This window comes from Homo sapiens, chromosome 5, assembly GCF_000001405.40.
Source record: "Homo sapiens chromosome 5, GRCh38.p14 Primary Assembly".
Classification (NCBI taxonomy): domain Eukaryota; kingdom Metazoa; phylum Chordata; class Mammalia; order Primates; family Hominidae; genus Homo; species Homo sapiens.
In genome coordinates, this window is record NC_000005.10 from 164,226,541 (window position 1) to 165,379,973 (window position 1,153,433).

General features: G+C 35.6%; 5 long non-coding RNA genes and 2 pseudogenes across 6 annotated transcripts, besides 2 other annotated features; 2 read left to right on the forward strand and 5 right to left on the reverse strand.

Moving 5' to 3' along the window:
* Positions 1-70,164: 70,164 nt before the first annotated feature.
* On the forward strand, positions 70,165-835,194 carry LINC03000 (long intergenic non-protein coding RNA 3000). The gene is made up of 5 exons (XR_001742489.2): positions 70,165-70,656; positions 127,601-127,684; positions 496,225-496,267; positions 780,829-780,872; positions 829,599-835,194. It is a non-coding gene; the product is annotated as a long intergenic non-protein coding RNA 3000 (long non-coding RNA).
* Positions 100,709-100,909: a silencer, noted in NCBI's record as "peak5568 fragment used in MPRA reporter construct". NCBI's record gives its function as "represses an SCP1 promoter by STARR-seq MPRAs in K562 erythroleukemia cells {active_cell/tissue: K562}" and the evidence as "EXISTENCE:reporter gene assay evidence [ECO:0000049][PMID:32103011]".
* LINC02143 (long intergenic non-protein coding RNA 2143) lies at positions 221,882-240,862 on the reverse strand. The gene is made up of 4 exons (NR_105064.1): positions 240,807-240,862; positions 238,259-238,322; positions 222,692-222,873; positions 221,882-222,099 (listed from the first exon to the last, which is right to left on the reverse strand). It is a non-coding gene; the product is annotated as a long intergenic non-protein coding RNA 2143 (long non-coding RNA).
* On the forward strand, positions 243,739-316,444 carry LOC102546299 (uncharacterized). Its single transcript, NR_105065.1, has 4 exons — positions 243,739-243,928; positions 260,134-260,201; positions 315,530-315,715; positions 316,306-316,444. It is a non-coding gene; the product is annotated as an uncharacterized LOC102546299 (long non-coding RNA).
* On the reverse strand, positions 374,430-374,930 carry RPS15P6 (ribosomal protein S15 pseudogene 6; annotated as a pseudogene).
* Positions 708,622-708,728, reverse strand: RNU6-209P (RNA, U6 small nuclear 209, pseudogene; annotated as a pseudogene).
* Positions 908,691-909,225: an enhancer, noted in NCBI's record as "NANOG hESC enhancer chr5:164562237-164562771 (GRCh37/hg19 assembly coordinates)". NCBI's record gives its function as "activates a minimal SCP1, AML or CMV promoter by ChIP-STARR-seq in naive H9 embryonic stem cells {active_cell/tissue: H9 hESC(naive)}" and the evidence as "EXISTENCE:reporter gene assay evidence [ECO:0000049][PMID:30033119]".
* Positions 913,633-933,586, reverse strand: LOC105377702 (uncharacterized). The gene is made up of 3 exons (XR_941178.3): positions 933,512-933,586; positions 924,915-925,013; positions 913,633-913,710 (listed from the first exon to the last, which is right to left on the reverse strand). It is a non-coding gene; the product is annotated as an uncharacterized LOC105377702 (long non-coding RNA).
* Positions 933,587-994,033: 60,447 nt separating this feature from the next.
* Positions 994,034-1,016,959, reverse strand: LINC01938 (long intergenic non-protein coding RNA 1938). Of its 2 annotated transcripts, none has more exons than NR_183276.1 (5): positions 1,016,616-1,016,959; positions 1,015,089-1,015,285; positions 1,014,132-1,014,217; positions 1,013,922-1,013,989; positions 994,034-995,480 (listed from the first exon to the last, which is right to left on the reverse strand). It is a non-coding gene; the product is annotated as a long intergenic non-protein coding RNA 1938 (long non-coding RNA). The 2 variants fall into 2 exon arrangements; NR_183277.1 differs by lacking the exon at positions 994,034-995,480 and adding an exon at positions 1,011,932-1,012,022.
* Positions 1,016,960-1,153,433: the final 136,474 nt, after the last annotated feature.

Sequence of the window (1,153,433 nt, forward strand, 5' to 3'; positions counted from 1 at the left end):
CACTGTAAAGGGGATTAGGAGGCAGCTAAAGGGATAGTAGAAGTAGAGTCTACGAATGTGATTTTACTTATTTCTTTAGGACTTTGGTTCTCAGTACAGACTTTGCTTAGTACTGAAGTAGTTATTATTTGTTAATCATTCCTCTGACAAATAGTTATTAACTGTGCTGGTCCAGTGACTCTAATATGGGAGAATTTTGCACTCTCTTCAAGGGACATTTGGCAACATCCAGAGACTGTTTTTTGTTTTGTTTTCAAAATCAACTTGCTACAACTCTACTAGATAGAGGAGAGGGATGCTACAGACCTTCAATGCATAGAACAGTTCTCCACCCCGCACAACAAAGAATTATTAAGGCTGAAATGTCCACAGTGCTGAGGTTAAGGGGCTCTGTGCTAGCCACAGTGTGAGGGTGCTAGGCTATAATGATGGGGAAAACTAAACATAAAAGCATCATGCTTTTGTGGTGCTTACAATTCATTTGAGGAAAAAATACATTTTAGTCTAAAATATATGTTAATATGTAAGCTGTAGTTTTGTCTTTGAAAGAGATGTATATCACCTTATAAGAATACATAAAACTGAAGGATTTGACCTGTTCAGGAAAAGCAGTTATAGATTTTTCTAAGGAAATGAATAATAATAGTTTATATACTGGAATATTTTAGTGATTTTTTTCTGAAATTGTAGATTCATGATTATACTTATAATTGTGCTCAACTGGCTTTTGAAATATTTTCTTTGGTTAGGGTAATAAGATTTTACATAATCAAAAGCTTATCTTTGCTACAGCCTATAGTTCCATGTCCTAAATTTAGTATGTAGCAGTGGAGAAAGCATTAAAAAATTCTTTAGACATAAGCTGCCTGGTTTTGTGCTCTATCAAAGACTTTCAACATCATAAACATATAAAATATATCTTAAATAAATATATATATCGTATAGACACATAAAATATATATAAATATTTAAGAAACATATATTTAACAGCTGTGCATTGTTCTAGCCTAACTTGTTTCAGAGCCTTGTTTTTTTGCCCTTCTATTCTCATACAGAAGACCAGACAAAAGCGGTGATCTTTTGTAAAAGTTAACGGGGTTTTTTTCAATATAAAGAAATTATTATTCTTTGAAATAATTCATTATATTTTTTACAATCTCCACTTGTTTCTTAAGCCCATAAATTCTGTTTTTCAGCATTTCCATTTCTACTACAACAATTTTATGCAAGATCTTAAAGTTCAGGTTGTATTTAGTTGTCATTCTTCTTAACTGTGGATGAAACCAATTGCTTAGTGGAATTTCCTTAGCACTTAGCTTTTATTGTACCATGTATTCCTTTTCCTTCTACTCCTTAACCCATTCCTTCCCTGTTTTCCTTCCTGGGTGTATTTCCTCTTCTTGCCCTGATGTGTATTCAGTCTACAGTGCTCAGTTGTCAACAACTTTTCACTTCCTATAGAGAGCTCACATCATATCCTTCCTGGGATACTGAAATATATAGGCACTGATAGAATCCGTTTAACTAATCTAAACATTTAAATATCCAGACATTTAATATTGAAACTTCTTAATATGCAAATAACCTTGAAGGCAGAAGCAATCCAGCCTGAACCTAGTCACACATTCTTAGCTGATCATTATCAAAATCTATGTCTCCAACCTTTATCATCTTCACCCTCTAGATATTTCCAGTGTCTAAAATCCAACATTTCTATCAAAGTCTCAAAACCAACATTTAAAAGTAAAAAAAAAAACAAAAAAAAAAACAAAAAAAAACAAAAACCAAAGCTTTCCCTTTACTCCTCAGGTGGAATTATTCTCTGTCAATTAGACTCATTTTTCCCTTCCCCAAAGCCACTACATGAAGGCAGTCATCTCTGTTCCCACTGCCATGCTCTAGTGGTGGTCTTGAGAGTGTCAGGAGGCAGCCAAATGTCTAGACAGATAGGAGCAGGTACCCAGTGAAACCCTACCTCCAAGTCGGACAGTTTAAAGCCTGAGAGCCAAGCTACAAGTGAAATCCTCAGAATGGATTGAGAACTTGTCTTCCCTTTTACACACTTTCCTCTGGTTGATCCCCATCTTGTGCCTGTAAATACCCCAGACTCAGTCAGTAGAGGAGACGGCCTGACTTTGGAGAAGAGACAATCTGACTTTGGGGAAGACAACCTGCCCTTCCCATCCCCTCTCTAGCTCCCCTCTCTGCTCAGAACCGTTTTCATTTCTCAATAAAATTATCTGCCTTCACCATCCTTCAATCATCCACATAACCTCATTCTTCTTGGGCACTGGACAAGAGCTTGGGACCCACCATGTGTGGGTACCCAGAAAAGGCTGTCACACTGGCCTTTTGCCCTCACAGGCGGAGAGTAGCCACCTCATGTGACAAGGCCAGGGGCCAAGTGAGTTGCTAACACACCACTGTCCATCTACAAACAGTGGAACTAAAAGCACATTGTGACACCCTCTCTGTGGCTTCCAGGTCACAGAAACCCTCACCTGAGTGCCACTGCATTCCTCTCAAGGAGACACACCTGGTCTGGCCACAGGTCCCACACTCAATCACTCACATGCTCCCTCTTGCAAGGGGATGAGCATGATGGGCGGAGTAGAGGGGCAGTGAGTCCAGCAAAGAGGCCAAGAAAAATTCTTCATCAGTCTTATTATTTCATTTCTGACTAACTGTGTTATTCTCCTCACTGCATATTTGTACATAGAGTCCTGTCTGTATATCACCACACCTTCCTCCCCATAATTTATTTCACGTGTTGACAAAGCAATCTAATACTCCCCAAGCACTACATCAAATGTAATACGTTCTTGCTTAAAATTATGTAATGTATTGTTTTCACAATAAGATTCATATTTTAAATTCTTTTTTCTACCTATGTTCTTATACAAATCCTCACCTTGAAGTCTTCTTGAAGACATCCTTCTTTACACTTCCTTGAAATGTTCCTTCTTGGAGACTTCTAAAAGTTTTTTTTCTCAATATTTCATTTTATTTATGATCACTCCTGTCTCAATATTTGTTATATGCATCAGGTAAGGTATCTGAAACTGTATTAAACCCTCTTACACTGTTAATAATCATTGTTCTGTTCAACTCATTTCTCCAAAATTAGATTGTAAAAATCTTATAGAGGGGATCCAGGCCTTAAATACCTTAAACATTTTTTTAAAAAATACTTTCTCTTCAGTATCTAGCCAAAGTCCCAAGTCTAGTGAGCATAAAGTATACATTTGGTGATTATTTGAATGATACTTATTATTTGTTACAGGGAGGGAAAATATTGCTCTCTCTTGTACAATAATGCAAAGAGAGAGAGAATAACTTTAAAATGTAGAAATATTTTTAGTTCTAGATGAATTTAATAAATATTTCAAAGTATCAATAGTAGGCAATCTACACAGTAGTTTTCAGGATGATTTCAGTTTGGCATGACATCTTAGGTTTCCTTTTTTCTTCAGGAAATGTCTTTCAGACTAAACCTGTTTTAAATATAAGTACAGACTTATTTTATCTCTTTATAGAAAACAACTCCATAGCATGAATTGTAAAAGGAACAAATAGCTTTCAAGAGGTTATTGTGTATATTATTTTTTTCTTCACACTCTCTCCTTTGAATTCCAAAACACAGTTTAATTGAGATAGCCATGATTTGGTTACAACTACATAGCCTATAATTCTGCCAGTAAAATTTCTATCTATTTTTTATAAAGCCCCTGAATAGCAAGAATTAATTACTTAAATTCATCAGTAAAAACCGAGGGATTAAAAACTTACTCTTATCCAGGCATGGTAGCTCATGCGTGTAATCCCAGTACTTTGGGTGGCCAAGGTGGGCAGATGGCTTGAGTTCAGGAGTTCAAGACCAGCCTGGGCAACATGGTAAAACCACATCTCTACAAAAAAAAAAAAAAATTATCCAGGTGTGGTAGCACATACCTGTAGTTCCAGTTATTCAGGAAGCTGAGGCAGAATTGCCTGAGCCCTGAAAGTTGAGGTGGCAGTGAGCCATGATCACACCACAGCACTACAGAGCAAGACCCTGTCTCAAAAAAAAAAAAAAAAAAAAAAAAAAAAGCAACAAATCTTACCCTTAGAAATGCCAAAGTGCTCATTATTAGACTAGCTCTTACATGGCATTGATGCAAGCAATAGTTACTCTGGACAAGTTAATAGGACACAGAACCACCTGAACTGGTTGATACATGTGTTGTAGGAAGAGGAGCTGATGGCTGGCTTTCTTCTTCCCCGTAACTCTTCTCTTTAACAGCCAACAGCACGTGCACATTATTTATTGGAGTATTTCACTCATGAAATTTCTCACTTTGTTTTGAAGAAATGAAAACTGACAATGCTATCCCCAGCAATGATTGGAAAAAAATCAATACGATAGTGAAAATATTGCTGATTCTAGGGATATGGAAGATCACAATGTCTCTGAACTTCAAGTAATCCTTACGAGGCCTGAATTATAAAAATTTTTAAGTTAATTACTGAGAGCTTTTTGGAGACATTTTTAAAAATAGATAGTGCTAAAGCACCCTTATGAAATTACAGAAAAATCAACAATGAAATTCTACTATCATTAAGTATCACTATATTGTGTATCAAGTTCAAATTACAGCAAGGAAAAAATTAAGCATTATACAAAATGATTGTGTAATGGTGACAATGGTATTTATGTCACCAGCTTAAAACTCATCATTGTGATCTTTTGGATCTAGCAAATACCAAAACATAGAAGGAAATTCAAAATAAAAATATTAAAAATTTAAAAATACAAGAGTTGAGTTACATTTTAGAGTGTTATCAATCACTATTTGCTAGCTCAATAATAGTATGTTTTTATTTTGTTGCATGGTTTTTGGCAAATAAAATCATCATTCACAATACTTTTATTACTTCTTTATAAAGAATCTCAGTATACATCACTATGCACTTACTGATATTTAAATTAAGATGTTAAATAATAAGCATCATGAAGACATTAGTGTCTAGCAATACTAATCAAATGAAAGGTAATATAGATATTATCAAATTAGCTAGGTTTTAGCACATATCATGACCTTAGTACTTTCTTAATACATTATTATTTCATTATTATTCATTTATGAATTTCATTAGTTATTTCATTTCTTCACTATCAATTCATTTTGATGTGTACTTGCAGAGACTGCTGCAAACAGAAGCCTTATCTTTGCTCTCCTTCTCAAGGCTTACCTCATTAGCACACAAATACATTTATTTCCATGAAACTGTCAGCAGTTTAAGCATAGAGTCAGTGCGACCTTCATGTTCTTGTTTCTCGAACAGTGCCTGGCACATGGAAGGCAATGGGTTAATGTCTGCTGAATGATCAAATGTGTATGCTGGAAATTTAAAATAGAAGTTGGCAACCAACATGTTGTGGTAGATAAATTAATTTACGAAATTAAATCTGTTAGTCCAATGGAGTATTTTAAGTAAACATTTTTTTCTGATTTATAACTATGAACTGTGGTTCTAAAATTTAAAATGCAATAATTATTTAATTCTCATTTTTAGTGATTTTATGAATCATTAGTTACAGTGGAAAACATGTACTTGGGCATACTTATTAAAATGGTTTAATAGTGAAGGGTATACACCAAGATCTAACTACGAAGATGTTTATCACTAAATTTTAACAAAGGACAATTAAAAAAACACAATTCTTGAATGCTACACAATTGTTTTGATAAAATCCTGCTTAAATATAAAGACATAAATATATTGCCATAAAGAATATGAAATGGCATGGAAAATATATTTTATATTAGTCAAGAAGGCTGTAATAAGGTTATATTCATGGTATAACACTGTTTGTAAAAATAAAATGTTGATATATGTCAAAAGGCATAGAAGAACAAAAGAAGTTTTCTCTGGGTGAGGAAATTGCACATTTTTTAAAATTTTAACCTTGTGCATTTTAGTATTTTCTATAATAATTTTATAACAAATGTGTTACATTTTTAAGTGTTATTTGTTAATTGAGAAAAATAATAAATGGTATAATGAAAAAGGTTTAATCCATATGATTACATAATTCACCAAAAAAGTGTTCTATACACATTTTCTATATAATTTTAGACAAATTACTTTCTAATTGTCTTGGTTATTCTGTCCTTTTACTTCTAAACCAAACTAACTTGGAAGCTAGATATTAAATTTTCTAAAGTAATCTCAAAAACGATGTAAAATTCAATCTGAAAATCAAATCAGTTCAACAAAATATTTTGCTTTGTGCATATTACACACAAAGACCCCCAAATGAGTAAGACATAGCCTCTTTCCTTAAAGACTCACAATTAAGAAAAAAAAAAAAAAGGTGAACTTCCAAGCATACCAGAAAAATAAGAAAGGAGTCATCAGAAAAATATGGCTTTAGATGAGACACTTTAAGGAACTTCTAAATATTTGCCACAAAAATCCTAAAATGAAAAACACATCAAGGAAACTCACAAGCATCAGGAGTGTAATATTATAAAATATTACATTATTTTAAAAAATTGCATTATAATGACACCCCCAACTTCTTCCAGGATAATTATAAATAAATAAAATACATTCCATTCTGTTTGTTGGTTTAATGCTTTCGGCAGGTCTACTTCCTTTAATACGATACTCGTGGCTATTAATGGATTATTCTTATCCAGAACCGTATCAATTAGAGGAGCAGATTGGAAAAAAGCAGGATGTAAATCAATCTTTTTTCAAACATAGAGAACAAGTAGATGAACTAATATACATCCTTTGAAGTCATACCAGCTAAATAATTTCTGCCTCTGGGAAAAATATTTGAAAAAAAAAACGAAACAGCATAGCATGTCATTTTAATAATGTCTTCTATTTTCTTTAGGTTTTGTTTTCAATAATACACTCTAATGAATTTGATTGGTACAAAATTCATGACAAAAATTTTAAGGATATAATGGTCATTTCTGAATGTTTACCCAATGAAACAAATAATAATTATTCATATAGGTTAAATTTGAGTAATTCATCAAACTTATAATAACTTTACCACCTTCAGAACATATTCTTAGTAACTCCAAAACAAATGTTTAAGTGCAAACAGCTGGGAAGAGCAACCAGAATTGGAAGATAATTATTTTCTTTGGAAAATTAACCAGAAAATTAACTAAAAAATTAATTAGAAAATTTTCCTTAGAAAAAATTTTAAGGGACAGAGAGATTTGTCAGAAAACAAATGAATATTAATACTACTTGTTTTTCTCCCAACATTGTCCTATTTTTCCCTGTATTAATATAAAGCATGTTCTACTTCCTAGTTGTATCATTGGAAATTATCCAGTTGGATAAAGACCAGAACTAGTTCAATGTGGTATTCATCACCTAGAGCACTGTTAGCCTTCATTCAATGTTAAATATTAATAACAGTAAAAGCTTCCGTAAGCAAAGCCAGAAAAAGTACAGGGGAATATGAGCAATCACTCACTCCAACACCAACAACTTTACCCAGACCAGAAAAGATCATCCACAACAGAAGGAGGTCGAATTGTTCATGCTGTTTAGACCCACTCCCTCTGGAGAGAGCTAGACCATTATGACAGCTTTGTGGTTAATCAACAGTATGGTCTAAAAATCCTTCAGGAAATGAAATGAGACCATTTAACATTAGAGCTCTCAAAGTGCTATATTTTAATGATTTTTGTTTGTTTGTTTGTTTTTAGAGAGAAAGGTAGATTGTAAGTTTATCTGCAAATGCTACCCTGGCATTTTAATTTTGCACCATTCTCTCCATCACTATAGGAAGAGCAAAGGTACAGAGATTAATGGTTATTACATAAAAACATTATGAAGAAGTGAAAAAAAAAATCACATTCCACAAAGAATTCTATTTCCAGCCTGGCTCTTATATCATGTGTTCTAGGGTTGCCTTCTAACAACATATGGGAAAGACATCAAGTGTTCTCAAACAACCTTGGCAAAACAGTAACTGTCAAATCTCTAACAGAAAATCAAGGGTTGTATTTGGCAACCATTAAATAAATGGGTAGGTTTTGGCAGGATCAATAATTCTATGCTCTTTCTTTACAGCAAAATAAAAGTAGAATCACTTATTTATATAGTCTTAATCCACATAATAAAATGTAACCTTCCCTGTAATTGAATTGTCATTTTTTTAACATTTATTTTCCTTAATGTTGTCCTTGCTGTTTTCTATTGTTATCCTTCAAAATCATAAACACAAAACAGAAGTCCTGCACTAATTATTGTGCTGTAGTTGTTCACTCAGGTTAACTCACCGTGTCGATATCTTGCATCTTAATGGCTAAATTCATTCCACTCCTTGCTTCCTAATTTGTTACAATTCCTATGGAAGTATAATGTGACAACAAAACTCTAGCTTTGAAATCCTATAGTGTGTTAATTAAAGAATGCTGCAGGGAGGTAAAAGATTATTGTAATTGATTAACTGGTTCAATGTTTGGTGATCAACAGACATCAAGGAGTTACAGTCCTTCACAGACGACACCCTTGTACACAAGAAACCTGGCACCAACTGATGTGCCAGGTATAAATGAGAGAAAGAAGTCTGACCCAGCAATAGATAATATTCACACACCAAATGCATGCATGGTAGTTAAAATTAGTTGTTCCTCCACACTGGATATATCATACCATACTTACATTTGGACTATCTCAAATACTGAATATGCAACTATATCTTGTTTATGAAAATGATTGCATTTAGGTTGCTGTCCCTAGGGTATGGAAAACTGGCATTTCTATCTAGGTCCCATCCTTTGTACAGCCTCACATGCTGTTACAGGATCTGGGCAGCTGCTGCGCAGAGACCAAACAGGCAGCACGGAGAGGAAGGGTGGTCTCTCCACCATCTGGTGATCAAAGACCCTTGAGGGGCTCACATTAGGTCATAAGCTTCTGTGCCACCATATGACAGGAACTTGGCCAAACTCTCTTTTTCCATTTCTCACAAGGCTCTTGAGGCACCATGTGGGGTGAGTGGTTATGTCCCTAAGTATGCATATTTGGCCTTTTCCAATCCATTTTCAACAGAGCAGCCAAAATCATCTTTATAAAACATGAATCAGATCAAGTTACACCCTGATTTCCTACTGCACTTAGGACAAAATCCAAATTCCTTTGGTTGCAAGACCCTGCCTCATCTGGCTCCTGCCCAAAATTAATTTTTTTACAGCACTTACTCAATTGTTTGTCATGCTCCAACGCCTTTGACTTCCTTTCTGTTTCTTGAATAAGCAAAGATTTTTACCCACTTGTTAAGACTTTGCAATCCCTTTTACTTATGTCTGGAATTTGCTTCCTCAGTGTTTGAATTGACTACCACTTTCCATTTTCAGGCGTTGACTCAAATATCACCTCTTTTATAAGGCCTTCTGTGGACACATTCCATGAAGTGCCCTCCTACCATTATTTTTATCGTTCTATGTGTGTCTTTTATATACTCACAGTAATTTATAATTATTTTAACCTTTAAAAATTTGGGGGCTGTTTCTGGTGTTCCCTGCTATTTCAGGTGCTCCCAGTTGAATGAAGCTTCTTGAGAGCAGCAACCATCCCTTTTTCTTTACGGCTGTGTCCTCATGCAATGGACTGAATGTTTGCGTCTCCCCCAAATCCATATGTTTAAACCACTCACAATGTGATGATATTGAGGTGGGGCCTTTGGAAATAACTAGGTCATGAGGATGGAGTCCTCAGGAATTGAATTAGTGGCCTCATAAATGGGACCCCAGAAAGCTCTCTCACCTTCTTTCCACCTTGTGAGTACACACAGCAATGATAGCTGTCTACGAACCAGGAAGCAGGGCCCCCAACAATCTTCTGGAGCATTGATCTTGGTTTTCCAAGCCTCCAGACTGTGAGAAATAACTTGTTTTTGTTACCCAGTTTATGGTACTTTTGTTGTAGCAATCCTAAAGGACTAAGACACCTTCATTCCTGACACTTAGTGAAAACTCACCAGATAGTAGTTGTTGAATAAATACATGAACAGATAACTTACTGGCTGAATGATTTACTGGAAATTAGGGACAGGTCGTCTTTGGATATTATTCATTTCAAATATAGTTTTAAATGTAATTTATTTCAAGCCCTACTTTCAACCAAGGGATTGTCTGTCAAATTAAGTCATTTTTATTCTTTTATATTTACCTTTCCTAGAATCATATATCCTAGTTAAGGAAGGAAAATTATTCATGTTAAGCAACTGTACATTAGTTGTTATATCTACACTAGTTAGCCATCTCAACCATCATGTATGAAGCCATTCTAGACATGAAGACACAAAATTCAAAAAGTGTTAATAATCAGGATGCTTCTATTAATAATTTAGCTACTACAAATTTATCACTATGAAGCTCAGATTCAAGCCTATACCTATTCAACTCCTTGGGCTAATTTTCATACTATAAATTGGCTGTTTTTATTGTCAAGGATAAATGACAAGGTAAAATCTGAAGAAAGACAAATCCACTTTAAAATTTGTTACTAGATTGATTAAGAGCATGTCCTGACACCAATAAGTCTAGTGAAATGAACAGTGAGAAATAAAACCACTGGGCATATTATGTTATTCTTCAGCATAAGTTTTTGGATTTTTAAATTAGCTCATTGTTATATCAGGCAAGCAGAGCTGAAAATAAGTGCTTCCAGAAAAATGAGTTATATAAGCTTAGCTTACTAAACTATACTCCAATAATCATAAAGTATGAATTCACTGCTAAGGGACTATATCACAGTTTCAGGGAATGTGTTATTTATTGCAACCATCTACTCATTTATGAAATTTATATTGTTTCTTTGTTTTATAGATTATAATAATGAACAATAACATTTGTCTGTAATTTAATATATTTTGTTATTATATATGAGAATGAGAGAATTTCCCTGCAGGGAGATAAGTTGGACTAAAATTCTCTATCAGTAAATATTTGTTTTAGTGAGTTATGAAGGCTTGAATTTTCTGATAACTTTTTTTAACTGGTCATTCTAAATAAATCAGTTAGAAATATGTCAAGGAAAAAAGCAAGCATATGGTAAAAAAGTTGGCTTCTTTCCTTCATTTCTTACAACCTGAGTCAGAGCACAAGGAAAAGCAGAAAGAGGCATATTCCCATACAAATTAAAAGATTCAGACTGAGGTTAGACAGAGAGCCCAATATTCTATCATTTTCCAAATGATGGAATATCATTCTCCATTTCTTATCAGTAGTGGTCATAGGAAACAAAGCAATTCTGGGCTTCAGGACCTTCAAAAATTAGCTCCTCCTTAAAAACAATGAGAACACTTGTAAAATTTTTCAAAGCAAATTTTTTCAGAACTCTGGAAATTAATCAAAGGTTTCAAACAACCCGAGGAGCATTTACTCAAGAAAAAGTAATGGCTGAACGTGGTAAGAGCTGTAAACTCGGCCGGGCGAGGTGGCTCATGCCTGTAATCCCAGCACTTTGGGAGGCCAAGGCGGGCGGATCACAAGGTCAGGAGATCGAGACCATCCTGGCTAACACGGTGAAACCCGGTCTCTACTAAAAATACAAAAATGTAGCCGGGCGTGGTGGCGGGCGCCTGTAGTCCCAGCTACTCGGGAGGCTGAGGCAAGAGAATGGCGTAAACGCGGGAGACGGAGCTTGCAGTGAGCGGAGATCCCGCCACTGCACTCCAGCCTGGGCGACAGAGTGAGACTCTGTCTCAAAAAAAAAGAACAAAACAAAACAAACAAGACAACGACAACAAAACCGTAAACTCTTGGCATTTTAACTAACTGTATTCACATAATTCTTGCCATAGCTCTGTGGTAGCTTTGAAAACTAGCAGCCTTGCAACCAAACTAGCTGTTAAAAAAAAAAAAAAAAAAAAAAAAAAGTCTTCTGGAAGCCACTGGAGCTAACAGAATGGCTTTAGAGTCACCCCCCCCCCCCGCCCCCAAATCTCACCTCCATATATTAACAATCCTTTGATCTTCCTGGAAGTAATTTCATTGAAAACCTCATTCAAAGGACTTGTCTTTTTTTGACCTAACAGTGAGAAAATCCCAACTTCAGGGCATCACTGAAAAACAATTAGTAGCAATTGCTTAGTATTGCAACTGCCTGAGGTTGTGATACAAGTTTGGATAAATACAAGGTCATCCAAAATACATAAAATAAAACTCTAGGAATTAAGATGTTCATAAAGGACTTTGCAAATCTCCATTTTGGGGAGGGGGGCTGTGATATAGAACGCCAGACACATGTGCACAGCTGAGTGTTTGCTCAGGAAAGACCTCTTAAGATCTTAATATTGCACCACTTACTGACCTTGAATTCTGCATAAACGGGAGGCAAAGGCTAAGATAGAGTTGTAAACTCCTGGAACATTGAAAGTGTGATGCAACCTACATACACAGAGCTCCTCAGCAAATAATGGGAGACAGTTGGTTCAAGCATTTAAAGAAATCTCTGTCTAATTACTAGCTGACCACAAAGCTACCTGATCAGAGACTTCAGTGGCCACACGCGAATACAAACATTATAAAATTACTTAATAAAAATCACAAAACAACTAAGCAGTAGCAGCAGCAACAACAATAAGCCCTTGGAGGAGGGATGAGGGGAGTTGAAACACTAATATTTAAAATGTCCAGTTTTTAACAAAAGATTATCAAAGAAAGAGGAACATACAATCTAAATACAGGGAAAAAAGGTCAACAGAAACAATCCCCGTGAAAGTCCAGATAGTGAATTTAATACACGAAAACTTTAAATAAGCTATTATAAATATATGCAAAGAACTAAAGAAAACCTTATATAAGTAAATAAGGTATTGCAATGTTATTTCACCAAATGAAGAATATTAAAACGAACTAAAAGGGCTGGGTGCGGTGGCTCATGCCTGTAATCCTAGTACTTTGGGAGGCTGAGGTGGGCAGATCACCTGAGGTCAGGAGTTCCAGACCAGCCTGGCCAACATTGTGAAATCTCATCTCTAGTAAAAATAAAAAAAATAGCCAGGTGTGGTGGCAGGGACCTATAATCCCAGCTACTCGGGAGGCTGAGGGAGGATAATTGCTTGAACCCAGGAGGCGGGAGTTGCAGTGAGCCGAGATCACGCCACTGTACTCCAGCCTGGGCGACAAGAGTGAAACTCCATTTCAAAAAAAAGAAAGATATAAAATGTTTTTTAAAATGAGAATTATATAATTGAAAAGTATAATAACTAAAATAAAACATTTACTAGAGAGTCTTAACACAAGATTTTAGCAACAGAAGAATCACCAAATCAAAGTTAGGTCAATTGAAATTATCCAATATGAGGAATGGGACTAGAAAAGAATAAAAAAAAGTAATAGATCCTCAGAGACTTATGGAACACTATCAGACATACCAACATATACATAACAGAAATCCCAGAAGGAGAGGAGAGCAAGGATCAGAAAAATATTTGAAGAAATAATTCACTGAAGCTTCCCAAACTGAATAAAAAGATTAATCTACATATCCAAAAACTTCACCAAACTTGAAGTAAGATAAACTCAAAGAGATCCACACTTACATACACCAAATCAAACTACTGAAAGTAAAAGACAAAGAGAGCATCTTGAAAACAAGATAAAAGTGACCCCTATATTCAAGGGATTCTCAGGAAGATTAAGATTTAATTTATCATTTAATAAATGGAGACCAAAAGGCAGTGGGATGACATATTCAAAGTGCTGAAAGAAAAGTAATGTCAACTAAGAATTATATTTTCAGCAAAACTCTACTTACAGAATGAAGAAAGAATTAACATTCTACAAGATAAAAAAAAAAAAATACTGGCCAGGCACAGTGGCTCATGCCTGTAATCCCAGCACTTTGGGAGGCTAAGGTGGGAGGATCACTTGAGGCCAGGAGTTCAAGACCAGCTAAATAATATAATGAGACCTTGAATCTACAAAAAAATTTAAAAAATAAAATTTAGGAGTGTGATGACACATATTCTGGAGGCTAGGGTTGGACACTTGTTTGTGCCCAGGAGTTCAAGTCATGATAGTGCCAATGCACTGCAGCTTGGATGACGAAGTAAGACAATGTCTATAAAAATAAATCAAAAACACTGCCATTGGCAGGTCTGCTGTACAAGAAATACAAAAGAGAATGCTTTAGGCTAAAATGAAATAACAGTAGACAGTAACTTAAATCTATACATTTTAAAATGTAGGAAAGGTCATTGCATATTTATAACGTCAAACCAGTTTAAATGTATTTGTCTGTAACTTTTCTTCTCTTATCTAGAATATAATAGCATAAAATTATATCAGTAAAACTGTGTTGCACTTAAAATACATAAATTTTAATTTGTATAGTAATAGCACAAAGGAACAGAAGATATTTTGGAGCAGAGTTTTCTTTACTATTGGAATTTAGTTGGTATCAATCCAAACAAGACATTACCTTTAATTCCCAGAGCAAACACTAAGTAGAATATAACTTTAAAAATACAGTATAGTAAATTAAAAAGTAATTAAAACACTACACTAAAATATATCTATTTCACACAAAAGAAGACAATGTGGAGAAATAGACAAACAAAAAAGGCATGGCATTTAGAAATCAACTAGAAAAAGGTAAATATAAGTTCTACCATATCAGTCATAACATTAAGCGTAATAGTTACATACTCCAATCAAAAGGCAGAGAGCGCAAAAACATATAACAACAACAAAACATAATCAAATTACATGCTTTCCACAAAAGACACATTTTGCAATCAAAGCCACAAATAGATTGAAAGTAAAAAGATGGGGAACAATATTTTATGCAAATAATAATCAAAAGAGAACTGGAATGACTATACTAATATTAGACAAAATAGACTTTAAAGCAATTCTTGCTACTAGAGACAAAAAATGACATTTTATAATGATAAAAATGCATTAAAAAGACTAACAATTATAAATTTATGTGCACCTAACAACAGAGATTCAAATTAAGCAAAGCAAAAATCTGACAGAATTAAAGGGAGAAATATTTCCATACAAAAGAATAAAGTTGGACTCCTGCCTTACACCATAGACACAAGAAAACAAAGGAATAAACTTCTGTGACCACAGAGGCCACGCTTCTCAGATATGACACTAAAAGTATAAGCAAAAAAGAAAAAAATAAGATGAGCTTTTTTATTAAGAAAGTTAAAAGATAACCTATGCAATGGTATAAAATCCTGTATTTTATCGGGGACCTGTATTCAGAATACGTGAAGAATACTTCCGATTAAAAGACAAATAACCCCATTTTTAAAAAGGCAAATGATTTGAATAGACATTTTTCCAAAGAAGATATGCAAATAGCCATTACATAAATGAAAATAGGCTAATTACTAGCCATCAAGGAAATGCAAGTCAAAACCTCAATGAGATACCACTTTATACCCACCGGCATAACTATAATAAAAAAGATGAAAAGCATTGGCAACTTTGTGGAGAAATTGGAGCCCTCATACATTGCTGGTTAGACTGTGAAGTGGTGCAGCCACTTTGGAAAACAGTGTGGCAGTTCCTCAAAAGTTTAAGCATAGAGTTATATAATCCAGGAATTCCATTCTTCAGTATATGACAATGAGAGATGAAAACATATGTCCACACAAAAAAACTTATACATAAATGTTATAGCAGTATTATTCACTATATCCAAAATGTAAAAATAATCTAAATGTCCATCAAGTGATGAATAGATCAACAAAATATAGTATCCATAGAGTAGAATGTTGTTCATGAATGAAAGGAATACAATAATGACGTGTAAAATGAAGGAAACTTGAAGACATTATATTCAGTGAAAGAAGCCAGTCGTAAAACATCATATATAGCATGAAATGTCCATAATAGGCAAATGCATAGTGACAGAAAGTAAATTAGTGATGGCCAGGGACCAGGGGGAAGGAGGGAATGGGAAGTAACAACTCACGAATGGGTTTGTGAGGTGTGTTTTTTAGACAAGATGAATATGTTCTAAAATTAGATAGTGATGATAGTTGCAAAACTCTATGATTCTACTAAAAAACACTGATTTGTACACTTAAAGTTGCATTTTATGGTAAGTAAATCATGTATCAATGAAGGTATTTTATTTTGTTTTGTTTTTGAGACAGAGTCTCGCTCTGTCACCCAGGCTGGAGTGCAGTGGCATGATCTCGGCTCACTGCAAGCTCCACCTCCTGAGTTCACGCCATTCTCCCGCCTCAGCCTCCCTAGTAGTTGGGACTACAGGCATGTGCCACCATGCCTGGCTAATTTTTTTTTTTTTTTTGTATTTTTGGTAGAGATGGGGTTTCACCATGTTAGCCAGGATGGTCTCGAACTCCTGACCTTGTGATCTGCCCCCCTCAGCCTCCCAATGTGTTGGGAATACAGGCGTGAGCCATTGCGCCTGGCCTCAATAAAGCTATTTTTTAAGTAGTTGTGAAGAATGAGCAGAACATGCCCTTTTCATCTAGCATCAGGCAATGGAAGAAGATATTTCAACTGACATTAGGCACATAAAGAAAGCACTTTGCTGTAATATTATCCTGAGGTGCAGTGCCTTCAGGACTATACAGAGCAGTAGCAAGGTAATCCCCACTAAAAATCCCCAGATCAAGGCTGTGATCAAGGAGTGATGATGAATGATCAAAACTCAAAACATGTTCAACACAATTATTAGCAACTTCCCCAAAGAAATAACCTATGTAGAGTAACTCAATTGATAAATATTTTTCAAACGTATATATGTCCATGCCTACCTATGATATTTCTAACCCCTAATTAAGTGCTGATTTGCATGATTAGCCCGGAGCAGAAAAAAAATCTTTTTATTGAAAGAGTAGAAGAGCTTAAAATTGGGGGAGAAACATCAGCATTAATCAAGAAGATCTTTGAAAATATCGACAATATAGAGAGAAGAAAACTATAGAATTGTATATACTATTGGAAGACATAATATGAATGGAATATTTGGCATTCTTTTATCTTCAGGAATGAGAATTGGGGGTGCCATAAATACAGCAAAACTGTTATCTAATAGTGTTGTTTTAAGTAAAGGCCAAAACAGTGCATGTGTCACCCCAGGTTCTCTTGGCAACAGGGGCTCCACTGTTAAGTCATACTATTAAGTGATAATAAAACAGCAAATAAGCACTTGCAATAAAGTTCTTAGTAACTCCTTTTCTTTTAGCTAGCTCTACTTTGGAGAAAGATTTGTGGAAGAATTTGGTTTGGGAGGGAATTGTACCACAGAAGGTTCAATAAAATAAGTTTACAAAGAACAGAATTTTAGTAATGCACATGTAATAAGTAGATTTGAGAACAAAAATTGTTTTTGTCATAGAAAAATTTCTCTTGGTGATTTGGTCAAAGTCAGCACTGATAACAAGCAACCTAGTTGGATACGTGCATTGTTGTACTGGCTCAACCCACTGCAATGACTCGAAAGCCTAATGCACATGCATAATGGCAAAAAATTATTTCCTTGACAACCTGTGTTAGTTTGGGAATGGAACATCCCAAGCAGGCTGTGTGGAGTAGCCTATTTGTGGGATGGCTCTCCCTATTCCAAGGTACTACCACGGATAAAAGGGCGTACTCAAGAGTAGAACAGAGAACACACCTCAATCATAGATAAAACTTGTGAGTCTCCTTGAGATGACCTTCCCTAGAATACTACAGATGTCTATTTATTTGTATGATCTGTGACTTTATCGTCTCTTTTCTACCCATAATGCACCCACCTAGATATTTACTGAGTAGAAATGACAATCATGTTTATTTTATTCACCTCACTAATCTGCAGCTAGAACTTAGCATGTTAGCTAATACATCGTTTCAAAATAAATTTTTATACAATTAATTAATAATAAAAAGAGAAAATGTAATTTAAAGTATGACTCAAATGTATTTTTCCTTCACTTCTATTTTCTATTGCATGTGATTCTGTTGCCTTTAAAACTAGAATTTTATCATTTTATGGATGTTTCAATAAAGGGTTTATTTGGCTAAAACCAATCAAACATCAAACACTGATGTTGTAATTGATTGTCGCATCCATATTCTGCTCCCCAACCCTCCCAAAATGCTGATGTACTGACCCCAGGTTTCCACCCTTGAACAACTTTCTCCTCCTTGCTGGAAGATGTCATCTTTGTCCACAGTTCTAATGATCACTTTCAATCAATAGATTCCCAAATGTTACCTACCTTTAGCCCATATTATGAGCTGCAGGTCTGTATATCCATCTACTTTATCTTCCCTGGATGTCTACAGTCTTCTCAAATACACATTTAAGCTCACCATCTTTTCTATAAACTAGTTATCTTAATCTATTCACAACATCTGTGAAGAGCAATGCTTTTTTTCCCAATCACCTAATCCAGAAACCTGAAAATCACCCTGGGTACCTTCATTTTCTAGACTCTCTCCATGCTTACAATCATCACACTGTCTTGTCTATTTCACCTATCCTTTATTTATTGTCTTCACATCTTAGTTCAAAAGATCATCATTTTTGCTTGGATTGTAGCAGCATCCTTGACTCACAGCTTGTCCTTTCAATTAACCTCCTGCTGTGTTGCCAGAATCATTTTGCTAAAAATATAAAACTGATTATGCCACTCCCCTGCTTAAAATATGTCAGCAGTTCAAGACTCCTTGGTAAGGCATAAAATGTTCTCTATGATCTTGCCCTTACCAACCTATCCAGCATCTTCTCCTGCTACACTTCAACATATTCCCCATTATCAAGTTACCTCTTTTGAACATATTTTAACCTCTGCCTCAGATACCAACATCTCACCTCCCAAGCCTACCCCCTGGCCTTTCTATAAATCACAGTAGCTTAACACAAGAAGTGTTACACATTCAACTTGACCAGTCAGTGTTTCTAGTCATCATATCCTCTCAGGTGCCCAGGCAGATGGAACTATGTTCAAATCTGTGTTCCTACAGTCTCATCAATACTGCACGAGTATATAATGAATCACTCACTGGTTCCTAATATCATTGTCTGGAATTGGTACACACACATCAACGTCATTTACATTTCACTGACCAGAGCAGGTCCATGGCCACACCTAACCTCAAAGCAGGAACAGAATTGTTTTGTGTGTCTGAACGACACAGCTGGGCTTTTTATTTCTTTTCTTTTCTTTTTTATTGTTATTTTTGTTTTTATTTCTTGTTTATTTATTTACTTTTTGAGATGGAGTATCACTCTGTCACCTAGGCTGGAGCGTAGTGGTGCAATCTTGGCTCACTGCAACCTCCACCTCCCAGGTTTGAGCAATTCTCCTGCCTCAGCCTTCCGTGTAGCTGGGATTACAGAAGCATGCCACCATGCCTGGCTAATTTTGTATTTTCAGTGGAAACGGGGTTTCGCCCTGTTGCCCTGGCTGGTCTCTATCTCCTGACTTCAAGTGATCTACCCACCTTGGCCTCCCAAAGTGCTGGGATTATAGGCGTCAGCCACTGCACTGGTCCTCCTTTTTATTGTTTTTAAAACAGTACTACTAACATTTAACTTGCACATTACAGCCATCCTTTAAGATTCAGCTCAGGCATCACCTCAATGGGACATCTTTTTTGTCTATGTGGTTTCAATCTGTACATCTGTCTGAGAGCACGTATCAAGCAATTACAATTGTATACCTTTTTTTCCTCAGACATTCTCAATTGGCTAGACTCTCTGAGGATTGAGGCTATATATTGTTAACAAATTCCCAGTCCCTATGTTGAGTAGGGTCTGCCTTAGAGCAGTTATATAAATATTTATTGAGTAAATCAATGAGTGAATGAGTGAGTGAATAAACTTTAATAGAGAAAAACTGTCCCAACAAGACTCTCTTTCAGAAAGTTCCTCTATTTAATCAAAAGGTAAGCTGACCCAATTTCAATCTAAGGCAAACTTTAACATATTACATCTTATATCTGAAAAAAATTAAAGCTTTACATATTCTTGCAAATCCTCTGAGATATGATTTCCTCTGAAGCCTGTGGATCTCATTCTACCCGACAATGGGAACACAAAGGAAAGCTGATTCTGTGAACCCTAAGCCTTGTAGAAGATTGTGAAACCAATTATGCTATAAATAAACATTAAAGACTTTTATCTAGAAGTTTTGTTTCTGGAAAAATAGGTCAGGACCTAAGAAATTATTTTTGTTTACATCACTGAATTGCAATGATTACGTATACTAATTACACTGAATTACAATGATCACACATGCATATACCAATGGTATATGGTAGAAGAAAGAAATAAACCCATTACTTTTTAACTTTTTTTGTGGGTACATAGTAGGTTTATATATTTTTGGGATTATATGGGATATTGTGATACAGGCATACAATGTGTAACAATCACATCAGGGTAAATGGGCTATCACCTCAAGCATTTATCCTTTGCATTACAAACACTCCAATTATACACTTTTAGTTATTTTAAAATGTGTAATTAAATTATTATTGACTATAATCACCCTGCTGTGCTATCAAGTACTGGATCTTATTCATGCTTTCTATTTTTTTTTGTACTCATTAACCATCCCCACTTTCCCCTCACACCCCTACTACCCTTCTCAGCCTCTGATATCCATCATTCTAGTCTCTATCTCCATGAGTTCAATTGTTTTAATTTTAGCTCCCACAGATAAGTAAGAACATGTAAAGTTTATCCATCCATGCCTGGTTTATTTCACTTAACAAAACATGAAAATGCATACAATTACTGATTCATAATTTGGGAGTAATTTTTTTTCTATGAGATTGTACTTCCACACATACTGTATATTATACTGGATTTTCATTTTAGAATAAAACAGAGCATTCTACTTGTTGAAAGGAAACATTGATGAAACAAATACCTGGTGAGCTAGCACAACTTAACTAGCTACTGGCCTGCAGGAAGGAAGCTATGAGAATCATGAATCTTCTCTACTCAAGGACGTCTTGAGCCCAGGAGATGGCTTGTATTATACTTAGCATCAATGCCCTGGATGACCTGCCATGTACTGTCTTCCTAATGAATTTCACTACAGATTAGATGCTTTAACAATGCATAACTTTCAGAATGAAAAGAGTTTTTAAAAGTCTGTGTCAAGTTCTGATTGTCCAGAATTAACAGGTCATCTAAAACATATCATTTTTCAAGAACTATAAAGTGGCAGTAGCTAATTTTTGAGTGGTTACTCTGTACTAGGTTCTGTATAAGTGATCTCATTAAATCCTCATTTGGGTACTACTTTTATCCCCACTTTGCAGATGAGGAGACCATGACTTGGAGGGTTTAAATCAACTGTGTAAGAGCTTATGGTGCTGGATCCCTTTAATACTACACCATTCTGCCAGTCCCCATAATATTTCCAGAGGACTTGGATGATATCTCGAAATTGAAGACGGGTTTTAATTTTCATATCATTTAACTCTCTGCTGCTTCGAACATTAAGTTTGAGGATAATATCCTGGCAAGAGTTCTTGGTTTTTTTGGGCAAATCCAGCCCTGACTTACTGTGTTTGATTAGCATAGTATTTAAGGAAACTATTTTTATTGCTTTGATGTTGGGGAGGTATTCTCCAGCCCCATGTAACCATTCCTTATAGTCATATACCCTTGTAAATCAAACATTATTATTGTAATAGCCTCTGAAGACATTTTAGTTTATTATGTCTCCCAACAAACACAATCAACAGCATTTCTACCCACAAGATCTCCTTGGTTCCCCTCAATATACTTCTGTTATCCTTTCAAATAGTCTTAATTTCATTGTCAGGGCCCAAAATCGTTTCATCTTTTTAATTCTTTAATAGAAATCTCCTTTACCTCCAACTATGCTAATAGAGTCGTAACATGTATTCATTTAATATGACTTTTTTTGTAAGTTATATTGTAATTTTAATGGACAAAGACACAGAAGAAACCAATCTCACAGGGTAGAATTTCAGACTGTCAGGTTAAAGTAAGGTATTTTTCAAGGTATGGGGCTTTTAGGGAGCTTCTGAAATCCTATCTTTCTGGTATCAATTTCTTTTTATTTTTTATTTCATTTTTTTATTTATTTTATTTTATTTTATTTATTATTATACTTTAAGATTTAGGGTACATGTGCACAATGTGCAGGTTAGTTACATACGTATACATGGAACACTTTTACGCTGTTGGTGGGACTGTAAACTAGTTCAACCATTGTGGAAGTCAGTGTGGCGATTCCTCAGGGATCTAGAACTAGAAATACCATTGACCCAGCCATCCCATTACTGGGTATATACCCAAAGGACTATAAATCATGCTGCTATAAAGACACATGCACACATATGTTTATTGCGGCATTATTCACAATAGCAAAGACTTGGAACCAACCCAAATGTCCAAAAATGATAGACTGGATTAAGAAAATGTGGCACATATACACCATGGAATACTATTCAGCCATAAAAAATGATGAGTTCATGTCCTTTGTAGGGACATGGATGAAATTGGAAATCATCATTCCCAGTAAACTATCGCAAGAACAAAAAACCAAACACCACATATTCTCACTCATAGGTGGGAACTGAACAATGAGAACACATGGACACAGGAAGGGGAACATCACACTCTGGGGACTGTTGTGGGGTGGGGGGACGGGGGAGGGATAGCATTGGGAGATATACTTAATGCTAGATGACGAGTTAGTGGGTGCAGCGCACCAGCATGTCACATGTATACATATGTAACTAACCTGCACCTTGTGCACATGTACCCTAAAACTTAAAGTATAATAATCTTTTTTTAAAAAAGCCTAGAAATGCCCACAATCCTACTGCCGACCATTGTCTGTGGGGTTAATTTACTCTATTAATTAAATCGTTGATACTTTCTTCAGCTAAATTGGAAACAAGAAATGTACTTGATGATTTTTCTTCTTATATTTATAATACAGAAAGGATTCCTGCTTTATTTTTATCTCTTTTAAGTACTTTGTCCATTTCTCAGAAAAAATACTGATTTAAGTAATATATTTGAGAAATAGATTTATCTCGGTAGTAATTAGTGTGCTGTAATTTACTTATACATAATTAAACTTGTTATCTGGTTCTAAAATTTTCCTGAAAATTTTCATTTTATAGGTCAAAATTCTATAAAATAATGTCAGAGAAAGTATAGATAATGTTTAACAATGCATGATTTATTTTTTGTTTGTTTTCTTTTATGTAAAGCGCTAGTGACAGAGAAATTTTTTCTAATTACTTTAACAGAATTTTTTTGGAGTATTTTTATAATCTATAAAAGATATATCTTCCATGCCAGAGAGTAACCATATCACAATGAAAACATTAGCCTTTCTGACAATTTCAACTTTTTAATCTTTTAGAATTTAGATCAAATTGCTTGAATCGACAGTCTCTACCTAATCCCTCCAAATTCTGGAAGCTTTGCACATTATCGTCTTAGCATTTAATGGAATATAACTACACACAGTGTGGACATAAATTCCAAATACCTATAATTAAAAAGAATAAACGTATTTTTAGGGATGTGCATTCTAATACTCTACCCTAATTACTTCAGAAATTTGCTAAAATATAATAAAATGTTTAGCATGCATTTCCTTCTAGCTTCTCTAAATTACCTAAGATGCCCATTTTGGGAGGTATTTGCATATGAAATATTTATGTTCCTTGAAATCAGTTACTTAGCTAAGGAAAAAAAAAAGCCTGTAATAAAATAAAGTGTTTAAGAGCTGAATAAATGTTTCCTACCCTCTTTGGTCAATCTATTGCAAACAGTGACTTTTAAAAGTTCACCTGACACTATTAATAGAAGTAAGTCAGTCTAAAGTTATCTACAGATTTTTAATGCAACGTTTCAAGCCAAAAAAGTCTTGATTCATCAGGAAAGCCTGAGATTATTAGTATGAAAAGGCTTTACTCACCAAAAAGATCAGTCATTATTATGTAATATTAATATTGATTGGACTTAGAATATCCTGGATTTTAGTGTTAGGAAAGGGTGCTGAGTAATGTAATCAGTGCCCCATAAAATCAGTATCTTTTCCAATTCTCAATTGCATTTGTTTACATACAAAACGGGGTATTCAACTTTATAGATATGATTTAGGTAATTTAATAATGTGTGAATGAGATTTTAGCTCTGCAGTAGAAACAAGGATCTCCTTCAGTCTAGTGCTTGATATGGGTTTTTGTGCTTTAATAAAACAATGTACCGCCGGGCACGGTGGCTCACGCCTGTAATCCCAGCACTTTGGGAGGCCGAGGCGGGCGGATCACGAGGTCAGGAGATCGAGACCATCCCGGCTAACATGGTGAAACCCCATGTCTACTAAAAACACAAAAAATTAGCTGGGCGTGGTGGTGGGCGCCTGTATCCCCAGCTACTCGGGAGGCTGAGGCAGGAGAATGGCATGAACCCGGGAGGCGGAGCTTTCAGTGAGCCGAGATCACGCTACTGCACTCCAGCCTGGGCTACAGAGCGAGACTCCGTCTCAAAAAAAAAAAAAAAAAAAATGCAAGTCCTCACAATGCTATTTTCTAAATTCCTATTAGATTTTTCAAAAGCTTAGAGAAAATTTTGTAAAATGTTTAGATAAGGTAGCTTAACATAAATATTTTTTGTTAGTTTACATTCTGAAGCTATTTCTCTCTTACATATACTATTTAAATGTTTCCTGATTCTTCATAGACAAAGTGCCCTGATATTTGAACTGACAAAGTGTGAAAATAGAAAGAAAAAAATACACACACACACACACACACACACACTTGAATTTTATTAGACGATGTTTTTATACTACTACTGGAAGTTATTTCTTGAGTATTTCTTTAATATTCTCCAAACTTGCAGACAGGAAATATGTATATTATAATATATAACTATAATATAGTATAATAACTTACTATTACATTAATAATATTACATATTTAATATAATATATTATAATATTATATTTGCATATTATAATATGTTAATAATATTACATAAGTATATCTTAGTAGAAATTTCCATGCCGGAAAGCTGACAGCAAATTGAACTCTTCTAAAAGCATGAGAATAATAATCAAATTAATCTTCTGAAAGTATTTTAATCATATCCTTTCATTGTTCCCAAACAATTCATGGATTCTGTTTACCTAAGACAACAAAAGTCAATGGGCATTTAGGTTGATTTCATGTCTTTGCTATTGTGAGTAGTGCAGCAGTGAATAAATGCTTGTATGTCTCTTTATGGTAGAATGATTTATGTTTTTGGGGGAATATATACCATAATGGATTGCTGGGTTGAATGGTAGTTCTATCTTAAGATTTTGAGAAATCAACAAACTGCTTTTTACAGTGGCTGAACTGATTTACATTCCTACCAGCAGTGTATAAGCATTCCTTTTCTGTGCAACCTCACCAGCATCTATCATTTTTGGATAAAGAAAATGTGGTACATATACACCATGGAATACTATGCAGCCATAAAAAAGAATGAGATCATGTCCTTTGCAGCAACATGGATGGAGCTGGAGGCCATTATCCTAAGTGAACTAAGACAGGAACAGAAATCAAATACTACTTTTTCTCACTTATAAGTGGGAGTTAAACATTGAGTACACCTGAGTACAATAAAGGGAACAACAGAAACCAGAGTCTACTTGAGAGAGGAGGGTTTGAGGAGGGTGAGGATCAAAAACCTACTTATCAGGTACTATGCCTTACCTATGTGACGAAATAATCTGTATAACAAACTCCCACGACATGAAATTTACTTATATAACAAACGTGCACATGTAGCCCTGAAGTGAAAATAAAAGTTAAATATAAATAAAATAAACCAAAAGTTCCACCAACTACTTATCCTGAAATTAAAAGCTCTGACAATACATGCTGGATCTCTGTTGGTGAATACTTTTACTGTCATTCTTATACAATTTACACATCTTGTACAATTTATACATCTTGTTTCACTGTAACACTTTTTTCTCACTCCACTTTTCCTTCACTGATTATTTACTTGTGAAATTGTACTTAACATCCAAAGAGCCTGTATAAATGCCAATTTGCGCCCAGGAAGTCTTCCATGATTTTATCCAGAGGCATTTATTTCTCAGGCTTCTAAACTTCCAAAGGGCTTTATCTCTGTCCCTCTCAGTATACTCATTACTTTTATAAATGTTTCATTGTATTTATTTTCATACTGGCCACTAATTTCTTTAGGTAAAGCATGATCAACTCTCATATTCTTCACACTGTTGTGCATAGTAGGTGCTCAGTAAATTACTAACTGGAGCAATGCTATCATAGCAGAAAAGTCATCATGACAGTAACAGAGTAATATATTTTTTTGAGACTGACTCTCATTCTGTCTCCCAGGCTGCAGTGCAGTGGCATGATCTCAGCTCACTGCAACGTCTGCCTCCCAGGTTCAAGCAATTCTCCTGCCTCAGCCGCACGAGTAGCTGGGATTACAGGCGCCCGCCAAAACGCCCGGCTAATTTTTGTGTTTTTAGTAGAGACAGAGTTTCACCATGTTGGCCAGGCTGGTCTTGAACCCCTGACCTCAAGTGATCTGCCCGCCTTGCCCTCCCAAAGTGCTGGGATTACACGCGTGAACCACTGCGCCCGGGGCCAACAGAGTAATTTTTAAGTGTAAAACACTGGATTAACCTCTTTATACTCCCCAGGGAAAAACTAAAGAATACAAAGTATGAAAATCAATTTCTTTCAATCTTAACTATTCTGGATATATGTCTCCCCAAAATTACCACTAAATAATGTAGGAATCATCAACAATAGGATGAAAAATATTTATTTGATTCAAAGTGAGTATGATAACAATGTTTGCTAATTCTATGATAACTCAAAAACTTAAATGTTCTCTACTTTTTTACAGTTTGGAGAAGATTTTTAAAGCAATTTGTATCTTTAAAGAAAAGATCATCAATTTCTGATGCTGTTCACAACCACAAAGCCTGAGAAGGTGAAGGGAATGCCGTTAAATACCACTGAAGCTTAGAAAAAACGTTTCCAGACCTCATTCATTTCCTCTGTCAGTAAGGAAATACTGTGTTCAGACAATAAGAAAAGAAACCAGTAATAGAAATTGCTGCAAATTCTGTTTGTGTTGATCCTTCAAGTTCAAACCTTTCATTTCATGGGCTGTAGCTGTTAAGAAGAGAGCTGGGGGAGCCCGATTATTCATTTCTATAATTAAAGAGATACCCAGTCATTGAAATATATGCCCTTCTCTGTGACTGACAGCCGCTATGATTGGATGTTAGCAATGGGCCCCGTGGAAGATGAATTCAGGTAATCTCCATTTTTTTTCCTTCTTCTCTCAGAAAGGCCTCAAATTGACACTAATTTTATGGTCTCAAATCCCAGAGTCCCTTGGATACTGAGAATGGAATGTAAAGAAATTCTCCTTGGTGTCAGTCAGTAACTTTCCCTTTTCTTCAGGTTACAAAAGGCGATTGACAGGAAGAGAAGGTCTGCTCACTGCTACAACAGAGATGAACTTGAAAACTGATTGACAGACATCTCCTCTAGACCTTATTTTTTTCTCATTGTGATGATACCAGTGATGATGAAGAATAGATGATACAAGTTCATAGGAAGATAGGTACCTTTAACTGTCATTGTCAAAGTCAGATGGCACAATGGAGACACACCAACCAAAATAAAGCCAGGTCTCACTGAACAGATTTTTCCTTTTCCTCTTATCCATTCACTTAGAAAATTAAGGACAAGGAATTACAGTACAAAGACCCCTCCCTTGTCTGTATTCTAAGAGCCCAGTCCTTCCCCAGAAAATACAGCATTCCCAACCCTTCACACTACACAGGTTGTAAATAAGCAGTAAATATGTGTTGAGTTAAAGAAACTAAAGATACAGAAAATATATTCTCCTTCAAAAACAAAGAAGAGAAATTAACACGAGTTGACTATTTGCAGTGTTTTAGGCACAGTGAATTATATGGATGGCCAGATAGCGGCCACACACATGTGCACACTGTAAGTGCCAGGGACACACAGAGGTGGCCCCCAGAAAAGAATTAGATGCCACAGGTCTCAGTGCACATGGCTTTGCCCTGCTCAGGTGAGTCTCTCTGCGCCTGGCCAGGTCTGGAGCTTGATTTTGTGTTGCCCTACAGTCCATTTAGACTTCTACCATTATCTGGAAAAACTAGCACAATATGTGTGATATGGTTTGGCTGTGTCCCCACCCAAAATCTCATCTTGAATTGTAATCCATATAATCCCCAGGTGTAAAGGAAGAGACCAGGTATAGGTAATTGAATCATGGGGGTGGTTTTCCCCGTGCTGTTCTCGTGATAGTGAGTGAGTTCTCACGAGATCTGATGGTTTTAAAGTGTTTGGTAGTTCCTCTTGCCTTCATTTTCCCTCCTGCCGCCTTGTAAAGGAAGTGCCTTGCTTCCTCTTTGCTTTTCGCCAGGATTGTAAGTTTCCTGAGGCCTCCCCAGCCATGCGGAACAGTGAGTCAATTAAAACCTCTTTCCTTTCTAAATTACCCAGTCTCTGGCAGTTCTTTATAGCAGTGTGATAACGGACTAATACAGCATGCTTCAGGGGATACATCTTCACTATGGGCGGGGCTACCTTCTTACCCAGGGGGAACAGTCAGAGTAAGTGTGCAGACATTACCAATCACTATGTCCAGCGTCCTAGAAAGCAGTTTTCCCCAAATATAGCATTTTTCCAAGGACCAGAAAATCTAAGCAGAAAAACAAATATATTATTAGTAGTTTAAAATCTCAATTCTTTAGCTGGTAGGTAGGAGCATTGTAGGAGAAAACCTGAGTCAGATAAGCTTTGGAATATAAACCATGTGTTGTTCACTGCTCTACCCTCAGCATCCAGAAGACTTCCTAGCACATATCTGGCCTTCAGTTATTTGTTGAACTAATCAATATGCAAAAATATTTAGAATGCTGGGCCTTCTCCCAGATGTTGTTCGGGGATCAGAAAATCCAAACTAGCCCAGAAAGAGAAACTGGGTGCTTCCAGTTTCATACTGCCTTCCATTAATCACATTTCCTACTTGATTGTTCAAGTAGGGACTTTTGTTTAATTAGCAGCAAGCATTGCAAGTTGCTAAAAACACAAGTTCAGCTCACATCCTTGCCCTTTTATCTCTACTACCCCATTCAAATTTACTTTATATGTTCTTTTATTACAGGAGCTTCTGGTTACACCGTCTGAGGAGAGAGGATTCACTGGGAGCTGCCTTTGTCTTGCAGATACCACCCAGGTGCAGTTCCTTAAGAACTTGTGTGTTATTTTCTTTTGTAGAAAATAGCCTGTCAAACCTGCTAAGAGAAAGAGTTCAAGGTCAAGAATAGATTAATCAGCTTTCCAAAGATACTGTCACCCAGCCCATGGATAGTTTATCTTAGCATAGACAAGAACAAGATGTCAGAAGTGCTGAAATGTTGTTCTGCCATCTACCAGCCACACCAGTAGGTGGCCTCGACAAGGGGGAAAAGAAAGGTACCCTTCATTCATTCATTTATTCAACAAATACATATTGAACATTTACCTCATGTAAGGTCTGTGCTATTACCTTGACTAAAGAAGTATTTATACAGTTCCTGCCTTCAAGATGCTCACAGCCTGGGCATAGAGGAATGGAGGTGGCCCGTGATACAATCCTATTTATGGGACAGAAAATGCCGCCCAAAATTGCCAGACAAAAAAATGTGTCCTCTGCCCCATGTAAAAATAAAATTACAAACTATGATTATTAATTATTAAGTTAGTCACAGTAATCTGTGCGAACATCACAAAAATCATAAGTAACAAATATTGCAAAAAATACACCATGCTATATATACCAAAGTTTCTGTTGTAACACCTTTTATCCAAAAACTACTCCTTTGCTCTGTTTTAATGTTGCCACTAAATACCAGTTCTTATTTGTTAAGCATGCCTCAAATGAGGTAATAGAATTATGGCTAGATTATACCACTATTAGTCATTCTGCCCTGGAGAAGGTATTGAGAAGGGTGAATTTCTTCATCCTCTTTTGAATTACTCACTTTGTCATACTCCTATGTCACTCTAACCTTTAAAAAAAGGTGGAGAGCCCAAAATTGCTTGCTTAGACTTAAAATTTCTCACTGACAAATGGCTAAAACTTATGAGATTCGCCTTAAATACTATTTCTTCTCACTCAGAGTAGTTAATAAATAAATCAACGGCAGAAAAGCTCTTTGACAAGTTTCCACCTCTCCATGGTCCAGAATTTTGTCTCATCCTTCATTACAAATAACTAAAATTAGACCTAACCCACTGAAGGGAGTCGGCAATTTCTCCAAAATAGCAGCAGGTAAGAAAAGAAAATCAAAATCCAGTGAACTGAATGCTAGGATTGTTAATATACATGGCCCATGAAAGGGTCCTCAAGTCCACCTTTCTAGAATTCATCTTTCAAGAGAAGGTCATTGCTGGGGTGTATCTTGGATATTGAATAGGAATTAGCCAGGATAAAGAGAACAACAGCAATAAAAAATTAAAAACTGATAAGGAAGGAGAAAGAGCACATGCCATGTAATAATTAACAGCATTTACGTATGACCCAAAGGGAGGAGAAAGCGTGCCACACTCTGGTGAAGCAGGATGGTGGTAGAGTGGATAGGAAGTTAGAAAAGAATGGAGAGAGAAAGATGTTCAATAGGTTTGTATGTAGGAAGGAAGCAAGGTTGGGCAAGATCATATAGAATCTTATAAAACTTTAATATGAAATCTGGGCTTGGCCCATTGAATGGTTACTTAGGAATAATTTTAAGCCAGCTCCTGAGATCTGTGATTCTCAGAGGTCACTGTGACTGCAGCCTGGAGGAAGGAACAGGGATCTGATAAGGTGCCAAGGCTGGAGAAAGGGGAAAGAATCAGAAGGTTCTAACTTTACTGAAGTTAGGTCTGGAAAGAAGCGACAGTCCCAAATATTTAGATGATAGATAAGGTGACCGAAAGAGAGAAATCAAGTATGTGTTCAGGAGGAATGTCAGGTTTTACTGAAGTTTAATAGTCCTCTGTTAGAAAGTGTCTAACTCTAAAAGAAAGTATATTCTTATAGAATATTACATGAATTTTGCTGCACTCACTTCCCAGTAAGGAAGATAAAATAAGCCTGTTTGTAGAATAAAGACTAATAATACTTACCTTTATCATTAAATCCAGTTGCAGAAAAAAGGAGAAGCAAATTAAACATAACCGTATAAAAGAAATTACCTGTTTATTATTTTGCCATGTTTTTGCTATGCATATATTTGTATTTTGTGTGTAATTTAATATAATTTATTAAAGTATAATTTAAATGTAATACAATATATCCATTTTATGTGTACAGTTTAAAAAGTTTTAATATACATTCAGGTAAACATCAAAATAAAAATACAGAACATTTCCATTACTTCAAAACATTCCCTATCTTTACAGTCAAGTTCACCACCATCCTCAGCCCCACACAATCATTAATCTGCTTTCTACCAATATAAATTAGTTTTGTCTTTTATAGGATTTCATATAAATACAACTATCCAGTACAGACTCTTCATATCTGAGTTCTTTCATTCAGCATAATGTTTTTGAGATTCATCCACAGTGAGATTCATTCGTAGTGGCGTTTAACTTTTGGAAATTAGTCATTGTAATTACCATATTGTCAGAATACAGAAGAAAAGTTACATGATGCTTTTAATATGTCTATAAACATCTTTTTAAAGATTCAAAACCTATTTATTTTTTAAAACAATCAGAAAAGTACAAATGGAAGAGAATTTCTTCAAACCGATCAAGTACATCTACACATATCTCACAGGATGACATTATACTTAAGAAATTAGTTATATTAGTTTTGCTCTAGGATTCTCAAAATTATCTAGGTTAATAATTATATAATTTGGGAACAAAGATAAACACGCTATTCCTCTCAAATGTGTATACCTATTTTTTAAAATTGCCTCATTGCACTTGCTGAGAATTCCAGTATAATGCTAAATAGAAGTGGTGAGAGTAGATCCCGTTTTCTTTCCAGTCTTAAAGCAAAAGCATTGCAGTTGATTTTGAAATATTAAGCCAGGCATGCATTCTTGAGGTGAATCTTAATTGGAGGTGATGTAATATTGTTTTTTATATTGCTGGATTCAATACGTTAATATTTTCTCAGGGATGCTTTGTATTTACACTCATGATGGATATTCGTCTCAAATTATTTTTGGTAATTGCTTTCAGTAACATAATAATTCTGTTCTCTTGATGGCCATTTTTTAAATTGACACTGGACACTTTGAATGTTACACTATTGAGTGTCTGAATTCTGTTGTCTTAATTTAAAAAGAGTTTAGGTTTGGTTCAACTGCAATGAAGTAACCTGAAGATTAGATTGGTCCTATTGAGCTTACTGAGGCTTTTTGTTCATTCTTTCTTCCTTCATTTTTTGCTCCCTCTCTTTCTTCCTTCCTTTCTTTCTCCCAGAAAGTCTAGTCATTATTCTAGAACCATCTTTCTTCTTAGCTACTACTAAGTTAGTCATCTTTCCCTACCTGTGCCCCAGTTTTTCAATAATATCTCCCAGTTCTGCCAGGATGGAAACATAATATCTCCTGGACCACTGTGGGCTCCAGAAATGTTTATCTTTCAGCTCCCTAGTAGTTCTTTGCCCAGCTTCATGGAGATTCCCCTGCTACCTGCACAGCTTAGAGTTCAGCAGCAGATGCAAAGGAGTCCTGCTGTGTGCTCCTTTTCTGTGTACCTCTTCCCCTCTAGTACTTGGCCTTCGTAGTCTCACACATGGCCTTCTCCCTGAAGTCCAGCCTCTATCTTCTCAACCAGTGGAGCCACTGGCTTATAGCTTAGATTTCTTTCTCTGAACTATCACCTGGAAGGTTTGTTCAGGCAGAAATCCGGGGCAGCTGTAGGCCCAACTCATCCAGTTTGCTTCTTTTGGGTATTATACGCTTGTTGGCAATGTGTAAAAAAAGTTTTCCACGTATGTATTTCGGTTTCCTTTGTTTACAGTGAGAGGGCACGTCTAGTATCAGTTACTCCAATATGACGATCAGCAGAATTCCATGTGTCTTTGTATTATGTGAAATACTGTATTAGATGTAAGAATGCTAAATGATGTCATGCATTTTCAATTGACTTTTGAACTAGCTTCAGCAAATTTTCACTTTGTAACTCCAGTTCTTAATGTCTCTATTTATTAGAAACTGATTATCTAGCAACATAAACAAAATATTCTATTTTTTGAAAGATGTACTCATAGGAAAATGAATCCATTACAGATGATGAGTTTACATTTATATAATAAAGTTTATCAAAATGTATTTTTCTTAATCTGGTCTTGCAGCAAGTTTGCTAATTAATTCTCTATGTTAAAGAACCTACATAAGAAAATGGGGTTACTATAGCAGTTGAGATCTGGTTTGTGTGACAAAGGGAATTGGCAGAATGTCTTGACTGACAACCACCACCAGTGGGAAGATATCTCACAAAGCACACCAATCAAAACATATTTTAACAACCCGTTTAAAAAAATTGATAGATAGGAAAATTACTTTTCTTGTGGATCATATAAACAGGTAAATATTTTTTCAAGTATAATTGAATGGACGAACATTCTTGAACACACAAAAACTCCAGCAATGTAGTTTCCATCCTTCCAGGAGATGATTGTTGGTGGCAATTGAATTAATCTAATGGTAGAATTGGACTAACATAAAGGCTAGGGTGACAGAAAAGCGTGTAAGTGTTAAATGATCTAAAAAATGTACAAATGATAAAAATCACTCAGAAAGGGACAGGGAGAAGTAGGGAGAGATAGTAAATTCTTTGATTATCTAATTTTTAACAGCTGGATGTTTAATCAATTTTTAAAAATTAATAAATTATGAAATGAGAAAACATTTGTAATAGTAGTAAGCACAAGGAGAAATAAATAATTGACTAAGGTAGTAGAGGAGAGGAAAGAGAAGGAAAAGGAAAAGGAAATACTCCAAATTGTATCATTGCTTTTGGAATAAAATAGAAATTGTTGGGAGAAAGAGAAGACTAGGGTATAAAGTTATAGTTACAAAAACAAAACAAAATTATAATTTCCTAGATATCAGAAACAGTATGCACAAAAATATATTTATAAAGACATGATGTGAGACCTTAACAATATATAAAAATAAAATACAACATTATATGACCTAAGGGTAAATATATCTTTCATATTAGAAATTATAATGGGCTTTATTCAATTATTATGGGTAAAATGAGTTTCACATTGAATCAGATAGCAAACACAACAGCAAAATCCATACACAAAATACAGCCAAAGAATGTAATTCAGATTAGGTAAAAACAAAATGATGGAAAAAGTGTTCAAGGCAAATACAACCAAAAAGGAAACAGGAGTAATGAACTTAATGTCAAACAAATTGTAATTAAGGCCAAAAACTATGACCGATAAAAATAACAATAGTTTATATTACTAAAGTTTGCGATCTATGATGAAGGTATAATAATTATAAATATTCTACAAGTGGCAAAGGATCAGTATTCCATATAGCAGATATTAAAGAAGATACATGGAAAATTAGTCAAATGCCACTAATAATATCACAATTCCTGAGAATTGCAATGAGGAACACATCTTAAAATATTTCCAAAAAGATATTAAGTTTAGAAAATATTTTTAACTTAAAAAAAATAATTTCTCAGCCTTTTGGCTAACATCAAATGAAAACACATACACACGAACCAGAACTTTTTTCCTGAAGAAGTCCTTGATTTAGAATGCCCTATATAATTCTATCCATACCATAGTTCATCTTGATTCTTACTGCTTTCTTAATACTTAGCACATATTTTGCATTTATTATTTTTCAGACATGTGCATTCATTTACTGTGTTGTCTCATTGTATTTTGACCAACCTCTATAAGGTAGATATTATTTACAATATCAGATTTAAAAACATCAACAATAAAACAAAGTTTATAAACAGTAAGTGTTTGCTCAAACCCACATTGCCCGTAAGTGATAGGGCCAGGATTGAAATGTAGCCATTCTAACTTCTTGTTTACTGTTAATCTGTTCTGATATTACTGGAACTAACCTTTTTCTGAAATCTCATAGCTTTATGGAAAAACAAATATAACTTAAACATACTAAGTATATATTTTTATCTATTCTATCACTATGTTTGTATATTTTACTTTTCTCCATTTTTCCCACCTGTGGTTTCAAGAAAAAAAAACAAAACCCAAACAACTGCATCTCCTATTTTCTTTGTACTTTTTACTATAGGTGAAATAGTATCACCTACTGTCTCATAACAGACCGAATAAGTAGGCATCGTTTAAATCATTTTGGGAAACAAAAGATTTTTGTAGAAATTCTTGCTTTTTATGTGACATTTCTGAAGAAATTCACATCATTGGCATAAAAATTAAAAGACAAAATCTACAAATTAAGCATCAAAGTTTGCTTCCACTTGCATTAGATGGCCTGCCTTCCTCCCTCCCTCTCTCCCTCCCTCCCTCCCTCCCTCTTTGGTCCCCATTACCCAAGCTTATCTTCCCATATATGGTTTGGATCTGTGTCCCCACCAAAATCTCAGGTCAAACTGTAATCCCCATGTTGGAGGTGAGGCCTGGTGGCAGGTGACTGAATCATGGGGATGGAGTTCTCATGAATGGTTTAGTAACAAACATCCCCCCGTGGCAGTGTACAGTGAGTGAGTTCTCATGAGATCTGGTTGTTTAAAAGTGTGTCACAACTTATGCCTCTCTCAGTCCTGCTCCTTCCATGTAAGACGCCTGCTCCCGCTTTGTCTTCCACCATGACTAAAAGCCCCCTGGGGTCTCCCCACAAGCAGATGCCACCATGCTCCCTCTATAGCCTGCTGAACTGTGAGCCAATGAAACCTCTTTTCCTTATAAATTACGCAGCCTCAGGTATTTCTTTATAGCTGTGTGAGAATGAACTAATACACCTTTTCATATAATGTGTTGAATAAGAATCCTTTTTATTTGTATGTTCTCCTGTAAGATGTTTTTGTTTAATTTTGCGTAAATGGAACATGCTTGCTACATCTGCTTTTTGTTTTTTTTAAATCATTCCTCGCGGTGTTTCTAAGATGTGTCTATGTCGCTGTGAACATCTTTTTGTGTATCGTTTCTTTTCTAGTGTTGTACAGTGTCTCTATAGGTTTTTGCATTTGACCTATTCACTCTTCTGAAATGGACATCCAGCTTTTCTCCATGTCCTTTTAATCAGAAATATTACTTTGAATAATAACCTCATTCATGCTCCCTTGTAGACCCAAGAGGGAACTTACTTGAGATATATACTCAGGAGTGAAATGTATGAGTCAGAGGCCATATATAAGAATACTTAATTTAACAAAAGCAGTACCATATTGCTCTAAGAATGGTGTCACCCCACTATATTCTCTCTAGTAAAGGAGGGTTATGATAATCTCACATCCAACTTACCAATGTTTGACAATAAATAGAATATAAAGTGACAACACACTGTTCCATTTCATCCTTTGTAGGATTTTCTCTACCAGTAGAAAAAAGATCTTTGACATGATTTTTTACATAAGACACAACCCAAAGACTTAACTTGGAAATCCAGGGGAAAAAACATTCTGTTGAACATTGATCTATCAGAAACCGACTGTTTTATGGCTAATGAGAGGGATAAACATGGATATGTGAATATCCCAACAATTTGCTCCTGGTACTGCTACCCTTTCAAAGAACAGAGAATATTCAGCTTGCTCATTCTAATTACATAGGATGAATCATAGTTCTTTAAATGTAATAAAAAAAGAACAATCTGTCAAACAAAAAAGGCACTTTCTGATAGACATATAAAATAAGACAGAAAACTCAGCCTTAGAATTTATGAAAAAATTATCTATGAATTCTATTAATTAAAAATATAAATTAACTACTGTAAAATTAACTATCAAAAGACGGCAAAACACGTGAGTTTGAAGAGTTTATACCTTTCAATTCTGTCCACACATTATCCATTAATTGCAAATCTTAGAAATTTTTTTAAATAACAAAACTGATACTGAACTAGCAATCTATTTTTCCATATTTTTTCTCATCAATATAATTATATTCCTAAATTATCAATATAATTTATAGGTAAATATATCAAATTATTTTATCATTAATACATATTCAGTATTTAAGTAGATAGAATTGATAATGAACCAGAAAAATTACTACTTTTGAATCTCAATATTTCATAATAATAATGTATTTTTTCCATCAGTGATGACACTACAGTTATATATGATATAAAAGCAAAATTCTCACAGTATTATTCATCTCTGCACCTCCTATACTTACAACACAGCTTGGTATTGAGTTGATGCTCAATAAATATTTATTAAAGGAATATATTTTTATACATATTTCTGATATCAGAAATTGTAATGGATTTAGAATTAGGATTCATGAGTTTTAGTTCAGAATCATTTATTTATGATGATACTTAAGTAAATACTGAAATTCTGTGTCATCAACCTACCTTCTGCTGGGCATTCAGCCTATTTCAAAGTTGTCCTGTTTTTATGAGAGAAACGATCTGGCTCCTTTAGTAAGGCATATTTCAAACGAAAGAAACATTCAACAGAAAAGTAACTTCATGAAGGAGTCCCATACATGGATATCATATGATTCCTTTTGAGAATAATCCTAAGAAATAGGGTAGAGGAAGGGCACCCAAAGGCTTCAGAAAGTAGGTAATGAATGGCTTTGTGAACCCCTGAAATGTATCTGAAGCAAGTTCAGAAATGAGAAGATAATGGCATTTCTCTACCTACAAATATGATAGTTTGAGACTTAAAATGCAGCACCATAGTTAAGAGTTTGAGAGATGAAGTTACTGACAAGGTTGAAATTGCAGCTCCATCTCTTCTTGTTTCTGTGATCTTGAGCAAGCCTTTTAACAATTTCCTTGTTTGCAAACTGGAAATAATAATATCAACTAATTTGGGTTCTTGTGAAGATTAATAAATTAATGCATGTAAATTGCACAGCAAGGTAAAAGCACTCAATAAATATTAACTGTTATTGTTGCAGTATTATAGCGACATCATATTTGCCTACCCAGCACATCACAATTTTCTTTCTCTGACAAATTGCCTCTTTCCAAGTTTTGAATGAGCTGCTGACAGGTATTTTTCTTTTCCTTTTTGTAATGATAATTTAAGGTTGATTAGATCAACTGTGCAACAGAGGTGATGGGAGGTGGGGGGAAAGGTGGGGGAAGGGCAGAGAGGAAGATAAATATTTGACATAATCTGGACCAGGTTATATCTGTGAACAAATAGAACCTGAAAAAGCTAATCCCTCACGATGGGTTCAGGGTGGCTAACTGGGTTTAGATTTTAAACAGAGCCAAGTGGTCATTTGCTAGCTAGAACTAACACAGGTACTCAAGTTTCCTGAAAGTTCCCATATCCTGTTGAACTTCGGGACATTCAGAGCTCAATTGAACCAACTAATCAGAGCCCAGCTGAATTGACTAATCAGAAATCAGCTGTATCAACCAATAAGAACTAAGCAAGTTTCAATTCTTCATTTGCATAAATGGGCCTGATTGAGAACCTGGGTCCAGACTTTTGCTAAAAAACCTTGAACCCTCTCTTTCTTCTCTGGGAAGGACCTTCATTTTATATTGAAAGCTGCATCTTTCTGATCTGTAAACTCTTCATTAGAATGAAGTCACTTTCCTCCACATTTCTTTTCAGAGAACTTTTGATCACATATCTCTCAGTAATTTGAACTTAATACTGAAAGGAAGTTTCACAGAAATTTTAAGGGTAAGAGGGTGGAATAAAACTCAGATGCTATAAGGGCATCTCTCTATATGAATAGAGACGAGAAAGAATATTAGCAGTACCATGAGTGAAGCAGATTACTTTAAAAAAAAAAAAAACAGTGAAGAATGAATGATGGTGTCTTCCCCACAGTTTTCTAATTTCTGGCCCTTTAAAATTCAAGTGACCTTAGGTTAAACTAAATGTGGCTTGAGGCTGCTTCTGTGCTTTGAATCCCTATATAAAAAATTGCAATCTAACTTAGTAAAGGAACTCCCTGAAAGTTTAATTTAGAAGTATACGTTTGTAACAAATACTTGAGTCTTGGCCAGTCATAGCAGCTGAGCTTCAGTCAATCATAGGCTGCCAACTATTCAGACCATGTTTAATTAAGTCAAATGCCCAGCTGTAATCAATCCAGCTGTTTCTGTACCAGCTGTTTTATGTCTGTAAAATGAAAACCTGCCCACTTTGTGAAGCTGAGTTCTAATGAACCTCTTCTGTTTCTTGGGGCTACTAGATTCTCAAGACTTTGCTCAGTTAAATTCTGGGAAATATAATTCATGTAAAGTTTTTTAACACCTGTTGCTTGTCTTCTACAGGACATTTAAAACTATATTTCCTTCATAGAATAACTTATATTGGCTTCTGTTATTTGCAACCTAAAGAACCTTAAATGAGACATATATTAATATGTATATATTAATAAGAGCTAATATATTTTGACTGTTTTTTATCCTGATTCTCAATATAATGGAATGGAATTTATATTTTAAAGAAGCAACATAGGAACTGTGTGTGAATGTGTGTTTATAGTTGTCAGTTCACGTATTAAGAAAACCCATGACTCAAGAAAGATTGTAATAAGCCACCTTAAAAGGTACCATTCCCTTGATTTTAGCTGTTCCAAAGGCATTGACTAATTTAAAATGTTTGTACTATGTTTGTCATATTCCATAAACAAAGATTATGCCCTCTGGATCACTCTGTCTTTTGAAAATTAACGTAATTGGAAATTTAAAGAAATATTTTAAAGGAAAGACCACTAAGATCGTGATATATGTATATATATAATTTTCTTTTATCTTTTCATAGATTATTTTCAATCTGTCAGTACACACAATGTCCACGGGAGAATTATTTACCTGTTTCTAAAGTCTATTTATGCATCTTTCAGGAACAAGCAAATATCACACTGTATTTTATCTTTTCTTTAACCAAATGCTGTCTGACACATCTCCTTCTATTTAAAAATCAAAGGCTTGCTAAAGAAACTGCATCATTCCCTTGGGCATGAATATCTGTAACAAATATATAAGTACGTTGGTTGCAAAAAGAATTAAGAGTGCATTAGCTAGTTAGCATTTCATGAATGACAGGCATACTTATGCCTCAAATATAGAACAGAACAGAAACTGTAGCATATAGGCTTTAGAACCAACTGCTTTGGTAATTTGACATTGATAGCAAAGATGGAAGCATATTACGCTTTCTTGAAAAATAGGGCCTTTTTTGTGATACTATTTTTATTTAAGTTATAAGATAACCAAACACCTCAAAAGAAAGCTATACATATTACCATCTTTCTGGAGCAATATTTAGCAACATGTCTCAACAGACAAATGTCTTCATGATTTCTGACCTAGAGTACAATTTCTACAGTTTATCCTAAAGATATCCTTAGACTATACAATTATAATTTTAACAAGAACAAAAAAGTGGAAATATAATTTTTCAACAAGTGAGAACTAATTAAAATTACCATATTAATGCATACTAGAAATTCTACATAATCAATGCAAGTTATTTGTGGAAATACATATTTGTTAATATGTGAACAAATATAGACAAACAGAAACATATATGTGTTTGTGTATGTAGATATATTGATTTGCAAAGATGTTTACAATATATTTATAATGCAAATTACCCAGGGTTTTTCACTGTTCTGTGATATTTTCTTCTTAAACCCAATTACAATGCTTCCGGTCTCCATGTGGCATACCATGGAAAATCAAAGCTTCACCAATTTCATGACAAAGGCCATCTTTTCTTGCTCAAGTATTTTGAAAATAGGGAGTTGGTCTCAGTTTTGCTAATGAATTAGCTTATACAGTAGCTTTCAAAAATTATTTTTTTCATTTTTAAATTGTTCATACATTTATGTACTTAAAAAACAATAAGAACATGTACAGAAAACCCTCCCTTCTCTTCTTTTTTGTTGTTTACTTTAGGACACCCCTAACCAAGCGGAGGTAACAATTGTTTTTTTCATATTCATTCAGAGTTTCCTTATTCATGCAAAAGTAAATAAAAAATAGATTCTTACGTTCTTCATAACATACATAATGTTACACCTTTGTTGGATAAAGTATTAAAGATGTCAATTATATTGGTTGGTTTTGTTCAGTTCCTCAATATCATTGCTAATATTCTCTCTAGTAATTCTCCTCAATTACTGATAGTGGTGTGTTGACATCCCAATTATAATCACGGTTTTGTCTATTTCTCTTTCCAGTTCTATCAGTTTTTGCTTCATGTACCTTGAAGCTCTGTTGTTTTATGCATACATGTTTAGGACTGATACAACTTCTTAGTAGATTGACTTTTTATCATGAAGTAACATCTGTCTTTTTCTCTAGTAATTTTGTTGGCTCAAAAGTTGACTATCTTATTTTGATGTAGTAACTACATTTGTGGTTAATGGTTGCATTGTCTATCATTCATATTTGTTTATTACCAACCTACCTTTGTCATATTTAAAATACATTTCTTGTAGACAGCATATTGTTGAATCATGTTTTTCTGTGCACTCTGCCAGTCTCTGTCTTTTAACTGGCATATTTAGAACATTTATATTTAAGGTAATTATTGATATATTAATATGGTTCAAATATTCTATTTTATCATTTTTTCTGCTTGTTTTGTTTCTTGTTCCTCTGTTTCTCTCATATTACTGTATTGCAGGTTATTTATTCATTATTTAGGATTTCGTCTTCATTTATATATGGTGTTCCAGAGTACAGCATTTTGCATCCTTTTCTTAGAGAATGCCTTAGGTATTACAATCTACATACATAACTTATCAAAGCTACCAGTATTGACATTTTACAACTTTGAGTGAACTGTAGAAGCATTACTTCGTTTAGATTATTTTATAGGCCCCCCTTTTAATTATAATTGTCTTAAGTGTTTCCTCTACATACATTGAGTACTATATTGCATGATGTTATAGTTTTTGCTTCAGCCATCAAATATGAGTCAAAAACTTACGAGAAGTGGGTTAATTTCTTATATGTGTCCTGTTTTTACCTATGTCCATGTTTTTTTTTTCTTTTTAAAGTTCCAAGTTCCATAACGTTTCCTGTTATCATCTCCTCTTGTTAAGATAACTTGTTTTATCCATTTTAAGAGTAGGTTTGATAGCAACAAATTATCTTCGTTTTCCTTCACCTAAGAACGTCTTTATTTCTCCTTCTTTCTTGAAGGATATTTTCACAGGATATATAATTTGTACTTGATGGTTATTTTCTTTTAGTATTTGAAAATGTTCCCTCGCAGAGCATTTTCTTATCCCTTTTTCTAGTCTTCAGGCTCCCCTTATTATTCAGAAAACCTGTCTCTCAAGGATTTCAAATTATTGTATTTTTATGCAAACAATGTGTCTCCTTTCTGAAGCGCTTCCTTTAGTGCCATGTCGAGGGAGCCTTGCCTTTGTCAACAAAAATGCTCATTGGGACTCTTTCCCAAACATGACATCCAGTAGTACCTAGAATTTAAGAAAGTGGAAGCCTGACAACCTATTTTATAGCATTTATTTGCCTGTTATATATGTTACATTTCCATAAAGTTAGAACTGTTTTACATAAAACTGCATTTAAATTAATTTTAAAGCATTTGTGGGTACACTAGCATATGCACGTAAATAATTTTAAACATAGTTCTTAATTCTTGTGATGCGTTGGAATAATCTGAAGGCCTTTTTAAAAATGCTGATGCTGGGGCTCCATACCTACAAATTCTTACTCAGTTTGCTATGATGGGCTACAAGCTTTGTATTCTCCCATTCATAAAGGTCAAAACCTCAGGTCATTTTGGATTCCTCTCACATCTTCATTTCTTATATAATTAATTCCTGTATATGCTTCTGTGGAATTTTGGTCAATATTTACTTTTCCTTTCTGTATGCCTAACCATTATGCTAATTCACCCTCTCATTAATGTCTACTATTACCATAATAACAGTCTCCTAAATATTCTCTCTAATATTTCTCCTGGCATTAGGGCTATAATGGAAATGAATAATAGTTACTATTCACTAAGAATTTCCAATGTAAAGGGTATAGTGCTAGATATGCTAAGTCATTTAGACCTGACAATGACCTTGATATACAGATTTTATTTTCTTTCCCATATTACGCAGATGGAAACGGAAGCACTGATAGACTACAGGCCATCTTATCATGCTTAAAAGTGGAAAAACTGTGAGTAAAATTCAAATATATTTAATTTTTAAGTGTCTCCTCTTAAAATATTCTGTCTCTCATTCTCATTCTGTATGAAGTGTGATATGGTTCGGCTCTGTGTCCCCACCCAAATCTCATATCGAATTGTGATTCCCATTGTTGGAGGTGAGGCCTGGTGGGAGGTGATTCGGTCATGGGGGTGGTTTCTAATGGTTTAGCACCATCCCCCTAGTGCTATCTCCTGATACAGTTCTCAGGAGATTTATTGTTTGAAAGTATGTAACACCTCCCACTTCGCATGTGTGCACGCACTCTATCTCTTGCTTGTTCGCTCCCTCCCTCCCTCCCTCTCTCCTGCCAGCCATGTGAATATGTGCTTGCTTTCCCGTCACCTTCCGCCATGATTGTAAGTTTCCTGAAGCCTCCCCAGAAGCAGAAGCCTGTACAGCCCACAGAACTGTGAGCTGATTAAACCTCTTTTCTTTATAAATTAACCAGTCTCTGGTATGTCTTTATGGCAGTGTGAGAATGGACTAATACAAGGTGCATTCTTGTGTGACAATTTAATGTTTCTTTATCCTCTCTAGTGCATGCTTCCTGAGGGCAGAAATTTTATGTGCTTTTCACACAAAAATTGTTAAGTTTGCAGACTTTATTTAGTAAAAGTTGAATAATAGAATACTTTGCAATACAAGATAAAGTTTATTGGAAAGTTACAGCATTTTTTTTGTCTTCTCAGAGATTATATTTTTGTTTTAAGTCAGTAATGATCCTTCACCTTCATATTATTAATTTGTTTTGACTATCCACTATTTAAATGCAGTACAAAAATAAATGCCAGCTCCATAATAAAATCTCCATGATTCCAAATTAGTGAATAAAAACATTATGAATAAGATTATTTAGCTACCAAAATTGTCCCTTCAAAACTCAAATTATATTATATAATCATTAGATGCCGTCAGTACCATCTTAGGCATGTATTACTGTTAAAAGCTTAAAAATGATATTATTTTAAGAAGAAAATATGATTTTGGCTCTATCATATTATCTCAATGTTATATAAAGTATGCACAGAGAAAAAGACAGACAGGATGTTGCACTGAAATATTACCTGCTTGTGAGATGACAAGTGTTTTTTTTCTACCTTCTGCCTTCTGTTTTAAATTTTTTAATGGAAAATAATATCTTATACTTGAATGGAAAACAGAAAGCTTATTTTTAAAAAGGAATATTTTATAAATAACTACAGATTACTCAAGAAAATTGAAGGTAAATATTCTAGGAAAACCAAAAGAAGTTTATGACTTCTCATTTTAAGTATCACAACCAAACAAACAAACAATAATGGGGATGAAGGCCAAGTAAATTTTATTATCGACTGAAGAATATTAGTGTTTTGGCCATGACAGAAAGTTTGAAAATATCATAAATATTGAAACAAGGGAATGACAAAAAATGTCAGAGATAAGACCCAAGAAATACCTCTTACTATTTTCTATTAACAGAAGGTTACTAAAACATTCATAGCCCAAGGCCCTACTGGGCTAATTTTTTTTTTTTTGGAAGATGCTACAGCAGCACAAAAACCCACTGGTAGATATCTCTGAATATACTCTATGAGCCGAAGGAGCAATATTTAAAGCATAACAAAGCTATTTTTATATATGTATGGACCATCTAAACATTTACACGATTTACAGATAAATTTATGCCAGCTCCATAATAAAAGCTCCATGATTCCAAATTAGTGCTAAAAACATTATGAACAAGATTATTTAGCTACCAAAATTGTCCCTTCAAAACTCATATTATATAATGATTAGATGCCATCAGTACCATCTCAGGTATGTATTACTGTTAAAAGCTTAAAAATGATACTATTTTAAGAAGGAAAATATGATTTTGGCTCTAGTATCATTATTAACAGAAAAATACTTAGTATAGAATAGATTAAAATGCTGAAAAGAGGTTTTAATGACCAGTTCATTACAATTCCCTAAAATCTAGCAGTAAAAAATAAACTATGAGGATATGAATTATAAAATGTTCATTAAGCAACTTTTCAAATACTGAGTCCCTAGTGTGAGTTGTAAAGGCACATGTTTCTGGCAGAGGGTAGGGTATCTGCACACACCCAAAAGCAGACATCTTCAAGCTTGTGAATATTTGAAAGATGTGGTACACAGCATGATGAGAAAGGAAAGTTCAGCGAGATAGGACCCTGTAAACTATATTCAGAGAAGAGAGTTACAGGACAGAATTCAAATTTTTCACACTGTCTTGTGATAAACAGATATAATTGGTGTGGAGGAGTGGCAGGTGTATCAGTCAGGGTCTAGCAGGAAATAGATGGTACAGTCAAAGGGGACAAAAGGCACTTCATAATCACTTTTTCAAAGGTGGGGTCAGGGTTAAAGAAAGCCAACACAGGTTGTTGAAAGCTCCAAGGCCTAGCAGCAGCTTAAAGGGGCAAGGAAAGAACTCACAGGAACCTAGGAAAAAACTATAGTTGCCAAAGGTGTGGTAATAGAAGCTGTGACTGTAAGATAGGGAAGTCATCATTGTCCAACCACTGCCCATTAAGGGAGCAAAAGGGGACTAAATCCCCTAAGGTCCCATCTCCTGCAGGTGAATTCACATTTGCCAAACCCAGCAAAAGCCCAAGCCTGTGAATGCCATTATGGCAGTTAGCCTCCAGAAGCCTAAAGCACGATACAAGGGTAGATGATAGATCTGGAGGTGCAAATGGAAAATATCTAGGGTAGGCTGTGCTGAGAGGCAGAAAGAGAAAGGAGTCCAAAGCAGTGGTCAGAGTTAGGAATGATGGTGTTGAGACTGGAGAGATGGTCGGAAAAGGAGAGAAGTCAGAGAATTTGTGGATGGGAATTTTCAGAACAGATATCTCTTTCTAAACCATTCCCTTTTCTAGTTACATTGTCTTTAAGTTGACAAGAATGATACAGCAATTGTGAATTTTTTGATAAATGACGACTATAAGTATCATTAACACATAACTATTTTATCACTACCTTAGATGTTTAATTTTATAGAGCCCTACCTGCCAAGTATTAAGTGACTTCATGTTTATTCCTTTTAACACCCATGTGAGGTAGATATAATTATTTCTATTTAAGATATAATTTGTTTTTGAGACAGGGTCTTGCTCTGTCATCCAGGCTGCAGTATAGTGGCACCATCTCAGCTCACTTCAACGTTTTCGCTTCCCAGGCTCAAGTGATTCTCCCACCTCAGCCTCCTGAGTCACTGGGACCACAGGCACATGCCACCACGCCTGGCTAATATTGTATTTTATGTAGAGACAGGGTTTTGCCATGTTGCTCAGGCTGGTCTTGAACTCCTGGACTCAAGGGATCTACCCACCTCAGCCTCCCAAAATGCTGGGATTACAGGCGTGAGCCACAGCACCTGGCCAGAAATGGAAGATTAAATCATTTGTTCAAGTCAGAGAGGGAGCCACCATTTGACCACATGGCCACCATATTATCTTGCCTCACCAGTCTGCCACGCTGTTGCTCTATCTCCTATACGGGTTTCTAGGTTTGATGCTGTGGACTTGAAAAGTATGTATAAATCTCAACCTTGACTTTGAATGTGTAATCTAACTGGGGAATGGGACACATATCCAAAGTGATACACGATGGCACACAATTACATAATAATGACTGAATGGGTGGTATGGTTCATTTCAGAGGAGTAAGGATGTCATCACTGAAGGGAGGGGACAATCTGCATGAAATAAAAATTAGACTCTGTCCTACAGTTTTAGGAAGAGATTTGATTATCACAATTATATGACTGTCCATACATACATACACAGACACAGAGATATCCAATATGGATATTTATTACAATATCTGTTCTGTACTGTCAAGGCACAAATATAGTTCCACCTATAGTATATTTTTAACAACAATTCAAAATTTTATCTGACCTACTTATATGAGCCTTGTCCCTGCATTGCATTACCAAACTGGCTGAAAACTTCAGACTATATTTATTCCAAAAGCTGTCATTTTTATTCTGCATACCAGGGAGAAGGAGAAACAGGGTTATTTGCTGAATAGTACCTCTTACTTTTGGGATGCCTGATGCTATTACTTCAGCAGACTGGTCTGTCCTGGTCTAAGTCGCAATTTTCAACTGTGTGCCAGTGTCCTTGCTGGTTGTTTCTTGCCTGTACCAAAGTTGTGTTGCATCCTTGGGAAGCATGATCATAGGTGTCTTGCTTCACAGTTGCAAACTCGGGCATTGTCTTTCAAAGCACTAGTACTTTGCAGGGCTGCTGGGTGCCCAGTGCATGAGACCTGACCTCGATCAAAAATTCCTGACACTCTTCTTAGTCAAGGTTTCCAGCACAAATTCCCCCACCTTCCTAAAAAGTCTTATTTTGGATATTCTCGTATGTATGTATGTGTGTGTGTGTGTGTGTGTGTGTGTGTGTGTGTGTGTGTGTGTATACACATATATATACTATCTCTTCTTAGGAAACAAGCTCTGTATACTAAGGATATGAGACACTATTTTTTAATCCACTGCGGCAAATAAGGGCCTATTTTTCTGCACTTACAAAGTTAAGTGGGCTGCACTGTTAACTTTTCACAGGTTTTGAAAGTATAATCACTAAAAATTTTTAATTAAAAAATTTAACTCTATACTTAATAATAATGTATACTCCAAGATAACTAAAAGAAAAGATTTTAAATGTTCTCACCACAAATAAGTTATAAATATTTGGGATGATGGATATGCTAAGTAGCCGTATTTGGTCATCCCAAAATGTATACATGTATGCACACAGCACATCAATATATACAATTATTTGTCAATAAAAAATAAAATAAAACTTTAAAAAGCATAATTTAAAAATTTTATTATTTTATTTTTTCATAATAAAAGTTTAAAAAATAAAAAAGTAGGCCGGGCGCAGTGGCTCACACCTGTAATCCCAGTACTTTGGGAGATCGAGGTTGGCAGATCACAATGTCAAGAGATCGAGACCATCCTGGCCAACATGGTGAAACCCTGTCTCTACTAAAAGTACAAAAATTAGCTGGGTGTGGTGGCATGTGCCTGTCGTCCTGGGTACTCAGGAGGCTGAGGCAGGAGAGTCGCTTAAATCCAGGAGGTGGAGGTTGCAGTGAGCCAAGATCATGCCACTGCACTCCAGCCTGGCAACAGAGTGAGACTCAGTCAAAAGAATAAAAAAGTAAAATGTTGATTGAGTGAAAAGAAAAAAGCACAGAAATATTATATTTCATTAGTACTGAAAACCAAATGTGGGCATTTTGACATTCAATTACTGAGTTTATTTTTGGAAGTTGGTTGGTGTTGCATATTACAGACAATCCTGAATAAGTTGAGGAGATAGGGCTATATCCAAAGATCCAAAGTGTCCTGGATTATCAATTAATTTCACATAAAAAATATGCCTTCAGCGCTATGAATCCAAACCTAGTATATATACAGTTGTTTGGACTGGAAAGCAAACATACCAGTAAGTGGGGGAAAATAAGATGTCCATATTCACTTAAGTATTTCATCTGTTTTATAAAGATACTCAGAGGTATTTATGTTTGCTGTCTCTTTTTCCTCTTTAGTAAGCCATTTTTAAAAATTGGCTAATGCTACTTTTCATCCAACTTAAAAGCATAATAGAGATTGGCAAACAGTGAAATTGAGGTGATTTTTATGCTTGGGATGACTTAAAAATCATTATACTAGAGGAGTAGTTTAGTATTGCCTGGCTTGTGATAAATGTTACCATGCAATAAAAATCCTGAAATCTCTGTATTATCCTTAGCTTTATGGGTTCAATGCATATGGAAATGCAAATACTCAAATTACAAGCAATAGAACTTCAAAGCTCAATTGAACATCTGTGTCTTTCCTTTGGTAAAACTTGGTGATGGGCAAGAGACAAAACTTTGGTTTTATAAATATCCTTGACTATCTTCACAATGGAAGAATCCCCAAAAAGCAAAACAAGCATATATGCTATATTATTGATATCATATAGAAATTCTGTGACCTGCTGGATGAACATCTTACACACATTCACATACACACACAAACACACACACACGTAGCACTTTGGGGATAATATGTCCTACTCGTTTGTATTTTGGAATCTATTTTTTGGTCATTGTCCTTTTCAGCAGAATTTTTTTAACATTAGCTGCATCTATCACCCCTTTTTAGACCACTCTGATTATAGATTTCACTGGGGGCAGGGTAGGATATAAGAAGAACAACAACAATAGTATTTTAAAGTGAGAATTTAGTATAACACAAAGAGTCTTAACTAGGGCAGAGGCATCAGATTAGAAGGCTCTGCCATTAGAAAGCAAACTTGAAAATAAATGCAAGAGAAAGACCATAACACCTGAGACAAATCAAAATGAGCTGGTGAGGAGACATTGAACCATATGTAAAATCAGTCCTCGTTTCTCCTTTATCATTAGGTTAGTCCTTAAAACTAGGTATAGAGTCTGAATACAGTTCCATTCAAGTGTTCATTCCATATCTATTAAATATCTAAAACGTCTGAAGCAAGGGAGTAGTGGGTGTAGGAAATAAAAAGAGTTACTTTTATGCAGTAGACAGTCTTGTTGGAAAGACAAGACGTTAAACACACATAACTCAGTATGCATTGAAACTATGTGGAAGATAGTAGATGGTTAGGTGCCAAAACAAATATTAGAAAGTGAACAGTAAAGGAGGTGAGTGAGAGGAGTTACACATGTAGATAAGAGAAGACAATAGAATTAGAACAAGATTTTGTAAAATGTGGTTCAGAAGTAGGCATATGATTAGTGCATGTCTTTCTAAGTGGCAAGTCCAGCAAAGCCATGGTATTAAGGCAGTAAGAGTATCCAGGGCACAATATACTTTTGGCTAATATTAAAGAATGAGGCATGTTTGGGAGTTTCAGAAATAAGACAAAACAGAAATACTTATCATTTATTGAGTATTACTATATATCAGACATTTTACATATTGTCTTAGTAACATAATGGTTTAAATACTATCATCACCATTTTATAGAAAGAAAAACACAAAAAACAAAGAGATTTGAGTCAAACTAAAGAGACTCTCAGAAAAGCAACAATGCTATATATTCTGTGTGTGTAAGTGAGAGAAAATCTGCAGCAGGAAATCCAGAGAGCTAAGAATTGGGAAGGTAGGGATAATATACATTTTGTGAATTAAATTTCATTTTTCACAGGCCACTGACCTTTTTTAAAAAGCTAATCTGTAAAGTGAATTAAAGAATGTCAGTCCAAGAAAATTCTTAGCTTCAGTGGAATAAATTCACAGTATTAACACTGAATGGTGAGAAAGCAAAATTGCTTCTCTTTGAGGTAATGACAGATGTCATCGGATACAATTTTTAAAAGATTTCATCTATCATGAAGATGCAAAACTCTGCTATACAGATTCTGCTATCATTAACTAAATAGGTATTGTACCCAAAAAAGTCACTTAACTATCCTCAGAGATAAAATGGGAGAAGTACAGAGGACATAAGAACAGTTTGACAAACCTTACAGAAGATAATAAAACTTAGCCATTCTTTTCTTGTTTTCTCTAAGTTTGCAGAGCTCCTGCATCCATCAATTTTCTCTTTCCCTGCCTCCCTCCCACCGTCCATCCGTCTCTCTGTCCGTCCCTCTGTCCTTCCGTCCTTTTTTTTTCCCTTATGATGATTTGGATACTGATAAATATATCATAGAAAGTATGAGAACACAATAATTATTCAGTTATTAAAAGTATAAAACCTGGTAAGGATCTGAAGCAGATGAAGGTGGATCTTAATCTGAAGAACATGTAATTCATACCTGAGGTTTTAATTTTTTAAGTGTATTAGTGAGCAAATGCAAACATTGGGAACAGGGTAGTTTACTTGGCTGTTCTAGTGACTAGGGCAAAGAAATAGAAATAGCTTTTCTAAAATTTGAATAAGTGATATAGGATCTGTGGTTTTAGGGCACTGTTTTTGAAATCTGACAAGTTTCACTTACGGGTATGCTGAAGAGATGAGTCATGGTGTTACATAACGACATAAGGTGGAAGAAATTCACAATCTCACATCAGTACATAGATCTTAGAAAAAGTAGGTAGTAGGATGTCAAACTCAAATAAAAAGATTTCATCTGGATCATCAACTTCTTTATATAAGTTGTCTGTCATTTGACAGCTGTCAGCAGCATCTTTTGGTAGCTATTAAAATATTTTTAATGTAAACGCAAAAAGTTTTCTTTCTAGGTTATAGTCTTTTCAATTTGTAAAATATATTTTTTCAGTTTCCAGAAATGTCTATAATATATCAAGGAATACAGGGAAAATAAATCAATATTTAGAATATAGAATATAAATTTCTGATTTATCAGCGTATCTCCAGAATAATATTGGTAACATGAGATTAATTGAGCAATTTTTATTTTAAATATGCAACATGTTTAGGTTGAGGAATAATAAACTATAGAATTTGTGAGTTTAAAGGGTTGAATGTGGTAGAGTAGGAAACTTCCACTTCCGATTAAGTTCAACAGGGATCAGATATTCTCTCTTGCCTACATCAATTTTTTAAAAAGAAACATATTTAAAATAATAATTTTCAGGACACTGGATATCAGGCAAACAAGAACTGTGATCCTTGGGAGCTGGTAAGCAATTAGTGGAGCCCTGGAGTTACCCCAGCTTACTTCTCTGAGAGAGTTTTCAGTCCATGGTACGGGGAGAGCAAACTCAAACAGAGCTTCATGGACTGCCTAAGTTGAGAAGATAGAGATGAGAATCCAGAGAGATTCAGGTAGCTGGAGTTCATGGAACAGGAGCCCAAGATGGAGACAGTTGCTGAGAGACCGAACTTTGGAGATCTCTAGAGGGTTTCCCCCAAGTACTCAGCTGAGTACCATGGGAGAAAGCTACCCAAGCCGGAAGAAAGAACCATCAGAAAGTATTAATGAGAACAGCGTCTGGTGCTTACATAGGGCTCTGAGCCATGGCTTTCCTATCAGCTACGTTGGAGAACAATGTAATTTGGGGGCACTGGACACAGTGCACAGAAGAATCTAGACTTACTAGTAGGGAATAATTAAACTATGGTTGTTCTCTTACAGCTTAATAAATCTCACAACCAAGAACAAAATGGATCAAACAATGTTTAGGTAATTTAACTACATTGTAGAACAAAGCTCAAAAATATATATGGGAATGGAAAAATATATAGCACCCAACAAAGCAAAATTCAAAATATCTTGTGATATTTGTGTGTGTGTGTGTATGTGTGTGATCAAAGCTTATCAGCCATAAAACAAGTCTTATCAAATTAAAAAAATTCAAGTCATATAAAGAATGTTCTCTGACCACGATGGAATAAACTGCAAGCTAATTTTTTAAAAAGATATTTGGAATAATCTCAAAATATTTGGAAACTGAATATCATACTTATATATAATCCATGAATTAAGAAAGAAATGAAATGAGAAATTAGAATATAATTTGAATTGAATAAAAAGAAAAACACAACATTAACATTTGCAGGATGCTGCTAAATAGTTCTCAGAAAGGAATTTATAGGATAAACCACCTATATTAAAAAAATTTTCAAGTCTTAAATAAATGATCTCACTACCAACATTAAGAATCTAGAAGGAAAAGAAATTAACCCCAAAGGGGAAAAAATCAGTGTAGAAAATAATAAATAGAAACAGAAAAACAATATTAAAATTAATGAAATCAAAAGCTGTTTATTTGAAATCAACAAAATTGAAAAACTTCTCGCCAGACTGATTAGAAAAAAAAGAGAAGATACGAATGACCAATTTCAGAAATGAGAGATATGACATGACAGATTCAAAAATACTAGATGTATAATAAACAAACATTATGAATACTTTTATGCCTATTAAATGGAAAACTTAGCTGAAACTGACATATTCCTTGAAAGATGCGAACTATAAAAGCTCAATCCAGAAAGAAGAAACCAGAATAAACTTAAGTCTATTAAAGGAATTGAATTTGTTCTTCCTACAAGACTCCAGGCCCATTTGTTTCACTAGTGTATTCTACCACACATTTAAGAAAGAAGCAATATACATGTATACAAACTTTTCCAGAAAATTAAAGAGGACGAAATACTTCCTAAGTATTTTCCCAAGCTCTGAATAACTTTACACACACACAAAACCACACAGACCAACAGCTTTCCTGTATAAAGACACAAAGATTTTTAAGCATAATTTTTAGCAAATCATATTCAAACATGTGAATATGCAAAATATAATGATCAAGTGAGGATTATCACAGGAATACAAAATTGGTTTAAAATTCAAAAATCAACCAATTTAATTCACCCAATTATTAATACTAACAAAATTTTAAAAGACCTTATGATCATCTCAAGTCATGCAAAAAACCTACAGAAGACGCTATGCATTTCTCATAAAAATTCACAGTCAACTAGGAATATGAAGGAACTTCCTTCAACTGATAAATTGCATCTCTGCAAAATCTACAGGTATCATTAAATTTAATATTAGATACAACAATGTATGTTCTTTCCCTAATATTGAGAACAAGACAAGAATGTACAGAATCTACTGGAGGCTCTAAACTAGAGGAATAAAGCAAGAAAAATAAGAAAACTTCAGCATGGAAAGGAAAGAATAATATGCCTTTCTCTACAGATAGCATTGTCTTCTATGAACAATATTCCAAGGAATCTACAAAAAAAGCTATTACAACTAATAAGTGAATTTTACAAGGTTGTGTGATACAAATTGATAAACAAAAAGCAAACATATTTCTAAATATTGGAAGTTGAAATATTAAAAATCAATACCTTTTTGTTTGTTTTTTGAGACGGAATCTCGCTCTGTCACCAAGGCTGGAGTGCAGTGGCGAGATCTCGGCTCACTGCAAGGTCCGCCTCCCGGGTTCGAGCCATTCTCCTGCCTTAGCCTCCCGAGTAGCTGGGACTACAGGTGCCTGCCACCATGCCCAGCTAATTTTTGTATTTTTAGTAGAGATGGGGTTTCACCGTGTTAGCCAGGATGGTCTCGATCTCCTCACCTCATGATCCACCCACCTCGGCCTCCCAAAGTGCTGGGATTACAGGCGTGAGCCCCTGTACCCAGCCAACCAATACCTTTTAATTAGCATCAAAATTAAGAAATATTTAAGGGTAAGTATTACAAAAGATGTGAAAAACTTATTCAATGAAACTACAGCATTTTAGGAAGATAAAGAAGGCTTAAATACACCTTGCTCAAGAGTTGGAACACAATATAGTTACAATGCTATTTCTCCTCAGATAAATCCACAGATTCTTTGAGATCCCAATCAAAATATCAGCAGTCTTTTTTGCAAAAATTAACCAACTGGTTTAAAATTTACATGGAAATGCAAAGTATCTAAAATAGCCAAAACGTCATTAAAAAAGAAAAAACTTAGTTGATTTAGCCAATTCTACTTGATTTGAAGATTTACTGTAAAGCTACAATAATTAAGAAAGTTTAGCATTAGCATAAAGAAAAGCACATAAATCAATGGAAAAAATAGATTCCAGAAATAGTATCAAACATATATAAACATATGCCCTTTTTATATAAAGGGCAAAGGCACTTCCGTGGGGGAAGACAGTATTTTCACCAAAATGGTGCTAGAATAATTGGATATTCATACACATATGCACACAAAATTGACTTTGATCCATAGCTCACACCATATATAAAAATTCAGTATGATGCATAAACCTAAACATAAATCCTAAAATTGTGAAACATTTGAAGTAAAACATAGGTGAACATTGTTGTGATGTAGGCTAAGATTTCTTAGATACAACACCAAAAGTAATATCCATGAAAATAAATAAATGGGATTTCATTAAAATTTAAGATATCCTGTTATTCAAAACATTCATATGAGAATAAAAAGACAAACCACAGGGTGATAGAAAAATTTATCAAAGCACATATCTGTTAAAAGACTTATATCAATAACATATTAGAAATTTTCAAAACTCAAGAGAGCAATAAAAATACAGAAAATGGACAAAAATTTGAGCAGACAGCAAACTAAATGATACATGAATGACAAGCACATGAAAAGATGCTCAACATAATCAGTCATTAGGCAAATGCAAATTAAAACTACAATGAGAAACTATTACATACTACTAGAATAGCTAAATTAAAAACAGTGAACTATTAACTGTTGTTAAGGATGGAGAAGAGGTGAAACTTTTATACACTTCTGTGTGAACCTAAAATGGTATAAATACTTTGGAAAAAATGGCAGTTTCTTAAAATGTTAAACATATGCCTACTCTGTGATCCAAGATTCCATTCCTAGGAATCTATTGCAAGAAAATAAAGCATAGTCCAGATAAAGATTTGGATAGAGATGTTTATTTGTCTTAATCATAATAACCAAAAATTTGAAAAAAACACTATTGTCTATGACTAAATAAATGAATAAACAAATTGTGATGGATCTATGCAGTGGAATACTACTCAAGAACACATAGGAACAAACTACTGATTCATTCAACAACATGTCTGAATATCAAAATAATTATGCTGAGTGAAAGAAGCCAACCTACCCCCGCAAAAAAAAAAAAAAAAAAAAAAAAGGCTACATACTGTGTGATTCTCATTTCTATAAAACTCTAAAAGAAGGCAAACGCATCTATAGTGATAAAAAGCAGACCAGTTGCCTGGGGATGCAAGGAGGTTAGACTACATTGCGTTCATGGTAAAAGCTTATCAAATTGTGCACTTCAAATAGGTGTGGTTTGTTGTATGCCAATTATACCTCGATAAATCTGGCAAAATAGAACATTGGCAATTTCATGTGTTAAATCTGTACAAACATTTCATTCAATATATTCACAGAAATATCTTGAAGATATAGGGCAGGATGTGTATTTAGGATATTGCTTTTAAATTACTTTGTTAAACTTGTATTAATTCATTCAGTTGTTCCACATATGTTACTGAGTGTCTACCATGTGTCAGGAATTCCACTGTGAAAGCTTTTTTGCATTGTTTATTATTATTTTTTCCTTAATGTAAGTCTATTTTTTAAAAGCTTAGTATGCCACTAGAAGCCCAACTGCCACTATTATGCATGTAATACCCATTTGACAAACAAGCACATGTACCCTCTGGATCTAAAATTTAAAACAAGAAACTTAGTATGCAAAAAAGTTTTACTTAATTTAGCATTTCAGTTAACTGTAAAGTAGCCAGTCAAAAAATATTTGTTTATTTTTTCGAGTTTTTAAAAAATTTAACTTTTTTATTTCAATAGGTTTTTGGGGAACAATTGGTGCTTGGTTACACGAATAGGTTCTTTCGTGGTGATTTCTGAGATTATGGTGCACCCATCACCCAAGCAGTGTACACTGTACCCAATGTGTAGTCTTTTATCCCTTGCCACCCTCCACCTTTTCCCCCAAGTCCCTAAAGTCCAATGTATCATTCTTACACCTTTGCGTCTTCATAGCTTAGCTCCCACATATGAATGAGATCATACAATGGTTGGTTTTTCATTCCTGAGTTACTTCACTTAGACTAATAGTCTCCAATTCCATGCAGGTTGCTTCGAAAGCCATCATCTCATTCCTTTTTATGGCTGAGTAGTTGTCCATGGTGTCTGTATATATCATTTTCTTTGTCTGCTCGTTGATGGATGGATATTTAGGCTGGTTCCATATTTTTGCAATTGCAAATTGTGCTGCTATAAACATGCATATGCAAGTAGCTTTTTCGTATAATGACTTCTTTTCCTCTGTGTAGATACCTAGTAGTGAGATTGCAGGATCGAATGGGGTAGATCTACTTTTAGTACTTTAAGGAGTCTCCAAACTGTTTTCCATTGTCGTTGTACTAGTTCATATCCCACCAAGACTGTAAAAGTATTCCCCTTCACCATGTCCAGGACAACATCTGTTATTTTTTTGATTTTTTGATTATGGCCATTCTTGCAGGAGTGAGGTGGTATTACATTGTGGTTTTGATTTCCATTTCCCTGATAATTAGTAATGTTCAGCATTTTTCCATATGCTTGCTGTCCATTTGTATATCTTCTTTTGAGATCTGTCTATTCATGTCCTCAGCCCACTTTTTGATGGGATTGTTTTTTTCTGGCTGATTTGTTTGAGTTCTTTGTAGATTCTGAATATTAGTCCTTTGTTAGCTGTATAGATTGTGAAGATTTTCTCCAACTCTGTGGGTTGTCTATCGAGTCTGCTGATTATTTCCTTTGCTGTGCAGAATCTTTTTAGTTTAATTAAGTCCCATCTATTTATCTTTGTTTTTGTTCCATTTGCTTTTGGGTTTTGGGTCATGAAGTCTTTGCCTAAGTGAATGTCTAGAAGGGTTTTTTTCCAACATTATCTACTAGTATCTTTATGGTTTCAGGCCTTAGATTTAGGCCTTTGATCCATCTTGAGTTGATTTTTGTATAAGGTGAGAGGTGAGGATCCAGTTTCATTCTTCTACATGTGGCTTGCCAATTATCCCAGCACCATTTGCTGAATAAGTTGTCCTTTCCCCACTTCATGTTTCTGTTTGCTTTGTTGAAGATCAGTTGGCTGTAAGTATTTGCCTTTATTTCTGGGTTTACTATTCTGTTCAATTGGTCTATGTAACTATTTTTATACAAGTACCATGCTGTTTTGGTGTCTATGGCCTTATAGTATAGTTTGAAGTCAGGTAATGCGGTGCCTCTAGATTTGTTCTTTTTGCTTAGTCTTGCTTTGGCTGTGCAGGCTCTTTTTTGATTCCATAGGAATTTTAGGACTCTTTTTTCTAGTTCTGTGAGGAATGATGGTGGTATTTTAATGGGAACTGCATTGAATTTGTAGATTGCTTTTGGCAGTATTGTCATTTTCACAATATTCTACTTATCCGTGAGCATGGATGTGTTTTAATTTGTTTGTGTCACCTATGATTCTTTCAGCAGTGTTTTGTAGTTCTCCTTGCAGAGATCTTTCCCATCCTTGGTTAGGCATATTTCTAAGTATTTTATTTTTCATTTTTGCAGCTATTGTAAAAGGTGTTGAGTTCCTGATTTGATTCTCAACTTGGTCACTGTCAGTGTATAGCAGAACTACTGATTTGTGTACATTAATTTTGTATCCTAAAACTTTGTTGAATTCATTTACTAATTCTCAGAGCTTTTTGGATGAGTCTTTGGGGTGTTCTAGGTATACAATCATATCATCAGCAACGGTAACAGTTTGACTTCCTCTTTACTGATTTGAATTACCTTTAGTTATTTCTCTTGTCTGATTGCTATGGCTAGGACTTCCAGTACTATGTTGAATAGAAGTAGTGGAAGTGGGCATCCTTGTCTTGTTCCAGTTCTCAGGGCGAATGCTTTCAACTTTTCCCCATTCAGTATAATGTTGGCTGTGGGTACTTCATAGATGGCTTTTATTACCTTAAGGTATATCCCTTCTATGCTAATTTTGCTGCGAGTTTTAATCATAAAGCGATGCTGGATTTTGTCAAATGCTTTTTCTGCATCTATTGGGATGATCATGTTATTTTTGTTTTTAATTGTTTATGTGGTGTATTACATTTATTGACTTATGTATGTAACCATCCCTGAATCTCTGATATGAAACCCACTTGGTCATGGTGGATTATATTTTTGAAATGCTTCTGGATTTGGTTCACTAGTATTTTGTTGAGGATTTTTGCATCAGGGATATTGGTCTGTAGTTTTCTTTTTTGTTATGTCCTTCCCTGGTATTGGTATTAGGGTGATACTTCATGGAATGATTTAGGGAGGATTTCCTCTTTCTCTGTCTTTGGAATAGTGTCAATAAGATTGGTAGTAATTCTTCTTTGAATGTCTGGTAGAATTCAGCTGTGAATCCATCTTGTCCTTGACTTTGTTTTTTTTGTTTTTTTTTTTTTTTTTGGTTGGCAATTTTTTTTTATTACCATTTCAATCTCGCTGCTTGTTATTGGTCTGTTCAGAGATTCTATATCTTCCTGGTTTAATCTAGGAGGGTTGTCTATTTCCAGGAATTTATCCATCTTCTCTAGGTTTTCTAGTTTATGCGTGTAAAGGTGTTCATGGTAGCCTTGAATGATCTTTTGTATTTCTGTGGTATCAGTTGTAATATCTCTCGTTTCATTTCTCATTGAGCTTATCTGGATCTTCTCTCTTTTTGTTAATCTCACTAATCATGTATCAATTTTATTTATCTTTTCAAAGAACCAGCTTTATGTTTTATCTTTTGTATTTTTTTGTTTCAGTTTCATTTAGTTCTGCTCTGATCTTCATTATTTCTCTTCTTCTGCTAGGTTTAGGTTTGGATTGTTCTTGTTTCTCTAGTTCCATGAGGTGTGACCTTAGATTGTCTATTTGTGCTCTTTCATACTTTTTGATGTAGGCATTTAATGCTATGAACTTGCCTCTTAGCACTGCTTTTGTTCTATCCCAGAGGTTTTGATAGGTTCTGTCACTATTATTAATTTAGCATTTCAGTTAATTGTAAAATAGTAAAAAAATTAGAATAAGTAGAAAGATTTAAATAGTGGCCTTTATAATGATCAGTTTATTCTTTTATTCTCTCAGTATATTCTGTGTGACACTCCTTGACAAGCTAGAATACAATTTTGAAAAGGTGTGGTTCTATGACAGTTAAGCCACCTAAGACAATATTTGTGAAACTGTATGTGCAAGTCAAGAGAAAGGAATCAGACCAAAGCATTTTGTCCTCGGGCTTAATAAAAGCATTTAGTGTTAATTGACTTAAACATTAGAGTCTTTAAGTACATCACTAATATTTAAAGTATTATCAGAAGAGGACATTACATTTGAAAACTTACTGCCCAACCTAATCACCCTCTCCAATGAACTTATATAACAATAGCAACAACAACAACAGCAACAGGAAGCTGTCTAACTTGTTCTCTGTGTTTCTAGGAAATTGTATCAGCCTAATCATGGATCTTCACCTTCATGAGTCCTGGAGAAAACCATTCAAAAGCCTTTACATCTAGATAATATCACTCAAGAAACACGTTCAGGTTATCTTAATATTGAAAGTCAGGTGTCTCACAGCAACGAAAGCTAACGAATGTGACATCAGTCACTGTAATAACTTTAGAATGAATTATTAATCAGAACATTTGTAAATATTCGGAAAACAAAGTGATGGTTATTTGGAGGCAGCAGTGTGGTGCCACTAAAACCAAGCAATACAGACTAATTTTGTTTCCTTCCCTAAATTGTCTAGTTGAGGGTGATTAATAAAACATAGAGAATGTCTAGATTTTAGCAAGGTTTTTGTAAATGTCTCAAACCCCATTCATGTTTATAAGATGAAGGAATGAGGTTTTAGTGAAGTAAGGCCATAGTACACAGAACAAACAGGACCTATGAGATGAAATCAGAAAGCATCTCTCTTTTTGTCTCTCACTGGCCTTTTTAGACTTGATCCAAGAGAGCAGTATTTTCACAGTCCTAGATGAAAACCTGGGCAGCTCCCTGGCTTTTCTGAACCATTTTAGACAGCTAAATATTTTACTGCCTCTTTAAGCTACAAATATATTCATTAAAAATTAAATATATGTTCACATAATAATACAACTTCTATATATGTTTCAGATTAGTTAAATTAATCTTCCTTCACCTCACCAGAGTACTTTAGGTGGAAAACTGAGGAAAGAACATGGTCCTTCTCTCTTCTACCTCATTTTGCAGTTTGGGACATCCTTAAGGTCATAGAAGAAAGAGGAATGATACATCAAAGGGCAAGAAAATTCTTACTTGCCTACTATGTCCTAAGATGGCTTCACAGTCTGGCAGGTGTTGAAAGCTGAGTCTTTTTATCAAAGCTTGTGTGGATTGTCTGTAGGCCTGCAATGTAAACAAACATGTGCATTTTTTAGGCAATGTATATTAATTACCTCAGTTGGGCCAATCCCCCCTCAGTCTTTGATTTTCTTGTTTGTTTTAAGTACTGCAGTTCACCCAGGGTCTCATTATTGGAAAATTGAGAAATCATTGTACCTTCAGGCATTCTTATTGTGAATGCTTTAAATGGCTCCATGCCTTATATCTATCTCTGCCCATTCCCCAGCCCCCAATCTGTCTCTCCAGGTACACATCTGGCTATAGGTACACATTGTTTGCTCTGACAAACTATACAGGAAAATTGGCAAATTCTAGACCAATGGTATCCCCTCCTTTGTTTTGCCACCAGGTAAGCAGCACATTTCCAGTCTTCTATATTTCTCAGGCAGCAGACTTCCTAACTGCAGTGACTTCTAACATGCTTAGTCCCGTTAAACCTTTTCTCTTTTGATTTGTTTCATATGACATGGCCCCCTATTCCTGTGAGGAGTGGAATAGACAGCATCATTTTCTCAAAGAAATCTTCATAGAAGATGAAATCTTCAGCCTTACTTTCTGTGACCCACCTTATTTCTTGTCTTGTCTTGTCTGTCTGTCTTGCTCTGTCCCCAGGCTGGAGTGCAGTGTTGCGATCTCGGCTGACTGCAAGTTCCGCCTCCCGGGTTCAAGCGATTCTCCCGCCTCCGCCTCACGAGTAGCTGGGGCTACAGGCATGCACCACCACACCCAGCTCATTTTTTTTATTTTTTAGTAGAGACAGGGTTTCACCATGTTGGCCAGGGTGGTCTCAATCTCCTGACCTCGTGATCTGCCTGCCTCGGCCTCCCAAAGTGCTGGGATTACAGGCATAAGCCACTGCTCTCGGCCTTACTTTCAATGTTAAGGTAACTTGAATGTTTTTCTTAAGTGGTATTATCAGGATGTAAAGGCTTTTCAATGGCTTTCTCAAAGATTATTTAAGATAAAAATCAATGATTAAGTTGGCAAATTTTTCATAGAAATTATCTCTATCTTCTTTTGACCGCTTTTTATGAATTGAAAGATTTTTAAAAGTTAAATATTTTTAAAATGCCAGATTCTAATTTTATCTCTTCTCTGTCTTTGTGCCTCAGTTGAAGTCCCCAATTTAACATCCTGATACAGTATGTAGTCAGCTCTACTACCACAGGCAGAGCCCTCATCAACAGACCCAGTTCTATCTGGAAGTAGTCTCTGACGGCATGCCATGGATAACTATCCTTTCAACATTCTAAACAGATAATAGGGATGAAGATTGTAAATGCTTATTTATCAAAAGTTGAGATATTAAACAAAGTTACATAGCTAATTTCTAAAACTAATGAGATAAAATTTAATAAAAACGTGTATAGTCATACATTTAGGTACAGTAAAACACATTCACAGGGATAATAGAAGAGGAGATATGTCTGGTGGCAGTGAGTCAAGATGAATCTCCAGCATCTCTATCAAAGCATAGGGTCTACATTTGACAGATTACTGTAGGATAATGTCTGGTGTTAGACTCTTCACGTTTCCATTGAAATAAATATTACTCAAGTGGCATACAAAAGAAAGGGAATTTATGTCTGTAATAACAGAAAAGTCCAAGGACCTGCTCCGTTCTCGACTGGATCTAGAAGCTGTTAGAGATGTGCCCTTGTCTATGGGTCAGCTCTTCTTTCCTTTGTAGTATATCATTTCTTAGATAAAATCAATAGAAAGGCAAAATAGTCGCCAATAACTTTAACTTTATATCTGTGGTTTAGCAATATGGATAGAAAGCAAGATTTCTTTCCCCATTAGTCTCCATTTCAGTCTCAGGTGGGCTCAGAAAAGTCCAATTAGAGAGCATGTGCTTGTCTCTCAGCCAACGGCTGTGGCCAGTGGTGGGGTTCAACTTCATCTGAGTCATCTGAACTCAAGGTTGACTTAAAGGAGCAGCAAACAAAAGGAATTCCAGATTTTGTTACCAGGAAAGAATGTTAGGCAGGCAGAAATTCAGTTATCTACTACATAAGAACACAATTTTTTAAAGAATGTTGACAAGATATACTGAATTCAGTGAACTATGGATAGATGGAATTAGAAAAGATTTGTAAACCATGTCATATAAAAAATTAGGGAAAATTAGTCATGTTTTGCTTGAACAAGAAAAGAATGAGACAAGGGCTAAGGCAGTAAATGAGGGTTAATTTTATGCGTTATATGAACCAGGACACAAAGTAGAGATTGATTGTTCTTATTTGTCTATAGAAAGCAAAACTTAGAGTAGGGGTTGGAATTTGCATCAAAATTGATTTCTATATTAATTGATTTTATAATAATGTGTGGCAATGTCAACCAATTGAAAAAAAGATTTATGGTCTCACAGGCTATATATCTTCTGTCATTAGTAGTACTCAATATAATACTTCATGTATTTAGTCCAAGAAGTATAAGGCCAAGATTGTAGTAATGATAAACTCTCATTTATTATTCAAAATGGTAGCGTATGAAAAAGAATTGGACCATCCTCCCTGTCCAACTTTGCCTGTCTTAGCTACATTTATGAATAGTAATAATACTACATTCAAATACAGGAGTATATATTTTCTTGCAGATGTTATTTTTGCACTAAAATTATGTGCATTGCTCTAGCTTTTAATATTTTCTGCCCTATAACAAACAATATTGAAAATTCAACTTAGCTGTTCTGAGGTCACATTTTCTTCACTTTATAATTTTATAGTTATACTTTTTCCTCACTTAGAAAATAAACAAAAATTCCAGAAGGCATATTAAATAATGAAAGTTTTTCTAGTGGTATTAGAAATTAATTTGCTAAGCAGAATTGTAAGTGGGATGAACTATGTTCACCCTATTCAGTAGGCATGACTAATGTTCACTTATTAGCCTCTTCTGTTGTTCTAATTATCTCTTTATGGGTCGTTATTCACTAATTTGACTTGCGGAGGAGTTCTGAGTGTAGGAGGCCAGGGATAGGTCTGCAAATACAAACTCGGTGTTCTTTAAGAGTCTTAAAAATTAAAAGCAATCTTGTTTATCTGTGTGCCAAGAATCCTACTCTAACAGAAAAAAAAATCTCAGAAATCCATAGTATTTTTCTGTGACAGCTAAGAAAATAAATTATTTCTTTTTATGTTGACAATACACAAACACACAGATACATACACATATTTTTTGAAAGCTAAAAGAAGGGAGTACTTTAATAAAAATAGGATGCAGAAATAAAGGAAGGAAAGAACATTAAGACTTTACCTGGACTAGAACTAGAAGGTCACCAGGATCTGTGCTATCCAGGAGGAATATATCTTTTACAGGTATATGTTTATATACATAATATATTAATATGCATATTTCTTTCACAAGTATTGGCAATGATTTCAGAGGAAACTGAAATTGATATATCATAGTAGATATGCCAGTAATGGCATTTGCCAAACTCATAATCCCATCCAAGCAGCTGTGTGTTTACCATATAAATCTAGTTTCACATGCCACACCTTTAATAAATCTAAGGTTAAACCCCACACCCAAGAAAAGCAAATCTATACCTTGCTTTTGACCTATGATGAGGCTTTTTTGCATTAGCCCACATTTATTGGATCCATCAAATTTCCTCTTCTGGAAATTTGAACTGGAGAAGAGTAGAAAACCTTAACTTGAAAAATATTCTAATGTGGGCTTCATGAGAGATTGCAGCAAATTGAAGTTATAAGGTAGGAAGGATAAGGCAAATCAGCGGAAATTCAGAAAACATGAAGTGAAATAAATTTACAGATAAGACAGTAAGAATCATCTATGGTGAGAGTCAAAAAAGCCAGAAAGATACCACGGAGAAAGATAGATTGGGAAGTTCATCCTTGGAATTGTCTGAAATTCTAAAGACATTCTAGTTCCAGTTCAAGCAAATGTCCACCATTTTCTCCTTTCTCCTTGTCCTATCATTTAACTTAAATTTCTCATTCTTAATACTCAAAAACAGTTCTGAACTTAACAAGAGTCAGCATAAAAAAATGGTTAAGAGAAAAAAAGAGTTTAAAGTGCAGTTCTGTTATTTACTAACTGTGTGATCTCAAGCAAGTTACTTAATGATCGGTGTCTCAGTATCTCTCCCATTTCTTCTTAAGTCAAATTTATTGAGCTATAATTTACATAAAATAAAATACAGTGCTGGTCATGGTAGCTCACGCCTGTAATCTCGGGCACTTTGGGAAGACCAGGCAGGCAGATCACTTGAGCCCAGGAGTTCAAGACCAGCCTGGGAAACATGGCAAAACCCAGTCTCCACAAAAAATACAAAAATTAGCCAGGCGTGGTGGCACACACATGTAGTCCCAGCTCCTCGGTTGGCTGAGGTGGGAGGAACACCTGAGCCTTGGAGGTCTCCTTGGGAAGTCAAGGCTACACTGAGCGATGATCATGCCACTGCACTTTAGCTTGGGTGACACAGCACGAAACCCTTTCTCAAAAATAAATAAAAATAAAAATAAATAAAATATGCCTATTTGAAGTGAATAATTAGATGAGTTTGAAGTGTATACATCCATTTAATCACCACTACAATCAAGGACTTTCTCAAGTCTCTATTCAGTTCCATTATTCTTTATATCTACATCAATACCACACTTTCTTAATTAGTATAGCTTTTAAGTCTTCAAAATAAGACAAATCCTTTAACTATGTTTTTCCTTTGAAAGATTATTTTAGTTATTCTAGGTCCTTTTTGTTTTCATATATATTTTAAAATAAGTTGGTTTATTTCCCCAAAATCTATCTGCAATTATAATAGGGTCTGAGTTCACTCTGTAGTTCAATTTGGGGTGAATTGGCATCTTAACAATATTATAGATTCTTCCAAGCAATGAACATGGATTTAGTCTACTTTAACTTCTCTCAGCAATAGTTTGTCAGTTTTCAGAGCTTAGGTATTGCACGTGTTTCGTTAAATTTATTTTCATGTATTTCAAGGTTTTGGTGCTATTTTAAAATAAATTATGTCTACATATGTATCTATGCTTTTGTTTTACAATTGTTCACTGGTAACAATTGACTTTTTTTTTTTTTTGAGACAAAGTCTTGCTTTGTTGCCCAGCCTGGAGTGCAATGGTGTGATCTCAGCTCACTGCAACCTCCACTTCCCGGGTTCAAGCAATTCTTCTGCCTCAGCCTCCCAGTTAGCTGGGATTACAGGCACGCACCACCACACCTGGCTAATTTCTGTATTTTTAGTAGAGAAGGGATTTCACTGTGTTTTCCAGGCTGGTCTCAATCTCCTGACCTCATGATCCACCCACCTCAGCCTCCCAAAGTGCTGGGATTACAGGTGTGAGCCACCATGCGTGGCACAATTGACTTCTTTGGTAGATTTACTTGTATTTTTTGATATTGCTAAATTTACTTGTTAATTTTGATACATTTTTATTTTTAATATCCCTTAGTATGTTCTATATACATGACCAATTTTTCTTATCATATTGTAGTTGCTGCAGTTCCAATACAAGGTTGAATGAAACAGGTAAGAATAGACCACGTTTATTATTATGAAAAGGTGTTGAATTTTTCGTATATGTTTTCTACAGTTAAGATGATAATGTAACTTTTGTTTTTGATTTGTTAATATGGTAAATTATATTGTTTGCCTTTGTTCATGTTTACTCAAACTTAAATTCCTGGGTTAAAGCCCTGTTGGTCACAATATGTTATTCTTTTTATATATTGCTAGATTTTTTTTTTTTTTGCAATGTTCTGTTAAAGACTTTTGTGTTTTAGTTAATGAAAGATGTTTGTTCGTCCTTTACTTTTTTGTGATATCTTTCCCTTATTTTGGTGTCAAGGTAATTCTGGCTTCATAAAATTAGCCGAGCAGTGTTTCTTCTCACTCTATTTGCTAAAAGGACTTGTGATATTTTGGTGTCAATTGGTACATTTTATCCTTAAATATTGAATTGACAGGTATAGTTCTCTGGACCTAGAGTGTTTTGTTTTCTTTGTGGGCAGGTTTTTTATTGTGATGTCAATATCCCTAATAGACATTTGACTATTTTCATTTCTTCTTGTACCAGTTTTATCTGTGTGTTATGGTTTATCTCCACCAAACTCATGTTGAAATTTGATCCCCAGTGGGGTGATGTTGAAAGGTGAGGCCTAAGGGGAGAGGTGTGGGTTCTGGGATTGGATCTTTTATCAGTGACTTGGTGATGTTCTCTCTGTAGTGAATGAGTCTTGCTCTCATGAGGCTGGATTCGTTCTCATAGGAATAGAGTAGTTCCTGAGAGACTGGGTTTTTAGAAAGCCAGGACGTCCCTCAGGTTTGCCTCCATTGGCATGTGTCTATGTCCCCTTTGACCTTCTTCACCATATTGCGAGGCAGTGCAAAAACCCTCACTGGAAGCCAGGGTCATGCCCTTGAACTTCTCAGCCTTCAGAACCTTGAGTTAAATAAACCTCTTTCTTTATAAATTACCCAGTCTCAGATGTTCTTTTATAGCAAGACAAAATAGACGAAGACAATGTGTGAATCCATTTCTCAATTCATAAGTGAATTGAGGTTATAATAATAATATACTCCTCATAAAGCTGTTGTGAAGATCACATGAGTTCATACATTATAAAAACTTAAAGGAGGATAGGGCATAGGGTAAACACACCCATGGGCAAATGTTAGCTATTAAAATACAACACTTATTATCACAGACTGAAGTGAGAGAAAGCTATACAGCATAGCTTATTATTCTAGTTAGATCCTGAGAGGTAATAAGTGTAACAAAAACAAGAAGCTATTTAAATCTGTTGAGCTTGTGATATGTCCCTGGCTCAACAACAAATTGGCTTTCTAATAATCCCAATGGAATGTCAATGAAAATTAAATTGTTAGAACCATTTTAAATAAATAAATTGAAAGTTTGAAAATCTGGAATATGTAGAAATTTAATATGCCCTTAATATTTCCTATTCTTAATTTAGAAAAATACGTATCGCCAAACCGTGGAGTTTCACACGTGATATTAGGACTGTGGACAAGGAATTATATACTAAATGCTAAAGAACAGTGTTTTTTAATGTACATTAAGAATGTTTTGGTTACTAACAGAAAAGCATATCAAAGTGACTTAAAAAGTGATGTAACACATTGGTGCGCATAACTAGAAGTTGAGTTCCTGTTGGCTCTAAAGTTGTTTAATCCAAACCTACATTGATTTCTTCAAATATCTAGTTTCTTTCTTTGTCTCCAATTTGTCATATTCATCTTAAAACTGGACCCTAACTCATTGATTCATCACTGAACAATTTTTCCTCCATTCCGTTTCACTGGGCCAGTGTAAGAAACTATGCTGTTCTTGAGCCAGTGACTATCAGCAAGTGAACATCATGCCCGAATTGGTTCAGGTCTGGGTTTATTAACCAATTACTTCCAAGTATGATGCTGTTACCATGATAGGCTTAGACTCAACAGGGTCTGCTGCCCAACATGAAATCATTTCCCTAAATTACACGGTACTTCGCAATGGAATAAAGGTGAAACGGATGCTGTGATATCACTTACGATATCCATCAATCTTACTATGGCAGACACTATTATTTCCCCCATATTCCCTTGTTTTCTTCTTTTTAAGTAAAAGGCTCTTCAGGTTTTTAGCCATATACATGGCCATTTCACATAGACACTCTATTTTCCAGTCTTCCAGTCTCATTTGCAGTAAGCTCTGGCCATATGGTTAATTTCTAGTCAAAAACATGTCATGTTCAACTTCCAAGGTATGTCCTTAAATAGGGAACATATTGTCCTCATTCTTCTCAGCTCCTGAAGTTTGAATACCAATTTAGTGGCTAAAGCTTGAGATACTATCTTGGAGTGTGTTGCTAATGGTGGAGCAACAAGGAGCCTAGTTCCTGATATCATGGAGCTCATATCTAGCCCTGGAACACTTAGCTGCAGACTTCATTTTCATCAGGGATAGAAATAAAGTTATATTTTAGTCTAGCAACTATTTACTTCAGGTGTTTTGGCATTCATGGAAAAGTCTCATCCTAACTTATACTTAATTATTTTACCAAATACTGTTGCCTACATTATATGATTGTGCTTTAAAAGTCTCATCGTTACAGTATACATTGATTAGGACCAGTATTTGAGAGTGTGCATCTCAAAGTTCTGTATCCATAGTTTAGTAACCACCTGTAGTTTTGTTAGCATGAAAACAACTTCTGACTCTCTTTATGCAAATACCTGTAGGCCATTATCTGCTAAATCTTTCTTAAATATGTGGTATATATTAGCCTACGTTTATTTGTCTATTAATACTTGCAAAAGCCACAGCAAAACATGATGTATATAAGTAGGATGATTTTTTGTTATCAAAACTGAATGATAGCTATAGGAAACCAGTGAGTACCATTAATTCACTCTGTTCAATTCTTTGCACTTACCTTCTTTCAGACTCGTTCATCAGTTTCACTTTAGTTTATCTCAGTTTCTATTTTTGGCACCTGTGAGATATGGATGCTTTTTGTTTGTTTGCTCACCTCTCCCCAACCCTCCCTACTCAGTCCCTCAGGAATACTGAGACTAGAGAAATTCATCTTCCCCTACCATGAAAACATTTTTCTGGGGCCTAACATACCTGATCTTTATCTTCCAAAGTTAGAAAATTCAGTTACTTTGGCGACAGCTTGGGAATGAGGTAGGTTCTCCAAGTTTAGCAGAGTAGAAAACTATCTAAAATAGTTTTGTTCAGGGTGTCCAGACATTTAATAAAACATTTTTTACCCACAGAAAATGTGGTCCCTTAGAGGAGAAGCAAGGTCCTGAGCCAAACTTTATAATGTACGTTCCTAGGAGGGAAAGCGAGGGAAATTCAGTCCACCGCTCTGCCTGCCTGCCTGCCTGCCTGCCTGCCTGAGGAGTTGCAGTGCAGAGTATCATTGCAGCGCTTTTCCAGGGAGTAACGTGCTGCACTGGTTCAGGGCTTTGTCTTTATTCACAACACATTCATGTGCCTCAGCATGGGGGCAGCTGCACTGTTGCCTGCCAGCCTGTCCTCTTTGACTGCCGAATGAACCAAAGGATAACTCTCCATTCGTGAGAGAGAGTGAGCTACAGAGGAAGAAAGACCACGCAAAAGGGAGGGGGAGAGAGGGGGGCGAAGAGGATGTTCTCCGGCTCACTCCTACATTAGGTCTCTGTGCAAAGGCAGAGGCTGTGGGAGCAGCATCAAGCAAGACTTCGGGCAGTGATTCTAACTATTGCCTATGAACACCGTGGCTGGGACGACTTTGACGAGGCAATTTATTACTTACGCATAGAACACTGGCTGTGCTGAAACTGGGAGCGCAAACAGCCCCTTGTTTTCTAATTTAGAGACTTGCATCTTTTCGACACTCAACAGTATCAAGACACTCTGCTACTACAGGTAAGACGCAGTTAAGATTTGTCTATTTGTGACATCATTACACTTTAACACACTTTAAACTATGAATACTTTTTTTATATTGTGCCTGGTCTATGTTGAACTGCCTTTTTCCCTTCATATTAGCCTCTCTTCAAGTAAATAATTTCACTAAGAAAAAACTGCTGTTAAATGAAGGAACCACTACTAAATCTTTGCTAAGAGGAATCTACATAATTGTATTTCCATGAGCTCTGAGTTCACAGTTGGGAACTTGAACTTAAACTGGGATCTGGGATGCATTTCATAATATATATATATATTTTTTTTTTCTAAATGTACTGAATTATTCACTATCATTTGGATAAGCCAAAATTATTCTCTTGCTACAGTGCTGTGCTGTGTATATGTTTAGTGGCTTTTTTTTTTTTTTTAAACCTCATAGTTTGGGGAAACTAATGATGAGGCACATAACTTGTGGAGTTTGATCACATCATTACCATGTGGTGTAATCTACTCAGTCAGAAAGATGTGCTGTTCTAGCCTTTACTGAGAAGGTGTTATCTTGTGTACATACATATATCATCAATAGGTAGCATGAACATGTGAAATATTTGTAAGACTAAGAGAAAATGCAAGGATGGTGATAATTCACATGCTGTATGATATCATTGAGTCTCGAGTTTGCTTTACATAAAAATTACAAAATTACCTTTGTTTTTATAACTGGTCTCCATCTTCACTTGTCAGTTTTTACAAAATAAAATTAGCTTTCAGGTGAGGTCACTCGGAGTTGTTGATATAGCTGGGAAAACTGTAATCACAGAAACATATTAATAATGTGTTGAATGTCTATAGAGATATAGGAGTAATATTATCAAGAGGCTTGTACAATTTTCCTCTGCTCTGTTTTGATAAGAGCATCTCATAGTATTAGTCACTTGTAACTTGGATTGATTCTGCTGTCCCATTCAGGGTCCCAATGACTTGGAAGTAAAATTACATTGTTGTCTGTGATCAAAGCTAAAAGCTAGGAAGATTTAATAATAAAGTCTTCTTTCCTTGACATTTTTGCTTAAATTTACCCGATCTAATATATATATTTTTCTATCCATGTGTGTCTGAGGTGTTCTTTCTATTAACCGTATTTTATATAAGAGCTGCTCCTATTTGAATTCCTACACCTGAACTATTTAATTGCTGATAATTGGGCATCATTAGATTGACCCTTGGATAGCTAATGGCTTTAACTTTGACATACAATAAAATATGTAGCATAAGATTAAAGCAGCTCCTAGCAGAGCACATGTTTAACAGTGAAGTATTGTGAAAATAGAACCATTTGCATTTAAAAATACATAATTCATTGGAAGACTTGTGATTCTTGTTCTTGTGCATGACTTATTTCATTTCCAATTTCACTTACAAAAGGTTTAAGTCCTTGGGGAATGTATGTAAAATATTCATTTGACTGAGGGTGTGAAAATTAAAGGAGGAATGAATTATTACTACAGTGACTTTTTTTTAGGAGTTTTTGAAAGTTAGTAACTGGCATGAATGTAAAAAATTAATTTGAGAGTCTCTCCTAGGGTACACCAAAAAAAAGCAAGAAAATGTTGATGTGAAATATATGTCAATATGCGAAATTACTCAGAAGATGAAAGGGAATGAAAATAGAAAAGAGAAGTTTTACAGTCTGTAAAAGGAAGAATATTTTCAGTAAACATAAACTCTATACTCTTTCTTTTATGACTGATAAGGAAACAAGGTATCAAGAATAGTATTTATCCAACATGAATGAAATCCCAGTGGCCACATATGAGGTGCAAAAATAAATGTTCTTTTTACTTAGTTAATAAATTTGAATATACAATTACTGAAATTGTATCTTGCATGAAATATTTATTGAAGTTATAAAGTTAGAAAAGTCACTGACAAACTATTTCAAAGTTTATTAATATTCATATTCTTTATTCATATGATTTATATGTTTTCCTTTCTTCCTAAGGAATGCGTATACTCAACACAATAGTATATGTGCTTTGTTTTGAAACTTTTCAACATTAGTTTTAAAATTACTTACTAAAAATCGTTCAGACCAGTCATCTCATTTCTCCAAAAAGAGACATATTCTAGATTTTCTTCTTGGATATACTACAAAAGCACTAACTTTATATTTATACACATTAAAGCAATATGCATTGTTTAATGATTTATAACATTCAGTATTATGTTTGTTTCTCCAAACTTTCTAGTTTTTCCAACTGTTAGAACTTTACAAATGTCTTATAAGAGTAAATTCATTATTACTATGATTTTCAGGGTCTTGGAGTTGTAAACTGTTTTAGACAGAACCTTTTAAAAATTATTGGAGTAGTCATCTCATTAATAACACTTTTAAGTATTTTTTCAACAATTACCTGATATATTTTGGCAAGAATATGTCCCTCCTCTCAATTTCTTTAGAATTTCAACTTTTCTACTAGAGAAAGTTTGGAAAACTTTTCTTTCAATGTCACTTTATGTTTGAACTAGATCAGAAGTTGTAAACTTATCTGGATCTTTAGTAATGTCAGATTAGATAATATAGTTATTGTAATACTCTTTTTGACATGGGGGAGTTTTCATGTGATGCAGAACGTATTAGCTAAGGTGGAATTTGGTTAAGTTAGTTTTGAGGCTTTGGATGATGTAACAAAAGTTAAAAACAAAATATTTCATTTCCTTGCTATCTGAGGGGATATAAACTCTGTCCTCTGCAAGCATACTGCATCAATTATTTATAATTTGTTGAAATAGATTTTGTTTTCATTGATGTGGTATTGGTCTACTGAAATGTTTCTTCTTGATTTTCAACAGGAATTTTATTTTTATATTTCTGGGGGTATTACGTGAGTCTTTCACTGGAATCACGAACAGTTCCTTTGAAAGTCTCAACAATGTAAAAAAAAGACTGTAATCTCCAGTCCTTTTTCATGATGATATTAATATTGAAGCATGAATAGAAATAGCTACAACTAAAAATTCTGAAATAACAAGCAAGAATAAGTAATGAGAGACCTCCAGCTAGTTTTCTGGCTCAGTTACTTCACTTAAATATCTTCTTAGACTGTGGTGTGGATCCTGGAAGTCAAAGCTTCTTGCTGATCTCAGTGACATAGAACTGGCAAGAAACAGCTTCCTCATGCTGCCTGTAGGCACCAGTCAACACTGACCCTTAGGAAGAATTTTTTGGACTGAAATAATTGTTGTATTTTAAGTTATCTACAAGTAAAATACAATAGCCTGTTCAAGTAAGTTAAGAATTATCATAATTGTAAAATGCTGATTGGCTGTTTTGAAGTCAGTTGCAGTATACATTTTAAAGGTCATATTTCAAAAGACTGAAATAGCCATAAACTTTGAAGGGCAAAACTATTTGATCTCTGTATTGTTTTTATGAAATAATTAATAATATTTCAATACACAATTATACAATCATCTTTAAAAATATAGTAATAGGTGTATCCTACTTCAAGGAGTGCTGGGATAGTAAAACCTGTTTATTCCATAAAATGCTAACTTGAAAAGTTTATTATTATCTTAAGACGTATTTTTCCCAGAAAGCTAGTCAAAGTGGTTTTTAAAGAACAACTTTATTGAAATGCATTAAATACCATTAATTTTACTAAAAACATTGATTCACAACTAGTTAGAAATCTAACCACCAGGCAAAGTGAGGTTTGTTTGCAACCACAATTACAGGAGTATATGTGTGAACTTACAAATGGAAACAATCCTAATTTTAAAACATAGCATCCATTCATTTACTTTCCTAAAACCATGTAAATGCAAAATGGCAACACCATCTTAGCTTATACATTAGTTCTAATGTGATTATAATAGTAGGATACATAACAGCAAAGGAACATGCTCATATGGAGAAAGGTTAAATTGTTAGTTTTGTACTGTATGAAAAGTCAGAGATTAAAGAGTCTTCCCTTATGTGAACTTTCTTTATTAGATTAAAGGGTTCCTGACATTTCAGAAAAGTTCTGTTCAAATTAGCTTCCAGTGTTTTTCTTTAATCTGCACAGGCAAATATTACATGCTTTAAGGTTGCTCTTAGAAGGTAACAGCTTCCAATTAATTAGTTTCTGCTGACAGATATATACATTGTAAATACAAACCATAGGGTTCCAATAAAGAAGTTAATTCAGTTCCTGCAAGAGAAGACTGGGATCTATATTCTCTTTTAAGTATTATTTTAAAAATACTAAACATTAGGCAATTATATAAAGAAGGCAAATTTCTACTTGTGATTAAAAGAGATTATATTAACACCTCAAAAGAGAGTATGTAATTTTCAATGTGTTTAATAAACACGAAGTATGAATTTAGGTACTTTCAAATTGATATTATCTCAAAGATTCTTTTTTTGCAATATAAATATTCATTAATTTTTCACAGGAAATATTATAAGTTGTCCTATAATTCAGTTTATTATTTTGTTCAAACAATAATCAGAATATTTAATTGTGTGAAGCAAGGGAAGGAAATATGGCAAGCTTTTTAGTAAAACTACTTCAGTCTAAAATAGCATTTTTACAGCCCTATTTGCTGCAATAAATTCTAAATCATATGTTAAGAATACATTTCTTATCATCTGGAGCACCTATAGAATGTCATCACCATATCTTCCCTTTAAAAACCCAGGTCTTCTAAATGATGTTTCAGTTCCAACTGAAAACATGTGGTGAGTCCAGATGTTCAAACGCAATCACTCCCCAAAGGCTTACAGTTACAGGTTGATTCAAGAATGGCTATGTATAAATACACACATCAGAACCCTAATTTAAAATTAGAACGCAGGCTGTGAAGTGCATAAAAATGGTAAGAAACCACAGTTGGCTGTGTAAATTCCTTGTTCAAATGAAAATGCATTCTCCGCCCCATCAATGTAGCACATCTGGTAGAGTCAATAAATTCTTACAAAAGTTTTAATATATATGTAAAAGGATAGATAATAGATATGACAATATTATGTGAATAAGAAATATGGTTTGCTTGGTAACCTTATTTTAAAGAAATTTTGAATGGTATCATTGGTCTGGTCTGGAAGTTTCAGGGTTCAAAGTGTTTAAAATGATTAATTCCTCTAGTAATTTACAGTGATTAAGGCATAATGAAACAAAAGGTGATTACAGGAATAATAACAATTGTTTTGATTTCTTAACAGTTAATTCAAACCTCAAACTAACAAGAACATCAGAAAGAGAACTTTTCCCTAAGGAAAGCAACACTTGCTAACTAAGGATATTTATGATTCTGTGCTGGCTAATTTATCCAGACAGATAAAACAAAAGCAAGTGGTACATGCTGGAACAGTGAAAACAGCAGACAGATTTATGAACCAGAGGCAACTCTTCTGGGACTCCTCCATAATTGAGTTCTTTAAAATCATGCATTTCATTGCTTCATATTTTCCTTTTTCTTTCAATCCTCCTTTTATAAGTCACATTTCCAAGAGTCTGAACAAGGGTAGGAAAACCCATCTTCAGCATTTTCTTACTTCAAAATTTATTATGCATGTTGTAATCAGATCTCCCAAACCACTCAATAACTTTCCCTCTAGTCATAATACTGTCACCAAGCCAAAACGGTAAGGTTGAAATAATCAAAAGAAACTCCCAGTATCAGTGAAGAATGCATGCTGTTTGTTTCTACCTGGATGGGAAAGAAAGTATTCTGGTTGCATGAGGGTCATGTCAAAAGAATCAAAATCTTACAGACTGAAAGAGTCCACGGATTCAAATCCATTTTAGTTCAATCTATGGGCCACTCTACTTGAACTATTGAGGGAATATCTTGCAAAGATGGGAACAAGTATAAACACATTTACCACATGTACCACAAAACTCCATACAAGGGTTAAAGTTGTGTGACTAACATAACAGATACAAAATAGTCTTCCTTATTGCTAGCATAATAAGTATTAGAGGTAGGGGGAGAAGAAGTCAAACATATTCAACTGCTCACTCCCACTTTCAAAACATTGGCATATATAGGCCCTTGATCAAAGTGTAATGAGAAAAATATTGCCTGATCAAAGGGAACTTTTGTAACTAATAATTATTCCTACTGTGTCTGATGTTACTGCTACCAATACTGATTGTTTAACCATATGCTACTCTAGACACTAGATAATACATGTTATCCAATTACAAAAACTGTGTGAAGTCAAAATTAGTATCCGTATTTAAAAATCAGTAAATAGACTTGTTTAGATTAAACATCCTGCTCAAGGGCTCACCTGACTTAAAAAAATCAGAGCCAGAATTGAAAGACAGTTCTATGTGTCTCCCAAATCCTATAACCACTGAGATGTAATATCTACTATTTTATTCTAGGAATCTGCATACTACTAAGTGGAAGTTAACAATGCACATAATACCCAGTAGAAAAACAAAAAGGAAGCAATCGTAGGAATATAAGATCTAAAGGGTATTAAAAATTTACAACTAAGTTAATCAACTTCAGTAATTAATCCTTGCTTCCAACTATGCTCATTTTCTTTTCTCTTTTTCTTGTCTATTTATTTGACAAGTTTGAAATATATATAGCCTTGTAAAAATGCTGAAACTGAACGGATAACAATTTTCCTTATCATTCCCAGAATTTATGAAGTGGTTATTTTCAACCAAATTGTCTAAATCATGGAAATGTCAAAATATCAGTGCATGTCCTGTCGTAAAAATGAAAATAGGTTCTCCTTGGGGCTTAGTGCCTCTAGCCAAAAACAAAGGATTTGCTTGCTATATTTAAGTCAGCCTGGTTCACTGGCCAAAGAGTTACTGTTCCCTCAAACATAAGCAAGATTTTAAAACTGGTGCCATCTGTGCAATGTATATTGCAACACTGTGTTTATCATATTTCTTCAGTTAGGGTCAAAGTAATTGAGTCAATGCCAATCATCTTCAACTTAAATATTCCCACTTGAATTTCTTTGGAAATCAAGAATGCTGATTATTATGTTATTATTAACCAAATCACTCCAATTCATTCTATAAGGTCACTTTTAAAATTATATAGAATTTACAGATATGTTAGACATTTAAACTACAATGTCCATCTGCTTAAAATTATATTTAAAATACACTTTTTTATGGTGGAATCTCTAAACACTTGCCTAATTAGTTCCCTGATTTAAATCTGACAATCTATAGTCCACTCTACATAAATAATGGAGGTCAAGCCTTACAAGCCTTCATTTCTCATAAACATTCCTCATTTCTTAGTCTAGAGTTGTGTGCATGTATTTTTTTTTTGGTTTAAATAAATATGTAGGTAAACAGATATATAAACAAATATGTCCATATAGAAACTCTAAGACTTACTGACTTACTCAGGGGGAGTCCAAAGGCCGTAATAGATATCTACATTTGACAAAATTCAAGGTTTGTCTACTTCTAGCAAAATTTAAAATAACAAAAGGAATTATAAGAGGGCACAAAGAAGATTTAATTTTTAAAATTAATTCTTAACTTTCTTAAATTTGCTGAAACTCCATTTAAAGTGAATAAGTACCTAGAACAGTATGAGACACATGCACTAAGTTTTTTTTAATCGTATCATACAACAGTTACTTGTGTATTTCAGGGCTTGCTACGATTTGGTTAGCAAATCCTTGTGCGTGTTTAGCTTTCTTTGCTCTTTTTTGGGAAGAAAGGTTATATGGTTCTGCTGTTCTTGATCATTATTATCAGAGTTTTTTGCTTGTAGAAGGTTTAAAGGGTTTTTAAGCTGTTTGAGTGAACAGCTACTTAACATCTACATTTTGCTTAACTAAACTAGATGGAGCACTATTACCTGCTAGTACTCGGTGCTGATATTAACGAGGTGACAGCATCCAAAGTTCTCAGTTGTCACTGTGTTAAGAAACAAGAACCAGTTAGTTACCTTTGGATTTCCTGCACTATTACTTTGGTTTAAGGCAATCGTGGAGATAAGCAGTTGGAGTTGCAGGTCACGCCTGGATTTATCAAATATTCAGATGAATTACAGAATGACGTTTGGCTAAGATTCATGAATGTACGTCAATCAACTGAGTGATGGCTTAAAATGTGGTTGAAAAATCAATTATAGAGCAATAAAGTAAAGCAGCTTCAGAATATAACTTAAAATATAAATAAATATCCGTGATTCCATACTGATATAAATAAATGCTTGAAAAAAGTAAATGGGAGAGTAGATGAATCTCCCATGCAAAAAAAAAAAATTGCAGATAATTCATGCAAATACACTGCTCTAACGAACATGGGGCATAATTCTCCACTCCTTCAGTGTTGGATGCTTTTACTGACTGCTTTCCATAGGCTTCACTATTAAAAAGGGGCAGGAGGAACAGGGGTTTTATAGTGGCAAAATCTGACAGATGTTACCTCACTCACGTGGTGACAATCAACATCAAAAGTGTATCCAATAAAAACAAATCTGGACTCCTCAGAGAAAGAGAAACTTTATTCAAAAAGACTATTGTAACAGGTAGATAGCTCTGATCTCAGAAATCTGCAAGTGTCTCAAAATTTAACAGTAAAAGGCTCTTCTTTAATAGAGTAAGAAGGGATAAGCAGTATATAAAAGCAAATTGTGTGCTATGAGCTGAATTGTGCCACCGTATTCACATCTTAAAATCCTCATCCCCGGGACAGTAGTCTCCCTTTAACTGTAGGGGATACATTCCAAGACCGACAGTAGATACTTTAAGTAGATACCAGATAGTACAAACCCTATATACATTCTGTATTTTCTACTCATGCATAACTGTGATCAAGTTTAATGTATAAATTAGGCACAATAAGAGATTTAGCAACAATAATATTAGAACAATCATAACATTGTACTGTAACAAAAGTTATGTGAATGTGGTCACTGTCTCTCTCAAAATATGTTATTGTGGGCCAGGTGTGGTGGCTCACACCTGTAATCCCAGCACTTTGGGAGGCCGAGGCGGGCAGATCACTTGAGGTCAGGAGTTCAAGACCAGCCTGGCCAAAGGTGAAACTCCATCTCTACTAAAAATATATAAATTATTTGGGTGCGGTGGCAGGCACCTGTAATCCCAGCTACTGGGGAGGCTGAGGCAGGAGAATTGCTTGAGCCCAGGAGATAGAGGTTGCAGTGAGCTGAGATCCTGCCACTGCACTGCAGCCTGGCCAACAGAGCGAGACTCTGTCTCAGAAAACAGCAACAACAACAACATATGTTATTGTGCTATACCCACTTATTTTTGGACCAAAGTTATCTTGGTAACTAGAACCCCATAAACTGAAACTGTGGATTAGGTGGGACTACAGTACCTGAGAATGTGACTGTATTTGGAGATAGGGCCTTTAAAGAGGTAATTAGGTTAAATGAAGGCGTAGGGCTGAGCCCTCATCCAATCTGACTGGCGTTCTTGTGAGAAGAGAAAATGTGGATGTAGAGAGATGCCAGGGATGCACGCATGCAAAGAAAAGACACGGTGAGGACAGCGAAAAGACAGCCACCTGCAAGCCAAGGAGAGAGACCTGACACCTTGATCTTGGACTTCTCCCCACCAGTACCGTGAGAAGATAAACTTTGTTGTTTAAGTCACCCAGTCTGTGGTGTTTTTGTTATGACAACCCTAGCAAACTAATACATTGGTCAAGCAGGGGAGAAGAGTGACCAGCATGGTAAGACAGGAAATGCCTCTTGCTGTAGTAAGTTGATTCTCAGGATAAACTGATAAGGGAGGCATGTTCTGCAATTAATGTTTGCCCAGGCTTGAAAGAAACAAAGTTCATGGATCTGTGGAGAGGAGAGATCTATGGTCTAGTCAAGGCCTAGGGTCTAGTCAAGGCAAAGCAGAGGATAAGAAATGGGCACTTGTGAACACTTGGTCAAGTGATTAGTCATGTGAGGAGTATGTACTCTTGACACAATGTGATGAGCATGGCACATTACCTGTGTGGTCCTCCTCCCCACAACCCATAACTTCTGTCTAATTATGGAAAAAAAATCAGAGAAGTCTCAGTTGAGGATATTCTACAAAACATCTGGTTAGCAGTCCTTAATACTGTCGGTCATCAAAATCAAGAGAAGTCTGAGAAACTGTCATAGTCAACAGACGCCTAAGGAGAGATGGCTAATAAATGAGATGTGGTATCCTGGGCGGGGTCCTCGAGTAGAACAAGGCCATTAGGTTAAAACTAAGGAATTCTGATGGATGTTAGCCGATGGTAATGTATCGATATTAGTCACAATTGATATTGTGACAAATGAACCACAGTAAAGTAAGATATTAGAAACAGGTGGAATTGGGTGTGGAGTATAGGGGAACTCTCTGTACTAGGTTCACAATGTTACTGTAAATCTAAATCTGTTCTCAAATTAAAAGTTGACTTTAAAATCCGTGACAACAAATAAAAACAGTTAATGAATTGCAACAATCGACTATTTCAAATAAGATAGCACAAAGCCGTCATTAAAAAGTTCAAATCAGCCTTGAAATACCACTGTGTGTAATTATAAAACATGATTTAATTGCCACTTTAGAGGATCCTGACTTTGGTGTAAGGTAAAGTATATCTGCGTTTTGAATTCTGTGAAATTAATACCAAACTTTATGAAAGTAATATTTATTTGGTTTATGCAAAGTGGCAATCAATGTGTAGAGATTACAATGCTAAATCATGTGCGTTTTCTTCTAGATCATTTTTTTCTCCCAAGTCTGCAAACTTAACTTCATTTTGCCTGAATGGGATCACTGACATCCAGGCCCTTCACAGATTCTTAGTAACTGTGGTTTTCAGGGCTTTTTATAAGAGTCCCTTGCTGACCTCAATGCTAAATCTCTCTCCATATTCACCTTCCAATTGCCTTATCTGTTACTCTAATTTAGAAAGTAATTATGCATTCTTCCTCTTCCTCTACATGTAACACTAAATGCAATCCATCTGATAAGTATCTCACCTTTTCCCTATGTAAAATTCCAGTACAAACAAGTACAAAGTCTATTCCATATAACTGCTTTTTTTTTTGTATTTCACTCAGGAAAAATAAAAGTTACTTTTTTTTTCTGCCTCTGGTAGTGTTCCCTACATGTGCAAAGAAATGAATGCTGACTTTTTTTCTAAGTGCCAGGAAGCATTTTCTCATTGCGGTGTTTCCATTGATCAAAATACTTTTATGAACCATTGTCAAGTCAAGCGATCTCCCACTTAAGAAATCATACTGCAAGGATACTGTAGAAAGAGCTTTTGTGCCTATAGACTTGAAAATTTTATCACAGTCTTCACTGGGCATTCGTATTTAATTCTGTCTTGCTTTGAATTAAAAAAAATCATTCTGCTTTCTTAAGGATAATCAAAAAGAAGCGGTAAAAAGAAGGCTGAGTAGGCAAAAGATAGTCGTTTGATTTTATTTGCTATTTATTTATCGTAGTTGATGCTTGGTTCATCATTAAAATGATCATTGAAATCTGATTGATTAAAAAAATCTCGCAAGAATAACAATGTTACTCTTCAGTACACTTTGTTTATTGTTCGGTTTCTGCTGGCAAGTTTGAATCATTACAGTTATAGAATTATATTTTATTAGGTTTAGTAATTAGCCTTTTGGAAAATGAATATTATATTTTAGTAGCTTGAAAATATGATCTGTATGTATGTATTGCATTTACAGTTTAATTAGGAAACTAATGAGATGTGATTGACAATCTGACTGGTGAGAAACTGGCACAATAAATTTCTATTAGAAGACTTGAGTTTTTTTCTTCCAGCTTTGTATTCATCTAACCTCAAAGTACAGGAATTATTATATCCAACACCTGCCATCCTGGCCTTTGGAAACCATACTGTTGGGAAAATACCAAACTAATTATAGCTCATATAAGGGAGAGGTGGCAGAATCAACTATTTGTGAGTTTACCTTAGAAGAGTAAACTATGGACAGATTGTGTGACTAATTAGATGAAAAAAACTAATAGAAAGTAAAACTTGATTGATGCATAGAGTAACATTGTTTATTTAGATGGGGTTCACATTTTTATAAATGTGTGTAGGGATATATAATATATAGATGTATATTTGTAATGTGTTACGCAGTATAGCTGGCGTGTGGAAGAGACACATTTCCAGTGTCATTAGTTTGCTTTGAAAATCAGAACCATTTGTCAACTTTCTAGGCAATTTACAAACTTGTTGATGTAATTATTCTCTGACACATATTATTTCTTTTAGTACCAGTGTACTTCTCATGATTTATAGTGAATTCATATTTAAGGCATTTTCCACACTTACCTTCCAACTGTCTGAGTCTCGTTCCCACGAACACCATAAATTCTAATGATAATCCTATCAAATGCAGAGCTTGAGATGACAGAGTGAATCACAACTTCCTTGGGTTGTTATAAATAAAACCAACATCCTATTGTTAGATTTCATTTTGGTATTATTCAGCCAAGTTCCATTATTTATTAAAAAATATATTTTAAATCTAGCAAATATATGGCTGTAAGGTAATTTTTTCATTTTCCTGCTGAAAGTCAGCAATCTTCTTTAGACAGTAAAGCCTGAATCAGAAATACGAGTAAATACATGAGTATTTACTTACTAATGCAATAAATAATGAAAAAAATAGTAATAAACACAGCTACAATATACTAGACATTGGGTTAAGTGGTTTAACATATTGTTTTCCATCCTCTTAATAATTCTGTGAGTTATTCTTGTCACCGCTTTAATAATTAAGGTTAGAGGCCCAGAAGTTTAATAATTTGCCCAAAGATACAAATATAATGAGTGCTGACCTTGGATTTGAACCTAGGTCAGCCTGACTCCAAAGTCATACCTTTTATTACTTTTCTGGGCTAAAAATTAATTCCCTGTGAATCAATAAAACTTTCCATGTGAAAGAAGGGAAACTAATGAAAAGGGTGTGGAAATTAATTTGAAGTTAAATTAAACTCATCATTAAAAAAAATGTTGATTCATAGTTTCTGCAATACATAATCCAATACTGTGATTATTCTATAATACGTTTTTTTCCCAAAATGAAAAAGGGGTACATTTCTCCTCTTAAAGTTGACATGGAAAATTTAAATATCATGTATTAGAAAAAAAGCAGTGGTCAATTTTTTCGATTAGACACTAAATTTTTTATATATATATGTGTGTGTATATATAATTTTTATATAATATATAATATATAAATTGTATACATTGTATATATTATATATAATTGTGTATATATATATATATATATATTAGTCGTACCAGTGGTGGAATTTTTTTGGATAGTGGTTGCTTTAGATCACTAGCTATTCAGGATGAGGCAGGCAGATTGGAAGAGGAAGTAGCAGAGAAGTTCAGTTAAAGGAAGACTGAACTAACTGAAGATCAATCTACAATGAAGACTAAGAGCTCTGAGTAGATAATGTAAATCAATATAAAATATGATTGGACTGGGAAAGGTGTGATTTTTCAAGCTACTTTTTAGGAAACTGTCTATATCCATGAATTTCTTTCTAAGAATTTTGCAGGTGGCATGTTCTTGAACTACTCTGTGCATCTTGCCAATTTAAATCCTACATGTCCCAAACGTCATGTTGTATAAACTTTCATAACAAGTTTTCGGGTCCAACAAACGTGAGCACCTGTTATATGCAAAGTAAAAATCCTTTGCACAATATAATAATTGACAATCATTTAGCACAGTGACTGTTAGCCCATGGTAAGTTACATTTATGCATCACCCAGTGTTGAGTAAATTATTGGAAATCTGAAAACAGATCATGTCAATACACTGGTGAGTGGTAAAATAGCCCAAATGCCAGATGTTACAGAGGCCCTTCCCTACCTAGTCTTGGTGGATGCATGAGCTTAAGTTGTATCTCAGCTATAGTTTGAAAGATGATAGCGCTAAAGCACCCTTCATCTCTAACCTTTGCCTGGTTCTCCAACAGAAATTCATTTCAGACCTAATAGCCATTATTCAAGACAAGAATCTCTCAAAAAAACTTTCAGAAAATAGGCTTGGAGTTCTGGGTTTGACTCACTGTTTAACAATCGGCAGGCTTCAGTTTCTTCCTTTTTAATATAGGATTAATAATTGGACTTACCTTATAATTTAAAGTGAGAATTGAATGGGAGTACGTGAAATACTTGCAGCACTCAGTGCCTTGAATATCAATGTCCACAAAACTTATTATTAGGCTGTCTTTGAATAGTGTGACTGGTTTTTAGTGTTTAATGGAACAGACTGATTGATTGATTAGGTCAATGATTCACAAAGAAATAAGATTATCTGACCCCTTAACATATAAGAAACACACACACTCATCTTATTTCGAATGTGAAATCTTAAAAGATATTAAATGAATTCAAATTCATGAGACCTCAATCTTTGACAAACCTTAGAAAACTGAGATCAGCTTATTCTTCATAAAATATGAAATATGAAATTCTTTCACATTTCAGTCTTTAATAGTATTGTAGAAGGCATTTTTCATGTTATTTAATCTGATTCTTGGAAAATTATATGATGTCCATAGTTCCCTTTTGGCGATAGTTAAGGCGTTGAGTGAAAAAGTAGGGATACATGAATATAACATGTCTATTCCAAATATCAGGATCGTAAAACCATGAGAACACTAAGCAACTAACGAAAAGATATGAAAAGCACATTTTCCTTCCATTTAAAGTCTGTTTGCATGCACTATGATTTTTATAACTCCAGAAAAAATGTACATGTTTCCATGTTTTCATGCTATTCAAAAGCTGAAAATCATAAAAGAATGGGAGTTAGATACACTCCTCTCTAGTAAGGCATCTTTATCAGGGGCAGATTATTGTTCTGGGTTCTGTCTATGGATGGACCAAGGATCCATATGCTGTTTTAAATTGTATGGATATTTGATGGATTTGTATACATGTATATTTTGTACTTTTCAGCTTTTACCATGTTTTGAGAGAGTATAACTTTAGCACTTAAGCATAACTGTTATAAAGAATCTTCCTACAATGTAAGTACTGAAAGTAATGGCAAAAACTGCAATTACGTTTGCACCAACCTAATAATTGAGATTGTTTGCCAAAATTCTTTCTCCTGTGATTTCATTTCTTCAGATCCATAATATCCTTCTATAATCCCTTTCAAATTCAAAACTTCTGGATCATTTCACTGTAAGTAATTCACAAATATCTCTCAAGTTTTCTCTCAAGCATCATCAAGGAGCTAAGCATTACTAACTGGAGCAGACCCAATTGTTCAAAAACTCGATAGCTCCTCTTGTTTTTCATACATGCATTCTTCATTGTTATTAATGAAAAAACTAAATGATTCATGGTAGTGTTTCTCACACACTTCTTAAAAGAGTTTCTCTTTCTTTAGTTGTGATGATTATTCATTTATCCCATAATAAAATGGGATGACGGCGTAAAGATGAAGTTTTATTAACAACACTGGAATTGCTTGAAGTAGATTCGTTATGCTGAAGGCCAAATTAAAACGAATTTACTTTTTCAGGTAGATGACTTTTTAAACAAAAGAAATACATATTTGTTACACATTTTTCTGAACAATTCAAGCTATACAGGGATTAAATATGGGTTAGAGCAGACAGAATGGGTTACCTGAATGAAATAGGGATTAGTTCAAATACTAGTCTGGATGTGCTGTATTAGTTGGCTCTTGCTCTTGCTAGTCACCCAAAACTTAGTGTCCTTTTTTCCCCTTACAATTGTATACATCGGTTGGTTGCTTCTGTGGATCTGCTTGTCATGGCTGAGAAACTTGGGCTTGCTCGTTTATCTGTGGTCACTTGGTCGATCAGTCAGAAGCTGACTGGTCTTGGATAATGTCAGCTGGGATGACTCTGTTCCGTCCCACACAGCTTCCCATCCTCTAGTAGGCTAACACAGACATGATCTTATGGCAATAGCAGGTATCCCAAAGAAATATAAATATGCAAGAGCTTTGTGAAACCTCTGCTGGCATCGGTTCTTTTTATGGCTCAATTGACTGGAGCAATTTACATGGTCAAACTAGTTTCAATGTGGAGAGCTCATTAATTGAAGTCATCAATGCAATTAAATTATACCAATCAAGTTAATGCTATTGCAACCACGTTAGCATTAGCAACAATATCAGAGAAATTGACCCACACTACAGATATTTATCTCTCTGCTGTCATAGTCACTCATGGATACCTGATGAAGGATGCATCTCAATTCAAGACAATACAAGTAACTGGCTTTTTTAATGATTGGAAACAAATTTCTCTCTGTGTGGTTAAATGGATTATGGTTTTTATATATATATATATAATATATATTTCATTGAACACTATGTAGCTATAAAAAGTAATTAGGAAGCAGTGTGCCGACATCCAAATATATGTTGGATATATATTTTTAGGAAGATGCATAAAAGGATGAATATGTTAGTACTGGCATAAGAACAAAGAGGAAAAAGAATATACAGACACACATGCATAGTATAGAGGCTTGTGCACAAGTCTCTGAGAATCTTAAGAGAAAAGAAGGAAAAATATTGATATAGATATAACTTGCAAGAAACCTATTAGAAAAAGAAGTCTTTTCAGAGAATATCTTTTTATGCTTTTTGAAGTTTGAACCACGTAGTATTATTGATAAATAAATACATTATTAAATAAATTATTAAAACAACAATAATCACAAAAAGTAAAAACAAAAAGGCATGTAGTATTACCAGGTATCTGTACTCTCTTACTGGTCTACCTCTTGCTGGTTATGAAAACTCAGTCAATTTTAATGAACTACATGAGCTAGGGTTTTTCTTTCCAGAAGTTAAGGATAGCAGTACCTCGCCCACATAATTGGTGTGCAATTTAAATGGGAGAATCCTTATAATGCACTTAACTGGTGTTTGACACATAGTAACTGCTTAATAAGATTTCAGTATATTTTTTCTGTCAGCACTATTTCATTATTTAATCATAGGAAACGTACTGCAAAGGAGCTAAGGTACAAGTCAAACTGGATTTCCACTGGAAATGTTTTGCTAGGTCATTTTGTCTTTCTCTGTTTTATTAATGTCTCACTTTTAATATAATCTTTGCTCTCTTTCTAGCCTCTTCCCATTTTTACATTACTGAAAGGTCAAAATCAACAATTAAAATATCAAATATACAGTAACCATGTTAATACCATACTAGAAGTCTCAGTTATTCCTTTCATACGTTGGTTGCGTGAAACAAATGAAATTACATCATTGATGAGAAACTTCTCCTCATAGAAAATCAGTAAGATGATGTGTAAGTTCCCCAGTGAAAAGAACTGTTTTTTTTTTTTAAATTTGTTTGTCTGTTTGTTTTAGGCCTTAGTGGTGTCAGATGTTGCAAATGTTAGATAATAATGTGATCTCCTTCACTGAAGAGACGTTCTTAAGTTTTTATTTAAGCAGACACATCGAGTTTTTATCTTAAAGCCAGTGCTTTGGGGATCTTGTTTAATTAATCTAGAGAAGGTTTTGTTTTTTGTGGTTGTTGTTTTGTTTTAAATAACAGAAATACCTACCTTTTCTCTCCACTCAAACAATTGAACATGGATTGAATACTATTGACATCAAGGAATTAATGTAATATCAGTGTGATATCCAAGAAAATATTTATATTTTTGGAGATACCAAATTTAAATACCAATTTATTTTTAGCTTTTCAAAGTTTTATGGGGAAAGGGCAAAAATTCCATGACTAGGATTTGCTTAAATTAATACTATTTCAACTCAACCACAAACAAAACAAAAAACATCAGAAAAATAAGTGTCTCCATCCATTGGGCTGCTATAAAGATACTATTATAGACTAGGTAGCTTATAAACAACAGAAATTTTTTTCTCACAGTTCTGAAGTCCAGAAAGTTCAAGATCAAGGCTCCAGTGGATTTGGTATCTGGTGAGGGTCGGTTTGCTGGCTCCCAAGTGACGCCTTCTCATGGTATCGTCATGTGGTGGAAGGGGCAAGGGAGCTCTCTGTGGTCTTTTATGGGGGCACTAATCCCAATCATAAAGGCTCTACCCTCATCATCTAATCACACTCCAAAGGCCCCACTTCCTAGTAATATGACCATGGGGGTCAACATTTCAACATATGAATATTAGACAGACTCAAACATTCAAACCGTAGTCATAGGTGTGCCAAATTATTGATATTTGTTGAATCCAGGTGACATATTTGTTACTTTGTAATTCTGAGATTATTTAAACATTGTCATAATATCTTGTGTTTTTTTTAATCTAGAAGAATTCTATACTCAGATTACTTCACAAGTATCATCCTCCCTTGACCTTCAAAAAACTCAACTCTGAAATTTTACCCAGTGTTTTAGGGATGTGATATGTACAAGAAAGCCATCTTTAGAGCACTTGTCATATAAGCCCACTGAAAGGAAAAGCTTGGTTCTACATTAGCCAGTTGGCAGAAGAGTGTACATTTATTTACTTCATGTTCAAGTAAAATAATTAAAAAAAAAACACAAGCTAAATTTTAGCTTTATTGAACTTATTTCAGTTTTTCAAAAATGCCTTTTCTTTGGCCTCTGTGCCTTTATACACCTTGTACTCTCTGCCAGAATATGCTGGATTTGACTGGGTCCTATCACAGCTTATTCACACATCCTTCATCAGAACTTCCCTAACTACACTTTCTATACCCAGAACACAAATGTCTCATATATTCGTTCGATAATGGCACTTATGTTTTATTATTACTACTCATTAAATCACCAGCACATCTTGTGCTTAACAAATATTTGTTGAATGGATGAATAAGTGAGTTAATGTAGAAATGAATACTTGCCTCTAATGTCTGAGAAATGCAAGGGGCAAGGTTGTATCTCTTTGTATTCCAATGTTCAATGCTTTCAAGAATACAGAATCATTTAAAAAATATCAGAGATCAAATCTTGACTTCTAAAACATAACTACACTCATCTAAAATCTGAACTAATCAACGAAGCAGCCACATCATAATGGAGTGCTATAGCTATGGTTAGAGCTGTATGCATAGTCTCTAGAGATCTTAAGACAAAAACGGAAAAATATTGATACGGATATCACTTGGAAGAAAGCTAGTAGAAAAGGAAGTCTTTTCAGAGAATATCTTTTTATGCTTTTTGAAGTTTGAACCACATAGTAGTATTATTGATAAATACATAAGTAAACAAATACTTATGGCTAAGAAACCAATGCTTTAGTTTTGTGCTTGAGCCTCAGTTCTCAAACTTTCTGAAGACTCAAGAAAGTCTTCCACATACAGATCTGCTATACTCACTCATACATCCTGGTCTCCAACATTTTTTTTTTTTCATGTTGAACTTCCATGTCCTACAAAGAACGTCTCTGGGTCAGACAGAATTAATTATTCTGGTTCTTCCTTTTTAGAGTAAACAATGAGAAAAAGGCAAATATGGAGGTAATTATCCAATACTTGCAGCTGAAGACATTTCAAGTACACTGTTATTTATCTTGTTAAGAGGAGAAGGAACATGGATATAAACAAGGAAAAGAATTTTATACTTTAAAAAACGACGAGAATGCCATGTGGAGTGTAAACTAAGAAACTTCAATAAATAACCAACAGTGCATATCTGTCAGGGGAGAATTCATTGCTTATTAATCACAAACTGGGTTTTATAATGGTGTATTACTTGTTTCAAAGTTCTGTTTTTCCAACCCCCAAGTTAGCAGTGTCTTTTCCTAATTAAATTGGATTTCTTCCAATATGCCTCAGAATAGTCACCAAGATTTATTCTTCTTCTTTTTTCCGTGTGGCAAGAGTAATATAAATAGCAGGTGTAAAGATTTTCCTTCAACCATCCTTAAAATTTTAACTGAAGGGTTCCTCCCTGTATTAATGTATTCCAGCCAGTTGACAAGATAATGCTCCACTGATGTTGTATATCTAATCTAACCTTTTGTCTTTGTCAGGAAAAGAAAGATTTTTCTTGGAGATAGCTGAGTGCAAAAGAATGCAGTTTGTCACTTTAATAGTAGGTCCGGGAGTTGTGGCATGGTTTGTGCTATATTTTGGCACAGGCACATGCCATTAAAAATGAAGTGGCTCCTTTATAAAGTAATAAGAACACAAACTAAATTTGTGTTCCTAAATATGAATGGAGAAAGCAAATAAAAGTTTGAATTCAAACAAAAAGTCCCAACTTGCAATGTTGTTAGGTTTTTCACAGTAGTTTGTTTGATTGGTTATTTTTCATTAGTCATGGGAAAAATTAAAACTATCCTGGAATTTTATGTCATCAATGGTAGAATCAGCTGTCATTTGTCCTTAAAAATGCTTGGCATGTTCCTCTGATTAGTAATAACTCTTAATATTCTAATCTTATTTCTTATTTTAATTGGAAATTCCCTAGTTATAAGTTCAGTTACAAGTTCAAGAAAATCACTTTTATTTTAATTTTTTTATGTCTCTGGAAAAACAGGGAATAACTGCCCTTTAAAACTGAATGAGAATTAGTAGGAAAAATCTCTACTCTTTAAAAAAAATTAATTTTGTCAAAGAACAAATACTAAAAGTTTATTATTTTTCAGAACTATATTTTCCCTCAATCCTGATTCCCCTTAACATAACTTCAAAATATTCTTTCTTAAAAAACTGTTGGGTATCATGCTCAGTACCTGGATGATGAAATAATCTGTACACCAAACCCTGAGTCACAAGTTTACCTATACAACAAACCCGCACACACACCCCTAAACCTGAAATAAAAGTTGAAATACTTAAAAAGAAAATCACAAGTTAGACAAAAAGTTAAACTCTTTAAATTATGATAAATATAGCATCTTAATAACTCTAATTATAAAAAACCAAAATATTATTCCATTTGTCTTATTTACTTATCAATTCTATAAAAGTAAAATGCTGTGTTTCATAAATGTAATGTTATTTGAACGGAGTTATCGGAATTTTAAAGTATTTTTCTTAAGTTGTTTAAGAGTACAGTTGAAATTGTATCTTTAAACTAGTGTATCATTTACTTTTACAGCAATTAGTCATTTTACAACTGTCATTGAAAATTAAGTCATGACCTATTTTTAACAAGCAGGAAAATCACCTGACGTGGCATCTATCTAGAAAAGGTCTACATAATTGTTAGGAACATAAATATATATCAATTACTCATAGTTATTCTCTATAGCATACCTAAGTAGGTAATAACACAAAGAATTCTAGTAATTCTAGCTTTGCGTTGTACTTGATTTTAAAATGATCGTTATTTTACCGTAACTTATTTCAGTGGTTAGACTCTCCCACTCCCTTTTCTTTTAATTTTATTGTCACAGATGCTAAAACTTAGAACTAAAAAAAAGATTTTATCATTCAAGAAAATAAATAAAAATTTCATTATTCTTTAAGTGATGTAATCATTTAAGAATATTTATAAACTGTTTTCTCCAATGAAAGCATTTTTTTTGCCAAAGTTAAACGTTTAGATGTTGTTATTAAAAATAAACCACCATCATTGAATCATGTGAAATAAGATTTATGAAAACATGATCTAAAGTCTGATTTCTATCATCATATAATCAGCTTTGGAACATAACGCATCTTGTAATGTGTTAAGTTCTAAAATATAAATATTAGGAATCTGTTTATAATCACCAAATTCCTGTGAACCTGGAATGGAAGAACTGCTCTGTTCATTTGAGTGTTCTCATTAAAACAAAATTATTCTTCTAACTATTAGAATACTATAAAATATAAAATATGCCACATTGACTTTCATTTCTTTGATACTTCAAATTATAATTTTAGGCTTATGTTCCTGAATATTTTTACTCTAAAATTGCTGCTCAGTTTTCCAGTTGTTGGCATCCTAGATAAATAGAACATTGCTCATGTGAATAGTAATTCCATGGTTATTATGGATATCAAAAGTTGATAAAGCAATACAGTCTTAGGAGATGGTAGAAACTTTATGAATCATCTAGGCAACTACTACTGTTAAAATGACCCACTTTAAAATATCCTCACTGGTCTGCCAGCCAAAACGCCCCAATACTTCAAGTGATAGGGCTCTGTGTCCTAAGGCAGCCCAGTATATCATTGCAGCTCAGGTTACTAGAAGTTTCTTTCTAATAACATGCAAATATCTTTCTCCTTGTGGTTTCCACGTAGTCATCCTCCCATATTCTCTTTTTACAGACCACTTCCTGCCTAATCCTTCATGTGTCAGGACTTCCTTCATGCCATCTCAGTCATTGTCCCCACCACTGTGACAAGGATGTGTAAGCTTCACCATTCTCCAGAAGGAGATATGGAAAAGCAGAGATGGTAAATTAATGGATCAAACCACACGGATGTGATTATACTCATCAGTTTAATTTCAAATCAAATCTTCTTTTCAAGACACTTGTATGCTTCCTTTTTCTTCTTTGAATAGTCTTGAGAAGTTCCCCCAAGTTTCTAGATTTAGGACTCAATGGGTTTTATGACATGATTTGGGTTTCCTTACCACCTTGGGCAAATTCCTCCAAGAATTTCTTTTGATCCTTTGCTCAAATTTTATCCTCTTCTTTCCTGCCTCCCTCCTTTTATACATCCCTCCAACCTGCCTATAGTATTAGTGGGGCACCAACTCTTTGCTAGGTACAGGGCATAACATAATGTATAACACTGACATGGCCCATGCCTTCATGGAGCTTACAGTCTAGTGAAGAAGGTAGACATGTCTAAAAAATTAATTGTTATAAAGCCAAGGAAGAAAACAAACCATGCACTAGGAAAAATAGGGACTGTTTACCCATTTGGATGAAGGAGATGTTAGGGAAGGCTTTCTTGAGTAAGTGACATTTCTTCACCCTTCAGCTTCAGTTTAAAATTTCAATGTCAGGGAATCCCTTCCTTAACATCTCACTTAAAAAAACTCTTCTAGGGTACTTTTTCCTAGCACTCCCTCCCATTGTCCTTATTTTCATGTTTATCCATGCCCCACATGAGTTAGATTGGGTTTAATGTATTGCTTATATTTATGGCAATCTCATCTCTGTGTCATAGCTCTGACAAAAATAAAGTGAAGGTAAATGTTTGCATTTGCTTCCACCACACAGTGCAAATTTCATGAAGACGTCATACTCTTCTTCATAAATGCACGTTTCAATGCAGCAAATAGTATGTGTTCAATAAATGCTTTCCTGAACTGAAATAATAATCACACTTAAGATCTTTCAAATCTATCGGAACAAACCATTTTTCATCTCATATTTGCCATCTTTCATTTTCTCTGTCAATACTTACCATTGGCTATAAGCCAGGTAGGGTAGTTGGCACCAACAAGATAACTGTAGTTCCTGCCACCATTGGACTTACTTATTCTGAGTCTAATACGCATATTCGATTCATATTAGAACTCCTCTATGAGCTAACAGCATTTGAGGATACAGTCCCATTTTCATCATATCATTGTATAATAACTGCTCAAAATACATTGATCAGTGTTTGACACTTCCCGATTGTATTAGCCCATTCTCATGCTCCTAATAAAGACATAACAGAGACTGGGTAATTTATAAAGAAAAAAGGTTTAATTGAGTCTCAGATCCACATGGCTGGGGAGGCCTCAGGAAACTTACAGTCATGGTAGAAGGCACCTCTTCACAGGGTGGCAGGAAGAGAATGAGTGCCAAGGAAAGGGGGGAGCCCCTTATGAAACCATCAGATCTCGTGAGAACTTACTATCATGAGAACAGCAGCATGGGGGTAACCACCTCCATGATTCAGTTACCTCCCACTGGCTCCCTCCCATGACATGTGGGGATTATGAGAACTACGATTCAAGATGAGATTTGGGTCGGAACACAGCCAAACCATTTCACTAATTTTGTCCTGGATTTCCTATAGGAACCTTCAATATAGAGCATGCATATAAATAGTGAGAGGAAAAAGCAGTAAGAGAAAGCAGAAAGAGTACATTTGAGGGTTATGAGAGAAATATATAGTGCATGTGCACACACACACACACATGGCTTTGGTCTCATTAAGTATTCCCTACCCCCAATGCATGTGCTAAACATAACTTTGGAAAATGAGTCAAGGATATTTCTAATGTGGGGTTTTAATCAATAGCCAATGTATCAATGAAGTGTCATAGTAGTCATTAGTAATATCAATCTCTCTGGCCTTGCTAAGCTTGGTATGCAAGGTCTGTATTTTGGTTTTATACATCAGGTAATTGTTCTATAATTTGTACATTCTGTGTAACAAACTGTTTCTTCCTTCTCATATCCCACTTTTAAAAGAAGTGACACATGTGTTACCATCAAAGATTTGAAACAAATAGTGCAGTAAGTTTTAAGTCATTTTTTCCTCTTTATAGCTCAATACTAGGGAGATATTAAAACTAGAGTGATAAGAGTACTAGGTGGTCTGGGAGAGCAAATGTGCCACCATGGAAGTATTTCATGAGAAGTGAAAATCTGATCTTTCATAGAGGAGATCATAGAGTTTCCATTCCATGTAAACCACATGTTCCTGTATTCACCCAGAACAGGTTCTTCCAGCAAATAATCATGTTTAATGGAAAAGCTAAATTATAAGCCTCTAAATTTCTAAATACGTATTAGGAAACACAAGATTTAAGTGAATTAACTGGATTCCCTAAAAGCAGAAAAATTAAATTTTCTAACAGAAGGTAATGCTTTTTGTTTGTTTTGTTTTGTCTTTTTCTTTCTTGGTATATTTGAGAACATTTCTCAAATGATCAGCTAAGTAAAAATGTCCAGGGAGGTTTCATGTGATAAATTGGTGAAAATTCATTGCTGCTGAATAGAGTTAATGAAAGATTTTCCGAGCAAGACACTATGGTAGAATCTAATATGTATAAATTAAATCTTCTACTTAGAAACATACTAATAAAAGCAATGAATTAAACATCAGGACCAAGAGATTTGGGCTTATTAATATAGTGTAACTCTATTTAGTAAACCCTAATTTGCTGAACACTGATGTTACCAGTAAAATTAATAAATAGAAAAAAGTGTATCCAGCAATATCCAGATGTATCATATATTAAACTTTAAAATTTAATGAAGATATCGTATAATATTAAAAGTTCGAGTAAAAGAAACTTGATAATTTTGAACAAGTTCCTGGTGTGATAGCTATCTGAACCATAAGAAAGCATATTACCAATGTTAAACTGCCAATCACGTTTTGCAGGTTTTAATCAGCAAGGATGAGTTCTCAGAAAGAAAAATATCTCATTTATCTCTCAAAATTTCCAAGTCATCTAGGGATACACCATGTACTGGTATTGAATACCAACAATGTAATGAACATTTTCACAATACATTGAAGATATGAGAGTAATAAAGATGTTTCTTTTTCTTTCTTTTTTTCTATTCAGTCATTATAGTAATTATTCTTACACTAGAGTTTTAATGAAATATGCAATGGAGTTTTGAATGCCTTTTAAATGTCAGGCATTGTTCTAGGTTCTGGGGATACAAAGGTGACTGAGACAGCCACGGTACCAGCCATTATGAAACAGGTACTTTAAAAGGAAAAAAATAAATACACAAAATCATAAGTAAGACAAAAAATAATTAAAAATGGTTTGGTGAAATATAAAATATGCATGGTGGAAGAGGACCTAGATCAGGTCACTTTTCTGTGACCTATAAGTATATACCAACATAGGAATACAAAATGCAAACTTGTTTATAATAGATTTGCTTACTCCTATTTAATTATGACTTAAGACCAATTGGGAGGCATTTCCATGTTTCTCCAAATCCAGTATTAATTCATCTAGACATAATGTTCACACATTATAAAACATTCCAAAAGACTAATTTTGGGGAAAACCTAAACCCAGAATAAATGTCCTTTTAGAAATCAATGCCTACGTTTTGTTTTCCAGAATGACTCCATTGGAATTTCTTTTCAGAAATCCACTTTGAAGCACTTTTTATTGTCTTTAATAAAATCATTTATCCGTTGGCATCTAAACAGACCAAGTGAGAAAATATTATCTCATTTACAAGATACACAAGTCAGAAAGGAGCTATGTTATTTTATTTGCTTTTTGTTCTTGTTAATATTATTATTAAAAAAGGGGATGACTTTAGTTTTAAAAATATTGAGTTTGGAATGAAAAAGGACCATTCAACATAGTCGAAAATGTGAGACAGGATAAAGCAAACAGAACCAGATAATGAGGGTAAAGTTGGAGATTTAATTTTGCAAGTTTCTGTCTCTCCCTACCACCCTATAGATATAGAAAACTTCATTTCTGTGGACATTGGTAACCATTGAGAAGAGTGTTCTGAGAATGGCAGGTGCCAGATTCCTGGGGAATTAGTCTGAATAAATTACAAGGAGAGGGAAATGGTCCACTGAAATCAGTTTCTAGAGAAGTCTCGTAGTAAACGGCACGAATACTATATGGGTTGTGCATAATAACTCAGTGTATTGCACCTGGTTTAGACATACATTTTTAAACATTTGTAACATCACTGATATTGGGATATACTGTAAAATTGATAATGTCTTAAAATTATAATATTTATTTTCTTAGCAAAGTATAAAATAAGAGTGGCTCTCATATTGATGGTCTTTTAGATTTGAATAATAATTGTTTTCTCCACGGTAAAGAAGAGTGAACTACTTGGGAAGTCTTGGGCAAGATAATTAACCTCCGAGTGCCTGAGAGTTTCTGTTTTTAGAATGGAAATAACGTAAAAGCAACTCATGCGGCTATGGTGGCCAAATAAGATAAATTATGTAAAAGTACTTTGTAAAATGCAAAGGGTTACAAATATGTAGGGATACAATCATCATCATTATTATTCTTTGGCTAAAGAGAACTTGCTCTTTGGCTAGAAAGCATAGTACATTCAAATAGGAAAGCCTGGATTGGATTGTTCTGAAGTTATATTAAGGCATCTATCAGCTACAATTCATCCTATAAGACACAACAGAATATAGGCACAAAGTGTAACATGCAAAATTTTATCAAAATATAAAGGTATGTATTGAGATTTTAATGTTAGCTTTTACATATAACCCACTGATAATAAAGCATACTAAGTTTGAAGATGCTTAGTCATTTGAATTATTTGATTGGACACAATTTTATTTCCTTTTTAATTTTCAAAGTTAAACTTTTTTTGTTATGTACTACTTCCTGCATATTTGCCTGTGTAATCAAATGAAAATTCCACTTTTTTCCCTATTTTCTTGCACTATCCAAGAAAGACAGCTATCACCTCAAACGTAGTCTTGTCACCTGTCAGAATCTCGTACTGCCTGAAGATGTAGTATAGGAGATAAAGAATCTGATTCCACAGTTTCCAGCATCAAAATGGACTGAATGATTGCAGGAACAAAAGGCAGAATTAAACAACCTTACCAGGAGACAGCTTTAGCTTGTGACCTTAGGCAATACATTTAATCTCTCTCATTCTCTATCTCTCTTAGACACTCAATCTGTAAAATAAGATTTATGATTTCTGCCAGCACATGTGGTTATGAAGCGACAATGCATCTATTTTATTGGTCAGAACAGAATCTCCATATATATTTGCAAAAAAGATTTAGGATTTGACTAAAATAAAACCACATGAAAATAAGTTGAATATTTGTTTATTTAACTGAGTTTTCAACAACAATGGACCTGTGATCTGTTGCATATCAAATAACGCCCCATAGACAGAGAAACTGAGGAAGAAATTGAGGCTGAGAACAGACCAAGTAAATGGATGAGAATATATCATGCTGGTAAATACCTTCCTCTGGTGATTGAGGCATATGTGAATAAATACAAGAAATACAGTGAATACTGAGTATATATAAGCTTAGAAAAATTAAAATGTGTTTTTCATTAGGGCCCTCATCTATTTGGAATTAAGGGACTTTTTTTATAATAGGAGGTGATTTCCTATTTTATGTCTGCTTGCTTGATCTTAAAATTTCAAAATACTTTTACATTAAACCTGATATTTTATAATTACTCCCACATCTGAAAAAAGCAAACGTGATACTATTTACAGGAAATTCCTAATAAACATTTCCTTTTGTGGTCATTTCCAATTCTCAGTGTTCCTTTCGCACCCATGACACTTTAGAGATTCCAATTGTTGCTAATAACAGGTGAAGGTCATTCAATTCCTCACTTATTGCCAGAAAAAGTATTTTACTGCTACTTTCACTGTGTAAGATTCCAGCATTCATCTCCTTATATTTCATAGAACAGTGAGAAATGTCAAATACAATAAATGGCGCAGTCTTTTAAAAGAATCCCCTTTTAAATGATAGGCATTTAAACACATTGATTGTAGAGTTCCTTGAAGGAAACTCTCTCTGTCTAGGGTCATTCTTGTCCAATTCTTCATGGATTTCTCTTTGCCAGAAGGCTTCCCTAAGCTATCAATTCCATTATGCCACTTTCTAGCTCAACAATCTTTCCATGTTACCTATATCTACATAAAATAAAGTCAAAATGTCTTTCTGTTTTAAGACCCACTGTTATCTCAAAAAACACTTTCTTCCCAAGGGCATCTTTCTTGACCCCTGAGAAATTAACCCAGGTTTCAGCCAGATTTGCGTGATCATAGAAAGAACAGCCATTTGAGAGGCCAAGTCAGGTGGATCACGAGGTTAAGAGATCGAGACTATCCTGGCCAACATGGTGAAACTCCATCTCTACTAAAAATACAAAAATTAGCCGGCCATGGTGGTGCACACCTGTAATCCCAGCTACTTGAGAGGCTGAGGCAGGAGAATTGCCTGAACCCAGGAGGCGGAGGTTACAGTGAGCCGTAATTGCGCCACTGCACTCCAACCTGGGCAACAGAGAGAGACTCTGTCTCAAGAAAGAAAAGCAGCCACTATTTTTGGAGCACTAATCTGTAATTACTCCCCACATAACCCTATAAAATTAAGTGTCTCCATTTTAAGATGAAGGAATTGAAGCTCAGAAAAAAGGAAGCAGTTTTTCTAGTTTTATGTAACTCTTAGTTGATAGAACCAAGAATTAAATCCAGATATAATAAATGTGTGTCTCCCTCTACCAGGCTAAGCACAGTCAAAGGAATACTGTGTGTCTCTGTCCATGCTTTATGCATGTGAAATGTTGATTTTCCTTAATGTCTACCACTCACCCAAGTCTTATGTTTCATTTTGATTTTAGTTAAACCATCCTCAGGTAGCCAAATGAGCCTTTCTGCCCCTAGTGGCCATTTCCTTTAGACCTTGTAGCACAAACTGACAATGCCACTCATAGGAAACCTCATCTAATCTTGTGATGTCTCTGGTTTTGTGATCTTTGCTTTTCATGGACATTACTTTCTGTTGGTTTTCCACTTTCCATTCACCCTATTTATGACATAAATACCATAATTTTTCTCCAAGGAATGAACCTCTACCTGACTTACATCTGTGTGTCAGAAGCACTCGATTTTATCTTGTTGTCTAGGTATGAAGATAGGGCTCAGACCAGTTCAATAAGAGCATACATTTCCCTGGGTACAATGATTTACTCAGGGATATATATGTGGCATAATTAAAGCCAAAAAAAGGTAATATGACTTTTATCTGTAGAGAGGGATTCTCTCTATTCTATTGGGACTCTGAGTGTAGAAGTAATGTGAGCTTGGAACCCTCCTAGATCCCATGGCTATCAGACCCTGATTTCGTTGGGCACCAGATATCGGGGGAACCAGCCCCCAATATTTCAACGTAGGTCCTTTCTATTTTCCCTAAGTGTCGGCCGGTCTGAGAAATAAAGAGAAAGAATACAAAGAGAGAAATTTTACAGCTGGGCCTCCGGGGGTGACATCACATATCGGCAGGTTCCGTGATGCCCCTTGAGCCGCAAAACCAGCAAGTTTTTATTAGGGATTTCAAAAGGGGACGGGGGTACAAACAGGGAGTAAGTCACAAAGATCACATGCTTGAAAGGGCAATAAAAGATCACAAGGGCAGAGAGTCAGAGCAAGATCACAAGGCCAGGGCGAAATTAGAATTACTGATGAGGTTCCATGTCCCACGGGGCACGCATTTTCATTGATAAACATCTTAACAGGAAACAGGGTTTGAGAGCAGACAATCAGTCTGACTAGAATTCGCCAGCCTGGAATTTCCTAATCCTAGCAACCCTGAGGGCACTGCAGGAGATGAGAGTGTATTTCATCCCTTATCTTCAAACACATAAGGCAGACACTCCCAGAGCAGCCATCCATAGACCTCCCCTGGGAATGCATTCCTTCCCCAGGGTTATTCCTTGCTGGAAAAAGAATTGAGTGATATTTCTCCTATTCATTTTCTGCAAGAAGAGAAATATGACTCTGTTCTGCCCGGCCCCACAGGCAGTCAGACCTTATGGTTATCTCCCTTGTTCCCTGAAAATCACTGTTACCCTGTTCTTTTTTAGGATGCCCAGATTTCATATTGTTCAAACACACATATTCTACAAACAATTTGTGCAGTTAACGCAATCATCACAGGGTCCTGAGGCGACATACATCCTTAACTTACGAAGATGACAGATTAAGAGATTAAAAACAGGCATAGGAAATTATAAGAATATTGATTGGGGAAGTGATAAATGTCCATGAAATCGTCACAATTTATGTTCAGAGATTGCAGTAAAGACAGGCTTAAGAAATTATGAAAGTATTAATTTGGGGAACTAATAAATGTGCATGAAATCTTCACAATTTATGTTCTTCTGCTGTGGCTTCAGCCAGTCCCTCCCTTCGGGATCCCTGACTTCCTGCAACACATGGCTGAGATTGGAAATAACGCAGCAGAATACAGAACTGGAATGTAGAAGGAAACTAATCCTAGTAACATAGTTTCAGCCCTTGGGTCAAGCTTCACTTTTCAGTTATGTGCCAACAAATTCCTTGTTTTTTTAAGACTAGTTCATGTTGGGTTTTATGAGAGCCTAGACCAGGGAATGGCAAATTGAATAGTTGTGATGAAGACCATCTGGCTTGCAAAGCCTAAAAGACTTACTATCATCTGGCCCTTTTTGGAAAAAAGTTACTGACTCTTGATGATCACCTCATGAATTTATGTATATAGTTAACTATATATATATTTTGGGAAAAGAAAACCAAATATATATATTTATATATGTATTTATATATAAATATGTATATTTATCTATGTATTTATATATAAATATGTACATTTATCTATGTATTTATATATAAATATATATATTTATATATGTATTTATATATCAATATATATATTTATATATGTATTTATATATCAATATATATATTTATATATCAATATATGTATTTATATATGTATTTATATATATTTATATATGTATTTATATATAAATATATAAATACGTATTTATATATGTATTTATATAAATACGTATTTATATATGTATTTATATAAATACGTATTTATATATGTATTTATATAAATACGTATTTATATATGTATTTCTATAAATATGTATTTATATATGTATTTCTATATAAATATGTATTTATATAAGTATTTCTATATAAATATATATTTATATATGTATTTCTATATAAATATATATGTATATATGTATTTATATATGTATTTCTATATATATGTATATATGTATTTCTATATAAATATATATTTATATATGTATTTATATATAAATACATATTTATATATACGTATACGTATATATGTATGTATATATACATGTATACGTATACGTATATATGTATGTATATATACATGTATACGTATACGTATATATGTATGTGTGTATATACATGTGTATGTATATATGTATGTGTGTATATACATGTGTATGTATATATGTATGTGTATATATACATGTGTATGTATATATGTATGTGTATATATACATGTGTATGTATTTATCAATACATATATATTTATATATGTATTTATCAATACATATATATTTATATATGTATTTATATATACATATATATTTATATATGTATTTATATATACATATATAAATATATGTATATATAAATATATATATTTATATATGAAATATATATATTTATATATGTATTTATATATAAATATATATGTATTTATATATAAATATATATGCATTTATATATAAATATATATGTATTCATATATAAATATATTATATATATTATGTTTATATATAAAAATATATATATTTATATATATAAATATATATTTTTATATTATATATATTTTTATATTATATATAAATATATTTATACATATATTTATATATAACATTTTATATATTTATATATTTATATGTAACATTTTATATATAAATATATTTATTTATATATATTTATATATAATATATATTATATATTATTTATAGAATATATATTATACATTATTTATAGAATATATATTATATATTAGTTATATAATATATAATATATATTATTTATATAATATGTAATATATATTATTTATATAATATATATTATTTATATAATATTTATTATATATTATTTATATAATATGTATGATTTATATAATATTTAATATATATTATTTATATAATATATAAATATATATAAATTATATATATTTATATATTTATATATATTTGGTTTTCTTTTCCTAAACAAACTTTTAAAAGATCCCTTAAACACTGTCTTTAAGACAGGAATCAATTTGGGCATCCACCATGATGTTTTACCCCATTCCCATCCTAATCATAATGCTTGGAATTGTTAATAAAAATTAAATGAATTCAATACATATGTATAAACCTTTGCTTTGCAGTGTTATCTGCATACAGAGGCCAGTCTATGAACTCTTTGTAAGTATAGAGTAAGTATAGAATTAAGACAAAGCATTTAGAAAGTTTAATAGCAATTTAATCTTGTTTTGTCTTCAAGTGTATGATCATTTTCTTCCTACTAATTAATTTTATTGCATTTTACAAAAGTATTATTCTGCAATAGAATGGGGAAAATATGTAATTTTTCAACATAGTTTGAGAATCTCTCTGTTCCGTTCATGAACTCTATGCTTGAGTATGTGTGTGTGTATATATATATATGTAAATATATGTGTATTTGTATGTGTATATATATGTATATATACGTGTGCATGTGGATAGATAGATAGGTATTCTTCCCTAGGTTCTGAATTTATTAAGGATAGGATTATATTTATCTTTGGAGTTTTAAAGTTTTAAAGAAGTATATTTTCTTGATCTGTGATAGTCTTCTAAACATCAACATCAAACTACATGCAAACTTAGTAGGCATTGTATTCTTATTTACTAAAGTGAATAAAATTACAAAGTAATGTCAAACTGGAGGGAAAGGACTGTGCCTATGTTGTCCTCTTTATTTGGTACACTATTACAAATGGATCTTTGCCTTCCAACACAAGAGGTCCAATTTCTTTTAGGGATTCATTCCTTCTTAAAATAGCCTCACTGTTCACTTGAAGATCTACGGCTACCCTCACTGATTCACATGGTTTGAGTGGGGCATTATTATCTGTGTCAGGACCATGACCACCAGCATATTAAATTTCCTTCTCCACAGTGTTTGGTTCAGGTATGGGCTAGTGAATAAGACCTGTGAATTAGAGCTTCTGCTGGGATTGCTTGGACTAAGAATCTGAATTTTTTTAAGTGTTGGATTTGTTGTGTATTTTCTGTGGTACTTGTTGAATCCCACATGATATGTCCCCAGGAGATGCAGGTGATCTTCCTGTGACCATGAAGGGAGAGACCAAGGGAATGAGAGAAACACATGGAGGTGAAAAGAGTTTAGCCAGGAGAGAGTCTGGATCCTGGCAACAATGTCTAAAGCCCCTGAATAAAGCTCCACCTGAAGCCATCCCAGCCACTGTGCTTTCTAAATACACGAGGCAATAAATCCTATTTATGTGTTTCTTTATCCTCCTTCACCAGTTTCTATTGTGTTTTGTAATGCTATCAGGGGAGAAGGCCCTGATACAGATACATAGTGTCATATCACATTCAAACTAGCATTTCCCTGTAATTAACTACTTCTACCAAAAGAAAATTTCAGTAAGAACTTTGGACTTCAGTCCTTTTCATTTTATTGAGCTGTTAAAAATGAAAGGGTAGAAGTTTCATCTCAGAAAGGAAACTTATATGTAAAAAGTTTTTATAAAACAAAATGTGTTAGTGATTAATGTGATCAACACTAGAAGAACAAAATGTCTGAAAAGACCTCAGACAAATGAACACTATCTTAAGTGCTTCTTTTGCTTCTTCTGATCCAGCCACATCTAATTTTGAGAAAAACACTATGGTTAATCTTCTCAATTTTCTGACTTAACTCTTAATCTTGAAAATTCACATTAATGGGTAAAATTAATGGCAAGCTATTCTAATTAATTTGGATTGATATTCCATAGACAGAGCTTTAAAGGAACGAAGATTTCTCATTGTAATGATCACAAGCGAACATTTACCAAACCCAATTTTATACTAGCTTATAAACTCTTTCTGTACTTATTTGTTTGCTATTAAAACACTGATGTACATGTATTCATAACTGCTTATGGTGCTAAGCACTCTTTTAAGTGTTCTAAGTAGTTACACAGTATTCATTTACCTATACATCTTTTCGTGTATAGACACATCTCATTTAATTCTAATAACAGTCCACAAACTGGGTACATTTATTAGACCTATATCGTAGAGGTGGAAACTAAGGCAAAGAAAAATTAAATAACGAGTAAAATTTTAAGCCCTGTGCCTTTTTACCACGTTTATATTATGGATTTTTTCTTAAGAACCTTATCTTGCCTGCAGCATTTGTATGATATGAATGACACATTTTACTTTGTTAGAAGTAAGTATAGTCAAATTGGTTTTTTTTTTTTTGCAGGATCAATCCCTTTCTTCCCATCAGGCTGTGTAATTCTACACAACTTAAGAGGGTTACCTTTTCTGATTTCCTCACCAAATTTAATTTACAGTTACTAGAAGACAGCAAGTCAGTCATGAATATTGTTGTATTCGACATCGTTGGGCTGGATAAGTAGCAGGTATTCAGCAAGTATTTAGAGCTTAATTGGGAATTTCATGGCTTGTTTGGGTGTTTTCAATATATATATATAATATATTATATATATTCAATATTATATATTGAATATATAATTGAATATATAATTGAATATTGAATTTTTAATTTTTATTTTGGTAATATGTAAATAATGAAGTTGCATTTGATTCCGAAATAGGGCGAGTAAGGACACCTAAAGGTCAATACAGCTAGCTTTTAGGAATAATAAGTTTCTAATAGCAAACTCTCAAGTCAGAGTACTTTCTGCAAACGCAAGGAAATCTGTTCAGTTGAAAAAGTCCCCAAGTGCTTGACAAATGAGTTCTAAGAGTCCCTTGGAAGGTATTGCACAATTATTTGGCTGCTGACATTAAAGATGTGTGTGCATTTGTGTATTAAGGACCACACACACAAAAGATAGCTATTGTTATATTTCTTTTTTTTCCTGTGCCCCCAGGGTATTCATAGATGCATAGAACCAAAACACTATCATCCCATACCATAATAATCAATGCAAGCAATTCAGTGTCTCTGATGTTGACAAATTGGCTCTACAAAATAGCCCTGTCAGCAAATTTACCTTCAAACAGGGTGGATGATATGGACTGAGTCTCCTACAGAAATTGGCCCAGTGCCCACAAAGAAAATTGGCAATCTTTACTAACAATTTCTAACTATACAGTGGTTTGGGACTTAATATTGTAATTGCACTCTAAGCCTCAATTTATTTCGAATATGATCCTCAGAAAGGTTGAAATCCTCATCTTACAGGTGTTTATATATTCATCTCAAAGCAAAATTGTTAACTCAGCATTATGGCTTAGAATGTAAATCTGCAATAGCCAGAAAACTCAACATCATTGCCCTCAGAGCAATTATAACTTCACCTCTTGCCCCTAAATGGCTTTTTATTTTATTAGATATAATCTAAGCTGGTCTTTTCTCAACATTTACATAAAATAAATTTCTTCAAATAAAAAAATGTGGCCTATGTTTAATTTTTTTTCATAAGTAATTGCTAAAACTCGGTTGGCCAACAAGTTTTTAAGCCATATATTTCATGAGGAAAGTATAAGGGGATTTTAAAGTTATAAAATCTGTCTTGAGGAAAGAAGGATGAAGTAGAAGAAAAAGTGGTACCAAATGCATTTTTTACTAGCCCTTAAAATGATTAAGTAACACTCCCATTACTCTACTCTCATAGACACTAGTAGAATCACTCCTGTTTCCAAAAATGTATATTTAGTGTATGTAAAGACAGCCTAAAATGTTTGGTTTTACAAATGGTGTGTGTGTGTGTGTGTGTGTGTGTGTGTGTGTGTATGCATATACATATCGAGAGACTAAGAGATTATTTCATTGCTCTCTAAGAATATTCTATAAGTCAGAAATCACACTTCTGAATTTTCTGAGTTAACATATAGCATCTATCCATCATAGTGTTAGGTACTCCTAAAGTCTTCACACAGTTAAGATATCTTATTTTTAATGGAACTTGTGTGCACGGCTCTACAGTTTTTCATATTTTGAAGGGGGGGAAATGGGAGATGCTCCAGTGAAATAATTTAGAAATGAGTATTGCTACTTGGATTTTTCTGTTTTAAAAACATACTGTATAGAATAAATTAATTGTATGAATTCTCTCTCGGGAGAAAACATCAAATAGCCTTAACTCTGAAGAACACAATAAAGTTTGTGATTAAGTATATCTGTGATCATCTTGTCCAGAAAAGCCATAGACTTTTCAGATAAAAGCGATTACTCATGGAGTAAGACTTGTAATGTTTTTTTTTCTTAAAGAATGCAGGTGGTAGAATCATACTAATTGCCTAGAGAGTTACAGTTTTTGAAAATGAAATTGTACTCTCATCAGGCATTATACATATTGAACAAGAAAGGCCAAACTGGATATACTCTTTTGAAAATTGCTGTATAAACTCTACTAGACATTAGAGTTTAGCTGATACATGCTAAGAGTAGTATTTTGCATAAATATTCCACAATATTGAATGTGTTTTTCCTGCCTGTAATTAGAGCTCTGATTTACTGATAGAAATACTAACTATGGGATAACAATTAGAATGCATGCCTCATAATTGCCGGAATGTAAATCGAGTCTCTTGATTTAAAAGAAAATTAAATAAATACACAAGCACACATACACACACACTTTCTTGAAAGAAAGCACAAAATATTTTAAGGTAAAATATTAGCTATAAGCATATAACCTTTACAATTTCATTTGAATGAATGTGAATTAATTTAAGTTTTATATCTGTATATCCAACTACTAGACATAACTTTAGGACAAGCAAACTATATGAAACCCAGATATTATGTACAAAATTCATGGATGTTTTTGTTTTCATAATGTAAGCCAGAAAAGACCAGGTTGATCAGTCCTCCCTGCTTTATACAATGAAGTATTTTAACTTCGGCTAACATTTGAATACATTTGTGAGCCTCACAGGAGGTACGTTTCTTCTACTAAAGCATTTGAGCAAGTTTCAGATTTTCACCCTGGCATGTACTTGACATGTTTTTCCTTTTGGGGCACAGAATGAGCAAACCTAAGAAAAAATTTCTAAGTTAGGCCAATTATAATTTCCTTCAAAGCAAACGGGCATTAATTATTCAGTGGCTTAACATCTAGTCATTTCTGAGAAAAGCAAGATGTGGTGTCAAAGTGCTTTGTGCCCTTGGTCCATGCTGTATTTTCTATGTATCCCCAAAGTAATCCTCATAGGGACAGGAAACCAGAAACTATATTTGATATACTTTATAAGGCTATAAGTAATGAATTTGAAGGTTGCTGTGATTTCCTTATTTGGAAACCCATCTTTCTGAAATGACAGTAAATTAATTTTAGAATTAAACTACCCACTCTAAGTATTGAGAACTTCAAATGTTCAACTTCTTCACCTTGCAAATGCCAAGTTATTCCTCATATTTACATTATCATCATTGTTTAATTTTATAACTGTATTCTTCTTTTAATTGTTTTCAATAATGGCTACCTCTACCAAATATCCTCATTAATAATTAAGTTATGTAGGACTTTACAGTTTATAGGGTGTGAAATTAGATCAGTTTCATCTACATAAAATTAGAACAATTTAGAAAGTACTCTAAAATATATGTGAATGAAAAATTACCCAAATTTCTACCACTAGGCGTGTCATCATTTTTAAATGTTTTCTATTTATCACTGCATTGATCTTTTGATTACCCTAACAAGCAGTTATGAAAAGCAAATTTATCTCAAGTTGGTAAGTGATAACATGAGATGTACAAGATGGTCAAGAACTGTTTAGTTATCAATTTGGTTAAAAAAGAAAAAAAAGTGACTTTTTGGTCTAAATTGTATTTGAGACAGGGCCAGTAGCTTCATTTTGATCAGGTAGATATTCTGTTTTTGAAGGTTAGATGCTACTGGATGTAATATGTTGCTTTTTGTCACAATAATGAAGACTTTGAATGAAGAAAACAATGATATATCTGAAAAGTTGTATATAATTTGTAAAACTACAGTTTTAAATCAAATTATCTGATCTGGCAAAGTGGAGGAGCAGGTAGAGGAGAAATAGAGGAGGGATAAAAAAAGGAGAAGGAGAAATGAAAGAATAATATTGGCCAAATAATGATTCTTGAATATTCCATATACTACATTTGACTCATATAGGGTTATTCAAGTCATGTTTAAACCTTTCTGGAATATATTTTGCTATTATGCCCCAGGAGATTATATGACTCCTGTGACATAATTCCGGTGAACTTTAAGAATGAGAGCCCTGGAAGTCTCTAAATGATGACTCATTGAAATGTAATGAGATAATGTTGTCTTATGACTAACCTGAAAGTACTTTTGCAACATGTAAAGTGTCAAAATCCATTAGAATATTGAAAGAGGGAGAAAAAATACAAGTAGGTTCTTTCTGTATACTTTAGTCAGTGTTGAGAATGAGAATAATAATTTTTAAAAGGGCAGCAGATTTACTTAAAACTTAAAAGTAACTACTGAAATACCGCTTTGGGTGTCCCACACCCTAGTCACAAATTAATTTCAGTCCTCAAATATAGCCAAATTGCCAACATGTCAGTTAACACAATATAACCTGTCATGTTGCCCACTGGGATGAGGAGTGATAGAGCTGGAGCCCACGGTGGCTGAACCTCATCATGCTTTGCCAGAAGAAAACAATGAACTTCTCAACCTCAGAGACACAAATGCTCTTTTTGATTTAATTCCAAATCAGCTAAGCTCTTTGGCATTAAATAAACCTTTTCACAGGCATTCTGTAACAACAATCATTTCCCAGGTTTGTTGTAATCATAATTCTCCACAAGACCTCAGCAAGCTTAAAAAGTATTTTCACATCTTTGCTGGAGGAATAGGCTTTTCTGTGTATTCATTCTGGGGAAGAGCATACCTGCACTTGTACTCAGTTTTGTATTTGAAAGTTGTAAAGATGGGCCTATTTTTTTTTTCCTTTTCTTCTTCTTCTTCAAAACATTCATAATGCTCATCTTTCTTTCCACAATTTGAAGAATACAATTGCTTTATTTCTAAAGCTCCTCTCTAAACAAATCCAAATTGTGGGATTCTAGAATTTAAACACCTTTTATATATTTGGGAAATATGCAAATGAAGGATTGGTGGGCTTGCATTACTATAGAAGTGAAATAAAGTCACCAGCCATGAAAATACAAGATAAAATGTACAACAAAGGGAAGCAGTGGCAGGGCAACAGAGAGAGAAGCCGAGGGAGATTGTGATTATTTACCCTGGCAGAGAGGACAGAACCACAAATAATGGGATGGAATGCTAAAATGAGAGAGGGAGAAAGAATCCTGATAGAATGTGGGTAAAAAATGTTCTGACAGAGAGAATTGGATTCAGAAGTACTGTCCTAAGGGAGATGGTGGAAAATCCATTACTCAGTACATGAGTAATGGGACAGGACCCAGTCCTGGAGACTGTGTTGTAGATAGTGATTCTGTATCAGCTCCCTGGGGAATGGACTAGAGGGTTTTGGAGCTAGCTTATTTCCGTCATTATTTTTGACCAGTTCCAAATAGCTTGACCATTTTTGAGTATATGTGCCTAGAAAAAATGAAGCTTACTGAAATTTCTGATAAAAGCAAAAAGAGAGGGTTATATTCCTTGCTTTTACCATTGGTAAAACTGATTGGTGGGCCTAGGGACTATTATCAGGAGGAGGCAAGTAGGACACAATAATGACCTGAGTCCCAGTGGACTCAATGCCAGTACCCTGGCATCTAGGATCTTCCTCAGGTGACTCCGACGAGTTTGCCTCTGCTTGGAAGGAAGTCATCTCTCAAACCAATACTGGCTTTTTCAGTTGGCTCAGGTTGCCCTGTATATTAGTCCATTCTTGCATTGCTATGAAGAAATACATGAGACATGGCAATTTATAAAGAAAAGAAGCTTAATTGGCTCACAGTTCTGCAGGTTGTACAAGAAGCATTGAAGCTTCTCTTTGGGGAGGGAGGCCTCAGGAAGCTTCCAATCATGGTAGAAGGCAAAGGTGGAGCAGGCATCTCGAATGCCAGGAGTAAGAGCAAGGGAGAGGGAGGGTAGGTGCTACACACTTTTAAACAACCAGATCTCATGAGTAGTCACTGTCATGAAGACAGTACCAAGGGGGATAGTGCAAAACCATTCATGAGAAACCCACCCCCATGATCCAGTTACCACCCATCAGGCCCTACCTCCAACATTGGAGATTGGAATTCGACATGAGATTGGGTGGGGACACAGATCCAAACTATATCATCCTGATAGAGAGGAGATATTATCATATGTTATAGGAAATAAAGACCAAGAACCAATTTTCTTCTTACCTCTATTCCCCATAGACTATTAGAGTCGATGTTTCTCTTGAATGATTTTTGTCACATTGTAGTGGAATTAATTATGTTAATTAAGGCAACCAGAGTCCCCATTCTGATTTACCTACTATAGCTGCTACGTTTGACAGAATATGCACCAAAAATGCCTAATCAGATTCCTGTGGTCCAGGGAACAGGAGGCCTGCAGAGGTGAGAACACCACTTATAGCCAGGTAACACCCAGCAAGTGTCTTAATTTCTCGGAGTCAGTTTTGTCAATTTTAAAATGGCATTAGTGATTCTGTAAGAGGATTTCTGAAAAGTTTATGTCAATAAATATCTGGCAGTGTGACTAGCATTTAGTAGGATCTCACAAACTAAGATTTCTAACTTTGGAAGCTGCCCTCAGAGAGTCACTGTTAGGTTTGTTTGAATGCATTTTGTAAACTGTGTCCTGTGAGTGGTTCCTTCTTTCCCTCTCTGATCCTCAGTTTTCTTCATCTGGAAAATAAGGAGTTAGAAAGAGGGAAACTGTAATATCAGTAAAGATCATATTCCTATACTTTTGGCGGCAATGTAAATAAATGTAGTAGAGGTGATGGGTAATTTGTTTATGGCCAAAATTAAAATATTAGTGATAAAAATTAAAATGTATATCCCTAACCCCGGAAGCTCTATTTAATGATTATCGATTTTCTTCAAGCCTTTGTATGCCTAATTATACTAGCAGTAAACAAGAAGAGAGTAAATTGGATAACATTCTCCACACCTAGCCTAGCATGGAGACTTTGTTTTGGCAAAGCACTTCCTGTAACAACTGATCAATGGAACATATTTCGGGAAAAGATGATCTAGGAAGTAGGCAAAATTTGTACACAGAAATAGAGGAAATCACACTTATAAATTACTTTCTACATGCCAGGCTTCCTGGTAGGTGGAAGAAGACAACACAATGCATTCAGTAAGCACATGATAAATAAATGAGTGAATATTGTCCCATTTGATCCCCATATTAACCTTATGAAGTAGATATTGTCCTATTTTTTTTAAATGTAAGCTTCTGGAGGTATAGTCTTCATTCCAAAATTAGACAGGTCTGTTTTCCTCTCTCATGTGTGCTCTTCTTATTATACCATACTGGACAAGGACGTCAGGTAGGGGCTTTGGGAGGCAGGGAGAGGAAGTGACTCTATTCCTGAAAGACTACCTAGGGATAGTTAACCGGGGAATTTATAAGATTATAGTGGATTAAAGAGGGTGGACATAGACACATTCTTTAGCTTTTTGTATTCTTTTGGGGGAACCTGCACCTTAAAGTTTTTTAATGAATAGAGAACAGATTTACATCACCTAACAGTTGATAAACACAGCACAGTCATAAGAAGTTATGCATGCTGGAAAAGTCTAAGCAGAAGAATAAATGTTTCATACTAATGAATTGCATTTAGATAAATAAATGGGTAATGTTAAGAGTAGTAACTTGCCCGCTTGATCCCAGATACCTTAGCTACATTACAACACTATTCTCAAACTACTCACTAATAAATAGTTGTACCTTTGTTTTATGGATAATTTAACTGAGACACAGAGAAGTTGAGCAGTTTGCCCAAGGTTCCTCAATGAATTAGCTGAGATTTGAATTCAGGTCCAATAAGTAAATTATCTATGCATTTTATTCTAGTGTGCTGTGATATAGGGGTGGGGAGAAGATCTTTAAAAGTGAAAGTCAAGGAGTGCCACAGTGAAATTACAAATTAGACTTTTGTGCTACAGGCTAATGGACTATGTTGTCTGGGGTTTAAGGATATGTTCTGGGGAATACTATGTGCATGCTAGGAAGGTATGTTAGTATGTGGGAGAGAAAAAGGGAAACAGAGGGCGAAAGAGAGGTAAGGAGAGAAGGGGAGGTCAGGGAAAAGTAGGGCAGAGAAGAGAAAAGTAGGGGAGAAGAAAAAGCAGGAAGAGGGCTCCATTTATTAAAAGGCTATTTATCATGCATTGTTAATGTTAGTTTTGAAGGTAGATAACCAATAACCCACGCTGTGAAGGGTAGTAAATTAATGCTGGTGGATTTTCAAAGCTAGAATCTCTCTCTTTTGCAAATGTGGGCATTTCATTCAGAAGTCCCTCATGCATCTCAGCTCCCACATTTTAAATTAAATTTCCTTATTACTTTTTAAGTAGCTTGTCATGGATTATTGAGTATTTACTGTATGTTTATACTGTAATTCTCTGAAATGACATACAGTAATTGCTTTAGCTACTGCATCTGATGTCTAATTACTGTAAATGCATGTAAAGAAGTAATTAAATGGAAAAAAATAAACTTTTCCCTCCTAACTTTGTATTACAGAAAAAGCAGAGGATGCTAGTTCTTTCTCTGATTTTTGGTAAAAGTAAACTCAGGTGCAAGCAGAGTGATGAACAAGTCGCTCACGTGTTCCAGCCTACTTCCACTGGAGATGGCAGAGTGGCCCTGCTTCTGAGCATGAGTTGGGAACTCAAGCTGCCTCCTTCCATGCCCTAAAGTTAAACCAAGGCTTTCTCTTTTCAAACATGTTTCTTGTACACCTTACAATTCTAATCCAAAATGCAACAGGCTATCTCAAAACATTTTGCATAAAGCAGGCCTCTAGAAGTTTCTCATACAATTGTATATTTTTAAGAAGCTCAAAAAAGTGTCACAGAAACAAACAAAACCCCACAACATTTTGATAAATTTTTTGTTCAATTTTGCAGAGTTTGGTTACTTTTTAAGTGAATGGCAAACAGCAGCCCTTCTAACTGTTTAGGGTTATACAAATGATTGTGAACAAGATGATGATAGAACCTAGTAGTACAAACCTAAACTGGGAGTTTCAGGGGTGAGGGTTTATTTTAACATCAAAAACAACAGCACTCTACTGCTTAGTAAATGCCAAAAGTTGTCAAATAGCATTTTTTTTTCCACAGGAAAAGAAATCACAGCAGGATGGACTTAAAGCAAGATCTGAAATTAAAGACTGCATTATTCCTCTCATCCTTCCAAGGGCAGGTGAACACAGAGGGGCATTTTCTACCACTGAGCTAATAATAAAGGCAGACACAAAGAGCCCATTGCAATCTTACTGCTGGTAAAGTTAAGTTGATCCAATCTTTTTCTGACCTTTTGAATTGCCAATTGGAAAAGCACACACAAATGGCCCTCAGCTGAGAAGCAGCTCAGTGAGTGTTCTGGACAACCCGTGGTCATCCCCTTGAGCAAGGAGTTTGAAAAGGGACAAGATCTGTATTCTGCCTTTAAGATCTGGAGACTTTCCACTCAGTGGTTTAGTCTGGAAGTGCATCCCTTCCTGCTGTCAGTCTAAACTAGACTCCATTATTTACCTCCCTTTTGAGTGCAATAGAAATACTCTGTTTCTGCCCCCAGGCTGACAAATCTGAAGCTGCAAGAAGCCAATCGTGTGAACTTAGTAATCAATTTGATTAATGTGAATAAAGTTGGCATTTTGCCTCCTTTATGACTGGGTAAAATTAATGCTAAACATCAGGAGAAGGTGTCCCTCAGCTAAACTAAAGAATTGGAGCAGAAGAGGGAAATCCTTGGGATTCTATCACAGTGCTTAGCAAACCTAGATTTATAACCTTTTCTTCTTTGGCAAGATGCTCTACATATGAACGTTAAAAACAGCCTGCACACAATGCTTCATAGTCTTCTTTCCTATCCTCATTCTTCAATTCCCTGAAGTAACCCTTTGAGGCACTTTTTTGGTATCCCAGGGCTTTTTGGAATACAATTTTATTTTATTTATTCATTTATTTGAGATGGAGTTTCGCTCTTGTCGCCCAGGCTGGAGTGCAATGTGATTTCAGCTCACTGCAAACTCCGCCTCCTGGGTTCAAGCCATTCTCCTGTCTCAGCCTCCTGAGTAGGTGGGATTACAGGTGCCCGCCACCACACCTGGCTAATTTTTGTATTTTTAGTAGAGATGGGGTTTCACCATGTTGGCCAGGCTGGTCTGAAACTCCTGACCTCAGGTGTTCCACCCACCTTGGCCTCCCAAAGTGCTGAGACTACAGGTGTGGGCTACTGTGCCAGGCCCACAATTTTTAAAATTTCTTTTTTTTTTCCCCCTGCGACAGAGTCTTGCTCTGTTGCCCAGAGCTGGAGTGGAATGGTGTGATTTCGGCTCACTGCAACCTTCTCCTCCCAGGTTCCAGTAATTCTCCTGCCTTAGCCTCCTAAGTAGCTGGGATTAGAGGCACCCACCACCATGCCCAGCTAATTTTTGTATTTTTAGTAGAGATGAGGTTTCACCATGTTGGCCAGGCTGGTCTCGAACTCCTAACCTTGTGATCCACCCGCCTCGGCCTCCCAAAGTGCTAGGATTATAGGCGTGAGCCACTGTATGCAGCCTAAAAAGTTATTTTTAGAAGTAATGTATTCATTGACTTGTCTGGTAGTATGATTATTTATTTCTTCAATGAAAAGATATTTTTATATGCCAAGCAGTACTCATAATTTCTTTAAGGTTCAAGAGTAGCAGCCTACCTCCTCCAAAGACATTGCAAAAACAAAGCTGCCTGGATAATTCAGATGAATAGTCTTGTCCACAAACTTCTTTTCTGCTTATCACAAAAATTGAGATATTCAAGTTTAACTTACAGGTTCAATGTCAAAAAGAACGACCAGTGAATATTAGGGCAGTCACCAATCTAGTTCAATGTTATCTATACTTTTTTGAATAATGGATATGTACCTTGAATGTCTTAGAACTCTATGGATGGAATTTGATGAATTCATCTTCATGGCAAGAAAATCATCATTAGGTAGATAATAATAGCAAATATGTATTTCTTTTTTCTTCTATCCTTGACATATATATATATATTATGTGTTGACTTATATATGTTATATGTTGACGTATGTATAGTATATATGTTATGTGTTGACATATATATATAATATATACATGTTATATGTTGTTGCCATTTTATAGGTGAGTAATCTGAAACACAGAATGGTTCAACAACTTCTGCAAGATCACACAATTGTAGCAAATGGTAGTGACTGGATCTGAAAACAGGCAGATTAGCTGCCCTGCCTGGATTCATAACCACCACTCTCTATTGGCTCTGGAGATATGATCCAATAAAGAGTCCAACTCTGCCAAAGCAGCACCAAAACAACTAGATGCTGGCTACAGATGTAAATGAATTTGAGCAGCTAAAAGATACTTTACCCCTTCTGTTCTCTAACCATCTCTCCTCCACCAGCCCACACAGATTCACATTAATGCAAAAATCTCCATTTGAACTGAAAGTGAACTTTCATCATTAGAGATTAATTTCTGTGGGTTTTGTTGTTGTTGTTGTTGTTGTTTTGTTTTGTTTTTTTGAGATAGGTCTCGCTCTGTCACCCAGGCTGGAGTGCAGTGGCGGTCTCCGCTCACTGCAAGCTCTACCTCCCGGGTTCACACCATTCTTCTGCCTCAGCCTCCTGAGTAGCTGGGACTACAGGCTCCTGCCACCATGCCCGGCTAATTTTTTGTATTTTTAGTAAAGATGGGGTTTCACCGTGTTAGCCAGGATGGTCTCGATCTCCTGACCTCATGAGATCTGCCCGCCTCAGCCTCCCAAAGTGCTGGGATTACAGGCATGAGCCACCACACCTGGCCAATTTCTGTATATTAAGCTGTGATGGGTTGGTGTTAAGAGCAACATGTTATAGATTTTAATTTAGGATAAACTGGTTTTGAAACATTTTGATCCAGTTGTACTATTGAGCATATGCTGTATTACAACAACTATGCTAAGATCTGTGTGTGTGTGCAAAAGAGCTTGGATGCCCCACAGGCAATACACACAACAACACAATTTTATCTTTACAATCCAGGCTTTTGAGGATTCCAGGACTCAGAAAGATTTAGATTGAAAGTATATATGATTGAAGGGAAAAAGGGCTCCCAATACAAGCAACATACTATTTCGTTTGAATAGGAAGAGTCTCATTTTGCTTAGAGATGATAGTTGATGGGAGTGGTGGTTAGGGGGGTAGGCTTCATAGAGAAGGTGAAGTTTGAATTGATCCTTGAAAGGCAGACATATTTTTGTGAGTTGTGAGGGTGTATTATCAGAGTAGTTAGTTCTAGGAACGAAGTTAGGTCAAGGGTAAGGCTGGAACGACTCTCATTGTTCATTGCTTTTCTGTGTGTCTCGTAGTCTTATTTTCATAATGATTTAATGTGCTTTAGTCTGTATCAGTCATGGGACATTGGCAAATAACAAACCACGTTAGGCTGCAAAAGCAAGTTACAAAAGGCCTCCAAGATTGACTCCCTAACACCACCACAGAGCTGGCCTGCCTGGGGAGCTCTTTCTCCTACTACAATAAAGACACTGGGGAAACATGAAACTGCTGGCTCCACCCTATCTGTGATCTAGGAATCAAAAACCTGCTCCCAAATTTGTTGGATTTAAATTCAGATCTTGGTAGCCACTCTCCACCCAAGCCATTATGGTTTTCTTCAGCGCTGCCTTTCTTTCTTCCCATACAATTCAGTTGTGAAATTGAGTTTCACAGTAGTGAACCTCACTGACAGAACATCATCGCATCCAGAACCCTCCATGAAAGGGAATCTTGGAGAGGTCATTTTTACCTTTGTAGCCTCTGCAGTGCAGAGTCACTAAAAGGAAACTGGAATCGAGGTTTAGCAAGCCAATCTACTCTGTCATTGTCCGAGAAGTTATATCAACACATTACCTTCCACTATTTGAGAGAGGCCTTTTTTATGGAATCTCTTCTAGATGGTGGAGTTGGAGGAAACTGTAAAATAGAGATGTCACATGCCATACCAGACATTGTGAATTGATCCTTTCACTTATACCAGTGAGCTGTAATAAGCAACCTCCAAATATTTGCTCCCAAAATTTGCTCCCAGAGTTGATGCATTAGCTAAAAATCTCTATGGCGTTTCTGGCCAAGGACATGGAATAATGTAGAAAGACAAGCCACAGAAAGTCAAAATAAGGCCCAGAAATATTGGGCATGCTAAATAAATGAAGGGTTAAGTCAAGCCTCATCACAGTTTTGTTTAAGGCTAACCCCAGAAATAAAAGTTTTATTTCAATCACTGCAATTATTTATACTTTCCTCAATCGAGGAACATTATTCCTGAGGTCTTGGCTAGAACTTTATGCAGCCATAGAAAAAGTGGCACAATGACCTAGATGGAGAGAATGCATCTAACTTAACTGTGCCTGCATAATTGCTGGCAGCAAGCTGCATTCCTGCAATTAGGGCTCATCAGTCAGGCTGGCAGCTGCCCAGGACCATGCTAGCACACTCCATGGAACCTGTGGAGAGAGCCAGAGTGCAGGAGCTGGGAGACATTGTCAGGCTGCTTTCATCTGAGTTACAAGAGGAGCCACGTCTGGACCATGTGGATAATTGTTTGTTTGCTTTTTGTCACATTTGGAATCAATGTAAATAAACCCAATCTGCAAAAGAGAAAGCAAAAGCCCAAAGCACCTGGAGTATTTTGATGGAACTCAGGAAGCTGAAAGCTTGTTGGCAGCCATGAGGGGGAAAATGACAAATGCTGCACTAGGGGGAGCAGGGAAATGGATTGAATGGTCACTCCTTGACGGTGTTCCATTCTGCAAATCTCTTGAGAGATTATAAGGACCCATGAATACACAGTCTCTGGAATGGAAGAAAGAGGTGATCTGCATTCAGGATGTGATTTAATTGCGCCATATAAGACATAAAATATCTACCCTTAAAAATGTTGGCATTAAGTAATTTGTTTAAAAAGAGAAATAAATGGAGTGTTTATGTACACATAGAATGCAAATTCATGATAAAGGAAACAAAAATATAAACACCCAACACTTGTAAGACAGGAACAAAGCCTGTGAAGTGCAGAGTGGTATCTCCAGAACTCCTATGCAGGAGGGACTGGGCTCAAAAGCAGGGATCTGCCCGGAGTGGAGTTGAGGGGACTTATCTAAGAAGAGCACTTGCTGAAAGTTTTAGATAAGATTGGGGTGGGGGGAGCACTTGTCTCTAGTCCCTAATCAAGAAATGGAAAAGAAAAGAGTATATGTGAGCTACTTTTTTTTCTTTTTGAGACAGAGTCTTGCTCTGTCGCCCAGGTTGGAGTGCAGTGGTGTGATCTCGGCTCACTGAAACCTCTGCCTCCCAGGTTTAAGGAATTCTCCTGTCTCAGCCTCCTGAGTAGCTGGAACTACAGGTGCCCACCACCAAGCCTAGCTAATTTTTTTTGTATTTTTAGTAGAGACGGGGTTTCACCATATTGGTCAGGCTGGTCTCAAACTCCTGACCTCAGGTGATCTGCCCGCCTTGGCCTCCCAAAGTGCTGGGATTTCAGGGGTGAGCCACTGCACCTGGCCGTGAGCTACTTCTTTCCCCTCCTTCCCCATAGCTCAAGATCCTTTTAGTACTGCCACTGTTAGAGACTTTTTGGTACTACGTAGCTTGAAATGTTCATAAAATTATAGATCATGCCAAGTTTATCTCCGTAAGCCAAGGCCTTCCATTGTGTTAGCTTTTACACTCCCCAAAAGAAATTCCATGGCCCTATGTCCTTCCTCTTCAGAAATAGAGTGACCTCTTATTCCTGCCTTCATCTCTCAGAAAACATGCTGTTTTCTGGAAATAATCAAATATCTCTTCTTTGAAGCTTGTTCTGAATTTTTGACTACAATATTTTCCTCCAGGGATATCTTCAGCTACAGGAACTGTAAATTTTAGCATTTTCTACTCTTATCAGTATTACCTGTTACCTTGTTCTCTTCCACCAATAGTATTGAACAAACCAGCCATACTCTGAGATTACAGAGAAAGTAAGAGACAGACACTGTCTTCAAGGAGCTCACAGTCTAGTGGGGGAGAAAGGCAAGTCAGAGAAGTTTGCAGTACAGTGTCATAGCTACCAACCACAACTGAGGTTGGAGTGAGGTCTAACAGAGGATAAGGAAGAAACACTTTGCCTGGGAACATCTTCCAGGAAGTAACGTCTGAACTGGATAGTAGACTGAGATAGTTAAGACTGTGAAGAAGAGAAGGGTGGTTCTGTCTGAAGGAACTGCAGATGAAGAGGTACAGAAGCTGGAAGGCATAGTCACCAGGGAAAACAGTGCGATCACTGAGTGTTTAAGTTCAGCTACACCCCAGGGCTCCTGTGGAGGCTCAAAGGGTATTAGATAACGGCTGGGTCAGGAAGTGGTGCATGTGCCTTCCTGAGGAGTTCTGACTTTGTTCTAAATGAGGTGTTGAGAAATTACTGAAGGATTCGGAAGAGGAGAATGAAGGCTGTTTACTTCACTCTGCACTGACACTTCTGCCTGAAATTGCAACCCTCACAGACTCTTGCTTTAGAGGTAGTACTGTCTGTGAATGATAGGTGTCACCTGACTAAAATCACAGGTGCTGTGGCTGGTAACCCACGAGAAATCCTGGATAAAAGTTAAACCAATTTATTTACTACCTAACTGCTCAGAGCTTTTCTAATGCTCATGCACGTGGAATTACTCCAGAAAGGAAAGATTTACAATGAAATGGAATTAGAAAAATTAATTTTCTGAGAAAAACACATTGAAAACCATAATCTCTAGGAGGTCTTTTTAGAAACCTGAATACTTTACCTAGGATTTTTAATTTGGTAACCCCAAGAGAAATGAGAATCCAAAGGGAAACTTTTGCATTTTAAACTTTTAATTTTTCAAGTTTTCACTTTAACCCAAGGAGAGAGAATTAAGATAATGAATCTCTGTATACCTATCTCCAGACACAATAACTGTCAACTTTTTGCTACCCTTTCTTCATTTATCACCCCCTCCTTCACTTTGCTGTGTTTTGCTATGTACTTTAAAGCAATTTGCTTCTCAGGAAGCACAAATGTCTGGTAGTCTCACTTTTAGTGATGCAAAGATTGATTCTTGGTTTAGGTGGCTGTTGCCTGATACCTCAATTGACAAGTTCCTATCAATCTTTTAGCACGAATATTTCACTGGTTGTTGAAAAACAACGATTTTTCTCTTTCCGTCATTTAGCTGAAATTATTGAAGGAAGGCTTTCCTTCATCATCCAGAGTTATTTATTTACTTTAAAAAAAATTATACAAACCAGCTAGGAAAAATGTAACATTCTCTTTAACTACCTTTTTTTTTTTTTACAAAAGTGATTGTTGCCACAGGTAGCTACATCCAACTGTGGAAGAATAAGTTTACGTTTTGCTAGGATTGTTTGTAGTGTGTTATTACTCTCTCTCTCTCTCTTTGACTGCATCATGAACTTATGGATTTTTGTAGATACAGTATATTTCATTCCATTTCAGTCATTCTTTTGATGCTTAAATTGACCTATCAAAAGCCACTTTTCTTCTGGTTTCTGTGCACTTTTAATATCACCCCCTTAGTCTCTGAAATATCTTTGCTTTGGGGCCTCTCAAGATCTCTCAGACTCATCTTATGCATTCCCTGCCCCAAACTGGATTCAGCCATTTTTTCTAAGGATCCCTGATTCCAATTACTGCAGAAGGATATTTTGAGACCTCCTTCTAGGCATAAGAGAGTACTTACTGGTTCTAGATGCTCTATGGCTGGTCTCAAACTCCTGACCTGAAGTGATCCACCCACCTCGGCCTCCAAAAGTAGTGGGATTACAGGTGTGAGCCACCATATCCGGCCTGCAACCTTTTTAAAAAATGGTTAGGCTGGACGCGGTGGCTCATGCCTATAATCCCAGCACTCTTGGAGGCTGAGGCGGGCAGATCACTTGAGGTCAGGAGTTTGAGACCAACCCTGACCAACATGGTGAAACCTCGTCTCTACTAAAAATACAAAAAAATTAGCCAGGAGTGGTGGTGGGCACCTTTAATCCCAGCTACTCAGGAGGCTGAGGCAGAGAATCATTTGAACTTGGGAGGCGGAGGTTGCAATGAGCCTAGATCGCACCATTGCACTCCAGCCTGGGGGACAAGAGCAAAACTCTGTCTCAAAAAAATATATATATCTATGAATATAACATGTTATATCATATCCACGTCCATACATAGAGCTCTTCTTCATTCATTTTTACAGTTTGCTAGTAATCTGTTCTGTGGATATGGATAGACTTTAATTTATTACTCTCTACAAAAACGTTTGTTATTATTCCTTTCTTTTGCTAATGCTAATAATGCCACAGGAAATAACTCTGTGTTGTATTGTTTTCTAGTGTAACTTTGGGTAGGATTCCTAGAAAGAGGACTGTGGAGTCCAGTGATATCTACATACACAATTTTGCTAGATATTTCCAGATACCCCTCTTTGTTGTTTGTGCCATTTTGTCAGTATTTCTCCAGCTACAGTCTCCACAGCAGAATATATTGACAACTGAACAGAAACTTAGTGATCTGATGGGTAAAAAAAATGGTAACTCAGTGAAGTGTTTTTTTTTTTTTTCTTATTTTGAATGATCTTGGGCGTCTTTTGAACTTGTTAAGGGACAGCTGCATATCTTCCGTCCGAAAAATTGTAAGTTTTGAGAAAGAAGAGTTTAATAGAAGAGAGAAGACAGATAAGTGTGCGAACATGGCACCTTCAAACTTTCGGCTAACACCACCTATCCCCATCATTTATATCGGAGAGAAGGAGGAATATCGGACCCTCACTTCAAAGTGGGCTTTTAGTAACCAGGCAACAGATGAAAGTTTCCAAGCCCTGGAGGGGTGCCAAGCTTAACGAATGAAATCCCCTGGGTCAAATTACCCAATCTCTCCTGATTTTCTTCATCTTAATTATTCTCTCTCTTTCATAAAATCAAAGAATTTTAAAGCAGCATAGGTCCTTTAAATCTTTAAAATCTAATGCCTTTATTTTACAGATAGACCACAGTGGTGACCAGATGCTTGTTCTCATGATTAATTTCTTGTCTGTTTCCTAGTGCACACCTTCGTGTCTCCTCCATGACAGGGGTCACTGATGGTAATAACCAGTGTTGCTTAGCTCTCCTTGGCATAAACAAGGAATAGGAAAGATAAACTTATCCTTTTACTGGGAGAGTAATATTTCCCATTCATACCCTGTTACAAGTTCATACCTCTTAATGGATGCAAATCCTGAAAAGTGCTTCTCCTTCCAATTCTAAAGGTCTGGATATACCTGCAGTCTCCTTGTGTTTCTCTCATCACATAATTTGTCCCTTATTCAAGAGGAGTGAGTCATTGAAATGTAATTATTTTCAATGCATTATCTCATCCTATTAAATGCCAGGGTGTCAGAAAGAACAAAGAACATGTCACTTTCTTTCAGCTTTATGAATATAATAAATATAATAGTAACTATGTAGGAAAACCACAGAACCACATATTTTGGGGAATTAAAAATATTGTTATCTAGGAAATGATTATCTAGTTGGGAAAATAAGTTATCCGTAGGAAAATTTTTTCAGTGCAGTGCAGAGGATGCCTGTCATGAATGCTGCCAAGTTAATATTAATGCACAGCAAAATAAGGGACTGCCAGGTGGAGAGTATAGGCTAAAGAGGCTGCATTTGTATTTCAAATGCAGTTGCATGACTTATTTTATCTGCGTGAGACTTCATTTCTCATTTGCAAATGGGTGTTAAACAGCATAACTAACTCATAGTATTCTATGAAGCTTCAGTAAGAAGAGTTTACAAGTGCCTTGTAGTGAAAGTTCAATAAATGTTAGCCATACTATTATGATGGCTGAGAGAAGTTAAAAAAACATGTGGGGTAGGGGACCTGAGAAAAATTGCTGGATTGAGTCATTAGCAAGTCTCTGGTGACTTTCAAAAGGGCCGTTTCTGCCAACTACAAAGGAAGGCAAAGTGCAGCAGGTTAAGGGGTAAATAGGCAATAAATACTTGCCATACAGAAATCAATAGAAGCAGAAATCAATAGAGCTAAGAAAGTTCGTCCATTTGAGAGACTGGAAGGTGAAAATGAAATAATCAAGTAAAATAGTAATATGATAAAACTTTTTTTCTTATTTAAGGAACGAGTAAAGTAACCCTGGAGAGCAGATGACATTTAACCTACAGGGGTGGAAGAGCAGGGTTTGGTGAGACTGAGAGAGCTTTAGGTTAATGCCACGGGAGTCCTGAGTGAAAGGTGAAAGAGGCCCATTCTTGAGATAGCAGCGCACCATCAGATTTATATCCCGCTAGATTAAGGGCATTTTCTTACTAGACAAACTAGCTTTCTATTATACCTAAAGCTAAGGGACCACAGAGAATTATATGACCCTGACTAAAGGTTGCACCAAGCTATGGCATTAATGAATTGAGTCTCAGGAGCTTGAAATATGTTTAGCTGTCATTTGAACAAATGGTCTTAAGTACAGATTAGGCCCTGTACGGTCTGCTGCAAGGAATGTAACTGGCATCACTGTATTCATTGAGGATTTCAGTAGGGAAGAACTAAGAACTATGAAAAGTATCAAACGTGACTATGCCAACATAAATAGACATATTAAGTAACTAGAGAAATAATCTGTTTTATTTCTGGCTTTAATGTAAAAACTGACCTCAGATATAAACTCTCATGTTTAATCTTCAGAATCATTTTTCTGTCCTTACAAAGAGATTGAGAAGCTTGGGTGATCATTTTATTTAATGTCAAAGTCCTATTTTAAAAGCAATTATAAAATAGAGTAGCAAACAGATGTCCATTCTTTCAGTCCATTGTGATGAATCAAAACAAATCTATCATAACAATTGTATTAAACTATGTAATCTGCTCAGTGAAGCAAGTAAAATAAACCAACATAAACAATATCCAGAAGGTAGTGATTTCAGTAGTTATAATGAACGTATTATAATAGTCTCTCATGGCTAAAAATGTGAGGTCCTTGGAATCATATCATAGATATAATTCCAGTTTATCAATGAAGACTTTTTCAACTTCTCTGATTCTCAGTTTCCTCATCTCTGATATGTAAATAATAATCTATAACCTCCAGGATTAGTGACAAAAAGAAGATGAATACAAAGTGTCTAACCCAGTACACACCACATTGCTTCTTAAGAACTGCTATGGATTCTTACGTCTATTTTGCTTACTTGTTCTTTAAATTTTAATCTCAACTCAATCTGAGGGTGTGAATTCCATGAAAGGGCATCCAAAACCACTTATGAAAAATGCTTTATGTTGGTACATCATTGAGGACAGATACTACCTGCTAGCAAGTCCAAAGCCAGTTTTCTCTCCTGCTTTTGGTTGGGGGACTATTCCTCTGGTTAAATATTAGACAAAGGCCATGGGCGGTGGCTCATGCCTGTAATCCCAGCACTTTGAGAGGCCGAGGTTGGCAGATCACCTGAGGTCAGGAGTTTAAGACCAGCCTAGCCAACATGTCTCAGAAAAAAAAAATATATATTAGCTGGGCAGAATGAATGATAGGTGCCTGTAATCCCAGCTACCCTGTCTCAAAGAAAAAAAAAAAAAAAATTAGCTGGGCAGGATGATGGGTGTCTGTAATACCAGCTACTCCAGAGGCTGAGGTGGGAGAATCGCTTGAACCTGGGAGGCGGAGGTTTCAGTGAGCCAAGATTGTGCCATTGCACTCCAGCCTCCATCTCAAAAACAAACAAGCAAACAAAAAATTAGACCACCTAGCTGGAGTAGTTGGCTTACATCTAATTTTTTTTAAGCCTTTAAAAAGCCATCATACCCAGGAAGCTTCACTTAGGAACTGAGACCCACAGGGGAGAGGAAGATTTCCATCCCCCTAATTTATTCACACACTAAAGTTAAGCCATTAGCTAACTGGCCTGGGAGTTCACATGCCTGAAAGTGTGGCTTGCCTTTTTCTTGTCTGAGCACACATATTTGAACTGGGCTGTAATTATGAGAAAATATCATCTTTGGTGCCTCGGCTGGCAAAAGAAAAAAAAAAAAAGACAAAAAACAGGGTTGGAAACACTCAACGATTGGACTCACACCCAGAAAAGTCATTTTGTGCACACTCTTGCTTTAAATAAAAAGTATGTTTCAAATGTTATAGACAGATACATCTACTGAAAGATTTAAAACAAAAAGACTTAAAATTTCTTGTAGATCCCTTCAAGTATGCCTGAGTGTTTATTCTAAGTCCCTTATGTTATAATTAAAGCCTTACCTTCAAATATTTTCTCTGATTTCCTAAAATGATTTTGCTGTATTTTCCTCCCTCCCTGAGTAGATCTTTGCCTTAGAAAACTAATCTGCCAAAAGACATTCCTGCAGAGATATACTGCCAAGGCAGGAAAAAGAAAATAGTAAACGTTAGAGGCATTTTTACTGCTAAAGCCCCAGAAGCAACAATCTTATCTCTAAGTCTGTAACACAAGCACATTAATCTGATTTGCATGTCATCTAAACAGAGAATGGGTTTGGAGAGCTCTGTATCATCTCAAGTGAAAATTAGATTAGCAATGTGGTTTAATGTTGGCCAATAAAAGAGAGGAGAAAGTATGTTTAAATAATTTTAAGTTTAAAAGAGTAAAATAAATGGAAAATGTACAGATCTTTCTTTAAATAAAGAGTAGCTGCTGTTCTATCGCAATGATATGATACATTATAAAAGTATATAGCCTAACTTGATAAAGGAATAGGGATTGAGTCTATTTTTCTGAAACGGAATATAACTTTGGATCTTAAACACTCTCATGGATCTATAACAGCCATGAAAATATTCATTGGTCACTGTACCTAGGGCTTAAAATAAGTCAAAGAAGTGGATGACTGATGAAATCCCTACACATTTTACCTTGTGATATGCTTTCCTACATGTTTAATTTATGTAGAGCCCTTTGGGGAATATTGACTGTGTTTGCCAGAGACACATTTTTGAGTTCATCATGTCTTTTATCAATGTTATCACTTAAGAAAGTGGTATTACTGTTATATCAATATTTTATACAAACATAGGTCATTTCTAGTGACAAAAAGAACTTTAGTTACTAAACCACAGCTTCAGTTTGATTTTATTTTTCTGAGAAACACTTCGTATTACATCGAGTTTCAATTGGATTTTTTTCACATGTTAACATCTCTCAGAAAGATCATTTTTTATCATGTTCCAGATTGATTTCCACCATCAACACCTTTACCTCTTCCCGCCTGAAAATAAAATATGAAATATAACAAGTAAATCGCAATCTACCTTGGTAAGTAAAATGAATTTAATGATAAAGAACAAATTGGCTCAGGGCCCCCAATTCACTTGTTCAGAGGGAAGACACTAGGGTAAAGTTATACTTCCTTTGATTGCGTAACTTCAGATGTCATACAGTGTCACTTCTGCTTCATTTTATTGCTGAAGGCAGTTGTAAAGTTCTACCCAGCTCGAAGGGGAGAAAAAACAGACTCCACCTTTCAGTGAAGGACTGTCAATATAACACTGTAAGAAATGCACGTGGGACAGGTTATATATTCATTCACTCTTTTTTGGAAAATACAATGACCCCAGGGCTCCCCGCTAGTTGGGTAGAACACAGGCTAAATTTAAACCCTCACTTCCCTTCTTGGCTATCACCCTTGCACAGTGAACAACCTTCATAATCATACATGGAGGCCTTACTTAATGGGTCAAAAAGACCTTTGATATTACTTATGCCTCTCTTTACCGATGTGACTTGAGAAAGTTATTTGAATGTTCTTTTTCCAAATTTCCATACTGTATTGCAGTGAAAATGAAATGAGAAAATACGTTTAATGTGAATAACACAATGCTCGATATGAGTTTTCTCTTGTCCTTATGTGAACAAATCCATTAGATTTAACCATATAAAATTGCCATATTTGAAAGTAAAAAAAAATGGTTAAATATAGGCAATTTCACTAGATTTCCCAACATAATAAATTTTTATTGATAAATCACAGAAAATGTTTTCTTCTGTTAAACCGTAAAAGATCCTCAAATTGCATAGAAAATATGTCTTAAGCTATTTCTGATTTTAAACACAGATAACTTATGGACTTAATACTAGAAAACCAAATAAAACCTGTGATTAGAAGAATTGCCCAATTGCCTTTTTAACTGTTTGACTTTGGTTCCCCAATTCATTCTTAGTATAGGATGACTCAAAAATTCATAACTATATGAAAGCCTCTTCTATTATTGTCATGTTTTTAATTGGACTAAGATTAGTAATTTGCATGTTGGCTGGATAAAGGGATATCATAATATTTACTACTTTTTTTCCTCATATCTTTTTTCCCCTCAAATGTAAGTTTTCAAACAGCCTACTCTTCTTTTATTAAAGCTCATATCTTCTCTGAATTCTTTTGAGATCTGCTTCTCAATGTCTAAAAAGTCCATCGTTAGCTCAAATTTCCCGCCTCCGGGCATCAAGATTAGAACCCATATCTTCAGCAGTGACAGAAAAACCCATTAATCTGTTGTATCCCCCTGGCTCTCTGCCCAGTTTTGCACATTCAGAATGATTTACTGTATTGAAATTTTCCACATTATTCAGCATTGGCAATCCATCATCTGAGCAAATTATATATCTAGCCTCCCATCAGTCCAAATGTGTTTAGATAATGAAGCTTCTCCAAAGCTTCAGTCATCCCAAAACTGTGTTATAGAAAGGTGTGTAATTCACAAAGTCATTGGAAATGTATTATAAAGGAAGGAAGTTTCTCCTTCCTGAAAGTTTTTTTTATGTGCTAGAGAAAGAAATAAACTGTAAAGTCAATTAAGTTACTTCTTTCAAAAGGAATAAGAAAAAAATAGAAATGTGGAAAAATGAATAAATAAAAAAATTTCATATTTTATTCTTACTTGACACTTCAGCATATTTCTATTTACATTAAACCTTATTAATTGCTTAAAGGGTTATCTTTTGTTGTGGCATTGAAATGTGACCAATAGTCAATAAACAAAAGAAAATGACCGAAAATGACGCTGATGTATTTAGGGACAAACAGATCCCACCTGAAAGTTCAGTGTCTATTATGGCCAGTTATTGGTGAGGTTTGTTTTCCGTGTGGTTCTGTCTCTCAACACTCTTTCCCACAAAGCATTCTCAATACCTAGATTTTAAAAACTGAACATTCATGATTTTCGTCCGTTATATTTAGAGTGATCCTTTATTCCAGTCTGCTCAGAATGTTGTAGTTTATACCTGCTGTCCTGTAGCCTGTCTGATTATTGCCTAAGTCCATCTCAAAAGTATTCTGGTATGGACAATGATATATAAAATCCCTCTCTATTTAAAAATTATGTTACCCTCTTCTTGCTATGAAGTCCAAAAAGAGACAGACCCATTCATAACCAAAATAGATTAGATCTCTCCAATTAAATAGATCTCTCTCTGTATTGTTAGTGGAGAATTATGAAGAACAATAAGTTTGACATTAGTGTAGAGGATTTGTATAATATTTTAACAATTTACTCAAATTTAGTAATGAAGGGGACAAGAGGTAATGTTTTCATTCCTTTGACACAACTAAGATACAGGAATGAATAATGCAGATCACAGTTAAATTAGCCACTGAAGTCGAACCCTTCAGTTACAGGGTTTCCTCTCTTTCAACTGCTGATCTGTTGTTTCCATCATCTCTCTAATAACCCCAGCAAGTGACCTCCCACCTCTATTTGAACATTACTCCTCCTATACAAAACTTAAACCACCTCTGAAATTCTCCTAGGCAGACCTACCGGTTAATATAGAAGCTTCTCAACTTACAACAGAGCTACGTCCTGATAAACCTATTGTAAGTTGAAAATATCCTAAGTCAAAATTGGGCATTTAGTAGACATGATGGGATGTGAAAACACAACACAAAATATCCAAAAAATGCCGGCAACAGAATACACTATAGAATACTAGCTGCTTACCCTCCTGATCACAGGGCTGACTGACAGCTGTGGCTTACTGCCACTCCCCAGCATTGCAAGAGAGTATTGTACCACATATTACTAGCTTGGGAAAAAGATCAGAATTCAAAATTTGAAGTACGGTTTCACTTTCGCATCATCATGAAGTTGAAAAGTCCTAAGTCAAGCCATCCTAAGTTGGGGACTGGACTGTCTGTACGTTCTTTCTTGTTTTGAGCAGAAATCTATTTCCACATAACTTCTATTTGTAATTACAGATTGTACATTGTGGTCTCTTTCTTTATAAAGCAAGGCTTAGAATTTTGAAGTACTCAGTCATATTCTTCAAGAGTTTCTTTTCCTGCTTAAACACCTCCTTATGACTTTTTAAAAATCTTCCAATTATTTTTTTTTTTTCAGTACCTCTGGATAAGATTCAGTTTGTTAATATTTCATTTATAATGTGGTTCTCAGATGTATAGATTGTTTTATGAAGTTTATGTGATGTATTTGTTCCCCCCATTTAGCAAAGTTGGTGTGACATATAAAAATAAATAATAAATAATACTTATTTAATATTTAACTATATTCTACCATCTATGCTAAGAATTTCATATTCATTATTCTAAGAAGTAGTTACAGCACTAATTCTAAGAAGTAGTTACAGCAATTTTCCTATTATACAAAAGAGGAAGTTGAGCTCAGGAAAATTAGGTAAAATGCCAGAGATCACTCATGTAAGAAGGTAAGTAGAATATAGAGCGCAAATCTAAATCTGCCTGATCCCAAAGCCTGCTCTTCACCATCTTAACCTTCTACATGTGTGTTTTTTTCAGACTACATACATTTCCATTAAGTTCTTTATTATTGGAATCACTGGGTTTTGGGGGGTTTGGTTTTTCAGTCTTGTTGGGATTTTTCAAAGTTAATTCTTTCGCTCTGCATATTGGATATCTCTTGTAACTTTTTATCATCTATGCATATGTTCAATTTACTGACGATACTCCTATCCAAATCCTTCATGAGAATATGCAACAGCACAGGGCTGGAAAAGGGGGTCAGAGTCAGATCGCTAGAGATTTCCCTGCATACTGGTATTGATAAACACCTTGTGTATATACCAGCTTGTATTTAATTAAGTTACTGTCGTTTGGTCTATGTATCATCTTATTTATTTTAAATATTTTAGAAAACTTTAGTAACATACTCATACTGCTATTGTTTGAATATGTCCCCCAGATTTTGTGTGCTGCAGACTTAATCCCCAAATGCATACATATGTTGATGATGTTTGGAGGTAGAGCCTTTCGGAGGTAACTAGAATTAGATAAGGTTATCAGGGTGGGGCCCCCATAATTGGACTGCTGGCTTTGAGAAGAAAGGCCTGAACTGACAAGCAAGCATTCATAGGCTTATTGCCCAGAGCCACCTGAGGACTCTGCTCCCTGTGTTCTGCTTCGGTGCCCCCCAGATTCCCGACCTCGATAGGCCCCAGGTGTGGCTTAACCTACCACTTCATAAGGTAAAAGCTGTAAACTTTAGCAGCATCTATGTAGTGCCAATTCTGCAGCCACACAGTATGCAGGAGCTGTGGGGATATGGTTTCCTCCACCTAGATTTCAAAGCATATCACAAACAGCCTGGGCTCTCAGACAGAGATCTGTCACAGGGGTGGATCCACTGCACAGAACTACTAGGGCAATGCAGGTTAGAAATATGGGGTCAAAGATGAAGCCACCCAAACAGCCCCCACTATGACAATGCATAGTGGAGCCACAGAGGCAAGGCCACCCACACGACTCCAGAACTGTAGAGCTACCAGAGTGCCACACTAACCTGAGAGAAGTGCACGCACAAGACTCCCACCTGTGAGAACTGCCACATGGACTGATCTCTGTACTGCCATAGGGGCAGGGCTGCTGAGGCCCTGGGAATCTAACTTTCACCCCAATGTGTCCAGGAGACAGCACATGGAGTCAAAAATTATTCTCCAGCTTTAAGACTAAATGTGATATTCCCCATTGGGTTTTGGACTTACTTGAGGCCTGTTACTTGCTACTCCTCCCTCCTTGCCTACTCCTTTCTTTTGGAATGGAAGTGTCTGTCCTATGCCAGTCCCAGCATTGTATTTTAGCAGTAGATAACTTATTTTGACTTCACAGACTCACAGCTGGAGGGAACTTGCCGTGGGCTGAGTCATGCCCTGAGTCTCACTCATATCTGTTTAGATGAGACTCTGGACTTTAAACTTTTGAGTTGGTGCTAAAATTAGTTCAGACTGTGAGGCTATTGAGATAGAATGAAAGTATTTTGCGTGTGAGAAGGACATAAATTTGGAGGACCAGAGTGGAATGCTGTGGTTTGAATATGTCACCCAAATTTCACACATTGAAAACTGAATCCCCAAATGTATATGTTGATGATGTTTGGAGCTGAGGACTTTGGAAGGTAATCAGGATTATACAAGGTCATCAAACTGGGGTCCCCTTGATGGGACTAGTGGCTTTAAGAAGAGGAAGAGGCTTGAGCTATCACACAAGCTCTTACCTTCTTGCTATATTGTGCCTTCTGCTCTGTCCTCACCAGATGCCAGCACCATGCTCTTGGACTTCCCAGCTTCCCAAACTGTGAGCAAAATAAACTTTTATTCTTTATAAATTACCTAGTCTGTAGTGTTCAGTTATAGCAACAGAAAACAGATGAAGATACACCCATTATTTCTTTAGAATTTTGGTGATTAGACCAGTAATTATTATGTTCACTCCTCCATCCATTCATCTACACTCTGTGCAAAACAAACAAACAAACGAACAAATCAGCAAACCAACCAGCAAATAATTGACTACTACTGCTTGGTGAAAAGAGGATAAGATGTCTCTGTTATTTGCTGACTCTTTATTCTTGGTCAAGTTGCTTAATCTCCCTAAATCTGAGGTTTCATGTAAAATGGCCATAAGGAAATTTGTGTGGCTAAAATTCAGGGTCTACAGAATGAGAAAAAGATGATGGTGAAATGCTGTTGTCTGGTCAGATCAGGAGTCTGTGCATGTCACTGAATATTTTGACCAAGCAATTTATAATATATGATCTGTGTTTTAAAAAAATCAACTCTATTCCAGTGGTTCTCAAACTTCAGTGTACACCAGAATTATTTAGAGGCTTGTTAAAACAAAAAAGGCTGGTCTCTGTTCCCCAGAGTTTCTGATTCATTTAGTCTGGTATGTAGCCCACTAAGTTTCTGATAAGTTTCTGTCTATTTCCGATACTGCTGGTTGTGGCACTGTGTTTGGAGAACCACTGGGAAGATGCAGAGAAACGCTAAGAGTAGACCATTTAGGATAGTGAGAGACGATGAATACCTGGACTTAGGCAGTCATTGGAAATGGGTTTAAGATATCCACCAAATTGGTAACTGATCAGATATACAAGGGCAGAGGGAAAGGAGTCAAAGCTATCTTCAAAGTTTATGAGTGGAATGAAATGAATGTGATGCCAGCAACAAGGAGCAGCAGAGGAACAAGCTTGTAGTTGTAAGACAAGCATAGGTTTGAAAGAGCAGAGGTTCAGAGCTTGCAGGACCACCAGATGGACATCTACAGGATGTAGGTGGCATTGGGGGATAATATTGGTTTCATTAAGGACTAAATTTCTAGTTTTAGAAATAGAAGTGGAAGTAAGTTCTTTTTTTTCCCCTTCCATCAGTGGGCTTTTATATGCTCTTTACATATGAGTCAAACATAAACAAGCTGTAATGCCCCTGCCTTTCTTTCATAGAGAAGAAAGGATTCCAGTTATTCATATGCCAAACTGAATGGCTGAAACCAATAGTAGAACGTAATACAATGGCAGTGGAAGGTGGAAGTGTGGCCAGATGCTTTTGAGTCCTTCTTTCTTCCGGTCAGGAGAGTAATGGACTTTCTGTGAGTCACAATGAGCACAACTGTTGCATTAGGGTGACAGTATCTCCTACTGCAGCCAACTTCCCTGAATAGAAAACCACTGGATCCTGTCTTTCAGGAAGCCTCTGGATCCAGTCTTATCTCTTAGAGTGGTCTATCTTCCCAGGCACAAATAGCAAACTCGTCGGTTTATAATCTATAGCAAAAAATTCATATTCTCACATTTTAAATGTAGTGTTACCTGTACTATAAACAATGTTGTATTAGCCAGACTTCAGCTATTTTGGGGTGCAGTATGTTAAACAAAAGAAACAAGTCTCACTTGAAAGGATTTCATTTGAGGAGGGGGGACTTTGGTCTCTAGAGGAAACTGGTGTAATATTTCTATATTAATACAAGGACTGTAGCTCAAGAAAATAATAATGGCTACAGATAAAGATCTGGAAATATATACAATTAATTGGAGCCATAGGAAAGATGGAATAAAGTGGGGCTGGAAGAAAAGGGGGCTGATAGTATAATTCTAAGAAAAAAAAATCAGTAACATGCAGAAAAATTGGAGTGATGAGGAAGAAAAAACAGGAGAAAGAGAGAAGTTGTCAGAGAAGTTGAAGCTTCGAAAAAGGAAAACTTATTAGTGAATTTTGACAGGACCTTTTGAGCATTGTTTCCTAAATATTCTCACAGCTTTTTCCTTCCTTTTTTAAACTAATGAAACAATTTGAAACCTTACATTCCAATATATGTTTTTTGTAATATTTATACAGGCAAAAATGAATTAATAGAGAATACATTTGAACTCATATGTTAATGTTTTCTTATATTTTCAATATTAGCCACTGGTATTTTTAGCTGTATCTAGCTTTTCTCATTTTAAAAATTAAGTTTTTCAAAATAAATTTGTAATTATAATAACACCTTTATGAAAATATACCCCCCAAAAGGAAAAATAAATGCAAACACAACAAAGAAATAAAATCAATTTTGATAAATTCATATATTTTTAGGGCACTTCCACTGAAATTTCCAGAAAATCTCTTTGGGGTCTAGGGGAAATCTCAGTCATGATAGATTAGGGACAGGTCTGAAATTTCAGTGTCTGAAATCACAGATGATTTTATTGTAAGAGACTTGAGACCCCGATCCAATTAATTATGAGTTCAAATTTTCATTAAAGTCGGGAAACGTTTTGATAAAAACAATATTACATAGAAGTTCAAAGCGATGATTACATAAACAACTAGCTCTTGCTATGTCCCATACAGACTGAACTATGAGCCCTGCAGTTAAATGGTGAGTTTCCAATATGCCACAGCTGCAAGTGCTGCTGGCAAAGCAACTTCCTTTGTGTGTAGTCGCATCTACTGGCAATTCTTGAACTGCTGGAAACAAGGGATTACAGCTAAGCAGAGGCCAATGCTTTGGCATGGTAGAGTGATTATGGAAATGGTGCTACCAATTAAAGTATGGTAGCACACAACTTCGGATCCTCTGTGGAATGTGGCTTAGGGCAAAGGATTTAAGGATTGAGAAATGGACCGGAAAAAAAGGGAAGGTTTTAAATTTGGTTGTGTGCCATCCTTTTGTGATGTCCGTTCCTTTTTTCACCTGGCATTCCCAGCTGGTGAGAGACCGGAAAGCATTAATCTCTAAAATGAACAGTCTTTACATAGCAGTGGGCTCCACATAAATCACCGAGTCGACTCTTAGAAAACATAAAGCTATTTTCAGAAAGGTAAATGTAAAATTTACTGGGTAAATTTTACACAGTAAAATGTAGCCATTATCACATGAAGAAAACAATCATATAAGATACTCTAAGCAAACCAAGTAATAATTTATTTGCCTGTGATAATAAATATTTCATTGAGTTGTCATACAACAGGGCCAAACCATTAGTTTATTTAGTGAAACAAACTATAGTAGAAGTACCATAAAGGGCCGTTCATGTCATTGTGTCAGAATCATGTTAGTCTGATTTTCATCTGTCACTTACTTTGAACCTTGGTTTATACATCTGTCAAATGACACTAATAATATGGCACAAGATTGCTGAGAACTTTAGAAAAAAATGTATGAAATGCCTAGTAAGATATGTGGCACATAGGGAGGTCCCAATAAATGAGAGGGGTGGTGAAGAAATGAAGACTGTGTAGAGGAAAAAGAAAAACTTGGGAGATAAGTAGTATCTATATGCCTATGTAATTAGTATACCTAAGAATAATATGATAGTTTTCTTTCTTTCTTTTTTTCTTCCTTCCCCTCCTCTTCCTCCTGCTCCTCCTCCTCCCCCTCCTCCCCCTCCTCCTCTTCTTCTTCAGGACCATAAAAAAATTTGAAGATATAGAAATGTTTTTGAGTAAGTTGTCATGAAGAAGGTACTTTAGATGAAATTTTGATGATTATAATAACAGAGATTGGGAGAAAAATATTGCAGATCATGAAAAGAACAAAGCCTGTGCACTGAATCAGAAAAATCAAGGCATAGAAAAGAATGAATGGTAAATGTGTAGAGCACAGATAGATAATTGAAGGAAGATGACTGGAAACTCCAGAGATGTCAAAAGATGAAGGAAAGACTTTTGATCTAATTTAGTAAGCAAAATACAAGAAGGCAGAAAAGGTTTTGGGGTAGGAAAACTCAAAATGATACCATAGGGAAAATTTTGTTTGACCAGAATGTGAAGAAGGGATTACAAGAGATTCTGAAAGCCGGCAGGGATATTTATAATAATAAATCATATCAAGGCCAAAACTCACATCATAATCGTGATGCCTTTGCTAAACCATTGAAATCATATTCATAAAAAAAGAAAGGGAAATACAAATATTTATGCTAGCAATTGAAAGTTAATTTTTTGTTTATAAAAAAGCATTTAGACATTAAATGTAAATCTCAATACATTTAATGTCTAAATGCTTTTTTCTAAATGGCCTGGATTTCTATGTATGTGTGTGGGGTTTATTTTGGGTTTGGGGTGTTTTTTGTTTGTTTGTTTCTTGCTTGTTTTTTTGTTTTGTTTTGATTTTTAAGGTATAAAGAAATAAATGCTGACCTGTCTTCCCATAGGTCTCCCTTTGTTTTTTTCCTTTAGTTTATTTTGTGACTCTCAAATATTAGAGTGCTTAAAATTACTGTAGACGGTTATATATGCAATCCCATGCACATTTTATAGGAGACTTCAGGAATTTTTCAAGGATGGTTTTGATTATCAGGAGTTTTCAGCACCCCATCTTGATACTACAACTGATAATAAGTTTTTTTTTATTCTTTTATTCTATATAAGTTGCTACTCTCATGTGACTTGAAAAGAGCTAAAAAAATATTTGAAAATTTTATGTTTACCTTGTTGGATAATTTGTAAGTTATAGACGAGTTTGTATTTGGGATTCTAAGTGTGTTATCCCACTACTCTATACATGTTAATTAGTTGTTTTATAAAAAGAATCACCTTTTCTTATGTGAATGAGTGATATAAATGCAAAGCAGTGCTCTCAGGTTAGAGAAGTGACATGATACAGTAGCTTAGTGTCACTGAAGATGTAGGAATTTAAAAATAATGGATTCACTCTGCCCTAAAAAGAAAAAGAAAATGAAAAATAACTGACATTACAGTCTTGCCACATGTTTTTGGTCGCACAAACATTAGATTTCCTGCTTGATACTGAAACTTACCATTTAACAGAAATGTGTGTTAAAGCAAATTAGTATAGATGAACATCGTGGTTTTTGTTTTTTTTTTTTTTTTGAGGAGACTGGCAAAAGACTAATTCTTAGTATAGCAAGTTTGAAAACACTAGTTATTTTGTTACATCCTGTTGTTTTTGTGCAATTCAGTGACAGTTTAGCATTGATACCCACTGCTGGCCTTATGTTCCCACATCTGCTGTGTAAAGAAAACATTTTTCCCTTAAAGTAGCATCCGCCAACCGTACTAATTGTCTTCACTTTTGGTTCATGTTAAGCATTACATGAGCAATATGTCTTTCAAGGCATGTAAATGAAATCATTTGACTAAAGCAATGGCTTTCTTTTCAATAGGATTCAAAGAGTTTGTAGCTCTAGGACATTGAGATCACCTTCCATCTGAATACTTGCTTCTATTAAATCTAACCCAAACTGAATTTATACAATGCTAAATGAAGCAGCTGAAATGCAAAATAATGCATCAATTGACTCTTCTGTCTACATGACACCAATGTGACTGTTTAGAATAAAAATTATTTATTGCTCGTTGGTATGTCCTATAGACACCATTACCGAGACACATCTGTGACATTCCCTTAAGCACTTTTATATTTCAGTCTCCTGAGAACTATACATTTAAAACACTTCTGAATTATTTTCATTGCCCTTTCTCATTTGACTCATAAACTATTTTAAGTGTCTTTTTTCATTTACAAATACGTAAGAATGTTCTCATTATCTTGTTATTGATATCCAGCTTAATTCTGCTATGTTAGGATACTATATCAAATATGACTCTGGCCTGTAAAATGTTTTGAGACTTTATGAAACAGAAGACAGTCACTTATGGTAGATATCTATATACTTTTGGGTTAAAAATGAATTGTGCAATTATTAGTTACAGTGTTCCATATTTGTACACTAGACCCGAGGTGTTAATTGTGTTGTTTAAATCTTCCATGTTGAAGATTCTAAAGGATCTTCCAAGTCTTTTGTTGTGGCTGTTAACCTGTTTTGCTGGAATAGATGTGCTCTAGATGTGTTCATATCCCTAACCATTTATTTCCTTTTCCCCATCCTCATGTTTCTGGCTCTCGTTTATATGTATTTTAATTTGCATATCTTAAAGGTAGCAAGATGGTAGTATTATTGTTTTATGTAATCAGTATTCATTTAGATTTATGTTTATGTTTACTCTGTCCTTTTTTGTTTTTTACTAATTCTATCATTTGTTTCCTTACATCGGAGATATTTCTCTTTTGCTTAAAGAATTGTTCATAGCTTTTTTTTTTTTTTCTTTTTTTTTTTTTTTTTTTGAGATGGAGTCTGGCAGTGTTTCCCAGGCTGGAGTGCCATGGCGCAATCTCGGCTCACTGCAAGCTCCGCTTCCCGGATTCACGCCATTCTCCTGCCTCAGCCTCCCGTGTAGCTGGGACTATAGGAGCCCACCACCATGCCTGGCTAATCTTTTGTATTTTTTAGTAGAGACGGGGTTTCACTGTGTTAGCCAGGATGGTCTTGATCTCCTGACCTTGTCATCCGCCCGCCTCGGCCTCCCAAAGTGCTGGGATCATAGGCGTGAGCCACCGCGCCCGGCCCTCATAGCTTTTCTTTTAATGTAGGTTTATGGTTGACAAATTCTCTTTGGTTTTCCTTTTCTAGGAATATCTTAATTTCACCTTAATTATTTGAAAGATATTTTCACATGATGGCAGTTTTCTTTTTGGCACTTTAAATATGTCACTCATTTGTCTTGATATATATTCATTACTGCTGAAAAGGCAGCTGTCACTCGTTTGCAGTTTTAATGATAATGTGTCTCTTCCTTTGGTTACTTTTAAGATTTTATTTTGTATTCTTTGGTTCTCACAACTTTTAAATGATGGGGTTATGTATGGATTTCTTTGTATTTATCCTGCTTTCATTTATAGAGCTTTGGCATCATTGACCAAGAGGCTTTCCTTGGTTTGGGAGATTCTTGACTAATACTTCTATTAATATTGCCTTGGTCCTATACTTATAGATTCTGATTATACTGCCTAAGAGTCTTTCACCACGTTCAAATGTCTCCTATTCTTTTTTGAATGTTTCAAATTGTTTTCTCTACTCTTCAATCTACATATCATTTATTGACCTATATTTCATCATTAATCACCTCTTTTGCTTTTTATAATTCTGCTAGCAAAACTCTCTATCAAATATATGACTTCAGATGCCCCATTTTTTTACCTATAATTTTCATTTGATTCTTTTTATAGATATTAGTTTGCTGATAAAATTCTTTGTCATTTATGTTCTTGCTAATAACTTATTTTAAAAACCTGTTTCTGATTATGATAATATCTAGGTTACTTGAGGGGTCTGACTTGATTTTTATTTTTATCATGATTTTTTGTCATTTGTTTCTGTCTGCTGGCCACTTTTCATTGAATGCATGTAGAATTATAGAATTTCTGGATTTTATCTTTCCATAAAAGATTTGCTTTCCTTTTGATAGGCTGTTAAAGCAGGAGCAGATTACCTTGATGCAATTATATTTTGGGATGATCAAGTTCATTCCCTGTGAGGTATAGTTTATGTCTGTTTTGCCCTTAATACTAGACTATAGTCCATGAAGGGTTCTTGTTAAATGCCAGTGCTATTGTCCATAGCTTCTACTCTTGGGTGGCCTTCAGTACTGCCTAGCTTCAGGCCTTAGAGCAACCACCTTTTGTTTGGCTTGTTTCTTTCTCCACAAATCTTAGGAATCTGCAAATTATTATTATTATTATTATTATTATTGGCGGCAGAGGGAGATGGAGTCTTGCTCTGTCGCCCAGACTGGAGTGCAGTGGTGCAATCTGGGAATCAGCAAATTATCTGAAGGTAAAAATCAGTAAAGAATACCACTACAGTAGTCCCTGCCTTATGTATGGGGGGTATGTTCCAGGACCTCCAGGGGATGCCTGAAACCTTGGAAAGTATTGAACCTGATTGCTATCAATTGGAACATGTTTCAGTTCATGTCTCACCCCAAAATTTAATGCCTTTCCATTTTAACTAAGCACTTATCACTCACTGTGGCCCTAACTTCTGCAGTTTGAGGTGTGACAGCAAAACTGGCATGAATTTCTTTTTACTTCTTCACAATTTCACAGATAGATTTATACTTATGGTTGATCTTAGTAACCTCAGTATATGATATCTTTTCTTTCCTTATTGAGAATTCTCACCTCTTCATTTAAAGGAAGCACTGTACAGCTTCTGTTTGGCATATCCAAATCACAGCATCACTACTCTTGCATTTTGAGGACATGATTCGGTGTAATAAAAGTCACTTGAGTTCAAGCACTGTGATGCCATGATAACCTGATAACCCAGTCAGCTACTAAGTGACTAACAGGCAAATAGTGTCTACAGTGTGAATAATGCTGAACAAAGGGAAGATTCACTTTCTGGGCAGGACAGAGCTGGAAGTTGTGAGATTTCATCAGCTACTCAGAATAATATGAAAAATTTAAATCTTATGAATTGTTTATTTATGAAATTTTCAATTTAATATTTTTGGATCTTGCTTGACAACAGGTAACTGAAACCCAATAAAACAAAACTGAAGGCCGGGCACGGTGGTTCACGCCTGTAATCCCAGCACTTTGGGATGCCAAGGTGGGTGGATCACCTATGGTCAGGAGTTTGAGACCAGCCTGACCAACATGGAGAAACCCCATCTCCACTAAAAATACAAAGTTAGCCAGCCATGGTGACTCATGCCTGTAATCCCAGCTACTCGGGAGGCTGAGGCAAGAGAATCACTTGAATCCGGGAGGTGGAGGTTGCAGTGAGCAAAGATGGTGCCGTTGCACTCTAGCCTGAGCAACAAGAGCGAAACTCCATCCAAAAAAAAAAAAAATACAAACAAACAAACAAAAACCTGAGGATAAGGGGAGATTACTGTATTTTGTCTTCTCTAGTCTATGAAATGTCCAATTACTCTAAGCCACCGTTTTTCACTTGTTTTCTAGGCCCTTCAGCATCACCCCTCCCTGCCTCCAACAATATAATGCATTTATAATCCACAAATGCAGAGGAGAAAGCCAGGCTCCCTGCAATACAATTCCTTTCTTTCTAAGATCTTGGCCCTTGTAGGTTGGTTGCCTTGGCTGCTCTCTGATGCTTCCAAACAGTAAATTTAAAAATCCAGAGTTCCTCCTGGTGGGGTGGCTCATGCCTGTAATCCCAGCACTTTGGGAGGCCAAGGCAGGTGGATGGCTTTAGCTCAGGAGTTTGAGACCAGCCTGGACAACATGGTGATACCCCTATCTCTATAAAAATAATACAAAAATTAGCCAGGCCTGGTGGCATGCACTTGTAGTCTTAGCTACTCTGGAGGCTGAGGTGGGAGGATTGCTTGAGCCTGGGAGATGGAGGTTGCAGTGAGTTCAGAAGCTGCCACTGTACTCCAGCCTGGGGGACAGGGTGAGACCCCATCTCACAAAACAAAATCTAGAGTTTATTTTAATTATTGGTAGGGTACTGGCCTGAATCATCTCTCAAATCACTGAATAGAACATAGCCTCATAAGAATTATCTTTTAAGCCATAGCATAGAAGTATGGTTAAAGAAGCAGGGGATGGGGGCAGTGAGAAAGAAAATAAAATGAAAATATAGAAAAAAATAAATCTCAGAAATGTATTTGCAATAGAAAATCTTGATCCGTGTTAACTTTTGTCAGTCCTATGATGATTATTGTGTGTCACCCTTTTTAATTTAACCTCTGGTCTGCATAGTTTCAAGGTATTATTTGAAAGAGATACAAAGGGGGATTGTTTCAAACCAGGAACAAATTTCTGGTCTCTAATTGCCAAAGTTCTAGAAAATGACTCCCTGCATAATATATGAAGTTATTGGAATTAATTCTAAATCTTGACAAACTATTTTTGAATAGAATGAAACAAGATGTTTGCTCAATTTTCAAGCTATAGAAAGATAAAAAATCCACTGTTGATTTTAGTTTGACATAATTTTGAATGAGAAAAAGTTATTACTTTTGTTCCTTGTAAATTTAACAAAGCACTTATTTATATTGCATAAGAAATAATGTGAACATTAGTTAGTTTGCCAAAACAGGAAATTAACCAGTTAAATGCTACCACCAATTTAATTAAAGGTAACAAAAAATTAGAAGGATCTGAAACTACCTTTATTAGTGTAAAGCTGTAGCATGCTTGAAAGCAGTTGAATGCCTTAACACTAAGACTGTGGAATTTAAATTCCATTTCCTATTAAAAGGAATCAGGACTCCTTAGAGAAATGGCTGCTTCAAGTCTAGAGTAGGAAACATCAAAATCAGCCCGGAACACGTTGTCATACTAGAAAGCAAGGAATATTTGATAGACTCTTAGGCTCTCTTCAAAAGGGCTAAGGCATCAACTAGAATAATTTCCACTATTAAATATTAATAATTTGAACATCAGTAAGAATAATAATGGTAATATGTTTAAAGTCATATGTTAGTAATGCCACTAAATATAAAAAACAAAAAAAGTTCCTTTTTAAAAGCTGATAGGAAACAAACTCCCTATTTTGAAAATTAGCAAATGAAGGAAAATAATTAAGTATTTTTGTGGCATTTGGTGTGTAAACCTTTCCTCAGGGTAACCAAACAGTATTAATGGATGAACATTTTTCCTTGCTGAAATATTTCAGCTAATAAATAAAAATAAATGATAGGACTAGAATATCACTATTTTGTAATCTAAAATGAAATCCTTCATCTGGGCAATGATAATCAAGGATGTCTACCATTTCAAAAATAGACAAACCCACACTTTCGTATATAAAAATACATAGGTAATTTCTCATGGAAGAAAAAAGCACTAACTGTTAGGTAGTCTTGCCCCTCCAAAATCAAACTTAATCTTATCAACCTTCTAGAAGTAAGTTAACTACCATCATAGAGAAAATACAAGAGCAGAGTTACCTACTAAACAGCATCAACAGGATAAACCAGTGATATCTAAACTGTGGGAAATCGTATGGAACAAATATTCTGTTTAATTCAAAATAAATGATAAAAAGTAATCTACATATTAGAAATATTAAAAAACTCATGTGTATATGAACTTTATTTGGATCTGAAGTCAAAGTATTAAAACACCTTTATGAGAAGATTGAGGGGAAATGAATATTGACCAAATATTTGATGAAATTACTATTAAATTATTAGCACATGGTCATGTATGTTTAATAACTCCTTGTCTTTCATGTGTATAAGCTGACATGTTGATAGATAAAAATCATATATTTTGAATTTTCTTCAAAGCAATCTGTAATAAGAGAAATTAATAGAAATGCAATGAAACAAGTTTGACTGAGAGCTCATAACTATTAAAGCCAGATGATGGGTACATGCAGATTTGTTATACAGTTTTCTCTACAGTGCCGTCATGTGCCACATAATAACACGTCAATTAGTAACAAGATGGATGAAATAGGATGGTGTTCCCATAAGATCTTAGTGGAGCCAAAAATTTCTATCACCTAGTGAGTCATAGCTATAATAATGTTGCACTGCAATGCATTAGTCATGTGTTTGTGGTGATACCTGTGTAAACAAACATACTCTGCTGCCAGTCTTATAAATGTATAGCACCTATAATTGTGCACAATACACAATACTTGATAATGACAATACGTAACTGTTGCGGGTTTATGTATTTACTATACTTTTTATTGTTATTTTAGAGTGTACTCTTTCTACTTGAAAAAGAATGTTAACCTCAGGCAGGTCATTCAGGATGTATTGCAGTAGAAGTCATCACTATCATAGGTGTATTAGTCTGTTTTCACACTGCTATAAAGATACTACCTGAACCTGGGTAATTTATAAATAAAAGAGATTTAATCAACTCACAGTTCCGCATGGCTGGGGAGGCCTCAAGAAACGTATAATCGTGGCAGAAAGTGAAGGGGAAGCAGGCACCTTCACAAGGCAGCAGGAGAGAGAGAGCAGGGGAGAACTGCCACTTTTAAACCATCAGATCTCGTGAGAACTTCCTCAATATCAGGAGAACAGTGTAGGGGAAACCGGCCCCGTGATCCAATCACCTCCCACCCGGTCCCTCCCTGACATGTGGATGTGGGGTTTACAATTTGAGATGAGACTTGGGTGGGGACAAAGAGCCAACCCATATCAAGAAGAGGTGACTGTTCCATGTGTGTTATTGCCCCTAAGGACCTTCCAGTGGGACAAGATGGAAGGGGGAAGGCAGTGATATTATCTTGACTCTCTGTAGACCTACGCTAACATGATCGTTTGTATCTTAGTTTTTAACAACAAAAAAATGTAGAAATAAAAAATAGAAAAATATTAAAAATAGAAAAAGCATATAAAACAAGAATATAAAGAGAGAAAACATTTTTGCACAGCTGTACAATGTTTTAAAAAATTAAAAAAGGTTTATAAAGTGAAAGAGTTGTAGTAAACTAAGACTAATTTTTTATTTAAGAAAGAAAAATATTTTTTATTTTTATTTTTATTTTTGAGATGGAGTCTCGCTCTGACGCCCAGGCTGGACTGCAGTGGTGTGAGCTCAGTTCACTGCAACCTCCTCCTCCCAGGTTCAAGCGATTCTCCTTCTCAGCTTCCCGAGTATCTGGGACTACCAGAGCCCGCCGCTATGTCCGGCTAATTTTTGCATTTTTAGCAGAGATGGGGTTTCACCATATTGGTCAGGCTGGTCTTGAACTCCTGACCTCAGGTGATCCACACACCTCGGCCTCCCAAAGTGTTGGGATTACAGGCATGAGTCACAGTGCCCGGCCAGAAAAGCATTTTTATATAAATTTAGTGTAGTCTAAGTGTAGAATGATTATACAGTCCACAGTCATGTACAGCAGTATCCTAAGCCTTCAAATTCAGTCACTACTCACTTACTGACAGCCAGAGCTACTTCCAGCCCTTCAAGCTCCATTCATGGAAAGCGTCCTATTCAAGTGTACCACTTTCTGTCTTTTATGCCATATTTTTACTCCTTTTTAAGGTTTAGATATTTTTAGATACACAAATACTGTTATGTTACAATTGCCTACAGTATTCAGTAGAGTAACATGCTATACCTGTTTTTAAGCTAGGAACAATAGGCTATTCCATATAGCCCAGCTGTGTCCTGGTGGTACCATCTAGGTTTGTGTAAATATACTCTATGATGCTCACCCAATGACAGAATTGCTTAATAATGCATTTTCCAGAACATATTCCCATCATTAAGCAAAGCATAACTGTAAGTGGACGGCAAAAAAATTGAAGAAATATAACACTGTAGATTATTTTAAGCTAAGTAAAATAAGTAAGGAGCATTTAAGAAAATAATTTAAACTGCTCAGTTCTTCTCAGGAAAGTCATCTCTCAAAATTCCTATTCGGAAAGTCTATTTGTTGTTACCAAAATGGTTTTCAAAAAACAATATTTCATGTTGTCATGTGTAATCAAGTTCAATAAGCTTGGGCAATTTTTAATCAGAGGGAGAGAACCACTTAGGCTACTTTACTACCCACAAATACTCTAATGGGGATCAATCACACCCAATTAAAACTTGAGGAATTATGAATTTTTAATAGGTTTATCATGAGATAATTCAACTGCTAAGTCATCTTTAGGTTGATGCTAAGGAGACTCGCTCAAACTGGAAACTAATCATCTTCATGACATCATTCTCAAAGCTGTGTGATGTTCTTCTTTGAAACAAGCACAAAAAAGCTTTCCAGTTTGCACCATAATTAAATTTTCCATATATTTATTTGAATCTTTCTAGCTTTACAGTGCTTGTGTGAGCCCATGTTTACATTAAATGGAATAACTTTGGTGAAAATAATTAATGACTGTAAAAAAACACCTGAGTGACTTTTTGTATATTCCCTTCAATAGCTTAACCTGGCCCTTCTCCATGCCCCTCATTTAATCAATGATTCATAGTAGAGCTTGCTGTTTATTTCACTACAATCAAACTAAAATAGCAGAGGAGATGAGCATTTTCACCTTTATCTCATAATGGTCAGGAGAAAAGACTTCAGCTTTAGGCCATCTAGTTTGATATTTTCTGGGTGAGCAGCATCAGCAACCTCCCCACACCTTCTTTTCCTCATCTGTGAAATCATAAGAGAATCTTGCTTGTATGTTCAAGGTAAGTGTTAAATGAGATATTACATAAGAAACAATTTAAACAATGCCCAGTGCGTATGGCTCTTCAGTGTTCACCTTCTGACATTGGTGTAAAAAAGACAAACCTTTTCTTCTGTGGCTAAAACACATGATTTATTAAACACATTGGAATGATACTATCATTTTTACTCTCCCCCAGGGCAAATCAGTTCCTTATTCAGTGTGAGTACTTGTGAGTGTGCAGCGTGTACACCCTGTGTGTGTGTGTTTAGTGTGTGTGGTAAGGAGCATGGTTGTGCATCTGTTGATTATTGGTTTTGGAATATTCTGAGAGGATGAACTAGAGGAGAGGAAGGTTCTAATCAGATTGTGTTTGGCAAGAGTATCTACTTCTATTTATTTTTAGATCCGATGAACATTTAAGAGCAACTTTTCACAGACTTAAGAGGAACAGTCAAGGATCCCTGTTGGAAACATTTGGCAGAACCCCAACCATCAGCCTCATCTTCATTGAAATTTTCTGTTTTGCTAATTTTATCCACGAATAACTATTTAGACATGACTTTCCCCTAGCTTTTTTCACCCTAGCTGTGGTATATATTTTTTGTAGTATAATTATGCTTGTAGTATGAGTATAAATAAGTCATTAAAATATACAAACATAATGCATAATTAATTGATGTGATTACAATAAGGAACAAGCAGGCAGAATACATATTTGTATATAAGGCTGTTCAAGCACGTAGGCACTGAAAACATTAGAGTTTAGCTGACAAAGAGAATAGCAAATCCATTTATCAATACCTACAACCAGATACACCATGTGATTAATGAATAAATTTATCATTCTGATTCTATATGTATAAAAAATTAGCAGTTTTATAGATGCCTTCTAATTTTCACAAGTTTCAAAAAGAGGTATGATGGTCCTGTGCTATCAAGCAATATATTTTATTATAGACTGAAATTATCAAATTCCAAAAAAGGAAATTTCTTAAAAATCTTATTCTAATGTTTTATATCATGTCAAAATAGCATTTGTTTTTCAAATAGATACATATGCAGGGTCGTTTATTAGCCCATGAGTAACTCTCCTCCATTTGTAAACTAGCAAATGAATTTCTACATTCATTCTTTCATTCATTCATCTATTCAGTTATCGACCAGGTGCTGTATGGTGTGCCACGTCTGTGTGTGTGTGCACGTGTGTGCATGCAAGTACCCACACATACATGTATCCGCACCCTCGGGAGGTGTCTTTGTAATGGTAAACATGGGTAATATGATATATGCTTATTTACCATATTACTTTTGTCTTGTGCAAAGCCATGAAATAAGATGGACAGCTTAATATTTTAAATTCAAAAATACATTCTGTTCTGCAAGTACAAATAACTCTTTTTTAATAAGTCATTGGATTATGTATTTGAGTTTCTGAAACTCTATTAACAGGACAGACACTTAGGCAAATGAGATATTTCTGTAGTTTCTCAAAGCTTGCAAGGTTGTTGGAAAGAGTCAAAGGCTTCCCTTTTTTCACCTTATGTTATAGTGTCTTGAGTGGAACAGCTCCGTCTCTGAAGACAAGCACTTCAGTTTCTCATCCAAAATATTGAGTACTTAGGAGCCTTTCCAAGTTTTTGCTAAGGTACTCTGACTCATACTCCTCTTCCTCTGGGAGAAGGACATTTCTTTACTGATAACAAAGTTGACTTATTTGAGGTTGCCTATTGGGGTGGTTAGAATAATGGCCTTATATATTGTGTCCCATTACTAGATATCTGCTGCTACCTGAACCCAAATGTTCCCTCCTTTTTTGTCAAGGCTCTGCCCACACTTGCTAAAATAATTCTTTGTATTCACTAAGGCACTTCTCTTGCCTGCTCCCAGAATGGGACATTCCATCTGTCTGTCTAGACTCCTTTCTATCTTTACTTCTAAGTGAATTTTAGATCATCTGTGCCACCCTGGAAGGTATTTCCTTCTTTCCACATTAGCTGAGGCCCTGTTTTTTGACAGTCATCATCATAAATTAGTTTTTTTATGAAAAAACTTAGAAGTAATCAAAGATAAATGGTTATCATATACTATTTACCCTTAGGATAAATTTACAGGAATGTGTTAAAGATTGGGCTGCAGTGTTAGACTGCTAGGTCTTAGCTAGTATTACCACTCCCTACTAGTATGACCTTGGAAAAATTACCTGAATATATTATATTTCAGTTTTCTTTCTGGAAAAGAGAGATGGACAATAATACTTACCTGATAGAATTAAATGTGCTTAACAATAATTCTTATTGTTATTATTTCCAGGAGTACTATTCAAAATGTTTAACAATTGGTATGGATAGGCATTTGCTTACTAGGTTGCCACGGTCACTGCCAAGGGCACCAGCCCCTCCTTGGGATTTCATACCCGCTTGTTAGGAAGGACACTTGGAGGCTGAAATACAAAAGGTTGCAGTGAGATGGCAGGTCCCAGGATGAACCCAGAGCAGTGCCTGCCAGCTTAGTGAGGATCACGTTTGAAGCTAGGTGAGCTTTCTTGGGTTTTTGAGGGGACAAAGAGCTGTGCACTGAAGACAATAGTTTGAGGTAACTGAAATAGGTACCTACCAATCAGAATGGACCCAGACTATAGTGCTGGCTCCTGGAGGCTCCTGACTACACCTTTAATTACTGGATTAAGAGGATATCTAAGGATGAGGTGGGGTTCAGAGTAGCAACTATTTATCAATCAGTATGACCATACCTGAATACTTGTGGTATATCAACCCTGATTATTTCCTAAGTTATATTTATTAAGGCCATCACCAAAATAGGCTTTGCATATCTAAGAGTATGAAATTCAGACACGTATGTGAACAAGACTTAACTGCATATTAATTCTTAGAAATTTGTTACCTGGAATCTCAATCTTATTTGGATATCTACGTTTTGAATCTTTTTTCCAGTTAAGTAAAATAACAGTCCTACAATATTATATGTGATTAGATCATTTCTTTTCAAATATTAAGAAAGTGCATTGAATCTTGAAGACAATGATGAGATATCCAACTCAGCAAATACACACACTTGGTTGCATAGTAGCAGACTTACACAAACTCAGACTGAGCATTCATACATAACCTCTGGCAGTGATAAGAGATGATCTACGAACAAAAACTCTGAATGAAAATGCATTGTTTTCTGCTTCAATGCATTTGTGCCCTGGGATAACCAGAAATAATCATTGAAACAAGCCTCTTGTTAATAATAATTACACTTCATTGTATGAAAAACAAGAACAAACAGCAATTATCTATAATTTCTCATTTGCAACACACTCTCATTATACTAAGACTCCTTGTCTGTGTTTGATATTATTATGCTATATGTGTTGGAAAGACTCTATGAGTTTTTAAAAAGTATTTTAAACTATATTGAGCAATGCTTGGTTGATATAATGCAAGCTTAAACAGTTCCTGTTTTAAGACAGAACAGCTTCTTTGGCCAGCATAAGTTATTGAAGAAATAATGTTTTTTGGATTCCTTCAAAGAAGGCAGATTCAGTAACCAAAATAAATACACACTGTTTCTATACCAGCAAAAATTGGATCAGGAAAAAAAGAAGCAGAGATCAGCCTGGCAGTCATTACAAATAAATTTGTAAGAAAATATAATATATATGAAAATGAGGAAGCATTTTCATTCTGATACATTTTTACATTATGATGTGATACCTATCACTCCTACTTTGGATAGTTTTTACACTATATTAACTGATACTTATGTGGTTAATTTATACATAGTAATTTTGTATTTTTCCCAAATTTATTCCTATGTGTTATTGCATTTATCTTGATAGATTATAAGCTCTTTGAGGGAAGGAGTAATTTAACTCCCTTTTGTTTCAGTCCTCTGCTATATTATTCAAATTCATGGTTTGAATAACAGTTTAAATTTTTTATATCACAAGTGGCTGTTTTTCAAACATCTGGTTCAATAGGATGATGATTTTACCGTAATGAGCATATTTTCCTCATCTATAAAAGAGATGATAATACCCAATTCTCATGGTTTCTGAGAGGCTTGAACGCAATCATGCTTGCAAAGCATTTATCCGTGTCTGACACGAAATGAAGTTCTCAATACATGCCAATAACTGTTCATTTATTAGCATAACTACAGAGTTGAACCTAAGTCATATTCCCTAATTTCATTTTTCTAAAAGGCCAAATCAAATTAATTCTACTTGATCCAAATGAAGGCTAATAGGACTCAATAAAGCCTCTTAAACAAGCTTAGTTGCCTAAGTAACACTATATAAACATAGTCCCAGTATGAGAGTGACTTCAGATTTGAGCAAATAGAACTAAAATGTACTACTGGAAATATGAGTCAGAGTAGCCATATTCTTGAAGAATTATTTAAGGTGTGGGCTTTTTTACATGGTGCACACAATGTTGATATTAAGTCTTCATATTTATCAAAGTAAGAAAATTGAATATTCCAGTTATGAATGGATCATATTTGTTCCCTCCCTGGAATTTGGTTCCCAGAGAAGTTTTCCACCTTATCTACTGGCTGTCTCTAAAAAATAGTGAGAATTTAGATGTCTCTATATGTTTTTATAGAATTTAAATGTTCAGAACATGTCTATTTTGAACATTTAAAAATATTACTCCCATCTAACTGTAATTGTGTATCCTTTGATCAACATCTCCCCATTCTCCTTACCCTCTACCCACCCCAGCTTCTGGTACCTACTATTCCACTCTCTACTTCTATGAGATCAACTTTTTCAGATTCCACATGAGTGAGATCATGTGGTATTTGTCTTTCTGTGTCTGGTTTATCTCACTTAACATAGTATCTTCCAGGTTTATACAGATTATTGCAAATGACAGGATTCTGTTCTTCTTTATGGCTGAACAGTATTCCATTTTGTATCTATGCCACATTTTCTTTTTCCATTCATCCATTGACAGACACTTAGGTTGATTCTGTGTCTTGGCTGTTGTGAATAGTGCTGCTATAAAAAAGAGGGTGCAGATATCTCTTCAACACACTGATTTTATTTCCTTTGGATATATGCCAAGTGGTAGGATTACTGGATTATAGGGTAATGCTATTTTTAATTTTTTGGGAAACCTCATGCCATTTGACGTAAAGGCTGTGCTAATTTACATTCCCACCAACAGTGTATAAAGGTTCCCTTTTTTCACAGTCTCATCAGCTCTTGTTCTCCTATGTCGTTTTGATAATGACCATTCTAACTGGAGTAAGGTGATATGTCATTGTAATATTGATTTGCATTTCCCTCATGACTATTGATGTTGAACTTTTTTTGATACACCTATTGGCCGTTTGTACATCTTCTTTTGAGAAATGTCTGTCTATTCAGGTCTTTTGCCCATCTTTTTATCAGGTTGGATTTTTCTTGTTATTAAGATGTTTGAATTTCTTACATATTTTGGTTATTAACTTCTTACAGATGTATACTTTGCAAGTATTTTTTCCCATGCTGTGAGTTGTCTCTTCATTTTGTCGATTGTCTCCTTTGCCATGCAGAAGATTTTTAGCTTTATGTAATAACATTTATCTATTTTTGCTGTTGTTGCCTGTGCTTTTGAGGTCCTGTCCAGAAAATCCTTGCCCAAACCAATGTTATGAAGATTTCTCCTGTGTTTTCTTTTGGCAATTTCAAGTTTGTAATCCATTTTGCGTTGTTTTCTCATATATGATGAGACATAAAATTCTAATTTTGTTCTTCTGCATGTGGATGTCCAGTTTTTCCAGTACCATTTTTCTGAAGAGATTGTCATTTGCACATTGTATTCTTGTCATCTTTGTCGAAAATCAGTTGGTTGTAAGTGCTTGGATTTATTTCTGGGCTCTCTATCCTGTTTCATTGGTCTATGCATTGCCATCGATGCCACTACCATGCTGGTTTGGTTACTATAGCTTTGTAGTATATTTTGAAGTCAGGTAAGGTGCCTCCAACTTGGCTCTTTTTGCTCAGGATAACTTTGACTATTCTTGGTCTTTTGTGGTTGTATATAAATTTTAGGTTTTTTTTCTACTTCTGTGAAGAATATCATTGGTCTTTTGATAGAAATTGCACTGAATATGTAGATTGCTTAGGATAGTAGAGATATTTTAACAATATCATTTCTTCTAATCCATGAATACAGAATTATCTTTTTATTTATTTTTGTCTTCAATTTCTTTCATCAGTGTTTTATATTTTTTATTGTAGAGACCTTTAACCTCCTTGAGTAAATTTATTCACAGTTATTTTATTTTATGTAGCTATTGTAAATGAGATGGATTTCTTGATTTCTTTTTGAGATAGTTTTTTGTTAGTGCATAGAAATGCTACCGATTTTTTTATGTTGACTTTGTATCCTGCAACTTTACTAAATTTATGTATTCTAAGTTTTTGGTGGACTCTCGGTGGAATGTTTGGCATATATATATATACACACACACACACACACATATGTGTATATATACACACATGTGTATATGTGTATATATACACACATGTGTATATGTGTATATATACACACATGTGTATATGTGTATATATACACACATATGTGTATATGTGTATATATACACACATATGTGTATATGTGTATATATACACACATATGTGTATATGTGTATATATACACATATGTGTGTATATATACACATATACACATGTGTGTATATATACACATATATACACATATATGTGTGTGTATATATATAATAGTTTTTGGTGGACTCTTTTGGTGGAATGTTTGGCATATATACATATGTGTGTGTATATATATTAGTATATGTACATACCTGTGTGTGTGTATATATATATATGAATGTCATTTGCACACAGAGACAATTTAATGCCTTTGTTTCCAATGTAGATGCATTTATTTCTTTCTTTTGACCAACTGCTCTACGTAGAACTTCCAGTGATTCAATAGAAGTGGTGAAAATAGGCATCCTTGTCTTGCCCCACATCTTAGAAGAAAAGCTTTCAACTTTTCCATGTTCAGTATGATGTTGGCTGTGCGTCTGTCATATATAGTTTTTACTCTGTTGGACTACATTATTTCTATACCTAACTTGTTGAGAGGTTTTTTTTCTTTTTTACTGAAATGGTGTTGAAGTTTGCCAAATGCTTTTTCTTCATCTATTGAAATGATCATGTGATTTTGTCTTTTATCCTGTTGATGTAAATTATCATATTTATTGATTTGCATATATTGAGACATCCTTTCATCCTTGGGATGAATCCCACGTGATTATGGTGAATGATATTTTTAATATGCTATTGAATTTGGTATGCTAGTATTTGGTTGAAGATTTTTACATCTTTGTTCATCAGAGATATTGATCTGTAGTTTTCTTGTTGTTTTGTGTGCTTTTGTCTGGTTTTGGTATCAGGGTAATGCTGGGCCTATAGGAGGAATTTGACAGTGTTCCCTGCTCTTCAATTTTTTTGGAATAGTTCAAAAATATTTAGCATTAGTTCTTTAAATGTTTAGTATAATTCAGCAGTAAATTCATCAGGTTTTTGGCGTTCTTTGATGGGAGACTTTTTATTACTGATTCAATGTTTCTATCATTATTTGTTCAGATTTTCTATTTATTCATAGTTCAATCTTGGTAGGTTGTATGTGTCCAGGAATTAATCTATTTTTCTAGCTAATTCAAATTTTCATATAGAATTTTTCATAGTAGCCTCATATGATCCTTTTTTTCCCTAATGTATCAGTTGTAATGTTTCCTTTTTCATCTCTGATTTTACTTATTTGAGACTTATTTCTTTTTTTCTTAGTCTATCTACAGGTTTGTGGATTGTATCTTTTCAGAAAACCAGCTCTTTGTTTTCTTAATCTTTTGTATTGTTTAATGTCTATTTCGTTTATTTCTGTTCTAATCTTTATTTATTTTTTCCTTTACTAATTTTGGGTATAGTTTGTTCCTGTTTTTCTAATTCCCTGAGGTGCAGCATTAGGTTGCTTATTTGAGATCTTTCTTCTTTTTGATGAAGACATTTATTGCTATAGATTTCCCATCTTAATATTGCTTTGCTTGTATTCCATAGGTTTTAATATATTATGTTTCCACTTTCATTTAGCTAAATACATTTTTTAATTTTCCTTTTAATATCTTCATTAATGCATTTGCTACTCAGGAGCATGTTGCTTAATTTCCATGTAATTAAAAAGTTTTCAATGTTCTCCTATTATTGATTTCTAGTTTTATACCATTGTGATTAGGAAAGACACTTCATATGATTTCGATCTTCTTATATTTGTTAAGACTTATTTTATGGCCTAGCAAGTGATCTATCCTGGAGAATATTTCATGGACAGTTGAGAATGTGTATTCTTTGGCTGTTGGATAGAATATTCTATAAGTGTCTGTAAAGTATTTTTGGACTAGAGTATAGTTTAAGTCCTATGTATCCTTGATTTTCTGTCTGGTGAAAATGTGGTGTTATATCTGCTAGTATTACAGGTTCAACATCTCAAATTCAAAAATCTGAAACCTGAAATGCTCCAATATCTGAAAGTTTTTGAGCACCAACATGACACTCTAAGAAAATGCTCATTGGATCATTTAAGACTTTAAATTTTCATATTTGGGATGCTCAAATAGTATAATGCAAATATTTTTAAATCTGAAAAAAAATCTAAAATCTGAAATATTTCTGGTCCCAAGCATTTCAGATTAAGGAATATTCAACCTGTACTTTATCACAGTCTCTCTCTGTCTTCAGATCTATTAATATTTGCCTAATATATTTAGGTGCTCCAATGTTGAGTGCATATATACTTATAACTATTACGTCCTCATACTAAATTGACCACTTTATTATTATATGATGACCTTTTTGGCCTCTTTATAGAGTTTTTTATTTAAAATTAATTTTATCTGATATAAGGATAGCTACTCCTGCTCTTCTTTGACTTCCATTTGCATGAAATATATTTTTCCATCCCTTCACTCTCAGTCTATGTGTCCTTATAGGTGAAGTGAGTCCCTTGTAGGCGGCACATAGTTCAGTCTTGACTTAATTTTTTCCTTGTCTTTTCATCCATTCTTGTCTTTTGATTAGAGAATTTAATCCATTTACATTTAAGATAATTGCTGACAGGTAAGGACTTACTACTGGCATTTTATTAATTGTTTTCTATTTGTTTTATTGATCCTTTCTTCTTTTATTTCTCTCTTACTGTCTTCCTTTGCAGTTAAATATTTTCATCTAGTAGTATGTCTTAATTCATAACTTTTTACTTTTTGTGTATTTATTATAAATTTTTGCTTTGCTACCATGAGGCTTACAAAAACCTTCTTATGGTTATAACAGGTTAATGACAAGTTAACTTTGATCACAGAAGAAAAAATCAAACTGTACACTTTTATTCCAATCCCCCCAACCTCTTGAATTTTTGATACCTCAATTTACATCTTTTTATGTTGCCTATCATTGACAAATCATTGTATTTATATTATTTTTAAGAATTTTGGCTTTAAACCTTTATATTAAAGATGTAAGTAACTTACACATCACAATAACAATATTATTCTGAATTTGTACTTCCTTTTACCAGTGAGTTTTACAATTTCAGATTTTTTTGTGTTTCTTGCTAGCATACTTTACTTTCAGCTTAAAGAACTCCCTTTAGCATTTTTTTGTAAGGCAGGTCTGGTGGTGATAAATTCCCTTAGCTGTTTGAGAAAATCTTTATTATTCCTTTATTTCTGAAGAATAGTTTTCCTGGGTATAAATTTTTGGTTACCAGGTTTATTTTTTTCTTCAGGACATTCAATATATCATTTCATTTACTTATAGCCTGTAAGATTTTTGCTGATAAGTCTGCTGCTGGATGTATTGGACCTCACTTATTTATTGTTTGCTTCTTTTTTCTAGCTGCTTTTAGGATGCCCTCTTTCTCTTTGATCCTTCACAGTTTGATTATAATATGTCTTGGGGTAATCTTATTTGGATTGGATCTGGATATGTGTATCTGTCTCCATGTTTGGAATGTTTTCTGCTGTTATTTAAATATTCTTTCTACTACTTTGTCTTTGTCTACTCCTTCTTTAAAACTAATACTCGAAAATGTGTTTTTTAAATGCTGTGCCATAAGTCACATAAGCTTTCTTCGTTCCTTTTTATTCTTTTGTTTGTCTTCTGTCTATATTTTTACATAACCTACCTCCAAGTTCACACATCCTTTCTTCAGTTTAATTAAGTTCTGCTGTTGATGCTGTCTATTGCACTTTTCATTTCATTTATTGTATTTTCAGCTACAAGATTTCAGTTTATTTTTTTATTTTTTTCTTTCTGTTAAATTTCTTTCATACATTTCTGAATTGTTTCTCTGAATTTTATTGAATTTTGCTGAGCTTCCTTAAAAAAAGATATTTTAATTTTTTTGTCTAACTCTTTAGGGTACTCATGGGTGTCTCATTTATTTTGCTTGTTTAATTACATCTTGTTTTCCTGAATGTTCTTGTTCCTTGTGGTCAAACATCAGTGTCAGCACATTGAAGAAATAGGTACTTATGCCAGATTTTGTAGTCTGATTTTATCTGGGAATGTTGCTTAATAGTAAGCCTGTTGCAGTGAATGCTTCAGCCATTTCAGTGGCCACCTACACCTAGCAATACAACCAGCAGTTCTGCCAGTTCAACCAACAGTGCTGCCATCAAGATTCATGCTGGTTCCTGTGAGCTTTATCCCCATTCTTTGTTTCTCACTGAGCCCAGGTGATCTAGGGTTGCTGTCACTTCCCATGATTACAGGAGTATGTGATAGAAGTGAGCTTCCTGCAAAGGATCCCAAAATGATAGGGAAGCTGGGTGTCTATCTCTGATTCTTTCTCCACTGTAGAAACCATAGGTTTAGGGGATTTTTCTGCATGTAGCACTGTGCCAGCTTTGGAAAGCAGGGTTGCAGTCATGGGGAACACATTATCTAAGCATTTGATGAAAGCTTTTTCTTGCTTCTGAGGTCTGAGGGGGTGTCTTAGCCTCATTCATTCATGAATCCTGGGATATTCAAGGTAGTAACCCTGCCAGTGGGTAGTTGCAAGTTGGGTTTCTGTGTTGTGGGGAGTGAAGCTATGGAACTCCCATTCTGTCATCTTGCTGACATAATTCCTCTGATCAAACTAATTTTCAATATTATTATATGCTAATCACTTCAAAGATGTAGTTCTTTCTAAAATGAAGCCAAATAAGTCATTTAGTCATCTATTCAATTTATGAAAAGCAAAATAATCTTTTCAATTATTTATGTAGAAAACTTTTTTTAAAGTAAACTGAAAGTTCGAGTTAAGAGAATATCCTGTGGTGTTAATTCTTGCTTCTCAGTGAATTTTAGGCTATGGCAGAATTTCTTATAATTCCCAAAAAGGTAATATCATTCTAAGAATACGTTAAAATACATCTATTTAGAATATAAACTTAAATGCCCCAAAATAACTAGAAATGGTTCAGTTATAGTAAGACCTTATTAATACAAATGTTTTAATGGGAATTGTCCTATATCTCAGGATGCATTAAAGAAAATGCAAATATTGTTCTTTCAAATATAACTAGCAGGTCAAAATAAAAATTAGTCTGCTTAAATGAGAATTTGAATGCCACATGCATTCAAATAGTTGTGATAAATTACCTTAGATAAGTTCAAATAGATTATCTGCAACCTATTTATGGATCATTAGGCAAAATTGCCTTCATCATTAAGGATATACTATAATCAACTCTCATTTTCAGATATCCTGAATTTATAGAAATGATATGTAAGCTCTTGTCAATTTAGGGTTTAGTGTTCTGTGTTACAGAAAATCCAAAAAGTTCACCAAAATTGACCTGTTCTCTTAGAAACACTAGTTTTATGAATTTAATACTTTTTTAAAGCACAAAAATAAAAATAATTAACCAGAAAACCAGTATGTGTATATGATCAAGGATAGCTGGTTTGTGTTGAAATAAGTCCAAAGGTCTGAAATTTGATTTATTTATTTTTTCTGTCTTGTAACATGGTCTGCAAAGAGGGCTTGGGAAATGTTTTGTGTAAAGGATGTGAACAGACAACAGTTATGTTTGTTGATAAGCAGCCAACAAAAATATGAAAAAAATGCTCAACAGCACTAATTGTCAGAGAAATGCAAATTAAAACCAGGACATACCATCTAACAATAGTCAGAATGACTACTATTAAAAAAGTCAATAAACAACTGATGTTGGTGAGGATGCAGAGAAAAGGGAATGGTTATACACTCTTGGTGCGAATGCAAATTAGTACAACCTATATGATAAACACTATGGCAATTTCTCAGAGAATTAAAAGTAGAACTACCCTTCAGTCCAACAATCCCACTACTGGATATCTATGCAAAGGAAAAGAAATAATTTTATCAAAAAATCACCTGCACTCGTATGTTTATCACAGCACTAATCACAGTAGCAAAGTCTTGGAATCAACCTGTGCGTCAACATTCCATGGAATACTACTCAGCCATAAAAAAGAATAAAATCCTGTCTTTTACAGCAACATGGATGGAACTGAAGCCATTATCCTTAGCAAAATGACCCAGACACAAAAGTCAAAAACCACGTGTTCTAACTTTTATAAGTAGGAGTCAAACAGTGGGTACACATGGACATACAGAGTGGAATAATAGATACTGGGGATCCCAAAAGGTGAAAGGTGGAAGAGGAGTGAGGTATGAAATACCACCTATTCCGTACAATGTACACTATCCAATGATGATTATACTAAAATCCCAGACTTTACTACTGCACAGTTGTGTTTCTATCCATGTAACACAACTGCATTTGTATCCCTAAAGCCATAAAACAAAATTAATTAAATAAAATGCTTATAATGTACCTGTGATTTGAAAAAAAAATTATAGGAGTATCCTGCAAACATTTAAATTTTTACAAAATATTTTCAAAGTTTAGAAACAGATAATTTGCTCTCTTTAGAAACTTTATAACATCACAAGATAAAGAAAATATTTGATGAGTTGAGAAGGTGAAGATTAAGACAAATGAGTTTTCTTTTTAAATAAAGAGTAACTATGCTTAAAAAAGAAACACAACTGAGTTTGTAAACTATCATGCTAGCAGTCCTAATTATTGAGTGCGTCTGGGAGATTAAGACTTCTGTGCTAATAAATGCAAATTATAGCCAGATATAGAGATAGACAGGTAGATGATGTAGATATAGCTATATATATAGATATAAGCAATTCTCTTGTCTCAGCCTCCCAAATAGCTGGGATTACAGGTTTGTGCCACCAAACCTGGCTAATTTTTGTTTTGTGGTTTTTTTGTTTGTTTGTTTGTTTGTTTTAGTAGCGACAGGGTTTCACCATGTTAGTTAGACTGGTCTTGAACTCCTGACCTCAGGTGATCAGCCCACCTCGGCCTCCCAAAGGGGGTACTGTTTTTAAACATAGCATAGAGTTCTGCTGCATTTAAGCAATTCCAGGCAGAAGTGCATTTGTCTCAACGGAAAGAAAGAGAGGGAGAAATAAAGAAGAAGAAGAAGTAAAGGAAGGAAAGGAAGGGAGGGAGGGAAGGAGGGAAGGAGGATGGGAGGGAGGGAGGAAGGGAAAGAGAAAGAGAGGAAACAAGGGAGGGAGGGAGGGAGGAAAAGAAAGGAAAGAAAGGAAAGAAAGAAAGGAAGATAGATGACCCAAAGCAAACCAACCCAAGGACCTGAGGATTTCTATTTCGGCTTTTAGTTATATTCTCAGCTGTGTTTTCTGTCCCATAGCTTAAGCTGTCAAAGTAAATCTTGACAATTTGGAAAATAGAGGTAAATGTTGAATCTGGAGTTGTTTAAAAATGTTGTGAAGTTAACTTCCAATACATTTTGTTAAATTGGAAGAAAACGTTAATATAAATTGGAGTTACATATCTAGTTCTGAGTCATTATTTTATAAAAACTATTCATCTGGGAAATTATTTTATAAACTGGGAAAAGATGTATTCAGTCCAATTAATAGTCCTACTAATGACATGTATTTTAAACCTCGAATTTTTTCTCTGAGTAAAATGACTGAGAAATTTTATAAAAAGGATTTGCAAAATGATATTTGCTAGGATCATGTCCATTTTTCCTTTTTTCCTTGATCACAACTCAGCCCATTATTTGCTACCCAGCCGTAATGAAACCTGGATAAGGCAGCCCCGTGTGCAATAACAGTAACAACAATAATATATAAACATTAATTAAGCACTGTTCAATTCTTTACATAAATTATACCAATAACCAACATCCCTCAATAAATATATGAAAAAAGTTAATATAGTTGTCTTTATTTTAAAACTAGAGATTAAATAACCTTCTTAATAAGGTCATACGAGTAACAGAGAAAGGATTTGGTATAATCTTAACCTGTATGTCATCTCTGTCTGATAGGGAGGTAGAATGCTGGTCTACTCACTGAAGATGGCTTTATACTGCCTTTGAAATTCATAGAGTGACCTCTTAATCAAGTGTCAAGATTAGCCTTTCTTTATTATCCAGCTTCATGTAACACATGCTACTCAGATACCTATTTAAAAATAGTTAATGATAAAGGCATATATATATAAGCATATATATGTATATTGACATACATCTATACATTTATGATATGTATTCATCAGTAATAATGCATAATAAATATATATACTATGTATTATGTATATCTTTATCTCAAATACAAAGGGCTTATATCCTGCTCATTTAATGTTCGTTTTTTTAACTGCAAAGTAGTTATGCTTTTACTCTACTTTAAAGATTTTTTAAAAATAAGGAAAGCACAGAGATGAGCCCAACTATTTTTCAAAGCTACATTGGCAAATGATTGACTTTCCATTAAAAAGTAACACACCCACACATAAATACTAAAACTAGGGTCTCTCAGAATGTTTTCAAGTTTTTATAACCAGCAAATATTGCTTTGACACTTCTTTAAAGATTATGGGTAATATTAGCCACAGGGGACAGAAGAGGCTTTACATAAAACATACCACCCTATGAAGTGAGATAGGTATTATTTCACTTACATACTTTTCAGTAATTCTAGCATGTCCCAAATTGTTTACAGGTGTACATATACTAACAACTACCTGTTTTGTAATTATTTCCCCAAAAGATTAACCTATCATCCAGCCTTATTTATATTTGTCCTTAATCCTTCCCCAGGATACAGATTATTAGGATGCATTTATTTCAAATATTTAAAATTCACTGTAAGTGTGATAATATAATGTACTGACAGGCCAGCTAGACTGAAACCATCATTTAAAGTTTCCATGCAATTGTAAAACTAAGTATCTTATTATCGATTCAAAAAAAGAAACATTTGAAATTCCTGAGATGAGATTCAACATCATGTCATCATCTCTTGATATTAAACGGAAGGATTTTGCCCCAACTACTGTCATACTGTATCACATTAGATTCTAGCCCTAGAATCTGGGAGAAAGTAAGTGTGTGGAGGTTTCTCTTTTAGAAGACAGAGTCTAAATCTTCTAATCCTTTACTCCACAAAGATGTTTCCTTTAGACTATTTCTTATTAATAAAAACACCTCCTACTAATTGACATAGCCGATACCACTTCTCTTCCCAGTTACAAAAAATAAATGCATACACACAGTTATGATTCCAGTCCTCATGTATTTTCTTTTTATCTTGTCCTGATATCTATCAATCAGAACACCTCCCACTCATATTTATGTTGATTGCTTCACTTTCCATTGTTGATACTCAGTTTTAATACAAAGGGAAAAGAATTTCATTTTTAAATCACTATTTTCATAAACACAAGTTTATATTTTTAAAATTCATTTTCTTAGCCTAAACACTTTTCCATTTTCAAATAAATAAGCAAACGAATTGCCGCAATGGCCTGGTAAATATTTGGGAATTAAGGATCTTCTTATTTTGTTATTCTATGAATTTCTTGTAAAGATGGAGACATTTGAAGCTTATTTTAGAATGTACAGTAGTGGGCTTATGCACAAGAAAATATTTTTCACAACAGCAATTATCCTGCCACTAATTTGCTTTTAGAGCTTTATGCCTTTCAGCTAACAACCTACATTTGTCTAATCTAAATTAAACTACTCTCTCAAAATTAACTTGTTCTACTGGCAAATGAAAAATGTTTTCCCTTTGGATTTGTACATCAATGAATTAAAATGCAAGATGCTTTGAATCTCTAAAGAGAGAAACACTTAAGTTTTCATTCAGAAGCAGACAGCCAAAGTACACAAGAATGTCCACTCATCTATATATTTCCTAGAGTAAGAAGTTCTTATTACTTGGTGGTCTACTGATATCAAAAAGGAGAGATGTAAGTTGCACTGGCCAACACTTATTTTTTTGCATTGATTTTAACTTGCATATTTGGTTTAGTTCTTTAAATATATAAGGCATAATTTTACTATTGTCAAAATGTTGCTAGCTGTTAAAGGGAATGGGGAAGAGCAATAAGATCATAATTACAAGTGCTTAATAGCATTTATCCAAACTAGAAAGTTATAGAACTATTCAGTTGCTTTGGAACTAAGACTATAACCTCTAGAATTACATGGATAAATATTCATTACAGACCCATCATTTGGCATCAGCTGATATGTACAACTCTCCCTGTGACTCTTTAATTAAGACATCTTTATACCTCTAAATTTTAGCTCAGAAAGGTTACAAAGTTGGTGTCATATAAATGTAACTTGAGTAAATTATTTAATTAGTCTATCTGTAAATTTTGTAGAACTTAATAAAGTCACACACTGATTTTGATTTCTTTTTTTTTTTTTTGCCCTTTAATTGGTTATCTGTGCAAGTTATATAACCCCCAGACATACTTAAATAAATAATGGTAAAAGAATGCTGATGAGCTTGTCTGTGACTTACTGCTGATTTTTTTTTTCCATTTTCCTGCAAAACCAACCAGAACAACCAACAGAACTACTGGATGAAATACCAATAGCATCTCCAAAACTATTTTAGAGAATTTAATGACATTATTTTCATATTCATTTGAAAACAAAAAAGCAGATAACCATAGCAAACTATATATTGTTGACATTACATCAAATGTAGAAATCAGTGTCACAGGATTGATATCTTGACAATATTACATTTGACTATCCAGGAATATGCATGCTTCCTAATTTCTTAATTTTGTTCTAATATCCTTTAGTTACACTTTGTGATTACCTCCACATAGGCCTTGGTTAGTTCTTAATTTTATCAAAAATATTTTATCTAATTTTTTGCTATTGTTGATAGTTTTTATTGTATTTTCTATTATATCATTGTTTGTATGTAAGAAAGTAAATTATTTTGGTACTTTTGATAACCAGGTATCTTACTGGACTTTTCACCAGGTGTTTCCTCTGTATATTTTAGGTGTTTAATAACATCTGCAAGTAAAAAATTTTATTCCCTTACTTCAAAGAGTGATGTTTTTCTCCTTGATTCTTGTAATATAGGCTAGAAATTGTGAAATATTTTTAAATAGTAAAGATGAAAGGGAAGGTTCTTCCCAATTCCTTGACTTTAGTGAAATTGCTTCACGTGTTTCACTGTTAGATATGGCATTGGAAGTGAGTTGGGCTAGATATTCTCTGTTATGATTAGGATGTATAAGTCGTCAGTATTTTTTTAATGAAGAATTTTATTAAATACTCTCAAAATCTTTTTTTTATTTTATTATTATTATACTTTAAGTTTTAGGGTACATGTGCACAACGTGCAGGTTAGTTACATATGTATACATGTGCCATGCTGGTGTGCTGCACCCATTAACTCGTCATTTAGCATTAGCTATATCTCCTAATGCTATCCCTCCCCCCTCCCCCCTCCCCACAACAGTCCCCGGAGTATGATGTTCCCCTTCCTGTGTCCATATGTTCTCATTGTTCAATTCCCACCTATGAGTGAGAATATGCGGTGTTTGGTTTTTTGTTCTGGTGATAGTTTACTGAGAATGATGATTTCCAATTTCATCCATGTCCCTACAAGACATGAACTCATCATTTTTTATGGCTGCATAGTATTCCATGGTGTATATGTGCCACATTTTCTTAATCCAGTCTATCATTGTTGGACATTTGGGTTGGTTCCAAGTCTTTGCTATTGTGAATAGTGCCGCAATAAACATACGTGTGCATGTGTCTTTATAGCAGCATGATTTATAGTCCTTTGGGTATATACCCAGTAATGGGATGGCTGGGTCAAATGGTATTTCTAGTTCTAGATCCCTGAGGAATCGCCACACTGACTTCCACAATGGTTGAACTAGTTTACAGTCCCACCAACAGTGTAAAAGTGTTCCTATTTCTCCACATCCTCTCCAGCAGCTGTTGTTTCCTGACTTTTTAATGATTGCCATTCTAACTGGTGTGAGATGGTATCTCATGGTTTTGATTTGCATTTCTCTACTCTCAAAATCAACTCAAATCATCAGGCAAAATGTTCCCCATATTTTAATACTGTGATTCATTTTTTTAAGTCCTGAAATTAAATAGCCTTTCATTTCAAATTCTTCTTGGAATTTACACTAAATATATTCTCCTTTTAATACATTGGTAAATTCAATATGCTAAACTTTATTTCACATTTTGCTTCCATGTTTGTAATTGTTGTTGGCCTGGAGTCTTCTGATTTTGTTCTCCCTCAGATTTTCTTACCTGTATTATGCTGAGTATATAAAACAGATTGGGAACTTTCTTTCTTTGTTTTCCTTTGTGCTCCACAGGGCCTATACATATAAAAGACTTTTTTTAATAAACTTGAAAGAACTAGGCTATAAAACTATCTGTACCTGAGGATATTGTGGGAGACAATTCTCAGACTACTTTTTTTCCTTTCAATTTCTTATCTGTTTATTGGTCTATTCAATTTTCTGCTTCTTGAATATGTTTTAGGTTTTTTTGTTGTTTGGGATTTTCATATTTTTCAGGCTCCCATTTTTCCTAGCCATTCTCAAAATTAAGAAATGTATTTTGCCTCTGATAGCATTTTCTCTTCTGTCTCTTCTTTCTCCTCCTGTTCCCTCTCTCATCATAGAACACTGATGTTGCAATTACCAATTCTTCATCACCACCACTATCAGCAGCAACTAGCTTTGGGATCTCTGCCAGCTACCAAAAGAAAATGTTTCACATCTATAAATCACAAATATGTAGACTTATCACATGTGCATGATAAGATGCTTCCTAAAAAGTTCTTAATTTTGTCAAAACTTGAAGAATTTTTTTACATATTTGTAAACATCTGGTTATTAAAAATATTTTAGTTGATTGACTGTTGATCATTACAGGTAGATGTTCCACATAGACAAAGTCATTGATGTATTCCATGTTGGTAATTAAGAATTCCAAATACAATTGGGAATTACTATGCAGTAATTAAAATGATTGAAATAATTATCACTTAAGGGAAATCAAGCTATTTCTTTTTAAATATATAAAAAGATGATTCCAATAGAATTTCTCCTAGATTGTTTCATAAAATATCTAAAGTTGCACTAAATTATTTTGTTAAAGGAGGTTAATATTTCTTTCTTTGAAAGTTTTTTTCTTCTTTCATATGCCAGGCACTGTTTTAGGTGCTGAGAATAATAAAATATTTTATAAAGCAAAGAAGCAAAAAAATAGAAAGAAAGAAAAACAACAAACACATAAAATAAATGTCAAGCAAAGTGGTGTAAGGGGATGCAGTAGTCGGGTGAAGAAGGTTCTTGTTTTTAGTAGGGTGTTCAAATGTGCCTTTTCTAACAAAGAGACATTTGAGGAGAGCCCTACTAGATGAAAGGCAGGAAGTCATGTTTGAAGGAGGCCACTTTCTAGGCAGAACTAGAAGCAAGCAAAAGACCTCAATTTAGGAAAACATCCGGCGTGCTTGAGTTACAGCATGAAGGGAGATGAGTGTGGCTGAAGCCAAGTAAGTGAGAGTGTAGACTCAGAGAGATACTTGGGGCACAAAGCAGACCATGCTGGGCCTTTTTGCCCATGGCAAAGCCTTGGGGTTTAAATATGAGTGTTATGAGAAGTGTTGAGTGGGTTTAACATCATTCCAGAGTGTAAAACTATAATCACATGCATGCATAAAAGAATCATCTACCTCCAGATATTTCTCATGTTGATCCAAATAGAAATGAAAATATTCCTTGCTTTCTCTAGAGCTAATCATAAAAGGTGATCATCATCTGCCAAGGAGAGTGGAAAAGTGTGACAATTCTTCAAATTAAATGAACTCATAGGGTATTTCCTACTTGGAAATCTTATGATTCTGAGTCTGTGGGATGTACACTACACACTAACAAGATTTATCTTCCAATTCTTATGTTTCTCGGGGAGTAGAAAGTAAGGCAACATGATGTATTGGCATAAAGAAAAGGACATTAGGCTTAGATTCTGGAGACTTTAGTTCTAATTCACACTGTGCTTCCCATTAACTGTAGGACATTGGGGACATTGTGTGTGACTCTTGTTTACTATTCCAGGCTGTGGCATCTAAACAAAAAAATTTTAAGTAGGTAAACTTTTAGGATTTTCAGTGTTACCAAAATTCCATTATTCAATAAAATGCTTATCCACATTCACCTCTGCTCATTTCTTTTTCCTTTTTTTCTCACAGAATTTGTGTCTTCTGCTTGTCATGCTTGTAAACTTCAGAGAAAGTTGACTTTTAAGAAAGATATTATTTAAAGAATAGCTAGCAATTAATACTACTTATTTTCATACTTCAGACTTATCAAAAATTAGACCATCTCATTTCCACATCAAAATAACTCCATGTCATAGTAGAACAGACGTTGCTACTAGTTTTAATAGAGGGGCAATTTAAAGTATCAGTGTTAAAGAATTTGTTCAGCATCACATAACTAGGCCTATTAAGTACATAATAAATCCTAGGGATTATATAAGCTTTTTCATTAAGGCCAAACTCTGGCTGAAGTAGGATAAAAGTATCATTCAACTCTAAACAGTCTTCCCTAGGCCATCCGACCAAGGATGTAAGTAGGGGAAGTCCTGGATCATTTATGTTTTATCTAATTGGTATTTAGGAAGCATGATAGAATGAGGCCAGAGAGGGATATTCCTTAGATTCCCTTATCTTCTAAAATAATGGTTATCTCCATTGATCAATCATATTCCATTATATTTCTTCTGCGGATTAATTTGCCTTTTCCATCAGAACATTTTTTGCTCTAGGCTTCTTCCCTTCCAATCAAATATTTTGGCCAGAGAAAACAACACGTGACTTGGGTGTAAAGGTAAGTTGTGGGTCTTAAATACTTAACTCTTAATTATGGCTTCCTTGTGCAACTTGTGTAATCTATAGTTTCTGGTGGTTTGCCACTTCCCCAAACATGGTATTCTCATTGTTTCCTATCTTGAGCAGTTTTCTTATTCTCCCTCAGTGTGGTCGTTAGAGCGTTGTTTTGTCTGATAAAACAAAATCATTCAAGAGCAGATGAAGCAGTAATTACAATCAGAGTTCATACTTGCGGGAGATGAAATAAAAATTAAAAGTACTAACTCTGTGACATTTTGATTATTTGGAAATTCTCCCAGACTGACAGATGACTGTAGGGCACATGGATAAATTTAAATGGAAGACAAGAGGCTCCTTGTAAATCAAACAAAATTGTCTCGGACTAGGTTTTACATATATTTGCCAATTCTCTGATTCTTGTGGAATTCTAGGTTTTTGATTAAGAAGTTAGTTATGAATAATGGACATTTTTCAAATTATTGGTAAAATGAAAAAAATGTATGTTTTACAAATGAACAAAAAGAAAGTAGTCTGTTTTCTAAGGAAAAGGAGTGGTACAAGTTTCCACCTTTAAAAAAATTATATGTTCTTGTTTTTTTTTTAAATGGTAAATCTAGTAACAGAGTTCTACTTTTGCTAGACAGGTGGCTCTTCAATTAAGACACCGTTGTGTTGAGCAATAAATCAGTATTCATGTAGTCATATTCACTTTGTTCAAGTCCTCCGATTCACACAGCGGGATCTTCACACATTTTTCAAACAGAAGTGATACAGCCACCAGTTAAATAACTGCAAGAAACAAAAAGAGTATCCAGACGTTTTAGAAAATAACACCAGACATTCTGTGCAAATCGTCTTTCCACCCCTCTCTTCCTTAACTCAGCTTTTAGTGAGTGAGTGATAACATTGTGGGGGAGAAAGGACCAGGAAATGTAAAAGCTTCTACCACTTTTTGGATGCTTTGTAAGAGAATGGGGCAGTTGTAATAACCTTCCATTGATTCAGTGTCTTCTTTTCTAAAATGGTAAATTATTTCTTGTTTAGTGATGGAAAAGAATTAAGTGATAATTTGGAAGACAAATTTAAAATGTTTAATTGTGTTATATAACTATAAAGTGGAAGCATCAACTTCCAATCAGTACTAGTTCTATTCTTCTTTAAGGCTTTTTGCAACATTTCTGTTACTTAACAAAACATACAACCATAGTAGTAGTTTTGGCTAGTTAATTGTTCCTATTTTAAATTATATGACTTATTGAAATGAGTATCTATTGAGAAATAAGGTTTTAGTTTCAACTCAGCCACTTCTTATTTGGGCACCATGGGCAAAAACCTAATTTTTCATTTTCCTTATCTTTAAAATGGGGAAAAGAATGTCTGCTACATGAACTCCATGGTGGATTAATGGGAAAACACAAAATCCGTGACAGAATTTGGTTAAGGAAATAACAACAAAAAATTGGTACAATGATCTGTGAATAAAGGAAATAGCTCTGGCAAAAGTATGATTGTGAACAACCTGAAAGTCAGAAATGCAATGATAAGAATAGGTGTCATTTATTTCAGTGCTTCCTCCATACTGGACTCTATACTGAGTTCATGCCATACATTTCTCACTATTACACTATGAGGGAGACAGGAAGGCCAAGATAGGTTAAATAATTTAATGAATATTAATATACCTCTAAACCAGGATTGTCTGTCTCCAGGATTCTTTAAATCACTACCATTAACCTCCTTAAGAAGTATACCTGCTCTCTTCTTACAACACTTTAGGATGATTGATGTTTCACAGAAGTTACCTGCAATTACTTGGGTGGGATCCTCTTCCATTGTCTCTGTAAATCCACTAACAGAAACTGAGAATAAGCAAACATTTGTACATGTCTGCTTGTACAAAGATGAACTGGAAATAAGATTACTAAAATTAAGAGGAGTATGTATTGAAGTCAAATCAAGTGGTACCCCATCTTTAAAAATGAGCAGAATTGGGAGGAAGATAGATCTTGGAAGCAGTTAATCAAAGCCCTTGTCATTTATAGCATTTACAGAAATAGTTACAGGAGAAGAAATGTCAAATAACAGAAGCAGAAACAAGTAGTAGTTCTTCTCAGACACAGACTAATTCTTATTTTGTTATATTACACAGTTACCTAAGTTAATAATTTTTTTACTCATTGATCTAAAAGAAACCACTTATCAGATGTAATTTTTAAATGTTATAGATTTGTTTTTCATGTAGAGAAATCAATGCCCTATGTAGGATATAAGATCTAGAATTTTTTTCTTTTTAAACAAAATTGGTGAGAGAGAAATCTGTCTTCTCTCTTTTTTTTTGTTAAAGAAAACAAAGAAGGCTTTGAGAGTTGTAATGTTTTAGACTTCTGTAATTGACTTGATGGATTGCACTTAATTGATTTAAGGTCTACACTCATAGACAAAGAGTTGGGACCTAAGTGAAGAGCCAGAAGCTTATTCTGCAGGGCTATGTATTTGAATGCAAAGCCAGAGGAGTAATTTTTAAAGAAAATATTAGAGCTAACTTTTCTAGGAATGTCTTTTATAAATGAATTATTATTATTGGACATGCTTTGTTTTATAGTTAAGCAACTGCTGAGAAAATTTTACAACTTAATTCAAATCCTAGAAGAAACAAATTAACTCCATTGAACTTAAAATTAATTTTTCATTATGAAGATTTTTTGTTCTTGGTCTTCTTGTTTCTTATTACTAATTACATAACCTCTCAATGAAGTCCTCCACGACATAATTTTTCCTCTTCTCTTTATGACAATGAATCAGGCATTCACAGCTTCAAAAGGACACTCACTTTCTTTGTATGTTCATTTAGTACCAAAAAAACTCAACATAAAGAGCACTGACCTCTTTCTGCTTCACACATGTCCTTTCCTTCTGCTGGTTAATAGCAACAGTAGTCTTTTGGATGTATGGAAGCAAAGATGTCAACCAACAAGAGCTCCACCGTGTTCCTACATCCAGTCAGTCATAGGTGTCTTAATTTCTTCATCTCTAAACCAAACTGATGATATGGTAACCTTTCATTATAAACTCTCTTGAGATTAATTCCCTTGGAAGAACAACTAAACATATCTTCCCAAGGTGTAGCTCTGATTAGGTCATTACTATGTTAATACAAAACAAAAACCCAATCATTCCTAGAAACTCCATCTGCTTTTTGCTGAGTAATTGTCAGCAGTATTGATATTCAGTGCAATTTATAATCCACTGCAATCTCACGTTTTTCTTATCTGGCCTTCTTTCTCACTCATTCTGTTTATTCACTGTATACTCACTCACCAAGTACTAAAAAAGTGTGTTGGCTTTTCCTCAGCTACCACAAAGCTGAGGTGAGAAAATGGTGGGGAGGCTCTTCAGAGAGGAGTCAACAGAGTTCTGGGGCCCTACCCTCACTTCCACCAGAACAGCTTGATGTTTACTCAGCTGACAAATTGAGCTTATTGAAGCTTACATTTAGAGAATTGAATGATTTAGACAGTTTTAAAGATTGCTGCCTCTGGCCAACATTCATACCAACCCTTTCCAAACCTGATGCCTGTTTCCTTCCTGCCCCTAAGTATTGGGCTCTTTTCTCTTCCCTGAAATCCCTTCCACTCCAATAGTTCTCCATAAAAAAGATTGTCAACATCCTTCCGGTCCAGACTCAAGTGACATTTTCTCCAAAAAGCTTTCTTGGATTTTTCCCGGGGAACTATGAATTTTTCCTATTCTGAACTTTCAAAGTACTTTGGCTACATCCCATATTCTTTTGTATTGTAAATTCATGTGTGTATCTTATTTCTTTGGGGGATGTGGGGTGATAAGGAGCCTTTTGAGAAAAAAGAAAGCATCTCAATTTGTTTTAGTGGTCTCCCACTGAGTTTACCATAGAGCTTTGAACCTAATAGTACTCAAATTTATTGACAAAACATGTAGCACAAAGAATGTTGGGATGCTAGCACATCCTTTCCAGGGAACTCACAGAAACTCATTCCCTAGGAATATTCCAGCTTGTGACACCACCCCTTAAGTAATTTATGAATAATTATGCTTGGGGAATAAAGAGGGTTTCTATAAGGTGTATATGTTTTTTAAAATCCCATTTCATTTATTTTTTTAAGTTATAAAATTAGCTGTAGGCACTAATATCCTAATATTTACTAGTCTTTTCAAAATAAAGATAAAGAGAATAAAAACTTAACATCAGAATCAATAAGAAACTTTTTTAAAAGGGTTATATTTTCTGAGTAATCAAAAAAAGAAAGTTGATAGTCAGAAAAAAAGATTAATGAGGCCGGGTGCAGTGGCTCACGCCTATAATCCCAGCACTTTGGGAGGCCGAGGCAGGCAGATCATGAGGTCAAGAGATTGAGACCATCCTGGTCAACATGGTGAATCCCCGTCTCTACTAAAAATACAAAAATTAGCTGGGTGTGGTGGCGTGCACCTATAGTCCCAGCTACTTGGGAGGCTGAGGCAGGAGAATCACTTGAACCCAGGAGATGGAGGTTGCAGTGAATCAAGATCACACCACTGCACTCTAGCCTGGCGACAAAGCAAGATTCTGTCTCAGAAAAAAAAAAAAAAAAAAAAGATTAATGAGAAGTTTATTCTGTATAAAATAGAAATCTGGAATATATTTATTGGAGAGGCCAACATTTTCTTTTAATAATCCATTGTATTTCTTAAATTAGAGTAACATCATTGTCTTCTCTCTGTTCTGTGGACTCCAGAGGCATATGCCCTGTACCTTGAATGGATCACCATCAACATACCCTCCAAGTGTTCTATGGACTTTTTCCTTCCTTTTGACATTCTTTTACAATTCTCTTTACTTTATGTTCTAATCAATCCATGCTGGCCAAAGCTGCAGTTACAGTTAATCAACGTTCATATCAACAGAGACAGAGCAATAATGAGAAACTGCTGATCAGTAATAAACAGGTTTGGGCCATGTTTTATAAATAGCTTGCAGTAAGGGAGGACTAGTCTTATTGACTTAACTCATAAACGACTTATAATTTATTTTCAAGCCTTAACCAGGCAAGTGTATCTCAAAACAAGCAGTAGAGTGGCTGTATTTCTACTGAGAAAAGCAAAAGGTTTAAATTATTATTGAGGGTATGAGTTAAGTTGGGATGTAGGTGGGGCATAGGGAAAAGACATAATAATAAGTCAAGGTTTATGCAACAATAAAACAAACGGTACTTTTACTCTGATTTCCAACTCAAAGTCATTCTTTGAATCTAATCTAACTTTAGTTTTCTATCCAGCAATCTCATATGTTCCCAAGATAGTCTTTTGAAAATTTTTAACTGGTTAACTTTTACTTACTCCTCCAACTTGTTTATTCTTACAACAATAATGTTTAAATATGCAATTTTTAATTAATGTTTTCTCTCTTCTTTACACATATCAAATCCAGTATAAACATTAAGTTCTATTCATATGTGGTTTCTGTTTCTGCAATGTATTTACTATTTGCACTATGCAATTAGTACATTATAAATATACTTGCCTATTCTCTGTGTCTTTCATGGGTATTTTATTTTCCTCAGCAGGACAAAAAGCTACTTGAGGACAGGAACTCGGTCTTAAACTTTATACACATCCATATGGTTCTCAAAAAAATACTAAGCACCAAGTAACTACTCAAAATTACTTATTGATGGTCAGCTTTACAGTTGGAATTACAAGCTCAGGCTTTAAAGGGCCAAGGAGGTAGTACAAAAAATAAGATCAACAGATGTATTTGGAAATACTTTGCAAGTGAATGTGGGGTAGGGTTACATAAAGAATATAGGCCCTGACCCCAAAAAAGTAGCCACTATTCAGCTCTAACTTTTTATTGTTGCAGGAAACATGGTCTTAGCACTATCAGGTATTTTAGCTTTTCCAGAGATAGTATTGTCAAAATGCTATTAGAATTTTTTTTTAATTTTAAATTCAGGAAATGATTTTAATTTCAACCCACCATAAAGCAAGTAAGTAATCAGATGATCTGTGCTTTGCATCTGTCTACATTTTACCAGTTATGAATCTCAGCTTTATGAAAATTAATACTAATACATTGGTAACTTTAGTAAATTTAATTTCTAGAAGTGTCTATGTCTGTATAGTTGATAGTTCAAAGGACAGAAGTGACAATTTCTTGGGTGAAACTAAACCAGTATATGTACTGTCAATTTTCATATTGAGAGGTAAAAATTTGTTGTTTGAATGATAATTTCTGGGAGAATTTTCCACAGGTTTATTATGGAGCATTGATTGCACTAAGGAGAAGCCCAGTCTTAATTAACATATGTAGTTATATTGTTTTCAAGAACAAAATACAGAACTAAAGAGAAATACATAATTCTTACTATAAATTGAGAGAAAATGTTTTTCACTGGATTCTTCGGTAAACTTTGGAATTGAAAAGATGCTCTTGCTACGTTCCTCAACTATTCAATTTCTAGACTTTGACCATTCTCTCCCAGCCACAGCTGGGTGAAAGGAGTGAGAGAGAATGGAAAGAGACCTTAAAACTCTCTGTATGTACTTGTAGAAATGGGGAAACAATACATAGAAAAGATGACTCTAATTTCCTGGTTCTCTATGTTTTCCCATCAATGGATTAAACAAAGAGACAAAAACATCAACAACATAAAAAACTATTTAGCAAAATAGAAAAAAATAGAGATGAAATACATGCTGGAGCTGTGTAAGAGTGCAAACTTATTTTAAGCATTCTCACACACTTCCTTCTTGTTTGAGTATTATATGCTTAGAAAATGTGTTCTTAAAAATGATGGTAAAGGAAATCTAAATGTATCAAAAGGAACACATTTGGAAGAGTTAGGTGGCAAAAGGCATATCTTTCGTTTAATAAATGATACCTTTACTGTGATATATGCTGGCTGGTGATGCACTATATTTACTTTAAATGAAATTCTTTGATGCAATATTGCTTTGATTTATTGGGTGGTTTTTTGATTTAGTAGGAGACAGTTTTGAGTCAGATGGTGGAGTTGATTTACTAGAGAAGGTATTTGATTTGATAGATGATGTATCTTCTTCAGTGTTCAATAAGTAATGATTCAATAGTGAATGTCTGATTTGGTAAGTGAACTATTAGATTTGATTTTGATCTATTTTCTCAGTAAGAGATACATTTATTTTAATAGTTGATGTATCTATTTTAATGTAAAATGTGTCAAATTTATGACTCCATGTTCTTTTTTTCTGCACTTGTGATTTATGAATTTTATGACTAATATATATGTTTCAATTAAAGGTAATATGGAACATTCATTACATTCTGCAGAGTTAAATTATTCCAAAACCTATCTGAAAGTTTTTCCCCTTTTCTGATAAGATGGTTGCAGTTAGTAAGGTGATAAAATATAACTCAGCTCAAGGAAATACAAACATATCTTTGACAGAAACAAGTTATGTGTGTGAATATGTATGCATTTAAATTAAGTTAAATTATAATACATACACTAGGTTAATAAATAAATTTTCCATTTTTCTTTCTGCCCTTCAAAAGTGGCTACTCCAGTTACTATTCTCAAGTTTTCATCTTCTCTAATAAAAAGCTTGCTGATTTTTTTTTTCATTTAAAAATACTGATTAGCCTGGCTACTACCTTTGGATTTACTTTCAGCTTTCCTTATCATGACTTATTGCCTGAAATTTATAGATTGATAGATGAATTACTATACACTGCAAAAAATAATTCTACTTGATACAGTTTTGAACCAGCATTCATAATGTTTGCTTAAGATGTGATTCACTGAATCTGACCGAGCGCAGTGGCTCATACCTTTGGGAGTGCAGTGGCAGTCCACTTGGTCAGGAGTTTGAGACCAGCCTTGCCAACATGCTGAAACCCTGTCTCTACTAAAAGTACACGAATTAGCCAGGCGTGGTTGCGCGTGCTTGTAGTCCCAGCTCCTCGGGAGGCTGAGGCAGGAGAATCACTTGAACCTGGGAGGCAGAGGTTTCAATGAGCCGAGATGATGCCCCTGCACTCCAGCCTGGGTGACAGAGCGATATTCTGTCTCAAAAAAAAAAAAAAAAAAAAAAGAGGGTGTAATTCACTGAATCTGATTAGAAAAGCTACACATCTTTATCACATAAGCTGAAATATAAAATGTGACCAAATTTGAAGGAAGTAAAATACCTGATATACGCCATCTTAGAGAATTTCACGGTGTCTAAGAAAACACAGTAAAAAAGAAAAAGAAAAAAAAGAAAATATGATGAAACACAAATTATGTTCTATGCTTCTTTAATGATGTGGTCTGTTCCTTGGGTAGCTGTGCTTGGCTTTCATTTGTCTCACAATAAAGGCAAGTATAAATAGATGCACATTACTTGTTAGTACATCACAAAGAGAAGCAGCAGCATGGCATACGGGTCAGAATACAGACTGGGTTCGCCAGCCCAGGTTTTCATCCTGGCTCTGGCCTAATTCTGTCCTCATGGGAAGTTATTTAACCTATTAGTGTGTCACTTATTTCATTTTTAAAGTATAGATAAAACTTGTAATGGTTATTAGGGTTAGTATTTGTAAAGAACCTAGAGCAGTAAGTACTATGTAAGTGTTTATTAAATTAAAATAAAACACAAATAGGGCTTTCAGAAAACCAAAATGAAGACGACTTATGAAAAACCAAGGAATTAGATTACAGACCTGGTTTGTATGATCTCATCTCTTTATTGAAACTCTGCAATTATCCTGATACACATGTCAGTGAATTACTACATTAGGCATTGAGATTCTGCCCTACTCTTTGATAAACTAAATTTGAAGATCTTAACCTGAATGTCTATGAATTGGATAAAGGACTAAATAAAATTCTGGTAGTTCCTACCACAGATTAAAAAGCAGCGGTGAAAAAGAATAATCTCCACATACATGAACATGGATATATGTGTGCATGTTTATATAAAAAGTTAAAAAGGTATGGAAACACAGTAATAATAATATTTTTCTTGAAGACGTTTAAGGGGATCAAAATAAACAGTAATGGTCAAAGGAGATTTTTGCTTTATAATACTTTAAAAAAATCACCTATTTCTGTATTAAATTAATATTAAATACTAATTTAAAATGGAATATTCCATAAAATGATCTAGTCGATGAAAAAAATTGTAAGAAGTTTTAATCAGTCTTTATTTTTGCTACCATATGCTTGGTTAGCCCAAATTAAAAACATATATTTTTGTATGACTGATTTTTATATTCTGAGTTTAAAAATATCTCAGTTCAGAATTTCCTTTAAGTATATATATCCTTGTAAATTTTCTACCTAAGTAGAAGTCTAGCTGAAGTTGATATCATAAAAGAAGTCAGTCTTCTGTTTTTTTTTTAGTTTTTTAGATAGCCGGTCTAGCGCGGTGGCTCACGCCTGTAATCCCAGCACTTTGGGAGGCCGAGGCTGGCGGATCACAAGGTCAGGAGATGGAGACCAACCTGGCTAACACGGTGAAACCCCGTCTCTACTAAAAAAATACAAAAAAATATTAGCCAGGCGTGGTGGCGGGCACCTGTTGTCCCAGCTACTCGGGAGGCTGAGGCAGGAGAATGGCGTGAACCCGGGAGGCGGAGCTTGCAGTAAGCTGAGATTGTGCCGCTGCGCTCCAGCCTGGGCGACAGAGCAAGACTCCATCTCAAAAAAAAAAAACAAAAAAACGATAGCCAACAACATAATTTTAAGAAACCTCTAGGCATGCATTCTCAACCTGGGCAATATCATCCCCAAGGGGTAAAAGGGTAAAAACTTTGTTCTTGCTAGTGATTGTGAGAGCCTTATTATTTCTTGCTCTTTTTGTGTATAAAGCATGAGTATATTACATATAGCACATGCATGGTATATAGTACATCTATGATGTTAATACTGTATTTCATGAGGTGGGATGGTAACTAAGAAAAATGTCTCCAAAAGCTACTTAGTGATTAATGATAAAGAAAAGGTTGAAAAATGCTGCTCCTGGGGATTAAAACATGTATTTATTTTTAAATATTCCATGATTCATAGTATGTTTAAATACTGAATTATGGCATGTAAACTGGGTGAGACATGAGACTATAAAGAAGACTGCAGGTAGTAATGGCAGAAAAAGCTCTTGCAATCTCCACAGTTGCTTATGACATTTCACTGCCATTGAGGGGTGAGCTGATACCTAATGGGAATTATATAAGGAAGTCACATGCTTCCTTCCAGTCCCTTAGACAACCCAAGTCTAGAGCAACAGGAAGGAGCTATGGAAGGCTTGTTAGGGATAGTGAAGGAAACACCATCCATATCCTAGCATGTGTTTTTAGTTTCAATGATGCATGCCCAAAAAACCTAATTGGCCCAGTGCTTAGAGGAACTACCTTCATCTCTTAAAACCAATATTCATTTTTTTCTCAAAGATAAGCATCTTACTAAGAAAAATTAATACAGCACATTTTATTCCCAGAAGAAACACATTATCTTTTTAGAAAGAAAAATTAAATAGAATATACTTCCTGTTTAGTAAACAGAGTAGAAGCAACAGTAATTGCACATCAAGGGCTGACCTTTTTCCAGGCATCGTGCTAAGCACTTACCAAGTAAACTATCTTGTATTCATACTTTAACCTGATAAGGTGGCAATTCCTATTTGACAGAAAAGGACACAGAAGTTTGGAGGGTTCAACGAAAGGTGACATGACTATTTCTCAAGGATAATGTAGAAAGTATTACCATATCAGAAGGAAGACTGTAATAAATAATCTCGAAGATCCCATTTAAATCTAAGTTTCTAAAATGTGCATTATTTTATTCCATTTTTATTGAAAATGCAGTCCTTAGTTATGCTGATATGCAGATAGACACTCTCGTCCACAGTAATACAGTTAGGAAAGCGAGCTGCCATTTTGACTTTGTGCTCCTCAGCCCTGTTTATCAGCACAATGCTTATAACTACATACCTGCCTCCCTGTTCTCACTGATGTCCTTCCTGAAACAGTGGTACTAGGAATAGAGGAATAAGAATCGTGGTAGACACCAGCATTATCTTTCACTTACGGTGCAACGTGTTACCTCATTTAATTCTCCTATCAACCCCACACAATAACCTGTGAAGGACGTACTATCTTATGGATGGGGACATGAAGTCTAGAGCAGTTAAGTGTCTTGTATTTAAGATCCCACAGCTAGCATATTAATTATGCTCTGTCATTTGACTTCTTCTACCCTGCTGCTCTGCCCATTATGCTAATCCCCCAGGCCTGGTAAAAGCCCTGAGTGCTGCAGAATATAAACAGAATCTGCCTTAGGAAGATGAAACTATAGGGGACATTTATACTTTCAAACTTTTGGCCATCCCATAAACATACGAATACCTTGTGAAAAACCGAAAAAGTAATCAGCATGCCCAGTTAGTCCAAACAATCTTCAACATGTCCTAAGTATCCTTTAATCCTTATCCCAAAGGGTCTACTTAGGCTGTGATAAAGTCCTCAGAGAGGTCACTCATCAAACTTACACCTATCCAAATCATACCTGTCTTTAAAACATTTTTCCAAGTCCCTCCCCAAACCAAGGGAACTTTCAGTGACTTGCATTTTAATTTCTTGCTTCTCTGAACTCCTGCTGCATTTACATAGAATCTAATACAATTAAATTCTCAACAGACTCTTAGCCTTAAAAAAATATGTATTCGATTTTTTCCATCTTATATAATAATGGGAAACTTCTCAAGAAAACACTGTGTTCTAAAGATAGACGTTAATTTCAAAAAAGATGGCAAAAAATGAGGAAAAAATATTAGGAGATTCTTAGGAAAAATGCATTGCAGCTAAATGTCACTCCGGTATTCTAACCCACTGTATTTTCAACCTTTCTGTAGAAATAAAATAGGGAGATAATGAAAAAAGAAATAACGGAGTGAGAAAAGATACGTTTAAAAAAGAGATACAATTGAAAAGCAGAAGATCATTAAAACAAGTAAAACTGAAACTCAGACTAAATTACATACAGTCTTGCTATGGTTTTGACATCTTTCCTGCCCTTATTTTTTAACAGTATGACAATTTTTCCAGTTTCCATAGTAGTATTAAAATGTTGAACTCCTGAAATGCAGCCACAAATGTGGCCTAGAAGTTGAAGGAGTTTTGAATTGTCAGATAGTACATGGATCATTAGCCATTTTCAGGAAGAAAGGGGCCAAAAAATGGATTTTGACATAAGTAAAGTTGAGAACATGATTCATGAGCTTGTTCCAAAGATTCTTTCTGGGTTATTTAAAGCACTCAGCTGAATAGATTTTACTGGTTCATTTTCCTAAGCAAAGTCATGTTTCTTGAGGGGTAGAAAGAGTAAAGGGGTACAGAGAGCAAATTCTCAGTTTTACATTACAGTAAATTATTAAAACGTGACATTTTATGACTTAAAATAATTTTAAAGAAGACTGTTATTGGCTGAATTGTGTTCCTTTAAAATTCATATATTGAAACCTTAGCCCTCTGTTTTTCATAGTGTAACTATATTTGAAGATAGAGCCTTTAAAGAGGTAATTAGGTTAAAATGAGGCTGTTGAAGTAGACCTTAATCCAATCAACTGGTGTCCTTAGCAGAAAACAAACTCTGGACACACAAAGAGACAACCATGTGAAGAGGCAGCAGTAGGGCAGCCATCTGCAAGCCAAGGAGAGAGGCCTCAGAGAAAAACCTACCCTGCTGGCACCTTAGTCTTGGACTTCCAGCCTCCAAAACTCTGAGAAAATAAATTTCTGATGTTTGACCACACAGCCTGTGGCATTTTTTAATGGTAGCTCTAGCAAACTACTACAAAGATCTAGAAGAAAACTTGCATTGCAAGCCTGTTACAAATAACAAATCTGCATTTTCTAAGTATAATTATTCTCACATCAAATTACTTTATGTTTAAGTGATAACAATTTATTTTATGTAGCTAACTAAAAAGTGATGCTTCTTTCAATTTTAGAATATTTGCTCTGAAGTAAAGTAAAACTGTGTAATTTAAATAATTTCCCACCCATGTCTACATTTTCACCATAATTGAAATGATGGAAGTACAATGAAGTAATGAAGTTTGGAAGTATTGTATATATGTAGACATAAAATTTTAACTTTTCTTAACATCAACAACAACAAATAGGTGCTTTTATTTGGAGGCAGAGCCATGGGTTAGGACTAGAAAAAGTAGATGCAACATTATTTTAAAAAGAAAAAAAGTGCTCATTTTTCTGTGCTTGTTTCTTCATTAGCACATGAAAGAACTAAATAAACAGATCTAATATTGTAAAATAGAATTTGCAAGAAAGTACATATTTTGCTGAACTATGCTATAGATAAGTTCTTTACTTGTCTTTCCCAAAATCTTTTCGTTATTTTGAAGATATAATTAAAATAATTATAAAGTAATAACAGCACGTATTATGCACATCATATATACCACAAATAATGAAATTGGTACAATTCTTACCCCTGTTTTACATATGAGGTTATTTAAGCATAGGCAGATTAAATAAATTGCCAAAGATTTCATCTTATAAGCCAGGAATGGATCATAAATAATTATCCTCTAGAGCCCAAACTCTTAGCTTCTATGCTTTATTGAATTAAATTAAATATACTCTAATTTTTTGAAATCATTTGAAACAGTGCCTTTGCACAAAGACCTAAATATACTGTGAGTCAAATTTACCCTTTACAACTTTAGAAATAGCATATTGTTAAATCAAATTTGGTCAGCCTATAGGGATGAAACAAGCGTCTACAAAAAGTTCCCTCTATAAGTTTTATTTATAAGAAATACCGTATTTAGTTTTCTTTACCTTTGCATATTGTATTTCCCTTCCTTCCTAAACATTCAAGTAACTCTTCCTATATTCATTAGCTCAAAAGTAGAATTTTCCACCCCTCTCCAGTTCATTTAGATTCTAAAGTTCATATTAGCTCCTAAGTTTGTTGAAGTTGTTTATACTTTATGCAAATTTACTTGGTTCCTCTCATTTTAACCTAAAATTCAAAACTCCATTACCTGAGTGCTTTCCTTGAGGTTCACAGCCAATGTTTCTGTTTTCATGAGATTCCATTCATATAGCATATTTTTCTTCCATACCTCTGGTTCCTCAGTCAGCTCATATTACTGATTGCTTCCATTCTTTTATAACATTTGAAATTTACCTTAAGTGTTGGTAATCCTCTCCCCCAGCTTCATTTAAGGAGCAGGTATCAAATTAACTCTGATTCTGCCATTATATACGTTATGAAATTCCTGTCTACTGGGATTTTGATTTGTGAAATCTACATTCCATGTTGCTTAAAAGATACTGATATCTACAAAGATGCATCATTCTGGATTCTGAAAATGTGAATTGGATATAATTTCTATAAAAAATATGGCTACATTTTAGTTTGAGCATTCCTTCATTGAAAATGATTTTTTAATATCTCGTACTTTTCCATCTCTTAAAAAATGTCATATTCTTAACCCAAATCTGGTCTTCTGAACTTTGTGGTTGATAATGTCATTTTGTCATTAATGTGCATTTAATTGATCGATTTTATACTTCCAATATTGATCAATTTTATATTTGCAATTTTAGCTATTATTCGGGGTACATAAACATTGACCAGGATCTTCAAGGAACTTACAGTTAAATAGAAAATTTTTATTAATATTGAAATTTTTTTTGATCTTTGAAGATGAGATTTATTCAGCATAAAACCACTTGATAGTTCTCATAAAATTAATTTCTATTATTTTAAAACAGATGTCTTCTTATCAAAATAGTCTTTCTTGATGTTATTAGCATAACTAGGCGCATGGGAGACAAATACTATTTTGCAATGATTTGCCTTGCATTTATCTGCCTTCTGGAGGAAAATATTTCTTAATGGCACTGGCCTGGTATTATCAGTCATGAGAGAAAAGCCAAAATTTCACATAAGCTACCAAAAAAAAAATAATAACTAAACATGGGATAATACCCACCCATTTACTCTATTTCATTCATTCAACCAATTCCTTTTTTTTTTTTTTTTTTTTTTTAAAGGCAGGGCTACTATGTGCCAGTAATAAAGGTAATAGATGTTTGGGCTCAGTCAATGAACCAAAGAAACTAGAGACAGACAATAAAAAATAAACATGAAAAGCATGATATGTCAGAAGATAAGGGCTATGGAAAAAATATTTTTATATACAGCATAAAGTCTATTAATTTTAAAAATGGATCAGAATAATAAGAGAGGCTGAGCATATGAGAAATGCTCAAATTTAAGGGGATTAAAGTAGACCACTGTATTGAGTAAATACTTAAAAAAAGTACAGAAGTTAGTTTATATAGCTATCTTAGGGAAGAGAATTCCAAGCAGAGGGCATAGCCCAAGCAAAGAACTACAGTGGGAAGAAGCCCATATGTTGGAGAAAGAACAAGAGGGCCACTGAGGCTAGAATGAAGTAAGCCAAGAGACAGTGGTAAGAAAGTAGTTCAGACAGGTCAGCAGCAGGGGTTGGGTAGGGAGACAGATCATGTAGGGCCTTGAGGACCATTGTATTGATAAGAATTTGGACTTTGTATTAGAGTGAATGGAAGAGCTATTGCAGAGTGTAAAGTGAAGGAATGGCACAGCCTTGTACTTTACTTTCTGTTTTTTTCTGTGACAAAATATACTTTGTTCAACAAGGAGAGCAACAAGGAAACTAGAGAGATGACTACAGAAATCCTGTTGAGAAGATGGTAACTGTGACTAGAGGACTATGACCAGTCTAAACAGACTGAGAGCGAAGTGAGTTGCAGTGGTCAGATTCTGAAGACACCCACATAAATATGCTTATGTAATAATCTTTTCTCTTTTTATTATGAAAAATTCAAGCATGAAAAATGTTGGAATAATGCAATAAGCATTCATTTTCCAGCATCTAGGTCTAACGCTCTAGATAGATCTAGCAAAATATTTATCTTTCTAACGTATTTGAAAGTTGCAGACAGCCTCTCTTTTCATCTTGGCTTACTTCAGCATCTGAAAGGTAGGAATTCTGTAATATCACTTAATATCCAGTTCATTTTCAAATTGTGTGAATTACTGTAAAAAGATCTGTTTTGACAATATGAAGAGTGTATGTGTGGAGATGTATATGATTGCAAGTCAAGATCAAATCGAGGTTCATGCAATATTTGAATGTTAAATCTCTTTTAATATAGAAGTAATTCATTAATAAAAAGAATCTCTTTTAATATGTTTTGTTTGTCATTTCATTCCCTCGAAGAGTTCAGAAATTTTGTCTTGTAGAAAGTTACCCACATTAGGCTGGGTGTGGTGGCTCATGCCTGTAATCCCAGCACCTTGGGAGGTTGAGGCGAGCGGATCACGAGGTCAGGAGATTGAGATCATCCTGGCTAACACTGTGACACCCCGTCTCTACTAAAAATACAAAAATTAGCTGGGCATGGTGGTAGGCACCTGTAGTCCTAGCTACTTGGGAGGCTGAGGAAGGAGAATGGCATGAACCCAGGAGGCGGAGGTTGCAGTGAGCTGAGATTGTGCCACTGCAATCCAGCCTGGGCAACAGAGCGAGACTCTGTTAAAAAAAAAAAAAAAAAGAAAGAAAGAAAAGAAGAAAGAAAGAAAGTTACCCGCATTAGACTTGTCTGATTGTTAATTGTGGTATTATTTAACTTTCTTAGTATTTTCTAGAAATTGATAGTTAGGTGTAATGGCTTGACTAAAGGCAATTTAAATACTGTTGACAAGATTTCATTGATACAGCTACAGCTATGAACTGGATAATACAACATATGAAGAGGCACATAATACTTTGTTATCCAGCTGTTACAGATGCTAGAACGATGTACAGTCAGAGGCCATTTGAAATATTGTTTTTATTCTGAGTGGAATTTTAACCATTTGATATACAGGTAGATGACTTTGTTTCCATTTGTTTTCAATTGTGAGGTCTGTTTTATTTATTTTTGAATTTATAAAACATTCTCATGGTTCAAAAGTCAAAAAGTTACTAATAAGTATACTTACCAAAATCTTACTCCATCCATATGCTCTCTACCTTATACTCTTTCACCCCTGTAGATAAGGGGGTGACAAATTTGTAAAAGGCCAATGAATAAATACTTTAGACTTTACAGGCCATATAGTGGTCCCCATGGCACTACCCAATTCCGCTGTTGTAGAATTGTGAGAAAGCAACCACAGGCAATATATACCTAAATGGGTATGGCTGTGGCCCAATAAAGCTATATGTAAAAACGTGATTGTTTTTGGCCTGTGGGTCATATTTTGCTGAGCTATGCAGCCACATTCATTGTTTCTTTTTGTATCTTATTTTTCTTCCTTAAACAAAAATAGCATAGTGTATACACTGTTCTCTAATTTTATTTAAATCACACACCGCCACGCACACACTCCCAAGCATAATATCCATGAATATTCTCCTAATTCTTTTTTATAATTATATAGTGAATAAACACACACACACATATGTGTGTGTATATATATGTATGTGTGTGTGTGTACATATATATGTATATATGTGTAATGTATGTGTTTGTGTAGATAGATAGATAGATAGATAGATAGATAGATAGATAGATAGATAGATAGATAGATGGATATTCAGAGGAGATTCCTGGAAGTAGAACTGTCGGGCCAAAAGGAAACACATCTGTAATTCTGTTCAGTATTTCAAAATTCCTCTCCACATAGGCTGTACCATTTTGCACTCCCAATGTCAAATATATGAGCATGCTGATTTTTTCTCAGTCTTGCCAACAGATTGTGCTGTCAAGCTTTTGAACTTTTGCCAAGATTATATATGAGAAATAGTATCTCAGTGTAGCTTTAATTCTCATTTATCTTATTATGAATGAAATTGAACATCTTTTCATACACTGAAGGGCCATTAGCTGTTCTGCTTCTGTGAACTGTCTGTTCTTTTGTGCTCCTTTTTTTATTGGGTTTCAGGATGTATTTTCAAATTAGAGCCAACTGGGTTTTCTAACAGATTGAATGTGATGTTTGAGAAAATAGATAAATCGAGTATAATCAACGTCTTTGTATTCCGCAACTGGAAAGATTAAGCTACCTTTAAGTGGGATGAGGAAAGGTGTGGTTAAGGCAGCTTTCAGATTATCAGATCAAGGGATCAAGAGTTCAGGTTTGGACATTGTTGAGTTAATGCTGTCTATTAAATATCCAAATAAAGAAAAAGAGAGGTATCAGGATATGAGTCTAGATGTGGTAGAGAAGTCTGTACTAGAGATGGAAAGCTAGGATTCATTGCATAGAGATGTGAGTGAGTACCATGAGACTAATGAGGTCACAAAGTGAGTGTGGGTAGAGATGAGAAGAAAACCAAGGATTGAGCCCTGAATCTTTTGATATTAAAGGTTAGAGAGAAAAGAAACTCCAGTACACCACCAGTAAGGTAGAAGGAAATCAAGAGAATAAGGCATCCTGAAGGCAAGTAAAGAATCTGTATAGAAGAGAAATACATGACCAAGGCTGGTAATAAGTTTAGGAAGATGAGGACAGTAATTTAGCATTTTATGTTAAGTTGTGATATTTACTTATTTATTACTAAATTTTAAATTTAATGGCCTTGGAAGGCAACAGTTTGATAGAGGGGAAAGCTATAAAATCTGATGATTTTGTCAGACTGGAAAGCAAATTAAATAATCCTTGAATTTAGAGAAGGCAACCAGAAGTTGATTGCAACAGGAAATCATCCTCATTGTATGTCAGTAATAAATCCCCCTTGAACCTATGCAAAATGCTTCTTTATAGAAATGTAATATAATATTCGTTTTTCTCTCCCCTTCAGTTAAAGTCTAGTATTTGCTATATAGCCACGTCTTAGAAAGTTCCAAACAACAATAATAATCCCTTCTTCGAGAAAATTATAATTTACAGGGGCCAGTCGTGGTGGCTCACGCCTGTAATCCCAGCACCTTGGGAGGCCGAGGCGCGCGGATCACGAGGTCAGGAGATCCAGACCATCCTGGCTAACACAGTGAAACCTCGTCTCTACTAAAAATACAAAAATTAGCCAGGCGGGGTTGTGGGCGCCTGTAGCCCCAGCTACTCTGGAGGCTGAGGCAGGAGAATGGCGTGGACCCGGGAGGTGGAGCTTGCAGGGAGCCGAGATCGCGCCACTGCACTCCAGCCTGGGCAACAGAGCCAGACTCCGTCTCAAAAAACAAAAAAGCAACAACAAAAAACCAAACAGAAAATTATAACTTATATTGGTAAAAATATTAAAAAGTATAAATTTAAAGAATTACAACTGTAAACAACCCCTAAATATTTCAGTGGGAACAGTTTACAAAATAGTACATGAATAACTAGCAAATAAATTGTATAGATAATCATTATACTTTCTATGAATACATTAAGGGAAAGAGATCACTTTAGCACTTTAGGCTAAATTATTTTCTGCTTCTGCAAGGAAAAGAAAGGCTTCCAAAAACAAGAGAATTTTGAACATTACCAGATAAATAATTGTGAAACTATTAATAAAATGTTATTGTTACCATTAAGATGATTGTCTTAGCACTTTTACAAATAATTTCGGATCAAAAAGTGTTTGAACTTTCAGCAAACCATAGGTAATGCTGTTTCTGTTCCTTCTGGTCAGTCAGCTTATTACTGAGTACCCATGCTGTATCAAGCATGTGACCTGATGGGAGGATGGTGGCTGTTGACAAGTCGAAAGGTCTGTACTCCTGGAATTCACTCCAGAGCCTCAATTCAGAACTGATTTCCTTCACTCTCATTTTTTTCTAGCTGGCTCTTCACCATCTGTAACATTTATTTGCACAGCAAAACTTTCTCTAGACTCCCAGACAAGCATGTGGCCCTGTCATTTGCTCTCTTTTTCCTCAGAATTTTCCCTTACATAATTTACTTATCTTTCTTGAAGCACTATATGTTTTGCTTGTTCTGAAATATAAGCTCCCTGAGGAAAGGAACCATACTTATCTTCTTTGTTACTGGATTGCAAGGTGACTTTGCAGCTAGAAAGTGCACAACAAAGATTTGTTGAAGAAGTGAAAGAATAAATATTGGCATTTTATATGCCATTATACCTATGAGTCCCTTTCTATGCCATCCACACATGTGTAAGTTATTTAAGTGCCCACTTTGATATTTATTTAGTACTTTCAAGACCAATTTTTATAAATAAAAATTACATAAACCAGATATTTTAAGGATAGCAATGGGATGCTATTGGAGGGGTAGCTTTCAATATGAGATATTGGTAGCTAGATAACACAGAAGGAAAATGATGATTTCATAAATAAAAAAGTTGTTAGAAAATAAGGGTAAATCTGTACACAGTTCATTTTGAGTATAAAAAGCATCTTTAAGAAAAATCCATATAAATCTCTGTGGAAAATAAAATTGGTTCCATATTCTAAAATGATTTTTTATTAATTTTATTTACTTTAAAATATAGTTTTTTATTTTATAATTTTTGTGTAATATATCTTATTAAATTGATTCATGTTTATATTTTATTCATTTAAAATTTTTTTAATTTTTATTTTAGATTCAAGGGTACATATGCAGGTTTGTTATATAGGTAAATTGCATGTAATGGTGGTTTGGTGTACAGATTATTTTACCACCCAGCTAATAAACATAGTATCTGATAGGTAGTTTTTTGATCCTCACCCTCCTCCCACCCTCCCCTCTCAAGTATGCCCTGGTATCTCTTGTTACCTTCATTGTGTCCATATGTACTCAATATTTAGCTCTCACTTGTAAGTGAGAAGATGTGGTATTTGTTTTTCTGTCCCTGTGTTAGTTCACTTAAGGTAATGAATTCCAACTCCATCCATGTTGCTGCAAAAGAGACAATTTTGTTCATATTTACGGCTGCATAGTATTTCATGGTATATATGTACCACATTTTCTTTATTCAGTCTACTGTTCATGGGAATTTAGATTGATTCCACATCTTTGCTATTGTGACTAGTGCTGCAGTGAACATACACATGCATGTGTCTTTATAGAGAACAATTTCTATTCTTTTGGTTATATGTCCATTAATGGGATTGCTGGGTCAAATGGTGATTCTGCTTTGAGTTCTTTGAGAAATCCCCAAAGTGTTTTTAACAGTGGCTGAACTAATTTACATTCCCACCATCAGTTTCTTCGTAACTTCACCAGCATCTATAATTTTTTGACTTCTTAATAATAGCCATTCTGAGTAGTGTAATGTGGTATCTTATTGTGGTTTTGGTTTGCATTTCTCTAATAATTAGTGATGTTGAGCATTTTTTCATATGCTTCTTGGCTGGGCGTATGTCTTCTTTTGAAAAGTGTCTGCTTATGTCCTTTGCCCACCGTTTCATATTTGTTTTTTGTTTGTAGATTTGTTTAAGTTCCTTATAGATTCTGGATAATACACCTTTGTCAGATGCATAGTTTGCAAATACTGTCACCCATTCCATAGGTTATCTGTTTGCTCTGTTGATAGTTTCTTTTGCTGTGCAGAAGCTCTTTAGTTTAATTAGGTCCCATTTGTCAATTTTTGTTTTTGTTGCCATTGCTTTTGGTATCGTCGTCATGAAATCTTTGCCAGGTCTTATGTTCAGAACAGTATTTCCTAGATTATCCTCCAGGGTTTTTATAGTTTTAGGTTTTCTACTGAAGTTTTCAATCCATCTTGAGTTTATTTTTATATATGGTGTAAGGAAGGGGTCTAGTTTTAATCTTCTTCATATTACTAACCAGTTATCCCAGCACCATTTATTGAACAGGGAGTCCATTCCCCATTGCTTGTTTTGGTCAACTTTGTCAGATTTCAGATTGTTGTAGGTGTGAAGCATTATTTCTTGGCTCTATATTCTGCTCCATTGAGCTACATGTCTGTCTTTCTACCAGTACCATGCTGTTTTGGTGAGTGTGGCCTTGTGCAATTTGAAGTCAGGTAACATGATGCTGGCTAGCTTTTTCCTTTTTGCTTAGGATTGCTTTAGCTATTAAAGCTCTTTGTTTTTGATTCCATATGAATTTTTCAGTAGTTTTCTTCTAACTCTGTGAAGAATGTCATTAGGAGTTTGGTAGGAATAGCACTGAATCTGTAAATTGCTTTGGGCAGTATGGCCGTTTTAAAAATATTGATTCTTCTTATCTATGAGCATGAAATATTTTTACATTTGTTTGTGTCATCTCTCACTTCTTTGAGTAGTGTTATGTAATTCGCATTGTAGAGATATTTTGCCTCCCTGATTAGCTGTATTCCTAGATATTTTATTATTTTTGTGGCTATTGTGAATGGGATTACATTCCTGACTTGGCTCTCAGCTTGGATGTTGTTGGTGTATAGGAATGTTACTGACTTTTGTATGTTGATTTTGTACCCTGAGACTTTGCTAAAGCTGTTTATCAGATCAAGAGGCTTTGGGGCAGAGACTGCGGGGTTTTCTAGGTATAGAATCATATAATCTGCAAATAGGGATAGTTTGACTTCCTTTCTTCGTATATGGATGCCTTTTTTTTTCTCCTGCCTGATTGCTCTGGTGAGGGATTCTAGTACTGTGTTGAATAAGAGTGGTTTGAGGGGGCATTCTTGTCTTGTTCTGGTTCTCAAAAAGAATGCTTCCAGCTTCTGCCCATTCAGTGTGATGCTGGCTGTGGGTTTGATATGGATAGCTTTTATTATTTTGAAGTATGTTCATTCAATGCCTAGTTTGTTGGGGTTTTCTTAAGATAAAGCGATGTTGGATTTTATCGAAAGCTTTTTTCTGCATCTATTGAGATAATCATGTGGTTGTGTTTTTAGTTCTGTTTATGTGATGAATCACATGTACTGATTTATGTAGGTTGAACCAACCTTGTATCCTAGGGATAATGCTTACTTGATCATGGTGGATTAGCTTTTTCATGTGCTGCTGGATTCAGTTGGCTATTATTTTGTTGAGGATTTTTACATCTATGTTCATCAAGGATATTGGCCTGAAGTTTGTGTGTGTGTGTGTGTGTGTGTGTCTCCCAAGCTTTGGTATCAGGATGATGTTGACCTCATAGAATGAGTTAGAGAGTAGCCCTTGCACCTCCATTTTCAGGAATAGTTTCACTAAGAATTGTACCAGCTTTTCTTTATACATCTGGTAGAATTTACTGTCAATCTGTCTGGTCCTGGGCTTTTTTTGGTTGGCAGACTTTTTGTTACTGATTCAATTTTGGAACTCATTATCAATCTGTTCAAGGATTCGATTTCTTCCTGCTTCAGTTTTAGGAGACTGTATGTGTCCAGTAATTTACCCATTTATTGTAGGTTTTCTAGATTGTGTGCATAGAGATTTTTCTAATGGTCTCTTAGGGTTTTTTTGTTTGTTTGTTTAAGGAATGAAGGGTTTTATTGAAAATGAAAATATACTTCACAGTGTGGGCCCGAACATAGAGGGTCAAAGGCCCTGTTACAGAGTTTTTTGTGAGTTTAAATACCCTCTACTTGGGGTATGCCCTATGTAGATGAAGAGAATGAAGTAAAGTTACAAAGTCATTTACTCAGTGTCTGCCCTATGGAGAGGATATTTCCTGTTATAGCTGAAATGTGAATTGGCCTTATATTCCCTGCTTCCAGACTCTACTTTCCTGCCTCATCTCCCCACTTAGAGATGTGATCCTCATAAATCGTATGGGAGGCAAAGGGACCAATGGTCTTTTTTTCTGCAACTGCTTCATGCTGACTTGGGGCATAGTCTCTACCTACTGGGGACCACAGAACTCTAGCCCTGCTCTATCTAGTGGAGGCAGGGTAGTTTCTTGATGGCCAGGGTTGGTGTCCACCTGGAACTGGCTGGAGCCTTTGTTGCATGATCATCTGAAGCTTGATTGTCTCTCAGGGGTTCCAATGGGTGTACAGTTCCAAAGTATGGAGGGACCCTTCTCAGTTGCGAGACCATGAACCCAAAGTTCAAGGTCCCAAAGTTTTGTTGTAGTGTGGATGCCAAGAACAGTCTTTCTCTGATGTTTCCAGAAGATTCAAATCATAAATAGCTTTCTTTACCCTTTTGCCAGCATGCCAGGCTTCTGGGTTCTCTCTCCCTGAGTGAGTGGCCCTAGTGAACCTGCATTACTCTTCCTCCTGGCTGGCTCACCAAAATATGTTAACAGTGGAAGGTGTCCAAGTTCTTGACATCTTGAACAAAGAATTGGACAAAATGCACAAACAAAGCAAGGAAGGAATGAAGGGTTTTATTGAATGTGAAAGTATACTCCACAGTCTGGGAGCGGGCCTGAGCAATGGGGCTCAAAGTCCTCTCTGAGGGTCTTTTTGTGTTTCTGTCAGGTCAGTGGTAATGTCTCTTTTGATATGTCTGATTGTGTTTATTTGAATCTTCTCTTTTTTCTTTATTCATCTAACTTGCACTCTATATATCTTATTATTTATTTCAATAAACCAGCTGCTGTATTTGTTAATCTTTTGTATAATTTTTTGCATCTCAATTGAGTTCAATTCAGGTTTGGTTTTAGTTATTTCTTGTCTTATGCTAGCTTTGGGGTTGGTTTGCTTTTGTTTTTCTAGTTCCTCTAGTTGCAATGTTGGGTTGTTAATTTAAGATCTTTTTAAAATTTTTGATGTGGGCATTTAGTGCTGTAAACTTCCCTCTTAACCCTGCATTAGGTGTTTCCAAGATTCTGGTGTGTTGTATCTTTGTCCATATTATATTCAATGTATTTCTTGATTTCTTTCTTAATTTCATTATTTACCCAATAGTCATTCAGGAGCAGGTTGTTTAATTTCCATGTAATTATATGGTTTTGAGCAATTTTATTAATACTGACTTCTATTTTTGCTGTGCTATGGTCCAAGAGCGTAGTTAGTATGATTTTGATTTTCTTTAAATTTGCTGAGAATTATTTTGTGTCCAATTGTGTGGTTGATTTTAGAGTTTCTGCTGTATATAGATGAGAAGAATGTATATTCTATTCTTTTTGGGTGGAATATTCTATAGATCTCCATTAGGTCCATTTGGTCAAGTGGTGAATTCGGTTCCTGAATATCTTCATTAGTTTTCTGCTTTAATGATCTGTCTAATACTACCATTAGGGTATTTAAATCTCCTACAAGTATTTTGTATTTATCTAATTCTCTTCACAGGTCTCTAAGAACTTGTTTTATAAATATTGGTGCTCCTCTGTTGGGTGTATATATATATTTAGGATATTTAGGTCTTCTTGTTGGATTGAGCCCTTTACCATTATGCAACGCCTTTCTTTTTCTTCTCTAATCTTTGCTGGTTTAAACTCTGCTTTGTCTGAAATTAGAATAGTAACACCTGCTTATTTCTGTTTTCCATTTGCTTTGGAGATTTTTCTCTATTCCTTTTCTTTGAGCTTATGGGTGTCATTGCATGTGGGATAGGTCTTAGTCTCTTGAAGACAGCAAACCACTGGGTCTTGATCCTTTGTCCAGCCTACCACTCTGTGCCTTTTAATTGGGCCATTTAACCCATTTACATTCAAATTTAGTATTGATATGTATGGATTTGTTTCTGTCATCATGTTGTTAGCTGGTTATCATGCAGGCTTGTTTATATGGTTGCTTTATAGTGTCGCTGGTCGATGTAGTTAAGTGTGTTTTTGTAGTGGCCAGTAACAGTCTTTCCTTTCCATGTTTAGCACTCCCTTCAGGACTTCTTATAAGGTAAGTCTGGTGGTAACAAAATCCTTTAGCATTTTCTTGTCTGAAAATGATCTTATTTCTCCTTCACTTATGAAGCTTAGTTGGCTGAACATAAAATTCTTGCTTGGAAATTATTTTCTTTAAGAATGTTGAATATAGGTCCCCATTCTCTTCTGGCTTGTTAGGGTTTCTGGTGAACTGTCTGCTGTTAGCTTGATGGGGTTCCCTTTGTAGGTGGCTTTCCCCTTCTCTCTAACTGCCTTTGTGATTTTTCTTTAATTTAGACCTTGGAGAATCTGATGACTACATGTCTTGGGAATGGTATTCTTGCATAGTATGTCACAGGAGTTATCTGCCTTTCCTGAGTTAAAATATAGGCTTCTCAAGCGATTTTGTGGAAATTTTCATGGACAATATCCTGAAATATGTTTCCCATGTTTTGTTCCTATCTCTTTCAGGGATGCCAGTGAGCCATAGATTTGGTCTGCTGACATAATTCCATATTTCTCAGAGACTTTGTTCTTTCTTTTTTACTATTTTTATTATTTTTGTCTGAGTTAGTTTGGAGAACCAATTTCAAGCTCTGAGATTCTTTGCTCAGCTTGATCTGTTCTACTGTTAATATTTGTGATTGCATTACGAAATTCTTATACTGTGTTTCTCAGTTTTACTAGGTCGTTTTGTTCTTTCTGATAATGGCCATTTAGTCTATAAGCTTCTCTATCATTTTATTGTAATCCTTAGATTCCTTCGATTGAGTTTCAACATTCCCCTGAATCCTGATGATCTTTGTTCTTATTTATATTTTGAATCCAATTTATGTCATTTCAGCCATTTAAGCTTGGTTAAGAACCCTTGCTGGGGAACTGGTGAGGTCATTTGGATGAAAGAGGACACTTTGGCTTTTTGAATTGTCAGAGTTTCTTGGGCTGGTTCTTTCTCATCTGTGTAGACTGATGATCCTCTAACTGTGGTGTGATTTGAGTACAGTTGGTAGACTAGTTTTCTGGATGTTTTCAGTGGGCCAAGGCTTTGTCCAGGGTCTATCTTTGTAGCTGAATTCTTGTCCTTAGTTTTACGGGGGGGTATATCAACAAAGTATTTTTGGTGTTGACGTCTGGGCTGTGATCTAGTATTTGATGCTTAAGTAAAATGGTAGTAGGTACTCTCTTGCTCAGCCAGGTGGCCCCTCTATATTTCCTCAGGATTGCAGCCATGTTCCCTCTCAGTGCTCTGAAAGGGTGAGCTCCTTTCCCACTCAAGTGCTGGCTGCAGGTCTCAGCTTGACATTCTGGAGTTAGACACCACAGTTATAGGGTGAGCTCAGGCTTTATGTTCCTTCCCAGATGGAGGGAGCAGGGGAAGGGAATTTGACAGTTGCTGTGGCAGACGCCTTTCACTTGTCTCTTGGGGATCCACCCCATAGAAATGCAGAGCTGCTACCAATCAGTGCAGTTGGCCCAGTGTGGGGTGGTTACATTGTGGGCCCAAGCCTAGGTCCCCGCCTAGTGACAAGCAGGGAGGGCAGGAGGCTTGTTAGGCAGACAAACTTGCCTCTCCTCCTTAGGGCAGCTGTGGTGTGCTGGAGGTGTGATTAAAGTACTCAGAGTCTTCATTCCTTCCCCAGTCCAAGGGCAATAAGGGCAGTACCACTGCAGCAGCAGGGGCACAGGGGCTTTCAGTTGCCCCAGGGAGCTGCACCTCAGAGAAACTGCTATGGGGAATGTTCAGCCAGAGGTGCTGAGGCTGAACACTCACATGGAAAACAGTCTAAACAGTCTGGCCACTTTTCCATAAGGCAGTTGCACTGTGTTGGGGGTCTGCATTAGTCCCTCATCACTACATGCCCTCTGGAGCCTAAGGGCAACAGGAGCGAGGGATGCAGAGTAGCAAAATGGTGTCCTGCCTGCTCCCTCTGGGAGCTCTGTCCCACAAAAGTGCAGAGCTGCTACTGGCCCAAGAGCCCAGGTCAGTGGTGACTGGAGTCCCAGGTCAAGAGGCCCTGCCCAGTGAGGAGTAGCAGGATTGGAGATTCTTGTGGAAAACAGTCTGGCTGCTCTCCGTAAAGTGACTGCCCTCTGCTGGGGGTCTGCTTTAGCTAAAACGACTTGAAACAACAGACACGTAGACTTTAAAAATCAGACCTGTACTTGACTGAAGCACTGCTCTTTTTGTAAATAGGGTAATAATGATACCATAGTCACCCAGGCGGTAAAATCTGACCATTTAAAGGGTTACAAAGCATCCATTTTTAATAGGAAAATCACAAACTCCTAAAATTCCCCATTTTGACTGTTGACAAAATCGTGTTTTAGGGGGTGCAGGGGGAGATAGAGGTAGAAGAACTTATGAAAGCAAGAAATCTACTGTAATAAAATGCCAGGAAGCTTCAGAGAAATGAGATACTAATGTTGACTGAGGTAGAAAAAATACGAATGATACAATCTAAACTTTGTTTAGGACAGATAGGGATCATGCAGTTGTACAATGCCTGATACTTAGGCCCAATGCTTGGATTAATGCTTTATTATTGCCATCTTGAAATTCTTAATAATACTTGTACAAGGAGGCTTGCATTTTCTTTTGCACTGGACCAAGCTAATTATATACCCAGTTTTGAGGACAAATCATTGTTAGAAGGATTGTTGCAAAAAAGAAAATAACGCAAGCAAAGGATTATAATGGGGGCAGGGATTTCAATTTTATTAGAGTGAAAATTTCATAGAAAGGCAAGACTGTTTTTCAAAAGGAAAGGAAGGATATTAGACATGAACCCCAACAGCATGGGGCAACTCATATCTCCTGTAATTTATAACATCTACTTCTATCTATCTATCTGTATTTTAATTACTGGATGCTGATTTACACAGCTTGATCAATGCTGCAATGCTAATGTCTTGAGGACTCAGGATTTATTTTATTGTGAACTAGTTATGCAAATGAAATAAAATGACTCAGGAAAAGAAAGGGAGAAGGAGAAGAAACACTAACAAAGCCCTGGTTTGATTACTTGCTGTAGCTCTCTTCTCTCATATTCTACCCACAAAACCTTGTGACATTCTGATTGTCCAAGGAAATACCTTTGATGTTATTAACCAGGCTTCTAAGTGTTTATTAGTATTGTGAATAGTCAAACTGGCATCATGTGAATAATATCCACAGTCAAAATCTATTCTGCTACTATGTATCTTATACACAAATGTGGAACAGTGAAGAAGTAATAAGCGGATAGGGCATGCTATCTGTACATGGACAAGGGCAAGATATTGCTCATTTTAATTAGAATTGACCAGTATGATTGTGTCAGAGTCATTGTTCTACTGAAGCATGTTTTAAAATTTAAATTATTTTGGTAGTTTGCATTAACTTCAAATAAGTGTTCTCAGTGATAATATCACAATACATAGTACATTCAGACGGATAATTATTCACACAGTGACATGACAAAAAACCTGGACTGTTTCTTGTCAAAAAAGCAATCATTTCTAGTCAACTCATCTTTGACAAAGAAGCAAAGACAACTCTATTGAGAAAGGATATTCTTTCAACAAAAGGTGCTACAAAAAATGGACATCAACACATTACAAAAATGAATTTAGATGTTGATTTTTACATCTTTCATAAAAACTAACTCCAGAAGGGTCATAGACCTAAATGTAAAACACAAAAGTATAAAACTCCTAGAAGATAGCATAGGAGAAAATCTAGGTCACCCTAGGTTGGTAAAGCATTTTCGAAGCACAATCAATGAAGGAAAAGAATTATGAGTTGGACTTCACTAAAATATAAATCTGCTCTGTGAAATACACATTTAAGAAAATGTAAAGACAAGCCACAGACTGGGAGAAAATGTTTCCAAAAAGCATATCTGGTAAAGAACTTGTATCCAAAATATACAAAGAATTCTTAAAACTCAATAAAAAGAAAGCAAACAACCAGCCTAGCCAACATGGCAAAACCCTGACTCTGCTGAAAAAAAATTAAAAATAAAATTATCTGGGCATGGCGGTGCATGCTTGTAGTCCCAACTCTTCAGGAGACTAAGGCAAAAGAATTGTTTGAACCCAGGAGGTGGAGTTTGCAGTGCACTGAGATTGTGCCACTGCACTCCAGCCTGGGTGACAAAGCAACTCTCTGTCTGAAAAGTAACAACAACAACAACAACAACAACAAATAGAAAGCAAACAAACCAATTAAAAGTGAGCAAAAGATCTCCAAGGAGACCTCCCTGAAAGAGCTATGGAGATGGCAAACAACCATATGAAAGGATGATCAATATTATATGTTATTAGACAACTACCAATTAAAGCCACAATGAGATACCCCACACACCTATTAGATCAGCTAAAACCCAAAACTGACAACACCAAATGCTGACAAGTATGTGGAGCAACAGGAACTCTCATTTATTACTGGTGAGAATGAAACATGATATAGCCACTTTGGAAGATGGTTTTGCAGTTTCTTCCAAAGGTAAACACAGTCTTACAATACAAAAATTATGCTCCTAGGTATTTACCCACACCTAGGAGCATGATTTTTGTATTATAAGATAAGACTGTGTTGAAAACTTATGTCATGTAAAAACTTGTACATAAAGGATTATAACACCGTTATTCATAATTTCCCCAAATTGGAAGCAACCACGATGTCCTTCAATATGTAATAGATAAACACTGGTATATCCATACAATTGAACACGATTCAATGATAGGCACAGAAAGACAAATACTGCATGCTGTCACTCATATGTGGAATCTAACATAAAGTTGAACTCATAGAATCAGAGAGTAGAATGGTGGTTACCAGGTGCTGGGGGAGAGGAGGCAGGACTACTGGATAAATGTTAGTCAAAGGATACAAAATTTCAGTTAGGAGGAATAAGTTAAAGAGATCTATTGCATAACCTGGTGACTATAGTTAATAACAATGTATTGTATTCTTGCAAATTGCTAAGAGAATAAATTTTAAGTTTTCATCACAAAAAATGATAAATATATGAAGTGATGCATATGTTGATTAGCTCAATTTAACTGTTCCGTAATGTATGCATATTTCAAAATGTCATGCTGTCCATGATATGACATGATATAGAGATAACAATTATCTCTGTAATTGTTAAACAATTGTTTAATTGTTGTCAATTAAATTAAGAATTAAGAAAAAAATGAAAAATAAATCAGCCATGATTTCTTGATAAAGCCACAAAAAGACATGGAACAGCCTTAAATGCATATTGCTAGGTGAAAAGGGCCAGTCTGAAAGGGCTACATACTATATGATTCTGACTATAAGGCATTCTAACAAAGGCATTCTAACAAAGGCAGAACTATAAAGACAGTAAAAAGATCCATGGTCATTAGGGTTCAGGTGGAAGGGGAGAAGAATGAATGGGGGGAACCCAGAGGATTTTTAGGTAAATGAAACTATTTTGCATAATACCGTAATTGTACATACATGACATTATGCATTTGACAAAATCCACAGAATGTGCAACACCAAGAATTAAAACTAGTGTAAACTATGGACTTTAGTTAACAATAATACATAATTTTTGGTTCACCAATTGTAACAAATGTAGCACACAAATAAAGTATAATAATAGGGGAAAATGGGTGAGTGCAGAGGGTAGGGGATGGTGAGAGAGAGGACACATGTGGGAACTCTCTGTACTTTCTACTGAATTTTTCTGTAAACCTAAAACTGCTCTGTAAAGTAAAAGCTGTTAATGCTTTTTAAAAATGGTTATGGCAGTCTTCTAAGAAAGGCTGTATTTTCAGATTGAATATTTAGACTAATCATCATGAATTTTAGTGGATATACTGTTACATTTTCTAGAAATTATACTTTTAAGCATTGAAAATGTATGAAAGAGAAAAGATATATCACAGGCATTATGGTATAGTAGAAATTCCAACAAATTAGAGTCCGAAACTGGAGCTTTCACTCCATCTCTGTACCTTATTAGCCGTTTAAATAAGTTGAGTCTATTTATCTCCCTAAGCTTTATTTTCCAGATCCATTAAAATTAAATAATATTGCATGTAGTAATAGCATTACAAAAATATACATAGCAATGCAGAGAGGTTGGTTCAGAAGAAAATGGCCAGCAGGCAGCTTCCGAAGATTCCTTGGGCAAATATGCCCAGCTTAGGAACTTGCCTTACAGGCACAGAAAAGTGAAGATGTGAACAATGGCTTCATTGAGAGTGAGGTACCAATGCAGATAACCCTTTAAGTCATACAGAGAAGGAAATAACCATTTAGAGATTGGAACATTCAAAGTCCTATGCTAGCTTATTTTCTCCTTATAGGAAACCAAATCATTAGTTTTTACTAAATCATTAGTGAACCTATAGAAAATTAAATCATTATCAGAAGTTTCTTTAGAGGATATCAGCTTAACCAGAACAAAGAGAGTTCAACGAATTGAAAAGTTAACAGTGTCAGGAAAGAATACTCTAACTCATCCACTTCACATTAGAGATGGTCTTTCCATGGGACTGGGTTCTCAAGGCCAATTAGCTAAGAGGGCGGACTCCATTAATGAATGGCCATGTATGTGTTTGCTCTGCAGTAATCTTATTCCACACTGGCATACTCTCCAAGACTTCTTTTATGTAATATCTATTTTCTTTAGGTTGATGACCATATCTTCAACAAGGAAGAAGAGCCCGGCTTACTAAAGGAGCTTTTGTGTACATAGGCTCTGGAAGACTCTGTGCTGATAGAATTGTGTTTTTTTTTAATACATATATATATTATTATACTTTAAGTTCTAGGGTACATATGCACAACGTGCGGGTTTGTTACATATGTATACATTTGCCATGTTGGTGTGCTGCACCCATTAACTCGTCATTTACATTAGGTATATCTCCTAATGCTATCCCTCCCCCATTCCCCCACCCCACAACAGGCCCCGGTGTGTAATGTTCCTCTTCCTGTGTCCAAGTGTTCTCATTGTTCAATTCCCACCTATAAGTGATAACATGCGGTGTTTGGTTTTTTTGTCCTTGCGATAGTTTGCTGAGAATGATAGTTTCCAGCTTCATCCATGTCCCCACAGAGGACATGAACTCATCATTTTTTATGGCTGCATAGTATTCCATGGTGTATATGTGCCACATTTTGTTAATCCAGTCTATCATTGATGGACATTTGTGTTGGTTCCAAGTCTTTGCTATTGTGAATAGTGCCACAATAAACATACGTGTGCATGTGTCTTTATAGCAACATGTTTTATAATCCTTTGGGTATATACCCAGTAATGGGATGGCTGGATCAAATGGTATTTCTAGTTCTAGATCCTTGAGGAATCGCCACACTGTCTTCCACAATGGTTGAACAGTTTACAGTCCCACCAACAGTGTAAAAGTGTTCCTGTTTCTCCACATCCTCTCCAGCACCTGTTGTTTCCTGACTTTTTAATGATCGCCATTCTAACTGGTGTGAGATGGTATCTCATTGTGGTTTTGATTTGCATTTCTCTGACGGCCAGTGATGATGAGCATTTTTTCATGTGTCTGTTGGCTGCATAAATGTCTTCTTTTAGCTGTTCATATCCTTCGCCCACATTGACAAAGGGCTAATATCCAGAATCTACAAAGAACTGAAACAAATTTACAAGAGTTGTGTTTTAAGTACATGTTCCTCTATTTGACTATTTGAGTTCAAATCTTGGCTCCACTTCTCCAGTACTTGGCTCTTTTATTTATTTGACCTTAAGCAATTGGTTCAACATTCTAGGCCACAGTTTCCTTGCCATTAAATGGTTAGAGTAGCAATGACTATTTCATATTAGCTGTTATAAAAGTTGAAAGAAATTATGCAAATAAAGCACATAGCTCAGTTTCTGACATCACTTAAACACTCAATAAATTGTATCCTGTTTTATTATTAAAAAGCAATCTTATTTCCAATTTGGGGAGATGCCTTACCTTTTGTTTTCAAACAATGGACCAAATACCTGCTTATACTTCTTTGCAGGAAAGAGTATTTTGGCCACCAGGTCTTTCTTCTTTGGAATCAGCATCTAGAATTTTAGGTGCTATGACTTTCTCTTGTCCCTGTGGTTTAAGTGGGGTTCAAACTGACCCTCAGGGTAGAATATTTTGGTTCATATACTACCAAATATGACTCAATTAATACACCAAAATGCCCCTGGCCACAGGGGATAGATGTATATCTCAGGCACCAAACTACAATATTAAGAGGAGCAAATTATTCATTCAAAATCAGCTAGGATATGGGAGGATGAGTCTGAGAATGAAGCCAGTGGAAAGTAGTAGTGAGTGTTGAATGTCATCTGAATCTCCGGATTAAGCCACACTTGAAAGAAATTAGGCTTTTCACTTTGATGAACCAACATTTTCCCTGCCACTACTAGTTTAAGTTGAATTTTGTTTTACTTGCAAACTACAGTTTCTTAACTGATACAACATAAGGTGCAGGGCTGTTTCTTAATGAAAGAAATGAGAGACATATAACAACACTTAGTAAACTGATAAAAATAAAAATAAAATAACAATGTGACAATTTTGTTATCCATTTTAATACCATTATCATTTCAAATATAATCTTAAGAGCCAGAAGATTATTAATTAAATGGAGTAGAAGATATGTGATAATACATTTCTCACAAAGCTCCTGCGGAACTCTTCTTCCTCCTTGTCGCCTGGGGACCAACAGCTGAGAACCAAGCTGAGGATTCTCTAGTATAGCCAGTTCCAATGCAGCCGTGTAAACGTGGTCTCCTGAATGTGGAAAGACGAGACTAGACCACATAAGAGCAAAGTTCCTGTAGCTGAGAAACTTACAGTTCTGATTCCTCGTGCCCTGGTGTACTTGTGGATTTCATACCTCTCGTGATAACAGATAATCTACAGAACTGATGGGAATGGGATCTACCCTTAAGCAAAATCTTAACTGGCTATGGAGCATTATGTTTCTCACTTTTCTTAACAAGGTCTAGTTCCAATCCCAATGTCCAATAGAAAAGGGGAAGTGTATTTATGTTTAAATAAATAAGCTTTAACCAATACTTCTTTGGTATGGTGTAACTCAATAATTATTTTGTGGTTTTGGCTAAATCTTCGTAGGTTTCAAATAATTATTGACAACACTTGTAAATACTTATTAAAACTATCACTATAAAAAGTTGTGGTATTTATATATAAATAATACTTTTAGGCATGTTTACTTCTAGTCTTATAAAAATAATTTTAAATGTGTTTTTTTTCCTATTAATACATGTTAAAAATCTTTTAACATTTTGGAATACTTTTTAATCTATGGTCCTATCTTCCTTTGTCTCCAAAACAAGAAATGTTTAGAGAAGCCATTATGAATCTGAGTAATGGAATTCCATGGTTCACTTTCATCTTGCAATACCAAAGGTCTGTTTACAGTTTTGGGATCAGGATAATATTTCTAAGCTAATAGTCTTTCCTTAAAATAGCTGTTTAAATATACAAGTCGAGGATTCCTAATCTAAAAAACTGAATTCTGAAATGCTCCAAGATCCTGAACTTTTTGAGCACTGATGTGAGGCCTCAAGTGGAAAATTCCATACCTGACTTCATGTAATGGGCTGCTATGGTTTGGGTGTTTGTCCTCACTGAACTTCAAGTTGAAATTGATCCCTATTATTGGAAGTGGGGCCTAATATTGGGGTCATAGGTCTGGAACCCTCATGAAAAAATTAATGCCATCCTTTGGAGGTTGGTGAGTTCTCACTTTTTAGTTTTCTCTAGGTCTGGTTGTTAAAAAGAGCCCAGCATCTCCCCCATTTCTCTTGCTTCTTTTTGTGCCACATGGCCTCTGCACATTGCTGGCTCCCCTTTGCCTTCTACCATGAGAGGAAGCTGACTGACACCCTCACCAGATGAAGATGCCGGTGCCATGCTTCTTGTACAATCTGCAGAACCATGAGCCAAACAAATCTCATTTCTTCATAAGTTACCTAGCCTGAGGTATTCCTATGCAGCAGCACAAACTGGACAAAGACATGGGTCACAGTCAAAATGCTGCCAACACTTTGTTTCATGCACAAAATTGTTAAAAATATTGCATGAAATTATCTTCAGGCAATCTGTAAAAGGCATACATAAAACAAAAACATTTCATATTTAGACTTGGCTTTCCATTCCCAAGATATCTAATTATATATATGCAAATATTAAAACATCTGAAAAGATCCTAAGTCCAAAACACTCTGGTCTGTGCGTGTGTGTATGTATATATATATACAAAATTTTCATCTCATTGCTATCAACAATTTATTGTATATATTAACCCCAATTAAAGAAGCTATTTTATACCTTTATTCCCATCATATATTTTTCACTTAAAAATACTGAACTTTGAATTAAAAATGCACACTGGGACATTACCACATTCCGATAAAAAAAGGCTTAAAGGTGGTCAGACTAGGATTTAGTAAATTAGTAATTAATACTAAAAATTTTCCCAGAGGCACTTAGAATAAATATGTGGGAATAACAGGAAATTGTTTGAATGAGACATCTCTCTATCTTTCCCTTTCTATCTCTGTCTCTGTCTGTGTGTGTTTCTCTCTCTCTTATTTTTTATTATCCTTTTAATCTTCCCTCCTGCCTGCCACCAGGGTCCACATGCTGAGCCTGACCTTTAGTAAGCACCAAAAAGTAGTGCCTCATACTCCAGCTTTAAACATCTTTTTTGTTCCCTGTCATAACCTAGTTATCACTTGTTTCATTCCTCTAAGAAACTTGCAAGAAAACATGTTATTGCATCTCTAATTAATTAACTCACATAAATGTATTAATGACTTAGGATTTTGTTTGTTTTCTCATTTTAAAAAATTGTCTCCTGGGAGTATTTGTTATTCAAAAGGGAACTCCTAGAGACTTGAAGACAATACCATAGATTAAATCATGATTGGTAGAAATTTATGAGGCCTAGGAGAGAGATAGATTATGAAAGGAAGGAATCTTTTATAACATTTATCAAATTGCCCCAGATAGACAATCTTCCCTCTGTTCTAATGTAAGATACATCCTAACTCAAAACCACTAAACCTTTTTGATGGTGTCACTCACATCATGAATTCTCCACAGTTTAAAAAAATCAACAAGAAGAAAAAGAAATAGAAAATAAAGAGAAGAAGAGAATGTGGAGAGATCAAGTAATATCTCTGTCTTTCTCAGGAATTCACGGCTCAGATACAGGGTTACTGAGATTTTTAAACCTGGCACATCAGTAACAGCACAGACAAACAAAATGCAAAATGGACATGACAAATTTGATTTATTCCAGGCAGAGATTCACCAAGCGAGAGATATCTATTGTTATATGAAATTATAAATGCTACCATCACATGCTGGAGAAGATAAACAATCTCTTATTCACTTTAATTTTTCATGTCCAGATTTAAACTGGAAAAAATGCTTTCCATTTATGTTGCATTTAAAGGTTAAATCCTATGACCGAAGTAAAAATAAGCACAAAAAAATGGAGTTTGATTTACGTAGTGCTGCTGAACCTCCTCCTTCTCATTCCAATAGAAGTGATTTATTGCTAGATTGTGAGTTAAGGCATGTGATCTTTAGCAGATTATTTATTTATTTTTTGTTCAAACTGTTTTTTACCTCATGCCAAGTCCAAGCTCATTTAAATGAGGTCAAGATTGCAGCTGGTTCCTGGATGTGTTAAATGGTTTTCCTACAGCAGGTGACTTCTTTCCTTCAGTTATTTGTCCTTGGAGAAATTTTTGCACCTTCCCCAAGGAAATGGGAGGAGGGACTTTTTAAAAGGTTAGTGGATGAATCAGTAGTTAAATTATCTTCAAATATTTAATAGGCCTCTAAGGTATTAAAGTTATGTCTGGATCTGTTTGACTGCTATTATCAATTTGAGGTGGCTAATTTTCTTCATCAAAGAAAGGACTCTTTGCTGGCCTCTGCAAAATATGCTTAATCTTTCATTGTTGACATTTCCACTTGCGAAATAATCAATGTAATTATCAGGATTATCCTTGAGTATGGCTAAATGGAATCAGAAAATGATTGGGATTTCTTCAAAAAAGTTGAAAACATTTCAGAGAATTTCTCATTTAAAATGTCTATTGAAGCCAATTGCAGATAATTCATCTATATATATAATTGATGAATTAATATATATAATATATATTTATTATATATTATGTATAATATGTATACAATTATATATTTTCTCATATATATGAGAAAAGAAACTCATAAAATATTTTGGTTTATGTATTTATAGAGGCATCAACAATAAAAACTGCTTCAGTCAGTAAGTTTTAGTCTTGAAATAGGCTTGATATGCAAAGGATAGACATTAAGGTACACATATTTCTCCTTATGACAGGGAGTGAGATGGGGTAGATGAAACATAGTATATCAGTACAAGTCTTGTGGGAACAAGATGAGGAAACAAATTCAAACCAATTTAAGAGCAGCAAGTAGAATTTATTGGCTGGTAAAGTCCAGAAAAATGTTTCACAACCAGACCAAGAGAAAATGCCAGGATGCTGCTTGGTGCTAGGTGCATGTGGGGCCAGGAAACCAGATACCCCTGGTGTTCCCTAGCTTTTCTCTCTCACTACAGACCAGCTTTGTCCAAAAGACAATGTAGGAAAAGAATCCACTCTAGCTTATTTCAACCGAAAGATTTATTACGTTTATTAAATAGATTATGAATTATTGGGAAAGCTAAAAAAATAGAACCTAGGCTGAATTTCCAGGAACAGCTTCCAAAGGCTCTTTGCCGTACTGCATAGCCAAGAGCACTGCTGCCTCTAACCTAACTGAAAACTGCCAACAAAACTGGAAGTCGCCACTGCAGCTGTTCATTGCTAAACTTTCTGCCTCTGCCCCACTCTACACTAGTAAAACCTCTGCCTTTTTCACTGGAAATTCAGTTTTGAATTCATGTCTCATCCATGTGCACTTAATTGGTAGAGTCCAAAGTTCACCTAGAACCCTCACTGAAAGGAAGTCTGGAAGAGGTAGTTTTAGGTGGTTTTAGCCCTTCAGCTTCAGCAGTGCAAGAAGGCACTCTAGAAGGAGATTGGAAGAGATAAGAGATATTGAGTCAATGCATAATACACTTCCTGGGCATGAAATATGCCTGGTATGTTCTGAGTTTCCAGTTTAGAAATTCAACCATTAGAAAGAGATTGAGTCAATGCTCTTGCAAGTTTTAAAATTCCCAAGGCACAATAATTCACCTTTTCCTCATCTGATAACCACCTCTTGTCAGTGGAAAGGGTCACTTTGAATAAAATGCTCACTCCTATGGTGATGGTGCTGATGGGGCCACAGTTGCTGGAAAAGGAGTGCGGGGTCAACAACCCCATAGATTTTCATTTTGTGTATATATGTGTGTATACATACATATGTATGTATTTATCATTTACGTGTGTGTGTGTGACTATTTACCCTTTATATATGTATATCACGTGACTAGGTATTCACATATCTAAATTCAAATATGCTGCAGTGGATAGTAAATACCAATCAAGTGATAGTGTCATTACCAAAATTTGGTGTTTAGAGTTTGTATAAAAGTTATACAAGCTTGTTATTTGCTGCTGTGCCATCAAATTGCGTGTTTCTCAGGCAAGGCTCATAATATAAGCAAAGGTGCAATTTGAGGATCATAACGGACATTTGCTAGAGGCTCAGAAGACTGGGAGAAATTTTGAAAAGGAAAACCTGTAGCCAGATTTTACTAGTCCTTGAACTACTGGAAAACCAATTTAGATGGTCTCTTCTAAGGAATGTATTGCACATAAAAGCATTAAACACAATTTCTGAAGGTTAGTCTAGGGGTGGTATAAAAAACAAATGTGGAAGACAACAGATGCAGAAAGGCCAGAAAGGAGGATAAAGCCACTATTCTAGAGACAAACTGATGCAACTAAAGAGGGTAGTGGAAGGAACAAAAAAAAGATGAGACAAATGAACTGTGGTTTTCATAAACATGGTTTTAAAATCATAACTTTTTAATTTATTTCACATTTTTGGGAAAATGTATGAAACTGCTTTAGATCAAGGAACGTAAAACCATCATTGCAAAACTTATTTCATTTTTGAGACGGAGTCCAGCTCTGTTGCCCAGGCTGGAGTGTGGTGGCACGATCTTGGCTCACTGCAACCTCCACCTCCCAGGGTTCAAGCGATTCTTCTGCCTCAGCCTCCTGAGTAGCTGGGACTACAGGTGTCCACCACCACACCTGACTAACTTTTGTATTTTTAACAGAGACGGGGTTTTGCCATGTTGGTCAGGCTGGTCTGGAACTCCTGACTTCAATTGATCCACTCTCCTTGGCCTCCCAAAGTGACAAAACTTATTTTTACGTTAACACTGTATTGCTTGATGTACTTAATAAAATGATACATGTAAATTTGGAAAGCCATTGACAGTCACATAAGCCCAATTTTCCAAAGTAAAATTATGGAAGCTAAATTATTGAACCGAAGTCAACACAGCTTCCAATTAGAGAAGGAAGAAGTAGAGTTCCTAGAAAGTGGTCAAGTAATCAGTATTCCAATTTACCATTTCCAAGGGAAGCTGGCTTTGAAGATGCATGCAATCTCATAACTTGTGACTTAAAGTATTTTGCCTAGTATCAGAGGGGAGACTTGTTACCTTGGGAGAAAAGGGCTAAAAAATTTACATAAGAAAAACGTGGAAGTAAAAATAGCAGTACACAAAAATCTTGACATCTACTCTTGCTATTGTAGGCTTTCCATTTCTGTAGGTAAGTTGACCTGTTTCAAGATGGTTTTACCCTCATGTAAGTCCTAAACATATTTTCTTTCTACGGGACCCATTGTTACTACCATTCAAATGGTTGTGAGCCTGGTAGGTAAGAACCAGAGATGGCTGGCACAGAAATAATTCTCCTTTCTTGCTTGGCTTCCTTAAGTTTACCTTCCTGATTATGAAAATTAAAATTCAGGATGATTTTTAACAGTCTTTTGTGTTTTACCACTCCACTTTTTAAACTAGAGTATCAGTGTGAAATAAGAGGATTTATAACAGCCATGTTTCTCTGGTTTCTTAGAAGGATACACATGAGTAATCAATACACAGTAATGAAATGGAACACTTGTGTCATGGATTTTTCGGATTCAAATTTCACTGGGAGCAAATGCACCAAAAGAAGTTTCCTATCCAAGCCTTGTCTAATAAACAGACCCGACAGTATATTACACAGCAATCTTTCTCAACTCCTGTGTGTGTGAGACTTTGGCTCATTTTCAATGTGTTGCTCTTCAAGTTAATTCCGTAGCTATGTATCTATGTCATTTACTTGATATTCATTGAGAGTTATACCTTATTCCAAGTTTGATTATTTCCTGCTTTTAATCTTAAGATCTTAGAGTTTTACTCTAATCCCATGATCCTTAAAAGAGTATTTGGAAAAGATACATGCCTATGTTTTTCATATTACCCCCATAAGAAAAGACGCTTACAAACTTTTTTCAATAAAGAAATAATTCAACTTTATGTGAAATATTAATCAGTGCCAGTATTTCCATATGCTTACGATTTGCTACATTAAAGCATTCATCGATATTCATTAATAATGGTTAGTCCTTTATTCATGCTGAATGCTGTTCTTTTTCTTTTTTCCCCTAACAAACAAACAAACAAAGAAAAAGAATATAATCACAGCTTCCAATATTAAAATATAATTTAACAACAGAAAAGTTAAGTCTAATTCTTTTCTTACTGTAGCTTGGCTCAGAATATAATTTGGAAGAGGCTTAAAGCCTCAATTTCAATTGGCCTCGCTTATTCTCAGTGCAACCTTGAAATAAATTTATTGTTTTTCATTTATATTTAAGGTCAGATGAAAGATAAGTTAGGATCTATTGCACTGGCTGTAACAACCAATAAAATAGCTCACCACAGCCTGGAGAATACCTAGTTCCTAATCACAAATGATGTGAAACATAGTCCATTACAGAAGTTGCCATTTTACACTACATCCATGTCCTAAGTAAGAAAATAATTTATATTCTTATCTGTGGAGCTAATGTTCATATGGTAGAGGTAGAATGATACAACTGCTTAGAAATTCTATTAGCTGGGCTATTAGAATTATTTTAGTTGGGCAAGTTGGAGAATAGCAGCATTTAAATGAATAATATTCATTAAAATAAATATTCATATTAAAAGTAAAAACACTTTCACTAATAAAACAGCCAGTACCTTTCTTTTCATTTGTATCACCTATATACATATTTTTAGACTCAAATTGTCTAAAACAAGTGAGACAAACTTTACAAGTAAATGTCTCCCTCCCAATACTATCTTTAATAGTACCCTGTAGCATACTGATCATTTAATAAATCTAATATTCTGTAGAAAATTTATAACCTTGAGAAAATACTTTTGACCTATAATTTGTGTGCAACAAATTCACCAATTTTAATTGTATAATTTGATGTGTTTTAACAAATGTATAATATAGTGTTGTAAGTCACACCAAAATCATGATATAGAATATTTTCATTGCTCCAAGAAACTCCCTTGTGCTCTTTTTGTAGAGAGTGTACTATAAATTTATTGGTATATCTAACAGGCTTTTATCTGTAATTCATGAATCAGGGCAGTTAGAATAAGAGCTCCCACTGGATAATGGCAGAATGGTAGGTTTTGTGAGGTGGAAACAAAGAAACAGAATAATAGAAAAAAAAAAAACAGATTGACTTTTCAGTTAACCAGCTTTTGGTTTCATTGAGTTTCTTTGTTGTCTTCACTGTTTTTATTTCATTGATTGCTGCTGTTATTTTCTTTTTTTTTTTTTTTTTTTTTTTTTTGAGACGGAGTCTCGTTCTGTCGCCCAGGCGGGAGTGCTGTGGCGCGATCTCCGCTCACTGCAAGCTCCGCCTCCCGGGTTCACGCCATTCTCCTGCCTCAGCCTCCCGAGTAGCTGGGACTACAGGCGCCCGCCACTGCGCCCGGCTAATTTTTTGTATTTTTAGTAGAGACGGGGTTTCACCGTGGTCTCGATCTCCTGACCTCGTGATCCGCCCGCCTCGGCCTCCCAAAGTGCTGGGATTACAGGCGTGAGCCACCGCGCCCGGCCTGTTATTTTCTTCTTATTGTTTCTTGTGTTTATTGTACTTATTTTCCTTCTGCTTACTGGATTTAATTAGCTCTTTTGCCTGATATTCCCCTTTGTCTTAAGTTTTTAAAGTTGAATTCTTAAATTATTAATTGAGCCCTTTCATCTGTTCTACCATAAGTATTTGATGCTATGCATTTTCCTCTGTGCACCGCTTTTGCTCTACTCTGAAAATTCTGATAATGTTATGTTTTTATCTGGTTTACTTTTATTTTATTTTTATTTTCATCTGGTAAAGACATTTCTCATTTCACTTTGTCCTTTCTCCCATGAGGTATTTAGGAAGTGTTGTTTAATTTCCAAATATTTCAGGGATTTTCCAGATACTTTTTAGTTATTGAATTCTAATTTAACTCCATTGTGATCAGAGGGCATGATTTTCTGGGATTTCAGTTTCTTTAAGTATATTGAGATTTGTTTTATAGCCCTGAATAAGGTGTATTTTGGCAAATATTCTGTGCACACATAGAAATAATGTGTATTTTGCTGTTGTTGAGTGGAGAGTTCATTGGGTCAAGATGATTGATAGTGTTGTTTAAGTCTTTCATACACAGTTTATCCTTGAACAACCCTTGAGAGTTAAAAGTGCCAACCTCCTGTGTGGTCAAAAAATCTTTGTGTAACTTTCAACTTTCCAGAATCTTAACTAGTATAACCTGCTGTTGACCATAAGCCTTGCTGGTAACATAAACAGTTGATTAGCACCTATTTGGTATGTTATGTGTATTTTATAGAATAAAGTTAGCTAGATAAAACAAAATATAATTTAAAATCATAAGGAAGAAAAAATGTATCTACAATTCATTAAGTTGAAATGTATCATAGAAGTCTTCATCTTCATTTTCTTTGTGTTAAGTAGGCTGAGGAAGAGGGGTAGTTGGTCTTCCTGTCTCAGAGGCGACAGAGGCAGAAGAGGTGGAGGAGATAGAAGAGGATGCAGGAGATGAAGGCACACTTGGTGTAAATTTGATTGAAAAACATCTGAGTATAAGTGGATCTACATGGTTCAGACTCATATTATTCAAGGGTCAACTATCCTAACTGATTTTCTGTCTACTTTTATATCAGTTACCAAAACAGATGGGTTGAAATTTTGTACAATAATTCCCAAGAAAGGAAATCTTCTCATTGGACAGGACAGACAAAAAAAATTGGCTCTTCAAGATGTGAATAAGAATTTAACAGGATGTTAACTACAGAAAGAATATCCTAGAGTTAAAAACAAGAAATTGGGTCTTTCAAAATGTGAATAAGAATGCAACAGAATGTTAACTACACAAAGGATATCCTAGAGTAAAATGTATGTACATTAAATGTTAGCTAGATAAAATTACAAAGTTTTACCCATTTTCTAACTACAGCTGTCTTTAAGAAGTGCTTTGGATCATAGATGGGAGTAAGAAGAGATTAGAAATAATGGCATTTGGGGGTATTTATGCAAATGTCTTGCTTTATTATTTTCTTAATGCTGCTTAATACACCTAAAGTTATAGAAGAAAAAAATAAGGAAATTTAGATTTTGTTATATTGAGATAATGTTAAATATCTTGAAGTATACAGAATGTAACTACAAAAACAATTAAAAAATCACCACCATTTCCACCAAAAACATTTTCTGCAAAATGAGAAGTATGTCTGAAGGAGGAGGGAAATGGGCGATGTGGCAGCTTAAAATGAGGACCAGTTCATGAAGTGCCTGGCAGTCATTCTAACAGCTTGATATTTTATCCTGATGGCAAAAGGAATCACTGAAGGACTTTAGGGATTGAATTACTAATGGGTTAATATATTAGTATATATGGGATTTGTCAAGACCACTTTGGCAGAAAAATGGAGGATTCAAGGCAAAGAGTAACAATTAGGCATTTAGAACTTATGTAATTTTACTGAAAGTCAATGAAAACCTAAATGGAGGGGGGTGGTGTCCAAATTTGGAAGAAGATTTCTGAAGAAAATTCATTTGAGGATCACTTGAAGGTGTATAATTAGATAGAGATTCCAATAAATTTAAATCTAATGAAAAGTTGTAGAAATCAAGCTAAAAGTACAAGAATATTCTTATTAAAAGACAGGTATATGCTTTGTTAGGTTTTAAATAAATGACTTTTGAGCTGCCTATGAAACTTCTGGGTAGAATTCAATAGAGAGCTTGAATTAGAGCTTTAGGGCTTAGCATGGAATCCAGGAAATGGATGAAATTTTTCAGAGGAAGGTAAAGGATTTAGGATAGTTATCTAGGCAATGAATGCAAACTAAAGTGACCCTGAGTGGTTCGGGCAGACAACAATCTGTGCCAAACTTGGCCACATCATGGTATTTATTTTGGAACAAATTAACAGGTTCTGTTTAATGAGAAGTAAAATTTTACCCAATTGATCTCATGCTGTTTCTGACCAAGATGAAATAAAATGAAAAATCCTAGGCTTACATTTCTGGAACCATTTCCAGTTTGAAATGCTTTGGCTTATGTTTTGGGCCAAATCTCAAAGAGATGTTTTTTCCCCATTTCTAATTACAGGGAAAAATATAATACAATTTTCTCTAAATTAAATCTATTAACCCTGATATTACAAACACTCTTTTCTCCTCCTCCTCCTCAAAAATACAATTTTACAACAAAAGTAGGTATGAACTTGAGAGTTTTGCTTCTTTGGGCAATTGAATGATCTAATTGAATCAACATCGTTAAATTTAAGAATTCATAATTATTGTGGTATTTCTGCTCAGTGACTTTTTTCCCAAGCTTATTAGAGAACCCAAACTCATTCTCTTAGCCCCTCATCTCCACTACATCAGCACTGATAAACCATTGTTGAAAATGCTAGAGTCAAGAGCGCATTGATCTCTTATAGTAGAAGCAATTTCCTGTTTTCAAAAACTTGTAATGAGATTTTTAAAATGCAAACAAATCTAATATATCCACAGGAGAGATTACAGAGTTGGATAAACGCAGACAAACTGACGTTTAAACTATTGCAACCATCTCTAACATTCTATTGTTAATGTGCTAGCAGGGTTCTCTACTCAGAGAATGGAAGACATCTGGAGATAAATAGATATGTTTCCTAAAATATATCTTCTCACTAAAATTTATACACCATGTAGTTATTTGACAAGAAAAGACCTTGTCTTTTACTACAGTCTGTCAATGATTTTAGAGATTAGTTTTGATGTCAACATACATGCATGAGAAATGTATTATTTCTAGGGGGCCATTTTTCTAGCATTACAGTATGAGTTATGAGAATACTCAGGACCAACTTTTCCCCCCACATTAGAGACACATGTTGTTATTTAATTATTGAAAGACTTCTGGTATGTTAAAATTATTAAGAACAATTTTAGATGTTAAACTTTAAATATTTTCTTCCAGAAATTCAGCAATCTTACCCCCCGCTACCATAATAATCACCATCAGAGATGGCGAAACACACCATCCATTACTTCAAGCCATCACATGCATTGCAATAATCATAAAAGCAAAATAAAGAAGGATGCTCCTACTAAACTTGTGAAGTATTTACTCCCTCCCCAACACGCACACCGTCTGTTTTGTTTTATTTCCAGTGGGGTCACAACATTTGCTGGGGCTTTGCCACCTAACCACTAGGCTAATTAAGTTGTCTTGGGGGTCTCCCCTTTTCCCTCCAATCCATTTACTTCATCTAACGTATCTCTGCCAGGTTGATATTCTTAAAAAGGCTCTCTTTCATCATGTTATCGGAACAAGGTGGTCTGCCCTCCATGAACTTTGTATCTAGAATCCAGAAGAGATAAATATGCATGTTAAGTAAGAGAGGAGGGACTAAACCTGCCCAGGACTGATTGAAACATTAAAGAGATGATTATTGATAGTCCAAGGAGAAATATATTTCCATAGCAACTTTTATTTTACATTTAGACTTACTGAACTCTTCCTCTAAAAAAATCTTAATTTATTTAACACCAGGACATTTTATTCCTAACAATAATAGTTAAGCCTCACTTCTTATTTCTTCTGCTCCTCGTAGCACTCTGTTCACTAACACTTTCTTTCCTTTAATTTTGATAGTTCTCCAAATAGACGTCATACTTCTACCACTCTGTCCATCTGTTGATGGAGTGGTGTCTCCACATTTTTTTTTTTGCTTTGCAAAAGCCTGTGCCTCTGATAGGGTGGCCTTCAAATATTTCCATGTATGTTTGTCTGATATTCTCAGACAGAAATAGCTACTTGTCATATCATGGCTTATTCATCATCTCATCAGTTGGTATAAATCTATAAACTATAGCATACTATAGTCCTAAATAGGAATCTAATAAATATTCAATAGAACTTCTGACCATATTTATTTTTTATTCAAAAAAACATTTACTGATAGTTGACTACCTTGAGGAAATACAGTAAATGTACAATGCTAACAATTATTGAGCTCTTATTTCTCTAAGACGCAGTACCCAGAACTTGACATGTATCACATTTCCATTAATCCTCAAAAACTCACAAAGGTAAGTGTTATTATCCCCATTGACAAGATGGGGAAACTGAGGTACATGGAAACAAAAGAGTTTGCCAGTGCAGCCCAGCTGGGAATGGCGGGCATCTTAAAGCTCAAAGCAATACTGCCTTCTCTTACACATACCTCACTTTATATTCATGAGTCTTATTTAGCAAGGACTGCCACAACTATCTATAGGCCCTGGGGCACTATGGAACTTGCCCAAGGATCACTGGGGTTTAAGGCACAGCTGAGATTAGGAAACAGCTTTTGAAACTGAACAACTATATTCTTTTCACAGCCCCTCACTGTCTCACAATGATGTCCTTCTTCAGTTAATGATTTTGACTTTCCAATGTTAAGTTACGGTAAAAAACCAACCAACCAAAAAAAACACACCTGTGCAATTTTGCATGTTTTTAAACAGAATTGTTTCTCGATGTTATGATTTCCCTCAGTGCTCTAAGTGCCTAAATTTCCCCATTACACGTCAAGAAAAACTAAATTTACTAACACTCCAATAACTTTATAATGTCACATTACAAAAATCTGTGTCCATAACTCCATTTTTCCAAAGGAATTTCCTTTTTCTGAGCTTTATTTTATGTTTTTAAACTAAATGAAATACAGAAAGCAATGGTTTAGTACACAGCATGGGTTTGCCAACACTAGTTTACATTAGACCTGCTAGCTAAACCTCATTTCTCACCTGTGAGTCCAACAAATAAATTATAAATGCTGGCACAATATTTATATTATTATTTTTACGGCCCACAATTTACAACTCTGACTGTCCTTGAGAGGCTCTGCGTATTTGTTACGGTTCCCCTCCAGGGAGGATTCATCATATGACGACTCAACATCTGTGCTCAGGGAAAATTCAGGCTCCGTCTACTATATTCCATTTCCCAAGAAGCGTTATTGTTCCTCATTGATTGTGTAACGGAGGATTAATTATGCTGTCACTTAGTGTATTTACATCCTTGGTGGTTGTATTGGCTTGCTGACTTTAAAAGGGCCAGTCTACGTCCTGCAGAGGGACATATCTGTTTTTTTTTTTTTTTTTTTTTTTTTTTTGAGACGGAGTCTCGCTCTGTCGCCCAGGCTGGAGTGCAGTGGCGCGATCTCGGCTCACTGCAAGCTCCGCCTCCCGGGTTCACGCCATTCTCCTGCCTCAGCCTCCCGAGTAGCTGGGACTACAGGCGCCCGCTACCACGCCCGGCTAATTTTTTGTATTTTTAGTAGAGACGGGGTTTCACCGTGTTAGCCAGGATGGTCTCGATCTCCTGACCTCGTGATCCGCCCGCCTCAGCCTCCCAAAGTGCTGGGATTACAGGCGTGAGCCACCGCGCCCGGCCGACATATCTGTTTTATAAACTGCCTTCTTGCCACGTATTGCTACCGCACAGGTGCTGTGTCTGTATTTCAAAACAACCAATGGAATAGGAAAAGTCTTCATCAGCTGGTTATTTTTAACTCTTAAGAGAAACTGGATTGGTGCGTTTTTCACTAAATTAACCACTGGTGCTGTTGGGGTGCCGTGGCTCACGCCTGTAATCCCAGCACTTTGGAAGGCCAGCAGGGAGGTTTGTTTTAATCCAGGAGTTCAAGAACAGCCCAGGCAACATTGGGAGACCCCACCTTTACAAAAAACGTTTTAAAAAATTAGCCAGGTGTGGTGGTGTGCGTCTATAGTAGCAGCTACTTGGGAGGCTGAGACATGGGGATGTCTTCATCCCTGGAATTTGAAGCTGCAGTGAGCCTTGATTTTGTCACTGCATTCCAGCCTGGGCAAGAGAGAGACCCTGTCTCAAAAAACTTAAATAAGTAAGTAAGTAAATAAATAAATAAATAAATAAATAAATAAATAAATATTATACACTGGTGGACAGTAATTAAAAGTAAAATAACCAGCCGGGCGTGGTGGCTCATGCCTGTAATCCCAGCACTTTGGGAGGCTGAGGCGGGCGGATCACGAGGTCAGGAGATCGAGACCATCCTGGCTAACACAGTGAAACCCCGTCTCTACTAAAAATACAAAAAAATTAGCCAGGCGTGGTGGCGGGTGCCTGTAGTCCCAGCTACTCGGGAGGCTGAGGCAGGAGAATGGCGTGAACACGCGAGGCAGAGCTTGCAGTGAGCCGAGATCGCACCACTGCACTCCAGCCTGGGTGACGGCGTGAGACTCCGTCTCAAAAAAAAGAAAAAAGAAACCTAAGCTGGAGTCCCAACTTTAACAGTTATTGGCTCTGTGACTTACTAAGGGTAAGTAAATTAAAATTCTGTGCCTAAAATGTCCTCAACTTTAAAAACACAGGTGATAATAATGTCCATATGACATAGAGTGACCAAGAGTAAATGAGATAAAGCACATCACCTAACAGAATGTCTGGTAACTGACACTCAAAAATATAGCCATCATTTTATGCAATGAGTATCACTCAGAGCTGCTGTTTAGTGTATTCGTTAAGTGTACAGTCACTGCAGCAGTGATTGCAAGCTTTTATTATCTCTTTCAAATAATATATCTAGACTTAATCTTTGTTTATTTATATAGTATATCTATTTTCCTCAAAAATTAAAAATGACCACAGGTCAAAATATTTCTTCCTATTTTCGGATGTACAGATTATGCTTAAATAATCACGAGTTTTACAACTGCCTAAAAGTAGACCAGTGATTAACCTTGAAATATGATTGTTTCTTTTCACTTGTGTCAATTAATGGGTTTTTTGGACATGGCCAACATTACCAGACAACTTTGTCTATCTTACTCTCACACTCAACCAAACACTGGGATATCTAAATGGTACAATCATGTGGTGTGTGTCAACAGTTCCACCCTAGGCATCATGGGACATTCTGTTTCATCTCTTTCCTATAGTCCAGCAACAGCCTTGTCTCCCCTTTTTCATCTGTGCCCTGAAGAAACTAGGGTGTTCTTTTCTTAAACTACAAAAGAACCCATATTGTTAACTTAGTCAACACTCATCAGTAGCCTTCTAACACACTTAGGATTAAATCCAAACTCCTTACCACAGCCTACATGGCCTTCTGGAAGTTGATCCTTGCCATTCTGTCTACTCTCTGATCTCCTCTCCTGGTATTTTTTCCTTGAACACCAAGTTCCAGTCATCCTGATCTTCTTGCTTCTTAAACATACCAAGTTCATGCCTTACCCAGGATCTTTGTGCTTGTTCCTTCTCCTAGAAGCCTTTTTATAGATTTTCAAATACCTTCCAAAGTCTTGTCCTCAAGATGTCTGCCAATACGTTACCTTATCTCTTTTGAAATACCTTCCTTGACCACAGTCTCTAGAATACTCCCCGTTTCCCCATTCCTCCCCATTGCCCTGTTTCTTTTCATGGTATTTACCACTATTTGCAATGTTAATAATGTATTTATTCATCTATTTTCATCTGTTAAAACACAATCTATAGAAAGGCAAAGACTTCCAGCATTTTGTTTATGGCTACATCCCTCCAGCCCAGAGCCTAGAGCTGTGAGAGAAGCAGCTCAGAGAAAGTAGGCAGTCAAGAACAGGAATGATCTAAAACAGAGCCTACCTTGTATTTGTAAGTCATAAATATCATTTGATTGCAGAGGGGAGTAACCTCAACATGTATTATTTAAAAGCCTAAACATACTTTTTGTTGTATAGTTTATTGTGCTTTTATTTTCATAAGAATGGCACCAACTCTATTGATGCTAATTTACCTATTTAATTATGCAAACATTATTTAATGAGTTAACCCAAAATGTATATTTTATCATGTGATGCTTAAAATGCTGCTGGATGAAAAATTAAGAGCCTTGAATCATTTAAATACATTCAAGGTTATATTATTCAGCTATATAACAACAAAAGTCTGAACTACTATTTCAGTGAAAGTCAATGACATTCCTTTCACCGAAATATTATTTTTACTCTGAGTTTTTTAAAAAACACAATTGTGAGCATGTGAGCTAGTTTGGCTATGATATCTTATTAGTGTAGCTGAATTTTAATCAGAACATGGAGTTATGTGGGGCGAAAAACACAATAATTTGTATTTGATGCAATACTGCTAGCTATACTGCAAATAATTAGATCCTAGTATCCAAACATGAAAATTCAGTATAAGTGAACTTAAAATAGTATTTGAGAACAAACCAGTAAAACAAAATGAAATTTGTACTACACTTGTGACCTTAAGCTATGAATATTAGAGCAATTACTCTCTATTGTCCTGCATATGCAATCAACCTGAAATGTAGAACAACTTAGCACTACGTAAAACTTATTTCCTCCAAGGTTAAATTACAGGTCTATCTCTTTATAATATATTCATTACAGTACATTTCAACAAAAACAGTATAGGCTCTAACAAAACATTAAGGATAAAGCTCCTTTTATTAAAGAAGAATTTGAATAATATCCCCCAATAATCTGAGAGAATGTAGAGATAGATTTGTCAATATATGAACAGAATCTTACGGAAATAACAAAATTTTCAGAAATAATTATAATCTGCTTAAAAATAAGAACCTCCTCCTTATAAAAGTTATCCCCACCCCATGAGAGATGGATTGAAGGAATGAAGGAGTCATGCTTTCATTCTGTAATTCTTTATTGATTATCTTTTATGTCTCCACATCCCAGACAAGGTGTTGGGAATCAAAGATAAGCAATCCCTAGAGGTTCTCATTGTTTGCTAGGTGAGCTGGATACACACGCCTAATTAAAGCATGTCTCTCCCCCCAACTCTAAGAAGAGGTGCGCCTCCCAGGATCTGCTAGGAATTGCCTATATTCTTCTCCCAATGTGGTCAACACTTATGACTGTACCTTATAATTTAGCACTTAATGAAATGTCCAGTGTGTAGATGTATTGTTCTTTATTCTCAGTTCATGTTTTGTAATGTGCAACCATGATTTAGTATTTTTTTATTTATTTTAAATGCCCAGTACGATAAAAGACTGACAGTGGACACTAATCAAACAGAAAGATGATATATACAATCTAGGTCATAGTACAGGGGAGTCACCCTTTATATTAAAATATCAAAGGAAGAATTCTATATCATATCATCTTTGAGCACCTATTTAAAATCAAATTTCAGAATTCCAGATTTCTCTTCCTTTAAAAGAGAAAAGTTCTCTACATTGCTTATCATTACCAAGTTCTTACTTTATTTACTCGTTTTGTTTATTGAAATCTTCCCTAATAGAATGTAAGCTCCATGGGACAGGGATTTTTCTCCTATCCCAAATTACTAAAAAAGTGCCTGGCACATAGAAGCTACTCAATAAATATCTGTAGAATGAATAAAGGAAGGAATAATTCCTATTTTCAAAACAAGTCAGAAGAATGTTATTGATGTAATCTATATTATACATATGGAGAGATGCACATATAGGAAATACATATATGTATAGGATACATAGGGAAATATATATAAAAATGGGATATATTATACATATCTATAAATATATATAAGCAAATAAAAGAACAAACTTTCATAAGGTCAATAAATGAACAAAACTTAATAATTATATCATAGGTCAATGGAATGTCCTGACATACTTCCTCAGTACTAACGTGTATAAAATAGCTTAGTATTTTGGAAATCAGACTGCATTTTTAAATTCATTTGTACATGTAATATGATGGCATTTTAATTGTTTTTCTCCTAATCTAAAGGCTATTAGTCATTTTATGGCCTGTGTGTCCCAATTGATGCTTTATTAGAATTGAGAAAGTATGTTCATTTGCTGCGTACTGATGATCAGTATCATGTTATTACCATACCATAACCATGGTAAACATCCCTGACACTGGCAATATGAATAGGTATGATGTCCAGAAGAAGGTACTTTCTTTGTAGAATTTTCTCAACAATTAAGATAGCTGCCCCTAGGTAGCTACTATATGTTGTTGTATAATGTGGTCCTGGGAGGTAGTTATTTTTAGATAATATTAGTTAAATAGGAAAGACTGAATTCAAATTTTATTAATTTTATTGCAATATTTTTTAAAAAGCATAAAAATGCTAACTAAATAGCAGAAGAGCAGTAATTTTCTTTCATATTACCACACTAAATTTAAGTAAAACACCAGTAGGATAGCAAAAAAAAAAAAAGAAACAGAAATATCCAGGTGCGAACTACTTCTGCTTTGATGGATGCTCAATGTGTTATGATGTTAGATGATGAACACGGTATTTATTGAACACTCAGTATATATGGTGGGTTCTGTGAAAGGTGCTATTCATTTATTGTGATCCCTGCTTTGTGGATGAGGAGACTGAGACTGAGAGAGTGAATAACTCATCCGGGGTCATGCTTACAGTCAGCATTAGAGCCAGGATTGGAATTAAGATGCCCCTTCATTCAACTTCATTCAACTTGCTCTCTTCTTTACAGTGCTGGTTTAATTTGACAGCAGTCTAGGGCCAGTCCAGGAGCTACCTGCAGGAGCAAGACCAGATTCATAGACATGCAACCTGTATAGTCCCACTTAGAACCCCCCTGATACCCGCTCCTATCCTCACTGCATTCCCTTCCCCCAACCAGTTTAAGGCTCTGCTATCACTATTTTGACAATTTGAAATTCTTAGTAACTTTGAATAAGCAAACTTGCATTTTCGTTTTACACTGAACTTTGCAAATTAAATAACCAATTCTATTCAGTATAGAAATTCCACAGAATACTTTCACCTTGATTATTGCTTATTGAATTATTTTCCTTTTGAAAAAGATAATCCAAGCAGACTGAATTTTCCTCCGTATAGGGATATGAATTAGCAACTTGTTCCTGTAATCCCATTTCTAATCTACATAATTTCAAACTGACTCTACTAGGCATAGACTCTTTGGTCAGTTTTTTTTTGGGATCTTTAGTCCCTCTTAAGGTTGACCTATGGATTAACCCTTTTATTTTTCTCTTTTTCAGAAGGCTTATCACAGGGTTCTCTCTTTCTTCAGCTAATTTCCTCCCTCAGATTGTGATTGAGGCTGTTAATTCAATTATTCATTAAAAAGTAATGAAAAAAATACTTACTGCAAAGGTTGCACACTGTCACCAGCACACTCTTCAAAGACCAGTTGCAATTCGACCTTTTGATCAGAAGAAATGCACCAACCTGATGCTGCACTTGCTCTTCCAGTTGTTCCTGTTATATTATTTATTTCCTCTCTTTTTGACCAGCTGGAGTTATAATATGCTTTGAGTCGCTAAAGGGGCTTTTAAGAAAGCAAGAGAAATGCATTTATGTCATATGGAGGTTGCGTGCTAATTACTAATCTGACAGGGTGTAATAACAGTACGAAAGCATCAGTAAGAGAAAAAAATGAGCAGAATATGCAATTATCTTATGAAAGAGTTTCTTTCCTGGAGGGAGAAATCTGCATGTTTACCATCTGTAACAAAGGAGATGTGAACTACATAAGTGAATTACCCCAGCTCTGAGTTCATGTGTATATGTAATGGGATGAACTTGAAATGACATTAAGTAATTTCATTATTGTCAAAAAATACAAATAAAGAACACTAAAAGGCATGACTAATATAGTGAACTCCAAAGATGGATTTTCAAAGTTTTTTCAAAGGGCTACAGTAATTTATATGAGAAATCAAATGTGATATAAAGTAATATACATTTTCCCAGATTACAAAAATATATATTGCATAAAGCTATCATTATTCTTTATAACACATGTGAACAGAATATCCACAATATGCTGTAAGGAAAAGGAATCAGTCCATTAACACTGCAGCCTAAGAGTCAGAAGTTTCATTTCTCATGGCACATTTAGCCACAGAGTTAAATAATCTGGAAAATGACCCTGGTTAATATTTAGAAAGAGTCTTACTTTAAATGACCATAGTGCAAAACGGTTTTCATGCCAGCCTCAAACATAACATTTAAGTGTTTGCCTGAGTCTCTGTAAGTCTCTTTCAAGGACTTTCCAAAAAAAGAAAAAGAAAAATACTCTTCCCCAAAAAGTTGCCATGTTAATAGAGAATAGAAATATTACTTCAATAATACAATCTAATATTTCTCCATCCTTAAAAGTACAAATTTTTGTCTTTCTGTTTCTAACATTCAGGATGCTAAATAATCCATATGGCTATATGTTTACTCTTTTAATGAGAATGAATGTACTTTAAAGATATGGAGACACAGACATGTATTAATCTTAACTGGTCTGTGAATCCTAACAGCTAGTAGTATCGCATCTCTCTTTTGTAGGGTCAGAACAACTCCACCTCTATCCTCTTAGCATTCCGATTGGGTCTGAGAATTAAATTTACAAAAATTAGATTAACAAGAGAAAAGCAAAATGTAAGTTTTATATGGCATGTGAGCCCTCATAAAAAAAAGGAAGACCTAAAGAAGCAGTTAGAATCTATTACTTATATATAGTGAATAAGACAAAGAGTAGTAAAAGTGAAGAAGCAACTAAATTATATGTGGAGACTTCAGAGTTATATTAGCAATGTCTGCATAGAATTCTCTCAGTTTCGACTTCCCGTCCTTGAGGATAAGGACGTTGTCTCTTTCTAATACAGGAAGAGCACCTTTCACATGGGAATTTCTTGTTCTGCTTTTGAGAAACAGCCCAAGGTCAATGTGATCTTTTCACATCTGCTATTTTTCAAGTGTCTTTAACTTAAGTCGTCAATATGCAGGAATAGCACATTTTAACCCCTTCACCATCCACCTAGAGCACTCAGACAGCTGCAGAGAACTGTTCAAAAGATTATGCTTTAGCTTGGGCTACATGCCAGAACAATGATTAAAAGATTGGAAGACAAGCATATTTAGGAAAAAGAAGTGCCTTAAATTACCTATGCTGTTGTTGCCTTTACTCTTTCTTTCTCCTGAGATTATTTCATGACTTCAAGTATGCCTTGCATGCTTATTTAATTTTGTAATATTTTTGTTTTGTAATTTTTAAAAAAACGTATGAAATATAAGTCAAACATTAATTGTATTTAGTAGATGTCTCTGAGCTCTAATGTAAATGACTTGTGGTGTGGTGCCTCAGAGGAGCATTCTTCCCTTACACACTGTCCATACGTGACATCAGTTTATTAGGTTGGTGCAAATGTAATTGCGGTTGGACTGTGAATTTTAAATCATTATAACTAGGCTCAAACACATCTTTATTAGTCAAAATAGCAACCATTACAATCCACACCTTTTTGCCAGCAAGAAATAAGTTTGTTTGTTCTTGTAGTGTAAAAATCATGCTTTGGGACTTGACGAACTCTTGGAAAGCATGTTCGCCATCCTGCTGGTTATGGAAGCATTTTTCCTGACAAAAGTTGTCGCGATACTTGAAGAGGTGGTATTCAGTTGGTGAGAAGTCATGTGAATATGGTGGATGAGGCAAAACTTTGTAACCCAATTCATTCAACTTTTGAAACATTGGTTGTGCAACGAACGTGTGGTCAGGCATTGTCATGGAGAAGAATTGGGCCCTTTCTGTTGACCAACGCCGGCTGCGGGCATTGCAGTTTTCAGTGCGTTTCATCAATCTGTTGTGCATACTTTTCAGATATAGTGGTTTCACCAGGATTCAGAAACTGTAGTGGATCAGACTGGCAGCAGACCACCAAACAGGGACCATGACCTTTTCTTGGTGCAAGTTTGGCTTTGAGACGTACTTTGGAGCCTCCTGTTGGTCCAAACACTGAGCTGGTCATTGCTGGTTGCCGTATAAAATCCACTTTTCGTCACATGTCACAATTTTTTTTTTAGTTGTTTTTTTTTTTTTTTTTTTTTTTTTTTTTTTTGAGACAGAGTCTCCTTCTGTCGCCCAGGCTGGAGTGCAGTGGCACGATCTTGGCTCACTGCAATCTCCACCTCCTGGGTTCAAGCAATTCTCCTGTCTCAGCCTCCTGAGTAGCTGGGAGGGGTACAGGCGCACGCCACCCCACACGGCTAATTTTTGTATTTTTAGTAGAGACGAGGTTTCGCCATATTGGTCAGACTGGTCTCGAACTCCTGACGTCAGGTGATCCAGCCACCGTGGCCTCCCAAAGTGTTGGGATTACAGGCATGAGCCACCACGCCCAGCCAGTCATGTCACATCTTATCGAAAAATGGTTCATTGTTGTTGCATAGAATAAGAGAAGACAACACTTCAAGACAATGATTTCTTTGATTTTCACTCAGCTCTTGAGGCACCCAATTATGGAGCTTTTTCACCTTTCCAATTTGCTTCAAATGCTGAATGACCATAGAATGGTAGACGTTGAATTCTTCAGCAACTTCTCGTGTAACTGTAAGAGGATCGCCTTCAACGATTGCTCTCAATTGGTTGTTGTCAACTTCCAATGGCCTGCCACTACACTCCTCATCTTTAAGGCTCTCCTCCTTTTCAAAACTTCTTGACCCACCACTGCACTGTACGTTCCTTAGCAGTTCCTGGACTAAATGTGTTGTTGATGTTGTGAGTTGTCTCCGCTGCTTTATGACCCATTTTGAACTCAAATAAGAAAATCGCGGCTGGGCGTGGTGGCTCATGCCTGTAATCCCAGCACTTTGGAAGGCTGAGGCGGGCAGATCACGAGGTCAGGAGATCGAGACCATCCTGGCCAACATGGTGAAACCTGTCTCTACTAAAAATGCAAAAATTAGCTGAGCGTGGTGGCGGGCGCCTGTAGTCCAGCTACTCAGGAGGCTGAGGCAGGAGAATAGCTTGAACCAGGGAGTTAGAGGTTGCAGTGAGCCAAGATCATGCCACTGTACTCCAGCCTGATGACATAGCAAGACTCTGTCTCAAAAAAAAAAAAAAAAAAGAGAGAAAAAAATCACTCAGATTTGCTTTTTGTCTAACATCATTTCCATAGTCTAAAATAAATATAAAATAAACAACAAGTAATAAGTCATCAGCAAAATAAAGTGAGAAATGCACATTAAAATGATATAAACATAACCACATTTATTTGAGAATGTGTTCCGATATCAAACAGCAAATTTCAGCAATGCAAAAACTGCAATTACTCTTTCACCAACCTGCACCATCTGCATTTTCCACAGAAAATGTTTCTGAGAAGAAAACAAAAATAATATTATCTGAAAATAATTTATAAAGCAGTTTTTACATTGTAATTCCATCTTTGGGTATTATTTTTTCTTTGGGCTGATGTATGTCATCTTCTAATCCCACATATGTCTAATTCTTATTCTAGTATTGCTGTACAATTCATAATTTGAAAAATTACTTAAATATATGCATTTACTATAATAGCCCTGAAATGTGAAAAAAAAGCAGTACCCAGTATAGCTTATGCAACATGACATAAGTTTTATAAAAAGTACATGTAAACATGCATAAAGAAATCCAGAAACATGTATTATATACAAAAAGATGTGATGTATCCAGTGGAGTTTAATCCTACCAGTGTTATCACCATTTGTAAACATTTGGAAGACTGGGATCCGATCTGCTCAACTAGAGTTTTTAAGTGACTAGGATGGATCACTGCTTATTAAGCACACAATATAAAAAAGACATGTTTGTCTTGCTTGGTTGATTTCATGCTCGTAGAGTAAGCAAAAAGGAAATGCACCATCAGGCAGGTGAACAGTATTCCTCATATGTGAACCTTTTGAGAACTGGATGAGTTTTTAGTTATCCCGTATTATGTTTCTCATGTTTCATTACTTTCTTTTATTGAGTCTGGTCTCTTGAAAGTTTCTCTCTGAATATATTTAAGGATGAACTCATTGACGTTTTTTTCTTCCATTCATCTAGATTATTCAGCATCTTGGAAATAATGACAGGAAATAAGTGTGATTCTAATTTCAATATTGCTTTATTGATAAAACTTTACATTTACTTCAACTTCATTTTATTGATGACAATGGATATTTCACGAAGATGTACATGAGTCATCCCCTAGCCCAGTGATAAAGTGGGAGAAGGTGAAAATGCAATAATTTCATTCCTCCTTTCCTTCTGCACCAATTCCCAATCCCCTTAGAATTTTATTGTGCTATGTAAAAAAGGACACATAGGGCTTCACATAGGTGAGGCATAATTTCCTTTCTGAATTTTTGAACATTTGAACTGTTTCATTCCCCAGAATATTCACCGTGGCATCACTTTTGAGGCTCTAGCTGTCTCACATTGTGATGTTTCTTGCCCAAGCTCAAGTTTTGTACTATGCCTTATTTTCCTGTGATCACCTTCATATGAATGTTTCAAGGATGTTTATAATTACGTCAGTAATAAGGGCTGAATATTATCACTCCTTCAGTCAAAAACTATTTTTGAACATCAGAAAAGCTTGATTTATATCATGTATTAGTGTATTTATTTTGAAAAATAGAACTGCTTAAACCTGATAAATAGCTTTTTGTGTAGTATAAGCCACATTTCTGATTATCATATTCTATTACTATAACATGATTTTTGGCAAGAAATTACTTATTAAACATAGCCAAAAGTCCACTACTGAGAGTGGTGACATAGAACAGTTTTATTATTGTGCTTAGTATACTGCCACCTATTTTGTTGCAGGTGAAATTCATTAAGAAAATTAGAGAATTTCAACTGTCATGTCATGAAAGAGGCAAAAATCTTTTCAGCTAATATCTGATTTCCTTAAAAATTTACTATCTTTTGAAATATCGTGGTCTATCTCTGTAGATTATGACACCCATTCTGTAGACTCAGAATTTATCTTCCTGTTCAAATTTGAGTAATGCCAAAATGTTTTCCAATGAAAAGCAAGATATTTAATAAGATTGTTTGTTGAGAACTGAGTATTAATATATTCTAAAAGTCTTTTTAGAACTCTATTTAGAATTTTAGAAATAATGTAGTCAAAAGATTCTTTGCCTACATTATTTCATTTGATTTCCAATGGAATCCCATAGCAACTGTATTATTGTCCCCACTTCACAAGAAATGCAGATTCATATACAGTAAAAGGTAGGGCCAAATCCAAAATATATGCTCATCTTACAATTGTGTGATTATTAATGAGCAACATAATTAGTGATGCATACTTTATTCATGGTATTTTTTGTTTTCAATATAATGGAAGAAAATGTTACTCCAAAAAAAATTGATCACAGCTTAATGTTTCTCTTATGAGATCTTCCTTCTATTTTTATCTTATCTATTCACTTTTTAAAAAACCCTTCTATATTCTCTACTCCATCTCAGGGCTCATCTCTACATCATAGTTTTCCAGGTACATTGCCCACTTAAAATATGTTCATTTTGTTATTAATTCTGAGTTCATATTCTCAAGAGAAGAAAGCTGATAGGCTAAATTCATATTTTGGTGTGATATCAGGACATAATGGCACTGGTCGATCTGTTTGTTCTGTTGTTGCCTCTGAGTTACATTTGTTTCTGGTACAATCAGCTTAGGTTGAATATAGAGGACCATGTGGCAAGCATTGTTACCTAAAATTTACCCCCTTCACTAGGTATCTATAGGATGATCATGGACGCCTGGCATAACCAATGGGAAAGAGGGGGTTAGGTGAGCAGATGATGGGTGAATATTTTTCTGATATTTATCATGATAAAACTTAATCAGGAATGTCATATTTTAAAATGATAAACTGCATTAAAAGACACAGCACTGCTAGGAATGACAAATGGCAAATGCTTCTTTCAGGGCTCAATTTTTATTTGATACTGAGAGCTTATACTGCCACTCAGATAAGCTCAGTACAGAAAACTTTCAAAATGGAATCCTTTGTAATTCCTGGAAATTCCCTGGGAGGACCTCTGGATGAGGATACTTGACTGTTACCTAAATCTTCTTCCATTTCTACAATTTATATTCTTAGTTGCATTTCTTTAAGATTTTGTACTACAGAACACTTTAAAGTATAAGCACAGCATTTTTGCTGTTCTAGTACGAACTTGACTTTTTTTATCTGAAGAGCAGAGATCGAGAAATGTAAGCAGTTTGTAAAAGGTCATCTAACCAAGAAGAGCGATGAATTCAAATACTTGTATTATCAGATCTGTTAGTTTTTCTTAAACCACCCTTCTTCTATCCAAAGCTAAATTTAAAAATATTCTAAATAATTGGACACACCTATTATTCAATTTGTTTGGAAACAAAGTGAACTAACCGAATACTCTGATTTCTGAAAATATTTTATATATCAACTCTTTGGGTAGTTAATTTTCAATATTGAGGAAACAGTAAGCTATATTATAATGAAAACCAAAACTTGTTTGAAATCTTTCTTTGATACATAAGGAACTCCAGTGATACTTTTATGAACATTTTTGCTGTGTTCAGAGTGCTTCTTCTTCCACAATTTTAAATTGAAACCTAATTTCTGATGTGGCAGTATTAAGAGGTAGGGCCTTTAGGAGGTGATTAGATTATGAAGTCTCTGCCCTTATAAAGGGGGCAGTGTCCTTATAAAAGAGGCTTGAGTGAGACCTTTTGCCCTTCCACCATGTGCGAACACAGCTAAAAGGCACTGTCTAGGAGAAGCAGACCCTTACCAGACTCTGAATCTGCTGGTGCTTTGATTTGGACTTTCCAGTCTTCAGAACTGTGAGCAGTAAGTTTTTATTGTTTATAAATTACCAAGTTGATGGTATTTGGCTATAACAGCCAAAATGGACTAAGACAGAAATTGGTACAAAGAAATGGGGGTACTGTATTTGCTGTAAGAAATACCTTGAAATGTGGAGTGGCCTTGGAACTGGTTAATTGGTGGAGGCTGGAGGTACATACTAGAAAAAGCCTACATCATCATGAATGGAGCATTAAGGGCGATTTGGGTGAGGGCTCAGAAGAGAGCTATAGAGAAACTCTCAGTCTTCTTAAGAGATTGCCTGAGTGGTAATGATCAGAATGTTTGTAGGCATATGGATAGGGAAGACTATTCTGGTGAAGTTTCAGCTGCAACCAAGGAACATGTTATTGGAAACTGAAGGAAAGGCCATCCTTTTTATAAAGTGGCAAAGAACTTGGTTGAATCATGTTAGTGCTCTAGCGCTTTGCGGAAGTGATGAAATTGGATAGTTAGCAGAATAAATATCTAAGCAAGGTATTGAGAGGTTGAGGGTATGGCGTGGTCTCTCTTGACTATTTACAGTAAAAGGGAAGAAGAGAGAACAAATTAAAAGTGGAATTTATAATGAAAAGGAATCTGTATTTAAGATTTGAAAAATTCTTAGCCTGACCATGTTGTAAAGTATGAAAAAGGGAGTTTCAGAGAGAACACCAAGGACCTGGCCAAGCAAACCTTGTGAGCAACTCTTGATTAAGGAGATTTGTATGAATAGAAAGAATCTAGGTGCTGCTCCTCAGAAAAAATAAAGAATGACCCTGGGCCAGGCATGGTGGCTCACACCTTTAATTCCAGCACTTTGGGAGGCTGAGGCAGGCAGATCACTTGAGGCCAGGAGTTCAAGACCAGCCTGGCCAACATGGTAAACCCTGTCTCTACTAAAAATACAAAAAATTAGCCAGGTGTGGTGGCACATGCCTGTGGTCCCAGCTACTCATGAGGCTGAAGTGTGAGAATCACTTGAACCTGGGATGCAGAGGTTACAGAGAGCCAAGATTGTGAATTGTGCTACTGCATTCCAGCCTGGGCTACAGAGTGAGACTCTGTCTCAAAAAACAAAAACAAACAAACAAACAAACAAACAAAAAACAAAAACCAGAATGACCCTGAAGGCATTTCAGAGAGCTTCAGGACTACCTTTCCCATCACAGGCCCAGAATTCCAGGGTCTTCAGAGGCAGAGTGATTTGAAGGGTCTTACCCCCACCTGTGACTCCAGCAGGTAGAAGTTCACTTCCAGCTGCCCCTCCAGAGGGCACATGTAATTTACCTTGATAGTGTTTGAAAGGTGCTATTTCTGTTGGCATGCAGAGTACACAAGCTCTAGGCACATAATTATCTCCACTTAGGTTTCAAATAATACTCCAGAGAGACTTGAAGCTTAAGAATAATCTCTGACTTGATGTCAACCTTCCAAACAAACTGGGGTGGTAAATGGGCCCTCAAGTCTCCTGGCAGCCATGTCCCCATGGTTTTGCTGGGCACAGCTCATGCAGCAGCTCTGATACATGGAAGTCACACTCCTGCATCTCTCCCAGGCAGGAGTTGCACACTGGTAGCTCTACTGGTCTCTTGTCTTGGGAATATCCTTCCCTCCACAGTTCTCCTGGGCCTGTTGTTTGCCCTGTTGGATTTTGGACTTTCATGAGACCAGGTACCTCTTGCTTTCTTACTATTTCTCACTTTTGAAATGGGAATGTCTATTTATGTCTGCTTCACCATTGTATTTTAGAAACATATCACTTGTTTGATTTCTCAAGCTCACAGCTGGGAAGAAATTTGCTTCAGAATGAATCACAACCTTAAGTTTCACTCATATCTTATTTAGATGATATTTAGATGCATATTTGGACTTAGACTTTAAAGTTGATGCTGGAATAAGATAAGACTTTTGGAGTATTTGAATGAAGTAAATGTATTTTGCAAATAAGAAGGAAGTTAACTTTGGGGGACCAGGGACAGAATGCTGTGATTTTAATGCTTATCCCCTAAAATTTATAGATTAACACTTAATCCTCAAGTGACAGTATTAATAAATTAAGCTTTTAAGAGGTGATTGGGTCAGGAGGGCTCTTCCCTCCTGAATATGATTTCTTCCCTAATAAAAGAGGATTGAGGGAGACCTTTTGCCCTTCTGCCATGTGAGGTGCTGTTTAGAGCAACTGACTCTCACCAAACACTAAATCTGCTGGTTACTTGATCTTGGACTTCCCAGCCTCCAGAACTGTAAGTAATAAATATCTATTTTTTTGTAAATTACCCAGTCTAAGGAATTTTGTTATAGCACCCCAAACAGTTCTAAGACAACCTTTGAATCCAGAAAACTGGATTCAGTCTATGCATAACCCAGAAGCAGTTTTTGTTTTCAGTGAATACTTAAATACTTAAGTTTTCTTACTTGTCGTTCATCCTTTTTGCATACAAGTGAAGTGCAGAAATTTTCACTTGCATAGCCCCTGTATATCTGTTCAACTTAGCTTGTTCTTAAGGATCACATAGGGGACAAAATGAAAGAATATAGAAGTGTGTGCTATCAGCTGTGCAAGTTTTCACTTTCCTGATTCTGGAATCTGCAGTAGGTTCCATGGGTCCCTGGAAAAGTTCTTGGCCACATCTAAGTCAGTAAATTGCTTCAGTAGGTTACACCCTTCTTTGTTGGCTTTCCATTTTTATGTCTCAAAGACAAGAGGTATATATTAATTTAAAAAATTGTACTAGCACTGTCCAAAGTAATATAATGTGGGCCACAAATGCATTTGTCGATTTTCTAGTAGCTACATTTCAAAAATAAATCCAATTAAATTAAAGATTAAGATAATTTTTAAAATATATTTTATTTGCCTAGTGTTCAAAAATATTTTCATTTCAAATAAAATCAATATGACATGATTAATGAAATATTTTATATTCCTTTCCTTCATACTAAGTCATTGAAATCCATGTGTATTTTACTGTTATAACACTGTTCAGTTTGAACTTGCCCAATTTCACATTCCCAAATACCACATGTGGCTCCTGGCGAACATATTGGATGCTGCGGGTCTAAACTCTCACTTCTAATCATTTTCTGAGGCAAAGGAGTAGGAATGATTTTGCTATGACCAATTAATACATTATAGAAAAAGTTTACAGTGATCATTTTCACATACTGTAGTTTTATGTGTTAAGATATGTGGAAATCTTTTATGTAAATGCATATTACTAAATTATGACAGGAAATGAAAAAAAATTGACTATAGGCACTAAAGTAAGTAGAGGTATATTCATAAGATAATACCAAATTATCCAAATGATATTATAAACAAACACGACTATATAAATATAGCCCTTATATTATTAATTGAAAAAAAAGATGACATCTGTATTTTCCGTAGTAAATATTTCCGAGAATAAAACAAAAATAATCTTAACTGAAAATAATTTATAAAATGGTTTTTAAGTGGCAATTCCATCTGTGTATATTAATTATTTTTGTGCTGACATAGGTCTTATTCTAATTCCACATATGTCTAATACTCATTCTAGTATTACTGTACTATTCATAATTTGAAATATTAACTAAATGTATGCATTTACTATAATAACCGCTTAAAGTGAAAAAAAGCAGTATGCAGGATAGTTTATGTAATATGATCTAAGTTTTATAAAAAGTATATGTAAACATGCATGAAGAAATCCAGAAACATATGTCATGTTATTAGCAACTGTTTTCTCTTGGTATTAGAATGGGAAGGCCAAAAAAGAAATAACACCACTTTTCTTGTTGTGTTTAATATATTTTTAGTGAGAAATTTATGGGAGATTTTTACATTTTTGTTTTCATATCTTTCCAGTTAAATAAAAATCTAAAAGGAAAGCTATCTAAAGTAGATACTTATTTGTGTCTTTATTTATGTTGCCATCATACATGTCATTTTGGTGCTCTGTCCTGTCTTTCCAAGGCTATCGAAAATTCAAACAGATGCTACGAGTGTTCTAGACTATTTAGATAGTCCAAATAGGGGAAAATGTAAACATTTATTCACAGAAGGCACTAAATAATGTAATAATCACATAACATTTTCATTTCTGACAAGCTTCTGAAGATCTAGGAAATACTAAAATGACAGTTAAAATAATAATAATTCAGTATTTGATGTGTTCAACCAGAGTAGATTCACTCTCCCTCTCAGAGACTAGAGCCCTTGATTTTCTGGAGAAGCAAATGGTTTATGGTTGTTTAAAATTATTGGGACTATTATATTCATTTACTGATAAAGGATATGTTCATGATGGTTTTTTTTTTTTTTTTTGGTCTTTAAAAAGTAAGTTTAGTAAGCAAGGGTGATTTTTAAAAATTAAAAATAAAACTCTTTAGAGGCCAAGTGTTAACAGGATTGGTGGAAATAACCATCTATACTATAAAAGAGAGTGGAAACCCAGCAAAATCAAGATCACAGGAGCATTTAACTGTTTTTTCCCTGAGTATCTGCTAATCTAAGTAAACCGAGCTTTGAGGTTTGTTGCTCCGCTGGGCAGAAGGAGGAAAGTCAAAGTCAGTGTCTGCCATCTGGGGCTGGGAACCCCATGGGAAACCAAACCCACATTAAATAGGGACCACAAAATGCCACGCCCTCAGGAAGAGAGGAAGGACTCATGATTCCCATTGTCAGAAATGGGGATGAAGGTGGAAGGAAAGTCTCCATGTACTGTCTAGAGAAGAAGAAAAAGGAAAACAAGTAAACAAAGCAATCTTGAGTTGTGGCTATGGGCTGTAAATTATTATAACATCTTTGTCTTTTACTCTCAATGAATTAGTGGCCCTTATGGGGCTTGAGACAGAAAAGTAATAGGATCTGAATTAAGTTCTAGAAGTATCCCCTGGGCTGCTGTGTGGGAGATGGTCTATAGGAGGAAGGGTGGATGCAAAGAGGCCAGTTAGTTCGCTGGTGCAATAACTTATCAAGAAGATGTCCAGACCACAATGACAAGTAGAAATGATAAAAAGAGTCATGCCTAGACATTTTTCACAGGTACAACATTTTGGATTTTCTGACTATGAATATGGAATGTGAGCAAAAGGAGTCTGACACCAAAGTAGTTGAAAACACATACACCCTTCAATCCAGCAATTTCACTCAAAAGTATATTTGTTAGAACTATTCCTACTTATGTCAGCAAGGAGATCTGTACAAGAATATACTATTAAACATTGTTTATTATTGTTCATTTTGTTCCCATTACCAGAGGAATAAACAAAATACAATATTTTACAATCATGTAATACTATTCAACAATTAAAGTGAAATAAATCTATGTCCATTAACATGGCTAATCTCAAAAATAAAATGGAAAAAATTAATAAGTACAGTATAACACTTTATGCAAAGAATAAAATCCAAATTTAATATTATACATTGAATAGAAATATATACATTTTAGGAAACACACAGAAACTTGAATTAGACGGACATGCCTAGCTTCATGGAAGCAATAATTTTTTGGCAATGAAGACAATTAAGAAAATCAAGATGAGTATCTTGGCATTGGTTACAATAATCTACATTTCTCTATATTTTCTAAAAAGATTCATTACATTTATCAAAGTCTTGGAAAAAAAGCTGTTTCAAAGAGAATTCTAACCAATAAAATTGCAAGTCACTTGACGGCATGGATATAATTTTATATAGTTAGCTCCCAAGCTTGTAGCTACTCAAATTATGTTCAACAATTTCAGCAAAATTCGTCGAGAACCTACTGTGATCAGAGAATCCTCAAAGAACGGGATTCTGACCCCACGAAACACAATCAGGTTATGTTTCTTGTTTTTCTTAAAACAGATACATTCCTCAAATGGGATAAGTAAAATTGTAGGCAAAGTATGGGACATGTGTATTTATTCTGAATGGGGGCAATCTTTGATGGGGGAAAAAATCCATATAATATTAATTTAGAAATGTATTACGTTGTTAGAATAAAAACAGAGGTTGCCAATTCCACAGAATCATAGAAAGAAAGCCATATTTCAAGTGAGTAAATTCAGTAAGTAAAGCAGCAAACTCTTCAGAACTGAATCTCAGACCTAAAAAAAAGTGTATTCTGTGTTTTTTTTCCCAAAAGCTAGTTGAGTTGCAGCACCTGAATTTTATATGTCATTCTTAAGCCTTAAAATCGTGGATGTTAAGCCTATCTTAATTAAACATGACGTAAAATGTTAAATAACATATGTATGAATATTTTATGTGTGAAAACATTTTGAAAGCTCTGCTATGCCACACAAATCTAAGGTACCCAGTTTTATAAACATAGATAGATATATGAATCTAAGAACAATAATAAAAGCTATTTTAATGCTCACTTACTTAGGGTCATGCATAATAGAAATTAAACTATTAAACTACCTCTGTGCATTACATTATTAAATTATTACTTCAGACCTAAGAGGTTGTAAGTACTAACATGAATGCTGCATTAAAGATAATTAGCATGAAGTTTAGGGAGAATAAATGACTAGCTCAGTTAGTAAGTGGTTCTCTGAAGTTCTGTAACCCAGTTACTGGAACCCCTGTAGTTACTGAGTAGGGTATTTGTGGTCCTTTCTATGGACGGCAGGATAACCTGATGGTTAAAATTTTGGGGGACCTGGGTTCGAACTCTAGCTCAATGACTTACCATCTTAATTGCCTCAAGGGTGTTAAATTCTTAAGCTTTATGTTTCTTATTTATGAAATTATTGATTATACTACAATAGACATGTATGTTGTATGAATAGTGTGAGAATTAAAGTAATGCCTAGGTTTAAAATAGTTCCTAGTGTCTAGTAAACATATGTTCAACTTCTGTTATTACATATTTTTAAACATTATTATCAAGTAGCTATGGAGTTAATGTTCAGCCTCAGGTTAACAAATTAATTGAGTAACAGTTAACAGACAAGAACAAATAAGGAAACTTCCCGTAATCTCAGATTATTCTGTCATGAATAGTTTTGTCATCATTTGGGATAAAGCCCTTTCTTAAAACATTCAACATGTTAAAAATCATATTCAAAATCTAAGTACTAATAATATTCTAGTATTAAGCATAGATTAAATTTTGATTGTTGTAACTATCTTTTGTGAATATTGAGAAATGATCACAATAGCATTTTTGTTCATGTGTTTAATTATTCATGGCATTCCATTTGAAGGCCAACAATATTAGAGTGTGAAAACTGATGATTTAATTTTTATTAGTTCTCAATTCTTTCTTTTCTTCCTTGTATTATCTTACTTACCTTATCTAATCTTAAAACCTCACAGTTTTTTGAGAGAGATACTCTGCGAAAATTCACAGAATTTATCATGTCATGAAGAGAATAGCATATTTGTAAGATACACTGTTCTGCTGCTTTATTTGATCAAAAGTAAATCTTACTGATGATTATCACCATGTGCAAAAATAATTTTGTGAAGTATTATATTTCTGTTGGCATCCTTTCTCATATTCAAGTGATAAAATTGATTTCCAAATATCCTTTCACAAATCCCTAAAACAATAGCCAGTTTACACTTGAAATACACATGATCTCGCTCTGTTTCTCTCTCTGTCTTTCCTTAATGCCTTCACCTATCCATTAAGTACACATATAATTAGGCCTTAATTGTATTTTCTATATCAATTTCTCTTTCGCTATTTCTTAAAGGAATTCTCTGTGAAACTAGACTACATATACATTTCTGTCTTCTCAAAATGGCCACAAATTTGGAAAAACTACAATCTACTCACTTTTCCTTAAATATGTAAATAATCAGCATAGTCTAAAATCACCATTGTCTCTAGTAAAATACTCTTGTTCAAATTAAAAGCTAAACTTTTTATAAGTTCAAGCAGCAGCATGCTCTTCTATGAATTTAATTCACTTTGCACTAAAAACCTCTCATATAAGCAAGCAGGCCACATCATGACCTGATTACGAAAGTCAAATCTTAATGCCCCTTGGAAGAAATTATCTCATGAAAATAAGACTTGAAAGAATGAAAATAACCAAGCTCTTTTAGCTTGATCTCTGAGCTCTTTTAGGTTGATGGTTACCTGATCTCTCATTAATTCCTTAGTGTTCAAGCCCTCACCGCTATCTTCCGTTAAAGTAAAATTCCTGAAAAACAAACAATAAAAACACATTGTATTTATAATAGAAGAATTCTATCAAAACTGATCATGATTTTTAAAAATGCCATTAGAGAGAAAATACAGCACACTAGATGGAAATATGGACTCTGACATTTAATAGACATGGATAAATACCCCGTCTACTAATTTAATAGGTCTCTTGTATCCCAACCTAATTCAAGATCCAACTCTAGTGCTTTCTTATCCATGAAGCTCTCATACAGAACACTACAGACCAACTTCTTCCCCAAATAAGTTTTTCTCTTCTCATTTTTATTTCATACATAATATTCATCTCTATAGGATATATAATTATATATATAATTTAAGTTTAGGCTTCCCATCTAGACTATGAGCAACTTGATGAAAATGGGGTGATATTCCCCACAGTGGTGCCTGGCACAGTGCCTTGCACAAAGGTTGTATTCATAAATATTTCCTTCTCATATTGCTAAAAAGCCATCTAGGTTCAAGATAGAAGATTAAAATTTTGATCTCATAAGTTTATGAGCAGCAGAACAAAATGTAAGTTTTTAATCAAAAACAATTTTAACATTTGTTTTCATGATTGCTAAAAACAGTATTTAAATCACATTCAAAAATAAGCAAGTTTACCACAAAAGCAAATAAATGAAACAGAGGAAGGAAAAGGAGATGAATTTTACTTAAGAGCTACATTAATCAACATAGGAGTGGTTATTTGATCTAGATCAAATAATCCTAACTATGTGTGTTTAATTTTAAGACCCAATCTATTTCTACCCAAGACTTTAGATGTGTAAGTTATCTTTCTTTTGTCTCCAGGTAGAAAGAAAAAAAGAAGTGCTATTTTCAGGCAGAGAAATGTACAATTTTAAAAATGGTCTAGCATTTTCAAATTATTTATACCTTACCAACTTATATTGCTTGTGCCAGATGTACAGATTTTACATCTGAATAATAAAACCATGTGTCCTTGTCTGTGAAGCTGAAATTTTACTTCAGCAGTAGGAATTTGACACCATTAGTGACTACTCCAAATGTACTTGCACATTTCAAACAAATTCACAAGCTAGAATATTCTGTTCTCCCTCCTGCCCAGGGATTTGTACATGCTACTTCTTCAGCCTGGATGCTTCTTCCTTACTCAGTCCACAACACGTACCTGCCTTTTGCCTCAGCAACATTTATTTATTTTTCAGCTCCCTTTAAATCTCACTTAATCAGAATAAAACCTTCCTCAATTTCCTCTATTCCTAGGCCAGCATCATTTATGATGAACTCTCCTAGTGATTGCTTCTGATTTGGAATTCTTATCTAGTTGTTAAATGTGGGGGTCACTGTGTGACAATTTCATTTACTCCTTGCCTCCTCTATTAGACTGAAAGCTAGAGAGGTGATGATGAGTCATAGATGCTTTTATTCACAGTGTCAGATACACAGTAAGGTAGGTACCCTTATTAAATAATAAACTGGAATTATTTACTTGAAAATATCAATTCATTTTTAAAGTACTGTGCAGCCTCTTCACTTCAGTGTGGCATGAATACCAAATTATATTATATATCAAATTATGTTAATAGAATTTTTAAAAATTGTCTACAGCAATGATTTATTTAATGCATTTGGCCTTTTTTCACTTATTCACCTCAGATTATGTTGTGCTCTTCACAAACCACCTATTATCAGGATGATGGAGTCTCGCTCTGTCACCCAGGCTGGAGTGAAGTGACACGATCTCGGCTCACTGCAAACTTCACCTCCTGGGTTCAAGCAATTCTCCCGCCTCAGCCTCCCGAGTAGCTGGGACTACAAGCGCGAGCCACTATACCCAGCTAATTTTTGTATTTTTAGTAGAGATGGGGTTTCTCCATGTTGGTGGGGTTGGTCTCTTAACTCCTGACCTCAAGTGATCCAACAACATCGGCCCCCCAAAGTGCTGAGATTACAGGCGTGAGCCACCGCACCCAGCCCAGATAAATGTATTCTTATTTCTTCCACTCTTCTCAAAACTATCTACGTTTTTGCCCAAAGCTTCCAATAGACCTTTCTCTCCCGCTATTTTTAACATTGATTTTATCGAGGCCAGTCTCTTTAGGAGTCAAGAGCTTGTAGACACTGTCCCTGTTTCAGTTGGTCACCGAAAATACTCAGTCCCCTCAACACCCCCTCTTCCTCATTTAGCCAGATTCTGCTTATTTTAAACATTCAACTTCCATCCCTCCTTCCCGCTGACTACCCACCACACTCTGTTCATTCGCTTCAACTCTCAATTGCTATTGTACTTTTATGCTGTTCCACACGATTTACCAGTTACTCATAATATGTCTTGTATTATTAATGGATATTTTACACATTCTAGCTTGCATCCCCCAACTAAAACACAAGCTTGCAGTGTCAGGAATTGTAAAAAACATTTCTATATCCCAAGGCAGTTCCAAACACGTCATGGCCAGAGTCCAGATCTCCATCAGGGCTGATCGCTATTCACCTATCAAGTCTTGGTTTCAAACACGCTCGTGAAGCCTTCGTCCTCTCTCAGTACCTGGCACATACCGGTATTATGGTCATTTCAGCCCGTTGTGTTGTCATCTTTTTCTGCTTTTCTTTTGTCTACCCACTAGGAGCAGAGCCTGATGAGGTAAAGGATTATGTATCTTATCATTACTATATCCTTAGTATTTAGCACAATGCCTAGTGGAGGATAGGGGCTCACTATGTATTTGCTAAATGAATAAGTCAATAATCTTGGTCTCCTTTCATTTATGCAGGCATAAGATATTTTTCCTTTATAAGAAGATTCAGAAAATCTGGATAAATTTTGAAAAAATTATCTGCTTAGATCTTTAAAACATAGGTAAAACCAAGTAAAATTTCTTATTGACATTTTGTTCTGTGCACAGAGAGTAATATAGTGGTTAAATAGACTTGAGCTTTGCAATCAAACATGTCTGCATTCTGATTCTGCATGACCTTGAGGAAGTTCCATAGCCTTCATAAGTCTCAGTGACCTCATAAAAAAGTGAGAATTGACTGACTACCTCACAGTGTTGTTGTAACAATTAAGTAGTGTAATGCATGTAGAACTCCTGGCAAATTGACTAGCACAGAATGAGGCTTCAGATCATTTTAATCAATTATTCTTTATTAAGGCAATTTAATAGGAGAAAAGACTAAATGTTATTTCTTGTGCTTCACAGATGTATTCCAGATGAATATACATTTAAAAATATACAAAGAATAAACACAGACAAGTAGAATACCTTTGATTACACAGCTACAAAAATCTGACCACCTTGAAATACTGTGTCAGGGTTAGCAAACTTCCTCTGTAAGGCCAAATAGTAAAAGTTTCAGGCTCTGTGAACTATATGATCTCTGCCACAACTATTGAACTCTGTCATCATAGCATAAAAGTAGCCAGAGACAACACATACACAAATGAGCATAGCTATGACCCAATGAAACATTATTTACTAAAACAGGTAGTGGGCCAGATTTGCCAATTATTGTACTATAATGGATACACTTTCTCTCACAAGAGAATTCTACCATAGGTAATAATTTTATATTTGTATATTTGTGCAATGATGCCAAAACGTAAATGAACAGAAATGTTTAAAAAACATGATGTTTTTTAAACATTGTTAAAAAACAAGACCAAAGCATAATGTTTAAGAAATGTGAATGTATATTTCCATCTTTAAAGGCATTTGAATACAGTACATGAAATTCAAAACCTCAGTTGTGAATTCGCTATTTACCAATGACAAGGTTTAAGTTCTTCAGTGGCCATGAGTAAGTTAAGTTTGTCATCACTTTTTGCCCTGGTGTAGTATTTTCCAAATAGTAAATGCTCAATTCACATGTACATTAAAGTAAATACTAAGAAAACCCTCACATGTAACTAGACACAATTCTATTCATGTATCTTTGAAATCAACTGGAGACATTATCAATTAATGCAAAGATCCTGGGCTTTCAATCCAAAGAAGCTTACCTCTCTGCTCCAGATGCTCATCTTGCTGGCTGTGTGTCTCCAGGTAAGTTCTGTAATGTGGCAGAAATAATATTTGTCTTAAAGCAATGGTTGTCAGCCAGAGTGCAGTTTTTCCCCCAGGGCACATTTGCAATGTCTGAAGACATTTTCAATTTTTTTTATTTATTTATTTTTTTTTTTTGAGACAGAGTCTTGCCCTGTTGCCCAGTCTGCAATGCAAGTGTGCAATCTCGGCTCACTGCAACCTCTGCCTCCCAGGCTCAAGAGATCCTCCCACCTCAGCCTCCTAAGTAACTGGGACTACAGGTGTGCACCATCACACCCAGCTAATTCTTATATTTCTTGTAGAGATGGGCTTTTGTCATTTTGCCCAGGCTGGTCTCCAGCTCCTGGGCTCAAGTGATCTTCCTGCCTCAGCCTCCCAAAGTGCTGGGATTACAGGTGTGAGCCACCGCACTCTGTCTCATTTTCACCATTTGGGATGAGAGACGTTACTGGTTTCTAATAAGTAGAGGCCAGAAATTGTGCTTAATATCTTACAATACCCAGGACAATCCCTACCCTGAAAGAATTATCCAGCCCAAAATGTCAATAGTTCCAAGTTGGGCAAACTCTGCTCTAAGGTTTTTGTGAGGATTAATTCACATAGTGCTCTAAAGGTTTAGCAGAATACTGGGCTCAATAAATCTTAACTGTTAATAAGACTGATTTCTATTGACTGGTAGAAAATATACCTTTATGCAAATTTCGAGTGAACACAAACATGTATAAAAATAAATGAACTCTCTATTTTTGGGGCTAGAAGCTTATTGAAGCATTTCTTTAGATTAAATAATAAAATTAATACCTAGTCATGTATGTATTGACATCTAGAATCCATATGCTCTTTGTGAGCCTTGAAAGGTTTTGAATGATACTTGACTATTCTGTCATTGCCATGGTAAATGTTTTATCTTGTTGTTAATATCTGACTTATTTAAAATTCATGTGGGAAATTTGAAAGTTCTATTTCCTATCTTGAAAATCAATGACAACTTAATCAATGCTGCTAAAACAAGCCCCAGTTCTTATGTAGTAGAAAAGTAAATAAGATGGAGAATTAAAAGTGACAGAATCTTCACATCAAGGACAGAGAGCATATTTCTATCTCGTTCTTCTATGTCTGCAGCCTGAAATATTCCATCTGCTTGCCTCTTTCCTCAGGGAATTGAAGCACCTTGAAAAGGATAAGAAAACTTCAACATTACAACGATGTTTCATATCATTAGGCTCAAATTAAGTAAATAACAGAATCCTAAGCTGATGACACATCCTGGGTTTGCACTAATCATAATTTGCAATCTCCATCATTGTCATCAGAACCTTTTTGCCTAGCAACATTCCTGCTGCTGCTTCTGTTCCGACCCTCTGGGTGCAACTGAAGGAGGAGGCAGTCAAAAGGAAAAACACAAATATCTCCAAGATGGCACTTACAAAAAGCAACAACAATGACAAAGTATAAATACAAACACACACCTTGAAGTTTATGTTCTTACTCAAATGCAAGCATCAACAATGGCCTACTGTCAGCAAGTTAAATGGCTGGGGCTGTTTCAGTCTCCCATTACATGAAGGTATGCAAGCTCATGCTAATACGTATCAGTTGGTACCAAATGAGTGAGTGAGTCAGGAGTGATGAATGAAGTGTGAGGGAAATTGCACTGTTCCTGTACCATCTAAAAGGGTAATGGATATTCAATTCTGCTTGTTTTTGGTCACTGCATATGAGTGCAGAGTGGTTAAGTCTTCCAATTTTTTTCTAAGACAGAAATCTGGAAAGGTTGACATAATTCCATCAAGGAATGAGATTGAAATAAATATATAAACAATTAAAAAGTAGTGTAAAATAGTACAACCACTCTGGAAAATTGGCATTTTCTAATGAAGTTAAATGTACACCTACCATAGGACAATTCTACTTCTAGATATTTACCTTAGATAAATGGAAACATATGTCTATGAAAATGATTTATATAAAATGTCACAGCAGCTGTTTTATCATAATAGCCCCAAACTGGAAACAACTACCACTTCTCTTCCAGCCATTATTCAGATGGCATGCTTCCCCACGCTTTGATTACTCTCCTTTGAATATTTTTCCATTTGTCTGCCTTCCATTCATAATGTAAGATTTTCAGTGTTGTTAGACAGTACAGAGCACAGTGAAGCTGGTCTCTGCTTTATATTACTTTCCATATTTTCACAGATGTAGTCAAAGAAAATGCTAGGTATTTTGTTACATGTTTTCATTGATTTATGTTTTTTAATAGATTCCTATTGAACATAGTTACTTAAATGGTTCAAACACTTACATATCTGCCTCTAATTATCTGCCTTTTTTATTCTATTCCTGTATAAAAACATTACTTGTTCTCTTACACTTTTGCTCAAACGGCATATTGCGATTCATTTTAATCTTGTTTGATTTGATTTACCCATTTCTGTAAGCTATTTAACTTTATTGAAATGCTCTCTGGTTGTGAGAGGCAATTTTATTTGGGACACCAGCATTGTAACTATCTCCATCCTGATGGGCATATACTATATGCTAGGTGCATTTATGTTAGTTATCCCACATCATCCATACAATGGGTAGATGGCCTTTTCCAAATTATAGTTTTATAGATGAGGAAGTTGAGGTTTAGAATAGTTTAAATCACTTGACTAAAGCTACACATCTGATAAATGGCGAAGCCAGAACTCTCTTCCAAGTGTAACAATTTCAAAATCCATATGCCTAATCATTATGATTTTATTTATCTGTAATTTGAAAATAGTCTCTTCTGATCATTCTAGCCATTGCTAAAATTTATAGTAAGACTTGGGTCAAAGTTCTAATGCTTTAAGAACACAATTCTTGAGTAACACACACACTTCTCACTTAGCTCAAGTAAGATAACAACCCACTAAATTTACAAAAACACATTTCACCCACCCTGTTTCTAAAACCTAGTCCAAAAGGATATAATTAAAGGCTTGAATGAACACACCTGGACTTCAGCATAATGATCATGTTTATTCATAGTTTCCAGTCTTGTTCTAGTCAACTCATATGTGTTTAGCCTAAGACATTTCTCTTGCCTGCACACACTGTCTTATTTCTGAAACCAGATTGCTTCTAAAAATTGATGTATATATTTAATGCAACAGCATTTCTAAGACTGATGTCCCATTGAGGAGCTAGGGTAACCTGTTGTGAATCTTTTGAATGCTAAAGGTTATGTTCCAGTCTATAGTTATCAATATTCGTCTTTCGAAAATGAGAGCTACCTTTTTCTTCTCAACTTTCTTGTGCCTCTCCTGTTGGTCCTTTATTCTCTTTGATTAATTCAATATCAAGTTTTCAATCTCATTGGTAAGTTTTCTCACTTTGGAACTTAGACAACCAAAGCCTGGCCACAAAGCCATTTATTCAGGGCAGAATGTTTCTCCCCAACCACTTTACCTGCATGGTGCTTCAACCACTTCTGTCAAGTGTTTGTTCCACTCTTGAGATGCTATGCTTTTGAAGGGATAAAAAACGTAGCTTGTTAACCTCAAGCACTTTTTTGTTTTCTTCTTGTAAATGTAAAAACCTTGAAAGATCTTTTGTTTGTCCTTGTGTCCTTATAAACATCAGGTCTTTGAATTTCAGCTTTCCTGAATTTATTTGTAACTCAAAACTTCTGTCTGTCTTTGTTCTTTATATGCATGCTTTAAAAAATCTAAGGTTAATATAGATTTCCTTATTCAACAATGTTTAAGAAAAATAAAACCTAGCATTTTAGAGTATTTATGAATTAGAAATTCTAACTGTCTTACAAACTTACCTAATATAAACCTTCTAAAAATTGTGAACAGTTACCTCCATTTGACAGATACTGAAATTGAGGCTCAGAGACTTTAATTTGCTCAAGTGACATAGCCATAAAAATGTAGAACTAATCCATTTAATTTTAAACCCCATGCTCTTAACTAACATTCTTGACAAAAGCCTCACCTTCTGTCAAGTCCTGTATCCTTTTCTTATCATCTTGCTTTCCATCATTCTTACCGTTGCCACAGAACAATGCCTACCTTTTCTCTCAACATTTAAAATTATTTCTAAAGATTTTAGAATTATATCTTCCTGGGCCAGGTGTGGTGGCTCATGCCTGTAATCCCAGGACTTTGGGAGGCCGAGGCGGGCGGGCCACGAGGTCAGGAGATGGAGACCATTCTGGCTAACACTGTGAAACCCCGTCTCTACTAAAAATACAAAAAAATTAGCTGGGCGTGGTGGCGGGCATCTGTAGTCCCAGCTTCTCAGAGGCTGAGGCAGGAGAATGGTGTGAACCCGGGAGGCAGAGCTTGCAGTGAGCCGAGATCAGGCCACTGCACTCCAGCCTGGGCGATAGAGCAAGACTCCGTTCCCCCCACCAACAACGCCCCCCCCCCCCAGCAAAAAAAAGAATTATATCTTCCTTATTTATCCAGGTCATATTTGTCATAAGGAACAATTCAATCTAGCAGAATGATACTTAATAAATATAGGAAAGTTTATGTAAAATGTAGGATTTACACATACTTTTACAATTCCTCTACTACATTGATCTGATTTATGTACTTTGGAATAAGTGAGACATATATTACAAAGAAATAGGATACAAGGTGGAATATTATAGTTTACATAAGAGATACATGTTCAAATAAGAGTTGGCAGGAGGGAAGCATGACTTCCCTCAGGGGAGTCATGGAGGAACCAGACTCTTCACTCTGTAGCACGTATCACAGTTTTCTACTAAAACCCGTTACCTTCTTCCCTGTGGTAATAGGATTTTGCTGGATACCTGGTTAGACTACATTTCCCAGGCTCCCTTGCCATTTTTGGGGGGCCCTGGGGGGACTATGTAACAGAGTTTTCTCCAAGGGAATGTAAATAAAAATGAAGTAGCCTCCAAGCTACTTTTTAAAAATCAAATGAGTCTCTTGAACATTCTCTTTTTCCTTCTACTGTCTGGATTTGAATTAGAAGGGCCTGGTAGTATAACAGAGCCAGGAGGTGGTAGGCACCAGGGTCCTTGAATCAATATGGATGAGGTTACCAGTAGACCAGAAACACCAGCCTGTATTATAAATGATCAAAAGATAACCTTCTATTATGGTAAACCACTGGTATTTGGAGAAAGGAGTCTGTAATGGCAGCTTCTCTTACTTTATAACATACTTTTCAAACATCTAACAAAATATATCTACCACCTTTCACAATTTTGCACCTGGAAGGGTTAGGGAAAAGTGTATCCTGGGGCCTCAGGGAAAAAAAAGAAAAAAGGAAAGAAAAAAATTACAAATGGCTTAACACAATAATTCTGTAGAAGATATAGTCAATGAAAGCACACATGAAGGAGTAATCAGTTCTGCCTAAGAGAGTGTTTAAAAGATTCACAGGGGGAGGAAACTTGAAGAATGAAGATATGTTTTCAAAGAAGTTGGAAAATAACATAGGAAGTGAGAACTGCATGAACAAAATTTAGGGATTAAAGAATGAACACTGGCCACTTCATGGGAAATTTAGTTTGGCCGAAACACTTGACACAAAAGAAATGAGAATAGACCCTGGAAGGGGCTCAAGGATGGAAAGTAAAACTAGGCCAGATCTTGAAGCCCTTTGGATACCTTGTGTAGTAGGCAGAATAATGACTTCCCTAAAGATGTAAGTATGATAGGCTACAAGGCAAAGGGAATTAGGGTTGCAGATGGAATTACAGTTGCTAATCAGCTGACCTGAAGACATTAAGATAGGGAGACGATTTTGGATTACTTCAGTGGGCTCAACGTAATCACAAGGGTCTTTAAAAGGGTTAGAGAAAGATGTGACTATGAAAAACCAGAGAGATAGCAACAGGACAGGAGTTGGCCTGATAGTGTTGGCTTTGAACACAGAGGAAGGGGCTACGAACCAAGGCAAGCAGGTGGCCACTAAAAACTGAAAAAGGCAAGGTAACGGGTTCCTCCCAGAGCTCCTGAAGATAATCCAACCCTACTAACATTTTGATCTTAGCTCAGTGAGATCCAAGTCAGGCTTTTGAGCTACAGAAAATACATTTGTATTCTTTAAGTCACTCAGTTTGTGGTTATTTATCGTAGCAGCAGTAGGAAACTAATACTTCTTGCTAAACCTGATCTTGGAGAACAGATGAATATTGGGATCAGAATTGCCCCCAAGAGGGTCCACCTGGGAGCAGTGTGCAAAATGGGTTAATTGGGCAGGACCAGAAAAAGAAAAATAGTCAGAGATCTATTTTTAACAGATTAGACCTCCAATAAGATGCTGGAAGGCAACTAATGCAGCAGAAGTAAGGAAGCCGAGAGAAAGAATATGCTTTGCAGTGAGAATAAGCTTGTTTTCCGAGTCTGTGCTATCCAGAAAGTTGGGGATTGGGCAGATGCAATGTATTGTTAAAGCAACGTATTCTGTGAACTTATGTAGATATAGGAGAATAATTCTAGTTTCTTGATACATTTCAAGATATTATTACAAATATTGAAAACAAAACCAAGGTTGCTTGCTCCTTTTCATATTTCTGAAGCATTTGTAAATCTTGATGCTTTTCCCCTCACATACTCTTTTATGCACAATGCAGATGTAGCCTTACCTGCAAATGCAGGCCTGTGTAAAAGTGACATCTTGTGTTGCTTTGATGCATTGCATTTCTTGTTCTCCCTGTCACGATTCCTCTGTTTTGGAAATTCTTTTACTTTTATTTTGCTAAAGAGCAAAGAGAGACTAAACTAAAATTATTGCAACATAAAGCGTATAACTCATGGTATTAAAAAATTACATTGTTCTCTATGTTATTTATAAATTATACAATAGTGACAGGTAAATCATTCCAATGACAGAATTTATATCTGCCCTTGTACTGGATTGTAAACCTGAGAGAGAAGAGTTTGATTTTTTTAAATTAAATTTAGTAGTTATTATGAAAATGCTTTAGAACAAAAGAAATCCACTGATTTGAAATGTCTAGAAACTAGCCTGTTTTCTATTTTCATGAAATGTTACTTTTCATGGCTGACGAGGTCCTTGTGGTTTCAGGTGTGAGAGTATATTATCCTATCTCTTACTATAAATTCACTTCACTGCTAAGTTTGAGGCTCAATGGCAATTTTATCAAAACTTGCCAATTCATTTTAGGCCACAGATAGAATACTCACACACTTGAGTAAATAAAAAAGTATGCAAAATTCTGGAAAAATAGCTATGTGATCAATAAAATTAATTATGAGGATGTCAATTGTTCCCTTCTTCCCCATGGTTAACAGGCTGGTATCAGAAATACTAGAGACAGAAAATCTTTCCAGCAGGTTAGTAAGGATTAAGGTGGTATGATGCAATCTAGAATAATGGGGAACAAAAAAGAATATATGGTTGAACACGAAAAAGAAAACTAAATGAAAGAAACAGCATGCCATATGATCACCACAGATAGAGAGAGAGAGAAGCCCAAAGCTTAAAGCTAAAAGAGAAAGGAAGGTCTGAAATCTCGAATAATAAAACTAGGAGACTGCTGGGAAGAAACACTCTGGAGAAGAAAGAAAAGGTGCCTAGATCAAAGATAGATGAGACAGAATCTTAAACGAAGAGGAATAAATGGTTGTCAAAGGCAGAGAAAAACCACAGAAGCTAGAAGCTGGCTGTTGGAGAACATGATTACAGATCCCACCCTTAGATGGGAATGAGACCGAAGGGTATGAGGGAAGGATATAGGTTCACTTGTACCATTAAACAGTAAATTGCAGCTGGTACAAACTCATCATTCACTCAAAGTTTACAGCCCCCCCAAAAATGAAGTGAAATAACAACTGTTAGATGTGGTGAAGACAAAGTGGTTTGTCAAATCAGACACCTGGGTTTGAAGCTTGGATTTCACTTTTTTTTTTTTTAAACTTTGCAAGTTCCCTAACTATTCATCTTGTTTACTCATCTGTAAAGTGAGGACAACTGCACCTTTTTCCTAAAGCTATTGTGAGGGAGAAGTGAGATAAGCAAACCTCCTTGGGCCTAGTTGCCAGTAATCAGTAGATACTAAAACTTCAATTAATAATTGGTTGGGAGATTGACTTTAGCTCTTTCTTGCCTAAGTAAATCATGATACACACACACACGTGATCAATAAGAGAAATAGATTTCTAAAACTGTTTTTGTATTACATGTGGAGATGGGGAAGACAATTACTCCCCTTTCTTGGTAAAAAAAAAAAAAAAGAATGAATCAAAGATAACAGAGAAGTTTGGGGCAGGCCACTTGTCAAAGGTAGAAGTTTTAATCTCTTTGCATATTGTTTCCCACATTAGCATATAGAAGTTGTGGTGGGAAGAATGTTATAGAGTTGATCTTTGAATAACGCAGGGGTTAGGGGTGCCGACCTCCATGCAGTTGAAAAATCTATGCATAACTTTTAACTCCTCCAAAATTTAACTATTAATAGCCTACTGAGAAAGCAAGAGAAAGGACAGTGGTATTAAGAAAATCAATATTATTTAAAAAGTCAGAATAGAAAATACATTTACTATTCACTAAGTGGAAGTGGATTATCATAAAGGCCTTCAACCTCATCTTCAACGTTGAGTAGGCTGAAAAGGAGGAGGAAGAGGAGGGGTTGGTCTTGAGGGGTTGGCCTTGCTGTCTCAGGAGTGGCAGCGGGTGAAGAAAACCTGTGTGCAGGTGGACCCACGAAGTTCAAATTTGTGTTGTTCAAGGGTCAGCTATACAGTTGGCTTTGTTTTATCCCCATAAGATCAAGGATAATTTACCTGGGGTAAAGTACGGTCTGTGGGCTGCCTGCAACGTTACCCCGCATGATGCCTGTTCAAACTGCAAAGTCCTGGAGTCATACCCAGACTTTCCAAAACACATCTCTAGGAGTGGAGCTCAGTGACGTAATGTTTGTAGCAAGATCCCTGGGTAATTCTGGAGTACCCTAAAGTTTGAGACACTTTGCTAAGAGAGCTTGCAGCACCTTCATGTTTACGTGGAAATTATCATCTTTTTTAGTGTGATTAACATACCAAATGTTTTCTAGTTGATGAAAAACAATCTTTAATTGCTCAGAAACTTTCCCAAATTATTCAATTGATGGCATCTTCCTTTTCCTGAGCATTATTTTGAGGTTCAGTTAGCAATTTTAAGTTTATCAAGCTGCATTCATTGACTTTCTGAAACATGTAATATTTTAGGAGGAGTAGGTTTCAATGGTGATTGGGTGGTATTTTTTTAAAACAGGGAAGTTGGGTTGACCTTGTGCCAGTTGACGATGTATCTCCTAGTGATTCTGATAACTGTACTGCCTCTGTCCTGGCTGAGAACATTGTTTTCAGCAGCCCTTACATCCTATAGCAGCAAACTGGATTTGGGTTCCTGGCACGTTTCCTCAACTCATGCAACTATGTAAGTTGGTAGAGGAGGATCTACTTCAGCACAGTCCAAATACCTGTTTAATGTGGCTTACTATGGCACTTCCTATTGGAAATAATGCAACTACTACAGAGCACAGGGCATCCAGGGTGAGTCTATAGAACAGTGGCAAGGCCTACGTGAATGAATTGGGTAAACTGTAATGTGGAAACACAGTCAACAGTAGGAGAATCCGGATAGAGGATCTGTGAAAACTTTATGCAGCATTCAGAAAACTAAAGAGAAGTAAGAAAATAAAATAGAGTTTGTTTTACCAGCTTCAATTTTACAGGCTGCATTAAGATCAATTCAAATAAGTTGGTTAAATGGAAGGAACTAAACATCTACCATGTCTGTAAAATCTCCTACCCATCTCTTAAGCATTTTACTTAATTGTTTCTAATCATTCTAATATCTTTACTCACCACACCCGGCCCAAACAGAGATGATCATTTATTTCTTCAACCCATCACTGTGACTTGTAAATGCCTCCAGTATAACATCTGCTGTGTTATTCTACAACCATGTCTTTAAGTGTTTCTTTAATGCCCTGGAAAACGATGACCTACTTAAGACAGAGGCTATGTCTCCTATAGCTTTATACCCCCAGTACTTAGCACAGAGCCTGGCACATGATAGGAGACAAATATATATGTGTTTAATAACTGAAGTTATGGTAAGGGATTGAATATGTTTTTCCAGTCTTTAAGAAGGACCATTTTAGTAAGAAGGTAAAGGCAAGCATACAAATTACTATGTTGTAAGGTAGAGCAAGGTTAGAGTCATCAGAGATTTCATCTAATTAAGGGGATTTCAAAAGGCTTCGCAGAAAAGATGGTGCTCAAGATGGGACTTAAGGAATTAATAGGTTTTCAACAAATGGAGTGTGTTTGGAGGAAAGTAGCTATTTCAGATAAATGAAACAGCACGAACAAAGATAGGGGCAAAATCTCAGGGAATATTGAGTGAACAAAGCGAAGACCATCCTGAATAGAATTTATTGTAAGAATGGCAATTAGATTTTATCTCATAGGCCATATATGACAACTGGTAGAAGCTGCCTGTATTGAAGATCATTCCTGGGCCCAGTCTGAGTTCAGCATGCAAGAATGTCATAATCAAAAAAATTGTGGCAATGGATGCAGGAGAATACTATCTTTGATTTAAGGCCCTCAGAACCCACCATTTCTATGTAAATGGAAGAATCCTAATGTTTTTCCAAACATTTATTTTGGCAGATACTACATTGACTATGTGCCAAACTCCAAACTAGATGCTGAACAAATATAACAGTAGCAAAGGCAATGATGACACCTAAAAAGATTAAGCTTCCGTAGGAAATACAGTCATTAAATATTTTCACAAATAATTGTATAATTACAATTGTGATGATCATCATGAAGATCAATTATCAGGTGCTATGTCTTTGCAAGGGAGACTGTCCTGATAAAAGGGCCCAAGAAAACTGCCCTGGCAAAGTGATCTGTAAGCTGCTACTGGAAAGATCCCTCTCCCTAGGTGAGATAGAGGGAAATCAATGCTCCTTGATATCTGTTGGATGTTTCAAGTTTTGGGAGTCTCACATTTTTCCTTATTAATATAGCATTCTCACAACTAGTTAAAACATCTTAGAGAAGTGAACAAAAGAGGAGTATATTTTCTTAAATTAGTAGTTCTCATACTGTGGGCCCTGGACCAGCAACATCATCCTCACCTGGAAAATTGTTAGGAATGTATATTCTTGGATCTCACATCACACCTACTGAATCAGAAGTTCTAGTGGTGGAACCTAGCAAGATGTGTTTTAGCAGGCCCTCCTGGTGATTCTAATGCACACAAAGGTTTGATAACCACTGCCCTGAACTAAAATGCACACTTTCAAACAGAAGGAGGTTTTCAGGAAAGGGAGAAGTTTCTTTTAAAGAGTTTCTTTCTCAGTAACAAAAAAAAAATTCGAGATATAAATGAAATTCCTTACTGAACACTTAGAAGGCACAAAGAGTTTGCTATCAAGACATTTAGATATTTAGATTTTCTAAGAAGGGACATAACAATTCGTTTGTGTCTGGTGATCCATTTACTTCTTGTAGGATCCTAGGAAATATGAATGGTGTTTAGGAAAAATTGATCGGGACTGCTGTCTGTAAGATGAAACAGGCTTTTTCCAAGCTGTAGTATGTTTGTGTGTGCTCGCTTTCACAAAAGTCTCAATGTGGATTAAAGAACAAACATATTTGTAGAACTTCTGTCACAGTGAAACAGAATGAATCACCACAGTGCCCTGGACTGAGCCTCCAAAATGCTTTGGTCAAATGGCAAACTAAGACAAAAAATAATTACAAGTATCTTACAATTTACAATTATAAATAGAGGAGACAGTGAAAACTCCTGAAAATATCTTTCCAGCTTGGAAAGCTGTACTTTAGGAAATCTGTACTTTAGGAATGTAGAAAGAGACAGAGATTTCTGTTTTTACTATGGTACATTGGTCCAATCGAAGGTGCAATTTATGAGTAGAAAACTCTGATGTCTAGAAAATCTGTGAGAGTTGCAATTATTAAAGACATCATGTTACTCATGGATTATCAATGTCATCTAAACCCTTGCTACTCAAAGTAGCATCAGCATCACCAGGAAGCTTGTTAAAAATGTAGAATCTCAGACCCCACCTCACATCCACTAAATCACAATCTGTGGATTACCATGATCTGCCAGTGTATTAGTTCACTCTCAGGCTGCCAATAAAGACATACCTAAGACTGGGTAATTTATAAAAGACAGAGGTTTAATGGACTCACAGTTATACATGGCTGGAGAGGTCTCACAATCATGGTGGAAGATGAAGAAAGAGCAAGGGACGTCTTACGTGATGGCAGGCAGGAGAGAGCGTGTGCAGGGGAACTCCCCTTTATAAAACCATCAGATCTCATGAGATTTATTCACTATCACAAGAACAGCACAGGAAAGACCTGCCCCCATGATTCAATTACTTCCCACCTGGTCCCTCCCACAACAGATGAGAATTATGGGAGCTACAATTCAAGATGAGATTTGGGTGGGGACACAGCAAAAACATTATTCAGATGCCCGTTAAAGTTTGAGAAGTACTGATGAACTTACATCATCCAAGTTTCAGAAGTACTGACAGACTTACATCATTCTTGAGTTGACGCCAGATTTCCATCACCTATAGGAAAATTTTCCTGTTGGAAATTTTCCTGTATGGAAATCTGGCGTCAACTCAAGAATTTGTTACTGCATGCTAATCTAAAACTGGTTAATTGCAAATACTGGTAATAGAAGATATCCTGAGTTTCAACATAAAATAATGAAGAAAAATTTTAAAAAGCCAAATCAATATAAATAAAGGTATTTGAAAATTGTTTATTGAGGAAGAGTAAGTGAAAACCAATTGGTCTATAATATTGCAATAGCTCAGTGATAAGGTCTATTTTATATGACACTTCCCAAGAGATTCCATTAGAGCAGAAGTCAAAGAAAATCCCTTTTGCTAGAAAGAAAAGCCTTAGAGGAAGATAAAAGACAATTAATTATACCTGAAATCTGCACAATGAACTGAGAGCAATATACCATTGAAAACCAAAGGATTATTGCAGCCTATTAACAGTAAGAATGTCTACTGTACTAGAAAAAAAACCTTAATTTTTATAGTTTATGACTATGTTAATTCCCCAAGCAGATACCTGGTCGACATTTATGGTAACTCTGGAAAATTTTCCCTCTCTTTAAACACTGAAATTTGCATTTTCTAATGTCACATACATGGTAAAACATTGTCATGGAGGGAGTAAGTTATTCAGAAGTAGATTTACCCTACAATAATATCAACACTTTCATTTCCAAGCTCATTGATTTTTTTTTTTTTTTACCTTAATGAGTACCGGAATTAGTAGAGTACAAAAAGCCCTATATCGGTTGAAAATCTTCTCACAGCTCAATTTAATTTAATTTGAAAATAGCTGTTTTACTGTCTCTCAAACTAAATTTAAGAAATCAAACAGAGCATTAACATGTTAATTAATAAGAGGTTCAGTGGGAAGGTAGGAAATGATTAGTTGCATTACGATTCCTTCAGAATTTCTCTAGGAAACTCATTAAAGGGCTCTTCAGAAGTGCTTTCCTGAAAAGATGACAAACACATGGCATATGTTCTCCAGGAATCTCGAGGTGCATGTAAAGCCTGTGTCTGGCTTCTCTCCACAGTGTGGAGGCTCACAGCTGTGTTCAAAAGGGGACACTCACCACAGTGGCATTTAATGAGTGACACACAGCATGTCCTAGGTCAGACATATGCACCAATTTGAAAAGCAAGAAGTCAAACTCAATGTTTCCAATGCAAAGGGGAGCAATTTTCTTTGGGTTGGCCAAAGAAGACATGTTCTATGTTTTTCTTCTAGGAATCAGAGATGAGATGAAGAATTCTCTAATTAATCTACATTTTATAGCTCTTTACATTTAAATTTTTCATAAATATTAACTCATTTGATCTCAGCCACTCTGATAATTAGATATGGTGGGCATAATTCCCAGAGGAAGCAAAGTATTGTTAAACTCACATTAGGTGCCCTGTTCCAGGTGTTTAATAAGCTTCAGTTTCTGTCTCTGCCTCATTACCTTTCTTTCCACATCTAAGCAGACAACTTTCCAAAAAAGTATTTTAGATGCTTAAATGAATACATACAATTTCAGATAAAATATGATCTAGGTATCAGGATAAAAAGGTAGAGGTTATGAATCTAGTACTGATCATACAAAGTCTTATATTCTTGCTAGAGGAAAACCCCAAGGCTGGATCTCACCCTTGTGCCAGCCAGTGGAAGATAAAAACCAAATGTCCTTTTAGCAGTGGTTCTCCAAAGTATGGTTCCCAACCCATAGTATCAGCATCACTTTGGAACTTGTCAGAAATGCACATGTTGTGGCTCCACTCCAGACCTACTAAATTAGAAACTCTGGATGTGGGGACTCGTCCTCTCTGATTTAACAAGTCCTGCAGGTTATCTGATACCTGCTCAAATTTGAGAACTACTGTATTATGGAATTACCCATAAGAGAAAAGTTGAATAGTTGCTTATGAGAGGATTATCTTCATGAGATGGGGTCTTTTCTATTTTGTTCTCCTTTGCGTTTCTACCACAGAAACCATCATATAGCACACATGATATAATTTCTTGAATCAATACGCCATTCCTCAAAATATGTTCCGAAAGTTCTTTTAGAGTATGTACCGTTTAATGTAGCAAACAAATTTTTAATAATAAAGAGAGCAGCACAGTTCACAGGATTTTTATAATGATGAAAAATGTAGTCATGACTTAAACTAATTGCATGAATAGCTAGTACTACATAAGCTAGAACGGCTGTTCTCAAACTTAGCTATTCAGACCTGGCCTGATCATCAGAATTACCTGGAGTGGTCCCAATAATTCTGATACCTTCAGCAGGTCTAAAGTGGACCCAGAAATTGGAATTTTAAAATGATGCTCTCTAAATCCTTATATGGGCATGTATGTTTACAAACACATATGTGTATAAATGTAAATGCACTATGCTTTCAACATAAATGTAAAGGCAGTATGCTAACATTTATTTTGAGATAACTAAAATTTTTACACAATAAGTTTTAATATTACAAAGTCTTGTGTTGACTCTTCTATTTTCTATTTGTGTATAACAAGACAGCAAAAAACAATGAAAGAGAAAAGCAGAAATAGAATCTGGGAGTCCTTGAGAAGCAAGAAACTAGATTACTCTAGTTATTTCACCCAACATTTTCATAATTTGATTTATAAAATTTCTTCTTACATCTTAATACTATGTGTTTTGTGATTTTTTCTGTAAATTTAATAAAAAATAGTTTAATGTTCACAACTGTGTTACTTTATAGATTTAAACTTACTGTAATAATTCATTTTTAATAAAACACAGAATCCTCAATGTCTTTGTGTAGGGTAGTTTAGATAATCAATTTAGAATTAATTTTAGTGTACCTTTTTGTGTTCTTAAAAAGTCAATAATTGATATGTTCTTTTATTGTTCTTTGAACCATGCTTTAGACAATTTTTTCAATTTAATTATCTCTATCGGAGAGACACATATACAGTTATAAAGACTGGCAGAGTTTGATCATAAATATTTATGTCTCACTTTCACAACTATAGATCATACTAATAAAAGGACATGGCCTTTCTCAAAGTTTTGAGATTGAGCTAGACAAATGTCTGCAAGATAGAGATATAGTAAATTGATTACACACATCTTTGGTGTTATTTATTAGATTATGTAAATAAATTCCTTTAATTTTTAAGGACTTACATAGTACTTATTCTGTGCCATGCTCTTTCAAAAGAGATTAATCAGTCAATGTATTCCTCCTAATAGTGCCATAAAATAGATGCTGTTATTAATCCCACTTTATCGATGAGAAAACAAAGAAAATATGTTAGGAACATTGTTGTTGAGCAAATATCAAATCTTGATATTTTAAAAATATGTTGGTAAAGAAATTCTCAACAGATTACCTAAATGGTTAAAGAGATAAGAAATAGGGAGGAAGGAAGAAACCCCAAAGAAACTGGAGCAATTTTGCCTGGGAAAAATGTGATAATTATATAAAAAGGCATAGCACAGAATAAATAAGATCTGATGAATGGTTTAATGACCCATAATCACAGCATAATCCCACAGTTTGAGGGAAGATTTATAAAGATGACTTGGTTACAATCAACAATGTTAAAAGTTTCTTCTAGCTCCATGTTTTATGAATGGTTTACATGTAATAAACTAGATCAGCCCTTGTTGCGAAACACATTCTTTTCCACCTTCTTTGGGGATGCCATGACATCAACTGCAAAACATATCATGCAAATTTGGAATATAAACAAAATATTCCTTTTTGACAAATTTAATTTCTCATGTTTATGTAGGTAGGAAAGCCAGAAAGAGCTGACTTTTCTGCCATTATCTTCCACCACATGTTAGAAATCTTTGTCCATTTTGCCAAGGAAGTTTCAGCCATCTATCCTCTGAAAGTATGAAATTACTGAGTTCAAAGTGGAGAACAGTGTTCAAAGCAAACATCATGGTATCAACTATTTTCTACCTAATAACCTGGAACAAACTTGAAGCTTGAGGTTTACCTAGTTTGGAAGGTGTTTATCAATATCTTGAAGTTTTAAAATAAAATAATTCCCCACAAACTGACAAGCTTTCCATTTATAATGAGCCCAATAAGATAGGCTGCTTTTTCGTGTTTATCCAAACGGGCAATTTTTTGTGTAAAACTTTCACTTGCCACGAATGATCGGATTAAGGACAGGTTTAAAACCTGCTTTCTCCAGAAACTGTAGTTGGCTCAAAGAGAACAATTTGATGCTATCTTATCGGGAGGGAAACGTCAGAAATTAGGCCTAAGGGGAAAAGACAAGTGAGTATGTGGGCAAATAGAAGGCTTCCGAAAACCTGGCCTTGTATGACCTGTATTGGTAAATAGTGTGCCACACTCCAAAAAGGAGGACATGGGTGTCATCATTTTACACAGATGCAAAATTATGAACACCGATCAAGGGAAACTTTCAAGTATTAGATAGTAAATTAGTGCCTTTCACGTTTTGACCAAGCAGCACAACGTGATGCAGCTGATCACTCTCTCCTCCTTGAAACTCCTCCTTCACCTAACTTCCAAGGCATCACATGCTCCCAGACCTCACTGGCATTACCTTCTTCATCTCCTGGGCTGCTCACTCCTGATTCCCCCAACTTCTACAGGTTGGAGTTCCCCAGCCTTCAGTCTTCTCATCTTTCCTCTTATAAACCATGCTGGTTTCTTTAGCTTAAAACCAGTCACACTAATATTAAATGTATGCTAGTTTCTGCCTTTTGTTCTACCATGATTTCAGAAATGTATGTGAAACTTAGTTAACTTGCCTTATGTATTAGGAGACATGAAACCTTTAGTAGATAACACTTTAGACAATCAATTATAATTTCAAATAAGAATTTATTATCCAAATTATATATCAGACTCTGTGCTAGACACATAACATACATTATTTTATTTAACATCAGGGCAATCTTTTAGGTAGTGAATGTTGTCCCCATTTAACAGATGAGCAATGGTTCCAAGGTCATGTACCCAGGCATACAACAATAGCTGACATTTGAGTGCTTACTCTGTGCTCTCTGCTACCTTAGCTTCCTAACTTTCCCAATAATCCTATAAGGTAGCTAGTATGATTTTACAAGTGAGAAAACTGGTTTAGAAGGATGGCAAAACTAATAGGTAGAATATTTACAGTTTAATTTTTTAAACTCTAAAGTTACTATCTCTTTGTGTCAGCACAGAATCTTCTGGAGAGGAAAGAAGAAACCATGTCTAGACAAGGTGCTGGAAAGACCCAGGGAAGACACAGGTGAGCTAAGAAAGCAGTAGAAACTGGGTAATTAAAAGTCAACATAATGGCTGGAAACTTGTTCAAGGAGATATAAAAAGAAAGAAAAACCAAAAGAGAGACTGTATGGATGAACTTTGTCTATTTACAATTTTGTCTAAGGCCAAATCTGCAGTCTGGTCCCACCGCATGTTATCTAAGTTGTTCATATACCAATACTAAGAGCTACTGAAATTCTTCCAAAAAATCAAAATCATTTCCCCTTTGATTTGCTAGTTTTCCCTCTTGGTAAATAAAGATTCATTTTTTAGTAATAACTGACCTGCCCTAAGGGTTCACCACTTTCTTCTGATCTCAAATCTTGTGCTAGGTCTTTAGGTTACAATTCATGAAACTAAAAAATAAACAAAAAAATTCTCTTACTGTGGTTTCTGCTTTTCTCTTTTAAAGATATATTTTTAAGGTCTAATAATATTAACATGATGAGCTTAGCTAACTGTATAAGATTGATTCTAAAAATTGTACACTGAAATTATCTTTTAGACATCTAAGAAAGCTCAAGTTCTAATTTCTTCATTTAGTCATTTTATTAGTCCACTCTCATGCTGCTATAAAGAACTACCCGAGACTGGGTAATTTATAAAGGAAGAGATTTCATTCATTCACAGCTCTGTATGGCTGGGGAAGCCTCAGGAAACTTACAATCATAGTGGAAGGGGAAGCGGGAGCATCTTACATGGCAGTGTAGGGGTAGGAGAGAGAGAGAGAGATTGAGAGAGAAGCAAAGGGGAAAGAGTCCCTTATAAAACCGTTAGATCTCATGAGAATTCACTCACTGTCAGGAGAAGCATGCGGGAAACTGCTGCCAAGATTCAATCACCTCCTTTCCTCTACACACCAGGCATTACAGGTCCTTCACTCTACACATGAGGATTACGATTTGAGATGAGATATGAGTGGAGACACAGAGCCAAAACATATCAGTCATTAAATGTTTATCAAACACCTATATGACAGACTCTGAACTAGATACAAAGATTTTCAACATCTTATTTCCTGGTTTAGAAGTTCATGGCCAAACCATAAAGGACACAGATAAATAAGAAACTCTGAACCAATATAACACACACACACACACAAAAGAAAACTAACAGAAAAACATAAGGAAATTTATAATTTCTCACGAAATGAAGTCCAGGATAACAAGTTTAAATGCTGGTTGAATCAGCAGTTACAAGATATTGCTCATTAGAAGGCCAACAGACTTCAACACTCATGCTTGGAAATAAACTTGACTGATGGGATGAGACAACAATTCTCCTAGGTGAAAGGAAAAGTGATGGTTGAGAGACAGGTCACAGATTGTAGCCAAATGGTCACAAGCAGCCAAAGACTTTGGGCATGAGTCACTGGTTTTCACAGAAAAGATAGATATGACTCTTTAATTCAAAAAGCCTGTTAGGGGACCTCAGATAAGAGAGTGGACACTGTCCAAGAGATCATTCAGGCAGATTTTGTAGAGCAGAAAGAATACAGGACTGGGAAAAGACTCATTTAGGTACATTAATGTGTAAGGGGCAAATCAATAGGCGATGGACGTGAAGTAAAAGGCTATTATGAGACAACTGGAGGTATAAAAGGTAAATCAGGAAGAAACACTGCCCTTGAAGGTAGAGAGCAATGCTTCAAAAAGGAAGAGGTGCTCAGCATTGTTTAAAAAATCATTTAGATAGTAAGAAGATGTAAATAAGTAAATAAATAAACAAACAAACAAACAAACAAACCCCTGGATTTGTCAGAAGGCCATAGTTAAACTGTTTGAGAGGCCATAGGTCATAGCAGTGAGAGCAGGGCCTCTAGAGCTAGATTTCTTGAATTAAAATGCTGGCACCACTACTCGCTAACTGTGTGGCCTGAGGCAAATGATTTAATCTTTCTGTGTCTTGTGTTTAGCATCTATAAGAGACTCCAATTCAAAAAGAAAAAAAGGTATAACATAGTACTTACTTCAAAGGATTATTGTGAAAAATAAGACAATATTAAAGCTCTTAAGACACTGATCGAAGACTTAGCAAGTGGTTGTTAGGGTTGGATAATAGATACAGTACATATTTAATGTTGAATGATGGTAGCAGAAACCAATTGGCAGTGAGTTGAAAAGTGAGTAAGAGATACAGAATAGGAGAACAGAAAACAGTGGAGCTTCAGGAAGTTTTTCAGCGAAGGGTAAGGAAGCAAAGACAGCAGTCTGACAAGACAGAGGCTTACAAGAAGTATGAGCTTTTGTTGTTTGTTTTTGTTTATTAAGGATGACAAAGATTTGGTCATTAAAAAAAGATCCTAGCCTTCCACCGGCTCACGCCCAAACCCCTGCTCATGGAAGAGGCCCCTGCTAGAACATGGACCCTTCCATGCCAATGTGACTGAGTTGCCCACCTGGACAGAGGGCTAAGATCATTGTGGGCTGCCTGGGCATGTGAGTGGGGATGTCAGGCAACGCCAGAGTTCTAGGGGGAAGACATGGATTACCAAGAGCATAACCCAGAGATTCACACGCACATGAGCTGAAGCTTCAAGCCTCTGGGCACAAGTCCCATCCTCCCATTGAATTTCTATGAAATAGTTTCAAAGATAAAAGTGTTAAGAATCTCAAGGCAGCCACCACAGAGCATGGAACCCCAAATATTGGGCCTTTATGAATAGAGGGCCCTGTGCTACTGCTTTGGTGCCATGGCTGTGAAGCCTGCCTGCCCTGGCAGATAAGTATATTAATTGCCCTCCTCCCTTTCTCTATTGGTGCCATAAATAATGTGGCAACCAGCTCTACACTGAGCCAGGAGTACCACAGTGTGCTTAGTAGGGGGCCTCTCACTCACACCTGAACTGGGTACCAAGTGGGTCCTGTCATGGAGATTGCAAGACCTTGAAGGTTGCTTCTCATCCTTGGGTTGGGGCAATGGCTTCCTTGGAATGGGAGATTGATTTTCATGCCCCCCAGCCGGGGGCCCAGATTTTTATTTTGAACTAGGCTACGAAAATTCTGTAACTGGCCCCATGTTAAAGGCTGGGCAAGGGAAGTGAACTTTAGCTTTTCAAAACCATTGGAAAACCTCTGATGATGGAACAGAGGTGGCAAAGAAGCAAGCTCATATGTTCATGCCTAAGGCATGCAGGGGCATTTTGCCAGTGAGGTAGGGTTTTAATATTCTAGTCTTAGTCCATTCGTGCTGCTATGACAACATACCTGAGACTAGGTATCTGATAAAGAACAGAAATTTATTTCTCACAGTTCTGGAGCCTTGGAGTCCAAGATCAAGGTCCTGGCAGGTTTGACATCTGGTGAGAGCCCAAGTCTCCATTTCCATGATGGTGCTTTGCTGAGGCATCATCCAGAGGGGAGAAATGTTATATCCTCACAGGGCAGAAGAGATGAAAGAGGCGAAAACAGGACCAAACTCCCTCTGTTAAGCCCTTTTTAAATGGTCTTAATGCATTAATGAGGCCAGACCCCTCATGACCTGAGCATCTCACAAAGTCCCCAGCTCCCAACACTATTGCATTGGAGATTACAATTTGGTGGACACAATCAGACTATCACAATTCTTTTTTTTTTAATTTAAGTTTTAGGGTACATGTGCACAACGTGCAGGTTAGTCACATATGTATACATATGCCATGTTGGTGTGCTGCATCCATTAACTCGTCATTTAACATTAGGTATGTCTCCTAATGCTATCCTTCCCCCACTCCCAACCCCACAACAAGCCCTGGTGTGTGATGTTCCCCTTCCTGTGTCCATGTGTTCTCATTGTTCAATTCCCACCTATGAATGAGAACATCCAGTGTTTGTTTTTTTGTCCTTGTGATAGTTTGCTGAGAATGATGGTTTCCAGCTTCATCCATGTTCCTACAAAGGACATGAACTCATCATTTTTTATGGCTGCATAGTATTCCATGGTATATATGTGCCACATTTTCTTAATCCAGTCTATCATTGTTGGACATTTGGGTTGGTTCCAAGTCTTTGCTATTGTGAATAGTGCCACAATAAACATACGTGTGCATGTGTCTTTATAGCAGCATGATTTATAATCCTTTGGGTATATACCCAGTAATGGGATTGCTGGGTCAAATGGTATTTCTAGTTCTAGATCCCTGAGGAATTGCCACACTGACTTCCACAATGGTTGAACTAGTTTACAGTCCCACCAACAGTGTAAAAGTGTTCCTGTTTCTCCACATCCTCTCCGGCACCTGTTGTTTCCTGACTTTTTAATGATTGTCGTTCTAACTGGTGTGAGATGGTATCTCATTGTGGTTTTGATTTGCATTTCTCTGATGGCCAGTGATGATGAGCATTTTTTCATGTGTCTTTTGGCTGCATAAATGTCTTCTTTTGAGAAGTGTCTGTTCATATCCTTTGCCCACTTGTTGATGGGGTTGTTTGTTTTTTTTCTTGTAAATTTGTTTGAGTTCAGTGTAGATTCTGGATATTAGCCCTTTGTCAGATGAGTAGATTGCAAAAGTTCTGTGGGTTGCCTGTTCACTCTGATGGTAGTTTCTTTTGCTGTGCAGAAGCTCTTTAGTTGAATTAGATCCCATTTGGCAATTTTGTCTTTTGTTGCCATTGCTTTTGGTGTTTTAGACATGAAGTCCTTGCCCATGCCTATGTCCTGAATGGTGGTATTGCCTAGGTTTTCTTCTAGGGTTTTTATGGTTTTAGGTCTAATATTTAAGTCTTTAATCCATCTTGAATTAGTTTTTGTATAAGGTGTAAGGAAGGGATCCAGTTTCAGCTTTCTACGTATGGCTAGCCAGTTTTCCCAGCACCATTTATTAAATAGGGAATCCTTTCCCCATTGCTTGTTTTTGTCAGGTTTGTTAAAGATCAGAGGGTTGTAGATATGCAGCATTATTTCTGAGGGCTCTGTTCTGTTCTATTTGTCTATATCTCTGTTTTGGTACCAGTACCATGCTGTTTTGGTTACTGTAGCCTTGTAGTATAGTTTGAAGTCAGGTAGCGTGATGCCTCCAGCTTTGTTCTTTTGGCTTAGGATTGACTTGGCAATGCGGGCTCTTTTTTGGTTCCATATGAACTTTAAAGTAGTTTTTTCCAATTCTGTGAAGAAAGTCATTGGTAGGTTGATGGGGATGGCATTGAATCTATAAATGACCTTGGGCAGTATGGCCATTTTCACGATATTGATTCTTCCTACCCATGAGCCTGGAATGTTCTTCCATTTGTTTGTATCCTCTTTTATTTCGTTGAGCAGTGGTTTGTAGTTCTCCTTGAAGAGGTCCTTCACATCCTTGTAAGTTGGATTCCTAGGTATTTTATTCTCTTTGAAGCAATTGTGAATGGGAGTTCACTCATGATTTGGCTCTCTGTTTGTCTGTTATTGGTATATAAGAATGCTTGTGATTTTTGCACATTGATTTTGTATCCTGAGACTTTGCTGAAGTTGCTAATCAGCTTAAGGAGATTTTGGGCTGAGACAATGGGGTTTTCTAGATATACAATCATGTCATCTGCAAACAGGGACAATTTGACTTCCTCTTTTCCTAATTGAATACCCTTTATTTCTTTCTCCTGCCTGATTGCCCTGGCCAGAACTTCCAACACTCTGTTGAACAGGAGTGGTGAGAGAGGGCATCCCTGTCTTGTGCCCGTTTCCAAAGGGAATGCTTCCCATTTTTGCCCATTCAGTATGATATTAGCGGTGGGTTTGTCATAGATAGCTCTTATGATTTTGAGATACATCACATCAATACCTAATTTATTGAGAGTTTTTAGCATGAAGGGTTGTTGAATTTTGTCAAAGGCCTTTTCTGCATCTATGGAGATAGTCATATGGTTTTTGTCATTGGTTCTGTTTATATGCTGGATTACATTTATTGATTTTCATATGTTAAACCAGCCCTGCATCCCAGGGATGAAGCCCACTGGATCATGGTGGATAAGCTTTTTGATGTGCTGCTGGATTCGGTTTGCCAGTATTTTATTGAGGATTTTTGCATTGATGTTCATCAAAGGTATTGGTCTAAAATTCTCTTTTTTTGTTTTGTCTCTGCCAGGCTTTGGTATCAGGATGATGCTGGCCTCACAAAATGAGTTAGGGAGGATTCCCTCTTTTTCTATTGATTGGAATAGTTTCAGAAGGAATGGTACCAGCTCCTCCTTGTACCTCTGGTAGAATTCGGCTGTGAATCCATCTGGTCCTGGACTTTTTTTGGTTGGTAAGCTATTAATTATTGCCTCAATTTCGGAGCCTGTTATTGGTCTATTCAGAGATTCAACTTCTTCCTGGTTTGGCCTTGGGAGGGTGTATGTGTCGAGGAATTTATCCATTTCTTCTAGATTTTCTAGTTTATTTGCGTAGAGGTGTTTATAGTATTCTCTGATGGTAGTTTGTATTTCCGTGGGATCAGTAGTGATATCCCCTTTATCTTTTTTTGTTGCGTCTATTTGATTCTTCTCTCTTTTCTTCTTTATTAGTCTTGCTAGCGGTCTGTCAATTTTGTTGATCTTTTCAAAAAACCAGCTCCTGGATTCATGGATTTTTTGAAGGGTTTTTTGTGTCTCTATCTCCTTCAGTTCTGCTCTGATCTTAGTTATTTCTTGCCTTCTGCTAGCTTTTGAATGTGTTTGCTCTTGCTTCTCTAGTTCTTTTAATTGTGATGTTAGGGTGTCAATTTTAAATCTTTCCTGCTTTCTCTTGTGGGCATTTAGTGCTATAAATTTCCCTCTACACACTGCTTTGAATGTGTCCCCGAGATTCTGGTATGTTGTGTCTTTGTTCTCGTTGGTTTCAAAGAACATCTTTATTTCTGCCTTCATTTCGTGATGTACCCAGTAGTTATTCAGGAGCAGGTTGTTCCGTTTCCATGTAGTTCAGTGATTTTGAACAATTCTTTCACTTAAAAAAAAATGAAGACACAACAAATATGACATAATGAGACCAATCATGAATTACGGTTGGTGATAGGTGGAGTTTTGCTAAGTTAGTCTCTGTAGTTTTCAGTTTTCTTTTTATCTCTCAAAATGCTCAATTGAAAGAGTAATAGGACATGGAAGCATTTATTTAATAAATAATTTCAACTAAATCTCTTAGGAGCTTGCAGTGTATGTATTCATCATATTGACTTTTGGCTTTGCATGATATGGGCACGCCTCTACCTCATTGTTTTTTCCAGTGTCTTACCGTAGCTAATGCATTGCCAAAGAACCTTTCCAATGTATCAGCTTTCATTCACCCATTCATTCATTCCAGAAATTATTGAGTTTCTGTATATGCAGATATCATGAATAAAGAGATTTTTTTCAAAACCAAGATTATTGTTTCTAAATGCCTGAAAATATGTAAACTAATGCTTACAAAATAATATGATAGCAGCAGAAAATTCCAGTATGCCATGAAATTAGAGAGGAGTATTCCTAACCCACACGAGAGATTACCAAAATTGGTCCTGGAAAAGACAGTGATTAATGGAGCTCTTAGACTTCACAGGATGAAATAGCAAATAGTTGTGCATAGAGAAGAAGGAAGGACATTTCCAGTAGAAGGAACTATATGTGCAAAATTAAGTGGCGTGTTCAGAATGTTGCAAAATGTCTGGATTACAGGAAGGGTAAGTTCCATGCCGCAGAACAGTCGCAGGTAAGTTCAGAAAGGGAGGAAGGCAGCAGAATACGAGAGGCTTTATCTATCCTTCATGTATATATATAAAGACTTTATTTTTTAGAGCAGTTTAAGCTTCACAGCCAAACCAAGAGAAGGATATGGAAGATTTCCCATCTACCCCCTGTTCCACATATGCATAGCCTCCTTCACTATCAACATTCAACACCAGATTGATACATTTGTTACAACTGATGAACCTACATTGACACATCCTTATCACCCAAAGTCCGTAGCTTAAATAAGGGTTCCCTCTTGGTGTTGCACATTCTTTGGGTTTGGACAAATGTATTATGACATATACAAGTCATTATAATATTATACAGAGTATTTCACTGCCCTAAAAACCCTCTGTGCCGTCCTGAATATTTTCATAAGTCCTTTTCAATCTCCTTGGCACATAAAGCCTGTCATCACATGCTGGCAGAAAAATTATAAATGGAAATATTTTTCTGGGTAATATATAGGCGGATATAATGAATTCACCAAACAACATTCATGCACACTTTATTCACAAAATGGAGGAAGTCTTACTGGACCTTATATAAATCTAAAATTTTCCACAGTTTGAATAGGAAAGAATCAAAGTTACTCACCTCTATCTGGATTGGGTCAGCAATCTGGATGAAATACTTTTTATTAAACTTCTCCCATACCAGCCTATCTTCTCATGATGAAATGCTCCCTCAATTTGTTCTGAGTTACTGGGAAGGGCACTTCTCCCATACACAGAATGAATCTGGGAAATCAATCTTCAACGTATTTTGCCCTTGAGCTACCCACATAATGTGTATATATTTATAAAACAGTATTAGAGTTTTTCTTCAATTGTTTATACCCACGGGATACACCCAGTGTTATGGCGATCATACATATTCTTAATAATTTCCTGAATAATTGCCTTCTACTTTGATTGTTTGCAAATTTGGATTGTGCTGTTCAAATATCCTTGAAGCAAGGGGATAAGCTTATGTATCTTACAAACACACTTACACAAAAATATTTGAATATACAGATTCGTATCCATAGTGTCGATTCAAATTCAAGATATGCCAGAGTGAGAGCTTGTTTTGAGAATTAGAAGCTGTGATTATCAAACATAGCATACACAACTTTTAAAAGAAACAATCACTTGATCCTTAAGCAGTAACTACTTCTATTTGTCCAAATATGATAGGATGGTTTTTAGCTCTCAAAACATACTCTTTGAAAGAAAGGAAACAAATTTCTGTAATGATCTTAAGGAAGCATATTTGTGAGAACAATTGCTTTGTCTTCTCAACACACTATTACTGAAAACCTAAAAAAGCTTGATTCTGTCTCTCCTAATAGTCCTTTTAGACATATACTTTACCAAATAGCAGTAGCTTCAAATGCTGTCTTCAGGACTGTCAAAAGAAAAAAAGATAGCATTAAGCGTTTATGCATAAAAATGATGGTGTATGTTTCTTTCGTTCTTAAAAATAAATTTGGCTGGGCACGGTGGCTCACGCCTTTAATCCCAGCACTTTGAGAGGCCGAAGTCAGCAGATCATGAGGTCAAGAGATCAAGATCATCCTGGCCAATATGTTGAAACCCTGTCTCTGCTAAAAATACAAAAATTAGCTGAGCATGGTGGCGCATGCCTATAGTCCCAGCTACTCGGGAGGCTGAGGCAGGAGAATCCCTGAACTTGGGAGTCAGAGGTTGCAGTGAGCCAAGATTGTGCCATTGCACTCCAGCCTAGTAACAGAGCGAGACTACGTCTTAAAAAAAAAAAAAAAAGTTAAATTCTTTGGCAGTTCTGCTTGCTATACCATGCAGAAACATAACTCTTTGGTCCCATGTCACTGGCCAAAGTAAACCACAGTCCATTCAGCCACCAACAGAGTAGGGAAGCACAAATCTACCATGTGCTGTAATGACAACTCGAATCCCCTTTTAGATTAACTGTGAGTCCAATAAGGGGAAAATAACTGTTAGGTATTATGAGCACATACATCCCTATTAAGTAGAAGTGGCTTAATATTTAGGGAAAAATTTGCTACCTATTCTTATAAGAATTACAAAGTTCCTCATAGATGAATAAGGCTAAAATTCAGATTTATAATTCCAAGGGAATCGTAAATGAACTGAGGCTAAATACCCAGTTCCTTTCCTCTATTTTCCAGGAATTCAGGAAACTTAGGAAGGACAAGATGCCACAGCACATCAGTTTGATAATAAGGCTTGGAGAGATGTGATTTTCAAAGCTTGAACCTATCAAACTGATTCTAGTGTTTGCCACCTCCAGTCTCACATATAATTTTTCAACCAGGACAGGATGACAAAAAAACACAGAAATGTGTCTGAGGTGTTAATATAGAATGCAGGTTCAGATTGCAGGTGGGCTTTGTTTTAGAAGCAATGAGATTGCCACACACAGAAAGACATTTAAAACATTACCTTAAGCTAAACAAACACCACATTTTCAAGGTGCCTCATCATTAACCTTGGAATGTTGATATGCCCAGGGACAGAAAACAACACAATGACAGGCTATAGAAAAGGCAAAGAATATTTGTAGAGGATGGTGTGTGTGTGTGTGTGTGTGTGTGTGTGTGTGTGTGTGTGTGTGTCATGGAGAGGGAGAGGAAGACAAGAGACAGAGAATAGCATGACAAAATGGAAATGCATGTTTAATCTCAGATTTTCTATAGCATATGGCGTTCTTAGTAATACGATTTGAATGGGTAGGAAGATGCATTTTCATATCACTTTATACTAATTATCCAAATCAAAGAACAGAGGTAGGTGGACATAATGGGGGAGATATAGCCGCCCACTTAGTCCCCACCTAAACACCAACACTGGTGGTGATTCTATAGTTTCTATTTCCTATCCCAAACAGCAAGGTTGTTATTGTTATGGTAGTCCAGATATTGCTCCAGTTTTGTTCTAAAATGCTCAACATCTGGGTCTTTTTAATTTCAAGAGTATTTTGCATTATTTAGAGGTCGTAAAGTAGCTGAGTGCTATCTTTTCACATGAAAACTAGTAGCATGTTTGTTCCCACATGCAATATCGCCAGCAGGTCAGGCAAGTCAAATACCATTGCAGTCTGACCGTGCTGTCCTGCTGTATATTACATCAACAATTTGTATATAACAAAAACAGATTTCCTAGCCTTGGCTGATAGCCCATTTACTCCAAGTAATAGTTGATAAAACACAATTGAAAGACAGCAAGAGAATTTGGACAGTCCCTTGGAGTTTGCTAAAATGGATTTGGCCTGTGGCTCTGCTCCTGATAGCCAGCTGTCTTTTCACTACTACATTTCTTCTTCGTAAATGTTATTTATAGCTTTAAAATGTTTTCAAGGATAAAGTGGTAGCACACACAAGGCATTTTCTGTGCTTTGCCGATGATGGAAGCACTCAGAGAAATAACTGTTGTAGTAAGATAATCACTTTTTCATCCTTATGGAAGCCCATTGTGAATGAGTGAGCTGCCACTTCTTCCTGGCTATTAAACATTGCTGACAATGCCTTTTCCTACTATTCTTTTAAAGAGGACCTCAAATTAAACCTATTACACCTTAGATCCCAATTACATGGAAATCCACAACCTTTCCGAAATGTGTCTAAGCGCTAACATAAAGACCCACTCCATTCAATATTCCTACTAACTGGTTTAGGGTCTTGACCTTGCCTAGTAAGAAGATTATAGAAATGCCTGAAGGACAATTTTGGGTATAAAACCAAATGTCCCCCTGTGCATTACAATCGCCCAAAAAAAAAAAAAAAACTTTCATCTTTTTATTAATTGTATAATTAATGCATTCTGTGTACTGATAAGAATAATGCCATGTAATTAATTTTTAAGAATTAAAAACTTGCCTTTATCCAGACTCATGGTCTACTTTCATGTTTATAGCTATGAATATAAATCCTCTTATCTAATTATAACATGACTGGTTTCATTGTTGAAACAAAGTGGTTCTTTGTCATTTTTTATTTGATTATGTAATATTTATTTTATTATATTAATTATAATCTTTCCAGAAAAAAAAATAAGACCCTAGGACTTAAAATTTTAAGTCTTCCAAAGCTTATCAGAAAAATGCCATGCTGCTTTGGATAAGGTATGATATGTCATTTGTTTTCTGTGTCTGTTTTTGTCTTCCATGATTACCCATTCTGTTTACCAAAAGGCTCAATTAGCATTTGAATAGTGAGCCAGAGAGCAGACAGGTTGAGAATTCTTATAGAACTAATTTGGCAGTCCTTCTCATTTTCCCCCTTCTCCCTTCATAGGCTTTTCTTTGCCTCTAATCAAGCTGCAGTTATTAAAGCTAGAATAAAAGACCTGATTTTCCATTACATTGATGCATGCTGAACAGAGCCTTGATTTGCTTTTTCTTTCAGCAATGCTAATTGGACTCAAAGGAAATATTTAGTTTATAATAGCAAATGAAGAATTCATTTAATTTTAAGGAAAGGGAAAATCAGCAATGGAACTAGCCTACACACACACACACACACACACACACAGACACACACACACACACACACACGCGTATATATGTTTTTCCCAACTGTTTCTTTCCTTTAAGAGTATTTATCTTAATGCTTCTCACACATAACAGAGTTATTTAATTACCAATGCTAAAAACCTTAGGCTGGAGAAGTTTACAGCTGACAGAAAAATTTCTAATCCTTGCTTGGAAGAAAAAAAAAAGTAATATATTGGGAAATCTCACTTCAAATATACCTGATCAATATATAAGAAAGAATTAATGTAAGCACAACTGTTTTCAAGTACTATTTGCACTTCAGATCATTGGATATCTTCCAGACTAAGTTTTCCTCACCAATCACTATTTTTATCAGATAATGGGCTGGTATTTTTCCCTGGACCATGCTGTTGAATTAGAATGAGTGCAGGACTTTACACATGAAGCATGGTTAATATTAACATTCAAATGTCATATCATGTGCTGGTACTCATCACCAGAAAGACTTTAAAGCTTCATGCTGAGGAGGGAGTTCTTTATTTAAAAGTGGTAATCAACAAATTTTAACAGAGTTGCAGCTCAAAAGAAAAAAAGGAAATTGTCAAAGGAGTGGAGGAAAATTTTGATATGCCAACTTATATATAATGTGCTATTATATCCTACATGAAGATTCAAAGCAATTTCCTTCAGAGAAATGTTTTTCCCTATGTCAATGGTGCAAACCTTTCAGGAGTATTGAAGCATTATAAAGGTGTTTTTATTTGCATTTGATGCCTCCTTTCTAACTCCTTGCCAACTATTTAAAAGGGGCAATAGAAGGTTTTATTTGAACATTTATGATTTAAAATTCATCCACTTTTTGAAATGAAGCATTTCACTCACTCCAGTCATATCAAAGTGCTTTTATTTCCGAGAAAGCATCATGGTCTTGACTCTGGGCCTTTGAATGCACTCTTCTATGCTCTTGGAATCCTTCCTTTCTGCGCTATGCTTGGCTTCCTTCTATTCAGTCTTCAAGACTCTGCTTAAATATTACTTCCTCTACAAGTCTTCCCTGATTCCTTCTGCCAAATTCCATTAAAATATCACACAATATCATCCCTACTATATATAACTATAGGTTCCTTAACACATGCAGTCTAGTGCTTCCTCTACTCTGTGGTTACACTTTTACTTGTAGAATCTCTAGCTACAGCCCCTGGGAACTGGTTGGAGCCTGTCTTACTCATCCTTGTACTATCAAGTATGTGTAGAATAAATTGATTTGCAGCAACCTAATTCAAGACCTAGTCCAATTAGAAAAGGTCAAAAATAGAGGAAGAGAACTTTTACTCCATGTATTGATTTACTTTAAAAAACGATTCAGGTTTTGATAATTCATAAGGTAAAATCATCTTAGGATTTTAAATCATATATTTGGCAAATGACAGTTAAAAAAATTAGTTGCCATTATTTATTATGTATCTAATATTGGCATATATTTTAATCCTTAGATCTCTCTTCTTTTTATATATAGTTGCTGGAAATGATCTTAATCACATTAATAACCCCCATGTTAGTAACTCCAATCTAGACCTTTCTTCTGAACCCCAGATTCCTTTTCCCAGCTGCCTATGTACATATTTAACATGGCCCAACTCTTCCTTACAAAAAACTGGTCCCCTTCCCATGTCCCTTTTTCAGTCAATACTGCTCATATCCAGTCCTATGGATTTCACCCTCAACATGTTTTCTGGTCCAAACTACTCACTTGACCTACTCCAGCGGCCCCTCAAATTGGTTTACTTAAGTTTATTTTTGCCCTGCTCCAACTCAATTGCAACAAGAATGAACTCTCCACTGCCAAATCTGAGCATTTTATCTTGTCGCTTAAGAAGCTTTAGTGCCATCCTATTGTTCTTAGGTTAAAAATAAAAGTTTGAGACCAGCCTGGCCAACATAGTGAAACCCTGTCTCTACTAAAAATATAAAAAATTAGCTGGGCGTGGTGGCAGGTACCTGTAATCCCAGCTACTTGGGAGGCTCAGGCAGGAGAATCGCTTGAAGCTGGGTGGCAGAGGTTGCAGTGAGCCGAGATCGTGCCACTGCACTCTAGCCCAGGGAACAGTGCAAGACTCCATCTCAAATAAAATAAAATACAATAAAAAATAAATAAAACTCATTAAATAATAAATAAATTAATTATAATAATTAAATAATAAATAAAACTCATTAAATAAATAAATAAAACTCACCTGCATGACTCCACGCATGAGGCTCTTCTCTACCTCTTGAGCCTCATGTTATACCACACTCCCATTGTTTTTCCCTCTCTAGTTATACTTTTAAAAGTCCTTCTCATGTGCCATAAGTTCTCTTTTGCCTATGCATTCTGTTCCACCCATAGCAGGATTCCTTCACCCTCTTATCCTGGTTAATTCTTTTTGTCTTTCAAGTTTATTGTCAATTTTTACTTTCTTAAGGAAACTTAGTCTGCTATTTCTGGGTAGGTCAATATGACTCCTAGAACACAATTAATTCTCTTGTGCTATTCCTTGTCATGCCCAGAGTGCTACATTTGCATGATTATTTTATTAACTGTTTCCTTGACTAAGTGTGGCTCCACAAGAGCAAGGCCCAGGTCCAGAACAGTATTGGCACGTAGTAATCATACGATCCATGTTTGTAGAAGGAAAAATAAATACATGAATATATGCCAAGTACTGTGCTAAGAGTTTTAGCTGTTCAATAAATATTTGTCAAATAAATGAGCTGTTCAGTAAGCTGGGTGTTTGGTGACATGGAAAACAAGTAGGTATTGGACATTTTTTTTCTGTCTTAGAAAATCTATTAGCATAATTTCTACGCAACTATTCTGGATAAATCATTATTATGATGATGCCTGAAAAACACTCAATATTATCATTGTATGAAATAAAAGCAGACATTTGTGTGCCCTTCAAAAGTATGAATGCATTTCTGTTGGAAGAAAGAGACTAGTACTTGAAGAAGTGAATGAAAAGAGGATAAGTAAATTAATATTTATTGTGTCCCCTTTTCTGCCCTTTGCCCCCACACATACTCTGATAATTCCGAAGACATCATTATGAATTCGGTTTTGTAAATAAAGAAACAAATTCCCAAAAGGAGTAAATAGCCTACATTGCACCACCAATGTGTGGTAATGCTAGAATGCCACTAATAACACTCAGTCTCCATACAACTTTTCTTTCTGTCACACACAGGTACAATTTGAACTGTACAATGCTAATGCAGTTATCCAAACAAAATCATTTGATCGTTAGCGGTCAAATGTGTCAGCCAGTTTGTAAGTCAGCTTATTGGTGTAGCCACTTTTTTAGTTCTGTTTCAACTCCATTAATAAATAGTATAGGCCAGGTGCAGTGGCTCACCCTGTTATCCCAGCACTTTGGGAAGCCGAGGCGGGTGGATCACCTGAGGTCAAGAGTTTGAGACCAGCCTGACCAACATGGTAAAGCCCCATCTCTACTAAAACTACAAAAACTAGCTAGGCTTGGGGTGGGGGTTGCCTGTAATCCCAGCTACTCAGGAGGCTGAGGCAGGAGAATTACTTAAACCCGAGAGGTGGAGGTTGCAGTGAGCCGAGATCGCACCATTGCATTTCAGCCTGGGCAACAAGAGCGAAACTCTGTCTCAAAAAAAATAAAATAAAATAAAATAAAATAATAAATAAACAGTATGTAAGCCCTTGCTGGGAGCATATTTGTATTTATTTTCCTAAGTACTTACTTTCTCATGTTTTACATCTTTAAGATCATCACAATTTTACTAATTTGCCTCTCTTTATTGTTTCAATTAAAACCAGTAAAAATAATCTTCATTTACCTTTACTTTTGCCTATAATGGGTTGAACAGTGTCCCCCCAAAATTCATGTCCAGTTAGAGCCTCAGAATATGACCTTTTTTTGGAAATAAGGTCTCTGCAGATGTCGTTAGTTAAGGATTGAGATGATATCATCATGGATTTCAGGTGGGCCTTAAAACCAGTGATTGGTGTCTATATAAAAAGAGGAGAAGGACATCGTGACATAGAAAAGAGGGTGATGTGACGATGGGGTCAGAGATTGGAGCAGTGCACCTAAAAGCCAATGAATGACAAGGATCACCAGCTACCAATACAAGCTAGAGAGTAGCAAGGAAGGATTCCTCCCTAGAGCGTTTGGCAGAACATGGTTCTGCTGACTACAACTTGGTTTTGGACCTCTAACCCACAAACTACGAGAAAATAAATGTCTGTTATTTCAAGCCACTCAGTTTGTTAGTAATGGGTTACGGCAGCCCTCGCAAACTAATACAGTGTCCTGAATTATAATAAATCATTTCAGTTTAGAGGGAGTTTGCTTGACAGATGCCTTTTAGATACAATTGTCCTGTGGGCTGTCACCCCTGCTACCATTTCCAAAGGATACTGGGAGTCCACTCATGAATAATGTCTTAGTAGCTTTAAAAGAAGATGGGCAGGTTTCTTGGTGTCCAAGTAATTTTAAATAATGATGGATCTAGGAGATATAAGTTCAGTTCACTGTGCCTACACCTAGTCATCTATTTTAAGTAAGAACCTAAATAGGAATAAAATACATAGTTGACCAGGTGCTGTGGCTCATGCCTGTAATCCCAGAACTTTGGTTGGCCAAGGCCGGTGGATCACTTGAGGTCAGGAATTCAAGACCAGCCTGGCCAATGTGATGAAACCCTGTCTCTACTAAAAATACAACAATTAGCTGGGTATAGTGGCAGGCGCCTGTAATCCCAGCTACTCGGGAGGCTGATACAGGGGAATCACTTGAACCCGGGAGGTGGAAGTTGCAGTGAGCCGAGATTGGGCACTCCAGCCTGGGCAACAGAGCAAGACTCCATCTCAAAAACAAAAAAAAAAACCACATAGTTATTTTCAGGAGGCAGCCTAAACAGCTAAGAAATTAGTTGCTTATGGGAGGTAGGAGGACACGTTATTATGGAAGAGTTGATGTGTACACATTCACCTACTCTGCCACTTGTCAGTTACATCTTTGCCAACTGAAACTGTTTAAAAAAATGCTTGTATCAACAATTAAATAAACCACCTCTGATATTTAGAAAACTTTCCTTAGCTTCCTACTTGACACTTTGCACATTTTCTCCCACAAAGCAAGTTTCTCCTCTTAATTAACCAAAGGCAAGAATGATTTCTTTCAAAACTCAAACCTATACATTTAGAAAGAAAAACACCAACCCGAGGGTAAATTCATTCACATCGGTGTGTAAAACAGACCACTTCTGTTCAAAGCCCAGGAAGTGCTGATCACGCTCCTGGCCTCAATAGAAGATACAGATCATTAAAGCTCAACCCAGTGTCTGTAGCTAGGTTGTTTATTACAAAAGTAAGAATCACTAACATGTCCTCTTTGCTAGAACCATAAATCTGAAACTTCTCTTTATTAAAACTGAGATTTGACAACTGCAATACCATAGCTCCCCCTGCTGTTCTGATGCATATTGTCAGCTGCCTTTGGCAAAATCATTTTATGCCTTTCCCTTCCATTCGGCCCTCCTCTGAGCTGTTTCTGATATCTAAGTTTCCGTTTGCTTCTTAATTCTTCATCTCACCTCCCTGTGCTATTTAGCAACCCAATGGCAATTTGGAAATCGATTTTTTATGATCCTCATGTTAATATCATCTTTCACAGGCAGTGTTGGAATGATTCTACTTTTATTTAAGATCATTTCAACTGCTCTGCTAGAGCAGCTTGGAGCCTCGGAAATGGAGTTTCTACTTGCATGGACCCCTCATACATACCTCCCTGCACACACATACAGTAGTTTAAACAAACTGGAAACAAAAGAAACGTACATAACAGCCAAAAATGTTGCTAAGAACTTTATAAAGCAACGACAGAGCAGCATCAAAGCATCTGCAAATGCTTTCTCTTTCCAAATTAATACTCTATCAGTATAAAGGAGGCCACTCACCACTGGCTATATTTTCATTTTTATAAAGTATTTTTATGACTGTTTAGGGAAAGCCTGTATACAGCCATTCCCTCCATTTTGTGTGTGTAGTTTTCTTGCTCTGAGCCAACATTCCATCACCTTGGCCAAAGTAACATATATATATATATATATATACACACACACACATATATATGTATAATTTATAAACGTATTTAATTTTTATATGTATTTAATTTATATATTTAAGGTATGGCTTGACATACATTTTGGAAGATGCCTGGAGTATAAGTTATGGGTGACTGCAGAATCCTGATCTGGTAGGCTCTAGATCCTGAAGGCATTTTTCCTAAGTTAAAATTATGCATATATGCAAGATAAGGAACATGTATGTACCCCTTGTCTGGGATAGATGGCAGGCTAAGGGACCAATTTTAAGAAGACCAAGTGGACCTGCCATCTGGTATTTGTAATCATCAACTTCCATGTATGCCTCACCACTGGACTAGAAGCTACTTGAAGACAAACATTGTAAATTGTTCTCCAGCTCTTTCAGCATCAGTACAGAAAGCATTTTATGGATCTTGTGTGGCTGAGAGAATTAATGCATGAATGAACACTGCAGACCCTTAAAATCCTGTTAGGCAATATCGTTCCTTTCTAGACTCATCTTGCAGGCTCTATTCAAAAATGAAGCCAAAGGAAATTAGGATTTCAATCATTAGCTTTCCATGGCATATTTAGTTTGCTTTGTGTACATTTTCTCAAGCAATAGGCATTGTGTATGCCTTTGCTTTTGTAAAATATCCTACAGAGTTATTGGGAGAGATATAAGAAATATGTTACCAGATTCAAAAAGCACATAAGATAACCTGGAAGGCAAAACCAAACCACAAAGGAAACCATATATAAAACATTTAATTTCCAAACTGTACTTTACAAATAAGCATTTTGCAATTTTGATTAATCAATATTTATCAGCCAGTCTTTGTGGCTTGTTTCCTTTGAGCAAAGCACAATGCTGATGCAGTTTTTAGGAACTGCATACCTAGACGGATGAAATAGTAAACCCTGGGGCTGCTGCTATCAAAGGGCTTGTAAAACAGCATTTTCTGGATAGCCCATCATCTAATATGGTGCAATATGCGAGGTCTGCTTTCAGCTAGAACCAAATGTAAAAATTATGATTTTTATCAAAGAGCAAGCATGCCAAAGCCCTCTCCTGCTGCTGCAGCACCGGGCAAATGCAGGCCATGAGACCAAAAGCCAATGACCAAGGAAGGTTAAGGAAACACAGAAGAGAGCAAAAGCAAAAGCTATGAGACAGAGCGAAATCACATTGACAGATAGTTAAAGCCTGGAGCCCTCTTGTGTGATAATACCTGGAGCACACTGAAGGAACCTGTGCAGTTGTTACAGCATGGCTTTAATATGTACTTTGCAATCATTGCAGATGATGAATGCATATTCTGCTGTTATTTTTTTCTTTGTCAAATTGTGTGTCAAATATAGGATGATAGTAAAAAAAAAATTAAATGCCATATACCCCCATGCTTTTTTATTATCATCCCTAGGTAGAACTGCTGAGAACAACTTCATACATTTAATTTCAAGTCATTTAAAAAATAAGCTTAGAAACATAGAATCATTATGTAATCATTTCTCTTGCTCCCTCTGTGTGCATACATGTGTAGACATGGTTTTTTAAACATAAAAGAGAATTTATGACATTGATATTAACATCCATAGAATTAAGTCACCATTCTTACAGAGGGATAAAAGACAAAAATACTGATTATGAGAGACACAAAGAAGAACTAGCAGACCCTAAGTTATAGAAGATAGCAAAGAGGGAGCATCTGGGCAAAAATTGAGATAATTTCTTTACTGTGAATGTGATTAGGAAATACACAAATTCCTTAGTGAATAAGACTTTAAAATGCATGTCAGATTTAAAACTCTATTGGCTTTATCTATCATTTATCTGTTTTATTTTCTTATTGTATATCATATGCTATATACACACATGCACACTTATTCCTTACTATAAATTTAGTCATTCTCAATCTTAAATTCCCAAGTTGAAATATTCTTGAACATAGGATTAGACTCAGAAAACCCCACCTGATAATTACCGCCAACATTCTGGTTCCTAATGTGTTGCCAACTAGGAAACCCTCACCTGTCACAGAATGTTTCTCTAACAGAGTTGATTCTTGTGTGAATGTGTTTGAATCATAATTATGCCAGCATTTTCTCCATTGTTGTTCCTTGGAAGACTTTACCTGGGGTTAGTAATAGGGAAACTATGGGGGAAAAGGTGTTTCATGTACAAATAAGTTTGGGAAAGAGGGGTGAACAGTGGTTCAGGAATTCTGAACCTCAATATGATACTAATACTCATTATACATGCCAAATGTTTATTATGCGTGCCAGAGGAATACATAATATACCTGGTCTTCAACGTGATTATTTGTTGAAGGAGCGTTATTTTCAGCCATGGACCTGTTTACATCGTCTAGTGCTTGTGTTTGATGGAATCCCGTGTTGGAAATGTTGTTTTAGTCCTAATAGTGTAGGGTGCATTAAGTTTTTAAGACTGGGGCAATCCATCAGGGAGTGTATTCTGGGAGAATTCAAGCAGAGACATGTTTTAAAGGAAGTAAGAAAAGTTCTGTAAGTTATATAATTATAAAAATAAGACCAACATTAAGTTGTAGTAAATTTTGTTGTTTGTTCCTTTCTAACACTAGAGCACCCACAACTTTTACCTTCCATATCAGTTTGCAGACAAACCGCTAAAAGTTGCAAGAGTTCATAATGTAACTTGGCAGTAATGCTAACAATGCAATGCCTATTGCACAAAGTTTATGTCTATCTTTGTGAATCAAAATAGCTTTTGTATGATTTTCTTATTTCAAAATAACTAATATTTTTATTTCATTTTAAGCATAGCTTCTTCTCTTTCAAATACATGTTAGCTTCAAGAAAAAAGCTCACAGCTGAGCCCGGGTTTAGTCATTTGAATCCTTTGTGTCCATCAGTGATAGAAAACTTTCATATTTTCACAATATATGTAGTATTAAATACTCCTCTGAATATTTTGCACCATTTCTATTTGGTGATTATCCATCTAGAAGTACTTGTTAAGTGGGTGTGTTTTTACACCTTTGTCCATGATTATGCTGAAAAGAGAAAATCTGTTAATTGGCAGCAAATCTATTTAGGATAAAAGTATGTTGCCATTGAAATCTATTTCATTGATTTCAATGGATAGTATTTATTTTTGTTTCATAAATTCCACTAGAATTGAACAATTTGTCAAGTACAAAATGGTAAGGAACATGGATTTATTTAAAGGCTACATTACAAAAATTAAATGTAATCCTTTCTCAAAGTCATGAAACTCACCATTTTACTCGATTACATTCTAGACTAATAAAAATGACTTCCGAAAGAAAAAAAAAGTTTGTTTTCCATTCATTTGATAATAAATAAATGAATGGATGCAGAAAAACAGAACCGATTTCATCATGTTGTGCCAAAATGACATACTTATCTATTAAATGATTTAACTTACATAAAGCATTAAAATTTCTCATGCAATAATATTATTCCTGTTCTTCTATCTTCATCCTTAAACAAAAACAAATTCTCAAAGCTTCAATTCACAAATCTTTTTTTAAAAGTGTCAATAACACCAGTAAATCATGATTTGTGTGACCAGAAACAATGGTACAATACTGGTAATAAAATGTCAGCTGACATCTATTGAGCACCCACTATATACTGACAACTGTAACACCCTGTTTTTTCCCTTGTTCCACAGTGAGTTCTAGGATTCACATTTGTTGCCCAGGGACATTTTTACATCAAGCCAGAGTGTGTGGAACCAGCCCAACCTGAGTTATAAGGATTAAAACGGCAGATAGGTTGTTTCCTCAAAAGAAATATTGGGAGTCCATTACCAAAATGAGGGTAATTTATACTTTGCAGGAAAATCATGATTTTACACCTGCCAACTTTTTGAAAGAATCACTAACACATATATTTAAAAGAATTTTATTCTTCAGTCTCCTCCCACTTACAGTAATGGTATGCTACTTTATTTAATATCACTTTTCTTGAATTCTCAGCCGCTCTTGATCCTCTTCCCCACCTCCTTTGCTAATTTTTAAATCTTACATCTACCATTAAAGGTGGGTACTTGCCAACTTTCTACCCTCTTACCATTGTCCACTGTCTCTTTCTCTTAAACAACTATTCTGGGGCAGTCAGATTTTTGTTGACAATATGGAGAGTGGACTGAAATCTACAACAATTTTCAAAATAAGAGCAGTAAATCTTCTCTCCAGTTCTAACCTTTGAGAGGAGAGTTCTGTTCTGGGCAAAATGCCCAGCACAGAATCTGCATCAGTGTTCTCTGAAAATGGGCAAATAATATTATCCATTGATGTTAAAACGTTTAAGGAAAAATAGACCATCAGGAAAGTTTTATTATTAATTAAATGTACAAATGCATCAATTAATTTTTAACCTAACAGATTTTCTGATCACTGGTTTACAGCAAAGATTAATGATGATTCTTTGCACACAGATATTTTCTCTTACAAAAACAAAGTGAGAAAATCTAGTATCAAATGGTTCCTATTTAAAGGTTTTCAAAGAGCCTTACTTATATTACCAAGTGAAATTAAGTTAATGTTGTTATTTTCTGTTGTCAAAAGAGCAACTACTCATACAACATGTTTATTATAAAATTCAATGAAAACAAATTACAAATAAGAAAGAAAAGATGCAGATTTGTTTCGGAAATGTATTTTCATTGAATATTGTCATGCTATTTTGACATTAAGCAGTTTTATTTTACCAAGTAAATGAAAATCAAGATGTTCTGAAGAAAGTAGATGCTCATGTAAAGTTGTACTACATATGTAATATACTTTGAGCAGCAAGTCAAATTTTAATATACTGAGCAGTTTTTACATCCACAGCAATATTCTTTTAATGGCATATTCAAGTTTGAAATCCACAAACATCAGGAAATGCTATTTAAAAATATTTCAGGTATTTAAATAAAATAGCTTGTGGAAGAACTAAGAAAAAAAGTATTGAGTCAACATTTTTTGAATTAAGAAGACAAAAGTAAGCACCTTTACATCTAGCTAGTAGAACCACTCATCAACAGAACATATAGTAGCTACCTATCCTTGCAATTGCTGCATTATATGAGGATAATTGAATTTTGATCTCCTGGAACTTACAATTAAAGACCAGTAATGATGAAGAGAAATATGGGTTACTGTTGAATATTTAGGATGATATATTTTATGTCTCAATGTCCACTCTCTAAGAAAGTTATAATAAGTGTATTTTTTATAATAACAACAGATTTCTTAGGTTAGTAATCTGTTGCTACTTGTGTTTCTATTTTTTTCAAGTGCAATTATTTCTGATCTATGTCCAAAAATTATTAAATTGATAAATATTTTCAGTCAATGTGCCACCACTGACAAATGTGATATAAAAAAATTAAGATTGCCAAAGGCTCTTAGACTATAATTTCTTCAATAGATCTTAGAGCTAGTGAATTTATTTGGCTTTCTACTCCTGCCTTTAAAAGATTTGCCATTCTGGGTGATCATTAAAAAGTCGGGAAACAACAGGTGCTGGAGAGGCTGTGGAGAAATAGGAACGCTTTTATACTGTTGGTGGGAAAGTAAATTAGTTCAACCATTGTGGAAGACAGTGTGGCGATTCCTCAAGGATCTAGAACCAGAAAAACCATTTGACCCAGCAATCCCATTACCGGGTATATACCCAAAGGATTATAAATCATTCTACTCTAAAGACACATGCACACATATGTTTATTGCAGCACTATTCACAATAGCAAAGACTTGGAAGCAACCCAAATGCCATTAATGGTAGACTGGATTAAGAAAATGTGGCACATATATACCATGAAATACTATGCAGCCATAATAAAGGATGAGTTCATGTTGTTTGCAGGGACATGGATGAAGCTGGAAACCGTCATTCTCAGCAAACTAACACAAGAACAGAAAACCAAATACCACATGTTCTCACTCATAAGTGGGAGTTGAACAAGGAGAACACATGGACACAGGGAGGGGAACATCAGACACTGGGGCCTGTTGTGGGGTGGGGGGATAGGGGAGGGATAGCATTAGGAGAAATACCTGATGTAGATGACGGGTTCATGGGTGCAGCAAACAACCATGGCACGTGTATACCAATGTAACACACCTGCACGTTCTGCACATATATCCCAGAAATTAAAGTGTAATAAAGACATTTTTTAAAAATGATTTGCCATTCCGGACTCCCATTATATGGATGAGGTTAGTGAGGCCTAAAGGTGTTACATGATGTGCTCGGTAGCATGATGCTGGTTAAGTTTAGTATAGTAAGATGAGAAAGATTTTTGTTTTAGTTCCAACTAGCATTGCACTCACTACATCATGCTCTAAAACAAAAGCAAGGAAAAAAGAAGCATTACACACTATTTAATTGTGTTTTCTAATAGCAGAGCTAACAAGTAAAATTCTACCTTTACCAAAGCTTTTAAAAATGAACAGGTTGCATGTAAGAAATTTAATGCTCTTTGAGCCATATTATTCATGTAATGTTGAAACTGTTCATGGTACATCATTCACCTGGATAGAAGAAGAAAACAGATTCTTTTTGTGTGGAATTATTTGCGACAGAGCCTTATGTTGAATGAAGCATTAGTCTCACTTTCTACAATATTCCTTATTTCATTTTATATCTATCATGAATCTTAAGTAAATATTTAACTTGTTTTTACAGTTTTTATTATGTAAAAATGCACAAAGAAATGAGGAAGAAAACCAATAAAATTATAATGAATTAGGATAAACCACTCCACAGATTGTCATATGGGGCAAAAAGTCTCATCAGAAAAACATGTAGGGATTTTGAAAAAAACCTTGCATTTCTTTTCTAATTTTTACTTTTAAATGATACTCAGACTTTTGAAAGATTTATTGGCTGACTTTTTTTGACTGTGTCAGAGGAAATGTTCCTTGTAATGATAAATAATATTTGCCATCTTTTAAATACATCCTATGTCCTTAATACTATAGCATTGAGACTGCCCTAAACCATAGTAAATAGCTTTAGTGTTTCATCCTTGTCTTTAGATTTTATTAAGAATATGTCATATGTATAAGATTAATCAAACAGGCCGGGCACAGTGGCTCATGCCTATATTCCCAGCACTTCGAGAGGCCGAGGTGGGCGGATTACAGGAGGTCAGGAGTTGAAGACCAGCCTGGCCAACATGGTGAAACTTTGTCTCTACTAAAAATACAAAAATTAGCTGGGCGTGGTGGCGGGCGCCTGTAATCCCAGCTACTCGGAAGGCTGAGGCAGGAGAATTGCTTGAACCTGGGAGTTGGTGGTTGCAGTGAGCCCAGATCAGGTCATTGCAGTCCGGCCTGGGCGACAAGAGCAAAACTCTGTCTCAAAAGAAAAAAAAAAAAGATTAATCAAACAAAATATTCTTGTAGAGAAATATAGAATATGAGGGAAAATTCTTTTTTGTAAGAATAAGAACATAGTTGGTTGTATACCTGCCATCTTATTTGAACACAATATTTCAATATGAGAAAAGCATGTGGAAATAGGGCCAATAGTTTCTCTTCTGTGAAGGATAACGTGCATGCTTTCTATTTTAAATTTTAAATGTTATGCTGTTATATAGAATTTTCTCTTTTTCATTTATCCCTGATATTTAGAAAGCAGGGACGGAATTATTATAATTATTCATAATTACATCTTTTAAAAATTATTCTAAAAAATGTTCAGATAACTATTTAAAGTCCCACTCCCTATTTTAAGCCTCACCCACATGTGATTATCTTCCTGAGGTTAGCCCATTTTCTCATTTACAATAGAAGCAATATTTGAAAACAACCATGAACCAGATCCCATTCCACAATACTTTAAGAAGACATTAGTATTTTATTGAAGTACTAAAGGGAGATTCAGCCATGAGGCAAAACTTCATAAAAATCACATTTATACTTCTGTATTCTCTACTTACTACCCAGATTTCCCTTGCCCCCAAAACTACCTCATCCCCCACCTCCCATCTCCCAGTTTGGTGTAGAGGGTGGATGCAAGGACAGAGAGTAGGAAGTGTGAGAAGCTCTCAATGTCATGTGCCCACTGAAACTGCTCCACAGAGGGAGCGAGCTTGGCAGTTTGTAAATTGCATCTTACAATGATATGGACAAGGGTTCAAATCCCAGTCCTGGACATTATCAGTACTAGGACCTTCAGAATGTATTTCATCGGTGTCAATTTCTTTCTTTCTTTTTTTTTTTTTTTTGAGTATTGTAAAACTGGTATGAAGATTAAATGAGATGAGGACGATAAAGTGCTCAGCATATGTTAGACTTTCAACGTAAGTTAGTTTCTTTCCCCATTTAGATGGCAGCAAGCAGATCTCTTTTTTTCTCTACATCCTGAAGGTACTTGTTTCCTGATCCTTCTTGAGAAGTGTGTTGTGGCCCTTTACTCTTTCTCTGGTCTCAACGAATAAGCTTCTTACTCATCTTGCAGATTCTGTGCCAGTGAGGGCTGACTGCATTCAGCCCTCCAACACAAATGCAGAAATGTTATCCCCTGCCCTATAGTGCCAGACAAATATTTAAGAGTCATAACATAATGAAATTGAAGTTTTAAGCATTTGGCATTCCCAGTCAATTAGGAATTAGGAGTTGAGTGAATATAATTTACAAGTCATTCAACAGTGTCTGGGAATATGGTAATAGCAAAGTTAGTGGTTTTCATTTGTCCTAATTTTATTCCATCAGTTATAAAATCCAAGAGAAAGTTTAATGCAAACAGGTCTATTCTGCCCTGTCTTTTCTTTCATATGTGTACTTTTTATAGTGGAGCATTTCTCTGTTTATTTGTTTGTTTGTTTCTTATTAGCATTTATTTCCACTTATTCTTATCAAGACATTCACTTTTCCTTCTGGAGATTCACTTCTCCCTCCCTCTAAATTCATAGATTTCAGTGATGCAAATTCCACCCATGTATCTAAGAGCTGGTCATTTAAAGAATTATTGCACTACAGAAGCCACCATGGTTGATTCAGGGATAGGCATGTTATCTAAGAAGAGCTACTATAACTGTTGTAGGGCTAGAAGAAAAAAAATCAGCCTACGAGTCTGGCTTCTCTTGCTTAGCATAACGCTTTATTCATGCGGTCTACCCTGAGAAGATAGGAAGCTGGAGATGTGCTGGCAACTTTTTTGCCATGGAATAAAGACAGAACACAAATTTAAACAATGAAAGACATTAAAATTCAACCCCAATGGCATTGTTTAAAGTCTTGGATCAAGTTGTCCGTGAGGCTGCCACTTGACTTTTTTTGTGAGCCAGTAAATTACTCTTGTTTTTCCTTAAACCAATTTTAGTTGGATTTTCACAACTTATGGCATAGACATTCTTAATTAATACTTTCCTATCTCAATTTTTCTTGTGTGAATAGTGATTTCCAATTCGTATTTTTCTGCTCTATTCTTTTAATTTTTTTCTCTTCTTGGCTCATGTACCATTTTCCTCCCTCTTTGTTACTTCACAGTTTTAACTTGAATAACATTATGAAAACAGACCAATATGAACCAAAAAAACTGTAAAAATCATTTATTTATGATGTATTTCCTTCCTTGAGGTATTACTTGCCCTTTATATCTGACGTTCCTTCAAGGCCTTTAATTAATTTCTACCAAGCTTCTTATGGGACCCGGCATGGTACCATGCACCCCATATGCACTCAAAGTATTAATTGGAAATAATGACAATGATCAACCTCATGAAACATTTTTAACTCTGTCCTTGTTCACCTGGCAAGCTGTGAACATGAAAGATGGGCAGAGAACTAGCCACCAGGAAGCAGAATTAATGAGCAGGGACAATGTCTAATTCTATATATTTTTAATCACATCTATTACAGTTAGCACTCAATTTAAATTAATAACATTAAGAGCAGAATTGGCAGTTCCCTTGTAAGATAAGTCAGTGGGCTCCATCCTAATAGGCCATGAACCATTAGGTCATGAAAGCCGTATTTTTATTTGTTCTTTTTTTCCACTTTCGCTTTACACATAGATGTTCTGAAGAATTCTTTTAAATACTCTAGAATAATCACCATATTCTCATTCCTTGATGCCTTTCAAAAGCAGGTCACATATTTGATTCTCTTCTAGGGCATTTAATTTGGATTTATAAAGTCATTTTCATATACCCTCCACCAACCATCTGTAGTTTTATTGTGAGAGGCTTCTCATCTCTCTGAGATACTCCTTCACTTGCAGAAATGTGAACCAGGAACAAGCCAATGGGGTGAAAGGGAGTGTGCAAAGTGTGGACGTGGCATACAAAACTTTCCAGGATCCGTCTGAGGGCTCGGAGTGGGGATCAGCTAAATCTTTTGTTTTTTCCTTTTCTCTTTCAGTCTTTGACAAAGCGTTTAAATGCGCATGAGGGATAAAAGTAGTAACAGAGCTTCTTTCTTATCTTAAGTGGGTTGTCACAAGGAGATCGGGGGAGATGAGATCTGCTTGGATTTTCTTAAATTCTACTTCAGATCTTAATTTTCTACACTCCCCTTCCCTAGGCCAGTTCCACTGATGTGAATTACTCAATATAACAAAGATTTCTTCTTTACTGTATTCTGTATTACCAAATTATGCTTGTTTAAACAAAGAAATCACACAGATATATGGAAAAGAAAGACCAGAATAAAATATGCCAGATTATACATTTGGTTTCTCACCATGCTAAGCTGGGTAATAGTTATTCTTGAAAATTTACTCACTACTTTCTATGTGTCTATATTTAGTAAGCATAAATTACTTTTTCATGATAATCAAAATTGAAAGAAGAAAACACAATTTTCTCTCTGGTTTTCCAATATCTTTCTTTTGTGTCGTAAGATTTCTAAATGAGTGTGAGCAAGTTACACACAGAATGTTTTCCTGAATTAACTATAAGAATAGCACAGAGAAAAAAAATCGGTTTAAAGTTACAATAATGTTACATTGCTCTCTGCTAAAGCTATGACTTTTTTCTTTTTATCAAATAAACTTGATAAAAATAAACATTTTTCCATATCAAATGAAGTTTATTTATGTGAAACAAGCCTTGGGCACGGCAGAAAAGGAGTAAGACATAGAAATAAAGTAAGAATTTTAGAGTGTAGGAGATTCCTAAAAAGTGAAAGGATGAGACCTCATTTCCCTTAGAGACAAAAAAGCAAAAGGTGGGAAATGAGAAAGATTGCAATTTTCTAGTGAAACATAGAATAAACTACACCCTCTTTTTTTTTTTAACTGAAATGCACAAAGGAGAAAATAACAGTTTATATTTGGCTACTAAGAAGGAGAAAAGCAAAATAGAATTCAAGCAAACTAATATCCTTGCTCAATTATTTCTCCTTTGAAAAGAATAAAGTAGGTAGGTACTTCCTCTCTGCAGTGAATTATAAAACGTAGTAATACCGTACAATCTGATCGACATACAGAAGTATGATAAAAAATACAATTGATCTATGTAAACATACATCGTATCTTTAACTGCTTTGTTAAGATAAGCATTCTAGTGAATCAACCCTTGCTAAAGAACACATCAGTCTGTATTGGTTGAAGTTGTGCTGAAATAACAACGTGCATTTGACATTAGCCACCTGAAATGATAGAATGTTTTATTTTTTATTCTTAAACAGTTTTTGTTGGTTAATAGCATTACCTCACAGAAGCACATATCACATCATAAAAAATCCCAGAAAAATTTGTATTCTGAAAAAGAAGCAAACAACGCAAATCTTATTTGATGATTTTTTTTAACCTTTGTTATAGAGAAAGGCTTTCATGACTCTTTATTTAAGCTGTAGGAAAAATATTACTCCTAGCTTCCTAGTTTTAGAAAATGGAATCTAAATCTAAAGCAAGTAAGATCTATTAATGATAGTAATATATAACGGTGAGGCCAACTGATTAAAAAAGCTCCTTTTCATTTATCATAAGATATATTGACACTCTACTTTAATCCTTGGTATACACATAGGAAGTTACTATAAGACACTTTAGACATATGTAAGCCTAACTCTTATGTTTTTAAGCTCTTGTTACTACAGTAATGAAGTTCAAATACATCAAATAGGAAAGATCAGTCACAAGCTTACAGACTTAGAAGTTTCTCTGCTAGGAGCAGGGACTGGACTTGCAGGGATACTTTATTACTGGTCTGTAGGAGGACTCTCCTCTGAAAAAGGATGAAATGTTAGACTCCTCTTTCTTTCATGTATTAAGGTAAAGGAACCATTTCAGTGAACCATGGAGTAAGTGACTATCCCCTATAGGTCACTAAAATTTAAACATCCCTGTGCTAGCGATCCTGGTCACTTTTGAGCTTTCAGTTTCTTAAAAATTGAATGCATTAACATATTATGCCTTAGTAACAACAACAAGAAAAAGAAAAGAAAAAAAGGCTGTTTGCATTGCTCCTGAGACAAAAAGGACAACTCCATACTTAAATATGTCTTTAAAACAGACTGGTAGTGGCTGAAGGAACTACTGCTAATCAGGAATGTTCTTTGGGGTTTTTTTTTTTTTTTTCCTTTCTAAAAGCCACATCAACCATCAGTTATGCTATTAATATTCATGATATTAAGAAAATAATCAGGTTACTCAAAGTACCTATTATACACCACTCTGATTCTTTGGTAGGAGAAGGTAAAAACACCTTCTTTTGTGATAGGCACATTTGTGAATTATGAATAGAAATTGTTAGCAAAGAATGAGAAATGTAGGGAAGAGAAGGAAACTTTTCCATTTGTGCTTTTAAAAGAATTTCTGAGCCCCCTCTTTTTGTTTTATCCTGACACATCAATCAGGAAATGTGATTATAATTCAGAAAGAATTAGACACTTAACCATATACTTAAGTAAGAGGTTTGACTGGGCCACTGGCTTTGAGGTTCAAGTGGCAGTTACAAAATCAAAATCAGGAGACAGAAAGAACAAGGTTACCATTACAGCGGGCACTGAGAGACTCACACAAGTGCCCGAGGGGAGTTAATATGGTTAAGGTTACCCATGTTTTGCACCATCTCATAAAACATTCTGTCTTGAGTATTACTTCTATTTACAAGAATGGGCTAATTCATTTATGTCAAATGTGGCTTTTGGATATTCAATTTTTTTTAATGTCACCAAAATTATCTCAGAGGAGCAGCTCTGACAGGTCAATCATTGCAGATGGTAAGTGCTTTGTTAATTATACAGAAATTTAGAAACCACTGTAGAATGTCTTGCCTCAGGAGAAATTTCTCTCTTCCTGTTTGAGAGCTGCTTCCCTCTACAGAATTAATTTTATGTTTGTGAACAGATAACAATCTCTGCCGCATGGCAGAAATAACTCCTTGTTCCTTGCTCAAATATGCAAGTGTAAATAAGCAGAGAATATCACAAATAAACAATGCCATTCTTTTTTAAATAATGCAGTGTGTGTAATTAAGAGTATGCAATTACAGCAGTGTACAGCTCTCAGTGTAACAATTAGGTTTTCAGTAAAATGTAATTTGTTCCAATGTAAATGTTTTTCCTCAATTCAGAAGATTCCCTTGAGTTGTTTCAATAAGCATATTTCTGCAAGTACATGGAGTTGTGCACTATGTTCCAATCTACAAATCAAAGAGGACAGCTATATCATAATAAGCTACTGAAATTGTCAAAGTATGAGCATTCCAGTGCTATCTTGAGATAGCAAAGCAGAAGTGGCCACTTTCTGGGAACTGTTGACATACAGGGTGCAAAAGTGGGGGATTGTAAAATATGACTTATTCCTGTATACATGCCCCTTTCAGATGTGACTTTGCCACTCCTTTCATAAAGAGAGGTAATCCTTCAATCTCTGCCGGCCTTGTGGTTTTCTTTGACCATGTAAGAGATGTGTAAGAGACATTATTTGATGTCCAAGGCTAGGCTTTAAAAGACTTTGTTGGAATGTGGCATGAGACTGTCATGTAAAGAAGCCAGACTAGACTATGGAGGAGGAGAGGCAAGGAGGGGAAGAAGCGAGGCCACAGTGACAGTCGACACCAAGTGCCAGACACACGAGTGAGGCCTGTTGGGTCTTCCAGCCTCACTGACTGCTAGCTGAATTCAGCCAAGTGAGTGAGCCCCAGTGAAATCTATAGACGAATTATCTAGACAACTAATAGAAGTGAAAGAAACAATTTTTGTTTTAGCCTCCAAATTTTAGCCTGGTTTGCTACACAGCAAAAGCTAACAAAAATAGTTCTTCTAGTGTTTGGTGCTACCGTTTTATCAATTTTGTTTCCCCAGAAACTTAGACAATTTGTAGTTTCCTCTCAATTCTGATGCATGACAATATTATCATATTTTTAATAAAAAAAGAAAAGTAAGAAAACAGAATTTAGTACATTAAACCTTAAAGTAAATTGGATTTTAGACCATCTAGTTTGAGAGTTTGAAAAGTGTGCTTCTTGGATTACTGTGCTGGGGAACATGAGGAAATTCTGAAGTGGTGATGGTGGAGGGGGATGGTCTGGATTTCCCATATTTGCCTCCCTCATGCCAGCCCCATTTTTATTTATTGCACTCCCATGTGCAAAAATAATCCCAGAGACAAAAAGTGTAAACCCACCGCAGGCCAAGCATTGTATGTTCCAGAGGAGTATATTAAGGCTCAGTGTTATAATGTATCCAGTTATAATAAAATACCTCATCATAATGATGGTACTGTGCCTGCTGCACCATGAGTGGTAATTAAGTCCCTTCATGATCTGACTCCTATCTACTCCTTAGCTTCCTGTCTGTCTCAGATTCATGGGCCATTAGACTCCAACCCTGAACATTTCCTTCCCCTGACTCAAACATGGAGCTCTGCCATCATGCAAAAGGCTCTTCCTCCCCACCTCCCAGCCACAGAACGCGATATACTGCTGCACACTGTCTCCATCATCTCTATCAGGAAACCTTCCAAGGACCACGCGCCTCCCCATCAACCCAGGCCTTGTTGGCTGTCCTCTTCAATATTTATTTCTTTTCTTTCTTTTCTTTTCTTTTCTTTTCATTTTTTTTTTTTTTTTTTAAGACAGAGTTTCACTCTTGTTGCCCAGGCTGGAGTGCAATGGTGCAGCGTGATCTCGGCTCACTGCAACCTCAGCCTCCCAGGTTGAAGTGATTCTCCTGCCTCAGCCTCCTGAGTAGCTTGGGTTACAGGTATACACACACCATCACACCCAGCTAATTTTACTGTCAGTAGAAATGAGGTTTCACCACGTTGGCTAGGCTGGTCTCGAACTCCTGACCTCAGGTGATCCACTCTCCTCAGCCTCCCAAAGTGCAGGGATTACAAGCATGAGCCAGTGTGCCCAGCCCTTGTCAATATTTCTGTCACGTGCAGGGTGTACTAGCCTTGAATCTGCTTTTCTATGGTCAAATACTACAAGGATTTGAGAGTAAAAAAACAGGACAAATTCATCTTTGTATCCCTGGGCTCTAGCATAAATAGAAGACATGCAACAAATGCAGGTGAGAGATGAATCAAACAATAAAATTAGTAAACTGAACAAGTGAGTTTTCTTTTAACTCATCAAATAAAAGATTAGCTAAAAACTACTAGTGTTGGTAGTTCATTTTCCTTTTCTTTCTTTTCTTTTCTTTTTTTTTTGTGGCTGCATAGTATTCTATGGTGTGTAGGTACCACATTTTCTTTATCCAGTCAACCACTCATGAACACTTCTAGTATTCTTCTATCCCAGTGTTTGGCAATGCCATATAACCAGCTGCCCATACAGGAACAAACTTGAGTTTTGTTCCTGACTTCCTCTCTTAGCCATGACATTCAGGTAAACTATAAGGCTAGTCGGCTCTCCCTAGTATCTGTAGAATTCATCAAGCCCTCTGTAGACCCATGACTTCATTGCTTGGTTCATTGGTTGATGATCATCTTTTGTCTGAATCATTCTGAAGCCCCCTTACTAGGCTTCTTGCCTCTGTCCTTTATAATTAATAATCTACATCACAACAAAAATAATTTTTCTGAAAAACACAGCTGATTATGCCACTCTCATTGCTGGAAAACTTTCAATGGCTGGAAGATCAAGTTTAAACCTTGATATGGAAAAGAATGAACTCTGTTTATCCATCCTCCCTGTACCTCACCACATAGTCTTATCCAGTCACATACAGTTACTGAGAATTCATTCATTTATTTATTTGCGTATTTATTTATACCTTCATACCCTAGTGTTTTTGTGTGCTCGGTGCTGTTTTAGTTGCTGTGAATTTTTCATTTAAGAAGATAGAAACATTTTCCTCTTCTCGTGACATTTTCCTGCCTTATGTAATAAGGAGGCAAACAAGTAAACAAACCCATGCAATCATATCAAACAGTGAGGGATGGATGAGTCTGAGTGCCATTTTAACCAGAATGATAAGGGGAGTCCTCTATAAGGTAGTATTTGAGCAGAAATTTGAATGAGAAGGACTGAGCCATGCAAATGTAGGGGAACATGGCATTCCAAGAGGGGGAGAAAAATGAGTCCCAAGACTTGGAGGCAAGTCCAGGCCAGGAGGAAGGATTTTATGGGTAGAGCATACTGAGCAAGAAGCAGAGTCATGGTAGCTGGGACTGCAAGGAAGGTGAGGGACAGGCCTTTTACACCAAATGAAATAAGGGCCTTTTACACCAAATGCAGTAAGAAGACTCATAAGATTTTAACCAAGGGAGGACAATAAGAAGTATACCTTTCAAAAGATCCTTCTGGCTGCTCTGTGAAATATAGATCTAGAAGGTGCAATATTAGACGTAAGTCACTTAGGAGGCTGGAATATTTCAGTTATTTTGCATAATTTCACCAGCTTAAAAATGTTGTAAAAGAAAACTGATTTTTGGAAGTGGAAGATCTGAGTTCAAATCCTGGTAGTGATTTCTACCATATGCTCTTGGGTCCATTGTTTCCTAGCTGAGATCAATGAAGTCTTCACTTATGAAATGATTATAATTCAGTTTTAACAGGAATAAATGATTAAGTTAAAAAAATGCATTAAAAACTACAAGGTGGCCGGGCACGGTGGCTCACGCCTGTAATCCCAGCACTTTGGGAGGCCTAGGTGGGCAGATCACAAGGTCAGGAGTTCGAGACCAGCCTGGCCAATATGGTGAATCCCCATCTCTACTAAAAATACAAAAATTAGCTGGGTGTAGTAGCGGTCACCTGTAGTCCCAGCTACTTGGGAGGCTGAGGCAGGAGAATCACTTGAACCTGGGAGGCGGAGGTTGCAGTAAGCCGAGATCGTGCCACTGCACTCCACCCTGGGCAACAAAGCAAGACTCTGGCTCAAAAAAAAAAAAAAAAATCTACAATGCATTAACTATTAGCTATTAGTTATATGACTAAAACCAATATTGTCCACTTTAAAGCTGCTACTTTGCTACATTTTTTACTCAAAATTTCCATGAATTTAAGTTTTGGCAATAGACACACTCCCACTAACATAAATTTGAGTAGTTCTCACTACACCACAACACTAAACTCTTCACCAAAGGGCACAGAATTTCAGTCAGCTGGAAGAAATAAGCTTTAGTGATCTATTGCAAAGAATGGCGACTATAAAAATTATGCATTGCATATTTGAAAACTGCTAAAAGAGTAGCTTTTAAATGTTTTAACAAGAAAAGATAATAAGAATGTGAGGTGATAGATTTGTTAATTAGCTTATTTAATCATTCCGCAATGTAAACACACATCAAGACATCACCTGGTGCTCCATAAATATATAATATATACAATCACTACGTTTCAATTAAAAATAAAATAAAAAATAAGAAAAAAAAGTAAATTGAAAAGGTCTTCCTGGTCTTACTTTACTGGAAAGCAGAGAGAATAAATGGAAACTATCCCTGTAAGCAGAAAAACCCTTTCGAAAAGTAAACTGCCATTTTCAGCCTCTGGCCTGTGTAGCTTTTAAAAATATTAGGCCATTCGGCAACTATATGCTTAGGTAACATGAATGAGAAAATGGTAAAAAGAAACATGGTCCTTGGCTCCTAAGCCATACACAATGAGTAAAAGAGGAGGCAATTACTCCTAAGGCTATGTAAGAGAAGATAATACATGCTCTAATGTGAGAAAGAAAGTGTAATTGATGGGTGAAGGGATAATACTTGCTTTAACAGGTGTCTTGAAGGGTGAAGAGAACTGGAATATGTGGAAAAGGATGTGTGTGTGGCAGGTAGATATATTCTTGGATGAGAGTGACAGTAGGAACAAAGGCATGGAGGCAAGGTTTTCACAGCAAATAGTGGCCAAGAACTTTGGGAGAAAAAAGTGCATGTTGGAAAATAATGAAAAAGAAAGTTGGCAAAGTAGGCCTGGGCTAACATGTATATAAGCCCCGAATAATAAGCTGAAGATTTTTGACCTAATTTTGTATCTGATGAAGAGGCACCGACTAGCAATTTTTGAGGAATGAAGAGATATTGGGAAGGAATCCTGAGTCAGAAGTTCAGGATAGGCAATATATGAAATAGAGCTTTATAGGCACTGTATAGTAATATTTAAGTGATCAGGGTATGTGTGTCACTGAACAATATTCAGTTATCAAGTTCATTTGAGGACTATATTTATTCCAAGTGTCTATTGCAGTGCAACAAGCCACCCTGAAATTTAGTGTTTTAAAACAAGCGTTTTATTATGCTTATGGTTTATGTGAGTCAGGAGTTTGAACAGAATACACCAAGTACGGCCTCTCTCCATGATGGCTGGAACCTCAGCTGAGGAGAGTCAAATATCTGGGGGCTGGAATCATTTGGAGACAGGGTCACCAACCCCTGGGCCACAGACTGGTACTGGCTGCTCTCCATCACTTTATTACAGCCTGAGCTCTGCCTCCTGTCAGATCAGTGGCGGCATTAGATTCTCACAGGAGGCGAACCCTATTGTGAACTGTGTGTGCAAGGGATCTGGGTTGCATGCTCCTTATAAGAATCTAATGCTTGATAATCTGTCACTATCTCCCATCACCCTCAGATGGGATCATCCAGTTGCTGGAAAACAAACTCAGGTCTCCCACTGGTTCTACATTATGGTGAGTTGTATAATTATTTCATTATATATCATAATGTAATAATAATAGAAATAAAGTACACAATAAATGTATGTGCTTGAATCATCCTGAAACCATCCCCCCACAACCTGGTCCATGGAAAAATTGTCTTTCACGAAACTGGTCCCTGGTGCCATATGTCTGAGACCTGGAATGGAAGGATGGGAAGGCTGGACACAGCTGAGACTCTTGGCTACCTTCATGAGGCCTCTCTATATAACTTGGGCTTCTCTCAACACAGCTACCTTCAGGTAGTCAAACTTCTTACTTACAAGAAGACCAGTGTTCCCGTAAACAAAACAAAACCTGGATGGACTTTTATCACCTGGCTTTGGAAGTCACATGGTGTCACTCTCACTGTTCAATATTGATTGAAGCAGACAAGCCAATTTAGACTCAAGGGGAAGAGACAAAGACCTCACCCTCAATGGGATCAATATCATTAAATTTGTGGACACGTTTAAAAACCTTCACATGTTTCACTAAGGTCACTGAATACATACAAAGTTTTTAGTAAAACATATGCTCATAAACCACATATTTTTTCATATGAAAGTCGTGGGAAGGAATGTAAGGATTTCCTTTGGACTTTAGTTTCTATTTTCTGATTAATTTTTCCCCAATATCCTTCTAGAGGTGAAGGGAAAAATATACTTGCCTGCAAAATCAAGTATCCCTATTCTTAAAGACACATATAATAATTTCATTTTGGAGTAATAGTGCTTTTCATAGTGGTTGAGAAACTAATAGCTAACACTCTTAAGTAATGACTTGTTCAAAATAGAGTAGCAATGATTTATATTGATTACAGATTGAAAGCTCACATCTTTAAAATGTACATACTCTTACTATCTGTTTTAGAAATAAGCAGAGTGATGAAGCTGAGAGATGTAGCCCAGCAAAAAAAAAAGAAAAAAAAGAAAAAAAGAAATGAAATGAAAGAAAAGAAATAGAAGGAGAGGAAGTTGGGACACCTATGTCCTAGATATTAAACCAGGTGATCCTCTAGTTGTTGAATCTGAAACTGAGGTAGAGAACACCTTTCCTTTCGACTGCTTGGGGTTTATTATTAGGGCTGGGTTTGGAGTGATAAAATTGATCTTAAAGGAAATATATTTATATGAGTATAATGATTCTTTGTGCAAAAATGTTGATCCTAGACCAATGGCCTTCAAACTTTTCTGTATTTTAAATAAAAATTAATGGTAAAAATAAAATAGAGCAAGCAGAAGAATGCTTAATAGGATACAAACAAAAGCAGCTTTCTTCTTTCCTGTTACCTGCTCTGACCCAAAATGTCCAGGCTTTCTCAGTAATTTTTAAGGTGTTCACAAATAGTCTCATTAAAAATGCCCAGTTCATACCATTATTTCATGGTGTTAATATCTCATCCAATTTAAACCTTCTCCACACTAGGTTGGGCCCAACCGAAATCGAGGTGAGTTTGCTGTAAGAATAGGAATGAGAATGAGGACCTGGGGGAGGCAAGGAGAGGGAGGTACACAATTACCTTTTCTACCCTTTCCCCAACTCCGTCTTCCCATCTTAGCCTACTCACCGTGCTGCCTTTTGGTGCTCCAGGAATGGGCAGAAGAGCAAGGGGAAATTCAAGTGAAGAAGCTTTTGAATAAGAGAGTTGTAGCTTTTATTAGTGCTCTCTGGGCGAACTGTAATTCTCTTTTTTCTTTTGCTTTTTTTCTTTTCTTTTTTTTTTTTTTTTTTTGAGATGGAGTTTCGCTCTTGTTGCCCAGGCTGGAGTTCAATGGCATGATCTCGGCTCACCACAACCTCCACCTCCTGGGTTCAAGCGATTCTCCTGCCTCAGCCTCCCAAGTAGCTGGGATTACAGGCATGTGCCACCATACTTGGCTAATTTTTTTTTTTAATTTTATTTTTAGTAGAGACTGGGTTTCTCCATGTTGGTCAGGCTGCTCTTGAACTCCCGACCTCAGGTGATCCACCTGCCTCGGCCTCCCAAAGTGCTGGGATTACAGGCATGAGCCACCACGCTGGACCTGAACTGTAATTCTACATTACTGTTCTTCTGTCTTTTGAGCACTTTTGCAGGTTTCCTGGAGCTTCCTCCCGCTAGTGCTCTGTGAACGCAGTTTGCTGATATAGGCATGCTCTCTTGGGCTGTCTACTTAAACTTTCCTCAGTGTCTGCTGTCCTGTCTTCCACACCTTACATGAGGCCCATGTGGGTAAAGTCTAACTCAAGGATCCCCAACAAAAGCCAGAGGGAAGGAAAAACTCACATCTAGGCTGTCATGGTGGGAAAGTGACCCATTCCTAATCCAGGACGCCCTCTTCACTCTGCTATCACAGGCCACTCTTGCCAGCTTCACCTTTATAGAATTATTTTGACTTCTACTTCTATGTTTCTTAAACTTTATTTATTTATTTATTTATTTATTTATTTATTTATTTATTTTTTGAGTCAGAGTCTCGCTCTGTCACCCAGGCTGGAGTGCAGTGGCACGATCTGGGCTCACTGCAAGCTCTGCCTACCAGGTTCACGCCATTCCCCTGCCTCAGCCTCCTAAGGAGTTGGGACTACAGGCACCCGCCACCACGCCCGGCTAATTTTTTGTATTTTTAGTAGAGACGGGGTTTCATTGTGTTAGCCAGGATGGTCTCAATCTCTTGACCTCGTGATCCATCCACCTCAGCCTCCCAAAGTGCTGGGATTACAGGCGTAAGCCACCGCGCTCGGCCCTCTTAAACTTTCTTTTTTTTTTTTTTTTTTAAAAAGAGATGCCTATCATTCTCAGCAAACTATCGCAAGGACAAAAAACCGAACACCGCATGTTCTCACTCATAAGTGGGAATTGAACAATGAGAACACATGGACACAGGAAGGGGAACATCACACACCAGGGCCTGTTGTGGGGTGGGGGAAGGGGGGAGGGATAGCATTAGGAGATATACCTAATGTTAAATGACGAGTTAATGGGTGCAGCACACCAACATGGCACATGTATACATATGTAACAAACCTGCACGTTGTGCACATGTACCCTAAAACTTAAAGTATAATTAAAAAAAAAAGATGCCTAGAAACCACTGAGTGTGTTTCTTTGAAATCCTTCTGGTTGATTGGAGAACACGAAGGAAGGCAGGGAAGACACCAATCTTTCAATATTTCTATCCTTAAAGAAATCCTCTCTATAATCTCACTAGTGGATTTCCCAACTCCCTCTCATATATTCCTCACCTGGGTAATGAGCCAATGGTTACTAGTCAGGTTTCACTATCTCTTGGCCTAGTCTAGTCTACAAACATATCTGATCTGGAACCTACTTTTTCAGCTTTTTGAGTCTAGGCCTAAAAACCCTTGAGACTGCACTTAATATTCTGATATATTTACTAACATATTCACTAATGTGTCACCTTTTATAATTCTGTTTTAACTTATTTGCTATGAAAGCTTTCCTGAAGATTCATTGAATATATTCTATGTGTAGCAATAGCTCTTCAGCCTTACTCTGCAATCTCTCTCTCTCTCTCTCTCAATTCTAATCAGATAATCTGCTTCATCAGTTATTATCCTTACAGTTTTATTCTCCCACTGAAAGCTCTTATTTTTCTTCCTTCACATACTAGGTTGAGAGCTTTTGTTGTTAGCTTCCTTTTTTGGATACGTTGTTTCTTTAGTAGCTCCTTCGGTTGCTCTTCTTACATCCATTATTGAAATGCTATCTAGCAAATTCATATTTAAGCTAAGAAAGGTTGGAAAAAAATCTGTATTTAATTTATTCGACAGTGTAACAAAAATGGCTTATTCTAACACATATCTCTTCAAAATTTCAGCAATACTTTCTCTGTGTCTGACAACACTATTTACAAACAAAATAATGCATTTTAGGCCAGGCGCAGTGCCTCAAGCCTGTAATCCCAGCACTTTGGGAAGCTGAGGCGGGCGGATCACCTGAGGTCAGGAGTTCGAGACCAGCCTGGCCAACATGGCGAAACCCCATCTCCACTAAAAATACAAAAACTAGCTGGGTGTGGTGGTGGGTGCCTGTAATCCCAGCTACTTGGGAGGCTGAGGCAAGAGAATCACTTGAACCCTGGAGGCAGAGGTTGCAGTGAGCCGAGATTACACCACTGCACTCCAGCCTGGGTGACAGAGCAAGACTCCATCTAAAAATAAAAATAATAATAATAATAATAATAATAATAATGCATTTTTAGTTTGTCACCAAATCCTTTGCCACACATTATCTCAGTCATTTTTACTATGAAAGAAAGAATTAATGTTCTCTCAGAAGGAATTTTTTTTTTGTCTTTCACAAGTAAAAGACTTCAAGAAAATATCTGAATGATTACTTTAAAAATACCTTGCTGGCTGGGCACGGTGGCTCATGCCTGTAATCCCAGCACTTTGGGAGGCTGAGGCGGGTGGATCACGAGGCCAGGAGTTCAAGACCAGCCTGGCCAGCATGGTGAAATCCCATCTCTACTAAAAATATATATAAAAAAAAATTAGCTGGGCATGGTGGCATGCACCTGTAGTCTCAGCTACTCGGGAGGCTGAGGCAGGAGAATTGCTTGAACCTGGCAGGCAGAGGTTGTAGTGAGCCCAGATCGTGCCATTGCACTCTGGCCTGTGTGACAGCACTTTAGGAGGCCGAGGCGGGCGGATCACGAGATCAGGAGATTGAGACCATCCCGGCTATCACGGTGAAACCCCGTTTCTACTAAAAATACAAAAAATTAGCCAGGCGTGGTGGCAGGCGCCTGTAGTCCCAGCTACTTGGGAGGCTGAGGCAGCAGAATGGTGTGAACCCGGGAGGCGGAGCTTACAGTGAGCTGAGATCGCGCCACTGCACTCCAGCCTGCGCCACAGAGCAAGCAAGACTCCATCTCAAAAAAAAAAAAAAAAAAAAAAAAAAACCTTGCTAATTGTGATGGCTTTATTTTAATATTATTACTCATGTCTCAAGGCAAAATAAACACGTAAAGGAAATTTCATCTGTATTTCAAATGATCTCTTTCACCAATTCTTATTAAATCTGAAAAGATGGTATTTAACCTAGTATTGTGGTTAATAACAGTTTTATACTTAAAGAAGAACAGGCAAAGTGTCAGATTGACCATTCTCTTGTTTTCCAACTGGGCTTTCGTAATTAATGTTATCTTGAGTTTAAGGATATATATAATAATATTTTGTAAACCACATCATCAGTTTAGGGAGGTTGGTTTCTTTAAACTTTAGACCATTATCTGTATAAATCCACCTAGCATAGTTCACATAAACTTCTATGTTTCCATACGCTAAAAGTGAGGGGAAAAAATGAAGGCATCACTTGACCTCTCTGTTCTGTGAAACTGCCACACTTCCTTCAGGGTCACGTCATAGCACATCTCGCATAATGGCCTGCCATGTGGACCTTATGAGGGACCAGAGTCATTCCATATCTTCAATATCAGTAAAGTCTTTTTCCTTATTTTGGGATGATATTCTTTTATATTTTCTTTGTGCTCGCCACACATTTGCACATTCCCTGATGTACACACATCGCACATTTAAGGGTTGTGTTCTGGACCAAACTGCATCCAGAGATGGGGAATTCACCTCCAAAGAAAAGAATTATTCTAACAAATTTGAAAGCTCTAACTGCTACTAATTCCGTCCTCGTATTAATCCAAAATCTATTTACTCTTTTTTTTTTTTTTTTTTTTTGAGAGGGAGTCTTGCTCTGTCTTGCTCTGTTGCCAGGCTGGAGTGCAGTGGTGGAATCTCGGCTCACTGCAACCTCTGCCTCCTGGGTTCAAGCGATTCTCCTGCCTCAGACTCCTGAGTAGCTGGGACTACAAGCGTGAGTCACCACGCCCAGCTAGTTTTTGTATTTTTAGTAGAGACAGGGTTTTACCATGTTGGCCAGGATGGTCTCGATCTCTTGACTTCATGATCCACCTGCCTCAGCCTCCCAAAGTGCTGGGATTACAGGCGTGAGCCACCACGCCCGGCTTATTTACTCAATTATTCACCTGCTGGTCCTAGGATAGCCAAAGGTAGTAGACAAGGAAGAAGAGCCCCTTAAGTATTTGATTTTTCATTTTCTAATGCAGATCATTTGGGTTGCCAAATGATTTATATGGTCAACACAATTGTAAACCTCAATGAAACAGAAATTGGTTTCAACTATTTCTTAAATCATGGTCTAATTAGACAAATAGAGTTCAAATACTATGCTACTACCAAATCACAATTTGTTGACAAAATCTGTCGCATCACCAAATTTACCAGTAGAGAAATTTCATAATTCTCCAGGGCGTTTCTTCTGAACTGACTCGCAGATATTCTGAAACTTACATCTCTTTAGCTCTTTTGATTCAGCTGGAAAGAACTCGCTTCTTCCCTGTACAGACAGTGCTTGTACTAAACATTCCTTATTTCCATGACATGAACTGATGCTCTCTTTGAGGTAAAAGTTTGTTCTTGTTCCGTTTGAAGTTAAACTGAGATCAGGGAAGAGAATCAGTTGGAGAGTTCCATTATGAGTACCAGGTAAAAGGAAACACCTCAACCTATATCATCTAAAAAACTTCCCAAACTGGCCATCGTGTAATAATAGAAACAACCCGTGAAAAGCTTGCTACTTCTGGTACAGTGATTTTAGCCTCTGAACAATACATACGAGAACGGTGAAAAGTGCATAGTGAAAAACCCCACACACTCAGCAAATGTGATCCTAGAGTTAGCATTGTTAGTGATTTCGTCCTCATTAAGAGTTTGTTTGGGTCTGATAGACTTTTCAAAGCACAAAATATTTCTCATTAATTTTGTCTTTTCTTTCTTAAAGATAAATTCTCAGCACACTGGATTCTCTTTGAGTGGCCTGAGAGGGAAATCCCCAGTGGGTTTTCAGTAGCCATTTTAAAAACAGGGTCTGTTTGCATGTAAGCAGCAAGGCCACATAAATGTTATGATTATACATCTTTTACACCTCACAAAAAATTAGAATGACCTTATAAAATTCTCCAAGACTGGACATTTTTAAGAGTGAACGGGTATAGTAATAACAAGAAGGTAGGAAAAGAGGCATAAACTCGAACTGTCCTGGGCAAACCTGGAGGTATGCTCTTCCCATGTAAAGTGTGTGACAGCCAGCAACACACAGCCAGTGGGTCCCAGACTTTCTACAAAGTGTTTCCTCCAACTATCTGTGCATCACAGTCCCCTGGACTGCTTGTTAAATTAACCAGGCCTCACTTCCTAGATGGTTACATTATCCATATTTTCAAGTTTCTGTCTGATTCTGATCACATTATTCAACTCAAAACTTGTGTAGGCTATTTCCCTCTGAAATCCTTCTACACTTGTGGCACACAATGGACTTGTCTATGTGCATATTTAGCCTATTCACCCTTTATATATATTGAAATTTAAGATGTATATTTTCACATTTTAACATCTTGAAAATCCAGAAATATCTTACAGTTGACGACATCTTAAAATCAGAACATAATTTTCAGTGCCCATGGATTCAGGAATTTGGTTTGTTGTTCCTGGAGGCCTGACTGGACAATTGTAGACCATCAATGTTGATGTTTAAGTCAATCAACAGTTTGAGAATCATATGAGGAAAGAATATGATACCCAGTTGTTATCTGATGATTTTTTATTGACACCTTCAGATACAAGTAAGAACAGAGGCATCAAATTTTGCATAATGGGTGTCAGCAAGTTTGAGAAAAATTTCCTGGAGGAAATACTGCTGTGTTTTTACAAAATACCTCAGTATGTGTCAATTCAGTGGCACAGCATTTTCTGTGGAAAAAACTCAGGCATTGATGCCTCAGAATTGAAGAATGATTCACAACAACTGGACAAAGGATGAAGAAGTTTTAAGAATATCTTAACACAATTATTTAACTTAATCTTTCCTTTTTATGTGCAAGAATGTTAGGATAAATATCTAAGTCTAAAAGAGCTCTTTCAATTAAAAATAAATTTGAAGTGACAAAAAGTATATGCTTTTGGTTATTTGGCAGATTTTAAAACATTTTCTAGTAGTTCATTAAAATATTCTGTTGTAATTAATAATGTCTGAGACTTGATGACACATGGTGTGTAACTACTCAAAAAAAAAAAGTTAAATTCTTTGGCAATTTTGCTTGCTATTCCATTCTGTCAACATGTGCCCTAGAATGAATATATAACAAGGAACACTGATATCAGTTAATTTCAGTTCCACTGCACTGCTCATAATAGAACATCTCCCCACAAAGTACGTGAATTCAGTGTTAAATATTTTTTAAAACATGTTCCTTTAAAATGAGCAAAGTAATTATCTGAAGCTCTAGCTAGAGTGTTCTATGTTAGAAAAAAATTACCTGGGTGATTCAATGAATTTTGAAGGGCAGTTCTGAGTCTGCACAATAACTAGAACAAGCCAGTGCCTGTTTAAGATGGTCTCCTCAGCACAACCAGACAACCACAAGCACAAAAAAGAAATAACAGCGCTCCCTGTCAGATTTAGTAGGATGTTTGCAAAGTTGTTAACTACCGAAAGCATCCAGGAAGAAAAGATCTGGGCTTGCATAGGTAGGAGTTTTGAACTGTGCCCCCCTCTTCCACAACTTTTCTTTCTAGTTGTGTTTCTTTTCAGCCTGTACAGGGAAGCCCAGCTGCCAACAGACAGCAGGCTGAACGGTAGCCAGCTGCTTTATAACTGTGTTAGCCAGAAGCCCTCATGAGAAATATTTTTCCTGGAAAATAAATTATAACATGTCTAAGTGGTGCCTGACAAAGCTAAACAGGAGGCATGCTGCTCTATTGCAAATTCATCTGCAGTCTCTGGGTAGAGAGACAAATAAAAGCACTTCATCAAAATCAGTCACAGAAACCCAGGAATACCCATAGGAGACCACTAAACTCTAAATACCAATCAATTTCTCCAACTTTTTTTGTCAAACTTGCAAGTCCTTTTAAGCAGTGTCTTCTTGAACTGCCAGGCAGCAGCTGGCTGGTATGGAGGGAGATCAGAAGGAGTACAGTTTGGGGGCCTTCTATGACACAGCGGTTTATCTAGCTGAGGACACTTATTGCTGAAGGGCTTATTTGGCCTTAGAGCATCAATTAAGGTTAAAGCTAAAAGCCTGCTCTTACTTCTTTATATTCACAATGTCTCTGCTTAAAGAAGTTTACCTAAATACACCAGGACACAATATAAATAGAAAATGTTTTAGGAAGCTACCCCTCTCTGACCACAAGTAAAAAACTGCAGCTCTGCAAGTAACTCAATACACAGCCTGTACTTAGTGTTAGATCATTTAAAAAATATTTAACTTAACATGTAACTCAAATTTAACTGAACATGGCGTCTGCACTTAGTGTTTGATATTTGATTATTTGCTCATCCCTGACAACCACAACCACAGTTTCACTGGGGCAAGGTATTAATGCTAATACCTTAGCTAGCCCATATTGACCTTGATATAATTACTATTTATGATGCACCTATTCTTCCTTTTTTTTTTTTTTAAACAATGTCTCACTTTTTCGCCCAGGCTGGAGTGCAATGGCGCAATCTCCACTCACTGCAACCTCCGCCTTGTGGGTTCAAGCAATTCTGCCTCAGCCTCCTGAGTAGCTGGGATCACAGGCATGTGCCAACAAGCCCGGCTGATTTTTGTATTTTTAGTAGAGATGGGGTTTCGTCATGTTGGCCAAGCTGGTCTCAAATTCCTGATCTCAGGTGATCCACCGCCTCGGCCTCCCAAAGTGCTGAGATTTTATATTGCAGAGATGCATGATAATCTCCACCCTTGGAGAATTCATGATTTTATTCAGGAATCTGATAGTCATAAAGGATGGCTTTGCTCCAGGCTATACAACTGACTAGTTGTGTAACTGTGGGAAAGTCACTTAGCTCTTATTATTAAGGTGAGTTTGGCATAAGAGTTACATATAAAGAAAGTCATTACGGTCAATACACTGGAAGAGTAAAAGAATGGAAGAAGGAAAGACAAACTTGGAGCCATCAAAATATAAGAAGCATGAGTCAAGGTGAGATTAAGGATGGAGAAAAATGGGTGGATTTATTATGTTTTTTTTTTGAGAAAGACTCAAATGTTCTTCTAATACCTCACTTGCCAGGCTAGGGATGTCCTGCTAAATTTACATTGATTCTGTGGAGCTGGTGAGGTTATCAGCTGAGGGACTGAAATATATACAGCTCTTTTGTAGCTAGGTGTGTGATCTTCAAATATCATTTAATCTCACCAGAGACTGGTATTCTTTATAATGAAATAGAGGTAATATTCCTGTGACCCACCTCTCTCTTAAGAATATACAAATAAGGCCAGGCGCAGAGGATCACGCCTGTAATCCCAGCACTTTGGGAGGCCAAGGCAGGCAGATCCTTGAGGTCAGGACTTCAAGACCAGCCTGGCCAATATGGTGAAACCCCATCTCTATTAAAAAATACAAAAATTAGCTGGACATGGTGATAGGTGACTGTAATCTGAGCTACTCGGCAGGCTAAGGCAGGAGACTCACTTGAACCCAGGAGGTGGAGGTTGCAGTAAGCCAAAATTGTGCCACTGCACTCCAGCCTGGGCAACAGAGTGAGACGCCATCTCAAAAAAAAAAAAAAAAAAAAAAAAAGAATATAATCGGTGTAAAAATGGTTGGAAAGAAAAGCTGCTATTTTGGATGTACAAGGCAATGTTATTATTTGCTGAAAGGTTTCAGGTACTAAGGATTCAGGTAAATGGTCCACTCAGCATTTACATATTTTCCTCTAATAAATAAACCCATGCATAATTTACTTAATAGAAAACTAAAGACAATAAATTAGAAGAGCTAGAAAAATATGACTATTTTCTTAAATGCATCACATTCAAATTAGAGAAATCTAAGGCCCAATATCACAAGGTCAAAGTAATCTTACTCAAGCCTGACTTCAAATTGTCTTAATTTACAAAATAGGTTCATCCATGAGAGTCTTTCCAAATAAGGCAATGCTAGAGAAATATCTAGGAAATTGGATATAGTGTTTACATGTTGATAAACTACTTTTGCCTGGATTGTAATGGATTTATTCATTTTTCTTCATAGCAAATAAAAAATAAAAATATGTTTTAGTATTGGGAGGATGTATGTGTCGAGGAATTTATCCATTTCTTCTAGATTTTCTAGTTTATTTGCGTAGAGGTGTTTATGGTGTTCTCTGATGGTAGTTTGTATTTCTGTGGGATCGGTGGTGATATCCCCTTTATCATTTTTTATTGCATCTATTTGATTCTTCTCTCTTTTCTTCCTTATTAGTCTTGCTTGCGGTCTATCAATTTTGTTGATCTTTTCAAAAAACCAGATCCTGGATTCATTGATTTTTTTGAAGGGTTTTTTGCTTCTCTATTTCCTTCAGTTCTGCTCTGATCTTAGTTATTTCTTGCCTTCTGCTAGCTTTTGAATGTGTTTGCTCTTTCTTTTCTAGCTCTTTCAATTGTGATGTTAGGGTGTCGATTTTAGATCTTTCCTGCTTTCTCTTGTGGGCATTTAGTGCTATAAATTTCCCTCTACACACTGCTTTGAATGTGTCCCAGAGATTCTGGTATGTTGTGTCTTTGTTCTCATTGGTTTCAAAGAACATCTTTATTTCTGCCTTCATTTCATTATTTACCCAGTAGTCATTCAGGAGCAGGTTGTTCAGTTTCCATGTAGTTGAGCGGTTTTGAGTGAGTTTCTCAATCCTGAGTTCTAGTTTGATTGCACTGTGGTCTGAGAGACAGTTTGTTATAATTTCTGTTCTTTTACATTTGCTGAGGAGTGCTTTACTTCCAACTATGTGGTCAATTTTGGGGTAGGTGTGGTGTGGTGCTGAAAAGAATGTATATTCTGTTGATTTGGGGTGGAGAGTTCTGTAGATGTCTATTAGGTCTGCTTGGTGCAGAGCTAAGTTCAATTCCTGGGTATCCTGGTTAACTTTCTGTCTCGTTGATCTGTCTAATGTTGACAGTGGGGTGTTAAAGTCTCCCATTATTAATGTGTGGGAGTCTAAGTCTCTTTGTAGGTCACTAAAGACTTGCTTTATGAATCTGGGTGCTCCTGTATTGGGTGCATATATATTTAGGACAGTTAGCTCTTCTTGCTGAATTGATCCCTTTACCATTATGTAATGGCCTTCTTTGTGTCTTTTGATCTTTGTTGGTTTAAAATCTGTTTTATCCGAGACTAGGATTGCAACCCCTGCCTTTTTTTGTTTTCCATTTCCTTGGTAGATATTCCTCCATCCCTTTATTTTGAGCCTATGTGTGTCTCTGCACGTGAGATGGGTTTCCTGAATACAGCACACTGATGGGTCTTGACTCTTTATCCAATTTGCCAGTCTGTGTCTTTTAATTGGAGCATTTAGCCCATTTACATTTAAAGTTAATATTGTTATGTGTGAATTTGATCCTGTCATTATGATGTTAGCTGGTTGTTTTGCTCGTTAGTTGATGTAGTTTCTTCCTAGCCTTGATGGTCTTTACAATTTGGCATGTTTTTGCAGTAGCTGGTAGCTGTTGTTCCTTTCCCTGTTTAGTGCTTCCTTTAGGAGCTCTTTTAGGGCAGGCCTGGTGGTGACAAAATCTCTCAGCATTTGCTTGTCCGTAAAGTATTTTATTTCTTCTTCACTTATGAAGCTTAGTTGGCTGGATATGAAATTCTGGGTTGAAAATTCTTTTCTTTAAGAATGTTGAATATTGGTCCCCACTGTCTTCTGGCTTGTAGAGTTTCTGCCGAGAGATCAGCTGTTAGTCTGATGGGCTTCCACAGGAAGAAGCTGAATCTCTGAATAGACCAATAACAGGCTCTGAAATTGAGGCAATAATCAATAGCTTACCAACCAAAAAAAGTCCAGGACCAGATGGATTCACAGCCAAATTCTACCAGAGGTACAAAGAGGAGCTGGTACCATTCCTTCTGAAACTATTCCAATCAATAGAAAAAGAGGGAATCCTCCCTAACTCATTTTGTGAGGTCAGCATCATCCTGATACCAAAGCCTGGCAGAGACACAACCAAAAAAGAGAATTTTAGACCAATATCCTTGATGAACATCGATGCAAAAATCCTCAATAAAATACTGGCAAACCGAATCCAGCAGCACATCAAAAAGCGTATCCACCATGATCAAGTGGGCTTCATCCCTGGGATGCAAGGCTGGTTCAACATAGGCAAATCAATAAATGTAATCCAGCATATAAACAGAACCAAGGACAAAAACCACTTGATTATCTCAACAGATGCAGAAAAGACCTTTGACAAAATTCAACAACCGTTCATGCTAAAAACTCTCAATAAATTAGATACTGATGGGTCGTATCTCAAAATAATAACAGCTATCTATGACAAACCCATAGCCAATATCATACTGAATGGGCAAAAACTGGAAGCATTCCGTTTGGAAATGGGCACAAGACAGGGATGCCCTCTCTCACCACTCCTATTCAACATAGTGTTGGAAGTTCTGGCCAGGGCAATCAGGCAGGAGAAGTAAATAAAGGGTATTCAATTAGGAAAAGAAGAAGTCAAATTGTCCCTGTTTGCAGGTGACATGATTGTATATCTAGAAAACCCCATCTTCTCAGCCCAAAATCTCCTCAAGCTGATAAGCAATTTCAGCAAAGTCTCAGGATACAAAATCAATGTACAAAAATCACAAGCATTCCTATACACCAATAACAGACAAACAGAGAGCCAAATCATGAGTGAACTCCCATTCACAATTGCTTCAAAGAGAATAAAATACCTAGGAATCCAACTTACAAGGGATGTGAAGGACCTCTTCAAGGAGAACTACAAACCACTGCTCAATGAAATAAAAGAGGATACAAACAAATGGAAGAACATTCCATGCTCATGGGTAGGAAGAATCAATATCGTGAAAATAGCCATAGTGCCCAAGGTAATTTATAGATTCAATGCCATCCCCATCAAGCTACCAATGACTTTCTTCACAGAATTGGAAAAAAACTACTTTAAAGTTCACATGGAACCACAAAAAGAGCCCGCATCGCCAAGTCAATCCTAAGCCAAAAGAACGAAGCTGGAGGCATCATGCTACCTGACTTCAAACTATACTACAAGGCTACAGTAACCAAAACAGCATGGTACTGGTACCAAAACAGAGATAGAGACCATTGGAACAGAACAGAGCCCTCAGAAATAATGCCGCATATCTCCAACTATCTGATCTTTAACAAACCTGACAAAAACAAGAAATGGGGAAAGGATTCCCTATTTAATAAATGGTGCTGGGAAAACTGGCTAGCTCTATGTAGAAAGCTGAAACAGGATCCCTTCCTTACACCTTATACAAAAATTAATTCAAGATGGATTAAAGACTTAAATGTTAGACCTAAAACCATAAAAACCCTAGAAGAAAACCTAGGCAATACCATTCAGGACATAGGCATGGGCAAGGACTTCATGTCTAAAACATCAAAAGCAATGGCAACAAAAGCCAAAATTGACAAATGGGATCTAATTAAACTAAAGAGCTTCTGCACAGCAAATGAAACTACCATCAGAGTGAACAGGCAACCTACCTACAGAATGGGAGAAAATTTTTGCAACCTACTCATCTGACAAAGGGCTAATATCCAGAATCTACAATGAACTCAAACAAATTTACAAGAAAAAAACAAACAACCCCATCAAAAAGTGGGCAAAGGATATGGACAGACACTTCTCAAAAGAAGACATTTATGCAGCCGACAGACACATGAAAAAATGCTCATCACTGGCCATCAGAGAAATGCAAATCAAAACCACAATGAGATACCATCTCACACCGGTTATAATGACGATCATTAAAAAGTCAGGAAACAACAGGTGCTGGAGATGATGTGGAGAAATACAAAAACTTTTACACTGTTGGTGGGACTGTAAACTAGTTCAACCATTGTGGAAGTCAGTGTGGCGATTCCTCAGGGATCTAGAACTAGAAATACCATTTGACCCAGCAATCCCATTACTGGCTATATACCCAAAGAATTATAAATCATGCTGCTATAAAGACACATGCACACATATGTTTATTGTGGCGCTATTCACAATAGCAAAGAGTTGGAACCAACCTAAATGTCCAACAACAACGATAGACTGGATTAAGAAAATGTGGCACATGTACACCATGGAATGCTATGCAGCCATAAAAAATGCTGAGTTCATGTCCTTTGTAGGGACATGGATGAAACTAGAAACCATCATTCTCAGCAAACTAGTGCAAGGACAAAAAAGCAAACACTGCATGTTCTCACTCATAGGTGGGAATTGAACAATGAAAACACATGGACACAGGAAGGGGAACATCACACACTGGGGACTGTTGTGGGGTGGGGGGCAGGGGGAGGGATAGCATTAGGAGATATACCTAATGCTAAATGACGAGTTAATGTGTGCAGCACCCCAGCATGGCACATGTATACATATGTAACAAACCTGCACATTGTGCACATGTACCCTAAAACTTAAAGTATAATAATAATAAAATAAAAAATATTTGTGTTTTATACTATAAAGTAATGTGGGTGATAAAGGTCAAAATATATGTTCTTAACATGTAATGTGAACCACTTGGCATAGGCAACATGAAATAGACTGAGGGGTCCTTGTTATATGAGCATAATTAATTAACAACAATAAAAAATAACAAAAGTTATTTCAAGCAGTGAGAAAACATTTTGATTCCAGTTTCATCTTGTTAAATAAAGCATAAAGTCATGAAAAAGTTGCTTTTTTTTAGATATAAGTCAAAGAAGAAATTGTCATCTGGTTTTCAGGAGAATGTCTCAATTGCAGATTTCTTAATTAAGTGGTTTGTTTCTTAGAAAGTAAAAGTTTATAAACTCCATCAATTATTTAACATGTATTTTATGACTCACATAGCTGTCTCATTTTAAAAATTCATCTATTTCTGGTAAGATCAATAGTATATGTCTCTAATATATCTTACTTTAAAAGTAGGAAACTCACTGAAAGTTTTATGATTAAAACGAAGTTTGAGGAAGCTATTTAAAACATGCTTCATAGATGATGGTTCCATGGGTTATCCTCAAACCCACATATTCTTTTCCTTCATGAAATTCATTTATATGAGTAGAAAAATATACTATCGTAAAAGCCCTGGAACTCTAGAAGAATTTCATGAGAATTATGGCATAGAATGGGTTTAACATAGCCAGTTGCTTTATATTAATAAAACTCATTTGTTTCATAGATACAGGAACGTTTCCCACTACCTAAATTAAAAAAGCATGGTTTAGATTGAGAAGGATTGAGACCAGAAAATGGAAAGTCATTAGTAACCCTGCAGCATACTCCAAATCTCTGGTGTTTGCTGTCTCTGCTTATTGTTGTTATGTCACCATAGAGTGGGTTTCTCTTTTTTCTTTTCTGTTGGGTTTGGTTTCGCTTTGTTTCTTATTTTTGTTTTTCCCTAATGAGCTTGATTGCTTGTTCAGAACAGGAATTTTGCTGCTTTTAGCACCATCAGCCAACTGAATTGAACCCCAATGACCTAACTCAAAAATATCTGAAAAGAAAACTTGGTTACTCCAGTGTGGGTTAAGTATCTATTGCACATAATTGGTTTTGGCCAGGTAGGTGAGCTTATGTAGTCCAAACCCGTAGATGTAAATGAGAAGAGGGGAAATTTCTTAAAAGCCATAATTGGGCTGGACAGGTGTCCTAGAGGTTTTCTACTGCATTGTTAATTCACCAAAGCTTATTGTCATGGGATGTCAATATTAAATTGCTGGTGGCTGAGAGTCAGGGCTATTTCCTGGTCTGTTTTAACTTCTCTGTGATAAGTGTATTATGCATATGAAAATGTGCACTTCAAAGCATGAAAGGCAGTCTTCCCATTTGGGACCACATTTTAAATGTAGCCAATCAACAATCAACTAATGTTAGTTCTTATACATTGACTATGGTTCATATCTGGAGATAATAATCAAATACAGCATTTCAATTAGCAGAATAAGCAGGATGAATTTGACTCCTAAATAATTGCAGCAGATCTTTAAATAAGAAATTCTGTAGAGAAAGATTATGTGAGGAAGAAGGGAGAATCTTTAATTTTTTTATAGTACATATTTCAAATATCTGCCTAAATGCTTGAGTGTAAAGCAATTTAATTCAGTTCTAAATATTTGTAAATCATTTCCGAAGTCCAGACTATCCATTATAGTTATAGCTAACATTTATTGAAATTACACCTGTACATGAAGTAAGGTGCTTCCTTTTTCATGTATTATTTCATGACATTCTGAGATAGGTTCATTATACTTGTGTTTAATCAGAACATTAAAAAGTTGCCTGTGAAAGGCCATGAGACTAGGGGATAGAAAAGCAAAATGCTACCCCAATTCTACCTGAGACCAGAGTTCATGGTGTTTTGTTTTTGTTTTAACTACTTACTGATATTAAAAATAATTCAGTACAGAGTTATATCCATTCTTTTTTCTCATTAGATTCTTTCTGTTAATTATTTCTAACATAGTATTTAATTTCTAACATTTTGTCGTATGTCAAAAAATTATTCAGATAGCTTTTACTCATTTTTTTTGCAAATGTGTTTTTCCTATGAACACAAATCTTATCATAACTAAAGATTATATACATCAAGATTTGTGGGATTGATGGTGAATTTAAAATTATGAAACTAGAGCTATAAACTTTAGTAACATGTCTCATCTCACATAGAAATGTAAAAGAAAAATGTTTTTAAAATTAGAGATGTGAAGATGGAGAAACAAATTATAAGATACTTTTACAGGGCTGGGCACAGCGGCTCATGCCTGTAATCCGAGCACTTTGGGCGGCCGAGGCAGGAGGATCCCTTGAGCCCAGGAGATCGAGATCAGCCTGGGAAACATAGCAAGACCCTGTCTCAATAGAATAAAATAAAATACTTTTACAGAATGTCTTTCATCTCCATGTATGTATGTGTAAGTGTCTTTCTCTATACCTTATAAATTATAGTTGACATGGTTAATACCTAAAGCTCAGTCACCTTATCAGTTTCTGTTTCTGGTCTTTAAGATTTGTTCCTTTCTCCACCATGCCTCACTATGTGTCACCAAACTTAATTCAGCATCAGTGCTCCAAATACTCCATCCTACAATTAGAGAAACCACTGAATTCCGATATCCTCCACCCAAATGGTAATGAAGATTGGAGAAAGTGACGCCCATGCATAGCGGAGAAGTGGATTGCAGATATAACAAGGTATACTCAAAAAAAAAAAGGCGTAATGTATGTTAGCCTGGGCTAGGGGGGCATCAGTTACAGAGCCTCCTTTGAGAGTTTTGCAGCTTAGTGAGGAGTTTACATGATTATTTATTTATTTATTTTTTAGACAGAGTCTCACTCTGTTGCCCAGGCTGGAGTGCAGTGGCATGATCTTGGCTCACTGCAACCTCCACCTCCCAGGATCAAGCCGTTCTCCTGCCTCAGCCTCCCGAGTAGCTAGGATTACAGGTGCACACCACCACGCCCAGCTAATTTTTATATTTTAAGTAGAGATGGGTTTTCACCATGTTGGCCAGGCTGGTCTTGAACTCCTGACCTCAGGTAATCCACCCTCCTCGCCCTCCCAACGTGCTGGGATTACAGGCGTGAGCCACCTTGCCCGGCCTTAAATGATTTTTGAGAAACAAATTACTGAGACACTTAAAAAAGAAATGAAATTAAAGTTGATAACATTAGTTCAGAATAAGCATGTTCTTTAAGTGGTATAAACTGTTTGTTTATTTACAAAAAGAATGTAAAATACAAATGTTTGTTTTTGATATTTTATATGGATTTCTATTATGCAGGAGCACAGTAAACTGAGATGTAAAACACCTTATTCAACAACGAGGATGCTGACTCAAAAGCAAAAGTTGAAGCACATTATGAATGAATGTCAAAAGGGAAAAATCTAAAGCTAACATAAAAGAGTGCAACTACATCAAATTGGATAAGGAATAGTATTTTATAGCCAATTAATGAATATTTAAAGGACATCAACCTCATCTCTTTGAAACACATATGAACATAGTTGAGCTAGAGGGTGACATGATGTATATATTTAATCCAGAGGCATTTTTGTTAAAATTTTTCAACAGTTTTAATCACATGTATTTAGTGATTCATATAATTGCTAAATTATAATCTAACCAAATAGCCAGAAGTAACTTTTATATCATTTGTTACATAATCATAATTGGCCAGATTATTGCAAACTCACAAGTTTATGAATGATTACTGTAAAAGAATTTGAATTGGTCAATTATAAAGAACAATGCATCCCTTAATTAATATTTATTTTAATAAAATTCATCACTCCAGAAAGTTTGCCTTAAGCAATAATGTTTTCAAAACATCTTTTATGACATTTCACTTCCTGAATATGGTTATATTACAAACTTTTGAATAAGTGGTTGAAAAAGATTTAGGACAATATGATGCAATATAATTTTTAGCTCCATGGTAATAATTTTCAAATTGGAGATAGAAATGATGAGCTTATTTAATAAAGACTTGAATATGTATATTCTTCTACATGTCTGTAAAGATGATTCATGAACAACTTAGGGAGCAATCATTTCAACCTTCAGTTAAAAGATAAAGAGTAAAACAACAATATTTCTTTTGCTGTGAATTTAATATGAATATTTTAACCAATTTGCAGACTCATCAGATCTAACACTAATGTAAGATGGCTATAATATTTTCTTTTATGAATATTATTGACTGAAGGTTAGGAAAGACTCCCTTCTTCTTGCCAAGTACTACATTAATAAATGAAAATTTTTATTAGGTGTCTGAGTGAATAAAAGTCAGACTCTCAAGAGATAGACATCCATCAGTATTTTAACAAAGTTTTTAAATATTGTAGATATTAATGAAAAGCAGTCACCATATATCCATTTTTTCCCCATCTGTGTTAATGAAAATGTTTTGAAAGTTCAAATGCTACTGATTTGGGTTTACCACCACCTGCCATTTTCTTATTAGATGTGTCATTCACAACAAAATTTCTCTACTAATCAAGCTCTGTGGGTGTAGGGAGAACCCCTGAAACTATCACTACAGAATAAAAGATGAAATGCTCCTGAGTATTGTAAATACAAAATTGCATGCAGGATTGTGTAAAGACAATGCCAGGTTGGACTGCCAGAATGAGCCAACAGCGTGTGACGTGCTTCCCCCTGCAGAGAGCCTATGAATGGATGTGCGGTCAGGGAGGTTTCACATCACCAAGATTCCTATCCCAGAAAAGCAGATGTTCATGGCTCTGGGAATGGAATGCGACCCTTGTGAAGAGCCTATAAACGGATGCATGAGGGGCACCTGTCCATATGGATAAGTTAGGACTATAAATGCCCTCATCTTGCCACGGCTCTTCTAGGCCTCTTTAGGGTTAAGGCATACTCCCTTCTGAGAATTTTTGGTTTAACCGGTTGTCTAGCTTCACATCCTGTTTCTATGGAATGTTTGTAACCAGCTTTTGCTGCAACTGTTACTGCTGATTAATATCTGCTATGGAAAGACTGTTTCTGTTTTAAGGCTCTGTTAGAAAAACTGATGCACACACTATATTGTAAATTCTTATCTCTGTATAGTGTACTTCTGCATACAGAGGTTATGTTAAAGAATTACTTCATCCCCATGTAACCGTCTCACTTCATAATCAAATGACCCTAAATCCCTCACTAACCTATCCCTGCCCTCACTAAACTTAATAATAAATGCTGGCATATCCAGTGCATTGGTGGCACCGCGGGACCAGAAGGCAGTGACCCCCCTGGACCCAGCTTTCACTATCTTGTGTGTGTCTATTATTTCTCGACCTGCCGATCTGCCTGGGACAAAGAAAGAGCCCCATTGCATTGCAGGCTGCTGGCCAGATCCTGCAGTATGTGGGCATGGTCTGGATATTAGATACACAGAACAAAATGACCTGACACACTCTTTATGCCCAAGATAGTTAACAAAATGCTGTCTATCTCACATATTTCCTCTCTTCTTAGGGGCATTGAGAGGTGGTCTCTTCCTGTATATTATTTTTTTCTTTGGATTAAAGATCAGATTACTTTTTTTTCCTTTTATTTTAAGTTCAGGGGTACATGTGCAGGTTGTGAAGGTTTGTTACATAAGTAAATGTGTTTCATGGGGGTTTGCTGTACCAATTATTTTATCACACAGGCATTATCCTAGTATCCATTATTTATTTTTTATGATCCTCTCCCTCCTTCCAACCTCCATCCTCCAATAGGCCCCAGTGTGTGTTGTTCCCCTCCATGTGTTGATGTGTTCTTATCATTTAGCTTGCATTTATAAGTGACAACATGTGGTATCTTGTTTTCTGTTCCTGCACTAGTTTGCTAAGAATAATGGCCTCCAGCTCCATCCATGTTTCTGCAAAGGACACAATCTCATTCTTTTTATGGCTGCAGAGTATTCCATGGTGTATTTGTACCACATTTTCTTTATCCAGTCTAGCCTTGATGGGCATTTGGGTTGGTTCCAAGTCTTTCCTATTGTGAATAGTGCTGTGATGAATATACATGTGCATGCGTCTTTATAATAGAATGATTTATATTCCTTTGGGTATATACCCAGTAATGGGATTGCTGGGTTTAATGATATTCCTAACTTTGGGTCTTTGAGGAATCGCTACACTATCTTACACAATGGATGAACCAATTTACATTCCCACCGACAGTGTAAAAGCATTCCTTTTTCTCCACAACCTCACCAGCGTCTATTATTTTTTGATTTTTAGTAATAGCTTTCTGACTTGTGTGAGACAGTATCTCATTGTAGTTTTGATTTGCATTTATCTAATGTTCAGTGATGTTGACCTTTTTTTCATACGCTTGTTGGCCGCATGTATGTCTTTTGACAAGTTTCTGTTCATGTATTTTGCCCACTTTTTAATGGGGTGTTTTTCTAATTTGTTTAATCTCCTTGTAGATGCTGGATATTAAACCTTTGTCTGATGCATAGTTTGCAAAAATTTTCTCCCACTCTCTACATTGTCTTTTTTTTCTGTTGATAGTTTCTTTGGCTGTGTAGAAGCTCTTTAGTGTAGTTAGATCCCATTTGTCAGTTTTTGCTTTTGTTGCAATTGCTTTTGGTGTCTCTGTCGTGAAAGCATTAGCCATGTCTATGTCCTGAATGGTATTCCCTAGGTAGTCTTCCAGGGGGTTTTTATAGTTTTGGATTTTACACTAAAGTCTTTACTCCATCTTGAGTTAAAGTATAAATAAGAGGTCCAGTTACAATTTTCTGCATATTGCTAGCCAGTTATCCCAGCACCATTTGTTGAATAGGGAATCCTTTTCCCATTGCTTGTTTTTGTCAGGCTTGCCAAAAATCAGAGAGTTGTTAAGTGAACAGTTTTATTTCTGGGTTCTTTATCTGTTCCATTGGTCTAAGTGTCTGCTCTGCACCAGTACCATGCTGTTTTGGTTACTGTAGCCCTGTAGCATAGTTTGAAGTTGGATAGTGTGATGCCTCCAATTTTGTTCTTTTTGCTTAGAATTGGCTTGGTTATTTGTGCTCTTCTTTGGTTCAGTATGAATTTTAAAATAGTTTTCTCTATTTTCAAATAAATATATTACAAGAAACATTAATGCAAAATTTCTCATGATTTTGTGTGAGATATAAAGACTGCATAATGTATTATACTTTAATTTCCTCCCCTTGTTATGAAATAAATATTAAAATAACCTTTCAGAAATAAGAAGGTCAAAGTCTTAGAGTACTATGCTCTTCTAGAGATAATTTATTTATTTTATCCTTTTCAAATAAAGCAAAGAATTTGATATGGTAGGCCAAGAAATTTCCAAGGTTCATGAGGCAGCATCTTTCACATATATTTAGCAGGTGATCAAAAATATAACACCGAAATAATTGAATAGCACTAGAAGAGTAACTAGTTTGGAGATACTAATACAATCATGTGTTGATTAGCAATGGTGATATATTCTTTTTTTAAATTATACTTTAAGTTCTAGGTTACATGTGCACAACGTGCAGGTTTGTTACATATATATACATGTGCCATGTTGGTGTGCTGCACCCATTAACTCGTCATTTACATTAGGTTTATCTCCTAATGCTATCCCTTCCCCCTCACCCCACCCCACAACAGGCTCTGGTGTGTGATGTTCCCCACCCTGTGACCAAGTGTTCTCATTGTTCAATTCCCACCTTTGAGTGAGAACATGTGGTGTTTGGTTTTCTGTCCTCATGATAGTTTGCTCAGAATGATGGTTTCCAGCTTCATCCATGTCCCTACAAAGGGCATGGACTCATCCTTTTTTATGGCTGCAGAGTATTCCATGGTGTATATGTGCCACATTTTCTTAATCCAGTCTATCATTGATGGACATTTGGGTTGGTTCCAAGTCTTTGCTATTGTGAATAGTGCCGCAATAAACATACATGTGCATGCGTCTTTATAGCAGCATGATTTATAATACTGTGGTTGAACAATGGTTGAACTAGTTTACAGTCCCACCAACAGTGTAAAAGTTTTTGTATTTCTCCACATCGTCTCCAGCACCTGTTGTTTCCTGACGTTTTAATGATCGCCATTATAACTGGTGTGAGACGGTATCTCATTGTGGGTTTTGATTTGCATTTCTCTGATGGCCAGTGATGATGAGCATTTTTTCATGTGTCTGTCGGCTGCATAAATGTTTTCTTTTGAGAAGTATCTGTTCATATCCTTCACCCACTTTTTGATGGGGTTGTTTGATTTTTTCTTGTAAATTTGATTAAGTTCTTTGTGGATTCTGGATATTAGCCCTTTGTCAGATGGGTAGATTGTAAAAATTTTCTCCCATTCTGTAGGTAGGTTGCCTGTTCACTCTGACGGTAGTTTCTTTTGCTGTGCAGAAGCTCTTTAGTTTAATTAGACCCCATTTGTCAATTTTGGCTTTTGTTGCCATTGCTTTTGGTGTTTTAGACATGAAGTCCTTGCCCATGCCTATGTCCTGAATAGTAATGCTTAGGTTTTCTTCTAGGGTTTTTATGGTTTAAGGTCCAACATTTAAGTCTTTAATCCATCTTGAATTAGTTTTTGTAGAAGGTGTAAGGAAGGGATCCAGTTTCAGCTTTCTACATATGGCTAGCCAGTTTTCCCAGCACCATTTATTAAATAGGGAATCCTTTCCCCATTTCTTGTTTCTGTCAGGTTTGTCAAAGATCAGATGGTTGTAGATGTGTGGTGTTACTTCTGAGGGCTCTGTTCTGTTCCTTGGGTCTATATCTCTGTTTTGGTACCAGTACCACGCTGTTTTGGTTACTGTAGCCTTGTAGTATAGTTTGAAGTCAGGTAGTGTGATGCCTCCAGCTTTGTTATTTTGGCTTAGGATTGTCTTGGCAATGCGGGCTCTTTTTTGGTTCCATATGAACTTTAAAGTGGTTTTTTCCAATTCTGTGAAGAAAGTCATTGGTAGCTTGATGGGGATGGCATTGAATCTATAAATTACCTTGGGCAGTATGGCCATTTTCATGATATTGATTCTCCTATCCATGAACATGAAATGTTCTTCCATTTGTTTGTATCCTCTTTTATTTCATTGAGCAGTGGTTTGTAGTTCTCCTTGAAGAGGTCCTTCACATCCTTGTAAGTTGGATTCCTAGGTATTTTATTCTCTTTGAAGCAATTTTGAATGGGAATTCATTCAAGATTTGGCTCTCTGTTTGTCTTTTATTGGTGTATAGGAATGCTTGTGATTTTTGCCCATTGATTTTGTATCCTGAGACTTTGCTGAAGTGGCTTATCAGGTTAAGGTGATTTTGGGCTGAGAAGATGGGGTTTTCTAAATATACAATCATGTCATCTGCAAACAGGGACAATTTGACTCCCTGTTTTCCTAAATGAATACCTTTTATTTCTTTCTCCTGCCTGATTGCCCTGGCCAGAATTTCCAACACTATGTTGAATAGGATTGGTGAGAGAGGGCATCCCTGTCTTGTGCCCGTTTTCAAAGTGAATGCTTCCAGTTTTTGCCCATTCAGTATGATATTGGCTGTGGGTTTGTCATAAATAGCTCTTATTATTTTGAGATATGTCCCATCAATACCTAGTTTATTGAGAGTTTTTAGCATGAAGGGCTGTTGAATTTTGTCAAAGACCTTTTCTGCATATATTGAGATAATCATGTGGTTTTTGTCTTTGGTTCTGTTTATATGATGGATTACATTTATTGATTTTCGTATGTTGAACCACCCTTGCATCCCAGTGATGAAGCCAACTTGATCGTGGTGGATAAGCTTTTTGATGTGCTGCTGGATTCGGTTTGCCAGTATTTTATTGAGGATTTTTGCATCAATGTTCATCAGGGATATTGGTCTAAAATTCTCTTTTTTGGTTGTGTCTCTGCCAGGCTTTGGTATCAGGATGAAGCCAGCCTCATAAAATCAGTTAGGGAGGATTCCCTCCTTTTCCATTGATTGGAACAGTTTCAGAAGGAATGGTACCAGCTCCTCTTTGTACCTCTGGTAGAATTCGGCTGTGAATCTGTCTGGTCCTGGCCTTTTTTTGGTTGGTAAGCTATTAACTATTGCCTCAATTTCAGAGCCTCTTGTTGGTCTATTCAGGGATTCAACTCCTTCCTGGTTTAGTCTTGGGAGGGTGTATGTGTCTAGGAATTTATCCATTTCTTCTAGATTTTCTAGTTTATTTGTGTAGAGGTGTTTATAGTATTCTTTGATGGTAGTTTGTGTTTCTGTGGGATTGGTGGTGATATCCCCTTTCTCATTTTTTATTGCGTCTATTTGATTCTTCTCTCTTTTCTTCTTTATTAGTCTTGCTAGCGGTGTATCAATTTTGTTGATCTTTTCAAAAAACCAGCTCCTGGATTCATTGATTTTTTGAAGGGTTTTACATTCTAAGAAATGCACCGTTAGGCAATTCCGCCATTGTGCAAACATCATAGAACGTACTTACAGAAACTGAGATGGCGTAGTCTACTACACATGTAGGTATATGGTATAGCCTATTGCTCCTTGACTATAAGCCTGTACAGCATGTTAGTGTACCAGTACTGTAGGCAATTATAACATAATGGTGAGTACTTGTGTATCTAAACATATCTAAATATGGAAAAAGTATGCCAAAACTACAGCATAAAAGATTTTTAAAATGGTACCACCTATATGTATATGTATAATTAGTTACCATGAATTGAGCTTGCGGGTCAGAGAGTTGCTCTGGGTGAATGAATCAGTGAGTGAGTGGTGAGTGAATGTGAAGGCCTAGGATATCAGTGTACACTACCGTAGATGTTACAAACACTGTAGAGTTAGGCTGCATTAAATTTTTAAAAAACTATTTTCTTTCTTTAATAGTAAATTAAGCTTAGCTTACTGTAACCTTTATATTCTATAAACTTACTAATTTATTAAAAAACCTTTTAACTCCTTTGTAGGAACACTTAGCTTAAAACACAAACACATTTTAGAGCTGTACAAAAATTATATTCTTATTCTTTCAGCTTTTTTCTATTTGTAACTTTTTCCTTTTTAAAACATTTTTGTGCAAAAATGAGACGCAAATACATACATTAATTTAACCCACACAGAGTCAGGCTCATACCTAACACTGTGTTCCACCTCCACATCTTGTCCCACTGGAAGGTCTTCAGGGGCAATAACACGCATGGAGCTGTCATCTCCTATAACAGTGCCTTCTTCTGGAATACTGCCTGAAGGACCTGCCTGAGGCTGTTTTTCAGCTAACTTTTTTATAAGTAGAAGGAATACATGGGAAAAATAATGATAAAAAGTATAATATAGTAAATACATAAATTAGGAACAAAGTCATCTATTATCTAGTATTATGTACTATACATAATCATATAAACTATACTTTCACATGACTAGCAGCACAGTAGGCTTGTTTACACCAGCATCATCATAAACACATGAGTAATGCATGGCGTTTATGATGCTTATGATGTTAAGATGGCTACCATGTCATGAGGCAATGGGAATTTCTCAGCTCCATTAAAATCTTAGGTGACCATCATCATGTGTGAGGTCCATCATTGACCAAAGTGTTGTTTTAAGGTGCATTTCTGTACTCACAACATGATTACTTCTATTTTTCTCAGGACATCAAACGTCACAGGAAGGAATTTCTATCTAGATTTGTTTGCCTCCTATCTAAAGAGGGTTATCTGCCTCTGAACAGACTATTCTTGAGTTTAAATAAAAAACACAGTGGCAAGGTTTTTTTTTTACAGGTAAGAGGATAGGAAATGTAACAAAAGTAGTTTATGATATATGATATGTAGAGTGGGTGAGTTTTCCAAATACATGTTCAACAAGCCTTTAAAACAGCCAGCCACATATTAGGATGTATAGATAATCTCCTGAGAAATATCTTTACTAAGAAGAAAAGTCAAAAGTTTGACAGATATCTAACTATAGATGTCATACATGTCCCTGTCAGTTGTAAAAAGTAAGAATGTTTATTGCAAACACAGTATCTGATAAAATGTCTGAAAAATGTTTGAAAGACTAACAGCTGACAAACAAAGCAATGTGCAAGTAAGATCTGCTGCTGAAAGGATAGTAAAAGAAGTGCTATATTTGAACACCATAAGCGAGAGAGTTGGGAGAATGAGGAAATATAAAGTATCTGCAATCACAAGGTACCTATTAGGCCTGATTCTGCCATTTTCTAGGATTGGGACTTTGCCTCAGTCATTAACCTCTCTGAGCTTATTTCTCTTTTGTAAACAAACAAATAAATGACAGAAAATAGTCATATTATACTCAGGGACTGAGTTACTTAAGAACATGTTTTTTCAAAACTTTTGCAATTCAAGGTCGAACCTGGATCAATTCTCTAGACATTTCTGTTTACCAGCTTCAGCACCATTGTCACGACTTGATTCATCACATATAAATGGTTAAACCTTCAGATTTCTTTGGAAAATATTGTCTACCAAAGCCCAAGTTAAAAATAGCAAATACAAATAAACTTTATCAACATGAAAATATAAACAGTAGCAAAAATCACAATGTTAATGCTCATTGTAAATGTTTATGGGGGGCTTAATATTTATCAGGTTTTTTAGAAATAAGTTTTACTGTGTGTACTTAAGGTACACAACATGATGTTATGGAATATATGCAGATAGTAAAATGATTACTATGCTGAAGCAGATTAGCATACCCATCATCTCAAATAGTTATCTATTTTGTTGTTGTTTTGTGGATAGCACAGCTAAAATCTACCCATTTAGTGTGAATCCCAGATACAGTACAATTGTGTTACTTACAGTCCTCAAGTTGTGCATTTGATCTCTAGACTTGTTCATTTTATGTATCTGTTTTTCAGGATTCATATGCATCATCTCATTAGGTCCTCACAGCAGCTCTGTGACTTAAAGGACTGTTGTCTCTATTGTCTAAACCTATACAGGAATTGACAAAGGCAAGATATGGATCCGAAAAGCCTGACTCTGGAGTTTGGAATGTTAGCCATGATACCAGCAACATTTCATACAGCCATATGCTGGTCTTGAAAGCCTTTACCATGTTACAAAATTTGTTTTTCTTAATAGAAGCACCTGTTACATGGAAAGGCCTCACGTATTTCTGGTACTGATCACTATTTTTCTCTTCTTATGCCTCTCTAATTATGTGCCCATCAGAATAAAATCTTATTTAGGTGCAATCATATATTTTTCATTTTTTGAATGCCCAAAATATTTTTCATAGTGAATCTTGAATAATATACTTAACAAATACTAAAAACATGATATATAATATTCACCTCTATTCCAAGGGACAGAGTACTTAAGTGTATCAAAACCAAATTTTCCTCTATCTGCTTTATACAAAGTCTACTTGCCTTCAGTGAATGACCACCTGAAAAACTAAATTAGAACAAGCTTATTACATTACAAAATTATTTTTGAATATGTAAAAGCAAGCAGTTCTCAGGGCCATTTTATATAATACTCCTTGTACTATTTAACATTTCTAAAACAATCAATATGCTGAGAATATTTCTATGCTCAGTTTGTCTCAGAACGAATGGTCTTTCAGAATATTAGAGAACACTTGAAGATGTGCTTTGCAAAGCAAATGCAAGCTTTGAATTTTCAATCTGTCCTTTTAACCTCTGATCATGTCACGGAAAACAATATACTTTAGCACTTCAGTTATTGTCCTAGGTAAGTAATAACTGTCATTTGAATCATTAAAACATGTTAAGTCATTACATTTCATTATAGGAGTTCTTTTTCTTTCTTTCTTTCTTTTTTTTTTTCTCTTTGAGACGGAGTCTCACTCTGTCACCCAGGCTGGAGTGCAATGGCACGGTCTCGGCTCCCTGCAACCTTCACCTCCCAGGTACAAGTGATTCTCCTGCCTCAGCCTCCTGAGTAGCTGGAACTACAGGCATGTGCCAGCACACCTGACTAAATTTTGTATTTTTAGTAGAGATGGGGTTTCACTATGTTGGCCAGGCTGGTCTCAAACTTCTGACCTTGAGATCTGCCCACCTCGGCCTCCCAAAGTGCTGGGATTACAGGCGTGAGCCACTGCGCCCAGCCCATTATAAGAGTTCTTGCTAGAGAGTTACATTAGTTATCAGACTTTTTGCATCAGACATAATAGAAGATTAATTCTCAACCACTCTGTCTTTAAGTTTGCATGATTCCTTATCTACAATGACAAACAAATGCCATTTTCAGTGGGTAATTTCTCATTTTGGAGGAGATTAAAAGGATGAAAAATAGCAATAAAAGCTTTTGTGTGGAGAGTTCCATAGCATGCAAATGGATATGGTGAACATTACTTTTTAATAAATGAAGCACCATCATGATGGTTTGGAGGAATGCTAGCCGTACTTAACATATCCATCCATCTCAGTGTTCTTACGTTTATTCTGTTTAGAAGATGGCTAAATCTCAGTGGAGAAAGCCTTAATTTCCTTTCAAATGTCATTGGCTTGGAATGCTTTGATCATGCTGAGATACGTCCAACCCCTGTCATGGCAATTCTCTGATGATTTCAGGCTGATTTGCTTTGTACATCAAAGGCAGGGAAAGACCATTCTACAACACATGATTTTGGCTGCACATTTTGAAGTCTCTTGAATACTCATGAGCTATATTGTTATAAGAAGTGGACCACTGTTACACACTTAGAAAATATGGTGACTAGTTGTATCCCAGACATTCTCTTGCTATTTCTGAAAAGCAAGGATTCTTATGTCTCTTTCTCAATTATTTTATTATTATGTTCAAAATAAGTAAGCTACTTTAAAACTATTACAAAACATGATTTCTAGGTAATGTTCGGATAACATCAAATTTTGATATCATCATATTGTCATAACATAAAACTCTAAATAATAGAAAATTGAAACTCAAGGACTATAATAAGAGTGATGATCACAATGTTTATAAATCCACCAGTATCAGCTCTTACATTTTGAATACTGTAATAAATCGTATTCTAGGAAATAGTAATAACTCTTGGTTACTCTAATTCTATTCTTTTATTTCAGGATGTAAGTCTCCTGTAGATCTTTGATACTTTAATTTTTGCTCTTGGTCTTTTGGTCAGTTTATTCAAGGTGTGTTTAGTGGCCAGGTAATTAACAGAAAAAAAAATAGAAAAGTGCATGAAGTTAAAATTAGCCAACTAATATCTTATTTTTTTCTTTTCTTTTCTTTTTTTTTTTTTGAAATGGAGTTTCACTCTTGTTGCCCAGACTGGAGTGCAATGGCGCGATCTCGGCTCACTACAACCTCTGCCCCCCGGGTTCAAGCGATTTTCTTCCCTCAGCCTCCCGAGTAGCTGGGATTACAAGTGCCCACCACCACACCCAGCTAATTTTTTGTATTTTTAGTAGAGACAGGGTTTCACCATGTTGGCCAGGTTGGTCTTGAACTCCTGACCTCACGTGATCTGCCCACCTCTGCCTCCCAAAGTCCTGGGATTACAGGCATAAACTAGTATCTTTAAAAGAACAATAAATTTACAGAAACTTTCATCTATTGATTCTGATAATAATAAACCAGAATTCTGGAAAATGCAATATTTCTACTTCCTATCATCACCATTATCACCATCATTAGAGATGAAAGATAAGCAATGTTAGTAATAGCAGTGTTAGAATATAGCTGTGTGCAATAGATTATCAAAATAGAAACCATGGCTGGTATTTATTGGGCACTTCCAATGTAGTCGGTATTTTTTTTAATACATAGTTTTCAGAACTGTCCTGCTAATTATATTGAATTATTATCATGATATTACAGATGAAGAAACTGGAAGTCTGATAAACTGTCTAGAGTTCAATGGCAGATGATCATCAGAGCCTGTATTTTTTAACTTTTGTGCTCTACTCTCTCCTGTGTAGAATATTATACCTTCACTAGGATTGAGCTATCTGATAATATTTTTAAAGTTTCCCCAATAATACTTTGTTTTTTCCTCCTGAAAAATCTGTTCTAATTATGGAATAATCTAGTCAAATATTCAAAAATATCCTTACTATATCTTGGGGTGGGAGGTGTACAGTTGTTTTCTAAAGATTTTAAAATGGCTATAATAAAACAATGATTCTATTACTTTAAAAGTATGTAAATATTTACTACTTGTTTAATTTTGAGTGTTTCTTTTTAAACCTTTTTGGTTTTTTTTCACGTCAGAAATATATATATGTTTTATGACATACATCAACTGATAGAATTTTATGAAATTTCATGTTTGAAAATCTCAGATGATTACAGCATATTCCCAAATTCAGTATGATAGCCGCCATTAAATCTTATATATACTCCAGTCACTGATGAAAGCCTGTAAACCTAATTATATGTTGTGATTCTTTAGTAATTCATTAGAAAAGGGGTATTTTAAATAGTATTTGGTGAAGTCCCTATAAATCTCATGACAGTAATATTCAGCAACTACATTTACTTATTCAGTGAGTCATCTTCAGATTTCATAACTTAGCAAACTACACATATACCAATTGAATGTTTGTGTGTGTTGGTTGAACTGAATCATAAACATGGAAAAGACTAAAAGATAAGATATACCTAAATATTTTAGAAATATGAAAATATAATGCAATGCAGTTTTAAAAATTATGTACTACTTAATGTACTGCTATTTTTTATTTTTTTTGGATTCGGGGGGTACATGTGAAAGTTTGTTACATGGGTATATTGTGTAATACTGGGGTTTGGGCTTCTATTGAACCCATCACCCAAATAGTGAATATATTATCATTATCCAATAGGTAATTTTGCAACCCTTTCCCCCATCTTTCCCTCCTTTCTTTGGGAGTTACCAATGTCTATTGTTTCTGTCTTTATGCCAGAAGTAATGAGTACCCAATGTTTTAACCCCCATTTATAAGTAAGAACATGTGGTATTTGGTTTCCTGTTGCTGTGTTAATTTGCTTAGGATTAAGACCTCCAGCTTCATCTGTGTTGCTGCAGAGGATATGATTTCATTCTTTTTATGGCTGAATAGTATTCCATGGTATATGTGTGCCACATATTCTTTATCCAATCCACTGTTGATAGGCACTTAGGTTGATTCCATGATTTTGCTATTGTGAACACTGCTGGGATGAACATACAAGTGTGGTTGTTTTTTTTATATAACAATGTTTTTTCTTTTTCTAGATACCCAGTAGTGGAATTGCTGGATCAAATGATAGTTCAACTTTTACTTCTTTGAGATATCTTCAAACTGTTTTTCATAGAGGTTGTACTAATTTACATTTCCACCAACAGTGTGTAAGCATTCCCTTTTTTTCTGCATCCTCACAAAATCTGTTATTTCTTGACATTTTTATAATGGCCATTCCGAGTGGCATGAGACGGTATCTCATGTGGTTTTAATTTGCATTTCTCTGATGATTCGTGATGTTAAGCATTTTTTCATATGTTTGTTGGCCGCTTGTATGTCTTCTTTTGTGTGATGTCTGTTTATGTCCTTTGCCCGCTTTTCAAAGTGGTTGTTTCTTTCTTGTTGATTTATTTAAGTTCCTTATAGATTCTGAATATTAGTCTTTGTCAGATGCAGAGTTTACAAATGTATTCTCCCATTCTCTAGGTTGTCTGCTTGTTCTCCTGATTGTTTCTTTTGCTGTGCAGAAGCTCCTTAGTTTAAGTCCCATTTGTCAACTTTTGGTTACTTTGCGTTTGTCTTTGAGGTGTTACTCATAAATTCTTTGTTCAGGCCAATGTTCAGAAGAGATTTTCCTAGGTTTTCTTCTAGGACTTTTATAGTTTGAGGTCTTACATTTAAGCCTTTGATTCATCTTGAGTTAATTTTTCTATATGGCGAAAGGTAGGGGTCCAGTATCATTCTTCTGCATATTGCTAGCCAGTTTTCCGAGCACCATTTATTGAATAGGGTGTCCTTTCCTTATTGTTTATTTTTGTTGACTGTCGAAAATCAGTTGGCTGTAGATGTGTAGCTTTATTATTCTGTGTCCATTTTTATACCCATACCATGCCTTTAAATACATTAGAAAATGAGTAGAGTGGTTTAAACAAAGATAATTGGGTATAAAGATGTAATACTTTAATACTAAATTCTATTTATAATAATTATTGTAATTGTTCTTAAGCCTTATGAAACATGAATGGTTAAAACTGTATTTAAGCTTTTATTTTAGAACTTGTTTTATTATTAACAATTCTATTTTGCATTTGTAGTGTGCTTCAAAAATAATTTCATAAAATAATGAGTCACCTGTTAAATATATAATAAGAATGATCTGAAAGCTAAATAAGTGAACTCTTCAGACATTATTGGTGAGAATTTACTGTTGTGAACTAGTTGATTACCCACTCCGAGTATATGAATGTGATTGGTTATAGAAAATCCAAACCACAGAGCTCATTGTCAACTGTGTTTCTTTAATTAAACTATTATGAGATTATTAAAGTATCATGTTGTATAGACCTTCAATGGTGCTGAAAAGCAATGTCTCACCCATTTACAAATTATACACAATACGTGTTATCTTACCTGTATATTACTGTATTACATTTACATATATTTAAATATATGTTTACATTATGTGTTATTAATATAATGCATAAAACATACAAATATATTTATAATACATTACACATGTTATAAATTTGATATCTAGTATATATTATATATCTTTAAAATCACAATATATTTTATTTATTTTATTTTGTGATATTGCTGAATTAAGAGGTATTTGAGGAAGGAGAGGTGATGCCCTAGATGTGTATGTTGTAATTTCAGAAATATTAAAATATGGAAAAAAATGTTCATCTTGGAAGCCAGGTACATGAAATATATTCCTCCAATTGCAAATCTGAGCCCAGATATAATTTTTTGTGAGATTTTGGAAACTATGCATTCACTTAAGAATTTCTTCATTTACACTGCTTCTTTGAAATTAGTCAGTTTGTTATATTCTACGAAAAGCTCATGATCCTCATGAGTGGTGAGTGTTATCAAATCTTAAGAATGTTATCAGAGGCTGGGCGTGGTGGCTCACACCTGTAATCCCAGCACTTTGGGAGGCTGAGGCAGGTGGATCACGAGGTCAGGAGATCGAGACCATCCTGGCTAACACGGGGAAACCCCGTCTCTACTAAAAATACGAAAAATTAGCCAGGCGTGGTGACGGGTGCCTGTAGTCCCAGCTACTCGGGAGGCTGAGGCAGGAGAATGGCATGAACCCGGGAGGCGGAGCTTGCAGTGAGCGGAGATCGCACCACTGCACTGCAGCCTGGGCGACAGAGCGAGACTCCGTCTCAAAAAAAAAAAAAAAATGTTATCAGATTGAAAGCATATGATTTGGACTAATTTCAAAATGAAATTATGTATTTAAGCTATGTGTGCTTGCTGCACATTTCTACATTGTTAACAATAGTTTTGTAACAATTGGTTTCTTCAACAATTTACCAGGAAACGGCCCCTCTTTGTTTCACTCTTGGCTCTATGGAAATGGTCTTTGTATGAAATCTGGAATCCATTCCCAGTATAAAGGCAAGCTGACTGGCACCAAGTCTATGAAGCTGAACATTTATTCAGTATACTTAGCCAAAACAACTCACTTATCAGGGAAAAACAATCATCTGGGACTGCAAATTGGTTTTCCATGTTGATTATAGTGACATTAAGTAGAAATGACTTCAGTTTCCATGTTTAATTGTTATCTAGTCCCCTCCTGATCATAAGTAGAAATTATACCAACTCTTATTCAAATATCAAGAAAAAGCTTTTTAGAAATTATTAAAGGAAGTGTCTACAAGTACACAAGTATATACAATCAAAAAAGACAAAAAATTACATTTGGACATTGCTATTTGACCTATTTTCTTCATCTAAATGGTACCCAATAGAAAAATGTAAATTTATGCTTCAAGATAATATGGAGGGCTAGTACTGTATATTACTTGTTGCCCATGGAGCTGAAAAAATCCTCTTTTAAGTAACCATTTAATATATTTATTGTATTGTCTTCTTTAGTGAAGGCTTTACTACCATTTAATGGTTCTTTAAGTATCACTTAATGAACATATATTATGTATGCCTGTCATAATTTCTATTTGCAATATATATACATATACTATATAATAGATATTATATATAAAATAGAAAGTATGTATAACACTTGGATTAACTCATATTACAGCATATGTATTATATTTCCCATTTAATAGATAGGAAAACTTAAGATTAGGGAGATTCTTTGTACATTTATTAATTTATCATTTAAATATTGAGCTTTCTCTTGCCAATACAATTTGCTAGGAAATACATTAGAGTTAAAAAGCAAATGAGTTTGTTTTAATTTCGATATCTCTGAGCCCAGTACCTAAGGCAGTTGGTTTTTTAACATGCTCAATAATATAATACCAAATTGAATCCAGCTTCCAAAAACTGTGTGTTTGTATCATAACTTGTGCATGAATGAAATATACTAACAAGTTAATGTAAATCCACAGAAAAGTCTATGTACTGTCAAAATATTTTTCTTGTAATTTTTATCTTCAGACTACTTAAATAAAAACTCATTCAATTTGATTTAGGGTATATATTATTTCCACACATATCTATGGGAGATGTTTACAAAGATGCAGCAAATTGGAATTTGGTTTGGGCCTTGAATTGCTCTTGGATTATAAAAGGAGAAAAACCTTGTGTTGCTTTAACATATAACAAAGGTTTTATTAATATTCTGAGAAGCTATGTACAATGTGTAAATGGAAATCTCTCTTTGCAGCATTCTTTCGTGGTTCTAAATTGTGCCATGACTGAGGTCATGCCATGATGTTTAGCATGGTTTGTAAAACTCTAATAGCTTCGCTTTTTTGACAGATTTTTCATTTAAATATTTGGCTCCACTTACATAGGACGTTGCCATCATTTGTAAGCTTCCCTCTTTTTTGTCTTGTAATCTCTGCAGGATGAAAAATGTTCTGATGCTATGGAAATTATTCTAGCACAGATGCATTTAGATTGTGGAAATTGCTTTGGGTTGTTTAAAGCAAGACATTTTTTTATTGTTTCCATGATGATCGGATGCTTCATTAACCCCTTTATTGTTGACATCCTATGGAGACTCGATATGTAGTCTTAATTATTTTAAAAGACAATTCTTTGTTATTTAGCTGGTGATTAAAAACACATTAAAAGATGGCACAGAAAGACTATTTTTGTTCATTACCCAATCTAAAAATCTAATCATGTAGTAAGAGACTAATTTTCACATAATTCTTAAAACAATAAGTACACTACTGTAGGAATTATTTGTGCTGCCTATATCAGTTAACCAAACTGCACCAGAGAGAGTGAGACAGTGATTATTTTCTATTAATCAAATGGAAAAGTCAAGAGTAGATACCTCTGTCAGTGCTTTTAAGAAAGTGAGTGAATTTGTGAGATGAACCTAAATTATTTGAATGTAAGTATAACAAATTCAAGGAAGAAAAACAATGCACTGAAAACATATGAAGTCAACTTAAAAGAAACAGCCCAAGGGTGATGACTCACATCTGTAATTCCAGCAATTTGGGAGGTTGAAACTGGAGCATTGCTTCAGCCCAGGAGTTCAAGACCAGCCTGGGCAACATAGCAAGACCTCAACTCAAAAATAATAAAATAAAAATTTTTAAAAAAGAAATTGATCGCCCAAGAATAGCATTACAGGTTTTAGAGAAAAAGCTCGAGGACAGAGATACTGTGTCTGTCATGGAATGTACATTGATACATTGGAATGGGATCTATATTAATACATTCTAATGCAAAAAATTACACTCAATCTTTTCATAAATATAACCCAACTTACCTTTATGCTTATGACATACAAACATTTTCTTTAAGTGTTCACTTATACTGGAATATTCCACTTCAAATAATCTTTGCAACTTTAATAATAAAGGAAAATTTGATTACTATAACTTCATTTTAGAAGACATTGTATATATTACACCTGGAATATGCAGTTATTTCAATTGTGTACGAATTGCTAAGCTTTTAAGAGGAATAAATACCTTTTGCTTTAATGTCAAGATCCCCTCTAGACCATAACACCAGTAGTTCTTGCTTAAAAATAAGCAAATCTCCTAGGAGCAGGTTTTTCAGCTAAAAAGTTTCCCTCCCATAAACTAAGTAGTTATGCATATACTATCATTTTAACCCTTAGCCAAAACTTCACCATGTAGATATTGTGTCCATAATATAGATTAAGAAACTGAGACATAGAGAGATTAAGGTTGACAGGTAATAGATGATAATAGATGACAGTTGTTTTACACAGATTCTGTCGAATTCCAAAGCCAATGACCTAAGTATTATACAATACTACTTACATATCAAAATCCCCCATGCCATATTTTTTCAGTCGGTAAGAGGTAAGAATCTAATAATCAGAGTATTTTTTATCCAATGTAAACTATTCACAAATATAGTTTCATTTTAATCTTACAAAACAGAGTCTTCTTTTCTTGAGAAAAATATTTCCATGTTCCATTGACTATTATGCATTTAACCAGCATTTATTATGTTATTACGCATAGTGACCAAGGCTCTGTGGTAGGGTCTGGCATTGACTTCTGTGTGGGTAATTACACGACTCTGGATTATGTTAACATCTGTAATATGTCATATATGTCTAAAGTGACACATGCTCTTGAATTATTAATAAGGAAAGGGAAAATATTAAGTTTACAAAAGACAGTTCACCCTTCCATTTTAGCATTTCCAATTATGCATACGGAAACAATCTGACTGCTCCCTACCACTGAGACTTTGCTTTCATTATTTAACCATTTAAAGGCAGCTGTAGCAGTTTTTAAATCTCTCACATGTGAGTGATATCTAATTTTAAATTTAATTGAAGACATGTAAGACAACTGGCTTCTGCTAAGTTTCAATTGGGTTTCATGTAAAAATAACAATCGCCATCAATAAACTGACTAGATGGCAACTTGGCTACGGAAAAGAGATAAATGGGATTCTAAAATGAGGGAGGCCCCACATAATGAGGGTCACTTAAGAGGTACATGTGTGATTTGTATTGATGAATAATAAATTCATGTAAGTTACGCAATAAATCATGATGCATGAGTTTTCACTATAAATTCCAAGAGCATCAGTCTTACATGATGGAACACAGCTGCCCTTCCCGAGCAGATACTTCAATCTATCATATTGAAGAACAGAGCATCTTAAAGGAATGAGCAAGGCCTAGGGTGGGGAGAGCTTACATTTTTTTCTTACAATGTACTTTCTAAACACAGACTAGAAATACTACAATAGAGAACAAACCTCCCCCTCCTCCCACCTAGGATTTTATAACAGCCACTTCTGCACGGTTAAGACTTCTATTTGCCAGGGAGGCAGAGAGAAAAAAAACAACTTTCATTTCTATCCTTGATGACCAACAATACCAAGGACTTTAAACCCCTGTGGTGCTCTGTTGATGAATATAAACATGAACATAGACTAGACAAATACATGCACTATAGGTTTGGCCTTATTTTAGAAATTTTTTTAAAATTATTTTCACTAATAATGTGACTTTTTATTAGCATTGAAAAATATAATCGATATTTTAAAAGAGCTTATTCTTTGAAATTATCTGAATCATGAAGCTATTTTGCAGCTATCTTCTTATGAAGAAAAGATATCTTCAAATGGATGAAATTAGAGTTGAAACAAATAATGAACTGAAAGAAGGAATTAGTGACTAAGTAAAGTCATTGCTTGTCCTACAGAAAATTCAAGAATGTGTTCACCCTTAAGATAATTAAAAATGTAAACATGGATATTACCCATTTTGGCCATTAAATGCATTTCTTCTTTTATTAGAAAGTAGAAGCCAAAAATAATATAAAATAGAAAAATAATCTCAACTCTGAGAATTAACTTGGTAGGTCAGCCCTACGTTACAGAAAATGTAATGAACAATTGGCAGTCATCCAAGGGATTTAGGTGGTACTCAACCAAATAATCTAATACAAAGATAATGCACTAATCTTGAGGATTCAGAAATGACCTGCTATCATCAAGACAGCATCTCATAAACCTTTTAAGCTGACATTCATGAAATTTTTAGTTCTTCAGTCTTACTTCAGATCATTGTAATAACAGAAGCTTGTGGTTCATGCCAACTCCATTGAACAATAAGATAAATGGCAGTGTGGTAAATAAATGCAAGAGGAAACAGTAATTTTCCAGTTTTGGTTCAAGTTCTAAAGAAAAGGAAAAAAGTTTACCCCTAGGTAGTATTTCCTTACTTGGACAATCACTATGTTTAAGATATTTTCTTTTCAATTATAATATATTTCTTTGGACATAACCAGTAATTAAAAATTAATATAATAATCCATGTTATAAAACTGTAAGTTTCAGGTGTTAACTTATCTTTATTTGCATTTAATTTTTACAAAACAGAAACAGTTATAGAAATACTAATTTTTATGTTGCTTAATGAATTATCATAAAGCAAATACCTAGGTCAAGAAATAGAACTTTGCCAGCCACCCCAGAAGCCCCTTATTTTGTCTGTTAACAAAAGCAAGTACTATTCTGACTTTTATGGTAATTACTTCCTTGCATTTGATAATTTATTATCTAAGAATACATCTCTGGATGCTAATATTTAGTCTTGTTTAATTTTTAAAACTGGAATGTTTTTAATTACACAGTTTTCACCTCCATCCTCTTTTACTCCTTTTTATCTGTTGAAGAAAGCAACCATTTGATCTGCTTTATCTTACATTACTCATAATATATGCTTAGAATATTGACACTACAATACAAATATTAACACCAATAAGATAATTGAAAATGATTTATATTTTTGTACACAATCTTTTCTCATGTCTACATCATTATAGCATATACCCATTACATATCTTACTCACTCAATTTAAACTTTCCATTTAGTTTTTGCGCTACATATGATTCTATATTTAATGCTCACTACTAGTCTTTCTGCTGGTGTCTTTCCAGTCACCATTGTTGTCTGAAGCTCATTCTCTAGTAAATTCCTAAGGACACAGTGATGAAACCAGTTGCCTGCGTTCTTGCATGTTGTCAACAGTTATCTGTGCCCTTTATGATCAAAAGCGAATTTTTCTGAATATAAAATATTTTTTCACATTTTCACCCCACAGTATTTTAAACATATTGCTCCATTTTCTTCTGTCATAAAATGTTCCTGTCAAAAGTCTTACGATAGTCTAATTTTCATTTGCTATTTTTGCCTAGAGCCACTAAAGTTTTCGCTTTGTATAATTTATCTTTATTTTAAAGTTTACTGATTTTACCAGAATATATGGCAGGGTTGATTGTTATAAACAAAATGAAAAGGTATGTAATGTGCCCTTTTATATCTGCTTTTACTTATTTTTTAGCTTTCAATAATTTTTTTTTGAATTAGACTTTTTAGTATGCAGTCTGTTTGCTGGCTTCTGGCTTTGGTTTTATTCAAAGATTCTTTTACGTATGTGTTGAAAATTTTTAATCTATTTTTAACATTTGTCATTTTTCTCAAATAATTTTTATCTGTTTATTAATTACATTTTAATTTTTACACTTTTTCTCCTTTTCAATTTCTACTTCTTTGAAGATATTTTATGTCTTTTTTTTTTTTTCAGTTTGTTTCTGTCCTCTGGTTTTGTTTTATTTCTGAATTGAGCTTTTTCTTGTGTCTGGAATTCTCTCTGGAATCCTGCCATAACATATCTGAGGTTTCCTAGTTATTACTTATGTAGTTATTTAATACTTCATAACAGTTTTTCAAGGCTTTAGCTCATTGTGAAGTAGGTTTGAGTTGTAATCTATGTTATGGGCATTTTTTTCTGGTTATTACATGTCCTAGATGGATGCTTTTCTACTCAACATTCTCTTTCTTCTTTGTAATTATTCCACATTGAGTGTGACCTCGATACTTTTCAGAAGCTCATTTTTAATTAAAATTAGTCTTCTTGAGGTTTTAGAGGGTATAAATTAGTTTAGCCTTCTTACTTCACAGCGTTCCCTCTTCTGTTTTTGTGAGAGGTTCAAAAATTTGGTAACTTGCTTTTGGAGATTTTTCTGGCTCTTTGCCGGTCCCCACTTCTATCTACCTTCTCTTTCCAGCCTATTTATTGTCCCTATCCTATTGAATTTTGATAGTTCTACCAGATGTTTGCCCTCACTCTCCTGGAAAGAAGCCCTGGCTCATGAATTGCAGAATTTACCAAAGACTTTTTACACCCTGAGTTTTCAAATTAGCTCACGGCGAGTACCAGTGAAAAATACTGCCTATTTCTGGTTTCTCCCCTTCTCAAGTCCCTCTGACACCACGTTGTTTTCCTCTGCTTTCTTTAGCACTGTTTGATGTTATGCAGATTGTCTTGCGGTTTTTCTATCACTTGTAGTTCACGGCTTAGTATATTTGTAAATGTTGTCTGTGTGTTTTGGATTTTCCATTAGTAGCTTTGTCTTCTTTTAAATAGAGATTCAGGAGATCCGGATTCCACTATTGTCCCAGAATCCTCCCAGTAATATTAATATGAACAGTAAAAATAAATCCTATTTGAGTTTTTTAAAAATATATTTGCTAGGCATTGTTATTAGTAGTTTATGTTAAATTACCTCACCTAATTCTCATAGTAACACTGTTGGGCACTATTATTAATCTTATTTTACAAATGATTTTAACAAAAAAGTAAATAATTTACCCAATATCTTACATTTAGAGAGTGGTAGAGCCAAAAGTTAAAATGCCTGTTTAGTTAATCCCAAAGTTCTTTAGACTTCTGGTGTTAATAACATGTTAAGAATCCTATAATTTATAGTATGTGACAATATAAAGACAAACATTTTTTCTGTTTTTGTTTTAAACAAATAGTAATTTATTTTCTCATTAAAATGGGTAGTGTTAATAGTCATAGTATTATCTAGAGAGTCATTTCATTTTTCTCTGTGATACTACTTGCTGTATTTACGATTGTTAGAATGAAATTCAAGAGTTTTTTTTAAAACTTCACAAAGCTCCCTCTTGTTGTTTGTCTTTTTTTAAGTATTCTGAAATATATCCTGGCTTATAAGGGCTTTGTTCATTTTCTTATACTTTTACAAGTGAGACAGAAAGATGGGAAGTAGCTTTTCATAAAATATAGCCAGCCAAACACTACCAATTTCATTTGCTCTAGCTCCATAGGACTGAGAGACAGAGTCACAAAGAAGTTATTAACCAAAATGCCAAAATATCCTTCCCTGATAACTTTTGGTAATAACAACAGACCTTAATAAAAAGAACAAGAAGAAACTCCTTGCTGTAGATTTTGTCTGGGATCCTTATCCACTGGCCTTTTGTAGGTTATGTCACCACTGTGCATGCTGTAGCCAGATATCTTCAGGTTCATCAAATATCCTTTTGCATACTGATTCTGTTTCATAGATAAGGGAAGCTTATTCTTTCCACCTTCTCTCACCTGTACCTTTGTTCAAAATGGCCATAAATTGCTCACAGCCAAAAAATTACCTAGAACTCTGCAACAAAATGATTAGCTAGGAACAAAATAAATAACAGAAAAATCCTTATAAGTATGTAAAAATACTTGGTTTGGAGACCAAGCATTATTTGTTGGTGAATAAATTCTAATAAGGTCACATTAAATAATCTCTATTTATTTGATTCTGATTCTATTTCAATATTGTCTCTTCTTTAGAATTATATTTATATTATAGCAACACGCTTCTGACATGCGAACCCTAATATGTCTCCACAGAATGCCTAACATTCTGATATATCGAGTCAAATATTGTCATTCAAAGGCATACTAAAACCGAACTACCTTCTAATTAAGGGACAAATAGTCATTACTTTTGTTAAGTATCAAACTTATACAGATGTTTATTTTCAAAAGCTTTGTGTTTTACTTTCTTTCTTGAATGCAGTTTCATGTAAAATGACCATATTCTGTTAATGAAAAGTCAGGTCATGTGATATGATAAGTAGTAGAATATCTAAAAGTAGAATTAAACAAATTGTGGGATATGTGGTCAGTTCAGGAAAATATTTTGATGAGTCTTGCAAATATAATATTTATATTTCTTAATGGAAGAGTTAATGAGGACTGTAGAATCACTGAGCTATGAACTACCATTGCAATTACTTTCAGACTAAGAATGTTACATATTTGCTAAGTTCTGGATGCTTTTGTCCAACCCCCACCCCAAATTAATATATTGAAATTCTAACTTCCAAGGTGATGTTATTAGATGAGGTTATTGGGGCTTGGTTAGGTTATCAGGGCAGAGCCCACATGAATGGCATAGTGTCCCTGTGAAAAAGAGACCCAAAGGAAATCCTTCACCTCTTCTGCCAGAAGAGGACACAGCAAGAAAGCACCATTTATGAGCAAGCATGCCCTCACCAGACACAGAATATGCTAGTGCCTTGATCTTAGACTTCCCAGTTTCTAGAGCTGTAAGCAAAACATGTCTGGTGTTAATAAGATACTCATTTTATAGTACATTTTGTTACAGCAGTCTCAATGGACTAAGACAGTGCTCAAGGGATTTGCCACAAACCTTAAATCCATTGGTAGTCCATGCAGGAGGTATGCTGAGGACACATTATAAACCACTATGCCCAGAGCATCTAGTCTTTTTCTGAGGTAGAAACCCCAAAAGTGCATGTTTCTTGATTGAATTACAGCATTCATAACTACTGGATTATTGCTGTTAGGCAGTTAAAACTATTATACATGTGCTTCCATGTTAATTTTCACCAGCCATGTTACCTTTTATAATAAATAATGTCTTCATATTTGTATCACAAAAGTTTGATAACAAGGCTGGTGCAATGGCTCCTGCCTGTAATCCAGAACTTTGAGAGGCTGAGGCAGGAGGAATGCTTGAGCCTAGGAGCTCAAGACGAGCCTGGGCAACAGAATGAGACCCACCTCTCTACCAAAAAATAAAAGAATTAGTCAGGCGTAGTGGCACACACTTGTAGTCTCAGCTAGTCCAGAGACTGAGGTGGGAGCATCACTTGAGTCAGAGAGGTTGAGGCTTCAGTAAGCTGTGAGGTGCCACTGCACGCCAGCTTGAGCAGCAGAGCGAGGCCCTGTCTCAAAACAAATAAACACATAATTTGAATACAAAATAATGTTATCAAATTTACTTTTCTCTGACAGCTTAGCCACTATTCAGGTGAAATTATTCATTTTCGAGTCATTCCATACTCCCAAGAAGTGGCTAATTTGATGTCTCCTTTAAATTTCCTAAGGAATTTGGCAATGTGATAAGCCAAAATGAAATTTTGTTTGGTAGAACACTCAATTTTCACTTTGCTCAAATCTTTCAGCTAAAGTGATATTCAAGTTAAGCTTTTTCTTTCTCTTTGGTGGATCTTCAGCAGTAGCTCTGTCATTCCTTCATTCTCATTTAATTAACAGATATTTCAAACATCTACCTCTGGTCTGGCAGTATCCTGGATACCAGCAATGCAATCATGAGACTTTATAAACATGGTTTTAGTCCTCTTGGCATTGACACCCAAGTGATAGAGATCGTTGTTACATTTTTATTGTGCGATTATTTGATTTCAATTAGAATTTTAATAAAGAATATAAAGAAAAGGTTCAGAGTCCAGGGAGAGTTTAAAATAATTTTCTCTTGTTAAGAAGATCAAGAAACCTATATGATTAAAGAATATTTACGAATTAACTAGGGGAAGATGAGTGGAAAGAGAATTCCAGGAGAAAAGAAAAACAGTATTTATTAAAGATCTTTTGGAATCTATAGGCTCAGTCGGGTTCCACTTTAGAAACACTGGACTTGTGACACAATTATAACATTTAAACAAGGCTTCAAGTAGCTAGTAGGGTATATGAATCTAAAGCTCTAGGAAGATGTATATTGATGATAATGACATGAGTGCAGGTGAAATTCTTAGGAGACGAGTATAGAATGAAAAGAAGAAATGCATTGGGATAGAGCCTTGAGAAATTATGACATTAGCGTCTTGGTAGAAGCAATTGAACTTGTGAAGAAAAGAGAGAAGAGGCAGAAATACAGTAGCATGAGGAGGTGAGTGCATTGAGAAGAAAAAAGGACTCCTTTCCTCCACAAAAACATGACATACCAAAGCCCTGCTTCATGTGTTATTCCAAACATTGTGCTATGCAATCAGATAATTTTGAAGTGTAATTAATGGCAAGATTGCTAGAAATATCCCCAGGCTTCAAAACCCACAGTTGCAAGGATAGAGCAGGTGTGCAAATGCAATTAGTAGAATTTGTACTGCAGATCTCAATACAGCGATTCCATTTGAAAACACTATATCCTAGGATTATAAATTAGTGTGGGTTTTCTGTTACCAGGAAGTATGGTCCTAACATTCTTTTCCTTTTTATGCCTCTCATGAGGTTGGGCTTACTTACTGGTACTTATTATTGCATTTCATCTGATCTGGGTTGTCCAGACTCCACATACGATGACAGACAGCTGAATAATTGAAAGCCCATAAAACTTGTACACTGTCAGGCCTTCCTTTTAGCATCTATTCTGACAAGACGATTCAAAAATATAAGTTGATAAATCCTTAGGAAGGTAGGAGGAAAGTTCTCATGATTGAGGCTTTGAGATGGTCAGAATCTGGTACACAGGTCTGTAAATAATGGAAATCCTCACTAATGTGATGAGCCCCTTACCATGATGTGGTAACAAACGCAATTCAGCCTAGAAGCTCAGAATTGACAAAGTGTTAAAATGCTTTGAATATTAAAATATTTTTATTAATTCCTCGGAGATGATAACAATTTCCTGTATACCAAAAATTTATATGGTAAACAGGAGTAATTCATATTTTTCTTTTTAATGAACATCAGAGACTGAGGTCAAGTAACACTTTCTATTATTAAAAACTGTGTTATAATTTTGTTTTCTTGGTTCCAGTTTTAGCTAATTCTGGCTTGAGAAAGTTTGGTTTATGTTATTGATGCTAGCAAGTTTCACCTTTATCTAATTATTTTCTTGCAAGAGCTGACCTTTGCAGAAATATACGCAGAAAGTTAGGAAGGTTGGAATTAATCTAAATGACACTACTTTATTCTTTAAAATCTCCCTATTGATTCAAACTTGAACATGAAGGCTGTATCTTTAGGTTATAAACTTTTATATACAGTATCAAATTCTTCAAGTTTTCCAAGTCATATGACAGGCACAACATTTTTTTTCTGCAAGCAAAATAAGAACAGAAGGATGAAAATAATCCCACACTACACAGTTAAACATTTCAGTATTGTAAAACTTTCCAAAAGAAAATGATTGTTCATTAGACTTTGGACACCATTTTTATAACTGCAAATATTGCTTTTTGAACATTAATTTCAGTGAAATGAATAGTCTTCAAAAAACAGAAAAAAACTCAATTATGTTGAATTATAAATAATTTGTATCTGCATTAGTCCAATTAGCTATACATAATTTTCTCAACTGGCCTTCTCAGCAAATATGAAACATAGGTTACCAGGAAAGGAGGGAGCTCTTCAAAAACCATCTTCGCTGATGTTACACATCTTTTACAAACTCAGGAGGTATGGCCTATATTCATTTAAGATACAAACGGCATCTTCTCATTATTACATGTTTTCATATTTCTGCACTAAGTTCCTTTACTGTGTTTATTAAGGCAAATAAATGTTTGGTGAATAAGGAAAAATAAAAGCACAGTGTATTGATCATTTGTAGTTAGAAACTATGCAAATTTTAGAAAATTGAGTTTTTAGGCTAAATCAAAGTGATCACTTAGGTTAAAATGATTAGCCTAATGCAGAGAATCTGCAATCCCATTTCTTTTCTTTTATAAGAATGAGACTAGGACAGGAGGGAAAAAAGATTGGAAATTAAGACGCTCTGGGGTTCCAACCATGTTGTTGCACATGACAGATTTCATTCTTTTTTATGGCTGCATAATATTCCATTGTGTTTATGTACCACATTTTCCTTATCCATTCATCCATTGATAGACATTTAGATTACTCCAAATCTTGGATATTGCATATAGTGCTGCATTGAACATGGGAGTGCAGATGGGGTCTTTTTAAAGATGGTTATTAGTGGAGAAGAGAGAGGTCAGGTGACAAGATGAAAGACACTCCTTTTCACAATCAGGATCAGAAAGAAAATTTTAAAAACTGCATGAAAAGAATATTACAAAATGTTAGGCTTAGTTAAATATAAGAGCATAAAAAATTTTGGATACAAAATAGCTCCTATCAAGGACCATGGAGAATGGAACTTGCTTCCAGAGACTACACACACACACACACACACACACACACACACACACACACACACACACACACCCCGTATAGATAGATACAAATACATTCCATACGTAAAAGTGGACACATGCGCAAATACCCACTTATATTACCTTACGTGATTTAAAGTACAGTGATGGAAATGGTACCAGCCACTATCCTGGCATCTTCCTTCTCTCATAAAATATGGACACAGCATCTTCATTCAACTACACAGAGGTCTCATGTTACTTTCTTGTACTGCTAGTCAGGTTACGGATAGAAATCAAAGTAAAAGGAAGCAATATGAGGGCTGCAAAACAAACGACAAGATCAATCTTGACTTTCTTTTTAAGTCTAAAAAGAAAAAGAAGCCTTGATCAATCAACACGTATTTATTGAGTGAAAAATCTCATTAAAATCTTAAATGTTAATTTTGACCCAAGAATATTTTTACATCCTTTTAATTAGACCTCTAAGAAAATGTATTCTATTTGTGTGCTCTTATAGGCTAGTATAACATTAATCACAAGTGTCTTGGTAGATGATCTTATGCAATATGTTTTTTTCTTCTTGATAGAAAATACCACTTTCTTTTATGTCTGTTATGAGTAATTCAGTATTTGACTTTTCTAAAAAAAAACTTTTTAGTATCATAGGTAAGAATAATAAATGAGCTCTAAAAACCCCAGAACAAGTTGAGAAGGGAATTAAGCAAATTATTCTTGAGTCATTTTCTTTTTGTACTCCAGTTACATCTTAATCAGTTTAAGTTATTTTGGAGGTATAATTTTCTTTTGTAAGCACTAGCACCCCAAATGAGAAAGGCATTTTTAAATATATAGCCATTTATTTCTGTATGGTGACCACAGTTAATACTAATGTATTTGCATATTTCAAAATTGCTAAAAGAATTTTTCCCACCCTCACCAAAAAAAAGATAAGTTGGTGAGGTGATGAATATGTTATTTAGCTTAATTGAATCTTCCTACAATGTATAAATAGATTGAAACATCACATTTTACCCCATAAATACACACAATTATTTTTCTCAATTAAAAATAAATTAATAAAAAATAAAAGTTAACAAATAATAAATAGACATTTTTGTGGCTTGAGGTTATTCAAGTTTTCCAAGATGTTTAGCCAGTAGGAAATTATTTAGCTATTGAAATAATTGGCTGTTATTTCAAAATAGAAATAGAGATTATATAAAATTGACTTGCTTACTCTGTTTTGACTGTTTTATTCTCAAAACATGTAGGAGCTCCTCTGAGAACAGGTTAAGACAAACTATGAACATAGTCTTTTCTAAAGCTTGAATTTGTATGGGGACTAAATTCCTACTTTAAAACTTAGGGTAGCAAATTTTAAAAAATACAATCAATATGAAGAAAAGTTGTGGTATAAGCAAAGGAAAACTGCCTGGTACTGGTTAGAGAAGCAACAGGAATCGTGAAGTGACCAGGAAAAGATAGGCCAATATTTGCTAATATGAATAGTGTACTAGGCTTTCAAAAACAATATAGAAGTCCTGTGTTTCATTTAGTGAGTTAAAACCCTCTCAAAATGTCATAGAAACAATCTAACAAGGCTTCTCTTTCTCTAGTTTTTCACAGTAACAAGGTTAATCTAACCGTGAAATAACAGTGAATGCTTTCACAATTAAAGTTGTAAAATACATAAACCAACAGCTAATTAATCAGCCCTAAGGTCACTATATTGCTTGTGGTAAATTAGTAATAGCAAAGATTCATGGTAGAGAGAGAGAAATGACAGGTCATGCTCTGTGAGTTTCAATTTTAACTAGCAAAGACTGTCAGAGTTATATCTAAGCTGCAGTAGACTCTTTTTTTTCTTTTCAACAGCAGTGGAAGCTTGACTAGCATGAGAAACAATTATATTCTGAACATATTTAGAAAGCTCAAGTAACGATATCTTTTGTAGTTTTTAAATATGAGAAGAGACAATGAAAAAAATAATCTTACTTGGGTTTTGAATTTCTCTGCCACATAGCATTTCATCAACTTTTTCATGAAAGAAAGGCTGAGTTAAATACATGAAGCAAGCTTACTAGAGGATTTATTTAACCTTTAAAGCATTGTGGCATAAAAATGTCTTACTTGCCATATTTTTATGCATGCCCACTTCCAATTAACATACTGCTCAAGAAAAAGACAGATGAGAATCAGAAAGAGAAAGAGGAAGAGAAGGAGAAAAGAGAGAGAGAAAGACAGTAACTACATGAAATTAACAATATGAATATATTTTTGGAAATCTTTTTGTTTTAGTTATAGAAGCTGAAATTAATAGTTGCAAACCCTTATTTCCTTGAGGGAGCGTATATTTGGCATCCTAAATTAAAGGAAAGAAAGATAATATTTCAGGTGTATTAATGTAGTCTTTTTAACGTTACCATTGTATATATACATATATATATATATAGTGTACTTTGTGTTTGTGTGTGTGTGTGTGTGTGTGTGTGTGTGTGTGTGTATCCCAAGCACAATACTCCCCTACAAAAAGAAAGAAAAAATGTGAAAAAAATTGCCAAGTTGCATATTGTAAATAAAGTTAAATATGGAACAATGGCAGGGCACACTGGGGTTATTGATAATAAGAATTGATGTCTAGAAGACTGTTGGCTGTTAGTATACAATATGAATTTTGAAACTGTAAAGAGTTTCCAAGACTGAGATCAAAATACCTGTACACATTATGGTATAGCTGTACTTTAGAACTAATTTGGTGATTGTCAAAAAGAATTGGGCAGCTACATGGATATAGATATGAAAAATGTTGACCATAATTTATTAAGCAAAATGACATTGTTAAAAAATTATTATAGTATGGCTCCATCCATTGAGGAAACTGGAAACAGTAAGCAAACTATAATAAGATATTGATGTTTTTAAGATCAAATTAATGGGAACAGTAAAGAAATTAGAGCATCTAGAGGGAAGAGATTTGAGTTCAACAGAAATAATGAAGAATCTAAGCCATTACAGTACAGTATTTGTGGATTTGGCGAGAGAGATAATACATCCTCAAAGGAAGAGGAAGAAAAACACACATAGCCATAGCATACTTAATTTTTAATTTAGTGAGTGATTGCTTAGTTTGTTAAATGGTAGAATTGCAATTAGAATTCAGGGGTATTTTATAATCAAAATTAAGGGTTGCTTTCTAATCAAAATGTAAAAGTTATTCCAGATATCACCTATAAGGCATATAAAATTTTTAATATTAAAAAGAATAGGAGAGAAAATAACAACAAACTGACTCATAAACCCAGATAATTTTCTGATTATAATTGAAACAAAACAAAATTTAAAATAAGATGACAACATTTTAGAAATATATCAAAAGAAATGTAAAAGCATCTTGAGAAGCTGATTCTCAATTTTTTATGGAAATTTCAAGAAACAAGAAAAGATTTTTTTAACTATTAACTTCATTTTTTTTAACTTTGAGTATTTAACTTAAGAAGTTAAGACTACTGGAAGCACAACAAATTTGAAGGAGTTGATCTGTCAGATAACAGAATTCTTATAAAGTTTGAATAATTAGTATAATTGAAACAAAGATAGTCTAACAGAAAAATTATGCATGTACAGAAGCACATCCAAACATATAGAGACACTTAGTATTTGACTTAGGTGGCATTGCAGATTTATTTGATTGATTGTTTTTAGTTTATTTTATTGATTTGCTTTGTTTACTTGTTTGATAGGAAGGAAGGAGGAAGAGAGGGAGGGAGAAAGGGAGAGAAAGAGGGAGGGAAGAAGAAAGGACAGAGAGGAAGTGGAGTGAAGGAAAAGGGTGAGGGAGGAAGAGGCGGAGGGAAAGTCAGATAATGCTAAGTTGCTGAGGATGTGGATCAATGGGAACTTTCATGTATTGTTGGTGAGAGTGTAAACTGGAAAAAAATTAAGTTATTTGAGTTATAAATAATGTATATCTTAACACCTACACACCTAAAGATATACCCTAGACTGAAGAAATGCATGAGTATGTTTGTGTACAAATATACTTTAGGCAGCTTTGTTAAAGTTTTACCCCCAAACTTGAAACAACAAAAGTATTCCTCTGTGTTAGAAAGGATAAATAAACTGTCCAATATTCACATGTGAATCAATAGCCATTACAATGGGTAAACAATATCTTTCTACAAACAATATGGATTAATCTCACAAACATCATAGTAAATCAAAGAAGCAAGGCAAGGTAATACATTTCACAACTGATAACATTGTAAAGAAAAGTAAATGAATTATTTTAAAAGCTTGGTTAATAATTACTTCTAGCAGGGAAATAGAAATTTAAGTCAAGAAAAGTGAGATGGAACCTTCTGAGTTAGTAGTATTTTTCACTTTATTTTTATTTGGGTGATGAGTTATTTGTTTTATAGCATTTGTTAAACCTTGTATTTGTTATATACTTTTTCTGTATGTACATTACATTTTACAAAGAAAGAAAGTGTTAAAATAAAAAGAACATCTATCTGCTATTTCCTAGCCCTTCAAAGTTAACTGTTAAATTTCATTGTGGTCTCCTCAAGGCAAAAAGTTATAACCCTTATTATCTTTTCTCTCTCTCTCTCTGTCTTCTCGAATATACACACATTTTAATTACAGAAAACAGATTAAACTTTATGTACTGTTCAGTACCTGAATTTTTCCTTCCTTAGATATCTATCTCTTAAGGCATTCCATATCAGGGCATACAAATTTTGAATACAAAATTATATAAATCTTCATGTAGATGTAGCACAATTTATTTAACCACTTCTGTATATTTGAGCATTTCAGTCTTACTCAGATATTTTTCCATCAAATAATGTTGCCATTAGTATAGTTTTATATAAAATTAGGTGACACTTCACCAGTGTATTCATGGGGTTTGCACTGGAATTACTGGGACAAAATTTTATATTGTCATAAATGTTGCCAAATTGGCTTCTAAAATGGTGGCACCAATGTCCTTTTCTGACAAGAAAAGGATAAAGAAAACCCATGAAATTTTTGGAAAATTTCCTGGAAACTCTTAATCTTTGAAGAGTTAAAAGACCTTTGGAATTTCTTTCATATTTATAAATACAAAATGTTTTAGAGTGTCAAAGTAATTGACAAATTCTTTAGTTCCTAAAAAATCATTATCAGATTAACTATATTATAGAAATATTAAGATAATTAAGTAATGTTTAGGTATAGTTTATAACACTAGACAAGATTTATGATTCCCTTGGGTGAAAGATAAGAGAAATGGTACTCTTATACACTTCTTAGCTTTTCTCTATCCATAACCTACTCTCTTATTATTGTATTAGCAATTGACAAGGTTTAAACTATGTTTGTTCTACTTTATAATTATGATAATGATTTTCAGAGGACTTAATTATATGTACCACAAATATGTTTTTACCATGGCATCTTCATTCTTCAGGCCCTTATTTTAATTCATCGTTTGGATGCTTGTATTTTATTGTTAAGCACTGTTTTGCAGTACGGTACTATAAGTAATTCTACTTGCATTTAAGGGAAACCTAAAAGTTGCAGCACATATGGGCCAATGGAATCTGACACTATAGTTGTGAATTTCTCAATAGGGAGTGAAAACTGCAATGAAAATAAAAGCTAAGCTGTCAAAACATTTAAGGTTGATCATTATATCTATATTTGCAGGAGTTAAAAAAATACCACTAGTTATCCACAGCTTTCTCTTCTCACCTATTCTCTTCTTTTCTTTCCTATTACTGTTTTCCTAGTCAATATATGTTACATGTATATATTCATTTATATATGACATATATAAAAATAAGTCATTTTGTGTAGTTTTTATTATTAAAAGGATTCTAGTTTTCAATGATTTCGTAATTCTGATTGACCCTCCTACTTTAGATATTTCTTCTCAGTCGAACAGAAAAGATACAATGATCAAAAAGTAATAAAAATATAATTTAACAAAATTCCAGTTCTAAAACAAACAAAATCTGGACCAACACATAATTATGTCAAAGGATAAAGCCTCATTTTGTGTGAGTGTGTTTTCCTGCCTAAGGGCCAGCAGTAATTGCTCTCATACATTCAGTTAGAACGTTATGCCAGAGAATTCTTGTGGGACACTCCTAAAATGAAGCTAAAATCGTTAATAAACTTGCAGTACTCTTTTGCATAAAGCTACTTGAAGTACTGTTTTGCATAAAGCTATAAAGCTGAGATGATATTGGGCAAATGTCTTTCTTACCCAGAGAAACTGATTCTGTTTTATTTTTATGCATGTCTTGGAGTTCAGATATTTACACACTCACACACACACACCATCCCAATGTATAACTAAATCAGAGGTGCAGTAAATCTATCTCATTAGTAAGAGTAAAAACAGTTTTGCTTGGCTTCTATTCACCTGTATAATGTGATTTCTTGAAGAATGAGATCTTAATTATTATGATTTATTCAGCATAGGAGTTCAAAGTTGCAGATTTTACATTTTGGTTTGAAAATTCAAAAAGGCCTTTTTCTGGGGAAAAAAGCCATTTCTATGATTACTTTATGACATACAGTTCACCTGAAAATTGAGTATATATAGCAAGTACATTTTTTATTTTAAAAAGTGAGCTTGCCTTGCTTTCTAACCTCATTCTTTTTTACATTTGATCCCATCTTTTCGTCCTTTCCACAGCTTTAATAAAATGGGAGATGAATGAAAACTGTTTGCAGACCTGATTATAAAGCAGTGAGCATTTCCTGTATGGGCACACGCACATATGAATCACTGCGCAAATGGATCTTTGATTACGCCTATGGCTTTATGCAAGTTATGATTTGTGATATCAGTGAGGCCCAGAAATCATTTTCAATATTTTCATTGCAGTGCAGATCAAACCTACTATGGAAAAACAAGTCAAGTGTTGTGCTAGCTGGTTGCTCTCCCTATCATTAACGGAGCATTTTTGGAGGTCCCCTTTTATTCATGTCAGCTGTATGGTTTAATTTAAAAGTAATTCCAAGCATTTAACACGCTTCCTTCATTTTAAAGAGTACTTCTTAAAAATGAAAAGGATTCAATCCCTTTTTGGAGGCAGACAGAGGGTACAATATAAATGTAAGTCCCATCAGTGCAGGTCTGATGGTTTCTGATTTAAATAGTTTTTATTAAATATGAAATGTCCAAATTACCTAATCATTGTCTCCTGTAAGATAAACATGGTTTTCCCAGGCCTTTCTCCAGAGTCTTATCTCAGAGCTGCAGGATGTCAGTTGATAGCGTTGCCTTCATGTTAGACAAGCAGACAAAATAATTTGATTGTACTGCTTGCCATGTTGTTCTAAGCAGTTCTTTAAGAACTAAAACCACTTTGTTTCTGGTGGCATGACAAAGCCCATTACTTTCATTTTTTTGAACTCCTTAAAAAGCTTCAACATCAATAAGACTGCTTTCAGAGCACACTGGTATAATGTGTCTAGTCTTGTCTAGTCTATCCGTCCAGAGGTAGACATAAAACAAAAGTTAGGATGCTAGGAAAAACGTTTTTCATGCTGCAAAAACATGGCAAAATTACAGGTAATTACTTTTTAAACTGACAATCACTGAAGAGAGTGTTTAAAGTTAAATTTTGAATAAATTATTCAAAAACCTATAAACCTATATCCAGATGCTGGCAGTAACTTCTGTTCTGTTTGAATAATACTTTGCAATGGTTATACAAATAGGAACAATGAAAAAATGATCAAAATAATCTTTACCATTATCTTCTGTGGGTAAGAGTGAAATGCTTTAATTTTTAAAACCTTAAATGATGTCTTCTTTTTCTTTTTTTTTTTTTGAGACGGAGTCTCGCTGTCGCCCAGGCTGGAGTGCAGTGGCGGGATCTCGGCTCACTGCAAGCTCCGCCTCCCGGGTTCACGCCATTCTCCTGCCTCAGCCTCCCGAGTAGCTGGGACTACAGGCGCCCGCCACCTCGCCCGGCTAATTTTTTGTGTTTTTAGTAGAGACGGGGTTTCACCGTGTTAGCCAGGATGGTCTCGATCTCCTGACCTCGTGATCCGCCCGCCTCGGCCTCCCAAAGTGCTGGGATTACAGGCGTGAGCCACCGCGCCCGGCCGATGTCTTCTAATTATTTAACACTTACTGGAAAGGAGCACAGAAAATGTAAATAATGAACTTAACATAATGAGACCTTTGTTTGAAGTAGCAGGATAAGTTAAGTGATTGAGTATATCTACAGGGTATATGTGAAGAAATAAAGGTCCTGGCATAAATTGATTTAAATACAAGTTCAAGGTCAGGGACATCTATTTTGTGACCATGTACAATCCATACTTTCTAACTCTTTTGTTTCCTAATTTATAAAATAAGAATATAGAATAGCTACATGAAGATAGGTTTGAGGATAAAATTAGATCATCCAGTCATCTAGCTCTGCATTAACACTAATGGACAGAAACCAGCATGGTCTCTGTGTTCAGGGAGCTTAGATTCTAGTTGAAAGAGAACAAAAATCAAAATCAAATCATTTTATAGATAACTGTAAAATCATGACTGCGATAAGAACTGTTAACAAGAGCCACATGATTTCATGAAAGTTTGTATTAGGAATAGTTTGATGCACTTAGGAAGATTAGAAAATATTTTTATGAGAACAAAACTGTTCTGCTGTAGTTTGATTGAATTTATTGGGTAAATAAAAAAAGAAAAAAAAACACTCCAGGTCGAGGAACTTCATATATAAACATGCTGTATCAGGGGTCCCTGAAAGACTAAATAATATAGAGAAAAGGCAGAATATAGTGAGATATGAGATAGAAAATGAGTAGATTGCACAGGGCTCCAGAGGATGCTCTAAAGACTTTTGTCCTGATCCCTTCAAGAGACTCCTTTGAAAGGATTTAGAAAGAGAGATGGTTTCCAATCTGCTGTTAGAAGAGACCAGTCTGAACCACCATAGAGGAACTGAACTTGAACTTGCATTGTAAATGTTCAAACACCACTAATGCTAGTTGTGCAATTCTAGTTTTGCTCACCATCCTTCTCATTGCCAAACTCTGCAGAAAATTTTACCTGTTTTCCTCTTTTTACTTACTTTCTTTTTATTTCTGAGTTAGGGACAGGACTAATGTAGATGTGATTAAATTAAACAATTTTAAATAAGTGTCAAATTCTTGGTGCAATGACAGGATAGGACCGATTTTTCAAGAAGAAAGACCATTAAATGGTTCTTAGATTTAGTATAAATGTTCTTTAAGGAAAAATAATTCTTGTACTTCAACACAATAGTAGCCCTACTCTTATTATGAAAGTGCATTATGATAAAGCAGCTATGAAGTAATATGTTTGAATGAAGTTGTATTTAAAATTTAAGATAAGAAAAAGTTACATTATGCTTAAGATTCATTACTTACTTTGTTTAAGCTACACAGAATGTTAGAATCTCTATGAATTCATTTAACCCTCTGGGTAACTCCACACACACACACACACACACACACACACACACACACCCCTCAATTCTTCTGGCCTCTGCTTCAGGAACAAATGGGAGAATCATTGTAGACTATAGATTGAACCATTGCAGAAACTAGCCTTCTCCTTTAGAAATCTCTCTAGTGTCCTCCTTTAAGAGAAATCTTCATTGCGGCCACTAAATAGCTGTAAATGGTGAAGTTACCCAAACCTCTCAGATACAGAATCTTCATCTGAATAATGAAGGCACTCAGTGGAAATGGCCAGTAAGGTCCTTCCAACGTGGTGCTATTAGAGACCCTTTAAATTGGGATTATGAAAAGACTCTCAGTGAGCTGCTGTTGAGAGAGCCATCAAAACTCTCTCCTTCTGTTCATCTGAGTGCCAAAATTATAAAACAGCACTTCAGGGAAATTGCCAACAAATTGTATCATAATGAATATACCTTTTTCCTCCTTAGTAGCAGGTACCTCTTCAAGTTTAAATTTTTCAAGGTATATCCCACAAAACTGTTTATATCCATCAAATTACAGTTACCAAGAATAACTGTCTTACTTTTTCACTACTGTGGATGTATGCCTTTTATAATAGAAAACATAAGGTGGGTTTTGTGTTTTTCTTTTTTTTTTAAACCTGAATTGGTGTGGGCATCTGGTTGAAAGGTGTTTCTCTTGCTTCATCTCTAAGTACTTGACTAACTTCTTAATTCTGAGGGATCAACACTAATTTCCAGTGTTTACCAGCAATCATCGATGACTAGCAGTTAAAAAGCCATCAGCCCTGTCACATTTTTCAAAGAACAGAATCCGTTTCCAGATGGCCCTTCATTTGGCTAATGGACAGCCTAAGGGGATATAAATGTCACCTGTTGTAGCTAGTCAACAGTATTAATAAAAACACAAAAATAGACCATTCAGCAGTGGCAGCAACCCAAAAATGTATTTATGAGTTTCTTTATTGAGTTAATTTGCAATAATCAACATTTTCACATTTTAAAGTTTCAATTCTTTCTCTTAATTTTCCCAAGCTATTGTTTACAAACACCAAAAGATAGACGTTAGAAACTTTAAAAAGTTGTTTTCAAAGGGTCAGACATTTTAAAACATTTGTACCCCAGAAAACAAATAAATAGTATTTCTCTTGTGAAAGATAACTGTCACATAAGTAAGCATACCTATACAGGTATATATTTTTTGAAACACTGGTTAAGATGTGAGCAATTTTACCTTTGCTAATTCATCTTCTACTAAATTACATCTTACAAACTATAAGGCAATACAACTCAATTGCTATTTCTCAATAGGCTGGGTTTTCTTTTCCCCCTTCTCTGTCTCCAGACAAATGATGCCATCTACTTGCAATGTGTTCTCAACTTGGTAAAATTTCTTCTGATTGTAAAGATCCAGATCACAGGTTCCCATTATCAAATGACCATTGTCTCTATATGCCAGTGACTGACAGGGCCACAGGTGCTCAAAAATGAAATGAATGGATGACTAACCCATTGCAAGGGGATTTTACTGAAGTCGTCTTTTCAAGTCATCCGCTGAGATGACAGTGTGGAGGATGTTGTCTAAATTATAGGAGGACAAACTAAAATCATAAAAGTATATGTTAAATTCTTACTTTTTCTTTTAATTTATATGGAAAATTTATATTTTAATGAACATAAAATAGAGAAATGTAACAGGCAGTATACATTTAAAAAGTCTGCTAGAAAGAAAACAAGCCAAAGCCTCTTAGCCTACTCTACATTTCTAGTTGTTTATTTCAGTGAAGTCAAGACATGCACATTCCGTAATTTCCATGTTTTATGGCATAAAATATATTCTAAAAATTACATCTTACATATTTCAAAAAATCAAATTATCTTTGATTTCCTAGCTTTCTAGTACATTTTGTTCTTAAAAATCGTAGAGTAATTTGAAAGCAAATGTCAACAATATGCATGCATAATATCATTATCTCTAGCACCAGCCTTAAGGGACATGGTAAGAGTTCAACAAGTCTTCATAGCTCACTGAGCAAGTCACTAGCAAAAAATTAAAGTAACATTTTTCTTCCAGGCTTGATTATGATGCCCATGTCCACTCAATCACCTTTAATCATCAAAAGAAGCATAATTAACAGTGGGAGATGGTCTTACCAATAGTTTCACATGTAAGGAAAAACCCACAAGATTAAAAACTAATTCAGATAGTCACACAATTATATTTACTGTGAATTCAAACAGTGCTTTATGAATATATTGCTTTCTTTTTTATATGTGTCTAAAAATAAGTAATAAAGGACTCAGAGACAATTTTAAATATAATTTGAACAATAGGATCTTTGCAGAGAATGTAAAATTGTCTTAAAGTAAGATTTCAAACATAGTATTACACAGGCAGGAACGTGTCTCTTAGTTGAAATCGAAAAGAAAAAACAGCCCCTATATTGGCATTTTATTTTGTGTATCTTAGAAACAGTATAGTCCAAAGTAATTGACCAAGAACCTTTGTCCAATTTCTTATTGCATTCTTAGCAAATTCAGTAAAAACATTTCAAATGATAATATTTAAGCAATTTTCCAAAAATATTTATTTTGGGTCTTGTAGTACATCAGAATAACAGGTCCTGAATTGATTAGTTATCTCTTTTCTACTTTTGTCTAAAATTAAAAAGTAAAGCCTAAAATCTAATTTAATCTTTTTTATTGTTATGAAGCCAAATAGTTATTAATGCACTTAACTGAAACGGAATCCTAGAAAATAGGCCTAACACAATACCTCAAATCCATTATTTTTCATGTGTATTCAAAACAACTTCTTCTTATGCATTTCTTTTTTCACTCCACCTTTTTTCTTAAAACCGTAATTATCTTTGTGTGTTCCTCTTCTCCCCCACACCTTGTACATTCAGTCTGGAAATATGTCATGTTGATTTTGCTTCTTTGGAATTCTTGGCTGCACAATTCTTCCTTTTTATCGCCACTGACACACTCATTTACCTGGTCTTCCATAACCAACCTTGATTTCTTTGTTTACTATTCTTTTTTATGCCCTCAGTACTTATTTTTACTTTTCATAATGTATGTATAACTTATTATATTTATTCATTAGTTCACCTACCATGTTGTAAACTCCCAGGGACAAAGCATACATTTCAATTCATAGTTTACGTACCCCATAGTAACAAGCGCTTTCCTCCACACATGTTCAATACATGTTTTTCAGGGAATTAAAAAAATGAATAGTCAGTGATACAGAAGCAGCTGCTTAATCCTGCTTTTTGCTTCAAGATCGATTTGATTATTAAAGGATATTTATTAAGCACCTACTGCATCCAGGCGTTAATCCTGGGGCTGAAGATTCAGCAATGAATATGGCAAATATGTTCCCTAAACTCAGATAACTTACATGTTGGGGAGAATACTGAAGATCAACAATAATGAAGTATTTGAGAAGTATTTCAAAAGACATATAAGAATTTATTTCCACATATTTAGAAAGTTAAATCTAAAACCAGGTCATTACTGTATTACCCAGCTAAATTAATCAATTAGCAACAAAATTGATTCTAGAAAGCAGACTATAAATTTCACTTGTGATTCACAGTGACCTTGGACAACATCCTTGGAATATCTCCATTTAACATTGTTAAATGAGGATGATTATTTTCATAATTGACTAATCCCATGATATTGATGGTAGTTAGTGTGTTGCTTTAACTCATTTATAAGAATTTAAATTTAACGTCGTAGTGTTTTGTTACACAGATGTTCTCTTGTTAGTCCCTAAATTATTTAAAGAAATATGATAGTACATACCTAATGAGACAACAGTGTATTCATAAAAATGAGAAGGGAATGGTTACTTTTTCTTTCTTGTTTTATTTTAAAAAGTGTACCTTTATGAAAGCAATGGCTGTCTTGTTAGGAAAGTAAGTCCCCCCTGTTTCAGTAAAGTGCATTAGTGACAATTTGGCTACTATAACAATATAAAAAAGATTAGGAGAAAACTGAGGAAGGTGTAGATGAAAGGCTAGATAACTGAGATTTATTTACATGAAGAACGAGAGTTCATATTAGCATCATACTAAATGCTATGCTGTTGAAGTTCATTATAGTGTTACCAATTATGTGATACTAGTAAATGTGATCATTTGACCTGCATTTAATTGTAGGTAATAATTCTTGAGTAGGTGATAAATTTGCTCCCTTATATCAGTATTTGACATTACCAGGAAATGTAAGTATGTATACCATGAACTATATGTTTAAGCATTGATACATTTATATATTGCAAAATTGCAGGTTAGCTCCTACTATGAGTGAGGCTCTGACTAGGGGCCAAGAGGAGTCAACAGTAAAATTAGGTTCACCCTTTGAGAAAGAGGCAAATACTTATTTAATGAAATGTAATGTAATCTATTTTTTTTTTTTTTTTGAGACGGAGTTTCACTCTTGTTGCCCAGGCTGGAGTGTAATGGTGCAATCTCTGCTCATGGCAACGTTTGCCTCCTGGGTTCAAGTGATTCTCCTGCCTCAGCCTCCTGAGTAGCTGGGATTACAGGCATGTGCCACCACGCCTGGCTAATTTTTTATGTTTTTTATTTTTTTTAGTAGAGACGGGGTTTCTCCATGTTGGTCAGACTGGTCTCGAACTCCCAGCCTCAGGTGATCTGCCTGCCTTGGCCTCCCAAAGTGCTGGGATTACAGGCATGAGCCTCCGTTCCCGGCTATAATCTAATATTTTAAGTGCTTCACCAGTTTAAACAAATTACCAAGATGGTCAATAAACCGAGTGTCATTTTTGCTAGGTTAAGAAGGATTTAGAAGCCTTCAGACAGCATGGTTTCACTTGAGATATGCCTTGAACATTGAGTAGAATTACAAATAGAAAAAAAAAGGAAGAATATAGAAAGAAGAAATAAGATAATGCATAAATTATGAGAGGAATTAACAGATATCATATGTTTAATGAATGGGAAGTATTAAGAAGGAGCTTAAATGTTACTTGGGTTTGGTTTTGTTTTGTTTTGTTTTTGAGATGGAGTCTCCCTCTGTTGCCCAGGCTGGAGTGCAGTGGCGCGATCTTGGCTCACTGCAACCTCTGCCTCCGGGGTTCAAGCAATTCTCCTGCCTCAGCCTCCCGAGTTGCTGGGACTAAAGGCATGCGCCACCACACCCAGCTAATTTTTTTGTATTTTTAGTAGAGACAGGGTTTCGCCATGTTGGCCAGGCTGGTCTCGAACTCCTGACCTCAAGTGATCTGCCTGCCTTGGCCTCCCACAGTGCAGGGATTACAAAGCCGCGGTGCCTGGCCTTAAATACTACTTTGAAATAGAAAAGTTGAAAGTGACATAATTGTTTAAGTGAGGTATATAAGTTTGGTTGGGTGTAGTCAGATATGGTATAGTGAGGGACACTCACACTGGATTGCTGAAAAAATGAAGTTTATTGTTCACAGATTTCAAAAAGAAGAGGACAGTATGCCTCACAGGGCCAATGGGAAGTGGGGGTTCCCCAGGATTGCATGTTTAACCAGCAGGTGTGGGGCAAGAGAGAAAGAGAGGGACCTGTGGGCCAAACCATTTCTTGGGGTCCAGGGTGTTACCTAGGAGGGCTTTCCCATGGCCTGATTGGATTAATTTCAATGGAACGTGAGGCTAAGCATGGCAACTCAGGAATTACGTGATTGAGTTCATTAGGATTAGAGCAAAACTAAGATGGGGAAGAAATTCAGGAGAATGGGGCCTTATTCATCTAGAACATGAAAATAGGAAATGGGTGGGGACTGCCTCAAAATATGTAAGTCAAGCCAGAGACAGGACAACAAGATGGGTGCAGAAGCAGCTTTGACATAAATGAGAATTATGAGAAGGAAAAACAGATCGTAGATTGCACTAACAAAGTTGGGCTACTTAGTAGGTAAAAATGAGTTATTCTTCAGACGGGAATAAATAGTAACAACATTTGACTCTCTGGCAGTCAATAGAAAAATGCTCACTCTTTGTGCCTTAGCCATACATTCCACCAGCCTAGTATCTATGTAGGGGCTTCAACAAAAAAAGGGTCATATTCAAAAAGCCTAAGAAACTTTGAAATTCACTTTGGGGTTGTACCTTGCTGAGTGCCATACAAAATAAATTAGTAGGATCACCATGGCGCACTACAGCCTACAAAACTCATTTTACTTAAAGAGGACATGAGAACATATACAAGGCAAGGAACCTAAGACATGCTTATTATATATTTTCTTAAATATGTAAAATATACTCAATAAAGAAAAAAAAAATCGACAAATACCAGAAGGGATAAACTATAAATAAAAAAAATCTCTATGCCCTAACAGTACTTCTCAGGGGTCAACTTGACTCATATTTTGTTGGTTATCTCTTTAAATTAGTTTTCATTTTCCCAGCTAAATTGCTGATTTAAATTTTTAAATAAATACTGTTATTATACTCTCTCTCTCCCTGCATATAAAAAATATATAGTATATGCATATATAGCCACCTCCCCATATATATGTAGATACAAATATATGAACAAATGTTCATGTTTGTACCTATGGATTTATTATCTGTATCTGAAATATATTCTATGCAATGTTATATAAAACGATTTAACTGTTTCCATATGGAGCATTTTGTTCAATCCTTAACACAGTGAATAATATAATAAATATTCTTTTACATATAACCTTGCCTACATTGATTTTTACCTAGAAAATATTCTGACATTTAGTAATATTTTCTTTTAATCTCATTCTCTCAAATTTAGGTAGATATTAATGTTGTTAGCTAATAATTACTATTTTTTCTTTCTCGTATTTATAATTTTAATTATTCTTGAAGTTTTAATATGTGGTAAAGGGCTATATAAAGTAATTTTGAATATAGGAAATGCCCTTGTATTGATGATAATTTTAATAGACATGCCCTTAGAGTTTGATAATTCTGTATATTTGCTGTAGACTTCCAATAGGTGACATTTAACAAGTTAAGAAATATTTCTTTAATCTTATAAATGTGAAACAATGAAGAATAGATTTTGAATATTTATCTGCTTTTTCTGCATCTAGTGAGATGATTTAAGGTTGTTTTTCTTCTTCTTTTAACTCTTAGTAGAGTGAATTCTATTAATAAAGCTTCAAGTGTTGCCTCATCTCTAAATTTCTGGAATAAACTCTATTTTGTACCTTGTTAATTTAATATTTTGGGCTATACAACCTACTGACACTTGAATCTAGTTTATATTTTCATAGGAGTGCTTGTGTGTTCAGATGTGTATCAGTTCGTTCTCATGCTGCTGTAAAGAACTACCTGAGAATGGGTAATTAATAAACAAAAGAGGTTTAATTGACTCACATTTTTGCATAGCTGGGGAGACCTCAGGAAACTTACAGTCCTGGCAGCAGGGGAAGAAAGCATGTCCTTCTTCACATGGTGGCAGGAGAAAGAAGTGCCAGCAGGGGAAATGTGAGACGTTTATAAAACCATCAGATCTCATGAGACTCTCATTATCATAAGAACAGCATGGGGGGAACCACCCCCATGACCTAATCACCTCCCACAAAGTCCTTCCCCCAAGACATGGGGATTACAATTTGGATTACAGTTCAAGGTTAGACTTGGGTGGTGACCCAGAGCCAGACCATATCAAGATGAATTGTGTTTGAACTTATTTCTCTAAAATGAACATGCAGTTTTTCTAAAATTTAATGTTCCAGCTTAATAACATGGATTTTAAAAATTCTCACCTTTAATAATATCTGCCTCTCGTACCATGTTTGAAATGTACCCAAATTTTCTCTAAGTTAATTTGGTAACTTATATTCTTATACATCTGTTGACTTAATTTCGCTCATTTGATTTAGATTGTTAAATTTATTGGTATAAATTTACAAACTTTTCCCAATTTCTTTTTTTAAAAGCCTCGTTTATGGCTTTATGATGGTAAGATTCTAAAACAAGTTATTGCGACTCATGGACTTATGCAACTCTTAAAAATGTATCATTACTTCTCTTGATGGCAAAGTCATGGTTCACTTATTATCTCAATCCATTATTTTACATCAGAAAGAAAATGCTTTTTTTCAAATAAAATAATCAGCATTACTTTTTGGAGTCAAGTAGAAATTTTGCATTTTTTTGAGAAAAAAAAGACAAAATAAGAGACTTTAAGGAAGCTTTGCATTAGAAACTTTGGGCCATTCTCTCAGACCTTGAATGGATAATCACTCATATTCTTCCTTCAGATTTCAAGTAGGAAAGTAAAGCATTTAGACACATAGAAAAAAAGCAATTTGGAAGGAGAGACAGAAAATGTGTGTTGGGTGTACTATTGTTTCTCTTTCTCTCAAATGAGAGAAATTATTAATCAATTAATTTTCTAGATATTTAGATATTCCTGGTGTTACATGTAGAGGATTACTATAAGCAGCAGCAATGGAATAGTATTTTTGCACATAAAGTCAAGAAAGATAGTTTCAAGATTCTACGATGATCTTGACTGTGACTTTAACCTTGGGTAAGTCACTAACGTATAGTTTTGTTATCCATATCAGGAGGTGATTAAGTTTGTCCATTGGAATTTGGTGGGCAGGCTCTTCAGGCTATTACAGGAAGCTGCAATAAAGCAGTAGAAGCACAGGATATCTACATACATTACCATGCCCCAAATCCCACGAAATCTAACTAAAGAGCACAGCACACAATTCTACCACAAGCCCTTCAAATATTAATGGGTTCTCTTTAATTAATAAAGAAGACAGAAAAACATATTGCAAAAGATACCTGAAGGAGATTAAGCTTACGATGACCACAGACTTTATCTAAAATCAAATTTCAAATCAGGTAAGAACAGTAAAACCAAACAAAAAGCAAACAATAAAATTAAAGTATATAGGTAAAGCCAAAAAGTAAAACAGGGCATGGTTTGGTCCTAAAATGCTATAGTATTATGTCAAGTTCATTCTCCTTTATTCTAATTTTTTAATCTGAATAGCTTCCTTTTTTCCCCTACATCCTTTGCAAGGTATTACATAGTTTCTCTATGTGTTTAATATTATCAAAATCTATAATGGTTATGATTTTTACCTGGCATTCTATATATTTTTTCTTATGGTTTTCTTTTCCTGGTTGAATTTTTCTAAATTATTTGTTTACATTTCTTCACTTTTTAAACTTTAAAAACTAGGAAGAGCGAATATCTACATTGCAATATCTAGGTTAACATAATATGAAAGCTCTATACACCTTAACATCAACTATTAAACAATAATAAATTTCCAGAGTGGAAAAAAAGATTCACTAAAAATAGCTGGAATTTAAAATTATATTTTTCAGCCTGTTAATGTATCATATGGAGTAAAAATAAGCCATAGGGAGGAAATGGAAACTCTATCAAATGCCTCTCTATTGCAGTAAACTTAATTATACAGCACACCATAAAATGACAGTAATATTAGAGAGGAAATGTAGCAATTTCAGATGTGCAATAACTGCTTTTTACAAGGAAATAAGTTACATCAAGTACATATACCTATACAGTCTAATACTATTTTCCAGCAAGAGCTGGTGGGATTCACAGTCAAGGGGAGGCAAAGATTTAACTAAGCTGAAATCTGACTAGTCCAGGAAGGTTTGCCTATGAAAATCACTGCATGTAAGTGTGTTCTCTTGCTAATACATAATAAGCACCTAACATAAAAATTCACATTCAATTTTTAAATATATATGTATACATACGTATGTAATAGCCTCAATCAAAACCCTTATTAACAGTTTAATTCTTGGCTTTTAAAGAAACTCTGAAGTGCTTTTTGCTACATCTGACCTATGTGTACATAACATAGAACTACATCATAGGAACAACATCCCATTATGAATTTAAGAGAATTAATTGTAATGTTTCTAAAGAAGCTTTGATATATAATCATGCGAAAAAATCTTTCATTTAAAACCTGAAAGATAACAATTGACTTTTTAAATTTTAATTGGAAAGATTATCAAGAAATCTCTGTCTTCTATGATTATTTTCTTTAATTTAAGAAAAATTGGCCGGGCGCGGTGGCTCACGCCTGTAATCCCAGCACTTCGGGAGGCCGAGGCGGGCAGATCACGAGTCAGGAGATCGAGACCGTCCTGGCTAACACGGTGAAACCCCGTCTCTACTGAAAACACAAAAAATTAGCTGGGCGTGGTTGCAGGCGCCTGTAGCCCCAGCTACTCGGGAGGGAGGCTGAGGCAGGAGAATGGCCTGAACCCGGGAGGCGGAGCTTGCAGTGAGCCGAGATTGCGCCACTGCACTCCAGCCTGGGCGACAGAGCCAGACTCCGTCTCAAAAAAAAAAAAAGAAAAATTAACATAATTACATTTATTGGTGTGTTGGTATTTTCTTGTTTATTAGATCATTACATCAGCAATTATAGCCTTGTGTGTGTGTATATATGTGTATATATACATTATATACATACATAAATATACATATATGTATATTATATATACATATGTGAATGTATATAATATACGTTTGTGTGTGTGTGTGTGTATACATATATATTTTTTGTTTTTTGTGATGGAGTCGCCCTCTGTGGCCCAGGCTGGAGTGCAGTGGCACCATCTCGTCTCACTGCAACATCCGCCTCCCAGGTTCAAGTGATTCTCATGCCTCAATCTCCTACTTAGTTGGGATTACAGGCATGCGCCACCATGCCTGGCTAGTTTTTGTATTTTTAGTAGAGACAGCGTTTCACCATGTTGGCCAGGCTGGTCTTGAACCCCTGACCTCAGCTGATTTGCCCACCTTGGCCTCCCAAAGTGCTGGGATTACAGGCATGAGCCACCGCACCCAGCCAGCCTTGCATACTTGTAATATATTTTTGCCTAAAGGTTTTTATAAAGTAGGTTTCTTATCACACAAATCATTGTTCAAATGATGGTTTTTCCACTTACTATCTGAATGACCTCAGGGAAATTCTCTAAAACTGAATCTGTTTCTTTTTCTATAAAATTACTGTATTAATGCCCACAAGTTTTATAGTTGTTATCCATGATAGAAATAATGCATGTAAAGTTTCTACTACATTTCTAAGCACATAGTAGGCAGATAACATACTGATAGCTGTTATTTCTTCTATCATCACGTACATGGTGTAGTATACACTAGGCTTCATAATTTCATTATTAAGTTTATCTGTTGACCTTGGGTAACTCAATCTCTTTGGAATATTCATAAGACCATTTATGTTTATGAGATTTTTGCAAATTCTCCAGATTTTATTAAAAAGAATATGTGCCTTGGTGCTTTGTATGTCAGATTCTTACTATCTTGCATTAAAACAAAGAGATATAGGGTCGTGTTTCGGGAAACAGAGAAGTATAAGTTGTGGCATAGAATGACAGATTACTAGGTAAAAATGTTACCTGACTGAAGATATAAATCAGTGCTTCTGAAGCTAAGGGAATTGGAGAGGAGGGGTTATAATAACAGGAAAGTGAGTGATTAGAGTGTCCTAATTTTGTGCTCATTGATAAAATAGAAGGATGAAGGGACAGTTTGAGAGGAAGGAGACAAAAGTCAGCTTGAGAGGACACAATAAGCCTCCAGGTAACGATGAGAAGTGGACATTGGTGGATGGACATAGTCTGATGCTCCTGGTGATACTGACAAGAGGTTACTGTCAGCTGGTGCAAAAATTATCTCCTTGCTTGTTTGTTATTGCCTAAAATTCTTTGATCAAGAATTACATTTTTTATATATAACTGCAGTGGGGTAAAAAGTTCTACGCTTTTGATTGCAGACATTTTAAAATGATCTGTAAGTAAGTTTATTAAGTTATCTCTTAATATATACGCAGATGTATGTCATGGCTTATACCTAAAAACTGCCCGTTTATAATATCACTACTTTCCCTTTTTCCTTTCTTCTCTCTCACTCACCTGCCTACTCACCTAACTTCCTTTCATCCTTCTTGCATATTTACCTGGAGAGGGAGTGTTCATCTCCTCTCTATGACATATTTATATCTTTGTCTAAAGCCTGTGAATATTAGGACTAAAGACTACATCCCTAATTTATTGATTTTTCTCTGGGGATATTTGGTATAAAGACAGAAATTTAGTAAGCAGGTGACATTGTAAAATTTGTTAAATAGAATTAATTCCTCTCCATAAATATGAATAAGTGGTTCTTAAAGATAAAATGTCAACTATTCACTCACCTCTTTGATAGGTCATTGGGCACACATGCCATATGGCAGATGTGGTGAAGTTAACACAGGAATAACAGGATATTCTTCCTTGAAGATGCAAATTATGACAAGTTAATTCTAGAATGGCTGAGATAATTAGTAATTGCCTACTCTGAACCTGACAATATATTATGCTCTTTGTATACATACGTTAACTCCTAAGTTTAGAGCAACTCTGGGATAGTAAGTGGTATGTGGTCCATACTACAAAGAAAAAAAATTAAAAAAAAACAAGGATTCAGTTCACACACAATAGTAAGCAGCAAACTGAGTATTAATGTAAATGTAAATGATTCTTCGACAACCCCAGAGCCAGCCAATGGAACCAATGTTTACCATCCTACTTCAAAATTTTTCATCATCATATAAACAATGATCTATTATATTCATCTGTAAGAGTTATTACAAAAATAAAGATAAAATACTCCAAATATATGAAATCAGTGTTTTAGATATCAATTTATTTTTTATTTTCAAAACTGGGATTTATAATTTTTACACTTATAGAATTTGCATAGTCAACAGGAAGATGCTGAAGATACCACTATGTCATTGGACAACTGTGCAGTGCTTTTCAGGTTGAAGGAAAGCATCTATCACCAGCTGCATGAGCTCAGGGGAAAAAAAATATGTTGCAAGAATTCATTATTTTTCTCCATTTCTAGCCCCTGTTCCTATTCAGGTACAGCAGCACAGATGGTGTTGTGGTAAAGACACATAACACTGTCAGGAGCTATAATATATGACACAAATCTGGCATTCCACATTCCCACAAGTTTCAAGGTTAAGATAGAAACTGGTCACTTTTCTGACATTCAATTAACTTCTTTTCTTTGTATTTGCATTAAAATATAAAATTATTTTTATGAGAGAATCTTCCCTAATTCATTCATTTCTATGACTCTATGAGTTTATTTTATTAACATAGATCTAATAATATTTTGAATTATTTTAGTGTATCTTGTGTTGTCATAAGTATGCTCTTAAAAGGTATTCAATTAAAAATTGAATTATACCTAAATTAATGAGAGAAGCTTGGTAACGGGGTTAATGGATAATGCTTTTGAAAATTCAAAGCTATTATACCTTTCTACTCATATATATACAGTTTTCAAATATATATATATAGTTTTCATATATATGGTTTACTTGAAGTAAGAATATGAATATACTCTCTTTTATCAGTTAATAACAGGTTGTTACAGAGTACGTATATATGAGAATATTCTTTTCTAGAGACTATAAATTGCAAAGTTACGTAGGATTACAATATTTTCAAAAACTAAATGGTGAGACAATATCCTACTAAGTGTGAAAAGGCAGTAAATTTCAGGGAATAAAGAAAAACATTTGGTCTTCTATAAAGCACATATAGTAATAAACCTAAAATCATAGGCTTTTCATTCCAGATTTTTCCTTTGAAATTCAAACACAAATTCATCTTCTCTGTCTCTCAAGTCTTCATCCAGAAGCCCCTTCATCACAGGGAACAGAACAATGAGCCATCTTCCAGTGAAAAAACTAATTAAAGAAATTAAAATATGTATCTGAATATAGATGGTATTTAACTCAACATATGTTAAAGGATATTGGTTAGTGTGCCTCCCCATAAAAGGCTGAATGATTTTTCTCTCTTGGATGTATAAAGCAGAACTGAACCGAAAGACTGAATATGCTTTTAAAAATGAGCACCACTGGGCCAGGTGCGGTGGCTCATGCCTGTAATCCCAGCACTTTGGGAGGCTGAGGCGGGTGGATTACCCGAGGTCAGGAGTTTGAGACCAGCCTGGCTAACATGGCAAAAACCCGTATCTACTAAAAATACACAAAATTAGCTGGGTGTGGTGGTGGGTGCCTGTAATCCCAGCTAATTGGGAGGCTGAGGCAGGAGAATTGCTTGAACCCAGCAGGCAGAGGTGGCATTGAGCTGACATCGTACCATTGCACTCCAGCCTGAGCGACAGAGTGAGACTCTGTCTCAAAAAAAAAAAAAAAAGAGCACCACTGGAGTAGAGGCATGAAATTAAGTTGTTTGTCTTTGGAAAGGTAGCTTTAGATTCCCAAAACACTGAATCACAAAGGCTAATGTTGATAAGGAGCTGGAGGCTGTGTTATGTTTAGGACAATATAAAGGTCTTTTAAAATATTTCTGGACCAAGATAGATTACTGGGCAAATATACTGTTCCTCAAATTCAGTTTCTCAAAGGAAACTAACAAAATTTACTATATTTTTGTGGATATAAAGGGAAATTTAAGGAGAGAGTAGTGAGTATTTTATTTATATATATATATGTATAATGACAAATCAGGCTCCAAAGATACCCTGAATGACAGAAATGATGGGAGTAAATCTAGGAAGTTGGAATTGATAATTTTCCATCTACATTTCCAACTAACATATGTGGAAGTGCAAATAAAAAACATTAAGTTCTTTCTGTGGGACGTAAACCCGAAATCAACAGTGCCAGAAGTGTTATGTGGTCACCAATAATGTATTTGATATTACTTCATATTAATAGAGTTATGTTGTTCAGAAAAATACCTTGATAGGAACTACATAATTGGGGTTGTATTACTTACATGGTGTTCTCCTTTACCCCCCATTTAGCTTGCAGCATGAAATCCAATCATACTAAACCTCTATCAGTTTCTCAAAGGCAACATGTTCTCTTAGGAGGTGGAAAATAATTCTCCCCACTCCCTTGGGTTGAGCCTTCAGATTTTACCTTCAAGACCCCATGATCAAGTCAGTTGTCCCTCTTATGTCTTCCCATTACACTCTACTTGCCAATTCTATCCCTGATCACACTACTTTGTAGTTGTTGGCTGGCTTGTTTGACTTCTCCCATTAGACTGAACTCTATGGAGGCAGGGCCATGTCTATTCTGTGATCACATTTGCATCTTCTATTCCTGACAGAGTACCTAGAACAAAAATGGCTATTGAATAAAAGTATTTAAATAAGAAAAGAGATTGTTCAGTCCACTCCGCCTGTGTAGACAACTGTAAAGAAGTGCTCCATTCTGAAACATTGCATGTAGTGTTAAGTACCTGGCTAAAATATGTACCTGGAGGAGAAGCTACCAATAGGGAGAGGGAAAATATTCTATATAATGACAGAATGGGCACCTTCAATAAGAGAAGCACTAGAAAGAATAAAACATGCTTTTTTTTTTTTTTTTCCTCAGATGACTGTAAACTAGCGTGGAAGAAAAAAGATGTTTTCTATGTAGCATGATCAGAGGACATAGGTATTATTAATGGATAGAAGTAATAAAGAAATGGATTCTACTTCAGCATAAGCAAACATCAACTAATGATTAGCCCTGTCATAAAATGACACTGGATCTTGTGGCACAGAATGTTGTTTTCATTAGGATGGCTACTTTTGAGGGGAGGAATGGAAGGAATTGATGAGTTCATGTGTTAGAAAGACTAGAAGGTTTCTCAGGCATATTTAATGTTATGTGGGGTAACTAGGTTAAAGGAAAAAGCAGAAGAAATTGGAGTGACAGTTTGGTGACTGCTGTTGTATTTGGAGGTGACATTTGCCAAGCACTTACTGAATACAGGCACCTCGCTGAAGCTTTACCATGAAAATATCAGCGTTTTCTAATATTAGGACTTGATATCTGCTAATCTTGGAAATGTTTGAATTCGCTATTACTATGTGACTCTCCAGATCTGTTTCTAATTTTGTATTTCATTCGAATACATTTTTTTAAAACTTGTGTATTTATTTAATAAATCCTTACACAAAGCTATGTGTCAAAAACATTTCAACACTTTGATAAAAATGAAATCATTTAATCCACATGGTGTGATTTTTATCCCTTATTTGCATAACTGAAGCATAGAGAGGTTAATAGTTTCTATGAGGTCACACAGGTGAAAATAGACAATGCTAGGACTCCAACCCCAGTTCTCTATATGGTTGGGATCATCTGAAGGAGCACCTCCCAATCAAATGGCCACGTGGGGCGCTAGTTCATTCTGTTTAACCATTATATACCATTGTATGAACATCCTGATATAAAGGTTCCAAAGCCTTTATTCCAATTTGTGCTATTTTGTTTGAGGCGTATGTTTTAGAAGAAACATATCATCCCACATTTGTAAATGTATCCAGTCTGATTATGCCTTTTAATTCGTGAGTTTAGTTTGTTTACATTGATTTTCTTTATAGGTACATTTGAGTGTATGTCTACAACCTTATTTCGCATTTTCTATTTGTGCCATTTTTTTCTTGACTGTGTTTTTTCTATTTCTGCCTTTTGTTTAAATTAAAGATTTCCATATTCCCTCATTTACATATTTTTTTCTCTCTGCAGATTTAGAAAAGACTCATTCTATATTTTAGTGTTAACTTTAAAGTTTAATATCCATGCTTAACAATACATCTTGATTTAATAATTTGATGACCAGGTAATACTGCTGTCTTTTCTTGAACATAATAACTTCAGTATGTGTAAACTATTCGGTAATCATTCCTGAACAATTTATTGTTTATATTTTTCCTTAAGCACCACATACACAGACATGTACACATACATATACATAAAATCATATATACAAGTTGTTAGCTACTGAGTATTATTAGTTGTTAGCTATTCTAAAAATATCTGTATTCACCATTATCTTTCTACCTAATGCTTTTCCTCTGGTTGCATTTTTCTTTTAATTAAAATTGATGCTTTAATAATTCCTTTACTAAGAATTTATTCGATGGACTCTTAATCTTTGCATGAATGATTTTAGCTAGAGATAATATTTTAAGCTGACAGTTATTTTCTCTCTAGCTTTTGAAAGCACTTCTTGCATTTCTTTCAATTGATAAGGACATTTTCCTTTGGTTTAATTATTATTTTTTGCTAGTTAATACGATTTGTCTCTGGATTTTAAAAATTTTAGTTTAGCATGATGTGTACAGTTTCTCTATTATGTGTTTAGGTGGGAATATGTTTATCTATCCTGTTTAGTACTTAGAGTGCCTTCTGAATCAGAATCTCCATGTCCTACCTTGATTCTGAAAAGTTTATTACCAGGTATTTTTTCAAATATGACTTCCAGCTCATTTTTCTGAGACACTTATCAAATATATGCCAGAGCTCCGTATTTTATACTTTATGTATCTTTAATTTTTTATGTTTACATATTTGTGTTTCTGTGGTGTGTTCTGAGTACATTCCTCAATATCATTTTGAAATTCAGTCAGTCTTCCCAATGGTGGCAATTGTGTCTTGAGTTTGGTCTGTCTACTGAGGGAAGTTTTTTGTTTTTGTTTTTGTAATTGCAGTGACTACATATTTCTTTATTAAGAGTCCTTATGGGTTCCTTTCCTGTCTTCTTGCTTGTATTTGATCTCTGCTTCATTAAAAAAAAATAGATGTGATTGTCATTTTTTCAGTTGAGCATTGTAAACCGTTAATTATTAATGAGTTTTACAATCTTATACATATGAACATTTCATCTTGGGTGAATTCAAGTTCTGGTTGGTGATTTTGAGAGCCACCTACCTACCTTCCTTCCTTCTTTCCTTCCTTCCTTCATTCCCTCCTTTCTTCCTTCCTTCCTGTCCTTCTTTTCCTTTCTTCCTTCCTCCCTCCTGTGCAGGCTGGAGTGCAGTGGTAGCAATCAGGGCTCACTGCAGCCTCGACCTCCTGGGCTCAAGCCATCCTCTTGCCTTAGCCTCCCAAGTAGCTGGGACTACAGTTACAACCATCACATCCAGCTAATTTTTTGTAGAGCTGGAGTCTCCTTCTTTTCTTTTCTTTCTTTTCTCTTGCTTTTTTTTTTTTTTTGACAGAGTCTTGCTTTGTTGCCCAGACTGGAGTGTACTGCTGTGATCTCGACTTGCTGCAACCTCTGCTTCCTGGATTCAAGTGACTCTTGTGCCTCAGCCTCCCAAGTAGCTGAGACTACAGGCACATACCACCATGCCCAACTAATTTTTGTATTTTTTTGTAGAGACAGGTTTTCACCATGTTGGCCAGGCTGGTCTTGAACTCCTGTCCTCAAGTGATCCGCCCACCTCGGCCTCCCAAATTGCTGGGGTTACAGGTGTGAGCCACCATGCCCGGCCTTATTTTTCATACCTTTCTTCAGCCGTTTTGGAACTTGGGTTGTCAGGTTTGTTTTGTGTGGGAGATTCTTTGTAGTTTTTATGTTTCCTTTTTTTTTTTGAGAGGGAGTTTCGCTCTTGTTGCCCAGGCTGGAGTGCAATTACATGATTTCTCCTCACTGCAACCTCTGCCTCCCGGGTTCAAGCGATTATCCTGCCTCAGCGTCCCGAGTAGCTGAGATTACAGGCATGCGCCACCACGCATGGCTAGTTTTGTATTTTTAGTAGAGACACGGTTTCTCCATGTTGGTCAGGCTGGTCTCGAACTCAGATCATTCAGGTGATGTGCCTGCCTCGGCCTCCCAAAGTGCTGGGATTACAGGTGTGAGCCACCGAGCCGGGCCTATGTTTCCTTTTTAAAATTAATCAGTTTGTTGGTTCACCTCCAGCTTGCCGTCTGGTGCTTATTCAAGAACCGGGTTTTAGAGTAAAAGTTTGCTACTCTGACCCACAGGAAAGTAACAGAGATGGCCACTAAGCAAGCACAGAACTCGATTCATTTCTTACCTTTGAAAGTGTGGCTTTCTGTTTTCATAATTCCACAAGTTTATAACATCTGCAGCCCAAGAGAGCGCAGTTTTTTTGTTTTGTTAAGCCTCCTCTAATAAGCATCAAGAGTTCTGGGCATCCAATCTTTGCCATAATAAGCAGTAGGCCTGGCTCTATACATCCATATATGGGAGTACTTTTAATCCCAATGGCCCCAGAGAAACTGACCTCTTGTCACTGCCTGCTTTGGAGCTTTTAATCCCAGAAGGCCAGAGGATGTAGTCTTACTCATCTTCTTATATTTATGGCTCATGAAAATGTCTGTCCAGTTTTTAAGGCCAGCTCTGTCTTTCACGTTTTCTCTTTTTCTGTTTTATCTAAAACTGCTTTGTAATGAGGGCAGGGGTTGCATCATAGCGTGATTTTACTGTCTTCCTGGCATGAAATGATGTCTTACTCATCAGTTCATCATCTGTGCTTGCTTTTGTTTATGATCATGGAGACTTACTACTATATTTATGTTAGGATAGTGATAAAAAAACAGAATTGGACTTAAAACATAGTAACATGGTAGTGCTATTGAAAAGTCAAATACACATACACTATATAGTGGATTGAATAGAACAGAGCAGTGGGGAAACAGTCATCATGGTGTATTCAAATTTGCATCAGCAAACTGAACTCAGTTTGACAATCACTTTCTAAATGGTGATTCGGTTTCAACGAAACAACACCTTCAGCGGTGAAAAAAAAAAAAGCAGTATTATTGATATGCATACTACTGGTATAGTTGTTTTCTTTGTAGTCACTTTATAAATGTCTTTTTTTTTTTTTTGGAGATATGTGTGCCTTTATTAGCGGAGCCACTACTTGAGGGAGATGAAGCGGGAGGAGTGGGTGGACCCAATGCCAGGCCGGCCGTGCTTCACGGGCTTGTAGGTGATGGAGAACTCGCCCAGGTCGTGGCCGATCATCTCCAGCTTGATCTCCACCTGGTTGAAGGTCTTGCCGTTGTAGACGCCCACCCTGCTGCCCACCATCTTGGGAGGGATGATCATATCCCGCAGGTGCGTCTTCACCACTTCCTGCTTCTCTATGGTCGGCGCCTCCTTCTTGGCCTAGCATAGGCGCCTCAGCAGCGAATGCGGCTTGAGCCTCAGCATTCCGCCACAGGCCGTGGTTCAGCCGCCGCAGCTGGCGCGCGCCGTACAGCTGCCTCAGCTGCTCAAAGGACATGTCCAGCAGCTGGCCCAGGTCCACACCGCGGTAGGTGAACTTGCGGAAGATCCGCTGCTTCTTCTCCTCTACCTCTGCCATCTTGCCGGATCCTCTGAAAATGATTCCGTAAGTGCCAGAGTCCTTCACATATGGATTTTAACCTAATTCTGTAATGATTTTAATTAGCTGATATATTAAAAACAACGTCAGTAAGTTTTTCCCTTCAAGGAAGCCTCAACTTTGAGAAACGGTGAATTACGTGAGGTGAACCTCGTATTTATGTGAGGAAAGCTCTGCACTGGTTTTGATTCTCACATTTTAATTAGCTGATACATTAAAAACAATATAAGTAATTTTTCCCTTCCGGGAAACCTCAACTTGGAGTAACGCTGGATTACGTGAGCTAAACCTCGTAATTATGTGAGAAAGGCTAAGTATTGGTTTTGTTTCCCACATTTACGTGAGGAAATTGAGGCACAATGTTAAGTGTCACAAGGTCAAGTAACTAGTAAGGGGCAGGCCAAGATAGAAATCTGTTTGCAGAACTCTTGTGCTTAATGACTAAGAAGCGTGCGCAGATGCAAGGGCCAGACAGGGAAACAAGAGATCCATTTGTACCAATAGCATGGAAGATTGACTTTGTTTCAGGGAATCGCGTTTTTTCATAAAAACTTCGGGATTAACCCACCTCACATATTTTCTCCAAAGTTATAGTTATGTATTGGATTTAAGAATAGACTGAACCTGGGCTCCCCACTGCACAAGATAAAAAACTGATAGAGGCTGGGCACGGTGGCTCACGCCTGTATTCCCAGCACTTTGGGAGACCAAGGTAGGCGGATCACCTGAGGTCAGAAGTTTGAGACTATCCTGGGCAACATGGTGAAACCCTAACTCTACTAAAAATACAAAATCAGCTGGGTGTGGTGGTGGGTACCTGTAATCCCAGCTACTCGGGAAGTTGAGGCAGGAAAATCGCTTGAACCTGGAGGCAGAGGTTGCGGTGAGCCAAGATGGCGCCACTGCACTCCAGCCTGGGTGACAGAGCGAGACCCCGTCACCAAAAAAAAAAAAAAAAAAAAAAAAGAGAAGAAAAGGTAAACCAAATGATGTACAGAAGATATTACAACATATAGAAAATCATTAAACATCATTGGTCACTCAAAATACATTCTGGGCTCAACATAGTAATGGTAAATACTCGAGGTGATGGACACCCCAAATACTTTGACTGGATCATTGTCCACTCTGTGCATGGGACCAAATATCACATGTATGCCATAAATATGTAAAATATTATCTATCAATAAAAAACTTAATGGACACACAAAATAATACATAATGTGGTTGTTCTTAAAATTGGTTTTACTCTGTGCCTCTTTACTTTTCTTATAAAGCCAAGTATTTTTAGATCCAGAGAAATTTTCAACATTTCAAAGAGTAACTCTAGCAGTAGATGAGTATTGTAAGTGTGACTCTTTATGTGTGATTTTAAAATGGTTTAAGCAAAGGAACGACATTCAGATTTTCTGAAATTACATATTTATAAAACTACTGTAGAAAAATTTATGGTGACAATATTGTTTGAGTAGAAAGCTAAAAATTTCATTGAGTATGAAGTTGGTATAATACTATTACAAGCTGCCTTTTTCCGTTGAGTTTTGACTGTTATAATCAATTTAAAATGTAACTTTTCTTTTTGGAATTATAATAAATACAATTCTTATTTTAGATAAATCATTCGTCACACTTGTAAGATCACTTCACAGGGAAAAGTATTCTTTCTTGTCTTCTCTATTTTTTTACTGGAAGAAATGATGTACTTTTTCAAGTTTTGCTAAGAACTCTTCAATGGTAACAAATATTTGATGTTATGAGATTGACATTAAATATTTAATATTATTAATATATAAAATACTGTGTCATATCTTGTGGAAGAGAGAGAAAAACGATTTGTGAAAACATACTGCTTCTTGCATATAACCATGTTTCTGCTCCTTAGTAATCTTAATTTCAATTTTGTAAAGCTTGTCTTTATTATTATCAAGAAAAGCCATAATCTAGACCCAGAATTTTGATCAGATGGCCCTTACCTCAGATTTTGAATCACTGCTCTAAGAAGGCAGATAGATAACTGTTAAAATTTGGATAAAAATGAAATAAACAAAAATATAGTTAAGTATTAAGTTTCAGCCAAGGCACATGCCAAGAGATAAACGAATGATTTGTAGAATTATTGGATAGACTCTAAAGAATATTCAGCAATATTGTATATTCTACCCATTACTTGATACTGAGATATAAAGATGTTGATAACAATGGAAAGCAGATGGACAGCGCATGTTTACCTTTCAAAATATATCTGTCATGGAGGTAGCATGTTCACCTATTGATAAGTTTGCCAGACTTAGCAAATTAAAATACAGGAGACTCAGTTCAAATCAGTTAAATTTTAGAAAAACATTGAAAAGAATTATATGTGGAATATGCTTATTCTAAAAAAGTTTAATCATTGTTTTTCTGAAATTGAAATTTAACTGGGTATCCTTCGTTTCATCTGGCAACTGTAACTATCTCGAGTGGTGTATGTATTTATATGTGTGTGTTTGTGTAGTTAGTATGGGGTGGTCTGTCTTCTATGGGAATTTGTGAAAGGCAGAGAAGGTTTTAGTCACCATGTACATATTATAAAATACATTCAGCCATTCTCATTAAGTCTAAATTAAAAACAGTTTCCCCCATCCTCCATAGGCGGGGTGCAGTGGCATGATCTTGGCTCACTGCGACCTTCATCTCCCAGGTTCAAGCAATTCTTCTGCCTCCGCCTCCCAAGTAGTTGGGATTACAGGCGTGTGCCACCATGCCTGTCTAATTTTCTTGTATTTTTAGTAGTAATTTTAGCAATTTTTAGTAGTAGTAATTTTAGCAATTATATTGCTTGGGTATCTTAACTATTTCTGCAAGATTGCCTCTTGACTTCAGAAATGAGACAAAATCTTTTTTTTCTGTATTTTTTTAGAAGAAGGTAGGCAATATAAGGACCAAAGCTAAGAAGTACTCATGATATAAAAAAATGTTATTGACACACTAAGAAATCAGCAGTTTCAGTCTTCAAATCTTCTACTGACTATATGTTCAATTCAGTCACCTAAAAAATGCATTTCCAAATCAACTTATGATTTTCACTAGTACAAAGGGGGAAAACCCTAATGCAATATAAGAAAATTTTAAAGGATCATTTTTATTTGGCCTACCAAATTTAACGTGACTGAAAATGTTCGTTGAAAATGTTCGTTAAAAATGTTCAGGAATGTCTGGTTAACCCTGAATTAAGAAAAATAGGTCAACCATAACACATTTTCTAATAATTCTGACTTTAGTTAAGATTCAAACAAGTTTGGCAGAGCATCAATATCAGTCACAACACAAACTCTGGTTTAGAGGTTCTTCATTCTATTTTACAGTATTATCTGTGCATCTCGGAAGTAGTGATCCAGAATGGCAGACCCTAAATATGCAACAAGAGAAAGTGACCATCAGTGAGTCAGTAAATTCTCTTATTCAGTATTGGCTTGAGGAGCTCTTTCATTCAAGACTTTTCAAACATACACACACACACACACAATTTTAGGAGAGTGAAATTTTTTTTACTAAATATTTAACATTAGTAATATGCAAATACTAACAATGATTTTGTGGATATTTAATCTGTGCCAACTTTTAGCTAAGCACTTTAAATATATTGACTTAATGTACTCCATATGAAGTAGATAACATTATAATTTTTGTTTTGCTTTTGTTTGTTTGTTTGTTTGTTTTTTGAGACAGAGTCTCACTTTGTCACCCAGGCTGGAGTGCAGTGGTATAATCTTGGCTCACTGCAACCTTCATCTCCCAGGTTCAAGTAATTCTTCTGTCTCGGCCTCCCAAGTAGTTGGGATTACAGGCGAGTGCCACCATGCCTGTCTAATTTTCTTGTATTTTTAGTAGAGACAGGGTTTTGCCATGTTGGCCAGCCTGGTCTGGAACTCCTGTCCTCAAGTGATCCACCTGCCTCAGCCTCTCAAAGTGCTGCGATTACAGACATGAGCCACCGTGGTCGGCCTAATTTTATTTTAACAATGAAGAAAGGGAATCAAAAATTTTGACTAATGTTTCTGTGAAGTCAAAGCCTGTGCCCTCAATGTATATTGATACACATGAGTAGAAACTGGCATAACAGTTGGAGTATATTCATGAGCATATCTGTGTTTTCTCTTAAATTATGGATCTCTTTTCCACAGAGTTTGGGAGTAGTCCTTTGGTGTGGGGCTGAGGAAAGAGCAGCAGAGCTGTCTCTAAAGTTACTGGCCACTCTCTCCTCATCCTACAGCTCTATCCTCTTTTGACTCCTAACCTTGACACAGCCTTTCTTAGGCTCCTTTTATTTAGATATTGTACTCTTCAGAAATTTGCCCTTCATTCTTTCTTCTTTGGTTTTATAAATCCCTCTTAAGAATGTGATGTAGTCTTGGTCTTCAGTGATGTAAGACCAAGGAGATTTATGTTTTGAACTCCACTTCTTTCCAGAGTTCCATATGTGTAGGCAAAATGGATATCCTCTGAATGTCCCATATGCATTTTATTTTATTTTTCATAGGTTATTGGGGGTACAGGTAGTATTTGGTTACATGAGTAAGTTCTTAATGGTGCTTTGTGAGATTTTGGTGCACTCATCACTCAAGCAGTATACACTGCACCCTATTTGTAGTCTTTTATCCCTCGCCCCTGTCTCACCCTTCCCCCCAAGTCCCCAAAGTTCACTGTATCATTCTTATGCCTTTGAGTCCTCATGGCTTAGCTCACATGTCAGTGAGAACATAGGATGTTTGGTTTTCCATTCCTGAGTTATTTCACTTAGAATAATAGTCTCCAATCTCAACCAGGTTGCTGCAAAGGCCATTAATTCATTCCTTTTTATGACTGAGTAGTATTCTATCGTGTGTGGGTGACTGTGTGTGTGTGTGTGTGTGTGTGTGTGTGTGTGTGTGTCAGTTTCTTTATCCAGTCGTTGATTGATGGGCATTTGGGTTGGTTCCATGATTTTGCAGTTGCAAACTGTGCTGCTATAAAGATGTGTATGCAATATCTTTTTCGTATAACAACTTATTTTCATATGGGTAGATACCCAGGAGTGGAATTGCTGGATCAAATGGTAGTTCTACTTTTAGTTCTTTAAGGAATCTCCACACTGTTTTCCATAGTTGCTGTACTAGTTTACATTCCCCCCAGCAGTGCAGAAGTGTTCCCTGTTCACCACATCCACACCAACATCTGTTATTTTTTGATTTTTTGATTATGGCCATTCTTGGAGGAGTAAGGTGATATTGCATTGTGGTTTTGATTTGCATTTCCCTGATCATTAGTGATGTTGAGCATTTTTTTTTTTGTATGTCTGTTGGCCATTTGTGTATCTTCATGTGGTGGCTCACACCTGTAACCCCAGCATTTTGGGAGGCCGAGGTGGGTGTATCATGAGGTCAGGGGATTGAGACCATCCTGGCCAACATGGTGAAACCCCGTCTCTACTAAAAATGCAAAAATTAGCTGGGTGTGGTGGTGCACGCCTGTAATCCCAGCTACTTGGGAGGTGGAGGCAGGAGAATCACTAGAACCCAGGAGGTGGAGATTGCATGAGCCAAGATCCCACCACTGCACTCCAGCCTGGTGACAGAGTCCACTTTTTGATGGGATTTTTTGTTTTTTTCTTACTGATTTGAGTTCATTGTAGATTGTGGATATTAGTCCTTCATCAGACATATAGATTGTGAAGATGTTCTCCCACTCTGTGGGTAGTCTGTTTACTCTGCTGACTGTTCCTTTTGCTGTGCAAAAGCTCTTTAATTAAGTCTCAGCTATTCATCTTTGAGGGTTGTTTTTGTTTTTGTTTTTTTGACGGAGTCTCGCTCTATTGCCAGGCTGGAGTGCAGTGGCGTGATCTTGGCTCACTGCAATCTCCATCTCCTGGGTTCAGGCAATTCTCCTGCCTCAGCCTCCTGAGTAGCTAGGACTACAGGCACGCGCGTGCCACCCCATCCCGCTAATTTTTGTATTTTTAGTAGAAATGGGGTTTCACCATGTTGGCCAGGCTGGTCTCGATCTCTTGACTTCATGATCTGCCTGCCTCGGCCTCCCAAAGTGCTGGGATTACAGGCATGAGCCACTGCACCGGCCTTATCTTTGTTTTTATTGTATTTGCTTTTGGGTTCTTGTTCGTGAAATCCTTTCCTATGCCAGTGTCTAGAAGGGTTTTTCCAATGTTATCTTCTAGAATTTTTATAGTTTCAGGTCTTAGATTTAAGTCCTTAATCCATTTTGAGTTGATTTTTGTATAAAGTGAGAGATGAGGATCTAGTTTCTTTCTCCTACATGTGGCTAGCCAATTATCCCAGCACCATTTGTTGAAAAGGGTGTCCTTTCCCCACTTTATGTTTTTGATGGAAACACATCCCATGCTCATGGATGGTTAGAATCAATATTGTGAAAATGACCATACTGCCAAAAGCAATCTAAAAATTCAACACAATTCTCATCTAAATACTACCATCATTCTTCACAGAATTAGAAAAAAACAATTCTAAAATTCGTATGGAACCAAAAAAGTGCCTGCATATCCAAAGAAGACTGAGCAAAAAGAACAAATCTGGAGGCATCACATTACCTGATTTCAAACTATAGTATAAGGCCGTGGTCACCAAAACAGCATGGTACTGGTATAAAAATAGGCACATAGACCAATGGAACAGCATAGAGAACCCAGAAATAAAACCAAATACTTACACCCACATGCATTTTAAATTAAGTTTTCAAATCCAACTTTATTTCCCAAATATACTCATCTTTCATATTTCTGGTCTCAGTTAATGGCATTAATACTCAAATCAGTGAGCCGATTAGAGATTATGTTGTTTGAGTTATTCCTCATATATCCTCAGCCACTAAACTTTGTCAATCTTGCTTTTAAAATATTTTCTTGAATCATTCATCATCAAAAAATCATATTTTCACCTAAGTATTGTGTGTAATATATTCTTCTACCAACCCAAAATTCATCCTCTCTACTGCCATTAAAATTATTTTGACCAGAAAAACAAGAAAAAATAATGTGTCCCTCTCCCTTCCTAAAACATTCTTATGGCTGTGTTGTTTACAGGAGTAGTTGTCACACTGGACTGAGGTATGGAGATTATGGACATAGAAAGGATCCAGACACCAAATATCACATATGCTATTTTCCAAACTAATCTGTCCATCTGTGGCTTAGGTGTCATGGTTTATCAGCCTTTACCCATATTTATTTATTTATTTATTTATTTATTTATTTATTTATTTATTTTCTTGAGTCGGAGTCTTGCTCTGTCACTCAGGCTGGAGTGCAATGGTGGATCTTGGCTCACTGCAATCTTTTCCTCCCTGGTTCAAGCGGTTCTCCTGCCTCAGCATCCCAAGTAGCTGGGACTACAGGCCTGCGCCACTGTGCCCGGCTAATTTTTGTACTTTTAGTGGAGATGGGGTTTCGCCATGTTAGCCAGGCTGGTTTCAAAATCCTGACCTCAGGTGATCTGCCTGCCTCGGCCGCCTAAAGAGCTAGGATTATAGGTGTGAACCACCATGCCTGGCCTGCCATTTTCCCATTTTTTTTAAAGAAACACACATTGCACCAGCAAGCAAAAACCTGGGGCTCATCTAAAGAGCCACTCAGTATGTTGTTAGTCCGAGAAAGTGAATCAGCCTAATGACTACCTAACAAATACCTTTGTGAATTAGTTGGTTTTTCATATTTTGTTTTTAACAAAATTTGCCTGGTAGACCACTACAAATAATGTTGGAGATGCATGGTTATGTGATTTTTGATATAAAGCCCAGAAGAATTCGTAAGAATTGAGTGCCATGGAGTATGTTTTTTTATACCCATTTACATGTTAATGATTAAATTCTCAAGACTTAAACTCATAAATGAAAAATAAGCATAGATTTGATGCTTATTCTAGCAATCCAACATTTTTATTCATGGATATATGAAGTACTTATTAAAGGTCTTGGAGTTATTAAAGAGTATAGCACAAATAAAATGTTGCTACTTTGCATAATTATTGATTGAAATTTTAAATATTTTACGTTACATACAAACATGCTAAAAATTAAGTATAGAGGGAAATAATGTCCATGTCTTATGGATGTAACATTTTTTAGAAACTATTGTTATTATGTTAGAGCAAACTTTTAAAATATTCTGGAATAAAAATATAAGAAAAATAATTTTGTAGGGAAAGTGGAATAGAACTATGAATTCAAGAAGAAAAAATAGTGGTATAAAGTTTTCAACTATTAAAGGAGGACTGTTCATTTATTTTCAAACAAGATAATAATTTTCATATTAATTATAGTAATTAGATTTTTTCAGTATGTTTAAGTTTTATTTTTAAATGGAGTGTTATTTATAAATTCCTAGAAATACAGTTTTTTGCTATTGAAACTTAATTGAAAAATTTAAGACAACATAATTTTAGGGGGTTTGCAAAAAACCATATAAACCACTGAACCATAGAATCAAGTCAAAATTCCATATTTAGATACTTACAGTGATCATTTTAACTTTCTAATCTCATGTCCCACCACTTATATCATCTACTCCACCTACACCTGAGTTTTCTTTGGAGTGTCATTGGTCTCAAAGATTCTGTTTCTTCTGTTTAGAATCATCTTCCATTTCCTTTTTACTTAACAGAAATTGTATGTCACTTTTATGCCAATTGCCTGACACAGTCTCTGTCACATTATAGATTCACATTAATAAGAATAGTTATGATTTATTGAATGCAGTGGGCAGTAGACTAAGCATTGTGCATGCCCCAGCTGTTTTAATCCTCACAACAACCCTAACGATGACAGAACTGAGTTCCAGAGAGATCTGAATACTTACCTAAAGTCAAGGAGGAAATGAGCCTTGTTGATTAAATGAATAACCAAAAAAATGCTCGGCTGCTAATGCTTTTATCTCATTTCAACTGTTTCTATAACTTTAGATTTCTTTGGATGTACAATTTTTATAAACTAGTCCAGGCCCTGTGAACAGTTCTTTGTTGTTTGTTTTGCTTTTAATAGGAAATGTCATTACACTTTGTTGTAATTACCTGTTTAATGTCCCTCTCCTTGACAAATGATAAGCTTCACTGAGTCAGGGATCATGAATACCATATTCACCACGCCCAGCATTGTACACAGTGCATGGCATATACTGTCTTCTCAGTAATACATATTGAATTAACAAATATTCTACTACATTTTAGAAGGAGTTTTTAATCAACCCTGATGGTTGTAGATCATTAGGCACATTATTCTCTAATACAATGCTTCATTTACTTTAGAAATCCTTGTGTCACTTTCTGATTCTGTCATAACCAAATATTCCAAAATTATTCTTTAATTCACATTTTTCTTTATATTGACTATTCCTATCTCTACTTAATTTATTTACAAAGGAGACTCTGTCACCACTGCAGATGGAATGCCTATATCACTGAACATAAATATAGTAAAAGTACATACCAAAACAAGTAGTGTTATTAAAATCCAGCTAACCATTTTCATCAGCTATGCTTAAGGTTCCTTCTCCTTCTGTTAAAGAGAAAGATTGCCAACAATTAAGGAGGCCTTAAAGACAGACTAACACCAAATTATTACTTTTGCCTATTTAATCATGATTGAAAAAGCATTAAAAATAGACTTATGTTTTTCCTTTATGTGATTCTACTTAGCTTAATGACATTCCGGTGTGCCCTCGGAAATCCTCTTGGACGCTGTACTAGATGGGGTTTGTAAAATGCTTAGCCCAGTGTCTGGCACATCCTATGCATTCAAAAAAATATTAGTTATTTTTATAAATATCCCACACTGTGAAAAAAATGGCATATATAAAACTATCTTGCTTCTAATGAATATATCAAATGGGACCTCAGTGTCAAGAGTTGTAGGTCATTGAGATTGCCAAACCTTTTAAAGTATTTCCTGCCTACTACCATGCGTGTGAATATTTATGAGATTTCTAGCAAAGAAAAGCACTGAACATTTCTTGAAAGTATTAAAGTAAATTGAAAAAAAGAGTCAGAAGGGGGACTACATTGAGTTTGATTCACTAAGAAGGCAGAAGCTACTGGATCAATGACTACCTTCAACAGAGTCAGAGTTAAGCTTGTCTCAAGATGTCACACTATTAAGCAAAGAGCAATGATGTGTAACAATTTCTGGAAACTAAAAGGAGAGAAAGGGAATTGCACTTCTGGCCACTTTTTCACAGTTATTCCAGAAGTGCATAATCTTGATATTTAAGAGACTAGGGATTAAAAGTTTATTGCTTGATATAGATGCTGCTGAAAAATTTTATTTCCCATCATATTTAATATTCACAAATGATATGGTTATTAAAATACACAGTAAATTCCTTTAAAAGTGTCACATATTTTATACTAACAAAGTTGTTACACCCTCTACATTTTAATAATTTCTTTGCATTAGAAGCCAAAACTCTATCGAGATCTCCCACAAATATTCTAGTTTATGTGAATCTCATACCTAGACAAGGAGAAAATTAAGCATAAATATTTGTGAATTCATAAAAGCAACTTGTTTATATGACTAAAAAGATGCATGCGTAACTTTAGTTTGGTTAATTGACACCATCCATAGAAAAGATGCTGCCGGTACACTCTAGAATGTTCAGTTGAAGCTGATATTTCAAAAAAGATAGGGTAATGAAGTTTACTATAATTAACAATGAAAGAGTGAGAATTATTGGAAATTCACAAATTAAACCAGCACAGTCTCTTTATCAACTTCCTGTTGAACTGTGCTTCTCATTTAACATATAAACACCACCTGTGCCAGTGCTTTCCTCTCCAAAATTGCTATAACCTTGTTTCAGAGAAATCAGCAGTCTATGATATTTGCCTTAAAATAAAAGAACAAGGCTATCCATTCTCAAAAGAGCTAATGTGTATATGGAATACCCAGAAATCCTCTTTGCTGAGGGAGTCTGTCAAATCCTTTGGAGACTAGTGTTTGTTTTGGAGGCCTTTGATAAACTATTAAGTTTAAAAGAAAGAAACAAGTATTTGCAAAGTTTGTTTCTTATATTTCGAAATATGCAGTTGCTGAAAATAGTTACTTGGTTCATGAGCTGGCTCATTAGGCTCATAGCTTATTTTGTATTTGATTTTTATTATCATAAAAGATAAGATAAAATTTACCATTTTTACCATTTTTTTAATGTACAGTTTGGCGCCATAAAGTACATTCACATTGTTGTGAAACCTTCATCACCATACATCTTGCAAAACTAAAACTGCATTCATTAAACAATAACTCCCTATTCCCTCCTCCCCTCAGCCCTTCATAATCCCCAATCTATTTTCTTTCTCTATGAATTTGACTACTCTAGGTACAATATATAACATATTTAAGTGGTACCCAGAGTAGTCAATATTTGTCTTTGTGACTGGTTTATTTCATTTTGCATAAAGTTTTCAGGGTTCATCTATGTTGTAGTATGTATCAGAGTTTCTTTCCTTTTTAAAGCTCAATAATATTCCATTGTATGTATATACCACATTTTGTTTCTCTATTTATTTGTTGAAGGACAGTTGGGTTTGGTCCACTTTTTGGCTATTGTGAATAATGCTTCTATGAACATGGGTGTACAAATATCTGTTCAAGTCCCTCTTTTCAGGTCTATTTGTTTTTTTGTCTGTATCCAGAAATGGAGTTGATGCATCATATTGTGAATTCTATGCTTAATTTCTGGAGGAACCACCAAAATTTCGTGTCTTAATTTTATCCAAGGGAACCCATAGCCTTTTTTCCTGTTGTCCTTTTCACACTCTGCACACACACACACACACACACACATACAAACACACTCTTCCTCTCCTCTTTATTCAGATTGGCTTTAGCAGGGGAGAGTCATTATAAAGCTCATTAATCTTCATTTTTCACAGCAAGATTCATTTTATAGGACTGAAAGATGCAGAAATGGAACCACACAGCACTTTGTCAGCAGCTAGGATTTCTGAATTTGATGCCGAGTGAAAATTAAACACAAGAGACCAGACAGCAGCTCTAATAACTCAGTAATTTCTAAATAAATAGACTGAGATTGATGGAACTGAAAACAGTTTTCACTAACAAGGGAAAGTATACAGGGTAGTAATATTTGACTCAAATATGCTTTGCATAAGGGATTGGAATTCCTGAAAGCCTCTCATTTCCCCATCAGAGAATTTGTTTCTTCTATCAGTCAAATGGTGGTTAATTATCACATTTCAAGGAGCAGCTCATTAATTCATTAACTAAAAATAACTAGATATTTATGTAGGAAGATAACACACAATAACCAATAACTTGAATAGCTCTGCCAATGTAAATTGTCTTCCAATTTCAGGAAAGTTTCAGGAGGTGATTCCACAATATAAGTTTATGCCAATTGTTAATTTCCACTTCAAGAATTTAAGAATTTTGGAATGAAATAAATTTAAAACTACATCCCTAAGGGAAATTATTTTATCTCCATTTGATCATCTTTGTTTGGCAGTTTGATACTGACAAAGAAAGGTACAATTGGGAATAAGAGGCTGGCCAGGAAACAAATAAAGTACTGTATTAAAATGCCAGTTAAGTCAAGCACTTTAAGGAAAAAAAGGTGGGGGGAAGCGCTAAGAGAACTGGGAACTTTATTTTTCCCCTTGTCAATTCTAAAATTTTTCCCCGGTATCAGGAACAAAACTTTAATACACATATATTTAGTATACTGTTTAAAAAGCTGCTGTTACAAAGTTAACTCTTTTACATTTAAAACTCAATGATTGAAAAGGTTACTTTGTTTCTCCTTGTTTCATTGTGAAATGTCTACCGTAGAGTATTGTGATATATTTATGATAAACACATTTATGATAAATTAAGGAATAGTCATTAAACACACACCAGTATCCACCACTCAACCAAAAATATATAATTTTAATTTAGAGAAAACTTATACTTTAAGTTTCATGATAGATGTTACTGGTATGTTTTTCTAGCACAGACACAATTTCAACTACTGTATTTTATGTATTACATATAGGAACAAAGTTTTGGCCATTTAGAAAGGAAGATTTTTAAAGGAGGGGGTTTAAATTTAATCTGCATAACAATGTACATAATCCTAAAATTCTGCTTACCCTTATCACAGAAGGGAAGAACAATCTCCCCAAAGATGTCTGACATCCTACACAGATATGAAGGGCTTCCACCTTTGCCCTAGTCCCTGCATGTTCCTGTGCCTAACTCAAGCACTGCAAAGATCTGTTCCCTGTTATAAATCTGTTTGGAGAATCTAGTTTAAATAAAAGTTTCCTTTTTATATCTCTGCAACTTTAACAAAGATAAAGACTTAAAATATGGAGGTATTACTGTTGAGAGTTGGCCCTATGTCAGAGTAAAACTAAGTTTGACTTACAACAAACTTTCAGTTTTCACTACTATAGTATAATCCAATGAAGTTGAGACATGTGTTCTCCAACCTGTGAGCTATACACATGCTGTTTCTTCTGCTTGGAACATTCTTTATTACCCTTTTTCCAGGATTACCTTCTCTTTGTCTTTCAGCTCAGTGATCACTTCCTCCAGGAAGCCTTTCTTGATCCTTTAAGTGTAGAATAAGTTGCTACTCTTCTGTCCTCATATTATTTCTTGTATTCCCCACTCAGTAACTACCACTATAATATCACACTGTATTGTGATTGTCAGTGAGTTCTTTACATTTCTCCTCACTAGATCTACTAGCTTTGAAATGGCGGAGACTTTACATGTTACAAGTTATGGCCCAGTAACTTAGCACAGTGCTTGCCTTATAGCTGACATTTATTGCACAATGTCATTAATCTCTCTGAATAAAAACACCCATTCTGTATCTGCACAGAATTGCCTACATTTGGCATTTAGAAAACTTAGCTTACATTTGTCAGTTTTTACAGCATAGCTTCTGAGTCTAGAAGCACAGATAGACACATTTTTTAAAACTGTTATATTGCCTCACCCTTGAAAGTATAGTCTTTTTGAACTAATGAATTTAGATCAGTGTTTCTCAGAATTTAATGGGCATAACAGTATCATGGGGAACCTGTTAATATTGACATTCTGATTTAGTAAGTCTGTGATAGGACCTGAAATTCTGTGTTTATAACAAGCTGCCAAGTGTTACAAAGCTACTGCCATTCGCCATTTCATCAACTATAGTTATTTCCTCAAGATAAAGATATAAAGAAATGTCAAAAAGAATGAGAAGAAGGAAGAGAAAGCGAAGTAATAGGAGTCAGGGAAGAAGAAGAAGAAGAGGAAGAACAATCCAACTAAGCAATAAAAGTGGCAGCTATCTTTCCTTGCTTATATATCTATGTGGAATCTTTGCAGTTAGGAAATAAAAAAGCATTAAAACAAAACTACCAAATTATAGGCTAAGTAATAGACCAAAATATGCTTAGCATAAGTAAGTGTTGGGGATTTAGTGGTAAGATGATCAAGTGAAGCACCTCCTTTAGAGGACTGAATGCAATTGAAAACTCCTATGTCAATGATCAATTTTAAAATAGGAGGGGGATGAAAATCAACAATTCATGAAGAAGAGAAAGAAACTAGCAGGAAGTCATTTCTCAGAAAAGAAACTAAAAGTTAATTCACCAAAGTTATAAGAATAAGAAAGCCAGATGCACTGTGAAGAGGAACGAGAGAAATATTTAGCAGTAGAACAATAGAGGGGAAAAAAATCGAGGCTAGTCTACCTATGAAGGAGACAGGCACTTAAATTCATTTGTTCAATGTATTTTAAGAAATTATTGTAGGACATTTTACTAAGTTTATTGGTTAAAATGTTGAATAGGTATTAAGTGCTATAGAGTTTCTTTGGGTAGACATTCACATAAATGAAAAAGTGCAATACATTTTGTTGTAAAAGAAGCAGGCATTTTGTAAGTCAGATGGGAAGAGTCTGACTGAGTGGCTGGGGTCATACATCAGAAAGGTAAGAAGGAGAAGACTTTTGAGCTAAATGTTAAAGGATGAAAAATTACCCCGTTCTATACTCTCTCTCACTCCTGAGAGAAGAAAGAACAGTCCAGGCAGGAGAAAGTACTTGAATAGATAAACTGAGCCATATACTTGAGCTTGAGGCAATTGGTATCACTAAGGAAGGCAGATGATTGTGTACGATTATACCAGTGTCTGTATATGGGTATTCAGACACTATATTGAAAGAGGAGAGAGAAGAAAAGAGAAAGAGAAGAGAATACATATAAAATTTAATTTGGGGGAAGAAGTGAAGACACTTTTGTTTTTTGTTTGTTGGTTAAAGGAAGGACATTTTTATACTTAAATAGACCTGTTTAGTGTAACATCTTCAAGCTTGCTTGGAAAAGAGAAATGCTAATAGTGAAAATAGACAAAACAGAAAAGAGTGGTAAGAGAAACCTAATTTGATCTAACATTTTCAGATATGAATATTTTATAACCTATACAAATTAAACTTTCAGAAGGAGGAAATAAGGAAAGTTGAGAAATATTAACATCTTTATTGAGACTTTGGTCTAAAATACCATAAAGTGAAATTTTGTTATAGTGTTTATTTTGCTTAAGTTAAATAATAGTAATTATAAAAGTAATAATTAAGAAAATATAAACATACATAAACTTGTATAATTTACATTAAAACATTCCTTAGACACCCGAAAACATATTTTTTTGATGAGTCCGAATGACGATAATAGTAGAATAAAGTTCTGGTTTGATTTTGAGTTCTCCTTTTACTTCTTTATTTATTTTCCCATAAATTAATAGGATTAAGCAATCACTCAGTAAATCAAGGAAAACAGTCATTTTTAAGTTAATTATCAAATAACAACAGCAGAAAAAGAAAAGATGTATAAATGCAAAGCAACTGTTTTATCATATGTGTTTATATTCTGCCTCTATTCATCTATAAGCCAGTATATTCCAACGCATGTCATAGGAAAGGGACGTGAGTCTGGCTTTGTGATTGACTCGTAGATAGCATCACAGACAACTGGAATTCGAAGAGAAACTACAGCAGATGGACGTTTCATATTGACTTTCATTACACATGCAGCCTGATATATGAGTGAGAAGACTGTGCCTTGGGGTTTGGCCTTGTCTTTCTGCAGGAGAAATAGCAGGAAAAGGGGAGCTTAGTGGTTTCTGGCAGATAGTGTTAATTTTCCACTAAATCATTGTTTACAAAGCAAGAGGAATAAATAGGGAAGGATACCAATTTTATTATTCTCAAAGCTATCTTTCTAAAAATGACTAGCAATGTTTCAGTAGAGTAAAAAGTCATTTTCAATGGAAGGATTTATATATACAGTTTTTTCCTATAGGTGAGTATTATCAGCTTTTCAATCCTGGGCCCTGGTATTTTATGAAGGATAAGCTCCTGGAGTACTTTTATAATTTAAATCTTGCATAAAACCAGATGAATGTTGACAACAGAGAGATTTCTATTCACCTGTCAAAAGTCATTGGTTACTGTTATTAGTGGCAACACAATTTGCAGTTTGAAACTACACGATTCCTGACATATTTCATGTTATTTTGGATTTTGTGCATAAAATGGTTTTCACATAATATTTTATATTACACTATTTTAAATTAATGTAATTCCAATGAATATACACACTCCTGTTAAAAGACACATTTGGAGACTTTGCTGTCAAATATTTTATCCTCAAAACTTGACCTAATTTAATATTTCAAGCTGATATGGTTATATCCTTATCTAATTGTTGACCCTCTTTGATTTCTCAGAGAAATTAATAAAATACTTCTCTGAGATAGCAACAAGACACTGACCTTAAAATTGCTCTTGTATATCAAATTTTATTAGAATTCTTACTTGTCTTCTGTCTTAAATCTTTAATGCAATTAGATAGATTAATGACTTTTAAATTGTATTAGTTGAATAATCATGCATTATTCTCATTAAACAGGATGCTACTATAGTTATTTTATCATAGCTATTCTGCTTTTATTGTGACTTTTGCAGTACTTTAGTCTTAAGAGCTATTGCTCATAGAAACATGGCACCGTAGACTTATTTGGCACACAAAATAATTATGATTATTTGAAAACTGCTAAAAGCATATGTTTGCATAAGCAGAAACATTTAATAATGTTTTCATTTTTTACTGAAAAAATGTTCTATATATCTTACTAAAAACTTCAGGGCTTTGTACTCTTGTCAAAAACAATACCACATCAGCTTATAGAAATGATGGATAGATAGAAGACATCATAAGATAAACTACTAAGTAATCCTGACAGAAGAAACACTGTATAATATCTGTTTTAAAGGTCATTTTTGCAACGCTTTTTAGAATATAAGTCTGCCTTTGCTGTTTTCTATCCAATAATGTGAAAATTCTAGACTTAAGTAGTAGCAAATAGAAAATATGTTTACCATATAACTGATGGACTATTTAAATTAGATTTCACTATAAGGGAATCTTTTGTAGATGGAATGACTTAGAGGTCTCTTCCTGTAAATAAGTACTTTTAAAATACAAGGCAATACTAAATTAGTATTTTGCACAGTATCTTCGCTTAGAATGATAGTAGTAGTATGAATTTGTATAATGAGCTCTTTAGAATAGATGACTACCATCGTCATTTATTTCATCTGAGAAATCCAAGCTATTATTAGCAATATTAAATCTAATCATATTATGTCCTAAAACATTATTTGAATTCATTGATGTGAAGGCAAATGATTATAAAATGTTCTCTTAAGTACATTACAGAGGAAACAAACACCCTAACTATTATTTCTGACAGACGACAGAGTATTAAAATGCTACTAGATGATAGCCCAGCTTGGACTTACAGAATTAATGAAAAACAAATGTTCTAGGTGATGTGTAAGCGTGACATTCTCTCTGTGGGATGACCTTCATTCTTCCTTAGTTAGCTGAGAGTTTCTTTGTTATCTTTCTTGCCGAAGGACCTCAGGGCCTTGTATCATTATTGAGTGAACACAGTGTCACCTCGGCTGGCAGAAATGTTTTGTCTCTTGTCAGGAAGAGAAGTTTCCTTATGTCATCTGGAGAGCACCACAGAGGGACTGGCAATTGAGACCAGACATTTCAATCAGTAAACTCAACCCAGTGGAGATGTTTAACCTGCTAGAGTTGTTCAGATCAGAATATTTAAACTCTGTTGTGTCTCTCTTGGAACTTAGGGTGTTTGTTATGTATGAAGAAAAAAAATCAGATTAACCTATAGTCAAGATATTTCTTATCTGGTAGTCAGTGTTATTTGGTTAGGAGGACATTACTTTTTTTTTACATTGTGCACAGATACAATATATGGATACTTTTCATCACCAGATTACATTGACACATCTTCTCTAACCGAAATTCCCAAATTGATTCCACTAATAGTCACAAAAAGAGGGAGGAGAAAAGAGGTAAGAGGTATACCTGACACCCTACCAAATGAGATACCAATATAATATTTTCCTCTGAACACTCAACTTATTTTAACAGTAACAACAAAGCATTGGATAATACTAATGTATTGATATTTAAAATTAAAAAAAAATTTTTAAGAGACAAGGTCTCTCACTCTTTTGCCTAGGCTGCTGTGCAATGATGCAATCTTGGCTTGCTGCAGCCTCAAGTGATCCTCTCACCTCAGCCTACTGAGTAGCTGGGAGAACAGGTGATTATCACTACACCAGGCTTTTTAAAATTTTATTTTAAAAAGAAAATACGGACACCAGAAGATGCTTTGTAAAATGACAGGTATAACTTCTATCAGCATGTCTTTTGGTAGGCAGGTTTTCGGGGAGATTAAATATCAGCTTAGACTACTTTGAAATGCATTAGAATGTGAATGTAATTCTCTATGGGTTAAATCATTTAACTGTTGAACTTTCTCTAGCCTTCTGAATGCAATCCAGGGGCTTGTCAATGTAAAGTAGCAACAAAGAGAAAGTAAAAAAAATTTTAAAAAGGTATTTTGATGATTCATGGCATGGATGATTAACTCATAAAGTTATACAAGTTTGCAAGTAGGAGATGGTTCCTTGTTGTTTGTTTGTTTGTTTATTTATTTATTTATTTAGGACTAAATTTGAAGGAGGTTTCAGCCAAAGAGTTCCGCGATACAGCTCACAAAAGCTTGGCTTCAGGTTGCTAGAGTAGCAGATCTGGCTATGACAACATTTACACTATATACCTGAGCCACAGAAAAACTTTCTGAGCCTTGGTTACCTCCTTCTTGAAAATGGAAATAGAAAACGTGCTGCTGGGCTGGATGTGCCTCAGACCTATAATCCCAGCACTTTGTGAGGCCAAAGCAGGAGGATCACTTGAGGCCAGAGGTTTGAGACCAGCCTCTTCTACATTAGAAAGGCTCCGTCTCTACAAAAAAATTTCAAAAATAAAATAAAATTTTAAAAAGCCAAGTGTAGTGATAATCGCCTGTTCTCCCAGCTACTCAGTAGGCTGAGGTGGGAGGATCGCTTGTGGCTCTAGTGATTGTATGAAGCTGCAGCAAGCCAGGACTGCATCATTGCACGGCAGCCTAGGCAAAAGAGTGAGAGACCTTGTCTCTTTAAAAAAAAAAAAAAAAATTTAATTTAAAAAAAAGAAAATGTGCTTCATTTACCTTTAAATGACGGTTGGTTAAATGTGCTTCATTTTCTTTTAAATGGTTGGTTAAATTGGTTGGTTAAGGGAGAAACTGCTTTGAAAACTTAATTTGTGGTCTACTGTCATGTATGGATATAATCAGTGTCTAAAAACGGTGTCACATACCTGGATGATTCCATGAAATGGAGTAAGTTGACAATTTTGGAGAAACCATGGAGAATTTGTAACTCATATATAATAGTGTCCTAAGTGGCTAATTAATCGGGTGTATTAACCATGTTTCTAGCTCCTGTAAACTTGTTGCTTTAACATCCGCTCTGCATGCCTATGCCAGCCTTGCCTTGCTATGGGCAACCCTACATAATGGCTGAATCACCTTGCCCCAGCCTCCTACCTCCCTTGTGCTCCTCACCCCAGGAGGCCCCTCCTTCCAGGCGTGCATTTTAAAAATACAAACCAACCAATCCAGGAACCACATTCCCAACCACCTCTTTTACTGGCTCTGCAAACAAGCCAGTATCCTCCTCACTGCTGGGCCAGGTATCACACAACCAGACACAGCTCCTATGCCCCAGAGTTTGCTGAAATTATTCCAACTGTGGCCAATCCGAATCCTGCTTACTCCAGCTCTTTCATTCTTTTCTACAGAAACAACAATTAAGCTTCTTTCCCACAGTTTCTCTCTTTCCCTCTGCCTCATTATCAATCCTGGTGTTCCCCCGTGTGACTCTCCATGTCCCCTCCTCCTGGGAATGGTGAGTCATAGGGTATCTTTCCAATTACAATTGTCTCCTTATCTGTTGGCCTCATTATACCTCAAATTTTCTATTACTACCTTGTATCTTAAGTCACCTGGCTACTTTTATACCAAGATGTGATTAAAATTAATTTAATGCGTTAAAATGCACTTTAAAACTACTTATTTCCATAACCTGACTTTCTCAGGTAGTTTAACAAGAAAACTCAAAGGGATATTCTGACAAACATAATTCAAAATACTTTTTATTTAGACTGTCTTGCTTTATTTTACCACATGTACATTATTTAAGCCACTCATTAAATATATTTACAAGTATAAGTAGTAGGAAGTTTGGAGTTCTAATTATGGAGAGGGCATCAGGCTGGTGGGAACAGGGGAAAGCAAAAAACAAACAAACAAAGACAAGTAAACCGTAAGTCTGCCTTTCTTTATGGTCCGAGACATATGGCCCTCCTGCGCAAATAACTCACAATCTTCTTCCTGCGCCCAACTATAACCAGACCCTCAGCTAACAAAAAATTACAAGTTAACTCACTACCACCTTGGCATTATCAGTACTACAAAAAACCCTCTTCAAGGCTTGGCACGGTTGCTCACACCTGTAATCCCAGCACTGTGGGAGGCCAAAGCCAGTGGATTACCTGAGGTCAGGAGTTCAAGACGAGCCTGGCCAACATGGTGAAACACTGTCTCTACTAAAAATACAAAATTTAGCTGGATGTGGTGGTGCATGCGTCTAATCCTAGCTAAGTGGGAGGCTGAGGCAGGAGAATAGCTTGAACCTGGGAGCTGGAGGTTATGGTGAGCTGAAATGGTACCACTGCACTACATCCTGGGTGACAGAGCCAGACTCTGTCTCAAAAAAAAAAAAAAAAAAAAAAAAATTCCCTCTTCAACACACAATATAAGCACTATCCTATAAAATCCCCGGCAAGCCTTTGTCTCCATACAGTCAACTCCTCTCTTACTAACTGCCTGTTGCTCTCTTACAACACATTTGAATACTTTAATAAATCTGCCTTTCTTTATCTACGACTGTCTTAGTAAATTCTTCTTACCCTGGCCCCACCGGCTCCAGATAGCAACCACTTGCTCACGACAGGAAGTTACTATTTTGCTTTTTTGGCTTAACATTTATTCAACAAATTATCATGCTAGGCACTGTTCTAGACATTGAGGCTGTAACAGTGAGGAAACCAACAAGCCTTGCTGCCCTCATGGGACTTACATTCTAGTGTGAAGACAATGAAATGATACATAGTGTATTTTATGTAAGATGGTGAAAAGTGCTAACAGGAAAAAATACAGCAGTGAAAGGTGATATAATATGCTAACACTGGCCCAGCCTGGCCAACATAGTGAAACCCTTTCTCTACTAAAAATACAAAAATTACCCAGGCATGGTGGTGCATGCCTATAGTCCCAGCTACTAGGGAGGCTGAGGCAGGAGAATTGCTTGAACCCAGGAGGCAGAGGTTGTGGTGAGTTGAGATTGCGCCACTGCTCTCCAGCCTGGGCAACAGAGTGAGACTCCATCTCAAAAAAAAAAAAAAAAAAAAGTTGCCACTGGTGTGATCATGTAGGAGATGGGAAGGAGTTAGAGTGACCAGGCACTTGAAGAATGTGACTTTTGAGCAAGAACCTGAAAGATTTCAAGACCCATAAGTGAGGATAGCTGGAGGAAAAGTATTCCAGCCAGAAAAACAGCAAGTGCAAAGACTTTGATTGAGGACCAAAGTCAAGGAACAGAACTGAAGCTGCTGTCACTGAGGCCTAATGAACTAGACAGAAAGTAGGAGGACATAAAGTCAGAGAAGAAACAGGAAGGAAAAAAAAAGGACCAATGGGGCCCTAAAAGATGGAAAGCATTTGGAGCAATTGATGGATATTGTAATGGCATCATTCTGGCTGTTCTGTTGAGCGTGCAGTATAGACACTCAAGGGCAAAAGCAGGAAAGCCAGTTAGGAAGCTAAACCAATCTAGGCAAGAGAGACTGTGGTTGCCTGGGTAAGAGAGTCACAGTCAGAGTGATAATTAGTGGTCAAATTATTTAGAAGGAAAAATCAAATAGACCTTTTTGAATGTGGTATTTTATTATAAATTGACAAATAAAATTGCATATATTTATCATGTACAAAATGATGTCTTGAAATATATATACACTGGAATGACTAAATTGAGCTAATTAGCATACACATTACTTCATATACTTTTTATGATGAGAACACTTAAAACCTATACTCAGCATTTTTCAAAAATACAATATGTTTTATTTATTTATTTATTTATTTATTTATTTTTGAGATGGAGTCTTGCTCTGTCACTAGGCTGGAGTGCAGTGGCACAATCTCAGCTCACTGCAACCTCCGCCTCCCGGGTTCAAGCAATTCTCCTGCCTCAGCCTCCTGAGTAGCTGGGACTACAGGCACGTGCCACCACACCCAGCTAATGTTTGTATTTTTAGTAGAGACGTAGTTTCACCGTGTTGGCCAGGATGGTCTTGATCTCTTGACCTTGTGATCTGCCTGCCTCGGCCTCCCAAAGTGCTGGGACTACAGCCATGAGCCACCATGCCTGGCCAAAATATATTGTTTTTCACTGTAGTCACTATGTTGTACAATGGATCTATTGAACTTATTCCTCTTATCCAATTGAAATTTTGTATCTTTTGACCAACACCTCTCCACACACACACACACACACACACACACACACACACACATACATGCACGTACACACAAACAAACACACACATACCAGCCTAGTCTCTGGTAACCACTATTCTACTCTCTATTTCTAAGAGTTTTTAAAATTTCACATGTGAGTGAGATCATGCAGTATTTGTTTTTCTGTGCCGGGCTTATTTCACTTAACATAATGCCATCTGGGTTCATCCATGTTGTTGGAATGACATAATTTCCTCCTGTTTTATGGCTAAATAGTATTCCATTGTGTGTATATACTACACTGTCTTTATCCATTCATGTGTTGATGGACAGGTTCATTCCATATTCTGTCTAGAGTTGAAGCAACCATTTATGGTCATGAGGCTGCATGGGAAAGTCCCAAAGTTTTTGCTAAGGATGATAGGGCATATTATGTCTTTAAATAAAGAAGAAAAAGAGGCAAATAGTGAAGAGGAGTTCCTCCTATCAAAACTTTATCCTTTTATTCAGGAAGGGACCTCTCCTCCCAGCAACTGTAGTGTAAGCCTCATTGTCAATGAATTGTGCCAAATAGCTTGCCCTAACTCCTGAGAAATAAAAAATGGAGTACTTGGCTTTCTAGTCTTGGTGGTAGATGACGACAGGTGAGAAGAAAACTGGTAACAGATTTTGAGGGTGACAACTCTAGCATCTACCACAATGTACAAATCTAATGGAAAAACCTGACTATACGTTGTCCACTACATATTATTCTGTATTTACCCTGACATAAAATGGAGCAGAAATTTTGTCACTAACAAATGTCCTGCAGAAACGTGATAACTGCTGTTCAACATGCATCACAATTTCAGACATTTCTCTATGTAATGAGAATGTGGATATTTCTGTGTATGTGATCTCTCTAGAATATTGTTATATGCCTAATGGAACAATTTGCCTTTGATCAAATTTGAGTTAAGTGTTGAGTAATCTGAAATCCACTGGTATGTTGCCATCATCTTACTTTCAAGTGTGCTCACTTTAAATAGCTTGAAATTGTTCTCCATATGTGTGCTGTATTATACGAATATGCATCTCAAAGAAAATGATAGTACAATAAAATAATATTATGAGTCCAATAAAATTAATTGCCTATTTATAATGGAATCTATTTAAATTTTTTCATTTAACTATTTTTGAAACAAAAATGTTCAGCCATAGGTTAAGCATATAAAGCTTTCTATTTTTGTCCTTGTCTGTTTCATCTCATTAGGTTATCACTAAGCCATAAGATGATACAGTGCATTACAGGTAGTGTAATCTATTGTAGTAGGCAATATGTTAGGATATTGGAAAACTGAAGAATCTGTTCATTCTCTCGTGCTGGCCACCTGCTATCCTGCTAAGATTAATAACCTGGGACTGAAAAAGAAAAGGAAATGCAGATTTTAAAAGTAAAAATGTAGAAATTTGTACTACCTTCTGAATAAAAATTCCACTAAAGGAAACCATTTAAATTAATGCAGTGTTCTAAGTGAATGTCTGATGCTATTGTCAATAAGCACACATTCAAATGTTCAGGTGGATTTTTGTTTGTTTCATTTTGTTCTTACTATTAGCTGTTGATGGGGCCCATGGTCTGATTTCCATGTGTACCTTAAATATTGAGAAACAAGTCTTTCAGTTCAAAGAAGAAGTATAGAAAGTGCTAGTGTTTTTAACAGACATAAGAAGACCAGAATACAAAATAATACATTGAACAATATCTAAAATCTAAATAGAAAATATATCCAGACCATCTTGTATGTAAGAGACATAATAATGGTAAGTTAAGAGTCAATTAATTTCTAGAATAGTGCCTTGGGTCTAGAGTCATTCTGCATCATCTGAAAGTCAATTTTTTGAAAGGCTAAACTGAAGCAAGCACTGGAGAGTCAGTTAAACTTTTTGCCTTTTAGTGCTAGGTTTCACAAGTCTGTAGATTATAGTTAGGTCGAAAACCTAATCAAGAGTATATACAGCAGTTTGGCGATTTCTATACACTGATTTTGAGTAGGTGGTGTTATGCAGGCTTTATTCTTCAAATCTTTTCAGTATTAAAAAATAAGAATTGTAAATATTAACAAAAGAGGTATGGCTGCTTAAAATTTATTTTTACAATCACAGATTTTTTAAACATCCTAAATTACCAGACTACTGTTACTATGTTATGGCTTTTAAGTCATAAATGATACTTTAGTACATTATAAGGTATATTCTTTACTATTCACTGTTACTTTTTTACATTATTATTTTTACCTCAAAATCAATCAAGATTACCTGTTATCTACCAGGTATTAGGACACCTGTATCTGCTATACATTAATTTCAAAGTCCTTTAGGAGACACATTAATACAATAAAGAACAGATGAGTGAGCATATGGTTTGTTAAATCATGTTTATAATAATTAGATACAGATCACATTTAAATAAAGGGTCAGTGGCACATAAATTGGAAACTCTAATTTAACACATTTTAGTAGTAAGAGGTTAGAGGCATTACTACCAACGTGAACATCAAAGCCATATGCCATGAAACAAACAAATCGAATTATTAAAATGTAGAAACACAACACTGCATAAGAAGGTAGCACATTTTAAAAACATGGTTAGTGATTCTACGAAATCTTTACCAGATGGTCACAATTGGTACAAGTCCATGACAGATAGAGAAGTATTTCTCAATCTAGAATATGTAGACAGTGTCAAAAATGTGTGAACAATAGCCAAGACAGAGATTGTGAAATTACTTAAACAACTTCCTATATCTAACCCAGTTTGGAAGAGTTGTGCTTATTGATTTCCTAATTTAATAAGTCAATGAGAATGCATTTTTTTACGTTACAAATCTCTTTGTGATGCATCCTTTAGAAACCATTTCTCCAATAGCATTGGGCCATTGTAAATATACTAAATTGCTCAAGTATATTTCTCTGAACATCATAAATTTTGATTTTAAGGTAAGTTTGTCAATATAACATGGCTTTCATTGGATATTTTTCATCCCTTCTGATAAACAGAAAAATTAATTAGAGAAATTCTATAAGTCATAGTAAGTAAAATATATAACAATTATAAAAGCAGGATAAGCCAGGCACAGTGGCTCACGCCTATAATCCCAGCACTTTGGGAGGCTGAGATGATAGGATCGCTTGAGTCCAAGAGTTCAAGACCAGCCTAGGCAACATAATGAGACCCCCATCTCTACTAAAAATAAAAAAAATTAGCCAGATGTGGTGGCACACATCTGTGGTCCCAGCTGCTCAAGAGGCTGAGCCAAGAGGATCCTTTGAGCCCAGAAGGTAGAAGCTGCAGTGAGCCATGATATGATTGTGTCACTACACTCCAGCCTGGGCAACAGAGTGAAACACTATCTCAAACAAACAAACAAAACAGAAAACAGGATAAGAGAGGTTAATGCGAAAACCATCTGTGGCATATTTCCTATCAAATTTATTTCTTCTTAAGGTGTCTGCCACAGCATTTGCACAATTTATGGTTACAGTAATAATTATATTCACCATAACTATCAAATGACTTAAAATACTTAGTACATATTATAAACTTCAATATTAGCTTGTCAAATATTCTCTCAGAAGTTCAACTTAACATCGGCTATGAGGTTTCTTAAATCTTACCATTCCACTTTTTTATGATAATCAAAAATGCATAGATAATTTTAAGAAAATATTTTAAAAGTATAAGTTGCATTACATTTGTTTGATAAATAATGTATACTCGATGCTCTTCTTGAAGAATCACAGTTCAAATTACTATAATAAAGTCTTCAAGTGATACTCTAATAAAAAGTGTGTGGTCTAAACCAAATGTATTTGCCTATAGACCCTTTTTCCATATTATATTGGTAACAATCTCAAATTTTAGTGCTTTATAAAGCATACTTGGGAAAAAATACCTTGACTGATAAAATTGTTCACTTATGCCTACACTTAAGATGGGTTAGCCACTTATCATACTTACAGCAGTATCCTAAATAATTGATTCTCAATTCTTCTCAGAAATGCCAAATATAAGTTTTTATGGTCTACGTTAGTCCCAATATGGAAATGGGACCTGGTAATAAATCTATTTTATCAGCTAAATCTTAAGACTCTAAAAGGCCTATAAGTAAAGACAATTTTATATGCTTCTTAAATACTTTACATTAGAGGAAGCTTTTCAATTTGGAAAATTGTGATCATTTGAAGAGTTACCAGCAGTCCAAGGAAACAATAAAAATAAAATATTATGAGCTTAGAAAAACAAGTATAACTGAACAAGTAGTCTAGATTTGTAGAGCTCCCATGTAAAAAAAATAAATGAATATAACATCATAGTCTGTTCACCCAGTAGGAAAAAGCCTGAAAAGGGAGAAGGGGTATTTACTGGAGAGTAAGATGATCAAGGTCAATGTGTGGACAAAGGAATGTGGTGGGGAGAGTTTGCCAGGAAAACTGGAAAACCAGTGCTTGAGACTCTAGCTTCTCTGATTGCTAACATGGGGGGTAGAATTCTAGAGACAGATGTTGGTCTAAGATTCTTGTGTTATGCCAGGTAAGCTCAATAAGATTCATTGAATAAAATTGTGCCATCAATGTTACAGTTTAGATGTTTGATTGCTGCTGATTTTGAATTCCAATAGAAATCATAGTGATTTAAAATGAATAGTAAAGAAAAAAACTGGTACTATTTTATTCATGGCATATCCTGCTGGACTTTATCAAAGATGGGCAAATAAGTACAACTAATCACCTTTGCCTGTATTCTTTGAGCTCAAGGAAATTCATGTTATAGTATTCAAAAGTAGAAGCTCTTTGGAAGAAATGCATGGTTAGCTAGGCATTTATTGTTTATTTAATAAATAAACAGGTGGATAATTATGAAAATTAGAGCTGTCATCCCTTAAGGTCTAAGTTTTCCTTGGAGGACAGGTTATTCTAGAAAAGTGGGTGTGTATGTCTGGTTTTCCTTAAAATGAAGACTTCTGCAAAAACAGTACGTTAACAGCAGACATGATTTCTCTAGGGAATATCAGTTTCTCAGTTTCTATCACTTCTATCTGTTTGTCTCAGCTTCTTTTTGTTCCCCTGAATCCCCTCCACAGTACACTGGAATCTCCCCATTCTCAAAACTTGAGCCCTTAGGAAAGGGAGACATAGAAGGGCTGAGTCAGAAGTTGTTATTCTGAATAACCCTCACTTCCTATGCACATATTGGATGTTCAACAAATTATAATTAAATTAATTTTTAAAATTGGGACTAGATTTCTGCCATCAGGACATTTACTTACTTATCAAAAGTGATAGAAATTCCTCTAGACCTATTTACAAAGAGGAGTCAAAACCATGGATGTTCAGGTTAACCTGGGAGTCCAGATGGTATTTTGTTTTGTTTTGGTATTATTTTTTGATGGAACAATTCCAGGTTTCTGTAATTAACCTCAGGCAATTTTTTCAAAGAAAATAAAATCTCAAATAAATGAAAACAAAACAATTCCAACATCTGTACATGTATTCTAAAACATATTTTAGATTTTGTTTAGCTGGGCAAATATTGCTAGTAAGTACAGAATTTTAATATCAGCTAGACTTTTAGATAATTTTGATTTTTGAGCACCTTTTTTAGAGATTTGACTAAATTATAGCCCCTCAGTGCTAAGGTAAAAAATAATCTTTATTAAAATTAAGAAGTTTTATGATATTTTGTAAATGCTTTTGGTCATTTTAAAATTCATCCTGGTTTTCCTATAGATAACACATATCGTTTCTTCTTTTTCATTTCCAGGATAGGTCTGAGTTTACCCTAAGGCTGGGAAACCAAGCAGACACACCTAAGTTGTTCAATTACCTTCAAATTTTTAATACTATACCATTCTGACTCAAATTAGGCATGTTATAAAGCCTTTTTTTTTGCTTTGATAAAGAATTTCTGTGTGATTTTCTTTGCCTTTTGTAACGTGTTCTTTTTCTTTCTTCAAACATGTATGACATAAATAGAAAACATATTTTGATTTTATTGCTTCTGAAACATGAACATAGAACATATGAGTTAAAAATATGTGGATATGCATATATGTAGCTCATTAACTGTAATAAGAAACAGTGTGTATAGTTCTTAATTGTAGTGTTACTACACTACACCACTCAATCACTTCTACATTTTTATTTTGAAAAATATTTTACTGGTCTGTGTGTTCTCTAATATCTGCTCTTGTAGATAAAGCTCCTCTTTCCTAGACCAGGAAGCTAGTTTTAGAAAAAAAAAAATAGAAATGTCATGCACTACATATATAAGTATCTTTCAAGGCAAGGTTAATTTTGTAGCAAGAACCTACACCATTGATTGCCAAAGTTATGGGTGCAGAAAACAATGAATCCCAGTTCCATTTTCTGCTATTATTAAAAATCTGGAAATAGTTTTCTGATGGCATCTGGATCAACTACCAGAATATAGTCACTGCCTACCATTAATAATTTTTAGCAGACCAATATGTTCACAGCATATTTTAGCGTATATTATGAAGAAATTGTCCAAAAGGAAGAAAAGTCATTAAGTGCTATGTTTCCAAATTCGGTTGATTTTTCTTTTGAATACTTAAGTTGCAGTTGCCTTTTTTGGACAGATGATCGTCTTCCATTACAGAAAAAGAAGCAGAATTACATTCATTACTAGTGTTGATTTTTATTTTAGTTGAAATATATCAACATTATGTGGGACAAGAGAGCATGTGTTTATTGAAAAAAGAGTTTAAAATAAAAGGAAAATAAAAATATGACTAAATGGAAGTAATCAGAATTAAGACAGGAAGAGGAAAATTATTATAGTAATAAAGTAGATACAAATCACATATAAGCTAACACTGCAAAGAACATATTTTAAAATTCTAATATTTGTCATTCTTAAGCATCTCTAAATCCAGTACTCCTTAAAATTTAATGTGAATTCAAATTCCCTGGGCATCTTGTTAAGATGCAGATTCTGATTCTTGGAACCTGTGATTCCGAGAAACTACTGCAGATGCTGTTGATCTGTGCACAACACTTGGAGAGGCAGGGTTGGAGCACAACCTGAGAACTCAAAGATTTGGAATGTCAAACTGAGTATCAAGTGTACAGATAATAGCTAGTTAAGTTGAAGAGATTAAAAAATATGAAATTTCAAGATCACAACGAAAATACATAGAACATAGTTAATGAAATACTATCCTGTAAATTTTACACAATATGTTATTGAATGGAAATTCTTTTTTTTTTTTTTTGAGACAGAGTCTTGCTCTGTCTCCTGGGCTGGAGTGAAGTGGCGCAATCTCGGCTCACTGCAAGCTCCGCCTCCCGGGTTCCCACCATTCTCCTGCCTCAGCCTCCCAAGTAGCTGGGACTACAGGGACCCAATTTTTATACAGAATAAGAAATGTAAGACAAATACTTGCTGACTCCTTGAAAGCTGAGGAATTAATCATGTGCATTTTACTTCAACCATTCTTAGTCTGACCTCTGAAGATAGACTTAACAGTGTTTATAACCTCCTCAGAAATATTTGAAGGATTGAGTTGTGACCATATGTGTAGATTTTTGTTGGTTTGTTTTATTTTTTGAGGCAGAGACTCCCTTGGTCACCTAGACTTGGAGTGCAGTGGCGCGATCTCGGCTCACTGCAGCCTCCACCTCCTGGGTTCAAGTGATTCTCCTGCCTCAGCCTCCTAAATAGCTGGGATTACAGGCACTCCCCACCACGCCCTGCTAATTTTTGTATTTCTACTAGAGTTGGGGTTTTACCATGTTGGCCATACTGGTTTTGAACTCCTGGCCTCAAGTGATCTACCTGCCTCTGGCCTCCAAAAATGCTGGTATTGCAGGTGTGAGCCACAGCACTCGGCCTGTGTAGTTATTTAGAGGGGGGCATCATAAATTCCAGACGTGAAATGGTTATAGGAAAAAGGGTGGAGAGATTCTGAACTATGATTCTTCACTTATCTACTTTGGGAGAAAGGTGTCTGTAGTATAAGAATCCTATCTATATGTATCTATAACTATACACATTTACATCTATATGTATGTGTACATCTGGATGCATGTGGATAGACACACATATATGCACATAACCACACTGTGTTTATAATTAGCTGGCATTCTTAAAGGAAATTATTCTTTTTCTTAAGTCAAACATTTCTTTTCCTTTTAGTCTATTTACTACCGAACATCCTTTTGTGTAATTATACATAAAAAATAGGTAATATAACAGTTGTGCTCATATTGAGGAATAAATGATCTATACCTTTATTTCAATGCATCTGGGACAGGAAATATCTATGCTTAATATTTATATGCTCTACCACATTGATTTGGAATTATAACCACAGCAAGTCCAAGTTAATTTATCATTTTGAAACAATTATTACCCTTCAATTTGCTTTGTGAAAAATTACATGAACAAAACATGCAAGAACACAATTCAGAACTTGCATTAAGTGGTAAAAAATGGAAATAAAAAGGAGCAGTCAAACTACATCAATTTTCTTAAAATGAACAAAGTGCAACATTTCCACTTCAATTATTTGATGTTCCTACAAAATTTTGTATTAGGAAATTATTTTATTTAGTCACCCTAGAAGCTAGAAGAAGCAGCCATCAAATGAACTTAGGCTGTTTGTTTTGGGAAAACAAAATGTAAACATTTAGCGACAGAAAGTGAAGTGTAAGATTGTCTTAAAGCATCTTCCCATATGATGGGTTATTGGTTATTTCTCATTGGCTAATTGTACTGGACCTCAAAGAAGATGGAATAGGGAGTCACCAGGAAGCAAAGGGAGTAATTATGTTAAATAAAGGTTTTATTTAGCTTAAGGTTAATTAAACAGTCTTCCAAAAAAGAATGTGAAATAGCTCAGAAGCCACCTATTATAAACCAGAATCATAGTCCAGTTGATGGTATCATTTCAGTGTGAATTGGCCTGTTTGCAACTGACAAAATTTCACATATATCACATTGTCAGAGCTTCATAAAATATATATATATGTATATACACACACACACACACACACATATATAAATATATATATATATACACACACACATACAATTTAAATATGTATTAATTTTAAGATCCCTATTGGGGACAGCCTTGTTATTAATACAGTGAAGAGCAGATGCTGTAGCATATGGCATACTAACTCATATTTATGTTAATTTTATGTAAATAGGATTTTAATACAGTTACATTAATCTGTTGTTGCATTGATTTTTCTGATATATCACTTTAGATGAGATTAATATAGGTAGTTTAGACTGCTGAAAAAGTCCTTTTTAGGAGAGTAAAGAGCAATGGCTTACTTAAATTTTTAACACATATGTTTAAATAGAATGTCAGTTCCATTGAAAAACTAAGAATATATCTAATTCTTGTTCTCTTGCGCAAATTTAAGCAGATTTTTAAAATACAAATGAAAAACAGTATGATGTTGGTGCAGAAGATAAACCTAAGTTTTTTTTTCAACTAAATAGCTATCAATTGAATACACAAAACAGACTGAAAGAAAATTCCCCAAATTATGTACTTAACGTGGGGATGCTATTTTCAAGTGTGTGTGTCTGTTTTTATAAGTTAAAATATTAAGTGACCACTATTTATATTAAAGAGATCCTGTGCCATTGTATTTTAACATCTGCTTTTAGATTGTAAACACAAGATGTACCCTAGTTATTTTGTAAGCAATACAGTTTTAAGAATAGAAATATAATACCTAATGTTAATAGATGAAACAGAAAAAATTTACCTCTTTAGTTTACTCAGTATTGTACTAACATTATATTAAATGAGATAGAAAATGGACTATTTGATACTACTTTGATATTTATAATGAATTACTATTAAATAGTATATTAACATACTGAGTTTTATTTCAATTTATATCATGAACTATAACATTATTATACTATATCATCTCTTATAATCTAACATTAAAAGACATTTAAAATAGAGAATAAAAATCACCTAAATCTCATCCCCATAATATAGTTTTGTTGGTTTAGGACCCGGATTTGAAGGATCCTAGGAAAGTAGATTGCTTCTAGCATTTGCCCACTAAAAACCAATAATTTTTAAGGTGATTGACAGACATTTTTTATTTTTTTATTTTAGTAGAGACGGAGTTTCACTATGTTGGCCAGGATGGTCTTGATCTCCTGAGCTCGTGATCCACCCACCTTGGCCTCCCAAAGTGCTGGAATGACAGGCGTGAGCCACTGCACCCAGCCCAGACTTTTTTTAAAAAAGGTCAAGTTTATACTCATATAGCTATGAAGCAGGAATACATGCTATTTTGCTTTTGTGGTTTGATCAATTCAGTCAAGACCAAGTTAGATATTTAAAATTATACAATTCTAGACTAAGATGAGAAATGAATGTAAATTAATCCAGTATGAAGTCAACTTACAAAAGTAAATATAATCTTTAGTGATCTAAACATTAATGACATTTTTGTGAGACATTGATGGATATTTGAGTCAAGAACTGACACAGTAATGGAATAGAATTAATCTAAGTTCCTAATTCCCTAAATTTATGGACAAATCTAAATTTCAACAAGTAATTTTTACTCATTTGGATTCATTTATGATGCCTGTGAAATCTATTTTGTGAAATAAATTTACCCATAAATTGATTTAAAATAAATACTTATAATTAAAACCTTTATTATTTGATAACATGGAAAATCATGACACAAAATAGTCCTAGATTAATTATGAAGGAAATATCTATTCACTAGTTAGTAAGTAAGCCTATGCTGAAATTTAAATGATGGGTTAGATTTCGTTTAACTTGTTTGGGGCAGAATACATTGTTCAATGAAATATTTGGGACTCAGGATAATTTTAACATAGAAAATATGTACTTCCCCACATGACCTCATACATCGTTATAGAGCAATGTTTTCTGCAGCTATTCAAGTTACCTTTTCTTTTTAAGATGGCGTCTCACTCTGTTGTCCAGGCTAGAGTGCAATAGTGCTATCAGAGTTCACTGCAGCCTCTACCTCCTGAGCCCAAGTAATTTTCCCACATCACTCTCCAAGTAGCTGGGATCACGGGTGTATGCCACCTGGATAATTTTTTTTTTTTTTTTTTGGTAGAGACAGGATCTTTCTGTGTTGCTCAGGCTAGACTCAAACTCAAATCAACGTGCTAGGATTACAGGTGTGAGGCACTATGCCCCACCCAAGTTACCATTTAAAGTGTAATCCTAGGTGTCTTATAAATATGGAAGTTAATGGCTGCTATGATAACACGAAAACTCTTTTAGCTGCTGAAATTTAACTACCTTTTGAGCATATTATTAGGCATGTAAAATTGTCTAGCTGGAATCCTGGGTTTTTCGGAGTCAAGCCATCCTTTACAACTGGGGTATACACTCAGATAATTTGTGTTAGATGAAATGTGATCCCCTGAATTTAAGTGGAAAGGCATAAGATGACATCTCATCCTGTCTCATGACATGTGCAGTATATTCTAAAGTGGTTACTTACATATCTCATACAAAGAATACAATTTATGTATTTATTGTTAGTGTTTAAAAGTTTGGTACCAAGAATGCCATTCCTGTCAATGGATTGTCATTGTAGCTTGCTGACTATATCTATTCTTTTACATTTTTAACAAATATTGAGAGCAACAAAGAGACTCTATAAATTCTTCTCTACATATAACATCCTGGATAACTGAAATAAACAGTAATTTCTTGAGAGATACACATTCATAATATTTAATGTAGGAAATGACAAGGAAGTAGGGAGAGGCAGAAAATAAAGCATGTGCAACATCCTAAGTTACCTACTAAATGTGTTGGTAAATGACAATACAATGAGAACACAGAAATAAGAATCATACTGTTGAAATGATTAGATATTTTATTCAGGGGAGAACCATTATTTTGAAAGGTCAGTAAATTCTCTTTTTATTCTCAAAAACTGTGGTTATTGGGATGTCCTGGGAATTTACAATCCAGCCACAGTGAAAGGACAACTCATGTCATCATTGGGAGAATACGATCAGATCATATATCTTTACTTGACAAGAGCTGGCAATTTAATCTGACAAGATTCTTGCCAATGAGGACAGCTTTAGGAGTTCAACTGCTGTGGTAAAGATTTGACATGTCATTGAGGGATGTTGTGCAGAAGCCTGACAATAAACTGGGACTTGCTAATGCAGTTTAGGATTGCTGTAAAAATTTATTAGAAACCAGAGACTGTAAAATTACTATACTCCTTTAGAACTGTTTTTCTTTCCCTTGCTGAATATTTATGTGATGTTTAATGCAGAGCACATGTTTTAAAACTTGTTTCCTGATGGTGTAAAAGAAGTCTATTATAATGCACATGAAATTGCACAGAATTCAATTAAATGCATGAGAGAGTAAGTAGAATGTCCACCTGTAACCCCATTTTGACAATTTTTATTTTTCATTGATGGTTTTGGTGTCTGTAAATTTAAGGAGTTTCAATAATGGCTCTTATGTGGTAAGAAACAAAAGATATTTACATTCAATTCGGGACTAATTTAACAAGAACTTAAAAAGCATGTATGACTTGGAGTAGAAGCATTTTATGTGTTTTATTCAGAAGGGAAGAAGGGAGAGTCTAAATCTAAAGCAATTATTAATTGGCAATGCAATTGCAGCTGCTGGTGATTCTGTATAATCCACACTAGGTCCCTAAAGGGAAACAAAAAGAGATAAGGTAGACCCATTATGATTCTGTATCTGTCTTTGTAGTATACCAGCTTTTTAAAAGGTATTTCCATATAATAATATGGGTCAACTAATTCCTAAATGTAAATCAGAAGATACTGTACTTTTTCACAACTCCAAATGTGTTCGGCCCACAATTTAAGTGGAAATACTAATAATCTATCAACAAATAATACTAAACGTGCCCACCCAACCTTCACTTGCACATCTGTTATATTGAAGGCAATATGCTAACTGTGGTGGGATGGAACTATAAGGGACACAATCAAAAATATGCGGTGTACCAAACAAGTACTTAGGAACTGAGAGTGATTCATCATGAGAGATAGAAATTCAAGGTGACTGGCCAGCATAGACAACATAATTAAAGGAAGAGATATATTGATTTGAAGTTTTTCCAACCTACCTTCCAACTGTACTTTAGGATCTTAAAGGTATCTCTCACCTGATAAATCCATTGTATGAATTTACTCAAGCAGCTCTAACCATTTTATTCTCTGCTCTCTATTTATTCAGTCTTTTCTTGTTCTCTTCAGTAAAGGATGAACTCCATTCTAGGCGTCCTCAACAGGATTCCTTAACTCTGCATCTCTTCTCTCTGCCACAGGTACCTAGGGAAGGAGGCATGACACTATCTGGGAGGAAAGAGTCACATTGGGAAGACTCTGAAATGTTCAAAAGAATGACAGGACAATCAGGAATACCTACGCAGAAAATATAGTTTGGCAGTCAATCTATCATTGCTTTATTCCTTTTTAAGAATGGAGCATTTTTTTGCCTTGAGTGTTTTGACTGCTCACTGTGTTGCATTTCAGACTCTGCTGCATTTCCTCTGCATTCGCTTTTTTTTTTTTTTTTTTTTTTTGCAGACTTGGCACTTTTATTCCAGTTCACACTAATTGTGATTACTGACTTGTGCCTGGATGGGAGGCTGCCAAAAGGGCAGGTATCCCAGAGAGACATCATTACCCAGGTTGGCAAATACCTGGGAGCCCGATTTAATGATACAATCTTATTTTTATAGCATGGGGCAGGCTTCCAGTTTCACAGCATCGGTTCCTGGCTGTAATATTGTTTGGCAAGAGCCTTTCATATTCTTTTGCAGAATAAAAGGAAATAAACCATGGGGATATAGATCAATGGTAGATGATCAGATACCTGGGCAGAGTTGAGAAGATGTGACTAGCTCTAGGGTAAACATATTTATCTAATTGCTGAAAAATAAAAGTTGATGACTTGCCTAGAATAACTTGGAAAATTATCTACATAAAAATTATCTTTCTGTAGATAGTTAGTACTTTTTTTTTTTAACCAGAGGTTGCTCTGATATTCATTCAGGAATTGAGGTCACTGCTAAGTCACTGAAAACTAAATGGGTCTGGTATGACAGGGGCCAGAGAGTCTTTGCAGCACCCAGCAGGATATGTAGGACCGTCTTCATATTCATTGTTATATTTTAGTGCTGCATACTCAAAAAAACTATATGTGCTCTCCCTTTATTTGCATAATGATTTTTAAAGGAAAAAGTAATAGATATTAATATTATATATTTCATGTAAAAAATTCTAACTGTAAGTTCTCCTCCCCTGGATTCTGAATCCCTATTACCAATAGTAACCATTATTACAAATTATTATTGTGTAATTCAAAAGCTTTCTACATATGCAAACAAATATGTGGGTGTACTACACATACACAGGCACTCCATTAAAATGCATAGATTAAAACAGAGTGTAAACACTTTATTTTAATTTGCTTTTGTGGAGATTGTATGTGTCAATACATATGGAAGTCTAGCTTTCTTTTCAATGACGGAAGAGTAAAATAATACCACATTGCATGAATTTGCTGAATTTCACAGTACCTTTAAGGACATTTATCATTTACATTGCCAGAAATGAATCATTTTATATGTACCTCTGAACACCTTAAAGGAGAAAGTCTTTTGGATTCATTCCTGAAAATGAAACTACTGGTCAATGATTTGATGATTTACATTATAAAAATATTTTATTAAATCACTCAAAAAATTGCCCCAGTTAACACTTACCACAATACATAGGAAAGTGCCTGTTTTTTTTAACCTTTGCTGATACTGTGTATTCTCAAACCTTTTAAACTTTATCTTTTTCAATCTGATAGGTAAAAAGTAGAATCTCATTTACATTTTTTAAACTACCAGTCTAATGAGTGAATAGAACTTTAGTAACATTTTAATGTGGGTGACTCAAGCCCATCTTGCAGCTGTAAAAGTTAAGAGACCCCATTTCAAATTCACAGAATTGCTCAGTGTTAGTGATTCTCTTCTAATCAGAGTAAATTAACCAGCATATAGATCTTATTTTAAAGGACACTAATTCAAGACCACCAGCTAAACATATTGTGGATAATTATGGTTTTGAAAATTAATGGTTAAAGAAGGGGAAAATTTTTAAAAAGATTCTAGGCATATAATTACACTCAATTTAAATCAATCTTTATCGTGATAACTTAAGTATCTAGCTGCAGGCGAGTATTATGGCAATAGAATTTTTACAGTACAAATCCTGAAGTGCAGAAAAGTTTCAACTCAGAGAAAACAGGTGAAAACAAAACAAAAAGAGGTTTATTTATTATTAAATTAGAGTGGTATTTTCAGAAAAGTGCACTTTCTCAATAATAACAGTATCATAGTTATTTATAAGTCTATAAGTATTCAATCTAAAAAACCAAAACACATGGTAAATACCTATACTGTACCAATGCAGTTGCTAAGATATCCATTTAAACTGTGTCAATCCTGTGAATTTTTTTCTATTATTCCATGAGACAGCTCAAACTTTGACTCTGTTGCTGTGTGCTTTCCAGGCCTTTGGATCACAAGACACAACTTCCATTTTCCTAGTTAAATCTCATCCATAGGCCGGGCATAGTGGCTCAAGCCTGTAATCCTGGCACTTTAGGAGACTGAGGTGAGTGATTCACTTGAGGCCGGAAGCTTGAAACCAGCCTGGCCAACATGGTGAAACCCCATCTATACTAAAACTACACAAAATTAGCCAGGTGTGGTGGCAGGCACCTGTAATCCCAGCTACTGGGGAGGCTGAGGCAGCAGAATCGCTTGAGCCTGGGAGGTGGAGGTTGCAGTGAGCAAATATCACACCACCACACTACAGCCTGGGTGACAGAGTGAGACTAAATCTCAAAAACAAACAAAAATCTCATTCATAGCTTTTACAAATGGTTTAGTAGAGAGAAAGAAAAAGAAGCATCTTAACCTCTATGTAGGGCAAAACCTTACATGATACTATTCTATAGCCTTTTCTTGGTGACCCATTTTAAACTTCCACTAATGAAAATGATCTTCTTGCCCCCTTTTTCTACTTATTGGGATTTCTTGCTTACAAATAAATCCCACATTTCTCAGAACATTCAACTTCATACTTTCAAAAGGTAAATCTCTTTCCAGGTAAGAGACTTACTGGCAATTTGTGTGGAATGAATCAGATTTTCAATTTCCCCATCTGCTATCTCATGCTCTCTTACAACCCTATTTCTCAAAACAAAATGCTCTCAATTTAAAGCTACTAGGTAGGGAGAATATCTTAAGTCTCCAATATACTTTAACTAAAGAACACAGGTAGAAAGAAACCTTGTATACTAACTCATGCATTAGCACCAGTACGTAGGGGTACTTAACAGAAAAAAGAAAAAGTTGTTTTTTCATACATAGTTAAATGCCTATCTAAGGATTTGAATTCATAAGATAAATACATTACAAAATGCAGTACTAGCAACTCCAAAACATAAATATCTCATTTATGCAAAATGTATTTTTAATTCACCTTATATGTCCCATAGAAAGATATGAACCATACAATTATTCACGGATCCAGGTTGTCCAGGCCTCCACCATATTTTCTGTTTGAAACACAGAGTTGATTGGACATCATGAAAGGGAAATGAGAAATTAGAGAATGGGTATTTTGTTGCCTCTGTCTGTAAGTGACATATATGATTTCCAATAAAATTTGATTTCCTAGAATTTATCACATGCTTCTGCCCAAATAATAGAGGTCTATGGAGTCAAATATTCTGTCCACACAAAAGGAGAAAAGAGGATATTGGTGAAGACCAGTAATTTCTACAAAATGAAATTTCCCTAAATGATATAATGACTTATTATGAAACTATAGTAATTAAGAGAATATATTACTGACAGAGTTTAGCCAATAAACCAGTGAAATATAATAAAGAGCCAAAAAGAAATCCCTCCAAAATTGGAACTTTGATCTCCCACAAAGGTGAATCTCACATTAGGGCAAAAAGGAAAGATCATTCAACAGAGGTGGAAAAATGGTTAGATAAATGTAAAAAAAAAATGGAACCAAATATCTCATATAACAACAATTATCTCACTATTTTTCAAAGGTGTTCAATGTAAGGAAAAAAATTAAACTCACAGTTAAAAATAGAGATAATATCATTTAGAGCTTGAGTAGGGAGAAAGTTCTTAAACAAAAGGAAACAATGTAACTACCTGTATATTATAATCAAGAGCTTTTTTCCTCAGGTACCCTAAAAAAGTTTTCTTTAAATGATAACACCAAAACCATACAAAAAAAATGAACACATTTTCAATGCACACAACCGCCAATGTGTAGATGAATATACTGTAACATTTACACAATGGATTATTTCCACCAGACAAATTAAATAAGCCATAATGTAATGCAGCAAGAGGTGAACCTTTGCAATATTATATTAAGTATAAAAGTCCCTAACAGCTAGATATTGCCTGATGCCCTTTACACAAGGCAGGAAAAAAAATCTGAAATATAATTCAAACAAGAAGACTTAAGGAATACATATAAATGCAATAAAACTATATTAAAAGGGAGGCAAAGAAATGGCAGACACCTTATTTTGTGTTATAGATTGTCTTCCCAGTATTACATTATTAAAAGTAGCTAACAAATTAACTAATAATGAGAAGGTGCTTTGAACCAAAGATTATGGTAAACCCAATCTGTGAACTAGGCACTTAAAAATTTAATAGAACACAAAGTTGTATTATACATTGTTTTAGGAAGGCATTTTCACAAACACAGTATAGGGGCCCTGATTTAGCAAGTATTTCTGTTAAAAAGAAAAAGAAAAATGACATTTTTAGTTGGACATCAGCTCCACATAAGCCAGTCATATATCATAGCTGTGTAAAAGGTTGAAGTTAAACCTGTGAAATGAAGATTTGTAGTATTGGCTGGGTATGGTGGCTCAGGTCTGTAATCCCTGTAATTCCAGTACTTTGGGAGGCTGAAGCAGGCAGATCACCTGAGGTCAGGAGTTCAAGACCAGCCTGGCCAACATGGCAAAACCCCATCTCTACTAAAAAAATACAAAAATTAGCTGGGCATGGTGGCACATGCCTGTAATCCTAGCTATTCGGGAGGTTGAGCCATGAGAATAGCTTGAACTAGGGAGGCATAGGTTGCAGTGAGCTGAGATGGCACCACTGTACTCCAGCCTGGGCGACAGAGTGAGACTCTGTCACAAAAAAAAGAAAAGTAGTATTCCTCTGAGCTAAAGTTCTCCTTCCACCCACATTATTCTAATGTCATCTTAGTTAAATATTTAACTGTTTAAATGTTTGAATTGAACATTTACTAAATATATTAGAAGAATTCTCTTAAACTCAATTTTCTCCTTTATAAAATGGGGATCACAACACTAGGGATATCTCCATTGGTCAATGCCTAGCATAGGGCAAGCCCACAAGTAATAAACTGTTATCATCAATTTCATAGTTTTCTTCCTTTTTTTCTGGATTTCAGAGAATGAGGTTTACAGAAATCAAAGTTATATCAAAGATAATAATAGAAACTAGATACATTTTGCTTAGAGAAGATTTCTAGGCTAGGCTAAGATACTCTGGAGGAGTCTGGAGAGGAACATAGATTTTTTTTCAAACATGTTTAAAAATTGTGATGTTAAATGAAGGTTAGATCCATTCAGGTTTGAAAATATTCTAACACAATAGAAAGGCTAGAGCCATTTGGTGGCTTGAGAGAGCAGAACTAGAACTAGTTGGTGGTGATTACATGAAAGCAAAATTAAGATCAGAATTTAAAGAAACTTTCTAATTAAGGACTGGTCCAAATTTACAATGAATCACTCTATAAAATATATCTTACAGCTGAAAATGTTACAATACAAGTGGGATAACTTACATATGGATCCTAACCCTGGATAATATCATCGAAAATCCCCTTTCTTGCTTCATGTGTAATGATAGAAAACAAAGTAAAAATGTAAAAATTAACAGAATACAATTTCTTCAAGTAAGGCTGTGACTTCTTAGTGCTTGGGCACTGTTTCCTATGGCTTATATAACACAATACCACAAACTTGGTGGTTTAGAACAACAAATAATTATTCTCTCAAAATTCCAGATGCCAGTTATCAAAAATCAGTTTCAGTGAGCTGAAATCAAGGGGTTGGTAGGGCTGTCTCCAGAACATCTAGAGAATAATTTCTTCCTTTTCTCCTCTAGCTTCTGGCGATTGCCAACATTCCTTGGCTGGTGGCTGCATCACTCCAGTCTTTGCCTCCGTGGTCAGATTGCCTGCTCCTTTACTGTTGTCAGATTTCCCTCTGCCTCTCTCATGTGAAGACACTTAATGATCGCATTTAGGTCCCAGCTGGATAATTCGGGATAATCTTACACTAGCTCAAGATCTTTAATGAGTCTCATCTGCAAAGTCCTTTGTTGCCACATGAAGTAGCATTCACAAATTCCATGCGGTAGTGTGGTGTGGAGAGGTGGAGGGGGGAGTAATCCAGCCTAACACAGGTGCCTTCCATTTGAAACAGTTGATTTGATCATGTCTGTTTTTACTGATCAAGCCAACACTTTTAGAGAGCAAATCTACTTTTAGATTTGTTCACATGTCATTATCGTTTTGGCATATTCCTTAGGAAAGTTTTATGAGAAGTTAATGCTTCACATTTAAGTCAGTGCACATGGTGATTATCATAATCAAGATTATCCATATTTGACATTAAATATTATAGTGTGTTTCTTAATTAACATAAGCTTAAAAGTTTTTAATTTTTCCTCATGTAGGCCTCAGACTCAGCCGTGTAAGGAGAAAACTTTATTCATTTTCTTATAACAAAACTCATGAAGTCCACATTTTAACTTATGATAGATAACTTTGTCCATCTTAGGTAACTGATGACTTATAGTTCATAAGTTAGTCTTTTCAGCATTCCCTATGGTCCCTTCTAAACATGGGCACTATCATTCTCGCATGAAGCTGAAGTTGGAGTAGGTTAACTTGGGAATCTTTGGCTCTGCTTCTACAGCCCCAGAGAAGATGTAGCTTCTTTCTCCTGGTCCCTACCATCACAACCTGGCATACCCTGATGAACTCCAGCCCTGGGTACTGTGCACTCTGTGTATCTTGTCCTTACTTTAGTCTTCCTTTGTGTCTGTCACCTTGCCTTCAACCACTTCTCTGCACTTTTTGTGATGGTATAAGTTGTTCTTCCCACAATTAAGGCTTTTCTCTGAAGATTGGGGGTTTTCAGTCTGAATCCTGAGATGCGTAAAATATAATCCCTTCTGCTTTGGCAGTCTACTCCAAAGCTTTGGAGGTTTCTATCATAACTTTATTACTGAAGCCAACCCCCTTACGCCTTGAAATTTTCCTAAAGAAATAGCATGTGGACTACCTAGAAGTCAGAATTTTTACTTAGTTTGGAGAGAATAGTGGTATTTACATCATCCTCTCTTCTTCATAATTTACAATAAAAATCGAAGGTCAGAAAACTATGGTCCTTGGGCCAAATTCAGCTAACTGCACGTTTTTATATGGTCTTCAAGAATGGTTCTGCTTTTACACTGTTGGTGTGAATGTAAATTAGTTCAACCATTGTGGAAGACAGTGTGGTGATTCCTCAAGGATCTAGAACCAGAACCAGAAATACCATTTGACCCAGCAGTTCCATTACTGGGTATATACCCAGAGGAATATAAATCATTCTATTATAAAGATACATGCAAGTGTATGTTTATCAAAGCACTATTCACAATAGCAAAGACATGGAATCGACCCAAATGCCCATCAATGAAAGAATGGATAAAGAAAATATAGTACATATACACTGTGGAATACTATGCAGCCATAAAAAGGAATGAGATCATGTCCTTTGCAGGGACATGGATGGAGCTGGAAGCCAGCATCCTCAGCAAACTAACAGAGGAACAGAAAACCAAACACTGCATGTTGTCACTCATAAGTGGGAGGTGAACAGCAAGACACATGGACACAAGGAGGGAAACAACACACACTGGCGCCTTTTGTGGGAGGGCAGGGGGAGGCAGAGCTTCAAGATAAATAGCTAATGCATATGGGGCTTAATAGCTAGGTGATGGGTTGATAGGTGAAGCAAACCACAATGGCACATGTCTACCTGTGTAACAAACCTGCATGTCCTGCACATGTATCCTGGAACTTAAATTAAATTAAATAAAATATATCAAAAGAATGGTTCTTACATTTTTAATGATCAGAAAAATAAAATAAAAATAGAAGTATTTCATGGCATGAAACAAATACATAAATTTCAAAATTCAGTGTCCATAATTAAAGTTTTATTGGAGCACAGCCACACTCATTCATTTACATATGGTCTATAGCTGTTTTCAAGCTCCAATGAGAGTTGAGAAGTTGCAGCAAAGGATAGCCTGCAAAACCTAAAATATTTAATATGTGGTCTTTTACTAAAAAAATTTGCTGACTCCTGGTATAAATGGTTTACTTTTAGTTCTCAAAACTTTTACTTTTTTTTTTTTTTTTTTTGAGAGGGAGTCTCACTGTGTTGCCCAGGCTGGAGTGCAGTAGTGGCGCGATCTCGGCTCACTGCAAGCCCCGCCTCCCGGGTTCATGCCATTCTCCTGCCTCAGCCTCTTGAGTAGCAGGGACTACAGGAACCCACCACCATGCCTGGCTAATTTGTTGTATTTTTAGTAGAGACGGGGTTTCACCGTGTTAGCCAGGATGGTCTCGATCTCCTGACCTCGTGATCCACTCACCTTGGCCTCCCAAAGTGCTGGGATTACAGGCATGAGCCACTGCTCCCGGCCAACTTTTGCTCTTTCTATGTAAAGATAAATTTTTGGAATGAATAAAACAAAATAAAACTTCTCTCTAAGTGCCTGCCTCATACAACTGAAAACCTTGGCTTTAAGAATATTACCTTTGTAATACATTAACAAGAATCTACTTAAGGGCTCAAAAAAACCCTCAAAATTTGGCCTCATTCCTCTTATTATTCATATCCTGAGGGCAATGAATGAAGAAAAGTCTTGTATCTTGAATGGTGGAGGAAGGTTAGGGATTTAAAAAATTGAGAAGTCACAGGTTAATACAGAAAATTACCTCTGCTGTACCTCAGAAACAGAACTTGGATAGCATTTAAAATAAATTAATCCATTAAAAGTAAGTGAGAATTTTTTATTGATATGTTATCACCATTTAGTTTGTTTTCACACGTTAGGGGAAAATTCAATCTGCATGTGATCATATTGAAATGACAAATTAATAAACAAGATATAATATTACATTGCATTAAAAATGAGGATGAGTAGGCAATTCTCATTAAAACAATTTATTTGAAGGTTGCTCGAAAAAATTAAGCTTTATAAATACATTTGACAGAAATTCAGTTTGAGCTTTGCAGACTCGTACCTGTATAAAATGATTTTAAAAATTATGTCTAGGTTGGAACTAGCATGATAAAATTATTGTTCATTCTTCAATGAATTGGCAGACTTTCCATTAACAATTATAAAGCTCTTGCCAAGCTAAAACCGACATCAAATTAAATCCTCAAGCCAAGAACTAAAAAGTGCACAATACTTTTAGTTTCTTTTTCAAGATTTCTATTACATCACAAATTGGCTGTCCAATTATACATCTATATATAATTGTGTATATACACACAGGCACATCCATATATACATACATAAGTACACACCATATGTACATGCATACAAACATGTACATACATACTAAGTTTATGTACATAGTGTATATATGTGTGTGCATGTGTGTAGGTATACCTTATATTAGTATGTACTTTTATATTAGTATGTACACCTTATATCTCTATCTGTAGATAGATAGTTAGATATCTTATTTACGTATCACAGTGAATAAAGACAAATCCAGTATTTAGGCCACAATTGACTAAAATTATTGTTTGAGTTTCTAAATGCTTAATTACCAAGTCTTCAAAGGCAATGTCATTTGGGTTTTCTGGGACACATTACTTTGTAAATATAGAAATGGCTTTAGTCTTTTCATACTTTGCATCTAAATCTCATTCATCATCTAGGATTAGATAACTGTAGAAATACTAAATGTATGTTTTATATGTGTATCCTGTTTTAATATGTTTTAGGAAATAGATTTTCAAGGATGAATTAGCTACTATTGTTTCAGCTCCTAGTTGACAATAAAATATTATATATAAATTGTTCTCCTAACCTTAGCTGTCAATCACAACCTATTTTAATAGATTTCTTTATTAAATCTGTATCTCAAGTTTTTTTCTCATTCTACAAATCCATTTGAGTTTTTAAAAAATATTTGTTTTGACAGAGAGACAGTAAAAGAGGTGATAGAAAATAAGATTGAATTTAGGCATTTATGTATTTTCTTCATATGAAAAGTATCAGTGTGGTTAGAGTTAAAGAAAATTGTTTTATTTTGAAAATATTTCTTTCAATCTCCTTTCCAAGATGTGGATATCTTCAGTTATAGTTTCCCAATAAATTGGATTCAGTTATCAATATTTCTCATATTCATAGAGATGAAAGAAAGACAAACTTTTTTCTTAAAAAAATTAAGTAATTATTTGAAAAATCAGCAAAAGTAAAAGAATTCAATGCCATTTAGAAAGTCAGTATTTACAGAGTTCTATAGCATGGTAGTTTTTCCTTTTTATAAACTCTTACCATAGTTTATCATGCTAACCTTTAACAGGAGGGTACTTTAAAAGGCTGAGTAGATTCTACTTCATGTTTCATTTCTATGTACATATATTATAAATGATATGCTATTAATTAACATAGGGTAAATATAATAATTTATGCAGTCAGTCTTTGGAAACTACTGTTGCATTATTATATATAAAAAAACAAATGGGGTGTGTGTGTTCATGCACGAGTGTTCAATCCTAGTAAAAAGCATACATTTTGGCACAGATCTGGGTCTTTTTCTGAGACTCAATTTTACCATTTGAAATGCCAATAATGTAATTTTTTTTTTTTTTTTGAGACGGAGTCTCACTCTGTTGCCCAGGCTGGAGTGCAGTGGTGCAATCTCAGCTCACTGCAACCTCCGCCTCCGGGGTTCAAGCGATTCTCCTATCTCAGCCTTCCAAGTAGGTGGGATTCAGGCCCCCAACACCATGCCTGGCTAATTTTTTTTTGTATTTTTAGTAGAGACGGGGTTTTGCCATGTTGGCCAGGCTGGTCTCGAACTCCTGACCTCAGGTGATCCACCCGCCTCAGCCCCCCAAAGTGCCAATAATGTAAGATATCACAATGATTCAAAGTTACATCAAATATACGACATATATTTGAGGCTTAAAATGTAGTGCCCTTCCACTCCTTCTTCTCAACTCTCTATAGTATGATTTCAATTACTGTATTTAATTTGAAAAACTATACTTACCATTTAATACAAACTTTAAATTTTGACTCCTAAATTCTGTCCTAACCAAATAACCAATTATTTATTAATTCCATCTTTTCTTTTTCATTTCTAAGCAGACTCATTAGTGTTAAACAATCTTGCCAAATGATAAGTCTTATGGCAAAATAAATACAAAATTAGAGTAATGAAACTTTAGATATCTTCTAGCTGAACCTCTTATGTAATGTAGAAACTCAGGCCACAATATTTATGATGATGGTTCGTTCAGCCCCTTGTCTTCATGGTTCATCAGATAACTCTCATCAATTCAGAGGCAAGGCATCCAATTTTATTGGCTCTAATTACTTGGTATTTTTACTTAAGGAGAGCCAACATACAGCTCTATGTAACTTGATTCAGCTTTTTATTCCATATAAATGCTAAAACAGTCCTTCTCCTAAATCATCTCTTTTCTAGGTGAATCATAAGCCTCTTTGTCCCTTAAGTGAAACTGGTTTCCCTCCTCCTCCCCACTGAGATCTTATCACTATTACTGAGCCAGGGAATGAACTACACACATATTTTCTCACTTAATGATCACACTGATCCTATGAGGTGGGTGCTATTGCCACCCTTCCCTCACACTTTATTTTAGGTAACAGATGTGGAAATAAACAAAGAATGTTCAGTAACTTAATCCAAGTTACATAGCCAGTATGAGGTAAAAATTAGTAGTCTGACTCCATCAGCTAAACTGTTAAGCACTACAATAACATGGATGGGCTCAATTTTATAAATGCTCTTTGTGGAATGTAATTAAATAGAAAACTATGTTCTGGATATGATTTCACCAAAGCAAAGGACTTTGCTTGCTTTATCCTGAACACTCTTATAGAGAGTAAGAAATAATGTGAATTTATTTTTTTCTCTGTAAAACTAAGCAAGAATATTAATTTTGGGAGACAACCATCTATAGTTTCTTCTAAAAAAAATCTTCCCCCTTTAAATTTCAGAGGAACTTTAAGGGCCTCCTTCAAATCTGTGACAGATCCTATATTTCAGACAGAAGTGGGTAAAAATAGAGAATAGAAACCTTTTGTATGAGAGGAAGAATATTTAAGGTAAAGGAGAAATGCTGATCTCTTCTTTCTGGAATTTGGGGTATAGGTCTCCCAGAAGAAAATTCAATGGGAGGCCGGGCACTGTGGCTTATGCCTATAATCCTAGCACTTTGGGTAGCCAAGGCAGGATCGCCTGAGGTCAGGAGTTCGAGACCAGACCAGCCAACATGGGTGAAACCCCATCTCTAATAAAAACACAAAAATTAGCTGGGCGTGGCGGCACGTGCCTGTAGTCGCAGCTACATGGGAGTCTGAGGCAGGATAATCGCTTGAACCTAGGAGGGGCAGGTTGCAGTGAGCCAAGATCACGCCACTGTACTCCAGCTTGGGCGACAGAGTGAGACTCCGTCTCAAAAGAAAAATAAAAGAAAATTCAGTAGGAAAAATTATGGAAACTATGGTGAGGTACCAGCAGAGAGAGTCCCATCATCAGCCATGCTTGCCCCAGGCTCAGCAGTGGGAAGGAGCAGCAGATACATCATATATTTCCCTTGTTCAAGACTGTACAGTCTACTCTAGACCAATTTACTTTTCTGTAAAACCCCAGGGCAGTCACTTCTTTTACTTTCACATTAGCAGTGTCATTATGAAATAACATAAAGAACATGCCTCCTACACCTATCATTCTTGGTTACTGCCCAGTAAGTCCCACTGGTGATCAGTCTTCTTCAGAGTTTCATCTCCATCCTTGTCTTAACTCAGCTTTCCACTATTCCTCCCCTCTGCAAAGTATAAGTGCTAACCTCTACCCCCCAACACACACATGTGCAAACTAAGTATTCTTTCTATTGTGTACTGGAAATAATTTTTTCACAAGAAATGAACTCTATCTAGAGAGTATATGCTCCTTACCTTAACTGAATCCTGAATCCTGACTCCTTAGAGCATATTTTCTTTCTTTGTTTCTTTTTTTTCTTTTGAGATAGAGTCTCACTCTGTCGCCCAGGCGGGAGTGCAGTGGTGCTATCTCGGCTCACTGCAACCTCCACCTCCTGGGTTCAAATGATTGTCCTGCCTCAGCCTCCTGAGTAGCTGGGACTACAGGCACATGCCACCACAACTGGCTATTTTTTTTTTTTTTTTGTATTTTTAGTAGAGACAGGGTTTCACCATGTTAGCCAGGATGGTCTCAATCTCCTGACCCCATGATCCTCCCACCTTGGCCTCCCAAAGTGCTGGGATTACAGGTGTGAGCCACCGCACCCGGCCTAGAGCATATTTTCTGTCTCAAAAGAAATGTGCCTTTTTGCATGGCCCACATAGCTAAGGAGAGGGTAATGGCTTCAGCATCCTCCCTCCTCACTCACCAGAGCCACTTCAAGACCTTCATTTCTGCATCCTCACATAAGCTCCCGCTCCTTTCACAGCTACTGTATGAAACCTGTAGTCTACTTCTCGGCACACTCTTTCTTAACCTGTCAATTTCACAGGCATTCTTGCTCATTCAGTTAACATTTTGGGTACTTGTTTCAAAGTTTCTTTTATATTTTTAAATCACCCCGGCATTCTCAGTGTTTATAATATGACTATGGAAAATAAACTCAGTATCTTTTTATATCCTGCAATAGAACCACTTTTCTATATTAGTTTCCCAGCCCAGGGTCACACCATGAATTTTATTCTTACTCATTCCATTACTGAAATCTACAGGCTGCCAAATCTCATTCTGTGATGATAGCTTACACATCAACATGTCTTTGTTTTGGTTTTGTTTTGCTTTTTGCTTTGTTACACTTTCCACAATGGTTCAAATTCGTTAAGACCAGCAGTTCTTTGTTGCCTCTTTTTCTCCATGCCTTTAGTGGCTTCCTTAAATAGCTTAATCTAAAATACATGTGTTTTGGAAATATTCTCTATTCCAGTGCCTCATTTATTTTTCCAGTTCACCATCCTCGAAAAAATTGGGACCTGGGATGAGTTCAACCCTTCATCTTTGCAGCTACATTTGGGTTGCTCAATGCTCTTAGGAAAACACACAATTTCTTTCAGTTTCCTTTTTCCCTCACAGAGCAATGTAGCAGGCATAGGTTAGAAACTCCCTCAGCTCTCCGCCACCCTAGTTCGAAACGTTACACATTCACATGCATTTCCAACTCCATTTCCAACTAAGATGGAAGTGCTGTCCTTTCTTGTCCTGCTCACTGCTTCTCCTATGTTTCAAGCCATGCCCCTGCCTCCTCAAGGCGCCCACAATGTTAACTTTCCCTCTTTTTTCTGGTATCTTAAACCTCCTTCTCTGTTGTCTTTTTCCCATATCCAAGTGTCTTTCTTTTTTGTTTTTTTTTTTTTTTTAACTATTCTCACCCAATTTTATATTCACATTCAACATAGCTTCTCCTTTCTCTTCCTGTTTTTATTCAAGTATCCTGAGGAAATTGCCAAATATACTGGCCGTTCCTCCTTTGTTGGATGTAATTGCTTGGCTTCTTGAACAACAGTACACTGACATTATAGCTTTTTGTACCTTCCAAGTGCTTTAAAGGTTTTCTAAACAATGGCACTCTTGCTCCTAAATCCAGTAGACAGTTCTTTTCTTGCACTATGTCTTGGAAGTGTTTTAGATTATTTAACCAATTTTTCTTATTTTTTATTAAGGGATAATTTACATACATGAAAATTAATCCTCTTAGTATACAGTTATAACAGTTTTGACATATGTGTACAACTGTAGAACTAATAAAATCAAGATACATAGTAATTCCATCATCCCTTAAAATTTTCTTGTGTTCATGGTAACCAACCTCTCCCCTAGTCAATCCTCTGACCACCACTGATATATTTGCTGACCTTATAATGTTGCCTTTTCCAACATGTCATAAAAGTGGAGTCATAGAGTAAGGAGCCTTTTTGGCCTAGCTTCTTTCAAATAACATAGCGCATTTGTTGTGCACTTCATCACAATGTTGTTCTGTGTCTCAGTCCTTTTATTGCTATGTAGTATTGCACTGTATGGGTATACCTCAGTTAACCATTCACTGATTTCAGGATATTTGGGGTGGTTCTAGTTTTTGATAATTAACAATAAATCCTGTATAAACTTTGGGATATAGATGTTGATGTAAGCATAAGGTTTTATATTTTGTAGGTAAATTCCTAGGAGTGGGAGAGCTGGGTCATATACTAACTGTATGTTTATTTTTATAAGAAATTACCAAACTGTTTCTAGCATAGCCATGCTTTGTGTATTCCTACCAGCATAGCAGGAGAACAGGTACTCCAAATGCCTAGAAATCTGCCTGGGGATAGGGTGGACAGGGCCCCACAGCACTATATATTAGGGGAGCAGGCTGGGGCACCCAGCAATGGCACACACAGAATCAGTTGCAGGTCGCCAAACTGGCCCTATCTGTTAAGTCTTGCCACCTAGAAGAAACTGCAGCTGTAGCAGCTCTCCTTTCACCCAAGGCTTGCAGTGGGGGAGAGCACAATTCCAGCACCTACTGCTTAGGCACTTTCCACAGTTCTGGCTGTGGAGGCCCCCACCTCACTCCAGAGCAAGTGCTCCAATCTCTGGCCTGAGACTAAAATGCCTGCATGGCCACACTGCTGGCTTTCTAGGTGCCCAGATTAATAATGGCGTCCTGCTCTGAGTCCTGGGTCTGGGAGAATATCTGCAGATTTCCCAGTGTCTTTCCCTCCCAACATCTCCAAGCCTTTCCCCAAGTTAGCTCCAGGGACTGGAAGAAACAAAGTGCTCTCTTTCTGTCTCAGCTTGGGTTGCTGAGATCCCCATGGGAAAGGTAAATCACAGAGCAAGGCGCTCTGCTTCTCTCATTTACTGGGGCTTCACTCACTTTTATTAGCAGGATGCCACCATAGATGCTGTTTGCAAGCATTCTCCTCTGGGATCTGGAGTGTCCTTCATGATTCCAGTGGATTCCCACTTTTCTTCTTGAATTAAAGCCCATAGTGTTGATCTTTATGTAATATCTTGCTATTCCCAAGTGGCTGAGACATGCTAAAGCCTCTAATCTGCCATCTTGAGAGAAAAAAAACTGCCTTTTCTTTTTCTTGTCTTGGTACGATCTCCAGCAACATATAGAATAAAAGAACCACTCCTTTTTGTGACCCCCTTTCCTTGGCACCAACTTCCGTAAAAAAAATTTTCTACCTCCTTGATTACTTCTTCTCAGGCTCTTTCAGTCATCCTTTCTCTCTTCTTCTAAATGATCATTTTTTTCTCACTCTTTTTTTCTTCTTAATTTATACATGTTCACCCACCTGTCACTGAACTCATGATTTTCCTGATGTAGTTACTCTTATCACTGCCCTATCTACTCATCGAATTACTCTGAGTGAATATTGCATCTTAATTTCTCAAAAACACTTAGAATTATGTAGGTCCAGAAAACAGATAATTACTTCTTCCATCCCCTGCATTTGTGATCATAATGAATGATTCTAATAACCACTCACTCAAACCAGAAACCTGAGAATCTTGTGCATCTCTTCCATGCTTAATTTCTAAACAATACAAATTATCATTTTTCATTTCAGTATTAGCAATTTCATATGGTTCCAACAATACAAGTTATCATTTAACATTTCAGTATTAGCAATTTCATATGGTTCCATCCAACTAATATATTCATTCAACCACTAAATTATCATGAATATCTCAGAAACTAATTCACTTTTTTTCACCCATTGCTGTTGCCTCTATTCTAGATTCTATCACTTCTCTCTAGAATATACAATGACAGCCTCTCAGACGGTCTTTTTCTAGTTTCCCTCACGCCCTTTCCAATGCATTTTTCAGACTGTGGCCAGCCAAGTTAAAAATCTGATCATGCTAGAACTCTTAGCTAAATATTTTCATTTTTTTTCAACACCCTCAGTAAAATCCAAACTCTGTACCTCCAATTACCCTATATGATGTGGTGTTAGTTTAGATCTCTGTAGCCTCCCCTCTCACTACATCTCTCCTCTCTTTCAGTTTGTACTCTTGATATCACCCAATCTTCCCAAGCAATTCTACTGAAGTTGTGAATATGTTCCAGAGAAATAATACAACAAAACCTTCATTATATATTGAGATAAAGTCTTAAATTTGCTACTGATTCACAAATTTTATTCATACTCATTTTTCTATGTTACCCACAAAGACAATAGTTTCTTAATCACAGCCCTCCCCAATTTTTTATGATTAATGTGTGGATTTTTGTAGCATGCCAGAAAGTATTAACAAGGCATCATTATTTCTATTCTGCCTACCTGTTCTATACATTTGTTCATACTTGAGAAAATAAAAGATTTCTTAGCTTCGAGCTTTCCGTCTATGTGCTGAATATCATAGTTTCATCATCTGGTTGTAAGGCTCAATGAGAATATATATGAGAGGACATCCTGTAAAATATGAAGCTCTTTACAAAATGCTTACACTTGTCATTGCCTAGTAAGGTTAAAGTCCTTTCATTTCTTATCTATGAATTAATTTTCTATAAACCAAACCAATTGTACTGCCTATTACAATTATAAAAACTTCATACTGTTTGCCTCATTTCCATTGTAACCACGGGAATACATTTTTACCAAGAATTACCCAGGTGTTTTATAATGAATAAACTTTGAAAAAAGTTTTATGACTACATAATTTTTTCATGATAAAGGCAGCATGTCCAGGCTACATACATTAAATCTAATAGGACATCTCATTCATTAGAAGAGCTTTTGATTGAGAGATTAAAGTTCTTATAATCTCTGTGTTTAACATAGTTGTAATCTCTATGTTTAACAACCTTAAAATAACAAAAGTGCACAATAATAGTGATACATATAATTCAGAATACAAACGATTATCTATTTTCATGAGATTCTTGCATAATTTAACCAAAAATATTTTTATTTTAGTTTTTATTTTTTATTTATGTTTTTGATACAGAGTCTCACTCTGTTGCCCAGGCTGGAGTGCAGTGGTGTGATTTCAGCTCACTGCCACCTCTGCCTCCCAGGTTCAAGCGATTCTCCTGCCTCAGACTCCCGAGTAGCTGGGATTACAGGCATGGACCACTGTGCCTGGCTAATTTTTAGGAAATGGGGTTTCACCATGTTGACCAGACTGTTCTCGAAGTCCTGGCCTCAAGTGATCCACCCACCTCGGCCTCCCAAAGTGCTGGGATTACAAGCATGAGCCAATGTGCCTGACCCAAAAATATTTTTAAGTTACTTGTTTTTACACCAACTATTTAAAAATCTTACTATATCATTAATTTGGAAAAAATAAATCAAAGTAATCATTCGTAGGCTATGCATTTCCTGTGTATTGCAAGTCCCCCAACAGTTACTGCCTTGCAATTTTTATATTGCTATATGTTTGGAAACAATGAGTAAAGAGAAGAGGGGCAATATCTAAATGTATGCTTTACATTGAGCTCAAACAAGACAGTGTCCAAGAAAATATATCTTTATGTCAAAGAGTATTTTGCTGGTAAAAGTTTATTGATTAAAAGAGCACCTATTTATCTGCTCTAAATGCAGCATAATTTCACACAATATTTTGATCCACCACTATAGAAAAGGAAATTTGAAAAGTAGGAAATTTTATAATGAACTTAAAGGGAGTTAGTGCTCAATAAAATTTTTAAGTGAGTAAATAAATGAATAAATTACTGACAACTTGTACATTTGACAAATTTCATTTAGAAAACCTAGCATCTTTCCTTATGCAGCTTATCCTTACATACATGTTTGGTAAAAGGGCAGACTTAAAAGGTCACTAACAAGTTGAATTTCATCTTGTATTCTCTCTCTGTCTCTGTAAACCATAGGCTTATAGGCCCCTCTCTCTTTCTGAAAGTCTCAAATTACATAATTGCTTTAAAATGTGATCACCTGACCAGATGCCTAATTTATTTAATATAACTTGTTTAGCTGAATCAATTTAATTTCTAGGCCATATGTTCACACAGTTATTTCACTTAATCCATTTCAAGGTGGCTTCCTCTTTTGTGCCTTGCTGATTCACCTCCCTTTGATTGATCCAACTCTAGAATAAGTAATGACCTACATGAGAATTTTAGAATGACACTGTTGAAAAATCAAAAGACACATTCTATTCATCTTATCAGGCCAAGCATTCCAGGAATAATAAGCCTTCTTTGAATTCTGTGTCTTGCCTTTTTCTTTCATAGAAAATGAAAGGCTTAAAAAACGTATGTCCTAATCATGCCTACAAATGAAAATATGAATATTGGATTATCACTGAAAGCACAATAAATTCCAGTTAAATCACAGTATGATCCATTATGTTTTCTATAGTAATTTATCAAACATCTCCTCGCTTTCTCATGCGCAATGCCAAACTGAACATTTAACAAATATGAGAAGAGACATTTATGGAATTAACATTTTTCCACATAGAAATTTAGGGAGTTCTGTTTTCTCACCTTTTTACATTAGTTTGATTTTTAAAGTTTTTGGACTGTACCTGACTTTCAACTGTTTTCGCTAGATGATCAGGTTTTGTTTCAACATGTAATTGTTTTAGGAGAAATAATGGAGATTTGAATGACACCGTTATATTCTGTGTAAATTAATCTCAAGTTTCCTCCAGTTTGTCACACTTTAAGCTGGTCACTATAAATAAAAGAAAATGAAAGGGAAGGGAGAGATGCTATTTTTTTTTTACATTAATTGTACCCTCTCCTCTCTCCTCCTCATTCCTAGAATCATGATTCAACCACATTACAATTTTCTTCATTCTACCTGCCTCACTTTTTAAAAATCACAAAGAGATAGACAGTTGATAAATATGAGAAAATGACAGTTTCTGTACATCATTTTCTTACATACAAGATTCTGGCCTATGTTTCATATAAGGTTTTCTTTACTCACTGAATCAAATAGTCTAACATTCAGTTTGAATTATTGTTTTGTTTTTTAATAAAATTATATATTTATCCTTTTAAGTAAGTACATTAATTATAAAATATTTATTTTTCAAATGAGAGTCATTGGTATTGAATTTTATGTTATTTATCATTTAGTTCTTCAAAAGAATAAAACGTGACTTTTGCAGACTGGCTTTTTCAGTAAGAGGTTCTAGCCCTAGCTCTGGGAATTCTATAACCTTACTATGTCCTTAACACATGAAATCTAACAGATGGGTTGAAAATTCATTAATTTTCACTATGGAGTATTATATCATTTGGGTCCTAAACACATTAATGTTTGTGAGACCTGTCAACTCCTATTGATTTACCTATTTCCTCTTGAACGTTTTAAATGCTTTTTGTTTGGAAAGCATATTTCTCCACTTTATTCTCTGTACTATCAAGTAATGAGAAATTATTTGTTGATTGACTAATTCAACAGATATAAATGGAATGGATGGAGTATTTGAAAAAAAATTGCATCATCTAAAAAAAAAAGATGTCAAATTATATTAAAACTGAAGCACTATGAATTTTATGGTAAAAGAGGGCTATCACTCAGTGTGCAAGCCTAAATAACATATTTGTTAATTCAACAAGTAGCTGTTAAATTCCCACCATAGTCAGAATAATATAGGATATATGGAGCAGATGCTGTCAGGAACCCACCAGAATCCCCCTCACCTTGATCAGTTCACTGCATATCTGCCAGTTATCACCTATCAAGACTTCCATTCTTTGTCTGAACGCTTTCTCTGGCCACCTGGCTACTTTATTGCCTGTGGGGCAAGCTGCACCTCTATCTCCCCAGAAACAGCCTTTAGCCACAGATTGATGGGAGCTGAGATATCAATACTTATCTCCTCACCCCTCAGTTAACTCTAAGGTACCTGTTTTATACTGGATCCCAGATTTCTCTGACAAGATTCGGTTCCATTTAAACACAATAGTAACTTTCTTAAAAATAAACTGTCTGTCCTTGCTGTCATTCTTTTCACTCCTCTAATATTATTTCCAAAGATGACATTCTAAAATAATTACTTGCACTTCAGTCTTCGTCTCAGTTTGCTTCTCAGGAAACCGCACTACGATAGATATGGATATAAATATAGATAAATGGACGTAGAGTAGACATATATAATTGCCTATTTGTCATCATTATCAACATCAGCATCATCATCATAATCCTTAGCAATATCATTCAACATCAAGACCACCAACACTACAACATTAATAAAATTTTATTGCTATGAAATCAGCCAAGAGCTTCATGCACATTAAATTGTTTAAAATTCTTATGATGGTCCTGAGATAAGCACTCCTATTTCTCTAAGAAAACTAAGAAACAGAGAAACAGAGAGGCAATTTTCTCAAAGTCACCCAGCTTTTAGTGAGAAAATGTATAGTCATAGTTCAAACATTTAAATCATAGCAAGAGACTATATCTGATTTGCCATACACAAAAAAATTGCTTTTAGAGAAAGAAAGGTAAAAGGGATATGTAGTAGATCAGGGAAAATTTTGTGGAGAAAATATCAAGAGCTGGTATTTGAAAGAGCATGAATTAAACTGGAAAAAAAATTAGGAAAGTAAATAATGCCAATCGTATCACCTCATATTCTGCTAGTGGTAAATTTCTACATAGGTTCATAAAAGAATATGTAGTATGTTATTTGCAGTGTTAGCATGGTAACAGCAATTTGGGTGACTGTCAGTGGAGGAGTGGAAAGGCAAAAGACATAAGACTCCCTTTGCAGCAGTTAGAAGCCAAGACTCGATGTAATGTAGCTACGTATACAAGAGGCTGAGTGAACACATTTAAAAACATGATGAGAATCATAGCAAAATACTATCTACATGCACTTAAAATTTTATAAAGTTTAATAAAATATCTAATAAATATTCTATAAAAATATTTTATAAGAATATGCATTTGCAAAAGGATAAATATTGAGCGAAACAATGAGGTAGAGAGGAAAATGGGAGTGGTAAATACAATGGAATAACTATACCAAGAAACAGTAACAAGGTCTTGCACCATCCGGTGATACAGTGTTGCTAACTGGAGAGTGTGGTTAATTCGGCTCTGTTCCTGAGCTTCAATTACAACCAAGAACAATGAGAGCAACAATACAATATAAAACATCTTCCATTTCTGAGCCTCTGAGAACTGAAGTCAAGTGAATGAGCCACACAGTGACAACTGGCTGAATCAAGGCTCAGCCTCAATGGGTTTCCTTCAAAGTCCAAACTCTTAATTACAAGTTCCCTCCCACCCCCCTATGCTGTTTAATTCAAATATTTCATTAAGTTTTCAAGCATTCTTTAAAAATAATATTCAAAACAATGTAAATTTTTCAGTGTACTTATATTAAATTCAGATTTTTAATATTTTAATTATTAAAAATGTAGGCCAGGCGCAGTGGCTAACGCCCATAATCCCAGCACTTTGGGAGGCCGAGGCGGGCAGATCACCTGAGGTCGGGAGTTTGAGACCAGCCTGACCAAAATGGAGAAACCCTGTGTCTACTAAAAATACAAAATTAGCCGGACATGGTGGCACATGTCTCTAATCCCAGCTACTCAGGAGGCTGAGACAAGAGAATAGCTTGAACCTGGGAGGCAGAGGTTGCAGTGAGCCGAGTTCACGCCATTACACTCCAGCCTGGGCAACAAAAGCAAAACTCCATCCCGAAAATAAAATAAAAAAAAAAGTAAAATAAAAAGCAAAGGTTTCTAAGAGTTACTAAAATTAGTCCAAATAGTAATTTATAAAAATGAAAAATGGAGCAGGTACATCCAATTTAGCTTAACACATTTCGGGGGTCAAATGTTCACGTAAGCAGGAGCTATAAAAAATATTTTGTAAAGATTCTTTAGGAGATATTTTACAGGATGAGATGCCAGTCATCATTTTGAATTACAATTGAAAAATCATTCATTGCATACATTGAGGCCACATTTTATAGGCAACATCTTTATATTTAAAGTCCACTAGTAAGTTTTTCTTTAAAATGATTACTATTCTATGGAAATTTTCATATCAGGGAACAAAAAAAGGAACACAAAGTAATAAACTCTGCAGTGATAAATAATTTATTAGAACAGTATATTTTTTCACTTCAGAGTATGATTAATAAAGAATTTTTCTCAGTTTGTATTATAATATTCTGGTATCTATAGGCAACTGCAAAATAATGTTTATAGCATTAAAAAAATCAAGGTATTTCCCAAGCTACAAAAGTTATCACCAATACAAAGAAAACTGAAGCTGTAAACACTGTGATCACATAGTTAAATACTTAAAGGAATTATTTTTAAATAGTGCAGAGGTTTTGTGAACATAAATTTTCATTTTTCTAGAATAGGTACTTAGGAGTCTATTTGTAGACTATATATGTTAATTTTTGAAGAAACTGCTGAATGGTTTTCCAGAGTTGCTGTACCATTTTACACTCTCACAATCAATGTGAGATCCACTTTCTTTGTATTCTCAGTAAAGTTAAGTGATTTTTTAAACTGTCATTGAAGTCACATGATAGCTCTAGAACAGTGATTTTTAAACAACCATAGTGTCCATAAAATTACAGGGAGTTTAAGATGCAGATGTCCCAATTATTATTAATGATAATAGCTATAATTTATTGTGCCTCTAATGGGCCAGGTTGTCCCTAGGCTGTTTGGTTCCCTCACCTACTTTTTGAGGTAGGTTATTATTACCATCTTAATGGTAAAAAAAACTTATACCTCAGAATGATTTAATAACATATTGACAACCACACATACAGTTAAGGAGAATGTCAGTTTGAATTCAAAACCAAAAACTATTTCATTAAGCCACACAAAAGAGAGACTAAATATTTTTATAAGTTATAAATTACAGAAGCTCATGAACAGAAACTGGACATGGAAGAATGGCAGCGATTAATTTGTTGAGATAAATTTTTCTCTGTTAAGATTAATTTTTAATGCTGATGGCTAATTTGTAAGTTGAAAAATGCTCACGCCTTCTCAAATAATTTTAAAATATAAAGACCAAGGTGAAATTTGATAAGAGATAATGGTATTTTGTAGAGAAAATGAATTATTTAAATAAATATGTGTCTCAAATATATACAACCTATGGTTCTTTTGATATCATTAATGTATTGAAATGATGCCAATAAAAAGGATAATTTTTAAAGATAGACATAGTCTGAGCCCAGTGGCTCATGCCTGTAATCCCAGCACCTTGGAAGGCTGAGACAGGGGGATCACTTGAGGCCAGGAGTGCAAGACCAGCCTGGGAAACATAGAAAGACCATGTCTCTAAAAAAAAGTTTAAAAATCTGCCACGCATGGTGACACATGCCTATAGTCCAGGCTACTTGGGAGGGTGAAGTGACAGGATCACTTGAGCCAAGGAGTTCAAGACTACAGTGAGCTATGATTGTACCAATGCACTCCAGCCTGGGCAACAGAGTGAAACCGTCTCTAGAAATAAATAGATTTTAAATAAAATTTAAAATACATAAGTAAAATAAAACACTGAGACATGATTCTCTTCACACTAAATTTGAAACAATATGTCTTACAGCAAACTTATATCTTGTAGAAACTAAACTTTCTGGACAAGTGCTCCTATGACTATCAGGCAATCAAAAGACCATCATCTCATTCAAGATAAAACACTTTAGTAGAAAATTCTTGAGTTTTCTATTTCTTGCTGTAGACTGAGATGCTGTTGTACATTCTCTTAGTATAACAAGCATCCCATTTAAACAACCTCTGTGTAAACATTTGATGTACGGAATGATGCTGGATTTGTCTCAACTTTCACTGACATGTTGGCATCTGTCTTCAATCTGTTTAGAAGAATAAGCTTCCAGGTTGTTGTCTATTAATAAAATTGCAGCTTTTTTTCCCCATGGCAACAAGAGACTATTGGAAAATATTCTTTTTTCTAACTTTAAGAATTATAGTGTAAAATACCAGTTTGTAGGCTCAATTTTTAATCAAAATGCACATCTAAGTTACCTAGCCTGAAGCCATAATATAATATGTCACCACACAAATACAAATTCTTCTGAAAAACTATATAACATAAAAAGTGCAGCTCAGAAGCAAAATTTCTACCCACCCTCCACCTCTAGTTCAAAAATGGATGTGCACCAACTCTTTCCTAGCTCTTAATAACTCAAAAGACAGTTGTAGGCTGTATTTCCCTTCCTTTTTAATGTATCTTAGATTTGCTTTTCATAGGACGCAGAAAGAGTGGTGAAACTTGTTGCAGCTAATTTAATTGGACAGGGTTCAAGTATAGAATTGTAATCCAGCCCCACTTAGTCTCTTCTCATAACCCTCCCATAGCCTGCATTACACTTGGGAAATAGACACTGTAATACCAGGCATGTTCTAGCTTCTGCAGAGTAGCCTCATCCCCCTCACATCTCTATTTACTTAACCTTCTCTTCTCTTGGGCTTTTGAAGTAGGCGTAACTCTTTCCTGCCTTTGGAAACTCATGCATGACATTTCCTCTACCTGAAATGCTCTTGGCTAAACTTGGGCTGTCCATGGTCAATGCATGCATCAGGCTTTAGTTTGGTTTACTCCCTCAGATTCCAAGTCTACATCAATGTTTCTATTATATTCTCTCATATATTTTACAGTTTTAGTATATATATGTGTATATATATCATTACAAAATGTGATGTCTTATTTGAGATAGTATTTGTTTAAAGACTGACATCCACATTAAAGTGAAACTCCATCAGGGAAGGAAAAGAATCTTTCCTACTACATATTTTGTGCTTCACCTAGTACCATTAATAAACAAAAGGATTCAATACATACTTATTGTGTGAATCATCTGCCTCATAAATAGTTGCTCTGCTAGCTTACCAAAAATTTCTATAAAGAGCTCTATAAAGCAAGCTTTTGGTTTAAGATGCAATCAAGGTCAGAGCCAGTCAAGGGTCAACAAAATGCCAAATCGTTATCTTTGAACAACATTGTACTGTAGCTCTCTATAGTTTAGAAACACCTGTTTCTAAGTATTATTTATGGACAACACTTTATAATTGTTAGTATAAGTATTCACTTTGGCTAATGTGGACCAGCCAAGATCTGATACAATTTATTCTCGAAAAATGGCCTAATCCAATTAGGATTTCACTTTCCATTTTCCCATATTATAGCTGTAACTGAGACACTGTCGAAGTGATGTCATTTGCATTCTTCAATAATGAATGCTTCCTTCAAAAAATTAAAATCAGATTAGATTTTGTAAGATACTGCTATGACAAAGATAACCACCTAAGTCTTATTTGAATAATAGATTGGGAATATAAGCAAGGCATTGATTTTCAAATCCTGCCATTTGCAACAACATGTGTGAACCTGGAGGCCATTGTGCTAAGTGAAATAAGCAGATGCAGAAAGACAAATATTGCATGATCTCACTTATATGTGGAATCCAAAATTGTAAAACTCATCAAAACAGAGAGTCGAATGGTGGTTTACAGGGGATGGGGGAAGGAAAAATGGGGAGATGTTGGTCAAAGGGAACAAAATTTCAGTTATGCAGGATGAGTAAGTTCTAGAGATCTGATGTACAACAATGTGACTACAGTTGACAATATTGTATTGTGCAATTGGAATTTGCTAAAAGGGTAGTTTTAAGTGTTGTCACCACAAAAAAGAAAGAAAAATGCTAATGATGTGAGCTGATGGATATGTTAATTAACTTCATTATGATGAAAAATATTTATATATACACACACATCTAATGAAATAATCACATTGTATACCTTAAATTTATTTAAGTGTCATCTATAACGCAGTAAAACTGGGAGAAAAAGATGTAAACACTTCCCAAAATAGAAATTAAAGTAATAAAATACTTTAATTTTCTACACATTTTCAATGTTAAATTTAACATTCTAATTCTAAAAAATTATGTGGATACTTAAAAGATCATCTTAAGATGCTCCTTTCTCTTGAATCACTGTCAGAAAAATCAGCTATCTGCAAGCAGTAAGTTTTCCTTGACATAGTTAGAAATTCCAGATTTCAACTTAAAAACTTGAAAATTTTGTAACTTAAAAGAATATTTATAATATAATTATAATCATTTAATATAATAAACGCAAACAAGTTTCTAAAGGACTCCAAGTTAATTATAAATATTTGGGGTTGCATTCTTAAAATATTAAAATGGTTTGGCTATGTCCCCACCCAAATTTCATCTTGAATTCCCACGTGTTATAGGAGGGACCTGGTGGGAGGTAATTGAATCATGGGGACAGGTTTTTCCTGTGCTGTTCTCGTGATAGCGAGTAAGTCTCACAAGATCTAATGGTGTTGTAAGGGGGAGATTCCCTGCCCAATCTCTCTCCTTGCCTGCTGCCCTCCACGTAAGACATGACTTGCTCCTCCTTACCTTCCACCATGATTGTGAGCTCTCCAGCCACATGGAACTGTAAATATAATTAAACCTCTTTCTTTTACAAATTGCCCAGCATTGGGTGTGTCTTCATCAAACAGTGTGAAAATGGACTAATACAAATATAGACTTAATATGGCTCTAAACTACTCCAAGCAATTTGAATTATTAGAAACATTCCCACTGGAACATATAATGTACTTTCCCATCAGAACCCTTTTCTGGTTATAAACAAATTGCACTTTTTCTATTTTTTAAGACTCCAGGAACACTCTAGGGTAGGATCTTGGACGATATATAATTATATTATTTTAAGAGTGTGACTACTTACAATAGCATAAAGGTAATTCAAATATGTATTTAGGTCAATGTCCTTTAAAATTATTATCCCCAATATAAATAATAATATCCTTTTATTTAAATAAAAAATGATCTAACATAGTCACATTTCAGTTTCCTACAAGAAATAAATACAGTTAAAGATATCCTTGGGTTTGGTCTCTTTAAGTTACAAAGCTATACATTTTTCTACAAGAAAATAGACAACTGGATTAAGAATGTAATGGATATTTGATTTTTCTGCATAGTATCTACCCAGATAAACAATATATAGTGTATAGATCTATGTAATCAATATATATAAAATTAGTTTTTCTGCCTGTAACCACATCGAGTGAAAGTAGCACTAAATCAGAAGATGCTTGGGGATGCTTGGAATTAAATTGTAGTCAATGTGATGTACATGAAAATCACATCACGGAACCCCAAGAGAGAAGCTCAGAAAGTCAGCCATCCTCCTGAACAGTTGCAAGTGTTAATTAGAAACCCAGGTACATCTCAAATGGTCAGTTCTATGGAGTAGGCACCATGGTCAGGAGCAGCAAGGAGTGGTATTTGAAACATTGATCAGCAATTTTTTTCAAGCAGAGTCATCCCTCGATTGGTACTGTCCCAAGAAAATTCCAATAATGTGGAGACTTCATTATTATGAACATTTTAATAATGTTCAGAAAAGAGAAGAAAGGTCAGCACTTCATCAAACCCCCACGCACAAGTTGGACCCTCCACTGCCATGCTAGTTTCTGTCCAAAGGACAGGCCTCCCAAGCAATGCTGAAGAGGCCAGCTAGCAGATAAGCAAATAGGTAATCAATATTCTTCTCATGTTCTATATAGCCTTTGACTCAGCATGCTTCTATCATTCAGAGTTTATTGAAAGTTAGCTGAAAATTACTGCATGTTTTTCTACCATTTCAAACTAGTGAACTTGGAGAGCATACAGCTTTTAAATTAAATACAAGAGAGACTAGTTTTTACATAAAAGAAAAAAAATATCCTAACAGGTGTAAGAAAATGGGATTTAGATTAGGAAGACAAGTAGATGTTTTATAAAATTTGAATTGACTCACAACAATCAAAGTACAACTAGCAGTAGTTTGGGAATTAGCCTTTAAAGATGGCAATGGCTTGTCATGCTGATTGTGTACAAGCATCTCCCAAGAACTGACTGGCTTCTGTTTGTTTAGTAAAGATTTCCTACAGGTTACCCCAGTTAAGCTTGATAGCTTGTTAAAACAGAGTTCCTGCCCAAGGGCACCTCACAGACATTTCACGTTGTACTAAATGGCAACATAAAGTCTACATTCTTAGACAGGAAACAGTTTGTTTATCAAATCTTCCTGGGTTTCCCACCTTAGGTGCATATTTGCAAACCAAATTTGTGACGCATCATGTATTGGTTCACATCTCAGATACCAGGACATGGAGTAGGTGAAAATCAGACATCTGTAAAAAAGATAAGTTTACCTCTAGGTGTAATTTTGCTGTAATTAGTATGTGCTCTGGGAACACTTCTGTCACTTTTCAATAGGCTGATAATTCTCAATTAGCATACAATGCAAAATATGCATAGTTACTGGAGAAAGTTTGTATGGCAATGATTTTATGAAAGATAAAATATACCCCACCTGTTTTAAGAAAAAAATATTGTTTCCAAATACATAGAGGGTTTTTTTGCATATTACGCATGTTAAAACAGAACATGTCTAGCTCATCCAAGTTTATAATTTTGATTGTTTTTGACTCTAAGTGAAGTTAGACTCTTTGATAGAGAATGGCAATACAATCTCTAATAGACGTAGGTCCATGAGAATTCATTTTACAAATATACACTCAAAAGTATAAGGATTAAATGATCTTCTATTGGTTGCTTAAAATTTTAATTCATAAAAACTGTCAATATCTTAAAGGAACCTCAGTGTAGCTACATATTTAAAAGAGAGAAAAAGAGGAAATAGCAAAATTACCTCCAATGATTGAGGCAGAAAGATAACATTTGATTGCTTTGCCTTTGAACTGAAAAATAAGTTTTTAACTATATTTTTATGTTGATATAATTATGGATTTATATGCCATTATAAGAAATAATACAGAAAGGTCCCTAGTACGCTTACCCGGTTTTCTTGAATTTGGGAAAATTATAGAAAATGTCACAAGCAGGATGTTGGAATTCATGTATTCAAAGATATAGGACAGTTTTATTACCACAATAATCTCTGCTATTGGCCTTTTTTAGCCACACCTATGTCCCTGCCCAAACCTCCAACCTCACCCCTAACCCCTGACAACTACTAATATCTTCTCGATTTCTAAAATGTTGTCATTTCAGTAATGATAGATGAATGGAATCATACAGCATGTAATCTTTTTTTTATTTTTTGGAGACAGGGTCTCTCTCTTTTGCCCAGGCTGGAGTGCAGTGGTGCAATCTCAGTCACTGCAACTTATGCTTCCCAGGTTCAAGTGATTCTCCTGCCTCAGCCTCCTGAATAGCTGGAATTACAGGCGTGTGCCACCATGCCTAATTTTTGTAATTTTAGTAGAGACGGAGTTTCACCATGTTGGCCAGGCTGGTCTCGAACTCCTGACTTCAGGTGATCCACCCCCCCACCCCAGCCTTGGGCTCCAAAAATACTGGGATTACAGGTGTGAGCCATTGCACCCAGCCAGCATGTAATCTTTGAGGAATTAATTTTTTTCAACATAATTTCCTGGATAATTCAAATTGTTTTGTGTATCAATTGTTCACTTCTTTTTATTGCTAAGTAGTATCTCATGATATTGATGTACCACAGTTTAACCATTTACCATTTGAAGGACATCTGGGTAGTTTCTAGTTTTTGACTATTAGAAATAAAGTTGCCAAGAACATTCATGTATAGGTTTTTGCAGTAAAACAAATGTTTATTTCTCTGGTATAAAGTCTAAAGAGTGCAAATGCTAGATCCCATGGTAGTTACACATTTAGTTTTTTTGAGAAACTGCGAAATTATACTCCAAATATTATTTGCCAAAATAGCCGTACTATTTTACATTCTCACCAGCAGTATATGAATAAAACAGTTTCTCTACATCCTCACCAGCATTTGGTGTTGTCAATATTCTTTATTTTAGGCTTCGTGATGTGTAATATTTTACTGTGTTCTTTACTTTCCTTAATGGCTAATTATGTTGAATATCTTTCTGTGTGCTTCTTTGCCTTTATCTTTGGCAAAATGTCTGTTTATGTCTTTTGCCCATTTTCTATTATTTTTCTTTTTACTGAAGAGTTTTGATAAATCTTTGTATATTCTGGATACTATTATTTTGTTAAGTGAATCTTCTCTTGTTATGTTTCATGTCTTCTATGTGCATATGTAGTAGGTGGGTGGGGACTTGTCTCTTTATTCTTTTTTTTTTTTTTTTTTTTTTTTTGAGTCAGAGTCTTGCTCTGTCTTCCAAGCTGGAGTGCAGTGGCACGATCTCAGCTCACTGCAACCTCCGCCTCCTGGGTTCAAGTGATTCTCCTGCCTCAGCCTCCTGAGCAGCTGGGACTACAGATGCATGCCAGCGTGCCCAGCTAATTTTTGTATTTTTAGTAGAGATGGGGTTTCACCATATTGGCCAGGCTGGTCTCTAACTCCTGACCTCGTGATCCACCCGCCTTGGCCTCCCATTGTGCTGGGATTACAGGCGTGAGCCACCGCGCTTGGCCCAGTCTCCTTATTCTTTAATAGAATTTTAATGCAAAATGTTGCAGAGCAAAAGGTTTTTATTTTGAGAAGGTCCAATTTTTTTAATGGATTATGCTTTTGATGTCAAAGCTCAAGTGTAAGAACTCTTTTTTTTTTCCCATGAGACAGAATCTCAGTCTTCCCGTCTTTGCTTAGCCCTAGATGTGAAAGATTTTTTCCTATTTTTTCTTTTTATTTTTTTTCTTGAGATGGAGTTTCACCCTTGTTGTCCAGGCTGGAGTGCAGTGGTGCGATCTCGGCTCACTGCAACCTCCACCTCCTGGGTTCAAGCAATTCTCCTGCCTCGGCCTCCCAAGTAGCTGGATTACAGGTGCCTGCCACCAAGCCCGGCTAACTTTTGTATTTTTAGTAGAGATGGTGTTTCACCATGTTGGCCAGGCTGGTCTTGAACTCCTGACCTCAGGAGGGTGATCCACCAGCCTCAGCCTCCCAATGTGAGCCACCACACCTGGCCAGATTCTCCCCTACTTTTTTTTTTTAACTTTTGTAGTTTTATGTTTTTACACTTTGAATCTGTGACCCATTTGGAATTAATTTTTGTATAAGATTTGAGACTTAGATCAAAATTGATTGATTGATTGGTTGCCTGTAGATGTCCAATTGCTCCAGCACTATTTGTCAAAAGTCTATCCTTCCTCTATTGAATTTCTTTTGTGCTTTTGTCCAAAATGAGTTGCGCCAGTTTGTCTGGGTTTATTTCTGTTACCTATTCTGTTCCATTGATTCGTGTGTCTATTCCTCTGCTAATACCACACTGTCTTGATTTGTGTAGCTATATACTAGGACTTATATTGGATAGAGTGATTCCTCCCACATTATCCTTTTTTTTAATATTGTGTTACCTATTCTAGGTTTTGCACTTTGGGGGATAAATTTTAGAATAAATGTATCTATATCTACAAAAAATCTTTATGCATTTTGGTAGAAGTTGCATGAAACCTAAAGATAAATTTGGGTAGAATTGGCATAATTACTACATTGTCTTCCAATACATTAGCATGGTACTTTTCTTCTTTTATTTAGTTTTTTTAATCTCTTTTATCAGCATTTTGTAAATTATAGCATACGTATCCTGTAGAACGAATACAATCTTGAAGAATGAAATATATTTATGTGTGAATACTTCATTTCCTTTATGTAGATTTTTAATGTAAATATCATTTTTATGTGACTACAACATTCTCTTGGAAGTTCCCATTACAGCAAACAAAGAACTTAATGAAGAGTTAAAAATGAAAAACAAGCTACTCTTCCAAAAATAGTAGGCAGAAGCTTTGTTTTTTAAAAAGCATAAAATTATAGCACTCTTCCTCCAAGGTACTAATTGACTATTGTGTGCCTAATGCCAATTAAGTATTTAAACTTTTGATAGAAGCCTTTTGAAGGCATATATCAAATTATATCAACAGTCAGAATGTCAAGCTGATTAGTTTTCTGGCTCCATGCAGGTTTCTTTGATTGATCTTATTTTATCCTGACCATTAAGGACTTTGTAAAGCATGATGTTTTAAAGTACATTTGTTCTGGAGTCAGTTGGAAATTATTCTTAGCCCCAGTTCTATTGCCAAATAGATAACTGACCTTAGCCAATTTACCCTCTTTGATCAGTTTCTCCATCCTTTACATAGGAATGATGACATCACCTTCCTAGGAAAAGAGGATCCTGATTATAACAATTAAATGTGGTGCTTAGCAAATTAGCATTTAATCATTGGTATAGGTGCCAATTCTTGTTCTTTGAGAATTCAGAATTATCATTCTCATAAACTTATATGAAGTGAAAAGTAATTTATATAATGAAAGCTGAAGAGCAGTACAAAATATGATGATATGATGAAACCATCATGAAGGCGAATTACACATTTTTAAGTATGGTTTAATTTTAGGGTTCTAGGAAAGTTTTCATTCAAACTGTTTTTCACAATCTTTGATGCAGCTAAACTCCTCCTATTAAATCATTCTATTTCTATTATTTTTCTTCTCCTAAAATGCAAATAGCCCTGAACAAAGTAGACCTTAAAACTTTAGTAGATATAGCAATATTTTGAAATTCCTTTATCAAAATTATATATATTATATATATATGTATAATATGAGAAGAGCTATGGTGATATTTTTGGAAAATTTCTCAAGAAAAGAAGTTTTGGTTGGAGAGCCTGGATGATGAGGAACCAGCTAAACAAAGAGAAGAGTAGGACAGGACACAACATTTATTTGCTTATTTTCTTACAAGCTTGATCAAAGTATAAATCACTGGTTCTCAACCGTGGCTGCATTTTAGAATCATCTTGGGAATTTAATGCATACATACTTACATAAACCCACGCATACACACACATAGATGCATGCATGCATATCTTTGTCAAAGCCCTACCCGAGATTCTATTGTGGTTTAATTGGTCTGTGGTGGGGCTTGTGCAACAGTATTTTTCTTCAGTGTTTTTTAAACCCTCTACCCTGCCCTGGGATTTCACATACTACTAGGTTTGAAAATCTCCTGTATATAAATTACAGAAACTGAATGGAATGAAGTGTTTAGATGTATTGAATTGCTCTCTGGATTGAGAATCAAAGGAATTGGGTGCTAATTCTGAACTTTGTGAAAACAATTTGCCTTTCTATATTTTTTCCTTCTCATTTGGAAAATAAAATAGTTTTATTAGGACAGACTCTAAAGATCCTTGTAGTTCTGAAATAAAAATGTCATTATTCTAAATACTAAAGCCATGTAACATTTCTCCTTCCTCATGCTATTTAAATCAACATTTGTACATAGACTTAGTATGACAGATTCCTCCCTGAAGGAGTATTAGATTAATGGATGGTTGGAGATAGTTTATAAATCCCATCCCCAAAGTAAAGCTTTATCAGATATCCTGAAAGAGATCTGGGTACATTAGGGAAAATAACATTTCCATTCCAGATTCAATACTGATCCATCAAATCTGTTTGCCTGCTGTCAGCAGAAGTTAATGCCAGATGCTTGAGAGGCAGGCCGGAACAATCCTGAATGCCACCAGTTAACTGTGTGAAACTCGACTGTGGGGAACAATTCTCTCTGGTTCCTCCAGATACTGTTGAGACATTATGAACTATTAGCTTTAATTACACTTTCAGTGGCGTAGCTATGAGCGCAAGGATCAGCTACACTCAAATCCAAGTTGTAAAAACCCAGTCACACAGTTAGTTTCTGTGCTTGAGTCACAGATAAATGTTCCAGTGTGTTCTAAATAATCCCAAGAAATTATTCTGGAACCTGCGCCAGCTTACTTCCTGCTTCTGGAACGGCAGTGCTTTAATGAATTTCAACTTTTATAAAATGTAGATTTTGATGTTTTGGTTAGGGAACACATCTAAGTAACTTCAGGTTCAGAGTGACGGAGGATGAATGCGTGAGACATCTATATGTTCTCTTTTAACATAGGTTTTAAAAAATGTTATTTGCAATTTAATCATGAGGCAGGACAGCATTTTAGCTGAAATGATGGCAGTAGAAGCTATAGTCACTGCCAAGGGTGCTTGTTTTGGCTCCTCTAAGGTAGAAACTAGCTCACGGCTTGAACAGGCAGCTTCATGAGCGATGGAGGACCAAACACTCTAAGGCCTAAATCAAATAAAGATCTAGTTAAGTGCCTAATGGACCTCTCAAGCAGATGCAGACAGTTTCAATATGCTAACTATTGTATAAGATTATTAGGTTGAGAGTGCAACATAAAATCTTATTAAGACATAGCACAAGATATGGAAAATGGACAAAGGCAAAAGAAAGGCTTTTCCAAATGTTTCTGGACTAAACTTCAGTTCAGGCATTCAGCATATGTATATACTGAATGACTTTTTTCAAAAAATATTTTCAAAGATAACTTAGATTGAAATTGAATAAACGGTTCCATTTTTTTCAGACTCTTAGATTAGACATCTTACTTTATTTGATTCACAGAAAACAAATTTTTTAAATTTACAGTGTCCATCAGTTCAATCTGGTCTTATGGAAAAATGAACAGCTATTATCTTTTAAAGGTTTCCACCTAGTGGTAAAGTTATTATGAGCAGGAGATAGGACCTCAATGATTAAAGCAGATACAAACACTAACATTAGGCAAGTACTTCAACTTTAGTCTTTTGTGAAGTTGAGAACTAGGCTTTAAGTACATTCATGATGCTGATAGTAGCAATCTACTTAAACTTTTGTGGGAATAAGGTCACTTTTCTCCTTTTGCTTTACTTACATTGCTGCCTTAATTGCTGTTAGAGATGTCTTAACTCTATAAAATTATAAGCAGTAGTTTGTACGCTTTTTGTAGGCTTCAGAGAAAGATGCAGCATAAAGTAGCAATTTTCTTTAAGATTAAAAATAAAAACTGGTTTATGTAGAGTCATCAGATTATTCATAGTGAATAAAGAACATAACCTGCAAGGGAGTGAGGAGGTATAAACCCTCGCCATTAACAAACCATACACATTTGCTCAACCATCTTTTTAGGTCTCAATTTCATGCTCTGTATAATGAGGGAGTTGTAATTAAATCTGGGGTGACACATTGGTTGCCATGGGCTAATATGAGTTTTTGATGTTCACTGCTTAATCTGTACATATTAGAGGAGAGGAAGAATGTGGAAGTGTAAGGGAGGGAGAAAGAGGAGGAAGAGGCAGATAAAGAGCATTTCAAGCTTCTATGTAGAGCAGTCATTCTACAGAAGGCCCCAGTCACCATGAGTCCCTTTCCATGCTAGCTGTTTTACTCAGCTACTCATCTGGTCTTTGATGGCATGTGAGGTTGTGTCTCCAAGTCTGGATGATTTCTAGAGTGACATCTAGATTAAGCCTATTTCACAGTTATCCAGGTATCTTGTGAAATCAAATTAATGGGTAATATTTATTGAGTTATTATGTACCAGACAATGCACATTATCAAAGTTCATCCTTACAACCACTCTAAACATCTATCATTTTCCTTTCACCAATGAATGAAGAAACCACAGTTTGTGGAAGTTAAATAAGTTGCCTGAAGTCACATAGTCAGAAATTGGCAGAACAGGGATTCTAGTCTAGTACAATCCAGAACTCAAGTACCTAATCTGCCCAGAGGTCTGTTTCACATTCCCAAACTAGAGAATTGGCATTTATATTCTATAGTTGACTGGTCACTCTCTACCTAGCTTCTCAATATATCTTAATTTTGAAGATGCAAGGAAACAAAAAAGAGGTCGTCTTTTGCTTTGTAATGCTGTTACATCTCAGTGCTTCCTAGTGTGATTTATGCAACCAAAACATATTTAGATGAAGGTAAGCACAAAGAAAAAGGCAGAGAATTGACGTAAGTTTTTTCTCCTTGATTGTGTTACAACTTCAGTATTGACTTGTGCAACAAAATGTTCGAAAGCATTCAGAATAGAATTTGAAATTTCTCTAAAACAAATGCAGCATTGGGGTGGCACATCATTGTGAATCTGGTCCTGTGACTGTAAGGATGACATTATAGTTTACTACTTGACCAAAGAGTTCCATTAGTAATATGATGGGATATGAAAAATGTGGGCTTTAAATGTTTACATTATTTAAGACTAACTCATCTTCTAAATATACATTTAAACATTTTTGGGGACATTATGAGGGAGAAAAGGTAGAGAATAATTAATCTGGATGCTTCCAAAGTACAGTTGCCTGTAAGAATCACAAATCTAATGATTAAAATGTCAGAGCATAGAAACTTGCATGTAACGTGAAGTAGTTCAACAAGATACATTGTACTTTAATTGTACTCAATGTGTGTGATTCAGATGGATCAATTGTAAAAAGTAGGGCAACATACTGATTAAAAAGTTCATTGTTTTTTCAATAACATTTTACTATGTTGTTTTCATGAGAAATTGCTAAAACTTGCCTTGAAATGCTGATGGAATTCTAAGCATATTCAGGCATCAAAACTCATTGTGCATTTGAAATTTCTCCATGGTCTGTTCTGAATAAACTGGCCACTGGGGTTAATAGTCATCAAGCCAGGACTTTCTGACCTATTGGAAATTTAGATCGTAGCTTATTTTGTACTGCAGCATCCTGTGCTGGTCCTCTAAGGACTCAGCACAAACTGTAGAAAGCAATTATGAGCTTGGAAAGAGATGAAGCCAGAGAGAGCAAGATTCGCTTCTTAAAACTTTTCTTTTTCTCCTTCTTAATATTAATGTTTCCCTCCACAATGAGTTAACAGAATGAGGTAGAGAAAAGTTCCCCCTACTTTGCAAAGTTGAACCTTTTTCTTTCCTTGCTTAGGTGATAGCACTGACACTTCACACAGAGGGCTAATTTACATTTAATGCCTTGGAAATTAATTATAGAGAATAAAGATAATTGTAAAAGTACCCCCATATGCACTTCCAAAAATAAACAAACAAACCACATCATGATTACTAAACAGCCATCTAATGCTTAATTTTATGCACAGTGGGAAGGGCACCAGTAGTCTGGAAAGGGATGGAGGAAAGAGAAGAAAGGATACTAATTTGAAATATGTAACAGCAGAGGCAGTTTTACGTGGTAATGACCTGCAGCTTTCCCAGCAGGAGCAGAAGTCCTCAAAGCTTTATGCGTGGAGTCCAAGGACATGCTTACTGGAATTTGGGCCCAGCCGGTCAGCCAAATTACTTAAATAATGATTTAACCAAGTTCGAGACTTTTTCCTGTGCCAGTGGGTGGGTATGCCAGGCATAAGCATATTGCTTTTGCTGTTATGATTAACTGGATATGTCTCATTCAAACAAAATCTCCTGACTAAATTTACACTTCTCCTTTTATATAGAAGACCAAGATAGATTTGTCTGGGGAAGAAGAATCACAATGCCACCAATATTTATATTTGATATTGCTCTAGAAAAACTCATATAGAGACATATTCCTTTTAAATGTTGCTCTTTACTTCAATGGGGCAAATACAACTTCAAATGTTCACCTTGCCAGGCATCCCAAATGTCCTCCACCAAAGCTTTTATTGGAATTTTGATGCAGAAAGAGCAACAAGAAAGAATAGAATAAATTCTGCTCAAAAGTCAGCTAATCAAGAGACCTTCATTCCTTGATTTCTCTTTAAAATTTAAAAACCCTCTGTCTCCTGCATTTAACAACTACTAATTCCACTTGACATTTTAGCCCTCTTTCCTTAAAATAAGCTGCCATTTATTCACTTATTTATGTGTTTATGGATGGTCTGCTCCACTTGAATGCCAGTTTGATGAGGGCAAGGAAATCTGTGGGATATTATGTCTGTAGATCCTAGATCAGTGCCTGGCATACAATAGGCACTCAACTATTAATTGAAAGAATAAGCAGACTTAAATTATGTGCATTTATTTCACAAGATTATCAAATGGAATATAGTTATACACCAACTCTATTTATCTATAGATAGGGCATCTCAGTGGCTAGGAGAAGCTTGAGTTTACTTCATCTTTTAAAAATAAAGAAATTCCAAAACCTGTGTAATAAAACATTTAAAATGCACTGAAGTGTTGTTAGTTATTAAAATTAACTATTTAAACTGAAAAAAAAAACAATGTAAAAGAGTTATCATAGGGTATTTCCAAAATTTATAAAACATTGATTGCTAGTTCACTACAGATGATAAGGAAGCAGAACTTTTAAGTTCTCAGAATATTTTCCTTCAATTGTGACAGGATACATTACCTCATTTGTCAATAACATCCATAATCTATATATAAGGATTGTTGTTGATATGAAGTGCAGACCAAATGTCTCTTCTATATCCCTAATTCTTCATATCCCATCCCCAAATAGGTGCTAGGAACTTTACTGCAGCCCACCTGGCAAATCTTCATGTCACATCACCAGCCTTCAGAAGACACATGGCAAATATTAGTGTAAATTCTGGACATGGGTAGCAGCAGTAAATGCTAAGTTATAGAACTAAAGTAGCTGGCTGTAGTACTCCAGGAAGTTGGCTTTGAAATGACCATATCCAACAGCCCTTGTTAAAGTCTCATGCCCAGTTAAACATAGCACATGTTGGGTAAGATGGTAAAGTTAATTTTGGAATGTATTTTTTTTTTCAGTGTGTATTAGTTTCCTGTCACTGCTGTCAAAAATTACCGCAAACTGGGTGTCTGAAACAAAATTTATTCTCTCACAGTTCTGGATGTCAGAAATACAAAGTCAGCATCACTGGGCTGAAATGATGATATCGGCAGGGCCTCATTCCCTCTAGAGGTTCTAGAAGAGAATCTGTTTTATTCTCTTCCATCGTCTGGTAGCTGCCAGCATTCCTTGGCTTGTGGCTACATTACTTCAATCTCTGCCTCCGTGGTCACATTGCCTGAAATTTCCCTCTAGCTCTCTTTTATAAGGGCATCTGTGATTGCATTTAGGGCCTACCTGGATAATCCAGAATACTGTCCCAGTATTTTTCTATCCTTAAAGGAATCACATCTTCACTTTTTTTTTTTGCTATAAAAGGTTAACATCCATGCATACTATGCATCAGGATGTGGACATCTCTTGGGAGATGTCATTATTCAACCTAGCACAGACTACCATCTGGCCTACAGAGATTCATATCTGTCCCATATGCCAAATATATTCACCCTGTCCCAACAACCCCAAAAGTCTCAACTCTAATTAAAGTATTAATGCATCTAAAATTGCAACTAAATATTATGAGCTCAAAAGTCCCCAATCTCATTATCTAAATAATCTAACTTAGGTATGAATCAGAGTGTGGGTGTGATCCATCCTGTGGCAAAATTTCTATCTCTGGACCTGTGAAACTAGGACACAGGTTATCTGCTCCCAAAAATGGTGAGACAGATATACAATAATAGTTATACACATGCTCAATCCAAAATAGGGAAATGGAAGAAAAAAAAGAGTTGCTAGTCCCCAGATAATTTCAGAATCCAGCCAGTCTTTATTATATTTCAAGATCTGGAAATAATTCTCTGCAGCTAATCACTCTGTCTTCCATACCCATTCCTGTGGCCTCGGCATCCACAGCTTGGGCTTAGGGTGCTGCGTATGTGGTTCTGGTCTCTGTTCCATTGGGAGTTCCATTATAACTGTCCACTGGAGTTACATTGTAACCATCCAACAAGTTCTTTTTGCCCACTGTGTGGATAGAGCCAACTTATCAAGACAGGGGAAATGCGATAGAAAAAGAGCTTAGTTAACACAGAGCTAACTGAACTGGAGACCTGAGTTCTATTATTACTCAAATCAGCTTCCCCTAAAATTCTGAGGCTAGGGCTTTTCAAGGATAGTTTGGTGGGTGGCTGACTGGTTGGGGATGCAATCATAGGCCGTGTGGAAAATGGGCCTCCTGCAGCTGAGCCTGCTTCTGTGTGCAGCCACAGGACTGGTTGGTAGGGTTGGGTGGGGCCATCAGTCATCAGAAATGCAAAAATCTAAAAAGTCATCTCAAAAGGCCAACCTGAGGTTCTGCAGTACTGATGTTACCTGCAGGAGTAATTGGGGAGTTACAAATCTTATGATCTCTGGATAATGGCTGGTAATCATTTATGTCTACAGCTTAGCAGAATTCAGGTTCCTCTCATCCTTCCAACCCAGTGGTCTTTCATTAGCTTTACAATGGCAGTTTAGTTTGGGGGAAGGGCTACTAGCATTTAATCTATAAACAAATGTCTCCCAAAGCCCAGAAATAATCAAGGGAGGTTTGGAGGTTAAAGACAAGTTGGGGGTTGGTTAGATCAGATCTCTCACTGTCATACTTTTCTCACTGTTATAATTTTTGCAAACATGGTTTCAAACTTTCCTTCATTTCATCCTGTCTCTGTCCCTTTCAGGCCAAGCTGGCAGTCTTTCTGTTGATATAACAATTCTTGAATCCTTGTATGTCACAGGGATTTATGCTGAAATAAATTAAAATATTTTACCCCAAAATATATTTCTTTGACATATTTTGAAATGGCTGTCACTTGTCCGGCAGGCAGAAGTGGCCTTGCAGTGCTGTCTTATGTGGGGAAAATTTGCAGCTGCAGAGAATCTCCATTAATGCAGCCATGCCCCATCCCCTTTCTATGCCTCCCCACCCCTCACCCCCACCCCATGCAGGAGAGATTGAGAGTCTGACACCTTTAAAAATCTAAAAAGAAACCTTTACCATTTTTTCTCTCTGAGAGTGGCTTCATCTATATAACAAGGCCTCCTTTGCTAGCCAAGCTTCCTGCCAACCACCCATAACCTGTTTTACTGGATCTAAGTCTCCATTCTTTCCATAACTTCAAAATGGTATATAAGTCTCTGTAACTCATTGGAATGTTGGGTCTTTATTCTGAAAGTTTCCACATATCCAAATTACATAAATTTATCTGCCTTTTCTCCTATTAATTAATATGCCTCAGGTCAGTGTAATTTTTAGAAAACCTTTAGGGGGCCAAGAGCCTATGACCCCAAAATGCCATTAGACAAGAGAGTCTTCCACATACCTTTTCTGAATAATCTCATCTTCCTGGCTTCTGCTGTGAGAGTAGAGTGGATCAAGTCACATGCTTACTCTCTTCAAAGAGCCCTCTGTGTGAGGGAATACTCTGACCTTTTTGATCATTTTGAGTAACTAGTCAATGGTTGTCTACCTACTGTCAATAACAAAAGGTCAAATTCTGTAAAATACTTGAAGAAATTTATTCTGAGCCAAATATCAGGACCATGACCCTTAACAGAGCCCCAGGAATCCCTAAGAACATTTGTCCAGTGTGGTCAGGCTATAGCTTGGTTTTATACATTTTAGAGAGACTTAAGTCATCAATCAATATATGAAAGATATACATTGTTTCAGTCTGGAAAGGTGGGACAGTTTGAAGTGGAGTGGGAACAGCTTCCAGGTCACAGGTGGGTACAAAGATTTTCTAACTGGCAATGGATTGAAAGAGTTAAGGTATTATTTAAAGACCAAAGGAGTGTCTGGGTTAAGATAAAGGGTTGTGGACACCAAGGTTTTTATTATGTAGATGAAGCACTCAGGTAGCAGGCTTCAGAGAGAATAGATTGTAAATGTTTCTTATCAGAATTAGAAAGGTGCCAGACCCTTACTTAATTCTCTCCTGGATCAGGAAAAAGACATGGGAAGGGAAGGGAAACAGAATGTAGATTTTCACAGAGACAGTTTTTCATGACCATTTCAAAATATGCCAAAGAAATATATTTTGGGACAAAGCACTTAGATTTCTTACAGGGTCTGCTATCTGTCATGTTGGTATCTTATTGCTACAAAGAGTACATTTTCTCAGTCTTAAGGTCTCTGGTTTTTTTTTTGTTTGTTTTTTGTTTTGTTTGTTTGTTTTGTTTTTGAGACAGAATTTCACTCTTGCTGCCCAGGCTGGAGTGCAATGGCGTGATCTTGGCTCACTGCAACCTCTACCTCCTGGTTTCAAGCGATTCTCCTGTCTCAGCCTTCTGAGCAGCTGGGATTATAGGTGCATGCCACTATGCCCAGCTAATTTGTGTATTTTTAATAGAGACGAGGTCTCATCATGTTGATCAGGCTGGTCTCGAATTCCTGACCTCAGGTAATCCACCCTCCTCAGCCTCCCAAAGTGCTGAAGGTCTCTGTTTTAATGTTAATGCTGGTCAGTTGTGCCTGCATTCCAAAAGGGAATATAATGAGGCATGTCTGACCTCCCTTTCCCGTCATGGCCTGAACTAATTTTTCAGTTTAACTTTGGAATGCCCTTGGCCAAAAGGAGGGGTCCATTCAGTTGGATGGGGGGCTTGGAGTTTTATTTTTGGTTTACACTAAACTCTTGGCTTTATATTCAGAACTCATTTTCCTAACAATAAATCTCCTATTTTTAGCATTTTTTGCAATCTGTGTAGGTTGGGAATTTTCCAAATTGTCAAATCCTGCTTCATTTTGGCTTAACAGTTCTTCCCTGAATCTTTCTCTTTCCCTTTCACATTTTACTAAAGGCAGTAAGAAGAAACCAGGGCACACCTTGAATGCTTTTCTTAGAAATGTCCTCGGCTCAGTATCCCAGTTCATCACTTTCAAGTTTCTCTTTCCATTTCCTCTGTACCCTTACTGGAAACACTATGAACATCTATATTTTCACCAACAGTCTGTTCAAGGCAATCCAGGATTTTTCTGTCATGCACCTCAAAATTATTCCAGCTTCTTCCCATTACCCAGTCCCAAAAGCACTTCCACATTTTTAGGAATTTGTTACAGTAGCCCTCCCTGCCAAACACAGTATCAAAGTCTATTTTAGTTTCCTGTGGCTGCTGTAACAAATTAGCACAAACTCAGTGGCTGGGCGCCGTGGCTCATGCCTGTAATGCCAGCACTTTGGGAGGCCAAGGCGGGCAGATCACGAAGTCAGGAGATTGACACCATCCTGGCTAACACAGTGAAACTCTGTCTCTACTAAAAACACAAAAAATTAGCTGGGCATGGTGGCGGGTGCCTGTAGTCCCAGCTATTTGGGAGGCTGAGGCAGGATAATGGGGTGAAACTGGGAGGCAGAGCTTGCAGTGAGCCAAGATCGTGCCACTGCACTCCAGCCTGGGTGATAGAGCAAGACTCCGTCTCAAAAAACAAACAAACAAACAAAAAACTATATTCTCTCACAGTTCTGGAGCCTGGAAATCTGAAATCAGAATCACTGCACTGAAATCCTGGTGTCAGCACAGCCACACACACACTCTGCATGCTCTCGAAGAGAATCTATTCCTTGTCTCTTTCAGCTTCTGATGAGTGCTGACATGTCTTGCTTGTGGCCACATTGCTCCACCCTTTATGGCCAGTTTCTTCAAATATCTCTCTGCTCCATCTTCACACTGCTGACTTTCTCTCTGTGTGTAATCCTTATAGGTCCCTACCCTTCTTATAAGGATACCTATGATCACATTTAAGGCCCACCTGGATAATTCAGAGTAGTCTTTGCATTTTAAGATTCTTAATTACATCCACAGAGACCTTGTTTCCATATGAGGTAACATTGACAGGTTGCAGGAGTTAGGACCTGCTATGTTATTAGGAAAAAAAACCAAAAAACATGGTGTCTGATTTTGCACTCAAAATAACTCAATAGTGTTTAAAAATTTTGTTTCTCTTCTTAGAAGAGAACACTTAATCTGCATCCACTCATTCATTATCTAATGAGCATGAAATTTTCCCTTTTTCATCTACTATATTTAGTCCGTCAGCATCAGCAAGACTGTCATCAAAACAGACTCTCTCTGCTTGTCCAGTGCTACCTTTCTATCTCAAGCTATGGTTATTTCTCTCCTGAACTTTAGCAGTAACCTCCAAACTGTCGCCCAGCCTTCACTCTTGTCTTCCAACAATTCACTCTCCCCAAAGCAACCAGAATCTTTTAAAATCCCATCAGCTAATGTCATTCTCCTGCTTAATACCACACACTGGCATCCTATTTTAATTTGAATAAAAACTAATGTGTTACCTTTACTTCAGATGTTCCATAAAACCAATAATCTAATAGATTCATTTGTCCCTTCAATGTGGGCTCCTTTTTTTTCCACACATAAAGAGCTAAAATGACCATTCCTATTCACAAAGGAGAGAAATATGTTTGCTAAAATGGAAATTTGTTGCACTTTTAATGATGTCACTTAATTCTGTACTTTACCTTGCCTTAAAAATAATATCTTCTAATGTCTTTTACAAGGTATTTAGAAATACATGGTTCCAATCACACTTAGATGAACCTTGTGTTTATTGCTTAGTCTGTGATAAATATTTTACTAGTATTAGTTTTTTGTGTGTGTGTTTCTTTTTTTTTTTTTTTTTTGTGGTGGAGTCTCACTCTGTCGCCCAGGCTAGAAGGCAGTGGTGCGATCTTGACTCACTGCAAGCTCCGCCTCCCGGTTTCACGCCATTCTCCTGCCTCAGCCTCCTGATTAGCTGGGACTACAGGTGCCTGCCACCACGCCAGGCTAAGTTTTTGTATTTTTAGTAGAGTAGGGGTTTCACCATGTTAGCCAGGATGGTCTCGATCTCCTGACCTCATGATCCACCCACCTCAGCCTCCCAAAGTGCTGGGATTACAGGCGTGAGCCAACGCGCCCGGCCACTAGTATTAGTTTTAGACCTACCACTGGCTTATCAATTATCTCTTGATAAAGGTGTCACTTAACATTTTCATGGTTGGTCAAAAATCAACAGTGATTTATTGAATACTTGCAGGATCTGCTATCTGTCATGTAGCAATTCAGGGAAAAATGTGTGTGTGTATATATATTTATAAAACATATATAAAATTATATTTATTTTATAATTATACAATTGAAATAATATAGTATATATTATATATTTGTGTATAATATATACACATTTATATATATATAAAATATATATTTTATATATAATATATATATAATATATATTATATATTTTATATATAATATATATATTTTCCCCTGGCTTGTGAAAGCATCTCCTTTATTTCATCTTGTCATTCAGTGCCTCAAAATTAAAGATAAAATGTAAATTAACAGCATCTCAAAGTAAAAATGCCAATTTACAAAGGAACTCACAAAAGCCCAGAAAGTTATAGACTTCTTTTAGTAGCTAAAAATTTAAAAACTGTACCTTTTGCATGTATCATATGGGTAATTATAAGATTAATACCCATTGTTAGCAAAACTGTGAGAAGTACTTTTCAAGTACTTTTGATGCAATGCACTCATAGTGTAAAGTCAGCACAGCACAGCTATGCTGGAAAGTTATTTGTGAAGAATCATCAGTGCTATCAAAACGAGCATATCGGCAGGGCCTGGTGGCTTATGCCTGTAAACCCAGAACTTTGGGAGGCCGAGGCGGGCAGATTGTCTGAGGTCAGGAGTTTGAGACCAGCCTGGCCAACATGGTGAAACCCCATCTCTACTACAATACAAAAATTAGCCAGGCAAAGTGGCAAACTCCTGTAATCCCAGCTACATGTCTTAGGAGGCTGAGACATGAGACTCCCTTGCACCAGGAGGTGGAGTTTGCAGTGAGTGGAGATCGTGCTATTGCACTCCAGCCTGAGTGACAGAGTGAGACTCTCTTGGAAAAAACAAGCAAAAACAGAAAGAGTATACCTTCGAACATAGCTCTTCCTTTTAAACTAATAAAAAAATCAAATATGTGCAAGAAAATTTGTGCATAAGGACATTTGTTATATCATTCTTTACAAGAAGGTGAATTTTTAAAAAATCTGATTAAGTGAATAAATTACATGATAGCCACATCCTGAAACAGTACATGGCCATTAAAAATCATGATTTAGAAAAACATTTTGTGACACTAACAAATATTCATGATATGTAGTCAGAGCATGTTAAGCAATTGTTAAGTGCCTTATTATTTCAGTTTTTTGAGACATACACATAAGAGCACACTTCTGGAAGCACACAAATAATAAATATTGAAGGTATTAATGATGACCTTCATTTTCTTCTTAAAATTATTTCTCTTTTCAAAATTTTAGCTTGACCATACATTGTTTCTGTAGTATACTTGCTGAAGAGAAAACAAAATCTGTGCATTCTAAAAAAAAGTTGCTCATGGAAAGATTAAAAGAGGCCCTTATAGGATCAGAGCCCCAGAAACATTCACATGAAAGTTACTGGATGCTCCTTTTTTTTTTTTGTCTGCAATAGGAGAGGCAGAAAAATAGGTATCTAGAGGCTGGAGACCTTATAAAAGAGCTGATGATCTCTTACTTATTATCTCAATCAATGACGCAGAATCAATATTCTTAAAATTCCATAGAATTATGCACAGATGCACACAGAGCTACAGTCAAGTATTATCTATGTTGACAGAATACCACCAAGACAAAATTAATCACATTCAGATTAGACCAAAAATGTTGTACATTGAACCTTTCATTGAAGGGTGCTTGGAGGTATATATGTGGGGAAGGGAGATGTTAATGACAAAGATAAATAGTTCCTTAATTTGGAGCATGCTGATAATGTCATACTTAGTATTCATTCTCTGGGGTGCAGTGGGGGAAAATCATGCAAATTCATGTGTTTAGAAAGATATACACATTGCATTTTTGGGTGGCTATTTTGCAACCCTTCTGAGTATTAGCTTTTAATAATTTCATATATATTAAAAGCTAATCAAAAATAAACTAATTTTTAAAAATAAAAATGCCATCTCATAAAAGGAATCAAATCTAAAAAAAATTATCTTTTCTTATTTTGTTTCTATACACTTCATTAATCGTATTCTATTCCTTTCATCACTGTCTCCCTTTCTCAGAGCCAGAAGTAAAATTACCATCAGTTACCTAGGATCATCAACTAATAAAACTGAACTCAGGTGCTTTCTAGCTCCATGTATTTCTTCAGGGATTATATCTGTGAAAAGCACTCACATCAGATCCAAGAGAAGTGGGAAGAAGTTGTCCATTGACTCAAAATTTTGTTTAAATACTTTACTATATACAATGTATATATGTATTAACTTTCCCGATTTGCACATTAGTTTACAGATAACATTTGTTTCATTATAACAACAACCAAGAAACCCAAAATACAACCGAAACAATAAGCCCATCTACTCAAATGTACGCTTTCAGCTTGCTTTAATATGAGTAAGAATCTCTACATGGGCATACAGGTTAGATCTATCATATACAATTGCAAAGTATTCTGGAATCTAAGTTAGATGATGTATTTTGAATGGCTTCTTCAGTTTTTCTGACATTCTATCCCTCTATGCATTTATCAGTGCTCAGAAGCAATTGACCAATCTATGCAGAACTGTCCTGTAGGTCTTCTACATCCCTATCCCTGTTCACATCCATTATATTTGTTATAGTAAATAGTATTTACAAGTTGTTCCCTTCACTCCACAGAGCTCAGAGCTCCATTAAAACAGGGAAAAATGCTCTTCATCTTTGTACACCTGAAATCAAGCCAAGTGCCCAGCACATGATAGACTTTCCCTAAAGTATTCACAAAGAATAATCAAAGAATGAACAACAATGATATTGATATCTTGAAAATATTATAGGAAATCAAAATTGTAAATTTCAGTGAAGATACCCCAAACAACTCCAGCCAATTACTTGTGAGAATAATTGATTTTAAATAAGATCCTCTTTCAGCTTATATTTTAAAAATAAGATTTAAGGTAATGTAATTATGAAGAGTATTATAAAGATGTAAAATACATCTCCTAGAAATTATTTAAATTAAATAAGTTCTTAAAATTAAGAAACTTTTAATATTTACTGAAACCAGTTAGAATTCAATAACTTGATTAACCAAACTCTGCCTTAGTTTACACTGAGACAGTAAATTGAAAAAAAATACTAATTTTTATATATGTTAAAATTATATTAACTACAGAAGGAAAAATTAGTGTCCTGACCTACATGCAAGCTAACTGTTAAAAAATAACACAAATACATGCATCCATTACTATTCCAGCTTAAAATTAGAATAAAAATGGATAGCCAGAGTGAATGTGTGGGTGTGAGTGTAGGTGTACATCGGAGGATGAGATTTATAGGTGTTGTGTGCACACAGGGAAGTGTGTGTTTGTGCGTGTTCTCACATGTGTGCTTAGTGACAGAAATGCATCAAAACATAATTCTGAACTTAATTCTACAATAAAATATGTAAAGCAATTAATGTATTAATAATTATTTTACTTAACTGTTGTCCCATAAATACACTTGAGAGAGTGATAAAATGTCTGCTTGCATTTATGCTTAAACACTTCAACCTTCCAGTTCCCTAGGTAATATGGTGTTTTGGCTTATCTGCGCGCGTGTAACCTTCTTTGCTGGAATCCAACCCAAACAAACAGATCCTTATGCAATCTGTTGCAGGCTCTTTCATATAAATAGAAGATTAAGAAAAAAATGATGTCTGTCCTACCAGTGATGGTCATTTGTGTAGCTAGTTTTCTACTCTACTCTTGAATTCCCTTTTATTGAGACATGATTTGGGGAACTTCATGTGGGCACCTTAAAAGCTGCATAGACATGAAAGTTTCTGTCAAACACTGACTGTAAAATCTAAGCTTCAATTAATGTCTATCATCAAATTAAGAGATAATGTTAGTTTTCACACTTCAGTTCTCAGCTGAATGCTTTAACTATTCTTATTAGGGGCTCTTAGCACATCAAAAAAGAGATCAGCAAAACAAATGATTCTCTCTGGTCATTTACTAGGCTTCATTGGTAGTTTGATTTGTTAACAATGCATTTCTAATGAATGTAATTGCTGCTTATTTAAGGAGACTAATTTTAGTATAAACACTAAAGAATGAATCTAGGCAACATATATTGTGATTTGCTGCTATATATTCTCTATACATACAAGTACCCATAGGCATATATAGATATATATTATTTTAAAAATCATCACTTTATAATTCAGGTTAAGTTGCCAGTTCCATATATTGGTTTCCAAATCCGCTTTTCCACAAACTTTTCTCTCTCTAACGAAAGAAAATGTATGCTCTATTAAAAGAAAACAAATCTTACAAAATACCTAAAATAACCTACAGATTATTAAATAATAACAATTAACTGCCTATTTTTCCTAATTGATCTGTGCCATGTTAACCAACAAAAATTCTACACATTAGAGAAATCCCTTATTTTATGAAGCTTTTTTGTTTGTTTGTTTTTGAGACAGAATCTTGCTCTGTCACCCAGACTCGAGTGCAGTGGTGTGGTCTCGGCCCACTGCAACCTCCACCTCTGGGGTTCAAGCAGTTCTCCTGTCTCAGCCTCCTGAGTAGCTGGGACTACAGGTGCGTGCCGCCACACCTGGCTAATTTTTGTATTTTAGTAGAGATGGGGGTTTCACTATGTGGGCCAGGCTGGTCTCGAACTCCTGATCTCATGATCCACCCACCTCAGCCTCCCAAAGTGCTGAGATTACAGGCATGAGCGACCTGTGCCCAGCCTAATTTATGAGTTTTTTAAGTCAGTAAATTGTATGTAACATTGCACAATGAATTTACTTTCCAATTAATCTTTCTATTCTAATTGGTCTGATAGGGGAACTAAAGCATTTAACACTACAGGCAGATGCTTACAAAGTCTTTAGGAAATTGACCACTTCATTGTAGTTAAAACGTATATTATTTGGAGGCCTACATGGATATAAGATCGCCTTTTATGTTTGGACTTTGGTACTAAGTTGCAGTAGGCCATACTCCCACTGTTAGCCTTAATAGGATTAGTTTGGGTATTATCAAAAGAACAATTAACACCTGCTGATATGATCACAGATGGTATCAAAGAGTAAGAGGAACTCAATTTTACAGGGACACTCATCTCAGGCTTTTATATTGGTAGTGCCAATACAAAAATGGCTATAAAATTCAATGACAATACTCCCTGTAACTATTAGTGGTACATCACTCAACTGGTAGTAAATTAAATGATTTTTTCTAGCTTGCTTAATTCTGAAGGGGGGGGTCCTGTCTGATTGTCTGATAATACTAGCTCTGTGACTCTGGGTATGTTATTAAATTTATCTGAGGATAGGTTTCTTACCTGCAAAATTGAGACCAATAATAACACACACTCCTGGATGGTTATACAGATTAAATCAGGAAATTCAGGTAAAAGGCATAGCCCCCCTGTTGCTTACACATAAATGTGAGTTCTTATTGTCCTGATTTTTATAATGATGTCTTTAATGATTTTATGGACTCTGCAGGGAAGCTTTAATAAATATGAACTTAGAAATACTTTGTATTTTTGATAGATACCATTAGCCCAATTTCCAAAGAAGGTCTATAATTTTAATTATGAAGTGATGATAAATGTTCTTATATGCCTTTCAACTTCAGAGGGATTTTTTTTCCTGCTATTAGTGGAATATACTTCATTTACAGATTAGATTTCTGAGAATAATTTAATAGTAAATTATTGTTTTAATATACTGCTATTCATTTTCCTAATAGTTTCTTTGCTTCAGTTTTCAAGTGATATTATTATAGTTTCCTTTGATTATAGTATCACTTTCTAGTTTGTGGTTAGTGTTCTGCTAGCTTTATAGAATGAATTAAGGATATTTGGGGCTTTCCTATATTCTGACACATTTAAATAGCTGAGAAGTTATCTATTTCTTGACATTTGTAGAATTTCACAGTGGTATTTTTAAGCAAAGTACAAGGAATTAAAGGGAGAAAAAGACTTCTTTTTCTGTTTTTATTTGGTTACTTATATGTTTAATTATGAGTTAGCTTTGGGAATTTATATTTTTTCTAGAAAAACCCAGAGGTATAGAATTCTAGAAAAACCAAGAAGACCCCTCAAGAAAAGTAGAATTATTCTAGTTATTTGAAGAATCATTCAATCACTTTTAAGGATAGAAAATAACCTTTCAAAAATTGAGTTATCTTTAAGTTTCACAAAGAAATTATAGACATATTCACAAGTATTACATTTATTTGTTCCTTTCTGACAAATTTCATGAAAAATTGTTTTAAGGACAGGAGACAGAAATGTAGCTAAATTAGATAACTTATATAAAATCAAATGCCCAGAACTACTTCACATCCAATAGAAGTAGATAGGCTACTATCAAAATACAAAAAACAAAACAAAGGAACAGAGAACAAGTGTTGGTGAGGATGTGGAGAAATTGGGACCCTCCTCTACTGTTAATGGAAATGTAAGATGGCACAATCTCTAGGGATAACACTATGGTGGCTCCTTAAAAAATCACAAATAGAATTACCATATGATCCAGCAATTTTACTTCTGGGTATACACCCAAAATAATTGAAAGCTGAGCCTTGAAGACACATTTGTACATTTGTTTGTACAAATGACCAGAACATGACTGAGCCAAGCCAAGGAATATCACTTGAACTAGAACCTTTTGAACTATTCTTGACCACTCTAAGTTGAACAGGGCATATTCCTTCCATTCATAGGCTCTAAGTAAAATTTCTTGAGCTTATTTTTGAATCCTTCTGCCCTTTTTTTTTTATTAAAAAAGAAAATAAAATTTTGAAAAGTTAGCAAATAAGGCCCTAAAGCAAAGCATAATAATTTTCCCTCCAAAATAGGTTTCCATCCTATTGAAACATCCTTCTCTGGGAAGCCATGCCTAACTCTTCTAACACTACGCTGTGTGCACGTGTTTCCCTTCAACATACTCACCACATCCTAGTCTTTCTTTACACCTTTCATTTTTCCATATTCTAAATATCTTCTTGTTTTCTCTTCCCCTCTAGAGTGGGAATCTCTGGAGAATAGCCAATAAATAGACGAAGACCTAAGTTTCACCCCCTATTTATACTCTCATGGAATGGATTTCAATTGTTTAGTGTTCTGTCTTCCCCATTAGTCCATAAGTTTTTCTACACATGCAGCAGAGTTAATAAATATCTGAGGACTTATTGTATGCAAAGTGCTGTGCTGCAATCCATGGAGATAGCAGCATAAAAATTTAAAAAACAAAAGGCCAAAAATTTCTTTTCTCACTTAGATTGCATTACAGAGAAGATGGATAATAAACAAGGTAAAGAAATGCAGTCCAGCTCGGGCACGGTGGCTCACATCTGTAATCCCAGCACTTTGGGAGGCTGAGGCAGGCAGATCACTTGAGGCCAGGAGTTTGAGACCAGACTGGCCAACATGGCAAAACCCTGTCTCTACTTAAAAAAAAAAAAAAAAAAAAGCCAGGCATGGTGCTGCATACCTATAATCCCAGTTACTCAGGAGGCTGAGATGGGAGAATCGCTTGGACCCGGCAGGCAGAGGTTGCAGTAAGCTGAGATTGCACCACTGCTCTATAGCCTGGGTAACAAAGCGAGACTCTGCCTCAAAAATAAATAAATAAATAAATAAATAAATATAAATAAAAAGAAAATGATGTACATATTATGTTGCATATGTCATAAGATAAAAACAAAACAGAGAAGGGGATATAAAGTGTCTGCCTATGTAAAAAAAGGAAAATATTATTATTTCATTATTTTACAGAATTAAATAATTATTAATTTTATATATATATATGCCTAGCCAAGTACAAAGACGAAGAGTTCAATAAATAATAGCTGTAGATGATAACTATGACGATGATAAAAGAAAAGAATAGGAGGAGGAAAAGAAGGAAGAGAAAAAAGAAGAGATATATTGTATTCTTTACAAAACTATCACAAGACTTGAAGCGAATTATCAAAATTATGATAAATTGTTTTAGTACAAACAAATAGATATGGTACAGTGCCTGTACTCGGCTTGCAACTTATGTTGAGGTGATTCCCACTCACATTGGCCCTTGTCCTTGTCAGCCCTCTGTGCCACAGTTGACAGAGCCAAGGGGCCAAAGAAGCTGTGCCCTTGGGTTGTCCGTGATTGGCACCTCTTGATGAGGTGAAGATATCATTCCTAATATATTTCTTTTCATGTATCCTTTGATAAAACTAAATGCAGTTCAAATTTTATTAAAACATTTAAAACTTTTTTTTTATTTTTGAAACAGAGTCTTGCTCTGTCACCCAGGATGGAGTGCAATGGTGCCATCTTGGCTCACTGCAGCCTCTGCCTCCCAGGTTCAAGCGATTCTCCTGTCTCAGCCTCCCAAGTAGCTGGGATTACAGGTGCCCACCACCATGCCTGGCTAATTTTTGTATTTTTAGTAGAGATGGGGTTTCACCATGTTGGTCAGGCTGGTCTCGAACTCCTGACCTTAGGTGATCTACCCACCTTGGCCTCCCAAAGTGCTGGGATTACAGGCATGAGTCACTGCGCCTGGCCTATTAAAAACATTTTATGTTGTGTGAGTCTGATAGCCAACTTCTAACTAGAGTTGTGCTTCTTCAGTAATCTGAGTAGGTAAGACTCCCCTTTTGGAAGTCAAATTCTACAAACTCCAGTGCCCACAGGAACCAGGAAGGTAACATAAATAAGAGAATGAGCAAAAACTTAAAGGAATGAGAGGGAGAATGGCTGTGGCAGGCTGAATAATGGCCCTTTCTCCCCCATAAAATCAAGTTAAGGATCTTGAGATTGGGAGATTTTCTTGGATTATCTGGGTAAATTCAATGTAATTGAAAAGATCTTTATAAAAGGGAAGCAAGAAGGTCAAAGACAGAGGAGATGTGGTAGAATAATCAGAAGTTGGAGTAATGTTCTTTGAAGATGGAGGAGGGGCCCATGAGTCAAGGAACACAGGTGCCCTCTAGAAGCTGAAAGTGGCAAGAAAATAGATTCTCCCTTAAAGCCACCAGAATGAACACAGCACTGCCAAAACTGATTTTAACTGACATCCAGAACTGTAAGGAAGTAAATTCAGCATTTATGTTTTAACAGAAATTCATCTTTTAAAAAATAAAACCCAGGAGAATAGATAAAGGTCATGCATTCAGTATTGAGTCCAGATCAAAGATTTCTGGTTTTCAACTACTGCTAAACTGTGATTTCAAGGAAAACTTTTTTTTTTTTTTTTTTTTTTTTAGGCAGAGTCTTGCTCTGTCACCAGGCTGGAGTGCAGTGGCGTGATTTCAGCTCACTGCAACTTCTGACTCCCTGGTTCAAGCGATTCTCCTGCCTCAGCTGCCCAAGTAGCTGGGATTACAGGCACGTGCCACCATGCCTGGCTAATTTTTGTATTTTTAGTAGAGATGGGGTTTCACCATATTGGCCAGGATAGTCTTGATCTCTTGACATCATGATCCACCTGCCTTGGCCTCCCAAAGTGCTGGGATTACAGGCGTGAGCCACCGTGCCTGGCTGGAAAACATTTTTTTTACAATTTCATTTTAGTAAAAAATGCAATAGGCTCCCAGGGAGATGGGCAGCCACCATCACTGTAGATCCAATAGGCCATTTTCCCCTGCTAATGACTGGGAGAATGGACAGTTTGGACTGGGAGGCATTCCTCAGAGTGCAGCACAGTGGCTGTGGCAGATCGTAGCCAGACTGTTTCTTTGTGGGGATGGGGGTGTGTAGACCCATCCATCCCTCCTCATCAGCCAGGGCAGGAATTACAGCAACTCCAGCCAGGGGTTTATGAACAGAACTCTGATCTCCCTGGGATGGAGCCCTTGGGGGAAGGGGCAACTGCAGGGTCCAGTTCAGCAGACTTAGTCTTTCCCACCTGCTGGCTCTGAGGAGACTGGGCAGTCCAGATGAGTGGAATTCCCCTGAGTGCAGTGCACCCACTCCATCAAGGGGCAGCCAATCTACTTCTTCAAGCAGCTCCTGATCCTGTGCCTACTGACTAGGTGAGACTCCCCCAGCAGGGGTCTCCAGACATCTCATACAGGAGAGTTCTGGCTGGCATCAGTTTGGTGCCCCCCCCGGGGCAGAGCTCCCAGAGGAAGGAGCAGGCAGCTATCTTTGCTGTTGTGCAACCTCCACTGGTGATACCTCCATGTAGTGTAGGGACCCAGGCACACAGGGTCTGGAGTGGACCTCCAGCAAGCTTCATCAGCCCTGTGGAAGAGGGGCTTGACTGTTAAAAGAAAAACAAAGAAACAGAAAGCAACAACAACAATATCAACAAAAAGACCCCCAAAAGCCTCATACAAAGGTCAGCAGCTTCAAAGATCAAAAGTAAATAAACCCACGAAGATGCAACACAAAAACACTGAAAATTCAAAAAGCCAGAGTGCCGCTTCTCCTCCAGATGATCACAACACCTCTCCAGCAAGGGCATAGAATTGGGCTGAGGCAGACATGGATGAATTGGCAGAAGTAGGCTTCAGAAAGTGGGTAATAATGAACACTGCTGAGCCCAAGGAGTATGTTCTAACCCAATGCAAAGAAGCTAAGAACCATGGTAAAACATTACAGGAGTTGTTAATCAGAATAACCAGTTTAGAGAGGAACATAAATGACCTGATAGAGCTTAAGAACTTCACAATGCAACCACGAGTATCAATAGCCAAATAGACCAAGTAGAGGAGAGAATCTCAGAGCTTGAAGACTGTCCTGCTGAAGTAAGTTAGGGAGACAAGATTACAGAAAAGAGAATGAAAATTAATAAACAAAACCTCCAAGAATTGTGGGATTATGTAAAAACACCAAACCTACAATGGATTGGGGTACCTGAAAGAGATGAGGACAACAAAACCAAGTTGGGAAACATACATCAGGGTATCTTACAGGATAATTTTCCCAACCTAAAAAGACAGGCCAACATTCAAATTCAGGAAATCCAGAGAACCCCAGTAAGATACTCCATGAGATCAACCCCAAGACATATAATCATCAGATTTTCCAAAGTTAAAATGACAGAAAAAATGTTAAGGGCAGCCAGAAAAAAAAGGTGAGGTCTCCTACAAAGGGAAGCCCATCAGACTAACAGTGGACCTCAGTGAAAACAAGCCAGAAGAGATTGGGGGACAATGTTCAACATTCTTAAAGAAACTAATATCCAACCCAAAATTTCATATCCAGCCAAACTAAGCTTAATAAGGGAAGGAGAAATAAAATCCTTTCCGGACAAGCAAATGCTAAAGGAATTCATCACCACCAGGCCTGCTCTGCAAGAGTTCCTGAAGGAAGTACTGAATATGGAAAGGAAAAACCATTACAGCCACTACAAAAACACACTGAAGAATACAGACCAATGACACTATGAAGCAACCACGTTAACAAGTCTGCTAAATTAACTAGCCAGCGTCATGATGACAGGATCAAATTCACACATAGCAATATTGACCTTAAATGTAAATGGGCTAAATGCCCCCAATTAAAAGACACAGAATGGCAAGTTGAATAGGGTCAAGACCCATCAGTGTGCTGTATTCAAGAGACTCATCTCATGTGCAAAGGCACACATAGGCTCAAAATAAAGGGATGGAGGAAAATTTAGCAAGCAAATGGAAAGCAGAAAAAAGCAGGGGTTGTAATCCTAGTTTCTGACAAAACAGACTTTAAGCCAACAAAGATCAAAAAAGATGAAGGGCATGACATAATGGCAAAGGGTTCAATTCAACAAGAAGAGTAACTATCCTAAGTATATATGCACTCAATACAGGAGCACCTAGATTTATAAAACAATTGCTTAGAGACCTTCAAAGGGACTTAGATTCCTATGCAATAATAGTGGAAGACTTTAGCACCCCACTGTCAATATTAGACAAATCATCGAGATAGAAAATTAACAAAGATATTCAGGACTTGAACTCAGCTCTGAATCAAGTGGACCTGATAGATACCTACAGAACTCTGCATCCCTAAACAACAGAATATACATTCTTCTAGGTGCCACATGTCACTTACTCTAAAATTGATCACATAATTGGAAGTAAACCACTCCTCAGCAAGTGCAAAAGAACTGAAATCATAACAGTCTCTCAGACTACAATGCAATTAAATTGGAACTCAAAATTAAGAAACTCACTCAAAACCACACAACTACATGGAAATTGAATAACCTGCTGCTGAATAACTCTGGGTAAATAAAGAAATTAAGGCAGAAATCAAGAAGTTCTTTCAAATGAATGAGAACAAAGAAACAGTATACCAGAATCTCTGGGACACAGCTAAAGCAGTGTTAAGAGGGAAATTTATAACACAAAATCCCCATATCAGAAACCTAGAAAGATCTCAAATCGACATCCTCACATCACAACTAAAAGAAATAGAGTACCAAGAGCAAACACAACCCAAAGCTAACAGAAGATAAGAAATAACCTGGATCAGAGTGGAACTGAAAGAGATAGAAATATGAAAAACCCTTCAAAAATTACCAAATCCTGGAGCTGTTTTTTTGAAAAAATTAATAAAATAGAAGACCACTAGCTAGATTAATAAAAAAGAGAGAAGAATCAAATAGACACAATAAAAAATTTTAAAGGAGATAGCACCACAGACTCTACAGAAATACAAACAACCATCAGAGAATTCTATGAATCCCTCTACGCAAATAAACTAGAAAATCTAGAAGACAGGGATAAATTCCTGGACACATACACCCTTCCAAGACTGAATCAGGAGGAAGTTAAATCCCTGAATAGACCAATAACTAGTTCTGAAATCGAGGCAGTAATAAATAGCCTACCAACCAAAAAAAGCCCAAGACAAGAAGGATTTACAGCTGTGTACTACCAGAGGTAAAAAGAGGAGCTATTACCATTTCTTCTGAAACTATTTCCAACAATTGAAAAGAAGGGACTCCTTCCTAACTCCTTTTATGAGGCCAGTATCATCCTGATAAGAAAACCTTGAAGAGATACAAAAAAAAAAAAAAAAAAAAAAGAAAAGAAAAGAAAACATCAGGCCAATATACCTAATGAACATCAGTGCAAAAATCCTCAAAAGAAAAACTACTGGCAAACTGAATACAGCATCATATCCAAAAGCTTATCCACCATGATCAAGCTGACTTCATTCCTGGGATGCAAGGCTGGTTCAACATACGCAAATCAATAAACGTCACTTATTACATACACAGAACTAAAGACAAACACCACGTTTATCTCAATAGATGCAGAAAAGGCCTCTGATAAAATTCACATCACTTCATGTTAACAACTCTCAATAAAATTGGTATTGAAGAAACATACCTCAAAATAATAAAAGAGCCATTTATGACAAACCCACCGCCAATATCATACTGAATTTCCCTTTGAAAACCGATACAAGTCAAGGCTGCCTTTTCTTACCACTCCTATTCAACATAGTATTGAAAATTCTGGCCAGGGAAATCAGGCAAGAGAAAGAAATAAAGGGTATTCAAATATGAAGAGAGGAAGTCAAATTGTCTTTGATTGCGGATGACATGATCTCATGTCTAGAAAACACTATCATCTTAATCCAAAAGCTTCTTAAGCTGATAAGCAACTTCAACAAAGTCTCAGGATACAAAGTCAGTGTGCAAAAATTACAGGCATTATTATATACCAACAACAGACAAAGCAGATAGCCAAATCATGAATGAACTTTCATTCACAATTGCTACGAAGACAATAAAATACCTCGGAATGTAACTAACAAGGGAAATGAAGGACCTCTTCAGGGAAAGCTGTAAACCACTGCTCAAGGCAATCAGAGAGAACACAATCAAATGGAAAAACATTCCATGCTCATGGACAGGAAGATTCAATATCGTGAAAATGGTCATATGCCCAAAGTAATTAATAGATTCAGTGTTATTGCCATCAAACTACCACTGACAGAATTAGAATTCTAATTGTCTAACAGAATAGTGATATCAGAAATAAGACCACACATCTACAATCTTCTGATCTTCAACAAACCTGACCAAAAAAAAAGCAATGGAGAAAGGACTCTCTATTTAATAAATGGTGCTGGGATAACTGGCTAGTCATATGCAGAAAACTGAAACTGGAACCCTTCCTTATACCTTATACAAAAATAAACTCAAGATGGATTAAAAACTTAAATGTAAAACCCAAAACTATAAAACCCCTAGAAGAAAATCTAGGCAATACCATACAGGACATAGGCACAGGCAAAGATTTCATGACAAAAATATGAAAAGCAATTGTAACAAAAGCCAAAATGGACAAATGGGATCTAATTAAACTAAAGAAATTCTGCACAGCAAAAGAAACTGTTTTCAGAGTGAACAGGCAACCTACAGAATGAGAAAAAAATTTTGCAACCTATCCATCTGACACAGGTCTAGTATCCAGAGTCTACAAAGAACTTAAATTTACAAGAAAAAAACAATCACATTAAAAAGTGGGCAAAGGACATGAACAGACACTTCTCAAAAGAAGACATTGATGCAGCCAACAAACATATGAAAAAAAACCCTCAACACTACTGAGCATTAGAGAAATGGAAATCAGAACCACAATGAGATACCATCTCACACCAGTCAGAATGATGATTATTAAAGTCAAGAAACAACAGATGCTGGCAAGGTTGCAGAGAAATAGGAACACTTTTACACTGTTGGTGGGAATGTAATTTAGTTCAACCATTGTGGAAGACAGTGTGAAAATTCCTCAAAGACCTAGAACCAGAAATACCATTTGACCCAGCAATTCCATTACCCGGTATATACCCAAAGGAATATAAATCATTGTATTTTATATGAACACATATATTTTATATGAACACATATGTTCATTGCAGCACTATTGACAATAGCAAAGACATGGAATCAACCCAAATATCCATCAATGATAGACTGGATAAAGAAAATGTGGTACATATACACCATGGAATACTATGCAGCCAAAAAAAGGAATGAGATGATGTCCTTTGCAGGGATATGGAAGGAGCTAGAAGTCATTATCCTCAGCAAACTAAGTAGGAACAGAAAACCAAATACCGTATGCTGTCACTCATAAGTCAGAGCTGGACAATGGGATCACATGGACACAGGGAGGGGAACAACACACACTGAGGCCTATCAGGGGCATCAGGGGAGAGAAAGCCTCACGAAAAATAGCTGATGCATGCTGGGCTTAATTTTTAGGTGATGGGTTGATAGGTGCAGCAAACCACCATGGCACATGTTTACCTATGTAAGAAACCTGCACACCCTGCATAGGTACCTCAGAACTTAAAATAAACATTTTTTTAAAATGCAATAAAAACACCATGTCAAGTATGCATAATTTACCCTGTCATATTAAAATGGTAAAAATAATAATTCTCTCTAATGATAATGCTAATTACTTTTAGGTAAAAAAAGAAAAGGGGAAAGACAATAGGTCAATTCTTTGTCACTCATCATTGGTTTCCACTACTGCAAATTTATGCCTAATTTTAAGAGACAAGCTTCCTAATCAGTTATGATAAAATATGTTAGAAGTTCAGCTTCACAATTAACCATGGTATGTGAGTTTCCTTGATTTTCAGTATGAAATTTGCTTCTACAAATTATAATCAGTATAAATGGAAAGAACCTTATTGGAAGAGAAACATTTAAATTGCTATCTCTCTAAAATACTGATAAAGTAATATTTTTAATATTATGCATATAGAATCACAGCTGAAATCTAGAATAAATATAGTAAGTCAAATTTTTATTTAATCAATAAAATTATCCAGAAAAGTAGTCAATTTATTAACACTTAACAACCTTATGGTTAAACTTTTCTCCATATTAAACATTCATCAGGTGCCAGAGTAAAATAATCCTTTGCCTGTGTTATAAATAAAGAAGTAAAAAGTGACATAAGAAATTGACAGTTTTTAGCCAGATGTGGTGGTGTGCAAGCCTGTAGTCCCAGCTACTGGTGGAAGGGTGGGAAGGGCGTGAGGCGTGGAAACTGAGGCAGGAGGAATGCTTGAGCCCAGGAGAGTGAGGCTGCAGTGAGCCAAGATCACACCACTGCCCTGCAGCCTGGGTGACAAAACAAAACCCTGTCTCAAAAAATAAATGAATAAATAAATTGACAATTTTATGTCAAAAATTTGTAATTATCTTCCAAAACTCCAATACTAATATCTTAAATTGAACAGTGCTAGCTAATATTTAATCAATTTTCCAATAAATTTAGAGGTCACACTAATTAGTAAAAGTAGGTTGGATCAAAAATATAAGCCAATCAAGACCAAGATCAGGATTAAACATGAATGATTCTCTTAGTTCAAGTTAAGACTTCATGACTGGGGGACTTGTAGGGAGTAACAGGGACAAGATTTAACATCTTGCCAAAAACAACCAAACAAAGAAAAACAAATAAACAAAATCCAACAGATAAAATATATGAAATAATGGTTTGCAAGACAGCGGGTATCTGGCAACAAGGGACAGCAATTGCTGAAAGCTAAGGAATAACTCTCATAGGTGTGCCTTACAAGACAGACTCTGGGAGAATAGTTGCAAAAGAAAGAACACAGAGATCTGCAGACAGGACTCTTGCATATTTAGCAAAGTATTGACCAATGCATTGTTGTAAGGAAAATACACAAGGCAAGGGAAAGAATCATCTGAAAGGGTTAGTGGGAAGAATACTTAGAGCTTACACAGGGCTGGGAATGTTGCCTGTTTTCACCGGATTTGAAAAACTTCAATTTGCAAATCACTGGATAGAGTATCAGAAGGGTCTTAGTAGTGGAGAACTACTATCCCTAGATTAAACACTGCTCTGGTCTTGCAAGTGAATCTTAAAGGCAAGTCCTCAAAAATGAAACAGTTTCCAAGTAAATGTGTCTCAGATGACACTCAAAAATACTCATAGAAATACAAAAATATATTCACAAAAATCAATTTGCAATCTCTGGTGGCCAGCCAGAGATTACTAGGCATATAAAAGCAAAACATGAGCCATAATGAGAAGAAAAATCAATAAACTGAAATCAACCCAGAACTATATTATAACAAATTTTATAATTAGAAGACAAAGACATTACAACAGTGATTACAATTGTATTCCATATGTTCAAAAATTTAAGAGACATGGAAGATGTAAAAATAATCAGATTTCTAGAGATGAAATCTCAAATACCTGAGTTGAAAAATGCCCTGAAAGAGATTAATGACAGATTAAGCATTGCGGAAGAAAAGATTAGTGTATTTGAAGACAGCAACAGAAGGAATTTAAAATAAAACATAGAGAAAAAAATATATATGTATATATAGTTCAATGAAAAGAGCATCAGGCTAGGTGAAGTGGCTCACACCTGTAATCCCAGTACTTTGGGAGGCTGAGGCAGAAGGATCACTTAAACCCAGGACTTTGAGACTACCCTGGGCAGCATAGCAAGTCCCTGTCTCTACAACAAAATTAAAACGATAGCCAGGAGTGGTGATACACACCTGTGCTTCCAGCTACTCTGGAGGCTGAGGTGAGAGGATAGCTTAAGCCTGGGAGGTTGAGGCTGCAGTGAGCAGTGATTGCGCCACTGCACTCCAGCCAAGCTGACAGGGCGAGACTCCAGCTCAAAAAAAAAGAAAAAAAAAAGAAAGAAAAGAAAAGAGCATCAGTAAATTCTGGGACAAATTCAAATGATCTTCCCAAGTACAAGAAACATGAAAACTATATTAGGACATGATATAATCAATTTGATCCATTCATTGATAAAGAGAAAATCACAAAAGAAGCTGGGAGTGAGGAGGAAGACATGTTACCTACAGAGAAACAAAGATACGAATGATGGAACATTGTTAACGTGCTGAGAGAAAAAAGATCTGTCGAACTATAATTCTGTACTCAGCAAATATGTCTTAAAAAATGAAGGTAAAGACTTTCTCAGACATACAAAAGCTGAAATAATTTATCACCAACACTTGAACAATGTAAGAATTGTTAAAGTAAAAGAAGTGAAAATATGGATGTCTGCAAAAGCATGAACATTTTAATGTGCAAGATGGAACACCTCTGGTGTTCCAGAGGTGAATGGTACAGCAAATGCTTCAAAGTTAATAAACCAGGCAAGGCTCTTTCAGAAGGTGTTCAAATGAGTTTTGACTGAATCACCATGCACTGAATCCTGCATCCTCTTCTAGTTTACTTGAAGTCTATAATTCACCTATTCATTCTTCACACTTTTTGTTCTTTTTTATTCTCTAAAGCCTCCAAATGCTCATTTATTTGCTTATCTGTATCATGTGTGATGTGTCCTTCCTCCCCACTTTTTACAATACTCAGCCTGGCCGTAGACTTGACTTCAGTCAAAATAAAAATACTCCACTTGACTTTGCTAGGGTGAATGCATACCTTCCTTGTAAGACTATAGAGGAATTAGCTGATTCTCTGTTCTCTAACAGTGAATCAATTTCTGGGTAGAGAATTGAGAAACTAGGAAGTAGATGAAAGAGCTAATGAAACTTGAGAAGCTATAATCCTGTGCTCAGTGTCCTCCTGTCCCTCTGGCCTGATCTGTCTTCTTGGATGTCAATTACACTTTCAAAGAAATTTAGGGTTACTCATATGGCTAATAATTGGCATGTGCCTTTAGGTGTTTCCCCAAACTGTGAACAGACCCAAGGCATGTTTCTGACTACTTGTTATCTGGCCCAGCAGAGATGTGGATTCTCCTGTAATTCTCAACTCAGAACATGTTGCTGGATCAATCTGAACATGTCCCAAGGGAAGTATGGTCAGTTTTTATTTTTGCAATCAATATTGTACTGTGAACCACATCCAATTGCTGTGCAAAAGACAATGTGTGATGCATGATCACAGGCTACCTTTTACTTCCAGGCATCAGTCTTTGGTTGAATAAACTTACATTGTATGAACAGGTAATGTTTGAAGCTTCCAACAAAAATGTATTTGCCTACTTTCAAATCATGCGACTCCTGGACTCATCAACTTGGGTCACAAGACTATCTGGCCTATCCTTTACATTTGAATAAGAGGTCCTCATGGGCTATGTCCCAGTCCTTTCTTTTACTAAGCCTTCATTCATGTTCCAGCTCCAATAGAATTAGAAAGCATTCAGTAATCTGCTTCCAGTTCAACAGGCACTTTAGCAAGATTCCCAAATTTGTCTCCATTATGGCCAGGTGGACCAATTGTTACAGCTTTCCCAGCCAGTGGGTTCGGGTTCCAGTGATAGACCTGGAGCCTATGGAAACCATGAATGGGAAAACCTGCTTGCAAGAACACCTGTCTCACAGGTACACCCAAAAGGCTAACCTTGGAGATTCAGTTTGAACCAATTTGAAGGCATTGTTTTCAACATTATGTACTCCCTCTGCAATTGGTATTGCTTTTCCTTTTTAAATATATTTTGTTTCAATCAGGATGTTAACATTGTCCATATATTGCAAGAAATTGATAGATCTCCATTTGCATTCAATGACCCTAGTCCTAGACAACTACAAATCTACTTTTTTGTTTCTACAGATTTGACTAATTCCAGAAGTTTTATATAGTGGAATCATACATTATTGTATTTCCTGATTGATTGCATTCATTTATCATAATATTTTCAAGTTTATTTCATATTGTAGTAATTATCCATACTCTAAACTTGTTATGACTGAATAATTTATTGTATGAATGTACCATATTTTATTTATTCATCAACTGATAGACATTTGTGTTGTTTTCAGCCTTTGACTATTATTACTAGTGCTTCTATAAATATTCACATAAAATTTTTGTGTGGACATATGTTATTATTTTGCAAAGGGGCGGGGAGGATGGAATACACCCAGGGATGGAGTAGCCAAGCCCTGTGGTAACTAAACATTCAGATTTTAGAGGACCTATCAGACTGTTTTCCAAAGTGGTGGTACCATTTTATTATTCCCCATAGCAGTATATGAACGTTCCAGGTTTTCCACAACCTCACCAATGTTTATTATTATCTGTGTTTTTGATTAGGGCCATTTTAGAGGGTGGATATGAAGTGGTTATCTCATCGTGCCTTTGATTTTTATTTTCCTGATAGCTAATGATGTTGAGCATGTTCTCATGTGTTTATTGGCCATTCATATATACTTTTTGAATACCATCTGTTTAGATTATTTGCCCATTTGTTAATTTAATTATTTGTCTTATTATTGAATTATAAGTGTTCTTTATATATCTGGTTGCAAAGTCCGTTAGCAGATACATGATTTTTAAATTTATTCCATTCTGCAGGTTGTCTTTTAACTTTGATAATGTCATTTGAAGCACAAAGTATTAATTCTGATGACATCCAATGTATCTATTTTTTTCTCATCACTTGTGTTTTTGTGTTATATCTAAGAAAACTTTGCCTAACACAAGATCACAAGGATTTACTTCTATATATTTTCTAATAGTTTCATAGTTTTAGGTCTTACATTGAGGTCTGTGATCTACTTTGAATTAATTTTTGTATTTGATGTTACTTTTGATGAGGATGACTCAAACATTTGACCTCACCATTTAATGGACTATGGAAATACAGCTTTCAAGCTACCCATTGCTTCTTTGCTGTAATAACCTATATTAACTTTCATGTGGAAATACAGGAGTGTCCCCAGTTCACATGACAATCCTAGAAACGTATGACCTTTACTTTTATCCCTTTCCTGTGAACGATATGGAAATTGCTCAGTTTCTGCCTAAAACTCTTACAAATTCCTCTTTAGCCAGGATCAATACAATGCTGCATTCTATCTAAGAACCCTTCTTTCTCCCACCAGTTATTCATAATAATTGCAGATGTATCGGAATATACTCTACAGGTCTTGCTGGACCCCCTGTAGATGGCAGGTCCTGTATATGGTATACCGAGGCCAGGTCATCCACACATGCAACACCTGGACTTGATGTCCTCAGGTGACTACTAATACCACAGACTCTTCCTCATAAAACAAGGTTGTCAAGATGTTGTCCAACTTTTGCATAAAAGAATTTTAATACAAAAATTATCTGGGTGTGGTGGCACATGACTGAGGTCCCAGCTACTCGGGAGGCAGAGGTGAAGATGAAGGTGTGAGAATTGCTTGAGCCTGGGAGGTTGAGGCTGCAGTGAGCTGTGATCACATCACTGTACTGTGGTCTGGGAGATAGAGACCCTGTCTCAAAAAAATTAAAAAAATTTTTTAGAGATAGGGTGTTACCAGAGATGGAGTCTCACTAGGGTGTAGTGGTGTGATCATAGCTCACTGTAACCTTGAACTTCTGGGCTCAAGCAATCCTTCTGCCTCAGACTCTTGAGTAGCTATGACTACAGGCACCACACTTAGTCAATTGTGTGTGTGTGTGTGTGTGTGTGTGTGTGTGTGTGTGTGTGTGTGTTCATGTAGAGATAGGGGTCTCACTCTGTTGCCCAAGCTGGTCTCAAACTCCTGGACTCCAACTCCTAGGCTCAAGTGATTCTCCTGCCTCAGCCACCCAAAGTGCTGGAATTACAGAAATGTACCACCTCTCCAGCCCAACTTTTGCATTTTGTTTAATATTTTTCCTGTTATTATTAAGAAAGACTATTAAGTGAGTGAATGGTCATGGTAGGAGAAAAAAGTGATAACAATGATTTAAAGTCCCTTTTTGCAGTGATAGTTCCTTGGAGATTGCATTCTGTGACATCTTTCTAGAAATTACAGTGTTTGATATAATTAATCTTATAATGATTTTATACTACACCATTAAATCAAGCTTTACCAATATGAAAGGTAGAAGGATACATGCAATTAAAGGAAGAGTGTGAATGATAGCCTGTGTACATAACTACATACCTCAGACATCATGATAAACTAAACATAAGAGGTTTAAGGTGTTTTTCCAGTCACTATAAAATATTCCTACAAAAAGTATAGTCATATGGCCCCAGACAACGTGTAAAATGATATTACCATTGCCTATTTCAAATTCACCATTTATCTAAAGCTGTGTTGGTAGAGGTAGGATGGACAGGAAACTCACACAGCAGAAAATCAAAACAAAAATATGGCTGGAAAAGTGAATGAAATTCTGCTTCATATACATTTTTTTCAGTGACTTTTGAAGAATGAGACAGATTATAAAAATTAAAAAACCACAATTCCATTTTAATATTTAATCAGCACTTGAGAGATGAAAGAATTGGTTTCATAATATTGAAATGATCAGTTTGAAAGTAAGAACAAGCAAGAAAATAAAATTTGTTATCCCTCTGGATGATGTTATTGCAAATTTATAAAATTACTTATTTCATGAAAGTCATTTGAAGATACATATTCAAGCCAATAAATTCTTAATGAATGGAAATAAAAGGGGAGAAAACCCTTAACAGAATTTAAAGCTAAACCTTCATTTTTGTGACGGAATGTTACAACAAAAGAAAATCCAAAGTCTACAGTTACTCTTCACATAATTTTTAGTGCAACTATGAAGTAGCAACACCAATATACTAATATCTAGTGTACTCACTGTAAAAAGATAAAATACTCAAGGTGTTCAATTCTGATTGTTGAAACAGCACTTATTAGTGCTTATGTTGCAAAGAACAACCATCTAAAAATAGATTTATATTTAAGTACATCATATACTATTCAATGTCACAAAAAGTGTATCAATTTGTTTTTTAGTTTTCATGTTAAACAAGAATCACTAATAAGTCTATAGAAAATGATTCAACAGTATTTTTTCTTGACAATTTTTCAGTGACAGATCTCTATAAAGATTATTAAATTATTAAAATTTGCCATAGTCACTCTTCTGTGCAATAGCTCTCTAAAGCTTATTTTTCTTGTCTAACTAAAACTTTGTACCCTTTGATCAACATCAATAAGAGTGCACTATATATTTCAAAATTGCTAAGACTAGATTTCAAATATATTCACCACAAAAAAAGATAAGCATATGAAGTGATGGATTTAATTAGTCTATTTAATCATTCCACATTGCAAACATATATCAAAATATCGCATTGTACCCCCAAAATAATAATATGCAATTATTATTTTCAGTGGAAAATAAAGTTTAAAAGCATGTTTTTAAATCACGTTGTATCAAATTTAGGCTGCTGTTCCAAAAACATTACCTACAAATCCATGGCAAGGTAGACCACTTGGCAAGGCTTCTAATATTATAGAGCAAGAAACACCTATAGCACGATGCTTTTGGCAAGACTACTACTCTTTTCAAAATGGTATGTAGATTTAAGCCTAATTGCAATTTCCTTTGGGACTAGTCTCATTCTGTATATTTGTTTTAGTTTGTACCTACACAGACATATGTCCTGATAATTTGATATCATATTTATAAAAAACCAAAGCTTTACTATTTTGACATATTTACCAGACATATCATTTCCTTTATTAAAAAGGAGCAATATTGGCCATCATGGTGTCTCACGTCTGTAATCTCAACTCTTCGGGAGGCTGAGACAAGAAGTTCCCTTGAGCTCAGGATTTTGAGACCAGCCTGGGCAACATGGCGAAATCTCATCTCTACAAAAAATACAAAAAATTAGCCAGGCATGGTGGCACACACCTGTAGTCTCAGCTACTAGGGAGGCAGAGGTGGGAAGATCACTGAGCCCAGGGGGTTGAGGCTGCAGTGAGCTATGTTCACACCACTACACTCCAGCCTGGACAGCAGAGTGAGATCCTGTCTCAAGCAAACTAAAAACAGTAATACTGGCTTGCCCAGTGGCTTATGCCTGTATAACGACAGCACCTTGGGAGACCAAGGCAGGAAGATTGGTTGAAGCCAGGGGTTCGAGACCAGCCTAGGCAACAAAACAAGGCCCTGTATCTATCAAAAAAACAAAAAACAAAAAACAGCAGTATCAAAAATCAATGTTTAGTAAAAATAAAGCACATATTTTCTTATTCTCAACTCACATATTCCCCACTTAGCACATCAGAAAGTTTTGAAAAGACTTTCATAAAATATTTAAAGCAACAGCTTAAACGTGGAATCATAGCCCCCACTCCACTCTTCACGCTGAGAAATATCAACATCTTCTTAAAATAAGAGACAAGATACTGAAACCTATTGTTTCAAGAAAGGGCATATGTTGATTAATCTCAACGGGTGGCAGGGAAACTCACTAATATTCACTCGTAGCTTTAAAACAATTATTTTACATAGCTTTACAACAATTATTCCCAAAGTGGAGGCCTTCAGCATCAGCATCACCTGGGAGCTTGTTAATGATGCAAATTCCTAGGTACCACCACAGACTTACTTAGTCAGACATGCTCAGGGTGGGGTCTAGCAATCTGGTTTAATAGGCTCTGCAGGTGATTCTGTGCAGGCTAAAGTTTAGGAATGACTACTTTAAAGCAATTATAGAGAGACTAGGAAGGAAAAAAAAATCACCCATGCTGGAAATCATGATGTAGAACCAGAAGCTTTAATGTCATAAACTAGGCTAGAAATCTTGCTCTAGAACTTTTTAGGAGTATCATATTAGGAACAATACTTCTCTTACATTTCTTATTTATACAATGGGAGAAGTAAAATATGTATTGAACCATTATTTTAGGTACAAAAATAATATGTATAAAAGACATATTGGAGTCTCACCAAGAGTATTAACTGAAGAATATTAAAGTAATAATATTCTTAAACAAAACATAGATTGTGTTATTAACAACAGTAATTTTTTCCTAAAGTTTGAATGAAGCCAGCTCCAGCTGTCTTTCACGTGTCCATGTTCAAATATCAGTCAAGCAAATTGTGTTTGATACACAAAATTAGAAGATGGCAGGTTTCCATCCAGTCACACCAAGAGGCCTACGAATGGTTTACTTATTTAGTAGATTAATCTCTCCATGTTATCCCAGCTAAGAAAGTTTGTTACAAACTTTTTATTCAGGAATTTAAAACTACATTTGAAGTTATTAAAATATGAATAATAAATGTCCATGAAATGGCCTGAGATCAAACAGTTAAAGTATGTATGGTTTGGTTTCTCAGAGAAGGCAACAAAAAACAGGAACAAAAACAACAGCAAAAAATCCCCAAAACACTAAACAATAAAGGGGGCAGTGTTTATGTAGTCTAAGCATCTAGAAGAAAACCGATCCCTAAAGTTTTATTTATTTATTTATTTATTTATTTATTTAGGCTGTATACTTAGGTTTTAAGGATATCATAACATCCCAAAAATGTGTTTTTAAATAGTTGCATGCCCCAGTTGCCCCTGTTTATTTAAGATTGGTATGCAGTCTCTGAGATAATCTACTATTTTGGCTTTGCTAGAACATGTCCCTTTTCCTCTTGAATTTCTTTAAGTCACACGGCGAGCTGTTAAAGTCTCTCTCTAACTCCCTGGGCAGAGCATGCTAACGGGAAGCTGGAGTTTTCCGAAGGAGCTGTCATGATCTGTTGACTCAATGATCTGTTAATGACACCTGAAGGTTCACAGCAGCGCCGGCCTCAGCTTGCTGCTGCTACAGCCGGCCCATTGAGGATGCAGGTGCATTGTAAGAGGCACCCAAATCAGCCATTAAGGTCACTTTTATTAGAGGCTTCTACTTACAAATCAGGGCTCTCAGGGAGCATGATTCAATCTAGCATGACCCTGACGGCTCAGAAGAGAGTCACACTTTTAAGGAGCAGCCAAGCCTTTTTATAATAAAAAAAAAAAAAGGAAGGAAAATAATATTGCTCTGTTTTTTTCTTTCACAGACTCATATATCCTATTGTGCAAAAAATTTAAGAACAATGGTTCCCACCCTACACCTTCATTTCACCCCTCCCCCCGCCGCCCCGCTAGTGGTAACTAATTTTAAAGGAAATCAGCACCCCATCTCCATTTTTAGTCAATAAAAATTAATTCCTTTGCAAATGTCACATGTGATTTGCTGAAAAAAGCCATCTGAGCAAAGGCATAACTCTAAAAAGTTTAATAGACTAGAAGTGCATACACTGGTAATGAAAGATAAATATCTTTAAAAACTCAAGGAGTACCCCTATTCCAGCCTAGCCCCATATGGGACATTTTGCCTATACATTATTTTGCTCCAGACAACTTTATAAGATATGAAACAAAACAGGGCCTTCTACTATTCTATTGTTATGCACTGGGAGACTTGTTCTAAACTTGGGTCTTCAACTTATGGCTTTTATTTTAGTTAATGGAGTCAAGATACCGCACATTCAACTATTTTAAATCTATCTGGAATTTTGACTGATTGTTCTTGCAGCATACCTGAAAGCATTGGAAGAGAACACCGTGTTTTTGTTTTTGTTTTTTTTCCAATTTTCCCGCCATTCTTGATTTGTCACATAAGTAATAGTAATTAATTACTCTGCTTTGATATTAGAAAATAATTACATCATTGCATTTAAATAAAGCAAACCATCACAAAGGGAATTGTAACATACTGAAACTATAGGAAAGAAAAATAATAAAACTTGAATAGATATCTTGCCTAGAACAACTCAATTTTATAAAGTTGGCAAAAAAACAATGTTTAAAGAACATATAGAGTAGACGTCATTTTTGGTTCAACACAAATAGGTCATTGATCTGGCAAACAGCATTGAAGAAATTAATTACAGTTCAGTCATTAATATATTCATTCACAGAAGAACTCCTTGGTGAGTTAGAGAAAATACTTTTATCCTGCTTGTTTTGTATAATGTGCCACTATATGTGATATATGTGGATTTGTTTTCCAAGTTCTCTTACTTCCACTAATGGTGCATCTCTTGAAGTATGTTTCAGCCTTCCTTATCTCCCGTCCTGGACAGCCTTATGCATGGGAGAGGCCAATAAGTTTTTACCCTTTCCAACTTGCACAATGCTTCTTTGGATCAGAATATTTGAAGCAAATTTCTTACCGTGTCATTTACTTGCTGAAAAATCTTCACTAGATTTTTGACTCAACAAAATGATACAAAAACTCAATAGCCTGTAATTTAGAACCCTCTGTGATCTGATCTTGACATTATATAAACCTCATTTCATATCCTGCTCTTTATGTCCCTAGGACCAAAACTGCACTATGGCAGAATTGTTCCTGACCTATCTCCACATAATCTACTTCAACTTAACTAGTTTACCAGCTTCAATCAAACCATGCTCTCCATTCTTCTCTCTACAATATTTGCCCGACATTCATCATGTGTTCCTCACACACTGGTAGGCTAGTTGCTATTTATAGTCCCATTTCATCAGTCAGTTAAACAATATGATTACCCAAGAGAGGTTATAACCAAGTATATTTATACAAATTGCTATTATTATAATTATCAAAATTAATTAAATAATAACCAACTGATAAATACAAGTTGAAGATAATTTTTTTCCTATAAAAAGTAAGTTAGATATTTTGGAAATAAACCCAAGTCCCTAAAAATACTGCTGTCATACATATCGGTTGTGACAATACAGCTGTAAAACACTGGGGGAAGACCATAGAAAACTAGAAAGATTCTGCATTTATATTTCTAGTCAAAAATCTTCAAGTTTCACTTCATTTTAAAGAAATTGAAAGTGGGATTCCAAGGTCATGCATTTTGGGTGTGGTTTGTGCAAGGAAGGTGACAATTTAGAGAATGATATGCTACAGTAGTAATGGTAATACTTCTTTGGAAAACAAATTATCGAAAATGCAGACATCATTTATGTAAGGACAGAAACAAATCTAAATATGATGCAGAGAAGATTGTAGCAAATCCATTATTTAACAAATACTTGTTTCTTCCCTTAATTATGAACATTTTCAAACATTTATAGTATGCATGGTCATTTTTATTGGTGTATAATTTACATTCAGAGAAGTGGAAATATTATAAGCTTTATGAATTTCCATAAACTGTACACATCTTTGTAACCAGAAAGAGAGGATTACCAGTCATCCAGAAGGTCCCTCCTGTGCCTCCTTTCTGTCACTGCCCCCTCTTCTTGCATGGGCCACTATTTTATTTAACAGCATAAATTAGCTTTGCTTCTTTTTATAATATGTATACATTGTGTATATTATTTTGTATTTGGCTTCTTTCTCATAACATTATACTTATGAAATGTTTGCTTCATGTAACTATAAAGCATCCAGTTTCATGGCAGCAAAGTATTCTTTGAATCCTCTTAGAGCAAATATCATTCACAACTTACTAAAATAAAAGGGCTTTTCCTTCTTCTTATATATGCCAATTTTGGATTGTGTCACTCAGTTCCATATACCTGGACTACTCTTGCTCTTTTTTTATCCCCAATCTATTGTAAAAAGGTAATTTGTACAAAGCTATAAGTGTGTCCCTCATATAAATATAAAATGTGCCATAGATTCATGCAACTTATTAATAAGGGCAACAACAAGATGGTGAAGCTAATTCAAAGAGCGTTTGAAGAACCAAATATGTACAGAGATTAAAGGAAAAAACGTTAGAACAAGATTGCTAGGTGAGATTAAAACCTGGAAATGCTTTTACAGGATAAACATCAATCTGCAAATTAACATGTAACTTCAAAGTCTGGTATCTAAATAATAATAAATGATATGTCAAACAAAATTGTATCCTCCTAGAGATTAAGATAATAAATAATTCTTGGGTGAGCCTGCTGCACATTTTTTCAGCATAACCCTGAAGGGACACACAGATGCCATTTTGCCTTATTTCTTATCCCTCGAGGTCAATGTTCATGCCACTTCCCCTCTGAAGTCTTTCTGATCTCCTAGCTGGAAGTCATCTCTCTGGCCAAAGAGCACTGGTAGTACGTGGAGTATGTACAATATGAAGTTTGTGAATGAATAATGGTAATCTGCCACTCTAGGGTTATATCACTCCTTGAGCAGAAAGGGCTAATTAAGAACATGATTAAATTTTAAATTATAGCTGAAGAAATTGCACTGTAGAAAAGAGATAAATTAGAACACATCATGGTGTGGTTAGCACGTATATGTTCTTAAAAAGAGCAAATATGCTTTGAGAAATAATTGATTTATAAATAATCTGCTTTTCAACTTCCTTTTGCCCTTTCTGTAAGCTCTGCACTATAGAAACATTCTCTCTGTAATCCGCCACTTCATTCTAGTCTTGTTAAGCAAAACTACAGGAATCATCTATCTCAAGCTCCATTTTAGCCATCTTTTTTCCTCATCAGAGCTTGGAGACGCTGTTTGGAAACTCATGTTCAATCACGGACTTTTTCTGGCCACCATTTTCTTGTTTAGCTCTGTGACCCTCCATGCTACTTTTCCTATTAATTGCCATCAGGTGCTTGCTACTCACTTCATTGGACTTGTTGGACTTTTATTTCTTATTCTATCCCTTTCAGTCTTTACGAAAACATTCTCTTCAGCAGAGCTTGTTAAACATTATTCTTTTTTCTTTAGCTTCTCTGGCTCATGTTATTTAAGGGAGAATTTGCATAATGCATCTGTACGTCGAGTTTGATCAGACTTTGCTTTGCTTGTTTTCTCAACTCCTCCCAAGTAGCTAAAACGTTGATCTTGCTAAGATGGTTTTGAATTAAGTTATGTATACTCTTGGCCAGACCTCCTTTTCTTACTTCCAACTGGAGTGGATAATGTAAGGTAAGAGGTAGGACGATACAGTGTAAAACTTACCTCTTTTTCTGGGAACTCTCAACTGAAGTATAAAAGGTAATTGACAAAAAATCTTAAATTCCTTTTTTATGAAATTCTAGGAAAATAACATCTTGGCAATAGCTGAAATATGTGTTCTTTAGCTGTGTGTGGCTATTTGAATTAAAATGTAAATTTAAATGCATTAAAAGTAAATAAAATTTGGTCCGGCGCAGTGGCTCACACCTGTAATCCCAGCACTTTGGGAGGCCGAGGTGGGCAGTTCATGAGGACAACAGATTGAGACCATCCTGCCCAACATGGTGAAACCCCGTCTCTACTAAAAATATAAAAATTAGCTGGGTGTGGTGGTGTGCGCCTTTAGTCCCAGCTACTCAGGAGGCTGACGCAGGAGAATTGCTTGAACCGGGAGGCAGAGGTTGCAGTGAGCTGAGATCGTGCCACTGCACTCCAGCCTGGCGACAGAGCGAGACTCTGTCTCAAATAAATAAATAAATAAATAAATAAAAGTAAATAAAATTCAAAATTCATTTCATCAATCACTTTAGCCGTATTTCTAGTGCTCAATAGCCACATATAGTTACTATGTTGAACACTGAAAATATAGAACATTTCTATCATCATAGGAAGTTCTGTTGGACAGAGTTAACCCAAAGTACGTGGTAGCTATTGAATGCAAATGTGCAGACTAGTGACTTCTGTTTCATTTTCAGCTAAAGTGCTTCTTCCTTTCACAGAATTTTACTTACCTGACTCCACTAAGGATTGGTACTATCTAAGGGGCTTCTAAATGAGTTGGAAGACACAGAGCCCAGTGAAATTTTCAAGTGTGCAGATGAAACTAAGCTCTTCTGGGAGTGGAAATGCCAAATTGAAAAACTACGCCTGAAGGCTTTATGAGGGGGCAGACATGCATCAGATGAGCTTCTTTTCAAGCAAGTACAATGTGGCAAAGTTAGGTGGAAATGATTGCAGCCTTATGGGATACTGGATTTGGTTTTTCTGGTTAACAATTGATAGAACAATATCAAGTTCATTACGTAGTATTTCCTAAAATACAAAATTTTGTTATCGCTCAAAGTAGTAAAAATAAATTTGAGTGAAATGATGCAGTTATTTTCTACTTGGGTGTGATATTTAATGCATAAGTATCTGTGCAAGTAACACCTAACATAGGTGGATGTTTTAACTTGTTTTAATAAGTTAGTATTAACTTCCAAAATAGAAGTGGAAGAAAAGGCAAAACGTATAAGCATAAAGGAGTGAGGAGTGTTGTTTGAAAGAAAAATAATAGTTGTTTGTGGTTGAAGCAAAAGTCCAGGGCATGATATAGTTTTAGAAATGAGTGCCAAGCCTTATTGCAAAAGTCCTGGTAAAATGCGTATCGAATAGGTGAAGAAAACCACCAAAATAAGTTATTCAAACAGCAGAAGAATAACATAATCTAATGAGTATTTTAGAAAGATAAACGATATAGTTTGGATCTTTGTCCTCTCCAAATCTCATGTTGAAATGTGATCCCCAGTGTTGGAGGTGGGGCCTGGTGGAAGGTGTTTGGGTCATGGGGGCAGATCCTTCATGAATGGGTTGATGCTCACTCCATGGTAATGAGTGAGTTCCCACTCTCTTAGTTCACATGAGAGCTAGCTATAAAAGGAATCTGGCTCTTCCTCCTCTCTGTCGTACTCCCTCTCTCGCCACATGACATGCCTGCTCCTGCTTCACCTTCCACCATGATTGTAAGTTTCCTGAGGCTCACCAGAAGCCAGGCAGATGCTGGTGCCATGACCTGCAGAACTGTGAACCAAATAAACATTGTTTCTTTATAAATTACCCAGCCTTAGGTATTCGTTTATAGCAATGCAAAACAGACAGATATAGGAACTCTAGCAGCAACGTAGATTAATAGTTCTAAAAGGGGGTGCTTTTGTTTCCCAGGGGACAGTTGACCATTTCTGGAGTAGCATTGGTTGTCATGAGAGATTAGGGGTCAGGGAGCCAATGGTATCTACTAGGTAGAGTTTAGGGGTGCTTCTAAACTTCTTATAATGTAAAAGAAAATTCCCACAGCAAAGAAATATTCAGTCCCAAATGTTGATGTTGCCAAGGTTGAAAAACCTTGATGCAGACAATAAATTTAAGAAAGGACATGCCTTAAATAATAAAATCATTTAGGATACTGATACAAAAATAAATTTAAGAAATGATGAGAGGAATGATGTTATATTAATATGTTTACTGTTCTTAAATTTATAAAGACAGAATATTGACAAGGAGGAATATAGAGGTAATCCAAGTTTCTAAATAGAATGAAAAGAAACCCATTCCCTATTTGTATGTTTTGTACAACTTATACAATTATTTACTCATAAATTTATATAAACAAAAGAAAATTCCAGAAGGATATATACTGCATTGCAAGTAAAATTAATGGGAAAATATATAAAGTAACATAGCTGGGACTTTTTTATTATACAGAGAAAAGGGGGAAATTCCATAATTTTCTAGAGAGAATATAGAGTTGCTGAAAAGTGCAGAAGAAATTCTCCCATATAACATTAAATTCCATTGGAACTTTAGGGGGAAATGGTCAACCAGCATTTCATGGCAAAACAAGATGTCTTTTGTGGGCAAAGGCAGTAGAAATACTTGCAAATTTCACGATGCTCAAAATATACATGAACATCCTACAGTTATTGTAAAGATTACTTAAAGATGTTAAACATGGTAAATCATAAAATTTAAAGAAATTAGTGTGTAAAAGTTCTCTTTTGCTATTTGGTAAATTCAGGAATAAAATTAGATCTTTTCTTTTGGCCATGTAAACTGTAAATTCTGTACAAAATTTGACCCTGCTATTATTACCTCATCTATATATTGTGTTTCCTTCTACTTTCCAGAGGTCAGCACATCCTGCACTTTATATAAGATCTCTTTTTCAGTTTGGTTACTTAAAATGATAATTGTTCCTATTCTGTTGGAATGCTTACTAAAAATGGCTAGGCAATTGACTAGTTGGGTCATTGCCTGGTATAATTGCCCAGCAAAGTTTCATTATATATTGTTTCTATATTCTTGTCTTCATAAAATAAGATTCCCACAAAGAAATATTGCAGCAATTATAATTAAACTTAGGCAGTGCACTTGTGTATATTTAAAAAAAAGTCTCTGAATTTTATTCAATTATGAAAGATGAATAAAAAATTATCTCCCTTCAAGTTCTACTTAATTTAATAATTCCTGTTCCTTTTCTGGAAACAACAACAAAAAATTCTTGTATAAGGCTCCTCCAGAGGTTTCACAAAAATTATAATGAAAACCTTTAAATATGATATGGAAGAGACAGTGAAGCATTTAAAATATATATGGAAAAGCCACTGGCATTTATTATAAGTTTTTAAAACCTGAATTATTTTTTATTTATTTGGAGTACTTCATGAGATTTTGGCAGAATTTTTTAACATATATATTCTGGAATTTTCAGTTACTTTACATAAATGATGATTAAAGTCACTTTGAAATATTTTCTAAAAAGAATTGCACATACAAACTTGGGAAACAAATAAAGCTATATCCCTGTGCATTGAGTCAAGAATACAGAATCTATCCTAGGTTTTTCAAACAATTAATTTTTTTTTTTTTTTTGAGATAAAGTCTCACTTTGTCTCACAGACTGGAGTGCAATGGCGCAATCTTGGCTCACTACAACCTCTGCCTCCCAGGTTCAAACAATTCTCCTGTCTCAGCCTCCCGAATAGCTGGGATTATAGGTGCCCACCACCACGCCGGGTAATTTTTGTATTTTAGTAGAGATGGGGTTTCACCATGTTGGCCAGGCTGGTCTCGAACTCCTGACCTTGTGATCCACCCTCCTCGGCCTCCCAAAGTGCTGGGGTTACAGGCATGAGCCACTGCACCTTGTCGAGTTAATTTTTTAATAGTCAATATGTTTTAGGGATTCAGGCTTGCTTTTCTTGTTTGTTTTAATGGTCAAGAAAGACGCTTAGAACACTTACTTTCAATTTTTCCAGGCAAAAATTACCCCAGCTATGCACTACAGCAAAGTCACTAGTATATCTTGGTCTCAGGTAGGCCAAAAACATATTTAAAAGCTTTCTATTGAAGTAAAATATGTGTACAAAACTGCACATGTAGGAGTACAATCTGATAAATTTTCATTAACTGATTATTGATTATGCCAGTGTAACTAGCATCCAGATCAAGAAATCATCACCAGTACCCCAGTAAAACCTCTTCAATTTTCCCCAAAGTTAGTCCATTATCCTAAAATCTTAAATAATAGAATACTTTTTTATATTATTTTATATAAAAATTGCATAATACAGCATGTTCAATTCTGTCTGACTTTAGCTCAACAGTGTTTGTGGAATTCATTCCTATTGTTATCTGTATTTGTAGACAGTGATTACCATTGTGGTACAGTAATCATTATGTGAAATACCTCAATTTATCCTATCGTTGGTGGAGATTTGAGTGATATTTAGGTTTTAGCTATTACAAATTAGTAATATTTTATTGTATTACATGATTTTTTGGTAAACATTGGAACACATTTCTGATAAAAATATACCTAAAAATTAAATTCTTGGATCATAGAGATTTTGTATGTTCACATTCAGTAGAAACAGCCAAATCGGTTCCCAAAGGCTGTACCAATTTTCCATGGCTTCCAGCTCTGTTTAAGAACTTCAGTTGCTCAACATCCTCCCCAGCACTCGATAGTCCTGTCTTTCTCATTGGCCACTCTGACGATTACTTAGTGGTATTTCATTTTGATCGTAATTTGTGTTTTCCTGATGTCTTTTCATATGTTTTATTAGAAATTTGGATATCCTCAGAGAGAGGATATTAATGCAGAAAAATGTTTACAAAAGTGATAGATGGGCAGAAAAGGGGAAGAACAGTTGTTATGCAAGACCAGGACAGTGTCCCTACCTGTGTTCTGGGATGCATTTCTAGCTAAGCTGCTGTGGTGCATTGCTTCATTTTTTTTTTCAACTTTTGTTTTAAGTTCAGGGATACATATGCAGGACACTCAGGTTTGTTACACAGGTAAATGTGTGCCATTGTGGTTTACGGCAAAGATCATCCCATCACCTAAATATAAAGCTCGGCTTAATATTTAGCTGGGCTTAATATTTAGCTATTCTTCCTGATGCTCTCCCTCCTCCCACTCCTCACCCTCCAACAAGCCCCAGTGTATGTTGTTCCCCCCATGTTTCCACATGTTCTCATCATTCAGCTCCCACTTATAAGTGAGCAAATGCAGTGTTTGGTTTTCTGTTCCTCCATTAGTTTGCTGAGGATAAAGGCATCCAACTCCATCCATGTCCCTGCAAAGGACATGATCTCATTCTGTTTTATGGCTGCATAGTATTCCATGGTGTATATGTACCGCATTTTCCTTATCAGTCGATCATTGATGGGCATTTAGGATGATTCCATGTCTTTGCTATTGTGAATAGTGTTGCAATAAACATATGTGTGCATGTATCTTTATAACAGAATGATTTATATTCCTTTGGGTATATGTCCAGTAATGGGATTGCTGGGTCAAATGGTATTTCTGTCTGTACATTTTTGAGGAATTGCCATACTGTCTTCCACAGTGGTTGAACTAATTTACACTCCCACCAACAGTGTAAAAGTATTCCCTTTTCTCCACAACTTCACCAGCATCTGTTGTTTATAGAGTGCACTGCTTCTGAAATGAGGCTGCCTTAACCACTGCTGTTGGGACCTGAAAATGCTGGAGGCTATGCTTTCCTGGTAATTGCCTTTCTGCTAAGTTGAGAGTTGAATACAGAATGCCTCCTGCTTGTGCCTCCTCCCATTGGCTCCCATTTGTAGAACTAATTATGAAAACAAGTCAAGAAATTCTAGGAAATGTCATTTTTAGACTTCCAGGATGCCTTTCCTCCCCTCCACTCCCATTGAAAATAAAAGCTTGGAAGGTCAGAAAACAAGTTATATACCAATTGCCTCCATCTGCCCCAGTGCGCTGCACCTTAGCTTTCTAAATATCAAGGAGTAAGGAGGGACATAAGAGCTATGGCCATATAAATCTGCATATATGTCTATCAACATTTTCAGGCAACTGGTTAATCAGTTGTGTATTTGACAAAGTGTCTAGAAAAATAAAAAGTAAAGTACTTGCTCTCATGATTCTTATAACTTCTTAGTTATAAGAAATTAGCCATTATTAACTTTATTCACTAAGAATAAAGAAAAGTATACGTGAAACATCAGTTAATAATACAGAAAATTGGGAGGCTGAATTGTCACAATAGACAATGAGTCTTAACTGATTTTTCCAAGATCAGGAGAGGAAAAATGACAGCGAATGTGGTTGAATGTGAAATGGGGGTGAGCTTTTTCCTAAAGGGCAGATAATGAGGAGGAGGGAAGAAGAAAACACATTCTGGTCAAAAGAAGCAATATGAGTAGAATAAATAACATAGGATTCAGCAGTGGCATCTTTATAAAATATTAAGATTCTGCCTTACCTTACCTTAAAGTGGGCTTTGGAAGAAGATAGCAGAATCAATTATAATTTTATAACAAGATTCCTGTCAATTTGGAAATCTGGAAATCATGTCAGGAAGAATAAGGAAACTAAGATATTTAGCTCAGAGAAGAGAAACCTAAATGCAATATCTATTAAGTATCATGTTGAAGAAGGCACAAATTTGTTTTGATTGTTCGAAAAGGAACAAAAATGGCCGGGTGCAGTGGCTCACGCCTGTAATCCCAGCACTTTGGGAGGCCAAGGCGGGCGGATCATGAGGTCAGGAGATCAAGACCATCCTGGCTAACACGGTGAAACACCATCTCTACTAAAAAAATACAAATCAATTAGCCAGGCATGGTGGTGGGCACCTGTAGTCCCAGCTACTGGGGAGGCTGAGGCAGGAGAATGGCGTGAACCCGGGAGGCAGAGTTTGCAGTGAGCCAAGATCACACCACTGCACCACTCCAGCCTGGGCGACAGAGCGAGACTCAGTCTCAAAAAAAAAAAAAAAAAAAAAAGGAACAAAAGTTAGAGGCATTCAGCAGCTATAAATTCAGTGAAAAACATTTGTTTAAAATCAATGGTTATCTTACAGTGAAACACACTAGCTCATGTAGATATGATGTCTATAGCCATAAATCATTCTCATAGAAGTTAAATGGCCAACTATATCACAGAAGGGATTTCCGCAATCAAAACAAAGAAGATGACCCAAATATTTCTTTAATCTAAAGAATAATTTGGGATAGATATGGTAGCATTTATCAGGGAACATGAAAGCCAATTAGTTTAGATTTTAGTAACTGATGAATACAATTAGTTCTTCTTACATTCCTGCTCAGTGCCAGATACTGTCTAGTGAAATGGTGAATGATATAATTCACTATAATAACCAATTCACTAGAGGAAACCGGGAAAGAAAAAACAAACTCTAGACTTAGAAGATGCTCCACGAAAAAACAAGTCCAAGGTGAAATAGTGTTAAGAAAGTCTACATCTACTTACCTTTTTAATAATCATTATTATTTACAGAATATGAAACAGTTTCATGGCTCTGCTATGTCCTTAAGTAAATATACTTGCTTAACCTCTGAATCATCGAGCACCTTCCAAATTTGTCTCAAAAAATCATTTTTTTAATCCCCAGAAAACGATTATATCAACATTCTGCAACTGGTACTTGCATACAACTAATTTTTAAAATATACATTGTCATTGTAATCACAATTATTGCCTACAGGAACTTATAGTCTATTAAGGGAAATAGACGGTTATAATACCATATGCAAAGCCATGCTATGGGAGTGAATGCAAGTGCTATAGAAACACACACCTAACTCATCCTTGGGGTGAGGGCTGGGGCAGGAAAATTCTGGGAGAAGGTTTAATAAAGTAACTCCTGAGTATCCTATAGGTCTGATAATCTAACTAATAAATTAGCCAAACCTATAGGATACTCAGGAATTACTGAGAAAAAGGGAAGGAAAGAAAGTTCTAGACTTGATATTTAAAGTACATTAAGACAGACTTGTTCTGCATCTCAGATTTCATTGCAGGGTCACTACAAAGGTCACTGAAACACACAATTATGCAATCTTAGGTGCAGGAAATAAACATAGAGATCCTCTAGTCCAGACACCTTTTATATAATAGCCTAAAGGGAGGCCATCTAACCTCTGTTTAAATGTTTTTAGTCACTGGAATCTATCTCATGAAGCATTTTCCCCCTTATATTAAAATGAAATCACCCTTCCTATAACTTTTACCTGCCCCAGTCTGCATTCTTGAGCTGCACCAAAGAACCTGGACTTCATTACTTTGGGGATATCGAAGTCATTTTCTATCGGTGATGGAACTTAAAATCAGGTCTATTTAATAGAGTTTTCAGTTACTCTGTCCATTCATTTTCAACCAGACATTTCGCTGCTTTTAACATGTAAAATATATCTGCACATCTTAAAGTTTTCTTAAAACTACAATATAAATACTGAGTTTTATATAACTTTTTATTTATCAAGGGAGTATTTTGGAAATTTGGTTTTGGCATCTTTTTGTAAAAATGTTAGTTCTTAGGAACATTTTCATAATTCAGCAGGGTCTACAATGTTAATGGACCTGAGCAGCAGGATCCTTGGACCACATACTATAAATACTCCTCAGAGTGCTTATAATTTCAATTCCAGAGCCTAATGCTGGCTGTAATTCATTTGTTTTTCTTCTCTTATTGAAAGTGATTCCCAGCAGCCTTCTGATTTTGGAAATCTATTACTTTTGCTCAATTCTAAGTTCATAGTCCAAATTTAAATTAAAGTATGGTAGTAGAAAAAACATGGTAGGAATTCAAAAAAGTAATGGTGAAGAAATAAATATTTTCTATGAGCAAAAGATTCTTTTAAAAACATTTAAATCACTCAGGGAAAAATTAGAAGTCTTTTTCTTCAGTTTCAATTTGGGCTTCCAGTGCTCAGAATACTAAAACATAAGAAAAATATGTTCTTCTCTTGATTAAAAATAAATAGTTGCAAATTACTCAATAGCTTCACATTTCAATTTAAACATAAGATACATGAAATGCAACTTGATGTTCTATGTGTGTGTATTTAGTTGGCACTGCAAAATGAACATGGATACAATTTTTAAAACACTAACTAAAATTACATTGTACTAGCCTTAAACATAATTAGAATTTTAGATTGGATATATCTCACTTCAAGTAAATTTTGTGATTTTATAAGTGAGAAAACGGAGGCCAGTAAAGTTAAATGATTTATATTAGAAGTAGAGAACCACTGACAATTTTCATGTTCTACAGAATGCTTTTTTACTTGGTAATAGAACAGCAGTCTTACAATAAATGTAGAAGTATTTTGACTATTTATATAGTGACAGTAGTCTTATTTGAATAAATACGTTAAGTTCAAGAAAAGGGAGGAATCTAAATTTGAAAAATGAAACTTCTTAAATAGCATATGATGTAATGTTCATTATTTTTAATTTTCATGTTTTTTTTTTTTTTTACCCCCACCAGGGAAATCATCTTTCGGGAATTTATCTAAGAAGAACTTCTTATGGTAAGAATGTTTAATAAAATAACATTTTATAAAAATAATCACATAGCTTTATTGCATGATATCTTTATTTTCAAATAGAATTTCCAATATACACAGAGCTGAGAAAAATATGCACACTATTCTATTTATGTGATATATCAAATAACAGATACTGAAATGAGTCACTAAGTATCTGCTATTTATTTTCACTGAGATTTGAATGTCTGATAATAGATGAAAATGTTACTTCTTTAAGTAATAATGGTGCCCTTCAATGGGCAAATGAAAAATAATTTAAAGGATTAAAGGAAGAGACCTCTGAACTCTGGAAGTTCCCCTGACTTCCCCACCAAAGTAGACTGCTCATTTTTTTTTTTTTTTTTTTTTTTGAGACCCAGTCTCACTCTGTTGCCCAGGCTGGAGTGCAGTGGTGTGATCTTGGCTCACTGCAACTTCTGCCTCCTGGGTTCAAGTGATTCTCGCATCTCAGCCTCCCGAGTAGCTGGGACTACAGGCATGAGCCACCACGCCCGGCTAATTTTTGTATTTTTAGTGTAGACGGGATTTTACCATGTTGGCCAGGCTGGTCTCAAATTCCTGACCTCAGGTGATCCACTCGCCTCAGCCTCCCAAAGGGCTGGGATTACAGATGTGAGCCAACATGCCCCGCCAGATTGGTCATCTTCTGTAGCACTCTTTTTCCCCCTACTAACCTGTTTTACTTTTAGAACACATGTTATTAAAATATTTGTCATCATACAAAATATTTATTTTGTATTTATACCTCTGTTGCCCATTTTTCCCACTAGAACGTAACATGTAGGGGAGCCAGATGCTTGCTTATTGGCAAATGGCTGGCCCATAGACATTTGTTAAATGGCTGCATTAAGGATCAATGAAATGATCACCTATGATGTACCAGCCACTAAATCAGGTTGCTTCACTGGCAACATTTCCATTTATCCTCACAGTAAACCTAAGAGGTAGATATCGGCTTCATTTTACAGATAAGGAAACAGATTCAGAGCAGAAAAATTACTTGCTCCAAATTATGTAATTATTAAGAAGATGCTGGAACTTGAATTCTTGTTTAGCAATTTCAAATACTAAAACCTTTTTTTTTTAGAGCAAATATCCTAAAATTCAGATTGTTAAAATGACGTGAAGAAAAAATGAACAGGAAACTGATGCAGAGGCCACAAAGAATATTCAAACACAAATTTTCCATTTTCAAAAAATGACACTGCTCCAGGACCCTGTGGATATGAGGCTGGATAATTGATTCTCTACTTCCAACTTACTCATGTGCATTTGATACCTCTAACAAAAGGAGTAAATTTTTCACAATTCAATATGACCTACTTTTAATTATTTAGGTGTTTATTAACAGTTTTGAATCAACGTTTGTCATGTAAATATATAATCAGAAACATCAAGTCTGACAGGGCAAAGGTAAAGAAAAATATATATTTTAATTCTTAAAAGAGTCAGTTCTTAGGTTTTCACACTCTTAATTGGAGATCATATTACCTATATTTTAGGAATTACATTTTTTTTTTTTTTTTTTTTGAGACGGAGTCTCACTCTTTCGCCCAGGCTGGAGTTCAGTGGTGCTATCTCGGCTCACTGCAAGCTCCGCCTCCCGGATTCACGCCATTCTCCTGCCTCAGCCTCCCAAGTAGCTGGGACTACAGGCGCCCGCCACTGCGTCCAGCTAATTTTTTGCATTTTTAGTAGAGACGGGGTTTCACCGTGCTAGCCAGGATGGTCTCGATCTCCTGACCTCATGATCCGCCTGCCTCGGCCTCCCAAAGTGCTGGGATTACAGGCGTGAGCCACCGCACCAGGCCAGGAATTACATTATTTTTTATTAAACTTTTTATTTTGAGATTATTATTGATTCACATGCAGTTGTAAGAAATTAATACGGAGAAACTCCAGTGCCTTTTACCTGGTTTCTCCCAATGTAACGTATTGGAAATTTATGCTATAAAATGAAAACCAGGCTATTGACATTGATACACTTAATATAAAGAACATTTTCGTCACACATGATTCCCTCCCACTGCTCTTTCATAGCCATACCTATGTTCCTATTCCCCTTAACTCCTAGTAATTACTAATCTGTTCTTCCTTTCTAACATACTGTCATTTCAAGAAAATTATATAAATGGAATCATGCGGTATGTTCATGAACAAGATTGGCTTTTCACTCAATATGATTCCTTGAAGATCTACACCAACAGTCATTGTATAAATAGTTCATTAATTTTTGTTGCTGACTAGTATTTTTTGGTATAGATGGACCTCAGTTAGTTTAACCATTTACCCATTTAAAGACATCTAGGTTGGCCAGGCACAGTGGCTCACACCTGTAATCCCAGCATTTTGGGAGGCTGAGAAGGGCAGATTGCCTGAGCTCAGGAGTTTGAGACCAGCCTGGGCAACATGGCAAAAATACATGTACTAAAAATACAAATTAGCCAGGCATGGTGGTGCATGCCTGTAATCCCAGCTACTCAGGAGGCTGATTAAGGAGAATTGCTTGAACCTGGGAGGCAGACATTGCAGTGAGCCAAGATCATGCCATTGCACTCCAGCCTGGGCAACAGAGCAAGACTCTGTCTCAAAATAAATAAAGACATCTAGGTTGTTGTCAGTCTTTGGTTATTGTAAATAAAACTGCTCCATTCATAAAACTGAACATCTATGTACAGGGTTTTTTTTGTGAACTTAAGTTTTCATTTCTCTGGGAAATGTAAAGTACCATTATATATTTTTTAAATTAGAAAAACAAAAATGTTTTTAAATATTATTCACTGGGGGCCCTCAATCACAAGAGTAATTGAATCAAAACAAGAAGAAAACTTAAGTTAAAAGGAAGTTAAGTAACTTTTTAATTGATGCATATAAGCATCCTTACTATCATTATTTTCATTATGGCTGGTATATCTCTGAAATTGATAGCCTCATCTTATTTATCTAAGAAATGTCCACTTTTCTCATTATGCTGTCTTCTTCTGCAATATTTTTTTCTTCTTATAAGGACTACATTCATACATTCCTTTGAATTTTTACTCAAAAATTTTATGTGCTAAGCATTAACTGTTGGCTTATTTTGCCGCTGATACATATTGCAGGCAGTACCAGGTTTATATTCATAGATGAACTTCTAAATGATCAGAGCTGCAATATCTCCCTTAAGAACTAAGGACACTCTCCTAATTTGCTACGGCATGACATGACAAAGTGTCAGGGTGTGTTTTATAGCATTTATTAATAAGCTGCATTTCTCTCATGAGGTGTATTTGCTGGCCTGGCAACTTGCCTCTACTCATCTAAACTTGAACTCTAAGGAAAACAGCATTCTGCCAAATAACCATAGGGAAAGAGAGTGGGTTGTTTTGTTTTGTTTTGAGACGGAGTCTCGCTGTTGTCACCCAGGCTGGAGTGCAATGGAACGATCTCAGACACCGCAACCTCTGCCTCCTGGGTTCAAGCAATTCTCCTGCCTCAACCTCCTGGGTAGCTGGGATTACAGGCACCCACCACCATGCCCACCTAATTTTTGTACTTTTAGTAGAGATGGAGTTTCTCCATGTTGGCCAGGCTGGTCTTGAACTCCTGACCTTAGGTAATCTGCCCACCTTGGCCTCCCAAAGTGCTGGGATTATAGGTGTGAGCCACTGTGCCTGGCCAGGCAAGAGAGTAGTGTTCTAAATAAACCAAAAGAATAATTACATATATACACAGACATGAAGAGCTGTGTGTGTACATGTATTTATGTCTGTGTGTGTGTGTATATATATCTATATATATATAAAACTGTATGTATGTGTATATATGTACCAGCCATAAAATACTGCTCTATCATAGAAATTCCATGCTATTGATGGCTAAGACTAGGAGACTAAAAGAAAAGACTATATGTGTTGAGTCTTGTAAGAATTGCTAAAATTGTACATGTCTTATTTATATCCAAAGATAAATTGGAAATAGACCATAATATATACACATACCAATTATAGTAGAAAAAACTTAAATATCTCTCTACCAAATTCTGAAATTTAGATAAAATTCAGAAGTTTCCATACTGCTTGCTATTTTTATACTTATTGGAATCAAGTCAGACAAAAATAAGGATTTATTCATACATTTAAGAAATATTCATCTTTCGCTTTCTTTGTGATGGCTCTGATCTAAGCGGTGGAAATCAAAGAGAATGAAGTCATTGCTAATACAGCTCATAGTCCAGTGGGGGAAGTTAATCCATGCACAGGTAAATAAATTAAAAATTGCGAAATATTTTGCTGTGAAGAAAGTGAAATAGTGATAGGATAGAGTGGTTAACAGAACAGGGTGGTGTCTACATTAGCTAGAGTGGCCAGAGAAATCTTCCCAAGGGGCCATATATGAGCAGAGACATGAATGCTGAGCTGGAGCCAGCAATGCAAAAACATCCCAGGAACTAGAATATTCCAGGCAGAAGCAACAGCAAATGCAAAGACTCTCAGACGGAAAGGAGCTAGGACTTTGAAAGACTGGAAAATCTCAATCTGTCTGTCTTAGAAATGAATTGTTTGAATCCCTGACTTTGTGGAGCCAGAGCCTTGCTGGACAGCACTGGCCACCCCACCACTTCGAAATCATTTACTAAATGAACAATGAGAATAGTGTCATAGCAGGAAGAAGATAGCATATATTAAAGAATGACCAAGAAATCAGCAACTGGAAGAACAGAAAACTTGGAGCGCCAAGTGGATGTAAACAGAGAAGCAAGGAAAGTTTGATGTAGGTGAGGGAACTGTTTGGATTTTAGTCTGACTGAACAGTTCAAGGAATAGTAATGGGCTAGTGTGACTGGAGGAATAGGCAAAGGGGAGGCTTATAGGAGAAGAGGTCTTAAGATAAGCCACAGAACCAGACATGGAAAGGATTTAGGGTTTTATTGCTTAATTTAGGTAAACTGCTTTTGTTAGTGAATCATAATGGCTGCAAATATGGACTCTTAAGCCAGGACCCCTAAGATTGAATCTTATTACAACCACTTACCAGCCAGTAACCTTTTTACTGTCATTGTTTAATTTTTGCTTCCTAGTCTGTAAAATGGTACTAATGTTACTGAAACACCAGGGGTTTTGTCTAGGTCCTGCTACTTGCTGCACAGAAAGCCAATGACTGAGACAATGAGTATTGCCAAGGAAGAAGCTTTAATCAGGTGCTAAACCAAAGCGATGGGAGATGATTCTCAAATCCATCTCCTGGACTGACTAAAACTAGAAATTTATATAGCAAGGAAGAAATGCAGCAAATGTGTAAAACAAAACAAAACAAAACAAAAAAGACAAAAAAAAAAAAAACAACAGGAATTAGGGAAAGGCAAGGAAGCAATCATGATGAATGAGGGGTCAACATTTCATTTTCTGGATGTGGTAATCTGGTGAGTTTCAATTCGTTGATACCTTTTTTCTGATGCCTGAAGGTCATTTCCTGAGGAAGAAACTAGATAAAACAAACATAAAGTTCAAGCTTTAAGACCTGAAAGGTCAATTTCCATGTTCATTCAAAAAATTATCTGTAAGACTGTTGGGTCAGCTTCAATATTTGAACTTACCTCATATGGGTCTTGGAGTGCTCAGTAAGTTAGTCTGAATAAAATGGGGAAATAGTAGAGAATTTTAAGTGTAGAGATTATAAAATGTTGCTTGAATTTTAGTGGAATTACGTTGGCTGTTTTGTTGAGAGTACACCAAAGAGTGAATGCACAGGTTGAAGTAAGGACCAGTCAGGAAGCAATTAAAGTTATCTAGAGTTTGGAGCAGGACAGTGACAGTGCAAATGGTGGAAAGTGGTCAGAATCTGGATACAATTTGAAGTTTAACCCCACATGATTAGCTTATGAATTAGATGAGGGATATAAGATGAAGGAATTAAGAATGACTCCAAGTTTTCTGGTATTAACAACCAAAAGAACAGAGCAATCTTCACTGAAATTTGGAAGACATAGATGAAGTACATTTGGTAGGAAGATCAGAAATCAGCTTTGCATGTGTTAACTTTGAGATGCCAATTAAACATCCAAGTGGAGATGTTTTCTAAGCACTTGGATATCTGAATTAAGATTTAAAGTCATAAAGCGAGGTGACGTCACCAAGGGAACAGATCAGAAATAGAAATGAAGAGATGTAAGAAATGAAGCCTGGGATACTCCAGCGAGGGTACTGAGGTAGAAAAATAACCTGAGCATTAAATGAAGAAAATGCTTTAAGAAAGAGAAAGTTGCCAAATGTCTCACCTGCTGTCCTTGGGTTGGGTAATATGAGTCCAGAGAACTGTCATTTGTGGGGATGAAAGTGGACTTACGAGAGAATGAGAAGAGGAAAATTGAAAGCAGTGTGCACCAGAAGATTGTTTCAAAGTATTTTTTCCTATAAAGGAGAGGAAATAAAGGAAGTAGTAGTTGTTGGGGGTGGCGGTTGGGAATGGGAGTAATCTGGTGGAGAGGATAAATCTGATGATAAGGGAGAACGACATCCCTCACTAGGTAAGAAGTCATGGGATCTCTAGTTCCAATGTGATGACTGTAGATGGAACTGTGGACATTTCATTTATATAATTGGGATGGAAGACAACAAAATGTCACTGGGATAAATGAAATAAGATGCATTTCATTTATATAATTGAGGTGCAGAAGTTTGTAAAACAGTAGGAGTTTTAAGAGCACCATTCTAGTTTATTTGATTTTCTCATGAAAAGAGAAATGAGGTTGTCAACTGAGTGTGAAATTGAGAGATATTGAAGGTTTGAAGAAAGGAAAAGCATCATACAGTTGTCTGTAAGGGTGGCAAACTTAACACAAGCACCAGGCCATATAAAGACATCAACTGAGGTTCCTGTCCAAGCATTTAATATGAGAGTAGTCAACATATTTTTATTTTTTAATTTTTTCCCTAGCCATATTCAGCTGCATGGGCCCAAGTGTAGAGTTGGTGGAAAATTGCATTTCACTAGATTTATGGTTTTCTCTAGTGAATATAATGAATCAAGAGACAAGAGAGCTGAGGGAGTATCCAAGTTTGTGATTATATGATTAATTGTGGAATTTAAATTGGGCAAGTATAAAATGAGGGTGAGAAAATGAATAGAAGAGCTGGTGGGATTGTATGTGTAGAAAGAACTGTTGGTGTTGAGGTCCTGAAGCAAGTAAGATGTAAAGAGAGAATTCTACAAGTGATGAGAAAGTGGGATGCTTGAAGCTGTAAATATGGAGAGGTCACTGTAACGTGTATGACCATGGGAATTGTGTCTGAGAGATGGTGGAGGACAGCATCATGGGAGGAGAAGATTCCAAAGTACTGGGAAGAGAGAAATTTGGCAGAATCATCTTGGTATAAATTGATATCACCAAGATTTAAGACTGACGTTGTCTTGGAGAGAGTAACAGTGACACAGAAACCAAACTCTTTAAGAAATGAGGAGGAGTTACTTGGGGCACAGTAGCTGATTGCAATAAGGGCTGGTTTGGGCTGGTCATTTCTTCAGTAGAGCATTGTCTAGAGGAGGCAGAGGGAAGAGTTTAGAACTGGAGATGAGGCATAAGAAGGACACGGAGTCCACTACCAGGCCCCGTGGCGTGAGAAAGAGAGAGAAAACACACGATGCTCCCCTGGGAAAGCACTGTCCTCAGAGAAGACCCAGGGTTTTTTGAGCAAGATGATGAAGAGAACATTAAAGTTTGAGGATGCTGCATGGCAAGTTCCACAGAGCACAGTGGAGGGGTTTCAGGAACTGTGGAAGACTTGCAAATGGGGACTAAACAGGGATGTGCAGCCTAAGCAGGTAAAAATGAGGAAAATGAGAGATGAAGTCAGTGGCTTCTTATGGGGATTTGAAATAGACCAGAACAAAGGATGTAGGCATAGTGGTATCATGGAGGTAGAAGTGGTGAGAGAATGTGAGTGTCTAGGGGAGCCTCTTCACTCCTTCTGAGGGAGATGTGGAGGCCAGAATTAGTTGAGTATTATACCCACATATCTCTCTCTTGACCACTATTGCTTAAGCTTTCAATACTAGGAGAACAGGGGGAATCTTACTCTAAGTGCAAAAGACTGGAAGTTTATCCTGACTTTCTAGTTCAGGAAATATTCTTTTTTATTTATTATTATTATTTGAGATGGAGCCTCACTCTGTCACCCAGGCTGGAATGCAATGGCATGGTCTCAACTCACTGCAACCTCTGCCTCCTGGTTTCAAGCAATTCTCCTGCCTCAGGCTCCTGAGTAGCTGGGATTACAGGCACATGCCACCACACCCGGCTAATTTTTGTATTTTTAGTAGAGACAGGGTTTCACTATATTGGCCAGGCCGGTCCTGAATTCCTGATCTCGTGATCTGCCTGCCTCGGCCTCCCAAAGTGCTGGGATTACAGGCGTGAGCCACCATGCCCAGCTGATTGTTTTTCTTTTTTTTTTTTTAAGTGAAATAAAAATAAATATTACTTATGATCTGACCCAGCCCAATTCCAATCATTGAGAGATGACTTGGGAAGAGATAGTGGACATACTCCCAGAGGTTCCCATCAAGTTTCATGTTGAGTAGGAATCTTGTTTAAACACCTCTCAAATTATTTGTCAGTCTTAGCTTCAAATAATAGGTGGTGATGCTCACAAGCTAGCCCTTTGGTATTGAATTTCTCCATTGACTTCATTAAGCACCACAGTTTTCCACTCTGAGATTTTCCTCACCAGGAGACTTTTCAAAATTCTTCTCCTCATCCTTTCCTCTATTCTTGGTCGCCCAGGCAGTAAAATCATAATCCTACCTTTTACAACATCACAGTCTGATAACAGCATGAACACACTCAGAGGATTCTTGCTCTCATTAAGCTTTTAATTTCTTTATTGACTTTAATTAAATTTGAGAGGCTTTTTCAATAATAAGAAAGAAACATGTTTGTATGTTGAATTAATAGCTTTGTATTAGCAAGACTGTAGATGATATTTGGAAAGAAATAAGCTTTTCTTTTATCCTAGATGCACAAATATGAAGTTCTTCATTTCTGAATTTCTTACTATTAAAGAGATGGACATTCTGCCATATGAGCCACAATAAAAATTGCATTGCTTTCTTGACAAAGTCTGAGAAGACTGTGACTCTCAGATGAAACTTTCTAAACAATATTTCAGCTGGTTTTCTTGGTATAAATTAAATTGAAGAGTGTCTATATTTTTACAATGTAATGAAGATATTTATTAATTTAATTAATAAATATTTTTGAGCACCTCCAACGTGGTAGGTCCTCTTCTAGAAAATGAACAGCATTAGTGCTTATGAAATAAATCTATGTGCTCTCAGATAGCCTGTATTATATTTACAGAGATAAACAATAAACAGATAAACTGATTTAGGTAATAACACGTTTTCAAATAGGTTTATGAATCATGAAAAAAATTAAGCAGGATTTCATGATGGAGTGGCTAATGGGATATAGCTGGAGACAATAAGAGAAGGTGGTCAGAAAGGTTTCTTTAAGTAACTTATATTTAAGCCAAAAGAATCATTAATTTGTTACACAGAGTCCTTTATCAATTTTTGGTAAACTGATTAAACCTGCATGTTGATTTTGAGTAGCATACAGACATTTGTTATTAAAACTAAAAGGAAGAAATGAAAGGTTATTTCAAATAATAAATCTTTTTAAAATTTTCCTAAAAGAATCAAATTCAAATAGGTTTACTTAAACGAATCAAATTCAAATAAGTTTACTTATTATTTGAAGTATTTGAAAGAATTAGAGCCTTGCTATAAAGGGAAAAAATAAAGCAGATCAAAATGCCCCAATCCTGAGATTAGCTCCACAGTAGATGATCTTCTGTAGTTGCACTATTCACCATGGTTGACTACTAGTCACATGTGCGCTTTAACGAACATAGACAAATGAGACTTAAATTAAAAAGTTTCTGTACAGCGAAAGAAATAATCAACAGAGTGAACAGAAAACTTACAGAATGAGAAAAAAATATTTGCAAGTTATGCATCCCACAAGGGACTAATATCCAGAATTTGCAAGGAACTCAAGCAACCCAACAACAACAAAAATAAATAAATAACCCCATAAAAAGTGGTCAAAAGCACATGAACAGACATTTTTCAAAAGAAGACATAGAAATGGCCAAGAAGCATATGGAAAATAAAAGTTCAGCGTCACTGATCATTAGAGAAATACAAATTAAAACCAAAATGAGATACTTATCTCATACTAGTCAGAATGGCTATTACTAAAATGTAAACAAAACAAAACAAAACCCAAAAAACAGATGTTGGTGAGAAAGACCAAAAGAACACTTATATGCTGTTTGTGGGAGTGTAAATTAGTGTGACTTTTATGCAAAACAGTATGGAGATTTCTCAATTAAAAATAGAACAACCATTTGATCCAGCAATCCCCCTCCTGGGTATGCACCCAAAAGAGAAGAAATCATTATATTAAAAAAATACCTGCACTAGTATGTTTCTCTTAGTACTATTTACAATAGCAGACATAGATGGAATCAACCTAAGTGTCCCTCAGTGGGTGATGGGATAAAGTAAATGTGGTAAATATATACAATGAAATACTACTCAGCCATAAAAAAGGATGCAGTCAATCTTTTGCAACAGCATAGATGAAACAGGAGGCCATTATCTTAAGTGAAATAACTCAGAAACAGAAAGCCAAATACTGCATGTTCTTACTGATAAGCAGCAGCTATATAATGTGTACACATAAACACTGAGTGTGGAATAGAAGACACTGCATACTAGGAAGAGTGAGAAGGCAAGGAGGGAGGTGAGTCCTGAAAAAATTACTTGATGAGTACAACGAGCATTATTCAGGTGATGGTTACACTAAAATTCCAGGCTTTACCACTATGTGATATATTCATGTAACACTTAAACCCCTTAAATTGCCCTTGAACCCCGCTAAATGTACACACACACACAAAGGAAACAAGCCTAGATGACATTGAGATATGTTATAAGTATAATACAAACACTTGTCTTTCAAAAGCTTAGTATAACACAAAATTAAAATATTTATTTTTATTAATTATAGGTTGAAATGATATTTTGACATATTAGGTTAGATTAGGTATATTTTAAAATTAATTTCACCTATTTCTTTTTTCCTTTTTGAAATGTGGCTAAACATTTTAAAATTCTTTATGCAGCTCTTGCTTGGGATTCATATTGTATTTCTGTTCGTCAGCACTATAGAATTGCCAATGCCCCCTTAAATGTATTGTATAGAATTTACAACCTAGTTGTTTAAATACATTAAATGCTCATGAAAGATGATATGTTTTCACATTTAGATGAGAAAATCCAAATAGAAGTTACTGAAGACAAAATAATATTGAGATTATATGATGTTGAAACGATTATCTATTTATTTATTTATTTATTTATTTATTTATTTATTTATTTATTTTTGAGACTGAGTCTTGCTCTATCGCCCAGGCTGGAGTGCAGTGGCACAATCTCAGCTCACTGCAAACTCTGCCTCCCAGGTTCACGCCATTCTCCTGCCTCAGCCTCCACTGTTTTAGCCAGGATGGTCTCAATCTCCTGACCTCGTGATCCGCCCGCCTCAGCCTCCCGAAGTACTGGGATTAAGGCATAAGCCACAGCGCCCGGCCGAAACTATTATCTATAGATGTTTGAGAATGACATGCTAACACAAAATAATCATTGAAATCTGGCAATTTTTGCTTTCTGTTTGTTAGAGAAAAGATTTTGATTTGTTGGCAAACTTGGAATATCATCTAGAATAACAAACTATATACTAAGTTGAGCAGGCAATTTTTTTTTTTGGGGGGGGGATACTGTTTCACTCTTGTTCCCCAGGCTGGAGTGCAATGGCACGATCTCGGCTCACGGCAACCTCTGCCTCCCAGGTTCAAGCAATTCTCCTGCCTCAGCCTCCTGAGTAGCTGGAATTACAGGCATGCGCCACCAAGCCCGGCTAATTTTGTATTTTTAGTAGAGACAGGCTTCTTCCATGTTGGTTAGGCTGGTCTTGAACTCCTGACCTCAGGTGATCCAGCCACCCTGGCCTCCCAAAGTGCTGGGATTACAGGCATGAGCCACCACGCCCGGCTGAGCAGGTAATTTTTTATTATTTACTACTATGTGGAAGCTACACTTAAACTTATCTATCTTTTTTAGGGACCACCCTTGGGCTAAGTTTTAAGAAACCTTTGCTCAAATAATTTGGTCTAAGGAAGTCAACCAGCAATATAGATTGGCAGAAAAACATTCTCTAGGCTGAAAGAGTTCTGATGAAAAAGAGGTTACCTTCTGTTGTTTTCATTTGATTGCTTGCTTGTTTGTTTTAAACAGCCCTTTCCCACACATAGAGGCATGTTTTAAAGGCAGAAATACTTAGATGTAAAGCCTTAAAAGATTAACAGGGATACCAGTTGACAATTACCAGTTTAGTACAAGTAGAAAACACAAATCTGGTTTTAGCTAAAGTCCTTAAGTACTTTCAGCTTCTAAAGAGTACTTGGCATGATAGAATACTATAATATTTTATCTGGTAAATATTGTGTAGAATATCTAAATGGTAGTGTTCTTGCAGGCTAAGTGGTGTCCTTTTTAACAATGAGTAATTGGTTATTTGATAATAGGCTTTTTGTGTTAGAGGTCTGTCTTGAAGGATTATCTATTTTCCACTCCATGCTTATATGAATATTTGTTCATGCTGATACAGCATATCTGTAATCTTTGCATAGTAATTACTATTACTGCATAATAATCACTCCAGTATTCAGTGGGTTAGAACCACAATTATGTTACACTCACTGATTCTGCAGTTTAAGAATTTGGAAAGGTCACAGCAGAAATAGATTTTCTGTGTTCAGTGATAGGGTCTCAGCTGAAGAAACTCAACATTTGAGGGCAGGTGACCAGTATCACCTGGAAGTATCTTCACAAATCATTGAGCAATGCATTCTAGCTGTCAAATTTAAACTAAACTTGGACTTTGGATGGTAGATCTGCATGTAAATTCTTCACGTGTCTTGGGCTTCCTAAGAGCATGGCTTCCTTACATGACAATTCAGAGTGTTTTAGTGAGTAAGATAGAAGCCACATTGAATTTTATTACCTAGCCTCAGAAATGACACAATATCACTTCCACCTGATCTTTTTAGTTAACAAGCAAATCACCAGCCCACTGGTATTCAGGGGGAGAAGGTAACATGGACTCTATTTTTTCTTGATGAAATGTCAAAGAATTTGCAGACATTTTTTAAAGCCATCACACACTGGGGGAAAAAAAATCTCTTTGCAGAATCACTCTTGAAAAACAATTACAGAACTGTAAAGGTAGATACTAAAGGAACTTCTAGTTTTCTGGTGGCCTAATTACGTGATTTATATTACAGGGGATTAGGGTTGATAGGAAAAGAACTGAATGTTATTTCTCCTCATAAAGAAAAGTTATTTGATCCATTTAGAAGTTAGTGAATACCCAATTTTCTAGAAACTTGAAAAGAGAATTTGGAATTTAAGCTTTCAGCATCAAATCTTTTTTGCTTTCACTGTTAACAACTTTCATTTTCTTCAAGCTTCTTTATCTTTTCTGTTAGTCCTGAAAATAAATGCACTAGTTTTTGAGTTTTATTCTTTTTATTCTTTTTGAGGAAGTAATCCAGGTATACATTTTTATTGAAAATTAGACCCTGGTGAATGAGACTGCAATCTTTAGGGAATCATTATTTCTTTCATTAGTTAAGTTTTTATTGTTGATTTTAGGATTACTTATTTGCTTACTTTAAAATCAGTCATTGTCCTAAATAAGGATGAATATATGATGGCTAAAATTTTGTGTGTTCATCAGTTGCTCTTACATACATATAAAACACATGCCTAGGTTATCCTTCAGAATATTCCAGAGTACAATGATGTGGGCTTTGCTCTTAGGGAAGTTATATTCTTAGAAAAAATCCACAAACCATAAATAAGGACACAAATAACAAAAACAGGCAGTCATAAGTTTTGTGGTCAAAGAAAAATGGGATAAAAGTGAAATAAGGTGATGTGATAGGACTGAAGATGAAGGTAGGAACTTACTTTCAGGGAAGATCTCAATGGAATTATAATATCCAAACAGGGGCCTAAATAGCAGGACAAGTGTAGTTTTTTGAAACTCTGGATTTTCCGAGTTGATGGTGACTGTTTCAAGTAGAGCAGCCTTCACATTAGTCCCCTTTTTGAGTGTCTAAATTTCAGCCTCATAGAGCAACTTGGTGTTGCTGAAACATAAAATGGCGTCACCTTGCCTTAACTTAGCACGTGTTCTCTTTGCCTATCATGAACTTCTCCTTTTCAGCCAGAAAAACAAACAAACAAAAATAAACAAACACCATAACCCCCCAACTCTTCCTGTTTAAGATCCAACTCAATTATAAACTTGCCTTTTGCCTTTTTTCACCTTTCCAGTGACTTTCCCCTCTATCTTTTCAGAATGTTTTACCACTAATCGTAGTATATCAGTGGTATTTGTCTTAATGTTTCCTATTTATTATTCTTACTAAATGGTGAGCTTGACTGAAGCAACTGTTTTATTTTTGTGTACGTTTATGTCTACCTCAGTGCTCCTTGGATAATAAACTCAAAAAATGCTTCTTTAATATAGCTTTGACTCTCCAAACCAAATTATTTTGTATCAAGAGATTGCTGTTTGATATTAACTATTTCCAAGAGACTTCATTCAATTATATTTGACCACGTTTTGTGTCTCTACCAATCCATGGGAGCTGACATTATGAAAACTTCCCCAGTAACTCCCCTAGCACAGTTCTAAAACTTGAAAGATGATTTAATGAATTGACTGTGTTTTTGGTCAGTGATGAATAACAACCCCTGAATGAGATGATTGATATTTATTGTATGGGATTTGTAGCCTTTCAAACACATTCTACCAACTAATCACCTCCCTTTAAGTGTAAATGTGTTTTCAGTGCCCTGCAGTCTCAAGAGCTATTCTGTTCATTCTTTGGTAATTGTAGGTTAGCTTGTCTATTAAGAACTATGGAATAAAAATTACAGTGGTGAGAAAGTCATACATGTGCATTCTCATTCAAGAAAAAAACAAAGAGAAGAAACATACTGCCCCACCTTGTTTGCATGAAACTCTAGAATCTGGTGTTTCTCTATTTATCTGCTCCCTCTTTGCCTACCTTGGTATTTCTTTTTTTTTTTCTTTGTAACTATGGTTTTTACCTAAAGTTTAAACTTTTTATTATTATTTTCTCTCTAAATTCTTGCTAGTTAATAACATTATTAACTTCAAGATTTTAGAAGAGCAGTGATGATAGTAATGATCGATAACTAGACTATCGAGTTTCAGAAGAAACTTCCAAGTATATATAATGTTTGACATAGCCTTTATTTCTACAAATCTACTACCTGTAAACTAACATTTTAAAATACCTGTATATGGCTGGGTGTGGTGGCTTACACCTGTAATCCCAGCAGTTTGGGAGCCTGAGGTGGGCAGATTGCTTGAGCCCAGGAGTTGGAGACAAGCCTGGACAAAATAGACCTCTCTCTACAAAAAGTACAAAAAATTAGCTGGGTGTGGTGGCACACGCCTGTAGTCCCAGCTACTCAGGAGGCTGAGGTGGGAGGATTGCCTGAGCCCAGGAGATGGTGGTTGCAGTGAACTGAGATCACCCCATTGCACTCCAGCCTGGATAACAGAATAAGATGCTGTCTTAAAAAAAAAAATACCAGTATGGATTTATTATTATTATTATTATTATTATTATACTTTAAGTTTTAGGGTATATGTGCACAATGTGCAGGTTAGTTACATATGTATACATGTGCCATGCTGGTGCGCTGCATCCATTAACTCGTCATTGAGCATTAGGTATATCTCCCAATGCTATCCCTCCCCCGTCCCCCCACCCCACAACAGTCCCCAGAGTGTGATGTTCCCCTTCCTGTGTCCATGTGTTCTCATTGTTCAGTTCCCACCTATGAGTGAGAATATGCGGTGTTTGGTTTTTTGTTCTTGTGATAGTTTACTGAGAATGATGATTTCCAATTTCATCCATGTCCCTACAAAGGACATGAACTCATCATTTTCTATGGCTGCATAGTATTCCATGGTGTATATGTGCCACATTTGTGGATTTTAATCTCCTATATTATTCATCTCTCTAAAATGCCACATAAGTTTCCAGCATATACCCTGTGTTTTATAAGGGTAGTCTCCTGACTGGTCCCTGATGATGTGGTCTTGATATCTTAATTTTTGTGACCAGTTCCAATTTGCTCTAATTCAATTCCCTTTATACAGTGTTGCTTACCTATCTTATAATTTCAAATTCTACCTCTACGAATCATTACCTCAGCCTTCATAAACATTTCCATTTTTCTTACTATAGCAAATAAGAACTTGATCAAATAAAATTATTATATCCCATTGAGATACTTAAATATTTGAGATATTATTATATCCCTTAGAGATATTTAAATAGTTTAGTGATATTGAAAATTCCTCAAAAGAATAGGCCATCAAAACTTAAAATATTTATGTAATATACTGTGGTGTATATAACAGATACATAATAAAACCTTGTGGCAGATTGATTTTCAGGAGAAAATAGTTTCATTAAGCAAGTTGGTAAACCAAAATACAAATAAAGAAGCTGATTGTTCACATGTCCTAATAAATTGTTCTTATATTAAAATTCAGTCCTATTCCACTTCAGCTTTGCAGAGACACTGAGTTCCAATAGTCTCACTAAAGCGTGTATGAAGTCAATAGGTTTTACACAAAAGTAAAGTTTGAATAAATTAATCTTGGATTAGGAACTGTATTCAAAGAATGGATTCAGTGCAGAACCTTTAGACTGAAGAGCAGCTCTTTGAGAGGTTGTTAATAACACAATGAAGATGGTAGCATAATTCTTGTTGAGTTGATGACCTTAATTAGGTGTTGACACATGCATTCAATTAAATTTAGTAATTTACTGAATTACTGATCTTCAGCCTAGAAACTCTTATTTCAGCTAATAGAGAGTTCTAAACTTAGCACACTTCTTATAATAGGACTTATGTTGAATGCCACAATTTTTTCTTAGGAAACCAAGAGGGGAAAATGAATGATGTCCTTTCTTTTTCTCAGTCAACATTTTTTTAACTGTCAACATATAATCATCTGGTGCATCTTAAATGCAAGACTCTGGTAACATACAAATCTTACGGCACTTAAATGAAAATAAAATTCTTGCAACTTTCAACCAAGAAAAATGCTCTAGGTAATAAATGGAAAATAACTGGATATCAAGGATTTTTTTTTTCTTTTTTCTTTTTTTTTTACTTAATATAGGAACTGTGCTTGTCCAGGGGGAAAAGATTCTTTTAGTAAAATTGTGTGGCTGATATAAAGTCACATCACTGAAGCAATTGAAACAAAGCAATTGAAGCAAAGCTTCAAACACACACGTGGGAGAGAGAGATAGAGAGATAAAGAAAGACTTAGGATACCTTAGCCACCATAAAAGTAGAAAAAAAATCCTAAGTGGTAATCATTAGCTGAGATAGACATTTATCAGAAAGTGTTAGAAAAATGTTTAAAACCATTGATAAAAATTACCTAACAGTCTACTTTGACAAATTATAGTTGCAGATAGATATTTATGCAATTAATAATTTAAACCAAATGCATGGAAATAACATCTCAACACAGACTAGCATAAATAATGATGATACCCAGAGTAACAGAATAGAACAAAGAAGATGATACAAAGATATTTTGGTCCTGATAGATCAGCCAGAAACATTCCTTAGAAAAACCTGCATAAGGACTGCCAATGTTTATGGTATTGAAAAGTTACATCCAAAACCTATTGCTTATTATTAATTTCTAAATAATTATGCTTAAATAAATAACATGATAAATGCAGTGTCTTGTTATGTACTTGTTATTCTTGGTCAAATGGATTGCATTATGATAAAATTCATTTCTAAATAATCCATCCAATCATTAAACTAAAAGGATATCTGAACAGGGTAACCACTTTTCTTCTTTCTGTTACTATTACAATTCAAGTGAGGAAGTCAGGTTAGTAGGATCTTTAGCAGAATTTTGCCTCAGTAAAAATTGTTTTTGTTCCTGTGCATTATAGTTATACTTACGATAGCATAGCAGGATATAGGGAGGTCAGTGCTAACTGGAAGATGCAATGTTTCTTGTGGAAATTAAATCCTATCAGAGATATAACAATAAGCATTCTTTAAAACATACTAAATAATTTAAGCACATATATTATTAAATGCCAGTTTGTACAGTTTTCATTTCTATGGACAATCTGAAGTAAGAATGATCATGGCTAGGTATGTCAGTTAAGTGTATTTTGGTTGCATAGCACAGCAAATTCAATCTAAAGTGGTTTAAACAAAAGGGAAAAATAATTGCAGGTAACTGAGACTTCCAACAACACAGATGAACTTCCTAGCTGCTTGATTCAAAGAATCAAACAGTGCCCCTCTTGATCCAATTGTTATCTCCAAGTCTTGGTTCTGTATTGTACTAGCTCCATTCATAGACAGACTTTGTAATTGTGTTTGCAAGGTTGCTCCACTAGTCCAATACTGCGGGGAAAGAAGACCATCCCTGCATGAGAAATTTCAGCAAAAGCACAGGATGTCTAATTGGTTCTGATGAGGTCATTTGTGCATCCAAGAGCCAATCACCGGGGCCAGAAGAGTGTGAGGCTCTCATCAGCCAGACTTGAGTCACATGCCAGCCTTGGCCCTGTGAATGAAATCAGTTTCATGGGAGTCACATGTACTTAATAAAGTTGGGGAATTACTTAGAGTTTACATCTCAATCATGTCATCATGTACTTGGGGGAGGGGACGAATATTTCCCCATATGAAAATCAACAACTAAAAACATATATTGTCTACTGCATGATAGATCTAGAATATAACCTAGGAAGTTTCTAAAGAAGCCTGGAATAGTCTAGCCTTGAAGAATGGGTAGATGTGCTCCTCTTGACGAACTAAAAGAGAAACACAGAAGATTCAGAATCTTGTCTGGCATAGCAGCAAATACAGTTATTGTCAGTGAAGATACTTCTTTTTAAAAATAAAAAGAGCCAATGAAATACATACAAACTAATAAAATTTGCTTGTACTATATCAAACTTAGTCATACTAAATATTTACAAGCTAATTTATTTATTCCAAAATGCAACTGTTTCTGAGATCCTGGTAAATAGAAGAGAAGAACGTAACGTTTTTTCTTTAAATTATATTTTATATGCAGGTTTCTGTTTTCTTTCAGTGGTTTACAGGAAGTTACACATTAAACACAACATCTTTTACTCTGCCCTAAATTTAGTTTGTGGTTTTTCTTTGGTTTCTTCAGCTTCAGGTTTACAGAAAATAGTCACGTGAACCAAAAGTGAGTAGACAAAAGGGTTGCCACCTTGAAAGTATATCTATACTGTAGATGTTGCATCCTGACGTCTATTTTCTAAAGAGCTTGTTATAAAACTTTGATATTCAGGCATTTAATCCATCTGATTGATTTATAGGTATCGGATTAAGGTGGAGTTGAAATCATTGCTTGAGATCTGACATCAAGGAGGAGGGAGCAGGGAAGGGAGTGAAGGGAGAGAAAAAGAGGGAGAGAGAGAGAGAGAGGAATAAAATGAAATATTGTCCTAAACCAGATATAAGAGATTCAAATGTTTCTTGATCTTTGGAATGTGTGAAGTGTATTTGTATCAGAATGGAAATGCCTTTCAATGTGAGCTTTCTGCATTGTAAAGAAGGAAATTGGCTTTCCATTCCTGCTTCAGCCTTTTATCATCAAAGATGCTGCTATTTTGGTATCTGAAATGTGATGACAACATATGACCTTCAGAGATTCTGAGTGGAATCCAGTGGGTGGTATATGCACTCCACACCTGTGTTTCTCTCAGACACAATTACTTAGACTCAGGATAACTTTATATCAGCTGTGTTAATGATGTTGTATCATCAAGCGATAACATGATCACAGCTTTTGACACTGATTTTCTTAGGTATGGCATCAGTTTTCTCATAAACTTATTACCTTCCTCTTTTCTTCCATTAGCTTCATTTTATTTTGACTGTGAGGTTAATTTTCATTAAGCCTGAGTGAAATACTGAAGGGAAAATATGGAATCTGACAACTTCAACAAGAAAGGGAAAAGAAAAGTGGCAGAAGATTTCAAAACAAATGTAAAGGAAGACAGGGCAACATTGACTCTGGTTAAAATTAAAAGCAAAGAAATAGACGCTTGGAGACTCAACTGTGAGGAAATACTGACATTTATCCAGTGTTCTTTAAGGGAGATTGAATGAGTACTTGCTTTTCCTCAGAGTCTATTTTATTTAGAATGTTATGTACCCTTATAATATAGAATGAGAGTTGTCCATTTTTGTATTTTTGTATTATTTTAACTGTTGGTTGAGAAAGATTGAATTGTAGGTAATAAAACATATGGATGAAACAGAAAAGATTATTTTTTATCATATGCTCTATCATAAATCCAAGATTATATGATTTGATTTCTTTAAAAAATATTATTTATTAAAGATGACTGAGTCTTAAGTAACTGATTTCTAGAGACTGCAGTATATTTGTGTGTGGATATGTGTGTATATGTGAGATTCTGTGTTTTATTCTTTCTCTTTAATTCAAGTAATTTTGTATTAATAAGATTTTAAATTGGGCTGGCCCAGAATAGTTATTACCCCATAAGTTCTACATCTTGAAGATCTGCTTATTTAGTGTTGAAGACAGAATTTTAACACCAAGAAAATTAGAAAATGTCAGACACTATACACCCACTAAAGAAGTGGTAAGCAAATGAATATGTCCTTTACCCTGGAACCTAAGAGCTTAAATCAAATTTGCCCAGTTTGGGGGCATAGTGAAAAATGTTCTGTTTGTTTTATGCTCCTGGTATTTATATATTAGAGACTTTTTATGTATTTTTGAAGCAAACAAAGGAAGGGGTCAAGAATTGAAGTTTCAGGACCCTTCAGTGTCTGCAATGACCAAATATTTAACATAATTACAATTTTCAGTTTTCCTTTTCTCTTTGTAAGTAGACTTAATAAAGTTGGGGAATTACTCAGAGTTTACATCTCAATCATATCATCATCCATCATTCAGAGATTTCAATCTAGTATTTCAATCTAGTAATAAGCTAGAGAATATTTTAAAATTTGGAAAACTTGAAAATAGAATCAATTAAGAAAATATAGAAAGTATTTTTGATTTATTGTATAACTTTTGCATAAATGTCAATTTTTAAATTAAATTGAGTTTATATCATATATGGTAATCAGATAATTTCTTATAAGTTGTTATTCTGCAAGATTATTTTATTGCATATAGGATATTTTAATCTTTGAATATGCTATAATCCATTTAAATTTCTACAGATTTTAGAGTTGGTGTTCTTTGTTTCCATTTTAAAACAAAATTATAAATATGTAAATTGGTCTTTGCAAATTAGATCTGTCTATATACACACTATATTGGCTATTTTCTTTGAAGTTTTTACAAATTTGCATTTCAATTGTCTGTGGGGTATTTTTATAATAAAGTATCACTTCATAGTTAAAAATAAAATCAACCTAAAAGATGCTAACTGGATAGGCAAAAATTTATGTCACATTTTAATTTGCATTTTACTTCTATAGTAAGTTAGAAATGAACATTTTTTAAAGTGTATTATTCATATTGACTTTTGTTTATTAATTGCATATTTATATAATATGCTTGTTTTTCTATTGCTTTTCAGTATGTATGTATGTATGGTACGTATTTATTTATTTATTTTTGAGACAGAGTCTCTCTCTCTGTTGCCCAGGCTGGAGGGCAGTGACACAACCTCAGTTCACTGCAAACTTCGCCTCCCAGGTTCAAGTGATTCTCCTGCCTCAGCCTCTGGAGTAGCTGGGACTACAAGTGCCCACCACCACTCCTGGCTAATTTTTGTATTTTTAGTAGAGACATGGTTTCACCACGTTGGCCAGGCTGTTCTCAAACTCTTGACCTAAGGTGATCCGCCTGCCTCGGCTTCCCCAAGTGCTGAGATTACAGGTGTGAGCCTGTATACATGCCTGGACTCAGTATTTATTTATTTTTTTAGTATCCATATTCAATACTCAGATCTACTAGGACTTGCAGATTTTATGAAGACTATAATCATAATATAAATACAAAATAAGTAGTATTCATATCCAATTTGTGAATTGGTAGTCACTTTTCTTAGTAAAGACACTATTTGCAAAACTTGACCTTGTCCGAGCTATAATACATGCAGTTGTCCACAGCGTTACTAAGGACAAGTCATCATAGATCACTGAGAAGACAGCTTAAGGCAAGCATCTTCAGTTAAAGTTTGTATTGCCACAACATTTTTTAGAGCTTCAGATTTGCTGTTATATTAATATTTTGGTAACATATCTAACATAGGTTTAACATGAAACAGGCCACACAAAAACTTTTTCAGGGTTCCGATAACTGACACATCAAAAAAATTCATGTAATTATTTTTGTAGGTAAGTCTAAAATACTATAGGTTTGTCCAAACTGTTATGGGGCTGTTCCAAAAGCAAACAAAAAACCAAAGCTCTTGAGACCATCTAAAGATCCTGTATTTGTCAGTTTAGGCTGCCATAACAAAATATCACAGATTAAGTGGCTTCAACAACAGTCATTAATTTTTCTATAGCTCTGGAGGCTGGAAGTCCCAGATCTAGGTGCTGGCAGGGTTAAGGTCTCTCTTCCTGGGGTTTCGAAAGCCACCTTCTCACTGTCCTCACATGGCCTTTACTCTGTGCAGGCACACAGAGAGAGAGCCATCTTGTGTCTGTTCCTCTACTTATAAAGACACCAGTTCTACTGGATTAGAGCCCTACGCTTATAACCTCGTTAGCCTTAATCACCATTTTACAGGCCCTGACTCCTAATACAGTCATACTGGGGGCTAGAGCTTCAACATATGAATTTTGTGAGTGACACAATTAAGTCCATAACAGATACTTAGAGCTTTTGCTAAGCTCATAATATATAACAGAAGCAAGAGATTCTGAGCCACTGGACTTGTAAAAAGTAAAATTTCTAAAATATCAAGCAGGAATCAACATCTAAATAAGTGGATTAGTTCAATTAAAAAATCTGTTTAATCTGTTTTCTTCCACTAACAGCTTACCTCTGCAAATGGAAACTATTTAACCTCAAGGGACAGACTGTACTGTGGAGCCTTTGCTTGACTTTACCAACAACAATGCAAGGCAATAAATAGATCAATCTTAGGCGCAAATGCGCATTTCATTTTCAAATTTATAGTGTGTATAACCCTATATCAGAACTTTTCAAGAATGACTGAATTCATTCATTGTGTAAAAATAAGTGCTGCAAATGCCAGTTTATGTATATTATTTTCTGCTTATAATTTCTTCTTTTTTTTTTCGAGACGGAGTTTCACTCTTGTTGCCCAGGCTGGAGTGCAGTGGTGCGATCTCCGCTCACTGCAACCCCCGCCTTGGGTTCAAGTGATTCTTCTGCCTCAGGCCTCCCGAGTAGCTGGGATTACAGGCATGCGCCACCATGCCTGGCTAATTTTGTATTTTTAGGAGAGACAGGGTTTCTCCATGTTGGTCAGGCTGGTCTCAAACTCTCAACCTCAGGTGATCTGCCTGCCTTGGCCTCCCAAAGTGCTGGGGTTACAGGTGTGAGCCACCGTGCCTGGCCGTAATTTCTTATACATCTACAGGTTTGAAAAAAATAATATTTGAAATGTAGTCTCGGAGCCATCTGCCACTCTCATTCTCAGATTTTGTTGGGTCAGCTCAGAAGTTTTGCTGTTAGAAAATGTATCCCTCTAAGACAATTCTAACAGATGGTTATTTTTATTGTTTCCCACATTATCCTGTGTTTTAAAGTGGATATACTGGTGACCATCTGAGAATGTGCCCAGAAAGTTGGATTTTTTTCTTTTTGTTTTTTAAATTTTCATCCAACTGAAACATCTATTCATGAAAACAACTTTGTGGGAAAGTTGTGACTTCCCCTAAGGCAGTTTCATCAGTGTAGCTTAGCCACACTGCAAACAGAAGCAGATCTGGTGTCTTAGTAGAGTTTATAATTTAGCAAAGATTGTATAAATATATCTGACCATACTCAGGGTGATGTTCTTCTTTCCTTCAACCATGATTATATCAGAAGGGTAGTCTTAAAAATGAGTGTCCCTTTCCTCCAAACAAATTACAGTGTTTTTTAGGCTAATTTTTCTATGTTGCCTGGAGCAACAGTAGTTTAAGGTGTCTTTGTGTTTTTGCAGGTTTGGGTGCATATTTAAAACCTTTGAATTACTGTTACTTTCCTAGATTGTGTTAAACATGAATGTACACCAAAACCTGCAGTTTAGTTCTTAATATAAGCATTTTCTTTATGTATTTTAAAAGTTAATTTGTATTTCCTATTTAATTCCTTCTTTCAAAATTAATATGAGCTATGACATTAAATGCTATTAAGTTGAGATACATAGTGTTATGAGCAGATGTAATGAAGGAAAGGATTATGGTCACCAAGGTCAAGGAAGGCTTTTTGGACAAAAGCTATTTTGTCCCTGATAGCGGATTTCCTTGATATCTGAACTAGGAGGAACAACTAATTAAGCAGGGTGTGGTAAGCAGAGCCCAGACTTTGTAGCAAATGGCAAGCCATTGTTAAATCTTTTGATCTTTTTCTTTGATCAAAGTCTTTGATCTTTTGATCTTTTTTAAAAAAATAGCAGGGAAAGACAATGCAAAAATTTAAGCATTGATCTGATTTACATATTTAAGTAAACACTTTGACTGCTGTGCTCTAGGGTGTTAAGAATGGGTGGAGGGAAATCATTTAGGAAGCCATTACCTTCTTGGGGTGAGAAATAATAGAAATTTTTCTAAAGAGTTAGTTATTGCTGGAGAGAAATCAGTGGCTTTAAGAAAAATTCAGGAGATAAGGTTGGTAAGACATGCTGATAGATACGATATGGTTAGAGAAAAGGAAACCAGTATTAAGGATGATGGCATTTTGAGTGCAATTGCTTATCAGATTTGTGCATAGAGATCTTAAGTATAGTTTCCAATGTGTGGAATTTGAGATATCCTTAAGACCGCTAAGTGTTAGATGTTAATTAGGTTGAATATGTAGGACTGGAGCATCGATGAAACAAAAATATTCTAGGCTATATTTATAAATGTTTGTGAATGAAGTTACCTAGGAGATAATGTAGAGTGATTTTTAAAAGTTAAGAAAAATTTTCAATTTTCATGTAAAATGGATTACACTTGTTTTTTATAATTCCAATGTACATTACTATCAGTAGGTATACATTACAGATAAGTTAATTTCACAAAAGCCTAAAAAAGGACTTGTAGACCCTCACGACTCTAGGAGTAGAAATTGGCTCAGGATCTATTACATATATTACACCAATGTGTGTGATTGAGCAAAGGCTAAGCAATGAAAAAGTTCTAGACTTTTAAGGTCCATTCTAGATCTGATATTAATCTATTACAAAATCAAAGGGAATCAGATATTTCCAATTTGTTTTTAATTTGTTACAACAAATATGAATTATTTATTTTAGGAGAATAATAGATGATTAAAAGGAAATAAAAATGAGAGACAGATATAAGGACAAAGTCAACAACTTTTAAAATCATAATATGTCATCCATAGTTACAAAGTTAATATTACCATGCTTTGAAAACATCTGTATTTAAAACAGAAGTCTGATGTTTTCATGAATCTCAAGGTTGGTCATCACACTTGGAGAAATGGAGAAATTGTTCCATGTTGTACTTAAACATTATGGAGCATTTCGTAGTATCATTTAAATAGTCTCAGATTTCATGTTCATCATAGTAACTGTTCTCCCACAAAGATATGGTTAAAAAAATGCAGTAATAATAAGTCCATAGGTCAAGTTTTTAAAGGCTCTAGGAATCATATCATGCAACATATTTGGTCTATGGCACTTTGTCTATAAATTATTCATGACCAGAGGAGTGCTGATCATTTTACTGCATTCAGCAGTGAGGTATTTCCAAAATGTTGCTTGAGGAATCATTGCACATTTGTGACCAGAAAAGTAGAAATGTAAGACCAGTGGTTTTTCATATTCTCTGCTTTGCATAACCATCTTAATGTGTAATGAATTCTAGAACCACAAGATGTAGGGATTCTGTTCAACCACATACTGCATCAGAAACCTTGAATATGTCATTTCAGCAGAATAACATATTATATTGTAAGCAGTAGTAAAACCATATTATTGAGTTACTGAGTTTCACTCTGAGATACTTTAAAATCTGGTTCTTATCAATGCATTCCTTTAAACAACTGCTATTAAAATCTTGGCTACTTTTAGAGAGAAATAATAAGCAAAACCCATGAGAAATGCTGGAGCAGGTAGTAGGGTTTCCTTCTCTCCTCCTTACTCAGAGTTTAATAATAGCCCGGAAGTTTGATACCTGAGAAGTAAGGTAACTAAGAATCAAGAAAGCATATAATTTGATCTTTGTTCTATTTTAGGTTCCCTGATATAATAATAATAATAACATAAGCTATATTTTGTGTCGTAATTCCAAAGGTGTAAAACTTTGATTTTATAACATTCTTCATATCTACTTGTAGTTGGAATACAGCATTTGCTAACAGTACTAATTTCAAACTTTTTTTGAGTAGAATGCTAATGGGAACCACAAACATCAACCATATACGTAAATTTTAAATTGTGATAGCCACACTAAAAAAAAGCAAAAAGAAACAGGAAAAATATTTTAATAATATGTTTTAGCATATTACTAATATCGAATCAATGTAAAAATTAACAAGATAGTTTACATTATTGTTTTCATACTAAGACATCACTATCTGCTTTGTATTTTATACTTAGAAGCACATGTTAATTTTGACTAGCCACACACTTCAAGGGCTCAGTAGACATATGACTAGTGGCTGCCAAATTAGAAGCGAAGTTCTAGGTACTCACACATGACACATTTATAATTTCTGATTATCCTAATAGATATGTGGAAATGTAGAGACAAGAGTAAGGACCTTGAGTTTGAAATCTATAACATATCCAAACCAAAGGTTTACTCTCTAGGAACATACAACTTAGCTTCGTTATTTATATATAGACTCAATACGAGTAAAATTTGGGGGAAAATAAAAGAGTATATTCCTAGGTTAAAAACTGATGAGTCTCTCTCAACCCTGCAGATAAATCGGAAGTTCAAAATAAGAGTTATCCATATTTGATAGCAAAATAAGTAAGCAGAGATCCTAATCACCCATGGAGAGTAGAGAAAGTGTCAGAATGGCACATAGGTCCAATAGGGTCAAGGAAAATTCGAAATAAAAAGTCTCAAAAATTAGCCAAAAATTATCCTCAGGAGATAGTCAGGATTGTACCTTCATTTAATTACCTTCAATTCTCAGGAGAAACTAGAGAGAATTGGTCCACCTTTTGATATCGTATTAAAAACTCATTGAGATGAGTTAGATAAGCCAGTTATAATATTGCCTGAGGATTCCAGGAAAAAATAATACAAAAATGTTGACTTTTTCTACTTTTTAGCTTTATACAACATTAAAATCACCTAATTTGTAAAAGAAAATTCTATGTATCACAGTCAGATTGTCCAAATAACACAAGTTTTACCAAAATATCCTACTTAAGTACTTTTGGCATTTCTTTGCCATCTCATCTTAGTGGTTCTTATTATTCCCACAGTGTTGGCAGCAAGAAAAAGGCAAACCTTAAATATGATGTTACCAAAAATAGCAGAGTAAACATGTTAAGAATTAACAAACATATTTTCTCAAGGATGTAATCGGAAACTTCTCTCTTTGGAAATTAGATTTTTTTAATAACATAGACATAGAATATAGTCTTATTTGTATCAAGTAAAATATGTATATTTTTAAAATTTTCTGGCCTACTAACGCACCTCTAAAAGTGAGATATTCTGGAAGAACAAAAGGCATAATGAATTGTTTTTGAAAATTTCATCAAGACTGAGAATACTAAATTTCTTTAAAGGGCTAAATAAAACCAGTATGAGCACCAAATATTTACCAGGGACCCCAAATTTATACAGTCACCCTTCCTATTAAGAATTTCATACATCGAAAAGTGATACAAGAACCATATACTATTCTTTTGATAATATAGTTTTTTAAATAGATTCTTTAAATCTATTTTTAAATTCTTATTAGCAGATACCAGCACTATGGTCAGCTCTTTTCCAGAACCTGTAATCAATGTGTAAGGCTTTGTCCTATATGTGTGGCCTCTCTGGGCACAAGCAAATCTATGTGGCAACTTCTTCAGAAGGCCATGTCTATATGTAGCGTATGAGAAATATGGCAAAAAAAAAAAATTCCACTTCAGTTTAATAATATTGTTACCAAACCATTTTCTGAATTATAATATTAAATGTTAAAGATATTTTCTTTTTCCTTTTTGTTTTTTTACATTAAGGTAGGAATCCTATTTTCTCTGTGAAAATATAATACATAGAAATGACTTTTGGACATGGATAACTCATTTCTATTTTAAGTTTTTTAAAATTTGTATCCTGTTAACATGTCACACACTTCCTAGTCCCTAAGGTCCTGGAATCCTTTTTCTCTAATGCTTTCCTTTGCCCTCTTTCAACTTCAAAGCCAAATTTTTATACCATTGTATATATCTTACTATCCTTCTCAACTGTTCTATTTCTGAAATCTTAAACTCTTTATGTGAAACACTCTATTCTTTTTTTTTTTTTTTTTTTTTTTGAGATGGAGTCTCTCTCTGTCGCCCAGGCTGGAGTGCAGAGGTGCGATCTCAGCTCACCGCAACCTCCACCTCCCCGGGTTCAAGCTATTCTCCTGCCTCAGCCTCCTGAGTAGCTGGGATTATAGGCACCCACCACCACGCCCGGCTAATTTTTGTATTTTTAGTAGAGGTGGGGTTTCACTATGTTGGCCAGGCTGGTCTCAAACTACTGACCTCAAGTCATCCACCCGCCTTGGCCTCCCAAAGTGCTGAGATTACAGGTGTGAGCTACCACACCTAGCCAGATGCTTTCTTAAAGCAGACTAAGATGTCTGCTTCTTCCTGTCATAAGTTATCTCTCCTGCAACCCTATATTTACCTCTAGTTAAATTTCCATCCCCGTCCTATTCACATTCATACTTTAAAAGACACTAATTTCCCTATCTCTCACTCATCACTTTGGCTGTTGTAATATGTCTTTTATTTACTCAAATACTCTTTGGAGTGTTGGCTATCAGACCTCCTGTCTGTCCAATCCAATGGGCTTTCCCTAGTTCTTATTTAGACATTTCTGAATCAAGCACATGGGAACACCACGAAATTCTTAAAACACCCTTCTTTCCATAAGCTGAGCTCTCTTCTTCTCTTACATGACTACTCATAAAATCACCCTTGAAAAAAGTAACTTATTCTTTTAGTTTGGCCTGTCCCTTCAATACTAGTGCGTCCCATCTGGTTTAGCCCTAGGCAAATTTACTTCTGCCATTTGACATTTTCTCCTTCTGTAATTTCCTCTATTACTTTGACTTCAGCTACAACTTAAATGCTAAAATTTCACAAATATGTAGCTAATCTAATGTCTCCGGCTTTAGGAGGTGATGATGATGATGATGATGATGATAAGATGATGCCAGTGCTCTTCAGCCAAAGCCCACCAGCTATACACCTAACAGTTAAGCAAGTTGAATGTGTTGATTGTTGCAATGAGGGAGAGCACACATCATGGGGAACTTTGGGCACCTTTAGTAAAACGATGTTACAAAGAACTAGTTATAGGATTGTGCTTGGGTTATGTGATTTGGGGGGAGGGTTCAAGGAGATGGGGCTTGGCTCTGGATTGGAAGCTATGAGGAAGCAGACAGAAATATATAATTGGGTATCTTAATAAATCTTACCTAGAAGAAAGGAATAATAGACCAAAGCTAAAGCTCCACTTGGTAAAGAAAACCAGTCTCTCTTATTAGCCTGGAAGGGGATGCATTTGGTATTTTGTGTTTTGTATAGTGACCTTGTGTGTGTCTGTGCTTAGACATAGTTATGAATTGATTTTGTTTCTGTTTATGTTCTTTGTTTCACATCATCATGGTCACATGGTGACCATGTCAGATCCTGGTATTCTGTGAGATTGTTTCTATTTGGTAACAGAACATTATGCCCTTAACTGTGAAGGGCAGTCCAGCTCCTCACAATACCAATAATTTGCTGTTAGAATCAGTCAGTTCCAGGGTGGAAGGATCTGCTTTTCTCTTCTCAATAGTGGTGATGATAGTGATGTCATAACAAATATTGTGTCTGGTGCTGATGTTGTGGCAGGTACTGTTTAAACTGATTGATGCATTTTAAATCATTTAATCCTCACAACATGAGTCTGATTTTCTCGTTTTATAGATGAGGATATTACAGATGAGGACATAACTTACCCAAAGTGACAAAGCTGGTAACTTGTAGCCAGCAGATAGATCAGCTCCTTCTTACACACTATGCCATACCTTCCCACCTGCACTTGTCTCAGGGACTTGGCCTCTTATATTGCACCACATTCCTTGATTCTCACAGGCACAAGTCCACAGTGCCTTGTCTTCTGCTCATACTGGGTCCCTCTTGCCTCTTGCCCTAGGATATCTCTGCTGCCACTCAAGCCCACTTGACTACCCTGGAAGGGCAGGTGAGTGAAAGCTTTGGAGCACATATTTAATGAATGGTGTACAGAGCTGGTATCTATTCTTAATTTTTTCCTCTGCATGGAGTATCTTGAAATAGAATAGTGTCTGCAGATTCTTGGCAGACTCTCCTGCAAGGTCGAACAAGGAAACATGCTGGACAATATTGAATATTTGCTCTCTCTACTCTAATGACTCTGCTTCCCTGATATGTGTGCTGTGATAGCCAGTAGCATACAAGTGTTTGCACCGGGTTCTATTTTTCAAGGAACCAGGGCAGTCTGGCTCCAGAGTGTGAAAAGCCCACCTGCATTTTCCAGTCTCCTCCTTGTTTATGCAATAGAGCATAGAGTTTTGAAGACCTTAGCTTTAGAAAATGATAAACAACTGTTAAAGTCTAGATATTGCCACTATGAAGCAATATTACCTTGAATAATTTATTTAATCTCTCTTACCACGTCTGAAAAATAGGGAATAAGAGTACTTACTTCCAATAGTATTACTTTCCTACAAAATTATGACAAATTTAACAATGTTTTCTGTGATTAGCGCATTGCCCGACCTATAACACATCAATATAATTTTTATTGTCGTTAGTAATTTCCCTCAAAACTTGCTCCTTTTCCTTTATTCCTACATTTGTTGGTCTTAACACTAGTTTATTACCTAAACTAAACAGCTCTTAAGGTAGTAATTGACTCTTCTATCTGCTTGAACTCCTTTTTTTTTTTGAGACAGGGTCTCACTCTGTCACCCAGGCTGGAGTCCAGTGCGTGATCTTGACTCACTGCAACCTGCACTTCCTGGGCTCAAGCGATCCTCCCGTCTCAGCCTCTAGAATAGCTGTGACTACAGGCTCATGCCACCATGCCTGGCTAATTTTTATGTTTTTTTGTAGAGACGGGGTCTCTCTATGTTGCCCAGGCTGGTCTCAAACTCCTGGGTTCAAGTGATCTGCCTTCCTTTGCCTCCCAAAATGCTGGAATTAGAGGCATGAGCGACTTCACCCGACCTTCAACTCTTTCTTCTCCCAAATTTTCACGATATAATTCGTCAGTAAATCAATGTTTATTTTGCCTCTGAAATTTCCTCTCACATATGCTTTTCATGATCCTTTTATCTTCCTTTTGATAGCCCTAGTCCAGGCCTTTCCAGCATCATACCATAATTTGCAATAATAGAATACCAAGCCAAGTGATCTTTCTGCCTTCTTGCCTTTAACTGTCAAATCTACCTTCTACTTTGCTGTTGGTATTTTAAAACAAAGCCCCATTTTAACAATAATAACTTGGTATTATAATTGATTATTTACTTACTTCTCTGTTTCTCTCTGCCAGGGTTTATCCAGCCCTTGGTGCTATTGAAATTTTAGGTTAGATAGTTATTCATTGTTGGTGGGGAGCTGTTTTTTGCATTGTAGAATATGTAATAGCACCTCTGGCCTCTATTCACTACAACAATGGCACCCGCCCTCAGTTAGGACAGAAAAATATCTCTGGACATTGCCAAATGTTCCCTAAAGGGCAAAATTGACCCTGATTGAGACTGCTGCTCTAAACTGTGAGTTCTATACAGACAAGGATGTATTTTATTGTCATAAATCTCCAACACCAAGCACCATATTAGGAATATTATTGGTGTTTAATACATACTTTTGAATAAAGAAATCAATGAGTTGAATCTATGAAAGCTTCTTTTTAAATATCATAAGCTACCCTACTTTTATCCATGCTTCCATAGCTTTAAAAAAATTGTTTTTGCTGTGCATATGTGTTTACCAAATTACACTATATGATTTCATTATATCCCTGGTACCCACAGAATGAATGGAATATAGTAGTTGCTCAGTAAATACTTACTGAATTAGTCTATAAATATATTTAGACCACATTTTTTTTTCTTTTTAAGGTACTATATAATAACAATTTCATGCTTACATAGATAGCATGCAGTACTTCCCCTTTCTAGCACTTGTGCCAAATGTAATTAACAACTAATTGTGTGTGTACTTAATTGTTTCATATCTGTCTCCATAAATTATGTGAGGGTGAAGATTATGGCTGCCTTTTTTGTTCTGCTTCCCAAGGGGCTAACATAGAACCTTGTACAGAGTGCATATTTAGTAAATTTTAAGTCCTTGTCAAATACGTGAATTAATTACTTAAACAAATTCATGCTGCCTCTAAGTGAAACAGAAAACTTAGGTACTTAGAGAATTTGGCTACATATAAACACCATGGTTTACTGATTAGTATGATACAGCAATCTTTGAGTCTATGTTATATTTTGAAATTTTTCCAAAGTTTTCATCTCTGTCAAATTAGTGGAAAAGTAATTTGTGCCTCTAAATCACTTAATAAAATAGAGAACTTGAGGCTGTCATAAGTCAATACAGTTGCCTGATATCTCAGATTTGCAATCTTCTGTAGCTCAACATATTCATTTTTTTCCCCAGCACTAATGAATTAGCCCGTAATCTTAATTGACATACTGACCTTGAAAAGTCCAGAAAATAATCTCATCTGCCAGCCTCATTATCTGTGGCTTTATTAGCTGGGGAAATTTGGTAATATAATATGAAACAAAAATAATTAATCTGCATATGGATGTTATAAATTAGACTTCTATCAAATAAAATTAATAATTGTAATCCTTAACACTGGATACCATAAAAACAGTTTGGTCTTATATTCCTAATAAAAAATAAATAGCCTTGTTCTGTAATTGTCTTAAACTACTTATTACCTCATAATTTTTTAATTTCCAAAAATAATTTATAAGCATTTTAGAGGACAGAATATTGTTTAAAATCCTAAATTTAGTGTCTTTAGAGAAATATTTGTACATCACAGAAAAACCAGCATGCTATCTTAACGAATATTAGAACTAAGAGGGAGAAAATCTCTTCTCATATACATGGCTTTATATTTTCTTTCCTTACCATGGAATCCTGTTGTTCCCAATCAGATCCCAGTTTCAGAATATGCAATAGACATTCATGCTATAAAAGCTAAAGCTCAAAATTGTTCAGGAGAAGCTAAGCTATGGTCTTTCATTTGATGAGAAATTGGAAGCAAAAGATCATAATAAACAGCTTCCAGTGAATGATCTCTAATGGAAGTATGCCATGCTTTTTTATTAACTGGCTTAGAATATTCTGATAGAAATATTATGTCAAAACAAATTTGAAAGTGATCCTAACCACAAACAATCATATTAGGCAATGGTTGACTCTTATATATTGTGCATAACTTAATGAAAAAGGCAATCATTCCTCACAAAAGGGTTCGACTGTGTTCCCAATAGCAAGTAAAAATTACAAAAGTAATAAATTGTCATTTCAACTTAAAAGCTACTGATATTTATGTGGACATTTTATTTTAGCTCAGAGTCTCTATTATATATGCTTTCAGTTCTTTTTAGCTTCTTGCAAATACACCAGTAATTTTCAGAACAAAAATGAAGTATTCCTTTTTTGTGTCCATTGCCACTAGGGTCAAATCCAAATTCCCAAGATACTAATGGTCTGTCTTCTGTCTACCTCCCTAACTTCACTCTTATTTGATCCTTTGTTCCTATCCCTGTAGCACTAACCTAATATCCCAGACTCACAGTCTCCCATAGTCCATCATGTTCATTTTTTCCCCAGCTTTATTCTGTGTAGCTCCAAAGAATACATCCATAGTGCTTAAACATACAATATTTCTGGTTGCGCTGTCTTCTCTGCCTGGAATGAAGCCACTGTTGTTTGTCCCTCTGGAAAATTCTTTCTTGTCTTTCAAATCTGAGCTCAAGCCACCAGCGTCTCCTCTCTGAAGCTTTCGTTGACTTCCAGGTGGGCTTAGCTGCTCATTCCTACCTCCTTCTATGACAATGTTTCCTACCATCTCTACTGGAGACCAGAGTATTAAAGGTATTAGTGTCAAGATCAAAGGACCCTGTAGTGCCCCTTGCCTCTGCGCTGATCTCAACATCTGTAGAAAATATCTCCAGTTCTTGACATGGCTATTTTAGAGCAACATTGATGAACTGGAACATGTTCAGAGAAGAAAAGGATCTTAAAACCATAATATCATGTACTTCCATTCCTGCAGTTATAAAGTGGGGTGATTAATATCTGAGGCTATTCTAAGATTAAAATAAAATAACACATATAAATACTTTAAGTTGAAAAGTGAGTTTTGATAAATATATTCCATGCCAGTTTACCAACTTTATTCTTCTTCTGTTTAATGGCCAACCTCTTGAGAGAATAGACTCCCCGGTATGCATTCAGTTCCTCTGATCATAAATAATAATATATTAAAAATATTATTTTCCCCTCCCTCCCTCCCTTCCTCCCTTCCTTCCTTCCTTTTTTCTTGACAAGATTTCTTTCTGGCACCCAAGTTGCAGTTCAGTCATGAGATCTCAGGTCACTGCAGCTGCAACTTCCTGAGCTCACCCTCCTCCCACCTCAGCCTCCCGAGTATCTGGGACTATAGGCACACACCACCATGCCTAGCTAATTTTTGTCTTTTTTGTAGACACAGAGTTTTGCCATGTTACCCAGGCTGGTCTCAAACTCCTGGGCTCAAGTGATCTACCTGCTTCGGCCCCCTAAAGTGCTGGGATTGCAGGCATGAGCCACCATGCCTGCCCCCAAAATACTGTTTTCTATTATTGATATTTTTTATTATTTTATTTTTATTTCCATGATTAGGACACAAACTTCTTAATGGCAAGAACTTGTAAAATTATTTCCATGTCCTTTAATACTAACACATTAATACAAGGCTTATAAGACACAGACTTTGAAGGGCTATGAAAAAGAATGGAAGAAATGGAGTTTCTTCCGCCAAGGGGAAACAATATTGTGTTCTTTCAAAGAGCTAAGGCTGTCATATACAAGATGATAACTTCATTCTGTGTAGCTCAGAAGAAAAATATGGGTAGCTGATTTCATATCAAGATTGGGAAGATACTGAAAATATTAAAAAAGACACGCAAATAGTTTGTTATCCCAATATCCAAATAACCTCTGCTAATTTAAATACATAAAAAATAATTATTACAGATGATTAAAACATAAAAATAAGAAAGGTATAAACTAAAAATAAAAGCCTAATTTTACCTTTTTAGAAACCATTATTTACAGATTTGCAAAAAGGTATTATACATATAATTATACATATATTATAAGGTACATCCTTAAAACATTTTACACTATTTTACACTGAAGGTATTCTCCTTATTCCCTGATCTGAGCCTTGACACAGACACACACACACACACACATACACATATACACACACAAATATATAATTTACATTTATATACACACATAGACAGAGACACACATGTAGATATTGATATGGTTTGGCCTTGCGTTCCCACCCAAATCTCATCTTGAATTGTAATCCCATAATCCCCACGTGTAATGGGAGGAACCCGGTAGGAGGTAATTGAATCCTGGAGGTGGTTTCCCTCATGCAGTTCTAGTGATAGTGAGTGATTCTCATAAGATCTGATGGTTTTATAAACACCTGGCATTTCCCCTGCTGGCACTTGTCTCTCTTGACACCCTGTGAAGAGGTGCCTTCCACCAGGATTGTAAGTTTCCTGACGCTTCCCCAGCCATGTGGAACTGTGAGTCAATTAAACCTCTTTTCTTTATAAATTACCCAGTCTTGGGTATTTCTTCATAGCCCTTCAAAAGGGTGAGAATGGACTAATACATATACGTATTGATATATATATATCTGAATATATGTATATAGATATATATAACTGAGTATATATATTGATATATATAACTGAATATATATATTGATATATATAACTGAGTATATGTATATATATATTCAGTTCTAGTTCCTTACTGGTGAGCATTAAATTACTGAGTTTATTCATTAATATAAACAGTTTTGTCATGAGCAGTCTTATATATGATACTTTGTAGTCTTGGAGACCTTTTTTAAAGATTTAATGTTAAAAGAAAACCAAAGAAATCGACTTCCATGTGGATTAACAATTTTTTCATTTATGTAACTTTTCAGACATTTTTCTTGAAGATATTTCAGCATTGATGTCAGGCTAGACTGAATGATCTCTATGTTCTCTTCTTTATTCTAATATAATAATTATCACATGAATCAATGTTTCTAAGATTTAGCTATATTATTGCCATAATATGAAGAGCTTTTAGAAAGCAATATTGCCCAGGTCCCAGACTGATGAATTAAATCAGCATCTCCAGAGGTGTGGATCAGTCTTCTTTAGAAGTTCCTGGGTTATTCTAATGCACATTCAGTGTTGAGAATTACTGACAGAAAGGCCAAGTTATTAACATTATTTATCAAAATATTTTTCTAATGGCAGCAGCAAAGGTATAAGAGCTTTGAGGAATTGATTTTATTCTCTTCTAGCAAGATATGAGTGAGGTGGGTGTGACAGTAATTTCAAGTGCAGAAATAAACTAGAAAGAACTTTAGGCAATGCCAGCACAGGGCTTTGGTAAATGCTGGTCAGTTTTTCAGAGCATAACCTCCTTTCCTTTTTCCTCTCTGAGCATGCCTTACACAGAGGAGAAAAGGGCCCATATGTGCCTTTTCTCATTGTTATTCATTGGTTCAAGGAAGCTGAGATGGGCATCTCAGTTTATTCAATCATTGGTTCTCTACAAGAAGGTTAGGAATCATCTCTGTGTATCAGAACTGATATGTCACAATGTCCATCAGAAGAGATTAGTAGGTTTCTGTCAGGGTATATGCTGCAGGGTAGAATGAAACCTGAAGCTGGGTTAAATAATTGGGTTCTTGTTCAATAAAAGTGCTTGTTTGTGCTGTGTAATGAAAGATCTTTGGTGCATTGGATGTCTGAATCCAAATACCCTTCGGATTTTCTGATGGATAAAGAGATAATGGTGAAAGGGATTTAATTTAGAACTATTGAAAAACTTTAAAAAGATTAGAAAAATTGGTAAATGCACTTTCTTTTTTAAAATCCAGATTCTTTGTTACTTATCAGGAACTCTTATATTTTTTAAGTTGACAATAAAACTGTTTTGTTGGTTTTGTTTTTGTTGCTTTTTTTTCTTTTTTGATCTGTTTGCCATCATTAACTGACCTTTGAGATTCAGGTTATGAAGAAGATAATGGAGAAGGTGTTATCTCCTAGCCCATGTACCTTAACCTGAATTTAGGCAGTGTTATTGCCTTTGGGTCTCATTGGATTGTCACATCTAAGCTGTGGGCAGAGCATTGGTGAATGGAACAAACTGCATGTCTTGCTTCAAGTGATGCTTTTTTCCCCATTAAGTCAATACTCCAGTACATCTAAGCTTCCGTTAAAAAAAATCAACATTTAAACCAGCTTTTTTCTTTAAGAGCACACCAAAAACATTTCTAATCCAGAAAATTGATGTGACAATCAGAATGCTATGCATGTGCAGTGGTGGGTGGAATTTGATGAAATACATTAATATCAGCAGTAAAATCATTCATGTGCAGCGTTGTCTCAGCTAATTTTAAGCAAAGATTATTTGAATCTATTTACTTTATTCAGGATAAAATTATATTAGAAAATGAAAAGTAAAGACTTTTCTTTTCCTTCTCCTCATATTATTAACACCTGATTAAATAAAAGGCTTTATTTGGAAAAAAAAAGTCATGGATTTCACAACTCCAAGGAAACAGTGAAGGGAACCCACAACGTGTACGGGGTATGAAAAACAAGCCATTGACTGAGCAGCATCTGTATTTAAGCTCCTTACACCATGTAGCACTTTCAATGGGTTTTAATCCCTGGTGCAAATCATATACTTCTTTGCCCACTGAGCCTCATTTCATATCTGGCACACCATACTCTATAACCCTTCCTTTACTGAGTAATCTACTTTTCCACACTTCATCTACCTCTGCTTTTCTGGGTTTCTCTCTCCTTCCCTCCCTTTTCTCCTGTGATGTTAGAAAACATACTAAGATCAATTTGGGAGTCAGGAGTCAGAGTTCTAAGAGATAGTTGTCTAGCAAGCCACGTGAAACAGCAGAGCTAGGAAGTAAGCACATGGGGTTGAAGCCTCTAGACTGGGCAATAGAGATATAGAGTGAGACTCTGTCTCAGAAAAACAAAACAAGTTACCCTCAGTTCAAGGTTTCATTTTGTCTTAATTAGACTATTGAAATTATCTTTCAAGATCCTTCTTGCAAATTCCAGTAGACTTCTCGTCTTCTGCTGGCCAGGTATCTTGCTCAGTATTCCTATATTACTCTTTTTTATTTATCCAATCAATTATGAATGTCTTATTTTGGCACTCAAGATTGTCCTTAGTGGCCGGGCATGGTGGCTCATGCCTGTAATCCCAGCACTTTGGGAGGCCGAGGTGGGCAGATCACCTGAGGTCAGGAGTTCAAGACCAGCCTGGTCAACATGGCGAAACCCCATGTCTACTAAAAATACAAAAATTAGCTGGGAATGGTGGCAAGCACCTGTAATCCCAGCTACTTGGGAGGCTGAGACAGGAGAAGTGCTTGAACCCAGGATGTGGAGGTTGCAGTGCCGAAATTGTGCCACTGCCCTCTAGACTGGGCGATAGAGATATAGAGTGAGACTCTGTCTCAGAAAAAGAAGTTACCCTCAGTTCAAGGTTTCATTTTGTCTTAATTAGACTATTGAAATTATTTTTCAAGATCATTCTTGCAAATTCCAGTAGACTTCTCATCTTCTGCTGGCCAGGTATCTTGCTCAGTATTCCTATATTACTCTTTTTTATTTATCCAATCAATTATGAATGTCTTATTTTGGCACTCAAGATTGTCCTTAGTGTCTGGGCATGGTGGCTCATGCCTGTAATCCCAGCACTTTGGGAGGCCGAGGTGGGCAGATCACCTGAGGTCAGGAGTTCAAGACCAGCCTGGTCAAGGTGGCGAAACCCCATTTTACTAAAAGTAAAAAATTAGCCCAGCATGGTGGTGTGCACCTGTAATCCTACCTACTTGGGAGGCTGAGGCAGGAGAATCACTTGAACCAGGGAGGTGGAGGTTGCAGTGAGCCGAGATCACGCCACTGCACTCCAGCCTGGACAGCAATAGCAAGACTCCTTCTCTCCTTCTCAAAAAAAAAAAAAAAAAAAAAAAAAAAAATTATTCTCCTTAGCTAGACCCAATATTTGAGTATTTAATTTTCTTTCTTGACCTTTACATGCTTCAATCTCTAGTCTCTAATTAAATTATATACATTAATAGAGTATTCAAGGCCTCACCCATGACGTTCAGTCAACATGGATTGCTTTTGTGATTAACAGATTTGCTACAGTTCTACTCATTTATCAAGACTTAGTTTAAATGACATTTCATCCATATTTTTTTTTCTCATTTATACTCTTCCCATTGTTCCCTACTCATTACCAACTACCAACATAGAGACACCATCATAATTAATTGCTAGTTTTTTCTGTGTTTGTTCCTGTGTCACTGAAAATGCACAGCACCTTATAACATATTTATTCAAATGTGTAACCACCCAATGGGTTCACCTTGCCCACTGCCTAGACAGAGCCAATTTATCAAGACAGGGAGATTGCAATAGAGAGAGAGTAATTCACACAGAGCTGGCTGTGCGGGAGACTGGAGTTTTATCATTACGCAAATCAGTCTCCAGAGCATTTGGGGATCAGAGTTTTTAAGGATAATTTAGTGGGTAGGAACTTGGTTGGAGATGGAATCCTAGTAGTGTCAAAGTGAGTTTTTCTTGCTGTTTTCTGTTCCTGGGTGGGATCACAGAACTTGTTGAGCCAGATTAGCCATCTGGTGGTGTCAGCTGGTGCACTGGAATGCAGCGTCTGCAAAATATCTCAAGCAGTGATCTTAGATATGACAACAGTGATGTTACTCCCAAGAGTAATTTGGAGAGACTCAGACTCTTGCAGCCAGTGGCTGCATGGCCCCTAAACTGTAATTTCTAATCTTGTAGCTAAATTGTTAGTCCTACAAAGGCACATTGGCCCCCATTCAAGAAGAGTTCTATTTTTTTTTTTTTTTCTTTCGGGAAAGGGCTATGATCAGTTTTGTTTCAGAGTCAAACCATAAACTAAATTCCTTCCCAAGGTTAGTTTGGCCTACACCCAGGAATGAATAAGGACAGCTTAAAGTTTAGAAGCAAGATGGAGTTGGTTAGGTCTGATCTCTTTCACTGTCATAATTTTCTCAATTCTAATTTTTGAAAATGCGGTTTCAGATGCGTATCTGTCATGAACCATGTTATAGGAACAGTCTCTTTTAGCTCCTGATGTGCTCACTACTCTAAATAACTGTAGATTTATTAAACCCTTTAAATACTTATTGTAGAGAATACAGATAAATAAAGTGTTTTTCTTACATTTATTTTTTAAAGGGCCTTGTTAGATTATTGGAAAAAAACATTTTATTAAGAATGTATTCAATGCCTTCTATAGATGAACTTACATTCTGTCATGAAAAAAAACAACATCTATTTTCAAAGGCAGAACATTTTCAGTTTTTTGTTAATAATGAGAAATACTTTAACTTCCTATTTTTTAGTCAGAAGTGGAACAGTATTATTTATCATGCATTGATTTGTTGTCTCTGAACTTACAAATGTGGTTTGGCTACTTACAGTCAGTGTAAGATGTTATATATCTTCAGCGTTGCTGATGAGGCCGATTAGAATAACACTGTTGGGAACTCTTAGGTGGCAAAAGGGACATTTCATAGAGGTAATCATGGACATAAAAGAAGGATGATATGGAAAGATATAACATGGCTTTAAATGTACACTTTCTTCCAGCCCAGCTGAGGTCATACCATTCTGTACAGAAATCTATATAGAATCAAGTTCCAAAATTCTTACTCTGTGATGACGATTATACTTTGAAATGGTTTCTATTTATAACAGGAATCAACATCTGATCTAATGAATCCTAAATATGCTAGAACGATTTAAACATTTGGAAGCTGAAAAACTGAGGAGTATGAAAGACATGTAATCACTCTTTTCAGCTTTAGTTTGTATATAATGTAGTTAATGCTTATTATGAGTTTATTATAAATAATAATTTTCTTGTGTTATAAGTAAAGGAATACACAACTGATTATTTCTTTAGAATATAAAGTTAAAATAATTAACAAAATTGTCTTAGTACATTTATTCTGTATACAATTCAGAACAGCACAGAATCCACTGGTATGGAATGAAGATGTTTTATGATCCATATCATATTGCTGCAAAATAATTATTTAATGCTATCTAATCTTCAATCAAAATCACATTTGTTATTAATTTTTATTTATTGAAATATCTTTAATAGATTTTATATTATTATAAAATCATTAATAAAATAATTAATATTAATATTACTGATAAGTAATTGTCGAGGTAATGCAATTAAAACACTTAGCAAGCTGTGTTACACAAAGTAAGCTCTCAATAAATGTTTCTCATTGCTATTACCATTATTTATTTTAATGGCTGAATGCTATAGCATATAATTTATTTAACAGATCCCCTGTTAAAGGAAATTGCTCCTAAAATTCAAATTAATTTTTAATTAAGTTTTCCCAATTAAATTTCTGGATTTAATTGGGCTTATTGATTCAGGTTTTTTGGTGAATGAATATCATGTTCTATATTTTTCACATGATTTCTAGAAATCAGTACATACTATATACAAAAACTATTCTGAAACCAATTCTATTTTTGATGATTCAGTAATCACTCTAGTGTCTCATTTAGATTTTTTTGTTTGTTTGTTTGTTTTAGATGAAGTCTCACTCTGTCACCCAGGCTGGAGTGCAGTGGCGCCATCTTAGCTCACTGCAACCTTCGCCTCCTGAGTTCAAGCAATTCTCCTGCCTCAGCCTCCCAAATAGCTGGAATTATAGGCATGGGCCACCACGCCTGGCCAACTTTTGTATTTTTATTGGAAACGGGGTTTCACCATGTGGATCGGGCTGGTCTCAAATTCCCGACCTCAGGTGATCCACCCGCTTTGGCCTCCCAAAATGCTGGGATTACAGGTGTGAGCCACTGCGCCCAGCTAGGGTTCTAATTTTGACCTCTAGTTTCCATTGTGCTATTGATGTATGCAATCATTAATAATGTATTCTTACTGCCATAAACAATAATATAAAATGAATGTAAATAAGGAATAATTTGAAAATAATTTTTCTTAGCTGATGAAAATAGCTTTTTACAGGTGTTCCCTCAGAAATCCCAATTTTCTTAACTAGCAGATTCTATTGTTAATGTTTATATAGGTGTCACTGATACTTCCTTCACTTATTATATTTATCTCTCCCTCTGCTTCCAAGATGGTGCCTTGTTGCTGCCTTCTCGCATGGTGGAAGGCAGACACACAAAAAGGCATGATGATGTTCCCTTCAAACTCTTTTACATTTATTAGGGAGAAACCTAATGACCTCATCACTTCCCCAAAGACCCCCCCGCCCCCGCTTTAGTACTATACCATTGGGTATTAGGTTCCAACATATTAATTTTAGAAGGATGTTCTAAAATTCATTCAAATTTATTTTACTTCATTTAGTATATATTGACAAATCATCCTTAATAACTTAAAGACATATACCATTTGCTATGATAGGTGATCTATAAAATACTTATTTTAATTCATCTATTTATCTAATTATAAATATTTGCATCAAAATATGAGTTATTTTGAGAATTTGAGAATTTGAGAATTCAAATATCATGACAGAGTAAGTATATTTGATGGGATCATAGTTCTTACACTTAAGGAATAGGAAAAAATAAAATTAATGTTAATATACATAACAGTTCTTTCTCTTCTTTCTTGGAGATTTCTGTGAGTCAATAAACTTCTATTGTTGCTAATCAATTAAATTGCAATGAAAATATATTCATTTATTTTTCCAAGTGAGGAAGTTTTTCTTTATGGCAATCAATGCAATATTTTCTAGCTTTTGAAAGGTTTTTAGTCTTTTAAACTTTCCATGAACAATGTTATTGGTAGTTTATTGTCTTAATTTTACAGTTGTCATTTGTGTATAAGCAATTTTATGTACTGATACTGCCAATCTTCTCAGACTAGTTTATGTTATATTCATTCTTCATACATAGTTTTTTCTCTCCAGATACATTGTCGCTTTTATGAGCCTGGACATCAAACTTTTAATTATTTCATAATTTGATGTATAACTAATACGGAATTGTGCATTCAAACAGTATGGAAAAAGTACCTACTAAATGAATAAAAATGTAATAAAATGTGATCCATAAAACAAATAATTTTTTAAAAAACCTTATGTTCATCTTGAATCATCTACTCAATTCCACTTATGTGACAGAGAACATTTTCCTGATATAACATAATATAATATAAAGGATACTTTCTATTTGTGTAATATAGATGCTAAAAGCAAATAGCAGGGCTTTGGGCAATAAAAAACTGCAATTTTTAAACAATACAAATCATATATGAGAATCTTCATGGCATTTGGAAAATGAGAGATGAATTATTGGATAAACCAAGAAAAGTTCAATTTCTTTTTAACATGCTCTTCTTCAGTGAATTGTGATTCTTATCACATAGACTCTAGTATCACAGAAGATGATATTATAGAAAAATAGCAGTATTTGCCTCTCTATTACTACTCTCCCCAAGCTAAGTTATCCTCTTTCCCTCAACGATCATTGTCATTGTGACACTACTTGTGAAGAATCAAGGTATTTTAGGTCAGTATTCTATAATAAGTCACTTGTAGTTCTATTCTGAAAAATTGACTTGCTATGACCTGTGTCCTGTGAATTTTTGGTAACTAGATCCCAATTTTAAGCCACTTTTGCTTAGAACTCATTAGTTTCTAGGCTTCCCAACTTCAGAGTCTTAAATCCTGCCTCTATCCATTAGTCTTGGTAAGACCCTGTTCTCTGATATTCCTGATGCTTTCCTACCTGCGCTTATTTGCTTTCTTGTCCCCTGGAATATTCTAATGATGCTTCCTTCAAAGTAGCCCTTCTCCATGTTCTGTATGTCTATTGAGTTACCCTTTCCCTCTGTATTAGATTTCCTTTATGGAGTTTATGCCAACAGCCTAATAGAGCTTACCAGATCTTTTACCACGCCCTCTCAATCTTATTCACTGAGATTTATGCATAAAATAAAAATCTCATGTCATCCTACAAAATACTGACTAAAACAATCAAAGGTATACAAAGAAGAGTATCTATGCTAGCTGTGGAATTTTGTGAAGGACGCATGGCAGTCACTAAATATGTTTGCAACAGATAATGCAGACAAGGACAGACAAGCAAAATGGAGGCAGAAAAAGTGTGGTGAATCGGCTTTCAGTAGAGGTTTGACACATCCCTATTCACTAACTTGGTATAAGATCTAGCAGCCAAAAAAAAAAAAAAACACCAAAGAAACAAAACAACAACAACAAAAACCCAGAAAAATGTGTGTCTCTCCCTTAGAAGTCGTTTAAGCACTTTAGATCAATGAGTTGGATGAATCCCCTAAGAGCACTCATGGCCACTGGAAACAGTGAACTGGTTGGAAACATCATCTTGATGTAGTACAGCTTGCCTGTGATCCACTGGACAGTGTCACCAGAATGAGGATCCCACACAGTCAAACCACTTACCTGGACTTGATGTCAGGTCAAACAGAAAACTAGAAAGAATAAACTAGCAGTTTTGTCAAATCCAGAGATAACACTTCACACTTTGGGTCTGCCTATAAACCAGTATCCTGCTTAGTCTTACCAGCTTCTAGATTCTAAGACTAGTAATGGAAATGGAAATGGAAAGATTGGTAATGGAAATGCAATTAAACAGCTCTGTAAAGAAACTCATTGTTGGAGAATTACCTATGCACAGTGAAGCATCTTTCCTATTTTGGCAGGAAAACCATGACTCTTGCTTGTTATTAAGAAACATTTTTTAAAAGAAAAAATAATGAAAACAGTAAGTCTATACATTCTTTTGGCAAAAAATGAAGAATATAAGATTCAAGAGACAAAATTTTTAAATAAATATTAACTAATGACACAAAGCAAAAGAAAGAGCTGACAAAAAATACCTGGCTTATGAGTTGGACATTTCAAAAACAAATGTTAGGAAATGAATGTTTCACCCAAATATTACAAAATTGGGGGAAAAGGGGCAGACTATATTCTAGAAAGTTTAATCAGAAAATTTATAGAGGATGAGTTTGAGAACCTTTCTCAAATTACAGAGAGAAAAAATGATAAAAATAGTGAGGAAGAGGTTGGTAAAAGGAAAAAAAATTTAATTTATAAAAAATATATTCCTGGACAAGAGACTTGAATAAATTGAAGAAAGAAGATATAAAAGATGAACTGTAAAATGCTGAGACCAGTTCTATCATGGAGACCCTTACCCAGCAGCGCTAGAGAAATTAAAGATGTACACACAGAAATATAGAGTGTGGAGTGGGAATCAGGGAGCTGAGAGCCTTCAGAGCTGAGAGCCACAAACAGAGTTTTACCCACGTATTTATTGACAGCAAGCCAGTGATAAGTATTGTTTCTATATAGATTAACTAAAACAGGAAACAAAGGGATGGGCTCTGGCTAGTTATCTGCAGCAGGAACATGTCCTTAAGGCACAGATTCCTCGTGCTATTGTTTGTGGTTCAGGAACGCCTTAAGTGTCGTTCTGCCCTGGGTGTGCCAGGTGTTCCTTGCCCTCATTCTGGTAAACCAACAACCTTCAGCATGGGCATCATGGCCATCACAAGCATGTCACAGTCCTGCAGAGATTTTGTTTATGGCCAGATTTGGGGGCCTGTTCCCAACAGTAAAAAAATCCCTCATTAGATTGAATGTCTGAACTTTAGGAGTAATACAGGTAACTGATAGGTGAATAAAGATAAGAAGTCTGAAATGAGAAATTGTTTTATAGAAGTTTTGTTTATGTACATTCCAACAATTTAATCATAGAATTAACTATAAATAATTTTTGAGCTGCAATTACTGCACATAGAATTAAATGTAAGTTCTTTAAGTATAATTAACAGGCTAAAATAAAAAGCCAGAAATTATTCCTAATAGAGAAGATGAGTGATCTTTTAAATAGTCACCAGCACATTTCACATTGCTCATTATATGTGCACATTGTCCTTCAAAAGCAGGAAAATCTAATATAGAAGGTAAAATACAGATGTAAGAGGATGTGAAAACTCAGATTAGTGGCTGAGTGATAGAGACAGAACACAGTGCAGGAATTCAGAGAAGTTGTGTGTATTAGTCTGTTTTCATACTGCTATAAAGAAATACCCAAGAATGGGTAAATTATGAAGGGGAGAGGTTTAGTTGACTCACAGTACCCCATGGCTGGAGAGGCCTCAGAAAATTTACAATCATGGCGGAAGGCAAAGGGGAAGCAAGGACCTTCTTTACATGTTAGCAGCAGAGGGGAAAGAGTGAAGGAGGTGAGCCCCTTGGAAAACCATCAGATCTCATGAGAACTCACTCACCATCACTAGAACAGCCTGGGGGAAAGCGCCCCCATGATCCAATCACCTCCCACCAGGTGCCTCCCTCAACACCTGGCAATTACAATTTCAGATGAGATTTGGGTGGGGACACAAAGTCAAACCATATCAGTGTGTAATCCAAAGTGGTCGTAGAAACCATCAGGACAGACGGGATTTAAGAGTAAGTTTCTGAGTAATTTGGGTTTAAATTCTACCTCTGTCCTACACTAACTTGAGACCATAGACAAGTTATCTGATTTCCCTGGGCCTCATTTCCTTGTCTGTGAAAAGGGAAACAAAACATATTGTGTCATGGGCCAATTACAATGACTGACTGAGATATTCTGTGAAGAGCATCTGAAACATATCTGGCACATGATAAACCCTTAATAAAATCCTCATCGATACCTGTTTCTGTTGTGTTGTTGTCATATAATAGGGCTATATGAAGGAATATCTTGGCAGGGTTTGCTGTATAAGCTAAGTTACTTCACTGGCAGAGTTATGATGCATTAGGAACCAGTGAGGAGCTAGTTATAGGATACAACTGTGTCCTGTATTTGAACCTCAGATATGATTTTTGTTTGACATATCTTAAAAATGCCACTGACTCTGATTTTTTATAATCTGCACCATTCTGTGTAGTCCTAGACTCAGATTTATAGAAGCATTTTATTTGCCTCATTCAACTTTAAAAAGCCCAGGATGTTCTATGTCTATAGCATAAACTTTAATTGTTATTAAAAATGCAGGTATACCTGGGAAGTGAAGCACTTCAACCTATCCCTAGTCATTTTCTAATATTTTGATTGTGAATATAGATTTTAATACAAGACTGAATACAGATTTGGGTGGTCACATGTGAGAGTGGCAGGTGTATAGGGACCGGACCATGAAGATACTAACATTCAACAAAGTGCCCATCGCAGAGAGAGGCAGATGTGTAGAAGCACAGGCTGGGGAATTGAGGACAAGTTTGCCTGATCCAATCTTTCTTAAATAGGGCTGAGGGATGCATCTGAGTCAACTAACACAATAATTTGTGTATTTTCATTTTGTCATTAAGTAAATAGGATAATCTTTTCAAAGGCGTTCTTGTTTTACAAAGAGGTCATTTTGTATCATTCATCTAAGGTCATTTACCAATGTTCATTGATTCTTGGTATTGGGATCAGAACCAGGCACACATCAGGAATTTTGTGGCAAAAATAAAGTGCTTCCCTCAAATACCTTCTGAGATTTTATTACATCTTTAAAAATGTATGGGTATATTTATTGAAGTTATGAGACTGTAACAATATAAATCCTGGAGAGCGAGAGTTCAATCTAAACATTAGAAACTTCTTGACCAATTTCCAGTGTTATTCAGAAACCACAGCTTACACGTTTCTACTTATTAAAATAATTTGTTATCTTTTTTCTTTTTGATGAAATGGAAATTATTTTTTCTTCAATTTAATTTTTTAAGCAACTCGACATATAAAGCAAGAATTATAGCAATTTTGAAGATAGGGTAAGGAGCCTGGAGTTTCTTCTCACCTGCTCCCCTCCATCTTCACCCTTTCCCTACTTGGCAATCCCAGAAAGTTATTTGGAACACAGTTCATTTGTTGACAATTTAAATGCATCTTGAAACCTTGTATGGTTTTGGAATTCTGACCCACATGAGAAAGACTCTATTAATATTGGGCTATCCTATTTTAAAAAATGCACTGCCACACAGCTTTTATTAGTTTCCTGTCTTGCATTCTTATTTGTGCTCTGCTACTGACCTACTTTGAGATATTTAATAAATAACTTCTTCTTTCTTTGTTTTTATGCCTCTATTTCCAATTCACTCGGAAAAAAAAACTATTAATCGTACAATTATGATAAAAACAATTTAGTACTTTTTCATAAATCACATATAAGTACATAATACAAACATAAATGGAAGCAATGTTTTTGAAGATTCAGTCACATCAGAAACTGGAGAAGAATTACAGAGAAAATTTGTTCATTTGCATACCCATGCATATGAGCGAGAGGGAGCAGCCCCTAAAATTAATCTTTAGCCTTGCCAATGGTTCCATAACACTCTTGGATATTTGAATACCAAGCCACCTCACATATTCGAAATTGAAATCTCGCTTCAACTGTCAGTTTGAGGTTAATACATTGATCTCAGACTCATAACTATCTTATCCTGTTCTGATACTCAATCCTCGTGTGTGCAGTAGGCTCTGACCTTGAAGCTTGTGTGACCTGGTACTTGAGAATGCTTTTAAGCACTATCAATCAGGTCATGATGAAAGAAGAATGTGTGTGTTTGGAAAATTAGTAACTGAGTAACTGGTAAACTAGAATAGAGTAGATAATGTGAATTAGAAAATCTACTTCATAGACCAATAAATAATTTGGAATGTCTGGATGAAGATCATACTAGAACTGGAAATGCAGGGTAACATTTCAGATTAAAATGAATACATGGTAAATACTAATTGCGATAAGGAAGAGAGTAGGAATTGATTTCTGATACTTGAGTTTAGCAGATTAAGGAGATGCCTGTAAGAAAGAAGTTGGCCGGGCGCGGTGCCTCACGCCCGTAATCCCAGCACTTTTGGAGGCCGAGGCGGGCGGATCACGAGGTCAGGAGACCGAGACCATCCTGTCTAACACGGTGAAACCCCATCTCTACCAAAAATACAAAAAATTAGCTGGGTGTGGTGGCGGGCGCCTGTAGCCCCAGCTAGTTGGGAGGCTGAGGCAGGAGAATGGCATGAACCCGGGAGGTGGAGGTTGCGGTGAGCCGAGATCACGCCAATGCACTCCAGCCTGGGCGACAGAACAAGACTCCCTCTCAAAAAAAAAAAAAAAAAAAAAGAAAGAAAGAAGTTAGAGGTAGAAACCAATTTTATTCAATTTGATTTTATATGGATTATGAGCTCTGTTTATGTGTAAATAAATAAATTGAAGCAGAGATGATCTCTTGCTTATTGTAGATGGCAGACTTTTTTTACCTGAAACTTTAAAGATGGGAGTTGAAGTCAATCTGAGAAAACGACTTGATATAAAGTGAAAGTTGGCCAAGGCATGATTGCTGAAGAACACTAGAATCCAATAGATAGAAGAAAAGCCAGTAATAGAGAGATGGCTGTTGGGAGCTGAGGAGAGGTTGGGTAGCAGAGCAGGGAGCCTGGGAGATGAGGTGTAGGCGTCGAATAAAAGAAGGAGATCTTAGGAATACGCAGTCCCTGAAGCAGAGAGAGGAGGCTTTCAGGGAGATCCTGGTCAAAAGAAGTTAGACAAAGAAAAAGGTCTCTATTTGGGAGGAATAATTTCCATCAATTTGCATAAAGCTGCTGCTTCGGTCAAATAGTTTGTCTCCTGCTACAAATTTCACTTTTTATCTCCATGTTTTCATTTCCTTAATTTAAATCCTTTTCCCTTTCCTTTGCACTTTATTATGGGCCTTTCCATTAGAAATGCCTACAAAAATCTATTCTTTCATGATTGATACCTTTCTGTTAAAGTTGTAAAGGACCTATTCTGTAATAGTTACACATCTTGTAACAATTTTAATTTGAAATTGGATATATATTTTTATATATGCATATATCCTCATTGAAACATCATACACATTATAACACAGCTTTCTGTTACAAACCCTAGTAAAGTGTTTTGATAGGTTGAAAAGTATCAACTTAAAATTGACATCGATATACATATAAGATAATTTCTCTAAGCTCCCTCTCTCTTTCTCCTTTGGAACTTAAGACCTGACTGTATAGCATAAAATATATCATGACTTATATTGTGAAATGTATTGTTTTATTATAATATGGAGATCTCACTGTACTATGAGTACATGCAAGGTGAGAATGTCACAGAGGGCAACGCTGAAGGTACACGTGCAAACAATGGCTTCACTGTATCCAGTTAATGTTCTTGTGTGAGACAGAAACAGCCTTTAGTGAGTTTTACAGTATGAGTAACATTAACCCAAATATAACCAGGCAAGTAAGTTGGAAAGTGTGTGCAGGGAGAGAAGAGATAGAGTGTGTGATAAAAGGAAGACTAATTTTCTTTGGAGTTGTTTCAGAATGCTCTGACCATGGAGGTTATGCTTTGCCTCATTGATTGGTACAGATGGTTGTCTACATAATCAGAGCAATATCCAGACCAGGCAGTTATTTATACAGCTCTCAAGTCTACTGTGAGCTTCATCAGTTGACTCCACTACTTCTTTTACAGTTGTGATGGTTGAAATGTTATTAACGGGATAAAATTCCACCTTGGGCTCTTCCATATTTCTGTCTTGAGATTGGGGCATGTTCTAACATCTGAAGAGAGATAGAAAAGTGAGCTGGAAAAGGAGAAAGCATATCAGCATATCATCCATTTTTTTCTCCAGCCATTCCTAGTAGAAATTCTAGAATGAGAAATTTAACCAAAGTTTTTTAAATAACCAACATGAAGGAACTCTGTATAATGAGAGGTCTTAGAATAAAGTTTGAACATTTAAACCATTTGAACAGGTCTTAGGATAAACTTCATGATAGAGTTGCTGCAATGTAACCAATTGACTACAATGGAGTAAAGGAATAACTTAGAAAAATAAGCCTGCCAATACTAAAAATTTGTGGGTTTTTTTTTTTTTTTTTTTTTTGAGACAGGGTCTTGCTCTCTCACCCTGGCTGTAGTGCAGTGGCATGATCTCAGCTCACTGCAGCTTTCATCTCCTAGGCTCAAGGGATCCTCCTGCCTCAGCCTCCTAAATAGCTGAGACTACAGGTGTACGCCACCCTGCCCGGCTAATTTTCTTGATTTTTTTTGTAGATACGAGGTCTCACTGTGTTGCCCAGGCTGCTCTCAAACTTCTGGGCTAAAGCCATCCTCTTGCCTTAGCCTCTCAAATAAAAATTTGTCTTAAGTCACTATATATTTTGAAAAATTTCCAATGTGGGTATGGTATTACTTTACTTTCATATAACTGTCTTTGGTTATCAAAGATTGGCTAGCTATGAGAAGATTTAGAAGCATTTCTGCTGCATTCACCAACTTTTATTAGAAATCCTCCCAAAATTATTAATTATGTATTCTTGAGATAATCATACTACCTCACCATAGAGCTTGCTTAGGTTTTCAGCAAGATTAGTAATTTCAAACTACAAAGAGGGGCTAAGACTCATCTACCTCTCCCATTGTATCTCTTCCTACTTTTTCCCTCTGTCACTGTGCTCCATGAATGCTGTCCTTCTTTTTTTTCAATCATTCTAAGCTCATTCCAATCTCAAGGCATTTCTCCATACTGTTCTCACCATGGGCATTGTTCCCCCAACTCCACTTTTACATGGCTGTCTACTTCTTGTCATTAGATAAAAGCTCAAATCTCCCCCGCTTCCCTGTCCCAAATATTGCCCATGAACACATGCATGCAAAAAATATACATGCATATCTTTTTCTTCATAGTACTCTTATCTTCAGATGAAAGTATCTTTTCTGTTTTCTTTCATTAATCATATGTCTCCATCTATTAGGGCAAAAATTGTGCAGAGCAGTTACTTTGCCTGTCCTCCAGAGTATACATCAGATCCTACTTAGAGCAGGAATTCAGTAAACATTTGTTGATTGAATGTCATCTTTTACCAAGTAAAATAACAGAACTCTATGCCTAGATCCCAAATAAATGTTCTACATTTATATCTTGCTTCGTGTTTTCCTAACATTTTGCTCATTTTTGCTGACACATGTTGGCCATTTCTTTGTTAGCCAATATTAAAATGAACAGGACTTATACACATGTATTTTGTTACTACAGAGACCAGCATAGATTATTATTATAGATACATTGATAAGATGGTAGCAAATTTATGTTAAAATTATGTATATACACTCTTTTTAACTTATGTGTATTATGTGATCTGTAAATTTATTATAAAATTCATCTTAGTTCATTGTGGTTATTTCATAAATATATTTAAATCAATTTGTAGATTTTTATGACTGAAGATAAATGTTGATGCACATATGTGTAGCACGCTTTTGGAGTCCAGAATATTTATTTGTGAATCATTGCATATTTAACTGTCAATGATTTGTATTTAGAAAGCATTTATATTTAAATATGTTTCATATTAGACAACTACCAAATGCCTAAGCCCAACTGCATATTTTAACTTTCCCAAGGATGGTTGAAAGTGTGAGATGGTAATTATCTTTTTTCTGATGTGTTGGTGCTATTAAAATCATATCATGATAACTTATCATTTACATATAAATCTTGTTAAAATTTCAAAGCCCTGTGCTGAAAATATAAAAATAAGCATGTTTAATATAATTGACATAAGATTGCTATTTTCCACAATTTTTCTGAAGGTAATAAGAGAAATCCACTTTTGCTTGCCTCTTCAAACAGCGTTTGAATTCTATCAACATCACACTCCTTTTATCCCCAGTAGCTGAAGTCCCAAAAGACTCTCACCACAAAAATAACATCTGAAATATCAACTCTATGCATATAAATTCAGTTGGAAGGAGAGCACTCTTCATGACTTTAGAGATGTCAATTTTATTACAAACTGTTCCTTCTACACACAGCTATGTGAGCAGGAGAGTATATGTGTGTAAATTAGCGTGTATTTCTTTCATTTGCCATTACAACTCAGGATGTAAAAGAAACATATAAATCCAAGAATACCATGAAATCAGAAACTGTCACAGACACTATATACCTAGTTACATGTGAATTCTTTACATCTTAACTTCTGCATTTATCACAGAGAACTCAGATTAGCAAATGATATATAAGCAGTCATCATCACAAAGGTTGACTCTTCTTTCTTTTTTTTCTCTTGAAATCCTATGATCCAATCAGAAAAAAAAGTCAGGAAGTTCCTGTCCTTCTCTGTCCTCACTCACAGACATTGCACACACACTATATTAAAAATCAGGATTTCTAATTTTTTTCCCTTATGTATTTTTTTAAATTAAAGTTATCATAATAATTCAAACTTAAAAGCATGGTGGTATTTGATTCTACATTTCTCCTCTTCTCACAAATCCATTTAGTAACTGGGGTAAATTAAATCTCTCCACGGCACATATGCATCCACTTCTTGCCAGTCTCATTTGGTCCCCTGGATGAAGACAATTTACCTACATTGCTTTTTATCAGCTCTCCCCTCACCCCTAATCAACCTATCCTATAAAACTTACCAGGATAAAATAGAGCACAGCTGTAATTATGATGCTTGTCATTCTATAAATTCTCCATTATTTGTAATTACAGAAAAGAGAACGCCACACTCCTCTTTTTTTAATCAGTTTTAAGTCAATCATTCATCAATCATTCTTGTTGAAAAATTCAAACAACTGAAAAATACATAGAAGAGGGGATGAAAATCCTTCTTCACTGTCATCCACTTTTTTTTTTTTTTTTTTTTTTTTAGAGGGAGTCTCGCTCTTGTTGCCCAGGCTGTAGTGCAATGGCGCCATCCTGTCTGACTGCAACCTCCCTCTCCCAGCTTCAAATTATTCTCCTATCTCAGTCTCTCCAGTAGCTGGGATTACAGACATGCGCCACCATGCCCGGCTAATGTTTTGTATTTTTAGTGGAGAGAGGGTTTCTCCATGTTGGTCAGGCTGTTCTCAAACTCCCGACCTCAGGTGATCCGCCCGCCTCGGTTTCCCAAAGTGCTGGGATTAAGGGTGTGAGCCACTGCGCGTGGCCCATCCACTTCTTAAAATACCATGTTCCTCTCAGTTAACATCTAACAAGTACAACTGGGATGGCATGATTCTATACTTAGTTTTAAAAATAAATACGTTTTTGTGTATGTGTAAAATAATTTGTGAGCATATTAAAAACAGATACCAGTGTGATGAATTCACTGTTTCTTTTGTAATAATTACAATTTATTTAGCCATTTTTTTCATTAGAAGGGTAAACAGTGTTTTGAATATAGAAACCTTCATTAACTTGTTTAATTAACTTTTTAATACTTTGCCAATATAAGACTAAAATTTTAATAAACATGTTTTAGTTTAGTTTGTGGACTCTTAGATAATTAAAAATAATTAAAACTTTGTTTTTACTAAGGTTCTTATTTACTGATACAATCAGAATCATAGACTCATAGACTTAGTAGGTGTTCAATAAACATTTGAAACGTGAATGGTACTTATACCACCATTTTAATTGATTTAGAGGATGTGTGAACATAGAATAATATTTAAAAACATATTCTGATATATTTTTCATAACAATATTGGACAAATGATCTTCATTTAAATATATGCTAAACTAGAAAAAAAGGCTTTTGGAAAGAAAACTATGTTTTGTCTTCCATTTTTTCTTCTTTGGTTACTCTTCCTTTCCTATACCCTGATGTCTGTTACTAAAATTAGAGGGTATGTATTTTTTACACAGCCTCCCCTCAGGTAATTTATATACGCAATTAAGCTTAAAAACTACTGCTGTTCTGTGGTATATAGGTAACATTACTTAATATTTGTAATTTTAAATGTGATTTTTATCATTCTACCAAAAAGACACATTCACTTGTATGTTCATTGCAGCATTATACACAATAGCAAAGTCATGGAATCAACCTATGTCCCTATCAATGGTGGATTGGATAAAGAAAAAGTGGCACATACATACCAGGGAACACCACACAGCCATAAAGAGAAAGAAGTAATGTCCTTTGCAGCAACATCGATGCAGTGGAGGCCATTATCCTAAGTGAATTAATGTATGGACAGAAAACCAACTACTGCATGTTCTCACCCCGTAAGTGAGAACTAAACATTGGTTACATATGGACATAACAATGAGAACAAAAGACACTGGGGATTCCTAGCAGGGGAGGGAGGATGTGGGGCAAGGGCTAAAATACTACTTACTGGGTACTATGCTCAGTACCAGGGTGAAGGGATCACTTGTGCCCCAAACCTCAGTGTCACATAGTATACCCATGTAACAAACGTGCACATACACCCTCTGAATCTAAATAAAAGTTGAAATTATTAAAAATAAGTAAATAAAAATAAAATGTGATTTTTGATTGAATTGCAATCTATCCAGAATTTATAAAGAACTGTTACAACTCAACAGTGTTTCCCTATGGATAATAATGTTGACTATATTTTCATGTGCTTTTTTTTCCTTTTTCTTTTCTTTTTTTTTTTGAGATGGAGTTTCGCTCTTGTCACCCAGGCTGGAGTGCAATGGTGTGATCTCAGCTCACTGCAACCTCTGCCTCCCGGGTTCAAGCAATTCTCCTGCCTCGGCCTCCTGAGTAGCTGGGATTACATGTGCTTATTGATCATTCATACATCCTGTTTAGATCTTGTCTTATTCAGATTATTTGCCCATTTTAAACTTGTTTTTTGTCTTCTTAACATTTTGTAGTAAGAATTCTTATGTACATTCTGCATACAAGTCCCTCATCAGATATATGCTTTACAAACATTTTCTCCCATTCTGTGGTACGATGGAGAAAAGTATCTTTTTCTCTACCCATCTTAGGTTCATGGCTGATGCCCTTATAACAAAAGACAGATTAACAAGAGGAAAGCATACAAATTTATTCCATAGCAGTTTTATATGACATGGGGCCTTCAAAGGGAAATGAAGACACAAATAAAACATTAAACATGAATTTTAAAAAATAGGCCGGGCGTGGTGGCTCACGCCTGTAATCCCAGCACTTTGGGAGGCCGAGGTGGGTAGATCATGAGGTCAGGAGTTCAAGACCAGCCTGGCGAGGATGGTGAAACCCTGTCTCTATTAAAAATACAAAAAATTAGCCAGGCGTGGTGGCGGGCATGTGTAATCCCAGCTACTTGGGAGGCTGAGGCAGAGAATTGCTTGAACCCAGGAGGCGGAGGTTGCAGTGAGCTGAGATTGCAACACTGCACTCCAGCCTGGGCAACAGGGCGAGAATCCGTCTCAAAAGAAAAAAGAAATGTAGGTTTGATGAAGAGTGAACAGTCATGTAAAAAAATGGTAGGGCAAAAAGATTGTAACAGTAATAAACTGGACAAAACTTAGCAAGACCTATTTATTCAGATACTTTTGTACGTCTTTGTCTTCAGATGTAAGGATGATCCCTTCCTCCAGGTATGTGGAGGGTACCTATAAGCTGAGGGTCTTAGACTTGGTTCAAGGGAAGGTCAGAAAATCCTTCCTAGGCTTTATTGACCTGGTTTAGGAGAGAAGGGGTGGGGGGAAGGTTAGAGAGACCTTCCCACTTCTGCTATTTTATCAGATTCCTTCAGGTTATAATACTTTGGGTAGTATAATATTCTGAACACTAACAATCGGTTGTCTTTTTACTAAGTGCTGTCCTTTGAAATACATGTTTGTTTATTTTTTATTTTAATGTCCAGTTAATTTTCTTGGGTTGCTTATATTTCCAATATTGTATGTAAGAAATCATTGCCCAATGACAATGATTTTTTTGGTCGAAGAATTTGACAATTTTAGCTCTCACATTTATATGTTTAATCCATTGTGGTTTAATTTTTTCAATATTATGTTAAGTAGTGGCCTAACTTCATTATTTTGAATATGGTTGTCCAGATATCTGAGCACTATTTTGTTGACAAAACTATACTTTCCACATTGAATTGTCTTGGCCCCCTTTATTAAAAATGAATTAACTATGAATGTCAAGGCTTATTTCTGGACTTTTAATTCTACTTTATCAATTCATAGTTCTGTCCTTAGGTCAGTACAGTCACACTGATGACTTTTAAAGCTTTGTAGTAACTTTTGAAATAGAGAATTGTGAATTCTCCAATTTTGTTCTTCGTTGTCAAGAGTTTCTTCACTGTTGGTGTGTATTTTCATATGAGTTTGGGGATTAGATTATCAAATTTCTGAAAAAAAAAGGGAGCAGAAATTTTGTTAAGAATTTCATTGAATCTTTAGATAAATTTGGGGATAACTGTCACCTTGATAATACTAAATTTTCTGATATATGAAGGTGGGACCTTTCCAGCTATTTAGGTCTTTTAAATTTGTGTTAGTTTATAATCATGAATTTCTTTGGTTAAATTTATTCTTATTTTTTCTTTTTGATGTTATTGTATACAGAATCATTTATTTAATTTTATTTCCAGATAGGTCATTGTTAAGGAAGATGATTTTTGTATTGATGTTGTAGCTTTCAACCTTGCTGAACTCCTACATTAGTTCTAATAGTTTTTTAAAATATATATATTTGGTAGAAATTTTCTGTAGACAAGATTGTGTCATCTGTAAATATAGATAGTTTTGCTTCCTCCTTTCTAATCTGGATGAATTTCTTTTCATTCACTGTATTAACTATCCTGGCTAGAACCTCCAGTGCAATGCTGAATAGTCCTAATTATAAGGTGAAAGCATTTAGTCTGTCACCATTAAGTAGAATGTTAGCTGTAGGTTTTTTTGTAGATGCCCTTTGCTTAGATAGAGAAAATTCCGTAATATTATAGGTTTTGTTAAGTGTTTTTAACATGAAAGTGGTTGGAATTTTGTTAAATGCTTTTTCTGCATCTGTAAGATTATTGTGGTTTTTGTTCTTATTCTACTAATATGGTATATTACATTGATTGATTTTCATATGTAGAACAAACCTTGTATTACTGAGATAAATCCCACTTGGTTATAATGTATAATTTTTTTATATCTTGCTGGATTTAATTTGCTAGTTTTTGGTTGAGAGCATTTGTGTTTATAATAGTAAGGAAAGTTAGTCTGTAGTTTTTTTTGTGATATCTTTTTCTGGTTTTGGCATCAAGGTCATACTTGCCTTGTAGAATACGTTGAGAATTGTTTTATTGTCTTCAAATTTTTTTTGAAGTGTTAGTGAAACAACAGTGTTAATTCTTCTTTAAACGTTTCATAGAATTTAACAGTGAAGCCATGTGGCCCTGGGTTTTTTTTTGTGGGAAATTTCTTCATTACTATTTCAGTGTCTTTCTTTCGTTTTTTTGTTTGTTTGTTTTGCTTTTTTTTTTTTTTTTGAGACGGAGTCTTGCTCTGTTGCCCAGGCTGTAGTGCAGTGATGCCAACATGGCGTCAAGCCTCCCAGGTTCAAGCAATTCTCCTCGCCTCAATCTCCCGAATAGCTGGGATTACAGGCCTCCACTGCCACGCCCGGCTTATTTTGTATTTTTAGTGGAGACGGGGTTTCACCATGTTGGCCAGGCTGCCCTTGAACTCCTGACCTCCAGTGTCTGCCCGCCTCAGCCTCCCAAAGTGCTGGGATTACAGGCATGAGCCACCTCACCCAGCCTCAATCTCTTTCTTGTTACAGGTTCTTTCAGATATTCTTTTATTCAGTTTATATAAGTTATTTAATTTGTTAGCATAGAGCTGTTGATATAAGGGGATACCCTTATAATCTTTTTAGTTTTTAAAGTTTGATAGTAATATTTCCTCTTTCTAATTTTAGTAACTTGAGTCTTCTCTCTTTTTCTGGTCAATGTAACTATTGGTTTGTCAATGTTTCTTAGTGCTCAGGCAGGCAGCTTAAAACCCTGCCTTATTCTTCACGTTCGACTTGTGCAGAGCCTCAAGGATAGCTAAAGGTGAATTTTTCTGTGTTTATGAAGTGTCCTACTCAGGCTTGCATAGCCCTCTGCATGCACAAGGCCTTCTACATTCACGGGAATATGTTAGAGCTTTTAAAATGTCCCCACAAACATCTTATTCTCCAGCTTTTTCTTTTTAAGTATTGTTTTTTGGTTTGCTTGTTTTGTTTTGTTTGACAGAGTCTGGCTCTGTTGCCCAGGCTGGAGTGCAGTGGCATGATGATGTTGGTTCACTGCAACCTCCACCTCTCAGATTCAAGCGATTCTCATGCCTCAGCCTCCCGAATAGCTGGGATTACAGGTGCCTGCCACCATGCCTGGCTGTCCCTCTGATTTTTGTATTTTTAGTAGAGACGGGGTTATACCATGTTGGCCAGGCTGGTTTCGAACTCCTGGCCTCAAGCAATCCACTTTCCAAAGTGCTGGGATTACAGGCTTGAGCCACCACTCCTGGCCTTAAGTGGTTTTTATTAAGTTTTTTTTTTTTTTTGTCCCAGTTGTTTAAGTCACCTCAAGCCACTGCATTTTTGAGCAATTAATTGCCAGTGATTGTTTATGTGGAAAGCCCCTCTGGGAAAAGATGAGGTGATCTCACAGTGGATGATCTCTGAGTTAGGTCACTGCAAGTGAATTTTTCCAGGGTATTTTGAGATGGTTAAAATAATGAGAATTCTTGAGAACAGGTCGGGGAGGTTGGGGGTGCAGGGGGTGGGGAGGATGGAGGAACTCCAACCCTTTTCTGTCCCTTCCAGTAGCTTCTAGGTTATGGGTTTTCAAGCCTACCACAGAGGAGAGGAAAATGGAAATAGGGCAAGTTAAGAATACCAAAAAACTCACTGTTCTTGCCATTGAAGCTGCTTTACTTGAGTAATAGACCCTAGATTTTTATAACCCTTTGGTTAGTTTCCAGAGTGCTGAAAAAGTTAATTTTGACGATTTTTCTATTGTTCTCACTGCATTTATAGAAGAAAGGTTACCCAGCCATTCCTTTTGTATATGATACACTATATGTAATGTCTTCTTAAAATAAATGTTAATAATTTTCACTATAATTAACAACCCCTGAAACAAAATATAATTTTTGAGTTCATCGAGGATATTGGAATTAATTTTGAGGACATAAAGTTGAATCGCTAGAATCACCCTACTTTAGATGAAAAAAAATGGAACATTAAAAAATGAATAATCTCGTATCATATTATCAGTTGCCACACTGGCTTCTGACATACGCAAAAAGTTTAAAACATAAGTCATTAAGTGAATTGAATGGGTTGTTTTTTTTTGGACCATATCTTCAACAGAATATATACAATGGTAAAAGTGAGAAAGTATATTTGCATTTTACAATGTATAATTGTTGACAATTATACAAACATAATATAATCTTTTTCAATGATGGCATAAGAGAACATTAATGTATAACAGCATCATTAAACAAAAAGCATCTTCAATAAAATTAAATATAATTTTGTTTCTACCAAGATATTGAATATAGAAACTGTATTTTAAATGACAAGTTTAAAATAGCCTCTGGGATGAATTTGAAATGTATCATTATTTATTTCCATACTTGTAAGTAAAAGCAACATACTGTATAAGTTCAGTTATGCGCCATTGTAACACAGTATATAATCATGTTAAGTAATCTATTTTCATACCCGGTTGATACAGATAATACTATTTATCATTTTAAAACTATAAAAAGTTTTAGAACTAAAATATTTCCTTCTAAAGAAGAGAAAGGGGGAAGGGGGAAGGGAAAGGGGAAGTGAAAGTGAATGGGAGGGGAGGACAGGGAGGGGGAGAAATAAAACATATAGAACAGGAGAATCAAGACAAGAAAGATGCAAAGGGAAATTTCAACTCAATATTCAAGGAAAGTCCTACAGTGACTGTATGACAGGCCTAGGGTGCAACCAGTCCCAATCTCTGGCTATATTAAGGGATTCGATTCTCTTCAAGTTGGGAACTCAATTCAGTAGGGATATGTAAAAGGTAAACAAATACAAAAATGATAAATTATTTTTTTCAGAAAAAGAAAATGTTCTCAAGGAATGAAATATAATCATATTGTTCCTGGACCAAACTGAGGGTCAGGCTGCTATTTCTCATGGCCCAATAATGAGATGCAGATGAACTGGGGCGGAAGAGAGTTTTCATTTCTGTAGCTGGTTACAGAGAGAAGGCCTGGAAATTTTTGCCAGACCAACTCAAAATTACAAAGTTTTCCATAGCTTATATACCTTCTAAGCTATATGTCTATGTGTAAGTGTGCATTCACCTAAGACATAACTAAGGTCTGAGTCCTGACGACCTTCCTCTGGAGCCTCAGTAAATTTACCTAATCTAAATGGGTCCAGTGCTGGGGTGATGACCCTTATCTTGTCTCCTGCTAAATCACAGAGGTTTGAGGAGTTTCTTCAGACCCCCAATAAACTTGTTTGTGGAGGCCTGGGGAGTTTCTTCAGACCCACAATAAAACTTCTTCAATCCTTAATGGGTCCTGTTAAGAATTCCTTCCTTATTTTGTCATGCTTTAAGACCTAGGAAAGGCCTAGGCAAAACTATTGATGGCCTTTGGTTACATCCCAGCCTTTGTATAAGTCCACTGGCTTTTAATATTTAACCTAACCACAGGCCAGGCGCAGTGGCTCATGCCTGTAATCCCAGCACTTTGGGAAGCCGAGGCAGGCAGATCACTTAAGGTCAGGAGTTTGAGACCAGCCTGGGCAACATAGTGAAATTCCCATCTCTACTAATAATACAAAAATTAGCTGGGCATGGTGGCACGGACCTGTAGTCCCAGCTAATTGGTAGGCTGAGGCATGATAATCGCTTGAACTGGGGAGGCAAAAGTTGCAGTGAGACGAGATCATGCCATTTCACTCCAGCCTGGGCAACAGAGAAAGACTCTCTCAAAAAAACAAAAATTAACTTAACCACTCAGTCAGTACTGAAACAGCTATTAGTGAGACCTGGACTGCTACCGTATGTATATAGTCATAAAAATATAAACATTGGCTTCTCATTTAATTAAAAAATATACTGTTACTATGTTGGGTTCATGGAGAAATGGCAAGTGTGTGGGATGTGCACACTCACACCTGAGAAGTGTAATAAAGCCATATGTTCAACCTCTATCTTAGGAAACCAATGGATGAGTTGTAACATTTTGGAATCCTAGAAGAGCATTTAAGATCTGGAGTCAAAATCATCATCTTCTAGGAAGCAAGATGAGAAAGAGAAGGGTAGGATGAAGTGGGGAGCTATTTTTAACTATAAGCCTAGATGTACTATCTGGCCTTTTAAGCTATGTACAGTTATTATTTTGATAAAAATAAAAATAGTAAATTAAAAAACCAAGAAAGCTAAAAATCACAATGTTCTTTCAATTAATATTAGAATTAACAAAGAATGTTATATTGGATACTTCTTAGGCCTTGGGTTTTAAGCCCTCGGTCTTGCATCACCAAATACACTGATAGTAAGGAAGGCTTAACCATTTTATTACCGTATTTTTTAATTATGAAAGCAAAGCAAGTTCACAATTAATTAGTTGAACAATTTTTAACCATACGGTATTAAAACTTTAAAGACCCGTGCAGAAATCCAGAAGATGAGGACAGAAACTAAGGTAATATGAAAAGCTGTTAAAAAATATTAAGAACTTACACATTGAGAAACAGATTTTAGAATACAGAAGAAATTGCTGAATTTTGAGGGGTGAACAGAATGGGTTCTAAGTACAAACATGATAAATATAATGACCCCACATTTTTTTTGGATAATCTAATGTAAGGCTTATATATAAGGACTTTGAGAAGCCTACTAACACAGCTGCTATTATGTTTCTGTGTGTAGTTACCAATGTCAGTGAACAAACTTACAATACTTATGATGTAAGTTTACTGCTCAATTTGCAGTCTCTTTAATGTAAATTATACCCAAACCCTCAGCAGGCATGTATATATAACTTTATAAGTTATATAAAATTATTAGACTTATCTGAGAGAATTTCATTCTGGACAATAAGATATAAATTACTCACGTGGTTTCAGAAAATAATTTGTGTATTAAGCTATTTCTGCGAAATTACTGTTGTCTGTTAGTAGCGCTTGGAAAATTTTGTACTGAAATAGAACATTTGGTTTTCTTTTATATTGAAAATCTCTGCATCTAGTTTTGATACACATTTCTCAAGAGAATTTTAAAAGAATTTTAAAATGATTCAAGTTGTCTCTTCTGGCCATGTGTTCCTTTTTTGTTTGTTGGCTTATTTTTAATTGACACCCATTGGAAAAAGAAAAATCACTTCAACAGATACTTATTAGAGAAACTCATTATGTAATCAAGCAATGCCCTAGGAATAAAATCTGCTAAACACCTGGTACCAAGAGGGAATCTTTTTTTTCCTTTTTTTTTTTTTTTTTTTACAAAGTCTCGCTCTGTCACCCAGACTGGAGTGCAGTGGCACCATCTTGGTTCACTGCAACCTCCACCTCCCGGGTTCAAGCAATTCTCCTGCCTCAGCCTCCTGAGTAGCTGGGATTACAGGTGCCCATCACTATGCCCAGCTAATTTTTGTATTTTCAGTAGAGACGGGGTTGCACCATGTTGGCCGGGCTGGTCTCAAACTCCTGACCTCAGGTGATCTGCCCGCCTTGGCCTCCCAAAGTTCTGGGATTACAGACAAGAGAAAATCTTAGAAAATGTGTTTCATCATACTGTCTCCACACAAAATGCATTTAAAATTCTCATGATAGAATTTTAATCAAAATTAGAGTAGTTTATTAGGGAGAGAGTGGAAGACTATATCCTTTTTGAGTCCCTAATGCTTTCTTTTGCAATGTTTGGTACATTTATGTAATGCATGTCTCAAAAAAAAAAAAAACCCCATAACATGGTAAATGAAACAAGCAAGTTGTAAAATGATGCATGAGTATAAAAATATAACAATAATAAATACATTAATAAATTTGTATTTGTGTGTAAGATGTTAAATAACTTGGAGGATATACAGCAAATTCATGATTTGGGATTAGGGGAAAAGTTACTTTCAATGAAATTGTGAGTAACAGTGAAATGGAACTATAAGTTTCCTGTAATGTTTTATCCCCTATATTATGTATAAAAAAGTATATATGGCTTAATGAAAATAGTTACTAATCCTGGCTTGTGGGAACATGGGTACTATGTTATTGTCTGTACTACCTTGTATTTTTAAATATTTTAAAAAAATAAAAATTAGAGCCCATTTTAAATATTTATTCTCCACCTTGAAGGAATTAGATTAATTTTTTTTTTTTACTATGTAAAATTTAATCCTTAAATTGTTTGGAAATGCTCTGTGTACAGGAGATATATGTTATAACAAGAAATTACAATGGTGAGTGTTCTGATATAAAGAACATTTTAAGCAAGTAGTAATGCTACCTACGGGATCACCAGGAAAATTGTATGTTACATTTAGTTTTCTTTTGAATCACACTTTAATTAGAGAAAGAAAAATAGTTTAGAGCATATTTTCTGGCATTGAAGCACTGGAAAGAAAATTGCTATGTGTAGCACACATTTCAATGATGTGGCTTTCCATAATTTTGGGCATCTATTGATTCTTTGAATAGATAAAATAAGTGCTGTAAGAAACTGTGAGTACCTGTGTCAAAGAGCTATTGCTCAGGGCAGAGAATAGTGCCAGATCTCCACTTGTTCAACTACCAACTCTGCCAGTGATTAAGAGAATGAGGTAAGAAATATAGCCAAAAATGTAATTATTACATTTTACTGAGAATTTTGAATTGTGTTAAAGACATCATGATATTTGAAACTAGGCTCAAAAAATAATTGCAGGATTGTGGTAATGCAAATTAATACCCAGGCTGGGAAAACATTATTTAGAAAGAAAGAACAGAAAATTCTTACCCCTAAATTATGTTTTCAGATTATATACTTCATATGAATAGTTCAGACTCAAGGTCTTTCTCTTCCAGTAAAGTAATTAGCTAGTTCACCCTCTCATTGTAGACAACAAAAATGCCAGAAGAATTTCTTGTTAAAAATGCCAAAAACGTATTTACATATCTCAAGATTTTGGACATTTTTGGAGACATTTGCCAATTCATATGAGGTGGCTGAGAATTTGAGCTTTTGGAAAATTTACAGGGCTGGATGGACTGAACTGAGAAATCAGAGTCCATTTATACCAGAGCTGCAAAATGATGTACCCTAAAAGTAAGACTATTCTCAAAATTACCTAATTTTTGAAAGGACTGATTCTCAGCTTTATGCCATTTCAGTAATTTGGAAAATCTAAACTCTTGACAAAGATTATAAGAATTCTGAATTTCTAGTTCTTCCGTAACAAGAAGCCAAAAAAAAAAAAAAAAAGACAACCAAAACAAAACTCTCAAGACTCAACTTTGAATAAAGGTAACATCATTCTTAACCTCAAAATATTTCTACAAAAAAATTTTCAAATGCAGTATCCAACACACCATCACAAATAAAAAAGGAACAGAAAGACCAAAAAAGCCATGGGATAAAAAAAGGCTGTTTTTTTTTTTTCATTATTTATTAATAAAAGAAAAGAACAAGAGTGTATGACTTTCAGGCCGGGCGCTGTGGCTCACACCTGTAATCCCAGCATTTTGGGAGGTCGAGGTGGGTGGATCCCTTGAGGCCTGGAGCTCGAGAGCAGCCTGGGCAACATGGTGAAACCCTGTCTCTACTAGAAATACAAAAATTAGCCGGGTATGATGGCTCACACTTGTAATCCCTGCTACTTCCGAGGCTGAGGCAGGAAAATTGCTTGAACCCGGAGGCAGAGGTTTCAGTGAGCAGAGACTGCGCTACTGCACTCCAGTCTGGGCAACAAAACGAGACTCCGTATCAAAAAAAAAAAAATAGAGTCTATAATTTCCAATATATCAGAGGGAACAATTGAATGACACATTTTTTCTGAAGGCTACAGGTGAAAGACAAAAGCAACTCATCAGGAAGGACAAATAAAAAGCATATAAAATGTTGGCTTTAAACATAAAATAAAATATGTCAATCATTACATTAAATTTCGATGAAATAGATATTCCAGTATAAAACAAAGATGACCAAACTGAAGAACTAGATAAATCACTTCTTAAAAAAGTGTTAATCTTGTTGAAATGTTTTAATAGACTTAAAATATAATAAATTATTGGTAAGTAAAAAAAATCAAAGAAAGCAGATAAAAATAACCATAATCAGGAACAAAAAAGTAAACATTGCTATAAATCCTCTAGAGTGACCTTAAAAATATAATAGAAAGTTGCCAGGCGCAGTGGCTCACGCCTGTAATCCCAGCACTTTGGGAGGCTGAGGCGGGTGGATCACGAGGTCAGGAGATCGAGACCATCCTGGCTAACAGGGTGAAACCCCGTCTCTACTAAAAATACAAAAAATTAGCCGGGCATGGTGGCAGGTGCCTGTAGTCCCAGCTACTCGGGAGGCTGAGGCAGGAGAATAGGTGTGAACCTATTTTATGTGTGTGTATATATATATATATATATATATATATATATAATAGAAAGTTATAAACAAACCTTATGCTAAAAAATGGCTCACTCTTATAATCCTAGCACTTGGGAGGCTGAGGTGAGTGGATCACCTGGGGTCAGGAGTTCCAGACCAGCATGGCCAACATGATGAAACCCTGTCTCTACTAAAAATAAAAAAAAATTATCTGTGTGTGGTGGCTCACACTTGTAATCCCAGCACTTTGGGAGGCCGAGGCAGGTGGATCACCTGTGGTCAGAAGTTCAAGACCAGCCTGGCCAACATGGTGAGACCACCTCTGTACTAAAAAAATACAAAAAATTAGCCGGGCATGGTGGCGCATGCCTGTAATACCAGCTACTCAGGAGGCTAAGGCAGGAGAGTCGCTTGAACCCAGGAGGTGGAGGTTGCAGTGAGCTGAGATTGCACCATTGCACTCCAGCCTGGGCAACAAGAGCAAAACTCCATCTTAAAAAAAAAAATAAGAATAATAATACAAAAATTAGCCAGGGTGGTGGCTCATGCCTGCAATCCCAGCTACTTGGGAGGGTGAGGCACAAAAATCCCTTGAACCTGGAGGAGGAGATTGCAGTGAGCTGAGATCCCACCACTGCACCCAATCTGGGTGACGGAGTGAGACTCTGTCTCAAAAATAAATAAATAAGAGAATTTGAATGAAATTCAATTTATTTGACAATTTCTAGCAATCCATACCATACCAAAATTGTTACAAAAGGAAGTAGATAACCTGAATGCTACTATACTTACTAAAGAAATTGAATCAGAAATTAAAATGTTCACAATGAAAATCTCAAGGCCAGTTGCCATCAATACCAGTTTCTGACATATGTGCAAAATGATAAAACAAAAACAAAAACAGTTTCTCACAAACTCTTCCAAAGAACGAAAACAGAAAAGGAACACTTTTTTCCCTCATTTTATCAAGGTAGCAACACTTTGACAATAAAACACAGAAAGGTGAGGACAAGGAAAAACCTGCTAGGTAATCTTAGTTATAGCCATGCATGCTAAACTATTAAGCAAAATAAAGAAAGCCTTATCTATAAAAAATAAAACATACTCATTTGGGGCATTCATGCTCATTTGGGAAATTTCTGGTTCATTTAACGTTTGAAAAATCAATAAATATAATTTGCCACATCACAGAATAAAGAATAAAACTCACATTATCTCAACAGATTAAAAAAAAAACTGATTAAATTCAGACTCTATTCACAATAAAAGGAGAAAAAAGTGAACTAGGAAAAGAAGAGAACTTCCTTAGGCATTTAAAAATTAAAAAGTTACTTACAAAAACTCTACAGAAGATGCATGCTTAGTATTCAAACTCTTCATATTGAAATATTTCCCCTCAGTGCTAGCCTAAAGAGACAGATTCCCACAATCATCACAGCCACTCACTTTTTTCCTGTAAGTTCTAGAAAGTGCAATCAGGCAAGAAAAAGACCTACTTTTTATGGATTAAGAGAATATATCAACTTTTTAACAAACTTTCTGACTAAAAGATTAGGTATTATATATATGGACTACTCCATTGTAATTAAAACTGATGAATTATAGCTCCGTGTGACACGGAGATGAATTTTAAAAATCTATAGAGTTCAAAACAAAGATAAACATTAACGTTTCAAAAATGCATACCCACCTAGCAGAACTATAAAAGGGAAAGTGAGAAAATAAAATCAAAAGAATATTGGTTCAGGCTGGGTGCGGTGGCTCACGCCTGTAATCCCAGCACTTTGGGAGGCCGAGGGGGGCAGATCACGAGGTCAGGAGATCGAGACCATCCTGGCTAGCACGGTGAAACCCCGTCTCTACTAAAAATACAAAAAATTAACCAGGCGTGGTGGCCGGCACCTGTAGTCCCACCTACTCGGGAGGCTGAGGCCGGAGAATGGCGTGAACCCGGGAGGCGGAGCTTGCAGTGAGCTGAGATTGCTCCACTGCACTCCAGCCTGGGTGACAAAGCAAGACTCTGCCTCAAAAAAAAAAAAGTGTGTGTGTGTGTGTGTGTGTGTGTGTGTGTGTGTATATATATACACACACACACGTATATATATACACGTATATATACGTGTGTATATATGTGTATATACGTGTGTATATATATGTGTGTGTATATATATACGTGTGTGTGTATATATATATGCGTGTGTGTGTGTATATATATATGTGTGTGTGTGTGTGTGTATATATATAGGTTCCATTTAGGACAGAAGGTGTCATGATTGGGAAGAGGTCGTGTAGGAAAGGCAAGGTGCTTCTGGACTGCAGGTATCTTCATTGTATTAATTTCACAGATACTCTCTTTATAATAATGTGTTAAGCTAATCATTTCTATTTTATGAACTTTCTTTTATGCTTGCTATTTTCTAAAATAAAATTTAAAAAGATAGCTTGAACTCCAGGAAATTTGGAATGGCAGTATGGAAGTGTCCAGAAATTTTTTTAAAGTCAGTCACATTTCACAATCGAAAAGTGCTTGATTGATTCGTTGTATGAAAAGTGTTTTACAAACTGTTTCCCTCACTTAATTTTTTAAAAATTGGCCAGGCATGGTGACTTACGCCTGTAATCCCAGTACTTTTGGAGGCCAAGTCACTTTTGGTGAGCCCAGGAGTTTGTGACCACCCTGGGAAACATGGGGATACCCCCCCTTCCACCCCCAACCTCTACAAAAAATAAAAAATTAGCTGGGCATAGTGGTAGGTGCCTGTAGTCCCAGCTACGCAGGAGGCTGAGGTGGGAGAATCACCTGAGCCCAGGAAGTATAGGCTGCAGTGAGCCGTGATCATAACACTGCACTCCAGCCTGGGTGAGAAAGCCAGACCCTATTAAAAAATAATAATAAATAAATTATTTGTTCCCCTGCTTTAAGCTCCAAATACAAAAGGAATAAGAAATGTTCAAAGCTTTTTACTTTGTTTTGGGATTTTATGACTCATAGTTAAAAGATTAGTTGAACAAATACCTTTGCACCTTATGGAAACATAGCTTGAGTTAAGTTTGCATCATCTGGGGAAAAAACGGAAAGACAGATACTCATGCATTGGTTAGACATAATTGTATATATTTTCATGATTTCTATAACTAAGTTTAAACACGTGTATGTCCTTCAAAGAGTATGTTTACTGCTAAATTGTGGTGGGTTTTTTTTCACTCTCGTCCCCACCCCTAAATTGTGCTTTGGTTTTAAAAGTGGGTAAGTTCAAAATAAATAGCTGTAGCTATTATTCTAAAACTCTCGGCTGGGCACAGTGGCTCATGCCTATAATCCTAGCACTTTGGGAAGCTGAGGCGGGTGGACCACTTGATCCCAGGAGTTTGAGCAGCCTTGGCAACGTAGTGAGAAGTCGTCTCTATAAAAAATAAAAATAAAAAAGTAAACAAAAAAATAAATAAAGGGCTAATTCTATTGGGTTTTTTATGAATTTTAAAAACAATGTCAACAAATGTATTGATACTGCACTTTGCAACTTACAGTATTTTTGTCTTCCAAACCATCATAAAAATGCAATAGTGAGGCATTAATAAAACTGTATTTATTCTTGAAAATAGGAGGTACAGCTTTACTTTTGACTGAATTTGAGAGATGTGTGTACTGTGACTATATAGTAGCTACACAAAAGTCATTAGTCTGTATTTAAAGAAGGATCAATATCTAATTCCTAGATGAAAGCACCTTTTTTGAAGATGTGGTAGAAGATGTCAAATCTAGTTAACTTGATGTATTATAAGCTTATCAAAAATATAATGAATGACAGCTTCAAACTATTTTTTATGATTACCACTCACAGGTGGCTAAAGTTTCATTAAAAGTATCATTTATAGAGTAGTAAAATCTTTAGTTATTTGAGGAGCAGTGAACAAATCTATTGAAATTCATGACACTGCAGTCACTCAGGAAAATATTAGGGAGTTTTCTAAAATATAGGGACTTGTGAAAAATATTATTTCTTTCCTTTAGAAATTATTTGGTAACAATTATTTTAAATCAAACGTTAGCTTTCATAGGAAGAGCATCAGAGAAAAGAGATTACTTTAGAAATTTGCCCATCATGTTCTGAAAGTTTAAACAAAATGATTTTCATGATATTTAATGTCTTAACATGTTGTGAATTATGTGAATGATTCTTTTTTTGTTTATTGCCATCATTATCCACAACTGCTTTATCTTTTAAAATTAGATTTTCCCACCATATAGAATGTTCTAGTTGTTGGCACTGGTATAAAATAGCTACATTTCCAGATTCAGAAAGAACTATTATAGAATTCTAATTTGATATACAAAGGCAATTTTGGAATTCTAAATTAGGAGCAAAATATTTAGTGTATAAAACATATCATTGGCAATGTTATGCAATGAGGTTTTGCCAGAGCACCATAGACACAACTTAGATTTTCCCTAGGAATCAAGCACATTTACTGTTTTAATCATACATAATTAATAAGTATCCTCTAGATCTGCCTTAATATATTCCTAGAACACAGATTTTGATTTTAAAATCATAGTTCTTATTTGGGATTTGCATACTTCATTAATTGCATTTTATTTCATTAAAAAACAACACTTGCAACAAAACTAATTAAGAACAAATTGGATTTTTATTATGGCCATCAAATTGTATGAACTTCTGTAAGAAAATACTTGCATGGTTTAAAGGAGGAATAAAATTATCTTTTTAGAGTTAACTGTATATCTTAGGAATTTGATATCAAAAATGCATTTAATCTAGATCACTAATTGCATGCATTCTAAGAGTTTTAAAATTAATTTAAATTTATGTTTTATGATATGTTAATCCAGGTTAGTTCATTCCCCAAATATTTATTGTGTATATTTTATGGGCCACGTAGTTTTCTAGATATTGGAAGTACAGCTGTGAAGATGATATTTAGGTTGACTCTTCCCATAGAGTTCTGGTAGAGAGAAAAAAACAAAGGTGATCACTTTGGACTATGGTAAGCTCTATGATAAAAATGACTTGCACTGACAATGCCTGTAGGTATGCTTCTTTAGATATTATAGTTAAGTCCCCTTTCAGATGTGACAATTATGTGAGCTGAAACCTGTATTGAAAGAAGCTATATCCATATCAAGGTCTAGAGAAAGCTTTCCAGGCAGAGGGAATGGTGAGTGCAAAAATCATAAAGTAAGACTAATTCTGGCATTTCTGAGAACAAATTATAAGGCCAATGTTATTGAATCCTAAAGAGCAAGAAGGAGAATGCTAGGATACAAGATGTAGGAAGTAGACAAGGACTAGTCTGCAAAGAACTCTTGTGATATGGGAACAAGTTTGAATTGTAGACTCTATATAATGGGAAGGGAATCATATGATCTGAGTGATATTTCACATGTTCATAGGTTTTGTACAGAGAATGAATCACAGATAACAGTTACAGGCCATTACTCTGGTTTAGGAAAAATATGTTTGCAATAACTATAAATGCTCCAGTTGTTTAAAATTATGTTTGCTAGTGGCTGTTCATCTGGGAAAACATTCTTGGGAGAAAGATCAATTTGAATCATTTTTTAAAAAAGTTTCAAATGGTTTGAATGATATTTCTAATGTATGTCCTATGGAATCTTTTGACATTAGTTTTTCAGCTTGATATAATAAAGCAAAAAGTAAATGACATCCAAATATATTTTCCCAATCTTTCTATGAGAAATAATGGCTTAAAGGAAACTTTAGTATAGGCTAAAGAGTTTTATATTTGACTTATTTCAGAGTGAGTCACAGGCTCTTTAAAGAAAAAAATACATAGAAATATTTGAAACATATTTTTTGTTTTATTCAAATATAAGCTATCTCTCCCTTTCTTAGCTAGGGCAAACTACTAATTTTCCTAACCCTTAGCCAATGCATTCTCAACTCTGTAATTGATTAGATAGAGCTCCTAACAGTTTTTTGAGGAAACCTTTTTGCAAAGAGTGTTAACATGTGTGCTCCAAATAGAGGCTCGTATACCCACTTATGTTCAATTAGTTGAGCCTTTAATGAGATAATCTACAGCTTTGCATAATTTTAAAAGCAAGAAGAATTTCCCATTTTTACTTGCATATGAGACAGTTTTTCCTTCCCAACAGTTTTGTACCCAAGTGTACCCAGCAGGGAACCATTTGAGAAGGCACATGATTCAAATAATTAATTTAGGCATGGCCCTCTTTATGGACACTGAGCTTTAATTATTCTTAGATTTTTACAGGTATTGAGTGGCCCTTATAAACCTAGCTAACATACATACATTACGTGTGTCTCTGTGTGTGTTTGTGTCCATTTTCTTCACTAGGCTTTATATAAACTATTTGTAGTTACTTGAAGAACAGACTTCTCATTTTTGCTCAGTAGGAAACACAAACTACAAATTTTCATTATTCTATAGCAGACATGCTATCAGCATGCTTCTATTAGTTCTTCTCAATCTAAATTGTGAAACCTGGTATGCTAAATAAATAATCAAAATGCTCCTATATGGATCTTCCCTGCATGGGGTTAGTATAATGACTGCTTTGGCGCTTCCTTGATTATCTGGTTGCTGTGAGACTTTTCCCTTTGGGCTGCTGGGATTGACTAATAGTGGTTCAGGAGAGTTTAGGTTCAGCCTTGCTTCACAATAGGAGGCTGGTTAAAGGTATCTTTCTGGTCTTAGGAGGCATGATTACTTTTAAGAATTATTTATTTAGTTAGTTATTTGAGATGGAATTTCGCTCTGTCACCAGGCTGGTGTGCGGTGGTCCAGTCTTGGCTCACAGCAACCTCCACCTTCAGGGTTCAAGCAATCCTCTTGCCTCAGCCTCCTGAGTAGCTGGGACTACAGGAACGTGCCACCACGCCTAGCTGATTTTTGTATTTTTAGTAGGGATGGGGTTTCACCATGTTGGCCAGGAGGGTCTTGATCTCCAGACTTCATGATCTGCCCACCTCAGCCTCCCAAAGTGCTGGGATTACAGGTATGAGCCACTGCACCCGGCCAAGAATAATTTCTTAACTATTTACTGTGCTAATTTGCCTTACTATTGTGCAATTTTACTTATACCATTATTTTATACAACGTCCACATTATTCTGGAATATAAAATATTTTTTAAAATTACTGCCACAACATATAACTAGCATGATTACTCATTCATCAAGAAATTCAATCTTTTCTATGATTTATAAATAAATAATTGCACAAATGAATAATCAATGGGTAATCAACCAATAGATTAACAATTATTAATTGAGGACTATTTGGTATTGGATTCCTTTTTAGGGTTCACTGAAGGAAAAAGAGTATGATACAGTCAAGCAATGAGTGAAGCTGGGAGCTTATGAAAAACTAAACGTTTGAAAATATATTGAATACAGTTGTCATGATTTTCAAATAACACTTTTTAAAAATTAAGTTTTAAACTTCCCCTCGTGACATTTTTTCTTCGTTGGGTAATTTCCCGCCCCCCCGCCCCGCCTTTGGTGTGTATGGTGGGGGAGGGGCTTAGTTTTCTACTTGGTTTCAGAAAAAATTCATTCAAAATTTACTGTTCACCTCCAACTAAATGCTGGTGAAACTCAACTCCTTCTAGACACATATTGGGAGATATAATTTCTTAATTTTATTATATTTAGAAAAAGAGATAAACAAAGAGGAATGCTTATTCTAGACAGAATTTAGACATTAACTTAGCACCCATCGATGGCCTTTTCATGGATGTTTGTTTTGTTTTTGACTTTCAACCATAAAAAAGCAACACAGGAATATTGTTGAACTTTCATTTTGGCCTTTTCCTTTATTAAGCTCTAATCTTCTTTTAAAAATTCTAAGTAAAGTATATCATGTTATGTTTGGCTTGCTTTATTTTTTTCATTTTCAGATTTTCAGTCTAGTGCTAAAATACTTTTCATTTTATCTAACAAAGAAAATCACTTATAAGAAGAAAGTGAAATAATCTTTTAAAACAGCATTTAACAACATACGCTCTGCCTCTTCCTATTACCAAAATCACTGGTGTTGGATGTCCCTTCTTGGTGTGATGCCTTATCTTATTGTATTAGTCTTCACTGTCTCTCTTTTTCCTGAGTGCACCTTTCAAAATTATGACATGTTAATCACAGACATTAGAGAGGGGAATGATCCATTACTGTAGGTCATCTAATACCCTCAGAGGCCAATCGTCCTTGCTCTATTATCCAGTGCTTTTCACAGGTTATTTTAAATAACTACAGAAATGAAGATTTCCGCATTTCCTTATTATGCAACCAGTTTCCCCCATGGAATTCACTTTGCTTTGATACTCTAACCAGTTGCTAACAAGCAAACTATTTCTTGACACATGTAAAATTGCACAGACTTGTAATACCTCCGGCACATTGTGCTCTTTAACACTGTTATTAATATGTTAACAGGTGGAAACTTATTATCATCTGACTGCTTGGAGTGTGAAATGTCTTATACTCATTTCATTTTAAATTCTTTGTAGTTTATGGTTACACTTGATTAAAGGTGGTAGTGTGAGCACTTGCAGTTGTTTTAATTCAAGATAAAAATGCTGAGGACTACATTCAGAAATATATTAGATATTGATTCTCACATATCTTTAGCACTTGTCTAATCTGAATTCAAATGCAAAAATTTTGAAACAGTATGTGAAAACCAGATTAAAGCATAACCAAACTGTAGTCAAAATTAGTAAAATGAATGCATTGAAAGAGCTATAGAATAGTAACAGTAAATTACTAGAAGGCAACTTAATATATTAATATATAATGTATCCAAATACAGAAGTTGAGAAAGTTGATGACGGATATCATTCTTTTTGGGTTATAGCTTAACTTCATTGCTCTGATATTTGCAAGCTAAGTGCATACCAAAGAAGAATGATAACGTTAGGTATATTCATATAAAATAAATATCATGTCTCAAATGTGCACAGGCTACATTTTTAAGAATACCTTCTGCTGATGTCTCTTTGTTCCCATAACCCAAAATAAGTGTGTGATAATCAAATACCACCAACAACGGTACTTGGAAATAAAATATAGTAGTTATCTCCTAAATGTTAAGAGGAAGATTGTCCTTAAGCCATAAAACAGTCCTTATTTTGAATGTGAATGGAAATTGGATACAATGTATAACCATTTGAAGCATGCATCTATGATGGTATTGTCGGGGGCAGAGGGCCAAGATTAACTTCTATCCTCTTAGAATTTTCAGCTGGGTCTGTGAATTAAAATGTCATGAGACAGAATACCAGGAGAAAAGCATACACATGTCTGTAACAGGAGTTTTACATGACACAGGAGCTCTCACAAGAAAATGAAGACTCAAAAAGGAGTTAAAAGTTGAACCTTTACATAATGAGCTGAACAGAGACTAGCAGATTGTGAAAATGAAACAAGGCCAAGAGGGCTTGGGTTCGTGTAAAGTTAATACACGTAGTTAATCATAGAGACCTGACTAGGAAGATGAGGGTTAGTTTCCAAGGCTTGTTTGTACAGACTTTTCTCAGCCTCAATTCCTTGTCCCTGGTAATAAGAATCTTACTTTCCTCCTGGCATATGGATAACACCTTCTCTATGTGGGTTTTAATTGCCTGATTTCAGGAAGAAAAAAAGGGAAGTCTGAGTGCCCTTCTTGTACTTGCTGTTTTTCCAAGTACATTTTACTTGAAATAATTTTGTGCCAAAGTGGCAAATTCTGCAACCCTTCCATGATATCAGTTAATCCATGTCTCTTTTCTGGTGTAATAAAATTATGATTCATAGTGGGTCCAACCAAATTTAATTTGATTGACTTATCCTCATACCTGAAGATGGAGCCTAGTTGAGAGATTATGAGCAAATGCAGCAAGAAGCACATAAAATTCACACTCTAGAAAGGCTAGTCCTCCAGAAGCTACATCTGTTGCTACAGTGAATGTGGCCTCATGTCCTGAGGTCCTTAGGTCATGCTGTCAAGTTTTCACTCCCAAGATTATGTTACTCTGTCAAGATTTCTCACAGGGGCATTGGTCTGACTGAACTTGAGGTATGTGTATGTTGCCTCCATGAGCTTGAGAAAAAGGATAATCTTATTTTGTTGGTTTCTTCAATGGTAAGAATTAAACTACCTCCCACTAAGCCTGTACAGGATTAGAAATTTCCAAAAGAGAGGTGTGATCATAAAAAATGGGTGAAGGTTAATAGAAATGCTATTAGAGCCAAAAGTGAAAAATAAGCACTGTAAGTACCCGTGTGTGTCAGGGATTATGCTAGCTATTAAATGGAACTAAAGAGGAAAAGACACCATCTTTTCCCACATGGGTTGAATAATCTGTCTAATTGTGTTATAAAATAACTAATATGGGTTTGAAATATGTACTAGTCTGTTCTCACTTTGCTATAAAGAACTGCCTGAGACTGGGTAATTAATAAAGAAAAGAGGTTTAATTGACTCACAGTTCTGCAGGGCTGGGAAGGCCTCAGGAAACTTACAATCATGGCAAAGGGGAAGCACACACATCCCTCTTCACGTGGGGGCAGGAAGGAGAAGTGCTGAGCAAAGGGGGGAAAGTTCCTTATAAAACCATCAAATTTGTCTAGAACTCAATATCATGAGAACAGCATAAGGGTAACTTCCCCCAGGATTCAATTACTTTCCACTGGGTTTTTCCCATGACACGTGAAAATTATGCAACTACAATTCAAGATGAGATTTGGGTGGGGACACAGTCAATCCATATCAGTCTGCCCCTGGCCCCTCCCAAATCTCATGTCCTCACATTTCAAAACACAATCATGCCTTTCCAACTGTCCCCCAAAGTTTCAGCTCATTCAAGCATTAACCCAAAATTCCAAGTCCAACTCTCATCTGAGAAAAGGCAAGTCCCTTCCATCTATGAGCCTTTAAAATCAAAAGCAAGTTAGTTCTTTCCTAGATACAATGGGGATACAGGCACTGAGTAAATGCTACTGTTCTGAAAGGGAGAAATTGGCCAAAACAAAGGGGCTGCCAGCCCCATGCAAGTCCAAAATCCAACAGGACTGTCATTAATCACTTTTTTTTTTCTTGAGACAGAGACTTGCTCTGCCACCAAGGCTTGAGTGCAGTGACACGGTCTCAGTTCAGTGCAACCTCCACCTCCCTGGTTCAAGTGATTCTCCTGCCTCAGCTTCCTGAGTAGCTGAGAGTACAGGTATGCACCATCACGCCCAGCTAATTATTGTATTTTTAGTAGAGATGGGGTTTCTCCATGTTGGCTGGGCTGATCTTAAACTCCTGACCTCAGGTGATCTGCCTGCCTCAGCCTCCCAAAGTGCTGGGATTGCAGGCATGAGCCACCATGCCCAGCCAGTCATTAAATCTTAAAGCTCCAAAATGATCTCCTTTGACTCTATGTCTCATGTCCGGGAGATGCTGATGCAAGGAGTGGGCTCTCATAGCCTTTGGCAGCTATGTCCCTGTGGCTTTGCAAAGTACGGCCCTCTGGCCCAGCGGCTTCCATGGTGGCGTTGAGTATCTGCTGCTTTTCCATGCACATGGTGCACGCTGTCGGTAGATCTACCATTCTGGGGTCTGGAGGATGGTGGCCTTTTCCTCACAGTTTCAGTAGGCAGTGCCCCAATGGGGACTCTGTGTGGAGGCTCCAACACCACATTTCCCTTCTGCACTGCCATAGCAGAGGTTCTCCATGAGGGCTCTGCCCTTGCAGCAAACTTCTGCCTAGACATCCAAGAGTTTCCATACATACTCTGAAATCTAGGCAGATGTTCTCAAACCTCAATTCTTGACTTTGGTGTACTCACAGGCCCAATGCCATGTGAGAGCTGCCAAGGTTTGGGGCTTACACTCTCAGGAGAAATGGCCCGAGGTGTACCTTGGCCCCTTTTAGCCACGGCTGTAGCTAGAGTGGCTAGGATGAAAGTCCCTGGACCTGGCCCACAGAACCATTTTTTCCTCCTAGGCCCCCGGGCCTGTGATGGGAGGGGCTGCCGTGAAGGTCTGTGACATGCTCAGGAGATATTTTCCCCATTTTCTTGGAGATTAACATTTGACTCCTCATTACCTATGCAAATTTCTGCAGCTGGCTTGAATTTCTCCTCAGAAAATGGGTTTTTATTTTCTACCACATCATCAAGGCTGCAAATTTTCCAAACTTTTATGCTCTGCCACCTCTGGAACACGTTGCTGCTTAGAAATTTCTTCTGCCAGATACACCAAATAATCTCTCTTAAGTTCGAAGTTCCACAGATCTCTAGGGCAGGGGCAACATGCTGCCAGTCTGTTTGCTAAAGCATAGCATGGATCACATTTATTCCAGTTCCCAACAAATTTCTGGTCTCTGTCTGAGACTACCTCAGCCTGGCCTTCATTGTCCATATCACTATCAGCATTTTGGTCAAAGGCATTCAACAAGTCTCTAGGAAGTTCCAAACTTTCAAACATCTTCCTGTATTCTGAGCCCTGCAAGTCTCTAGGAAGTTCCAAACTTTTCCACCTTTTCCTGTCTTCTTCTGAGCCCTCCAGTGTGTTCCAACCTCTGCCTGTTACCCAGTTCCAAAGTCACTTCCACATTTTTGGGTATCATTATAGCAGCACCTCACTCTACCAGTACAAATTTACTGTATTAGTCTGTTCTCACACTGCTATGAAGAAATATCTGAGACTAGGTAATTTATTAAGGAAAATGGTTTAATTAACTCACAGTTCCACAGGGCTGGGGAGGCCTCAGGAAACTTACAATCATAGCAGAAGGCATCTCTTCACAGGACATCAGGAGAGAGAATGAGTGCTGAGCAAAGGGGGAAAAACCCCTTATAAAACCATCAGATCTTATAAGAACTTATTCACTACCACGAGAACAGCATGGGGGCAACTGCCCCCATGATCCAATTACCTCCCACCAGGTCTCTCCCACAACACTTGGGGATTATGGGAACTACAATTCAAGATGAGATTTTTTGGGCGGGGACACAGCTAACCCATGTCAAAATATAATCACAATTTGAAATGTTTAATGATTTTCCTTTCCCTGGATAATATTAAGTGTTCATAGTCTGGAAAAAATAAGAAAAGCAAGACATTTATCTCAGAAATGTCACAATGATAGTTGTGAAATTGAACCTCAGTTTCTTCCTTTCTAATATATAAAGAATATTAACATTACGTAACTCATAGAGCTATATGAGGCTAACAGAGGATTAAATGAGGTAATAAAGTTATGGTGCATAGGACATATTTGGAATTTAACAAGAGTTCCATGCATGTTACCTCTTATTCTTTAAACCCTAAAAGGATTTAAAAGTGTTGTTCCAACTACCATTACTATGACCAATATTATTATTAATAATAATGGTGATGATAATACTATCATCGTGCATGCACATGCATGCAGCACAGTTGTCATGTGAAGTTATCCAGTCATTTTTCTGAGTTTCAGAAAAAATTTGATAATCACTGTTGTAAACAGCTGTTAAACATCAATTTATATGTGGTGAAATATGGGTCATTTGCAATAGACACAGACTGTATTCTTTGCTATCAAATTCAGTCTATGGATATATCCATATTTTATCAATACTTACGTTTATATTGTTTATTGGCTTATCTTCCCCATTTGCCTCTTCTTTGTGTTATATAAGAACAATAAAGGTAGGCATATATTTTATCTCATTTGCTATTGGATATCCAGTGTTTGTCAGTGCCTGGCATGTAATAGGTACCAAATAAATTTTTACTGTTGACAATCATATGGATTCAACAACAAAAGGGGTTCTCTTCTCCTGTCTTTCCTAAAGCTTTAAATTCAATGTACAAATTTGTACATTTGGCATGTTCCTTTCTCTCTATCATCACCACACACACACACACACACACACACACACACACACTACACACATGTTCCCCAGGGTTGAAAACAGTGTATATTGAAGACAGACAATATTTCTTAGTTGGTCATTACCTTTTTTTTTTTTTTTTTGAGATGGAGTCTTGCTCTGTCGCCAGGCTGGAGTGCAGTGGCGCGATCTCAGCTCACTGCAACCTCCATTTCCTGGGTTCAAGCAATTCTCCTGCCTCAGCCTCCCAAGTAGCTGGGGCTACAGGCATGTGCCACCACACCTAGCTAATTTTTGTATTTTTAGTAGAGACAGGGTTTCACCGTGTTGGCCAGGATGGTCTCAATCTCTTGACTTTGTGATCCACCTGCGTTGGTGGATCATGGTTAGAGTTTGTTTGGCATTTGTAATAATGTTAAGAATGAGCTTTGATCTATCCTAATACTCAGCAGAGAAAACTGAGATTTAGATAAGTGAAATGCCTCCATTGAAACAGTTTAAGAGAAGCAGAACTTGTGATTGAGCCTGGGTCTATCTGATGCTGAGGCTTGAGTGCTTTCACCCCACTGCACTCCTTCCCAAGTACAGTAAACACATAGGATATTTTTGGTAACTTAGTGAAAACTAAATACATTAATACATTAAAGTATATTATACAAAATTTAAGTTCTGAGAAGAGGGAAGGCAGATAAATTGAATGACCCAAAGGAATAATGTGTCTGCATTTTATCCCTGCTGGGATTACAGGCGTGAGCCACTGCGTCCGGCCTATCTTTGCTTATTCTTATGCACCTCATACTTATATTGTTTTAAAATATAAGCTAAATATATCCAATCACCAGTTTTATTCATTTTATACTAGAAATCACTCTTAGAACCTTATCTTTCCACTTTGATTTCCATAAACGTGGTCCAAGCCCTGAACATCTTTATTTTACACATAGATTTCTGCAATAGCTGTTCTAACTCTAATCCCTGTTACCATCTCTAAGTTATGGTCTACTTAACACCATAGGAATCTATGCTGTCTTATCAAGAACAGTATCCTCAATGGAATCTTCTCTTCATTCCCTTTCCTTTCCTTAAATTCATTAACAAAGAGTGGTAGGAAAGCATTACAGGTTGAGAAAGGGCATGGGAGAGCACTTTCTTGTGCACTCTGTAGCCATTATCTCATTTGTTTCTCTTAATAAACCTTTAAGAGACCTGCATAACAAATAAATACACATGGTTAGAGTTTGTTCGGCATTTGTAATAATGTTAAGAATGAGCTTTGATCTATCCTAATACACAGCACAGAAAACTGAGATTTAGAGAAGTGAAATGCCTCCATTGAAACAGTTTAAGAGAAGCAGAACTTATGATTGAACCTGGGTCTATCTGATGCTGAGGCTTGAGTGCTTTCACCACACTGCACTCCTTCCCAAGTACAGTAAACACATAGGATATTTTTGGTAACTTAGTGAAAACTAAATACATTAATACATTAAAGTATATTATACAAAATTTAAGTTCTGAGAAGAGGGAAGGCAGATAAATTGAATGACTCAAAGGAATAATGTATCTGCATTTTAGCATTATAAAACATAAAGAAAACTTTTTTTGCAAAAAGTTTACTAAAGCCTACTGGTATCTTGGAAATATATCACATTTAACAATAGAGAACTAATAAATGAATGAGGATGGCGATGCAACGTCAGGGGGGTCTGATCGGTTCTGGCCTAGTCTGGTATATTTTATAGTGTTAGAGTTAAAATTGCATGTGACAATGTTACTAGGAAGTAGATTGGAGGATTAGCATTTGAAGGGAATATTGTCCATTTGATGTAAGGGAGGTGATTCCCCAAATTGGGGAATTAGCCCAGGAGGGTTCTTGGTTTTGCCCAGGAAAGACTTTAAGGGTGAGCTGGTTGTGTTAGACAGAAACTTTTACTAAAGCAGCAGTGTACAGCAGCAGCAAGGTACTGCTCTTTGTGAACCAGGGTTACCCCATAGGCAGTGTGCCCAGAGGAGCAGCTTAGGGGCAATTCTGCAGTCATATTTACATCCACTTCTAATTACGTGCAAATTAAGGGGCAGATTATGCAGAAATTTTTAGAAATAGGGTGGTAACTTTTGGGTCATCAGGTCATTGCCATGGAAAGGGATGGTAATTTTCAGGTGTTGCCATGGCAATGGTAAGCTGACCTGGCACACTGGTGGGTGTGTCTTACGGAAAGCTGAGGACTACATTCAGAAATATATTAGATATTGATTCTCACATGTCTTTAGCACCACATGTCCCTCTTTTATTAATATGTATATTATTCTCACATATCCCTGTTTTAGCTAGACCTCAGTTTGTTCTGGTGTCCAAACCCTGCCTCCAGAGTCAAGTCCCACCTCCTACCTCATATTTAGTAATTCATGTTCCTTGTGATAAATTTTTTTTCATGCAAAGTCACAAAATATTCTTATGGTCTTCCTTACTCAGACTACTCTACTAGAAGCCAAATATATTTTATGTATCCTGTCAAGATAGGAAAAGATTAGACAAAAAAAGTACAACTAAGGAAGAAGTCTTTGGTAATAGTCATTATAAATATTTCCGTTTTAGCACTGAAAAAAATGTTAATGTATACAGAAATGTGAGCTCTTTAGGTAAGTGATAATGACAAATTGAAAATTGTTATGTAGTTTAGATTGGTGAATGATGATATTAGAAACCTGATCTTTATACTTAGTAGTAAATACTTTAATAATGATTATAGACCAAGAAATAAAGCTGTCCACATTCATTTCCAATGCTGTTATTTAACAGTCAGATGACCACTCACACAGGTCAGAAGGGAATTGACTTATCACATGAAAAGCAGTATGATTTAATTTAAAATGGCTTGAACATTTTTTAGAAGAAATAAACTGATGCAAATGGCTTTTAAAGTGAGATTTGAAATGGAAAGTAAAACAAACCGTAAATTGAACTAGCTTATCTCAGTCTTAAGCCTACGTACATTTAATTCTATATAATCAAAGGTGATTGCAAGAAACTAAGTCACATAACACCAAAAATAACAATTAATATTTAGATATCATTCTGAAACTAATTTTATTTATTTATTGTGATAAAATAAGCATTATCAATGGACAAAAGCTTGTGAGAATTGCTGTCACACAGGCAAAATGTCATTGATCTCTTCCTTTTTGTCATTCTTTTTTCCTTGCTGTTCCTGGGCATTTTGTGGGAATTGCCGAATTTATATATTATTGGAGGATATACTTATGCTCTGTTATATTCTAAGAAGACTTTATGTGCTAAACCCATTCTATGATGATCTTCCCATTAATTTCATTGTCTATATCATGAATATATACATATAGGTGTAATTTGCCTTGAATGTATACAAAAGTAAAAATTGGCTTTTATCAAGTTTTTATATTATGCTGAGATATATATGATACATACTAAGCAACTTGCTTGCATTATTTTATTTTACTAATTCATTTGCATATCCACTTAATAGATAAAGAAACTGGGATAAGAGGATTTAAATTTTGCAAAATCAAACAACTAAAAAGAGGCAGTCAGTCCCAAGGTTTGAGTTCAAAATATATGACACCAGTGTAAGCCTCCTAACCACAGTACTAGATTCATTGGTATATATGTTTGTCTCCTAATTTTCTAATGCTTTAAGGTTCTCATATGCAGAGCCTATATATATATATTCCTCTGTTTCTTTTCTCTTCATAGATATTTTTATGCCATGGATAACTAATAAATATTTCTTGCACTGATTAATATGGTAATATCAGACATATAAAGTGTACATAGAGCCCATATAAATTTTAGAGACCAGTCAGAATTTGTACTGGCCAGTGACTCTTATAAAAAAATAATTTTCAAGGCCAGTTTGACTGATGATATCATTACAGTTTTTCATTTTAAAAAAGATCTATGCATTTTGTTATGAAACAAGTTCAATGAAATAATGTGCCTAAGAAGTAAGCCTTGCTTTGTTTCATTTTTGTATTTATTCCCATGGCAACATTATGCATATTAAGTATAGCCTTGGAAGTTTCCTTACAGCTTCGAAATATACAAATAGTTTAATAAAGTTCCCAACTCATATTATACGGGGTTCCTACAAAGTAAATTATAAGGGCATCTTGTCAGAGATGAGTTGAAAAAGATTAATTCTTATAACATTTTTCTACATAAGCCTAAATATTCACACCCAGGTATTGTTGTTATGTTAACTATTTGGAACCCGTTAGAAAAATGAAGGGACTAAACGCACCGATGGTGGTATTAAATAGGCAATATATGATTATAAGTACCTTGAAATACATAAACAGTAATAATAGCTATCATTTATTTTGCTCTTACTAATGCTAAACACTGTACTAAGCATCTTGCTTATTGACTTACTCTTTTTCTCATTCACTTGATAATTCTTTGTTGAATACCTACCATTTGCTACATCATGTTCTTGGTGTTTGGAATCTAACAGTGAAAGAAACAGCAAAGTTTTTGCCTTCATGGAATGAAGATTCTGCTGAGCCTCAGAATAATGTGAACATTAGGTACTGTGTGGTTCTTTTGTTGTTGTTTTGGTTTGGTTTGGTTTTTTTTTTTTGAGACAGAGTCTCACTCTTTCTCCCTGGGTAGAGTGCAGTGGCACGATCTCGGCTCACTGCAACCTCTGCCTCCCAGGTTCAAGTGATTCTTGTGCCTCAGCCTCTCCAGTTGCTGGGGTCTACAGGCGCCCGCCACCACGCCCGGCTAATTTTTAGTAGAGACAGGATTTCTCCATGTTGGCCAGGCTGATCTCCAACTCCTGACCTCAGGTGATCTGCCCGCCTCTGCCTCCCAAAGTGCTGGGATTACAGGCGTGAGCCACAGCGACAGGCCAAAAATTAGGTACTGTTTTATCCCAGTTTTATAGCTGAGAACTCTAAGGTTTCCTCAGAAAGTAGGCTATTTGCCTAGTTTACTTGGCAAAGCCATAATTCAACTCATGTTTGTCTTACTTCTGATTCCAAGGACTTAAACACTGTACTATACTGAAAATAAGTGAGTTGAGTAGATTAAGCCACTGCATCAAGACTATACTTATTTTAAGATGGTATCTGGCCGGGTGCGGTGGCTCATGCCTGTAATCCCAGCACTTTGGGAGGCCAAGGCGGGTGGATCACGAGATCAGGAGATCGAGACCATCCTGGCTAACACAGTGAAACCCCGTCTGTACTAAAAAAATACAAAAAAAAAAAAAAAAAAAAAAAGTTAGCCGAGCGTGGTGGCGGGCGCCTGTAGTCCCAGCTACTCGGGAGGCTGAGGCAGGAGAATGGCGTGAACCCGGGAGGCGGAGCTTGCAGTGAGCCGAGATGGCACCACTGCACTCCAGCCTGGGCAACAGAGTGAGATTCTATCTCAAAAAAAAAAAAAGAAAAAGAAGATGATATCTAAGAAAACCAAAATGTTAACATAATCTCTTATGTGTTAATACTTTTTCACTTGAATTATGCTGTAAAGTTATCATCTTTAGCTCTTTAATTTTATTTTTGGCCTCATGTACCTCTGCCTATGAATGATATGGACACTGCGTGTGAGTTGCATGGAATGATAAGATATCATTCAAGAAGAAATTATTCAAGGAATAATAGGAGAATTATAAAATGCAGAGGAGACTGGTTTATAAGTGAATTCATTTAAAAAAACCCTTTAAAAATGTAAATTTTGGTTTTATAAACAAAATCAAATTTATTCCAATAAGTGAATATATTAGTGAATATTAAAAGATTATTCAAAATTAAGTAAACATATCTCATATAACTGTCAAGTGATGTCACCTTTCAAAATAAAAGAGACACATTATATTCTATTAGTTCAGTAGAGTGAAATAATTGGTGATCTATCTATCTGTCTGTCCATCCATCCATCTAAAAACAAACTTGCTCCTTCAACCTCAACCTCAGAGGACAAGAATGAAGCCAATTTTAAAAGTAAACAAAAGGCTCCATTTCTGTGTTCTTCATGCTCTGCTGATCACAACACCAAGAATGTGACTAATGTCTAAAGCAAAGTATTTTTGGATGTCTTGCTATTGTAACATGGGCTTCAAATAGTAATCACCAGCATTCTTCAGTATAGAATTAGCTTGTGGATTATACTGGTGATGGAGAGGGTCCCTAGGCCTCACTATAGCAATTTAGTATAACCAATCCTCCAGAGAATATGTGGTAAAGGGAAATTCTGGGTTTCATGCTATTTGTATTCATGGGCTTCCCATGAATCTTCACTTTCAATGGGAACTGTAGGTAATTCTGAGAGAGATTGCCCTTGTTCTCTCATTGGGCTAACAGTGGCTTTGATGGAGCCAATAAAAAGGACAGACTCTTATATGGCAAAATATAAATGAATAAATAATAATAATTAGAATATCGTGTGATTTTTTTTTCTTTCCTAATAATTGTGGCTTCCCATTGTGACAGTTATTTGTCTTTAATCTGCTTTCATTGGTAGAATTCATGAACTTCAAATACTCTCACAGACCTATGCTATCATTAAAATATTCTTTACTTAGAAATAAACAGGTTTCATAAATCCTCTCTCAATAGATCAAAGTATGCATACACATGAATTAATTAAGATGTTTAGAGTGAATGCTCTGTGACATAAGAGGGCAAACAAGTGGTGAAATTGTTTTTAAATTATTGTTAAATGCCATCTTACGTTCCCAAACTGTTCTTATTTTTAGTGGAAATGCGTGACACTAACTTTTGATATTTTTTAAACAATTTTTTAAAACTCATGGCCTTATAGTCATTACATATGTGTGAATTTTATATTTTAACTCCTAAATGCTTTTGTATTTTTTTTCTTTGCTCGTTTTTCCTCCTATTTCCCGTTCCTCTGTGTGGCATCTACTACTTTTCAAGATCGCTTTTCTACTTTTATATCCCCAGTTTAGATTCCCCATATTATGCCCATCATCTCTTTTGGTCTAGAAACACAAGTAAAAAGTAACATCTCTCAAATATTAAAATACAAAGTCACTTGATCCTAATTTAACGTGAAAAAAGAAAAACATATAAACATATTCTATGCAATGTATTTAAAGTTAGTTGTTTATAGATTTATATTTCTTATGTAAACTTTTTGATAAATGAGTACGTCTGATTTTTCTCATGCAATTTAGATTTTTTAATTTATTACAGTAAGTACACATTATATTTTTAAATTCAAAAATGTAACAAGAGAAAATAGTATGAAAAATTTGGAGTTCACAAGAAATCTTATTTATGTTTTTTTATTTAGATGTTTTGGCTGGAAGAAGGGGAGTTTGTTTTAAAAGGAGATAATAGTCCCAACTGAGAAATTTTCTTTTTCCACACCAACATTTTTTTTGCAGTTTTTATAACACCTACATTTTCTTATTGCCTGCCTTATGGTTCTATTTGGAGCTATGCCAGTGTCATAACTAAAATTTTTTTTTAAATGCAGGGGAGTAATGCACAGTAATAGTGCAGTAGATAATTCAAATCAAGCTTTCCTGCTGAGAGCAACTAGAAATATTAGACTTGAGCAATGTTAGTGGAAGCAACAGCATTAACAAGCAGTTATCAAGGGGAGGATTCATGGCAAAATACTTTCCCCTGTGGGTGTGTTCAGTTCTTTAATGGGTTGGCAAGTAGTTTGAGCAGTTCTGACAGTCTCCTGGGGATAAGGAAGGAGTAATAGGGGCTCAGAGTGGGATCATAGGAGTGAGGATAAACTAAGTAGTACCCTGCAGGAATTACAGTTTACTTTTGTATTTTCTCAATAGCTACAATTGGATTGAGGAAATCCTGGATCACCAGTGCCCGTTACCTAGAAGAAGCAACCATTAACGGTTTTAGACTAAGATCTTATCATCTAAAGAAAGGGTCAAATAATTTCTACAAAATTAAAAAAAAAAATCTGTCACCCAATAAAAATAATCAGGTATAGGAATAGAGAATACAACATGAGGAAAATCAGTAAAAACAATCAAAGGTAGAAAGGCCCACTTAGTTCCAAATGATATGTGATAAAGCACAGATTGTGAAATAATAATGCTCGCTCTGTCAAACAATTAAAGCAAAGATTGAGTATTAGCATATGACTGGAAATGTTAAAATAACAAATGGAAATATTAGAGATGAGTAATTAAAATTAAGAACCAATTGATAGTTTTAACACAGTCACAGTTTAAAAGAGCATTAATCAAATAAGAAATAGATTGAAAATAAATACATAGAATAAAGCAGAGAAAGTCAAAGAATGAAAATTACAGAATTATGCTATGAGACAAAGGTGATACAGCAAAAGGGTCTAATTCTCTATAGTTGGAATCTGAGGAAAATAAGATAGAAAATAGAGACGAAGCAATTTCTGAAGAAAATATGACTGAGAACTTGACAAAACTGGAAGAAGACATCAAGTCACAGAATCAAGGGCACTATAAATCCGATGCTAAAAATAATTGAAACTCAGTTTTGTACCTAAGATCTCTTGAAATAAAGTTAAAAAGAGCCAGATTTAGAAGCAATTGGAGATTTAAGAACATGCCATTTTTCAAAAAACAATAAGATTACCAAGTGGGTTTTTAATGGAAATGATGGAAACCAAAAAATAATAGAGTGACATTTTTAAATAGTGAAAGGATAGAAATATTAACCTGTAATTTTGTGCTCCACAAAACTATAATTTAAAAATGTAATCAAAATAAAGATGTTTTCAGAAATATAAGAAATTAGAGAATTTATCTTTGAAAGATTCACCATAAAAGAAATGCTAGAGGTATTCTTTAGGATGAGGGAAATTATCTTCCAAAAAGCAAGAAATTATCTTCAAAAAAACCAAGAAATTACAAAAAGAAAAAAATACAAGAAATATAAATGTAAATATGGGGGGATATCTAGATGAATATTGATTTTATTAAACAATATGTCTTACAGGGTTTAGCACACCTTTAGTCCATAAGCAGTTCAGTAAATTGAGTTAAAAAATAAAAAGAGCATAACTCTAGAAGTAAAAAAGATAACACTGAATAATAAAAACATTCAAGCAAAAAAAAAACTCAAGAATAAAGGAAAAGAGAAAGAATCAATGGCATAACTAAAGAAGATGGAAAAATATGGTATATTTAAAGCCAAGTATATCAATATGTATGTTAAATATAAATGTATTAAATGTATTGGCAAAAATTTTCAGATTGAAAAAAATAACAAGTGATATCCACAACAACATGTCAAAACATAAACATATATAATTTGAATTGGCGAATTATATTTTATATGCAGTGGACCAAATGACTATGTTCTTAATATTAACATATTGAAATCCTAATGACCAAGATGATAATATTAGATATATGAGTCTTTGGAAGATAATTAGGTCATGTGTGTAGAGCCTCATAAAATGGATTAATGCCCTTACAAAAGAGAACCCAGAGAAATCCTTTGCCCATAGGATCATGTGAGGACCCAGTGAAAAGACATCCATGAATCAGGAAACAAACCCTTACCAGATACAGAGTCTGATGGTGCCATGATCTTGGACTTCTCAGCCTCTGGCCTGTGAGAAGTAAGTTTGTTAGAGACATATGAAAAGAGATTACTACTATACCTCAGGTGTTTATATATACTATTCATAACAACAACCTTTTTTTTTTGAGATGGAGTTTTGTTCTTATTGCCCAGGCTGGCCAGGCTGGCATGCAGTGGCGTGATCTCGGCTCACTGCAACCTCCACCTCCTGGGTTTAAGCGATTCTCCTGCTTCCATGTCCCAAGTAGCTGGGATTACAGGTGCCCACCACCATGCCCAGCTATTTTTATTTTTTTTTTAAGTAGAGACGGGGTTTCACCATGTTGGCCAGGATGGTCTCGATCTCTTGACCTCATGATCCGCCTGCCTCAGCCTTCCAAAGTGCTGGGATTACAGGCATGAACCACCACACCTGGCCAACAACCACCCTTTGAGGCTATTAGTTTTTTCAGGAAATAGAGATCCAAATAAATTAATTGTCCAAGGTTAAAAAGTTACAGAGTTCAGGGATGCCAGAGTTGATTCTCAGCCTAGTTCATTCTGACTTCCAGTCTTACAATTAGAGACTAGCCAAATCTGTCCCCACACTGGATTAAAAGCATCCTTAAAATAATGTGATATTATACTTGATAAATTGAATCTTACAATAAATATTATTTGCTTAGTTGCAAAAAAGAAGAAATGTTTGTTGTTTATAAGCCTCTCAGTCTATAAATTTTTGTTATAGCAGCCCAAATGGACTATAACATCATATAAATTTTTCTCAATAAAGACAGTAAACAATAAGAACAGGCATATCAAAGAAAAAGAAAGAAAACACTAAGCAATACAAATACTAACTTTACAAAAAAAAATTCACAGTGCTACACTAATGGCAAGCATATTAGAAATTAATGTAAAAAAACCCCTAAAGATAAAAGGAAGCATTCCGTCACAGTTTTAATTTATTGGGGAGATCTAACATTGCTAATATTATATAAATGATTTAATACGATGTCACAATATAAAGCAAAAATTCACAAGACTATAAGGAGCAAAAACAAATCTACAAATAAAATGAGAAATTTTATCACACCTCCCTCAGAGAAACTGATAGAAAAAGCAGGTAAAAATCAGAAAAAGATATAAAATATTTGAAAAACATAATTGACAAATTTGACCTAAAGGATATGCTGTGTAGAAAATTACACCCAAAACATAAAGGAAAAAACAATTTTTTCCTGAGCACACAAACATTTACAGAATGTGTATAAATGCTGTGTCATTAAGCAAGTTTCCATTAGGACCAAAAGACCTTGAAATCATACAGAGAAAGTACTTTAACTATAAATAAGATTTTTAAGACTGATAGACATTATAAAATTAAGTAGAAAGCTCCAATATGTTTTGCAGTTGAAGAAAGTACTTTTAATCAATTCAGAGGTCGAAGGTAAAATAATTAATATTAAATATAACATGTTTGTATTAGTCATAGTTCTCCAGAGAAACAGAGTCAGTAGGATTGATAGAATCTATCTATCTGCATGAAACTGGCTCATGAACTATAGAGACTGAGAAGTCCTGGAATCTGCTGTGTGCAGGTTGGAGAACCAGGAAAGCCAGTAGTGTACTGTAGTTCAAAGTCTAAGTCCAAATACTTGAGAACCAGGGGAGCCTGTAGTGTAAGTGTTAGGACATTCCAGAAACTTAAGAAACAGGGGCTCTAATGCCTAAGGGCAGGATAAAATGGATATCTCAGTTCAAACAGAAAGTGTGAATTCTCCTTTCCTCCATTTCTTTGTTCTATTTGGGCCCTTAATGAAGTGGATAATTCTCATCTATTATATCTAATAGATTGATGAGAATGATCTTCTTTACTTGGTCTACAAATCTGGATGGTAATCTCTTCCAGAAATATTCTCAAAGACACACCCAGAAATAATGTTTTACCAGCAATCTGATCAAACCTTAGCCCGTCAAGTTGACACATAAAACTAACCATCACAATGTTTTTATCTGCATGTTAATAAAAATGATGTATCAAAACTTATGGGAAGGAGAAAAATATTTTTGTAGAGAAAATTTTTGGCATATATTTGAAAAGAAAAAGTGAGTATCAGTGAACCAAACATCCTTATTAGGAAGTACTAGAACAGCAATTTAAACTAAAAAAAGAAAAAGAATTAAAATAAGATGAAAACAGAATTACTAAAATAGAAAAAAATAAAGAACAGTCAAGAAATCAATAAAGCTAACAAATTCTGAGCTTAAAAGAGGGAAAGAGAGAGGAAGAGAGAGAGTATAGAATAGCTAATATCAAGAATAAAAATTAACAACTCTAAAAATCCGTAGATACATTAAAAATATATGAGGATATAATGAACAATTTTGAAAATCATAACATGAAAATATAATCAACACAAGAAAAATAAAAATTTGAATAAACCTATGAATATTAACAAAATTTAATCTCCAGTTAATAGCTTTTCTATGAAGGAATTTTTAAAAATTAAAAGATCACAAAACAATACAAAACAAAAATCTAGGTCTAGATGTGATCATTGGTGAATACCTCCAAGGATTTAAGCAAGGCAGAATTGTCTTACACCAACATATATAAAATTGCAAAAATAAAATAAAGTAAAATGAAAGCACAATGCTTTCCCATTTATATTTTGAGGATAAGACATTTCAAGAAAGGATATTTTCACACATTGATCTTAAAGAAGAATATAGAGTTCAAAATCCTAATACGAATATTAGCAAAGTTAATTCAATAATGTACTTAAAAGAGGTAACGCACCATACTGAGGTTATTTTTATCCAGGAACGTAAGGTTAGTTTAACATTGAAAAATAAATTTAACATGGCATATTACTAAGAATAAAAGAAAAATTATGTCATCATTCTGAAAAGCATGGCAAAAGAAGGTTTGATCACATTCAATATTTCATGATTTAAGTAATCTTAGAAAACAAAAAGGAAAGAACTTAGTCTCATAAATGTATGTATCACAAGAAAAGTCCTATGGAAAAAATAATGCCGTATCTTGACAGTTTTGAAGACTTCTACTTGAAATGGAGCCCTAAGTGGCTGCCATCATCACTCTTCTTTTTATTGGAGTCCCTCACACTGCAGTAAACAACAACAAAAAGAAAGACAACTAATGTAGATCACAGAGGAAGTAATAACATTCTTATTATTCACATATAATAATATATAGATAGAAGTAAAAAGTACACATAATAAATTAAAATTAATAAAGTATTTTAGTAAGGTTTCTGGAGGCAAGTCAAAGTACAAAAATCACATTTCTTTATAGCTACAACAAACAGAATATTAAATTTTAAAACCATGTCATTTATAATAAAATGGCATCGAAAATTTAGCAAATAATATACCCAGTAGACAATACGTAATACCTCCTGCAAGAAAGTACAAAAAATATTTATTGGGAGAAATTAAAGAAAATCGAAGAATGTGAATATGCATGTCATGTTTATGGAGTGAAAGACACACTGTAATGTAGATTCTAACTCTCCCTAAACTTGTCTTTAGATTAACTGCAATTCCCATCAAAATCCCCATGGGAGTTTTTGTGGAACATGATGGGATGACATTAAAATAGTATGAAAATGCAAAATGCTAATAATAACAAGCATCATATTCTGCCTTGAAGAGCAAAGGGAATGGACTTCCTCTATCAGATATCTGGGCTAAGTGGCAATATGGAAGAATAGGAAACGATAGTATCTTTAACAGGTGATACTGAAACAATTGATTATTGATATTGAAAATAGTGTGACTTGATCACTAGCACACATTATATATTAAAAATGAATTCCAAGGAATTATATATTTGGATGAGAAATGCAAATTTTCTACAATATAACTTTGGGAGAATATCTTTAAAATGGAGTAGGGCAGTATTTCTTAAATAGGACACACAAAGCATTAACCACAAAGGAAAATGTTGGTAAACTGGACAAGGTTAAATTTAAGAACTCACTTCCCAAAGATGTTATTAAGAGAATGAAAAAGCAATTCACAGAGTGAGAGAATATATTTTCAAGGCATCAGTAGATAAAGGATGTGCATCTGGAATATATAAAGAATTACTAATCAATAAGAAAAAGACAAAACAACTCAAGAGATGAATTGGCAAGAGGCTTTAATAAGATACACATATCAAACAAAAGTGAGAAAACTTTATAAACCTTATTGGTATTTAGGGAAGTGAAAATTACAACATGATGAAACATCACGATGTACCACCAGGATCGTAAGAATTAATAGGGCTGACAACTCTTAAGTGTTGACAAAGCCATAGAACACTGTGAGTTCTCTTACACTGTGGCAAAGGGAGTTACTTTGGGAAGAGTTTGATCCTATCTTGTAAATATAAATGTAGGCATATACTCCATATCCCTGCAATTATTCTCCTAGGCATACAATCAAGAGGAATATGTTCCAAGACACATACAAAAATATTTAAAGCAGCATTATGTGGGCTATTTGGATAAATTGAGTTATTATATATGCAAATAATGGAATGCTATACATCAATGAAAATGAAAGAAATATAGCTACAATGAACCATATGCCTGAATCTTACAAATATAACACATGGAGTGAATGATACCAGATACAATAAACTACATACTGTATAATAACATTGATTAATATTTCAAAAAATAAACAGAACAGTTTTTAGGATTTTTTGGTTAATTAATAAAACATGTAATGCAAACTGAGATAGTGACACTATGAAGTTGATTTTTTTTTAAGAAATTGGCAATAAGTAATTAGTGGGAGGGAACATAAGGACTGGATTTCTAGGTGGCTAGCCATGATCTATTTCTTAATCTAGGTGGTGATTACACAGGTATTCATGATGAATTGTGCTGCCTATATACTTTTGTTTACTATTATATATGAGATATTTCACAACAAAAAGGGTTAAAGAAAATTTAGTTCAGCTCCTTTTTACAGAAACACCTAATAGAGTGCTGGGGTGGGAATGAGTCAATAAAACTGTGCCTACTAAGATTCCACAGCTCTGGTGGAGGTTACCACCATGAGTGTCAACACAGTGTACCCAGGCAAATTACTAGAATCAAGGGATGTCAATCAGATGTGCAATTCTGCAGAAACAAACATTCACAGCAGCAGCTCTCTCAGCACTGCGGCTCTGGAGAGAACTAACTAAAAAAAAGGTAGAAAATAGAGAGAAAAACTAAGTTTGTGAAGGCAGGTTTAAGGTTTACATTATGTCAGGAGATGTCCTTACACAGTTGCATCCCTCTATCTCCTATCTGGTCTCTCCAAGTGGCTATCACTAATGCTTTATTTTGTAGCAGCAAACTGAGCTTTCAGATGTGGGAGTAATTGACCTCAGTGACCAAGAGTTATTTGATTCTTAACTGAGTGCTATGGGTGGGGTGGTGGTAATTAAATTACTTTCTAAACTAATTGGGAAAGTTTCACTGATTGTTAGCAATATGATAAAAACACTGTTAGCAAAAGAAAAAAGTTTTTAAGGTCAAATAAAATCATCTGTTTCCTACTATTGTTCAAAACCTTCAAAAAATTTTCTTTGCAGAATATCTAGTTCAAGTTTCTGCTGTTAGCATGGAGTATATTTAAACTTTATACAACAAGCATATTTAAAATATTTGGCCATTAACTCCAATAAGACTATTAGAAAGCATATTGGACTTAATGGTAAAATTTATCTAATGAGGTCAACTCTCTATCAGCCTTTTATATATTACATCATCTTTAAATTCAGGCTCCACTTCTCTACCTATGAGACTCTCCTTCGACTATGAAACTTGTTTTTTCTTTATCTTTTACATTTATACAATCCTAAAATAATCTCCTGGATACAAGTAATTTACTTTGACAATTGTTATGTAGTTTTTACTGAACATTTTGCTCTTCCTTTTCTCAAATTCTTATTTATGTTGTCTTTAATTTGGGGGACTCCTTTCTATTTTCCTCAGCTTCTTATTTCTTTATGTCATTCTTCTAGTAATGAAAACAATTTATGCAATGACTCAATATTCTCATTATAATTTTGTATATCAAATTACTCCTCTGAGTTTTTTTCTATTTTGCTGATTTGTGGACGTCTAAATTTTTGTCTTTGACTTTCTATCTCTACTGTCCCTGAGTCTCAATCACTTCATGATTTTAGTTACCATTTGTTACTAATAGCTACCAAATCAATATTTACACCTCAATAGCTCCTGTAAGTACTAGATTCATATTAACAATGTCTCGTCTCTACTACAATATCCCAGAACTTGATGATTGTTAGGGCATCCTCTTTCATGTATTCATTCCAAAATTTGTTGTATACCAGCTATTATTAGAGAAGACAGTCCTAAGTCATTTTAACAGTGAAATTAGTACATGGAAATGCACTTTCAGATGGGAAGAAATAGTTCCAACTAAGTAAATGGTTTGAGAAAGTCAGAGATCCCAAACATGTACCTGTCCAACATCAATGATCAGGAAAAAAAAATCCTCTTTAAAAGTGAAGTGACTCACACCTATAATCCCGGCACTTTGGGAAGCCAAAGTAGGTGGATCACCTGAGGTAGGAATTCGAGACCAGCCTGGCCAACATGGAGAAACCCAGTCTCTACTAAAAATACAAAAATACAAAAATTAGCCTGGTGTGGTGGCGGGTGCCTGTAATCCCAGCTACGCAGGAGGCTAAGGCAGGAGAATCACTTGAACCCAGGAGGCGGAGGTTGCAGTGAGCCGAGATTGCACCACTGCCCTCCAGCCTGGGTGACAGAGCAAGACTCTGTCTCAATAAATAAATAAATAAATAAATAAATAAATAAAATGTCAAATTTATTTGAATTTGTTGGAATTTTATTAAAGTTTATCTCCCTTTGCTTTTAACTGGAAAGCTAATTGTTTCCCATGTATGAGTCATTATTTTATTTATTAAAAACCACTACAACAATAAATGTTATAGGCTGATAGGCTTTTATCAATGCCTTTTTATGATCATGGTTATTATGAAGAATTGTAGTGCACATTCTTCTTAAATTAAACAAACCTTTGCCCTCAATATGGTATCCTCTTAAAACATACTAGGTGTTCTCAAACTTGAGTATCAGAATTCTCTGGAGGATTTGTTAAACCTGGAGTATGTAATATGTGGATCTGGGCTGGAGACTGAGAATTTGCAGTTCTAGCAAGTTCCTAGTTGATGCTTCTTCAAAGACCACATGTTGGGAATCATGAACAAACAATACTACTAATACTTGTTTTTTTCCACACCTGTTTTAAAACTTCTACAAGTTTAATTTGCTACATTTATAGATATTTGGAGAAAAAAGTGGCACATGACTTAGGATTTGCATAACGCTATCTGTTTCACAAACTTTTTATTTAAACCTTGACCAAGCTATTTGCACATTTAAGATAAATCTTTTACACAAAGCTTTGGGGACTGATTTTATTGTGCTAATTCCTAGGACAACAGGCTCATTGAAATATCTCAAACTTTCAAGTCTCCTCACTGGAAACAACACTGTGCAAAGGACAACTTATTTGAAGAACTATTTCAGAAAGAACTCCAACATCATGAGTGATTATTATGCACAGCAGGTGTAAATGAATTATTTATCAAATATGTTTTCATTATTTCTCAGTGAAAACATTGAAGATCTTCTTTCCAAGCACCCAGTTTCAACAATCATTTGTACACAGAGCAGGTCTTTACTTAGACAAATATTTATGGGTATGCTTTCATATGAAAAATGAAAGAGCTATTATAAACACAAACACTGTACTGTATTTTGAAAGCATAAAGTGAATAATTAGTAAATAATTATGCCATTTGATAAACAATTTTCTTCATTGCTCACTTAACTTCATCTTGTGTTTTAACATTTGGCATTTTTAAAGGGTTTATTATGCACCCCTCTCTCAGAGGAAAAAAAATATTAATCTAAAAACACAAGCTATTTGTGCAACTTAATATCAGAGGTACTGCAATGATGAGCTCAAAATTTTCAAGCAAGTATCTAATAAGTAAATGTGCTCAGGTAAACAAGAACTTTAACCACCTATATAGGTTTTACATACATGTGCAGTAATGGTACAGGATCTATTAAATGTGTCTAATAGATATACACACAGACAAACACACACAAATACCCTCATACAACACACACACAGACTCTGTTCACACAGGATAACTATTTGTCCTTCAAATGAGCAAACATTTTTATGATACAAAGAACCTGCTCAATGCAACTATTTATTTGATATATTATAGCATATATTTATTTTGCAAGTGATTCACAGTTCAAATTGTTTATTGATATCATTACATCCTAACTTTTATGAAGTACCCTAAACTCTTCAAGACCAACCAAAGATTGATATGAAAGGAATTTTGTAATTCAGTTATGAAGAAAATTATTTACTTGCCATCCTAGACAAAATTTTATATATTGTATATTATTGCCAAATAAAAATGATTACAAAATAAAATTAGCACTTGTCAAATCTAGGTGCCTGTTAGGGAAAACAATATTTTAAATAAAATTTTATACTTATTGAAAAAGTCCTCTGATGGTCTAGTTGAAGGCTAATCATGTTTGATCAGATTTTCAGTATACATAATTACAGTTGAATAAATCTAGTTTGTTATGTCCATATCTTTTATAATAGTTAACATAGTATATAATTATTGTTTCCCAAATAAAAAGAAATCATTTTTGGAAACCTGTTCCCTTTAGATGAAATATTTTATTTTCAACAACAAGGGTTTTGATTTGAAACTGTATCTTCTTTTCTTTTTAAATATTGAAAGTTTAGGCCAGGCGCAGTGGCTCACGCCTGTAATCCCAACACTTTGAGAGGCCAAGAAAGGTGGATCACATGAGCTCAGGAGTTCAAGACCAGCCTAGCCAACATGGCGAAACCCGTCTCTACTAAAAATACAAATATTAGCTGGGCGTGTGGCGGGCGCCTGTAGTCCCAGCTACTTAGTAGGCTGGGTCAGCAGAATCGCTTGAACCCAGGAGATGGAGATTCCTGTGAGCTGGGATTTTGCCACTGCACTGCAGCTTGGGCTACAGAGCGAGACTCCACCCACTCCTAGACACCCCCGCAACAAAAAAAAAAAAAAAAAAGAGGAAGTTTATAAGTAAGTTAAGAGGACAAACCAAACAAGAATTGCACATTATCTTATCAGGTCATTGCAACCTTTTTTTTTTTTTTAAATCATTAATGCTTATTAGAACTACTTAAACTGAATTGAAACACCTTATTTTGAACAGACACCAGGACTTTTACTAAACACAGAATTCCATATTAGAATGACTTTCATAGAAAATTATATATATGCACCCTATATATTAATTTCCCAAATTTAGGAATATTTTAATATTATAATTCACAAATAATGAGAAATCATTCCTCACTCTAGTAATCCTATTATATTTTACATTGGGATAGATAACAAAGAATTTAAAACATTGAACATTACAGTGAAAGTAGATGGATTAGGACTTTCAAAATGGATATCTAGGGAACAAAGAGAAATAGATGATACTCAGAGAAGGCAAGGCTCACTTAATCAGAAACTTCAAATTATTATGGGACATTATGTGAGTGCGAACTCTAAATTATCTGTCTTTAATATGGAGATGACTTTAAATTCTAACCTGTGCATCTGAAGTTAAAAAATGAGAGTTTCTTTGAAAGTAAGAGTAAATATATTATTGTCATATATTACTATAAAATATTGTTGAATTTCTTTCAAGAGAATTAACATCTTCACCTATCTTTAACTGAAGGTGGAGATATAGAACCCAACCTCCAATATACAATGCTCTTTGCAGAATCATGGCATAGAGAGCTTGGATTATAAAGCCAGATAGACATACTATAAGTCCCGGGCCTCATGCTACCACCTATAAACTGTTTATTTGGTTATTTTACCTTTTGGAACCGGTTTTCTCCGCTATAAAGTGGGAATAAGATAACCTTTGTCATAGGAGTAGACACTTTTTTAAACACCAAGCTGACCTGGCTCAGTGACTAACAGTGGAGTACCCAATAATGGTTCTTTTTTTCCTTCCTTCATGGTCTTCCTACAATCTGACATTTAAATCTGTATGACATTTTCATTTTCAATGCTTTTCTAAGCTATTATCTGTTTGTTGATTGTAGTTATTAGTTTAATTATCTTTGCAAATTCCCAATGCCTTCTGGATATTATCAATTCCATTTTTTCTACTATTACGTAAACCCTTGTTGAATGAGAAAGGAAACAAAACAGTTATAAAAACCCAAGCTACATGAAAATTACTAGAATTTTCTGTCTATTTTAGGTATGTATGCTTTAAGTGAGGAGCTTGAAAAATTTGAGATATGGAGAAAAAATAAGATTTGACCATCTTCTTGCAAGTAAATTAGTTTTCCTAAGGTCAAAATACGGTAATAGAGAACTTCTTACTTTTCAATTCAATATATTGCATGATATTTTAAAATATAAAACCCAGCTGTCATACTAAGTTACCCTGTCTGTGATTTAACGTTCTAATAAAGAGTAAAGTTAAAAACAGAGTCTGAAGAAATCTTACAGAGATTGCATATGTAAGAAATGATTTACTAGTTCTGTATCATCCAACCATCCACCAGGGCAACAGTAAGCGATTTGAACAAGATAATAAAATATCTTAGAAAAGTTAATTTGGACCTTAACTGTAAGTAATTACCACTCTAGAATTATTAAATTGTTTAAAAACATTCTTCACTCACAATCTGCTAGTGGTTGGTTACACTAATTCAGAAGGGGGATTAAATTAGTGCAAATATGGACAGTATTATTAAAAGCAAGAACAAATTTTCTTCCTATTTCCTAAGGACAAACAACTATGAAACTATGTGCTTTCTCCACCAATCTTTAGTTACAAGTAAAGAAATGGATAATTAGTTAATGTCTGTAGTATTAGGAAGTGGGTAGGAAACATGTTGCACGTTGGATGTAAGAAGTGTATTTCTTCATTTCACAGTGGCAGGCTTTAATCTAAATAAGTAGATAAAGGAATCCATTCCAAGGAGATGCTTTTGGATTCCACACATTAGAAGTAAATGTCAGCTTCTTTCTATTAGTTTGTATTCTCATAATTAAGTAATATGACTATGACCCTGCTGCTTATATAGCAACTCAGAAAGGGTGTCTATTTAATTGTCAGGTTATTCGTTATCACTTGTATATGGTATGGCCGAGAGGACTAAAGAATCTAAACTCATTGCTCTAATAGGAAACACTTCCCGATGTCACTGTCATTAGATTGCTGCCACCTGAGCGAGGACAATTCAAGTAAATTGGGGGCTGTAAACCTGACGAGATGTGCTGTTAAGCCATCCCAGTGGAATCTGACACTTGATCAGCAATTTCACTGAGGAGAGGTGCACAAAGATCACCAGTATGCAAGGAAAAGCTCTATACCTGATGACCTTAGAGATTTTGTTTTCTTTCCGGAGTAAGAGAAAATGAAAGCAGGACCACAGATTAGCTACTTAACACTACAAAAATATTTCAAATACTTAAATTATTTCTTCATTCTAAACAAAAGAAAGCAAATAAACAACAAAAACAAAATCAGAACAAATGGAAGGGAAAATAGAGAAATGCTTAGAAGTGATAAACAGGAAACCCAGAATTTTCAATTACCTGAATCAAAACAAGTCAACTGATAGTAAATAATGAAGAGAATTTTCACACCCTTTCTTTCCTGAGGAATATGCATTAAATTTTATATCTGATAAGTAAACATCTGTTAAAATAGATGAGAGATTCTTTAGAAGTCGTATTCTGTCCACAGGATTGTTGCTTCCTCTGACACTAATGAATGCTTTGTACATACACATAAAAGAAATTTTTTTCCTAGTTGAGTTATTTTCATTGTGATGTGAGGCAAGACTTTTACGTGGATCTTGATGTCGATAGCTAAAATTAGAAACTTTCAAGGTGACATCAAATGAATACTTAAAAGGGATAGAGCAAATACCAAGCTGTTGACTGATTCTGCAAGATCCATTTATTAAAAATATATTCGTTTGGGGGAGTTTAACAATAGGTACACATGGACATACAGAGTGGAATAATGGACATTGGTGTCTACAGAAGATGGGAGGGTGGGAGGACGGTGAGGGTTTGTTGTTGTGCTTTCAGAAAAGTCTTTAAAGGAACATACAGAAGTAAACAGAGTGCATTTTAAAAAGGAGTAAGAGGGAAGCTCCAAAGTCCAAATTTAAAGCAAAAAAGCATTTTATGGATCTCTCTCTCCTGCCCGCTCCCGCAAAGATAGATGATTCATTGATTGATAGATAGATAGATAAGATAGATCAGATAAATGTTTTTAATAACCAACATTAAATATTTGGTGACCCAGACTCCAACAAATACAAACAAAAATTACTTAAGCAACAGCTGTCATATTTAGGAAAACAAAGGGATCACATTCAAGGAAAAGGTGGGATTAAAAGAATCAAGATATTAAGAAAAGCCTGTGCAAATGAGAATATATAAATATATAAGATTATATATGCTTGTGAACACAGAAAATCTGAGACAGGTCTCAGTTAATTTAGAAAGTTTATTTTGCCAAGGTCGAGGACGTGCCCTTGACACAGCCTCAGGAAGTCCTGATGACATGTGCCCAAGGTAGTTGGGGCACAGCTTGGTTTTATACATTTTAGGGAGACATGAGACATCAATCAATATATGTAAGAAATACATTGGTTCAGTCTGGAAAGGCGGGACAACTTGAAGCAAAGGCAGGAAGAGTCAAAGCGGGGAGGGGACTTCCAAGTCACAGATAGGTGAGACATAAACATTTGCATTCTTTTGCTTTTCTGATTAACCTTTGCAAAGGAGGCAAGCAGATATGCATCTATCTCAGTGAGCAGAGGATAACTTTGAATAGAATGGGAGCCAGGTTTCCCCTAAGCAGTTTCCAGCTTGAGTTTTCCTTAGTGATTTTTGGGGGCCCAAGATATTTTCCTTTCACATGCTTATAAATATGCATATGAACATTTAGTTATTTATGCACATAAACATATCTTTTCTTATTGTGTATTTTCTTTTATATAGTTCTATATTTGTATTAAATCCCCCAATTTTTAATAAATTCTTATTATCCTACACTTTATGTATATAATTATGTATTTTATCAGTATATAGACTGATGATATAGGAAACACTGGCAATTTGAATCCACCTTTACATCATAGACAGATAATACATAGATATAGATGAAGAGAATGTCACTGAAATATATTAATAATCAGAATTATGAATTTCCAGATGACCCAGATTTTATAACATCAGCACAGTATGTATGATGGGGTCATTTCCCTATAAAATCATAAATTATTGTGTTTGCAGGGAGGGGAGGTTATTAAGTACATTTTTTTCCCTTAAAGGATAGTCAGAAAATCTGGGTGAAGTTTGTCCATCAAAAATTCATAGAAATCTATTTTGATGATAGCCTTTTCTTTCCAAACATAAATATATATAAAAACTTTTGAGAAGAGAACTTAATAAAAAAATTAGAACATACATAAATTAATATTTTTCTAGGTGCAAATAACAGTCACTGTGAATTGGATAAATGAAACAGAAGATTTATTTGCTTACATTACTGAAAGTCTTATATTGTGCTGTGTGATGGTTAATACTGAATCTAATCAACTTGATTAGATTGAAGGATGCAAAATATTGATCCTGTATATGTCTGTGAGGGTGTTGTGAAAGGAGATTAACATTTGAGTCAGTGGACTGGGAAAAGCAGACCCATCCTTTTTCTGGGTGAGTGCCATCTAATCAGCTGCCAGCATGGCTAGACTACAAAGCGGCAGAAAAATGAGAAAAGACTATACTGGCCTAGCCTGCCAGCCTGCATCATTCTCCCATGCTGGGTACTTCCTGCCCTTGAACATGAAACTCCAAGTTCTTCAGTTTTGGGAATGAGACTGGCTTTCCTTGCTCCTCAGCTTTCAGACAGCCTATTGTGGGACCTTGTGATCATGTGAGTTGATAATAAATTCACACACACACACACACATACACACACCCTATTAGTTCTGTCCCTCTAGAGAACCCTGATTAATACAGATTTTGGTACCAGGAGTGGTTCTAGAGGAACAGAATATTAAGGATGGAGTTCTTTCGTTGGTTTTGGAGTTTCTGGAGTTGGCTGCTTAATATGATTAGACCCAAAAATACTAAGGACTCTACATCTAATAGTATGGAGAACACTGATAGTCCTTGGCATAAACTGTTTAGAGAGTTATGCAAAATAAATGCATTTGACACTCCTGATTCACTACTCACGAAAGGCAAGGAATTTAGTGGCTCTATACATAATACTTTTGATCATATTTGGAGAACCAGGGAACATAATGCAGCTGTTGCTCCTATGTTCAGTGGACAAAGTGACAAAAGAAAATGATGAAATCAGGGATTCTGTCTCCTGGCTTCAGAAGCAGATACTGAGCCTCAAATGTGCTAAGATCGCCCTGAGTCAGAGTCTTATCTCCTGTAGAGAAGGAGCTGAAATTGTGGAAAATCAGACACAAGCTCTTATCATGCGAGTGGCTGACCTGCAATAAAAGGTGGACGCACAACCTTGCCGGGAGTCTACTGTCAAAATGAGGGCATTGATTGGAAAAAGATGGGACCCTGCAAGTTGGAATGGGGATGTGTGGGAGGACCCTGATGAAGCTGGGGACACTGAGTTTGTAAACTCTGATGAAATCTTTTTGCCAGAAAAAACAGCGTCCCCATCCCCAGTAGTGGCAACATTCCCTCCCCAACCCAGGCTGCCATCAGCCTTTCCACCTTTGTCTGAGGAGATAAACCCTGCACTGCCTGAGGCAACAGTGATGGCCTCCCCTGAGGCAGTTGCCAGGCAAGATAATGTTAATTCTCTTCATGAGCCACCCCCAACACCCCTGTTTGCTTCTAGACATATAACTAGACTAAAGTCCTGGTGGGCCCCTATAGGTGAGGTTGAGAGTGTGACCCATGAGGAGGTATACTACACTCAAAAAGAACTGCTTGAGTTTTCAAATTTATATAAATAGAAATCTGGACAACAGGCACGGAAATGGATATTAAGGGTGTGGGATAATGGTGGAAGGACATAGAGTTGGATCAGGCTGAACTTATTGATTTGGGTCTACCAAGTAGGGACTCTGCATTTAATGTTGCAGCTCAGGGAGTTAAAAAAGGTTCTAATAGTTTGCTTGCTTGGTTAGCTGAAATATGGATTAAAAGATGGCCCACTGTGAGCGAGCTGGAAATGCCTGATCTTGCTTGGTTTAATGTAGAGGAGGGGATTCAAAGGCTTAGGGAAATTGGGATGGTGGAGTGGATAAGTCACTTTAGACCTACTCATCCCAGCTGGGAGGGTCCAGAAGATATGCCCCTGACCAATGCCTTGTGAAATAGATTTGTGAGGGCAGCACTTGCATCTTTGAAGAGCCCTGTAATTGCTCTTCTCTGTATGTAAGATTGAACAGTGGGAATCACAGTCACTCAATTACCAAATTTAAATATAATGAAAATATTTGGATTCTGGGGTGGGGTGGGTGGGGGGCGGGCAGTGGCAGAGGCCAGGTGGCAGCACTCAACCATCAAAGACAAGGTGAGCCTAGCTATCGTAATGGACAACAGAGGCAAAGCGGCAATCAGAATAGCCTGACTCATGTAGAACTCTGGCATTGGCTAATTAATCACAGTGTTCCTAGAAGTAAAATTGATAGGAAGCCTACTCCATTCCTACTTAATTTATATAAGGAGAAAACTTCTAGGTCGAATGGACAAAAGACTAATTTGAAGTATAAAAAGAGAGACTCATGGCCCCTCAATCAATTTCCAGACTTGAGCCAGTTTACAGACCCAGAACCCCTTGAATGAAAGGGAAGCTGAGTCCTTTGAGGAAGGACCCCACTACACTACCTACAATTTGTGCTGTTAATCTTTCTCCCATCCTTCCCCAAGGAGACCTCCGGCCTTTTACCAGGGTAACTGGTAAAAAGGTGACAATACTTTGCAGGGCTGGGGCAAAGTTCTCCAGAAGGCCGTGTATACTCTGAATCAGTGTCCAGTATATAGTACTGTTTCTCCCTTGGCCAGGATTCACAGGTCCAGGAATCAGAGGTGGAAGTGGAAGTGGCACCACTCTCCTTCACTCCTAGTAATCCACCAGCAAAATTTTTGTTTCCTGTCTTCATGACATTATGTTCTGCTGGCCTAGTGTTCGTAGTTCCAGAGGAAGGAATGCTGCCACCAGGAGACACAACAATGATTCCATTAAACTGGAAGTTAAGATTGTCATCTGGACACTTTGGGCTCCTCTTACCTTTAAGTCAACAGGCTAAGAAGGGAGTTACAGTGTTGGCTGGAGTGATTGACCCGGGCTATCAAGATGAAATCAGTCTACTACTCCACAATGGAAGTGAGGAAGAGTACACATGGAATACAAGAGATACATTAGGGCATCTCTTAGTATTACCATGCCCTGTGATTAAGGTCAATGGGAAACTACAATAGCCCAATCCAGGCAGGACTACAAATGGCCCAGACCCTTCAGAAATGAAGGTTTGGGTCATTCTGCTAGGAAAAAAACCATGACCTGCTGAAGTGCTTGCTGAAGGCAAAGGGAATACAGAATGGGTAGTAGAAGAAGGTAGTCATCGATACCAACTATGACAACGTGACCAGCTGCAGAAATGAGCACTGTAATTTTCATGAATTTCCTCCTTTTTTTGTTAAAAACATGTTTGTGCATGTATACACTTGTACTAAGAAAATATCTTCATTTTATTTCCTTTTTATTTTATTATGTGAGATAAGATTTATTGACTTCATATCAGCATTTAAGTATTGTTAACCTATGTAATAGTATTTGGGTTGGGGATTGGTGCATTTATGGTTGTACAAAGGATAGTTGTATTATGTTAGGTGTAATTATGACCTTATGGTTGTCTTTATTTGAAGATTATGTATGCTCTCAGGAGATGTGTATGGCTTCAAATTGACAAGGGGTGGACTTGGGATAGTTAATACTGAGTGTCAACTTGATTGGATTGAAGGAAGATGAATCCTTCAGTTGATCCTGGGTATGTCTGTGAGGGTGTTGCCAAAGGAGATTAACATTTGAGTCAGTGGGCTGGGAAAGGCAGACCCACCCTTAATCTGGGTAGGTACCGTCTAATCAGCTGCCAGCATGGCTAGAATATAAAGCAGGTAGGAAAAAAAAAAAAAAAAAAACAAAAAATAAAAACGTGAAAAGACTAGACTGGCTTAGCCTTCCAGCCTACATCTTTCTCCATGCTGGACCCTTCCTGCCCTTGAACATCAGACTCCACATTCTTCAGTTTTGGGACTTGGACTGGCTTTCCTTGCTCCTCAGCTTTCAGACAGCCTATTGTGGGATCTTGTGATTGTGTGAGGTAATATATATGGGAGTTTATTAAATATTACCTCACACAATCACAAGGATATATATCTATCCTATCAGTTCTGTCCCTCTACAGAACCCTGACTAATACATGCTGGTTTCAGATATGGATAAATTCAGGGTCTCAATGTATATTAGCAAGCTCTCACCATAACTGTGTTCATTTTTCCTCTACAAGGGTTTAACTTTTAAACAAGCTTACTGTAAAATTGCAGTAAGGTTGCTGACTTACAGCCTTAAAATACCTCCTCACAATTCAAACTGGAATTACAGGACTACATTTGATAGGTTCATCTGGAGTCATTTGCCACATTTGGGGGTGTGTAAGGCAGCAAGTGGCTTAGGCCCAGGTCGCAGGCTCTCCCTTTATCTAAGGGTTAATTCAGTCCTACTTCAATTATGAGGGCTAACAGTGCAGAGGAAATATGCCCTGAGACAAATTTGTAGTAATGTTACAACTATTTGGAAATGAATATAGGAAGAAAAGATGAACTACCATAAAAGCAAACAATGTGATGAAGAATGCCTATGTGTACAATGAGAATGTATGAATGTTCAGCAGGAAATTAAAGAATAAAAAATTAGCAATATTGCCACAGTAATTTTTGTCAAGCCACATTGTTCTCATTTTACTAAAATGATTTTAAAATTTACAGATTTCTTTTTACAGTTTCAAATAAACCTGAGTAGACTTGTCTTTTGAGGAAAGCCAAAATATAGTAAATAGCAGCTTTGGAAATATCCAGCCTCTAGTTGTGACTGGTATTGTGTTTTGCTTTCTTCATTTAAAGCCTCATTCAACTTTATTCCTACTTGACTCTTTGCTTTACAGACTAATTTATCATTTTTTTAAAGGAACTCTCCTCTTTCTCCAAGCAGTGATCTGATTCTGACATTCCTTTTGCTTGTCTTTACTGAATTAGTATTGATTTTACAACACATTGTATTGTTAGAAGAAAAACCCTTTGGTTTAACACTTTCACTAAAATGTTGCTAAATGAATATAATATGCTATTGCCATGTTGATCATGTTTTGCTCAATGTTTAACTCCATTCATTAGAGTGGGGCTGTACAGCATTTGGAATGACCACAAAACACATAGATGGCTATGTTCCTTGCACCCAGTCCATTCCCATTTTCTATGCCCAAGATTATTCCAGTGTGGGCAGCATTCTTAGATAATTCAGAATGGTATTACAGTGCCATTAAACAAGAAAATAGAAAGTGGAATTCACTCTCTTTTGCAAAATAAATTATTCACAAAATTTGGTACATTAACTATAGAGGTAGTTAATTTCAGAATGCACATTTTACAACTCTGTAATAATAATCAGTTATCTAATATGACCATTGATTGCCCAATTTTACTTTAGTAGAGTTGTTAGCCATGACACACCTCTTTGCTGAAATTTCTAATAGATTGTAAGTAACTAAAGGGAAACCAAGGTGGTTTTCTGAAAAAAATTCTCCAGGCTAACATGTCACTCACGGAATAATAACCTGGAGTGGATGACAGTTCTCACACCAAGCTGCTTGACATCTGAACAGCTGCCAATGCCCTAGGAAATGTCACACCATCAGATACAGGCTCTGAGTGGGTGAGCAGCAAAGATGTATCTGGTAGAGGCCAGCACCCCAGGCCAGAGCTAGCACCCCAGGCCCCGTCATCCCATAAGTTTGAAGCCTGAGTTGAGCTGTCAGTTTAATAAATGAATAGCCTCTTTGTTTTGATCAGCATTGTCAAGGCTTATTTCAAAAAGGGACTGCGATTCCTCTCACAGACTAGCGCAGCCAAAGTCAATTGGCACAATTTCAAGGTGAATTTATTCATTCTTTATAAAGTTCTGTGCGCGAATATATCAAGACAGTTGAATAAATTGAAATAAATAGACTTGGAGTTACATATTCTCCCTGTAATTGAAATAGTTTCCCCCCAATATATTTATAGTAATAATTCTACCTTTACGAAACCTAGTCTAGCTACAGAAAGGAAAGCATAGAATTACCATTTTGATAACATATTTGGAAAATGCAACTGGGGCTAATATGTTGATAAGGGCACCTGAAAGTTGTCCTTGCCTTTAACTATCCCATGTTAAACTTTGAATAAAGCACAGCTTTACCACTTGATAAAGATGCCTGATTAGCCTGCATTGATGTGCAAATATTTACCTTGAATTTGGTCATTCTAAAGAGAAGTGCCCAAACGCTAGCTCTTTCTGTCTGCTTCATAGTACTTTGAATTTAAGTTATATATAGGACACTGAAATAAACAAAACACACACACACACACACACACACACACACACACAAAACAAAAGGCAGCAGCAGTGTTGATGTCCATCAGAAACGAGGAAGTCTATATGTTGTATAAAATTAATTTAACATGGGTCACCGTAGAGGCCACCGTTATGATTACTAATAATATCCAGTAGTTTTAACTTGTGGCTCCAAGATTTACTTCATTTTTTGAAACTTTTTTACTTATTTTGCAAACAAATGTACTCTGAGTCATAGTCAGCAAGGGTTACTGTAACAAAAAGCTCTCCTGGTTACAGTAGAAAAACCTCAAGTTTATCTGCATGTGATGGAGGGAGGAATTAATCTGGAACACTTACAGCATGCTGTTCTTAAAAGGATTTTCAAAGTATAAAATATCTTATCTAGAAAGTTTGGTTCCTCTTAAAATCATCAATAAGCCCTGGGAAATGCGGCAATCTGAGGTTTGGGAAGGAAAATGCTTTGACTTGATAATGAAGGACACCTGGGAGTGATTGGCGTTTGCTCACAGAAAAGTCAAATAATTGAGGTATAATGATGAGAAGGGGTTTAGAGAACAACTTAGTCCAATGCTAATCCTTTGAAAACTTAAAGCGATGTCTATGATTTTTTTTCCCCCAGTGACAAGCAATCTATAAAAGTGATCAAACCGATCAACTGAGAATGCCATTTCTCTCCCTTTATCACTGTTTATCTCATTCTTTTAAAGCAAACTGAAGCTCCCTCTCCTATCCATCAGTGTGTATATAAGCTCTGATGTGTGACCCATGGGCAAATTAGCATTTCTTAGCCCTGCCTGGAACATTATTTCATAAAACATAAACAATAAGTGTGTGAGTTACAGTCAGTCTGAGGAGATGTATGGCTTGAATAACATAAATTGCAAAAGGATATTTTTACTTCTGTGTCATTAAATATATATATATATATATATATATATATATATATATATATATAGCCAAGTAAGTTGTTATTGATTACAAGTCTTTTTTCATAGTTCTCCCAGTAAAGCCCAAGTGTATGAGCTGAAAACCTGAGCTCCAATTTTAGTAGATGAATATCTATACACTCGTAACATATTATCAAAGCAGTACCTTATTTGACGGTGAATAGAGATCATATTAATTTCAGAGTTCATCCTAACCCTAAGCAAAAGGGCATCTGTGGGGTCTGGAAGGAATAGCCATGGTGCCTTAGATGTAGAGGCTCTCTTGATGGTTTAAACTACTTGTTTTTATTTTTTATAATTTTTTTTCCTTTTCTTTTAGAGACAAGGTCTCTATGTTGTCCAGGCTGGTCTCAGACTCCTGACCTCAAGACATCCTCCTGCCTCAGCGTCCAGAGTAGCTGGGTTCCAGGCATGAGCCACCATGCCCAGCTCCCAAGCTACTTGTTGATTATCAAAATTTTAATAAGGGAAGCACTGCTGAGGAATAAATGACTTTAAACTCTAAGAACAAGTTGAGGCCATGAAAGTTGTAGGCACCTTCCATTTGTAGAGTCTACATTGTATCTGAACATAAAATAACCCCTTGAATAAAGAATTACAATGATATTACCTCAGGAGACCCTGCCTGAAAGACATAGTAGTTTTTCTTTTTTTTTTTTTTTTTTTTTTTTTTTTTTTGAGACAGAGTCTCGCTCTGTCACCCAGGCTGGAGTGCAATGGCTTGCTTGCTGTGACCTCTGCCTCCCGGGTTCAAGCAATTCTCCTGCCTCAGCCTCCCAAGTAGCTGGGATTACAGGTGCCCACCACCATGCCCGGCTAATTTTTTGTATTTTTAGTAGGGACGGGGTTTCGCCATGTTGGCCAGGCTGGTCTCAAACTCCTGACCTCAGGTGATCCACCCGCCTCAGCCTCCCAAAGTATTGGGATTACATACATGAGCCACTGCACCCGGAAGACATAGCAGTTTTTCATTGCCCATGTTTCTTGCCTTTCTTAAGCTGAAAATAAGCAGTTAGTATTTTCAGGGGATTCTTCAGGGAGTTTTTAATATAAGAATTTGAATTTGAGTCCTTTTCTTACCAGACAAAGAACTTTTAGTAATTTGTGGTTGTATTACTGATGGCTATCCAATTTCTCTTGTAATACTGGTAGAAGCATCCTGCTGTTCCATTATTTAGAGCTTCAAAAAACCTCTAGAATATGGGTCAGCAAACTTTTTTGGTAAAAAGACGGATCATAAATGTTTGAGTCTTTGTAGTCTCTGTTGCAACAACTCAACTCTCCAGCTGTGCTGTTGTAGTGTGAAAGCAGTTATAGATAATATGTAAATGAATGAACGCGGTTATGTTCCAATAAAACTTTATTTACAGAAACCTGGCCGGGCATGGTGGCTCATGCCTGTAATCCCAGCGCTTTGGGAGGCCGAGGCAGGCAGATTACCTGGAGTCAGGAGTTCGAGACCAGCCTGGCCAACACGATGAAAACCCATCTCTACTAAAAATTCAAAAATTAACTGAGCATGGTGGTGTGTGCCTGTAGTCCCAGCTACTCGGGAGGCTGAGGCATGAGAATTGCTTGAACCCAGGAGGAGGAGGCTGCAGTGAGCCGAGATCATGCCACTGCACTCCAGCCTGGGTGAGAGAGCGACTCTGTCTCAAAACAAACAAACAGACAAACAAAAAATGTTATTTACAGAAACCTATGGTAGGATGGAGTTGGTCTCTAGCCTGTTGTCATCCCCTGATATAGAATAGAAAATATGTAGGAAATGAGACTCTGTTGTTCTAATTCACATCAATAAATTAATGCAATCTATTGTTACCCCTTGGAGTTGAGATAATTCTTATTTATTTATTTATTTATTTTTTTTGAGACAGGCTCTCACTCTGTCACCCATGCTGGAGTGCAGTGGTGCAATCAAGTTGTCCTCCCACCTCAGCCTATGGCGTAGCTGGGACTATGGGCACATGCCACCATGCCTGTCTAATTTTTTTTAACTTATTTTTTTATAGAGAAAGAGTCTTGCTATGTTGCCCAGGCTGGTCTTGAACTCCTGGACTCAAGCAACCCTCCCACCTTGGCTTTCCAAAGTGCTCAATTGCAGGAATGAGCCTATGTCCCAGGCCTGGGATAATTCCTGACTAAGACTTATACTACCTTATTTTGCTCTTTAACACTCCTGTTAATCTAATCAACCAACTCAAAACTAGACAACAAAATACCAGTCAAATGTTAGATCTCAGTGTTTGTTAGCAGGTCTCAATATAATTAAGGTTCTTCAGTCACCAAAACTTTTACTGAACTCATCCAATCATCAAATTTTTTAGAGGACCTGCTGTGGGCTAGACAGGAGAGATTATAATGTCTCCATCACGGAACAAAACAAAATCAAACCACCAAATAAACAAATTATTTACATTGTAACCAGTGTTTTATAGAAAGAAAACTAAGGGGCTGTTATTGAGAATAGTGTGATGGGGATTGTACTTTCTATTGAGTGGTTTAGGAACCTTTTACCTTTTTCTTTTATTGGTTAGAAATAAAGGCAAAATAGGGCGTTGCTTGAGCATAATTTCAGTGGCAAGAATGGACTAATTAAATTAGGACATTTTAGAAAAATAAGTAATTTCCTCAGTAGGTAAATGTGACAAAATTCAAAAGGTGCAAAAATATATAAAGTAAATTTTCTCCCCGACCGCCCTTAACTACTCAGTTTCCCTTGCTAAAGGAAATACTATTATCAGTTTTTAAAATTCATTATATATATATGAATATATATTTACACACAGACACACACATACTAGAAAATCAGACTTGGAAGATAGATATATCAATTTCCTGCCTTTGTTATGTATTCATACTTCAGCATATACAAGCTCACTGCTACATTTAGAACTTTAATGATGGGTACTTTATATATTTCTAATTAAATACTATTATACAGTGTAGCAATAAAATTATTCACACTTAAAATTTTGCATGAGATATCTGTGTTAAGGGGCAATGGTTGATAAGTCTGTCACTTTTCTGAATATCCTGCAACCAGAGGAGTTAACTGCTGTTTTATTCCAGACTGTCTTATCAATGATGTTTTTATGACAAACACCCTAAAGATGGAGATGATGTCTCCCTCTGGAAACAAAGCAGATGTATTTACTGGTTAGCATAAAAGTTTCAGACTTCCTAAGCTCAAAGCTCCTCAGCTCTGAAGCAAACCCACCACAAAGGCTGCCCCTCCATGTTGCCCCTGTGGAACTTGAAAGGACAGAGGGAACTGTTGAGAACATGCATCTTGTGCAGCTTTCTGTCCCATGCATGATACTGCTGTGTATCTCTGGCCCAGGAGTCTCCAACCTTCTGCCAACATACGTGAAACTGTGACAGGCGATTTGTTAGCTCAGAAGTAAGGAAAAAAATATCAGATTCTTTAAAGTTTGTAATTATCTGTGGGATAAATTCCTAGAATGAAAATTGTTTAGCTAAAGATTAAATGCATTATAAATACATGTTGATCATTACATTAATATCAACATATATTAATAGCAACATATAATCTCTTCCTCCAATCTCGCTAACAAGTTGTATTACCTAACTTGATATTTGCCAGCTTGTTAAGTAAAAATAACATCTGATTGTATTTTTATTTTGCATTTTACAATGAATGACTCTAAATATTAACTCAAGTACTTAATCACTGTTTATATATATATATACATTTCTCTGGAATTCTCTATTTCTATCCTTCCTCATTTTTCTGCTGGTTTTTCTTACTGATTATTTAGAGCTCTTAAGGTATTAACAAATTAAATTTTTGTATATCAGACATTTATACATATTTCCCTGCAATATTCTATTGCCTTTTTACTTTAAGTTTCCTTTTAGGAATAATTTTTTTAAATTTTAAGCAGACAAATTTATCAATATTCTCTTTAATGGCTCCTAAATTTATGTGATATTAAGGCCTTTCCTACTCAAATATTATGTAAAAACTAGGTTTTGCTGCTTGTTGTACCTTTCTGATTTTATTTTCCACATTTAAATCTTTGATCCATCCACAATGTATTTTTGAGTAAGGATTAAGATATAGATCCATCTGCTTTCTTTTCCAGAATTAGGGTATTTTTGAAATAATCAACACCATGTTAGAAATCTTAATTGAGATTTGAAACAAAAAAGAATTTCCTCAAGAATAACTTAATCACACACTCGAGATAAACTATTAACTGAATTTACTAAACCATTAAATTAAACATTTCAACTAATTACCAAGATAGTACTGAATTTTAAGATTTGCTTTGGCCACCAGGCCTTCTTCACAGAGGGAGGGGATTGGCACATACTCTCTAGTGAGGTCATTTGCAGAACTTTGATTTCGATCATCCTTCCTCCTTTTCTTTCCTATTTCCTCCCTCCTTCCCTTTCTGTTCCCTTCTGTCCTTACTTATTTCCCCCTTGCTTTCTTTCCTTCCGCCTTCATTTTCCTCTCCCCTTCCCTTCCCTTCCCTCCCCCGCTCCCCTTCCCCCCTCCCTCTTCATTCCTCCTTCCTATTTCATGAATCAGACAAATCTCCCTCAAAGACCCATGACTACTGTCTATTGCAGAGCCGGTGCTTCCCATGCACATGTTTCTGTGTATCACTTTTTTTTTGTCTCTAGATTCCTTCTTCTGTGTCTTTCTGTGTTCAGCATTTCTCTACTTTTCCCATTGCACTGTTTCTTTCCTTTCCTGCTTTGGTGAGATGACCCCTCTGCATAGCCCTGAACTGCTGCTGCTTTCAGAAAACCTGTATCTCCTTCTGCTTTCTGGGCTCTTCTTACTCTACAGCAACTTTGTCCAACCTGTGACCCATGGGCCACATGCGGCCCATGACAACTTTGCAAGCTGCTCAACACAAATTCATAAACTTTCTTAAAACATTAAGAGATTTTGTTTGCGATTTTATTTTTTAGTTCATTAGCTATAGTTCGTGTTAGTGTATTTCAGGTGTGGCCCAAGACAATTCTTCTTCTTCCACTGTGGCCCAGGGAAGTCACAAGATTAGACATCCTTGCCTACAGATTCATTGCCTAAAAAGTGATTTATTTCTCACTAAAACTTTCTGGGACATTTCCTCAGGAAAAAAGATTGCAAATAAGCTTAAGTATTTTCTTCTTTTTTTTAGCTTTGTCTTTCAGGGTTGTTTATTATTGTTTATTTAATTTTATTTTTTAATGTTTGTAACTCAGCTACCCCCTTCATGTATGATTATATTTATTTTGCAATCATGAAAAAGACTATGATATTTTTGGTTAAAAGACCACTACTGCTATATCTTTAGCAAATGTTTTTGCTTTGTTACCTCTATATCAAATAGTCTGATTAAGTGATTTATGTATGTTCACTCAGATTATAATTCCTTTTCTTCAGACAAGCAATATGACCTTAAGTATAGAAATTATTATCTCTGCTGCCTTTACAGCCTCCTGACCACTTCTTCCTGGGCTGTGTCTCCCATAATAGTTCTTGTCATAACAACTCTTTAACTTCTACTGTTCAAATGTGCGGTCTTTATTTCAGGCCAGATGAGCATTTTCTATTTCTTTACCAGAACTCCAACAACACTTCATTCTTCATCTATTCTTATTCTTCTCAGGGCAAAGAAACCCTTGCCCCACCATCACCATTTATTCTGTTGATAATTAATCAAAGTATAAAATTTAATTTTAACAGTTACTTCTATATTTCCTTTCAGTTGTTTTATTCCATGCAAACCTATAGGAATATTATGAAAAACAGGTAAATGGTGAGAATATGTGCATTCTAAATACAGGTCTGTTAAATGAGTGATGATGGACCTAATGGAATTGAAGTGTCTCCATCAGAAATACAAGCAAGCTTCACCAGATCTGCAGTTTTTGATGATTCTATCCGGGAACCTCAGTGTTCGCCATCAGGGTCCCATGACCGGGCGTGCAGGATGTGTGGTGCACCACAGTGACACTCTACATCATAGAAATCGAGCATTTGTTTGGATAGTCCAAAAAAAATTGGCAGATGAAAATATGAAGTGATTTTATAACAAAAAAGTTATACTAGCTTCCTACAGATAGACTAGTTGTGGAAGGGACATCTTTTCCCAATACACACAAAGGCTCCATATGGACCAACAGAGTCTCTGCTCAGCCTCAGAGGGTGAAGCGAGGCACCAGGAGGTTCCTCATCATCTATTTCCACCAGGCTGCCGCTGCGATTATCTTTGTATGTGTAGGAGTTTCTTGGAAGACTAACTTGAACAAAAATTCTGCTAACAATAAACAAAGAAAAAAGAAACTTAAAGAAAAAAAAGAGAGAGAAAATACTTTTGAACTAGATAATATTTAATGAAATTTCGGCTCTAGAGTTCTTTGACTATATGACTCAGTGATAATAAATAAATCTACATATAAGATGTATATATATAAGATGTGTATATATATATATATATATATACAACTTACATGTAACATGTATAACATATAACTTAAATGTGGGTTTATTGGTAATAGTATGAGAGACAACAAACTAGGATCTTTCCTATATAATCATGTAATCTATCTATCTATATTTATATAGAGAGAGAGTTAGCACTTTAACAACTAGGGAAAACTGTTACAGGATATTCTCTCCTTCAGGCAGTACATCTCCAACAAGTTCTTAAATTATTTTAGGAGACGTTATTTTTATTATTTAGGAGACTAGAAAAGTGAGATTTTGGGTTTCTTAAGAAGTTAAGAGTTTCTCCATATATACAGATCATTCTTTTTCATATGCTGACACTGAAGCTAAACCATAGCTCTCTACTATGAAAATTTGTTTTTTTGTTGTATTCTAAGTGTAAACTAGTGTTTAGTGACATTAGCTTATGTATGCATTAACACTCTTGTGATCTTATCATTTTGAATAAAAATTGTACCATTTCATATAGCTAAAGCAAATATATTAATATATTGTTGTACTTGTTTTCAACACATTCTAATAAGCAATTATTTCTCTTTTTCAGACTGTAAGTTGAAATAGACTAAATCACATTTTTTAATAGTATTAAAATGTGTTTTTAATTTTAGGTTTGAAGTTAGGTCTTGTAACCAAGAAAAATGTCCTATTAAATTCTAAAGTAATTAAGAATTTGTTAAAATAATTGGAAATTCAATGAAATTGGCAAAAAATGAACTGAAAATCAGTATTTTTAGAGAACTAGTATGAAAGGACTTTGTACACTGTGGTGAGAGTTTCAATTAGCATAACATTGCTAACATAATTTTTCAGTATTTATCAAGACCCTTAAAAATACGTATTTATGAAATTGTATCTTTAAGCGGTATTAAGAGATTAGAAGAAATATGTATGTAATGTATTTATTATATTAGAAAAAAATTTATTAGGAGAACGGATGATATGGGTAATATGTAAAATATAGTATCTTTCAGTCATCAAAATGTTATTCAAAAATATTTAAGATGTGTGTGCTAAAATCATTTTAAGCTAAAAATTAGCATTATAGTATATATAGTAATATGACTATAATTTTCAAAAATTCCATACAAATGCTGAAAACTGGAGAAAAGCATAATCATCAAAATATTTTTAATAGTTAAAATATTATAATGCCATTACATATTTTTCCTTCTTTACAGTTTTATTTTTCAAAAATTTAATGACATTTACAGTAAGAAAAATAAATTATAAATATTAATTTAAAAAATTGAGGATTCTGTATTAAACATTTATATGAAAAATCTGGATTTTTGTTACTCTGAAGAAAGTATCATTTGAAAGGCTTATTATTTATATCATTCAAGGTAATATTTTTGCTTAACAAGCTATATTTACTGTACATCTCCAGATTTCTGAACCGGCAAGTTTGGTAATTACCACCAGATAAATGTGGGTTTATTGGTAATAGTATGAGAGACAATGAACTAGGGTCTTTCCTGGACATGGGAAGAGAAGAAAGCACACGTTTCCTCTCATGCAAGTCACTTCTTCCTCCTCTTTTTTCCCTTCTCCTTTTTCTTTTTTTCTTCCTCTTCTTGCTCTTTTTTTTGTCTTTGTTTTTCTTCTCCTTTTTAGATAGTGTGTTTGAATGATATTGCATTGACACTAATAACAAATTTCATCCATTTGTTCAACTCTGTTCAGCCTATTCCAAATTTGCACAGGAATTTATGGAACCCTAAGGTGTGGTATCAGTCCTGTGAACTCATTCCTTCTGCTCTTGCTGGATACTCTGAAATTTGGCTGCTCATCAGTCCATTCCAACATCAACACGACGTAGTCTTCTGCCTCCACTCCATCAAGTGTGAGAGATTCTCTTGGTCTGAATAATATATGATCATAGTACCTGCTTCCTAGACATTGTTCGCTAGCCTCTCCATCTTCTGTCTGGAGGCTGTAGCCTCCTACTTATCCTTTGTGCTTCTAATTTTGTTCCACCTCTCCCCATTCTCTCTTCTTAAGCAAGCAGTTACTTTTTTTTTTTTTTTTTTTTAAACACAGGGCCTCGCTTAGTCACCCAGGCTGGAGTGAGTGCAGTGGTGCAATCATGGCTCACTGCACCCTCTAGCTCCTGGACTCCGGTGATTCTCCCACCTCAGCCTCCCAAGTAGCTGGGACTACAGGCTTGTGCCCACACATCCGGCTCTTTTTTTTTCTTTTCTTTTTTTTGCTAGAGATGGGATCTCACTATGTTGCCCACAATGGTCTTGAACCCCTGGCCTTAAGCAGTCCTCCTGCCCAACCTCCCAAAGTGTTGAGATGTCAGGCATGAGCCATTGTACCTGCCCAACAATACTTACTTTTTAAGATAAACATAATACTGTGCCATTCCTCTGCTCAGACACATCCGATGATTTCCCTCACCATTAGAAAAATATTTGCCATCCTCACTTTGTCCTGGACTGAGAGTTCCTTGATGTAGCCTGACTACCTCACTAGCATTGTATCCCACCATTCTTCTTACTGGGCTCAGCCACTCTGATTTCCTTTCCTGAGCATTTCAAACAGAATTCCATATCAGGCACTTTGCACTTGCTCTTCCTTCTGTGTGAAATGTTCTTACTCTATATATTTTCAAGATTCATTTCTCTTCTTAACTCAGACTTTGATTAAAATGAAACAACCACTTGAGAAATTCTTTCCTTAGTCAACTTTATCCAAAACTTCCCCTTGCCACTCACTCTCTGTCCTTTTAATCTGAGTTACTTTTCTTTAAAACATTTACCACTACTTAATCCATTTGTTCAGTTATTCATTTTGAAGCAACAAAAACTACCTGCAATAGTTACAAGTGGGTTACCTTTGCTCAGTGTGTGCCCGAAAACTTGGAGATCTTGGGTTATACCACTAGAAAGTCAGCTCCATGAAGATCATGATTTTGTGTGTGTGTGTTTTCACTAGTTTCGTGCTTGGTATATGGTAGTTGAGAAAATATTCATGGGAAAGAACAGGGTTTCTCAATCTTCATAGTATTGATACTTTGGGCTTTATCCATCTTTACAGTATAGATACTTTTAGGTACTTAATTTACCTAAAAAATGATAATTTTTTGGGTAGAGGTGGGGAAATGTCCTGTGCATTGTAGGATATTTAGTAGCATCCCTAGGTGTCAATAGACCCTTCACTCATTACAAACAAAAATATCTCTTGACATTGCCAAATATTTGCTGGGGAAGAAAATCACTCCTTAGATGATAAAGACTGAAGCAGAAGAATAAATTGGGGACATGCAGTTCTCCTGGTGCTGCTGATATGGCTGTTGCTCTATGGCCACAGTGACGTTTCTACTAATTCTGTGACATTTTCTCCCCAGTATCATCTTTTCTCTGGAGCAGTAACAGCCAACTATGTTGTAATGAAATTGTTCAAACCTAAGCGAAAGCACTGGTTTGATATTTTCATAGTAGATGTTAAAAAAAAAACTGTCAAGATCTCTCCTCAAATTTTAACCATTTACTTAAGAAAATCCCAGCATGACTATTAATTTTATCCAAAATTTTTAGAGGTTTAACCCATTTCCACCCCTTGAACACTGTGGACTTTCGGATGTTGGCATGAAAACCTGCTGACTTGGATATTAATGGCTTACTTTACCTCAGAGACGCCGTCGTCTAAATTCTATTCATTTTCTCCTCCCTCCATGTCTGAAGTTCCAGGATCTTCCTTGTCATGGAAGAACCAATTTCTCTCACAGCTAACTTCCTTTTGGTTCCTTGACTTTGTCTCATGCTGGTCCAGTTGCTCCCTGTGCCTTTTGCTGACATAGCAGGAAAAGGTTGTGTCTAGAACGTGCTTATGGTTGACAGAGATGACTCTGCTGAGTTATGCAGAGATGCTGAACTCTCTCCTATGCTTGAGCTCCTTCTCCATTATTGGAGAGAGAAGAGTATTTGAGGATAATTAGAATTAGTCATGACTTTAGCTTTCCAACAACGAATACCCTCATACTGCAACCTACAAAAACCACACAAGGAAGCAAACAGTAAAACCAAAACAAAATAAAAACAGTTCTACTACAGGTGTGCATTATTCAACTTTCACATATTGTTCAACCTCCAAACAAATACATGAAAAAAATTATAAAGCATATAGAGAAGTATGAACTGTGTCTGTTTCCTTTGTTTGCTTTCTGGAATAGGTGTATGGTAGGCATTGTTTATTCTTTTTACTTCTATTTCAATTTTTTCATTCTTGTTACTTTTAACTTTTATTTATGTATTTCTTTATTTAATGTTTTTAAAAAATTTTTTTTAAAACTTTTAGTTTCAGGGGTACATGTGCATGTTGGTTCTACAGGTGAGTTGTGTGTCATGGGGGTTTGGCGTACATATAATTTTGTCACCCAGGTGTAATAATAAGCATAATATCCAATAGGTAGTTTTTTTTAACCCTCACCCTTCTCTCACCCTCCACCCTCAAGTAGGCCCCAGTGTCTTGCCATTACTGTCTTTGTGTCCCTGTGTACTCAATGTTAACACTCACTTATAAGTGAAAACATGTGATATTTGGTTTGCTGTTCCTGTGTTAATTCACTTAGGAAAATAGCCTCCAGCTCCATCCATGTAGCTGCAAAGGATATTATCTCATTTTTTTATAGCTATATTGTAAGTATTCCGTGGTGTATATGTACCACATTTCCTTTATCCAGTTTACTGTTGATGGGCATTTTGGTTGATTCCATGTCTTTGCTATTGTGAATAGTCCTGTGATGAACATATGCATGCATGTGTCTTTTTTTTTTTTTTTTTTTTTTTTTTTTGAAACGGAGTCTTGCTCTGTCGCCCAGGCTGGAGTGCAGTGGTGCAATTTTGGCTCAATGCAAGCTCTGCCTCCTGGGTTCACGCCATTCTCCTGCCTCAGCCTTCCAAGTAGCCAGGACTACAGGCGCCTGCCATCACGCCCAGCTAATTTTTTGTATTTTTAGTAGAGATGGGGTTTCACCATGTTAGCAAGGATGGTCTCGATCTCCTGACCTCATGATCCGCCTGTCTCAGCCTCCCAAAATGCTGGGATTACAGGCATGAGCCATTGCGCCTGGCCACATGTGTCTTTATGGTAGAACAATTTATTTTCATTGGGGTATATAGCAAATAATGAGATTGCTGGGTCAAATGGTGGTTTTAAGTTTTTTGAGAAATCACCAAACTGCTTTTTACAGTGGCTAAACTAATTTACATTCCTACCAGCAGAGTATGTGTTCCTTTTTCTCTGTAGCATCACCAGCATCTGTTATTTGTTGACTTTTTAATAATAGTCATTCTGACTGGTATTAGATCATTGTGGTTTTGATATGCATTTCTCTAATGACTATTGATGTTGAGCATTTTTTCATATGCCCTTGATTGTATATAAATCTTTTGAGAATTGTCTGTTCATGTCTTTTGTCCAGTTTTTAATGGGGTTGTTTGTTTTGTGCTTGTTAATTTGTTTAAGTTCCTTATAGATTCTGGATATTAGGCATTTCTCAGATGCATAGTTTGAAATAGTTTCTCCCATTCTGTGTGTTGTCTCTTTACTCTGTTGATAGTCATTTGTTGTGCAGAAGCTCTTTAGTTTAATTAGGTCCTATTTGTCAATTTTTGTTTTTGTTACAATTACTTTTGGCATCTTTGTCATAAAATCTTTGCTAGGGCCTATGTCTAGAATGGTATTTCCTCGGTTTTCTTCAAGAGTTTTTATAGTTTTAGGTTTTGCATTTAAGTCTTTAATCCATTGTGAGTAGATTTTTGTATATGGTATAAGGAAGAGGTCCAGTTTTAATCTTCTGCATATGGTTAGCCAGCTATCCTAGCATCATTGATTGAATGGGGAGTCCTTTCTCTATTGCTTGTTTTTGTCAACTTTGTTGAAGATCATATGGTTGTAGGTGTGTGGCTTTATTTCTGGGTGTTCTATGTGACTGTTTTTGTACAAATACCATGTTGCTTTTGTTACTGTAGCCTTGTAGTATAGTTTGAAGTCAGGTAACATGATGCCTCCAGCTTTGTTTCTTTTAATTAGGATTGCTTTGGCTATTTGGGCTCTTTTTTGGTTCCATTTGAACTTCAGAATCATTTATTCTAATTCTACAAGGAATGTTATTGGTAGTTTGACAGGAATAGCATTAAATCTGTAAACTGTTTTAGGCAGTATGGCGATTTTAACAAGATTGATTCTTCCCATCCATGAGCATAGAATGTTTTTCTATTTATTTTTGTCATCTCTGATTTCTTTGGGCAGTGTAATCCTTGTTGTAGAGACCTTTTACCTCTCTGGTTAGTGTTTTGTAAACAACTTGGAATGTGTGAGGTATGAAAAGGAGTGTTTATAATTATATCTTGATTTTATTTCTATGAATTAAGGAATCAAGGGTCTTTGTAAAACATCTTTTGATAGTTTATTGAGATAAAATTTAAATACATTACTGCATATATTTAAATATACAATTGGTCTACCTGTAAAACCATCATCACAATCAAGATAGTAAACAGACCCATCACCCCCAAAAGTTTTCTTATGCCCTCTGTTATCTCTCTTTCTTATCGCTCCCCATCTCTTTCCTAGGCAACTCCCTGATCTGCATTCTGATAATAAAATTTAATTTGTATTAAATATTTATATAAATTGAATCATGCAGCATGTATTCTTTTTAGTCTGTTTGCTATCATTCAGCATAATTATTTTGATACACACCCATGTGTTGCATTTATTAATAGTTCATTATATTTTATTTTTCTGTTGTAGTAATTTGTACGGATATACCACAATTTGTAGATGTTGGTAAATGTTAGATTGTTTCCAGTTTTTAGCTGTTACAAATAAAGCTTCCATAAACATTTATTTTCTTGTCTTTGTGTGAACATATGTTTTCATTTCTGCTCCTCAAATATCTAGAAATGAAATGTCTAGGTGTATGTTGGTGTATGTTTAACTCTTTATGACATTAACAAACTTTTTAAAATGTGGTTGTACCATTTTACATTCCCACCATCAGTGGTGAATTAAAGTTACAGTTCTGTTTCCTTGCTAACACAAGGTAAGATCAGTCTTTTTTATTTTATTTTATTTATTTATTTTTTAAGTCTTGCTCTCTCTCCCAGTCTGTAGTGCAGTGGCGAGATCTCAGCTCACTGCAAGCTCCGCCTCCCGGGTTCATGCCATTCTCCTGCCTCAGCCTCCCAAGTAGCTGGGACCACAGGCGTTCGCCACCATGCTTGGCTAATTTTTTGTACTTTGTAGTAGAGATGGGGTTTCCCTGTGTTAGCCAGGATGGTCTTGATCTCCTGACCTCATGATCCGCCCGCCTCAGCCTCCCAAAGTGCTGGGATTACAGGTGTGAGCCACCACGCCTGGCCAGATCAGTCTTTTTAACTTTAGCCAATCTGGTAGATGTGTAGTAGTCTCTCAATGTGATTTTAATATGCATTTCCCTGATGATAAATTATGTTTACCATTTTTAATGTGGTTATTCGGTAATCAGAAAATCTACCTCACAAAAATGCTTATGTAAATGTTTTGCCCATTTTCATTTGGTTCATTTTTTAAATTTAGTTTGGGAAGTTCTTTTTACATTCTAGATACAAGGCCTTCATCAGATATGTAATTTGCAAGAATTTTCTTTAGGTCGTGGTTTTCCTTTTATTTCTTTTATTCAGTTAACAGATTTTTATTTTTCCTTTAAAAGAGAAGAATTAATTGTTATAAGGTCCAAATTATCATTTGTTTTTCTTTTATGGTCAGTGTTTAGTGTCATAGCTAAGAAATTTTTGCTTAATGCAAGATCACACACATTTTCATGTGACTTTTATTTGGCTTATAGTATTGTAAGTATTATAATTTACATTTATGTTTATGAAAATTTTGAGATAAGTTTTGTGTATGATGTAAGGTATGGATCCAAGGTTTTTTTTTTTCTTAGTGTGTGTACATGGTGGTAAAAAATTTTGTCTGGCCCAAAGAGAGGTCTGATCTCTGCCCTTGGCTTGTAGGAGGTATAACTGACAGGATTGTTTTCAGGGTGAGGAGTGGCCATGTTAGATGTTAGGATGGAGGAGGTCACACTTGTTTAGTTTTAGAGTTGGGAATGGTCATGTCAGAAAGACCAACAATGTGACTTAAGATTGGGGGCTTTTGGTTATGTGGTGTCAGTAGACCCGGAAACTTTGTTCAAACACAAGGGAAATCAGTCAATCAATCATGCATATATAATAAAGCCCCAATAAAAAAAACTCCTCCCTGAAGCTTGGGCAAGCCTTTTTGGTTGACAGTTCTCTGTGTGCATTATCCTGTGTTGATGACAGTAGAGTGACATGTCTGGACTCTGTGGGAAAGGACAACAGCAGCTACTGGAGTCCACCTTGTACACATATTTCTTTGGCTGAAATTTTTCTATATCCTTTCCCTGTATTGAATAATAACTGTGAGTATAATAGCTCTCAGTGAGTCCTGTGAGTCCTTCTAATGCTATCAAACTTGAGGGTGGTGTGGGGAACTCCTTTGACTTTGTGATCAGTGTCAAAAGTGGCAGGAGTCTTGAGAACTGTGCCCTTTAACTTTGTACTTGGCTCTAAGCTCCTTGCAGTATGGATATCCAATTGCCCCAATACCAATTATTGAAAAGACAATCTTTGTAACTTTGTCAAAAATTAGTAATCCATAAACATGTGAATCTATTTCTGGACTGTATATTCTGTTCCATTTATCTATGTCTCTATCTTCATCAATACCAGATTGTCTTGATTGCTGTAGCTTTATAACAAATCTTGAAATCAGGTAATGTTCATCCTCCAGTTTTGTTCATATTTTAGAAACTTCTTTTGAATATTCTAGATACATCCTATTTCCCTATAAATCATCAGTTTGTACAAAAAGCCTGATGACATTTTGATTGCATTGAATCTAAAGATAAATTTGAGAGATCCATGAACACTAAATATCTCTTCATTTATCTGGATTTTCTTCAGTTTTTCAGTGCATTTTATGGTTTAAAGTGTACAGGTCTTGCACATCTTTTGTCATATTTATTCCTAAGTGTTTTATATTTTTGATGCTATGGAGGGGTATTTTTTAAAATTTTAATTTATGATTGTTGTTTGATAGTAGAAATCCAATTGGTGTCTTTTGTATATCGATCTTGTATTTTGAAAGCTTTGTAAATGCACCTGTTAGTTCTACTAGCTTTTTAATATATCCTATCAGATTTTATACACAGGTCCTAATGTCACTTTTGAATAAAAATAATTAATTCTTCCTCACCAATTTTGAGGTCTTTTCTTTATACCTTGCCTATTTTTACTGGCTAGAACTCCTACTACAGTACTAAATAGACTCAAAGAGTTGTTCTGATCTTAAGGGGAAGCTATTTAATATTTGTCATGAAGTATGATGTAAACTACACTTTTTTCAAAAATACTCTTTGTCAAATTGGCTTTTCTTTCTATTCTTAATTTGCTGAAAGTTTCTAGTCAGGAATATATGTTGGATTTGAGTAATCTTTAGCACATTATGATTATATATGACATTTCTTTTTCAGTTTAGTTAATGTGGTGAATTACGTTGTTTGATTTTTGAATATTAAACTAACCTTGCATTCCTGTAATAAATACCACTTGGTCATGATAAATTATCTTACATATTGCAAATTTGATTATTTAAAATGTTTATAATTTTTCATCTATCTTCATGAGGAGTATTAGTATATAGTGATTTTTTCTTATGTCGTTGGTTTTGGTATCAGAGTAATGCTAGCTTCATGAAATGCATTAAAAAGTTGCTTCTCATGTTCAAGTTTCTGAAGGAGTTTATGTAAATTTAATATTACTTTTTATTAGATATTTGGTAGATTTTATCAGTGATACCTTGTAGGGCTGGAATGACCTTTGTGTGAAGGTTTCAACTATAAATGCAAACACAAAAGTATTGTTATAGTGACATTTAGCTTGTCTATTTCTTCTTGCATGAATTTGATACTTTGGCTATTTCAAGGAATATATTCATTTTATCTATTATCAGGCGTTAGAAAACTATAACTCAGAAGCCAAATTGATCATGTAGCCGTGCCAACTAAGCACATATACATATATATGTATATGTATATATCTACACACACAAATATATAAAATATACATACACACATATGTGTGTGTGTGTCTGTTTTTACATTTTTAGAGAATTGGAAAATAACAAAGAAAAATAGGAGACAAAGACTGCATATAGAGTACAAACTTTGAACATTCATTGTCAGCCTTGATCCTTAAAGTGTTTACTGATCCTTGATCTAAATTGGTAAATTTATTGGCATTGAGATAGTAATAATCCCTTATTATTTTAATATCTATAGATGTGTAGTGAGGCTATTTTTCATATTGCTGATATTGGTCATTAACATCATTTTTCTTTTTTCACTGATTATTCTGGCTGGAAGTTTATAAATTTTGTTGATCTTAAAAAAAACAACTTTTAGTTTGAGTAACTTTTGTGTATTTGTTTCTGATTTCTATTTTATTGTTTTCTGCTCTGATCTTTATTATTTTATTTTTCTTTAGAGTTTTAATTTGTTCTTTTTTGTTTTTGTTTTTATTTTTTTAATTAGAAGGCAAGATCACTTATTTAAGACCTTTCTTCTGTAATACAGGTGGTTAATCCTATTAATTATCCCTCTAAGAACTGCTTCTAGATGCATTCCTCAAATTTTAATATGCTCTGCTTTTATTTTCTTTCAATTGAAATTATTTTCTAAAGTTACATTGACTGTTTCTTTGACTCATGAATTATATAAAGGTTTATTATTTAGTTTTGACATATTTGGGGATTTTCCAGATCGTTCTTTATTATTAATTTCTCATTTAATTTGATAGTGGTCAGATAATATACTTTGTATGACCGGACTCCTTTTAAATTTATTACCCGCTACTGAGGCAAGACTCTTCTTATATTCCGCTCAATGTTTCATTAATTATGAGATTTTCCAATCTGACTGGAAAGCACTGGCACTATTCCCAGCCTGTGAGATCTCCAGAGTTCTCTCCCTGCGCAGTTCCCATATTCTGCCTTATGAACTCTAGCTGCTTGGTCTCCCAGAATTATCTGCTCCATCTCTTGGACTTAGGGAGACTTCCATGTTTCAGTTGCATTGCCCCTCTCTGTGTCACGTACTGAGAACTCTGCGTAGTGAGCCTGCACAGATCTTGGACTTACATTTGCTTTCTTTTCCTTAGGGATCCCAGTCCTCTGTTGCCTGCTGTCCATTATCTTCAGAACAATTTCTAAATATATTTTGTCTAGTGTTTTTGTTTTGTTTTCAGTAGAGAGTAAATCCAGTCCATGTTACTCTCTTTTGGCTGGAAGACATCAAAATTTCTTCACAAACATGAAAAGTGTGTCAGATTTAACTACTTGTCATTCTGACTCCAAATTAATGAATACTAGATCCCAATTGTCCTTTGAATGAATCAAATTTCTCATTCATTTTTTCCTAGACTTTTCTATCCAATCTTATGAATCTAAATTTTTCTTTAGGGTTTATGTAATTCCCTATACCTCTGGCAAAACCTCCCATGACTTGACCTATCAATAGGTATGTAGAAATGATATGCTAATTTTGTGTGAAATTACAGTAGATATCTATGGGACAGGCTACTTCACCATTTTTCTTCTCGAAAATCACCCCTCTATTTACAAGGCCGTAGCTCTATTTTATAAGATCCTATCCTTAGTGTGCATAGTTGACTGAACCAAAGTTACATGACTCAAAATTAGCTAAATTAATTATATTGCAGAAACTTGGAATTGGAATTTAATATTAGTTAATTATTTTTATTTTATTATGGGTTGACTATAGAATGGCAGGTGGAAAAAATGGTGAGACTTTGAGTGTAGAAAGAGAAAGATGAGAGAGAGAGGAGAAGATGGAAGAAGAAAAGAGAAGAAAAAGACCAGGAGGAGGAAGAAGAAGAAGAGAAAGGGAAGAGGAATCAGAGGAGAAGAAAGAGTAGAAAGAAAAAAATAGAAGCAAAAAAAGAGAAGAAGTGAGAGAATAAAGTTGAGTAGAATAGATCAGAAGACAAGGAAAAAAGGAAAGAAAGGAGAATACAAAGAGAAGAAATAAGCAGCTACACAGGGTCAGAGTTGAGGGTTTTGAAGAGTTTCTTGCTTTTGGCTGTGTGACTGTGCCTGGCTTCCGTGAAACATCCTGCAACTCATATAAAATATCTTGCTCTCTTGCTTAAAGTGAATCCCATTATCTATAGTCAAAGAATGTTACCTAATGTAGAGATGTAAATTAATTCTTGAAACGTGGTCACTAAATTCAGGAAAGTCATTATCTACAAAGGTAAACAAATGCTTGGTGCCAAAATATAGATTGTATATAGGCTATTGGAGTTAGAGCAGAAGATCATTGAAATCTGAAGTAGCTGAAAAGATTTGGAAGGTAATATGATCCTTAAAATTCAAGAAACATTTCCCTATTTGGAGAGGAACAAAATGTTCATTTTAGGAATGGGAACTATCATGAACAGAGGCATGGAGGTAAAACAGAGCAAGGAAAGGAAGAAGCACTGTTTAACTGGAACATATATATGTGCACTGTGAGAGATGAATTTGTATATTTTGTGTGGTATGAAGAAAGGCTTTAGAATCCAGCATTAGATTTGATGCAGTAGACATTGTTGGGGGTGGTGTATTTCTTTCTCTGCATGTTTTAAAACAGGTAATGGCATGATGAAGCATACTTCTAGGGAGATTAGTCCAGTAAGACAGTACAGGATTGATTAAAAACCCAGAGCCTAGGTGGAAGAGATGGATTAAGAGGCTGCATCAATTAAGAGACTTTCGCTTTAGGTCACAGAAAAACCTAACTCCTACTGGCTTACAGAGAGAGGGAGAAGGGGCAGGAAAGGAATTGAATTTAAATATATCAGAATGCATAACTAAAACATCCATGGATAGAGCTGAATTCAGAAAATGACAGCATTTGGGGCTGAACTAACGTCATTAGAGCTAAGTTTTCTCTGGCATCTGTCTCATCTTGTGCTGGCCTAAATCCACATCTCCACATCATCACCTGTTAGTTCGACACGCTCTTACCTGGGTGAAATGATGCCTACAGAACTCCAGCATCAATTTGCCCAAGTTTAATGTCCAGCAGGAAAGAACAAGCACCTTTCTAGACTCATCTCTCAGTCCTAGCTATTGTTCTGCCTGGCCAGCGTAGAGCACAGGCTTATCCCAGAATAAGCCTTCTGGTCAGGAGGATACAATGCTTTGTACATTGTATGGAATACAACGCATTTGTCACATCCAAGCCATGTATTTGTCAACATGGCATAGAAAGGTGGGATATTCAACTTCGATTTATTGCTCAATGCTAGTCAGTTTATCCTACAGTCACTTTTCATAATTTCAGTGTTTTATAATAAGGGAAGCAACACCATTTGTAAGATGAAAATATGTAATCGAGTTTTCAGTTCCAATAATAAATTTAAAAGCCACAATTTTAGATTACGGATTTTTGGTATAGTTTTATTGTATTAAGTATTCCAGAACACAAACACACTGCATATGACAAATGTCTTCTCATGGCGAACTTTTACAACATGCGTAACCCCTTGAAGTCAGGAATCTATAATAGAAATACTGATGCTACCTTAACTCTTCTAAAGTGAACTGTGCTGCTGTGATAAGAGGAAAATGTATGTTTGCCTTTGGAAGACTCATCATCTTTCCAAATAATGATTAGTAGGTGGCAGGACAATATAACACCGAATCTTATGCAAAGATAGCCTGGATTTGAAATATGAATCTTTTGCCAGTGCAAGAGATGAAGGTGACAGTTGTAATCTCTTCAGATTCATAACTTACTAAGTTGTAGGCAGGTTAGCAGTGATTGATCACCCTCAGGCGGGTTGTTAGTGATTTAAAAATCATTTCATTGCATTACACAAATATGAAATTTAAAAGTGTTAAACTGTTTTTATCTCTAAGCAAATCTTGGGAACAGGCTTACATCTGGAAACTAAATGTATATGAGGGCATGCTCATTGCGATATATACCTCTCATGTAGCTTATCATTTTCCACAGTGGATATTACAGAGGGGATTGTTTTCAGTATGAAAAGTTTTCTGTTATTTTGAGGATACCCAACATTAGCTACAGAATGAAGTACAGCAAAGAATTATAGGTTTTCCTATGAAATAGTGACATGAAATTTGTCACTGCCTTTATAGTCAACAAAGAACATTTTGAGATGAAATTATTCAGGGTATAGTAGCAGAGGCAGAAAGGCTGAACTTACTCTCTTCAATGAAACTAAGATACCATTATGGCCTATTATAGCAAGGGGTGTTTTCCACTCAAAACCATCCAGGGAAGGCATAGGAAGACAGCTGAACAATGCAGATGAAGGAGTTCTCAATTCCAACTTTGTATAGGCTTCACCTTTTTATCACCTAGAGACAGCATTATGAAATTGATGTAGCTTACGACACAACAGAAGCAGTGTCTCTGGAAATACCACGGATTATTTCCTTTTACCTCAGTTGCCACTCTTTCTTCCCATATCTCTGATTCTCTTGCAACAGAAATTTTCCGGTGTTTTTGTGTAACGGATCAGGGTTGAATGGTCAGTTTAGCTTCTACCCCTTTGAAGGCTTACACGAGGGATGTTACTACTCACTGGAGATTCGCCTCCTTAAACTTCCAACCTTCTATATCCGCAGACTCTAGTAGGTCTGCAGAATGTGAATCGAAACATGAGGTAAAGCTCAATGAGCTGTAGAAACTTACAAAGTGAATTATTCTCATGACATTTATCCATCCCACGGGAATCATGTGACCATGACCATGTCTGGCTCAATAAAAGAAATATTTTCACAATGACTTGTGTGTTTCAAAAATACAGTTTTAAGGGTGTGGTGGCATACACCTGTAGTCCCAGCTGCTCAGGAGGCTGAGGCAGGAAGACAGCTTGAGGCCAGGAGTTGGAGGCTGCAGTGAGCTATGATTATAGCACTGTACTTCAGCCTAGGCAACAGAGTGAGACCCCATCTCTTTAACAAATGCTGTTTTTGGCCAGGCGCGGTGGCTCACGCCTGTAATCCCAGCACTTTGGATGGCCGAGGTGGGCAGATCACGAGGTCAGGAGTTCAAGATCAGCCTGGCCAACATAGTGAAAACCCCATCTCTACTAAAAATACAAAACATTAGCCAGACTTGGTGGCAGGCACCTGTAATCCCAGCTACTTGGGAGGCTGAGGTAGGAGAATCACTTGAACCCGGGAGGTGAAGGTTGCAGTGAGCCGAGATCGCACCATTGCACTCCAGCCTGGGAGACAGTGCGAGACTCCCTCTCGAAAAAAAAAAAAAAAGCAATTTTTATGCAAAGCTGGTTCATTCTTGGCTTAACATGTGGCAGAAGAGAGAAGACACTACTCAGGATAGATTAAAGATAAAATTTTATAGGGGACACAACAAAGTAGAAGTCAGCAAAGAGCCAGTGTCTCCCCACCCACCCAGACTTTCATCAGCTGCAAAGAGGTTCATGACAGACAACCATGGTCTGCAGGGCAGGCCTTCAGGTTAAGTTCCAGGGAAGGAAATATGACCCCTGTTGTTTTCTTTTCTATTAGGGCAAGCACTGGAAGCACCTGGTCAGTGGGGGACAAATACATCATTTGCAGTGTCTGGCAGCCTGGAGTTAGATGCCCACTGATCCTATGAGGTGGCTGGGAAAGCTTTCATTTTTTTGTCTGCGGAGAGAGAAGCTACCAGCCTCCGGGTGGAAAGTTGTGAGAAAGTTCTGGTCCTGGTGAAGTGATTTTTCTGGCATCCTAGAGAGAGCATTTAAGGGCGTTTCAGAGCCATCTTTTTTTTTTGTCACTTCACAACAATGAATTCATTTCTCCCTACTATCATCCTCCCAATACAAGTTGTCCCTCATGTCCATTTGACACTGTTGTGTAGGAGAAGATAGAAGGAAGTCCATATACGGTAATCTTATCTCATCTGTTAAAATTCTGCATAAGTCATGCCAGACACTTTGGCACTGCCACGCTTAATTTAAAAATTCTTAAATTCTTAAATTAAGCGTGGCAGTGAACCCGGGAGGCGGAGCTCGCAGTGAGCGTCGATCGCGCCACTGCACTCCAGACTGGGTGACAGAGCGAGACTCCGTCCGTAAAAAAATAAAAAATTTAAAAAAATTAAAAAAAAAATTCTTAAGTTCTACATTTGGTTTGCATCTGAGACCAGAAAAACCGGCAGTCTTCGCTCTTCTTAGTAAAACTACTGTTTACAGGGTTGCTAAAATTGAGACTCACCACTAGAGTTTTATTTTGTTTTGTTTTATTGTTCATTTGTATTTATTTTTTAAACAAAGCATTCTAATTTACCTGGTTAGAAAGGCACAAAGCAAAGTGATTATGTAAATACATGCCCATTGGCAGCCATTCTGCCTTTCATATCTCCAGCAGAAGACAGATGTGAAAGATGTGAAGTGGGCTTTATTTTCTTTTTTTCTAATCCTTTCTCCATTACTTTTTCTCTCTTTTTTTTTTTTTTTTTTTAATTTTCACGCAGACCTCCTGGATATTCCAAATCCACCAAACACACTAGAGCCTCAGATCCTCTGTTCTTCCTCTTTCTTTTCTGGCCAAAATGCCTTTCCTGCAGATACGAGCATTGCTTACTCCCTTGTTCACTCAAATCTCTGCTCAAAGTTCATCTTATCAGTGAAGCTCTACCATTTAGTAGGTGTACATGGGAAGAAAATAGATGACATCAGTGCATCTAGGTTAGAAAACCAAAGGAATAGTAATAAAAGTGACTAGTGATACTAAATACAACAAGTTTCCAGGGAAGTAATCTTAGAAATATTAGACAAATTGAATTTGAAGGCAGCCTTGTAGGCAGCAGGAATTCTAGGTGTTGGGCATAGAGAATGGTCAGGTCCAGAGGTGTAGATTAGGAATCTGTCATATGTGGGTTAAAATCATTCATATGCCAGTATAGAGTGAAGGAGTTATGAGAGCCAAAGATAAACACTTCAGAACAGAAGCATTCAAGGAGTATAATTTCAAAGAATGGAGAAGAGAAGAGAAAAGGAAGCCAGTCATTTGCACAGAGGAGAATGACTGAAATATTGCAGACAAAAATTAAAGAGTATAGCCACACATATGTGAGGAAGGAAAGTTTCAAGAGGAAAGTAACTGTCAATAGTGTCAAATAATGACTGAAAACAGGCCTTTGGATTTGTAAATTTGTAAAACCTATGAGAGACAGTAAATTTAGTAGGGAAATAGTTGACATCATCTGACAGTGAAGGTGGTAGGATTGACTAAATTGGAAAGAGTTGCTACATCTAGAGCAGTCTTAGCAGGAGCAAACTTACAGATAAGGTTGAATATTATGAATTTAGAGTGAACTCATACAGGCAAGAAATATAATTTTGTGCTTCAACATTCAAATGGGGAAAAATAGTGTTTGTGTGTACAAGAATGAAAATTGATGCAAAAAGCTGGTAGAGCAGGAAGGCAATAAAAGTAACGATTTATACAAAATTGTTCTTTTTCAGAAAAATTCTGAAAATTTCAGTTTTATTTTGTTCTTTTCAACTAAGTTCCCAGGATTGGGGACAATATAAAGCTCATACTTTTTTATAGAGCCTACAGTATTGAGCACTTTGGCAGGTACATATTTAGCATTTAGCATTCTTAATGTTCTAACTTTATAATATGAATGACATTTCATTAGAATAAATATGGTTGTATAGCTGAGGTTATCTTTCTCAGTGTTTTAGACTATCTCAGGGTAATTAGATTACTTTCTTGTACTACCAGACTCTAGGTGGAGTAGTCTATGTAATGAATATATTTTTTAAAATGTCTTCAAGTATTCAAAATTTTAATATGCAACCATGACTATTAATAATAATAATTATTAAAACAAATAAAACAACATTACAACAAATGTTGTTTATATTGGTGCTTATATTGTGCCAAGCACTTTTCAAGATTTATTTGTTGTTGTTTTGTTTTGCTTTTTTGGTCTTAATTTGTATATTCAAAACAACCCTTTGTAATGGAGAAAGCTTAGAAGTGGGTAAACTGAAGCCTAGATTCGGTAACTTATTTATGGTCAACCAGCTACCAAGTGACTGAGCGGAAATGGTATATCACATCTCACCTATGAGATGTGTCAAACACACACACCCACCCCCACATTTTGCTACCCCTACTGATAAAGATCTTGGGTTATTATAATGGATATACCTTTAATTTGGTGAGGAACCCCTTCATTATCTAAAACTGAAAGTTGTTGGACTGATTTTACGCATCAGCTAATTAGTTTCTAACTTAATCTCTTCCTTGTAGCACCTTCTCAAATGCAACTAGCCTTGAAATCCCATCCCTCAACTCTACAAATTCATTGGGTGATTTTTTTCTTCTCAATTATCATAAGTGACCATTTTACTAAATATTTTTCCACTACCTAATATATGTCACCATTTTTCCATCTTTTGACAACAGTTTCCTCATCAATCTCTTGGACTCTTATAATAATTTCTTGTCACTTATGCCTGGTTTCAAAACCAATACCATATATTTGAGGGGTTTTTTTTGGTAAAATTTTTGCATTATTCAAACAGTGCCACAAAAATGCTGTTTAACAAGCTAGCCCAAAATTGAATGACATGCTTAATTACTCACATAGTTTGGGATGGCTGTGTGTTCACTGATCCAGACTGCCAAATCTCCTAGGTTTGGCTGTCAATGTAGGATGGGTCCAAGTTTCTCATTCTGCCTTGATAAACAAGTTAACTAGGACATCTTCTCCTAGTGACAGCAGAAGAACAAGAAGCCATGCTCTGTAACAGAATTACACTCCAAGCTGATATTGTTTCAGGTCTGCTAATAACCCATTGATCAAATAAGTTCATATGGTTATTCCCAAAGTTTAGTGGGCAGGGAAGTATACTTCACCCATATATAGAACCATGCCAAGTGTGTGGACACATAGCAATACTATAGGAGACAGAAGAATTATGACCAATGTTTGATTTTCCATAATGAGATTTTACCAAAAATACAAAGGTTGTCCAAAGGTTGACAAAGTAGATAAGACAATCAATAACTCTCATGATGTTGACTTTCATTTTAAAACATAAATCAATTCTACAGCTCTTGAATATTCAATTTAGAAACTATGAACTATGGAATATAAATTAGCAAAATTTATGTCTAACTGTTGAATTGAGGAGAGAACATACAGAGAAAACAGTGCTCAATTTTAACAAAATACGTATTTTCGAAATGTACTTTTTAAAATTTTTTCACACAATATTCAGGATCTGGAGCAGTATATAGAACATAGCACACTCTCCTTTCTTTCTTTCTTGTTTCTTTTCTTTTCTTTCCATTTTTTTCCTTTTTTGAGACAGTGTCTCACTCTGTCACTCAGGCTGGAGTGTAGTGGCACGATCTTGGCTAACTGCAACCTCTACCTCCCAGGCTCAAGCAATCCTCCCACCTCAGCCTTCCGAGTAGCTGGGACTACAGGGGTGTGCCACTATGCTTAGCTAATTTTTTTGTATTTTTTATAGAAACGAGGTCTTGCCACATTGCCCAGGCTGGTCTCCGAACTCTTGGGCTCAAGTGATCCACCTGCCTTGGCCTCCCAAAGTTCTGGGATTACAGGTGTGAGCCACTGTGACTGGCCCCATAACACACTCTTAATAAGGATATATTAACTTGAATTTTACTTAAAGGGGCTTCATATTTTGTTTTGCATTGATTTAAAAAATAAGTCTCATATAGGGACTATTCACTCTTTTCTTTTTAATATAAACATTATATATTTGCATGGTAAATTAAATGCAAACCATACAAAATGTGAAATTCCCCACCCCAAGTTTAACTCCTTAATTATTGCCACTTTTTACAAGCTACTGCTTGTTGTACTTTAACACAATGTATTTTTAAGCAATTTTAAAGACTGCAGAGAAAACAAGCATTGTTTTTATGCACTCTTCCTAAACAAGCTCTGCCCGTCAAAGATACTGAGTTGATGTCAGATAAAATGTCCCTTCATCAAAAGGCTCCTAAAACCTTTCAACCCCTCTCTTTTTCTCTGTGCTTGAGTGGTTACAGGATTTACCTTCTGCTGCTGGAGGCTATAGTTGGTAACTTACTCCATAGTCAAGATGGAACTTGTGGGTTCTTAAATCCTATGCTTCCAATTAATAACTGTTCTGTATTAAAGCCAAGATGTTCATTCCACTGAAAAGGTAACAGCTGCTCTTGGTGCGCCGTGTATGTCTAATCCTTTGGTGTACTCCCTGCCTTGTTAGAATCACACTGCAACTCCCTAGCTGCAGCTCAGAATAAACCCAAATCTGGTCCCATTCTTATTCAGAGACTTTTTCATTCCAATAGCTCCTTCATTCTGGCTTGCATTCTCTCAGCTACTTACCCTGAAGTTCTGACTACATATTCTTTTATAAAGGATTTTTCTTCTGAGTTTCATTAAGGTTCAGGAAGAACTCAGCTATTTTCTGTGTCCTTATATTGATTTTTTCCTTATTTCTTCATAAAGAGCAGTAGAGTTGGAAAAGACTCCAGGAAATCTAGGGAAGGTTGCTGGCCTTCCTGTCTAACACTTCCTTGACTTTACAACTAAGAAGGGTTGTGTGGAGAGTGGGCACGAGGTTGCTATTTGTCAGTAGGGCCCACATTTTGGAAAGAGAACTGAGTGTAGAGAAAGAAATACTGAGGACAAACTAGAACTTGCCAGCACCTCTGTGCCTGTTGCAGCCTCTAACCAAACCTTTCAGAGCATCATTTCCTTTGCACCTTCTCTTTTGTCCATCTCAGACTTGCAAACATACAGGCAAGGAGATTCTCAGAAATGTATTATAGTTTCCAGTGTAATCAAATTAACAGTAGAACAACACTTCATCATTAGAATAAACAGAGAAGTTTAGGATAAGCATTCAAAGACATGAGCAAAATAGAAGAGATAATGATAGCAGTTCTGCTGATGGTTGCAAAAAAAAAAAAAAAAAAAAAACAGAAAACAAAAGCAGCATGATGGGAAATATTGTTTAGCTTGATGTTTTATATACTCGTAGGAAGAGACCTTATCATAAGATGTTACATATACTTCTAGGAAAAGTGATGAACATGACAAAAATGAGAGGAAAAATGCTGGACTTCACCCCATTTTTTTTAGAATGTAAATTAGATATAAGGATATTTAATTATTATCTTATTTAGATTACATAACATAGGATGCTATATTCTGTTTTGATACTTAGCTTATCTTAAATGTTTCTAAACAACTTTATGTTATTTTTAGTTTTGCTTTTGCTTTCCCTTTTTACTTTGAAATTTTCTGATCTTATCAGGTCTGATTCTTGTGAGTTTGCTTCAAATCTCTACCAGGGCTTTTCCGAGGTTCTTGAGCACAGGCCCAAGATTTTCATCAGGATATCTTTAGTGCATGTATTGTTGGCTGGCACATAAGGGATATTTAATACTGACTTTATTAATAAAATTATAATAAATGCATATCAGCATATTTTAATTTTCTGAGCCTCAATTATTATATGCAATAAGTATCTATAATACATAACACATAATTCTATAAAAGTTAGTTGATTATACTGATTAATGACTAAAAATGTGGATAAACATATAGGACATAAGGCAGAACCTGATTTAATTTCCAACAAATTCATTAATTAGGAATTATTTACTCTCTCAACAGCAGGAATACCAATGTCATCATAATCTACTCAACCATTTCAAGTTATATAGCAGTGCCTATTTTTTTCCGGAATAAAATAGAAGTTGTTTTAAAATATGAGAAAATTGAAACATGATAATTCAAATATTAAACTGAGTAAATATTTAAGAAAATAACATATTTGAAGCTTTTGGAAAAAGCTATAACATTTAATAAAACCTACAGAGTATCAATAAATCTTGCTTTTTAAAATAATTTACTCCAGGTATGACTGGCTTAGCAAATAGAGTATTTAAATGAGGATATTCTAGTTGCAAGTGAAATTCTAGAGTTTGCAACATCCAAATATTTCAATTTGACAGGTGGAAGAAAATAAATGCTATTTTTACATGCAACATAAATGTTTTCATACAATCAGATAAGTAACCCTCACAAATCCTTCCTGAAAACTCCAATCAAACTGGAGGGACATAGAAACAATTTCAACTGCTAACATTTGCTGAAGCTATTGTATTCAGAAAGGTCTAAGAAGTTACAAAGAAAAACATAGGTAATAAATTTCAATCCATTTCAGTTAACAGTTAGAAAAAATCATATAAATTAAAATTTTAAAACTATTCAAGGAAAAACAATTAAATAGATGGATGCAGTAAAGCATGACTTAAATTTTTTGTGTCCATATGGGTGTTGGGCATGACATATTATGATAAAAATCAGATTAGAAGTCAAAGAAATTTTTATTTTAAAAATGAGAAAAATAACTTACATTATGTAATTGCCTTTTCCAGTTTTTGGCCTCCTGCCTTCTTCCTGCCATGCTCCAGTAAACTGCATTTTAGAAAAGGGCATAGTATTATAGCATTTCACAATATAACAAGATTACATATTTGTAGAATGCTAACCATGGCATACTTCTCAACTATTGCATGTAATGAGTTACATTCTTCTTTGAAATCTTTAGTGTGTATTTTTCCTATTAGCAAGACCACAAACTAAAATCTTGTGGATAAATATATAGATGATTGGCATTTCTGTAGTGCAAGTAGATGCTACAAGATTAGAACCAGAACAGAAAGCGAATAATAAGAAAGTGTATTTATAAGATGCTTGGATAATGTTTGAGAAATTCAGTATTAAATTTTAGTTAGAACAATCTTAGGTTGATGATGTATAATCATTCATTTTAGATGTAAATCTGTTACATTAAAATCAAAATTTGACCAGCTATGACAAACTTAGCAAGTAGATTGAATTTGGGAAAATTAGACTGGGATTTAAGCACATTAAATTAAATTGAGTAGGTAGAAACAATGTTGGAAATGCTGATGAATTGCCTTATTTGTTTAGTAAACATGTTGGAAATCATATTGAGTGTAAGGAAAGACCATGAAAGTATTAGTAAATCTTCTTGTGCTTGAGAAAATAATCAATTGATAACTCAGTGACTTCACATTCTTTCAAACTGAAAAGCATACGTTTTAAAAACCAATTTAAAATGGCCACCAAAGCTTTTAAATAACATTAACTACCTTAATTTTTTTAGGTCGCTGTTTTATTTAAAATTAAAGGTTCTATATGTGTGACGGTTAATTTTATGGGTCAACTTGGCTAGGCCACGGTACCCATTTGGTCAAACATTATTGTAAATGTTTCTGTGAAGGTATTTTTGGATGAGATTATTAATTAAATTGGTAAGGTTTGCATAGAGCAGATTATCCCCCATAATGTGGTGGACCTCATCCAATCAAGTGAAGGTCTTAAGAGGCAAAGAAATGATGATTCTGCTTGCACAGTGTCTTAGGACTCAAATAGCCCTCTTCCCTGGGACTGCAGTCTCACAGCCTACCCTGCACATTTTGGACTTGTTAAACCTCCACGATTACATAAGCCAATTCCTAAAAATAAATCTCCCTTTTTATATGCATCCTGTTGATTTTGTTTTTCTGGAGAACCCTGACCGATACAATATGCTGTCAAGATACTACGGTTGTTTTCTGCAAACTTTGCTTTACCATTGTATTGAAGTCACCTTGAAAAGTTACAGGCAGTTTGATAGAAGAAATAAGACCTAGTGTTTAACAGATGAGTAGGATGTATTAGTATTATAGCTTACAATAATTGATTATATATATTTAAAAATAGCTAGATGAGAATAAGAAAAGGCAAATATTTAAGGTAACAGCCCAATTATACTGATTTGATCTTTGCAAATTACATGAATGTATTAAATTATCACATGTACCCTAAAACTATGTACATACATTATGATTCAACAAAAAATAAAACTAAAAAAGTCAGAGTCAGATTGATGTTATTTTTTACTATGATTGACATTATTGTTTGAAAAAAACAGGGTAGGAGTTTATGTATGAGTAATTTGTGAAAATTTTTCAATTTCATTATGGAACCATGTTTCTTATATGGGTAAATAGTGACATTTGATAGAGTTGGATTACATGGAGGCAGATAGGAATTATCTATGATAAGAGGATATGGTTTCAGATGATTTAATCTTATTTCTAAATCACCACAATGCTGAAACTAAAGTCTTAATCTAAATAGAATTTTAACTATGTGTTGAAGAAATAAATTTGATTGTTTAACAGATAGAATTCTTTTATCTTGTAAACTTTACTTAGGTTTAGAAGAAAAATATGATACATTTATTCTTAAATTTTGTCAGGTTTCAAAGCATATTGCTAATTTCTTCCAGTTAGAGGAAACTAACAAACATTCTTTTTCAGCATACAGTTCAACCAAGTCAGGGAGATCAAAGTTTTTCTGTGTTTAAGCCACTTCACTGAACAAAAACTAAACATTTCACCTGTTTCTGCTTGCCCCTTCACCAAAACTTCACCTGAATAAAGGGATGAATAACAATTGCCTTTGATCATACATCAAAAAAGGACATCATATGTAAATTAATAATTTCTGTCTAAAACAAAATATTGTAATTTGCATATATAACCCATGGTGACTATTAAATATTCTCTTTTATTAATTTAGGTGTCCTTGATCTGCTTGATGAATTACCCTGTATATTTTACACATTTGCTACTGAATAACAAAAAAATCAGAATACTTGAAAATGTCCTCAAAAGATAAATATTTTCATCAGCACATGTTGAGTGCTCCCTATGTGGCTAGCACTAAATGCTGAGTTACTTCATCAAATAAATTCGCCAACTAATTCTATGATGTCAGACTATTCTGTATACCACGTAAACATTCCCCTTCAAAGAATCAATGAAACTATCTATCTGGAAAGGTATCCCAGCCATACTTTAGCTCTTTTATTTACTAAAAATAGTTATTTTATAGCCCATTATGTTTCCAATCACATGCTCAAATCAAAATACTCTTTTATCCTTTTTTCCTTTCACAAAACAAATCATCAAACGCTGTTATTGCAAAAATGTCATATCATTTTAAACAAGATTAAAATTTTGACATGACTGGCTTGTAGAATATTCGAATAGTACTGTGGCAAATAGCTGTTTCTCTTGCTTTAGGTTGACTTATAAAGTGGATCCTGTATGGAATTGAGTTTATAGATGGTCTCTATTAAGCTTTTCAAACTAAAGAGTCTAATTCAGGGATTGAAAACTCTTCATCCTCCCAAATGAACAGCAGGCAAACTTTTCATGATATGAATGATATCATTACGAGGAGATTCAGGAAGAGCTGAACTTACCTTGTCTCGAGGTTTCTACAAGCACAAAAGGATCACAAATGGCATTTAAATAGTAAAACATCGTTCAGTGCATGCCCCTAAAAATGCGATGACTGGGCCTACTAGTTATCATGGTCCAATCACTAAGATCTGACAAATAAGCTCAGGAACTCCTGCTCTTATATAAGGAGGGAGAGGTGTATAGAGAATGCAATAGAGGTGGCTATTTAAATTTAATTTATTTAAAATGAAATAAACTCAAAAGTTCAATTTCCCACTCAGACGAGCCGCATTCTAAGTGCTCAGTAACCACACATGGATAGTGGCTACCCTTTTGAGCAGTGCAGAATTTATTTCTCTGAACCCAATAAAAATAATAACAACAATTCACATGTGTGTACTACCTGATATTTAAGTGTTGTCATATATTACCCAGTTACTACAAAACTGATGAGAAGAGTTTAGAAGTTTTATTTTGCTCTCTCAAACCTCAAGTCCAAGGAAATGAATTCTATGGCCAGTAAAAGGCAAAATTGAGAAATTAGCTTAAATCATCTGATTCCACATCAGAAATAGTTCCTCCTGACTATTTTAGCATCCCTATAGCTATACACTGTAGAAAAAGGAAAGATATTCTAACTTTTTTTTGGTAAGCATCAGAGTAGCATCATTATGTAGCTTGAAGATGTTTATTTTGAAAAACACACTTGTTTATATGTATACATCTTTATATCTAGTAGCTAAATCAGTATTCTTCATTGTCATATCTTGTATGTTGACAGTGCTTAGTTGATACCAATTCTCTTTTAAACCTCATGCCCAATACTTCTTTTCTTTTGTCCAGGAAAGAAGTGAAAAGCAAAAAATTTATGACACATTTTATCTTACAGTTTGTTCATTGTTTATGCCACAATTACTGTACGTGGGTTAATAATGATAATTTCTGAACCTAATAGTTTATGCATTAATATTTTGTCCCTGTCATGTCTTTAATTTTTACAATTAATTGTTTTAATAAAAGAAAGGTTAATTGCACTATTCATCAGAATTGCTTGCTGTGAAATGGTAGACAAATAAGAACCTTACAGATAAAGGGCATACTTACTAATCAAGCCTGTCATTTCTTTAGAAAGTAAACTTGCTGCGACAGCCGAATAGATTTATTTAATTTGCAAAATCTTGGGGTTCAGGAAAGTCTGCTAAACAAATGAAGTTGTAACAAGCTATCAAATTTATATTTATACTGGAACATATCCAGAGACACATGCGTTTATCTATGTCTAAGTCTATGTATACGTATGTGCATGTGTACTAAACACACATGTACACAAATTTACACTCATTTACTTATTAAACTACAACCTAGAAACCAAGATTTGATCTAAATGCATAAGAAGATACCTTGCCTCTTAAAATTATTAGTGCATGATAAAATAAATAATATTATTACATTCTTATTATAATGGATATAAAGCTAGTAAACATTATTTTGTTTCCATTCCACTAGGTATTTGGAATTTTTTAAAAGAATGATGACAGTTATGTGCTAGTCAACTCTTCTTTCAACCTTGGAAAAGTACTAGACAAGATCACAATGTAGTACAAATTTTAAACCTCTGAAACAGTTATTCACAAAATTTGGTCTGGGACCAACTGGCAAAAATGTGTATTTAGAAATGATCTTTGGGGGCTAATGCATAAGGCTAGAATAATAATGTGTACAATAAAGTAGGGATTGAATTTCCTTTCACAAAACTTGAAGTCCATAAGTAGGTAACACTGGGTAGCTCACTTCTAAGTTTTTGCTCTGCTATCCCTATTATTGGCTTTCACCTGCAATGCTGCTTCATGCTTACAAGCTGGTTACTGGAACACCAACCTTCTCATTCGTATTTTAGACTCGAGGAAAGGAAAAGAACATAAGGAGTACACATTCCAGTTGAGTCAACCCCTTTAATGAGTTTCTTTAGAAGGCCATGGAATGACTTACATTTATATTTTGTAGATATATAAAGTATGTGTGTGTGTATATAGAATACACACATTCATACTTATGCATATAGATGTGTGTGCATGTATGTGTATGTCTCCATATATATAGAATACACATATCACTCCCCAAAACAGACTTTCCTAAAGTCTCATTTAGTTGCTACATCTTTCATGAATTCCAGGACATGAGTAGTATAATCTTCTATGTTAAGATTGGATATTGTACCTTGTCGTCTAATAACTTATAATGTGCGGTACCTAACCAATGAAAATACTGTGGTAGAGAAGAAACACAATAACGAAATAAAAATGTCCTTCTGGAAAATGGAAAACACTAAGCAATCAGGGCGCTCAGAAATGATCAAATCCCGATGAACACACTAGTATAGATTACCTGCTCTAGAACAATTTGTTAATCCATCTGTCAGCCTTAGTTCTGCCCTTGACAAAGATCTTGTCTCTGGATCCTCCGTGCTATGTCTAGGCCTTGGAGAGAAAGGTCTTGCCTGGGGTGGCCCAGCCTTTTCCTCTTGGTGCAGGTTTAGAGCCAAAGGATTGTTTATTACAGGTTCATATGAACCAGGCTTGAACCATCTTTTTCTTTTTCTCTTTTCTTTTTTTACAATAAATTTCATTCCAAAAACATAGTAGATTTTCAGTCTGTTTGCTTCCAGTTAATTCCTTGGTTGAGTAACCACAACTCAAATCTTGTTTTGACATAGTTTTAAGCCTGGCAAGTCTTGTCTTTTACTTCCTTTTTTATAAGCTCTGCTTTTAATTACCATGATCAGTCTTTTACTTTCTGTTTCCTGAGCATTAGCCATTATTTCAAGAGCTTCACTCTTAAGCTTCTTGTTTAAACTATTGACCCTGAAAACAGTGGCTTGAGTGGAAAAGCAATAGCTTATTGCTGTCCTTGCAGAAGGCTGGACACCAGCTTTATCTCCAGCTAAAGCTGCAGTTTTAAAGCCACTACAATACAACCATTTCAATTTAGACTTCAGAAGCAGTTGGTTTTTCAGTCTGGTAAGGTTCCTATTTAAAAGTCCATTTAGTCAACATAGATTGCAGGACAAGGGCAGACAGCAGAATTTCCTTCCATTTCTGATTTGCTCTAGTCTGAGTTTATCTCTCCTTTATAGAACTTTGCTAAAAGTGGCAAGAAGGGAACCAGTAAATGTCAGCGTAATCCTTGCCATTTAGTTCTGTAGTATAGCTGGCTTCTTTTTTAAAATCATTTATAGAATAACCACATTTCACAAAGTCAATTTTTGGTTTTCTTTAGAGATAGCACTGTGTAATGCCATTTTGAGTAAAGATTCTTTGCCTGTTAGCATGGGTTTCATTTTTCTTTTAGAGTCATTAATAGCACAGATGGCCTAATATATAGGAACAGAGAAGCGTGTATTTTGTTCATGCCACAGGAAAAGCTAGTTACATGACAAAAGCCATTGCACCAGCCAGCGGTGGTTAAGTTCCTAAATTCTAAGGTGTGATAGTGACCGTTCTTAATATAAAAGTTTGGTTGATGGGTAGAAGAAGAGGTTATACTCACCAGTTTATACCATTCATAGACACGATCTTTCCCAGATATCTGTCATTCACTCAATCACTCAATAGTCACTAAACTTTATTATATGCCAGGTAAGTTGATTAGACTTTGAAAAAAAAAAAACAAAAATGAAACAAGATTGATATTAATACAATCTTTGCTCTCAGAAACCTTAAAATGTAGCATGATAGGTAGACAAAAATTCAGTTTGAAAAATAAGTCCATGTTGTTATAAGAGATTTGGGAGAGACAAACAGGATGCTAAGATACTGACAATAAATATTTATTGGACATTTCTTCTGTTTCAGACATTGTTTTAAGTGCTTTCCTTTATTAGCTTACTTAGAAGCCTATGAGGATCCTATTACTTACTTACAATCCTATGAGATGTTACTATTATCTCCATTTTACAAATTATGGAACTGAGGCCCGGAAAGGTTAAATAAGTTGCTCATAACTGCACAATGATTAAAGGCAGAGTAGATGTTAATCCTGTTATTTTAACGTAGAGCTATGCTCTTGATCACAACACTACACTCCCTTTCATGAGTCAAAAACCAGGACATTTTTTGGAGAGAAATGTCCATTTTTTGGAAAGAAAAGTGAAGATGAAACCTAAGCTAAGACCTGGAAGATAAGAAGGACTCAGCAATGATAAGAGCAGGAAAAGATTATTTTAGGCAAATAAAATTACATGTAGGAGGATCTCAAGATGGAAATGGGGATAGTGTCCTCAACACAATCAAACAGGCTAGTATGTCTGGGAAAAGTGTGAACAAATGAGGTAAGCAATAGAAGGATCACATAGAATTTTAGGCCATGATAGAAATTTAGATTTTATTTCAGATGCAAAGGGAAGTCATTGAGAGTGTTAAAAACCATTTTAAAAAGAAATCTGCCAAACATTGCTGTCCTTTCCAAGGGGCTTTGTAGTTTTTGGAATACTGTAGCAGAATAGTTAAAAATGAGATGGGCTCTTAAAATATGGCATCTGGTCATTCTATTCTTAACAGAAAAATCAAATCAACATGATTTTAAGTATTTTCAGGAAAAGCCACTTTAGGTTGAAATATTTTCATTCATACGCATCCTTCTTTTGTCTTGCGGCTTATCGGTGGAATACATAGCCACAGATAGTTCTTGTTTCTTCAATCAGAGAGAAAGAAATCAACAGATGGAAGATCAAAGGAGCAGCTGAGCAGATAATCTGGAAGAAATATTCAGCAGTTTATAGGTGGATGAATGAAATTTTGAGGGACTAGGATAGAAAGATACTCGATAAAAATGACTCGTAGTTTCTATCTTATAGATATTGAGATATTCCTTGATCTTTCATGATAGAAATAGTACAATGAGAAGGTGACTGAGCTTTCTATAGATATACATAAGGATTGCTTTTTACAAGTATCTAGTGTAGTACCTTCTCATGAAAGAGTGCAAGTTTCTTAAAGTATATTGCAAGTAAGAAAAAAAAAAACTTAACTAAACAAAGAAATGTTTAATATAAAACATTATTCCCCCAGAACTAAACATGTGGCTTTAATGCTTGGGAGCTTATTAGAAAATGTGACCATTCACCTACTTACAAATATAGTGAGTAGGGTTCTCTCCAAATGACATACAACTAGAGCTTTTAAATGGAAGACACGGTTTAAGAGAAAAAGTCTGCTTAGAATATTGAATCTAGATCTCACTAATCTCTTTCCGTGTATTGTATTTCATCCCTCTTCTTTCATTCAATGTTATTTTGTGTTATTTTGGGTACATATATATGCTAGTGTCCTTTGAAATTAGAAATTGTTTTATTTACCTTTCTTCTAGCATGCTGCTTACTTAGAGGACGGAGCACATACTGAATACTTTTTATGTAAATAGCACAATTGTTTACAATACAAGACAGATAAAACATTATGAACACATTTTAGGCACTTCCAGATCTAAAGTTCCTTACCTCTGTAGGAATATTCTCTCTTACTTATTGTTTTAATGTACATGAAAATAAATCAGAGCTTTTGGAAGTAATGTTCATTAAGTAACTTGCCATTTCCTACTTTCACCCTTTCCTCCAAGATCTGTTTTGGTCAAGAGATTTTTAAGCATTTCTTTTTTGAAACTTTTAAACATATATTTATTAATGTTCATAACACTATATTCTATTTATTTATGTCCATGTTTAAACTTTAGCTATTTTGAAAAGTAAACTTCCATAATCTGATAAAGAACACCTACAAAAAATATAAAGCTAAGTCATACTTAATGGTGAGAAACTAGAAGCTTTCTCACTAAGATCAAGAACAAGGCAAACATATCCCCTCTCACCACACATTTTCAACATTCTACTGAAAATTTTAGATAATGCAATAAGAAGAAAAAAGGTACAATAGGCATGCAGATTGGGAAGAAAGAAAGGAAACTATCTGTATTAACAGATGATATAATTGTCTACTTAAAAAATATCTGAAAACTTTTATTATAAACAAAGCAAAACAAAACCCTTCTGGAAGTAATAAGTGATTATAGCAACGTTGAAGGCTATGAAGTTAATATATGATAGTCAATTGCTTTTTTATATACCAGCAATGAACAAGTGAAATTTGAAGTTAAAATTTCATGATAAGGTATAAATAGAACAAAATTTGTATTAGATTTTTATGAAAAAAACTATCAAATTCTGATGAAAGAAATAAAATAATTATTAAGTAAATGGAGAGATATTTCATGTCCACAGATAGGCAAACTCAATGACAAAATGTTCATTTTTTTTCAAATTGATCCATAAATTCAATGCAATCCCAACCAAAATCCAAGCAAGTTATTTCATGGATATTGACACACTCATTTTAAAGTTTATATCGAGAGGCCAAAGATTTAGAATAATCAACACAATATGGAAGTGAGGATGGAAGTCAGAGCACTACACTACCTGACTTCAAGACTAACTACAGGCTTTAGTTTTAGACAGTACGGCAGTGGTGAAAGATTGGAATAACACATCAGTGGAGCAGGATAGAGAGTCCAGAAATAGATCCACATGAATATAGTCAAAGATCAACTTTGACAAAGGAGCACAGGCAATGCAATGGAGGGAAGATAAATAGTGCAAGGACACTGGACATCTACATCCAAAAAAAAAAGGAATCTAAACAAAGAACTTATACCCTCCAGAAAATTCGATTCAATATAGGTAATAGATCTAAATATAAAATTCAAAACTCTACATCTTGTAGCTGATAACATAAGATAAAATCTCTATGACTTTTGGTTTGATGATGACATTTTAGATACAACACCAAAGATACATTCCATGAAATAAAATTAATAAGCTGGACTTCATTGAAATAAAAAAATTCTGTTATGTGCAAATTATTATGAAGAGAATGAGAAGACAAGACACAGATTGGGAAAACATATTTTTTAAAAGGCATAACTTGTAAGGAATTGTTACCTGAAATACACAAAGAACCCTTGAAACTCAATAATAGTAAAGTGAACAACCTGATTAAAAAGTGGGCAAAAGACTTGAACAAACACATCTTACCATGGTTACATACAGATGGTAAATAAGCACATAAAAAGATGATCAACATCATGTTGAAGAATTGCAAATTTAAACAACAATGAGATTCCACTGTGCACCTATTAGAATGGTGCACTGACTTCACCAAAACCCTGACTTCACCAAATACTGGCAAGAATGTGGAGCAACAGAAACTTTCAGCCATTGTTGCTGGGAATGCAAAATGTATAGCCACTTTAGAAGCCAGTTTGGCAGTTTCTCATGAAATCAAACATACTCTTACCACATAATCCAGCAATTGTGCTCTTTTGTGTTTATCCATAAAAATTCAAAGCTTATGTCCACACAAAAACCTGCACACAGATGTTTATAGTAGCTTTATTTGTAACTGCCACAACTTGGAACCAACCAAGATGTCTTTCAGTTGGTGAACCGACAAATAAACTGAAGTACATTTAGACAATGGAATATTATTCAGTGCTAAAAAGAAAGGAGTATTCAAGCCACAAAAAGACATGGAGGAAGGTTGGGGACATTGGCTCACACCTGTCATCCCAGCACTTTGGGAGGCTGAGATGGGTGAATTGCTTGAACCCAGGAGTTCAAGACCAGCCTGGGCAACATAGTGAGACACTGCCTCTACAAAATGTACAAAAATTAGCCAGGCATGGTGGTGCACACCTGTAGTTCCAGCTACTTAAGAGGATGAAGTGGGAGGATAGCCTGAGTTCAGGAGATCAAGGCTGCAGGGAGCCATGATTGCACCACTATACTCCAGCCTGGGTGACAGAGCAAGGCCTTGTCTCAAAAAAAGAAAAAAGACATGGAGGAAATTCAGATGCATATGATGTAGTAAAAGAAGTCAATCTGAAAGAAGCCAGTCTACATACTGTATGATTCCAGTTATATGACATTTTGAAAAAGGCAAAACCACTGTGGAGATAGTAAAGGGATCAGTGGTTGCCAGGGATTAGGGGTAAAGAGGGATAAATAGAATGCAGAGAATTTTTAGGGCAGGAAAACAATTTTGTATGTTTATATCATGGTACACACATGTAATTATTCGTCAAAAACTATAGAAAGTACACCAAGAGTGAACCCTAGGTAAACTGTGGGTTTTGGGTGATAATGATATGTCACTGTAGGTTCATGGATTGTAACAAAATAGATTGTAACTCTGGTGGGGAATGTTGACAGTGGAGGAGGTTGTCTGTGCTCAAGGAGCATATAGGAATTCTGTACGTTGTGCTCAATTTTGCTTTGATCCTAAAACTGCTCTAAAAAATAAAGTCTATTTAAAAATAGTACATTTGAAATACTTTGAGTGCCTAGAAGGACAGACTCAAGTCTTAACCATCTCAGTATCCTGGGGTAAGGATATCAGTATCCTCTGCCTCTCTCTAGGCCATTATTGCTAGGCAGTTTGTATCATATTTTTATTACATATTATAGTTTGTGATAATGGGTCGAGATTTAAGATTAAGTTGGAATGCAAATGAGGAAAGATATAATTATGAGAATTAAAAGAAAGGAGCTTTCAATTCCTAAATAAATGTGGTTTTGTTTTATTTTTAAAATCATATATGTATTATTAAAACATATTTAGCAAGATTATTGTGTGAACTATCTTCTTTAAAATTTTGATACAATAAATATGTTATACATGTTTTAAAGAATCCTTAAACAGTGCTACATTCTTGCATTCCTAAAATGAAACTACTTAATCATATTTTATGTATTCAATATGCTGGTAAACTAGATTTGAAAGGACTTTATTTAGAACTATTGCTTTCAAATTTTTAAGGCAAAGCAGGCCTTTGTTATACACAGTATACTTTTTTCTGTACAGAGGGAACATCAAAGATTTTATAAGGATACTCTTATCTTTAAAATATAGAAAATTGTCACGTTTGCTGTGCTTTGAAACATTTACATATGCTATAAGAATAATATATTATTTGACATTTTTGGCTGGGCGCAGTGGCTCAAGCCTCTAATCCCAGCACTTTGGGAGGCCAAGGCAGGCAGATCACGAGGTCGGGAGATTGAGACCATCCTGGCTAACATGGTGAAACCTCGTCTCTACTAAAAATACAAAAAGAAAAATTAGCTGGGCGTGCTGGTGGGTGCCTGTAGTCCCAGCTACTCAGGAGGCTGAGGCAGGAGAATGGTGTGAACCCAGGAGGCGGAGCTTACAGTGAGCCGAGATTGCACCACTGTACTCCAGCCTGGGTGACAGAGCGAGACTCCGTCTAAAATAATAATAATAATAATAATAATAATAAAAATAAAGAATAATATATTATTTGACATTTTCACTGATGCTACTTGTAAAACTGTCTAGACCTAAAAAATATTTTGCTGATATCCTATTTTAACAACACTATCAGTTTCTACACTGGTTTTACATTTAATTTGATTTGATTTTAGTGATCTCGATTGTACTTTCTGAATCTAATACTTTAGGATTTTTCTAACAGATTAACATTGATTGGAGCATAATGCTAATTTTCTTTTTCTCTGTAGTTATTATTTTATTTCTGTTTTCTTTCTGCTATTTTTAATTAGATTTGGAAAGGTTTCTTTGTAAATTTTTCATAGAGTCAATACTTTCATTTGCACTATTATTTACATCTTCTTCTCCTTATTTTGTTTTCAATATGTGTGTATTTTTCCTTTTAATTTGAAAGAATTTAATGCTATGAATTTGCCTCTAACTAAAGCTTTGACTACATTTCATAAGCTTCAACACATAGTATTCTCAAAATTTTATCTTCTATGAATTGTCTGTAATTTCAAGCTTTTGGAATGTTTCCATTTTCATTATTTAGAAAGGTTAATTTGTTTTTTAAGTTGCTGAAATTTGTGTTACTAACACTAGTTCTATTCCACTATGATCAGCGAATATATACTGAATGTCCTGCTTGCTTGCAAATGCCCTACTTGGTTTTCTAAAAGAGAAGAATGGAATTTTAGGATTGACTCACTCTATAGGCATTAGGTAAAAGCATTCATCTTACCTATTTTTTTCCAGTCTCATTAAGAATTCTGAATTTAAAAGGGCATTGAAATATGAATAGGAGCAAGGTCTGTAATTTAAAAGCAGGGTTTATTTTGAAATCCCTTTTGGTGCTATTGTTTCTATATGTTGCTTTCCAACAAATTAAGTTCTGTATTCCTGGTGCTTCTTACCTAAGTTGATATGTACCTCCTGCTAGATTTGATGTGTTTATTTGGCGCTAGGAGCTAGCACCTCACCCATTTCTTGATAATCTTGTGTTTTTGCTGTTGTGACAACTGTTCTAGAAAAAGCCATGGTCTGAATTGTTCTTTTATACTAAAAGACAAACTATTTTACACATTTGGGCTAAGCCTAAGTGGTTACTTCTCTCATATTCTGCTTCTAACTTTCATTCACACTATAATGGTCATTATTGTTTCTAATAAGGAACTATTTGAACTTAATTAATTATCATTTAAACTACCTGCTGTTTGTTTGAAGTGAATAGAATATCCAGTGTTTCATCAGATGTAAAATAAGCTATCTTATAATTATTGCTTTAATCTAAAAAGAAATCAATATGAGGTGATGGTGGCAATTTCTATTTCAGAACAGCATAGAGATTGTTATTTTTTCAAGACTACAGGGTGAATCAATGTTAATTTGCACCTGAAAACTAAGAATTCTGAGAGCCTCCTTTGTCTCTAGCTAGCTGACCTTCAACCCCAGGTTAAAAAAATAGCAGAAAAAAACTTTCACTTTCTGTTGATTGTCACCAGCTTAAATATAGTCAAATATACTGTTGTCAGTACATGCCACATCTAAAGAACACTGTTTTAGTATCTATTAAATTGATGATTACAAAGCAAGGATTATTTCTTCATGTTTGCAGAGTAGACTCAGAGTAGAGGAGGAACACGTGTGGAAATGAAAATGAATATGCCACTCAGAAATCATGCATCAGCAAAGTAGGCCAAGTTAAACGTGAGATTTTAATAGCACACTGCTAATTATGCTTCTCTTTCTATATTCCACCACTACATACTTACACATCCCATATAAGAAATGGAACTTTTTAACATTCCCTAATATTTTAAAGTGATAAGCCGAAATTACCCTTTGGAACACATAATTGTTAGTAATAAAAAGCTGCTACATTTCTATACTATAAAGATGTGTTTTGAGCAACAAGCAGATTCTATATCTTAGCTGTTCTTGTGCATCAGTTAAATTAGAATGCTTTGATATGTTAATTATTTATCATTTTAAATTATACATCTTCTAAAATCAAAGAAACACATAACCTATAATTTATTATTCATTTAGCATGAAAACTTGTCTTTATGTGGCTGTTTCTCTTCTAGGTACAGAATTTTTGTTTTGATGTAAAACTTACCAACATATGGCTTGAAGTACAAGATGGAAATGTTAAAAAAAATGCACACATGAAACCTCAATTATTTGTTCCCCAGTACCATTTTATCATTTTATATGTCTTACTGATGTTCTAGGCTCATGCCATTAGGGACAAATATATATATTTGACACTAAATATTTGGATTTAGTTCTTATTACAAAATTCACCAATGAATTCAGACAAATACATGAAATGTATAGCAAGTTGAGGTGAATAAAGGGTTCTCTGTAATCAAATGATCAAGATTCTACATTATTCTCCATATCCAGTTTGTACTGAAGAGAAATATGTAGCTAGAAAATACAAAATCTTCTACCTTGGTGCTCTTAAACAAAGAAATTATCTAACTAACCATTTAGTCATGCAAATAAATTAATATGGCACACTTAGCGTTGATGTGTATCTTAGTGATTGCCCAAAGAAATAATAAACATATACAAGCAAAAATTGCCTCCATAATTGCAAGATTATTATTATTTAGGAGTATTTATGCAAAAAGTTGAGGATGAAAATACAGAGAAATAATTTCCAACATTATAGCTTTTCCTCCACTTTGTCTAATGCCGTATTAGAAGTTACAACTGTCTTTTGAGAATACCACATTTATTGAATGCTTAGTAACTATGAAAGCAAACTGTTACACTCCATTTATATTTTATATTTTTGGGAGTATTTTCTTTACAAATTAAGCTTCAGGCCCTTTTAAATAAAGATCCTTACTCTTCTAATGTGATTATGTCTTAGAATGTCATCCCTAAAGTGTAACTGTGCTGAGTATATTTTCAAACCCAAAATAGGATCACAAGTGTGAATGCTTATGAAGACAATACAACAGAATACATAGCATTATGACTACTTGGGAAATCCAGACCGATGTATTAATCCAAATCCATACCTAATACGTATTTTTCTCAATGTTTTGAAGATACTAAGCCCAAACTCCAGGGAATTTTTCTAATGTATAAATTTTGTGTACTGTGTCAAATAATTTGAAATGAATATGTGGGTTAGGCACTCTTTAAGAACTTTAAAGCTCATTTACTACAAGCTCAATAACTTGAGGCATATAGTGAGAGTAAATCCCAAGGTAGAATAGAGACTCTAAGTGTAATAGACAAACTCCATGGTGGCCCCAAATGGTCTCTATCTCCTGGCATTCACACCCCAGTGTCATCCCTTGCCCGTAAGTGCAGACTGTATGTGAGGATTCTGTTCTGATGATCAGAATACTGTGTGAGTGATGGGATGTCACTTCCAGGATCCGGTTGTATAAAGACTATGGAACCCTTATGGGTACTCTTTTTTGTTCTGTCACACATTCCCTCTCTGATGCCTTACACTAAGGGATGAAAACTGTTATGTTGTAAACAGCCCTAGGTAGAGGCCTGGATTTCTGCCCCATAGAAATTGTGTGTATAGTTCTATCATAAAGACACATGCACATGTATGTTCATTGCAGCACTATTCGCAATAGCAAAAACATGGTATCAACCTACATGCCCAGCAGTGGTGGACTGGATAAAGAAAATGTGGTACATCTACACTATGGAATACTATGCAGCCATAAAAAAGAATGAGATCATGTCCTTTGTAACAACATGGATGGAGCTAGAGGCCATTATCCTAACTGAACTAATGCAGGAACAGAAAACCAAATACCACATGTTATCACTTATAAGTGGGAACTTAATATTGAGTACACATGGACACAAAGAAGGGAACAATAGACACTGGGGTCTACTTGAGGGTGAAGGGTGGGAGGAGGGTGAAGATCACAAAACTGCCTCTAGGATACTGTGCTTATTACCTGGGTGATTAAATAATCTGTAAACCAAACCCCAGTGATATACAGTTTACTCATGTAACAAACCTGCTCATGTACCCTAAACCTAAAATAAAATAAAAAATTGTGTGATTAAAAAAGTTTGTTGTTTTAGGCCACTAAATCTTGGGGTAATTTGTTTCACTGCAATAGATAACTAACACTCTAGGCAAAAGATACTATAGCAAATGCAGGGACAGGGAGCCTGGGATTCTAAAAACTCATGTAATTCTGTAGATAAACCTGCTATTGCCATGGTGTGTATAGGAGTTGAGTGGTCTAATGGTCTTTTATGTTAGTCCCAATTCCTGCAAGGATTTTCTGCTATCTTAAATCCACTCATAAAACACTCTGCATTTTTCCTATAAAATGCTTGGAGTGAATGAGATAGTCAAGTATTAAAAGACCATTGCCAACCTTTAAAAAAAAATCCTGTATAAGAACAGCAATATTTTATAAGCACTTATGTAAATCACCTTTACTATTTAGAAAATCAAGATATTGCCTCCAATATATTCCTATAAAAAAATTTTCCTGATAAAAAGAGCTTTAGAAAGTTTCCTTTGCCAACATTCTATTTCTCCCACCATTTCTTATTATGAGAGATAATAATCATACCTTATACTCTAGGACAATAGTTCCTACAACATAAATCATCATAACATTAAATCTTAATATTTATTGCCTGTTCTATCTTGCTGCTGACAGTCCTATTAATGCTTCACTTAGCAAGTAAAAAAGCAATACCTCAGTACTATATAGTACTAGAGAAGATTGAGAAAACTCTTTGTACACAAATCAGCTGAAAGCATAACTTATCTGTTACAGCACAAGAAGGTTAAACACGTGGCCATAAAAATCCCTGCAGTCATGGTAACTGGAGTCGAGGTTGCCTCTATTGCTTTAATAAATCCTTTAAGTATGCTTTCAATCTCTCAACAATTCCTGACAAAGCTTGTGTGCTGTTGTTGTGAATCTGCCTACCTCAAAAGTCCTGATGGTGAATATTTCATGTGGCTTATTACTTCTCTGTGTTCCCAGTCTAGAAGAGAAGTGAGTATACTGCTTGCTAGTGTTGCTTAATACCTTATTAGTTGAAGATGGATTTGTACTTTCAGCCTTTAGCCACCTAATTTCCTGTTATGGAAGATAAAAATTTTCTTTTTGCAAATGATGAATGAGGTGATTATATTTCACAAATTTTAAGGCCACGGACCATTAACTGAATCACTCTGAGCACTTGTCATTTTACCCATATGTATGTAAAATGAAAAGAGAGGGTTGGGTTGTTGTAGTACCTGACTATTGCCACAAAAAATCCCTCATAAACTCCACATGAAAACTTTATTTGGGCAGCTGTAAGGCTGAAAAATCAATATAAAAAATTAACTCTTTCTGAAAGAAATTAGGTGATTGCGCGTGGTGGCAGGCGCCTGTGGTCCCAGCTGCTCGGGAGGTTGAGGCAGGAGAATGACGTGAACCCGGGAGGTGGAGCTTGCAGTAAGCCGAGATCGCGCCACTGCACTCCAGCCTGGGGGACAGAGGGAGACTCCGTCACAAAAAAAAAAAAAAAAAAAAAGAAATTAGGTGATTGCTTATAGTGAAATTTGGATTTGAGGTAATTACCTTCTCGTTATTCTTAGGATCTTTGATAGAGTAAAAACTAGAAAATTATTACAAACCACATTAGGAGGGTATAAATTGATGAGTATATTTGTTCAACTGTGTATGCCATTTTATTGCCGATTTATGAGATTAGACAAAAAATAACATTGCAACATTAAGAAGAAATGAATTTATTAGGATCCTTTTCTTGCTGGGTATTCCAAGAGAGATAATTTTGCTCCAGTCTAATGAGCATTGACTCTTATTTCTAGTTTAATGATTATGGCTTGACTTTTCCCAATGACAACTTAAGTCAGGCAACATAAACAAAATAATTGTTAAGGTGTCTGTTAAGGAATCGAAATGCAAAAGTCACCACACCTACAACATTAATCCTACCACTTCTTAATCGTAGAGATCCCCCCGCCCCAACGCCCCCCATCCCCCGATATGGGATCATAAAACCCACACATGACGTAAGTGAGTTTACAAACCTTTAGGCTGATTACATTAACATCAGCTGGAAAAATAAGAAGACTTCAGCATCGGCCGGGCGCGGTGGCTTATGTCTATAATCCCAGCACGGGCTTTCAAGATGGATGGAGCGCTGGTGTAGGCAGCCTTAGCCAGACACTCTGCTCCTTTACATTGAAAACCAATTGGATGCTTAATCTTCAGAATGTTGCCCTCTTCAACCTCTTCCTCTTTATCTCTTCTGTTTTGCTGTGTCTCACTGATTTAACAGATTTTATATTTAGGTATTAGACCTATTATATTTCTTTAATCTGATATATGCAATTTCTAATAATTACTACGCAACATTCAGAGGTCTTAAATTTCTTTACTTAATTTGCTGGTTATTAGATTTCCTAGGTTTCTTAAAAGATGCAAGTTTAGGTTAAAATGGTATATCAAGAAAGATTTTAGGACGGGCATGGTGGCTCACGCCTGTAATTCCAGCACTTTGGGAGGCTGAGGCGGGCAGATCAGTTGAGGTCAGGAGTTCAAGACCAGCCTGGCCAACACGGTGAAACCCCTTCTCTAATAAAAAATACAAAAAATTAGCTGGGCATGGTGGCACAGGCCTATAGTCCCAGCTACTCAGGAGGCTGAGGTACCAGGATTGCTTGAATCTGGGAGGCAGAGGTTTCAGTGAGCAGACATCACACCACTGCACTCCAGCCTGGGCAACAGAGTGAGACTCAGCCAAAAAAAAAAAAAAAAAAAAAAAAAAAATCTATCTATCTATCTATCTATCTATCTATCTATCTATCTATATATATATGTATTATATATTAGATAACCCTGTCATCTTTTCAGTTTATAGAATAGGGTAGAACAAATCCAGAGAGACTTATTTTTTGCTATTGCTTTTACTAATAAAAATCAAATTACAGAACATCCATTAAAAATTTTACTTAAATAATCTGCTGACCCCATGGTGCATTCCTCCTCCGGTTGGGTGTAAACCTGCTGTGGTAGAATAAAGGTAGATTAGGAAGGTGTTTCAAACCAGGTGTCCAGACTGTTCAAACCTGGCACCAAGAGTCTTTGGGCTTTTGCCTCCTTCCAGGAAGCAATGTCAACGAGGAGATCAGGCCAAGAAATGAAGATATCCACCTTCATAAGACATGTTAAGGGTTGAAGATGTTCTCAAACACCGAGACTTAGAGTCAAAATCTTAAACATAACCAAACTAATCAAGTAACCAACAGAAACAAAAATAATATCAAAAGCCTTCCTTCCTTTGCTTCTTCTGATTCTACCTAAGTTTTTATTCAGTGCCTCCCATAAGGTGGTCTTTCAATGTCACCTGTTCTGGTGCTCTATGAGCCCCACACTTCTGGTTCCAACAGCTGGTCTGTCTTTATCTCCTGGGAGCTTAGTTTTTGCCTATGGTAGACACTTATTTTTTTCATATTTTAAGAAATGTTCATTTATATCTAAATTACTATGGGACAGACCCTTGTATTTGTTTTTCCCCTACCTCTAAATACCCAGAACCAACTAATCTTTATTTAATTTAGGAGCTGAAAAGCTTCTTTGAAAGTCATAAATGCTCTAAGAACTGTTGAATATGGTACATTTCTTCTGAAAATTCAACAAAGCTTGAAATATATACCCAGACTTTTCTTTACTAAATAAAACATGAGACATAACAAAAAATTGTATCTGTGTCCAGCCAAGTTGTCTCAGTTTAAAACTTACTTGTATTAATTAATAAATTATTGAGAGTTATATTAAATCTGAATAGAAACCTAGTCACATTAGGATCCTTTATGAGAGATGTAACAACAATATGACATAATCCAATAAAACAATAAGAACTTCTGCTTATGAATTGTTAACTTAGCCCTGTATTAGATCCTGAAGAGATTTAAGTGATATCCTATACACTGTGCACAATATTTTTAATGTATTATCTAAGTGAGACCTCACAACCACCATACGAATTAGAAGGGTGGGACTGAACTGAAAATAAAATGAGTTTACTTGCTCAGTTAGTGAGAAATGTTGAAACTAGATCTGTCTTCCTTCAAAGTGTATACATTAAGGGTTACTCAATTCTGCCCTCAATGAATTTTATCTTTTGTTTGAAATATCTTGCAAAGGTAGGAGATCAGTAAATGTTTATTTAATAAATAAATGAGATATCTTATGTATAATTGGATTTTTCCCAGGGTTTAAAGACTAGTTACTATAATACTGATCCCTGCCCTAAAATATCCAGTTCTCACCACCTTAACTCTAAGTCTGAAGGTGAGTTAGAGGATCAAAATGTTAAAGCTCGCCAATTATTTCTTGGTAAGATGCTAATTTGCTAAGGGTAATACATGTTTGTAAAAAGAAATTACTTTTTTTTTTTTTTTAGCAAATAACCAGAATTTATCAAAGAGGTAGGATTAAAGTTTAAAAATATTCACTATGGAATTGCTGTATCAAATAACAGTCTCGGTTTTAAGCTAGCTCCAGCTGTATTTTGTGGGAAAGCTTTATAGAAGTTCTATGTCTCAGGCAAGTAAAATGCTAAGATGTTATAAATCTGGTTCCCCTAAAAATTTGCGAATCAATTATAGAGTATTTCCAGCCTCATCATAAGATAAAGGAATATACATCTAGCCAGAAATGACGAAATATTGGTCAAATAGAATTTGTACTGAAGGTCATGACAAGTGTAGTATTTCCTAGTATGTTAAAGTCCATGTAGTCCTCTAGAAATTTTGAGTTACAGGAGACAAATATGGATTAACTTTCCTTGAGATAAACTTAATCATTTAAAAATATTTCCTATGCTTAATGGGGTAGGCAGAATAATGGCCCCCAAAGATAGCCTAATCCCAAGAACCTGCAAATATGTTACCATGTATGGCGAAAGGGATTTTGCTGATGTGATTAAGTTAAGGATCTTCAGACAGGGAGATTAACCTGGATTATCTAGGTAGACAGAATGTAATTACAAGTATCTATGTATTAAAGCCGGAGATAGGAAAGTCGGAGTCAGAGAAGTCTGAGGTGGAAACAGAAGTTGGAGTGATGTGGGGCATGAGCCAAAGAAGTCTGAAGTTCCTAGATGCTTGGAAAAGGCAAAGAAATGAATCCTCCCTTAGATATTCCAGAAGGAACGCCCGCTGCCAACACTTTCATTTTAGCCCGATGACACTTATTTTGGATTTCTGACCTTCAGAACTGTAGGAAAACAAATGTGTATTGTTTCAACCACTAATTTGGTGTTAACTTGTTATGTCAGTAATAAAAAAACTAATAGGCTTCTTACAGGAAAAATTAAGCTGCTACGTTAGTGTGTCTTTAACCAAATCACACATCCAATCCCCAAATGTCTCTGCACTCTGTACCCTTTGAGGAGGAGATGGATGAGACTTTATTCACTCTGTGAAGGACAATTTTGACTAGAAGGGTGATCAGTTCTTTCTGGTTTGACAAAAACTTTCTAGATTTTAGTATTGAAAATCTCAGATACTGAAAACTCCTTTAATTTCAGACAATGCATGATAGTTTTTCATCTTAAACTTAATTGAATTTCTAGATGAGTGAAGCTGTGTCCTCACAATTAAAACAGTGAGAGAACCAGCTGATTTGTTGAGGGTCGGTGATGTGCTATATAGAAAAATTGCATTTGTCAGATGGACTGTTTATTAAAGCATTCAGAAAAAAAAATGGCGTGGGGTCAAAATTGCTCTTGAAAATTCCTTAGGAAGGTTTCAGGTCTGAGACAGACATAGCGTCTCTCAGCAAGTCTGACACTGACAGGTTTTCTCCCAGAGCTGTGACAGATTGCTCTTTCTCTGGTTAAGTCCCAGAAGGAATTAGCTTGTTTTTAGGCACCATGTGGTATAAAAATCACTTAAAACTGGTTTATTGAGTAGTCTCAACTCAGTGGGGGTGTAAACATGAAGCAGCTTATTTTTCTACAATCACTGTTTTCAACTGTGCTCTATCAAAATGTCCTTACTGACATTTCTGGCAGATTACATTACTTTTCAGCAACTGGTTATTTGAAGTCCACTTTAATGTAAAACTTTTATGCCACTCTATTTAAATATTGTTTCTTCATGTAGCCTCAAGCTGGGAACCTGCATACTGCTGGAGGTTAGAGGGTGGAGAAAGAGGAGGGCATCTTCTGCCTCTGAAATGTTCTCTGCCTTTCTCTCTGGGGGCTCCCTGTTACCAATGTGCTGGTGAAATGAGGCAGGAGATAGAAAGAGACAAATATCTCCATTCACTTGGCTGCTGTGTAGTTGACTTTGTCGCAGTAGTGACCACTTCTCTGGCTAGGAGGCTTGGCCTCTCATGTGCTCTTGGAGAGCATTAAGTGTGAATTCATCTGAAGGCCGTGATGAACCTCCCCACTTCCTTCAGCTCCATCAGGATCTACCAATTGTCATCAAGAGTGAGCCTCACAGCCTTCTTGCCATTTGGGGTCTTTGGCCCAATGGACAGCCAACATGGGCAAGACACTGACTAGATGGCTTCAGCCCCGCTTCCCTAGTGGGGTCCTCTTGACTTCTGGGAAATATGCACCTTGAATACCCCAAACAGTGAGACAACAGGCTGCTCCACATTTTGTCTTCCCCTGCCTTGACCTCTTTTTCCAAGTCTCAGAATTAGCACAGCAAGGTGAATGCTTGAGCAGACAGCAAATTGGAAACCAAGTCATAGCCCTCTGTTCTTAGCTCTCCCAGTCTCTAAAAGTGATTTTCATGGAACTGTAATTTCTCTCGATTTGTTGTGGGAAAAGATCATGTAATCACTCTCCAAAAACACTATTTTCCTGGAGACTCTCTTTCCCGTTCCTTCTGCAAACCTCTGTTTATAAGGATTGGGGCTTAGCTGGGGAATGGAAGGGAATATGGGAGGATTCACCGTGGCCAGAAAAACTACAGTAACTTTTAGTAAACCTAAGTAGGGGTTTAGAATGTAGGTAGTGCCTCTTTGTTTTCATCATCGGGAATAAGTCATTAATTATGGTAAGCACATATCATTACTTACTAGGGATCATTCTCAGCTGGACAGAATGTTCCCTGAACAAAAGTAAGAGAGAGAATACAGATGCATGGCTCACACACGTGCTAAATCAGGGTGCATCCTCATTTGGTGGAATCGGAGGCAGAACTAGCTACTATTTATACTGACCTTGTTTGTTCATAGGTAGAGCATAGTTAATGTGAGTGTGCATATTTAACTTTAAGTTACATACATGTACAACATAAATGGACCATAGTAGAAAAATGGTCTTTGGACAGACTAGAATGGGAGAACCTTGAAAAGCTGTCACAAAACTGTATATTTTTGGGGTTTATTGAAATGTTTGATCAGGTGCGGTGGCTCAAACCTGTAATCCCAGCATTTTGTGAGGCCAAAGCGGGCGGATCACCTGAGGTCAGGAGTTCGAGACCAGCCTGGCCAAAGTGGTGAAACCCCATCTCTGCTAAAAATACAAAAAGAAATTAGCGAAGCTTAGTGGCGCACGCCTGTAGTCCCAGCTACTTGGGAGGCTGAGGCAGAAGAATTGCTTGAACCCAGGTGGTGGAGGTTGCAGTGAGCTGAGATCATGCCATTGCACTCCAGACTGGGTGACAAGAGCAAAACTCAGTCTCAAAAAAAAACAAAAACAAAAACGTAATGTTTAGTAAGAGGATGGTAACAAATACAAAAATATCTGTAAATTATTTTTAAAAACCTACAAGGAATCAACAAGACTATGGAATATTCTAGAAGGCAAATAATGTAGTTCTTTTTCTGAAAAATCAAAAAAATGAAATTTGGCAAAAGACAAATTGAAGACAAACTTATAGATTTAAAGAGAGCTAAGAGATATATTAACCATTTGCAATTTATGGACTTTTCAAAAAAATTCAAATTCAAGCAAACTGTAAAGTTAAATAAATATGTTTATAATTTCATTAGAGAGACCTAAACCCTGGCATTATGTTATATAATATTTAGAAATTATTTTGTTAATTTTTTCAAAGGTGGGACAATAGAATTGTTTGTATCTTCAAAATGAGTGTCCATTTTTAAGAAAAAGACTGAAAATGTTTGCAGACAGAATCATAAAATTTCTTGCATCTGCTTGAAAACACTTAGGGTAGGGGAAGGTTGGGGACATAGAAGAAAAAGAATTACCATGAGTTGTTTTGGATAGGTGCTTGGGAGTTTTTTATACTATTCCTATTTTTGTGCCTGTTCAAACTTTTCTGTGATAAAAAGTTATAAGTACATTTATGAGTACATTTTTATCATGAAAATGTTAATTTCTAAGGATACCCCCCCACCATGTAATCTTCGTAAGTGTTGTGAGTTTCCCACTGTTATATGACTGCTAATTCTGGACTTTTTGACATGTAGTTTTGAGGTGGTTTTGATTGATCCCGAAAGAAAATCAATACTTCTTTATACCTAGAATAAACAATCTGGATACAGAGGATATTGAATAGACATTCATCTGGACCATTTTCTTTCTTTTCTACCAAATTGATAGAAACATATACAGTATTCAGATCTTTAGATGTGTAGATCACTAGGTAAGCATTGATATATACTGGAATATCATGCAAACCAGAACAATTTATGTGAGAAATGTCTACATCATTCCAAGACTCTTGGAGACTAAAGACAATCATTTTGTTTCTATAAAATGAAGGATGAAATTAGAGATTACACATGAATTCAGAAGCCCAGACTTCCCATCTTCTAAAATCCATCACATTCTTCATCAAACCAGAGTCTATATTATATTGTGAAGCTTCAGTTCAATGTACTAAAGTGAGAATATTAAATTTAGTCTAGATTAAGCGGGTCTAAAAAGATAGCTTTTTTGATTTTCTGAAATATCACTTTTTAATAATGATAAATATTTCTAGCTTAATTAATCATCGTGCTAATTTATTCTAGCCTAATCCTGTATTTTTACTGATATTAAAGATGAGCATGTCAGAAGGATTTAAATAGTATCCATTTGGAATCACGCTTAAAAACATGCAAAATGATTTTAAACTCATTTTTCTCCACACTCCATGGGTCTTAATTTGCTGTTCATAAATCAATATATTTATTGCTAGGATACATATATATATATTCCTATATATATATTGCTATATATATTCCTATATATATTCCTATATATATATTCCTATATATATATTCCTATATATATATTCCTGTATATACATATTCCTATATATATATTCCTATATATATATTCCTATATATGTATTCATATATATTCCTATATATTCACATATATATTCCTATATATATATTCCTATATATATTCCTATATATATTTCTATATATATTCCTATATATATATATTCCTATATGTATATTCCTATATATATTCCTACATATATATTCCTATATATAGTCCTATATATATATTCCTATATATAGTCCTATATATATAGTCCTATATATATATTCCTATATATATTCCTATATATAGTCCCATATATAGTCCTATATATATTCCCATATATATATTCCTATATATATATTCCCATATATATATTCCTATATATATATTCCCATATATATATTCCTATATATATATTCCCATATATATATTCCTATATATATATTCCCATGTATATATTCCTATATATATATTCCCATGTATATATTCCTATATATATATTCCCATGTATATATTCCTATATATATATTCCCATATATATATTCCTATATATATTCCCATATATATACCTATATATATATTCCTATATATATATTCCTATATATATTTATTCCTATATATGTATTCCTATATATATATATTCCTATATATGTATTCCTATATATATATATAGTCTAGCAAAGACTAGAAAGTAATTTTCAACAAAGTAACTAATAATATAAAATAATTTTGATTTATGTCACCTAAAAATATCATGTTGTTTATATCTAAGCATAATTTGTTTCTATAAATATTCTAGAATGTTTTTTCTTAAACAATGTCTTTAAGATTATTCCAAATATGTTAATAGTTATACAGGGACTATCATAAGGAGGCTCCCTGGCCGGGTGCAGTGGCTCACGCCTGTAATCCCAGCACTTTGGGAGGCCGAGGCAGGTGGATCACAAGGTCAGGAGATTGAGACCATCCTGGGTAACATGGTGAAACCCCTTCTCTACTAAAAATATAAAATAAAATTAGCTGGGCATGGTGGCGGGTGCCTGTAGTCCCAGCTACTTGGGAGGCTGAGGCAGGAGAATGGCGTAAACCTGAGAGGCAGAGCTTGCAGTGAGCCGAGATTGTGCCAATGCACTCCAGCCTAGGCGACAGAGCAAGACTCCATCTCAAAAAACAAAAAAAAAAAGAGAGGCTCCCTGGTGAAATATGCTTATGAAACAGTAAAGATGATATGTTCCTCTCAGGAAGTTTTGGAACATGTTAGCATAATAAAGGCTCTGATAAGTCCTCTATGTATTATGTGAACACTTCTCAAGCTTATTTCATGTTACAATTTTTTGAAATTTGTATTAAAATATTTCAGAGCACTAATGTTCATAGATCTCAATTATAAGATGCCTCTTTAAAATGTTCTTTCTAATAAGAGCAGAGTTTCAAAATAAATGCCTCATTTATTTCAATATATGAATAGAACGTTAGAAGTTTTAAAAAATTAACCACATATAAAATGATGTTTACCCAACAAGAAGAATGTATTATATACATTTATTATGTTCTATATACTCTATTGCTTATACACAGGGAAACACCTTAACTGTGGATAGAATTGGTCAGTGTTATTTTTGGGGTCATTTTGTAGAGCAAGTGAGAGAAGAAATAAAGGAATGAATTAAAATAGGGTAGTAGGGATGGAGAAGAAAATATGAATTTGAAAGTATTTATTTTGTCTGTTCGTTGTTGTTTTTTTGTTTCATTTTTGTTTTGTCCTGTTTGAGATGGAGTTTCACTCTGCTTCCCAGGCTGGAGTGCAATGGTGCAATCTCAGCTCACTGCAAACTGTGCCTCTCTGGTTCAAGAGATTCACCTTCCTCAGCCTCCCAAGTAGCTGGGATTATGGGCATGAGCCACCACACCTGGCTAATTTTTGTTTGTTTGTTTGTTTGTTTTTAGTACAGACAGGATTTCACCATGTTGGTCAGGCTAGTCTCGAACTCCTGACCTCACGTGATCTGCCTGCTTCTGCCTCCCAAAGTGCTGGGATTACAGGCATGAACCACTGTGCCCAACCATGTAGCTTTAAATACACATAGAGACAGGCCATAAGCTTGCATAGCAAAATAGTAATGGTAGTTTTCCCGTGGTACTGTGATTAGGGAAATTTTCACATTCTTCTATTTTTCTGTATTTTTCATACATTTCTACACTGGCCTTGGGTTATCTATCTCTGTATCTGTCTTTCATCTATCTTTCCATTTATCCCTCCAACTATCTATCATTTTTTTTCTAAACGTTTTTTGCGATGCATGGAGGTATTTTCTACCTGATGAATTTCTGTAGGAGGAGATCCCACCTTCCATTAACTAGGTTAAAAACAATTATATATAACATATATGTATATGTATTTACATGTATATATATTTTTACATGTATATATTTATATGTATTTACATATATATTTTTTTTACAGTTATTTTACATCTAGCCTAGAAAGAAGGCTTCAGACCTAGTCCCATCTCACACCTTGTAAATATTGTTATTAAGAAATACTAGGTCTGAGCATCTATTCCAGCTTGGGGATGGTAATGATAGTAGCAATATTCAGTTTCTAGGGGTGGCCATGACTCTGGTTCCAGCCCCACGCCTGCTTCCCAGTACTGTCAGAGGACTGCTAGGGTTCAAACTGATACTGCTTGGGATGTTCTCGCTGGACCGGTGTTGTATGTGATTTTTTTTCTGCACAACTTTCCTTATTCTTGCCCATGCTTCTCAGCCTGGTTCTTGAATTTTCCTGGCAATGCAGTGAGCCATACAGTGTTCGTTATTTTTTTTTCATAATTTTTTAAACCCAAATTAATAAGAATTGATTTCTAATACTCATTGTAAATAACTCATTGATATATCAGAGTGAAGCATAATTTTTATTTTACTTTATTTTATTTGTTTAAAATGACTTGCTCTTGTGATAATTTGGTATATGGCCAAATATTTTATTTAATATCATCCCAGGTATTTGGTACATTGTGTCCTTCTGTGTAACTTACTGCGTTCTATATACTCTACTGCTTATACACAGGGATACACCTTAACTGTAGATAGAATTGACATGGTTTTAATCACAAAATATATCAAAGGTATACATTTCCAAATTCAGTTATTTTTGTTCATTTTTAATTTTATTATGTCACTAATAAAAAGCCAGGTGATTTTTTAACACAATTTTGTAGAATTAATTAGGACAAATTATAGTTCATTTCAACTATCCTAATTAATTTTTACTTGTGCTATAGTGTTAAAATACTTTGTGGGCATTTGGTGTGCACTCTTTGCTAAACGAGGAAGTATAACCTTATCACTAGTTAACATATCAAATGTCTAACTAAATTTAGCTGAGATTTGTCCTATTATGTAAGTTCCCACTTATCCAAGTTGACTCCCATTAGCAACTGTGCCATAATGGCTTGTGGGAAGGCTGAACAGAAAATTGAATTAATGCAAGCCATTTCTCAATCATTTCTCATTCTCATAAAATGATTAAAGCTGATGTAAGAGGGCTCATTAAAACGGAAAACATTAAGCTCATTAAAAAGCCATTAAACCACTCACTTCTCTCATTTATTTTATCATAACCTTATTTAGCCATTGTTTAAAAGTCACTGCACCCCAAATTTCTTTCTTATTATTGGGGAAATGTTATCTGAAACGTATACTCTGGCTATGTGGCCATTTCAAGATCAAACTCATTAGATGTTATTTTTGCTTTATTTCTAACTCTTTGAGGTTAGCCTCTGACTACAGAAACTAGAAATCAGCTAACAATAGTCAATTGAAGTGGATTTACCTTTCAATATTTATTTTAGCTATATTTAATCTGCACAAAATTTCTTAATATTTTAACTTTGCATTGTTTAAACTTGAAGCTGAATTACTACTTATACAAGCAAAGTGAATGTTCATTAGTCGTTGTATGATAATAGTGTGATTTTTTTTCTTTTGTTAAATAGCAATAATTTCTATTTTCAAAAAAAAATAAAAGATCTACTTTTCTGTCAGGGGAACCAGCCCCCAGTATTTCAACATAGGTTCTTTTCTATTTTCCCTAAGTGTTGGCTTGTCTGAGAAATAAAGAGAAAGAGTACAAAAGAGAAATTTTACAGCTGGGTCTCCGGGGGTGACATCACATGTCGGCAGGTTCCGTGATGCCCCCAAGCCGCAAAACCGGCAAGTTTTTATTAGCAGTTTTCAAAGGGGAGGGAGTGTACGAATAGGGTGTGGGTCACAGAGATTACATGCTTCAAGGGCAATAAAATATCACAAGGCAAATTGGGGCAGAGCAAGATCACAAGGCCAAGGTGAAATTAGAATTACTAATGAGGTTCCGTGTCCTGCTGTGCACGCATTGTCATTGATAAACATGGAAACAGGGTTCAAGAGCAGAGAACCAGTCTGACTAGAATTCGCCAGTCTGGAATTTCATAATCCTAGCAAGCCTGGGGGCGCTGCAGGAGACCAGGGTGTATTTTATCCCTATGTTCCACTGCATAAGACAGATACTCCCAGAGTGGCCATTTTAGAGGCCTCCCCTTGGGAATGCATTCTTTTCCCAGGGCTGTTCCTTGCTGAGAAAAAGAATTCAGTGATATTTCTCCTATTCACTTCTGCAAGAAGAGAAATATGACTCTGTTCTTCCTGGCCCCGCAGGTAGTCAGGCCTTATGGTTATCTCCCTTGTTCCCTGAAAATCGCTGTTATCCTGTTCTTTTAGGATGCCCAGATTTCATATTGTTCAAACACACATGTTTTACAAACAATTTGTACAGATAACACAATCATCCCAGGGTCCTGAAGTGACATACATCCTCAGTTTTTGAAGATGACGGGATTAAGAGATTAAAGTAAAGACAGGCATAGGAAATTATAAGAGTATTGATTGGGGAAGTGATAAATGTCCATGAAATCTTCACAATTTATGTTCAGAGATTGCAGTAAAGACAGGCGTAAGAAATTATAAAAGTATTAATTTGGGGAACTAATAAATGTCCATGTCCATGAAATCTTCACAATTTATGTTCTTCTGCGTGGCTTCAGCTGGTCCCTCTGTTCAGGGTCCCTGACTTCCTGCAACACTCTTGGAAAAATACATCTTCATGTGAGATTTCAGCTTGAGCTTTAACTATGATACAATTCAGTTGCTAACAGGTTTTCTGTTTTTCCTTAAAAATATTTCTTTAATATGTTTTCACAAGAATAGACCTAAATAAAACTAACTTGATTTTTAAAACAACTCAGTACATACTGGAATTCATATAAAAGAGAAATATATTAAATATATACTTGTATTAGAAAAAAGTTGGGCCGGACGCAGTGGCTCGTGCATGTAATCCCAGCACTTTCGGAGGCCGAGGTGGGCAGATCATGAGGTCAGGAGATGGAGCCACCCTGGCTAACACGGTGAAAACCCGTCTCTACTAAAAATACGAAAACAAATTAGCCGGGCATGGTGGCAGGCGCCTGTTGTCTCAGCTACTTGGGAGGCTGAGGCAGGAGAATGGCGTGAACCCAGGAGGCGGAGCTTGCAGTGAGCTGAGATGGTGCCACTGCACTCCAGCCTGGGCAACAGAGCGAGACTCTGTCTCAAAAAAAAAAAAAAAAAAAGAGGGAAAAAAAGAAAAAATTACATTAGCTGAAGTAATAACCAAGCCCTGAAATTTCAGTGGCTTAATCCTAATATCATAGTCTTACACTGGTTTCAGCAGCCTTTGTCCACCTTGCAACTCTTTCTGAAAGGCGGTGGACATGGTGATGTTCTGACCACACCTCCCTTTGAGGAAGGACTCTTGTCCTCCAAAACTGACTAAAGCAGGTATTTAGAGGAACAGTCATTTTGATATAATGCAGACAACTCTGAATAGGCCATTTTTGATCTCTGTAACTCCTAGAGAGGTATATCAAGTGCCAGAATCTCAGCTTCAATTTTTGCCTCTGCCCCATCCTGTTTCCTTTACCTCTCTTCCAAAGGTGTTGATCCCAAAGGCCCTTGATAATAAACATCCCATTCATTAAACTCAATCTCAGAGTCAGCTTCATAGAAAACCCAATCTGTGTTGGGGACTATATGGTCTCCCATATTTCTGAGATAGAAAAAGAGAGAGATGGATGGGGCACAAGCTATCAAATGCCACCACCCAAAAGATACATATCTTTTCTGCTCACAGGCTATTGGTCAAAATTAGTCATAAGGCACCAAATGAACTGTAAGGCAGACTGTGGAAAGGTGGGAGAACATAGAACTCTTGTTGACCACAGTCTCTACCATGATACCCAAGCTCAAATGCCATTTTTGATACAGTGAAACATTAATCATTGTAGTTATTACAGAACCATTTTTATTTGTAGCCAAATCTTTTGGATTTTCATAAAAAATATTTTTGTCCATTTCTTCTTTGATGACTTAACTTATTCTTTGTATGTTACATATTTTCTATCACAATATTTCTACTGCAGTCTTGACTTATGTGTGAAGAAGAGTTGAAAACCAATGACTTGATTTTTTTCTATATTAAGTAATAGTCTCATTGGTTGACATTATAACTACATAGAATCCACATTTGATATTTTGTTAGAGTATGTCCCCCCTCTGCCAAATCAGTGAACCAAATGTTGTGTTGTGGCATAGGCAAAATAATAAGTACAATCTTAATGATCTTAATAACAAAAGAGACAAAAATGATAAATATTACGAGGAACTAACTGTGTGATATGCCACAATTGTAAAGGTAGGTGTTATCATTATCCTTATTTTATTAGGAGTAATGGAGTCATTGAGAAATTAGAAAACTTGTGCAATGTCACCACCTAGTAAGGATAACTGGGGCTAAAATGTATATCCAACTGTCTCCAAAGCCTGTGTTCTTAACTACTGTGCTAGACTTGTTGAGAGAGTCAGTCCTTAAATGTTTTTCTTCAACATTTTGTTCCATTAGTTCCTCACCCTATTTTAGATAAAAGAGGGGTGAATTGGTCAAATAATATACTGTGGCTCAATAATACCTATATATAACGTATGTGTATGTGTACTTATATTTCACTGATACTCTAGTATAATTTTGCTTTGTGAAATAGATACTTCCCCAGATAAAGTCACCATATAGCTAAATGCCATTAAACACTGCATATATCTCAAAATATCTAAACTCAAAACTATGGGCTGGGAGTTAACTTAGAAAATGCATTAGTCTAGAAAAATACCTGCCAAGTAAACAACATGCCGATTTTCCCCACTCAAATGAGTCTAGAGTTGTTGCTAATAAATTTTTGTTCTATATCCTTGAGTAATTTGAGATATCCATTATGTGATTTGACTTTTACAAATGAAATAACACTAATACTGGTATTTTATTTTACTGATGTTATACTGATACTGTCACTGATGTTAGTAACATTAATGCTGATGTTTCTGTGTAAAATGTAAGGAGTTTAATTACATGTCTAAATGAATTAAAGTACATTTCTTAATTTGAATGATTAAAAAATGAACTTGCACTTTGAAGAAAAGTTTATGCAAAGAGGTTGAAAATCATTTGGAAAGTCCTAGAACACCACAAGTGGATCTACTTCAAGGACAATTCAGCATAATTAAACTTAGAATAGATGCATAAAAATCAGACACCTAATCATTAGTTTCTAAGGATAGATTTTTAGAATCAAGAGACGTGTATACTCCGATTTTTCTGATCAGTGCACTCTCTTTGTATAAATCTACATGGAAATTTGAATATAATCAAAAGTTGGTCTGGTGAACATGGTATAACATAGATAAATCAACTAAATGATATTAATGGCTCTCGCTGACTAACATCGCTTAATGAATCCAACTCTACCTTCCATCCCAATAGATATGCTGGCTCCTATTCAGGTCATCCTCTTCCCAGAACTAGGCTAGACACATTGTCAAAGCTAACTTCTTTTATGCTCCACTTCTAGGCCCCATTGCTTTCCAACCACACACATACAAAGACACACGTTCACACAAAGTGTTAACCTCTATTTGAGTGTGTTCATAATTTCAAATTAATTAATCTAAACCCTTCTGGAAGGCATTCATTCTCTTCAAAGTTTCAATGCATAATTCTTCTTTGCCACTGCATATTAGTATTATAGTTAAATTAATATTACATATATCCAACATTTATTAACATTTATCCTAATGCATCTTACAAGCAGTGAAACAAGAATTCAAACTTACTGTTTCTGATGACCAAAAGTAATTACTTAACAATTTTACTGTACTACATCTCCATTTATTTTATACCCTTAAAAAAAGTCATTTATACCCTCAAGTAGATTTTCTTATTTTAACTTTGTTTTTAATTTAACACATGATAATTACACATATTTATGGGGTACAATGTGATGTTTTGATGCCTGTATAAATTGTGTAAAAATCAAATCAAGGTATTTAGCATATCTGACACCTCATAAACTTATAATTTCTTTGTAGTAAGAACATTTAGACTTTTTTAGCTATTTTGAAATATATAATACACAATACTTAATATTATATGTCCTTAGTTTTAAATTCATAGAAGAACACCATATTTTTGGACTGTTTTTTTCAAGTACTTTTTTTAAAGAATAGTTTTAGGCTTATAGAAAATTTATGACAGTAGTAAAGAGAGTTCTGGTATGCTCTACAACCAGCTTCTCCTGTTATTAACATTTTACATTAGTATGATACCTTCATTACAATTAATGAACCAATATGAATACATCATTATTAACCAAAGTCCACATTTTATTCAGATTTTCTTAATTTTTACCTCGTGTCCTTTTTTTTTTTTTTAAATCTATGGATACCATCAAGATTCCCTTATTATCTCCTTAGGCTTCTCTTGGCTATGACAGTTTTTCAGACTTTCTTTGTTTTTGATCAACTTGATTTTTGAGGAGTACTGGTAAGGTATCTTATATAATGTATTTTTTAGAATTTGTTGAGATTTGTCTAATATATTTCTAAATGTTTAGACTGGGATTATGAGTCTTCAGCAGAAACACTACAGAAGTAGAATGTCATTCTCCTTACTTTACGTCAAGGTTACATATAATCAACATTATTTATAACTGTTGATGTTAACCATGATCACCTTGAAAATCTGATAGTATTTGCCAGGTTTCTCTACTATAAAATTACTCTTTTTTTCTTTCATGCTGCAATTTTTGGAAAGAGGTCACTGAACATTCAACACTTAAGAAGTGGTGATTTAAGCTCCAGCTCTTGAAAATATCTACATTAATTATTTGGAATTATTATGCATAAGCAATTTATCTTCTTTACTTATTTTTAAATCCTTTCATTATATTGATATAAACTCATTGATATTTATTTTATACTCTGGGTTATAATGCAGTACTACTTTATTTCTTTGCACAATTTATTTCACCTTTTTCCATTGGGAGCTCCTCTTTCATTTGCTTTCTTTATTTTTTTTTTTTTGTATCTTCCATTTTTCACTATAGAATACTGCAGACTATTCTTGCATATTTTCTACCAGAGTCCTAAAATCACTCATTTCTTTTGTTGAACAACAGAATTAGAAACCAAGATTTGGGCACTAGGTATGCTTATTGCTACTGGAATATCACTGCATCTATGCCCTCTCAGCTGACAGAGCAGGAAAATATATGTGGGTATTCTAAGGTCTGCGCATGGGGTGTATATGTATATGTGGGTATGCTAAGTGGGTATAAGTATATATGGGTATGCTAAGTTCTGCATATTGGTATAAATATATATGTATATATATAAAATATATACACCATATATAATATATGTTATACATATATATATATATATTCTCTATGTAACCAACACTACCTATATTAAGGTAAACATGAGTTCATACTGATGTTTCCAACTCTAAACCATTTCCACATTCATATTTCTAGCTTCCTTCCCTTGCTTATTTGTATATTTCCAATTCAACAATGAGAAACCTGGATCCAACATCTGCCATCCATTCACCTAATTTTTCCCTTCCAGTGTGCATATATTAGAGTATCAGAATTGTAAGCCTGAGTTCCCAGTGGAAACAGTATTATCAACTAGAGTATAGTACTTATCTATTCTTTTACTTTAGTTTTATAGACTCCATTTATTTTCAACTTGCTTAAGTCAGCACATTTTACCCACCTACTCAAGTGAGGTCATTACATACTATTTTAATAGAGTTAGATTCTTTTGTCATATTCTGCATTACTTCCTGAGTACCAGTGTTATCCTAAATGATTTTATGTTGCATATGTATTAAGATTCAATCTTTGTGCTGTAAAGTTCAGTGGGTTTTGAAAAATGTATGGTGTTGTATATTTACCATTTTGGTATTATGCAGAATAGTTTCACTGCCCTAAAAAATCCCTTATGCTTCACCTATGCAACCCTCCCTCTTTACTGTCTCCCCTGCCAATATCGTCTCTGTAGGCTTGGCTTTTCTGCATCATATAATTGGAATCACATAGCATGTAACCCTTTTAAACTACTTTCTTTCACCAGGCAATAAGGATTTAAAGATCATCCATATCATTCTATGGCTTGATACTTCAATCTGACAATCCCTGTCTTTAATCAGCATATTGAACCATTCACATTTAAAGTGATTATCAATGTATTTGGAATAACACCTGTCTTTAAAAAAAAAACAAAAATATAGCTTAAATACCTACCATTTTTATAACTGTTTTGTATTTGTTATACTTGTCTTTTGTTTCCTGCCTCCTCTTTCTTTCCTTTCTCTGATTTTACCTGAGCATGTTATATAGTTCTATTTTTTCTCCTCTATTTTCCTATCAATGATGCTTCTTTAAAAATTTAGTGGTTTCCCTGGAAATCACAATATATATTTTTAACTAATCCAAAGCCACCTTCAAATATCATTGGATTGCTTTACATTTAGTGTAGATAACTGGAAAAAGAGCGAACTCAATCTCTTCCTCCTTATGACCTTGCTGTAATTCACTTTTCTTATCTTTATGCTATAACCATCAAATATGTTGTTAGTCTTTTCTTCATTACATTTTCTTTTCAAAAAATATTTTTCCTTCAATTATTCATTCATTGATGCTTTTCTGTTCTTTCAGTAGATCCTAGTTTTAGATCTCTATCATTGTCTTCTCTATGAACTTTTTTTTTTTTTTGAGACAGAGTCTCACTCTATCCCCTAGGCTGGAGTGCAATGGCATGATCTTGGTTCACTGCAACTTCTGCCTCCTGGGTTCGAGTGATTCTCCTGCTTCAGCCTCCCAAGTAGCTGGCATGAGCCACTATGCCTGGCTAGTTTTTTTTTTTTTTTTTTTTTTTTTGTATTTTTTAGTAGAGACAGGGTTTTACCATGTTAGCCAGGCTGGCTTCGAACTCCTGACTTCAGGTGATCCTCCCGCCTCGGCCTCCCAAGGTGTTGAGATTGCAGGTGTGAGCCACCACGCCTGGCCTCAATGAACTTTCAATATTTCTTAAAGGATAGTTCTGGCAATAAATTTCCTTAGTTGTTCTTTGTTTAAAAAATACCTTTTTTTCTTTCATTTTCAAAAGAATATATAATTTCACTGGTTATAGAATTCTAGGTTTGTGGTTATTTTCTTTCAACACTTTATCTTCTTCACTCTACTCTCTTCTTGCTTGCATGGTTGATGACAAGAAGTCCAGGTAATTCTTATCCTTATTTTTCTACAGGTAAATTGTTTTTATCCTTTGGCTTATTTTGACATTACTTTTTTTGTCTTTGTTTTTCTGCAGTTTAACTGTGTTATGCCTAAATATAGATTTTTTGGTCATTATCCTGTTTGGTATTTCCAAGCTTCCTGCATTAGTGGTTTGCTGTTTGTCATTAATTTTGTAAAGTTCTTGGCGATTATTACTTCAAACATTTCTTCTGTTCCATTTTCACTTTCTTCTCCTTCTGCCCTTCTAGTTACATGTAAGTTGCATCTTTTGAAATGGAAATTGCCTTGGATATTCTGGGAGTTTTGATCATTCTTTTTTTTATTCTCTTTCATTTCATTTATGATGTTTTTATTGACATATAGCCAAACCTATGGGGTCTTCCCTCAGTCATATCAAATTCTACTAATAAGCCCATCACAGGCATTCTTGATTTCTTTTACAGTGTTTCAATTTCTACATTCCCTTCTGTTTCTTATTTAGAATTTCCATCTATCTGTTTACATTATCCAACTATTCTTATATGCTACTCATTTTTTCCCATTAGAGGCCTTCACATAGTAATCACAGTTATTTTAAGCTGTCTGATAATTCCAATATCTGTGTCATATTTGAGTCTGCTTCTGATTCTTGCTTTGTATTTTCAGACCATGTTTTGTTCTTCCTGTCTGGCATAACTTGTTATTTTTTTGTTGTTGTTGAAAGCCTGAAACAATATATCAAATAGTAGGACTGAGGTAAGTGGGTCTTTTGTTTCAGACTTTAGATTAGTTTGGCTATATGTAATGTGTGCTATACGGTACCAGAAACTTTAAATTCCTCTAGTGCTTTTATTTTTTGTCTCTCCTACTGTCTCTGGGTTTCCCTAAAAACTCTTCCTTAGAGTCTGCATCTTACACTTATTTCATCTGTAATCCACTGCTATTAAATTGGAATTCTTTTGTTGTGATGGTAAACAATGGATGAGTGGATTCATTTTATAATCTTATGCTTAAACCTCACTCATTTAGTGGGACTGTGTCCCTCGGTCTTGTGACCTTCAGAAGTGTTTCTTAGACTTTCCCCCCTTAGATGAAGGGATAGCAGGGGTTGCATTTAGGGAAATGGCTCTCCCCCAGGTGAGACAATGATCCTGTAAAGTATTCTCCAGTAAAGAGTAAGCTTTCATTATACAGAATGTTTTGGACAGACTTCTAAATGGTTACTTTTGTCTTCCTCTGCCAGAGCCATAAAGCCATGTATTTTGGCTCTCCATTGTGAGGACCTAGTGGAGTTCTTTGAGGTAAACCCGTAAATTTGTGAGGACCCACTGGGCCCTTGAACTTTCTGACTTTCACTCTGTTTCATACTTAGCCTCCAGAAACTTGTCCAAATTACCATTTAAGTGTTCCTACCAGTTTATGACTCCAGCATCCTCTACTCCAGGTAAGCAGATCTTGGCTATGACTCTCTGAAATCACTTGATATTCCATATTTCAAGAGTGGAGGTTTGTTCTTTGTTGGATCCAAAACAAGACATTGATGTTCATTTTGTTCAGCTTTTTTCCTTGTTGTTAGGATGGGAGTGATGACTGCCAGATATTTATAGGTCAGGGGTGAAAATGGATGTCTTGGACCTCTTTTTTTTACTATCTATCAAATATTTGTCCAAAGCTACCATGTTAGCTTTAGTGTTTAAAGGCCTAACACAATGCTTGCCACAAAGTAGTTACTCATTAAATATTAACTCTCTTCTCCCTTTATTTTGTCCTACATATGTAAGAATATAAAGTTTAACTTTTCACATACTAATTATGTCCCCTACATTGAACTGCCTCCTGTTGTTGATGCTTCCTTCCTGTATCCAACAATTTTTTTAATTGTCCTTGAGCCATATGTTATGGTAGATTTTAAGTCTGATACCCTAAAGCTGATTGCATCTGAAATTGCTTCGATATTATTTTCATTTTTTTCCCTTGAATTCAGGCTGTGTTGAAACCAAAAAGGAAATAAATCCAGAGAAATTAAACAAATGAAAACTGATCCAGAAGGGATCCTGAGAATTCAAAGGCAACTGTCTCTCTCTCCTTCCTCCTTCTCAGAAAAATTATAACGGAGTAAACCTACTACTTTATAAGTCCCCTAAAAACCATATGTGTGTATCAGCCATAGTTTTACAGGAACCATAAAGAGGTATTGCTATATCAAATGGCACGAGGGACTGAAAAAGAGGCAAATTTAAACTTTAGTAATAAAAAGCTTTATTTCAGATTACAAAAACAAAGTCATAAAGTCTAGATTCCTAAAAATGATGTTTTCAGTTATTCTACTCATCTGTGTGTAGATGAGAATTTGTAGTTATTTTAGAAGTCTTTATAGACAATAAATATTGGTTCTCAAATAATGGTCTAAGATATTTAGTAGTAATTAAGAGACAGAAATACTCTAGAAATCCCCAGCTCCAAAAAGTTATTCATGATAGTGAGATCATTAATTCCAGGAAATAGGAAAATTAAGAAAATAATTGAAATATTTTTGTTGTTGTTGTTGTTGTTTGAGATGGAGTTACACTATCGTTGCCCAGGCAGGAGTGCAGTGGCGCGAACTTGGCTCACTGCAACCTCTGCCTCCCGGGTTTAAGCGATTCTCCTGCCTCAGCCTCCAGAGTAGCTGGGATTACAGGTGCCCACCAACACTCCCAGCTATTTTTTTGTATGTTTAGTAGAGACGGGGTTTCACCATCTTGGCCAGGCTAGTCTCGAACTCCTGACCTCCAGTGATCCACCCATGTCAGCCTCCCAAAGTTCTGGGATTACAGGCATGAGCCACTGCACCCAGCCTGAAATAGTTTTATATTCGGTACAACAACAGTCACAAGCACAGTGGTTTAAAACAACACACATTTCTAATATCAGTTTCTTTGGGTCAGGATTTGAGCTATGGAATAGCTGGATCCCTTATAAGATTACAGTCAAGGTGTTAATCAGGTGTTTTCATCTGGAGGACTGATTAAAGAAGGGAAGATCCTCTTCCAAGCCCTTCAGGTTGTTGGCAGAATTTATTTGCCTTTGGCTGTAGGATTCAAAGCAACTCAATTCTTTGAAGGCAGTGACAGAGGAAGAGAAAGGGAGAAGTATGTCTTATATAACTGCATAATCGTGGTATTGGCTTTCCATTACTTTTGTGCATTCTTTTGATTAAAGGCAAGTCTTGGTTCCCACCCACACTCCAGTGGGAGGTTAATATGAATGGCATGGAGCAAAGGAGGCAGAGATCATTGGAATTCACCTTAAGGTCTGTCCACCATGGAATGTCAGTCAGACCCAAGTAATATTCAGCAGATGGAAAGTCTAGAAATTGCTATTACTTTTGGAGAAAAGTTTTAAGGTGTGAAGACAAACTGTGATTTACAATTAAATTACTGTATTTTATTTAATTAATTACATCTCAGACAAAATTAATGATATTATATAATAGCAGATGAAAGAAAATTGGCTTATAATTCTGGATATTTGCTTGATAATAAATTGTCATGCAGTTGATTACTACATGAGGAAGAAAATACTTTAGAAATTGAAAATATATTAAATTATTTGCTATTCAGAGCCATCACAGATTAGAAATTACATACACAAAAAATACCAAATAAGTTGGTAAAGTTATTTTTACAGTTAAACTAAATGCAGATGTAAATTGGTTATTAAGAACATATTATTGTGGAAAATTATACCTATATTGTTTTAATAATAGAAATGTAAATACCCTGGATATTAAAATGAATCCATATGTACTTTAATACTACTGAGGATGTTCAGAACAGCTCCAGTGATCTTCCAGGACTTGAATAGTTGTCTGTTACTCCACCTGAAGAAACTTCCAGAATCTTCTAAGTGAGGTGTGGTTCAAAGAATCCTAGAATAGGAAATCAGAGACATGGGTCATGCTGTGAACTGACTTAGATTTTAGGCATGTCATCCAAGTCTTCGTTTTAAAAAGGGAGCTGAATGGGGGTTATGATTCTATTAAAAGCCATTTCTGCTTCTACTTTCTGTTTTTAAACCTAAGCCAACTAGAGATTAGACTCTCCAGGTTGAATCTTCAGAGAACGACACAAATGATCAGGACTTGGTAAGGAGTGAAACATACATTCTTGAACATGCTCAAAAAGCTAATGTAAGATTGGACAGGAAAAGGGAGTCAACGGAATAGGGTCACTCTTTAAATAAAACATCATATGTTGAAAAATAAGACCTAAATGCTTTGGTTAAAAAAATATATATATGTGTATAATTTTTACTTAATTCACTATGTACTGAAATGTTAAATATTTCATTAAATTCAGAAGCAGATGAAGGTATTTACAAAAATAGGTCAGTGTATATGATTTTTAATTCATATTCATCATTTCAATTCAATTCAATTCATTTTATTTAATTCAATATAATTCCTTCTATTTCTCCTATTTGTTATCATTTTCTACTATTTTTTAAGAATAAATTTCCCCTTCATACATGTTAGCACGCAAAACATGTTTACAAATGTGTCTCAGGTTCTCTCTGAGTTTGTATTTTAAAATGGTGACATCGATATTTATGTGCAGAGAAGCATGAAGATCTGTACTATAAATACAAAGCAAGGCTTTATTATTGTGAACTCATTCATGATCAGTATCAGAGATTGTTAAGTAAAATGAGCATGATCTTTCAAAGCGATTTAGTTTAGAATCCTGATTGTCACCAGCAGTGTGAAATCTTACACAAGTTATCTCTCATCCTGTACCCGTATTTTTAATTTGGAAGTTCCTATCTCAGCATTAGAAGGTCGTTGTGATGATTAATGAGATAAGTAAACCACCTGGAATGATTTTGGCCCACAGTACATGACTGAATATATAAATGGCAACAATGATGATCATATATTTTGCTCTAGAGTTGAAAATTGTATTAATCCAAGTATTGAACTTAGTTCTGCCCTCTATTTGTCTCCATAGAGTGGTCAAACTCACATAGAGCTCAAAAAAATTGAAAAGTATGGTTATAGAGAAAGAAGCAAGAGCAGAGAAGAATTTCTGTTTTTCTTATATGTGCATCAATTGTGATATATTTTAATTATACTGTCATAATATTTTAAAATTCTGGAGCTGAGAGGTTATATACTCTGGACCTACCTAAAGATGAAAAATGAAGGTCATTCATCATTCATTTCCTACAAAAATATACTACATTATTGAGCACTCATTTAGATGCTAGTGATCTATTGGTGATGAATGAATGATTAAATAAGTGAATGACTCTATACTTACTCTCAAATAGCATATACTCTAGTGGAATAGAAAAATACTAATTAAAACAGTCTATAAATACCTGGCCCAGAGAGGCCGTGGTATTTTTCATGGTTATAGAGTTCGAGGACTAAGCCCAGCACAGAAATAATTTATTGAACAGTTCCAATATTCTCAGTTTTATTTTTTCTAATAATGGTTTCATGTTTTCTCTTATTAAACAAGTTTAAATTTTGTAACTTAAATATATTATGCTAATCAAATTATATGTCAGTTACATTTATCATATTTGCTAGATTCTATCCCATGATAAGTTGTGTAGCCTAAAATCTTTCAACATAATTATTGGTGCATTTGCAATTGAATCATAACAGTATTCTAAATGATACTGCATGCAATGAAGCTATTCAATAAAGCTTGCATGAACCTAGAAATTTGTTTAGTGTGTGGTTTATACTATTGGTTTACTGATACATAAAAATCAGAGACTCTTGTACTGACATAAATCAACTGTTAAATAGTACAATTTACTCTTATACTTTCTAATTTAAATTAATAGATAAGTAACATGATTACCCCTCTTAATACATACTCACAAAAATAATATGCTCTAGAAAAAAAATGTGGCCACCATAATAACACCAACCCATACTTATTCAGCAGTGTGTTTCTATGCATCTAGCTCTGGTTTAGCCCTTTACATGTAGTAAAGTTTAGTATTAGTTCATTTAATCCCCATCTCAGCATTTGAAGTATATGTTATTATTAGTCTCATTTTATAGATAAAGAAAATAGAGGTTAGAAAATTTGGTCCAGATCACACCTCTAATCAGAATGCTACACACAATGTATGATCAATGACAGATACATTGTGCAGGCAAGAAGAATGACAGAGATTCAGAAGGAGTGATTATGGGAGTGAGAAAGAGAAGAAAATTGTTATGGAGTTTTGCTTTAGAGTCAGAGTATGAAAGGCACAGAATTCGGAGGAAGGTGCGTTTGTGCTGCTGAGCTATCAGTAAAATTACATGTCAATAGATTGTTACTTGGGTAAAGCCATTAGGAGAAAATCAAGATGGAATCCATGATTCGTAGAGTCATGGTCACAAGCATTCCTGGAATGGTGGATTAGTAAGATTTTAAAAGACATGGAAGGTGATGCAAAAGAATTGTTCCCTTGTTGTTTGTAAGAGACGTTTGTAACTCTCTCCTATCCCAGCTTGTAAAGGAATTTTACCTCTGTTAGATATGTTTGAAACTAGAAAATCATCTCTTGGGTTGACAACCTATACTTGGGCCTAGGACAGTGGTCTCTCCTGCCAATGGGAAGAATCAGACCTCTTCTATCTTGATATATTATGGTCCTCTCAGTGCTTTCAGTGCAGGTTTCACACACATCCCTGGGGATGAAAGATGAAATAGCAATGATACCTATAGATGCTTCACAAAAGATACAGAGTAAATCAGGACTCTTATTCAACACAAGTAATTAGAGCGAGACAGCTTCATAAATGTTATCTCTGAGTTTACATTCAAGATAACAGGTGGCCAATACTTTTCACCCAACCCAGTATCATAGAACCTACAGACAAAGCATGTTATTGAGGCAAGGAATAAAATAATGGAGAGATGATACCAATAATTTGAACTGATATTGCTAGCTTTATGCTGCATTCATTCTAAATTCTTCTGGGTTTCCCAAATTCTCAATATTGGTGGGGAAACAAACAAACAAACAAAAACCAAACACCAAAACAAAACAAAAACACTTAACTGGCTTTCATTGATTTTGAGTAACTCCATCAAATCCACTTAAACTCATCACTTGCCTTAGTTGGAAAAAAATAGTGTTAATAATGTCTCATCAAAGGTAAATACTGCACACATCCTTAATCATCTTCTCATTTTCTGTGTTTTTGTAGTTCTTTTAATTTTAAGTCATTTCTTATCTTTTTACTGCAGGGCAATACATGCCGACACACTTCTTGAGATGAGAGCAGGAATCCCTATTCTATTATGGCGGTTGTGCATAAGCCAAATTGTGCTGTAATTTATCACTTTCTTAATATTCCTAAGGTTTCTATTTTTTCTACTTTGTTATTCAGTATACTTTTAGAGTGCTTCCTTGGTTTCTTGTGCTTAATATAACTGGACATTTATTCTTATGCTTCATAAGAATGTGAGACACAAAACAAGTTATAAAAACTTTGCAGACTAGAAAGTGGTTCTTAAGGGTGGCGTGGTGGCTCATGCCTGTAATCCCAGCAATTTGGGAGGCCAAGGCAGGTGGATCATCTGAGGTGAGGGGTTCGAGACCAGCCTGGCCATCATGGTGAAACCCCATCTCTACTAAAAATACAGAATTAGCCGGGCGTGGTGGCACACACCTGTAGTCCCAGCTCCTCGGAAGGCTGAGGCAGCAGAATCCCTTGAACCCAGGAGGCACAAGTTGCAGTTAGCTGAGATCATGTCACTGCATTCCAGCCTGGGGGACAGAGCGAGACTCCATCTCAAAAAAAAAAAAAAAAAAAGTGGTACTTAAATACTTAATTAATAATTCTGTAGCTCAGAGAAATAAAAAAGAACTTCAAGCACACATTTCTAAGTGAATTATCTTCTCTCTCTAAAGCTTTCTAAATAGATGGCACCTTTGGATTCCTATTAGGCTGAAGGGAAATGAAACTCTCATGAAATATCAATGTAAAAGTCATAGTATAAATCACAGCAAAACAACAGCAACAACAAAGCAACCACAGTGATATAGCATCTCTATCTAGGTTGAATGGAACTGTAAAATGCAAGTTTATTATTTGAATATATACAAAAAGCATTTTACTTTAAAAAGTTCTTATATTTACCACTTTGGAAAGTTCAAGCTGTTATTCTGAGGAGGCTTAAATGAATTAATGTTTGAAAAGGGTAATCTAGAAATGTCTGTAAAATTAAAAAGATGAAGAAATGGAAGGAAACAAAATAACAGACATGGTTTTTCTAGCCTTCAAGAGTTAGTAACTAAAACTGAGGCACTGTGGAATAACTCACTTATTTTCTGAATGGCATTTTTAGGGCCCCAAGAAAGTCAAAGGAAGATGTGAAAAAAGAAAGGGCAGCTTCTATAGTCACAAGATAAACATAGCCATATTAATTAAAAATAAAGCATCATTACATATGCCTTTTTGTAGCTCATATTAAAATTTAATTTACAACTTGTTTGTTCTATAATAAATTGTCAATATAGCAAAAATGCTAAGTCAACAATCTAGTTATATATTCAATGTATAAATATGGTTAACTTCTCCGTTGAGAAAAACTTAGAAACTTCTTTATTAAAATGAAACCAGTCGGACATTGCTTTTCTACTTTATTTAATTTAAAGGAAAAATATAAACTTAATGTATTCTTTTAAGGAGGATTTCCTAAAATATTGGGCATAGTTATGTGAACTCTATACATTTAGTCTGCTGTTATTGTTCTTGTTTATACCACAGAGAAAGGTATATGTACATTATGGTGGACCAGTAATTTCAATAATGAAAAAAAAGAAAATATAAGCAATTAATACCTAATAGATGGTTTTAATTAGCTTACAGCAGGTCTTAATATTAATGAAAAAATAAAATCATATTGTTGTTGTACATTGACTACAATTCAAACAAATATTATTGTATTTGTTTAGAAATAATACGTTTTAATAAGTATATTTAATAGGTGGATATAAATGTCTTATTTGGTGCTTTTAGAAAAGAAAGAAAAATTCTTAAACCTAGCAAAATAAACAGAGTATATTAAGATATTTCTTCTTTAACCTGTATCAAAGTGACAAAGGAAGAGATTTGGAATCATAAAAGGAACAATCATAAAGGTGAGATCCTAATTTACTTTCCAGTTTCATTTCAACTTAGTTCTTCATTGCTGCAAGGCATAAAAGTTATTGAATTTTACTACATTCACCTCAAACTAGTTTTCTATCAAACAGAATATCAGTGGAACAACTCTGCAGAGCTCTCTACATGAAATTGTCCTTTTGTATGTCTCATAATCGGTGGCGATGTGGCCAAGCATCTGGTGGTGACAAGCAGATGTCTTTGATTTATTGGCTAATATCACTGCTTGTTAGTGGATGGTTGAGCAGGAGACTAAAAGAGCATAAAATCAGAAAGAATAAATTATGAAGGCACCGAACTGTGCCATTATAAACCCTTCCTTGTCACAGCTGTGACATCTTATAGGAAATGGAGGGTGACAGCAGTGTTCATTCTTCAAAGGGCCAATACCTTCTACTTGTGATCCCTACCATAAATAGACAAATACAGTGAAAAAAATCACATGAGCAAGTTGGCACTTACATGGGAAATGCCTTCCCCTCAATGGAGCACTTGGGTTCCAGTTTTCTTCTAGCCCGAAGTAAAGCAGAACAAATATTTCAGTAAAAAGCAGACATGAGCTTCAGGATAATATGTACATCAGTCATGTGTGCAAAAACATGAAAAATTCAGAGATGAATTTATCCCACATTGCTTTTCCCTTGAGTCATCCTGGAAAGGTTACTCTTGTTTGAATTGGTTACCCAAATCCTATTTTAGTGAATCAACGCAGTCAACCCATCCACACTACAAATCTCTGCCTAGAAAATGATTGCCTAACTTCAGTTAGTATTTGGTAAAACAATATTCCACAGTAATTGAAAAATTCAAACTGCCTTTTAAAGTGAGTTTACTCTGTTAAAATCATTAAAAACACATCAGAAAATAAGGATTTATTAAAAGTGCATAATGGTAATGAAAATAACTTTGTAGTACAGTGGAGAGTACATACATCTCTGAACTTATACAATCTCTTAGACTTTTGTCTTCTAATACGATATTTTTTAAAGTTAGGTTTCTTTGAAAGATAACCATTCTATTATGTATATTGAGAAATTAATATTTTATAAATTACTGAATTAAAGTAAGATAAATCAAAGAAAAGGCAAAGTAAATGAATGTACCTCTCATTTTCACAGATGCTGTTCCAGCTGCATACTTTCATTAATTCATTCCACGAATCACCAAAGGGTAACTTTTGAGTTCAATCCTAAGCATGTTCTTTACTGGGAAATAATATTGGAAAGGTATTATAAGACAAGGTTCAGCAGTATCAGACAGTGTGTCCAGGGAACTATAAGAAAATCACAGTGTACAGAAAAAGAATGCATGAGAAAAGATGGCAGGAGGCAAGCCTACCAAGAGAAGTTGGAGACAGAACATGAAAGGATCTGTCTGACATGAAATACATGGAATCGTCTATTAGTTTATATTCTGCCCTATTTTAGAAAAGGTTTATTACTAATTATGAAGACACATAAAATACAACAAGTTAAAATAAATTAAAAGTAGGTTTAGTAAAAAGAGAAAAACGGCAATATTAAAATGAAACCAAGAATAAAGGTAAAATATAAACCATAATAATCTCCTTCAATACGCTAAAAATTGCTCATTATTTTTGCTCAAAGCTTTTTATCAGCCACCATGAAAAGAGAAACTATATCACCTACAGTTTTAATATTCTCAACATTCCAAGAGAAAAAAAATGACAAATTTGTAGGACTGGTTTTTGTATTGGTTTATAATACATTCCTATTATGTCATGCCAAATAGTTGAACTGAGACAAAGCAATTCCATGGGGGTGAAGTTCAGTGGGTAATTCAAATATTGATTAGTTATGTCTGAAAGATATGTCCTCATGTAGTCATCCCCATTTCTTCTAGTAGAAGCACAAGCTTACATCAAGGTAAGTCCAAGATTTTCTCAATGTATTTCAAATTTTATGTAGCAAAAATAATATTTCTATTCCTTTTGTTTATTTTCTCCCTGTGCAATGTATCTTGATGAGATTTTACTTAAGTTGGAGGATACATTTTAGACCAATGAAACAATACAATATGGTAATGTGCTACATGGAAAACTCATTTTTAAGTGACCCTTCTAAGCTGAAACTGATGGTAAATGAAAGGCCATTGTCACTCTTGATAAAAGAGAAGTGTGCATTAAAATTTTGTGGCTAGAAATACCAAGAAGTGACTTTACTTATGATCCCCAAATCAAAAGGAGCAAGTGCAGATTGTCATAATTGCAGGTATTGATTTGAAATCGAACTGTTGCTCACATGGCACCTTGCAGTTTTATCCAGGGGATGTGGGGCCAGAAATTTTTGTTTGCATGCAAGGGATAACACTATATAAGGCCAGCAAGGGCAAGTATTCCAATAGTATTAGAGGTGTGAAGCTGGAGCATCAGAGCTCTGCCCTAAATGCAAAGAAGAATTAATTTGTAAGATTTTGAGGGTAGAAGTACCCAAATATATCTCTAACACAAGGCAATTTTGAATTTGAGCTTGATTGCAAAAGGCTGCCATAATATTTGCCGTAGAATGCACATTCAAGGAAAAAGAAACACAAAGAACCAAAAGTCAATAGGCTATGCTGAAGCAAACAACAACAACAACAACAACAACAACAACAACAGAAAACGATCTGGAGTCATGGATTTTGGAATGGAGTCTGGGCTCCATGTTCAGCTAGCCTTCTAAAGTACAGCAAGGCCATACTCCTCTGAATCTTAGCAATATGTTTTAACATTTAGTTGTAGTTCTAAGTAATGTAGAAAATAAAGAATCCACTATGAAGCTCTATTTGAATGGTTATTTTGTGCAAAGAATTTACAGAATATTTTGTCCAGAGAATCCGTAGGTAATGCTGGGCTATAACCAACTCTCTGGATAGTTTCCAAAACAATGTTTAAGATTTTATTTCTACTTCCTAGTGATTCTCTTCTGTTTCTTCCATACTAATTATTGGCTTCATGGATTTAATTTTAAGAAGTATACGTATCTTATCTTGAAGCATAATCATAATTCCTTTCAGAATTCCTCAGATTGTGGATAACTTACACAACTCATTTTGTGATTTTATACAGACAGTATATATTTTGTATAGATATCATGTATTATGGATAATCAATTGTATATATCTATATAAAATCACTCTATATAGTGGCTTTATATGTGTGTGTGTGTGTGTGTGTGTGTGTATGTGTATATATTTTTGAAATTAGTTCATTTTCTAGAATCAAATGAAGGGGAAAAATTATTGTTTACCATCCAGTTGTGTGTGTGTATATATATATACAAACATAAACCTACCATATTTAAAAATTTAAATGGGCACATTATAAATTTTACATTTTTATGTAATTGTGCATAATATGCATTACATATAACACTGTTTTTTGAGAATATATACTAATGTCATACACTATGCTAATTTATATACAGAAATATGAAATGTCTAGCTAATATATTGAATAACTCGATTCAAATTTGGATCTTTTAAATTTGAGTCCATTTTTTTGTATTGTTTAGTTTTTAATAAGCACACCATTCTTTCTTTCAATAATGAATTGAATAAAGATGTTAAAGTCCTAAAATGTTATTTTCCCAATGTACTAATAATCTAACTTCTAAAAGAGGGATTACATGACACAATTCTAAAATTTTGTGTCCTAAATTTAGCTGAGACTCCTTTGCAATATTTTTGTTATATTATCAAGATTCTGGCTATTAGCTGTTAGAGTATTGCTTGTTTTCAAGCCCTGACTTCCTTCCCTAAACATTTTGTTTTGATTTCTCAGGTATGTAGAAAATGTATACAAATATTCCCTATATTGGATATTATTCAATCTTTGATATAATCTAAGTGTGTATCCTCTTTATGTGCAAAGGAAAAATCCTGTCTATGATGGATTTCACCAACCCAAAGAGCATTCTCAACATTTTCTTTTGTAATGAGAGAGCATCAGATGTATATATCTTCAAATAACATGATTCTTTGCATTGAAGAAAGCAACAGTAATAATGTGGATAATTTTCCTAACAGGCTTGCCTTATTTGGTTTGAGGTAGCATTGCAATTATAATGTTACTGAGGTGAATTCTCAGTGGCTCAGCACTAGACACTTCTTACACACTCGAGTGGGTACAGGTGTAGCCATGTGCAGCCACGTGTGGTAAATCTGTCAGAACTAACAGCAGGGGCTCTGATAAGAGTTCTCCATCAATAAACCTGCTTGATAGCTCAAGGTCTTTGAATTGTTATCATAAGTGGCACCCTTATGATAACAATTAGTGAGGCCCCTATTAAGGGTCTGATCATATTTTCTCAGTGCCTGTTTTCTCAACTTGCCATAGGTTTATTACATCTTGATCATTTGAGATCATGTTAGAGTTTAAACCTATCCCTAGCCAATGTCAGGATTTAAGTGTTTTCTTCCCCGTTGATGAAAGACCGCAGGAAATGTCACATGTGAAGATGGTATTGGTAACCATTTTCCAAACAGAATACTATGTTTTGTGAGAATAAGATACAATTTGAAGATATACTGTAATCTCATTTATTTTGTGTAACCATAATACAAAAGCTTATGTTTCAGAAAAGTAAGCAATTTAGTTAAAATTCTGGATGCTAGGCTTCTCCAGTATCTACTTGAATGGCTTTTCTAACCTCAACATAACCAGGTCTCTACTCCAGCCAGACTGACTTACACCTGACCTGCATCTTTCTCTGAAAATGCATCTGGTTTCTTCAGATAACTCCACTCACTCTCCATACCATACCCCTACCACTGATATTTCCTAGCCCATGACCTTAATGTAACCCATGCAAATATACCTTTGAGAACTAATGACTGAAAGTTATTAATTTATAACCTTTCCAGTTTAAGATCCTAGACTTTTCCTGCAATTTTGAGCAAAGGCAATGCATGCTCACCCACTAGTTTCATGATTTTAAAGAACAAATATTATATTTAAATTCAGCTTACATATTGTAGAGATTATTTTAATGGCCATTCAATATGTAAACAATTTATAAACAAAAGAATTCTTTAATCCAGTTGTAAATAAGCTCATGCCATATAATTTCAAAATCTTGCTCTCTCTCTCTCTCTCTGTGTGTGTGTGTGTGTGTGTGTGTGTGTAAATTTATTGACTTGTTTCATTTAGTGGTTTTGCCCCTACAGCCATTATGTCAGGAGTTGAAAATGCATAAGCTTCCAGGGACTAGGCAGGTAGATAAATTGGTGAGGGAAACAAGTATTTAAAAAGCAATAGTACAAACATGAACTTAAATGGTCACAGACATAAAGCCCAGATGTTGGGAAGTAATAAGGAGTGGTGAGGATTGTGGAGAACCAAAGAGTACATGCACTATTCAAAGTGACCCAGTGCTACTCAGCTCTGAGAGATTGTATTCATGTGATCATGCAAGCACATGTTGGCCAGATCTTCCAATGTAAATTATAAGGAATTTAGATAGGGAATTATATGTGATATTTCAGAATTCTTTTATGTTGACAAATAATTCACTGTATCATACAAGCATAACCCACCTGTTGGTGAATCTAGTTGTCAGGCTACTAGTTATATCTGAGGAGAAATTCTAGAATTGGGAAAATAATTAAAAACAAGTATATTAAAATAAACAAAATAGTTATCTGCTATTACTAATAACAACTTAATTGATTTGTTAGTATGAAATATCACAGAAAACATATGGGTAACAAAATGCTATTTCAAGAATGTTCCAACCTGGATCATATCTGAGTAATATGATCAGAGAGTTCATAGATATTTCCCATACTATGTTTGCTCTTCCAGACTAAGATGAAGACAAACTTGGGCAGAGAGTAGGAGGAAGGATATGGGCATAGGAACAACTACATTTTATTTTCAGATCTATCACTTGTTTCTTGTGTAACATTGCATAAGTCAACTGATCTCTCAGATTTCAGGTTTTTGTTGTTGTTATGCAGTGTTTTTTTTTTTGGCTGTTTGGCAAAATGAAGACATTGGGTAAAATGGATTATGAAGTTCTTTAAAACAGTAAAATATTAAAACAAAAGTGAAATTATTAGAATACAATGCAGAAAATTATGTGACCTTCATAATTCACTTAGTGTTTGTGGAGTGTCTTAAATTGAGGTTAAATCCCCTAAAGCTCTGGTGTTTTGTGACTTTATGATTTAATAGTAATATTTTGGGATTTACATGTTATATCACTTCATAGTCATGACCAGAAAGTAGCTTCACAGTTGACATCGAAAATAGCAAATAATTTCACTTGCCTTTTCACTGTGTGTGGCTCTATTTGGTTTTCTCTTTAAAATGAGGTATGGGCGATGCATACTAGATGGAGTGACTCCAGTTTTAATCACTTCACTTTTCATTTGAAAAGTAATTCATCATGAGAAGTCAGTGGGGTATAGAGAGCACTAATTGCAGCAAAATATCAAGGACAGTTTTCCTCTGTCTTAATTAAACATTAATGAGTAAAGTTATTTGCAAATGCATGCTGCAGGGATGGACTTGTCTATCTACGTTTGGTAAATACTGACACTAGATGTCAAAATAAAGCACCTTAATTGATTTATACTGGGATAGTTTAAAAAGATTGCACCTGGCTTGACATTTTCCTAGGTTTTTATAGAGTAGTTTCTGATAAATTATTTATAAAGAAACTTTTCCTGACCTATCCTAATTACAGGAGTGATTGTTTCCAAACCAATCAATTTGGTGTAAATTTGACTTTTCTCCTGCTGTTTCACTGTCAGCTTAAGGAATTCTACAGTAGATATGAGGAATAAAGTTTTATATTTCCAGAAGGAATTTGCAGGCAAGTCACATTTCCCTTTATTATTTGGGATATTTTGCAATATTTTAAAAGATTTTTGAATTAATAATTTTGTATGAGTGTATTCGTTTTATTTCAATATATTTGTTAATCTAATTGCTTTACTTGAGCTAATACAAAACCTTAAATAAAACGGAAAGCCTAAGGAGTACATTAAAGTCAAACTTGAAATCTTAAAATAATGTTCTAAGTAACATTGCCTTTGATATTTTATAGTGCATGTGATATAGTTAATACTCTAAGAAAAGTCATAAAACAAAACTTTCTGGCTCTCATATCAAGTTGTTCTGTAGATATAACAAAAACAGAATTGCCCAATATAATCTGTAAATTAGTTGAAATGTAATTTTATCAGATTTCTTTATAAATTTCTCTGAATGATTTGACAACAATATTTATTTTGATAGGTATAATTAAGCAATACTTTAGAAACTGTAAAATTACAATTAATATTTTGAAATAATTAAGTATATATTACATTAAGTGCTTCTAATTTTATACATAAGAAGAGAAATTACCAATCATGCAGTCTATGCCTTACAAGATTTTACGTAGATCAGTGTAGCAACATAGCAATTTTCAGAAAATTACAAAAACACAGTGCATAGAGTTTTAAAATATCAGTATGGTAGTGTATATTATTTTTTAAAAAAGGGAGAGAAAAGAAAAACATCCCTGATGTGTTTTAGAATGGCTTATAAACTCTGTATAAACTGTTTTCAGACAGCACTGTTAAATTGCACTCTGAATTCTACTGAAAACTCCCAGTTTCCCAAACCATATGGCTTGATGTAGATAAAATTGGCTTATGGCAAATAGTATAAACACACTTCACATTTTTCCACCTGTGAAATTCTAAAGTATTATAGTGTACATTTTTAAGGTGATTAGTACCAAGTTTTCAGTGGATCTTGATTTCCAGAATCTTTTTGTCTGTCTAGACAACTTAATTGCTATATTTGAAAATAACAAAGTGGCCCTTACCTTCATCTTATGAAGCTCAGACTTAAGAAGAATTTCATTTTCCATTTGAGATTCAAATCAATGTAAGGGATATTTACCGTGTTGAATAGAAGTGGTAAGAGTGGGCATTCTTATCTTGCTCCTGATCTTAGAGGAAAAGTTTCAACTCTTCATCTTTGAGTATGATGTTAACTGTGGGTTTGTCATGCATAACCTTTATTATGTTGAGGTGCTTCCTTCTACACCTAATTTGTTGAGAGTTTTATTCATGAAATAGTGTTACATTTTGTCACTTGCTTTTTCAGTACATATTGAAGTGCCTATATGATTATTATCCTTCTTTTTTTAGCATGGTGTGTAATGCTTATTTTTTGCAAATGTTTAAGCATCTTTGCATCTCAGAGATAAATATCACTTGATCACGTTGTATGATCTTTTTCATGTGCTATTGATCTTGATTTACTAATATTTTGTTGAGGAATGTTGCATCCGTGTTCATGAGGGATACTCATTCATTAATTTTTAATTTATTCATTTTAGTTTTAGAAAAATATTGTATATGCATAGTTTGCTTTTATGTTTAGCTTAAATTTTTTTCCATTGCTGCTTTGAGTTAATTTGTATTGATACAACAAATACATTTGCTCTTACTTCTGTCATGTTATTTTATGTTATGAAATCTTTTATGTATAATCTTTTTTTATATCTTTTGGTATTCAGAAATTTTTGTATTTTTATTCTAGTAGTTATCATCATAATGATGCGATTAGCTTCCTGGGTTTAAGATACTATTAATTTGTTTCCTACTGTGGGCAATTGAGGAATTAATTATAACTTCTTCTTTACTCTCCTACTTCTTTTATTAATACTTAATTTTATTTATTCATTTATTTATTTTTCAGATGGAGTTTCGCTCTTGTTGCCCAGGCTGGAGTGCAGTGGCACAATTTCAGCTCACTGCAACCTCTGCCGCTTGGGTTCAAGCGATTCTCTTGCCTCAGCCTCCCAAGTAGCTGGGATTACAGGCATGTGCCAACAAGCCTGGCTAATTTTTGTATTTTTAGTAGAGGTGGGTTTTCTCCATGTTGGTCAAGCTGGTCTGGAAGTCCTGACCTCAGGTGATCTACCTGCCTCGGCCTCCCAAAGTGCTAGGATTACAGGTGTGAGCCACAGTTCCTGGCCTATTAATATTTAATTTTAAATGACATTATCTATTTACAATTAACAATAGAAGCCAATCAATAAACTTATTTTGAATTAGACATTCTCTTTGCATTCTTTGCTTGTATTGCAGTTGTTTTTTTTTTAAATATGTACTTTGTCAAGACATATATAATTTCCCTAAAATTCTGTGACCTTTACCCCTTTTATGTAGTTTTGGTAGTATAGTTGAGTAGGAAAATGCTCAACAGTAGACTTTAGTGTGAAGTTTTCCTAAAAAATTCTTGATTGTATGAAACTTTCTCTTGAATGATTTCTTCAGGAAAGCTTTATGAGTACAAAATTTCCTGATACTTTGAAGGCTTATATTTTTCTATAACTATTACAGAAGAAAAGTAATTCTGCCTGGATATGGAACCCTTGTCTTATTTTTTTCATTAAGAAACTTAAACATGGCTGGGCACAGTGGCTAATTCCTGTAATCCCAGCACTTTGGGAGGCCAAGGCAGGCAGATCACAAGGTCAGGAGATCGAGACCATCCTGGCCAACATGGTGAAACCCCATCTCTACTAAAAATACAAAAATTAGCTGGGCATGGTGGTGCGTGCCTGTAACCCCAGCTACTCAGGAGGCTGGGACAGGAGAATCGCTTGACCCAGGGAGTCAGAAGTTACAGTGAACTGAGACTGCGCCACAGCACTCCAGCCTGGCGACAGAGTGAAACTCCCTTTCAAAAAAAAAAAAAGAAACTTTAATATATGGTTCAATTGTGTTTTGTTAAGAACTGCTGGGATAGATGAATTTCTTTACCTTTTTTGGAACTATATGATTTTTGTATAATGTCCACAGATATTAATTTTTTTATATTTACAATGCAATAGTTTTTAATAGTTTTTTTATATTTAAAATGCAGTCATTTTCCCCAGAATATGTTTTGGTTTTGACAATTCTAGACTGATTTTTCCAGGTACACAATGGTCATATTCTACATATATATTCAAATGCTTCTTAATTTGGGGAATATTTTGTGTAATTGTATATCTTACTATTTGTTCTATTCCATTATTTTGGGTTTCTTGACTGTGACCTCCAATTATGTATTCATTGGACCTTCTTTGTTTTCTTAATTGATCATATCTTTTTTTTTTTTTTTTTTGAGACGGAGTCTCGCTCTTTCACCCAGGCTGGAGTGCAGTGGCGCGATCTCTGCTCACTGCAGGCTCCGCCCCCTGGGGTTCACGCCATTCTCCTGCCTCAGCCTCCCGCGTAGCTGGGACTACAGGCACCTGCCACCTCGCCCGGCTAATTTTTTGTATTTTTAGTAGAGACGGGGTTTCAGCGTGTTAGCCAGGATGGTCTCGATCTCCTGACCTCGTGATCCGCCCACCTTGGCCTCCCAAAGTGCTGGGATTACAGGCTTGAGCCACCGCGCCTGGCCTGATCATATCTTTTTTTTTATTTTACTCTCCATTTCTATTTGATTATTTTCATATTTCTCCCTTTCCTTTCATTATTGTTACTTAAAATATTTCTATTCTTATTTATATTGTTTCTTATTATGTGTTTTTTTTTTTTTTTTCAGTGAACTCCTGTGCTTAAGCAATCTTCCTGCCTTGGCCTCCCAAAGTTCTGAGATTATATGGGTGAGCCACCATACTCAGCCATGTCTTCTCTTCATTTCTAAAATTCTCTCTCTATGAATCTATCTATATTTATGTTTTTTTTTTGAGCTTCATCAGTTCCCTTACTATTATTTACCCTCACTATTATTCAAAAATATTATTATTTTGACATTTTTTATTTCTAATTTAAATTTTTCACTTCATTTTTAATATTTTTTTCAAAGCTTGTTTAGCCAATTTTTTAATGTTAGCATTTCCATATACTCAATGGCTCTATTTTTCTATTATGCCTTAATTAACTGTTATTGGTTTAGTCAAATTATTTTTCTTTTCTCTTACAATATATTCATATATGGTGCAATTGCAACCTTTTTCCTTTCCTCATGTTTAAATTAAATGTTATTTTCTATACTTTAAGAGGTGTTCTTATAAAGGTAGTAGTAGAAATATCACTAGCGGTCCCCCTTTGCTGTTGCCATGACACTTAATAAAAAATGGCCTCTCTGTGGCCATGCCCATATTCTGATGTTCACATTCTGTGAATCTTTCTCTACGTTCATTTATCTGAATATTGAGTCTTTCTTATTCCTGCATTCTAATTACTATCTTGTTCAATTTGGATTCTCCTACCAATAGTCTTCCTAAGAGCGAGTTTCTTTTTATCTGGAAGTAATTTTTATTTAAATTGCATCATTCTTTGTCCATAAAGGGTACAGGCTTTTCAGGAATCTTCTGATATCCTGCACCTTTGTAGGGGCGGGGCATGTAATCTTTATATCTGTTTTGTCAAGACATATATCATTTCCCTAAAATTCTGTGCACATATATGCCACCAAATGAAATCTGTGGAAATTTCACCAGTCTACTTAGACTTTCTTGCCAAGAAATCCACTCAGAGAATTGGTTTCAGCTTTAGAAAATTAGTATATAATAGTAATTTTGCGTTTTATACCAGGGCTCCTTTTCCCTGCCAGCTATTAGCTCTCTGCATGCATTTACTTTCATAAGTTCATTTGGTTTGTGATTTTTCTTTCTTCTAATACCCTTGTTAAGTTGTGGTATCAAGGTTATATCATCCTCAAAAATTTTGAGAGTATTCACTCATTTTCTTTTGTCTTAAAAATACATGTAATGATCAAATTATATTAGAGTTATTTTAAAAAACTATCTGGGTCAGGTATTTACTTGTGTAAAGATGTTTAATGATTGATTCAATTGACTTAATATTTATAATATGCTCTAGGTTATCTCTTTTTTAGCTGCTTTTTAAGGTAAATTTTTCTAGAAGTCTTCTACTTACATATTTTATTCTATGTTTTGAAATTTATTTGCAAAAAAGTTATTTATAGTAAAATATTTTATATGTTTATTCTCTGTAGTCTTATATATTCTAATAGTTTATTAATGTTCTTCTTTGGTTTCCTTCTTTCTCTTCTCCCTTTTTCTTAAAAATAAATCTTGCCAGAATTTTGTTAATCTTTTCTCAATGAACTAGTTTTTGACTCTGCCAAAAAAAAAAAAAAAAAGCCAAATGAGTAAAAACTGAGGGATAATTGAAAATAATAACTACTAAATAATGAATGAAAAAACTTATTACAAGAGATTTTATAGTGAGCACCTGAGATGATATTTACAGTTCAATCAGTAAAGGTAAAGACTAGGTGTTAAATGGAATTTGGCCCAAGGCATCTTTAAGCTGAATTCCATTTAACACTTGATGCCTGGTGAGAGTATGCCTTTCTCTCACTGGGGCATACTCTGAATCAGTGAGCTCAGCAGTCAGGATGGATTGAGGTTTTACCCTGTCAGAGAGGCACTGCCTTACTTGGTTTGAAACATCTCTACATTTTTTAACCATGGTGACCATATTATGATCATCTCAAATAATACAATTTCACCAAGTGCCATGCTTCCTGGATTCTGTGTCTAAAATTTCTAGTAATCCCACAAAGTCTAGGACTCTTCCAATGTAGAGATTAAACATAGTATAGGAGCTTTCACAAAGAATAGGAGCTATCCATCCTAACAACTTTTCAAGTGGTAGATCTGTGCCTGGTTTTTACACAAACTAAATGACTTAAGGGTCAAATTGAAATAGTAAAGAAAAGAATAAGTTAGAATTAGTAAAGATAAAGGGAGATTAATGAATTAGCAAAAAGGCAGAATTAATGAATTTGCTGGTTTTTTAAAAATAATAAAATAAAAAATTGTAAGAATAAAAGGAGAAAGCAGAACTATGAAAACACTGATATTTGGAGATAGTCATTTAGAGGAAGATAGTTTACAATTATAGGTGAATATATAAATTAATCTCAAAAATTGGATTTTTTTAATTTGTAGAAAAAGAATAAACTACAAAAATTTATACCAGAAGAAAATCTAAATAGACCAATTAGCATAAGAAAGGAGTAAAGTTATCAAATAAACAAAATCCTCAACAACTATCTTCAGTAAATGTTTCTGAAGCTTAGTTGATTTCAAAGTTAATTATTTTTAACTTTTATTTTAAGTTTGGGGTAAATGTGCAGGTATGTTATACAGGTAAACTTGTGTCATAAGGATTTGTGGTGCAGATTATTTCATCACCACTATTTTCCCTGTTCCTCTCTCTCATCCCACCTTCCAACCTCCAGTAGGCCCCAGTATGTGTTGGTCCCCTCTATGTGTCCATGTGTTCTCATCATTTAGCTCCCCTTTATAAGTAAGAACATGCAGTATCTGGTTTTCTGTTCCTGCCTTAGTTTGCTAAGGATAATGGCCTACATCTCCATCTGTCTTCCTGTAAAGGATGTGATGGTGTTCTTTTGTATGGCAGCATACTATTTCATGGTGTATATGTACCACATTTTTAAAATCCAGTCTAACATTGATGGACATTTAGGTTGATTGCATGTCTTTGCTACTATAAATAGAGCTGCAATGAACACATGTATTTATGTGTCTTTATGATATAATGCTTTATATTCCACTGGACATATGCCCAGTAATGGGATTGCTGTATTGAATGATATTTCTGTTTTTAGATATTTGAGGAATCACCATACTGTTTTCTATATAGTTGAACTAATTTACACGCCCACCAACAGTGTATAAGTGTTCCTTTTTCTCCATAACCTAGCCAACATCTGTTATTTTTGACTTTTTTTTTAAGGTTATTTTGAGTTTTCCTTTATTATTATTATTATTATTATTATACTTTAAGTTTTAGGGTACATGTGCACAATGTGCAGGTTAGTTACATATGTATCCATGTGCCATGCTGGTGTGCTGCACCCTTTAACTCGTCATTTAGCATTAGGTATATCTCCTAATGCTATCTCTCCCCCCTCCCCCGACCCCACAACAGTCCCCAGAGTGTGATGTTCCCCTTCCTGTGTCCATGTGTTCTCATTGTTCAATTCCCACTTGTGAGTGAGAACATGCGGTGTTTGGTTTTTTGTCCTTGCGATAGTTTACTGAGAATGATGATTTCCAATTTCATCCATGTCCCTACAAAGGACATGAACTCATCATTTTTTATGGCTGCATAGTATTCCATGGTGTATATGTGCCACATTTTCTTCATCCAGTCTATCATTGTTGGACATTTGGGTTGGTTCCAAGTCTTTGTTATTGTGAGTAGTGCCGCAATAAACATACGTGTGCATGTGTCTTTATAGCAGCATGATTTATAGTCCTTTGGGTATATACCCAGTAATGGGATGGCTGGGTCAAATGGTATTTCTAGTTCTAGATCCCTGAGGAATCGCCACACTGATTTCCACAATGGTTGAACTAGTTTACAGTCCCACCAGCAGTGTAAAAGTGTTCCTATTTCTCCACATCCTCTCCAGCACCTGTCGTTTTTAATAATAACTATTCTGACTAGTGCGAGATGGTATCTCATTGTGGTTTTCATCTGCATTTATCCAATGATCAGTAGTATTTAGCTTTTTTCTTCATATGCTTGTTGGCTACATGTATGTCTTCTTTAGAAAATTATCTGTTCATGTCCTTTGCCCACGTTTTAATGGGGTTGTTTGTTTTTTGCTTGAAATTTGTTTACATTTCTTTTAGATATCAAACCTTTGTCAAATGCATAATTTGCAAAAATTTTCTCCCATTCTGTAGGTTGTCTGTTTACTCTGTCAATAGTTTTTCTGTGTAGAAGCTATTTAGTTTAAATACATCCCATCTGTCAATTTTTACTTTTGTTGCAATTGCTTTTGATGTCTTTGTCATGAAGTTTTGCTCCATTCCTGTGTCCAGAATAATATTACCTAGGTTGTCTTCAGATTTTTTATAGTTTTGGGTTTTCCATTTAAGTCCTTAATCAATCTTGGATTGATTTTTGTATATGGTGTAAGGAAAGGTTTCGGTTTCAATCCTTTGCACATGGCTAGTTAGTTATCCCAGCACCACTTATTAAATAGGGTGTTCTTTTGCCATTGTTTGTTTTTGTCAGGCTTGTCAAAGATCAGATAGTTTGTAGGTATGTGGCCTTTTATCTTGGCTCTCTATCTGTTCTGTTGGTCTATGTGTCTGTTTTTGTACTAATACCATGCTGTTTTGGTACTGTAGTTCTGTAGTATAGTTTGAAGTTGGGTGGCATAATGCCTCTAGTTTTGTTCTTTTTGCTTAGGACTGGCTTGATTATTGAGACTTTTTTAGTTCCATATGAACTTTAAAATAGTTTTTCTAGTTCTTTGAAGAGTATTATTGCTAGTTTAATAAGAATAGCATTGAATCTGTAAATCACTTTGGGCTGTATGGACATTTTAATGCTATTGATTCTTTCTATCCATGAACATATTTTTCCATTTGTTTGTGTCATCTATGGTTTCTTTGAGCAGCATTTTGTAATTTTTATTGTAGAGATCTCTCACCTCCCTGGTTAGCTGTATTTCTAGGTATTTTATGCTTTTTGTAGCAGTTGTGATTGGAATTGCATTCCTGATTTGGCTCTCGCCTCAACTCTTGTTGGTGTATAGGAATGCTAGTTATTTTTGCACATTGATTTTGTATCCTGAGACTTTGCTGAAGTTGTTTTTCAGATAAAAGAGTTTCTGGGCTGAGACTATAGTGTTTTCCAGATATAGTATTATGTTGTCTGCAAACAGAATAGTTTGATTTCCTATTTGGATGCCCTTTATTTCTTTCTCTTTCCTTATTGCTCTGGCCAACACTTTCAATATTATGTTGAATACCAGTGGTGAGAGAAGGTATCCTTGTCTTGTGCCAGTTTTCAAGGGGAATTCCTCCAGCTTTTGCCAACTCAGTATAATGTAGGCTGTGGATTTGTCACAGATGGTTCTTATTATTTTGAGGTATGTTCCTTCAATACTTAGTTTATTGAGTTTTTAACATGAAGCGTTGCTGAATTCTATCAAAAGCCTTTTCTGCATCTATTGAGATGATCATGTGTTCTTTTGTCTTTAGTTCTGTTTATGTGATGAGTCACTTTATTGATTTGCTTATATTAAACCAGCTTTGTTTCCCAGGGGTAAAGCCTACTTGACTGTGGTGGATAAGATTCTTGATGTGCTGCTGGATGCAGTTTGCCAGTATTTTATTGAGGATTTTTGCACTGATGTTCATCAGGGATATTGGTCTAAAATTTTCTTTTTTTGTTGTATCTCTGCCAGGTTTTGGTATAAAGATAATGCTGGCCTCATAGAATGAGTTAAGGAGGAGTCTTTCCTCTTCTATTTTTTGAAATAGTATTAGTAAGAATGGTACCAGCTCTTCTTTGTACACCTGTTAGAATTTGGCTTGTAAATCTGTCTGGTCCAGGAATTTTTTTTGGTTGGTAAGGTTGGTAAGCTATTTATTACTGATTCCATTTTGAAAGTTGTTATTGATCTGCTTAAGGATTCAATTTTGTTCTTATTCAGTGTTGAGAGGGTGTATACATCCAAAAACTTATCCATTTCTTCTAGATTTTCTAGTTTATGTGCATAGAAGTATTCATAATATTATCTGATGGTTATTTATATTTCTCTGGGGCCAGTGGTAATATTCCCTTTGTTGTTTCTAATGGTGCTTATTTGCATCTACTGGTTTTTCATCTTTATTAGTCTAGCTAGCAGTCAATCTGTTTTATTAATTTTTTCAAAAAATCACTCCTGGATTTATCTTTTGAATTTTTTTTTTGGTGTCTTAATCTCCCTCACTTCAACTCTGATTTTGCTTATATCTTGTCTTCTGCTAGTTTTGGGGTTGATTTTCTTTTGGTTCTCCAGTTCATCTAGTTGTGGTGTTAGGTAGTTCTATTGAGGTATTTCTAACATTTATTGCTATCAGTTTCCCTCTTAATACTGCCTTAGATGTGTCCCAAAGATTCTGGTATGTTGTATCTTTGTTCTCATTAGTTTCAAAGAACTTCTTGATTTCTGCCTTAATTTCATGATTTATCTAAAAGTCATTCAGAAGCAGGTTATTCACTTTTCACATCATTATATGGTGTTTAGCAAATTTCTTAGTTTGCAATTGAAATTGCAATCCCAATTTCCATCTGCTTGGTAGATTTTTCCATTTTTTCCATTTGCTTGGTAGATTTTTCTCAATTCCTTTACTTTGAGCTTATGGGTGTCATTGCACCTGAGATGGGTCTCTTGAAGACAGCATACCAGTGGGTCTTAATTCTTTATCCAGCTTGCCACTGTTTGCCTTTTAATTTGGGCATTTAGCCCATTTCCATTCAAGGTTAGTATTGATATGTGTGGATTTGATCTTGTCATCATGCTGTTAGCTGGTTATTATACAGACTTGTTTATTTGGTTGTTTTGTAGTGTCACTGCTCTGTATACTTAAGTATATTTTTGTAGTGGCTGCTAATGGTCTTTCCATATTTAATGCTTCCTTCAGTAGCTCTATTAAGACAGGTCTGGTAGTAACAAATTCCCTCAGCTTTTGCTTGTCTGGAAAGAATCTTATTTCTACTTCATGTATGAATCTTACTTTATCCAAATATGAAATTCTGCATTGGAATTTATTTTTTTATTATTATTGTTATACTTTAAGTTCTGGGGTACCTGTGCAGAACATGCAGGTTTGTTACATAGGTATACACGTGCTATGGTGGTTTGCTGCACCCATCAGCCTGTCATATACATTAGGTACTTCTCCTAATGCTATCCCTCTCCTAGCCCCCACCCCCTCAACAGGCCCTAGAGTGTGATGTTCCCTTCCCTGTTTCCATGTGTTCTCATTGTTCGACTCCCACTTTTTTTTTCTTTTTTTTTATTATTATACTTTAAGTTTTAGGGTACATGTGCACATTGTGCAGGTTAGTTACATATGTATACATGTGCCATGCTGGTGCGCTGCACCCACTAACTTGTCATCTAGCATTACGTATATCTCCCAATGCTATCCCTCCCCTCTCCCCCCACCCCACAACAGTCCCCAGAGTGTGATGTTCCCCTTCCTGTGTCCATGTGATCTCATTGTTCAATTCCCACCTATGAGTGAGAATATGCGGTGTTTGGTTTTTTGTTCTTGCGATAGTTTACTGAGAATGATGATTTCCAATTTCATCCACGTCCCTACAAAGGACATGAACTCATCATTTTTTATGGCTGCATAGTATTCCATGGTGTATATGTGCCACATTTTCTTAATCCAGTCTATCATTGTTGGACATCTGGGTTGGTTCCAAGTCTTTGCTATTGTGAATAATGCCGCAATAAACACACGTGTGCATGTGTCTTTATAGCAGCATGATTTATAGTCCTTTGGGTATATACCCAGTAATGGGATGGCTGGGTCAAATGGTATTTCTAGTTCTAGATCCCTGAGGAATCGCCACACTGACTTCCACAATGGTTGAACTAGTTTACAGTCCCACCAACAGTATTAAAGTGTTCCTATTTCTCCACATCCTCTCCAGCACCTGTTGTTTCCTGACTTTTTAATGATTGCCATTCTAACTGGTGTGAGGTGGTATCTCATTGTGGTTTTGATTTGCATTTCTCTGATGGCCAGTGATGATGAGCATTTTTTCATGTGTTTTTTGGCTGCATAAATGTCTTCTTTTGAGAAGTGTCTGTTCATGTCCTTTGCCCACTTTTTAATGGGGTTGTTTAGTTTTTTCTTGTGAATTTGTTTGAGTTCATTGTAGATTCTGGATATTAGCCCTTTGTCAGATGAATAGGTTGCAAAAATTTTCTCCCATTTTTTAGGTTGCCTGTTCATTCTGATGGTAGTTTCTTTTGCTGTGCAGAAGCTCTTTAGTTTAATTAGATCCCATTTGTCAATTTTGTCTTTTGTTGCCATTGCTTTTGGTGTTTTAGACGTGAAGTCCTTGCCCATGCCTATGTCCTGAATGGTAATGCCTAGGTTTTTTTTCTAGGGTTTTTATGGTTTTAGGTCTAACATTTAAGTCTTTAATCCATCTTGAATTGATTTTTGTATAAGGTGTAAGGAAGGGATCCAGTTTCAGCTTTCTACATATGGCTAGCCAATTTTCCCAGCACCATTTATTAAATAGGGAATCCTTTCCCCATTGCTTGTTCGACTCCCACTTATGAGTGAGAACATGCAGTGTTTGGTTTCCTGTTCTTGTGTTAGTTTGCTGAAAGTGATGGTTTCCAGCTTCATCCATGTCCCTACAAAGGACATGAACTCATCCTGTTTTATGGCTGCATAGTATTCCATGGTGTATATGTGACGTATTTTCTTTATCCAGTCTATTATTGATGGGCATTTGGGTTGGTTCCAAGTCTTTGCTATTGTGAACAGTGCTGCAATAAACATGTGTGCATGTGTTTTTACAGTAGAATGATTTATAATCCTTTGGGTACATGCCCAGTAATGGGATGGCTGGATCAAATGGTATTTCTAGTTCTAGATCCTTAAGGAATCACCACACTGTCTTCCACAATGGTTGGACTAATTTACACTTCCACCAACAATGTAAAAGTGTTTGTATTTCTCCACATCCTCTCCAGCATCTGTTGTTTCCTGACTTTTTAATGATTGCCATTATTACTGGCCTGAGATTGTACCTCATTGTGGTTTTGATTTGCATTTCTCTAATGACCAGTGATGATGAGATTTTTTCATGTTTGTTGGCTGCATAAATGTCTTCTTTTGAGAAATTTCTGTTCATATCCTTTACGTACTTTTTGATGTGTTTTTTTTATTGTAAATTTCTTTAAGTTCTTTGTCAATTCTGGATATTATCCCATTGTCAGATGGGTAGATTGCAAAAATTTTCTTCCATTCTGTAGGTTGTCTGTTCACTCTGCTGATAGTTTCTTTTGCTGTGCAGAAGCTCTTTATTTTAATTAGATCCCATTTGTCAATTTTGGCTTTTGTTGACATTGCTTTTGGTGTTTTAGTCTTGAAGTCCTTGCCCATGCCTATGTCCTGAATGGTATTGCCATTCAGGACTTCAAGGTTTTTATGGTTTTAGGTCTTATGTTTAAGTCTTTAATCCATCTTGAGTTAATTTGTTTGTAAGGTGTAAGGAAGAGATCCAGTTTCACTTCCTGCATGTGGCTAGCCAGTTCTCTCAACACCATTTAATAAATAGGGAATCCTTTCCCCATTTCTTGTTTTTGTCAAGTTTGTCAAAGATCAGATGGTTGTAGACGTGTGGTGTTATTTCTGAGGCCTCTGTTCTGTTCCATTTGTCTATGTACCTGTTTTGGTACAAGTACCATGCTGTTTTTGTTACTGTAGCCTTGTAGTATAGTTTGAAGTCAGGTAGCATGATGCCTCCAGCTTTGTTCTTTTTGCTTAGGATTGTTTTGGCTATGCAGGCTCATTTTTGATTCATTTATGAAACTTAAATTCATTTATAAAATTTAAAGTAGTTTTTTACAGTTCTGTGAAGAAAGTCAATGGTAGCTTGATGGGGATAGCATTGAATCTATAAATTACTTTGGGCAGTATGGCCATTTTCATATTGATTCTTCCTATCCATAAGCATGGAATGTTTTTCCATTTGTTTGTGTCCTCTCTTATTTCCTTGAACAGTAGTTTGTAGTTCTCCTTGAGGAAGCCCTTCACATCCTTTGTAAGACGGATTCTAAGGTATTTTATTCTCTTTGAAGCAATCGTGAATGGGAGTTTACTCATGATTTGGCTCTCTGTTTGTTATTTGTGTATAGGAATGTTTGTGATTTTTTCACTTTGATTTTATATCCTGAGACTTTGCTGAAGTTGCTTATCAGCTTAAGGAGATTTGGGGCTGAGAAAATGGGGTTTTCTTAATATACAATCATCATGTGCAAAGAGAGATAAATTTGACTTCCTTTTTTCCTAATTGAATACCCTTTTTTTCTTTCTTGTCTGATTGCCCTGGCCAGAACTTTCAATACTATGTTGAATAGGAGTGGTGAGAGAGAGCATCCTTGTCTTGTGCCGGTTTTCAAAGGGAATGCTTCCAGTTTTTGCCCAGTCACTATATTGGCTGTGGGTTTGTTATAAATAGCTCTTATTATTTTGAGATACGTTCCATCAATACCTAGTTCATTGAGAATTTTTGGCATGTAGGGCTGTTGAATTTTGTTGAAGGCCTTTCTTTTCTGTATCTATTGAGATAGTCATGTGGTTTTTGTCATTGGTTCTGTTTATATGATGGATTATGTTTATTGATTTGTATATGTTGAACCAGCCTTGCATCCCAGAGATGAAGCCGACTTGATAGTGGTGGATAAGCTTTTTGATGTGCTGCTGGATTTGGTTTGCCAGTATTTTATTGAGGATTTTTGCATTGATGTTCATCAGGGATATTGGCCTGAAATTTTCTTTTTTTTTGTTGTGTCTCTACCAGGTTTTGGTATCAGGATGCTGCTGTCCTCATAAAATGAGTTAGGGAGGATTCCCTCTTTTTCTATTGTTTCAATAGTTTCAGAAGGATTGGTACCAGCTCCTCTTTGTACTCCTGGTAGAATTCAGCTGTGAATCCATCTGATCCTAGTCTTTTTTGGGTTGGTAAGCTATTACTTGCTGCCTCAATTTCAGATCCTGTTATTGGTGTATTCAGGGATTCAACTTCTTCCTGGTTTAGTCTTGGGAGGATGTATGTGTCCAGGAATTTGTCCATTTCTTCTGGATAGTCTAATCTAGTATTCTCTGATGGTAGTTTGTATTTCTGTGGAATCAGTGGTGATATGCCCTTTATCATTTTTTATTCTATTTATTTGATTCTTCTCTTTTTTCTTCTTTATTAGTCTGGCTAGCAGTCTATCCATTTTGTTAATCTCTTCAAAAAACCAGCTCCTGGATTCATTGATTTTTTGAAGGGTTTTCTGTGTCTCTAGCTCCTTCAGTTCTGCTCTTATCTTAGTTATTTCTTGTCTTCTGCTAGCTTTTGAATTTGTTTGCTCTTGCTTCTCTAGTTCTTTTAATTGTGATATTAGGGTGTAGATTTTAGATCTTTCCTGCTTTCTTTCGTGGGCATTTAGTGCTATAAATTTCCCTCTAAACACTGCTTTGGTTGTGTCCCAGAGATTCTGGTGCGTTGTGCTTTTGTTCTCATTGGTTTAAAAGAACATCTTTATTTCTGCCTTCATTTCGTTATTTACCCGGTAGTCATTTGGGAGTAGATTGTTCAGTTTCCATGTAGTTGTCTGGTTTTGAGTGAGTTTCTTATTCCTGAGTTCTAATTCGATTGCACTGTGGTCTGAGAGACTGTGTGTTAGGATTGCCATTCTTTTGCATTTACTGAGGAGTGTTTTACTTCCAATTACATGGTCAATTTTAGAATAAGTGCGATATGGTGCTGAGAAGGACATATATTCTGTTGATTTGGGGTGGAGGGTTCTGTTGATGTCTATTAGGTCCGCTTGGTCCAGTGCTGAGTTCAAGTACTGGATATCCTTGTTAATTTTCTGTCTCATTGTTCTGACTAATATTGATAGTGGGGTGTTAAATTCTCGCATTATTATTGTATGGGAGTCTAAGTCTCTTTGTAGGTCTCTAAGCACTTGCTTTATGAATCTGGGTGCTCTTGTATTGGGTGCATACATGTTTAGTATAGTTAGCTCTTCTTATTTCATTGATCCCTTTGCCATTATGTAATGCCCTTCTTTGACTCTTTTGATCTTTGTTGGTTTAAAGTCAGTTTTATCAGAGACTAGAATTGCAACCCCTGCTTTTTTTTGCTTTCCATTTGCTTGGTAAATATTCCTCCATCCCTTTATTTTGAGCCTATAGGTGTTTTTGCACATGAGTTGGGTCTCCTTAATACAGCACACCTGTGGGTCTTGACTCTTTATCCAATTTGCCAGTCTTTGTCTTTTAATTGTGGCATTTAGCCTGTTTACATTTAAGGTTAATATTGTTATGAGTGAATTTGATCCTGACATTATGATGTTAGCTGGTTATTTTGCCCGTTAGTTGATGCAGTTTCTCCATAGCAATGATGGTCTTTACAATTTGGTATATTTTTGCAGTGGCTGGTACTGGTTGTTCCTTTCTGTGCTTAGTGCTTCCTTCAGGAGCTCGTGTAAGGCAGGCCTGCTGGTGACAAAATCTCTCAGCATTTGCTTGTCTGTAAAGGATTTTATTTCTCCTTCACTTATGAAGCTTGATTTGGCTGGTTATGAAATTTTGGTTTGAAAATTCTTTTCTTTACAAATGTTGACTATTAGCCCCCACTCTCTTCTAGCTTGTAGGGTTTCTGCCAAGAGATCTGCTGTTTGTCTGATGGGCTTCCCTTTGTGGTTACCTGATCTTTCTCTCTGGCTGCCCTTAACATTTTTTTCATCATTTCAACCTTGGTGAATCTGATGATTATATGTCTTGGGGTTGCTCTTCTTGGGGAATATCTTTGTGTTGTCTCTATATTTCCTGAATTTCAATGTTGACCTGCTTTGCCAGATTGGGGAGGTTCTCCTGGCTAATATCTCAAGGTGTTTTCCAACTTGGTTCCATTCTCTGGGTCACTTTCAGGTACACCAATCAAATGTAGATTTGATCTTTTCACATAATCCCATATTTCTTGGAGGCTTTGTTCATTTCTTTTCATCCTTTTTTCTCTAATCTTGTCTCTCACTTTATTTCACTGAGTTGACCTTCAATCTCTGATATCCTTTCTTCTGCTTGATCGATTCAGCTATTGATACTTGTGTATGTTTCACGAAGTTCTCATGCTCTGTTTTTCAGCTCCGTCAGCTCATTTATGTTCTTCTCTAAGCTGGTCATTCTGGTTGGCAATGTGTCTAACCTTTTTTCAAGGTTCTTAGCTTCCTTGCATTGGGTTAGAACATGCTCCTTTAGCTTGGAGGAGTTTGTTATTACTTCTGAAGCCTACTTCTGTCAATTTGTCAAACTCCTTCTCTGTGCAGTTTTGTTCCCTTGTTGTTGAGGTGTTGTGATCCTTTGCCGGAGAAGAAGTGTTCTGATTTTTGCAATTTTCAGCCTTCTTGCGCTGGTTTCTCCCCATCTTCATGGATTTATCTACCTTTGGTCTTTGAAGTCAGTTACCTTTGGAGGGGGTCTCTGAGTGGATGTCCCTTTTGTTGAGTTTGATACTATTCCTTTCTGTTTGTTAGTTTTCCTTTTAACAGTCAGGCCCCTCTGAGGCAGGTCTGCTGGAGTTTGCTGGAGGTCCACTCCAGACCCTTTTTGCCTGGGTATCACTGGTGGTGGAGGCTGCAGAACGGCAAAGATTGCTGCCTGTTCCTTCCTCTGGAAGCTTTGTTCCAGAAGGGTAGCTGCCAGATGCCAAACAGAGCTTTTTTGTATGAGGTGTCTGTCGGCCCCTACTGGAAGGTGTCTCCCAGTCAGGATACATGGGGGTCAGGGACCCACTTGAGGCAGTTTGTCTCTTACCAGAGCTCGAATGCTGTGCTGGGAGATCCAGTGCTCTCATCATAGCTGCCAGGCAGGGACATTTAAGTCTACTGAAGCTTTGCCCACAACCCCGCCTTCCCCCAGGTGCTCTGTTCCAGAGTGGTGGGGGTTTTATCTATAAGTCACTGACTGGCTCTGCTGCCTTTTTTTCAGAGATGCCCTGCACCAGAGAGGAGGGAATCTAGATAGGCAGTCTGGCCGCAAAGTCCTTGTTGAGCTGTGGTTGGCTCCGCCCAGTTTGAACTTCCCGGAAGTTTTGTTCACACAGTGAGAGTAAAACTGCCTACCCAAGCCTCAGCAATGGCACACGCTCCTCCCCCAACCAAGCTTGAGGGTTTCAGGTTGTGCTCAGACTGCAGTGCTGGCAGCGAGAATTTCAAGTCAGTAGATCTTAGCTTGCTGGGTTCCATGGGTGTGGGACCCGCCAAGCGAGACCACTTGGCTCCCTGGCTTCAACTCCTTTTCCAGAGGAGTGAATCGTTCTGTTTCTCTGGCTTTCTGGGTGCCACTGGGGTATGAAAAAAAAAAACAAAAACAAAACAAAAAAACTCCTGTGGCTAGCTCAGTGTCTGCCGAAATGGCCGTCCAGTTTTGTGCTGGAAACCCAGGGCCCTGGTGGTGTAGGCACCGGAGGGAATCTCCTGGTCTGTGGGTTGCGAAGATTATGGGAAAAGCACAGTATCTGGGCTGGAATGCAAGGTACGGTCCCTAATGGCTTCTCTTGGCTAGGAGAGGGAGTTCCCCGTCCCCTTGCACTTCCCGGGTGAGGCATAGCCCCACCCCGCTTTGGCTCACCCTCCTTGGACTGCACCCACTGTCCAACCAGTCCCAATGAGATAAACCGGGTACCTCAGTTGGAAATGCTGAAATCACCTGCCTTTTGCATCAATCTTGCTGTGAGTTGCATACCAGAGCTGTTCCTATTTGGCAATCTTGCCAGCAATCCTGGAATTTCTTTTCTTTAAGAATGTTAAATACTGGCTCTCTGTCTCTTATCACTTGCAGGGTTTCTGCTAAGAGGTCTGCTGTTAGTCTGATGGGCTTCCCTTCCTTTTAACTTGACCTTTTCCTTTAGCTACCTTCAACATTTTTTTCTTTCATTTTGACCTTGGAAAATCTGATGACTATGTGTCTTGGGGATGATCTTCTTGTGAAGTATCTTATTGGGGTTCTCTGCATTTCCTGAATTTTGGTGTTGGAAAAATATGGAACGCTTCATGAATTTGTATATCGTCCTTGCACAGGGGCCATGCTAATCTTCTTTGTCTTGTTCCAATTTTAGTATATGTGGTGCCAAAGTGAGCACTTGAAAGTTAATTCTGTCAAAGCTTTAAAAATTAAAAGCTCCAGGGAAGATTTTCTAAAAGCTTCTAAATAGTTGTTGGTAAAACAATTAAAACATTGATACCAAATCCAGTAGAAATAAAACGTATAGCAAACAGCAAAGATAGATCTCACATCTGGATACCATTGCATTCCCACATCCCTATACAAATTGCAATTAAATTAAAATGTCATTGAAAGAATAATAGGCAACAATCAACTAGGGTGATTCCCTGGAAGCAAATACTGGGAAATTGTGTAAGAACCATGTTAATCTAGCAAGACAAAAAGTACTGATTTTTTTCTTCTATAAATGCTGAAAATATAAGAAAATTCACATCTGTTCTTACAAAAAAATAAAAACTGCTACAATATTAAGAATAGATAGATGTGTAGGAAAATTTATCTCTTTGAACACAAAGCAAGCAAGTATTCAATAATTCATAAGGAAACATAGAAAGCATTTTCACAATTTAGCAACAAGGCATAGAATGTCCATTTTTGCCATTATTACTAAATAATTTTGAAAATATGAACTAGTGCATTTTGACAAGAGGAAAAAATAAGGCATAAAAATTGGATAGAAAAAGTATAAATTGTTCTGTGCAGATAATATGACTCTATACTTAGAAGTCTCCACTTAATTAACAAAAACTAATAAATGTGGATAATAAAGACTTTAGTAAGTGGGCAAGTAGTCTAATTTACAGAATTAAAAGAAAAACTTAGTGTCATAAATGTTTAATATTGCAGTTTTATAATCTATTTTAGTATTTGGTAGGAAAAGAACATAATCATTACTCTTTTTTGCATATTTTTATGATAATTGTTACATACTCTTTTACAGTAACTATAAGATTATTTTGTGATATGAGATTTTGACTAAGATATTATTAAATTTCTATAATAGATTGACTTTAAGAAAATTGACTTCCTTATATGATTGAGTCTCTTATTTTATTATTTTATAATAGTCTTTTAATTTGGTTGAGTTTTACTTTATGTTCTCTAGAGATTTCTTGTTTCCTTTACATAACTCTTGTTAATTTCTGAAGTATATTTATTAGCATTCATTACAGTTTTTTTTAAAGTACTAACATAAATTCAGAAAATTTCTGATGCTTGCTAAATTAATTTTAAAAGATTCCCTTTCTAGAATGATACTGTTAGATTTTTAAGTAAATATCTTCAAATGGCAGTAATTAAATACACAGATGTGTTTGTGTATGTGTGTGTGTGTGGATGTGTGCACACAATTGAATTAGCTAATACTTCCACAATAATTTGTAGTAATTGTGGTTATGGTGGACATTTTTGTTTTTTTCTTTACTGGGAATGCATCTAGCATTTATCATTAAGCACAAAAGATGTCTAGTATTACATACATGTTTATGTGTTTGTATATTCATCAGCTCATTAAGAAAGCAATAATTGGAAATGGTGCATGTATTGAAGGAGTTAATGGAATTGCTATGCAGATGTTGAGGGCAAGAATATTCCAGAAGAGAAACCACCACCGTAAGGGCCCTAGTGTCTGAAATATTGAAGAAGCAGCAACAAGGTCAAGGTGATGGGAGCAGATAAAGATGAGAAACATGGTAGAAATTAGGTCACAGGTAAAGAAGGCCCAAATGTATAGAGCCATGAGCATTGTGATGACTTTGGCTTTGATTGTGATCACAGAGTGGAACCATTGCAGAATTTTCAGCAAAATAATGGCATAGTAAGTGTTGTATTTTTAAAAGAATCATCCCAGTAATAGCATCTCTAATTCTACATTGTGTAAACCTTTAAATGATGCTGTTTTTCATTCTCCTTGAAGCCCAAATTCTCTCTTTTATATCAGAATATAAAGTGGATGATAGGAAATTAGGCAAGAATGCCATTTAAACAATGTTTACTTGACTTTTGCTGTTGTTGCCTTAATGAGGATGATTGAAGATTATGCCATTTTTTCTGACTATTTATTTGCATAAAACTTCAGTGGTCACTGGGTCTTTGAATAGGGTTGAATTGAGTTCTTTTTGTCCTTTCCCATTATTTACCATTCCAGTGTGTAAGAATACAAAATTTAAATAGATTCTCTGAAGTCTAAAGCCTTTACATGATGCATGAAAACTGAGCCATACGCTCTGAGTTATGAGGTGCAATAATTAATTTTCTCATTTCTTCACATTTCCATGTTGTTAAATGTTAATCAATTCCTGCTGTTTTGGAGGTCAAAAATTTAAATGTTAGAAATAATACCCATAGGGAAATACATTTATTGATATTTAAGTTATTGAAAACAAAAGGATAAAGTGAGAAACATTTAATATAGAACTAAATTAATTTGATGTCCCCAAATAAGTGTACATTTTATGACTGCCATCACTATAAATAACAGTAAAATAGCATATGTGTAGTTTTATCCTGTGCTTATCAGGTTTTCATAGAGCTATAGAATTTATTTCTTTCCAGTTGCTCAGTTTATAATAATTCCACAGGATACTAAGCTGCATAGTTAGCATATTGTTCCTTCCATGTATTCACTTACTTTATTATCCCTTTATTCAACAGCTGTTTATTGAGCACTAGCTATGTGCCAGATGCTGTACTTGTAGATGCTTTAGATGCAGTATGAAGCAAAACAAAGATCTCTGTCCTAGTGGAGTATTTATTTTAGTATAGGAAGAGAGACAAAAAGCTTGAAATTTTACAAACTAATGAGGGCTGTGAAAAAAATACAGAAAAATAAAATACAGCAGAGTAAGGGAGACTGAGGCAATGGGGAGAGGAAGTCCAAAGAGTTGTTTCAATTTCAGATGAGGATGTCAGGATAGGCCTTATTGAAAGGGTGAGATATGACAAGATTTGAAAGATGTGAGGAAGTAATTGTGCAGATATTCTGAGAGAGTGTTTCTTAGTAGGGAAGGAACTCAAGTAGGGTGGACAGGACTAGGAAGAACTGAAAATTAATAGGAGAAAATATAAGAACATAGCAAGAGGTCAGATCTCATAGGGTATTGCCAGACATTTTAAGGACTTTTTAAACTTCAAGATAAATGGGAGCCATGTAAAGCTTGGAGGAATGATTTCATCTGCATGAGGCTTTATGAGAATCATTCTGACTACTCTGTTGAGAATAGGTTGAGGAGGCTAAGGCTAGAAGCAATGAGCTCAGCCAAGCAGCAACTACAGTGATGGCAGTTGAAGAGAAGATGGCAGTTAGAAAATTCATGGTCAAATACTAAGAAAAATTCAGATTCTGATATATTTTGGATACAGATCATAGAAGATGATAGATTAGAAATATATTTCAAATAGAAATAAATGTAAAAACACTTTGGTATTTTCTTTTGGCTCTGAGAAATTGGAACTTTGGTGATGCCGTCAATGTGATGTGCAGAACTGTAGGGGGAGCAGGTATGAGGGAGAAATGAGAAGTTGAACATGAGATGAAGTGTTGAGACACTGAACTTGAATTGTCTTTTGAACAGCAAGATGGAGAGGTGTAGTTAGCACTTGGATATAATGAGTTTAAGATTCTGGAGAAAAGCCTAGCCTGGATATAAAGCTTTGAGATTCATTGCATACTCAGTTTGCAAAGCTCTGAAACTGACTGGGCTTTCCATGAAATGAGTGTGAATAGAACAGAGGGTAAGGCCTGTGGTCCTAGGCACCTCAACATAAAGAGATCAATAAAGAGAGGAACTTCAATACAGGCTGAAAAGGAGCAATGGTGTTGGTAGAATGAATTCCATACAGTACTGGATTCATGGGCACAAATCCTGTGAAGGGCCTTATGCTCAAAAGGACCCAGTCTTAGTGCGTTCGGGCCATTGTAACAAAATACCACAAGTTGAGTGTCTTATACACAACAAACATTTATTTCTCACAGTTCTGGAGGCTGGGAAGTCCAAGTTCAAGGCACCAGCAGATTCACTGTCTGATGGGGGCCTGCTTTCTGGTTCATAGATAGTGCTTTCTTGCTATGTCTTCACATGGTGAAAGGTGCTAGCTAACTCTCTAAGGTCTTTTTTTTTTTTTTTTTTTTGAGACGGAGTCTCGCTCTGTCGCCCAGGCTGGAGTGCAGTGGCGGGATCTCGGCTCACTGCAAGCTCCGCCTCCCGGGTTCACGCCATTCTCCTGCCTCAGCCTCCCAAGTAGCTGGGACTACAGGCGCCCGCCACTACGCCCGGCTAATTTTTTGTATTTTTAGTAGAGACGGGGTTTCACCGTTTTAGCCGGGATGGTCTCGATCTCCTGACCTCGTGATCCGCCCGCCTCGGCCTCCCAAAGTGCTGGGATTACAGGCGTGAGCCACCGCGCCCGGCCTCTAAGGTCTTTTTAAGAACACTAATCCCAATCATGAGGGCTCTACCATCATGACCTAATTACCTCCCCAAAAGTCCCACCTCCTAATACTATCACCTGGCAGGGTAAGATTTTAATATATGAGTCTGGCAGGGGACACGAACATTCAGACCATAACAAACCCCACACTTGGTTTAATGCTCTACTGTTACTGTCTTGAGATTCCTAATTATTTTTGAACAGGGGGCTCTACAAATTACATACTTGTCCTGATTCCATGCCACTCAGGTAATACATCTAGAGCAAACAAGATAACTACCAACTAGATAATGGGCTTTGGTTAAGATAAAAACTAAATATTTTTTCAAGTAATTATACATATGTACAGAGAAACAAAGATGTCTTCAAGCTTCAAATCTATTTCTTTGTTATACTTAATATGTACATATTTCTTTGATATCTTTGATTTTTAATTACTTCGTAATGCTTGCTTCTTTTTCGTCATCTCTACTAAGATTTTAAAAATTTGGGTTCAACAATCATTTATTTTTATTATTATATTTTCTTTATTTTCCCTAATCTTATCATCTCAGACCCTAGTACAATTTCTAGTACATAGCAAGTGCTCAGTTATTATTTGCTATCAGCTTTTCCAAATGTTGCCATAAGTAGCTAATTGCACAGAACAATTTATACTTTTTATACAATTAGTCCTCAGCCTTCTTTTCTTGTTATCTGCTGTTCCTTTTGTCTATCTCCGTAACTATTACCTTTCCAATATAAATAGCTATGCCTCTCTCTCCAGATTCGAACTCAATGTTCTTCTGGCCACTGGCCGTCTCAGTCTCTTTGTTGTTCTGATATCTTGTCCCACCTGTCTGCTACTTCTAAGTGCCTTATTTCTGTTGACTATTATGCTGTAATTAACCTACCTGTAGAATGTTCTTGGATTCTTACCTGTCATTAATGGACTACTCCTATAGTTTCCATTTTTAAGTGACATTCCTTCCTTTCTATATCCACAGCCTCCAGCATGATTCTGTTTCTCAGTTCCTCTCTCTAGAGAGCCAAATACTCCCCAGTCAGATCCCTTCCACACAAATCAGAATCGCATATCCAAAGTACAATTTCCATTATATTACCTCATCTTAAAAAGAAGAAAATCTCCAGTCTCTCCCTATTGTCTCTGCTTCCCAGACCGTGTCAGACTATTCTAGCATATTATAACCAATCATGAAGTATATCTTTGATGATAAGTTAGCAATTATAATTAAAGTCTAAAAGTTGTGAATGATTTTCCTTTTTAAAAATTAATTAAATGTGCACATTATATCACACTTATTCCCTTGCCTTCTGAAGTGCTTTTCTTGAGTAGAAACGAAAGAAAGAAAAGACAGGCGGTAACAAAAACATAAATAAAATTCAAAAATTGCACATAACCCACCAGTCATGTTATCCATTGCACAGCTCCAAGTGTCCAACTATCAGTGACATAATATGAATTAGTTATGATGTTCAGGATTTATTATAATCAGTAGCAATATCCATCTTACTTCCTTGCATTTTTTATTTTACGTTATTTTTTTGTTTTGTTTTGATCAAAACACATGGATTGCTTTGTGCATGCAGTAATTGTTCATCTTGTCTACTCTAGCACACACACAGAGCTGCTCGCTCCCACACACACAGAGTTGAGAATTCCTGAAATACAGATATCAGTGCAAGCATAGCCCTGGTATGCAAGAACAAATGAACCTGGCTTACATCTATCATCAGCTTATTTGTCATCACTTTGTAAAAGAAGCGGCTTTTCTCTTTATCCTGATCTTGCTTTTGGCCACTTTTTTCCACCATTTTCACAAGTCAGATATTTATATTTCAAGGCTCGTTTCAAATGACACCTCCTCCTTGAGCTTCATAAAATCTGCCTTTCCTTTAAACCCTGATACTCCTTTTACCCTACTACAGACATAGTACATGGCCTGTCTTACAGTCATCTGTATATTTGTATTAACTTCCTGCATGACTCCAAATGTTTCTTGTGTATTCATCCTGAGCCCAGAAGAGTATCTTGAAAAGAAGTGAAAACACTTAAACATTAGAGACATTTAAAACCCTTATTAAATGCCTGGTTGTTTCTCGCATGCAAGAAGAACAAATAAAAAAAAAAACAGCTCTAACTAGTCTTAAGATGTGATTCCTCACTAGCATGCTTGACACTATATTTTACAAAAGCATAAAATAAATTTATTTTTACATGAAGGTTAACATTAAGGTTTCTACATTAATGCACTATTACTAAAATCATGATGATTTCTCATGGGAATTGTTAAAACAAAACAAAAACTTTGTGTTTCTAAGAATTACAAATTCTTTGCAAAATGAAATAAGCATGTTTCCTAGCCAATGAACATGTGTGTCTAAATATCTAGGCAAAATAGACTTGAGCCATGTTATAATGTTCAGTCTATAAAACTACATTTTAAATGAAGCTAACATAAAAAAATTCTGTGACTGTTTTAATAATACTACCTTAAAAATGTTCCAAGCACTGATATTTGAAATTCTAGAATAGTAAATCATACAAAATAATAATTTACTCTTGGATAATAAGTCAAATTTTACATTAGTTATAAATATATGTCCTCAAACTCTCCTGCTGATGTGTTTTTGACAAAATAAGGCCAACATTCAAATAAAGCATAGACAAAAGGAGACATTTAGAAAAGAATGTGTTCTAATAACAGTAGGAATACAGTTTGGGAAATTTTATTGAGAATTACTCAAGCAAAGGCAGCATAAAACACAAGTGTAATATAGATATTGAAGAAGACTATACTAATATTTATTATCTTTACCTTTTTTTATTTCCTTAAACTGAATATATATTTACCAATTTACAGAGAAAAATGAAGTAAATCATGCAATAATCTACAGACAATTACACAATATTTGTGACTGAACTGTTGTAATATTTCATAGTTTAGACTTGCAGTGACATGACAATTCAAGTACATTATCCTTTTGTTACAAGTATAATATTTATATATATTTAACTCCTCAAATTCTTGCCTGAATATCATGAAAAATGCAAGAATATATGTCATGATAACACTGTAATTTCAGAATGATTTTGTATTGTCTGAATATGTGCATGTTTGGAGCAGATAGTGAAATCTGCAGCAAATATTATGATATTTGATATATCTATTTTAAAAACTTCAATAAGCATTTATTTTTATAGTTATAGAGTTAGAAAATAAACATTTATGTGAGTATGTTATTTTAGAATAACCTCAAATATTACTTCTGTTTCCCCTAACATTTATGAGAAAGAAAATAGTTATTTTATTTTTTAAAACCATTGTATATATTCTACTGAGGTTCACTCCCTAGCAGTCTCTTTTTCTTAAGGAATACATTTTGAATGAGAGGACATCCTAAGGCAGACATTCTAAGTCAGACATATTGTACCTATTAAACTAAGGCAGAAACATTGAAGATTACAGAAGAAATATGTGGCAAGTCAAACACTGAATTTCTTACTTCCTGTGAAGGACCTGAATGGAATTTCAACTGTTGGAAATAGTTTCAGGTTGGGAGAATTGCCATATTTCGAATTTTGGATTTTTCCCAAAGTCATATTGTTTTTACACTTAGAAAAATATATCTCATTTATTAACAAATTTACAATTCAATAGAGCAATGGTTTTGTCATTAGGAATGAAGGAATTCAATGTGTCTGATGAAAATAGTTTGAAAATGAATTGCTATGGAATTTTTCTTTATATACAGAAATAACTAAATTTCTGTGTGTACTTTAACAGACACGCTATGTAATGATCATTATAATTTAGATAAATGAAACTAGAGTAAAGGTTAAATATAGAGAAAAGAATAAAGAAACTACACTAGCAATTTGCGACCAGTGGTACACCCAGTTGGGTGAGGGAGTAGAAGCAATCTACTGCAGTAGGAGGACTATTTAGAATTGCTAGGACATGGTGATAATAAAGAGATAATTTATTATTAGTGAGTGTTATTATCCTTCTACATTCCTATTAGTATCGTCCCTCATTATTGCTTGTGCTCAGTGTGGATAGCTACCCTTGATATTCTACAACTTGTTACTTCTACATGAGACATAATGGAGTGGAAAAAAAATGTCAATTATCCTTTTAAAGTGAATATTATAGGTCATCTTTCACATAGAGGATTTATAATAATAAAGATCATAATAGTTTGCTGCTCTAAATACTTCATCATGCATTATCTCATCTGATTTTCACAACTGCTTAGTGAAGTAGGTATTATTTAAATGAGATGTATGGAAGTTAAGCAACTTATTCAAAAGTTCACAGATAGTAGGTGTTGAACCTGAGACAACTCAAAATCTGTGTTCTTCGTGGCCACGCTAACATGTCTCCTTAGACTTGACAAAGAAACCACTACTGTATATAGATAAAATGATCTTAATCTGCAATGAGGTACTGATTCACCTATGCTTTCTAATTTAACATAATTTGTATAACTATTCATTTGGAAAGCTGCCATTGGCTGTTTGCTTATTATGTGCCAGGCACAAGGAAATTTCTTTCCAAGATCTCATGTATTCTGCACAACCACATGAGGTGAATATTATTGCACCTTTTTAAGATGAGGAAATCGTGTCCACAGAGGTCACACATTTATGTGAAGGGGGAAAAGAAATTTAAGTTTAAGTCCTCCTAACCCCACATGTCATGTCCTTAATTAATAAATTGAAGGTTACAAAATAAAAGAATAAGGAAAAAGAGACCCAAACTTATCATATTCCTTATTTGATATATACCTAATTTTAGATTCATGACATAGAGTGTTTATCGTTGACTCTTATGTGACCTAAATTAATTACACTTAGGTCATGAAAATATCATGTTTAGGAAAACTTCATTGACTCACAGGAATATGTTAAGCAATAAGAAGAAATAAAAATTACAAACAGAAAGTAAACTTTTTATAAAAATCCTAATTTCACAGGCAATGATATAGTGTAAGTCTTAGTACATGTATCAGTCAGGGTTTTGCAGAGAAACAACCAAGAGAGTTGTTATAAGTAATTGGCACATAGATTATGGAGGCTGAGAAATCCCAAGATCCACAATCTGAGAGCCAATGGTATAAGTTCCAGTTCAAGTCTGAAGGCTGGAGAAGACCTTTCTCTCAACTCTAAGACTGTTAGGCGGAGAGAGTGAATTCTCTCTTGCACAGCCTTTTGCTCTATTCAGATCTTCAGCAGATTGAATGAGGTCTACCCACTTTGTAGGGGGCAAACTTCTCTACTCAGCCTACTGATTCAAACATTAAACTCATCCAGAAACATCCTCACAGATACACCTAGTATAATATTTAATCAAATATCAGGGAGCCATGTGGTCCAGGCAAGTTGACACATAAAAATAAACACCATGCTACATAAGAGAGATTTGTTCAGATAGTGGTATTGCCATGTTTATAACTAGATGTAATGATTAAACAGGCAATTTTAGAATGTGAGATTTTTCTAGAGTTGAAGGAATTCAAAATTCTTCTGCACACACACAAAATAAGATTGTATAAGGTACCAAGTTCTTGTGGAAAGAGCATCATTTTAACCTGTTAGTCTTCATATAATTTACTGAATTTTTTTTCCATGCAGATTTTCTCTATTATATCATTGTAGAAATAAAAGGAAAACATGAATCCATTTTACAGGTCTTTTCTTTGGTCACGTATATTGGGCACTGTGTTTCCAATAGTTACTTGTTATCAATTAAAGAAACATTTAGTGGTGCAAAATGTCACAAGTTACAAATAAATTGGAATTCAAAAATAATTTATATATATATATTTTTTTTTTGAGATGAAGTCTTGCTCTTGTCACTCAGACTGGAGTGCAATGGTGCGGTCTTGGCTCACTGCAACCTCCACCTCCCGGGTTCAAGTGATTCTGCGGCCTCAGCCTCCTATCTGGGATTACAGGTGCTTGCCTCCCTGCCTGGCTAATTTTTGTATTTTTAGTAGAGACGGGGTTTCACCATATTGGCCAGGCTGGCCTTGAACTCCTGACCTCAGGCAATCCACCTGCCTCAGCCTCCCAAAGTGCTGGGATTACAGGCGTGAGCCACTGTGCCCAGCATATTATTTATGTATTTTCAAAGGGCCATTTACTCTTTCTTTTTGTGAAAATTTTGATACTATGAATGCGGAAAATTTGGACATGATCTAAACTTTATATTTTAAATTCTAAATTCTGAAGTAAAGCTCTTCTTTAAATAATGCTGCAAAGAAAAGAAGATATAAAGGTTTTGATAGGAAGAAATGCTGTGGACAAGGATATGAGGCCTAGAGAAATGGCATGATTCATGTCTTACAGTATTTATTTCAGTCTTTCTGTGATGGTGAGATTAACTTTTAACTACTTTATTTTCAATTACAAAATTTTAAGTTGGTGCAAAATTAATTGGTTTTTTTTTTTTTTTTTTTTTTTTGCCATTAGAAGTAATGGCAGAAACTGCAATTACTTTTGCACCGACCTAATAAAACTTCCTTTTAACTATATCTCCCAGAGAAGTGACACAAAATCAATGTACGCTAAAGAGGAAAAAGTATTTCAAAATTGTACTAATCAATTATAAAGCTTCAAAGATTCATATTGACATAGCTCCTTCATGGTGTGAAGCTTACTGAGGGCTTAGAGCTTGGGAACTATTTGTTGAACAGTAGGATAGTACAGCTAGTGTTTAATAATATGAATATATTGGTCCAACCCTGGTCTTATCTTTTTGCATATGATCTTGTGCAAGTCATTTAATCTTTCTGTATCTCATTTTCTCTATCTTAAAGTGGGAGAATAATGTTATCTATCTCATGGAATTATTGAAGAATTTAAATGAGTTAATATTTATGAGCATGCCTAAGAATGTGCTTGATGCTGCACAGTACCATGTGGGGGTACACAAAAAGTGTCTGCCTGTGGTGGGAATTTTTAAATTATGAATTATTTCATAATTTATGAAATAAATTATTTGAATTATTAAATTTTATGAATTATTTCATTTAAGAATTCAAAAAAGATTAACTTTACAAAAATAAGATTATAGAATTCACAAAAAGTAGTCTCTCCAGTTTACACATAAACCAAAGACTCAGAGAGCTGTGTAGTTTGCAAGTTCATACAGTCAGGAAGTCTTAACAGAAACTCAAACCTGTTTTGCTTATCTCCAAAATGTATTCATTTCTCACTAAAGCAGTGTTTTTTACATTTTTCTCCAGGTAATACAGAGTAAATAAGAATAAAGGGATCCCTTATAATCTGATTGTGAATGAGATATCCTTACAGTTGTCCCTAGATCTGTCTTTGTCCACCGGCATCCTCCCAGTAATCTCCACCAGCCTCTTTGCGTTCTTCTTTTCTCTGAGCTAATCAAGTGACAATTTTTCATGGAAAATGCTATGAAAACACATACTCAGAACCCATCCTTTCCCAACACCAATAGATGTTTCCATCACTAAAATATTCCCGTGTAGAAATGAGTAGTGATTACTCTAAATTTTAATAGAATCTTAAAACTTATGCAGGGAAGTCAAAGGAAAAATAAAGCCTGGGTTACAGAATTCAGTGACGCCTTCTTTGTCCTCAATGAATTCCTTTTGTATCACTGTCATTAATCTGGGGTGAGGTTTTTTATCATTATAACCTTAGATCTTCTCTAGTTTATATGATAGAAGAAATTAATTTATACATGTCAGTACTTTACATATTAATATTAACACATTATCTAACAAATCTCCCAACTATTCAACTGAGTGAGAAACTCCTAAGACAGCAAAATGTCCCCACAGCTCTGTTGAGAAGTTTTGCCATACTACCCAAGACAGTGATGTATTTGTTAACACTTTTGGCTCCTAAAGAGAAATGCAAAGGTTCACTTTTCATTTTGCCACTAACTTTTAAAAAAACTTCACTTTGGCCTGCTCTCTAATCTACCTGTGACTTCAGTTTGGCTTTATGTGTGACCTTGCTATCTTTTTAAATTTAAATAAGACCCAAAGGCTTCTCATTCTAGGAATAAAGGAGTTACGTCAGAACTGAAAAGGTGAAGAGGAAAAAAAAAGTGATTGATGTGAAGCAGAAAGGAATTTGACAGGAAAAGATACAAATCTTTTCTGTTTCCTATGTTACAAATGTGAACAAATCGAAGATTAAAAATCTGTGCAATTTGCCTAAAGTCCCAATTCATCCTCAGATATTTTAACACAACCAATTTAAACACTTTCTATTATCTCCTAGGATCAAAAGAATCAATCAACATCTTCCACAGTCTTATGGGTCCTCAATCATGCTTGCCCAAGGCAATGAAAATCAAATCAAAAGCTGCTTCTATGGGTAGGGGGTTATAACTCAATATAACAGAAAATACTGCAGTAGTTAAAAAAAAAAAAACCTTGCATAAAATGAAAAGTAATTCATGCTCATTGAAAACGATATCCTTTCAGAGATTATGTGGAGATTTTCTCAATCTGTTCTTTTTCCCTCAAAATGAGTTTTTAAAATGTCAACCTGTTATTCTTTTAGAGGCAGAAGATTAATTTTGTAATCAATCCAACCTCCATGTTCTCTTCATTTTGATAACTTTAAATTATGACTTTCAGTTTAGATATTTTTTGGGAAATCAGTCTTCATTTTGAAAATAATAACTATAATACATAAATATCTAAATGCATAGATACTTATTTGCATTTTTACCCATATGAGTATGTGTGTTTAGGTGTGTGTATATATGTCTGTCTCGGTGATACATATCAAACTTGTATTTGTTACAATAATAGAATTGGTCAAAATGTAGAAAAGACAAGACTCAGGACAGTCTTTCAATCATATTTTTCAGTGTGGCTAGTTTGGTTGCAATGAAGAGAAACATCTCTAAAATGGTTTGTCTGTGGTGTTTCAATATATATATATAGATCTGGACTTGCTATCTGTGTTATTATTATGCTTACTTTTATCTGCTCAATGTAGAATATATAATAGAAACAACTCAATAAGGAAGTCTAAAATTTTAAATCTATCAGTTTTTTAAAAATCTACCAATTTTGTGAAATGTAAGGAATGATGTATTTTTCATTTCTTTAGTGGGGAAAAATCTTCCTCCCCCATCATTAATTCTGTATTCAATAATTAGCTTTCTATGATTTTGAGAGTTATGTGCACTCACATCTTATTCCTATTGGAATCCTACTTACTGATTCAGGAAACAAAGCAAGTGAAAATTAACTTTTGATCCCTTACTAAATGACTATAATAATTATATAAATTCTGATAGTAATAATTATATTTCTAGCTGTATGGCATGGAATGGGGGCCAGCTACTCCTCCAGGCTGCTTCCATACTTTGGGAAAAACATCTGTAGTTACATAAGTCCATATTATATGCACATATTTATTTATGTTCCACTAAAAACAAACTGAGAGGGTGCCAGCATGGATACTACATCGACTTTTTGTTTTGCGAGTTCTACTGTCAACCACTAACCATTACAATCTGTGTACAACTAAGAAAAGATCAAAATTATATTTATTGACACTATTTGTAACGCACCTTTATAACCATTTCTAAAAATAATGAAACTACTAAGTTTAAGAAACTTATTTTATTGGCTCACATTTATTTAATATTGGCATATGTGGTTTATTTTGATAGGATTTGTTAATTATTTTCCCCAAAGTGATGTATTTTCTAAAATACTTGTAAAATTACTTGAGGATGGGAGGGTAGGAAGAAAATAAAACAAATGCTTTTGATAAGGACAATACTGGATATGAATATACAGAATTAGATTATAATGTCTAATCTAGATTCTAACTTGACCACTGGGCTATAAAAATTGCTTACATTAAAGTAGAAATAAAAATTGCTTGAATATGATTTATAAAACATCATTAAAGTTTTTGTATTTATTATGCTTTAAGATTTAGATGTAAAGCATTTCATGTTTATACCATGAGAAATCCATGCTTTTTCTTTGTGAATTTCACTTCTAGGGTTTTGCTTTGATTTGCAATATTTAAAATTTCAAGTTAAATTGAACTTAATCTGGAATGACATGGAAGCAAAGCTTTTAAATTTTACTTTGTATAGTTCTAGAATAATAATAAAGGCTTTAGGCATTTTAAAAGTTAGGTTGGTTTTAAATAATAGTTGAGCCAAGCTTCAAACTATGAAGACTTAAATAGTTTCTTTTTGTATTTCGTTACTGTATCTGACATACTAGTACACCAATTATTTCATAAAGCATTTATATAATATTAGTACAAAACTTTATTTAATGTGGTTAATTTTTAGGTATATTATTTTTTAAGTATTTTTGGATTATTTCAGAATTTTAAATCCCTTATAAAATATCCAAGATGAATCTGATTTTTCTTTAAATTCCTATGGAAACATTTCCCTAAGATTGTTACCAAAAAAGAGAGTTTAAAGTCAAAGTGAATCAGCACTGGGTACTTGATTTGGCAAAACTAAAGCTATACACATTTGCGGTCTATAAAATGTGATCACTGAAGTTACTATATTTGTCATAAAATCTGTTCACTACAATAGACTTGTAAATCTAGCACTAACATTTAAGTAATATAGTAAATTACAGACCTATTGAATAGGTCTACTTCAACTATTGTTTGGTTAACAAATTATACAAATTCAGCATATAATACTATTTGACATAATTCATATATCAAAAGCACATATAGAAATAAGTAGTTTGCTGAACCAGACTCACAAATCTACACATTGTATTTCATGTAATTTAGATATATAATCCTATTTAATCCTCATATTATCTTTAAAAAGATAATTCTCCCTAACAAATACTTATTAATCCTCTGCTGAAGACTAAGCACATATGTAACAGACAGAGAAACTGAGGCTTAAAGATACCAAATAACTTATCCAAGGTTAAACAATTAGGAGTCTGTGGAGTTGGGATTCATACCAGGAATGTCTGATTCCTATTTCTACTCTCTTTCCTGATGCCATGCTACGCTATTTAAAATAATATTGGAGGAAGATTGATCTACCCCACCTTCTCTCCTTTGATAGCAGATGGATACTACATATTACCTCTATAACCTTCAGTGCATTTCTGCACCTCTCAAATCCGCTTACCTCTTCATGAGAAAAATCATGTTATTACCTACATTATAGCATAGTAAAGGAATTGCAATTATTAACATAACAAGTTTTCATTCTTTTTCACTCCTGCCAGAATCTGGGCCTTTACCCCTTTGCAAGCTTGTAAGTTAGCTTTGTATGGTGTCATGGTTGATGGAAGAACACAGAAAGCTACAGGGTCGGTAACAGAGGACTTTTCACATAACAGCAAGCAATATGCATTTCATGTATGCATTGGTTTTCTTTGCCCACAAGTTCCACTGGAATAAAGCACAGTGGACTAAGTGGATCCTGTACACACAGCAGGTTTACAACACAGCCAAAGAACAGACAGATATGGGGATATACCTTTATAGCAAGCTCGTACTTTGTCCTGGAGGATGACATCACCTTACCCTCAATTGCCTGCTGCAAATACAACCTTAAAAAATGGATCATGTACAGAAAAGTCCAGGTCTTGATTTCTTGGCTACTTCACCAAGAATATGCAAGAACGGTCAAGGCCATGACAAGTGACACCTCTCAACAACTCCTTCATATCCTCCATTAAGTCTTTGCCAATCTCATATTATATTCACACCCAACTTTCATTCAATTCTTTCTTTTTCTACTCCCCTGGCAGAATTATCTGTCTACACTGCCTGTGCACTCAGGCATTGAAAATGACTTGAGAGAAAACAAAATATAAAATATTAACAAACAAACACAAAATAAAGCCATGACGTTTTACAGGTGCAGTATTTATAATTCACATTTGGACTCATTCAGGACTTTATTTCACACCTTGTTTCTCACTTTTTAAAGCAAAGCATTTATTCCCTTACTCATTCTTAGCTGATTAACCTGTTTTTTATTTCACTTAGAAAACAGAAGCAATGAGAATAGGTCTTCCAAAGGTTTCCACAGCCACACGAACTAACATAATAACAGATGTGCCAGTAACCTCTGTCATCACTTCTGTTATTATGGATGAGCTGTCTGTGCTCCTTGCTAAGGCTAAAACCTTCCCTTATGGACTGAATCCAGTCTCCTCCAGACTGTGCAAGGACATGGTTCAATTGCCTGCCTCTCTCTTTCCTGCATCAACGATTCCCTCTCTACTGGACAACTTTCATAAGCATGCAACCACACTATAAGGTCTATCATCCAAAAAAAACAAGTAACATTCCATAAACTTATAGAAGACTCAAGGCTTACTTTATTTCCCTTGTGCTGATGGGACCCTCAGCCCTGTCCCCAAAGTAATCACTGAGTTTATTTTTGAATATCCATATATGTGCTGTTAGAAAGAAAGGACCGTATATTCTGAGAACAATTGGCTACACGAAATGATAACAACAATCTGTAAATTAAATGTTTTATTTAAGTCTATGGCAGGGCTTTTTTCTCCCACCAGATTCTATAAGTAGAAAAGGAATAGTACATATATTCTTCTCTAAGAGTAATGTTCCTAGGAAGAAGGAATAAAGTTACATTCTAAATATGATATTATTGTTGGAAAATGATTCTAAAATGTTTAATCTGATGCCTTGTTTTTTAATAAGCACAAATTAAACAGGTATTGATTGTTAAACAGAAAAACATAAAACTCCATATATAAATAAAATAGTTCCCTTTAATCAGGGTTTGCCATTCTTAAATTACTCATTTTCAAACACTTGCTTCTATATTTATTTCTGCTATTTCTTAATGTAGTCATTTTTCTTTGAATGTTAACTTTCCATATACTCACAAAACTTTCAGTAGTTTTTAAGTCAGATATTCCCCCAAATTTTCCATGACAAGTAAAATTTATTTGCTAAACACTAAAAATAAATGGAGTATTATTTCTGTGGCTAAAATCACTGAAGCAGGTGAGAAAATTTATTATGCAATGCTGTCTAGTTTTAAATTGCACATAGCTCGATATTTTCCCTCATGCTTGGATTTGTTGTTCTTATTGTTGAGGGAAGTTATAACTTATTGGGTAGTGGCTATGAGGAAACAGCAGCAACAGCAACAGAAAAGCTATCACACCAATTTATCCTCCAAGTTAAAAATAATAAGAATCTAAAATTTCATTTTACAGAGGTATAAAGATCATTGGCTCTTAATGGATAATTTTGGGAAAAAAATATTTTCTTCAGCCACAAGTTTGTTATTTTTCACTTTAAAATCCTTAAACAAAATTTATCTTATTCCTCTTCTGCTCATTGCCAATCCCTTCAACATTGCACTTTTTTTTTTTTTTTTTTTTTAAACAGGGTCTCACTCTGTCACCCAGGCTAGAGTGCAGTGGCATGATCTTGGCTCACTGCAATCTCTGCTTCCTGGGCTCAAGTGATCCTGCCACCTCAGCCTACCTAGCAGGTGGACTACAGGCATGTGCCTCCACGTCTGACTAATTGGTGTATTTTTTGTAGAGGTGGGGGTCTCACTATGTTGCTCAGGCTGGTCTTGAACTCCTGGGCTCAAGTGATCTGCCTGCCTTAGGCTCCTAAAGTGCTGAGATTACAAGCATGAGCTGCTGCGTCCGGCCTACTTGGATTTTTAAAATTATCTTATCATTTATCAGTTAAGACTAAAGAATTATGCTCCAACTTATTTAACTCTTGCAAACAGTTTTATGTAGGCACAACATAAAATGACAGCTTGATGGAAAGTTGGGGTAGACCTGGAAAAAACAGAAGCAGCATTAGTGATCACACAGAAAACTGGGAAGTTCAAGGAATGATAGCACATTATTTATTACTACACTGGCTTGCAGCATGGTCTCTAGAGTTGTGTTTAAAACTTGGCTTTCCATATTATTAATGTAACAACCTGGGAAAATTGCTTAACAACTCTGTGTCTTGATTTTCCCAAATGTAAAATGGTGATAATAATAGAATCTACCTCATAGAACAGTTGTGATTGCTAAATGACTTAACACATGTAACACGCATAAAATAGATCTTAAAACATATTAAGTATGAAATAGTTGTTACAGAAGCCAAATGACAACAGCAGACAACGTTAAAGACAGGAGAAATTTGAAGTCTCTGGCACCTACAGATACATCAAGCATTAAGCAGAGTGAAATTCCTAGCCAGATTAATAACAACAACAAAAATACTAATGGACTATTTACCTCAGTTCCTATTACTCAGTGCATTTTGTTTTGCTTTCAACAATGACAACAACAAAAAAAATCACAAGACATATTAAGAAGAAAAACAAGCAAACAGATTCTGAAGAGACAGAGCAGGCATCAAAAATTGACCCAGCTATGACACAGATTCCGAAATTATCAGACAGGGAATTTAAAATATTTACAATGGAAATGTTGAGGGCTCTAATGAAAAAAGTAGATGCAGGCAGAAACAGATGGGTAATGTAAGTAGAAAAGTGGAAACTCTAAGAAAGAATCAAAAGAAAATACCAGAAATAAACAACACTGTAGCAGAAGTAAAAAAAATAATGCCTTTGATGGGCTCAGACTGGTCATGGTCAAGGAAAGAATCAGAGAGCTTGAAAATAACAAATTTTCCAAACTAAAACTTGAAAAAAAAATGGAAAAAAAAAACCATACAAAAACTATGGGCTGTAAGAGAAGCATAACTGAAATAGCTTTAGAAGGGGAAGAAAGAGAGAAGTGACCAGATAAAAACATTTCAGTAATAATGGCTGTGAATTTTCCACAATTAATGACAGGCATCAAATCCAGGGAACTCAGAGAAAACCAAACAGGAACCACTCTAAAAAGGCTACTGATATGTATATCATATTCAAACTGCAGAAATCAAAGACAAGAAGAAATCTTAAAGGGAGCCAGAGAAGGAAAACTGACCTTACATGTAGAGAACTAGGATAAGAATTTAGCAAGACTTGTCATCGAAAACCAGGCAAGCTAGAAGTGAGAGGAATATAAAATTTAAAGCATTAATAGAAAAAAAAAGAAAACAACAACCTAGAATTCTATATCTAGTTAAATGATCCTTCAGAGATGAAGGAAAAATATAGAGTTTTTCAGATAAAAACAGAGAACTCATCACCAGCAAATTCGCTCTAGAAGAAATGTTAAAAGAGTTCTTTAGGCAAAGGAAAATAATATAGGTAGGAATCTTGGATATACATCGGAAAAAATATGTTGAAGAAAAAAATTAATGAAGAGAACTTTTTTTTATTTTTAATGTCTAGAATATAACTGTTTCAGGTAATAATACTAATAATGCATAGGGTGATTATAGCATATGGGTAAACAAAATGGAAGGCAGTAACGGCATAAGGGAAGGAAAAGGCAAATCTAGGAATACTCTAAAGTACCTGTTTACGTAAGAATCGCTATGGTGATATTTAAAGGAGAGTTTATGTAGCTAAAAATTTATAATGCAAATCCTAGAGAAACTACTACTTTTTTTTTTTTACAAAAAAGTAATGACTTGTGTGCTGTTAAATGAGGTGAAATAGACATATACAATGTTTACATAAAACCAGAAAAGGTAGAAAACAGAAGGAAGAAACAAAGACCAAATGGAATCAATAGAAAACAATTATAAACATGATAGGTATTAATCCAACTATATCAATAATCACTTTAAATACATGAACTTAAGTGAATTAAATACAACAATTGAAACATATTGTTAGAGTATATACAAATGAGACCCAATTGTTTATTATAAGAAATGCTCTTTAGGCCAGGAACAGTGGCTCACGGCTGTGATCCCAGCACTTTGGGAGGCTGAGGTGGGCGGATCACCTGAGGTCAGGAGTTCCAGATCAGCCTGGCCAACATGGTGAAACCCCTTCTCTACTAAAAATTAAAAAAAAAAAAATTAGCCTGGCGTAGTGGCGTGCACCTGTAATCCCAGCTACTCGGGAGGCTGAAGCAGGAGAATTGCTTGAATCCAGGAGGCGGAGATTGCAGTGAACCTAGATTGTACCATTGCACTCCAGCCAGGGCAACAAGAGTGAAACTCCCGTCTCAAAAAAAAAAAAAAAAAAAAAAAAAAAAAAAAAAATCCTCTTTAAATTTAAAAACTCAGGTTAAACTTAAAGGAGTGCAGAAAGATATAGTATTAGCTTATACTAATCTAAAGAAAACAGAAGTAGCTATATATAAATTTCACACAAATCATAATTCAGAGCAAGGAAAATGATCAGTGGTAAGAGGGGTATGAAACGTTGATAAACAGGTCAATTTTCCAAGAAGACACAGCAATTCCAAATGTCTGTGCATCTAACAGAGCATTAAAATTATGGGAAGCAAAAACTGTAATGAGAAAGGGATCCACTATTATAATTGAAGACATCAGCAACTCTCTTTCAGTAATTGATGGATCAAGCAAGCCAAAATCAGTAAAGATTAGTTCACCTTAATAGCACTATCAATCAACTTGATCTAACTGGTATTTATAGAACATTCCATCTAGCAACAGCAGAATATACATTCTTATCAAGCTTGCAGAAATACTTATCGTGATAGGCCACATTCTGGACCATAAAATGTACCTTAACACATATAAAAGCTTAAATATCATACAAAGTGTATTCTCACAAAATGGAATTAAATTAGAAATCAAGATCTGAAGGATAGCTGGAAAATGCACCAAGTATTTGGACAGTAAACAACATACTTTAAATAAACAAGGGATCAAATAAATCATAAAAGAAATTTTAAAATATTTTAAGCTAAGTAAATATAGGCTAGGTGTGGTGGCTTATGTCTGTAATCCCAGCACTTTGGGAGACCGAGGTGGGTGGATCTGTTGAGGCCAGGAGTTCAAGACGAGCCTGGCCAACATGGCGAAACCCATCTCTACTAAAAATACAAAAATTAGCCAGTTGTGGTAGCTTGCACCTGTAATCCTAGCTACTCGGGAGGCTGAGGCAGAAGAATCACTTGAACCTGGGAGGCTGAGGTTGCAGTGAGCTGAGATTGCACCATTGCACTCCAGCCTGGGCAACAGAGCAAGACTCCATCTAAAAAAAAAAGATATAAAATAAAAATAGTAAATAAATAAAGAAAATATAAAAATATAATTTATCAAAATGTGTGGGATGCAGTAAAACCAGAGTTTAGATGGAATTTTTTTTTTTTTTTTGAGGCAGAGTCTCACTCTGTCACCCAAGCTGGAATGTGCAGTGGCACGATCTCAGCTCACTGCAACCTCTGCCTCTGGGGTTCAAGCAATTCTCGTGCTTCAACCTCTCAAGTAGCTGGGGTGTGTGCCACCATGCCTGGCTAATTTTTGTATTTTTAGTAGAGATGGGGTTTCACCATGTTGGCCAGGCTGGTCTTGAACTCCTGTCTTCAAGTGATCCCTCCACCTCAGCCTCCCATAGTGCTGGGATTACAGGCGTGAGCCACCACGCCTGGCCAGATGGAAATTTATAGCACCAAATTCCTAAATTAGAAAAGAAGGAAGATAAAAAGTCGATTATTTAAGATTTTACCTTAAGAAACTAGAGCAAGTTAAGCCTAAGTAAGCAAAAATAATTAAATGAATGAAAATTAAAGCAGACCTCAGTGAAATTAAAACAGGAAAATAATACAGAAAATCAACAAAGCCAAAAGCCAGTTCTTGGAAAAGATCAATACAATTGGTAAATATCTTGCCAGGGTAACCAAGAAAAAAAGATAGTTGACACGATTAACAGTATTAGGAATAAAAGAAGTGTCATCATTCGTGAACCGACAGACAAAGAACAACAATGGAATTCTATGATTAACTCTATACCCTCAAACTTGATAACTTATGCAAAATAGACCAATTCCTTGTAAGACACAAGCTACTATAGTACTAACAGTAAATATTAATTATGCAAAGTGAAAAACAAATCATTTAGGAGATAGGAGGATATCCAGATTGAAGGCAGAATGTGACAAAAAATCGATTGCAAAGGTATAAAACAACCTTACTAGTGGGATGGGGAAAAGGGATAGGCTAATTGACCTTGGAAATTAGTGGAGTCTGTAAGACTAAAGGCAAAAGAAACTACACATAAGGACTCTACATTTGCTTGTAAAGTTCTCATGGTAATATGAGTTAACAATTCCGATACTACTATTATGTGTATACTGGAAATGGACAAGTAAGTAAATAGATGGCAGATAGTAGGAGCCAGGTTCTCACTGTTGGAGTGGGAGTTTACAGATAAGCAAGAGAAGAAGGTTCAAATAATCTATGTGGCAATAAATTAGAATTGGAGATAGCAACATGAACTGATGTTCTATTTAATGGGGATGCGACTGACTATATATATAGAAATATTTATAAATCCACAGTTTAGTATACACGCATATATTTCCTTGCTCTGTCAGCTAGGAGGATTTGTTTTAGATGTAAGCACATTTGTTCCAAACCCAAATACATAATGAAAACATTTTTATTCCACATAACATCTCTGTTGATATGTGCAAAATGTGCATTTGCCATATTGCACAAATAATTAATCAATTATAATCTTTTCTGTGTCACAATATTAGAATCTCTTTTGTGTTGATGAGAAAAAGATAAATTTTGAAGTGGCATTGAGAATATAAACAGAAGTAGAATGCTAACCAAGAAATATGTTTTAATCGTATGATACTTTCAGTCTACCATAGATACTATTTTCTTTGAAAACATTTTATGTGTGTTTATACACACATGTGTAACTAAATTCTGATCTTTTCTGTGTGACCATTTATAAATACTCAGTGCCTACTAGAGTAGAAACTGCAAACATAAAAGTTTAGGGAAAAATAAATATACGGGTAAATACATAAATAAATGCATGCACTAAAGGTCAGGAAATCTATTTGCATGCTTGAAATGAAGTTCCTGCTGATTTCCAATTTAATTCTATTATTATCTCAGTTTAGTATCTTCATTCACCTTCCATAGTATGTATGTATGCATATGTATATTATATACATGTAAGATAGATACAGGTTTAGATGTACATATAGTGTTATTTACAAAGTCCTAAAGAACCTTGAAAATAATTTTAAGTGGTTGCCAATTATAATTACAAAACCAAAAAGTATTCTACTCAACTCTTACAAATCAACTGGCCAATTTTATGAAAAATACTTGGCCATTTTATTTTCCTTGTTCAAGTTATTATTCGGTCATTTTCTTCATGTTAACATTTCCACTAGGGGGTGCAAAAGCGAACAACGTTTAGATTTTTCTCATCTTTTGTACCAAGAACTAATGAAGAAAATTTGAAGCTATAAGTTAAAATTATTTTTATATTTCTAAAAATTATAACATTTAATTAGTTTATTTATAGCGTGAAAATAGTTTTATTTAGCTATTAAGAGTTTGGGAAGGCAGTGCTATATAACAAACGGTTTCAAGATGGTGCCTTGGCAGGCAAAGCTGGATTTAAATTTGGCTTCGATATTCACGATTGGGTATTATGTTGGGCAAGTGGCTTTGGCCTTGCAAAGCCTGTTTCCTTATCTCTAACATGTTTTCCGGCACTGATCACACATTCAGATTCTGTTCTTCAGCGTGCAAGATACTATTTTCCATTCCAAGATAATATTTACACAGACTTAAATTTTTAGTTTATAAAGTTAAGACTGAACGAGACAATTTTTTGTGTGTTTATGTCAGCCTATATCACATGATGGCACATAAACAGAAGCTGATGTTGTCGCTGTTTTCTCCCACATTTTTCCTCTTCTTCCTCCTTCTTTTCTACCTCTTTCTTCTTCTCCTTCTTTATAGTGATGTTATTATTTCCAGTGGATATGCCCTTCATTGAAATAGCTTTAGGGAGAATGATTATTATAGCCAACATATCAATAAAATGTGTGAATCCAGCTGCAAAGCAAAAACGCAGGAAAGGTGTATAATGTATAAGGTATACTAGAGACAGCAGTAGCATATTAGTGTTAGCCAGACCTGTGCCTGAAATTCAAATGCAAACAAGGTTGGGTCACATGTCCCAGCCTGTTCAGGTAGAAACTGAGGAGTATGGCAAGCTAAATGTGGGGCCAAATCATAACATTAAATTTATCCATTGCTCATAACTAGATTGTACTTAAAAATACGAGGCATTTAAGACTGAGCAACATGACAAAACACCACCTGCACTAAAAATACAAAAAAAAAAAAAAAATTAACCAAGCATGGCAGTGCACACTTGTACTTTCAGCTACTCAGAAGGCTAAGGTGGAAGAATCACATGAGCCCAGGAAGTCAAGGTTACAGTGGGCTGTACCCATGATCATGCCACTGCACTCCAGCCTGGGTGATGGGAGGGAGACGCTGTCTCAACAACCAAAAAAAATGTTTAAACGATCTTACTATATTTGTTACAATCGCCTTTTTCTCTCTGACTTCAAGTTATGAATCTGTCTTTTATCTCTACTCTAGCAATATAAATAAAATACTCTTTAGACATAAACTCAGAAGAACACCAGAAATGTCCACCTACAATCACTTTTCTCATAGGAAAAAGTGGTGGATTAGGTACCAGGGGCTAGGAAGAAGCCTTGGTCAAGTGTACACTAGGAAATCATTGCATTACATGTGGTACCTCTGAACTCCCAACTATTTGGTAGGTTCCTTCTGAGGCACCAGTCATAAATCTCAGATGCTTTTCTGCACCATCCAGGATGTTATTTTCAATTTTCAACAGACCTGTACTTTTAGCCTATTGTTATTGGTGGAGGGTGTCCAGGTTCTTGGCGTCGGACAAAACACACAAACAAAGCAAAGAAAGAATGAAGCAACAAAGGCAGAGCTTTACTGAAAACGAAAGTACACTCCACAGGGTGGCAGCGGGCCCAAGCATAGGGGCCGAAGACCCCAGTTACAGAATTTTCTGGGGTTTGAGTACCCTCTAGAAGTTTCCCTGTGTTACTTGGTGCATGCCCTATTTAAATGAAGAGGATATTTCCTGTCATAGCTGAGGTGTTTCTTTCTGATTTAGTCTTAGGAGGTCCTTGGATTCCCTCCCTCCAGGCCCTATGGCCTGCCTCACTGATTCATACCCATTCAGATCAAATTCTTATATTTCACTATTTAGAACTATACTCTTTCAAACATGTTCAGTGGCTGAAACCATTAAAGATTTGCTGAAGGATCAGATCCAAGCCCTGTGAAAACATATTAAACATTAATTATTAATCTTTAGCTTTTCCTCCTGAATCATGTTTTCTTTTTTTCACATCACAAATGGGCTGGGGTCCAGCATAAAGCAGATATGGTTTCTAATGGTCCTATGAAATTTGTATGATGTTCACTGGACTTTATGCTTATTTTTTTTAAATTTTGTATGTGTAAATGTCACATCTCATATCCAGAAGGACCCACCCATCCTGAGCAATTAATGCAGCTCATTGTTAGGAAGAACAGTTGACAATATGCTAAACCTCCAACTGGTTATTCTCAGTAACTGGAAACTTTGAATGCAACAGTGGTTCTAAATTATTTGTCTTAGTGGCCATTTATGGGCTAATACTAGAATTCCCAGCACCCCATGAATTATTCTTTTATGCCTATGACAAACCAAACTTTGTATAACGTGAAGAAAACTGCTATGGAGCAGGGGGAAGCCTGCCATTCCTCAATATTAAGAAATCAATATATCTCCTCTCCAGTGGTACAGTGTCATTTAGATAGGACTCTCAATACATAGCTACAATAAGGCATTATATCTATTTTGTGTAATATTTGATATATGATTAGGAGCAAGATAGATCCATGTATACTTACGCTTATCTCAACAAAAGATATTTAGTTGCCCTTTTGCTTCTGCTCAGAGTACAAAGCCAACTCCTTAACTCCTTACCAATGTATCAGTCATTAGTGGTGTTGAAACAAAATTCTCCCATTTTATATCACATATATTCGTGGTAGGTTTTCCAAAGTGTAAAAAGAGCACAACCTCTATATGTGGATTTTTAAAGCATTACAATGCTTTCAGTAACATTTAAGTATTTCCTTCTGTGGATCATAATTATTTAAACAGTGTTGTCTGTGGAAATGAAAGATAAAGAAAGGCACAAAAATGTAATATGTAAACATCTGGACACCAACCTGCATGTTCAGACTAAAGCAAGTTTATTATTTTTTGTAATAGTACTTGGCCCTTTAAAGTTTATACAAATGTCACTACCTTTTGTGGAAGTCACAAGAATGTGAATAAATTAGAACAATTTAGAATTAGAACAATTAGAATAAATTAGAACAAATTAGAAGGTATAATGATGTATTCCAGCCAAAGTTACATATAGTTATAGAGACTTTTTTTTGTAAACTATTGAAATCATACAGAATATTGTAGTGTTTAGTTAGACTATACTTTACAAAATGCTTGACACTCCTGAATAGCAAGGATAATAGCTTAACTAATGATCCTTTAAATGGGTATGTAAAATATAATTTAAGCTACTTGCAACATGCAAAAGAGAGGCATCATTTGTTACTGCCAAAAATCACTGGCATGTGGAAATCAGAAAATCATTAGCGTTGATAGAAATAGCTTAATACAACAGGGAAGAGAACACATTATTTAGAGCAGTTAAATGACAATTGATGCAACCACTGGTGAAACGCAGAAAAAAAGTGGATATGATTTAGTGAATGATAAATTCTGCACTTAGTATTTATGCATGCAAAGGAATGGAAATCTTTGCTCATTAACCAAGGCACTTAGTTTGTGAGCCAAAATGCTTCAGGCTGTAGCCCTAATTGTCATAAATGTTTATCTCTCTGCAAGTTTAATTTAGGCTTAAGAAAAAATGTTATCCTGAGTGATGAATATTCTACATTTTTTTCATCTTTTTCATCAGCCTAAGCCAGTTTGCTCAAATCCCTGTTTATATCCTTTCTCCTCCATGCAATCTCCGTGATGCCTCTAGCTACCATTAATCTCTCTCTTTTTTCCCCATTATTCCCCCACTCTTTTTTACATCTATTATAGCAGTGTGCCTAATGGTATATTTACAGGCATACCCCATTTAGCACTGTCTTCTAGAGCACCAATTATTCATAGCTGTTTAGTAGAGTGTCATACTGTGCTGTCCTCAGTTTGAATGGCACTTGCCAATCTGTTTTGTTTATACTCTTGAATTTCCTTGCCATTAACATACTATTTTCCAGCTGACAATATCTTTGATTCTCAGCAAATACATTGAAAGTTTCTCAAAGTATGAACAAACATGGATCATTGTAAGGCTGTTAGAACAGCATGCAGCATTGCGTGTGAGAACCTTAGGTGACGGTGGACCATTTGAACACATGTAGAATAAGAAGTCAGTTAATCATCCCATGCTTGTATGTTAATTTAGTTTGAAATCACTGTGCCGGGAACACATCTCTATAGGGGATGTCATGACTTTTCATTTATTTATTGTTGATATTTATGCATCTATCTCCCTTCATTACAAAGGAGAATGAATGGAGTCTGCCTATGTATGTACCTGTGTACCATTTAACACTGAAAGTCCTCTCAAAACCGAAATTAAAACTGGGTGGTAAAAATCTTAACTACATAGAGGCAAAGTAAGCAACATCAATATGTGAAGAGGATAAAATTTAGCATTATAAACACAGCACCACATTAAATATTACCAACTGGAGTGCCTACCTGCCCAAAGCAAGCAATAGCTGTTGAGCTATGACTATTTCCATGAAGTAATGTAAATATAATTTTCTCATGCCTTCAAATTTTTCAAGAGCACCTAAAATATGATTTTCATATCTTTTAAGTGTTGGCCATACTTTAAGTTATGGTTATTTTCAATATCGTACAGTTCAAATAAAATACTTCTGTGGATGAGATCCAGCGCATGGGTTACCTGTTTATGGCCCCTGCCATAACTTTTCTTCTTCTTGTCCTCCCTTTCTGCATTCTTTCCTTTTACTTTTTTTCCATCCATCCTTTTATTCAGGTGTGTGTATGTGTTCACAGGTATGTGCATGCAGTGAATATAAATTAGTGATATGCAATCAAGTATAAAATCAGATATTAAAAATACAAAAAAATAAAAAATGAATAAAAAATAGTAAAAATGTAGATGTTGTCAGGAGTTTTGAACAATGTCTAGGTGTGACTGTAGATTCAGCTGAATCAGAAAGACAAATACAACCAGTTACAACATTTATAATTTCCCCCTTTTCCCAATAAGCGACAAGAACTTATTGATTTCAGAGAATAATCATGTATTTTTCTAGTACTAAATTCTAAGATAAAATAAATATGCTTGGTAATATCACAATATCCTCACAAACATCTCCACAATAAATATGAGATTTTTAGAATTAATTTTATTGTGTTCCTCTATGCAAGACAAGTCATATTAAATACCAAACTTAATTTTTACCATGCTTTCAACAAGGTGACAAAACATTAAAATCAGGTACAGATCTTATAACTGCAGTTGATTGTCAGAGAAGTGGACAGAGTATATACAACTTAAAGATATCTTACTAATTATTGAATGCCTACAGCCCTTAACAAAGCTTTTTGTATGTAGAAGGTGCTATATGAAAGTGTAAGGTAAAGAATTAAGTACATATTTGATTGGAGTTTATAAAAAGAAGCGCCTCAAAATACAAAACACTGTATTTAAGAAACAAGCATTTACCCTGTACTGGTCACAGTGCAATTAAAATTAACTTTTAAAAATGTTTCAATATCTCCTAGAACTTTCACTTGCACCATTAGAAATACAGGTCCACCACATATGCCAACAATTATCAGTTGTAAAATTTAAAAATAATATTAAGTAGCAGAATGCCTCAGATGATTTTTGTCAGCATTTCTTTTAGGCAAGGATCTACTCTAGCATCATTTTATTTTATATTTTTGGGGGACAAATCAACTCAAACTCAGATCTCTGGTACATATTCCCAACCCCAGCACCTGTTGAAGGATGGTCACAGTTGCCTGTGTAAATTACACACCCTCACCTTAACTGCCCCAAATAATTGACACTAAGGAAGATACTTAGCCCAGGGAGAAAATAGCCCATTCGCTGACCAGCTGGCCAATGATACATTGGATTTTTCCCTCTCAAATACATAAACTAATAAATCAGAAGAATGTTTATGCACGAAACTCCCATTTTCAAGCATATAATGCTGATAGGTAAACAAGGGAAGCTAAACTTCAGAAAGAAGAAAGAAAATGGAGCAAATAGTATCAAGAAAGAAGAGTGAGGGAATAAGGTGCTTTTGAAAAATGAGGGATGAGACATGAGAAATTACTTAATTACTACAATGTGTACTATTCGGGTGATGGCTACTCTGAAACCCCATACTTCCCCACTGTGCAATATACACTATGCATATAACAAAACTGCATTTTTACCCCCAAAATCTATTTTTAAAAATAAGAAAAAAAGAAAGGTGGAGAAAAATGGTTTTTGCAGCTCAACCCAACAGCCTTTACTAGAAAATTGTCTGGAAAGATTTCCTCTGACCCCCACCTACCCAACAAATACACACTGAATGGCACAATTGCTTAGGAAAGCTTGAGTGACTAGCACTTTCTTGTTATTAATTAAATAATCATGACTGAAATGAACTTGATGAATCTATTTTTTTATAACTGAAATAATACTACGGTAAAAATAGATGTGTTTGTGTATATGTGTCATGCGTTTTTCAGAACAATTGTTATGAGTAATGTCTAATTCAGGGGTATCCAATCTTTTGGCTTCCCTGTGCCACAGTGGAAGAAGAATTGTCTTGGGCCACAAATAAAATACACTAACACTAACAATAGCTGATAAGCTTAAAAAAAAAGATCTGGGCATAAGTCTCATAATGTTTTAAGAAAGTTTGTGAATTTGTGTTGGGCTGCATTCAAAACCATCCTGGGCTTGCTTGGTTTAATTGTTAAAGGTACAATTTGTTATTCATTTTTCGTGTTCAAAAAAAGCTGATTTTGGAGATGATAGAATTCTGCCAAGGTCAGAGGAGGCCTGTATTTGTACTTGGCTTGCTGAATTCGGACCTATTCTTTCTGAATGTGGCAGCTCTTCCTTGTAATTTGTTTCAAGATTGTAACTGTTTTCTAAGGTCTTCATTTTTGTAGTACCCATCTTCATCTTCAGAAAGTTGAGCAAGGCAGCAATGTCTTTGCTCAACCAACTTTTATGACTATTTTCCCACTCAACTTATTTTAGTGTAATTCTCTCTCAGTTGGAATTCATTCTTATGACATTTATCTTTCCATTGTTTTTGCAATTCAACAACAGCCTACTTCGTAATAAACCTGTAATTTTACTTAAAAAACTGTAGAGGATTTTTAATTGCCTGGTTTAGAAAGAAGTAAAATGTTCCTTTTAATTTAACAAAGAAAATGTCTGAAACCAGATGTATTTTTGAGTGTTTATTGATTATTCGCATTCTTTCTTTATCTTTGAAATTCAAATATTTTCTGAAGAGGTAATCTATATGATGGTCTCTCTATATCAATTTTGGCTAGGGAAAATTCTTTTGACTTATGAGCTCAAATATGTCTTCAGCTGTACAAAGTATTATTCCATCAATATATTTTTTTCAATTCGAAGAAAACAGTATTTTTGCTTTGAATATTTTGAGATTATAAAATTAGAATTTGCTTTGTGTTTGGCTCAACAATCTTGCCACTCTTCAGGCAACAGCAAATTGCAACATAGTAGTCATTATCTGTGCAGTTATGAACTACCCACCCATGGAAGAAATCTCATGACAAATGTCTTTTCTTTGGATAAAATATTTGGCAGCTAGATCAACAGCGTAGTTAAATTTTAGTGGATATTTGGTTTTTTAAAAATGTTATTTCCAATATGTCGCTACATCATTAGATTTTAAACAATGTTGTACCTCTGAAATAAAAAGTTATTCTGTGTCCAGGAGATTATCTCTCACGTGCCAAGCAATGCTATTAAAAGTATTATTGATTACCAAATTTAACATAGGTTGGTGGGAAAGTTCTATAAGGGATAGATAGCAAATATTTTCGGCCTCCAGTCCATATCTTTTCTGTAGCAACTACTTTACCCTGTCCTTATAGGAGAGAGTAGCAGCAAAGAATGATATGCACATGAATGGGTGTGGCTGTGTTCCAATAAAATTTTATTTTACAAAACCAGGTGGCAAGCCAGATATGACTCTCCAGGCATAATTACCAACCCCCGGAATGTATCTTAAGATCTCCAGAACCTGGAGAAGGTATTGTGACCAATGTGTTTATAAAGAACTCTCACTCAGGCATTGAATATCCTGCTGAATATTCCAGCTGAATAGTTTCCCGGTGTATTTCAAATAAGGATATTCGTTTTCAGTGCATCCTAATTCAATTATATAATTAATTATTAATTTTTTTTAGTGGATTCATTTATCTGTTTTGCTAAGTATCTGTGTCTCAGTGTTATTGTTTTATATTAGCCATGAATGGAGATAAATCTAAATATTTTTCAAAAAACAGGACATATAAATTATCTTCAATTTTCCCATTAGCCACTTTTCAGATGCTAGAATTATGAATATGCTAATATATTGGTTGGTATAGAAAGCCCTATATAACTTTCTAGTGTTTTCTTGTCTTTATTTATCATCCGTCTTTTTACCTATGGAGGCAATTCATTGTCCCACTAATCAGTCATTTTACAATAAGTAGTTTATTTTATTCTTACAAAGTTTGAAATATTTCTTTTACTTTCCAAAAATAGTAATTGAAAAATTTCACTTTTTGAAATCTGGTGACTTCATATTCTTGGATGTAAATCAACCAGCCGTAACAATTTTTGTCCCTGACAACATTGAATTGATGTAAATTATATTCACCAAGTAGATGTCAGCAAAGCACTGTTAAAGAAACAAGATAAAAATGAGGACTATCAAACAGTTCTTTCTCCTGTCTCATGGGATAGATAGTAATTTTCTTTCCTCTAGTTGATGAACACCAACATTTTCCAAGTAGTTCCACAATCAAAGTGGGCAAATATCATTCTCATATGGCCTTCTTCACCTTTTATTTCTGCCACCCTTTTATTCTCATGTATGGCATTTTCTTTGTTGTGAGCAAAATTGAAATTTGATGTTTTATTTTGTGATTCTAGGAATGATATATGGGAATATGGTGGAATGTGGATGGATGTGTGTTACCATAATCCACACTCTCAGAGTTTCTGTTTTCTAGTGGAAAAAAAATGCAAATTATTGATATAATTATATTTTATAAATTATCTCCTGATAAATAAAACATCATTAATAATTGAGAGTTAAACACTCTTCAATTAGTTGTATAATCTGTGATAAATTAACACTTTTAAATATATTCAGGCATGTTGCACCTAATATAATTTTAAAGAAAATTTAAACGTCATTGTTGATATTTTCAGCTCCCTTGCTACAATTGATGAAATTTATGTACATTTAAAACATTGTTAACAGTGTTATGTCATTGCTCTACAAAAACAGGAAGCAGAGGTTAAATAAGTCCTACTCCCAGTTATATTTCTATCTTATATAAACATTAATTAAAATAAAATTAATTATTAAAAGGGATGCATATTTAATTACTTAATTTATTATTTTTAAATTTTTTAAACTTTTATTTAAGATTCAGAGGGTACAGGTGCAAGTTTGATACCTCTGTATGTCATAGTGTTGCAGGATTTTTGCTCCTTATCTCAGCTAGGTCCAGGTTATTGCCTCAAGACCGGGAAGAATTAGGCACATGGACACCAAAGAGTGAATGGAGTAGAATTTATTAAGCGAAAGGAAAGCTCTCAGCAAAGGGAGAGGTCCTGAAAGCAGGTTTCCAGTTGTCCCCTTCACAGTTGAATACCAGGGCTAGGGCTTAAGGTGTGAGTGAATTCCTGGCAGCTCCACCCCATCCTTCCAGTGCACATGTGAGCCCTTAGACTGAGCCACTCCATATTGATTTATTTCTCTAACTGTGTATGTATGTGTTAAGGAACAGAATTTTCCACTGAGGGCATGTTTAAACAAGCCCCCTGTGCAAGTTCCCTTATCTGCACAAAACATCTGGTGTAAACACTTGTGGGGCAGGTCGGAGGTTCCTTGAGGACCCTTCTCTTACTTTCTGTCTAAAGGAAGCTGGCTAACTCCTTTCCTTCCCCCATTCAGGAGTGAAGACCCCAACTGCTGTTGGGGAAAGTGAACGATGTCCACTCTTAACTGTGTCCTGCTGACAGGGGGCGCTGTTTGGAGAAAGCCATTAGAGCTCCTCCTGAGGTTGCTTTAAGAGTACCTGGAAGAGGCCGGGCACGGTGGCTCACGCCTGTAATCCCAGCACTTTGGGAGGCCGAGGCAGGCGGATCACGAGGTGAGGAGATCGAGACCATCCTAGCCAACACGGTGAAACCTCGTCTCTACTAAAAATACAAAAAATTAGCCGGGCGTGGTGGCGGGCGCCTGTAGTCCAGCTACTCGGGAGGCTGAGGCAGGAGAATGGCGTGAACCTGGGAGGCGGAGCTTGCAGTGAGCCGAGATCACGCCACTGCCCTCCAGCCTGGGCAACAGAGCGAGACTCCGTCTCAAAAAAAAAAAGAGTACCTGGAAGAATGGCACATCCATGCACAGTTCCATTTGCCTCACCATTTGAAGTTTAGTACTCTAAGCAAGAATAAACAATTTGAGTTATTAGAAAATATATATCAAACTGAAGGCGGTAAGGACAGCTCAAAAATCCCAAGGCTGCCAGCATACCCAGATAGCTGGTGGCTATAGTTATGCCTGCTAAGATTTGGGTGCATGGGGCTTGGCTTTGGTTAGCTCCCTTGGTCTTATTTTCCCAAACAAAGAAACCTCCAGGTTATAGGCTCCTCATTCACTCCCATCACCTGGCAGGATTTGCAGGATAATCACTCAGAATTAAAATATTGATCTAGATTTTTACATTACCCATACCATTTGTTTCTTCTGAGCTTCAGCCAGAGATCGCTGGTTGGTTCACAGGTACAAGCAGGGTTAGTCTAAAATGTAGGCAAAAACTTACAAACAACTGATGAGATTAGAATTTAATAAGTGTATGATAAGTTTTGAAACATAATTTTTCTCTCTCTAGTCCTCATTTTTGTCAGAAACAAATTATGGTAGGACTTGAGTTATTTGCAAAATAAACTTTAGTGTTATATGTGGTCTAATTATTTGCATAAAGTGCAGCAAGAATAATTATTTTTCACATAGGCTTTTAAATTGGCTTTGATGGAACTCTGGTCCACAAAGAATCTCAGATAAGACTTTTTAAAGCTGAGCCCAGCAATGGGTTTGTACCCTCAAATACCTATGAGTTGGATAAATTCCTTTTTGAGGTCCGAAAAACATGGGGCTCCTGGGCTCGCTAGAAAGTGACATTCTCTACTCACCACAGGTTAAGAACCCTGTACACGAACTGTGTAGACAAGGTATGAGGCCAGTTTTCCCAAGGGGCTTTTATTGGCTCTGCAAGTCAAGCTTGATTCCTTAAAGAGAAGCACGTCCTTCCAGTCAAAGCCTTGGCAAAACAACCAGTTTCTCAAATTGTGTCCTGTTGCAAAAGAAAATGGATTCTTATTGCAGTGATGCAAATAACTATATTGCCATAAGCTAAGAATACTCAGAATAGTTTCCAGATTCTGGAGAGGCCAGGCAGAGAGAAACATGCTCCAAATTTTGTTCACAGGAGTATACCTTACTCAATTATTAAAGACTGTAAATCACTCAAAATAGGTTTCCTTGATTCTGAAAAACAAAACAAAAATCAGCAATGTCTTAAGCAAAAAGCTGAAAAGATTACTTTAGTTTTCTATTAGTTCAGTCTATTCCATTAACTCTTGTTCTGCTTGATATTCATGAACATTTCAGTTCTTCATGAGTCTTATACATTTCCCTCTATTCCAATGTCATAATCTGCAAAGATATCAGAAACTTGCATTTAAAAGCACCTGTCAAAGTCCTATAGCTGATTATAAATAATCTTTTGAAAAGGAAAAAAAAACAGGACAATAATTGTCTGTGAATGACAAAATGTCCAGGGTAGTTACAGTCAAGAATACAATTGACCAAAGAAATTTGTTTATCTCTGTGGTTTACAGTAACTTAACATAATAACCTTAATTATGATTGATAGCATATACTCAGACATTAGAATTTTAGAAATCCCATACAACTTTTGAACATGCATTATTATTCACTAAAATATAACCTGAAGAAGTTTAAACCTTATTTTTATTTTAGCAATTCCTTGTAACTAAGTATGTCATATAATCCTGTTTACCTCTCTTCTGGATGCTCCAGGGGCTCTCTGTAGCATCCAAAAGCTAGGGGTCAGAAAGAACAATTTTTGAAGCTGAAGTTTGATTTTGAGAAGCCTACGAAACATGTTAAAGGTTCAAAAGATTTGATACTATGAAATACAATTCCAAATTATCATAAGTTATTTATTTAGCCAAAATGATGACACAAAAATTTTTTAAAAGGCGAAAACCTTTCCTTATCCTTTACTATTACATGAAAATCTTGTTCAAGGGAGAGAAAGCCAAATTTTAGCCTTGCATTAGTCTACTATTAATGTCAACCCCAATTTTTTAGTGAAACCTTATAGATGACTCTATCCAATCTTAACCAGTTTGACCATCAGTTGAGATGCTTATAAACCTTTTATAACCCTTTATAAATTTTTGTTAAAGAGTAGATTGTTGCCTTAAGAAACCTCATTGTGTTTTTATTTCAAAGCTCAATTTATGGAACAACCATTTAATAACTTTTTGAAGTTAGTCAATATGATCACACAAAGAATTTCTTCTACAAGATTAATTTTTACAAACTACCCACCATTTTTTTAAATCTTCAGCTTTATCTAATTCAAGACAATCCTTTAACCTAGGCAAAAATTTACATTCCCATGCCTTCTTATAATCTTTTACTAAAAACCATTTTACTTTCCTTGAATACCTTACATGTAAGTCCAATTTCAGCAGTCTTAATTACATGTTATAACGGCAACTCTTAGCAATTTTTAATTTTAGTGCAAACCTTGGTAAGTTATTTTAATTACATAATAGGTGCAGATAAAATCTGCATAGTTAAGGGCGTGGATAATTCCATATGTCCCAGGCATTACCAAACTGTAAAGCAGGCAAGTCAAACAGTTCTGAAAAGCCAAAGAATCATTTTATAACCTTAAAACATTTAGCAAACCTACTGTCTGACCTGCATAATTTGGACCACATATTTATATTTTGAAGACATTTGTATTTTACCAATTAGCTTTAAAACTGTTTTTATTTTCCAGAGATTGTCATGTGAACTAAAAGACATTATGCTTTTATTTTTTCTTCAAAAATATTTGATCTAAGTGCTTATTTTTTAGCCCAATTAGAGCTCGTTTTTATATAACCATCACACACATAACACATGTATGATTACACAGACAGACAGAAGAAGGTACAGTAGTTGTAAGATTTTTCATTTGCCAACCTCCTAATTGGATTATTGGCCTCAGGGTGGAGCCCTTCAAAAAGTAGGGCTAGGAAAGCCTGCAGTTTTTAGGGCCCAACAAACAGGCAAAGCTGGAAGACAAAAGCAGATTTTGAGAGGGAACTATCTGCTTTTAATTCTTGGGGTTCCATGAGGAAAACAGGTTTTTTTCCCAAAATGGGATCTGTGACACCTTCTCTATTTCTCCCAAGGAGTCCTATGCTCTCATAAGTTATCTTAGGGCCTCTAATGTGTGCATTAAGAGTGGCAAGACAAAATGGGGAAAAGTAATTCAGTTGACTGACAAAAATAACCTTTTCCAGAAAAACAAGATCCAAGAGGAGAAAAACATAAAGCCCTTTTAAGTATACCTGTAGCTTGGATATTCACTTTTAATTAAGCTGAGTGCTCTTTGAGAAAATCTGTTCAAATCCCTTGTTACCCGTTTTAGCCGTGCTAAGTGGCCAATATTTCTGACTTTTGAACTTTACGAAAAGTAACCTCACAGGTGAAACCAACAAGCCTCAACTAAAGTTATGACTTAATCGCAAGTGTACAAGGTATTATAGAGGTGGTAAGCAATTTTTACACAATCTAGAATCTTTAAAGGTAGCTCAGAGAAGGAAACATTTAAGAAAGGAAGCTAGAAGTTGGTCATGGATGGGAAGATACTCAGCAAAGTAAAAGTCACACAGGTATTAGCCAGAAAATACTCATTCCCAAAGCCAGGATTGAACCCAGGCTGCCATCGTAAACAGCAGAGACCAAAACCAAGTATTTCTACATGGTTATATGTCATGCTCCCAAGGATGTAAAACGAGATGGAAACATAAAACAAAGTTTGTTACTGACCAGTTTGCTGGGCTGGCTTGAACAGTGGGTTTATAGAGTACTAGGCCCACAGTCCATCCTAAGGTACTCCTCTTCATAACAGAACCAAACAGAAAGACAAACAAAGCACACCAGATTGGCTGCAGCTTACAACTAGCCTCATAAATCCTTTATCCATTAATCAAAACTTTACAGAGGATTAAACAGTGATTTTATCATTCTTTCAACCAGTTTGCACAGGAAGAGGGAGGCCAGAAGTCCAACTGTTAAAAAACTTTTACCCTTTACCTGGCATGTCAGGCTTTTGGATTCCTTTCCCCTGAGCTCAATTTTAAGCCCAGCAGTTTAAGGTTGGGGAAGTTAACTTTTCCAATTTGGGGGATACATCTAATGGGATTGTCCTGTGGTACAGGAACACAAATACCCATCGGTGAAGAGAGGACAGAGGAGGAAAAAGGAGAAAGAAGGTTTTTTTGTTTGTTTGTTTTATTTTCAAAGGAATCCCAGTGATTCAAGATGCATTGGAGAGAAATACAGACTGAAGATAATTGGTTACCCATCTAGAAAGAGGTAAAAAAGGCATCCCTCATTCCTTTCTCTTCCCAGTGAATAGCTGGGGTATATGAGTGATGTGGTTTGGTTATGTCCCCACCCAAATCTCATCTTGAATTCCCACGTGTTGTTGGAAGGATCTGATGGGAGGTAAATGAATTATGGGGGCAGGTATTTCCTGTGCTGTTCTCATGATAGCGAATAAGTATTACGGTATCTGATGGTTTTAAGAATGGGAGTCTCCCTGCACAAGCGCTCTCTCCCTTTGCCTGCTGTCACCAATGTAAGATGTGATTTGCTCTTCCTTGCCTTTCACCATGATTGTGAGGCCTCCTCAGCCATGTGGAACTAAGTCCATTAAACCTCTTTATTTTACAGATTGTGTAGTCTCGGGCATGTCTTTATCAGCAGTATGAAAATGAACTAATACAGTAAATTGTTACCACAAGTGGGGTGCTGCTGAAAAGATACCCAAAAATGTAGAACCAGCTTTAGAACTGGGTAACAGGAAGAGGTTGAAACAGTTTGGAGGATTCAGAAGACAGGAAACTGTGGGAAAGTTTGGAACTCGCTTGAGACTTGTTGAATGACTTTGGCCAAAATGCTGATAATGATATGAACAATGAAATCCAGGCAGAGGTGGTCTCAGATGGAGATGAGGTATTTGTTGGGAACTGCAGCAAAGCTGACCTTTGTTATGTTTTAGCAAAGAGACTGGGAGCATTGTGCCCCTGCCCTAGAGATTTGTGGAACTTTGAACTCAAGAGGGATGATTTAGGGTATCTGGGAGAAGAAATTTCTAAGTAGCAAAGCATTCAAGAGGTGACTTGGGTGCTGTTAAAGGCATTCACTTTTAAAAGGGAAACAGCATAAAAGTTAGGAAATTTGCAGCCTGACTATATGATAGAAACCCATTTTCTGAGGAGAAATTCAAGCCAGCCCCAGAAATTTGCACAAGTAACAAAGAACCAAATGTTAATCACAAAGACAAAGGGGAAAATGTCTCCAGGGCGTGTCAGAGAACTTTGTGGCGCCCCTCGCATCACAGACCTGGAGATTTATAAGGTAAAAATGGTTTTATGGGCCAGGCCCAAAATCCCCATATTTTGTGCAGCTTAGGGACTTTGTGCCCAATGTCCCAGCTGCACCAGCTAGGGCTGAAAGGGGCCAACGTAGAGCTCAGGCCATGGCTTTACAGGGTGCAAGCCCCAAGTCTTGGCAGCTTCCACGTGGTGTTGAGTCTGCAAGTGTACAGAAGTCAAAAGAATTGGAGTTTGTGAACCTCCTCCTAGATTTCCTAGGATGTATGGAAATGGCTGGATGCCCAGGCAGATGTTTGCTGCAGGGGTGGGACTCTCATGGAGAACCTCTGCTAGGGCAGTGCAGAAGAGAAATGTGGGGTTGGAGCCCCCACACAGAGTCCCTACTGGGGCACTGCCTAGTGGAGCTGTGAGAAGAGGGCCACCATCCTCCAGATCCCAGAATGTTAGATCTACTGACAGCTTTCATCATGTGCCTGTAAAAGCCACAGACACGCAGTGCCAGCCTGTGAAAGCAGCCAGGATGGGGGCTATACCCTGCAAAGCCACAGGGGCGGGGCTGCCCAAAGTCGTGGGAGCCTGCCTCTTTCATCAACATGATCTGGACGTGAGAAGTGGAGTCAAAGGAGATCATTTTGGAGCTTTAAGATTTGAATGCCCCACTGAATTTTGGACTTGCATGGGGCCTGTAGCCCCTTTGTTTTGGCCAGTTTCTCCCATTTGGAATGCCTGTATTTACCCCCTTGCCTGTATCTCCATTGTATTTAGGAAGTAACTAGCTTGCTTTTGATTTTGCAGGCTCACAGGCAGAAGGGACTTATCTTGTCTCGGATGAGACTTTGAACTGTGGGCTCTTGAGTTAATGTTGAAATGAGTTAAGACTTTGGGGGACTGTTGGGAAGGCATGACTGGTTTTGAAATGTGAGAACAATAGATTTGGGAGGGGCCAGGGCGGAATGATATGGTTTGGCTATGTCTCCACCCAAATTTCATCTTGAATTCCAACATTCAAGATGGGAGGGACCCAGTGGGAGGTAATTGAATCAAGAGGGTATGTCTTTCCTGTGCTTTTCTTGTGATAGTGAATAAGTCTCATGAGAGCTGACGGTTTTAAAAACAGGAGTCTCCCTGCACAAACTCTCTCTCTCTCTCTTTTTCTGCTGTCATCCATGTAAGATGTGATGTGCTCTTCCTTGCCTTCCACCATGATTATGAGGCATCCCCAGCCATGTGGAAATATAAGTCCATTAAACCCTTTTCCTTTGTAAATTGCCCAGTCTTGGCTATATATGAGCAGCATGAAAACAGACTAATATAGTAAATCCTCAACTATGCTAGGTCCAGGTTCTTGTCTCACAATCAGGAAGATATAGGCATGTGGACACCAGAGAGTAAGCTGAATAGAATTTATTAAGTGAAAGCAAAGAGAGGGGTCATGAAAGCAGGTTTCTGGTTGCCCCCTTCACAGTTGAATACCAGGGCTTAAGGTGCAAATTCCTGGCAGCTCCACCCCAACCTTCCAGTGTGCATACAGGCCGTTAGACTGAGCCATTCCATATTGATTTATTTCCCTGACTGTGCATGTGTTAAGGAATGGAATTTTCTCCCATGGGCATGTTTAGGCAAAACGCCTGTGCAAGTTCCCTCATCTGCACAAAACATCTGGTGTAAGCACATGTGGGGTGTGTTGGAGGTACTCTGGGGATGCTTCCCTTCCTTCCTTCCTAAAGCAAGCTGGCTTAATCCCTTCAATAGTGTGATGCTGAGGTTAGTAGTATGAATGGTCCTGTCACATAGGTACTGAGCATAGTACCCAACAGTTAGTTTTTCAGCCCATGTGCCCAACCCTCCCTCTCCCTTCTGGTAGTTCACAGTGTCTACCATTCCCCTCTTTATGTCCATGATTACCCAATGTTTAGCTCCCATTTATAAGTGAAAACATGCAGTATTTACTTTTTTGTTCCTGTGTTAATTCACTTAGGATAATGGCTTCCAGCTGCATCCATGTTATTGCAAAGGACATGATTTCTTTCTTTTTTACAGCTGCACAGTATTCCATGGTGTATATATACCACATTTTCTTTATCAAATTCACCATGGATGGGCACCTAGGTAGATTCAATGTCTTTGCGATTGTGAATAGTGCTGCAATGAACATGATAGTGCATGCATTTTTTTTGGTAGGATGAATTATTTTCTTTTGAATGTATACCTAGTAAGGGAATTGCTGGGTGAAAGGGCAGTTCTCTTTTAAGTTATTTGGGAAATCTCCAAAGTGCCTTCCACAGGGGCTGGAATAATTTACATTCCCACCAATAGTGTACGAGCATTCACTTTTCTTTACATTCTCACCAAAATCTCTTGTTTATTGACTTTTTTTATTTTTGGGACAGAGTCTCACTCTGTCACCCAGGCTGCCATGCAATGGTGGAATCTCAGCTTACTGCAACCTCCACCTTCCAGGTTCAAGCGATTCTCCTCCTTCAGCCTCCCTTGACTTTTTAATAATAGTCATTCTGACTGGTGTGAAATGGTATCTCATTATGGTTGTTATTTGCATTTCTCTGAAGATTAGTGATGTGGAACACGTTTCTTGGCCACTTGTATGTCTTTTTTTGAGGTGTCTGTTCATGTATTTTGCCCATTTTTAATGGGGCTACTTGGTTTCTGCTTACTTAAGTTTCTTATACTTTCTGGATGTTAGACATTTGTTGGATGCATAGTTTGAGAATACGTTCTTTCATTTTGTTGATTGTCTGTTTACTCTGTCAATAGTTTTTTATCCTGTATAGATGCTCTTCTGTTTAATTAGGCCCCACTAGTCCATTTTTGTTTTGTTTACAATTGCTTTTGAGGACTTAGTCACAAATTATTTCCCAAGGCCGATGTCCAGAATGGTGTTTCCTAGGTTTTCTTTTAGGATTCTTGTAGTTTGAGGTCTTATGTTTAAATCATTAATTCATCTTCAGTTATTTTGTGTGTACGGTGAAAGGTGGAGGTCCAATTTCATTATTTTGCATATGGCTAGACAGCTATTCCAACATTTATTGAATACAGATTCCTTTCCCCATTGCATATTTTTGTCAACTTTGTTGAAGATCAAATGGCTGTAGATATGGTTTTATTTCTGGGTTCTCTATTCCATTCCATTGGTCTATATGTCTGTTTTTGTACCAGTACCATGCCATTTTGGTTATTGTAGCCTTACAGTATAGTTTAAAAACTGGTAACATGATTCCTCTGGCTTTGTTCTTTTTGGTTAGGATTAGTTTTGGTATTTGGGTTCTTTTTTTGGTTCCATATAAATTTTAGAACAGTTTTTTTTCAATTCCCTGAAAAATGATATTTGTTATTTGATAGAAATACCAGTGAATCTGTAAAGTGCTCTGGGCAGTATGCCATTTTAATGACATTGAATCTTCCAATCCGTGACATGGATTGTCATCTGTAATTTCTTTCAGCATTTTTTGTAGTTCTCCTTGTAGAGATCGTTCATCACCTTGATTAGATGTATTCCTAGGTTTTGTGTGTGTGTGTGTGTGTGTGTGTGTGTGTTTGTGTTGTAAATGTGACTGCATTATTGATTTTGCTCTCAGCTTGAGTGTTATTGGTGTATAGAAATGCTACTAGATTTCGTACATTCATTTTATATCCTGAAACTTCACTGAGGTTTATTGGTTCCAGAAGCCTTTTGGCAGTCTTTCAGGTTTTCTAGGTATCAGATAATGTCATCCACAAAGAAAGAGCATTTGAATTCTTGTCCTGTTTAGATGAAAAAAGATGCATATTTTAGATTCAGACCTAAAAACATTTTATTTTTGTTCTAGAAAATTCTATATGTTGGGTATTTATTTTTTCTTGGCTTCCTCATGGCAATGCTAGGGTTAGACTATTTCCCTTGTGGTCTAGTCACACCATAGTCACTGGTTATTAGACCTCCTAGGTCAACAACCGTCTGTAGGAGAGATACAGAATAGGGTTACTCTGGAAAATCATGTCCTATTAATTTCCAATCCAATCAAGTTCAAATCAAATTTGCCCTCTTTTGCATTGTATTATTTAGAAAGCTACAGATGGAATTTCAATATCCATCTGCAAAATCTGCTCTTTTAGTTAGGACTCTCATTTTGCTGGCACAGAAACACAACTCAAATTGGCTTATTCTAAAAGGTAAATGTACCATAAAGCCTCTAGATATTTTGTGTAAATCAAATACAGCAAGGTTGCTGTGCCATGAAATCAGAGAATGAAAATATTTTTTCTGACTCTTATTTTTGCTCCTATGTGGGTAAGTACTATACTCTCACTTCAGACTAATTTACTCTACAGATGCATCCAACATCATCTGATATTTTGATGTTATAGTTCAGACCTTTGGAAAATGACAATTTGCTCTGAATCTCAAACCCACAAATAACAGGCATGAGAATATTTGGCCCGGCTTGGATCAAGTGTCTACTTTAGAACTGGTTAATCAAGAACTTCCAAGGGTAGATTGCACTATAAAATAATGACTTCCATTGTAACCATGGATGATGTCAGGAGAAGTAGTTAAAAAAAGAAGAATGTGGTAAATCATTGAAAAAGGGATAGGTTCTGTTGGGCAGAAAAATAAGTATGTACACATCACCATATTATTTTTGCATTCAATGTGATCAAGATATCTAGTATTAGCAAAAGGTAAAGCAAGCAGTAATCTGCTAGCTTTGATTTTGAAGGATATTGAGAGGCTTTCTCATGCAATGCTATATGCCCTGACAGCTGGAGAAAAACTAGTATTATTAAGAGACTCAAAATTAATCTCAGACCTCACCTAGTCCAGGACCCTGAATTTTATATGAGGAAGTTGAGAAGCAAAGTGATTAAGTGATTATCCAAAAAAATCACATAATTTGTAATTGCCTGTGTAAGTCTGTTTTCACACCACTCTAAAGAATTACCTGAGACTGGGTAATTTATAAACAAAGGAGGTTTAACTGACTCACAGTTCTGCATGGGTGGGGAGGCCTCAGGAAACTTACAGTCATGGTGGAAGGTGAAGGGGAAGCAAGCCACATCTTACATGGCATCAGGAGAGACCTAGAGCAAAGAAAGCCACACATTTTTTAAACAATCAGATCTCGTGAGAAGTCATACACTATCAGGAGAACAGCAAGGGGAAAATCACCCCCATGATCCAATCACCTCCCACCAGGCCCCTCCTTCAATTCGACAGGAAATTTGGGCAGGGACACAAATCTAAGTCATGTCAGTGCCCCTAAGTTATCCAGCCACAAACCCACATATTTATTCCTTTCTCTTTGGGACTGGAGACTTTTACTCATTCAAGTATTTCCCATGACATAGTTTTCAAAGTTTGGTCTCCAGATTACCTGCATCAGATGATTAAAACTGTAGGCTCTTGAGCAACCCTCCTTAACTCCCCTAACATGGAATCACAAGACCCATTGATTATAGTCTATGAAATTGCATTCTTAACTAAGTCCCTGGGTGATTATTATGCATGCTGAAATTTGAGAGTAGTGCAGTGTGGTATTCCCAAGCTTTGGACAGAGAAGGATTCACTGAAAAATAATTAAAGCCCAGGAAGGACTAAAAGGATAACAGAGAAGCATCCCAAAAATGATTGAAAAGGTAAAAAAAAAAAACAACAAAAAACTAAAACTTTCTTAACCTACTTCAGCTTTTCCCCCATAAAATCACCTCATCATTGGTTTACTTTTATAAATTTTAATATTTAAATTGCTCTTTTGCACACAATGGAAGAGGTGATGTTGACGTTGAAAGATATAACTGTAAGTGAGAACCTCAAGTAATAGTCTATGTATTGGGTCCTCATACTGGTATTTGGACAATACTGGTGTTATTTACAAAATTTGCTTTTATGCAACCATTTTTTTCCTCCCTACTGTTGCATGCATTTGGGTCATCCTGTTGGACTACAATTATATGCATCTTAATGTTTTATGATTATGCTCTAGTATTACCGAAAATAAAATGCATAAACTCATATAAATCCTGTAGATGATTTCCTTTCCAAGTTTTAAATGATCGGTCTTTGCTGTCTAATTACAGAGGTATAAAAATTTAATAGCAATTCACATGCATATTATTGTGGTGCTACTTTCATTTTCATAACTCATTCTTTCTGGAGGAGTTTAAAGATTAACTTGATAGTTTAAAATTTATTGATATATTTCCTTATGCTCTAAAGGCAATTCTTTGTTTGTTTGTTCTTTGATGCAATTTGGAATAAAATGAAGTAATCTGCAGCTCCAAAAATATAAAAAGTATTCTGCATGAATTACTAAATCTTCAAGGTTGTTTCCTGTCTGAAAAGTACACTGTAATTTTTTTAGTGGCACTATATAGATTTCTGTAACTGTATATCTTTAAACTTTATATAGTGAGTTTTAAAAGTCTATATTTCAAATATGATGCATAGTAAAATATTTAAAAATATTAATAGTACACATTTTCTTGAAATGTTTTGATTTTTATGCTTTACATAATAATTCATTTTTAAAAAGCTTGAGAATACTCATATTTGGCATTAAATCTTTTTCTCATGTTTTTACAAATACTTGTCTATTTACACAAACATGAATATAACTTTCTGAATATATAATCAATCTTTGAAATCCACTTCACCGCAATGTGAAAATAGATTGGCTAACTCACATCTCTTTATTTACCTTTCATAGTCCATGGATTTGGGGAAGATTAAAAAGCATTTTAGTCTCCAGAATAATTCAAATTCTAAAAGCAAATAAGCAATGTTAAATTGTTCCATCAAATGACTTTATTACCCATTTTGTTTAATTATATGAATGAGAACCCAAAAATAAAATTTACATAATAAAAAACCTCCCCAAGCAGTCCATGTTCTTAAGGTATAGGATATAATTGAAGTGACTGATGTCAAGACCAACAGGTTATGACATGTGAAATAGTAAATGTAAGTTCCATGGATTACTTTACATTTGAAATTGTACTCCTAGAGTAGCCTAGTCTACAGTGATAGATGAATGAATATGTTTGTTATCTTTCTCTTGGAAGAAGATAGACTGTAGAAGATAGATTAGAAGCGATTACAAAGAATCTGGAGATGATCGATTGGGAAAATACCATTTATATGTATTACTTTGTTTAATCTTTGTTGTATAGTCCACATCTAAATGAATATTAGTTTAATTTTCTTTCCTCCTTTTATGGCTTTCCAGTATGACCTGAAAGGTACCCACACATATCATATTTAGAACTTTAGAGTATCTCTTTTGGACTCCAGAAAAATGTATACATATATAATTGTTAACATTATTGTTTACAAGTAGTTGATTCATTTTTAATGTCCAAGCTAATAATACGCCCTTATATTTCTTAAATAACATGATTATTCTGACCTTTGTAAATTCAAGGTCAAATGGCACCATGGAGCATTTTCTAATCTGCTTTAAATAATTTGAAAAATCATTTATCTCAAAACTTCAAACCTGTTTATCTACTGTTTCTAAGATAGTCTTAAGATTATATTCAGATGCATATTTGAAATGCCTCAGAAAAAGCTATATAAAAGAAGTAGCCCCCTATCACAGAACATTTTTCCTATCATAAAACTTCCTTTGTTATAACCATATTCCCAGTCCATTGTATCCTATTAGGAACATACACCAAATATAGAAAAGTTTGCCAACATACCACATGTTTAAAATGTGACACCCACTTGTCCTACTTCACATTGGCTAGCCTAGACAGGAGGCTTTTCCCAATAACAATTCAATGAGTAGTAGTATACATGCTCCTGACATGTGTCTGTCCTAGACAATTCCAGGAGAGAGTGATTTTCAAAGAGCTATTCACAGCCAGCAACTCAGTTTCCAGGACAGATATCTCACACACACAATCTTTGACACCATTTATCACTGAAATATTCTTTTTCTAGTAGAAGTAGATTGATTTTCTTGGATAATAATATTCTGCTGTGAAGTTACGAGAAGAAGTTGAAAGCATAAATATATCATGCAGCCTGGGGAATTGATACCTGTGTACTACCAGTTTTGCTGCTGCCGTTGCTGAAAATCCAGAAAGCCCAATTTGTTTGTTCCTGTTTAACTTAACCATGTCATCTGTTTCTCTTTTCTTTCGAGGAAGGTAGTTTAGAATGGAGACCTTGTTGACAAATAGTCCTTAAGAATTTTTAACTCATTTTTAATTGTGGTGGGCTGCTATAGATTCAGCATCGAGTCACAGTGTTTGAGTCAAATGCAGATGGTGTGGAAGTCAGGGTGAAAGGTGTTAATATTCATCATTGACCCTAACAAGCAATGCTTGTTATTGGTTAATTCAGCTAACCTCTCACAGCTGAATAATAACATGCAGTAAGAGGTGCATTTTTTTTTTAAATAAAAGGAAATGTTGGTTGTAAAGTGCTGAGCGTGGTGTTAGCTCATAGTTTTCATCATTTTACATGTAAGTTTCTTTCTTCCATCTTTCCCTCAAAATAATGCATTGCAGGAATAAAATTGCCTCACATGTCATAAATTCCTGGCATTATATTTATATTGCCTTGGAATAATTACCACCTTCTCATGCTTTAAAGTATAAATCTAAACCTTATGAGGTCAGTTTTACCTTGTGAAGGAGAGATCTAAAATTTTATCAGTATAGTTGCCGACTTGTCTTAAAGTATTAGGTTTTTTCAAATTTCTACAAAGTAATACTGGTATAGAATTTATCATTTTCAACTTAAAATGATTTTCTCTTCTCTCCAAAATGACAACTGAATTAGTGGCCATAATCTGGGAATTAGAGGAAAGCATCATTTGCTTATTTAATGCTTTTTCTTAAGAGTAGAAATCCTAATTTCTCCCACACATATGTTTGAATGTCACCAAAGTAAATTTTAAGGAGGGCTGATATTTGAAAAGTTATATAATCTCTCATCTTTAATGTTTACCCTGTGGCTTCATCTCCTTAATGAAGAAACAATCTCACATGCCCCCCCACCTTTAGCACAGGGCCACATATCATATTTTGGCATGTAATTTGTCATTTGTAATTCTTAGGCAATATTTTACAAAATGTTTAACACATGCCTGTTTTTACATTCTTCAAAAGATTATATATTCTTTCAATAGCATATAAATTTCAAATTTTTTAAATTGCACAAACATCTTAAAATTCAAAGCAATTATTTATTGTGTTTCACATTCTGATATGCCCCACCTCATTCTTTTCCTTGAAATCTCCTTTTTTCTTTGAGAATCACAACTCTAGAGCTTGTAGTTTTAATATGACACTTTCCACACATTTATGAATTGATCATCACTTTTCTGAACATTACAATATAGATAATAGTCTCTGAAAAGGTATTTAAAGAGAAAACTACTATGATAATTAAGGAAATTTTATGTATAATCTCTAAATCTAACCATAAGCGTATTTGTTGAATGGTGTAATATTCATACACAGACTAGTTTTAGAAAGGACATTTTCTTATATTTTGATTTTGAGGAACTCTGATTGATTCATCTCATTTTCAGAAAAGAGCTCTTCTTTCATGTGTGCAAAAATACCACATTTAATGTAATTCCTTCTTTCAATATACACAAGACGCATATGCATAATGTAGTAGCATATATGCCATTCTATCAGAATTTATTCTTTAAAGCAATTTGGCACTGGAATTCTTAGGCTCAGCTGGAAGATTACTGGGTATTATTTTCTTTCTATTGTGTATTTTTATTCATAATAAACATTAAGAGAACTCTGTGCATTTTAATTTCTGGTAACATTTTGCAACTGTTGAGCATATAGCATCGAAATTAAGCCAGTTTATTACTACACTTTAAAAGATTATTTTATTTATGACAGAATTATCAGTCATAACAACCTTAATAATATTTCAACCCTAATGTAATATCTGTTAGGTTATGACTAGACAATTTGTAACCTCTGTAGTATCAGGAAAATAACTTTCAGATATTTTACCATTAAAATGTATTCATCGGCCACAAACTGATCTTTTCATTAGCGATACGATTCAAGTTTGAAAAGAGAATGCAGAAATCTTCAATAATTTCCAGGCGGCAAAATGTGATTGAAAGTCATATCAACACACTTTGCAATTGGTAATCGCCATGACAAAATGCAACTAAAATGAGAAAGAAATCATCTTGATGACAGTGTATTTCCTCCTGTAAATTCTGCTTTTCTACGAACAATGGTCAATTAGACCAACTGGGTAGAAAACAGTCATTTTTTACTTCCATTGGTAATAAAATCGCTCATGATTTTAAAAAACTTATTTATACATATCTAGGTTTTGTAGGTGAGGGTCATGAATATTTATTTTTTAAAAAACTTCACCTATGATTCTAATGTTCAACAAGGACTAAAAATTACTGAGCATTTATTAAGTGAATACAAGGTGTACCTGGGTATTGGGTCACTTCATGGAAGCATTTTGAAAAGCATGTGTTCTCTAAGTAAAACGGAATGTAGAGACAGAATTTGGATTAATCTTGTTTACTTTTGTCTTTAGTCTCCTTTGCCCAGACATTTGATACAGTGTATTATAATAGTCTGGCCCCAAACTCCAGCTCCTACTTCATCTTTTCCTGTCCCTGTGGCTTCCAGCTCTCCAATTACTCCTACTCTGCTGTTCTGCCAACTGGCGAAACTCATTCTGGCTTCAAGACTTTCCACTGCCCTTTCCCCTGCCTGATGCATCCTTTCTTCAGATTTCACTTGATTCACTCCTTCACATTGTTTAGTGCTCTGATCAATCATGACCTCTCAGAGAGACCAGCCTGGCCACCCTAGGTAAATAAGACCCTAGCTCATCATACTGAGGTTTTCTATATCATTTTTATAGACTTTATTAATATGTGAAATTATCTTGTTTGTAAATATGTTTATCTGCTTATTGCAGGTTTCATCCTCACTTGCCCTCCAGTATAAGTTTCATGAGGACAGAGATTTTATTTTCACCCTTACATTCTGGCATACTCTAGATGCTCAAATAGTATTGTTGGAAGAAATGAATTGAACTTGAACAAAAGGCCCAATTTTCCTTCTATGATCGAGGCTCTTCCTGATCTGGCTTTGGCTTTGCCTTGGAATTCTCCCCCATAACTCTTCTCATGGTTTTCGCCTTAGGGATTCAACATCAATGCCTTCTAGAGCCACTTGTCTTAAAGATCTTTATCCTTATTATTTTGTATCGTAGCAATCTATTCATTTCCTTCTTAGCATATATTGTGGTCTACATTGCTTTATTTATTTGTCTGTTCACCAATTTATAATTATTTTATTCACTTGTTCTTTCACATATTTATATTATTTTCCCTCAGAATATAAGTTTTTTGGAGGTAAGACTTTCTCTCTTGTCCATTGCCATATCCTTAATCTTTAAGAAATTAAAAAATCTAGGGAGGATGGATTAAGAAATAATTAAAACGTAATGAAAGAGATATATCAGAAATGTATCCTGACTGTAGGGATAAGATAGAGAAGACAGCAATTAATACTCCACATGGAGAATCAGGAAAAGCAGGAGAAACAAAGAATGCTTCCTCAATTAATCGAGTGGGTAGATGGTGGTGCATCTCAAGGCCTCAGATTCAGTCATGTAAAAGGAAACATTTTTGTCTATCTCAGTAGTGAGAAATGGTGAGGAAGGGGCCTGAGGATACTAGTGAATACTTGGAGTGGTCAGTAGAAGAAATGAGAGAGGATATTGTTTGTGTGTTCTTGGTCAAATAGAGAACTCTTTTTAGATAGACAATAATGCAAATCATTCTGTTCTTGAGTTATAATTGGCAAATGTAAATCTGACTATATATTAATATTTATTTTTCTCATTCACATTAAAACATTATGTATTTTTATATGACTACTGTACAATGGAAGCATGGACCTCAATATATAAACAACACTAATGTCAGCCCATGTAACATTAAAATAGTGTTATTTGGCGAAATCCTGTAAGCAAAGGAACAGCGGAATAATACACATGATTCTTGACCTCTCATAAGCGGTATTCATAAACTGGGCATAGCTGGACTGGATAAACTCTGGTGAATTTCCCAGTAGAGAGGGACTCTGCCCCCATAATCCCATATTTACAGGAAAAGAGAGACAAGGAACCTCTATGTGACTATACAACAGTGGGTGCTACCTGGCAGAACTGGCCTTGTTAGAAAGGAGTAACCTCCAAAATAACACAGACCTGCAGAACCAGCTTCTTCCTAAGTTATCAAAAGTGGGGAAGTAATGAGCATCAAGAACAAACTGATTTGTTTGTTTCCAATTATGATGGTGATACAGACAAAAGGCAGGGAAATAACTGGGTAGAAGAAGGTGGCTCTCTGGCAAAGTCCCCACCCTCGAGCCTGGAAACCACATCCCTAAATGAGAACAGTAATCCCTGTTTTTCTGCCAAAATATTACTTTTTTGGCCTGCCCCACACCCCTTCCTGTGCCCCTATAAACCGCAAATGCCACTGGCAGAGGAGCAGAATGGCAGGGCAGAGAAGGAGAGAAGAGAAGCAGCATCTGAATGTCAAGAGGATTTTGGCTGTGGATGGTCAGAGAGGAGTTCAGCCAGGGACAGCCAAACTCCAGGGGAAGATTATCTTCTCACTCCATCCCCTTTCCAGCTCCCCATCTTGCCGAGAGCCACTTTCATCACTCAGTAAAATCTCCGCATTCACCATCCTTGAAGGCTGTGTGACCTGATTCTTCTTGGAGGCCGGACAAAACCTGGGTGCCAAGAGGGCAGAGTGTAAAAGGCTGTCAACCAGTCTCTCCTCTGAGTTGGTAAACATTTAGACATCCGTGGTTGGCAACTGCTAAAAGAGCATCTATCGTCACACAACCCTAGATGCTGCTGTGGGCTTGGAGCCCAGAAGCACTTGCCCAGGCCCTGGTACTCGCTCACCTGCATGCTTCCCCTCCAGCAAGAGGTTTGAGTGCTGGGGCCCAGTAAGTGAGCCACACCCCTGTCACAAGTCCTGCAAAGGGATCAAGGGAACCCTCCTGTCTCAATGGGTCTACTTCCTTCATGAATGTGCGTTTTCATTTCCATACATATCTAATTAGGTGTTAGAGCATTGATTGTAAGTCCCATAGCTATAACTGAACAAGTGAATCTAAATTTAAAGTGGGCATTTCAAGAACGGCTTGACTAAAACAAATTTACATCTAAAGAAAGATGGTGTAATTTTTTTATTTACCAATTTTGAAAATAAGTTATTCCTTTGTGTTGAAGCTAAAAGGTAAAAAAATAAAAGATAAATGTAGAAATAAAAATAAGTTACCTAAGGCACACATGCCCACACACACATACACATATGCTCCTGCACTGACATATATATGATTAGGAAGCTTTTTAAAATATGATAATAAGTGTCTCAAATGTAGCTTTCTGTTTTCTACATTATTCAAATCATTGATGTGGAAGGAAATGAAATATGCAGATAGACACATTTGCAATTTACTCTTAATTTTGTAATTCTGAGTGCTAATAGTTACCTGAAATGTCACTACAAGATAATCAGGCTGGGCATGGTGCCTCATGCCTGTAATCTCAGCACTTTGGGAGGCCAAGGCAGGAGGATCCTTTGAGGTCAGGAGTTCGAGACCAGCCTGGCCAACATGGTGAAACCCTGTCTCTACTGAAAATACAAAAATTAGCCGGGCGTGGTGGCAGGTGTCTGTAATCCTGGCTACTCGGGAGGCAGAACCAGGAGAATGGCTTGAACTCAGGAGGCAGAGGGTGCAGTGAGTGGAGATCCCGCCACCGCACTCCAGCCTGGGCGACAGAGTGAGACTCCGTCTCAAAAAAAAAAAAAAAAAAAAAAGAAGATTATCAAAGTGCATGTGGTTATTACTTGGCTTCCTAGATATAGTAATGGGTACATTTCATTTTTGTATATTAACTGTCCTTAACAGGCACAGGTTTTATTGTACAGTCATGGCATAGGAGTGTACGTGTTGATCAATGACATAAATGTATGGTTCAGAAGCACACATTTATTTGTATGATTGGAAAGATTTGTAAATGTTGTTTATCATAAAGTTGGCATTTCAAATCACAAATTTGCACTATTTTCTTGCCTTTTTCTGTTAAAAGGGAAGTTTTCCAACTTACATTACATATATATTCTAGATGATACAGATAATTTTAATTTATGCATGACATTTCTTGAGCCTTTATTAAGTAGAAGTCATTGTTCCAATAATGTAATCTTCTCTACAACCCTATGATGCAGGCATTATTATGATCCCTATTTTGCTGATAAAGAAACTGAGGCACAGAATGATTAACTAAACTCCTCAGGGTTATAAATGTGAAGAACAAGTAAACAATCTCTCTACAGAGGTCCACAGTTTTCTTCTTAAAGCAAATCTTGATTTTGAAAGTGAGGTGTTGTGGTGAGTTTTCAAATTACAATACAATTTTTAGCAATCTCTAGAAATATTCTTCCAACCATGCAAGTGTAAAGGGTATTTACCTCTGCATTATTTTTAAGAATAATTGAAGTATATAAAAGACCAAGAAGTGTCAAGAATAATGAGCATATTTAATATATACCTGTGTTAGAATCTTGTGTAAACAAAAATAAATTATAAAAAAAAACTTATAGTATGATCCTATTTTGATAGAAAAATGTGTAGAGTACATTTGTATATACAAAGATACTGTGTGGAACTATATAAAATAGATGTGCAACATAAAATATTCTGAAATGTTATAAACTAGTGATTAAACATAAGAAGTGGAGTTGAGAGAAAATGATGGTAATACCCACGTCTTAAACTTACTCTTCAGTTTTTATTTGATTGTTTTTACTAATTATTCTTTTTAGATTAAAAAATTACATTGTTTGGAGTATTTAGAAAAAAAAAATGCTGGTTCTTACCTTTGTCTCTGCATCTATAAGAAAACCTATCCATTATTTAAGTACCTTGAAATACAACACTTAAACTATTGCACATAACTAAATAACCCTGTGAGATTCATTGACCAATTGCATCATAGTCTCTTCTACCAGGACTTTACATCAATAATAATATTGATAATGAGATTATTTCTGAATTATTCACATCTTTTTCTTATCCTAACTCAAACAGGAAATAATAATGAATTAGGAAATTATAAGCTTGTGTTTAAATTTCATCACTATATGATAGCAGATGTCATACTGCATCTTTCCATTTCCAAAATCAGTAACATAATATGGAAAATTCCCATTTTAATCAAATTGAATTTAAAAGAAGGTATGAATTTTTATGGTATGAAAGTGCTTGCGGTGATTTTTAATATCAAATTTGCCTAACACCCTGCAATTCTCAGTGTCCCAGCAAATATTTGCATGTGGCAATATGCTTGAAACCCCATTGTGCTTTCCTTGGGCAGTATTAGAATTTTGTGTGTAGGAATTTCTTTAATATCAAATAGGCCAATTTGTAGTCTCTTCTAGCACTGAATTTCTTATGTTGCAGAGTCTCCTCAACCTCATCAGCAAAATAGTGATAATATTATTGTCTCATGGGGTAGTTTTAAGGATTAAGCTGAATTATAAATGATACTACTAGTACAGATTCAATGTACAGTAAATTTTAAGTAAGTATTAGTTCCGCTCACCATCCCTATCCCCCTTAAAAAGAAACTAAGCTGTGAAACCTATACTAACTTCATTCACCTGGGGTACACATATTTTAATCAATTTCTACCCTGATTCATTATACTCTAAAACTCAAAGTTTTTAATAATGAAATACCACAAAAGATACTAAGAGATGGATTGCCCACGGGAACGGAAAATCGGTGCACCATAGTGCTAGAAGACAATATTGTAGGATTTAAGTCAAAGAACATCAGTTCAAATTCCTACTTGCAACTTAATAACTCTAACCCTCTGTTTTCTCATTTGTAAACTAAGAATGAAAGCAACTATCCACAGAGCAGTGCAATCTATTGGTTAAGATCATGGATTCTGGAACTGAATTTCTTGGGTTCAAATCCTGGTACCTCCACTTCCTAGCTGTGTGACCCTCCACTTCCTAGCTGCGTGAGCTTAAGGAAATTTCTTAAACTCCATGAAAAATTGTCCTTCTCTAGCAAGCAAAAATTAGAATGTAACTTTGTCATAGATATTATTGTGAGGGTAAAATAATATAATATGTGGAAAATCTTTCAAACAATGTATCTATAGTAATTGCTGTGTAAGTACTTATTGCTTTTGTAATTGTTTGTACTATTATCAGACTGTTTTGAGGATTAAACACACAATATTCCTAGTAGTATATTTTTGATGTAAAAAGTAGCCTAGAATCATTAATTTTGGGTACCATTTCTCTTATTATGTACCCCTTCTCATAAACATTACAGAAATTCACTTGGAAGCCCAGGTAGTTATGGGATTTGGTTTCTGTCTAGGAAAAAAAATGTGTTACCAAATAGTTACATTGAAACAAATTACAGCCCTACATTGTTGAAATCATACAAACTTCACATAAATTTCTAGAATCTTTTGAGTAGAAAATATTTCCAGGAATTTTCTGACAATAGAATAAAAACTAATAAATATATCAAATTATTATTATTAACTAGGTCATACTATTTAATAAAAAAGCAAAGTGTGAATTTCATTTTTATATAATTTTATGCATCTTGAAACATATTTAAAGGAGAAAATTTAAAGTCATTTTTTCAATAACAGTTTTATTGATTATACAGTTAATACATAATTCCCATTCTCTTTATGCTTCATATAGAATAGGAGAAACACTGATTTTCAGAAATGTTAATAATTAGCAAATCTAATGTATCTTGCTATGATGAAGTGTGAACAAGTAGACAAACATATACACACATAAAAAGAAAATTTAGTTTTTAGTCATTTTTCTAAATTCTAGAGAGATGTCATTTAATCTTTATTAAAATTTAAACTTTTAGGGCAAAGAGAAAACTGTATAATCATATCTCTGACCTTTCTGACACAGAGATATGCTAATTTGCAATTCATATAACCAGCATAATTTTACTTGTCTTTTTATAAACTTATTTAAATATGAGTATACATCCCTGGCATGTTCCTAATTGTAACTGATATTAGACAAATACATCAACTAAAGGTGATAATGAGCCAAATTATTAGATATCAGAAGGTTATGCATTAATCATGGCTTTGACAATGACTCCTGATGTAGAACTATAAAACTGTATTCTTTTTTTTTTTTTTTTTGAGACGGAGTTTTGCTTTCGTTGCCCAGGCTGGAGTGCAATGGTGCAATCTCGGCTCACCACAACCTCCACCTCTCGGGTTCAAGAGATTCTCCTGCCTCGGCCTCCCGGGTAGCTGGTATTGCAGGCATGCACTACCACACCCAGCTAATTTTGTATTTTTTAGTAGAGACAGGGTTTCTCCATGTTGGTCAGGCTGGTCTCGAACTCCTGACCTCAGGTGATCCGCCTGCCTTGGCCTCCTAAAGTGCTGGGATTACAGTCGTGAGCCACCGTGCCTGGACTAAAATTGTATTCTTAAACCCCAATTCCTTCACTGTAGAGTTGGATCTGTGGATAACAATAATTTACTACTCATGTCTCTGCTTTTATTGAAGAATCTAAACATTTAGAGAAATATTCTGATTCCAAATCCTTAGTACTTACTCTTATGCCATGCGACAATCTTTCAATAATTTTCATGGGATCATCTTTTTTTAGATTTCTTATGACCTCTAGGATAAAAAAATTTACAAAAGTACAAGTCTAAATGTATTTCTGTGGAGTTAAAGGGTGCCATCATTCTTCTCTTTGTTGTAACAAAAGACAATGAAAAGGGTTACATAGTCACTATGTATTACATATGTCTACTATATATATTTTCATTAAAACTTAAAAGGCTTAACTTTTTTTCAATATGGTTGCATCTTATTATTTATTACTGATCATCATCCACAGAGCCCTTGACTCTCTCCAACTCTATGATGGTAACAGGCATATTCAAATGACAGCTCACCATTGAGAATTATCAAACTGGCTTTCTAGTTCTCCAGGCTCACTTATCACAGCAATTTCTATCATACTGATATACTGAAAGAGTGCATTGCTAAGTGAACTATAACAGATAAATAAACATTTCCCAATGGTTGGTCCAGTTCTCATACTGAAAGAGAATTGTAGCTCAGATAAAACATCCCTTTCTCCCCAGCACTTCCCAAAAGACATTCCATAAAGTCCTAATTTCACAAGGACAGCAAAAATAGTATATATGGTAAAATAAATTACGGAAATATTGTCTGCTCTATTCCACTGTTATACAATAATATTTCCAAGACTTTGAAAAGTATAAGCTGTTTAATTATTATCTTTCAGCAGATATTATCCCCTTTATTAGGAATAGAAATGGCTATTTTATCAATATTTTATAAGCTTTATTGGACCAACCATTGGGGAATGTTTCTTTATCTGTTATAGTTCACTTAGCAATGCACTTACGTCTTTTTTAGATATGTACTTATATTTTTTGCCATATTCTAGCCTTACATGTTTTCAATTTCTTCAATGTCTTCATGAATTTCATCTCTCAAATCACTTATTAGATTCATTCATTTATTCAGCAAATAGTTATGGACAACTGTGCATAAGGCCTTTCTAGGTATGAAGGATACACCATTGATGAAATGTAAACATCCTTCTCCTGTAGATTTACCTTTCCATAGGGACTGGGAAAACAATAAATTAACGTTAATATATAATAAGTAAATATGCATTAATATATAATAAGTAAATATGCAATATGTTAGATGATAATTGCTGTGAGGAAAAATAAAATAACATAGGTGGCCAGGAAGTGTGAAGGTGGCTTCCATTTTAAATGATGTAGTCAACTGAGGGAAGTGAGAGAGGTGAAGGAGTCAGTCATGTTGGTGTCTCAAAGATGTGTTCTTCAGGCAGAGAGAACCAAAATCACAGATGCCAAGAGTTCAGTGTATTCCTGGTTCATTCAAAGAACAGCAAAGAGGCCAGAAAGCTAGAAAGGAATGAGCAAGAGGAAAGAAAAGTAGAAGACAACGTCAAATATGTAACAGAGAACCAGGTCTTCAGAGATCTTACAGGCCAATGTAAGGATGCAGGTTTTTACTCTGTGATTTGAAAAGCACTGCAGGCTTGTGTGCATAAGAGCTAGATGATCTGACTTAGTTTTAATAGAATCATTTTGATGCTGTATTGGGACTAGGTTGAAGGTGATCAGAAGTGGGGAGCAGAAGCAAGGAGATCACTTTGGATGTTACTACAGAAATTAAGGTGAGATGGGATGATGGTTTGAATCAGGTTTTAACAATGGCAATCATGGCTGATGGTCAGATTCTGGATGTATTCTGAGGCAGTATTTATAAGCTTTCCTAACAGAATTAAGAGTGACTTGAAGCTTTCAGACCTTAAATAATTGGGAGGATAGAATTGCAGTTGTCTTGATTGTAGAACACGTTTTGGTAGGGAAAATGAGGATCTAGGTTTTTTGTTTTGTGTTGTTTTTGAGATGGAGTTTTGCTCTTGCCACCCAGGCCTGAGTGCAGTGGCTTGATCTCAGCTCACTTCAACCTCTGCCTCCTGGGTTCAAGCAATTCTCCAGCCTCAGCCTCCTCAGTAGCTGGGATTACAGGTGCCCGACACCAAGCCCAGCTAATTTTTGTATTTTTAGTAGAGACGGGGATTTGCCATGATGGCCAGGCTGGTCTTGAACTCCTGACCTCAGGTGATCCGCCAGCCTCAGCCTCCCAAAGTGCTGGGATTACAGGCGTGAGCCACCATGCCCAGCCAGGATCTTTGTTTTTAATGTGTGAAGTTTGATAGGTTCATATCGAGTAGGCAGTTGAAAATAAATTCTGGAGTGTAACATAGATATCCAGGCTAGGAGTCATCAGCATAACGATGATACTTAAAATAATGGGATTGGATGAGATTTTTAGGGGTGTTCAAATAAACAGAAGAGGAACAAGGACAAAGTCTTGATAGTGGATCATTACAATATTAAAACTCCAAAATATAAGTAGGAACCCGAAAAGCAGACTGAGAAGGAAAAGTAAATAAGACAAGAGAAAATGTAGGAGATCAATGGATTTCAATGCCAACTAAAGAATTTTATACTGCAAGGAGTGATAATACTTCTAATATTTTAACTGTATTTATGAATATCATCTTTTTATTTTCAGCATTTTTGCCATCCCACTATTTTTATTCTCAGCATTTTACAACCACACCTTAATTAATAATTTAAATAAATATAATTGAGCTCCTAAAGAAAAGGCTATGTGTGACATATTCACATGTACCCATATTAGATATTATACTAAGAATGAAATCTTTAAACATCTCACAATCATTTCATACAGATAGACATCTTACCTTTATGATATAATAAATGTTCTAAGGAAAGATTCAGAACTTGAGTTCTGTAACAGAAGAGGAGGGTGAAAGGAAGTATGAGGAAAATGCACCAAAAATGAGATGCTCTTGGCCGGGCGCAGTGGCTTACGCCTGTAATCCCAACACTTTGGGAGGCCGAGGCGGGCAGATCACCTAAATTCAGGAGTTCGAGACCAAACTGGCCAACATGGTGAAACCCCGTCTCTACTAAAAATACAAAAATTAGCTGGGCATGATGGAAGGTGCCTGTAATCCCAGCTACACAGGGGGCTGAGGCAGGAGAATTGCTTAAACCCGGGAGGCAGAGGTTGCAGTGAGCCAAGATTGCACCATTGCACTCCAGCCTGGGTAACATTGAGATTCTGTCTCAAAAATATATATGTATACATACATATATATACACACATACATACATATATATATACACATACATATATATACACACACATATATACACACATATATATGATGCTCTTCTTGAGTCTTAAAATGTTATGCATTTTTTCAAGAACAGAAGAAGGACTGGCAAGATTCCAAGTACGGAGCAGAACATATAGAATGCTCTTTGGAGGAATGAGAAAGCATATCCCATTTTGAGAGCAGCAGGTACCTTGTTATGGCCAGGGCTCAGGGCCATTACAAGAGAGAAACAGCACTGTAAATGATGAGAATCATTAAAGGATTTTAACTAATATAAAAGAAGTGTGTATTTAAAACAAATTCTATTGATAGCACTTTGGGGGTAGAACTGGCTACAGGTAAGATGAGTCAATATGTTATTGTAGTAACTCAGTGAATTTTCTTGGAGATGAAAGGTAAGCAAGGGAAGTAGGATCTGCAGAGAGGGGTGAGTTTACACAGAATATGATAGGAAGTAGAAAGAGCCTGCTTCTGTGATTTAATAAAAGAGTATGAGATAAATAAATCTAGATGACTATCAAGTCTCGGTTAATGAGAAGTAGAACAAAGAAGGAAAAACTGCTGTCTGTGTGTGTGGGGGTGTGAGGTGTGAGTGTGCACATATGTATTTGTTTTATAAGTGGGGAACAGAAAGAAGGTTAGCTAAATTTTACCAAAATCTAGGTTTGGGTCTATGGTGCCTGCAGAAAATAAAACAAAATTAAAGTCTCTAGAATTCAAATGAAAAATTTTTGCTTGGGGTATAGAATGTGATACCATCAGCATACAGGTGAATCTGAAACCATGAGAATACAGTGGAACACTCAAAAGAGCATTTAAAATGACATCGAAAAAAGTAAATAATAAAACCCAGGGGGAAATACTGATTGAGGACTGGTAGAGGAATAGAACACCAGAAATAGGCTGGGCGCAGTGGCTCACGCCTGTAATCCCATCACTTTGGGAGGCCAAGATGGGCTGATCATGACGTCAAGAGTTTGAGACCAGCCTGACCAACTTGGTGAAATACAATGAAATACCTATCTCTACTAAAAGTACCTATCTCTTAGTAGAGTAGAGTAGATTAGGTGAAATACCTGTCTCTGCTAAAAATACAAAAATTAACCAGGTGCAGTGGTGAGTGCCTGTAATCCCAGCTACTCAGGAGGCTGAGGCAGGAGAATCACTTGAACCTGGGAGGTGGAGGTTGCAGTGAGCCGAGATTGAGCCATTACACTCCAGCCTGGGCGACAGAGCAAGACTCCGTCTCAAAAAACAAAAACAAAAACAAAAAACCCACCAGAAATATACTGAAAAGAAGTAGTACTGAGGAAGAAGAAGTAGTTGTGTAACAAAACCAAGGAAAAATTGCATTTCCCAAATTAAAAAATAGTTACTGGTATCAAATATTATAAAGAAACTCGGGACCAAAGAAATGAGAATGTTAAAAATGGCTGGAAAGTTTTGAAATTACAAGTGATTGTCACTTCAAAGATTGGTGATATAATTGTACTTTTCATATTGATACTATTTTTACATAAATATTAAATAAGTATGGTGGTAAGTCGTTGCTGACAATGGCATGGCACTTATATGTGACTTATGAGAATATTACAAAGCCTGACAACCTTTGAAAAACCTTAATAATCACAGTTGCAAGAATTTAGTCGCAAACGTTTGAAAAGTTTGCGAAAAGTTTGAAAGTTTTGTTTCATTGGCCTATCACTCAAAAGCACATTTAAAGTTTTTTCTTTGAAATGGAGTTGTTCCCTCAAACATTGCTATTGAATTGGTAGTTTAAATAATTCTTTTCTTGTTAACCAGAGTCAATATGATCTGAAGTTAAAATGTTCATAATTGTTATTTTATAAATTAAAATATATCTTTAAAAGTATATGTAAATGTTAAAAAAAGACTGCCTAAAAAACCCCTGAAACAATGTAAAGCTATGTACATTACAAGTTCTGTCATCTACTGTATACTGCCTATTCTTTGCTTATCCTCTCCACCCACTCCACAGCTGACAATATGAATGAACGGCTGCTTTTTCTTTCAACTCTTTCTTTAAGGCCAGATCTATTATCATCGTCCTATAGAATTTTCTGAGGTGACAGAAATATCCTGAACTGTGTTGCCAATGCAAGAGGCACTAGCCACTTGTGGCAACTGAGTTCTTGAAATGTGGCCCATGTGGCATTTTAAATTTTATTTAATGTGAATTTGAATTTGAATTTGGATGATGGCACGTGGCTACCAATGATTAATGTATTAAAATTTTGAGTACTTATTATATATTAGGCACTGTTATAAGAAATGTAGCTGTAGCCGGGTGCAGTGGCTCACGCCTGTAATCCCAGCACTTTGGGAAGCCCAGGTGGGCAGATCAGCCAAGGTCAGGAGTTTTGAGACCAGCCTGGACAATGTGGTGAAACCCCATCTCTACTAAAAATACAAAAATTAGCTGGGCGTGGTGGTGGGTGCCTGTAATTTCAGATACTCAGAAGGCTGAGGCAGGAGAATCAATTGAACCCGGGAGGTGGAGGTGTACAGTGAGCTGAGGTTGCTCCAGCCTGGGTGACAGAGTGAGACTCCGTCTCAAAAACAGAAATAAATAAATAAATAAATAAATAAAGCTCTATTAATCCATTGAATTCTCACAACAAATATATCAAATAGGTACGATTATCTTCATTTTAGATATGAGAAAATGGGCATAAGAGGTTAAATAAATGATTTAATAGCAACACTGATAAATTCTGTGTTGTCTGTTCTGCACTGACTAGTACCAGTCACTAAGCTAAGTACTAGTCACTAGTACAGTAACAATACATCACTTAAATTGGTCATGGTCAGTAGTGTTCTGATCTATTAGGGTGTGTTATGTTCTTATCTCTGATTTTTAGGTTGAGAAACAGTCATGAAAGAGGTTAAGTAACTTTCCCAAGGTCATAATCAGTCAACAGAAGGGCCCAGATAGAACAGCCTAGCTGACCTCAAAACTTGCTTTCTTCACTGGTCAAATGAATTCCTCATAAGAAGCAAAAGAAGAGTTGAAGTTCTGACTGGGTCAAAATAACTATGAATCCATTTTCTTGGGCTTCTTTTCATCATTCCCCCACCCCCAATAACAACAGAGAGCACCTTCACTTTAAGAAAACTTCCCTTCGCTCCCCATTTCCTTTCCCACCACAAAGAGAAAACTCCTGCCTCTTAATACAGTCCAGAAATAATCTTAATATTTTAAAGAGCGTCTCCCATTACACAAGAACAGAATGGCAGAACAGTGGTAAACCGTCAATCCTGAATTTGTTAATAAGTGACTCGGATCACAGCTCCATTGTTAGAGACCTGGTATCCATTAAGAGGCTCTGCCCACCTGCTTCTCCTTTATCTCCGCACCTGCCTTCCGCTGACAGAGGAGATTAATCCTACTTGTAGAAGAAATGTTTCCACTTTCCACTGAGAAGGAAAATGTTTCATAATCTCGCTGTAGGAAATTTGGCCATATTACTCCACTGGCATTCTTAGACTTCCTGCCTGAATATCGCTCAAATTGTAACTTTTGGCAGCGCTGTGTGTTACAGACTTGATATTTTAATACGAGGTGTTCTTCAATAACTTAATAGATGACATTTTACAAACTAAAAATTGATTTTTTTGCCTTCACACACTAATCTTGAATCACTGAAAATCTATAATTATACCAATTAAAATCTAAATGTATTGGCTTGAAAACACAATATACTGTGATTAGTTGTCATAACTCTAAAATTCACTGAGTTCAAATCATGATTTATTAGAACTGAACTCATTTCATATCTGAATTATCTTTTTTTTTATTTGATTGATTGGCCATATTGTTATTTGGGTTCTGACAGAGCATGGAGGAATATTGTGCACCAGACATTAATCAGGAAATTATGCATTGCTTTCACAACTGGACTTTACTTTGTAATATTGTATTAGCTCTTAACATGCAAATTATTTTAGGTAATTACCTCATTTTTCAGTGGGCATTTGATGGATAGAAGTTTCATGCAGATTCTTCTGTGTAATTTAAAATCTTGTGGTGATTTGTTTCTTTGCATGTTCATAAAAATCCCAGTTTGAATTGTCATACATCAGACCCATGAGGTCAGCTGTAGAAAATCTTAATTGTAGAAGCTCATTTTCCTAGTTTCTTTTAACCCTAATTGAGGCTGGCAGTCACCTCTTTCCAAATGTAAAACTGTGCCCAGGATTGTGTTTTTCTATCATTGAAGTAAAAGCTGAGATACTTTCTAGTCCATGGACATATCATAGTACACAGTTACAGATAGGATTCACTCTTTCTAGCCAGTTCAACTAGCTGAATTGCTGTTATTCACTTTGTAAAGTACAGCCTTAAATACTAACTGAAAATTTTATGTTGCAAATGGATGTCTCTATTCCCCAGTTTTAATATTAAATAATTCAGCTAATATTCAAAACACAATAGCTTGTATTAATATTGCAATATAGTAAATAAAATAGATAGGCTATTCTTATATATGTCATATTTGTAGTTTTCAAACAAATATAAGGTATTAGCAGACCTCTGATCCAGAGTTTTATTAGATATATTCACATATGTGAACTGCCCAGAACATTTAGATCATTCTTTCCCCATATTTTTCAATCTAGCATGTCATATAATCATGAATATTTGTTGTGATCTTGTCTATTCAGAAACCTGCTGCTGTAAAATAGCTTCCTCATAAATGTCAAGTAATGTAAAATTGAATGCCTATATTTAAATAGATTTTAACAGATAATAAAACTCTTGAGATTAAAACGGTTTCATTCAGGGAGGCAGACAATTCTTTCCACAGTGTGCAATTTATGTGTCATGTTATATAAAATACAATTTTAAAAATACATTTTAAAAAGCACAAATGAAAAATATCTATTGAATTAAACAAAAAAAGAAGCTAGGAAGCTAGTGTTCTCATTGCAGGTCTAGTTGAAAATGTGAAATAGAACGACAAAGTACAAACTTCTATTTTCTAAACATTGTTCTGATGAGATCTGCTTTCTGCTAATTCCTATGGGGGTTATTCCAGAGATTCAAGCTATCAAAACAGTGTTTTTACTCACAACCTAACCTTTCTTCATTTACAACAAAACAAAGGAATTAGAGAATTTTGACACACTGTGATATGAGGCATAAAAGAAAATTGCTTTTCCACTTATAGGTTTGCGTTTGGCACCTTATCTGCGAACACCCAGATATATCACAGTTTACAGTTGGTTCACCAGCACAAAGGATGTATCTTGTCTCTTGAGATAACAGCTTCTGACAGTCTTTCACTCACTAAATATTAAAATGGATGTGTAAAGTTAGATGTCTGATAAATAGTATTTTTTTAGATAGAGTTTTTTGGCTTAATACATATTCAGCAGTTTTTAATATGGTTGAGGTAGGAAAGGCTATATATTTTAATACGAGGTTTTCTTCAATAACTAATTGGGTAGAAAGCCTAATTAGGTTGCCAAAATAGTTTACACATGAGGGAAAACAGATCTCACATGTAAGTGACAGATGGATTCCAAAAGAGAGGCCAAATGCGAACGATGCCAGTGCTCCCAAGCCAGAGCCAACCAAGAGCATATCTGAAGTCAAAGTTGGGTTTATTGACTTGTTGCAAAGAGGAAGACTGCACACAGTGGGGAACAGTGGAGTTTCTTTATAAAAAAAAAAAAAAAAAGGTGTTAGAAGAGTCTCAGGAGAGAATAGAAGCTTGTGTTGGGTGACTTGAGGGAAGGTTCAAGGATGTGGAGACAGTTTTACGATTTGGGTATCCTAATAATTCTCATTTAGAAAGCAGGAAGCATGAAGCAATCCTGAAGCTGAAATCGGCACAGAAGCAGTAATCACTAATATCAGCAAGGATAGGGTGATGTTAGGTCTTTTTTGTTGTTTGAACAATATTCTACTTTTTGTCTGAGTTCAGATGTGCATTTATGGAGTTTTTGTTAGTTGGTTGTTTGGTTGGTTATTTCTCTTGATTCATCATGGTCACAGAGTGCCTTGCCTGATGTTTGAACAAGAGGCCACCCAGCTTAGCCGACAGTGTCCCCATCAGCTCCTGGATGGCAGGGCTGTTTTTCTCTTTCTCAAAAATATCACAAAAAGGCAATTGATGTTGGAAAGAGCTAATTGTATGTAGGGTTTGCATCCAGAGGGAAAAAAATCAACATTAAAGTTATACTCTAGGATCATTTCTAAATATGTCATTCCATCTAATTCTAAGAGTAAGATTATAGTATCCATCTTCATTTACCAGATGCAAATCTAGCAGTGGAAGTCAATTAGGTTATTTGCTTGCAGCCACACAGATAATAACAGGAAAGGCTAGGACTTAAATCTTGATCTCACAGATTCTGAAATATATCATTTTTCTCCTTCACCAATATATGGGTCATATACTTCAAGTTGGAATTGGAAGCAAGCTATGGTGTCACTGGCAGAATTTGATAGTCCGATATGGGGATGGATTTAGATTGCTTTCACTTTTAGTGCTTTTTTACCATGAATGTCTCAATTGTTAATAATCAATCCCCATCTTGTACTCTCCAAATCTGCTCTTGACTGTCCATGATTGATTCTGAGTTTCTTTTTAGAATGTTAAAGATTTGAGGCAATAGTGGAGCATCATTTAACCATTCATTCATTTATCTGTGGTTCACTTCTAAGTTTTTTTATTGTGAAACACAAAAAAGGACAATTAGTAAAAATGTACAACTCAATAATTTATGACAAAGTAGACACTTTGTAACCCCCAATGAAGTTAATAAACATGATCATTGCTAACACCCCAGAATTTCTCTTCATGCTCTCTCCTGATCATAACCTGTTTTTTTTCTCAATCAACAGTAACTGATATTTTGACATTGATGGTAATTATTTTTTTACTTTTCTTTGTATTATACCAAGTAAATTTGCATCCATACATATGATAAGTTAGTTCTACCTCTATTTTTTACACTATGTAAATGAAAGCATAGGGTCTATAATAGTATCTACTTTGTTTTGCTCAAAATTATGTTTGTGCAATTCATCCATGATTAATGTGTGTAGCTGTGGTTTGTTCCGTTTGATTGTTGTGTGGTGTTATTTTGAATGATTTTTAAAAATTTGTATACTTTAAAGAATTTTAAAATGTGTGTTAACAGTCTCCTATTGATAGACATTTGTTTTTTTTTCCAGTTTTGAGCACTTACACATTTTTGTAAATATTTCTTGATATGGATATGCCAATTTTGCTGTTCAGCAGGAGTGAAATTTCTGAATCTGATGATATGTCTATCATCTTCAAACTTTATAACTGATACCAACCTTTTTTCCAAAATGGCTGTACCAGTTTTTAGTCTTTCCACCACTATATAAACGATTCTTTTGTTTCAGATTGTTGGCATAATTGTCTTTTGAATTTTGGTCATTCTGGGATGTTATAGTAAGAAAAATTTCTGTGTGTTATAGTATTAATAATAGTAGTGTTTTACCTTGCATACCTCTGATTGTTAGCAATGTTTAATCAGTTTTTGTGTGTTTATTGCCCATCTGGACATTGTCCCTTGTTAATAATTCTCTTGGCCATTTGTGAAGGGGAAATAGTTCATTTTCTTACGGATGTGTAGGTGTTAGTTGTACATTCTGGATGTTAGCCATTAGAAATTATATGTTGCATTAGTTAGGATTCTCCAGAGAATTAGAATCAATAGGGTAAATAAAGATATATTAGAGGAGATTTATTATGAAAATTGTCTGACACAATCATAGAGGCTGGAAGTATGCAGAATATGCCATCTGCAAGCTGGAGAACCAGGAAAGCTGGTGATCTAATTTTGTCCTTGAAGGGTTGAAAGCCGGACAACCAGGATCTCCTATGTCTGAGAGCAGAAGATTTATGCCCCAATTTAAAAAGAGAGAATTTGTTTTCCTCTGTCCTTTATTTTTTTCCCTATCAGGGCTCTCAAGGGATTGAATGATGCCCTCTCTCATCTGTGAGGCTGGACTTTTTTACTAAGTCTACTGAATCAAACATTAATCTCTTCTGGAAACACCATCAGACACACCCAGTAGTAATGTTACCAGCAGTCAAGGCATCCCTTAGCCCAGTCAGGCTGAAGCATAAAATTTGCCGTGTCATATGTGTTGCAAATATCTTTTCCCACAATGCAGCTTATTTTCTACATTTTTAATGGTATCTTTTGGTGAATGGACGTTCTTTATTTTCCTGTAGTTAATTTTATTATTCTTTCTTGGGTTAGTGCTTTTTGGGTCCTGTTTTAGAGGTTCGACTACCTTGAGATGATGAAAATATTTTCCTGTTATCATTTAGAAAAACGTTTTCACATTTTAGTATTTAATTAATCTGGAATTTACTTTTGTATACAGTAGGGGCCAGATAGTTTTTTCATCCTTTCCTCTTTCAGATAACCAATTGTCCTTGCACTATTAATTGAAAACATCTTTATATCCACTGCTGTGCTGTGTTACACTGTCATAGTGAAGGGTCTATATATGTATGAGTCTGTTTCGGGGTATGTTATTTTATAATTTTAGTGTCTTCGGTTATTTCCTAGATTTGGACAACTATGGATAAATTTTCTATGAACACTTTTATTTCAGTCTTTGTGGGGATTTATGATTTTTTCTTTTTCTTGGGTAAATACCTTCCTTAATTTCTAATTTATTCCTAGTATTTCATATATTTGGCACTTTTGTAAATAGTATATTATAGTAATAAGTTTTACTTATTTGGTATTAGTATAGAGAATTTTTTTTAAAAAAATTTTCTTTTAAGCTAAAATTTACACTCATCAAAATTCACCACATTTAATCTACAATCTTATGATGTTGACACATGCATGTGGTTCGTAACCACCAACAAAATCATATGAAACAGTTCTTTGTAGTAAAACTCTTCCTCTAACCCTTACCCTGGAAACCACTGGTCTGTTTTCAGTCCCTTTAACTGTGCCACTTTCGGAAGATAGTACTTGTGGAGTAGTGCCTAAGAAATCTTCACTTAACCCATGGTCACAAAAATTATCTCATATATTTTCTCTTAGAAATTTGTCCTTTTAAATTTTAAGTTCTATAGTTTATTTTGAGTTAATTTTTGTATGTGATGTGAGGTATGCATTTTTTTAATAATATTTTCGGTTTCTTTACGAATGTGAAATAAGCTAGGCACAGAAGGACAAATATACGATCTCACTCATTTCTGGGAACTGGAGAAGCTGATCTCACAGAAGTACAGAGTGAATAGTGATTACTAGAAGATGGGGAGTGGAGGGGAGGCTGTAGAATAAGGGATAGGAGAGATTGGTCAACAGTAGAAAATAATAGTTACATAGGAGGAATAAGGTCTGGTATTCTACTGTACAGTAAGGTGACTACAGTTAACCATATTGTATTGTATATTTCAAGATAACTAGAAGAGAGGATTTTGAATTCCTCTCATTACAAAGAAATTATAGATGTTTGAGGCAATGAATATTATAAATACCCTGATTTGATGATTATATAATATATACAGGTATTGAATATGTATGTGTCAATTAGAAATAAAATAAAACTTTAAAAAAACTTATTATTTCTTTATTGAATAGCCTTGGCATCTTTATTGAAAATCAATGAGCCATTTATGTGAAAATATATTTCTGTTCTGTCTGATTCGAGTTATATTAATTTAATTGAGCTTTTTAAATAAATAGCTTTGGTTTCATTGATTTTCCTCTGTGGCTTTTCTGGTTTTCAGCTTTATAAATTTCTGTACTTATCTTTATTGTTCCCTTTTGGCTGTTTGAGATTAGCTTTCTATTTTTTTTGGTTTTATTTCTTAAGGTGAATGCATAAATAATTGATTTGAAACCTCCCTTATTTTCTGCAAGCATTTAATATTATGAATGTTCTTCTAAGAGATGCTTTGGCTGCATCACACAAATTTTGATATATTGTGGTTGTATTTTTCTTTAATTCAAAATATTTTCTAATTTCCCTTTTGTCTGCTTTTTTGACTCATGGATTATTTACCAGCATGTTGTACTGTGCTCTGTTTAATAGGGACACAGTTATTTGATCTAGTGCAAAAAAAAAAAAATAGAGTGCCTGAACCACAGAGAACAGGATAGTAACTATTATTAATCTGCAGTATTAATCACAAAACCAACTAAAAGCCCTATTTGGCAAATCCCTTGAACCCTGGTACCATAGATTGGAAAGCTATTGCAAGAATTATGTAAATATTAAATTTATAATGCCTAGTAAAAGTCCCTGCAAATTTTAAGTCCTTAAGTGTTTTTATTTTATTTTTTATTTATTTTTTTTTTTGCCATCCCTTTCTCACTGCTTCATTTTGCAATGCCAGCACCATGTATCACATGTTAATACAGGAAGAGAACTTTCTAATATTTTTCTAAAAGTTAATATATTCTTAAATGGTTAATAAAATATAAAACTGTATGCTTTATGGTAACCTCTTTGCACCATTTAAATCACAAAAACAAAATTTAAAGAAGGAAAAGTACTAGCACTAGGTAAAAACATTATATATTTTTCCAAACAGTGTTATAATAGTGTATTTTTTTTTCTTAAAAGACTAGGTTTCTTAGTGTGTTGGCATTTTACAAATCAGTAGGATATTGGTGAATTACAAAATGGAAGTGGGACTCACGTCTATATTTTTTGCTTTTTCTTTCTTCATAGTTAAATGGAAGTACTGTTGAACGCATTTATTCACTCATATTTGGTCAAGATCTTGACAAATTTATTGGTTGCTGGATACTTTTATATCACTACGAAAATTTCTGAGCTTTCTTCAGGACATGGCTTAGTTGGAAACAACTTGATTCTTTCAGGTCTTGCTTTTAAGCACTAATTTTCTTTCCTAGTGAGACAAAATCCTTTGCATTCTAACCTGCAATCCTTGAAATAGGAGGTTTTCTATCCTGGTTGGTGTGAACAGACACTTATCTCAATCATGCTTAAACATCAGCTACTGTTCTTTCAGGTGTTTCTTTTACTGGAGATGGGTAATTTCTTCACAGGCATGCATGATTAATAATCAGCTGTGTACTGAAAGGGGACCTTCTGAAGATTTCTGGAGTTCTGGCTTTGCACATCTCCCTTCTCTCTTTAGTAGTATGCCTTGCAAATTCTAGGCATCTGGGCTTCCTCAAATTTCCAACTCTGTCTGCTCAACTCAGGGAGACGACTGCATCTGACTGAATTTTCTATCCCTGCACCACACCCTAGTAACTTTCTCCAGCTGAGGTAGTCTTAGCGCTTACCTTATTTGTTTCTCTCAGGGATTGCTGCCTTTTATTTTTTTTATTTTATTTTTTTTTGCCAGACTGTTTCTTAAGTGCTCATACCTTTCACTGGATTTTTATAAGAATCAAATCATAAAAATGATTTGTAAACCACAAAATTGTATGTAATCATTAGATTGTTTTACTACTATAAGATAATCAACTGAATCTTAGTAGCTGAGTGCTACAGAATATCTTACATTTTTCACGTAAGCATTATAACATATCTAAAAATGTAATTTAAAATAACGAAACAATGCTGACTACATTATATGATATGAATATATGGGAATTCAAGTTGATCTTAATGGTAAGAAAAATTACTTTGTACTACAAAATCTGCTCTACCACAATCTGAAACTCTGAGGCTCAGTTTCTGTTGCATGTTTTTGTCTCATGAATACCCTAATTATTATCTTCTAGTTATCCTTTATTTATTCTTATTCAGTGAAACATCTCTGTGATGATATCTTCCTACTGTTTTCTCCACTAAAAATTCACCCCGATTGCTGAAAAGAGAGTGCAATGTCTCAATTTTTGCTTACTTGAAGAAAATGGTGCTTTAAATTATGTAAATAACTTTTGGATGTCTTTCTTTTATGTTACAGATATATGAAGTCTGGGGGTAAGACCTGCAGTAATTTCCCTTAAGGTAAGGATGTTTTCATCTTTTCTGTTTCCATTTGTTTAGAGCTACCTATACAAAGCACAATAAAAGGGCCTCTTTTAAGAAAGTTAACCTATTCAAAATTTAAATTATGAGAAACAATCCCACTGTCACTGAGACGAGCTTTCCTAAGACAGATATATCCCCTCTTTAAAAATTTCTTTGGCATCACCTGAAATTATGAAATGCTAAGATTTTGAATAAATGAAAGTTTGTTTTTTCTTCATCTGCGTCATTTTCAGATACCTAATGAGTGTATGCTAATTGATATGTTAGGCTTTGTGTCCCCACCTAAATCTCATCTTGAATTGTAATTCCCATAATCCCCACGTATCAAGGGAGAGACCAGGTGGAGATAATTGAATCACAGGGGCGGTTTCCCCATGTGTTCTCCTGATCGTGAGTGAGTTTTCACGAGATCTGATGGTTTTATAAGTGTTTAGTAGTGCCTCCTGCGTTCATTCTCATTCCTGCCGCCTTGTGAAAAAGGTGCTTTGCTTCCCCTTCGCCTTCCGCCATGATTGTAAGTTTCCTGAGGCCTCCCTATCCATGCTGAACTGTGAGTCAATTAAATCTCTTTCCTTTATAAATTAGCCAGTCTTAGGCAGCAGTATGAAAACAAACTAATACACTAATGAAGAAAAATCAAAGACTAATTTTTATTGCAAAATACTGTAAATTTTATTATGTACTTGCTTAATATTGAGTATCTCATAAGGATAATTCTATCAAAGTCCATGCAGACAATGGGAAGACAAGCATGCAAAGTAGCTTTTCGGTGGCCTTAGTTTACCAGTTACTTAGTAAGACAAGAATATGAGTAGGAAGTGGAGTAAATGTAAGCTACCATGAATCAAAATGTGGTTAGATGGATTGAAAATGAGGCAGAAGACAGTCTCAGGCAAACATCTTTATTAGATTTTATGCCTGAGAATATACTTCTATCATTCAGATTTGTTTATAAGGCCAATGGGAACAAATGATGGAACATGCTGACTACATGGAGCTAAAAGTTAATGCTGAGTGAGGATCAGTTTAGCACATCTAAATCATAAGGTGTGTGTCTATTTAAGGCCAGAGCAAGTGGTTATTCCATGTAGTTAAGCAACGAAGCCTGTTCACGGGTAGGAGGTGAGGCTTTGTTATTATTTTGACCAAGTGGACTGGATTTGGTAAATGATAGCAAACATTAAGTTATTTTAGTATTTGTATAATGGCAGATTATTTTCTTTTCATATTTATTTTTATACATAGCAAATTAAATGTCAAGTCAACCAAGTAAAATGATTGATTTCTCTCTAGAAGATAGAATAGAAATTTTAAACAGCTCTCAAAGCGTTAAACGAAATGTCCAAGGGCTATAAAGGGAGACTCCATGGAAAACTGTATTCAAATTGGTGCAGATTGTCATATCAATGCAGCATATGCACCATTATAACCATGCAGCTCGATACAGCAGGTATGGTACATCTGAGCAGTAACAGGTAAATTGAAAGAAAATAAAAACTTAAATTTGGCACCTCTTTATTTAAATTGGAGAGCTTTTTAATCTTTTTAGAATCCTCTTGATTTTTTTTTCTTAAGATAGATGGGTTAAAATTATGTGACTAGGAGATGAAAATTTCAATCTAAATTATAATTATTTCCTACATCTGTTCTGATACATTTAGAATGGTTTGTGCTTGTAAATTAGGTGTTAATGAAATAAAAGTGTTGTAACCATGTGGAACATAAGAATTGCAATTGACTGAAGAAGATTCTGTAAATTCTCTAAGGAGACTCGACTGCAAAGAAAGCTCTCATGTGCTACATGCTATACACAAAATTATGTCTTTATACACTTAACTGTTAAATTTAAAGTAAAAACCTAAAAATTGCCAAAGGGAAGCATTACTAAGAACTGCTTTTTAAAGACTAGCATTCTACTTTTATTACTTTGTCTTTACTTCGTTTCTGAACCAGTTAGCTGCACGCTGTGTAAAAGACATAATATTTTACAGCCTTCTAGACCCGCTCCATAGGGACACAGGCTCAGAAGTGTGCCAAATCATCTTTAGAAGGTGAGCTGGTAGCGGTGAGGGTCTGCCTTGGTTGCCTATTTTTTTAATGTCCTGATCACACTCTGGATTGTTGTCATGCAATAAATTCTACTTCTGCTAACTAGAGGATATTTCAGTTATATTTTTGTTAAACAAATGCCCAATTTAATACAATTTATATTTAAGTGATATATATTTATGTTAAAGGGATGAAATGAATAAACTTACAGTGATATCATTCCTAAGAAAGCCTTCCAGCACAGTTTGGTATTAGTTTTATTAAATTAAGGTGAATTACTGGAAAGCAGAATGTTAAGAAATATGCGGTTATAATACTGTACAAGGTGCATATAAGTATTATAAAATTGTTTTCATATGTCCCTAGGAACTTAATTCCAATTTGCCTTTTGTTATGGGCAAAATACCTACTAGGTGTTTTGTAGAAATATGTTTAATACTCTGATATGACTTGAAGGTTGCTAAATAATGAATAAATTTGAAAAATAACTTAAAAGAATTTACACCTGACAAAATAAATTATTACCAGATTCAGAGATAATTTGACTAATTATGGCTATACTCAAATTCCAGTATAACACACTAAGATTTATTTAGATGAAACATCAATACAATTTTGAATTATTAGAAATTTGGAATAATCTTACTTGAACTTCACTCCATGTTGTGAGTGTGTATAGCTTTTCAAATAAAAATGTCGTATTTAAGTAGATTAAATGAAATTCATGTATTTTAGGTGAGACATCAGCTAAGAGAAACTTGTAACTAATTCTCATCATGATTGATGAATTATTGTGTAAGTAGTTTTCTCCAGTGGAGGGAAACCTTCTAAATACATTTCATTTTACTGTTGGACTTGTCATTGTTCTCTATGTTCTTATTTATTTTCCTAAATGCTTCGTGTTATGCATTTCTCTTTTTGAAGAAGGCAAACGTATTGTCAAAAATAAGTCTTCAAATGACTCCTTATGTGATTCTTAAACATTTTTATGTATTAATTTTTTCATTATCTTTACTGCTATTGAAAATGGGGAAAAAGACATCTGAATATAATTATTGACTAATAAGTTGGAGATTGATTTGTAGACAAACTACATAAATAATAATATAGGCAACCCTTATGGCAATGTTTGATTATTTGATCATTGTTCTGATATATAGAAACTCAGTTTTGTGATTTCTTCCAAGCCCTTAAGGCTAAATGGTGGGATTTCAAATTATGTTATCCAACCTTAAGGTATTTTCAAAATTATTAATTTCCCAGGTTTGTGTTTTCTTTTTTAGCTCTGCCAGACAAAGACATACTTTTGCCAGTAAAATATATATAAAAATTGATAGCCAGCATAAAGGATATTTAATTACAATATTGTTTCTTTAAATATTGCTAACAAAAATTTTGTATTGAAAAATATAGATAGCTGCAAGTCCTTATTTTCTTGACAACTCTTGATCCTGCAAAACAATAAAAAATGCATTTATTAATTCATTTGAGGGCTCTAAATATGTAGCCTCATGTGCAAATTCCCTTTTACTCAAATGATGAACATTATTTCTCCCCTTTCATGATTTTTTTCCCACAATTTGAGCCTAAAATTGAGGAACTATAATTTAAAAAATTCATCACTCATGAGCAGCTCTCACTCTAAATCTTACAGATCTCATTTCTTTATGATTGTTTAATTTGTGACACATTTTTCCCCAAATAATTTGTTGTTGATGTATTTTCCTAAAAGCAATGAGAGAATAAAAGGCTACAAATTTTGAACCACTGAGATCAACTAATCCCCTTTGGCATTCCTTCTTGTCAATGTTTGTTAACTTGACATATGAATCAGGTTTTGTTAGTTACCTGAGCTATTCTTCCAAATATTACCCTATGGCTAATGTATGAGATTTGAGGTAGTTTTATGTGCAAGCAAATTAATCATTATTTTAATTTGATAAATGACAAAAGCTTTTGCTTTTAAATTGTTTATATTTGAACTTAGAATCAATTTATTTGCTCTAAAAGTTGAAAATGGTTTCAATTGAAAAGATAACTTAAAAATTATAATCAGTACAATCATAACAGATCACATATATGCTTCTCCAAGAAATAACTTGATTCCAAAAAAAGTAAAAGGTCATTCCTATATAGATTCACGGTTTTAATTTTTTCCTATTTTATCATGCTTTCCTTTTATCACACCCTCTCATTGTTTCTTCAAATTCAAAATTTGTAATATTTTTGTTTTGAGACAGAGTCTCACTCTGTTGCCCAGGCTGGAGTTCAGTGGCATGATCTTGGCTCACTGCAACCTCCGCCTCCTGGGTTCAAGTAATTCTCCTGCCTTAGCCTTTGGAGTAGCTGGGAGTACAGGCACACACCACCACGCCTGGCTAATTTAAAGACTTATTGTGGTTTTAAAGTTGATTTGAACAAATGCAGCCTTTATGACTCATTGAAATGTATCACTTCTAGAGACCCATCTGAGATTGATACTCAGAATGTTTACTAATGGTAATAGAAAGTAAAGGTCACCCTAGCAACAACAAAAAAAGCAAAAAAAAAAAAAAAAAAAAAAGAAAAGAAAAACATACCTAAAACCATTACTGAAATACCTTATCTGGTATGCTATGAGTATTCCAAGCATTATTTATGAATGTCTCTTAAAATATATTTATTAGATCAATAATTCACTCTGAAAGCCTCTTGAATGACATTTTTAATTAGTTGTAGCACAATGATGGAACTACTATTTAATCCTTGTTTCACAAGTAAACATTACACAATAATTTAACTGCTGATTTCAAACAAATTATTCAGTATATTTCATGTGATTTTTTTGTAAATAAAATGGAAGTTTTCTTTCTATATTACATCTTTGGAAAAAAATGTGATATACAATATTTAAGAAGCATTGTGTTCTCTATATGTGTTTAATTTTACAGAGGATGAATGATGACTAATGGGCATTAATCAAAATAAGTAAAAATTATGACTACTGAAGCAGAAATTACTAAATTCTCGTAATTCATTTATAATAGTTTTGGGATCTGAAAGGAAACAATCAAAACAATAACATAGAAGAATTGAAAGAAAAGTATTTATCTACACACATTTTTACCTTCCAATTTGAGATGATTCTTCCTACATTTCTTAAATAGCTCCAAAGAAATTGTATGTACCCTAGTAAGTTGGGGCAGTCTTATAAGAGGAATTTCTGTAAACATTTAATCTAACTTTCTCTTTTTTTTCCCCAACATATATTAAACATTTTTCTCTTGTTATCTCTTCCATATGGCTGAGAAATTATGTGTCTTCCATATGGTGGAAAAACGTTTGTGTTCTTGAAGTTGGCTTTCTGTTGTTCTTCCAACCCACTTAAGTATTACAGCATTTCTCTCATCTGTCTTATTTTATTTTTTCAGTTATTTACCTCTTTTTCTGTATATATCTACTGATTTTTTTAAATTAATGCATATAAACACATTACTAAACTCTTGAAAAGTTCTAAAGCCCTCCAAAATACAAACAGGTTATATTACTAATGTTTATGTATTAGACTGATCATTGGTACTAATTAGACTGATAATTGGTACTAATAATCATATTGCCTATGAAACCAGTGTTACAAATATGTTCTCTAGGTTCTATTGCAAATCACTATAATAATACACTGAAATAGTTTCACATTAGAACTTATTTTTTTAAAAAAGTTGACTGTTCCATTTTTTTCCAAGCACTAGATGAGAGGTTCTGATTCATTAAAAAAAATATATATATATATATATATATATACACACACACACACACATACATATATAACACTAAATATTATGTAAGCACTAAAATTCTGGAATTTACATTAAAAATAAGTTAACAAAGTTTTATAAGATTTTAGTGAACTATGAACTTTAACACAAACAATCCTGCCATTTTTCACGTTATGCTGCGCTTCTATCATTAGCTACTCTGGGAGGTTTTCTTACTTTGGGTCTCACTAAGTTATTTGAAAAGTATGAGAAACAAAATTGTAAATTTCAGGCTTTCAATTTGTCTTGAAGTTTACAAAGCGATGTTCCAGGGAGAAGCTGCAACTAGTGTCTGTAGCTTCCCTTTTCAGTTGTACATGGTTTGAAATGTTTGGGAACTCATAATACACATATCCGCAAACGAAGGATCGCTTTGAAAAATAGTCATTTTTGGCTGGGTGTGGTGGCTCACACCTGTGATCCCAGCACTTTGGGAGGCCGAGGTGGGTGGATCACCTGAGGTCAGGAGTTCGAGACCAGCTTGACCAACATGGTGAAACCCCATCTCTACTGAAAATACAAAATTAGCCAGCGTGGTGGTGCATGCTGGTAATCCCAGCTACTTGGGAGGCTGAGGCAGGAGAATCACTTGAACTTGGGAGGCAGAGGTTGCAGTGAGCCAAGATCATGCCATTGCACTCCAGCCTAGGCAACAACAGCGAAACTCCTTCTCAAAAAGAAAAAGAAAAAAAAAAAAGAAAGAAAGAAAAAGAAAAATAGTCATTTTTGCTCTGTTGAAAAAGCATCAATAATTTTTTTCAGTTTATTTCCATTATGAAAGAATGTTGTCAGACATAATGTCCTAAAGTGAAATCAACATGTTTTATTGTGTTTTTTTTTCCTTCTCCAACTTAGCAAAGTAAATTGGCCAACTAGCAATCACATAACCTAAAATTATTCTATTAGCACTGAACTTATGAGTGCTAAGTACACATTTAAATAAAAAGTGTTAGTAATTTTATTCCAGTAATAAGAAATTTATCAATCAAAACAAACTATAGAATCATGTAAGATAATTTTGTCATGTACTCCTATTATTTCAATTTTATAATATTCAATCTTCTGTATTTCTGATACTAGATTTTGGGGTGATATACATTATACATGAAAATATTTTCCTTCAAGCACAAAATAAAAAGAATGTATTTCAAGAAAGCATATCTGGACAATTAGTACCCTGTTTTGTTTTGTTCCGTTTGTATTCACTCTTAGGTAATTTGTTCCCCTTCTAATATTCTTAATACTTCTGAAATTGCTGGGTTGGTAATTGTTAGTGATGGAAGTTTCAGTACTTGTGACAGTCTTTTTTCACATGTTAGATAGCTGCTATGAGCACTGTACTTCTCTTTTCTCATTCTAGGCGTTAGCTCTCTCCCTTGCTCTTTGGTAACGTTTACAACCCTACACTATTGCAACAGTTCTTTGCCCAATGTCCGTCTTCACGTGCAATGTTGGTTACTTTTCTGTTTTTATTCTTGTGTACTTATTGCATTTTTATAACATAAAAATTATCTTAAAAGTAAGTGATTAACAGTAAAGCTAAAATAATGGATATGAATAAATTTACTATAAATTATGAAAAAAATTACTATAAATTATGAAATATTTAATATTTTCAAAATACAATTAAAAAGATAAAGTACAGTGTCTTTAAAATATCTTTACTCATGTAATATTGTCAGATAAATTGTAGTTTTAGAAATATCATGTTGATTATTACAATCAGGAAATAATTTTAAGTACATGACATGAAATAACAACTATGCAATAGATTATACAACTATACTGTCGTATAAGGCATATACAAACTGGAAAGTTGATAACAGTTACATATTTTAGAAGTTTTAAAAGTCTCTTAATGATAAGATTCTGTATTACCTGTTTCAAGTTTTGAAATAGTACTAAATAATTATAAAATCCACTGTTCATTAATTAAAAAGGAACACATGCTATATATGAATGTCTCAGAAAATAAAATTGTTTTCCATGGCTTTATTTATTTATGCTAGTTTCTCTTCTGCTTTTACTCAAAACTGTGGAGTAACTCAGTGCTTATTTCTGGGCCTCTTCTTTTTTTTTTAGCCAAACTCTGTCACTAGATGCCTCATCCAATTTCATGGATTCTAAACATCGTCTATTTGTTACATTGCCAGGCCTGACCTAGCTCCTGAGTTTGATTGAGATTATGTGCCCAACTCAGCCTCTCTACGTGGATGTCATCTTCATCAGTGCATCTTGTCAGTTCTGTCTAAAGCATAGAGGTATCCACTTTGCTCTGTCTTCATTGCCAGCATCCCAGTTTAGGTGAGCACCCTCTTTGTTTTGGCAATAGCCCTTTGACTGATCTGCCTGCTCCCAGAACTCTTGCTTCTTTGCACCTTGGCATTTGCTCTTCTCCTTGAAGGAAAGTTCTTACCCTGGCTCGCCGTTGAATCTCATCCTTCAGATCTTGAACTCCTTCTGGACGACTTCCCAGACCACTTCCCTACTCAAAGTAATTCTTTATTACAACACTCTTCTGTTTCGTCTCCTTTCTTTTTGTCTATAGTACTTACAACTATCAGCAATTACTTTATTTAGTTTTATTTATTTTATATTTTCAGCTTCCTTTACTTAATTAAAAGTTACAGATAGATAAAGTTCTTGTTGATCTACTCTATTTCCAGCACCTAGCAAGATCCTTGGTATATGAAAACTACTTAACTACTTCATGCCTCTTTTGGCAGTATTTATTGCAGTAGTTTTGAAATAGCTTTTAAAGTGTTAAATCATTTCTCTGAATGATTTAACTTGAAAACAGATAAGCTGTTCTGTTCTTATTGAAACAAGGTAGTGGCTAACCAACCTCAATCACATCATTTCTCTGGTCCCCTGCAGAATCCCCATGAGATCCCCACCAGTACTGTTAACTGGTGAAACCATGGTACTCCTCAGACAACCACTGACAACTCCTCTGCTATTACAGTACTATGGCTAAATCCTCGTAGTGCTGGTAGGATAGCATAATAGAAATGCAAAAAACTTAGAGTCAGAAGATTTGGGAGCTATTTACAACTTTACTACTCTAATAGATCCATTTGATTTTTTTTTTTTTTTTTTGAGATGGGAGTCTTGTTCTGTCACCTAGGCTAGAGTGCAATGGCACGATCTTGGCTCACCGCAACCTCCATCTCCTGGGTTCAAGTGATTCTCCTGCCTCAGCCTCCTGAGTAGCTGGGATTACAGGTGCCTGCCACCATGCCCGGCTAATTTTTGTATTTGTAGTAGAGACGGGGTTTTACGGTGTTGGTCAGGTGGGTGCATTTGATTTCTATAGGGCTAATCAAATTTGTAACTAACAGTAATTCATTGAGATGATAACACAAAGCGCTAAGATAATAAATGGAACACCACTTTTTACACAGTAAAATCATCTTTAAATATTACATTCTTTTTCTTTTTTTTTTCTTTCTTTTTTTTTCTTGAGATGGAGTCTTGCTCTGTCACCCAGGTGGGGGTGCAGTGGTTCGAACTCGGCTCTCTGCAACCTCTGCCTCCTGGGTTCAAGTGATTCTCTTGCCTCAGCCTCCAGAGTAGCTGGGATTACAGGCATGAGCCAACGCACCCAGCCAGATTTTTTTTTTCTTTTTGTAAGATGGCATTTTGTATACAGCTGACATCGTCCACTAGTAAATTCATGACATTTCTCCCCAAATCAGTTCCTTTAGTAGTATCTCTTGTCAGTGATAACATTGTTTATCCAATCATCAAATGAGAAACCTTGGAATGACAGTCATTCAGCCTCATCTTTCCTTGTAAATCAAAGGTCCTGAAATTAACTTCTTTAATATATTTTAAACCCATCACTTCTGCCGACACCTCTCTAGTCCATGATAACATTATCTTTCTGTTGAATTAATGTAATAAACTCTTGATTATCTTTCCTAATATACTGTTTTCCCACCCCCTGCCAAGTCTGTGGTCCATACAGCTACTATCTTAACAAAATCTAAATTAAGTGATGTTACTCCCATGCTTAAATCTTTTGTTTCTAATATTTTAATATGCATTGAAGCCACTTGGGAATATTGCTAAAGTGATCTTGGTTTAGCAACTCTGGGATGGAGTCTGAGATTCTATATTTCTCGCAAATTCCCAGATGATGCCAGTGCTATTACTCCATGCATGGTACTTTGAATAGCAAGGAGTAGATGATTCCCAGCTACACTGGAATAAATATTAAAACCTGTCCATGGTCTATAAATTCATACATGATATCCTCCTTGCCTTTAAATATCATATCATCTCTTTCCACTTTCCTTCTCAGTCTCTACATTCTGACCCTTCTTTTGGTGCCGTGAAGGCAGGAAGCTAATTTCTGCTTCAGAGTCTTTGCACAAGTTCTTCCATCTGTTTGGAATACCACACCTCCTACCCAATACTCACCCCTGCCCAGGCAACTTCCACTCATGTTTTAGATGTCTCAGCTTAACTCTCACTTTCATGGAAGCTTTCCTGGAGGCTAAATATGGCTCGGTGCTTTCTCTTTTAGCTTTCATTACATCTCACATTTCCTCCTCATAGCATATATTATAGTTGTGATTAAATAAGTAATTACATTATTGTCAACCTAAATAACAGGAAAAGTCTCTACAAGAAAATGATGTTTATTTGGGAGTAGGCATTGCAATGGGAATATGCATGCCATAGTATAGTATACTATGTGTGTATTCAGGGAAGTAAAGGAAGACAAGACAATTTTTTTTTAAGATTACCTAATTGTTTTGAGATAATTATCCTTGGCTATAAGTATTAATATCAATAAGGGCAATAAGGGTGGTACCAGTACACATTTGAATAGACAGTTAGATTAGCTGATAGATGGGAGAGATCAGCTAATTCCTATAGAAATGGGCTAGTGCTTGGTCTAGAAATAAACTATCTGTAGTTACTAAAAGGGTGATGAGTAATAGGTAGGATAGGATGGGGGCTGGGGAAGCTAGAGGTAAAAGCTGAGTGGAGAACCTATGGAGAGAATGACATCTTGGCCATGCCTGGTTGGCTGCAATGGACTCAATGAAGTTATTTTGATTAAGAAAAGAAAACTGCCATAGCGGAAGAGATCCAAAGAGGCAAGAACAGAGTAAAGGCCTCAATTACCCATGGGCTGAAGAAGTGAAGTTGAGTGAGTTCTAGAAACAAAGTTCAGAGTCAAGGAGAGAATTTGTCTCTAATTCTGGCCTAAGACACAATGAGGCCAAAAGTATAGACTTTAGGTGAGGTAATTATGAAAATTGAAGGGATGGAGATACTCAAGACCACGCATCTGAGATGAAGCCCCAGGACACTGCAGGACTGCAGGAGTTTTAATGACCATACCACAGCTGCTGGCAACGTCTCTGACTCTAATCTTTGTAGTGGAGAACAGTATAATTTGGGCATGACAAGGAGAGAGCAAGATCTGGTGTAGGCTCAACATAGCACACTCCGGTGGTCAGAGCAGAGATGGATATTATATCAGAGCACTCTATTTGCTTCAGTTAACCCTCTTGGATCCTATAACAATCTCAAAGGAGAATATCGTGTGGCATGCTAGGATATGCTGATATCCTGATGAATCTGTGGCACATTTTTGAAATAATGGAAGCTGACCCTTTTCTGCTTTCTGTATTCATAACCATCTTCTAGTGGGCTTTTTTTTTTTTTTTTTAAGTCTACTGGCGCTCTCAAGCTGCCCTAAACTAGTGCTTTTTAAAAATAAGCATGTGAATCGCCTGCAAGGCTTGCTATACTCCAGTTTCTACTCCCCCCAACACTCAGAATTTTGGATTCAATAGGTCTGGATGTGTTACCCACTATGCCAATTGATATGTCCATTAGGTTCGGGCACCTAGGTGTGCTTACTCAGTAAGGTTTCACAGTGGCTCAATAGCCAATTATATATACTTCAATTTGCAGTTTATTGTGAGGCTTTCACACACAATCAATCATGCAATTAATACTCAACACACAGCCAATAATAACAGAGTGCTAATAAACCACAGCAGTGGCTCAAGGGACCAACACACCAATAGATTAATCGAGTGGGTCCAGAAAGCCTTAAGATACTGGTGGTAGTAGGAGGTCACTGTTTCTCCCAAGTAGAAGTTCTAGTGGCAGCTGTCAAGATGAGAGAAGCTCTCGGAGTTCTCCTGGGCAGACCCTCCTAAGGCCTCTCAAAAAAAGGCCTTGTCCTGACTTTTATGATTCTCCCAGATGGGTGTATTTTCATTAACTCAGCCACCTTTCACTTTTGTCAGTTCCTTTCAAGTCTCCCATGGTACACAGCAAAAGCAGGTGTTACTTTCCTAACTCAGTCTATTACTTATATGTTTATCACTTTGAGGGGGTCACTGTGGGCTCAATGCTTCTTGACATGAGTGATTCCATTTTGAGATAGTAGGTTCACAAATTGTTGTGATATATTAAGGTGGGGCTCAGTAATTTGCATTTTTAACAAGTTCCCAATTGATGCTCATGCTGTTGGCCCAGAGCCACACTTTGAGAACAACTGTTTTAAACCTTCAGTCCTACTATTCTATCCAAATTTGTCATCTCTAAGGCCAAAAGCCCATTTAAGTAACAAGAGATGATGCCCCTCATCTGAAACACATACGCTAAAATTGAAGCAATTTTAGGGCATCTCAACTTGGCAAAATATAGTCATCTATTGAAATGTTGTCTACAAATAAGTGAATGACTGATGTACAACAATTTATCTGGCTTCATTCCATTTTTAAATAGTAAGAACTATGTTTAAGTGAGATAAGTCTAATGAGCAGACCCTCAGGAAATGTCATTAAATGAAAAGAGAAATTTCTCAATTGTGAGGAAGGATTTTCCTGGGCAGAATGTTGACATATTTGGCATAACGAAATTATTTGTTTTGTTTTATTTTCCACTGTGGAGTCCTGATAAGTAGGCAAAAACAAGGAAGGGGCCCCAGGTCGGGTAGAACAATTGTTCTGAGAGATGGCTAATCACAAACTACTGGCACAACCTCCTGTTGCCGAATACCTTGTGGCACATGAAGCTCCAGCAGCACAACCTTGACCTCATTCTGTACATAGCCCCTTCAACATGACCCTATAAAACTTCCGGTTAACCCCTGCCTCTTTGCAGACAGCACCTTCCCTGCTGTGCTGCCTGTTGCACTCTCGCAACATATCTCTTTGAGTACAACTGTTTTGGTAAATTCCTTTTACCGCCCACATTGCTGACCTCACCCAGTCCCACCTGCAATACTAACCTCTACTTCTGAATCCACAAATCTCCTAGTTTTCTCTTTTTCCGACTTTACCATTTCATTTATAGCAATTCTTGTTTTTGTTATTTTTATTTTTTTTATTTCAATAGGTTTTTGGGGAACAGGTGGTGTTTGGTTACATAAGTTCTTTAGTGGTGATTTCAGAGATTTCAGTGCACCTATCGCCGAGCAGTGTATACTTTACCCAATGTGCACTCTTTTATTCCTCCTCCCCCTTCTTTCCCAGAGTCCCCAAAGTCCAATGTGTCATTCTTATGCCTGTCCTCATAACGTAGTAGCTCCTACTTATGAGTGAGAACATAAGATGTTTGGTTTTCCATTCCTGAGTGAATTCACTTAGAATCATAGTCTTCCAGTTCCATCCAGGTTGATGTGAATGCCATTATTTCATTTCTTTTTATGGATGAGTAATATTCTATGGTGTGAGTGTGTGTGGGTGTGTGTGTGTGTGTATTACTTTTTTTTATCCATTTGTTGATTGATGGACATTTGGGCTGGTTCTTTATTTTTGCAATTGCAAATTGTGCTTCTATAGACATGTGTGTCCACATATCTTTTTCATATAATGACTTCTTTCCTTCTGGGTAGATACCTAGTAGTGGAATTGCTGGATCAAATGGTAGATCTAGATTTCTTTAAGGAATCTCCACACTGTTTTCCGTAGTGGTTGTACTTATTTTTACATTCCCACCGACAGTGCAAAAGTGTTCCCTTTTCACCACATTCGTGCCAACATCTGTTTTGTTTATTTTTTTGATTATGGCCATTCTGGCAGGGGTGAGATGAAGACAGGTGTTGAAATGGGAATTGTGTGCCTAAAGAAGAGGAAGGAGACTGGTGATACACAAGGGAATTTTGTAAGTTGGAAGCTACCAGTTTCATGTATTTTGATCATCACCCAAAAAATTGCAATATCAGTTAAGGTTTGTCTTTCATTGTCTCCCCAGGTGTGAGCATATTCCATTGTTTAAAAGCATCTGTGAAAGAAGCATTCATTTTTTTCAAGGATAATTTTTCAATACAACACCTGGTCAAAAACTAAATTGGACTCTGAGACTGCAGCATGACTTCCTTTTACATCACATAGCATTTCGATGAAAATGCATAAGAATGCTTCCATTTGCAGGAGTTACATATACATTTTTGTGGTGTCCTGTTTAGGCAATTTTTAAAAATAACAGTAGAGGTGTTAATTGCTGTAGTTACCTCAAAGGTAAAAATCTCACCTTAGGTTCAATGACTTGGCTTTGCATCTTGATCTAAGCCTTAGGGCAAATAATCTAAAGCCAAAATATGATCACAAACTATTATTTTGCATTTTAGCCTATATTAAGGAGACATAATAGAGTCCACTGGAAGATGAGCTATGGAAACACTCTTAAAAGCTGTCAGTCTTATGTGCTCACTGACCTTTGAAAGAGAATATATATATATATATATATATATATATATATATATATATATATATACTTTTTTTTTTTTTTTTTGATATGGAGTCTTACTCTGTCGCACAGACTGGAGTGCAGTGGCGCAATCTTGGCTCACTGCAACCTCAGCCTCCCGGGTTCAAGCCATTCTCCTGCCTCAGTCTCCTGAGTAGCTTGAGTAGCTGGGATTACAGGCGCGTGCCACGACGCCTGGCTAATTTTTGTATTTTTAGTAGAGACAGGGTTTCACCATGTTGGTCAAGCTGCTCTCGAACTCCTGATAAACAGGCCTTGCATTTTTAAGAGAGTAAATGTATTTTTAGAATTCAGAGATTCTCAGTTTTTTTACTCAAAAAGTGTTTTTAAGGATTTAAAATCCAGTAAGCATTCAGTGGATTTGTTTTGTGTTTTGTCTTCCCTTTAACCACAAATAGAAAAGAGATTCTCCTGTGTGTCACTTAGCAATTCTTCAGCCAAGATATCTCCAACTATATTACAATAGACATGGTAATTTCGTAGATTTTACCAGCTTGTAAAAACCACAGTTAGTATTTAGAAAATAAAAGGATATTCAAATTGCTCCTATAAATTCAAACTGTATCTCTTTTTATGTATCACCTTTGAGAATATTTCCTATAACATATTGGAAGTAAGGGAGATTTTGAAACTAAGATTCATAGCCATTTAGTATTATCCTTATCCATATGAACAAAAGTAGGAAAACTGGATCTTTTATTCCATTTCAGTCTTACAATTTGATTACTGTAATAACGGATGTCCTTAGCAGTTTTTGTTCAGCATCACATTGGACCCTTTTGCACAAGATTTCTTTACATTGTTCTAACAGTTTGGTCGCTTTACAATATGTTATACTCACCAATATTAATACATAATAATTAATAAACTTCAGCTTGCATACAAAGAGCTTATTGTCTTTGTAGATTGAATTGCAGTAAAGATTTTCCAAATGCCAGAATTTAGTCCGTTTGAAACCAAGCATGGAAAGGTTTGGATTCCTATTTTTTTTTTTAATGGATCCTTTTTCACTTTTTGACCAAAAAGTTTATTTTCATAAAATGACTCCTAGGCAATTGCAACAACTATTATACAGATATTTCAGGTACTCCTTCAGCTACTTCAGTTTACCCAGTTACTCCTGCTACTATAGCTACTTTGCCATACCCAGCTTCTCTAATCACTTATTCTGTCTGGCCCATCTACTCTATCATAGGTCTCTCCAGCTGTCCTAGCTACTTCAGTTAAACAAGATACTGTGGTGAACTAAGCTTCTCTTTCAAGTAATGCCACTCTTCTTTCAGATGCACATTCCTTTCTTCAATTAGCCCAGCTACTCTGACTGAACCAACTATGCCTAACGAATTCAACTATTCTCATCTTCAAGGCCATTATTTTTGTTTCTCAAACTTTTACCCTTTATGACCCTCATATTTCATCTATTTTTTTCATATCTCATCTTCTCTTTGAATGCCTTAGAACTAGAGTTGGCTTCTTGCCCCCAAGAATTTCTGCTTCCTCTATAGGCTTAGGACTTATGTATTCATCCTTTGTCCATTTCGGTAGAATGTGGTTGGAGCTCCTATTCTCATTTCTTATTTATGCTTTTGGCTTCACCCTATTCCGATCCCTATGTTGTTTCTCTTCTTTTGGAAATATAGTTTCTGCCCTACTCCCCCCCAAAAAAAACTAAAGGAAAAAAATTAATAGGACCCTATTTCCACCTAAAATCTTACATGGATCCACGAAATTACAAAATCAAATAAAAGTATTAATGCTCTGATAGGACGTCTTACCCTCTTGACTTCCAATTTTCTCTGCAAATTAGTGCATAGGGCAGAAGTACAGAACACAATCTGAAAATTGATAACCCGGCACAGCAGTTTGCAAACTAAATGCAATGCTTTAAATTTAGGCCACTGCCTGTTTTTGCACAGTCTTTGAGCTGAGGCTAGCTGTACCTAGCCTTTTAAATGATTGGAAAAAATATAATGAATATTTCTTGACATGTGAAGAGTATTGCTAATACTTCAAAGTCTGAATGAAGATGTACTGAAATACGGTCAGCTCATTTGCTTATGTATGACTTACAGCATTGGAGCGTAGACACCCTGTGGCCCACAATGCCTAAAACATGTTTCTATACATGTTCATGTATAGAAAAATGTTGAAAGATACTATTGTAGAATATAGGCTGTCACAGGTGTTCATGTCTAGAAATCATAGTGCACTTCAGGAAATACAATGACATACAACTATTTTCAACCTTAAGTTACTAAAAAAAATGAGGAAGAAATCATCTTTTCTAGTACATGTAACATTGTGGAACCAAAGGTTTAAAAAATATCTGTGGGGAAGAAAATAAGAGCTTAAAGTTAAGGAAAATACATATATTTTATAATTCAGAGAAGAAACCACCATTATTCAGTTTTATCAGCAGGCATACTTGAGTCCAGTTCACTGAGCACCAGTATTTTGAAGGCACATCATTACAGAAATTCTGAACCAAGGGCTCCTGGTATTGACCTTCAACCCTTTTCTGACTCAGCTCTAATAGGGGCCAGAAAAAGATCCCAACTCATTTCACCTGTCAACTCCATCGTGCCTAAGGCTGACAGAGCGCTCATGCTCAGCGTTAATCCAAACTGTCTTTCAATCAGTGCTCAGAGACAAATATAGCCAAACTGAAATTTAAATTGGAAATTAATACATTTAACAAATCTAGAAAATGTTGATTCGGATAATATTTGAGATGATTCTTAATAGGAGGCATTTTGAATTAGTGGAAATTGGATTTGGAGTAATAATTTAGATGGAAGGTATAGCTTGAACAGAAACCTATAGGTTGAATAATATATGTATTTGAGAAATACATGTATTTCCAAGTGATTAAAACAAAGGGTACATATTTGAAAATATAAGTTTGAATTATGTGAACAATCTTGAATGTGAAAATAATTTGGTAAAGCAGTTGGAGAATCTCTCTATTTTCTTATTTTTATTTTTTTAGGAAGTAGAGGGATCTGAGTAGACTGGTGCTTTAAAATTGCAATTTTTAATATAGAGGAAATGGGTAAATTCCTGGAAACGCACACTATCTCAAGATGGCATCTAAGAAAAAATTGAAACCCTGAACAGACCAGTATTGAGTTTCAAATTTGAATCTCTAATACAAAACCTACTAACCAAAATAGCCCCACACTAAATGGACTCACAGCCTAACACTACCAGACATACAAAGGGGCTGATATCAATTCTACTCAAACTCTTCCAAAAAATTGAGGAGGAGGTACCCCTCCCTAACTCATTTCACAAAGCCAGCATCAGCTCAATACCAAAACCTGGCAAAGACACAATAAAAAAAGGAAAATTACAAGTCAATATCCCTGAGTAATGTGGATGCAGAAATCCTCAAAACACTAGCAAACCAAATCCAGCAGCATATCAAAAAGTTAAATCACCATGTTAAAATAGGCTTCATTCCTCAGACGCAAGGATGGTTCATCATATACAAATTAATAAATTAGATTTACCACTTAAACAGAATTAAAAGCAAAAACCATAGGATGATCTCAATAGACACAGAAAAATCCAATAAAATCCAACATCCCTCCATAATAAGATCCATCAACAAACTTGGTATCAAAGGAACATACTTCATAATAGTAAGGGCCACCCATGACAAACCCACAGCCAATATCATATTGAATGGGCAAAAGCTAGAAGCATTCCCCTTGAGAACTGGACTAAGACAAGGATGCCCACTTTTGTCCCTGAAGCGAGAAGATCATTTGAGCCTGGGAAGTTGAGGCTGCTGTGAACCATGATCATGCCACTGCACTTCAACTTGGGTGATAGAGCAAGACCTTGTCTCAAAAAAAAAAAAGTCAAAAAAAAAAAAAAAAAAAAAACAGCAGATGCTGGCAAAGCTGTGGAGAAAAGGAAACACTTATATACTATTGGTGGGAGTGCAAATTAGCCACTGTTAAAAGCAAGTCAGAGATTTCTCAAAGAACTTAAAACCAAACTATCATTTGACACAGCAATCCCCTTAGCGGATATATCTCCAAAAGAAAATACATCATTCTTACATGGTCAGGAGTTCAAGACCAGCCTGGCCAAGATGGTGAAACCCTGTCTCTACTAAAAATACAAAAAATTAGCCAGGCGTGGTGGTGGGTGTCTGTCGTCCCAGCTACTCAGGAGGCTGAGGCACAGAATTGCTTAAACCTGGAGGGGCGGAGGTTGCAGTGAGCCAAGATCATGCAACTGCACTCCAGCCTGGGCGACAGAGTGAGACTCCGTTTCAAAAAAAAAAAAAAGAAATATGTACTTGCATGTTCATCGCAGCACTATTCACAATAGCAAAGACATGGAATCAACATAGGTGTCCATCCACAGTGGACTGGACAAAGAAAATGTGTTTTATATGTATACCACAGAATACTATGCAGCCATAAAAAAGGATGAAATCATGTTCTTTGCAGCAACATGGATGCAGCTGGAAGACACTAGCCTAAGTGAATTAGGGCAGGAACAGAAAATCAAATACCGCATGTTCTCACTTATAAGTGGGACCCAAACACTGAGTACACATGGACATAAAGATGGAAACAATAGACATTGGGGACTACTGGTGGTGGGGAGGGAAAGAAAACTAACTACTGTGGTTGGAAATGGAAAACTAACTTTTGGGCACTATGCTCAGTAGCTGGGTGATGGGATGAATAGTACCCAAAACCACAGCATCATGCAGTATAACCAGATCACAAATCTGCACATGTACCCTGTGAATTGAATCTAAAATAAATGTTGAAATTAAGAATTAATATTGGTAAAAACAATAAACTTTTATAAAAGAATTGTAATTTCTTCAGTGTTGTGCACATAGCCAAGGTTTGGACAAGGTAAACTATTGGGATATTGAAAAAAATGTTAGAATTTATATTTGTAATCTACAATATTAAAATAACAGAATTTTTAATGGTAAATATGTGAATTGATATGGCACAGGGATTTTGTCTGTGTGAAACATGGTCCCACATTGTATATGGTCAGCAAACCATCCTTGGGGAAGTTTGATTTCACCACATATGGGAATGACAATGTACCTCTACTCCTAGCTTTCAGTTCACTGCTGCTTATTGCCATTTATGTCCACTCAGCGGATTCCTACATTATATTATCTAGTTTTGACTAAGCATATCTTCCCAAACAGATGAATGTCTTGCCAAAAAAAAAGTTCATTATTCTAATAATACAAGGACAAGTAACCACCAAGAAAATAACAGTAATGGTACTACTTTAATTAACAAATTGCTCTCATTATGTTGGTGACTATAATTATTGTTATAATTGTGGTCACCAACATAATGAGGGCAAACAACTATAAGCTAGTTTGTCTGAAGTCAGCCAAAATGCATTATTAAGAAAATTTGGCATGTGTATAATGGTCCACTATTACTAATTACTAGTAATATGAATTAGTGACCATGTTTAGGAGGCAACTTAAAATATTGTTTCATCTTAATCTCACCCTTTGAACTCATCTATATACTATGTTGTTTTACCATGTGAAAATTTTATTAGCCAAGTAGTGCAATACACAATGTTCTAAGTTAATACTTGCTGCATATATTAGGGGTTGTCATCACAGACAGTGCTTAGTATGAGCAATTACCACTTTTTTTTTTTTTTTTTGAGACGGAGTCTTGCTCTGTCACCCAGGCTGGAGGGCAGTGGCGTGATCTCGGCTCACTGCAAGCTCCGCCTCCCGGGTTCATGCCATTCTTCTGCCTCAGCCTCCCGAGTAGCTGGGACCACAGGCGCCCGCCACCACTCCTGGCTATTTTTTTTTTTTTTTTTTTTGGATTTTTAGTAGAGCCAGGGTTTCAGCCAGGATGCTCTGGATCTCCTGACCTCGTGATCCCAAAGTGCTGGGATAACAGGCGTGAGCCACCGTGCCTGGCCATAATTACCAAATTTTTGAATGGAGTAAAGCAGAGATGATAGACCTTCAAGAAGTGATCTAAAATGGAAAGCAGTTGGAAGCTGGTTTTGCTGGCCCTGACATGAGCTGGGATTCTGGCAATTACAAAAGGAAGGGAGGTGGCATTCACAGAAAACATTACAGGATGCCATCTGTGGATGAGATGGAGAAGTCAGAAAGTGCAACGATGTTTAAAGCATGAGTGACTGATGCCTAGATTCGTGTGCAATGACATCAAGTCAGGAAGAGGAGCTGAATTTAGGAGCACAATTAAGCTCCTTTATGTCTTTGTTTTTTTTTTTTAACAGAGAAATACTAAAAAAAAAATGTTTCCTTGCTTTTACCAGTGAGTTTCTTGAGTAGAATCTGGCAGTCTAAGTCATTCCTACAAAGTGAAAAGCTAACAGAAGAAATTAATTGGCCTATATTTTCAGTAATGTACTCTACATGAAGAATAGACAGAACAGATGTTTTCTGTTCTAAATTGTGTGTGTTGTCTTTTAGTTTTCATTTGTCATGTGATAGTAAGCATTGTTTCAAGGAATTTTTAATTTTGAGATACATAATACACTCTTCTGGAGGTCGTCATTTCATGTTAAATTCATGATACAAGACTCCCACTGTGTACTGTACTCAAACACTTCCAAGTGAGAATGGATCTACAAGTAATTTCTCCGTGTACATGTATTTTTTATTAATATGTACTTGAATCAATTGTTGTACTAGGTATTAGATAGCTAGAATAGTTTAATGTGTAAATTTAAAACTATAAACTTCTGTTTATACTTTTTATAAACTATAAACTTCTGTTTATACTTTTTATAAACTATAAACTTCTGTTTATACTTTTTATAAACTATAAACTTCTGTTTATACTTTTTATAAACTATAAACTTCTGTTTATACTTTTTATAAACTATAAACTTCTGTTTATACTTTTTATAAACTATAAACTTCTGTTTATACTTTTTATAAACTATAAACTTCTGTTTATACTTTTTATAAACTATAAACTTATTTACATATAAACCATATATGAATTTATGCAAACTATATGCTTTACAAAAAACTGGATTTCTGGTAGTTATGTGTACTTTGCATGTTTAGTTTGTAGTTTAATGTGCACACAAATGATATTTTCATATATGACAATATGAACTCCAGTACAATATTTTAGAGTAAAAGTTTTGTTTCAAACATTTCTGTACAAAATTAAGTGCCTTAACGGAAATGAAGTGACTGGGCATTATTCTTAGCGTGGTGTAGTTAGGGCATTTACATACTGAATATCAATAGTTCTTGTCTTGTGTAATTTACAATCTAAATACTGCATGAATGAGTTATCTCTCATAGGAGTAGTCAGTAGGAATGATTGCCATTGATAAGTTTGAGATGACATAATTTAAGCTTGAGATGACATAATTTAAACTCAACAATGATAGACACCAAAGCATATTCATGTACTGATCACATGGGTGAACATATTTTCATACAAAGGGGTCACAGATACATACCACAAGTGCTATGCAAGTTTTGTTGGAAAAAAAAAACCTATAAGCAGAGAAATAGAGCACATGCATCATGTGAAATATAATTATTCCACCATTTAGTCTAGACATGGATGGCATATGCATCATGGCCAATGAGCCACTAGGGAGCGGTCCTGTCCATGTGGTGCTTTACATACTTACAGACTGGGAGTAATGGGAGCCCCCTGGTGAGAGAAGCAGCCTTGTTATAAAAAAGGGGAAGCCTCCAGAACCTAGTGGCTGGCATCAGCCTGTTCTTTTGAGATAAGTTAGACCTCCTGACAGTTCTTTGCTAAGACTCCAAAAGCAGAAAGGAAATAAGGCTTTAATTTGTGTTTCATCTTCTAGTAATATGTTTTTCTATTCTTAAGGAAAAGATTTATTGACAGTTTAAAAGAATATAGTTGTTAATACCTTGAATAGACATGTTGTAGATGGAAACATTAAACTAGTAATTTCTTGTTTATCCTTCTGGGGTTGAGGTATTTCAAAGTTAAGCAAAGCTTGGAACTGGATATTTTAGTCTCTCATTGGACATCATGAGATGCATGACTTTAGTTCTATGCAAACCACATCCTATTTCCCTATTTAAGACAATGTTTTTCACTTGTTTTCAATATGCAGAATAAATTATATATTTAGACTATGCTAAATATAATATTGAAACCTAATGTGTATAATAGTTAGAGGTACCTTTAAATAGCATAAGCAAGGATATATATTATTTAGTAAAGTCATTGTGGTCTGCCTTACCAAAGTGACTGAGAGTCAGGACCCTGGTTCCCGTTGTAGCTTTTCACCTTATTGTGTGTACCTGAATAACCCACAATAGTGCAGGTGTGACCCTCTGCAGTTTGGGAGTGACATAAAAATTTGGACTAATGTCAGTGTTTCAGAAACACTTTTTATGTCAATTTTTCAAAGTTTTACCAGAAACTTCTAAACCTCTAAGATACTCCCTGTTCATGTCTAATCTGGCCAGCTCAGAAGAAATTCACATGGGAACCTTGCTAACCTGTCTCATACTTGTAATCTTTTAACTATTTCCTTGTCTCATTCTTCACACATCAATTCAAACACCATTCCCATCTCCTTTCTGTGTTAATTAAACTCTGCCATCTATATATATATATATTGGTTCAGAGCATTCTTCTGATTCTACATTGTGTACAGACCTACTCAGTTGTGCAAGAAATTTGCCATTATTGTTATACATGCTGTTATGATTTTGAACTTTTATCAAGCCCGCCTTCCCAAGAACAAAACTCTAAGCTCACTGAAATCAAGGTGGCCTTTGGCAAATCAGGTGCTAAACCTTTTTCTCCTACATAATCCTCACGGTAATCCTCACATTCCTATTACATCTGTATTCAAGGGGAGTTGCTTTAAATTACTCAGGAAATTGGGGAATTTGGTATTAGATGACTATTATCTGCTCAGGATGAGAGACAGTAAAAATTCTGTTATTACTTGCTCTCTGTCATATAGTTCACAAAACTTACAACTCCTTGCCCCACTCTGACCACAGTGTCTCTTCGTGTTTGAAATCTACCCACTCTACTCCCAGCTACTTCTGTTCTCTGTACAAGGGAACATGGAAAGCATCTGGCTGCTCTCTGCTACTGCTCTAGGAGTCATGGAAGATTATCTGAGGTTATCCAGATGCCCTCTGCCTAGACATGTTATTCAGCCTTTTATACTCTACTGTGTTTCATTGATGTGCACAAATGCAAATCCCAGAGTATATAGGAAAATGTGAATATTTTTTTCCTTTTCATATTAGATTTTCCATTTAGAATTTTATAACATACAGATAAGATAACACACTTTTCAATTGTCTTCTCTTGAGCTTCTTTAGCTGTAATCACTAAGTTCTTAGAATGTGGTCAACACACCTGCCTTCCACCATCACCAGGGAGGATAGGGGAAGGACCCTTCAACACAGTGAGAAGAGCCATTCCCCTATTAGAAGGAATGTTTATTTTTTTTGTCCAGCATGGCTTGAAATTAAAGTAGGAGAGTGTAACCTTATCGCATGAGAAAGAAGCAAAAGAAGCTATTAATTGGAAGGGCCCACTGGACTGTGAAGCAATGGTCTGGAAAGTTTTAGGAGAAGATAGGCAGAGGTGCATGACAGGTGATGTAGGCTCTGCTGAGGTGTAGACAGCACTGGAAAAATGTGCGTAAATAACACCTGCTGACACACCATCACACCATCATCACTGGGGGCTGTAGCACATAGGTAGCACTATCATAGAAACATGGCCAGGCCATGGGCCCACACACAGGTTCAACCTCACATGTCAGTGATAAACCATTGGTAGCCAAGAGATCTGGTCTCATTCTATGTCTGACATGAGTGAAAATCACCCCAAGTCAGTATTTTGGCACTGTTCTGTTGAACCAATCTCACATAATTCTGTAATAGGAATATCTTGATGATCAGTGGGAGTGATTAATTTGCAAAGCTGCCGTCCTGGACCCATGGCCAGCCATGGGTCTTGGATGACCTCACAGGCTTGTGTCCTGGATTTCTTCAGGATACCTGATTGACAGCACACGAACGGTGTTAAAAAGGTGCCCTAAAATAGAGAACTAGAGTATAGGTCCAATGTCTGGGCACAGCCCTCCCCATCCAGCCTATATATATGGTACTGCTGGCCTCTGCTTGTCCAAGGCATGAGAAGGGGGACTTCTGGCCAAAAAGTATTGTGCCCAAAGCGTAGGGCCTCCCAGAACATTGGGACTTAGATACCTCTTACCCTTCAATGAAGAGTATTACACTATTTCAGCCTTTGGAAGCTAGGAAGCTCCATATAAAAGAGTTTAAGATACCAAATCTTAGAAAATTCTCAACAAAGTGACATGTCCCCACTGTGAAGTCCCACTAGTAAACAATGCTTCTTCTGTACATAGAACAATCAACACTGTTAAATATGAACAATCAGAGATTCAAAAATAGAGAAAATCTATTTGAAAAGACAGCAAAAACAAAAGGAAATTGGAGGAAACAGATAATGTAGAGAAAGGTGAATACTTAAAAGTCACTATACTATATTCTGTTTACTCAGAAAATACAAGAAATGTTGCCAGTAACATTGATTATCTAATAATAAAAATAAGACATAGTAATAGAAGCATACTATTTTAAAATATATGAAAATATAATAGTTACATATTTTTTAATTCTGGCGAAATGGAAATGAGAAAAAAAGACACAGAGTGGAGTTGAGGGACAAGATCTCTATTGCTCTTTACAAGGTTTGTAGTATACACAGATACAGTCCTCCCTAGGTATTCTCGGGGATTGGTTAAGAGGCCATCAGCGGATACTAACCTGAGAAAGCTTCAGTCCGTTATATAAAATAGCATGGTATTTTCTTATAATGTGCACATCCTGCTATATACTTTAAATCATCTCTAGATTACACATAATAGCTAAAACAATGTAAATGTTATGCAAATAGTTGCTATATTTTTTAAATTTGTATTTTTTAATTGTTGTAGTATTTGAGTGTATGTATATCTTTTCCTGAATATATTTTTACTACATACATATACTGAAATATAAATAATATATAGTTGTATTATAATACATTATTATCAAGTACATAAAATATAATTATGTGTATATATATATACTTAAAAAATATTTTTTTTGCTGAATATCTTCAATCTGTGATTGAATCCATAGATGTGGAACCTGCAGTTACGTGGAGTTAATTATACCCATAATATAAAATGTAAGGTAAAAGTAAGTAGTGTTTAGAGATCTATACATTGGTAACAGGTTGACTTAGGATTGTTTGCTGGCTGTTTCACTTGGGCAAGTAAGGCTCCATCTTCTCTGTAAGCGATAATAGCTCATATTTCATCTGTTTATCTCAAGAATTATATAAAAATATTAGTACATTGTCAGGCACATACTAAGTGTTCAGTAAGTGCTATTATTATTGTTATTTGAAGTAGATTAGCAGAAGTAGTAGCGATTATAGTAGTATTAGGAAATATGATTTAAATCATTTAACATTACCTGTGTGTGAATTTTGCAAGTTGGCAAATTAAAGTCTAGTAAAAAGTGGAAGTATGGTTAATTGCCAATAACATTCTTTATGCCTCTTCTTTATTCGTCTTTTCTCTCAAATATATGCAGTTTGGTTAATGGCTCATAATGTTGTCTGTCTCTGCATTTCAACCCTGAGCATTCTTTAAATTGCCACTGCCACATCTCAACTACTCCTTCAGAATTTATAAGTGGGCTGGCATCTTTAGTCCTAGGACTGTGGGGAGAAAAAAGCCGTACCAGTCTATATAGGTAACATCACTAATTTTCAACTCATATGCAACCATGTTCCCCACACCTTTTATCCTTGAGCCACATTTTTTTTGGCTAGTAGTGATTAATTTAATTTTAAATACAAGTTTAAGCAAAAGCACGATATCGTGAGAAGCACTTGAAGTAACAAAATAGTTTCCTTTATTGCAAAGTTTATTTTAAACCCTCCCAATTATCATCTTCATTGACAATAAAATCAGGCCTTAATGCTGAGTTGCTGTTAAATTTTAATGCTACTTATGTTGTTTAATACAGTGTATAAATTGACACTGAGTCTTTTAGTAGAACTAAGCTTTGACATTCTCTGTAACCATCTACTCAAAACTAATATTTTTAATCAATTAACCCCTCTTTACCCCCTTACTTCATCATAGGCTATATAAAGCAGCATAGATTATTTAACATTTTATAATCTTTTTACATGAAAGTTCACTTTTAGAAAGACAAAGTCATTAGAAATATAATAAACTTTCTGGTTTTAAAAAAGAGTTATAGGTATATAGTATTATAGCTGGAAATAACTTCTCAGCAAATTTTCTGCATTAGATTTTTCCTGTTATTCAAGTGGTGTTATTTTCATCTAACTATTCTGCATGAAGCAGAGTATTTGGAATAAGAGTCTATCCTTTTAGGAAAAAAAATTATTACTGGGAAATCATAGCAGTTCACTGAAATCCTCGGGTGAGTTTTTACCACCATGGTGCTTGGGCACTAGCTTTTCTGTGACTTTCACCTTGAATTAAGGATGCATTGATTAAGGCTTAGCTTGTTAAGACTAGCTAGTGTTTTCTCATGGGTGCATAGCTCTCACTGCTTCCTTTGGGAATATGTAGGTGCCTGTCTCGTCTGGATTTCAGATACTGATCGAGAATCATAATTAAAGTATAGCTGCAGTTTCATGAATATTCAATCACTACATGAAAAGGATTAACTTGTGCCATAGATCAAGTATATGGAAGTTTATAAACTTCATCAGTAAGTATGATATTTTCAGGAAACAAATTCAGGTTTGAGAGAAAGGTCATTTAAAAATGTTTCTTCTGTAATTCAAATTAGTCATTTTTGTGATAGCAAATTTCATGTCGTCCAATTTCCAGGTTTTCCCACCTGTTTTAGGTTTAAAATCCATCATAGCCTGTTCTCATCTTTTCTGCTCTATTCTTTTTCCTGGGATCGTATCTAAAGTCCAGAGTGGGCAGCACTGGGAGGTTATTATGACTTGCACAATGTTAGATCCTGGAAGTCGCCTCCAGTACTACCGTTTTATCCCCCATGATGTAATTCACCCATTGCATCGCTGTCTTTTTCTGATTATGGAATGTTGGTATCTGCTGCCAAAATGTCCATATTCCCACTTGGTCATTGGCTCTACTGTACACTTAGTGCACTGTAGCATTAAATCTCCTGGTCCTGGCTTAAGATCTGCTTTGAATAAAGCAACCTTCTGTGCTGTTCACTGCCATCTGGAGAAACCAGTGGCTGCTCACTGCAACATACTGGGTTTACATGTAGGTTCTGAAAGGCTTGGATCCTTTAGATGGAAATTCTGCCCTTTTCTGTCATATCTTGAGTTCGAGGAGAGCTCTGTTGATTGTGTGCCAGGCAAAAAGTGAGGCACAATTCATCTGACGCTTAATTTCTCACACCTATCTGGGAGTTTTAGTCCACACTCCAGCTAACCCTGGATGTCCTGATGAATGCAGAAATTCTGATCAATGTTTAAGCCTTGTATATTCTATTCTAAGTCCACTTCCTGTCTAGCTGGTAGGAGTTTATTTTGTTTAGAGGGTGACAGTGTCAAGCAGGTTAAGGAAAAATCACCACCACCACCACCAAAGTTTGCTAATGTCTCCCTACATCAAGCAGACACACTTTTTTGAAAGTCATGCTTATGACTAATATTCTGGGAATGTGTTAAGCTGTGATTGAGTGTTTTGATTAGAAATTGCTCCATAGACCATCATTAGGTGGAAATCATGATTTGAAAGTCAATGCATTACATTCAAATCATGTCAATATCCGAATACTCCCTTCAATCACAACCTTTAAGGACATCAAATGTCATGACAATTGAAAGTCAGGAAAGTGAAAAGAAAGTAAGGGAGAAAGAAATGCTGGAGCCTTACACTCATATTATTTAGGCCCCAGTCTCTTCAGGTTCAATGTAACCAACATTCACACAACCCACAAAGTCCTTCTCCTCCTCTGATCAATGCTGTCCCCCGCCCCGCCATTTACTGAGGCACACTATGCCCTTAACTCACATTATCTGTCTTCCCTTTTTCAAAGCTTTAGCACAGTGCTTCGCATATAGAAGTTCAAAATTTTATGAATGAATTGCTGTTGATTTAATTTTTTTATATTTAAAATAGAGTTTGCAAGTTTTAAAAACAATGAGCTTGCTCTGGAGTATTTCAAGTAAAGAACCTGGTCAGAGTTCTTTGGAAAGAAGTACAATGTGTGAAGGGTGGTATGGAGTTGAGGGGCAGGAACAAAAACACAGGTAAAGTTGAGACTAATATGGTTCACAGGTCAAGGTTAAGAGCCAAGGAGCAGGTTCAACACAGTCAAACTTTAAGGGGAGGATTGATAACTCCGAGGGTCTCTGTATCTGTCTAGACCTCTGAGCATGAGGAAAGGCTTGTTGGACTCTGCTGAGACTGTGTAGCAAGCTGATTAAGAGTATTCCAAGTGCTCATTGCGAGGTCATCCAGTCATGTATACAAATCCTCATTTACTTCTTATGACTTTGTAAACTTAAGCTACTTTATTTTCCTGGGTTATCTTTCTATATAATAGAATACTAATAGGACTTACATTTTAGGATTAACAGTGGAGCTCTTTAGGTACATTAAAAAAACAAATTTATTCCCTGTCTTTCTCCTAGGTTATTTTGTGGGTTCTTTGGAGATATACTGTGGGATAAGTTTCTAAATCTCTGTTAGCTGACTATGATTTCTCCCTCAATCTACTCATCTGATTGTATAGATCCAGTGGATGTTTTCTAAAGCTAACGAAATTTAAGCTTAGAGACTCCCAAGGAAGTGTACAAGCCCTTTCCAAAGCCCTGTGAGGAGCCATAATAGTGTATCTACATGATGATGTTTTTTCTTAATTTTTTAAAACTAAAATATTTTTGTACTGTCTTTTCATAATGCCTCTCCCCACAACAAATTCCATTTTATAAGTCCCAGATCATCTGGACCCGCCCTTGTTCACAGTTTTTTTTCTGAGGTCATCTCTATCTTCAAGTCATCCCCTGAGCTCACAATCTTGAACAACTGCAGGCTCACATTATTTTAAGAGTTCCACGTCTGGTCCATGCACCTTAAACCTGATCTGACTCTAATCCATCATTTTCCTCAAACTGTAGGGGAAGTACATAATCTTCTTTGATTATTTTCTTCTCCTCAACCCTACTCAGTTGCATTGAGCCCATGAATCAGATAATTTTGTAAGGAGTGATCTTCCCAATGCTAACCCTCACTATACTTAAACTCCTCCATAGGTAAGAGAATCAGGACTCATATTCACCATCAATTCTCTCCAAAGACATTGCATTCATGAATTTCAACTCCTCTGAATAGCTCCAACGTTCTGTGTAGTCTGGGGGTGGGAATCACCTAACGATCACACAACAGGTTACTGGAAACTTCTTTTGCAAATCCTGCCTTTGATATGTAGCAAATCATATTGGAAAGTGAAAGGTAGTTACGTTCTTAGTACCTGATAAGGGTTGGCAGTGTCCCCACCCAAACCTCACCTTGAATTGTACTATAATTCCCATGTGTTGCAGGAGGGGCCCGATGGGAGATAATTGAATCATGGAGGCAGTTTCCCCCATACTGTTCTCATGGTAGTGAATAACTCTCGTGATACCTGATAGTTCTATAAGGGAAAAACTTTTGCTTGGTTCTCCTTCTGCTGTCTCAGTCTGCTGTCTTATGAGATATGTCTTTCGCCTTCTGCCATGATTGTGAGGCCTCCCCAGCCACGTGGAACTCTAAGTCCATTAAACCTTTCTTTTGTAAATTGTCCACTGTCAGGTATTTCTTTATTAGCAGCATGAAAATGGACTAATACAGCACCCCAGATGAACTGAATGAGGACATTACAATTGTCGCAACTGTTTCACATGTATACAACTTGAGGAATACCTTGAAAATAGAATTCAACAGATGTTAGCTATTACTGTTAGAATCCCTACAGGAACTGGCCCTGGATATAGTAATGATTCAATACCCCTGAAACAATGTCTGGATCTTTAAAACAAATCTTTTAGGGAATTGGAGGAAAAAGACAGGAAGACTGAGAAGAGAGCTATGGCATGTAGGATATGAATTTTTAAAATATTAAAGCAACGTACCTTTCATTAAAATGAAAATACTGCAAACAGACACAGTCATTTCTAATTCTGGAATATATACTATATAATTTTTTTTAGATTAAGGAATTTTTTATTCCAAATTCCAATCACAAGTTATTTGTAGAATTTTGTTTTACTTTTTTTTTTTCTGGTAAGGATCAGCTTAATTTAATTGCACTAAACTATCATAATTTACATCTTCCCTGTAATAGACAATCAATAAAAATAAAGTGATATGAGTATATAGACACTAAATTTAATTTTCTATTCTTTCCATTTTAGGTAACATGCAAAACTATGGTGATTATTTGCAAAAGTAATTGCATAAAATTAACTACATTTAAATTTACAGAAATATGATTTTATATAGCAAGAGAAATAGAGGAAGCCAGAATATAAAAGTAGGTAGATTAGACTGAATAAGCACTAATAATATTTATTTGAACTCCACCTCATTCTTTAGCACAATATTCTTTCACATAAAACAAAAGATGTGGGTGGGTTGTTTACTTGTTTTACATTTCATATTCTAAGGAGAAAAATATGCAACTAATTACCATACTTAGAAAAGAAAACGACTCACATGGAAAGTGAAATTTGAAAAACAATGCACATATATTTCTGCTCTAGTAGTGCAAGAAGGAACTTACACATCAATTTTTTAAAGATTTGAATTTCAAGTTCTTGAGAGTTTATAGTCTCCCTAAGTTATGTTGCCTGTTGTATATGTGAATGTTTTAAATGTTTAAAAAATACTATGAATTATTTTGACTGTTTAAATTACAGTGCACATTCTCTGTTGGTATTTTATCTGTGTTTGCCTCTCTTTTTTTTTTTTTACTATACTTTTAAGTTCTAGGGTACATGTGCACAATGTGCAGGTTTGTTACATATGTATACATGTGCCATGTTGGTGTGCTGCACCCATTAACTCGTCATTTACATTAGGTATATCTCCTAATGGTATCGCTCCCTCCTCCCCCCACCCCATGACAGGCCCCAGGGTGTGATGTTCCCCTCCCTGTGCTCAAGTGTTCTCATTGTTAAATTCCCACCTGTGAGTGGGAACATGCGGTGTTTGGTTTTTTGTCCTTGTGATAGTTTGCTGAGAATGATGGTTTCCAGCTTCATCCACATTTTATAATATTTAAGTAGGAGAGAGATCAGAGAACCAAGTGAAAGAAGTTTGTACTAACATAAAAATCATAAAAATCAACCTTTAACTCAAGGGTATGAATTCTTAGAGGAAACAAAAATGATCATCAAAGCCATGATAAAAAAATATAAATAACTATAATGAATATATTTGGGGTTTTATCAAACTTTCTTTCCTTAAAGATGCCACAACTCTATGAATCTTGCTTTGTCCATATGGTTTGGCTAGAGGAAATCGGAGGTCCTAACCCATAAGAAGGCATGTGACTCGCATAGCATCAATTATACTACTCCAACTCCCTGCCTGCTGGGATTGTTTCAGGGATGGACACATGTCCCAAGCTGACTGGAATTTCCCATGTCTTTAGAGAAGCTTAAAAAATGTGTTTTTATACTTTAGAAATTTCAAGCTGTAAAGGCAAAACAATCACAAGCTGCTAGAGACCAATGTTCCCACCATGTGGAGAAAGTCCCCTTACTGAAGCCAACACAGAGGCAAGCAGAACTTGGAGACAGAAAGAGAGCTGGAGACGGAGAAGCAGTCTAATCACAGTTTGAGATCTCCATTCAGCAGAGTTTAAAGTTAATTATACTCTCTAAGCTTTTAATCTAATTAAATCAATTCTTTTTTTTTTTTTTTTTTTTTGCTTACTTTTGTTTGAGTTGAGTTTCTTTCACTTATATCTGGAAAGGTGGACCTGATTAGGGGATGATTAATTAGCGTCTAAAATTGTGTTAAGTGCTTACAGAAATTGTCGTGTTGAATTCCCACAATTCTGAGTTTTTTCAAACTGGGGAGATACAAAGAAGCAAAGTGACAACCTCAAAATATCCATAACTAATCAAAGGTGGAGCAAAGTTAGACAAGGGAAAATACACTCCCAACAATTGGATGAAATGAACAAATTATCAATGCAAATTTTTATATCTCCATTTCTATATTCTTCAGGTGATATTATATTTCCTGCATCTTAAAGTTGTCCTTTTCATGAGTGTCTTCCTTTTTCCATTTTTTTTTATTATACTTTAAGTTCTAGGGTACATGTGCACAACGTGCAGGTTTGTTACATATGTATACATGTGCCATGTTGGCGTGCTGCACCCATTAACTCGTCATTTACATTAGGTAGCTCTCTTAATGCTATCCATCCCTCCTCCCCCAACCCCACAACAGGCCCCAGTGTGTGATGTTCCCCACCCTGTGTCCAAGTGTTCTCGTTGTTCAATTCCTACCTATGAGTGAGAACATGCAGTGTTTGGTTTTCTGTCCTTGTGATAGTTTGCTCGGAATGATGGTTTCCAGCTTCATCCATGTCCCTACAAAGGACAGGAACTCATCCTTTTTATGGCTGCATAGTATTCCATGGTGTATATGTGCCACATTTTCTTAATCCAGTCTATCATTGATGGACATTTGGGTTGGTTCCAAGTCTTTGCTATTGTGAATATTGCCACAATAAACGTACATGTGCATGTGTCCTTATAGCAGCATGATTTATAATCCTTTGGGTACATGCCCAGTAATGGGATGGCTGGATCAAATGGTATTTCTAGTTCTAGATCCTTAAGGAATCACCACACTGTCTTCCACAATGGTTGAGCTAGTTTACAGTCCCATCAACAGTGTAAAAGTGTTCCTGTTTCTCCACATCCTCTCCAGCACCTGTTGTTTCCTGACTTTTTAATGATTGCCATTCTAACTGGTGTGAGATGGTATCTCATTGTTGTTTTGATTTGCATTTCTCTGATGGCCAGTGATGATGAGCATTTTTTCATGTGTCTGTTGGCTGCATAAATGTCTTCTTTTCAGAAGTGTCTGTTCATATCCTTTGCCCACTTGTTGATGGGGTTGTTTGATTTTTTCTTGTAAATTTGTTTAAGTTCTTTGTAGATTCTGGATATTAGTCCTTTGTCAGATGAGTAGATTGTAAAAATTCTCTCCCATTCTGTGGGTTGCCTTTTCACTCTGATGGTAGTTTCTTTTGCTGTGCAGAAGCTCTTTAGTTTAATTAGATCCCATTTGTCAATTTTGGCTTTTATTGCCATTGTTTTTGGTGTTTCACTCATGAAATCCTTGCCCATGCCTATGTCCTGAATGGTATTGCCTAGGTTTTCTTCTAGGGTTTTTATGGTTTTAGGTCTAACATGTAAGTCTTTAATCCATCTTGAATTAATTTTCTTATAAAGTGTAAGGAAGGGATCCAGTTTCAGCTTTCTACATATGGCTAGCCAGTTTTCCCAGCATGATTTATTAAATAGAGAATCCTTTTTTTTTTTTTTTTTTTTTTTTTTTTTTTTTTTTTTTTTTTTTTTTTGAGACGGAGTCTCGCTCTGTCGCCCCTCATTTCTTGTTTTTGTCAGGTTTGTCAAAGATCAGATGGTTGTAGATGTGTGGTATTATTTCCAAGGGCTCTGTTCTGTTCCATTGGTCTATATCTCTGTTTTGGTACCAGTACCGTGCTGTTTTGGTTACTGTAGCCTTGTAGTATAGTTTGAAGTCAGGTAGTGTGATGCCTCCAGCTTTGTTCTTTTGGCTTAGGATTCTCTTGGCAATGTGGGCTCTTTTTTAGTTCCATATGAACTTTAAAGTAGTTTTCTCCAATTTCATGAAGTAAGTCACTGGTAGCTTGATGGGGATGGCGGTGAATCTATAAATTATCTTGGGCAGTATGGCCATTTTCACAATATTGATTCTTCCTATCCATGAGCATGGAATGTTATTCCATTTGTTTGTATCCTCTTTTATTTCACTGAGCAGTGGTTTATAGTTCTCCTTGAAGAGGTCCTTCATGTCCCTTGTAAGTTGGATTCTTAGGTATTTTATTCTCTTTGAAGCAATTGTGAATGGGAGTTCACTCATGATTTGGCTCTCTGTTTGTCTGTTATTGGTGTATAAAAATGTTTGTGAATTTTGCACACTGATTTTGTATCCTGAGACTTTGCTGATGTTGCTTATCAGCTTAAGGAGATTTTGGACTGAGATGATGGGGTTTTCTAAATATAGTCATGTCATCTGCAAACAGGGACAATTTGACTTCCTCTTTTCCTAATTGAATGCCCTTTATTTCTTTCTCCTGCCTGATTGCCCTGGCCAGAACTTCCAACACTATGTTGAATAGGGGTGGTGAGAGAGGGCATCCCTGTCTTGTGCCAGTTTTCAAAGGGAACGCTTTCCAGTTTTTGCCCATTCAGTATGATATTGACTGTGGGTTTGTCATAAATAGCTCTTACTATTTTGAGATACGTCCATCAATACCTAGTTTATTGAGAGTTTTTAACATGAAGGGCTGTTGAATATTGTCAAAGGCCTTTTCTACATCTGTTGAAATAATCATGTGGTTTTTGCCTTTGGTTCTGTTTATATGCTGGATTGCATTTATTGATTTGCATATATTGAACCAGCCTTGCATCCCAGGGATAAAGCCAACTTGATCATGGTGGACAAGCTTTTTGATGTGCTGCTGGATTCGGTTTGCCAGTATTTTATTGAGGATTTTTGCATTGATGTTCATCCGGGATAATGGTCTAAAATTCTCTTTTTTTGTTGTGTCTCTGCCAGGCTTTGGTATCAGGATGATGCTGGCCTCATAAAATGAGTTAGGGAGGATTCCTTCTCTTTCTGTTGATTGCAATAGTTTCAGAAGGAGTGGTACCAGCTCCTCTTTGTATGTCTGTTAGAATTCAGCTGTGAATCCGTCTGGTCCTGGACTTTTTTTGGTTGGTAGGCTATTGATTATTGCCTCAATTTCAGAACCTGTTATTGGTCTATTAAGAGATTCAACTTCTTCCTGGTTTAGTCTTGGGAGGGTGTATGTGTTGAGGAATTTATCCACTTCTTCTAGATTTTCTAGTTTATTTGCATAGAGGTGTTTCTAGTATTCTCTGATGGTAGTTTGTATTTCTGTGGGATCAGTGGTGATATCCCCTTTAACATTTTTTATTGCATCTATTTGATTCTTCTCTCTTTTCTTCTTTATTAGTCTTGATAGTGGTCTATCAATTTTGTTGATCTTTTCAAAAAACCAGCTCCTGGATTCATTGATTTTTTTGAACCTTTTTTTATGTCTCTATCTCCTTCAGTTCTGCTCTGATCTTAGTTATTTCTTGCCTTCTGCTAGCTTTTGAATGTGTTTGCTCTTGCTTCTCTAGTTCTTTTAATTGTGATGTTAGGGTGTCAATTTTAGATCTTTCCTGCTTTCTCTTGTGGGCATTTAGTGCTATAAATTTCCCTCTACACACTGCTTTAAATGTGTCCCAGAGATTCTGATATGTTGTGTCTTTGTTCTCATTGGTTTCAGAGAACATCTTTATTTCTGCCTTCATTTTGTTATGTACCCAGTAGTCATTCAGGAGCGGGTTGTTCAGTTTCCATGTAGTTGAGCGGTTTTGAGTGAGTTTCTTAATCCTGAGTTCTAGTTTGATTGCACTGTGGTCTGAGAGACAGTTTGTTATAATTTCTGTTCTTTTACATTTGCTAAGGAGTGCTTCACTTCCAACTATATGGTGAGTTTTGGAATAAGTGTGATGTGGTGCTGAGAAGAATGTATATTCTGTTGATTTGGGGTGGAGAGTTCTGTAGATGTCTATTAGGTCTGCTTGGTGCAGAGCTGAGTTCAATTCCTGGATATCCTTGTTAACGTTCTGTCTCGTTGATCTGTCTAATATTGACAGTGGGGTGTTAAAGTCTCCCATTATTATTGTGTGGGAGTCTAAGTCTCTTTGTAGGTCTCTACGGACTTGCTTTATGAATCTGGGTGCTCCTGTATTGGGTGCATATATATTTAGGATAGTTAGCTCTTCTTGTTGAATTGATCCCGTTACCATTATGTAATGGCCTTCTTTGTCTCTTTTGATCTTTGTTGGTTTAAAGTCTGTTTTATCAGAGACTAGGATTGCAATGCCTGCTTTTTTTTTTGTTTTCCATTTGCTTGGTAGATCTTCTTCCATCCCTTTATTTTGAGCCTATGTGTGTCTCTGCGTGTGAGATGGGCCTCCTGAATACAGCACACTGGTGAGTCTTGATTCTTTATCCAATTTGCCAGTCTGTGTCTTTTAATTGGAGCATTTAGCCCATTTACATTTGCGGTTAATAGTGTTATGTGTGAATTTGATCCTTTCATTATGATGTTAGCTGGTTATTTTGCTCGTTAATGGATGCAGTTTCTTCCTAGCATTGATGGTCTTTACAATTTGGCATGTTTTTTTAGTGGCTTATACCGGTTGTTCCTTTCCATGTTTAGTGCTTCCTTCAGGAGTTCTTGTAAGGCAGGCCTGGTGGTGACAAAATCTCTTAGTATTTGCTTCTCTGTAAAGTATTTTATTTCTTCTTCACTTATTGAGCTTTATTTGGCTGGATATGAAATTCTGGGTTGAAAATTCTTTTCTTTAAGAATGCTGAATATTGGCCCCCACTCTCTTCTGGCTTGTAGAGTTTCTGCCGAGAGATCAGCTGTTAGTCTGATGGGCTTCCCTTTGTGGGTAACCCGACCTTTCTCTCTGGCTGCCCTTAACATTTTTTCCTTCATTTCAACTTTGGCGAATCTGACAATTATGTGTCTTGGAGTTGCTCTTCTCGAGGAGTATCTTTGTGGCATTCTCTGTATTTCCTGAATTTGAATGTTGGCCTTCCTTGCTAGGTTGGGGAAGTTCTCCTGGATAATATCCTGCAGAGTGTTTTCCAACTTGGTTCCATTCTCCCCATCACTTTCAGGTACACCAGTGTAGGTTTGGTCTTTTCACATAGTCTCGTATTTCTTGGAGGCTTTGTTCGTTCCTTTTTACTCTTTTTTTCTCTGAACTTCTCTTTTCGCTTCATTTCATTCATTTGATCTTCAATCACTGACATCCTTTCTTCCAGTTGATCGAATTGGCTACTGAAGCTTGTGCATTCGTCACATAGTTCTCTTGCCTTGGTTTTCAGCTCCATCAAGTCATTTAAGGACTTCTCTACACTGGTTATTCTAGTTAGCCATTCCTCTAATCTTTTCTCACGGTTTTTAGCTTCTTTGCGACGGGTTCGAAAATTGTCAGGTTTGTTATTACCAGTCGTCTGAAGCCTTCTCTGAACTCGTCAGAGTCATTCTCTATCCAGCTTTGTTCCATTGTTGATAGGAGCTGCATTCCTTTGGAGGAGAAGTGGCACTCTGATTTTTAGAATTTTCAGCTTTTCTGCTCTGGTTTCTCCCCATCTTTGTGGTTTTATCTACCTTTGGTCTTTGATGGTGATGTACAGATGGGGTTTTGGTATGGGTGTCCTTTCTGTTTGTTAGTTTTCCTTCTAACAGTCAGGACCCTCAGCTGCAGGTCTGTTGGAGTTTGCTAGAGGTCTACTCCAGACCCTGTTTGCCTGGGTATCACCAGAAGAGGCTGTAGAACAGCAAATGTTGCAGAAAGGCAAATGTTGCTGTCTGATTCTTCTTCTGGAAGCTTCATCTCCGAGGGGCACTCGGCTGTATGAGGTGTCAGTAGGCCCCTACTGGGAGGTGTCTCCCAGTTAGGCTACTCGGGGGTCAGGGACCAACTTGAGGAGGCAGTCTGACCATTCTCAGATCTCAAACTCCATGCTGGGAGAAGCACTGCTCTCTTCAAAGCTGTCAGACTGGGACGTTTAAGTCTGCAGAAGTTTCTGCTGCCTTTTCTGCTAGGCCCTGCCCGCAGAGGTGGAGTCTACAGAGGCAGGCAGGCCTCCTTGAGCTGCGGTAGGCTCCACCCAGTTCAAGCTCCCCGCTGCTTTGTTTACCTAGTCAAGCCTCAGCAGTGGCCGAAGCCCCTCCCCCAGCCCTGCTGCCACCTTGCAGTTCGATCTCACTGCTGTGCTAGCAGTGAGTGAGGCTCTGTGGGCGTGGGACCCTCTGAGCCAGGCATGGGATATAATCTCTTGGTGTGCCTTTTGCTAAGGCCATTGGAAGAGTGCAGTATTACAGTGGGATTGTCCCTATTTTCCAGGTACCATCTGTCACGGCTTCCCTTTGCTAGGAAAGGGAATTCCCTGACCCCTTGTGCTTCCCAGGTGAGACAATGCCCCGCCCTGCTCCATGGGCTGCACCCACTGTCCGACAAGCTCCAGCGAGATGAACCCAGTACCTCAGTTGGAAATGCAGAAATCACCCGTCTTTTGTGTTGCTCACCTGGGAGCTGCAGACTGGAGCTGTTCCTATTCAGCCATCTTGGAATCTCTCCCTTTTTCCATTTTTAATTGGTGGGAATCGCCATTATCTGTTTACAGTAAAATCCCTGGAACATTTTTACCACTCCTCCGTCTCTTCAATGTCCGGCCAATTAGTGGTGAATAAAAGGATCTAGAAAAACGCTTAAAAATATCTTAGATTTCACTCAACTGTTACACATTTGATGCATTCATGTTTTCTCAAAATATTTTTGTGTCAGTGTAATAATTTTATATAAATGGAAAAACGGTGTGTTTTCTGCTTTGTGCTATTCTTTATCCAAGTGATTATAACGTGTAGTTGGTAATGTTTACTTTAAATTTATTTTTTAACTTAATATTTTGAAATAATTTTAGACTTCCAGAAAAGTTTATTTCTGATATATACAGGACCCTAATGTGTACATTTTACATTACTATGAAGCCTTTGTCAAAACTAAGAAGGTAATACTGATAACCATTATTAACTAAACTTCAGACTTTATTCAGGTTTCCCAAGTTTTTGTGTTTTTTGTTTTTAATCAATGTTCTTTTTCTCTTCCAAAATCCAAACAAGAGGTCACATTGATTTAGTTGTCATGTCTCCTTAGTCTCCTCTAATATGTGACAATTTCTTAGTCTTTTCTTGTCCTTCATGATCTTGAAAAATTTTAAGGATTTTGCTTGTTTTCCAGAACATCCCTTAGTTTGGTTAGTTTTATGCTTACTCATGATTAGATTGAGGTTATATATTTTTCAGGAATTAAACAAAAGTTATATGCTCATCTCAGAGAATCAGATCATGAAGTACATGTCATATCACAGGTAAAATTATCTTGATAACTTGGTTAAAGCAATGTCCGCTAGGTTTTCCTCACTAAGGTCAACTGTCTTTCCCTTTGTAATAGATAAATATTTTGGTGGAGGTAATTTGAGAAACTACAACATTAATTTCTCTTCAAACATTTTTTTCTGCTTTCTCAGTTTTGTTTTGACTTTTCTAGTTTGTTTTTCTAAACATATGATAGAATCAGCTTGTTCATATCTATGGAATATCTGCAGGACTTTTATGGAGATTGAATTAAATCCCTACACCTATTTGTGGAGAAGTGTCATCTTAACAATGATGAATCTCCCAGTGTGTAAATATAGTACATCTCTCTATTTATTTAGATTTTCTATTGTTTCATTGACGCTTTGTATTAGTACACAAATGCTGTACATATTTTAGATTATACCTCAGTATTTAATTGTTTTTTGGAGCTGTTGTAAATGACATTTTTAAAGTTTTAAATAATTATTGCTAGTTTATGTAATATAATTGATTTTTCCTTTTCTTTTTCTTTTTTTTTTTTTTTTGAGACATAGTCTCGTCTGTCACCCAGGTTGGAGTTCAGTGGCATGATCTTGGTTCACTGAAACCTCTGCCTCCGGGGTTCAAGTGATTCTCCTGCCTCAGCCTCCCGAGTTACATGCCTCTGCCACCATGCCCAGCTAACTTTTTTTTGTATGTTTTGTAGAGACAGGGTTTCACCATGTTAGCCAGGCTGGTCTCGAACTCCTGCCCTCAAGTGATCCTCCCGTCTTGGCCTCTGGATTATAGGTGTGAGCCACCATGCCTGGCCTATAATTGATTTTTGTATATTGACTTTGTATTCCATACCCTTACTAAAATTCAATTATTAGTTGTAAATTTTTTTTTGTAAATTCGTTGAAATTTCTTTTGTTTTCTTTTCTTTTCTTTTTTTTTTTTTTTTCTTGAGACAGAGTTTTGCTCTTGTTGCTCAGGCTGGAGTGCAATGGCACAATCTCGGCTCACCGCAACCTCCACCTCCCATGTTTAAGCTATTCTTCTGCCTCAGCCTCCCGAGTAGCTGTAATTACAGGCATGTACTGCCACGCCTGGCTAATTTTGTATTTTTAGTAGAGACAGGGTTTCTCCATGTTGGTTGGGCTGGTCTCGAACTCCTAACCTCAGGTGATCTGCCTGTCTCAGCCTCCCAAAGTACTGGGATTACAGGCATGAGCCACCATGCCTGGCTGAAATTTTCTATGTAGACATTAATCACGATCTGTAAATACAGATGATTTTGATTCTTGCTTTCTAATCTGTATATATTTTATTTTTGTTTTTTGGTTTAATTGAACTGCCTAGGACTTCTAGTACATGTTAACAGGGGTGCTGAAGGAAGACTCCCTTATCTTGTTCCTGAACTTAGGGGAAACCATTCAGTATTTCGTCTTGAAGTATCATATTATCTCTGTTTTGTTTTTATTTTTGTTTGTTTTTCTCCTTATATATCCATTACAGGGTTAATGAATTTGCTTTCTATTTAAAGTTGCTGAGAGTTTATATTAGGAATGGATATTAATTTTTTCTAAATGCTTTTTCTGCGTCTTTTGAGGTAATCATGTATTTTCTTCTTTTCTGTAAAAACAAGTTGAATGGCATTAATTCCTTTTCACATGTTCAGCCAGCCTTGCATTAGGTGAAACCCCATTTACTGAAACTGTATTATTATTTTTAGAATATATATGTGTGTATATTTTATATGTTACTAAATTTGATTTATTAATACTTGGTTGAGGAGTTTTGTGCCTATGTTCATTTCTTCTTTTTTTTTGTCTTCTGCCTTCCTTGAGGGTAACTTGAGCTTTTTTATTTTTTCTATCATTTCATTTTACTCCATTACTCGCTTACTATTTATTCCTCATTTTAACTTTTGTGTGTATTTATGTCTGGTTGTCCTAGTGTTCAAAACAAGGATCTTCTTAAATCCAAGCCTATCTTCAAATGAAATTATACTACTTCATGTGCAGCAGCAGAACTTAAAACATATACTTCTAATTCCTCCCACTCATTTTTTTGTGCTATGAATGTTATACTTTACGTTTACATTTGGTCTTAACAAATTAATTTGCTAGAATTTTTGCCATCTATGATTTTTAGTGTTTTATGTGTAGCTAACTTTGTTTTAAACTTCTAATTTTAGAATAGTTTTAAATTTACATAAAAATTGTGATAACAGAGAATTCCCATAAACCCCAAACCCATTTACTCCTATTTTTATGTCTTGTATTAATATGGTATATTTTTGACCATTAATGAGCCAATATTTGTACCTTATTAAAGTAGATTATATACTCACGTGAAGAACATGATATATTCAGTTTTTACCTGATGTTATTTTCCGACTCAGGATCCCATCTAGGATACCACATTACATTTAACTGTCATATCACCTTAGACTTCTCTTATCTGTTACCATTTCTTAGACTTACTTTGTTTTTGAAAAGCTTTACAATTTTGCAGATATTTTGAAGATAAAACAGTTGTGAAGACAGTCTTGAATTCATTTTGTAGAATGTCAGTTAGGATCTGTCTTATGTTTTTCTCATGACCAAACTAAGGTTACTGGTTTTGGGGAGCAGGGTCACAGAGATAAATTAGCATTTCTCATATCAAACTGCCTCACCTCAAATCAAAAGCCATAATATGAACTATATTATTACTCTCAATATTAACCTTGATCACTAAATTTAGGGAGTGTTTGTCATGTTTTTCCATTTTAAAGTTACTCTTTTTTGCTCCTTTTCCGTATTCTTTGGAAGGAAGTCTCTATATGCAACACTTCAGGAGTAAAGAATTATACCTGTCCTTCTTAAGGGGATGTATTTACATATATTATTTGGAAATCTGCATGAGATATTTGTCTATTCTCCTTTATTAATTTATTTACCTATTTATTTATTCCATCGTTTATTTATATCATTCTAGATGCAGGACATTTATTTTATATTTGGTTTATAGCCTAATATTACTATGTTTTCAACTTAGATTGTTCCAGTATTGCCATTGGAAGCTCTTCTCGTTATCTTCTGTGTCCTTTTGATAGATTCCCATCATTGTAGATTTTAAGCACTTCCTTATTTTCAGTACTAAAAGATATTCCTGGCCTATTGTGTATATGTCTTAATCCTAGAAACACCAATTTCTACAAAGAGTGTTGATTCCTTTTACTGCATAATTTTATTAGAAACAAAAACCTGTGTGTCAGGTGTGCTTGTTGCTAGTGAGGTATCATTGCTTGGGGCCCTTTCAACTGATAGATTAAGAAAGTATATGTGAGTTACCAACCTGTATATATACACATATCTATAAATCTTTTTATGTTTAATCATATGCATATATATTAAGATAAATATGAATTTATATCAATATCTCCAACTCTAATTCATTACCGTATAGATTATATAGACTTCCTCCTTTTGCTTATCTAACACCACAAAAGAGACTCCTGGCTCTCATCAGCCACCATCCTTTTACTTGTTTTGTCAATTCTACTCTATATGTATAGTGTTTTCAGAATTACTAGTCCATATACCCTTGAGGAAACAACTTGATGAACTACTGTGCAGTGCTTATGTGCAATTCCTCATGCCTTTAACTTTGCAGACAGCATTCATTTTCAAAGTTACTTAGATCAGCACTGTCTTCCTCCAGTCCCTTCAGTTACATTATTTTATGTATTTGTAATTAAGTTAGATTTTTTTCATAATTTGTATTTCATCCTGAGATTGCCCAATAACCTCAGTGATTTTTTTAAATTAGTGTAGCCTTTTCAGACTGATTTATTTTGCTTAACAATATGTGTTTAAGATTAATAAATGTCTTTGCTTGGCTTGAAAAAATCATTCTTTTTCATCTCTGAATAAGATTTTATAGCACAAGTATGACACATATGCCCAGTTTTTGGCAATTGTGTGAATATTTGTGTGCAGTTTTTTGTTTGTTTTTGCAGACCTACATTTTTAGATAGGTAAATATATAGAAACATAATTGCTAGATTGTGTGGTGAGATAATGTTTAGTTTTGTCAGAAACCACAAAACTGCTTTTCACAGTGGTGGTAACAGTCAGTTTGCAATCCCACCAACAATGGATGTGAGTTCCTGTTCTTTTTTATCCTCAACGGCAATTGGTATTTCAGATTTATGGATTTTAGCAATTCTAGTGTATGTATGGTGGTAACGTTTTTATGTGTAATTTCGAATTATAAAATGACTATTTTAAGCATATTCTCACATATTTATTTGGCTTTAGAGTATCTTCTTTGATGAGTTAACTATACAGATCTTTTGCCCATTTAAAAAAATTTTGGTTAATTTGGTTTTTTACTTTTTAAGTTGACATTTTTTTTTTTTTTTAATTAGCTGAGTATGGTGTCACATGCCTGTAGTCCTAGCTACTTGAGTAGCTGAGGTGGGAAGATCGCTGAGGCCAGGAGCTTGAGGCTGCAGTGAGCTAGGTCATGCTAGTGAACTCCAGCCTTGGTGACAGAGCCAGACTCTGTCTCAAAAAAGAAAAATTCTTTGTATATTTTGGAATGTGGTATATATGTAGATATAGATACATGCACACACACACACATACACCATGGAATACTACTCAGCCATAAAAATAAATGAAATTGTGTCTTTTGCAGCAACGTGAATGGAACTAGAGGCCATTAACTTAAGTGAAATAACTCAGCAACAGAAAGTGAAATTCCCCATGTTTTCACATGTCAGTGAGAGCTAAGTTATATACCAACGGACTTAGGAAGTGGAATAATAAGACACTGGAGACTTGGAAGGGTAAGGGGGATGAGGAATGAGAAATTACTTCATGAGTACAATGTACACCGTTCAGGAGATGGGTACACTAAATGCCCAGGCTTCATCGCTCTGCAATATATTCATGTAACAAAAGTTCCCTTATACCCCATACATCTATAAAAATATTTTAAAAAACATTTTTAAATGGATTGTGCTTTTGGTGCTATATCTAGAAACTTATCACCAAATCCAGCATCACAGAATTTTCTTCTCTGTTTTCTTCTAGAAGTGTTATAAGTTTGTTTTGTTTTGTTTTTGAGATGGAGTTTTGCTGTTGTCGCCCAGGCTGGAGTGCAGTGGTGCAATCTTGGCTCACAACCTCTGCCTTCTGGGTTCAAGCGATTCTCCTGCCTCAGCCTCCCTAGTAGCTGGGATTACAAGCATGTGCCACCATGCCCAGCTAATTTTTGTGTTTTTAGGAGAGATGGGGTTTCTCCGTGTTGGCCAGGCTGGTCTCGAACTCCCAATCTCAGGTGATCCACCCATCTTGGCCTCCCAAAGTTCTGGGATTACAGGCGTGAGCCACCACGCCTGGCCAGAAGTCTTATAAGTTTTGCATTTACATTGGAATCTGTGGTCTATTTTGAGTTAATTTTTGTGAATGGTATATGGACTAGGTTCATTGTTTCAGCACCATTTATTAAAAGTCTAGCCTTTCTCTATCAACATACATTTGCACCTCTGACAAAGTTTAGTTGACTGTAGATGTGTGGGTGTATTTCTGGCTTCTCCTATTCTTTTTCATTTGTCTATATATCTATTATTTTTTCAATACCATTCTATCTTGGTTACTGTAGTATTATAGTGAGTCCTGAAACTGAGTAGTGTGATTGCTCCAACTATTTTCTTTCTCTGTACTGTTTTGTTTATTTGTTTTGTCTTTTGTCTTTCCATATATACTTTAGAGTCAGTTTGTTGATGTTTACATCAGCTTTCTGGAATTTTTCATTGGAACTATTTTGAATCTATAGATCGAGTTAGAAAGAACGACAACAATATAGAATCTTCCAATTCATGAACATGGAATATCTTTCCACCAATCGTCACACACCACATGACGACATTTCAGTGACAGACTGCATAACAACAGTAGTCTCATATGATTATAATAACATTTTTTCTGTACATTTTCTATGTTTAAGATATTAGATACACACGTACTTACTGCTGTGTTACAACTGCCTTTGTTATTCTGTACAACAACACGCTGTACAGGTTTGTAGCTTAGTAACAAGAGGCTACACCACATAGCCTAGGTGTGTAGTAGGCTGTGCCTTATAGGTTTGTGTAAGTGTACTCCATGATATTTGCACAATGACAAAATTGCCTAACAACATATTTCTCAGAATATATCCCCATTGTTAAACTATACATGACTGTATTTGACTCTTCTTCAATTTCTTTCATCAGTGTTTGGTATTTTTCTGCACACAGATTCTATACATAATTTGTTATGTTTATATCTAAATATTTAATTTTGGGGTGCTATTTTAATTGGTAGTTTTAAAAATTTTAATTTTAAATTTCATTTTTTCACTGCTGGGCTACAGAAAAGCAACTGACGTTTATATAATAACCTTACATCTTGTGACTTTGCTATATTCTCATTAAATTCAGGAACTTTTATCTAATTCTTTGGGATTTTCTACCTAGAAAATTATATCATCTACAAATAAAGGGAGTTTTGCTTTTTCCTTTCTTATATGTATACACTTCTCTGTTTCTTGTCTTAGGGGAAAGGTGTCCAATTTCTCACTATTAAATATTGTCAATCCCCAATAAAATATTTGGGTACAGAGTCTCTAATGAACTTTCCTTGTTGGCAACATTTTACACATGTTGTTATAATTCATTAATGGATTGAATTAAGCACTTCCTTGTGAATTAATTGGGAGAGGATTTGTGGAAGCTTGCACCTGACTTCCCTTAGACTTTACTCATAAGCCTTTCTCTTTGATGCTTATAGTTGGTATACTTTCATTGTAATAAACGATAACCATGAGTATGATCACATGTTGAGTCCCATGAGTTCCTTAATGAATCATCAAACCTAAAACAGAATTTGGAGACCCCCTCTGTTTCTATTTTCTGTAAGATATCTTGAAGAACTAGTATTGTTACTAAATTAAATTCTTGGTAGAATTTACCAGGTAAACCATCTAAGCCCAGTGTTTCCTTTTTGGAGGGTTATTAGTTATTGATTCAATTCCTACAGCAGACATAGGAGTATTCAGATTGTTAATTTATCCTTGTGTAAATTTTGATAGATTTGTCTTTCAAAAAATTGGTTCATTTTATAGCAGCATGATTTATAATCCTTTGGGTATATACCCAGTAATGGGATGGCTGGGTCAAATGGTATTACATGGCACATGTATAATATGTAACAAACCTGCACATTGTGGACATGTACCCTAGAACTTAAAGTATAATAAAAAACTAAATTAAATTTTAAAAAATGGTTCATTTTCTCCTTAATTTTGGAATATATTTTTTCTCGGTGTATAATTCCGGTTTGATAGTTTAGTTTCTTTCTTTCAGTGCTTTAATAATGTCATTCCATTGTCTTCGGGCTTACCTAGGTTCTGATAAGAAGTCAGCTGTAATTACTCTTTTTCTCTGTATGTCTTTTCCTCCATCTGTCTATAAGATTTGTGTTCAGCATTATGAATATAATACTTTTAAAAAGTCATACCTCTTTGTGTTCTCTGAGTTTTTGATTCTGTGGCTCAATATTTGTCACATTTTAGAAAATTGTCAACCATTGTTCTTCACATATTTCTGCCTTATTCTCTTTTTACCTAATGCAACTCCTAGAAAGCATATTTTAAACTATTTGTTATTGTCTCACAGCTTCTGGGTGCTCTATTCCTTCCTCCTTCTACTCCTCCTCCTCTTTTGTCTTTTTCTCTTTGTGTTCCAGTTTAAGTATTTTTTGTTTACCTGTCTTCAAGTTCACTGATTTTTGCACTTGGCTGTTTTGAATCTACTGATGAGGCCTAAGGCATTCTTTATCCTGTGATCGTGTTTTTCATTGTGAGCATTTCTATTTAACTCATCCTGATGATTTCTGAATCTACTAAAATTGGCCGAAATTACTCATTTAATTTTGCATGTCGTCCACTTTTTTTCCATTAGAACCTTTAACTTAATTTTTGTTATTTTACATGTTTTATGAGATAGTTTCAATATTTGTGCCATACTTCTGTCAGGTCTGTTGATTACTTTGTCTCTTTCCAGTGTGTGCATTTTTTTTTCTTTTTCTATTCTTATGCCTTGTAGTTTTGTTGTTGTTCTTAGTGAATGCCAGACAACTTGTACAAGACAGTAGATAATGATAGTACATAAATAGTTTTTATCTCTGATAATGGGTATGTCTTTCCTTCTGTTGGGCCTTTAGTGTGAGGAATGTATTCATTGTGAGCTGAAATTGGGTTGAGTTTGAGGTTTGTTGTTGCTATGGTTACCATCATTGTACCACAGGTTTCAAGAAACTCTAATGATACTTTATGGTAGGGTGGAAGCTTTGCCAGAGGGTGTTTCTCAATGTCTGTTGTAACCTCAGTTTTAAGTCTTACATTTGCACTTGCAACGTGGAGAGTCTGTCTCCATGTTCTTGCATCTCTCCAAGAAGTATTACACTGTAACCTGTGATTCAGTGTTTGTAGACTGGTTGTGGGGGGATAGCAGAGTAAGTTCTCTTTTGTTCTGATTTAGTCTCAGTTTTAGGCAAACACTGTGCCCCTGGGACTCAGGGATGTGGCCTTTTCAGCATCCCTGCCTTTCTCTCAATGATGTGTCTAAGCTCAACACGTATTTCTGCCCCTGCCTCTCCCTCAGGAGTAGAAAAATTTTGCCTTTCTTTCTCACATTGCAGTATGTTGTTATAGGTGTCCTAAGATGATAATGTTTTTACCTTTTCTCCCACAGATTAAGGTTTTTGTTCCATATTGCAGATAAGGCAGAAGGATCCAGCTGAGAACCCTACTCCAATGGCTGTTCTTCCCCTCTCCCAGTCCTGTTCCTTGAAGGGATCCTTTCTCAACCCTCTCTCTCATTATTTTTGTGAGTATTCATTGAAAGACCTTGGGGAGAAAGAGTTACAAGAGAGTTCAAACTCCCCCTTCATCTTTAGCCTTCTATTTATCCACTTAGACTACCATAAAATACCAAAAACCAGATGGCTTACAAAGCAGGGAAATGTATTTTTCACAGTTCCAGAGCTAGTAATCTAAAATCAAGGTGTCAGCAGGATTGGATTCTGGCAAGGCCTCTTTTCCTGGCCTGTCAACAGCCACCTTCTCACTGTGTCCTCCCATGGCCTGTCTACTGTGCCATGTGCAGAGAGCGAGTGCTCAGGTGTCTTTCTCTCTGTCGTATGGACATCAATTCCATTGAACCAGAGCCCTGCTCTCCTGACATCATCAAACCCTGACTACCTCCCAAAGGTCCCATTTCCAAATATCATCACATTAGAGGGTAGGGGTTCTACAAATGAATCAGAAGGGAAACACAAATCAGTCCATAATAGGCCCCCTTGGAGCTTCACATGCTTTTGCTAGCCCATATGTTGCCCCCTTCAACTTCTTAATTATTTCTAACTCAGTTCTTATGACCGGAATTCTGCTGTTTCTATTCCAGTGAAACAGGTACTCATGTCCCATATCTCTCTGCAGATGCTTATCTCTGTTTATGTTTTGGGGTAGTGGGTAGATATCAACTCTCTGTTAGGTTTAAGAAAAGTTGTAATCTTTTAGTTTGCCTGGCTTTCTCAATTTCTTTCTCTCTTTCTTTTTTTCTTTCTTTCTCTCAGCTTTCTAGGTCTCCTAGTGGTCACCAACATATTTTACTTTTAGGAGCCAAAGTTCAGGTATTTTTCTTCCAATGGAATAAATTAATTTTGTGGTAAACGCTTAGTCTTATTTCACAAACGGTACAGAATATATAGCTCAGGTCTCTGAATCAAATTAATCAAAATATAACCTACTCTCAAGCGAGTCCTAACTTATGGCAGTAATAGAGTTGTAGAAGATCCAAAACTATTTCTTATTACACTGCCCCTATGAAATGGACATACTCTAACCAGAGCTCTGAGTTTATTATGTGCCCGAGGCTGTTCATGTGTTGTCTTACTTAATCCTCATAGCAAACATTTGAAGTAGCCAACAGGAAAATGAGGCTTAGAGTGACTAAGAAATGTGCCCAGGGTTGTACATCTAGCAAATAGCATGGATAAGATATGAACCAAAGCAGCTTAACTTCAGAGCCTACACACTTAATCACTGAACTCCTCTGTCTCCTGAGAAATGGAAGTAACCTTCAAATAATCATATGCTGGTGAATGAAAAATAAAATCCATTATCTACTTTCTGAGTTACTTGGCCACCCTTTTGGAAGGTGAATAGGGATTAGTTTTGTTGGTTTTACAAATTCATAAAAAGAGGCCTCCATGAAAGTTTTGAAATAAGTCTTTGTTCATCTGTGTGCTGGCCCAGGTAAAACAACTGTTATTGTTTTGGTGTACTTAAATAGGACATGTGTGTTGATCTAAAATATACACTTAGATTCAGTACTTAGATCTGAGCTAGTGAGCTTTTCATTGTATGGTGAATGACTTTTTCACAATTAATTGCTAATGAGATCCTCCATTGCGTAGAAAATATTCAGAATAAAACTTCAAAATTTTAATGAGTAAAAGTGACCAACGTTTGACCTGTTTTCATAGACACATAATTGAACAATAAGTAGCTATCCTAAAATAATCATGGACTCCAATGGGAGTGTGGTTGAAATGATAATTACTATATTACACTGATTGATTAAGGTTGTGAAAAGTTATTAGTGCGAGGGTGAAGGGTCACAAATTTACGTTGTCCTTAGTTTAATTTGAATTCTGTCAATAAAAGTGGAAATAATTGTTGTACTCATATTTTATAAAAAATTATTCTCTCTTCCAATTAATGTCTTTGTCATTCTGTAAGCAATTAATCCAAAAATAAATTATTGCCTACAACCGTTATAGAAAACATGCCTTATAACATTTTCTAGTTTTTTTTTTCCCGAGTAAGTCTATTGACATAAACTACCACCAACTAAATGTAAAGAAATTTTAAGGGAGAGGAGAATTTTTACATAATTACTCATTCAAACTTGATTTAAAAAGTTGGGAAGGAAGAAATTAATATTTATTCATTGCTAATATGGAATGTTCTAGATATTTTGCATATTTTATTTTGCTATAATAAAATTTGATAAGACACGTTATTTATTCCTGTTTCATAGATAAGGAAGCTAAATCTCATGAGAGGTTACAAAACTTAGCCAAATTCATGTAGATTTTAAAAGGGGTAGTGAAGATAGTTTTATCTGCTTTGCTTCATATTCATTCACCAGCAAAATCACAGTGTAGCCAAAATACATTTCAAAATAACTTTTAAAAATTATTGGCCTAATTTTTTAAAACCTGGTAATATCTTCAAGGTTCCTATTTAATACGTCATCCACTGGTTATTGTATGGAGCCCAACAGGGTACAAAATTGTTCGGAAAACATATATGGGGTTAATAATTTTTCAAATGTCTCTAGTAACAGGGTGGTTACTCTGTTATCCCTTACTCTCTCGGCAAAACTATTAGCTATGTAAACATGTGACATTTATGACTGGAGGTGTTAATAAGGCCTCGTTAGAGATTTCAACCATAATTAGCAGTAATTACCCAGCAAAATATTACCAAACAGAAAAAAGAAAAAAAAAGAATAAGAGAAAAAAAATAATAAAAACACAAATAGAAATAGAACCAGGCAGACTTATTTTCAAATTCTGGCTCCAACACTTACCCAGGTCATGTGATTTTGAGCAACCAGCTTAACCTCTGAGCTCACTTTTCTAAGTTGTCAAAAGGAGATAATGTCTGCCTTATGTGGTTATTGGAATATTCAGTTATGTAAAGATTTCTAGCACAGCTCCAGCACCAAATACTCAATAGCTGTCAGTTTCTTCTTTTCCTTCTTCTTTTTTTTCCCCTTGTGTTAATGTCTAATAATCAGCACCATTCCTAAATTGTCCTAGAAAGTGGCCATCAGCATGGGGTTATGTTTTAAACCATATTGCTAAAAATAAACCAGGACCTGAAGGAGATGCCACTTGATGTGGTAATAGTTGAAGCACCGATGGTGTCTTACTTTATACTAAAGTGGAAATGTAGAAATCCCTTAGGATGATGACTCTTCACGATGTTCAGGAAGCATTATTCTCCATAGAAGGAGAGAATTGTTTTATATTCTTCCTTGATAATGTGTCTCATTACACCTTTCAAACATATACATTTCATTACACACTTCTATTAAAGCATCTCATTAAAACTTTCAAATATGTACATCTCATTACATTTCCTTTAAGCATCTTTACATATTCTCCATTTGTGGATTTCATTAAAGCCTTTCCCTTGTATATCTCATTACTAAACTACTTTCATGTATGTTATTATAACCTATATTTCTCATTACGTTACTTAAACATGCACATCTCATTACACCTTTCTATTTATGCATCTCATTACACTCCTCAAAAATGTGTATCATATTACATCTTTCTTCTCCTTTGCATATCGTTACATTTGTCCAATTAAGCATCTCATTATGCCATTTCCTTTATGCATTTTATTATATCCTTCCTTTTATCCATGCCATTACACTCCTTAAACCCAAGTATCTAAGTAAACCTCTACTGTGTGCCATTGTATACACGTCACAGGTATGATCTTCGTTTTTCCATGTGTCACTTTTCTGGCACCCTTTGAAGATACAAATCTTGGTCTGAGGGACTGAATTGCTTTTTAAATATACATATCTTATCACATATTTATTACATTTTAGAAAATGTCCCTTTTATACTTTAAACTATTGTTTTTTTCCTTTTCTATTAAAACCTTTCAAGAATAAGTGACTCATGCTCTCTTTAATAATGTCGAGTAATAGGTCTCACCACACCCTTCAAATAGCAACATCTCCTGTATTAGAGACCTTTGCATCCATAAGCTTTCTTATATTCTTTTCAAATATGTGCATCTCATTGCTGTCTCTTGGATATGCAGTGTTATTTACCCTTGATCAATTACATTTCTTTTCCTACCTTAAATCTCTCTGTCTTAGATGGTTGGGGTTATAGCATCTGTTCGTTATCTTCAGCCATAAATGAGATTTCTCCTGTTGTTTGTTCTTCTCGAGGTTATTACTTTTCCTCTATACAAATATCCTCTCTCCCTGAGGCAATAGATGCCTTTGGAATAAATTAAGGAGTCAAATATAGCCAAATGGTCTGTGAGTTACTTTACATAAATTCTATTTTATTATGAGAGCATTTTTGTGGTGGTGCTATTCAAAAGCATCAAATTGTTGCAACCTCAATATTCACTATGCTTTAATTGTGTGATTTTTGTGAGTAATAATCAAAGAAACTTTTGTAGGACATTTATTATATAGACATTATAATCAAGACTCTATCAACAACTAATCCATTAGAATCTAAATAATATATCCAAAATTCTGTAAATTGGAGTGTAAATTGGGACACCTGCCAAGTATAGTGACTTGATAACATTTATAGAGTATTGACCCATCCAGCCCAGACATACCTCTGTCATCAAAAGAATACTAGTTAGACCAAGTAGACTTGAATTTAAGCCACACTCCCTTCTACTATGTGAAAATTGGGCAAAGCTTCTTAATTTCTTTAAGTATCTTTACCATGGCATGAAGATAACTTATACATCTACCGCCCATTAATGTAGTTGAAAATATATATGTATCTATCTCCTATTAAACAGAGATAATTTTTGATAAACATGTTTTAAGGTGATTTGTGCCATTTTTTAAATTTCTTGTTTAGTCATCTTTTATCATTCTATGATAATTTCTGAGCTCCTACTATGTTCCAGGTACTGTTCCAGTTGGCAATATAACAAGAAGAGACAAGATCCAGATTCTAATGGAAATCTATTTTTTGGGGGGAGATGTAGATAATTACTCAGGATGTAAAAAGAATGAACAAAATTTCAGATAGTGAGAAATATAACAAAGCTGAGAAGCAAATGGTATATTGAGACATACAGATGCTTAATATTTGATGCTTTTGAATAGCACCACTACAAACAACAAAAAGTAGCTGTTATTACCCCAGGCCAGAAGGACAAGGGCAGGGGATATGGTGTCACAGGAACTGGATGAAAGCTGGACACTGAGAAGGCAGTCTTCCAGATAGGAGCTGTGGTTCTAAAAGGATGAAGCCAGTGACAGATCTATAGCACTAAAGAAGAGAAAAGAAAGGGAAAAATAGCCCCAAATTCTTCCTGCCCCTTCTCTGCTCTCTTACTGCCACTTGCCATTGTATGAGTCCAATAGGATAGAAGAAAGAACCATGGTGATACATGCTGTAGGACACTCCACTTGAAGACCCTAATCAGAATACATAAGTAGTCTAAATGGGAAGAGAACACACAATCCACGTCCACTCTATGTGATTTTGCCATGCCTAACTCACTACATTCCTTTTTTTTTTTTTTTTTTGAGATGGAGTCGCCCAGGCTGGAGTACAGTGGCACAATCTCGGCTCACTGCAACCTCCACCTCCTGGGTTCAAGCGATTTTCCTGCCTTAGCCTCCTGAGTAGCTGGGACTACAGGCGCCCGCCACCATGCCCGGCTAATTTTTTGTATTTTTAGTAGAGACGGGGTTTCACCGTGTTAGCTAGGATGTTCTCAATCTCTTGACCTTGTTTTCCACCCCCCTCGGCCTCCCAAAGTGCTGGGATTACAGGCGTGAGCCACCGGGCCCAGCAGTTACCACCAAAAGATTTTCTTATGGAAGAATGTATTTATTCTTAAAATCCCAATTGAAGACAATATTTATGTTATATGATTAAAAAATTGCCTAAATCAATGAGCTCAACTGACATTGCTGCTCCCCTGTTCGCTCTAGATCCACTGCACAAGTTCCCTGACAAGAAAGTTTACATCAGTGGGACGGCAGGAGCTGTTCCTGCCGAAACCAAAGAGCATACCCTGATCTACCTGGCTCTGCATTATCTTCCCTAACCTACTCTCCAGTATCTCCTCATTCATCTCCCTTCCAAACTGTGTCTCAGTCACTGTGGCCTATTTTTTCATATTTGTTTAGTAAACACAGGTTGTTGTCCTCTTCTGATTCGTGGAACTCTGCTGGAAAGTACTTTCTCCACATTTTACCATGGCTGCTGCTTTCTCATTTGTTCCAGATTGAGCTCAGTGGTCACCATATCAGGGGGATATCCCAGGAGAGCCCACTTATCTAATGGGTCTCCCAACATTATACTCTCATACTCTTATCACAATATTTTTTGTTTTCTTTCTCTCTTTTTTTTCATCACTTAACAACCTACTTGATACTCATATGTTACCTGCCTCCCTCACTGCTTGAGCTCTCCAAGGTCATCATTCTTGTTCCCCCTCTTTACTTGCTTATCACAGAGTTCCCATTACCAAAAATACTTCATGGTACTTAGTGATCAATAAGAATTGAATGAATGAGTGAAGTGGGTAATGATTTTCCTAAAATTTATTATTTACTCCACTTGCTTAAAAAAAAAAAAAACAGATTCTGTGACCATCATTTAGATAGGGGAAACAATATAGTATTTTTTTTTTTTTTTTTTTTATAAAAAGATAAAGAGTATGTGTCGATACAAGTAGTGGGCATAGTTGGCGTGCCTTTCCATTACCAAGGAAGTATTCAACACCAAACTCTCAAGGGGATGGGTATATTAGAGACAGCACCTGGTGCAGTTTAAGTCTTATTGCAATTATATAGAAGTGATTTAGCTTAAAACATTTCAGTTATCATTTTATACTGTGAACAATGTTCCCAAAGTTTCTGGACTACTTAGGATGCTGTAATGGTTACTACTTATAAAAAAAAAATACCATTATGTAAGTTAGACATTTACTCAATAAAAACATGCATAAAAACTTTGACTAAATGCCCCTTTTTCTTAGCATATACACAATCACATGCTTAAGAGGTGACATGTGCTTTTCTTCAGTAACTAATATTGCTGGAATAACAAAACAGTAAACTGAAAATATAAATTATAAGAAATAAGGAAACTACAAATCATTTTTTTCTTTTTAAAGAAAGATATTATAAATCATATAATATCAAAAGTATCTAAACTTAGCCTAGAGAAATTACTGTACTCTTTCAATAATCACTTGAAGGCATTTTACCATACTATGCTTGAAATATTTTGAAAACAAGTTGAGTATTATCTAATTTTTTAAGTTCTATACCCAGGTTAAAAACTGCTTTTTAAATTCCCCCAAATTTTGTCTCTAATGATAGTAATATAAATAACTAGATATTTCTAATCTTTAAAATAAGAAAGAAAACTTTTCCACAGTGGACAAATGAATTGAGAGTTATGAATGAATTCACATACTTGGAAATTTATGTGAACTATGAGGTGTAGAAATATACAAAGATACTTTAAAAGATAGCACATAGAAAAGATCTATACAGTTTATAGTTTTATACATAAAACACCATCTACCACATACTCAGGAGATGCTCACTGGAGATTTAAGGGAAACTTGTATGCTCAAAACAGAGATTTATAGTAGTTTTATCTCTGCAAGGCACTTAGCTAGAGAAACAACTTGTGGCATAAATGTCAACTATTTCACACCCTTTTCCATATTACAAGGACTTTGATTTAGCTCCTTAGGACATACCACTACATTTACAAATGCCACCTCCCGACTAAACCAGCCTTTCTTACATGTGAGCCACAAACAGGATGTGAACTTGTTCTAAACCCAGGTGTTCTTTGAGTTATTATCTGTTCCAGAAATATATGAACATACACATGTACACACACATTGTCACAATTCAGGTAAAGGCATTCAGAAAATTTTAATAAGACTAAAATATTAATGTAAATTTGGCACAATTTGAGTATATATATATAGAGAGAGAGAGAGATAGCATTTATTGAGCAACTACTATGTGTTTGGCACTGTACCCTGTACTATGCAGCAGAAAGAGTAATACAGTTATTAGCTTCATTTCACAGATGGGAAAGCAGAAGCTTAAATACCTAAATTCACAGAGCTAATAAACAGAAAAACTAGGTTTTAAACGAAAGCAGTCTTTGATCCAGAGCATGGGTTTCTAACCTTACTGTATCGTGGGTATTATCGGCTTACTCTCAATTTTATGAAGCCCTAAAGTAACAATCTCATCTAAAAATCTCTAATAGAAACACTTTCTTTTGTGGTTAGGTACTGTTTTCTTAGGCTTATCTCTTTTAAAATTCAAATAATTCTTAAAGGACTTAATGTGTTTAAGTCTTCTATTTATTTGTAAGCTTACCTACTCCATGGGACCAGAGGCTTGTCATATTTATTCTTTAATCCGCAAATCTAACCTAGCACCTAGCCCAAAGTATGGGTATCCAGTGAATGGATAATGCATGTCAAGGTCTTAAACAGCTGAATGAGGATGCTAGGCAAATGTGAGTGTGTGTCTAATGTGTGAGAATGTGTATGGAAAACAATAAATTCAGATATTAAGAATATATAAGAAAATGGAAGAAAGGGCTCTATCTACCTCATAGGAGAACAGGAAATGCCGTTAAGCTGATGAATTTATTTAATCCAAAAATAAATGGAGGCAGTGCAAGTAGAAAATAATTTCTGCTTCAAAACAGCATATTACTATAAATTAACAGTTGAATGTATGAATTTGTTAGCTCTGCAGCTATAGGCAAATAAATATATTCATTACCATGATGGTTTAAAATAGTGTCTAAAGCATTTAGAATAAATCAGAAATACCACCGAGTTCATTTGAAAAAGTGTCCATTCAAAATAGCAATTTATAGTTAGCAAGTTTTTTCCTATGAATTATTCATTATTTGAACAAATATTTGAGATACATCAGAGAACATAGAATAATAAGATCTTGCCCTCTCGTGGCTTATAGTCTCATAAGGATATGACAACAACAGATAATAGACATAATAAATAAGTTAACTATATAATCTATTAGAAGGTAATTTGTAAGATAAAGAAAACCGAGTAGGATAAGAGGATTGGAAGCACAGAGGGCAGAGCACAATTTAGATAGAATGTATAGCATAAGGCTCATGAAGAAGGTGAGCTTTCCTCAAAGGCTTTAAGAAGGTTAGGGAGTTAGTAAAGTGGTTATCTGGGTAGCTGCTTTAAACTCTTAGTTTAAGAATAGTAAACTTCTAGATCAAAGGGCCTATGGCGGAAGGGCATCTGGCCTATTCAATGAACAGCAATAGTGTGACCAACTGTTCGAATTTGCCTAGAATTGCCGTGGTTTAACACTGAATTCCATGTGTTGGGAAACCCCTCAGAACCATAGAAATGTATTGTCTCATAGTTCTGAAGGCTTAATGTCTGAAATCAAAATCTTGGCAAGGCAATGTTCCTTCTGAAACCTATAGAGGAAAGAACCTTCCTTGCCTTTCCAGATCCTGGTGGTTTGCTAGCAATTTTCGGTGTTCCTTGGCTTGTAGATGCATCTCCTCCATCCTCCATCTTCATGTGGCCACCTTCCCTCTATGTGTGTCTGTCTGTCTACAAATTTCCCCTTTTTATAAGGACCCCAGTCATATTGATTTAGGGCCCACCCTAATGACCTATTTTAACTTGATTACTTCTGTTAAGATCCTGTTTCCAACCAAGGCTACATTCTGAGGTACCTGGGGTCAGGACTTCATATCTTTTTGGGGTAACACAATTCAGCCCATAACAATTGTAGAGGTTAAATTCTGGATATATTTTGAGGCTGATACCAGCAAGATCTCCTGATAGATTAGATTTGGGAGGTGAGTGAGAAAGACATGAAGTATATCTCTAAATTCTCAGCCTGAGGAACTAAAAGATGTACTTGTAATCTAGTGAGATAAGGAAAGCTATGAGTAGAAGAGATTTGGAGGAAAGATCGGAGGTTCAGTTTTTGTTTGTTTGTTTTTAGATGTTCTCACTCTGTCCCCCAGGCTGGAGTGCAGTGACTCGACCTTGGCTCAGTGCAACCTCCACCTCCTGGGCTCAGGCAATCCTTCCACCTCAGCCCCCCAAGTAACTGAGACTACAGGCGCGAGCCACCACGCCTGCCTAATTTTCGTATTTTTCGTAGAGATGGGGTTTTGCTATGTTGCCCAGGCTGGTCTTGAACTCTTGAGCTCAAGTGATCTGCCTGTCTTGGCCTCCCAAAGTCCTAGGATTATAAGTGTAAGCCACCGTGCCCAGCCTCAGTTTTGAACAGGTTGAGTTTGGAATATCTGTTGCCCTCCAATTGAGGTTGTAAGTAAACAGATATACAAGTCTAGGGGTCAGGAATCAGGTCTGGACTGAAAATATGCTTTTGAGATGGGTCAGCATATTGATGATTTTAATGTTCTGTAAGTAGAATAGATAGCCAAGGTGTCCACACAGGATACAGAAGAGTATTCCAAGCTAGTTCTGTGCCTGGGTCTTTTATCACCTAAGATATTTTCATTTATTTCAGTTGGTGTTATAAAATCCCCAGGAAGAAACAAATACTTTATTTAAATATTTTTTAAAATTCTTATAATATCTTTAGGAAAGGAAATATTATTAGAGAATGAAAGATAGATTGACAATTTCTAAGCATTTGAGAAACACTGATTTAGAACTAAAAAAGAATATTTTAACTGGAAGATAAAATCTTTGGGATAAAGTTTGCAATTGCCTTCAAAATCTGAAAGCATAACTATTGCAATTCACTATATCGAAGACTGTCGTAGGAGCCAACGCTGTCAGCATTTCTAATGGATGGCTCCTTAGAGTTCTGGCACACTGTCTTTGGTGTAGACTGGCATCATAGTGGATTAGCTCTTCAGTTTCTTTCCAGCTCTTTTTCTCTTCCACATACACAATCTGTCTGTGTCAACTTTATTTCTACCAAGCTGGAGAAAATGAGCTGAAGTAGGGGAAGAGGGAAAATTGACAGGGAATATATTCCTGACCAGCATTTGTGATATATTCTGTAACAGATAGGAAAACATGTCAAAAGATGGCCAGAATTTGTAATCTCTCTAGGCACAAATCCCATCTTGACTTGGAGGAAGTTAAAATAAATGTAACCTTTAGAAAGTTAAACTTGGATTTAGAGTGTGAATGTCTGCCAGTCCTATCTGATTGTCTTTCCAACAAAGATCTAGGATTTTCCATATTTACTATATACTCTTTTGCAAATAATTGCAGACAGATAAAATATAAAATATATTAAAATCACTCTGGAACATTTGAGATGTTCTAATACAGCTTTCTCATCCTATGGACATTTGGGGCCATGTAAATCTTTGTTCTGAGAGGCTGTCCTGTAGCACCTCAGAGTCATGACAACAAAAATGTCTCCAAACATTACCAAATATCCCCTGGAAAGGGAAATTGTGCAGTATAGAGAGGCAAACTTAAATGTTTTCTCTTTATTGTTGTTGTTTGCTTTATCTTTCTACTGTGTTTAAACCAAGTTAGTAACTGCCATTTTACACACATAACCTCCTCTATCTCTCCATGCTTTGTACTGATTGACTTTTAGATGTCCTTCTTTCCAAAATTACACAAAAATTAAGGATCTAGTGAGAATTAGTCTTTCGGGCTTCCACATAACTATAATGCCCTATTAGCTGGCTCCTTCATACTTAGTGCAATGATAACTGATGTTTATAATAAACTCAAAGCCTCATGAATTTCTCAAGTGCCTTTTGAATAGCCAAAGAAAGTTAAATTTCATTAAGTGTGGTTTTAAGTTTAAGTGTATTTTAATGTATTCACATTTTTTAAAATTGGTATTGTATACACGTGATAACTTTTTCCATTATTTGACCACAGGTGTACACAGAGGCAATACTAATAAATCCCTTTGGCATGACTGAATCATTTAAAGACATTAAGATGTCAGCTCAAGTTGGGCTGGAATTGGTACTTATTTCTCTTTTTTAAAAAGGTATTTACTAATAATTTATTGAAGTATTTATCTTATAGCCTGGTATATTTGATTGAAAAAATAGAATATTAACTCATTTACAAGTGATCATATGTTTTTATTTAATTTTTTAAATCAACTTTTATTTTAAGTCCCAGGGTACATATGCAGGCTGTGCAGGTTGCTAACACAGGTAAACGTCCACCACGGTGGTTTGCTGCACAGATTAACCCATCACCCAAGTATTAAATTCAGCACCCATTAGCTGTTCTTGATGTTCTCCCTTCCCCCAACCTCCTGACAGGCCCCAGTGTGTGTTGTTTCCTGCCAATGTGTCCATGTGTTCTCATCACTCAGCTCTCACTTACCAGTGAGAACATGCAGTGTCTGGTTTTCTGTTCCTGTGTTAGTTTGCTGAGGATAACAGCTTCCAGCTCCATTCATGTCCCTACAAAGGACATGATCTCATTCCCTTTTTATGCTTGCATAGTACTCCATGGTGTGTATGTACCACAGTTTCTTTATCCAGTATATTGTTGATGGACATTTGGGTTGATTCCCTGTCTTTGCTATTGTGAATAGTTCTGCAATGAATATACACGGGTATGTATCTTTATAATAGAATAATTTATATTCCTTGGAGTATATACCCAGTAATGGGATTCCTGGATCAAATGGTTTTTCTGCCTCTGGATCTTTGAGGAATCTCCATACTGTCTTCCACAATGGTTGAACTAATTTACATTCCCAGTAACAGAGTAGAAGCATTCATTTTTCTCAGCAACCTCACCTCCATCTATTGTTTCTTGACTTTTTAATAATTGCTGTTCTGACTGGCATGAGATGATCTCTCATTGTGGTTTTGAATTGCATTTCTTTAATGATCAGTGATGTTGAGCTTTCTTTCATATGTTTGCAGGTTGCATGAATGTCATCTTTTGTGAAGTGTCTGTTCATGTCCTTTGCCCACTTTTTAATGGGGGTTGTTTTTATCTTGCAAATTTATTAATTTCTTGTATACTCTGGATATTAGACCTTTGCCAGATGGATAGATTGCACAAATTTTCTCCCATTCTGTAGGTTGTTCACTCTGATGATAGTTTATTTTGCTGTACAGAAGCTCTTTAGTTTAATTAGATCTGATTTGCCACATTTTGCTTTTGTAGCAATTGCATTTGGCATTATCATCATGAAATCCTTGCCCATGCCTATGCCTATATCCTGGATGGTATTGCTTAGATTATCTTCTAAGGTTTTTATAGTTTTGGGTTTTACATTTAAGTCTTTAATCCATCTTGAGTTAGTTTTTGTATATGGTGTAAAGAAGGGGTCCAGTTTTAATTTTCTGCATATGGCTAGCCATTTCTCCCAGCACCATTTATTAAATAGAGAATCCTTTCACTATTGCTTATTTTGTCTGGTTTGTCAAAGATCAGATGGTTGTAGATGGGTGATCTTATTTCTGAGTTCTCTATTCTGTTGCATTGGTCTATGTGTCTGTTCTTGTACCAGTACCATGCTGTTTTGATCACTGTAGATTTGTAGGATAGTTTGAAGTCAGGTAGCATGATGCCTCCAGCTTTGTTCTTTTTGCTTAGGATTGTTTTGGCTATATGGGCTCTTTTTTGGTTCCATATGAATTTTAAAATAGCTTTTTCTAGTTCTGTGAAGAATGTCAATGGTAGTCTAATAGGAATTGAATCTATAAATTACTTTGGGCAGTATGGCCATTTTTGCAATATTGATTCTTCCTATCCATGAGCATGAAATGGTTTTTCACTTGTTCGTGTCCTCTCTGATTTCCTTGAGCAGTGGTTTGCAGTTCTCCTTGAAAAGGTACTTCACTTCCCTTGTTTGCTGTATTCCTGCATGTTTTATTCTCTTTGTAGCAATTGTGAATGAGAGTTCATTCATGATTCGACTTTCTTTTTGCCTATTGTTCGTGTATAAGAATGCTAGCGATTTTTGCACATTGATTTTGTACCCTGAGACTTTGCTGAAGTTGCTTATCATCTTAAGCTTTGGGGCTGAGATGATGGGGTTTTCTATATATAGGATTATGTCATCTGCAAAAAAGATAATTTGACTTCCTCTGTTCGTATTTGAAATACCCTTTATTTCTTTCTCTTGCCTGATTGCCCTGGCCAGAACTTGCAATAGTATGTTGAATAGGAGTGGTAAGAGAAGTCATCTTTGTCTTGTGCTGGTTTTCAAGTGGAGTGCTTGCAGCTCTCACCCATTCAGTATGATATTGGCTGTGAGTTTATCATATATGGCTCTTATTATTTTGAGGTATGTTCCTTCAACATCCAGTTTATTGAGAGTTTTTAACATGAAGGGATGTTGAGTTTTATTGAAGGCCTTTTCTGCATCTATTAAGATAGTCATGTTTTTTTTTTTCCTTTGGTTCTGTTTATGTGATGAATTACATTTATTGTTTTGCATATGTTGAACCAACCTTGCTTCCCAGGGATGATGCCAACTTGATCATGGTGGATAAGCTTTTTGATGTGCTGCAGGATTTGGTTTGCCAGTATTTTGTTGAAGATTTTTGCATGGATGTTCGTCAGGGATATTTGCCTGAAGTTTTCTTTTTTTTGTTGTATCTCTACAGGGTTATGGTATCAAAATGATACTGGCCTCATATAATCAGTTAGGGAGGAATCCCTCCTTTTTCATTATTTGGAATAGTTTCAGTAAAAATGGTACTAGCTAATTTTTGTACCCCTGGTAGAATTCAGCTGAAAATCCTTATGGTCCTGGGCATTTTTTTTGGTTGGTAGGCGATTTATTACTGCCTCAATTTCGGAACTCGTTATGGTTATTTAGTGATTCACTTTCTTCCTGGTTCAGCCTTGGGAGGGTGTAGGCATCCAGAAATTTATGTGTTTCTTCTAGATTTTCTAGTTCATGTCCATAGAGATGTATATAGTATTCTCTGATGGTTGTTTGTATTTCTGTGGGGTCATTGGTGATATTCCCCCCTTACCATTTCTGATTGTGTTTATTTAAATATTATCTCTTTTCTTCTTTATTAGTCTAGCTGGTGGTTTATTTTATTAATTTTTTCAAAAAGCCAGCTCCTGCATTTGTTGATTTTTTGAATATTTTTTTGTATCTCTATCTCCTTCAGTTCCACTCTGATCTTGATTATTTCTTATCTTCTGCTAGCTTTGGGATTTGTTTGCTCTTGGTTCTCTAGTTCTTTTAGTTGTGATGTTAGGTCATTTCATTTGAGATCTTTCTTGTTTTTTTTTTTTTATGTGAGCATCTAGTGCTATAAATTTCCATTTTGACACTGCTTTAGGTACATCCTCGAGGTTCTTGCATTGTCTCTTTGTTCTCATTAGTTTCAAAGACATTCTTGATTCCTGTCTTAGTTTCATTATTTACGCAGAAGTCATTCAGGACGAGGTTGTTCAATTTCCATGTAGTTGTGTGGTTTTGAGTGAGCTTCTTATTATTTTATTTTGAGACAGAGTCTTGCACTGTCGACCAGGCTTGAGTGCAGTGGCGCAATCTCGTCTCACTGCAAGCTCCACCTCCCAGATTCACGCCATTCTCCTGCCTCAGCCTTATGAGTAGCTGGGACCACAGGTGCCCGCCACCAAGCCTGGCTAATTTTTTGTATTTTTAGTAGAGTTGGGTTTCACCATGTTAGCCAGGATGGTCTCCATCTCCTGACCTCGTGATCTGCCCACCTCGACCTCCCAAAGTGGTGGGATTACAGGAGTGAGCCACCACGCCTGGCCAGTTTCTTATTCTTGAGTTCTAATTTGATTGTGCTGTGATCTGAGAGATGATTTTTTATGATTTCAGTTTTTTTGCATTTGCTAAGGAGCGTTTTACTTCCTACTACGTGATCAATTTTAGAGTAAGTGCCATGTGGTGATGAGAAGAATGTATATTCTGTTGTTTTGTGGTGGAGAGTTCTGTAGATATCTGTAAGTCAGCTTGATCCAGAGCTGAGTTAAAGTCCTGTATTTCTTTAATTTTCTGACTCAATGATCTGTCTAATATTGTCATTGGGGTGTTAAAATCTCTCACTATTATTGTGTGGGAGTCTAAGTCTCTTTGTAGGTCTCTAAGGACTTGCTTTATGAATCTGGGTGTGCCTGGGTGTGCATATATGCATATAAATTTAGGATGGTTAGCTCTTCTTGGTCTGTTGAACTCTATATCATTTTGTAATGCCCTTCTTTGTCTTTTTTGATCTTTGTTGGTTTAAAGTCCATTTTGTCAGAAACTAGGATTGCAACCCCTGCTTTTTTTGTTGTCCATTTGCTTGGTAAACTTTCTTCCATCCGTTTATTTTGAGCCTATGTGTGTTTTTGCATGTGAGATGTTTCTCTTGAAGACAACATACTGATGGATTTTGACTCCTTATCTGAGTGCCATTCTGTGTCTTTTAATTGGGGCATTTCTTTTTTTTTTTTTTTCTTTTTTTTTTGAGATGGAGGCTTGCCCTGTCACCAGAAGACAATATACCAATGGGTTTTGACTCTTTATCTGGTTGCCATTCTGTGTCTTTTAACTGGGGCATTTCTTTCTTTCTTTTTTTTTTTTTTTCCTGAGATGGAGTCTTGCTCTGTTGCCCAGGCTGGAGTGCAGTGGTATGATCTTGGCTCACTGCAACGTCTCCCTCCCAGGTTCAAGTGATTCTGCTGCCTCAGCCTCCCGACTAGCTGAGATTACAGGCGTGTGCCACCACACCCCGTTAACTTTTGTATTTTTAGTAGAGATGGGGTTTCACCATGTTGGCCAGGATGGTCTCAATCTACTGACCTCGTGATCTGCCCACCTCGGCCTCCCAAGGGGCATTAATTTCATTTACATTTAAGGTTAGTATTGTTATATGTGAATTTGATTCTGTCATCATGATATTAGCTAGTCATTTTGCCAACTTGTTTATGTAGTTGCTTCATAGTGTCGCTGGTCTGTGTACTTTGGTGTGTTTTTTTAGTGGCTGGTGATGCTCTTTCCTTTCCATATTTAGTGCTTCCTTTAGGAGCTCTTTCAAGCCAGGCCTCAGCATTTGCTTGTCTGAAAAGGATCTTATTTCTCTTTTGCTTATGAATCTTAGTTTGGTGGTATATGAAATTCTGGGTTGAAAATTCTTGAAGAATGTTGAATATTGGCCCCCCAATCTTTTCTGGATTGTAGGGTTTCCATTCAGAGGTCCCCAGTTCGTCTGATAGGCTTCCCTTTGTAGGCGACCTGGCCTTTCTCTCTGGCTGCCCTTAACAGTTTTTCTTTCGACGCTGGAGAATCTGATGGTTATGTGTCTTGGGGTTGATTTTTTTCTTGGAGTATGTTACCGGGGTTCTCTGGATTTCCTAAATTTGAATGTTGGCCTGTCTTGCTAGGTTGGGGAAGTTCTCCTGGATGATATACTGAAGTATGCTTTCCAACTTGATTTCATTCTCCCTGTCTATTTCAGGTACTCCAATCAGTCGTAGGTTCAGTCTTTTTACGTAATCCCTAATTTCTTGGAGGTTTTGTTCATTCCTTTTCATTCTTTCTTCTCCAACCTTGTCTGCCTGTCTTATTTCAGAAAGATAGTCTTCAAGCTCTGAGATTGATTCCTCTGCTTGGTCTATTTGGCTATTGATACTTGTGATTGCATTGCGAAGTTCTTGTGTTGTGTTTTTCAGCTCCATCAGGTCGTTTATGTTCCTCTCTAAACTGGATATTCTGGTTCTCAGCTCTTGTAATGTTTTATCATGATTCTTCGCCTCTTTGCTTTGGGTTAGAATATGCTCCTTTAGTTTGGTGAAGTTTGTTGTTACCCACCTTCTGAAGCCTACTTCCGTCAATTCATTATTCTTAGCCTCAGCCCAGTTCTGTGCCCTTGCTGGAGACATGTTGCAATTATTTGGAGAAGAGGCATTCTGGCTTTTTGGGTTTCCAGGATTTTTGTGCTGATTTGATTCTTTCTCATCTTTGTGGGCTTATCAGCCTGCAATCCTTGAAGTTGATGACCTATGAATGGGGTTTTTGTGGGGTCTTTTTGTAGTTGTAGTTGTTGTTGTTTCCTGTTTTTTGTTTGTTTGTTTCAATCAGACCCTTCTTCCACAGGCCTGCTGCAGTTTGCCAGGGGGACTACTCCAGACCCTAGTTAAGACCCTCCCACACCAGGAGGTATCTCCAGTGAAGGCTGAAAAACAGCAAATACAGCAGCCTGCTCCTTCCACTGGGAGCTCCGTCTCAGGGGGGCACTGACCTGATGCTGGCTGGAACATTCCTGTAGGAGGTATCAGGACATCCTCTACTAGGAGGTCTCACCCAGTCAGGGGGAATGGGTTCAGGGTCCCACTTAAAGAAGCTGTCAGGTTGCCCCTTGGCAGAGTGGTATGCTGCACTGGGGGGATCCCCCCACGTCCAGACTGCCTGGTCTTTGCAGAAGCAGCAGGTGAGAAAGGCTGTAGGCTGAGCTGCAGATACAGTAGCCACTCCTCCCCGTGATGGCTTCATCCCAGGGAGAGATCAGAGTTCTGTTCATAAAACTCTGGCTGGAATTGCTGAAATTCCCACAGAGAGGTCCTGCTAGGTGAGGAGGGATGGATTATCGGGGTCCCACTTAAAGAACCAGTCTAGCTACAATTTGTCACAGCATCTGTGCCACACTGCGGGGAATTCCTCCAAGTCCAGACTGCCCAGACTCCCCAGATCTAGCAGGCCAAAACAACCTGCTCCAGCCACAGAAATGGTGGCCACCTCTTCCCCCAGGAACTCAATCATCTCAGGCAGTCTCCAGCTTGCTGTTGCTGGCCAGCAGCTGGGGTTCCAAGCCAGTGGGTCTTAACTTGTGAGGTGCCTGTGGTAGTGAGGCCCTCAGAATGACTCTGCTTGGCTCCCTGGTTTCCGCCCCCTTCCCAGAGCACTGCACAGAGGAACTCCTGTCTCACCGGAATTCCTGGGGCCAGAGAATGCAAAAACCCCTGTGTCTCCTGTGCTTGTCCAAGAGGCTGCTGAGAGACCTCATGGCTCTGTGCTTCTAACCCAAAGCCCTGGTGGCATGAGCTCATGAGATCTCCTGTCTCATGGGTTGCAAAGATCAGTGGGAAGATAGTGGTTCCCCCCAGCAGGGTCACCCAATCACTCACTGCCTCCCTGGGCTGGGTTTGGGGTTTGTCCTGGTTCTGTGACACTCATAGGTGGGCCGTTGCCCCACCATGCTTTTCCTTACTCTCCATGGGTCGCATCACAACCGCCCGTAGTCAGTTCCGAAGTGAGAACTTGGATACCTCAGCTGAAGATAGAGAATTCACTCACTGTTTTCTTTCTTCTCTGTCTTACTTTTCATTTTATATTTCACATATCACACTATGGAAGACAGTTTCAAAGCCCAGACTCTGTCTTGTCTTCTGTAGGAATTAGTTACAATTTAGGAAACACAAGGTCTTTACTTCTAAAAGATCATAAGGAAGAGTTGTAGCCAGAAACACAAAGCTATGCTGCATCACTGTAAATGGGACTGAGAGCTTTATGTAATAGACTACGGTTTGTAGGCTGTCTCAGTTCCATAATGGAGCTCTCAGATATTTCAAAGAAACTAAAGCAATTTGGCTCATACTTATCAAATGAGTTATCATTTCAAATGCTTGCTACATCTTCAATTATACCATTTACTCATTGAGCAAGGAATGTACTGGTGGGAAAAAGCAAACTTACAATAACTACAAAATAAGGTATCCATATTGTTCAGGACAAATGAAATATTAAGGTGATATAAATGTAAATATTAAGGTAAATAATAGACATATATTTTGTTATAAATAAACGTAAGTAACTGCTATTAGGGAGATAAGTTCTACACCAGATTTACGGGTCTTTTCTTATGGGAGTTGTATGGCTGTTTTATTCTTTGAGTGTTTCTAAAATATGTATCTAATAAGCTAGAAAATGGAGAAAGAATTTGGAACACCATTTTAGATAGAATGGTAAGGTGGAAACCTAGCATGTGACTTTTCAGAAGAGTCTTGAATGAAATGAGTGAGCCATCCAAGAGAAATTCTGAAGATCCAAAGATTTCCTTGCCCCTCAGGCAGAGTTAACAGGAAGTGCAAGTACCCTTAGGCAAGATTGAGCTTGGCTTGTGCCAGGACAATCAGCTGGCCAATACGGATAGGGCAGGTGAGGAGAAGACTAATTAAAGAACAGATAAACAATTTCAGCTGACATTTTTTTCTGTATATTGGAATTACCATATGGTGTCATATTCTTGTTCAAATTTAATGTCATACCCTCCTCCCTTTGTGCTGTTAATGTCACATATTGCTTCTTTCAATGTATAAATCTTACTGTGGTTTTTTCAGTATTAAAATTTTATAAATACTGTTTTATGCAATTAAAAACATCAGCTTGAGAGAAATGGAGGAAAAAATATATTATCCCGTATTTAAAATTTGTCTTTATAATTGAATGTATTGGCACTCTTTGTTTCACCATGTGGGTTTGTATTGCTATCTGGTGTGACTTCCTTTAGTAGTTTCTGTAAGGCGAGGCTTGAAGCAAGAAATTCTCTCAGTCTTTATTCATTTGGTTGTGTCTTTGTTTTGCCTTGATTTTTCAAAGATAGGTTGCTGGATTCTTGGTTGACAGTTGTTTGTTTGTTGTCTTTCAGCATTTCAAATATGTCATCTTAACCACTGCCTTCTGGCCTCTGTTGTTTCTGATAGGAAGTCAGCTGCTAAAGTACTGGGGTTACCCTGTGCATGATGAGTCATCTTTTCTCTTAATGCTTTCAATATTATCTTTGTCTTTCAACTCTTTAACTTTTGATGTGTTAGGTGCGGATCTCTTTGTGTTCATCCTGTTGGAGTTTGTTGAGCTTCTTGGATGTGCAAAGGTCTTCATCAAATTCAGAAGAGTTAGGGCCATTATTTTCTTGAGTATTTTGTCTGCCCCTTTCTTTCTCTCCTCCCATTTTGGTGCTGCTATTAATATATGGTTTGGTTTGCCTAATTGTGTCTTAAAGACCCCTAAGACTTTGTTCATTTTTACTTATTTCTTTTTCTTTTTTTTTTTAGAAAATCTCAGATTGGAATATTTCTATTTATCTATTTGATTTTTTTCTTGTGATCAAACTACTGTTGAGATCCTTATAAAGTTTTTATTTTAGTTATTCGATTTCCAATTCAAGAATTTCTATGTGCTTAATTTTTATAATTTTATTGGTATTATTTGATAGATCATCATTATACTTTTCAGTCTTTAAACATTCTTTTAGTGCTTTGAACAAATTATAGAAGAAGATTTTGAAGCATTTATCTGCTAAGTCCAACATCTAAACCCTTTCAAATGCAATTCTATTGTCTGCATTTTTTGACTGTAAGAATCAAACATACTTAATTTCATGCAATATTTCATGATTTCTGAGACACTATAGAAAATATTGTAGCAAATCCAGATTACGATCCCCCTCTCCCAGAGCTTGCTATTGTTACTTTATTTAGTGATTTATTCTCATAAATATTGTTAAGCTTGTTTTCCCCAGAGTGTGCAACCTCTGGTACCACTGTTCAGGTTTTTACTAAACACGCACATACGCTTAAGCCTGAGTTCCAAAGTCAGTATAGCTTAATGGTCAGCCAATCATTTGTCAGAAGTTGTGCTTTAAGGCCTCTGAGCCAATGAGGCTTTCATCCTTTGCCAATAGATCTGTGTGTGTCTTGAGTGACTTTTTAAAGTTCAAGGTGTTCACAAGTCAGTCCTGCATTCAGCCAAGAACCAATGGCTCACAAGTTTCATTTACTCCTTCATGGAGATAACTTTGTGCCTATACACAGCCTTCCAGGGCACCAGTGAAGAGTCTAGTCTTAACGGGGCCCTTTGGGTTATTGCTGTCTGTGGGTCTCCCTGCTACATTTCTGCTGTTTTGTTTCTTTTTACTGCTATCATGGAGATGTTAGCCTTCACTGGTTGATGATCTCCGTGATCTCTATTGTTTATGACAAAACTACTGGCAATAATTTTTTCCATGCTTTGCTGCAGATAAAATCAGCCCCTTCAGACAAGGGCACTTAGCTGACTATGCCTTAGAGCCTGCCCTGGCAATGCCTGTAGTGGAACTTTTGCACCCTGGAGCTGAGGGAACTGATGGAGAGCTGCAGATCCTCTTGGGCTGACCCACTTGTCCAGAATAGAAATTCCGTAAAACAGAGCTGGGCAGGGAGGGGGTGGCATCTCTTAATAGAAATGTCACAGATTCTCATTTTCCTTACTGAACTTCAGTATATTCTTTTGCATAGCCACTTCCAATTCTTTATATGCCCATTGTTCAAGTCCTAGAGACCACAAAATTGGTTTTCATCAAATTTTTCCAGTTTTGTCACTATTTTTCTGAAGAGAGGATTTGTCAAGCTCCTTACACAGCCATGCAGAAATTCTGGAATATTTTTTATTGATTTTAATAAATGTATACTTAAGGGATATAAAATGGCAGAATGGGTTTGGTGACATATTAGGTACATTAAATTCATGAGTATGCATGTTACTCTGAAGGATAATCCATATGGTAGAATGATTTTCACACCTTAATTCCATGGATTTTAACTTCTTTTGCTGATGTCTATATTTTTTCCCATTAAATAAAATGACCATGTAAATGGATTAAATTATTATTGAGTCAGTGGTTTACTTAACTGACCAAAATTTAGTTTTATTTTGAAATCTAAATACATATGAGTGTGTTAAAATGTTTATTCTACCCTTCCTGTTCCTTTGTTCTAATTTTCCTCTACCAAAACCTACTCTTATTTGATTTCTTTTCATTCTTCTAGTGAAACTGATATCAATCATGCAAATAGTCAAATTCTAATAGTTAAGAAAAAACTATCAAAATTTTCTGTCTCAAAGGCCAGATGGCACCTTGTAGACATTTAAGAGCATTTCATTAAAATAATGGCAATCAAAAAGAAAGTTTTTAACAATTTCCTTTTATATACCTCTTTTTGGGTCATTTTCACACTGTTTTCTCATTCCCGAATATCTTTTTTTAATCTTGGGATTCGTCCATACCTATATGTGGATTATCTAATACACCTAGTTTTCCATTACTTCCCACCATTACATATTGCCAAATATGACATAATGCATGAGTCTTTATAATATCACTAATTATTTAAAATTAAAGTATCGACCAAATAATGATGATTTATAAAGAGTTTTAAAGGGTGTTCTAAAACAGTCAGAAAGGAAATTTCCAGACAAATACTTTCTGAAATTCAGTTTATGGGCAGATAAAACTAAAATATTTCAGTTGAATGTAATTAATAGAGCGTATACTATTCAATATTGAACTCTGCTTGGAGTATTCCAAGTAACGATAATATGGTTAACCTTAAACAAAAACAGAAACAAAACCAAATCCTGCAGCTTATTATTTGGCAGACAGCCAAATGAATATTGGCATAAATAAGTAGTCCCTGAAAAGTATACAAGACATAGAAATTAATTATCCTAAACTAGTTAATTATTTCTTTTCACTCAGAGCATGAACGCATTTTTGCTAACTGTTATTAATTTCAGGAGAAAAATCTATATTACAGGACTCAAGAAATCTTCCCTGAATGCACTGTTTTGGGGAAAAAAGGAAATGTTTCCTCTTATTATTATAAAACATACCAGAAGGGGTAGTGCTTACCTGGCTTGCTACCTGAAAATTAAAATGTAAAATACTGACTATATACAGTTTTAAATATATATCTTTAATATATTCTTTAAACTTCAGTTATAAGAGATGCCCAAATTCACACTATGAAAGACATAGGTATCATTAGCAATATAGTTACTTTAAACCTAACATGTAATTATCTAGAAATAATATCCACTGGGGTTCATGAGAACCTCTCCATTAGGGCCATGAAAAACTCTTAGCTTAATGTGGCTAAAAGCATAGCACTTACAAAATATCGAATCTGGATTTCTCTTTTCATTGGCCAGGTTCTCATTTCTCTTTTTATCCTGAACTAGCTTACGCTAGAAAGAGTATTTCCTTATGGCAAGACCCTTGTTACTGATTAAAGACAATTAAGACACTTGGCCTCTTCATCATCTCAAGTGTAAAACTTAAATTTGGTTTTTATTCAAGTGCATTTAAAGGTGGTTGCTACTCTTCAGTGGTCTCCACAAAGTACCTACTACTACTACTTTCAATTCTTTATTGTCTATCCATGCTGAGCTGGGCTGTAGTTCTGCCCTCTATTATTAGGCACCTCATTTGCCCATCATCCCGTATTCTCTATGATGTGAAGATTTGGTGTTTTCTAGGATCTGGTCTGGATTTTCCTTTTTTATTATCTATAAAATATCTTTATCCTTTTTTATATCTATAAAATATCTATAAAACATTTGCACAGTAAATTTTTAGTTTTTTTTAATTGCATGTTAATCATCCACTGGAAGACTCATAGACTACTGTGACTTTCAACACTTTGCCTGCAGAGTAAAGGACTTTACTCATATTCCTTGCTTTAATGTGTGTGCAGCAATTTCTCAAACTCAAATTTATATCTTATTTAATTTTGTTATGAAGGAAGAGTCCAAAATTAACTAGAGAATCTATTTTTTGGGTCAAGAGCCAGGATATTCCTGATGTTGATACAGAATATGTCATTCATTGAAGTATTTTTGTACTTGTTCTTCTGGAAGTGTGTTAGTAATAGGACAGAAAACTAGCTTTATCTAAATAGCTTTCTAATGCCTTCAATTATTTTGCTTATTAAAACCTGTAAAATAATGTCTTCAGTGCTTAGCAGATAATTTAACCTAAAGTAGTAGTTCACAAATATTTATGTAGATGCATGCATTTTAAGCTACACTAATACATTCAACTGAACATTTCTTTGACAAAGAGAAAAAGTATGGAAGCACATAATAAATTTGAAGGAGAATTCAGGAATATGGGTATCCCCAGCTCACAGGAGCTTAAGTAAGATTGATGGAACTTCACTGACCACTGAAATATGAATCTAAATGCCAGGGTTTATATAAAGCTAGAGAATGACCATAAGACAGATTATTCCACAGGTGGAGCAAGGGGATATTCAAGATCACTTGTACTGTATAATAAAGGATCTGTTTCTGTCGTTGAGATCATACCTTCTTTGTCATCCAAACTTGGAGTTCGAAATGTTGACCAATTCCTCTTATGCTTATATTTAGTAGGACACCAAATGCTGTGTGTCACTCTAATTTTTTTCATTCTTATTGCTATCAAATTGAACAAAATATGTTCTCTACAGCAGCCTCTTCAGAAACTATTGTGACTCAAGCCTCATTTCCCTCTAACTCATTGTTTCTGCATGTCATGGAAATATTGATAGGTCTTAAATACTCTTGCTTTCTAAAAAAAAGTAACACAATACTTTCATGAATTGAAATCAATATGAATTGCGTTCTGTTTATTAACAAGTCTAAAACTCTCTGACTGAAAATGAGAAGAATGATCTGATCCTCCATGCAACCCATTTAGCCATGTCTGCCTTTCAAATATTTCTACCCTTATCTGATTATTCTCCTTTCTCTTCCACAAAACACTCTCTTACTTCCATGGTTTTATTTTAGTCTTTTTCTTTGCATGAGTACACACACATATTAATTGTACCAATTCAACACTTAAACATTCAAGTTAAAATACAAAATGTTGAGGTTTTTTAAAATAATTTATTGATTGTCAGTTTATTAATAAATCTCTATTTTTTCTTTCTTTTTAATTTTTTAAATTTTTTTATTATACTTTAAGTTTTAGGGTACATGTGCACAACGTGCAGCTTAGTTACATATGTATACATGTACCATGTTGGTGTGCTGCACCCAATAACTCGTCATTTAACATTAGGTGTTTCTCCTAATGCTATCCCTTCCCCCTCCCCCAACCCCACAACAGGCCCCTGTGTGTGTCCCTTCCTGGACACAGTTCCCCTTCCTGTGTCCATGTGTTCTCGTTGTTCAATTCCCACCTATGAGTGAGAACATGTGGTGTTTGGTTTTTTGTCCTTGAGATAGTTTGCTGAGAATGATGGTTTCCAGCTTCATCCATGTCTCTACAAAGGACATGAACTCATCATTTTTTATGGCTGCATAGTATTCCATGGTGTATATGTGCCACATTTTCTTAATCCAGTCTATCATTGATGGACATTTGGGTTGGTTCCAAGTCTTTGCTATTGTGAATAGTGCCGCAATAAACATACGTGTGCATGTGTCTTTATAGCAGCATGATTTATAATCTTTTGGGTATATACCCAGTAATGGGATGGCTGGATCAAATGGTATTTCTAGTTCTAGATCCCTGAGGAATCGCCACACTGACTTCCACAATGGTTGAACTAGTTTACAGTCCCACCAACAGTGTAAAAGCGTTCCTGTTTCTCCACATCCTCTCCAGCACCTGTTGTTTCCTGACTTTTTAATGATCACCATTCTAACTGGTGTGAGATGGTATCTCATTGTGGTTTTGATTTGCATTTCTCTGATGGCCAGTGATGATGAGCATTTTTTCCTGTGTCTTTTGGCTGCATAAATGTCTTCTTTTCAGAAGTGTCTGTTCATATCCTTTGCCCACTTTTTGATGGGGTTGTTTGTTTTTTTCTTGTAAATTTGTTTGCATTCATTGTAGATTCTGGATATTAGCCCTTTGTCAGATGAGTAGATTGCAAAAATGTTCTCCCATTCTGTAGGTTGCCTGTTCACTCTGATTGTAGTTTCTTTTGCTGTGCAGAAGCTCTTTAGTTTAATTAGATCCCATTTGTCAATTTTGGCTTTTGTTGCCATTGCTTTTGGTGTTTTAGACATGAAGTCCTTGCCCATGCCTATGTCCTGAATGGTATTGCCTAGGTTTTCTTCTCTATTTTAAAAGCCTGGATGATTTTTAGTGTATCATACAATTTAGTTCTTAACTATATGTACTATTTTACATTGATTCTTTATTATCATGTTTGATTAGTCCTTGCATCAGTTTGGAGGGCCAGCTAAAAGGAATATTTAATTAGCAGCAGCTAGTTACTTGACTTAAAATGTACGGTGTCAGTGTGGATTTGATTTGTTGAATAGCCATTAAATTTTCTATTCAGAGAGTGAATTTTAAAAGTACTTTCAATTACTTCAGTGTCATAATACATCTATTTAACTGATTTAATATTATATTTTGAGCTCCTAAGTGCATTTAGATTTTTATTTCTTACAAGGATAATGAATTTAGTTATTGAGTCTAACAAATATAAAAGAGAGCTGTTACCTTTATTCTATTGTTTCAAAGAACGTTTTGTGGACAACTAGGAAAGCCTGAATGAAGAATTATTAAATAGTAATGCTCTCATTCACACAATACCATCTGAGGAGGAGTCTGAAAGGAAAAAGGAGTGTTAATAGGCAGGGTCATATTGTGTCAATGTGCTAATGCTATCACATTCTCTCCATCATATGAACATGCTTGACTGACATGTCTCTGCTCTTCTCCAGTGATGCATGGCTTGTTCATTGTGTTGGGCAGAGTTAGCTGCCAGACATTGCAACTGGGGCATCAAGCTGAGTTTCTTTATCTGTCATTTGCATTTCCTCCTTTCAAAATATTTATTTTTTATAAAAAAATTAACACAACTGTCAATAATAAATTTGGAGCTGTGCTAAATGTAAATTTTACACCACATATTCCAGAGATTCTATTCTAATGCCCCCACTCCAAAAAATATAGAAGAGTGAAGGTGGATCCTAATTCTCAATTCACCTTTTTAATTATATCTTTAAAAAGAAAAAAATAAGTTTTCACTGTGTGAGCTTAATTAAAGTAAATGGAGAGTTTAAAAGATGAAAGAAGCATGTTGTTTTTTAATTGTGTTGTTGACTTAAAACATAACGATCTTTGCAACTCAGCCCATATAACACCATCAGAATTGGTTGCATCTATTTTAATACAGGTTCATTAAGGAAAAAAAAATCATCCTTCACAGTTTATTTCAGAACTAAACCCATAATCTGTGGGTGAAAATCACCTGTGTGCTACTCTTTAGGATTTTATTGGTCTCTAGTTGGAGGCATATGAGAGGTAAATCAATAAAACCAAACTTTTTCATTTAACTTGAGGTCATTCTTAGGTTACTTCAATCTTGCTTCAAAAGGTAATTTAAGGAAGAATTTATTTTGTAATCAGGCAACTTGATTTACAATTTTTTTCTAATAGTGAACTTTGTATGCTTAATGTTTAAAATGTTGTAAAAATAATAGCCAGAATGGATAGTACATGCAGAACTGTGACTTGAGACTAAGAACTTGTGCATAGGAAAGATAGAATGCAGTGGAAAAATAACTCAATATTATTAAGAACAGAAAGAAAAAATAGAGGCAAGAACACAGGTAGAATTTAATCAAGCGGAACAAATATTCCAAATAAGACTAAATCCCCCCAAGTACTCTGGTTTCAGCATTCACTAAAGCTTCTCTATGCTGTTTTTACTAGACACATTTTAGTGAACAAAACTCCATCCAAATGAGAGGCTCAGAAATCACTGTCAGTGTGAAACCCATTCTTTCAGAAAGCTTTACCTAGGGGGAGGGAGCATGGTGAAGCTTGAATGAGTTTGAGTAGAAAACGAAAAGTATCCTCATATGGGGGAAGGGCTTGGGCAAGGAATTGAAAGGAAGGTCTAGGTCTACATGCTCTACAGTGTGTTGGGCAAGAATCTGTCTATCCTTTCTCTCTATGTAGTAGAAAAAAGCTAAATATTCCACAAATTCACATTGGGAAAGGAAAAGCAAAATCCTAAGAGGGATTTCTAAAAGTGTCAGTGTCATTAAGAAAGCCCTAGAAAAATGTACCAACTATGAGAAAGTCAGATATTTATTCACCGACTGTTAATGTTTGTCTTCTTATATCAGTCACTGTGATGACAATCTATTAGTGATAGATACCATGCCAATGCATGGTATTCATATATATGTATATATGTGTGTGTGTGTATATATATATATATATATATATATATAAAATATATAAATACACACACACAGACACACAGAGATAGGGATACACACACACACACACACACATACATATACATGCATGCACACTCTTACAGGGTACTGACAAAGGCAGAGAAGACTATTTCTGTCCAAAAGGATATAAAAGGAAGAAATACTTGCATGAGCTGATTTCTGACAAATAATCAGGCAGAACATTATCATTTCATCACTTTTACTTGAGCAATACCAACTCTAAATTGGACTTCCTGTCTTAAAGTTTATCTTCAGGTCGGGTGCAGTGGTTCACACCTGTAATCCCAGCACTTTTGGAGGCCGAGGCAGGTGGATCATTTGGGATCAGGAGTACGAGACCAGGCAGGCCAACATGGCAAAACGCCGTCACTACTAAAAATACAAAAGTTAGCCGGGCGTGGTGGCACCGGCCTGTAGTTCCAGCTACTCCAGAGGCTGAGATGGGAGAATCACTTGAACCAAGGGGGCAGAGGTTGCAGTGAGCCAAAATCCGCCTTTGCAGTGAGCCAGAATCCGCCATTGCACTCCAGCCTGGGCAACAAAGCGAGACTCTTTCTCCCCCCCAAGAAAAAAGCTATCTTCAGTTTTGCTTGAATCACCACTTTTATACTAATGGACACATTATTGTATCTGTAGAAAATTTATATTCTATGTGAAGGAAATTGTGGTGAAAATAAATGGTAGTGGACATCCTGTCCTGGTTTTAGAGGTTATGTTAATGTTCATGAAAACTCATTAAGACATTATAAAGAACATTAAGATGTATAACATTATTTTTCTATTCTCCACTATTTTGTGGAAATTTATTTGAATGACCAAATTTTATAGATTTAAGATTATTTTGGGATATGAGTTGCTTACCGAAAAATCAGTTTTTTTAAAAAAAAATTGAATTCAAATTGTCCATATTAACATTAAACATTCCACTAAACTAATGTGATAATCAGAGTCATTTTATAATTATTTCTAGGAAAGAGTAATTTTGAGTAGTAAGTGTTTTTCATAAGGAAAATGCAGTCAATTTTTAGAATACAAAAGGCTCATCCACTTGGAGGATGAAAGGCTTTAGCATGGGTAGTAAAACTGTTCATTTCCCCCTCCCAACACAATGCTGGTCTAAAATAAACCAAATTCTTCATATAAGGAAGAACATATGCACAAATAATTTATTGCTTCAAAAGTTACGAAGCCTTAAATCTATTTCCCAAGATGTGATTCTAAAGTGCAGCTAGAGGACTGTTGTTTTGGAATATGAAAGGGAGATGTAACTGATGGTTCTGATTAAAGATCGTTTTGAATTCTCTCTTTTTTAATGGAGATGAAGAAAGCACATTTTGTATGGAGTTTTGTTTTGACTCAGCCTGCCATGAAGCTGTTTAAATCAAGTCTTATGCCCACATTATTCTGATTGCCAAAAACATCAAAACATCAACAAAGGAAATGCTAACCTTGAATTTTCAGCTTGTATTTCAGCCCTTGTAAACAAGTTACCATGGAGATGATACCCAAGTGAGCTACAGGATTGACTCAAAACAGCCACTGTGTGTGGACTGACAGAACAATATAACATGGCATCAGTGCTATTCATGACAAAACCTGCATATATCCTGTGGTACCTAAGAGTTCGTCTGCAAAATGCCATGTGAAAGCTCAATATTTGCCAAACCTGCCATGAATTTGGTTGAAAGGCAGAAAAATCAGGAAGGACAAACTAAGAATTATAGGTTCGAATATTAGAACTTTGGTAACACTTTTGTGAAGGTAATAATGTAAGCTAGTATTCTCTGAGCCCTTTTAGGAATATGTAAATCTAGAAGAAATCTCGATTGTAGCTGTAAATTATTCTCTTGGAGCAAACCCAAGAGAATTTTCAAGAAGGCTAAATTACGTCTGACACAAGGGGGAAAAAAAAAGCAAAATAAGTCCTGTCATTATGGAACACCATTCATGTCTTCTACTATTTGTATAGGCTGCAATTGAATGGACAACCCTAGTAAAAGTAAAGATTTAATTGGCTTAGGTATCACTTTGAAAAAATTTTGCCACCACAAAAATAGCATTCCTGTACCCAGGAAATACTTTTTTTTTTTTTTGAGACAGAGTCTCACTCTGTTGCCCAGGCTGGAGTGCAGCAGTGGCGCAATCTTGGCTCACTGCAACCTCCGCTTCCCAGGTTCAAGCGATTCTCCTGCCTCAGCATCCTGAGTAGCTGGGATTACAGGCACCCACCACCATGCCCAGCTAATTTTGGTATTTTTAGTAGAGACAGGGTTTCGCCATGCTGGCCAGGCTGGTCTTGAACTCCTGACCTCAGGTGATGTGCCTGCCTCGGCCTCCCAAAGTGCTGGGATTACAGGTGTGAGCCACCATGCCTAGCTGAAATACTTCAGTATGTTTTCCTTCTCTAGATTTTTTTTTTTCTATTCTAGTTCCCATGTGGAAGTGCACATAAATTTTGGATTATTAGCTTAGAAAATATTTAACAATTGCATAATGTTTCGATTTGAAAAACTCAATTATCTACTTTCTATAGTATTTGCAATTTTCATGTTTATCTTAAAACATACAGTTGATGTCTACCTATTTTTCTTTTGTAACATCAACACATAAAACAATGTATTTATTTTTAAAAAGTAGCATCTAAATGCTACTTTTAGAAAAGTAAAATGGCATATCCAGTCTATGGATTACAATGTAGTAATTAAAAATAAGCTGAACAGTTCATTATACAGTATTGTGTTCTAAGAGATGATAGATGGAATTATATATATAAAACCATATATAATTATAATGTAATTTTGAGTGAAGAAAGTGAGTTACAGGATAATACAGACACAATTATAACACAACTAAAACATTAATTTACAAATAAATAATGTATAGGTGCATATGAATGTACATAAATGCGTAGAAAAAGATATGGAAGAACATATACCAAACTGGTAAAAGTTATATTTATTTTTGAGTGGGGCAGAGGAAAGAGAGATGCCAGTAGAGCTGGAGAGGAAGGACTGGTTGTGAGACATATTCAGTAATCAAAAGGGGTCCTTGGCCTTATTTGTACTTTTTTCAATAATTAGAATTTACTCAGATATTGCTTCAACAACTAATTTTTAAATTAAAATGAATCTATGAGAATTATTTGAGAGAACCTTAATCTTTCCTATAAAATTGTTATATCAATTTTACATTATATATATGTAATTTGTCTTTTATATATAACATATATACATAAATTTTTGTGTATGTGATTTTAAATGATGTGGTTATAATTTCTAAAAGGACAAATCCAATGCCTTGTCACTCGAGTTATGGTCCTCAGTCCCGTACAATCAGTAATATTTGGCGACTTAGAAATGCAGTATCTCTGTCCCCAACTTTAGACAGGCTGACTCACAATCTACATTTTATTAGAAATTCCAGGTGATTTGTAGGCATATGAAGTTTAAGAAGCAGCATTCTAGGGAATTCTCTCTGGCATGAGATTGACCTGCTGATACACAACCCCAAATGACCACCTTCTCTCAACCTCTTGTCATGTCATTTAGTCCTGAAAGTGTAGTTAAGTATTGTATTGATCATCTTGATACATCAACATCAGGGACCTTCTGAAACACCACTTGTTCCTTCTGTTTGCAGTCTTTCCACTTGAAAAGATATATAGTCTCTCATGTATACTTGCTTATTCTGAGATACGATCGGTTAAACCAACTTGAATTCAGGATTAGGAGCACCCAGAACTCTGAATATTTCTCCACCAACCAATGATCAGTGATTGTGCTCCTCAGAGTACTCTGTGAGGCGCTCAATAATTCATGTAAAATGTGATTTGAGTCAGTGCAAGGCTATTGATAGTTTTGCCTGACTTAAGGTTTAAATGGGCATCTGGGCAAAGTAAAGTGCTTTCAAATCAAACATCAATCAGACACCTGGTCCACTTCAGCATTCTTAAAGAAATCATTAATGGCATAGACCAAGGTTTCTCCACCTTGGCACTATTGACGTTTTGGGCCAGATAATTCTCTGCTGTAGAGACTGTCCTTTGTGTTATAGGATGTTTAGCAGTGTTCCTGGCCTCCATTCAGCAGATGCCAGTAGCACTCCCCTCCAGCTGTGAAAGCCAACAATGCTCCCTGGAAACCCCAGTTGAAAACAGCTGCCATGGGTAAATAAGATTTCATCTTTTGTCATCATATTGATATCACCAGGCTTTACATCTGTAACTGAGAAACAACCTTCCCATTTTAGATATAAAGAACCTGAAATAGGCATTTTAAGCAATATGTATTAAAAATGCCTTCTAAGTTCCCTAACTAGCCAATTTCATATATTATATGTTGCTTCTAAAATACCATTATTCCATATTGATTCATTAACTGTTTTCTAATTTCCTGCAAAATTTCCCCTCCATTTTAATTTTTTCATTTACTTTTTTTCCTCTCATTACATTTTCTACTCTTTTTGTCCTCTTCTTAGTCCATACACATTTATCTTTTCTAATATAGTCATATTTAATTTTATGAATTTTTACCAATATCATTGTAGGTCTCTTTTTTTACTCTTTAAATTGGCGTTTTTGGAACCGCTAATATTTGCCTCTACTCACTAACCAAACAAAGAATGAGAGCCCAGTAACACAGGAGATGACAGCAAGACAAGCTGGCACAAACTAAACTCCCCTAGAATACAATGAAATCAACATATCTGAAAAGGATTAAAAATAATAAGTTTCAGGACAATTTCAAATACTGTTTCACACTTTTGAATTAAAGATAATGGAGTGAGAAATGGAATATGTACTCAAGGAGGTACCAAATTCTTCTGTTAGGCTTGTCACATTTTCTTCTGCAAAATAAGGTGTATAAAGTAAGCATTTTTTGTATGTTATCGGTAGCATTAATGTGAAAAGTATAAGCTTTATTGCTAACCATTTGAGATGCAAGGAAGCTCTCTCTGCCACAGAAATTGGATGACCATGTGGGTTGACAGCTCCCTTGTGTTATAAAATAATGCAAACAATATTTTTTCACCCCAAACAAAATTGGTTAAAATTACATTTTTCCCAAGTCATATGGAAATGCACTAATTTGTAACTTTCTAAAGCCAACACATTTATGCTTCAGAGATACATAATTTAGTAACAAACAGCAGACTGAATTTTGATCAGGTTTTAAAAATGGGTACAATAGCCTTCTCCGACTTCAAATGAGCTTAGAAAACTCTCTTGGTATTCTCTCCCTCATGAAATTGTAAGGGTAACATTCCCTTTAATTTTTTTTTTAGCAATACTCAGTGAGAAAAAGTGAAAAGGTCTTGCATATTTGTATGATACATAAAGGCTCCAATGATTAAAACAGCCTTCAGATTTAATAGCAAGCATTTTACTTTAAAGGCAATCATTCCCCAAGAACCTAGAGAAACACCACATTATTGGGCTTTTCTTTTTGGAATTGATGGCTACATTATATAAGGAAGGTAATGTAAAGCATGATAACAAGCAGTTCTGATAGAAAAAAACAGTAATGAGAGTTTTTTCTTCCTCTTTTTTTTTAAGAAGCAAAAGATCATCTGGAATCTCATTATTATAAAAGCGGAAGACCACCACATAATGTGCTGATCTTCCAACTAACAGCAAAATATACTCATAGACTTGTAAAGAAAAGGCAACCTTGATAAAAAAAAATCTATCTTCTTTCTAAATGATTTTATAGGGTTATAAACAGATTGACAAGGCAAGGATCAAGTATGACACAAAGTATTATCAACGTGATTCAAACCATCTATAGTAATAAAACAAACCAACTGAAAGTATTCCCATGAGTACTAGGCACCTGTTTTTCTATTTCTCTTCCTTATCATTACTGTTTATTTTTCAATGTACTTATTATTGAAGGATGATAGCAGATTTGGACATAACTCATATTTTCTTGTTGCCAGTTAATATTTTTTAAATTCTGGTGACATTCTTGGCTATTGATGGGGGAGGCTAACCTACTGGTCAAAAAAGAGTAAATTTATACTTATGCAACTATATATTTTCTATTTAGTAGGCTTTGTAAGTCCTGGAGGTTTATTTCCTTAAGTAAGTTGAAAAAAGTACCAAACTGAGCAAATCTTATGAAATAATTTTTATTTTCATTACTGCTCATGAGACTTCAGCAGGATTTGTGCTGTTTCATTTAATTATTAGCAGGTAAGGAGCAAAGCAGGGATCCCATGTGAATTGTCTTCCAAGCTTCCTCACTGATTCTCATTTTAAACATGTAAACCTATTTAATGACAGGATTGTGATATTGGTTAACTGTGATTTTGATTCTGTAATTGTGTAGAAAATCATATTTGCATATTTTTTATAAGCCAGTTTGAAGTTCTGAGATGCTGACTGGAGTCAACCGGATTGTACGTAGAAAGAAAAAAAAAGCCCTATATGGGAGATGATAGGCTTCAGAATATCTATCCAGTACCCATTTGTGATATCCCTAAAGTAGCATAATTACTAGGAATAAACATAGTTTGTAGTGACTGCCAAAGGACAAAGTGAAAATTTCTTATTTTATTTCAATCAGATAAAAACAAAATTTAAAAATGTATGTTTTCCTACATATAGCATAAACATTGAAATACATACATCTTTAAAAGCATTCAGAATGTAAAGTATCGCATTTATTTTTGATGATTTAGAAAGCTTTCTGATTGACATCATTTGCTTTCATAATAAGTCTATTAATAAGGTTTCATTTAGTTAAAAGTGACATCAATCACCTCAAATGTGGCATAAGGGAAATGAAAAACAAGTTACTGATTCACTCAAAAAACTCAAGGATAATGACAGTTCGGGGTTTTGCTGTACTCACGTCTCCAAATGTCATCAGAAATCTATTCCTCTCTACCACTCACTGTTTTGTTTCGTGTCTTATCATATTGGTTATATTCTAAGAAGAGCATCCTCCAAGTTCATCAGCAGTGAACTCTAAGCTTGAATCCAGTAGACTAAAGAACACTTCATTACAGGAAGTCCTGTCATGGGTTCGAATTGGTCCTGAACAAGCCACATGCCAACTCATGACACTGGACGAATGGTTCTCAAAGTGTGGGGCAACAGAGGTGGTGGAGGGGAGGGCAATTTTGGCAATGTCTGGAGACATTTTCTGTTGCTACAACAGGGAAGCAGGTTTCTGCTGGAATTTAGTGGGTGGAGGCTAGAGATGCTGCTAAACATCTTGCCATGCATAGAACCATCCTACAACCCCACAACACAGAAGTATCCAGTCCACAATATCAATATCAATAGGATGAGGTTGAGAAATTCTGTAATAGTTGTAGCTCAGTTATTGCTGATCTATAATGAGCTGTAGAGGACAGCAGTAATGTAGATGTAGCCAAGGACACCATGATGCTGTCCTCAGAAGAAAGGGCAGTAAATGCTGAACAGTCAGCAATTCATGTCAATAAGAGGGAGTATATTTTGCTTCTAATCCATGAGTAGGGAAATTTAAAAAAAAATCAAAATTTCGACAATGAATTTTTATCTCAAGTATAATTGACAAAGATGATTTTTCTGTTTTTATTTAAACTCATCATAGTTTACTCTTGTTTCAGTTCCTGATGTTAGATAAATAATTTGCATTTTGCTAAGTTGACTTTAGTCAGAAATTCTGCACTATTAAGTCAGCTCAGAACCTGACATTCATATTTTAAGCAAAATATGAAGTATTTTTTAAATTATCTTATTTATAGCTATTTTATTAGGTCAAATATTATGGCAGAAAATAATTTTATAATCAGAAAGGGGGAAATCTACTTAAGTGGTAAATTCTAGTTGTCTTCTTTCACATTTTTATTTTGATTTTTTGGTAATTCAAAGATGGTATGCTAATTTATTTTGATCTTATTAGATTAAATTGAACATTATTTATAAAATAGGTTATTGGTGTTAATAAGAAATGATTATAGCACTTTAGATTTATTTATTTAAATATTTTAGGTATTTTATTTTGCAATTACTCTATGTTGGCTTGAAACATCCTCATTCAAATATTTCAAAAACAAATGTTATATTTTCTCTTCTCCAGATTCATTAAGGAAAGAGAAAAAAATTAAGAAAAAAAATGCTGATGTTGAAGATTATTGGCACTGTTTTGTGTGTGTGTGTGTGTGTGTGTGTGTGTGTGTGAGTGAGTATGTGTGTGTTCAAGAAGCTCATCATGCAGTTCTATGAAGCAGGAAAGGTTTAATCCCCCAAACCAGGAACAAGAGCAGAGGAAACTCACCCCTCTAAAAGTAAATGCTAAATTATCACTTGTTTTATGGTCAGATGTGAGCGTACATATATGTGCGCTCATATCTGACCATCAATCAGACCCTCAAGCTCACCTCCAGGAAAGTTGAAAGAGTGCATCTCACAGGAGAGGAAAATGCATTTAAAATTGCTGCAGCCATAAAATAAACTGACATAACCCAAAGCCACAAATAATGGAAGAAAAAAATCCTTCTGGGGTTCTGTCTCCTTCAGCAAATATTTTGACTTTCTGTTTTTATTTCTTGTCAGTGATCCTGGGTGTGTTTGAAATGACATAAAATGCATTCATTATGCCCCCAGATTCTAACCGCTTTAGCCTTTCTTGTTCATCCCTCAAGAAAATGCAGACTTCTGGAATAGAGAGCAGATACAGAAGCAAAATGACAACCCTTGTAGGATGCTTAGTGCCTTAAAAAAAAATCCAAGCAATTTTCTCTATTGCATCATGCCTGAAAAGTAACTTAATTCCTCTGTTATGATTAAAGTTGATTGATTGAATTGATCTGCAATGCATCCTGTTTCCCTAGTTTACAAAGATGCTCAGGAAAAGTAAGGAAGCTGTCTGAACAGGATCCAAGTGCTTAATATATGCTGAGGTCCCACTTAACATTTATTATCTGTTATCGAAGGTAGGAGAAAAGCATGTAAATTATATGGATGTCTCTGATTCAAGGAAAGGGAAAGATAAATACTTATGCAGATGCTCAGTCATTTTCATCAGCCATTTTCTAAAACATAGCCTATCTTTTTTTAGACTTACCAGTAACTTTGTAAGAAGCTCTTTCCATTGCTTGTAAGTTAACCTATTTTTACTTAACCATTGCTTACATTAGCAAAGAAATCCAACAAAACTTGACGCTCAAGGTTGTTGTGCAATAGATGTAATTTGCAGAAAAAATCAGAACCTTAAGAAATCTGGAGGACTTTAAAATGATTCTCTTCATGAGTACTTTTTTCCAAACAGATGTAAAAGAATAAAAGAAAGAAGAGAATCATTAGCAAATATACCATAAGATTTTGGGTGGGTATAAAAGTGAGGCAATAATTTTCTGTGTCTGCTGAACAGGTATGCTTTTGAGGTACAGAATTTACAAAGAATCTACCACTAAGTACACAAACTTTTTTATAAGTACACAATTTTTAGTATTCAGGGGAAAATGTGTTAGAATACAGCAAACTATTGAGTGGCAAATTATAGCTTAATTTGCTTATACGAAACACCTTCCCCTTGACCAAGTTAGAGATCTAGTGCCAATTTTTTGACTGACTTACTTGTATTTATGATATTATTAATCATATGGTGCCTAACATTAAAATAGAATGTGAAATAAGCTTATAGAAGACAGAAATTTTTAAAATTTTCTTGAGTACTGGAATACTCTTTAGGGTGCTGTGTTTGGAGAGTCAGATATCTGCATAATTGCTTTTTCTTGTTCTCACAAGAAATAGATTATTTAAATAATATTTAAATGAATATTTAAATAAAATTTAAATAAATATTTAAATAAATAATGTTTAAATAATATTTAAATAAATAAATAATATTTAAAATAGATTATCTTTATTTTAAAAATCCAAATCTGCAGGTTTTAGTCTTTGTCGCAGCATCCCTATAAACCTGTTATAGGTGTCATATACTAATAATATTAAGTAAAATAATTATAACAATTTAAAAAAGAATATCAATACAACAGTTAATAACTGTGAACTATTCATGTGGTAATCATCATCTTAAGTCCATTGTAATGACTAACTTATTTAACCCCTAATACCATCAACACTTCATTTTATAAACTAGAAAAGTAAGACACGAAGAAGTATAATACCAGCACTTTGGGAGGCTGAGGCAGGCGAATCAGTAGAGGTCAGGAGTTTGAGATCAGCCTGGCCAACATGGTGAAACCCTGTCTCTACTTAAAAGTACAGAAATTAGTTGGTTGTGGTGGCCGACGCTTGGAATCCCAGCTACTTGGGAGGTTGAGGCAGGAGAATCACTTGAACCCTGGAGGCAGGGGTTCCAGTGAACTGAGATAGCACCATTGCACTCCAGCCTGGGCGACAGATTGAGAATTTGCCTCACAAAAAAAAAAAAAAACAAAGTAATTTCCTCACTCTCCTGGAGTTTGCTTCCTCTCTCTCTGACCCCAAGCTAGTTTTCAATTGGAGAATTGCTTGACTTCCACAGCATATGGGCTATTATGTAGCAAAACAAACAAACAAACAAACAAAAACAACTAGAGATTTTGTTTTTTGTTTTACATTGCCTCAGGGCCTCAACAACAAAGAAATGAATACTGAAAAAATGAAACTATTTTCAAAAGTTTAGACCTTTCCAACAACTTCCTTTCCATTTTGTCCTTTCTATCTCAAATTCAAAAGTTTCAAATTCAAAATTCAAATACTCTTTGAATATATGTGGCCACTTCTGCTGAAACCTGCCAATAATATTGCAAGTAAAAGCTATGCATTTAGGGTTGCCAGATATAATACAGGGCATTCAGCTAAACTTGAATTTTAGAGAAAGTTTAATATAAGTATTTCCCATGCAATATTTTGGACATACTTATACTATTAAATTATTTTCTGTTCATCTGAAATTCAAATGTAACTGGTCATCCTACATTTTTAATTTCTACTAAATTGTGCTTTAAATGCTAACTCTGGCAACAAGATTTAATAGCATTACAAGTTTCTCTTTCAGAGATGTAGATTTTCATTATTAATATACTCAGTCTGACATTAAAACTGCATTTCTTTACATTAACTTTCTAGAATTCTGTTACTTAAATATGATAGATAGCTTTATTCCATCTAATACATGAGCTCTTCATTGCCATATTATATCTGCCTGCCTGCCTGCCTTTATTTCTTCCCTCCCTCCTAAATTTACTATTTTATTCTATTCTTTGCAATATAATTTTGCATTTCATCTAAGTGTAAGCTTATTTTGGGGTTAAACATTCCCAATCTGCCCCATGCCCCAGCAAAGTAAAAAGATGTTGTATATTTTATTTATGTGACAATTATCTTAAAATTTCTCAGCTTTTTAAAGTATGACATTGTATTAGTCTGTTTTCATGCAGCTAATAAAGACGTACTCAAGACTGGGAAGAAAAAAGAGGTTTAATTGGACTTATAGTTCCACATGGCTGGGGAGGCCTCAGAATCATGGTGGGAGGTGAAGGGCACTTCTTACATGGCGATGGCAAGAGAAAATGAAAAAGCAAAAGCAGAAACCCCTGGTAAACCCATCGGATCTTGTGAGGCTTAATTCACTATCAGGAGAATAGCACAGGAAAGAGAGGCCCCATGATTCAGTTAGCTCCCCCTGGGTCCCTCCCACAACATGTGGGAATTCTGGGAGATACAATTCGAGTTGAGATTTGGGTGGGGACAGAGCCAAACCATATCATTCTGCCTCTGATCCTCCATATCTCATGTCCTCAAATTCCAAAACCAATCATGCCTTCCCAACAGTCCCCCAAAGTCCTAACTCATTTCAGCATTAATCCAGAAGTCCACAGTCCAAAGTCTTATCTGAGAAAAGGCAAGTCTCTTCTGCTTACGAGCCTGTAAAATCAAAAGCAAGCTAGTTGCTTCCTAGATACAGTGGGGGTACAGGTATTGGGTAAATACAGCCATTCCAAATGGGAGAAATTGGGCAAAACAAAGGGGCTGCAGGGCCCATGCAAGTCCAAAATCCAGCATGGCAGTCAAATCTTAAAGGTCCAAAATGATCTCCTTTGACTCCATGTCTTACATCCAAGGCACACTGATGCAAGGGGTGGGTTCCCATGGTCTTGGGCAGCTCCATCCCTGTAGCTTTGCAGGGTACAGCCTTCTTCCCAGCTGCTTTCATGGGCTGGCATTGAGTGTCTGTGGCTTTTCCAGGTGCACGGTGCAAGCTGTTGGTGGATCTACTATTCCAGGATCTGGGGGACTGTAGCCCTCATGGCCCACTAGGCAGTGCCCCAGTAAGGGACTCTGTGTGGGGACTCCGACCCCACATTTCCCTTCTGCGCTGCCCTAGCAGAGGTTCTCCATGAGGGCCCCACCCCTGCAGTAAATTTTGCCTGGGCATCTATACATCTACTAAAATCTAGGCGGAGGTTCAAAAACCTCAGTTCTTGACTTCTGTGCCCCCACAGGCTCAACACCATGTGGAAGCTGCCAAGGATTCGGGCTTGCCCCCTCTGAAGCAACAGCCCAGGCTCTATGTTGACCCCTTTCAGCCACGGCTGGTGCATGTGGGACACAGGGCACCAATTCCCTAGGCTGTGCACAACATGGCGACCCTGGGGCCAGCCCACAAAACCACTTTTTCCTCCTGTGCCTCTGGGTCTGTGATGGGAGGGGCTTCCATGAAGGTCTCTGATATTGCCCGGAGACATTTTCCCCCTGGTCTTGGGGATTAACATTAGGCTTCTTGCTACTTATGCAAATTTCTGCAGCCAGCTTGAATTTCTCCTCGAAAAAATGGGTTTTTCTTTTCTACTGCATCATCAGGCTGCAAATTTTCTGAGCTTTTATGGTCTGTTTCCCTTTAAAGTTGAATGGTTTTAACAGCACCCAAGTCAGCTTATGAATGCTTTGCTGCTTAGACATTTCTTCCACTAGATACCCTAAATCATCTTAAGTTCAAAGTTTGACAAATCTCTAGGGCAGGGGCAAAATGCTGCCAGTCTCTTTGCTAACAAGAGTCTTCTTTTCTCCAGTTCCCAAGAAGTTCCTCATCTCCATCTGAGACCGCCTCAGCCTGGACCTTGTTGTTCATATCACTATAGCATTTTTGTCAAAGCCATTCAACAAGTCTCTAGGAGATTTCAAACTTTCCCACATTTTTCTGTCTTCTTCTGAGCCCTCCAAACTGTCCCAATCTCTGCCTGTTACCCAATTCCAAAGTTGTGTCCACATTTTTGGGTATCTTTTCAGCAATGCCCCACTATATTGGTACAAATTTACTGTATTAGTCTGTTTCCATGACGCTGATAAAGACATACTGAGAGTGGGAAGAAAAAAAAGTTTAACTGGACTTGTAGTTCCACATGGCTGGGGAGGCCTCAGAATCATGGCAGGAGGCAAAAGGCACTTCTTACATGGTGGCAGCAAGAGAAAATGAGGAAGAAGCAAAAGGAGAAACCCCTCAGATCTCACGAGGCTTAATTCACTATCACAAGAATAGCATGGGAAAGACCAGCCCCCATGATTCACTTACCTCCCTATGGGTCCCTCCCATAGCATGTGCTAATTCTGGGAGATACAATTCAAGTTGACATTTGGGTGGAGACACAGCCAAACCATATCAGACATAGTACTAAATATTTCAGTAATTTCTCCCTCTTTATTGTGGTAAGAACATTTGACATGAGATCTACCCTTTTAACAAATTTTTAAGTGCACAATACAGTATTGTTAACTATCAGTTCAATGTTGCACGGTAAAAGTTTAGAACTTATTCGTTTTCATAACTGAAACTTTATGCCCATTGTACAGCAACTCCTCATCCCTCTCTCACCCCTCAACCCCTAGCAGTGACCATTCTACTCTCTGTTTCTACGAGTTTGAATATTTTAGATACCTTATATAAGTGAAATCATGCAGCACATACTCTTCTGTGACAGGCTTATTTCCAGAGTCATCCAAGCAGTTGCATATGGCAGGATTTTCTTCTTTTTCAAGGCTGAATAATATTTCATTTGTATGTATATGCCACATTTTCTTTATCCATTCGTCTGTCACTGGACTTGGCTCTTTCCATAACTTGGCTATTATGAATAATGCTGCAGTGAACATAAGAGGAGATTAAGAAGATTTGACTGTTTTCTTTTTAGTCTATTGCTGGAATATTTTGTCCATTAATGAAGAGTCATTACTTTCACCCTAGAAACATGCCCTTCCAGCATTTATATCAACATTTTACAGGCAAACCAGCCTTTTTTTTTTTTTTTTAAAGTAGGGTCTACAGGCCTGACACAAATCCAAAATCCAGCTTTAAGTCAAATTTTAAAGCTCCAAAATGATCTCGTTTGATTCCATGTCTCACATTCAGGTTACACTGTTGTTAAGAGATGGGTTCCCATGGTCTTGGGCAGCTCCACCCCTTTGGCTTTGCAGGGTACAGCCCCGCTCCTAGCTGCTTTCCCAGGCTGGCATTGAGTGCCTGCAGCTTTTCCAGGCACATGGTGTAAGCTGTCAGTAGATCTAACTTTCTAGCATATGAAGGATGCCTGCCCTCTTCTAATAGGCACAGCTCTAATAGGCAGTGCCCCAGTGGGGACTCCTTGTGGGGGCTCTGACACTACATTTCCCTTCTGCATTACCCTAGCAGAGGTTCTACATGAGGGCCCCACCCCTGCAGCAAACTTTTACCTGGACATCCAGGCATTTTCAAACATCCTCTGAAATCTAGGTGGAGGTTCTCAAACCTCAATTCTTAACTTCTTTGAACCTGCAGGCTCAACACCTTGTGGAAGCTGCCAAGGCTTGGAGCTTGTACTCTGAAGCCATGGCCTGAGCTGTACCTTGGCCCCTTTTACCTATGGCTGGAGTGGCTGGGATGTAGGGCACCAAGTTGCTAGGTTGTACACAGCACTAGGGACTGTGTGCCCAGCCCACAAAACCATGTTTTTCTCCTAGGCCTCTAGTCCTGTGATGGGAGGGGCTGCTCTGACATGCCCTGGAAACATTTTCCTCATTGTCTTGGTTATTAACATTTGGCTCCTCGTTACTTATGCAAATTTCTGCTGCCAGCCTTAATTTCTCCCCTGAAAATGGGTTTTTCTGTTTTACTCCATTGTCATCTGAAAATTGTTCAAAATTTATGCTTTGCTTCCTCTTGAACATTTTGCTGCTTAGAAATTTTTTCTACCAGATACCTAAGTCATCTCTCTCAAGTTCAGAGTTCCATAGATCTCTAGGGCAGGGGTAAAATGCCATCATTGTCTTTGCATAGAAGAGTGACCTTCACTCCAGTTACCAAAAAGCTCCTCGTCTCCTTCTGAGACCACCTCAGCCTGGACTTCATTGTCCATATCAGTATCAGCATTTTGTTCAAAGCCACTCAACAAGTCTCTAGGAACTTCCATACTTTCCCACATCTTCCTGTCCTCTGAGCCCTCCAAGTATCTAGGAAGTTCCAAACTTTTCCACATTTTCGTATCTTCTTCTGACCCCTCCAAACTGTTCCAACCTCTACTCCTTACCGAGTTCCACAGTCACTTCCACATTTTTGGGGTATCTTTACAGCAGCACCCCCCACCTGGTACCAATTTACTGTATTAGTCTGTTCTCACCCTGCTAGTAAAGATATACTCAAGACTGGGGAATTTATAAAGGAAAGAGGTTTAATTGACTCACAGTTTCACATGGCTAGGGAGATTTCACAATCATAGCAGAAGGTGAATGGAGAACAAAGTCATATCATATATGGCGGCATGCAATAGAGCATATGTAGGGGAGCTCCCCTTCATAAAACCATCAGATCTCATTAGACTTATTCAGTATCATGAGAACAGCACATGAGAGACCACCCCCATGATTCAATTGACTCCCAATAGGTTCTTCCCATGACACGTGGGAATTATGGAAGTTACAATTCAATATGAGATTTGGGTGGGGACACAGCCAAACCCTATCATCTATCAATTGGAGCAAGCCACCAAGCAGATGATTGTGAACTTTTGTGCCCTCACAAAGAAATTGAAGTGAAGTGTAAGAATGCTTTTGGCTATAAATAGAAGAAAATCCAGATTCAGTGGACTTAAGCAAGGAAAAAATGTGTATACAATAAGAAATTGAGGATTGGTGAATTCCATAGCTACATTATATCACCAATATTTTTTTCTGTCTTATATTCAAAATTCCAGTTTGTGCAGCTTTGATTCCATGCTAGCAATCCTCCTGGTGTAGGCATCACATATAGATGCAACAGTTCCCAGTAGAAAAAGAGGATTATCTTTTTTTTTTTTTTTTTTTTTTTTTGAGGTGGAGTTTTGCTCTGTCACCCAGGCTGGAGTGCAGTGGTGCGATCTTGGCTCACTGCAGGCTCTGCCTCCTGGTTTCTCGTCATTCTCCTGCCTCAGCCTCCCAAGAAGCTGGGACTACAGGCGCCCGCCACCAAGCCTGGCTAATTTTTTGTATTTTTAGTGGAGACGGGGGTCTCACTGTGTTAGCCAGGATGGTCTCGATCTACTGACCTCAAGATCTGCCTGCCTCGGCCTCCGAAAGTGCTGGGATTACAGGCGTGAGCCACCATGCCCGGCCAATTATCTCTCATTTTTAATACCTTTTCTTTATTTAATTGCTTAATTCACAAGGGAAAGTTGTATATATTTATAGTGTACAATATGATGTTTTGATGCATGTATACATTGTGAATGGCCATATGAAGCCATTTAACATATGCATTACCTCAGATACTTATTTTCTGTGGTGAGAACACACAATTTCCTCTTAGCAAGTTTCAAGGTCAGAATATAGTGTTTCACTTTCTTTTCAAAATGGGAATATATTTCTCAGCAATGTCCCAGCAGACATTCCTTTTCTGTTACTGATCAGAAATGTCCATTGTTCTTGCTTACATCAAACATTTAAAGGGAATGGTTTAGGTTGACTTTTGTATTAACCAGGACATGAAAGGCAACCATATCTGTGCTGACCATTTAGGGCAGTCACCTGGACAAATTGCCATTTTCTCATCAGGAGAAAAGTGGATATGCAATCACTAGTGTTACTGTGGATAATGCTGGAGGATAAAGAAAACAATGGTCAGTTTTATAGAAAAGATGCTGGTAATGGTGAAACTATCACAATAATTGCTTGGTCTTCATATTGTTAACCTATAGCACCCAGGAGGAAAACTTCCTCTGGCTTAACTGTAAACGAAATACAATTTCTAACTAATCTTTTTATTTTTCTTCATTTCTTAAAGAGCACAGGAATGACAGCAGTTCTGTGAGTTTTTGCTTCTAGCCAGAGTAAACTATCACATGGTCAGTGAGTGCTCCATTTAAGTATTCTCCAGAAAGTAAATTCATTGTCCAGGAGGCCTAAGGGCTTTTGATTAAATTCTAGCACTCCTGTTTTGCAAAAACTTAAACCCTTACTTGGCTACTTTTCTCAGTCAGAATTTTTGTTGTTGTTATTGTTCCCAAATCAGTGACAGATTTTATTAACATCAATTAGGAGCTATTGTGAGGCTTTAAAATATGAAGTACTGAAACCATTAGTTACTATTGCACTGTCAAAAGTATTTCCCTTAAAACTGATAGAGCACAAGGGGCCATTGGTAATTTAAAATTATTTTTAATAAAAGAATTAAACCAATCTTATATCTTCTTTCACTTTTATTATAGCCCCCCTGCCTCTGTGTTCCAGGGGTATATAGAAATTACATTTCTACAATCTGTATTTATTTTTAAAATGTAATTCTTCAGTATACACCTGTCTTTAGTAAAATGTGGGAAATGCTTTGCCTGAATCCCTTCATAATTATTGTAGTGTTGTCATTCCTTTTATATCTTGATGGGATGGGATGATTTCTAAGGTGACTTTCAATGTGGCAAATTTGAAACTCGTGGAATCTATATTGTAATATTTAATTTAATAACGCCATTTAATTCTATGGCATCTTTCCTTTTTATGTTACAATATTTAAGATTGAGCATATTGTAAATAAAAAAGATTTGACTTTTTGAGGGGAAGCAGCTTTATTGAGACATAATTCACATACTACACAATTCATCCATTTAAAGTGCACAGATAGATGTTCTTAGTATATTCATAGAGTTACACAATCTAAATCACGATAAATTGTAGAACATTTTTATCTCTTGCCCCCAGAATCCTACATGATACCCATTAGAAGTCACTTCCATTTGCCCGCAATACCCCCAGTCCTAGGCAACCAATATTCCACTATTTATCTCCAGAAATTGGCTTGTTCTGGACATTTTATAACAGTGGAATCATACAATATGTGGTCTCTTGTTACCAGCTCCTTTCATTGAGCATAATATTTTCGAGATTCTTTCATGGTGTGCCATGTATCAGCACTTTTCTTATTTTCAAATAATATTCCCTTGCATAGATATAATATGGCCCTTTTTAATACATGCCTTCTCAAAGTGATTTAAATATACTATAATATTAGGATAACAAAATTCAAGTTTGAAATAAAAATTGAACATTATGAAACAATTTCTGCAATCTAGATCGACATCCTCCTGCCCTGTATAACCCATCTCATTTAATAAAATGGGACTGGAAAAAATATGCTGGAAATTGGGGACATCTGGATGTAACAAAATTATTATGTACTTTATTGAAATTATTAATATTGCCCATTTTTCTCCATTACTTGCTGTCTGCTCATAAGTGACACTTAGCACAGGCATTTCAAACAGAATATATTTTACTTTGCAATACTGTAAATTCCCATTCTTACACAAAACAGTTTATCAGTCTCTTTGTCTCTTCTAGCCTATCCAGACTATGTCCATAGGGCCTTGTCCTTATAACAAATATACCTGTTAAAGGTATATTCACAAACAATGGCATCTCTGTTGTTGAGAAAAATTATGTAAATATTCAAGTAATTTCTTATCACTATCATGTATATCGGGGTAAGTACCTATTTGTCATCATCTCTCTCTCAAAAAATATATATGTATATATATATATGAAAATATGATCGAGTTGGCAAGTATTTAAGTTTTCATTTCCTCTTTAAATGAAAGACTAATAACCCACTCAATAAACTAAAAAATATGGCAGGAGCAAGACAGAAAGTAAAGACTGAGACATGTAATTTTTGGCAAAGTTATAAACTCTACTGTTTCAGAAAATATTTATTTTTAAAACTGAAGGAGAATAGGAGAAAAGTCATAGGCAAAGATGTAAAATGTCCGAGTTGTAAAGTATGAGGTAATCCAGAGAAACTTCAAGAAACAGATATATAAGTCGATAGACAGACAGATATAGAAACCATAGCAGAGAAGTGCCCAGAATTGAGAGGCGTGAATTATTAGATGAAAATGTACTGCAACAGTCCGGCAAGAAAAATACAAATAAGTGCATGCCTTGGTGCTTTACAGTAAATGCTGTTAAGCCACAAGTCATATAACAGTAAATTACGTAAAATAAAGTAGATATACATGTAACAATATATTTAAATTCCAAAAAAGATGCCAAATAAACAAAAGGTTGCCTAATGATACTATAGCATGAAAATATTTACAAAAAGCTTAAGAGCACAAAAAATGTAACGTGTTTCTGGTTAAACTATAAAAATAAGGCATCAGGAATATAAACAAGTTATTGGCAATGGTTATCTCTGGGGCGAAATCAAGAATAACGGTATTAAAGAGGAGAGGACTTTATCTGTCATCATTTTAGTCTTTGAAAGTATTGGCAAACTATAAAAACATTTAAAATCTGGGTGGTTGCATATGGGAATTTTCTTTATCATGTTTAAGTTTGGCAATTTCATCATGAACAAAATTCTAAAAAATAAAAAATGGACAGAGATTGGAGTGTTGCTTACAGATTGTGGCCTTTTAGATCACTTCTTTAACCTTTCTATGGCCCAAGTTTCTAGTTTGTAAAATAATAATGTTAATTGAACATACATAAAAAAGTGAGGGTTATTGTATCATGACACATCGTACAAAGCAGTTCATAAACATTAGTCAACATTATTTTTTACAGGCAATACAATATAAAGCATTGTGTATATAGCACTGTGAGAAGCACAACCGACCAAACAAGAAGGAAGCAAAGCTTTACCCAAAAAGCATATAAGGCATAGGTTGACTAAGACGAGAATTATTTGCATTTTATAGCTCAATAAAAAATAGTCAATAAACAATAATTGCCAAATCTTACATGATTTTGGTACCCCATGTAAACAGAACAAATCTCTCCTGCTTCCTTACTTAAAACGAAGCAAAATAAAACAAAAAGTTTAAGTATTCTTCTATGGATCGAGTGTATATATTATTTTATCTGAATGACATGTGGAATGTAAAGAGAAAAGATAGAGAATGCCTATCCCAACGATTTTATTGATTGGATATGTCATTTATTCTTCATCTCATTGAGTAATTTTTCTCCCTCCTTGGGACTGATATTTCACAAATGTAGCTTAGAATGAATTCCTACAGCATTTGTTCATAATGAACAAATGCCTAATTTGTGAACAAATGCCTACTTATGAATTCCTGTCTCAGAAGCTAATTTAATTGGTGCATTCCAACTACTATTGCTTATTTCACACTTCAGTAGGTAAAGATGCATTAATAATCGAAGTTTCGAACTATAATTAACATTAGCTTTAGGCTCCTGACAATGAAATGATTACATTTTAATGTATGGGTTGATAAAGTTAATCTAACATATGAATAAACAGCGAAAATAACTTACATTTACTCTTTCTCTGCAAATTGATACATGCATTTGTGTGTTATCTAAACCATGGGGAATAAGGGAATGTCAAAGAAAAAGTGAATAAATGGCTACCAACACAACACCTAAACCTAATCCATTCAGTGCGCTAAACTGAATTTGAGACATTCCAACAAAAACATTATTTTCTAGTAAAACTTAAGCAATGTTTTTAGCCTTGCTTTTCTTTCACATTTTTCTATATAATTGAATTATGTTTTTTATCTTATTTCACTCTGTACCTAATTGAGCTGATTACTTTATAAGGATCCCTGAATGATGAATGTTTATGTTAATATCTTGTTTTTAAGCAGAGCATACCATATCGTTCAAATGTACTTGCTGGGTATTATTACATTCGTGTTGATAAAGATTGTGTTTGTGACATAACTTTAAGTGAAGAAAAATGCATTCTTGACTCTATCCTTCCTTCGGTGATATTTTCTGGACCTTTTAATTTTTAATTGACAGCATTCAGAATGGTGCAAATCTGAATAACTGAGGTTGCTAATTGTGGTACTTTAATATCACTAATACTTTTTGTGTTCAGGTTCACAAGAATAGAAAAACAACATAACTTGTTTTTCATCTGGGACTGATGGCTTAGAACTCCAAAAACATTGGTTGTTAGATTTGTCCAAATGTACATACTTTGTTATTAAAGACTAGGATGGCCTTTGAAACAAGCTCACAGATATAGAATGAGGTAACCAAAATATGCATTAAAATACCTAATCTCACCTCAAATGTCAGACTATAGAACGAAGAAATAAAATGTATTTCTCAAGTCATATTTTAATCATTATGAGAATAAGTACAAAGTCATTTATAGTTTCTAATATTTGTGTTCCTTGTCCACTGGAGATGGTTGGAATACTTTATCCAAATTGGGACTTGAAGAAACTAATCAGGCCCCACTATTTGTCAGAAACTCGGTGGGGACTTTAACAAAGTCAAATTTATTTAATCTTAATAACAATCTTATATGATAAATAATAATCACTGCATTTTCCCACCAAAAAAAGAAAAAATAACCTAAGTTTCAGAAGAGTGATTTGCCCTACAGAGCCACTATCTAAAGCTATTTTCTGATTGTGAATCAAGTGTTAATTTATAGGATATACCACAGGTTTTCAATTGCTAAAAGAAGTTATGTATAGAATATAAAATTTATATACTATATGCCTACCACTCTTCTGAATGCTTTATGTGAATAATCATATTTTTCAATGAGGACCTGGGTCCAGAGAAGGTTATAACTTACCCAGGTCCCACAGCTAACAAAGAGTAGTTTTAGATTGAAAACTTGAGTATTTGGCTCCAGACATATGTTGTTATTCACATTTTATTACCTTCTTTCAATGAAGCATTTGGAGCAGGTGTACATCTCACTTGTATTTAAATACACTTAAATATAATATTATAGTGATGACTTAAATCATGGTTGAGGGCATAATGAGTCTCCTTTCTTCATTCCATGATAATACTAAATGTGCACTAGAGTTGACTGAAATGGTTTTTTCCTCTTATTCATTCTTTTTTTTGTGTGTTGTTCTGGCTATGATGATTGTATAAATTCAGTATTATACATTTTCAGGTTTATTATTTGTGAAGTGTCAATCTCTTCTGTTAACTTTTAAGATAATCTGACCAGATGGCATTAAGAATACATTAATTAAATTAGAAGTTATAATAAAAATATACTCTCTTTGATGCTCAGGAAGGCTTAACATTTCATTCTCTTTCTTCTGTTTGTCTTCAGTAATCCCAAATGTCATGAATAATTACATATCATTATTAAAGAAAAAAAACAACTCTGTTGAGATAGAAATTCTACCAGATGCTATTATAATTATTGTTTCTTGCAGTTTAAAGTATAGGCAATTGTTTGGAGACACATTAAAAGAAAATGGACATTTGTTTTATTGAAGCTACTTGTTATATGCTATATTTGTGTTCATATGTCTAATATTATGGGCCAACTGTTTTTCTTCAATCTTCATACATGCTAACTAGCAATAATTTTAACCAAAATAAATCTTGGTTGTTAGTCTTAATGACTAACCAGAAACATTCGATTTGCCTGTGGCATAAAAAATACTATGCCTGTAATAGCAAAAATACTCTTTAACAGCCAAAATAATATACTAATTTCAAATAGAATAACTCATCACATGACATTTCTACCTTAATGTCTAGGCTTTGAAATTGTCATAATAATGACTAAGCAGGTAAGTGCTGATTCTACAGTCTTACTTCAGTGATTCTTACGCTTTATAATAGTTTGAACTTACCTGCAGATAGTGTTTCTTTTGTTTGGTATTGTTTTGTTTGTTTTGTTTTTAAGAGGTTCTCAGGCTTCCCTCTCAAAAATGCTGAATTAGTAGGACCAAAGTAGGTCCCAGGGTCTGGATTTTCAACAAGCACCTGCTCAACCTGCCTTGGTGCTTTTTCTAATGCAAGTTGTCTGCAAATGCTCATTTTGAGAGAGACTACCGAGGATTTGGAGGATAGCTGTCCATCAGAATTACACAAGAAGTGATTTGAGCATTCACATGCCATAGCACATGGATACCTTCATAGAATTCTACGCCAGGTTTCTGCAGCACATCCCTGAATAAGAACAACTATTGAAGTCACTTATGAACCTTACCAGAAAGACAAACCCTCTTTTAAGCCCCCTCCCTTCCTTCCTTTCTTTCCATTTTCTCTCTCTCTCTCTGTGTGTGTGTGTATGTGTGTGTGTGTGTTTTGAGATAGAGTCTCACTCTGTCATTTAGGATGCAGTGCAGTGGCATGATTTTGGCTCACTTCAACCTCTCCCTGCAGGGTTCAAGTGATTCTCCTGCCTCAGCCACCCTAGTAGCTAGGATTACAGGTGTGTACCTCCATGCCTTTCTAATTTTTATATTTTCACTGGAGACGGGGTTTTGCCATCTTGGTCAGGCTGGTCTTGAACTCCTGGCCTCAAGTGATCCTGCCTCTGCCTCCCAAAGTGCTGGGATTACAGTTGCAAGCCACCACACCTGGCTTCCTTTTTCTTTTTTAAAGATACAGGCCTCGTTCCTGCTGTGCTTTTTTGTTTTCCTTTTGGTTTTGGTTTTGTTTTTGTTTGAAACTCTAGAGAACACACTAGCTTCCCCATGTTTGTATAAACCGATAAACAGTGATTGATGGTGGAATTGACAGAATCTTGAATGCTGCTTTTTGGATTTGGCACAATATTTATAGAAGACAAGTGGCCTTTTGTGTGTCATTAATTCAGAGAACAGTCAGTACAGTATTAATATTCAAGATAGTAGATTCATGGAATAAATTTTCAGGCAGCAAAGATTATAACAAAATTTGAATCCAATCTCTAACACCTACCCTTCCCACCAGTGAAAGTACAATATGAATGGACAAGGGCAGCTCTTCTCATTATGATCTTTAGACTGTCATCATTGAGGCTAATTCTAATCTCACACTATGGATGATGAGTAGTTGAAATCCAATTTGAATGCATAATACTACATTTAATTTACACTACCACCTGTCAATAGGAAATCGACTGAGGCATATCTTCTGAGATATCCATAGGGAATATTCAATTATAATTAACCTTCCTATTTTTGTAAAATCTTTGTCCTGAAATGGATTGTTTGTGCCATTTCTTATTCTTGTAACAATCTGTCACTAGAAGGAATTTGAATTTTAACCTAATACTCTCTGAGAAATACAATAGAGAATGTTTCTTTTAATCTCCCAGTACTACTATTGGTTATCCATTTTATTTCTTTTCCATAGGTTATGGCTGAGGTTGTAATTTTAGTGCAGGTGAAGGATAATTTGGCAGACTGTGGAAAATGATTTCTCTAAAACTATATTGAATATGATATATAGCAAATAGAAAATACTTTTTTCTAGCCCAATATTAGAGAAAAAATTCTTTTAGCTCAAATGATGCAATTCATAGCATATGAACTCATGCTAACATGTAGATAAATTTGTAAAACTACTTTTAAGCAATAATTAGCTGCTACACATAACCTAAAAACCATAAAAATATGATTTAGATGTTGTCTCTAAACATTGTAATGATGAGAAAATACCTTTTACCGAAAATCAGTCCCCCTATTTAAGAATGTATCTTCTATTGGATCCATTTATTGACAACTAAAAATGTTACCTGTTTTCCTTTACTCTCTTTTTCCACCACAATTTGTAAAATTAATGAGTCTATGGCACTTCTCTAGCCTACATATTTTAGCAGCATATAAATGTGTATTATGACTCTCACTGTATGAGGAAAATAGGACAGATCAGAGGCTTTTTTTACATCATGAGAAGGTCCCTCTTTATAGTTCCATTGAGTTTGGGTCAATTCTCAAATTTGTGCGGGCAGCATAAGAACAAACCATCAAAAACCAGTTAGTGCTATTTACGTATCCAAAACCAAAATGAGTTAATACACAAAAACCACTTGAACGATGCCTAGCACATTGTATGCAACCAACAAATGTTAGCTCAATATAATTTTTAAATTTTAAATATTTTCAATAAGGTGGGTGTTTTAAATGTAAATTTAACTCTGTCTAGGGAGAAATATTCTCAGCTATAAATAAGAAAGCAACTGATGTTCTCTGTTTTCTTATCACAAGGAAAGGGAATATTGTCAGACTTTTATAGTTATTCACTTTGAATGTCTACTTAAGGAAAAATTTGAATGGTGCAGTACTTTTATAGAAATAAATAAGTGACATTTGAGACTCAAGTGATAAAGTCTTTGAAGTAAAAGTTGAAACTTTGTAATATCTAAAAGGGGACAGTAGTAGAATATGAGGTTTAAGTGTGTTCTGGGGGCCAGCCAGCTTCTCTGTGCCTTAGTTTCCTGACCTGCAAAATGTGAAAAAGAAACAGTTCTTTATTAATATATTTGTTATTAAGATTTAATGACTTCATATTTGTAAAGCACTTATAAGCGGTCATGGGCATATCATAAACACCGCAATGACCATATTATAAGCACTGTGTTGTTAACTGATATAGTTTGGCTGTGTCCCCACCCATATCTGACCTTGAATTGTAATAATCCCCACATGTCAAGGGTGGGGCCAGGTGGTGATAATTGAATGATGGGGGCAGTTTCACCCGTACTGTTCTCCTGTTAGTGAGTAAGTCTTAGGAATTATAATGGTCTTATAAATGGGAGTTCCTCTGCACAAGCTCTCTTGCCTGTTACCACGTAAGACTTGACTTTACCCCTCATTCACCTTCCACTATGATTGTGAGGGCTCCTCAGCCATGTGGAACTGTGAGTCAATTAAACCTCTTTCCTTTATAAATTACCCAGTCCTGGGCATGTCTATTACCAGTGTGAGAACAGATTAATATATTAATTATTAAATAAATACAGTTGACCCTTGAGTAGCACAGTTTGAACTGAATGGCTCCAATTATATGCAGATTTTTAAAATAAGTATATTGGAAAATGTTGTGGAGATTTGCGACAATTTGAAAAAACCCACAGATGAGCTCCATAGCCTATCAATGTCAAAAAAATAATAAAAGGTTATGTCATGAATGCATACAACATGTAGGTTCTAGTCTATTTTATCACTTACTATAGAGTATATACAAATCTATTATAAAAAGTTAACATTTTCTAAACTTACGCTCAGATTACAGACCTTAAATGGTGCCATTTGCAGCTGAGAGAAATGTAAAGATGCAGTATTAAATCATAACTGCACAAAATTAACTGTGGTACATACTACACTACTGTAATAATTTTATAGCCGCCTCCTGCCACTATTGCAGGGAGCACAAGTGTGGAGAGTATCTACTTAAAACACCATGTGATGCTCATAATCTCCATGTGAGCAGTTCCTCTCTCCAGTAAATTGGGCATCACAGTAAAAAGTGATCTCTCATGGTTCTCGCATGTTTCATCATGCTTAGTGCAATATCATGAACCTCGAATAACACCACGAGGCCCATACAAAGTGCCACTAGTAATGCTGGAAGTGCTCTCAGGAAGCAAAGAAAAGTTAGGGTGTTATAAGAACAAGTTGAATTGCTTGATATATACCATAGTTTGAAGTCTGCAGCTGCGGTTGCCCACCATTTCAAGATAAATGAATCCAGTGTAAGATTAATTGTATAAAAACAAAAAGGAAATTTACAAGGTTGTCGCTGTAGCTATGCCAGCAGGCACACAAACCTTGCATGAGATAGATACGTTGAAAATGGAGCTTTTATGTGGATGCAAGATTGTTATAAGAAAGGCATACCTATAGAATGCAATATGACTCGAGAAAAAGCAAAGTTATTTTATGGCAACTTAAAGCAAAAGGAAGATGAAGGATTTAAAGCTGGAGAATTTTAATAGTAGCAAAGGATGGTTTGATAATTTTAGTGGTTTGGCTTTAAAAACATCGAGATAACAGGAGAAGCAGCTTCTGCTGACTAAGGCAGCAGACAAGTTTCCAGCTGCCATTAAGAAAATCATTGAGGAGGCCAGGTGCAGTGGCTCACACCTATAATCCCAGCATTTTGGGAGGCCCAGTCGGGAGGATTGTTTGAACCCAGGGGTTCAAGACCAGCCTGGGTAACATTGTGAAACCCTGTCTCTACTAAAAAATAAAAAAATGAAATACAAAAATTAGCCAGGAGTGATGGCGCATGCCTGTAGTTCTAGCTACTCAAGAAGCTGAGTTGAGAGGATCACCTGATCCCAGGAGGCAGAGGTTGCAGTGAGCTGAGATTGTGCCGTTGTGCTCCAGCGTGGGTGTCAGAGTGAGACCCTGTCTCAAAAAAACAAAAAAAGAAAATCATTGAGGAGAAAGGATATGTGCCTGAACAGGTTTTTAATGCAGGTGAAAGTGCCATATTCTGGAAAACAGTGTCAAAAAGGACATTTATTAGTAAGAAAGAGTGTCATAAAGGACTTTTATTATTAAGGATTTAAGGCAAGAAAGGATAGGCTAACTCTTCTGTTTTGTGAAAATGCAACCAGGTTTGTAATCAGGACTACCCTTATCTATAAAGCTGCTGACTACAAAGAGAAAAGATAAACACCAGTTGCCAATCTTTAGTATAACAAGAGGCACTGAGCAAGGAGAATGCTTTTTCTGGATCGGTTCAATTGATGTTTTGGCCCTAAAGTCAGGAGTACCCTTCCAGGAAGAAACTGCCTTTTAAGTTATTTTTATGTTGAACAATGACCCTGGCAACCCAGAATGCCATGAGTTCAACAACAAATGCTTCAAAGTGGTCTACTTTCTCCCAAACACAACATCTCTAATTCAGCCTCTTGATAGGGAGGTCACAAAGATCTTTAAGGCACATAACACATGGAGCTCTATGGATAAGATTTGTCAGTGCTACGGAGGAGAACCCTGATAGAGACAGTATCGTAAAAATATGGGAGTATTACACCACTGAAGGTGACATCATTGTTATAGTAAAAGCCATGAAAGCCATCGGGCCTGAAACGATAAACTGTTAAAAAGAGCCCTGTCCAGAGGTTGTGCATTGCTTCCCAGGATTTATGGCAGAGCCCATCAAGGAATTCATATAAGGGATTGTAGATATGGCCAAAAAAATACTGGGAGGGTTTCAGGATACAGATTTTGGAGAAATGCAGACACTTATAGACACTACACCAGAAAAATTCAAAGAAGATGACTTGATGGAGGTGAGTGCTTCCAAACCAGTGGCAGACGGTGAGGAAGAAGACATAGAGGAAGCAGTGCCAGAAAACAAGTTGACAGTAGAAAATCTAGCAGAAGGGCTTTGATTATCCGAGACTGCTTTTGACTTCTTTTATGACGTGGAGGGCACAGAAACTAAAGCAAACCATGAGAGTATTGGTACCATATAGAAACATTTTTAGAGAAATGAAAAAGCAAAACAGACAGAAATCATGGTATATTTCTGTAAAGTTGTACACAGTGTGTTTTCCCCTCCAGGCTCCCCTTCCACCTCCTCCAACTCTTCTGCCTCTGCCACTCCTGGAACACCAATACCAACCCCTCCCCTTCTTCCCCATCCTCAGCCTACTCAAGGTGAAGACAATGAAATGAAGACCTTTATGATGACCCACTTCCACTTAATGAATAGTAAATATAGTTTCTCTTCTTTATGATATTCATAAGAACATTTTTTCTGTAGCTTACTTTATAGTGAGAATATGGTATGTAATACATATAGCATACAAAATATGTGTTAACCGACTGTTTTTGTTATTGGTAAGGTTTCTAGTCAACCAAAGGCTATTACTTGTTCAGTCTGGGGGAACTGTCAAAAGTTATACAGAGATTTCTGACTGTGTAGGGGTTCAGCACTCCTAGCCCCCTTGTTTAAGGATTAACTGTATATTTACTTTTGTCTTGTATTTTCTTTCAACTATCAAGTAATTTTTCCCTAATGATACAAACCTGCCACTTCATAGTCAAGGACCAAAGATCATCACTTGACTCTGTTTTAGAAAATAAATGTGCACTTAGAACAAGGTACGTAATTTCTCATTTCATCTTTGTAAGGATCCTCTAAGGCATGTACTTATATCCCAATGTATAGATGAGGAATGAGTGACTGAGGAGTAAAGCATTTGGTTTTAGACTTTCCCTTCAAGGGCTTGTAATCTTAGTCAAACAGGAGAATAGGGAGAGTCAAACATTTTTAGATGATCACCAGTACATTTTCTTTTCTTCTTTTTTTTCTTTTTCTTTTTCTTTCTTTCTTTCTTTCTTTTTTTTTTTTTTTTTTTTTTTTTCAGATGGAGTTTTGCTCTTCTTGCCCAGGCTGGAGTGCAGTGGTGCAATCCCAGCTCACTGCAACCTCTGCCTGCCGAGTTCAAGCAGTTCTCCTGCCTCAGCCTCCCGAGTAGCTGGGATTACAGGCATGCACCACCACACCCGGCTAATTTTTTGTTTTTTAGTAGATATGGAGTTTCTCCATGTTGGTCAGCCTGGTCTTGAACTTCCAACCCCAGATGATCCACCCGCCTTGGCATCCCAAAGTGCTGGGATTACAGCCATGAGCCACCGTACCCGGCCTGATCATCAGTACATTTTCATATTGTCATCTGTTCTTTGAAAGGAAGAGACACTATTTCTTGGATGAAATCAAGAAGTCCACTTTCCAACTGACTGTTGATTTTGGGCCAGGCACAGTGGCTCATGACTGTAATCCCAGCACCTAGGGAAGCCGAGGCGGGAAGGTCACTTGAGCCCAGGAGTTTGAGACCAGCTTAGGCAACATGGTGAAACCCTACATGGTGAAAAAAATACAAAATTTAACCAGGAGTGATGGTGTGCATCTGTAGTCCCAGCTATTCAGGAGGCTGAGTTGGGAGGATTGACTGAGCCTGGGAGGTGGAGGCTGCAGTAAGCTGAGATCGTGCCACTGTACTCCAGCGTAGGTGACAGAGTGAGACTCTGTCAAAGAAGGGAAAGAAGGAAAAGAAAAGAAAGAAAGAGAGAGACAGTTGATTTTGTGTGGTTTTGCTTTTCCTCCCAGGGCTGCATTGTTATTATTACAAGGGAACTTCTATGCCAAGCTTTAGTAATCTTGGATTACTGGATTTAGTGCCTGAAAGGGAGCTTTAGTTCACTAGGACATGTTAATTCACCTCATGTATCTCCTATTATGACAAGTGTGACTTTACCCTTTTACCTACAATTGCTATGGCAGCTACACAGGATCTTTCTCAGTGTTCCTATTTCGTGGGAATCTTGAACTACAATTTTCACAAAACATTCACCTAATAGGTGTGAATATATATTAAATCAATAAAAAGTACACCTATATCAATTTCCACTAAGAACAATCAAAGGAAATAAATGTGAAAGATGCCTTGGGTTTTCTGGGATCTTTTCAAGCACTTGTAAGGATTTGAGTGTGAAATTTTTTTTTTTTTAATCTAAAGAATAGGTTTGTATTTTTTTTTCTTTTGCATCCTTGTGTATCAAATTTTTGTCACATATCTTCACCTTCCTTCTTCAAATATAGTTCTTCCTTAAGGTAGCAGGAGATTTTCATTTTGAGTAGCTAATTTATTTATCAGTATTACCTGTAGATAACTTATGACAGAGACAAGCTACACATGGAAGGAACAGACCTTTCTGTTCCAAAGTGATTTATATTTATTGAAGCTAACCTGTTTCTATTGGTATTTACTTTTCTTAAACCTGGCAGCAAGCAAAATTCTACTATTTTTTTTAGTGACTGGTGGGGATAGTCTCTTAATCAGAAACACATAACAAATATAAAATACTGGCAATATGTGTTTCTTGATAAAGTAAGTTAGCAATACAGGAAGATCCAATGTTCTATACATAGAATGCAAATTTCAGAACAATTTAATTCAGTTATTCAGAAACTAGTAAACAAAAATATGTTTTCATGTTTACTTCATACCATGTGACATACATTTAAAGAATTACTGATTGATAATAAAGGACATGATAACAAATGTGAATCAAACTTCATAACAGTTATATGAGTATTTTTATAAGTATTACCAACTTTATATTTATAGATTGGATATTAACTGTATATGGTACTATTAGATAAATTCAATATTTATAATAAACTTAGCATATATTAGCATATTAGTGTGTGTATATATGCTATATGGCATTGGAAACATATATATATGCACACATACACATACATATATATGCACACATATATATACATATATACACACACACACATATGTATATATATCTGATATGGTTTGACTGTGATCCCACCCAAATCTCATCTTGAATTGTAGCTCCCATAATTCCCATGTGTTGTGGGAGGGACCCAGTGGGAGATAAATGAATCATGAGGATGGTTTCCCCCATACTGTTCTTGACATAGTGAATAAGTTTCATGAAAACTAATGGTTTTATAAGGGGAAACCTCTTTTGCTTGCTTCTCATTCTGTCTACCCTGCCACCATGTAAGACATGAGTCGCCTTCTGCCATGACTGTGAGGCCTCCCCAGCCACAAGAAACTGTGAGTCCATGAAACCTCTTTTTCTTTATAGATTACCCAGTCTCAGGTATGTCTTTATCAGCAGCATGAAAACAGACTAATAAGGTATCCAGTTAAACAAATCTTCATATTTTATACAAAAAGATTACCTTTTTGAGAATTATGCATTTTATCTCTTACCTGCTATTAAAGAGGGTCTCCCATTGTGTTTTTCACATAGTGAGTCTTGGCCTGTGAACATAGTTGTGTTAGTCTGTTTTTGTGTTGCTATAAAGGGATACTGGAGACTGGGTAATTTATAAAGAAAAGAGGTTTAGTTGGATCATGGTTCTGTAGGCTATACAGGAAGCACGGTGCTGGCATCTGCTCAGCTTCTTGTGAGGCCTCAGGAAGCTTTCAATCATGGCAGAAAGCCAGAGGAGAAGCTGGTGTAACACATGGTGAGAGCGGGAGCAACAGAGAGGAGCTGCCCCACTCTTAAACAACCAGGTCTCACATGAACTCAGAGAGAGAACTCACTCCTTAACAGGGGTTGGCGCTAAGCCATTCGTGAGAGACATGCCCCCATGATCCAATCACCTTTCCGCAGGCCCCTCCTCCAACTTTGAGGATTACATTTCAACATGAGATTTGGAGCTGGAAAACATCCAAATAATATCAATAGTTAAAATATTTAATTAGCTCTTAACTCTTTGATAATTTTAATCAAGTATATCTATATCAGGGAAGTTTTTAATAGAATTTCTTTGTCTTAAGTACTTAAAAATTATTTTGGGATCTTTTCCTGTAATTCAGTGAAGGCTCCAAAAGAACATTTAATATATCCAGCATAATTTTGCAAGATTCTATAACTGGAAAATTAAAAGGAAAAAAATTCAGAAGTATTGTCTAGTGATTATGGGAGGAAATAACTCTCGGTAGTATTGAATTCAATAACTTCCTAGCCACCTCTTCAGATTGCTTCAGGGTAAATGTTGACCAGAGGCAGAACCAGATTCTGTGTTGACAAAAATGTTTTCTTAAAAATATAATCCTTTGGCTGGGCATGGTGGCTCACGCCTGTAATCTCAGCATTTTGGGAGGCTGAAGTAGGTGGATCACAAGGTCAGGAGTTTGAGACCAACCTGACCAACATGATGAAACCCCATCTCTACTAAAAATACAAAAATTAGTTGGGCTTGGTGGCACGTGCCTATAATCCCAGCTACTCAGGAGGCTGAGGCAGGAGAATCGCTTGAACCCAGGAGGTGGATGTTGCAGTGAGCTGAGATTGTGCCACTGTATTCCTGCCTGGGTGATGGAGCGAGACTCTGTCTCAAAAAGAAAAAAATATATATATATATATGGATTTTATATATATATGTATTATATATATGGATTTATATATATATGGATTGTATATATATATGGATTGTATATATATATGGATTGTATATAATATAGATTATATATATGGATTATATATATGGATTATATATAGATTATATATGTAGAGATTATATATGGATTATATATATGGATTATATATAGATTATATATGTAGAGATTATATATGGATTATATATAATTTTAATAAATATTTAAATTTAATATATATTTAAGTTTATTTAAAATTATATATATAAAATATATATATATATATATATATATATATATATGAGACAATTTTTATAAAATAGTGTACCCAAATTGGAAACAATAGAGGGACACTTCTACTGGGGTTTTATACATGGTCTTAATACCACTTTCAACCTAATATGATATTCTGTATACAAAACAGAATGTGAATTCTCAGCCCACAGTTTGTCAAGTCTATGTTCTCCCAGATTTTTCTTTTTAGAAAATGGTAACACCATTTGCTCAGTTGAAAAAATGTAGGTTATGATTCATTACTTTCACCTGCATACTATCTGTATGCTCTAGAGATGTTTCTTTAAAATAGGCCATGCCAGATCTTACCATTTCTTACCCTATCTGTATCCATAATGCTAGTTCAACGCACTGTCATCTCTTTCAGGGAATACTGCGATAATATCCAAACACATCTCCCTACTTTTAATCTCTAACAGCTGTGTTCCATAGAGCATCTAGAATTAATCCTTAACAATAATTTTAACAAATCACCTTTCTTTCCTATACAAGATCTGCCCAATAACTCCCTATTATAATTAGAATACAATCTAAAATTCTTGTTATGACTTACAAGAACCTATATTATACAGCCTTTCCTGGCTCTCTGGATAGTTCTTACCTTACTCGTTACACTACACCTACCTTTTAAGTTCATTTTTATCTTGGGACCTCTGCACATGCAGTTCCACGCAGACTGGAATGCCCTTCCATGTCATCCTTGCATGGCTGACTTCTTTAGTACATTCAAGTCTCTCTTCAGAAATAACTTTCCTTAACAACCATTTCCAAAGGTGTGCTAGTGAACTGTCTTTCTGAGAAAAAGAGGAAGCTCTGATTTATAGCTTTTGTCAGTTTCTGTGGTATATAACTACCACCACAATTTCAAGTACCCAGTGGCTTAAAAAACTTACTTATGAAATTTCTGAATATTTTATAATCAGCTCTCTCGAGCCAGTACATACTGGCTCCAGCATACCACTGATTCTGGAATATTCACTGCCACCCCCTGCCCACCTATTTCTCTTTTTTCCTCTATTACCTACCTAGTTTATTTTATTTGCACTGCGTGAAAATATCTATGTGTTTCTCCTTTGTGTTTCTTCTCAAAAATAGATATGCCATTTAGAGCAGGGGCTTTGTCTAATTTTCTACTGTATCCTTGATATCCAAAACAATCCCTGGAAAATGGTAGATATTCTGGAATCATGTGCTCAATAAATGAATAAATACGTGAGTTAATGTTGCATGCTATCCTTGGTCATCTCAAGAAAGCCAGAGGCTGGAGCTCATGCCTTTTAATTCTTCGTAGCAATGTCTCCTTTTTGTCCACCTCAAATGAGAGAAAAATCTGGGAAAAAGTTATCCTATGTTTGAAGGGAGCAGGTGAGGAAAGTTCTAATCTTTCATCTGAATCTTAAGTTATTTCATCTGAAAGCTTTTTTTTTGTTATACAGATAAAATCACCCCAATTTTTTAAAAAAATCTTTTTGCACATGGTTAAAATGCTGCTGAGATGTCTTGGTATTTTGATTTTTATCATCTAACCTGGCTTTTCATTACTTAAAATCTACCAATAGTTCACATTTGCTCAATTAAGTCTGATGATGATTAGCTTATTACTTCCATAATTATCCTCTGTATAATAGCTACATAAAAAGATAAACTTCTTAACAAAATAAAGCACAATTTGAAATCATTTTCCGCAGAGCCAACCCCAGTTTGACAATAAGTTTTACTGCCTTTGAATACCTTCTCCTGTAATAAAGCCAAATGGATTTTCCATTATTGCAAACTACTCACATAATACCAGCAGGATAAAATGATGATTCTGAAGACAGAGTAAATAATCAGTGACTCAATGTCCCCATTTAAGTTAAGAAGTAAAACAGTTATGTTTTCCTCCCTCCCTCCTGTGGCCAGTGAATGATCTATTTGATATATTTGGAATTACTTGTAGGTAAGGCAAAGATCCTCTGAGTATCTGAGATATCCAGCCTTGTTTCATTAAACACCTCCTGTTTGAGAGAGTGTTTTTGGCAATTTACTTTACCTTCATGAATTGCCAACTTTGAGACCTAGAGAATTCTGTTCTGAAACATGCTCTTCCGTGACATAAAAATATCCAGCTGTATGGTATGTGCTCATCTTGCCTCAAGACAGTGACCTTTCCAGGGTTATTTGGAATTTGGCTAGTTCTTTGCTATGCTGGATATTTTGAAATTGGCAAGGACATTAAACTGTTAACTAGATTTCCCCCCCTCACTTCTGTAAACAATAAACTTAACACAAAATTTTATTCTCAAGGAAATGATCCAACAGTGTTTCCTTGGTTCTGATTTGCTGCTGCATTAATAGCATTATCATTAAAATAATTTCCTCCTTGTTCTAGAAATATGTAAGTATAAATCCTTTTATCAACCATTGAAACTGTGGATTGTTAAACACTGTTATCCAAAGCATTATTTCATGAGAAACAACTGATTTGTGTTTCAATTTGCACATTTTAGAAACAAGCATGTCCATCCTGTACCCCAGTTCTTTGACATATTAAGAGCCGTGTTCCGGAGCCTATAATGAATGATTCGCAAAGGAGAGTCACAAGATAAAGCTCTCCATACTTATATCTGCCAAAAAGAGAATTCTGTTTATAAGAGCTCCTCATGGAAACTCAGGGTGAATCCAGCTTCAAACAGAGGATAAGGTTTGTTTCACTACAGGGATTCAGAAGTTGCTATTTCCACATTTATACAAAATAAACTACAGGCAAGTCAGAATTGCAATCCAAGCAGTGACCTCTATCTGAGCCCCCATAAACCAGATAATTCACCTCTGCCCCAAGCAGACTACAGACTTTGAAGATACATGATGCTGACTGCATGCAGATCTTCTCAGAAAATCTACTGGTAGTTTTGACTCTCCTCTCCAGAAAGAAAAAGACTGTAGAAATATAAACAAACTCATCTCTGATATCCTGAAAGATCTGTTTGTTTTATAGAATTATCTGTTCATGTGACAATTTTAAAATATTTGCGCTCGAATTAAGGTTTCCTGGTTAGAGGTGGAAAGCTGATGATATTTGTATCTAGTCTGAAGGCATGATGGCAATTGTCTTCCTCCTAACAAGTTTAAAACAAGATTTTACTGTGTCAAAATCTTTCTAGTTAGTAAATACTATTTAAACCGTATGAAGTACTAACAAAGATAATTGCTTCCAAGTAACAGGTGGATAATTCAGTAGTAGACTTAATCACAGGATGATGGGTTTTGAATCTATGTAAAAAGTAGGCATACTCCTTCCTTGCATAGGCCTACTCTAGTTACACAGAAGCGGTTATATTTTGGCATTGTACCAGCAATTCTCTTTCATGAAAAGTTATCTTATTTCTGGTAAGCAGTGTATTTAGCCAGATTCATTGTTCTTCTCTTATATATAAACATAGAGATGGTTCCCTTTGTTTTTAAAGGAAAGCAGGAAAGTAATTTATGTTTATAGTCTGTAGACAGACATGATATCACTCAACTTATATATAAAGGGGAGATTAGCTAGACTTAACACCTTCAAGGGGAGTAACCATGTCTCCTTTATAACATATGTGAAATTTCTTCCTCTCTGCTCTCCTACCCACTGGGTGCAATGTATAAGCAAAGGACTGTATATGCAATGAATTTTTAATGGATGAATGGATGGTTGTTATTTATTGTGGCCTGCATCTGAGATTTGATCAGCCTTGTTAGTTTGGATTCCATTTCCATGTGATGGGGCTAGAAAGATCTTGCCAATTCAGAAGTCAAATAAAATGAATAAATATCACTTGATAAAGTGGACAAATCCTTCACAAATTAAAGTGAGACTGTTACTGAAGCCAGATGAGCAAACGTTGGATACACATGTGTATAGCAAAAGCCAACTGGAACTTGAAGTTTTGAATGTCTTACAACAAGCTTGGCCAGGGTGGTTAAAACAAACTGTCATCCATAATGACCCGTGCCAGATCCAGTTAGCTTTAAATAGATTATGCCTGCCTATAATGTGAAAAAAAATTCACTGGTCAGTTGAAGACTACCTGAATATTGTCTGTTTGGTCCATCAGATTGGAAGATTGGTTAGAAGGATGTAAAGATCATTGTGTAAATAAAATGATTGATATTTTTCTAATGACAACATTCACTTGGTACTTATTAAGCCACAACACTAAGCTGAAATGCCACTGAATAATTTTTAACTCAACATGGGAAATTATACAGTACAATTCTCTGAACCCAAATGTAAGAAACATGAGATAAGTCTTTGTCCAGCAGTAAAATACTTGAGACACTCCTGTGACAGGGCTTAGGTGGCTTATAGGAAATGAGTCTGTATTTGTGAGGGGAAAAAAATATTCAGTAGATACCTTAAGTTCAAAAAACACTCAGAATTCTTGACAATAAGTGCACCAGTATTTCTGTAGGTCTACTGAACTATCTAAAACTGGAAACAAGCTTACTTTGTACATTTTAAGCTAATGGATAACTCTAGATTTTGTGATTCTGTGTTTCACATGTAGTGTTGAGAGATTAATACGCTTTTTTTTTTAACAAAACAAAGTGAAAAATCAGAGTAATGATACAGATCAGTGGTTGAAGGAGAAAGATGAAACTGGAGGAGGGAGAGATACATTAGTAACAGAACGACCGGCAGAGCTTTTCCAAATGACTTACATCCCTGGGCTTTTCCCCTTCTGCTTTTGATTCAAAAAATTTTGGATGGGCTTAATGAGAGATATTTTGAGAAAATAATTATGACATTTTCCTTCCTCCTTCAATTTAAGTAATAACCACTGATCCAGATGATGATAATGATGATGATAATAGTAATAATAATAAAATAATAAAATCTGATTGATATAAATAATTCTTCTGCCCTTATTTATTCAGATGAATTTGCAATAACACTTTTCAAGTTAGCATATCATAAAATAATATCCCAAGGGATGTAAATACAACTACCTCAAAAATAGATATGGAGATAAAGTATCATATTTAAAGCAATTTTTTGTAATGTACATTAAATTAACTAGTTTCTTTTTAGTACTAATTCTCAGAGCTTTTAATATGCCAATGCATATTGTGATTCTAACAGAGAAATAACAATATGCACCAATATTACTTGATCAGAACATATATTTTATTTTCCCTTACCCCCACCAGTATTGTCTTTCAAAATAATGTACATTGTGATAGTTTGGACATGTACTTAACACTGTATATAACTTATATTGATTCAGCACATTTATACTTATGTAAGTAATACAGTGGTTCCTCAGTATCTGAGGGGGATTGGTTTCAGGACCTCTGCAGATCCAAAATCCACAGGTGTTCCAGTCCTATGTATAAAATAGCCTATTATTTGCACATAACCTGTGCACACATCCTCCTGTATATTTGATATTATCTCTAGATTACTTATAATACCTGAATCAATTTAAATGCTATGTAAATAGTTGCTATAGTATTAGTATTTTTGTGTTATCTTTTTTACTGTTGTATTGCTATTTTTTATTTTTTAAAAAATATTTTTAATCCATGGATGCAAAAGTCATGGCTACAGAGGGCTGACTGTACTTGTATAAGAGCACTATACTTATCAGTACGGAATACTTATACAAGCATATACTTATATTGAGTTATTCAGTGTCTTGCTTTCCAGAATTTGAAAATAAGGCCACTGTATTTATACCTTTGTAGTGTGGACAATTTTGTAAGCCCTCAATGATAGTTGTCTTGTGTTTCAGGAAAAGGTTCTAATGTTTGAATGGAAAAAACAGGAGTAGTTTTAGAAATTATTATGTTTTAAGTAGTTTGGACAATATGATGAAAGAGAGTGGTAAGAAAGTGATAGTTGTAACAGAAACAAGCAATTATTAAATGACTGCAAAGTATTGGTCATCCTGAGTTGGTTTCTCTGACATGTGTAGACAAATTATGTAGCCCATCTCTGGCCACAAGGTAAGACTTTATATTACATATTTGGTTTACTAATTTACTACAGCTTTATCTGAATAGCTGTACATTTCTCTGAATAATTTCACATTTGTAACTGAGATAGAGGAACTTAACCAGAAGAGATGGAGATGACGGCGCTTGTGAGTTAGGTGGAAAGCTAACTGAGAAGCTGAGAGAGGAGGAAGAATGGAAAAATCACCATTTAGTATGAAACATGGAGACGGAGATAGCCCGTGACTTTGACCGGGCCACCTCAGTCATTGTGTAGGACAAAAGTCAGATTGGAATGTAAAGAGGCAGTGGAAACGTCAATATGACAACTCTGTTCTCTCTGACTTCTAAAATTCTCTTTTAATTACCTCTGTCAGTGAACATGATTCAGTAAAAGTAATTATGTGGGGATTTTGACGGAAGGGGCCAACAAAATGTTAGAACCACCATAATGTGGAGGACAAAGCACTCAGCATTCTGGTTTACTCTGAGGACTGTTTAAAAGTACAAAATGATTGGACTTGGTGGTGCACTCCTGTAGTGTCAACTACTCTGGAGACAGAAGTGGGAGGATTGCTTGAGCACAGGAGTATGCTTCTAGCCTGGACAACATACTCAGGCACTGTCTCCAAAAAAAAAAAAAAAAAAATACAACTTTTTAAAATAACAAAATAGACTATATTTTCAGGTAACATTCCATAAGTATTACTCATTAGAAAAAATACGTATGCCAGCCGGGCACGGTGGCTTACGCCTGTAATCCTAGTGCTTTGGGAGGCCGAGGCGGGTAGGATTAGGAGGTCAGGAAATCGAGACCATCCTGGCTAACACGGTGAAACCCCGACTCTACTAAAAATACAAAAAATTAGCCAGGCGTGGTGGCAGGTGCCTGTAGTCCCAGCTACTGGGGAGGCTGAGGCAGGAGAATGGCGTGAACCCGGGAGGCGGAGCTTACAGTGAGCCAAGATTGCGCCACTGCACTCCAAACCACTGACGACAGAGCAAGACTCCGCATCAAATAAATAAATAAATAAATGTATGCCAAAATATTATGTTCCAAAATGCATTTTATTACCTTGTTGAAATACTTGTTTTACTTTTATGAAGATAGGGGCTCTCATTGTTAGTATTAGCAGTGAACCAAGATTAAAGCAGAACAGAATGACGAGGGAAGAGATAGAACATAGAAGAGGCAGCTTTGGAGAGAGCATTGTGTGACTCGGAGGGTGGTTGGGCCGGGAAGCCCCCTGTATCATTCACTTACTTCATCTATAAAATGCAGATTATAGTAGTAGTGAGTTTGTAAGATTATTATGAAAAGTTAAAGTATTAATACCTTTAAAATACTTGGAATAGTTCCTCGCTTGCTCAATAAATGTTAGTTGCTATTTATGTTGTTGTCGTTCTAACTTCTGGTATGGGTGACAGATAAGCTCATAAACAAATATATAAATAACCCAGTTGTATAAAGGGATAATCACACACACACACACACACACACACACACACACCACACACATTAAGCTAATGGGACAGAAAGCGAAGGATGTTGGTGCTAATTTTGCAAAAGTGATCTGGTCAGGGAAGTCTGTGTGCATGGATGGCATGTGCATGAAGATTTCAGTGATGTGCAGGAGCCAGCTTTTTGAAGATGAGGGAAGAGCATTTCACGGAGGGAGCAGTGCATACAAAGGCTAGCGATGCAAAAGGGTACAGAATGTTCCTTAGAAAGAATGGCCAAAATGCAAAAGTGAGAATAAAGATAAGATCAAGAAAATGTGTATCTTTATATTGACACCAAAAATCTCAAATGACGTAGGCAGAATTACTTTAATATGCCTGATATTGAAACTTGCCAAATATTAACACTTCTCAATAAATATTTATGTACCCATGGAGTGAAATTTAAATGGAAGAAAGAACGTAGCTCTTCCTCTCAATGTGTTTACTATTTTTATATTTAAGTGGTATTCTAATGTGCCCTTGCATAATAGTTGGTAAAGATAATGAACAGTAATGTCCACAGGAAATAAAATATGGAAGAGTTTTAAATTAATATGTTAGCTACCCATGAGAATGGGTAAAATTATTTTTATTGTAATCTTGATAAAAAGAGAACAACGAAGTTAGCCAAGCTATGCAGGATTAAAGCATCTGGTGTACTAGTCACTCATAAGCCCATGTAAGCAGCTCATACTTTTGTGACATCATTTGGTACAAACGAATAAGGTATTTACTAGTGCACAGTCTATTATATTCTAGACAGATTCCACCTAAATTTGTGCTTATGCAGCATAAAGTTCAATTGAGTTCCTTACACTCAGATATATGGGGGCCAAGTACACAGCAATAAAATATTCTTGTTTTTTAAAAGTAGATTTGAGGTTTGAATCCACTGGATTTGTTTTCTATACTCATCAAGTTAACTGTTTTACAATACAAAATATAACTGAGTTTGATTCGTACTGAATAGTCCATAAATAATAAATAAACCATGACTTTTAGAAATATTTTGGAAAGGAAACATGACAATAATGAACATACTCATCTGTAGGGTAGTTTAAGAAATCTATTCTACAAGGAGCAGGTTTGTAATTACTTAGAAATACAAATGTTAAGTCAGAATAAAAATGTCTCAGCATTTTAATTTGGAAATGGCATATGTGTGAGTTCTTTCTTGTTTTTATAAATAACTAGCTATTATGATGGTTTCAGGATACAGTTGTGTAATAATTGCTTGTCTATTATGATTGAAAGCATGAGTAAAATAAAATGTATGTAATAGCACTCCCTCCAATAATAATTGCCCACTCTGTCATATCTGTTTGCTTGTGTAGCACAAAAAGCAAGAACAAAAATAGGCTCCACAAATCACTCATACTAAAAAAAAAATCTGAAATTAAAGTAAATACTGCTATAATACTCTCATATTTTTCATAAATTAGAACAAACATTTTATATATGCTTGCTTTACCTATTAGCTAGTAGATGATTAACATCTTACCGAATCTTTAAGTTACCAATCAATAAATCTTATCGAATATTACCCTTTAAGTCTGAGCTACAAAGAATTTGAGGAAATAACTCTTGACTTCAAGAAGTTTATTAAAGATACAATTTTAGTTTTCAATATTACACGAATGCTTTTTAAGTAAGCAGACTGTGACATTGAGCTAATTAAAAAATAATTATCATTACTGAGTGCTTAGAAACTATAGCAACAAGTGGCTTAGAATTGGAAGGAAAACTGTCCGTATACAATACATGCATGCACATAAATTTACATTATCAGAACATTACTGATATTTATATCTGAAGTCCTAAGTCATAAAATATGGGTATTTGGACTCTGTTAAAAATATCTCCCTTCTATTTTGATGATTAAAGAAATGCAGCCATAAATCTTGTTTAGTTTTTAAAGGCATATAAAGAAAAGAAATGCATGTAATAATGTAGCCCAAATAAGTTCAATTCTATGAAACAACACTGATGTTTTCTAACGAGGAAAATTCTACCCATTATGTTTTTGGAATCTGAAAAAAAAAATGATGAATTTCCTTTCCTATAGACTTGCCATGTGGGAAATGTTCTAACTTTATATTGCAGAAGTGAAACCTTCATGACTTCACAAAAAGAAATGTGCAATACTGAGTGAATTACAATAAACTGAAAATTTCCCTGTGCTCTTTCCTTTATCCTTGAGTAGAATGAAATCTACCATCTAACAGATTCCTGCTGTGACTTTTTACATTGGTATGGAGAGCCGATTCTTAGGGTATTCCTTGCCAAGATGGAGTAATGGTTCTAAAACCTAATAGAAGACTCCTGATTTAAAAGAATTTATAATGTATAAATATGAAAAAAGAGAGTATTCACTCAAAACCAAGACTCCCATGTGTAGAGTAAAAAGTGGAAACATACTCTAATTACAGTGGGGCTGAGAGAGAGCAGGAATTACAAGAATGGAACTGACTAAGTCTTTGGATAAACTTCCTGAAATGTATGGATTTTAGCTACCTTTTTAAAAAAAGGAAGCTACTCAAGTGCATATGAGACTTAGATTCACTACATCTTGGGCCAAGAAAAAACTTTAAAGGTATGGATGTAGCAGTGGGGCAAGCGTTTTGCATAAAGAATAGCAAACTGATGAGAATTGCTGCTATGAGGCATTGTAGAGGAGATAAATAGGAATTAATTTGGAGATCTCTCTAAGAGTGTGAATATTTGTAACAATAGCAAAAGTTCAGTTCTTCGACGTGTGGAGCATGTTCATATGTATCGCCTGATGTGATACACAAAATCTTCTGAGACAGAAGTATGACTACCATTTCATTGTAGAGATGAAAGCACCAACATGCTTCCCTCTTCTGCAAAATGAAAATAATATAGTACCTATCTCCCTGAGCTGCTGTAAAAATTAAATTAGATTATGCATGTGAACAACTTATCAGAGTGCTTGGCACATTTCAGGTGTTCAACGAATACTTCTGATACTAAAAAGAAAAATGAAGTTAAAGATACCATTCTATGAATACATAGCTATAAAGTAACAAGACTGAGACTGTATTAAAGCTTTCAGACTCCACATTGATTTTTTTCTCATATACTGTATAGTGTTTTTTGTTTGTTTGTTTGTTTTTTGTTTTTTTGAGACGGAGTCTCACTCTGTCGCCCAGGCTGGAGTGCAGTGGCGCGATCTCGGCTTACTGCAAGCTCCGCCTCCCGGGTTCAGGCCATTCTCTTGCCTCAGCCTCCTGAGTAGCTGGGACTACAGGCGCCTGCCACCACGCCCGGCTAATTTTTGTATTTTTGGTAGAGACGGGGTTTCACCATGTTGGCCAGGATGGTCTCCATCTCTTGACCGTGTGATCTGCCCGCCTTGGCCTCCCAAAGTGCTGGGATTACAGGCGTGAGCCACTGCGCCCGGCCATAGCTATTTTTTATATAAAAGATGCAGGGGTTAGGAAATGATTTTCAATTATAGCTAACATAAATTTCTCAATAAATTAGGTTAAAAGAGTACCCACTTATTACATTATCTCAAGTTAATCTCTATTACAAGATCCTCCAAAGAGAAAAAGTATCATCTTTTTGAATTCTGGAGAAATCCAGCCAATTCAGTCTTCTCAGCCAAGATGGAAGCCCTCCCTCTTCCTTTCAATTCAGTGGAGTCTCAGATCCGCAAGTATGATCTACTACCATGGTGTCTGGGAAAGAGGTGCTGGTTCCTTGGTGGTCATAGTCTGCTCTGATTCCTCCGCTCTATCTGCATCCCTGTCTAATGCGATGGCGTTTCCGTCTCCAGTTACTGATCGTGGAGCCTCTCCAGGACTACAGGCTCTTCCTCAGCGGCTGCCAAGCTCCTCTTAGGGAAGCCGGGGAACTTCTGAATGCCCAAGTATACCCTGCTGGAGGCACAGGAATCCTCTTGGAAGCTTTGTCTGGACATGCTTTAATACCGTCCATTTCTACTGTTGCCATACCAAGCCGCTACTGGTCACCACTGTAAATCTTTCTGCTGTTTTTTATAACCACAAAGTATAGCACAATTTCTGTCTGCTTTCATGCACCTAAAACTATTGTGGTTTTTGCCTTTCCCGGTCTCATTAGCTAAAACAAAGAGTTGATAAAGGCACAGGCCCTTTCTCAAGAAACAAAATGTTGTCTGTCTTCTTTCTGCAGTGAAACAGAATGTAAAGTCCAGAAATAAACGTGTAATTAAATAATTGTGTTTTTTTTGACAAAGATACTAACACAATTTAATAGGGAAACGGCAGCATTCTCAATAAATCATGTGAAACTAGATACTAATTCACTCAATAAACAAGGGTTAATTTGAGATGTAGCATAGGTCTGAACATAAAAGTTTCTAGGAGAAAATGTTGGTGACTGTTTTTCAGGCTGTGGGATGAGCAAATATTTCTTACACTGAACACAAAAAGCACTAACCACAAAAAATACCCAAAAATATTTTTTAATCAAAATTAAAATAATTTGCTCATAAACACCAGTAAGACAATGAAAAAGCAAGCTGCATGCTGCTAAAAAAAATTGACAGCACGTGTATTGATAAAATGTGTCCATCATATATAATAAAGTTCACAACTGAATAATAAAAAGGAAAACAACCCGATAAACCTGAAAATAATTTTGAAGGGACACTTCACGCAAGAGGAAATGCACAAATAACAGGAATTCTCAATAGCCTTACTCATCAGTGAAATGCAAATTAAAATCACAATGAGACACTGCTACATATGCAACAGAGTACGTAAAATTATAGAGACTGATAGTGCCAAATGTTTCTATGAATATGAAACAGTGGGGATTCTCATTCAATACTGGTATGTGCATAACAGAAATAACTTCTTTGGAAAATATTTTCTGGGTTTCTTATGTAGTAAAACGTAGACCTCTACTGTGACTCAGCAATTTTTATACCTAGGAACATATCCATGATTAATGAAAATAAATATTCACAAAAATGCTTATACAAAAACGTTCCAGGCATTTTTACTCCTAATAGCCAAATCTGCAGTAAAGCAAATGTTAGTAAACAGAAGAATGGATAAGAAAAATGTGATACATGCATACAGTGGAGTATTACTTAGCAATAAATTATAAATACAACAACATGGATGGATCACACAAAAAATTATGCTGAGTAAACAAAGTCAGATTCTACATATTATAGTATGATTCCATTACAGGAAATTGAAGAATAGGAAGACTGATCTCTATGTTGACAATAAGAAGAATAGTGTTCTCTGAGTGTCAAAACCTTGTTTGTAAAAGGCACAAAGTAACCGTCTAGAATAATAGGAATGTTGGCTATCTTTATTGGGCATAGGACAAAATTGTGTAGACTTGTCAAAGCTGTTCAGGCTCACATTTGATATTTGTGCATTTCATTTCATATTTCAATAAAATAATGTAGAAATTTCTTGAATTGGAAAAAAAAATTGTGAGTCTGGGTAGCCATAAAGTAGATGTCTTTTGAGTAAACCTGGGTGATATTCAGTGATTTATTTAATTGCCAAATTTTTAATTGAAAGAGTACTATGAAATTTTCTTGACATTTATGCCCCAAAGTTGATTTATGATTTTTGAAGTTTGTTTATGTAAAAGGCGACTTAGACCTTTTGTATATAACACAAACTTATAGATAAGAATAAATAATTGGAAGTGATACAATGATTGGAGAGAAGCAATTACATTAATTCAAAAAACAGTATTTAGAACTAAACCTTTATTTATTTATTATTTGATATCCAGGGTTCTCTTCTCCTAGAAGGGCTATATCACAAAGTGGGCACTCATTTTTCAAAAATGCCCTTGAGAATATTCTCATATTACATAATACATGTAGATAAATAAAATTTTTAAAACACCTGGGAATATATAGTGCTTAGGTATGTAAAGACCATTTGGATATAGTTCTCTGTATTGAAAACCAAGCAATTTATTTTTTCTCAGTATCATTGGGTGACCAGTCATGAGATAGGAGTTCAAGAATACTGTAGTAAGCATGATATTGAGATAGAATGTAAGTTCAATTTATTAATAATAGTGGAATTTGTTCAGATTCTTCAATTGCAACAACTCAAATAACATACAAAATAAAACATTTTGTTTAGTGCAACTGTAAGTTTCAAGGCCAGTGAAGTTTCAGGAAACGGGTAAACTTAAATGATACTATTGACCTAAAGTCAGTCGTCTCTCCCCTTTCCCTTTTTCCCTCCCATCTCCTAGTGCAGTTCATCTTACTCATGCGTTATTTTGGGTTTGGATTTTCTGTTTTAATCAGATTTTACTTCCAGAGGCCAGGCACAGTGGCTTATGCCTGTAATCCCAGCACTTTGGGAGGTTGAGGCGGGTGAATCATCTGAGGTCAGGAGTTCGCCACCAGCCTGGCCAACATGGTGAAACCCCATCTCTACTGAAAAAAAAAAAAAAAATACAAAAATTAGCTGGGCATAGTGGTGGGCGCCTGTAATACCAGCTACTCGGGAGGCTGGAGCAGAGAATCACTTGAACTTGGGACGCCGGAGGTTGCATTGAGCCAAGATCGGGCCACTGCACTCCAGCCTGGGCGACAGAGCAAGACTCCGTCTCAAAAAAAAAAAAAAGGAAAAAAAGATTTTACCTCTAGAGAGATGAGAGGTAACAGAAGGGAGTTTCACATTTTTAGATTTGATAATCCAGGAAGAGAGAGAAAACTTCTCTCTCTTTCCTTACGCAAAGATCCTATAGGCGGATTGTAATTGTCCTGGATTGAGTCATATGACCATCTCAGAATTAATAAATTTGGCCAGATAGGTGAAGTCATATAATTGATAGAGCTTGTGTCACATGTTAACCACATGAAGGAGAGACAGACTTGGGAAGAGAAGGTGGAATGGGAGTTGGGCACTTGAGTAGTGATTGGTAGCTGCTCCAGGACCACATATAATGAAGAGAAGTCAGTTAACCTAGGTCATAAAGGAAATATTATCAGAATAATTGAACTAGGGATGCTAGGTAGATCAGAATAGCAGATATATGCAACAAAATTCTGTAAATAATAAGTATTCTGTGTCTGAGTCCAGCAAGTTGACAACAGCTGTGTCAGTAATATGAAAGGGGGATTTAGTAGAAAAGTTATTAACTAGTAATAGGGATTATATTCTAAGAGGGCCACAGTCTACAGAATGCAGGAATAGTAGATGTAAAGAAGAACTATTACCTCCAGTGTTGAGGTAGAGCATCTAAAGGAACCAAGTTGGAAAAGGACACTGTGCTTCTCAAAGCTGAGATTCAGAGTTCATTGCAAAGGGTATGACTGTGGCTGGCCCTCTAGATGGTGGAAATGTTTATTGAGTTGTTTAGGCTAGGAATGGCAGTAAGAAATTCCACACTAGTGTACCTGAGGTACTTTTGGCCTACTGGGAACATTAATGAAGCTTATCACCATGCTGCTGGTGAAACTCACCAGGACTCATTCTTCTGGGCAATTGGCAAAACTCACTGGGAAGCTTCCAAGCAGGATGCTAGAAAAACTTAGCTGTAAACCTCGAGTCTCCTGCACTCCTCCATGCACTGGCAAGGGCACAGCACCTCAGGTGTAAGAAAGCGAGTACCAGACCAGGAAGGGAAGCCCCTTCATTCTGTAGTGTCCATCCAATAAATACTCTTACTGGTCTAACATTGTGACAACTGATAGAGAAGATATGTTTACAAGGTCCGGCATCAGTTGCACAAAAGTGAACAAAGAAGAGTAGATTTGGAGCTAAGAGACAATAAGTTGATAACTGACACATGCCATTTTTACCTGATCAATCTATATTTTTCTGATCAAGCAATATAGAAAGATGAATCATGCCTGAAAAACAATTTATTGATTTGCCCTAACACCTCACTTGCATAGACCAAAAAATACTCAAATCCTATGAAATACTGCCACCATTACTAACTCTACTTCTAATATAACAGCTGCCATTTTTAATATATGCCAATTCTTGTGCCAGATGCTTTACATTCACTACCTCATTTAATACTCAAAACAGCTTTATGAGCTGGTACATGTACTAACCCCATATTAGTAAACTCAGAAATGAAGGGCTTAAGGTTGGAAGAGTAAAAGCACTGAGATTCCAATCCAGGACTATCCATACACCACACATTCTCGCCAAGTAGGTAACTCTCCTTGAAAGCCCCCAGATTGCTTGTTGGCATGGAATCAAAAAAATGGAATACGATGAGCTAAATGTTAAATAACATCAGATGAAGAAAGCTTGGGCAGTTATTTCATCCCATATGTAACGAATGGTCTTGCAGGAATAGTACTGACCACAACGTGTCAAGAGTTACAAAATTAATTGCCTATAGTAGACTGGTGGATAATGCTTCACAGTGAAGTAATACTGTAATAAATTGTCAGGCATTCATGGAGACTGGAGAGTGCATGCCGTGTGGAATGGGGCTATTGCTCCTCAGTCGCACTGATGACCAGACTAGAAAATAAAACCATATCATCCTGATTTTTCAGGAAAAGGAAAAAAAAATAGAATGTTTATGTGAAATCTCCTATTTAAAAAGAATATTGTCAATGAATTAAAATATTTTAAAAGGCACTGTGAGAACCAAAAAATACGTCAGCAGTGCCCTGTGGTTAACCAGTTTGATATCTGTGTCCTGTATTTATCTCAGAATAGACACACCTCTTGTCACTGGGACAAGTTGAAGGTGCCCTGCCCTCTTGATAATGATTGGATGGACACTGCCAGGGTTTGCTTCTGTGATTACTACTCTTAAATCCAATCTACCTCCACTGCCATGTTCTTTTGATCTGATAATACATCCCATCAGGAAATAGAGAACTCAGGCAGGCCTGGAAAGTATTTAGCCTTTTAGTGATTTTTCAAAACTTTGGACTACTTCATTATATATTACTCTGTCAGCTAAGCTTCATTATTTTATTATTAAAAACTTTGTTAAAAACCAGATGAACATCTATCAAACATTTTAAACATTTTGTAACTTTATTTATTATCTTTCCTTGTTTTACTAAAGTATTTTAAAATAAATTCCAGATATTGTGGCATTCAAATCTCCCATATTTCAGCATATATCTCTAAAAAAAATTTTTTAAATCAAACTTATTGCCCCAGTGCCATTAGCCAATCTATTAAAGTTAACAGTATTTCATTTATCCCACAATGTTTCATATTCTGGTTTTTTTTTTCTCTCTGCTTCCTTGTGGTATTTACTGCATTCCCTTTCCCTTATATTTCTTGTTAATGGATATTAGCTCTAGAAACTTTCGTGGGTTCATGTTTTAGTAAGAATACTTCGCGGAGGCACTGGGTGGAGTTTAGCTTTTTGAAATCAATGCTCTTGCTCTCATCTCCTGGTTTGTGGCACTGCAGTTCAGGGTACTCCCCCAATTAACAACAACCATTTTAGTTTCTTCCACTTCTGAGAGTGTCTTCTTTGAAATCACAAGCAGATAAAGAAAACTCACAGCGGGCTGTTTGTCTTTGATCTTTCCTTCTTTCTAGCTGTGACCATCAGTCATCCATTGTTTTTTCAGTCCCTGTCTAGGACCTACTCTCATCCTCCCTTCTGAAAGTTTTCAAAAATTATCTTTCTGCATGCCCAAACAACAGTGCCTTCAGAGCATATGTAACACAGATACACATCAAGAAGGGAATTGAATTTGAAAAAACTGCATCCCTTAAAACAAATCACCATGGGTCCACCTGCTTTATCTACTGTCACTTCTGTTTTGACATTTGCCAGTGTGCAGGGAGACGCTGGGCTAGGGTCCTTTCTTCTTCCTTCATCCAAATGCCCTTTGAGAGAATAGTCTGGGAGATTGATGTGTTTTAACAGCTGGGTTGTTATCAGTAGATAAATACTCATTGATATTCAAGTTTACAATGAGAGTAACTAATATCAATTACCATGGAGAAGGGTAATTCCAACTATTTCTTCTGAGACCACCTTATTTCTCTTGTATTAGGTCAAGAAAACATTCTTCTTGCCTTGTCTTAAGTTACATTATGATAATGTTCTGCCATTAACTGTCAAAGAAGAGAACCATGTATTTTTTTGTTCCCTTTAATTCTTAGGATTCCCCTTAGTTGGGCTTAGTCTTAATCTACCCCTTCAAATTTATTGTTCAGAGGAAACCAAGAAACAAACATCAGATTATGTTCAACCTGAGAATTAGTATTCAACTGCTTTGGAGAATGAGATTTTTAGACCATTACCACAAATAGATAAGCATATGTGATTTTTCCCCTAATCTCAATTACACATCTTTTGATTCCTGAATTGCTAGTTTGAACACCATTCTAAATCCTATGTTTAATAAGAGTCTTCATTCTTTCTCTATTGTCTTCTCTTTGGAGTATTGTCCTTTCTGCTAATCTACGTGCATAGCCTGAGGAACGTACAGAAACTGTGGAAGGAATATTGAGAAAAATATGACACTCTATAGCAGTCAGAATGACTGCCATAACAAAATACCAGACTTGGTGGCTTCACAAACCAAAAAATATTTCTCTCAGTTCTGGAGGCTGGAAGATCAAGGTGTTTGAAGGTTTGGTTTCTCCCAAGTCCTCTCTCCTTGGCTTGCAGACAGCCAACTTCTCACTGTAGCCTCACGTGGCCTTTTTCTCTGTACTCGAATTACTCTGGTCTATCTCTTCTTATAAGGACACTAGTGATACTGGGTTAGAGCCCTACCTTTATTACCTCATATATTCTTATTGACCTCTTCAAAGGTTGTATATTCAAACATAGCCACCTAGGGGGTTAGAGCATCAACATATTAATTTAAGGGAACACAATTCAGTTCATAACATGCCTTGAGTACTTTTTCTCATCTACAAATTTGTATACAAAATAAACCATCTAACCATCTACACCATATTAGCTCCACATTTTGTGTAGGCATGACAAAATCTGAATGTCTGTTTTTTAGCAGACTTGGATAGGAGCCCGTCTTATTTGCAACTGAATCATATTTATGTTTGATTATTGCTAACTAGGTGGAAATACTTCAGGGATTTATCCTGAAAGATATAATGTATTTTTGTGTATGTGTGTGTGTCTATGTGTGTGTGTGTGTATGTGTGTGTGTGTGTTTTTTTTCTGGTTTTGATGGCTCGGTAAAGTTATCTACTCTCCTAGCCTGACTTCCTCACAAAGAATGAGCAATATGGATATTATTTAAAGACCTGTCTTTATGTCTGAAAATCTATTCTATTCATTCTTTTAGGTTAAGGTTATTAAAAGGACACTACTCTGAAGGATAGAGCATTTTTAGTCACTTGCCTCTGTGTGTAAATTTTAAATCCTTTCCTTAGTGCATGTATGATGAGTTAGAAAAAGTAATTAGTCATCTTCATAGTTCCTTGAGATTCTATAAAAGGGAAGGGTTTGGATATAACCAAGAAATTAAATCAGAGAGAGAGGGTGAGGGGATTGGTAATAACAGCAATAAAATTGGACAGTGTCTGGTATATAAAAGTCTGAATGAAAAATGAGTGACTCATTGATTGAATTTTATAAAAATTATATCCATTCTCTAATTCCTAATTTAACAAGTGGGCTACAAGACTGTTTTTGAAAATAACTTTTTTAGATGTTTTAATGTTAATACAGACTATGTATAATTCAAGTTTTTTTTCTCTTTCATTACTAGCTCTATAAAAATCAATATATTGTTTAGGGTCAAATTTGTATGATTTTTTAAAAAAAAATCTCTCTTCTTAAAAAAGAAGGCTCACATTCTCAAGTTCTGGTGATTGGCTCCAAATTCTCAACCTATGGCAAGCTTAATCTTAAACTGTCTTCTGTCTACCACGAGTTAAGACAATTAGCAACCATTTAGAGTAATGAAATTAGACAGTACTCAGGATAAATGGATGTCTTTGGTTTGCATGACAAGCTGTGACTTAGTGATGAGCGTGAAAGTTTATGTGCCAGACAGAGGGGATTGTCACCTTGATTTTTTTTTTTTTCTTTTTTGAAGTCTGTCCCAGGCCAGTTCAACTGTTAAATTTCAATTAAACTAAATTTGGTCAGGGAAAAAAAAAAGAAAGATTGGAAATGTAAGTATATTTCTTTTATCTAGCCTGAGCTGTTGGCAAAGCAAACTGGCTTTTCCATACTTGGCATTTATTAATAATATTTTGAATACCATTGCGCTTTTTAAGCTGAGTGTGGTGGAATTCTCTTGTGGGATTATTAAATGAGTCGATTTGCATTCTAATGAGAACAAATGTTTGGGATTGCATTGTTAAAATGCTAAAACGGTGTGTGTATAATTATTTTGCAGCTTAGATTCGCAGAACTCATTTCCCCAAACTCCTTTTTTTAAATAACTAAAGAGTCAGAGCCTACTGACGGCTGGAGGGGAGGTGATTAGGGTAATTTAAACTGTTCACAAATGACTTTGCCACGGAATGAAAGCATTTCTTTGGCTTTGCTCAGCTCCTTTCATTATCTTTAAGCGGCCGCAGTGTTGAGTCCCATAAGAAGTCCCACCAAGCTCTCTTTCCTTGTACAGTTTCTCATTTGTATTGATTAATCATTTTGTAATTCCATTCTAGGTTGACTTGCTCATCTTTAAGGCATTTGCTGCTTTTTCTTTGCTTGTCTATCTTGTAACCGTTATGTTGTCGGTTCTAATACCTTAGCTTTATCACTGCAAGTCAAGCTTTAAAACATTAATCCTTTCATGCTTTAATTTCATATTCTATTACCAGAATGAATGCAAATACTTTCTTTTTCTCCTTTTTAATCATCTTTACTACAGCTTTTGCATATGGGCCAATAGTAAACTAAGCTTTTATTATTTACAGTATAACTTTGTTTTTTAAAACAGTTTTTCAACTCTTCTCTTCATAAATTCTGTTGACAAAATGCAAATGTTTACTGAAAAAATCTGTAGTCTTAGACTTAATTTGTTGTTGCTAATTTTTAATAAAATACATATATATTGTAAGTGGAGATGATTATGGCACTAGTGGTAACAGTAGAAATGTTTCATTATTATAATTTCAAGTATTTGGATTGTTGGCCTTGGCCTGAAGAGTTGATTGTGATGGCAAAGTTTTGGAAAGATGATTATTTTAGATTTCTTGCACATAGAGCTTGAAGTTGGAAAGAGAAACTAGAGGATTATGGTCTATCCTACTCTTTTTTTGTAGAAAATGACTGAATTCTCGAAAAATTAAGTGATTTTTCCCTATGGACAGCAAATAATTCTTTCATGCATGTTTATTTCAAAAAAGTGAATTAAAACAGAATTGTGTTTATATTTTGATGACCAATGCTTTATTAGGCTAAATGATGTTTTATGTTTATTCCATAAGGTAAATATTTACATATGTGTTATATGTAATACAAATACAGTTGTTTGGAAATATGAAAAACGGACATTGCTTTGAAAAATGCAGAAGTGTGAAAATTACGCAGTAAAACGGAATTTTATGATAGTCAGTAATACAATGGAAACAGGTGGCTTCAGTTAAAATGAATGTTAAAATTTGATAATATTCAAATATAAGGAAAAAGCCAATTAATTAATGTGCTGATGGTTATTCCCTGCTTGAGACATTAATTAAAAGCTCATGATAATTGGTGTGAAGACTTTTCATAATTTAAAAATTGGTACTTTTGTTCCAAGTCCAGTTTTGATGGTTTCAAGAACTTAAAAGTTTTACGAATATGGCATATTTAAAAATACTACTATAGTTACAAAAATAGAAAAGCTTAAATTCTCTTATAACCTTAATTTCCTTCTTGGTAGAGCTTCATACTGAGAGATCAGTTAGGATTCATTTGGTTGCAGCTGGTAACTAGAAACATGACTCAGACCAGTTAAAATAGGGAAGTGGATTTTTTTTTTTTTTTAAGCACAAATAGATAAAAGCCCGGAGGTGGCACCAGTTTAAAATATGCATATCTAGGTTGGTGATCCCATCCCAAGACAGCTTCCTCCCTTGGATCACATGGAAAGAAAAATCGGTAACTATTGGGTAAAAACAGAGAAATGGATGCTTGCAAAGAAGTCTAAGTATATGGAATTATAAGTAGAAGTTTTCAGGTTGTAATATGCTACCCAAATTATCATAATAAACATAGAGACAAAAATAGGGGGATCTACTTACTTTATTTCTCACTCTCATATTTCCCCATGTGCTGTCATTATGGGATTCATAGGATGGACTGATGAAGGAAAGAGGGCCTGATAAAATGAATTCAAATGAAATAAATTATTCTGTAATCATTTTATTTTCAGGCTTGAGATTCAAGGCAGATATACATATCACAAACAATATCTCCTCTTGTGTACAGTAAAATTACCAACTTTGTTCTCTACAACTTTGAATCCTTTAATCTTCCTGTGGATGAACAGTTCCCCCCTTCTGCCCCCTAAAGCCTTAGTCTGTCATGACCTTTCATACCTGTTTTGTCTTTAGAAACAGCTTTGTAAATGTCACAAGCTTAGGATTCTTTTTAGAGGCTTTGGGTCTCAGCTCTGTAACCACCGAGTAATCAGATTCGGGTTGGTTGTGGTTCATGATATTTATTGACTGCTAGTTTGGTTTTAGGACCCTAATGCCATAGGTTGAAGTACCATATTGTCCTATCATGAAGGAAAAGTCAAAGACTATGGGTCTTGTTATTTTCTCTCTCTATATATATGTGTTTTAATTCCCTGAATTAGCTATAATCTTAATAGTTTTAACTTTACAAATTTTTTTCTGTTGCCATGGAAGAAAACTAAATAAACATAGGCTTTGTCCAGCCTGCACCAGGATAATATCATCAAAAGATTGAACTCAGAAATGATCAAAACTAGTTCTTCAAATAAAATTGGCAGGAGGGGAAAAATAGATTGCATGTATGCAGGTGCTAGAAAGCTCTCTTAACTTGCAGAGATCATAAAGAAAAAACTAAAAATGGAAGGACTATTGACTGCAGAAATGCAATATTGCAGATGATAATTACATTTCAGAGTAGCTAAGAAAAATTATTATTCCTGAGAATATTAACTTAAGTTTCAAAATAAGTTAAGATTAAATATTTAATAGTACTGATAAACCATGTGATTGCACAGAATGTACAAAAGCCTTCATGGTTAGGAATTTTACACAAGAGTGAGAATCTGTCCATACTGGGCAAAAGTGAAGATTATACTGGAGTAAACACTATTGAAGTTGATTAAGCAGCTCAGCCGTTGCATGAATGCAGAGAAATGTACTGCCCTGAAAATCTTTCTAATTGAGCAGGTGTGTTTTTCAAAAGGTTGTTCATTAAGTGGATTTTATTGTTTGTGTGTGTATGTGTGTGTATGTTTGAATACATACTTTAGGATTGCCAAATGGCTCTTGATATTTTTGTGTTTAAAAATATACATAAATTTCCTGGCAAACATGAAAATCCTGGGGTATTTAGATGGAAATCTACATTTCTGTTTCTTTTGCATCTAAGGGGAAAAATAGAGGAGCAATTTTGTTTTAAAAAATTCATATTATTGTTTTTCCTTTGCTTCAGGGCTTTACGAAAATTGAAATTTTGCCAAAGCAGTGCTAATGAATTTACCAAAATATTAAAGGGAATTCAGAACTCTGACAAGATTGACTTGCAATGGGTATTAATCTTGACAAAGCTTATTTCTGTAGTTGTAATAAATGTAATTATTCACAAATATATTCATTGTGCTTTTCTGTTTTAAAAAATTTCTCTTTGCTTCTTTCTCCCCAAGATTAAAATGCTTGGTAACACTATAAAGGTGTTTAGCTAGTTTAGGAATATACTACCCTTCTGTAAGACATGGAAAAATAAAGCTTCAGTGAAAACAAATAAATGAATACACTTAGGAAAAATTAATCCCAAGTGGTTTTATAAGTTACTGGGCTCAAAATTACAAACTATGAACTACGAGGGGATTTTAAAAGCCATTGTGAACCACTGGCACAATGTTCTACTTTAGGCAAAAGCCAAAAAATATACGCAGCATATTGAAAGTAAAACAGAAAAATCAAAACCATATATTTTTCCATTGCTTTTATGCTTTAAAATTTTGAGAATACTTTGACATATATTCTTTTAATATGATCACAAAATTTTCCTGTGTTTAAAATTTATGAATGTTTGTCATTTTACAGATTAAGAAACAAAGGTATAATGATATTAAGTTACTATGCGAAACCACATAGACTGTCATAGGTTGATCCAACACTTGAACACATGTTTCTGTGCCATTTCTATTGTACTGAACTGTTTCCCAGATTGTCATAATCATGGCAGATCAGATTAAAGGCACAATCAATCTAAAGAAAGTGTAGAAAACACAACAAAAAGATCTGGGAATTGACAAGGGATATTGTAAATGTCTAGCATCATGTATTAATCAATTGGTAAATAAATGTGTATCAAATCCTAAATTAGGTACATGATGTAAATAAATGAATAAATAAATAAGGACATAGGATTACCCCTTATATAACTCATGAATAATTAGGAAGAAAAACCATGTGTAATAGAAAAACAGTTCAAGAGATTTGGCTGTAAGAGTTTGAGAGTAGAACCTTGGGAGAGATAAAATGATTTACAGCATAATTGTGCTGTCCATTACGGTAATCATTAGTCAAATGCAATTATTGAACACTTGAAATGTGGCTAATGTAAATTTAGATGTGTTGTGAGTATTAAATACACAGCAGATTTTAAAAACAGTATGGAAAAATCATCTAATATCTTAATTTCATATGGAGGCACGTTAAAATATTAATATTTTGGACTTATTGGGTTAAAATATATCATTAAAATTATTTTTGCCTCTTTTAAAACTTTTTTTTTAACATAACTACTAGAAAATTTAAAATGGTATATGTGGTTCACATTTTAACCTTATTAGGCAGAGGCTGAAATAGAAAACTGAACTCCCAGAGCTGCTGGAAAGTTATGAGGCAAGAAGCAGATCTTGGACGAGGAGAAAGGTGAGGAGTGGAGTCAATAGAATATTAGAAGACTCTTCCATGATGTCTTTCATAGCTCTAAATCTTCAATTCAGACTACTAACCACAAAACTTTTTATGTAAAAAGAAAAAAACAGTACTTCCACCTAGGGGCATGATATAACTTTATGAAGAAGATGGCATTGTAACTTGCTCTTAAAGAAGGGTTTGGATATACCATCCAAATTCCTTCTCAGTATTTTATGCATGTTATTCACAATTTTTCACAGCAACTTCATTATTTCCACATAAAGATGATATAAGGACTCAGAAATGGCCTTTCATGAATTTTTGAAAGAGTGCATTCTACATATCATTGACAAAGTTTACTCAGAGGAGAAGGCTTAGGTAGAATGAATAGTTCAAGTTATTAGAGGGAAGAGATTATAAATTAGTGTTCAATATGGAAAAATAAATTTGAGACAGATTTTGGAAAGTCTACAATAGTAATGAATTTAGATGAGGGATATAGGATTGTATGGCAGCAATGTTAAAATAATAATACAATAATATCTGGTTATATGTTTATAAAAAATAAGTTAATAATGTGGACCTGTTTTGTGATTTCTAGGCAAATTTAATAGTAAAGCAATAACAAAATTGCAACAATAACTAAAAGGAGATGAGTCTTCTTATGCCTCATCTATCTTTAGGAAATTCTGAAAGGATTACTTTTACAATGAATGGGACATTCTTCCATAGTTTCTCAGATTTCCTAGTTCTAACCAGCACAGATAACTTTTCTTCACTTCTGTACCCTGTTGAAATACCACGTCACAAAACCTGACTTCTGACTTCCTAAGCAGCTGCTGAGGAGCTAGATGAAACCAGCTGGATATAGAAGGCAAATGAGAAACAGGAGACTAAAGATCTCCACGCAGATAAATTTTCCTTCCTTTCTCTCCTCCGTGTGCAGCTTCCAGATATGATTCTTGCTGCAGTGAGCCCAGTGAAGTCCCACATGCAGAGCAAACACAGGGCCTGCGCACCCTTTGCTATCTCTGAGGCCCCTTGGGAAGCAGCAGGCATCTCAGTAACAGACTCATGCTTTTCCTCCCCTCACCCTCTCCACCCTGGGCTTACCCCTTCCAAAGAGATTACACCACTTTAATTTTTGATTCACTGTGTTAATTTTTGCTTTTTTTAGAGGACTCTAGCTAAGAAAGACAGGGATATTGAAAAATGTGATTAGGTCAAAAGGAGGGCAGAAACAGTCATATTTTGTCAGTGCTCTCTTTGTTCCAGAAATTCTTTTAAAGAATTTTATGCAAATTATCTTTGGTAATCCTTCAGAGCAACTCCACTATTTCCATATACACATGAAGATTTAAAAACTCAGAAATGATATGTATCTTACTCAAGATTAAACAGATAGTATGGGAGAGAAGGAAGGCTTCAAGAGTTTCACCTTACATTGATTAATGTCATAGAAGTGGCAGAAGAAATAAAGGGTCAGAGAGGTAAAGTTACCACTTTGATCCAAACAAATGTAAATAGGAGTAGAAAAGGATTTCAAAGCTGGACAAGACTACCTCCAAAGATTGAGGTCTCAACTGTTGTGTCTTACTCCTCTTTCCAGTATAAAGATGGAAGATTAGGAAATCTTTAAAAGGGATTAAGATGATTAAAATATATATATGCCCAGCAGTGGGATTGTATGCATGTATCAAAATATCAAGTGTACCCCATAAATGTGTACAATTAGTATGGATGAATAAAAAAAAATTTTAAAAGGTGATTGGGATGCCTAAATAGGAGAACGGATAACTTCAAGAGACAAAGGAGTTTAAAAATATTTGAAGCTGTGTGTAATGGGGAAAGTCACCTTAGACTTGACCTATGCAACTCCAGTGAAACAGAGAAAAAGCAAAAAGACAAATTTTGGTTCACTGTAAGGAAAACCTTTCTGAAAGTTAGAACAACTTAAAAATGTCAAAGGCTTGTAATTTTTCCATGATTTTTAGGGGAATGGGAGGGATCAAATTGGATCTGGAAAATTTTAGATAGACCATGCTATGGAGAAAGTATTGGCATCAATTATCTTTATGGTAATATTTTCTAACATAGAGATTACATGATTTTGTGTTTTTTCATTTGACTAATATTTGAGTGCACTAAAATTTTAAAAGCAAGACATTATAAACAGTTACTATGAACAGATACCATGACCATTTGCCCCCACATTTCGGCTAGGGAAGGAGTTCCTTTTAATCATGCAAATGAATACTAGAAAATAAGCATCTCATTCACAGTGTCAGGAGTTTTTAACCTTAAACTAATACAGTTCCCACATCATTGTATGACTGTTTTGGAAAACATTAATTCTTCATTTGAAAAAATAATTGTATAAAGGTCAAGGCAAGGTTTTCATGCTTGACAAAGAATGTGTTTTGGTCAACTTTAACCCAATAGTTGGCCTCTGTTACCAAGAGTATTATTTATAAAACTTCAATGAGAAGTGGAACATATATTAGTCTTTGAATAGGTGGTAAAAATATCCACGGAGCAAATGTAGCATTTACTGTAAATGCAATCTTCAAAGGTAGAGTGTTAATCTATTTTATTATGAAAGATATCTTATAGTTCTCATAATAAAGAAAAAATTCTAATTGTCAATCTCAACAAATCTTCTGTATACCCCCCAAAGAAGTTAAGGTCTGTTCAATAATAATTACTTTCCATGTCACATAAAAACTTGAGATTTTGTAAAGCTGGCTATTCTCAGAGAAGCAGAATCCATTCAAAGAGATGTTCCAAGACACTCATCCAGTAGGAGAGAAAAATTCAGGATTGGAAATACACACACACACACACACACACACACACACACATACACTCAGTTTAATTTTAAATTTCAGTTTAATTATCTTTCTTTAGTCTTTCTGGAAGAGCAATAAAAACAATCATAGCCTTATCCTACAAGTTGTAGCCATCTCCTCTGTTTTTTAGTCCAAATGATTCAAATACATAATGAAAAGGCCATATTTTTCCCACAAAGGGATTACTTGTTTCTATTAAATAAATCTTCTAATTTTTTTTCCAACCCCTCCCTGATGAGCGTCTATTATTACTACTTGCTCAAACTGGGATGCTTTTCTTCCAGTCCTCACTTTCAGTTGATAGGGCACCATAGTTTACCACCTACATTCCCTTTCCCATGGATGTGATAACCAGAGTGAAATGAACAGGAAATCCTATCTTGGGCGTTTCCTTCCAGTTTCTCCGAGTGTGTTGTTGCAGTAGCTGTTATATTATCTACCTGCCATACCAACATAATTCTGGTTGGTTGGTCTTGCTTGTAATGTAGCAAGATTGCCATGCAAGCCAGGTTATTGTTCAGTTGCTGAAGGCAGTTTCTGAGTTGTTTTTACTGTCTCATGGAGATCTCTTTGTGCAGAGATTTCTTTTTTCTTTTCTTTGTGTGTGTGTGTGTGTGTGTGTGTGTGTGTGACAGAGTTTCACTCTTGTTTCCCAGGCTGGAGTGCAATGGTGTGATCTCGGCTCACTGCAACCTCTGCCTCCCGGATTCAAGGGATTCTCCTGCCTCAGCCTCCTGAGTAGCTGGGATTACAGATATGCACCACCACACCCAGCTAATTTTGTATTTTTAGTAGCGACAGGGTTTCTCCATGTTGGTCAGGCTGGTCTCAAACTCCCAGTCTCAGGTGATCCACCCACCTTGGCCTATCAAAGTACTGGGATTATAGGTGTGAGCCACTGTGCCCGCCTTGTGCAGAAATTTCTATAGCCAAGAAAATATAAGAGACAGCCATAGGCTGATGAGTAGATTTCCATGTTGAGTTATCTTGATTGTGAGTCAAGTTTTATAAAATATATGGACTTTCAAGTAAATATTTCCATAATGTAAAGTGCTGTTTTTAGCAGGTTGTGGATCACAGAGAAATTCTCCCATCCTGATTTTTGCTCAAGAAATTAATATGAAAGCTACGATGCTTTCCCATAATGTCTTCATAGTCTATTTGAAATATATTTAAAATTCTATTATTCAAAGATAATGATAGTGGGTGCTCACATTTTGTTCCAGAGCACATGTTTGGTATTCTAGTAGAGGATAAAAGTTGAAAGGAAATGAGTTTGTTGGACTAGGTGACCTGAGTGTAGTATAATCCTGATCAAACTAAAATTTTGGAAACTCATTCAGAAAATAAAATTTATTTTACCTAGCTTATGTTATGTTATGAAGAAAGTGATAGTAACTTAAAGATAAGAATGCTCTCTATGGTAGGCAGCATTTTGGTTTCTATGATCTCTCCCACTTGCCCCCTGCTTTGATTTGGATTTGTGTCACCACCCAAATCTCATGTCAAATTGTAATCCTCGGTGTTGGAGGAGGAGCCTGCTGGGAGGTGATTTGATCATGGGGGTGGATTTCCCCCCTTGCTGTTCTCCTGATAGTGAGTTCTCACAAGATCTGGTTCTTTTCCTCCTATTCTGGCCATGTAAGACATTCCTGCTTCCCCTTTGCTTTCCATCTGACATGATTGTAAGTTTCCTGAGGCCGTGCTTCCTGTACAGCCTGTGAAACTGTGAGTCAATTAAACCTCTTTTCTTTGTAAATTACCCAGCCTGAGGTAGTTCTTTATAGCAATGTGAGAACAGACTGATACATCCCCACCACTCCACTCTGCATTGTGCCTGTGCGTGTTACCTTCTGTGGCAAAAGGGAGTTGGCAGATGGAATGAACGTATTGGGCACCTTGGTGTAGGGAGATGATCCTGGATGATTCAGGTGAGCCAGTCTAATTAAATGGGCCTGTAAAGGCATAGCAAAGAGGAAGAAGAGTCAGAGGCAGAAGAGTCAAAGTGTGTGTGCGCACGGCTGTGTTAGAGAAGTGTACAATGAAGAGGACTCAACTTGCTGTTACTGGCTTTGGAGATGGAGAAAGGAGGCCATGAGCCAAAAGATGCAGGAGACCTCTAAAGTTGAGAAAGGCCCTCGGTTGACAGCCCACAAAGAACTGGGACCTCAGTACCACAGCTGCGTGGAACTGAATTCTGCCAGCAACCTGAATGAGCAAGTAAATGGATTCTTCACTAGAACCTCCAGAAAGAAACATGGACCTGCCATAACCTTGATTTCTGCCTTGTGAGACTTGAAGGAGAGACCCTGCTAAACCAGCTGGGCTTCTGACCTATGGAAACTGTGAGATAATTAATGGAGTTTGTTTTAAGATGCTAAATTTGTGGTGATTTGTTAAGGCAATGATAAAACTCTAATGCACTCACCTACAGTTTTAGGCAGTTACCTCACCACTCCTATACTTAAACCATGTGTGTTTTGGGTGTGTATTGGAGTTTCAGTAAACTCAGACGTTGTAGTGCTGATTTCTTGAGCGTGTTCCTGGGATTGGAGGGAGAATTTCTATGACTTATTTTATAATTTGGATTACAATTGGAAATCTGTTGTCCTATTTGAAGCATTTTATTAGACCATTTTTTATTAGACTATTTTGAAGATGGAGAAAACCAGTCATATGATCTTCTTCATTGTATCCCGATTTCACAGGTCATGATCCTTCAACATTTAAGCAGATGCACCTAAATTGCCAACATTTGATTTCATATCAAACAGGATAATAGCAAAGAAAATACGCTAAAATAATGTTCTTAATTTGTTTTATTCAGACTTACTGCATACACATTTACGAAGACATTACTTTTAGGATGTTGGATGTATTGTCATAAAATTATTAGCCACACATAAATATTTATAGATCTTATTAGAATTCACTAATCTTCTCACTATTAGCCAGCAACTTCAGCTGAAAATTTCCATAACAATTAGTATTGTTAATGCAAAGTGCTGTGCCTATTTTTGCCGAAACGGGTGTCTTTTACATGAATTTGCCACCATTTTAGATGTCTTTGCATCTAAAATGAAATGAGGAAAACCATATCTGTTATTAAACTGTGCCTGTCTTTGTTTAGAGCTACTGCTATGAGCCAGAAATCTTGGAAAAGTTTTTCTGCATATCCCCAGCATGTTACTGAAGAGTTTCTTACTACCCTGAAGACAGATATTTCTTCCTCATCTATTGGGAGACTCCAGGAGTCAGTCTTAAGAAGGTCTTATTGTGTGCATAGCCTCATGCCCCTGCCCACATTGATAACTCACCAAGGGGTTGAGATTTTATAATTCAGCCTGATTAGGCTGTTATCCATCACATCATTACATAAAACCCTACTATAATGGTACACATTCAACTAAAGCATCAACACAATCTAGATTTAAAGAATGAGTTAAGTAAGACAAAAAAAAAAAAGGGAAAAAAATAGCACATTTCCCCCCATACTCTGTAAACAGCATTTTGGTTCAGACATGTATCTCATTAGCAAACTACCTGAAAACAATAGGCTATAATGAGATCAGTCAGCAGCTTCATATTACAACATAGCTTGGGGGGCCCTGTTCTTTTGGTAAGGAGTGTATTTTTTACAGAAAAAAAATGTGTATCAAGTTAGTATCTCAGTGACAAACCAGTGCTAACTAGCACATGTCTGCATGTCACCAGAGGTGGCTGTGCCTGACATTTCCTGGAGGACAGCCTATAGTTAAGTAGTATTGAAAGGCACCACAGGCATTATAGCAAATGTATAGGGGACAATGAGCAACAATGGGGCAAAAAGCAAGCTATTTGAGCTAATGGCTGATGCTGTGTTCACAGTATTATATTTGTGCCATTCATATCACTATGGCTAAGGTTGTGTCTGTTTTCATAATAGAGCTACTACTTTAGAGGTTTATAACCTGGCAATAAAAATTAGCTTCCGGCAAGAACTTGACATACAAGACAAGACCTCAGCAAGAAAGTGATTTTTGAGAAATCAGATTTTGTTCGGGGGGAGCAGGTATGGAATATGTTCTGTTGTTTTAGACATTCATTTGAGTTTCTGAAACTCAATACAGCTCAGATTTGGAAAATGGCATTTTGTAAGTTATTAGACTATAAAAAAAATCAAACTTGTGAAAGTCTGGGTCAAACAATGCTTATTTTTGAGGGCTTAGCTCAGAACATTTTTATCTTTCAAAATGTTCTTTGTAGACTTTTCAAAGTAGGAGCATTTTTAATGATTCACAGTTCTTTATTTTGATATATAGAAAGGCACAGTTGTGTGAAGATCAAGAAGTTAAAAGGAGTTTATTTTTAGAAGGTAATACATTACGGTATGTTGCTTTTTTTGAAGTTAAACTCCTTATTAACACCTATTCATTAATACTATTATTAAATGTAATAGATTCATTGCATCTAAACATTGGAAGAAATCCAAATTCCACAGAGCTGAAAGCATATCACTCCTACCACAACCGTCACCTTCAGCTGTTTATTTAATTTTTACTTTTTGCCTAGCAGTGCACCAGAATCTTGCATGCACTAATTTAACATCCATTATTTGACCTCAATACTCTTTAATGCTTGTGTTGTCATAGATAGACACATACATAAAGAAGAAATAAAGTAAAAAGGAACAAAATTTCCAAATACATATTCCATTGCACACAAAAATTAATAATCATTTAAGCTTGACCTTTTAGAACCTTTATTTTAAATATTTACAGTAGGCATGCGGGTCATCCAGTTATAGTGAGAATTGAGTTGCAGAGTAGGAGAGAAGAGAAAATTGTTGAGAAATTTTGAAAAAAAAAAAAGGGGGGCGGGGGATAAAGCCAAAATGGAAGAGAGGTAAGGATATTAGCAAAGGAGCAATTCTCAAATATAGATGTAGATGGTGATTTTTATGATATTGTCAATTATTAACATATTAATAATGAATATTATTTTACTGGTGACCAATTTGTACTAGACATTGAAGCTGCTTTATAGGCAGGACAGGACAGCTATTGATAAATAATTGCTCTCTTCTTACAAATAATACAATTGCATATTTTTCCATAGACAATGGCAGTCTAGATTCAAAGTAGAGTGTAGAATAGCAACAGATTTATCAACTTAAATTTGGATACCTATACTATTTAAATACCTATGCATTTCTCAAAGGGAATGAAGGAACTAGAGTAAGCTTCAGGAAGCCAGACCCCTGAGTTTTCAGTCAAATGAATGAAAGTTGTCTTACAGCCTTCAAAAAGCACATAGTCTCTGTTGTATGAAAAGGTGGCAATGTTGTCACGTTGACTCAGTTGGGTTTAAATAACAAATATCTATCATTCCAGCTCATGTTAGTATAAAATGTTTTTAAAATAATACAATCTTTCACAAGCAGAATTGAAGAACTGTTATGGAAGTAAAAAAAATTAGATTTCCTTTCATATTTATCCAGAGTTGTAACGAAGGCTTGACTAAATTAGAGAAAGCACATTTGTAAATTGTTTTCATAAAAGAGGTAGAATTATCACTGAGGCTACAAAACTTTTTTTTTTTTTTCGTTAACGAATGCCATATCTTACCTTACTTTAAACTCTTCTACTGTGTAAGCCTTTCGGTGTGACTCTTTGTTTAATACTGGATCTCACATCAGAGACTTGACAAGTTGAGAGGTGAGTTATCTGGAGCAAAAAAATTAAGCTTGTCAGAGGCAGTCCTCCCACACAGAATTAAGATAAGATGATCTCAAATTCTTAAGTTCTCAAGGTAATAGTTCTAAAGAGATATTTTTATCCGTACCATCAATACTGAGTAGATTGTGGAAAAAAAATAATTTTTGCCTCTCATGTTTGAAAGTCACTGTTTTTACAGAGTTTCTTTAATTTTCTTTTTCTTTTTTTGGCTGAACTTTTCTTAGAACAGTGCACTGCTGGGATGCACAGTTATTAGAAAGTAGGAGGCTATGGAAGATAGAAATTTTTCATTTTTAACCATCAATAGTGCTAGAGAAGTAAATGTATATATTATAACAGAGTTTGAGAAGAGTGGGAAATTTATTTTTAAATGAGTTGCATGTAAAAGTGCAAAAGCAATAAAAGCTCATCTCCAAAGTTCAGAAATGAGAAAGAAATTTAAACCCATAGTAGTGGACCAGATTTGAAGCTGAAAGATGCAGAATCAGTCACTGGCCTAAAATCTGGGTTCTCATCATCAACATGTACAATTTTTATGTATCCATTTGAAAAATTTAATAAATAAAAAAAAACCTGTGCAGAAAAAATACGCACTGTGCATAGCAGAGAACTGGAACTGGCCTCCTTGCATAAAGGCTCACACAATAGAGGAATTGTCCTTACTGTTAAACAATCACAAAAAGATAATCAGTAGCCATGGGACTGGGCACAAAAGCAAGTAACCCATGCTGGGTCTTGGGTTGTGCTAAAGTGGCCTTGTGACTAAAATTGCAATCCTGCCAGTGGGACCATTACAAATAAAAACTGGTCGTGTGCCAGTAAATCCCTTAGTATCCAGCAATGGCAAATACAAAATCATCCTGGTAAAGAAGCCTATACAGTCCATGGTAGGGAACAGAAAATGGTAGCCAGGATACACAGAAACCCAGTAACTGTATTACAGATTTAAAAGTAAACAAAGAAGAAACCAAAGCAAAAGGTGGGTGCGGCGGCTCACGCCTGTAATCCCAGCACTTTGGGAGGCTGAGGCGGGCAGATCACCTGAGGTCAGGAGTTTGAGACCAGCCTGGCCAACATGGTGAAACCCTGTCTCTACTAAAAAACACAAAAATTTGCCAGGCATGGTGGTGGGTGCCTGTAATCCCAGCTACTCAGGAGGCTGAGGCAGGAGAATCACTTGAACCCAGGAGGAAGAGGTTGCAGTGAGCCGAGATCATGCCACTGCACTCCAGCCCAAGCGACAAGAGCAAGACTCCATCTCAAAGAAAAAAACAAAACAAACGTTAAGTATCAGGAAGACTCTTACCTAAACAATTAATTTATATTATGTGTCTTCCTTTTCCCCTTCTGGAATCCAATTTTCTTCCCAAAAGTTGAGGAAGTGTAAGTAATATAAAGGCCACATCAATTGTAGAAAGGAAGAGCTGCTATGCATGTGCTAATAGTAATAATGATTAACAATTGCCATATATAGTAAAAACAGTATAAAATTAAAGACCAATTTTTTTAAAAATAAGAAACTACCAAGTCTCACTCAAGAAGAAAAAAGAGAAAAATATCTACAGGTCCAGATGAATTCACTGGCAAATTATCTCACACATTTAAAGAAGGAGTAAGAGCATTCTATCTAAACAGTTCCAAAAAAAATTTAAAGAACAAAGTATGATCCCCAAATCACTCTGTAAGGCCTGAATATACCCTGATACCAAATCTAATCAAGAGCATAACAGGAAAACTATCGAGGTATCTTTATGAACATAGATGTAAAAATTCAAATACATTTTTATCAAATTCTGACAGAAATACGAAGAATAATACATTATGATCAAGTGTTGCCAAGAATGTGAAGTTGGTTTAACATTGAAAAATCAATGTAATTTTAACTAAAAAAAAAAAAAAAAATTCTATATGACCTAAGCTAAAATAAAAATCGTAAAAAAGTAAGTAATTTCCTGGAAAATAAGTAGCAAGCCAAGAATGTCTGTTTTCACTTCTTATATTAGCATTTCTTTATTTAGTCTATCCTATTAAATAGGGCACTAAAAGACACCCAGACTAGAAAGGAAGAATCAATTGTCTTTTACTGAAGATGACTTGGTCATCTATGCCAGTAAATTCTACAGAATATAAGAAGAAGAACTACCTATCACAAGTTTGGTAAAATTGTAGAAAATAAGATAGTGATACATAAATCAATGAAATGTATATGTACTGGACACAAACAATTGGAAAATAAAATTTAAAATAGCATTTAAAATAGAATCAAATATATCAAATAGGGATGAATTGAAAAAAACAGATGGGTAAAACCTGTACATTAAAAACTCAAAAATGAAAAGTTAAAAAATTAAAAGTGAGATGCTCCATAATGCATTGGAAGACTCAGTTATTAGGATATCAACCACCTCCACATTCATCTATAGATTCACTTCTAGTCAAGATCACAGTAGTTGTTGCTGTGTTTTTTAGAAATTGACAAGATAATTCTAAAATTTTCAGGGAAACACAAAGGACATACCCAGAAGGAATCTGAAGAGAGAGAAAAAAAGTCTTATTATAAACCTATAGTAACCAAGATAGTGTGTTATTGGCATAAAGGTAGACAAATGTTTGCAACAGAATAAAGAGAGCAAAAACAAAACTCACACATATATGATCAACTGAATTTCAGCAGAAGTGTCAAAGCAATTTAAGGGGAAAGAATAATCTTTTCAGTAAATGATGCTGAAACAATTTGCTTTCTATATGTAAAAACAAAAAGGAAGAACAAAAATACACAATAACCTCAAAGCTTGTCTCATATACCATATGCAGATTTAACTCCAAATGGCTCAAAGATGTAAGCATAAAACCCCAAATTAATATAGACCTAAATGTACAACAAAAACAAAAAATATAAAGCACCTATGTAACAAGAAATAAAAAATGATCAGGAAAATGACAAATGATGAAATGTGAATTGTCCATATACTACAAACAGATTTTTGATAATATGAAGTTTTAATAGTTTAAGGTAAAATGTAGTACTATCAGTAAACTAATGAGCAAAGGCATCGTTCTGGACAAAATAAATTATGAATGGCTAATAAGCCAGTGAAAACAAGTTCATTCTCTTTTTTGGCAATATCTCACCTCTAGGTATCTATTTGTAAGAATAAGCAGGTATGTGCGTAACGAATCATGTGAAAAGTTAGATAAAAACTAGATATCTAGGCCAGGCACGGTGGCTCACGCTTGTAAACCCAGCACTTTGGGAGGCAGAGGTAGGCGGATCACGAGGTCAGGAGATGGAGACCATCTTGGCTAACAGAGTGAAACCCCATCTCTACTGAAAATACAAAAATATTAGCCAGGCGTGGTGGCGGGCACCTGTATTTCCAGCTACTGGGGAGGCTGAGGCAGGAGAATGGCGTGAACCCATGAGCTTGCCGTGAGCGGAGATCGTGCCACTGCACTCCAGCCTGGGCGACAGAGCGAGACTCCGTCTCAAAAGAAACAACCAAAAAAAAAATACTAAACATCTAAACTTATGAAATTAGTTAAATTGTGTAGCATCTATGCAATGGAATACGATAATAAAATAGCAAAAATATATCCAAAGAGACAGGAAATGCTGGTAACTATATTTAGGTTTTTAAAAATATAGGACTCTGTTTTGGTATTGTTACCAAACGTAGCTTTACTTTTTTTTCTTTTTTCCTTTTCTTTTTTGAGATGGAGTCTCTCTCTTTCACCCAGGCTTGAGTGCAGTGGTACAATCTCAGCAACCTCCGCCTCCTGGGTTCAAGCAATTCTCCTGTGTCAGTCTCCTGAGTAGGTAGCACTACAGGCGCCCGCCACTGCGCCCAGTTAATTTTTTATTTTTAGTAGAGATGGGGTTGCACCATATTGGTCAGGCTGGTCTCAAACTCCTGACTTCAGGTGATCCACCTCCCTCAGCCTCCCAAAGTGCTGGGATTACAGGCATGAGCCACCGCGCCCAGCCATGTAGCTTTAAATATACATTAAAGATAGGCCATAAGCTTGCATAGCAAAATGGTAATGGTAGTTTTCCCATGCTACTGTGATAAAGGAAATTTTCACTTTCTTCTATTTTTCTGTATTTTTCATGCATTTCTACACTGGCCTTGGGTTACTTTTTAAATAATAATTGAGATAAAAGTGAACTTGAGAAGCAGAAACAAAAAAGACTTTAGAGGTTAACAAGTGCCAGGTTATGATAATTCTTTCATTATTTAAGCAATGGAGAACAATTGGAAGTACCAAACAAGAGAATTATTTTTTTCATAACTCATTGTCTAATGCTAATGTGACCTGTGTGCACATATACGTGATTTCCTTCAAGGTGATAATGTGGTCTTTGAGTGTTGGGAATTTCTCACACATCTTTCTACACACAGAACCATATACGTAGTCAATGGTAAATACATTAGACAATCCTTGTGTATGAAATCAAAAACTCTGTAGAAAATTAGCATTTATCTAGATTTTGCAAGTACTTCCCAGTCCAATATTTGAAACAATATGTAATTGACTTGCCATAAGAGTAAACTTGAAAGAATATTATAAAACTAATGAAGCTAAAAATTCCTGATTATATTACATTGAAATGGTTATAATAAACATTCTAGTTAGTCAGGAATCTTTACTTCTATTGGCCATTCATAATGGATATATGATCATGAAGCATGTAACAAGAAACATGTGTAATACTGGTGTTAATAGAGTGGAAAGTTCAATGAGAAAACAAAATAAAACCTAAAAGTGCATGAGACCAAACTAAACAAAAAAGGTGCACCAGATGACATCTAAGAAAATTATGAAATTTTCCATGACACTGAGTGACAAGCTTTGGGATGCATAAAAAGAATGGGAGAAAAAGAAGACAGATATACAATAACTAGGAAAAATAAGACTCTCTGAATTGACAAGGGAATATAATTTTTTCAAATGACCGTTTGTCTTAAGGGAACCAAATATTTTAGTCATGGGCTACCAACTAAGCATGCAGTGTTCTTATGATTTATCTCATCACATCATCTGCATTCGGTTTAACACGTGCAATCTCAGCAAATAAACTCTTTTTCAGCATTCCTGTGTGGTCAGGTGACTTAAGTTAAATGTCAGGGGAGATAGCAAGAAGCTACAGCTTAGCATATTCATCAGTGTCTAATGAGGGTCTTAAGATGAGACAGAACTGAAGTTAATTCACCAAATTTGTTTGTATTATAGACGTAAAAGGTGGCAAATATGAACTTAGGAAAGGTGACTCATAAAAATTTTAAGTGATTTACCCATAAAATAAAAACTAAATAATTATGTATACCTATGTATTCTTACTCTGTCAGTTTTACCCAAATTATGTAAATTGGAAATAAGTGCCCTTACTGTGAGGATATCACATGGTATTTCACAATATTGTTTATGGATAGCATTCTCTACTCTTCTATAACTCTTATGTCTGTTCTTTAATTCAGCAAATATTTATTATGCCCTGATGTCACTCTCAGAATTTTATTAGGTTCTGTGAGAAATGAAAACAGCGGAAAATACAAGATCTGTCTCAAGTCAGGTTTCTTAGAAGCCAAGCCTGACTGTAATTGACTGAGCTAGTGCTCCTTAGGAAAACCCTGTAAGCAGAGGAATAAAGCTGGATGTGATAGTGAAGGGATTCAAGAATTCAGCAATGATGTGGTCTCAGGAAGTGTAGCTTCACCCTGACCCATAGGTGAGAGTTCTAAAGCATGAATTGCAGTTCAGAGTTGCCCTGGAGTCAAAGAGGCTGACTATTTATGCCCTACATCAATCATTAGCTATGAGACATCCTTTTCTTGGCTTAGTTTCCTGGGTGAGTTGGCTCCACACAGCCTAGAAATACTCTCCAGAGGAGGAGACAGCTAGGCTCCATGAGCAGCTCGCAGACAGTGCAGAGCTGATAGAGCAAATAGACACTTCAGTATGGACCACAGCCTTGCCTTTTCTTTTTCTTTCCCCTGCCCTTCTACTTCTCAGTCTCCACTTTCCTCCATTTTTAAACCATGTCATCATTTGCAAATTTCTCACCACTCTTTACTGTTGCTTGGTGAGATCCACTGGTACTTTAAGGCCTTCTTCACCTCCACTGGTGACACTTTCACTTATGAGACTGCTGGTTAAAATCAGTGTAATACAACTAGTTGACCTCCCTGGTCAGAATCCTCCAATAATTTCCCAAATTCTTCAGCATGATCTACAAGACTCTAAAGATCTGGTCCTCCAATACTTTTCTGACACTCTTTCCTGTCACCCAGCACTACCCCTAATATAACGATTCGACTCCAGTTGCATTAGCCTCTTTGCTGATTCTCAAACATACTAAGCATGCAGATCATTGCAAATGCTGGTTACTCTCCCTAAACTTTCTCTTTCCATTCTTGTCATGGTTTGTTCATGTCTTCCTTTAAGTCTGTGATCGGATGCTGTTTCATCTGTCAGGCTTTTCTGACTACATGATATAAAATAGCTTCCCTCTTAAAACACATTCATCACCACCTAAAATATTATATATTGTTGGATGGTTTGATTGATTGGTTGACTGTCTAATCCAGCTAAAATATACACAGACCCATAAGAAGAAGGACACTGTTTATCTGTTTGCCACTGGTTTTTCTACACCTAGAGCAATGTCAAGACTATACTAGCAACTCAGTGATTATTTGGTGAATTAATGAATAGGTGCCAGAAAGACCAGAATAAAAAGCAAAAATACTCTACAATTGTCAGAGAAAGCCATGCTGGAGTGACTTCTGTGCTGAGACTTTACAGGTGAATTGAAGATTTACAGGTAAGAAGGTAGACAAGAACTTTCCAGGCAGCGAAATGAGCCAGTGCCTCTAAAGCAAGGAAGCGCAGTGTCTCTGCAGTTCTTTGCCTATGCTCTGCACTTTAAAGGGCCCATCAATAACCACAACAGTTTTCTGCAAGAGGAGACCTCTCAGATCTGTATTCTGCTTTCCATTACAAGGCAGCTAGCTTGATATTTCCATTTACATGTTCTGTTGTCATCTTAAAACTACACTTTTTGAATTTATTCATGTGGCTAAGGTATGACAGTGATGAGAGACTGCTCATTATCACTCACCTTCTTATCCCATCAGTTAATAATTTTATTAATCTTTTCCTTATAATATCCTTTACTCTCCCATAACTGTTGCCACATCCGTATCCTAATTTTTCATGCTATGTTTGCCTATTGACTGGTTTTTCTGACTCTAAACTCTCTCATTTCATTTCATCCTGCACCATTTTGCCAGGTGCACAACTCTAACTTAGACTTTCACATCTCACTCAACAGACTCGTGAGATTATCTACAATGGTTAGTTTCAAAGTTATAGACTCACAGTCAAGGCCATCCAGGACTTGACACCAACCACCTCCCCACTTTTTCCTATTTCTGTTTCTTTCCGTGAAGTTCCAACTTTGCTCACATTAGTTCCACATGCACTCATCTACAGTTGCACTTTTGCTCATGGTTTCCCACCATCCTGGAAACCCATCTCATTCCTATGCATTTAACTGTGCTTTTCATGCAGTTCATGCTTTAGAATTCTCACCTATGGGTCAGGCCGAAGCTACACTTCCTGAGACCACATCATTGCTGAATTCTTGAATCCCTTCACTATCACATCCAGCTTTATTCCTCTGCTTACAGGGTTTTCCTAAGGAGCACTAGCTCAGTCAATTACAGTCAGGCTTGGCTTCTAAGAAACCTGACTTGAGACAGATCTTGTATTTTCTGGTGTTTTTATTTAACCTATGCATTTAACCCATCGTTTAAAACCTAGCTCAGATTTTCTCTCTACATGCAACTTCCCTGACCAGTCTATTTAAAAATAACTTCCAAATATTTAAAAAATAAATTTTATTGTATATATTTAAGGCATACGACATGATCATAAAAGTATCTTCTCTCCAATGTTCGTTTCAGCATTATTCACAATAGCCAACATATAGAAACAAGCTAAGTGTCCATCAACAAACAAATGGATAAATATTTAGAACTTCTAAAACTTCAGTCTCTATCATCCATTTGGAAAGTGGTCGTTTATTTCCATGTAATATATTCCGTGTCTTTTACATTGAAATATTATTTAAATGTATTATTTTCATTTAACTTTTTACCTTTTAATTTTTTTATTTTTGTAAGTTGATTTTAAGTTCTCTTGGGGGCAGGGATAAAATCATGGTGTAGGAACCTACTGCCTCCTCTTTTCCTGCCCCAAGTCACCTTGTAAAGAAGGTTACTTACTGTCAAAGTAACCTCCCTAATAGGTTCTAACATCCACAGCAACCCAAGATCATCCATAAGATTAAACTTCCATAAATATTTATACATCATTCTCTCTGCCTAGAAGTTTATTTTATTTTACTTTTTACCTAAAAATTCCCCATTTAAGCGTTAAGATTCACTCAGCCACAAAGTCACTACAATTTAGACTTAGCTTACCTTACTTCGCAGCTTTTGTTTCTACTTCCTTTTTATCATCCCATTATGAGGTTCCTTCTATTTTAGCTCTGGTTTTATATACAGTAGGAGATTGTGATTTGTGGGAGTTAAGAACATAGCCTTCTAGGTCAGATCTGGATTTGAACTTGACTCTGTCCTTCTGTTGCCTCTATTAGATTCACAGCTGCCATAGCCAACAGTATCAGGCTTTGCATGACCATAGAACAACTAGATGCGATCATATTTTGTGCTTACATCAACTACTACAAATAGCTTTGTGAGTGAATAAACCAAGAATATATTGTTTTTGTTAATCTTACAGACCCTCCACAGTAAAGTAAGTAGATCCATTGGCTTTTTTCTTCTTTTGTCACAAGTTTAAAGAATTAAACTTTGAGAAGAAAATGGATGGAGAGGGTGTTGCAGATTGGGATAGCTATGCTAATTAATTCCTCAGGGAAAACACTCTCACTTTTACGTAATTTTATTCTGATTGATTTTCATAGCTGTTCTCTTGTTATGATGCTTGCTTATCTGACAGACTGTATGGTCCTTCTCTTTTGCCTTTTGAGAGCTCTGGATGATATCTTGTTCCATTACAAAAATTTTTTAGGCCAAAAAGCATAAAAATACATACTCATATTTAATGTTAGAAGAAGCAAACCTGGAATATTGTTACTCACCTGGAAGTTATCTTGCAAATAAACATTTATTTTCTTAGGCTATACCAACAGAGATCACGTTATTGCATTTTATTTTATGTCATATGATCTCTTTATTTTTCAAGAAATATCTCTGTTATCCTAGGTAATACTCATTTCTTCCAAGCTGTAAAAATATTTAACAATGTAGCAAATACTACCTACCAAATAAGGAACTACTTCTTTGAGCAAAGTTAGTTTCAGACACTTTATTATTTTTGTCAACTGAAATGCTTCTACTTCTAATAACAAAACCCCTGACTTAAAATGAGTTAAACTATAAAGAAAGTGTACTATCTGGTATAACAAGAAGTCGTGAATTATGATGGGTGTCTGAGTTCGTTGATTTATGGGTTCAACAATATGATCAACTCTCTGTATCCTTTTAATTTCTGTACTTCTGTCATAAATATTTGCTTGGATGCAACATTTCCAGACATCAAATGTAGAGAAAACAAATAGATCATTTCTTCCTTTCTCTGTCTCCTAAGAAATAGAAAAATGTACAGAGGCCACTGAGCAAACTCACCTCTTCCCCACCATGCTTCATTGAGGAAATTTCAGACCCATACACGTTTGGGGACTGATAGTGTTTGGCTGTATCTCCACCCAAATCTCATCTTGAATTGTAGTACCCATCATCCCCACATGGCGGGGAAGGGACCTGGTCAGAATCAGAGGTAATTGAATCACGCGGTCTGTTATCCCCATGCTGTTCTCATGATAGTGAGCGAGTTCTCAGGAGACCCGATGGTTTTATCAGGGGCTGAGACAGGGACATCCAAGAGCTGACTTCATGGTGATGCTATCTATGCAATAGCACAGGGTCCTGGACTTAGAAGAACACCATTCTTAGTTTAATGCTCTGCTAGCATCATCTTGAAATTCTGAATAATTATTAATAAGAAGCCTGCATTTTTATTTTGTACTGGACCTCACAAAGTTTTGTGGTTGAGTCTACATATTCCCATGAGATAATTAGCTTTATGGGGCAGGGATGCATATCTAAATAGAATATATAGGTGTACTAAAAAGGAAGATGAGAAGATAGGATTCTGGGTAGCCTACCCATAGATTTTACTCCATTCATCATTTTTTAAGTTTAGAACTGGTTTGACTCCACTCTAAATCACCAAGAGCAACAACAGTAGTGAAGTAACTAGTTCAGTAAATACTGGTCAATCAATTCCTCAGATTAAAGAAGGCACTGAGCATGAACTGGAAATCCGTAGTATAGTGGGGGATTTCCAAGCAAAGTGATTAAAAGTGAAAGCATTCCTTCCTACATTATTGCTCTTGATAGTACTGAAAAATCATACATTTGACCTCTCAAACTAATTTTCTTCCACTAATACCTCTCTCCCAAACTTAATATACGACCCTCCCCTTCATGTACATAGACACACACGCAGACCCACACACCGAGACACACCCAGACACACACACATATACACATACACACACACACACACAGAGTTCATTATTATTGATATAAGAGAAAAGCAGAATGGCTTCTCACTGGTGTAAGAGAAAAGCAGAGATCCTTCAACCATATTACAAGGTCAAGCATGATCTTGTACCTGCCCACCTCCCCCACCTTCTATAGGGCTTCTTGCTACTTCAGTTTCTGAGCTTTGACTCTCTGGGCTGTACAATCTCCTTAGAGCTCCATGTTTTCTGCAACTTAGGAACTTTGGTCATATTATTCTGTCTGCCTCCTTTTCCCTCTCCTCCTTTTCACCATAGTGAACTTACACGCATGCTTACAATCAAATTCGAAGTTCTTTTCTCAGAAAACCTTTCCTATACCCAATGGCTGGCCCAGTTATTTTGTTATTGGAGCCTACAACATAACATAGCTTTCCTCCACAACTGGTGTCTCAATTTTTTTATGAACACTTTAACCAGTGTCTGCAATTTGTAGTGTAATGCCAAGAGAGCTTAAGCCTGCGGGATCAAGGATGGCAATCAAATATCAGCTTCATAAAGCTTTTTCAAAATCTGGCTCAAATCATGATAACCACTAAAGAGTAATATGCAAAGAGTGAATCTGGGTCATATCACTAACTGGAGATTTTGCTGTGTACAGGATATGAGTTAGATTAAGCTTCGTAATTATGTTCAATTGGTTTGTCTATTATTTCACCAAAAATACAACTTTTGAGCTCACGTATTTTGTAAATTGGATCTATATGATTTTTTGTTTTAATTTAAGCAGGAAAGCCACAAAAATATTAGGACATCCTGATCCAGTGCCAGATCTATCTGCATTATTTTAGTTGAATATTTTATAATGTACTTTGAGGATTCTTTTTAAACTATACACTGTAACTTGGCTACTCGTTGAGTGATTTTCAGTCATTTCATTGTTTTCTCAAAGCTTCTTACTTTGCTCATCAAACTCCAATATTGAAATTCTTCTGAATCTGATGGGCTTGAGATGCTTTCTAATGAAGTATGGGGGACAGGTTTTTATACTCTCTTGGCTTGTTGTCCCTCATTAGAGACAACTTTGAATTTATATTTTCATTAGGCCTCTTTCCAAGTGTTAACAATATGGTTGGGGATCTGACTGCTAATTAAAGAACTGGAGTTAAAATAGAACTGCAGTTTTAAAGGTGCACTCTCTATATGTTTGTGTGTGTGTGTGTGTGTGTGTGTGTATGTCTGCACATCTATATGGCTACTCGTACACAGATTCACACATACACAAACACACAATTAGTGCCTACATTGTTTTTTACAACTCAGTGATTGTGCTGAATCCATTCATTTATGCATTCAATATTTATTGAGTACCTACTATGCTCCAGGAACTCATCTCGACATTAGGGATACAGCAGCAAACCAAAAGGATAAGGTAATTCTGTCACGTAACTTATATTGTAGTAATGGAGAGAGACAAGCACCAGTAAAAACATAAATATGTTCACATAATAATAAGCACTATGAAGATAATACATTTGGTTAATGTGATAGTTATGTGGCAGATAGTGATTGAGATGAGGAAGAGTTGCTATTTGATTTAGGTGATCAGGAAAGATTCATAAAAAACGTAATATTTGAGCCTGACCAAAATGATTATATGAAACAAACAATTTGAATATTTTAGACAAAAATAATCTAACTGAAAGTAAACTAAACTCAGTCATGAGTCAGGTATAGAGTCCATCTTTATATAACTGGAAACTTTAATTGATTGGAACAGATTTTTTTTTAAGTTCAATAAACTTCAATGTTGAACTATTTTCATTTTCTCCTTTGTGACTGCATGAAAGGGGAACGCTTGATGATTACTCATCTGTGGGACTTTTTATCCTTTACAACTAACATTTTTGTCCAGGGTTTCCTTCTCATTGACTACTCCGTCTTGGACAAATTACTTAACATCTTGGATGTTTTTAAAAAAATTATCAGTAATGCTTGCCCTGTTATCTCACCACAGGGTAAGGGGTAAGGTTGTAAGATACTTAAGGGAAGATTCAGGAATCTGGCTTATAACTCAATATCTGTGAAACATTGAGGGAAATTATTTAGTATTTCTTCACCTCAGTTTCTGATCTGTAAATTATGGAATAATAGAATCTACCTCAGAGCTGTTGTGAGAAGGATCTGGGACTTAGTAAGGACTCTTAATAAATTAGGTATTATTTTAATCAGAAAAGGTAGTGGTTATGAAAGTTATTTGCAACTGAAAGGAACTCTATAAACAGAGGGTGTAATTATCTGTTTGGTAAGTAGGTAGTCAGGCAATAATTATTGGTTAGTAGTTTAAAGCATTTTGCTAAGAAATTGTCTTTTTTTTTCAATTTGTGACATATTTTGAGTAGAGAATTGAGCTGTTTTAGAACCATTATATTTTACCACAATCCATTACTGTTTTTAAAAAGTTTCTGTCCAGAAATATCATTTTCACATGGGATAGTAGACATGTAATAAGTCAACATATTTATTATCTCTAGGAAGGTAAGTATTCCTTGTCTTCTTATAGAGGAGTGAATGTTTTCATTTGACATTTTAGTCTTAAAGAGACAAAGAAGTATTCCTTATGCATTAGGTACGAGGTGAATGAAGATAAATGGAGACAGTTTTAGACACTCAGGGGAATAAGTACAGTCAGAATAAAAGGGCCACTTCCATTTCTAAGCTTAAGAAAGCTCGCGAGGCCACAATGAATAATTATATACTAAACGAAATGTGCAATTATTAATGGTACTGTATCACTTTTCGCAATTTAATTGTCTACCCGAAGACTATCCAAAGATACTACATTATATTCTCTACTTTTTTACTTCTTTGCCTACTGAAGCTTTTATAATGATTTACATTAGTAATAGGCTTTCTCCAGTTCACTTAATCATTCTCAATTTATTCTTCCTTTGATGGAAAGCAATTAAAGAGAGTGTAGAGCCCCTCCCCACCTAATATCAGAGTCCTCACTTTCATAGGCACAGGTGTATGGTGGTCTACTTTCTTAGGTGTGCAGCTGCACCAGAGTCCTGGCCATAATGTGGAAGCCATTATAGCCCAACCTTAAGGCCTTTACAATCCTGGATTGCAACTTTCAAAAAACGAATGACAGGAATGATAGCTAACATTTCTCAAGCATTCACTATATGCTACAGACTGTGCTCATCTTTCTGTGTGGATTTATTTCCTCATTTATATCCAAACTATGAGGAAGGGATGTGCATAATCCTTATGTTATCAGTGGGAAAATCGAAGCCCAGAAAGGTAAGGTAATTTGCCATGGTCATAGCCAGAATGTGGAGGCACATTAACCCAGGTTCAGGTATCCTGGCTTTAGAAACTGTACTTTTAACCACCAATGATCAGTGTAAGTCAAGTGATGCCACTCTCCCACACACGCTTTCCGAAAGTCTCCTGTCACAATTTACACTTGCAGATCTCAGTGCTCAAAATCTTCTTTCTTCAGCTATTCATGTATTTTACTCCTTCATTTTTTTTGGGTCTCTGCTCAAATGGTACCTCCTTCCAGAGGTCTTCCTTCACTGCACCATTCAAAATAGCAACCCCTGACACTCTCTATCACTTAACCTGATATCTCTTTCTTCATAGGTATTAATCATTACTTGACGCTACATACTATCTATTCGTTCTATTAATATTTCCTCCACCATCCACAAGGAACTTGAAGACAGAGAATTGTTTTGTTTCATTTTGTGTCCCCAACATTGTAGCAGCTTAATAAATATTTGTTGGAAGGAAGAATGTATTAAAAATTACTAAAATAAGAAATAAATGAGTGTCAGTATTAAGTACAGTACCTGGCACAATGAAAGCATTTAATAAAGATTACTTCATTTATTTTATTATAAAACTAATGATAATTATGATTTTCAAAAGTGATCAGAGAAATATAGTGGAGGGAAAAGAAAAAATGCTGAATTTTCCTGAAGGGACCTAAAAAGCTGAGGTAGAGTCAATAATCTAGATAATTTTGTTAAAAATATAAAAAATATTAGCCTGAAAGGCAAAAAAAATGAAGTAGAACCTTTAAAAAATATATCAATAATTATCAGCTACATTGAAATTTACATGGTAAACTCTATGCACAAAGTTAATACATATATTTTTCCGAAGAGTGCAGTAAAGATGGCTTTTAAAATTTGACATATATTTTAGCACTAGTTAAAAATATATACTATATTTTGAAGTATGTGTATACCAAAGTCATATGGCTGGATGATATAAAAATAACATAAACTAGGGTATAAAATGATTTATATGTGTTTGTGATATATTTTCAACAGAGAGCAGAATTGTGCTGTATTCTGGAAGAACCGAATTAGTCAACTTGTAATAAACACAGAAACAGCTGACTTACTAAATTACTAGAAATAATGTTCCCATTTTGCAGTTTATGACAACTGCTCTGATTTTTTTACTTCATGCATCACTTTTTAAAGATTTTTTGGCTAAACACTGTGCCACTTGACTGCCCGGCATTATTTTCCATAATAGAGGAGTCAATACAAAACTAGTAAATTTCATGAATCATAGAAATATTATTTTCTGTTTCCTCAATTCAGAAATATAGATGCATTATCTAGAAAAAGATGACAAGTCAGTCTCTAATAACACTCTACATTGTGCGAAACAATTATATAATCCACTTCTAGGCTCTTGGGGATGCAGTGGTAGGCAGTGACAATAAAGTCCTTTCTGTCATTTTGTGCACACTGTAGTAGCCATGAATGAATGGTGCCTGGTGTACCTCCTCCTTCCACGGGAAGTGGGGAAGTCTCCAGTTGCCAGGTTTCTGCTACATTATCCTTAATTCTTAAGTGATGCTTTTGAAGGTGGATTCCAAGAGTCCTTCACTGTAATTACATATAATATGTATTAAAATATATAATATATATTTTATATTTTATAAAGTATAACTACAAGTGTATATTTAATAATTTTAATATATAAAATGTATAATTTTTAATATAATTTAAGTTCTAGGGTACATGTGCACAACGTGCAGGTTTGTTACATATGTATACATGTGCCATGTTGGTGTGCTGCACCCGTTAACTCATCATTTACATTAGGTATATCTCCTAATGCTATCCCTCCCCCTTCCCCCCACCCCACAACAGGCCCCAGTGTGTGATGTTCCCCATCCTGTGTCCAAGTGTTCTCATCCTTCAGTTCCCACCTATGAGTGAGAACATGTGGTGTTTTGTTTTCTGTCCTTGTGATAATTTGCCCAGAATGATGGTTTCCAGCTTCGTCCATGTCCCTACAAAGGACACGAACTCATCCTTTTTTATGGCTGCATAGTATTCCATGGTGTATATGTGCCACGTTTTCTTAATCCAGTATGTGTATTATATATATATATATGTATTTTTATATATATGTAATTACAGTAAATGACAGTAATTACAGTAAATGACTGTAGAAAACTTAAACATATACATTATATGTGTAAATCTGGAGCTAAGCTAGGGTTGTTCCTTTGTCCTTTCTGATGGTTATAGCTAAGGGATGTGAAGCTTGACAGCTGTTGGCACCCAAATTTCCATTTATATGAATAAAGATGGTCTACAGTGCAAGAGAATGGATCTAAGCACCTAGAAAATGAACCATTGAGGAAACCCAGCCCCACTGAGACCCTGTGGTCAGTTGAACCCAGATGCTCCCATGCACTTCTCTTGGATTGGTTATATGAGATACTCTAGTACCTTTAAAACCAATTTCTCTTTTCTTGCCTAGGCTAGTTTGAGATGTTTTTCTGTCATTAAAACCAAATAAGTTGTAATTCATATCATTAGACTTATATACCTGCCAAGGTCCAAATGTACAATTGACAATTATGTACATCATAGAAAGGATTTTAAAGTAAAAAGAAATAAAACCATCTCTTCTTAAATGCAGAAATCTATATGTAGTCTTGGACAATAGCCATAATGAAAGTTGAAAATGTCAGCTACCAAAATGAATGGTAAAAGTAATGAAGAAACTTGTACATGGAAACTGAAGAAAATGCAAAATACCCTTAAGTAAGAAAAAAATAAAGATTGAGGTTAGAAATAATTAACATTTAAAAATGTTTAAAGGGAAGATATAGATTTATAATAGCACACTCAGGACACAGAGGGTAAAATCCTAAAACAGGCACACAAAGAAAAAAAATTAAGACTATATTCATTACTATAACAAGCTGTATATAGTGGATAAGATACTGTCAAGAAGGCATGGATATGCTGAACTATTAACAAAGTGAAGGCAGAGTTTTATATAGGTATGATGGGGTAGAACTGAAGGAATGAGAGGGTAATAAAGACAAATTAGAATTAAGTGCAGAAGTACACAGGAATAGGTCAAAGAATTAAATTTGTATGGACTAAAGTAATCTGGTGTGACTTAAATAGAGAAAGATGGACTTGAATACGACCTACTGTTTGGAGAGGTGGAGGGCAAAACATATATAATTTAGGATAATAAAAGAATGGTGTACTTGGGGGATAATTAAGGAATCAACTGGCTAGTAAGGTTGTTATTGCTAACATGTAATAAGAAAGTCGTTTCCTTTTTCCACTCAGGTCATTTTTCTTTTTATTTATTTTCTTTTTTTCAGGACAAAATAATCACCATTCACTATCACCACTTTCTTTCTTGTTACACTACTTTTCCCCTAGCCCCTGCCCCCAAACAAGACACTCTATTAAATTTTATTCTGCGATCACTTACAACTTTCTATCAAAACCACCCTCCTTGACACACATATGATCCTCTTTGACTTTTCTGTTGGTATATGAAGATGAACAAAAATCATACCCATCAAGGTAGGGCTTTGAAAAGTGCAAAGAAACCTCCTTCAAGGAAATTACAAAGATTCTCTACGTCTGAAAGTCTAGTTTTCACACCTTACGTCTCCTTTGAGTCTTCCAAGTATGAACCTAAATTGACCCACCATTTGCTTCCTGTTTTCCTAGCTGGGTCTTGCTCGTTTCTCAGTCTCTCCTAAGGTACTGATAGGGCCCCTTTTCAGCAAATGATTGTACTGGAAGGGAATGGTGGGTTTAGGAATGGAATGCTTCACATAGGAAAGGCAGTTTTCCTTATCCTACCATCCCATTGCAATATTATCAGTCAGTCCTTAGTCTAGGCACACCTCAGCCTGTGTTCTTAGCCATTGTAGTCAAATTATCTGCTTTTTCTCTGTAGTCTTCATTAGACTGTGGGCAGCTGGAGGGCAATGACCAAGTTCATTCATCTTTAAATTCTCAATGGCTAGCAGGCTACCTGCCACATTGTAGATGCTCAGTAAATTTTGGTTAAACTGGACAGAATTGCATCATTACTATTGTAACATTCTGGATAACTCCATTATAATGTACAATATACTGTATTATCTGTTTTCTTTGTATTTTTCAAGACAAAATTCCCCCATTTTATTCATTTGTGTTCTTTCTCTCATAGTACATATTAAAATATTGTTGCATGCATGAATTAAATAAGTAGACAAATTAGTGAATATTAATATGGTAAAATAAAGTCAAAATGATTATTGAGGTTTAAGAAATGGGGAATTGAAAATGATTGGGGGTTGGCTGAAGATATATATCTTGCTGGAAAATATTCAGTTAGTGATGCAATGGGAAGTCCAAATGGACAGAAAATCTAGCCCCAAATCATTTGTAGTCTATCCATCATTCTAACTTTACCCCTGTTCTATCCCTTGTGGCTCAGTCACATCATAAAACAGTTTGTCTCTATGTCTTTACTTGTGTGATTTATCCACCTGGAATAACCCTACTTTTTGTCTCTATTTTTGTCAAAGTTCTATTTGTCCTTCAAGAACCTATTTGTATCTCACATCCTCCCAAATTTAGTCCCAGTTCTGCCCAATAGCATGCATCTTTACTATGCATCTTTCTCATCTGTACTATTTTATATTTCAGATAGGTCTCCATAGTAGCACTTACTGCCACTAACTTGCATTATGTTTGTTTTTACATATTATGTTTATTTGCAATCATCTACAATAAATTTTGATGGATTGGGAATTAGGGGTAAATTTCTCATCCTATATTTACAATTCCTAAACTGTTTTGCACAAAGAAGATACACCGTGTCTGTATACCTAATATAGTCTCTTAATGGTGATTAAAATTATAAGCCTAGAGATAATGTAAAAGCTCAGCAATGTATACACATCAAAACACTATGTGTGTGTATAATATTAGAACAATAAACATAGTAGATAAATTCGTTTGGGAGCAATCAGCTTTGGGAAATGGCCTCAGTATAATAGAAGTACCTGTATTGTACCAAAATTAATAGCTGTGTTGGAAAGATCAAAAGTGATATCACAGGCAATATAATTTTTACGTCATGCCCATCTTTGAGGCATATGGCATCAAACTTATTTTCTTCTCTTTAACTCAGGGTTTCAATCATGTGTGTGCTTGTGCTGCTGACCAGGACCTCAGAGAAATATAATGTTTGCCAATGCCATTATTCGTGGGGTTTGCATAAATTACTTTTTAGATTTTTTTTCTTTTTTCTTCCCAAATGGTTTATGAAGCTTGGGAGAAAATATTATCCATAATTGCTACACCTTAGATTGCAATATACTATACCAAACTAATCATAGATATTTATAGCCTGCATAAACTCTGTTTGCCCATCCATGGCAAGCATTTAATAAAGCTAGTTCATCTGGAAAGGAAGTTAAATTAAATAATCCAAAATGAATATGATGCATAGTCACAAAAATGTGGTGTTCAGATTGAGCTAACAAAAAGGAAGTCAGGCCCCAGCAAAGACAGACAAGCTAGAAGTTAGTCTTTCTCTCTGTATGAAACATTAAGTCTTTACCATATCTTTTCTGTCCATTCTTTTTAGACAGTGTGCCTCGGCCCATTTTTGTTAAATTCCCTAAAATCCAATGTGTCTCTATTAATACTGCATAGATATAATATGAAATTATCCTCCAGCTCCAAAATACAAATTCAAAAACTATATAAGAAAATTCAGATAAAACTTTCAAGGTAGAGTTTACTTTTTCAACAGAAGAGCAAAATTAATTTAAGTGTAAATGTACAACAAAGTCGAGCTAATAGAAGGATGGTGAAGTAAATTTTGGTATTTTCGTTCTTCAGATACTACAGAATTTCCAAGGACTTGAGGAATAATTGCACTCTTGAAAGAGCCTATGAAAAAAGAAGAGACTTGGGAAATTTAACAGAAGTTCACTTTCCACCACTGCGCAAACTAAGGAAAAACTTAAAGCAGTAAATAGCTGCGGTTGGCAAAGCTGTTTTGGCTCAGGAGCAGCTATCAGGCCTTGATAAGGTCCACAAGTCTGCTGTTCTAAAATCAAAAAAAAAAAAAAAAAAAACAACCCTAAATGTTGAAAGTATTTTTGTGAATCATTTGGTGTCAAAACCTCTCTTGACTTGAACTAATAGGAAGTAACACATAGTCTTTTCCTTTTCATATAAATAGTCACATGTTTTGCTAGAGACAGATTATTGGTAGTGTTATATTATGCATGGGGCTTCCTTTCTAAAATCAGAACCATTTTGAACTCTGAAACACATCTGGCCCCAAAAATTCCAAATGAGGGATTTTATATGTGATGAAACCATTTTTTTCTATCATCCAGCACCATTACCTCCCATCACCCCAAGCACACACACAAGCTCATGTTTCCATTTGCATATGTTGTCTGAGAATCATTTTGTTTAGGGACAGTTTTTGAGACTGGTAAGGGAATAGAGACATTGTAGAATATATTTTTGCATCTTTCCCTACTCGTATGACAATTAATCCTATATATTTAGAAGGGTATGAAGCAGAAGTTGAAAAACCTTTCTTTTTCCTGAGTTATTGAGAATTTGACCCAAAGCACATCTCTTTCATGATTTTCATGACAAAGGATGGCATAGGCCTGAAGAGAAGGCAAATGTCCTCAGAATTCCACTCTGGCTGACACCATGAAAGCTGTCAGATTTGGAAGCACAAGGTTCCATGAATCCTGACACAGCCACTGGTGTTCAATTGCATAACACCTATGAGCAGTGGCAGCAGTTGATTTGGAAGTATTAATAATTTGCCTTCAAATGACTTGGAAAGCATTGAAAAGCAATAAATGAATAGTAGATCAGGCAAAGGGTATCCTTGAGATAATGTGCTGATTGTTACACTGATTTATGAGTCACTAGGAAACATGGTTTTGGGAAATTCAAGAAATAACTGGGGCACATTTTTAGGGGAGCTAGGTTCTTGATAATGTATAGGACTCAGAACTATTCCAATAGGAACATAAATGTAAGAGTGACAGTGATTAAACCGGGTGACATTTGGGTTTGATAGGCTGATGTTTTGTTGCTTAATGCCCTTCAAAATACCAAAATACTTTTATCCACTTTAGCACTACTATCTCTATTCTTTAAATAAAATTTCCAAACTGTTCTAAAAGTCAGGTGTTTTTGCCTTTAAAGAAGCACTGTCAAATGTACTTGCTTCCAAATCCAATGAGTAAAGCCAAATCCACAGGAATATATCCTTAACTTGCCATATTGTGTCTACTTTCATTTCCACTGCAATATTTCAGGCACTTCTTAGTTCAGGAGCAATCTATTGTGCTAACTTGCTTACTGGTGTCTATGCTTTCACTCATGTATCCCTCCAAGTCCTTTCTCTGCTGCCAAAGTTTTGTTATTAAGGCCAAGTTTAATTAGTTAACTCCACTTCTCAAACTCTCTCAATTGTTCTCATTGTGGGTATAAATACCCCAAATTATCATCCTAGTGACTTTGGCCCTTTATAATCTGAATCCAATCCATTGGCCTAATCTTATTCTTTTAAATCTCAGCTTTCACTCTATGACCTTTAATCAGATCACTCACCACTCACCAGTACTTGGACTTTCTATTTATTTGCCAGTGCCCAGCGCTATTTCTCTTGAAATGCATGTTCTATGATTTGAAGGTATCTTTTCCAAAATCCATGTGTTAGAAACTTAATCCTCAATGTAACAGTGTTGGTTGGGAACTTTTGGAAGGTGTTTAGGTCATGAAGTCCCTTCTGTCATGAATGGATTAATGCTGCTATTAGAAAGATTTGCAGAAGTGTGCTCTTGCGCTCTCTTGTGCACTAGCTCTCGCTGTCTCTGTCTCTTTCTCTCTCTCTCTCACACACACACACACACACACACACACACACCCCCTTCTGCCCTCCTTTATGTGAGGATTCAGTAAGAAGGCCTGCATCTGATGCTGGAGTTTTGATCTTGCACTTTACACACTCCAGAATAGTAAGAAATAAATTTCTGTTTTTTATAAATTACCTAGTCTCAGGCATTCTGTTATAGCACTAAAATAACGTGTCTCAGTTTCTAGCCTCCTGGTAGAATAAGCCTAAAGCAAACCTTAGTATGGGACAAAATACTTCCTCCAGTTTTTGTGGATTTATTTTCTCTTTTAAAAGTTTGCCAAAATCAATGGAAACCTTTCCGACAGAGACTTTCTTAAATAAGAGGGTCTTTAGTAGTCATAAACAAGAAGGGAATAATTTCATGGGAATATGATAGACATCAGCAGAGTCGTGTATCAGTTTGCCTATTAATCACAACTTGTGCCTCCATTTTTCTTGCCAACTGCTGAATAAACTTTGATGGGTTTGGCATCTATGTGACTATTGGAATGCTGTCAAGAAATGGTATTCAGAACCTGGGGCTCTAGTGGTGAGATGACATATGGATGTGCCTCTGGTGACTTCAAAACTTTCTTTTTGGACAAATTTATAATTTCTGCAGAACTGGAAGAACATCACTTACAATGATACTTGGCCATTTATATATTGTGCAGTTTAAGCAAGTGAATCAGTTGCTTCTTCAATTGCTAGCAAGCAAAAAGGTAGTGGAGAAGTCATTTATTAAATGTGCTTCAGCTAGCAATAAAGGTTTGGAATTGGATGCTATTTTGAAAGCATTGTCTGTTGACAGATGAGGGCCTAAGAAGCATGGGGTTAAGGATATCAAAAGCATTGAATTTTTTTTTTTTTATAAAAGAGGAAATATATCCCAGATGTTTAGTATTTGGAAACTATTTCTACCTCTATGTCTTTGATGTGAGAACCAGAGCCATTTCCCAGATTACAAAGGCCATAAGTTCATGCCGTCATAGGAATTTAGAGGCCTTTAGAATGGCATATGCCAAGTTCATGTGTGTGTGTGTGTGTGTGTGTGTGTGTCACTTCTCTGTAAATGTTAAGCATTTGAAAATTATTTTGTAAATAATTTTCACCAATCCTCCCCAATTTATATACTTTCTTTTGTTTGTTTTTGAGATGGAGTCTCATTCTTTTGCCAGGCTGGAGTTCAGTGATGCAATCTCAGCTCCCTGCAACCTCCGCCCTCCCAGGTGCAAGCGATTCTCCTGCCTCAGCCTCTTGAGTAGCTGGGACTACAGGCACACGTCACCACACCCAGCTAATTTTTGTATTTTTAGTAGAGACAGGGTTCCACCATGTTGGCCAGGATGGTCTGGATCTCTTGACCTTGTGATCCTACCATCTCGGCCTCCCAAAGTGCTGGGATTACAGGCATGAGCCACCGCACCCAGCCTGTATACTTTTTACTAAGCCTATAAATCACACCATGCTCTATGGCTTCTTTCCACCAGTGAAAATGACCCCTTCCCTATTTCCTTGATGTCTTTACATAGTTATTTTTGATGGATTATTTTATTCGTCTCCCAGTTTACTTTCCTTCCTCTGTAAACTAAAAGCTTCACTCTCTTAGAGGCATTGGGACACTGGCTTCCATTCTAATCTTCATCTTCCTTTTCTCACTCCTTTCCTAGAAGGAAAAGCTGGACTCTAACTCGTGGCTTTGGGGAAGGCACAAATTAGCATAACTGATCTCTTCCCAAGCTATTTCTCTCAAGCCAACATGTTCATGTGATAGTTTTAGTCTTCTCCTCTTCTATTTTCTGCATAATAAGAAAATGTGGGTTAGGGCCAAGGCTCTGTCTTCTGGCTTGAAATCTGGGGAATCATCTCCCTATCCCTGCCTTTGGGTCTCCATAACAGGAGGCAGCAATTCCTCCTGCCACTGGTTAAATATTTATTTGAAGATTCTATTTCAGGAAATGTGGACTGCAAGATCAAGAGAGAGAGGAAATACTTTATTTCGAGCCACTCTCCTTGCAGTCTCAGACTGGGTTCCAATCTTGCTGTGCCAAGAATAAAGTCAACTTCATATTTATATAGTTATATTATCCGGAGATCTGAGAAAGAATGGACGTTACACTGATCTTCTATGTTCTTTTATTTAGTTTCTAACTTCAATGTTATTTATATCTAAGTCTGAATGCTGTCTATATTGAAAATAGTTAATTTATTAAAACATTTTTTCACGTAAGTTTATGGTCACAGTACCTAATCTTTGCTAAATGTTTGATTTATTTCTAAAAAGTCTTAAAATGATAGTTTATGAGTGCTCTCTTATTACCCTTAAACTTTTGCCTTTTAAAATGACTTGTAGCTGGGTGCCGTGGCTCATGCCTGCCATCCCAGCACTTTGGGAGGCCAAGGGGGGGCGGATCATTTGAACCCAGGAGTTTGAGAACAGCCTGGGAAACATGGCGACACACTGTCTCTACAAAAAATACAAAAATTAACCAAGTGTGGTGATGCGTGCCTGTAGTCCCAGCTACTTGGGAAGCTGATGTGTGGGAAGATTGCTTGAGCCCAGGGAGGTTGAGGCTGCAGTGGGGCCATGATTGCACCACTGCACCCCCACCTGGGAGACAGAGTGAGATCCTATCAATAAATAAATAAATAACAACTTGTGATATCATGACCACGAATATATTTGTAAAGGTTTAATTATAAACTATTGTTAGCATTTGCCAAATTGGAAGGACATTTATTTTGAATCTATCATACCTATTTTCAACTTCAGTAATTACAAGTGGTCAATTGTTTTTCATTTACATTTACTTTCCTTCTTTTTCTATACTTAATTTAAATTATATTAATTTAATTATTATTGTATTTTTAGACCTGGGGTCTCACTCTGTCGCCCAGGCTGGAGTGCAGTGGCACGATCATAGCCCATTGCAGCCTTGAACTCCTAAGCTAAAATGACCCTCCTGCCTTGGCCTCCCAAGTAGCTGGGACTGCAGGTGTGCACCACCACACCTGGCTATTATTTTAAAGTAAGTCACAGAGCGTATTATTATATTATTTCATCTGTAAATAAATGAATGTATTTTTAAAAAGCATAAGAATATTGTTAAAAAAACTATAGTACTATATTCTTATACCTCAAAAATAAAAGTTCTTTAATATTGTTAAATATTTGTTCAGTGTTAAAATTTCCAATTTTTAATACATTTTTTTAACATTTTATTTTAAATCCAAAGCAAGTCCACATATTTTGCTTCATTGATATATCCCTTGTGTTCCATTAGTATATAGTTTTCCCTTCAAATTTCTACTCTCCCAGGGCCATTTATATCTGAGAACATTGCCGCAGTCCAGATTTTGCTGATTATATACCTCATGGCAATTTTAATGTGCTTTTCTGCCCTCTTTTTCCGTAAATCAGTAGTTAGATTTAATGCACTCTCCAATATGGTAACCACTAGATACATGTAGCTATTTAAATTCAAGTTAATTAAACCATTTTCATCGCAGCAGAAGGTTCTATTACAGAGTGCTGATCTGGAGGACGTAGCAGATTCAGGTTCAATTTTTGGCAATAGTTTTTCACACATGATCCTGTGTTCTTTCACCAGGTACGATATAAAGTTTTGCCTTTGTGATGTTAGCAGCTACCGATGATCAATGTCTAGTTGCATCATTCATTAAGAGTTGCAAAATCATCATAATCTAATTCTATAGCTCATGACCTGGAATTCTTATATATGTATGTGTGTGTGTGTGTGTGTGTACACAGACACACATATATACATGTATATATATATATGTGTGTGTGTGTATATATATACATATATATGTGTGTATATATACACATATATATGCGTGTGTATATACACGTATATGTGTATACGTATATATATACACATACGTGCACATATATATATATATATATATATATATATATATATATATATATAAAACTTCTCCATATTTATTCTACTACCAGTGGTACAGTTTAAATAGCACAGGCAGAATAAATACATGATTTTCCGCCTTTATTTGGTAGTTTTCAAAATAATAGATTGGTCATGAGGATACTCCAACTAAAAATGTTTGATGTGATTCAATCTGTTAAAATTTGTATCCATATTGATGCTCCAGTTTCTGCTTTGACATGTGGAAGTTTCTTCAAGTTGGTTCCTGTCAGGTTTTGCATGTGTATGTTGATTTTTTTTTTTTGGCATGACTAGTAGTTTTGGGTAGCTTCTTTTATTATTATTATTTTTCCATAAGTTGTGGGGTACAGGTGGTATTTGGCTACATGAGTAAGTTGTTTAGTGGTGATTTGTGAGATTTTGGTGAACCCACCACCCGAACAGTATACACTGCACCCTATTTGCAGTCTTTTATCTCTCGGCCCCCCTCCCACTATTTCCCCCAGGTCCCCCAAGTCCACTGTATCATTCTTATGCCTTTGCATTCTCATAGCTGAGCACCCACATATCACTGAGAACATACCATGTTTAGTTTTCTATTCCTCAGTTACTTCACTTTGAATAATTGTCTCCAGTCTCATACAGGTCGCTGCAAATGCTGTTAATTCATTCCTTTTTATGGCTCAGTAGTATTCCATCATATATATGTATATATATGTATATATATGTATATATGTGTGTATATATGTATATATAGTATATACATGTATATGTGTATATATTATATATGTGTATATATGTATATATTATATATGTGTATATATGTATATATACGTATATGTATATATACATACATATGTCTGTTTTTTTGGCAGTTTCTTTATCCACTCACTGATTGATGGGCATTTGGGTTGGTTCCATGATTTTGCAATTGTGAATTGTGCTGCTATAAACATATGTGTGCAAGCATCTTTTTAGTATAATGATTTCTTTTCCTCTGGGTAGATACCCAGTAGTGGGATTGCTGAATAAAATGGTAGTTCTACTTTTAGTTCTTTAAGGAATTCCACACTGTTTTCCATAGTGACTGTACTAGTTTACATTCCCACCAGCAGTGTAGAAGTGTTCCCTAATCACTGCATCCATGTCAACATCTACTGTTTTTTGATTTTTTTGATTATGGCCATTCTTGCAGGAGTAAGGTGGTATCACATTGTGGTTTTGATTTGCATTTCCCTGATCATTAATGACGTTGAGCATTTTATCATATGTTTGTTGGCCATTTATATATCTTCTTTTGAGAATTTGTCTGTTCATGTCCTTAGCCCACTTTTTAGTGGGATCGTTTGTTTTTTTCTTACTGATTTGTTTGAATTCATTGTAGATTCTGATATTAGTCTTTTGTCAGATGTATAGATTGTGAAGATTTTCTCCCACTCTGTGGGTTGTTTACTGACTGTTCCTTTTGCCGTGCAAAAGCTTTTTAGTTTAATTAAGTCCCAGCTATTTATCTTTGTTTTTATTGCATTTGCTTTTGGGCTCTTGGTCATGAAATCCTTGCCTAAGCCAATGTCTAGAAAGGTTTTTCCGATGTTACCTTCTAGAATTTTTGTAGTTTCAGGTCTTAGATTTAAGTGCTTAATTCATCTTGAGTTTATTTTTGTATAAAGTGAGAAGTGAGGATTCAGTTTCATACTCCTACATGTGGCTTGCCAACTATCCCAGCACCATTTGTTGAAAAGGGTGTGCTTTCCCCACTTTATGTTTTTGTTTGCTTTGTTGAAGATCAGTTGGCTGTAAGTGTTTGGGTTTATTTCTGCATTCTCTATTCTGTTCCATTGGTTTATGTGCCTATTTTTACACCAGTATCATGCTGTTTTGCTGACTGTGGCCTTATAGTATCTTCTGAAATCAGGTAATGTGATGCCCCCAGATTTGTTTTTTTTGCTTAGTCTTGCTTTGGCTGTGGGGGCTCTTTTTTGGTTCCATATGAATTTTAGAATTTTTTTTTTCTAATTCTATGAAGAATGTTGGTGGTATTTTGATGGGGATTGCATTGAATTTGTAGATTGGTTTTGGCAGTTTGGTCATTTTCACAATATTGATTCTACCCATCCATGAGCTTGAGATATGTTTCCCCTTGTTTGTGTCGTCTGTGATTTCTTTCAGCAGTGTTTTGTAGTTTTCCTTGTAGAGGTCTTTTGATGCCTTGGCTAGGTATATTCCTAAGTATTTTATTTGATTTTATTGCAGCTATTCTAAAAGTGGTTGAGTTCTTGATGTGTTTCTCTGCTTGGTTGCTGTTGGTGTATAGAAGAGCTACTGATTTGTGTACATTAATCTTGTATCCGGAAATTTGCTGAATTATTTTATCAATTCTAGGAGATTTCTGAAGGAGTTTTTAGGGTTTTCAAGGTAAACAATCATATCATCAGCAAACAGTGACAGTTTGACTTCCTCTTTACTGATTTGGATGCCCTTTATTTCTTTCTCTTTGTCTGATTGCTCTAGCTAGGACTTCAGTACTATGTTGAAGAGGAGTGGGGAGCGTGGGCATCCTTGTCTTGTTCCAGTTCTCAAAGGGAATGCTTCCAACTTTTTCCCCATTTAGTATTATGATAGCTTTGGGTTTGTCATAGATGGCTTTTATTACATTGAGGCATGTCCCTTGTATGCCAGTTTTGCTGAGAGTTTTAATCATAAAGGGATGCTGGATTTTGTCAAATGCTTTTTCTGCATCTATTGAAGTGATCATGTGATTTTTGTTTTTAATTCTGTTTATGTGGTGTATCACATTTATTGACTTGTGTATGATAAACCAGGCATGCATCCCTGGTATGAAACTCACTTGATTATGGTGCATTATCTTTGGTTTGTTGTTGGATTAGGTTAGCTAGTATTTTGTTAAGGATTTTAGCATCTATGTTCATCAAGGATATGGGTCTGCAGTTTTCTTTTTTGGTTATGACCTTTCTTGGTTTTGGTATTAGGGTGATGCGGGCTGCATAGAATGAATTAGGGAGGGTTCCTTCTTTCTCTATCTTGTGGAATGGTGAGAAAGGGATTGGTAATTCTTCTTTGAATGTCTGGTAGAATTCTGCTGTGAATCTGTCTGTTCTTGGACTTTTTTTATTGGTAATTTTTAAATTACCATTTCAATCTCACTGCTTGTTATTGGTCTGTTCAGGGTAACTTATTCGTCCTGATTTAAGCTAGGAGGGTTGCATTTTTCCAGGAATTTATCCGTCTTTTCTAGGTTTTCTAGTTTATGTGCATAAAGGTGTTCATAGTAGCCTTGAATGATCTTTTGTATTTCAGTGGTGTCAGTTGTAATACCTCCTGTTTCATTTTTTAATGAGGTTATTTGGATTTTCCCTCTTTCTTCTTGGTTAATCTTGCTAATGATCTATCAATTTTATTTGTCTTTTCAAAGAACCAGCTTTTTGTTTCATTTATTTTTTGTATTTTTTTTGTTTCAATTTCATTTAGCTCTGCTCTGATCTTGGTTATTTCCTTTCTTCTGCTGCATTTGGGTTCAGTTTGTTCTTGTTTCTCTAGTTCCTTGAGGTGTGACATTAGAATGTCAGTTGTGCTCTTTTAGTCTTTTTTTTTCTTTTTTTTTTTTTTAATTATACTTTAAGTTCTAGGATACACGTGCACAACGTGCAGGTTTGTTACATACGTATACATGTGCTATGTTGGTGTGCTGCACCCCTTAACTCATTTACATTAGGTATGTCTCCTAATGCTATCCCTCCCGCCTCCCCCCACCCCATGACAGGTCCCGGTGTGTGATGTTCCCTTCCTGTGTCCAAGTGTTTTCATCCTTCAATTCCCACCTATGAGTGAGAATATGTGGTGTTTGGTTTTCCGTCCTTGCGATAGTTTGCTCAGAATGATGGTTTCCAGCTTCATCCATGTCCCTTGTGCTCTTTCAGCATTTTCTTTTCTTTCTTTTTTTTTTTTTTTTTTCCTCAAGATGGAGTCTTGATCTCTCACCCAGGCTGGAGTGCAGTGGTGCGATCTCAGGTCACTGCAACCTCCACCTCCCAGGTTCAAGTGATTCTCCTGCCTCAGTCTCCCGAGTAGCTGGGATTACAGGCATGTACCACCACACCCAACTAATTTTTGTATTTTTAATAGGGACAGGGTTTCACGATGTTGGCCAGGCTGGTCTCAAACTCCTGACCTCTAGTGATCTGCCCGCCTTGGCATCCCGAAGTGCTAGGATTACAGGCACGAGCCACTGCACCCAGCCTCTTTCAGTTTTTTTGATGTAGTTATTTAGGGCTGTGAACTTTCCTCTTAGCACTGCTTTTACTGTATCTGCTAGGTTTTGATAGGTTGCATCATTATTGTTCAGTTCAAATAATTGTTTAATTTCCATCTTGATTTCGTTTTTGACCCAGTGCTCATTCAGGAGCAGGTTATTTAATTTCTATGTTTTGCATGGATTTGAAGGTTCCTTTTGGAGTTGATTTCCAGTTTTATTCCACTGTGGTCTGAGAGAGTGCTTGATATAATTTCAATTTTCTTAAATTTAATCAGGGTCATTTTATGCCTATCATATGGTCTATCTTGGAGAAAGTTCCATGCCCTGTTGAATAGAATGTGTATTCTGCAGTTCTTGGGTGAAAGGTTCTGTATGTATCTGTGAAGTCATTTGTTTCAATGTATAGTTTAAATCCATTGTTTCTTTATTGGCTTTCTGTCTTGATGACCTGTCTAGTGCTGTCAGTGGAGTATTGCAGTCCCCCACTATTATTGTATTGTTGTCTATCTGACTTCTTAGGTCTATTAGTAATTGTTTTATAAATTTGAGAGCTCCAGTGTGAGGTGCTTATGTGTTTAGGATTGTGATATTTTTCTGTTGGACAAGGTTTTTTACCATTATATAATGTCCCTCTTTGTCTCTTTTAACTGCTGTTGCTTTAAAGTTTGTTTTGTCTGATGTAAGGATAGCTCCCCCCACCACCCTCGCTTTTGGTGTCTTTTTGCATGAAATGCCTTTTTCCACTGCTTTAAGTTTACGTGAGTCCTTATGTGTTGGGTGAGTCTCCTGAAGGCAGCAGATAGTTGGTAATGGAGTTCTTATCCATTCTGCAGTTTACACTCAATGTTAGTATTGAGGTGTGAGGTACTGTTGCATTCATCGTGCTATTTGTTATCTGTGTAATTTATTTTTGGTTTTTGTTTTTGGTTTTTGCTTTTTTAACTTGTATTTTTGTTTTACGGGTTCTGTGTGATTTATGCTTTGAAGACATTCTGTTTTGATGTGTTTTCAGGATTTGTTTCAAGATTTAGAGCTCCTTTTAGCAGTTCTTGTAGTAGTGGCTTGGTAGTGGTGAATTCTGTCAGCATTTGTCTGAAAATGACTGTTTCTTTCCTTCATATATGATGCTTATTTTCACTGGATACAAAATTCTTGGCTGATAATTGTTTTGTTTGAGGAGGCTGAAGATAGGGCCCCAATCCCTTCTAGCTTGTAGGGTTTCTGCTGAGAAATCTGCTGTTATTCTGATACGTTTTCCTTTATAGGTTACCTGGTGCTTTTGCCTCACAGCTCTTAAGATTCTTTCCTTCATCTTAACTTTGGATAACCTGATGACTATGTGCCTAGGCAATGATCTTTTTGTGATGAATTTCCCAGGTGTTCTTTGTGCTTCTTGTATTTGGATGTCTAGGGCTCTAGCAAGGCCAGGGAAGTTTTCCTCAATTATTGCCCCAAATAAGTTTTCCTAACTTTCAGAATTCTCTTCTTCCTCAGGAACACCAATTATTCTTATGTTTCATCGTTTAACATAATCCCAGACTTCTTGGAGGCTTTGTTCACATTTTCTTATTCTTTTTTCTTTGTCTTTGTTGCATTGGGTTAATTCGAAGACCTTGTCTTCTAGCTCTGAATTTCTTTCTTCCACTTGTTCAATTCTGTTGCTGAGACTTTCCAGAGCATTTAGTATTTCTATAAGTGTGTCCACTCTTTCCTGAATTTTTTGTTGTTTTTTTCTTTAAGCTTTCTGATTCCTTGAATATTTCTCCTTTCACTTCTCGTATCTTTTTTTTTTTTTTTTTCTTTTTTCCCTTGCTTTGGCCTTCACCTTTCTCTGGTGTTTCCCTAATTAGTTTAATAGCTAACCTCCTGAATTCTTTTTCAGGTAAATCAGGGATTTTCTTCTTGGTTTCGATCCATTGCTGGTGAACTAGTGTGATTTTTTGGGGGTGTTAAAGAGCCTTCTTATGTCATATTACCAGAGTTGGTTTTCTGGTTCCTTCTTATTTGGGTAGGCTCTGTCAGAAAGAAGGTCTAGGGATGAAGACTGTTCAGATTCTTTTGTCCCATGGGGTGTTTTCCTGATATTAGCACTCTTCCCCTTTTCCTATGGATGTGGCTTCCTGTGAGCTGAACTGCAGTGATTGTTGTCTCTCTTCTGGGTCTAGCCAGCAGCAAGTCTACCTGGCCCCAGGCTGGTACTGGGGATTGTCTTCACAGAGTCCTGTGATGTTAACCATCTATGGGTCTTCAGGTGTACCAGCACCTGTTCCAATGGAGGTGATAGGGGGTTGCAATGGACTCCATGAGGGTTCTTAGCTTTGGGGGTTTAATGCTCTATTTTTGTGCTGGTTGGCCTCCTGCTTTCCCGAGAGCATCAACTGTGGTAGTATGGAGAGGAACTGGCAGTGGGTGGGGCCCTAGAACTCCCAAGATTATATGTCCTTTGTCGTCATGTACCAGGGTGGGTAGGGAAGGACCATCAGGTGAGGGCAGTGCTAGGTGTGTCTGAGCTCAGACTCTCCTTAGGTGGGTCTTGCTGCAGCTGCTGTGAAGGATGGGGATAACGTTCTCAGGTCAATGGAGTTGTGTACCTAAGAGGATTCTGGCTACCTCTGCGGAGTCAGGCAGGTTGTCAGGGAAGCTGGGGAAAACTGGTAGTCACAGGCCTCACCCAGCTCCCAGGCAAGCTGAAGGACCAGTCTCAGTCCCACTACATACCACCCCCCACCCCCAATAACCCTGAGTCTCTTTCCAGGCAGTGGACAAGCTGGGCTTGAGAACTTGCCCCAGGCTACCCACCTCCCAGCTGTGAAAGAAAAGGGCTTGGTTCTTCCCCCACCTATGGAGTCTGCATACCAGATTTGTGCCCTTCCCTAAGTTCTAGCCAGGAGGCTTCTCACATCATTCAAATGGTTAGAAAGTTCCAATTGGAGATATCCTTCTCGCAGTGGTGTTTTCCCCCTCACTCTTCTGGCCACCCTCCCAATGGATCCCTGTGGTCCCAGGCAGGAATGACCTGATTGGAGACCCAGTGGACTCCCAAGGCCTTTCTGCTGCTTCCTCTATCCATGCATTTTGCTCAGCTCTCTAAATTGACTCAGTACCAGTTAAGGTTGGAAATTTCTCTTGCAAACAGACGTTCTTTTTCTCCAGTGAGGATGTGTGTTCAGGAGAGGAGGCTCTCCCTTTTCCACTTCCACAGTTGGAGCATTCACAGTATTTGGGGTGTCTCCCGGGTCCTGCAGGAGCTGTCTGCTTCCTTCAGAGGGTCCGTGGGTCCTCTGGGGATTGCAGGTTTGTTCTTGTAGTTGATCTGGAGCTAAAACTCACAGTGCGAGCCTCTGCATGCTGCTCTGTCCATCTGAGTCAGAGCTGCAATCTAGTCCTGCCTCCTGTCTGCCATGATGAGCCAGTAGCTTCTTATTTTCTTTTGTTATAAAATGTTCCAGCTTATCCAGTACAGTTCCAGCCCTAGGTGTGGAACCAGCTATTTCTCCAAGGAGCTCTGTTATTTTGATCCAGAAGTAGTATTTTAAGGCTACATTCTCAATGCTGGGTCTCATTACTACTGGGTTTGACGTTGGTTCTAGACCCTTTCAGTGGACACACCAAGAAGTTTTATTTTAGGATAAAGTACTTTATGAGATTTTTAAAGATAAAATACATAAGCCTATCTTGTCATTTCCAATTGAATTCAAGTCTACAAAATTGTATTTATCTCTACTACCTTATATCAATATTCCTCCTTCCCAAGCTGAAAAACCCCATTGTGTATAATAACAGAAATGACGGAATATAGTTCCTCATTTGCTTTGTCTTAAAATGCAACAATACAATTTTGAATATCCGTCATCAAGATTATAGTCACAAAAACATTTTACAATTTTGTTTTTTACATTTATTTTTGTTCTTACAGTATATACTACAAAGGCTGTAGTATATGGTCAAATTACTATGTTTTTAAGTCACTTGAATTACTTTTCCTCTATGTGATTATTCCATTGCAATATACATGTAGTCAATACATACACATTTTGGTAAAACTTTAGGAAACTTCTCTGAAAAAGCTGGGACATTAGAGCCAAATTTTGAAGTACCTTATATGGCATATTTAGGTAGATTTTTCTATATTTGGAAGTAAAAGAATACCCAATCTCTAATTGGCTTAGGCAAAAACAGAATCTCTGACTACTATAGATAAAAAGTCCAGAAATATCTCCCCCAGTCACTTGTCCTCTTTGCTCTTGCCCCAACTCTGTTCCTCTTTTTCATGTTTGGCAAAGTTTTTAAGCTTGCTTCCTGTAGTAATCCCCAGAAGGTTTGGGCCTCTAACTTCAGCATTCTAATATCAGTGAAAAATAAACTGCTTTCTTCCTAACAATTCTACACATATCTGGAGCCAAGATTTCATTGGTTCAGAGTGTGTGACATGCCCTTCCCTAAAACAATCACTTTTGACAGGCGATAAAGTGCACCGATTGGCTTAGGCCTGGGCATGTACAAACATTAACTAAGACCGGGAGAGGAAGTTCCTCAACGAAAGTTTCCTGCGTTCTTATCAGACGATGGCAAATTAATGATTGATGATCAACAATAGTAAATTCCAGAGTCATTTATAAAACAGATAATTTGATAATTAAAATATATTTACGATGTTAAAGCTTTATCATCAGATTCCGCAGGTTCACAGCAACTACTGACACTGTATATAACTGGAATTCCACAGACTTTTATTGCTGGAAGGAACGATGGAAATTACTTTGTCCAAGCACTTCGTTTGTAGAGAATGGAACTAAGTCCCAGAAATTTACTACCCAAAAGCCAAAAGGACTTCAATGCATGGGAGTATGGATAGAAGGAAATATATTCTTAGACTGTGAGCAGATGGGCTTGCCTTAGGAAGGTCCCAGAAAATCACATTTTCACTTTATTCTCTTTTTTAACAAAACTTCTATTTTGGGGCATAATTTGGAGTATCCTTCCAACACACTGCCCTCTTCTTTGGCATAATATGAAATATACCCATCATGCTCACTGGAAGTACAGGCCTGAGTGCATATGACTATACTGGCTTTCTCCCCCTGGTGTACAGATAATAAAACTGGAGATAAACATCCATCTTTTGACCAGACAATGAGCCAGAAAAAACATCGCATTCTCAGACAGCAAATTTTTAAACTAGGAGACACATAGATTGAAGTTACCCAAGCAATAAGATTAAATTTAGATACTCATGGAGAGTTGAGGCTAGTAGATATGTTGAATCATAGAGAAATAAGATGAAAATAAGAAGAACAAGGCAAAACCATGGAGAAAGTAAAAAGATCAGTGGCTGCCAGGGGTTGGGGAGGAGGGAATAATGAACAGGTGAAGCATAGAGGATTTGAAGGGCGGTGAAACTATTTTGAATGATACAGGTATACTTCTTTTTGTGCTTCATTTTATTGCACTTTTCAGATATTGTTTTCTTTACAAGTTGAAAATTTGTGGCAACCCTGCATTGGGCAAGAGGTTCAGCGCCATTTTTCCAACAGCATGTGCTCACTTTGTGTCTCTGCGTCACGTTTTGCTAATTCTCACAATATATCAAACTTTTTATTGTTATATCTTTTAAGGTATTTTTCATCACTGACCTTTGATGTTACTATTATAATTGGTTGGGGTGCTACAAACCACCCACTTTTAAGATAGCAAACTTAATCTATGAATGTTGTGTGTATTCTGACTGCTCTACCAACCAGTCATTCCCACATCTCTCTCTGTTTTTTCTCGGGTCTTCCTACAATGGCCTCTAAGTGTTCAAATGAAAGGAAGAGTTGCACATTTCTCACTTTAAATCAAAAGCTAAAAATGATTAGGTTTACTGAGAAAGGCATGTTGAAAGCTGAGATAAGTCAAAAGCGAAGGCCTCTTGCACCAAACAGGCAATTTGTGAATGCAAAGGAAAAACTCTTAAAGAAAATTTAAAGTGCTCCTCCAAAGAACACACAAATGATAAGAAATAGAAACAGTCTTACGATATAGAGATGATATAGAGAAAGTTTTAATGGTCTGTACAGAAGATCAAACCAGCTACAATATTTTCTTAAGCAGAAGCCTAATCCAGAGTAAGGCCCTAACTCTCTTCAACTCTATGAAGGCTGAGAGAGGTGAGAAAACTGCAGAAAAAAGTTTGAAGCTAAAGGAGTTTGGTTCCTAAGGATTAAGGAAAGAAGCCTTTTTTATAACATGAAAGTGCAAGGTGTGTCAGCAGGTGCTGATGGAGAAACTGTGTCAAATTATCCTAAAGATCTAGCTAAGATAATTGGTGAAGGTGAATACACTAAGTAACAGATTTTCAATGCAGACTAAGCAGGCTTATTTTAGAAGAAGATGCTCTCTAGGACCTTCCTAGATAGAAAGGAGAAGTCAATGCCTGCCTAAAAAGGACAGGCTGATTCTCTTGTTAGGGACTAAGGCATTGGGTGACTATAGGTTAAAGCCAATGACTATTTACCATTCTGAAAATCCTAGGGCTCTTAAAAATGATGCTAAATCTACTCTGCCTGTGCTCTGTAAATGGAACAACAAAGCCTAGATAACAGCACATGTTTGTACAGCATAGTTGACTAAATATTTTAAGCCCACTGTTGAGACCCTACTACTCAGAAAACAGCAAAATATTTTTTTAAATATTACTGTTAGTTGACAGTGCACTGCGTTACTCATGAGCTCTGATGGAAAATACAAGGAGATTTATGTAGTTCTCATGCGTGCAAACGTAGCGTTCATACTGCAGCCCATGGATCAAGGAGTAATTTTTACTTTTAAGTCTTATTTAACGCATACATTTCATAAGGCTGTAGCTGCTATAGATAGTGATTTTTCTGATGGATCTGGAGGAAATAAATTGGAAATATTCGGGAAGGGATTCACCATTCCAAATGTCATTAAACTATGTAAGTATATTGTTGATTCATGGGAGGAGGTCAACATATCAATATAACAGGAGTTTGAAAGAAATTGATTCCAACCCTCATGAATGACTTTCATGGGTTAAAAATTTGAGAGGAGCAAGTAACTGCAGATGTGGTAAAAATAGCAGGAGAACTAGAATTAGAAGTGGGACCTGAAGATGTGACTGAATGGCTGCAGTCTCATGCTAACCCTTGAGTGGATGAGGAACTGCTTCTTATGGATGAGCAAAGAAAGTGGAAACTAATTTTTGAAATGGAAACTACTCCTGGTGAGGAGGCAGTGAACATTGTTGAAATGACAACAAAGGATTTAGAATATTACATCAATGTAACCAGTAAAGCAGTGGCAAGGTTTGAAAGAATTGACTCCTATTTTGAAAGAAATTCTACTGTGAGTAAAATGCTATCTAACAGCATTACATGCTACAGAGAAATCTTTCATAAGAGGAAGAGTCAATTGATGTGGCAAACATCACTGTTGTCTTATTTTAAGAAATTGCCACAGCCACCCAACTGTCAGCAACCACCACCCTGATTACTCAATAGCCATCTGCATCGAGCCAAGGTCTTCTACCAGCAGAAAGATATGACTTGCTGAAGTCTCAGATGATTGTTAGCATTTTTTTAGCAATACAATATTTTAAATTATGACCTGATTTTTTGACATAATGCTCGTGCACATTTACTAGACTACATTATAGTCTAAGCATAACTTTTATATGCATTGGGAAACTAAAAAATTTGCCTGTGACTAGCTTTATTGTGATACTCACTTTATTGCAATGATCTGAAACAAAACCAGCAACATCTTTGAAGTATACTTGTACTATAATGACGGATCCTGTGGCAAAAATCAGTTCAGTAACTTATTGAAGATTGTATATGTAGAACGTGGCTGGGCAGGAGTTTAAACTCCAACAATCTGGCTCTGGAGAGCATCCTCTTAACCACGAAATACTGTCTGGGATTGGTTGGAGGCGGGAGAGTATGAAACCTTTTAGAGAAGAAACTCTGTTGAGTTCTTAGCAGCTTTTATTCCAGATCCCATAAATCTACCTAAAGTTTGGTTTCTAGGTCAGTGAGGTTTCTCTACCTAAGCTAACCACTTCCCTGCACCCAAATTGATCTTAGACTGAGATGACTTAATAGAGTAATTTTTATTGTCATTAAAAGAGACCTACATAGTATCTTCATCTGGATACAGCAAGAGCTGGTATATTTTTCCTTCAAAAGAATCATTCAAAAAAATAACTGGGATCTCTGTCCTGCCCAAAGTGAGGATTATAATGTGTATATCTGGTTTTTGATTTTAAAGAATTCATTACCAAGTTTGTAGATACATTCCTATCAACTTTTCTATACAAAGCATGATGCATTAAGAACTATGTAGTGGTCAGTAAATGTTTTTGGACTATATGGAAGTGCAAATCTCCTCTTTTGAAAGTCAAGAAAAGTTGTGTTTATTAGCCCTGTGGGATAAATATCTAGAATAGGATGAGTTTGCCCAATATAGTATAGATCAGTATATGTTTACTTTGAAAGTGAGTACAAGTTTCTATACTAATGACCAAGATAAGTTTATTGAATTGTTCTCTGTGCATTGATAGTTTTAGAATCAGGGCTTTTAAAAATTATTAGTTAGTAGAATTTACTCCCAAGCAAGTGAAAGCAGTGAGTAAAGAATTAAGAAGTAAAAAGCATGGAAACTTCATGCTTTAACAGGTAGCTTCCTTTGAAAAAGTCAAATACTGCATATGATTGTAACAACAGCTGTGCTCAGTTGTTTTATAGGTTCCTTTATATCAAGGTGCAGGCAACAGAAAATTTGAGGAATTCAAAGAGCAAAATATACATGTAAAAGAATGGACGAACTCTAGAGACTGGGCTATTTAACATCTGCCTTGTATTTGGCTTAGAACATGAAGTTAGTGCTCTACTGCTCTCCAGCCATCCCCCAAACACCTCTGAGAGTCAAGTTTTACTTGCCCTAACTTCTCAGAGACGGATGGCTCCCTGTGAGCAGTAGATTCTCCAAGGGAATTTACTGATACTCATTACAATATATTAATCACAGCAGAAGCTCTGTCGGCTAAAGGAAATGGGAAAGGGGGGGTGGGGTCTGAATTCAGAATCCTATAAATCAAAGGCTTAAAAACAAAATTACAAAACTTTACTTACATTTGTCCCTATAGGAAACTTTGGAAGGGAGATTTACTGTGTATTACTTTAACCAAAGGCCAAAGGACGAGTTCCCTGGTTCAAACATCTAACAAACCATATTTCTTTCATGTATGAGTTGTGAAGAACAACTACAAAACTGCTTGGCTCCAAGAAGAGATAGGTACTCTTTTTGTGAAAAGGGCAAATATTGCTTTAACAAATACTTCCGCCGGCAGATTGTTAATGGGGCCATCATGAAGGGCTTATGCGATGATCCAGGAGATAATTGAGAAATTTGGGACGCTTGTTCTTCTCTACCAAATCTGGCTTACGTTATTTCAGAGCCAAGTTGTTGACCTTTTCTTACTTCTTTTGTTAAGCTGTGGTACCAAAAGGCTTATATATTCAAACAATTTTAGAGAACCTTTTTACCAAGAGAAAAGTAGGGTGCTTAAATTTATTGAATACTGCTGCATTTAACCTATTTAATTGGAACACGTTAATTAGATCTAATTGCAAAGTTGTTTTAATTGGAAAATCAAGCATTGCACTGATATTGGTGTGCATGATTAAACAAAGTAACTGAGGTCACCAGTAGATTGTATAAGATTCAAGCCTGTGATTGATTAAGTATGAAAGTTAATCAATTTAATTTATGTGATTGATGTTGATTCTTTCATTTTGAAATTGCCTGTTTGTATCTTATTTTTATCAAGATACTGTGTGTGGAATGTCAAATAAACTACAGTAACACTTCAATCTGTTTATTTTCGTATAATGATGTGTTTATTTCTGATCTAAGTAATTTTAACATGGCTTTTGTGTCACTAATTAAGATTTTCAAGTTACTCAAGATAAAATTAGGTTTTCTATTAAGAAAATTTAATTTTCTTGAGGAAATAATTCAGGCAACATGGGAAAATTAACCTATTAGTTCCATTAGTAGAGTTGATGGTTTATTGCCTTAAAACATATGCCATGCAGCTCAGGAACAAAGGTGTCCCTTTTTTAATCATCTCAGTGTCAATATGCTTCATGCTTCCTGATGACTATGAGGATAATTGTAATAATAATGAGAAGATGAACATTTATGTAGTACTTATTATGTACCAGGCATTGTTCTAATTTCATTAAATATAATAACTAACTTGATAATTTAAATTACGTAAAAGCATTTGCTTCTGGGAACTTACTTTTATCAAAGTCACAGTACTAACATCTTCTCATATATTAGATACTGTCTCCAGCACAGTTGCAAACATATATGGTTAAGCCGTTGCAAAGTAAAATTATTTGCCTAGGTCATATAGGGAGTAGGCCTTTGATACATTTTCATATTTAACATTGAGGAAATTGACCTAATTCATATGATTGAATCCATACCTTGTTTCAGTCAGGGTTCTCCATATATAAAAATGCAACGTTGAGCTACATTCCTGGCATATAATGCTGAGTTGTTGCTCTCAGCTAATGCTCCCTGTCATTCCACTTATTGTTAAGAGAGAGGTCTTTTAAAGATTTCTTTTAAGGAATTGGCTAATATGATTGTAAGGAGGGTGGCAACTCCAACGTCTGTTGGGCGGGCTGGCAGAGTAGGCATGCAGGTAGGAGATGATGCTGGAGTGTTGAGTCTGAAATCTGTAGGGCAGGTCAGCAGACTGGCAACTCAGACAGGAGTTCATGCTGCAGTCTCAAGGTAGAGTTTCTTCTTCTCCAGGAACCTCACGTTTTGCTACATCTACAGGTTAACCATGTCTATAGGTTAGCAAAATCTACAAAATGCCTTTACAGCAATAACTAGAAAAGTGATTAAATGACTGAGTGCCATAGCCTAGATGAATTGACACAAAATTAAGCATAACATAGCTTGACTTTATATGAATGGAATACCAAGTTGTGTAGGAGTCATGGGAATTAATATATAATTAAATATAGTGAAACATAGATATAGCACTGTTCTGAAGCTAGATAACAGAACCAATAACTTGGTAATAGGCTTGCCGTATTAAACTTGCAGCATACATTGAAGTTTGGTTCACTGAGCAACTTTTCTAAACTTTTCTTTCTCTTCAATTTTCCAAATTCTTGCCACCTGGGGCTATGGCAGTTTTGGCCCAAAACTCATAAGCAGAAGTCTGCTAAAAAAGGGATGTTATCATAAAGAAAGCTTATTTTTCTTCCTAAAGAGAATCATTGCTGCTGCACAAAATTTCCTATTCCCTTTCCTCTTGTCTGAACTAGAGAAATAAAGCCTCGAAGAGCAGCAATTACTGGCAACCATGGGTACAAAATTCAACATCCTAAAGGTGACAGAGCCGTAAGATAGGAAGAGCTGGCTTCCTGGTGGATAATGCTAAATTGTTGCTCTAAGCCAAGACTCCCTGTCACTCTACTTCTTGTTATATAGGAAAGAAATCAATCTCTGTTTTAAAGCTATTGCAAGATGTGTTTCCTGGGCTTTTATCTGTTTCCATTTTTTGTTGGTATCTGGACACAATCCTAACAAAGTTTTTACTTGATTTATTAGTAAAGGGAGAATGAATTTATGAGTTTACATTTATTGTATATGCAAAGCAAATTTTGATATAGAATTGAACCACCATCTTTGATAAGCAAAGTCTTTATATCAGGAGGAGCAACTCTAAAAGAATCTTAAAGTATTACAAACTTTCCGAAGCAAAATCAGGGCTCTTACAAGAATATGCAATGTTAACTGTAAGGAACTATGAAATCATCTACATAACCTGCCATATTCCTACTCTTACTCCTTAGTCACTGATATTACTAGAAGTTAATGTCTAAGATAAAAGATAATAAGACCTATTTTTTTAATTTTTGGAGGGGAACACTCCAACTATCGGTTTAAGAAGGATTAACAAGGAAGTTAGTGGCAAAGGTAAACATGAAAGTTGTATGAAACTTTTTAGAATTAATGCTATATACATTTTTAAACTGTGTTCTAGATTAACTCCTCCCCTCTATAGAGGTGAGAGGGAATGATAGTGGTGTGAAAAATATAATTTCACCTTTGCCCTGGTCTTGTATAATGTTTATCATTTAGTACATAGCCATGAAGAAATATATACTAGATCATTGAATCCAGTATAGCAAGTGAGTTAAATGTGCAAAATTCTAGAGATATTTATGTCAGAAGTACATATAGGAGAACTGACAAAAATAGCAAGAACTTAGTCTTAAAAGAAGTTTCAAGACAATGCCCCTGAATTCTGTGAGATCTTGAAGTGTACAAATAAAAAGAAAACCAGTTTACTTAGCAAAATTAAGACTACAAGAATGAGACTTATAAGTATAAAAATTTGTATAGAAATATACCTCTCGAAATTTTAAGATCCTAGGTTATTCACACATGTACATGTGTGTGTAAGTGTGTGTGTGATGTAAAATAAGGAAAGAAGCTTCATTCCAAGGGTTTTCACAATCTGGAGGTATTAATATAGACAGAACTTGGCATTTCCATGTATTAGTGTCACCTTCTCTGTGTTCGCAACAACTTCCTCCAGTCTTCAAAAGTCTGGGACCTCAGTGTCAAGCAAGTGACATGTAGACAGTCGGTACTATGTATAGTGGAGACATAAGTCAGCATGTATAAATCTGGTGATTTTACATAAGATTTCCTATTTCTTAGTTCTCTTGAATATAGAGAAAATGTGGCAGCACTTGATTTGCAGTGCAAGATGGCATCAATAGGAAGGAGCCAATGAATGGGTGCCCTAATAGACTGGGCATGCAGTCAGAATTCACAGCAGGCCTCACTGTTCTCCCCAAAAGTGAAATGCTCAGTCAGGTATCATTAATCAGGGAACTTGAGTTGTTGTCTTGGTATGGAAGAAATACAGAAATATGTCTCTATAGCCACATCTCTATTGAAAAGGGAAAATGAAACATAGACCAAAAGGACCTCGTAGTTCAAGAAAAATGGGATAAGACATAATTTATTAAAAGACTAAACCATATTATAACATGTTTAATAGCAAATTGACAGTATATTTAGAACTATGCTGCTTAATACGGTTATCTTAGCCATATGCAGCTCTTGAGCATTTGAAATGTGGCTAGTCCAAATTGAATATGTGCTGGAAGTTGAAATGAACAGCAAATTTTGAATAATTAGTGAAAACAGAATGTGAAACATTTCTGGAATAACCTTTAAATTGATTATATGTTAAAAGAAAATATTTTTATACCATTAGTTATATAAATTATATTACTAACATTAATCTCATTCATTTGTATTTTTCTTTTTTTTTTTTTTTTCTTGAGGCAGTCTTGCTCTGTCACCCAGGCTGGAGTGCAGTGGTGCTATCTTGGCTGACTGCAGCCTCCGCCTCCCAGGTTCAAACGATTCTCATGCCTCAGCCTCCCAAGTAGCTGGGATTACAGGCACCTGCCACCACGCCTGACTAATTTTTGTACTTTTAGTAGAGACAAGGTTTTGCCATGTTGTCCAGACTGGTCTCGGACTCCTGACATCAAGAGATCCTCCCACCTCAGCCTCTCAAAGTGCTGGGATGCAGGCGTGAGCCACCGTGCCTGGCCGGTATTTATTTTCTTACGAAGTTACTAGAAAATTTAAAATTCCATGGGTTTCTGGCAAATGCCACTTGGCTGTAAGCTGTGATATATTTCTATCGGACAGTGCTAATCTAGAATATACATCTAACCTAACCATCCAACTTCACTCATTTTTCTTACCACTCTGGCATTTATAGACTTATAAAAATTTTAGCCCCTTTGTATAGGATTAAATTTTGTAGTATTTCTGTTTAATCATATGAAAAGTAAAAAATTTAAATCTATGGAAATAAGAAATAACTAGATATTTTTAAGAACCATGGAAGCTGGGCACGGTGGCTCACACCTGTAATCCCAGCACTTTGGGAGGCCAATGCAGGGCAATCACCTGAGGTCAGGAGTTTGAGATCAACCTGGCCAGGATGGTGAAACCCCGTGTCTACTAAAAATACAAAAATTAGTCAGGTGTGGTGGTATGTGCCTGTGGTCCCAGCTACTCGGGAGGCTGAGGTGGAAAAATCACTTGAACCTGGGAGGCAGAGGTAGTAGCGAGCCAAGATCACGCTACCGCACACTCCAGCTTGGGTGACAGTGTGAGACCGCCTCAAAAACCACACAAAAACAAAACAAAACAAAACAAACAAACAAACAGAAAATACCATGGAATTTGTTTGAAAAGTTGGGAACATCACAAATAATTTCCATAAACTGTCTCTTAGAACAACAGACTCGTTGTACTTAGCTGTCATAATTTAGAATTGTTTTATTCTTAGAAAGTAAAGATGTCTTTGAGATAATATTAAGCAGTTATAATTCAGGATTATCAACGATATCGAAATGTTTTAAACTGTATAGACACAACTTTAAGATAATATACTGCAGATCTACAAACCATTATGTGTATTAGATTTCAGATTTTATGGATGTTTTAAAGGGTTATCTCATTTCTGTATATTACTGCATGTTACCTTATATTCACAGTGAAATCCAGGGCAGTATCCTGTATGAAAAACCTGACTATTTCTCTAGTGAAATGTATGAACATTCACAATAAATAGAATAAATGGAGTGGGCTAATTGTGTCATTTCAGTCCAAGTTAGAACTATATGCGAGATAGGTTGAGGTCAGGATCGATTTTGCCACAAAATAAATTCTGAAAAAATCTTTTGGTTTCCAGATATTTTGGGATTTTGGAAGTGTGGGTAAGGAGTTGGGAAGTTGTATTGTGTTAATACTAAATTACTGAACTAGATTTATTCTTTAATCACCTTTTTAACTCAAAAAGGAACTGTAACAGTGTATTTTTGGCTTCCTTTTCTTCTTATATGTTAACTGCCACAAAAGTATGTATTGGAATTATTTGGTTTTATGATGCTATAAGAGTAAAAAAATCAAATAATTCTTGTATAACTAGCAGGAAAACAAAACCTATGCCATTAAAATATTCAGGTACCTGAAGACTGACTGACTTATTTTATCACTTCACCTTTTCTATAAGTCAAAATTTTCATTAGTTCTTTACGGTCTTTAAACACAGTTTTCACCCAAACTAAGAGGAGATAGAAAAAGAAAAATAGGGATACAAATCTGCAATTTAAACTTAAACACAGAAAGCCTTTTCAGTAGGAATTATCCATTTTAATGTTACTATTTTAAAATACCAAAAATTGTTCTTTTTATTTTCCGAATCTAAGACCCAAACTTTTTTTAATCTCCTGAAAACCACTAACAGTTGTTTTATTACTTTAAGGAAGCGACACTGAAAAATACTGTTGAAATAATGTTGTATTATCCTGTATCTTTTCTTTGGTGTTTAAACATACGCTTTCTATTTTTCTCTCTCCTTCAATAGTCTTAATCCAGGCCATAATAAATTCTTTGTCCAAGCTCCAACATCTTTTGAACAATCCTACCCTCCGCATTCTTCCTGTGTGGATCCTGTTCAAGGCCAAATTCACCACATGGCTGTGGTTACCTCTTACTGCACCCTTATTCTGTGCCAGATCCTTAGTTAGGCACTTTTTAGATCCCTTTTTATTTTTATCATTGAATTTTTGCAACAAATTTTGATTATAAAATGGTATTCAGTCAATCAGAATTTATGAAACTTGCCCAAAGTCAGGAATCTGCTCAAAATTGCAGTTAAGATTATAAATTCTGTCTGAATTTCTTTTTTTCTAAATGTCATTCTCTTTCAGGGGAATAAGCACCAATTAACTAAATCATTAAATCACTTTCTATATCTTCTAGAGAATATTCTAGGGAGTTCACCAGGGTGAATTCAAACATACTCCATGTACATAGTAATTTATATAATTGTGCTACAATGTTAAAGCTATAAAAGAAGTGCAGGTTTTATTTGTTTTTATTATCAGCACAGGTCAACATTCAATTTGGATGTCATTTCTTTCTCTAGACTATTATTTCTAGCTAGAATTCTCAGTCCATGTTGAATATTAAATAGAAGTGGTGAAGCACCCTGGAATACTATGCAGCCATAAAAAAGAATGAGATTATGTCTTTTGTGGGAACATGGGTGGAGCTGGAGGCCATTATCCTTAGCAAACTAACACAGGAACAGAAAACCAAATACTGCATGTTTTCCCTTATGAGTGGGAGCTAAATGATGAGAACTCATGAACACAAAGAAGGGAACAGCAGACACTGGGAACTGCTTGAGGGTGGAGGGTGGGTTGAGGGAGAGGAGCAGAAAAAATAGCTATTGGGTACTAGGCTTAGCACATGGGTGACAAAGTAATCTGTACAACAAACCCCTGTGACAAAAGTTTACCATATAACCTGTTCACCTGCCCCAGAACCTAAAATAAAAGTTAAAAAAGAATTGGTAAAGTAGATATCTTATTTTTTTGTGGAGGGGAAAAAAACAGTCAGTATATCAGCATAAAGTATGATGTAAGCTGTAGCTTTTCTGTGTATTACTTTTATTAAGTTGAGAAAATTCTATTACTGCTTTGCTGATGGTTTTTATCAGGAATGGAGGATAGATTTTCTTAAAGGCATTTTCTATATTTATTGAAATAATGTGTTTTCTTCTTTTTTTAAACAGTTTGTTAATATGGTGGACTACATTACTTTTGAATGTTCAACCAGCCTTGCATTCCTGGGATAGACTCCACTTGGTCATGATGTGTATTCCTATTTAAATGTTATTAGATTTATTAAAATCATGTTTGAGAGTAAGCATCTATGTTGGTCTGTAATTCACTTTCCTTGTATAACAGCTATAAGGTTTTTAATCAAGGAGAGGCTAATCTCATAGACTGAATTGGGAAGTATACTCTTTCCTAAAATATTCTGGACAAGTTTATGTAAAAATGGTATTATTCTCCCTTCAATGTTTCATAGACATCATCTTGAAGATCTCTGGCCCCTAGCATTGTTCTTATGGAAAGGTTATTAACCACAACTTGAATTTATTTAGTAGATACAAATCTCTTCAGTTTATATATTTCTTCCTGAGTGAGCTTTGCTAGTTTGTGTCTTCCTTTAACGTTTAAAGGGCTTTTTCCTTTTCATCTAAGCATGGACTCTATCAGCATTAAGTTTTTAATTTCTGTAAAATCTGCAATAATGCCACCACTCCCATTCAAAATATTGGTAATTTGTGTCATTTCACAGGTCTTTTCTAACTGGTCTGGAGAAAGGGTTGACAATTTTATTGATCTTCTCAAATAACCATTTTTGTTTCATTTTTTTCTGTACAGTTTCTGTTTTTGATAGAATTAATTTCTATTCTTTATACTTTTTTACTTCAGCCTAATTTCAGTTTACTTTCTCCTATTTTTCTGGTTTCTTAAGGTAGATGCTGAGGTCATTAATTTGACGTTTTCCTCCTTTGTTAACACAGGTATTTAATACTACAAATTTTCTCCTAAGCACTGCTTTACAAACATCCAACATAGTTGGTAATTTGTGTTCTCTTTTCAATCAGCTCAAAATACTGACTACTTTTTCTCTTAAATGCTTTTTGACTTACGGGTCAAGAAAGATGGTATGTTATTTAGTTTTCAAATTTTGTATTTTGTTCCAGAGATCTTTTTGTTTTTAATTTCTATTTTAATGTGGTCAGAGAAAAAATTTGTAGGCCTAAGTATTTTAAAATTTAATGATATTTGTTTTATGGTACAAAATACAGTCTATATTGGAAAATATTTGGTGTGTACTTCAGAAAAATGTAAATTCTGTTGCTCTTTGGTAGAGCACTTTATAATGTCAAATAGAAAAAGCTGGTTAATTGTGTTGTTTAAATGTCCTATACCCTTATTCATTTTTCTGTCTACGTGTTGTGTCAATTATTGAGATGGGATATTGAAATCTTTATGTAAATTTTTTCTTAGAGTTTTGTCTTTTTAATCAGTTTCTGCTCCATGTATTTTTAAGTTTTATTATGAGGGGCTTAAGCCATTTGTTTTGTTATATCATCTTGATGAAGCACTTCCTTTATCTTTTTTTAGAAAAGAACTTCTTTATTCCTGGTAGTTACTTGAACTGAAATCAATTTTGTCTAATAATAAATTGCATTTTTTTCTCCTTTTTAATTAGTATTAGCATAACATATTTTTTATTCTTTTATTTTTAATTGATTTGTGGTTTTATATTTAAGGTGTGTTACTTGTAGGCAACATCTTGCTTTTTTATCCATTTTGATAATCTCTACATTTTAATTGAGGACATTTAGACTATTTCTTTTTAATACAATTATTAACATGCTTAGATTTAAAGGTATCATTACAATATTTATTGCCTAATAGTCCTGTCTGTTCTTTGTTTCCTTTTTCACCTTCCAGGGTTTCTAGATTAATTATATTTTTATGATCCCAACCTATTCCCTTTAAAAAATTTTTTAGTTATAATGCTTCGCTTTATTACTCTAGTGCAATAAGCAACTCTTTAAACATAGGGACCAGTAAAGACTGCCTGCTTTTAGCATTTCCATTCAACCTTTTACTGAAGGTCTTACCCAGACAGTAATGCATGAAATAAAATAAATTGTAAAATAATTATAAAGGAAGAATCAAAATTGAAAGTACCTTCAGATGACTGCTTATCTTGAATACCCCAAAGAATCAATGAATAAATTATTTGAATCAGGGTTTTCAGATTTAAAGTTATTATAAAATGATTGGTTTTATTCACTAACAATTTTTAGAGAAGTATTATTTTACATTGCATGTTTATGTCGAGATGTTGAGGCTATAAGCATTTGTGTACGAAGTGTCCAAGATTTATGGTTGGTTGTCTCTGATAGGTTTCTCTACCTTGTTCAGCCCTGATTTTGTCTGTGAAACTTATTTCCCCTAAATTGCGTGAGACTATGAAAACTAACTCTCAAGTTCATCTGTTTGGTAAACATCTTGAGGCAAAATCTCCGCTTATTTTTCACTCAGTACCTCACCTGAGTCTACCTCACTTTCTTGCCAAAGAATTGTGCTATGGATTTATTTTAGTAGATTACAAATAATTTATCCAGTAATTTTAGTTGTTTTAATGAAAGGATTTGTCTGTTTTCTGTCATATTTCCAGAAATGTTTAACCTGTATAATTCCCACATTGTACAATTCACTCTGTATAACTCCTACAGTGATACAGTGAGGATCACAAGAAAGATTTTGGTAACTCCAACTCAGGAAGATTAAAATTAACCATGTAAATAATTTACTATCTGTCTCATAACTTACATGACAGAAGATACATTAAAAGTTCTTTTGTCTCTTAGCCTAGTGCACTTAAAAGTAGTACTTTGAATTAAATACAAAAATAAACCGAGTACACAATATAGTAAAACCATTTCTTTACTGTATTCCGGTACAATTATATACATTTAACTTAAACTTTTATTATATTTTTGATTAGGTCTATTTTTAACCTAACTATTTAAGAAAAATCTATCGAATACTTACCATGTTCTTGCTCCTGGTAAGTAAATAAATCATGAACCTATAGTCCCTGTCTTTCTAGGTTATGACTCTTAGGTTGCTCATAATAGAGCACTTAATTCACTCTGGCTTAAAAATAAAAGATAATTAATTGTTTTATATGACTGAAAAATGCAAACATAGGAATGACCTCAGATAAGATTTGATTCAGCAGCTCAATAAAGTAAGCTAGAATCTTACTTTTCTCTGCTCTAACTACAATGATGTGGGCTTCTCCACCAGCCTCCAAGTAGCATACCGTCAGCCCTGCTTGTATAGGCTTTCCCTTGCATAGCAAAGTCTAGGTTTCATATTCTGACATCATAGTCCCCATGAAAAAACAAACAATATCCTCTGCTAATAGAAAGCTAAGAAAGAGAAAGTACAAAGTTTTCTCTCCTAGAAAACCCTAACAAATATATACCCATGTTGCATCAGCCTATTTGGATATTAGTATGTGACTGAAACAGTTACTGTTGAGGTTATGGGTCATGCTGTCTGGAATGAGCCTGGAATTGAGGATGGCTTTGACTGGTCGTTTGGTAAGTAAACCATATGACTGATAATGACGGTTGAGAGAGGAGGGGTTTTGAAAAGATAATTCAGAAAAACTATTAACAATAAGGAAGGTGAATAGAGGCTGGGGGAAAAATATTTCTGTCTTTCATGCTGGTAGAGACAGCATCTCACTTTGTCACCCAGGCTGGAGTGCAATGGCACAGTCATATCTTGCTGCAGCCTCAAACTCTGGACTCAAGCAGTCCTCCCACCTTGGCTTCCCAAAATGCTGAGACCACAGGATGAGTCACTATTGCCTGGCTTGAACTAGGAACTTTAAGTCATCACTAAATATTGTTGAATTATTGAGTGTAGTCAAGTAAAATAGTCAAATCTTAAACAACTTGTCTCTCCTGATATTAGAAGAGACTTCTCTGACTGTACTTTCTTGTGATATATGTTTCTGCTTGTTTAATGTAATCATAGGATTCAGATTTATTCCTATAAATTTTTATAATGTTGATCTTTCACAGTCATTCTAGTTTGTTGAGCCTTTTCAGAATGCTAATTCTGTCAACTGTCATATTTCCTTACCCTCCTAGTCTGAGGTCACCTGAATATCTGATAAGCAAGTTTACTTTATCTCTATCCACTATGTAGATAAAATATTTCACAGGACAAGGCCATATGGTTTTACTTTTTTTTGGATCATTGACAAAAGCTTCAGTAAGTAACCACTAGTACATGATAAAATTAAGATATGAATATATACAGTTTTTCTATTAGTGCCTATGTCTGCTTAAGTTAGCAGAGTCAAGAAGCATTCCCAATTGCATGTGATTATGCTCAGGACTGAGTAAGGATAAGAAATAACACAAGGGTCGGGTGGATGTGTTGTACAGATTTCATGGTAAAATTTTAAAGAGACAATGATTTTACATTTTGATGCATCCATTTCAACCATGCCAAAATAAACAAAAGATGTTCCAGTGTTTACATATGCGTTATGTATCTGTTGGTTCCCATGCTGTAAAACTACCTACGGTGAGTTACTGACCATCTACTAACAACCCACTCTTCCTTCCCAATTGGTCTACTGCTCTGATAGAGGAGTTTCTGAGTTTTAATTTGTTCACCTAACCTTTTATGTGACCTTTGATTAGCCCAGCCTGCTGTCATGTCTATCCATATGTCATATGGTATATCAATATACCATATGATATCAATATACCATATGATCCCATGTTGAGTGGGGCACGCTGGATGAATCACATAATTTGTCTATTGACGGTTCATTTCTCTGGAAAATATTGGCATTTGATACTACCAGGAATAAAGGAAAGCTTTCAAATCAGGAAAAATGCAGGTGGAAGACTTAAGACAGCAAACCCTCTAGGTAAAAGTTTGTACAGATTCTTAAGGGGAATCCTTTTTTGTTATTCTGCCTAGAGCCAAGGCCAAAGCAGAAAATTTCTGTGAGTATCCTTCTTGCCTACCTCTGTTTTCGTTATTTTTGTTTTATTGTTTGTTTGTTTGCTGTTCTTGTTGAAGGCCACACCACATCCCCACCTAGACCAAGGCCCTCTCTCTTACCCTTGAATGGCCATCACAACTCAAGCCTCTAGGTTAGATATTTCCCTATGCCTCAGGATAGCTGTAGCAATGGCCCCCTGCTCTGCATTTCAGCTATCTTTCTTCATTTTGACCTCTCATGCAAATGCTCCCAATTACTTTCGCCGTTATTCATTTGTTTTCTTTACCCTCTTTAACCATCATAACTGAGAGCATTGTAACATTAAGGTATAAAACTAGGACCTAATTAATTTCTCTGAATCTAAATTAATATCCTTCTTCTGAATTATTATTTGTATTATTCTATACTTTTCAAATTGTGTATATGTAATTTTTTAATTTCATCATTCTGTTCAACTCAACACAAGATATTCTTTTCAGAGTCACTTAAAGTACATATTTGTAGCTTTCATTTGGGATGGGACACTCCCCTGGTAATTCATTTTAAAAAAAGAGCCTGCCTGTGCTCATTTTGAGTCCTATCTTTATATTATGTTGCCATATAATATTAATACATTATGGCTAAAAGAATATACTTTATAAGATATCCTTAGGACATAATTTATTTTGCTTAGTTTTCAGTGCTTAGCTATGTGAATCTTGAAGACATTATGATTAACTTTATTTATAAATTGTGATACTGAAAACTATGCATTGCAATACAATTGCATTTGTCATTTTGTTACTGTTTTTCCTTTCCATATTGAAGGAAGTATGTAGAATGTGCACAGCCATATTTATTTGCCAATATCAGGAATTCAGAGAAAAAAGATATAGTAAGGGAAATCAAGGTTATAACCTTTGAATTTAAAAATACTTCTCACTCACTCTGGGAGGCCGAGGCAGGCGGATCACAAGGTCAGGCGGATCACGAGGTCAGGAGATCGAGACCATCCTGGCTAATGCGGTGAAATCCCATCTCTACTAAAAATACAAAAAATTAGCCGGGCGTGGTAGTGGGCGCCTGTAATCCCAGCTACTCAGGAGGCTGAGGCAGGAGAATGGCGTGAACCCATTGACGGAGCTTGCCGTGAGCCGAGACCGCGCCACTGCCCTCCAGCCTGGGCAACAGAGCCAGACTCTGTCTCAAAAAAAGAAAAAAAAAATACTTCTCACTGTATGAATTACCATCCTCCCTAATTTGGCCTATAAATATTCTGCTATTCCATATATTACATATATGTGTATATTATATATTGTCTATATTTTATATACATGGAATCAAAATATTTATAGGCCAAAGAGATGATTGAGCATCTCCTTCTGCATTCATCACAGTGAAAATCTCTTATCAAAAGTACACTTTTGAAAATTCGCATGTCTATTTATTTCTTTTGAACAACTTGATGATAGATTTAAAGCTTTAAAAAATGAACAAAATAATTCTGTCTCAAAACAGGAATATTTTTGGCAGGTATCAGGACAATACAAACTTAAATTTTTCACATAATAGTCTTTTCACAATTCAACTTGACCTTGAATGTGATTGCTTTTCCAGCAGCAAGTGCTGTTCTTAAATATATGATGCCTACCGTGTTGTCAGGTGGGTGGCAGATCTGAAATGTGCAAAATGAGAAACAGACATACAGCTAGGTGCATAGTGTTTGTGAAGGCCAGATCCAGTCCTGTTGCAATAAAGTGTTAACTTGAAAGGATTGTTAACCATGAAAAACTCCCCCACCTTTTACTCAGCTATACCTAAATTCAACTGGCTAATGTGGGTGCTACTGCTTTGCTTCAGGTGAAATTCATATGAACTATAAATGCTTGATCAGGAATATTTCCCTGGCTTTGCCTAGCAAGAGAGACCCAGTGAGAGAAAAACTCTAGGCTAGAAGCATCCTGCCGACCAATTGTTCTAGTCTTTGGCTCAGAAATGAGGAAAGAAATGGAGCACCATTAGGCTGCATGGAGAGTTTAGGCTTCTTGACATTTGTTTCCCTTTAAAGGCCTCTTAATAGTGTTGATTTATTGTCCATTTATTTCCTACCAAAGGAAACGAAAATCTTCCAACCTGAAGATAGCAATCTCCTTTCTCTGTTTTCCTTTTAGAAAGCCTTGATATTAAGTCCCAGGCAATGTTGAAATTGGTCTGATTATTTGCAGTGCCAGGATGAGAGGCATCAGCAGGTTCTTATAAGTAAGGTTGCAACTTGGGTTAGAATGAGAACTACAGGAGGATAATTCAGAATAGACTTAGGTGAGAGCTAGAGACCTGGATCCAGATAAGTGGGACTAGGAGAGCACTGTGTGATTTCTGAGTCACAGAACAAGCCAGTGAAACTGAACATGGCATCTTGGAACGATTTTAAAATTAGAGAGATGAAGAATTTTCTTCAAGAACACATACCAAGATATCACTAAATACAGAGGCCGATCCTCATTTATGCCTTTCTTGGCAAAACAGGAGTAAGGCTCAAAGGAAGCCAGGTCAAACAAAATAGTGAATCAGATGAATGCAAATAAGGTGACAGTAGCACATGAGAATGGGTGGCTTCAAATGTATTTGTTCCTTTAACAAGTATTTACTGAGCCACTATTTTTTGGTTCCAGCCACTAAGCACAGAGCTAGAGAGACTATAGTGTATAAAACCAGACAAACCCTGGAATCTCCATTCTAGTAAAAAAAAGAAAAGAATTATGCACATAAATATCAAATTAGAGCTATATTATTGCTAGAAAGGAGAGTGAGGTGATAAGAAACCACACTTAACTATGTACAGAGAATGATTCCTTGAGAGAGAGAGTTTTGAATTGACATGGAAAGAAACAGTAGGAGTTTGTTAAATGAAGGAGGGAGGGAGAGAAGAGAGATCTAGGCAGAGAAAACTGTCTGCCAAAGACCCTGTGACTGGAGGGAATATATCAGTTATAAAGCATTAAAAATACCCAGAGTGGCTGAAGATAAAGAATAAAAATAAGTATAAAAAGAGACGAGGATCCAGAGTCTGATTATTCAGGGTTTTGTAAGTCACATAACAAAACTTTATCTGTATTTTAAGAGAACCAGCAGCTAAACTTCAAAGAAGGGACTGAGTATCACTAAGAACAGATGTAGGCCTCCTGGTAAGGTGGCACTTTTTAGGAGTAAAGAGAAGCAATGATGACAGGTTGATCCAGGGTGCAACTGGAAGAGAATGAAAGGATGGGAAAATACCAGAATGGGGAAAATACATTTGCGGGAAAAATTTTGTGTGCAAATAGAAGCAATTACAACCAGGTAACACCCCTCCCCCTACACTGCCGCTGTAAAACAACATTTGTCAGAGGTTGTTCCCAGTGCTAAGCCCAGTATATCTTGAAAATAAATGTATAATGTCACTCTCTGGTTCAGCTTCAGAATTTTTAAATGGCTCTTATTGTGATAAGAATAAATCAGAATGGAAACTGCAGGTGCAAGGAAGTCATTGAAAGTACCTGGGAAAGAGAAGTGTGTGGGGCAAAGAGGAAGCAAAAACTTTGCCAGGAAATTAAGTTATTTCTTTCCTCAATGTTTCTTTTCCTGGAGTGCATGTAAAGCAATATATCCTGCTCCAGCTCGTGTGATTATGTGAATGGAGACGGAGAACAAAGAGGGGTAAAGAATGGTGGTAAAGATAATAGAAAACTGAAACATCCTAGAATTCTGCCACTCAACTTTTGTTTGGCCTTGTTAGGTGGCTTATTCGAAATGCAGAATCTCAGGCCAAAATTCAATCCTACCAGATCAGAATGTGTATGTTAATAGAGCTCTAGGTGATTTGGATGCACTCTCAGGCTTAGAAATTACTGTTTAAATAACGTCAATTTGCATCTCTGAGATAGGGTGTGGGGTTCTATATTCCTACACATCATTTGGCAAATTGGGGTTCTTTGCTGCTCAACCTTCTCCAACATACAGATTTACAAAACGGACCTAAAGCTTATTTTTAAGTGTGTGTATGCTTGAGCACTTCATTGGTCTTAAGTCTGTTTAATGAGATTCAAAATTGCAATAAAAGAGCAAACCAATGACAATGAATGAATGTGAAATGTAAAAATGACTGCACGAAAGGAAAATTGATAATAATGACAAATGAAGAGGGAAAACATAACTCAGAGCTCACGTGCAATAGAAAGAAAATCCCACGTGAAAGGTTGAGAAAAAGAATATCCTGCTAACGTTAGGCGTAAGTCAGAAGCTCAGAGACTTCCTTTCAAGTTATCTGTCTATGGATGTTCTTACAACTTTCCCCTTTTTCCTTCAAAAACAAATTGACTATATTCCAGTTACCTGCTACTACATAACAAAACACACTAAAATTTAGCAGCTTAAAATAACAACTTATTATCTCTCATGGTTCTGTAAATTGGGTGAGATCATTTGGGTGGTTCTAGCTTGGGTTTTGTTTTTTCAGTCAAATGGAGTTTGGGTTGAGTATATTTCACTGGTCCCTATGTCTAAGGTAGTTCATCGGGTGACTGGCAATTGGTGCTGGTTGTCTTTTTTTTGTGTGTGTGAGATGGAGTCTCACTCTGTCACCCAGGCTGAAGTGCAGTGGCATGATCTCTGCTCACTGCAACCCCTGCCTCCCAGGTTCAAGCGATTCTCCTGCCTCAGCCTCCCGAGTAGCTGGGAATACCGGCATTTACCACCATGCCCAGCTATTTTTTTTGTATTTTTAGTAGACACAGAGTTTCGCCATGTTGGCCAGGCTGGTCTCGAACTCCTGACCTCAGGTGATCCTCCTGCCTCAGCCTCCCAAAGTGCTGGGATTATAGGCATGAGCCACCATGCCTGGCCTGGTGCTGGTTGTCTTCTGGTTGTGTGTTGATTGGAATGACTACAGATGTTTTCTCCATGTCCTTAGCTTCTCATTGCAGAGAAGGAGGAAGAAGGAGAGAAAAGGGAAGGGAAGAGACAGCTGGGGAGGGGTCAGGGGGAAGGAGAATGAATTGGAGGGAGAGAGCAGAGAGAGGACAGAGGAAGAGAGAAAGAGATACTTATAAAGAACACTAGAGAAACTTGAGCAGAATTTCCACAGGTAGAACAGAATATATAATCACTACAAATTAGATGCTGTTTTTCACCCCTCCCTAAATATAGATTTCATTTGCATCATCATCTCGTCTGCTAAATGTCATTTTTAAAATGTGAATTTTTAAATGTCAGCTAACAAGGAAGTTTGATACTCAGTCGCTGCTGTTATTCGAACTCCACCAGTCTATTATTAAGGACTTTTTAGCAGCTGATTGCTGATATTTCCAATTAAGACTTGGTTTGTGTAAGTCAATTTAATGTGACATATTTTTTTTTTAAATGTGGTTTACAATTTGCGGGATAGTTTGGTTGCAGTATATCCCTTTCTTGGCCAAAATGCATTAAGCAGATTTGCACAAAGAAATATAATTGCAGTATAATTGCTGAAACTTCCACTGAGACACAAATTATATGCTCTTAAAGATGACTGCTCAGGGGTTTTATAGAAAAAATTCTGCTTTGAATGGAAAGAGATACGAAAAACCTAAACAAACTAGAAAACTTCTAAAGTCTCTGTAACTCAGTGATCTTATCATTCTAGTGTCCATTTGACATCTAACTTGAGTAAGTCATAGTGGACTTTCTTCTCAACTCAAGCCCCTTAGATGCTTTCTAAAAGACGCTCAGCTGATTGCTCTTTCCATTGTCACTATCAAATTATCTATTCTGTGAACAATCTGATTCTCTAATTAATGTCGTAGCACATGTGCATTAATCTGTCTGGTCCTCCAGTTCTCTAATGAGAGACAAACTCACTACAAGATCTTCCTTAAGAAATAACAAACTGACTGACTCAGCATGACACCCTCACCTAATTAATAAAATGGTGACAATTTTAAAATCCCTGTGCTGTGATTTTTCCTTAACAAAAACTGTTTTGCAGATGTGCAAAGGGACACAAGAAAGAATGTAAATTTAGCAGTTCATAACCTTTGACTAAACAAACCAGAGATTAGATGGAATCAATACTGCCAGAAAGAATTTCCCCCAGTCTGGTAAATCTGGAAATGCAAGAAAATAAATCTATCAGAAAAAAAAAATGGTCTGTTTATAGCGACATCTAGTGGTGTTTGTTTTCCTGCTTGCCCATTCCTAAATGAATTCCCCAGGAAGATAGCAAATACAAAAAACTTACTATTTTGTTATTTTTATCAATACAAACACATAACCTATGTAACATGTTATTGGAGTAACAGGAATAAATATTTCAGAAAACCACATGAATTAGCATGAACTGATGATTTGCAGAAGCTATTTTTGAAAAGTGTTGTGGGTGAATGGATTATGACTCTCATGATGACCACAAGAATAGTAATGCCTGTCCTCATACAGAAATAGGTGTATTTCTTGGTGTTGAAACACATGACCATAGATTTTTTTTTTCAGATGAAGCAGGAGATTCATGGTAGAAATAACTTTGTGAAAAATGAATAATCTCATGGCAGATTTATCTTAAACTAAGATAACTAAAATGACTACATTCTCAAAAGGCTATCTTAAAGAATACTGACAACCTCTGTTATCTGATAGTTTACCCTGGAAGAGTTTGTATCACTATGCTAAAAATGTGTGTGTGTGTGTGTGTGTGTGTGTGTGTGTGTGCAGGGAAGTGAGGGGTGGGGTGAGCACAACATGATTATAAAATTTGTCCTGACACTTAGAGTAGACTTTTTGATTAAACACATTTTCTAAAATGGTGGTGATTATAAAAGAATACAATTTTGAAATAAAATCAATGACAGGACTTTAAAAAAGCAAGCAACAGTTTTTAAAAGTCATAGGTTTGTTACAATCCAGGGGATTGTAAAACTGTTAGGTAATATTCTCTCTGGCTATTTCAGAAGAGAATAAATTTTGACAAGGAGCACTTTTTTTTTTCCAGAGGAAGGTTTTTGCCTTTCACCTGTTCTGACACTCAAAGTTCTTCTAGGAGAGGCCACAGAGAAATCTATTCTCTGCGTTGCTCTTATATCTTCTGGATCACTTTAGGACAGATCCCATTCATTATGGACAGATGCCTTCACTGAATTTATGCAACTAATATTTATGGCCACTCATGCTCCGATAGCAATGAATGAGTCTGAACCAGTACGAGATATTAATTATTGCAAACCGTATCTTCACTTTTCTACTGAAAAGAAGTCTTACCTTGTATCACTTGATTTCTGTCTCCAGCACAGCCCCTAGGACTGTCTTTCTGCAGGTGACATCAGTATTATAGGACATTAACGTCTCAGAGGGTCCTTGAAGTGTATGTCTGTCCACTTGTAACCCTGCACTTCAAGGCACATAGAAACTGCTTTGACCTTTTAGGCCATCTCTTCTCTTTAGAGAAGATGAGTTCTTTAGAGAAGGATGAGTCCCTTCCAGCCTGACACAGTAAGCATTACTTTAAAAGCTCGTCATTCTACTTTATTCTCCCGAGTGATAACCATTTTGCCTGCAAGTGTCATAGGTGAATATTTTGAAGACCAAATGTGACTATAATACTGCCAAGTTCTACTCTGAGCATTTTGGAAAATACTTTCTCCCTCAAATACATAATAAAGTTAAATAACTTGACTTTTTCAGGCAGTCAAATTTATCATTGAGGCATAAATTAGTTATACAGTGGCATGATTTCAATACCACTTCTTGCCCACAGAAGGGAATTACAGTAAACAGATTCATAGAATTTCTCACCTAAAAATTTGTCTAGGTGTTCCAGGGCATAGCCACAGGCAGATTTCAGAAGTCTTTTAAATATACGAATTGAAAATGGTTCATATATGTACCTAAGGATAGGAGGAAAAAATTTACTTTTAACATCTATCCATAGGCTTGAATTTTACTGACTGTCAAAATCGTCCTAAAGGAACAACATTAAAGTTCAGTAAAAAATATTCAGTGATACAATATGTCAAACACTTGGTGTGTATCTGCAACCTTAAGACTAAGTGTAGTACCCTTCCATCACCTTTGGTTTTACTCTGTGCTGAAAAATATAGCCCCTGCCTGGCAAAGTGTCATCTTTTCCAGTCTGGAAAAAAACATATCAGTGAGATTTTGTTAGTTTGACAGTGGTCAGAGTTTCTGCAGCATTTTGCAAAAAGTATGTTGATGTAGCATGCAGTCAATAGTGCTTAGAAGTATGTTCGTGTATGTATTGAAATTTATCAATAGTTTTAAATAAGTAATGAGATATTTATCTTAACTATCATGCCACCTAAAGTATCAAATAATCCTACATTAATGATTATAATAAATATCACAAATGTCTTGTATTTCTTTACTCAAAGAATCATCAGTCACGTGTAAATCTCCTATCTCTCCTCTTCTAGCTGTCTTATCCTGCTTTTGTTTATTTCTCTCTTTTTTCTTTTAGCAGGCCTGTTTAGTATCCATCTGCTTTTATTTCATTTAGCTGGATGCCTCAAGATGTATAAGTGCAATCTAAATTTCAGTCAGTCTATATTCATCTTTCTAGGGATGACCCAGCTTTCAAGTTCAGAGTGAGTCCTGTCTTCTCCAAGAAGGATTCACTGATTATTCCATTCTGGTGGTTTTCAACTCAGCTTACATATTCGACTCACCAGGGTAGCTTTAAATGTGTGTGTGTGTGTGTGTGTGTGTGTGTGTGTTTTATATGTATAACATTTAATTATATATAATTAGCATTTTTAAATATGTATTGAATATTCTATGCATATATGTATACATATATATACACATATATTTGTGTGTGTATATTTATAAAATTAACCCCCCACCCAGATACTCTGATTTAATTGTTCTAGGGTAAAACTTTGATAAACCTATTTTTAGAAGGTCCATGGTAATTCTGATTGTATAGCCATGGTTGAGCTTCCTGCCATCTTGTTTTTGCCATACGAGTAATACTCGCTTTTTTTTTTTTTTTTTTGAGGCCAGAGAGGGGAATGGGTGATACATGCCATTGATACACAATCTAAAAGATAGAAAATATATACATAGTCAAAAATAAACCTCCTTCTTTACACTGGCCACTCAGCTACCTTCCCCAGAGGCAAATCCTGCTTGCAGCATTTGGTATTTCCTCTCAGAGACAATGTACTCACAAACAAATATGAATATTTATCAGAAACTCCTCCTCCTGCTCCCCTTCCCCAACCATACAAAAGATAAAATACTCTAGAAATTCATATGACTGTTACTTTTTAAAATATTTTATAATATCTTTTTATATTAGAACACAATTTTGTGTCCCTATTTTTAACAGTGACACACTATACCACTCTAGAACATAATCCATGTTATTGATTGCTTTTGCAATATTTCAGTGTACACATTTGCCTATTCAACAGTAGCATGTGTGTGATAATATCTGTAGAATAAATTCTTGGAGTGAAAGGGCTAGATCCAAAATTTTGTGCATCTCACTTTGCTACTAAACACCAGGTCACCCTCCAGAGAGACTGGATAACTTGACACTCCCACAAGCAATATGCAAGTGCCTTTATTGTCTCTTTTCAACACAGTATATCAGCAACATTTTACTAACTACCAATTTGATAGGTGAAAAAAAGAGTATTTCATTCTGGTGCTAAATGTCCATCTCTTCTCAGCAATGAGATTGAACAGTTTTTTCTCATGCTTTAAACCCATTTGTATTTCATCTTTTACATACTGTTTGTTCATATCCTTTACACATTTTCTTATTAGTTTGTTAAATTTTAACCTCTGAATTTCAAAGTTTATTGAGTCTTATGTGGCGGGTTTTTGCCCTCACATAGAACCTTCTTTATTCTTCTGAGAGTAAATGGTTACATTTGTTTTTAATTGCTTGGATTTCAGACATCGTAGAAAGTATACCTGTACTCTAAAATTATTTAAACATCATAAATGCATCCTATATTTTTATAGTTTCACTTTTACATCTAAGTATTTGACCAATCCAAAATTTACCCTAGATTTACAATTTGTGTTTAATAGCATTGCTTTTTTGTTTTTTTAATATTTTAATTATTTATATAATACTTCCTCCTGAATTGGATTTTAGTTTACATGTAAAGATTAACATAATAGATGAAATAAGTTTAAAATAAATGAGAACCATGAAAACATAAGGCAGACATAGGTGATTTTAGTATACAAATTACATGTGATAAAGAAAAAGATTCCATCTAAAATTGGACCACAAATTTGGCCATAAACTTGCAGACAGTGTGAGAAGGACGTGTAATATAACCAGATATTCAATTCATAGCACCATCAAAATTAACACCCCAGCACACATGTGCACATACACACACATACCTCCTACACTTTATCAATGAAAACACAGGTGTGTTTTTGATAAACAGACTAAGATTAAATGGTAATTCTTAGTTATTATGAAACACAATTGACATCAAATTTTATTTGTCATCACCGTCAGATGAGGGAGCTTGTCTGTCTTATTCACACCTATATTCCTAGTACATGACTGAAACATTAAGTATGTCTTGGATTTATGAATGAATAAAGGTTTATGTTAGCTTTTGACACTAAGTAGCTTAACAGGCTAGGGATACATGATTATACATCTTTTTAAAACACATAACCTATAAAAATTCTAACATGAATAGCCTTAAGATAATGCAGTAGCTGAATAGAGGTTTTCCAGAAAGTGACAGCCTACTATTACTATAAGCTAATTGCTAATTGTACGTTATAAAATGTCTTCATCTCACTGGATCTTTAGTGAACAGAAGCAGAAAATACTTGATTGGGTTAGTATTGTATTGCTATGTAAGGGAAAATATTATTCCATGTAATTTTTCATGTGGTCATGTCCCACTATCTTAGCCTGGTTGAATTCAAAACACCTATTGTATTCTCTGTTATTTAGACCTTAACTGTTTGTAAATGTAATGCCTTTTCTCACAAACTAATTATAACCAGTAAGATTATTCCTCATTTTATATTTCCATTTATTATACTTTTTATTCATTTCTGCTCTATATTAGCTGGATTTATCATCTCTTGATTTAGAAGTTATTAAAAAACTACGCCTGTTCTTGTAGTTTTCCTTTATGCAAATTTCCACATATACTTACCTCTATTGACTTATTAGATGATCAATATCTATAAAGTGTTTTTTCTTTAATACTTAAAAATGTTTCTCACTTTTTTTCATATTAAAATTTTTTATGCCAATCAGGTGGTCTTCTCTTTCCGTACAAGAGTTTTTAGAATTATCTTTTTGTCTTTGGTGTTCTTAAATGTTACAATTACATATTATATATGATCAGCACTTTATCAATGGTTTGTATCTGAGGTCTGTAATTTTTCTGTTATACTAATGTATTAGTCTGCTGAGGCTATAAAAAGAAAATATGACAGACTGGGTGGCTTTCACAACAAAAATAAATTTTCTCACAGTTCTGGAGGCCAGAAGTTCAAGACCAAGGTAGCAATCAACTCACTGTGTGGTAAGGGCTCTCCTCCTGGCTTGTAGACTGCTGCCTTCTGGCTGTGTCTTCCCATGGATTTCCCTGAGTGCATGTGCATGTAGAGAAAGAGAGAACGAGTTTTCTGGCCTCTCTCCTTATAAGGATACCCATCGTATCAGATTTGGGCCATAGCCTTAAGACCTCATTTCACCTTGATTGCTTCCTTAAAGGTTCCATCTCCAAACTCAGCTACACTGGGATTTAGGCCTTCAACACATGAATTCTGGGGAGACAGAAACACTTAGTGCGTAACAAGTAGGAATTTTTTTCAAGCCCTTCTCTCTCTCTCTCTCAATCTCTTTCCTCCTAGCCCTGCTCCTCCCACTATTTCTCTGGCTCTTTTGTACTCTGGCTTGCTTTCTTCTTCTTGGGCTTCTACCCAGTGTTCCTATTTTTTTTTTTTTTTTTTTTTTTTGAGATGGAGTCTCACCCTGTTGCCAGGCTGGAGTGCAGTGGTGTGATCTTGGCTCACTGCAATCTCCGACGCCCTGGTTCAAGTGATTCTCCAGCCTCAGCCTCAGCCTCCCAAGTAGCTGGGATTACAGGCATGCACCACCACACCCAGCTAATTTTTATATTTCTAGCATTGGCGAGGTTTCACCATGTTGACCAGGACGATCGCCATCTCCTGACCTCGTGATCCACCTGCCTCGGCCTCCCAAAGTGCTGGCATTACAGGCATGAGCCACCATGCCTGGCCAGCATTTCTATTTGTAAACTCCATATCCCTTTAACTTGCTTTTATATCTTTGATCTCTTTGCTATTTCCTGTATTTTTTAAGTTTTATTAACATGATCTTCCAACTATCTAATTTATTCATCAGCTCTATATTTTGGGTGATGGTATCTTATCTATGGGTGTTTTAATTCAACTACTAGATTCTAAAGCTATGATTTGTATTTTAATAAGTTTCTATTTTTCCTCCACATTGGTATTATAATTCCTAATTTATATTATTATTTTATGCTTATTTTCTAATATTTGTTCCATTCCACTAATTCTGTTTCAGTAGGATTTTATTATTTGGTTTGTCATCTTTTATATGAAAAATTCTTGCCCTTAACTTCACATTGCAATGACCAGGGGAGCTTTAAACGCTGAAGTCTGGGTACCATTGCTGCGATATTTACAAAATAGGTCTGTAATGCTGCTGCTATTGTCTTAGGATTTTTTGAAGCAGCTCAATTCTGTTGGTCAGCCAATATTGGTTAGCATTGTTTGTAATGATTGTCCTTCTCTTTTAGGTTAGGATTGGGGGAGGATATGTCAGCTAGGTACATGGTTAATATGAGGGAAGATTAGAAGACTAGAACATTAGAAGACTAGTTTGGCTGTACTTGCCTATTCATCTTAGGAAGAGGGACAACGATGGAACACAAGGAAAGAGAGACCCCAGGTACCACAGAACCCCTGCTGACCATTCCCTATTGCTACCTTTTTTATCCACCAGCCAATATATCTGGTGAGGAATTCTCCTTTAAATTCTCAGAAATAAGAAGCTTTGGGGGAAGGCCATCTCCTTAGATTGCAATTCGCCATATCTGAGGAAACAGAGTGAAGCAGGAGGAGAAGTGGATGCTCCTAGTCATCCCAATGGGATCCTACACCTTAAATAAGCAGGGCTGTTAACCTGCTTGGGGAAGGTTAACACCTGAAGTAGATACTACTATAGATCTCTCTAGCAAAGAACAGTTGATGACTTATCCTAGTACTGAAAAGAGAATTTAAGAGCCTTCCTTAAAGCAAGGATTTTTAAACTTGAATGTACATCAGAATCACTGGGAGGGCTTGTCAAACAGGTTGCTGGGCCCCACCCTCAGAGTTTCTGGGTTATAAAATTTGCATTTCTAACACATGCCCCTCTGAAGTTGATACTGCTGGTCTGGAGACCACACTTGAGGAATTATTGACTTAAATCTCTCCTTTAGCTCAAGATCCAATTTTCTATCTAGAGATTTCTTGTATTTGTTTACATTTGTTTGTTTTTAATATTTTTAATTTTATATTGCTTTAGTTGTTAATTCCTATACTTATATTCCTTTCTTGCTTTCGTAGATTCCTCAAAGTTTACTTTGAAGAGAGAACTAGGAGCTTATCTTATTTTTACTCTTAATAGGAAACAGAAGCCCCTCCACAGTTTCTTATTATAATTTTGAATGTTGTTTATGTTTTTTTAAAAAAGTATATACATTGTAGAAAATATTGTGCAACTCAAAAACTTAAAAAGTAAAATTTACCTATAATTCCTCATAACAAACCTTAACGTTTTTGTTTAAATCTTTCCCATCTCTCTTGTTAAAAATACTGGATTACTTAACATATTGTGGATTATGAGTTAGGAATTTTAACATGAATGTGCATAGGTGATTTTTAAATTTCCCGTATCAAACGCTAAAAAAAATTCTGAATGGAAACTGTGAATATGATTTATGTTCTACTCAATAAAAATCCTCTCTTAAAGTCTTTCTGACACGTAGAACTTGGAAAAAAAGACTAATATGGTTATAATTGGGTATGCATTAGCCAAGCAGTCCAGGACATTTAAGTATAGGGTTTAGGAAATTCAGTTAAACTATAAAATCAAAACTGAATTTCAGCAACAAAACAGTTTTATTCATTTTTTAGTTAAATGATATCTTGATACATTTGACTATTGGAAATTTCTACAATGTTCACAATCTTTTACTTAAACTTGTCCTTTCACATTGTATTCACATCTACATTCCTTAGATGGAAAAAATCATAAGATGTATGCTTGAAGAGTAGTTGGTACTACCATGTTTACTTGTAGTAATAATGCCATACTACTGAAATACCAGAATCTGCTAGGCTTGCGTTGCTAATAAATGATTACTGAAAGCATATGAATAGCATAACTACATGGCTTGACGCAGTAGAAAGACAGTGATTTTGTTTGCCTCTCCCATTTGCTGTCTGTCTTCTTTCATGGTACAGCAGTCTTTGAAAAAAAGTACTACATGGAATTGAGCTGGAACCAGATACTAGGCAATAGATTAATGCATGGCTTACGTAAAAAGGCACTAACTGACAATTTACATTGTTCTGGATGCTAAGTAATAATAACAATATCAACTCCTAATATATATCATACACTGCTCTATTAGAAGTGTAGCAGGACAAGCCACAGACAAAACCCCTCAGACACCGAGTTAAAGAAGGAAGGGCTTTATTCAGCTGGGAGCTTCAGCAAGACTCACGTCTCCAACAACGGAGCTCCCTGAGTGAGCAATTCCTGTCCCTTTTAAGGGCTCACAACTTTAAGAGGGTCCACGTGACAGGGTCGTGATCGATTGAGCAAGCAGTGGGTAGGTGACTGGGGGCTGCATGCACCGGTAATCAGGTCGGAATAGAACAGGACAGGGATTTTCACAGTGCTTTTCTATACAATGTCTGTAATCTATAGATAACATAACTGATTAGGTCAGGGGTCGATCTTTATCTACCAGGCCCAGGGCGTGGCGCTGGGCTGTCTGCCTGTGGATTTCATTTCTGCCTTTTAGTTTTTACTTCTTCTTTCTTTGGAGGCAGAAATTGGGCATAAGACAATATAAGGGGTGCTCTCCTCTCTTACAAGCACTATGGTATATGCTTTCTTTACCTTATCTTGTGTAATACTTACATCATAGAGTAGAACTATTACTAAGGTAGAGGTCATATATGTGAGTTAATCCATCATTTAATTATTCAATAATTATGTATTAAGAGCATATAGTTTGCTAGGAAATGTGTGAAGAGCTGAGACCCTGAGCTGGACACCTTTTTCCCTGGAGCTCACATACCGCTAAGTGAAAGAAAACATACAAAAGCAATAAATAAATAAACTGATTAATTGTAGCTTATGAAAAGTGCTCTGAAGGAAATGTTAAAAGAAAATCTTTAGCCAAATTAAATGTAATAGAATTTAACTGAGCAAAGAAGGATTTGCATTTCAGACAGCCTCCCCAGCCAGAGTTGGTTGACAGAGACTTTGCGCAGCTACAAAGGACAGGATAAGGAAAGTGACATAAAGAAACTGGAAGTGAGGAACAGAAACAGCCTCACTTCAGCTTAGTGTTTTTGCCTTATTTGAACATGGTTTGAACAGATGGCTCCCTTTGATTGTCCAAAACTTGGTAATTGGCACAAAAGTAGGTTACAGTTTGTTTACACCTCCATTTAGGTTAGAGTTCACTATATAGTTATACAAAGAAAACCTTTAGTTTGAACTTAAAATATGTAAAGAGGCAGCTGTAGGCTAAACTTGGTTTAACAAAGTAATAGAGTAAATGATAGAGTCAATTTAGGGAGGTACGGTTAAAGAGAACCTCTTCTGGGCCAGGCGTGGTAGCTCATGCCTGTAATCCCAGCACTTTGGGAGGACGAGGCGGGCTGATCACCAGGTCAGGAGATCGAGACCATCCTGGCTAACACGGTGAAACCCCATCTCTACTAAAAATACAAAACAATTAGCTGGGCGTGGTGGCGGGCGCCTGTAGTCCCAGCTACTCGGGAGCCTGAGGCAGGAGAATGGTGTGAACCCAGGAGGCGGAGCTTGCAGTGAGCCGAGATCGCACCACTGCACTCCAGCCTGGGCACAGAGCGAGACTCCATCTCAAAAAAAAAAACCTCAAAAAAACAAAAAAAAAAAACAAAAAAACTAAAGAGAATCTCTTCTAAAAGGTAGTGTTTAAGCTGAGACTTAAAGGTAAACGAAAAGTCAGCTCCCTGGGTGAACAAATAAGTTTTGAAGCTGTAAAATCAGAATGATCTGGAGATGTCTAATTCTAATGTGGTTAAAGAACATAATACTTTCTTTGATTTCAGTTCTTGTGTTTTCTTTAAATCACAATGAATAGTATTGTCTATTTTTATGAACGTTCTATGTACACTGTAAAGAATGTGTGCTTTGCCGCTGTTGGGTGCTGTATAAGTGTCAATTACATACATTTGGCTGATGGTGGTATTCAATTATTCTGTATCTTTGATGATTTTCCTTTTAGTTTTTTTCTATCGGTTACTATAAAAAGACTATTGAAGTCTCAAGACATAATAATGGATCTTTTCACATCTTTGGTTCTATCAGTTTTTCCTTTATGTATTCTGAAACTCTATTTTCTTGGTGAATTGAAGATTTTTATTATTATATAATATCCATCTTATATCACAGGTAATATTTCTTGTTCTGAAGTCTACTTTGTCTGATGTTAACATATAGCTACTACAGTTTTCTTTTGATTAGTTGTTGTATACCATTTTTGCCATCCATTTACTTTTACTCTAATTATATATAAACTAGGGTTGTTGTAGATAGATATGGGTTGTTTTCTTAAAAAATTAAAGATATCTTGACAATCTCTGTATTTCAAGTGATGAGTTTAAAACATTCAAATTTAATAGAATTATCAGCATGTTTAAATTTAGATCTACCATTTTACTGCTGGTTTTCTAATTTTTCTTTTTCATTTTTTTGTCTCCCCTTTGCTGCCTTCTTTGGGATTAGGTAAATGCTTTTTTTTTTCTTTTTCAGTATTCTATTTTAATTTATCATTGAGTTTTTGAAGATATCACTTTGTATAGTATTTTTGGTCGTTTCCCTGTAGGGATTATGACACATATACTTACTTTTTTACATTCTATTTAGAGTCAATATTTTATCACTTTAAAGGGTAAGCAGAAAATCATCAAAATATAGGTACATTTATTCTCCTTTTATGTTGTATATTTTGTTATAATTTATGTTTTTAATCATTGTGCATATTTTAAAGAACTGAAGGAGAGAAGAATAGTCTCTTATATTTTACCAAATCTGTTACTCTTCCTTTATTCCTGGTGTTACAGGTTTCTTACTGACAGCAAATGCTCTTAGTTTAGTTTCATCAGGAATATCTTTATTTGATTTTCATTTATCAAGAATATTTTTACTGGATAAAGATTTCTGAATATAGAATCATTTTTTGCATCACTTAAAAAATGTTGTTCCACTTCCCCTTAACTACCATGTTTCCTTATATAAAATATACAGTATTCAAATCAGAATTCTCCATTTGTATTGAGTTTCTGGGTGCATTCAAAAATTTTTTCTTTGTTTTTTAATTTCAGAAGTTTTAGAGTGTAGATTTTTTGTAGCTTCTTCTCCTTAGAGTTTCCTGAGCCTCCTCAGGCATCTTTAAGATTTTATCTTTCGCCAAATTAAGGAAGTTTCTGGCTATTTTTCTTTAGATATTTTTTCTCATACTTTCTTCCTCCTTCTGTGGTTCAGATGACACCAATATTAGGCTTTTTGACATTGTTTCACAGGACTCAGAGGCTCTGTTCATTTTATTTTTAAGTCTCTTTTTACTCTCTTCTTTGAAATAGTTAATTTCTCATGATCGGTATTCAAGTCATCTGCCTCTTTTCCTCTGTTATCTCCATTATCCTATTTAGTCCATCCAGTGAATTTTCTCTTTGGACTGTCACATTGTCCAGTTCTAAAATTTCCATTTTTCATCTTCATATATTCTTTCTCTTTGCTGAGACCTTCTATTTTTCTATTCATTATGAGTCTTTTCATTTGCCTGTTAGAGCATGGTTATAATATCTCTTTAATGTCTTTATCTGATAAATACAACATTCCTGTCATTTTGATTGTGATATTTTTAATTGTCTTTTTCTTTAAGAGTTAAGAGACGATCACACTGGTTTCTCATATGCCAAATAATTTTAAATTATATCCTGGGCATTTTGAGAATATGTTATGAGACTCTGATTATGTCTTAAATCATAAGAAAAAGGTTGATTTTCTTCTTATATTAAGCAATCAACCTATTCAGGCTTATGGAACAAACTCTGATCTGCCTTCTTTGGATTGTGACTCCAATGTCTGCACCATTTCTTTAAGTGTTTTCAATGCTATTTGGATCAGTCTGTGTGTGCATTTCCAAGTAGCAATTTTTGGCCTGGGTGATGGTCTTTATTGTAGCTTAGTTTTCAAAGCCTTATTATACCATCTGTGGTCAGATGTTTACATGCTCAGTTCAGGGTATAGTCCAGCAGTACATACGCAACTTCGTGGTATTCATCTCTCTCTCTTCTCACATTCACTGTCATTCTAACTCTTTCTTCAGCTCCCTCATTTTTGCAATCTCCATAATACTTCTCAATTTCCTGAAGCCTCTTTTCCACATCCTCTGGTGAAAAAGCCCAGGCTTTAGTTTACCTGTTCTTCTATGTACTTCTCATAACTGAGTTTGCATTTTGAGCCAAATAGCAGGAGGACAGCAAGAAGTCAAAGCAACAGGGATCTCCCTTCTGTTCTTAGGATCATGACTCTTCTGTTAAAAAAAAAAAAAAAAAAAAAAGTTAGACTGGGTGCTGTCAATACTGTCACATTGGGGATTAAGTTTAAACATGAATTTCAAAGGGAACAAACATTCAAACCATGAGATCACTTTATTTGCATTTTTCCTTCAATTCCCTTTTCAATCCTATGAAATGTAGGCATCACTATTTCCAATAATAATCAGAGACATGGCTGGGCATGGTGGCTAACACCTGTAATCCCAGCACTTTTGGAAGTACAGTTGAGAGGATTGCTTGAGCCAAGGAGTTCAAGACCAGCCTGGGCAACATAGTAAGTCCTGATCTCTATAAAATAAACATAAGAAAATTAAAAAAAAAGGAAAAAGAAATGTTCCCTCTCCTACTTTTAGGTGTCTGTTGAACTACCATTATTAATGCTTCAGCTATAGAATTCTCTCAGGGCTAGAGTACAGGAGATAATGGAAAAAAGAAAGAAAAATAGCCACCAAGATTTCTCCCACTCTCTGTTTGAGAAGTCCCGTTTCCTATTTCATGAAGCTCCTGGAGCTCTTTCTGCCTTCATCCAGCCTGCAATTTTATGCTGCCTTTGTTTCTAGGCCAGGAAATACAGGAGAGGGGAAAAATGGCAATTTCACCACCAGTTTAGTGATACCTTGAATTACCATCTTTTTTTCCAATCTACCTCCTACCATTTATTCTTTACAGTCCTCAGATATCTGTACTTAGTCTTGCATTAAGTGAGAGAGACCCTGTTCAGGAACCTCCATATTTTGGCCTGCTAAAAAAAAACAGAATTTAAAAAGGTGACCAGAGAAGAGTGAGTGATGGAAATTGAAGGAAGGGAGTGCAGTTGGGGATCATAGACAGGAGCAAGATCATAAATAGAGGGTGTTTGGATTTCATTCTAATAACAAGAAATTTCTAAAGAATTTAATCAGGACATAGATATAATATGTATATTACAAAAAGATCACTTGTACTGCTGTATGGAGAATGAATCGTAGGAATTTAAGATGTATGTTGGTGGTTTAAACATTGAATACAAGTTGCATAGAGAAAAAGCATTTTCAAGGTGGGGCACAATAATTTGTCAATGGATTACATATGGGGAAAGAGGAAAGCAAAGCGATAAGGATGGTGCTGACATTTTTACCTTCAACAACTGGACAGGCAACAGTGACATTTACTGATATGAAAAAGATGGGGAAAAAGCAAGAATTAGAGCTGAATGTAGAGGGGTTTTTGATCCTTTGGATGTGCTACGTTTGATACACCAATTATGCACCCAATTGGAGATGTCAACTAGGCAGTTCGAGTCATTCTATTCCATTATCGTGAGTGCTACTGATGGTGAACTATGTTGGATATATTTGGCATAGGTTAAACAAACAAACAAACAAACAGAACATATAAAAGAGCATGCATAAAACACTCAAATATATTTCTCTATTTCTCACAAATACTCATGATGGGTCAGTAGTGCCATGTTACTATAAGCAGAAATCATCCTATATTTTCCTGGAAGCTTATCAGACTCACATTTGTTGGTGATGGGTTGCTTGGAGGTAATTTCATAAGAAGCCTAAAGTTCTTAAATTTTATTTTTATTTTATTTATTTATTTTTTGAGACAGAGTCTTGCTCAGATGCCGAGGCTGGAGTGCAGTGGCACCATCTCAGCTCACTGCAAGCTCCACCTCCCAGGGTTCACGCCATTCTCCTGCCTCAGGCTCCCGAGTAGCTGGGACTACAGGCGCCCGCCACCACACCTGGCTAATTTTTATTTTTTATTTTTTAGTAGAGATGGGTTTTCACCGTGTTAGCCAGGATGGTCTCGATCTCCTGATCTTGTGATCTGCCCGCCTCGGCCTCCCAAAGTGCTGGGATTACAGGCATGAGCCACCACGCCTGGCCTAAAGTGCTTAGATTTTATTATATTACTTATAGCTGTAAACCAATATTTGTTTTTGGTCTCTTTTATAATCAAAGTACAATATGATGCACTACTTCTCAATGTCTGAGTTATTTGAAACAGAAAAAGATCTTCCGGTACTTTTAACAGTTCACATTGTTCTTTCTCAGGCCTTGTCACTTTGATGCCTCTCTGCCTGTGTGTGATTAACAGATGATTCCTTATCCTTCATTTAGTCTTCTGGTCTCTAATGAGTAACTATTATTCAGAACACCGCTTAATGAAAAAAGACTTACTGCTTTCTGGATCTTTTTTATTGTCTAAGGTTTAGAACTTGAGGACCACCTGGATTCCTACTTGCTAACAAATCATGACATTCTTTCAACTCCTCATTACATCTGAATTATTAGCCTAAATCAGGAAATGTGCACACACAAATGCACACACACAAACATATACACTGTACAAATATATGTGCATACACACATATTCCCTGTGGTGAGCAAGATAGGATGGCCCTATACTTTTGACATTCTATCCGGATCTCTCAGGAGGAGGGATGTAACAGGAGCCATGTTCCTCCAGAAATAAGACAGTGAGACAGAATGGCATCTAATTAAAATGTTTATGGCATTTCCCATGAGATATAAGCCACTGACATTTTCCAGACTGCAAGCCAAGAAATGCTTAGGATTATACAGATGTACTTTGCAATCTACAATTGCCATGCAATGAAAACATAGCTTAGACACAGTTCAGGAAATATAGATTGGTTAACCTTTCTTTAGAACTCAGAAATTAAAAGTTAGGTCCTATGAGAATTTATGGTAAGTTGAGCAGCTCATCTCTTCTCAAAGTAAATCAAGAATCCATTTTCTCTTTTCCATAAGTCATCTTCCTCTAGAGTAGTTTCTCTCATCTGTATCTGAGGCTGCCAAAACCGCAGCTGCTTCATTATATCTCCTACTCCCAACTGCTGTACTCTTCCTGCTAATTCTCACAGTTTGGCAGTCCTACACTATCATATTTCCAAGAGGTGAACGATGATGCTGACCTCAGCTCTCTTAACCTCAGCTCTCTGTCCATTCCTCAGTTTCTCATAATATCAGTCATTCATGCCTTTGAATAAATGTTTATCGAGCAACTAACTACCCTGTTCCAGGCACCCTTAGAATGATGAGATGTGTCAGTAATCAAAGTAGACATAACTTCTGTTCTCCTGCAGCTTACATTCTGAGGGGGAGAAGGAACAAATAATTAACAAGAAATAAGCAAAGAACATTATTTTCTGTGGTGGTGAATACCATGAAGAAAATAAAACAAGCTAGGGGAAAAGATAGTGCTAATGAGAAGAGTAATTTGGTCCTTTACCTTCAATCCTTCAGCATGCAAGTCTTCACTTCCTTCCTTCAAGGATTGGTATTGCCCTAGAATTGATTCTTTCACTCACAGAGGCATTCATGAAGACCCCAAATGCTCAGCTTATTTTTCATAGTTCATTTTTATTAGTCTAAAATAACTGTTTTAGGCTGAAAATGGAGAGCGCACTTTGTCACTCCAAGCTTAATTTCCTATCGGCAATGGATGTAAGTCTTTGCGTTATTATGCAAGGCATCATCAATTCTTGCTTTTTCACTCTCTGAGACCTGAAGATTTTTCGGTACATTTTCTAATAGAGACATCTATCTGTTGCTTCTACTTATATTATTTTTCCAAAAATTCTGCAGAACCTTTGTGAGGAAACTAAGCATTCCTGTACATTGAGCTAGACTTGATTGTTAAGCAAAATTCCTTCCTTTACTAATCACTATAAGTGGAAAGGTGGCAATATATAGTATTCTCCCTTTGTGCAGAGAAGTGGATTGCAGTGGGATGGAAGAGAGGAAATATTTTACTATTTCATTAAAATAAGATAGAATATGCTTTGGAACTAAAGAAAACATTCCATATGAACATTTCTATTAAACTGAGTTTTACCTAGAAAATCCGCAGACATGTTTAGAAGCTAAGTATGAATTTGGATAAAGCATCAATATAAGAAAGCATTCTTAACTATTAATAAACCTCCAAAGACTGTATGCTAAAGATAGCTTTTAAGTGGCTGTTAACTTTAATCAGGAATATTTTCTAAAACTGCTTATATTTATTTACACCTTCTCTCCAAAAGGACTCATAGAAAACATCTTTTGGGTTTTTTTTATTTTTTTTTAAACTTGTGATAGTCACCACTCAGCTAATGTCCAACAGGCATTCTATTGGCCTTTCCATATGTCCAATGCATAGCAATATATATGCCTAAAAGCAGAATATAATTGGGATCACCTTGGCATACACACTTTCGCAATAGACCTAAGCAGAAAGCTATATAAGACATACTGCTTCTCGGCCGGGCGCAGTGGCTCACGCCTGTAATCCCAACACTTTAGGAGGCCGAGGCGGGTGGATCACGGTGTCAGGAGATCGAGACCATCCTGGCTAACACGGTGAAACCCCGTCTCTACTAAAAATAAAAAAAAAAAAACTAAAAAAAAAAAAAAAAAAAATTACCCAGTGTGGTGGCAGGCGCCTGTAGTCCCAGCTGCAGTCGGTGTGGTAGCAGAGCTACAGCTGGGCATGGTGGCAGGCGCCTCCGTCCAGACTAAGGCAGGAGAATGGCGTGAACCCGGGAGGCGGAGCTTGCAGGGGGCCGAGATCACGCCGCTGCACTCCAGCCTGGGCGACAGAGTGAGACTCCGTCTCAAAAAAGAACAAAAAACACAACAAACAAAAAACCCACCATACTTCTTCTTAGGTATCAGTAGCAGGGTTTGAGAGGTCATGATAGATGATAGATCTCTATTTTATATTGCAATGGAATATATTAGCCACATGGCAAAAGGGGTTACATATGCAGTCTAGATTCAAGAATACCAAACTATATGAGGTTTGAAAACAATTTCAGAGCAATGGAATTCCATTCGTCTAATTTTATTTTTTCTTTTAAATTCAAAACACATTCATTGACATAACGTAGGAATTGTAGATAAGCAATTTTAAAAAGACTTAGCATTGTTAAAACCTTAGGACATTTTTCAAAAGCCTCTTTTTTATAGAAATTGTGATTTTGTATTTTTCTAGTAGTCTGATCTCTTTTCCCTTATACCTGGCACTGTGCAAGATTCAATGGTGAGCAAAAATTATTTAGTTTCTGCTCTCAGATTCTAGAAAATATTGTAAGTATCTTTCCATGTTGATACATATTCATTATCACATGAATACCTAAGTCTATACTTTATGTATTATTTAACCTTGTCCCATGCAGACATTTCATTTTTCTCTACCTTTTTTCATTATTCACAATAATTCTCCTGTGGAAATCCTGGAAGCAAATGTCTCTTTCCTCCCACCCAGTTCAATTTGACTTCCTACCTTCTCCTCTAATTTAGTGCCAGCTGTTGATCTGATTGTATCATGTGCACTGCTGTAGAAATGTGCACTATTGTAAGAAGTGCTTTGTATGCAAACCAAAAGAATTGTGTAATTCAAAGTCTGTAGTGGTTTTTGATGCCATCATATTCAGCCAGCAATACTTTAAAAGCCAATTCAGGTGGCACGCAGTGGCTCATGCCTGTAATCCCATCACTTTGGGAGGCTGAGACAGGCAGATCACTTGAGGCCAGAAGTTCGAGACCAGCTTGGCCAACATGGTGAAACCTCATCTCTGATAAAAATATGAAAATTAGCCATGCCTGGTGGTGCAAGCTTGTAATCCCAGCTACTCAGGACTCTGAGGCATGAGAATAAGTTGAACCCAGTAGGTGGCGTTCTCAGTGAGCCGAGATCATGCCACTGTACTCCAGGCTGGACAAAAGAACAAGACTCCATCTGAAAATAAATAAATTAATTAAATAAATAAAAGCCAATTCAGGGAAAATCAACTTTCCAGATACTGAATTTATGGAATGACTTAATTTTAAACACCTAGCACTTCCTCATTTCTGGACATTTTATATAAATGAATGAGCTTTCCCTTAAACATAGATTATTTTTCTTTAGCTTGAATACTTACACTTTCTGAGAATTGATCATTTGACAAATTGACTTCAGACATATTGCTTACCCTCCCCCAATGAAACATTGCTGAAAAAATGGCTTGTACTTGGAGGAGTGCAGGTAGTAATACTTACTTATCCAACGTCATACTACCATCCCTTTCTGTAGCCTCACAAGGATTTATATACATGAATCAAAGCAATAAGCTCACAGAGCTCATCTTCCTTTCTCATAGTATCAAGGTTTACCCTGATAGGTGGAAGAAGGAAGTGATAAATATAACAATATCTAATCTCATGTCCATGAATAAAGAGGGCTTCCTAAGTTTGATTTATAAATGATCATTAGACCTGGCACTTATAGCCTATATGATTTTTCAAAGAGATCAGTTTTGCCTGCAAAGCATGAATGCAATAAGCTGAGTCATCATCTCCAATGTTTCACCCAATTGCTGAATTCAAGGATAGGTAGTAGAAATGGTCTTCAGAAAGTTTTCTCATTCTAAAACACTTAGATCTGCAGTCACAGCTGGACTTCATACGGTTTCAAAGCCACACAGCTGCTTAAGAAACCCCATGACTCTGCCTTGATAAATAGTGGTTCCTTGAAAGTTTGAAAAGCCAGAAATGAAATCCTAATTTCAGATAATAGAAATATAAATCAGAATCTCTTCTGTGCTTTGCATTTGCATGGAAGGTGATGGTAAATTTTGTTCTTTTTCTATCCTTTTATCTATTCTTTGTTGAGCATATGGAAGCTACAGGCAGCCTATGAGTGCAAATATTTACTAGGCTTGAGAATAAGAGGAACAAACACAATCTAAGGAAATAAATACATTGCACTATATAGAATTTAAAGTAAACATTACGTAAAGTGGGCATAATTCATCCTTTGTTTTCCTACTAGATAAGAAAAATCATATAGCAAAGCATAATGTAAGATGCGGTAGTTACCATACATTTAGTATAATGGCTTAAACACATTTTCTCTGTAGGAAGTATTCCTATGATAATAGGGCAATATGAAAAATTGCCTGTGATAAAAATAAAATATGAATGCAAAAGATAACTCAGTGTCTATGACACCCTAAATACAATATTATATTATGCAAATATCCATTTATTCATAATATATACACACTGTGAAATCATATTAAGTAAATATCAATATGTAATTCCATGGAGTTTCCTATGATTATTTTCTAAAATATTAAACTTAACATTTAATAAGTTCAAAGTCTTTTGCCCCACTTTAGTGCCTCAGGTTTTGAATTTAAAAGCTCTTACATTTTATAATACCAACATGCAAATAAACACCAGCCTAGCCATTAAAAAGCATTAATCAAGTGTTGTTTATACTGTCTGAGCTCGTCTAGAATGTACAGACAATGTTAACTCTTTTCTGAATGTATGTGAGATTGCAACAAAGGAAGTTTATGTTAACCAAAATGCTCAGATAATAAACTATTCAGCCACCTTTATTAACATATGCTGTGTAGCAGATCCCACTATTTGCCCACTCAGGATCTATTTGCTCCTTCTGCCTTGCTTAGAGTACCCTGCTTTGGTTTATGGAGGAAGATAGATAATGATTAACATAACCCAACATGAGAATTATTTTTCCTGCTTTGACATTCGCCTTTGCAACTAGTGGTGATCTTGGGACGCAGTTGAGGTTAGTGAGGCTCAGAAGAAAGTCTATTGGAGGAAGTGGGGTGACTTTCCTCGTAAATTAGTACAGATATAGCTGCCCCCTTTTTCTCATTCTTGCTGTGAACATGGCCATGATATCTGGATTTGTAGCAACATCTTGGAACTAGGAGACAGATATGAGAAAGAATTCAAGCATCTACACTATGGCAGAGTGGAAAGATAGAAAAATCCATTTCTAACCCACACTTCACTTCATTTACTTAAAAGATAAAAACTCTCTAACTCATAAGGACTTTTTCTAATGCTTATTTTCCAAACTAAATTCTATATCTTTAAATCTCCACAAAAGACTTCCTTAATATAGCAGAAGTTTAAGTGGACAACTCTACCATGATTCGGGCTTTCATATCCAGATTTTATATATAAAAATGTATAGCTCTATTAATACATGTCAAGTCTGCATTTTGCGAGGGCTGTTCATTTAGCTTTGTCACTTTTCTATTTCCTTGGCCGAGTTTCTTTTCTCTAGTATTCTCCCCCAAATGGAAGCTAAAAATATCCAAAATCTATAACAAAAGGACCTCAAAGATAATACAACAGGACAAACGGAATCTAGTTTTCCAGATACTTTGGGGAGTCCATCATGCCTAATTCTTTGCTGCCACACTGGCAATGAGAATTGAGGATGATCTTGTCTTCCCTTGGGCAGCCGGCTCAGGAGGCTTTGTATGAGGCATGGGGGTGCTACTGCAAATGGTATGGTACATGCAGTAGACAGTAAGAATTGATGGCAAAGATAAATAAAACATCTGTTCATATCAGGTGTGCACTGGGTGAATATCAGCTCTGAATATAGATACAAATAAAATGTAATATTGATTGCTATGGTTATAAATGTTTTATAAACAGATTGTGTGTTTTTCTTAGCATTGAAAGGAAACTAGAGAGGAAATAATTTGAAGCAGAAGCAAAGGAGAAGTAAAAAGTATATAAATATAGGTTTCAGTTGCCACTTACAAAATATAACTAACTAATTTGACCCAAGGTAGAGTTTAACATACTGAAGTCAGCTCAAGGTTAGGAAAGACAAAAAAAAAAAGGTTAAAGGTAGAGAAAGTGATGAAGTCAAATGCTGCTAATATGTCAAGTAGTATGAGGGCCCAAAATTAATCATTATATTTAATTACATGGAGTCATTGGTGATCCTCAGAAAAGCAATTTCTATGGAGTGTTTCGGTGTACAAGCCTGATTGGAGAGAGTTCAAAAGTAAATAAATGGAGGAACAAGTTTATCCACATCACGAGCAAGCAATGAGCCAAATCTGGGATGCAGGACATTCTACAGCACAACTGGCCTGGCTCTTCAAACAAGTGAATGACGTGGAAAAAAGGGGGTAGGAAGAAAGGTTGTTTTAGATTAAAGGATATCTAAGAGCTGTAGCAACCAAATAAAAACTGTGGTACTTATTTGTATCCTGATTAAAACAAACTAGAAAGTTGGAGAAGGTTAAATATGGACTGTTTATTAAACGGGATTAAGTAATTACTGTTAATTGTGTTCAGTGTCCTAATACATTTGTGGCATGTAAAGAAATGTCCTTTATGTTATTTTTGTTGCATTCTGAAGAATTTGGGGGATGAAATTATATGCTCTTTTGTATTAGTTTTGGAATTCAGGAATAAGAGAGGGGGCATGGGAAATAAAAAGGATACAATACAAAGATGCCAGGCTTCAGACAGATCTGTATTGAAATTTGGGGTCTGCTCATTGTTGCCTTTATAAGACATGGTACAGTAAGGCATCTAGTGATTGGAATATAAATGAGTGCGTAGCAATAGGTATTTGTTAAATGAATGAATGGATGAACAGTGAATCAGTGATAGTGGATTATGATGAATTCCAGTATTTTGTAAACAAAAAAGTTGGGGGACATACGCATACACAACTAAAACTATTCTTCTATCATAATGTAAATTGCACTCTACATAAAATATGAAACAAGAATGAGACTCGACTAACTCTGATAATCATCTATATACTAATCGCATCTATATCTTAATGAATGCTTAATCTTATGCATTCGTTGAACACCTGTTCTGGATAAGGCGCTGGGCTTGGCATTTGGAAAATATAGTGAAGGCATAGTCAAAGTCTCTGCCATTTAAAAATATGTAAACTATCTGGAGTTGGGAAGGGAGGCATATGCTTGAATCCAAGGCAGATAGAAATTAGTCAATAGATGTTTGAGTAACACAGTGAGAGGAAACAGAGAAAGGATTTTTTTTTCTGGATGGGTAAAGCAGGAAAGTCCTCATGATTTAAATAAAATTTGAAATTAGAGACTACATGTCTTAGCAAGATCTGGTTGTGGTGTCTTGTTTTTTCCTGGCAACGAGAAAGAGATTACACAAATCAAGAGTTTATTTATTACTAGTCATCAGGTATTAAAACAGCCTTTGGTCCTTAAGCTTTGATCCTAAGTGATTTTTTTTTCTTATGAACCAGCATTTATCTGACCATTGACTCACACACTCCCCAAAGCATATTGTAAGAGTCACTTCCCTTTGTAAAGAGCTGCCACTTCACTCTCCAAAAATATATTAGGATGAATAAAAAATATAAAGACCAAAGATGTTTTAAATCATTATGCAAATAAACAGCTCCCACTCAAATGTGGGAAAGGGCAATGTGAATGCTGGTGGTGGCTCTATAGATACTTGAGCTTTGCAAGGACAAGAAGGGACAGTGCTGTTGCTGCTATGGTTGGCGCTGGATTCACTTTTACCTGTGCATGATGTGCCCTACTGAGCTCTGTTTCCCACCCTTTTTATTTAGATAAGGATGAACAATCTGTGGGGGAAAATTTACTCTAACTTGCTTAATCATTAGCTTCTATTCCAGCAAAATGTTAGAGTAAAAATGGAAGGACAAGGAGAAAATAACACTTCAAAAGAGCACAACTGAGTTAGTGTTGAAGGATACTTAGGCTGTTAGATGGCAGAGTTCTGAAAAATGAATAGATACGTCACTGCAGTACAAAAGCCAAAGCCTTTTATTTACCAATTCCCTTGTGTTTAGTTAGGAGTTCAAAGGGTTTTGAAAGCACTCCTCCGTAAATTAAAATACTCTCCAGATGTTTTGGCACTGTAAATGGCCAGGCTAAAACTCACTTTTAATGAACTGTATTTTAATGTCAGTCTTTCTCCTGTCTCCTTAAATGACAAAGAACTCATCTGACTTTGTAATGAATGCTCAACTGCTCCATTACCAATTCTGCCATTTATTGTGCCTCTGTATTTTCCTGCAAATTCATGGTGATTTTAGATGTATCGAGGAGGAGAAAGGTTGGGAGATTTAGAAAGAAAATAAACCTAGAATCAGTGGGACATGAACTCTCTGCGTAGAATACAAAAACCTAGTTGTGACAATTTCCTTACAGGAAACTGAAGGTTTGAAGGCCAGAGGAAACATAAATAAATACAGAGGATATTGAACAGAATAAATAACCTGAGACTACAAGCTTAGAATCCATGACTTTGAGTTGGCTGTAATTCCTGTATCACATTCTTGATACTTAGAATCAAAGGTTTAAAGAAAATTGTGTCCAGAGGTTTCACAGAACTCAGCTTCAGGATTATTTGGATCAATGTATTTAGAATTGCTTTTGTTTTGTAAACTTACATATATATGACTTTTTTTTCTCTACTGTTCTGCCCAGTGAATTATAAAACCACTGACATCATGACTAGATGAAATGTTATATAATTTTCTTTATCAGTTCCTCCTTTCAGAAGTCCTGATATATTCAATATTTGCATCATTTTGCCACATCAGATCTTTGAAAGGCTTTATGCTGTTTTGATATTTTGAGTTTTGATAGCAATACTTTTATACGTTGAGTAACATATATGTTCAACACTAGCTTTTTACTTACATATGTAACAATCCTTATAACAACCTTGAAAGATGAGCTTGATTATCTCATTGGGCATATAAAACATAGAGCTGAGAGATATTTAATTGTCTAAGGTCACAGAACTAAGAAATGCAAGAGCTCAGAGATTTGAACCCTGCATTAGTCCGTTTTCATGCTGCTGATAAAGACAAACCTGAGACTGGGCAATTTACAAAAGAAATAATTTTAACAACTTACAGTTCCACATGGCTGGGGAAGCCTCACAATCATGGCAGAAGAGCAACTCACATCTTACGTGGATGGCGGCAGGCAAAGAGAGAGAGAGATTGGGTGGGGAAACTCCCCCTTATAATTCCGTCAGATCTCGTGAGACTTATTCGGTATCATGAGAACAGCATGGAAAAGACCTGGCCTCATGATTCAGTTACCTCCCACTGGGTTCTTCCCATGACACATGGGAATTGTGGGAGTTAGAATTCAATATGAAATTTGAGTGGGGACACAGCCAAACCATATCAAACCCTGTTGAGCCTTACTCCAAAATCCATGTACTTTTCTGTCTGGAAACCCATTTTGCTTTTTGGAAGTGAAACTCATGAACAACCTTATAAAGCAAGAATCAAATGTCTCTTAATCAAGTGCCTCAGTTTGCCCAGGATTGAGAGGTTTCCTGAAACATAGAAATTTCAGTGCTAAAACTAGGAGAATCATGGACAAACCATGAAGTTGATAACTGATATGGTTTAGTTGTGTCCCCACTCAAATCTCATCTTGAATTCCTATGTGTTGTAGGAGGGACCCGGTGGGAGGTAACTGAATCATGGGGGCAAGTCTTTCCTGTGCTGTTTTCACGGTAGTGAATAAGTCTCATGAGATCTGATGGTTTTAAAAAGAGGAGTTTCCCTGCACAAGTTCTCTCTTTCCCTGCTGCCATTCATGTAAGATGTGACTTGCTCCTCCTTGCCTTCTGCCATGATTGTGAGGCTTCCCCAGCCACATGGAACTGTAAGTCCAATTAAAACTCTCTCTTTTGTAAATTGCCCAGTCTCGGGTATATCTTCATCAGCAGCATGAAGACTGATTAATACAGTAACTTACATGCCAGGAAAAGCCCCTGTCAAATAATAGAACATTGAAAAAAATTATTGGTGGAATGGATGTGTAAGTAAAATATACTTTATCATATGTTTTCTTCTAGACAGTAAAAGTGACTTGGAATCTTAGAAGCATCAATGTGTAGACCAAATACTGATTTACATACAAATCTAGAAATATGCAAATTTATAAGTGAAATTATATAGAGAGCAGTATGACTCAGCATAGTTTTTCTGTTACTTATGGATTCTAAGTCCTGTGATAAATGTTACAGAAGTAATTCATCGTATTAATTTGACTATTATAATCACTAAGTAAATAAATTCAAATAAAAATGACTTTATTGCATCATATTCTTCTTGCAGTTCCACTATAGAGGAGATGTTTAGGTTAATAAATGTATGTTAGAATATGAAGTAAGGGAGAAATATGTATGCTTGTGTATAAAAAAACTATGATATGTTAAGTATTTAATGAACTTGACATATTTCCTCGTGAACATACTTTTCAATCTTGTTCCTTGAAATTCACTGTTAAAGTAGATAAAGCTGCCACTCTGTTTATAATCATAAACTACTCAAGAATATTATGTTGAAAGATCCTATCTTTAAGACTTTTTTATTTCTTTCATTAATTCTATTATTTAATTTGAATTTATGAATATCAAAAGAAGGTTTTGAAAACAGATTGTGGAAAAGCTTCAAATCACTGAGCTCTTTGAAATGCACTTGGTTTTACTGTATTGCTACTTCATTTGCTTTCTGCATTATACCACTATTTTGTTAAATTTTGCATTTGAAATGTAATTGCCTATTCAGTAATTCCTAGCATTAGTCAGATTTCTTGGATGACATAAATATTGATTTACTTTTACTTTGACTGATAAAAAGAATCACTATCACTGAAGCATGCAAAGAAAAAAAAAAAAAAACCTCTGTTGAGAAGTCTATTCAAGATGCTTTCATTTGAGCAATTTGTGTTTATAATTTTTTAATATGCCAACTTTATTACAAAAGACAAGTAAACTTGAGTAAACTTGAGTAACATTGGAAAGATTGCTTTTGTGGATGTTTGACTGTCATTTGTAGCAGCACCATCGGTGGGACAGCCATCAGTATCACCACTAACGGGGCATAATAAAAGCCATTTGGAGCCTTTCGTATTTGATAACAATACCTATGAAAAATAATAAAAGAAATAGGTAAAATATACTCTTGTAAGTGAGGATTTGTTTTAATATTCCAGTGTATTCATTTCATGAGTAAGGCTGCAAGATGCCTGGTCAATAACCATGGGGTTGGAACAGTGTGGGAACGCATTTCTGGAGAGATTCTCAGATCCTATGCTGTAGTCTAATAACATTTCTTTCACACTGGAGACAACACAGAAAGAAAGGTGTGAGGAGACGATTTTCTTCAGTCGGTTCATTTCCTGAGTGTAAACCAGGGTTTCTCAATTTTGGCACTATTGGCATTTTGAGCTGGATAAATCTTTGTTGTAGGGCTGTCCTGCACACTATAGGATGCTAAGCAGCATCCCTGGCCTCTACTCACTAAATGCCAGTAGCATCTCTCCAGTTGTGACAATCAAAAATGTCATCAGACATTGCCAAGATGTTCCGGGGGAGCAAAAATTCCCCAGTTGAGAGCAATTGGTATAAACTACAGTATCTTCTCCTTCACGTATATCACGTTTTAAAATCAGGTTAATTATCCAAATAACTTGTAGCTGTAGAAGAACAGGTTTAGTTTCTCCAAGTGGGAAGATGGATATGTAGGAAAGAACTAATAAGAAACTTATGGAAAGGTTAGGTCAAAAACTTTGTCCTTTAACTCTGAGAATGGTAGAAGGCGTGTCATCATTTTACATGACCTCTGCCTCTATTACCATCTACTGTATTTTATTTGCACGTATTCAGCCAACAGCTAAGGACTTCGTGAACTTGACTCACTGAAGGGGTCAGACTGCCATGCTCCTGAATTGTTCTTAAACAAATTCTCCATTGCATTAGGCACGAAGAAGCTTTTCTTTAATGTCAGGCATGCTTATCATCTTATTCCTCCTCATTTTCTTCTAGAATATGTGTGGGCACTGAAAAGGCAGTTCTTCCCTATGGATTCAGTTCCTGTAATACACCTTCCATTTACTGGATGCAACATATTTTTTATATATTGCTTTTGGTTTCTTGCTTTTTTTTTTAAAGGTGAAATTATATTTGCAGTGTTTATATCAATTAATGTACAAAATTATTTAAAAAATTAACTTTACAGTAATGTTTATGGCAATGGTTCCCAAATTGTGGTCCCCTGATCAATAACATCAGCCTTACCTGGAAACTTGTTTGAAATGCAAATTGTCACACTCTGTACCAGACCTACTGAGTCAGAAACTCTGAGATGGGGTCAAGCAATCATCTGTGCTTTAGCAAGCCGTCTAGACTATTCTAACAGTCACTAGAGTTTGAGACGCATTTGTGTGCAGCTTTCATTTTGGGGGATGTTGCAGTTTACCTGCAAACTGGAATGTGGGCACCAAATGCCCTTGAATATTTTTCCTTTAGCTATTCCTGTGATAGCAGATTTCTGTAAGTCAGAGAGCTTTAGAAAACTAACTAAAGGCAAAGCAAAACATGTATATTAATAGCATCTCCCAAGCTCATATTCACTTCATTTTTTCTCTTTTTCTTCTTCCTCTGCTTCTAAGAGGCCATAAAACATTTTCTCTTAGCCCTGTAAATTGGCAGTAATTGACAGCCAGCTTGGGAGTTGGGCTATAATTCCAAGTTTGAAGGAGCCAGGGACATGAACCCCTGCTTCACCTCTTAAGATGGATGTTAGGTCAGGAGCAAGGAGCAGTGGGATAAAGGTTTCCCTGGAAGCTTGGACTCAAGGCTATTGCCTGCAGCCTTTGCTTTCCATACATTGACTTCAATATAAGGGCTGCCAAATGAAAATACCTCTCACCAGCGTTATGGTCATTTTTCTTTTTAACCTACACCTGAATGACCCAGGAAGGGTTATATCCAATAACAAGTTTATCTGTGCTAGCTGACAAACTCCACATGTTCCCATCACCCTACAGAAAACAGTGCAAGAGATTCCAAGCTAGTGCTCCATTTAGCAAATGGCAAATAATAACGTCATCTTGACAATTACAAGCTGTTTCATGCTACTGACATGTCAGCAGTAGTAATTGAATATATAAAACTTCTAATGATATCAGGTGTCAATCTGTGCTTCATCCTGTCAACAAATGCTTCATGAGCATCTATTATATCCAGATACAGTGTACATAAAATTAAATATCATAGTCCTTGGCATCAAGATGCTCACAGTCCCATCAAGGAAACCATAAACCAATAATTATTTAAGAGCTAAATGCTATGATCAAACACATGCTAAGAGCTAAAATAAACTTACATCTGGATCTTTTAAGATACTACGATATTTCACGATTTATCCTTAGGACCTCTTGCTAAATGTTATATTTCTCAAGTCATGTATATTTTCTGATTTTTGGCTCAGAGAATAGGCAAAAAAGCCTATGGACTTAATTTTCAGTCTAGTTTTTCTGCTGATTTCTGTATATTCTTTTCATATTATACTGCTTACTGTTTGTGAAATATATGAAGGAATTCAGACATTTTTCTGGAGGCAACAGAGTCATTGTATTTACAATTCTAGGAGGAACCCAAGTATTTGCATGTTTTAGGGCATCTGGCAGGTTTTGCAGTAGTGGCTGGTGGTGAGAAACTTCCTAGGAGCGAGTAATAAATACCATAGTCTAGAATTTGGGCAGCAACTCAAATGGAGGCCAAAGAAAAGTAAAATTAAAACAAAGAGTGTGAATCATGTCTTTACATAGAAAAGTGTCAAAGCTCTCTTTAATAAGGGTGATATTTAAAACAATAGAACTGGTTCACTGCAGAAATATTTTCATTTAGATCCTGAAAGAAATTAATAATAAATTAAAGATCAATATCAGGAAAGTTTTTAAAAGATAGATAACTAGTAAAAAGGAATCTTTCTGTAAATATATGACCATCTATTAAAATGGTCTTCCCATAATATTTTATTTACCAACCTATTATGCTAGACTCTCAACTTGAAAAATATAGATGCTCATAAAAAATAAAGCAGAGAAATGAAATTCCTACCCTAGGGAGTGATAGCCGATAAGTGAGGAAGTTTATTTTTGTGTACCACTCTTACCACCACCATCACCACTGCCAAAAGGCATCTTTCTAGTCTTTACCTCCTCTGTTTATAGCAACTTCATTGACCTCACTGTTCAATTCAGAAACTGGAGATCTGTCTTCACTTCTCTCTCTTACTCTTCATTTAAGACTAAGTCCTGTGTACTCTTTCACTAAACTGGCACTCCAATGACATCATCTGAGTCAAAGATAAGACCACTTCTCCCTTGAATATGTTGTATCCTGCCAATTACTTTTCTCATCTCCACTTTTGCCTTCATCATCCATTCTTTACATAAAAGAGCAATCTTTTAAAAGAGTAAACGGGAATTCTCCTTTTTAAAACACTTTAGTGGCTTCCCATTGCTCTTAAAATGAAACTTAAACAACAGCATATAAGGTAACCATTACTAATATACCCAGATTACAGGTGAGGGAACCAAGCTTTTAACACTTAATTTTATCAAAAACATATGATTGGCAAATGGCTGAGCCCAGCCAATCTCAATCTAAGTAAGTAATCTGCTACACATTTGCTGCCCCCTGGAGTGCTGGGTTTACGGTATTACTGGATAGACATGACAAGATACATAAAGCTAATTATAGGACAATCATGCCAAGAGCTGTCAGATATAAATATTAATAATGATAATCATAATATCAACAACTAAAATTTTCCAAGCATACATGTTGAAGACCTATAAACTCAAGGCTTTGTGCAATGTCATTTTTAATTCTCACAGCAAAACTCATTTATTCTGAATACCAATGTAGGATTTTGAACACAGATGGGTAGCATATGGAATTAAATATTCTGTAATCAATGTATCCTACCGTTTACTTGCTGTGTGATTTGGAGAGAGAATTAATTCTAAGCCTCAGTTTCCTCACTCTCTTTAAAGGGCTTAATAATAATGTTTATTGGCGGGGCGCGTTGGCTCACACCTGTAATCCCAGCATTTTTGGAGGCCAAGGCAGGTGGATCACGAGGTCAAGAGATTGAAACAATCCAGACAAACACGGTGAAACCCCGCCTCTAGTAAAAATTAAAAAAATTAGCTGAGCATGGTGGCACGCACCTGTAGTCCCAGCTACTTGGGAGGCTGAGGCAGGAGAATCACTTGAACCTGGGAGGCGGAGGTTGCAGTGAGCCGAGATTGTGCCACTGCACTCCAGCCTGGCAACAGAGTGATACTCTGTCTCAAAAAATAGATAAATAAATTAAAAAAAGATGTTTATTTTATGTAACTGCCTTGAACACAGAAAAGGAGATTTTATTATAAAACATCTGCAGCTAAAATAGTGACAATATCATTAGAGGTATGTTTTCATATGAGTATGTGTTTAGATGTATTTACTTAAGTGGCTTAAGTAAATTTAAGTCATTGGTAATTTTAACAATGCTTTTTAAATAAGTAGATCTATGTTGACACACTGAGGCCATGTAGAGGAAGTAGAATATTGTCATGGTGGCCAAATAACAAATATTTTTCTTTCCTTTAATATTAGCAATTTTATACAAGTATTTCATTAAAGCAATTTAACTGAATGCAATTTAATTATAGTCCATTTGTATCCAGAATTTAATCAGAGAAGAAAACCATTAGGAGATCAATAGGCAGATCTATACAATTGTTACATGAATCTTACCTTATGCAATTGTGGGAGTTAGTTAAATAGTTTCCGCAAGGTTTTTGTCTTTGCTTGTGGTGCTGGAGCTTGAAGTCCACAAGGAAGGTAGTTGGAAAGGGAAGATGATTGTAAAGTGGGGAAAGTAAAAAAAAATCTAGAGTTAAAATATACAAGCTGGAGCCACAGAACAATAAACTGAAATGCATGCCATTTCTTGTTGCCTCTGACCTTGATGGTATAGGTTAGGTCCGTCAGAAGATGAGTCTCCTCACCGTGGAGTTAAATACAAACACCTGGCCGCAGAGTCAGAAAAGCTGAAGAAATATCAAAGGGAAGGTGCACTAGTTGTAGGTCCACCTCATGCCTCACATCAATAATTTAACCAGACTGACAAAAATATGTGCAAGATATAAAATAGTTGTTGCTTTACTTCCACCCACTAAATCGCCTGCAAGAATCTCTCTTGGCCCACCCTAAGTGGAGATATACAGGGAAGGGTACTCTGGGAAATGTAGCCCAGTACAGCCAAGCTGACATAGTTTGCAGAGCCAGCACAATCCACTCCTTACCAATTTGGCACTCATAAACATCTTAAATCATACTTAGACTACACAAAAGATCATGACAAAGTCAAACTTCCACCTAACATGGTGTATCTCTTCTAAGTACATCTGAAAATAGGCTTTTTTCCTTTTAGTAGAACACAACGTCGTGTTGTTGTTTTTTTGTCTTTGGATGATATTTATTCTTCTCCCAATGCATGCTTCAAGTTGGATATCTTGTAATTTCAAGACTATGATATAAATTTAATTACTATTAATACATCTTTGATAAGAAGAAAGAGAAAGAAAAGGGAGATACTTGGTTAATACAAATACAAACATAGTTATACCAAAATAAGAAATAAGTACTCACACTATTCTAGTCTTGTTTCTATAATTGGTCATGTGGCCATAACTGATGTTTATAGCTACCTTCTTCCCCTACTCATTTCATATTTTCTTTGCACTGAGCTAGCCTCTCAACTGGTCAATGTGGCGTAGTGACACAGTTCTCACTTACTGAAGTATCTGGAAACATCCTGAATTGGGCTGCTATAGTTTTCCACATACTTTAATCACAGGACCTGGGAATACCAACAAACATTCTAGAGGATCTCCCGCATCATAGAAATGCTCCTCTTACTCTGTTTGTGTAGTGGCCACCGAATTTCTCCTGGGTGGTTAGGATCTATAACTCTCTTCTTTGCCCGTTGATTCAGAGGCATGAGGAGCCCAAAGTGTTCAGGTGGCAGTCTCAACTTCCTGTTGAATGGAATCATTGTCATGTCTCCTGGGAGATGCATTCTTCTTTTGGAACCCAGATGTCTAGACCAGCAGAAACTGAAGTGGTAAGGATGGAAGACAAAAATCCAGTTATTGGATTGCTAGGGATAATGTTCAGAGGAAGCATTCTTATTTCTACCCCTTGGTTCCTAGATATGTAAATCCTAGTTGTTAGAGAAACAACGTCATATACCATATGCTGATTTAATGCACATATTTTATCCTGGAGGACATTTTTCTAGCCCTGCATTATGTTGCCACCCAGATGCTGTCATGAATAAGACTTGAAAGGGCCATTTCATCAGTCCATCAAGCTAGCTGCTTCAGCACAATAGAGAATATGATTAGACCAGTAAATTCCATGGGTTTGGGTGTATTGCTGCACTTTATTTGCTGTGAAATGAGTTTCTTGGTCAGAAATGATGCTATGTGGAATATGGTGAATAAGATATCCTGTAAATCTGTGGACAGTTTGAAGATGCACTGCAAGTAAGAAGGCAAATCTATATCCAGATTAATAGCTTGACCAGTGAAAACAAAATGCTGTGCCTACAATGACAGAAGTGGCCCAATGTAATTAACCTGGCAACAGGTAGCTGGCTGATCCTTCAGGAAATGGGGCCATATTGCAGGAATGGCCCCATTCCTGCAATTCGGGGTATTCGGCAATGGCTGTAGCTATATTGGCTTGGGTGAAAGAAAATTCATGTTGGTGATGCCATAGATAACCTTGATTCCTGCCATGATGGCCACTTTATTTATGAGCCCATTATATAATGACTGGAGTGGCTGGGAAGCCAGTAATGAAAGACATATGTAAAGTCAGGGAGATTTAGAAGAAGCTGGAAGCTACAGGCATAGGCTGAAACCCAGTGAGAATTTACATTGAAACCTGTGTATGTTCTCACTGCCTCTGAAATTTTTGGCACGGATGATCTGAAGTAGTTGAAGTTTTTCATCATGAAGTTAAACACACACACTTGGCCCAAGAATCAAAGAAACTGAAGGACAATTTAAGAAAATATAGAGCAGTCTCAGGCCCAGCTGTAGCCTCATGCCAATGAGGTCAGTTGAAAGATCAGCAGCAACATATGTGAGCAACAACATGGTGCCTGTTTTGCTTCCTTTCTCTAAGTCTCACAGAAGAATGTCTTTGTGGTCCATCCTAAACAGAAGCATACAAGAAAGGAAATTCCAGAAAACGAAGTTCAGACTAGCCAAGTTAAACATTACAAAGCCACTTCAAAATGGTAAGAAATGTTAGGTCCCTAGATGATTGAAGTCACTATATATTTTTGGTTTGGAGAACTTTATTATAGACAGAGAAGGGAGAGTTCAGAATTGGAAATCTGGAGAATGGGAGTTTCTGTCATAGTTCAATCATTACCTAAACACACGATCTTTGTGAGTCCTTTATCCTTACCCAGCCTTCATTTCTTTAGTTGTAAAATGAAGCGGATACCCTGGATTATATTTGAAAGGCTTCCCTGTTTAGTAGGTAAAATAATTGTTGGTCAGGATGCTGAGAAACAAATTCTGGTTATACCCCCTTCTGATCCTTGTGCAAGAGCTTGGGCTTTCTGTGCCTCAGTTTCCTCTTCGGTAAACAACAATAGTATTACAGAACTCATAGCAATGTTCTAAGAATTAAATGAGTTAAAATACTTAAAGCTCTTAAAGTCACGAGGAGTATGTAGTCATCACAGATTAAATGTTAGCTAGTGCAGTAGCCACAATTTGCCTGTGAATTTTATAATTTCTTGTCTCCTGTAGAGGTCTAAAAACCATATGCACTGTCTCAAAGTCAGTGCTTTGACTTAGGAATTAGAAGGAAATTACCACAGATCTTGGTAAATTTGTTTTGTCATTGGTAAATTATATGATTTTTCTCTCTTTTTTGATACTGATGCTATTAATAAGGTGCATTGATTATCCATAATGAGGTGGACATGGTACAAATATGCAAATAAAGCAATTATTTAGTGGCCTTAACCAAGGGAGAGTATAACAGGGTATGGAAGGTTATTAATGGTGTAAAGAATGCTGACAAAGGAGCTTTTTCTCTTTAATAACAATGCCTAAAGAAGTGGGTTTCAAGTAATTTAAATAAATAATACTGATATGTATTTGGAGAACTACCAGAAATGATCTTTTGTAGACATAAAGTCTGATCTTAGTTGAATCTTTGATTTCTTTTTACCCACTCACCATTCTCTCCCCTTGTTTCAGTAATCTAAATACCATGTAAGGGCATGTTCTGAAGCCTGCTTACCTACCCTTCTCAAATAGCTGCCTACTGCTCTTGCTCTTGTGAGCTCATTTTCTGCCTTCACTCATGTTCTTACTGAGGGTATATGAGGAAGACCTCATTAAAACAGAATCATTATGTATAAGAAGAAAGAATCATTAAATTTAAAGAAGGAAGCAGAGAAGGGAAGGGGATTTATTGCCTCGCGTAACTAAGAAACCCAGTGGGCATTGTGGCTTCTGACATGACTGCATCTGGAATTTCAAACAATGCATCTGCTTCTCTCTCTGTCTCTCCTCCTCCTCACCTCCCTCATCCACTCATCACTATCCCTCATCCACTCATCACCATCCCTCAGCTTTGATATATTTATTATACATTAGCAGGTTTTTCTATGTGCCAGGAATAGTGGCTTCTAGTAGTTCCAGAGTTTGATTCTTAAAGCTGGTTGGCCCAGAAAAATAGAGTTCATGTATCTCCCTCAATGTCCCTATACTCTAATACAGTCATACAGTCTGCTTTGGTTACCTACCCGCCCATGTGTGTCAATCTGCTTGGGCTGCCATAGCTGAATGCTTCAGTCTGGGTGGCTTAAACAACAGAAATTTATTTTCTCACAGTTCTGGAGGCTCAAAGTCCACGATTAAAGTGCCAGCACAGTTGGTTTCTGGTGAGATCTTTCTTCCTGGCTTGCAGACAGCCACCTTCTCATGGCCTCAAGTCCCTAGTCTAATTCTATTTCTTGATCTCGGTTTTTTTTTACAAATGTTTTTTTTTCTTAGTCACATACTTATTATATTTTGTTTTCTGTATCTGTGTCTGTGTTTTCTGCATCTATGTTTTACCTTACAATAAAAAGGTAACTCTATGGCTAAGTCATGGGATAGCAAGTTTCTAATTTAAAACCATATATACCAATTCTCTTTACAGTAACCAAAGATAGCCAAATCGCCAAGGCTGAGGTTAATGTTGTGGGGAACTGTAATGATCTTACAAGAAAGGTAAAGAATAAATGGGAACAAAAATGGACCTGTTACAAATAGAATGACACAAAACTAACAAAAAGGGGTGGTTACTCAAACTAAAAGAGTAGTGCCAGGACTGCTGAGAAGTAGCTGGCCTCTAGATATATTAATAGGCAAGTCCTGGGAGAACTTGATGATTAATTCCATATGAGTATTGGGAGAAAAGGTTATATATTTCCGAATTGAACTACAAGGTCAATAGTGACATCTTTCAGAGAAAGGGAACAACTGAGGATGTAAAGTAAGGTATAACAAAGTTGGGAAGGGAAGAAGATTATGAGTTCAAGTTAGACAAATTGTCTCTAAGTCACCAGTGATATGTGCAAGAGAAATACCCAAGCAATTTATATAATTAGAGGTTGACAATTCAAGGGAGGAATCCCAGCTATAAATAAATATTTGGAAGATGTCAGCATGTAGAGCACTACTGATCCATTCTCTGGAAAATATGTAGAGTGAGTTGGAAGAAGTATAATAGATTTCTAAGCATAAGAAACATTTAAGGACTGGGCAAAGAAGTAAGAGATCCTCTCCCTCTAAAAGCAGAGATTCTGAGATGAAGAAATTTAATGGTATAAGAAAAATCAGAAAAGTTAATTTGGGGGGGGCAGAGAAGGAAAATAAACATAGCTTAATATTCAGAGAATTCAATTACATAAATCCTAATACATTTTGGCTGAAAAAGGGTTTGCCATTGGCATGTTCATATTTTGATAGAGAAAACAGGCAAAGGTCACTGGTGTTGAGGAAATGGTGAAATAGAAGTTTGGGTGTTGGTTGGGCCTTCTGCATGGATGTTGAAGTCAGCCAGGATGACTGCAGAACATTAGGAAGAGAAGTCTCTCAGCCAAGACCAGAATAATCCGTGCATGGGAGGAGATAGAAGTTAGAAGGAAATATCCCTAGTTGCCTGGCTTTCTCCTACTTCTGCTAACAGCCCTCAACCTCAAGTGTTACTTTTTAGGGAAGTCTCCCCTCAACCCCACAACACTAAGTTGGGCATCCCCTAAAAGTCCCTGTGGTGTCACTTAATTACCCCGTTATATCCTTTAACAACTCTGCACTAAAGTGGAACAGTTGGCTTTCTCTCCATGAGTCTATTCGCTCCTTTAGCTAACTTCAAGACTATGCCTGTTATTTCTCATCTGTTTAGCACTGTACTTGGCACATAAAAGTCTCTTCAAAAATGTTTGTTGATAGAATGAATACATGAAAATATAAATAAACAGGAGGAGTGTGGAGGGGCAGGTTATCAAGGAAGCAGTGGGGTTTACTCAAAGATAGAGGAGTACTGAGGGAGAACAGACTGCAGCTTCTGGCCCCCCTGTAAGAAGTCCAACAATGCCAGGTTTGCTGGTGCTGACAGAAATACCCTAGCCTAAAATTGTGAACTTCGATTATTTCTGTGCACAAAAAATCTAGTAAAACTTAAGCTCCCAAAAAAATAAAAAAGGGTATCACTGGAAAATTCAAGAGAACACATTTTTTTTTTCAGGAAACATAACATGTAAACCCATCCTCTTTTACTCTTCAAAGTTTTTTGAGTAAAACAAGCTGTCAAAAATTAAATAGAATTGTTTTTAGTCTCATTATTTGACATGTTAGGGAAAGGGTATGGAATAAGAAAAGATGGAACATAGTAGAAAAGGGCCAGAAAATAAAGGAAGATAAAGACCTAGGAATAAATAAAAGGATATTGTCTAGTTAGTGAGATCAAACTTGGTATGATAATATTTGCTGACCTTCTATTCTGTACTACACACTACATTCTGTATTTTCACTGAAAATAAGGTTTCTCTGTTTTTAGATTAATCCTGCAAAGTAGGCATTATTATGCATGAGAAAAAGATTTAGAGAATTTATAATTTGTTCAAACAGATAAATGCTGCAATTGGGATTCAAATCTAGCAGCCCCTACCCCGCTTTTCACTACATGGGTGTTACATTGAGGTGTTATCCCTCAAGAATTTGAAATGAAAGACAATGTCTGAAAACTGTGTGAAGAGAGATTCTGTGTGTGTGTGTTTGTGCACATGTACGTGTATATATGTATATGTATGTTTATACATCTATCTATATGTATCTATGTATTTGTGTATCTGTCTATCATCTATAAGAGAGGGATTATTTTTGGTCAGCAAAAAACTCTGTAGACTGAGCAGGCAAGGATTATTGCAAATACTGCCTGTGCCATGTTAAGAGCACCATTTTCAGAATTGTCTCTGGATGGAATAAATCATCATAAGCAGTGGGATTGTACTTTAACTGCTAGTATGAAATTTTTTTAAAGGTCATAATATAATTTGAGAATATAATCTCATTATGGGGCAATATTTCATCCTCATATTTATGGAACAAATATATAAGATTTATTTCCTCTTTTAACTCTACATATGTTAGGTGGTAATATTTTGAGGCCAATGAATTATAGTTTAAAAAAAATAGCAGACTTTAAGATCAGTAGAAATTCCAAATTTAGATTTAAATGTATTTTAAATAAAAGGATCTTTTTTAGAATATGTAACTTTTTAGTGTACAAGATATGTTGTTATGTTTGCTGCAACTTGGGTAAGAAATAAAGATAGCTATAAATCAAGGTAAAATGAAATATATGACCAAGAAGAATTTTAATTATATTATGTAACATTTTTATTGTGTCTTGTTTTGGTCTTACATTTGCTAGAGAATTTTTAATATTTACACTGACATTTTTGAATACAAATTAAACTGCTGAGGAGTTCTGGAGGTTCATCGTGTCTTGGGGTCTTTTACTGTGTGGAGACTTCCCTTTTGACACTTAAAGAGAGGAGAGTTGACTCACTAATAGAATCACCAGTTCTGGTTTTCCAACATAGTTTTGGAGGTCACAAGGTTACAGAATTCAATTTCCTTGATGTCAGTCTCAGTCCATCATTGCCCACATGGACTCACTCCTTGTTTTGACCTTTTTGTTTTCTTTTCTGGGAAGGAAGAAGAAGTATGCTACTTAAGTCAGTTGGCTTAGTGAATGTTTTCATGTTTATGTTAATCAGAATGGGAATCACCTGTGATATCTATGGTTCTAAAAGAATAGAAATAAATACTAAAGCATCACAGATTTTATTTTATAAGTTTATCCTGTGTGCTAATATTTGAAAATTTTTTTCAGGTTTGACTAGCTTTCTCTCTACAATTAATTACATGCAGACATAAGGATGTATTGATGATATTTGCTCAAAGATTTACTCCTTAATTTTAACTGGCTTTTAGTTTAATATCTACTACATTAAAATATATAATAATTCTCTATTATATGCAATATGCTGTGGGTAAGTTCAGGGTGGAAATCAAGATATATGAGCCAGGTACTTAGGAGCAACTAATTCCAATTTAGGAATCATGGAATGAAAGAGAAAACAAATCCCTTCTTAAAAGAGTCTCAGGGTTTCAATATGTAAAGAACAGGCATAAGGAATAGCAAGAGGCTATACAGAGATCGGTGGGGATTTGTTCAGAGTCTAACATGCCTGGAAGGTAGGCCAGTGGGCTGTGAGAGGGAGTAGAGCTAGAGTGGACATCAGAGAGAAAAGGACCAAAGACTGAAGATAAAATTGGTTACATTTGTCACTGGAAGCAATTGTATCTCTTTGGCTTGCCTCTGAATGCAACTAAATAGTAGACACCTGTCATGGATATATATATATATATATATTTTTTTTTAAAGTACCTGGAGTCAATACTTAAGGTATTGAGCTGCTTGCTTAAAGAATAAATCAAGCATCCAGACATGTCCATCTCAGGAGAATTGTATTTAAAACACCCTTTAAAAAAATCTATATTGATATCTATCTTCTTTGGATCTATATATGGAATTTTTTGTTTGGGTTTCATGTTTAGTTTTTAATCTCATAACATATATCAAGTTCAATTTTTGGTTTTCTTACAAGGTCTTGAGAGATACTGAATTGGTGATTTCAGATATTATTGGTTTGGGAAGGTCCATTCTAAACTGTAAAAATATATATAATATTTTGCTGACACAGTTAAGTGACCTGCAGAGTCAATGTCTCAAATCCTTCTCATTCTTCATCTATCCTCCCATCTCTGAGGTCAGCCCGCTGACTATGTGATTGAAATCAGAGAAACCTCAGGTAATCTATATTGGAGGCAGGTGTTTTATTTAACCCTGGATGATTCAATCTTATATGACTTGGTTAGATGACAATCACTGAACCATGAAATGCCATGTATCTCTGTGGCTATTGTTTTATAAATAAAATCATTGAAGAGAGTTTCATTATAGTAAGAGCCACTGTGTGAGATGTATCAGAAAAATAAGTTGATGGACCATAGACAGGCAACTTTTATTTAAAAAACAAGCAAAAAACCCCTTATTTATACTCATCCCAATTTTGCTGCAGTTTCTATTATATTAATAATTATTTTATAGAAACGTTAACTAGAAACAAATAGTCCTTTAAATCACAAGCATATTTAAAGGTATACCGAATATTCATATCATTAGCAGACGGTGCCATACAGCGAACAAATAAGCCTTCCTTTACACAGAACTCTTTATTTTAAAATCTTTTGATAACAGAAGTGAAACAACAATAATTCAAAGTGTTGGGCTTTGGGAAATACCGAGGTGACATTTTGGATGCATGTGGCTTAAAAGGGAACTCAAATACAAAGACAAATTCTCTTTATCTGTCCTGATGTTCTGGCTAAGAGATTAAATTGAATATTGAGTCTAGAAAATGTGAACGTGCTGTTTTAATGATGAAAGAAAAAGAGAAAGAAAACAGTATAAGTACTGATTATCTAGATGACAGTAAGATGTGGATATCTTTACATCTTTCTCTAGGGCGTAATAGTTGGAAGAAAAAAATAAGGCAAAAATATGTCAGGGTTGATTGGTATTATATACAGAAATACCGGAAGAATATATAATGAGGCTGAGAATATGGAACTAATGAAGAAGTGTTACAAGAAAGAAAAAGGAAGATTGGTGTGGGAAACTGGAGGTGAAGTAAGGAGTAGTCAGTGAGGCGATCAGACAATTTCTGTAACCCTCCAGGCCCTGAACACACAAAGGAGCCCAATTAGAAATAAACGAGCTAGAAGAAACATTTCATAGTAAATTGGGGATTATCAGTTTGCCTAAAGGGAATGAAACCAGAGCATTGGAGCCTCCTTGTTTCAGAACCACTTGCTTTATGTTTCTTTTTTAAGATTGACACCAATGTTCTTGCTTTTCATATTATAAATTTTTAAAAATCATGTATAAAACAAATTAACAATTGAAGTTTCTGATTTTTGAGAGAGAATTTATTTTCAACTGAATCATGGATACAAAAAGATTTGAAAAGTATTTGTCTCATGTTTTATCTTTTTTGTCCAGACTGGGTCACTGTCATGTCCTTTGGGCATTCTCAAATTTCAGACTTTTTACTTTGAATTTAGCCTGCACCTTCTCCAGATGTAGGTAACATATATCTTACATGTATAGGAATATGGTACTTGGTTTTGACTTGGCAGAATATAAGCAAACAATTTAAGGTCATTTCTGGATGCTTAAATAAATTGAAAACACAATAATAGAAAAAATGGATTCTTTTTAAACAGAAAAATGAACAGTACATAGAACCAAGATGCTTTTTTTTCAGTGTCGTTCAGCATATCAGTTCTGGCCTCTGGTTAGTCATTAGATAAGTCTAGGCGAACACAAATTATTATTATCTTTGTGAAATGAAGGACCTCATGAATGAGAGCAGTGGAGTTTCTCATCCGCCACTGAAAGATATATATTTTTTCATTTTCTCTACAATATATTTCAAAAGACGAAGTTTTGTATGACCATCTATTCTGGCATCACTGGTTCTTCCACAGCAGCCATGAAACACAAAACGTTCAACCTTTCATGGCTATCTGATTTTCTGGAGGTAAGACTGGCATCTTCCATTTTAAGATACCCAGTTGTCTACCCTTTACATACCAGAGGGCGATCTAGGCAGGATTTGAAGGATTATCTGCCAGGTATTAAAATGATTAGCCGGGCAAATTTATTCATTCATTCATTCTACAAATATTTGTTGAGCACCTGGTACTTGGCTGTGTGCTTAGGGACAAAACCCCAAATGCAATACTTTCTCCAGCCTCCAGGAAATCACAAGTAAGCAAATAATCACAATAGAGTGTGATAAAGGCATGATGAAGGAAGCCTGGAGGGGAGGGGTCACTAGGCAATTTAGAGGGGAAGGAGAAAGTCAGAGCAGGATTCCTAGAAAAATAGACTTTTGTACTGATCTTTAAACAGCAAAGAGAAAAACTGAAATCGACTATTTGAAGGTGGGGTTTTTTTTTGTTGGTGAGTAAGGTTAGAGGTAGTGTTTCAGAAGGAATTTCCTTCATTGTTAATTTAGTAAATATATATTGAGCAACTATTACATTGCTTTGCTGGGCCGTGGGCAACAAATGATGAACAGGTCAAAAATGTTTGATCCTGCCTGCAACTCTCATGCTAATGGGAAGACAGACAATATGCAAGTAACTACAGTAAGAGCTAATATTTATCAACTGCATACTATGTGCCAGACACTGTTCCTAGGCTTTATTGAAAAGCACTAATTTGAACCTTACAGCAACCCACTGCAGAAGTTCCTGTTATTTTTCAGTAAATTGGAAAACAGTGACATGCAACTAATAGAATGATAGGCTGGGGTTCAAAGCTAGTCAGCCTGGCTTTGGAGTTAATGCTTTCAAGTACTGTGATATATTGCCTATCAAAGTAAGTAAAGGATATATAATATCACCTTAGGTGTTGGTAAGCAATATGAGGAAAAAGAAAAGTGGAAGCAGAGAGAATGGCTGAGGGGAAGGTGCTGTTCTAGAGAGCAGACACTGTGGGCACCCTGCACGTACCCTTGGGTTTGACCACTTCGGTAGACTCAAAACAACCTCCACCTGCCGGTAGCTACATTGTCTTTATGAGCTTTTTCTGATGCCAAAAAGATGGTGGCTGTAGTCTCTAACATGATGGAGCTGAAGTAAAGGGGAATTAACACCTCCCAGAACAGTTGTCACCTTTCAGATAAGCTTTCATGGCTTTACAAATATCCCCAGCGTCATCACTCTCAGAAAAGGATAACTCCAAAGCATGGGTTAGACTGTTTTCTGGAATTTTCCTGCAGATGGAGCTCCACTGGCCCACAGTGGTGGCAGCTGCTGTAAATGTGCAGTTTCTATTGGCTCTGTTCCTTGCCTGTGTCACTTCCTCCCTCCCCTGCCAGTGTTTTCCTTGACCTCCAAAATGAGCTGTTTATACTTAAATCCTAGTCTCTCAGTCTGCCTTTGGAAAAACCTAGATGACGACTGGCTGGTCAGGAAATATATCTCTTAGAGAAATTGGGGAAAGTGCATTCTAGGTAGAGGAAAAGAGAAAGGCACTAGCAATAAGTCCGCTGTGGCTGGCTAGAGTGGAGTGAGGAGGGTTAAGTAGGAAATGAGCTTGCTAGAGGGGTAGGAAGGACTAGGTAGGAAAGGTCTTTTTAGGTTATGGGTAGTAGTTTGGAAAGCAAAAAGAATAGCACACTGTTCTATATGAAACAAGAAAAAGAGGCTGAAAGAGAATTAACTCTAAAACAGACTCTAGAGAAGATCTAATCTGGGCCTTTCTTTTTATAGATGAGGAAAATGAGGCCCAAGGGGTTTAAATGACTTACCCAGGTCACCTTCATAGGAACAGAAAAAAGAAAGGTCTTCTACCCAAATATGTATCCCAAATCTGTCTGATTCTCAATCCACACTAAAGAGAGTCATGTTCATTTTAGACGCTTATCGTAAGATTAACAAGTGAAAGAGAAATGCATAAAAGAGAAATAATATTATTGAGTGCCTCATTAGAATGAATCAGCAGCAAACCAGCAATATCTGTTTTTTGGTTGTTGTTTGTCATTGCTGTTTTCTTTTACCACTAGTTCTTCACGTTCATTGCTTCTAACTCCCACCATGCAAGACACAGCAGCTCTTTGCACTTTCCCCAGCAAGGGGTGAGTGGGCAGAGCTGCAGGTGCTTTCCATCCTACTGAATTCCACGTGGGCACAGGCAAGGCAGGTCTGGAAGCCAGGCCAAATTTCACATGGGCATCTGCGATGAGGAGTTTCTGCTCTATAGGGTCCCTAGCTCAAACCCTGTCATTACTGTGGATTCTAACACCTGCCAGTAAAGGGGTACTTGATGGCAAGAGGTAACTCAATCACTAGCTTAAAGCACTCTATCCAAATAGTAAGTTTGGTGGATTGAATCTGTGTGTGACTCTGTTTTCAGAACTAAGCAACCACATGATGAATTCATTTGGAGTGTTTGTTGTTTACTGCATAAGACAAGATGAATTCTAGTAGTGCCAAAGGGAGGGATTGAATCATTTATTAAGTACAGTCTTGGACAGGTGTCTCAAATGTCAATTCTAGGATTTAATCTAAACTAATCTTCAGAAAAGTTAGATTTAATGGAAATGAGAACCCAGAGGAATTCGAAGTAGAGGTAGCTGGATGCTAAATCTCAAACGCTGCTGCTTGTGACAATCTTTTAAATAAACTTTCTACTTGGCTCTTATCCTTCTGTGTTCTGAGGTAGAAAACGTTTGGAAAACTGATGCTAGCTCATCGGTAGGTAGGATTTATACAAAACAAGTTGTTTTCTCTTTATTTCTGATGCTGGCATATAGTCAGTTATTTGCAAATAAGCTACATGGTCATATCTGAGATCAGACCACAGAGATTTTGGCCTCTGTAGGTGTCACTGCAGAGTTTATACATATAGGATATACTTATATCCTGCTAAAGTAGGTCATATTTTCTGATCACAAATTATGAAGCCACAGGCAGAGTTTGAAATTGATAAGGAAAAACTGCCTAAATGGCTACCACTCATTATATCTAAATATTGGCAGGTCAAAAAAAAAAAAAAAAAAAATGGGAGTTATCTATCACTGAATGCAATTTGGAAAATAAGCTGTAGTAGTTGTCTCATCTTCAAGCCACTGTATTTCTAACTAAATAATAAAAATATTTTAGTCGTGGATAATATTTTTGCCATATGCGTGTGCATGGGTGTGTGTGTGTAAATTTAAAAACCTTGGCTTTCAATACCACAGAATTAAATGCATTTTGTGAATGTATTAATCCAAATTAATTTCTCAGAGATGGTATTTGAGAGTGCTTGCTGGTGGCTCTTATAACACTGGAAGTATCTATAGCATGTTTACTTTTTAATATTGGAGAGAAAAGGGCTGAAATGAAAACAACTGCTACTGATGACCTATTCCATGCTATAAAATCCAAAGACTATTTGAAGAGACAAATTATTACCAAGAAGTTCGAGTAGAAAAAGTATAGTTGAGGTGAATTTAAAAAAAATATGAAAGAAGAGCACTACTCAGATAAGGAAGCAGACCGAGGTGCAAGAGCATTAAATAAAACAGTGAAGTCTATTTAGTTGCCAGATAAAATTTCTAGGTTCTGCAGAAGTTAACAAATAATTTATTTCTTTCCTCTCTCTCCCCTTTTCCTTTCCCTCTCCCTCCTTTCCTTTTTCCTTTCTTCCTTCCTTCTTTCATTCTTTTCTTCTTCCTTCTTTCATTCTTTTCTTCCTTCTTTCATTCTTTTCTTCCTTCCTTCTTTCATTCTTTTCTTCCTTCCTTCTTTCATTCTTTTCTTCCTTTTTTCTTTCTTTTCCTCCCTCCCTTCCTTCTTTCCTTCCTTCCTTCCTTCCTTCCTTCCTTCCTTCCTTCCTTCCTCCCTTTATTATTTCAGATATATACATTCTGATAAAATGCTTTATTTTCTAGAAGGGAATTCGTAAACTTTTGCTATAAAGGCCCAGATAGTAAATATTTTCAGCTTTGCAGACTTTTATAATTACCATTGCAACTATTCAGCTCTGCCACTGTATTCTGAAAGTAGTTCTAGACAACAGTAAATGAATGTGCATGACTGTGTTCCAGTAAAACTTTATTTACAATAGGCAGCAAATTTAGATTTCATCTGAAGTTTGCAGTTTTCCAATCCTTTTTCTAGAAGGCGATCTATTATACACAATTACCCCAAGGTGAGTTTTTTCCATGAGCAGCAGGAGTATGAATAATATTTTCTGGTGCAATATTCAAAGTATGGGCTGATTTATTATATATTTTATATATAATATATGTAATATGTTAAATATTTTCAATATTCAAATATGGGATGAATTATTTATAAATAGTATGTTTTTAGGTACTGTGTTTTGTGTTTCATGTATACAATCTTTCCTAATCCTGAGGACAACACCTTAAATTTGGTATAATTATCCCTATTTTATAGAGATGAAGCAGTGTTAAAAAAAATTTGGACGAGTATGTATAGCTTTAAAGAGTCAATGTTGGAATTTAAAATCTTTGCCTTTTCCAAATATTTGTGCATGTGTATATGTATAGAATCTCTATGTAATGAAAAGAGAGTATACCTCAAAGAACTCGTAACAGGCCGGGCACGGTGGCTCACGCCTGTAATCCCAACACTTTGGGAGGCCGAGGCGGGCAGATCATGAGGTCAGGAGATGGAGACCATCCTGGCTAACACGGTGAAACCCCGTGTCTACTAAAAATACAAAAAAAAAAAAAAAAAAAAAAAAAAAAAAAACTCATAACAGTGAGAATATAGGCAAGCAGGAAATAAAATACAACATAATGGGAGAATTACTTTACCTTGATTTCAAACGCTCTGTGATATTCCCTCTTAAGAAGGATTTATTTATTACCATCTCAGTTCCCCTTTCTTCAAAACATACCTGGAATTCAAGAAAATATCAAATACCAGGGTTTCTTCAAAAATTATGTATTTATGTTTAGTTGATGAATGATAACTGTCCATATTTATGTGGCACAATGTGATATTTGGATATATGTTATATATTGCAGAAAGATTCAATAGAGCTTGAATGAGCTATGAATTAACATATTCATCAGCTCATCAACGTATTGTGTTTTAATGGAGAGAATGTTAACCATTTTTAACTGAGGACAGTGCCCCCACCAGGGAAGCATTTGGAAGGGTGTGGTGCTTTGGGCTGTAGCAGTGGCTGAGTGTGGTGATGACACTGGCTAGACATTTTGCACGAAGTCATGGGAGCTAAAAATCCTTCAATAAGAGGGACAGTGGCAGCCAATGAAGGGTTGTCTTACCCATAATTCTAGAAGTCTGCTACGCTTCTGTGCTCATTTAAAACATTAGAAAACGACAACAAAAACCAGAGTTGTTAGTTTGTGGTAGCTCTTGTTGATTACCTACTTAACAGCCACGTTTTGCTTCTTCCTTGCTAACATTTTTTTATCTTATTCAGGTAGCAGTTAGATGTCAGTGATCTCAGGAATACTGACCCCTCCCAAGCTGCTGAGGATGTTTTTTGTTTTTTCTTTACTTTTAATCTAATCACAGCTACTCCCACTCCATTCTGCCAGTGATTAGGATTAGACAAGAGCATCTAATTCTGTGTTGGGCTAATAGATATAAAAGAAAGCCTAGTTAACAGCTTCTTAGAAAACTTTCCCTCCTTGATAAAAAGAGAAAGTTGCACAGGAAAACATTTCTTCCTACTTTCTTTTTTCTGATTTGGGCATTATATGAGAATTTCATGTTAGGAATTGCTGCAGTAGTTTTCAACTGTGAGAGAAAAGCCAAAAGAATCTCAGTGAAACCAAACCAGTATCTGACATTATTGAGGCCCTGAATTAATCCCAGGATGGCCCGTCCTTGTGTGTCTATTATATATGAAAATATCCCTACATCGTAGGATGTTTTCAGTTAAGCATTATTTTAGTTTCATCCGAAGATATTTGAACTGCCACATAGGAGCTGTAATTTCTATTCACCCAGGGTCAGAAAGGTAGACACCAGGAGCAGGGCCCAGATAAATATTTTTCATCTTCGACTCACAAAATGTTGACTATGACTTGGGAATACCTCTGAGTACCCACATTCAAGTCAAAGCAAAATGCATATCTATTAACACAATTTGGAAGGAAAAATTATTTAATCTCAAAATGATTTGATAACTTTGTGACTAGGAAAACATAAAGTATCAAATGCATTACGTTACTTGCTTTAGAAAACAACATCCTGACGTGAAGTAAACTGTTCTTCTCAGGGCTTAAATTAGTACAAGTTATTCTTTCTGTAACTTTTTAGAAATCTCTGAAGGAAAATAGTAAGAAACAATAACTACTCTTTCTAAAAGATCTGCTAACTCTTACTCAAATGAAAATAATTGAGATTACTAAAATACAAATTTTATAGAGACTAATGTGGAAATGAGACAATCAGTAATTGGAAGGCTTATAAATTTAGGTGCATGGAACCACCTGTGGGCAAGAAGGTAGAGGGAGGAGAATGGGGATATCATTGGTCAGAAAGAGATTAAAAAGGAAATTTGATTATAACTTAAAATCATTCTGTCCCTTGCATTCCCACTAAAATGAATATGCTTTCTTTTTTTGTTTGTTTTGTTTTGTTTTGTTTTGTTTGTTTGTTCATTTGAGACAGAGTTTCACTCTTGTTGCCCAGGCTGGAGTGCAGTGGTACGGCTCACTGCAACCTCTACCTCCTGGGTTCAAGCAGTTCTCCTGTCTCAGCCTCCCAAGTAGCTGGGATTACAGGCGCCAGCCATCATGCCTGGCTAAATTTTGTATTTTTAGTAGAGATGGGGTTTCACCATGTTGGCCAGGCTGGTCTCAAACTCCTGACCTCGTGACCTACCTGCCTCGGCCTCCCAAAGTGCTAGGATTGCAGGCATGAGCCACCACACCCAGCCAAATATGCTTCTTTAAATAGGATTAAATTGTAATATGTTGATACTTTTAATCTATTTATGTGTTCCATAGGTTATATCTATGGATATGTGTTGAATATATGGAAGGAAAGTTTTTTAAAAGTTCATATTAAACTCATTAGTCCAATAGAGGAAAGCTGGTAAAGTTTGGGGGAAAATATAAATTGGGCTAGGTTGTTTTTGGAGCTCTTCAATGCCTCATTTCTATTACTAAATCAAGTTTGAAATGTATCTGAATTGTAATAGTCTTCTTTTGTCTTTTTTGAATGTCAGTCCTTTTGGTGGTATATGGCATCACATGCATGCTTAATGCTATTAGAGCTTTTTTTGGACATTTGGGTGTGGGAGGGACAATAAGCATTTGCAATAGAATCTTTGTCTCCGTGACTTTTCCAGAGCCATCTGGATTCCTGCATATTCTCTACATGTCAATTCGGAAGGAGAATTAGATAATAAGTAGATAAAAGGATGTAAACATGCAAAGGAAAAGGAAGCACTCTCTTGTTCAACTCCCCCAGTAGAGCTGCTTTCTGATTAAAGCGCTAATATATGGCAATGGGCCTGTGAAGTCCATGCAGAGGCATGAGAGAGCTTGGCATCATCAAACGAGCGTATCAGTTCTGCCTCCTTCTGTCAGCAGTAACTGAGCAATCCAGCCTGGTGATTGGAAGAGCAAATTTTCTTTGTCCTGCACATGCTGTATTTATCCTTCATGAATATCCACAAAACTCAGCAGGGATTTGGCTAGGAGAGTAGGATCACTCCTTGCAGAAAAACTGGTAATAAATCTGGAGGCTTTGTACAAGATCTGAAAGCTGCCTTCACAATTTGCCGGAGGAGGCATGTATAGCCAGGAGTTAAGGAGATTATGTAAACCAAGGAGGAGAATGGGGGGAACTTGGCAAGACAAGACCTAAGTCAGAATGCTCTCTGCATATTCTCTTAGCAAGAGGGAATTAGAGGTTCAGAGTGTTGTCTGGGTGTATAACTTTTTCCTTCTATCACTGGAAGTCAGATAGGTGGTTTGCATGCTCTTTGTTTTCCCTTGAAACATAGAAATGTAAAGGAGATGCTTTATCTCTAATTTGGACAGTGTGGTTTAAAGGCCAGTTTCTATTTTGCACATTTACCTTAAGTATTGCTCCATGATCTTTATTTACAGTGTCCTCTATTCACTCTTGTTTGTTGTTGTTGTTGTTGTTATTGTTTAATTCTTCTCTTTCTCCCAATACTTTTGAAAATATGCTTTGGACAGCGATTCTGGAAATGAGATTTCAGAGTGTGTTCACAGGAACATCTACATTTGTATCACTCAAAATGCTTATTTTATAATGTTAGAAGCCTGGCCACCACTCTCTTCCCCCCATCTACAGAGAATTTGAATCTTGTCTTGTGGAGCTCATAGACCTGCTGTTTTAAGGAATTTTCTGGTGATCCCAATACAGAGTAACACTTGGCACCACTGTTTTGGGAAGTTAGTGGAAAGAAAGACTGAGAAAGAGAAAACAAGGTGACTAGAGCTGGGAATATAAACAAACCAGGTGACCTTTTATTCCACCTGGCTTTGGCATAGCTTGAATATCACCAAATACACACCATGTTTGCTCTAGAAAGTCATTTTACCCACAATATATGTTCATGAGCATTTTTCTTAACAAATTTTATTTTCATAAATAAGAATGAAAAGTTTATAAATTTAATGTGGCTGAGTCTGAGAAACAGAACATGAAATCTCGTGGGGAACATCTTTCTGTATAACCTTACAAAGAGAATCATTGTTTTCTGTTTACTTCCCTCTTTATGAAACGCCTCTTCTAATATTGCATTCTTGTAAAGCATAGATCAAGAAACCAAACCATGCCCTCAGGGAGGGAGGAAAGCTGTTCTTTCCTCCAAGATGTTCTCAAATAAAATATATTAATATAATAATTATGAAGGTGCTTTGAAAAGGAGAAATACATCAGGGAGTTTTTGGTGGGTAGACCTCGATCACCTTCAAGTTATTTGAAGGAATATTTACTAGTAACTGTAGTGTTTACTCTCAAGCATGCATTTCTTTCAGGTACTACATTGCATTTCTTACCAAGAACTACATCAATTTCATCAGACTTTTTATCTCTTCTGAGGAAACATGATTTTCAGCTATAACGAACACAGAAACGTATACAATAGCCCAGGAGTAAGATTTTTGGCAAATTAAAGTTCCTCCAATTCATTTTGGGGGTAAAAATATTAAAATTTTCAGATTCCCAGTATAGATGTGGACTTTATTATGCCAGAAATGGGGCTTACTCCGAAATTCCATTATTCATTCATAAAGACAACTCTGATTTTTCTTTTGGAGAGTGTCTAGTATAGCAATGTTTCAGATTGAAAATGATAGAGGAAATATATTATTAGATTAATTAGATAATTAGCAAAATTCACAGCTGCACCCTTTGACAACACATTCAGCAACTCTCTGTTAATGAGGCGACCATAAACTTTCCAAAAAATGAAATTTACAGAAACATTTATTTATCTGATATTTATTGTTAAAGCTGATAAAAACAGCCTTATTTTCTAAGAAACTAAGCAGTTGTAGATGGTAAACAAGGGCCTGTTTTCATAGTTTTGATTTTGTATTTTTTTTATTCAAAAGCATGCACAAAAATGTATTGTATATTTCTACTTTTATATCCACATCTATAGTTCAGTTGTAAGATGTTTATTACTGGCTTTCATAATTGAACCACTAATGAGGTGCTAGAATTGTAACCATGTGTCTCCATCAGGCAAAATACAAATCTAAAATCTTGCTACTTTCAAAGGAAGTAGTTATTTCTTTTTTTTTTTTTTTTCTTTATTAGGCCATACAAGTTTAGTTTCTAAGAGGGTAGATATTATTTTCAGGCATTTAAGTGTTCTTTCAAATATCTTCCTAATAAGGAAGTGAATATTTTCTCCTGTTGTCAAAAAGTGCAGCTGTGAGTTTTTCTAATTGCTCAATTAATCTAATGATACACTTTCCCTATCATTATCAAACTAATAAGTTTCAGTGCCCGAGTTGCATTCTTTACTGGAGCTATCTTGTTTGTTTTTGATAATACTGACTTGTAAAATCGTCTACATGCTTATTATAATTTGTTAATATAAGATCCATATTTCCCATTATGAATGGATTGGCTTTTGAACCTGGAAAAATGTTGCTTTATGGAAAACATCTCATCCAACTAACTTTAGCAATTTCACCTTTCTTTGAATTTCAGATATCACTTTCCTGAAATTACATAATGTCTAAAGGGAATTAAAAAATAAATCTAAAATAAATGTTATCACGATAAGAAAGGACAATAAGCAAAAGAACAAATGGACATAAACAATCTTTCTGCTAATTTTATTTTCTGCTAATATTTTATTCTGAATGTTCTTACTTATTTTTAACATCAAATAAATTGCATTAGAAAATAAATTGCTCTGGGTTATCCTAATTGATTTTCAGTACTGTTTTCTCTTTTCTTTCTCTGAGTTTTCAGAGGAAACTTGGAATATAGGTATCCCTGTTGGACTGACAAACTTCTGCAAAAGTGGAATTATTACATAAATGTCTTTCAATATTCTCATATATTAGCTTCTATTCCAAATCTCTGTAGCTTCGCCACTTCTTCAAATTCTAGTCGGGTTCAAGGATTGCTTCTCTGCTCTCTTGCACGTAGATTGTTCATGTGATCATCATAGTCCTCTTCACTGACACCAAATCCAACCTTAATTAAGTGCCCACTACAAGCATGGGCTCTTGGCATTCTTTGCTTCTTGAACTGTCCTGTTGACCTTTGAGGGTAAGCATTATGGTTGTTTGCCTTTTACAGGGAAGAAAACTAAGAATTGAGATTTAAAACCCTGAAAGAACACAGAGTTAGTAAATAGTGGAACCTAGATGCCAGCCTAATCCTGTTCCAAATCCCCTGTAGTTCATCTTTCTTCTGTATTTCTAAGGTTCCTGTCGGATTTGTTACCCACGCCGTTGAATTTGTGACTAATTTAACTTGCTCTGTAATATGAACCTCGACTCTCTGTCTCTTAATCCTAGGGAACTCTAAGTCTAATTAAAGTACAGGTTTTGATCGGCTTGTTGACTTCCCTTTAAAATTTGTTCAGAGTTCCTTTCTTGGTTCCTGGCACATTATTACAATTTAGTAAGTTTGATCTTTATTCTAGTTACAAAGATGGTTCTATCAATATTTTTTTGAAGGTCCCACGTCCTTTCTCTTTTACCTGAATTTTTTTTTAAGTTTTTGAATAACATGCTTGATTTCTAGGATTAGGGAGTTTGAGTATAGAAAAAATAATACTTAGGCTTGCCATGTCATTACAGTGGCACATTGATCAATACGAAATGTCCAAAATAGCTAATTTTCAAATAAACACTCTGTACATTTTTATCATCGTTTTTAAAAATAAAATTTTAAATGTAAAAAACGTTTAAAACACTTTACTGCCAATTTCTTCTGATATTAGAGTTCGTAGTTAACAGACCCTCAATTTTTGCTGTTTTCTGCTTTGCTTTAACATTGAAAATTACATGAATAGAATGAAAACTTTGCTAAAGATATTCTTTTTGCTTGCCTCCTTAAATAATTTTGTAATCTTTCATGTATATACCTTTCTTATTATTTGTTTTTAATCCCCAAATGTACCTAGAAGAGTAAATGATTTTTAAGATTAATTCATTATTTTTATATGTATGTAAATTTATATAAGTTAAATACTTGAAGCAGATCGAGTAGGATACACTTTAAACACACAGAAAAAAAAAAACTAAAATTTGAATCCTTGCTTCATGTCAATGTTTGCGCAAAGTGTCTGCAGAACAAAGGGAATATCCAGTTGACCAATGTATCAGTTGCAGTTCTGGAAGTCCTAATTCGACTGCAGCATGTTGCACAGCCATTTAGAGTACTGTACTTGATAGGATGATATACCTTTGGTCTCTGACCTCAATTGTCAACAAAACTATTCTGCTATATTAAGGAACCATTGTTTGAAGAGAGAAATGAAAGCTAACTCAGCCAAGAAAAATTAAAACTAAATGCTTATGCATGACCTGTAGAAGCTTATAAAAGTATCTCACTCATTCAGCTGCTTCGGATGACATGATAGTTAAAAGCCCATCAACCTGAACTTGAAGTTATGTCTTGACCACTGTCAGTATTTTGAAGAGGATATTATTCACATGCCATTCAAGACCTAAACATGTTTTTATCATCACTGCCAAGAAAGTCATAAATAACAAATGTCATGTGTCAAATTCTTGGTTTATTTTAGAAGAATAGCAATAGCTAAAAAAAAAAAAAAAAAAAAAAAGACTATAACACAATCTAGTCTAGCTGAATTAGGAGTTTTGGACTTGGCCTGACTTTATGGGCTAGGTACCTCAGGCGATATAAAAAAATTCCTATGGCTCAGTTTCTCCAACTGAAAAATGAAGGCTTTGGGCCAAATAATATTTCAAGTCTCTCAAGCTTTAAAATTCTATCATTTTTTTACTTGAAGCTTTAGCTGATGTGTTTGTGAAAACTATTCAAAAAGTTATCTCTGTCCTCCAAAATGAGGATTTTTTTTTTTTCTAAACACAGATAGCAGACATGGCCATGCAAAGCTTCCCTTCTTCATATTATCTTTTAATACAAGAAGTATTATCTCAAAAAAGCACCCCTCTGCATTCTACATATTTGTTTTGTAGCTCATGCTCTTGTTCTTATTCAGCAAAGTAAACAAACATTCTGGTGGGGTTAAGGATTAATGGCAAGGAATTGCATGACTGTACAGCGTGTAACCTTGAGGGAAGAGATCAAGGGAAATGTCAGTCAAACACCTGCCCTTAGTGCAGTTGCTAATTAATTCGTGAACATTGACTCGGGTTGCAGATTTGCTAGTGTACAAGGGAATGAAGTCCCATCCTAGAAATACTGCCTTGATTTAATGAGGCTTTAATAGGATTAAATGGTTTTAACTTTATGACTTCATGTTTTTGATTATGGTTGTGTAGTGCTTCTCAATGTAGATAGATATGAATTTCACTGAGTTTTAACAGTGGACTCTAAATGAAAGGTATGGGGAATAAAAGTGGGCAGAATGTGTCGTTAGCTCAGTGACTTAATTTTCTGAAATTTTAAAGTAAAATTAAAGGTTAAAATGGTCTCAGGCTACCTAGAAGTAAACATGATTAGTTACTCAGGGTCTCCCTCTAAATTAATTACCATCTATTTAAATAGATGGCCCTCTATCACTCTGAATCTGAGCTATTTTGTCATACCAAGGTCTTGAATTTATGCAGAGCTTAATTCTAAGTCATTTAAAAATTATATTTATCTTGTATATTTGAAGATGACATACTGATGGTAACTTTTGTCATTCTATAAATATTTTGATGTAAAATAAGACTATCATTTGAATAGGTTATTGGCTGCTACAGATTTCTCTTATTAAAATTTCACTCTGAATCCTCAGAAAAACTGAAAAACGATTCTGTTGTGCTGCCATTTTAGGTGTTGAAATAATATTGCAATATAATCTAACCAGTAAGACTTCAAGCTCAGCTCAGGCATCATCATTATTATTATTATTTTAGTAAAGGTTACTGGAAACCTAGTTAAAAATATGCACACACATGTACTGAGATATGTACTGTCTGTGTAGGAATAAAATGTTTAAATTCATAACTACTGCGAAACAGGGTAATTGTATAATTCCAATCATATCACTATAAAACAATTCAAACACTTCCTATTTACCTTAGAATGAAGACTCAAATTCTTAAATATGGCCTAGATTCTTGATCCATCTCATCTTTTTAACCCACACTGTGGGCTTTATAGTTACTGCAATAAGTAAGACAAAATCCTTGCTCTTATAGACAAAACTTACAGCATAAAAAGGAAGGCAAGAGCAAAATACTAAAAAAAATAAGATAATCTCCCATAGTGATAGATGTCATAAAGGAAATAGCACTGGTTACTTAATAGAGAGGATGACTAAAGCAGGAAGGATCAGCTTAGATTTGGGCCAGCAAACGCTTCTTCCAGTAGCTGCTCCTTGAGATGAGAACTGACAACCAAAGGAAGCTAGCCTTGCAAAGGAGTCAAGTTCCAGACAGGGAGAGCAGTTAATGCATTATTCTCCAAGGAAGGAACAGGCTTGACAGTTTCAACGGATTGATTGGAGAATGGTCAGGAAAGAGGATAGAGGCATGCTGCAAGTCAATTAAGGGCAGATTAGGTCATATGTTTCCAACGTATTGAGATGGAATTGCATCCTATAATTCCATTTCTTTGCCCTGCTTTCAGTTCCTTCAGTGAACCATGTTTGCCTCAGGTCCACAAGCCTTATGGCTGTTTTTCCTCATGATTATACTCTTCGCTTCTAACAGAATGCCTAGCCCATGGTAAGTGTTTAATAAATACATCAAAGGAAAGCAAGGTTTATTTTATAGGCCAGGCGTGGTGGCTCATGCCTGTAACCCCAGCGCTTTGGGAGGCCAAGGCGGAAGGATACCTTGAGCCCAGGCTTTCAAGACCAGCCTGGGCAACATAGTGAAACCCTGTCTCTACAATAAATAAATAAATAAATAAAAATTAGCTCTTTGTAGCAGCATGCGTCTGTAGTCCCAGCTACTCAGGAGGCTGAGGTAAGAGGATCACCTGAGCCTGGGAGGTTGAGACTGCAGTAAGCCATGATCTCGCGACTGCACTTCAGTCTGGGTGACAGAGCGAGACTTGTCTAAAAAAAACAAAAAACAAAAAACAAACAAAAAAAAGCACACACACTAAATCATATCCGTATTGATCAATGAATGACAAGAGTTATCATACTTCTCACCCTCTTCTGTGATACATGCTTTTGACTGGTTCCCAAATATAATCCCCAGTCTCTCTTTCTGTTGCCTGCTTTTCACCTATGAGCTTGTAAATGCAAGATACTCACTTTACCAGCCTTTCCTTCAGTTTGAGCATGGTCAGGAGTACCCGTTCAGATTAAGTCAACTAGAAATCAGGCAAGAACTAGTGTCCTTCTTGATAAAAGACGTATACTTGCATTGTCCTGGCTACTCTTGTGCTTCCTACCTTTGAACATGGCTGTGAGAATATTCATCTGGAGTTGGGGCAGGCATCTTGCTACCATAGGAAAGAACAAAAGCAAAAACAGAATTCCAGAGCTGCTAATCCTGTACTCTGACATTGTAAAGCTGCTGAACCAACCCATGACAATGCCCACCATCAGACTTCCAGTTAAGCAGACAATAAACGCTGAAACCACTGATAACCGAGGTTTCTGTAACTTACTGCACAATTGTATTTCCCGATCTTTTTGCTCTAGACACATTTTTCCAAGGACTTATCTCACAGAGAAATCAGACTAGAACTATGAAATGAGTTCCTTACAAAAACTCTTAGCTCTCTAGTTCAATATCAAAGTCTGTAGCTACAGAAAGCAAGTTTGTTATACAGTATTTTTCCTGATACAGGTCATTTGTCCTTGAAATTCTGCATTTCTACATGGTTTCCTCTGCCCAATCCTCTTTCCCCTTACAGCTTTTACATGCATAAGGAGAGGTGTGACTTCTGTGGTGGGTCGTTTCTTTTTCTTGCTGCATGGTAGTTAATTAGGTAACTAGTTTATTTGTATATTCAGTGTAGGACAATTTGCTTCTTTAAACAGAAAAGGTCTCCTTATTTTTCCCAAATAAAGAAAAAGTATTTACCATTTTCTCGAATAAGGAGAAAGTATTGATCATTTTTTTTAATTTTTTCTTTCAGTTTTGTTTTTTATTTTTTCTTGAGATGGAGTCTCACTCTCTTGCCCAGGCTGGAGTGCAGTGGTGCAATCTCGGCTCACTGCAACCTCTCTCTCCTGGGTTCAAGTGATTCTCCTGCCTCAGCCTCCCGAGTATCTGGGATTACAGGCATGTGCCACCATGCCTGGCTAATTTTTGTATTTTTAGTAGAGACAGGGTTTCACCATGTGAGCCAGATTGGTCTCAAACTCCTGACCTCACGTGATCCACCTGCCTTGGCCTCCCAAAGTGTTGGGATTACAGACGTGAGCCACCACGCCTGGCCTTCTCTCGTATTTTTCATAATTTATCTTCAGCTAAATTTGCCTATTCATATTTTAATATGTAGCTTCATTTCCATAGACTGTCAGGATAATGTGGAAAAATTAAAATCTGTTTGAGTTGCATGTTTATAGGTGCCTTTTACAACTTTCTAATCCCTTCCAGAATCTAATCTAACTGTACTCTGACTCAAGCACGACTTGGAGGATTAACACTTGTCTAGTTTAGGACTTGACTTTACAATATTATCTTCCATCCCCTACCAATTCAACACCCTTTCCCATTGTCATTAATTTCCAGGTTCTAGTAGTTATGTTTATTAATAACAATGCTGAGAAAACATCCTTATGTTTATTTCTTGAGTTATGCCCTTCACATTTTATCCTTTTTGTAAGCTGCTGTTGGTCATTTCTGTGACTCCACAGTGAGTCTTACAAACTGTATCTGTGTGTGTTACTGTGTGTGCTTTCTTATTAAAGTGCTTGCCACATTGTTTTACTCTTGTTTCTCTTTGTCTCCTTCACAAGAACAGGTGTGTTTTGAGAGCAGGGATCTTATTATGTTCTTCATAGTGTCTTCAATTTCTAGAACAGAGACTGGCACAGAGCAAGAGAATAATACATGTTTTGGGAATCATTGAATGCATGAATGAATGAATGAGTATATAAACATTGCTTCCCACATCTCATCCATATAGTGACTTGATATTTCTGTGTAATTGGGATTCACCAGTCAAGTGTGTAAAATCACGAAGGAACCTCTGGCATAGTTCATGATACTTTTTAATGTCATCTAACTGTTTTGTACCTCAGTTTCCACATAAAAAGTGACAAATATTGTTCTTGGTAAAATCAAAACTGAATTTGCATGATGAGAACAATATGCTTACACAAACCATGATGTAATCAAGTAACTCTAGCTGTGTGTGGTCACAAATGCTGTTGATGGATGGTAGATGAACTCTAGGATCTTTTTTTAGAAGACATATTGTAGCAGATTTTCTTTGGGAGATTCATGGAATAAAGATTTGACTAAGGTTTAGGAATCACAATTACTATATAACTTATTTTCTTTTTAATCTATTCCTCCCTTTTCAGTTGTGCTGGTAGAAAATAAGTAGGACACATCAAAATTAAAACTAATGAGACTCTTCTCTCAAAGCAATTCTTCATTAGCGCATAAAAACAAAACTCTAAGAAGAAAGGTTACCATGTAGAGAGGCTGCAAATAGAAGGCTTCAAGGTGTGTTGTGAGGGGCCTAGTTCTCTCCACTCTGGAGCACATCTCCTTCCCCTTTTAAAAGTTCACCAAAATAAATACAGTTTAGAGAGCCTCACCCTTTCCAGATAGTATTATGAGATAGATAGAGTAGCCCATGGGCACAGAGAAAACATGAGTTCCCAAACCAAAATAACCAGGCATCTAAAAAGTACAAAGAGGTGAGAGAAGATATCAAAGCGAACAATGTAAGATACATAATTATTAAAATGGATGACTGAGAATTATTAAAATGGATGACTGAGAATATATAAAAAGGATAAAGATAGATAATATGAAACAAGAAAAATGCACTATAAAAGGAATCTGAGAAATATAATAATTATAATGAAAAATACAATTCTTGACCTATCTAGCTGAAGGGACACAACTAAGAAATGAATTAGTATCTCGAAGGATCAAATTGAGGAACTTTTCCAGAAAGCAATAGTTTAGGACAAAGAGATTAGTTTGAAATAAGCAGACATACTGTACATACAAATAGATTAATCTCCACAAATAAAATATTTGGTCTCTCAGATTATATATATATATATGTACATCTCCTAACAACATATATGCAGAGACATATTTAAAACAAAAGGATACAGAAAAAGTGGACAAAGATATGCTAAGTATATAGCCATGGAAAACAGTAACACTCTCACATGACAGAATATGATTTAAGAAAAGTAATTCAAATGGCCAACGAAGGATATATTCTGGTTAAAAGGCTAAAAGAATTATACGCTATCATCAGTATGAACTTGTATGCGTCCAGCAATATTGCCTCAAAATATGTAGATCTTCAACTGTCAGAACTGAAGAGAAATATACATAAACCTATAATTGTAGTTCAAGATTTTAACATGTTACAAAACTAATAGATAAAACAAAATAGATATATTAGATATCTGAACAATAATACAATTTAAATATTTTATTATATATTTGTGTAAGAGTGGATACATAAGTAGATATTTAAGATTTGAAATATATGTGTGTGTGTGCAGGGACCGAAAGACATCTGTACTCAAAATACAAAGAATATGTTCTTTTTGAACACACATGCACCATTCACAAAATAGAGCATATATTAGACCATAAAGATTACGTGATAACTAGGATTTATGCAGTCCTAGAACCACTGAGTCACCATCATTCTAAAACTATATGGTACATTCTCTTTTACACAATGAAACGGTCTTAGCATACAATGATATCGGGAAAATTAAAATGTCTTGACAAAGAAAGTATTGTTGTAGAAGAGAGGGCATTGACTATCCTAATACCCTAGACATAAATATTATAAAGTTGTTTCCTATCATTTTTCATTCTTGTCTGGTACTCAAATTTTATGCTATTTTCTAAATAAAGCATGTTGCTTAAATAATACCTATCACTTATGAAGCATTACTTATGTGGTACATATAGTCTTAACAGTTATATTTTCACTATCTCAGTAAAACTCCATGCAATAAATAGTATTATGCCAATTTAATGAATGAAGAAATTGGGGCATCAAGATATTAAACAACCTTTCAGCAATTACACAGAGCTGGAATGTGAACCAGGACGGCTTGGTTCCAAATGCTGGGAATTCCCCCAGAGACCAGCAGTGTTACTTGAGAATAGGGCTAAGTTCATAAGAAGTATCCAGCAAGTGCATATTTAATTGAATTAAATTCCCTTAACTGTAATGAAATTTTGATCACAAAAAGCAAAGGTTAAATATTAGTTTCGCTAATATTTATACAAAATAATTTAAAATAGAGCAAAATATATCTCAGTGCCAGCCTCCATGCAGCACTGTGCAGAATCACTATCCTAGCAAGGAGCTACATATATCCTTACAATGCACTGTTTCATGAGTGCCTGTGGTAATTACAGCCATAAGATCTGAGTAAATCAATTCCTTAATGTAGCAATGGCATTGCAAGGGTAGTAATGGTAATATTAATAACAATAACCATAATCCTTTGAAAGTTTAGAAACATGAAATCTTATAGAGACTATGCAGCTATTTGCTAAATGTATTTTTTAAAGGGGAAATAATTTACTTTTATTGGCTTTGACCCAACAAAATATTAATATCTTTACATCATTTTTATCTTGCTAATAAAGAAGTTCAGAATTTTTAACATATTCTTCCTAGGCAATGCTCCAAATCTCGCCCTCTATTTGGTATTACAGTATCAGTAATTGGTGTCTCATGTTAACATTTATTTAAAGCTGCTGATTTAACATTTAAAAATTCTGGGGTTAATGGATCTGTATTCACAGATCCATTCACTTCAATAAAAACAAATGGAACCTCTTGTGAACTAAAATCACTTCAGATCATGGATATGCTCTCTCTAATATGCACAACATTTAGATGGTCCCGCTAAAATGTCAGGTCATAAAAAAGGTCTGCTAACATGGTAATATTCAAGGTGATTTTCTGGCTTTTGCCAATGGTATTGTCCCGTGCAATAGAAACACAGCTTCTCTAAAAGGTGTGGTCCATACAAGAACTAGTTCCGACAAAATGTACTTTCTGAGCTCGCTAATGGATTCTTACGGCATTCTGGAGTTGCCTTCTCTAAAGCTTCTGTAACTTACTAATGCCCACATGTTTCCTCCGTATTTGTTGGAGACCCCTAAATTTTAGGGACTTCAAAATCTGATCTAAGGTCTCTCTTTCAAGAAAATACAGCAAAATAACCAAAAGAAAATTTGCATATTATAGGCCCTACTGGACTTTTAACAAATATTTGAGAATGAGAGAAAAGGCACTAGAACCACTTTCATTACCTTCTAGCAGTATAGAGTTTGGGCAAACCACCTAAACTCTGTGATCTCAAGTTGCTTTGTAGTAATTTTCAAGTGTAGGAATGCTTTTGTGTGTTTTTGTTTGTCAGTGTTTTGATGTTTAAAACAATTTTTTCTAAATCAGTTTTAACATACTGGATAATTCACAAACATTAATTCTACAATTCAGAGGAAGAAATAAAATATTTCCACATCCTGAAAGTTTCCCTAATGACTCTTCCTGGTAAATACTCTACATTCTAGGGGAAATCACTATTCTACCTTCTAACATGATTGAATAAAATGATCAAAATATAGTGCTCTATATCCAGCTTCCTTCACTCATGGCTATGTCTGTGAGATTCATTCATGTTGCTCAGTGTAGCACCAGTTGTTACATTGCATGTAGTATCATTGTACAGATATACCACAATTTCTTTATCCATTCTTCTGTTAACATTTAGGCCATTTCCAATTTTAGACCAGTATAAAGGGTGCCTTTTTTAAAATGAAAGCTTTTTGTAATTTTGGTTATATCCTTTAGGAGAGAAAAATCCATAAAAACACAAAGCTACTCTGAGTAATCTTCACATCTGTAAAATTAATTTTAGTTATCTGTGGCTAAATAACAATTCCTTGAAACATAGTACTTTAAAACAACACAATTTTATTACGCGTAACAATTTTCTAGGTCAGAACTTGGTTGTGGCTATGATGGGCAGTTCTGCTTCACAAGCTCTTGGTGGGGTCACTCACTCAACTGGTTTTAGCTAGCAGCTGAGCTAGGCTGGGAGAGCCACAAAGGTCTCAACTGCATGTCAAGATTTCTCTCTTCTCTCTTTAGTGACTTTCTCACTTGGCTAACTTGGAATTTTTCACAGAGTTTTAAACTCAGGGTTATTGCATCTGCAGAACAAAAGTGGAAGCTGGCCGTGCGCGGTGGCTCACACCTGTAATCCCAGAACTTTGGGAGGCTGAGGCGGGCGGATCACGAGGTCAGGAGATTGAGACCATCCTGGCTAACACGGTGAAACCCTGTCTCTACTAAAAATACAAAAAAAAAAAAAAAAAAAAAGCCAGGCATGGTGGCAAGGGCCTGTAGTCCCAGCTACTTGTGAGGCTGAGGCAGGACAATCGCTTGAACCCAGGAAGCGGAGGTTGTAGTGAGCCGAGATCACACCACTGCACTACAGCCTAGTGAGAGAGAGAGACTCCATCTCAAAAAAAAAAAATAGTGCAAGCTGCTGGGCTTCTTAAAGTCTAAGATTGGGACTTAAATTTAAAGAGGTCTGCTTCTGCATTCTATTGCACACTGTTTCAAGGAATAAAAATATAGTCTCCATCTCTTGATGGTCAGAGCATATCACATATAAACAAGAACAATATTGATAGTGTACATATTTAAATGTATCTGGCCACAATAATTTATATCTCTCCTACATGCAAAATACCTTCACTGCCACTTTCAAAATTCTCACCCTATTAAGTCATAATCTTAAAGTTGTCTAAAGTCCACACATGGATGAGGCTTCTTGTTGCAATTCCTGAGGTGTAGCTCCTCTGGTGCAGAACCTTGGGCACAGAGGCTTATGCATTAAAAGATAAGTTATCTGCCCTCTTATATACCCAACGTATAATGGTGGGAGAGGGAAAAGATAACCATGATAGAAACTCCTGTTCAAACAGATAACGTGATCACATAGCAGTTGCTGATCCATAGCAGTCAAGAAATCAGCTGCACACATGTGTCTGTTCACTTTGCTCTGAGGCCTGGGAAAGTTCCTTGATTAGGGTGCAGCAGTTTTCTCCCTGGGAATGGTTCTATAGCAGTAGGCTATTGGTTTGCCCTCTGAGCCTTCCATCTTTTATTAAAATAAATAATGAATTGTGTTTGCAGCTGAATATCTTTTTTTAGCCTGATTCCTACTTTTGAATGGATGGGATCCTGAGGTCCTAGTGTTCTCTTTATTTTGAATTGCCTCTTTCTCTTTTAGTCTAAGTTGTTGGTGCTTTTAACAATACACTTCTCTTGAAAATATGGATCTCCTATCAATCTTCCTGAGGTTCACACCATTAGGCAAAAACCATATATACATATATGTTTGTGACAAGTGCTTCTCTCCTTTGGGCTGTAAATCAGGGTGCTGTGACATAATTCCTTTAAGATTCTTGACATCTTTTGTTTATTTGTCTAATTGAGGGAGTCTATGACATCAGTTTAAATTTTTTTCAGAGATCTTAACAAAGCATCTTACAACCACAACCTTTATTTGATCTTTACCTGAAGACTGGCTCTACCTTTTAGAAACTTCTGCTCTCTGGAAAGCTTCAGAATAAAAGAGTTTTATTTTCTAACCTAGCAAGTTCTGAGTTGGAAATAATTTGTCTAAATTTACTTGAAAACTGAACATTTACCCTCTTAGTTCATCTTTCTCTTTCAAAACCTTATTACTGGCTGCTAAAAGAAGCCAAATGACTCATTCAATTATCTATATCCATAATTTTCTATATTACACATTATTTCAAGCAGTGGTGTCATCAAAGTCTTCACTGTACATAACACAGGTGTTTTTTACCCTGAATCCTCCAATAGCACACTGCACTTCTAGCCTCCACTAACGATCTCCTCACACCTACTTCTCAGTTTCAAAGTTAGTTTAGTATGTTTTGCATGTTGTCCTAACAGCACTTCACTTGTAGACAGCCATTTCCATTTTACTTACATACAGCTATGGAACAAACCACCCAAAAGCTTTCCTAAAATTTAATGATGATTTATTTCTTTTCATGATTCTGTGGTTCAGGGAATTGGGCAGGGCTCAGTGGGATGGTTGTCCTGTTCCATGTGGTATCTTAGGTGGTCTCTCATTTGTCAGCAGCCTGACTGGGCTACAAAGTATGAGAAGACCCCTCTATGTGTAATATTCCTCATGACCTTTCCACAGGTTTTTATCACAGTATAGTGGTGTCAATAGTTGGGTTTATATGTCAGTTGACTTCCCCAGGGTGAAAGTGGAAGCTGCCAGATGTGCTTATGCTTAATCGGCACTGTGCCACTTTTACCATGCTCTATTCCTCAAGGAAAGTCTGAGGGTACGCAGAGATTCAAGAAGGGGGAAATCAATTTCACCTTTTAATGGTAGAGTGCCATACACATTCAGAGATAGAAGAAATTGACAGTGGCCACCTTTATATACTACATATCACAAAAGGATTTGCATTTTTAATCACAGTTCTTCCATTTATATGTTTATTGGGTCAACTAAATTATATTCAGCTTCTCAGTACATAATATATTTTCAGTAGTTTTTTTTTTTTTTTTTTTTTTTTTTTTTTTGTCATTGCTGTTTCCCTGCCTGCTGCAAGTCTTTTCTTCTTCTCCTTCCTCTCCACCCTTAACCAGACCATATTCTGGTCATACTACAGGAATTTCTCCAGGAATTTTTTTCTCAAAAGGCTTAATTACCCTCTTATTTATGTTCTATATCACACTATGCTTATTTTTACCAAAGTAGTTATTATAATCTAATTTATCTCTGAGCTCCCTGGGACTAGAACTATGTCTTATTTCCCACTCTGCTTTGTACTGTGATAGGTACAGAGTGTATTTACATTAAATATTTGTTGGATAAGAGGACCTGCATCATGACATATGTTTGAATAGTTGGAGAGATCTATGGGAAGAATGCATTCATTTTATACATAGTAACAATCATCATAAAGTGCACATTTACTATATGCTAGACTATACCATGTACTAAATTTTATACTGCTGGTGTGAATTAATCCTCTCAAACCTTCATTATCCTCATTTGAGATAAGAGAAAACTAAAAGTTACAAAAGACACTTGACTAATGTGCCTCAACTTTTACCTGAGAAAGCCTGGAAGAAAATCTGAATCCACCCAACTGTAAGCCCATGTTGTTCCTCATTGCTAGATTATTCTGGCTACAGAAAAATAATAGTTCACATTTTTATTTCTAGGATTTTAAAAACAACTCTTAAGTTCCCCCTAAAGGTTTCATTCCACAGATTGGAAGCATGGGCATAATTAATATTCATACTGAAGTCACCCTACTCACTTTTCATAGAGGATTTAAGACATGGCTACCATGTGTCTACAGCCTGGGCAACAATTACTAAACCCTGTAGACTGCTAAACAATAAATTTTGTTGTGGTATATTTGTGTGGATTGAGACAAGTCCACAGGAAGCTGTGCTTATCCAAAACAAGATCATGTTATTCTGCTGCTCAAAAATCCTGTAAAGGTTTGCTGAGCATTTATACCTCACTCCTATTGATGTATACCAATCATCATGTCAAGAGTCATGTCATAGTGCTCTCCAAAATATGCCAAGCTCATTTATATCACAGGGTTTTTTGCACTTGTTGCTATTTCTGGCTAATACTCTCTTCTCACACACATTGGCATCACTAATTTGTCTACTCCTTTTGATATGTGCTTAAATATCAGTTTTTCAGAGTAGTCTTCCCTGATCTCTATCTAAAATAGCTTGTTTGTTGGGCTTTATCTCTTTTGTCAAGATCAAAGGATATTTGATCTTAATTCCTCATCTTATACACTTATTTTCATATTTCTTATCTTCTTCACTATTGTATGAGCTTCATGAGGGAAAGTAATGTGTTTTTTTCTCACTATCATATATCTGCAAATATATCAATTTCTAAACTCTGTAGGTGGCTATTACATCATAGTTGAATGCATGAGTGAATAGTTGCTCATATTGTCTAAGTCACAATCATATGACAGCTCAAGCTCTTTTTTTTTTTTCGCTGAGTTAGGTTCATTACGTTATACACCTATTCCTCCTTGAGTGTATTTCTATTATTGTCCTTGACACATTGTTCTATCAGTGTTGCTTTAGTTGTCCATCTCTTCTGGAAGACTGTGAGGTCAGAGCTTTTATCTTACTCATGTGTCTACTCCCGGTATTTTGCATGTTGCATGATGTATTGTAACTACTCAATACATGTTTGCTGAATGAACATAAAATAACCTTTCTCTTCATTAAAGTAGAAGTTGTACCACTTAGTTTAGTCTACTGTTGACATAATACAAGAGTTTAACATCAAATTGGCATTTTAATTATCAAATATGCTATAATTACCTAGAAGATTGTATGTTGGGAAGATTGGCTGAAAATGACATTGTATCTTGAATGCATGTAATTTAATGAGCAAGATATGTTACTCTAATTAAATTTCTGAAGAGTTTCTACTATTTTAATGCCTAGTTTATAAACCAGAGAAAATATAGCCTTCAAATTAGAAAGCCATTTGTGAGGCACATTCACCATGCTTCAATTTCTTTTTGTTTTGTTTTGTTTGTTTGTTTGTTGTTTGTTTGAGACAGAGTTTCACTCTTCTTGCCCAGGCTGGAGTGCAATGGCATGATCTCAGCTAACTGCAACCTCTGCCTCCCGGGTTCAAGAGATTCTCCTACCTCAGCCTCCCGAGTAGCTGAGGTTACAGGCATGTACCACCATGCCCGGCTAATTTTTTGTACTTTTAGTAGAGACGGGTTTCTCTATGTTGCTCAGGCTGGTCTCGAATTCCCAACCTCAGGTGATCCACGTGCTTCAATTTAAACTAATCCCCAGCTCAGCTGAAATTTCTTGGGTGAAAGGTCAGTTAACCATTTTCATTTGAAATGACCCAATCTGTAAAATGGAGGTGATGCCTGTGATGGGTTGATGGCTAAGTCAATGTTGTTTTTTGAGTGAAATGTTCTGAGTGGTATTGTATAGCTATATACCTAAGGGTCTTTGCTGTTCTTTTCATCGTGACTTTTCATGTGACAAAGGACGAAATGAATCAGAGGTTCACATGTCGCCTCCAGCCTCCAGGCAAAATAAATTAGCTTTCAAGGAAAAATGGTAGAAATATTTAAATCTTGAAATCTTTATCTCCCTTTCCTTTGACCTAGTTTTGTCTCCTTCAGTGCAAAGATGAACATCAAGACTGATGCCAGACCCCATCTTGCCCCTTCAGCAGATTTTATGAAGCTTTCCTTAGTGTAGTTTCTTGTATTTTTTTCTTCTATTTTCCTCTCTCAAGGAAATATATGAGCTAATTTGCCTGTACCAGAATCATGTAAATTCAGATTTTTTTAACTCCCAGTAAGTTATCAGCCAATTTATTAATGTCCTTTATCTATTTAGATTTTTAACCTGAAAAATAGGAATTTTTGTGGGAAATAATTCCTGGTAATAATCTGAAAATTAATGCAAAATTAATATGTATCAAGAAAATATAGAAAATAAACAGTGAATCTGAAGACTTAATACTTAACACAGTGAATCTGAAGATTTAATACTTAACATCATTAAGATTTATGATGACGTTTAAAAATTGAAATTGTATGTCATAGTATATTTCCAGAAGAGGCTTCCAATACCAGTAATCCAGTTGCTCATGGTAAACACTCAACTGGTTTTAAGAAGTTAGAACATTTGACAATATCTAGGCTTTCAACCCTGTTTTAAAAAAATCAAATGAGCTTCGGAAGCTGCCTCTTAGCCAGCTTTAATTACTCTGAAAATAGGTGAAGACTTCAAACATCAAAGACTATTATTTTATATTGTGAGTGGCATAGGTCTATTGTCATAATGTATAGTTTGGTAAATAAGGCATAGCCAAGCTCAGAAAAAACTGAAAAAAAATATTTAAAGTATTTCTCTATTTAGCAAAATAGACATTGTCAGTTTTCTGGTGCTGTGACTTTGTTTCAACTCTACTAAGCATCAACTAGATTGGGTTCTCATGTTGGAGACTGGAATGCATCACTGTGTGAATTGAAATGCATTACTCTGTGAATTGGAATGAATTAGGCACACTCTACTGCACTTGTCTCTTGTCGTATTTCTGCTGTTCTAAAAATGGTTTCTATAAGAGTTTACTATCAGATCTAGGACAACACTTTATAAACAAAATTTAATGGAAGCTTTCATCTGTTAAATTTCATTACAACTCACATTAGCTCTTTTTTTATGCTATAAACATGCTTATTCTGTAAGTTACAGATGTATCATCCACAACTGTCTAGGTAATGCAGCAATTTACCTTAGACAGGAAAATAAAGATTTTTGCATTAAATATTTGTTACGTTCATTGCTTTTTTAATCAAGTCTGTTTTTTTTTATTCTTTTTAAAATATACTTAATTCCACATCAGAGAAAAATTTTCATTTGTTCAGGACAATAATAATTTGCAGAGCACCATAAGACCAATATTGAAGCTTAATATTTTTAAGTAGAGTTTAAATATTTGGTTTGTGGGACTGAGGAATGTTTGAAGAAATTGTTCTAAATACTTCTTCTTATAAAATATATTTCCAAAAGCAGATGTATCTTCTTGTTATGCCAAGATGGCTATATTTAGATCTGCATGTGTCTTTAATAATTCACTCTCAATTTCGAGAATTTGCCTCCTGACTTGGAGACATACAAAATTTTGTATGGTGAATAGATTGGATAATTCGGAGTTTCAAAATCATGATTCTCATTGTTCTAACTCTGTAAAAATTGAATTTAAATGCAGAAACAATAGAGGCCCAGTTTCAGCTCTTTGTATATTACGAATTCACATGCAAGTTTGCTTTAAACTTCATGACCTAAGAGAATGACACACTGAGTGTGGATGTGTGTGTCTATGGGTGTATGTGTGTCTTACAGAGGAAGGTGTTAGATCTGGCAGCACATCCTTGCAACATTTCAATATTGGCTTTAGTTTTCTTGATAATTTTGTCCAGAACTCCATAGTGCTTTTATGCTCATGGATTTTTCATTTTGCTCAAAGAAGTCATTGATCATTAAGTTCAACTCTTTTCCCAATTACTACATCATGCCAGGTGTCACGTCTTAGCAGGGGGAGGCCCCTGTGCTATTGCTTAAAATCATTGCTTGACAACAACTTATTTAACATGTAATTCAGTAAATATAGAGAGTGCACAGGAAAATTGACAATCTAATTGTTTGGAGATAGCAATGGCACAGCATTAATACACTGGTTTTTTATTAGAACACGTGGAATTTTTGTTACATTGATATCTAACAAAGGATAGATAAATAGCATCATCAATCCTATTTAAAGATGAAGAAACTACAGCTGTTTGGAATATTTTTGCTCTAAATAGAAAAATTATATTAATAATAAAGAGCCATTTTATTTAATGAAATGAGTGGATTTAGCAATATTTATATTAATAAAGCACTCAAAACTAAATTAGGAAATATACTATTTCTAATCTTTCTCTGTAATGTATATTTACTTTATTAACTGAATCCTTGCCTATAGTCTATACAAATTTGATGTTAAGTTGATGAAATCATGTAGACACCAAACTTCAAGTTATAATTCAGAGACAGTTTACCTGTGTTTGGATTCTAAGTAAAGCACTATTGTTGTACCATAATCTAAATTTTTCTATCTTTAAAACTCAAGAAACTAATGAAGTCTGGCTTCTGATGTTTTCTGAAAATAGCTGACTCTGATTAAAATAATTAAATTGTCAGTCTCTACATTGCTGAGTTCTACTGTAGCTCTGATACTTACTGTATTACTTTAAACAAATTTTTTGAATTTTTTAGGCTCTCATTTTCTCAATTTAAAAATTAAAGTAAGTCACCTTTCAGAGTTTGTATGGATACACAATAAGTTAATTTAATAAAAAGTGGCCATCACAATACCTGGAACATATAGTACCCTTCCAGTTTTATATTCATTTCCCTCTTCTCATCTTCACTTCCTTCCTATGCCATTCTTAGGATTCATTTTTTTCTCTTCTTACCTCCAACTACTCAGGCTAAGTGTAAGCTGTACTTTTGGACTGCACTGTGGATGGTGCCTTGGTCACATCGATTATTGGAATGCAGGAGTAGTGTTTGACCCTGTCCTTTACATATTCTACCTGCTTTTTTATGACTACATAGTGGAAACATGACTTCCAGGTAAAATAAAAACCTCTAATTTTCTGAGGAATTACTTTATTCTCATTGAAAGGCCTCTGCGAAGTTTTATAACAAGTATCACAAATTCATCCTCGCTCCCCTCACTCTTTAACTAACACTAGTTGTGTGAAGTATTTTGATATATTCAATCTACAGTCATTTAACCTCAACCACATCAGATACACTTAACGCTTGTTGAGCCGTCTTCCCATTCCTCATCTGTGTTACTTTTTTTGTGCTGATGTATTATCTGTATCTATACGGCACATATACAATACTTTTTATAATGAGTAATTGGATTACATATAAATTCACGTGTATGCATACAATTATATTTTCAATCATGGCATAATAACATGGACAGTTTTGTTTTTTAATGGAGGCATGTATAAGATATTATGGGAACAAAGAGGTCTGTTTGGAGAAGCAGAAGAAATCTCACCAAACAGGTAATGTTTTGCTGCATCTTGATATGAGTGATGACTGACTAAAAAGATTTTAGAAAAAGATATCCCTTTCTCTCAACAAAAATGTAAAATAAAAAGTAGAAGCAGAGGCAAGATTATAAAAGAACACCAAGTGCTTGAGAAAAAGGTGCCAATGTGTTATGGCTGTCACAGCAAGCTCACCGGTGGTTATTTACTTCAGTATGAGTTTTAATATCTTCTGCATATTTGCGAGAGAGCAATTTGAAAATCACCATGTCTTTAATATATCAAATACATTAAAATCTTAATCTTAGCAGGTAAACAAATATGAACACTTAGAGCACAAATGGCAATCCATTAAATCTCTTTTACTTGATTTATTGTAACACAGCTTACTTACTGAGATGAAGATTATGGACAAATTACTACAATTATGCCCAAACTAGGTTCAAGTAAGAAACTAAAGAGTTTCTTTAGTTTATGATTTCTTTAGTAATGGTTGTTTATTGCTCACCGTCAATACCAGTCTCTTGCTTATAGCAGAGCATGTTATCACAATGTGAAAGTAAAGGCTTATCTTACTCTGCATTTCCAATTTTTCTTTACATTCTACCAATAGCATTATAGCAATAATAATAACAATAATAATAATAACGACAATCAATACCAAGATGTGAATATTTTCATCAGTTGTTTAGTAGGCTTGGCATGTATTGCAGAGGGAATCTAATACTCCTTTTCTTAAACTGTGACAAATAAAATAGAGCTTTCATTTTCCAACAAAAAAAACATCTTTTAGATATCTCAGAGGAGAAGATCCTTTACTGTACTGTGGTATACAGGAAAGGAGAATAGTTAAAAATTCTAAATGTCTGAATGCCTGGTGTCAACAATTTGGGCCAAGTTTACAATACTTTGCAGGGCCAAGCATGAACAGATGAACAGGTTTCTCTCTGCATCTCTCTCTCTCTCTTCTCTCTCACACACACGTACACTCACATATTAATTTTTTAAAGTGTCTTATAATAACTCTTGTGATATTCCATAGTGTTGGACAGATGAGTCAATGCTTTATTAGGGAATTATGACACCCTCATAATGACAGGAGAGTTTGATAATGCTTACAGAATTTAATTCATGAAAGGGTCTTTCATTGAATCAATTTGAATACGGTTTCAAAGACCACATCTCAGAAAAGCCAGTGGAGGTTTTATGGTGTCCCAGTTAGCATTCACTGGGCATCCACTAAAGTGCAGTGTGCCTTTTGCACAGGCATGGAGGTGGGAAAGAAAATCAGATTCCTAGTCTACCTGAGAGATTCCAGCGTAGTGATTATAACATTCTGAGTTAGTGGCATAAGCAACTGTACCTTAATGTGAATCTGGATTAAAATAAATTTTGAAATTAAAGAAAAATATGAAAACATAGAAAAGCAAAGACTTGTGATTGTATACTTGATATCACACTGCACATACAACTTTATATCTTACTTATTTCACCAAATATTGTTGCCTTTGGAGAATGTTATGCTTATGATGGGGTTTCACAAAAGTTTCTAATGCGGCTGCATGCTTCATGAATCCCTAGGTCCAACGATACTCTTAACAATAAGAAAGAGGACAAATCTCAAGTTCTTGTTTGCACAGGGTAGGAAATGACAGCAAAGCCTCTCTGGTTGATGTAGAAGGCTATTTCTCCTTTAGTATGATGTTGCTGCTGCTTTCACCGGAGCTTCAAGCATTCTATCAAATTGGGGCATGAGACACTGATGGTTGTAGGATTTTTTATTATAGGAGGGTAACCTAGGATGATTAAAAACTCAGTTTCCCACTGAATCCCCTAGAGCAGGGATTGACAAGATTTTCTGTAAAGGTTCAGAGAGTAAATAATTTTGTATTTGTAGGCCAAGAGGGAAAATCAAGACTGATATGTGGTTAATTATGAATCAAGAGAGCAAATTTTCACAAATATTTTATTGATGACATTTAAAAGATGATCATTGAGTATAAGTTTCTGTAATCGAAAGAGTCTACTAATAAGAAGAATAACACTGGGATTCCTTGTAGTTCAGTTAATGTTACTTATCATCATGGTAGAAATGTGGCCTCATTCTCCCACAAAGCCTTTTCTTGCTTCTCTGAAACACAGGGATCTTCCCTTCTGGGAACTCAGCAGGAAGTCTCAAGTGCATCACTCATTTGGCGCTCCTATATTACTCTCACAGTGCTGGAGAACTTTGTTTGACAACCAGGCTACATCTGGTTAGACCCTGGGCTTGAATTTCAGCTGGAATTCAAAACCATTGGCTGTGTGGTCTTTGATTTCTTAGCTAACTTATCTGGAAGCTTTGGTGTTGTCATCTATGAAATCAGTAATAATACTGTCCAGGACTGTTTAAAGATAAAGTATGTGGATACATGCACATATTTAGAATAGTGCATGAGATGATGTAAAGTCCTAGGTAAATATGTTACTATTTTGATTTATTTTCAAAACTATTTTTAGCTTACAGGTACAAAAACAGGCTGTAGGACACCATTTGCTAATCCCTGCCCTAAAGTGGACACGGTGTGCTGGTCCACCCATATCCCTCACCTCAGCACTGGAACACCATTCTCCTGCTTGCTAGGAGTTCTGGCTCCTGCTAAGCACCCGTCTGAGAATCAGGAATTGTCTTCCTCTGAAGGAAGCTGTCTTGTTAATATCACACTTCTTCCCCGGGGGCAGCCTGCATCCAATGACTATCAAAGGAGGGTTGTAAAAGTCTTGTTCTCAAAGATGACTCTGAAGAACTATCTCAGCTCCTGAGCTCCTCCTGGGATCCTATAAGGTGTGTGTTACAACTACAAGGCAGCACAGCTTGCCCTTTGCCAGTCTTGCTTCCCTGCCCTTCACAGGTGCGATTCCTGACTACACCTCAAAGGATATCAGTCATCCACCTCCCACCATATTTTAGATTGTTTGTATCCCACAGCCTTGAGGATTATATACAGCTATGTTTAATGCTCCTCAGCCTTAAGCTGCTCTCATTATCCTTTATTATCCCTTACGTGATTTTTAGAACTTCAGAACATGATCTTGGTCAAGCATTTTGAGATGCAAAGTAAAACTGGGATACTGTGTCATTCTCACATGCTGCTCGTGTGCTAATATGATTCAGTGATTCCCCCAGAAATGTAATTGAGTGAAATATGAAATATGAGAAATATTTAAGGACTGATCATTACTGAGATTCTACATAATAACAGAATTTGTTGTTTCAAATCACAACAAAAGTGCTTCCTCTGTATTGGGGTTGCTTTATTCTAACCTCCACCCACAACCGTTTTAACTTACTCTCCATTTCAGAGTCAGAGAAAAGGCTCATTTGAGGAAAATATTTGCAGGCTGGTTTATACAGATACAAATGTGAGCTACAAAATTGTGCCACCTTCAGTTTAATGCGATATTACTGCTACTTATTTGGTGAATAACAGGGAATGGAGAGGGTATTGTGATAGATTACGATTATAAAAAGATGCAAACTACTCAGGTTTATGACCTTCTATGAATGTAATGAAATATACATTCATACATAGCAGTACTTCCAGTCTGCCATGAGTCCCCTTAGCTAATAGAAGACATAAATAGAAAACGATTTCTATGAAAATGTGCTTCTGGTGGGGTTAAATGAGACTTCTGCCTCTTGCAACACACTTTAGAACAAGTAAAAGAGTATAATACTTCATATGAATGAACAATGAATAGATGAAATTTTTTACTTCCAGAGATAGATAAGAGGCTGATAACAATAGTTAGATTCAAACAGGGGTTAAAAAAAAGAATGATTAATAGATCCATATTAGTCTGAATATTAAGCTTGACATCTTAGTGCCATCTTTACTTTTTTGCTCTGAGGCATGGAGTTAACTCCTAAAGGGCCCTTTCTTCTTCAGAGATGATTGTTGAAGAGGACTGCCTGAGCCATTGCTTGCATATAGTACGGAGAGTTATACTTCCGGAAGAATAAAGGTTAATTTAGTTTTCTATCACTGAGATGCTCATTTCTTCCCACTGAACATAACTGCCCAAATTTTCAGGATTTTCTTGGAAAGCCTGGATATTGAGTCATTACTTAAGTAATGACTTCAGCCTCAGGCTTATTTAACATACACGATCATGTCCACTCAGTGGCATTAGCGTCTCCTGGGATCTTGATAGAAATGCTAATTTTGGGGTGTTACCCCACATTTACTGAATCAGAAATTCTAAAGGTGAGGTCCAGTCATCTCGGTTATAACAAATGTTTTAGGTAATTCTCATGCCCACTAAAGTGAGAAGCACTAATGAAAAGAAAAATGAGGCTGGACAGGTGGCTCACACCTGTAATCCCAGCACTTTGGGAGGCCAAGGCGGGTGGATCAAGAGGTCAGGAGTTCAAGACCAGCCTGGTCAAAATGGTGAAACCCCATCTCTACTAGAAAAAAATACAAAATGTAGCCGTGCTTGGTGGCATGCGCCTGTAATCCCAGCTGAGGCAGGAGAATCGCTTGAACCGGGGGATGGGGCAGAGGTTGCAGTGAGCTGATATGGCGCCACTGCACTCCAGCCTGGGTGACAGAGTGAGACTCCATCTCAAAAAAAAAAAAAAAAAGAAACAAAACAAGATAAAATATAACCAAATTGTTCCAATAGAAAGGACGTTGCTTAACATGGCAAATGAACAGCCATAGAGCTTAAAAATTTTGCACGTTGAGAAATCTTTTAAAAATTAAGCTCTCCTAGGAACTTATTCTGTTAAAAAGATAGGCTTTTATGACAGCCATCTCTCCACACCTAGGCAAAAAGGGCAGATTAGAGAAATATAATAGAGTAAGACAAAGAAACCATCCCTAAGCAGAAGCTAGAGCGAGAAAAGAAAATGCAACACTTAAATCAGAAAAAAGGAAACACCTTTGGTTTCAGGCAATGTACTTCCTGAGATTTCAGAGCCCAGGCAGACTCAATAATTAAATACCGAACAATAAGTCGTAGAAGACAGTCACTGAAAAACCTTTACCATTAATACCAAAGATTCTGACTTTTAAGAAAAGTATTTCTTTATAAATCTTAGGGAATAAAGGGTCAAATTTTGAGGCCTTGTCAAATATATATATATATATATAAAAACTATTAATATCCTTAATACCTGCATTTGTAAAATCTCTGAAAGTTAAATGAACATATGTACAGGAAAGCACATTAAAATTTCATTTTTTTCCTATCACCCACTTCTCTTTTACTCTAGAAGTTTCAGATTCTCATCTTTATTCTCCCAAACTTTTTCTCAATGTCCAGATCTCAGTTTTCTCTGGTTCTCCATTATTTTGGTATATAGATTGACTTTATCCTGACCCAGAAATAAAGAATTCTTCTTTGAAAAAGAAGAGAACTTCGAACAAGCAATTATAGTATTGTTTTGGGGAAGCCAGTGTGAGAAATATATGAAACATTCCTCTGTTAAATTTTTCTATTTCCTTTCCCTTGGAGCTGCCTGGTTTAAGACTTAGGAAAGAGGATTAGGGAAAAAGGGAAATGAAAGAGAAGATGTTCTGAATTCTTCTGCTCCAGGACAGTCATTTCCTGACCCATATACACTCAGGAATTTCACCAAGGTAGACATAATCAAGATGGCTGACTAGAGACACCCAGTACTGGCCTCCTCCACAGAGAAAGACTGTAACACCAAGCAGATAACCACATGTTGAACGGAGTCTAGGGGATAACGCTAATCTAGCAGAGAAGCCACAAGGAACCTTTGAGGCACAGAAGCCCAAGATGACAGCATAGAGAGCAAAGCAGAACAGCTGGCCAGATCAGCTCTGAGCCAGGAGGGACGCCCCATTGTGGGGAAAGATGAACAAGAGATGCCTAGCAGTCCACATTCCCACCACAGATGTCTATAGTCTTAGCTACAGGAAAGTCCCTCGACCCTCACTGGCACTGAGTGTAATATAGGAAGCTTCTCAGAGTCCACACAACTGCATTGTTTTAGAGGGAATCTATGCTCAGTCCCACCAATGAGATGCAAGATGGTGTATCTCAACACCCTTTTGAGAGCTGATCCAACACCATACTACATCCTCCCTTGGGGCTCAATAGCCCTTACATCTCCACATCCCTGGGGCCCTACCAATATCCACCCACATCCATCCAGAGGGCTACAGCATCACATGCCAACTAGACCCAGCGGTATAGCCATGACACTAGCACCTGAGCCAGTGTAGCTATGCTAGATCCCAGGGAACCGCAGTCCAACACATTAGGGAGGTGCCCCAAGATATAGAGAAATAAAGGATGCACTCTTCAGGACCTAAAGACTGGCTGTCCACGGCCACCAGGACCAGCAGCAACCCCACCCCCTCCAGCAGCTGGCACACCTGTGCACCCAGCCTAGGAACACTGGGCCCAGTCCATCTGCCCAGCTGTGGACACATCCAACACATGTGCAACATGCCTAGGGGCCTGGGAAACTGCCTGTGTCTCCATCCCACCACTAACACTATTGATGCATACATATCCCACTCCAGGGCTCAGAGAGTGCAATGTCTGGTCTGCCAGTGTCTGTGTACCCTGCCCTGGGGCCCCAGGACTGGTACACCCAGACTACCACCACCACTGCTGGCACCCACATACTCCACCTGGGGCCCAAAGACTGACCCAACCAGTGAATGCCTCTGCTGCAATTAATGACAGCATCTACCAGCTAAGGGACTAAGGACTGGCCTGCTTAGTACCCCTATGCCCATCAAAGCCACATCACAGCTTTCACAAACCACCGCCACTTAGCCACTAAGAAGCTTACACACACTGCTGACACTGATGAAAGGTAGTTATATGGAATCTACACTAGAATGCCTACCCAGAACTAAAGCCAAAAGTACTCCACTTAACTGACATTATATATACATCTATTTTTCCCTACGAAAGCTAATCCATAAAATTAGAAATGACCATTACACCAAATGTGCAGATATCAATGTAAGAACAAAAGAAGCATGAAATAGCAAGGAAACATATCTCCAAAGGACTACAATAATTATCCAAAGAAAATGAATTCATGAAATGAAATGCCTGAAAACAAGTTTAAAAATGATAAGAAAACTCAGTGAGATAGAAGAGAACGTGGATAAACAATACAAGTAAATCAGGAAAAAATATTCATAATCTGAATGAGAATTTCAACAAAGTAATTCTTTTATCAATTTTATCATTTAAAAAACCCAAACAGAAATCATTAAAATGAATAATTCAATGCGTAAAGTAACAAACACATTCAAGAGCTTCAACAATAGATGTGGTCAAGCCGAGAAAAAAGAATTTCTGAATTTGAAGTCAGGTCTTTTGAAATAACCCAGTCAGACAAAACAAAAATGAAAAAAGCCTATGTGACAGAGCCTATGTGACAGAGCAAAAAAGCAAAAAGAGATATACAAATGGGATTATATCAATCTAAAAGTTTTCTGTGTAGCAAAGAAAACCATTAACAGAGTAAAGAGCCTACAAAATGGAAGAAAATATTTGCAAGCTCTTTGTCCAACAGGAGATGAATAGGCAAAACATATAAGGAACTCAAAAACAGTTAAGAAAACAATTCTATTAAAAGATGGCAAAATGATCTAAACAGACATTTATCAAAAGCATACAAATAGCCAATAGATTTGTGAAAAATGCTCAACAACTCTAATGATCTGGGAAATGCAAATCAAAACCACAATGCGATATTGTCTCACCCCAGGTAAAATGGCTATTATCAAAAAGACTAAAAATAGCAGATGCCAGCAAGGATGCAAAGTAATGGGTACTCTGGTACACTCTTGGAAATATAAATTAGTACAGCCATTTTGGAAAACAAGTATGTAGGTTCTTCCAAAAACTAAAAATAGAACCATCATATAATCCAGTCATCTCATTGCTGGGTATATGTGTGACAGAAAGAAAATTAGCTTATCAAAGAGATATTTCCACCTTCTTGTTTATTGTAGCACTGTTCACAATGGCTAAGATATGGAATCAATTTGTCTCCATCAACACATGAATAAAGAAAATGTACGTATAGACTATTATTTAGCCATAAAAAAGAATACCGTCTTGTCATTTGTGGAAACATGAATAAAACTCGAGGACAGTATGTTAAGTGAAACAAGCCAGGAATGGAAAGACAAATATTGCATGTTCTCACTTATATATGGGAGTTAAAAAGTGGATCTCATAGAGGTACGGAGTAGAATGGTGATGACTTTAGGCTGGGAAGGGTAGGAGGGTGGTAGAATAAAGAGAAGTTATTTAACAGGTACAAAAATACAGTTACAAGAATAAATTCTGGTGTTCAAAAGCATGTAGGGTGAATGTAGGTTTATTGTAAGTTTTAAAATAGCTGGAAGAAAATATTTGTAATGTTCTAAACACAAGTGATAAATATTTGAGGTAATGGATATTCCAGTTAGCCTGATTTATCATTATTTCTTCTATGCATTTTTCAAAAATCACATGTAGTCCATAAATATGTACAATTATTATAGATCAAAAATAAAATAATTTTACCAACTCTTTGGTAAGTACTGGATGTGAATTTATTCCAGAAAAAAACATCATGCTTTGTCTTTTGTTCTAAGTGTAATTGAGTTTTTTACCTGTGTAGTAAACACAATGCTGATGTTATTCCAAATGACAATAAGGCATTGCCAATCAATACTTTTGGGATGGTTTTATTAGGTTGGTGCAAAAGTAACGGCACAAACCACAATTGTTTTTGCACCAACTTTCTGAGTTAAGTAACCTATTCTGATATTGTTTTTGATAGATACCTGTACCTGATGAATCTAAAGTCATAGGTCCAAAGTTCAAATTTAGTGTTATTCTTATTTTTTCCTCACCAAATCAACATTGATTTTGGAAATTGGTAGCTGCAGACTAAGTCTGGAAATATTCACTGTTCATTCAGACAGGAAAAAGTCATTGCAAATGTGTAACTGCCATTTATGAATGTGCCCTCAGTACTGGGCCTTCAGAATGAATGTATCGAGAAAAGCTATCCTGCTTAATTTTCTTAACATTCACATGAACCAATTTTTTTATTCTTTTCATTCTATAGACTCACTTATTCATTCAATAGGTACTGATTGAGTGCCACCTATACACCAGGCACTCATCTGGGTGTGGAAAATATAAAATTAACCAAAATCCTTGTCCTCATGTTGCTTAGCATTCAGCATTTCAGCTTTATAGCCGAGAGAAATTTCACATAAATAATATGTCCATAGTCACATACTATGTAAGTGCTGTAAACAAATAATTTAAGTCTATATGACATCAAGAGTTATGCTTTTAACCATAATATTATATCCAGGACTCTGAAAGTCAATAAACCTCTGATTTATCTTACTTTCCCCCATCACAGAACATCTAGTGCTACTGAAAATAAAAATTAGTAATATACATTCATTTCTTTTTTTTCCTACATAAAATCATCTGTGAATTGCTTTTTACTCTGGGCAACCTAAATAGAACTAAGGGTAATGCAGTAGTACTGAGAAGCAGAAATGATATGATAAACACCAGTTCAGAGATAAATATATGAGGAGTAAGGAGCTTTAAAGGCTATATGCTAGTGCGCCCTAAAAATTGAGAGACAGAGAGAGAGAGAGAAAATAATACACTAAACAGATAAGCAAATTGTATGGTTTATAGCCATATAATAAGATATTCTTTGGAAGAAATTAACATAATATAAATAGTTCATGGTATCTAGTTGTTTTCAGACATCCATGAATATATTAACATTCAGGAAACGCTTATGAAACTACATAAAATGTTGTATTTTTTTCCTTCTTATGAGCCACCTATTATTTTAAATGTCTTTTAAGATGAAGAATCAGCTAAATATGATATTGTGCTTATTCTTATGTTTAATTCTAAAGCAAACATTACATATAACAGGCATTCTGGTGATAAGTTCTTAGTTGAAAGAGCATTCTTTTGGCATTATGCAAGTTGTTTATAATCTTCAATTCAATGAACATGCTGGGTTGCACTATTTCATGTAAAGAGAATAATAGATTATAAGCCTAACTATTACCATTTCATATTTTATGCTCTCCCCAGCATACTCAGAGCCTCGTTTTTCAGCATGACCTCCAGTGAGCACACATAAGTAAACAGAAGCTTAAATTTGCTTAAAAAATAAGAGCAAAAATGTTTTGAATTAAATCTTATTCAGCCAACGTGGTTAGAGATGGAAATGTGACAAGCTCTCAAGTGAACATGAAGAAGCATCTTGGAAATACTATTATCCCTAACCCATCTCATTGAGTTCACAGTGTGTAACTGCATCTGAACATGTTTAGTTGCTTTACAGGTGACAGCAACTCAACATTGATTAGAGACTGGAAGAAAGAAGAAAAATCATATCCTCTCAAATTTAACACAATTTACAAAGAAATAGTGTTCACTTAAAATATTAGAAAGGGGAAAAGTATGTTTGCTTTGTTTTTACCAGGAGCTTATAAATGTGCTTTGTATCAGAAGTGCATGCTCTATGTCTGCACAATGTCATACATTCAAATAAAATGTTGCAAATGAAATTTGAGTAGTTGTGCAGTTATGTAGACGAAGTAGAAAAACACTAGATTGGAGCTTGTCACTTCCCTATAGATATTTTGGAACTGTATAAATCAGCTTTGGCAAAACAAATGATAGTTATTTTTGTTAAAAAGGAACTATGAGTATCAGTATCAACTTCCACTCCTAGAAATGGCAAAGTAATTGATACTAAATTAGCTCTCTAGCTTTTTAAAAATAAAAGTATATGAAATAACTTTTCAGATTCTAGACAACAGACAGCACATTACTGTGGCATCTGAAAGAAGATAGAGAATGAAGGTTAGCTCTATGGTTACCCTAGCTTTCTGTAGGCATCACCTTCTAGACTGGTAAGGAACAGGAAGTGGCAATCAAAATTAAGCCTAGTGGTCTTCCTAAGCTAAGGAGAGAGAATCAGCTAGAATTTGCAGGACAAAATATCAAAGAGGAAGAGATCTGTTAAAGGAAGAAATGTCTGAAATCTACCTAGTAATTCCCTTGAGTCTGCCAATTAATACAGAGATGCACATGTACAGGGACACTCTATATAGCTGGGCAAAGAACAAAAATGAAATAGTTATTCCTGGGGGCAGGGGACAATTCCGGAGCACTGTAGGCTGAACTATCAAAGCTTGCATAGGGCTGGGAGACCTTAACGAGGAAAGCACTTTGAACACCCTACACATTCGGTAGAGACTGAGAAAGGAAATGCCTTTGAAGTAGAACTAATTTAGCATGAGAGTAATGTTACTCTAGATGCATGCTAACAAAACTGAAAAATAAGTCTTGAAAGTATCAAGCTTATACTCAAGTAAATTAACAGGCTAAAAAAACAAAACATAAACCTTCATTAAGAAATAAGACAAAAGGCAGACAATCAACAGGATAGCTTTCAATCAAAAATTCCAAGAAGCAGAAAAACTGAGGCCCATACCAGAATGAAAATCAACCAAAAGAAACACACCCAGAAGTAATAACAATAATGGAATTAGTGAACAAGGATTTTAAAATAGCTATCACCAACATGTTAAATGATTTAAAGGAAATCATAAATATTATGGGAAATCATTATCATAAATACCTGAGTACAAATAAGGGCATCAATGGAGAAATAGAAACTAAAGAAAACTGATAATTATAATTTTTCTCACTAGGGAAATTCCAAGTCTAAATGATCTTCCTCGTTAATTTCATGAACTATTTAAAGATAAAAATAATGCCAGTTTTACATAAACTCTATCATAAAGTAGAATATGGAATACATCTCAATTAATTTTAAGGTAATATATAAGCTAACAAAACCAATAAAGACGTAATACATCATGACCTGATAGTTATTCAAGGATGAAATATTGGTTAATAAGAAAATCAATCGATGTAAGATGCCACAGTAGCAGACTGAAATAGGAAAATATTAAGGTTATCACAATAAATGCAGGAAAAAATTGACATGTTTTAATGCTACTTTATAATAAATATTTTTGCTAATTTGAAATAGAAGACTTCTTCAAGCTGAGAAGGTCATCTATAATTAAAAAAAAAAAAAACAAAAACCTTACAATTAATGCCAGGCTTAATGGTGTAACATTAAGCGCTTCTCATGTAAGAGAATGAACAAATCAAGAGTTTCTTATATCATTTCTGTTCATCATTTCCTTAATGGCCTTAGCCAGTGCTATAATGCAAGAAAAATAAATAAAAGATACAAATAAGGAAAAAAGTAAAACTCAATATTCACAAACAACATGTGTGTAAAATACCCTTCAGTATCAGCAAAACTACCAATAGAACTAATATGTTTGTTTAGCAAGGTTATAGGATAGAGGGCCAAAGGTAAATATTAACTACAATTCTACATAAAAGCAATAAAAAACTGAAACAAAAAATTACTATTTACAATATCATGAAAAATAAATAGAAATGAATCTAATGACATCATACAAGACTGTTGCACTGAAAACAATAAAACATAGCTGAGAGAAATTAATGGATAGCTTTACTAATCAGATTAACTATGTTCATGGATAGGAATACAAAATATTGTGTAGATGTGATTTTCCCCCCAGTTGAACTGTATATTCAGCATAATCTCAATCAAAATCTCAGAGGACTATTTTTTGTAGAAATTGACAAGCTGACTCTAAAATGTATATAGAAATTTAAAGAAAAAAGTTTGACTAAAGAATCATGAAAAAGAAGAACAAAGTTAAAGAACTTACACTTCTTTATTTCATTTATTAAGTTATGATAATTAAGTCTGCACTACTGGCATAAAGATAGATTAAATAAATGAATTTAATAAAACCAATAATCCAGAAGTATGTCTACATATTTATTGTCAATTGATTTTGAACCAAGATGCCAAAGTAATCCAATGAAAAATTGAAAGCTGCTCAACAAATGGAGCTGAGCACAACTAAATAGATATGTTGGGGTGGGGCGATGAGAGTAAACACTGACCTTTACCTCATTCCATGCAGTAAAATTAATTCAAGATTGATCATAGTCCTAGGAGTAAAACTTAAAACATATTTTATATAGCTTTTTCTTTTTTCTTTTTTTTTTTTTTCTTTTGAAACAGAGTTTCTCTCTTGTTGCCCAGGCTGGAGTGCAATGGTGCGATCTCAGCTCACTGCAACCACTGCGTCCTGGGTTCAAGCGATTCTCCTACCTCAGCCTCCAGAGTAGCTGGTATTGCAAGCGCCTGCCATCGTGCCTGGCTAACGTTTTGTATTTTTAGTAGAGGCGGAGTTTCACCATGTTAGCCAGGATGGTCTCTAACTCCTGACCTCAGGTGATCCACATGTCTCGGGCTCCCAAAGTGCTGTGATTACCGGTGTGACCCACCATGCCTGGTCTATATAGCTTTTTCTAAAAAAAAAAAAAAAAAAAAAAAAAAAAAATAGAAGAGAACATCTTCATTACCTTGGAATAGAAAGCGATTTCTTATACAAGACCCAGAAGGCACTAATTATAAAAGTAAAAGCTTAATAAAATATATATTGTCAAAATTTAAAACTTTTGCTAATCAAAAGAAAAACTAAAAAACTGAATAGATGGCCAGGCATGGTGGCTCACGCCTGTAATGCCAGCACTTTGGGAGGTCAAAGCGAGTGGATCACGAGGTCAGGAGATTGAGACCATCCTGGCCAACATGGTGAAAGCCTGTCTCTAATAAAATACAAAAAAATTAGCTGGGCGTTGGTGGCACACGCCTGTAGTCCCAGCTACTCGGGAGTCTGAGGCAGGGGAATCGCTTGAACCCAGAAGACGGAGGTTGCAGTGAACAGAGATTGCACCACAACACTCCAGCCTGGCGATAGAGCAAGACAGCGTCTCAAAAAAAAGTAAAGACAAAAAAACTGGATAGGCAAGCCACATTCTGACAGGAAATAATTGCAATACATATATCTTACAAAAGATTTATTTACAAACAACTTTCCTCTCTTAATAATTAAAATAAAAACATTTTTAAAATGAGCAAAAGCTTTGAACAAGCATTTTCAAAGTTCATTTTATAATTTACCAATAAATACATTAAAAATGTGCCGATAAACACACAAAAACATTGAATAACATCATTAATCATTAGGGAAATGCAAATTAAACTGACAGTATTACACACTACATACCTTTAGAATACCTAAAGTTGAAACCATTGACCATATCAAATGCTGGTGAAAATATGAAGCAAGTGAAAAATCACATGCACTGCTTGAGGAGGATAACATAATACAAACTCTTTAGAAACTGGTCTAGAATTTTCTTATAAAGTTACTATAGTAGTTTTACATTGCTAGTGTAATAAATTACCACGAACTTGCTAGCTCAAAATAATGCTAGGGGAAAAATCTCTTTCTCTTCCCTTTAGAGTTCCTGGAGGTTGCCTGAATTCCTTAGATCATGGCTACTTCCTTCAGCTTCAAAGCCAGCAATGTTGCTTTCTCTGATCCTAGTCCATTGTCAAATCTCTCTTTCTCTCTCTCTGACTATAGCCAAGAATTGTTTTTCACTTTTAAGGATTTATGTTACTAGATTGAGCCCACCCAGATAATCCAGAATAATGTCCCTATCTCTCCTCGAACATGTGCATCTTCTATTCAGCCAGACTCAAGGCACCTGTCATGCAGATTTCAGGAGCTTCTTGCTTCAAGGGCTCTCTTTTCTTTCATACGTTATCTTTAATCATATCTGCAAATTCGCTTTTTCCATGTAGTGTAACATCTTCACATATGAAAAGGATTAAGGTGTGGACATCTTTAAGGACGCATTTTTCCTACTGACCATGGTTATCTTCAAATTTACTTCTAGATATTTACTCAAGAGAAAAAAGAACGTATAAAGTTGTATGTATAAAAAAGACATCTAAAAGTATCCCTAGCAACCTTATTCATACTAACCAAATATTAGAAACAACCCAAATGTCACAATTTGAATGGATAAACAAAATGGATAAACAAAATCCATATACAGACTACTGATACATGCAACAATATTGATGAATCTCAAAAGCATGCTGATTGAAAAAAAGGAAGCAAACTGTAATGCATACTGTGTTATTTTGTTTATATGATTTTTAAGAACTGGTGATAGAAATCGTAATAGTGGTTGCCTCTAAAGGGGTCAGGGCTAGATACTGAGAGATAGTATAAGGGATCATTATGGGGTGGTGGGAATGTTCTATATTGTGATAGAGGTATGGGTTATTTATACTGGAATGCCAATAGTTTTAACTTAAGTAGACACTTGATAATGTATTTTGGGGGGTACCAATTCTTTAGGCACATGGAGCGATTTTCTTTCTACCGTTCTTAAGGGAAAAAAGGAAGATTGAATACTTTAGGATTAAACAACAAAAACTCACTTCAATAAAAAACCTTGCCTCTGTTATGGAGCTTTTATTCTTCTAGTGAGTACCGTTAGTGAAATAAACTAGGCATTAGGGATAAAAAAAAAAATCCCTAAACTAAAATACAACCACCACCAGCAAAACATAAATACCCTGTACTGTTAGATTAACTGATGTATTAATAATGAAATAAAATTTAAAATATAATGACACACATATAAAAACTGAAAGCATAAATTTTAGCATAATATAGGACTAAAATTTTATTCCTTAAAGGTCTTGCTATTATTAAGGCTGTTAATTATAGCTTACATTAATTTACCAACTATTGTTTGGCAGACACTAGCAAGACATCTTACATTATATTAATATTCAATATGACCTTACATAGTAGGTATTATCGCCATTTTATAGAAGAAAGAACTGAATATTAAAGTTGATAAGCAACTTGCCCAAGTCTACCCGACTCTTAAGTGGCAGAGCAGTGTTTAACAAAAAAATGCCTGGTTTCAAGCACCCTTCTACACATACACAGACACACACACACAAACACACAGATAGAGAGATAGTTTTCTAATTTAGAAGAACTTTATCCGATTTGTGATATAAGTTTCACCTAGAAAGTATTTAGACTGCAACGTACAGAAGAGAAAGAGTACAACGTTCAACTGGAAATTTACTTGCCCTGAAGGCATACTTTGGAACATTACCTGGGGCCATCAGCAAGATATATTGTCTTTACTTCCCTGGTGTATTTCTGAATAAGACCCGCATGTCATCGTGACAAGGAAACTAGGTAAACCAAAGGTTATGAAACTTGTGTTCTCTGTCCTGTTACTTCATCTACTCAAGAACTTGGAGAAGTCACTTGTCTAGCTTTCAGTATTTCTGGTCTATATAATGTTCGACATTTTAGATTATTATGACCCAGTAATGCTGTTCTTTGAAACAGTTAGAGTGTCCACTGTGGACATGAGTATGTAATAACTAAATATTGTAAAAGAAAAAATGCACTGGACCAGTTAAACAGGTAAGGAAGACATTATTCATGACTGTTGCAATAGGAGAGACTTTTGCAATAAGGAAGAAAGTTTGAATCCAGCTGTGCTGAAACAAAAGGCAGGGGGATTCTTCATGCTGGTATGAGCTAATGGAGAACATTAAGATATCAGTCCAAGTGACTGGGCCATTTGTGTTTGCTAGTTGGTGCTTAGCAAAGTTAGGCTTCTATATTTCCACAGGGACTGAGACAGGGTTCTGTCTTTCTTCATGACTACATTTCAAATGGATGACCCCTAGATCTTTGAGAAAGACATTTCTGGGCTACAGAAGATACACTTCTCAAAAGGGCAAAGAAAGGGTTTATAAGTTTTCTTAAAGTAAATATCCTAAGGAAAGAAAAAACAGGGGCCTGTAGTCAAGATGCCTGTTTAAAATTTTGTCAAGTTGAGGATAGTGTTGAAGTTATCTTGGTCAAAATCAAGAATGTTAATTACAAGTATTTTTCTTAACAGTGCTTTATTTTCTTGACTCTAACACAACATTTGTAGAGGGAAGGGGACAGTACTACTCATTACATTTACTTCATGGCAATATCTACTATAAATTAGCTTCTTCCTCCTGTTTTATATTTACATTTTGCTTAATCCCTTCTTCTTAGTGCTGAGCACAGTGGTTGCTCCATATATGTGTGATAATTAGAAAGACAAAGTAATTAACTAAAGAGTTTAGAATAAAAGAATAAAGAAAGGAGTGAATGAATACAATTTGATGATGCACTCATTGGTGAAATGATAAAGGCAATATGTCAAAATGCATTGGTATTGTAGGTAGTGACATTAGATGTTCAGGAAAAAACACAAACTTCCTAATTTCTAAAATCAGAGGACCCTGTTAGAGACTTAAGATTTAATTTCATTACAAAGTGTGTGTGTGTGTGTGTGTGTGTGTGTGTGTGTGCATGCGCCTCAAGTTAAATAAAAACTTGAGATTTATTTATAAATTATAAAGCCAATATACTTGAAAGTGGAATTTCTTACAGTATTTTTTCCCTCCCTTTTAGAAACACTCATTACACTTATTGTTTATTACTTGGTCAGTGCTTATTTTCTTCACTGGAATTCGAGAGGTCAGGAATGATTTCTGACTCACTCATCTTATATCGTTTCTACAAAAAATAATGTCTTGTGCATAACAGGAACTTAATAAATATTTGTTGAATAAAAGAGTATACAATAATAGAAATGTTAAATTATTTCCTAACCCAAGTTAAAACAAACCCTCCCCTGTTTAAGAAGGAGATACTTTTAACTGCCCTTCTTTGCTTTTCAAATGCATCACAGAAAGTTCTCGAATCCTCTGTTGTCTAACTGGTACTTTCTAATAGACTCATTGTTTTGCTGAATCTGCCAAGTCAGGTCAGAATTAATTTCACACTTGAATTTTAATGGATATAATGATTCTCTGATTCCAGGTAGGATTAATCTAGCACCTTGGCAAGTTTTTATATAGCAGCCATTTGAAATATATTCAAATGATATGTTTTGAGAATAAGGACATTGGATTTCAGGAATATGAGATTTAATAATTCATCCAAAGGTAGAAAATGATTGGGTCAAGAGCTCAGGTTGCTTGCTATTCATTTCTTTTCTGTCTATTGAAAAACTCTGTTGTGATGGCAGTTCTTTTCAAACCTTATGTATTGTGACTAAAAACTTATTTAATTACTTATTTTTGCTTCAATAAAAGGAATATTTCCATTTTCATGAATCAATATCAGTTCAGTCTCTGTTTTATAAAGCGTAACCACTGGTTGGCTTATAAAGACCTTCTATATTAATTACATGTGTTTGTACATGTGGTTTGGGGGTTAGTGAGGCACTCTAAATGACGAATTGAGCTCAAACATTTGTATTAATATTTCATTATTTTTTTAGCTGAAATATTTAGTTGAGTGGTTGGTTAGTTATTGTAAACTTTAGTCTTATTTTTTGATGAAATGGATAATTTATTTCTATCTCTAAAATAAATACTGTTTTTGTACTTTTGTTGGTTACATATACACACAGAATTCATTGTGGCAAACAGGACGTGCATCTTTATGTACGTTAAATACTGAAGAATCTGTAAGTATAAAAAGTTAACAGGAAAAACTCAGTTAAGATGAATCTACTTAACGTTAAAATGTCACAATGTTAGCAGCAGTGAATCCATACAGGTCTGCAGCAACCTCAATTCTTGCCTCCTCAGAAGAAAGAATTTGACCGAGGGGCATAGGGCACAGTGAGAGACTGAGGCAAGTTTTAGAACAGGAGTGAAAGTTACAATTAAAAAGTTTTAGAACAGGAATGAAAGGAAGTAATGTACACTTTGAAGAAGGCCAAGTGGCAACTTGGGAGATTCAAGTGCATCGTTTGACTTTTGACTTGGGGTTTTATATATTGGCATGCATCCAGGGGGTTGCATCTCTCTTACTCTGATTCTTCCCTTGGGGTGGGCTGTCCATATGCACACTGGCCTGCCAGCAGTTGGAAGGGGCCACATGAGCAGTATGTTTACTAAAGTTGTACACATGCTCACTTCAGGCATTTTTCCTTTACCAGTCGAGTGTTCCTAGAGGAAGGTCATACACCAGTTAAACTCTGCCATTTTGCCTCTTAGTGTGCATGCTTGAGCCCACTTGCCCAAATCATGAGATCTTATCAGGAAGCTGCTGATCACCAGCTTCAGGCACTTTCTTTCTACTGGGAGACTGCCTTTCCCTGTCATTGGCTGCAAAAAATTATTATTTTAGAGAGAGAGTTGAACAACCACCTGACCATCACCTGATACTTGCCTGACATTCCTGGTGGGGCAGAGGCGGCCCTCTCCTGCCCTGCTCATGTCTGCCTAACTACCTACTCTAACAATAATAAAGAGTGGAGGTTGGGTAAGGTGTCTCATGCCTGAAATCCCAGCACTTTGGGAGACTGAGGCAGGCGGATCACCTGAAGTCAGGAGTTCAAGACCAGCCTGGCCAACATGGCAAAACCTCATCTCTACTAAAAATACAAAAAAAAAAAAAAAAAAAAATTAGCCAGGCCTGGTGGCACATGTCTGTAATCTCAGCTACTTGAGAGGCTGAGACAGGAGAATCACTTGGACCCAGGAGCCAGAGGTTGCACTGAGCCAAGATCACGCCACTGCACTCCAGCCTGGGTGGCAGAGTCAGACTCTGTCTCAAAAGAAAAAAAACAAGAGTAAAAACAAGTTTGCTTGGGACTTAGAAAATGAACTATAAAAGTACTTTTTATATTTAAAAATTAGATGGTAAATAATTATTAGAAAATAAGTGTTCCTTTGTAATGTACAGTTTTCATCAGATTGAGTGATAGAAATATATGACTTAGTTTACTTTTCTTTTGACTTTTGCAGCAACATCATTATAAGGGTCATGAGTACAAAAACATTCAAGGGCTTCATCAATTTTCCTAGCAGCCTTGATTAATATTTTAATACCAAAATCATTTTCTCTTAAGACACACCCTTATCAATTTTTCTTCAAGCAAAATTTTATTTTTTGGTTATTATTTGAATTTCTCTAACATTTATTAAGTATGTTATCAGGCCCTGTTATACGTAATTTACAGGCAGTATCTTATTTCATCCTCACAAAATCACTATTTAATAAGAGCTGTCATCTTCTCATTGTACAGATCAAAAATTAAAGGCAAGAGAGAATAAGTTTGCTACCCAATATCCAGAGTTAGTACATGATAAAGCAAGAATTCCAACTGAAGCAGCCTCCAAAATTCATACACTTAGGTGTCAATGCCCAAAATAAGATTGTCTCATAAACATTAAGATTTTGTTTGGGACATGTCCATCTTTAACACGTTTGTGGAATCACTTAGGATACTTTTCCATTGTTTTTACACCTGCAGTATTATTTTTCATGGACTCATACATTATGTGAGAAGATATGTTTGAGTGGATACTAATTTCATAATCAGTTTACTCATGGGTCTTTACATCTTATGACAATTTTTGCTTTTTTTGAACCTGGTAAATATGGGGACTCTGACAAATAAAGCTCACTGACAAGTTCCTACTGTACTGGTTAATAAATATATGTACCTCTGTAGGGATATACATGAACTGACCAATAGGTAAACACAAAGAAGGCACACATAAAACTAGTACCAAGGCATTGTGACCTCCAGCACTATTCGTTGAACTGGTTAAAAATCCCGGAAACAGAGGGAACCTTGTCTTCTTCTTGCCCCATCCCTCACAAGGCCTGTGTGCACTAGCTCATGTTAAAAAGATTCCTGAACAGGAAAGAATGATTTTGAGTTTCAGCAGAACATTCCTTCAGAGAAAGTTCTTTGTAAGAAGTAATCTTTTAAGTCTCTCACTATTAAAGCAAATGGGGTAAAATTTAACCTTTAAAATTTATGTCATTCATTTATTAACTTCTGAAATCTTAACGTTGATTTTTCTGTTATTTTTCATTTAATTCTCAAACATGTAGACTAGCTAAGTTGATCTACAAGTCTACAGAGTCTACATCCCCTAAGTTATTGACAACTATTTTGTGTATGATATGATTTAGCTGTATCCTCACCCAAATCTCATCATGAATTGTAACTTCCATAATCCCCATGTGTTGTAGGAGGGACTCTGTGGGAGGGAATTGAATCATGAGGGTGTTTCCCATGCTGTTCTTGTGATGGCAAATAAGTCTCATGAGATCTGATGGTTTTATAAAGGGAGTTCCCCTGCACATGCTCTTTTGCCTGCTGCCATGTAAGATGTGCCTTTGCTCCTCCTTAGCCTTCCACCATGATTGTCAGGCCTCCTCAGCCGTGTGGAACTATGAGTCTTTTAAACCTCTTTTTCTTTATAAATTACCCAGTTTCGGGTATTTCTTCATAGGAGTATAAAAATGGACTAATACAGTGTAAAATAAAAAGATGTGGTTTACCCAGCAGTATTCACAGCTTTTTAATTTAAATTCTGGACACACTTTCACAGTTATGTTGAATGTCAAGAAATATAATTCTGTATAACTTTTAATTTTTTTCCTCTTATTGTCAATTATCACTTTACCATGTATTGTGATCTATAGAAATGTCAAGATCAAAGTGAACACTAATCCCAGAAAGTGAGGTAGCTTTGTATTTTCTACCATGGGCCAGGTGCATCTGTGTTTTGATCTTTGCTGATTTATAAAACTGCTCTAATCTTGCCCATGATTCACTTTCTTTATTTCTTTTCCAAAGGCAAGAAGGCCTCATGTTGCTTTCTTTAAATCTCAACTGCTGACTTTTCAATTCTCTAGGAGAACAAATTTTATTTCAAAATATGCTTGGAAAATTGAGTAATGAACTTTTTCAAATTGTAAGATTGTTATCACATCACTACCAAGATATGTAATGATAGTCTTCTTAATGTTTTTTCTATGCAGACTAAATAAAAATAACAAAGTCTTTTATTTTTCTGTGCAAATAACACTTCTTGGTGAATTCTCAGTATTTTTGGCCATATGGCTCTTTGCTAGAAGTAAACAGCTACTGGTAAAACTCTTCATTGATTTTACAGTTGTGAAATTGTAAATACACAGTGGTTATAATCCAGCAGAGCAACGCATCTTGTACCTCTTGCCAGGGAGGGTCATGTGTAAGCCCAAAGGAGAGTGATCTCTCTTGTATCTATATGATTTAGCACTTCATTACATTGTATTATCCTTTTATTGTTTATTTTTTTCTAATTTCTTAGTTTTTAGAAATAGCATAAATTCTTTAGGGCCAGGGATTGTGGCACCTGATTGTTCTAACCTTTTCATTTTCTCTTTTTTTTGCCTAAAATCCTAGCACATAATGCTTGTACTTGAAATTCAATACCATTTACTATTTAATAATTCATATCTAAATCGATATGATTTTAAAAAGTAACTTCCCTACATACGAACAGGATGGGTGAAATTCATGAATCTGCTGAAGTTTTCTTCAACAAAAATCGTGAAAGTATATTTATTAGTTCAACTTCTTTACCCATCTCCTATTTTTATATGCTTACAATATTTCTTTCTCCTGTTACAATAATGCTAAATTTTATTTTGGTCCTTCCTGATAGATACTATTAAATGATGACAAATTAAATAAAAGGGAAATGATGTTTCTTATATAAGATTGGCAACTGAAACAAGCAGGTTTTAGTAAGATAAATTTGATTCTTTTCTAAGAGGATAAACTTGTAGAAGTATGAATAAGTAAACTATAGCCCAGTGCGGTGACTCACGCCTGTAATCCCAACACTTTGGAAGGCCGAAGTGGGAGGATCATGAGGTCAGGAGATGAAGACCATCCTGGCCAACATGGTGAAACTCTGTCTCTACTAAAATACAAAAAATTAGCTGGGCGTGGTGGCGTGTGCCTGTAGTCCCAGCTACTTGGAGGCTGAGGCAGGAGAATCGCTTGAACCTGGGAGGCGGAGGTTGCAGTGAGCCGAGATCGCACCATTGCACTCCAGCCTGGGCAACAAGAGCAAAACTCAAACTCAAAAAACAAAAAATTATCAGCTTTCTATACATTCATTTATGACTTGACAGTGCAGGGAACATGGATTACAGACCAGGAACATACTACAGACCCCTAATACATTCAGCCCTATCTGCCTCTGCATCCTCAGGAAGGAGTATGTTTACTACTGGCCCTTTGCTCATTCTCTGAATTTAAGTTTTCTTATCACATAAAGGCAGCATTTTAATCCATGAGTGTCTCAGTACCATCCATAGTCAATGGTATTTTGAGAAACTCCCCATGTGATACTTCTCTTTAGAAAGCTCTCTGCATCATGCTTATTAAGTTATATCACACCCAACAAGATTTCCTTGTAAATCTCCTCGGAGAACCCACTGAGAATCTAAATAGAGAGAACCGCTGATTAACTGGAAAACTCAATTAATCATCATTGTTTTCTTTTTCTTCTTGAGCTGTAGTTGAAGGATAAAGAAGTTAATAGCAATAACAATAGCAGTAACAAAAGAATTATGAATGAATAAAATGTTTTCTACAGTGTGACTAGGATCTGTCAAGACTAATTCTGATCTCTGGTGGACCAATTTTTAGCCCTGAGGCTGCTCACAAATCATGGGAAAAATAAATTCGATTTCCTACAGTGTACTTTCCAAGGTATACATGGTCTAACGCATTTAAGAAATATTTCAACCCACTAGTAGGAGGAAAGAAAAAGCATTCATGACAATCTATGAACAGGAAATTTTATTTTGTAAGATTGTACTGTTGTTTAACTCTTTTACCTAGTCAATGTTTATAATCATTATACACATTGTTTTCCATATCTTTTGAACAAATCTGGCAAGCTCTTAATGCTTCCGTGGCTCTGGGAGTCAAGTTCTGCATCTACACACAAGATGGGGGCCTAAGTGCCTGAACCTTTTCTTAGAGCTGAATGAGTCAGGAGTGGACTTAGTTCAAGCTGGATAAGCAGCCTCTCTCTCCATCTGGTCCATCTGCATGTGGCTAGAACCAAGGACACATGTTCTCAGGTGCTGTGTGGATACTGTGTGCAGAGAAAATCAGAGAAAAGCGTCTGCACGTAGAAGCACGTGAGCCAAGAAAGAGCCTGTGTGACCCAAGAGAGCAAGAAACCTAGAGCACAGCAGTCTTGGTGCCTAGCAGCTTTTTCTTTCCTGATGCTAGGCTTCCCTGGCTCTACATTCTGCTTTTGAATTGTATTACATGAACCTTGATCCTGAAATATGCTTAGTCAGTACTAGTACACTTCCAATGTTTACAGCCAAAAAATCTTAACTCACACACACTTAGTAGCAGTTAAGTCCTTTTAATCTATATTTCTTGTACTCCTAGAAACTATTTTTCTCATCGTGACGTTTTTATAACTATCATTATGATGTGCTTCCTATACAAAGCAAAGTACTTGTATTATCAGATTCTCACTACTTTGAAGTAGGTACTATTATGATCTCCCCTTGACAAATGAGGAAAATGAGGCACAAAGTGTTTACAGATATTGCAAGAGAGATTGTGATGAAATGGGGGTTTGGTCCTAAGCATTTTGGTCCAGAGCCCATATTCATAAACCCCAATTCAGTTTGGAAAATAAAATAATAGTGAAAAAGTTCATGTACAACATATGGAACTAGGATTTAAAAATGTGTGTATATATTTGTTAGAATATGTGTGTATCTGTGTGTGTGTGTGTGTGTGTATCCTTTTATATATGGAACACTCACCCATCCCAACTGTATGTGGAAAATGTCATGTGAAATTATGAGAATATTCATATGTTCTTTGTTTCTTCATATACTTCCTTGGAATGTTTCCTTCATTTATTACATCTCTGAGTGAAAAATGACACATTGCACAATGGCCATAATCAGGCCATGGATGCCTACTATTGATACGTGTGCTCACACAGACCTCTGAACTGAATCCCCAATTTAGACTGCTGCCTTCTGTAAGCAGTCGTCACCTTTGCATAATCTCTCCACTCTGAGCTCTATCCAGGAAAACCCAGTGAGACAGGGTGAATTTAAAAGGCCACCATAAACTGAGCCACGAATTACCAACAGATCCAGTGGTTCAAGAATAATTTCCTCTTCAGCTTGAAACGTAAGTATGGCTCACTGAGAAGCCATATTACCTCCTGATTCCAAGGAAGGCCTGTCAGAGCAGAACTCACAGAGTGTAAAGTTTTTAAAGTGCATTTGTTATCGCTTGCTAGTCTGACTATTAAAGTGAAACACTACACACCGTTAAACCTTCAGACTAGCACTGCAAAAATACTTATCAAAAATACAGGCTCTGGGAGATTTGTTTACTCTAGAAATATGCTGTCTTTGCAGTTACGTTTTCGTTAATGAGAAGGCAGTGCAGGATTTGCCTTTTTCATTGGAGGGGCAAAAAGCCAAATGAAGGGAATTGTCCTTAAAGTGATATGGCAATACCCAATTCCTAGGCAGGGTTTGGAAATCTTCCTGAAAACATTTTACGTTCTGAAATAAAAGAAAACCATTTGTTTTGCCTGAAAATTTTGTATTCAGCAAGTTACTGATCTATAATATGACAGCTGAAAACGTGAGTCTGAAAATAAGCCCCTCCAGGTAGGAAGCATTGTTTTCCTAAAAACAAGAAGCCATATATTCCTTTGCATTTGGGCTAATGCAAAATTATCATGAGCTTAGGGAATGATAATGAGTTGAATCGGTACTGTTTTGAAGCACTGTAAAAGTTTCCATTAAAAGTTTAGAAGTGACGCTGTCTCCAGTTACTAGAAGATTCTGGCCTCCATTTGTAAACCTGTGCATGCATTCCGTTCTTTGGCTTGCTCCTTGAGTATGGCATTTGCTTGGACAGCATGTGACCTGCCTTGTCAAACAATACAGGGTAGAGTAAAGGTGGAGGCAAATAAATAAATAAATAAATCAGTAAAGCTTCAGAGGCATTTTCTTGCTTTTCCCATTTAATTTTTCATTTGGGTTATAAATGGCACCTCAGACAGAAGGAAGCCTCCTGGGTTTGTCAGGATTCTCTGCTGGCCTAATCATGAGCTTGACACATGTAGAAGTGAGGCACTGAGAGAATTAGTGATTGCGGCAAGAAGAAAGGAAGAGTGATCAATTATTCACCACATGCCACCAAATACAAGAAGCATGACCACTGCTTGTCTCTCGCGTTCTCTCCTCTGTGCACAAACAAAGCTACTCCCACAGCCTACATGCCATTGAAAGAAATATTCCCTTCAAGCAATTCTCATTTTCACCAGTCCATTTACATGTGACTTTATAAGTGGACAACCATAATTAAGGAAATAAGTTAATGAATGTTCTCTTAGTTAGCTTCCTTAATTTCTTCCTCTCCATTTATTAAAACAGAAAAGAAACAAAAAAGACCTAGGTGAGTGACCTTGAGAATAAATTTATATATAAAATTGATTTAGGAAATACCTGTAACATGTTAAAAGTAATGCAAACGGTTTGGTAAATTCCTTGTGATTTTCTGTGTTTAAAGAGATACTTCCCATCATGAAAAGTCAGAGAAATTATCTGACACTAAAGAGCATTCCAATCTCTTGTTTTCTTTGTGGATTCACGTAGCAGTCATTTCATCAATAGATATTCTTGAGCAAAGGAAAATGGGCAAGTTTGTAACTCTTCAATTGTAATCATTGCTTTGTGACCCATCTCTGTCATTGATGAAGTGTGTCATTTTGGGTAGCTCAAACTTGTGATATCCAAGCTTCTTTTATCTATACAATACCCCATCTTCCAGTAATACGTGCTCCACAGGGTTGTTAGAAGTATTAAATGAGATGATATTTGTAAAAACATTCAATCAATGTTACTTCCCATATACCCAGTTATACCTGTAGCAAAATTGTTCTGCATATTTGCTCATTATTAAAATTTACCATCAGAGGCCAATAAATGGGTATCTACTCTCTCTCAGATTTTAATATGCTCTATATTGCTTTTGCATCTGAAAGAACCACTTATGGATGCTTTCAAAATATCTTTTTTTCTAAGTTCTATAATATATTTATTATGTAGATTTATCATTTGCTAAAACTCAATATGTGCCAAGAACTATGTTAAGCTATCTTTGGCTTATACAGCTCTTTGAAGCCTCACAGTAATCCTCAGAAAAATTTATTATAATTTCCATTTTACAGATGAATACATTGAGACTCAGAGGGCTTAAGTATCCTCAATCCCAGACCTGTGAAAATCCAGTCCATGGTCTTTATTAAGGTTTCTCATCTCTTTAATATACAGACAAATTTCCTGGGTGTATTAATCCGTTTCACACTGCTGTAAAGATACTACCAAAGACTGGGTAATTTATAAAGGAAAGAGGTTTAATTGACTCACAGTTTTGCATGGCTGGGGTGGCCTCAGGAAACTTAACAATCATGGTGGAAGGTGAAACAGGCACATCTTACGTGGCAGCAGATAAGAGAGAGTGAGTGTGTGAGAGCACGGGAAAAACCATCGTTTATAAAACCAACAGATCTCATGAGAATTCATTTACTATCATGAGAGCAGCATGGGGGAAACTGCCCCCACAATCCAATCACCTCCCACAGGGTCCCTCCCTCGACACATGGGGATTATGGAGATTACAATTCAAAATGAGATTTGGCTGGGGATACAGCAAACTATATCACTGGGAAATCTTGTTAAGATGGAGACTCAATAGGTATCGGATGAAGCCTGGAAGTCTTCATTTCTAACAAGCTCCTCAATGGGGCCAACGCTTCTGGTCCTCACACCACACTTACTGTTGCAAGACTCTAAAACACCCTGCCGTACTACTTAAAGCTAATCATGAGCACTCAGTAAATATCAAATAAAAAATGAAAACTCGTCGAAGGCTAGAGAGAAGGATGACATCTGATGATTTGCTCGGGTGAAAATTTCTGGAATTAATGACTAATTTTTTGTTGGGCTCACATCAAAGTAAGAACAGGTCTTTGACTTTGTTACAAATGACCTTTGCCATATTCATGTGTTTCCCCTCATTGAGCCAGTTTGCTGGACCCCACTGAGCTCCAAGCCATATTTGGCCTGCTAGAGATTCTTGACCACCCAGTAGACTAGGGGATGTTGCCTCTACCATCTGGCTACTTTCCAGATCCTTCCCTCACTTGTCATGTGTTGGTCTTTCTGACTGATCACCAACACCAAAATTCATGTTGGCCTCAGCTGAGAAATCATCAGAGTGAATTTATTATTAAAATAATAGTAACCTAACTTTAGGGAAAGAAAAAATATAATGAGGGAAATGAGGAGCAGAGAGAAGAAAGGAGGAAAAAAATAGCAGAGAAGAGGAAGGAATATAAACACAAGGACCACAGACTTTAGAACTGTTGATGTCTCAGAACCCAGGAAATAAGAACGGTTAATAGAAAAAGAAGAAATCCTAGGAGCTAGCCTGACAGTTGCTTTCTTGCAGAAAATGATGTTTGTCATCTATCACTGTCTGACTTAGTCCAGAGACACTTTTTCCCTTTGCCTCACGTGTGCCATGTGACTTTGTTTCCAAAGTGTTTACTCTCCATCCCCCTCCTTGTAAGAAATAGTAAAGGAGTCAACAATAGACATTAATGAGGAGGATCTAATACATGGCAGGCACTGTGGTCAACAAGTGGGAATTTGGACTCTGATCTCATGAAGCAGAGTCTAATGGGGAAGCCAGGGGCCTCATCCAAATGCAACTACCCCCACTGAGGCAGAACCTCTGACTTCTAGCCTACAATTCCTAAAGTTCTCTTTTCTGAATTTCATTAATAAGCCTTTGCCACTGGACCACAAATTGTACTTTATAAATGTGTAGTTCAACTAATAGGGAAAAAAGCAACTTTCATCATTGTGTTCATGTAGGTGTGCAGAGGCAAGTATACACCTGTGTGTTTCTTTCAACGTTGCACAATTTTATATTACATATTTACAATTATTGTGGTTAATGTACATTCTGATTGCCCACGTAAACATAACTAGGCTTGCTGATAGACACATCCAAGCCAGATAAAGCCAGAAGGAGGGAGGGAAGGAGGGAGGGAGGGAGAGAGAGTGAGTGTGTGTGTGTGTATATGTGTAAGAGGATACAAGTTAAGTAAAGCAAACTATGACTTTTTTTGCTTTCATTCTATATGACGAAGATCACCTGGGCCAGAGGTGATATAAATACATGCTCATATAAGTACATGTTAATGACTTCATTGAACAACAATCCTCAGGTATGGTTCTAGCATAAGGGAGCAAAAGTAAGTGCAGAACTTCTATTTATGGAGATTACAGTCTAGTAGAAGAGACAGTCATAAGAATAATGCAAATGCGTGTACAAACATGCACCAAGAACATGTTATGAAATAGATTTCTCTTACAATGGAGTATATTAAGAAAGGAATCTGAACGAAGGTGACTTTTGGAGAGGGAAGCTTTTCTTAGGAGGTGACTTGAACTGAACTTTAAAAGATAACTCAGGAAAACTTGTAAATAGGAGCAACCCTGTTGTGGAAGGGCAATTGAAATGTTCCAGGAACTCCCCAGCCAGTGTATCTGGAGGTCAGAGAACATAGCAGGAGGTACAAACAGAGGCCATAGGTAACCTGTGGTCCCTTTGATGCAGTGAAGGATGGCAATAACCATATAAGTAAAACATAGTGTTTATTTGATTCAGCCCTAGCCATGATATTTTGGGTATGTGGGGAAGGGGTGTGAAACAGTGATATGGCTTGGATCTGTGTCCCTGCCCAAATCTCAAGTCCAGTTGTAATCCCCAGTGTTGAAGGTAGGGCCTGCTGAGAGGCGACTGGATCATGGGGGTGGAGTTATGAATGGTTGAGCAACATTCCCTTTTGATACTGTATAGTGAGTGAGATCTGGTTGTTTAAAATTGTGTGGCACCTCCCCCAAACCCTTGCTTCTGCTCTGGCCATGTAAGATGTGCCCGCTTTCCCTTTGCCTTCCTCCATGATTCTGAGTTCCCTGAGGCCTGCCCAGAAGCAGATTCTGCCATGCTTCCTGTACAGCCTGTGGAACTGTGAGTGAATTAAACCTCTTTGTAAATTATTCAGTCACAGGTATTTTTTTAGAGCAGTGTGGGAACTGATTAATACATACAGGTACTGGGGAACACAGTTCCCATTTCCTTGTCTCTCAGCCACATTGTTCTGTGGTTCCTTCTGGAATTATCACACATTGTCCATGTGTTTAGGTGCCCAGGCCAAAGTCATCTTCTCTTGATTCTGACATTATCTATAGAGATATCCTTTGCTACTTCCTACGTGCTTTTATGCTACAGCAGAAACTGGGATAAAGGAGACAGAAAACCATCTTCAGTTGGATTTGCATTATAATCTATTGTATAACAAAACTGGTGTTTTATGTAGATTTCTAAATATTTTCCATAGGGACTAGAATGATGGAACACTTTACTGGGGCCATTGCAAATGGTGGTGTAAGGTGTGCAGGGGCCAACTTGTGTGACAGATCTGCTAAACAATCCATCATCACCATTGTCCTTGCCTCAGCCTTGCCCACCCTCATTCTTTGAACTGGTTCCCTCAGTTTTCCAAGGATTTCATTCCCATAAGGAATGAAAATCCCTCTCACATAGACTCCTGATCAAATCATGAACCCAAACATATCCCCATCTCTAGGACACCTCCTGTGATGTGTATTCACTGCTCAGCTTCCAGATTCTAAAAATGTGTGCTCTGATGTAAGTCCCAAATAAATTTAAATGAGTTAAAATTTTATTGAACGTCTACTATGAGCTTAACACATTTGATATTTTGAAAAATATCAATGCCCAATTCCTTTACTATAATTTATCAATGTAGAAATTGGGATAAGTTTAAAATTGAGAGGCCCAGGAATTGGGCTTATATCCCTGTTGCCTCAATGACCAGGCATGTGATCTTAGGAAAGTCACTAAGTTCCTTTGTGCTCAAATTTCCTTTTTTATTTTTTGAAAGAAGAGTGGAGATACTGCTTCATTCATTCATTCATTCATTTCATATCTCTTGCATGCCTGTTATACAGAAGATAATAGAAACCCCAGGGATACAAGGTTGAGAAAAAGAAACTTGTGTTCCACATTTGTGAAAATTATAGTCTGCAGCACAAGGTTATTCTCAAAATCAATAAGATAATGGCTGTGAAAGTACTTTGAAAATGACAAATATTGCACATGCATTAATTTTACTCATCACCCCCATGCTTAAGAAATTCAGAAGATTTTTCAGGGCAACAATGATGACATGAATAAAACATGTAGAAATAAGTTTTACAGAAAAGGATAGACCTGTGTAGTGTATTTTATAGTCTAGTCCACCAATGCAGTAAAATTTCAAAGACGGACATTTGAAGTTGGTATGGAAGGATCAGAGAGACTTCCTGGAGGAGATAAAACTTGAGTTGGCCCCTTGACAGATGAGTTTCCATAAAGGATTACCAGTACCTTTCTGCTTTCTTGATCCTTAGAATGTTTAATGAATAAAAATGCCTATGGTAAAGCAATGCATTGTGTTGACATATTTTAACATAGAGATCTCATTGTATTACTACCATAATGACCATAGGACTGGTTTAATTACTTCTCTTAACAGCATGGGTTTGAAGCAGATTTAGAGATTTCACTGTTGCTTAAAACTAAATGGAAAAAAACAAAAAACTGATGGCTTTACAGAAGAAATAGAAAGGTAATTTATTTCTTCTACTGAAAATGCAGCAGATACCCTGTGTTTCCTCTGACTCTGTTGAATTGTAGTATGGTCAGTGAAATTGATATTCAGGTCAATATCATTCTTTAAACCTGCAATACTTTGTGGATATAATCTGTTTCTTATATGTTACTTTAAGTCATATTTTGCAAACGAACCTCATACTCGATCGGGGAACTTGGCTATTTCAACAGTCATAAAACAATAAAATAAAAACATAAAACAAAAAAATAAAAATAAAACTACTTATGAAATTGGTGATAAAATGCTTCAATATTTGTTGAAATAAAAAGCCATGTTATGTTTCATTAAAAAATGCATAAGAAACAGAAAACAGCTCCAACTGGGTTTCTGACTCAGTATTTTCTTCTTCTCCAAGTGAGCTCTTTCATACAAGATACTAAATTTAAAGTAAATATGGATGTCCCTCAGAAGCCAAAACCCTTGAAGAAAAATGTGAAAATATATGTTAAGGGTTTGTATGATAGAGAATGTTTGATTTAGAATCTTTTTAGTATAACCATAGTAGTTACAAAAATCTGACTACCTATTAAGTTTATTTTGTTTCCGTATTTAACCCCAATTACCCTGTGCAGGGGAATTCTTTTAAAATTTAATTCCCCCTCTCATTTTTTTTCCCTGCTTCTGCAAGCCTTTTTCCCATCATGTAAATTGCAGCAGGTGCACAAAATTGAAGACATCACAATTAAATGTAATCAAATATTTTAGGCACTAATGAACAGCTCCAGGAAAACAAGTCAAAAGAAAAAAAAAAAGCCTTTAAGTGAGTGGATTTTAAAACACCCGAGCCACCATAGGACCAATTAAGAGAGTCAGATACCAGGACACATCCTGACATTAATTATCTTTGAGTTCAGGGAAATAAAAAATAAAAGCAACAATTATCATAATAAATCTCCACACAGTGCTTGTAAGTTGTGCTAATCTACAACACACCTGGGTTTCAGATATTTAAGGCGAATACTCAATCAGTTGGTAACGACCTCACAGAGGGGCTCATGGGACATTTTTTCCTTCCTGTGATCTGCCAATCAGATAGAGGGGCTAAAACGATGTCCAACAGCTATGTCTGCTTTATTTCGCATCACTCATGAGTTGCAGATAGAAGCACTGCATAATTTATTCAATAAAGTAAGTCACAAAGCCAGTATTCTCTTTAGGGGATGTTTATTCAAAAAGAAGGAAAAGTCAAGAATAGATACTCAAGGTAAAAATTTGAATCGTTGGAGTCCCAAAGTCCCAGAATGTCTCTGTAAATTTATTCTCCCTGAAGCCAGAAAGAATCTTACTAAAGAGAACAAATATTTCAGTTTGGGAGTATGGGTTTTCATTTTTTTAAATGCACAGGAGGGGTCAGAGAAAGAAAGTTAAGTGCTATAAGCAAAGAGGAATAGAAAGAAAAACTTGTTGTTAAAATTGATCTAAATTCTACCGATAATTTGAGAACAAGAGCATAATATTTTAACAAAAAAGGATATTTAAAAGTTAGATGATTGCCAGGATTCTTTAATCAGGGAAAAAAATAACATAAATATTAATTAGAAAAAACTATACAAGTGTTTGTATGTTGAATGCCTTCAATGTGATTCAGGTAGAAATGTAAAATTAATGACATCTTCCTAAACTTTTGATTAATAGTTTAACATAGTAACATTTTCAGTGGACTCCTAGTGGTATTAGATGAAAAAGAAAACAAATATATGATTTTCATCTTCTTGTCCCCTCTCTGAACCCAGAGTGATAACTTTTCTTGAGGAAAGACACGTTCAAATTATATATGATTTTTTAAAGTTTTTACATTAATTTTAATATTTTGGGCCATGATGTTTATCCCAAAAATATAACTTTGATTATTCTGTCTCCTAATCAATTGAGAATTCTGATAATGCATGTGGTAATTTCCTCAAGTGTTAAAATATGTATGATGTTTGTGCAACTTTTAAATGTTTTATATCATACCGTGAAAAAGAAAAACATATACATATATTTATTCATTTTTGTTTGTTAGATCCACAATTTCAGTAGACTAAAAAATGTTGTAAAAGATAGTAAAAAGTAAACAAATGCTTTTATATTATGTAATACTTGACACAGACTAAAAGTGCTTCTAATCTAAATATTGGAGAAAACGAAATAGGCAGTTCTTTACCCACAGCTTACAACAAGCTGTGGAAACTCATTTCTAAATTTTGTACTTTGCAGTAACATTTTGATTCTTGTAAATTATATGCCTTCACATAGAATGTCCTCATATAATGAAAAATTTTGAGTTATTTTTATTGTACATCTGCACATAGCTATATAAATTATGGCATGGCTAAATGTTTAACCAACTTCTTTTTTTTTTTTTTTTTCCTGAGACAGAGTCTGGCTCTGTCGCCCAGGCTGGAGTGCAATGGCGCCATCTCGGCTCACTGCAGTTTCTGCCTCCCAGATTCAAGTGATTCTCCTGCCTCACCACGCCTGGCTAATTTTTGTATTTTTAGTAGAGACAGGGTTTCACCATGTTGGCCAGGTTGGTTTTAACTCCTGACCTCAAGGGATCTACACGCCTCAGCCTTCCAAAGTGCTGGGATTACAGGTGTGGGCCACCGTGCTGGGCCTAAACAACCTTTTTAAAAAATAATTTAATATTTTGGAAATATAGCCTTGGCTTCTGGAAAAGTTTTTTTGTTTTTGTTTGTTTTTTAGTGTTCTATCAAATCTAGAAAACACAAAAACATTTTAACACATTTTATTCCATCAAAATTTGAAATGTATTTATACAGAAAGGCATGATTACAAAAAGATTTAAGACATAAAATCATGGAGAACATATTTGCAAATGTATAGCAAAGTCTCAGCCTGCTATATAGGAATACCTGAGGCTGGGTCATTTATAAGGAAAAGAGGTGTATTTGTCTCACAGTTCTTCAGGTTGTACCAAAGCATGGCGCAGGCATCTGCTTCTGGTGAGGGCCTCAGGAAGCTTCCGATCATGGTGGAAGGCAAAGGGTAGCCAGACTCACTTGAAGAGAGAGGCAGAAAGAGAGAAGAAGGAAGAGACAGGAGGAAAGAGAGAGTGGAGAGAAGTGCCAGGCCCGTTTTAACAACCAGCTCTCGGGGCACATCTCCCAGGGAATAACAGAAGAACTCACTTATTACCTCAAGGAAGGCACCAAGTCTTTCATGAAGGATCCACCCCATGACCCAAATACCTTCCAAGATGCCCCACCTGTAACACTGGAGATCAAATTTCATCCTGAGAATTGGAGGGTCAAATATCCAAACTATAGCAGGTACTAACCTTAATAGATAAAAGTTCTCATGAACCATTTAAAAAATATCTATGTGGTTGTTTGTCAGCTCTCCCTGCTTTGCTGGCAGTGAGAGTGTCTCCGTGTGCACCAGCCACACGAGGAACATTCTCAGTGCAGCTGCTTTAAAAAAATAAAAATAAAAATATTTAAAAATACCCAATAATACAACTTTATAAATTACAATGAACATAGAAAATGGTGCTAACATTTAATAATACATAAAGAAATGCACACTTTAAATGCATTCAGTGCTTGAATGTGGAAACAATGACAGTTTTCAAACATCAAATATATAAAAAAAAACTAATTGATAATCACCATCATAATAAATAATAAATGGGGGATTATAAAATACCTTTATTAAAGGCTTTTCATTCACAATATCTTTCAGTAATAAAAAATGAGAATCAGTGCCTATGTCATTTAGAGACTGAGTAGTCTATAAACAGATTATAATAGACATTGAAAGTTAGAATTTTAATTTTATTGATATGAGAGAGTTTTGTAGCATACATTTCAGTGAAAGTAACAGGTATTTAAATATTTCTTAGTGTTATACTATTATATAATATGTTTAATCAAATAGTATGTGTGTATATATATATACACATATACACAGATACATATATACACATACATATACATATACTATATATATACACATATATGTATATATATGACATTCCTCTTTTTTTTTGAGTTGGAGCTTCACTCTTGGCATCCAGTCTGGAGTGCAATGGCGCAATTTCCGCTCACTGCAAACTTCGCCTCCAGGTTCAAATGATTCTCCTGCCTCAGCCTCCCAAGTAGCTGTGATTACAGGTACCTGCCACCATGCCCGGCTAATTTTTGTATTTTTAGTAGAGACGGGGGTTTCACCACGTTGGCCAGGCTGGTCTCGAACTCCTGACCTGAGGCCCACCTCAGTCTCCCAAAGTGCTGGGATTACGGGCGTGAGCCACCACGCCCAGCCAGCAGACATATTTCGTTTTGCCAACACAATATTTTTCTTTTAATTAGGCAAAGAAACATTTAGATCATGATCAGACATTTTTCTTTCTTTCTTTCTTTCTTTTTTTTTTTTTTTTTGAGACAGAGTCCCACTCTGTCACCCAGGCTGGAGTGCAGTGGTGCGATCTCGGCTTACTACAACTTCTGCCTCTCGGGTTCAATGGATTCTCCCACCTCAGCCTTCCAGGTAGCTGGGGTTATAGGTGTGTGCTACCACACTTGGCTAATTTTTTTGGATTTTTAGTAGAGATGGGGTTTCACCGTGTTAGCCAGGATGGTCTTGATCTCCTGACCTCGTGATCTGCCCACATCCGCCTCCCAGAGTGATGGGATTACAGGTGTGAGCCACCGGATCAGACATTTTTCACATAAAACTCTAGATTTCTGACCTCTGAGAAATCCAAAGATTTGGCACCAGTGGCCCCACCTTTCAGAAAAGGAGCATAAACGAGGACTCTAGCACTGAGTTACCTAAGTGTTCCTTGAATACAAGCACTAGTGATAACTCAACAGTCAGTCTAACTGAGATGGCTACTCAGTGACGAATGGACAGGGAGAATGCACAGGGTGGAGCTGGTGGACAAAGACAGGATTCAAGTATGTCCCTGCCAGGATGGAGCCCATGGTGTGAGCTTTCGTCACCCTTCTCCAAATGGTGCTCAATTTAAAACTGATGAATTGTATGTATATTTCTGGAATTTTCCATTTATGTCACAATGCTTACATCATTCACCTCACTTCATCTTATTATGTAAGCATTTTATCTCTTCACATCATCACAAGAAGGGTGAGTATAGTACAATAAAATATTAGAGGGAGAGAAAGAGACTACATTCACATAACTTTTATTACAGTATATTGTTACAATTCTTCTTCTCTCTTTTTAGTTATTGTCACTAATCTCTGTGCCTACCTAATAAACTAAACTTAATCATAGGTATGTATGCATAGGAATAAAAAATAGTTTATATAGGATTTGGGTACTATCCACGGTTTCAGGCACCCACTGGTGATCTTGGGACGAGCCCTGCAAGGGTAAGAGGGGATTGTTGTAATCATATTTCGATTGCATTTGTACTCTTATTTTCCTTTGGCAGGAAAATATCTCTTACATTATTTGCCCTCCCTCATTTGCATGTCCTGCAAGTGTTTGTTCGCATTGTTGATCTGCTCTTCTCGACCTGCTTCCATTTCAGGAACCAGTAAAAAGAGGATAGATACATTGAACTTCACTTTTCCCTGACATGTTATAATCAAATGCCCAAACCTTCTGACTAGACTTTCTGTTTAGCCTTTAACTTCAATGATGTTTTTTGCAAACTCATACTCATTCCCAGATCTTCGGGACGTGGCATTGCCATTTTAGATCTAGGTGATTTTTCCCTATGCATGTGTTTTTTTCTCTATTAGTCAATATACTTTTCATTGCTATAATGTGAGAATGTTTTTGAAGTCTTATTTTCTATGCCCCATTTTTGGTGGGCATTACTCATTCTATAAAATTCATCAAAACTGCAATTTTATTGATAAGGTTTTTTCTTCCTTATTAAAAATAGGAAACTTGGTGCTCTATGTGTAATCAAACAAAGCTGAAAGACTGAATAAAATGAAAAGCATAGAGTAAGCCTTTTGTATTATTCCGTTCACACACTGCTAATAGAGACATACCCAAGACTGGGTAGTTTAATTGACTTACAGTTCAGCATGGCTGGGGAGGCCTCGGGAAACTTACAATCATGGTAGAAGGGGAAGCAAACATATACTTCTTCACATGGCGTTTGGCAACAGAGCATGTGAGGGGAACCACCTTTTATAAAGCCATCAGTTCTTGTGAGGCTTCTTCACTATCATGAGAACAGCACAGGAAAAACCCATCCCCATGATTTAGTTACCTCCCACTTGTTCCCTCCCACATCACGTGGGGATTATGGGAACCACAATTCAAGATGAGATTTGGGCAAGGACACAGCCAAATCATATCATTCTGCCCCGGCACCTCCTAAATCTCATATCTTCACATTTCAAAACCAATCATGCCTTCCCAACAGTCCCCCAAAATCTTAACTCATTTCAGCATTAACTCAAAAGTCCACATACCAAAGTTTCATCTGATACAAGGCAAGTCCCTTCTGTCTAAGAGCCTGTAAAATAAAAAGCAAGTTAGTTAGTTCTTAGATATAATGGGGGTACAGGCATTAGGTAAATACACGTGTTCCAAATGGGAGAAATTGGCCAAAATGAGGGGGACAAGGACCTATGCAAACCCAAAATTTAGTGGGGCAGTCAAATCTTAAAGCTCCAAAATGTTCTCCTTTGACTCCAAGACTCACATCCAGGTCACGCTGATGCAAGAGGTGGGTTCCCATGGTCTTGGGCAGCTCCACCCGTGTGGCTTTGCAGGGGACAGCCTCCCCCCCAGCTGCTTTCATGGGCTGGTGTTGAGTGTCTGCAGCTTTTCTAGGCACACAGTGTAAGCTGTTGGTTGATCTACCAATCTGGGTGCTGGAGGATGGTAGCCCTCTTCTCACAGCTGCACTAGGCAGTACCCCAGTGGCACTCTGTGTAGGGTTCCCACCACACATTTCCCTTCCACACCGCCCTGGCAGAGATTCTCCATGAGGGCTCTGCCCCTGCAGCAAACCTCTGCCTGGACATCCAGGTGTTTCCACACATCCTCTTAAATCTAGGTGGAGGTTCCCAAACCTCAGTTCTTGACTTCTATGCATGGGTTGGCCCAGTACATGTAAGCTGCCAAGACTTGGGACTTGCACCCTCTGAAGCAATCACCTGGGCTGTACATTGGCCCCTTTCAGCCATGGCTGGAATGCAAGGCACCACTCCCGAGACTGCACAAAGAAGCAAGGCCCTGGACCCAGCCCATGAAACCATTTTTTCCTCCTATGCCTCTGGGCTTGTGATGGGAGGGGCTGCTTTGAAGACTCTGACGTGCCCTGAAGACATTTTCCCCGTTGTCTTGGCGATTAACATTTGGTTCCTCATTACTTATGCAAATTTCTGCAGCCAGCTTGAATTTCTCCTCAGAAAATGGGTTTTTCTTTTCTATCATATTGTCAGGCTGTAAATTTTCTGAACATTTATGGTCTGCTTCCTCTTGAACGCTTTGCCACTCAGAAATTTCTTCTGCCAGATACCCTAAATCATCTCTCTAAAATTCAAGGTTCCACAGATCTCTAGGGCAGGGGTAAATGCCACCAGTCTCTTTGTGTAGAGAGTGACCTTTAACTCCAGTTTCCAACAGTTTATTCATCTCCATCTGAGACCACCTCAGCCTGAACTTTATTGCCCATATCACTATCAGCTTTTTGGTCAAAGCCATTCAACAAGTCTCTAGGAAGTTCCAAACTTTCCCACATTTTCCTGTCTTCTTCTGAGCCCTCCAAACGCTTTCAACCTCTGCCTATTGCCCAGTTCCAAAGTCACTTCCACATTTTCGGTATCCTTACAGCAATACCCTGCTCTACTGGTAACAATTTACTGTATTAATCCATTTTCATGCTGCTGTGAAGAAATATCTGAGACTGAAATTTATAAAGGAAAGGAAGTTTAATGAACTTGCAGTTCCATATGGCTGGGGAGGCCTCACAATCATGGCTGAAGGTGAAGGAGGAGCAAAGGCACATCTTAAATGGCAGCAGGCAACAGAGCATGTGCAGGGAAACTGCCCTTTTATGACACCATCAGTTCTCTTGAGACTTATTCACTATAGTGAGAACAACATGGGAAAAACCCATTCCCATGACTCAATTACCTCCCAACCAGGTCCCTCCTATGCTGTGTCAGGATTATGGGAGCTACAGTTCAAGATGAGATTTGGGTGGGGACACAGTCAAACTATATCACCTATAAAAAAAGAAGATCATTCAATATGTTAATCAAATGCTCCTATATTTTTCTTAATAAACATAGAAAGAATATGGGGGCATCTCATATCATTGAAGTCACAAATATCTATTAAGCCTTCTCATTGATTGGGGCTTAAAATCATGCAACAATTGTAAATTTTAAGAGCCTGGAAAAGGTTTGGTTTTCTTGTTTGTTTTTTGTTGTTGTTGTTGTTGTTTTTAACAATTAACCATGCATCTTCTTTTAAGGGAAAAACCATTAAATACTTTTTTATGACTTTCTACTTTGCTTTTTTGTTTTAATTTTACTCTCCAGTGGGCCACATCCTACAATCAGTGCTAGGAGGGGAACAGGTATAAGGATTAAAAAAAAAGAATTAGAGGGAGTTGTATGAAGAGAGAGAGGATGAGTGATGTGTTTCCCTTGAATATTTTATTTTCTTAATTGAAAAGAAAAGTGCTTAGGGCCCAGGGATACTAAATCATTTTTTGCATGTATAAAGCAGATCAGTGAACCTGTTTATTTTTTCCTAAAACTACTTACCCTACTGTGTGGAGAGGTAACCAAAAACATCTATTTCATTATCCTTCTGTACGAACCTCAGCATAAAGGAAAACATATATAAGACACTGTTCTTAATAAAGATCTCTTTAGAAGCCAGGAAAAATAAGTAGAGGACTTAGTTTTTTCCAGTATGAAAGAATGAACTAAATTTGTAAAGAAAGTTCTTAGGGTATACAAAATCATCAGTTAAGTAATAGGCCTATAATAAATAAGATATATTCACCCTGATTTTTTTCTTCTCTCTCTCTCCTTTTTGTAGCAGCCTCCACAATGTACTGTATATATTCAAAAGGAAGTTTTCTTTTTATTTGTCCTGACAAAAACTAATGCAATCATCTCAGTGGGCTGAGAGTTTCCCCAACAGATATATTATGACAGTCTGCTGTCAGGCTTATGATTGCAATAATTAGTCTATTAATTTAAAAACCAAAATGGACAAATTTGTATCTTATATCCTATTATTGTATCTTTATATCTCTTGCATATACATTCTTAGGGATTAACTTTCCAGTTAGGATATTTTAACATCTGGATTTTATATTTAGATGTCTTAAAACATATTTGTAATGCATACCTTGATGGATATATGTATATACGTATCTTGCCTTTTTATGAAGAGCTCTTTACCTCCTCAACTTTTAAATCCACTTTTGCTACCTAGTTGAACAAAGTTAATAATTAATTCCAGCTTACTCAAATTCATGTCACTGCTAACACTTGAAAAAAAAAGATGATTCCTAATTTATTAGCCTCAGTTTTTAGCTAAAATTAAACTACCTTCTCTGTACAATGAGAATATTAAAAGGAATCATTAGATCCATTTTTAATTACTTAAAAATAAAATGACCTTTTTCTTCCCTCTTTACAACTCTTACCAAAAAGAATGTCATGAGGTAACTTCTAGTAGAATTTATCTTACCATTTTGATTAAAATCCATATGTTGCATTTGACATGAGTAAAATATTTAAAATACAGATTCAATTTATAAGAAAAAAAGATTGCTGAAGTGAAGGCTTTAGAGATTTCTTTTGAATTTTACCTTTATTACATTAATTGAATTTGGTGAAGAGCTCCATTCTGAAATATTATTCTACTCAATTTGGAAAACATGTATCACATAATTGGCCTTAAAACTGGAAAGGACTTGAGGATATGACTCATGTGGTATAGAGATCATATCAGTCCAGGGAAGCTTAGTTATAACTAGATAATTCGTTCATGTTGCTTTATTCATTTAACAAATATTTACCATTACACACGTGACCGTACTAAGAGGATTGGCAAAGCCCTTCCCGCATGTAGCAGCTCATGTTCTAGTTGGGGAGTCACAAAATAAAAACATAAAAAATAATCATTGCAAGTTCTGATAACTGCTATGAAGGAAATAAATAGGGTACTGTGATTGAGAATGGAGGGAAATCATTTATTTAAAGTAGGGAGAGGAGGCATGTCTGTCAGAATAATATTTTAGACAAGCTGAAATGTGAATACTGGGGAGGACTCAAATGTAGAAAAGTCTTTCCTACAGAAGAAACAGAGCGCAAATGTCCTCAGATTGGGGAAAATTTAGAATATTTTAAAAACTGATAGAAGGCTAGTGTGACTACAGCCAAATGACAGAGGATGCAGAGAAACTTTAGGTTCATTGAGAAAGGGTCCCAGTGCCAGAGTTAGCAGTCTTTTAGACAATGGTAAGAAGTTTTAATTTTGAGTATTGATTAATAGATTGTTGTTATGCAAAGAAAAAGATACTATATGAAGGATGGCAGGAGTGAGGGAATGTTAATCTAGTTTCTTTAGTGAAAAAAAAATCATTCTCTAAAATTCCACTGTTTTATCTAATTATTGCTAGAGATCTTTATGATTAGAAATAATCTGTAGGTTGGGCACAGTGGCTCAAGCCTGTAATCCCGGCACTTTGGGAGGCCTAGGTGGGTGGATCGCTGGAGGTCAGGAGTTTGAGACCAGCCTAGCCAACATGGTGAAACTCCATCTCTACTGAAAATACGGAAACTAGCCTAGTGTGGTGGCGCGTGCCTGTAACCAGCTACTCAGGAGGCTGAGGCGGGAGAATCACTTGAACCTGGGTGGCGGAGGTTGCATTGTGTGAAGATTGCAGCCACTGCACTTCCAGCCAGGCTTAAAAAAACCAAACAAACAAAAAAAAAAAAAAAAAAAAAGAAAGAAAAGAAAACAGTCTGTAGAATTACAAACAGAATCCAAAATTTTTTTTTTGAAGTTTGTAAGATTGGCCATACACAATCATAATTATTAGATTTTCACAACACTCAATAAAAATTGGCCTTTAATGAAGGAATATAGGAAATATGTCAATCATTCCATTTAGCATGAGTCAAAATATAATGGTGATTCCTCCGTCATACTTCAAATATGTAAGTTAATTTTATGTTTTGGGCACTTTCAAAATGCTTTAAAAGGAAACATTTGAAAAACATGTAATCAGGTGTGGCATAATCTGACAATGATATTCTCATATCTCCATAAAATATTTAAAAATTCTACCATAATTCTACAATAAATTATTTACAAGCGATAAATGTCATATAAACCTTGAAAACAGAGCAGTAAACTTCATAAACTCACAGTTTCATTTTTCACTTATAGAACTGCTTTTGAATTCATATACTTAATATTAAAGAGCTTATATTGTATTGCTTACATTTATTCTTTCACAAAATAATGATTGTCATACTTTATCACAAGGTACTATTGTATTTTTATATGGAGCAGCTTTTGATATTTTTAGAGTTATTAGAGGGCACTTATAATATCACCAGTCTCTGGAAATTAATTCTTTGTGTTCATCCAAATTTTATAAAAATAAATTAAGCGGTCAGGTGCCGTGGCTCACGCCTGTAATCCCAGCACTTTGGGAGGCCGAGGCGGGCGGATCACGAGGGGTCAGGAGGTCAAGACCATCCTGGCTAACATGGTGAAACACCGTCTCTACAAAAAAATACAAAAAATTAGCCGGACGGGGTAGCGGTCGCCTGTAGTCCCAGCTACTGGGAGATTGAGGCAGGAGAATGGCGTGAACCCGGGAGGCAGAGCTTGCAGTGAGCTGAGATCGCGCCACTGCACTCCAGCCTGGGCAACAGAGCGACTCCGTCTTAAAAAAAAAAAAAATTAAGTATACTTTTACGAACTTAATATTTAAAATAAACACAATAATTGCTTCCATTTTCTCTAAATATTGTAATAAAATGGTAATTTTAGATTGAAAGCATGTAGTGTATATTTGCTGATTTTAATCTAATATTTATAACAGACATTTGGAGATAAAAGAATACAAGTACTATGTAACAATGATAGCATCCAAGTAAATAGAATGAATTTTTTTTTTATCATGGGTGTAGAAAAGCAGAACTAAATTACATTAAAAGTAAGATAGTTGGAGAAAATATAGTTGGGATAGTTTAAAATCTCTTTGCTATGATAGCAGGATTTTAGGATATTTCTTCTATAGTTGAGAAAGAGAAGTGAAACATTCCACTGAACTGCATAAATATTTTCTACTGTTGCTTTAAAACATATTTACTTACTTCACATTCCTCTTTCAGGCCACCTATCTTTTTTGTAATTTATATTTATATCCCATTGTAGGGACTAAGTCAATTAAATAGCCAAAGGTTAAAAAAAACTATAGTAATAACTTTGTAAAAATTATACTAAATTTTCTGTATAATTTCAATAAATGTTTACAAAATGCTTAATATAATCTGGTTCCCACTGAACACAATGTATGCCCAGTCACCAAATAATTTGTGCAATTCAAAATTGTCTTCTTTTGAATTATAACTTTTTAATAAAAATATGGTTTTGTTTCACGTTTTTAAAAAGATGATGAAATGCATTTCTGTTTTGTGCTAAGTGTCCTTTATTTTATATATGCAAAGGAATGTCTAGAAGTAGAGAATTTAAAAGAAATTTGTCAGACATTTTCACTTCTTTTCTGTATTGTTAAGGAAAATTGTTTTGATTAATAATGATACTCAAGAAATTTATTTGGCTCTTTCATTAATTTTTATAATAAGTGAGTGCACAAATTTGAATTATGTTTCATTTCTTACTCTGATTAAATTTATTTTATGTACTTCAACTATATGCTCTATCTATAGCTATCAATCACTATAGTAAAAATACCATTTTATATCTCCAAGAAAACATTAGCAAATTCTCCTTCTGATCAATTAAAAAGTACCATCATCTCATTTTCCTCCAAGAAATGTAAAAGTACTGCTTGTGTTAGTTATCTGTTACCCTATATCAAATTACATGAAAAAATATCAGCTTAAAATAATAAACAACTCAATAATAAATGATAAATGAACCAATTTTAAAAATGGGCAAAAGATTTGAATAGTCATGTGCCCAAAGAAAGTATAGGAGTGACTAATAGCCACAGAAAGATGCCCAACATCATTAGTCATTAAAGAAATAAAAGTGAAAACCACAATGAGATACCTCTTCACGCTCACTAGGGTGGCAAATTTCAAAAGGCAGATAATAACAAGTTTTGGCAAGGATGTGGAAAAGTTGGAACCATCATACACTGCTGGTGGGAATGTAAGCTGGTGCAGCCTCTTTGGAAGACAATCTGGCAGTTCCTCAAAAAGTTAAACATAGAGTTACCATATGATCCAGCAATTCCATTCCTAGGCATATACCCAAGAGAAATGAAAGCATATGTCCACACAAAAACTTATAAATGAATATTCAAAGCAGCATTATTCACAATAGCCAAAAGTGGAAACAGCTCCAATACCTATCAACTGACGGGTAGATAAATAAAATGTGTTCTATTATATGGTAAATTATTACATGGTAATAAAAAATAAATGAAATAGTAATACATGCTACAACATGGGTGAATCTTAAAAATATTATTAAGTGAAATTAGTCGCAAAGACCACATATTGTATTATTCCATTTGTATGTAATATGCACTGTAAGAAAATGTATACAGACAGAGGAAGATCAATGGTTGCCTAGGCCTGAAGGGTAGGAAGTACCAGGTGGGAGGCAAGAGAGTGGGGAGTGGCTGCTGTTAAGTACAGACTTAGTTTTAAGATAATGAAAATGTTCTAAAATTAGATCTTGGTGATAGTTGCACAACTCCGTAAATATATTTGGAAACAATGAATTGGACACTTTAAACTGGCAAACTTTATATATATGTCAATAAAGACAATACAGTAAAAACAATAAGCAATTATTATTTTACTTTTTTGTGTGTGGTATGGACTTAGGAACTTGGGAGCAGCTTACCTGCTCTGTTCTATAATAGCTCAAGATTTTCCATGTTGTTGCAGTGAAGATATAACCAGGAACTGCAGCCACTTGAAGGCTTGATGTGGCTGAAGGAGTTACTTCCAGTACGGATTACTTACATGGCTGTTAGCAGGGGGCCTCAGTTCCTTGCTGTGTGAGTCTCTTCTCTCCATAGGACTGCTTGAGTACCCTCATGACATGACAGATGGCTTTCCCCAGAGCAAGAAATGCAAAAGAGAAAGGCAGGAGTCACAATATCTTTTGGGACCAGCCACAGATGCCACATACTGTCACTACCACAATATCCTAATTGCTACACTAGTCAACCTTATTCACTGTGGGAGGACACTACATAAGTCTATACATTTTAGGAGGTAGGAATCATTGAGGTACAGCTTTAACCATATTGTTTTTCAATTTTTATATTTTTTGAGACCGGGTCTTGCTCTTATGTCCAGACTAATAGTACATTGGTGCGATCATAGTTCATTATAACCTTGAACTCTTGGGCTTAAGTGATCCTCCTGCCTCACCCTCCCGAGTAACTAGGACTACAGGTGCACTAGGCTCATCTAATATTTTTTATTTTTATTTTTATTTTTGTAGAGACGGGACTCATTATGTTGCCCAGAATGGTCTCAAACTTCTGGCCTCAAGCTCTCCTCCTGCCTCAGCCTCCCAAAGCACTGAGATTAGAGGCATGACCCACCACTTGCAGCCACGAACGATATTTTTTAACTTCAAATCAAAATACATTGTATAATAAAACAATATTTGAAATAGGGAGTCTGCTATATTACTAATAACTTTTTAAGCCAGACTTCTCAAATTCGCTCACTCTTTAAAATAAATCCATTGGAACTTATCATATTTGCTATGCCTGTCATAAATGAATCTCATGCTATTCCTCCCACATTCCTAAGGAATTTCATAAAGATTTTTTTTTTATGGCAACTGAGATGTGCAGAGAGTTGTTAACAACTACTTAGGATTTGTTTAATTGGATAAGATAAACAAGGTTACTTAAAATAGTGGTTTCTAAATTTCAGTGCTCTAAGAAAAGCAATTATTTAGCAGGATTTTATTTACATATTTCCCGCTATGGTTTACAGACTGAAAAGCTGCTGACATTTGTATTTTTACTAATTATGTTTTTTAATGGTACTTGAATTTAGTTTAGGGTAACTAAATATTAATACATAGAATTACAGGCAACTGTGTTATAGACAATGCATGTTCTTAAGTCTTTCTCTTGCTCTTATACCAAGTGAACAAAATGATACTTTACATTTATATGCTGAACTGAATTACAGAATCTCTCTGTTTTTTTCTCTCACTATTTTCTGTACATCCTTCAGGATTTACCGCATCATTTCCTCCCTTACCTCCAAAGTTTTTGGTTCACCTCTGTGCTTCCACTACAATCCACGCTATCACTCTGTCATTTCTGAATTTTGATGAATGACGCGGCCTAACATCTAGACTGAGGCTCTTTGCAGGCTTGTGTCCTTTTTCTCTGAATCTCCAAACCTAGCTTAATGTCTTGCAAATTATAGACACTCAGTAAATGTGGGTTGTTTACTTAGAGTTGGAAAGGATACACAATGTTCTGTCTTCCAACTTCCTGCACTAATGCAGAAATGCCTTCTACAGCTATCCTGGCAGATGGCATCTAGCTTCTGTTTGGATAAATTCATTGATGAGGAAGATGCTTGGCACCTTATTAAAGAGCTCATGAGAAAGTTGGGATTTTTGTGTAATTTTTAAATGATGTTGAAGTGAAATATGTCTCTTTGACTTGTAATTAATCCTACTTATAAGTTTTGTAGCAATATAATATATGTTGAACACTTCAGAATGGTATCATTTCAAATATTTGAGCGGCTCTGTTGTGACCCCAAATTATATTATTTAGCCTTGATGTTCACAAGTCTTGCTTCACTTTTTTCTTATGAAATAGTACTCATGCTTCATCACATGTTATTGTTATCCTCTAGATTAAGTCTAATTCAGCCAGACAGTGTCATGTTGTACTGGTGCCACTTTCTGGTTGAATTAAATGGCCCTTTATGGTGGAGGATCCATGTACAGAGCATAAAAGGCAAGATAAAAATAGTAAATATCTGTTGAGATACGACTTTTATACATGATTTAAAATCTGTTCATCACAGTCATAATTGTAGTGGTCAACTAACCCCCACTAGAGATTTCCCAAGTGAATGATTAGAAAGTAGTATACATTTAATAATTTTATAACTCTACTTTCAACTATAAGACTGTTTAAAATAGGTTTTGTCCTTCTTGATGGAAGCAAGGGGCAGGCAGAGCAATCAACATAATAAGGGGCCACAGCCTGGAAGACAATCTGATTTTCAAAATCCATCTCACCAGACGAATAGCTTTTACCTAATCTCATTCCTGGGGTTTCCTTCAACACAGCAACCATCCCAAATTGAAAAAGTAGGTATTAAAGAAGGTATCCATGAACAGTTTGCTTACACTAAAACCACATCTGGAGGTAAGGGAAGCTTTCTGCAGTACCAAACAAATTTCAGAAGAGGACATCTCAGTATAATTTCTATTGTGTAAAAGCCATGCCCATTCTCTTGTAACCTTATCCTTTGTCTCCTGCACAAACCTTTCCTAAACCTATCTCTGAGTCTTCAGGCAAGATGAAATGAGCTAGATTCTGTTCTGTTTGGCTCTTCATCAGTGTTCAATTCATTTGCATATAGCTTATGTTTGTAATATCATTATCATATGGAGAGAGCAGCCAGGACTAAAACATAAGGGATGGTAGCTACACAATTTAATCCCATTGAAACTCTCTTCTTTATTTAATGAAACTCCCAGTGTGACTCATCTTATTCCATAACCTCCTTGTCCCCTCCTTTCCTGTTCTCTCAACATCTGCTTTGAATTCACTAACAACATTTTTTATGCTACTAGATGTAAAACTTTTTGCTTCTTCAATATATTAGATTGCCCTCCTGACAAATACTAAATTATAAATAATATATAAGAAAAAATATTTCATTGCTATAATGTTAAGAATAATAATCATGGTTAACATTTATGAGCATTTATGAGCTAGGCAGTTTGTTTACATGTATTATATGTATCAACTCACTTTCTTCTAACAAGAACCATCATGGAATGTGTCAGTATCGTTCCGTTATAACAAAACTAAGGCTGGCAGAGTTGAAGCCAAGTTTCAAACCCAGGCAGGCTGACTCCAGAGCTCCTGCTATCAACCTATATAAGAATTATTTTAAACTTTGACCATATCACATATTTTCTAACTTTGTTTCAAATGCAAAATGATGAACATAAACATATAATCATAATTTCTATTTACCTTTTTTCAATTTATTTCTAAAAATAGTTGAAAAGAAAATAGCTCAAACAAAACCTTATTGGTACCTAGCTAATCTTCAACAGTGTTACACTGAGCCCTTTCATAAACATGCAACACAAATCATTCATGATCTAAATTCTATTAATAAGGAAATGTATTGTCATGTATAACAAGGATTATAGCACTCTGGGCATGATTCATGGCTCATCCCTCTTTTTAGCATTTCTTGTGTTTTTGTGCTTTGCTAAGTTTTTTTTAAAACATCAAGCTGGAAAGGAAATGTCTCCTCCTGTTATAAAAGTCACATTTAAACATGACAATGTTTAGAAAGCTGTTTCTTTCTGGCTTCCCTATTAGGGCAGAAAGTTTTCCCTGAAGTTAGCCAGTCATGTATTTGTCAAGAAAAATGAGAGTACAATCATTGGCTTAGAACTAAAGCATCTGAGGAGAATTAGATGGCAGAGAATTTTTTAAATGAATATAATAATTGGTAAGAGACATATTATATTTAACCAAATCTAAGATACCATTAATTCTAAAACACATTATTTAAGTGCCACTAAGAAATAAAATATTTTTTCAATTAAACTATGTCCTATCACTGATTATAAGACATCTTCTTATTTCAAAGATATTAAAATGTGAAAAAAGCACATCTTAGACTCAATGGAATACAGTATTATATTACTTTTTTTTTTTTTTAACAAACGAGAAAACTAAAGTTCCGAAATACCAGCTTTGACAATGCCATAGAAACAGAACTTGAACTCAGGTTTGCTTTTTAACTTTACATTCAAAGTTTGCCTCAAAGGGCTTCTTTTTCCTTGGTCTTTTTTCCTCTCTTTATCTAACTTCTGAGCCAAAATATGACTTTGATTCTCATTAGAAGGTCCTATGTGTCTTATACCAGCCATATAATCAAAGCAGCCACTGGGAGTTTCCTGTATATATACTGTCTGAAGCCAAGCCATGGTTCCGGCTCTCTTTCAGTGAAAGTCTGGTTGGGAATATAAACACACCTGCTCCCCAGAAAGGAAGTTCCAGGTAATGAGATGTAACAACAGGAGGGAGAAAATCCTACTGATTTAGCAAAACTGAAAATGTCCATCATAACTTCTAGGGTGAAAAAATCTTTAAACACTAATAAAGGATATAAGAAACAGAACTTAAGTATACTGTGGATCCATATGGATGCTGGTAGAGTGGCATTTGAAAACAGTAGATGAGAGAAATGAATTCTGAAGTCAGCCTGTCTTGGTAAAGGAATAACAATTGCTTATTGAAGTGATGGTTGATGTATTGAAGAAGCTAAGTGCTGAGGGTCTTAGCTTCTTCACTGAAAAATAAGGATAATAACTGGATCACTTCATAGAATTGTTTAGGGAATCAAACAAGCTAAGTGTAAAGAGCATTGTATAGTGTTTTGCACGTAGTAAGACCTCAATAGTGAAAAATGATCAAAATGATAAGGACAGACCTTCCTTTGATAGTGCGTAGCATTGTCGCCTCTGTATTCTTCTCACAGTGTTTCTGATCCACTATCATGGAAAAGAAAAGTTATATTCAGAAGTGAAATTCGTCATTGCAAATATCCAGAATCCTAAGCTGCTAAACATTTGACAGACTTGATTTAAAATCCTATATGTCCCACCTATAAGCTATGTGACTTAAGGCAATTATTTAACTTTAATATGCCTCATTTTCTTCATCTTTGTAATGAGATAAAATGTGTAACTCTTAAAGTTAGTCTGAGGTCTAATTGAGGTATCGTATGTAAATCTTCTAGCACAGTACTTTTGACACATAGTAGACATTTAAAAAAGATCCCACTCAATTTTTCTGTAGAATTGACACCGACAAACTTAGACATTTTTTGTTTATCTAATTAAACCTCTCTTGCCTAAAGCACCCAAGATCAAAATGAATAAAAAGCTAATTTCTATTTAAAAATGTCTGTTTCTAGGGTAACAACAGTATTTGTTGTACTTTCTCCACAAAATCATATATTGATAATATTGTAGTTTAATTTTAATTTGGGAGATGTGCGTGGCAATCTGAACACTATTTGTAACATATTTTAGTAGATAAAATTGTATCCTAAATCCTAATACTCTATTTTCGATAAAATGTTGGAGCATTGCCTATTTTTAACTTGGAATTCTCCTATACAGTATATAATTTCAAATAAAATACAGCTTATTTGATTTTAATCATGTTATTGTAAGTTTTGATTGTGTATTCTTAGACTTTATCCCCATTATCACAATAGTGTGTAGAATTAAATGACCCTCTTAAGAATTCAGTTTGATTCCAACAAAAGAATATTATAATAAAGATGTTGCCATTGAAGGAAATAAACCAGGTGAAATGAATTTTCTATTTTATGGATTTAAATGAGCTAAAACATTTTTTATTATAGAGTGAGAAGTAAAAATAGAGTCGTGTAGAAGTGCTAGACATCAAACTAACCTCCCTCGTTAAGCATCTGTGTTTGGAACTACTAAATAATTACTTGGGGATGTAAAATACTGCCCACTTTCACTTTTCCTCTAAGAGTTTCCCACTTACATCTTCATATTAAAGATGCATTTTTAAGTAGTGAGAAAAGCACAGGCATTTAGGATCTGAATCTCTTAATTCTTATCCTGGTTCCTGGAAAAGATACACACACACACACACACGGTGCATATTAAGAGTCACAGACCACGTGTGCAACTCATTACCAAATGAAAGGCCATAAGCTCTTTATAAGCAGTAGTGAAATTGTGATCACTGCTTGATTATCCATGGCATTAGTATTGGACGGTGGGTATTGACAGATATGACACTACAATGGATTTTCCAGGGAGAAAGCTTTATTAATAGTGTAGCCAAACATAATGAAAGCTCATGAAGTTTACTCCCCATGCTGTTTCTATTCATCTGTTCACTACAAAGCTAGAGTCAAATGTCTTATGCCTAAATTTGTAAACTTTTTAATATCATTTTCCCTCCATCCAAAGCCAATTCTAGCTGGTAAGGATCTATCCAGATAAATCATAAATATTTCCTTTGCAACTCTTTAGAAAACATTGCTTCTAATAAAATACACTGCACAATTATCTCACACCATCAAGGAAGTCCTCTGGTGAAACTGAGCATACAGATTCCTGGATGGGATAAAGGTTATTATTTCTAAATACTTGTGGAAATGTTTTGTACATATATTTCTTCTTGTTTAAAGTGTCCTTTTCCTACCACCATTCAACCATATTGAATTTTGCTGGCTTCAATCTTTCTTTCTCCATGATTGTTCCCTTTTTTTTTTTTTGACAACTTCCTCCTCCATTTATTATTTGTAACCTGTTATTAACCTATATAACATAAGGTTAATTCATCCATTTACCAATTGTTTGTTGCATGCTCACCATGTGAGTTGCCCAGGTTTCTCAGTATTGTAGATAACGTACAGTGTAGACAGTATAGATAGAAAAGGACTCAAACTCAAAACACTGACATGTTCACCCCAGGACTTGCTCTGGCATAGTCCCTGCTACCAGAGTAAAAATCGCTACATGATCAGATAGCTATCTCATTTTCACCTTTCGTGTTCTCTGTTCAAATAGCCTCTCCACCCAACCTCAAATATTCCCCTTCAGCACATTCAGATGTTTCCATCTTGGTCCCAGCCGATTTTGCTACCTCCTACTCCACTCTAATTTTTTTACATTTCCAGCAAGTGGCATGGCCCATACTTTGCAGGAGTCTAAGAACTTAAGCTGCAGACACTATCTCTGTTTATCCTCCATCAAGCTCACTGTCTTCTCATCAACAATAATGGACTTTCTCTGTCTCCTTCATAGTCTGGACCAGTCACCCTAAGTGCATCAGTATGCACTCGTAGAGCAGATTCTCAGCTCAACATTTATACACGGACACTCTGGACATCTGGAATATTCCATTTACCTTTTGAAATTGTTGAAAAAAAAGCTTAGCTTTTAGACAGGCTTTGAGGGTGCTTTTGATATGAATCTGATTGAATAAACATTTGTTTTCCTTGGTTTTACTTTTGACCCTAAAGAAGTTAAAAAAAAAGAAAAAGGAAGTCATGTAATAGATTTAATAATAGATGTTCCATTTAAGATACCTTGAAATGTCCTCTACTGGGATCTAGTATCTTGATATAAACTAGAAAATACTCTTTACAAAAACTTCATAGACTTCTGATTATGTAATATCTGTGGGTTCTTCACAAGTACTTATTTCCTGAATTCCTATGAATTACTTAACTGTAACCTACAAAAGCTAAAATTAGCATTTCTAACTTAATTTTCTTGAATAGTCTAACTAGCTCCCATGCTTTGTCATTATTGAAAAATTGATACTGCATTTTTACACAGTAGCTAATGAGAATTCCTACAACATTCCCATTTTCATGAAGCGCATTTGGTCATTCATGCGCCTTTGGCATTGTTTTAGGTTCAGCGTGATTTTCAAATGTAACTTCTTAAATTTTGATTCTATTAGTTGAGTTTCACCATTCTCTGTTTATTTTGCTGCTTGGTGCTCCATTACCTCATGCCACACAGTGAGGCATCTATGTATTACTTGTTTTAATAAATAAATAACAGCAAAAGGCAATAACAACTATAAACTAGCATTTTCTTGAGAACTTACCATGTGCCAGGTACATTGTTAAGCACTTGATATGGATTCCAGAATGTAATTTTACAAAACCATCTGAAAATGGTACTGTCACTACCCCCAGTGTAGGGCTGTGAATAACTGAGGCTTTAGGATTAAATCATGAGTCTCAGCAGACCTAGATAGGAAATCCTAGAGGCCAGGGAGTCTGATTCCAGAGTCAGAGCTCTGAATCACTGTTAAAATAAAATGTTGAGACATGTAGGCGTTAGTGTTCAAAAATTAACCACAGGTTGTTACTAATCTCTGTCGTTAGTGCAGATATAACCACACCTCCCTCCCAGTCTTCTTGTACAGTGACATTTTACTGCAAATACTCTTTTCTACTGTAAGGGGCACAACATCCAATACATGCTGTGGTATCCCAACTTTGTGATGGTTGAGTATTGGATGAATGGGAAAGCAGGAATGGATGGGATATGAAGTGTTTTCCCTGACTAAAGTCAAAAGTTTAAGACTATGGTATCTTCAGTGATACAGTACAACACTTAACAGGTGTGACCTGTAGCTATTTATGACTTGGCCCATCTTTTCTAAACACTTCTCTCACCCTAATCCTCAATATTAGAAATGCAGCAGAGCACAAACCCAGTCCTTCTCTCCTTGTCATCTGTAATTCCTCAGCCTGCACTGTCTTCTTCATAAAATGGATACGTGTCCTGAGGACACAAAATATTTTAAATTCTTTTGTTGGGTATTTCTTCAGGCTTTCTACATATATCAATCAATGTATTGATTAATTGAAAGCTATTTCTCAGAAGCTGTAATTCTAATAATGATACTAAGAACAATAATAAATCATAGAGCATTACTAGAAAGATAAATACAAGTGAAACACACAGCCAACCATCCCCAGACAAGTCTGAATCTCATTGGAAAGAAAAATTCCTTGAAAAAATGTTCCTTTCAGATGTTTTCAAGCATCCTCTTAAAAGTAGAAGTGTCAGTCTAACTCAATGTTTCTCAACTCTGGGTCACCTGGGGAAGCACCAGCATGCGCTGATGCTCCCAGGAAAGCAGATTCTCTGCTGCTGGACCCCCAGGCTGTCAGACGCCCAGCTGTGGTAAGTTTCAGAAGTTCCTCAAGTGGTTCTAATATGGAGCCAGGCTTGCAAAACTGTGCTACTACATATGTGTGAACAGATAGATTGAATGACTGAGGGAAAGAGAGGTTTTGTTTGATAACTGCGTTGAATGAAAAATAGCTATTTTCCCCCCAAAAGCCCTTCTTTTTAACCAAAACTATTGATATTCTTAACCTCATGGCTATGAAAGAATGGTCACAAATATTTTTCACATTCCCCTCAAGATGACTTTATTTCACTTGACTTTTTGTTTTTTACTTACTTAACCTCTGCTCACGAGAAGCTAAATTAGAAAACAGTTGTATGTTAGAAGTTTAAAAACTGTTTAGAAAACGGCAAAGCATTTTTCCCAGGACCCTTCATTACAGCTTACTAAGAGCCCTAGATTTTGTGTGGGGTGAAAGAGTAGATTAATCAGTCTATAAGATCATTTATTTTTTATCCTTTCTCTGGAGGCTATCGGCAAGGGCACCTATGTAGGAAGCTTATTTTTGTAAAGTGAACAATTGTTCTTTAGGAATGAAATTCTATTCCACTGACAAAAGATGTGAGAAAGCTCAGGGTGCCCCTTGAACTGTCTGACACTTCACACAAAAGGTAAATCTGCTAAAAATATTTTTTTAAATACTTGAAATTCTCTCCCAACATTTTCTAAAGTGCCGAAGAATGAGAAATCAACTTCTGGAAAAAGAAAGAACAGAAAGGCTAACAAGCCTCACAAGAAGGCAATCTTCTGAAAAGAATAAAAAAAAGGTAGTTTTCTAAAATAGAAGAACATTATTCCTTCAAAGAAAATGTCTCAAAGCATCCTTAAAAAATATCAGTCCCTGTTAAAAGCAAATTGTGTCACTTTTATCGAAGTAACCACAGATTTGTCAATTTTGTAAATGGCTTGGTTGGGTCATCCAATTTGATACCTGTGGGGATTTCACCATCAGGCATTCTTATCAATTTTTTAATAAATTCCACAGATTGAGAATGGTAAATAATAAATGATATAGAGCTTGCAAAGTCAATATTTAACTTAACATAGAATCAGGGAAACTAACACTATACATATACATAATTTTATGGTTTGAGTTTAAAGAAATCAGGGTCTTTATCATAAAAACTGAAAAGTATAAAAAAGAGATAAAGATATTAAGAGCCATGAAATAAATCACATACCTCATAAGGCTATAAGACACAAGTGGGGCCGGGCGCGGTGGCTCACGCCTGTAATCCCAGCACTTTGGGAGGCCGAGGCGGGCGGATCACGAGGTCAGGAGATCGAGACCATCCCGGCTAAAACGGTGAAACCCCGTCTCTACTAAAAATACAAAAAAATTAGCCGGGCGTAGTGGCGGGCGCCTGTAGTCCCAGCTACTTGGGAGGCTGAGGCAGGAGAATGGCGTGAACCCGGGAGGCGGAGCTTGCAGTGAGCCGAGATCCCGCCACTGCACTCCAGCCTGGGCGACAGAGCGAGACTCCGTCTCAAAAAAATAAAAAAAAAAAAAAAGACACAAGTGGAATTAATCAACTTATCTGAGTAAGAAAGTGCCTGAATGCCAAAAAGAAGTCCCCTAATTTATTGTTAGAATTGGAATATACCAAAGAACACCATTAATATTTAACCAACATGGCTTTTCCAAAATGGTTATTTTGGAAAATAGTGGCAAGTCCTTTAAATAATTAAGTACAAACTTATTTGCAAACAAGTAGAAATAAAGCTAATTATTAAATATGAAGACACAGTTTGGAGGAAAACATTCTAGTAAGATCACAGTAACTGCACTTTAAAAATGCTGATATCTGCCCACTTTTGGTATAAATTTTGGTTTTACTTATGATGAAAACATCAAAGCATAGGGAAGTTAAGTTACCCGTCAGTTTCGTGCTACTGAATCCATAAAATGGGGATTTTTCATGTTAAATGTGTTTTCTTCCGCTACCTAGTTTTATTGGAGGAACACAGGTGGCATCGATTTAAATATTACATATTTGACTACTGTGATTACTAACCTCAACCAATCAGCAAACTACATCCAAAACTATAAGGACTCCTAGGCAAGCAAGCACAAAATGTGTAAAGAGCTATGAACAGTCTAATGAAATTAAGACATTGGTATAAAAGTAATTTTATTATTAGCTCCTGGGGAGAAGATACCCTATCCTAATGTTGCTTGAATTGTTTGTTCTCATAAATCTCAGTTTGGAGAAGCATGACTTCCTTTTCTTAAAACTGTATGCATCTCTGTCGTTATTCCAGATAGTTTTTTAAGTTGAACAGTTTTAGAAATTTAGAAATAAAGAGTCTCCCTGATAAAAATTAGAGTCCATTAAAACAGAATGGGGAAAACAGACTTGTAAGATTAATGGCTTCTGAAGATAATTTTAAATGCAAGAAGGATTGACCATCCACATATTGGTTGAAATCATGAATAGATGAAGGCAGGATGTGTACAATCATGCACCCCATGAGTCTATAATCTTATGGAACCGCATGTAGAATGTTGGTCCCATAAGATTATAATGGAGCTGAAAAATTCCCGTCACTTAGTGACATCATAGCCATTATAACTCATAATGCAACTCATTACTTACATGTTTGTGGTGATGCCAGTGTAAACAAACCAACTGTGCTGCTAGTTGTATTAAGTCTAGCACATATAATTATATACAGTGCATAATACTTGATAATCAATAACTATGTTTCTGGCTTATGTATTTACTGTACTTTTTAACGTTATTTTAGAGTACACTCTTTCTACTCTTTAAAAAGTTAACTGTAAACAGCCTCAGGCAGGTTCTTCAGGAGATATTCCAGAAGAAGTCATTGCTATCACAGATGACAGCTCCATGCGTGTTATTGCCCCTAAAGAGCTTTCAGTGGGACGAGATGTGGAGGTGAAAGACAGTGAGATGGATGATCCTGACCCTGTGTAGGCCTAAGCTAATGTGTGTCTTTTTGTCTTAGCTTTTAGCAAAAAAGTTAAAAATGTTAAACACTGAAAAATAGAATCGCTTAAAATAACACTATAAAGAAAAAAATTATTTTTGTACACCTTTACAATGTATTCATGTTTCAAGCTATGTTGTTGTTACAAGAGTTTAAAAGTTTAAAAAATTAAAGTGTTTATAAACTAAAAAAGTTACAGAGAGCTAAAGCTTATTATTAAAGAGAGATTTTAAAATAAATTTAGTGTATGTAGCTTAAGTGTACAGTGTTTATAAAGTAGTGCACAGTAATGTCCTAGGCTTTCACGCTTTCACATTCACTCCCATTCACTCACTGATTAACTTTCTCAGATCAGCTTCCAGTCCTGAAAACACCATTGATGGTACCATTTTTTAATCTTTTATATCATATTTTTACTGTACATTTTCTTTTCTTTTTTCTTTCTTTCTTTTTTTTTTTTTTTTTGAGTTGGAGTCTCACTCTGTTGCCCAGACTGGAGTGTCGTGGCATGATCTTGGCCCACTGCAACCTCCACCTCCCGGGTTCAAGCGATTCTCCTGCCTCAGCCTCCTGAGTAGCTGGGACTACAGGCACCTGCCACCACACCTGGGTAATTTTTTTGTATTTTTAGTAGAGACAGGGTTTCACCATGTTGGCCAGGCTAGTCTTGAACTCCTGACCTCAAGTGATCCACCCGCCTTGGCCTCCCAAAGTTCTTGGATTACAGGCATAAGCCACCGTGCCCAGCCTACTGTACTTTTTCTAAGCTTAGTTGTATTTAGATACACAAATACTTGCCATTGTGTTACAACTGCTTACAGTATTCAGTACAATAGTGTGCTGTAAGGTTTTTATTCTAGGACCGATAGCCTATACCACATAGCCAAGGTGTATAGTAGGCTGTACCATCTAGGTTTCTGTGAGTACACTACATGATGTTTACGTGATGAAATCACTCAGCAGTGCATTTCTCAGAATGTATCCCCATTGTTAAGTGATGCATGTCTGTAAGCAGATATCCAACTGGATGGGCCCTTCAAGGCTTAGTACTTCTGCCAAATGTACTCTGTTCCCTATCTAATTGGTCCAGGCCCCTATCCTCTGATAATGTTTTCTTTCGCCTCAGTAAGATGTACACCCTCTGTTTGCTCTGACATTTAACCTCTGCAACCCAATACCATAAATCTATTGGTAAGAGTTTTATGTACCACAATGGACTAGTGATTAAGAAAGTCTTTATCACATAAATGTTGTGTAGTGCCTCACACATCATATAAATGTAGGTAGCTGCCTATAGCCTGTACATATAACTGGTCCTGTCCAGGGTTTGTGGCAAGAAACTACAGAGGAATTATGCAAAATTTTGATTAGTGAAATACGGTCAAAGAAAAGGTTTACATAACTACATATATGTAAAACTAGACAAACGTAGCTACCAAGTACTTTGGAGTAAAATCTCTTAGTGGCAGATATACATTTACTTCCCAGCTAGTATCTTCTGCATTTTTTGAGTCAACAACAAGGTGAAATTTAGAATCCAAACCACCAAGTCAATGCATAAAGTAAGTCAATAAGTTGGCATTAAGTGAATGGTTTCAGTAGACATTCAGAAACAAAGGAATTTTTTGGCAGTTAAACTAGATCACCCTTGTCCTCAGTTTTAAATCCTGCAATGGTTTTCATTGCACTAAAAGTAAAAGCCAAACTCCAAGACCTGACCAACAGGTCTCTTGCCTGCTTTTCTGACATTATATCCTATCATCTCCTTCCTTCTCCACCTCCATACCCAGGTCTCCTCCGTCCCATAGCAAGACAGTGGTTCTAGTTGCTGAGTACTTAGAGCTCCTGTTTCTTATTCCTGAACAGCATCCCGTTTTTCAGGTCTCACCTCAAATCCCAAGTCCCAAAAGGGCCTTGCCAAAGCAGTCTCCTCTATTGCTATCACATAACAGTCATTTCTTTATAGCATTTATCTCCACATAAAAATGTCTTGTTTATTTGTTTACATGATTACTCCTGTTTCTTTTCTCTAGAATGTAAGTTCAAGTCCACTGATTTGGCCAATTTTATCTTGTTCTTTATTGTAACGTGGCTTGCAACAGTGTAGGTGCCTAATTCATATTTACTGATTTAATCTACTTTTTAATTTCATATATGCAATTATCAAACATGTATATGGCATTAGTCTGCCCCAGGCATGTTTCTCAACCTCTTATAACTAACATAACAGTCTTATGAGGTAGGCCTGAGAAGTATGCCCATTTACAGATGAAGAAATTGGAGCATAGGGAAGTGAAGTTACCCACCAACGTCAGAAAGCTGGTGAGGCAAAGCAGAGCTTCGAACCTGGACAGTCATGCATGTATTACGGTCTGTGTTATGAGTACAACAGCGTGCCAACGTTGATGTAAGCTATTAAGACAATCATAGGCACAGAGAAGACCTGCAAGGTTTAGGATAGAGCCACAACACAGTCTATAGGTGGAGAAGGTGGCTGGTTTTCAAAAAGTTTCAGAATGTATACAGGCATTAATTCTGTGGCTTCTCTTAAAGCAGTTTCCCCTTGCATTTTAGTCTTCAGCTGTTGGACTCTTGCTTGTTTTCTATATTCTGTTTTCCTGACCTAGTGTCTGAGTGATGGTGTTTTATTCAGGGAAGGGAAGGGAAAAACATCTTAAATTAGCATTTTTTAAATTATGCTTGATGAACAATAGTGTCCCATGATATCTAGATAGGCGTTCCTACCCTCCCTGCCAAAATGTTTCTGTAGTAAGAAAAAAAAAAAAAAAACAAAGTATGACTACAGAGAAGTAAAAGGGCAGAAATAAGAATATTTTGTAATACATACGAGAAAAAAACTAATATGAGTAAATTGTCCCCAATTTGTGAAGCCATATGATGTTTACAAAATGTTGTTTTTATATATTTCCAAGGTCTTTTATATTTATTAGGATGCTTCAGGCTAAATTGAATTTTGAGCGTTAAATGAGATGCCAAGTGACTAATTCTCTAAATTTTTGAAGAAATGAGAGCTGCATTTAAAAATATTTTAAAAGCATTTTTATTCCCATGTTATTATGCTACTTTTTCCTACTTCACCCAAATAGTGGATGCTGATTTGCAGGGTTCTTGTGATGCAAGTTTCCACCTCTTCATTAAGAAAATGCAAATGACTCTAATAGCATTTTCTCTGTGGTCCTGCTTTGCCAGGGCTCCTAAAGAGACTCAGCTGAAATCTAAGATAAACGCCCAACACTACAGGCTGCAGAGCCGGCATTTTATATAAGGGAGACTTACATAGACTATCACCTAAAGTTTAGCTTTTCAACACAGTTATTAATCAGCCTGTTGTGATCCTAGTATTTCTGAATGACACTATTTTCTGTAAGCCAAGCAACCTACACCAAATTAGGAATGGGGACAACGGGGTGGACAAGATATCAAACACGGCCGGAAAACGAATGACCCCTGGAAAACCTGTGAGCTAACCTGAACGCTTGAAATTTTCAAAATGATCAACAGTTGATGTGTGTGTGTTTTGTTGTTTCTGCTGTTCTCTTTCCTTTTCTTCTCCTTCTTCTTCCATTTTACTTCTCCTGTTCTTTACTTGCCAAGTTTCTCATCTGCCTTGTCTATTTTTCCATACAAATCAGTGGCATGATAGTATCTGTTTTAATATCATCTTCCACTTATTATTTAAATACTCTCTTCCTAAGGAGACAGGGCGTGGAGTCCTAATATGTTAACAACAATGAGGAAAGGGCTCCAAGGTGGGGGAGAACAATTGTTCTAAGAAATGGCTAACCACAAAACAAACTGCTTGTACAGCATCCTGTTCCCAAATACCTCTTTCTGCAGGTAGCCCCAGCAGAACGACTCTACCTGCACCTAGCCTCTCCAGCATAACCCTATAAAACTTACCTGCAAGCCCTGCCTCTTGGCAAACAGCCTTCTCTCTGCTGTGTTGCCCACTGCTCTCTTAAAACATATCTTCGTATTTTCTCTAATCAATCTGCCTTTATTTACCCACGACTGTTTTGGTAAATTCTTTCACCTCCCACGACGGCGACCCCAGCCAGTCACACCCATGACATAGAGGATATATTTATTTGAGTTCATACTATAAACCAAAATAGAAATTGGAATTTTCTATTTATAAAATTTCAACTTTGATGAGGAAAACAGAGTGTGAGCAAAATTCCAGTACGTCATCCTTGTCGCTATGTTTTAAGGAGAGAAATAGTTTTAAGCAAACACTTAGAGTCTATTTGCCCAATTAAAATTGCTCTATTGTTTTTATATTTGAATGCCTCAGGGTGGAATCTAAATTATTTTAAAGTTTACTTTTTTTCTGTGTCCTCCTATAGTTTGCCCATCGGTAATCTTCTTTGACAGTCTTTATTTTCCCTTCTAATTCCTATTAGTATTGTGTTTGTTTTTCTCCCTCATTTGTATCACCATCTCCTTTTTTTTTTTTTTTTTAACTTCTTGGCATCTGTTGAGATAACTGCACTACAATCATAATCTGTGTCACAATAATTACTTGATAGGTATTTCTCCATGGATATTTATGTTAGAAATGCTTAGGATCCAAACAAAATGAACCAGCAGCATCTATTGTAGAACCTCTCCTGTGATCTCTCTGATTTAGTGGTGGGAGAAATTTGGGCTGGCTTAATTAACTGAAAGAGAGGGCAAGTGAGGCAGAGTGTCATGTGATCTGAATCAAACCTTTGTATTTAAATGACATATACAGCTAGCAAATGCAGATGGAGAAAATATGTGGAATTCTATCACCATCAACAGATATATGGTGGATTACTAGGAGGACTAGGAAGTGTTATAATATCATGAAAATATTATTCACATGTATTCTTTCAATATACCATGACCAACAGCCTATCTGACCAGGTGCTTGTTTTTTCTTCTTCAAAAATATTACAGGGAAATGAATCAATTCATAATAAGTGGACAAGTGGCTTCATCATGGCAAATTTGAATTTTCTCACCATAAAATAATAACCAGGCTCTCTTCATAGATTTTGTACAAGGATTAAATGAAATTATACATGTAAAACCCTTAGAACAGTGCCAAGAACATGATAATTAAATATATACTTGTTATTATTACTAATTGATATTTATATCAAAATATATTAGGTCATGTGAAAGATCCAGAAATGTGTGGAACTGGCCCTGCCCTTAAGATGTTCTGAATCAAGTTGGGAAATATAGTGTAAATTGCAGAGTACTGGTCAGCATGAAATTAACTGCTAAATCATATGACAGGAAGTATAAATACTGGATAAGATTAGAGGTAGAAATATGCATTAGGGATAGTGTCATTATGGAAGACAGTTGTACCTAAAACAAACATTTTCAAGAGTTCTAAATTATATACTCAATAACAAAAAACTTATATCCTCATATTTAATGTTTCCCATTATGTCTGCCATGATGTACCCTTCATTCCTCCCATATATGCATCTTCTAAATCCAACCCATCATTCAGGACTATTATTGTATAGTGTAATAATTGTTCCCACCCCATAATAATTGCTCCCAACTCCATAGCCATGAAGTTGATTTTCATAAAATGTAAATAGCTTCCTCACAAATTTGGAATAAAATCCAAATCCCTCTCTCAGCTTCCTCAGAAATTTAGAATAAAATCTAAGCCCCTGCAGGATCTTGCCCAGGGCTGTTTTTCCAGCATCATCTCACAGTGCACGCTACTTTGCTCACCTGGCTGGAGTCTTTTTAATTAATTTTGAGAACAAGTCAAATTCTTCCCTGTGCCAGAGACACTTGCATTATCTGCCCCTTTGCCTGGAAAGTTCCATTTCTCTCATTTTCTCATAATTCATTTATTAGCTAGAATATCACAACATTCCTCCAGCCCTTCCTAAACTCCCTACCTTACCCAATCATCCATACTCTATATTTTAGCTCCTGGTTTTCTTCATCACAGAACTTATTGCATTTTTAAAGTAATAAATTTGTTTGTTCAAGAATCTTTTTTTGGTAGCTATTTGTCTCTTTCCTCCAGGAGAATATAAGTTTCCTGAAGGTAGGAAATGCATCTGTCTTATTTACTGTTGGATCACAGAACCACAATAAATATTTATTTTTAAAAGGAACAGATCATTCATTCCAATATTTTCTCTCATTTCTTTCTATGTTCTCTGTTTCTATATGTGTGAAGCAGGGTTATTCCTAACCATTGAGCACATATTGAACTTGTCTTCCCTTGATCACTTTGCTGGTGTTTGCTCTATTCTCCTAATCTCTGAAAATTTTATTCATACTTTCATTTTCTCCATTAAAACTCTTTTAATTTTAATAAACATGAGCTAGTTCTGCCTCTTTCATTATACCCCTTGTAATATGTTGTTTTTCCCTTATGGTACTTACATTTTTGCCTTGTAATATAGTTCTCTTAGCACTTACGTTATATCTATGAGCTTTGCTATCACTTTTTCAGTATCAGCTAGGATTCTTTAGTTATGGGTAATAGAAACCATCTATGGCTAGCTTAAAAGGAAGAGAGGGAGGAGGGAAGGAGGGAGAGAAGGAAGGGGGGGATGGAGGGAGAGAGAGAGAGAAAGAAAAAAATAAAATACAACCCCTATGGAAAAATGGTATGTAGATTCCTCAAAGAACTAAAATTAGATCTACCAGTAGATCCAGCAATCACACTAGTGTGTATCTACTCAAAGGAAAAGAAGTCATTATGAAAGAAAGCAAACACCTGCACACAGCACAAGTCACAACTGAATACATGGAATCAGCCTAAGTGCCCATCAACCTATGAGTGGATAAAGAAATGTGACACATATATATATAATATTACATATATAATATATATCACATATATTATATATAATATATATTATATGTAAATATATATAAATTATATATGATATATATAATATATATTATCTAATATAATATATAATTATATATTTTATAATATATAATATATAATATATATCGTACATAATATATATGTATATGTAATATATACATATATATGTATATATGTATATATGTCTATATATACACACATATTGTATATAATATATATACACATATATGTCTATATACACATATATGTGTATATATGTGTATATATACATATGTATATACACATATACATATGTATATATGTGTATATACACATATGCGTATACACACATATGCATATGTATACATGTATATACGCATATGCGTATACACATATACATATGTATATATGTATATATTAAACATAATACATGTATATATATATTACACATAATATATATATATTATATATATTATATATATACACACACACACACACACACACACACACCATGGAATACGACTCAGGCATAAAAATGAAGAAAATAATGGCTTTCATAGCAACTTGGTTGGAATTGGAGGCCACTATCCTAAGTGAAGTAAATGAGGGACAGAAAACCAAATACCACATGTCCTCACTTGTAAGTGGGAGCCAAGCTATGGGTATGTAAAGGCATACAGAGTGATATAATGGACATTGGAGATGCAGTGGGAGGGTCGGGGTGGGAGCAGAGTGAGAGATGAAAAATTACCTATTTATTGGGTACAATGTACACTATTCGAGTGACAGGTACACTAAAAGACCAGACTTTATTACTATACAATTCATCCATTCAACCAAAAACCACTTGTTTCTCTAAAGCTACTGAAATTTAAAAAATAAAATAAAACACATGGGGCAGCTCATGGAATGGATGGAAAAGTAGAACAACCGGACTTCAAGAAAGATAGAAATATGAAAACTCCTCAGATATCAGTATCTAAAACAAAGGAAGAGAATCATCAAGGTCCTAATGTCAGAATAAATGAACTCCAACTGTTTTCTATCCTTACTTCATTTTACTCGGGATTACAATTCCTGAGACAGATTTTGGTTGACATAATTTGGGTTATTTGCCATCCCTTTGTCAGTAACTCAAATAAGTGTACCACCAAAATTATAGCCAAATGAAAGAAATGTGATGAGATCATTTGCTTACAGAAGATGGAAAGATGGTTCTGGGTGGGCTAACACAACACATTTCTCCTATAGCAACGTTCAGTTAGAGGAGAATAAGCCACTTGCTCTGAACAGTTAATGGCACATAATATACGATATGCGTAATGGTACATGTTTGTTACATTGATGGCTGAAACCATAAAATAAATTTTGAAAATTTTAAATGTTATTGTTTGACTACATTATTTGTTTTGGAGGTTTTAGACTGAGAAGCAGTTATTTCTTTTAGTTGGATGCTATAATATGACTATAACTTAATGGACGATTAGTGATAGCATTTAAAATTTGGCATAATATGATGTTTTACAAGTACAAAAGGATACAATATAATTTCTATGTATTATCACATACTAGGGATAATACTAGGATAACAACTAACGTTTATCAGTTTGTTAACCTGAACTGAACTATTTTCAGTTCTATTCAGCAGAACTATGATTTAGTTCATTCAGTAATTCTGTTTCTAGGCAAGGTGTGGTGGCACACACCTGTAATCCCAGCACCTTGAGGGGCCAAGGTGGGAGGATCACTTGAGGAGTTTGAGACCAGCATGGCAACATAGTGAGACCCTATCTCTACAAAATATGAAAAAAATAGCCTGGCATGGTGACACATACCTACAGTCCCAGCTACTCAGGAGGGTGAGGCAGGGGGATCACTTGAGCCCGGGAGTTGGGGGCTAGAGTGAACCATGTTCTCGCCATTGCACTCCAACATGGGTGACAGAACAAGACCCTGTCTCTAAAACAAATAGTATAATAATTATATTTTTAGACCACCAAATAGGTATTGAAATGCATACAACTCAGTCTAATCCAAGTTGATGGAATAGTAGTTTAAATCTAGTGCACAAAGTTCATTTATGAGATCAAAAACTACCTATAGGTTCAGCAATTCTACTTACAGTTAGTAAAACACACTATCCGTTTGTACCCGCCACCTGCAGTATCTAATCGTTTACAGTTCTTTTTTTGTCTGGAGTTTAAGGCAAAAGATAATTGGATGGGGGCTCTGAAACTATCAAAAAGAGAAGCAAGCCCATGTGGTGACTAGTGTTCTCCTGTGTGAGAGGACAAAAATCCAAAGAGTTGCCACCATGCTTATACATCCCAAACATGGGCTTCTCTTCCCTCTTCCCTCTCTGTCAAGAAATTTAGTTTAAAAACTCACTTTACATAGAGAATCATGCAAATCCACGTTTCAGTCCAATAAGTAGCTCAAATGACTTTGTTTCCACACTTCAGATCAAATAGACGTTAATACTTAAAACGTACCATTTATTATTTTGTTCAATTGGCTGTTGCATGTTCATTAGATAAAAATAAGTTACCTTGCAACATATTTAGGTTTGCCCTCATAGTTCCAAAAGATAGAAGAGTTTAAAAAAAGAACAAATGAAAGAGAGAAGGAGAAAAAGAAAGAGGGAGAAAATAATACATGTACATACATATGTGTATGCATATTTATATGAGAGCCTATATATATCACTCTGTGGACACAAACTGGTCCATTTGCAAACAGCCATCTTATTAGCATCCCAGCTTAGCCAAATCCAAAGAAAAACTTGTTTCTTTGTTCGGTCTTTAAAAAATAAAAGCTGGTTTCTTTTTTTAAAAAAAAATTACATATGTTACATATATTCATTTGATTTAAGTCCCAAAAGACATTAAATTGAAACTCTTTAAAATTAGCTTTAGAAAAACTTTTATTAATGAGTTAAAAGTAAGTTGGTTAACATAATTCAGTAAGACTTTCTTAAGGCCTCCAGTGAGCCTGACACCCTGCTAGGCATTGCTCTTCTTACTCAAAATCTCATTGTAATTTGCAAGTTCAAGTCGCTCCTCTTAAAAAAGGCATAGAAGTCAAGGTGAGATTTGTCTCCTCACCTTTCCAGTCTTTCTTACAGCTTCATGCTCTTCATTTTCCCCTTTCTTGCACATGCCTCTCTGGACCTGCCACTCTGAGGTTCTAACTTGTTTAAATACTGGACTTCCTTCAGCTCTCTGGTTGGGTGACTTTTCTGCTGGGAAGGCTTCCCTGACCCTCTTCTTGCCTCCCAAGTTTAGGAAATTTGTAACCTCCCACATATTCATGCACATCACCTACCATCACATTTATCTCATTTCACTATAATTGCATGTTTGCTTATTTTTATACAGTTGCAGTGTCAACTCTGGAAAGGCATAATCTGTAACTACTTTGTTGATCATTGCAACTGCATGTAGAAGCCACTCCTTATATAAGTATTGAGTAATTACATTGCTCAGAATTCTCCCTCCAACTCCTCTCACCCTTGCCAGCCCTGTTCTCAAATAAAATGCAGCAACATCCTTTGTAAAAGCAATTCTCAAAACTAAACTGGCCTTGTATACAGTTAAGAGTCCTCTGTTATTTATTTTTTTTCCTTTTTATACTACCTGGATGTGTCTTAGCCTCTCCACCCTTTCCCCGCATTGAGCAAGTTGACTGCTATAAACAAGATGTTTCTGTTTTATATTCCGGAATGCACAACAACTGAAGCAAAGGCAAGGTGACTTTGCTGTAACTCAGCAGTCTTTTTAAAATGTTATTTTCCCCCCTTCGTAGGTCCTCAGAACACTGCCATTAAGGGCTTCGAGGTGAAGATACATTAGATTAAAAATATGGCAGACAGGGACCCTGAAGCACTTTAAGAAAGCTTGGTCTGCAGGAAATCCTCATCTTGGCTCCAATCATCAGAAAACTTGATCTTTACCAGAGGTAGGTTCATCAACCTGCATTTCTTTAAGATTTTTTTTTTAAACGAATTCCTTTCATAGGAAAAAGAGTTTTATTTTTCCCTTATTTCTAAAATGTAAAAATAAAATTAACTTTCAATATGGGAAAGATCTCACTAAAGTCTTTCTAAATTGGAATGATTTTATTCAGTAGAAAATGTTCATTTCTATATTGCCTCCTCTTTCGGAATTCCACAGGTGACTTATGGTTTATTCTAAAGAAGGTTGCTTTAAACTATGTAGTCTGCTGACAGCCATTTTGATAAATCTGCATGCGTCTAGCCACTGAATATCTATGGACACAAAAATTGTGGTTTTTGTTTTTTTTTTTGGAAAGAGAGGTTATTCTGTTTATGAATGCAAAACAGAAGCATTTTAGGTCTGATTGAAATGGTCTGAGTAAACAATTTTCTGTTACTCTTGTCCCATCATCTCCACAAGGGAGATAAACTCGCTGTGACAGAAGGTTAGGCTTTTTGTTTCTTTGTGATTTGCAGACTTTCAGGAAAGCCACACCAGGTTAGCAGCACTTTTTCTAAGGATCTGTTTCTTAGATTCCCTATATAAAACTTGGTTGGATTTTTTGTTTTTGATTTGTTTTCTCTTCTGGAATGATTCTCGGTAAATTTGCCAATCTCCAGAAGGGGTTATAGATACATTCTACATGAAAAGAAGTGACACTTGGATTCAGTTGAAGATGGCACTTGAATCCTCAGGATGAATAACCATCTACAAGGATTGTGGAAGGAGAAACATCAACCAAAGTCAATAGTTCAAGCCTTTATTAAAAATTGCAACATGGGAGGCGGCTTAAAGATTGTACAGGATAAATTAAGGAAGGGCATTCAAAGTTCAATTTTGTTCCAAGAATAGTTGACTGTTTGATTTCTTGGAAGCTATGGGGAAACTTTGGTTGTGTTAATCATAGTGTCTCTCACAGTATCAAGCCATGGTGCTTTGGATTACAGAAATATCAGTATTATCATATTACTTGAATATTTAATCCATTGGCATAATTGATAAGGTTTTATAATACATAATTTTCTGAAATGATAGATGTACACTGTGTTTTCACCGTAATATTTGCATCATATCCTTTGAGAGAGCAGAAGAGCGCTGTCTTCAGCTCCTGGAATACTGAGAAATAAATCTATAACTGTATTTCACTCCCACCACTTTCACTCATACTCACACATAGATGTCTAAAATGTAGATTTCTAAATATTGAACAAATATAAATGTGTCATTGATTCAACTTACCTCAACGTAAGCTAATTATCTTTCACTTCATTTATTTTCCAGTTTTGCTGTTCTCTGTTTTCCAGGATTTATGCCACCATCATGTTTTTGATCTTTCATCTTTTTAAAAATCCTGATTATATAATTAGTCATTTATGCTAAATGTTTTTACTTTCAGATGAATCTTTTACTCACTCTTTGCAGAGTCCCAATGCAACTTAACCTTCTTCAAGCTTTCATGCTCTTTTCTGATCTAACACATTTTATTCCTGATAGGTCTCTTTCTCTGCACCCCCAAACTGAAATTCAGCCTGTACTCAAGTAAAATAATTGGATTTCTTAAATAGTACTTCTATTGTTTCTACCAGTTCATAAAATTTTACATGCATCTCATTGCCTTATTTTTAATCTTGAACTGAATGGCATTTTCATCTCTGAAATCCCATACCATCAGTCAGTGCATGGCTTTATACTTTGAAAGCATGCAGTTGAATGTATCAGGAATGAAATAATTTCAGTTTCTTGTTTTTTTTTTTTTGTTTGTTTGTTTTAGATGGAGTCTTGCTGTGTCGCCCAGGCTGGAGTGCAGTGGCACAATCTCAGCTCACTGCAATCTCCACCCTCCAGGTTCCAGCGATTCTCCTGCCTCAGCCTCCCAAGTAGCTGGGATTACAGGTGCACACCACCACCCCGGGCTAATTTTTTGTTATTAGTAGAGACTGGGTTTCACCATGTTGGCCAAGCTTGTCTCGAACTCCTGGCCTCAAGTGATCCTCTCGCCTCAGCCTCCCAAAGTGCCGGGATTACAGGCATGAGCCACCATGCCTGGCCATGACTGCAGTTTTTAAAGGATCTATGTTCCCACAAATTTGTAACTGCCCATTCCATTTATTAATTAGAATTTGTAACCTAGTAAGAAGACCTTTCAGTTTTAAGGCTTTGGATGTGGGAAAACAGGTGGAAGTTTGGAAGCAATATAGGGTAAATTACTAGTTAAAAAGCAGCCCCTTCCCACACAAAATACAACTTTTCTGTGACAAGTGAAAGTGTGATGGAAGGGACATGGGAGAACAGATTTCAGGTAATTTAACGTTGATAAAATGAGTAACAATACTCTTTTTCTCTTTTTAATTCAAAGTATAAACTTTCACAGTGGGTCTCTTTCCTAAAGGAAATAAAGCTGCCTCCGTACACAGCTTCATCACTGGCCTGAGGGCATTTCAGTTTATTTCAGCCAATTAAAATAACAATTACTGCAGGAGGTGCTTATGGGAGTACCTTCTGCTGGTTGAGTCCCCACCACTCCTGGTATGATTAAAACTCCTCAACTTCAAGTTTTCATATCGCGATGACTACTTGTACTTCAAAAAAAAAACTTGTACAGTAATTTGGAAGAGCACGTTCTATTTATTCCCTTCATTTTCAAATTCTTTTCTTAATGTTTTACAGACCCCTTTCTACAGTATTATAGCCTGGGCTTCACCTCTTCTTCCTCTTCTCAGAAACAGTTTGTACCTACTAAATTATTATATAAAAGCCAGCACCATTGTTAAATATAATTTATAATGAGCTAAAGTCAGAAACCGAAAAAGTAAAATAAAATAAAATGAATAAGAAACCACCGTTTTGGCCTGAACTCCTGCACTAGGTCCAACAGACCAAACCAAAACAGAGTCACTCAGACTAAACTTCCATGTAACCAAGCCAAAACTAAATGGCTTATCTAACCTTCCCAGAAATCAGAAGAGAGATAATAGCCAAATTCCCCAGCAGGCCAGTTTTAGCTGGCATGTTGAGTCCCCTCTGCTTTAACCTTTACAAGGGAAGTAACTTTGAAAACCCAAAAAGCTTTTTGTTCCTCTGTTTCTGCTTTTCTCAGCCCTTTTCTCTCTCTAAAGCCAACCTCTTCTTTTCAGCTCATTGGAACACTCTTTCTGTTTTGTAGGATGAGGTGTTGCCTGATTCTAGAATGGCAAATTAAAGCCAATTAAGATCTTTAAAGTAAATTTGTTATAATTTTGTCTTTTGCCACCACGCTTGCTTTATTCTGTCAGGAGAACTCTGAGTTCCATTTTATTGAGTTTGTTGAAATATTTCCATAATAGATTTCCAGTGTAAGCTGCTTTATTGCTGACAGCAAAATGATAATTCCAAGCATCCTAACTTGACATATGAAAAATCTTAATGATAATACTGATTAACATATCTTTTGCATTTAAATTACTACGTTTTTTAAGAAGAGAAAATTGTACATTTGGTGGGTTGTTTGCATAGTCAAATAAACATACATCAGGATGTGCAAGCTAGTAATTAGGTGCATTTATCTGTTTGTGACACCACTGGAAAATAGTTTGAATGAAGACTTTAGGGGCAAAATACTCCCACTTGAATTGTCACTTCAAAAAACATGACCTCCCTTAGAAAAATCAGTGCTTATGCGTAAACATAGGAAGCATATGCCTAGTGCATGGTTACTTCAGCTACATATATTTATGAAAAATCTTTTTTTGAAATAATATATAATTTACATTTCATAGATTTGTTTGCCTTATGTGTCATCATACTGTATTTATTTAGAGAAAAAAAGAATTATTGGACTAAGGCATTCCCATCGTCCTAAGAATTTAGGTATTTAGAAAATATTTAGCATTTTAAGGTACTTGTACTGACCAAAGTTCAAGGAAAGGAAGGCTGAAAAATGCAAGTCGTTTCAGTGTGACATGACTGTCTAAACAAAACATGGCAGTTCAGATATGGAGGTTTCCAGCAAATACTCTACTCAGGATTAAGCAAAGTTAGTTTTGTTTTTTGGAGGACTGTTTGTTTTTGGTGAAAATTCCAAAGTGATCATAATATTTGCTTTTTTCTAAAACATGTTTAAATCTTATCATGAATATTTATCAGTTCAACAAGTACAGATCCACTTTAGTGTGTCAGTCAACTTGATAGTGACGTTTAAGATTGAGGCCAGACCAAAACAGCAAGTTCCCCTTTCTCTTCCCCTCCCCACCTAGCAAAGGTAAGACAATACCATACTTATTATTTTTACCCCCTACAGATTCAAGTGTTCTAGGTAATCTATGGGAAATTTGTTCTTTCTGATGCCCCAATTTTCTGATCTTCTTTTAACAGCTTTCTTCTTTTGATACCATGTAACTTTAAATATACTAACATAATAGACTATACACTATATTCAAGTCAGGCATATGTTTTAGTTGACTCCATTTTACTGACAGGAAAGAAAAATGAATTTGTTCTTTACTTGTAAAGAGGGGGGTAGATCTGCAGAAGAGCAGCTTTTGTTCTTGTGAAGTGGGAGTGGATGGGATGTCAGTCTGAGAATTCATTTACTGTACATCAGAAGGGTATGTCAAAATGTGAGGTGAGGGATTGTGTGCCTTAGAATAAAGAGGGGATTTCAATAAGAGAAAAGGAAAGAGAGAACAAAAGAGAGAACATGATTGTGACAGAGATAGAGACATTTTAAGAAAGAAAAAAACAATTAAAATGAAGAAATTTTGCTCTGTTAGGTATAATTCACTCATGACTTCATGAAATCCTCAGTTAGAAACATTACTCAATAGTGCTGTTGGAGAATTTGCATTTCTAGTATTAGCTTGATTAAAAATGCATGCAGATCTGGTTATAGGAGCTGGTTGAGAGTAGGGTGATAATTTTATTATATTAATTTACATCCTGGAGATGACCTCTTCTCACTGTCTATAGCTATGGTTTTCAATTTAGTTGAGGGGCCAAGAGGTATAAATCTGAACAATACTTCCAAAACTAATACCAGATGATACTTCCAATAAGATTTCAATCTACAAAAGTAGATAGGCCTGTGGATTTTGAAACTACTTTGCTAGTGATTTTGATATGCATCTGTTATGGCAAGAGAAAGAAAACTAATTACTGTGATAAGCAGAGAGAAGAAATACACTAATGATAATTATTATATTTATTATACCTGAACATTGAATTTTCTTTTGGACTTTAAGCAGTATTTTAAAATATATTTGTATGTTTTCAATAAAACATGATATTTTACGATATCTATATTTGATTTAAAGAATATTATAATATTTTATGAAGTAGTACCCCCCTTATCCATTGTTTCGCTTTCCATGGTTTCAGTTACCTGCAGTCAACTGCAGTCCAAAAATATTACATAAAATAAGATTATTTTGAGAAAAAGAAAGACCACATTCACATAACTTTTATTACAGTATATTGTTATAATTGTTCTACCTCATTATAAGTTAATGTTGATAATCTCTTACTGTGCCTAAATTATAAATGAAACTTTATCACAGGTATTTATGTGTAGGAAAAAACACAGTATATATAGGGTTTGGTATTATCTTCAGTTTCAGACATCCACTGTACGTCTTTTTGTTTTGTTTGTTTTGTTTGTTTGTTTTTTGTGACAGAGTCTCTCTCTGTCACCCAGGCTGGAGTATAGTGGTGCCATCTCGGCTCACTGCAAGCTCTGCCTCCCGGGTTCATGCCATTCTCCTGCCTCAGCCTCCCGAGTAGCTGGGACTACAGGCACCCGCCACCACGCCTGGCTAATTTTTTTTTTTTTTTTTTTTTTTTTTTGTATTTTTAGTAAAGACAGGATTTCACCATGTTAGCCAGGATGGTCTCTATCTCCTGACCTCATGATCCGCCGGCCTCAGCCTCCCAAAGTGCTGGGATTACAGGTGTGAGCCATGCACCCGGCCCATCCACTGTAGGTCTTGAAATGTATCTCTGGCAAATAAAGAGAAACTGCTGTAACCAATTCTTATATCACTAATTAAAGCTAGGTGCATAACATTAAATGTAATTCAATAAAAATGTTTAAGAGCAGGTTATGGAGGTAGAAAGCAAAACAGCTATTGCTTAAAGTTTGTTATATATTTAGAGTGAAAAACAAGCATTGCCTAAAAAACTTTTATATAATAAACATGCAGTGTTTATTATATGACCTAAGAATGGCTAGCTAAAATATTATGTGGGTTACTTGTTTCAAATGCAAATTCTAAGTACTTATAGACTTCATCCTATGGAATTAGACTATCCTGTGTGGAATTCAAATTTGTACAAGATCTAAGTTCAAATTATGCATAATAAAATTTGATAGCTAATCTGTACCTTTAAAACTTCTAGAAAGCTTTAGATAGGCACTCAGAAGTAGATAATTCAAGATACTGCCCTTTGCTACAAGCAGGAAATGTTGGCATTCAATAATGCTGACTGAAGGAAAGTAAACTTCTTACTTTGATTTGCCCTCATGTGGAACTATTCTCCTTGGCACAGTACCCTCCACTAAAATAAGAACAACAGCAGCAACAATAAGAAAGAAAGTAAAACAAAAACATAACCATTGCTATTATATACACATGCGTTTATTCTACATTTATCTATTGAGTGACTCAACTGCACATAATGACTTCTTAACATTACAGTTGCATTATTGGAGGTGAAATGACTAGTATTTTACAGTATTTTGTTAAGAATAAAGTTGACAGTAATTCATTCAATAAACATATGGAAAGTCCTTAATTTTCTTGATAGTTTGGGCTAAAATACTGTTTTCATGGATTCTTCTGGAAAATCACTTCAGTAATCTCCTTCTCTGAAGTAAGGGACTCAAGAGACTATTTTGGATGAATTGGGATAATGGAATGAAAATATAATTTAAAAATTACTTAGTAAGTTAAATCTTATTTACCTATAAAATATGTAAAGCCATTTGTTGGTTATTTCACTTCCTATTAAATAAGAATTAAGTCAAGACTTAGCAGAAGCTGTTAACTCTGAATTTCCTAAGTAATTGTAATTTCATAGACCTAGTCTCTTGATGTACAACTTCATGTTTTTAATAATTAGAAATAACAGTTGATATTTGCAAAATATCTAAAGACATAGATGATTGCATGACAATTATCTATGAAAATTATCTCTTGGAATACAATATTTATGATCATGTTATTTTACTTTTAAAAAGTCTAACTTAATACCATATGCAGAGATCCACTTTTTAATTATTGCAATTAAATTAATTATATATTATCATACAATAAATAAAACTATTTTGATACTACAAATGCTGTTTAGAGCTAACCAAGTACAAAATCTCTAAACTGGAAATGTTTTTTCCACAAATACTTATAATAAATCAAACACTTTAAGGTTATAATACAATACTTACAATAAATAAAACACTTTAAAGTGTTTGAATACTTGAAGCTAAATATATCAGTGTTATGACTAAATAGCAGGATATTATCAAATAGAATAAATTCTCTAAAAATAAGATAACTATAAAAGCAAGTGAAAACCTGAGAACTGATTGAAAAGAAATTACCAAGAAGTAGGTATGAACCTACTGGCAGGATGAACATAAATTTGTAAGACCTATTTGTGGATATCATCCAGAATACTTGTACCTGATGTTATGTACATTTCATTTAATCATAGAAAATATACTGAGTCAAAATTAAAATGAAACACTCAAGGATAAATTTAGTGAAAACATTTAAAATGCAAATAGGAATCACCTAGAAATAGTACAATAGAGATTTATATGATGTGATCATAATAGCTGTGTTACTAAGACATGAAATATCTTAACAGTCCAAACATTAGGATAAATTGTTCAATGTTAGAATCAGCAACCTATTGATTGAGTTTTTTCCACTTTTCAGCCAATTATATTGTGGATTTTTAAGTTTTACCTTTTTTGAAGAATTTGTCTACTGGTATTCGCATAAAGTTAAAGAATAAAAATTTTCCATGACACATTCAGGACTATCAGGATAGGAAAGTAAGACTAATGCAGTGAGGTTTTGCAGTAGGGAAAGAGAGATTGGGCTCAACTCTGAATACAACAAGAAATAGTGGGGATTCATAGCCAAAGAGTAGAGTCAGGGGAAGTGGGGGCTGGTGGATGGAAAATTACTGTGAGGGCAGGGTAGTTCTCTGCTAAACCATGTAACAGCATTCTTGCTCAAAGATGGCCAGGGTGGTAAGATATTAACTAGGGGATAGTGAGGGATGAGAGATTTGGTCAAATATCAAGAATGATCAGACACCCGGGGTTTGCGGGGTGGGGATTCTGACTTAGGATGCGTGCTAAAACTGGACTCTACAAGGCCATTTAAGTACAGTTAATGAGTGAGGTGGAATGGATAAGACAAGAAAGTCTCTGGTAAACTGGAGAGCAAAAGCTCCACCTCGAGGAAGCAATAGCTACTTAGATAAATTTGCCATGTAGATGTTCTGGTCTAATGCTGTGAGATTTTCCAGTTTTTCAAGACAGATTCAAAATCTAAATCACTACTTCTCAAGATTTCTTAAATATTAGCATAGTATGCCAAGCTTTTTATTTGTGTGTGTGTGTGTGTGCGTGTGTGTGTGTGTGTGTGTTTTGAAACAGTTTCTGTTGCGCAGGCTGGAGTGCAGAGGTGCAATCTCAGCTCACTGCAACCTTCGCCTCCTGTGTTCAAGCAATTCTCCTGCTTCAGCCTCCTGAGTAGCTGGGATTACAGGCGTGTGCTACCACCCGGCTTATTTTTGTATTTTTTTTTTAAAAGCCATGGGGTTTCACCATGTTGGCCAGGCTGTCTCAAACTCTGGGTCTCAAGTGATCCACCCACCTCAGCCCTCCCAAAGTGCTGGGATTACAAGTGTGAGCCACTGTGCCCAGCCCAAGCCTTTTAAAACCGTTTAAAACAGTGGTCCCCAACCTTTTTGGCACCAGACACCAGTTTTGTGGAAGAAATTTTTCCAAGGACCAGGTGAGGGGTGATGGTTTGGGGATGATACAAGCACATTACATTTATTGTATACTTTATTTCTGTTATTATTACACTGTAATATATAATGAAATAACTATATAACTTAGCAAAATATAGAATCAGTGGGAGCCCTGATCTTCTTTTCCTGCAACAAGACAGTCCCATCTGGGGGTGACAGGAGACAGGGACAGATCATCAGGCATTAGATTATCATAAGGAGCATGCAACCCAGATCCTTCACATGTGCAGTTCACAATAGGGTTCGCGCTCCTTTGAAAATCTAATGCTGCTGATCTGAGAGGAGGCAGAGCTCAGGTGGTATTGTGAGTGATGGGGAGCAGCTGTAAATACAGACAAATACGCTCACCTACTGCTCACCTCCTGCGCTGCAGCCTGGTTACATTGCTCCGGGGTTGGAGATCCCTGGTTTAAAACATTTGCCAGCAAAATATCTCTGTGGGCTGGTATTTAGGGTGCACCCTAACTACATGTGCAGGGCAAATTAGGGTGCAGGGCACCCTAATACAACCTAAGGTTTTCCTTTCCCAAAATCTCCTTTTTTGTTTTAGAATTTTCTTCCCCGTTATAGATGAGGAAAATGTAAAAGGAAGTTGCGTATTAGCCTCACAAATTAGTAATAGACTGAAAAGAAAGCTACAGGAATTCAAAGATTGTGGCTGTCCTTTAAGTCATTGAATCTGCTACTCTCTGTAATTAGGAGATGGCATTAATCATTAATTAGAAAACAAACCCTAGGTGAGCAGTGTGAGGTATCTCCATGGGAACACCACTGGCTCAATCTCAACCAGAGTGAGTGACATGGGGGTATAAGCACAGATTTAGTACACAACTGTGCAAGTCTGATTTAGGCAACTAATGTATCTGTGTAAAAATCAACTAAAACATTATTTTCTGTGTATACTCACGTTTCCTCTTTCATCTTTTCCTTTTAAATCTTTGGTGATATGTTTCTGTTTGAATGCAGAAGTCGACGTGTGGTACTCAGGAGTGAAATATATTCTCTACCTGTAACATCAAACATTGAAACAAAAGAGCAGTTGTAGTGAGTTCATTGAGATTCACTGAAAAGTGTTGCTTGCCTGCAGAGTAGGTGAAAGTTTCCTGCCAGCTTCTCATTTAGGGAGAACCTCTTGGTTTACTCCTCAAAAACTGTACAAGCCTCTAAAGAGTGGTAGTGGAAACTAGATACTTTTTTTTTTTTTTTTTGCCTATATAGATAGTTGTTAAGTTATACAATGGAATAAGGATCGGAGAATTAATGAGGAAAGAAAAAGAGAGCTGTGATGGACTTAACAGTCTGAGTCTTTCTCTAACAAGCTGTCTGTATGTTTTTTGCCCATCTGCTGGGGAGTTTGAAATACCACCTTGCTGGAGAAGTACATAAAGAATGTGTTGCTACTTGTCTCCTCCTTAGAAGCCAGCTACATTGTACCTTACATTTGACTGGAAATATTTGCACCAGGTCCTATAACATGATACAGTTGTTTCAGATCATTGCATCAAATCCTCAGAGAGCCCCATATATGATTTGAGCAATGGGGGGTTATCTGGATGTACTCAACGAAAAGATAACTGATTTTGGTAGAATTTGTGAATTTAAAAGGTTGGAAAACACAAGGAAATTTTATTTGCTTAGATAGATTTTCTTATTTTAATGTGACAAAAAGTATAATTGAAAAACGTTTTCACTGTCATTGTAAACAGCTCAACTTACTCTGTGCCAGACACAGGAGTGGCTTATCCCACGTAATCTCGTCAACTTTTTCCCAGCCTAAGGAAGATACTGTTATTATGCCCATTTTACAGACACTTAAAATGGCTTACTATCACCCAGCTAACTGGTGGCCCAGGACTCGAATTCAGTCTCCTCCGACTCCATAGTTAACTCTTAAATAATGACAAGAACAACAAAATAGTAGCAACAGTTGCATTACATTCACTGTGATCCAGGAACCCTTCTAAGCACTGCACTGTGTATTAACTATTTAATCATCACAGCAACCCTCTGAGGTGGGTTTTATTATTATTATCCTTATTTTACAGAGGAAGAAACTGAGTCACAAAACACTAAGCAACTGGCCCCATTACCTCCAATAATTTATTAACATGATATGTAATACACAAAGTAAAACTGGTCATCTGAAAAGAAAAACATTAAATTTACAAACTGCATAAAAGCTTGTGGATGGTATTTCTAACCAACAATGGCCAGAGAAAATGATTTTTTCTTCTTTCACTCCATTAACACAATTAACTTAATCATTATCAACGTTTCTTGCCTGGCAAATGTGGAGCCTGGAAATAGTTACTTTAGTCAAGGGACTGCCCTTGTCAAGGTCCAACATAATTTAAAGACAAGTTACCATTATCATCGTTAAGTTCTAAAGAAGATTCTCTCTTGCCAATTTGTGGTTTTGTCCTTCTGGTGCTGTTGGTTTCTGTTCTGGTCTTAAAGCCCATCTGTTAGTCCAGCTGTAGGGACTGAGTACCTCTTACATCCGACTATGTGTATATAGTTGATTGAATAATTACTAACAAATTTCAGAAACTTCTTTGTTGTTCCATTTCAACATGATTAAAAAGCAAGCTCACACTTTCTAGAAGACTGCAGAATAAGAAATAGATGATCTGAAGAATACACATCTCGTGATATCTGATCGAATAACTTGAAGTCTATAGATCCTTTCTCATGAAAATAAATAAGTCAGCTGAAGGCTAGAATCAGAGTGACTAATGTAGTACAGCGATGGAATTGTGTCCTTTCCCCCTACTTAAAAATAATGATAGGTTCTTCTGGAACCTGCTTAAGTAAGTGACACATGGAGAGATGGATTGCGACGCTGTGACATATGGTGCACTGGTATTGCAGTTGTATTGTAGAGATTATTACTAGCAGCAAGATTTTATAGTTATTGCCCTGTCAAGCTGGTGTTTTAATCACTATCATCAACACCGCCTTCATGTTTTACCTCATCTTCTTTTCGGCAAGGCAGACCAGTGTGTCATCCAAAGAGAAACTCATTTGTTTGGACCGATTATTTCATTAAGATACATATTTCAGAGGGACATGTGAAGGATGACTTTATGAGGCAGGGGAAAATACTCACCGTATGGAATAGAATTTAAGGACTGCAATTATTGATCTGAGAAGGCATGAGACTGGTGAGTTTGCTAAGAATACCACAAGCCTGCCTTAGAGATGAGGAAGGACTGAGGGTGCAGGTGTTTCCTCTTGTTCCTGAGAGCAATTAGACAGCCAAATGATTTCCACTGTTACCTAATAAGGCAACAAGTGTCACCTGTCGAAGTTGATTCCAGGCGCTTTTAATGCAAACATAGCTCAGCTTCTCCAGCTCACTAACATTCTGTATATTTTACAGACTCAGGAGAGGCAAAGAATGTAAACCATCACAAGTAAAGGAGAAAATGAAAAAATGGGTTAAGCATCGTTTGTCATTTGATCTTTAGTTATTTAACTTTGTTTTTTAATAAAGTAAAATTAAATCCTTTTTATATGAACCAGATCCCACCTTCACCCCACTCCCAAAGTTTTCAAAGGTAACTATTCTCAGTGTGGGTTGTCAGTTTCACACGGTAGAATACACCATAATATTTTCATTTTGTCTTCTTTAGAGGGAAACTAGACTGTTTCCTCAAACCTTTTTCTGCCTCCCATTTGAAATATAAATCTGGTTGAGAAGCTTTCTTGGTGAAAGTTACAGCTGTGGGGTTCTTTTCCCCTCTGTTTGTTACAATTGACCTCTTTCCTAGCACATTAGATTCAGCCTCAAACTTAAATTGCAAGGTGTTATGAATAACACGCACGTCACTTCAGGCTTTGCTGGTAGAGCTGTTCTTTCCCAGTGTCTCAGCACATAGCACCTCCTAAAAAGCCAAGAGAGACAAACTTCTCATTTGTGGAGCACAGCAGGTCAGCCCCTTCCATATGCTCAAGATTTGTGACTTGTGTCATAGGCAGCCCATTCTCATCTTTCAAGTCCTAACAGTTCAAGAGCCTCAAATCCCTTTGAACCCAGATTAAATGGGTTCTGGAAAACGTGCTACTGTGTGTAGGGACTTACTGTTTTCCTGAAGAACAATGCATTCTGGGCCCTCCTAGACTACCTTTTGACTAAGGAGCTCCATACTAATCTTTTATCTGATTATCACCCAAACATGCTATGTGGGGGTGGCTATGTATATATTCATATTTATGTATAATTCAGCGTGCATATTTGTATCATTTTACCCTCTTGGCAAGCACATTTCAAGACCCAGCTTTCTCAGCCAAAATGAGTTTCATGATTTAAGTACGTTGTAATGCCACATCTCTTTCTTGCCAAGTACAGGGGACACATCAGGATGATTTCTCCCATTGAGCTTCATCTGCGAGTACTATAAGACACCTTCACTGCAGTGTGATCCTAAAAGAAGAAATACCTAATCTATCTAAGCATTCCTGATGACACATCAGGAGACATGAGCTCATTTTAATCTCCTTTCCATCAATATCCGTATCTTAGGAAGGCATCTCAAGCATTCTGGTTTATCTTAATGATGCAATATGTTTTCTCATTGATGAACTTAATCCCTTTTAGGTTTATGCTTTGTCCATTTTAAGAGTAATTTTTATTTTATTTTTCTTTGAGACAGCGTCCTCCTCTATTGCCCGGGCTGGAGGGCAGTAGAGCAATCACTGCTCATGGCAGTCTCAACCTCCTGGGCTCAAGGGATTCTCCTACCTCAGCCTCCCAAATAGCTGGGATGACATGTACACACCACTATGCCACGCCATCTTTTTTTTTTTTTAGCCATCTTTCTGAAGCTGGCCTAGAACTCCTGGACTCAAGCCATCTCCCCACCTCAGCCTCCCAAAGTACTGGGATTACAGGCATGAGCCACCATGCACAACCATTTTAAGAGTAATTTATTTCCACTTTTGTTTAAGGTCGTATCTTTTTTATCATTGCTAAACATGCTTATTGAAAGAATATTTTGTTCTAGATGCCTAGAAACAGTGAACAACTCTGTTCTGAATATTAATGTTTCTACAGAACCAGCATCCCATCTTCATTTCTTTTAAGAGCCCCTCTTCCATCCCTCTGCTCCTTTAGGAAACTTTTCTTCTATCAGTACTTGTGTTTCTGGTACAATCATAGTAGTGGAGACAATTTCTCATTATTATTGCTTTTGAAAATGTTTCTGACATTCCTTATTCACATATTATTCTAAATGAAATTTAGAATACATTTCATATACTGCATGCTCCCACATTCCACCAAAAAATGAGATGTTGGCTCACATTGATTTCTATTAAAATAATTAGGGGAGAATTGAAATATCCCTATCTTAATTATTACTACTGTTTACTTTGACAAGACTCTCCATTAATTCTATTGCATCTATGTTCATTTTTCCAGTTTTATGGTTTTCTATTTTGCACATCACTTACTCAGTTTGTTTCTGTGACTTTTTAAATTCTGTTGCTATTCTGAGTTAGATCTCTACTTCACTCAATATCTTCTCTAATTGGTTATTGATGATTTCTAAGACAGCTATTGATATGGGTATCTTTTAGCCTTCTATCAAGTTATTAATTATAAAATATGTGAATTTATTTTTTGTTTAGGTAAACAACTGTATCATATGTGGAAACATGAAAATAAAACAAAAGACAGTGATAAATTTGAGTCTTTTTTTCTTAGTATTTACATCTCTCATTTTTTCAACAATTATCTTTTGCCAAAATGCCCTCCAGACTGTCCCAATGTGAATACATCCTATGCATTAAGTCTCAGGTCAAATACTTGCTTTGGAATAAATACTTTACTTACCTTGACAAGCTGTAATATCTTCTAATGGAATCATTGCTTCTCTACTCACAACAGTTCTGACACCAAATGTGTGGGTTTTACTTCACATCAGCAACCAGTTGTCCAACTGTGTGAACACCAACTGGGTATCTGATGATGCCATTCAGTTCCAATACCAACCACCCTAAGTTAGTGCAGACCCACAGGTTGAGGACTCAGTCCTGCAAGACTGCCCCCTACTTCCGATGCCAGTCGCAAGTAGTGGATTCCCCAGATTACACACACTTCTGTCCAACTTGGGTATACATCGAATATTCCCAGGACCTCCTCTTCAGGTTCAAAAATTTGCTATAATGGCTCTCAAAACTCAGGGAAACACCTTACTCACCATTTCCAGTTTATTATAAAGAATACAGCTCACGAACACCCAAATAAGAGATGGGTAGGAAAGGTGTATGGGTGGGAAGTAGAGGGCTCCCATGTCCTCTCAGGTGTGCTGCCCTCCCAGCATCACGACACGTACACCAACTGGGAAGTTCATCAAATCTCATTGTTCAAGATTTTTTACAGAGCTTCATCTCCAGCCACCCCCTACTCTTTTCCAGAGGTTGGTGGGTGAAGCTGAAATTTCCAACCCTTTAATCAATTGGTCTTTCTGGGGACCATCCTCATCCTGAAGCTATCTAGAGATCCCACCCTGATTTACCATATTAGCATAAACTCAGTTGTGATCAAAAGGACACTCCTTTTATAAATAATAAAGTACACTCCTATCACTCAGAAAATTCCAAGGCTTTTAGAAGCCTTGTACCAGGAACAAAGACTAAATATGTTTCTTATTATACCACATCCCCCTTCTGGAAATCTCTAAACTATGTTACAAATCCCTCTCTTATAGACTATAATACTATAGAGAATAAAATTATGATTATATAAATGGATTAACATAATCAAATTATGAATAATAGGCATAACAGAATTTTTCTTTATAAAGGTATGTCACTTTCTCCCACATTTTCTTTAATTGAAGATCCCACCAGCTTGCCTTGTGCAGAGGAATCTGCAATTAAAGAAAGAAAGAATGGCTCTGGCACTCAAGGGCCATTCCGGAACCATTTTTTTATGGATTAGTGTTATATTGGCAATGCACGTGTCTCCAGCTTGTTAGCCTGGTTCTAAGGACAAGCCATACATTTTATGTAACAGTTAAAATTTTACCCTTCAGTTTTCTCAAAATGGTTCAGTGTGTGCCATCCACATGCTGTGATTTATCTGTGTCAGGTGTATCTACTTCATCTTCTGTGCATTTAGCAAAATTTGATCTAGTATCTCTAAGGTGTATGGTTCAAAAGCCTTTTTTTTTCTTTTTGGCTTACACTCAAGTCTTTCAATGTACACTGAAGCAAATTAATTTTTTTTGCTATATTATTTTTATCCCTTACTGCTCGTTTCATTCCAGGATCATCAAATGGCCCCATTGTTTCACTACATCGTATATAAAGATTATTGTGTTGCTGACTTTGAAGTCTTTGTAAAGTTACCACTCAATTTACTTTATTGGCCATTTTTCACGTCTAATTGCATTCACACAATATGTGTTTCTATATTCACCTCACTTTGACTGCTCTTCCCTTTAAGATGCTGTATTTTCATGTCTAATTGCATGTGTGTTTCTATATTCACCTCACTTTGACTGCTCTTTCCTTTAGGGTGGTGTATTTTTACTTCCCATACACATGTGGAAGCTTTTTGCATCTTTTCAAGTCCTTCCTGACCAGTATCCTATGGTCCTCCTGCCCAGGGTTTTAAAAAGGGGTTTTCAAGTATTCTGTAGGTTTTCTGTTTTTCTCTGCTTTTGACATTTCAAAAATTCTATTCTTCTGCTAATTAATGTTTTTGCTAGTCATAGTCTATATTTCATGCTTACATTCCCAGAATCACCAGCGACTTAATTACTTACTAGTCACATGCTGGGGGAAAAAGGGTTCTCTCTCAATGCTTTGTCTCCATTCCTTTCATCAGGGTCAGTGACATCAGTTAGTCGCATTCTTCAGTTGGGTACCAAGATGAGGGGGCAATGTAGCTGAATTTTCAGTCTGTTTTCTTCCTGCAAAGATGACCTGGACCATGTGCCCCAGAGAAAAGGATGCTTTTTGATAACTTACAGAAAGTCATTGTATATGCTAAATGTCATCTTGCCCTCCTCATCTGGAGACAATATTCTTTAACCAAAATATTAAAGGTTAATGAAAGAAAGGAAGGAAAGATGAAAGGAAGAAAGGAAGGAAGTGGGAGGGAAGGAGGAGAGGAAAGAAGAGAGGCTTGGAGGGAGGGAAAGAGGAACAAAGAAAGGAAGGGAGGGAAAAAAGGGAGGGAGGGCGGAGGGAGGAAGGGAGAGAAAACAAAAAAATGAAAAAATAAAATTAGATAAATAAATGAACTATACTTCTGACTATTAACATATTCAAAAGAATTAGTTAAGGGTGGTGATAGAAAAGTACACACACAGACACACACACACACACACACACACATATGTATTTCTTCTGTTCACAAGATCTATTAGAATAGAAATTAGAATGAAATACCTGGGATTATGCCCCTGAGTGTATACTGGAGTTAGAATGTGTATTTCTGCAACTTTAAAGCTATTTTTTAGTGTACGTGTATTACATTAATTTTTTAACTATCACTTTTATTTAGGGATCTGATTATGAAGAAATGTGATTAAAATACTGTTTAAAACACATTTACTAAATATGTCAATTTTCAGAAAGTTTATTTTGTAATTAAGCACACTATGATGTTTAAAATATCTGATGAGGCATATGTATAGATATATTTTATATTTTTACAAAAGCCCACATCATTTAAACATAGCTCGATGGAGATATATTAATGGTAATGAAACCGTGAAAGTCGAATTCATTACTTGTTGTTTAGTAACCATTTCACAAACACCAGAACGCTATTAAATCATTGGTGAGCTTTATCTTAAAAGCAAAAAATATATATATTTTTAAACTTTAGTGTAAAATATATCAGTAGATATATTTAATAAGTTCAGTTTATTTTATTTATTTATTTATTTATTTATTTATTTGAGACAGAGTCTCACTCTGTCACCCAGGCTGGAGTGCAGTGGCATGATCTCCACTCACTGCAATCTCCGCCTCCCAGGTTCAAGAGATTCTTGTGTCTGAGCCTCCTAAGTAGCTGGGATTACAGACGCATGCCACCATGCCCACCTAATTTTTGTATTTTTAGTAGAGATGGGGTTTTGCTGTGTTGCCCAGGCTGGCCTCCAACTCCTGGCCTTGCTGATTCGCCTGCCTCGGCCTCCCAAAGTGCTGGGATTTACAGGTGTGAGCCACTGAGCCCAGCCAGTTCATTTTATTTTTATCTGTGAATTTTATTGACATATATACAGAAGAGTTTACTCATCATAAATTCAATTAATTGTTGCAGTGTGAACACACCATGCAACAGCCAACCAGATTGAGAACTAGAGCATGACCAAAATGTCAGAGGCCACACTTAAACATTGTCTCAGTCTCTGTCCTATTGATGTAAAAGGAAACCACTATGCTGGCTTCTGATATTGCTTTCCATAGATTAGTTCTTTCTATTTATAAACTTTGCTATGTTGGCTTTCTTCACTCAATATTATGTTTGAGAGTGTTGTCTATATTGCATAAAGAAAATAGTTTTTTCATTCTCATACTATAGAATACTTTGTGTGAACATATAGCAATTTCTCTCCCCATTCTACTGCTGATAGATTCAGGTATTTTTGAGGTTTTACTATTAGAAATAGCACAGCTCTGAATATTCTTGTATATGCCTTTTAGGCACATATTTATTTATTTCTATTTAGTATTCTCCTAGACTGAAATTAATGAGCCATAGGATATTTCTAGGTTCAGCTTTCATTTTTTCCTTTTACTATTGTGTAGAGAAAGCTCTCTCTAACCATGTTTTTCTCTACTCTCACACCAGAAGCATCAACACGGAAGACTTCCATGACTAAACGACTGGGGGCTTTACCCCACACTCTGAGCAGTGGACACCAGCTGAGTGTGCTCTAACTCAGTTCTGACATTATCTACCTGGAGAGAGTGTCAGATCCCACAGGCTAGGAGCTCAATCCCCAATATTGTCCTTCACAACCCCAAGTAACAGTCACAAGTCTGGGCCTCCGAAATTTCTGATTAACTGGTTTCAAGTTGGATTTCCCATGACTTTGGGTTTAGTTAATTTGCTGGAGTGGCAAACTCAACCTCTTTGTATATTTGAATTTAAACTGGGTCTTCTGTAGGCAGCATATAGTTGTATCTTGTCCTTAGTTTATTTTGACAATCTTTGACTTATTTAGATGATTTATTGAATGTATGTTTAATGGTATTATTGATATCACTGGATTGATATTTTCCATTTAAGTTTTTTTGTTTTCTATATGTCTTTTTAAAATTATTTTTGGAGACAAAGTCTCTGTCCTATGGGTGGAAGCTGGGTGGATGAAATAAACCCCAAACGTTTAGCCATATTCATGAGGAATTTAGCCTCTTCAACTTGGAGTTAGAAGAGATAAGAAATGCTGGGGACTTACTGCTCCAAATGAGATATAGTTAACCCTGACTGGGAACTAAATGGGAAGAATGCTCTGTTTTGTGGGCCACATCTTCCCATAATGGAGCTTGTATCAAACTGAGTTGGGAGTGGGAAGGTAGGGATCATGCTATGGCTCAAATACCACAGGTTCTTGATTTTTTTTTAAAACCATGTTTTAGCAGATTTTCATTAATACATGTTTTACATTTTGCCCTATTCCCTTAGAACAATGCCAGATATATTAAATTGTTGGGTTTGGGGTTTTGTTTGCATTTTTTAATAGTTTTCATCAGCTTTCTTGTTTCTCTGAGAAGTAAGTCTGCATAGCTCCTCATACTATTTTCCCAGAAGTGGAGCCACTTGTATTTTTTTAAGGCCACTGTTTATTGATATGGAATTCTATATTATTTATTTTTTTCAGCACTTTAAATATGCTTAACAGTTTTGAGTGTAGACCCCTGTTTCATTGTTGTACCTTCTCTCTATTATCTTGAGCCCTCCATTTCTGCCTGCTTTAGCTGTACTCCTAAGCATCCAAAAATACTTTTAAAAATAAATTCAGCTTTTTTAGTTGTTCTCAGTGGAGTTTTGGTCTCTTCCAAACTGCTTCATCATATGCAGGACTTTTTAATTAATGTACTTAAAGCTGGAGTCTGGGGAAGTAACCAAAATTTTTTAAAAATATGAATGTCCAAAAATTAACAGTAAAGCTAAAGGTATTTTTAAAATGACTCAATAATGGCTGATTTAGGTATTTTCTAGATGAACATTAAGTAAAGCTTCAGGAAATTGAGAAATGTAACTTTCTGTTTTACAAACAGCCCTTTTCTATTCCTCCCCAATACCAGATTGAATAACTTTTGATGGTCTCTATGGCACGAACAGTTCATGGAGTGAACACTTAAATGAAGAAGGAAATGTCTCTGACTCCTGATATGGTATAAACACCTGTCTAAATCATTCTGACAGACTTCAGGTCCTCTTATCTTTATACTCAAGTGTTAAAATAATGATTAAGTTCATTATCATATATAAATAACAAATCTTCCTGACAAAGCAAAAATAAGGGAACTAAATAAGAGCTTAAAATTTTAAGATACTATGAAAAACAGCCATCACAATTTTATACTCTAAGTGTCAACAACTCACATCCAGCAATTGTTTTAGAACTTAAAATATATAAAAGAAATTATTTATGTGCCTGGTTTTTTATACAGTCATTGAATCTACTCAAAATATTTAGCTATATTTAGTGATTTAGTGTTCAGTGCTATTTAGAAGAAACGAAAACAGTAAAAAGAACTTAGTTACAATGAAAAGACCCAGTCAACATAAATTTAACTTAAAACATAGTTTGACTTTTTATACTAGGAGGTCGGCTAGCATGTAAGTTTCTGTATTATAATTAAGGATAATAAATGTTTCCCGATCTTAAATTCTAACTTCTCTGATCATCTCTAACTTAACTTGTAATTAAAAAGATCACAAAATAAAGAAGTTGATGTCTCTATTTACTTGCTAATCAATTGTTTATTTGGTTCACAAATTCATTATTTTTCCAAAATGCTGATCTAATTTTCAGTCTTGATTACATGGAGAACCGAATTAGAGGGTTTGTTTTTTTCTTCAATTCTTATGTTACATTGGTTCAAGGATGAACAAAAATATAAAGAAAACCTGTCCATCTTTAGGTGAGATTTCTTTGCCAGGTTTAAGTATTTGTCAAAACAAAATCTGCTTAATGTGTCAAACTTGTCTATTATTCTTACTGTAAAATGTGGAGTGAAAAGGGCTTAATAGATGCAAGTAAAATAATCATAGCTAATATTTACTCGGTGCTTATTATTTTCACTGTATTAACATGCTTTGTGTACCTTGTCTTCTTTAGCTCTCACCCAACCCTGCGCAGTGTTTGTTATCTCTGTATTACAGACTGGATAAAAAATTAACCTAGAGAGGTTAGAGAAATTGCCTAAAGTCATGTGGCTTTTAAATAGGTAAATCAAAACTCTTATTCGCATAATTTGACTTCAAAGCTAGTATACATAAACGGCCAATAATTCTACCATCATTTTTTTCTTTAATTTTAAAAAATTGTTTAGTTTTTCACTTCATTTTTGAAGGAATAGATTCGTGTGCTATTTAAAATATGTAATTTAAGCATAGTATCAACATTTTTTAAAGTTTGTAGTTTCTCTTGTTTGTATTTTAAGAGCTTAGTAGAATCAGAAATTATATAATAACTGAATCCATACAAAACAATTTAGCAAATTGGAAATCCAATTGGTGTTTTCAAACTATTCTGTAAATTAAACTAATAAAATGGATTAGATACTAACCTATTGGTCTGGTTGAGATAGTAAGATTATCTAGATCACAAACCATCTGCACAATTGGTCTGTTTATTTTGTTTGCTGTAGAAAAGTGAATCACATTGACCATGGAGGAAGTGAATCAGTTCTATCATGGCATCTAATCTGCTGTGCAGCTTCAGAAACTGACCCTTGTCTATAAATTGTAGAAAGTTTGAAATGATAGTAAGGAAAAATATATTTGGATTCCAAATAAACTACCTATCTTTGTAGGTATCTGCATAAATCACTGCTTCTTGAGCGACTTCTCTCCTGCTCTTTCAGCTAGGTATCCAAAGTTGTTGCATAAACTATGAATTATTTTAAATCACAGTAAGAATGCTTAATCACGAACACTTGCTTATCTTCATGAAATCTGGAATGAAAGCAGTAATAATGTCAATCACTTATATATGCATTTAGATAAGACAGTATACAAGGTCAATGCTGAAAAGCAGGATTTCTTTTTTTGTTTTTTGCCTCTTCCAAATTCTTAAACTGTTACTCATTGGAGCTTTCAATGCATCTCATACAATGAATATTTCTTTGTCTCTTTACCCAGTAAAATTTACCTATATGGTACCCACATTTTTGCAAACATTTTCTGTAAACTCTTTGTTAATATGTTGGCTGGGTGCAGTGGCTCACGCCTGTAATCCCAGCACTTTCGGAGACCAAGGCGGGTGGATCACCTGAGGTCAGGAGTTGGAGACCAACTTGGCCAACATAGTGAATCGCTGTCTCTACTGAAAATACAAAAATTAGCCAGGCATGGTGGCGTGTGCCTGTAATCAATCCCAGCGACTGGGGAGGCTGAGGCAGGAGAATCCCTTGAACCCATTAGACAGAGGTTGCAGTGAGGGAGATCGTGCACCACTGTACTCCAGCCTGGGTGACAGAGCGAGACTCCATCTCAAAAAAAAAAAAAAATCTTGTTTGACAACTGCTCACCAGTTACCATATTTAATGCATTTAAATATAAGGGGGTAAACTATCACTTCTTAAGCAGGTGCTATGCACCAAATCTTATTTAAGATATTTTACATGTAGTATCTCTAACCCTCACTACAAATCTGTGATAAAGCTATTATACTTCTTACAAATAAGAAAATTGTTGCTCAGAAGTGTTAACTTACTTACCCATGGCACGTGGCTACCCCAAGTTAGTATGAAAGGATTTATATTATAGTGTTTAATTTTTTAAATGGGCGCTCTTTCCATGACACTTGAAAGCCTGAACCTGAAAGAAATGACTCTGATGCCACATATGACTTATACCATTCACTCAGGGGCAGTGTTTATAAGACACACAGTAAGAGTCCCAGGGAACCTGTCAATATATTTGGGGAAAATATCCCAGTCAAGCTACATGGCTGGTTTGAAACCTTGGTCCCCCTCCATACCCAGCTGTGAATAACATTTATCCTTGGACTGAAATAATTCTTAAAAATTCTCTGCATCCGGCCAGCCAGCTGACATTATTAATGGTTAGGGACTCGGGGATCGCCAGAATTCAAACTACTGGCACATTGCTGTTTAATAGCAATCGCGGTTCACTCTTTATCACTAAAAGCAGTATATGGTAATTAGAAATAGCACCCCAGAACAGGTGTATATGGAATCCCAAATACGAATATTAACACATAACCCAAAATTAACGAGCATCTGAAGAAATTGATGAATTAAAAGATAAACAGTCAAACTGAAAAATGAAAGAATGTCCAAAGCCTCAAAGTTAACAGAGCCAGTGCAAATTTTTTGAAAAATATATTTTATATTCTCAAACATTCAGAGTGGATATTATATCCTTGGGGATATGGGAGTGACTATTTTGAAAGGAAGACAATACGCATATTTTAAAAATTGTATTAATTATTTACTTTTTAAGAGACGAGGTCTCACTATGTTGACCACGCTGGTCTCAAACTCCTAGATTCAAGCGATCCTCCTACCCAGGCCTCCCAAAGCACTGGGATTACAGGCATGAGCCACTGCACCCAGCCTGCAAATCAATATCTTGAAAAAATAATAATATTATCAAAGAGGAAAACATTTAATTAGGCCCATGGATAGAATAGACAAATTTTTCAAAAACTGGAAATGAGAAGAAACTTACTAAAAATAAAGAAGAACAAAGTTTAATGATATAAGAATTTAAAGTGCCTAGATAAAGGAAAGAAAAATCATTATTGATCTAACATGATTTCTAAGAAGAGAAATTACAAATATAGAAAAAGAAATAATCAGAGGTAATAGAAAAACATATTACAAGCTAATGAAGTCCTCATTATTCACGGGAGGGGACTGCAAATGCTCATGGAAAATAAATGAAAAACTACATCATATATGTTGTGCAGAGATGTCACTAAATCAAGAATGATGAGAAATCTTAAGATTTCTAAAAAGAATTTAAAAAATAATGAACTACAAAGAATAAGAGTGTCCCAACAGAATCATGACAACCACTGAATGATAGATGTCAGTGGAATTCTGTACTAAGCTGTAGCAACATTCAAGAGAGAATGAAAAGCAAGAATAGTTTCAGTGATACAAGAACTGAGAATCCTTACCTCCCACAGACATATTCTAAAACATTTTATGAAAATATAGGTTAGCAAGACAGATTTAAACATTCAAAAGGCAGATGTAGAATAAGAAAAATAAGAAAAGCAGAGAGACCAGTGATATGATTAAATATAAAAGTCATTCAGTAGTAAAATACAGTAATCTGGAAAACATTTCAAGGAATTAAAATGGTGGGGAGAGAAATTCTGGAATTTTATTAGAAGTCTGAAAAGCTTAAATGTAAATCTGAAAATCATTGAGAATTCTCCTGTTTAATCTTTGTGGCTACATACAAATGTAGAAAAAATATAATCACATGAATGTGAATGATGACCAGCTGCTTCAGGAGAGTAATAATCTCTAAATAGAGATGGGAATAATATCAAGAATGGAAGGGACTAGTATGTATACTGAATTTTTTCTCCTATAATCTCAAAGAAAAAAATGTTGTGATTAAAATGCAGCTGGATGGTGGCTACCTAATTGATTGCTATAATATTCATTGTGATTTCTGGATGTCTGTAATATTTCATAATGACATAATAACTAAAAAAAGGACCAACTGAACTTTTCTTTAGAAAACAAAGTCAAAATTCTAAATTATAATATATATAAAAATACTTTCCAAATGGGCTAAAAAGTTTAATATAAGGCCAAAATATGAAAGCATTAATAAGAAGTTTTGAATACCTCCTGTGATCTTCTGGTAAGAGCAAGCCTGCCTAAGCAAAAGAATGCACCTGAAATCCTAAAGAAAAAGACTGATAAATTTATATAAAAATGAAATGCTTTGTAGAAATGAAACATGTCAACAAAGATAAAATTTAAACAGATTCGGATAAAATATCTATTTCCCCTCAATAAAATAGATAAGCATTAATATCAATAATATAAGAAAGCTACTAAGATCAATAAGAAACTGACAGTTATATAAAAGAAGACAAAATATATGAATAGTCTGTGCAAAAGATAACATATTTTAATAACTGACAAAATAATGAAAACAAAAGTAGGTTTAATTTGCTTATTACATTCAAAGGAATAACAAAAAATGATTGAAATCAATTTTTGTTAAAGTTGTGGTAAACCACAATATCTCATTTATCAATAAAAGTGTAAACTTATACAGCATTTACAGTAACTATCAAAATTTAGAATTTGCTTGTCCAATCATCCACTGACTATTGTACTGCTAGGTACATAGCCCAAAGAATTAGATACACATATGCACAAAAAATATATGTGCTTGCATGTTTAATGTAGCAGCATTTTGAATAGCATGAAATACTTGAATATCACCCAGGTTTCATTCAATATGGAATATAAAACAGTGGTGCCTTTATGAGTTACAATACAGCAAATAAAAAGAATGAAATTACCACTGTATGGACACATCTGGACTTTCATGTCACATTAACAAATGATGAAATGTTTCAAAATGGTACACACATTATCATTTCTGGCTAAATCATAAAAAACTAAACCATATATTTATATATGCTACATATATAGGGATATAAATTCTTAAACAGAGATCTTGAACAGCTAGTTATTTTCAATGATTCGTCTTGATAAGGGAATTGTGTCTGGGGTTGAGGAAAGTTGTATGGTGTGTGTTTTTCACTTAACGTACTTTTCAGTATTGTTTGGATGTTTATCATGAAAACGCATTCACATATTTTGTTATGTTTATTATTTATTAGATCAAATGTTCTAGCACCAGCTGGAGACTCTCTAGTTTTCCTTTGAGGCACTTATCTAAACTATAACACTTGAAATTATTTGAGCAAATCTCTGTTTAATATCTGCAGTCCCCTTGGCCCTTCCCTCCTGGCAGCTTGAAAAGCTCCAGGCAACATCTCTGTGCTGAAGGCGAGAAGAAAGTAGGAAGGGACAGTGCTGGGTGTATCTGTCTCTTATTATCAAGGAAGCAGAAATTCCCAGAATCCCAAGAAACTTCTACTTAGATCTCATGGTATATAACTGTGTTGCGTAAGCAAACCCAGCTGTAAAGAAGACTGTAAAAGTGAGTACTTAGTTTTCCAGACTTTATGCTTCTAAAGATCAGAAGAAAAAGTTTGCCAAGGGCTGTTGGGTCAGCATCTATCACATCAGGTTTTACAATTTTTTACCTGATAATGTAAATTTTACATAAATTCTGTCGATTGCATTTAACTGATAGCAGAAGGTATCTGCCCTCCAGACATGCCAGATAATATAATTTCCAACTCACTGTCTCTAAGTAAGTATTCATAATTAGACATAACTGTGGCTAAGAGAACCAATGTTTAGGAAGGCTTTACTGAAGAATGTGGCCTGCCCATTCCAAATTCTTTAAGTTCTTTTCTGTAAATAAGCCATCCAGCTTAGCACCATGTACTCTCCTACCTCCCTTTTTTTGTGTGTGCTAAAGTATCTTTGAATTGCTTTTCGCAAATTGGTCTTGGCAGTGACACCATCATTCATTCATGAAGAATATAATAAGAAACCACCCTGTGAAACTAATTACTACGTTTCCTTATAAATTATCTCTGTAGTGTTGCATAATGCACAACTTCATCAATTAAACAATTACTATGTTTTGAAATCTTTTTTCTAAATTTAAGAATAAACACTAAAATATTTACTGCCATGATTTTTATAGTCATGATTTTTAATGCCTGCTTTAGTGTTGTACTGATGTGTTGGAATTTATTTAACTTATTATCTTCTAATCATACAGCTGTTTCTGATGTTGTGTCTATTATAAACAAAGTTTCAGTGAACATCTTTGTCACTACATCTTTTTGACCCTCAATGACTATTCCCAGAAATGGATCAATGAATAAGGATGGGTGTAAGTCTTTTAATTTGCAGTAGAGTGGTATTTTAAGGAAAGTCAATGACACAAGCTGCTGAGGGGGAGGCTGGGGAATATTTTATTTGAAAGAACTGTAATGATCAAGGAAATAGCAGTAAGCCTAATATGCAATTTGGCACAGCAAACATTGATCTGGTGGGAATGAGCGTAATACTGAGGAGTTGAGGTTAGAAATGCATTTATAAAATAAACTGAGAAACAAAAAGAAGGTCTTAGAGAGATGATAAGACAAAATCTTCCACCATAGTTTGAGTGAGTTGAACTGGATTTGCAGATGGTATAACACCTCTCATGCCATTTGTAGAAGGATGATAATGTGAAAATAGGTTTGGAGGAGACGTAACCTGTGGTGCATGCAATGAAATTAAGTGGGAAGTGATTGAGTGCAAAAAGCTGTGCTAGAGGGCAACTGGAATAATAGAGGCATGAAATAATTATCACTGGGATCATATTACATTGCATATTAATACTCTATTTGTGTTTTCCTTTTTAATTTTTATTCAGTAAGAAATATGAAGAAAGTTTATATGAATGCAAACAGTGCTTATGCATTTGGATTTGTATTCTTAGTGTGGTCTTATTTTCTTTGACCCCATCCTTCATAATTCCTAGTGTATGAGTGTGTTTTTTTTCTATAAATACAGTCATGCATTGCTTAATGACAGGGATACATTCTGAGAAATGCATTATTAGGCAATTTTGTCATTGCGGGCACATCAGGTGAGTGTACTTCCATATAGCTAGGTGGTATAGCCTACTACATACCTAGGCTGTGTGGTATAGATATAGCTTATTTTTCTTAGGCTACCAACCTGTACAACATGTTGCTGTACTGAATACTGTAGGCAATTGTAACACGATGGTAAGTATTTGTGTATCTAAACATATCTAAACGTAGAAAAGATTCAGTAAAAATATGGTATTGTAATCTTATGGGACCACCATCCTATATGCAGTTTGTTGTTGATAAAAACATTGTTATGGGATGCATAGCTGTACAAGGACTCCTATCTATTCCTACATGTACATACAACTATGTATACATACTCAAGTATACACTTCTATGAAGTGTAGTCGTATATATATATGTGTTTATATTTTCACTATCAATTCAGGAGTATGCCTTTTTACACATTCCTACTATGGAGTGTTATAGCTCCTGATAATTTATGCTAAGGTAGTTGTAAAGAATAACTCAATATCACTTTAGTTTTATTTTATCTGACTACTGGTAAATTATAGCATTTTAATAAGTTAGTTGGATATATGCTTTTCCTCTTCTGTGAAATGTTTATTCATGCTCTTTATATCTCAAATGAATTATTTCTGTGCAACTTGTCAGTGAAAATTTCCTCGGGTATTATAGCCACAACCTTTGTCATCTGATTTTCAATTGTTTTAATGTCTTTACTTACGTATGAATTTTTGTCAGTTTATTTGTTAGAACCTTTCAAGCTGTATATTTTCAAATTTGGCTCTATTTATTTTGTAACTTCTGGAATTCCAGTCTCATAGTCTGTCTCACTTTGTGTACCATGTAACCATCACCCTTTTTATGATTATTTTTGCAAGAGTTTAATATTGTATATTATTTAAATTTTTGCTTTAATCCATCCATAATATTTAATTTTGTAAATGTAAGAAATAAGACATTTTAACCCCCTTCGCCCCAAGGACAGCTAGCTTTGTCAATACAATTTATTGAGAATATTTTCTCATTGAGTAACCACCAAACTCTGTATGTACCTCCTATATCTAGGGATCTAATTCTGGATTCTCCACTCAGTTCCACTGATCCATATGTATTTTTCTATACTAACACCACGTTAAATTTATCACGGACACTTTACAGCATATTCTGTTGCCCGGGAAGGTAGTTTTTTCCCCTCACTGTTCTTTTTCTACTTTATTTGACTATTTGTAAGTACTTGTTCTTCCATTTGAGCTTCAAAATTATTTTATTCAGTTGTTCACAAAATACCTTTTTGATATTCTTTTTTTTTTTTTTTTTGAAACACAGAGTCTCACTCCATCACCCAGGCTGGAGTGCAGTGGTGCAGTCTCTGCTCACTGCAACCTCTGCCTCCCAGGTTCAAGTCATTCTCCTGCCTCAACCTCCCGAGTAGCTGAAATTACAGGTGTGCACCATGTCACTCAGCTAATTTTTGTATTTTTAGTAGATACCGGGTTTCACCATACTGTCAAGGCTGATGTGGAACCCCTGGCCTCAAGTGATCCACCCACCTTGGCCTCCCAAAGTGCTGGGATTATAGGCCAGCACACCCAGCCTACTTCCGGTATTCTAATAGAAATTGCATGGAATTTATATACTAATTTTGGGAAAATTACTATTTCATGATAAATTCTTACACAGTTTTCCTTAGCATATTCCTTTAAATAGGTTTTTAAATTTTATAGTTTTTCTTGTTACTGTAAATGAAATTATTCTCTCTTTGATTTATAGCACTTATTATAAGACTAGAGAAATGCTCTCATTGCTTTTATATTTTACTTTTTTTTTTTTTTTTTTTTTGAGTTGGAGTCTCACTCTGTCTCCGAGGCTGGAGTGCAGTGGCACCGTGTCAGCTCACTGTAACCTCCGTCTCCTGGGTTCAAGTAATTCTCCTGCTTCACCCTCTGGAGTAGCTGGCATTACAGGCGCCCACCACCACGCCCGGCTAGTTTTTATATTTTTAGTAGAGATGGGGTTTCACCATGTTGGTCAGGCTGATCCTGAACTCCTGACCTCAGATGATCCACCTGCCTCGGCCTCCCAAAGTGCTGGGATTACAGGTGTGAGCTACTGCACCCAGCCTATATTTTACTTTTATTCAGCCATCTTACACATTTTTAAAATTAAGCCTAGTGATTTTTACTGAAGTCATTGGGTCACCAGAAAAAATTAAAAAATTCAATATGTGTTCTAATTATTAATTTTCCTGTCATTGCATTTAAAAATGTAGATACAATATTAAATCAAAATTATATTAACAGATATTACTCTCTAGTTTCTGATTTACTGTAAAATAGGTTTAATATCTCAATAGCATTAGTACAATATGTGCTTAGAGTTTATAATAATTGGTTTTTTTTTCATTAAATGTAAAGCCATTTACTTCTATTTCTACTTTAGTTAGAATTTCCACAAAGAATGGCTGGTTAATTTTTCCTGATGCTTTTCCAACATTTAATATGATATGACATTTTTTTCAATATGTCTATTATAAGATTTTTTAAGCTGGGCATGGTGGCTCATGCCTATCATACCACCAATTTAGTAGGCCAAGATGGGAGGATTGCTTGAGCCAGGGGGTTCAAGAACAGCCTGGGCAACACAGTGAGACCTTGTTTCTACAAAAAAATTTATATAATTGGCCAAGTGTGGTGGCACACACCTGTAGTCCCAGCTACTCAGGAGGCTGAGGCAGGAGGATCATTTGAGCTCTGGAGTTTGAGGCTGTAGTGAACTGTTACTGTGCCACTGCACTCCAGCTTGGGCAAGAGAAAGAGACCGTATCTCTAGAGAAAAAATAAAATAGGCCGGGAGTGGTGGCTGGCTCACACCTGTAATCCCAGCACTTTGGGAGGCTGACGCGGGTGAATCACGAGGTCAGGTGTTCGAGACCAGCCTGGCCAATATGATGAAACGTCGTCTCTTCTAA